A 1,153,433-nucleotide genomic window follows, 5' to 3' on the forward strand; every position below is an offset into this window, starting at 1 on the left:
TGTAAGTGTCTAATAATCTCCTCATCCATGTTATGGCCTTTAGGAAATCTGGTACATAGGTTGATAATGTATTTAGACTCACGTTGTCTTAATTTGAGTATTCTGTTGCCACCTCTTGGCCCTACAGTCACCTGTTCTACAATGAAATAGGACAGTTTGTTAGCATCAGAAAAATGATAGGTTTCAAAGTGACTAGCCACCGGATATTGTTTATCATTTTTACTGATGGCTCGAAGATGTTCCAGTATTCTTTTTTTGGCCATATGTTTCGTACTGCCTACGTATAAGACATTTTTGTCGTATGGAATGGTACTAAAGAAGAAGCAGTAACCTTCATTAATAAACTTAACAACAACACCAGTAACATCTCTCTCACATGCAACATCAGTGATGAGGAAGTACATTATCTAGACATTAAAGTACAGATCCGTGACAACTGTATACAAACATCTTTGTACAGGAAGAGCACAGCAGGAAATAGCCTGCTACATGGCATGAGCAGCCACCCTGATAACCTAAAATGGAGCATTCCATATGGTGAGCTGCTTAGAGCCAAAAGAAATTGCAGTTTGGAGACAGACTATCTCAGGGAAGAACTAACGATGTCAAGACGTTTTAGAGCAAGGGGATATCCGAACTGGGTCATTCAAAAAGCTATTAACAAAGTTAAGCTCATTAAACGAGAAACCCTGTTCAAAAACACTGACCCTCTAGAAAACATTGAAGAGAAAGAGACTGAAACACGAATCATCATGAACTATAATGGTAATGCGGACAGTATCCGTAAGATCATTGTAAAAAATTGGAACATTGTGAAGGGAGACCCCGTCATAGGAGCAAGTCTACCAGAAAGACCAAGTATTACTTACAGACGAGGTAAAACTCTGAGAGACTTGCTAGTACACAATGACATAAGTAATACCAGAGAGAAGAGGGGCATAGATCTTTGTGGGTTTTACCCATGTGGCCACTGCAAGACCTGTAACAACTGCCAGATGAAAAAGGAATACTGGTGTCCCAGTTCTAACAAGTTGACAAAGATTAACCAATTCCTCACATGTACTACAACCTTTGTTGTCTATGTTCTCGTCTGCCCATGTAATCTTTTATACGTGGGCAGTACGAAACATATGGCCAAAAAAAGAATACTGGAACATCTTCGAGCCATCAGTAAAAATGATAAACAATATCCGGTGGCTCGTCACTTTGAAACCTATCATTTTTCTGATGCTACCAAACTGTCCTATTTCATTGTAGAACAGGTGACTGTAGGGCCAAGAGGTGGCAACAGAATACTCAAATTAAGACAACGTGAGTCTAAATACATTATCAACCTATGTACCAGATTTCCTAAAGGCCATAACATGGATGAGGAGATGGTTAGACACTTACATGAATAATTACTGTTATTGTCTCTTGTAGATGTCTCATTCGCATGACTGTACTTTATACCTGTCTCCTCTCTTTTGTTCTCCTAGGATGAAGGGGAGGGCCCTTGCCGCAGGCTTGTGACAAGCTGTGCCCTTTTCCTTTCTCCGAGAATCATCTTCCTGTTCATCCATGCATGTAATCCATATATTGTATAGATATTTTTTACATCATTGGGAGTTTGCTGCACATGAGTGGTGTTGTTAATGTGCAATTGCACATTTTATCTTTATTCATTCATTCGAATCACCTAGGGGTTTTTTGTAACTTGCTTTGATATTATGGACTCTGGATCTGTTTGGTCTGACTTTTTCGCCTTTTCTTACATCTGTGTAGCATTACATATCCTATAAATATAGTCTTCCTAGTTTTGTATACAATCAGCAGCTTGGAGGTGTAGCGCACTAATCAGCGCAATACTAGCATCTATTATGGAAGAGACGGCCGTAATCCTCTACCTCATGAACTAGGGCGCACTATCTAGCGCTATTTTACTAATTTCCAATGAATTGTAATTATACCTCACAAGCAAGGGCGCACTAACTAGCGCTGTATTTTCCTTTTTCCTTTTTCCAACGAATTAGATGGTCATATTTTTCACCACAAGTACCATCATACACTTTGACGATTCAGTATGACACGTGACTCGCATGCATGTACTTTGGTGGCTTTTGGACATGAGTTTAATGTTCCGCTTAAGACGATATCACTGTTGGTAGTAATGCTAAATGTATTAGGAGTATGTATACTCACCACACTGCATCAACTAATCATGTTTCTGTATTATTTGGTTGTGATTTCACTTGATCATTTCAAGATGGCGGATTTTCTCAGTCCTCTTTTGATGTCCGTTGACACGGAAGTGTTTATGTCCATAAAGCACGATTGAAAGTTACAAACTTTGTGTGAACAAGCGCTTTGTAAGCGCGAAACGCGTCGCAAGGTTTATGATTGAATAAACCCTTTTTCTCTGGTACACTACCCCTGACTCCTCTGGTGGATTGCTGAGTGCTTCTTGAAACACCGTTTGTCTGATGATATTTACTCCGGCTGCTCCGCCGGATACGAGCCACCTCTTCAAAGCGTTTGGACTGCCAGTAGGAGCAACCTCGTGAAAAACAAAAATTATCTGTATATGTTTAATTAATGTATTATTTATTAATTTTAAACATTATCAGATATTTTTAACTATGTTTATTTTATTTATTAGTGTTATTTACTTTATTTTACATTTATATTTTTACAGAAAAAAAACAATATTTTTAACATCAATATTTTTAACATCTCTATTTTTTTTATATTTTTGTACTCACCATGTTGTAGATAGGATGTCGATATTCTTGCCTTCGATATTTCTGCATCGATATTCCTGTAGGTCGATATTTTCAACGTCAATATTTTGTCAGTGATTCATCTGGACCATGACTCTTGTCGCTCCCCAACTGAATAGATAGCAAGGGGAGCGTGGCCTATCACACAGCGGAATGGCCACTCTTTGAGTGCGCTCTGCCGGGCGGGACCAAATCCTGCATTAATCCTGCAATTCAGATAGATGCTGAACTGCCCTGACCCACTTCACACATGTCTGATGGTGTGGGGACCCGATAAGAACGATCTGAAAGCCCGCCTTAGCTCTGGAGCCGTGATATGCAGGTGGAGACACGGGCACTGGAGAGCTGTGCGGTTCCGGTTGCGCCGCCGATGGGAGCTGCGAAAACGGAGCCTGTGGCTGCTGGTGAGCCGAAGGGTGCATATTGCTGGAGGGGCGGCTACCTGGTCCCTGTGGGCTGCGCTCGGACCTGGGACGCTGCGCTTTGTGAGCGAGTGGTGGAAAGCTGCTGAGATCCTGAGTGCCCCTGTGTGAAGGTAGGAGTGGATTGGGGTGTGTTCCCGTCGGCGCCATGCACGCGAGCCCGTATTCGTGATCCTGAGGAGCCGCGTCAATTGAGCCTGCAGCTGCTGGCTGGAGAGGTGACGGAGAAGTCCCTGCCGGTAAAACCCGGTACTAGGACGCAGCGATCCTGTGGCGTGCCTCGGGGGGTGGGGGGGTGGCTAGAAAATGGCAAAGTACCCCTGAATTGTCAGCAGGCACTACATATGAGGAGGAAACCCAGTAGCACCCTGCGTGTGAGCCCCCTGACCACCATTTTGTGGCGTACATTGATATGCTTGTGGCTGCTTCCCACTGGGGTCCCGTTACGAATACTACCTAGGCTATTGGGTTGGCGACGCACCGAAACTGTGTGCTGGGCACTGTTTAAGATACTGTGGAACCTATGAGCGGCCCCTCACCTGGCGACCGCCATTTTGTGTGCACATGAGGCTGCGCATCTCTGCATTTTGGTGCTGTCACCCTTTTTGAAGGTGCAGCTGTGAGTAATCCCACCTGAGGAGGGCTAAGGGTGAGTCATCTACAGTGAGGATTGTGTCTGGCAGCCCTTCTGTTGAGTTCTGGACAGTGTAATTTTGCCCCATGTATACTAGATGAGACCCCGGCGATTTAGGTGAACAATATATCTAAGCTAACCTACACTTAAACGCTGACACTGAAGAGAACGCTGATTTATCTGCTGCGGCTGGTGTGCCTAGTTGCTCAACTGGGATCTGGTGGTGAAGATTGGCCCCACTTTGTATGTATCACCGGTGCCACGTGTTAAACGCTGCAAGCATCCGTCTGCACACAGCACGCCTTGGCCACATGCTAAATGCACTAGCAGCTCCGTGCATCATACAATAACGAAAGAGAGGCTGGGGACATAAGTAGCATAATCCCGGCTTGGATAGTTTGGCATCTGCACGTACTGCACTAGATGGCTGGTGGGCGCGTGAGGTGGAGGCACTGTAACGCAGCATACTCTGTGCATTTGTGGCAAGGAAGGCAGAGGTGCCGCATTCTCACACGGGCTTGCCGGCGCGGCCCCGGCTCAGAGCTCCCCCACTGCGCCCCTAGTGCCTGTCTAACCATGGGCAAGCAGGACGCTAAGCAACCAAAGCTGACATTTGAAAATAAATGTGCTACACGACATGCCGAGCCGGAGCATGAGGCGCAGACGGATGGCCAGCAGGATCCGCAGGAAGATCAAGGGGAGGATTTGAGGACTCTTATGTTGGAGATGCGTTCCAGCTTACGCAACATAGACACGAAATTGGATACCTTGACATTGCAGTTGGACTCCATCAAATCTCAGGTAACGGTGAACGAGACGAGTCTAGATTCACTGGAGAACCGCCAAACCGAATTTCATGAATTCCAGGTGGAGACAAAGGAGCAGCTGCTCCATATGGATAAACGGCTGGGGATCATCAGAGCTAAAAATTATGATTTGGAGGCGAGATCACGACGTAACAATCTTCGCATTACTTGAATTCCTGAGACAACCGCCATATCAAAAATGGAGACCTTCATCACAGACCTGCTTCACAAACTGTTCGATCCACACCTCTCCTCAGTATTTGTGGTAGAGAGAGCCCATCGTTCACTGGGGCAGAAACTCCTTGTTGATGTGCCACCCATGCCCATCATTGCAAAGATCTTGAACTACCAAAGGGACCTTGTCCTCCGGCTGGCTAGAGAGAAGGGTCAACTGCAACACAAGGGGAACACCATTTCATTTTACCCGGACTTCACTCCGGCGGTGCAGGCAGCACGGCGGGAGTTCCTCCCGGCTGAGCGAATCCTTTTGCAGGCACAGATCCCATACTCCCTACTATATCCAGCCAAGTTAAAAGTATCCCTTGACGGAACTGCCCACTTTTTTACAGATGTGAAATCCGCATTGAAATTTTCCAAGCACGTGGGGGGCAAGAAAAACAAAGGGAATCGAGCGGCCGAGGAGTCTGCAAGACCCCCACCTCAGTGACAATGACTAATATGGGTATCGTATTGTGTGCTTGCTTGTTATTATATAACGCTGAGGCGTAAGCTCAGAGAAATGTTGCTTCAGGTGTTAATATGGGTTCTGACGCTAGCGTGCGCCCAAGATGGCCGCATAGGTGTGCAGCTCCACTGGACCCGGACCCCGTCCTAAAATCCTGGAACGTATCCTGCTGCACTGCAACTGTCTTTGTCCAGCCGGGGTCAAGCAGTGCCCACGATGTAACTCTGGTCCCGCTGCAAGGTCGGGGACCGGAGTTGTGAGCCACGCCGAGTCTGGCCTGTCTTCCTGGCAGAGCCGGGGGCTCAAGTGGTGAGAGTCGCCGGCGTGCAATTGAATAACACCCGGGGCCGTGACCGGAAGTTGCCGGTCGGGCACGGGTGTTTGTATAATCCTGGCCGGACCCGCGGCGAGGGGGCCATATATCGTGGGGGCAACCCCACCCTGTTGAGAGCGCTAGCGGTGCGCCCCGGAGGGCGCCTTCACACTGAGGCACTGCGGGGCAGAGATCCGGACATGCTGCTGGATTCGCGGGGGAGGCGGCCCGGCTGCGGAGGCGGAGTGATCTATTGAGGAGCTGGTGTGTGGGGTCGCAACTGGGGTGTCAAGCAATGCGGAGGAGGCTCCTCCCCCCCTGACTGAATTCTAGGCAGTTGACTACAAGAAACGGCAGACTACAGCATTGGTTGTCGGTGAAATTGGCAGTGAGGCGATCGGACCGGAAGGGGGCGAGGAGACCGCCCTGGGAATTGTTCGTAAGGCTCAGTATTGGGCCCTTGAGGAGCGCGGTGGGCAAGAGCCCACCTGCTTGTGGGTCGCGCCCTGCCCCGCCGGATGCCCCTGTGAAGGCTGCAGCATTGGATGTATGAGTGGCGGCAGGGCATTCGGAGAGGCGCTGTTGCCTATCCCATTGCTCCCTGAGGCATGTGTGAGTGGGGGCGCACTCTCTGAGGGACTTTGGTAATTTGGGCTGATGCCTTTGGTGAGAACAATTGGAGGCTCGGAACTGTCCATTGATGTGTATCGATCCCCACTGAGAGGTTTGGCGGCCTTCTTGTTCCACAGCTCCGCCCCCACTTGTCGGGTCAGAGGTCCGTCGGGCAACTACTTGGGGTCTACCAAAGTTCGATTTATCCTGCCTTGAGTTGACTACCCGCCGGCAGTTTCTGTTTCTTGCCTGGTCATTGGTCCTGGTGCTGCTTGTGACTGGGCTTCTCTGTTGAGAGTTGACTGGCAGAGAGTGGGACGTCCTAGCCTAATATTGTCAGTATTGCCTAGAGTGCTATTGCCACACCTGTTGCAGCAGTGGGCCTTGAAGGGCTCGAGTGGAGTTTCTTAGATGGTGACCAAGCCTGAGAGTGATAGGCAGCAGTCCCGGTCTACTAAGGGATCTCGCTACATCCAGGCCAACAAATTGGACGCTACACATTGCCTAGAGGCTTGATACGGTAACCATTGAGGTTAATCTTATCCGTGCTGATCTCAAACCAGTGAAAAAGTTAAGTCCCTCGACATTAAAAACTGATGGATGCTGCAACAGGAGATGCGAGATCTTAGGGCGGCCAGTAACCTCACGAGCCGGAAGCTGGATGACTACGAGGGGAGGGCTTGGAGAAATAATGTCCGCATTATTGGTGTCCCGGAGAAAGCCGACAACCGGCCCCGGACTAATTTGTGGAGGACCTTATCCTTAATCATCTTAAACCCAAGGGGCTGGGCAACTTTTTTACTATCGAGCGAGCACACAGGGTCCCGGGGGGAGACTGAAACCTGGGGCCCCCCCTCGTCCGATGATCACAAGGGTGCTCAACTTCAGGGACCGAACGCTATCCTGCAAGCCTCCAGGTCGAGGGGCCCCCTGAAATTTGAGAATGCTAGCCTTGCATTTTTCCAGGATTTCACTCAGGCGGTTTAGAGGCAACGCCAGGGCTTTCTGGGAGTTAAGAAGAAACTCAGGGAAAGAGGTTTGAAGTATGCCATGATGTTCCAGGCCCGGTTGAGGGTTGAGATTAATGGGAAGGACTGGTTCTTTGACAATCCGGACGCGGCCTTGGACTGGTTGGAGAGACTTGACTTCCCCCGGCGGGACAAGATGGTGAAGGTGGGGGGGGGAATGCAGGAGCAGGAGTAATGTACGCCAGTCTTGTTTGAGACATTGGTAACTGTTAAATGGTGGGCCTCCCGCCTGCGCTTCCTTTAGTTCTGGCCCTTGAGAGATGTGAGTTTTATTAGACGCAGGACTCTATATCCTAGGGGGGGAAGGGGTTACGGGGTCCTGACTTCCTCCTCAGTTCTACCTTTAGATAGCTGGTTAGTTAGAACATGGGGCAACAGACACACTGCAAGTTGGGGTTAGGCGGAAGCCGTGAGCAGGGGGGCAGGGTTGGGGGAGGGGTGTTGGGTATATTGTCATTGTTCTGTTTTTCTTTATGTTATTTTCTTATGCATCGGGTGGTAATGTTGCGGTCACATGATATCGATATTGGTTAAATGTCGTGTGTTGGCCAGGATTTGGGGATAAACGTGCTGAGCTGGAAGGTGAATGGTTTGGGAGATAAGAACAAGGGAGGAATGGTAAGTCACTTGGTGAAGAGGCACTCACCAGATGTTGTGCTATTGCAAGAGACACACCTCATTGGTAATCGATGTATGGCCCTTCATAAAGGGGGGTATAAGTTGGTGGCGCATGCGGGGTTTACCACGGGGTCCAGGGGAGTTGGGATTCTGGTGAAAAACTCCTTCCCTTTGGCAATTCAGGCCACATGGTCTGACCAGAGGGGCTGGTATATTGGCATCTCGGGACAGTGGGGGGGGGGGAGGACGGTGACCTTTTTGCCATTATATGTGCCGCCTGGCCTCCAATCTGATACTTTCCGAGACCTGGGCGCTGTTTTTCTCACATTACCCTTGGGCCTTTCGGTATTAGGGGGTGACTTTAATGCAGTACTGGACGGGGAGACGGATAGATATCCGGCGCGGATGCTTAGACCATCGTTGAGGTGGCTCCCGGATATCCTCGAGACGATGGGCTTGTTGATGGCTGGTGGGTGCGTAACCCGACTCAGATACACTTTACACATGTGTCCGCCACGCATCACAGTATGTCCAGACTAGACTACGTGTTGGTGCCAGCGGTCATGGCAGCCACAGTCATGGAGGCACGCCACCTAGGAAGAGGTATCTCAGATCATTCCCCGGTGTGGATATACCTGGAGCTCGGTCAACCCGCGGTCAGTAGTGTAGCCCCCATTAGTGCGTGGCACCTTAAGGATCCAGCCACCAAAAAAGAGGTAGTCATGAAGTCAGAACGCTACTTTCAGGAAAATGTGGGTCCTGTTGACTCCGCACAGTCTTTGTGGGAAGCATATAAGACAGTGATGCGGGGGGAAGTCCTGTCCCTGATATCGGGGAAGAAAAAGAAGTATCAGGCTGAGATAGTCAAGGCGTAGGCGGAGGTGACAATGTTGGAAGGAAGGGTGGCGGGGTCTCCCACACAGGAGGACTTACACCTTCTAAGGCTACGCCAGGATGACTACAAAAGCCTTGCCAGGGATGGGGCGATTGCCCAGAACTATACCATCCAAAGTCGAATATATGAACAAGGTGACAAGGCTGGTAAATTGATTGCATGGCTTGAACGTCAGGAATGTGCATCGAGGCTGGTCCCTGAGTTGCAGGAAGTAGGCTCTGATATGATCAAGGTCCCACGGGCGGTTGCGGATGAGTTCGCTGAGTATTACAGAGGAATATATACCACGACGGGGGTTATACAGAGGGAGAGAACGGTGATATGATTAAAAATATTTACATGCCTGAGCTGTCAGATGAGGAAAGGGGATATTTAGATTCCCCCCTCACAGATGATGAGGTGGCACAGGCGATCAGAGGGATCAAATCAAGGAAGGCGACTGGCTCCAACGGCATACCGATAGAATTGTATAAGTTAAATGCTAATAAGCTGGCCCCACATATCTGAGCCATGTTCATGGAAAGTAGGGAGAAAGGTCACCTCCCATATGACCAGCGAGTGGCAAATATTGTAGTGATACCTAAGGCTGGCAAGCCCAAGACACTTTGTTCCTCATATAGACCCATTTCGCTGCTTAACGCCGAGCCCAAAATTTTGGCAAAGCTCCTTGCTATCAAATTGGTTAAAGTAATTACAACTTTGGTGCTATGCGATCAGTCTGGCTTCATGCCGCGTCGCAATACGGCACTCAACTTGAGGAGGCTACATGGGATCCGTGGTGGCGCCCCGAAAATACATGAACCGGCGGTATTAGTGTCTCTAGATACCACTATGGCGTTTGATAGAGTGGGGTGGCCTTATCTATTTGCGGTGTTGACGAAATTGGGTACTGGGCCGGAATTCATTCGTTGGGTGCGGTTGCTATACACCGATCCCCTGGCTAGGGTAGTAGTTAACAATTGCAAGTCGGCTGACTTCTCCCTAGAGAGTGGCACGAGACAGGGTTGCCCTTTGTCCCCGCTTCTCTTTGCTCTGGCATTGGAACCTTTGGCGGCATGGGTCCGGTGGGACCGGTCTATACGTGGCCTACCGTGGACGCCGGAATGGGAAGATAAAATTTCGCTATAGGCGGACGATATCCTGCTTTATCTTACCAACCCCAGGGCCTCATTGTCCAATTTTCTTGATATAATAGCCATATTTGGTAGGCATTCCGGATTCACCATAAATTGGTAAAAATCGGTGCTCTTCACTGGAGATCCTCCGGTGATCCCGCAGTCGTGCCCCATACAGATTGAGCCACTCAGTTTGAAATACCTTGGTATATATGTAGCACTTGACCCAAAGCTGTGCTATGCTAACAATCTGAGTCCTCCTTTGAACCGGTTCAAAAGAGATGTGGAACGTTGGAGGGCTCTTCCGCTATCCTTGTTGGGTAGGGCAGTGCTATTTAAGATGCTGGCACTTTCCTGCTTTTTGTATGTACTCCAGAATGCAATGGATCCAGTACCATTATCTTATTTCAAGGAGATAGAGGCCCTTCAGAGGAGACTTCTCTGGGATGGTAGGCCCCGAATAGCATTTTCCAAGCTTACCCTCCCATGGTATGGTGGTGGGATCGGACTTCCAGACCTGCGTAAATACTATTGGGCCTCCCAGTTTGCGGCAGTGAACCACGTAGTGTATGGGCCACCAGGAGACCCGGTATATGCTATGGATCGGGGGCAGGAGCCGGGGGCGAGATATCACTAGGGCGCTTTATGCCAAACCTAATCGGTTCTTGTTGTCGGGTCTGACGGCGCATGTAGGTTATGCGTTGGCATGCGGCCAATAGATATCTAGCTTGGGAGGGGAAGTTGACCTTAGCCTCCCCCCTGTCGAACTCGGAGAGACTTGGGAGATTGTGGGAGTCTAAGGGATTTGACAAATGGGATCTCATCTAGATCACTCCGATCAAGGATGTGTGGGGAGGGGACCAAATACAGACTTTTGATTATCTCAAGCAGCAGTATAGTTTACATGATACTGAGTATTTTCGGTACCTCCAGATTCGGCATGCTCTCCTCACCCACATACCTAGAAGGGTGGCACTTCCGGAGGCCTCTCCTCTCGAGGATAGGGTTCTAGACGGACACCTCCCGGAGAAGACCATCTCTCTGATATACAAAAAGCTTATTAGCCTCATCGCTGCTTGAGAGTTTCCCCTGCTGTACAGGAGAGCAATAAAAACGGGTGTGGTCATGACTAGCTCAGCTCGTCCTAAGCACACGAGCACTGTGCTGCATGACGAGCTGAGCTCGTCATGAGCATGAAAGGGGTTAACAATATGGAAGATCCGTTGGGCCGCATTAGATCGCAGTGGTGTGCAGGTGGATTAGAGCTAGATGATGAAGACTGGACAGAGGCGGTTTCCTCCTCGAGAGTGGTTGCGATCCAGATGAGATTGAGACTTTTGCAATTAAAGATCTTACATAGGTCGTATGTGACTGGGCCTCGGTTGGTACGAATGGGGTGAATGGAGAGTGGGGAGTGCTGCAGGGGATGTGGAGAGCTTGGTACCTTTATGCATATCCTTTGGCACTGTGAGAAAATACAGGAATATTGGTCGAGTGTCCACGACGAGATGAGAGAGGCGCTGGGGGAGGAGATATGGCCAGAAGCCAGGAGGTGTGTGCTGAATGTGTGGGAACCCCCAGATCTGAATGCGTATTGTAAGCAATGGGTGACCGTGTATGGTCGCGAAACGTAATATTGCTCAGCTGTGGTGGGCCAGCCAGCCTACCGAGTCTCCAAATGGGCAGAGGACTTGGACTGGTATATGTTCAGGGAGAAGTCTGTGTATGTAGCCAGGGGTTGTCCGGAGAAATGGGGAAAGGTCTGGGGGGCTTGGAATAGACATCGTGGCGAAATGTGTACACACCCGGTGCGGCAAATTCTGTATGAGCGATGTATGAGCCAAGCCTATGAGGAACTGTTAACTCACCTGATGCCTTTATCTTTTCTGTTAATTGGTTAATAAAAAGAGTTTAAAAAAAAATATGGGTTCTGATGCTCTCTACTATGCTGTTCTCTGTTTAACTTAGATGCCGAGGTCTTGGGCATATAGCATCATCTGCAGAACTCCCGGTCACCTTGTGTGAACAAGGTAGTTTGCCGGTGCTGCTGCGCCCCATGGGAGGATTTCCTGGTTTGATGTGTCCAGTTTTGTGTTTTTCTTATTTTAGGGTGGTGTCACGGGGTCGGTGACACTGACGGACGGGGTGTGGACTTTAATAACTGTTCCTTTCCACCCCGTCCGCAGGACTCAGACGGCCCCTTTAATGCTGCTTGGCTTTCCTTGACGGACCCGCCTTCCATCTCAACGTCATCCGTTGTGGACCAATACGAGGAGGAGAGGGCGGATAAGGAAGCCCTGCACGACGACGAAAGCGCAAAAGCCGGAAGAGAGAGAGAGCCAGAAGCGAGGAAGATGGACGGCGTTGCTGCACCAGCATACCAGACGAGCCCGTGTTCGGAAGGGGACCCAACCGAAGAGAGCGTCACGCCAGGAGGCCACCGGTACTACAAGCCGTCCCGCCGCACTTCTGGAGAAGTGTGGCTGGACAAGGTACGGGGCCGATTAAGGGGATTGTTTTCCTCACGGGGTAGGGGTGGTCACGGGGTTGTTCGCGTTCTCTGCCACACCCCCAGTACACTCTCGGTGTGACGAATGGTCTGTTATCGGTGGTGGTTCCCCAGTGATCTCCTCACGCCCCCTGCCCTTTACGTCATAAATATCAGCCCCAGAACATATCCAGTGATTGGATGTTTTATTTCCTTTTCTTTTCTTCATGAGCCCGACCCAAGGAGAAGTATCCGGAGCCGGGGTAGTCGCTGAGACCGAAGAGACAGCGAAAGGCGGACTGCGAACATTCCTCCTATAATGTCTATGCTAGTTTTGGACATCTGTTGACTACTTGTTGGGTTAAATAAACAAACACTAAAGATAAGCCCCGCCGGTAGTGCCTGCCTCATTCAAAAAAACTGTGACAAGTGGGAAACTGTGACAGGTGGGTATTCTGCAACCTGATTGGGGGGTTGAGTGGGAGGTGGGAAGTGGGCAGGGTTTGCTTTACTGTTCATTGCCTGTATGAATGTAAATTGGTGGCTAGACTGCGAAGTCCTAGGCTGGAGAAAACCATGTTGTTGCTGCACACACAGGTTCTGTAAGTGCGTACCATATACATGCCTGCTAATACGCTAAATGTTCTTACTTGGAATGTTCGGGGGCTTAATGGTGGTAGAAAATCCAGATTGGTTCATGCTTATTTATCCCAACATAATGTAGATATTTGCTTATTGCAGGAGACACACCTCAATGTTACGCCATCACAGAGGCTCCGCCATAGCCAGTGGGGACATGTTTACTCCTCTATTTATTCCAATTATGAGCGTGGGGTAGCTGTACTGATCAAACGTGGGTTGGATTGGAGGCAGGGGTTGGTACATGGCGACCCCGAGGAAAGATACGCGCTTGTGCAAGGGATTTTGTGTGGTGTTTTCATTGCTATTGTGGCAGTTTATGGCCCTAATGTAGATTCCCCAGAGTGTTTTAACATTATTTGGTCGAAAATCAGGGCGACTGGCTGTAGTACGATATTGTGGGGAGGAGATTTTAATGCTATCCTTGATGATGACCTGGACAAGCAAGGAGCGGCTCGCACTTTGCATCCTGCCGCTAGCGCTGCCTTGAAGGCAATAATATCTGATGGAGACTTACTCAAAATATGGCGTAGCAGACACGCCTCGCTCAGGGAGGGTACTTGTATCTCTCATCACCACAATGCATGGTCACGCCTAGGTTTCTGGCTAGTGACGTAGCCACATGGACTTCAGACATAGTGCATGTACCATGTTCACTGTCAGACCATTCTCTGTGTATTTTGAAATTGTCAATCCCGAGCCTGCCCCTGCGCGCCTTCACCTGGTGCCTCCCACCGCACGCCCTACTTGACTAAGCCTTTAAAGAAGAGATACGGACTGATATTACAGAGTATTTCAAGCTAAACGCAGGCTCCGTAGACACTGAAGCTTCACTCTGGGAGGCGCTTAAGGTTGTCATTAGGGGAAATGTATCGCTAGGCAGGCAGGTGTGTTGAAGGCCACCTCTTTGGAGGCTAGCATAAAAGGAGCTTGAGGAGAGGTTCTGGTCTACTGGTGGCCCGGGAACTATTGGCCTGCTGAAGGCCTAGCTTCTCGACTTCTCTGAAGAAGCGCAGCGTGAGATTAAGTTCCTTGGGAAATATGCAGAGGCGAGAAGATACGGGGAGGGGGATAGGCCGGAACGCACGTTGGCTGGTATGATCAGGCCGCCCAGATCTACTACGTTTATTCACGAAATACATAACACACTGGATACCGCTATCAGAGGTCATGAGGAAATCTTGAATGCGTTCTCCACTTTTTATTCCCAACTTTACACTGCCACTCAGGATGCTTGCCCCGAGGGGATGCAGTCCTTTATGGACTCGATTGCACTAGTCTGGTTCAATAACACCCACAGAAAATATATGGATCTCCCGTTCACTACTGCGGATCTCGCCCAGGTTATAAAGAGCCTACCTCTTGATAAGGCTCCCGGCCCGACGGCCTGACCACGTCTTTTTACAAAACTTATGTTGAGGAACTGGCGCCTAGGCTGCTTTTGGTATATGAGGAATCTTTGGAGGAGGGGGTACTGCCTAAAACTATGAGGGAAGCCATAATCATCACTTTGTTAAGCCTGGGAAGCCGGAAACGGAGGTGGATTCATACAGACCACTTTCGTTGACAAATGTGAATGTTAAGATTTTAGCCAAGCTGATTGCCAACCAGCTACAACCACTGCTACCTATGGTAGCGCTCCCTGACCAGTCAGGGTTTATCATGGGGAGATCGACCTCTTATAATATGCGGACTATTTTTTCAACTTTGCATTATCCCCACCCAGAAGTTCATGCTGCTGTGGTTTTTTTAGACGCAACCAAGGCTTTTGACACACTCGAGTGGCCATATTTGTTTGCCATATTGGGCCGTATGGGATTTAGCCCGCTTTTTATAAGTAGAATACAGTTACTATATACACCCTACCCAGCGGCCTGGATCAGGGTGAACGGACTGCTATCTGATCCTTTCCCCATATCACGAGGTACAAGACAAGGCTGCCCTCTTTCAACGCTATTGTTTGCGATAGCCGCATCCGGCAATATCACACGGCACATGGTATAGGGCTTAGCTCCAGGAACCTACTCATATCATTGTATGCTGACGATGTGACCCTTTATCTTGTTAACCCAGTAAAAAATCTGGACCCAGTTTTGAGGGAGTTCATTCGTTTCGGCGGCCTGGCTGGGATTTTTGTAAATTGGGCGAAATCGGTGATATTCCCCCTAACGGATAGCACGCCACAGGTTTCTTTCGAATATCCCCTGAAGTGGGAAGCCGAGGCGGTCAAATATTTGGGCACATGGATAAGCCGGGATACACAGGAGGTTTAGAATTTAAATTATAGGCGGGCTGTCGTGTGGTTGGAGGAGAAGCTTAAGATCTGGGCAAAGCTGCCGCTCTCCCTCACTGGGGGGATAGCACTGGCCAAATGGTCATTCTGCCCAAATTCCTATATTTATTTGTAAACATTCCGATCCCACTCACATCGCATTTTTTTACTACTCCCAGGTCACACCTTATCTCCTTGGCATGGGCGTGTAGTATGGTTTATGGGCCTCTTTCTGCATGCACGGTAAGTTAGCATGGCTTATTCACAGTTTAAATGCCATTTTTCCTTTTTGCTGCTTCTGCACACGACACTGCTTGGCTGTTTTTGCTGAGTTAGCTTTCACAAAGGTCTATACATGAGAAAAGGTTTGTTTTTCCACATCTCTAGACATACATCGTGTCCCCAGTCTGTACTGTGAGTGCTAAGCCGCCAAGGTTATCATAACGAGCGAGCCTGTTTATCGGCGTGTCCGTGTAACACATTCTAGACAATTTGGCAGCTGCAAGCTCAGTAGGATTCTGGCGCCTTTATCATAGCACACTCGCCAGAATTGAAGACACTTGGAAGATTCCAGGCATGCAGAGAGACTAACCGGTCCTAATGTAATTTACACTTACTGAGCTGACAGGTAAATGGGGTCCCCCTAAGAAAGCTCAAGAGACCTTCTATAGCTTTATAATACATAGTTCCTAAATAGGGAGGGTGCTTTAAATAGGCACTTTTCATCAGCTGTATGCACTATCAATGTAACATGATTCCTCCTTTTGTATGTTATGGAATTGTAACCATGCTGTCCGCATTAGTATTATCTATATGTATGCTGATGTTGATTAAAATACTGCGCTTGAGATCTCGTCGTTAAAATAAACATTTTAACCTTACCGTGTCTCTATTTTACTCCTGTTGTGGACTGGTATGAGCGTATAACAAAAGAGTGTTCTCACTTCCCACCATTCCTGAGATGGTCCTAAGTCGCATGTTCTAGGATGTCTAATCATTGGTTTCTTTGCTATAGGACGAAGAGCTAATGTGACACTGATTGCTAGTCTGGTAGGGGATTTTGGGTACTAAGTGAGTTTTGGCACACCCTAATTCACTGATGTCCTAAGTCTCTGTGCACAGTTCTGTGTTTGCGCAGAATCCCGGCTACATGGCGCCGCCAACGAGTGTGGTCTTATTGTGAGACACTTGAGTAGTGCTTTTATCAGTCTACAACCCCCTCACTATCGTTTCCGGTTGACGGTAGTGACGGATAAAAAATGTACCTAAATTTACATAGGTTGTTTCAAGCTTGTTAATTCTCGAAGGTATCTTCTTTGGATTACAACCCAGTTGTGCACACTAGTATTGTCTTGTACTTCTCTCTTACTGTTTCAATATGGCTGCGGTTGATACCCCGGCTCACCGCCGTGTAGCTGTGCGTAATCATTTGCAGAAATACCTTGTTTCTCTTGAGGGACAGGCGGTGGTTTTTGTAGTCTCTGCTGACGTGGCATACCCATTTGAGTTGTGTTACTCATGGGTTACATTTCCCGATGTGGATGCTGTTTCCGGTGTTTTTCACTCGTATACCCCCACTGATGCTCCTGCAGTGTACGCTCCATATTGGACAGTAGAAATTCCGATTTCTGTTAGGCAGCATGCCATTTGGTTTAATGGTGCCCTCCCACACGTTGTTACAGCGGTCAGACAAGGACCGTTGTCCATTCCAGGCACTACATGGCCTGTGTTGGCTGCTTACACTCCGCATCCCCCGGCGGGTGCTTTGACAGCCGTACAACTACAACCCCTATATGCCTCTTCGGTAACAGCTATAAGGGGTCTGGTTAACTACATTACTCGCAACCTCCCGGGTGGGGCCCTGGCTGGTGCAGCGCATCCAGTTGGCGGTGGCAGACTCAAGCTTAGTCCCGTCATGCTTAATGCGGTCATGGGTAAGCGTCCCCAAGATAAGGAAGAAATGCCCTTTCGGCTTGCCGAGAAATTTGACCAACTGGAGGCAGAGTTCCCGAATACTAGTCCTGTTGAGAAACACAGGGTTTTAACCAGGAGTTTGCAGAAAGACTTAGTGCCTGACGTAACTGAGTGTACAACTTGGGGGGTGATTTTTGCAGCAGTTTACATTAGGTGCTTTCGACCAGAGGATGCAGTGGAGTTGGGGATGCGCCTCATGGGTGCGTTTGATATGGTACGTGATCTTGTCCTTGCTAATGTCAAGGAGGATGCTGTAAGTTTCGAGGTCTCTAATTCTCTACGCGAGGTACCTGACGCCAACAAACCCCGTCAGTTGCCGAAAATTATTGCGGAGTTTTATAAAACCGTGGGCCGTAATAGTTTAGGTGTTAAGCCTTTTGCGAAGAAAGAAAAGCAACAGCAAGCCCAGCAAGGGTCATCTGATAAAGATGACCACCCAAAAGTTCAGAAACAAAATTGGAGTACGAACAAAAAACAGGGAAAGCAGCAGCAGCAGAAACAGGGTTCCCGCAGTACTATTAAGTCACCTGATAGGTTTCAGGTTCCTGAATAACGTTCTCCTCGCTCTTTGCAGGAAACATCGGTAACAGCCACCGGTGGAGGAGGCGGCGGTAGAGGTCAAGGTGCCCAACAGAGCCGTGAGCAGCCTCGTAAGGCTGACGGAAAAGGCAAGCAGGACGAGTCACCGCGTCAAAGACCTCAGTTTCAGAAGAAGACAGTTGCTACTGTAACAGCGAGATATGCCACAGATAGTGAGAACGCAGCTTGAGAATCTGACATGGGCTCTGACCCTGCTGGACAGCCCGGCGGATATTATCATTATCCGAGAGGGGCGGCGTCCACTACTGAAGGTGACAGCGACTGACACCTTCGTTGTAGTTGAAACAGCAGACACTAGAGTGGCTCTCCCTGACAGACTTTATGAAATAGTCCTTGTAATTGAAGGTGATATAGAACGTACCATAAGAGGGGTCTTTTGGGAGAATTTAAGACTACTTATGATATTTTGTTGGCGGAGGTCAACTGGCCCCCACTGTTTGTCTTGGCCGCTCCACAAGGGAAGGAGGTGATCCTCCCCGCTTCCGTGCACACTGTGCCGAAGGAACAGGCACTGCAGTTTGCAGAAGATTGGGCTAAGGCGCTTGCGCCGGCGTTGTACCGTACTCATTGTGGATGAAGCAAGTTTTCCCCTCGACATGAGATCCCTTTGCGGTCGATGCCACAGCCACAACTCCAATACCCCATACGGCGTGAGGTGAAAGCCTCTGTAGCCGAAATCCTTGAACAATTGGAATATCAAGGTGTAATTGAAACGTCTGTGTCTCCGATGAATAACCCGCTTTTTACTGTGACCAAGCCGGATGGCTCGTACCGTTTGGTATTGGAATACCGCCACTTAAACTCACATTGACGTACGTGTGTGGTGCCGAATACTCACAGTTCTGATTAAGTGGATAGTCTAGTGCGTAAAAGGTTCAAAACTATGCTTGACATTTCCAATGGATTCTTTGCCCATAACGTGTACCCATTTAGTGGACAGTGGACGAGTTTTACCTGTGGTGGCACAGAACGCCAATTTCTTTGTTTGCCCATGAGCTACAAGAATAGTCTGGGCGTTTTTGCCGCCCGCACTGTCTCTCTGTTTGAGAGGCTCGACGCAGATGCATGTTCGTATGTGGATGACAATTATCTCACAGACGATGAATTATGGCCGCAACTGTGCTGTGTTGTCCGCATAATTTGCTATTTTGCATACTTTGGCTATAAATTCAATTTTGCGAAATCGCACATTGCAGAATACACTGTTGTTCCTGGGCTACGAGCTCAATAATGAAGGTAGAGGCTTGGCTCCTCATTTGTTGGAGAAATGCGCACTTTTGCGTGCTCCCACAACACTAAAAAAGTTTCTACATTTTGGACGAACGTACATTCCAGAATATGCCCAGCATATCAAGACGCTTTATGCATTGATGCAACCTACTTTTTCCAAATCGTGCTGGCTGCCAGAACATCCAGCCGTCTTGCAATCTTTGCTGGCTGACCTACTTGAATCTAAGTTCTTGTCGACTCGTGATAATTACACGAACCTGGTGTTAAGAATCGTGCCAGGGGCAGTGGGTTTCACGTACCTCCCTATTAATGAGGGAGACACAGTTCCTATTGCTTACATGTCACACCTGTACACGTCGGCTGAATTGCGGTTTTCCACTGTGGAAAAAGTTTTGACAGCACTGCAAATGGCAATTCTTAAGGAACGTGTACTTTCGCAGGGAAAACGCATTGTGGTTGTTACTCCGTATCCTGCCTTGGAGGCAGTGACGAAGGCCAGTGTACCAAAGTCCAAGGCTTTGCACCCTCGGTGGATGCCATCCCCGATGTAACGTACGTTTTTGATTCCTCTTTGAAGACTCAGGAGTTTTTGCAGTATGAGTTTGTTCATCCGACTCCTTTAACTATGCGCCCACTGGAGGATTTTCGTTGTATCATTTACACTGATGGGAGTGCTCAAGCGGCTACGGGTTCTAGACACGCATATTCCGCAGCCTGTGCATTGTGGTCGGTACAATGGTGGATGGTGAATTCAAGTCTGATGCCGTGCATACACAGACATTAGGAGACTGTACCAAACAGATAGCAGAACTACGTGCTCTGATGCTTGCCTTGGAGTACGCTGACCCCGGTGTGACTAATCTTATTGTAAGTGATTCCTACTAATGTGTATAGCCTTTTAATGACAATCTACCCTTTTGGTCTCAAAATGATTATCGTGACTCCAAGGGTCGAAGAATAAAACATAAAATGATCTGGGTTCGAGTGGCAGAGCTTAAAGATCGTCTCCCACTCGTTTTTGTAATTCATACTTTGGGTTATCAGCGCGTGGGAGTTCACGCTGTTGGCAACTGTCTCGCGGATGAAGCTGCGAAGACAGCAGTAGCAACATTTGCAGTGGCAGCGGTTTCACGTTCCAAAAGTAAGATTGATGATGACATCTTGGCAGCTATTGCTGCGACTGAGAAGGGAGGTAATTATCCTAAGGGTTTCCCTTCGAAGTACTCTTATCACTTAAGTCCCGATAAAGTTCCTTATGTGAGAATTAACGACGTTGGTGACAGACTGATTCCCAACGCGGACCACAGACAGGCTTTGATTACAGCAGCCCATGCGGGGATGGCTTTGGCGCATGCTGGCGTATCAGCTATTGTATCTCTCCTTCAACAACGATACTGGTGGTGGGGTTTGTATAAACAGACACGTGATTCTCTCCCTTAATGTGACATTTGTCAGCAAATTAATCCTTCTTCTGCTGCACGCCCGCCCCAAACTCAGTTGTACATTTCTAATAAGCCACTTGTGTGTGTTTATTTGGATCACTGCGGTCCTTTCTCCTCTGATACTGCATATAAGTACATCTTAGTAGCAGTTGACTCTTGCACGCGCTTTGTGTGGGTGTGGCCTCAAAGGAGCGCTGATGCCAGAACTGTCGTAAGAGATTTGCAAACCTTTGTGGGAATTTTTGCATGTGGCACCTTCCATTCGGACCAGGGTCCAGCGTTTGCCTCTAAGGCGTACAAGGATGCCATGGCTTCATTGGGGGTCCAAGTAAAATTTTCGTCTCCATACAGGCCTGTGGGCAATAGTGTTGTGGAGCGGATGAACCGGGACTTAAAGCAATCATTGACAGCGAAGGTGTTAGGTGCTGGCAGAGAATGGCTCACCCACTTGAATAGCGTACAACGTGCACTTAATAATCTCCCTAGAAGGTCTCTGGGTGGGCGGACCCCAAACGAAATGCTCTTTGGCATCAAGATGTTTGTTCCGGACCTTGACGGTCTAGACATGGTGGCGGGAGCCGCATCCTTTGACGTAGACGAACATTCTAATGTTTTGCAGAACCTACAAAAGACCAGAGATAGTCTTGCAAAGGAACACTTGCCCTCCACGTCTGAAGCTGCGTTGCAGATTCCAGTAGTCGGCTGGCTACCCCAATTTGGAGAACTGGTCTGCGAGAAGATCAACAACAAAAAAGAATTTGGTCCTTCCTATCGAGCTCCAGTTGCCGTGCTTGGAGTGCAGGGTACAAGAACAGTCATATTACCTCCTCTTCTTGGACGAAAGGGGAACAGGTACATTTCAATTGACCATGTCAAACCACACAGGGTGGCTGATACTGTATAGTATGACGCCTGCGGTTTCCTGTCCAGTAATGGTGCGACACTCTGTTTTGGCCCCGGATCTTGCCATAGGGCCTGATGTTGCCATTGAAATGAGTCCACTTACGAATCCTATAGTGAATCAACCTGCTGATGATCCTCTTAATTTTTATGAGGAACAGTGGTCCTAAGCTTAGAAAACAGTATTCGAACAAATCCAATTATAGACCACAATGAGTACTATAAGTTCAATTCCAATGTCCAGCCGGACATGGAATATTTATTTCATAAATGTAGAAGATTTTTGGGAATTAGAACACACACAAATAAAGAGGGCAGAGTCCTGTACCCAGTATGAGGGAAATAAATAATCAAGAGAAAGGTAGAAAACAAATTAGATTTTCAGGCAATAACTTTTTGGAGCAAAACGTGGCTTGCATCTTAATACATAGTACTGCAAGCTCCAAACGTCAGTGACAGGAATATATTAACACAATGGTACAATTGCGACACTGTATGTGAAAGTCGACGTTTCGATCCCTTGCCCCTATACTAGCGGGATCATCATCAGGACCAATAATAATTGCCTGGTTATATGAATAACGCCTTGAAGTGGCGCATACTTGAATGCCACGGTTTCTATGTCTCAGAGTCGAGTTCAGTTAAAAAGGACCCTGCTTGTGAGGGTAATTGCAGGTTCAGTTAGGGGGAGGTTGCTTTTCCCGGGTAGAGATTAGCAGAAGTTATGGCGAATCAACGCTTCGACCCGCGATGGGGTTCCTAGCGTAGCTCCGACGGGTCTCTTGACGCGATGGTCATACGAGCCGGTCGTGCACAGTAGCAAGGACCAGTGTCTTAATGACACTGAATATACGTATCCAATTGACTTGTCTATGGCTGATTTGGAAACTCGGGTGGCTAATCAATCCTGTTTTTCATTTGACACTGGTTCCTCCACATGAAGTACCCCTTCAAAAGTTTCACTTTTTGTTACCTGGTTTAAAAAACATTTTTTGATCCCACCTTGGATTTACATTTGGCTGGTGCTGATTGCTATTTTTTTATTCATGTGCATAGGGTATATTTTTTTCATTTTATCAATGGACACTATGTTGAAGAAAGAACGTCAATTCGAGTTATTGATGGAACTATGGCTCCCCACTCCTCTTCGCACATCATGAAGAGGGATCAGACTTTTGTTAATATAACTGCTTGGCCCATTTTAGATGAGATTGTATGGGATGCTGTAAAGTTCCATATTCATGGTCCCACAGAGGGTATTAATGTTCCCAATGTACTCTGTGTTTCTATGGGGGATGTGGTTAAACTAAATATTTGCTCTGATGATTGGGAAGGTAAGGCGGTTGAAACCTTATTTACTGATTTGAAATATTATGCTGCCTTCGATGCTGAAGATTTATATTTAGAGTCCGCACATTATGATGATTTGAACTGCTACTAACATTTTGGCAATCACTTTTTGCATAAGACTAGCTCATTCCGAAGCATGGTTAATTTCACACAGTGGTAACTTTGTCCTGCACCAGTGGAAGGCAGTTCCAAAATATTCCTGAATTTTTTTTCCTTTTTTACTGATTTTGATCAATCCAACCCTAATGCTTTTTATTTTAAATTGCCAGGAGAGTCATTTTCCAAGGTTAGACTTACCCACACCAAATTACTTTATTCGAAGTCCTTTATTGACCAGTTGGCTGTTGGGGGCTATGAACTGTGGAGAGATACTATTGATCTTAAATCTGTTTGGGGTTCAAAAAGTTGGCAAGTACAAGGCACTGAGGCTTTGCATCGTGCTTGTCTCATCCCAAACCATATGTTGTTTCTGAATGATACTATTTCGCAAACAACATGCTTTGGATTGGCTACTTCTAAAAAATGTAATGCTCCTTCCTTTCCAGATTTGGGGAATTCCCCCATTGGAATAATGTTACCGGTACACCCCTGAGTAAGATTCAGGCTGTTTAGTAATTCCTCTTTTAATGTTTCCAGCATTGATCCCTGCTTCCAGACTCACCATTCAGTCACCACCTATTCTGTAGGCAAATTGTGCCAGAGTTGACTCAGACATTCATCCTTAGCGTCTGTTAAGTCACATTTATCCACGATCACTGATACTGTTGATTTAAATGATTTTGTAAAAGGCCCTGCGGGTGGCAGATCGAAAAGATGGATATATGCTGCTTACAATGAAGTTTGGAAACTGTCTCAAATTGAAGCTGCTTCTAGGCTTAGAGCTAAAAATCAAGCTAATTTAGAAAAAGTGCTTGCTGTTGTAGACAATAGCATTAACACCCTTTCTTCACGAATTTACACTTTAGATAATATTGTGTCACCTGTGGTTGATATTGTACAAGAAGATGTTGTAGTGTTATATCATGGGCAAAATCAATTGCGTTCTGTAATGCAGTTTGCCTGGAGTTTAGCAGACACTTAAGAATGGTCGCGTTCCTTGGGATTACATGAACACAATCTTGTTATTTCTGCCTTTTAATTTGACTTTAAAACAGCAATTTATGTCAATGAAAGATGCCACGTTTTCCCTGTTGCATATTGAAAAATTAGAACCATTGCCTTTTTCTGTAGCAGAGGCAAATTCGGCTGTATGGCTTATCAACGGGTTAATAACCTTACCGTTCTCTCTTTTCAAGTTCGAGAATTGCATGAAACACTATGCTATAGGCAGATTTGAGCCCCTGGGTGGAGCATATCTTCATGAAGTTTGGAACCTCCCATTCACTTACAGATGTTTGTGGGAGGGTAAAGAGGTATTTTTGAATGGCAAAGATTGCATCACTACACCAGACTATTAATTAACATGCAGAAATCTTCAATTGCACGGCTCTTGTAATGTCCCTGCACCCAATTTGGCGTGTGTTTTGAAAGGCACCCCTGTTTCGGCCATTACAACTACTTTCACATTGCTTGCTAATGGTAGTTATTTATTATTAAATAATGAAGAGTGTTGTGGGTTACACGCCGGTATTGCTTACATTGTTACCGTTTCCCAGCGTGTTACTTTCTGCAAGAATGTGTTGTTCCCTCCTCCACATGGCAGGCTTGATTCTTCCATCTGGCACTCGATTCCGACCTTGAAAGCAGAGCTCAACAAGATGAGCAGTGTTGGACCTGGCCCTTTTTGGCAGGTTCACCCCGAAACTTTTTGCTTTTTCCTAGCCTGTTTCTGGAACCTGGTGTTGGTGATTTTAGGCCTCTGTGCACTTTTTCACTGTGGTACAGTGTAAAGTGCGTGAGCTCTCTGTGTATGTGTGGTGAGTGACCTGCCCTCCCATAGGAATGCATGGGGAATATGTGTGACCATGGTAGTTCCTGATGTGTGGGGAGTGCAGGGTTGAGTTTGGTATGTGCGAACTCGTGAGATTAAATGCTGCGTAATGATGTATGTGGCATGAATGTGTCTAGTGTGGAAGTGCCACTTCTAGACATGGGTGTGCGTGTGCAGTGAGTCTGCTGGCACGTGATTGGCTGGCGCCTGGCTCCAGGAGTGCCTGGGCCTGCTTGTGGATTGACTGTCTGGTTTGAGGGTGACAGGGGCTGGGGAGCCCCCAGGAGGTTGTCTGAGTCAGCCCTTGGTTGAATGACTGTATCTGCAACTACGGAAGTGGGAGGAGGTAGCACCTGGGAGTGAATAGGGCTGTGCCTGCCTGCCACAATGCTGGCTCCACCTCCTGCTGGGCGGCTGTCGCCTCTGCCGCTCACACTGAAAGGAGTTCCCTATAACCAGTTGTAGCTGGTTCTCACACTGCCTGGACCCTGCTAGACAAAGGAATTTCATGTATAAAAAGAGGCTGTGACCTCTTCTGAAATGTTCTTGTTTCTAACTTGAATCCTGCCAGGGGCGTGCTGCTGCTTGGGCCCAGGGGAATCCCTGGGCCCTGCCCAGCCCCTGGATACCTGATGGACCCTGTGCTGGGACCCCCCTGCTTTGCCTGGCTATGCCTGGGGGGATTGGAGGACTTTTCTTTGCTGATGGGCTGGTTTCTCCAACTCTTGATTCCAGGACTTTGCTGTATCCCCTGAAGAACTTTGCTGGAACCTTATCTGTCCTTCTTGCGCTTGGGAGCGCTGTTTTTCCTGTCCTAGCGCTGGGAGCGCTGCATATGCCTTTATAGCGCTTGGGAGCGCTTAACTTTTTACTTTCTGGCAGAGCGCTGTGGTTATCCCGTGTGGGAAGCGCTCCTGCCCTTTGTGTGCCGAGCAAGCAGGTGCCACCCTGCGTCTTGATCGATATTGGTTTATCCTTGTGGATGGGGTGCCACCCCGTTTATTGAATTGTTTAGCGAGTGCCTACCTCGCTTTGTTATTGATTTAAGAGAGGGAGCCCACCCCTCGGTTGAGTCCTCGCCTGCCCGCCTGTCTGAGAAGGGCCGCCGCGCTGCCCGCGGCGACCCGGAAGCTCTAGGGGCCGGGACCGGAAGTCCCGCCCTCGCAGGAGCAGCCCGAGGAGAGAGAAGTGCGGCCGGAAATAGTGCGGGGCTCCCGTGAGGAGAGGGGAGCCCCACACCGAAAGCAGAGTCCAGGCCGCAGCACCGGAGAGCCCCGAGGAGCGGGAGCTCTCCTCCCCCCAGCCGCTGCAATGCCCCGGTGAGTCCCGTGTTGGCTAAGGTCCCCGGTGCTGCTTAGAAGCGTCGGGGCACATGGCCGGTGCCCGCCCCCCTGAGTGGTGTTAGCGTGGGCTCCGGGGGCATTTTTCTGTGAGCGCAAGTCCCCAGAGGGGGGACTCCAACCAGAGGGGCGCATTTGTTTTAAAGCCACGAGGGTCCCAGGGCACTCCGCTGTTTTCAAGTCCCCAGAGGGGGGACTCCCACAGAAGGGCGACACAAGTTGTCTTGGAGAGCCCACGAGGGGCTCAGGCGCCACAATTAACTTTTAGAGCCCAAGAGGCTCCTGGCCCACATTTGTTGTGAGAGCACACGAGAGGCTCAAGGGGCATAATTGAGTGGGAGCCGGAGAGGCCCCCAGGCGCATTTCTTTGCTTGGAGCTCAGAGAGGCTCAGGTGCGACCAGTTGTTTAGAGCCCTGAGAGGCTCCCACGTGACCCCATCATTGTATTTACAGCTGCCCAGCAATTTGTGGGCAGCTGCCACGTTTAGGCCCTTGACTTTTGGACACAGGGCGTCCTAGCCTCATCAAGGCCAGTTGGCCTAGGGACTGCCACAGGTGGTGGCTTATGTAAGTTTTGCGCAATTATGTGGTTTTATTGCACCTCTGAATGTGTTTTCATGCATCATGTGTTATTCCTGCACCTCTGAATGTTTTTAGGCATCATGTGTTTTTGCGCTATTGAGTTGTGTTCTGGCACCTCTGAATGTTTTTAGGCATCATGTGTCTTCCTTGTTCTTACACCTCTGAATGTTTTATGCATCATGTGTTTTTCCTTGTTCTTACACCTCTGAATGTTTTCATGCATCATGTGTTTTCTTTCCCTAAACCTCTGAATGTTGTGATGCATAATGTGTAATGTGTTCTTGCTTATACCCCTAAATGTATTTTATTCTTAGGTGGTTGTTCTTTCCAGTACAGGTGGTCCCAGTGAGGACCTGGTTCCCTGCGTGACATTCTCCTAAGGTGGTTAGGGTTGCGTAGGTGGTACTTACCTGTTACCAGTAGTTACTGGTTGTGTGCTATACTTGCTAATTTGTGCTACAGTGATTTCATATCCTATATTCTAAGTTCTAGAAGTGCTATTTCTAAAAGTGTTAATTCTGACAGTGACCCATGTGGCCCTGTCTTGTATATAATCCCTTGTGAATATTGCCCGTGCCAGTTGGCACAATGTACATGTGTGACTTCTATCTGATGTGTTTTGACAATACAAAAGTTATTTTTTTATAACCTTGTGTGGAGTTCCTTTTGTGGTGTGCCTAGGATGTTGTTGCTGTTGTGTGCTTGCGCAAATGCTTTACACATTGCCTCCGGGATAAGCCTGTCTGCTCGGGCCAAGCTACCAAGCGGGTGAGCAGGGGTTATCTTGGCGTGTGACTCACTTGCCTTGACTAGAATGGTGGTTTCTGCCTGGCTTTGGCGTCAGCCTTAGCCTACCAGAAACAGCCAGTTCTAACAAGCAGATACATTTCTGAGGCATTTTCGCACACCAAAGTCTCTGTGCACAGTTCTGTGTTTGCGCAGAATCCCTGCTACAGGCGGCTGTGCAGGCGAGGACATCCTGGGACATGTTAAAGCTTCCGGTACGTCAGGGAGGTTTGGGCGCTCCAGACATGCACCTGTATGCGCTGTGCGCCCACGCCCAATTTTTGCATGTTTGGGTGCACCCGACGTCCTTCCAACCCCATGTGGCAGTAGAACAAGATGCCATTGTGCCTGTCCCAGTTAAAGTGGCTATTTGCAAACCGATGCGGTATCCTCAGGGGGATATAGACACCGCCAGGATGCTGCGATGGGCATGGGAGGAGTTGCGTAAACGGGCGGGAATCCTGGTGCTGTATGCCCCTTCGATCTCGTTGACACAGAACCCAATGCTACCCTGTATTGGAGATGGGATTAGTAGGTCATTGGAACAGAAAATGCAACTTCACACCTTTGCCGACCTATTTCCCGACAGCGAATTTAGGCCGTCCCCAACAGCAGACAAGGGTCAGACGGTGCACTTCTCCAATCTAATTTTGTATCATAGGCCTCGAACTGCGTGCCGTACCCTTAGCGAGGACTTCCCGAAGGCTCCCCCAGCTTTGCCCGAATTGGAAAACCCCTCTCCCCGCAAACTAGACATGCGACTTTACACACACATGCAGAACTCAGCCCCATTGGTTAAGCTTAAATCCTTACAACATTGGAACAACGACCTTCCCACCCCACTGACCGAAGCGCAACGAGAATTCTGTTGTGGACAACTTAAAGAGCAGTCTCCTAACTACATACTCTGACTGATTCATTTTAAATATTTGCACAGATTTTATAGAACACCATAAACATGCATAGGATGGGGCTCAGAGAGGACGATAGCTGTTGGCGTTGCAAGTTTTCCCCTGCCTCTTTTTTACACGTAGCATGGACCTGTCCAACAATCACAGACTATTGATCCAGAATTTTTACCGCAGTAAACCAAATTGTTGGAAGATCGGAGGCTCCATCTCCCATATAAGGACTATTGGGATACGTCAAAGACACCCCCCCCCCCCCCAAGCTACGTAAGATGCATGTACTGCTGTTATTGTTGCTAAGTGGCAGATTGCGGTACATTGGGGTAGGAGGAGGGTGCCATTGATTAAAGGCTGGCTTGCAGATGTCACCTATGGCCACACGCAGTTAAATGCATTCTGGGAACTCATGTACCCTACTTCCCGGCCTCGTGACATTTGGCAGCCTTTTCTGAAGTGGGTCCAGGAACAGAGAGAAATCGATGAGGCGGTGCAGGCTGGCGAAACACACACTACAGAATAGATGGGGAGGGCAGGGGGGTATCACAGGATCTGTGGCGGACCCTTGTTTTTAACATGTTGTGGACTGTGGTAATAATTGTATATGTTTGTTCGGGACTGAATATCTCTTGTGAAAGCACCATACAATACTAAATGTTAAACCTCATATTTGCTCATTCTGCTATCAAAGAGCTCTCAAAGTTATGTAACTAATGTACCTATGAACCGATGGTGCGTGTATGACGTAATCTAATGTTGTATACCATACCATTGTATGTCTTATGCCTAAGCCAAATGCTATATCTGATGTAACAACAACTGGCCTGTTTTGTGGTTGAACTGTTTTGAAACTTAACGAAATTCTAATTAAAAAAAGAAGAAAGAATAGAGAGCAAGAAACACGGCGGCCTCATGCATCAGCCCAGCATGCATTACCAGCATTACACTGTGATAGGAGCGTTGCACAAGTAAGTGCAAAACCAGGAATTATGTCATGCACCTGGATGGAACACAATGAATAGTTGATGAAACCTGGGCCTTTTAATTGGCTAATGCATGATGAACTACCAGCTGCGTCTCCCCTTCTATATTTTTCCCTCACTTGATACCCTCGAGTCACCAAGGCCAAAAAGATGAGCAGTGCCACCTGGTGGCCTTGATACCTCATGGCACCTGTAAATGCATGACTAAGTAGGGCTCATGTTTTCAGTTTAACAAGCGCAAATGGCACCAAGGCTAAAAGTAGGCACACCAATGAAAATTAGCGCGGCTGTAATGATTCGGAGACATGTGAAAGACGGTGTTGGCACAGGCATGCAAAGATCCCCTTGCCACCACTGGTGTAGCGTAATCACTTGCCATAAAGGGGCCTGTAGCACCAGATGTAGAGTGATCTGGGTTGATGACATCCCAGATCACCACAACACTTTCCTGTGACCGGCCTGAAAGAAACCTGCCTCGGGGCTAACCTTTTAGCAAAAAATAGCTACATTTTCCCCCACAAGCGTCTCCCAAAAAGCCCAGAGGCAGGAAGGGGGGGCTGCCAGGAGGCTTAAAGCAATTGCCCAGGACTCACCGCATAAAACACCAACGTTACCTGAAGGCACAGGAGTGCGACAGGACGGGACACGAGGGCAACCTGCCAGAGAGACAGTGTGTCCAGCAAGGGACAAATATACTAGAAAAGGGGTCCCCGCAAGGAGATAGTGTTGTGTACGACACACACTGAAAAGGACAATAGAACTAAAATTACTCAAAACACAATTGATTATGAATAGATATTGTCCTTTATTTGACAATATCAGATTACATTTGTAAAACACATATCATTTTTATAGTAATAAGCCCCAATTGGGTGGTGAAAGGAAAGGAAGGAGTGTGCTCAGGTAAGTGAAAAGTCGAAAAGAAATAGAAGCATTCAAGAAAAATGCAATTGCTAAGGTTTACATAAATTTCAAAGTAACTCAAAATAAAACCAAAAATGTTTTCAGGCATTATTTGAAACCAATCAATTCAAGAACATTCCAAAAACAAGGAGGCGTCGACGTTTCGACCCCTAGCCGTAGGTTATTTTAACATCAAATATATCGTAATTACCATGGTCTCAAGACCATGGTAATTACGATATATTTGATGTTAAAATAATACGACATGTAACAGGTTGCATTAGTAAATTGATCTAATGCCAGTTTTTAAATTACAGATTCGAATGCCCCACAACTTTCCCCCCCCCTCACACTTGTCCTGATGAAGACCCCGTTCATAGGATCTAAAGCAACCTACGGCTAGGGGTCGAAACGTCGACGCCTCCTTGTTTTTTGGGACATCCGGCACATGCCTGTGATTTAATTCAACCATGTATATAGCCGTGGAATGTTCTTGAATTGATTGGTTTCAAATAATGCCTGAAAACATTTTTGGTTTTATTTTGAGTTACTTTGAAATTTATGTAAACCTTAGCAATTGCATTTTTCTTGAATGCTTCTATTTCTTTTCGACTTTTCACTTACCTGAGCACACTCCTTCCTTTCCTTTCACCACCCGATTGGGGCTTATTACTATAAAAATGATATGTGTTTTACAAATGTAATCTGATATTGTCAAATAAAGGACAATATCTATTCATAATCAATTGTGTTTTGAGTAATTTTAGTTCTATTGTCCTTTTCAGTGTGTGTCGTACACAACACTATCTCCTTGCGGGGACCCCTTTTCTAGTATATCACACTACACCCAGGTCCCCGCGACTGCATGGGTTCAACCCCCCTTTTTGTACAGCAAGGGACAAAGACCTCACCACTCTGTAAGTCAAAACGGCGTGAATTCTTGGTGAAAAGGATTGCCAGGTGGGCGGGAGAGGTTGATACACCTGGCTCCCCGTCCACTGGCGCGTCGGAAATGACGTATGATGCACTTGCCCCAAGAGGGTCCAAACACTAGACCAGATGGCTTTGTGGCACTAAGGTGGCAGCCCTCCTTGTGTCGCGGGAAGCCTCAAAGCCTTGTTAACAAGTAAATGGTCTTTTAAAGACCTGCGAAGTATGAAATAAATAATGCTTAAATGCTGGAGAGCCGCGGTATGTTTTTTTACAGCACTAGGCTAGCACTACCTAACTGGAGATGAAAAATCGGGCAATAACCACGCCCGAGACCAAAGTGGGGTAAAAGGCCGCTTTATTGGACAGGTAGGCAATATACAATATAAATACATAACAGATCATAATATGAAACATTTCCCAAACTAACACCCCCATCCCCTAAGCCATATCCCCCTGTCAACTATTTCCCCACCTTGTTCGGCCTAAACCTCCTCCCCAAACGCCTATCTCCATCCCTGCCTACCTCTTGACTCCAACTTCTCTCCCCTGCTTCCCTCTGTCCGAACCTATTGCTAATGCCCCCACCCCTTCCTGCCTGTCTTGCTTTCCTCCAAATCTGCCACCAGGAAAAACCCCATCACGGGTGTTTTTCCTGTCCCCCCACCCTGTCTGTTAGCTGTGAGGAGAGAAAAGTTTGTTTTGTAAAAACCACTGTCGCCAAACAGGATAAATCTCTATTCCAATGTGAACCATGTGCCAAACAATATAAAAGCCATATGCTGTCGCCATAACAGCAAAGAAATACCTTCCAAAAAATGATATGCTTAGCAAAGAAACTACCACCCCAATAAAATCTGAAAGTTAACTAGACCTAAAACTAATAGATCAGTAAGTATAAAACTTTTTAGAGAAGGAAGTGGGAGGGGGGAGAAAAGAAAGAAAAAAGGAAGGGTGATGTGGGAGGAAAAAGGGGAAGGTGGGAGTCGGGGCGGGAGGGTGGAGAAATAAAGATACAAATAAGATGTAGAGTTAGACTAAAGGGCCCCATTCACTGAAAACTAAAATGCATAAATGTGCTGTCGCTAAAACAGCACAATCTTAACACCATGGATTGACATTTAGAATCCCAGCAATCATTTTCCGTATATTCAAAAGATAAAGTTCATTGCCAATGAAAGACAGATGAACTCCGTAATGTCGGAAAAACTGAAAAGCCTGCCCTATTAACTTCGTCATGCACAAACCAAGAAATACGATTTATAAAGCAAATCCCGATATACTTTCCAGCGTGCCCGTTCTATTGCCGTGAAACTGTCCGCCCCTTTCCACACTCTCCGGGGCAGAAGAGCTGTCAGGATGAGACGATATCCGGGCCATGCCTTTAAGAAGACTTTGAGAACAGTCTTCATTTCTATTAACAGCCCCAAACCTGACAACTGGACCAGGTCATTCTCTCCCACATGTATCAAAAGGAAATCTGGCATTCTTTTAGATGAAAATTCACTGACCAGCGGCACAAACTGGCCCCATTTCATCCCGCTCTTTCCCCACCATGATAAAGAAACTGCATCTGAAGACCCAATTCCTGCCAAAATGTCTTGTGTCCGCCTGTATAGCTGCCCACTTGATGAACGAACGGCCAATGAGCCACACTTGCTTGTGCGCAATCTGAACACCTAAAAAGAAATTACAATTAGTATCCTTCAGCTTACATTTTATGTTCCAATTGTCTGATGTAGCGCAAAAACCAATCGGAGGACTAGCGCCCTAATTTTTAATGTCACCAACAGAAAAAACCCCACCTGGACGCTTCTGAGGCTGCCCCAATGCGAAAAGAGTGTGTACCAAATCTTTTGGGGTTCTCACCAATATTCATCAGAGATTTTCTCAGCATGGCTAACAGTTATGACGCTTGAAGTTGTGAGCCATCTTGATGACGATAGAGAAATGTGGAAGATGCAACCCCTATAATTAAAAACTCAGACCAAGCTTGCACGGGACATAGTAAACCTCCCACAGCCCGCAAAATTACCATGAAACCTCTACCTGTCTGGTCAGTTTTCGAGTGTTCTAGAAAAATGTCACGGTGTGCATGAAATCGTGAAACATGTATTATCTTTAGGTCATCATTAATTGCAGTACCAAGCAGCTCTGAAACCCTGCAAGCCCCAAAAAGGTGCCATACCATACACAATTTATTCAAATGGAATTCGAAATCAGAAAAAACACATCTTGGGCAGGACTGTGATAATCTTGCATAATAGCTTTAGCGATATAGGATCCCTTTGGTGTGAACCCCTCCTTCTTGATTTAGCCCAACCCTGCAGCATTCTCTTACCCATCTCACCTACGGAGGGCTTATATCCCCAGAAGGATTTCCCGTAAAATGAGATACCTGCTAATTTACCAGCTATAGTAGCAGAGGAAACATTCTACTTGATATTAAGCATAATAAATCGTATTATGTCCTCTCTACGCTGTTGCACACCTAAACCAGTGCAAAATCTAAACATGGCACCTGAATCTAAAAATTTCAGCCAAGATCTTCTGTAAGCTAATTTGGTGCTTTTTGCTAGAGAGTTCTCGACAAGCTGATAAGCATTCATATCCCCAAATTCCATATCTTGCTGGGGAAGGGTCTGTAGCAACTTCAACATCTTTCTGTCTTTCACCTTTTGCCCGTTTATTAAATCCACAACTGTCTTGCTGTCAACATTGAATAGAACTGTTTTATTGGACAGTTTGTGACCCCATACTGTCAGAACCACTATGAGTGGGTAACATTCTAAGAAAGCAATAGTCTTTTTTGCAGCAACCCAATTGTCTGGCCATTCCTCCGCACATCACTTACCATCCCAAAACAGGCCGAAACCATGAGCACCAGAAGCGTCAGAAAAAAGGTGGAGTTGCCAGACAAAATCTTCGTCCATGTAGCAAAGAGTTATGCCATTAAAATCTGATAGAAATTGTGACCAAACCTCAAAATCAGCTCGTGTATGTGCTGATAACCGTATCCTGTGGTGTGGAAGTGTTATGCCTGACATAGAGAAACCCAAGCGCCTGAAAAACAACCTGCCCGCACGTATGACCTTACAGGCAAAAGTGAGGTGTCCTAGTAGCCGTTGTGCTTCCACCAAAGTCAGTGTGCGTGCAGTGCTTAATGGTCTAAAAGCCGTGTTACATCTGATATCTTCTTTTGAGGAAGCCTAGCTTGCATCTTGATGGTGTCTATCTCAATGCCGAGATATGTAAAGGCAACAACAAGGGCCTTCAGTTTTGTCCTCCGCTAATGGCAAACCACTTGAAATCGTGTAAAGCAGCTTCGCATTGGTGAGAATCAGCTGCACCCATAAAGAGAAAATCATCCAGATAGTGTGTAATGCCCTTATGTCCTGTGTGGAAAGAAAAAACACCATTGAAGGAAAGAAGTAAATGCCTCAAATAGCTTGCATGATATGGCACATCCCATGGGAAAAGCACTCTCAACAAAATGTTGCCCTTTGAAAAATATGCCCAGTAATGAAAAATCTGATGGATGTACTGGCAATCACCTAAAAGCGGATTCAATGTCACATTTGGCTAGCTGTGCCCTCTCCCCGGTGTCCTTGATCATAACCAAAGCCGAATCCATTGATTCAAAATGTACCATGAGTCCTCCTTGGAAATAAAACCGTTAACAGAGGAACCTTGGGGCCATGATAAATGCTGAATCATCCTGAACTCGCCTACGGTCTTCGTTGGCACGACACCCAACGGGAACACAATCAAGTTTTCCAAGGGGCAATGATTAAAAAGGACCTGCCATCCTACCCTCTTGCACCTCCTTCAACAATTTTCTCGAACTATGTGTGGAAAAATATTAGCAGATTTTAAATTCTGCACAAATCTAGGGCTTTTTGGGCCTTGATAACCAAGTTTGAAACCTTCTCGAAAACCCCAGTGTAGTAAAGCCGCCGCCAGTTGGTCTGTGTAGAAATGTAACCATTTACATAAAATGTCCACCTTGATTGGTGTAAAACCCCGTATTGCCAAATTGTGTTGGAAAACCTCTGCCTCTGCCCGGCAAACCGTTCCCCCAATGAGTCTGTTCCCTGAAACATTGCGAGACTGCATGTCTTCCCCCACGCCTGGAGCATTCGAGCTTGTATTTGCAAGGGTTTGTAACGCCGTATCCTTCATTGGAAATCCCAGCATGCACCGGAAACCATTGTCTGAGGTCTATTCCATGCCCCCCCCCATGGTGGGCCTAAAATGAAAGGGCCGGTAAGGGACTGCCAAACCACTAGCTGTGTGCATAGATGGGGTGGCCTTTGGGGTACATCCACTGTATCCAAAACTCGTTATCGACCTCCCCACATGGCTTATCCGGCATTAATGTTAAGCAGGCCCTAGACTCCTCATCATAATGAAGCCATGCGTACCCCCCCAATTCAGTCGCTGCCTTCCTAATGATATCAAGGTACTCGAAAAGAGATACTGATCTTTCAGAAAATTTCTCATAATATACACTGGCAAAAATGAGAAAGGCAGAAGTCCATGAATCTATATTTGTTGGTACCCTCGGCCTTTTGGAAAGTTCCCAAGCTTCCTCTTTGGATCCCTCCTATTCCATATTTTATCCTTCGTGACCTTGCTTAAGTGAGCACCTAAAGGCATGGAAACAGCCATATAAGGTAAAACGCTCGCACACGCCATTTGCAACATTGTCAGAAATTGTCTTTTTTGCAATCTTTTCCAATTCTAATGCCGTAACGTAGTTGGACACTGTGAATCCCTCTTTATTCTCATGACCGTAACTGTGTAAAGGAGCTAAAAGATTCTGTGTACCATCAGTGCCCACCCCTTTATCCGCTCTTACACGTTTCAAAGGTTGCATTGGAGCCTCACCTGTTGTATTTTATGCCTGGTTATCAACAGAGAACCTGCGCTTCGCTCCCTTGCTCTGTCTCTTCCTGGTGGCTCCGTAGATGACTGCTTCATGTCCCTTGCTCTGCGAAAAATATAATCTGGACAGATCTTTAGCATACCCCCCCTGGCCTCCCCGCAAATGTGGGCAAAAAAGCTTGCCCAGGCCTCGCAATCTGACAACTCCCCTTCCTCCGAAGAGTCATGTTCATTTTCCAGTGGAACATTATTTACCACCCCTGTTGTATCTGCCCTACCACCCCTGCCACTGCCACTAGGTAATTCACCATCTCCAATACCCTCCTGAAACTCCCTCCAATTTTTTTACTTTTTTGAATGGCGCAGATCTCTTGTCATCCAGTGGAATGGGAAAAGTCGCTGAACATTCCCTGTCCTTCTTACTTCTGCCGTTGCAGGACGCTTGATGCCTGGCTGAAACACTCTTACTGCCCTTTTTTGTGACTGGCAGCATTAAACCCACGTTGGACTGCGAAACGCCAGATTTCGCAGCCGAAACCATGTCAGTCTCCTTTAACTGTCAATAGTCTGCCCTTATAGGTGATTTCTCGCGGTATCCAAACCCATTGACTAGATTCTTCAGGGCTAACTGATCGGATACCATTTCATTCGAAATATCCAAGAAAGGAGTAACCCTTTTTAATGTTCTTGAATCTGCAGCAACCTAATAGACACAAAACAACTGCTCATAGGTAAGGCTTGTGTAACATCGCAGTTTGGGGAATAAAAATTTTAATACATAAAAGAATTTCCCTTTTCATTAGTTAAAATAGGAGACCAGCCCCTGTCAGACAAGTCCTGAGAAAAGTCATTCTTTCCCACCTTACTCATGCCAAAAATGGGAATGTTCGTGCTAGGAGTATAAACTTTGGCAGGTATACTGGGCCTATTTTCTTTCTGACCACCAGGTGGAGCACTGTTAACATTACAGGCTTTATTGGAAAAAACCTGTTTCAGTTGTGTTCGTTTTGTAACACAACCTTTCTTGTTGATAGAAAGAGGGTACTTACTGTTAATGCATTTTTATATAGCGCGGACTTAACCCGAAGGCGTCACAGCGCTTCACAATAGGAACAGTAATGGTACATGAGGAGAAAATTAGAAGTGAGCAATTTACAAAAACAAACGTTAAGTTACATGAGGCAAAAGTGACAATTGCGAGCAAACAAAATACAAGAGGACTTGTCGGCTGTGCGTGTGCGCACCTTGTCCCCCCTCCCTCCTGAAACAAAGGACATTTTCCCCGCAGGCAGAGACTGTAGAGCCGGCAGAGCAAACAAGCGGTAAGTGACTTTCACCTAAATTGGAAAATTGTGAGGGGTCGCCTCTCGGGGAGTGTGCTGGCGAGCCCTCGCTTGAAAAACAAGCAACCACGGCCGCTGCACGGCGCCCCCCTCTCCAACCCGACCCATGCTTGGGACATGAGTCCTCAGCAAGCATACGGAGCGCTTCTTTGACCGAAGCAGTCTGCTCCATTGTGGTGAATATGTACAATTGAAATTAAAGCACCTCATAGCGACGCCCTGTTGTATCTGTATCTTTAATTGACTAGTTCTGTGACACATGCTGTATTCCTTATATGACATATCCTTTGTTCCATGTTCTATGCCTGAGTTCTGCTGTCGTGTCACTTTTATCCGTTACCTGGACACGACAGCATCGCTCATCCTTAGCTTGTCTTGTGGGTTATTTTACTTTACTGATTTATATATAATAAATCACTCAACTGAACTCCTGCTTGATTTGTTGTTATTCTAAATTACAACATAAATATGGCGACGATGGATTGGGATCGTTTGAAGACGTCTCTAATTGGAAAATAATTTTAAAGCAGTTTGAGTTTTTTTTTTGTATAATTAACCCACCGAGGAAATTCGCAAGGCTTAACAGAAGGGAACGAGGACTTTCTTCGCGACAACTACATACTGATGGTGAGATATATTTTTACCAATGTGTGTCGCTTGAACAGAAAGACTGTGATTGTTTAAAAATTACCTCGTGTTTCCGTTAATATCGTTGATGGCATTGCGCGAGTGAAGGAGAGCGAGCGAGATGAACTTGGACCACGTCATAAGAGCCGAGCGCGAATGAGGAAGAGCGAGTGAGCTGACAGAAATCATCGGCAGCCAGCCAGCGCGAGAGAAGGAGCGTGAGAGTTGAAAGAACACGGTGTTTACGTGTGAGATCGTCATCGCGCATCACGCAAGGTCAACCAACGTGACCCCACGCAGCGGCCATTTAAAAAAAAAAAAAAGTAAACAGTGAAACAATTTGCCGATTTCACACACCGGATTACGTGTATTTTCCGTGTGAGACCAGAAGAGAAGAGCGATATCGGTAAAAACTCTTGTTTTAAAATCGGAACAGTTTATTTATTATTCATATATCAAATCTGAATTTGAAACTTAAAGGGTAAAACTTCAAATTTTAATTTATAAATAACAACCAATAGGTGATTTTGAACAATGGCTTATCAGATTCAACCTTATCAAATTAACCCTTTCCTTCAGAGTTCTGGAAAACCGCCTGTCAGGTGGGAACAGTGGCATAAATCTTTTGAAAGTTATCTGGTTGCAATAGATGGAAAAGATTACTCAAAAGAAAGAAAAAAGGCTGTTTTATATGGACTCTTGGGTGATGCAGGAAGAGAAATTTTTGACAACATGCCTGAGAGTGAACCACCACCTGGACAGTTCATTCCTTGGGATGAGTACCATGAGGCTGTAAAAAGATTGGAAAAAAGGTTTCATGAACAGCCAAATATAATGGTGGAAAGACATGGTTTTAATAAGAGAAAACAGTTGCAAGATGAAAGTATAGAAGACTATCTTTCTAGTTTGCGAATTTTAGCATCAAAGTGTGATTTTGGTGATATGCTTGATACTTATTTGAGAGATCAATTGGTCTTTCATTGTTTTTCAAACAAAGTTCAAGAACGTCTTCTAGCCTGCAGAAATCCAACCTTAAACGAAGTCATCGACATCGCAGTTGGAATTGAAAGGTCATCAGTTTCAAAAAAGGTTATTTCTGGAACAAGTAATGCGGAACCAGTTTGTTCTGTAACTAATAAGAGTCAAGTACAAGAGAATAAAAAAGATAAAGGTTCCTTTTCAGCAAAAAGGATTTTAGTTTGTTATCGTTGTGGTTCTAAAAATCACATCGGTAATAATCCGATTTGTCCTGCACATGGAAAGAAATGTGCAAAATGTAAAAAAATTGGACATATTGAGTCTGCTTGTAAAACTATTTTTAAAAATAGGAATGTTTCTCTTACCAGTGATAATGCTTTAGATGACATGGAAGATGAAATTAGTAACTTGGTAATTAATGTAAATTTAGTTGAATCTGAGATTACTTTCAAGGCACCTTTAGGCGAAGCTTTCATTCATGGCGTTAAATTGGAAGTAATGGCAGATTCAGGTTCGCCAATTACCATTTTAGATTAAATTACTTATGCGAATTATCCTTTTCCTACTAAACTGATTGTTGCAGATATCAATCCAAAAGCAATTGGTGGTCAATTTCTCAAAATGCTTGGATACTTTATTGGCTTAGTTGAACTGCTAGGCAGAGAAATTACTACAAAAGTTTATGTAGTTAAAAAAGGGAAAGATATTATTGGTTGGCGTGACTTAGGTAAGATGGGTATCATGTTAAAGCCTGGTAGTGACACTCCTATTATTCTTGATGACATTCCAATAGCTTCTTTAGAAATCTGCAAAGAGAAAGTATTTTCTAATGATCTTGATTCTATTCTCTCTAAATACAAAGAAGTATTTGAGGACAGAATTGGTTGTGTGAAGGGTGTTGAGCATGACATTAAGTTGAAAGATAAAGCCATACCTGTCATACATAAGGTCAGAAGTGTACCTTTGAGTGTACGAGCAGAGTTAAAAGAACATTTGGATAGTCTTTGCAAGGATGGTATAATTAAACCAACAAATTCTTCTGAGTGGGTTTCGGCTGTAGTATTAGCCAAACGCAAAAATGGTAAGTTGCGCATGTGTGCAGATTTGCGCTCTCTGAATAAGAACATTTTGGTGGATTGCCACCCTTTGCCATTGATTCAAGAAATGCTTATGGCTATAGGAGATTCTACCCATTTTTCTTTAATTGACTTAAAGTCAGCCTACCATCAAGTTGTTTTGTCAGAGAGGTCACAAGATCTCACTACTTTTGTCACTCCCTTTGGTGCTTTCAAATATACGAGGCTCCCTTTTGGATTAGCTTCTGCAGCGAGCGTATTTCAGAAGCTAATGGACTCGTTGTTTGGAGACATCAAAGGGGTGCAAGCATTTCAGGATGACATACTCATTTTTGGAAATGGAGTTGAGGACCATAACAAAACCCTTGATGAAGTATTAAAAATCTTAAGTAAAAGAGGGATGACTGTATCTAAAGAGAAGTGCAGTTTCTTGGTTCAAGAATTAGAATATTTAGGGCACTCAATTACTAAAGAAGGCATTAAGCCTAAACAGAACCTGATTGATTCGATTATGCTTGCACCTGCCCCAGCTGATAAAGACTCACTTAGATCCTTTTTAGGTCTAAGTGAGTACTATGCACGTTTTGTGCATGGTTATGCATTCGTAGTGGAACCTCTCAGGTGTTTAACGAGAAAGAATGAAAAGTATGAATGGTCTTTAGTCCATGATGAAGCCTTTAACAAAGTCAAAGTAATGATTAAGAATGCACCAGCTTTGAAACCATTCTCTTGTGGTGCTAAGTGTGTTGTCACCGTAGATGCTAGTTGCATAGGTCTTGGTGGAGTTCTTACACAGTTTGTTAATGAGAAGGAAAATACCATCGCCTTTATTTCACGAACCTTAACCACAGCCGAATCCAATTACAGTACCATAGAGCGTGAAGCTTTAGCTTGCTCATGGGCGGTTGAAAAGTTCAGGTGCTATTTATGGGGAACTCGTTTCGATCTCGTTACAGATCACAAGCCTCTCATTTATTTGATGAACGGAAATGGTACAGGGCAAGCAACTTCAAGACTAGTTAGAATTATTTCAAAATTACAAGAATATAATTTTGATGTTAAACACATTTCTGGAGGAGCAAATTTTAGAGCAGACTGTTTGTCCAGAATTCCCCTTCAGAATCCGATTGAATCTTCTGAAGTCTTTGACGATGAGTGTGTCGTTGTTTCTGCATTAGATGCATGTGAGAATTCTTTGGGATGTTTTACTGAGAAAGATTGGTTAGAAGGATATGAGAAAGATCAAATTTTGGTTAAAATAAGGGAGTACATTAGAAAAGGATGGCCTCCAGTTAGAAGTCTTGATAAAAATTTTGTACCTTTTCAACAAATATCCTCAGAGTTGAGTTTGGAGAACCAGTTCATCACTAGGTGTGGACTTTTTGTTCCCCCAAATGTTTTGAGAAAAGGTCTTGTTGAAAGAGCTCATTCTGGGCATCCAGGAATGTCCGGCACCAAGAAAATTTTAAGAAAATTTTATTGGTGGCCCAGTATGGATTCTTTTGTCGATAATTTTATTAACCAATGTCCTGAATGTCTCCTATCCGACAAGCATTGGAAAAGTAAAAAAAATTATACATCTACCAATTTGTTGCCTGAACAAGCATGGGAAAAATTAGCAATTGATTTTTCTGGGCCTTATAATATTTTGCCAGAAGATATGAGATATTTAATTGTCTTAACTGACTATTACTCAAAATGGATCTCATATGATTTTGTAAAATTTCCCTCTACTGATATTGTAATTGGTTTTCTAGAGAAGATTTTCAATGTAGAAGGTTTTCCTAGGAAATTAGTTTCCGATAATGGCACACATTTTTTATCCAAAAATATGATGGATTTCTTGAGTAAATATGACATAAAACATATCAAGAGTCCGTTGTATTTTCCAGCTGCAAATGGACTCGTTGAAAGAGCCAATACATTTTTCAAAGAAGGCATTCAAACAGCTTTGTCTTCTGGAATCGATGTTAAAAACACATTAAGGAAAAAGTTTGGAGTTATCTAAATACTCCCCATTCTATCACTGGTTTTACCCCTTTTTTCTTGTTGAAAGGTAGGGATGCGAATGATAAAATCAGGCCTATTTTCGATAAAAAGTCATCTTCACTAAATAAGTTAAATCTTTCTAAAGCAAATTCTGTAGATGAGTGTGTCAGGCAAAATTTTGAAAAAAAATATAAGTTAAAGAATACCATTTCCCCGAAAAACTGTGTTTTCAAAACTGGTGATTGGGTAATTATTAAGAAACCCAAAAAAGTTGTCAAAGGGGAATCTAAGTTTACTTTGCCTCAGCAGGTTGTTAGATCTTCAAACTCATCTGTTATGATTAAGAATAAAGGATGGTGGAATAAAAGTGCAGTTATCAAACTTGAACCATATCAAAAAGACATCATCTTGAAAAAACTTGTTAAAAGAAATCTTTGTAGTAATTCTTCCTTTTTGTGTTGTGAAGATTTCATGGATTTCGTGCAGAATCAAGATCAAATAGCTCTTGATGATTCTCATTTTCCTTCACATGTTAGTGAGGCGATTTCTCAATCTTGTTTAAATGAGGGAGTGGGTGATACTGATCAGCTTGAAGTTGGAACAGATGCTCTTTCTGTAAGTAAGGAAGCAGAAAGAGATTTAAATTCTGATGCTCATTCTGTATCTAAGGTTGTTGAAACTGCTGAAGATTCTGATACGAATTCTCTATCTAAGGACGTTGAAACTGGTAATAGTTCTCTATCGTTTTCTGACTCCAATTTAACTTCAGTTAAGAGAAACATTGTTATTCCCTCCAAATTTAAAGATTTTTATTTGTATTAAAAATTGTTTAGCTTATTTTTATTTGTTTTACTTTTTCTTATTCTTTCCTTTTCTTTTATGGAAAGGAGATGTTGTATCTGTATCTTTAATTGACTAGTTCTGTGACACATGCTGTATTCCTTATATGACATATCCTTTGTTCCATGTTCTATGCCTGAGTTCTGCTGTCGTGTCACTTTTATCCGTTACCTGGACACGACAGCATCGCTCATCCTTAGCTTGTCTTGTGGGTTATTTTACTTTACTGATTTATATATAATAAATCACTCAACTGAACTCCTGCTTGATTTGTTGTTATTCTAAAATACAACACGCCCCAAATTTCCCCAGCCCTACCTCTCCTCTCCTCCCAAAGTGCGCAATAAAACGCTGGGAATGCCCGCGCTCGCGCTATTGCCACCAGCCAATCCCTGCGGCCCCCCACCCACGTGACAGTCTAGGGCGTACCATTGCCCAAAATAACCCGGGGGCGAACACTCTGCGAGTGTCACCCCCGGGACCCCATAGTGTGTTAGTGATGTCAGGTATTCGCTACGCCACCGCACTGCTCACCACAGTTAAGAGGCTTGAAGGAGAAGTTGGAATTTGTTGATAAAGCCTTACCTGCCCTGCCATTGCTACAAATTTATTGGCAAATTGAAACTCGACGTCAATATATTAGAAGAACAAGCGCCCACTGTTCGTTAAGGAGGAAGAGAGGAGGTGTCGGAGTGCACCTGTTCTTGACACCTCTGAACTAAACGGGTCAGTTATTCACCAAAAATATTTCAGTGAAAACGCCTGCTTTCTATATTTGGTGGGGTAGCTATACGGCAATACTCAGTCCGGAGTTAAATTCTTTCAAGCTGGGGAATGGAAGAATGTAACTAATGCAGAGGAGGATTCTTCGGGACTAAGGGAATCAGTATTCTTCAGATGTGGCAGTAACGAGTGATTCAAAACGAAGGGAGGCTGCAGACAAATTGTTTGCCGTATCGGCAGTCACAGATATCGAGAACTGAGGAACTAATAACGAACACAATGACATGTACAATAAGAAAACTGCTTTGGAACAAGCTTTGGAACGCACTGAAAAAAGAACAATCTAAATGGTGGGAGGTAACCTCATTTATGTATGTAGCGTGTGGCAAAGTCACTAGAGGACTGAGAATCTTTATTACTCCCAACTTAAATAGCCCAGATCCTGAAATCGCGGAAGAATGGGCAACTAATAACCATCAATGCTCGACGACGATGTTAAAAATATTGATAAAATATGGTAAAAAGGAATGTGACAGATTATCACTAGAAATTAATGAATGTACCAATAAACTTAAAGAATATATTTTGTAATATCATTTGTATAGGCACTAACCACATTTATTAGCCATTGCCTGAAATAGGACCTGCCCAATAAGGGCAGGCAGTGTATATATTAACCTACATTCTATGTTTCTCTCCAACAATGCAGCTACTCAGATACTGCGGGTACAGCGTTAACCGTATGTATAAGTGTAAAGCACAACCATTAGGTGTGTTTTCTACAAAATAAATGTTTTCACCGCCTTAATTTAGGTTATTCACAGGAGTGGTACACATGGGGCTGGCCCTCATGTTGTCCTGAAGAAAAGGTGTAGGGGACACCTTGAAACATGTCGACAGGATATTAGGGATCATGACAACATAACAGTTATTTTTCCTGTATCTAGCCCTTTTCATTATACCAACTAGGAGCAGGAATAAAACTTTAGCTTACGAGTTAGGTATTTTTAACTAGCAAAAACCACCACTCCACCATACACTGCACTACACATAGATTCACAAACCAGTGCTCCTACGTCTCCTTCGCAAGTCGCAGCACGCCCCAAGCAGTAGATGCTGGGGATGGCTCCAATGATGAAGCATGTCACCTAGGGGCAACCTTGGGTGAGTGAGGGTGTAGCAGGGTTTCTGTTCTCCCACAGAACTGTGCACAGAGGATTGGAACCTCAGCGAATTAGGGTGACCCAAAACTCACCTTAGTACCCAACAAACCCCTTACCGAGCTAGCTACAGTGTCTCATTGGTCATAATAAACTCCCAATATTTAGACAAACCAGAACATGAGCTTACAATACCTCAGGTTACGTGGAACACATGAGCACTCTTTCGTTATACAATCATTACAAACCAGAACCTGGAGTAAAGAAGAACACGTGAGCATTTGAAATGTTTATTTACTAATGCCGTCTTCTCAGGCGCAGTATCTTAGATAATACAAGTAAACATATTATCAGAAGCAAAGTTACCAGCATAGTTACTAGTCCATAGAAAGCAAACGGTGACAGCATGCTAACATGCTGTAATGAATAAGAGTTAACAACACTTATTTCTCACCCTCCCTAACACACATATTATATTATTTGCTAAGAAGGTCTCTTTGGGTTGAATCAGGGCGGGCCCATACCTCAGTGTCCTAGAATGAAGGGATCACATCAGCATACACCAGCTCTCTCTGCATGCGAACTGCATCAAGTCTCTTTTTGTGCCTCGAGCAAAGCAATATAAAAACCCGCCTCAAGCCCAAAGTTGGCAGAAGCTGCACTTATGTTATGTCTATGAAGGCGCGAAGATCAGACCTCATAACAATTCTGTATCGTGTTGTTCCTGAAGCTTCAGCACTCTCTGTACAGACATAGTTTATTAAGCAAAGCTGATATCAGAGTAATAACATATTATTCTCATGTAAACCACAACGAACTACTAGGTTGAAAGCTAAATCAACAATTAAGTGTCGTGTGCAGAAGCAGCAAAAGGAACAAGCATTTGCAATGCAATAGGTCTCGCAATAACGCGAGTCTGAACTATTAGCATTGTAAATGATAATGCCCTTTATTTTTGCGTTCTGGTTTTTGGAACATAAATAAAAGGCTTTGTCATTTACAAGGCCTATAGCTTAAATTTGCGATAAAACGAGACCTATTGCATTGCAATGGTGGTGGTGCTGCTGCGTTTTCTCTGAATCTGCACTCTGAATCTGCACCCACAATCTGCACCCACAATCTGCACCCACAATCTGCACTCTGAATCTGCACCCACAATCTGCACTCTGAATCTGCACCCACAATCTGCACTCTGAATCTGCACCCACAATCTGCACCCACAATCTGCACCCACAATCTGCACCCTGAATCTGCACTCTGAATCTGCACTCTGAATCTGCACCCACAATCTGCACCCACAATCTGCACCCTGAATCTGCACCCACAATCTGCACCCTGAATCTGCACCCACAATCTGCACCCACAATCTGCACCCACAATCTGCACCCACAATCTGCACCCACAATCTTCACCCACAATCTGCACCCACAATCTGCACCCACAATCTGCACCCTGAATCTGCACCCTGAATCTGCACCCTGAATCTGCACCCTGAATCTGCACCCTGAATCTGCACTCTGAATCTGCACTCTGAATCTGCACTCTGAATCTGCACCCACAATCTGCGCCCACAATCTGCGCCCACAATCTGCACCCACAATCTGCACCCACAATCTGCACCCTGAATCTGCACCCACAATCTGCACTCACAATCTGCACCCACAATCTGCACCCGCAATCTGCACTCTGAATCTGCACCCACAATCTGCACCCACAATCTGCACCCACAATCTGCACCCACAATGTGTGAGTGGCGTTGCGTGTGTGAGTGGCGTTGCGTGTGTGAGTGGCGTTGCATGTGTGAGTGGCGTTGCGTGGGTGAGTGGGGTTGCGTGTGTGAGTGGGGTTGCGTGTGTGAGTGGGGTTGCGTGTGTGAGTGGCGTTGCGTGTGTGAGTGGCGTTGCGTGTGTGAGTGGCGTTGCGTGAGTGGCGTTGCGTGTGGGAGTGGCGTTGCGTGTGTGAGTGGCGTTGCGTGTGTGAGTGGCATTGCGTGTGTGAGTGGCGTTGCGTGTGTGAGTGGCGTTGTGTGGGTGGCGTTGCATGTGTGAGTGGCGCTTGCATGCTTGATAAACAACTTACACGTCTTCTAATGGACTGAAAGGGCTGCAAGGAGGTATAATAATAATAAAAAGAGCCAGAATGGATCAAGGGAGCAGCAGGGCAGGGGGAGAAAGGAGGGGTTATTTTGCGAGGCTTCTGGCGGGGGGGGCGGGGGGGGAGAAAGGAGGGGCAGCGGAATGCGTGCGTGGGGAGGAGAAGTGTGGCAGGCAGATGTGCGGCCTGGTGAGGGGGCGGGAATGCGAGCCTGGTGGGGGCAGGCGGATTACGGAGATGCTCGTGCTTGTGTGGTACTGACTGTGCAGTGCACTATGAAAAAACAAGCGTGGTATCCCTATCGGCGCTCTCTTGCGAGCACCATCTGGGCTCGCTCGGTGCAACATGGGGCTAGCAGAACCTTTTCCAGATCTCCATTTCACTTCCAGTGCAGCTCCACCGCCACTTTATAAGTTAACTTTCCAGACACCTTTTGTTCCCCTGAAGTAGGCAGCAGTTTTCTAGATTTATCCTGGATTTCAAGCAGTTTCCCAACAAACTGCAACGATTTAAAAAATGTTTTTTTTAAAAAGTTGGGTAAAGTGTTCAGTGGTGAGTAAGGCATCTCATTTGCACCTAAGGAGAGCGATAAGTACAAAAAACCTACCACGAACAGCTGCAAATTGGCCGGCTTCATGATTGTTTTCTAAATAGCACTCTACGAGCTTGCACACTAAAACTAATTCCAAACTGGCTTGTGGTGGCGCTTGAGGCAAGGCGGGTGCGGCGGTGTGTGGAGAGCTAGCAGGCTGCCTTTTAATTTATTTGGTTAAATTCCGAGCCTAGCTGACGGACGGGCAGGAAGAGACGCTGCAGGGACGGCAACAAACTGCAACGATTTAAAAAATGTTTATTTTAAAAAGTCAGGTAAAGTGTTCAGTGGTGAGTAAGGCATCTCATTTGCACCTAAGGAGAGCGATAACTACAAAAAACCTACCACGAACAGCTGCAAATTGGCCGGCTTCATGATTGTTTTCTAAATAGCACTCTACGAGCTTGCACACTAAAACTAATTCCAAACTGGCTTGTGGTGGCGCTTGAGGCAAGGCGGGTGCGGCGGTGTGTGGAGAGCTAGCAGGCTGCCTTTTAATTTATTTGGTTAAATTCCGAGCCTAGCTGACGGACGGGCAGGAAGAGACGCTGCAGGGACGGCTGACTCGGCCCAAGCAAGAGACCAGCGAGGTGGTGCCAGTAGAAGAGCTTCTGACAAGAGATTCAAAATGAATTAAAGTGAAAGATTACATGCTCAATGACGTATCACGTGTAAACAAATGAGTATATAACGGAAAGTATGCCAATCGTTTTTTAAATGTATATATTTATTTATGAGTTTTGTGCAGTGAGAACATGGGCAAAAGGTGTGAGCGTGTTTAAAAAAGAAGAAACAATTTCAAGAGAAAATTAAGAGACACCAACAATAGCAAGAACATTGTTAAACAAACCTTGCCAATACACGTTGCAGCCGGCCACATAATTAGGGGAGGAGAAGCCGCACAGCACACGCTGGGAGAAGCCCTTTGATGTGCTGTGCGGCCGCGATGCGCGCTCTGTGCTGGGGGAGGGCCATTAGGAACAGGAACAGATGGCCAAATGCGCGTGCCTGTACGTGCACTCGAAGAAAACGCCACGGACAAAAGTGGTGGTTTGACTATCCGATGGAGCACATGAATTCTCCCCCATTTCCCATTGCTTCGCAATGGAAAAGGACGAGACCTAAAAATGGCGTTTAAACATTTAATGAGCCTATGCTAACTTAACACATTATAAAGATATACAGTAGCTATATGACACCCCCCCATGATCCGAGGACGGATAAGATAAGATAAGATAAGGGCAACTTCATGAAAGCAGAGTTCAAGAACTGTGAGCCATGAATGTACTGTAAAAAAATTGAATATTTTGATCAAGTCAATAGGACTGGGAAATGAATCAGTGTACTAAAAAATCGCAAAAATATGTAAGCTGAAAGTCAAGTGGCAGTATTTAAACCATGGAAAAGTGTTTAAGACAAGACCGTATAAGCAAAATATGCAGCAACAGCCTCAAGCATGAAATCACCGTCTTCATCCGAAAACAGTTCAGCCATTCAATTCAAAAGCGGAAAAGAACATACGTGTTCCTCAAGTATCGGTGCCTCTATTACCATCAGAGGACAACTCGGTGGGTTCTCAAGAAAGCTCAGTTCCAAGAATTCATGCGCTGCTGCGAATACGTTCCAGGGACCCATTAGTCCATGCATCGCTGCAAAGGCCATAACCCTTTCGTCAGAACAAACCAACTCGTGAGTAGTGATAGGACTCATCAGCTGATTAAAATCGACGTCAGGAGAAACCGGTCCGCAGAGACACAAATCAATGGCCCAATCAAAATCACAGCTCAGGCAGTGAAATACAGGCTGGACACAGGTGAAGTAGGAAAATCGGAACGATAATCCATATGCCGTGCTCAAAATCGCCAACGGCAGTGTGCCAAAATATTCAAGCATCCGGTTGCGAAACAGCGGCAACGGGCTGGGCGGGTTCTTCCACATGTTGGGCATCCATATTTAAGGAAGCAAAGAACAATTAGGACGCCTGCCGCTAGTGCCAGTAAAACCGGGAATCCACCAAACAGACTCGAAAAGATGGAATGAAAGAAACTAGGGATCACTCCAAATATTTTTTCAAATGAAGTCACAAGGCCGCTGCTAACTGTTTTGAAAAAATGCGCCAGCCCAGTTGTGGAGGACGCGTTAAAGATAGAATGTATCATTTCGCCAAAATGCAACGGTAAATCAGTATTTAAAAGGGCCTGAACCTCCGTCCGGGTGTTAGCTATGTGAAGCACGAAAGTTTCCCGAGCCGAACTCAAGGCCACTTCTTTCTGGGACAAAAGAGCCCTCAGTCTGCTCATGCCATTGAACTGTGCTTTCAAGGTTGGGATGCGTGGCCAAATGGAAACCTCCCTATTTTCATGTGTGGGTGGGTACAGGACATTTCTGCAGCAAACGACACGCTCAGTTACGGTTACTACATAAGCTACACCTTTAATTAACCCGCAACAATCTTCATTATTTAAAAGTAAATAACTTCCGTTCCACAATAAGGTAAAAGTCGGGGTGATCGCTGGGACAGGAGTTCCTTTCAAAACACATGCTAAGTTCGGTCTGTCCTGGTTGCAAGAACCGTGTAATTGTATGTGCCTACACATTAACGAGTGATCTGGAGTTTCTGTACATTCCTCCCCATTCAGATAAACTTCTTGGCCGTCTTTCAAACATCTATAAGTGAAAGGAAGGGACCATACTTCATGGAGAAATGTACTACCTAAAGGCTCATATCGACCTATGGCCACATATTTCATACAATTTGTAAATTTATACAAAGCAAAAGGTAAAGTTATCAAACCGTGGATAAGCCACGTTGCAGCGGAGGCTTCTGCCACAGAAAAAGGTAAGGACTCTAATCTCTCAATATGTAACATAGAAAAAGAAGCATCTCGCATAGAAAGCAAGCACTGCTTGTCAGTTAAATTAAAGGGTGCAAAGAGAGAAGAAACATTCATGTAGGTCCATGGCACCTTGCCAGATTTAAGCGTTTGAAGGGTCCACGCAAATTGCATGATGGAACGTAATTGATTCTGACCATGGTACAACACAGAAACTTCATCATGCACAATATCCACTACAGAAGACACAATGTTATCTAAAGTGTAAATGCGGGAAGAAAGCGTGTTAATACTATTGTCAACTACAGCAAGCACTTTCTCTAGATTTGCTTTCTCTATAGCTCTAAGTCGTGTCGCTGCCTCAATCTGTGAGGTCTTCCAGATTTCATTGTAAATAGCATATATCCACCTTTTTGATCTACCACTAGCCGGGCCTTTTATGAAATCATTTAAATCAACATCATCATTCAGCTTCGCAAGATGTAATTTAACTGCAGACAATTTAGAATGTTTCAGCCAACTCTGACACAATTTACCCACAGAGTAAGTTGTGACAGAATGTTCAGTTTCAAAACGTGGATCAGGTCTGACCTGTGTAAAGCCATCAGACAAACCCAAAAAACGGTGCTGGCATGAATCAGCACTCCTGTGCCACACCAGCCAACCTTTAGGGTCTATACTGGAAATGTTAAAGGATGAATTCAGCAATAGGGTCTGTAAGTCCCTAATCGAAAACTGAGTATAATTACTCCAGCCAGAATATTCTTCTAACTCCGGGATAATAGGAAAATTTAGTTTTTTAGAAGTAGCCAATCCAAAGCACGTTGTCTGTGAAATAGTGGAATTCAAAAACAACATTTGGTTCGGGATGAGACATGCACGGTGCAAAGCCTCAGTGCCTTGTACCTGCCAGATTTTCGAACCCCAAACTGATTTTAGGTCAATAGCTTCCTTCCATAATTCATAGCCGCCAACAGCCAGTTGATCTAGAAAGGACTTCAAATACAATAATTTAGTATCAGTAAGTCTAACCTTGGACATAGGCTTCTGTGTCATTTTGAAATAAAAGGACTCGGGATTAGACTGATTGAAGTCAGTAAAATAAGTGTACTTTTTCAAAAAAGTACTAGAACTGCCTTGTTTAGGAGCTGGGCAATGTTCCCATTGTGTATAATTTACAGTATTCTTTCTGGAAGTTGTTTTATGCAAGACGTGATTGCCAAAATGTTGAAAGCAAAACAAATCACCATATTTAACAGATTCTAAGTATAAATCCTCAGCATCAAAGGCAGCATAGTATTTCAAATCAGAAAACAAAGACTCTACGGCCTGAACATCCCAATCATCAGAACGTATGTTTTGTTTCACCACATCCCCCATATTAACTCTAAGCACATTAGGGACATTAACCACCTCAGTAGGCCCATGAATTTGAAATCTAACGGCATCCCACACTATCCCATTAAGGACAGGCCACGCAGTGATGTTAACAAAAGCCAAGTCTCTTCTCAGTCTGTGTGCAGAATGCGATGAGGACAGGGGGGCCAAAGTTCCATTGAGATGTCGAATGCATGTTCTTTCCTCGACATAGTGTCCATTTACCAAGCGGAAGAAATAAAACACAAACCCAATTGACATAAAAAGGTAAATCGAAAAAAGCACCAGCCAAATGTATGTCCAAGGGGGAATTAAAAAATGTTTTTTAAATAAGCTGGCATAAACTGCAAAACGTGAGGCTTTCTTCGAGCCATTGGAAACAGTGTCAAAAGAAAATCTGGATTCTGTGGCCAATCGTGCTTGCAAGTCAGGCATGGACAAGTCAGTGGGGTAAGTATAGTCTAATTCATCATGGTCTGTACCGGGCAAAGTACTTAATAAAGGACTGGAAAATGCAGGTAATTCTATGGCCACCTCAGTTTCTCGATCAGAAGCAGTGGGCAAAACTGAATTATTCACAATGGAAGGACAGGAAACAGCCGGTGTCATGCTAAGAAGAATCGGCCACTCTGTGTATCTTGACATTGTCAATTGAGATAAACCTGTTTTCCTTACGACCAGGAAGTGGTGGTAAAATGACTGTTCTTGTGCCCTTCACTCCAAGTACTGGAACCGGAGCTCGATAGGAAGGACCAAACTCTTTCTTGTTATCGATCTTCTCCCGAACCAGTTCTCCAACTTGGGGTAGCCAGCCGACTACCGGGAACTGCAACGCAACATCCGACGTGGAGGGCAAATGTTCCTTCGCAAGACTGTCTCTGGTCTTTTGTAGATTCTGTAAAACATTGCAATGTTCATCTGCATCAAAGGAAGTGGCGCGAACCACACAGTCTAGACCGTCAAGGTCAGGGACGTACATCTTGATGCCAAAGAGCATTTCGTATGGGGTCCGCCCACCCAGAGACCTTCTAGGGAGATTATTAAGAGCACGCTGCACGCCATAGAGGTGGGCTAGCCAGTTTCTGCCAGTGCCTATAACTCGAGCTGTCAAAGATTGCTTTAAATCACGGTTCATTCGCTCCACTACACTGTTACCCTCAGGTCTGTAGGGAGACGAAAACTTGACTTGGACCCCCATCGAATTCATGGCATCCTTATACGCCTTAGAGGCGAAAGCCGGACCCTGATCCGAATGGAAGGTACCACAGGCAAAAATCCCTACAAAGATGCGCAAATCTCTAATGACAGTCCGTGAATCAGCGCTGCGATGGGGCCAGACCCACACAAAGCGTGTGCATGAATCAACTGCAACTAAGATGTACTTATAAGCAGTATCAGATGAAAAAGGACCGCAGTGATCTAAATAAACACAACCTAGTGGTTTATTAGAAATGTACAACTGTGTCTGTGGCGGACGCGCAGCAGTCGAAGGTTTAATCTGCTGGCAAATGTCACAAAGAAGGACATAATCACGCGTCTGTTTGTACAGTCCCCGCCACCAGAAACGTTGTTGTAATTGAGTTACAGTGGCTGAGACGCCCGCATGCGCAGACGCCACACCTTCATGAGCTGCTGTAATCAAGTCAGCCCTGCGATCCGAGTTGGGAATCAAGCGTTCTCCAACTTCAGGAATTTTCACAAAAGGAACCTTTTCGGGACTTAAGTGGTATGTGTACTTCGAAGGGAACCCCGTAGGATGTTTACTTCCCTTCTCAGTGGCAGCAATTGCCGCCAAGATGTCACTATCAATCTTACTTTTGGACCTAGTAACTGCTGCAACTAAGTATGTAGACACCGCTAACTTCGCTGCTTCATCAGCAAGCGAGTTACCGACAGCGTGAACTCCTAGACGCTGATGGCCGAGAGTATGAATTACAAAAACAAGCGGCAATCGAGCTTTAAGCTCTGCCACTCGAACCCAGATCATCTTGTGTTTTATTGTGCTACCCTTGGAATCACGAAAATCATTCTGAATCCAAAAGAACAAATTTTCATTGTAAGACTGGACACAGTAGAAAGAATCACTTACAATAAGAGTAGTAACACTAGGATCTGCGTACTCCAACGCTAGTAAGAGAGCACGAAGCTCTGCCAATTGTGCGGTACAATCACCCAGTGGCAACGTGTGCACTTCCCTGGAGATGAACTCATCGTTCAACATAGCACCGACCACAATGGCGCATGCGGAAACGTAGGCATGTTTAGAGCCATGCGCAACCTGCGCCGAACCATCAGTGTAAATGATACAATGGAAGTCCTCCAAAGGTCGCATAGCCAGAGGAGCAGGATGAACAAAATCATACTGCAAGTACTCTTGCGACCGCAACGAGGCGTCAAAAATAAACGTGACATCTGTGGACGTCAAGGACGCAGCCCACTGAATCCACCGAGGGTGCAAAGATTTAGAATTAGGTACACTGGCTTTCGTGACTGCCTCCAAATGAGGACAGGGTGTAACAACCAACATGCGTTTCCCCTGTGACAGAGCTCGTTCTTTAAGAATAGCCATCTGCACAGCTGTCAAAACCTTTTCCACAGTGGGAAACCGCATTTCAGCAGAAGTGTACAAGTGTGACTTGTAAGCAATAGGTACTGTGTCTCCTTCATTAAAAGTGAGGTACGTGAAACCCACCGTCCCCGGAATTATTCTTATCACCAGGTTGGTGTGGTTATCACGAGTCAGTAAGAATTTAGAAGCGAGCAGATCAGCCTGCAAGGACTGCAAGATGGCGGAGTGCTCAGGCAGCCAGCATGATTTAGAAAAAGTAGGTTGTATCAATGCATACAAAGGCTTGATACGCTGGGCATATTCCGGAATGTATGTCCTCCCGAAATTTAAAAAGCCCAGTAAAGACTGTAATTTTTTCAGAGTTGTTGGAGACCGCAACTGGGCGCATTTCTCCAAAAAGTGAGGAGCCAAACCTCTACCTTCATTGTTGAGCTCATAGCCCAGGAACAACACTGTGTACTCAGCAATGTGCGATTTTGCAAAGTTAAATTTGTAACCCATATCTGCAAAGGTACAAATAATCGAATTTACACGACACAGATGCTCCCAAATTTCTTCGTCTGTGAGATATATGTCATCCACGTACGAGCAAGCATCTGGGTAGATTCTCTCCAAAAGAGAGACAATGCGTGCGGTAAAAATACCAGGACTATTCTTATAGCCCATTGGGAGACGCCGGAATTGTTTTTGGACCCCAGCGCACGTAAAACTGGTCCATTGGGAGCTTAAGCCATCCAAACTATGGGCATAAAAACCGTTGGAAATGTCAAGCGTTGTTTAAAACGCTTACGCACAAGACTATCCACCAGGGCAGAGCCGTGAGTATTCTGTACTGCACAGTTACGGCAATGCGAGTTTAAATGCCGGTAATCCAATACCAAACGATATGATCCGTCAGGTTTGGTCACAGTAAAAAGAGGATTATTCATCGGTGACACACACGTTTCAATAACTCCCTGATATTCCAATTGTTCAAGGATTTCCGCGACGGAAGATTTCGCTTCACGCCGAAGGGGATATTGAGGTTGAGGCTGCGGCTGAGACCGCAACGGAATTTCGTGGCAAGGAGACAATTTATCCCAACCACATTGGTTACGGTACAGAGCCGGTGCGAGAGCCCGAGCCCACTCTTCTGCAAAATGCTGCGCATGCTCTTTCGAGACAGTGTTCGCGAAACTGGGGAGGATTACCTCCTCCCCTCGCGGCGCCGCGAGCACAAAAGGTGGGGGCCAGTCAGCCTCCGAAAGCAAAATATCATACGTAGAAGACAGATTTTCCCAAAATACCCCTTTAACGGTACGCCGTATGTCACCTTCAATTAACAGGACAATTTCATAAAGTCTTTCAGGGGGAGCAAGTCTTGTATCTGCTGTTTCAATTACAACGTAGACATCAGTCGCTGTCACCCTCAGTAGTGGACGCAGCGCCTCTCTGACTATGGTAATCTCCGCCGCGCTGTCCAGCAAGGTCAGAGCCCACGTCAGATTCCGAAGCCGCGTTCTCACTATCTGTGGCATATCGATGCGCTGTTAAGGCTGCGACTTTCTTTTTCGCAAACTGCGGTCTCTTTGGTGTAGAATCCTCCTGCTTCCCTGCGCCTTCTGTCTGGCGGGGCTGGCCACGTCCTTGTTGGCCACCACGTCCCCGTCCGCCTCCTCCTCCACCGGTCTTCGGGCCGATGAGTCCTGAAAGGAACGAGGAGAGCGTTGATCAGAAACCTGAAATCGATCAGGTGATTTAATCATCGCGCGGTCGCGCAAATCATAAACTTTCTCAGCCGGCGCAGGAACTTGTGGCGCAGGATAAGAATCCTGAGTCTGCTGTTGTTGCTTTCCCTGTTTCTGTTTCTGAGGCCAATTCTGTTTTTTGGACTTGGGTTGTACATCTGCCGCAGCAGATTGCACTTGTGGTTGTTTCTTCTCCTTAACTGCGAAGTACTTCAAACCCTTACTTGTGCGACCGATTGTTTTATAAGCGGCCACCACAATCTTCGCCAACTGTCGGGGTCTTTCGGCCTCTGGTATAACTGCCAAAGCGTTAGACACCTGAAAGTTCACTGCGTCTCCTTTAACATTGGAGAGAATGAGATCGCTTACAATCTCAAAAGAACCACACAGGCGCATACCCAATTCAACAGCCACCTCCGGTCCGTGATCATCCTGAACACGTTTTATGATCGCAGGCAACTGTGTCATTGTAGGGGTGCCGAAGCACCTTGCATAAACTGCCGCAAAAGTTTTTCCCCAGCTCTCACAGTCGACGAGTTCGGGAGCTAAATCCTTAGGTAAAGTAATCGTTAACATTCTATGTTTATCTGCAGGAGTAGAATTTGGAAACACAGCTTCCAGTTGGTCAAATTTCTCGGCAAGCCAAAAAGGAAAATCATCTTTATCATCGGGGCGTTGACCAAAAACCGAATTGACCATAACCGGATTAAGCCGTAAACCACCACGTTCCGTTTGAACGGCCGGACCCCCCGGGGGACCTCCCGGGAGATGTCGACCAATGTATTGCACTAATGCACGAATCACGGCAATCGAGACTACGTGTAGTCTACGAATATCCACTAGTAGACAAGCGCCGTGATTCGGGTGCGGGGTGAAGCCACCCAATGCAGGCCAATTTGTACCTGGAATGGATAGTGGACCTAACCTCGCAGCGGACAAAGAGTGGGGTAGGGCGCCATCAAACCAAACGCGATGCTGCCAATGATCAATAGGTATTTCCAGTGCCCTGTACGGTGTGTACTCAGCCGGTACAGGGGATGGAGTGTAGTGGAGGAACACTTGAGAATTCGCGTCCACCTCCGGAAATGTGACCCACGAGTAAAACAGCTCGAAAGGGTACGCCGGATCTGCACACACCACCAAAATCACAGCCATGCCTTCCAAAGGGACTTGGTAAGTTTGTAAATGGTTGCGCACCGCAATGCGAATATGCTGCGCAATGGCCACAGCCAGGATATCACCGGAACTACTGAATAACAAAGAAAACTTTGTAGCACAACTGGGTAGTAAGTCAAGGAAACCGTTTTAGATAGATTCAAGCTTGAAAAGACCTATTTCAAAAATAGGTAGGTTTCACCGACACCACCGTTTTCCGGAAACGATAGTGAAGGGGTTAAGGTTTGAATGATATACTACTCGAGTGTCATGATATAAGACCACCAACGTACGGGCGACATGTAGCAGGGTTTCTGTTCTCCCACAGAACTGTGCACAGAGGATTGGAACCTCAGCGAATTAGGGTGACCCAAAACTCACCTTAGTACCCAACAAACCCCTTACCGAGCTAGCTACATTGTCTCATTGGTCATAATAAACTCCCAATGTTTAGACAAACCAGAACATGAGCTTACAATACCTCAGGTTACGTGGAACACATGAGCACTCTTTCGTTATACAATCATTACAAACCAGAACATGGAGTAAAGAAGAACACGTGAGCATTTGAAATGTTTATTTACTAATGCCGTCTTCTCAGGCGCAGTATCTTAGATAATACAAGTAAACATATTATCAGAAGCAAAGTTACCAGCATAGTTACTAGTCCATATAAAGCAAACGGTGACAGCATGCTAACATGCTGTAATGAATAAGAGTTAACAACACTTATTTCTCACCCTCCCTAACACACATATTATATTATTTGCTAAGAAGGTCTCTTTGGGTTGAATCAGGGCGGGCCCATACCTCAGTGTCCTAGAATGAAGGGATCACATCAGCATACACCAGCTCTCTCTGCATGCGAACAGCATCAAGTCTCTTTTTGTGCCTCGAGCAAAGCAATATAAAAACCCGCCTCAAGCCCAAAGTTGGCAGAAGCTGCACTTATGTTATGTCTATGAAGGCGCGAAGATCAGACCTCATAACAATTCTGTATCGTGTTGTTCCTGAAGGTTCAGCACTCTCTGTACAGACATAGTTTATTAAGCAAAGCTGATATCAGAGTAATAACATATTATTCTCATGTAAACCACAACGAACTACTAGGTTGAAAGCTAAATCAACAATTAAGTGTCGTGTGCAGAAGCAGCAAAAGGAAAAATGGCGTTTAAACATTTAATGAGCCTATGCTAACTTAACACATTATAAAGATATACAGTAGCTATATGACAAGGGGGCTCAAGAAAAGAATTTTTCTTTTCTGAAAAGGTACACCCAAAATCTGGGGGAACCTAAAAACTCTTTCAGGCTGGGTTCCCACGATCCATCATATATGGATTTTTGTGTTGTACTTATAACTTAGGAGGTTGAACCTAGCCGTATCCTCCTTCTACTTCTCTTTTGAAAGTGCTTCCACACAACACTTGATTTAATGATAGTAAATATAGTACAATTTAAACATGCTGTGTCATGTTTCATCATTACTCACATCAGAAATAATATTGTGTAATTTCTGCACATCTCCTTCGCCCATCTGTTGAGCTTGCCCCATGTGCTGGTTGTAGTTGTGGCCCTTGCTGCTTTTCCTCCTCAGGTTTACTGCCAGTCAGTTCAATGTGCATGCCTCTCCTGGTAGCAATATTGTGCAACATGGCACATACAGGCACAATTATGCATCAGGTATCAAGCCGGTACTGCAATGCTCCACCAGTCTTGTGGATGCAGCGAAAGCAACTTTTCATCAGCCAAAGGTGCATTCGATGACATTTCGTGTGTTGATGTGCACTACATTGTACCTCTGCTCATTAGGGGTGGCTGGGTTGAGGGTGTCAATATGTAGTTTCGCACAGCATATGCGCTGTCACCTACAGGGTAGTGAGCAAAAGGTTAGTGACAGTTATGCATTGCCATTTGGCCATTGTGTGAGAGGAATCTTTATATATGTTTACCAAGCAGATGTCCTTCGCCAAAATCGCCCCTGTGCAGACGGGTCTGTATGCCACTGTGTCAAAATATATAGGAGCCTTGTGTGCTTCCAGGGTATTGAGCCACAATGTCTGTTATGATATAGTTAGCATTGCAAACTACTCGTATATTGAGTGAATGATAGGATTTATGGTTCCTAAAAATGTATTAATTCACTGCTGGAGGACAAATGGCAACATGCGTACAGTCTATGCAACCTATCACATGTGGAAACCGGGCTACCAGGTAGAAGTCCAGTTTGGTCTTATTCAATTCCTGTGGGGTTGTGGGGAAGGTAATGTGGTTGTTGATCCTTGTCATCATGGCGTTCAGGAAAGAATTGAAGATACGTGAAAAGGAACTTTGTGACACCCCTCCAGCAACAGCTACTACCCCTTGAAAACTGCTGGACACAAGTAGGTGTAGGCAACATAGGACCTGCACATGAGTGGGGATGGCATCGGTCCGACGAGTGTGGCGCTGCATTAGGGGTTCCAATTCTGCAATTAGATCAAGAATCATGGTACCATTCAGCCTTTACTGGTCGTAGATTTATTCATCTGTTTGTCCCAACAATGTGAGGCGTACTCTGAAAATGCGCTCCTGTATTCTCCTTTGTCGCTGGACTGCTGCATGGAGCCTCATCCTCCTCACCATCAGGTACACTGCTGCCATAGTGAAAGGTTCAGAGGCCTCCTGGCTCAGTTTAAGTAGGTTTCTGATGATTTGCATCTGTGTGGCTCCTTAAATTGCAATTGCAAAATTACGAATTTCGTGAAAATCGCTATTTGCGATTTTTCATGCATGTGTTTGCGAGTCCTTAATTCCGAGTCGCAATTTGGAATTCGCAATTAAAGATTTCACAAATAAGGAATTGCTAAATATGTGTCCGCAATTTTTGCAATTCCTTATTTTAGCGAATTACAGGCATTTTCTCAGATTTGGGTGCATGCATTGGGAGTAGCTAAATTGTGCTTGCAAACAGGATTTTTTGGCGCTTCGCAATATAGCTTGATGCATGTGCTTGTTAGTCCCTGCTGCATGGGAGGAACAGAAGGGAAAAAGGAGAAACAAAGAGGCAGGGCTGACCACTATCAAGCAAGGATTTTTAAAGGACACTGAAACAAACAAATCAAAAGCAGGGGTATGGTTTTAAGCCAACATAAGAAACTACAACAGGTCTCGAATGCTCGACCTAAAAAGGAAAGTTTAGGCCTGGGAAACGGTTCATTTTGCCAGGTCAAAATTGCGGTTGAAACTGAACATACAGGCCACAAGGGCATGGCTGGAGACATGATTTACAGGTCTACTTTAGTGGATGGTACAATGAGGGCTGCTGCCGACTACCATATACTAAGAACGTATAAGTAAATAAAATGTGCAATTAAGTGTATTCCAATTTTACTATTTTAACAAGCATTGGCATAGCCAATAGGTCTCGCCTTTGGGACCTTATGAGTGTTTAGCCATACAACACTTGATGTTGTTGCACCAAGGCTACTGTGCTGGATAACTAAACACTTATAAGGTCCCAAAGGCGAGACCTATTGGCTATGCCAATGCTTGTTTGTTTTGTTTTGACATGGTCATTTGACTACACACATTCTAGATCCCGGTTTCAATATCATAGTTCTCCTTGACAAAAGTTTGAGATCCTGGACAATATATATTTCCCTATGCTTCCATTACCTTATCACCACAATTGGCTGCACCCACAGACTGGGTAGACCAAAAATTAAGCAACATATGAACATTTACAGAATTTTACATACTATTTGTGACGCTTCAGTTACATACCCTACGATGTTGAGGCTTTGTCATAACCAAGCATGTACTTAATCTTTCTTTGAATGTGAAAGAATCGGGGGGATTGATGACAAAGAACACAAATGGTAAAAAGCACACAGAAAATGATCTCCGTCGTAAAAGCCAGGACCGTTTAAGTGGTAACTACAATGCAACTATTGGCTACCGAATGACGAGAATACTTGCAGAAACCAGGCCACGACAGGAAAACTACAGTAAACTAGCAGAACATATCGCTATCAAAATGTTGGAAGCATGGTCGCTATCGGATACAAACAATTGATATTTGCCAAAGAATATTGTATAATGGTGTTCAAAAACACTGGAATAATTTAGCTGAAAGTTATTAGAAATCAAATCATTTCAAATTAAAGGCTATAATGAAACCATTCTGTCTGGACAAACGTTTACCCGCTCTTCCCGTCATTTCTTTGCAGCATGTGCCAGCCTACAGCGATTAAAAATGAATGGATTATTATGCATATAACTAACAGAAAAGGAACTACTGCCCCAGTACTGCTCGACTCACCCTGATCCAACTGTGGATTATACTCATCCATTCCAAGAATTTCAGATACGCGAACGGAGCATCTATGGAGTTTACAGCAGACAAGGGCAATGGAGAACCAGTTCATCCCTCGACTCTAGTGGAAGCTGGGGGGCCAATAGGGAGGCATGAGACTATCCAATTGCTCCACACTGTTAAGAGTAAGACCTCTCACAATCCTCTCCCTACTACTTCTATTTTACTACGCACCTATTGCTGAAGAGTAAACCGTAGCAAGGGAGGACAGCTGGGCTTCTGGGAAGATGTGTTCAAAGTCTTTTAGCATGGTTTAAGGAGATATGTATACCATGGTAGGTGGGAGGGGGAGAGGTTATCAGGAGGGCAGTGTTTTAACTGGAAAATTTTAAGTCCAGGCATTCATTGAAATTTGCAGTCATCTATCTCTGAAAGGAAAATAGTGTTGAGATTAAGACTGCAGAGCCAATCAATTGTGCCCATTTCTATGCTTATGTCACCATAACAGAACCTAGAATGGTAGCAACTCAGGCTTGTCCTCACAACGTTAACTCCTGTTTGTCTATAGCCTTTTTTTTAATGCTGTGAGATTTAGCCACACCACTCGTCCGTCACAAGCTATTTTTCAACATTTAATATTCTTTCTACAAGAACGTCGATTTGCTTCTGTTGAGAATTCTTAATGAATGATCCTGTTGTTTTGCTCTAGAATCATTCTGAAATAATCTCACCATGCAATCTGGAAACTAGAATATATCAATCATTCGATAGACTTAAGTCGTACTTAGTGCACTGCTAGCAGACATTTTGACCAGGGATATTAATATTATACATTTTGAACCTACCACTGTGAATGGGTAGTTTGCATGTGTGGGTATCAGTTCTTTGTTGAAGGAACACCATGAATGCTCATACTTTGTGCTTGGTTTCTGTGCACATTTCTGCTGATATCTTTTCAAACGTTGTGTTGCATTGTTTAAGGTAAATGAGCACCTAAATATATTTAAAATAATCCCATTGCATACGAGATGCAACAAAGAGTTGCATAGTTAACAGTGTTACAGAATACAAAATCAGGATTCTATGTGTTAAAAAGCCTGACCAGGAGGTGTTCGCCAACGTGATTGCAAGAGAGTTGTTTAAGATACGAGTGTACTTAATGCACTTTTTCAAACATAGCAACTGTGTTGCATTCTGGTAAACGAAGTCTGAATAGAGCAATAGTTAAAAGTACTGTCTACAAACTACACCACTAGATGCTAATTTTCAACACCACCCTTGGGGGCTCGTGGGGTTAGAGCAGGTATTTTAAACGTTTTTACGTCATTAGGCAAAGGCCCATTTAACAGCACAAGAGTGTGTTCAAACATGGTACCCGTCAGACGGTACAAAAAACATAGAACACGAAATTCCACTCATGCCATGACTACCAGTCAACAGTGTATTAAAGTGTCACACTTGCAATTAATCCTGCTCCTGAAGGAGAACGCAGTAAAATATTTAATCGGGTAATGCGGATACCGATGTTAATGGTCCAGTGTGATTTTAAATTCACTGTTCGCCATATTGCAGAGAAGACTACTCCTCAATTATCAAGCATTGGAGAAGAACCCTGAAAGAACTCACTGCAAAGATTTTTACCTCCGTCTTCTGAAAAGATTTCTCCTCCGAGTTCAATATCTAAGCCACCCAGCGCACCCCAAAATGCAAGTTCCAATTAGACCCCTCAGCAACAGGGAGGGCACAGATCCTGGTTTTGCTCAGAACCACCAAAATAGTGCTCGAGAGTTGCCGATTTCATAAATTGCAATCCCCAATTTAGACACCAAGAGTAAGTTTAGTCAACATTCAAAGTTAGTTAAGAACAAGAGAAAACACACACCAACAGAAACAGGTTACAGAGACAAACAACAAGAAAAACAGCGAAACAGGGACAGATGACAAAGACAACAAGATGAACACAAGAGTAAGAGCGAGCTAGAAGGAAAAATGCACACTGAGGCAAAGAAAGTGAAGAAATACAGCGAAACAGAGACACACAGATGACAAAGACAACATGGGGACTGCAAGAGAAAGGAAGTGCTAAAAGGAGAAGTACACAGGCAAAGAGAGCGAAAAATACAGCGAAACGGTAGACCTTACACAGACAGAAAGAAGGAGAAAAGCAGCGAGACAGCCATGGAAACCCAACTAACTGCGGTGGTGAGCAGGGGAGGAGAGAGGCGCGCGCCCAGAAGTGGTGGGTGTGTGTATGAGTGCGCACGCAGTGTGCTTTTTTTCAAAGCACATACTCGTGCTTGTGGCATGCCGCTGCACACTCCCACAAGGCGTATGCTGCCACAAGCATGTGCTTTGAAAACGATCCAACATTTGCTGCTTTTTATCCGCCGGTAACCGGGCCTCCATTGCCACTGAGTCCAGCTCAATTCCTAAAAAGGACAGCGCCGTGCCTGGCCCCACTGTCTTTTCCGGCGCCAATGGCACCCCCAATTCCCCCATGAGCTCCTGAAACCTGTCCAGTGCTGCCTGGCAGTCCATGGAGCCTGGGGTGCCGACCAAGAAGAAGTCATCCAGGTAGTGCGTTACTCCTTGGTGACCCGTCTGTTCCATGAACAACCATTGTAGGAACGTACTGAAACACTCGAACAGTGCACAAGACATCAAGCAGCCCATCCGCAAAGCTTTGTCCACGTACCAGCGGCCGTCAAACTGGATCCCCAGTAGGCCTCAATCATCTGGATGGACTGGGAGCAGCCGGAAAGTCGGCTTGATGTCGCTCTTTGCCATCCTCGCTGCTGCGCCCGCGGTCACCACCAATGACATGGCTGCGTCAACAGAGGAATAAGACACCGTGGTCTCCTGCTAATTAATGTAATCATTTACCGAGCCACCTTCGGGCCACGACAAATGCTGAATGAGGCAAAACTGCCCCTTCTCCTTCTTTGGCACGACCCCAATGGGTGACACAATTAGATCCACCAACGGCCAGTTCTCAAAGGGTCCCGCCATGCGGCCTTCGCTCACCTCTTTTTCCAGCTTGCTCCCCACCACCTCCGGGTGCTCCTTAGCAGACCTCAAATTGTCTGCCCACCTCCGCAGCCGTGGCCCCTCATAACCTAGATGAAACCCCTCCAGGAACCCCGACCATAACCGCGCGGCAGCTCCCACATCCGGATAATCGCGTAGAGCCGCCACCAAATGGTCCACTCCAACTGGAGTATGAGCCCTTGGGCCCAGGCCCCTTAGCCCCTCTATCAGCCCCTGCTTGCTGCTGTACCCCTGGCTGAACTCCTCCTGCCTGACCCTGTTGTCCCCCTTGCTGTTGACCCGACGCTCTCCAGGGGATGACCATATTTTCTGCAGCCTGAACATTCATGCCGGAACCAGCAGCATTTCCGCGTGCACGCGCCTTTGTTGTAGTACGAACATGTTCCTGGGGAGCTTGCCTGGCTCTTGGCCCCTGCCCCCAGCCCTCCCCGGGTGAGGCGTCCCTGAAAGGGCTGACAAATTATGGGCAAACCACTCGCTGTGAAGATAGTCTTTCCCGACCCTGCCGGCCCCATCGTGTGCGGCCACAAGTCGGTGTCCAACTCCCCCCATTTTGCCTCATGGTCCCAAGCCATTCGAGCCCTGAACTCCTCGTCATACTGGGCCCAGGCGTACCCACCCCCTGTGAGCTGGACCTTTCTGATGACATCCTTGTATTTAAACATAGACACCGACCTTTCCGGAAAGTTCTCGCAATATACGCTGGCAAATATTAGAAAAGCCGCCGTCCAATTTTCTATCGTAAGAGGTACCTTCAGCCTCTTCTGGAGTTCATACTCCTCCTCCTTCTAACCCTCCTTCACCCGCACTTCCCGGTGTGGGAGCTTCAATATCTCAACGTACTCCCCCTACTAGATGCGCTCTTTCGTAGACAGCATCAGGTGGGCACCCAACGGCTTAGTAATCCCCATGTAGGGCAGCCGCTTGATTTTTATCTCCTTACTCTCAGTTTCACCACATCCTCTCCAGATGCTCAAGCCCCCGCTGCGCCAGCACTGCTCGCAGCCCCGGCCACCGTGCCCCCTTTTGCACCATCAACCCCTGGCCCCGAGGTCCCCACACCCGCATCTTTTGTGCCCAGTACCTTCCCCCGAGGCCCTTTCATCTCCTAGTCCGGACCCACCCCTTTGTCTGACATATACTTCCCCTTACGCAGCCAGTCCCCCCTTCACCCACCTCCCTCCACCCCCACGGATACCAAAGGCGCCGCCGCTGCCACAGCACGCATACCTGAAGCCAAGGAGTCCACACGCTGCTATCCGCTAAGCCGGTCCGGGAACACCGTTCTCGCCTCCCAGCGCGATGTCCGGTCCGTCCTCTCCCGCTGGCCCCGTGACACCTGCAACATACTAGTAACACGATTACTCGACCCCCTGCCGCCCTCACCATCTCGCAGCTCACCTTCTTCCAAACTATCTTCATCCTCCACTACGTGGACATCACTATACACATAAACCTTCCGGCCGGCGGCACCGACTGTCCCCTGCCAGACACATTAAAAACCACGCGTGCATCGCTCCTCCTCCGGCGTTGTTCCCCTAGCCGTAAAGGCCCTGTGGGTGTAGGGGTCGGCGAGCCCGCCTGGGGCCTTTGTCTGCCAGCCACGACTGGATCCCCCGCCGGTGCCGGGCACGCCAAGGGAGGCTCCGCCCTCCCTTCTTCTTGGCACTGAAGGGCCGTCCCTACCCCTAACAAGTCTGGAGCCCTGCGTCGCGTCTCCACCTGCAAAAGAAAAGGAACAAACTGGAGTGCTGGGTCCCTCACTCAGTAACCCGCCTGCCCCCCCGAGCCACCACTCCAACCCCCGCGCACCCGGCACCCCCGCCCCTCCCACCACACCACCAGGCTCCCCCCAACCCTCCTCCTTCTCCTCGTCGCTCCAAGCCAGACCTCCAAACCCAGCCCCACCGTCATCCAATGTAGCCCCCTCACCCAAGCCTCCGACGCCGAGCCCGCTCCCCGTCGCTTCCCCCCAAACCCACCCCTCTCACCCCTCCCAGGGGACCCCAATACCCCACACCCTTCTTGTGTCCCGCCCTCGCCCAGCTCCCGAGCTTCCCTGACCCCTTCCTCCCATGAATCAAAAACATCCAGGCCGTCCCAGTCCCTGACACTACCGTCCGACAAGAGCAGCGGGGACCAGTCTCATGAAGCCTCCTGCCCCCTCTCTCACCCGGGATCCCCCAGTCCCCGCTCCCTGTAACCCACTCGCCTGCGTCCCCCCATCAGCCCTCCCCAGGACCACTCCCTCCATAGCCTCTCCCATCCACCTATGGCCCTGGGCACCTGCCCCTGACTCACCCCCCTCATAACCGCCTGGTCTGCCCCCTTTCACCTTGAGGGCACCCCCTCTGCGTCAGGGTGCTCCACGGGGAAGGGCTCCTGTCCTCCCCTTCATTGCCTGTTTCTCCCGCTGCCTCCCCCCCCTCCTTCCCAAAAACGGTCCCCGCCTGCCCTCCCGACCCCAACCGGGAGCTTCCCCGCACCAGACACCTGCAGGTGCTTGGGGAGGAGAGACGCTACCCACGCCTCCCCGGCGCCCCTCAACGCTGTTTTGCCCCCGCAGCAGCCGCAGAACCATCTGGCGCTCGTGGAGGCGGGATGCTCCTCCCACCTCCCCGGCGCATACGCACAGGCCTCTTTTCCTCACTGACCCCGCTCCCCAGTGCCTCAGATGCCGCCACTGCCCCGGGCCCAGACACGACCCCACTTAAATCCGCGACTTCCCCTGAAGCAGCAGGGCGGTCAGCGCGATGCTGCGACGGGTGAGGGGAGACGCCCACGGCGCTCCCCCGCTGCAGCTTCCACCCACGGGCCCCTGCCTCCACCGCACCTCCCGGCATCCGCGCGGCCCTGCCCCCTCACCTGCACGCGGGCACACTGGCAGCGAGCTGGCCAAAACGGCCGCCGCCACACCTGCCGATACACTCCTCACCGGAGCACGCCCCCCCCCCCTGAGGGGCCACCAATAAATCCATCAGCCCTGCCTCACTGAGCAGGCGGATGGCTTCTAGCACGCGATAATCCTCCACAGCCATTACACCACCAACAGCCACAACACCGTAAAAATGCACGACAAAAAAGCGTAAGCTACAGCGCTCCCAGCCACCAGGTCACCAGAACCTAAAATGATGGCTGGGCAGGCGCTGAACTCCCTAATATCACTTTGGGCTACTTATTGAAATTGGGCTGCCTTTGGGCTACATCCCAAGGCAGCCCAAGCCACGAAATGGCTGCTATCTCAACCCCCTCCCCCTCCCAAACTGCCCGGGGGACAGACCTCGCAGTGCTCGGCTGCCCCCCAAACCCCCCATTTTATGTGTTTCCTTTGTTAAATGCTTCGCATCTGACCTCCCTCTAGTGAGGAGACATCGCAAGACTATACTACGCGTCACTTTGGGGAATTCATAGGCATTGAAGAATGATTGGGGGAAATAATTAAAGACTACCAGATTTTGCAATGCATGTGGCTGAGTGATACATGTATATCATCCAGTGTTTTACCACAATACCTTTCTGAGTGTCATGGCCATCAATAGCTCAGCACATACAAAGCGCGTCACGCGTGGATGACGAGGTGCTATCAACACACTTTAACCAAATGTCCAGGACTTAGTGCCTAGAACTACAAGAGACACTGGTGATTGTTGTTAAAGGAATGGTACCAGCAGTTTTTCATTAATTGGAAACCCCCAAGCCAAAGACATGAACTCGGCACCTAGAAGGCCTTGTATCAACAACTGAGCACTTTACTGGCCGGTGCACGAATAGCAACGTAGTGCCTAGACGCCAGAGCACTAGAAACAGTGTGCCTGCATGTCGCGGCCCTAAATGCACAATGTTACCCACGTGCAAACAGCAGCGAACATCAAAAACCAGGTAATTTAAGAGTTCAGCAATGGGTCTCCCACCGACGGTCCCCCTGAAAATGGAACAGAGGCGGCCCGAGGACAGCAACTTGTAACCTTGGCGCTTTGGAACTGGGACTATCTGACCAATTGCTTCGCAGATGACAAAGTGTGATTGTCGTTCGGCCTCTGGGTGCTGGCCTCCCTGCTGTGGATCACCCCACATGCACTGTAAATATAGCGCCCTCGTCTTCTTGCGCGTGGTTTTGAAAGCAATCATGACACGTCTGCTGTGCCATGCTATGGTGTGTTGTGGAACAGCCAGAGGGGACTTAATGTATATATCTACGTAATGACACGTCTGCTGTGCCATGCAATTGTGTGTTGTGGAACAGCCAGAGGGGACATAACGTATAGATGTACATAAATATGAACAAGCATTGGCTGTGCGCGAAAGTAAAAGCAGCGCGACGCGGTGGGGAGGGGAGGGGCAGAGGAGCGTTGAGAGCAAAGGCAGATGGCGCCTGATCTGGTGCTGAAAGCTGGCGGTTGTGCGCGGCACGCACGCGTGAACGCAAGCGCTAGGCCAGCCAAAGCAGTTTGTGGTAGCACTTTTTAAGGCATCTACTAAATGTCTCTCCGAGCGGCGCATGCGCTGACTCAGCAAGACTAAAAAAGGAGAGCACAAGCACTTTACCTCTGGTTAGCAGGGGTAAAATGTAAAGAGTCATATGGTCAACAAACAATGGGTTCCCCAACTAAAAGGAAAAATGTCGGATGACCTGGCAGGAAGGGCAAATGAACAACAAATACCATAAGCAATCAGTTTTGCAAAGGGGCGTCCTAAACACCCCCCTACTGATTCGGTATGGTTTCTTAAACCTAAATAGTGATTTGGTTAAGTGTTATTGAATCACTAAATTGGTTCCATACATTTGGAAAACACACTAACTGTCAGAAACCCTGTGATTTACCAAATCACAGGGTTTGTGACCAGAAAGTGTGTTCAAACACTTGACTTTTAATTTCTCCACAAATCAGACTCATAGTCAGGTAGGCTTTGGTGCATTTGCAGATGAGAGCTGAATTTTACGGGAGTGCATATACTTAACTCCAAATGCTGGTGACACACACAAACTGCAGGTGACATGACAGGTCTGTATTAAGATGTTAAGTGTGTTGGGCATGTGAGATTATTTATATGAGTCATCTAGCATTTGTGACATGGGTGGTCAATATCATGGGTAACACCTTCAGCTAGTCCCAGCTGTTTCGCCAATTATCAGTTGTTCCCTGAAATGAATGCCATATTTATATGATAAAAGAGAAATAAAATGCTACAAGTCCCAGAATTAAAGTTCTTTTTGCCGAATAGTAAGGATAGGCTAATACGTTTTCCAAATGCCCAATAGTGCTCTGACATTGAATTTTATGTGACAGACTGTAAAAAGATAGAAAATATCGGTGAAGTCTGTGGCACCATAGGTAGATGCATTCGAAAGACCTGTTGAAGGCTGAAGTGTTAACCCATGCAGTCTGGCCAGTGAGGCAGGCTCGTAAATTAATATCCATCCCAAAAGAGGTGATGACCAAACTGGGCTTACTGGGAGACTGTTCTGAATTTACCAGCTCAAAACTGTTCCAGAAATAAATGGTATATGCAACAGAGTCTCTAAGGTGGGTAGATGGCACTAGGTGAAGTTTCAGCCCTGACTGAGAGCCATTTCCTTAACCACAGAGCGGTCCCAGGGTGAATGCCCGAAGTCCTAATCCAGGCGTTGGGTTTTTGCCAGATCTGGTTTTGCTAGAGGGGAATATTTTGTTGTAGAGCTGACAACTTGCCCGGCTTTACCTTGGTCAAATGCATGATGTCTGTTTTATTCATGGTTGATGAGATCCTGAAAACCTGCTTGTGATAACTTTGTCCCATGAGAGGCAGCTATGAGTGTCACTTTTCCCTCAGTCTCCCTGAGCGAAATGGAGTAGTATGGTATTCTGCACTTCCCTCCCGGATGATTATATTAGATGATGTAGGCCCATTCTTGGATGGTGGATGTTTAATACCGCTCTTTGTGCTAAGTCTGTGGTTGACTTTTTGCTAGTTGACCTGCTGCCATCATTTACTCTAGCTCCCACTCTGAGGCCAGAGAGGGCCATAACAAAATGCAGGGGATGGTGCCATCTATCAATCCTCACATCAATACTGCAGGAGGGGCTACTTTGGAAGCAGCGTGTAATAACAAGTGATATTTGTGGAGAAACTGTAAGAGGGTAGCTCTTACTTTGGGTTCCTTTGATACGTAAATTGACATTTTGGTTATCTCCACAAAGCACTCAGATAATTCCAGGCAATATAATTAGTTCTTCTATGATCATGGGTGTGGACTATTTATGGTGTTTGGTAGCTTAGCAATTTCTATTAGAGTCTTCCACATAATCTCTTGGTGAGCTCAACAGATGATTTGCTGGCTCATGTCTACTGCTGTTTTCTCTGACAAGCTGAAAGCCTTGGAATTATCCATTTCTCCACAATCCGTATGTCATCCATTATTTGGTGTGCCTCTTTCTGCTCCTATTTATTAGCTGATTGTGGATGATTGGACAGATAATCTGCTATTTTTGTCACTTATGGATGATGGTCATGAACGAACTTCTACTCCTCCCTTTATAGTTTCCTCTTTTCTGTTCAGTGAGAACAGCTGCAGTGTAAACCATTTTGCAGGAAATGATCATCTTCTGTGTGGTTTTCCCAAATTTTGCCCTATCTGTTTTGCTGGAGTTAGAACACTGTACATGTTACCCCTGCTAAACAGGAGTAAAGTGCTTCTGCTTTCCCTTTAAATCTGACATGGTTAAATTGCATTACTCCTAATTGACATATTTCACTTGCCAATAAGTCACTAGCATATGCTATTAAACATGCTTAGGGCCTGAACGTTTAACTTCGCCTCTTGACTGCAGCACCTACTGTACCATACACAGAGTGGGCCTGGAAAACATGGGTATTTGTAGGAGCCTAAAACCCTGCTGTCACACCTGTCAAACTAACTAGTTTTGACGGTCAGAAATCCAGATTTTAAATATTAATAGGTCCTCCAAGTACACCTTGTTGCCCACATGGTAGGGTGCCTGATATTTAAAAGTGGAACATGTGGTGCCTGATATTTAAAAGTAGAACATGTGAGAATCTAAAATAGGTATGTTCCTTCACTAACTAGGTCACAAAAGCTATTTTCACTGGCAAAGCTGTAGTTGAAACCTAACAAAAAGTACAGATTATAAACTTTAGTCTGTAATGTTTTACAGGAAATAGAGTCAAATGTTATTCAAAGACCATTTTGATTATTTATTAAAAATCAAATTTGATGGTAAAGCAGGATGTTTAATAAATACAAACTACAGACAACTCATCTGCCAGTGCTTGGCCATAAGGAGGTGTTGTAAGAAATTGGGTTAGTGGTTGATGGGGGTGAACCCTTACTCAAGCAGCAACCACTATCCTTGTCAGGGTGAACTCACAAGCAAACCCCAAATGAACCTGGGCTCAACTACCATCTGGTGGCACATATCAGTCAGGCTTAACTTAGAGGCAATGTGTAAGGTATTTATGCAGCACTTCAACCAGTATTAATAATAAATAAAACAAGACCAAAATGATAAAAATCCCATCAGTAGAACCGGAGATATGCAATTTTAAAGATTTCAGTGAATATAGTGGCAAAAAGAACAAAGCGCAAGTTGATATCGGGTGGAGCTAGATAGGGACAAAGTTACAAGTTCAGGCTGACAGCAATGGGGCACGGGCCAGCTGCAGGAACCCTGTTAGGCCATCTGAACAAGAGTACATTAAATCCTGGTTGCAAAGAATTGCAGAGTCCCGCATAGAGGATGCGTTGCGCAGCCGAGGCGATGTGAGGTCCTGGTCAGAGATCATTGATTCCAAGGAGCTGTGATGTGATGCAAGGTGTTGCATCATTGTCATGGTTCTCATCTGTAAGTGACTTGCAAAATGAAGTCCTGCATTTAGGATGTGTAGCACAGCGGTTGGTTCCAAAGAAGTTAAGGGGCTTGCTATGCAAAGTCCTGCGTCGTCGTTGAAGCGGTCGTCGACAAGAAACTTGCGATGTAAGGGCCTGCATCATGGATGCATTGTGCAGTGGTGGTTCTAATGACGCTGCAGGCTGCAAATGCATTGCGAAGTCCTTGAGCTGGGAAAGTCCACGCAGCAGAGGCTATGTGTCAGTTCTGCTTGGGGTTGCACCGCACAGCAGAGTAAATGTGTTAGTTCTACAAGATCCACAAATGGGCATACAGAGCATCTTCAGGTCCACTTCCAAGGGTTCAGGACTGGGGTGGCACCACTTGGCAGGGTAAGACTGAAAAAAGACTAGATTCAAGGCTGTTGGACCTGAAGCTCCTGTCAGGAGGTCCTTGAAGTCACTCTGGTGGTCTTGGGATTAGCAGATTCAGGTCCAGTGTTTTTCATACAGGCTAGAGGGCAGAAGATCAGCAGTCCTTCAGAGTAGCAGTCCAGCAGGGTTTCAGTCCTTCCAGGAGCACAGCAATCCTTCTTCCTGGCAGAGTCACAGGTTCAGAAGTCTACAAAAGAGTTGGGTCAAAGGCTCCACCCGGTATCCAATTTTGAAGTGGAGGAAACTTCTAGAGGTTTCCACCTGCCTGAAGTGTCATGCATCCCCTACCTCCCTGTTCTGGCCCTATCTTGTCTGGGGTCACAATTGACCAGAGCCAAGCCTGTTATGAGAGTGCTCAGACATAGCCAGCCTCTGTGGTGTGCAAGTGTGGTAGGTGACAGCTCCTCTGCCTCATTAACTCTGAAGGGGCCATCCTGCCAACATCTATCTTTCCTTTATCTCGCTGTCTGGGAGCAACACACAAAGACCATCTGCCAGCTATACCATGTCATGTGACCCAGGAACAGGTACCAAATGGTTAAGACAATAACATGCCAACTTTTTAAAAGTTACAAATTAAGAATTGTGATAAAAAATCTGACTACCTTTAAAGAGTGTTTTTATTTACAATTCTTTAGACACCAAACTCAACCTGTCTACTTGCTCCCGGTTAGAAGTTAAAGCTTTTTAAATGTAATGTGGTAACTCCAATATTATCCTATGGGAGAGGTACACCTTGCAATAGTGAAAAATTACTTTAGGAGTTTTTCACTATGAGGACATGTCAAACTTAAAAGTAAATGTCCTACTTTTTGAATATGCTGCACCCTGCACTCTGGGCTGTTCCTAGGGGTGACGTATGTGTATTAAAACCAAAGGTTTTAGGCCTTGCAAAAGGTTTATTTTGCCAGGTCAAAATGGCAGTTTAATACTGTACACACAGGCTGCAATAGCAGGCCTGAGATATGTTTACAGGGCTACTTTCGTTGATGCACAATTAGTGCTGCAGGCCCACTAGTAGTCTGAGTAGTCTGAGCCCTATGCTCTTTAATATTTACGTGAGACCCCTAGCAACCATCGTGGAAGACTCTGGTCTCTCCCTTTACTCATACGCAGATGACACTCAGATTCTTTTTTCCCTCTCCTCGGCTGCGGCCAACGCTCCCTCTGTTCTCAAACTTGGACTCAGCCGAGTGGCAGAATGGATGCAGGCGAACCTCCTGAAACTGAACGGAGATAAGACGGAGGTGCTCATTCTGGGCAAGCAAAAACACCTCTGGAGCCCTGCACATTGGCCGTCAGAAATGGGCCCACCACCCCTTCCAGTGACCCAGGTTCGTAAACTTGGCTTTGTCTTGGACGATGCGCTCTCCATGCGGCATCAAGTGGTTAAGGTGGCAGCCACCTGCTTCTCCATCCTGGGGTGGCTCCGTAAAAATTTTATGGATGCTCCCAGTTTGGACGAGACGCTCGGTGGTCCAGGCTCTAATCGCCTCTCGCCTGGACTACGGAAATGTGCTCTACCTAGGAGTTACCTTGGAGCTTCAGAGGAGACTTCAGCTTGTGCAGAATTCTGCCGCCCGACTCCTCTGTAAGGTCCCGTGGAAATCCCCAATCTCCCCCTTTCTTGGAGACCTTCATTGGCTCCGTATCGCCAATCGTGTCAAATTCAAGGCCCTTTGCTTTATGCATAAAATCAAGCAAGGGTCGGCCCCAGGTTACCTCCAGGCCCTTGTCCAACAATACTCTCCACCCCGTACCCTCAGATCATCAGCTCATGGCAATTTTCTGATTCCGCGATTTAAACTGGCGAGAATGGGCGGACGCTCCTTCTCCTGTGTTGCTGCCAGGCTGTGGAATTCTCTTCCGGCTACACTGAAACAAGAACCATCTCTGTTAAAATTCCGCAAAGGCCTTAAAACCTGGCTTTTCTCCCAATAACAACTGTGAGGCGTAATCATTACTCTACTGGCGCCGGGAGACCCCTTGTGGGTAGCTGCGCGCCCTATAAATTCAATTACAAATACAAATACAACTAATTTACAGACCCTGCGTACAGGCGGTATCACTTTACTAGGTACTTACAAGTAAATTAAATGTGCCAATTGGGTGTAAGCCAATTCTACCATGTTTTAAGGGGACAGCACAAGCACATTAGCACTGGTTAGCAGTGATAAAGTGCACAGAGTAAAAACTAAGTCAACAAAACAGGAGAATTAAAGGCAAAAAAATACAGGAGAACCACGCCAAGGATGCCAAGTCTAATACATGTCCCCACAACTGAAAATGGGAAGAACTACCCAACCCTTTGGGAGTTCTCTTCACAAAGGCAGAAAAACCTGGAGAGACCATCAGCATTGGTGTGGTCAGTTCCAGGACGGTTTTCCTCTGCAAAGGCCATTCCCTGTAGGAGGATTTACGTCTTTATTAGTTTGACATTCTCATCCTTCATCTGTATCAGTCATTCGAAGGGTCTGTGGTCTGTCTGTACCCGGAAGTGAGCACCCAACAGATATGGTTTCGATTTCTTCAGTGACCAGACTACTACAAAGGCTTCCCTTTTCATTGCACTTCTCTTCTGCTCCCTGGGAAGTAAGGCTACCGGTTGATCCAGGCCCTGCTTTTCTCTGTGAGAGCACAACCCCTATGCCATGCTTTGAGGCATCTGTTTTCATGATTAATCCCTAGAGAAGTCAGAGGCCTTGAGCATGGGTGCTGTGCACATGGCCTTCTTCAGGGTGCAAAAGTCAAAAGCATTCTGGCACACCTCCATCCATTTCTTGGAGGTCAGTTCTGTCAAGGAGCAACAATGGTGCCATACCCCTTGATCAATCTCCATTTGTACCTGGTGAGGCCCAGGAAGGCCCTTTCTTCTGTCTGGGTCTTGGGGGGTTGACCTGGAGGGGCTGCAACTTGCATCCTGCCACTTGGTGTTGTAAATAGACCACTGAGCCCTTCCCTATCTGGCACTTACTGGCATTGATAGTCAGGCCTGCTCTTTGCAGCACCCGAAGCACTTCCCTGAGGTGGCGCATGCGGTTCCCCAACCTGGAACCGAAGACCACAATGTTGTCTAGGTAGGTGGCACTGAAGTTCTCCAATCCAGCTGGGATCTGGTTGACCAGCCTCTGGAAGGTGGCAGGGGCATTTTTCAACCCAAAGGGCATCACCTGGAACTGGAAGTGGCATTTTGGGGTACAGAACGCAGACCTCTCTTTGGCCCTCTCGTTCAAGGCAATCTGCCAGTACCCAGATGTTAAGTCAAACATGCTGAGAAACCTAGCAGCTCCCAACTGATCGATTAGCTCATCCGCTCAGGGGATGGGAGGATGTCAGTCTTGGTGACGGTATTGAGCCCCCAGTAATCCATGCAGATCCTAAGTTCAGGAGTGGTACCTGGATGGGTAGCCTTACGGATCAACACTACTGGGCTGGACCAAGGGCTGTCTCAATGACTCCTAACTGCATCATTTTTTAGACTTCCTCCTTTATGCTGTCTCTCACCTTATCAGATATCTTGTAGATTTTACTCTTAACAGGCATAGGGTGCCCAGTTTCAATATCATGGATACACCATGTAGTGAATCTTGGGGTAAGAGAGAAGAGGGACAATTGGCAGCAGCCCCTCTGCTGCTCTAGGGTCAGGGTAGAGGAGAGAATGACACCCTCCACTGACCCATCATGCTCCTTCCAACAAAGGAGCGTATGGAGAGGCTTACTCTCCTCCACCAATCCGTCATCTGTGACCAGGAGCATGGTTACCTCACACCTCTCAAAGTGGGGTTTTAGATCATTGACATGCAAAAAACTTAAAGGGTTCCTAGGAGTCTTGAGGTCCGTTGGGCAGGTGTCCTCACTCTTGTGCTCTTTCAACTCATAGGGCCCAGATCAGCCATTTTGCAGGGCCCTGGACTCCAGCACCCACACTTTGTGGTCAGGCTGAAACTTGAGCAGAGTGACATTCTGGTCACACCACTATTTCATGACCCCTGGCTGGCTTCTAGACTATCCTCGGCCTCCTCCCAGAAGCACTTTGTCTGAGTATGGAGTGACAACATGCAACTAACCACATCCTGGGGGGCTTTCCTGGGAGCTTGCTCCCAACCCTCCTTTACCAGACTAAGAGGTCCGGATGCCTGTGCAGAAGTTCATTGGGGCTGAATCCAACTCCTTCTGTGGTACCTCCTTGTATGTAAACAATAGGCATGGCAGGAGATCGTCCCACTTCTGCCTCTAGGGCTCATACAGCTCTCAACAAGCCTGTTAGTTTGGGAATGGTAGGATGTGGAAAATATATAGGTTACCCCACACTGCATCCACATGGACTTCATTTATGCAGACATGAATTTGTTAGCCAGGTCAGATACTACCTCCTAGGGGAACCCCACTGAGGTAAATATCCCCATCATTGCCCTGGCCACTTTGGGTGGAGTCATTGTCCTTATAGAAATAGCCTCTGGGTACCGGATGGTATTGTCCACCAAAACCAGTATGAACTTGTTGTCCAGGGCTGTCTTGGGGCCCAGTGGCCCAACAATGTCGCTGCCCATCCTTTCAAAGGGAGTGATAATTATAGGAAATGTTCAGGGGAGTCTTGCATGTCCGTTCTGACTTATCACTGGCATGGCTGGTAGAACATGACCTGCAGAACACATCTGAGGCCATTCTCATCCAGCACCAATAGAACTGGGTAACAGTCCTTTCAAAGGTCTTGTGTTGCCCAAGATGACCTTCCAGTGAAAATCATGTGCTTCCCCAGAGTGGGTACTGCATCTGCACTCTGCAAAACTCCTCTCTAGTGGAACCCACTACCTTCTGCCAGTTGGTCAGTTCAGATATGTTTCTCAGGGCAGAATGTCCTCCCTGTAGATTCTGGGGCATCACCCTCAGGCTCAGCTCCTCCCAGACTGTGGGAGTTTCAATAATGGGTTTCCCTTACCCCTTGTCCTTCCTGCATTTGGCATGCACCTGGGCTATTGTTTCAGGCCCCAGGTTGGCCATGGACCGTGTGGTCAAACACATGACTCAGGGAACCCAAACATCTCCAGGTGGGGCCTGAGCTCCACTTCTTTCCAGATGATGTGCTCTAGGTCATTGCCCATCAGACAATCTATAGGCATGGATGGAACTCACAGCTACCCTTATAGAACCCGAGACCCTCCACTTGAATGGAACCAGAGACACTGGAGAGTGACTCTCTGGTTGTCAGCTACAATACCTTGGTGGAATGCCTTAGGGACCTGTTTTGAGGTCACCAGATGACATCTGGCTGTTGTCATGCCGACTTCAGTGTCTAGCAGAGCCTCCACCCTCTGCTAACTGATGGTGACCAACTGCTGATACTTCTTATTATTACTAGGCATATGAGCCTATGGCACCATCTCTCCATCGCCCAGAGATACTAGGGTAACCTCTACTTTGCGGCTCACACTATCTGAAGCAAATTTCCTCCCCAAGCGCTACACTAGCCAGCCCTGGTATCTCTCCTCCAGTGGACGAGGGGCTCTGCCTGCTTGGGATATTTGGCATCCCCTTTGAAATACCCAACCTGTTGGTACTCAAAGCACTTCGGGGATGCCTTCCCTGAGGACTTCTTATAAGGGAATAATTTATTTTTCGGCTCAAGTGGGGGTTGGGAGTCCAGACCCATGGAACTATTTCTGGGACCTTTAAAGAAGCCTTTGCTTTTATGCTTGTATTCCCCTTCTTTCTTCTGGTGGAGACCCTGCCCACCCTTGTGGTGATCCCGCCCCAGATAACTTATTGTGGCCCCTGATGGTGAGCCAGTGGTCTCCCTCCTTAGCAATCTCCCTGGGGTCAATGAGCTTACTATCAATTAGGTGTCAGTGCAGATCTGTAAAAGAAAAACTGAGCATGTGTTCTCTAGCAATCAAACTACTTCAGTCAGTCAAATGTGTTTATTTAGACCTTAGTCTTTAAACAATTCCACCATAATCCAAGTTACTATAAACATACAATAAAAATAATGACAATAAGATAAAAATAAATAAATAATAATCTAGGGCCAGATGTACGACCTGGAAATCAAGCAACTCACAAATTGCGCTCAATTGCGAGTCACAATTTGTGAGTCGCTAAATGCCATGTAAAACAGTGCCAGAGACACTGTTTGTGATTCCCAATTGGGGCACAAATTGCACGCCTCATCAATATTCATGAGGAACTCACAATTTGCGACCCCATTAGGAATGGCTGGCCCTCCCAGGTATGGTGGCCTCCTGGGCTCAGCAGACCTCCATGTGTGGTACTGCTTTTCAATAAAGCAGTTTTTTTGTGTCTAAATGCAGCCCATTTTGCATAAAGGAAAATGTGAGGCATTAAAAACAATGAAACGTTTATGAGGGCAGGTAGTGGTCCCTGGCACCACTGCCTGCCCCTAAAAAATATTTTCCCCTGCATTTGCAAAGAGGAAGGGATCCCCTTCCCATTTGCGAGTGCATTGCCATCCTCTTGAAGAGGGCGGTAAATTGCAAGTGTTTTGCGACCGCACTTGTGGTCTACATCACTGCAGATCCCAGTGCTAGTTACAAGTATAATCCCTTTCCCCCACTACAGAGACTGAAGAGTGACGTGGCACACTGGAAGACTCTTCCACTGTCGTTATTGGGTAAAGCAGCATTGTTTAAAATGATGTCACTACCAGCTTTTTATATGCCCTCCAAAACATTCCCAACCCGGTCCCGACACAGAACTTTAAAGAAGTGGAAAGCATTCAGAGAGAACTGCTTTGGGATGAATATCCCCGCATTTCCTTCTCAAAATTAGTGAGTTGGTATGATGGGTGAATCTGGCTCCCTGACATAAGAAAATACTACTGGGTGGCCTACTTAGCGGCTATCAATCACTGTAAATACCTCCATTGGAATGACCCAGGATATAGGATGGATAAATGGCTACTACATGGTAGCAATTATTATTTTTTTTTTTAAATCTTTTTATTAAACAGCAAATCAGGGCACATTTGACATTCATCAAGTAATCCGTACAGGCTGCAGTTACATCTGCGTAGCGTGGTAACGTTACACAGTATCATGTGCACATGTAAAACAAATCATGTACATATACTACCCTCGCCCCTGGCCTCCCCCGTCCACGACGCCCTACTGGGTAATACCCTCTGTGTCCATTTCTGGTGGGTCGCAAATATCCCCCCTAAACGTGTTCCATGCCCCCCACACCTTTCCCCATTTCCAAGGACACCCACGATAGATAAAAACCGCCTTTTCAGCCACCATTGCTTTGTCCATATCTTTGCACCACTTTTGGAGCGTAGGCAACACCTCCGACCCCCATAACATAGCAATGTTTCGCTTCGCTATCGCCATACCTAACATAGCCCAATCTTGTTGTTGGTGGTTGAGGTCATTAGGTTCCCTCACATTCAACAGGCAAGCGTCTCGGTTCCGGCAGGATGGAGACCTCTGTGACCTGGGAGATAGTGCGCATTATTTTGGCCCAGTATGCCGCTATGCGTGAGCAGTCCCAGATCGTATTGTAGAATGTACCCTCCTCCCCGCACTTGCGTAAACAATATTGGTGTTGGGCTGTACCAATTGCAAAGAGTGTTGTTCTAGTGTAGTATGTGCGATGTAGCACCTTGAGCTGGACCAGTCTGAGCCTAGAGGGTATGGCCGTCTCATGTGGCGATGAGAGGGCCTCCTGCCATTCGGAATCCTCAAAGTCGCCTACATCCCGGGACCAAGACCGCCTCAGTTTGGATGTCGGGTCCAGTAAATTAATGACTAACTTGCGGTAGGTGAAGGACGCCGCTCTAATCGTCATGTGTTCCGTGTGGAGTCTATCCTCCAATGGCGTGGCCTCCGGTAGGGAAGCGCCCGGTGTTATGGCTGCCCTAAGTGCATGTCGGATTTGAAGATACCCGAACCTTTCTGTGTGTGCCATTTCGTATTGAACTTGCAAATGACTGACTGTACCACCGCCCCCTTTTTCCAAAGGTCGCCCACCACGGAGATTCCAATATTGTCCCAGTCTTGAAACCCCTTACTCTTTAAGAGGAAGCCCAACTCCTGTGTATCCCACAGCGATGTCATTTGTGTGATGGGTGCCTTTACATTTTAAGCGGGCCTGTGCTTGGTACCATATATGGATCGTATGCGCTGTAGGGCCAACCAGTCCCGGAGGCGTACGTCTCCCATACAATGCAGTCATCAGCCCATCCCCTTCTAGATTCTGCCTGTCTGCCTGATACGCCGGCTCATCCTGTGGAATATGTAACCAGTAGTTGATGATCTTAAGGTGTGCCGCCCAATAATAGAGCTGAACGCTTGGAAGTGCTGTCCCCCCATCATAACCAGCTGCGCACCAACTTATCCTGGGCAATCCGTGCCTGCCTGGCCCCCCACAATAAGCTGGAAACTTCGGCCGCTATTGCTTTGAAATAAGCCTGCGGGACTAGGTATGGTGTGTTTTCAAGGACATATAGCAAACGTGGGAGCGTCATCATTTTGTAGAGCACCGCCATACCCAGCAGCGTGAGGGGGATGTTACGCCACACCACCACATCGCGCTTAAAGCGGTCTATTTGAGGCTTCAGATTTCTTACCAGGAATTTGTTGGGGTCAGGTGTTGCGTGGATGCCCAGATATTTAAAAGCCTCTTCCGTTATTCGTAATGGACAATCCGCAGGTAGCACTGGCGGTGGACCGACCAGCACAAAGAGGACTGACTTGGACCAATTAATAGTATATCCTGACACCCGCCCAAATTTTTCGCAAATGTTCAGGAGTACCAGGATAGACTTTCTGGGGTTGGTGAAATATAATAAAACGTCATCTGCATACAATGAGATGCGATATTCCCAATTGGCCGTCCACTGAAGCCCATGAATGGAGGGTTCCCATCTAATCCACGCTGCCAGTGGCTCCAGGACCAGCGCGAACAGCAATGGGGATAGTGGACAGCCCTGCCGCGTCCCTCGAGACAACGGAAAGTCCCTGGAGAAGTGTCCGTTCGCTGCCACATGTGCCAAGGGATTAGTATATAATAAACGAATCCAGGCACAGAACTTCGGGCCGAAGCCCAAATGCCGCAGCACCGCAAATAAGTACGGCCATTCCACCGTATCAAACGCCATACTTGCATCGAGAGAGAGAATGACAGCGGGCTCTTAAATGGAAGACCTCCGAGCTAACACTGCATGGAGCCGACGCAGGTTGAGCGCGGTGCTTCGCTGGGGCATGAACCCCGACTGGTCTGGATTTATTAGAGATGAGAGATGGGGGTCAACCGCAGTGCCAGCAACTTAGCCAGTATCTTAGGCTCAGCGTTGACCAATGAGATCGGACGGTAAGAACTGCAATCCTCCGGGGTTTGCCCGGTTTATGGATCGTTATAATTGTGGCCAGACACTGATCGCACGGGAGTTCACCAGCCTGGAGGCTATCCTGAAACATATTCAGGAGGAAGGGGGCTGCCAATTGCGCATTCCGTTTGTGAAATTCAATTGGGAATCCGTTCGGATCCACTGCTTTACCGGATGCTAGAGAGCTGATAGCCGTCCGTAATTCCTCGATTGTGAGGTCGGCTTCTAGAAGTAGTGCCGCCTCCAGAGTGAGCCGCGGCATGGCAATATCTTTAATGTATTCGTGTGCTTCCTCGATCCTGAGCACGGAGAGGGAGGCATATACCTGCTCAAAATGATCAGCCAATGTGGCCACTATATCACTGGGAGCTGTCACCAAAGAGCCCGTAGGTGTGCGCAACCGTGCGATCATCCTGCCTGCCTTTTCTTTTTTGTCTAACCAGGCCAACATTTTGCCCGCCTTCTCTCCTAATTCGTGCACCCTGTGGCGCATGGCTTGGAGATTGGCCATAGTCGTTTCTTTTTGATACGCTACGTACTCGTGCTGTTTAAGGCGTACCTTCTGTGCGGTGAGGGGCGTCGGGTGTTCCGCATGCTGCAAGGTTGCAGCATCTAATTCTCCTTCCATACCATCCAACTCAGCCCGTTTCCCCCTTCTATGTCCAGTAATAGACGCTATAGCTTGCCCACGCACAACCGCTTTATAAGCCTCGCACAGGATACTGGGCGACTCTGCGTTTTCCTGAAAGAAATTGTTGGTGGTGTCTGTAAGTCCCTTCCGAATTTCAGGTATGAGCAGAAAACTAGGATGGATGGGAAAGGTGCGGCGCCTAACAGTCCGGTGTTGTGAGTATGTCAGCATAATCGGTGAGTGATCCGATATACCCCTAGGGCGGATATCTACTTCGACCACCCCCCCAGGCCGTCTGCCGACTCCAGAAAATAGTCAATACGCGTGAGGCTATTATGGACCCCTGAATGAAAAGTGTATTGAGACATGTTTGGGTGTCTATATCGCCATGCGTCCGTAAGTCCTAAAGCCTCTATTAGCCCCTTCAGGTGGTGACCACTCGGAGCATTCGGTTTAGTAGGGTGCCTATCTATAGTACCATCCACTATATCGTTAAAGTCGCCCCCAATCACCATCGTCACGTCTGGTAGAGCAAGTAGGAACGCAGTAAGCGCTGAGTGTGCCTTTGCATGCAGGGACGGTGGGACGTAAACCGAGATTAAATTGAATAGCTTCCCCTCCCATTGGCAAGTAATCCCCGCGAAGCGGCCCTGATCATCAATTCTTGTCTACTGTATCACAAGCGGGAAGTGTTTCTTTATCAATATGCCTAGCCCTCTTGATCCCGAGGAGAATTCAGAATGCACCACCATCGTATAACCCCACCTATCCATGGCTTTGCAGGTGGAGCCCGTTAAGTGCGTCTCCTGTAGGAGAGCTACCGCGGGCGCACACCGTTTCAGGTACTGCAATACCAGCCCCCTTTTTATCTTGTCCCCCAACCCACGGACATTCCAAGTCAGCACAGACAGAGGGGTCCCAGGGGTCAGCGAAGTCAGCTGCTGTTTAGTGTTGTGTTGGCTTTGTGTAGACATGTGTATGGAATTTCGTTTGGAGCGCCGTGAGATGCAGCCTGACATTATAACTTCTTCGCACTGATAGCCGTGTGCGTCAGTATGTGTGCCCTTGTGTACAGTAACAGTGAACCAAAACAAACCCTTAGAAACAATACTGCCCCCTCCACCCACCTCCCTGCCTCCCTGCCTGGCGGATTCTCAACTACCCGCCTCCCCAACCTAGTAGAGTGCATAATTCCCCTCCCAATTTCCAGTGAATGGGGGTGAAGATTAGCAACCGGTGCTACCCAACCCCTTACAACACAGGAGCAATATTTCCTCGGTCCCGCCCCCACTCCCCCCCGAACCAGGCCACAGGGCCATCCCACGGAAAGACACATCAATGACAATGCTCAGTGATAGTCAATCAATCAGTCTGAAGGCCGTGAGGCTACTGCAAGCGGACCTTGCCCAGGGACCCCAATATAGCCATCACAATTGTTCACTCACCTTAAGGATAGTCATGAGGATGGCATTCTGTCTGAATGTGGGCCGTACAGGGGTCTTAACACAGCGTGCAACACCTAGTGGCACCAACTATACCTTAAGTCACTCATGTTCCTCACTCTGTGCTCGATCCCTGCGCCAATTGCCGTCTTCGCCTCTTCTGCCAGGGCGACCAGCCTTTCGCCAACCCTCCAGCCATTCCTGCGCTTCTTCTGGGGAGGCAAATAACCATGCCTTGCCTTCGGCCTCAACCCTTAATTTAGATGGAAAGAGCATAGAATACTTAATGCCCCGGTCGCTAAGCGTCTTTTTAACCTCCAGAAAACTCCATTGTTGCTTCGTTACCGCCGCGGTGTAGTCCGGGAAAATAGTCACTGTTGCATTGTCGATCTTCAATGGTGGGGCCGTGCGCGCGGCCTGCAGTATTACGTCCCTGTCCCGAAAGTTAAAGATACGGGCCAGAGTAGGCCGCGGCGGCGCTCCAGGCCTCGGCCTGCCCCCAGGGACCCGATGTGCACGCTCCACTGAGAAGCAGTTAGATAGTCCGCGTGGCTGCAACTGGTTGGTAATCAAGTCCTCCAGAAGAAGTCCAGGGTCGGCCCCCCAGTCCGTTCCGGCACGCCAATAAGGCGTATGTTGTTGCGCCGCGATCGACCCTCCTGGTCCTCGAGCTTGGCCGCCAGCACTTTGTTTTCAGCCATGAGATGGTTCACCTGAGTTTTTAGCGTGGAAGTATCATTCGTCAATGTTTCGGTGGCAGATTCGACCGTGGACATTCTCGTTGACATTTTACTGAAGTCAGCCCGGATTAGGGACAAATCCACTGCCAACGTTTCAATACGTGAGTCCACTTTGTTCAGTGTCGCCATTATGTCACGCAGCGTCACCTCAGGTTCAGAGTTCGGAGCCTCACCCTGCGGTGGTGCGGTTCCCGCTTCCGGCAGCGCCGCCTGCGCCTTATTGTAAGCAAACTTGTCCAGTTTCACCAAGTTAGAGCCCTTCGAATTCCTGCCTGACATTATGGTCAGTACTTTGCACCCACACCAATGTTAATATTGAAGGTGCTGGTCGCGCCCCAAGCAGCCTCTCTGTTCTCAGGCCAGCGGAGCCCGTAGCGCGGGCCGGGCGTCCAGGCGCTATATCAGGCAATGCGACCCACCAGCACCTTAGGCAGTGGGGCTATTTATAGCACTCTTATCCCGGAGATATCGCCAGGCAGGCAGCACGTCGTCGGTCACAGCAATGTATCTGCGCTATCCACGAGCAGAACCCTCCATGCAGATGAGCTTCAAACCTCTCTGGTCCCAGCAATGGAAGGCAGGGTAACACTATGAGAGTTGCAGTATAGCACTGGGTCCCCCTGGCAAGCGTCTCTCTCCCACAACTCTCGGTCTCTTCAGAACAGGGCCAGGCCGCCACTTTCTTCCCGCCGCTCCTTTAAATTAATGGGTGTCGCCAAACTCGAGGCCCCGGCCCGTCACGCACCCCCCTGGCCTCACCTTCACCGCAACGCTCCGCAGGAGTCGCCCGGGCCGCACCAGTTCATGAGGCACACTACGTCTCCTTCATACAGCTCACAGTCTCAGCGGAGCAGGGCCAGGCCGACACGTTTTTCCCCCGCTCCTCCAGGTTGGTGGGCACCGCCAAATTTCGAGGCCCCAGCTCGCCGCACGCCCTCCAGGCCTCGCCCCCACAGGAACGCACTGAAGGAGCCGTTCAGGCCGCACCAGCACCGGCAGGCCTCTCACAGGTGACACAGCCCCTCAGGCAGGGCTGCGCAGTCCACACCGCGGTGAATGCAGACTGCCGGCAGCCACTGCCTCTTATTTTCAAGCAGTCGTGTGGAATGCGGAGGGTCCCGGGCCGAAGCCAAAATTGAGGCCCCGGCTTCTCCCGCTGCACCAGGCCCCGAAGTTCCAGACACCGCTGCCGGCCCGGGGATCGCCCTGCTCACTTCGGGCGCAGCTGGCTGGACTCTCCGGTGTTGCCGCCACTGCAGCCTCAGGCCAGGGGCAAGCGGGCCACCGGATCAATGTTCGGATCGACTGGGCTATGATAGGGAGCACGGAGCCTCCCTAATCTGCGGTCATCTTCATCGGCTGCTAGCCACGCCCCTGCTGGTAGCAATTTTAATATGGAATATGACCCTTTGTTCAAAACCCACCAAATTTTCCCTAACGGGGCCGACTGGACACTTGGTGCAAGCGTGGCATGCTACCACTAAAAGCTTGAGATGGGGACAAAACTCACACAGGCCACTCCCTGGTGGGACACCGAATTGCTGGGCACCCTGAAGAACACAAAGGGATTTGATAAATGGGATATGATATGGGTCTCTAAAATTGGTGACCTATGGAAAGGGGCGGGAGTCATACCATTTGAACACTTTTGATATCTGCAGGTGAGACACACACTGACATCACAGATACCAAGGGGGGAATCTCTCCCGGAGGCTGCTCCTTTGGAGGATAGGCTCCTCGACAGATAATTGCAAACAAAAGCGGTGTCTCTGAAGTATGAAAAAATGGTCAATAATGCCCCAGACCCCCTCACGACGCTTCGGCAGCATTGGGAAGTGGACGTTTCGGAGTTGGACGAGGATGAGTGGCAGGAGGCATTGGCCTCTCCGAGAGAGGTGACAATCTCTGCTCGATTGTGACTGATGCAAATTAAGATCCTTCATAGAGTGTATGTAGGCTGTCCGGTTTCAGGTTTAAACCTAAAATAACTGGTAAAATCCCACTGAAAGGGAAATAGCCCTCACTAGTGTAAATATGTAAACACTGAAAAAACACTTGCACAACCACAAACGAAATGTCGTTCAAAGTAAGGAAAAGGAGAGTGAAAGAGTCATTTTTTTCTTCCTGATTGGACCAATACAATGTATCTTTGTTATACAAGCTAGCAGCAAGAAAAACTGGGATAACATTATTCTGCTGAGTTTTGTTGTTTAGGGATGTAACTAAAATATTGTTTCTCCTTCATTTAGATTTTTCTGGTTTTGTGGTCTTTGGTCTAAAGTTGCAGGGTTTAGAAGCATGTTTTATGTCTTGTATATTTATTTTATAAACTGTATAGAATCAGGATAGTATCAAAAACATATTTGATATTTTGGCTGCATTTGATTCTTTCACTGATAGGTAAAATTGCAGGTTTCATAAGAGTCTTCCCCAATATGTGTCATCACATTTACCCACAGAGAATGGATAAAAACCCTTGATACATCAGCCCCCCAGTTTCTAGTGAGTCAGTATTGATGATAGGTGAATTGCCAACACCCCAGGCTGTAAACATTTGATGCAAGGTATAGTGACAAGTATATATGAAAAGAGTGCTATCACCTCTCTGTACAAGTTCTAGATCCCTTTCGTAACGGGAATCTTCTCTGTAGTTTCAAAAGTGCTGCTTCATTTTTGACCGCTTCAATAACTCTGAAGGCATAAGCGCCCAGTTTAACGCAAATGTTGCCGATCCTGCCCATAGAATCGCAATCTTCAAGTGCACCAGTATTGGCATGGAATGCTATGTCAGTGGCCAGAGTTAGCAAACTGTGTACTGGCTGTTTTGGTGTTGCCCGTCTCAAGTGCCAATGTTGAAAGGGCCTTTTCGCAGAAAAAAATTGGGAAGGAAAGAGTGAGCGCACATGAACAAAGACTCACTAAAGAAGTATTGTATGGTATACTACAATAAGTTTCACTTGCAAAAATGTATTTGGAACTCGTATACACTGTACTTACCCTGTCTATATACCATGCACTATGGGTGCAGAAAACAAGCAATAATAAAAGCAAAACGTACTTTAAATATACACGTGAAAAACACTATTTCTGTTTTTAATGGTGTGAAAATGTGTAACCACTGATAACCACTGTTTAAGGTATTAAAATCACTTGAAAACACTGAAAAAACTCACCAGTATTTACCAAAAATAGAAACTGAAAACAGGAAAGCCTAAGTGTATGTTACGGGGTCAACACTGGCTAACATGGGTAGAACAGATGATTGGGAGTGTAGGAGGCGATGTGGCCAGGAAGGCACATTTATACATCTACAGTGGGAATATACGCAGGTTCAGAAATTCTGGGCGGACATCCACCGATGTTTCAGGGAAGCCTTTGGGGTACACATAGACATGGAGATCAAGAGAAGTCTCCTAAACATTTAAGAACCTACAGACCTAAGCAGCAAGGATAAAATATGGGTGACATAGGGCCTGATGGCTGACTGTTTGCAGCCGATGGATGTGCAGCCGTACACCTCAGCGAATATCATTTGAAATCGCCCGAATTAAAGGACTTTGTGCCAACTCGCTCCAGGTGACTTACAAGCACTTGTGAATCAGGACTGTCGTGCCTTTCAAACCCGTCTTGAGAAAGACCCGCCGCGACCGCAGACATTGGCGCCCCTAAGGGTGGAAACGTCGACATTTCTTCATAGGCCTCACCACTTCAGGATCCCAACATACTGATAGAAACAAATTAGGATTCTGTAAAAGTCATACTAGTAGATGGCCTACATGAAATTATAACTTGTATATATTTGTACCGATTGTTTATATTGAAATTGATCAGTGTTGTATAGATTGTTTTTGTCACGTGATCACTATTCACGATTGTCACGTTTTGCACTTTTTTCAATATATTGACAGTCATTTGTAAATTGTCTTGAATGAACTTGATAAAGATAAAAGATAAAGAACTATATACAGGTTTTCTTTCCATTTATTGTAAGATCCTGTTTAGTATGTATGTCAGAAGGAGGTTCTTCTATTGCATGTAATAGCTTTTACAAATTAGTTGTGTTGTTACCCGACAGAACCACTCTTTATATTTAATCATAGGGCCTGATGGTGGCTAAGCAAAATGTGGCCAGGCTATGGGGGCTAGTACAGCTCCGACAGTAGAAGGGTGGAAGACAGATATGGACTAGTGTATGGTATAAGAAAGAAAAAATTGTGTATATTGCAAGAGGCTGCCCCACGAAATAGGCACAGGTATGGGGCAAATGGAATGAGTATGAGGAAACATATGTATCCCACCAATTGTCTCCTCTCCTTCTGTTCCATGTACACCTTAAGAATGTAATTCAGACTACTCTCTATACAGACAAAAGCAAGAGGTCTGCCTGGGTAAGAGGAGGTCCCCTATTCAAAACAAACAAAATATAAACACAAAAGGAAGTTTCAGCCAGCACAGGCAACCATAGAAACTCACCCAAAACCGCAGCCAAATCCACAGTCAGACCGCACGTTAAATGAAATTGATGCCAACACAGGCGACTGGCAATGCACAAGTTCTGAAGGGAACAAAATCAAAACCACAAAGCACCTCTCTATTCTCTGCCAGCCAAAAATCCACACAAAATTCCCTTTCCTGAAAGATGTTGGTGCCACTCTCTTTGCAAGTATTACTGGTGTCTACGGGCTGCAGTCACAACTCCATCTGCTGGATAGCGGCAGTAGTAAGGAAGAAATAGGTCCTCAAACAAGCAGCATCAAACCTGATCCATGAACTGCCCCAGAGACTGAGTCTCATTGGAGCATCAACACAAGCATAGGACCAGAGGGTCAAGTTGCACCTCTCTTCCAGCAACCAATGCACATGGCACAGTCGGTCACAGCAGAGGTCATCGCAACTCACGAGCATGGACCTAAGCCAGCCAGTATGAGTGAGTAAAAAATACGAACATAGAGCCTCCCACACCAGGCGGAGGAATTGATATCAGGAACTGGGGGAGAAAATGTATAATAACTGAGCCTATACCAATAACACGGCTAGAAAGCCCAACGTCACTCAATGAGAAACAGTCCCTGTCAAAGAACTAAAGCTTCAATGCGTCCCACTTGCCAATTGCAATGAACCAGGCCACAGAACAACAATGATATCAACCGTACAGGAAAAAACTCAGGGGCACTATCCTGAAGACTTGGAACAGATTTCGTTTTTTGGCACACAAGAATATGAGGTAAAGCTGGCTGCTTACACAAAGGACATTCAAGATAAATCTACATGCAACTACCCTGCTGATTTCAAAGAACAGGAGTGCCAAAAGAAGCAAGGACAAGTCGGGGCCGGCTCAGTGTCCTCACGGTCAATAAAGGAAGTGAATAAATCAAACAATGTAAGCGCCTGTGCAAGCCTGCTGAAAACAGTGCATCTCTTGGTGGAGGCCCTCCAATACCAATAAGAGAAAATGAGCATGCAGCTAACCCTACTGATCACTCTGGCAGTCGTTGTGGTAGCCATTGATGGGAAGCTAGGAGATTTAAATTCCTTTCTCCAAAATGCACAGAATAACGCCCAAGACAACAAACCTAGCTTTGGGTGCGGCCCAATAGTTGACAAACTAGCGACCCTCCCCTTAACGCTGAGTAACTTATGCACACATCTCAAAAGGTACCCAGAGGCACCAACACTGCACCTACAGAGGAGCATCCCCCACTTGCATTACAAAGAAGTGTGGCCAGACAGCCCACAAGCAACTCACACCAAAAGCCCCACCCCACCAAACCTTTAGCAGAACTTAAGCCCACCTATGAAGGGCGTCAAACAACAGCAACACCTCAAACAGACACCGAGTCTGCCCCAAATTCCAGGATAAAACTGGACTCTTTTCAACCAAGAAAAAACGCAAAGCAAAGAGGAGCCCAAAAGAGGAAACGCTGGAACCGGAAACCCGGTCTAAACTGGTATGATGTCCACCGCTTTTTTAAACTTGCACTTGGTCAAACACTGGTCCAAACACCACACCAAACTACAAATACATTGAAAAGAAAGAACAAACAGTCTTCAAAATATGTAATGATCACAAGTCAACATTCTGCCACAGGAACCCCATGCAAACCCCTCTCAAGGTTGGCCGAGTAGGAGCAAAGCAAAAAGACACTAATAAACTTACAACAACTGAAGAGGCTACAGAATCAAGTCCCAACAGGTTAGGTATTGGAATAAACACACTCCAGCACTTATAAAGCCTCTCATCACCATCACAAGTCCAACAAACGGGCACAGCTCCTCAGGCTGCCCCAATAAACGCAGACAGCCAGACCGCTCTGTACCTGACATCAGGAGGAACAATCAAATAAGGAAAACCACAACTCCCATCAACCTCACTACACCACCAGGCAGCCAGGGTAGGTCAGAGAAGGTGGCCTAAATTAGATCAAAAGGGCACAAAACTGACAGCTTACTCTCTGCAAACATGTGCCTACAAACCTAAGTCGAAACTAACGCCAGCTACCAACCCAGGAAAGGAGGCAGAGGAGGAGGCGGGCCCCAATCACCACAGGAAGCACATGGACAAGCTTACTGTCCCTACAACCCAACAATGCCTCAGGTCTCCGTGGCAACAAACTCACATAGGGACATAAACACCCACGTCTTACATATCCAGAGGACCGCACTAAATCGAGGAAACATTCTCCGGTTGCTGTCCAACATACCATCTCAAAAAGAAACATTGATGGAGAGAATGATCTGGGCCTAAATCTATTATTTTTTGGCTCCCCATTCCATTCCAGTTTAACCCCATCCATATGCAAATCAGTCTTGACCCTGTTCCCCATGGGAACAGTCCAGCCCAAACTGCCAGGCCAGGCCCTCCTTGGACCGGAAACAAGCATCCTGGGACTGGTTTTGGGATTTCATCCCTCAAATGCCAGGCTAGCTTGACTCTAGTGGCATGGAGAGCACGGGACCCACATCTGGGCATACCGGAGTGACAAATGCAAAACGAAATATTGATGTACAGAATATTGAACAATGTCAAACATTCACTCCAGTACAGAGATCTGGGCTTAAATCCATTGGTTTTTGTCTCCTCATGCTATTCTAATTTAAACCCGCCATATACAAATCAGTCTTGATCCTGTCCCCCGTGGGAACAGTCCAGCCCAAACTGCCAGGCCAGGTCCTCCCTGGACCGCAAACAAGCCTCTTTGGACTGGTTTCGGGGTTTCACTCCTCATCAGCCAGGCTAGCTTGATTCCAGTGGCTTGAAGAGCCCTGGACCCACGTCTGGGCATACCTGTCCTACTCTGGGTGACAAATGCAAAAAGAAACATTGATGTACAGAATTATTGTCAAACATTCACCCCAATACAGAGATCTAGCCCTAAATCCATCATTGTTTTGCTCCCCATTCCATTCCAGTTTAAACCAAGCCATATGCAAATCAATCTTGATCCTGTTACCCATGGGAACGTTGACAGACCTATCTACTACAGATCTGGACTCAGTAGAATTCATCCAACACAAAGATATATGGAAAGGAGAAGACACAAGGACCACATTAAGAACTCCAACCATCGCACAGAAAATCCTCACAGAAATCTACATTTTCAGGAACTGGGGGATAAACATCATCCCCTTCTCGAAACCTGGCTACCTTGCCCCTCTGATACCAGTGTCAGAGAGCGCCTTGATTGGATTCCACAGGAGGAGGAGATGAACCCAAAACCCCTCCACTAGTGGCCACACCTACTAAATGTACATCTGTTTGCACAGGACAAGTGGGGAAAGCGAAAGTGGATAAACAAGAGAGACTGCCTTACAGAGGAGAAATTCTCAGTTCTTCTTATTCCGGCCTCCTTCTATTCTTCTTATTATGGGTTCTACAATGTTAAACCTCCAAGGAATAAAAGGTAACAATATACGCTTGTTATACAACCTTACATTTGCCTAGTCTTTAAATGTTACATAGTTTCTCTTTTAAACTACCCAATGACAAGCATGGATTTGGCCTCTCTCTATATGTTTCAGCACTGATGAATGGAAATGCTGATGGGTGTTATGTGTAGCAACTTCTAGTTATACCTTTCTAAAATAGTTCCTTGAATTGATTTGTAAGTACCAAGAGTTCTCGCAAAACCTTTGAGGCTAGTACTGTTCGCGATTGAATATTTTCTTATCACATCCAAGAAGCAAATGTCACCTGAGTTTCTGCTCCTTTGTACTTGCTTACCCAGGACAGTTTGCAAACAATAAGTGCTGACTCACTGGAATGCATAGACCCTACCTGAGTTGTTAGTCTGATAAGTATGCTCTTGTAACTCTTGTCTGTATCTGAGAATTTAGGTAGAACTGTTGACATGCGCTGAAAAAGAACACTACTCGAGCTCGTGTTCTTTGACTTTCACTTAAAATGACGAAAAACAATGCGCTATACAAGAGCTGTGAAGAGACCCTTTTCGTGTAGAAAATAGACCCAAATTCTCTTCAAAAAATATGCGCGGACAGAAGACACCACCGGCGCTTCACAGGAATCAGTTGAAGTGCAGCGTTAGCTCCTTGAGCATGCAAGTTTGATTCTGCTGCTTACTCCCGCACAAAAGATCTAGACTTCTGCCCTCCTTTCTCAGACTCGTGTTCACAATTTCAAAAAATCCATAGCAGGTGAAATACTAAGCAGACTCAGAAATTTTTTAAAGCGACCTTGATGGCTGAAGGAGATCTTCTCCAATGGGGATACTTCTTTGCCTTTCTAAATTTGACATATTTTTGTGTCTGCCTGATCTTAATGTGTGCACTGGCGAGTACAAAAAACATTGCAAGATCTGTGCCAAGAGGAGGAAAGAGACTCTCACTGACCAAGAAAGAGACCTTCCAAGACCCACACAGAAGCCACCTGGAGTCTGCCAACCCACCTCATCTGCACGAAGACCTGCGATTGATCTCAATGGCAATTAATAACAAAGCAAGCAACAACTGAAGGAGACTGGATCAAACAGCCAACGGCAACAACCTACTATGCATCTGCTCCTAGAACATCAGCCTACATGCCAGCAAGATATAAAACCTGTATTTCAGCACCAACCTAAAATCATTTGATTTCATCGCATTTCAGGAAAACTGGCTGGCAGATCCACCTCACCTCCAAGGCTTCCTGTGCTTCTTCATGCCAGCCATTTAGGGGCAAAATATGTCCACTTCGTCATCTACATCGCTATCACAAGCACGATCTCAGTACACACAGTGAGCCCGGCCTCTCCGACAACCATCGCAATAAAAATATCTGCACCGCCTGCAACACCAAGAAACAGGAGCTCAGACATCATATTGATCAATGACTACATTCACCCAAAATGAAAACCAAGACAGCCCAGCAACTAGTAGATCATCTTGAGTCATGCATAAGTGAAGGGGGAACAGCAGACATCCTCCTACAAGCATCCTGGGACCGGTTTCGGTTTAACAGCCCTCATCAGCCAGTGAGTGAAAAGTTTCAGTGCTCCGTCCATCATCTCCTTGTGTTTTCTATGTTCTCCCTAAGTTGGTAGGGTATGCCCAGATGTGGGTCCCTTGCTCGCTTTGCCACTGGATTCAAGCTAGCCTGACTGATGAGGGCTGTTAGCCCGATACGATTCCCAGGATGCTTGTTTCGGATCCAGGGAAGGCATGGCTTGGCAGTTCGGGCTGGACTGTTCCCATGAGGCACAGGGTCAAGACTGATTTGCATATAGATGTGTCTGAACTTTTGGTGGCAAAGTGAGCTGAAGACCTATGATGCATTCTACCCAGATCTGTGACTGGGTGTGAGTGTCTGGAAAGTGTCAGCGGTCCGTCCATCATCTCCTTTGTTTGCTTTGTTCACCCTAAGTTGGCAGGGTATGCCCAGACGTGGGTCTCTTGCTTACTTTGCCTCTGGATTCAAGATAGCCTGGCTGATGAGGGCTGTTAGCCCAAAACCTGTCCCAGGATGCTTGTTTCCGGTCCAGGGAAGGCATGTTTTGGCAGTTCAGGCTGGACTGTTCCCATGAGGCACAGGGTCAAGACTGATTTGCATATAGCTGTGTCTGAACTGGGGTGGCGAAGTGAGCTAAGAACCATGATGGATTCAACCCAGATCTGTGACTGGGGGTGCATGTCTGAATAGTTTCAGCGTTCCAACCATCATCTCCTTGTGTTTCCAATCTTATTTAATCTCTTCCTAGCAGATCTGGTGCTGGCTCTGACTGCCTGCAACTCACATGTTCCAAGAATAGGAGGAATAGCATTGCCATGTCTTCTTTATGCGGAAAACATAGCCCTGATGAGTCACATGCAGGTGGGCCTGTAGCAGCTCCTCACTACCACACAGGAATTCTCCAAAGCCAATGGCCTGAACATCAACCTGGAGAAAACTAGGACAATAATGATCAAGAAACACCTAAAGAAGAAACCGGTCTGTTACTGGGCTAAAACATGCATCGAACCAGCGACGGAATACAAGTATCTAGGCTGACCATAGATAAGGGAGGCCATCTTGTTGCCCAGAAGGATTAGATCAAAAGAAAGCGCATTGCCCGGGGGGACACACCAAGGCAACTCAGCTCAAAACTGATTGGCCCCCTCAATACTTTACTTAGTCCAAGTCACAAAAGGCAAGCTCCTGCCAACGATAGCCTATGGCAGTAAACTACAGAGGGCAGGGATTCCAAGATCCTGGACAGCACAATCATAAGAGCACACAGAATTATCTTCTGCTTGCCCAACCACACCTCATCAGCACAGATTCACAGATTAGGTTGTTGTTTGGTCTACAAAAAAAGACCCTGGCAAGACAAGGAACTTACATTATCACCTGGAACAAAATCTGGAAAGTTGCTCTTGTCTCTTATGTGGCACAGCACCAGAGGACCTGTTGCACCTTTTATGCACCTGCAAAGAACTCCTTCAGGAACAGAAATAGCTACTGAAACCTCACTTCAACCAAAGAGGGATTCAGACAATGAGGCAAGTCGGAATGGCCTTCTTCGCACCAGAGGACCCACAGTTGTACTGCCGATTGGTAAAGTTCTTGACATCAGCGGCCATAAAGATGCCTGCTCACTGAGAGTGGGACGCCCAACTAAAACCCCATTCAGCAAACCTAAAGACTTTTGAGGAAATCACTGAACTCGCGCTACACTTTTTGCCCCTCTAAGGCCCACCACCTTAACAATATTACACACATTCTAGGGGGTCCCCATTGATGACCACTACTCCAAAGACGTACAACTCAAAAACTGAATCCACTACTACTATGGTTTATAATTATCTAAACAATATTTTATCAATTTTTCCTTTGTTAGAGGATTTTAATGCTATACATTTTATGCAATGCTTTTAATTAATTATGCTAATAAAATAAACTTGAAACTTAAGATGGGTCACAGGAAAGATTTCCATTGTCCTAAAAACCACAGACAATCTATTCAAATATGTAAGAAATCAAATTTCTTATTTATACCACACTGACAGATGTTATTCCCTTCTAAAAAAAGGTCTCTTGGTGGGTGAGATTAAAACTGGTTTTACTACACATCTAAATTTGAATGTATGATGTTACAATGTAAACATTTACAACGGATGCTTTTACAAAGCTATTTTTACAACGCAACTACCATTAAATTGCATGATTTTACAATGCATGCCATTACAACGCATTTGTAAAAACTACCATTACAAGCATTCGATTACAACGCATACCATTACAACACATAGTACTTTTAGGGCAACAGTAGGGTAAGTGTTCGATAGTGTGGTGGTAAAAATTACTATTCCCACTCCAGTGAGTTCAACAGTAGGGTAAGTGTTGCATAATGTAGGGATGAAAATTACTATTCCCACTCCACTGAGTGCAACAGTAGGGAAAGTGTTGGATAGTGTAAGGGTGAAACTACTATTCCCACTCCAGTGAGTGCAACAGTAGGGAAAGTGTTGGATAGCGTAGGGGTAAAAATTACCATTCCCATCTGCTCCAAAACCCATCCCCACCCTAAAACGAAATAATCTCCATTACTTACCTTATAATGCGTTGTTATGGCATGTGTTGTAATGGTATGCGTTGTAATGGCATGCGTTTTAGTGACATATATTGTAATGGCATGCGTTGTAATTGCATGCGATGTAAAGCCAGTTGCGTTGTAACAGTTGTGTTGTAAAAGCTGTGCGATGTAATGACTGCGTTGTAATAGAAATTCCCCTAGATTTCAAAATATCAAATCTTAAGGATTTATTAGATAGGTTTACTAAGTATAACCAAAGGACAAAACAACGGCGGTCTATGATAGCCGCACCTCACTGCTACGTTCCTTGTGTGGAAATGTCTTGTAATAATCAATGGGAGTGTGCATAAGCTAGTGGTAGCGGAAGAACAGCATATTAAGGACATAGGTCAGGGACGGGAGGGACGGGAGAGTCTAAAAAGAATAACTGTAATTAAAGCGGACCTGCAGAAAATAGTAACTCAGAAAGAAACTAGTGAGTATCAGGTTACCAAGGCAACTCGATATGAAACAGGAGAACAGGCGGGTAAGGCACTTGCTTTGCAGACAAGGCAAAAGAGGACTAAGAATTTAATCTCCAGTATACAGGACGAAGATAAGGAGTATACGGAGTCTAAAGACATTTTAAGAGTCTTTCAGAATTTTTATCAAAACCTGTATAATGAAGAGGGCGTCAGGGGTGAGCATGGTTCAGATTCTGGCTATGTGGATGGTGGGCCGTGTCTAGACATTCAAACTAGAGAAGATCTTGATAGAGACCTAGATATGTTAGAACTAACTAAAGCCTTACATGAATTAGCCTCAGGTAAAGCAGCAGGACCTGATGGAATCCCCCTCGAGGTGTATAAATGTTTAGAAAAGGAGATCGCCCCAATTTTACTAGACCTGTTCAATGGTATCTTGTGGTCAGGTATAATTCCCGAGTCTTGGAAGGAGACTAACATCGTTATCTTCCATAAGAAGGGAAAACCCAAAGAATTGCCGGGGTCCTACCGACCGATATCGTTAATTAATGCCGATACCAAGCTATATTCTAAGATCTGGACTGGCAGGTTGGGGGGGATCATTGGGTGTCTCGTTTCCCCGTGGCAGCATGGGTTTATACCTGGGAGAGGTACCACAGAACACACTAGAAGAGCAATTGCGCTATTTGAAGCCCATGATGCCACGGGGGGGGGGAGATGGCCATGATCCTACTCGACGCTGAGAAAGCCTTCGACCGAGTGGTATGGGACTTTCTCTGGGGGATTTTGGTCGGTAGAGGTTTTGGTAATAACTTTCTGAGGGCAATTAAGGCTATGTACCTTGATCCTGTGGCTCGGGTTATGGTCATGGGGGAAAGGTCTGATAAAATAGTGATAAAGAGGGGGACACGCCAGGGGTGTCCTTGCTCCCCGATCCTATTTTCCCTATATTTCCCTATATATAGATCCTTTTATTCAAAAAATGTTAGGCTCTCGCCAAATCAGTCCTGTAGTGTTTAATGGCTTCACTACAAAATTTCTGGCCTACGCTGATGACCTGGCGATAACTACGTCTGACCCACATCAAGCAATGCCAGCGCTAGTCCAACTGGCCAACGAATTTGGGCTGCACTCAGGCTATCGGCTAAATGAGGGGAAAACGCAGATAATATGCACTAAAAATATAGTGAAGACTGATTATAGATTTGTAAATTCAGCCATATACCTTGGGGTTAGAATTAATTCAGCAGTCAAGAAGATGGTTGGAGAGAATTATCTTCCCCTCATTAATGAAATCGAAAAGGATTTGAAAAGAATTGACGTGTTACACCTATCTTTAATCGGTAGAGTAAATGTCTTAAAAATGACGATGTTCCCTAAAGTTTTATACTTGTTTAGGGCTATACCACTGTTGTTAGAGGAAAGTGTGTTGAGGAAAATCGAATCCACATTTGTTAAGTTTGTTTGGCAGTACGGCAAAGTTAGACGTTCAATTAATTATATGTCATTACCATGGGACAGGGGAGGTCTGGCTATGCCGAACCTCAGATTATATCATTTGGTATGCCTCCTTACACAGATGAACATACTAATTCAACCGGACCTTCTACCATCTGAAGATCAAACTGAGAGTCAGGCCCCTCCCTCTATTTTCGAGCTGTTATTGGGGAGGAAGGCCTATGGATTATTGCATTGCGAGTTAGATCGAAGATATTATAGGAAGGCAAGGTATAAGATCATTGAAGGGGTCTGGGGAACTTGGAAAGCTATCAGCAAAATCATGAAGATCCCCAAAATAAATACCAATATAAATCTTTGGAAATCTAACCTATTTTCACATCTGGGCCAAAGTGTGTATTGTACTGTATGGAGAGAGCATGGGATAAGATCTCTGGGTGATATCATGAAAGGTGGTACTGTCTTTAGCCTTGACGAGCTACAGAAGAAGTATGGGATCCCCGGTACCCACTGGTTTTTATACGAACAAATTGCTCAAACATTATTAGCACACAGACCAAAGATTTTGATACCCCCAGATAGTCAACTGGTTGAGTACCTAAAATAAGGGGGAAAGAAGATAGGCACTGCCTACAATTTTTCGTTGCCCGCCCTCACAGATGATCTGGAAAAAACAGAGGCCACATGGGCACAAAAATTGGGGGATCCGGATGCCAATATAGACCCAGCCCTAATATTAAGTAAGAAAGTATTTCGAGCAGCAAATTTAAGATCTAAAAATTATAAGACGATGTTTAACCTATATTATACTCCTGCGAAATTGTATGGGTGGGGACTTAGAGAAGATGATAAATGCCCCAAAGGCAATTTAGGTCCGGCAGACCTATTGCATATGTTTTATGACTGCCCTAATCTGGTCTTAATTCGCAGTGAAATAACTTTATTTTTGGAGGGGCTGCTAGGTATTAATATCAACCTATCCCCTACCCTGGTTATTACAGGGATAGACAATAAACATAATGTTGAGAGAGATACCCAAGCGTTATTGTTCATTGCAGTAGCGGTATTACGAATTCTTATCTCGGCTGGGTGGAAGGACACCGTTGCTCCTACATTTCAAATGTGGCTATCCAGATTGTTAGGTATGCATAATTTAGAAGCATGTCTATATGAATTTAAAGGGAGGACAGCTCGAGAATTTGGTAGAAATATTTGGGAGCCTCTGAAGAAATGGAGGAATTAACAGAAGACAAGCTTTTTGATTACATTATTTATGATTGTTTTAAGCTGATTAATGTATTTATAATAGTAATATGAATTCCCCATGAGTTATATATGTACGTATTTATATTATTTTTGTACTATGCTGACTAACTTATTGCATATTTGGAATTTTATATATGTATAATTTTTCAACTGAATATGTATTGGATTTTAACGGAATTACACCTTATTTATCAATAAAAAAAAAAAGGGAGTGTGCACAACAAATCCTGCACCTGCCGTCATCGGGTGAAAAACTGCAGCGCAGATCAGGAAATGGATTATATTGGAATGGTGCACCACTGAGCTTCTCTTCCAAAAAACACAATATATGGTCAAAAGTTCCTTATTTTGTTTCTCCTTTATTCAAAAAGTGTCAATTCACAAACTTCAGCTAACGCGTTTCGTTCAATTGACATTGAACTTCAACACGGCTTAACTGTAAAACAGATCATGGATCCAATTTAAGGTAGCAAGAGTGGAAGTAAATCAAAGCACAGGTAATTTGCTTGATCTCCCCATGGTTCCATATGTAAGAACCAGCACTGCTACAATCAAATATGGAACAGTTCCATGATAGGGCTCAGGTATATCAGCCCGTCATCAAAGCCTAAGCCCCATACACAATTCGTCTAGTCTCTGGCCCTTTCAGAATCAGGTTTTCTAAGTATGGGAACATTTATTCCTTCATTCAAGATGACTTCAAATGACATACAGAACTTTTGTCTGCCAAGTGTCTCATATCATTATCCCTTGCCAAATATTGTGTTTGCACCTGAAGCTCACCTTTACTGATACTTTATCGTTGCTGCACATTATATGTTATTTCTAGCCTGTTGCATATTTCATCCACCATTACGCACAAAACTTTTGTCCATTTTAGTTCACTATTTTGGATTTCCTTTTGACATAATGTTGAAACGTTTAGGAGATCACTCTACTCCATTCATTGACAAAATCTAATCACTGCAGCAAAGGTAAGGTAGCTCCAAGAAGTTAAGCCTGTTTCCACCCTGAGAGTATGGTCAATGAGGAAGGGGGTAAGGACAAAAGTATTTTTAGACATCTACCCTCCTCTAGCTCTCAAGTTATTTTTCCAGTTAAACAAAGCACCTCAGCTCCATATTGAAATTGGGGACAAATCATAGCTTGATAAGCTGCCAGAAGAGGGCGTAGGGCAGGCCCTACATACTCCTTACCAAATTTCTTATGGTCACTTACAGTTGGCAGGGATCTTACCTATAATACGTCAATGTGGTCTTTCCATGTCAATTTTCCTTCAACCACATCCCCAAATAATTATGTCTGTTCACAGCCTCTATTTCTGCATTATCAAGGAGCCACTTAAACTTCTGATTCCTTTTTTAAAACGGCAGCACTTTGGTTTTGTCCAAATGTATTATAATTGGTTTTCTTTTTACAATAGTTCAAAAACACATCTAGTTTTCCCTGCAAGCCGATTTCTGTCAAACCCATAATGACCAATCATCTGCATAGAATAGACAACCGATAAGGACACCAGTTAATCTTTGGGCTAAAATCATTTTGAATTCCTAATAGTTTAGGTAGATCCGCTAAAAAATAGTGAAAATAAGAGCGGGACCAGAACACAACTTTGTCTCAGAACATTTTTTTATATGTATTCTCAGTGAGAGTAGCCATGGGGAATCTTTCGCCACTTGCACCCAGTTTACTCTGTGCATTTCTTGTAACACCAAGAGCAAACTTTGAGGTATTTCATAATTTGTTAAGGCATTCATTGGGAGAGGATGTGGTCTTACGGGTAGACTGCCGACTTTGGAGCTGGGAAACCAAGGTCCGAGCCTCGGGGTCGCCTCCTCATCCTGTGATTCTGGGCAAATCACTTAATCTCCCTGTGCCTAAGAATAATGAATATGAATTTGTGTAACGTAACTGGTGCTCATGTAAAGCGCTCCAATGCCTTCAGTCGAGTTCGCACTATATAAATCTGCAAAAAATAAATCATAATAAAATTCCAAAATGATTGGTGACCGACCAAGCTGAACAGAAGACCAAAAAGCTACACTACAGACTTCTTTTTTGCTGTATTGATTTTTTAGCTATGGCCCACAGACTAAAACAGTTGTCCATTGTTGAATGCCCCTTCTTGAAACCCCCTTGCTCCATGGGTATTATAAATGTAGAATTTACTCAGTCTTTTAATATCCCCAGGTGCCTTTTTTGAGGATACTTCCCCACCCACATCTAATAGGTTTATCGGTCTGTAGCCTTGGGATGCTCGAGTATCTCCTTTTTTTATAAATGGGTTTACTCACAGCACCCTTCCAGCTGGCCGGGAAAGTCCCTGCCTTTATAATTGTTTTGAAAGAACAAAAATATCAGCTTGAACTACCATTCAATATTTGTTTTTATTAATTCTGCAGGTAAATTATCATAGCTAGCTACTTTTGTCAATTTTAATGATTTGATTGTTTCTACGAAGAACTTCTCCCATATTTCATTTCCAATAATAAATATGGCTGGGTGCGGGTTATTCACTTACCCATAAATACATAGTTCCTCAAGATATAGAACCCAATGATCTACTCCCATCAGGCACTTCAACTTCCCCTGTTCCTTCCCTAACCCATTTTGCACTAAGTCCCAAAATCTTTTAATATGTTTTGCCTCAATTACTCTAAACATAATTTTACAGCACTTTTCTTGATGGATCCTTTTCTTTTTTAGCTGAGAACCCTACTTTCTTCTTAATGCAGTGAGCTGGACTTCCACCTTGTTATTTTAGGTAACCATTGTATGTTTTTTCAATTTTCTCATTCCTTTTTTAGGCACCCACATTCATCATCAAACCACAAATGTTCCTTCTATTTTTTCAAGAATTATTCTATATTCCTCAATATTGTTGGTATTTAAATTAACCTTTAGGCATGCTACCATCTGTGTGATTATTTCCTCATCCCAATGGAAGGAATTTGCAGGTACCTTTTCATCACAAATTACATTATACTGTGGATGAAAATCTTTTAACAGTGTTAGATGTTTCTCTGTTATTCTTGTTGTTAATCACCTGAGGTAATCCATTTTTAAACGGACTACATGGTCTTTTTCTTGTTGAGTGCCTATGGTTATCACTACATCTGAAGGGGGATGGTCATTTCCTTCAATTAGAAGTGCTTTAAAGTGTTCCACATGTGTATAGGTCCAGGCAAGAAGACATAATCAATAGAAACATTCTGGGCACCGCACACAAAGGTTTATACCTACATTTGGATTTTTGAAATTTTTGGTGTTATTTTGATCAATAAAAATGTACAGTATTTTTTTTATTGATTTGTGGTTTTTATTGTTTAGGGGCCATATGTATCAAGCCAATTAGCATTTGCAAAGGCCAAAATTCTGCGAATTTCGGCCTTTGCGAATGATAATTTGACAAATGGTATGCATCAAACATGTTTGATGCAAAATAAGGAATAGCAAAATTTGCAATTCCTTATTTTGCGATTGCACTTAAGGAATCGCAAAGTTTGCGATTCCTTAAATGCAATGTATCAAACAAAAAATATTCAAAACATGCCATTACGGATTCGCAAATTACCACCAACTTCGAGTTGGTGGTAATTTGCGAATTCTTTTTTCAAAAAGCTTTTTTCCAAAAAACAAAAGGTGCCATATGACGCCCATACATGCCCTTAGGGCATGTATGTGCGCCATATGCCCCCAAATGTCTTTTTCAGGGGTGCAGCAGGGTGTTCTTGAGACACCCCTGCACCCTTGAAGAAATTCCTAATTTGCGATTAGCTAATTGCTAATCGCAAATTGCACCTTCATTCCTATGGGCCTGGAAATGAATGGGTAATTTGCGATTAGCAATTTGCTAATCGCAAATTAGGAATGGTAAAGAATCGCTATTTAATAGCGATTTTGTACATACATACCGTTTTGCATTTCCTAAATAGCGATTCCTTAAAATTCGCTATTTAGGAAATGCAAAATAGTTTGATGATACATATGGCCCTAGGTGTTTTGGCTTTATTACTGTTTTGTACTGCATACATTCTTTACACATTGCCCTGTGACTGGTCGGTACCATTGCTGCCAGTGGTAAAGGCTTAGGTAAATTTAGTGACTTTATGGTTCATCCTAACATGTTAATGTTAGTATTCTTTTAGGTGGGTGATCACCAACCCCAAATAATAATCCACTATCTCATGCCTTCAAAGAGAGATAATAATAGCACATGACCAAACATTACCATGCATTGGTGACTATAACGTTATATTTGGAAATGCAAACACTTATAGATTCACAGTCACCTTCTTCGCAATCCACACAGTGTTTTATTGAGGTGAGGGCCCTCCTAGCATAGAAAATGTGGTAAGTGCAGTACTTAATATGAGCTGGTGGTTTCTGGAGCTCGGCACATGCACCAGCACTTAATTGTCAATACCTGTGCTTGTGACAGTTTGCCACAAGGTGGCGCTGTCTGGCTAACTTAGAGATGATCACAACAACAGTTAATTATTAATTCGATATATACATTAAAAATGAGTGTTACCTGCCACCCAAGCCATTTTTATACCTTGGGGGCCTGAAATAGTCTGAATTGTCACACTTGCAGGAGTGTTGTTACTTTATTGACAACATGGCAGGGCCAACGTGTGGTGCAAACGCAGCGGCCTCCTGACGAGAGCCCTGGCAGTTCTTATTTTTACAAATTAAGCACTGGAAGCTCTGCCTACCCAAATTTCTACAGTAGGATGAGTCACAATAATTCATATCCACTACCAGCACTGTGGAAACATTGCGGTCAAATAGACCATCAAAGTGTTAGCCCTGATTGTATTCTTTCTGGTATAGAAAGCCTTTGTGTGTGGTGCTCAATTTCCAGTCAATGTTCCTTTTGATCAGCTCGTTTAGAGGTGTAATCACTGTAGTTTGGTTTGGAAAGAAGTGTGGACACAAAGGGCCTTATATACAAAGCTTTTTTGTAATAAGAAATGGCCGATCAGCTGTTAACGACTGCAAATATGCTTTTACATTTGCACAAAACACAAACTACAATTCGGTTACACGTTAACAAAGTGCAATTAGTGTTTGCGATTCTGTATTTGGAAGGGTGATGTTTAGGGCTTCCTTTCCAAATACAAAATCTGAATCATGTTTATGAAAGTTTTGCAACCGAATTACAGTCTCAAAACAATCAGATTTTACTGATTCCTCGAAGGAGGTAGTAACCCATTTGCAAATGGGAAGGGGTTCCCAGAGGACCCCTTCCTCTTTGAGAATGGAAACAATATTTTTTAATAGCAGTCTGTGTTTTTTTTGGTGCCTTTTTTTGTCTGAGGCATCAAGATGGCAGTCGCACTCTAAGAGTGCGCTGGACCCCTCAGTCATCCACCTCGAATCCCGATCCATGCGGCTGTCATCCGAGTTCCCTGCCTGCTTGTAGGGCTCCTCCGGATGGAATACTCTCGACTGGCCTATCCGGACTGCTGCTCGGGGCTTCAGGTGCCCTGCTGGGATCTGGCTTCCTCGAAGCCCTGGGCCACAACATGGCGGACGTCGCTGCGAACTGAGGGTGACCGCGGCACATTCCACCGGGGGGGCGCCGGTCGGCGCTGCATCTCCTAGTCCATTGGTGCCCCCACGAACCACCGCCCAGCCATCGAGTGCTGCTCTGGTCACTCGACGGCCTGTTGTGACGCAGGTTCCCCCGCGTTCCACGCACGTAAGATGGCAGCCTCTGGCACCCACGGCCGGTGAACTAGTGAGACAGGCATCTGCCTTGGGGCTCTGTGGATCCGGTCCGGCCCACGGGGAAGTGGTTCTCCCCTCAGAGAACAAAGGATTTTGGGGTATAAGTATTGGGACCCTGATCCCAAGAAATTAGATCACTTCTGGACTTACAAGATGAAACCTCTGCTGAGGAGAGAAACCTGAAGAAACTGAGGAGAGACTATTCCCAAGCTGAAGTGCTGCTTGGGTAATTGGTCTGCAACGGTTGCCTGACTGCCAAAGAGAGGAGAAAGAACTTTGTGGACTTTACTTTCAACTTGAGCAAAAGATCTCCAAGGGCTTGGAAGAGAGCTTGCCCCCTGACCGAAGTCCCAGGACCAGTGGACTTCACCAGCCTTTGTGAATTGCTGCTGGAAACGCTGTTCGAGTCCCATGATGCACTGGGCCAGGGACAGACTAATTTGCATATAGCCAGGTTCTGAGCTGGGATGGGGCAGTGAGCTAAATAACGGTGATGGATCAAGCCCTGATCTTTGGACTGGGTAAGAGTGGTCTGCTTAATTCAGACACTCTGTTCATCACCACCCCATTTTCTGAATCGTCAGTGGCTACAGAGGCAGGGAGCTGTGACCGACTCTCACGACCGGCCCGGTGTCCTGTAGGCACCGCATCAAGCAACGTCCGCTCACCGACTCCGTCCTGACGCCGCCAACGAGCTGTAGCCTGCACCACGACTGGTGGACACCGCGACATGCAATGCCTTGCTACACCGACTCGTACTGGTCTGACCGACGTGGTCACTGCTGCTGACTCCGAGTCCCGTGAACACACCGGAGTTGGGCACCGCCTCGCACGCTTCACGACGCACCACACAACTCGCAGCGCTGTCCGGACCAATAGATGCTGGCTCCCGAACTCCGGCTCTGTCGCCGCACTGCAAGCTGCAAGCATCGCATCGAAGCACCGTCTCGCCCTGCAACGCATGCCTTGGATCCAACTACTCTGTCAACGGGCCGTTGCCTGCACCGCATCGAGGGACATCGCGTCCTGCAACGCTTTCTTTTCTGCACCGCGACGAGCACCGGAACCGGCTCGCATATCGATGCCGGCCGCCTCAAGTAAAAGGTACTGTGACTGAATCTGTCGACATTTTAGTGGGCCCATACCGACGCGGTCCACTGGATTTGCTAGACTCTGTGTTATTTCAACAACGCTGTAGCCAGACCGGGCTACCGACTCGCCCAGAGCCTTTTAACCAGAACTCTTGAAATCTAATAGTACTGTGGATTCTTTTTGTCGTTTATTGGTCTTGTGATAACTCTATATAAAATATACTTATTATTGATATAAAACCTTGTATTGATATAAAACCTTGTGTGGTGTCCATTTGTAATGTTGTCAGTGGGTTACTGTATGCGGTCACAAATGCTTAACTTACAACGCCTCTGAGATAAAGCCTTGCTGCTCATGCCAAGCTACCAAGGGGATGAGCAGGGGTTATTTTTAGGAGTGTAATCCCCTTATCCTGACTAGAGGAGAGGGTCCCTATTTGTCACAAGTACCTACCTTTGCCAACTAAAGACTCCCAATTCCAACATCACCCATCTTCAGCCAGGCTAGCTTGAATCCAGTGGCACAGCAAGCAAGGGACTCACGTCTGTGCATACCCTTGGCCACTTAGGGCAAACATGGCAAAGACATCAAGACGATGGAGGGAGTGCTGAAACTTTTCAAACACTCACCCCCAGTCAAGAAATCTGGGTTTAATCATCATTCTTTTGCTCACTATGCCACCCCAATTTGGGCCCTGCTCCTCATGGGAAAAGTCAAGCCTGAGCTGCCAGGCCATGTCCTTCCTGGACCAGAAACAAGCATCCTAGGACAGGTTTCAGGGTATCATCCTCTTCAGCCAGGGTAGCTTGAAGCCAGTGGAACAGCGAGCAAAGGACCCACGTCTGGGCAAAACCATGTCCACTTCGGTTGAACATAGCAAGTACAACAAGATGATGGACGGAGTGCTAAAACCTTTCAACCACTCACCCCAGTCAAGAGATCTGGGTTTAATCCACTGTTCTTTTGCTAACTATGCCTCCCCAGTTTGGACCCAGCCATTTGTAGCTCAGTCTTCACCCTGCTTGTCATGGGAGCAGTCCAGACCAAACTCCCAATGCCAATCCAGTTTAAACCCAATCATATGCAAATCAGTATTGACTCTGTGCCTCGTGGGAACAGTCCAGCCCGAAATGCCAAGCCAGGTCTTCCCTGGACTGGAAACAAGCATCCTGGGAGTGGTTAAGGGGTTTCACCTCTCATCAGCTAGGCTTGCTTGACTCCAGTGGCATGAAGAGCATGGGGCCCAAGTCTGGGCATACCTGTCCCACTCGTGGTGATAAATGAAAAATGAACAACTGATGGACAGAATGTTGAGCAATGTCAAACATTCACCCCAGTACAGAGTTCTGGGCCTAAATCCATTGTTTCTTTGCTGCCAATGCCATTCCAGTTTAGACCCTGCCATATGCAAATCAGTCTTGAACCTGCTACCCATGGGAACAGTCCACCCCGAACTGCCACAGATTCTCCTTGGACTGAAAACAAGCATCTTGGAACCAGTAACGACTGCACTCTTCCCATGGGGAGCAGAGTTAAGCCTGCAGTGGGGGCTCCTCTGCTTAGGCGGAGGAGCGTCGCCCCACTAAACAAAAGGAAAAATAACATGATAATAACTATTGCTATTATCATGTTATTTTTCCTATAGCTGTCAGTGGCTCTCTGGCGGGGCAGGGTGGGGCTGGCCAGAGCAGGTGAGGAGTGGTGTGCACTCCCAAAGTGCGCCTAAACTGTTTGGCCGGCTCTCTTGGGTTGACCAAACAGTTCATGTGCACTTTGCATGTTCCTACCAGGCTGCATTACACAGCCTGGCCAGGAGAATGCACAGGCTCCCTGTTCCAGTTTGAGCGCTGATCCATGACACTCATACTGATCACTACGCTGCACAGCAGCATTGTGATTGGCTCAGGGGTGCGTGTGTGCCGGGTGCTTACTGCTGCTGGCCGGGAGTCTGCAGGAAGATGACGGAAGACGCAGCAGAGGTGGCAGCCAGCTGACTGGAGGGCCGGCCGTTTGTGATAAGTGTTTTTTTCGTTCCGTTCTTTGCCCCCTCCCATGGGCACAGGGTCAAGACTGGTTTGCATATGACTGGGTTTAAACTGGAAAGGCATTGGGAGCAAAACAACAATGGATTTAGGCCCAGATCTCTGTACTGGGTTGAATGTTTGACATTGTTCAACTTCTGTCCATCTATTCTTCTTTTTGCACTGTTAGAAAGTTGGCATTTTTTCGTCCGAATCATTTGTGCCCTCAGCCACTGTCCTGGGTCACATGACTGTGAACGCCTCTGCTGTTGGGGGTTTGTGTATTCCTCCAAGACAGTGACAAAGGGGACTAGGGGTGGCCAGGATGGCTAGGGGCAGGGCGGGGCTGTGTACTGCCCCACTTGTACTGCAAAGGGCTTACTTCCAGAACATACAAAGGTACATGACACCATCCTTTCATCACTTCAGACTTCTTGGAGCCTTGAAAGGGGAAGAGAACACTTTTCAGAGCTAGATGTCGGGGTAGGACAGGCTGTCCTCCCCCACACAAAGGCTGGCACCAGGTATAAATATTGGACCCACAGAAAAAACTTTCATTACCATCCTGGACCTGTGGACAGTGCAGAAGAAGGTTTGCCTTGTTCCCCAAAGGACTGCCCTGCTGCTTAAGGCCTCCCTTGCTCCCTTGAGGACTACATTGCTGCTACCAGAGGACTGGCCAGATGTTTGAGGTGTTCCTTAACCCCCTGAGGTCTGCCTTGCTTCTTGAGGACTGCCCTGCTCCTTGAAAAGAAGGCTGGACCCGATCCCTTCACACTGGGTTACCTGAGGGACACTATGGGTCAGTTGGTCGAATTCCTGTCTGAGCTAAAGGGACACAACAAGCTCTAGAGGCCTCCCTGCAACTGCCCAGCTGACCTGCTGCACTGGACCTTCCTGAACCTGCAACTGGACCTGCCTGAGCCATGCAGGTCTCTGCTGGAGTGAGGTCCTGATCCCCAACAGGTATTTCCCAAGGTCCTGCGTCTGCAGCTGATATCAGTTCAGCTCCACCTGTGAAGAAGGGTGAAATCCTGAGGTTTTGGGATCTTTGCAACCACAAATGGGCCTTATTTGCACCAAATCTCTCCTGCCGGTGACTACCATCAACGTGAAGCTCGGATGAACCTGATTCTTTGCTCTACAGTGACCTCCAGCAATGACCAGCAATACGAAACTCCAGCAATGACCATCTGCGACACCAGAGCAGATCTTCATGCTACAGCGATGCCCGTCCACAACACCAGGCCTGTTATTTATGCTACAGCAACGACTATCGGCACAACTCGCCCTCACAGCCCCCTCCACCGCAAACAGAACTCTTCACACCAGACTTTGACAAGGTAACTTTTTTTTGCGGGACTAACCTGGTCCATGTATCAGGCCCATGCTCCATCGCGGTATGCATGATCTTGTGACTAGCATAAACAGATGACAACAAGTGGCTCTGTGTGCTTTTAAGTGCTATATCTACTTAAACTTTAAAATTGAATATCTCTGGACCTACTGACTGGATTTTTGTCATTCTGGTAACTGTTAATTTTTTCAAATCTACTACATTTTTCTGAATTGGTTTGGGATTTTTTGTGTGCTGTGTTTTCACTTTATTACTGTTTGTGTGATATTTGTTTTTGATATTTGATATTTGTTTGTTTTTATATCTCTTGAGCTGGTACCCAGGTGTGCCGGCATAAGGTAAGTAACTTAACCCAAGGTGGGAGTTCTCCAGTACCCACATCTTTGGGATCAGTATTAATGGAGACAAGGAGCAGTGCTTTTCTGAGACGGTTCAGTTGGTAAAAAGAAGGCTTTTTACCAAGATCTCACATGACCTTTAGGCTGTATGTATCTTTATTGTTTTATAGATGTTTTAATTTTTTTATGCAGACACATATATCATAGACATCAGTGTAAGCCATGAAGAAAAAGGAGATTAGGTATACAGTTTACTATTATGCTAAAAACAGAAACACAAAAACATTAATCATACAATAACAGTTAGTATCTATAAAGGTAGACATGTATTTCAGGAATAAGGGAGGCACCACCGACACCAGTGTTAATGGCAGACAAGAACAAGACAACCAAAGGATAATAAAATCAATGCCACTGGGTGTCAGCAAAAGGCAGCTTTCGCAGTCTGTTGTTGTTACATATTTTGTTGCGAATAATTTAAATATACAGCCTTGATCAGCCCATTTCAAACCAATGTCTTACTGTATTCTTCCTTTTCCAGTCTTAAGACATTGTCAATTACACTTTAGACCAGATGAGATGTCTGTCTTCATTCAGCTTTTTCTGAATCTTTTCATCTTCTGTGGAGACCTTGCATTCGAGTGTATGAGGGATTATTTGTGTCCTCCATCTCTCTCTGCAGCCCTCGCCCCCAATCCCTTAAGTCCAACTTTCCACAGTACTCAGACATTCTCCTGCACCTCCCACTGGAACCTTTGCTTTAGTTTTGTGTTTTTTCAAGGGCCCGGCCGTGAGGGTTTGAAGGATTAGGACGGCAGAGTCTGATGTCAATCCATCCAATTCCCTAGAATGTAATATTGCCTATATGTAACCAAGCAGCAATAGCATACATAGACTCTAGAAGGAAGAGGGAATGGGAATGAGAGAAAAGAGACAGTCAGAGTGCCTCAGGCTTGTCTTGTGTACATCTTGCATAGTTCAGGTGACTTACAGCAGTGTTCTCACAGGCTAACATCAAGCGTTTACTATGAATAAAAAATTTGCTAGCTTTCGCGCCAAGAATTTTCATTTCTATTACAGGATACGGAGGCGAGGATTATGCTTTCTCTTTCATTTATTGCCACTCACAGCAGCCAATGAAAACTTTTCATTATGTAAATAAACTACATTTCCCATGATGCACATGTAACACATCACATCCTGTAAGACCCCAAAAGAGCCACCATCACTGGAAATCCTCCTCTTTCTTTGCTTTGAACAGTAAAAGTCTATCAAACATAATTCAAGTCCAATAATAACATCCTCCAACGTGGTAGAACAATCCAACTGGAAGTAACGTATTCTTAACAGGAAGTATATTTATTCTATCTTTTTCTCAGAACCTGGAAGAATGAGAGACAGGAGAAAACCCTAATTTCCGCTTAAACAGAATATAAACAAACGGGTGGGTAAAACATTACAATACTGTAATATAACCGGGTGGGATAATCCTCGCCTCCGTGTCCTTAATAGAATTGAAAGTTCTTAGCGCGAAGGCTTGCAAAATTGTATTCTATTACAGGACCAGAGGCTTCGCATTATACTAGGTTAATGCTGATCAAATACCACAGAGGAAATATCACCTACTGGTTTATAATACAACTGTTTGAAGGTAGATTCGGAAGACCAATCGACAGAATGCATAATGTCCTGAACAGTAGAACCTAACATAAAAGTCTTAGAGGCCATGGTGTCACGAACAGGATGCGCCCCAAACACCTGGGTATCAACACCTGCCTCTTGCATAACATATTTTAACCATCTGGCTATCGTAGCTGCAGTAACAGGTTTGTAAGGTTTCTGCAAAGCAAATAGTAATTGCACCACACCAGGAGGCCGAATAGACATGGTACATTCCTCGACACTGAACTACACAGAGTTTTGTGTTACTAGGAAAAGCATGATACTCCACACTGCGAGACATTGTCTTAATTCTGGAAGTAATGTTAAAAGAAACTCCTTCAGGAGTAAATACTCTACCTGTAATGTCTAGAGCTTTAACGTCAGATGACCGTCTACATGCTGCGAGACATAAGAGCACGGCCAGTTTAGATGAAAGTTGTTTCCTTGTTAACATATCGTTGTGCGGCTATTGATTAAATAAGGAAAGAACTAGAGAGACGTCCCATAAGGAAGAATACTTGGGTTTGGGTGGATTCGCTACTCTAATAACCTTCAATAGCTTACATATTAGAGGATTCATCCCTACTAGCTTGCCCTCCCTCTCCCTCTCGCAGAAATGGCGGAGCGGAAGTTATTGATCGAACGATATGCCAAACCCTCAGAAGACTTCTGAGCGAGAAAATTTGCAACACATGGTATGTCTGCCCCCACGGGATCCACGTGTTGTTCCACGCACCAAACGAACCCAGCTCTTCCAGGCTGAGGTGTATCTCTTTCTGGTTGAGGGGGCCCAAACCTGGCTGATAAAAGCTGAAGCTTGTTCCAAAAATCCAGGCATTTGCCAACGTTGCCGGAAAGTCTCCAGGCCATCAGGGACAACTGCCCCGATAGTACCATCGGGTGTATCTCTCCATGATGGCCCTGGAGCATCGTTGGAGAGTCTGGAATCCTCCTGGGAGAGTCGCAGCTCGCCTCCAATAGAATCGGGAACCAAGGCTGCGACTTCTACAGGGGAGTCACTAGGATCACTTCCACCGCCTATCGCATTATCTGCGTGAACACCAAGGGAATTAATATGAATGGGGGAAAGGCATAATTCAGAGTCTGGGACTAATCCTGAGAGAAGGCATCCGTCGCCAGAGCTAACGGATCCGGTCTTCAGCTGAAGAAGCTGGTCATTTGGCGATTCAATCTGGATGCAAACAGGTCAATCTCGCATGTCCCCAGATTGCCTGCAGCCATTGTACTACCTGGGATTGGAGTTGCCAATCGCTGTAGTGCTTGAGATGTCGGGAGTTCCAGTCCGCCACTACGTTCGACTGGCACGGAATATACTATGACTGAGACTCAGGCAATAGTGCCAAAAATCTTTCGCCATCTCTACTAGGATGGAGTACCTCATGCCTCCCAGCTTGTTGATGTACCGAACTCCCAATATGTTGTCCATCCACAAGAGGATGCAACACAACACTTGTTTGGGTGACAGAGTCCGGATCACGAACAACCCTGCGCAAAGTTCTAGGCAATTGATGTGGAGGTCTAGTTTGCGTAGGGACCAACGCCCTCCTGTGGAAATATTTCTGCATCGAGCCCCCTAGCCCCAGCGGCTGGGGTCGGACTCTATGACGACATCCGGTAGAGAACCGAAGATGGTTCTGCCGTTCCACGCTTCTACGTGGGCAAGCCACCACTGAATCTCCTCCCGTACTTCTGGTGAAAGAGGGACTAAGTCCGTGTAAAAGAGGCCCTTCTGCAGATGCTGAATCTTCAACCTCTGAAGGGCTCGATAATGAAGAGGCCCTGGAAATATTGCTAGTATGGATGATGCCAACAGGCCCACTATTCTGACAATCACTCTCAGTGAGACCATCCGTTTGCATAACAGGGAGCGTAGCTCCTTTTTGAAATCCCATAGTTTGGAGCGTTTATGATGAAACCTAGGAAGTGTATTGTCTGGGAAGGACACAGCACTGACTTGGCTTCGTTGACCATGAATCCCAGATTTTGCAACATAGCAATGGTCATGCGTAAATGCTGAACCGCTAAGGTTGGGGACTGCGCCATTATCAGTACATCGGCAAAGTACAATATCATGCGAACCCCTTGTTCTCTGAGGTAAGCTATCACTGGCTTTAGCACTCTGGTGAAGCACTATGGTGGTTACGGAGAGTCCGGAAGGAAGGACCAAATATTCAAACCATCGGTTTCGCCATTGAAATTGCAGAAACCGGTGATGGGGAGGAAAGATAGGTATGGATAAGTAAGCGTCCTTCGGGTCTAGACGGACCATCCAGTCCCCTTGTTTCAGAAGATCCGCCAGCAGATGGATACCCTCCATCTTGAAATGCTTGTAGGTCATGTGGTGATTGAAATCTTTCAAATTGAGTACCAACCTGAACCTGTAACCTCCGCCTTTCTTCTGCACCAGAAAAATATTGCTGCCGAAGCTGCGAGGGCCCTAGTCGCAATACGCTATTGCGTGTTTTTGCAGCAATTCTTCTATTTCTGAATCTATAAAAGCGCACTCTGCTTGAGAAAAAGAAAGCTGCCTGGGCTGTCTGTCCTGATAAGGGATCTGAAAGAAGTCTAGATAAAAACCCTAAATTGTCTGCAATATCCAAGCATCCTGAGATAGCTGAACCCAATTGTGATAGAAAAACTGAGTACGACCCCCCAAGGTAGGTGGGCATGTGTCTGGAGCACTCACCTGAAGATTCTGGAGCTTGAAAGGTTCCACGATATGCTCCTCTGTTGAATTGCCTCTTGTTGAAGGGTTTTCTGTTGGGGTAGAACGTGTGGAGTCCCACTCACCCCTGCCTCGACCAAAGTCTCCTCTCTGAGGATCTTGGGAAAATTGACGGCCAAACGAGCATCCTCTGCCTCGTCCAGCCCAGTTGAAAACACCAGCCTGAAAGACTCTCTTGATACCCAACTGTGCTTTGTCAAGAGTCGTGAGGGTGCCCACATACTCTCTTTGACGAAACGTTCCCCAAAGAGGTTACCGTCCGCCAAAGGACCTGGTTCTGCTGCCGCCAACTCCGTGAGGTTGGAATCCATCCGCATAAGGAGGGATTTACGGCGCTCCGTGGAGATGGCGCAGTTGGCGTTACCCAAGAGGCATATGGCCCTCTGGGTCCATCCCGCCAGGATATGGGGATCCACTGCATTACCGGATTCCTGCACCTCTAAAGCTATTTCCAAGATCTTCGCTAAGTGACCCACTACATCGAGGAGCTTGTCCTGGCACCCTCGCCAGGCGCGATCAATACCCTTCTTTGGCAAACTTTTTTAGGAAAGTTAAGAGGCTGGAGTCGATATCCGGGGTTTCCGCAACTTTATCAGAGATATCTGGCCTGGGACACTCTGAGCGGAGTCTGTTCCGCACCTCCTTGTCAAAGCTACTGCACAGGTTGTCATGCAGATATGCGGCAACCTCGCGGGCTGGAAACCAGTCAAAAGTCCTTGAGTGAACTATGTCGGCTGGATTAAAATTGAAGGGAGTGGATATAGGTTGTGGAGGTTCCACATTTTTGGATTTCTTGGCCCTTTTCTTAGGAAGAGACTCATCCGGAGTGTCTGTAGATGTTGTGTCCGTATCCGTATCAGTGTCAGGTGCTTTGAATCTGCCAGTGTCAGGGGCAGGCAATGAGGACTAAGTAGAAGAGTGAGGCCAGGACTTAGACTGGGGTTCGGAAGCCGCGACGTCCTTGTGAGTCCCAGCAGGAGCAGTGAAACTATAACATTTAGCACATTTCTCCAATTGTTTCGTTATTAGTTTAAAGGCAGTAGCAAGCGCTTGCTGTACAGTTCTCGGAACTGCTTTCTCCAGGGCCTTGTTGACCGACTCCTGGACTGAGGCATCCAGGGCCTCAACAATATTGTATTCTGTGGAAGGGTTTGTCACTTCCTCCCTATATAAGGTGTCATCCTCCTCATAATTAACCCAATCCTCCATTGTGGGACAAAATTGTACATATATTTGCTCATGGGGCAAAATACAGAAAGGAGTAATGGGGGAGCTAACCCACAGCACTGAAAGACAGAAATGGTACCTTGCTCCTCAGCATAAGCTGTAGCACAGTTCTTGCAGCCCTCAGGGCGTAATTGGAGCCAATGAGCAATATTACTTATCCAGGAGGTGTGCACCCTCCAGGCCCAAAATGTTTGTGCAGCCAGCCAGGCATAGAGATGCTGCTCAGTGGAGATAATGCGGAGATCTGAGGAAAAAACGACATAAAACGGGCAGTAGCGGTGTACGTAGCCCAATTCCTACTAAAAATAGCCCAATAGGGCTACGCACATCGAAACCTAAACCAAAACGAAACTGGAAGGCTCCTTGCGCTTCTGGCTAATGAGGAGAGCCTCTGCACAATGAAAATACTCTAACTCATCATCTGCTGTCGGCGGAGCGGTACCAGTATACTCCCTGAGTGGGAGAGAGAGAGCCCATAAGAGCGGCTATAGCGGTAAGGTCGGCCCGCTTGAGCGGGAAATTCAAAAGTGCTTTACCCCAGCTGGGGACACCCACAGTGAGCGCGCACTTCCCCACGGCAGCGTGAGTGCAGCGGTAAGCAAAAAACAAAGCGCGGTGCTCCCACTATCACCAAAGGGAATTAAACAATTAACACTTACTATAAAGGCATAGCCTAAGATACACAAAGCGCGATAGGTGCACGCGATCAAAGCAAACGCATCGCTAGCGTATCTAGACAACAATTAGCATATTATAAGCATCAGATATGGAGTACACTTAACTTTCTGCATGAGCAGCAAAGAAAGAGGAGGATTTCCGGTGATGGTGGCACTTATGGGGTCTCACAGGATGTGATGTGCTACATGTGTATCATGGGAAATGTAGTTTATTTACATAATGCAAAGTTTTCATTGGTTGCTGTGAGTGGCAATAAATGAAAGAGAAAGCATAATACGAAGCCTCCGGTCCTGTAATAGAATTCAAGTACCACGTTTACTATGAATGTGAAAAACAAACAATTAATACATTTCACAGTAAGAAACAATGAAATAATAAAAGTGGTTTTCAGTGTTATGCTTGCTGTATCAGAATGGCAGGCCACAGTGAACTAAGCCAAAGTGTAGGAAGTCAGTATTGGAAAAGGTGAATTCAGGATGAAAGCAATCTTGGAAAACAGGTAAGAAGAGGCAGGCCACAAAATACAACAAACCAAGTCAAACCATAATACAAAGGCAAGCCAAAGCTTAGATAAAAGTAAGGAAATAGAAACAATTAAACAAGGAGCAAAGCAACAAACGTGAAGGATGAGTAATAGGTGAATTAAATCTCGCAAAAGACACGGAGCGAATATAACGCAGGAAATTGCAGGCACTTTCCCAAGGGACGTGGTCTGCTTATAAATGACTGCTGCCACCCATGATATGGAATTCTCGCTCCCTTGACCTTTGAGGCTATGCGTCCTGGTGTCTGAGCCACCGCAGACTGGCTCATCACAGGGTTTTCTTGCATCATCCATTGCATCTTCTTCCAACAGCAAGCCCACATCTCTGCACACCCTGGTTATTCCTGACACCTGTAGCTGTAAACTGCTACTAGACCACTCATTTGAGCAGCAACCTACAAATACTTTATTTCTCAATTTTCCGTTTGAAAATGGTTATCAGCCATTTTGAAAGTGTAAATTAATGATAAACTATGAGAACAAAACATTTCAAGTCGGCCATTGCTGGATCAGCATGTGAATGCGCAGGTAACCATCTTGGAATGCTTTTCTTTAGTTGAAAAAAACATTCAAAGATGGTTGTCCTTTCATACATTGCATTCATTTCTGACACATCATCTGCCATACTGGAATGGTGTTTTTTCCCATAAGGTAAAACAAATCATTTCAAGATGGCTACATATGCGCGCTGATGCAACGGTGGCTATCTTGGAATTTCTTCTACCTACTTTATCATGAATTTACAGTTCCAAATGAGCAATGGCCACTTCTGAACAGTAAATCAATAAACAATTGCTAGCTAACAATTGAAAGCTAATACCTCTGCATCTGGCTAGGAAATGTGAGAGCGATTGGCTTTAACTGCCTGTCTTTTATTTTGAAGGCCATCTTAAATGTGTAAAGATGGATAAATAGTACTTGGATTTCACTGTACAGGTATCACAGATCTTGGAAGACTAATCAACCTCAAACACATGAAGTCCTTTCCTCAACAGTAAAATTGTCAAGCCAACGAATTAATGGGGAAAGGGGAAATGGTAAGAGAAAAGAGAGCTGGTCCCGGAGAGGTAACAAATTTCCATATGTTCTTAGTTAACACAAAATAAAAGTAAGAGATTAGCTTCTATGACTGTTTGTATTCTGTAGAAAGTATTTCTCAGTTTTTACAGAATAAGTAAGATATTATAATTCTTGTGCTCTATCACCACATTGTTGGCCCAAATTAATCTTTAAGAAGATAGCTGACCAATCCGTTAGTCTAAATTAAGCGCATAAAAGAAGTACTTAGGACAATAGCACTACCTTAGAATGTGATAAAGAATAATCAGGTTGATCGGAATTATCAAAGTGGAGTAGTAAAAAATAGCAACATTTTAATATCATTGAGTCATGTGAATGTGCTTACTTGTTTTAGGTTAGGTATTTTACTATGTGAGAAAACTGAATATTACCAATACAATAATGGTTTATATATTAGATCTACTGATTAATCAGATATTTTAGCTTTTGTTTGGTTATAGGCTATGTACCAGTGTTTTAATTCGATTGGTGCAAGCAGGCCATGATGACTGAATTGCATCTAAATTTTAATGCTTGTTTTAATGATGCAGTACTGGTTTGTGGTACCAAATTTGCAATAAAGACTTAATTGAATACATTCTTCTATCAATTGAATTTAACATTTCCAAACTAAAAGTTTAACTTTTAACTGATGGGGACAAAGAGTACGGATAACAATCTGTGCCAACGTAATGATAATAATAGTAGGCCAATTTCGAGTTGTATGTCCTACTAGTCTGTGGTTGTGTATGTAGTTGGTGTGGACATTTGGAATGATGATTGTATCTTTATGTGTCTGGTCATGTTTCACCACACTTGTCTTGCCCAGTGACCCAAGCTTATTGGAAGGAACTGTTAGGTTGTATAAGAAGTGCTATATATGTCACTCGCTTGTCTTGGAGTTCTCTCATTTTTGTTGAGTGCACCATCCAATGTTTCAGCTTTCTTTTTCATGATGAGTATCTTCTTAATAGCGAAATGAAAAATCTCTAATGTATCTACTGATACCAAGTGGCTCAATAGAGTCAAATCCCAGCATATAATAGAGCACCTGGTGCCGTAAAGAAAGAACATGGGTCCAGTGTTTGCCAGAGAATGGTATGCCTATAACCTGCTTTGACCCCTCTTACGATGCACCTTATCACACAGGGAAGTCAATGGTCAAAGACTGCAGAAATGCTGCTTGTACGCTTATAGCCTTGATATGCACTCTCCTGTTCAAGGGTAGGCCACTGTCTGTATATGCCTCTTACCCAGGCATTGACCCTCCAGAAATGATTGTGATTTTCCTAAAAAGTTGCTATTATGACTGCTTGTTAAGAATACATATGAACATAGCTGTACAGATAATTATTCATTATTTTATTATTTATGTTTCATAGCATTTTCTCGATTACTGTATGATTTTTGCAAAACCTGTAATAGTTACTCTGGTCTGTAGAACTCAACACCCTGATACGTGATCTACATACTTTGGGACACATTGCTTACTGACAGAGGACTCAGATTATTCATAAATGGGGTTCATCCAAAGTGGACCTCCTTTTAGTATGGTTGTTTGCCATCCCCATATCTTGGCTATGACACGACCAATGATTTATAGTTAAGGAGTATGAACTTTTACTCGCACTCCAAGTTGCACTCCAAGATGCTGAATACCTTCCCTGGTGAATATGTCTATTCTATCATGACTGAGACCCATCACTTCTGCCAATGTGAAATATGCCTCTGAGAGTGCATATGTGTTACATGTTCAGGAGTACACAAGTCGTTGGTTATCCAGGTTGGATCACTCCAATGCATGTCAAGCCCGAAGAAAGAAGGTTGCCAAGGTAGACAGTTTAGGCCTTGAGATAACGACCCCATTTTTCCTTTGCATATTGCCGTCAAAAAATCAGAAGGGCTAGAGGACTGTAAGACAAATACACATTTCTTGCAATTACATGAAATCAGATTCACTAGTATGTTTGTTACCTTCTGACTTAACTGTACCAGAAGAAATATATATGTGAACGTAGTTAGTCCACCATGCCCCCAAAGTTTTAATTGCTGCCTGCTAGACCTGGCTTTCTCAGGAGGTTCAGCCTCAGACTTTTAGCTTTTTGTCTTACTGTTTTTCGACCAATTTTTCATTGGTTTATGGACTCTGGGCCCTTTACCACTGCTAATCAGTGCTAAAGTACATATGCTCTCCGTGTAAATTTTGCTTATGCATTGGTGTTTCCATGATTGGCTTGTTTGATTTACAACTAATTAGGTCCCTAGTAATGTGCACATGTGTACCCAGGGCCTGTAAATCAAATGCTGCTAGTGGGCGTTCAGTTCTGATTATGCCACCCACACAAGTAGGCTTTTAAAGGATTCTCAGACCTGCTACTGCAGTGTCTGCATGCAATTTCTACTGTCATGTCGACCTGGCAAGTGCACCCACGTGCCAAGCCCTAACCTTCCCTTTTCTTACATGTAAGACACCCCTCAGGTTGGCCCAAAATACCCCCATGGGCAGGGTGCAGTGTATGTGAAAGCTAGGACATCTACTGATGTGTGTTGCATATCCTAATAGTGAAATACTGAGTGTTTCGTTTTCACTGTTTAAAGGCTATCTCTCCCATAGGTTAACATGGGAGTTGCATGGTAACTCTTCACAAAAGTAGCTTGCCAGTGGGAGCTGATATAGAAATGGAGTTCAGTATGCCTGAACTCAGGATTTTAAAATACATCTTTTAGTAAAGATTATTTTTATATTGTGTGTTTGAAAATAGCCCTTTTAGGAAATGGGGATTTTCTTATCTAACCATCCTGTTTGCCACTGTCTTTTGGGTATTCCCTCTCTGGGTTTAGAGCGACAGGAGCAGGGGATGTGCATTCACACTAGACAGACACAAGCAGGGGGTGGGGGTGTCTTTCCAGGGTGACTCATAGCCAGGCTGAATAGACCTGGCTGCATTTAGAATAGTGGGAGGAGTTGTTGCTTGCACCTGAATGGACTACGGCTGCCTCTCACAAGCTGTCTCCACCTCCTCTGGTAAACCTGACCTGAGCCAGGCTGAACTGATTTATATGTGCCAGAGGAACTTTGTTTGTACCAACTTCAAAGGAAAATATGGTAGAAATATTGGGGCCTTGGCCCCAGAACTTTTGATTACTGCTGGACTAAGGAACCTGCCAGGAAGAAGGGCTGGAAAAGCTGTCAGAAGGGACTGCCACTTTGCTCTGTGCTTTGCTGTTTTGTCCTGCTGCTTGCTGCTTCTGCATTGGGCAGGGAAAGGACTGGATTGTACTTTTATCATCCTGCTGTTAGAGTTTTCTCCATGGGCTTAAAGTAGAGCTTGCCTCCTGTTGGAAGGCTCAGGGAAATCAAAGACTTCAACATCTTCTGAGTACCGACTTCTGGGACTGGATGTTTCAGCTACCAAAGAGGGGAAAAGGTAACCCGACGCCATCAACAACACCTTTGCAGGCTCAGTGACCTGAAGGCACTGCAGAGGGCACCGCCACGCTTTGCACCACAACACTAGTCTCACCGAGAACGATGTCTGCTGCCACCACCGAGCGGCTGCTAGCAAAGTGACCTGGGGGCACCGCACTCCACACCACCTCACTTCACACCATCGCCCTGGTATCCCCAATGATGACACAATGCAGTCACCAACGCAGTTGCCTGCTTCATGACCTGTGGATACCGCTCTTGGAGAATACGGAGCACCGTCCCACTGTCCACTGCACCCTGGTCTCACCGATGCCACTGCTCCAATCTGACCTTGGTGCCGCTGCCTGTCTTGTGGTTTGGGGGCACCACTTGTAAGTTACACAATGCACTGCCGCGTCCCACATCGCAGCCATGGACCACCGACGCCAGTGCCATAGATTGCAATACCTCAACTGACGCCACTGCCTGCATCACGACCTGTGGGTTCCGCACACCGCATTTCCCTGTCTCGCACTGCAGCCTCGGGTCTACCGCTAACATCGCTTCAGCAACAGCACCACTGCTGCTTGCACCATGACCTGTTAGCAACGCAACAAGCACCGCCCCACTTCGCACTGCAGCCCTGGTCTCACCGACACTGCTGAATGACCGTCACTGAGTCGCTGCCTACACCGCAACCTGAGAGCACTGCACGTCGCACCACTCCGCTTTACACCACAGCCCCCATGCCTGCCGACACCAGTGCTCCTGACTTCGAACTCAAGGAGTTTGACCTGCAGCGGCCCGACAATCACTGCACCAACTCCCAGAACAAATGCCTGCCAACACCGCTTCTTCAGAGCTCACCGCAGAGTCCCAACGTCCTGCATCTCTGCAGGAACTGTTTTACAAGTCTCCCCGACACCCTAGCTGGCCCTCGTTGCCGAGGTCAGCTAGAACTGTTGGATTTGTCTGCTGACAATGCCGTGATAGCCCAGGAGGAAGCTATCAACTTCAAGGAACTGTATATTGCTTTATTGGTATTGTGGATTACTGTATGTTTGATTTTTATTGTTTTGGTCTTGTTTTACACAGATAAATACTGGATTTTTACTAAAACCGATGTGGTGTCCTTTTGTAGAGTTTTCACTGTATTACTGCTGGTTATGCGCAAATGCTTTATACACTGCCTCTGAAATAAGCCTGACTGCTCATGCCAAACTACCATCTACTATCTGACCGCTCCTTCCAGATTCTTGCTCCACACTATTCATCTAGCAAGTTTCCTCTCAATTGCGGCGTCCCTTAGGGCTCTGCCCTTAGCTCTACGCTTTTTAACGTGTACGTCCGCCCCTTGGCCCTCCTGGCCAAGGAACGAAAGATCAAATTGATCTCGTACGCGGACAACACGCAGCTTATTTTTACCTTCTCTAATAACACCGTGTTGGACCAGGTAAAATTTCAGGAAGATGTCCTGGCCATCTCGAGCTGGATGACGGAGAACTGCCTCCAACTTAATTCATCCAAAACGGAGTTGCTCCTGATTGGCCGTGACTCACAGAAGTGGGACGATCAGTGGTGGCCGCCGACGATGGGTCCACCCCCGATTCCGAAGAAGTAAGTTAAGAATCTGGGGGTCCTGATGGACAACTCACTATCTTTTGAGTCGCACGCAAAAAAGGTGGCTGGTACCTGCTTCGGCCGCCTGCGCACCCTCAAGCCCATTTTGGGCTTCGTTGAGCCACCCACCCATCAAGTAATAGTCCAGTCCCTGGTCCTATCCCACTTGGATTACTGTAATGGACTAATGCTTGGAGCCAACTTGACGGTCACTAAAAGACTTCAAAGGGCTCAAAACGCAGCTGCCCGCACTCTTTTTGCCTTACCTAAACACTGTCACACCTCACACATCTTACGCCGGCTGCATTGGTTGCCCGTGAAACAAAGAATTCAATTTAAAAAGTCTCTGTCTAACCTATAAAATCCTACATAGCCAAGGCCCCCAAATACTGCAGGGACTCTGCTCTTTCTATGTCCCCATCCGTGCCTTACGCTCTGCAGACCTCCACCTTGCTCGCACCACTAGGGTGCGCAAGAGCAGAGCAGGTGGCCGGTCCTTTAAGTCCATGGGCCCAGCTCTATGGAATTCCATCCCCCTTGAGGCACGCGTCACACAAGACCACTGGCTCTTTCGGAAACAAATTAAAACCTGGCTGTACGCCTCCATTTAGGATGAACAGCACTTCGGCTGCCTGATAATATTCTCACTCCACTGTTTATCCTGCTGCACTTCTCTGGTTGGCATGTTTGCAAGCGCTGGGACGCCCTGTTGCTGGGGTAGCCATGCGCTATATAAACAAAATTAACATAACATAACATAACATAACAAGGGGGTTACCATGGGTTATTTTAGATGTGTTATCCCCTTATCCTGACTAGAGTGGTGGATTCTGCCTGGCTTAGGTGAATACCCTAGCCAGCCAGAAAACCAATTTCTAACACTGCCAAACTCCGATTGGTCTCACCCCCTCTATTTTTTAGTAACAAGCATTGGCAAATCCAGTAGGTCTCGCCTAGTGAGAGTTATTGGCTTTGCCAATGTCTTTTAGCCATGTTATGCAGCACCATTCAGTATGGCATAGAGTAGAGTGGCATAGAGAGGGGTGAAGTGGTGTAGAGTAGCGTAGAGTGGAGTGGAGTTCCATAGAGTAGAGTGGAGTAGTGTAAAGTTGAGTGGGGTGGGGAGAGTGGCATAGAGTGGCATAGAGTAGATTACAGTGGCGTAGAATAGAGTGGCAAAGAGTTGGGTGGAGTAGAGTGGTGTGGGGTAGAGTGGCATAGAGTATAGAGTAGAATGCCATAGAGTGCTGTAGAGGGGCATTGTGTGGAGTGGAGTGGCGTAGGGCAGGGTGGAATAGTGGCATTGAGTAGAATGGCTTATAATGGAGTGTCATAGAGTGTTGGAGAAGTGGCATAAGGTGGAGTGGCACAGAGTGGCTTAGAGTAAAGTGGAGTGGCGTAGAGTAGAGTAGAGTGGCATAATATAGAGTAGCAGCGAGTTGACTGGCACAGAGTAGTGCAATTATGTATGTGAGTAACTAAAGCATCTGTAGAGCTGGCAGATAGGGTGAAAGCAACACACATAAAACGACTATATGCCATTCAGAAAGATGAGGAAGAACACATGTACTTGGTCTGTGCTCCAGGGAGGAGCTAATACAAGAGAGGAAGGCACGTCTATGGGAGCTAAACAATTGAAAGATTGCATATGCGAGTCACTGTTGCAACTGGGTTCCGCCCATTCAGTATGGCTAGATTGTGTTTGCTTTTTGGACCACCCGGTTTGGGACATTTTGATGTGGGTGAGTCTCACTACCTGTGTCTCACCCACAGTATTCACACAGCAACTGGACTCCCTGTGTTTACCGCCAGTGTCTGCCTTTTAAGAAAAGGCAGCTGCAGCACAGGAAGTGTAAGGTGCACTTAGCTGGTTACACATGAATTTGTGCACACATGTGTCGTATGTAAACTGGTACCTGCACACAGTTAGTCTGGCGCAGAGGGGACTCTGCAGGATTAGATATTGACCTGGGGTAGTCCTTATGTTAGTGTACACTAATAAGGGAATTCAGTGTGATTTACTGTTTTGGCTGTAGTGACACTTAATTACAAACGGGAAACAACCTTTACTACGCGGTCGAAACACCGCGCTACCATCACAACGCAGATTTTCCAACGAAAGTCGTTACCGCGACTTACACTGGAGGGCGCTCTAGACTAAGGAATAGTGTGATTTACTATTCCAACACCTTCCCTACTGTATGTAGGCTGGAGTTGGAATAGTAAATCATACTATTCCTAAGTCCAGCACCCTACAGCGCAAGTCGTGGTAATGACTTGCGTTGTAAAAGCTGCGTTGTGGTGGTAGTGCGGTGTTTTGACAGTGTAGTAACGTCATGCATCCATTACAAACATAGGCAGAGAACTGCCTTATAGTGCAGTTTCACTTCCCTTTGGTCATTAGAGACCGGTGACTTATCGAATTGGGGTGTAACAAAATCGATCCTACAAGTTGCAAAAAGATATCTGTACAAAGTATGGGTCAGCCAGAATTGTCATGTTTCTGTGACAGGGCTCAGGAGCAGAGCCCAGAACCTTTGTCACCCTGCTGAGCCCAGTTAAATACATTCATCTCCAGCAGCAGAAATAAAGGCCTCCCCAACCAAATGGAGCAATTAACAGTGCTTCATTCAGCTCCTGAGGGGGTAAGGGGTTGGGCGGAATGATCTGCATCAATCAATCAGCTGTCACACTATACCTGGGATGGACCCAAGCCCACCGAACAAAGAAGGGTGCCCAGACCTCTGGAGTCAACATATGAAGGGTCTCCCCTTTGAAAATCTAGTGAGAAAGGTGTAGTATGACCATTAGGATAATTTTCGACATTGCTAAGTTATCATGAGCTCTGCCGCCATGATGCTGCTTCTGAGCACGTCACTACGGGCCATATGTATCAAGCTAATTAGCATTCGCAAAGGCCGAAATTCGGCGAATTTCGGCCTTTGCGAATGCTAATTAGCAAAATGGTATGTATGAAACATTTTCTTAGCAAAATAAGCAATCGCAAATTTTGCCATTCCTTATTTTGCGATTGCACTTAAGGAATCGCAAAATCTGCGATTCCTTAAATGCAATGTATCAAAGAAATAGTTTTGCAAAAATGCTCATAAGGATTCGCAGATTACCACCAACTTCAAGTTGGTGGTAAGTTGCGAGTTCTTTTAAATAAGCAATTTATTTAAATTCCAAAGGTGCCATATGACGCTCAGACATATGTGCGCCATATGCCCCCACATGTCGTTTTCAGGGGTGCAGTAGGGTGTTCTTGAGACACACCTGCACCCTTGAAAATATTCCAAATTTGCGATTAGCAAATTGCTAATCGCAAATTGCCCCTTCATTCCTATGGGCCTTCTGGCCCATAGAAATGAATGGGTAATTTGCGATTAGCAATTTGCTAATCGCAAATTAGGAATGGTAAGGAATCGCTATAAAAAAGCGATTTTGTACATACATACCGTTTTGCGAATTCTAAATAGCGATTCCTTAAAAATCGCTATTTAGAATTCGCAAAACGGAACTATGATACATATGGCCCTACATGACTTTATTTTGCAAGACTCTATTTGTGCCTTTCACATGAGAACTGTCTGCTTTCTGCGTTCTCTGCCTGTTCCTGGAGTTTAGTCTGAACACGATGTGCAAGGTCGATAAACAATGCCCCTTGTTATTCTGTTCTGGCCAGGTCCCTAGCACTTAGACAAAACATGCTACACAGCTGCAGATGCTGGAAAGCCGTGCTTTGATATTATGTGATGACATGTTGGTTTAACACACACTTGGATAGGGACCTTTCTAGGGAAAAGAGCTCTGCCGTTCCTATGATGTAAAAACTACAGTCTAGGCACTAAGGTATGGGGTTGGCTGACAAAGCCCAGAGATCTTCTTTTATATAATAAAACTTCTTCTAGCCAAGGGGAGGGTGGTTAAGCCTTATAGTCCTTTATCCACTGTCTGCATACAATGGTTTCCCCTTTCGTAGTCTATGGACTTGCTACATTGTTAACTGGTTTAGGTTTATGCGTTCTTCTGCTGGTAATGGCTCGTATACTACATTATAGAGCACAATAGTTAAAATAACATTGTAAACTATATCAGTGACTCTGACTATTCTTATTGTGGACAAGTACGAGTGAGTGAGCAAAATGGTATGTCTTGCTACCGTGATTCTCGAGAGAGTCTGGTGTGTTGTGTTCTGGGTTGTCTAATCATTTGTAGCATTGTGATTACATGGGAGAATGAATGAGACACTATACCTTTTTGGTTCTGGGATTTTGGGTACTGAGGTGGTAGGAAGGCTTAGCCCCTACACACCTACGTCCTGTTTTGCTGCGCATAGTTCTGTGTGTGCAGAATCCCCCCAACATGGCGCCGCCAACGTTTGGTCTGGCACTTGTCTGCAAGACGCCTGAGTAGTGCTTGTGCTTGTCCACAAATGCCTCACGTCTGTTTTTGTAGAGGGTTGTGACGGTGTAGCCTCCTATATTGTGATGTTTTATAGGTTTTTCAAGCTTGAATTTTAAAAGGTCTTTCTCTTTCTTTTTACCCATTATTGCACTGACACTCATAAGTTGTTATTCTACTACTGATTATGGCGGTTGCAGCACCTAACCGCGCACCGCTCACTGCGTATTTGACTCAATATGTAGTCCCTGATGATGGTGTTGCGCTTATTATTGTTGTTGAAGCAGATGCAGCTCACCAATTCAAGGTCTTTTATTCTTGGCTCACCTTTCCGGCAGTTGATGGAACAGATAAGTTGTTCCACAGAATTATCGACCTTATAAATCTCTTGAAGTTCCACTAACGGTTTGGCAATATTCTATATAGTATAATGGTGCCCTACCTCGCCCTGTAACTGCAGTCTGTTTAGGCCCTTTGTCAATTGATGGGGTCACATGGCCCGTTTTGCATAGGTATACCCCACATCCAAATTATTTTAATATTCCAGTCGCTGAGCTATGCGTATTACATACTTCATTAATACATATACATGGATCTGTTATTCAATTCGTGTTGCGCAACTTCCAGGTGGGACCACTTGACGTTGCTGCACAACCTCCGGGACTTGGTGGCATAATCATCAGTCCCGTCATGATTAATTCAGTAATGGGCAAGTGACCTCAAAATAAGGATGAACTTCCTTATTGGCTTGCTGAAAAGTTTGGACAACTCAAAGCTGTTTTTCCAAATACCACACCTGTGGAGAAACACAGAATCCTGACAATGAGTTTACCTAAAGGCCTGGTTCCCGAGTTAGCTGATTGTAAGACTTGGAGTAAAGTGTTTGCAGCAGCTTATTCGATGTGTTTCAGCACCCCCTCAATGACCGTTCTCCCTTCCGTGATTAAAGTATTCAAGTTGAACATGGTGCCGAGCAAGGCCCTGGAGTTGGGAATGAGACTGGTGGGAGTGTTCGATATTGTTGGTGATATGATCCTTGCTAATATTAAGGGTGAATCAGTAAGCTTGCACGTGGCGCAACGCTTGGAGGCTGTCGCAGACGCAGACAAACAGCGCGAATTGCCTAACATTATTGCTAAAGCTTATAAAACCTTAGGGCGCAATAGTCTGGGAATTAAGCCTTTTACTCAAACTCAAATCAACCTCAAAATCAATCTCAACAGAAAGCCCAACCAGATAAGGAAGGGCAGCCGTTCTTTTCTAAATAAGACCTGGAAATACAAAAAACAGGGGCAGCAACAACAGAAGCAGGGTTTGCGTACTGGTTCACAGGCACCTGAATCTTCTGAGCGTGCTTATGATTTTCGCTATCGTGCAAAAATTAAGTTTCCTAATAGATTTCAAGGCTCTGATCAGCGCTCTCCTCATTCTTTACAGGACTCATTGGACTCTCGAGTCAGTGGAGGGGAGAGTCAGGATCGCTGCAAAGGTGCAAGTACTCAACAGGGCGGGGATCAACCTCGTCAGTTTGACATGATGGCCAAACAAGAGGAACTGCCTCTTTTTTGACTCTGTATCAAAAAAAGAAAGTTGCTGCTTTAACAGCGAAAAATGCCTCAGACAGTGAGGATTCTCCTCCTAGACTGGTGATGGGCAGTGACTCTGCTCGACAGCACAGCGAAGGTTACCATAGTGCGGGAGGCACTGTGTCTGGAGGCGAGAGCAACTGATACATTTATTACACTGGAAACAGCGGATACTCAAGTTGCTCCCTCGAGTTGACTCAATGGAATAGTCCTCCAAATTGAAGGTGATATACAGCGTACGATTACAGAGGTTTTTTGACAAAATCTCACTTTTTCTTCGGACACTTTGTTGGCGGAGGCGGATTGGCCTCCTCCTTTTGTTTTGGCTATTTATAGAGGGGAGGAAGGGATTCTTCCGAGTTTTTCACCATACATCCCTGAGAAACAGGCAAAGGCTTATACAGCAGAGTGGGCTTTGGCCCTTGCCCTGGCAGTGTACCGAAATGAAGTGGGTTGGAATAGGGATTCACCAGCACACAAGATTCCATTACAGTCTATGCCGCAGCCACAACCGCAATATCCAATCAGACGGGAGGCTAAAGCTCCTGTTTGTGACATTCTGACTCAATTGGAATATCAAGGGGTAATTGAATCCTGTATATCACCGATGAATAATCCTACAGAACACCCCCCGCACTGCATTAGTGAACAGCATAGTTTGTAAAAAATATAAGACGACACTGGATATATCCAATGGTTCCTATAGTCACAACTTGGCTCCTGGGATCCGTGACTTGAAAGCATTTACTACCGTCGGAAATCAGAAAAAATGTATACGCTTGCCTACGGGGTATAAGAACAGCCCTGGGGCTTTTGCTGCACGTGTTGTGTCTTTATTACACAGCAAAGACCCTGATACGTTCTCGTACGTTTATGATATTTATCTGACACACGACGAGCTGATGCCCCATCTAGTCCGAGCCAACTGAATTATATTATCATTTGACGACTATGGATACAAATTTAATTTTGCAAGGTCACACATCGCTTGCTTGGCGGTGCTATGTTTGGGCTACTAGCTCAACAATTACATACATTCCGGATTATGCCCCGCGTGTCAAACCACTCTATGCTTTGATCTAACCTACATTTACTTCTGCCTGCTGGCTACCGGAACATACCTCTAGTCTACGATCTTTGCAGTCTGATCTGCTACCGACTAACTTCTTGTTGACGCGTGATAATTCTACGAACCTGGTCATAAATATTATTCTGGGGACGGTGGGTTTCGCGTACCTTAACGTTCAGTGAAGGGGCCACAGTACCAATTGCATACTAATCGCATTTGTACACAGCAGCGGAAATGCGCTTTTCAAAAGTTGAAAAGATTTTGTCTGCAGTCCAAATGGCGATTCTGAACGTATGCTCGCTGGAGCAGGAAAAACGCATTATGCTGGTTTCGCCTATGCCTGCTTTAGAAGCAAGTGTACCAAAGTCTAAGGCTTTACATCCCTGTTGGATCCAATGGGCTACTTCTTTGACATCGGCTGATGTCACGTTTATCTTTGATCCTGCTCTTGAGACACAGGAGTTTTTACAATATGAACATGTTCATCCTCCTCCGTTGTCTTTGCTTCCTTTGGATGAGTATAAATGTATCATTTACACCGATGGCTCGCTCAACCAGCCATCAGGTCCAAACATGCTTTTTCCGCGGCTTGCGCCATTGTTGCTGGTTCAATCGTAAATGGTGAATTGAAGTCTTTGATTGTGCATACGCAAGCTCTTGGAGACTGTACTGCGCAATTGGCTGATCTGCAAGCACTTATTCTAGCTCTTGAGTTTGCCGATCCTAATGTGAATACTCTTATGGTGTACGATTCTTACTACTGTGTCCAGTCTTTTAATGACAACCTGTTCTTCTGGTCTCAAAATGATTATCGAGACTCTAAGGGCTGCGCAATAAAGGATAACATACTATGTGTTTGAGTGGCAGAGCTTTAAAAACGTCTGCCACCCACACAGGTTATTCACACTCTTGGCCATCAGCGTGTGGGAGCACATGCAGTTGGTAATTCTTTGGCAAATCTGCAGTAGCCATGTGTTCCATTACAGCAGTTACTAGGTCCATGACTGAAATAGATAATGAGATTCTGGAAGCTATAGCTGCTACGAAAGATGGAACTGCTTACCCGCAGGGCTTCCCTTTTAAATATTCTTATCATTTATCTCCTGAACAAGTTCCTTATGCTTCAATTCCGTCAATTCCGTCAATTGAGGATAGGCTCATTGCCAACATGGACCGCAGACTTCCATTGAACATGGCAGCACATGAAGGCATGGCTTCTGCACATGCTGGTGTGTCTGCGACTGTGTCTATTCTGCAACAATGTTATTGGTGGCATGGTTTATATAAACAAACTCATAGTTATGTGCTTTCTTGTGACATTTGTTAACAAATCAAACCATCTACAGTTTCACGTCCACCACAGATGCAGGTATATATTTCAAATCAGCCATTCGGCTACATATATCTTGATCACTGCGGTCCATTGACTTCAGATACTGCATATAAATATATTTTTGTTGCAGTTGATTCATGCACTCGATTCCTCTGGGTTTGGCCACAAGGCAGTGCTAACGTTCGAAATGTCATTAGAGATTTGCGTGTCTTTGTAGGGACTTTTTCCTGTGGCACCTTCCATTCAGACCAAGGTCCAGCGTTTGCCCCTAAGGCATACAAGAACGCGATGAAGTCTTTGGGGGTGCTGGTGCAGTTTTCTTCTCCATACCGGCCTAAGGGCAATTCTATAGGAGAGCAAATGAATTGTGACTTAAAGCAATCTTTGACAGCTAGAGTCTTAGGTACTGGCAGGTACTGGATGGCCCATTTGTATGGGGTATAGAGTGCACTTATTAATCTCCCAAGAAGATCTCTGGGTGGGCGGACCCCATACGAAATGCTCTTTGTCATCAACATTTTTGTGCCTGACCTTGAAGGTCTAGACGTGGTGTCGGCAGCTGCCACATTTGACGTAGATAACCATTCAACTATGTTACAGGACCTTCAAAATACCCATGACAGCTATGCTACCGAACATATGCCCTCTTCCACTGATGCGGCAATGCTGATTCCTGTCACCAGCTGGCTTTCTAAGATTGGCAATCTGGTACGAGAAAAGCAGGAGAACGAAAAAGAAAATGGAACCTCTTATCGTGCACCGGTCCCGGTTCTTGAAATTAAGGGTACTCGTACAGTCATACTGCCACCTTTGCCTGGTTGCAAAGACAATTAATACATTTCAATTGACAATGTCATGCTACGCAGTCTGGCTGATTCTGAATAGTGTGACTCCGAGTGTTTCCTGCAACGCTCTTCCTTTGAATATGGTGAGGTCTACATCTCCCACTGATTCCTGTGTCGTTGATGGTGAGATGTAAAGTCTGGCTAGTCTTTTGCCTGCTGTGCCTTCATCCACGAGGCCCTCCAACACGGACTTTTCCTGCTGATGAGTTCCATATTGACGTACCAAACAGTCCTTTACAACATAATGATGATGCTGCAATGCCACCGTTGCTGAACGTGGGTGCATCCGGTTATTTTGAGGACCGTACGAGTTTCTCATATGACTCTTCTTCATCTTTTTCTGTGGCATTATGGTGCTTATCCTAACTTTCCTTTTTAGGTCAATTGGATTTGTGACAGTTTTCTTCTTGCTCATCAATGGTCATTATCTGCCAGAATGCTCTGCTGTAAAGTTGGTTGATGGTATTCTGGCTCCCCATACATCGTCCTATATCATGAAACATGATCAAGCCCTTGTGAACACTTTGGCTTTCCCAGTTGCAGATGGCATCATTTGGAATAAACTGGCATTCGAAATTCATGGCCCGACGGAGTTCCTCAAGATACCATATGTGTTTCGCATCTTCTTAGGAGATGTGGTAATACAGGACATACATTCTGATCATTAGAATGTACAAGCTGTTCATTCATTGTTTTCTGATTTGAAATATTATGCTGCTTTTGATGCTGAAGATTTGTATTTAAATACTGCCAATTATGCTAATTTATTCTGCTATTAACATTATGGTCACCATTTCTTGCACAAAACAAACACGTTAAGACCCATTTTTAAGTACACACAGTGGGAACATTGCCCAACTCCATTACAGGGTAGTTCAAAAACACCTCAAAATAAATTCACTTATTTCACTGATTATAACACGTCTAATCCAGACTCCTATTACTTTAAATTAAAATTACCGTCTCAATCAATATTCATTTTCGCACACACAAAGTTAATATATTCAAACAGGTTTAGAACTCATTTGGCCTTACATGATTATGATCACTTGGAGAATACCATTGATTTACAATTGATTTGGGGTTCTAAGATTTGGCAGGTGCAAGGAACAGAGGCTTTGCATCGTGCATGTCTGATACCGACTCAAATATTGTTTTTGAATGACACAATGCACCAAACTACTTGTTTTGGCCTGGCTACTCCCAAAAATATCAATACTCCTTCTATTCTGTCTATGGGTGAATTTGATGATTGGTGTAATCACACCACTTATACAATAGATGTCCTAAAAGCTCTGCTTCAAAATGACAGTTTCAATATCTCTGATGTTGACCAGTTGGGATGGTTGGTACGGCACACCAATTCTAATGCTTGTCAACTGCGTTTTTATAATGCGACAACAGGTTTTACACAAACTAGACTTGATTCCCCATACCCACATTCACACTCGGTCAGCACATATTCAGTGGGAAAATTGGGTCAACAGTGGTTAGAACATTCCACTCTGTCATCTGTGAAACAACATCTGTCACTCTTGTCCAGCAATATCAACTTGTCTGATTTTCTCTTGGATCCTAAATCTCCCAGATCAAAAAGATGTATCTATGCAACATACAATGAATTATGGAAACTTTCTCAAATTGAGGCAGCAACCCGCCTGCACCAAATTGACAAAGCTAATTTTGTAAAAGTTCTTGCAGTAGTAGATAATAGCATACATACACTGCCTTCCTGCATTTATACTTTAGATAATATAGTTTCATCTGTTATTGATATTGTTCAAAATGATGTTTCCATGCTATATCTTGGTCAAAAATCAATTACGATCTGTAATGGAATTTGCTTGGACATTACAGACACTCAAAATAGGTAAATTACCATGGGATTATTTAAACGCTTCTGCTTTCTTTTTACCATTTAATCTAACTGAGAAACAGAAATTCCTGTCCATGAAAGATGCTACATACACACTGTTACACATTGAACAATTGGACTACTTGCCATTTTCTGTAGCGGAAACTGATTCCGCTGTATGGTTGATTAATGGTGTTATCTCTCTGCCGTTTTCACTGTTTCAATTTAAATCTTGCATGAAACACTTCCCGATTGGCAGCTTTGAACCCATGGGTAGTGCCGTCCTACATGAGTTATGGTCCCTTCCATTTACCTACAGATGCCAACGGGAGGATACAGAAGTTTTCCTAACAGGGGAGGACTGAGATACCACAGTAGGACACTCCCTAGTTTGCAAACAAGTTAAATTGCAAGGCACTTGTAATGTGTCGGCACCTTATCTGGCTTGTTTTTTTAAAGGAATGCCAGGTCCGGCAATAATTCCCGCTCTCACGTTGCTTTCTATTAGCAGTTATCTTATTTTGAACAACAACGACTGCTTTGGTTTGCGGGCAGGCATCCCATACATAGGAAGGGTTTCCCACAGTGTTACTTGTAGTAGCAATGTGCTTTTTACACCCCCACATGAAGCTGTAGATAGTTCCCTTTAGCCTTCCATTCCAACTTTGAAAACAGATTTCAATAAATTAAGCAAGCTCAAAGTGCTATTGTTTCAACAAGAAGTGGCTCTCACTTTGGCTAGAGAGACCTTTGAATTACAGGTGGCTAGAACATCTTGTGAGATTCAGTCACCACTGAACACAAATCTCCCACCACATTTTGGAGAACTGATACATAGCATATTTAATGCATCTGATACAGAAGGCCTTGCTTGTTTTTTTTTCAACTTGTGGGATCCGGCCTAGTGACTTTTTTTCAGAAAATGTTTGGAGTAATACCAGGTTTTACACATTCTATATTTTCCAGCGCCTTCGGAGGCTTTCCCTTAATACTGGCACTGGTGGCTGGCTTGCTGGTACTTCTACTCCTGTTAAGCAATGGGTGCCCATCTTGTGGTACTACATGGACCCGGCCAATTGCAACTGTACTGTCACCGAATGCAGCAGTTTTTTGGATGCTTGCAATTAGTAACGCTCAGTGTGAGCTATGGACTAACTTTTCTCTTTGCCTACTTCACTTGCATGCAACCTGTGTTTTACTGCCAGCGATGCCCTTTCTATTGGCCTTTGGATTGATGCCTTTCCAATACATCATGCACTTACCCGGATTATGATCTGTTAACGAGGCTCTTAGTGGCCCATGACCAGGCTTGTTCACGGGATGGTCGCATGGTGCGTGCGGCTGCGCTTTGAGTGCTGGCTGAATGGAATATCCGTGCAGCTGCTCAGCACCTCTAGCAATGGAGTTTCATCGAATATCACGCAAGTTGCCCGGATATGCTCTTGGAGGCATCGGATTATGAGGAACATGTGTGTTCCTTCGAGCTACTTGGTTGGATGGCATCCCTTTTTGCTACAAACGATAGGGATGACCTTTTGGAATGAATTGCATTCTTGGGAACATGAACTTTGATGGATTTCCCAACTCCAAATTAATTCTGTTCTCAATGATTGACAGAAAACATTTTTTAAGCTTTTTCCTGATTTGTTTTTTCTCTTTTTGAGCGCTTCTGCTTACCTTTACACTCTATTTTCGGTCCTTTTATCTATATGCTATGACCTGGCCAGGGGGAGGGTGTAGTATGTCCGTCAGTATGGCCGTCAGGGTCATTGTCGACATTGAAATGAAATGAAATGAAAAATTACACTTGTATAGCGCGTAACTACCCGGAGGCCTCGCAGACATTGCTAAGTTAGCATGCGCTCTGCCGCCATGATGCTGCTTTTGCGCACCTTACTGTATGACTTTATTTTGCAAGACTCTGTGTGTGCCTTTCTCATTAGACCTGTCTGCTTTCTGCATTCTCTGCCTGTTTCTGGAGTTGAGTTTGAACACCATGTGCAAGGCAGATAAACAATGCCCTTTGTTATTCTGTTCTGGTCAGTCCCTAGCACTTAGACAAAACATGCTACACAGCTGCAGATGCTGGAAACCCGTGCTTTGGTATTATATGATGACATATTGGTTTAACACACACTTGGAGAGGGGCCTTTCAGGGAGAAGAGCTCTGCCCTTCCTATGATGTAAAAACTACAGCCTAGGCACTAAGGTATGGGGTCGGCTGACAAAGCCCAGAGATCTTCCTTTATATAATACGACTTCTTCTAGCCAAGGGGAGGGTGGTTAAGCTTTATAGTACTTTATCCACTGTCTGTATATGATGATTTCCCCTTTCATAGTCTATGGACAGTCTATAACTGTTTTAGGTTTATGTGTTTTGCTGCTGGTAGTGGCTCATATACTGCACTATAGAGGACGATAGTTAAAATAAACATTTTAAACTATATCAGTGACTCTGACTATTCTTATTGTAGACAAGTACGAGTGAGTGAGCAAAAGGGTACATCTTGCTACCACGATTCCTGATAGAGTCAGGAGTGTTGTGTTCTGGGTTGTCTAATCATTTATAGCTTCATGATTATGTAGGAGAACAAATGAGAAACTATAGCTAGTCAGTTCTGGGATTTTGGGTACTCTGGTGGTAGGAAGGCTTGGAGCCCAACACATCGAGGTCCTGTTTTTCAGTGCATAGTTGTGTGTCTGCAGAATCCCCACAACAAAGGCGCTGGCAAAGTTGCAGCAAGGTGCACTGTTGAGGCCTCCAGAGGAAATGTGACTAGTGACTTGTGGATGATACCATTTTAAACTACCCAGCATGCTGTGCATGAGGATTGGGACAGGGGTGGAGAGGAGACAGGGCACCCTAGGATTAGGCTGGTGTGCCTGGCTTCTGAAATCTTCAACTCCACTTTAAAAACTTTTGCACAAGGGGGAGACTCTCTTTTGCCTTGTGAGTGTTGCTGCTGGACCCTGGGACCACAATGGACAACTGGAACTTTAAACCGTCTGATGCCACCCAGGACTAAGGACTCTGGCCAGTTGACCCAGTGGGTCTCCCCAAGAGTCATGGAGTCATTGAGGCTGACCTCGTAACACCTCCTGAAGACCATTGGGGAAAGCCCTGGACTTTTCCATCTAGGAACCAAGGACAGGAGGAAGGTTGATGCAGGAAGCCAAGATAACTAGCTCTCTGAGGACTATACTGCTTTGGAGTTGAGGGGATCTACTACAACTGCCCCTGGTGGCTAGGATTGCCTCCAGGAGTAGCTCAGGAGTAAAATGAGCCCATGATCATCAAAATCAGCTCAAAGGGGCCAGAGGTATGGCATTTTAAAGTTTGGCGACTGTTAGAAATTAGGGTCTCTAGTTGGCAGTGGTATGCACCTTGTCTATGTAGGGGCCCTTCGTTCTAGTCAACCTAAGGGGATTAAACGCCTAAAATAACCCTTGCTCACTCCCTTGGTAGCTTGGCACAAGCAGTCTGACATCTCAAAGGCAATGTGTAAAGCATTTGCACATAACACACAGTAATACAGTGAAAACACTACAAAAGGCCATCACACCAATTTTGGAAACATATCCAATGTATGTATCTGTGTAAAATAAGACCAAAATGATCAAAATCCAACATACTGTAATCAAAATACAAATATTGAAAAATAACCTTAAAATAATTCCTTGAAGTCAATAGCTCCATCCGGGGCTATCACAGCGTCGTGAAAAAACATATGCAACAGTTTAGATGGCTGCGGCGTCGTGGGCCAGCTGCGATGTTGGGAAGACCCGTAAACAGTACCTTGGAAATGTAGGGTGTCATGGACCTCGCGATGAGAGCCGGAGATGAGGCATTGGCAGGTGTCAGGCTCGGAGGTCGGTGCAGGAGTCATCGTGCCCTTGATCACACACACGTTGCAGATTGAACTCCGTGAGGTTGAAGTCAGGAGCGCCAGTGTCGGCAGGCGTCGTAGCTGGGGTGCAAAGTGCAGCTGTGCGGTGTGCGGTGCCCTCAGGTTGCAGTGCAGGCAGTGGCTCAGTGACAGTGCCCAGCGGCGTCAGTGAGACCAGGGCTGGGGTGCGAAGTGGGATGGTGCTCTTCGCAGTGCTGGCAGGTCACAGTGCAAGCAGCACCAGCATCGTTGATGAAGTGCTGTCATTGGCAGATGACCTGGAGACGATGGTGCTGGCGTTGGTGGGCCAAGGCTGCGGTGTTGGATGTGAGCACGGAGCGTCTGGGATACCAGGGCGGCGATGTGAAGCAAGGAGGTACGTAGTGCCCTACCCTCAGGTCATGGTGCAAACAGCGGTTCGGTGGCGGCGGCGGTCGGCATCGTGGGTGAGACCAGGGTTGCAGTGTGAAGCAATACGGTACACTCTGCGGTGCTAACAGGTCATGGAGCCAAAGACACACAATTGATGGACGGAATGCAGAACAACTCAAAACATTCATCCCCAGTCAAGAGATCTGGGTTAAATAAATCATTCTTTTGCTCACCATGCCAACCCAGTTTAGACTTGGCCATATGCAAATCAGTATTGACCCTGTAAATTTATCCAAATAACACCGTGAAGAATGGCTCAAACAGTGGTGTGCTCAGTGAGTGGGTCATATGCAAGGTGCGAGTACAATGCATTCCATAAGGAGAGGTGTGACATGACATGGGTTACCTCATAATGGGAGGGCACTTATGCTAAAATAGCGAGTCACCCGGTAGGCAGATGTCAAGTGGGAGATCCTATTCTGTTTAATTCCAGGCTGGCGACGAAGAGCCTAAGAGATAACATGTGCAAGGTGGTAAGCTAAAATGCATCATAGCGGTGTCCAAGAGCACGAGAAAGTAAAAAATCACTTACATGGATTACATAGCCATTGGTTAGAATGGTAGACTCATAAGGAGTTACGCCAAGGGGCTTTCCGAGCCGGAGCTATGATGGGTGAGTCCTAAAACGAAGGTATCAAAGGTAGTTGTGGAATTCGGAGTGCCCATGAATACTATCAGGCGAGTGAGGGTGCTTAACTAGTTGGAAATCAACAACCAACTCCTGAGGTTAGGATGGTAGAGTCGTAGGGTATTGTACCAAGGCGCTTACCAAACCAGCAATATAATGGGTGAGTCCTAAAAACAAGGTATCAAGGGTTGTTGCGGAATTCCGAGCACCCTTGAATACAATCAGGCAAGTGAGGGTGCTTACCTAGTTGGAAATCAACATCCGACTCCCAAGAAAATAGGTGTCCGACACCTGAAGTGCGGCGTGTATCTTGGTCTGAGATTGGGAGTACAACCGGTATTCAATTAGTGCGGGTTAATGAAGGGATTCAGAAGCGGCAGAAAGCTCATGCTTGTGATTGTAAAAGTGTGTGATTAGACACCATGATGGAATGGCTGAATATTAGTGGTCCCCGTATTGGAGTGGATACAGTACAGTGGAAATGGTAGACAAGATAGATGAAATGGGGGAAGAAAAATAGTCATCATAGTGTCGACCAGGAAAGCATTAGTAACATAGCAAGGGCATAGAGCATTCTTTTGCACACCATGCCACCCCAGCTTAGACCTGGTCATATTCAAATCAGTCTTGAGCAATGTTCCCTCTAATTTTTTTCCTCTGTGTGCGGCACTATGGGGTCTCTGTGCGCTGCAGCCATGGTTATGTGCACCAGGAACCAGACCGTGCGTGTGGGTGCAGCACCAAATATCACTCCAAATTCATGCTTAAACAAGTGAAAAGACTGCATTTTCACACATAAATCGCCACGTTAAGGGTCCTATGGCAGGTTTGCAATTTAGACACACGCCATGACATGAATTAGTTACACAGACAAGTACACTTCGGGTTCAGAAAAGCACAAGACTCCAATGATAGTACCATTATAAGATTTTACTGCTGTAGGTGTAATGATACTTTTGTATTGTATATCTGGATGCACAGACAGAAAGAAGCAACAAAATACCAGCCAGGCTGCACACTAGGCTAAGCAGAGAGATTTCTAACTAACGTGATACCTAAAAGAAATGCAGCAAGTCCAAAAGAACGACGTGTGCTTTGCAGGTTGTTCAATTGGACTTTGGTCAGCCAACTTCAACACGGCACAGCTGCATGGGCGTCCGCCGGGGGGGGGCAAGGGGAGGCACTTGCCCCCCCCCCCCCCTGGATCGCCAGTGCGTCCGGTGTGGGCCCAGTCAGGGCCAGCCTTAGTCCATCATGCTTTTGAAATGGTGCCATTGTTCCAGGTGGCAGCCCCCGCCATTGGGTGGGAAGGATGCAAGGGGGAGGCCGAGAAGGGTGCAAGGCAGAGAGGAGTAGGATGCAGGACAGAGAGGAAAAGGGTGCAAGGCGGAGGAAGGCGGAGGGGAGAAGGGTGCAAGGCAGAGAGGAGAAGGGTGCAAGGCAGAGAGGAGAAGGGTGCAAGGTAGAGAGAAGGGTGCAGGTCAGAGGGGAGAAGGGTGCAAGGCAGAAAGGAGAAGGGTGCAAGGCAGAGAGGAGAAGAGTGCAAGGCAGAGAGGAGAAGGGTGCAAGGCCGAGAGGAGAAGGGTGCAAGGCAGAGGTGTGAAGGGTGCAAGGCAGAGGTGTGAAGGGTGCAAGGCAGAGAGGAGAAGGGTGCAAGGCAGAGAGGAGAAGGGTGCAAGGCAGAGGGGAGAAGGGTGCACGTTCAGAGGGGAGAAGGGTGCAAGGAAGAGAGGAGAAGGGTACAAGGCCCAGGGGAGAAGGGTGCAAGGCAGAGGGGAGAAGGGTGCAAGACAGAGAGGAGAAGGGTGCAAGGCAGAGGGGAGAAGGGTGCAAGGCAGAGGGGAGAAGGGTGCAAGGCAGAGGCGAGAAGACTGCAAGGTGCAAGGCAGAGGGGAGAAGGGTGCAAGGTAGAAAAGGGTGCAAGGCAGAGGGGAGAAGGGTGCAAGATAGAGAGGTGAAGGGTGCAAGGCAGAGGAGAGAAGGGTGCAAGGTAGAGGGGAGAAGGGTGCAAGGCAGAGGCAAGAAGACTGCAAGGTGCAAGGCAGAGGGGAGAAGGGTGCAAGGTAGAGGGCGAGAAGGTTGCAAGGCAGAGGGCAGGAGGGTGCAAAATGGAGGGGAGAAGGGTGCAAGGCAGAGGGGAGAAGGGTGCAAGGCGGAGGGGAGAAGGGTGCAAGGCAGAGGGGAGAAGGGTGCAAGGCAGAGGGGAGAAGGGTGCAAGGCAGAGGCTAGAAGACTGCAAGGTGCAAGGCAGAGGGGAGAAGGGTGCAAGGTAGAAAAGGGTGCAAGGCAGAGGGGAGAAGGGTGCAAGGCAGAGGGGAGAAGGGTGCAAGGTAGAAAAGGGTGCAAGGGGGATGGTGATGAAGTTAAACATTTAACCCCCTCCCCCCGGAAACATTTTTGGGGACGCCCATGCACAGCCGGGCCACCTTTAACACTGGTGGCGCCCTGTGCGTCAATGTTTGTTGGCACCCCCCGATGGCCACCTCTACCATGGATTCCCTCACTAGCACCCTTTAACAGCAGCCCTCAAGTCTCCAGAACCACTGGCTCTCTGATTCATTAAGTATTATAGCACCACTCATACCAGTGTAAGGTGTCAGAGCACTTTACATAATACACACATTGCACAGAGACAATCATAGGTGTGTAGATCAGTGTATTGGAAGTGTTACATCAGACAAGACTACAAGGTGTAGTGTAGGAGGTATCTATACTAGCAGGCAATATAGTTTTAGAGTGCTTATTCTGGAAAAGTACGAATTCAGAATTCAAAATGTGACACCATTGTTAGAGGTTCTCTTTAAAACAAGAATTGTTTTATTTACCCAAATGAACCCTTTTGGCAAGATTAGGATAATAAAAGGCTGGGCAATAAAACATATTGCTCTAACATAATACTTGCAGTTAACATGCAGCTGTTTGATGACAGTTAATAACTCAAGGCTCTTTATGAGGATTTTTACTTACAAACCACAAGTAATAAAATGAGCTCTCTTACAGAAGCAGTAACCCACTGACCTATTTACATTTATGCACTTTGTTATCTGCAGAGTACATGTTCTTAGCAGCAGGCATTTTAACCCACTGTGCGACCTTTGTATGAGTCAAAACTTCCACTAGACAAACCTCTATCTCTTTCCAGCAAGACGATTAATCGCCAGAGTTATCTAGACATTTTAATTGATGCCTGAAAATTGCTGGAGGCCAGGAACATGCACGGCATCCAACTCTTCACATGAGGACAACACCCTTATTATATGTACAGTCAGCTGCATGCTGCAAAGCCTGGCAGTGGCCTTCGTCTATCTCCATGCACAGCTCACAATCTGGCAGCCAACTACTGCTGTGTATAACTTTTAGGAGGCTTGGCTGCAGCAAACCCAAAAGCATGATGTGTGCTTTACACATAGCTGCCAAGGTTTCAGATTGCTTGTGTGTGACATTTTCATAATTACAGTGTAATTATGAGTGACATTTCAACAACTATGAGTGACACTGGCGAGTAAAATCCAGCCATGAAAAAGAGGAAAAACCTATGAATAAAAGAAATTACAGCTATCTGAGGGGTGTAATGTCTCATATTTATGTTTCCCTCATCTTCATTGCTTGATTGTGCTTGAAAGAAAGTGTCACTCACATTTGTTGAAATGTCACTCAAGATTACATGGAAATTATAAAAATTTCACCCATAGCAATCTGAAACCTTGGCAGCTATGGCCTCTGGCTCACCTGAGCTGTCAGCTGAGCAGATCGCACATGCATCTGCCTGAGCCAGCCACAACAGAGACCTGTACCGCTAGTGAGGAGGGGCTGGTGACATGATTAAAGTGGCGGCAAAATAGAGGTGGGAGACACCACCTAATCACGTCTTTTCTTTTGCTGCACATATTTCCTAATGGGCTGTGGCTGCGGGCTAGTTGTGGCCTTTAGTGAAAACATTTGTTAATTGCAGCACCGTCATGCGCTGCAATTAACAAACATTTTCACAATGGCTCAAAATCAGCCCCCTGCTGTGCTCCCTTAAGAGAAGACATTTAGCAAATCCAAAAGCAGTACTGCCAAGTATCACGCATCAGGCGTGAAACTAACGCATTTCAGTGTGGTGGTCCGCCTCATCGCACTGAAATGCTAAATCAAGCATAATAGGGCCTCCTCAGGCTAACTAATCATGCACCAATAATGTCTGATTGAAACAGAAAGCTGGTCTGGAGTGGCTTGTGTGCCGTGCACCCTGCTTCTGGTAGGCTCGTGGGTGAGTCTGCAGCTCAGCTGTAAGGTGCTACAATGTAACAGACAATATCCCGACATGCGCTGCAGCATAATTAAGAATTATGGGTTCATGACGCTGCAGCGCGAGTGCTGAGCAGGCAGCGGTAGTATGCTGCTCACTCCGTACCCGCACTTTGCCACGGTTATTTTATTCCCTCAAACCCCTTTCCTCACTCTGGTGAAGGAAAAGTCTTAATGGAGGAGGAGTGGGGCCCGTACTGAGAGACAGTCTGCCCAGTCCCATGACCTTGTGGGCCAAACCGCAAAGCAGGCAGACGAGCTGGTGGTCGGAGGCCGGTGACATGGGAGGCCGGCCGCACTGGTTGATAGGAGTGCTACTGCATACAGATGGATAAAAAACACACACACCAGCCCACTTCATAGCAGCACATCACATCTGAACCTGGAAAGCCTAGCAGGACAGCCACTTAAAGACACCAGCACATACAAGTATATATGTACTCATCCACACAGTTTAAAATCAATCATGAAAAGAGACAGAGACATACAGTCACTCCTGTGAACAGATATCTAGATACCTCTGCCCACGCCGTCTCAAGTGCAATCAGGCATCACAGATGGTCACATAAAAGCACATAGCCATATATCACTGTTGGACTGGAAAAAGCTCTGGTGCATGTCTCTCTAGAAAACGCTCCCCAGGCCAGACCTGCCAAGTACCATGCATCACACATTTTACGAAGGCATTTCAGTGTGGTGGTCCGCATCACTGCACTGACATGCAAATGCACACATTATGGAACAAGAGTTAAATGACTGGCATTGGTAAGCGTCTCTGTAATAGACACAACATGCTTTTAATTTTCTTGTAATCCTGTAAAATAGAATGTGGGCATCTGAGACTTCAAGACCGATGATACCCCTGGGTTGTTTAGCTGCCTTGTCAGCAAAGCGGCTGCAGTATAAATCTGTTCACCACTCATTATTGTGCTCTTCAGCAGAGAGGCCGCTGAGTAGAGTGTGCCAGAAAGCTGTCAAGGCAAAGTTTAGAAAAGACGGTCAGCAGTATGCTAAGGGTTCACATGCACCGATACAACTGACATGGTTATGTGAGATCTGCACTGGCAATTTCTGTTTTATAGTACATGCCTCGAACAGCCACCCCTGCCCCGGAGTGCCTTTACCCTGCCTCCTTCTTTTCTCCTCTTCCATCTCCACTGTTTTGTCTTTTTTTTCCCCTCTTGCTATCTGCCCATGTCTGTCTCCTGACCTCATCCTCAACCCTCCCCTCTCGCATCACAAACCACTCAATAGAATAGAATGTGGCCCTTTGTGAAAACATTTGTCAATGGCAGCACCGTCATGCGCTGCAATTAACAAACATTTTCACAATGGCTCACAATCAGCCCCCAACCGCGCTCCCTTAAGAGAAGAAATTTAGCAAGTCCAAAAGCACGACAACACGTCGTGCTTTTGGACTTGCTAAATATCTTCTCTTAAGAGAGCGCGGTTGGGGGCTGATTGTGAGCCATTGTGAAAATGTTTGTTAATTGCAGCGCATGACGGTGCTGCAATTAACAAATGTTTTCACAAAGGGCCACAAACAGCTCCAGCCACAGCCGGAATTACCGTTTTCGCACCGCACGCGTTTTAAAAGCGGCGGCGCGAAAGCATTGACAGGATGTGTACGCGCTTCCCTCGGGACTCTGCGCGCTCGGGGGTAAGCAAGGTGCACGCGCGTGCGCGCGCGCGTGTTACAGGGAACACTGGTCTTGACCCTGTGATTCATGGGAACAGTTCAGCCTGAACTGCCAAGGGTTTTGCACTTTCTAAAAGTGGCATTTTCAAACACACAATTTGAAAACCACCTTTACTAAAACTTGTGTTATTAAATTATTAGTTCAGAGAGCCTAAACTGCATTTCTCTATCTTGTCCCAATTGAAAGTTACACATGTAATATGTTACGGTGCAGCTCAAATTACAGCCTATGGAACAGACAGCCTTTCACAATATTTCACTATCAGGAAATGTAAAACACACCACTACATGTTCTACCTTTCACATACAATGCCCCCTGCACATGGGGTACCTTGGGCCTATGTGAGGGGTGCCTTACATGTAAGAAAAGGGAAGGTATGGGCCTGGCAAGTGGATGCACTTGCCATGTCCACATAGCAGTAAAGACTGCATGCAGATACTGCGGTGGCAGGTCTGAGATACCTTTGAAAGACTGCTTGAGTGGGTGGCACAGCCAGTGCTGCATGCCCAGTGGTAGCATTTCCATTACAGGCCATGGACACACAAAGTGCACTGTAATATGGCAATCATGAAAAACCAATCATAACAAAAATTTACATGGGGAGCATATGCACTTTAGCACTGATAAGCAGTGGTAAAGTGCCCAGAGTCATAAAACCAACGGAAAATCAGTCAAAAACAGGAGGCCAAAAAGAAAAAAGTGTCTCGGAATAAACCTGACAAAAATGCCAGGTTTAACAGCGACCTTTGACCTTTTCGCAATGAAGCACATATGGCTTTGCGAATCTTTTCAAAAATTACCCCGGGTTGGGACAGGCCCCGGGGTCAGCACAGAATTTACCATTTATTTTTCATTTAATTTCCATAAGGGAGGGGGGTGCAGGGGAACCCCTTCCAAGACTCCCTATTGGCCTGGGGACCCCATGCTCCAGGCCGTTTCTACTGTAGGGTAGGCTGGGACCCTGACCCCCAAAGCAAAGAGAGGATGGGGAAGCACCATCGCACCCCCCCAATTGCGGTGGACTCGCTCCCACATCCTGTGCCTGTATCTAGTGGGAGCAGGAGAAGGCCACAGCAGAAAACAGCATGGGGAGAAATGCTGCTGACTCCCGTGGCTGCACACAGCGGCGTGGGTCGCGCAGAAAACGCTGGGGCTTCAAGGGGTGGGCTCCCTCAGCTGCCCACAAAGAATGGAGGCATGGGAATGCCCGGGTGGGATTGGGCACCCCCGAAAAGGAGGCAATACAATAAAAAGAAACAACATGTGGGTTCCTAGCACAGCGAGCAACCACCTGTTATAATATTCATTGCTCCGACTGCAGCGCCCCATAATACCCTGTGGGGCTTTTTCATGTATGCATTATGCCCCTCATAGTGGCCCCAGGATGGCAGGTGCACCACCAACATGAAAAAGGAAGTGTATGGGGAGCAGAATAATCTACTGACCCTTAATTAGAAGTGTCAGTAAAAGAAAGACTATGCCAGGATTTTGCTTACTGTTTTAAAACATTCCCAAAGTTTGAGCTTTTGCTCTACAGCTGAGTACTCTCTCTAGAGGCTTGTTTCATTGTTGCAGTTATTGTGGCCTAAACGTGTATAAAAAGAGATAGGAACCAAATCTATAGTTGCATGTAAAGTAATCACAATGTGATGCCCTCTAGAGGGTGCTTATATAATTGCATTTTCATGGCTGGAAGGTTTTCCAAAAAAATACAGACACATGTTTTTTTCATTTTAAAAGCTTTATTGAGATAATACTGTTGACAATGATTATTAATCACAGTGAATATGCTCCATTAATGATAATATAAGCAGTTACTCATGATTATCATTATAGATGATTGCATTCACTTACAAACTGATATCTTTAACATGTGGTTCGCTGCTTCTCCACCTTTGATCAAGCCAATAGACTCACCTTATATGTTTGTATTACCCCTTTGGGTTAGATTATGTAACGTCAGGTATGGTATTTTCCATCTACTAATGTACATATTTGTAAATTACTGAGTAGTATTTAGTAGTGTGTATAATAAATGTACATTTCTGTTTTCTAAAGAAGAAGCACAGACTGGACAATCATTTATTAAGTGTTATTATTGCGCGCCAGTGAACGGTAATTACTAGCACACATCACCTCCCCTGAATAGGCCTTGTACTGCTCTGCTATGCTATCCTGAGAGAGTCCAGCGCTACAATGGGGGAGCTTGGTTCCCAGTAAGGAGAATTGTGGACATATTACTTGTGCAAGCCTCACAACTAATAACCCAATTTCCTACAGAGACAACGAAATCAACTATTGCTATGGTGCTGGCAGGTTGTACGCCCACTGAATTGTAAACAATATGTCTCGTAGCACAGTGTACGTGCTATGTACGCACAACCTAAAAACTAGTCTTGTGAGTAATTTCTTAGGATTCACTTTTTCCTTTATACAACGTTACCAGCCAGAGCTAGGATCTGGAGTACAGCAGAAAACCTGGCTACTCCCTATCTGATAGTCAGGACCAGGACTAGGGACAAAGGCTTGATGTTGTAGTGTTGACCTGAAGGAGTTAGAATGTTATGTATGCTGAGAACCTTCCTTTAATCAGCAATTATCTGTGCAACTTTAACAGATAGTAATATTGCCATAAGGACAACTGCTTTTGAGAGGAGAGGAGTCTGCCCAAGACTATCCCACCATTTCCGATCTCAAACCACCAATTGCAGAGTGTAGAGCTTAGGAAGATTGTAGATAGAACTATTTTGAAGTGAGTGTTGCCAGGGTGCTCTTGTTTGCCAAGATAAGATTCTTCTCCTTTTCTTTTTGAGCATATTGGAAGTTGAATGCCCAGCACTCCATACTCTTCTAATAAATGTACTGCTGCTGTGGTACATCTTGTACTAGAACAGTGCACCAGTTTTAACCCCTTCCGTGCTCCCGTCGGCCATTGGTCGACGGGAGCACTACCTCGCGGGTGCTGGCAGGAACCCCGCCCACTCAATAGAACGCCCGCACCGCGGCGGAAAAACCGCCACGGTTAAGGCGTTAAACTAAACACACCATCCCAGCAGAGGAACATAATTCCCTGTGTGCCTGAGGGCAGCATCTGCCAGTGCACCTGATAATCAGAAGCATTGGAAAACTAGGCATGTCCCTGCAATGGTCTGTCTATATATGTCTTACCCCAACAGTACCAGGACCAAGGAACAACTGTGCAGGTGAAAGATTCGATTGCTTTGACGCACACACAGAAAAGATAGTAAGATTGAAGCAGTGGACCTCACACCTCACCTAGGCCACTTTGCTTGAACATCTGGCTTAGTCCCACCTCAAAGCTGCTAGCGTCAGTATTGATGCTTACTTACAAAGAGGAGCCAAGATGTCCGACATATGTAGAAACAAAACATACTGTAGGGCTATATATATTTCCGTTTAGTAATCTATTAAACATTTTAAGTGAGTAAAAAGTCTGACAATTTTTTTTAAACTCTAACAGCCTGATTCATGTACAATCCGTTTTGCGTGGCCCTAATAGCGAATCATAGCGATTCGCTATTGAGGACACGCAAAACGGCATTCATGTAGGAATTGCTACTTAAATAGCGATTCCTACATGTTCTTTATTTGCGAGTAGCAATTTGCTACTCGCAAATACTCCCCATTCATTCCTATGGGCCAAGAGGCCCATAGGAATGAATGGGGAGTATCCCTCATTTGCGAGTAGCAATTTGCTACTCGCAAATGAGATAGCGATTTTAAGGGTGCCAGGGGTGTCCAAAGGACGCCCTGTAGCACCCCTAAAATGCACATTTGAACAGGTGTTGCGCGCACACATGTCCAAAGGACATGTGTGTGTGCAACATGCAACTTAGAAAAATGCTTTTAAAAGCATTTTTCTGAGTTTCTGCTATTTACCGACAGGTCTGACCTCTCGGTAAATAGCGGCCCCAAAAGTCCAAAATCGCTATTTTGTTTTGTGTCATGAATAGCATTTGAGGAATCTCTATTAGAGATTCCTTAAATGCCATTCCACGCAAATATGCGAATTCTTACATAGCGATTTTTGCATTTGGTATCATGAATACCAAATGCAAAAATCGCACTCGCAAAGGGCCAGATTCTCAGATTCTGGCCCTTTGCGAGTGCAATTTACCTACATGAATCAGGCTGTAACTCTGTCTGGACATTCCAGTAAAAGTTAGCTTTATTGCAGTCTCTATGTCTTCGCCAGCTCCTGAGATGCAAAGCCTACAGTGGAGGTTTTTAACTTGTAGTATTATCTGACTGCAGAAGTTACTGAGCAGACAGGCAATACATGTGCCCATCAATACTCCAGTTCCACTATACCGTGGAGAATGATCTTGGCAGTAAACTAAATAGCAGACACAACTGTTCCTCCTCCCTCTACCCCACTTTGTGTGTTTTTGCTCCCCCCACTCATTCACCACTGCTTACCCAGACTTCTCCTCCATGCACCCACTGGTTTCTATTGTTATTTTTATTTTTGAGAAGGTGTGAAAATCATTTGCTGCTGGCCCTCTCACCTTACAAAAATGCTTTTTTGAGCTACTCCAATTTGTATCGTTTTTGTTGATCCAACCATGATGCATCTGTAAGTACTAAGAGAATGTGCACATAGGTGCACACATGTATTGTGACACATGTTCGCCCAAAGCTATTGTACCATTTTTTGTTTTGGCCTTTGCTGCATAGCACCGGGAAAAATGCTTTTTCTCCAGTCCTGTACATCATTACCTTTAGGTATTGGTAAAACTCAAAGGTGAGATCTTTTGGCTTTCCCTATGCTTGTTCTATGCTGCATCCTGCTCTTATTTCAGAGACAAAGCCCTATCCATATGTATTTAATTGATATTTATGCTGTTTTCTCAACCAATGAGAACCGAAGTATTGATAATCCTGTAATGTGAACGCAATCATAGTGGGGTAAATTATTTTTGACATTCAGGGTGAAATTTGTGGGGAACTGGATGGACAGCAACAGCGTAAAGTTGAATGCAGATGCACTTCAAATTTATAGTGTGATCATAACAAACGGAAGGCTAAGGACGCGAACCACACGAGTTTGAAGGGAGCTTACCTGGCGAAGGGGGACTTGCGGTTTGCCGAATCCACCGCCAAGAGTCCAGCGGCCTGACAGAGAACGCCACCGTGCAGAGCCTCTTCCCCTGACACCACCGCCACCGCCATAGCCGCGCCGGGACCACAAAGACCGGCAGCCTCAGCGGCAGCGCGGGACAGTGACGGGTGAGGAGCGCCAGGAGGTGCTTTAAGACGCTAGCACCCCAGCCTCGCGGGACGCGAGCGGGACGCCCGGCGAAGCCCGGGCAAAGGGCGGGCCCTCTGTGGCCCTCAGAGGCCTGAAGAGACTGGGCTGGGCCAAAGACCTTGGTCTACGCGAACTAACCCCTTATTTTAAAAGCAATAAGTGAGACTTTAATTCTTTTTAACATTTGTGTATAGCCGCATTGCAACTTAAACACGTATTGTGTCTATCTAGGATGTCTAAAGCTAAAAATGATAAAACTGCAATGGGCCATAGTACTATTGATAATTACATGGTAAAAAAAGTCATTCAGATCAACAGTGAACGTCGGGCATCTCTAGGGAAAGGGCCCCCAGCTACAGCACTGGTTGAGACGCCGCCTCTGATAGCGATGGTCGCTGAAGGAGAGGCCAGCGTCTTCGGTGCTGCTAGAGAAAACCCGGTTACCCCGAATGTGGTAAGGGCTGAGGTCCATTTAGAACACCAAGATTCATCTAGTGAGGATTTGGAGGAAGTTCCGCCAGCTATAAGGCCGGTACGTAACTGTAGGAGAACACAGACAAAAGGGGGTGGGAAACAGAAGAAAAAAACTACTGCTGTAGATTCTGCTATTATTAATGTCCCACCTAATAACCCCTTTGTGTTCACTGGAAATAAGGAGAATAATTTAAATGCTAATATCGCACAACTGGTTGCCCTTATAAAAAACCTTGAGTCTAACTTGGAATCTAAGGTAGAGGAGGCTATCAGACCCTTAACCACTAAGATAGACACCCTAACAGCTGAGTTGTCCAGGCTTGGTGGTCTGGTATCTTCGTACCAGGCTGCAGTTACCGGAATAGGGGATAACTCTGGGGAAGGCAGACAGGCAAGGATGGTGCGGGGAAAAACTCAGCTGAATTCCACTAATGCGATGGCAGTACCTACCACTGCGAGTAGGGTACCAACAAAAGTAACCACACCAGCCACCCAAGTAACAGTGGATCCACAGATTCAGTCTAACCTTGTTTCAAGACAGGGAACAGATAGCAGGCCTCACAGGAGTAAACGCTATCTTAACCTACCACCTGACTGTGCGCCATTTGTGGTAGTTTTAACTAATGTTCCACCTTGTGGTACACATCCGGCCTCACCCTATGACGAGTCTCATGCCTCACTTAAAAATAAAACAGTGTCAAGGCTTAATAAAAACTGTGGCTTTCCAATTGCATATTCTGACCAGATAGTGGCAGTCAGGAGGGTGAACTGGGTGGGCCCATCGAAAAAAAATGGGAAGCGGTGACTGCATTGTTGTGAACTTCAAACATCCCCAACATGTGGCCAACGCTCTCTTAAGAGCTTCGTCACTGATACATAACGAGAGCAGTATTTGTGTTCGACCTCTGGGGTATTTCTATGCTCATCTCTGTCATAACCCCCCCCAACAAAGGCTGTTTAGCCCAGTGGCTAAAACTCAGACTCAAGTTATGGATACCCGCTTTCAGTATAATATTGTTAATTCGAGAGGACTTGGAAACGTTACCAACACACAGAACAGACCTAATTTTTTGGGCCAACCTAAGCCTGGGTTTAACATCAACACACAGAATAGGTACGACCTTTTATCTGGCCTGGATATGTGCGACTGACATGAGATCCCTGTGGGTCAGGGCATCTCAATCTCAGACGAATTGGTACCCATTCTGAACTCACAGGATAAAAATTGTGGTAGCAATGTTGTCTCGTGGAATATTGCGGGGTTGGGTGCAAAAATGGCAGACACAAATTGGGTCAATTACATTAAGCAATTTAGTGTTATCTGCCTACAAGAGACATGGCTGGTCGAATGTGATCTTTTTTTAGAAGGGTACAAGGCCTTCTACGTCCCGGCCACACCATCATTAAGAGGCAGACCCAAGGGTGGACTGGTGATTTTTGTTTCTATCCTTGTTACCTGTAAAATCAGTAGAATTGATGCAAATGATCCTGGTATGATGGGTTTGGTTTTAAACGGGGAACACTGCCGAGTATGTTTAGTGAATTTTTATAATGCTGCAAATGTCACTTCAGTATCTAACCCCATATCTGTCCTGCATGCTTTTCTCACTTCCTCTCTAAAGGATTTTAATCATAATCTTATGATTGTGGGGGGATCTCAATGTCCATTTGTGTGGAGACCCCCTGCACAAATGCATAAATGACTTAAGATGTGACCGTATGGAGGGACTCCACCTGGATCATACAATGGCTGGGGAATTATGCAATGCTCTTCTTGATAACTTGGATCTCTCCCTGGCCATGACTCTCAGGGACCCATTTAAATGTTTTCATACCCCTACCTTCAAGGGGCATGGGAGGGGTACCTTTATTGATCATATGCTGTTGTCAGTGACACTGCTGCCTTTTCTGGATTCGTTTGATATTGTTCCAAGCGAATTCAGTGACCATAATCCTCTAACAATCCTTCTGAAGGGACCTTGGTTTACTAAGGAAAAACAGATATGTAACTCCGGGAGGCTGGACACCACAGATGGGAGGCGGCGACTTAAATGGTCAATGGTGACTCCAGATTTATTATATAAAAACATTGTAGATACATGTACTGAGGACATCGTGAACTGCACTCAGGTGGGGGCAGACCCACGACGGGTTCTCACTGCTTATCAAAATGTGTCGGAGAAGGTGTCAGAACTGATGTTGGTCCCAGTAAAGACGGGTGTGGAAAAATGCGGGCCAAGATGGTTCAATCATGATTGCTCCAAAGCTGCTCGTAACCTCAGGCTAGCACTGGCAGCTATTCCGAGAGTGCAGGAAAATGTCAAACTGTGCCGCAGAAAATATAAGTCCATTCTTAAATCCCATAAGGAGTCGCTAAGAATAGAAGCATGGAATGAGTTACTTGATCCCTCTACCTTAAAATCCAGCACCAGATTTTGGACAATAATTAAAAAACCATTCCTGGTAGAAGACCCAGGTAATGGTCTGGATTGCTGTATTACTAAGGAAGAGTGAGAACTGCACTTCAAACAATTATACTCTTCTGGGCTACCTGTTACAACTGAGAAATTGCTTGATGCTAGGGGAGGTACTATTAGGTTTACTAATGGTGAAGTCATGGTGGCCATTGAAGGACTTACTGCTAGAAAAGCCCGAGGGCCTGATGGGATCCCCCCAGACTTATATAAGTCTGATCCACACTTCTGGGCGCCCATCCTGGCTGCAGTATTTAATGCAGCTGCCAAAGTGGGCTGTCCTATCTCCTGGGGACTATCAATGATTGTTCCCGTCTTTAAAAAAGGAGATAAGGGCAGTCCTCACTGCTACCGGCCAATTTCATTAATTGACTCCATGGTCAAAATTATGGGGAGAATTCTACTACAGAGAATAACATGCTGGGCGACTGAAAATAACATCATGTCGATCTCTCAGTATGGTTTCTGTGGGGGGCGCTCGACCATAACCCAGTGCCTTAACCTCTTCCTTGTATTGAGCAAATATACCACTGTGCAGAGGGGAACTGTCCATCTTGCCTTCATGGACCTTTCCTCAGCCTTCGACTGTGTTAACAGGGAGGGGCTGTGGAGGTCCATGAGGGAGAAAGGTGTGGATTCAGGGATAGTCGACTTTTTGGTGGATATGCACAGTAACACCAGTGCTAATGTCAGATATTCTGTAAATGGGGACACCACGGGTAATTTTGACATAAAGAAGGGAGTGCGTCAGGGTTGCATTCTTGCCCCCTTCCTTTTTAATTTGTATATTAATGATTTAGATGATTATCTACAGAATGTACAGGCAGACTGCCCTAGAGTTGGCAGGCGGGGTATTCCAGTTCTTTTATACGCAGATGATGCGGTTTTAATCTCAAGAACGGAGAAGGGACTCCAGGCGCTTTTAAATGCTTTTAACACTTTTATGTCTGACCGAAATCTTTTGGTCAACAACTCCAAATCATACATAATGTATGTTGGCCATAAACCCCAAAAGAATTTTATTTTTAAATTTGTTGATGTCCCAATACCAGTCACAGAAACATTTTCATATCTTGGTGTCTTGTTTGATACCAAGCTTAACTGGGGTCCACACCTGGCCAAAAAGAAAGGTGAACTGACAAGGGCCAATGCTTCTGTTTTTAACTTTGCGTCAAAACTGGGTAAGAAGCCAACTAACGCAATGATTAAGCTTTACAATGCCAAATCTGTTGCTACAGCTGCATATGGTAGCGAACTTTGGGGATATCTGGCTGGAGAACAGTTGCAGGTTGCTGAAAACAATTTCCTAAAACGTCTACTTTGTGTCCCCACCAGTACTCCCAACTTGGCAGTACATGAAGAACTGGGAATCCAGTATCTAAGTGATATTTTTTCCATAAGGCCTCTGACTTGTTGGGTGAAACTGTGGATAAATCAGGACATACCTCTTACCCATCTGATTGTAAGAGATCTTGTATCGCAGGATAAATATATGTGTGTCCCCTGGTTAAAATATCTGAAAAATTGTTTTTCAAGGCTAGGCCGCCTGAATATGTTTGAAAATCCTAGCGGAATTGTAAAGGGAGATATAACAGCAATCAAACAAGCCTTCTATAAGGATAAGTTGGCTCAAAGGGAAAGTGAGGAGTTTATGAAACCAAGAATTAGGAAATATGTGATGTTAAAAACCTGTGAAGGCATGGAGCCTTATTTAATGAGTAATTTCACCTCTCATGAGAAATTCTTGTTGACTAGGTTTAGATTTGACATCTTCCATCATCTTTTAATTCGACCGAAGTCAGACATTTTTAATAAGGTTACAGCACCCTGTGGCTGTGACGAGAAGTCTCCTCAGGATATGCTGCATTTTATGTTTTATGTAGGTTTTATGAATACCCCCGCAAACGTTATCTTGTTGCACTTTTAAGGAAACTTAATTTTAACCAAATCAAACCTGCCTTTTTTTATCTGCAGCTTTTGCACAGCGATAGTGTTTTACAGGTTAAAGAATTTCTAAAATTAACCGTCAAATTAAGGAATTGCTTAAATCAATTATGTTGTACTTACCTTCTGCACTTTGCCATGTATCTGGATCAATTAATTGGTAATGGGCTACGTGTAATATGATTTTTTTTTTTTTACTATGAATTATTGTAATAGTATGAATAATGTTTTTAATGGTATTGCATATATGTGTACTTTTATGGTGTGAAATATAACCGAATAAAGTCTCTATTGAATTGAATTGAATAGTCCAACTCTACTGGTCAAACTGAAATAGGCCCTTCATCCATTCCTTCTTCTTGAGTGAAAAGCTTTCTGGGTATAATCCATCGTTATTTTGCTGACCAAGCCATCCCAGTTCATACATGCCCATATGCAAATCAGTCTTGACCCTGTGCCTCATGGCAACAATCCAGCCCGAACTGCCAAGCCATGTCTTCCCTGGACCGGAATCAAGCATCCAAGGACCGGTTTCTGGCTATCAGCTGTCTTCAGCCAGGATAGCTTGACTCCAGTGGCGCAGTGAGCACGGGACCCACGTCTGGGCACCCCTTCCTACATAGGGTGAACAGCAAAACACACAAGGTGATGGACGGAATTTTGCACATTGGCAAAACATTCACCCCAGTCACAGATCTGGGTATAATCCATCGTTATTTTGCTGACCAAGCCATCCCAGTTTAGACATGGCCATATGCAAATCAGTCTTGACCCTGTGCCTCATGGGAACAGTCCAGACCGAACTGCCAAGCCAGGTCTTCCCTGGACCGGAATCAAGCATCCTAGGACCGGTTTCTGGCTATCAGCCGTCTTCAGCCAGGATAGCTTGACTCCAGTGGCGCAGTGAGCACGGAACCCATGTCTGGGCATACCCTTCCCACATAGGGTGAACAGCAAAACCCACAAGGTGATGGACGGAATTTTGCACATTGGCAAAATATTCACCCCCAGTCACAGATCTGGGTTTAATCCATTGTTATTTTGCTCACCAAGCCACCCCAGTTCAGACATGGCCATATGCAAATCAGCCTTGACCCTGTGCCTCATGGGAACAATCCAGACCGAACTGCCAAGCCATGTTTTCCCTGGACCGGAATCAAGCATCCTAGGACCGGTTTCTGGCTATCAGCCGTCTTCAGCCAGGATAGCTTGACTCCAGTTGTCAGGTCGTAGACGTCGCGCCTGTCAAGAACTACAGTTCCCAGCAAAACCGGGGGTTGAACTACTTTTCCCAGCATCCTCGGCGCAGAGCGAGATATCCCTGGGCAGAGTTGGGCACTCGAGGCTTGCGATTCTGACTGTGAGGAGGACGCGGCTGCTTCTCCTCGAGCCCGGCGCTCTGGTGCTGTTTCCGGATCTATAAACCTCGTCCATGAGGTTTGAGACTGCTGTTTGTATGCCTTGTGAGCGTTCACGCTGCTAGCGTGTTAGTTTCGTTCACCTGTGTCCCGTGACTGCTAACGGCGAGCGGGCTGCTAAGTTGTAGTTGGCCTCGCAGCTGCCTGGAAAGCAAGTAAAACGTTTTGTGTGAGGTCAGATACTGGACAGGCTGTCGGCTTCATTGCAGCATTTGTTGCGGAGTCATTCACGTTATCATTTAAATGCAAGTGGCGGAGTGCAGGGGGGGATTAGGACCTCCGCACTGCCGGCATGAATTACCATGGTTGGCCACTCGAGCTTTGGAAGGGATTGTAATTACCAAAGCGGATGTCAGTAGTTAAACCTACGTCATGCCGTGTTTGGATTGATTAATGACATTTGTCATGTACTTGCTTACAGTGTAAAGGAGTCATTTACGCTAGCGAATCTAAGGAGTTTTTTGTGCTTTCAACAAAGAAACTTTTGGGCTTCTTCTTTCTTTCACTGAGTGACTGTTTCCTTGTTACATATTCGTTGTGTGTTTTATTGGATTCCTGGAACCAACTTCTAGAGTTGTGAAGGAGGCTATAGGGTAGGTTGCCTATATGCATCTTCTAATTTAGGTGACTGTATATAGGAGGCACATGTGTAATATGTTCTCTTGTGTTGAATAGGACAGAAGGATGGTTGGAGAAACTTCGGTATTGGGCCGGTTTACAAAGCTTACAGGTGATTGCTAGGCTGCGCTATAGTGAGAATTACATGAGTGGAGCGATTGATGTATTACTAATCATTCCCTTTTTGTTTTCCAGTTTCTTTTTCCCTGCAGCCCTTCCCTCCTTCTCTTTTCTTTTGGGTTTTTCCCCTTTTGGGGTTTTTTCCCTCACCATATCGTCTGACCACCCTGTGTATACATACTTCAGGGTGGTCGGAGGGTCCGGAGGTGGAGCATTGTTGCTGCATGCTGATCCTGCGGAGCGCGAACCTGACAGAATCGCAAGCCCACGAATTTACGCTCCGCCCGGTCAGCTTGTAGCAACAATGGCGTCTATGGAGGATGTGTTGCATGCTTTAGTGTTAGTACAACAGGAATTGGCCTCGTCCAAGGCCGAGACTGCCGCCTTAAGAGACAAAGTGGAGCGTTTGAGTAGCAACCCATTTAATGCTTCAGCCCCGTCCTCTGCTGTTCAGGTTACTGTGCCACCCCCCATCCCTCTGGCCACTCCCGAAAGGTTCTCTGGAGACCCCCGTAAGGTGCATGTTTTCATGACTCAAATCCTGTTACATTTTTCGTGTAAGCCGTCTTCATTCCCCACTAACCATTCTAGAGTGGCATTTTTGATTTCTTATTTGGTGGGGGATGCGGCTGAATGGGCGGTACCCTTAGTGAAGAGAGATGATGCCATCCTATCGGACTGGTCAGCGTTTAGGAAAGAGTTCGAGAGGGTTTTTGACCGCAGAGCGACCACGTTCAGTGCGGATAGAGAATTGTTAACGTTGAGACAAGGCAGAGGAGAATTGGTTACTTATTTAACAGCATTCAATCGTTTAGTGGCTGAAACGGAATGGCCGAAAGAAAAAAGAATGTCCCTGTTTTATCAGGGTTTACATGACGATTTGAAGGATGTGGTGGCACAGGTGGATCCTCAACCTACATCCTTTGTTGACATGGTGAATCTGGTGTTGAAGTTGGATGCTCGTATGTCAGATAGGGGGAGTAATCGAAGGAGATGGGACAAAGGGGTTTACAGCGGCGGGGGAAACCAGCGTAAGGTCACTGGGGGGACCGAAAACCCTCCTGAACCTATGGAGATAGGAGCCCTCAGAGCCCCTCTGTCTAGGGAAGAAAGAGAGACCAGAAGAGTACAGGGCCTGTGTATGTACTGTGGAAGGAAGGGACACTATGTTCGGGAATGTCCATCCAAACCCAAGACCTCCGGCAATATTAGCAGGTTCAAGAAGGTCGCGGTGTCTAATATGGTGCCGGAAGGCGAGCTGAAGGGTGACAACATACCTAGCGAAGAGAGAGGGCCACCTTGGAAGCTCACTTCTTTGTCTTCCAAGGGGGACGATGAAACAGAACCTCATTTGGTGATAGTTATGACGTTGGAGTGTAACCTAGAGAGATACCAAGTCATGGTTATGGTGGATTCTGGAGCCACGGGTAATTTCGTGGATGAGGGCCTGGTAAGACGTTTGGCCTTACCTCGTGTCTCTAGGGAGAAGCCGGAGGAGGTATTGGCGGTCGACGGGCAACCATTAACGTCAGGTCAGATCACCGAAAGAACCAGCGAAGTAGGGTTGTCTGTAGTGGTACAAGGCATGGTGCACACAGAGGTGTTGTCCTTGAACATCATAGCAGCACCTCAGTATGAAATAATCCTGGGTATGCCTTGGTTAAGGAAACACAATCCGATGGTGGATTGGCAAAAAAAAACTTTTCGTTTCCTTCCTGCGCATTGTTCCGAGCATTTAGTGCCATGTGTATCTGCCAATGTCACTACGCTAGCCAGCCCTTTTTTGTTCGCAACTGCCGCAGAAAAAAATGTCGCAATACCAGTGGAATACTCTGGTTATGGTGACGTATTTAGTGAAGCAAAGGCAGAAGTACTGCCCCCCCACAGGGAATATGACTGCCGTATAGATCTAGTAGAGGGGGCCACGATACCGTCTTGCCGAGTGTATGCTTTGTCGGTGCCTGAGACAGCCCATTTGAAGGAGTACATAGAGCATTACTCACGTTTGGGGTTCATCCGGCCATCCCGCTCTCCGGCTGCTTCTCCTCTCTTCTTTATCGCTAAGGCCAATGGTGACTTGAGAGCGTGTGTGGACTACCGCGTATTGAATAAAAACACCGTCCGCAATAGGTACCCTCTCCCCCTCATCTCGGTTTTGCTTGACCAGGTGAGAGAGGCCAAGATCTACACTCGACTGGACCTCAGGGGAGCGTATCACCTGGTCAGAGTAAGAGAGGGGGACGAGTGGAAGACGGCATTCAAGACGCGGTACGGATTATATGAGTATCTTGTGATGCCTTTTGGCCTGTGCAATGCTCCTGCGGCATTCCAGTTTTTTATTAATGATGTTCTAAAGGAATACGTGGATCTTTTTGTTGTCATGTATATAGATGACATACTGATATATTCACAGGACGTGTCTTGTCATACCTCTCATGTGTGCAGGGTGTTGGACAAGCTAAGAGAACATCACTTGTTTGTGAAACTGAGTAAGTGCGAGTTTAGTGTAACCGAAGTGGAGTTCCTGGGAGTAAATCTCAGTCCACAAGGGTTGCAGATGTCAGAAAGAAAGGTACAGGCGGTAAAGGATTGGCCAGCCCCAAAGAATGTGAAGGAAGTACAGAGCTTCCTGGGGTTCGCGAACTATTATCGCCGATTCATTTTGCATTTCTCCCAGGTTGCTATCCCCATCACAAGACTATTACGAAAAGGCAAGGTTTTTGACTGGACAAAGGAGGCCGAGGAAGCTTTTGTGGCCTTGAAAAATGCTTTCACTTCGGCACCTGTGTTGGCTCATCCGGTGTTGGAACATCCTTTCATTGTAGAAGCAGATGCTTCGGATGAAGCTGTAGGGGCAATACTGTCCCAGAGGAACGCACACACAGGCCAGCTTCATCCGGTTGCCTATCTCTCTCGGAAGTTGAGCTCGGCAGAGATCAACTATTCCATAGCTGAAAAGGAGCTCCTAGCTATAAAAAAGGCATTCCAGGAGTGGAGACCGTACCTGTGGGGGGCTGTTCAGGCTGTGACGGTGTATACCGATCACAGGAATCTGCAGTATATGTCCTCGGCTAGGCATCTCACGCAACGGCAGATGCGGTGGATGTTGTTCTTTTCCGAGTACAACTTCGTTGTTACGTTTCGTCCAGGCTCGGATAATAGAAAGGTTGAGGAGGAGTGTTCCATCATCCCTGCGACTAAAGTGGTGTGTGTGGTCAGAGCCGAAAGCTTTCTGGATGATGTCAAAAGCTCCAGATCTATGGGTTCATGGATCAGATGGACGGCTGCCAAACCAGGTCGGGAATTGAAACAGGGATTGCCGTTTCAGGGGGGATGTCTGTTTCTGCCCTCAGAGGAGATAAGGAAGAAGGCCTTCAGGTGGTGTCATGAGGCTCCTATGGCTGGACATCCTGGGGTTACAAAGACCGTGAACCTGCTCAAGAGACACTTCTGGTGGGAGACACTGGTCAGAGATGCTACCCGCTGGGTAAACATGTGTGACTCTTGTGCCAGAGCAAAAGGGGAAAACACCAGAAAGAAGGGCTTGTTGATGCCGATGCCCTCACCTGATCGACCATGGCAGAACATCAGCTTAGATTTCATTACAGGGCTGCCAGCTGATCGGGGCAACACAGCTGTACTTGTGGTGGTGGATAATCTAACTACGATGGGACATTTCATCCCTTGCGTGACCCTTCCCACGGCTAGTCAAACGGCGCAGCTGTTGGCCTCACAAGTCATTCGTTTGCATGGCATACCAAGAGTCATCGTGTCTGACAGAGGGCCTCAATTCATCGCTCGGTTTTGGCGTATGTGGTGTAAGGCATTGGGGATCGAGTCAGCGCTATCCACTAGTTTCCACCCTCAAACGGACGGGCAAACTGAACGTCTAAACCAGACTTTAAAGAAGTACTTGCGCTGCTACTCTAGGGAAGCACACGAGTCATGGGTGGAATTGTTGTGGATGGCGGAATTGGCGTACAACAATGCTTGTCACAGCTCCATCGGAATGTCCCCTTTCAGGGCCAATTTCGGGTTTGATGCAAACACCCTGCCGGTATCCATCCCTGAGGATTTGGCGACTCAGCCCTCGGTATGGAAGCAAGTCCAGACTTTGAGGAGGGTGCATAGAGCTGTGCAAAAGCGTCTGATAAAAGCCAAGAAGGTGTACAAGCGTTGGGAGGACAGGCATCGTACTCCTGGTCCCCAGTTCAAGGTGGGGGACATGGTTTGGCTTTCCACCAAATACATCCGATTCAGACTGAGGAGCATATTCCATCCGCGCTTCATTGGTCTCTATCCTATTGTGCGACAGATCAACCCTGTGGCATATAAACTGAAACTGCCTGCTGCACTGAGAATACATCCGGTGTTCCATGTGCATCTGTTGAAGAAGGCCCTTTCTTCTCGTCGAGCAGCGCCTCCTGCAGTGGCGGCAGATGGAAATCTGGAGTATGAGGTGAGATCCATTCGAGACTCCAAATACCGCAGGGGGCGCTTTGGTATCTTGTCTCATGGAAGGGGTACGGTTCGGAGGAGGATTCATGGGAACCAGTACACAACATCAATGCCCCTCGGGCTGTGCTGGCCTTCCACAGGAGATGTCCTACGAAGCCTGGGCCTAGGAGGCGCTTGGGAGGAGGGCGTACTGTCAGGTCGTAGATGTCGCGCCTGCCAAGAACTACAGTTCCCAGCAAAACCGGGGGTTGAACTACTTTTCCCAGCATCCTCGGCGCAGAGCGAGATATCCCTGGGCGGAGTTGGGCGCTCGAGGCTTGCGATTCTGACTGTGAGGAGGATGCGGCTGCTTCTCCTCGAGCCCGGCGCTCTGGTGCTGTTTCCGGATCTATAAACCTCGTCCATGAGGTTTGAGACTGCTGTTTGTATGCCTTGTGAGCGTTCACGCTGCTAGCGTGTTAGTTTCGTTCACCTGTGTCCCGTGACTGCTAACGGCGAGCGGGCTGCTAAGTTGTAGTTGGCCTCGCAGCTGCCTGGAAAGCAAGTAAAACGTTTTGTGTGAGGTCAGATACTGGACAGGCTGTCGGCTTCGTTGCAGCATTTGTTGCGGAGTCATTCACGTTATCATTTAAATGCAAGTGGCGGAGTGCAGGGGGGGATTAGGACCTCCGCACTGCCGGCATGAATTACCATGGTTGGCCACTCGAGCTTTGGAAGGGATTGTAATTACCAAAGCGGATGTCAGTAGTTAAACCTACGTCATGCCGTGTTTGGATTGATTAATTACATTTGTCATGTACTTGCTTACAGTGTAAAGGAGTCATTTACGCTAGCGAATCTAAGGAGTTTTTTGTGCTTTCAACAAAGAAACTTTTGGGCTTCTTCTTTCTTTCACTGAGTGACTGTTTCCTTGTTACATATTCGTTGTGTGTTTTATTGGATTCCTGGAACCAACTTCTAGAGTTGTGAAGGAGGCTATAGGGTAGGTTGCCTATATGCATCTTCTAATTTAGGTGACTGTATATAGGAGGCACATATGTAATATGTTCTCTTGTGTTGAATAGGACAGAAGGATGGTTGGAGAAACTGCGGTATTGGGCCGGTTTACAAAGCTTACAGGTGATTGCTAGGCTGCGCTATAGTGAGAATTACATGAGTGTAGCGATTGATGTATTACTAATCATTCCCTTTTTGTTTTCCAGTTTCTTTTTCCCTGCAGCCCTTCCCTCCTTCTCTTTTCTTTTGGGTTTTTCCCCTTTTGGGGTTTTTTCCCTCACCGTATCGTCTGACCACCCTGTGTATACATACTTCAGGGTGGTCGGAGGGTCCGGAGGTGGAGCATTGTTGCTGCATGCTGATCCTGCGGAGCGTGAACCTGACACCAGTGGCGCAGTGAACGGGTCCTAGGATGCTTGGTGCCTGTCCAGGGAAGACATGGCTTGGCAGTTCTGGCTGGACTGTTCCCATGAGGCACAGGGTCAAGGCTGATTTGCATATGGCCATGTCCGAACTGGGGTGGTGTGGTGAGCAAAAAAACGATGGATTTAGGCCCAGATCTCTGTACTGGGGTGAATGTATGACATTGTTCTGCATTTTGTCCATCAACTGTTGTTTTTGCATTTGTCACCCCGAGTGGGGCGGGTATGCTCAGACGTGAGTCCCGTGCTCTCCACGCCACTGGAGTCAAGCTATCCTGGCTGAAGACGGCTGATAGCCAGAAACTGGTCCTAGTATGCTTGATTCCGGTCCAGGGAAGACATGGCATGGCAGTTCGGGCTGGACTGTTCCCATGAGGCACAGGGTCAAGGCTGATTTGCATATGGCCATGTCTGAACTGGGGTGGTGTGGTGAGCAAAAATCGATGGATTTAGGCCCAGATCTCTGTACTGGGGTGAATGTATGACATTGTTCTGCATTCTGTCCATCAACTGTTGTTTTTGCATTTGTCACCCCGAGTGGGACGGGTATGCTCAGACGTGAGTACCGTGCTCTCCACACCACTGGAGTCAAGCTATCCTGGCTGAAGACGGCTGATAGCCAGAAACCGGTCCTAGGATGCTTGATTCCGGTCCAGGGAAGACATGGCTTGGCAGTTCGGGCTGGACTGTTCCCATGAGGCACAGGGTCAAGGTTGATTTGCATATGGTCATGTCTGAACTGGGGTGGTGTGGTGAGCAAAAAAACGATGGATTTAGGCCCAGATCTCTGTATTGGGGTGAATGTATGACATTGTTCTGCCTTCTGTCCATCAACTGTTGATTTTGCATTTATCACCCCGAGTGGGACGGGTATGCTCAGACGTGAGTCCTGTGCTCTCCACGCCACTGGAGTCAAGCTATCCTGGCTGAAGATGGCTGGTAGCCAGAAACCGGTCCTAGGATGCTTGATTCCGGTCCAGGGAAGACATGGCTTGGCAGTTCGGGCTGGACTGTTCCCATGAGGCACAGGGTCAAGGCTGATTTGCATATGGCCATGTCTGAACTGGGGTGGTGTGGTGAGCAAACAAATGATGGATTTAGGCCCAGATCTCTGTACTGGGGTGAATATATGACATTGTTCTGCATTCTGTCCATCAACTGTTGTTTTTGCACTCTTTAGCTTTAAACATCTAAAGCTAAAGCGTGGAATGGCATGCCGCCATTTCTACAAAAGTAAATAAATTGAAAAAGGTGGGCAGAAACCGCATTTCTTTTCCATTTATTTACTTTTATAGCAATCGCGGCATGCCACGCTTTACTTTTAAACATACTAAGCTAAAGTGTGGCATGCCTCGATTTCTACAATCGGAAATAAATAGAAAAAAATACGGTGGCCGAACAACTTTTTTTTCTATTTATTGACTTTTGTAGCAATGGCGGCACACCACGCTTTAGCTTTAAACTTATAAAGCACGGCATGCTGCCATTGCTACAAAAGTCAATAAATAGAAAAACAAAAGTGGGCGGATGATGCTTTTCTTTTCCATTGATTCAACTTGGTAGCAATTGCGGCATGCTGAGTTTAACTTTTAAACATCGTAAGCTAATGCTTGGTGTGCCGCTATTGTTATGAAAGTAATAAATAGAAAAAATCAGCAGACACATTACATTTTCTTTATATTTATTGACTTTTGCAGCTATGATACTGCAGAAATAAATAAATAACATTTTCATTTGCAAAGCCAACAGCTCTACATTTAACTAACCTAAGCCCTATTGCATTGCAAATGCTTGTTTCAACTGCAAGTGAAAACAATTACCATCTCTGACAGCACTGGGAAACAAGCATTTACAATGCAATGGTCTCGGCTTTGTTAAAGGTAGAGCTATTGGCATTGCAAATGGCATTTCTTTCATTTTTTTGTTTTTTTTAAAACAAATAAATGGTATTGTCATTTACAATTGCAATAGGTGAGCATTAGAGAGTAGTAGAGAGTATTAGCGGACACAGAGCCACACACACACACAGATCCACACACACACACAGAAAGCCACACACACAGAGCCACCTACAAAAAAAGCTACCCACATAGAGCCACACACACAGAGCCCAAAACGCACACAGAGCCGAACACGCACACACAGACAGAGCCACACACACACACACAGACAGAGCCACACACACACACACAGAGACAAAGCCACACACACACAGAGCCACACACACACACAGACAGAGCCACACACACACACACACAGAGCCACACACACACAGACAGAGCCCCACACACACAGAGCCCCCACACACACAGAGCCCCACACACACAGAGCCCCACACACACAGAGCCCCACACACACACAGAGCCCAACACACACACACAGAGCCCAACACACACACACAGAGCCCAACATACACACAGAGCCCAACACACACACACAGAGCCCAACACACACACACAGAGCCCAACACACACACACACAGAGCCATACGCACACACACGCACACACACACACACACACACACACACACACACACATCCCTCAGTCTAGGTCAGCCACATGCCCATCTCTGCCCAGTAACGCCCAAGGGAACAGACGCAAGAAAAAATGCTCACAAGCAGGGAACAGAGGCAAGAAAAAACGATCACAAGCAGGGAACAGAGGCACTAAAAAAACAATCACAAGCAGGGAACAGAGGCACTGAAAAAACGATGACAAGAAGGGAAAAGAGGCACAAAAATGATGACAAGCAGGGAACAGAGGCACTAAAAACACACACAGAGCCCAACACACACACACACACAGAGCCCAACACACACACACACAGAGCCACACAGAGCCACACACAAACAGAGCCACACACACACACAGAGCCAGACACACTCACACAGAGCCAGACACACACACACAGAGCCACACACACACACACAGAACCACATGCACACACACAGAGCCACACACAGAGCCACACACACACACAGAGCCACACACACAGATCCATACACACAGCTCCATACACATACACACACACACAGTCATACACACACACACAGAGCCATACACACACACACAGAGCCATACACACACACACAGAGCCATACTCACACACAGAGCCATACACACACACAGAGCCATACACACACACACACACAGAGCCATACACACACACACATACACACCCATACACACACACACACACACACACAGACATCCCCTAGTCTAGGTGAGCCACACGCCCATCTCTGCCCAGTAACGCCCCAGGGAACAGAGGCAAGAAAAAACGCTCACAAGCAGGGAACAGAGGAACTAAAAAAAGAAGGGCATTTACTGGTGGTGTAGGAGGAAATACATTGGAGGCGCAAACAGCTCTGTCGACCAGGCTGCACGTCCTTTACCAGCGGCGGTCTCCTCAGCAGTGTGGGAGACAGGGCTGCAACTTATTTCGGCTCTCTGCAGGGGTGCGCTTGGGATTTGTTGCAACGGCCTCAGGACTTTTAGAGCTGATGCAGGCTTAGTCCTACGGGGGTACCGCGCTTAACAGTCAGCAGGGTGTATGTACATTGGAGCGCCACTCACCAGTTGCACGCCGCTGCCTGCGGGGCATCTGCTTCCGTCTTCGCTAGGTAATCTCATCGTGGGCGGTACTGTGCCAGCTCTCCCAGGTGCTATGTTAAATTGCTGAGCTATAAATTTAATCTATGCCGCTCCCTGCTGCCTGGACCTGCACCTTGTGCCTGAGCCCCTCAACTTCAGCTGTGCTTGCATCCTAGAATTCTGCAGCTGCCAGAAGGCGTTTCCATGGATGCCAAGCACTTCTTTCCGCTGAATGGAAAGTTTCTCAGAAAGTCGGGGAAATTTTCGCTGCCGTTTTATACTTTCTGTTAGGCCGTTTACACTTTCTTTGAAGTAAGTTGTACTTCTTTGAAGTCTCTTGACTTTCTTTGAAGTTCCCAGACTTTCTGCGAAGTTTTCTAGGCGTTGCCTTCGGGGGTCTTTTGAGATATAGCTGGATAGAGAGAAAGCCGGTGATGGCGGGGGAGGAACAAAGGTGGTAGGGGAGTTCTTCTGCCTGCAAGTCCCCAGCCCAGAGGTCCTTTGTCCCGAACTGTGTGCAGATGAGCTAGTGAAAGTTACCGGCTGGGAAGGAGGGGTGCTGGGAAATCCCTGGACAGAGGCGGCCATCCCTGCCCGCTGGTCACACAGCGCCCACCGGGGAGGCAGAGCTGCAGCCTGCAGTCCCCACTGGCTGCACTCTCGCACACAAGCAGCAGCACCGGCTGTGCACCACCCCATCTACCCCCTACACACACACACACCGCTGCACGCAGAGCCTCCCCCGCTGCTCACCCCCTCCTCAGGGCTCAGGAGCGCTGGGCCGGCCGCATATCCATGGCGCATCTTGATTAAGTGTATTTCAGAAGTGTCACATTCACCCTGGGGGGAAGTGGGAGGGGCCAGTCCGCTCCTTCTCAGCAGAAGTAAATGGTAAATGCCGGCTTGTTCGCCTGAGCACGCGCCGCCATTAAACAGGAATATGCAAAGGGGCGAAGCGTGCCTTACAGTGTAAATGTCACCCGGTTTACAGTTACAAACTCATCAACATTCATCGATTCGGCGCCGTAAAACAAAGTACTGAAGAAGGACTTGAAATATACTGCGAGTGCGGGAAGGAAAATCAACTCCTTCCGAAGAACAAGCAACAAGCGAGCCCCGCCATGACACCACTATGTTTCTGAGAAACGCAGCGCCATTTTCGGATTCGGGGGCGTGTTTTTCTTTCTTTCCTCTTCCCATTGGCTGGAATGTAAAATTCCAGCCAATGGGAAGAGGAGAGAAAGAACCTGAAAAAACACCTCCCTCAATCCCAAAAACAGACTCCCCTCACCTCCAATGGCTGGCCTCCGTTTAGGAAGCCAGCCAATGGAGAAGAGGGGCAGGTTCAAGCCCCCTACTCTAAGACATAAGATCTCGCTGACGCGACTGCGCAAGCGCAGCCTACGAAGGCCGAGACCTAAAAAAGCAGTGATTGGGTCAGGTTGGACTATGCTAATTTATTATAACTGGGACTTTCTAACATCTTGCTAAACAGACTTAGGGTAGTACAAAATGTGCCAGCCTGCTTCATTTTGAATGCCTCTTGGGGCCAGATGTACATTCTTTTTTTTTAGGTCGCAAACAAATCGGGCCGTTTGCAACGGGAAAAAATCATTTTTAATGCACAAAGCCCTATTTTGCAATTCAGTAACCTATTACCGAATTGCAATCCTGATACTGAATCGAAATGATATGTGTGAATGTTGTGCAACCTAAATGAGGACCCCCTTCTCTTTGTGTATGTTTGAAAAAGCATCTTTAAAGAGCAGGCAGTGGGCCCATGGACCACTGCCGACTCAAAAAATGGAAAGAAAACTTTTCATTTTTCTTTTTGAACACTTCCTGGATTCCTTTAGGGACAACGTGCTGCATTAAAAAAAATATTGCTTTTAAAAGCAATCACAGACATGGTGGTCACTATCCCTGTGATTATTGCGATTCCCAATGAGTTGCAAACCGAGACCTACCTCATGAATATTAATGAGGTAGTTCTATTTGTGACCCACTAAGGGAATTGCTACATTTGTGAAACACACATTTGAGCATAGTTGTTTGTGGTTACCGAATAGTGAATCGTAAAAATCCACTATTAGGTAATTGAAAACCCAAAGCTATGTTCATCTGGCCCCTGATTCGCTCATTCTCAGCCATTTGTAAAGTCCCTCTGTTTGACTTTTAAGCACTACACAGGCACCGAGCTGTACTACTATTTTCTTATTAGCTACTTTTTTGACACTACCTAAACCTGCAAAATCCAGCAGTAGGATTGTATGTTTTCAATTTGGAATTCTGCTCCTGCTTCCATTCGCAGAGAGACACCAATATGCTTTCTTTTACACACTTTGTCAAAACATATTTGCAAGAAATAGTGTTTCTGGCTGAGGGGGGTCAAATCCTACTCAAGCAGAAACCACAGTCTCTGTCAGGGTGAAACACAAGCAAACACCAAATTAACCTTTGCTTAACAATTTTGTAGCTTGGCACAAAAGCCGTCAAGCTTAACTTAGACTGCTGCAGCAACAAATGATTGACGGAATGCTGAATGACTCTAAATTTTCACCCCTAGTCAGGAAATCAGGGTAAAATGCATTGTTCTTTTGGTCACTGGGGCCACACAAGTTTGGACCCAGCCATATGCAAATCAGTCTTGACCCTGCTCCTTATGGGAACATTCCAGCCCAATCCGGGTCCTCCCTGAACCAGAAACAAGCAGCCTGGGAGTGAATTTCAGGGTAACACCCCTCATCAGCCAGGCTAGCTTGAATCCAGTGGCATAGCAAGCAAAGGACCCACGTTTGGGCATACCCATCCCACTTAGGGCAAAAAGTGATGCGGCAAAAAATGATTGATGGAGTTCTTAATTAATCAAACATACAACCTCAGTCAAGAGATCCAAGTTAAATCTGTTGTTTTTTTGCTCACTTCCCCACCCCAGTTTGGACCCAGCAGCCATATGCAAATCATCTTGACCCTGCTCCTCATGGTAATAGTCCAGCCCGAACTGCCAAGCCTGGTCCTCCCCGGACCAGAAACAAGCATCCTGGGACCGGTTTCAGGGTAACACACCTCATCAGCCAGGCTAGCTTGAATCCAGTGGCACAGCAAGCAAGGGACCCACGTCTGGACATACCCACCCCACTTAGCTTGAAAAGCGCTATGGCAACAAATGATGGACAGAATGCTGAATGAATCAAACATTCACCCCCAGTGAAGATATCTGGGTTAAATACATTGTTCTTTTGCTCACCATGCCACCCCAGTTTAGACCCAGCCAAACTCCATTAAACATTTTAAAAATCACTGCAAAATCTTAGAGAGACAATGGAGGAAGCACTAAGCCCCAGAGTCTAAGTTAGTCTACCTGACTCCACTAAAAAAGTATCATGCTCTGTGTAGATCAGCTCGTGCCACCTTCTATATGGAAAGGATTATGAATTCCCAATACTGCCAGAAAAATCTGTTCAAAGTCGTGAAAGTACTTTCTGCAGCTACTACTTTTCTGCCTTCTCCTTCACTCTTGATACATCAGTGCAATGAGCTAGCATTGTTTTTCCTCAATTAAGTAGAGTCTGTTCACCGCCAGCTTGATTCCGACTTTTCCCATCTAGACAGCTTTACCTTACCTATTCTTTTGTTGATCAGGCTGACACAGTCTCCCAGTCTTCTTCGTCCAACGAGTCTCTTTAAATCAAGGCCTTGCGCCCATTGGACTTGGTCACTTTTCAATCTTTGTTAGAAACTAAGTCCGGCTCTCCACTTGACCCTCTTCCCCCATCCAAACTCAGACTTCTAGACGAGTCGGTCCTTAGCGTGATTCTTAATCTTCTCAATACCTGTTTAAGCTCAGGTCATGTGCCTCAGTACTGGAAGCATGCTCTTGTGTTCCCTTTATTGAAAAAGACCGGTCTGGATCCTCTCTGCTGGTCAAATCTTTGCCCTATATCCCTCCTTTCTGCCTTCTCAAAAGTCTTCGAAAGATATATCAACTTCCAACTCTCCTCTCACATAGCGTTTCACAACTTATTTCATCCATCACAGTCGGGCTTTCAATCTGGCTACAGCACCGAATCGGCTTTGCTTGGGGTCACTAAATATCTTAGGCAGCAGTTTGATTGCGGTGGCATGGCAGATCTCATTTTACTGGATTGAGTTCTGCATTCGACACGGTCTCACATTCCATCTTGGCTAATCGTCTTGAAGCCTCAGGCATTGTGGGTGTGTGTTAGGATTCATGCGTAGTCCTCTTTTTGTGACCATGTCTGTGTGCTCATGTGAGCTGCTGGGGGGAGTTAAAAGCTGCCTTCTCCCTTTCCACCTTGCTTGATATCTAATTCGTGTGGTTTCTGGTCTTGGGCTTGGGACAGTTTTGGATTTGGAGCGCTGTAGCTGATGTTCACGGGCTCGTGAGCATAATTAAGCACCTTTCCTGGCTCTTTGGTTTCCTTGCCCCTTCCTATCCTGTCCCCGTTTTTTCCCTGCTGTTTGGTTCCTGTAGGTGTTTGGTCCCCACCCTTGTTGTTGTCCCTTGTCTGTTGAGCCTTTTAGCCCGGATGGGTTATGGGGTTTGCTTGGGCTCCAGCGCTCTCTTGAGCAATTGATCGTAGTCCGGCCGGATTACCATAGTGAACTACAAGGAGCAGTGGGAGTTACGTTACACGCACTTCCGCGTCTTTTCTACCCCATCAACATCGTTGTGCAGGGGTGGAGTGAAGTTCGGGCGCTTCCGGATCAAGCAGAAGCAGCGTTGAAAGCCGGCGGTGTACAGCGTCTTTGCCTGTTCATTTCCCCGTTCTTTGTGTGGGTATTTTATGAATCCCAAGGAGGTTTTTTCAGTCGTCATAACGACTTTTTCCTCCTTCATTGACTGGCTCTGCGTGTTGCAGAGCGTCTCCCTAGTTTAATCATCCCCTCCATTATCCTGCTCTGCAATCGATACCCCTTCAGCTCTGGACATCTCCACAAGACTTCTGACACAGCTCTTGCGGGTAAGGAGGTTTCTGGGTGTTACTGGGCATGGTCACAGTGAGAGGTACTATGTTTTTGTAGTGACATAAGTGTTAGGCTGTAACCATTACCTGTTGTTGTAGGTGCAGTCACGTGGAGACAAGAACACTCTGGTCATTGCAGAAGTCCCTAGAAGAATTCCTGGGCTCCCTTATTTGTCTATTCCCCTTCCCCGCCCCCTGTCCATTGCTCCTCTGCTGACTCATTGTTTCACCTTCAGTGGGTCGCTTATGGGCAAGGGAAATGGATCGGGTCATTCATCACTCCTGCAGTGTATGGGCATAGACGGAAGAAACCAACAGTGTGGACTTTAAGTGGCTGATCTCTTTTTTAAGAGATCGCTCATTCCAAGTCTTCTCACATACCACTAAATCCAACCCAATAGCTTTAACATCAAGGGGTACAGCAGGGTCGATTTTAAGCCCTCTGCTTTTAAATTTTTTACATTTGCCCTCTGGCGGACATTGTGTAAAAGTTAGGACTAACCATTTTTTCCTACGCAGATAATACCCAGATCATCTTTTCTCTTTCAGCTGCTCAGCATCAGGAACCTTTCCTGCTACAGCTCGGACTGAGCAATATCTCTTTGTGGATGTCCAGAAACGCCATGAAGCTGAACGGTTCAAAAACAGAGGTCCTAATTCTGGGAAACAATCCCAAACTCTGGGGAATTAGCCATTGGCCTGACACTTTGGGACCTTTACCTATTACGGTCCCCAAAGGTAAAAACCTGAGTTTTACTATTGACCACAACCTCCCCCTCAGAGCCCAGGTGTCTGGGGTCACCGCAACCTGCTTTGCGATTCTCCAGTGGCTAAACAAAATCCTCTGGTTAATTCCACCTGCTGCCCAGAGAACAGTAATGCAGGTGATTTCCAGACATGACTACGGCAATGTATTTTACCTGGGTGCCAATAAAGCCTCCGTTCATCGCTTACAGCTCATACACAATGCTGCTGCTTGTCTTCTTTTTCAGTTGCCTCGACACACCTCAGTCTCACCTTTGCTCCATCAACTCCACTGGCTCAAGGTGAACAAACGCATTGAGTTTAAGGCCTTATGCTAAATGTTCCAGGCCAAATAGGGTTTGGTGACCCCTACCTACGTAGCCTGGTCAAACCCTACATGCCACTCGACAGCTGCGATCAGCTAGCCTTTCTCTTTTTTATGTTCCCAGAGTCCGTCTCACTCATATGAGAGGCCCCTGATTCTCCGACCTTGGCCCCAAACTGTGGAACTCTCTTCCTCTGGAACTTAGGATGTGTCATTCACTTTTGGCTTTCTGTAATAAATTAAAGACCTTCCTTAACAAACAAGTATAATCTTTCTGTATAACTATCTGCAACCTTGGCTTGTTTATTGCCCTACCCTGTTGGGTAGCTGTGTGCTTTACAAATCTTTAACAAAATATATAAAATAATATGCAAATCAGTCTTGACCCTGTTCCTCATGGGAACAGTCAAGCCCAAACTGCCAAGCTGGGTTCTCATTGGACCGGAAACAGGCATGCTGGGACCATTTTCAGTGTTTCACCCCTTAACAGTCAGGCTAGCTTGAATGCAGTGGCACAGTGACCCTGGGACCCACGTCTGGGCACTTAGGGCAACAAATCAAAAGATACACAAATGATGGACATGATGCAGAAAAAATCAAAACATTCACCCCCCCAGCAAAGTGATCTGGGTTAAATGTGTTGTTTTTATGCTCACCATGCCACCCCAGTTTAGATCCAGCCTTATGCAAATGAGTTTTGACCCTGCTTCTCAAGGTTACCCTGCAGCCTGAAATGCCAAGCTAGGTCCTCCCTGGACCAGAAACAAGCATCCTGGGACCGGCTTTGGGGTTTCACCCCTCAACAGCCAGGCTAGCTTGAATCTAGTAGTACAATGAGCCCGGAACCCACAAATGATGGATGGAATGCAGAACAAATCACCTGAAACTGGTCCTAGGATACTTTTTTCTGGCCCAGAGAGGACCTGGCCTGGCAGTTCAGGATGGACTGTTGCCATGGAAGGCAGAGCCAAGACTGATTTGCATAGGGCTGGGTCTAAACTGGAATGGTGTGGCATGCGAACAAATGATGGATTTAACCCAGATCTGTGAGTGGGGGTGAATGTTTAATTAGTTCAGCATTCCGGACATCCCTAAGTGGGAAGGGTATGCCCAGACATGGGTCTTGTGCTTGCTCCGCCACCAGATTCAAGCTAGCCTGGCTGTTGAGGGCTAAAATCCCAAAACCGGTACCCGAATGTTTGTTGCTGGTCAAGGGAAGACCTGACGTAGCAATTCGGGCTGGAATGTTCCCATGAGGAGCAGGGTCAAGAATGATTTGCAAATTGCTGAATCTAAACTTGAATGGTGTGGCGTGCAAAAATGATATTATGGATTTAACCCAGATCTGTGATTGGGGGTGAATGTTTGATTTGTTCAGCATTCTGGCCATCCCTAAGTGAAAAGGGTCTGCAGAGACGTGGGTCCCATGCTCAGCACACCACCAGATTAAAGTTAGCCTGGCTGATGAGGGGTGAAAACCCAAAACTGGTCCCGGGTGCTTGTTTCTGGTCCAGGGAGGACCTGGCGTGGCCGTTCTGACAGGACTTCTCCCATGGAAAGCAGGGTTAAGACTGATTTGCATATGGCTGAGTCTAAACTGAAATGGTGTGGAGTGCACAAAATGATGGATTTAAAACAGATCTTTGATTGGGAGTCAATATTTGATTGGTTCAGCATTCCGTCCATCATCTTTTCTTTTTCCACTGGGTGGGCTCCAGGGCACCTAGCATCAAGTGGCCAGGCCCCAAAGTAAGGGGTCCCTGGGCCAAAATCAGGCTGGGGAGGGCGCCGCACTTCCCCATTCCCTTTACGTCATGAACTGAGGAGGAAGTACCCCTGCTTGGTGGAGATTCACCTCTCTGTAGTCTCAAAGTCTTCTTTTGATAAGGACTCATGTTATCACAGATTTGTGGATGAAGACGCTCGGAGAACAATCATATTGCCAAAATTACATGCACACAAGGTCACTGGAGGTCTTTTATGCAGCTGTAGTGTAGAATATGTACTAGACATTTACCCAACGAGGTAGCACTTACTAATTAACCAGTATAAAGTACTCCAGTTGGGTAGACATTTTTGGCAAAACTGAGGCCCCTATGTGGAAACAATTAGTTTCTGATATGGCCATGATGTTCATTTCACAGAAATTAAACCTCATGGGAAGCAATTACAAATATAAACAGAGCAGGTGCCCCAGTTGAAGCGCTACTTCTGTAAAGCACAAATGATCCTAACTTCTTGGGCTTGGCGGAGGCAGAGCAAGTTTGTTTCCTCTTATTTTCGACTTTGAAAAACAATATGAAATTCTTTATAGAGGCGTATGCATCATTGATCTATTGGAGCACAATATGATCTGTAGTAGCTGAGACAAGTGATTTCTTACTGGTCTCGAAAGGCTTTCCCTTTAAATTACCCTGAGTATGCAAATGTCCAAAATCATCTGCAAGGTCCGCCGGTTTTCCTTAGTAGCATACAAAAGTATTCCCACCTTTTCCCGCGTTGATGGACAGCTTACCAAAAGGCCTTCAAGCGCATTTCCTGCCGTTTTTGGTGATGTGTTCTTGATGCAGAAGAATTTTGAGGACAACTCCAAAAAACAAAGAAGCGCTTACTTCATATAGTTAGGTGGAAGTACCATTGTTTGGTAAAGATTCCCCTCTTTGTAGTCTCGTCCTTTTCTCTAGATGAGGATTTATGTTATCACAGATTTGTGGGTCAAGACAATCAAGGAACAATCAGATTGCCAAGATTACATGCACACAAGATCAATGTAGACATTTCCTTGTGGTCCATTACGCAGCTGTAGTGTAGAATATGCATTAGTTATTACCCAACAAGGCAATACTTACTAATTAACCAGTAGAAGGTACTCCAGTTGGTTAAACATTTTCTGCAAAACTGTGGACATGTGTTGGATAATGGAGCGGGTGAGGTTTTGTTCTTGCCTGGTCCCTCACACAGCTACTTGCACACCCACACAGACACTCAGATACCCAATCACATACCCATTCATGCACTCTAACATATACTCACAGACCCCCAGAACCATTCAAAATCCCAATAACACACCCACTCACAGACCCATACAGCCACTCATACACCATATTACATACCCAGAGAACTAGTCACACACCCACTCAAACAACCATGCAGCCACTCACACACCCACATATAGATCGATACAGCCACTCACACACTCACTTACAGATCCATACAGCCACTCAGACACCCATTCACAGACTCATACGGCAAATCACACACCCACTCACAGACCGATCAATCCACTCGCACACCTACTCACACACCTACAAAACCAATCACAAACCCACTCTCAAAGGTTTCCAGTTACAGTAAGGAATTGATTTTCAAAAAACCTTAGAAATTCACTAAAAACACCAAAGCTTACAGGGACATTATAGTTATGAAATAGCATACGAAAAATTGAAATTCCCTTTAAAAAAAAGGATACAGGGACATTATAGTTAGGAAATAACATTAAAAAAAATTAAATTTACTTTAAAAAAAAGAATAATGGGTCATTATAGTTAGGAAATAACATTAAAGAACGTATAAATTCAAGGAAAAAGACAGAGGCTACAAGGATGTTATAATTAGGTAATATCATTTAAAAAACCTTAAAACTTTACTGAAAAAACTGAAGGTTACAGGGATGTTATAGTTAGGCTTACATTTCACTCATATAAAACCATTAAAATTCACCATTTATAGTTACCTGAGCTAGATATAACGTATGCCCCTCCTGCAATGCACTGCTTATTGTCTATCATAATACATCTCTGAAGACATGGTCTAAAAAATCACTGATGACATCATCCACAGAACCACTTCCACACACACACACACAAGCAGTCACACACCAACTCACATACCCATACAACCACTCGCACACCCACACAACCGCTCACACACCCACTTACAGACCCATACAACCACTCACACTCACAAAACCACATATACACCCACAAAACTACTGATAGAACCATACACACACATACACACCCAAATAACTACTCACACACCCCCTCATACACCACACAGCTACTCAGGTACCTACTCACACACCAATGTAACCAATCACACACCCACTCAAGCACAGATACAAACACTCATACACCCACTCACACATCTACTCAGACACCTACACACACTCCCATACAACCACTCTCACACACCTACTCACAAACTCATACAACCACTCACACACCCATACAGCCACTCATACATCCATACAACCATTCACACACACAATATTAATTCTACATAATTTTGTACAGCTTGTGTGCAGCTAATGGTCGTAAGTGTTTACTAAAAAATGTGTGCTCCTGATCCACCATAGCTGTGTAGAGGTATTGCACATGTTATAAATGTTTGTATTCAAGAGTATCTCTGTGTGCAAGTTACAGTTTACTTGAATTCATTATGCTCCTCACAACATTTTGGTTCTGCAGAAAATGTTTCCAACAGGAGAAAGATTCCACATAGTAGATACCAACTTTTGTAAGCAGGCTTGAGTTATTAGACAGAATTGTGTCAGCATGATAATTTATACTCTACATGAAAGATTGTGTGCGCCAGGTAGCAACCTATGTAAGTGCGCTTATTTTGCTTTAGAAGAAGGGCTTTCTGTAAAGTTTTTGCCACAGTATGAAGGGTGCAGGTATTATGATTTTAAGCACTTTCAGGTCTTGGTTACTTTTAGCAAATCGTGTTTTTTACAACTGTTGCATAGAATGTACACTGTTATTAGTAGATTATTTTGAATACTCTGTGGTGTATTTTTCATTAGAGTCACACTGTTTGCAAACAGTGTGGTATAGAATAAACTCTCTCTATAAAGTAAACACTGCTCACAGTATCAGTTTTCTACTGATATTAACTTTATTTCATAATGTAGGTTCGGTGTGGGTTAGGGGATTGATACAGGTAAAAGCTGTCCATAGTAGGTCATTTGTTTTGGAATTGGCATTCACTATTTCGGCTTTCTCTTAACAGTTGCATACAGTTTGTACACTATACTCAATGAGCGTTTGGCATATATCTGTGGTTGATTGTTAATGTAAACTATGCTATGTGTAAATCAATAGCAATTTATACAGCAGTATGCGTGAAAACAAAGCTTGGATGATGCCATCAGTGATGTCATCAATGATGGCATTTCAGATGTCATGAGTGATGTCATAAATGATGTCTTAGAACATGTCATGAGTGATGTCATACGTGAGGTCATAAGCAGTGCATGGCAGGGGCGCAAGTTATAGTTAGTACTACAAACTATAACTGCTGAATTTCTGTGGTTTTTTAGTTAAAAATGTTAACATTGCCACTGATAATTCACCTAACAGTAACATTACTGTAACCTTTTTTTTTTCATTGAGTTTCCCAGGTTTGGTTTTAATTGAAAACATATTTTTATTACACCTAACTATAACGTTACTTTAACCTTTTTTTAGCATTGTTTTCTGTTTTCATAGTCTTTGTATGTATCCTTACATAAACTTCATATTTATATTTAAAAAGACACTGATCAGTTTTTCCTATACTGTAAACTATGTGTTTTCACTATGTACATCCATTTTTAAGGTGTGTCATCGCTCTCGCGAATGGCTCACGAGATCGTAGAGTTAAAAATTGCATTCTAATCTATGGTACAGAGATCTTTTTCTTGTGGTCAGTTAATATTGAATGCTAATCTTTAATAATAAAGTCAGTACAGTATGTATTAATGATTTTGTATACAAACTTACGGCTCTCGTGGGAGTTGAACACACAATCCCCTGCGTAGACTACAAGGGGGCTGTACTTCCTGTCCGGTTCTTGCAGTCCACTCACGAGATCGTACATTTCAAATTTTGTTCATTACAGTGTTTTTTTGTCATTTTGAAGAAAGTAAGACATAAGAAATGCAGCTTAAAGCAGAACAACCATTGATGTATTATTTCATTTGAGATATTAAGAAAGTTTTCTGTTTGTACGATCTCACCGACCTCTTTCGAGACATCAGCAAGACGCCAGAAACAGGAAAGACATCCCAAGGAAGGATTGTGATTGGTTCATTTGAATCTCTTTATTTAGAAAAGAAAGATTCCTTCTTTGTTGCTGCATTTACCCTTTGGGTTTTGCTGTGGTGAGACCTTTTTGTGTATCTCTCTGACTTTGCTGATTTTCTGTGGTCAAAATCTAATCTTCTGATTCAGATGAGAACACTACTTCTGTTCCTGCAAGTCATCCACCTCAGCTACCCAGAGGGTCCTTGGTCTAGCAATTGTTTCAGATGAGGCCTGGTGGGAAGAAAGTGTCTTGCAAATATGTATTTTTTGTAACCAATGCTCTCCCTTCAGCGCAGCGGACGCGCGCTGCATCTCTTAGCTGAGTGTGTGCTTTAACTTGTATGTTGGGGTTAGTTTGTATTTTTGAAACTTCGCTACATGCTCTTTTAAAACTGAAATCATTGTGACTCACCTGCGCCCTGACCCACACTGCTCCCCGGTCCACCACGGGTCCTTATCTCGGTTGAGTGGAGGGAGTACCGGCCACGACAGCATCAATTTCGCCTCTTCCGGGTTGGAGACCGGAGCGGGTGGAGTCCCGCAATATTACTTAAACCAATGCTCTCCCTTCCGCGCAGCGGATGCGCTCAGCGGGTGCGCCGTCGGCTCGCCAAAGGCAAGCCTAGATGCGCACGTCCGAGCCCGTCCGGGGTCAGGGACCATACATTATGCCCGTTTTTTAACGTATTCGTCATTAGAACTAAAATAATTGCAAGGAGCTGTGGATATTAGCACTCGTACCAAGGACAAACTAAACTCACTTGGGATTTACTCGCAGGGGAACTCTTCTCCTGCTATGCCTCTAAAAGCTATCGACCAAAAGTCTCCCTTAAACAACAAATGCTCAATAGCTCCATCTAGCCCTATACTTCAGGTGCAAAAAGGATTATTAGTATGTTATTTGAACACACGCTCTATGGTAAAACACCAGCACAAGATATTCCACCTGCTGGACACTGTTAAGCCAGACATCCTCCTTCTCTCTGAAACATGGCTGACAAAGGAATCGGGCCCTGACATTCTTGTTGCACTCCCCGATAACTACCACATCCTTAAGGTTGAGCAACCTGCAGGGAAGACGGGAGGTAGGGTGGCAGCCATAATCAGCCAAAACCCCAAATTCACCTCCCTGGTCCCTCTAGGCATCCCTCTAGTCGATAGCCTCTCACTAAAATTTGAGCCTCATGACTTCTCATTCATTGGTGTGTTACTCTACAGACACCCATCCCATATGCCCACAGTTCCCCAGTTGTTGGCTGACAGGATAGCCGAGCTGGTGGTCAATAACTCTCAAGTATTAATTGTTGGGGACATCAACTACTGGCCCAATGACCTACATGAAAGCCCCTGCTCTCTTGAATTCACTGAACTTTTAATGGGAATGAACTTTACTCAACATATAAAAGTTGACACTCATGTCAAAGGGCACACCCTAGACCAGGTTTGGACCGCCAACTTGGATATTTTCCACCTACAAGTGGCCCCGTGGACATGGTCGGATCACCAACTGGTTACCTTTGTCATCCTCTCTGCCCGTCCTGACACCACCCCTCCATTAGGCAACTTCTTTGCCAGAAAGTGGAGCAAAGTGGATATGGAAGACCTCTGCTCCTTGTTAACTGCCTCGGCACCTATTGCCGTGGAGGAGTCACCCCATACTCAAGCGGCAAAAATCAATACCTGGCTGGATGGGGCCAGAGATAGCTTAGCACTTCTGAAGAAAGTTAAAATAAAGAGACCCCATGATGCACAATGCTGGTTTTCAACAGAGTTGAAGGCAAAGAAACTAACCCTGAGGCAAGCGGAACGCAAATGGCGACGCAATTACTGCCCTAATCTTAAGGCCATTTTTATGTCTCTATTTAAAGACTATAAAACATTGATTCTTCAGACTAAGGCTGAGTACTTTTTGTCCAAAATACTAAACTCAGCTAATAAAGCCAAGAAATCTTCTCGATAGTGGACGAACTCTCAAAATTAGACAGAGTTATTGCGAAACCCACTCCCTCTCAATGCTTGTGCGACTCACTCAATCATTTCTTTATTGAAAAAATTGTTACCATCAAGGCAAGCATTCCTAAACCTATAGACCCTCTGCCTTACTTATGTTGTGACTGAAACACTGCTTCTCTGGATCACTAACCTCTTGTTACCAAAGAAACCTTTTTCGGCCTTCTCAAGAAAGATGGTTCTGGCTCCCCTCTGGACAGTTGCCCCCTCACATTCTCCAGGAAGTTTTGTTATGTTGTCCAGACCCTCCCCTATCGCTCATTAATAACTCCCTCACCCCAAGGGACTGTCCCAGATCTATTTAAGATGGCTGAAGTTGTTCCTATCCTCAAAAAACCTAGCTTAGATCCGCAGGAACCTGGCAACTACCGCCCCATTTCTTTGCTACCATACCTGAGCAAGGTCATGGAAGCCCATGTTGCCAACAGCCTCAGTTCCTTTGTAGAACGGACCCACTATCTGGACCCTCACCAAGCAGGATTTAGACCTGAACATTCCACCAAAACAGTTGTCCTGGCAGTCTTGGACGAGTTAAGAAAAGGAGCTGACCAGGGTACCACCCAGGCCCTGGTGCTCCTTGACTTGTCGGATGCTTTTGACAGGGTCGACCATCAGCTTTTGGTCGACCGTGTTGGCAGCGCTGGGCTTCAAGGTCTGCCATTGAAATGGATTACCTCCTTCCTTAGTAATCGTTCCCAATCCGTTCGCCTCGCTAGCTTCAGGGCAGAACAAACAAAACTGACCTGCGGGGTCCCAAAGGGCTCCTCCCTATCACCTCTACTTTTCAATCTGTACATTCTCCCCCTGATCCTAACCTTGCGAAAGAGAAAGTTTGTGGTATTTAATTTTGCTGATGACCTCCAGCTGATCTTTAACATTGATCCATCAACCCCTTCTATCACCAACTTTCAATCTATAATGAACTTCATTAGTGACTGGATGAATGCTAACCAACCCAAACTAAATCTAGATAAAACAGAGTTGATTCTCACTGGTGGCGTGGCTAACCCGTGGAACTCCAGCTCTGGCCTCTATCTTTAGGGAGCTCCCCAGACCCTGTTTCATCAGTAAAAAGCCTGAGAATCATGATCAACAACGATCTTACCATGAAGGCCCAGGTTAGCTCGGTGGTCTCAGAATGCTTCTTCCACCTGCGTAGAATCCGGAAAATCAGCAGATTCCTCTCCATCGAAGCTTTGTCCCAAGTGGTTCTCGCCCTGGTCTTTACGCGTATTGTTTACACCAATTCCCTGTACATAGGTGTACCTGCGTACCAAGCACATCGCTTGCAATGGGTCCAGAACCAGGCAGCTTGACTCATTCTTGGACAGCCTAAGCACTCCCACGTGAAACCACTGCTGAAAAGCCTTCATTAGATTCCCATTCCTCAACGCTGTCTGTTCAAGCTAGGCTGTACCATCCACAAAGCCCTGTCAGGACGTGGCCCTGCTGTTATCGCTCTAAACATTCTTCCCTCTCGCGATCTACGCTCCTCTAAAAAGAACTTGCAGGTTTCCCACTCTTTTAAATGGAAGAAACACGGTGGCCTTAGATACACGACCCTGGCCCCCCAATTCTGGTACACCCTCCCACCCTACTTGCGCATGGCGGATTCCTACACTCAATTTAGGAAATTACTAAAAACGGCGACCGTTCTGCCCACAGCGCCAAGAAACCATCTGGTGAACGCACGCTTTAGAAATAAATTTTAACATAACATATGCAAAAAAGAGTTCAGCAGGGGCAGCCGGAACAAGCAATATTCCTATGAGTACCGCTTGGATATAGCGGCATTTGAGGGCTATGCATCCTCAATGCCTTGCTCGGACTGAGTTAGCTCATGCTCAATGCCTTGCTCGGGCTGAGTTAGCTCATGCTGCATAGCTTGATAACTCATCAGGGGCATCCACATCTTTCCAACCTGGTGACACTATGCCTGTCTAGGTGCACACCAGCTCAAGCAGATAACAACTCTGCTTTTATGAACCAAGCCCTTTCTTGCTGTTTATGAAAGGAGATCATTTTTGCTTCTGAAACAAGCAGGGGTACATGGGACAGTCTTGTCAAGGATTGTAAATACCCACCTAGGCAGTATTTTTTTTTTAACATTGTTTCCTATTTTTCTTTCCTATTTGTTTTGGAAGTAATGCTTTTGCTTTTTGAATTCCCATTATCTTGTTTTTGTTCTATTCCTTTAAAAATAATACAAAAAAGTAACACATTTTCAAAAACACAAAAAATATAGTCATTGAAAATATTACCGGAAAAAGCTCTTTTCAGAGCTACCCTATACTTTTATTATATGTGTTGTTTGTATTATGTACCTCTTTTTTCCTTCTTGATGGCTCTTGCAAGACACTTATGCGACCCATGATGCTCCCATGCATAGCATGGGTGATGATCTCAAACCTCTCATGAGAGTTAGGTGCACAGTCTTCTACGTCCACTGCGAGAGGGCAGTATTTGCTGCTTTATGCTCACAAACCTCTTGCGAGAGCGTCATTTTATAATAGAATTTGGATTTTCACTGAACATATTCTGTTGTATTAGGTTTAATTTATATGCAGCAGATTTTTGCTACTGCTTTATTATACGATCCTGCAAGACTCTCGCAAGAATGTAAAAATACTTTAGAGGAAAAATTTACATTTTCCTTCACTACAATACTTACTTCTTATAATCCCCACTACTAGTCCGTGGGGAGACACTGCCATCTCCACTGGTGTGTAGAGTAGGGTGTAAGGAGATACTGCCTCTCCATTCAGAACTTTCCAAGGCTCAATAGTATGCCTAGTAGGGTGGGGATGGTACTCACCTCACATTTGAGACCTCACTATTCCATACTTAGTATAACAAGTACTAGCCTCCCCACTGACACCTCTCCCCAGGGAAATAACCATATCTATTAGTGTGTGAGAATAGATTTTCTTGTCTACTCACATCTCTCCCCAGTCTGACAATATATACAGTAGTATTTAGGGAAACGGCATCTTCTGCACCAACACCTATCTCCATGAACCAGTGGGATCTGTCCTCATAACTCTCCTTAGAACAAAAGTGATATGTAGTGTAGTCTGGGAAAGAAGTCATCTCTCTGCTAACACATCTTACATAAGAGGTGTGTCTAGTAGTGTTTGAGAGAAATGCATCGCTCTACTCATACTTTTTCTCATGTTGACTGGCATGCATAGTAGACTGTGTGAAGAAACTGCCCTGTTTCCTAACACAAGTCACTTGCATGATATCTCTGCGTAGTATAGTATATAGAGAGACTGACCTCTCTCCTGTGATGTGTCTCTTGAATAATGCTTGTGCACATTAGGGTGTGAAAAGTGGCTTACCTTTGTGGTCACTCTTCTCCCCAAAATGAAAGAAGTACAAGTAAAGTATGCAGTTGTAATTACGTTTATACTCATAAGTATATCTTGCTTAAAAACTATAGAAAGTATGATATGAAAACATATGGCCCTCTTAGCTAAGACATCTCCCCAGAGTAACACATGCAAAATACGTTGTGGGCAGAGACTGCTGTCTCTGCTCACACCTCTCTTCATGATAATGAATGCCATTAGTAAGGTATAAACTGGATTATCCTCTCTGATGACAACTGTGTCTTGCACAACCAGTGTGCACATTTGAATGTAAGGACACATTAACCACTCTCTCAGACATCTCCTTATGGGCACAGGTATATGCAGTACGATGTACACAAAGACAGAGCTCAGCGCTGAAACCTCTCTCCAGAGTGACAAGCCTTTATACTAAAATGTGCAAAAGAACTGCCCTCTCCAAAAGCAGACAGCAGTGCGTAGTATACTATGAGAATGTATTTGCTTATGTACCAAAACCTGCCTCTTGTACATAAATCTTTATTCTACAGTGGAAAGAGGCACTTATCTCTTTCAGTACCCTTAAACATACATATACATGCATGAGAACAGTTACAGTTCTTGAAGAATGAACTGCCACTTTAAGTCAACATTGGAAGACTGTATTGATTTTCAAATCTTTAAAAGCTACTAAGGAAAGAAATCAGTAGTAACTTCAAACATTTAATTTATCAACGCAATTTAATGACATAAAAAACAATAACAATATTAATAAACTACAAACAACAACAGTAAAAGCATCAAACTTTACAAATTAATATTCATATTTGCTCAATTAGTTCAGCAGGGACAGCAAAATCTAGGAACAAACCTTGACAACCACTGACATGTGACAACATTTGAGGGCTATGCACCCTCAAAATCTTGTTTGGGCTGAGTTAACCCGTGCTGCAGAGTAAAATAACTCTTCTGGGGTATTTTTATGTTTTGTACCTGGTGACACTGTGCCTCCCCGGGTACTCAATGCTCAATTAGATATCAACCCTCCTTATATAAATAAAGCACAATTTACTGCTTAAGTGAGCAGATCATTTTGTGATGAAAAACGTGTAGAGTAGAGCTACACAGAAACAAGCGTCCCCAGTGGTATAAATTTCGCAATAGGCAGTAACAACAACATCAGTTGTGCAATCACATTGTTATCCTTACTTTCTGCACAGTAACTGTTCCATCTTTCTTCCAAAGTAAACAATTTTTATTTTACTCCTCCATCTATTGTGTGACACTGTACTTATGTTTTCCATTTTTTCCCCCAAAAAAACAAAATAATAAAAACAAAAAAGTTATATACTGATTAGTAATTGATAACAATGATATATCACTACATTCCCTGAAGATTTCTACGTTTCACACACAATCACATATTAGATATATATATTGCCCCACTAACGTTATGTTCCTTTCCATTAAAAAATCTATAGACTCAAACACTGTATTTTGTATTCAGTATTAAGTTATAACATGCCCTCAAACATGGTTCTATAACATTTTGTAAAGTAACACATTCCTCTTTACACATCTTTCCAAACAGTGAGCACAGTGTTTAACTGCAGAAATGGCAATGCCTCCACTCAAACATCTAATAGGGATAATATATGTGCAGAGGAAAGTTCATAAAACCCCTAAGGCTTGTATTAACATATTGCAGAGGCTTTCTTTTATAATTTCAGGAACACTACCTTTTTTACTTACAATCATATACAGATTGAACATTTTGTTTTTTAACACAACAACCTACAGTTTGTGATATCTCTCCACATTCTAAAGTCTACCTCTCAAAACCTATATTAATAAATATGCACCTCTCCAAACAGCTTTTGGCTCGCTAACTCTTATATAGAATCAATTACAACAAAAACAGTAGTGCATTTGCTAACAATTCTCAAAAATTTCATAAAGTATATTTCAAATTTCTTGAAGTTGGAGCAATATCTTATATACAGCTGAAGACACCAGTCTCTCTCAGTTCCAAATCCAGTCACTTCTGCTGGGCACAACTCCAACAGCCTTTCTTCTTCTCCAAATCACCAAGAACTATCTGAACTATCCTAGGTTCTACACCCAGTCCCATCACAGCAGTTCTTTACGCATGTAATACGAATGGTAACTATTGATTGAGCCTTTGCCTTTTTTTAAAGTTTTCCCCCATATGACTTCACAAGACTCTTGAGGGATCGTTAAATACCTCATTGGAGTCACAGTAATTTGCCATGCTGGTCTTGCAAGCTTCTTGCGAGATTGCACATGTCCATGCAGCAAGCTTCAGTCCTTGAAGGTTGCGAGCCTGTCTCGCGAGTGTTCTGGGATTGTAACAAGATTGTAGGGAAATAGTAGTATGTGGGACGGAGTATCCTCTCCACAGATACCCATCTCCTATATAGCAGGTGTGCGTAGTAGGGTGTGAAGAGAGACTGGCCTCTCTACTGAGACCTCTTTCTGTAATGATGGGTGTGCATACTAGGGTGTGGGGAGGGACTGGGCTCTCCTTTCAGACCTCTCTCTCAGATGATGGGTGTGCACAGTACAGTGTGGGAAAGGAGGAGTGCCCGCTTCTTTCAGACCTTTCTCTCAGATGATGGCTGTGTGTAGTAGGGTAGGTGGAGGCCCTAACCTCTTCTGCTGAGCCCACTCTCTGTGATAACAAGTGTGTGTAGTAGGGCATGGAGACAGACTGGGCTCCAATTTCAGACCTCTCTCTCAGATGCCAGGTGTACACAGTACTGTGTATGGAGGTACTGGCCTCTCCCCTGAGATCTCTCCCTTGGAATTTTAAAGAGAAAAATGCACTGATGTACTCTTAAGCATATGCTTCAGTCCACTTCTGCCAAAAATGTGGTAATTCCTAAAATCAACAAGGCCCGATGGGGTGCAAGAAGTTTCACATTTTCCACATGTAATATTTGGAATTCACTGCCTTATCAGCTTAAAGATCAGCCCAATTTAAAACAGTTTAGAAAACAGCTCAAACCCTTGCTATTTGTATGCTCTTTATCTCATTAGGTTTCTCATTTGGTTCCATAACAGATGCCAGCACCAAGACTCCTTTGGGTATATGCTTGCTTTACATTATTTTACTTACAAACTTATTCAACTTTTTAGGGTAGGCGTGTGCGGCCTCCCGAGCCATATTCAGCCCGGGGGACCCTATACCAAGGTGACCAATTCATTAATATGGGGAGGGTAGACATGTGGCTCCCTCCCCCAGCTGTATTTGGCCCCTGAGAACCCATCTCCAAGGCCCCATTCTTTCATATGGGGAGAAGGTGGTGCAAGCCACCCTTCTCAAACCATATTCACTGGGACCCGATTAATTAAATATGTGGAGGTGGAAAGGCATGTGACCCCGCCTCCCCGACCCATATTCGGGCCCAGGAATCCATCTTCCAGGGCCCACAGTATTTTTTATGGGGGCATGCGGACCCCCACCCTGAGCCTTTAAAAGGCCTTGGGGACCATATCCTCCAAGGTCGTCAGTTTTTTTTTTTAAAGGGAGGGGTCCATGTGGTCCGCCTCCCTGAGCCTTTATTGGCCTCAGTAACCCAATCCCCCGGGCCAGCTCACTTGCGGTGTTCCGGGAATCCCACCCCTGGGACAGTGCAGTTTTCCTGCTCACACTGGTGTGCTTTTAAGGTCCCTCCTAAGAATTTTGGAAAAAAGATGTAGAAGAGTGGCTGTTAGCTGGGGAAACACAGAAAAAAATGGTGCAGAATGTAAAAGGCTACTAGACGACAGATAAGAATGGCAAGCAACAGCCAATAGATTATTTGAGGATGATGATATGAATGGCCCACATATTTGTGATGTAATGTCCTTGTTGTTGTCATAAAAAAATTAAAATTTGTTTTTAAAACAACAATGTATTTGATTAGTAAAGAAATTTAAGTGTATGAGTTTTGTCTCAATGACAATGTGTACAGGCTGGGTAAATATGCTCACCTCGCTCTAAGGCTAAAGAAAAATGCAAGCAGCCCTGCGTTATTTAATAATTAACTGCTATTTTATCTATATATATGGGTTTAAGGCAGACTAGTGCTGTCTCATTCTTGAAATTTAAAAAGCAATGTTCCCTACCTGTGAATGCATCATTTACACTTGTCTTGCTTGTGGTTGTTCTAGTTTAAAAATTGAATTTTTTTACCTGCCCGTGGTTGCATCATTTGTCACCTGTTTTGTTTAGAAATGTGTGTTTTTTTCTTGCCCGTGACTGTTTTATTTTACCTGTGGAAATATGGGATTTGCAGTCTAAAATCTGTTGTTTTTTTTCACATTGCCTATACCTACCTGTTTTTCCCTCCTAATTTCTCCCTTGTTCTGTGCTCAGACCTGTGTGTTAAGCCATCCATCCCAGCTCCCATTTTCTGTTAGCAACTGAGTGAAACCAGATTCCCTCCCTTTCCCCCTTAGCAACAGAGATATTATACATCAGAGAGTGAACAGAGGGTGCTCTGAGACAGCAGTAATCTGCAGTTCGCTGTTTAAGCTGTGTTTTTTAGGGATTGTACGCTTGTTTTCTGGCTAGGAGAGTGAGTAAAGTTTTGTACAAACAGTATTTTTATATTGTTAAAGGGCAAATTTTGTTAGGCCATTACCTGCAGGACTCCAAAGTGTGGATTGAGCGTGTCTGTCTCCTAGGAGATTCTGAATTGAGGACCAGCTTTCCAGCCCTCCTGGGCAGCAGGCTGTGCTCGCTTATTGGCTCCCTAACTCCCAAGCAACCCTGATCCCTCCTCTCACCCGCCCAGGCCCAGGACAAGGGTAAGTGCCTGTTTGAGCCTGTTCGAGACCGGTTGGGACTAGGGCCAGTAATGCTGCCCAAAGTCACATACACCAGCACCCAACCTACCCCATCCACATCCACAACCAGATTAACACACTCACGCCAAATGTACTCCATTAATTTACTACAAACTAACCCTATGCACAATTGAATGTCTCAGCACCCACTACTAAACCACACAAATCACACCTATATAACCTTCTATCCCAACTATCGCACATTTCCACCATCACTGACAAACAGTACACAACTCTATTTTATACCACTAACCAATCCACTCATGACTAACACAACCCAGCTTCAAACCATACTTAACTATATCCTATCCAAACAAACACTCCCCTCTCTAATTACTCCTAACTGACTCCTTTTGTCACTATCAAACCTATACTCAGCCTTCCATCATTTCTCCAAACAACACCCTCCTCTTCTTTCTACCACAATAACACAATCACACGATATTTACATTCCACTACACCACACATATTACCTCTTGCAATAAATAATTCTACGACAAAAACTCTTAACTCTACGTCATCCCTTCTTACACACAACATACACTCTACTCAAAAACACATCCCCACCCCCTTTACCTTACAACTTCCACTCACAAACAATACTATACAAACATCCACCTCATAAAACAAATACATGAGCACCTCTGTTCACTACTCCTCAAAAACAAAACATATCACACACACCAGCACAACAAATTGTCTCAAACGCAACACCTCATAATATTTACCATCACAAAATACAAACATAGACTCACCTTTCACACTACACAAATGAACCAACTCCAATGCCAAGCTTTCCCTCTTCCACCACACCTAATACACAGACAGCAACACAGCAATTCTCTTCTAACCCCCTCTCATCCATTGGACAATTTAGAACCTTACTATATGACCCACATGCTGCAACACCACTCCTAACTCAAACACCTTCTGTCCTAAACACACTCAAACAATATAAGCAACATGCCACACCTCACAACTTTATTTCTACATATCGACTGCACAACAAGGTTACGCCACAAAAACACACTGCGCCAACTCACTCTCAAACACCGTATCCACCACCTGCACACACAGACTCATTAAAATGCCTTCTTAGCCTGCTGGACGAGGAACACGATACAGAACAGCTACACTATTACTACACTCATACAGCTAATACCAGCACTAAGGACACACCTGCTACAAGCCCACAAAATACTGATCACTCTTCTACAAAACAAAGTCACACTCTCACCAAAGCACATTCTCTGAAGGCTCTACTAATAAATGCTTGATCGCTCTCTAAAAACAAACATCACATCTACAATCTTCTCACTGACATAAAACCAGACATACTATTCATAACTGAATCATAGTTGGGAGATGATATGGCTCCAGTCCTGCATTAAGTTGTTCCTGTAGGCTATCAAATGATCACCCAAAATCGTATAGGCAAAAAAGGAGATGGCCTAGCTGTTGTGTTCAGGTAAACATTAATTGTCATTAAAGTTGACAATGTCCCATAAAGAACTATGAGGCACTTTTCACCAGATACAATCTTACACCGTCTTCCTCCTGCAACTTCCTACTCCTTTACAATCCGAGAACATTCTAACCCAGCCTCTCTGTTCCTTCCAACTCATTTCACATTATACATTTATGGACCTGGTAAAAGCAAGCAGGCGTGGCGGCAGCCCCTTTAACCTGTGTCCACCTCAAACCTTCGAGACAATTCTTCTAACAACCTCTGCTGCCACTCCAGTAGGAGGAATCATCAACAACTCCTTAACTACCGGAATAATTCCAGAAGAACGCAATACGTTTACATACGCCCAATACTGAAGTAAACAAACTTGGACCCACTGACCCTGACAACTACAGACTAATTACAAATGGACTTTTCCTGGGCAAACTGATAGAAAGAGCAATGTTCGCCCAGATGGCACAATTCATTGAGGAGAATGCCATACTTTCAGATTTCCAAATGGGATTCCGTCCAGGAAGAGGCCCAGATTTTGCTCTCCTTGCCATCTGGGGTGACCTGAAGAACACAAACGGGGATGCTGCACTACCTCTCTTGGAACTCTCAGCTGCCTTTGATACAGTTAACCATGACACTCTGATACAAAGACTACAAAACCATCATAGAGGGGCCTGCTCTAGACTGGATCGCATCCTAACTTTGCTACAGAATTAATGTCATCCATAGCCAAACTTTCTCGTCAAAACCGTACTCCACAAAAGCAGAGGCCCCTCAAGGCTCTATCATCTCGCTCAAGCTTTTCAACATCTACACAAAGTCATTACTGGCGCTGATCAATCACTATCACCTCATGTGCTATAACTATGCAGATGACACATAATACTACTTCAACTGGAATGTCCCAAAGAAACTGGAAATTCACCAATTGTCAGCTGTCTCAGAGCTGTGGATCATTGGATGACGTGGAGCCATCTCAAATTGAATGCTTCCAAAACAGAAATACTCACGAGTGGCGATTGGAAACATTATGACCCATTCGCCATCTGGCCTGTTGATCTGGGAACACCGCCTAAAGTATCGAAGGAAGTAAGAAATCTCAGAATGACCTTGGACTCCACAGAATTGATGGTCAAACTAGCAATATCAAGCTTTGTTACTGTAAAAACTCTGCAACAAATCTTCCACACAAGGTTTAAGCTACCATACCCTTGATCTGGCCAAACTTGATTACGCCAATAGCCTCTACCATGGATCACCTTTAACAACCATGAAAAGACTGCAACGGACTCAGAACTCGGATGCCAGAGTACTCTTACATATAAAAACGCAAGACCACATCTCCCCTACCTTGAAAACCCTGCATTTGTCACTGGTTGCCAGAAGTTCCAAGTTCAAGCGACTTTGTATCCCCACAAAGCGATACGTGGAATGGGACCGCTCTTCATCAGTAATAAAATCACCAAACACATTCAAAAAAGAAATCTCTGCTCTAGAGTGGCACCTCGCCTTAGAATTATAAGATACAAGAAGAAAACCATGGGTGGCATATCCTCCTCTGTTCAAGCAGCCAAACTATGGAGCTCTTCCCTCCCCAACATAAGATCCACGGACAACCACCTTATCTTCAGAAAACGACTCAAGAATTGGCTCTTTCCCAGATAAGCACCAAACGCAAACAGAAATATACAGCATATCCCTCTGTATATAAGCATTTATTTGTACTATAGATATCTACCTATATATATATGTATTGCTTTGTATAAACGTATAGAATAACTATGTTTTTAAAAGAAAAGTTCTGTGAAACAAATGTACATATTACAGATAGATATATTATTCTAAGTTTTTAATATGTATATAAGTGACTGCATAAATAAGTAAATCTTTTATCATAACTATCTACAATTACTTCATTATTGAATTACAAAGAAATATATTTATCGTCAGAATGGGAGTTTTGTTGGATGTATAAGGAGGTTGTCCGCCCCCTACGCCCTGACCGCCCTGGAAGGGGTACCTGCTCCCTGCGGACGAATGGAGGCTGGATTGTTGTTAAAAGGAGCGGGGCCCGCCAGCAGTGTTCTTTTCAGTTTATGGCACGGAGTTTCCAGCCAGGAGATTGTTTGTGAACTCTGCGAGGCAAGGGAAAGGTGAAGCGCATTTGCCTTTCATCAATGGACTTCAGGCTTTCAAGCACTTTCCGATATTAAAAGAAAAACAGCTTCACGATTACTGACACACTGGGGTTTGAAAACAATGTTAAGGACGTCGAAATTGCACTGATCCCACTGTGGAGAAACAGCGCTTAACTACAGGTACCAGCATGCTTGACATTTTTTGCTCACTTGAGACGCCCACTGGGAACATTCAAATTAAGAGCATGCAGCTAATGGCGCCATGACTAGCATCACAGTGCACTTCGTATTGTCTTCCTATGAGGAAGGGGCTATGCAAAGCCCCGAAACGCGTCAGGACTTTTTCACTTAGCTGTTTTAAGAGAAAATAAAAGTGCATGTTACTACCGGAGGTCTGGTCAGGCGTACTTCTTTTCGTCAGAATGTGAGTTTTGTTGGATATATATATATATATATATATATATATATATATATATATATATATCCCACCAAACACAGTTGCCTGTTGTGGAAGAATCCGCATCACCGGTGAGTATTGCCAAATTGGTTTATTCAGGAAGGCACCAGCATATCAGAAACTCTGTCCATCTGCAATAAAGTCATGCCCGACGCGTTTCGCTTTATGCTTCCTCGGGGGCACATGACTCGAGTCTGGAGGCAGATTCATTTAGGCGGGGACTCCTAAATTCAATTTATTCATCACAATGGGCGGGGCTCGCACCCCGCAGCTTGTTGGTACTTGGAGTCCACGCTTTTCTCCTTCAGTGAGTTGAACTGCCGCCAGCTCGATAATTGTCAAAAATGTAGTCCCAGTGGACTGTGGCAGCAGTTACTTACAATGCCACTGCCTGCTTCACACGAACAAACGGCACCAGTGTCCTTAAGCTAAACCGCCGGTTGACGGCTCAGCAGGAGTGCGTTGGACTGCACCAGGGCTTCCTCCGCGGCCCAGGCCGGCCGCATACATCCCACCAAACACAGTTGCCTGTTGTGGAAGAATCCGCATCACCGGTGAGTATTGCCAAATTGGTTTATTCAGGAAGGCACCAGCATATCAGAAACTCTGTCCATCTGCAATAAAGTCATGCCCGACGCGTTTCGCTTTATGCTTCCTCGGGGGCACATGACTCGAGTCTGGAGGCAGATTCATTTAGGCGGGGACTCCTAAATTCAATTTATTCATCACAATGGGCGGGGCTCGCACCCCGCAGCTTGTTGGTACTTGGAGTCCACGCTTTTCTCCTTCAGTGAGTTGAACTGCCGCCAGCTCGATAATTGTCAAAAATGTAGTCCCAGTGGACTGTGGCAGCAGTTACTTACAATGCCACTGCCTGCTTCACACGAAAAAACGGCACCAGTGTCCTTAAGCTAAACCGCCGGTTGACGGCTCAGCAGGAGTGCGTTGGACTGCACCAGGGCTTCCTCCGCGGCCCAGGCCGGCCGCATACATCCCACCAAACACAGTTGCCTGTTGTGGAAGAATCCGCATCACCGGTGAGTATTGCCAAATTGGTTTATTCAGGAAGGCACCAGCATATCAGAAACTCTGTCCATCTGCAATAAAGTCATGCCCGACGCGTTTCGCTTTATGCTTCCTCGGGGGCACATGACTCGAGTCTGGAGGCAGATTCATTTAGGTGGGGACTCCTAAATTCAATTTATTCATCACAATGGGCGGGGCTCGCACCCCGCAGCTTGTTGGTACTTGGAGTCCACGCTTTTCTCCTTCAGTGAGTTGAACTGTCGCCAGCTCGATAATTGTCAAAAATGTAGTCCCAGTGGACTGTGGCAGCAGTTACTTACAATGCCACTGCCTGCTTCACACGAAAAAACGGCACCAGTGTCCTTAAGCTAAACCGCCGGTTGACGGCTCAGCAGGAGTGCGTTGGACTGCACCAGGGCTTCCTCCGCGGCCCAGGCCGGCCGCATACATCCCACCAAACACAGTTGACTGTTGTGGAAGAATACGCATCACCGGTGAGTATTGCCAAATTGGTTTATTCAGGAAGGCACCAGCATATCAGAAACTCTGTCCATCTGCAATAAAGTCATGCCCGACGCGTTTCGCTTTATGCTTCCTCGGGGGCACATGACTCGAGTCTGGAGGCAGATTCATTTAGGCGGGGACTCCTAAATTCAATTTATTCATCACAATGGGCGGGGCTCGCACCCCGCAGCTTGTTGGTACTTGGAGTCCACGCTTTTCTCCTTCAGTGAGTTGAACTGCCGCCAGCTCGATAATTGTCAAAAATGTAGTCCCAGTGGACTGTGGCAGCAGTTACTTACAATGCCACTGCCTGCTTCACACGAAAAAACGGCACCAGTGTCCTTAAGCTAAACCGCCGGTTGACGGCTCAGCAGGAGTGCGTTGGACTACACCAGGGCTTCCTCCGCGGCCCAGGCCGGCCGCATACATCCCACCAAACACAGTTGCCTGTTGTGGAAGAATCCGCATCACCGGTGAGTATTGCCAAATTGGTTTATTCAGGAAGGCACCAGCATATCAGAAACTCTGTCCATCTGCAATAAAGTCATGCCCGACGCGTTTCGCTTTATGCTTCCTCGGGGGCACATGACTCGAGTCTGGAGGCAGATTCATTTAGGCGGGGACTCCTAAATTCAATTTATTCATCACAATGGGCGGGGCTCGCACCCCGCAGCTTGTTGGTACTTGGAGTCCACGCTTTTCTCCTTCAGTGAGTTGAACTGCCGCCAGCTCGATAATTGTCAAAAATGTAGTCCCAGTGGACTGTGGCAGCAGTTACTTACAATGCCACTGCCTGCTTCACACGAAAAAACGGCACCAGTGTCCTTAAGCTAAACCGCCGGTTGACGGCTCAGCAGGAGTGCGTTGGACTGCACCAGGGCTTCCTCCGCGGCCCAGGCCGGCCGCATACATCCCACCAAACACAGTTGCCTGTTGTGGAAGAATCCGCATCACCGGTGAGTACTGCCAAATTGGTTTATTCAGGAAGGCACCAGCATATCAGAAACTCTGTCCATCTGCAATAAAGTCATGCCCGACGCGTTTCGCTTTATGCTTCCTCGGGGGCACATGACTCGAGTCTGGAGGCAGATTCATTTAGGCGGGGACTCCTACATTCAATTTATTCATCACAATGGGCGGGGCTCGCACCCCGCAGCTTGTTGGTACTTGGAGTCCACGCTTTTCTCCTTCAGTGAGTTGAACTGCCGCCAGCTCGATAATTGTCAAAAATGTAGTCCCAGTGGACTGTGGCAGCAGTTACTTACAATGCCACTGCCTGCTTCACACGAAAAAACGGCACCAGTGTCCTTAAGCTAAACCGCCGGTTGACGGCTCAGCAGGAGTGCGTTGGACTGCACCAGGGCTTCCTCCGCGGCCCAGGCCGGCCGCATACATCCCACCAAGCACAGTTGCCTGTTGTGGAAGAATCCGCATCACCGATGAGTATTGCCAAATTGGTTTATTCAGGAAGGCACCAGCATATCAGAAACTCTGTCCATCTGCAATAAAGTCATGCCCGACGCGTTTCGCTTTATGCTTCCTCGGGGGCACATGACTCGAGTCTGGAGGCAGATTCATTTAGGCAGGGACTCCTAAATTCAATTTATTCATCACAATGGACGGGGCTCGCACCCCGCAGCTTGTTGGTACTTGGAGTCCACGCTTTTCTCCTTCAGTGAGTTGAACTGCCGCCAGCTCGATAATTGTCAAAAATGTAGTCCCAGTGGACTGTGGCAGCAGTTACTTACAATGCCACTGCCTGCTTCACACGAAAAAACGGCACCAGTGTCCTTAAGCTAAACCGCCGGTTGACGGCTCAGCAGGAGTGCGTTGGACTGCACCAGGGCTTCCTCCGCGGCCCAGGCCGGCCGCATACATCCCACCAAACACAGTTGCCTGTTGTGGAAGAATCCGCATCACCGGTGAGCATTGCCCATTGTGATGAATAAATTGAATTTAGGAGTCCCCGCCTAAATGAATCTGCCTCCAGACTCGAGTCATGTGCCCCCGAGGAAGCATAAAGCGAAACGCGTCGGGCATGACTTTATTGCAGATGGTCAGAGTTTCTGATATGCTGGTGCCTTCCTGAATAAACCAATTTGGCAATACTCACCGGTGATGCGGATTCTTCCACAACAGGCAACTGTGTTTGGTGGGATGTATGCGGCCGGCCTGGGCCGCGGAGGAAGCCCTGGTGCAGTCCAACGCACTCCTGCTGAGCCGTCAACCGGCGGTTTAGCTTAAGGACACTGGTGCCGTTTTTTCGTGTGAAGCAGGCAGTGGCATTGTAAGTAACTGCTGCCACAGTCCACTGGGACTACATTTTTGACAATTATCGAGCTGGCGGCAGTTCAACTCACTGAAGGAGAAAAGCGTGGACTCCAAGTACCAACAAGCTGCGGGGTGCGAGCCCCGCCCATTGTGATGAATAAATTGAATTTAGGAGTCCCCGCCTAAATGAATCTGCCTCCAGACTCGAGTCATGTGCCCCCGAGGAAGCATAAAGCGAAACGCGTCGGGCATGACTTTATTGCAGATGGACAGAGTTTCTGATATGCTGGTGCCTTCCTGAATAAACCAATTTGGCAATACTCACCGGTGATGCGGATTCTTCCACAACAGGCAACTGTGTTTGGTGGGATGTATGCGGCCGGCCTGGGCCGCGGAGGAAGCCCTGGTGCAGTCCAACGCACTCCTGCTGAGCCGTCAACCGGCGGTTTAGCTTAAGGACACTGGTGCCGTTTTTTCGTGTGAAGCAGGCAGTGGCATTGTAAGTAACTGCTGCCACAGTCCACTGGGACTACATTTTTGACAATTATCGAGCTGGCGGCAGTTCAACTCACTGAAGGAGAAAAGCGTGGACTCCAAGTACCAACAAGCTGCGGGGTGCGAGCCCCGCCCATTGTGATGAATAAATTGAATTTAGGAGTCCCCGCCTAAATGAATCTGCCTCCAGACTCGAGTCATGTGCCCCCGAGGAAGCATAAAGCGAAACGCGTCGGGCATGACTTTATTGCAGATGGACAGAGTTTCTGATATGCTGGTGCCTTCCTGAATAAACCAATTTGGCAATACTCACCGGTGATGCGGATTCTTCCACAACAGGCAACTGTGTTTGGTGGGATGTATGCGGCCGGCCTGGGCCGCGGAGGAAGCCCTGGTGCAGTCCAACGCACTCCTGCTGAGCCGTCAACCGGCGGTTTAGCTTAAGGACACTGGTGCCGTTTTTTCGTGTGAAGCAGGCAGTGGCATTGTAAGTAACTGCTGCCACAGTCCACTGGGACTACATTTTTGACAATTATCGAGCTGGCGGCAGTTCAACTCACTGAAGGAGAAAAGCGTGGACTCCAAGTACCAACAAGCTGCGGGGTGCGAGCCCCGCCCATTGTGATGAATAAATTGAATTTAGGAGTCCCCGCCTAAATGAATCTGCCTCCAGACTCGAGTCATGTGCCCCCGAGGAAGCATAAAGCGAAACGCGTCGGGCATGACTTTATTGCAGATGGACAGAGTTTCTGATATGCTGGTGCCTTCCTGAATAAACCAATTTGGCAATACTCACCGGTGATGCGGATTCTTCCACAACAGGCAACTGTGTTTGGTGGGATGTATGCGGCCGGCCTGGGCCGCGGAGGAAGCCCTGGTGCAGTCCAACGCACTCCTGCTGAGCCGTCAACCGGCGGTTTAGCTTAAGGACACTGGTGCCGTTTTTTCGTGTGAAGCAGGCAGTGGCATTGTAAGTAACTGCTGCCACAGTCCACTGGGACTACATTTTTGACAATTATCGAGCTGGCGGCAGTTCAACTCACTGAAGGAGAAAAGCGTGGACTCCAAGTACCAACAAGCTGCGGGGTGCGAGCCCCGCCCATTGTGATGAATAAATTGAATTTAGGAGTCCCCGCCTAAATGAATCTGCCTCCAGACTCGAGTCATGTGCCCCCGAGGAAGCATAAAGCGAAACGCGTCGGGCATGACTTTATTGCAGATGGACAGAGTTTCTGATATGCTGGTGCCTTCCTGAATAAACCAATTTGGCAATACTCACCGGTGATGCGGATTCTTCCACAACAGGCAACTGTGTTTGGTGGGATGTATGCGGCCGGCCTGGGCCGCGGAGGAAGCCCTGGTGCAGTCCAACGCACTCCTGCTGAGCCGTCAACCGGCGGTTTAGCTTAAGGACACTGGTGCCGTTTTTTCGTGTGAAGCAGGCAGTGGCATTGTAAGTAACTGCTGCCACAGTCCACTGGGACTACATTTTTGACAATTATCGAGCTGGCTGCAGTTCAACTCACTGAAGGAGAAAAGCGTGGACTCCAAGTACCAACAAGCTGCGGGGTGCGAGCCCCGCCCATTGTGATGAATAAATTGAATTTAGGAGTCCCCGCCTAAATGAATCTGCCTCCAGACTCGAGTCATGTGCCCCCGAGGAAGCATAAAGCGAAACGCGTCGGGCATGACTTTATTGCAGATGGACAGAGTTTCTGATATGCTGGTGCCTTCCTGAATAAACCAATTTGGCAATACTCACCGGTGATGCGGATTCTTCCACAACAGGCAACTGTGTTTGGTGGGATGTATGCGGCCGGCCTGGGCCGCGGAGGAAGCCCTGGTGCAGTCCAACGCACTCCTGCTGAGCCGTCAACCGGCGGTTTAGCTTAAGGACACTGGTGCCGTTTTTTCGTGTGAAGCAGGCAGTGGCATTGTAAGTAACTGCTGCCACAGTCCACTGGGACTACATTTTTGACAATTATCGAGCTGGCGGCAGTTCAACTCACTGAAGGAGAAAAGCGTGGACTCCAAGTACCAACAAGCTGCGGGGTGCGAGCCCCGCCCATTGTGATGAATAAATTGAATTTAGGAGTCCCCGCCTAAATGAATCTGCCTCCAGACTCGAGTCATGTGCCCCCGAGGAAGCATAAAGCGAAACGCGTCGGGCATGACTTTATTGCAGATGGACAGAGTTTCTGATATGCTGGTGCCTTCCTGAATAAACCAATTTGGCAATACTCACCGGTGATGCGGATTCTTCCACAACAGGCAACTGTGTTTGGTGGGATGTATGCGGCCGGCCTGGGCCGCGGAGGAAGCCCTGGTGCAGTCCAACGCACTCCTGCTGAGCCGTCAACCGGCGGTTTAGCTTAAGGACACTGGTGCCGTTTTTTCGTGTGAAGCAGGCAGTGGCATTGTAAGTAACTGCTGCCACAGTCCACTGGGACTACATTTTTGACAATTATCGAGCTGGCGGCAGTTCAACTCACTGAAGGAGAAAAGCGTGGACTCCAAGTACCAACAAGCTGCGGGGTGCGAGCCCCGCCCATTGTGATGAATAAATTGAATTTAGGAGTCCCCGCCTAAATGAATCTGCCTCCAGACTCGAGTCATGTGCCCCCGAGGAAGCATAAAGCGAAACGCGTCGGGCATGACTTTATTGCAGATGGACAGAGTTTCTGATATGCTGGTGCCTTCCTGAATAAACCAATTTGGCAATACTCACCGGTGATGCGGATTCTTCCACAACAGGCAACTGTGTTTGGTGGGATGTATGCGGCCGGCCTGGGCCGCGGAGGAAGCCCTGGTGCAGTCCAACGCACTCCTGCTGAGCCGTCAACCGGCGGTTTAGCTTAAGGACACTGGTGCCGTTTTTTCGTGTGAAGCAGGCAGTGGCATTGTAAGTAACTGCTGCCACAGTCCACTGGGACTACATTTTTGACAATTATCGAGCTGGCGGCAGTTCAACTCACTGAAGGAGAAAAGCGTGGACTCCAAGTACCAACAAGCTGCGGGGTGCGAGCCCCGCCCATTGTTTTGAATAAATTGAATTTAGGAGTCCCCGCCTAAATGAATCTGCCTCCAGACTCGAGTCATGTGCCCCCGAGGAAGCATAAAGCGAAACGCGTCGGGCATGACTTTATTGCAGATGGACAGAGTTTCTGATATGCTGGTGCCTTCCTGAATAAACCAATTTGGCAATACTCACCGGTGATGCGGATTCTTCCACAACAGGCAACTGTGTTTGGTGGGATGTATGCGGCCGGCCTGGGCCGCGGAGGAAGCCCTGGTGCAGTCCAACGCACTCCTGCTGAGCCGTCAACCGGCGGTTTAGCTTAAGGACACTGGTGCCGTTTTTTCGTGTGAAGCAGGCAGTGGCATTGTAAGTAACTGCTGCCACAGTCCACTGGGACTACATTTTTGACAATTATCGAGCTGGCGGCAGTTCAACTCACTGAAGGAGAAAAGCGTGGACTCCAAGTACCAACAAGCTGCGGGGTGCGAGCCCCGCCCATTGTGATGAATAAATTGAATTTAGGAGTCCCCGCCTAAATGAATCTGCCTCCAGACTCGAGTCATGTGCCCCCGAGGAAGCATAAAGCGAAACGCGTCGGGCATGACTTTATTGCAGATGGACAGAGTTTCTGATATGCTGGTGCCTTCCTGAATAAACCAATTTGGCAATACTCACCGGTGATGTGGATTCTTCCACAACAGGCAACTGTGTTTGGTGGGATGTATGCGGCCGGCCTGGGCCGCGGAGGAAGCCCTGGTGCAGTCCAACGCACTCCTGCTGAGCCGTCAACCGGCGGTTTAGCTTAAGGACACTGGTGCCGTTTTTTCGTGTGAAGCAGGCAGTGGCATTGTAAGTAACTGCTGCCACAGTCCACTGGGACTACATTTTTGACAATTATCGAGCTGGCGGCAGTTCAACTCACTGAAGGAGAAAAGCGTGGACTCCAAGTACCAACAAGCTGCGGGGTGCGAGCCCCGCCCATTGTGATGAATAAATTGAATTTAGGAGTCCCCGCCTAAATGAATCTGCCTCCAGACTCGAGTCATGTGCCCCCGAGGAAGCATAAAGCGAAACGCGTCGGGCATGACTTTATTGCAGATGGACAGAGTTTCTGATATGCTGGTGCCTTCCTGAATAAACCAATTTGGCAATACTCACCGGTGATGCGGATTCTTCCACAACAGGCAACTGTGTTTGGTGGGATGTATGCGGCCGGCCTGGGCCGCGGAGGAAGCCCTGGTGCAGTCCAACGCACTCCTGCTGAGCCGTCAACCGGCGGTTTAGCTTAAGGACACTGGTGCAGTTTTTTCGTGTGAAGCAGGCAGTGGCATTGTAAGTAACTGCTGCCACAGTCCACTGGGACTACATTTTTGACAATTATCGAGCTGGCGGCAGTTCAACTCACTGAAGGAGAAAAGCGTGGACTCCAAGTACCAACAAGCTGCGGGGTGCGAGCCCCGCCCATTGTGATGAATAAATTGAATTTAGGAGTCCCCGCCTAAATGAATCTGCCTCCAGACTCGAGTCATGTGCCCCCGAGGAAGCATAAAGCGAAACGCGTCGGGCATGACTTTATTGCAGATGGACAGAGTTTCTGATATGCTGGTGCCTTCCTGAATAAACCAATTTGGCAATACTCACCGGTGATGCGGATTCTTCCACAACAGGCAACTGTGTTTGGTGGGATGTATGCGGCCAGCCTGGGCCGCGGAGGAAGCCCTGGTGCAGTCCAACGCACTCCTGCTGAGCCGTCAACCGGCGGTTTAGCTTAAGGACACTGGTGCCGTTTTTTCGTGTGAAGCAGGCAGTGGCATTGTAAGTAACTGCTGCCACAGTCCACTGGGACTACATTTTTGACAATTATCGAGCTGGCGGCAGTTCAACTCACTGAAGGAGAAAAGCGTGGACTCCAAGTACCAACAAGCTGCGGGGTGCGAGCCCCGCCCATCGTGATGAATAAATTGAATTTAGGAGTCCCCGCCTAAATGAATCTGCCTCCAGACTCGAGTCATGTGCCCCCGAGGAAGCATAAAGCGAAACGCGTCGGGCATGACTTTATTGCAGATGGACAGAGTTTCTGATATGCTGGTGCCTTCCTGAATAAACCAATTTGGCAATACTCACCGGTGATGCGGATTCTTCCACAACAGGCAACTGTGTTTGGTGGGATGTATGCGGCCGGCCTGGGCCGCGGAGGAAGCCCTGGTGCAGTCCAACGCACTCCTGCTGAGCCGTCAACCGGCGGTTTAGCTTAAGGACACTGGTGCCGTTTTTTCGTGTGAAGCAGGCAGTGGCATTGTAAGTAACTGCTGCCACAGTCCACTGGGACTACATTTTTGACAATTATCGAGCTGGCGGCAGTTCAACTCACTGAAGGAGAAAAGCGTGGACTCCAAGTACCAACAAGCTGCGGGGTGCGAGCCCCGCCCATTGTGATGAATAAATTGAATTTAGGAGTCCCCGCCTAAATGAATCTGCCTCCAGACTCGAGTCATGTGCCCCCGAGGAAGCATAAAGCGAAACGCGTCGGGCATGACTTTATTGCAGATGGACAGAGTTTCTGATATGCTGGTGCCTTCCTGAATAAACCAATTTGGCAATACTCACCGGTGATGCGGATTCTTCCACAACAGGCAACTGTGTTTGGTGGGATATATATATATATATATATATAGTCACTGAAAAAACCATAGGTTATAGACCATATATAGTTAGGAATTAGCATTTACAAAACCTTGAAAATTCACTGAAAAAACCATGGGTTATAGACCATATATAGTTAGGAATTAGCATTTACAAAACCTTATTTTACTCACACAAAACCATTGAAATTCCATATATAGTTAGTTGTACTAAATATATATCGCGCACCCGCAATCCACTGCTGATCATGTCACATATTACATCATTCATGACATGGTCAGTGACATCACTGATGACATCACTGATGACATCTCAAATGACATCACTGATGACATCACTGATGACATCTCAAATGACATCACTGATGACATCACTGATGACATCTCAAATGACATCACTGATGACATCACTGATGACATCTCATTTGACATTACTGATCACATCATTGATGACATCATTCATGTGATAATACGATGAACCTCTTCAGACTCTAATATAACCTTAGATACACTCAGTGTAAACAGACACTCACAGACTGTCACTCATCCATGGAGTTACTCACACACCTAGTCAGTCATGCAAAGAATCAATCACACCTCCATTTCCTCAACTATACAGTTATACACACCTTACTTATTCAAACATATACTAACACATATTTACTCTCTTTTACAATCCCTGATACAAGTTCACAATGATCCATACAGCCACTCACACATTCACTGTCTCTTATGCACAGTTATTTATATATGCCAACTCTCACATGTACTGTGTTTTACATATGTACTTACTTTGACATGTAGCACTGAGATATCCATTCACTCACCAATGCACTCATGCACACAGTCAACCGCCCATACAGCTGTTTCCACATGCACTTTTGAACCCATACATCTAGTGAATCAACTGCTCACACATCTATGCACAGAGTCATACACCTCCCAGCCACCCACACACACACTCAGTCTCCCATACAAATACTTGGGCAACCAATCAATAACCCATATAGTTACTCATATAGCTACTGATCAACACATGCAGCAGTTTACAGAACAACAAACATAATGATGCACAAATTAAGACAGTTTAGTCACTAACCCATGCACTCAGTGACACACATTTAATCACTCACTCATACAGTCAGTCATGCACCTACTACATCCTTCATCAAGACACTTATACATCCATTCATTCTTCAATATGTAAGACATATTTTAACTTTACAGAAACATCCAGTCACTGGATGTTGTCATCAGTGATGTCATCAGTGATGTCATTTGAGATGTCATCAGTGATGTCATCAATGATGTCACTGACCATGTCATGAATGATGTAATATGTGACATGATCAGCAGTGGATTGCGGGTGCGCGATATATAGTTAGTACAACTAACTATATATGGAATTTCAATGGTTTTGTGTGAGTAAAATAAGGTTTTGTAAATGCTAATTCCTAACTATATATGGTCTATAACCCATGGTTTTTTCAGTGAATTTTCAAGGTTTTGTAAATGCTAATTCCTAACTATATATGGCCTATAACCTATGGTTTTTTCAGTGAATTTCATTGGTTTTTTAAAAGCTAATATCTATAGCTGTAAAATGTATTCTTCTTTAAATCAAAAAATATATTTTATATGTTTATTAATAATTTTTTTTTTTATTATTATGTTTTGGTTCGCTCCCGGTTCGCGAACCGGGTAGCTTCCAGTTAGCTCAATTTGGTGCCGCGACTCGGTACGCGAACCGGTAAACGTTCCGTCTGCGCAACTGCCGCGTTAGAAATCAACATCGTGACGCGTCGCGTAATGCGTCTTATGACGCGCCGCGTTAGCGCACCCGGAAGTGCTCCGGTACGCGAACCGAGGCGCGAAGCGCAGCTCCCCGGAAGCGATCCGGGGCGCGTCGCGTAAGCGCGACGTATCGCGTTGCCGCGTAATGCGTCTTATGACGGGTCGCGTTAGCGCACCCGGTAGTGCTCCGGAGCGCGAACCGAGGCACGAAGCGCAGCTCCCCGGAAGCGATCCGGGGCGCGGCCCGCAGCGCGTAACATAAGCGTAACAGGTCATGTGACTTGTTAATAAAACTTTTCATTGGTTCATTTCACTTTTGGTTTCCTAATGATGTAAGGCTAGGTCATGTGACCTAAAAATAACACTTTTCATTGGTTTAGAACTATTTTTTTTTCCAAAATGATGAAAGCCCCCACCTTTTTTCTCACTCTGACTTTCAACTTTGTGAAAGGAAGACCTATTTTGCTGAGTAGAAAATGGCTTCAGTAGTAGCTGCAGCTGGTGCACCCCCACCACCACCACCACCACCAAGTAAGAGAGGACCACCTCCACAGTTCCTTCCCAACACAGAGTGGGAAGAGGACCAAGAAGAGGAAGAGGAAGTACAGCCGAACCAGTTTTTACGTGAGGAGCCCCGGATATCTCACCGCAAAAATAGTTTTATTTGGCAGTTTTTTTCTTTTCCTCAAGGACAAAAAAAAGTGAATGCTCGCTATGTGACATGCCTCATATGCAAAGAAGATTTATCTAGAGGCACAGATAAGAAGTATAGTTACGGCAACTATACTATGCATCATCATATGCAGAGGTGGCATCCACTAAATTACAGCAGGGCAGAGATGCGTGACCTCCAAGACAACCCCCCAACTCCTGTGGCCAGGACATCGGCACAGGTAACTCTGTCGGGGCCAGAGGCACGGGAAACAGTGCCAAACATTCAAGAAAATTTTGTGCACATGAAGATAGTGTGTATTTATTGTGGTAACCTACTCTCATGTGCCAATATGAGTATTAATTTGATAAACAGAGCATATGAAAACCACAAGTGATCAAAACGCCCCAAAAAATAAAAAAAATTTTGCTCCTGTTGAGCCCTTTCTGATTTCTGTTTTTCGTTGTTTCCCCCCAAAAAAAACAAAAAAAACATAAAATTGTTCAAAAAACACAAAAAAAACAAAAAATGTTCAGAAAAATAAAAAAAAATATAAAACAACAAAAACATTAAAAAAAGTTCTTTTCAGAACTACCTCCCCTTTATAAAAAAATTGGTAGAATGTTTAGCACTCTGGCAACCTCTATTTCTTTTGGTTCGCTTCCCGGTTCGCTCCCCGGTACGCGAACCGGGAGCGAACCCAAAAAATTTTTTTAAAAAAAAGAAGAGTAAGTATAAGGGAAGTAAACAGAGAGTAATGTTAAAAGAAAGACAGCTATAGGGACTAAACCAGAGATACTGTTTAATAGATCTATTTACCGAAGAAAAGATGGAAGAGGGTATAATTGTGAAAAACAATATAGATAAGGAAGTGAAAGAAAAAAAGGAGAGTAGAAGAATAACAAAGAAGAGTTTCTTAGAGAATATGAGTGAATGTTCAAAATAAGATTAAAACATGTGGAATAACAGAGAGAAAAAACAGACAGCAGAAAAGAAGAAGTAACAGAAAAGGAATAATTGAAACAGCAAAGAAATGTAAATAACATAGGGGCATATTATCAACATAGGCAATAAAAGTTTTGCAGCTTTTATCGGCAGAAATGTGTCGCTAAAGCCGCTTTTGCGGCAGAAAACTGCCGCTAAAACCGCTTTTGCAGCAGTTTTCTGCCGATAAAAACAGCAATAATTTTATTGGCTGTGTTCATAATATGCCCCTTAGTGTGCTTCAACTACACAGAGAAAGCATAATGAACAAGTAGTGAAAGAGTGATCAGTCAGAGACAGTGAGAGTAATAGAGACGGAGTGAGTGAACAAGAGTGAGGAACTATGAGAAGAGAGGGACTATGAAAAGGAGTGGAAGGAGTAGAGTAAGTAAGTAAGTAATAGAGAAAGGAATGAGGGAAGTAGCAAAGGCAGGAAAGTGAGGGTTAAAGAAATGAAGCAGTGGAACTAATAGTAGTTAAATGTGATAGAAATGTAATGAAAAGAGTACAAAACATTTACCTTATAATTGTCGTTAACTTAGTCACTTGTTATTTTTATACTTTCAATCTGTGAAAGAGAGAACAAACATTTGAAAAATATTAAAACATGTATTTAAAAATTAGAAAAGACAAGGGAAAAGATTGAAGGACAAACAGTTTTTCAACAACTTTGACACTTACAGAAGCCTCTGCTTCTCCAGGCCCCCTACACAGTCCTAAAGATATACATTTTAAACTAACAGTATCTTGATGCAGATGAAGTGAGGCCTATCTTGGAACATGGTGCATCTTTTGCACTGCTGTTGTCTCACAAAAGTGACGCAATGGCAGCGCAAAAGAGGTGCACAATCATCATAAAACTGTTCCTAACATTTTAAATGATTGTTTCAGGATGGCAATAAGGTGTGTCCTATCCAGACGTTGGTTTCAGGTGAGGCCTACTCAGGGTTGCAGATGAAATTTAGGCTTGTTGAAGAGTACAGAGGAGATAATACATGTGCAGGCCTACCAATAAAGTTCAGACCTCCTCTGTTTCCCTGGACAGGCCTAAACTTCATCTGCACAATGTGATTCGTAATGTTAGGAAACACAGGTAATGTATTTGAAAAACGTGCAATTTCTTTTGCTCATTTCACAATCACATCACTTGTGTTTCCTTTGGTTAGGTATCTCATTGTGCAGATGTAGTCCAGCATATGAAAGAGTACGCAATGCATGCAACAACTTTGACACTTACTGAAGCCTCAGCTTCTCCATGCCCCCTACGCAGTCCTAATTATATACATTTTAAACTGACGGTATCTTGCTGGAAATGAACTGAGGCCTATCTTGCAACATGGTGCATCTTTTACACAAAAGTGACGGAACAGCGGCGCAAAAGAGGCACACAGCCTTCATAAAACTGCCCTTAACATTTTAAATGATTGTTTCTAGATGCTGATAAGGTGTAACCTATCCACAGATTTGTTTCAGGTAAGTCCTACTCAGGGTTGCAGATGAAATTTAGGCTTGTTGAAGAGTATAGAGGAGATAATACAAGTGCAGGCCTACCAACGAAGTGAGTCATGTCCACTGCACTCTTGAACAAATGTCAGACCTCCTCTGTCTCCTGGAACAGGCCTAAACCTCATCTACACAATGTGATGTGTAATGTTAGGAAACACAGGTAATGTAATTGAAAAACGTGCAATTTTTTTTGCTCATTCCACAATCACATCACCTGTGTTTCCTTTGCTTAGGTATCTCATTGTGGAAATGTAGTCTATCATATGAAAGACTACGTAGAATGTGAGCACTGTATGCAACAACGTTGACACTTACAGAAGCCTCAGCTTCTCCATACCTCCTACACAGTTCTAAATGTACATCATAAATACAAAAAGTACGGAATTAATTATACATGTTAAATGGTTTATTTTTGCTGTTCTCAGAATGTATCAAATTTCACTAAAAACAGTGACTTGAAGGTATTCATCACATAACAGCGGGGAAAAAAAACACAATCAAAATGATTGTGTTTAAAAAACCCATATAACATAACCAATCAGAAATCAGAACTCCTCAAAAGTAACTTACTTTCCATGACGTCGAAGGATGTCCTATGAACAGCTTACACTCTGTTGTGCTGTTTTTATTTTCAGCCCGCCACTTTCTGAAAGAAAACCTCCATCGTTTTGAAAAATATGTTACATACAATAAATGACTTCTCGCTCTCTACCACACGTTACCACAAGGCCAAATCATGTAAGAGCCATTTATAACTCTTGGAATTCTTGTAAGCAAATCCCGTCATTTTGTATTTCCGCAACTTTCAGAAAGAAAACGTTCAAGATCACTTTTACAATCCTGGACTAGTAATATCTTACCCTTCTTGCTGACTCATGTTCTACATTTCCTATGACACTGATACTGCTTACTATGAAGCAGACTTACACTACCTCTATGACTACTACAATTATTTAATTGTCTACATCACTTTTAATCACAAAGCAATTTAAAACAGTAGATAAAATTATATCAACCCCTAGAATCATTATAGGCCAGTTACCTACCCTAAATTCTCTTTTCTGAAAACAGAAAGTAAGAATATTTTTAAGTAAAAAGGCAACATTGTATCGTAGTCAAATGGGAATCATTTCCGAAACAGCAGCTTTTTTTACATTTTCAATAAGCTGTGTAATAAGCGGATCTTGTCAAAGGACTATCATGTCATATAATAGCTGCAGTTACAAATGTTCTTCCTAAAATCAACGACTGTGTAGCCACAACATTTGTAATTAAAGTTGAAGACTTACTTTCATCAGGTTTATATAGTTGGATTTTTAAAATGACATTATAATCAAAAGTTTCGACAAATGATCTAGACAGCATTGCAGACTTACATTACCTCTACTCCATGTTTTGATTGGCTGCTTGAATTAGCTTATAAAAAGAAACAGTTTTTCTGAACTCATTCAAAGTGCAGTTATTTTTCCATGACGTCAAGTGTTATGGTAAGAACACCGTTTGCTTTGGGAAATACTCTGTTGTCCTTCAACTAATCTGTGCCCACCACTTTCTGTAAGAAAATCTTCTTTTTTTCCAGGAACTATTTAAAACTCAAAAATAACTTTTGACTCTGTACTACACTTATCCTCAAGGCCAAATCGTGTAGGAGCCATTAGAACCTCTTGAAATTCCTCAGAGCAAATCCCGAGATTCCTTCTCTAAAATTTTGGTTTTAAAAACACCAGGTAAGAATTTTTAAGGTCAAAAGGCAATTTTTTTTTTTAAGTTAAAACAGAATCGTTGCAGAACGACCAGCCATTTCTAGACTTTAAATAAGCTGTGTAATGTCCTGAAGTTATTGAAGGACCGTCATAATATATAATTGCTGCAGTTACAAAAGTCCTTCCTGATATTGACAACTGCGAAGCCACAAAATTTTTAATTAAAGTTGTCAATTTTGTTCCATCAGGCCTACATCGTTGGAACATTAAAATGACATACTGGCCATATGTTCGTATAAATAATGTTGACATCATTTCAGATTTACATTGGCTACACTCCATGTTGTGATCAGCTGCTTTTACTAGCTTATTAAAGGACACTGATTTACTGTCTGGCAAAGTTAAATATATAAATCTTTCTGAGTCTACACTAGTAGTACTTGATACCCTACAGTTCTCGCAGTCATGCTGCCATTGATAAGAAAGCCCAAACAGGTGATCTACATCTACACCTTCAGCATGCAATACATCAAGCATATACATTAAAAACTCCTGACAATCTTGCTGAATATTTTGAGAGAATTGTGTTTGACCTGAACATCTGTCTAACAGATTTCGAATTTCAGACACACTTTCTATTTTTGTTCTATCAGTGCTACATTTCTCTAACACAGAATTTAACAAACTGCAAAATCTCTTCTTTTACATTTTCTAGAGAAAACAAAACATTAACCACTACATTAGCATAGCAGTTGACACCAGAACTGTTTTCAAATTGAAAACCAACAACATCTTCACAGAATCCTTTTTCTTTCTGCTTATAATTTCAGGTTCATCGACTTTTCGTCTTTTTGCTACAACCTCCCTAGTATTGGTCACATTTCTTCGTTTCCGGCCTACCACACGTTTCTCAAACAAAGGATATTGAGGCAAATGTGGTGCATACTCTCTTCTTAACCTATTGTATTCCTTAACACAATCTAGATCCGCACAAATGTTTGTGACATCACACTCAATCAATTACAATCCCGATAAAGTTCTAACTCGTGACAATGCCACATATGCCATACCCTCCTTGAACACAGAACTGCCAATATTCACCAATGCACTGTCTACACTTAAACCTTGCGATTTATGGATTGTCACCGCATATGCCAAGCAAACAGGAAACTGCTTACGGCGAACATATAAGTCTTTTACAAGCAAAAATCTAGCAGAACAACGACCAATTAGCTGTACTTCCTCAATGCCATCAAATTTAATTTTTAAAAATTCAATTCCATCTCTATTTCTGTATTTCACAAAATCAACAACATTACCCATTGATCCATTTACCAGACCTCTTTCAACATGTAAATTCCTTCTTAAGATTATACGGCAATTTAAGCACACATTCAGAGTCTTTTCAAAACCTGCAGTTTTAGATATAGTCTTCTCTAATGAATCCAATTTTGTTTTCAAATTCTCAGACAAAATAATTGTTGATCCCATATGCTCTACTCTGTCAATAGCTTCCAGTTTCACAATCTCTTGGTTTTCTAAATGCAACATTTTGTTGTTGAAGATGGCACATTCTTCAAGAGTTGGCATCAAACATATTCCAGATTTCTTCTCAGTAATTTTCTGAAAAATATTCTCAGGCACAACGTCTTGTTCTGGATATAAATTTGACAGTAATCGTGCATGTAAAGCTTCTTTCCCATGCTCGGTCACTTTTCCAATTCTAACATCTTGTAGAATATTCTTGTAATCTTCATCCTTCGCCTGACGCATATTTTCATGCAGTTCAGCATAATTGAAGTTTAACCATATATTGACGTTGCCAATGCTCCCTAGGCACTTCCTGGTATCTTCATGCGTGAGCATTTTGAACACAGGTTGTCCTTTCACTGGTGTCAGCTGCAGAAGATCTCCGAAAACAATGATGTGTTTGCCACCAAATAACACATCATACTCTGTTTTAAGAACTTCTTGCATTCTCAAATGCACAAAGGCAAGCATGACATTGGAAACCATGCTTACTTCGTCAATGATAAGAAGTTTCATTTTCCTCAAGACTCTTGAAACTTCACAACAAGCATCTCCAGATAACTTGTGGTATTGTAATTTGTTATCATGCTCCACTGGCAGCATCAGTAGACGATGCAAAGTAATACCTTTAATGTTATGTGCTGCCAGTCCAGTTGGAGCGGTGACAACACAAGACAGCGATGACTCAGTCCTTTTCTGCAAATAACATGAAATTGCTTTAATGAGGAAACTTTTTCCAGTTCCCGCTTCTCCACTCACGTACAGTCGGACAGGCTTCAACGACGTACATGAGCACTCTTTCTTCTCATGACTTAATCCATAATCAATTTGGTTGGTAACCTCGTCATATATTTTCCTCTGCTCAACGTTGAGTTGTCTTTCCAAGTCTTCTAAGTTAACCGCATCCTCCTGAGCATGTGCCATGGCTCTTTCCACTTCATTCATGGCAGTGGCAGCTTCATTTTCGATAACAGGTCCTCCTAGTGGATCCTGACTCAATGAAACAGAACTCTGACTGTCCTGAGAACTGTCTCTGGCAATCTCGGCTGCAATCGTTGCTTCCTGCTCGATTTCCGCATTCAACATTTCTAGATATTTGGGAAAAACAGGACATTCTATGGTCTCCTTGGCGGCAGTGAAAGAGTCTTCGTAACAGAGGAAATCTCCAAGCAGTTCCTCTTCTGCATGCCAAGGCTTAAAAAGTTGCAAAAGTGCTAAATAGAAAAACTCCTTTTTTTCAGGAGATTCGCCACTCAATTTTCGATGGTTTACCAAGTGGCATTTTCTTTGCTTGACCAGACATCCCTCACTTCCAATTACAGCATACACTCCTTTATCAATATCTTCTTTGATGTTCCTCTTGAATATGTAATTTTGTAGAACCTCATACAGACAAACATTCTCGAGGTGACTGCTTCGATTTGGATAATATGTATCCAACATGTTGGTCTTCAAAATATCGGTACTGTTCGGCTCCTTTTCTGCCAAATACTCAATTTCCCGCACAGGTTTCAGAACTCGATTACGCGTTGCAGCAAGACCAAGACTCGCCAAAACGATACTCCTGGATTTGGCATAGAGACTTGCTGAAGACAACCGGTCAGAACATTCGTAAGCTCCGATTTCTCGATGTGACAACATCTTCAGACTGAAACTGTACAACTTCTTGCTGAGGCTCTTTTCATGGGAAATGTCCTCCCACATATCCTTCAATTCTGTCTTTTCTTTTTTGGTGATGTAAGATGTCACATACCGAGCCACAGCCATACAGTTATCAGCCACAAACTGTATATCCATGTTAGCATTCCACATGGACAAAATCACTGGGTTGTAGTCGTTGATGTACTTGGACTCTTCGTTCCTTTTCAAATTGTATGTGTTTTTAGGTGATTTCTTTATCACATTATGTCGTAGCGAAGACATCAAACTGTTTACTCTTCCTTTAGAAATCACCGGTCGTGGAAAGCCGAAACGACATTTGGTGTAGAACTTGTCCTTGTTTCTGAATTTACGACGACAGTACTTTCCACAACGATGGCTTTGGAAACGTAGAACTTGTTCTCTTAGGCTTTTCTTCTCCTTTGCGTTTGGAACAGCACACGTAGAATACTGTTGTATGAAACTCATCACTAAGTCTTCTGGATCTGTTCCAAATTTAGGTGCATCCTTGATCCACAGCAGCATATGTATATGAGGAGCACCTCTTGCTTGGTACTCCTTTCTCCAGAAGAAATCCAACACCTCTCCAAGAGGTGGATTCTTCTTATTCATGATGAAAGACATCATAGCTTCAAATCTATGATTGAAGTACCGGCATACATTCACTGGATCCAAAGAGCACAGTTCTCCGGGTGTCTTGAATTCGATATTTTCAATGTTTCCATTTGCCTCTCGTAGAAATTCAAGTAAGTCTTCCCAGCCATACTCGGCACAGCTCAGAGTGAGGAACCATGTGGGAGTTCCTAAGTTCCTCAGCATACATTTTAAATCACCATGACGACGGTACCTGTACTCATTAGTACCACGCTGACACGCCATGAGATTAATCAGGTGACAATCCAAAATACTGTCTTGCACATTGACTTTATCCATAAAGTCACTTGCAGAGATGTTTTGCATCTGTATACCACTTTTCAAGATGTGGTTCACTGCATATGACAGTCCAGACAGATCGCTTTCAAACAGGAGATGAAACAAATAGGGAATGCATTGTCGAAACCTAGCATCTTCTGCATACAATCGTAAAGTACGGTATTCAGAAGCAGGAATTTGATGAGGTCGCTCATCATATCTTCCTCCTTGACCTGTTGGAAATAGCTGTGGGAAACACCGAGCTTCCAAACTTTCCTCCCAAACACTAATGGGACTCCCTTTGGCTTGTTTCATTTGAAACAACTCAATAGCATTCCCCATGACTTCCTTGGAATGCAAAGGATGAACACTATAATGTTCATATATTTCTTCACTTTTAGAGGGTTCTACTTTCTCAATTTGACCAGCACACAAATTGCTATCCTCTTCTTCACTTACTTCCTCTTCTGCAACATATACATTCTTATAGTACTTATTATTTTTTTTCAAATACAATGTTTGCCTTTTTGACTTTCCTAACATCCACTAAATCTTGCCATATTTTCTTACTCTTTGTCGGAACCCCATTAACTAAGATACCCAGAGGTTCCTCTTCCACTTTTTCTACTCCAATTGTATTAATGTTTTTCTTCAAATCTAGAGGCAAATAAACAACTCTTTCCTTTAATCCTCTCTGTAAATCTGATGAAGGCAATTTCCCTGTCTTTGGCTCCATTCTTACAATAGCCTGAAAGGGATGGATACTTTGAATCAAAATAGATTCATAAGTATTTAAATCCTTCAATTCAGAAGGAATCTCAACCAATTCCAGATTATTATGAACCGCTCTAGCAGGCATCTGGTTTTGATTTAATTTGTTACAACAATAAGTACACACACGTTGATCTGATCCCAAATCAAAACAATTTTCTACCGTCAAGTATGTTGCAAAATCCTTCACTATTATTTTCCCTTTCACTTTTTGCATATAAATCCACTAACTTAGTCTGATTCTTATAATAAGTGCGTCGACAACACACACAAGTGAAATTAGGCCTCTCACTTGATTTCACCTGAAACGTGGCAATTTCCTTCTGAAAATGATCTGTACTGGAAACCTGTACACTATCTTCCACATTACCCTCTTCTTCTGGGTCAATTTCAACATTCTCCTCTTTACTTCCAAAGTAACAAAACTCAATTTCTTCACAAATATTCTTCACATCTATTTCAGAACCATGCAAAAGAGCAGCGCATAATTGTTTAAGCATAATTGCTGGACTCTTAGCATAATACAACATTCTAACTAATTTCCTCACTTTATTATGATGCACTGCTAGCATCCTGAAATGATGAAAAACACTCTGGCATACTCTCCTGGAAAGACAAGCCAGTGAATGACCATGCAAACCTGTCACTTCTCTCACTCTGCAAGGATCTAATTCTTGCAACAACATCATTTTCTGCTTCAAACTTTTCTTATTAAATGTCCGTACAAAATCACAAAGCAAATTGATGGAATCCTGTCGTACACTGCAAATACTACTACACTTCCAGGTGTACACAGGACCCTTAGGACGTCTTCCTAAAACCTCATTACCTAACACCTCTTCTGTCTCTGTTGTCACAAGTTTTTCTTTTTCAACTGGACAACCATCTTTCACCTCATAAGCTCGACCACTGGTGTCAACTGCATGCACCAAATCATTATCCTGGAAATAACTCTCCTCATTAAAAAATGCCTCACAACTTGAACTATGCATCCATTCTCCGGAAAAAACTTCACAAAAATTACTACGATTAACTATTCTCTTCCATCTACTATTTCTTTTGAAATCATAAATTGCCTTGTTTAGCTTCCTAATTCTATTGATTATCAAAATAAATAACTTTCGTTTAATTTCAAATGCCTGATCAATAACTTTCTCAACTTTTTTTTTTCTCTTATAAAAAACCACTTTCTGTTGACCTTTCTTAATATTTTTTAACAAATTGCCAATTATCCTGTTGCGGAACATTCGTTTACGAATGTCCCTAAACTGTTGTTTCCTTCTACTATCATGCACAGAGTTATCTCTTGCTCTAGCAGTAACATTTTTGATTGGCCTTTCCTTTCCGTTTAAATTGCTTCTCTTTTTCTGGACTGAAACATTTTCTGTAGTAATACTTTTTTTTCTACAAATGTTTCTTATGAATGATTTCGTTGTCTTACCCGGTGCTTTCTTGGTGACTTGACGATTTTTTATTGTAGAGGACTGCTGCAATAATTGATGAACCTGCTGTCTTTGACGTTTTGTAGCCTTTCTGATTCTATCCTTAGACGGCATTCTCTACTTTTGAAATGATCTGCAGTTGAATCTGTGGTAAAATATAATAAAAAATGTTATTAACCACTATTACCAAACAGTAAATCAATAACAGTCGTCAAAAACTTAACACACTACTTGTCATTTTCACTTAGAATAATTTTTAGTGCATAGGCAAATTTAGTATTCACAAATAGTAGCAAAGAAATGGAATGCTTCTACATTTTACCTGTGCTGTTTTATATGTGAATCTGATCTAATTTTATGAGCATATTATACTATTTTATTAAAGACACTACACATAACCTGTTTTTGAAGTTGTGTTTAATTTTAAATGAAACGGTTTACATTTTTACTTTTTATTTCCGTTAAATTTTAAAAATAAATGTTTATAGTTCCATAGGCTCAAGCAGGTCAGCTTCCCACCCTATGTCATACAATTCTGACAAATCGGCATCCTCATCATGTTCTTCATCATCCTCAGGATTTAAATCATCTAAGGGATCTACTTCCACTGACGTTTCAATGACAAGTTCAACGATAAGATCGAGATCAACTGATTGCTCATTATCACTCATGCTTGATGTTGTCGTTATCTTTAAAAAAAGAGAACAACAATGAGATGTTGCAGAGTAAGACACAAATCTCAGAGACTATAATAGTAAAATTGTTTAACAAGAGTAACATTTTACAGCTATTATTTAGCCATGTCCAGCGATGCTGAGGAGGTGAGGCCTATGTCCAAGTTTTCAGTGAACAGGACTCATCTCTTCTTAACCTTGGATAAGCCTCACCGACTCTGTGTCCCCTGCACATACTTAAATGTAAAGGGGCAGATTTATGTTAACTGGCACATCCCCAGGGATGCACCAGTTAACGTGCACCGCTGCTCTGCCACCCATGGTGTGCCGCATTTACAACGTGGAGCACCATTGAGTAAATACAGCACAGATGCGTCACGCATCTGTGCCGCAAAAGCAGCACATTGCAGGAATCACGTCATAAGCACGACATGTCTACTGCAATGCACAGGAGGAAGCCACACATTGCATGGTGCATCACTCCTTAGGCTATTTCAAACAGGCATAAGGATTTGATTCAGCAATGCTAACAAGCTGACTCAGTAAAATCTTCTAAATTTCACTGTGTTAGTTTTACAGGGCTTTCATGCAAATGAATGCCCACCCTGCAACAAAACACCTATATGAAACCTGACGCAGGTTTCATGTGGCACAGGACTTTACAGCATAACACATCTGCCTAGATGCATCAAGTTGTAAATATGTCACAACATAGCAAATGTTTTGCACCGCCGCTGCATCACAAAAGTGAAGCACAGCGGCACAAAAGAGGCACACACCTATCATAAATCTGTCCCTAACATTTTAAATGATTGATTCAGGATGACGATAAGGTGTAGCCTATCCAGAGGTTTGTTTGAGGTGAGGCCTACTCAGGGTTGCAGATGAAATTTAGGGTTGTTGAAGAATACAGAGGAGATAATACATGTGCAGGCCTACCAATAAAGTGAGTCATATCCACTTCACTCTTGAACAAAGGCCAGACCTCTTCTGTGTCCGTGGACAGACCTAAACCTCATCTGCACAATGTCATTCATAAACTTAGGAAACACAGGTGATGTAATTGAAAAATGTGGAGTTTCTTTTCCTCATTTCACAATCACATCACCTGTGTTTCCTTTGCTTAGGTATCTCATAGTGCAGATGGAGTCTAGCATATCAAAGAGTACACAGAAGTTCAGCAGTGTATACAACAATTTTGACATTTACAGAAGATTCAGCTTCTTATCTTGTTGGAGATGAAGTGAGGCCTGTCTTGCAACATGGTGCATCTTTTCCATCACTGCTGCATCGGTTTCATGTGGCACGGGACTTTACAGCATGACACATCTGCCTAGATGCATCAAGTTGTAAATATGTCGCCACATAGCAAATCTTTTGCACCGCCGCTGCGTCACAAAAATGACGCACAGAGACGCAAAAGAGGCATACACCTATCATAAATCTGTCCCTAACATTTTAAATGATTGATTCAGGATGACAATAAGGTGTGGCCTATCCAGAGGTTTGTTTAAGGTGAGGCCTACTCAGGGTTGCAGATAAAATTTACGCTTGTTGAAGAGTACAGAGGAGATAATATATGTGAAGGCCTACCAATGAAGTGAGTCATATCCACTTCACTCTTGAACAAAGGCCAGACCTCTTCTGTGTCCGTGGACAGACCTAAACCTCATCTGCACAATGTCATTCGTAAACTTAGGAAACACAGGTGATGTAATTGAAAAATGTGGAGTTTCTTTTCCTCATTTCACAATCACATCACCTGTGTTTCCTTTGCTTAGGTATCTCATAGTGCAGATGGAGTCTAGCATATCAAAGAGTACACAGAAGTTCAGCAGTGTATACAACAATTTTGACATTTACAGAAGATTCAGCTTCTTATCTTGTTGGAGATGAAGTGAGGCCTGTCTTGCAACATGGTGCATCTTTTCCATCACTGCTGCATCGGTTTCATGTGGCACGGGACTTTACAGCATGACACATCTGCCTAGATGCATCAAGTTGTAAATATGTCGCCACATAGCAAATCTTTTGCACCGCCGCTGCGTCACAAAAATGACGCACAGCGGCACAAAAGAGGCACACACCTATCATAAATCTGTCCCTAACATTTTAAATGATTGATTCAGGATGACGATAAGGTGTAGCCTATCCAGAGGTCTGTTTGAGGTGAGGCCTACTCAGGGTTGCAGATGAAATTTAGGGTTGTTGAAGAATACAGAGGAGATAATACATGTGCAGGCCTACCAATGAAGTGAGTCATATCCACTTCACTCTTGAACAAAGGCCAGACCTCTTCTGTGTCCGTGGACAGGCCTAAACCTCATCTGCACAATGTCATTCGTAAACTTAGAAAACACAGGTGATGTAATTGAAAAATGTGGAGTTTCTTTTCCTCATTTCACAATCACATCACCTGTGTTTCCTTTGCTTAGGTATCTCATAGTGCAGATGGAGTCTAGCATATCAAAGAGTACACAGAAGTTCAGCAGTGTATACAACAATTTTGACATTTACAGAAGATTCAGCTTCTTATCTTGTTGGAGATGAAGTGAGGCCTGTCTTGCAACATGGTGCATCTTTTCCATCACTGCTGCATCGGTTTCATGTGGCACGGGACTTTACAGCATGACACATCTGCCTAGATGCATCAAGTTGTAAATATGTCGCCACATAGCAAATCTTTTGCACCGCCGCTGCGTCACAAAAATGACGCACAGAGACGCAAAAGAGGCATACACCTATCATAAATCTGTCCCTAACATTTTAAATGATTGATTCAGGATGACAATAAGGTGTGGCCTATCCAGAGGTTTGTTTAAGGTGAGGCCTACTCAGGGTTGCAGATGAAATTTACGCTTGTTGAAGAGTACAGAGGAGATAATATATGTGAAGGCCTACCAATGAAGTAAGTCATATCCACTTCACTCTTGAACAAAGGCCAGACCTCTTCTGTGTCCGTGGACAGACCTAAACCTCATCTGCACAATGTCATTCGTAAACTTAGGAAACACAGGTGATGTCATTGAAAAATGTGGAGTTTCTTTTCCTCATTTCACAATCACATCACCTGTGTTTCCTTTGCTTAGGTATCTCATAGTGCAGATGGAGTCTAGCATATCAAAGACTACGCAGAAGGTGAGAACTGTATGGAACATGGCTATGTAAGTCAAATAATCAAAATCTAAATTTGCCAAGCACACATGGGGGTGTATTTACAAGGACCTTCCACCACGAGGAAATGTCTATAATTAAAATGGGAAAAATAACATCAAAGGGACTCAAATGCCTTTTAAATATACCCCAAGCAACCTATGAAACTGTAGCACTACATATCAAGAAACCTAATTGATTTCAAAAATTGTTTTTAAACACATCATCTAAATCAATTATATACCTACATTCAAGGGGAAATGACTTAAAATGGCCTAAGACACATGAAAGCGTTTTTTTAAGGCCCTTGCACCATTTTTGGGTCGCTTTTAACATGGCTATGTTAGTCAAATAATTAAAATCTAAATTTGCCAAGCACAGATGGGGGCATATTTACAAGGACCTTGCACCACGGGGAAAGGTCTTAAATTAAAATGGGAAAAATAACATCAGAGAGACTCAAATGCCTTATAAATATGCCCCAAGCAACCTATGAAACTCTAGCACTACATATCCAGAAACCTAATTGATGTCAAAAAACGTTTTAAAACACATCATCTAAATCAATTATATACCTACATTCATCGGGAAGTGACTTAAAATGCCCTAAGACACATGAAAGCGTTTTTTTTAAACCCTTGCTCCATTTTTAGATCACTTTTACCATGGCTATGTAAGTCAAATAATCAAGATCTAAATTTGCCAAGCACAGATGGGGGCGTATTTACAAGGACCTTGCACCACAGGGAAAGGTCTTAAATTAAAATGGGAAAAATAACGTCAGAGAGACTCAAAGGCCTTATAAATATGCCCCAAGCAACCTATGAAGCTCTAGCAGTACATATCAAGAAACCTAATTGTTTTCATAAATCGTTTTTAAACACATCATCTAAATCAATTATATACCTACATTCAAGGGAAAATGACTTAAAATGGCCTAAGACACATGAAAGCGTTTTTTTAAGGCCCTTGCAACATTTTTGGGTCACTTTTAACATGGCTATGTTAGTCAAAGAATTAAAATCTAAATTTGCCAAGCACAAATGGGGGCATATTTACAAGGAGCTTGCACCACGGGGAAAGGTCTTAAATTAAAATGGGAAAAATTACATCAAAGGAACTCAAAAGCCTTGAATATATGCCCCAAGCAACCTATGAAACTCTAGCAGTACATATCAAGAAACCTAATTGATTTCAAAAAACGTTTTTAAACACATCTTGTAAACCAATTATATTCATACATTCATGGGGAAGTGAGTTAAAATACCCTAAGACACATGAAAGCATTTTTGTAAGACCCTTGCACTATTTGTGCGTCACTTTTAACATGGCTATGTAACACAAAGAAACAAAATCTATTTGTAAAACACTTGACACAAAGCAACATTTTAAATACACAACTTTCTTCATAATTTTCTCCCTAAACCATACTATTCTCTATCTAAATTAAATGAATCTTTTCTCACCTTAGCAAATACTTTATGAGTTTCAAAACAGTCTCAGAAACACACCAATTTGTCTTTAGCAGAGCAAAAGGTATGCACTCCAGAGTCTGCAGCCATAAAAAGCACAGAAAAGCTGTAATTCATCACACATATCTCTCATGTCACCCAATCAAAACTCTTCCCTCACTTTTTTCAAATCAACACCCTTCCCCCCTCTGCCCTTTCTGCCTTTTTTGCATAGCAACCACCTCCTGAAAGACCTCTGATGTTTGTAAGTTCACACAACAATGTTTCAATTGAACTCTGAACTCTCAGTGCACCTGCATATCCAGTGCAATCTTTCATAAAATGATTTTTTCTTGACCATTCAAATTACATCTTTCAAAGAACTCATCCATGCACCCTAACTTTCTGTTTTCAGCAATCAAAATCCACCAATCACTGCTACTGCTTCCTTAACACAGAAACTCCACAGTTTTTTTCATTTTAAACTCTTATTTTTTCAACTGCCATTTCATTGCCACACTTCATCTGACTGCAGCAGAACCTTCTCTCACCATGTTTTCTGTCTGGATTGTTGGACATAGTTACATCTACTGGGCTCAGAGGTATGCTGATAACATAAATTTACCTAACCTCAATTTACAAAATGTGGAAATTAAGTGGATTGGCAACAGAGGATTAAAATGTCACCAATTGATACCATTGGTGAAAACCTTTATGCATTTGCCTAAACCTGACCTGTTAATTTTGCACTGTGGAGGTAATGACTTGGGCACTTTGACTGGGGTAGGTCTGGAAATGCTTTTAAAGGACACCTTTGAGCAATTGATGGCACTTTTTCCTCAAACTGCCTTGGTATATTCAAATATATGCCAAAGACAGAAATGGAGGTGGTCGAACCAATTTTGTCCACAAATTGAGAAGTCGAGGAAGCATGTAAACAAATCTGTTTCAGCTTACATGAGAGACCATGGAATGGGCTCCATGTACAACAATAACTTGCGTTACTACATGCAAGATATCTACAGAGGAGATGGAGTTCACTTCTCAGATGAAGGGAACAGAATTTTCATTTTGAATTTAAGACTGTGCATTGGTACCTACTTATAAGTACCTAAATGTACCATAAACCCAAAAGCTCTTCTCAGAGCTACCCTACATCTGATCACTCACAATTATTATTTTACTCTAACTTTTTTCACTAATTTTCAAAAAAGTACGCTCCCCGGAGCGCTACCCGGTACGCGCACCGGAAGCTAACCGCGCGAAATTTTTTAAAAAAATGTTTTTTTTTCACACATATGGGCCTCCTCAGCCACCCTCAGAAAACCTAGGGGGTCAAGATACGTCTACCGTGCCCCCTTCTACCCATTCTGAACATTATTTGCCCTCCATCTTGTATTTTAATTCGACCGAATCACAAAATGGTGGACTCCCGTAACGCTGCCGGTTCGCGTACCGGGGCGCTCACCGGGAAGCGCTCCATTAAAAAAGGTGGGAAAGTAATTTACAGAAGAAACCCTGGAGACAATGTCACCAAATATAGATTAACTCATACTACATACCAATCCCTACCATTTTCACAAATTTGGTTGGAATTCCATTTAGCCATTTAGCCTGTAGACCTCTCTAAATACCCTGAGGTAAATTACTTCACAAAACACATCTGAAGTGTTGGAATTGACAACCAATTAAAATGTTACTTTCATTTTCTACTTTTTTTACCTGACATTTGATTGGTTATGTACCTGAATATATATAAAAAAGAGAGAGAAACACAGCCATTTTGACTACTACTTCCTGAACTACATTGCAAGATCATTTTCACTCACAACTTAAACTTGTTTTTAAAAGGTAAGATATTATTTTATAAATTTGAAAACATTTTCAGATAGTTATATACTATCCCTCTGTAAGAGTTAGACATTGAGAAAGGCTTGTTTATTATAATTATGGATTGATTTAGGTTTCTGTGGTATAATTATGAATTTACATAGGCTTTTTCACAGGCACTTTTTAATAGTACTACTTCATACCTCAAAAGTACCTGTCTGAACTTAAACCCAACAGTGCCCTATCTCTACTGATATATTTATTTTGTATTCAAATTTCAGCACAAAAATGCAAGGAGAACAGAACGTTTCCTTTGAAATTGTCCTAGACATGAATAATGAGGAAATAATTGAACCGATTGACTTGGAATTCATGGATGAATCACGAGACCATGAACTTCTACAATGTGTAGAATCTGTGGATTATTTACTTCATTATGATGACGGTCAAATGTGGGAAGTTATGTTCACTCAACAAGAGGACATATCGGACAGTCAAATGTTAGACGTTCTATTAAATTTTGAAAAAGAATCAGAAAAATAAAATTATATTTAATATTAAAAAATTGTTTGAGTCTTTAATCATTTTTATATGTAATTCATAAACTAGTACCAAATTGATTATAATGTAAAGTCAGACTTATAGTATACTGTGCACAATTCCAAAAATACATTTATATTTAATAATCATTAATACTGCTACTTAAATAAAAAATAAAAAAACAACAAAAAGAACAATCAATAAACATACAATATTTCAAAATATCATAGTCTATCATTCTTTTTTCCTTATAGTACGCTCCCCGGACCGCTTCCCGGTGCGCGTACCGGGCGCTCCCCACGCAAAAAAAACAATTATTTTTTTTTTTTGCCCCGCGGGGCCCTTTTAAAGCCTCCACATCAAACCTAGGGGGTCAGGGAGGATCTACTATGCCCCCTTATGGTCATTTCCCCCTTTGTTTTGGCCTCCTCTTGTCTCTCGATCCTACCGAGAGACAAGATGGCGGCCGCTCCGGACTGTTTAGAATGTTGACAGACACCGGAGAGCCAATCAGCTTCGCTTCGCGAAGTTCCGTTACGCGTCAAGTACGCGAACCGGGGCGCTGCCCGGAGCGCGCTTACAGATATATATATTTTTTTGAACGTTAATTTCTCAAAATCCACTGGAGCACATATCTTGAGACCTAGCAAAGGCACATCGGGCTAACAGTCCCTACAATTTTGCCAAGTTTCGTGCAAATCCATTCAGCCGTTCGGGGTAAAAGTGAGGCCAACCGCCCTATGGAAATTAACATGGGAAAAACGCGTTTTGGGACGCCCCTTTTTTCTCGGCCCCCCCTTGACGAACCTCCCCCCAAATTTTCAGGGGCTGCTCAGAAACAAAATGTTCCATTTTCCTGAAAATTTCAGCCAATTCCGTCCACAAACGCCAAAGTTATTAGACATAGAATTTTCAAAAATCCCATAGAGAAAAAATCCTAACTATATATACCTACTGGCGACCTCCAATAGGTAATATATATATATATATATAAATATATATACATACACATACATACATTGGTCTCATGTCTGCTCCTATGGTGACAAGAAAATGAAAAAATAAAAAATGTACAACTTACAAAGCATTGGTCTTGGAGCCTGCCTGTGCTGGGTTTTCCCGACATTGTGTGAGCTGAGTTGAGTGGTTTGAGGCAACTTTGGAGAACAACGTTGGATATATATATATATATATAAAATTATTTTTATGTACAAAAACACTTGAATGCCGGAGTTTATTTAATACATCTTTAATCTGCATATACCTACTTCCTTTATGCATTTATATACCTTTCATGTGCTTATGAATCTTTACATTTATTAATTTTCTTCTAATGCAGCATAATCAATGCACTACCCTATTTCTCACTCTATACATCTCTCAAGATATCCTCTACCTCAACTCTCTGACTCATCTCAAACCTCTTTCTACTACTCTTTCCAATGCACTACCCTACTTCCCACCCTGCACCTCTATCAATATATCCTCTACCCCCACTCCTCATTAATTCCAAACCACATACCACTACTATGATCCCCAAATTAACCCTTTCTAGACTCTTCCGTACTCTACCCTTCCTTGCATCATCTCATACTGCTTTTACTATTACGATACCCCAAAACAAGCGTTTCTAAACCCTTCATTCTGACTCTTCCCCCTCCACATCCCTTTCACATATCCCAAGCCTCCTAATACTGCTATGACCTCCAAAACAAACAGAAAAAGGTCTAAATCCTTCCCTCTTCTATCCCTCCACTATCCTTTCCAATTTAAATTACAGATTAACATGTTCACCTTTCAAATCACTATACTAATTCACCACTAATCCTTTATAGGTTACGGAGTAGCGTGCTACTTGCCAAAAAAGCGCTTTGTCACCTCGTCAGGGGTAGTAAGTGCTATATAAATGCAATTACAATACAATACTAACCTTATATGCCTATACAATTTCACTATGATGGTCTTCCTAAGTGATAGAGTGCATACCATTTTTTGGACGGTGTTGACAGGACGCACCATAATTGGAAACCTGAAAAATAAATCTGGAGTCATTTCTAAGAGTTGACGCTCAGATGTAGGTTGCATCTGTGTTATTTCCGTTTTTTCCATTCAATTGTAACTGGTGCTGATGTAAAACGTGCCAATAACTTCAGATTGAGTTCGCGCTATATAAAATTGAAAATAAAAAAAGAAACCACTTTTACCACATATCATTGCTGATAGAAAGGAAAGTATAACAAGCATTTGCAATGCAATTGGTCTCGCATTCACACGTGTTTGAGCTATTGGCATTGTAAATGACAATGCCTTATATTTATGTTTTGGGTTTTACGACATAAATACAAGGAATTGTCAATTACTATACTAATAGCTTAAATTCTCACAAATGCGAGACCTATTGCATTGCAATAAAGGGCCTTCTCGATCGCTTGTTAGATTGTAAATATCAGAGGAATAGACTGGCCTGTGACCTCTTCAAAGTAGTGATAAATAGTGCAGTGAAGAAGATGTGTAAGTGTTGTAAATAACATATACACAAAGTGTAAAGTGAGAGTTTCATATGATCTGATCTATAAACACTAACAAAGTGCTCCAACACCTTTCGCTCTGTGATTATACTGTTGTGGCTCAGGAGGAAGAGCGGGAGGGGGTCTTATTTCCTGCCCTCTCCGTGATTTGAGTGTGCAGTTCTGCAATGTGTATTGTCATTGTTATCTTTGGCCTAATAAAAAACACTCCAGCCATCGTAGGGCCTTGGCTTCACCTGCTGGTGCAGGGGGGCTGTGCTTTATGGCAGGCATGGCGGAAGGGAGGGATGGTCTTGGTTGCAGCTCCAGCCTCATACAGTGCCCCTGCTATTACTAGTGAGTGAGAGGCACTGAGGTGATGGTAGTGGCATCGGTGGTGGTGATATTGGTATTGGAGGTGGCGGTATTGGTCGTATTGGTGGTGGTATTGGTGGTATTGCTGTTGCGGGTATTGGTTGTGCTGGTATTGGTGGCATTGGTGATGGTTGCATGGGTGGTATTGTTGGTGGTATTGGTGGTGGCGGTATTGGTATTGGTGGTGGTGTAATTGATATAGGTGGTGGTATTGTTGTATAGCATTTTAGGACCCTAGTGTAATTTTCCCGATTCATGTCCTTATATGGGTATAAATCACATTGTCCTTATGTAGGCATAGAAATCATAACCATATTTAGACATAACCGATCCAGTTCAGATACGGCATGGCTACTTCCACTAGTTCCGAAAAGCCACAACGATTTCTTGGAAAACTCGGCTTCAGCAGTTAGGGACTTACCCTTGCTTGAATATTGATTTGTCCAAGAACTCATGGAGTTTTTAAAGAACTACGACTCTTTGACGACGTTATTATGTCCAACTATACGTCAAATTTGGCACCTTCAAGGTATAAATATGTCCACACTTGCCCTAGCAAACACACGGTGGTTTGGAGCAGTTCGACTATCTACTTGCACGACGCATCTCGCTACAGCAAGTGCAGAAGGAAGCCGACCCTCCAGCAGACGCACTGAGAAAGATGCTGTCTTTTCTGCTGCCGAGAAATCCAGCTCCAGTGTTCCCAAGCTCCCCTAGCGGGGTGTTGGGAAATCGAGTCCTGAGACAGAGAGATACCAGACCTCCTTCATTCTAAACCAAGGTACGGAGCTGATAAGACCCTAAGAAATCTTGGATAGATTCTTGGCAAAAGAATACTAAACTTATGCTACACCTCACTTACTTCTTCCCTCGTACTAGACTTAGGTTAGGTACATCGGGATAGGTGTATTTTAGAAGCACCAGTTGAGTACTTTTAGTCTTTATTTATTTATGTACGTATTTTATGGCTTAGAAACTATACCATGCTTTTACAGTATTTTTTTAGAATACTCTTCTTGCTGTACACATCATACTTTACAGCCAGTATTACGATTGTAGCAGTTAATTTCTTCTGCATGAGAAAAAAGACTGTTCAATAAATACTTTTTATTGAAAACGCCAGTCTCTCTATTTCTCTGCACCTCTGATGAAATGAAGCATGCACGAATGACTGAGTAAAATACCTATCTATTGTTTCCACGACTCTGAAGATACGTTTTATCTTGGGGAAACAAAGTTGTCATGTTTATGCGGTTGTCGGAAACTAATCCCTTCTTGTGAATTCGAGAAAGTTTCTAGTGACCTCTGAGCTAGCTGGCACTCACAATTAAGTTTAATATATTTGATAGAGACCTAGTAGACATAAGTCCTACGTCACATCTATAGAATATATTATTCCAATGCGCAGAGCGTATTGGGAATATAGGAACTACACCACATGGCGCCCAACGTTTGGTAAGGCACTCATTTAACGCTAGATACTAGAGTAACTCAGTCGTGCTTTTCACAGAGACCCCTTTTTCCCGTAAAATACTCCAAAAGACATCTGGAGTGGGTTAAAGGATAAAAAATCCGCCATAACTGAGTAGGACGAAAATCCTGTGTATTAGTTTTTGATTTTGTTCAACGTTGAAGATTACAGTGTTCCAAAATATTGTGCACCTTATCTTTGTTTCCTTGAAACTTGCTCTGCAAACTTTCAGTCAACAAAATGTCGACTAGTGACGAAGAAATCGGTGGAGATGCATTAAATGCAAACCAACCGGGTTTAAACCTTACAGGTTTCCAAGAAACCGATGCGGATGCTATAATCATGCCGGAAAACGTATGGAAACCATTGCTATAAACCTTATACAAAATGGCCTATCATCGAGAGGTGGTAGGGGTATATTTGTCATAGAGGCACATGAATATCGGCAGATAGAGGTATTCTGTTCATGGATTATCTTCCCTGAAGCAAATCCAAGACCACATGTGTTTCACTTCTACAAGGTAGAGGAACCTCCAGCGGAATACGTTCCTTTCGAGGACATTGAAATTCCACTACCTTACCAAGAGCAACAGCTCTGGTTTAAAGGCACCCTACAACATCAAAATCCGATTACCAGACTAGGTAGACCAGGAGCAACATGGCCGGTACTAGCCAGCTATACAACACATCCTGACTTTGAAAGAATGACAGATGTAGAACTGTTAGCTCAGCTAAAACAATTAATTAAAATACATAGACAGTTCGTTCAATATGTCATGCGGACTCTAACACTCCAACCTGCTATAAAAATTTCACAGCACACCCCACATCAGGGGAACACAAACAAAATTACACCACAGACTATACAATCTGTCATTGGTAAATTACTCACAAAAAGGGAACAAATTCCATTCTGGTTAGCTCAAATAATTACTCAGATCGAGGCTGTATTTCCCGATAGTACAACTCATGAGAAACACAGGATTCTAACAATCTGTTTACCAATAGGGATCGCACCACACCTGGAGGACTGTGACACTTGGGGTACAGTCTTTGCTGCAATCTACACAAAAACACATGGTGTTCCGTCCATGGCGGTAATACCAGAAGTCCTGAAACAGATTCAAAATGAATACGGGGCAGAGCCTGCTTTAAATCTCGGTATGAAGTTACTGAAGGATTTCAAACAGGTCTCAGCTATAATATTAGCTAATATTAAAGGTGATGCAGCATCCGTGGCAATCTGCCAGAAACTAAAAGAACTCTATGTAACTGAGCAACCATATGAACTGGCCAGAATAATAGAAAAATCCTATGAAGAACTAGGTAGAGATAGTTTGGGTGGGAAACCAGTAAAACCCGAACTAACAGAAAATCCTGTAAAAGATTTTATTAAAAACAACAATCTAACCCCTCCTAAAAAGAAGTGGGAAAATACTAGACAGACACTTCCTAAGGAGAATCGTTCTGAATCCAGAGGTAGGTCTCCTCAAAAGGAGTCCTCTGAAAAGAGGTATAACCTCAGAAACAGGGATAATTTGAGGAAACCTGATAGATATCAAGATACTGATACACGTTCCTCTCGTACCTTTCAGACTTCCTCACAGAAATCGGAAAGAAGAGGACGATCAGAACACAAGGAAGAACATGTGAAGTCCAAAGATGATCAACACGTTCCAAAAAATAAGAAAACCCAATTCACCAAAAAGAAGGTAGCAGGTCTAAAAATCAGACATGCCGAGGATCTTGAGGACACAACTCAAGAACGGGGAGTGGGCCCAGACAATGCTGGACAGTGCAGTAGGAGTTACCATAGCTCGCAAGATCCTGAAGGATCATCTGGAGACAGTGGACCTGAATGAATCCATTCAAGTTGAAACTGCAGATACCAGGGTTAGTGTACTCCACACGTTATATGAAGTAACACTCCGGATAGAGGGGGACATAACTAGAAAAATAAGAACACTCTTTTGGGAAAAAGTCTCTAAGCGTTATGACATTCTTCTGGCTGAAAAAGACTGGCCACCTGAATTTGTCAGGTAGTGCCCACATGGAGAAGAGATCATTATGCCAGCCTTCTCTAATCATATTCCTTTTCATAAAAAATACACCTTTGCCAGAAAATGGGCTGTGGCCCAGGCTCCAGTATTATATAAAAATCATGTGGGATGGGATGAGGACTCTCCTCACCATAAGATCCAGTTAAAAAATCAACCTACTGCTCAGAGGCAGTATCCAGTTAACCAAGAAGCTAAAAAACAGGTCAGGGAGGGATCACTGACATAATATCGATGGACAGAATATCGACTATCAAAAATATCGATGCCAAAATATCGACAGACAGAATATCGAGTTTGTATCTACAAACAGGTAAGTACAAAAATATCGAGTACAAAAATATAGTTTATAAAAATATCGGCTTTATTAAAAACAGTGTTAAATTAAAATAATAGTAAAAATTAATTACTAAAATATACTTAAAAATACTAAAATTAACTTATAAAAATTAAGTAATTAATGAAAGTAAAAAATTTCACAAACATATTTGTAAAAACATATATATATAGTAACATATTATAATTAAATAATATCCTATATTATTACCGTACAATAGCAGAAGTCTAAAAAATACTATTCTCACTCCAGTGGGTGCAACAGTACGGAAAGCGTTGGATAGCGTAGGGGTAAATATTACTATTCCCACTCCAGTGGGTGCAACAGTAGGGAAAGCGTTGGATAGCGTAGGGGTAAAAATTACTATTCCCACTCCAGTGGGTGCAACAGTAGGGAAAGCGTTGGATAGCGTAGGGGTAAAAATTACTATTCCCACTCCAGTGAGTGCAACAGTAGGGAAAGCGTTGGATAGCGTAGGGGTAAAAATTACTATTCCCACTCCAGTGGGTGCAACAGTAGGGAAAACGCTGGATAGCGTAGGGGTAAAAATTACTATTCCAACTCCAAAGAGTGCAACAGTAGGGAAAGCGTTGGATAGCGTAGGGGTACAAATTACTATTCCCACTCCAATGAGTGCAACAGTAAGGAAAGTGTTGGATAGCGTAGGGGTTAAAATTACTATTCCCACTCCAAAGAGTGCAAAAGTAGGGATATGAAAGACTTCATATAATATTTCTATTAATATAAATAAATATCTAGAAGTAAATTAATTAAAAGTAATTACCAATTTCATATAATATAATAATTAATCAATTAAAATTACAAATTAAAAGTTAATATTTACAATTATTTACCTATTAATAAAAATTAATTACAAATTAACAATTAATATTTTAAATTTAAAAATTAATTAACAATTAATTCAAAATAACTACAATTAAATACATTGATTTATTTAATAAATTACAAATAAATTACTTCCCACCCAATTCCCCTATAAACCCACAGCTCGCTACAGAAATAAAATTAGTAAAATTAACATAATTAGCAATTAATCAATTAATTAAAATTAATTGCCAATTAAATTTGAAATAATTATCAATTATAAATTAATTAACAATTAATTAAAAATGAATACCAATAAATAAATTTACATATTTAATTAATTATATTTAAATTACTTCCCACCCTATTCCCCTATACACCCACAACCCGCTACAGAATTAAAATTAATTGCCAATTACATTTTAATTAATTATCAATGATAAATTAATTAACAATTAATTAAAAATTAATACCAATAAATAAATTTACATATTTAATTAATTATATTTAAATTACTTCCCACCCTATTCCCCTATAAACCCACAACCCCCTACAGAATTAAATTACGCAAAAATTAAAACAACAAATTTAATTAATTAAAATAAATTATAACATAAATACACACTTTTCACACATATATTAACATAAAAATCACTATAAAAAATTCGATATTATTAAAAATTCAATAATTTTAATAATCTATATTATATACTTCGATATTTTAACTGTCTATATTTTTAACATTCGATATTAAATCACTTACCTTAAAAACGATATTTTTGATGTCTATATTCTGTCCTGTCGATATTTTGTCCATTCGATATTTAAAACTCGATAATCTGTCCATTCGATATTTTGAAGTCGATATTTTGACTATTTACCGTCAGGGAGATCTTAGATCAACTTGAATACCAAGGGGTGATTGAAACATGCACCTCGTCCATGAACAATCCTTTGTTTCCTGTCTCCAAACCAGACAATACATATCGTCTAGTTTTGGACTACAGACATTTAAATTCTTGTTGCAAAACCTTTGCAGTACAAAATACACACAGTGCAGCACTGATAAATAACATTGTGCGCAAAAAATATAAAACGACATTAGATATTTCAAACTGTTTCTTCTGTCAAAATATCGCACCTGAAAGCAGGTACTTGACCGCTTTTTCAATAATGGGGACACAGGGTGACTGCTGTCGTCTCCCCCAGGGATTCAAGAATAGTCCAGGGTTATTTTCCGCCAGAGTAATGGAGTTACGACAAACGTACGATGATGAGGCATTATCTTATGTCGATGACATCTATCTAACAGACGATGACTTGGACAGGCACTTGAACCAGGTGAATACCATAATACTTGGATTCGCCTCTGAAGGGTACAAATTCAACTTTCAAGTGAAGGCAAAAGCCTGGCAGCAAACCTTTTAGAAAAATGTGCGCTGCTCCAACCGCCAAAAACGCTGATAAACTTACAGTCAATTCTAGGATTCCTGAATTTTGGAAGAACTAACATTCTAAACTACTCAGAAAGGGTTAAACCTCTCTATGAATTAATCACACCTGATTTCAAACCTACTAATTGAACTCAAAGACACACAGAAATTTTGCGTTCAGTGCAAACAGACATGTTAGCAACAACCCATTTACAGACACGTATAAACGTACGCAACCTGGTAATCCAAATCATCCCAGGGAGATGCGGATTCACGTACCTAACCTTTAATGGAGGTGAAAAGGTACCAATAGATATAAATCACACTTGTACACACAAGCTGAAATGAAATTCACTTCAACAGAAAAAATTCTGACAGCGGTTCAAACTGCGGTAGCAAAAGAGAGAGCTCTCGCATAGGGACAACGCATAAAAGTCATTACTCCTGTACCTGCCTTAGAGGCAGTGACAAAGGCAAGCATTCCGAATGCAAAAGCTTTACATCCAAGATGGATACAATGGGTTAATTCTCTTGCTGCAACAGACGTTGAATACATTTTTGACCCATACTTGAAAACTCAATAATTTCTACAATACGAACAAGAATGTCCTCTGCCCACTGAGATTCTGCCTCTAGAACATTACGGATGTATAATTTATACAGATGGGTCAGCAAAGCCCGCAATTGGCGGAAAACAATGTGTAGTGCAGCGTGTGCGATTGTTAAAGGTCGCTGGCGCAATGGTAAATTCCCACCTATGGTCACAAAAACTCAATCTCTGGGAGATTGTACAGCTCAGCGAGCTGAACTTCAAGCTTTCAAGATGGCGCTTGAAAATACCGATCGCAAATTCCCCACACTCATAGTGTGCGATTCGTATTACTACGTCCAATCTTATAATGAATACTTGCAGACCTGGCTTCAAAAGGGTTTCAAAGATGCAAAAGGTAGCACAATCAAACATTAGTTGCTTTAGGAACAAGTAGTTCTATTACAGAAAGAACTACAAAAGACTCATGTGATCCATACACTGAGTAATCTGCGTGAATGCGTTCACGTTGCAGGGAATTCATTGGCTAATGAAGCCGCGAAGGCAGCTGTGCAAACGGCTTCCGTAGCTGCAGCACTCATTCAAAAACAGAAATAGATGGCGAAACAATGCTTGCTGTCAATGCCACGAGCAAAGGCAGCAGTGCTGCGTTACCTCTAAACTATCCACTCGAATATTCATACATAATTGATGCAAACTCTGTCCCTTTTTCTCGAATTCCTGGAGTGGGGGATAGGGTAATCCCAAACAGGGAACATAGAGGTGCTTTGATACAAGAAGCACATATGGGAGAGGGTCTGACACATCGAGGGATCTCAAAATCTCTACTAGAATTAAAAGAGACGTACTGGTGGCCAGGGATGAATGCCCACATTTACGAATTTGGAATTAATTGCGATATCTGTTATAGAGATCATAGCATATTAAGCCACCAGATACCTTACTACAGTGTAGCCAGCCCAGTACAGGCACCATTGTTAGACAGCATTAGACTTTCTACATGCAGACGTCACCATGGACGAATGCAGTCCCACAATTATTAGAACAAGATTCATTTGGATGTGGCCTCATAGTTTGGCTGACGCCCGAACTGTTATAAAAGATTTGCGAGTCTTTATCGGCACATACGCAATCGGCACGCTACATTCTGACCAGGGTCCTGCGTTTAGCTCTCGAGTTTACAAGGAGGCCATGGCCAGCTTGGGCTTTGCATTGCGGTACTCAAGTCCATTCCATCCTGAGGGAAATTCAGTTGTGGAAAGAAAAAACTGTGACATAAAGCAATCTATAACAGCAAAGGTATTAGGCTCGGGTGACGGTGGGTCAAACATCTAAAAGATTGTCCAACGTATTCTTAACAATCTGCCAAGAAATTCTCAGGGTGGAATCACTCCATATGAAATCCTTTTTGGTACTAGAATGATTGTCAAAGACCTCGATCGTCATACTTCATTGGTAGAACAAAAACCCTTTTTATCTAAGACCGTTTGGCTGTTTTGCAGGACTTTAATAAAACAAGAAGAAGTCTAAGCAACACATTACAGAAGCCAACGACCACTGAAGAAAAACCACCTGTCCCAGCAAGACCTGTCTGGATTCCAAAGATTGGGGATCTGGTCAGAGAGAAAATAGCGGATAAGAAGGAATTTGGGCCTTCTTACAGAAAACCAATACCTGTTTTAGCAATCCACGGATCAAGAACAGTGTTACTGCCGCCCCTTGCTGGAAGAAAGGAGAACCGGTTTGTATCAATTGACCTGGTAAAACCACACCAATGTGGCCGATAATAAGTAGTAGGCCCAGTGGACTCCAAAGGTGTAGCAGACGACCAAATCCCGTTACTATCCAAGAGGTTCAAACTGAGAGACTCATCACCATTGAAGAATCTGCAGTAAGAAAAGAAGGACTATGCAACAAATCCATGGAACTTGTGCCTCTTGAAACCCAAATAACAGTTTGTTAAGAGACTCCCGTCTACAATGATGTAGCATCTGACTATACTAATATGTCAAGGGACCAAGCAGCTCCAGCGATTTCAAATAATCTAGATGCAATAGCAACAATTGACAGGACTGCCTCTAGTTTTTTCATCAATTTTGATACTTTTTCTGAGGATCCAAGTGACCCAGAAACGCCAGCAAATAATTCTTTCAAGGAACAAGTAACAGAACTTTTTCACCAGCTTGCAAATACATATCTGGTTTCAACATGGGTTGAATTTTGGATTATGTTAGGCGTACTTTTTCTCCTACTATGGCTCATTCTTGTTTTAAGTTATGGTCCGGTAGAGCTGTTGAAGATTCCACACCAATTTAAGGTTTCCTTGAGTGATTTTGTTTCACCAAGCACATTTTTGGATGATAGGGACTTTGAAACTGTTAATAACATGATGGCAGACTTAGAAATGTCAGCAGAATTTACAAAACATGAATACTTAGAAGGACCATCAGATTATGAACAAATGTATTGTTTTAATCGTTATGGTCATCATTATTTGCACAAATCTGCAAACCCTAGAAATGTTTTTACTTATAATCAAGGGAACATTACCCGAAGCCACCAAAGGGTAGCTCAAAAACATTTAATGAAAAATGCCCATACTTCTCAAGTTTTAATTTCACAAATCCAGAAACATTTTACTTTAAAAATGTTAATAAGACAGGAATGAAAAGTATGTTGACTAATACTAAGCAAATATATTCTGCGGCCTTTTATGCTCAATTGTCCACATTAGGTTTTGACTTTTGGAAAGACAACATTGAGACAAAAACTGTCTGGGGCACAAAAGACTGGCAGGTGCAAGGTTTAGAAGCCTTATTCAGAGCCTGCATCATCCCAGAACAAATAATGTTCTTTAATGAAACTGTTCAACAGACATCTTGTCTTGGCCTTGCTAAGATAAAAGACTTAAACAAACCGTACATACCTAAAGCCGCATCTGATAGTAATGGAACTACAGATGAGGAGGTAGAAATGAAATATATTTTACAACAAAACAGAACTAATCCTGATTGGAAAAAATGGTTAATCTGGCCCACAGACACGAATAACTGTCAAGATAGATTCTTGAACAAGACACACGGGTTTACAGTAACTAGGCCAGATCCAAGGTATGTCCAGAGAAAACATCCAGGGATAATAACAACATACAGTGTAGGAAAACTGTGCCTTGAGTGGCTACAAAAATCCGCACTCCCAGATATAAAAGAACACTTAACTTTACTTAAAGATGGCATTGATTTGAGAGACTTCTAACAAGGACCTCATAAACCATGTCATAAACGTTTCATATATGCCGGTATTTATGCTGCTTATAATGAAGCATGGAAAGTCACGCAAATGGAAACTGCAGAACGAATACGAGAAATTGATCGTATTAATTTAGAGAAAGCTCTCTCTGTAGTTGACAATGGGTTAACGACTCTGTCATCCAGAATTTATTCTTTTGACAGCATTGTATCCTCTTCCATAGACATAGTGGAACAGGACTTGCTCATGTTACAACATGGACAGTCTCAATTGCGTTCTATAATCCTGCTAGGCTGGACGTTACAAAACCTTCGTTCCGGCTATGTGCCTTGGCATCTAATCAACACCACGTCATTGTTTACTGGATTTAACCTTACAGATAAACAAATGGCACAGAGAGGAGCTGACTATACAGTGCTCAGCATAGAAAAACTGGAAAGATTACCATTAACCATTTCTGAGAAACCAGCAGTGGAATGGATAATACATGGCACCATCACAATGCCAGTGACGATTTTCCAGTTTCAGTATTGCTTAAAACACATACCAGCAGGCCTGTATGAAAGGTTGGGTAAAGAATACATAAAGTCGACCTGGGATTTACCATACACACACAAATGTTGGAGTGGGGAAAAGGAGGTATTTCTTAGTGGTAAAAATTGCAAACGCACACTGATCGGTACACTTTTATGTCAGGGTATTAATTTACTTGGAGCCTGCGATGGTTCTTCGACCAACTTATCCTGCCACCTGCAGGGTTCCCCGGCAGCAGTGATAGATCCAATTTTTAGGCAGCTATCCAATGGGAGCTACATAGTGTTGAATGATCACAGCTGTTGTGGAATGATGTCAGGAATAGCCTATCTCGTTAGTGTGTTAGCTAGGGTCACTTGCTGTATGCAAGCATTGTTTCCTAAAACTAAGACAGACGGGGAGTCGCCACTATGGCCTTCACTGAACATCTCTTCTATACGAATTGATACTTTAAGCAGAATGAAAGCCATTCTTTTACAAAGAACTGTGCCACTGACCTCATCCAGAGAGACGTATGATCTGCAAGTTGCAAGGTCCTCTGCGGAGATACATGCGCTATTATCATCAAATTGCCCCATACATTTCACAGAAATGTTAGGTCGTATCTTAAACATGTCTGATACCAGTGGTATTGTACATGTATTTAAGTCGATTTTTTCGGGACTGTTAGCACCATTGGAAGCAGTCCTAGGCATTTTTCCAAACTTTATGCACTCTGTGTTCGGCGGCCTGCCTCTCATTTTGGGACTCGTAGCAGGGATACTATTTATATTCCTTCTGCTCCCATATGGCAAGTCTAGTCACCAGCGATACCCAGATAACCATGGAGAACACTCTTCTGGCAATGCAGTATCGTGAGCGCATAACACAGATTCTTGGCTTGGCTCGTTTGAGAGATCTGAATACCACGTGGTTCCTATCGTTCAGACCAATCTGGCAAGATTGCATCTTACCTGTTCTACGATGCCTGCTTTGTGGAGAGGAATGCGTGTTGGATATTTGTCTGACACGTCCATCAGCACTGCCAACGGATGTTGACGCTTTGCTTGGTTCGGTAATGGCTCATGCATTGTGTTGTCCCTACGGCTACCAATCCTGATGACGACATTCATTGAGGTCTCACCGGCAATTACAGCTGAGGGTGAGATACGTGGACCAACAGGTACCATCTACTGCGAACATTGCTAATGCGACTGACGCTGACGGCGATGCTTCTCATCTGTGTACGATTGATCTACTTAATGAAGTGGTTCAAATTTCACCTACTGTGGTAGACGATTTCTTTGCTAGCTTAGAAGATTTAATGTTTTCTCCTGACATGAGAATTATTTTTTTAATTAGCACACAGCGTTCTATCAACTTTGAATTCGACCTTCGTTTTTCAAAACAAAAACTTCTAACTTTGGAACTATATTTTTCAACGATTTGATTTGACTTTTTTTTCCCAAATTGAACTTTGGCACAAGATAATCTGCTTAAAGTAGAACTATTCTTAGAGAACAAGAATTCTTTGAATACTTCCTAGAAACAATATTGACCTTATCCACAAACTAAACCAGTTACATATTCTGCTATGGGATGGTCTCGACCTTTTTTCTTCTGTATTTAGAGCCATTTCATGAATGTAATTTTCATGTTTCATTCAGTTTAGCATTGCCAATATCATACTATATGCTTAAAATGAAATCATTGCTCTCAAATGCATACAGTACAAATACTCACTTTCATGTACAACCATTTCAAATGCATTTTTTATGTATTTTTGGGTGGGATTGTAAACACATGCTTTAGATATGTTTTAGTGCTTGAATTTAGTAATGTCGAACATAATAAAGTGGAGTGGGTGTTGTATAGCATTTTAGGACCCTAGTGTAATTTTCCCGATTCATGCCCTTATATAGGCATAAATCACCTTCTTCTTATATAGGCATAGAAATCATAACCATATTTAGACATAACCGATCCAGTCCAAATACGGCATGGCTACTTCCACTAGTTCCGAAAAGCCACAACGATTTCTTGGAAAACTCGGCTTCAACAGTTAGGGACTTCCCCTTGCTTGAATATTGATTTGTCCAAGAACTCATGGAGTTTTCACAGAACTACGACTCTTTGATGACGTTATTATGTCCAACTGCACGTCAAACTCGGCACCTTCAAGGTATAAATATGTCCACACTTGCCCTAGCAAACACACAGTGGTTTGGAGCAGTTCAACTATCTACTTGCCCGCGCATCTCGCTACAGCAAGTGCCGAAGGAAGCCGACCCTCCAGCAGACGCACTGAGTCTTTTCTCCTGCCGAGAAATCCAGCTCCAGTGTTTCCAAGCTCCCTTTGCGGGGTGTTGGGAAATCAAGTCCTGAGACAGAGATACCAGACCTCCTTTATTCTAAACCAAGGTAAGGAGCTGGTTAGACCCTAAGAGAAATCTTGGATAGATTCTTGGCAAAAGAATACTAAACTTATGCTACACCTCACTTATTTCTTCCCTCGTACTAGACTTAGGGTAGGTACATCGGGGTAGGCATATTTTAGAGGCACCAGTTGAGTACTTTTAGTCTTTATTTATTTATGTATGTATTTTATGGCTTAGAAACCATACCATGCTTTTACAGTATTATTTTATAATACTCTTCTTGCTGTATGCATTATACTTTACAGCCAGTATTACGATTGTAGCAGTTCATTTCTTCTGCATGAGAAAGAAGACTGTTCAATAAATACTTTTTATCGAAAACGCCCATCTCTATTTCTCTGCACCTCTGATGAAACGAAGCATGCACGAATGACTTAGTAAAATATCTATCTATTGTTTCCACGAATCTGAAGATACGTTTTATCGTGTCGAAACATAGTTGTCATGTTTATGCGGTTGTCAGAAAATAATCCCTTCTTGTGAATTCGAGAAAGTTTCTAGTGACCTCTGAGCTAGCTGGCACTCACAATTAAGTTTAATATATTCAATAGAGACCTAGTAGACATAAGTCCTATGTCACATCTATAGGATATATTATTCCAATGCACAGAGCCTATTGGGAATATAGGAACCACACTACAGTATTGGTGGTGGCAGTATTGCTATTGGTGGTGGTGGTATTGCTATTGGTGGTGGTATTAGTACTGGTGGTATTGGTGATGGTGGTAATGGTGATATTGGTGGTGATGGTGTTGGGGGTGGTATTGGTTGTGGTGTTATTGGTGGTGGTATTGGTGGTGGTGGTGGTATTGGTGGCAGTGATATTGGTAGTGGTGGTGGTGGTGGCATTGGTACTGGTGATGGTGGTGATATTGGTGGTGGTAGTATTGTGCTAGTGGTGGTGGTGGTGGTGGTGGTGGTGGTGGTGGTGGTGGTGGTATTAGTGGTGGCATTGGTGGTGATGGTGGTATTGGTGGTGGTATTTGTGGTGGTAGTGGTGATGGTATTGGTGTTGGTGGTATTGCTGGTGGTGGTATTTGTGGTAGTGGTGGTATTGGTGGTGGTGTTCTTGGTTATGGTGGTGGTATTGGTGGTGGTATTAGTGGTGGTATTGATGGTGGTGGTGGTATTGGTGGTGGCATTCGTGGTGGTATTGGTTATGGTGGTACTGGTGGTAGTGGTGGTAGTGGTGGTATATGCGGTGGTGGTATTGGTGCATTTAGTGGTATTGGTGGTGGTGGTAATGGTGGTGGTATTGTTGGTGGTGGTGGTCTTGGTGGTGGTTGTATTGGTAGAGGTACTGGTGATGGTGGAGGTATTGGTGGTGTTATTATTGTGGTACTAGTGGTGGTGGTGGTATTGGTGGTGGTGGTGGTGGTATTGGTGGTGGTGGTAGTATTTGTGGTGGTATTGGTAGTGGTGGGATTGGTGGTGGTGGTGGTATTGGTAGTGTTGGTGTTGGTGGTACTGGTGGTGGTATTAGTGGTGGTGATATAGATGGTGATAGTGGTGGTATTGTTATTGTTGGTGGTATTGGTGGTGGTATTAGTGGTGTTATTGGTGATGGTATTGGTGCTTGTGGTATTGGTGGTGGTATTGGAGGTAGGATTGGTGGTGTTGGTGGTGGTATTGGTATTGGTGGAGGTGGTTGTGGTGGTGATGGTGGCATTGGTGGTGGTCATAGTGGTACTGGTGATGGTGGTGGTACTAGTGGTGGTAGTATTGTGGTACTAGTGGTGGTGGTATTGGTATCAATGTATTGGTGGTATAATTGGTGGTGGTGATATTGGTGGTGGTGGTGGTGTTGGTAGTGGTACTGATGATGGTGGAGCTACTTTGTGGTGATATTGATGGTGGTGGTATTAGTGATGGTTTTGGTGGTGGTTTTGGTGGTGGTATTGGTGGTGGTGTTGGTGGTATGGTGGTATTGGTGGTATTGGTATTGGTTGTGGTGGTATTGGTTGTGGTGGTATTGGTGGTGGTGGTATTGGTGGTGGTGATATTGGTGGTGATAGTGGTGGTATTGTTGTTTATGGTGGTATTGGTGGTGGTATTAGTGGTGTTATTGGTGGTGGTGTTGGTGCTGGTAGTATTAGTGGTGGTAAAGGAGGTACGATATGTGATGGTGGTGGTATTGGTGGTGGTGGTATTAGTGGTTGTGGTGTTGTTAGTGGTGGTATTGGTGGTGAGGGTATTTGTGGTGGTGGTATTGGTGGTGGTATTGCTATTGGCAGTGGTATTGGTCGAGGTGATATTGTGGGTGGTGGTGGTATTGGTGGTAGTATTGGTGGTGGTGGTATTGGTGGTGGTGTTGTTGGTGGTGGTTGTATTGATAGTGGTACTGGTGATGGTGGTGGTATTGGTAGTGGTATTATTGTGGTAGTAGTGTTGGTGGTGTTGGTAGTGGTGGTAATGGTGGTATTGGTGGTGGTGGTATTGGTGGTGGTGATATTGGTGGTGGTTTTGGTAGTGGTGCTGGTGGTGGTATTGTTGGTGGTATTAGTGGTGGTATTGGGGTGGTGATGGTGGTATTGGTGGTGGTGGTAGTATTTGTGGTGGTATTGGTGGTGGTGGTATTGGTGATGGTGGTGGTATTGGTGGTAGTATTGGTGTTGGTGCTATTAGTGGTGGTCATGTTATTGGTGATGGTGGTGGTATTGGTGGTGGTGGTATTGGTGGTGGTATTGGTGGTGGTGGTGGTATTGGTGGTGGTATTAGTGGTTGTATTGATGGTGGTGGTGGTATTGGTGGTACTATTGGTGATGGTGGTATTAGTAGTAGTGGTGGTGGTATTGGTGGTGTTGGTGGTGATATTGATGGTGGTATTGGTGGTGGTGATATTGGTCGTGGTGGTATTGGTGGTGGTGTTGGTGGTGGTGGTATTGGTGGTGGTTGTATTGGTAGTGGTACTGGTACTGGTGATGGTGGTGGTATTGGTGGTGATATTATTGTGGTACTAGTGGTGGTGGTGGTGTTGGTAGTGGTGGTGGTGGTGGTAGTATATGTGGTGGTATTGGTAGTGGTGGTATTGGTGGTGGTGGTATTGGTGGTGCTTGTGTTGGTGGTACTGGTGGTGGTGATATAGGTGGTGATAGTGGTGGTATTGTTGTTGTTGGTGGTATTGGTGGTGGTATTCGTGGTGTTATTGGTGGTGGTATTGGTGCTGGTGGTATTGGTGGTGGTATTGGAGGTAGGATTGGTGGTGTTGGTGGTGGTATTGGTATTGGTGGAGGTGGTATTGGTGGTGATGGTGGTATTGGTGGTGGTTGTATTGGTAGTGGTGATGGTGGTGGTACTGGTGGTAGTAGTATTGTGGTACTTGTTATTTGTTATTTGTTATTTGTTATTTTAATTTTATACCGCGCCTAATCACCTGCAGGTCTCTAAGCGCCAGGAAAAGATGGTACAGGACAACAACATAACAAAGTCAGAGCAAAGAGCAGCATTTAGGTTATGCTATGCTCAGGCTTCTCCTAAACAATAGCGTTTTTAAGCTCTTTCGAAATCTTAGGAGGTTTCCTTCCTCGCGCAGCCCTCCAGGCAAACTGTTCCACAACTGGGGAACCAGTACTGAGAAGGCTCTCCCTCCCTTCGTCGCTAGCCTGTAGCGAGAGCAGGTCAACAGCTGCGAGTCCGAGGACCGAAGTGATCTCACCGGACAGTACAGTTGTAGGCGCTCCTTGATATAGGCCGGAGCCTTACCGTAAATTGCCTTATGAGCTGTACACAAACTCTTAAATTCCACTCTCTCTTTAATTGGAAGCCAATGTAGGCTTTGTAATAGGGGAGTGGCTTTAGACCTCCTGGGGAGTCTAAAGATCAATCGGGCAGCATCGTTCATCAAAACCTGGAGCCTGTTGGTAAGGGTTTTCGGCAGGCCAAGATAGAGAGCATTTCCATAATCGATTCTGGAAATGATGGTGGCAGCCACTATTGATCGCATCATGGGCTCTGAGAGGATAGGGGATAGCTTCCGCAGTTGCCGAATGATATTAATACAGCTGCCTACCACCGATGCGATCTGAGGAGCCATCGACAGGTCGGCGTCCAGTTTAATCCCTAAGCTTTTCACAGCCAGGCTTGGTTTTGGGGCAGGGCCCAACTCCATGGGCCAGTAGAGGTCACTCCAAGGTGAAGAAATGGATGGGATAACCAAGATCTCAGTTTTGTCAGGATTGACTTTTAAAAGGTTATCCGTCATCCATTGCACCGTGAACCTCAAGATGTTCTGGGATTGGAGTTGCGCATCCGTGGTGTCATTTATACTTAGCAGCAGCTGCGTATCATCAGCGTAGTTAAAGACTTTACAGTCCATCGCAGCTAGCGAAGCAATCAGTGGTTGCAGGTATAGGTTAAATAGAAGCGGGGACAGGGCAGACCCCTGCGGTACCCCACACTCCAAGATCCCCACCTCAGATGTTTCATCCCCCAGTTGTATCTTTTGGGTCCTTCCTATAAGGAAGGATTCCAACCACTGAAAAGCCAAGCCCTTAATCCCAAAGTTCTTCAGTCTATCCAAGAGCAAGGCATGGCTGACAGTGTCGAACGCCGCTGATAGATCTAATAATATCAGGGCGCTCGCTTTCTTACAGTCAGCTCTACCTCTTAGATCGTCCAGCACCGAGAGCATCACCAACTCGGTGCTGTGGTGGGCTCGAAACCCTGCCTGTCTATCATGGAGTAGATGGTGAGATTCCAGATAGCAGGACAGGGACTGAAGAACATGCTGCTCAAGGATTTTTGAGAGAAAGGGGAGCTGGGAAATGGGTCTGTAGTTCTTTAACACAGCAGGGTCCGACCCCAATTTTTTCAATAAGGGTCTTACCCGCGCCTCCTTAAGTTCACTCGGCAGATATCCCATGTCTAGCGATCTGTTGAGGAAAGAGATGATATACTCCTCTAATAAGGGACGCGCGATGCGAAAGATCTCAGGTGGACACGGATCAGCTGGGGAGCCAGATTTAATTTTGCCCATCAGCTGTTCCAAAATTAGTGCATCCATCTCTGGGAACACATCAAGAGAGCAGTCACTCGCATTTTTAGATGTTAGGCTAATCGCAGTCCCTGTTGCCGCCACACTCTCTATCTCTTGGACAATGATCTTCACCTTCTCCAGGAAGTAGGTCTGGAAGGTGTTGCAGTCAAAAGGGGCCTTAGCATTGTCCGGCTTTTTACTCAGCTCGGCCAATACTTTAAAGGTTTCTTTCTGGATGTTAGTGGCCTTGCTTAGGCGCGACTCAAGGTAGTCCGCTTTAGCTTGGATCATAAGTTTTTTATATTGGTGGAGGGAGGCCTTATAGATATTCCTATCTACGTCCTGCTTAGATTTCCTCCACAACCTTTCTAGTCTCCTTAGCTTTGTTTTGGTTTCCCTTAAGAGTGGTGTAAACCAGGGAGCTTTCCCTGATCCCTTTACTTGCTGTGTTCTCACTGGCGCTATCTGATCGATCGCCCGAGTCATACATCTCGTTAAATCGGAGTATTCTCGGTCCAGGTTACAGTCCGACTCAGAGGCCTGGGGAGGTGCCAGATGAGCCTTGGTCAAAGACAACAGGTTGACTTCAGCCCATTTCCGCGATTTTCTAGACCCATGTGGGCTGCAAACAACCCCACTGTTAAGGGGGACCTCACACGAGACCAAATAGTGATCCGACCAAACACAGGGCGCTGCCTCCCTGAATATTAGGGCAGCATCTGTAGTCCACATGAGGTCGAGAGTGTGGCCTTTCACATGCGTTGGAACATCCACCACCTGTTTAAAACCCAATGCAGACATTAAAGTGTCTAACTGACGCGTGGGTGAGTCCCAGTTGGGCTTGTCCCAGTGTAAATTAAAATCCCCTGTTACCAGGATTTTTGTATATCTTGACCTAAAGTCAGATATAATAGGACAAAATAGGTCAAAGAAGGTTGGGGTTGCCTTGGGCGGGCGATAGACAGACAAAATCACCCAACACACATTGTGTACAGTGACCTTTACCCCGATCAAATCGGCTAGGTCAATCGTCTCTGTTACTAGCTTTTCCACTGTCATGGTCTTCCTGTAGAGGATAGCTACCCCGCCCCCCCGTGAGCCCCCTGGGCGGTTGTGCCACATTACATCATATCCGCTTGGAACAGCGGCAATGATGTCCGGCAGCGAGTTCTCATCCGTCCAGGTCTCCGAGAGAGTCAGGACATCGATCTCACTGTCCTGAAGCATGTTATATACCTCCAGATGGTGGCAATGAAGCGAGCGGGTATTAAGACTAGCTATTTTTAAGGTGGGATGTTTACCCACGGCAGGTGTAAACCTACCGTTCCGGGATATACCATGGTTTTTAAGCAGCATTAGAACCGCCTGGTCCACCATGGACTCACCTCTATTCAAGGATTTAAGCTCCTCGGGGGGGTACGTACGACGTTGCCCAGCCGTCCCAGCCCCTGCGCCCGTTCGTGCGCGGACGGGCGCAGACGGGCTGGACTCTGGCGTGACTCCGGCGGTGCTCCGGCGAGCCCGCAGCGCGTGCCCGCTGCGCGTCAACATGGCCCGTTATAAATACCGGTCTAGCGTCCTTGCGACGACTAGACCGTGTGCAGCTTCTCTGAGCAGCCCCCCCAACCCAAGATGGCCGCCGCAGTGCTGCTTCGGGGAGAAGGACCCGCTCCAAACGCGGTGAATAACGATTATAGTGCAGGTGAGTGGGTAGTAGTTAAAAGCCAACAAAACGGCAGCTATTCGCAATTAAACAAACATAAAATTCCACAATTTTTAAAATTTTGTTTTCCGAGCTCCTGTGAGCGTGCTGCGCTCTGTAGTGCTTCTGCACTGTGTCCAAAAGTTTCCAATCACAGGCCACCTAGTTTGCCCCGTTTAAATACCGGTCTAGCGTCCTTGCGACGACTAGACCGTGTGCAGCTTCTCTGAGCAGCCCCCCCCAACCCAAGATGGCCGCCGCAGTGCTGCTTCGGGGAGAAGGACCCGCTCCAAACGCGGTGAATAACGATTATAGTGCAGGTGAGTGGGTAGTAGTTAAAAGCCAACAAAACGGCAGCTATTCGCAATTAAACAAACATAAAATTCCACAATTTTTAAAATTTCGTTTTCCGAGCTCCTGTGAGCGTGCTGCGCTCTGTAGTGCTTCTGCACTGTGTCCAAAAGTTTCCAATCACAGGCCACCTAGTTTGCCCCGTTTAAATACCGGTCTAGCGTCCTTGCGACGACTAGACCGTGTGCAGCTTCTCTGGTGGTGGTATTGGTATCGGTGGTATTGGCGGTATGATTGGTGGTGGTGATATTGGTGGTGGTGGTGTTGGTAGTGGTACTGATCATGGTGGTGCTACTGGTGGAGCTATTGATGGTGGTGGTATTAGTGGTGGTTTTGGTGGTAGTTTTGGTGGTGGTATTGGTGATGGTGTTGGTGGTATTGGTGGTAATGGTATTGGTGGTGGTGGTATTGGTGATGGTGCTATTGGTGGTGGTGGTATTGGTGGTGGTGGTGGTAGTAGTATTGGTGGTGGTATTGGTGGTGGTGATATTCGTGGTGATAGTGGAGGTATTGTTGTTTGTGGTGGTATTGGGGATGGTATTAGTGGGGTTATTGGTGGTGGTATTGGTGCTGGTAGTATTGGTGGTGTTGGTGGTGATATTGATGGTGGTATTGGTGGTGGTGATATTGGTGGTGGTGGTATTGGTGGTGGTGTTGGTGGTGGTGGTATTGGTGGTGGTTGTATTGGCAGTGGTACTGGTACTGGTGATGGTGGTGGTATTGGTGATGGTATTATTGTGGTACTAGTGGTGGTGGTGGTGTTGGTAGTGGTGGTGGTGGTGGTAGTATATGTGGTGGTATTGGTAGTGGTGGTATTGGTGGTGGTGGTATTGGTGGTGCTTGTGTTGGTGGTACTGGTGGTGGTGATATAGGTGGTGATAGTGGTGGTATTGTTGTTGTTGGTGGTATTCGTGGTGGTATTCGTGGTGTTATTGGTGGTGGTATTGGTGCTGGTGGTATTGGTGGTGGTATTGGAGGTAGGATTGGTGGTGTTGGTGGTGGTATTGGTATTGGTATTGGTGGAGGTGGTATTGGTGGTGATGGTGGTATTGGTGGTGGTTGTATTGGTAGTGGTACTGGTGCTGGTGGTGGTACTGGTGGTAGTAGTATTGTGGTACTTGTGGTGGTGGTATTGGTATCGGTGGTATTGGCGGTATGATTGGTGGTGGTGATATTGGTGGTGGTGGTGTTGGTAGTGGTACTGATCATGGTGGTGCTACTGGTGGTGCTATTGATGGTGGTGGTATTAGTGGTGGTTTTGGTGGTAGTTTTGGTGGTTATATTGGTGGTGGTGTTGGTGGTATTGGTGGTAATGGTATTGGTGGTGGTGGTATTGGTGATGGTGCTATTGGTGGTGGTGGTATTGGTGGTGGTGGTGGTAGTAGTATTGGTGGTGGTATTGGTGGTGGTGATATTCGTGGTGATAGTGGTGGTATTGTTGTTTGTGGTGGTATTGGGGATGGTATTAGTGGGGTTATTGGTGGTGGTATTGGTGCTGGTAGTATTGGTGGTGGTATTGGTGGTGGTAAAGGAGGTCGGATATGTAGTGGTGGTGGCGGTATTGATGGTGGTGGTATTAGTGGTTGTGGTGTTATTGGTGTTATTGGCGGTGGTATTGGTGGTGGGGGTATTTGTGGTGGTGGTATTGGTGGCGGTATTGCTATTGGCAGTGGTATTGGTCGAGGTTATATTGTTGGTGGTGGTGGTATTAGTGATGGTATTGGTGGTGGTATTGATGCTGGTGGCATTGGTGGTGGTGTTGTTGGTGGTGGTTGTATTGGTAGTGGTACTGGTGATGGTGGTGGTATTATTGTGGTACTAGTGGTGATGGTGTTGGTAATGGTGGTATTGGTGGTGGTGGTATTGGTGGTGGTGATATTGGTGGTGGTTTTGGTAGTGATACTGGTTACTGGTGATGGTATTGTTGGTGGTATTAGTGGTGGTATTGGTGGTGATGGTGGTATTGGTGGTGGTGGTAGTATTTGTGGTGGTATTGGTGGTGGTGGTATTGGTGATGGTGGTGGTCATGTTATTGGTGATGGTGGTGGTATTGGTGGTGGTGGTGGTGGTATTGGTGGTGGTATTAGTGTTTGTATTGATGGTGGTGGTGGTATTGGTGGTGCTATTGGTGATGTGGTATTAGTAGTAGTGGTGGTATTGGTGGTGTCAGTGGTGTTGGTGGTGATATTGATGGTGGTTGTGGTATTGGTGGTGGTGGTATTTGTGGTGGTATTGGTATTGGTGGTGGTATTGGTATTGGTTGTGGTATTGGTGGTGGTGGTGGTATTGGTGTTGTTGATATTGGTGTTGGTGGTGGTGGCATTGGTGGTGATGGTGGTATTGGTGGTGGTATTGGTAGTGGTAGTATTGGTGATGGTATTGCTGGTGGTGGTATTGCTGGTGGTACTGATTGTGCTATTGGTGGTGCTATTGATGGTGGTGGTACTATTGGTGGTATTGGTGGTGGTGGTATTGGTGGTGTTTGTAGTGGTGGTGGTATTGGTGGTGGTGGTATTGGTGGTGGTGATATTGGTGGTGATAGTGGTGGTATTGTTGTTGATGGTGGTATTGGTGGTGGTATTAGTGGTGCTATTGGTGGTGGTATTGGTGGTGGTTTTGGTGGTGGTGGCATTGGTGGTATTATTGGTTGTGGAGGTATTGGTGTTATTGGTGGTGGTATTGGTGGTGGTGATGGGATTGGTGGTGGTGATGGGATTGGTGGTGGTGATATTGGTGGTGGTATTGGTAGTGGTACTGATGGTGGTGGTGGTATTGGTGGTGGTGGTAGTGGTATTGGTGGTGGTGATATTGGTGGTGGTGGTATTGGTGGTGGTGGTGGTAGTAGTATTGGTGGTGGTATTGGTGGTGGTGATATTCGTGGTGATAGTGGTGGTATTGTTGTTTGTGGTGGTATTGGGGATGGTATTAGTGGGGTTATTGGTGGTGGTATTGGTGCTGGTAGTATTGGTGGTGGTATTGGTGGTGGTAAAGGAGGTCGGATATGTAGTGGTGGTGGCGGTATTGGTGGTGGTGGTATTAGTGGTTGTGGTGTTATTGGTGTTATTGGCGGTGGTATTGGTGGTGGGGGTATTTGTGGTGGTGGTATTGGTGGCGGTATTGCTATTGGCAGTGGTATTGGTTGAGGTTATATTGTTGGTGGTGGTGGTATTAGTGATGGTATTGGTGGTGGTATTGATGCTAGTGGCATTGGTGGTGGTGTTGTTGGTGGTGGTTGTATTGGTAGTGGTACTGGTGATGGTGGTGGTATTATTGTGGTACTAGTGGTGATGGTGTTGGTAGTGGTGGTAATGGTGGTATTGGTGGTGGTGGTATTGGTGGTGGTGATATTGGTGGTGGTTTTGGTAGTGATACTGGTTACTGGTGATGGTATTGTTGGTGGTATTAGTGGTGGTATTGGTGGTGATGGTGGTATGGGTGGTGGTGGTAGTATTTGTGGTGGTATTGGTGGTGGTGGTATTGGTGATGGTGGTGGTATTGGTGGTGGTGCTATTGGTGGTGGTGCTATTAGTGGTGGTGCTTTTAGTGGTGGTCATGTTATTGGTGATGGTGGTGGTATTGGTGGTGGTGGTGGTGGTATTGGTGGTGGTATTAGTGTTTGTATTGACGGTGGTGGTGGTATTGGTGGTGCTATTGGTGATGGTGGTATTAGTAGTAGTGGTGGTATTGGTGGTGTCAGTGGTGTTGGTGGTGATATTGATGGTGGTTGTGGTATTGGTGGTGGTGGTATTTGTGGTGGTATTGGTATTGGTGGTGGTATTGGTATTGGTGGTGGTGGTGGTATTGGTGTTGTTGATATTGGTGTTGGTGGTGGTGGCATTGGTGGTGATGGTGGTATTGGTGGTGGTATTGGTAGTGGTAGTATTGGTGGTGGTATTGCTGGTGGTGGTATTGCTGGTGGTACTGATTGTGCTATTGGTGGTGCTATTGATGGTGGTGGTACTGTTGGTGGTATTGGTGGTGGTGGTATTGGTGGTGTTTGTAGTGGTGGTGGTATTGGTGGTGGTGGTATTGGTGGTGGTGATATTGGTGGTGATAGTGGTGGTATTGTTGTTGATGGTGGTATTGGTGGTGGTATTAGTAGTGCTATTGGTGGTGGTATTGGTGGTGGTTTTGGTGGTGGTGGCATTGGTGGTATTATTGGTTGTGGAGGTATTGGTGTTATTGGTGGTGGTATTGGTGGTGGTGATGGGATTGGTGGTGGTGATGGTATTGGTGGTGGTGATATTGGTGGTGGTATTGGTAGTGGTACTGATGGTGGTGGTGGTATTGGTGGTGGTGGTAGTGGTATTGGTGGTGGTGATATTGGTGGTGGTGGTATTGGTGGTGGTGGTGGTAGTAGTATTGGTGGTGGTATTGGTGGTGGTGATATTCGTGGTGATAGTGGTGGTATTGTTGTTTGTGGTGGTATTGGGGATGGTATTAGTGGGGTTATTGGTGGTGGTATTGGTGCTGGTAGTATTGGTGGTGGTATTGGTGGTGGTAAAGGAGGTCGGATATGTAGTGGTGGTGGCGGTATTGGTGGTGGTGGTATTAGTGGTTGTGGTGTTATTGGTGTTATTGGCGGTGGTATTGGTGGTGGGGGTATTTGTGGTGGTGGTATTGGTGGCGGTATTGCTATTGGCAGTGGTATTGGTCGAGGTTATATTGTTGGTGGTGGTGGTATTAGTGATGGTATTGGTGGTGGTATTGATGCTAGTGGCATTGGTGGTGGTGTTGTTGGTGGTGGTTGTATTGGTAGTGGTACTGGTGATGGTGGTGGTATTATTGTGGTACTAGTGGTGATGGTGTTGGTAGTGGTGGTAATGGTGGTATTGGTGGTGGTGGTATTGGTGGTGGTGATATTGGTGGTGGTTTTGGTAGTGATACTGGTTACTGGTGATGGTATTGTTGGTGGTATTAGTGGTGGTATTGGTGTTGATGGTGGTATGGGTGGTGGTGGTAGTATTTGTGGTGGTATTGGTGGTGGTGGTATTGGTGATGGTGGTGGTATTGGTGGTGGTGCTATTGGTGGTGGTGCTATTAGTGGTGGTGCTTTTAGTGGTGGTCATGTTATTGGTGATGGTGGTGGTATTGGTGGTGGTGGTGGTGGTATTGGTGGTGGTATTAGTGTTTGTATTGACGGTGGTGGTGGTATTGGTGGTGCTATTGGTGATTGTGGTATTAGTAGTAGTGGTGGTATTGGTGGTGTCAGTGGTGTTGGTGGTGATATTGATGGTGGTTGTGGTATTGGTGGTGGTGGTATTTGTGGTGGTATTGGTATTGGTGGTGGTATTGGTATTGGTGGTGGTGGTGGTATTGGTGTTGTTGATATTGGTGTTGGTGGTGGTGGCATTGGTGGTGATGGTGGTATTGGTGGTGGTATTGGTAGTGGTAGTATTGGTGGTGGTATTGCTGGTGGTGGTATTGCTGGTGGTACTGATTGTGCTATTGGTGGTGCTATTGATGGTGGTGGTACTGTTGGTGGTATTGGTGGTGGTGGTATTGGTGGTGTTTGTAGTGGTGGTGGTATTGGTGGTGGTGGTATTGGTGGTGGTGATATTGGTGGTGATAGTGGTGGTATTGTTGTTGATGGTGGTATTGGTGGTGGTATTAGTAGTGCTATTGGTGGTGGTATTGGTGGTGGTTTTGGTGGTGGTGGCATTGGTGGTATTATTGGTTGTGGAGGTATTGGTGTTATTGGTGGTGGTATTGGTGGTGGTGATGGGATTGGTGGTGGTGATGGGATTGGTGGTGGTGATATTGGTGGTGGTATTGGTAGTGGTACTGATGGTGGTGGTGGTATTGGTGGTGGTGGTAGTGGTATTGGTGGTGGTGATATTGGTGGTGGTGTTGTTAGTGGTATTGGTGATGGTTTTGGTATTGGTGGTAGTGTTAGTGGTGGTATTAGTGGTGGTGGTAGTATTTGTGGTGGTATTGGTGATGGTGTTGGTATTGGTGGTGGTAGTATTGGTGGTGGTGGTGGTATTGGTGTTGGTATTAGTGGTTGTATTGATGGTGGTGGTGGTATTGGTGGTGTCAATTGGTGGTGATATTGGTGATGGTGGTATTAGTGGTAGTGGTGCTATTGGTGGTGTTATTGGTGTTGGTGGTGGTATTGGTGGTGGTGATATTGATGGTGGTGGCAGTATTGGTGGTGGTAGTGGTGGTGGTACTAGTGGTGGTGTTATTGGTAGTGGTGGTATTTGTGGTGGTGGTGTTGGTATTGGTGTTATTGGTGGTCGTGATATTGGTGGTGGTGGTATTGGTAGTGATATGTGTGGTGTTATTGGTATTGGCTGTAGTATTGGTATTGGTGGTGGTATTGGTGGTGGTGTTGTTGGTTGTGGAGGTGGTATTGGTGGTGGTATTAGTGGTGTTGGTGCTATTGATGGTGGTGGTGGTATTGCTGTTGTTGATATTGGTGTAGGGGTTGGTGGTATTGGTGGTGCTATTGGTAGTGGTTGTATTGGTGGTGGTATTGGTGATGGTGGTATTGTGGTGCTATTGGTGGTGCTGTTGATGGTGGTGGTATTGGTGGTGGTTTGGGTGGTTGTATTGGTGGTGGTTGCATTGGTGGTGGTGGTGGTATTGGAGGTGGTATTAGTGGTGGTGGTAGTATTAGTGGTAATGGTATTGGTGGTGGTGGTTTTGGTGGTTGTGGTATCGGTGGTGGTGGTAGTGGTATGGGTGGTGGTGGTATTGGTGGTGGTGGTATTGCTGGTGGTGGTGGTATTGGTGGTGGTGATATTGGTGGTGGTGATATTGGTGGTGATAGTCGTGGTATTGGTGGTGGTATTGGTTGTGGTGGTATTGGTGTTGTTGATATTGTGTCCGGGTGTGTCAGCAGCTCAAGAATGAAAATGCCACTAACCTCAAAGATCGGCCAGCAGGGACGATGGCTCGTTACGCAGCCTCTCTATTCCCCCAAGTACAAACTCCCACAGAGTGAAACAACACCGCTATGTAAGGGAGTGCCCCAGGGAAAAGTGAAGTGGATAAAATAATAAACACTGCTGCAGGCAAGGCTCCTTGGCTCCCTAAATCTGGCCTAGGGTTCTGGATGTCTTCCACGAAATACACTTCTGAAGATGACTGCAGATAAATAGAAGAGAAAAAAGGCGTGAGAGGTAGCACAGACAAAACCACACATACACACGTATTGGGTATGTAGGTATGCAGACACTCACTCAAAGCCCTGCAGATATGTAGTTCATATGTAGAGACATCAATTCTGTAGACTAGAACTACAACAGGACACTGTTTGAAACACGAGCACTCACACTTGCAGGAAACAGAACCAAAAAGAACATAAAGTCACCATCTCTTGCTTAGAAGTGTAAATGCCTTTTTTGGAGTTCAATAGTACAATAGTGGGGTACTCACCACTGAATTCGAGTAAGGGTGCAAGGAAACTGGCTCACCCAGCCGCTGTTAGTATCCACAGCATGAGTGCGGTAATTGCTGGTACGCCCAGCCGCTGTTGATTTCACAGCATGGGCCAACAGACACACCCGACCACTGTTTCTCATACAGCTGGAGTGTAAATCATCAGAAACGCACCAGGCACTGTTCAAACCCACAGTGGAATGCGTCTTGGTGCAAGCATCAACGAAAACCGGCAATAACAGGCTTGCAGGCACAAAGCAAAATTTACAAATGTCGCGGTGCAAGGAGAAGCGCTCCGGCACCTTTCCCCACGTTCACAGGACTATACCTGATATTCTCCGAGTCCAGGAGAACAGAAAGAAAAGACAGTGAAAGCAGCACTGTGCTCACGTCAGCAGTCTATGGCGGGTTTTTGAGCTGCACCAAGCTCATGTCGGGAATCACTGGCAGGAGGAGGAGCAACGCCGTGCTCACCGGGTCTCTGGAAATGGCAAAAACAACCACGGGAAGGACTGGAACTCCAGCGGGGAGGAGGAGCAACGCCGTGCTCACCGGGTCTCTGGAAATGGCAAAAGCAACCACGGGAATGACTGGAACTCCAGCGGGGAGTACCATCCCCCTCTTCGTAGGGTCAGGAAGCAGGCAAATTGTCAAGCACCTCCTTCAGGAGAAGGAGGTGCTTTATAGAAGCGGATCCGTTTTAGAAGCCGGCTCTTTCTTCCCTGGATGCGTCCCAACGGCTTCTGGGACATGTAGTAAACAGTGTGAGGAGAGACTTTATCTGCCTTTTCTTCCTGTTTCTGTAGGGTGATGCGACATATTGGTGTTGGTGTTGGTGGTGGTGGTATTGGTGGTGGTGGTATTGGTGGTGCTATTGGTGGTGCTATTAATGGTGATGGTATTGGTGGTGGTTTTGGTGGTGGTATTGGTGGTGTTGTTATTTGTGGTGGTTTTGGTGGTGATATTGGTGGTGGAATTGGTGGTGGTGGTATTGGTGGAAATATTAATTGTGGTGGTGGTATTGGTGGTGGTGGTGGTGGTAGTGGTATTGGTGGTGGTTATATTGGTGGTGGTGGTATTGGTGGTGATACGGGTGGTATTAAAAATCCAATGGAAGCTTTAGACAACAGACTTCAGCGACAAGCACCTCACAGCTATGCTCCAGTCTTATTAGATGGATGGTTTGTGCACACTTCTCAGCACCTGTTGCCTTTTGGTGCCACTGATTACAGCGTCCAAAATATTTTACATATAGAGCAGTGCATGTGAACAAAAAGAGCTTATTCAGTCCTTTTATATTTCTTTCAGTCCTTTATTATCAAATGTACACTCGGTTTCACAAAAAAGGCAGCCAGCGCGTTTCATTCAGTTTGGCGAATAACCAAGAGGACTTCTTCAGAGCTCCTAGAATAACACAAGCAGACTTATTGGTCTTCCGCATAAGTCATATTACAAGCTGGGTCAAATAGAATCATTCGCCCAAAGTTTATCTTCAAAAACAGTATCAAGTCAACTCAATAAATGGTGGTGGTATTGGTGTTGCTGGTATTGGTGGTGGTATTGGTGTTGGTGGTATTGGTATTGGTGGTGGTATTGGTGGTGCTATTGATGGTGGTGGTATTGATGGTGGTATTGGTGATGGTATTGGTGGTGGTGGTATTGGTGGTGGTGGTGGTATTGGTTGTGGTGGTGGTAATATTGGTGGTGGTGGTATTGGTGGTGTTTGAGGTGGTGCTATTGATGGTGGTGGTATTGGTGGTGGTTTTGGTGGTGGTATTGATGGTGGTGGTATTGGTGGTGGTATTGGTGGTGGTGGTGGTATTGGTGTTGGTGGTATTGGTGATGGTATTGGTGGTGGTGGTATTGGTTGTGGTGGTATTGGTCGTGATGGTGGTATTGGTTGTTGTGGTGGTAGTATTGGTGGTGGTGGTATTGGTGGTATTTGAGGTGGTGCTTTGGTTGGTGGTGGTTTTGGTGGTGGTTTTGGTGGTGGTATTGATGGTGGTGGTATTGGTGTTGGTGGTATTGGTGGTGGTATTGGTGGTGCTATTGGTGGTGCTATTGATGGTGGTGGTTTTGGTTGTGGTATTGGTGGTGGTGATATTGGTGGTGATAGTCGTGGTATTGGTGGTGGTGGTGATATTGGTGGTGGTACTTGTGGTGGTGGTATTGGTGGCTGTATTGGTGGTGGTGGTATTGGTAGGGGTGGTATTGGTGGTGCTATTGATGGTGGTGGTATTGGTGGTGGTTTTGGTGGTGGTATTGGTGGTGGTGGTATTGGTGGTGGTGGTATTGATGGTGGTATTGGTGATGGTGGTGGTATTGGTGGTGGTGGTAGTGGTATCAGTGGTCGAAGTGGGGAATAAAAAGTAGGAGAACTGTGGCTGGAGAATCAGGGGGTGGGAATAACCGAAGATTGGATCAGTGGGCGGAGTCAGGGGTGTGGCTAGAAATCGAAAAACATACCAATTTTTAGTACGTTTAGCCTTTTTTTACTGACCAGTTACAGCTTATAACGTTATTTAATTCAAACAATGGATAAACATGTTTATTTGAGGTTTAATTCAGGAAAAAGCAAGTACTCATAGGGAATACAGGTTTATGTAAAGCATGCGAAATATAAGCAGGAACAATGGCATGGGCGCAATTCACTTCTACCCCATCACCGCTCCTTCCCTGTCATTTCCCCTGCCCGGTCTCCGCTCCTGCCCGGTCACCGCTCCTGTCCAGTCAGCACTCCTGCCCCATCGCCACTCTTGCCCCATCACTTCTCCTGTCCCATCATTTCTCCTGCCCCTATCCGTTCACTGCCCCTATCCATTCACTGCCCCTATCCATTCACTGCCCCTATCCATTCACTGCCCCTATCCATTCACTGCCCCTATCCATTCACTGCTGCCCCTATCCATTCACTGCCCCTATCCATTCACTGCCCCTATCCGTTCACTGCCCCTATCCGTTCACTGCCCCTATCGGTTCACTGCCCCTATCAATCCACTGCCCTATCCATTCACTGCCCTATCCATTCACTGCCCCTATTCATTCACTGCCCTATCCATTCACTGCCCCTATCCATTCACTGCCCCTTCCATTCACTGCTGCCCCTATCCGTTCACTGCCCCTATCCGTTCACTGCCCCTATCCGTTCACTGCCCCTATCCGTTCACCGACCCTATCCGTTCACTGCCCCTATCCATTCACTGCCCTATCCATTCACTGCCCCTATCCGTTCACTGCCCCTATCCGTTCACTGCCCCTATCCGTTCACTGTCCCTATCCGTTCACTGTCCCTATCCGTTCACTGCCCCTATCCATTCACTGCCCTATCCATTCACTGCCCCTATCCATTCACTGCCCCTATCCATTCACTGCCTTTATCCATTCACTGCTGCCCCTATCCGTTCACTCTCCCTATCCATTCACTGCCCCTATGCATTCACTGCCCTATCCATTCACTGCTCCTATCCGTTCACTGCCCCTATCCATTCACTGCCCCTATCCATTCACTGCCCCTATCCGTTCACTGCCCCTATCCATTCACTGCCCTATCCATTCACTGCCCCTATCCATTCACTGCCCCTATCCGTTCACTGCCCCTATCCATTCGCTGCCCCTATCCGTTCACTGTCCCTATCCATTCACTGCCCCTATCAATTCACTGCCCCTAACCATTCACTGCCCTTATCCATTCACTGCTGCTCCTATCCATTCACTGCCCCTATCCATTCACTGCCCCTATCCATTCACTGCCCTATCCATTCATTGCCCCTATCCATTCACTGCCCCTATCCGTTCACTGCCCCTATCCGTTCACTGCCCCTATCCGTTCACTGCCCCTATCCATTCACTGCCCTATCCATTCACTGCCCTATCCATTCACTGCCCCTATCCATTCACTGCCCCTATCCATTCACTGCCCCTATCCATTCACTGCCCTATCCGTTCACTGCCCTATCCGTTCACTGCCCCTATCCATTCGCTGCCCCTATCCGTTCACTGCCCCTATCCATTCACTGCCCTATCCGTTCACTGCCCCTATCCATTCGCTGCCCCTATCCGTTCACTGCCCCTATCCATTCACTGCCCCTATCCGTTCACTGCCCTATCCGTTCACTGCCCCTATCCATTCGCTGCCCCTATCCGTTCACTGCCCCTATCCGTTCACTGCCACTATCCATTCACTGCCCCTATCCGTTCACTGCCCCTCTCTGTTCACTGCCCCTATCCATTCGCTGCCCTATCCATTCACTGCCCTATCCATTCACTGCCCCTATCCATTCACTTCCCCTACCCATTCACTGCCCCTATCCATTCACTGCCCCTATCCATTCACTGCCCCTATCCATTCACTGCCCCTATCCATTCACTGCTGCCCTTATCCATTCACTACCCCTATCCGTTCACTGCCCCTATCCGTTCACTGCCCCTATCCGTTCACTGCCCCTATCCGTTCACTCTCCCTATCCGTTCACTGTCCCTATCCGTTCACTGCCCCTATCCGTTCACTGTTCCTATCCGTTCACTGCCCCTATCCGTTCACTGCCATATCCATTCACTGCCCTATCCATTCACTGCCCCTATCCGTTCACTGCCCCTATCCGTTCACTGCCACTATCCGTTCACTGCCCCTATCCGGTCACTGCCCCTAACCATTCACTGCCCTATCCATTCACTGCCCCTATCCATTCACTGCCCCTATCCATTCACTGCCCTTATCCATTCACTGCTGCCCCTATCCATTCACTGTCCCTATCCATTCACTGCCCCTATCCATTCACTGCCCCTATCCATTCACTGCCCTATCCATTCACTGCCCCTATCCGTTCACTGCCCCTATCCATTCACTGCCCTATCCATTCACTGCCCCTATCCATTCACTGCCCCTATCCATTCACTGCCCCTATCCATTCACTGCCCCTATCCGTTCACTGCCCCTATCCATTCACTGCCCTATCCTTTCACTGCCCTATCCATTCACTGCCCTATCCATTCACTGCCCTATCCATTCACTGCCCCTATCCATTCACTGCCCTTATCCATTCACTGCCCTTATCCATTCACTGCCCTTATCTATTCACTGCTGCCCCTATCTATTCACTGCCCCTATCCATTCACTGCCCCTATCCATTCACTGCCATATCCATTCACTGCCCCTATCCATTCACTGCCCCTATCCATTCACTGCCCCTATCCGTTCACTGCCCCTATCCGTTCACTGCCCCTATCCATTCACTGCCCTATCCATTCACTGCCCCTATCCGTTCACTGCTGCCCCTATCCATTCACTGCCCCTATCCGTTCACTGCCCCTATCCGTTCACTGCCCCTATCCATTCACTGCCCTATCCATTCACTGCCCCATCCATTCGCTGCCCCTATCCGTTCACTGCCCCTATCTATTCACTGCCCCTATCCGTTCACTGCCCCTATCCATTCACTGCCCTATCCATTCACTGCCCCTATCCGTTCACTGCCCCTATCCGTTCACTGCCCCTATCAATTCACTGCCCTATCCATTCACTTCCCCTATCTGTTCACTGCCCCTTTCCGTTCACTGCCCCTATCCATTCACTGTCCTATCCATTCACTTCCCCTATCCTTTCACTGCTCCTGTCTGTTCACTGCTCCTGCCCGGTTACCGCTCCTGCACATGCCTAATCACCGCTCCTGCCCCGTCACTTCTCCTGCCCCATCACTTTTCCTGCCCCGTCACCTCTGCTGCTCCGTCACCTCTCCTGCCCCGTCACCTCTCCATCCCTGTTGCCTCTCCTGCCCGATCACCTCTCCCGCCCCATCACCTCTACTAACGGGACAGCAAGTAAACAACCTTCATGTATGTAAGTAACTTGGTCAGCGCGCAAATGATTCCCTTAGCACGGGTCTTTACAGGCAGGGGTTTCCACGAAAATTCATGCATTTAGAGCACATTCACTCAAGAGAACATTCACGCAAAATCACAATCGCTTCAAACCACCACAACTTGCTGTAGAAAACTGGGAACCTCCGAGATACTCGGTCAAAACGAACTCTTGGTCGCCTTTTCTGGTTCAGAGCAATACATGTCCAGTTCATTGCAGACTAGAACATTCCCCAACACCCCAAACAATTTTGTCCTGCAAAATACGGGTATATCCACAAATGCCGCGTTCAGAGCTGTCTGTTAAAAATGACAGGCCCTGAATAAGCAAAAGTACACAAAGCATCCAAGTCGATAAGCAAGTATCACGACAAAACACCAAGAGACTAACATCCCATTACAGAACAGGCCTGGAATGTTAAATTAGCCGCTGTGCAGGAAAACCCCAAATTATTGTCCGGAAAAAATATAGAGTATGCTGAAGCCACGGTGTGGATGTGGATCTACAGTTTCTGGCCCTGGTTGCTTCATGGACATCTTCAAGGAGCTGGACAAAGGAGTATCAAGTTTAAACTAGATCAGTTGGCACGGACATTAAGGCCTAAAAACACAAGTCACAATTTTTCATGCGTTTGTTTTCCTCACAAACTTCTTACAAAGACATCTTACCACCTTAACCAAAAAATAATCATGCAGGTTTCGCAGAGTTAGTGGCAAGTTCCCGACAGTCCTCTGTCTAGGGAAAGCTCCTCTGTAATCACCAACTCAGCATGATATGCTAAAGGCAGAGGGCGGCGCATTGTCATTCGAAAGGGTTAATTAGCCTCAATCAGCCTCAATCGGAATGACAATGGGCCGCCCTCGGTCTGTGTGAGCTCAGGGAGGGGCTGCTGCAGCCTCTAGAGTTCAACAGAGAAGTGCGAGCAGCCCCTGGAAGATGAAAGAATAATCGTTTTGTAAGTTGGACTATTCTTGCCGTCCCGGGACGATTTTTTGAATGACAGAAGTAGGGGAACGGACTGAAAGAATTTTTAAAAGTAGGGGCACGCCGTGCCCTCCCGATCCCGCCCACTTCTACCACTGAGTGGTATTGGTGGTGGTGGTATTTGTGGTGGTGGTGGTATTGGTGGTGGTGGTATTGGTTGTGGTGATATTGGTGGTGATAGTGGTGGAATTGGTGGTGGTGGTGGTATTGGTGGAGGTATTGATATTGGTGGTGGTATTGGTATTGGTGGTGGTGGTGTTGGTTGCATTGGTGTTATTCGTGGTTGTGGTGGTATTGGTGGTGGTATTGCTGGTGGTATTGGTGGTGGTGGTATTGGTGGTTGTATTCGTGATGGTGGTTGTCGTATCTGCGCAGCAGGCACCATATAGCATAATCGCACGCAGGACACAGGTGGGTGCAGTTACGGTTCTTTATTATTGTTCTCTCTGCAGCTGGTTACACACGTCCGTCCCTGTGTCCGCCCTAGTTGAATCTGTCCTCTTCCTGTCCCCTGACCGGATGTGGTGTCCGGTGACCTGGTCACCTCCCTCATGACCCACAGGGTCCTAGTGTCCTCGGTCCCTACTTGTCAGGTCACTACATCTCCCCCTTTGTTGCAAACAAATGTTCATGATGTTATTCTCTTCATCATTGTCATGGTGAGAAAGAAAAGAGAGATAGAGAGAGAGATAAAGATAGAGATAGAGATAGGGATAGAGAGAGAGAGAGAGAGAGAGAGAGAGAGAGAGAGAGAGAGAGAGAGACAGAGACAGAGAGAGAGAGAGAGAGAGAGTCCGTCAGTCTCGTCGACCCTTCTCCTTAGTCCCTGTCTCCTATGTTTTTCTACGTAGTCTCTTTGTCCCCTTGCATCCCCTCCTTGGTTGTCGGTTTCTGCCATCATCGTTGCTTCTGTCTTTCAGTTGTCCTTCGTCTGCTCTCCGTTCGCCAGCCTCTCTTCCTCTTTGTCGTTGCTCTCTCCTCTTAGCCTTCTTTCAGTTTTTCAGCTGTCCTCCGTCTGCTCCCTTCGCCTCTCTTCGTGTTGATCGTTGTTCTCCGCCTTCCGTTTTGCTTCTTGCTCCTCTCTTTCTACGGCTACCCTTTGTTGTCTTTGTTCCCTCAATCATTCTTTTTTGTTCTCTTCCTCTTTCTCTGGTCCCTACATCTTCTCTTCGCTTGCTATCAGCATGTCTTTTGTCTTTTTCATATGTCATCGTTATGAGGCCCATCGTTTGAGCGGTGCTGTTGCTCATCAGGCATGGTCCTGGGACATCGCCTTTTAGAACATGAATGTCCTCCTTGTTTATTTTGTCCTTGTATCTCAGTTCCTCTGTGAACTTTCCCAAGTTTGTTACCTGTCTCTTTGCCCCCCAGGTAAACACCTTTACCTTGGACGCTCTCAGTGTCGGCTTTACTTCCATTTTCTCGTACTCTGATGCACACATGACGTTGCATGTTGCACCACTGTCCAGTACAAAGTCTGCTTTATGCGCTCCTACTCTTATCTTTGCCTAGTCCGTCTTTCCTCGGGTGCTTCTGTCTGTTGGCTGTATTGTTTCTCCTGCTTCGTCTTTCTTGCTCCGTTCTGTGTGCACCTCTGACATGTGGTATAGTCTTTCCACTTTCTCTTCTTCCTCTTCTTCGCTTGACCCTCGTGACAAACTTCTCTTTTCGTTGTCGACATACCTGACGTATTTTGTTGTCGACTCCTGTTGTCGTCCTGTTCTTTCCCTGTCATCTCTGAATTGTGCACCTTGGCACATACTGGCGTAGTGATTTCTTCCACCACATCTTCTGCACGTCTGGCCAAATGCTGGGCATGTGCCTCTGTGAGGAAATCCCATTCCGCACTTGTAGCATGTTCCTTCAGGTTGGCTCCTTTCTTTTTGTTCCCTCCAGTCATTCTTCCATCGGCCTGTGCGATATCTGTTTGTCGTAAAGTGTGCGTTTTCGATTTCAACGCTCTTCCCTCTTTCCATTTCCTTGGCATGTTCCGTTGCTCTCGCCTCTGCTCTCGCTAGTGACAGGATGTTCTCCAATGAGGTCGGTTCCTTGAGTATTCTCGCCCTGAATCCGGTGTCGCGACAGCCTTCTATGATCCTTAGCCTTATTGCTTGCTCGTTATCGAATTTGTCGAACTCACAATGTGTCACTAATTTCCTCAGCCTTGTCGCGAAGTCATCTAGTGTTTCGCCGGCTCGTTGACACGCAACGGTGAATGTATATCGTTCGAAGTCAATGTTTCGTTGTGGGTCAAATTTAGCTGTTAGGCATTTCTTTAGTTGTTCATATGTTTTTGTTTCTTCGGTAGGCAGTGTCACCAGAAGTTCTTCGACGTCATCCCTTGCTAAGTTCAGCAGTAACCCTCGTTTCTTTCCGTCTGCTACATCTGTATCTTCTACATATCTTTCAAAGCGTCTGATCCACTTCTCCCACCTTATTCCTGTTTGTGGCTCCGATAAGTTGAACGGTAGTGGGCTCCTGTATTGTGCGTTGGGCTTTGGATCTGCCATTCCTGCCTTCTTCCCTTTATCTGCTCTTTTTTTTTTTTTTTTCACCTTTTTCTTTTTCTTCTTTTGTTCACCTTTTTCTTTTTCTTCTTCTTTTGTTCTACTTTATTTGATCTTTTCTTCCTACTTTTCTCTTGTGTCCCTTTTATTTCTTTTTGGTTTTTTTCCTTCTTCCTCTGTTATTCTGCTTTCTTTTATTCTTTTCTGGGCTTTCCTTGTCCTTTTCTTGTAGTTTTCTGCTTCTTTCCTTCTTAGCCTGACTCTGAAATGGCCGCTCTGTTTATTCCTATGACCCTTCTTTCTATTTCTTGTCTGTGTCCCACACAAAATGGCCGCCGAGATTTCGATCGTGAAATCTTGCGTTGCCTGGTCCTAAGATGGCCGCCGCTTTGCTGCGCTGCTCCTATTGGCTGCTTTTGCCTGACCTTGTTATGGCCGCCGGGATGTGTCTCTCGCGCGAGACCTCGCGCTTTAATTTTCAAACGCGGGGACCTCGCGTCTCCAATCTCGGGCACTAGCGCGTCTCTTCTCACGCTCCTTACCGCGCTTTGAGGATGTTGGTGGACGCTGTCGGGGTGGGCTCCCGTGTAGCTCCTCGCGTCTTCCTTTTGCCGTTTCGGGTGGCGGAAGTCTTCTTACACACGTGGGGTCGTCAGCCCTCGTCGCCAGTTGTCATATCTGCGCAGCAGGCACCATATAGCATAATCACACGCAGGACACAGGTGGGTGCAGTTACGGTTCTTTATTATTGTTCTCTCTGCAGCTGGTTACACACGTCCGTCCCTGTGTCTGCCCTAGTTGAATCTGTCCTCTTCCTGTCCCCTGACCGGATGTGGTGTCCGGTGACCTGGTCACCTCCCTCATGACCCACAGGGTCCTAGTGTCCTCGGTCCCTACTTGTCAGGTCACTACATCGGTATTCATGGTGGTGGTGTTGGTGGTGGAATTGGTGGAATTGGTGGATGAGGACATGGTGGTATTGATGGTGGTGGTATTGGTGGTGGTATGGGTGGTGGTGGTATTGGTGGTGGTATTAGTGGTGGTGGTGGTGGTGATGGTGGTATTGGTGGTGGTGGTGTTGGTGTTGGTGGTACTGGTGGTATCGTTGGTGGTGGTATTGGTGATGGTATTGATGGTGCTGGTGGTAGTGTTGGTGGTGGTATTTGTGGTGGTGGTATAGGTGATGGTGGTGGTATTGGTGGTGGTAGTGGTATTGGCAGGGGCGGTGGTATTGGTGGTGGTATTGTTGGTGGTGGTATTAATGGCATTGATGGTGGAGGTATTGGTGGAGGTAGTGGTATTGATGGTGGTGATATTGGTGGTGGTGGTATTGTTAATAAAAAAAACTTTTGAAAACAACCCGTGAGGTGGCTTTAGAACAGATGACATGTAACATAGATGTGCTGTTGTCAGCTTCAGTCCATTAAGACACCATTGTGTGCTACCTGGAATTCCCATGACTTCATTTGCTAATCATTTCTAACCTCACTTTTTACTTGGGGGTGGGGGGTAGAAACAGACACGAGATAATGCCGATTTAAAGTTATTGAGAGCAAGTGTGTGTGTTACGGGGCGGTCGCGCTGCTTAAAAAATGCAAGGTGTTTCAGCTGAAGCAGCGCATGTCTGGCCTGCTGTAAGAGAATCTCAATAAAGTAAATATTGCTTAAATAACAGAACCCATGTAACAACTGAAATAAAAGGGCCAGTCGCCTACGTACTAAGGAGGCACTAACAAGCCTATTCGCGAGTTTGAAGGCAGCATTTACGAAAGACAATGACACACGGCAATGAAAAATATGGGAGGAGAGTGGGTGCAGCTTCTCTCCCATATTCTACGACAGCAGTCTCACAGAGTGAGCAGCGCATGCACACTGCGCTAGGCTCGACCTAAAAGCTAAAGTTACACCCACTTTAATTGAGATATGCACTCCTTGTGAGAAACACACACTATCATCATTTAAGAGCGCACTAGCCTCAACGTGCACTTAATGAACTCCATGTTTTGGCACCAACTGGCAAGCTATTGGACCGCAGCTTTTATTATCAAATACTAAGGTGCATTAATAAGAGTTTAGACCCGAGTCAGGTGAAAGAGTCTCGATTTTTTTTAGCCAAAAAAGACCTCTTATTTCGGTTGTCTCCCACCTGTCATTGCCTCGGTTTCAATTGAGGTCAATGGGGGCAATAGATTTAACGATTTAAAAAAAATGTATATACTCCCACTTTCATCTTCTATCTATATTTTTGGCATGCACGCAGCAATTCGGGGCACAGTGGTACAGACACAACACGTCCACAGACACAACACGTCCGGTCCGTTGCACGCTGAAGTTCAGTGCAATAGAAGCAGCGCTGTTCGTGCCGCTTGTGAAAAGACTAGGAAAGAGACGGTGTTGGTAATTAATTGCTTTGCTGCCATCAGGTTTCGCTGGAGGTGTGGGGTTTCCATTGTGGACGGGCGCTTGCATATGAAAGGAGGCGGGGCCGGGCCGTGGGAGAAATCTATTGCCTTTTGAAAATCTACATTCTTTTAGAATTGAAGCTTCCTGAGCGAGGAAATGAACACCCTTGAAAGAACTCCGCCCACCAGGTCGCGAGATGCATTGATAGGAAGCAAACACGCCTGTGGCGCAATGAGACCTTTCTCGGTGCTATGTGCATGCCCGCCAAGCAGCTGCCGAGCTTTTCATTGAAGTGCGTCATTAGTACACACATAAGCTGTAAAGCGACGACGTAATATTGTGAAGCCTCGTTTAATATGAAAGACCCTTTGAAATAGGCTGCTTGACTTGCTATTGCAGAAACTCCGATATCCATGGGCCTGTCTTTAGTTGTGCTTGAAGGGCATTCTATAGAAAAGGGCTTTGAATCTCTCGAGTCCCCCACCCCTCCTTCTACCCTCGGGCTGAATGTTGAATGGAGCTCCAGTCCCAGAAATGAGGCACATAATAGTTTTTAACAAGGTTTTGGTTACGTTCCTCCGGTGGTATAAGAGTTTAGCCATTCAAACAGCTCCGTAAAACTGGATTCTGCAATCAATCTGGCTTTGTACCAGAAGTCATACGTACTACAAGGCATTCTACCAGAGATGGCCATTGGATGAAACCAACCTAGTACGTCCCCGTCCCACTCCCCCCATTCGTCATCCCTAACTGCCCGTGTGTTAACAAAAATGGGAGGAGTATTGAAAAGTGAGCAGGCAAGATAAAAGAGCGCTACTAGAAGTAAAGCAATAAACGTGCGATTGGGGGCACCATCAACCTCTAACAAGCATTGGAAATGCAATAGGTCTCGCATTTCTTTTTTGAGTTAGTTAGAACTATTGCCATGAAGCATTATAGAGACACTGAGGTAAGGAGCATGCAAGAGGGAGGAGTTGAGAAGAAAGATTGGAGTAGGTAGAAAGACGGGTAGAGAGAAAGACACAGGTAGGAAGAAAGAGACGGAAATGTGTTTCTAAAAATAACAGTTGGCTGTGGAACATGAGAAAACAGTGAGATAGCTTGAATGTGTGGATCAAGGGACAGAGACAGGTATGAGGAGCACGAGACTGGGAGGAAGACAGAGAGCATAAGAGTGAGAGAATGGGCTAGAGAGAGAGAGACATACAGTCTAATGAGTGCCCAATACATGTTGATAGGTCTGGGCCATACTGGCCGGGGCTTCCTCACCCAATTCAGCTGGTTGTGGGGATGGGGGTGGGTGTGAGAGGGGAAAGAAGAGAAAAGTGCAGCACTGATAGCCAGAGCTAGTTACAGACCTCTGTCGGAACTCGTGCCCCACAGGCCGCTATGGCAGTGAGTGACTCGCGGAAGGGATTTAAAGGGCAGAGGAGGGTTAGGGGCTATATAAGATCTCCTCCATTGCACGCCTCTAACGCAGTGACCATAGTATTTCAATAGCCTCCTGCTGAAACACCAGAGGCAGAGCTCTCACGTTTCCCAGGTCCGAGCCTCAGTAGCTCATCATGTTCAGGGTATTTATTTGAATTCTGGGACATGTTGTCCAGATGTAATATTAGGATTCAAAATAAGTACAAATCCAGCAACGTAAAGAAAAAAAAAACTGAATTAGATGCTAAGTACGCATGGGTCTGGGAATATTGAGAGCTTCGCTTAGTCCTTGCAAAGAAGCCCCACATGACACATTTGATTCTTTGAAAGCCTGCGTGTTGGTAGGAGTCAAGGGATTACTATTCAAAGGTTCATCATGCAAGGGCCGAGTTACAGGTCCATAATGTGTGCACACAAGGATCGGCAAAATGTACTGCAGATGCATACAGAATAATGTAATAAAGTAAAAAGTCATTAACATTAGTTAGGTTTAAGTCCACTTTGCTAAGGATGTGAGGGGGTTTCAGCCCCTACTTACAAACTTAAACAGCATGGGTCTGGTTTGGATTTTTTGTTATAACCCATAAATAAGTCTGAATTGGAAGATTGTAGACCCATTGACTTTGCCAACGCTTTTAAGCAGAGGTGTGGCAGCAGGATAAGATGGAACCAGCAGACACAGTGAACAGCAGAAGCGGCCTAAAAGCAGCTGAAAGAGAGCACACGACACAATGAGGACACAATGAGAAATTGCCTCTGGAAACGCTGCTGCAGAATGAGTCGCAACCCAAGAGAAGGTAAATATTAAATGGCCTGACACGGAGATGCATCCCGGAAGTCGGGTATGATTGATCCTTTGCTGCTGAATTTGGGCAGCGAATCCAAGGTCAATCTTTCTGTAACTGCAAAACAACATGCCAGTGAAGTGGCCTTCGCATGCTCATTCTCCCATTCAAGGTGCTAAGAAAAACAAGGGTTGCTTTATGTATAAAAACATGCGTGGGATAAAGGATTCAGTGTGACCAAAGAGCGATAAATCAGGGTACTTTGAAATATAAAGTATTCCTTTTTATAGTGCAATAAAAGCTCTCTAGAGGAGGCGGATTGCTACATCAAACCATCAGCTACAAGGGGAGAGAGAAATACTCCTCTTGGTGGAGCTGTACCACGTTCTGTGTACATTTAAGAACTTGGGGCGGTCCCACATGAGGGTAGTGGTAATAGGGAATATGGACATAAAGAGGGTAGGATGTCAGAGTGTGCAACGGAGAGAAAGTGGTAGCACCATGTGAAGTGAATGTGTTGAGAAGGAGGATGAGTGTATTGTAGTAAGGCTTAGTTTCACGACTGTGGGAGAACTGCTAAAAATGCAGTACTCTTCTTATGGATAAAAGCACCTGTCAAGAAGTTGTAATAAATGTGTGCAGTGTTGAAAGCAGCAACTATCTATCCCCTGTTCCATTTCCTCTCCCAGCTCACCAGGGTGGCTCTCCAGCTCCAAGGTTGTAGTTCATTCACCGGGCACAGTGTTTCGGTAAGATTAAACAAGCACTGGACAGCTGTCTTGCATCCTCAAATGGGGACACAAACAGAGCAATGTACACCGGCGTATGGAAGAGGAGATGTGTCCGCCATTTTGAAAGGTTCAAGCTTCCTAATTGCACAGCCTATTTTAAGGCAAAACAAAATTGGCAGATCGTTATTTCTTACAGTTGTTTTTGCCTATGTGATACAAAATTAATTTATATTTTAAATTCTATACCTAACAGAATGTTTTATCAAATTTATATTTCTAATTCATACGGTATATTATGATTAGTAATTATGAAAAGCAGCAAACATGTCTATTAATTAAACTGTTTTCACACACTTTGTTAAAGTTAACCTGAAAGGCCCTTTTGTGATGATGAGCAAATATGGTAAGAATTATGTAGTCATTTTGACTCATAGTTTATATTTGTCCTCTTTCCGGATTTAAAAACGTCACTTGACTATACAGGGTAACAAGCCTAATCCTCCTTTAAACAAATCACAAAACCAACTACAATCCTACTAAATAAGTCCAAATGACGGTCAACATCGAAAATTGCTCTAAGCATAAAAAATATAACCAACGAAGAAGGACGTATGGTGAAAGACTACCCCAGTACAAGTGGGTAATTAGGAGGAGGTGGGAGGGAGAAAAACTATATTTAAATATAATCAGCTATGGTGCCGGAACTATACACAGGCAAACAGAAACAGAGCATGAAACCAAGAAAAAGAGTAGTCCCCCCAGAGAATAGACAAAGAACTCTAGTGTGATGAGACAGTACTTAGTCCCTGCTACATGGGAGGAACGGAAGTGAGAAAGGAGAGACAAAGAGGCAGGATTGACCACTGGCAAGTAAGGATTTTTGAAGGACACTCAAACAAACAAATGAAAAGCTGGGGGATGGCTTTAACCCAACATAAGAAATTACAATAGGTCTTGAATACTTGACCTAAAAACTGTGTATGTATGCGCTTTTCTCTCGAGTCCGCCTCCTTCTCCCATCGGGCAGAATGTTGAAAGGAGTGATTGATAACCATGAGAGCCAGGTCGGAAGAAGACTGTTGCTGCAGGCAGCCCCTGTGCCTCTCTAAACATCTCTGCCCTGGGTGTGGCACCAGCCTGGACTAGGTAAACCCAGCCCTGCATTCTAAACTGGTGCAAAAAGGTTGCCTGGTTCAGGGCAATAATCCATCCAGCTGCTCTTTTCAGAATAACGTAGCCTTAGAGATTTCGTATTACTTCGAGGTGAAGAAGGCTAATTGAATAGATGGAAACTACAGTTACTGGATGAGGGGCAGGACGGCTTCACCAATATAAGTCCATGCCAGACAAATACATCTGAGAGGTATCTCTGAGTTTGTGATTGGGAATAACTAAAGCAAGAGAGAAACATGGCATTTGATGCCTTGTTACACGGAAAACTCACAGGTAAAGTGATTAATTTGAATACACACCCCAGGGCAGCAAGATGGCTGACTGCTAAGGAGCTCCCAGGGTTAGGGATCGCCATATGGTGTAGATCGCCAGAAAAAGAAGCAATGCAAAGCTGATTGCAGATTGCTGATCGCTGTGGCGGAGACCCTGCAGAGATGAGAAGCATAGGGGTGGGAACCCGGGAAGATCCCAGGTTCGGAATCGTGTCAGTACAAGTCCCACTGGGTGATTGCAGATGTGCCTGCAGATTTGGCCGCCTGCCATGCCACCGTGGTATGCCCATCCCATATATATATATATATATTGGTTCAAATTGCAAGGTTGAAGAAGCAGCCCCACTGTGGGTCAAAGGATAGTGCACTACAAAGCCCAGGATGCAGTGCGCCTGAGACACGCCCATAGAGGCAGGTGAGAGCTATTTGAGTAGACACTATTAGAAATCTGTTTGACTGACCTTCACGAACATTGCCTCTGAGGAAAGGGTCATCCCTGAAACGCGTCAGGCTTTTATGTTCGAAGGAGACTCTGAAATCTGCTGGGGATCGAGCAAGTGAAATGGATTCAAATAAACATGCTTATTGAAAAACTTCGTGTGGCAGTGCTTCGCATAGGCTACCTGTTCTGATTGATTAATTTTCGGCTGTTGCCCAGTCGAGAAGCAAGTCCCACCTTGAATGAGGGTCCATGCAGGCTTTTGGTAGGAGCTTGCAATCATGGAACGAAGGCAGGCGCAGGGCCAACACAGGTGGTGCTGCCTTGGACATGTTTTCACTGCTACAAGTGCGCTTCCTAACAGGTTCCAGTGCTCTCCTCGCTCCACTGGGAGAATATTGGTTCAAATTGCAAGGTTGAAGAAGCAGCCCCACTGTGGGTCAAAGGATAGTGCATTACAAAGCCCAGGATGCAGTGCGCCTGAGACACGCCCATAGAGGCAGGTGAGAGCTATTTGAGTAGACACTATCAGAAATCTGTTTGACTGACCTTCACGAACATTGCCTCTGAGGAAAGGGTCATCCCTGAAACGCGTCAGGCTTTTATGTTCGAAGGAGACTCTGAAATCTGCTGGGGATCGAGCAAGTGAAATGGATTCAAATAAACGTGCTTATTGAAAAACTTTGTGTGGCAGTGCTTCGCATAGGCTACCTGTTCTGATTGATATATATATATATATATATATATATATATATATATATATATATATATATATATATATCTCACAAAAAAACCTCCGAAAGGGGAGCCCATGACCCTGCAGGGCGGCCTCTTCACCCGGGCACGGAGAAGTCCGGTAATTTTTCCTTGGCAAGAAACAACACACAAGAGGCCCACTCGAGGAGACAGCATGCATTTAATCAGGCAGAGTGAACAGCAATTCCAATGTCCCAACTAGTTTCAGCTCGAAGCCTTGTTCACGGGCAGGAGTAACGACAAGCGTCAGAGTTCATGCATATTAATGACGTGTGTAAGGTCACCTGACTGTTCTTGGACTACTACACCCAGAATGCACGATACTGCACAAGTAAGTGATAGGATAATTCCATCTGTTGTAGCTGTAAGCACAATGTACTAATCAGTGTTTCGGTGCATTCGCTATCATTGGAAATGTAAAACCAAGGGGTGAGCAGACAGGGTTCCAAGTAGAAAGCAAAATGCAGAAATGACGTCCTGCTTGATGTTCGTGCTGCCGTCTCCCCAACGATTGAACGGAGAGTCATCTCCAGTCAAATCCCTTTCAGCGCTGCCATCAAATAGCCAAGTGGTAAGCCTCAGTGGGCCGGGCGGCAGCGTGTGGGTCAGTCTCTCTCGTAGAAACACCTCACAAAAATATATATATATATATATATATGCAGCAAAAGTCGACAGCATGTAGAGTAGAAGGACAACAGCGGACCCAAATTTTCAAGGTGCAATTACTTTATTGTGCCAATCCCCCGTACCTCTGCCATGACGCATTTCGAGCCCCCTTGGCCCTTGATCACATGACACGCTATGGAGTGATATATATAAATATAGTTTCCATTCCTGAATAACATATAATAAACAGGCGCTGACTACGTGGGTTGCGGTGCATTCAAGGAGAAGTTTTTATTCCATTAGTGATGGACTTTGACGCGTTTCAGCGGACGTATCCGCCTTGCTCACAACATCAGTCAACACTACAGTGAAGTGCAATATATGCTCAACTGATTTTGTCCAAACGAAAGTGAATTGTCATGGTAACCAACTCTGCAACAAAGGACATAGAAGAAATGCATACAGTGGAAAAAACGCTTGTTATGGTGAGTTAATGCAGTGTTTCTTCTAATAAGTGAATTACCTTTGAACAAAACGCAGTCTTATGTGTATTATATCAGTTTGTTAAAATAGCACAAACTTATACCGACTGATATGGTAAAAAAGGAGAGGAAGAACCTCACGACAGTACTGTTGCATACGTGAGAAAATTGATTCATAACCAAATAGCCAGTATGCGAGCTGTGTGTTGGAGTATTGGTCCATTCAGTATAGTTAATATCTGGTATGGGTGCAAGGTCGTGTGTGTTTGACCTGTGCCGCATTACGTCCAGTGCCTCAGAAACATAATGTACAAGTGTAAAAACCAAAAGTCATTCGCAAGTGCGAAGACTTCTGGCTTGGCTTGCGGGCATGTCATGTTCTGCGATATAATGCCGAAAAGTGCATTGGTTGGGAGAATTAAGCCCCTGTGCTCAATGTGGTGTCTACTGCAACAGTTATGTCCTCTAGCTAATTGAATATGAAAAACGGGTTAGTTTAATTGGATTTGCTCATCCTTGGGTGAGAGGTTGCTTTTGAGCTGGGAAATGAGTGTAATTGTGCTTAAATGTCAAAAAAGAGAGAAGTAAGTGAAAATGTGAAACAAATGAAAAAGTGAGTTAGATGTTAGGGGAGGGGGGTTAAGGACCCAGAGGGGGCTGCTACACTATGTTTCAGTTACTTAAATTCAATTTAGAGATGGACACTCATTGCCTCATCTGCATTCAGGCCCTTCGGTGTCTTACAGTCAAGTAGGATTATATATCTTGACTCTAGTCTCCTAAGGGCAAGTTGTCGATTACCTCCCCTGATGTTCTTTTTGACACTGTCTATGACAAAGTATGTCAGATCCTCTGTTCTGCCTCCATGGGGTGTATTTATATGCGGGCCACTGGGTACGCGGGATCATTGTTTGCAATTGCCCGCAGGTGTTGGAGTATCCTTACATGAACAGAGTGAATGGTGATCCCTACATAACTTTTGTACATGTGCAACGCAGTATGTACACCACGAAATCTGTTTTGCACGTGTACTTTTCCCTTATCTTGAGTGGAGTCTTTTTGAGAGGTAAGGTGCCTTTCTTTGTGTTAATGCCGTGCCGGCAGGCGTTGCACTTGGTGGACTTATGGAAGCCATTTTGGGATTTGAGCCAGGTAGAGCCCTTGTTTTGTGTTGGTGCATTAGTCACAAGCTCTTGTTTCATGGACTTAGCTTGCCTGAAGGTTAATTGTGGGAGCTTCACACAGGAGGCACCTATTGTGTGGTCACTGCGTACGATAGGCGAGTGTTTGTATAGGATCTTGCGTACATTTGAGTGGTATGTGCTGTACCCTGTTATCAGCCTAGGTGTGCCATCAGTATGTTTGCTAGTCATTTGCTTGTTGGCACTGGTTTTGTGAATGAGTTCCTCTCTGTTCTTGGTAAGGCATTTCTGCTCTGCTCTCTCTAGGGTTTTGTTCTTATATCCTCTGTCTTTCAATCTGCAAAACAGACCCTCTTTAGACTTCTTGTAGCTTTCTTCAGTGCTACAATTGCACTTCATTGTTAAGCATTCCGCATATGGTATGCTTGCTATTAGACTGGTGGGGTGGAAACTCTCGGTGTGCAAGATAGCATTCCCTGATGTTGGTTTCCTGAAAGTCCTAGACTGTACCTTGTTGTCACAGATGTAAAGTTCCAAATCAAGAAAAACAATGGAATTTTTGCTAGTGATGCAGGTACATTTTAGATTAAGCGCATTGTCATTGATCTCATTAGCAAAATGAATTGCGCTCTGTTCGCTGCCTCTCCATAATATGAAGATGTCGTCAATGTAACGGCAATACAGGACTACATTCTCAGACATTTGGATGTTGTGTGTCTTCATGAGTACTTGCTCCTCCCACCAGCCCATATGCAAATTAGCACAGCTGGGGGTGAAGCAAGTACCCATGGCTGTGCCCTGTGTTTGTTTGTACAGGAGTCTGTCAAACATAAAGGTATTGTTTGCCAGACACCATTCAGTCATCTGTAATAACATCATGGTGTGTTGGTAAAGGCCTATACCTCTGGTGATCAGGTAATGTTTCAGAGCATTTAAGCCATCCGTGTGTCTAATGCTTGTGTAAAGACATTGTACATCAAGTGTTACAAATACATCATCGTTGTGCCAATTACATTCAAAGATTTTTGTCAAGAAATCTCCAGTGTCCCTTATATAAACTTTGTACCAACGGCTGCAGAAAAAAGTCAATGTACTTGCTCTTGTTTTGCTCTTGTTTTCGAAGAGCCCACCAATAGCTGATATAATTGGTCTCCACAGCGGGCATTGCGCACTTTTGTGTATCTTGGGGATCAGATATAGTTGCGGTGTTACTGGGTAATTGTTTTTTAAAAATTCAAATTCATTTTTCGAAGTTAACCCTGCTGTTCTCCAGTCATATAGACTTCTGTGGTATCTTTCTTGGATGTTGACAATGTTTGTAGCGCTGATGCGTGTGTAGCAGTTCTTGTCCTGTAATTGCATCATTGCCTCCCTGTTATACATTTCTAGGGGCCAGAGGACCACATTACCCCCTTTGTCGGACCACCTCACAACTATATCTGTACGATATTTAATTTTTTTCATGATAGCCGAATATTCTGTTCTTTGGTTGTGCTTCAATTTCATAAAGTCCTGACTACTTTCAATGGCCAGCTCTTTGAGATCTTTGATAACTTTATCTGAAAAAATGTCACTGTTATCCTTGGGCATGATCGGACTAAACACTGACTTTGGTTTGAATGGAGTTGGGACATTTGCGTACAGATTAACACCTGCCGGTGTTGCTGCTTCGCCGGTACTCATGATCCCAATTTCATCGTTATTGTCCATTTCAGCCATCTCCCTTAAAAATGACATATCCGCTACGTTCAGATTGTTCATTTCATTGGATGCTGCGTCTCCATTTAGTTTGTCTTGTGTTTTGTCACGTACGTTAAAAAAGTGCTTACGAAGTTTCAAACTGCGCATGAACTGATGCAAGTCTATTCTTGTCTGTGTATAGTTAAAGTTTGTTTCTCTGCAAAACAATAAGCCTAATGCTAATGTTTGTTCTTCCTTTGGTGTTAAAGCCATGTTAGTTAAATTGATTACTGTGTTGTTTGTTTCTATTGCATCGCTCATCTCCGTCTGCTCCTTCTGTATGTGGATTTCCCTGTCCCTTGCGTTGTGCCTGCCCTATCTCCTGTTTTTCCTCCTCCTGCTCCTTGATTGGTAGTCTTGTTTGGGGCTTGATCTTGTCGTGGAGGTCTTGGCCGAAGGCTCATCAGGCATTCTACTCATAAAAAAGCAAATTCTTGGATCGGTGTTCGCACTTTCTGTATTTGGTTCCCGCTTCCCGCTCCTTCAAGGTCAGATTCTACTTCAGAGCTGAGTTCAGATTTGCTGGGCTCATTGAATCCTTGCTGGCCGCTGCCCGTTGCTGATAATTGTTGGCGACGAATGTAATCAAACTTTTGGGAAAACGTGTGTCTCCTGCCATGTAGGTAGTCATTCCTCTCTCGTTGAAATGTATTTGCTTTCCGTTCTTTGATTGTTTGTGGTTTTTAATCTCTGTCAGTCCTTTTTTAACATCGTCTTGTTTCGACATACTTTCTAGTTCTTTGTAGATTTTATCTAGTCTGACCAGTATTCTCTCCCTGTCAGACGTGGCGTATTTAATTAGTATCTGCCGCATGTTTTGGGATGACTACGAAGCAATCTATAGAGTCTGGAGACTTGGTGACCCAACATATTGAGGGAGGCTAAGTACTTAGGATGGGAAGGAGGATACTTGGATAATTTTGCTTTGGTGACTGCCGTTTTAATATTTAAAAAGTTGTAAAATTCTGCAGAGTCAAGACCATATGTATTTTGTAGTTCTTTGAATGAGAGCGGATAGCTGTTGCAAAACAGTTGGTATGGGAAGAATATCCCTTTGTTAATCCAGGTCTCGTTCTGGAGGGGTACCACCTTGTATTTTACTGAGAGATTGTGCCATAATGATTCCCACTCAGAGCCTCTTATCCGTTTCGGCAGCAGTTTGTCAATTTTGAGCAGGGCAAGTCTCGTGTTTTTAAAAACGGGAAGTGAGCAACATGGCGTGTTTGTTTTGGCCGTGAGGAAAAATGGTGGGGCAAGATTTTTAATAAGGGCTCTCTCGATTGTGAGCCAAACTGGAGTGTAATCGGCCGGTGGCGCTAACCAATATGAGCCTTGTTTCGCAAGTAAGGCAGTCTGATATAGTATGAAGTTCGCTAAATTGATCCCCCCCCATGGTTTTATCTAGTCGCAGTTTTTTAGGCTGATTCTGGCTTTCTTCCCTTTCCACAGAAAGTTTGAGATTAGATTGTCAAGTTTATGGTGGGAGTCATGGGTTAGGGTAAGAGGGAGCATCATGATGAGGTACTTAACTAGGGGTGAGATCATCATTTTAATGGTTTCGGCCCTACCCCACTGTCCCGGGGTGGAAAGGGTTGGAGAGGGTGTAGTGGAAGGTGTTGTAGAGATAGAGTCCGAGACTTTGATGAAGGTTTTAAGTGAAGGCTTTATTTTTATATAAGACTTTCTCCTTCGGCTAGTGATTCTCTCTCTGGCAAAGGCGGCAGGGTCGATGGCAGGTTTTCGTAAGGACTCCAGTTTGCAATCTGGTCCGGTATCCGCTCGTCCCGAAGATTCCGGTTGCAGCCACCGTAATGAAAAGAGAAAGAGGGACGGTTTAGTGGAGGGTTTGGGACTCAAGTAAAGTAAGGACCGGTAGTGAGGGAAACCTAGTGCACACGGTGAGATTTCTACAGCCGAAGTGTAGGAGTGCTTGTGCAAGGTACAGCGGAGAGTGTTTGAGGACTGTACACGGGGCTATACAAAAATACAGGCTAGTCCGTAGGCTGGACCCGACGTCCCACCCAGCCCGCTACTCTGCCCTGTACCTGTTGGAGCCACGCTCCTCCCGCGGGAGCGTGGCGGGGGCGACACGTGGAAACGGTGGCCTCCTGGCTTCTCTGACTTCCCGCTGGTCTTCAGGGCTTGTTCTGCGCGGTCCTCCTCGTTCTTTCTCCCTTCTACGCTGTGGAATACTCCTTTCTCCTCCGGGAAAACGCCGTCCGTCGCTTCCTGGTTTCTCTCTCCTTTTGACGTCCGGACACTCGTTCTGGGCGAGGTTTCGTCCGTTGTACCGTCCCACTTAAAGGGATCATGCACCTCTAGCTCTTCGTCCTGCCACCAGTGCTCAGGTTCTTGCACCGCCCACGCCTCCTGCGGGCTGGATTCGGGCTGCTGTAATGAGGGAAGGGAATCAGGTAAAAGCGTGGTGGCTGACCACCAGTCCATTTCCGGTGACGGTACCTCCACTGGGGAACCCTCCCCGTCACACACCTCCCCCCCTGAATTCTCCCGATCGGGGAGAGGAAATACTCTGGATAGACAGTCCGCATTCCCATTGTCAGTACCTTTCTTATGGAGTACAGAAAAGGAGTAGGGTTGGAGAGACAGGAACCAACGTAGTACCCGGGTATTATGACTGCTGTTTTGGTGCATCCATTTTAATGGGGCATGATCGGTATGAAGGATGAATGGCCTCCCTTCTGGATAGTATTGCAGCTTGTCTACCGCCCATTTAATTGCTAGTCCCTCCCTTTCTATGGTGGAATACCTGCTCTCTCGTGGAAACAATTTCCGGATGATATATAGGACTGGGTGTTCCAGCCCATCCGTGGCCTTCTGTGATAAAACAGCGCCTATTCCCACATTAGAGGCATCCGTGGCGAGAATAAACGGTTTACTGAAGTCTGGGGACACCTGAACTGTGGCTGTTGTCATGATGCGTTTTAGAACCTCGAAAGCACGTAGAGCCTCCTGGGAGGGTTGTTTTAGTTCTCGGGGTTTCACATCCTTGCGCAAGAGGTCCATCAGGGGAGCGGCCACCTCAGCAAACCTGGGAATGAATCGTCTGTAATAGCCTATGAGGCCTAAGAAGGCTCTCAGGTCTCTTTTGTTTTCCGGAAAGGGTATCATTGCAATGGCCTTCACCTTTTCGCTTTGGGGTGCGATGGTACCATCTCCCAGAACGTACCCCAAGTAGTTGACGCTAGTAAATGCTGCCCTTGACTTTTTAGCGTTGATGTGCAGCCCGGCCTGTTTGAGTGCGGTCAGGATGATCCGTAGGTGGTTCAGGTGTTCTTCCCAACTACGACTGTCTATCACAATGTCGTCCAAATATGCTGAACTGAAGGATAGATAGGGTTGTAGAACAGGGTTCATCAAGCGCTGGAACGTAGCCGGCGCCCCGTGGAGGCCAAAGGGAAGGACCGTAAATTCATAGAGGCCTTCGTCGGTGACAAAGGCCGTTTTCTTCCTGTCTTCCTCCCGGAGGGGCACCTGCCAATACCCCTTCGTGAGGTCCAGGGTCGTGTCTCCCATTTTCTCGATAAGTTCATCAACCCGTGGAATCGGGTAGGTATCGAAGGATGATATGGCGTTTAGAGCCCGGAAATTCATATAAAATCGTTTGGATCTATCGGGTTTCGGGATCATCACGATGGGCGACAACCAATTGCTTTTTGATGGCCTTATGACTCCAAGGGACAGCATGTCCTGGACTTCTTTCTTCACGGCTTCCCTTCTAGCCGCGGGGATTCGGTAGGGTCGTTGTTTTATCACCTTTCCGGGAGGGGTTTCACTATGATGTTCAACCAAGGCCGTCTTCCAAGGCAGGTCCGAGAAGATGTCCGAAAATGAGAGTACTACTTTCGACAGGTCTTCTTTCTTCTGTTCCGATAGGTTTGGGTTTACTACCAGCCGATCCACCGTAGAGGGGACTCTGCCAGCGGAAGGTACCGCCAAATGGGTCCCTCTAGGGGCGGGTCCCAGCCATTCCTTCAGGAGATTAATGTGGTAGCACTGAGTTTTGGTGAAAGACAGGCGCAATCGATAGGTGGTGTCCCCTATTGCCTCCAATACCTTGAGGGGTCCCTGCCATTCGTTTTTGCTCTTGCTACTGATCGATGGTAACAACACTAGTGCCCACTTTTCCACCGAAAGGCGCCTCAGTCTTTTCCCTTTGTCGTAGTTCTTCTTTTGTTGTCGTTGGCTATGCTCCAGATTCGAGTAGGCGAGGTCTCTTAGTTTAGCCAGTTTAGCCCTCAATTGCATAGTATATTCTAGCACGGACTTCTGTTCTTGGGCTTCTTCCGACTCCCACAGGTCTTTGGTCATCTCCATCAGCGATCTCGGGAGGCGTCCGTACAGGAGCTCGAAGGATGAGCATCCTAGACTGCTCTGTTTCTGAGCTCGCAACACGTAGAGGGCCAAGGGTAATAGCCGATCCCAATCCGGACCCTCGGAGGTCAACATTTTCTTCAGGGTGGTCTTGAGGCTCTGATTGTATCTTTCCACCAGGCCGTCCGTTTGGGGGTGGTATACCGATGTTTTCAGGTGTTTTACGTCCAATGTTTTGCATACCTCTCTCATCAGTCTAGAGGTAAAGGGTGTACCTTGATCGGTCAACACTTCTTTGGGAAACCCCACGTGGGAAAACAGTTCTACAAACTTTCCGGCAATCGCAGCCGTGGTGGGGGTACTCAAGGGAAACGCTTCAACGAATCTTGTGGCATAGTCCACTATAACGAGAGCGTATAGATGCCCTTTGGAAGACTTAGGCAGGGGGCCTATTAAGTCCATGCCCACCCGTTCAAATGGGACCCCGATGATGGGCATCGGTTGTAACGGGGCTCCTGTGGGTCTGTGAGTGTTTCGTCTCTGGCAGATTTCGCATTTGGCACAGTAATCTTGTACATCCTTATAAATACCAGGCCAAAAGAAGTGTCTTAAGATACTCTCTGTGGTCTTTTCTTTCCCTGCATGTCCCGCCGTGTGGTGGGTGTGCGCAAAGAAAAGCACCTGCTCCCTGAAGGGTAGGGGTACTAACAACTGGGGGCTGCTTCCTTCCTGGGATACCCTGTATAGCAATTCTCTCTTTATGATAAACCGGGGATATGTCGGGGTGGGTTCCCTGAGAAGCATGGGCGCTTTCCCAAGCATTATATAGGGTTCTGTCTTCGCCCTGGGCGAATTTAAATCTGCGGTCCGCTGCCCAGGGTTCCGGTGTTAGGTATGCTGGAATGGGCCTGTTCCCAGAATGTCGGTATTGGTTTAGGGTGTTCCGAAAGTGGGATAAGAACTCAGGGTTATCCACCCCCAGGATTACGTCCTCGGGTAGTGAGTCCACCACCCCCACCCTGACAGTACACAAACCTTTATCTGGGTTTGTTAGGGTAATCGAGGCCAGGGGGTAGGGTTTTACGTCCCCATGGACGCAGCATATGTGTACTATCGCCTTTGGAACGTACTGACTGGGGAGGACAAAGCGCTCCTGCACGACTGACTGCCTGCACCTGGAATCTAGGAGGGCCCTTACATTGTAGCCATTCATCCCCATACTTACGTAAAAAGAAGCACCTATTTCTGCCAAGTAGAGTACAGTCTTGGGCAGGTACCCCACTTCCATCGGTTCCTCTGCGGGTCGTTTTCGGGAGCACATCCGAGCGATGTGTCCCCATTCCCCACACTCGAAGCATTGGGGTCCCTTCACCATGGGAGTGATCATTCCGGGAGGTCTGGGATGCGTTGGTTCCCCACTTGGTTTGTATTTCTTCTCCACCTTCTGGAGTAGGGGTTGTTTACTGTTTTTCTCGCTTTCCCAATGAAGGTTTCTTGGCTGGGCTCTGGCGAACGTAGCAGCCATCTCGATGGCCTGTCCTATGTCTAGTCCAGAATGCTGGCGCAGCCATCTCTGGGAGGCATAGAGGAGTGCCTCCATAAACTGTTCTAAGTAAATCTTATTCAAGATTTCCTCCTTGCTACATAACTCCGGCTTCAAACATTTATCGGCGGCCATTTTCAGACGGAAGAAAAGGGTTTTGGGGTTCTCCCCAGGTACCCCTCTCTCCTTTCGAAAATGCACTCGGTATGCCTCTTGATCGAGCCCTAAATGGTCCAAGATGACTTCCTTAATTACCGTATAGGGGGTGTTCCCCAAGGGATTGGCGGCTTGGTAGGCCGACTGGGCCTCCTCCGTGAGTAGAGGGGCGAGGAAGAAGGGCCACTTTTCTTCGGGCCATCCCAACGCGCGGGCGGCCCTTTCAAAGTTCATCATAAAGGCATCCGGATCCTCACCGTGTCCGTACTTTTGGAGAGCAATGCCCGAGGGGTTCGGGGTATGTACACGAGCCTCTCCCGAAGCAAACACAGTTGGAGGCGGCACGTTCTTCAGGCTCTCAATGTGGGCAGATATGGTGGGCTTAAACATTCCCCTGTCTTCGTGTGCTGAGGACAGCTGCCGCTCCACAGCCCACTCGAGCTTCTCCTGTCCTTTAATCACGTGCTGAATCAGGGCGTCCATTTCTTTGCTGCAGATAGACTGTGCTGGAAATCCCACTTTTGACACCAATTGTCCCGGGGTGGAGAGGGTCGGAGAGGGTGTAGGGGAAGGTGTTGTAGAGATAGAGTCCGAGACTTTGAAGAAGGTTTTAAGTGAAGGCTTTATTTTTATATAAGACTTTCTCCTTCGGCTAGTGATTCTCTCTCTGGGAAAGGCGGCAGGGTCGATGGCAGGTTTTCATAAGGACTCCAGTTTGCAATCTGGTCCGGTATCCGCTCGTCCCGAAGATTTCGGTTGCAGCCACCGTAAAGAAAAGAGAAAGAGGGAAGGTTTAGTGGAGGTTTTGGGACTCAAAGTAAGGACCGGGAGTGAGGGAAACCTAGTGCACACGGTGAGATTTCTACAGCCGAAGTGTAGGAGTGCTCGTGCAAGGTACAGGGGAGAGGGTTTGAGGACTGTACAAGGGGCTATACAAAAATACAGGCTATTCTGTAGGCTGGACCCGACGTACCACCCAGCCCGCAACTCTGCCCCGTACCTGTTGGAGCCACGCTCCTCCCGCGGGAGCGTGGCGGGGCAACACGTGGAAACGGTGGCCTCCTGGCTTCTCCGACTTCCCGCTGGTCTTCAGGGCTTGTTCTGCGCGGTCCTCCTCGTTCTTTCTCCCTTCTACGCTGTGGAATACTCCTTTCTCCTCCGGGAAAACGCCATCCGTCGCTTCCTGATTTCTCTCTCCTTTTGACGTCGGAACGCTCGTTCTGGGCGGGGTTTCGTCCGTTGTACCGTCCCACTTAAAGGGATCATGCACTTCTAGCTCTTCATCCTGCCACCAGTGCTCAGGTTCTTGTACCGCCCACGCCTCCTGCGGGCTGGATTCGGGCTGCTGTAATGAGGGAAGGGAAGCAGGTAAAAGCGGGGTGGCTGACCACCAGTCCATTTCCGGTGACGGTACCTCCACTGGGGAACCCTCCCCGTCACACCCACCAAGTTATAAAACGGGGGGACCAGCCATCCAGTTGAGTTTTAATTTTGTTTAGGGTGATGGATTCGTTGTGGTGAAGCGTTTCCAGCAGGGAGCTGCCGAATTCTATTCCCAGATATTTAATGAAGCCAGTTTGCCAAGTAAGGCCGGAGGAGCCCAGCATGTCCCTAGTGCCGTGGATGTTTAATGGTTTCACTTCAGATTTAACACAGTTTAATTTGTACCCCGAGTGGAGGGAGTATCTGTCAATGGTATTCATAAGGGCTTCTATGGAGGACTCCGGTTTCTCTGTGGTAATTAGGATGTCGTCGGCGTAAGCTGCTAACTTCACCTGAGTGTCTCCGAAGTGGACTCCGGTAATATCCTCATTTTGTTTTATGTCTAATAGAAGGGGTTCAACGGCAAGCAAGAATAGGGCTGGAGAGAGAGGGCATCCTTGTCTGGTGCCCTGCTGGAGGCAGAATGTGTTGGAGAGGGTACCATTGATGGCGATTCTGGCAGATGGCGAAGACTAAAGGGCCATAACCATGTTGATGAAGGAGTTCCCTAGGTTAAAGGCCGTCATGCAATGGTGTAGGAAGGACCAAGAAACCCTATCAAACAATTTTTCAGCGTCGAGAGTTATGGCTACTAATGGGGCGGGTGTTACCTTTGCTTTCTCAAGGATGTGGCAATGGAGCCGTGTGTTATCGCTGGACAATCCATGTTTTAAAAACCCTGCCTGGGAGTCACTGATTAATTTAGGAAGGATGGCGTTTAATCTGCCCGCTAGAATGTTTGCATATAATTTACAATCAAGATTTATAAGGGAGATGGGGCGATAATTTTTTGTTAGGAGGGGGTCTTTACCTTCTTTCGGGATGACAATTATGGTGGCTTCGCTCATGGATTTCGAGACGCTACCTGCGGGGGCTATCGAATTGAAGAGTTTCTGGAGTATGGGGGTTAGTGATTTATCAAAGGCCCTATAGAAATTCGCGGAGAATCCATTTGGGCCCGGGGCTTTGTTGCTCTTAAGTGATTTGATAGAGGATAGGACTTCAGTGTCTTTAATGGGGGACCCTAAGGCAGCATTCTCTTCTTCAGATAGTTTGAGTAAATTCAAGGTCTCTAGGTAGGCAGAGCAGGCAGCTGGTTCAAAGGACATCTTATTCCTGTAGAGGTCCTCGTAGAAGGATTTAAAGGTATCTACAATCTTCCCTAGTCTAGTATGTGTGACTTTATATGTGTCCTTGATGGAGTTTATGGTAAGCAGTTTCTGCTTATGCTTGAGATAGGATGCGAGGAGTTTCCCAACTTTATTCCCATCGCACAGTTTCAGGGCTTTGAATTTATTGACCCAGACACCTGCGCGTTTGCTGACAACGGAGTTATATTCGTATTTTTTCCTGACGAGTTGCTCTAGAACTCACTTGTTGTCTAATTCAGCGGAGTGGGAGGTTTCCAGGGATTTAATGCCTTTTTCAAGTCTATCTAGGTCTTGATTTAGCTCCTTATTTGTTTTCGCTCTAATGCCTATTATCGTCCCTCTAATTGTGGCTTTCAATGCGTCCCAGACTGTGGAAATGGGCATGTCAGGGGTGTCGTTCATTGTGATGTATTCAATGATGGCGTTTTCTATTAATTGCTTATTTGCGGGGGTTGATAACATTTCATCATTAAAGCGCCAACGTCTAGGGGGCACAACCGAGTGGGAACCTGCGAGCTTAATGCTAATACAAGCATGATCAGAGATCAGCTTTGAGGCAATGTCAGTTTCCTCAATAAGATGAGTAAAGGGGCTAGATATCAGGATATAGTCGATTCTGGAGTACGAGTTATGAGGGGTTGAGTAGAAGGTGTAGTCTTTCCCGTCAGGGTTCTGGAGTCACCAGGAATCTTTTAGCAGGAATTTATTGCAAAGGCGTATTAGTGAGCCATAGGATCTAGAGGTTGGAAAGGGCACTTTGATTTGCGGTCTAGCAGGGGGTCCATGGGAAGGTTGAAGTCCCCACCCACCACTAGGAGTTCATCCTGAGGAATGTTTTCTATGGCATGGGAAACTGATTCCCAGAAGTCAGGTGAGTCCGCGTTGGGGCCATAAATATTCACCACATGTATTGGGTCATCGTTCCGTAGCAAATGGGTAATTAGTAGCCTACCCTCCGTGTCTTGTGTGTGCGAGGTGACCGTCAGGTTAGATTTTTTTAAGATTAAAGTTATCACCCCTCCCTTCTTATGGATTGCCGAAGAGCAGAGAGTGTGAGAAATCCAATTAAGGTTGATGAAGCGGATGTCATCCTCTGATAAATTCGTTTCCTGAAGTAAAAAGATATCTCCTTTTGACTTAGATAGGTATTCCAAGACCTTGCGTCTTTACACAGGGTGGTTGAGACCCTTGACATTCAGCGAGACTACAGTGAGGTTCTCTGTTATGGAATTAGACATAGTCAACTATCTAGGTAATGTCGCGGAGGAAGTTAGCCCTTGTGAATTAGTTGTTGACAAATGCAGGGATGGTAAGTTGGTGTGTGCAGCTACTACCCCTGTGGGTGGGCATTTGGGCGATCGCAGTGTGTGCATAGTCATAGCAGTCATTGGATTAGCAAACTTCACAACAAAAAAGAAGAGACAAAAAACAAAATAAATGGAAACAACCGATGAGGTGAGAACCCTCAATTGTAACCCCCCTACTCCCTCCACTCCTTCCCCACCCACCCTCCCCAGAATACGAAAGTTGGAGTGTGCGACGGCAACACTGGCTGCTAGGAGAACAGAGGTTTCTAAACTGGGCTATGGAACTTCAGGCTAGACATGATATATGAGGAGCCCATAGTAGACCTTAAAAATAGGTGTCAGTTTAGGAAGTAGTTAAGTAACGAATATATGTCAAAGAGTAACTGGGTGGTTACGTCCGAACCGTACAGGCGACATAAGTGGCGGACGTTATAAGTATATCACTTAGCAATTTTAGCATGGCATTTTGTGCAGTCAAAGTAACGCAAGATACAACCGAAAGCCCAGCACACTGAGTGCTGTTAACTAGAGGCATTCGAACAGGTTAATTGACAAAAAAGAAAAAACAGACAGAACTTATAGACATTATAGTTAGCTGAACCTACGATAGTATGACATGACCAGATGTGTGGTATATCAGGTATTTGGGGCGTCTTGAGAGTCCGTTTTCCGTTTATTAGCCGAACCGTTTGTCAGGTCCATGTTCTGAGTCGGACAGCCGTCCAAGTAGCTTGCTAGCTCACGTGGATCAGAGAAGAAAAACTGTTTGCCATTGTCGGTGATTGTGAACTTAGACGGGCCAGCAAAAGAGAACAGGATACTTTTCGCTTTCAGTTTGTCTCTGAGTCGGAGAAAGCCTTTCCATAGATCTACTGTTTCTTTGGAGAAGTCCTGGGTATATATTATCTTCTGGCCTTCCCATGAGATCTGCTGGTTCTTCCTTGCAAACTGCAAAATGGATTTGACGTGTTGGTATCTGAGAGGTTTGCAAATTAGCGGAAAGGGCCCTTCCTACCATGGGTGTGGAAGGCAGGGATTCTATGTGCTCTGTCTAGCTCGAACCCATGCTGGAACTTTATCCCTGTGATCATTGGAATCCATGCTTCTAGGAATGCCACACATGAACCTGCATCCTTCTCAGAATTTTCTGGTACTCCAAAGATCCGGATATTCCCCCTCCTATTGTGGTCTTCAAACTCAGCATTTTGACGTATAAGGTCATTTGTAGTGGTTTGAAGGCGCTGTATCAATGTTGCTCCGCTTCGCTGAGACTCTTATTCATGCTACTCATATCCGCTCTGATCGCTGTGAGTTCCAGCTGCATGGAGACTGTGTTGCTCTTGGTGGACTTGGCAAGATCGTGTACTTCATGTGGCTGAGATGTCGGCTCTTGCTTTGATGGGGGAATCTGAGATTGTAGGTTCTTGTCGCACTTTCTTGGTGTTGTTCCTGCCTTCTCTGTCTGCCATTTTGGCACAAGAAGCAGGTGTGTGGGCAACAGGGTATGGCGGGCACCGTAGTAGAAGGAGCTTCTGATGTGCACGAGGAAGCGATCCAATGGTTTGAGCTCATGGTGGACAGAGCTACAAATGAGACAGGATCTACAAGTAGGATGCGTCGACTGCCAGGCGATCTCTGGGCCCTATACCATAATGGATGGCATAAAGAGTTGAGGTGAGGTGAGTTTAGGCCGTATCAGTCAGCGCTACCGGTGTCTGTCAGTGGTTGGAGTAAGCAGGTAAATCTCCAGCAGCTTGGATTAACACTCGCTGGAAGGTATAAGCCCCAGGTTACAAGATGCAGTGAGCATGCAGGTGGGCAGCCAGTTAGTCAACTAGTGCGAGCCGGGGCAGAACGGGATGCCCCACCTGATGTCAAGGAGACTAGCTGTGCGATTGTAATGGCGGTGAGAGCAGCGAGCCTTCCCAGGCGTATCTACAGCGTGAGGTGCCAGCTGTTGGTGATGTCTGAAAGTGTTTTAACCCGTGTTGTCGCTGGATCCGTTGTTGCGCGCCGGCTAAGTGCGCCGGGACAGGTCAGCCATTACAGAGCACAACGCCATTTTAAGAAACTGAAATGTGGTGAGGAATGTGGTGAAACTTGGCAGTTACAGTGTGCCCCCCTAATGAGCATTAAGTCCCAGCAGAGACGACTTGTAGTGTCCATAGGATGTCATTGGTACAGTTAAGATCCAACCGTGGTGGCACTTGAGCATCAGAACTCGAGGCACATTGCCATGAATGGGAGAAAGTCAGCAGTGCAGCGCCATGTTGCTACAGAGGAGCACAGATCCGGGACACTCCGGGTGCACAGTGTGGCCAGGGATGACTTGCTGGTGGACAGTAGTGGTGAGCAGTGTGGCTGAACAGGGTAGCAACAAAGGGCATAAGGCAAATTGCAGCGTGCACATTAGCACAAATCGGCGCTGGAGAGGAGCGTCTTCAAATCCGCCATTTTGAGGTCAGACACATGCTGTAGATCGTCTGGTAGAAGCGCGGGTTTCAGATAAATTAGGCACCCACCTCATTTATGAAAGTCGCGGTGAGGGGGCAGCGCTTCTGTTGTGGAGCCGGTCATAGGAGGCCAGGTGACCTCAGGAGCGGAGGAGACTCGACCGGAGGAGCGACGCCATTTTAAGGCTCTGGCCCGGTGTCAGGGATCGCCGAGTCTCGCTCGGAAATAGGGCTGGAATACGCTAGTAACCCCAATCCACCTTCACAAGGAGCGCGACAGGTACCACTAACTAGGGCATATTGAATCAGCCGTAGCTGGGCTCCTCCAGCGCCTGAGAGCGGGATTTATCGCTCCTCTGTCTACAGAGCGACGCGATCAGGCAGCCATCACCGCTGCCGTCCAAGCCACGCCCCAGAGTCCTTCAATTTTTAATCAGATTTTGAAAAAGTTTTGGGAGACCCCGATCATGCCTGAAAATTCAGTTTTGGTTCAATACATTGATGACCTTATAGTGGCATCAAACACACAAGAGGCATGTGTGACAGATACCTTTGCCTTATTGAACCAATTGGCAGAAGGTAGGCACAAAGGGGCCCATTATGATGTCGGGCGGATTGCCCCCGCCAGCCTGGCGGGGGCAATCCGCCCGACATCCGCATTTGTTCCCCCCGCCATATTAGTATGGCGTGGGGGACCTGGGCGGACAGAAAGACCTTCCGCCGCCTTTCCACCCCGGTCGCCTTGCGGCCTGGGTGGAAAAGGAATAATATGGTGGCGGAAAGACATGCGGAGAATCCCTGCGGGAGCCCGTTGCGGGCCCCCAGGGACTCCGGGGGGTGGGCAGTGCACATGGGGGCAGTTCCATGCACAGCATGGTAGGCACAGCGCGGTGCCTGCCATGCTGTGCATGGAAGTGCACAGCATGATTTCCTGCCATTGTGGCGGGCGGTGCTAAGTGCACTGCCCGCCACAATGGTAGGAATGCGGAATGCGCCCGCCACTGTGGCGGGTGCATCCTAATGCTGTTTATTGATGGGTCATGTTTGAGGAATGAGAAAGGTGAATTGTGTTCTGCCTATGCTGTCTGCACCATAGCAGGAGTTTTAGAAGCATCCTGTCTAAAATGGGTAAAGTCTGTCCAAATTGCTGAATTGATAGCTCTGATTAGAGCATGCAAAATTTCCAAAAACCTGAGGGTAACCATATTTACTGACAGTCAATATGGTTTTGGGGTTGTACACGATTTCGGGCAGCTATGGATGCAAAGGGGAATTCTGACTTCTTCAGGTTCCCCAATCAGGAACAGCAAAACAGTGCAAAGATTTATTGGCTGCTTTACAATTGCCCAAAAGGATTGCAGTGGTCAAATGTTCTGCACATAAGTCAGGAGATGATTATGTGACAAGGGGCAACAGATACGCAGATCAGGTAGCACGTTTCTGGGCTCGAAATTTGATGAATCTAAACAGAAGGATAGAAAAAATAATACCAATTGCCATCTTATGTTCTCTTCTTCATTTGAAACTTGGGATGAAATTAGACAGTTGCAGGAAGAAGCAAGTGATGAGGAAAAGGAAATGAGCAGAGGAAGAAGTGTGGGTTACATAGATGAAAGACAAGTCATGCCAGATTGTTTACTTTCACAAATGGCAAGGGTATACCATGGAATTGCACATGTTGCAAGAGATGCAATGATTAGACTCTTCAAGTAGTCATGGTATAACCCAAAGTTCAGGGTCATTGCAGAGAGTCTCTGCCAGAGGTGCGTCACCTGTCAGCAGCAAAATCCAGGCAGAAAGACAGTTGTTAGTTGGGGACAAATTTGAAAGGCAGCAGGGCCATTCACCCGATTCCAATTGGATTTTATTGAACTTCCCCCGTGTAATGGGCTAAAATATGTCTAGGTTGTTGTTTGCTTGTTCTCTCGCTGGGTAGAAACCTATCCAACGATAAGGAAAGATAGTCTCACAGTGGCAAATCTCCTTTTAAGAGAATTGATCCAGAGATTTGGATTTCCAGTCACATTAGAGATAGATAGAGGAACACCTTTTAATAATGAGATAATTCGGATGATTTGTGCAGCATTACAAATTGAGCAGAAGCTACATTGTGCCTATCGACCCAAAGCATCTGGAGTGGTTGATCAGATCAATGGTACGATAACATTGAGTTTAGGAAAGGTGTGTGCATCCACAACACCGAGATGGCCTGACGCTTTACCCCTTGTATTGACGAGTCTCAGAAGCATACCTGATAAAAAGACGGGATTGAGTCCTCATGAAGTCCTGATGGGAAGAGCAATAAGACAAGCAATTGTACCAGCAAACAAACTGATGAATATATCTGATGATTTAGTGCTTGATTATTGCAGAGGATTGGCTGATCTGGTGCATTCTGTGTCTCTGAAAAAATGAGATGGGGGAGGGTCAAAAGGGCATCAATTAACGACCAAGGCAGCTTAGGCCCCTACAACAACCAGTAGAACAGAAAGAAGTGGCCTGGTCAAAAATTACTGTAAGTGTGCCATGTTGAGTCTAGAACCATGAGTCCATTAATAACACTGAAGTGATAGCAAAGGGCTAGAAAAAATTCCCATCAGCCCACCAATCTGGTGGAGTATCGTCATGTGGGAGATGTATCATAAATCCAAATCTTGATCAACGCACCTGGTAATGATGCAAAGATGGATTTCGTAGATATAGTCTTAGACCACAGTGCTTCACTGGTGATGCTAATGGAGTGCAGTGCAAGTGAAAAGTGAAGGTGAAAATAAAATTGACTCAAAGGACCGAAAATACATTTATTGGGTATGGTACTAAGGTCAAGCTTAAAAAACAACGCCCAATAGTTTTAAATAATAACTATATCAAGGCGTGGTGTAATGAGGTCGACATGTTTCAGCTAGATGGACAACTGGTCCTAGCTTTCTACAATAATAGTGAGTTTGTAAACTTATAATTGATAAATCCTACCAGTTACTCTGAGCCCAGATGTATACTGGTGGTAATCCAGTGATACGGTTCTTCCCAGCGTTCTGTGGGAAAATGCCTCACATCACCCGGCACCCAATCGGGAATAAGGAGGCCCCGCTCTGTCCGTCGGTACCTCTACACCAACATCCGAGAGGGAGTCTCACCAGGTTCGAAAAAATACGCTTACAACACAGCCGAATCAAGCTCATGATCTGAGTCCTGGAGAGTGGGTTCTTGTGAAGAAACATGTAAGGAAATCGTGTTTAGAACCCAGGTGGAATGGACCTTACCAAGTAATTTTGGTGACGACGACAGCAGTGAAGTGTGGTGGTTTGCCAAATTGGATTCATGGGAGCCACACCAGCTGAGTCCCAAGTCCACTTGAAAGACAAGAAGAGCAGCAACTGGTAAACCAAAGACAAAAACCAGAGGCTGAAGTATGTGAAGCTGAAGAATCTAAAGTGACAGGTCTGAAGAATAAACAGATGATGAACAGCCAAGCACAAATCAAGTAGAGTGGGTACCAGCTACTGGGTCCCGTGATACTGCTGTTGAACCAGAAGAAAGGGAGATTACTGTTGAACAAGAAGAAAGGGAAATTGCTGTTGACCCAGAAGAAAGGGAAATTACTGAAAGTCAAGAATAAGAGCAAATAAGAGAAGGGTCAAGCAAAAGAACCTGTGTGTCAAAGAAGGAAAGTGAAGAAGTAGTTGAAGCTAAAAGAGCAAGGAAATGTGACAATTGGCCAAGTGGAGTGAAAAGACTGAAATACACTCTTGTAAGGAAAAAGTCAAAGAAAAGACCAGAGCAAATTAATGAGGTCTCAAGTCAAACAGAACAGGAAGAGTCAGGAGAAAATTCAGTACAAAATATAAAGAGAGTAAAGTTTCCAAGTAAGAAATACACAGCACCAGAATAGAAATACGTGATCTTGGAAGAAATTGACAGCACAGATCCAAGTAAAGGAAAAGACAGCACTGACACTGAGCAAATTGATGAAAGCAAATTGAAACTACCTTAAAAGAACTGTGGAAAAAATGAGGTGCAACATTTGTCAGTCAAAAATGAATTGAAAGATTCTGAAGACTTAAAGAACTAAATAAAAGAAAGGGGTAAAGAAGAAAGCATTGAAGTATAGGATTACACTATTTACACACACATTTTTGAAGCACAGTTTAGAGTTTTATAGATTCAGATTTTCTTTAGATTTTTTTTGTAGAATACTAAATGGCCGAAGCAACAGTGACTGACCATCCAAAATCTAGTCTAAAAAGTAGATGTATTAAAGTTTACTTATGTAGTATCTTTTTACTAACATTTATGGGGATATTATTAACTGTCATTGTGCCTATTCTAAAGTTAACTAATAACAAAAACAATACTAATGATGTAACATGTGAGGGAGTGAGTGATGTCACTAAAGAAGCCCCTAATACTAATATAGAACAAATAGATGGAAGAATCTTTCATCATTGTTGGAAATGGGATCCCTGGCTGGCCAGGGCTTTCGCCAAAGTCAGTCAGAGACCACCACACCCAAGTCAGGGCAAGGGAGTTACACGCCAAGATAACCCCTACTCACCCTCTAGGTAACGTGGCGTGAGCAGCAAGGCTAAACTTGGAGGCGATGTAGGCTAAGTATTTGCGCACGCACCCCAGCAACAACAACCAAAGGCCCACCACAAAGGAAACTCCACACAAGGTTATATAAAAATAGCCTTTGTATTATAATAAATACACATCAGATAAAACACACATCTTGTTACACTGTGCCAACAGGCACGGGCGGAATTTACAAGGGATATTGTACAGGACAGGGCCACCTTGACCACTGTCAGGGGTATCAGCACTTTTAGAACTAATACTTTCAGAAATAGCACTTTAGAAAGTAAAATCAGTGTAGCACACAATATAAAAGTAGAGCATACAACCAGTAATCACTGGTAACAGGACCTCACTAGCACCACCTGTACTAGGGAGAAAAACAACCACCTACATGTCACACTACCTGTAGGGGTGTAAAGACAAAACACATGATGCATTAACATTCAGAGGTGTAGCAATAACATTGCGCAAAACTTAGATCAGTCACCACCTGTGACAGTCCCTGTGTCCCAATGTCAGGGCCTAAACGTAGCAGTTGCCCACAAAGTGCTGGGCAACTGGTGCAGGGAAAGTTAGGGCAACGTTGGGGCCTCTCTGGGCTCCTGGAACACGAACTGGCCCTCCTGAGCCTCTCTCAGGCTCTTCAACAGAATGGGCACTCGAGCCTCTCTGGGGCTCGCAACGCAAAAGGGCTGGAGCCTCTCTGGGCTCCAACACGAGGGAATGGCACCCTCAGAGCCTCTCTGGGCTCAAAGAACAAAAAATGGCCCCCAGGAGCCTCTCAGGCTCTAAAGAGAAATGCGGCCGTCGTTGGAGCCTTCCAGGCTCAGAACAAATAAATGCCCGGGCCCCCACAGGGCCTTTAAAGAACAGAGATGCCCCCTTCGTTGGAGTCCCCCCTCTGGGGACTCAGAATACAAGACAAGGTCCCACGAGCCTCTCTGGGCTCGAGCGCTACTGGCCTCTCTCAGGCCCGGGTACTGCAGGGGAGGGGCGGGCACTCACCGGTCTCTCTGCTGCAGGACGGCTCCTCTCGCGCTGCTCCTCTCTGGGCGACGCTGCAGGGGCCGCGGGCGGGGCTCCCCCTCACTCTCCGGGGCCTCGAAGGTCCAGGACTCTTCCTGGATGGCGGGGCTCCTTTCCTGTCGTCCCGGGGCTCTCCTCTCCACTCGGGGAGCCTCGGGGACCCGGCCGGCAGCTTCTCTCTTCCCGGCTCGGCTGAGGAGGCGGGACTTCCGGTCGGCCTTTCTTGGGCCGCGCTGGGATTTGCCGGGGCTCCTCACCACTTCCGGGTCGCCGCGGGCAGCGCGGCGGCTCGCTTCTTAGGCAGGCAGGCGGGCTCCCATGATCCGAGGAGTGGGCTCCCTCGTGGATCAACAACAACGGGCACAACAAAGCGGCAATGAGCGGGGTGGGCTCCGCGCCGCCAAATGGCCACACGGGGCGACCAGATGCCGGGTGGGCACCGGCTGTGCACACCCAGCGCTAGCATCGCTAGAAACGAAGGGTAGGCGCTCCCAAGCGCCTACAGGACAAAACACAGCGCTCACAGCGCTATGGACAAAATCAAGCGCTTTCAAGCGCTAGGCAGGCGATTTCAGCGCTCCCCAGCGCTGAAGAGCAGAGAGCAGCGCTCTCAGGCTGCAGGCAAAGAATCCTCAGTGCTCCCCAGCACTGGAGGACAGGACAAGGCTCCAGCAGGGGCTGGAGGCAGGCAGGGGGGCAAGGCTGGGCCAGAGCCAGCACACTGGGTCTCCAGGCAGGGAGACAGTCCAAGTGGCGGTCCTCCTGGCCCCAGCAACAGCAACAGCCCCCTCTGGCAGGATCCAAAAGCAGAACACCTTCATGGGGACACAACCCCTTCTTTATACTGTAAAACCCCTTTGTCTAAGGGTGCAGGGTGGGGGGAAAACCAGTTTCAGCTGGCTTTGGAGCACTCTTGATGGCCCAACCACCCATTTCTTTCACTGGGGAGGCTAGGGTCGTTAGACACACCACAGGGGGGCGGAGCCAGCATTGTGTGGGGAAAACCCAGCCCATCCAGGACACAGGTACACTCCTCCCACACATCACTCATGCTAATCTCCCACTCACCACCGGGCAAACCCATCTAGACTTCCTGGAGCCTGGCATGCCAGCCAGCTCCAGCCAATCACGCTCCAGCACCCTCACAGCACACGCACACATATCTCAATGTCCAGAAGTAGCACTTCCCTTCTAGACACATACATGCCGCAGACACCATCTCGCAGCATTCACTCTCACGAGTTTACACATACTAAACTCGAGCCTGCACTCCCCACGCATCAGGAACTACCAGGGACACACACATTCCCCATGCATTCCTATGGGAGGGCAGGCCAGCCATGCTACACGCACGCACTTTCACTCTGGGACCCAGGGGAAAGTGCGCAGAGACCCAAAAATCACTGACCCAGGGTCACACATAAGGCAAAAAGTTCAGGGGTGAACCAGCCACAAGGCCCGGGTCCAACACAACCCCCTTCCAGCCAAAACGCAGGGTAGACCGATCACCACCGTGATGGGCTTCCCTGCTTTGGGCGAAAGAACACGGACACGGGCCCGCCACTGCCGGGACACCGTCCTGTACCACGCCACTGTGAACCCCTAGGGTTCCTTCTAAAGCTACTGTAAGGACCAGCTGGGCTACCCCACTGGTACTCCTCAGCTGTCCGCGGCCAGGACCAGGCCCTAGGCCACCCAGGTGCCACTGGTTCCTGCCTACTCACGAAGTGGGGGGTAGTAACCCCTGGCACATAGTAGCCACTCTCCACTCTTCCTGTCTGCAAGACAGGGCCAGACTGCCACTGGTTCTCCAGCCTAGGGTCTACAACCTCAGGCGGACCAGGAGTCTCAGGGAAGGCTCTCCTCCCCTTACCTCTTCTTTTAGGGTTCCTCCTCCCCGTGCGAGGGGGACACCTAGAATGTCATTCCAACCCAGGGTTTAACCCCTCAGGTTGCACCGGGGTCAGAGGTGGGCTCTCCCACCCTCTGCACCCCCTTCCAGAGGTCTGCCCTCTCCCACCTGGAGAAGTTCCTCTGGAAGAAGAACCGGTCAGGACACTGGTTACAGTCATCCTACCCTTCAGGTCAGGCTGAACCTGAACCTGGCCTTCCAACCTCTGGTCTAAAACCTTCGGTGGAACAATTGCCTGGCACTCCAGGACTTCTGGGGACTCACTCGCCATCCCCCTGAGGCTAACACATGACTCATGTGCTGTGTGACTGTCTGTCTGGCGCAGATCTCCCGTCCCCTGTCCACCTGACAGTGCGGGAAGATCCCCCAGAACAGAAGTGGTGTCACCATGGTCACTAACCGGGAACTTCGCCCAACTGGGTAGTCCCTGACCCACTGGTTCTCCCACTGGGGAACACATCCCCCATTCACTCCTCACTTTGGACTTCTGTGCCTCCCCAACGGGAGCGGCACTGCCGGACACCAGAACCACTGGAACACTATTTAAAGATACTCCAGGTTCTCTAGACACTAGGAGATCCCCCTCAAGGGGCCTAACAGGACAGCCTAGGCCCCCAACCTGGTGTTCCCTCAAGAAACCATCCAGGTTCTGAGACTGGGTTTCGGGCACCTGGGAACACTCAGTCCCCCGCTCACTCTTACTCCACTGAGACAAGACGTGAGCCCCTAAACCCCTCTCGCTACACTGGGACCTAGCTGGGCTACTCTGAGCCTCTTCCACCACACTGGTCTGGAAGATACCTGACCCACTACTCTCGGGTTCACTCACCCATGACGTGTCAGAACCTCCGGCACCTTCCCAGCGGTCTGCTTCCTCTGCAAGCTTCCAAGGACTAACATAGTCACCCCTCGACAGGTGTCGGCGCAACTCTGGCGCAAAACAATTGAGCAGCTGCTCTCTGATAACCAGGTTGAGCAGTCCATCAAAATCAGGTTCCCCGTGAACCTCTATCCAATCAATCAGTGCATCATGGCAGTCATCCACATAATCCCCCCAATCCTGGTGAGGCAGTCTCCTACTGCCCCTGAACTTCAACCGGTACTTGTCCTCTCTGAAACAAGGTACTATTCTTTGGAGAAGGGGACTGGGACTTCCCGCACCAAACTCTCTATTGCTGCCACCACTGGATCCAACCCTCCCTGGGGAATCCAGAAAACTAGGACTGCGGTCAGGGGATAACCTACCCTCTAGGGCTATCTTCTCCCTGGCCAAGGCTCTCTCAGCCTCTGCAATCCGCTCATTCACACCCAGCTGCGCCATCTCTCTGGCATACTCTAACCTGAGCTTCTCCATGGCCAGCTGGTGCTCCCTCTCTTCTCTCCTATCCAACCACTCATCTGGGGACAGGGAAAGGGATGGGGTGCTACATCTGACACTGGACCCAGCAAGGGACTCCCTATCTAGGGGGTACTCGCTCTCTGCTGGCGCCCATCCACTGTCAAACTCACTCTCCACATCAGACTCTTCAGGGCTCCCCTCAGACCCACCACCCTCATGCTGTGCGGCCCGGGCCCTCTCTCTCTCACTGTGCTCACGCTCCCAGTCATCCTTCTGCCACAGGATCATGTTATCCCTAAGCTTGGACTGGGTGTCTGACTCACTCACTGGGATGTCTCTCTCCTTACATAACCGTACCAACTCATGCACACTGTACATAAACAGGCCACAAAGGTTAAAATGAGATTCCATCTTGACAGGATGCTCACAGACACGTGCAACACAAGGGACCTTGCAATCTGAAGTAGGAGTACACAATTCCAAAACTTCCACACTCTCCTTAAAAAAAGAACTCACTCATGCGTCCAGGGAAACACACCATTCATCCACACACACCCTCCCCTCGGATCGGTAAGGCAGTTTCTACCACCCCTGACTTCTCAACCTGACCACACGTGACACAGGTACCAAACTCTGGAAGCAGGGCGGGGGACAAATGTACTGAACACAATTATCAAATGACACTCTTCAGGAGAAGAAACAATGGAATTTTACCAACAACAATAATCCCCAAAATGTGGTTATCTAAAAATGTAGAGCTTTGAAGTGCGGCCAGCCGCTACTGTGGTACAACGCAAACACAAATCCTTATCCCACCGCTGCCACCAATGTTGGAAATGGGATCCCTGGCTGGCCAGGGCTTTCGCCAAAGTCAGTCAGAGACCACCACACCCAAGTCAGGGCAAGGGAGTTACACGCCAAGATAACCCCTACTCACCCTCTAGGTAACGTGGCGTGAGCAGCAAGGCTAAACTTGGAGGCGATGTAGGCTAAGTATTTGCGCACGCACCCCAGCAACAACAACCAAAGGCCCACCACAAAGGAAACTCCACACAAGGTTATATAAAAATAGCCTTTGTATTATAATAAATACACATCAGATAAAACACACATCTTGTTACACTGTGCCAACAGGCACGGGCGGAATTTACAAGGGATATTGTACAGGACAGGGCCACCTGGACCACTGTCAGGGGTATCAGCACTTTTAGAACTAATACTTTCAGAAATAGCACTTTAGAAAGTAAAATCAGTGTAGCACACAATATAAAAGTAGAGCATACAACCAGTAATCACTGGTAACAGGACCTCACTAGCACCACCTGTACTAGGGAGAAAAACAACCACCTACATGTCACACTACCTGTAGGGGTGTAAAGACAAAACACATGATGCATTAACATTCAGAGGTGTAGCAATAACATTGCGCAAAACTTAGATCAGTCACCACCTGTGACAGTCCCTGTGTCCCAATGTCAGGGCCTAAACGTAGCAGTTGCCCACAAAGTGCTGGGCAACTGGTGCAGGGAAAGTTAGGGCAACGGTGGGGCCTCTCTGGGCTCCTGGAACACGAACTGGCCCTCCTGAGCCTCTCTCAGGCTCTTCAACAGAATGGGCACTCGAGCCTCTCTGGGGCTCGCAACGCAAAAGGGCTGGAGCCTCTCTGGGCTCCAACACGAGGGAATGGCACCCTCAGAGCCTCTCTGGGCTCAAAGAACAAAAAATGGCCCCCAGGAGCCTCTCAGGCTCTAAAGAGAAATGCGGCCGTCGTTGGAGCCTTCCAGGCTCAGAACAAATAAATGCCCGGGCCCCCACAGGGCCTTTAAAGAACAGAGATGCCCCCTTCGTTGGAGTCCCCCCTCTGGGGACTCAGAATACAAGACAAGGTCCCACGAGCCTCTCTGGGCTCGAGCGCTACTGGCCTCTCTCAGGCCCGGGTACTGCAGGGGAGGGGCGGGCACTCACCGGTCTCTCTGCTGCAGGACGGCTCCTCTCGCGCTGCTCCTCTCTGGGCGACGCTGCAGGGGCCGCGGGCGGGGCTCCCCCTCACTCTCCGGGGCCTCGAAGGTCCAGGACTCTTCCTGGATGGCGGGGCTCCTTTCCTGTCGTCCCGGGGCTCTCCTCTCCACTCGGGGAGCCTCGGGGACCCGGCCGGCAGCTTCTCTCTTCCCGGCTCGGCTGAGGAGGCGGGACTTCCGGTCGGCCTTTCTTGGGCCGCGCTGGGATTTGCCGGGGCTCCTCACCACTTCCGGGTCGCCGCGGGCAGCGCGGCGGCTCGCTTCTTAGACAGGCAGGCGGGCTCCCATGATCCGAGGAGTGGGCTCCCTCGTGGATCAACAACAACGGGCACAACAAAGCGGCAATGAGCGGGGTGGGCTCCGCGCCGCCAAATGGCCACACGGGGCGACCAGATGCCGGGTGGGCACCGGCTGTGCACACCCAGCGCTAGCATCGCTAGAAACGAAGGGTAGGCGCTCCCAAGCGCCTACAGGACAAAACACAGCGCTCACAGCGCTATGGACAAAATCAAGCGCTTTCAAGTGCTAGGCAGGCGATTTCAGCGCTCCCCAGCGCTGAAGAGCAGAGAGCAGCGCTCTCAGGCTGCAGGCAAAGAATCCTCAGTGCTCCCCAGCACTGGAGGACAGGACAAGGCTCCAGCAGGGGCTGGAGGCAGGCAGGGGGGCAAGGCTGGGCCAGAGCCAGCACACTGGGTCTCCAGGCAGGGAGACAGTCCAAGTGGCGGTCCTCCTGGCCCCAGCAACAGCAACAGCCCCCTCTGGCAGGATCCAAAAGCAGAACACCTTCATGGGGACACAGCCCCTTCTTTATACTGTAAAACCCCTTTGTCTAAGGGTGCAGGGTGGGGGGAAAACCAGTTTCAGCTGGCTTTGGAGCACTCTTGATGGCCCAACCACCCATTTCTTTCACTGGGGAGGCTAGGGTCGTTAGACACACCACAGGGGGGCGGAGCCAGCATTGTGTGGGGAAAACCCAGCCCATCCAGGACACAGGTACACTCCTCCCACACATCACTCATGCTAATCTCCCACTCACCACCGGGCAAACCCATCTAGACTTCCTGGAGCCTGGCATGCCAGCCAGCTCCAGCCAATCACGCTCCAGCACCCTCACAGCACACGCACACATATCTCAATGTCCAGAAGTAGCACTTCCCTTCTAGACACATACATGCCGCAGACACCATCTCGCAGCATTCACTCTCACGAGTTTACACATACTAAACTCGAGCCTGCACTCCCCACGCATCAGGAACTACCAGGGACACACACATTCCCCATGCATTCCTATGGGAGGGCAGGCCAGCCATGCTACACGCACGCACTTTCACTCTGGGACCCAGGGGAAAGTGCGCAGAGACCCAAAAATCACTGACCCAGGGTCACACATAAGGCAAAAAGTTCAGGGGTGAACCAGCCACAAGGCCCGGGTCCAACAATCATGATAAATCAATTAGTGATTTCTCGTTAAACGTGTTTACTAAATTGCTGTATGAATATGTTTATTCAATGAATATGAGTGATTGTTATGTATGCATGCAATTACCTTTGTCTGTCTCAGGGGGTGACCTACCATCACCTACCTTTAACATACGGTGTGTCATGTAGTGTTTTATGGTTTAAATCTTTTATTGAGATTTCAAAGAAGACAATACAATAGGACTCCAAGCTGTCCATCAAGCGTAGCCATGTGAGCTCCAACGTTATAAAGGCAAGCCTACTCGGTGCCGTAAGGAGCTGATCAGCGATGCAGGACCCAAATAACACCCAGAAACAATCCAACATGGCCCCCCCACCCTCCCCCCTCTGTCCACAAAGCAAAAGGATAACCCCCTATGAGAAAAGGGGAAAAAAGATAAAAGAGTCATCAGTGCGTGGCTTTTGGCTTGCGAGCGGGTGCCTTCTGTTCCGGGATTGGGGTATCCGCCAAACGCAGAAGGCGTAGATAACGGGGGCAGCTCAGTTCACGGAATTCTCCTGTAAGCAGTGTCAAAAAGGGCCGCCATAAATCGGGGAATTCCTCCCCCCTACCGTCCCTCACCAGGGCCAATTTCTCCATGCCGAGCACCATCCACAACCTATGCAACCAGCTTGTGTGTGGGGGGGCTTGTGGGGTCCTCCAGTGTGCCAAAATGTTTTGCATGGCCGCCCCTAGAGCGATAGCGATGAGACGGCCTCTCCTTGATTTCAAAGGGTACATCAAGGCGTTGGGTAGCCCCAGCAGAATGTAAGCAGGGAACCGGGGGAGTTGGGTGTCAAAATGGGAGTCTATGTCGTCCAGGATTGTGCCCCAATACCTCTGCAGGCGGTCGCAGCTCCATAGCAAATGTTCCAGCGTGCCTTTCCCCCCACACCCTCTCCAGCAGCGTTCACTAATGCGGGGATCAAATTGATGAAGGCGTTCAGGTGTATGGTACCAGTAGGTGGATACTTTGGTCAGTGTTTCAGTCAGGCCTGCGTGATATGCGGAGTGTCTGGCTCTGTGGTAGATGCCGCTCCATTCTTTGTGTGTGAGGGCCCTCCCTAGCTCCCTCTCCCACCGGCACCTACTAGCGCTGTATGTGTAAATGTTCATGAGGAGGAGATGTTGGTACAGGTCAGAGATTAATTACTTATCGGAAGTGCGAGTAACTAGCCACTTCTCGTAGGAAGTAGGTTGGTGCGGCGCTCCTGGTCTAACCTCTGGATGGAGCGCCCAGTGTCGCACCTGCATGTATGGTAGCCTATCACCCTCTGGGATGCCATAGTCCTCCCTCAGCTGTTGAAAGGAGAGAATACTGTTTAGATTAAAGAGATGACCCAGCGCCTTGCAGGGGGAGTGTCACCAGGCCAGAAAAGCCTTGGGGTCGAGGCGCGGGGTGAAGTCGGGGTTAGCGAATAAAGGTGTCAGAGGGGAGGGGAAGGATGTCAGTTTGTGTTTGATGGCGACCCGATCCCACACCTCCATGACAGTGCCTGTGATCTGGGACGCGTAGAGATTAGGTGGCCGGTGGCGTTTGGGGAGGAAGGGAATCCCCTCTAGGGGCATGCCCGCTACAGCTTGGTCCTGAAAGAGCCAATTTTTGCCAGATTCCAGCTGATGCCATTCCACTAGGCTTCGGAGCTGCGTTGCGTAAAAGTAGAGTTGGAGATCCGGTATCCCTACTCCTCCGTGGCCAGGCGGGAGGACTGCGATGGCGTGTTTGAAGCGCGGTCGGCGGCCCTGCCAAATGAATCGTGCCAGTTCAGACTGTGTCTGTTGGATCCACCCCAACAGTGGTCTTAAGGGCAGGGTCTGAAACAGATAAAGTATCTGTGGCAATTGAGTCATCTTGGTGGCGGCGATCCTCCCAAGCCAGGAGAGGGAATGGCGCTTCCATCTCCGGAGTTCTCCGCGGAGTTGCGTGCGAAGTCTAGCGTAATTTGCTTCTACGGTGGCGGGGATGGTGGGGCCAAAGAGGACTCCCAGGTAAGGGACTGTGGCAGAGGACCATTGTATATCGTGTTCCTCTTGCACCTCGGCCAACGTCTCAGCCGACAGGGAGACACTGAGGGCGGTCGATTTGTCTGTGTTAATTTTGAACCCGGAGGCACGCGCAAAGCTGTGCAATTCAATGAAAAGGGCGCGGAGGGATTGGACGGGATCGGTGAGGGAGAGTAAAATATCATCAGCGTAGAGGCTGATCTTGTGTATGTCCCCCCGAAAGGGATGCCTTTGATAAGGGTGTGTTGCCGAATCCTCTGCGCAAGCGGCTCCATATCGAGGGCGAACAATATAGGGGAAAGGGGGCAGCCTTGTCCTGTCCCCCTACCGACCGAGAAGCGGGAGGAGGTGTGCCCATTGACGCGCACAGTAGCATTAGGCCGACTGTAGCAGTTCAGAATACGGGTACAAAAAACATCCCCCAGTCCGAAGAGGTGCAAGACCTGTTCCAAGTAGGGCCAGTGCACCCTATCAAAAGCCTTTTCGGCATCTATGGCTAGGACCATGCAATCTGGGCGCGTACGCGACCCTGCTTCAATGAGGTGGAGAACCCGCCTAGTGTTGTCACTGGTCTGCCGCTGGGGTATGAAGCCGGCCTGGTCTGGCTCCACCAGCTGTTGCATGTAAGGTGCGAGCCTGCTCGGCAATATGCTTGTGTACAGTTTAAAGTCGATGTTTAAAAGTGAGATCGGCCGATACGAGCCACAGCGGGTCGGATCTCGGCCAGGTTTTGGTATAACCAAAGTTGCTGCTTTCACGAGTTCCGCGGGAATCGCGCCAGGTTGGGCAAAGGAGTTAAAAAGATCCCGTAAGAGGGGGGCCACCTGGTGGCAGAATTTTTTGTAAAAGATCGCCGGGTACCCATCGGGGCCGGGGGATTTCCCCAACTTCAGGCGGGAGATCGCCGACACCACTTCCTCAAGACCAATGGGTCTGTCCAGGAAATCCGCCTGGGCCGAATTCAGAGATGGAAGGCTTGCCCCCTGCAGGTAGCTCTGGCCTGCTTGCGAGTCAAGGTCATTGCCGGAGTAAAGAGACTCGTAAAAACGCCCCAAAGGTCTCTGCTATCGCCGTATCGTCAGAGACTAGGTCACCTTTGTCGGTCCGTATGGCCTACACCCCCTGTCTCTGGCGCTGCTCCCGCAGCTTGTTCGCTAGCAGCCACCCCCATTTGTTGCCCCCTGCGTAAAAAGCCTGCCAGAGACGGAGGGCCGCATATTCCATCGTGTCTTGGTCCAGAGCGGCCAGCATCTTCCTCTCGACACACAGTTGGCGCCACGCCCACTCTGCCCCCGTGCGTTGGTGCATCTGCTCTAACTCTGCCACGCGTTGCGCAATTTCGGCCCGCTTCTGTTCTCGCTCTTTGTTGTTGGCCGTAGCGATAGATATGAATTCGCCACACAGAACAGCTTTAAGGGCAGCCCACTGTGTAGCCCGTGAGGTGTCGGCATTATCGTTGTGGGATAGGAAGTGTGTAATAGCTGATTTAATTCGCTCTATTGTTGATGGGGTAGACAGGAGGGTTTCCCTGAGGCGCCAGTGTCTTTGTGGGGCCGGTGCGTGTGGTAAAAGGAATGTGGCCACCACCGGGGAAGAATATGTGATGTTTTTCCGCATACAAATACCCCGCATACCATCACTCCGCAAAAATGATTCCGCAAATACTATCACTGCGCAAATTAACACAACTCAAACTTGTACAACGTATATGCCTTTACCACGCATGCCTTTACAACGCAAAGGCATGCATGTTAAAGGTATACTCATTGTAAAAGTTTTAAAGGTAAGTAAGTACCCTGCAAAAAACACTAACCTACACTACACAAACACTACCCTACATTACACCAACACCAAAACACTACCCACTACCCTACACTACCTTACACTACACTAACACTACCCTAAACCCTAAAACACTACCTACACTACACAAACACTACCCTACACTACACCAACACTACCCTAAACCCTAAAACACTACCCTACATTACACATACACTACCCTACACTACACAAACACTACCATAAACCCTAAACCACTACCCTATACTACAAAAAGACTACCCTACACTACACCCACACCACAACACTACCCTAACCCCTAAAACACTACCCTACCCTACACATACACTACACTAACACGACCCTAAACCCTAAAACACTACCCTACACTACACATACACTACCCTACACAAACACAACCCTAAACCCTAAAACACTACCCTACACTACACATACACTACACATACACTACCCTACACTACACAAACACGACCCTAAAACCTAAAACACTACCTACTGCATGACCCTACACTACACAAACGCTACAACACTACCCTAAACCCTAAAACACAACCCCCTGCACGCCCTACACTACAACACTACCCTAAACCCTAAAATACAACCCCCTGCACGCCCTACACTACACAAACACTACAACACTACCCTAAACCCTAAGACACTACCCCCAGCATGACCCTACACTACACAAACACTACAACACTACCCTAAACCCTAAAACAATACCCCCAGCATGACACTACACTACACAAACACTACAACACTACCCTAAACCCTAAAACACTACCCTACACTACACATACACTACACATACACTACCCTACACTACACAAACACGACCCTAAAACCTAAAACACTACCTCCTGCATGGCCCTACACTACACAAACACTACAACACTTCCCTAAACCCTAAAACATTACCCCTGCATGACCCTACACTACACAAACACTACAACACTACCCTAAACCCTAAAACACTACCCCAGCATGACCCTACCCTACACAAACACTACAACACTACCCTAAACCCTAAAACACTACCCCCAGCATGACCCTACACTACACAAACACTACAACACTATCCAAAACCCTAAAAAACTACCCCAGCATGACCCTACACTACACAAACACTACAACACTTCCCTAAACCCTAAAACACTACCCCTGCATGACCCTACACTACACAAACACTACCCTAAACCATATAACACTACCCGCAGCATGGCCTCACACAACCACCACAACTCTACACTACACTAACACTACACTACACTACACTACACAATCACTACCCCAGCACGACCCCCACCCCTAAAAAATTAACCCAAACCCCCTTACCTGTTTCGTCCACACTCCTCCTGGTTCCATCTTCTTGAAGTCTATTTTTTTTTCACAACGCATGTGCATTTACCATACATGCCTTTACAATGTAATTCGTTGTAAAGGCATGCGTGGTAAATGCACATGCGTTGTGAAAAAATGCGGAGTGATGGTATGCGAGGTCAAAGACCTCACGGAGTAATGGTATGCGAATGAAAGTCAGCGGAAAAAAATATTAGGAGTAACCGTGCCGTACCACCGGGGAATGGTCAGACAGTGAGGCCGGCAAGATGTCTATGTCCTGTGATCGCCGTACCAGCGGGGAGGCACATAGGTAGTAGTCAAGCCTGGCATAGGACTTGTGGGCTCGGAGTGATAGGTGTAAGCGGTGCTGCGCGGATTGAGATGTCGCCATAGATCAGTATGGCCTAAATCCTGGAGATGTGCGTGCCCGGACGTGGAAAGGGACCCCACCTGTCCTGACCTTTGGCATGAGCGGTCCGCCGTGTTATGGAAAACCAAGTTAAGGTCACCCTCCAGCAGTAAATGTTGTTCGGTGTTCGCTGTGGCCTCCGCCAGAGCTTTCTGGAGAAAGGCCTCTTGGCCCTCGTTAGGCACGTATATCGAGCCAACCAGTAGAGTATGTCCTGCTATTAAAAAGCGATGTACCAATAGTCACCCCTTTATCTCTGCCTCCCTCTGGAGGACTTTGCCCGTAAAGGATTTGGATACCAGTATTGCTACTCCTGCCACTTTCTAAAAGTTGCGTGGGAAAGGCAGGGATTTAAGGCGGTGCTGATCCTTCGATAGTAAGTGAGTCTCCTGGAGGAGGCAGATATCAGCTGTGGAATGCTCTAAAAGGGACAAGATTGCTCGGCGTTTGATGGGATTATTGAGCCCTCGCACATTAAGGGTGAGGATCTTAAGCCTGGAGGAAGACATCATCGTTCAAAGGTGACTCCGGATCGCAGTGCAGCATGGGGGAAATAAAACAGAAAGGAAAAGTGGACAGAGGGGCGACCCCCACCCCAAACAACCCCTCCCTGCTATCCCCCTCCCACCCCAACCCCCAACTCCCCCCCACCCTCCCCGCCCGCTCCCCCCAACCTCCCCCATACCTGCCCATCCCACCCCGGATCCATGACCCCCCTCCCCAACCCCAACACAGAACTCCCGAACATGAATCTGTCCCCAGAACCTGATCATAGTCCCAGTCCTGCCCTCACACTGCTCAGGGCTGTGGTGAGTTACCTGTGTGGACATGCAGCCATGTCGTACCCCGTGTCCCCCCTCTCCCACCCCTCATACTGTGCGTAATGGTGAATGCCGGTAAGTACTCCCCCCCCGGAGAAAACTCAGTCTGAAGATGTGGTGTCCTTGGCCAACTCCTGGATGGCATTGTCCATTTCCTTTTTGATGGTGTGAGCATCCTGCCTCAGGTAACCGGTGACGTCCGCTCCCTCTTCCTTGGACGGAACCCCCCAGACCCGTATGTTGTTCCTCTGGGACCTGTTTTCTAAGTCCTCTGCATGGGCCTGTAGGTCCACTTGTTGATCCTTCAAGCGCAATATGTCCTGCTGCAGCTGCTTCACTTCCTCGTCCCTTGTGCGGTCCGCGTCTTCAATGGTGGCCACCTGTTCTCTGAGCCCATCAACCTCCCTCCTGATTTCTCGGACCTCTCCAGCAACTTCCTGCTTCAGGGTGTGAAAGTCATCTCGAAGGGAGTTAAATAAAGACTCAAGGAAGCATTTGGTGATGGGGACCTCTCCCTCATTCGAGTCGCTTTGTTGGCTGGGCGCTCCCGGGGATGACTGACCTTTATCTCCCTTCGTATGGCCCTTGCCGAGAATTTCTGGGAGGGTGTGGTCTCCTTTCTTTCTCTGGCCCGCCATGATGCGTCCCCCGTGGGCCTGTGCTGCGCCTCCGCCCTCTCCTCGCTGAGCGGCTCCCTCGCCTGTCTCCAATCCCTGGGTACGTGCTTACTCCATGTGGGGGGGAGCCGAAAGGGAGCCTCTTCCCTTGACTGTTCCGAGCACCTCACCCATCAAGATCGCCATGGATATCACCTTCGCTACGGGGCGTCCCCGTATGGCACCCCTTGCTCGCTGATGGTCCATGTCCCAAATGCGGGGCCGTTGCACCCTTAGAGGTCCCCCCCGCTTCTCCTCACCTCCGCTCGCTGCTCTGTATTCGGGGCCACACGGGTCTCAAGTAGCTCCTGCGGAGTCCACCGTTGTGCCCCACGCGGCTGCTGGGGGGCCCCTTAACTTCCACCAGCCACCAGTCCTCTGGCCCTGTCCACGCAAGCCCTCCGCTGCCTGGAACCGCTGGGCGCGCCGACCCCCACGGAAGGGACACTCCGCCAATCCCTGGTTGCTACTGCGGCCCTCTCCCGATGTCCGGTGAGGTAAGGCCGCGGGCCAGGGGAGCGCGAGCTGGCCAGGGTGACTCTCGATGTGTGCTGTGAGTTGGCCTCGCTATCAGCGCTCACCCTCTCGCCTTCTGATGCGCCAACAGGTGTGGGGGCGTCCATCCGCCCCCCGTGAATTTCGTGGTGATCCCCCGGAGTCACCTGGCGGAGCCCCCCTATGCCCAGTTCATCGCTGTCATGCCCAGTCTCCCCCGCCGCAAGCTGCGACTCCGGCCTCGATTTCAGCGCCTCCTCGCGTGCTGCCAGTGGGTGTCCACCTGGGCCGCCTCCCAAAGCCGGGCCACGTGGGTAGGCCCGGGTGTCTCAGGTCTCGGGCTACCTCTCCAGCCTCAATGAGTGCGATCTCTCCGGGCCGCCGATGATATCCACAGTCCCAAGGGGGTGCCCCGCCACATCCGGGGCGCCTCGGGCTCCTCCGCTAATGGTGGATGGGGCCTGCTCTCAGTCCAGGGTGGTTGGAGCTAGGTCGATGAAACCCCGCCCTAGGCCGCATCCCCGGCCTCTATTTCGGCGCCTTCTCCGCCAGTCGCGGCCCGACCGCAGGGCCGCCCCCAGTGCCAGCAACTGGGCGCAGTTCACCTGGGGCAGCCGTGGGGCCGCTAGGATCACTCTGGCTCCGCGGAGCCACCCCTGCTTCTCCGTCTCCTCTGAGCGCTGCAGCCGCGAGGCCTACGTCGTGCCGGCCTCGGGCACCCGGGTCTCCGGCCGCCGCGCAGTTGCCCGCCTCCGCAGTCGGCCGTGGACTGCACTTGGTGATGTCGTCTCAGAGCCGGCCGCTCCCGCCTTCTCTACCATCAGGACAATCGCCTCTTGCCCCCCTGCCCCCGGCGCCGCGCCACAGGGGGAGAAGTGTGTTTGAACAGTCCGATAAGAGGCAGAAGCGGAGGAGCTCCGAGGTTTAGCGACCTCTCACTCCGCCATCTTGGCCACGCCCCTCATGTAGTGTTTTAACCATCTTGTTCTACGTAACGGGAAAGCTGGAGTACCATTATTCCAATATAGATTTTGTATTTTCAGAGATACCTGTAATAAAAGAGCTGAACAAGGTTTTAAATGGTAAAAATGCATGTTATATGGGAGAATTCTACCATATTTTGCACCTTTGTCCAAATTGGGACCCTTGCTTCTAGTCAGGGAAAGGGAGATACACTCCTAAATAACCCCTGCTCAACCCCTTGGTAGCTTGGCACAAGCAGACAGGTTTATCTCAGAGGCAGTGTGTAAAGCATTTGTGAACACATACAGTAACACACTGAAAACACTACAAATGGACACCACACCAGTTTAGAATAATAAGTATACAAGACCAAACAGCAAAAATCCACAATACAGTATCAAAAATAGGCTCTTCAGTGGTAGAAATAGTTAAGGTCCACGTAAGTTGGAAATGCAACACTTTTCCAACAAAGCATCTTAGATTCGTCATGCAAAACAAAAAAAAGGGTCGCAGGGAAGGCGAAGCGTCAGTTCCTTGCTTCGGGGGAGGCGGCGCACCTGTTCTTTACTGCAGCGCAGGGGAGGCGATGTGTCAGTTCCTTAACGGAGGGGAAGGGGTGCGTCAGTTTCTTAATGTTCCGGTTACTATGCGACAAGATGGCCCCTCGATGCGAGGATCCAGTGCGATGCAACAAAATGGCGGTTCGATGGACGCAACAATCCGGTCCGATGGGTGAACTTTTGCAGATGCATGGCAGGCGCTGCGACGATGTTCTCGGTGATGTGTCGGGACTCGGTGTAGATGTGGCGCGCTTCTTCAGTGTTGCATCGCTCTTCAAGCTCCCAGCGACAGTCTCTAGAGGTCCTGAACAGCAGCAGGCACCTCTCTGAACATTAGAATTCCAAGGAAGGAAATTCAGGGGAGCTGGTGGTGAAGTCTTTGTGTCCCGAGACTTCAGACAGGAGGCAAGCTCTGTTTCAAGCCCTTGGAGATCTTCCTCAAGCTGACAAAGCAACCAGCAAAGTCCCTTTTCTCCTTTCCTTGGCAACAAGTTACCGCTGCAGGCGAACCCCAAACAGCAAACAGCACACAGCACAGGGGCAGTAATTCTCCTTCGGCATCTCTGGTTTCTTCTCCTTGGCAAAGGTTTCTCTTAATTTCCCAGAAGTGATCTAAAGTTCTGGGGGCTGGGTCCACCTTTTTATACACACACATCCTTTGTCTCTGAAGGCAGGGAGTGTCTGTAACCAGCCAAAACCAGTTCTGTCCTCACTGGTGTAGCTTCCTGGCAGGAGGTGGAGACAGCATTGTTGAAAAGAGACCTGGCCCAGGCAGGTGAAAGGAAATCTCCTCCCCCTCTCTAAATTCAACCCAGGTCCCATTCAGCCCAGCCCTGACTCGTCAGACTGCTGGAGCCGCAGCCCTCTCCCAGTTCCTGTCATTCACAAGCCAGACATACAATATACAAACCTAGCAGAGGCATACTGGATGGTTAAGCAAGAAAATACCTACTTTCTAAAAGTGAAATTTTCAAACACAGAATGTTAAAATCACCCACACTAAAGGATGCATGTTAACGTTCTGAGTTCAGGCACACTAAACTTCATATTCCCATCAAGTTCCCTGGGTCAGATATGCTTATGAGATATAATCAAACTGCCCATTTTAGCCTATGGGAACAGATAGCCTTGCAATAGTGAAAAACATAATTGGCTGTATTTCACTATCAGGACATGCCACACACATCAGGGCATGTCCTACCTTTCACATAGAATTCACCCTGCCCACCGGAGTACCTTGGGCCTTCCTTAGGAGTGACTAACATGCATAAAAGGAAAGGTTTAGACACTGGCGAGTGTGTGCACTTGCCAAGTCGACATGGCAGTCCCAGACTGCACACAGGCTCTGCAATGGCAGGCCTTAGCCACATTTTACAAGCTGCTTCTGTGGGTTGCAAAATCAGTGCTGCAGGCCCACCAGCAGCATTTGATTTACAGGCCCTGGGCACACATGGTGCTCTGTACTAGGGACTGACAAGTAAATCAAATACCCAATCATGGAATCACTAATACATACAACAGTTTACATTTGGGAGCATTTCAACTTTGGCACTGAACAGCAGTGGCAAAGTGCCCAAAGCATCTAGACCAGCAAAAGCAGATGAGGCAACAGCAAAAAGTGGAAGGGAGACTCGCGCTAATTATGCCAAGTCTAACACGTGTCCCCTCCAGCTGAAATGTGCGGAGAACTACCCACCCTCTTGGGAGTTCTCTTCACTAAGGCGGAAAAGTCTGGACAGACCATCCACATTGGTGTATTCTGTACCAAGGTGGTGTTCCACTGTGAAGTCCTTCCCCTGTAGGGAAATGGTCCACCTCAACAGTTTTGGATTCTCATCCCTCATCCGCATCAACCATCTGAGGGTCTGTGGTCTGTCTAAATCCGGAAGGGAGTCCCAAACAAGTATGGTCTCAACTTCTTCAGTGCCCAGACCACAGCAAATGCCTCACTCTCAATCACACTCCACCTCTGTTCCCGTGGAAGTAACCTCCTACTAATGAAGGCTACAGGTTGGTCTAGGCCCTCCTCATTCTTCTGTGAAAACACAGCCTCCATACCATGCTCTGAAGCATCTGTCTGCATAATGAATTCCTTTGAGAAGTTAGGCGCCTGAAGCACGGGCACCGCGCACATGGTAGATTTCAGGGTATCAAAAGCTTTCTGGCAGGCATCAGTCCAGTTCACTTTCTTGGGCTGCTTCCTGGAAGTCAGCTCTGTCAAGGGTGCACCAATGCTGCCATATCTCTTGACAAACCTCCTGTAATACCCTGTGAGTCCTAAAACGGCTCTCACCTCTGTCTGGGTCTTGGGGGGTGCCCAAGCCAGAATGGTATCAATCTTGGGCTGTAGGGGCGCCACCTGATCGCTCCCCACCTGTTGTCCCAAGTACACCACAGAACCCTGGCGGATCTGGCACTTACTCGCCTTGATCGTGAGGCCTGCCCTCTGCAGTGCCTTCAACACTTCCCAGAGGTTGTGCAGATGTTCTTCCCAAGTGGCACTGAACACTGCAATGTCATCCAGGTAGGCGGCACTGAAATCCCCCAGTCCAGCAAACACCTGGTTGACCAACCTCTGAAAGGTGGCAGGGGTATTCATCATCCCAAAGGGCATCACCCGGAATTGGTAGTCCCCATCTGGTGTGGAGAATACTGACCTTTCTCTGGCCCCATCAGTTAAGGCGATCTGCCAGTACCCAGACGTTAAGTAAAATGTATTGTGGTACCGGGCGGCCCCCAACCGATCGATGAGCTCATCAGCTCTGGGGATGGGGTGTACGTTAGTCCTAGTGACTGAATTTAGCCCTCAGTAGTCCAGACACAACCGGAGTTCTCGTGTGGCACCAGGTGCGGCAGCCTTTGGGACCAAGACCACTGGGCTGGCCAAAGGGCTGTTTGAGGACTCAATCACCCCTAGCGCTAACATCTTGGAGACCTCCTCCTTGATGCAAGCTCTGACCCTGTCAGTTACTCTGTAAACCTTATGTTTTACTGGAGGATTGTCCTCAGTGTCCACATCATGGACGCACCACTGAGTGACACGAGGAGACAGGGAGACCAGGTCAGGAAACTGTCCCAGCAGTTGGCAACAGTCATTCTGGTTCTCAGGGGTCAGTCCGGTAGATAGGCTCACACCGTCCACTGACCCATCTTGCTCCTTGGCAGACAGGAGGTCAGGAAGAGGCTCAGTCTCCTCTTCCATCCCAGCATCTATTGCGAAGAGCATGCCCACTTCAGACCTCTCCAAGTGGGGCTTCAGGCGGTGCACATGCATGACCCGCAAAGGGTTCCTAGGAGACTGCAAGTCCACCAAATAGGTGACATTACTCTTGCGCTCCACCACCTCAAATGGTACGGTCCAATTATCCTGGAGCACACAAGGGTCCACTGGGGCCATGACCAAAACTTTTGCCCAGGCTGAAACTCAATTAGAGTGGCATTCTGATCATACCAATGTTTCATCTCCTCCTGTCTAACTTCCAGATTCGCCTCAGCGAGTTGTCTGAAGCGCCTAGTCTGGTTTCTGAAGGCCAGCATGTAGCTATATACATCCTGGGAAGATTTACTGGGAGCTTTCTCTGAGCCCCTTTCAAAGGGGGTGCTGACCACAGGGAAAGGCTGTAGAGGAGCCTTGTGCCTCCTCCCACTCTTACCACTTACCTGGCAAGTCTGACAGGTCCTACAATGAGTATCTGAACTCTTGCACATTTGGGGCCAATAAAAGTGGGTGACAAGCCTTTCAAAGGTCTTGTCTTGCCCCAAATGTCCTGTTAAAGGCACATCATGAGCCAGATCCAGTAGGAAGGCTCTAAAGCGCTGGGGTACCACCAGCACAAGGGCTGACCCAGGCTCAGCAACCTAAGGATCACTATACAGGAGATGAAACACAAACCCATGCAAGTAATGAATCCCTTGCTTGGTGGGGGGGCGAGAGGAACTCTGGAGGAGTACACCCTGCAGTGGGTATATACGGTGTCACAAAAAGAACTCCCTGTTTGACCTAGTTTGCCACAGAGGAATTAATTGGCTAACTAGAACATCTATGTATTTTTGGATAGGTGATATGCCCTATATGAAGTATTAACACCACTGCTGTGTGGGAAAGGAAGCAATTCCTTTTGTTATTTTATTCCCTCACACACCCAAGTGGTGTCATGCTTCATCATCCGGACACCCTGACGCCTAGAAGTCAGGGTGGGCTCGACCATATTTCAGGGAGCACTTAGTGAGATCGTTTTTTGGCCAGGGGATAAAGATTAAAACTCAATGTCAGACCCCAGTATCCCTTTAGTCTTGGGTCTGGCAATGATATTAAAAACTAATTTTAGGGTCTCTCGGGAGATTATGGTCCTAGGACACTATGGCAACATGTTTCTGTCTCTTGCTACCCCATAAAGGGTGCTTGGACTTTCTTCAGGGCGTGACCCCCTGGAAATAAGACAAGTAAGAGAATTCCCCTATACTGTTCTGCGATAAGGGCAGATAGCTGCTCCTTATATAAACGTGACCTTTGTCGCAATAATTCACTCCATCTGTAAGGGGAACAAAGAAAACAAACAAAACAAAACAAACACAAATTTGTTTTTGGATGTAATTGTAAGAATTCAGTATGAATGTGTGCTCATACCACCGTGTTTAAATGTCTCTGCTGTTAGTGAGACCCAGAAGCAGGCGTGCCCTTGGTAATTTACATGTCCACGCAGTCACAGACCACATCTTTTGTAGCGTGTGCGATCAAATGGTGGCAGTCAAATTCCGCAAACTAATGTCATGTACTCACTAGTGCGTGACTTATGTTTAAAAATGGTCATCGTTTACACAACCATACACACACAAGCACGGAAACAGACATAAACCACACCCTCAAACTGACTACCGTGATATTTAAAATGCATTCACTCTCATGGAGATTTTCATTTATAGTAATCGAGCTTACCACAATTTGGGAGAGGATCCACATCACGTAGGACCTCTTGTGAATGGGGTAGTCCTATAGTCAAACCCTGATGGTGATAGAGTTTGTTACACCCCAACAGGAACAGGGATACATTTGGCGTGTTGATAGATCACGAATGTGTCGTGTAGGTAATATAATAGGATTCATTGCCAGGAGGAGAAAGTAAAAAGAGCCCATACGGGTTAATGCACACACATTAGTATACAGGGGTCCGACTTTTAACATAGCTTCTTTTTCTGTTCATCAGTCAGTATTTACTTACGCCATCAAGGGTCCTGCCCCGTGTTTACACCTGGTAAGTAGAGGATCCCACCGCTTGGAGTGGTTTTCGTGCCCGTATTCATGTCTTTTAAACAAAGTGTAAGCAGTCGACTGCGCTCGGAGGCCCGTTTCCGGAGCTGCGCGGCCACGCCCCCATGGGGACGTGTGAGCGTGCATCTCAGTGCTGCGTGGCCAAACTTGGGAAATGTAGTTCCGGTAGTATCGGAACTACAAAAGTTAATAAACTTTATTGTGCCACTTTGTAATTGGCAGCCACCACTTTAGCATTTACTCAATAATGGGTTGAAATTCAGCTGTTTCCAACGTCTATAACTTGCTGCTGGCCTGATTGTACATGGGAAAAGTAGCTCCGGTTGTCTATGGAACTACAGATGTCAGTGAACCTAACAGTGCCCCACATGTTAACAGACACTAGTGCATGGACACTCAATAGAGGCTGAGATACGCTACTTCAAACGTGTATATCTCGCTTCTGGCACCTTATTACCTATTCATTCCTTTTGGTCATTTTATTCCATTTATTCTTTTGTTCATCGATACCATAATTACGCTATATACTAACATGGCGTGTTACGTTGTGTAAGATAGTTTTTGACATTAGTGTTAACTTGAATACTCACAGATATGTAAGTCTCCAACTGAGGGTAATGATTGTAAATGGGAATGCACCTACGTGTGGAAAATACTTGTAAAGCTCCTATGGAGCCAAAGTTTATATTGTACAGGTCTCTATTGAAACGTAATACAGGATCTCAGTGGATAGTGTATGATAGAGTTGTAACTATCATTATAGGTTCTGTTAATACACTAAAGATACCCTGTTTTTAATCTCCGTCATGGCAGACCATTAGTCAGGGATGTTGAAAGACAAACAACTATCCCCGGCATTATCATGTATTTAGTTATTCAGGTGGATTGGTCTAAGGTTGATCACTGCACAGTTACTTTTTGTTTAGTTGGTTCCAAGGAATACCATTGTTAAGACCTGTGATGTGGGTCTTTAATCTGTACACTCATCGCTGTTCACGTTCTAACAGGGTCCTCGTGATATCACCCTCACCCTTGACCCTTTCAATCACCGACCACCATAAGTCGTTGTCTGTATGTCCTTTTTCTACAAAGTGTGCAGTTAGCTTGGTGGCGGTTACAGATCTCCTGATAGTGCTTCTGTGTTCGGTTATGCACACTTTTACTTTCCTCCCAGTCATTCCTATGTACATCAGCTGGCATGGGCACTTGATCACATAAATTGCTTTGTCTGAATTACAATTCGTATGTGATCTTTGTTCCCACGCATGTTGCATGCCTAGGTCAAGTGTTGTTGTGTGTTCCGTGAAGGCACAGGACACACATGACCCACCGGGATAGTAACCCATAACTTGTGATTGGTTCCACAGTGTCATTTGATTCATTTTCTTTCGTCTTCTGTAGGTCTGTATGCACAAGTGCGTCTCTCAGACTTCTATTCCTTTTAAAGGAAAACATAGGTTTTTCAAACTTCAATTTGTTAGATGTTAACAATTGCCACTTTTTATTTATGATTTTTTTTATGTCATTCGAGGATGTATTGAAAGTTGTGACACATATGAGTGTGTTGAGTTCCTCCTTCTGTTGTGTCTCTAGTGAGGCTTCCCTAGGTGTGTTGCGGGATAATTTTTTTGCCTTTTCTATAATTCTTTTCGGGTAGAATCAATCCTACTTTTTCTTTGTCATTACTTCAGCCTCGGTTTTATATTCACTAAGATCAGAACAATTTCTACGTATACGCAGAAATTGCCCCACAAGTAGGTTCTTCTTCAGTGCACAGGGATGCGCGCTGTTGAAATGCAACAGACTGTTTTTATCTGTTGGTTTTCTGTACAGGGAATTCACTTGTCCCCCATTTCTAGCCCTTATGGTGACGTCAAGGAAGGACACCTGGTGTTGGTCATGGGACATGGTGAATTTGATGTGTGGATTTTGCTGGTTGAACCATGTATGGAATTGTTCCAATGTGGTCACGTCTCCCTCCCATACTACCAGGATGTCATCTATGTAACGCCACCATTTTTTTATATTGCCTGTGAAAGGGCTAGGGGCCCAGATGTATTCATCCTTCAATTGACCCATGTACAGACAGGCTATACTGGGCGCAAACGTGCTGCCCATCCATGTACCATGGACTTGGAGGTATAGCTGTTCCTCAAATCGGAAGAAATTCTCCTTTAATGAAAGACGCATCAAAGTGATGATCCAGTGTACTGGGGCATCCCAGTCCCAGGTCACTCAATTTAGTAGTGCTTGTATTGTCAGGATGCTTTCATCTTGCGGAATGCTCGTATAAAGATTTTTCACATCCAGACACACCAATCTATGGTGCTCTGGATTGTAGATCACATCTTGGAGGACATTGAGGAGATGTTTTGTATCCTGAATATATGACTTAATCTGGGTGACAAGGGGACGGAGGAACCAATCAGTGTATTTTGACAGGGGTTCAGGTAGGGACCCTATTCCCGATACAATGGGTCTTCCTGGGGGAGGATTCTTGCCTTTATGAATTTTAGGTATTGTGTAAAACACCGGAATTCTAGGGTCTTCACCGTTCAAAAATTCATGTTCTTTTTTACTGATCTACTACTGATCCAGCGCTTCGGTCGTTATAGAAGTGATTGTCTTCCTGAGACGTGTGGTAGGGTCTCTGGAGATTGGCGTGTAAAATTTGTTATCCACCAGAAGAGTTAGGCAAGCAGTGCAATAGGCAGTGGTGCTTTGAATCACCGTCGCCCCGCCTTTGTCCGCTGGTTTGATTGTGACATCATTCCTTGTGTTCAGATTCTTTAGTGCCTCTCTCTTGTCACGATTCCCCTAATAGGGAGGGGCCAAGTTCCACAGAAGCGAAGATGAAAGTCCTCCACACTTCCAAAACGCAATGACAAGAGTGGGATATATACATACTCAATGCCAACAGCTCCCAAAAAGTGTGGGGGGAATAATCCGAGGAGTGTACCAACTCTCCCCCAGCTGGACGTTGTAGCTGCAGACTTGGAGACAGGAGAAGACTGCAAAAAATACACAGTGCGTCTAAACTACAATGAAACAACAAGAATTATATACATGTGTTCAACATGAAGTTCCACGTACCCCACAATAGTGAGAGTCAGACCTTGAATGAAGTGTCACCAGGAAACTCCAGAGAGGAAAAAACGCCACTCCACTCCTACTGTTTCATTCTCGGGCATTCTATGCTATAGACCTCCTGGCCCAGAGCCTCCTTTACCCAGGATCTAATGAAATTAGTTGAACCGTTCATTGATAGGCCTAATTTTACACTCTTAGGTGACTTTAATTTTCACCTAGAGAATACAAGCTCTAGAGACACGCTGTCCCTAGTGGAAAGCTTGTCCTCATGCGGCCTGAAGCAACTTGTGGTCGGCCATACACATCGGGCTGGCCATACGCTGGATGGCATTTTTTCCAATGACATTAGACTGACGATGGGAACCTCGATTCCCCTGGCCTGGTCAGACCATCTGGCAGTGACCTTCGAGCTTAATGTGTCCCACATCCTCCCCTCTCATTGTGATGTTAATAAATTTGAACTTAGAAGAAACTACAGGGAGATCAACAATCAGACTCTCGCCCCTTTCCTGAATTAATTTAGCATCCCTGTAAAGGACACCAATGCTGCGGCACTGGACCTGTCAAATATAATTTCTGGGGCAGTAGATACCTTGGCTCCCGCCAAGAAATACTACTCTGCTAGAAAGAGTCCCTCCCGGCCCTGGTTTTCTGATCGCCTCAGATTGTTGAGGCAGGGTTGTAGAAAACAAGAGAGGAACTGGCATGCACATCCTGATCCCTATGGAAAATCACAACATAAATTTCTGCTAAAAGAATATAAGCTATCAATAGCTGAAGAAAAAAGGGCCTATTACACGAATCTGACAGACTCCCTAAGATCTTCTAGAGATCTTTTTAAGATTATTGACTCCCTCTCCACACCGAAGACTGTGGACCCTATAGTGGAAACCGAGAAGCTCTGTGATAATATCTCGACTTACTTCCATTCAAAAATCGCTGATATCTATATTTCTCTTGAACTTCTTAATGCAGAGTTGGATACCACATCTTCATCATCCTCTATCCACCCCTTATTGCTCCAAGATGTCAAGGCTGGACCTAGTTTTCTTGACTTCCACTGACCTTGGATGGGGTAAACAGCCTACTTGATAACATCAAATCTTGCTCGCCACTGGACCCCTGCCCGCTAAAAATCTTGAAAGCCTGCAGGGAGGTTGTTATCCCTCTGCTCCTTGAGGTGATGAATTCAGCAATCATAGAGGGAGTTTTTCCCCTTCCCTGGAAAAAGGCGGTTATCAAACCGCTCCTGAAGAAAGCATCTGTGGATCCCGATGTCTTAAAAAAATTTCGACCCATTTCCCTGCTACCGGCTCCTGCCAAGATGCTTGAAGCCCATTTTAATCATCACCTCACAACTTTTCTAGATGACTCAAACTTACTGGACATCTCACAGCATGGCTTCTGAAGTGCTCATAGCACAGAGTCTGCCCTCACTGTTGTTATTAACAACGTTCGCACCAAGGTCAATAAGGGCCACACCACTCTTTTGGTCCTTCTTGATCTTACGGCAGCGTTTGACACCCTGTCCCCCTCGGTCCTAGTCGCCAGGCTTGGAGAGATTGGTGTTGGAGGCTCGGCCCTCAGCCTATTTGCCTCCTTTCTCAAGGGAGCAAAGAGTTAAGTTGGGTGACTTTCTGTCTCCCTCTAAGCCAGTTCAATATGGGGTCCCACAGGGATCCGCTTTAAGTCCCTTACTGTTTAACATCTACGTGACCCCACTTGCTAGGGTAGTGAGATCTTTTGGTTTCGAGGTGTTGTCATACGCCGACGATACCCAAATTATGGTCTCCCTTACACAGTCAGTAACCGACTCGGCTCTTAATTTTAGATCTTGTATGGAGGCAGTATCTAAGTGGATGATCCGGAATTTTTTAAAACTTAACTGAGAAAAGACCGAGGTCCTGATCTTTGGGGGTGATCAGGGGATCTGGTCTAATGACTGGTGGCCGTCCTACCTTGGGGAGTGCCCTCGCCCCTCCCACTCGGCTAGAAATCTCGGAGTCCTGTTGGACACTTCCCTTTCTTTTGACCTTCAAATCAGCAGGACTGTGCCTACCTGCTGTGGCATTATCAGAATCCTTAGATTTCTCCTGCCGCCCGGAAGCAAGCTACAGTTGCCCTTGTCTCCTTGAGACTGAACTACTGTAACGCTCTGTACGGTGGCATTAATAAGAGTGCTGTCCATTGTCTTCAGATGGTGCAGAATGCCGCGGCCAGAATTGTTCTGAATCTCCCGAGACTCTCCTCGGTATCTTTGGCCAGGAAAAACCTTCACTGGCTCCCTGTTCAGTCCAGGATCTCTTTTAAACTTCTCTGCCTTGCTCATAAGGCTGTTTATGGCTCTGGACCTGAATGCATTAGGTCCCTTCTTCTGCCATATACCCTGAGTAGAGCCCTTCGCTCTGCCTCCAAAAATCTTCTCCTAGTGCCCAGATTCGTTAAAACTAGATGGGGAGGTAGAGCATTCTCCACTCTGGTGCCCAAACTTTGGAACTCCCTCCCCTCAGAACTCTTAGGACAGCCCTCCTTGGCGCTCTTCCGCAAGGAACTTAAAACCTGGCTCTTTACTGAGGCCTATCCTTAGCCCTTGGATTCGGTGCCCTGATACTTTCTTTATTTTTCTGGTGGGCGCCTTGATGCCCTTGGGCTATGTTGCGCGATATAACATTAATTTAATTCATTCAGGGAAGTTATGTACCCCAAAAGCAGCAGCGGACTCACACAGAAAAGGAGCTACTGCAAGAACGTGGGAGAATAGGAGTTTCACCCGGTTTTCAGAGCAACTAAGTGGAGTAAACACTCACTACCAGGGGAATTCCTACCGGCTAATGCACAAAATATAGAGTGGGACGGAAACGTACTAGACTATAAGTTGAGCAAACCACGTCCGGCTCTTAAACTAAAGACAGAGCGGAACGGGTGTACACAAACCACGTCCGGCTCTTAAACTAAAGACAGAGCGGAACGGGTGTACACAAAACACAAACACGAATGAGAAGCTCCGCCCAACTCTTAAGCTAAAGACAGAGTGGTACGGGGCTCTCAAATAGACAGAAAGTTATGGACTCACTAGAGACAAGAGGAAGTGCTGTCCGGCTCGTAAACTAAAGACGGAGCGGAACGAGCAGCTCACTAGACATACACACACAATATGACAATACTCACGAACACAGTGGAATGCCAGGTAAAGATGAGAGAGTCGTAACCCAGAATAAGGCGGAACCCGGAAGTGAAGGATTGCGGGGTCAAGACCCGCCACCCCTTGCTAGAGGGAGAGGGTGTGAGGGGAAATAGGGAATAGACAACAAGGTAGAGAAGTTCTATCCAAAACGATGGCCAGGAATCAATATCGGGAACTTCAACAGGAAGAAATCGGGAAACAAAGGCTCCGGTAGCTTCCACGAAGCACGAAGAGCGAACGCTAGGTAAAGGGGGCGTGGTCACGTCAGAATCAGTAAGCCAAGCGTGGACTCACGTGAGAGACGTCCTTTTCAGTTCCCTAGGGATCGTCTCAAAAGTACACGACAGGGCACGAGGAACATAAGGAGTTCATTAAGGGGACATCTAAAAACATGCAAGTCAGGTTAAGAGAGAACACAATGCTAAACACATGATACAGAGGGTCTGTGAATCCGACCACCCCTAACATCTCTCACTTTTGCTGAGATTGTCGTATGTACTCCGTTTTGTGGGCAATTCCTCAACTTCTTTTGTCACGCTTTCCTCGAAGGCGAGTACCTCTGGGGGCATCATGGATGCGGGTAGAAAGAAGTTGGATTTTAGACGCAGGGTAGTGTACTTGTGGTCTTCGCTTGGATTCTCCTTGTCCATGAAGAAAGTCTTTATTCGTATCTTCCGGAAGAATTCACTCAGCTCACATCTTATCTTGAACTTGTCTACATAAGCAGTTGGAACGAATTCGAGGCCTTTGTTCAGGACACTCGCTTCCTCTGCCGTCAGGATAATGTCAGTGAGATTCATGATTAGTCCCGTTGGTTACTTGTCCCTGCTGTCGGGCCCTTTGATGTGCTTCGTGTGCCCATTGGTGTGATGCTGTCTTCCCATTGGACCTGTTTGTTCGTATGGTTTCTTCTGCCCCGTTTGCCTCTCCTCCCGCCATGTCCTAAAAAACAATTCTGATTGTAGTTTGGCTGGAAGAAGGGACCGGGTTGGAAATGCTGCGGTCCTTGAAAAGGTGGTGGGGGTCCATGAAAAGGGATCTGTCCATATGGTCCTGGCCAAGGATACACTGGGGTTGCTGATAGCCCTGGTTGTAGTTGCCTCTTCTTGGTCTCCTTGATCTTCCTCGCCAGCCCTTGCCTGACCCGTCACTGGACCATTCCTCTTGCTCTGATTCCGAATTGCTGGAGTCGCCTTCATAGGAGGATCCAGAGTCAGACTTATCCTGGCTTACATAGTCCTCTTTGATATAGGGGTACACCTTCTCGTGGGCAAACGTCTTTAGGTCCTTTTGTAATTTGTTCACTTTACTCTGCATCAGGAAATCTTTGTGTGCACTGATCTCTTTGTTCACCTCTTCTAATTCCTTCCTATAAAGGGTGATCTTTATTTCTGTCATCAATGCATCCTCGCTGGTTTTTATCTTTACTAGGATGGCTTCAGATAGACGCTTCACGGTGTTAATAATCAGTATAAGCCAATCGCAGGTACACCGCCACGCGATTAAAGACCATTCTTTCTTGAACTATTGATCATCCAAGAAAATCCTGGGGGCATTCGCCACCAGGAGTCCTCTCGGAGCGGCATTACCCCTTAGAAATTCAGTGAGAATTGCTCCGTGAAGTAGAATCCTCATTTGGGCGCGTTTTAGTTCTTTTAGCTCATCCCAATTATGTGTAGGCTGTCCGGAATTCGGTTTAAACCGACTATGCTGGACAATACACTACCGAATGAAAATCAGCAGACCCGGTTTAAACCGAGTCTGACTGATTTTCATTGTTGTTGCGTCTCTTGTCCACTTGATGGAGCCACAGTAATACAAAGCATTGGCCTGCCTGGGGCGTCTGGCACGGAGGCGTCAGGGGGAAAAAACACTGCTTATGCAAATGGAAAGCCGAGGTGTGAATGGCCCAAAGGCCAGAGTAACACCAGGCCGCCTGCCTGGCTCACGTGGGGGAAGAGGAGCTGTTGTGGTCTGCTGTTTTAGTGCAGCGGCAGTACTTCACCGTCTTTCAAAAGACCATTTACTTAACGACTCTGTTAATAGAGGAGTGGGCGACGGGGTTGGGGGGTGGGGGTGGCAGCGGGCACCGCACATTGGTATCAAGGGCAGGCCCGGTTCTAGCGGGTGGGCCGGGTGGGCCAGGCCCACCCAAACATGAGCCTTGGTCGTCGGATTGGCAAGGTAGGCATTCGGCCGGTACCTGAGGCCCAGTTCCCGAGGCTTGATGTGAGCCGTTATTTACCCCCATCGGTGTTCGGACTGGCTCTCCTTATCTGAATTCAAGAGGCTGCTGCAGCCTCTACGCAGCGCAGCACAGAATATCGCGGCCCATTGCCACAAATAGAATGACAATGGGCCAACCTCAGCAGTCACAGCATGTGGTGGGAGCTCCCGCCCTGGTCTTAGGGTATGACAGCGGGGCCTCACCACGGGAGATGCTGCGTGACAGAGTTTTCACTCCCCTTGAACAGGAAGTGATGAGGGCAATTAACAGGGTTTTGCTTTTGCTCTCTGTTTCCCCGCAATAGATGGCCCGACTATTACTACAAAACCACCACAGGGCCTCGGCTGGAGCCAGCAGCATACAGACCTGACACCCGTCAAAGCTGAGGGGGTGTCGTGCAGAGTGAACTAAGGCCTGCAGGGCCCCTCACTGGGACGCACATCTCGTTACTCTTCCTGGGTTTGCTGCGATCTTCCACCAGCCGCCATGCTTTCCTTACCCTTCTATCTTTACTCCCTATTTACATTCATTCAGTCAGTAAAATAGCTCAGAGAGTTAAGCGCTCGGCGCTGTGTGAGAGACCCTTGTACACTCTGCAGTCACTTCGGGCTCAAATCTGACAAGACGGGCTCAGGCCTTCATCCATCTGAGCAGGACCAGTAAAACATTACAGGCTTGCGCATTAATATCTTCTATTATTACTACATGAAGAACTACGCGAACACAAAGTATGAATATTTTTCATTCCATTCTGTCTCCTCGGGCTGCTTGCCACCTCCCCATAATCATTAATTTTCATCTACTTTTTACAACTGTGTTTAATTCTTTAATTTCCTTTGGCTTCAGAGCCACTCTAATCTGCTTCATAGTCTACTCTTTCTTCTTTCCATCCCTCGTCACTTTCCTTGCTATTGATAATTTTTAATCTAGTTCATTTCTAACGACCCCTTTGCTTCTTTCCTTCCCTTCTTCTTCTCTTTTGTGTAGTTATTTTTGCATTCTCCTTATTTCCTCTCCCAGTATCACCTAATTTCCTCTGTCACTTATACCCCCCTCCACCACCACCGCGGTCCATCTCGCTTTCCTTTCTTCCTCCTTTTCTACAGAAGAGTTCCGGAGTCTTTCCATCTGTACTCGGTGAGGCGCGCACTCCGCTCTCTTTTCCCCATCTCTTCCCCTTGCCGGTTTTCCTCCTTAATGTGGTTGCTGCCATGAACATATCTGGAGGTAATTACCTGGCATTCCGAGGGCCTCACTGGCTGCTACTCCTGGTCTGCTGCAAGCTTTGAATATTTCATTTGGCCGGGAAAAATCGTTTACACATACTCCAAATGGTTGGCATCGTTGTCCCTGTACCCATCAGTGCAAGGAATAGTTAAAAACGTATTCCAGTGGAGATTGGAGCAATGCCATGCTCTTTCTGCTCTTGTGCCAACTTCCAGACAACTCTAGAAAGTTCTAGAATTACCCTGTGAGAGGTGAGTGTTGAGCGGGTTTGATGCTAGTGGCCTGTTTGCTGGTCTGTCTATATTGTTTCAGTTCACAGAAGTCTGGTATTAGCTGGAATTAACCCGATTGTTGACAGGACTCTAATCAGCGCACTCACAAGACATGATTACTGTGCCATATTTACACGCCGTACGTAGTGTGCTGGAACAATTGTCAGGGTGCGGGTGCTGCCATCAATGTTGCATAACTAAAATCATAAGGAATGTAAAAAATCAAAAGGTAGCACAAAAATCAAAAGGTAGCACAAAAATCAAAAGGTAGCACAAAAATCAAAAGGTAGCACAAAGCACCTGTGTCACAACTGAGTTATATTTGTTCAGGAGGGTGGTAAGGGCGTAGTATGTAACTGGTGGTGATGCATTTTTTGGGCACACTGTCGCAATTATATTACTAAAGTATGGTACAGCATGTTATGTTATTTAAATTTATATCGGGCACAACAGCTACCCAAAAAGGGTTTCCCGGCGCAAAGCCAGAGAAGGAGCAGGAAAGGAATTACTGATTAAACAACCAGGTTTTGAGTAACTTACCAAAGTGCGTATAACTGGTTTCATTCCAGAGGGGTAGAGGAAGAGCATTCCACAGAGGGGGACCAGGTAAGCAAAGGTGCAACCATCCATATGGGAGAGCCTAGTCCTGGGCACTATGAATTTAGCCTAGGTGGTGGAGCGAAGTGTGCGTAATGGCAACTCTGCATTAACTGTAAACAAATATGGTAATACACTGCCTCTTCCTCCCCAGCATTCTGATCCCTTCCCAAGCCGCTCACCTGTTCCTGGAGTCCACAACGCACGCAGCCCAGCACATGGTGCACCGAACAGTACCTTGTTCCATTTCAGCAGTTGCTACACAATCCTTATGGAGAGCAGTCAAAAGAGCAAAAGCTACCATCACTGTTGGACAAAAAAAAATCAAGTGCAACAACAAAGCTCCAAATACTTATTATTTTTTTTTGCTAGAGGAAGTCTTTTTCTTGACCCCATTTTTTTGACTTGCATGTGCCCCTTCGGCCACATTGCAATTTCATAATAGCATTTATAAAAGTTCTCTACGTATATTTGACAAACACTTGTTAACTGACCAATGCACGCTTTCATTTTAAACAAACATTTACAATGTAATAGGTCTTGTATTTACACAAGTTTGAACTATTCACATTGAAAATAATGTATTTTTTTGTTTTCGTTTTTAAAACATAAAAGGCTTTGTCATTTACAATGCCATTAGCTTAAACTCACATACATGCGAGACCTATTGCATTGCAAATGCTTGTTAAATCTGAGCTGCAGAATCAAAGGACAATGGAAAGTATTTCATGACTTTATTAAGCTTCTGAAATGTAGAGCAGTATACAGTTTCTGAGGAAAAATTGAAAAAGCAATCATAAAAGCAAATCGTTCCATAAACACCGGCAAAACACCGTTTCAGTTGTTTTTTATGGCGCGAAAATGAGTAAACACTGAAAAGCACTGTTTTTTTTAGGTATGGAAATCACTGGAAAACACTGAAAAAACACCACCAGAATTTACCAAAAATAGAAACTGAAAACAGGAAAGCCTAATTATGTGCTAGGTTCAAACTCTGACTTATGTTTGTATCAGGTAGTAGAGACGGACCAGCCAAAATGGAGGCCGCCATATCATCGGAGTACCCTAGTCCTAGAGCCTCTGACAAGTATCCATGTCAGAGGCTCTAGGACTTGGGTACTCCGATGATATGGCGGCCTCCATTTTGACGAATGCCCCCAAGATTTTCTTGGATGATCAACAATTCAAGAAAGAATGGTCTTTAATCGTGTGGCGGTGTACCCGCGATTGGCTTTTACTGATTATTAACACCGCAAAGCATCTATCGGAAGCCACCCTAGTAAAGATAAAAACCAGCGAGGATGCATTGATGACAGAAATAAAGATCACCCTTTATTAGGAAGAAATTAGAAGAGGTGAACAAAGAGATCAGTGAACACAAAGATTTCCTGATGCAGAGTAAAGTGAACAAATTACAAAAGGACCTAAAGAAATTTGCCCACGAGAAGGCGTACCCCTATATCAAAGAGGACTATGTCAGCCAGGAGAAGTCAGACTCCGGATTCTTCTATCAAGGTGACTCCAGCAATTTGGAATCAGAGCAAGAAGGATGGTCCAGTGACGGGTCAGGCAAGGGTTGGCGAGGAAGATCAAGGAGACCAAGAATAGGCAACTACAACCAGGGCTATCAGCAACCCCAGATGTATCCTTGGCCGGCACCATATGGACAGATCCCTTTTCATGGACCCCCACCACCTTTTCAAGGACCGCAGCATTTCCAACCCGGTCCCTTCTTCTAGCCAAACTACAATCATAATCTTTTTTAGGACATGGCGGGAGGAGAGGCAAATGGGGCAGAAGAAACAATACGAACAAACAGGTCCAATGGGAAGACAGCAACACACCAATGGGCACATCAAGCACATCAGAGGGCCCGACAGCAGGGACAAGCAACCAACGGGACTAATCGTGAATCTCACTGACATTATCCTGACGGCGGAGGAAGCGAGTGTCCTGAACAAAGGCCTCGGATTTGTTCTAACTGCTTATGTAGACAAGTTCAAGATAAGATGTGAGCTGAGTGACTTCTTCCGGAAAATACGAATAAAGACTTTCTTCATGGACAAGGAGAATCCAAGCGAAGACCACAAGTACACTACCCTGCGTCTAAAATCCAACTTCTTTCCACCCGCATCCATGATGCCCCCAGAGGTACTCGCCTTCGAGGAAAGCGTGACAAAAGAAGTTGAGGAATTGCCCACAAAACGGGGTACATACGACAATCTCAGCAAAAGTGAGAGAGAGGCATTAAAAAAGCTGAGCACAAGGAATGATGTCACAATCAAACCAGCGGACAAAGGCGGGGCGACGGTGATTCAAAGCAGCACTGCCTATCGCACTGCTTGCCTAACTCTACTGGGGACACCAAATTTTATAAGCCAATCTCCAGAGACCCTACCACAAGTCTCAGGAAGACAATCACTTCTATAATGACCGAAGCACTGGATCAGGAGTGGATCAGTAAAAAAAGATCATGAATTTTTGAACTGTGAAGACCCTAGAATTCCGGTGTTTTACACGGTACCTAAAATTCATAAAGGCAAGAATCCTCCCCCAGGAAGACCCGTTGTATCGGGAAAAGGGTCCCTACTGGAACCCCTGTTAAAATACACTGATTGGTTCCTCCGTCCCCTTGTCAACCAGATTAATTCATATATTCAGGATACAAAACATCTCCTCAATGTCCTCCAAGACGTGATCCACAATCCAGAGCACCATAGACTGGTGTGTCTGGATGTAGAAGCTCTTTATACGAGCATTCCGCAAGATGAAAGCATCCTGACAATACAAGCACTACTAAATCGAGCGACCTGGGACTGGGATGCCCCGGAGCACTGGATCATCACTTTGATGCGGCTTGCATTAAAGGAGAAGTTCTTCAGATTTGAGGAACAGCTATACCTTCAAGTCCATGGTACATCGATGGGCAGCACGTTTGCGCCCAGTATAGCCTGTCTGTACATGGGTCAATTGGAGGATGAATACATCTGGGCCCCTAACCCTTTCACAGGCAATATAACAAAATGGTGGTGTAACATAGATTATGAAAAACAACGGATAACTGTGGGTCTACCAACAAAATCAAGACTATGTCTGTGTAGAGCTGGCTATGTGTCTGCTACCAACATTGACTAGAAGACAAACTATTGGACAATTAACCATTGTGAAAAAATGTCCATCAGTTACTCGTTCTGTGCCACCCAGTACATCATTTGGTCTACTTCACAGTAGGTAGTCCATTGTTTATCTCCATGGATATGGAAGGGAGATAATTAATTACGGATGGATGTCTGGTAGATGTTATTCACTTGTAACTGAAAGCAGTGCATTGGTGAAAAAAGTGGATGTGTTAAACATAAGATTGGATGATGCATGCAATATAACTTTATTCTGGAGTCATGCACCTCCAAAGCTAAAAACGATAGAGTGCAAAAAAGTCAGATGGTTCAAACAAATAACTTCTGACTGGGTAATCTGGTCGACATGTTTCTGCGGACTATTAAAGGTCAAACACTGTACCTGCCGCTTCCTCAGGACCCATAAACTTGATTGCTACTGCTTACGTGAAAAAAAAAATAATAAATACAAAAGGACATATGTGAACAGAAATGCTAAATGTCACCTGTTCACTTCCACTTTCCCTCCTTTGGATCATAAGGTCCGTTTGTGAATTCGCCAGCATGCCCACACATAGACAAGGAATAAAATATAGAAAATACAATAACACCTTCATTAGTAAGGGCTATCAATAGACATTGCTAGATTATAATTCATAACATATCTTGGTCCAATGACCTTAATATGCAATCCATTGTACAGGTTATCAATGGCTCACCTTAATTTGTAAGGGGAAAATGCCTCGCCTCACCTGGCAAACAGATCAGGAAATTGAAGCACCGCTCTATAGTGCAGAAAATGTAAAAAAGTCGTGATGAAACAAATGACCGCCAAACAACGTCAGACTCACTCCCTGTAGAATGCTTGCTTGTTCACTACAGAGGCTCAAGGTCTTTCAATAATCAGGTTATTTTAATGTCAAATTGCTCATTCACTGGACTAACTCCTATTAATTGTCGTTTATAAACTCTTCATTTTTTATTTTTTATTTTTTATTTTTTACTTATCACATTAGGTACAGATGGAATACCTATCTATGAGTTTAGCAACAATCCATTCGTGATCCGGTATGCTGTTGCAAAAATCACATTGAATATGATGGGGACACCTCGTTACAGATCCCAAATTGTGAACTGGGCTTTTGAGTTATAAAATTCAGCCCATGGTTCACTGGTTACTCTTTATGTCACTCTAGTTGAAGTTCTCCTTTCGGAAGAGTGAGACCAAGCGCTGTGCGCAAACACGCAGTTAAAGTCCGTTCTGAGCAAACATGGAGTAAATCCATTCCATAGGCTTAATAGCGCACTCGTTCGGACACATGGCCGTTTATAATACAAACAGCACGCATACAGTTAATGGGTTAATCTAGGTCTCTCGCCCATGCACCCTTACCTCTCCGTCGGTACTCCTATCAGCCTGCCGGGCTGTTTGGGGAGGTACCGCGGCTCGAGGAGGGTACTTCCTTATCGTTTTTTGCACGAACGTGATTGGACACACGCGCACTGACTGAACTACCACGACTCATGGGAAATGTAGTCTATCGTACGACGTTCACTCGTACATGTAGATTCTTCTCATGAAAATGCCTATATCGATGTGAACGGTGTTAACGTGTTCATATGGAGCATATTAATTGCCAAATCGATCATAAACGGATAAAATAATATCATGTTCCTTTTCACGTAATTGTGGTAGATTTAAAAGACTTCTAATTACGCTACCATAATAAATGTTAAGTTCTGTAGTATATACCACGCGTAAAACGTAAACTCTGAGATCTCTCATCCACAGTATTTCATAAGAGACATCATAGTGCATTGTGGGATATGTAGTTCGTAATTAGTTTCAAGAGAGATCATTTCCATATTCAGGGATCTCACTAAGTGTATCATTCAGTACACTGTGATAGATGAACAACCCCATATTTATATTGTCAGGATACCAGTATTTGGCCAAAGGTTATTCCGCCAAATCAGTGCACGTAACACATTCTTTAACGATAGAGAGAAGGATTTATATATTAATCATGAGATCATTCCTAGCAATCAAGGCACATCGTGAGTTAGTGATTCTATAATGTCATCCAGGGGATATCTTCATTCAGCCCCGCTTTATCACAGTTAAGTTTGTACACCCATTTTTGTTCCATTTTAAAAAGGTATTTGGACACATCGGTGATATGCGCTGGGATGTTAGGTTGTTCTAGTACCGTCCATTCAAAATCTGTAGGTTTGTGGTCCACTTGGATATAGTGGTTCGTCAGACGGGTCGCTTGTTTTTTTACACCTTATTGTGCTCTTATGCTCGGAGATCCTGGTTCTGATCTTACGAGTAGTCATTCCGACGTACCTGAGTAAGCACGGACAGGTGATAAGTTAAATCAAATTGCTACTATTGCAATTTGTAAAACGCTTTTGTTCCCAACGACAGTTGGTCCCTATGTCAATAGATGTTGTGTGTTTAGTCTGTGGGCATGCAGCACAATTCCCGCACGGATGATGCCCTGTCACTGGTGGCATATTCCATAGTGTGCCCACTTGGTGGATATCTCTTGGTGGGGGTCTGGTGTGTATCAACTTGTCTCTTAGGCTAGTTGCTCGTTTGAAAGCAAACAGTGGTTGTTCCAAGGAATCTTTCCCAGTATTCAGAATCTTCCAAAGTTTCCGAACTATGCGTTGAATCGCGTTCGACCTTGTACTGAAAGTATTGACACATGTCAGTCTTTCATTCTTTTCTTTTGGGACAGGTGGTTCAAGTAGGGCTTCTCGATTATTGTTCGCCGTCTCTTCTTTGAGCGCTTGATAAGTCTCTTCGGGTAACTCCTGTCACCAAGTTGTTGGGCTAGGTCTTCAGAGTGTTTCTCGAAATCTTCTCTCGTTGAGCAGTTTCGTTGTACACGTAGAAACTGTCCATATGGTAAGTTGTCACGCAAGGACTTCGGATGACAACTGGTGTACTGTAGTAATGAGTTGCGGGCCATGGGCTTCCTATACAGTTCTGATTTGAGGCCCTGTGGCGTCGCTGTGATCAGTAGATCTAAAAATGACAATGAGTGTTGATTACTTTCCAGTGTGAAACGTAAGAACCTGTTACGATTATTCAGCCAATTATGGAAAGACTGGAGAGAGAGTTCATCCCCACGCCAAATCACCAGGATATCGTCAATGTATCTCCTCCATGTACGGATTGATGTTACATATGGGTTGTCAATGTTCAGAACGTGATCCTGTTCGAAATTGTGCATGTATAGATTCGCCAGGCTCGGCGCAAAAACGCTGCCCATGCTCGTCCCTGATGTTTGTAGGTAGCACTGGCCTTCAAACTCGAAAAAGTTCTCTTTCATGGCTATTGTAGCCAGATTCATAATCATTGAGATAGGTGTTATTGAATCAAGATCTCGTTCACCCAGCAAGGTTTCGATCGTTTCTAGAGTTTCGTTTTGAGGAATGGAGGTATACAATGACTCCACGTCAAAGGACACTAGAAGATCTGTCGCGATGTCGAATTCGATTTCAGGTAGGAGTCTAAGTAGGTCCTTCGTGTCCTGAAGGTAAGTAGGCATCAGTTTGACCATTGGTCTCAGGAAGATATCAACAAACGTTGATAAAGGTTCCAGTATCGAACCGATCCCGGAGATTATCGGACGACCGGGTGGAGGTCTCTGCGCCTTATGAATCTTCGGCAGGACGTAGAAGTAAGGTCTGACCGGATATGAGGTTGTCAAATAGGCTGCTTCCTTAGCTGTTATCCAGCCCTCTGCCAACGCTTCCTCTATAATGTGTCCAATGGTTGTTGCTAGTCTTGGTGTTGGGTCTTCTGTCAATGGTTGGTAAGAGCGTGTATCTCCCAGTTGGCGTAAACATTCCTCTCTGTAGGTAGTTGTATCCATCAATACCGTAGCCCCTCCCTTGTCGGCTGGTTTGATTGTAATTGAATGATCTTTTATCAATTCTTTCAAAGCCTCTTGTTCGGGTTTGGAGATGTTCACAAACAGTTTGTGTGCTTGTTTGAATAACTCCCGCACATCGTGCTGTACAGCTTCTTCAAAGGTAAGAACTCATAGATAGGTATTCCATCTGTACCTAATGTGATAAGTAAAAAATAAAAAATAAAAAATGAAGAGTCTATAAACGACAATGAATAGGAGTTAGTCCAGTGAATGAGCAATTTGACATTAAAATAACCTGATTATTGAAAGACCTTGAGCCTCTGTAGTGAACAAGCAAGCATTCTACAGGGAGTGAGTCTGACGTTGTTTGGCGGTCATTTGTTTCATCACGACTTTTTTACATTTTCTGCACTATAGAGCGGTGCTTCAATTTCCTGAGCTGTTTGCCAGGTGAGGCGAGGCATTTTTCCCTTACAAATTAAGGTGAGCCATTGATAACCTGTACAATGGATTGCATATTAAGGTCATTGGCCCAAGATATGTTATGAATTATAATCTAGCAATGTCTATTGATAGACCTTACTAATGAAGGTGTTATTGTATTTTCTATATTTTATTCCTTGTCTATGTGTGGGCATGCTGGCGAATTCACAAACGGACCTTATGATCCAAAGGAGGGAAAGTGGAAGTGAACAGGTGACATTTAGCATTTCTGTTCACATATGTCCTTTTGTATTTATTTATTTTTTTCACGTAAGCAGTAGCAATCAAGTTTATGGGTCCTGAGGAAGCGGCAGGTACAGTGTTTGACCTTTAATAGTCCGCAGAAACATGTCGACCAGATTACCCAGTCAGAAGTTATTTGTTTGAACCATCTGACTTTTTTGCACTCTATCGTTTTTAGCTTTGGAGGTGCATGACTCCAGAATAAAGTTATATTGCATGCATCATCCAATCTTATGTTTAACACATCCACTTTTTTCACCAATGCACTGCTTTCAGTTACAAGTGAATAACATCTACCAGACATCCATCCTTAATTAATTATCTCCCTTCCATATCCATGGAGATAAACAATGGACTACCTACTGTGAAGTAGACCAAATGATGTACTGGGTGGCACAGAACGAGTAACTGATGGACATTTTTTCACAATGGTTAATTGTCCAATAGTTTGTCTTCTAGTCAACGTTGGTAGCAGACACATAGCCAGCTCTACACACACATAGTCTTGATTTTGTTGGTAGACCCACAGTTATCCGTTGTTTTTCATAGTCGTACTAGGGGGGTTCTAACTGTGCTCAGGTCTTTAAACTGTCCCTCGAACCCTTAACTAATTGTATGTATGTTGTGGTGTAACATAGATGACATCCTGATAGTATGGGAGGGAGACGTGACCACATTGGAACAATTCCATACATGGTTGAACCAGCAAAATCCACACCTTAAATTCACCATGTCCCATGACCAACACCAGATGTTTCTTGACGTCACCATAAGGACTACAAATGGGGGACTAGTGAGTTCCCTGTACACAAAACCAACGGATAAAAACAGTCTGTTGCATTTCAACAGCACGCATCCCCGTGCACTGAAGGAGAACCTACCGGTAGGGCAATTTCTGCGTATACGTAGAAATTGTTCTGATCTTAGTGAATATAAAACCGAGGCTGAAATATTGACAAAGAAATTGGAGGATCGATTCTACCCGAAAAGAATTATAGAAAAGGCAAAAAAACGATCCCGCAATACACCTAGGGAAGCCTTACAAGAGACACAACAGAAGGAGGAACTCAACACACATACCTTCATATGTGTCACAACTTTCAATACATCCTCGAATGACATTAAAAAAATCATAAATAAAAAGTGGCAATTGTTAACATCTAACAAATTGAAGTTTGAAAAACCTATCTTTTCCTTTAAAAGGAATAGAGGTCTGAGAGATGCACTTGTGCATACAGACCTACAGAAGACGAAATAAATGAATCAAATGACCCTGTGGAACCAACCACAAGTTATGGGTCACTATCCCTGTGGGTCATGTGTGGCCTGTGCCTTCACAGAACACACAAAAACACTTGACCTAGGCATGCACCATGCGTGGGAACAAAGATCACACACAAATTGTAATTCAGACAAAGTAATTTATGTGATCAAGTGCCCATGCCAGCCTACGATTAATTCAAAGGTTAGTCAAGATGGTGGCCCCGCTCCTGGCCGAGTGTGCCGGTACCTGCGCTCTCCCCTCCGAGGACGCTGCTAACCCGAACTACAGCGCGGGGTCCCCGCAGTCAAAGAAGACACCTTACCGCTGACGGGAGATGCTTTGGCGGCTTTGTTGCTTACGTCGGGACCTGCAAGTCTGGGCTTCTGCAGTACGGCGTTTCTCGAGCGATAGCTTGTTTGTGCTCCGCTTCAAATAGCGCCGGCACCCTGCTCAGTCTAATCAGGCTCGCGTCAGCATTGGGATGCCTCCCAAAAACCAAACGAAGTCTCTCCCTCGGGTGGCGGCGGCAAAGACCACAGCGGCTGTTTTGGTTCCCTCGGCAGCCCAGTCCACACCGCCATCATCGCATACAGCTAAAAATGCCCAGTCACTTGCAGCGGTCGGCAAAATTGCAAAGTCGGCTCAGGTCCCGGTCCTGATACCAGCAATGTTCAAACCACGGGTGAGTACAACTGGTAAAACTGCACAGAACCCTCCTTGGGAGAGCAGCACTATACAAAATGATGGCTCTTCCTAGGTTTCTTTACGTGTTGGAGAATACTCCCTATATGGTGGACCCACGCTACTTCAGACAGGTCGCTGCACTTGTGTCTGCGCTGCTATGGAATAATGGCTCAGCTCGTATAGCTCGCGATAAATTAGTTAAAAGCTGGTACGAGGGAGGGATTGCATTACCCGACCTTCAATTGTATTACTGGGCCTCCCAGCTTAAGATAATAAACCAGTGGATCCACGTCCCGCGGGGGGACCCCGCATACCAAGCGGACTGGTCACAATTGGGAACGGACGGCATGCTCGCGGTACTTTACAATCGCGCAAGGGCCCGTAGACTGATCGGTCCGACACTGCACACGGTGTCCCTGTGGCATACAGCGCAGTCCCGACTCGGTTGGCAGGGGAAAATTACGAATATGACGCCATTATGGGACACGAAATCGCTAGGGAACTTAAGAGCCAGTAAGGGTTTCGCACAATGGGACCAAATAGGAATTTCGGTTGTAGGTGACCTTTGGGATAAGGGCTCAGTGGTCGCATTCTCACAACTGCGGCAACAGTATGATATGGGGCCCACTGAAACCTACAGGTATGTGCAAATCCGACACGCCTTACTACACGCAATCCCTCCCGACACGGTACTCCCAGAATCCTCCCCACTGGAGGACAGGTTGCTAACTGACTTCATGGAACAGAAGGCAACCTCCCTTACATACAAAAAACTAGTTAATAACCTGCCGGATCCCACACAGAAACTCCGAGAGCGATGGGCCGAGGAACTCGGGGATATGGACGACTCGGAATGGAACGAGGCGTTGGCCTCGCCGAGGGAGGTGGGCATCTCAGCTAGGTTTAGGCTGGTACAACTCAAGATCCTACACCGCACCTACTATACCAGAACACTTTTGCACAGGATACAGAAGACACCACATCCCTTCTGTCTCAGGGGCTGCGGGGAGGAAGGGTCCCTGCTTCATACACTATGGGACTGCCCATTGCTTCAAGAGGTATGGAAACAAATTATGCGTACAGTCTCCCAGGCCCTTGAAATATCGCTCCTGCCTGAACCCCGCAAATGTCTGTTAAACATTTGGGATCCTACTGATTTGAACAAGTATGAACAGTTATGGGCCACATTGGCTATGACAGTGGCAAAAAGGGACATAGCACAAAAATGGGGTGCTCCGGACTTACCGACAGTGTCGGGCTGGGTCAGAAATATGGACCTCCTCATGGTGAAGGAACGGGCGGTTTACATGTTGCGGGCTTGTCCGCGTAAATGGAACAAAGTATGGACACCTTGGAATAAATATAGGGGGGAGCCATGTGACCCGCTGCCGGAGGATGAAGAGCTGGAGTCGGAGGAGGAGGGAGATTAGAGGGGCGGAATGATGTGAAGATCTCTGATTTGTGTGGGGTTGGAGGGAGCGACGACTGTAAACTATGAACCGGTGTGTGAGCTTTATGCAGTGGGGGATACCATCTTCTGACTGAGCACAATTGTATATAGTGGTGATGACATTAGTTATGTTCCTTTTTTTTCTTTGTAGAGATTGTTTTCCTTCCATACGCAGAAGTCACTGAACACTAACCGCAGTATATAATAGGTGGGCAAAATACGGAATGGAACAGACTGTGAAATGTTGGCCTTTATGCTGCTATAGGGAAATTCTATGTATCTCATTCTTCTTTATACATTGTGTATGATATCCCTGTACACCATTCAATCCTGACAATTAACCGTTTACGCAGCCGCCATAACACAATGTGTAACGGATACAAGCATTGAACATGTTGAAAATAACTTCTGCACCAATTTGTCAATAAAGTTTTTCAAAAAAAAAAAAACTGCACAGAACCTCGCTGCTGGGAAATCCTCTCGTCTTCCTCCTGCTCCTCTCACCCCCGTCACAGAGCCTCCAACTGGTAAGATGAATGCTGTTCCCTTATCATCTTCTTCCGTAGCTGTGCTTAAATATTTTGATGGGGGCGCTTCTTTGAATATTTCTGCGCATCTTGAGGTGGAGCAGTCTGTTGTTAATCTGACCAGTAATGTTCCAGGTACCAAGACTTCTCCTGAGCTGGTCTTACCACCAAGGGGGCTGCTGGGAGATGTAGTCCTTTCAGATCCGGCCCTTAGTTCACAAATTGGTGTATCCCAAATTTCTCACATTGAATCACTCCAGACTTCAGTACCCATGGTCTTATTAAACACTGATGCTGATACGGACGGAGATAATTTTTTCTCCTTATCTGAACATACCAGCTCCTCGGTGGATGACAATGGACTGGATATGGACTGGACTGATGATAATGGCAGCGATATGGGTGATTGGCGCACCAATGATGTTTTGAACTCTATTGGCATTTCTAGCGGCCTCCCTACAGTACAAAAAGCATCCCAAGAGCCTTGCTCAAATGTTGGTTAACTGGACTGGGATTATTTTTTTTCTGCTCAAGCCTCGGGGACTCTTCCAAATACAGAAGCCAACACTTCGGAACCCAACACTGGTTCATCTCCCGGTGAAATGACGCTTGCCATAATATATCAAACAATTATGGCTCATCGCGAAGAGACACGCCAGGAAAGTGCCCGCGCACAGGGGGCATGCCGCAGGGTCCAAAACTCTTTGCGCAGAGTGATTAAGACCTTTACTGATATTGCATCCCGGGTGACGGAGGCAGAAACTCGGATTTCTACGCTTGAAGATGACTTAGTCACCCAAAAGTCTACCCTGGAGGAAATTCAATCCCAACAGGTCGATATTCAAGCAAAACTTGTTGATATGGAAAACTGGGCGTGGCGAAATAACTTAAGAATTTTGGGCGTTCCAGAGGGCACGGAAGGGTCAGATACTCACCAGTTTGTGGTTGATCTCTTCACAGAAGCATTTCCTGAGGTTAAGGAATGGGACTGGCGACTAGAAATCCAACGTGCCCACCGTTTTCCCTTTAAGCCAAAACATCGCTTGGGCCAAACAGAGAACAGACCCCGTGCCATTCTTATCTGTTTACATAACTTCTTAGCCAGAGAAAGGATTTATGATCTAGCCAGGCCTGACAGGCAAAGGTCTGGAAAAGGCTGTCAGTTTTTTGTTAGGCCGGACTTTTGTCCAGCCACGGTTGAACGGAGGTGGCAGCTCCGTCAGCTGATTGCCCCTTTTCAATCTAAGGGGGCGCAGGTTTTTCTGCTTTTTCCATCGAAACTTAAAATTATTTATCAAGGCCAGACTAGATTTTTTGAGTCGGAAATTCAGGCAAAGATCTTTTTGGACTCACTGTAATAGATTCAACAGTTTGTACCTAAATGTGTATAATGCTATATCCTTTCTTTGTATTAGCTGGGTCTATGCTCTCCTAAGGGATGTACCCTCGCCTTTTTTCCTCTTTTTACATTTCTTATTTGACTCCTCCTTGTGCATCTCTGGAGGGCATATTCCCTTTTTGCGGAGGTTTTTTGGGCTAAGTTAGCAGTTAGCAGTGACCCTCAAGGGGGGCGGGGGGGGGGTTCTCCGCTCATACCAGCTCCTCCATCACTGGGACTTCGGTCCTGCTGCCTTATTTGGGGGGTGCTAGGGGTTCGGGATGGGGGGTGGGTGGGTGGCAGGGGTGGGGGGAGGTTTGGGAGGGTTGGGTTGGGGCGCATTAAAAAAAAAGCTTGAAGAATTTTTCTTATCATGGCAAATATGGATTAAATCAGAGAATAATCCTAAGTTTGATGTTTTTCTTTAAGATTATTAATGGCGTCAGGTAGGGTACGCATTGCTTCATGGAATGTCTGTGGCTTGAACAATGGGAAAAAGCGAGCTTTGTTTGCACGTGTTATCCAAGCTTTTCATTTAGAAGTACTGTGTCTGCAGGAAACCCACGTTCCATGGAATAAGAGGGAGTGTCTTAAAATTCCAGGGTTTGACCTAATAGTATGCTCTCATCAGACCTCTACGATAAGGGGGTGGCTATATTAATGAAACGTGGGCTAGGTTCCTGTCTAAGAGATAGTCAAGACATCGGGGGAGATGGGCAATCGCAGAGCTTTTGATTAATGGTGCTCCACTCACGGTTTGTACAGTGTATAGTGCAATCTTGGATGATCCTGCGGCGCTAGATTACTTAAATGTAGAACTGGCCTTATGGCCGCATCCTATCTGTCTCTGTGGGGATTTTAACATCAATCTACCTGCTAACTTTAATGTAGCCGGAGGGCAGAATTATGCGGGCCAGAAACCTAGAGTTTATAGAGCTTTACAAGCTTTGGTTCAAGAACATCTTATGATTGATCTTTGGTTTCACCACTGCAAGAACATAGACGGTTCTACATATTTTTCAGCCCCCCACAAAAAAATGGTCTGGCTTGATTATTTTTTCATTTCAGATCATTTGGCAGACTCTACCTCAATTGCTATTTCCCCCAGAATCATTTTGGATGATACAGCCAGATTCATCATTGTAAAATCAGCTCGCAAAGGGCCAGATTCTGAGAATCTGGACCTTTGCGAGCGCTATTTTTGCATTTGGGATTCATCATCCCAAATGCCGCCAAGCGCAGTCGACTGCTTACACTTTGTTTAAAATACATGATTACGGGCACGAAAACCACTCCAAGCGGTGGGATCCTCTACTTACCAGGTGTAAACATGGGGCAGGACCCTTGATGGCGTAAGTAAATACCAACTGATGAACAGAAAAAGAAGGTATGTTAAACGTCTGACCCCTGTATACTAATGTGTGTGCATTCGCCCGTAGGGGCTCTTTTTCTTTTCTCCTCCTGGCAATGAATCCTATTGTATTACCTACACGACACATTTGTGATCTGTCAACTCGCCGAATGTATAGCTGTTCCTGGTGGTAACAAACTCTATCACCATCAGGGTTTGACTACAGGGCTACCCCATTCACAAGAAGTCCCACGTAATGAGGATCCTCTCCCAAACTGGGGTAAGCTCGATTGCTATAAATGAACAAGAATGAGAGTGAATGCATTTTAAATATCACGGTAGTTAGTTTGAGGGTGTGGTTTATGTCTGTTTTCGTGCTTGTGTGTGTATGGTTGTGTAAACGATGACAGGTTTTAAACATAAGTCACGCACTAGTGAGTACATGACATTAGTTTGCGGCATTTGACCGCCAATATTTGATTGCACACGCTACAAAAGATGTGGTCTGTGACTGCGTGGACAGGTAAATTACCATGGGCACGCCTGCTTCTGGGTCTCACTAACAGCAGAGACATTTAAACACGGTGGTATGAGCACAAATTCATACTGAATTCTTACAATTACATCCAAAAACAAATTTGTGTTTGTTTTGTTTTCTTTGTTTTCTTTGTTCCCCTTACAGATGGAGTGAATTATTGCGACAAAGGTCACGTTGATATAAGGAGCAGCTATCTGCCCTTATCGCGGAACAGTATAGGGAAATTCTCTTACTTGTCTTATTTCCAGGGGGTCACGCCCTGAAGAAAGTCCAAGCACCCTTTATGAGGCAGCAAAAGACAGAAACATGTTGGCAATAGGGTCCTAGGACCATAATCTCCTGAGAGACCTTAAAATGTGTTTTTAATATCATTGCCAGACCCAAGAATAAAGGGATACTGGGGTCTGACATTGAGTTTTAATCTTTATCCCCCTGGCCAAAAACTCACTAAGTGCTCCCTGAAATATGGTCGAGCCCACCCTGACTTCTAGGCGTCAGGGTGTCCCGATGATGAAGCATGACACCACTAGGGTGTGTGAGGAAATAAAATAACAAAAGGAATTGCTTCCTTTCCCACGCAGCAGTGGTGTTAATACTTCACATAGGGCATATCACCTATCCAAAAATACATAGACTGTTCTAGTTAGCCAATTAATTCCTCTGTGGCAAACTAGGTCATACAGGGAGTACTTTTTGTGACACAGTACTCACTATACAGGAGACCATTCTCCCAGTAATTCCAATGTGATCCAGACTGATTACCTGCTGCCTGGTTTGCAGCCTGTTGCCGCAAACCCATAAGAGAAGGGCACTTCTTCTGCTCCTCACAGAACTCTTCCATGAAGGGGCCTCCTTCCCGCTGCCAATGGGTCAGCTCAGGCAGGTCCCCCAGTTCAGCTACTTGTTCCCCTGTAGGTTCCAGGGCATCTCCTCAAGGTCTGCCTCCTCCTGGACCGTGGGAACTTCCGGGGCCAGTTTCCCACACCCCTGCCTCTTCTCTTTAAGGCATGAACCTGCGCCACTCTTTCAGGCTCCAGATCCTCTTGAACACCCTTAGCGGCTGCCATTGACCAAGTGGTCACACACACCCACTCTGGCAGACCCAACATCTCCAAATGAGACATTCTCTCCACCTTAGCCCACGTGGAGCTCTCCAAGCGATTGCCTAGGCGGCAGTCAACAGGCATGGCTGGCCTCACAACTACTTTAAAGGTACCTGAGTCACCCCCCCCACTCAAAGGGAATCTGGGCCACTTTGCAATGGCTCTCAGAATTGTCAGCGGCAATTACAGGGTAGGATGAATTGGGGATCACCTGCTCTTCAGACACCAGACGACAACTACCAGCTGTCACACTGGCTACGGTGTCTCTCAGAGCCTCCACCCTATGGCCATTGATGGTCACCCACTGCCTGTACTTCTTGGTGTTATCAAGCAGTTGAGTCCTAGGGACAATCTCACTGTTTCCTAAAGAGACTAGGGACATCTCTGCAGGACCCCACCCACCTTGGGCACCCAACTTCTCCCCCAGGGCTACACTAGCCATCTACCGGGGCGGTGCACCAGTGGGTGCAGTGGTAACTGGTTTGGGACACTTAGGATCTCCCCTGAAGTGACCCTCCTGACCACAACTAAAGCAGATTTTGGGACCCTTCTGCCCAGTCTTACCTGGTGGGACCTATGGTCTTTTCTCAGTAGGAGGCTGGGAACCTTTCCCTTGGGGACTACCTTGGGGCCCTTTCTAGAACTCCTTCTGTTTACCCTTGTCCCCCCACTCTTCTTCTGGGGACCCTACCCACCTTTGGCGAAGTCTCCCACTTGACCCTTGTGGACCCTGGTACTGAACCAACGGTCCACCTCAGCATTAAGCTTCCTGGGCTCAGTCAGCTTACTGTCATTCAAGAGGTGGCGTAGCTCTGGAAAACAATTACTGGACAAGTATTCCCATGCAATCAAATCATAGAGCTCCTCAAAATCATTCACTTTGCTACCCTTCACCCAACCATTCAAGGCTCTGCAAAAAAAAGACACATACTCTACCCAGGTACTAGACTCCAGCTTCCTGCAATTTCTAACTTTCTGCCTATAAAGCTCTGGAGTCAACCCATACCTGCTCATTAAGGCTTCTTTCATGGGGGCATGGGATGTCTGATCCTCCTTGGTCAGGTCTAACAAGGTGTCCCTCCCTTCACTGACAAAGCGGCTCTACAACCCCACCCCCCCAGTCTTTCTCAGGGACTCTATGGTACATCATGGCTACCTCATAAGCATTAAACCACTGCCCAATGTCCTCATGCCTCATACATTCCTTAATGACATCCTTGGGAATATATAATCTACTTTCCACAGGCACTGACAGTGTGCTGCCACCAAAGGGACTGATCTCTAAACTTTTCGCTTTCATATCCAACTCCCTCAACCCTCTTTCATGCTCTAAAAGCATCTTTTTTTCTTCTAGGGCTAATTTCTCTCTCTGAAATGCCAACTCCTTATCCTCCTTCCCCAGCTTGAGGTTTGTGAGCTCCAATTCATGGATCCTGGTTCTCTCTCTGTCCTCCAGCTCCTCTGGAGACAGCCCTTTTGAAGAAGCACTGCTGCCCACCCTAGAAGGTGCTTTCCCCCCAGTCAGGACCAAATGCCCGCCCGCTGCCCATCTACATTCTATGCCTCCTCCCTTGGCTCTTCAGGATGCTCACTGGCATTCCTAGATCCGAACCAAGCCATCAGTGCATTTTGGTATTCCTCTTTCCTGGTGAGGCCTCTGATAAAGATTTTAAATATTTTTGCAAACAGCTTTGAGGTGTGGCACAGTGTAGGTATCAACCCTCTCTTCTTCAAATTCTAAATTCATAGATGCAATGGATGCTGGTTTACTCATGGTAAGTATTGGCAGTTCTCAAAAAATAGTCACAGAAAAACTCTACCAAAATGTATGTGGTCGCGTAATGATCTGCACTCACTAGTAGTGTACACCAATCACAGTATGTAAATCGCAAATGCAAATACAAATCCTCACCGCTGACCACCAATGTTAGAAATGGGGGTCTCTAGTTGGCAATGGTTTGCACCTTTGTCCAAATAGAGACCCTTGCTTCTAGTCAGGGAAAGGGGGATACACTCCTAAAATAACCCCAGCTCACTTCCTAGGTAGCTTGGCACTAGCAGACAGGCTTATCTCAGAGGCAGTGTGTAAAGCATTTGTGAACACATACAGTAACACAGTGAAAACACTACAAAGGGACACCACACCAGTTTATAAAAGAAGTATATTTAGCTAAACAAGACCAAAAGGCAAAAATCCACAATACAGTATCAAAAATAGGCACTTCGATGGTAGAAATAGTTCAGTTCAATGCAAGTTGTAAATGTGACTCTTTTCCAACAAAGTACCTTAGATGCATCACGCAAAACAAACAAAAGGGTCGGAGGGAAGGCGAAGCGTCAGTTCCTTGTTTTGGGGGAGGCGGCGCACCTGTTCCTTACTGCAGCGCAGAGGAGGCAATGCGTCAGTTCCTTACCGGAGAGGAAGGGATGCGTCAGTTTCTTACTGCGTTCCGGTGCGATGCGACAAAATGGCGGCTTGATGCAATGCTACAATCCGATAATAATTTTACTTTTGCAGCTGCACGGCAGGCGCTGCGACGATGTTCTCAGTGATGCGTCGGAACTCGGCATAGATGCGGCACGCTTCTTCGTCGTTGCGTTGCGCTTCCAGCTCCAAGCAACAAACTGTCTCTAGAGGTCCTGAACAGCAACAGGCACCTCTCTGTCGGTTAGAATTTCCAGCAAGGAAATTTAGGGGAGCTGTTAGTGAAGTCTTTGTGTCCCTGAAACTTCAGACAGGAGGCAAGCTCAGTTTCAAGCCCTTGGAGATCTTCCTCAATTTTTTTTTTATAAAGTTTTTTATTGAATCATTGAAAATTAACAAGTGGTCATAGCACATAAAAAAAAATCAAAGAAGCATCAGCAAAATCGAGCAGTGGAGCTCCCACAAATCGCAATCCAACCACAAGAGAAAAAGGAATGAAAAAAGGGAAAAGAAAGAGGGCAAAATCTTAAGTCGTGAGAGAGCAAGGAGGATAAAGAAATTAAGCAATGAGTATCTGAGCAAATATGCAAATGTACAAAAAAACCAAGGTTAAAAAGGTTTACCCAATCCAGCTAGCAATTGGAAACCAAATCTTCCTCCCCATTTCCCCTTTCCTGCGCCCTTTCAATCTGTAAATGGCTGGCTCCATATTATAGGTGGCTAATAACTTAGCCTGCCAAGTTATAAATGTGGGAGGGTCAGGGCTAATCCAGTGGGAGGTAATACATGTTCTAGCAATAGCCGTTACAACAAATAGAAATCAACTTTCAGATCTAGATCGAGCCATGGTCTCCTGGCTGCCGTCTACCCCCAAAATTATCATATCGTCTGTTAAAAAAACTGATATGCCGAGTATATGATTCAGAAAAAATTCGATATCCTGAAAGAATTTTATCAAATTGGGGCAAGAGAAGAACATATGTATCGTATCAGCAACCCATGTTCCACACCTACTGCATGATTTACCCCGTGGACCTGCCCCTTTAGAAATCTTCTCCGGAGTATAAGTCAAAAACTGACATGAAATGTTTGGCCCTCAGGCTGCCAGTTATTCAAATCTGGTTGGCAAATTCCAGAGACAGCTCTAAGTCGATACCTTATTTGCCGAACCTCCTACCCCATTTATCAGTCTGAGTAAGCAGGTCGTCAGGAAGACCAGCCAACAGCATTTGATAAATTGTCCCAATACGAGATCTATTCCCTATAGTGTCAACCAGGGGTATTTTACCCATGTTTACATCTGTTTGAGCCATGATTTTACCCAGGTAGCTCCTGATCTGCAAGAATTTGAAAAAGTGTCTCATAGACAGGCCAAACTTTTCTTGTAAGTTAGAGAAGGAAGTGATTTGTCCCCCACAGCAGACATCCCCCAACACCTTAATCCCTAGACGTGATTGAATCCTGGAAAGTTGGAGGTAGGAGTCTGATTGAAAAAAACGGGGTATAAGCATTAATATTTGAGATGCCGAGCTTCCTTCCGCCGTATCTGTTTCCAGATAGAATAGGCTGATTGAATGATTTTAAATTTAGTTTTTTTTATAATAGCTCGACTCTAGAATTTTTACTAGACATTGACCAGCAGCCTCACCAAGTGCTATCTCGTAGATGGTAGGTCTAGCAGCGGCAGGGACTACTGCATTAGCTCCAACCAGCAATATCCCCATATGCTGTAGTAATGCATCCCAGTGATAAGAGGAGAAGGCTGGGCATCCCCCATTCCCCCCTAAGTCTGGGTAAGATCATCTATTTAGCTGCTCTTCTGGTTCTGCGATACCCCCAAAGGAATCTAACACATGCCCTCTCTACCTTAGAAATACAAGATTACGGAAATTCTAAAAGTATGGTCCGAAATAAGTATACAAATTTGAGAAAAACCATCATTTTAATGACATTGCATCTGGCATGCATTGATAAATGCAGATGATCTAGTTAGGCCTCTACCACAAGCTTATTTGGAAATAGGGTTTTCACGGACCATGAAGGAATCTTTCCTGCAACTGTGGATAGGAGTCCTTCCAGCAAAAGAACATCTCCCACCATGGAAACGTTTGGAAATAACAACAAACTGTTGACTCTGTGGTGACCAAAAAGAAGAGGTTTTGCATTTATTGCGCAGCTGCAAAGGTCTAGAGAAAGAGTGAAGACAATTATTAAAACAACTCTGGAACCGAAGACGGCTTTGAACACGCAGACAAGCCTTAAAAGCCTGTTTTGGAGGAGGAGACATTCAATTAGCTTGTAGATTGTTACGTTTCATGAAAATAGAAAAAACCATGTTAAATCCTTCTGCTAGCACATAAATTGATTAAAAACGCCAACATTCAAAATTTAGATTCAGATCAGTTTTCTTAATCTTTTAAGCAGTCTTCTTGTTAGACCTGTTATGAATTTTTAGGGTATAGCAAGTAGAAAAAGCATAAGTTAATGTTTGTCAATTGGAAACCTTAAGCTTCTCAATTTTTAATCTAGGTTTAATTACAGAGTTTTTATAATTTTTATTTGTAGTAAATAGTATAAACATAAAAGCATAAACACATTGTTAAATTTTTAAACGGTCTTAAACTAACCTCATTGTAATGAAATGAGTTGTTTTATGTGTTTTTGAAAAGGTGCTTTTTTTGTATTTTCAACTTAATTGCAAAGAATTTTTATCAATCACGCAATGAAGACAAATTTTAATTTCAATTTCAGATGATTTAGTCTCTCAAGCCTCTCGTTAATGTTTCTCATTATTGGTGAGATATTTAACTCTGGTATATGCTCCACTGAGGCCATAATATTTACCTAAATATGTAGCTGCCGATACAGTTGGAACTTCTTCCGGAAATAATGTGGCTGAGTGTAGGATCTGGGTTTTATCGAGGTTTAATTTGTAACCCGAGACAGAGCCAAGTGTCTCTGCCGACTTCTTTAATGCCAGAAGAGCTGATCTTATATCGGACGTAAAAACAGCAATATCGTCAGCATACGCCAGTGTTTTACAAGCAATACTGTTAACCATAACAGCTTTAATTGATGTATTTGCGTCACGTTTATTCAAAAAGGGATCGATGTAAATTGCAAATAATAGCGGGGAGCAAGGACAACCCTGCTGAGTTCCTCTGCTTATAGTAAACAAATTAGATATTTGATCAGATATCCAAATACAGGCCTCAGGGAGAACATATAGTGCCTGCACTGCTTTATGGCCTGGACCCAATCAAAAATAGCTATGGCACGCCTGACGTGGTCCGATGTATTTCCACCCGGGATAAACCTGTGTTGGCGGATGTTAACCAATAGAGTGATAACTTAGCCCAGCCTTAGGGCAATTATTTTAGAGTAGACCTTGCTGTCAGCACAGATCAAGGAGCCAGGTCTGTATGATGATGGGCTGAGCTCAGGTTTAAGGAGATCTTCCTCAAGATGACAAAGCAACCAGCAAAGTCCTTTTTCTCCTTTCCTTGGCAACAAGTAACCACTGCAGGCCAACCCCAAATAGCAAACAACACAGGGGCAGTAATCCTCCTTCGGCTTCTCCGGTTTCTTCTCCTTATCAAAGGTTCCTCTTGATTTCCCAGAAGTGATCTAAAGTTCTGAGGTCTGGTTCTCCTTTTTTCTACACACAAATCCTTTGTCGCTGAAGGCAGAGAGTGTCTGTACCTAGCCAAAACCAGGTCTGTCCCCACTGGTGCAACTTCCTGGCAGGAGGTGGAGACAGCATTGTTGAAAGCAGACCTGGCCCAGGCAGGTGAAAGGAAATCTCCTCCCCCTACTCTAAATTCAACCCAGGTCCCATTCAGCCCAGCCCTAACTCATCAGACTGCTGGAGCCGCAGCCCTCTCCCAGCTCCTGTCACTTACAAGCCAGACATGCAATACACAAACCTAGCAGAGGCATACTGGATGGTTAGGCTAAAAAATACCTACTTTCTAAAAGTGGTATTTTCAAGCACAGAATGTTAAAATCACAGACACTAAAAGATGCACTTTAACATTTTGAGTACAGGCATACTAAACTTTATTTTCCTTTCTTGCTCCTTGTGTCAGTTATGTTTATAAGATGTTATAATCAAACTGCCCATTCTGGCCTATGGGAACATAACTTGTAATAGTGAAAAACGAAATTGGCAGTATTTCACTATCAGAACATGCCACACACATCAGGGTATGTCCTACCTTTCACATACAATGCACCCTGCCCTCAGGGGTACATTGGGCCTACCTTAGGAGTGACTAACATGCAGGAAACTGAAGGTTTATGGGAGTGGCAAGTGTGTGCACTTGCCAAGTCGACATGGCAGTCCCAGACTGCACACAGGCTCTGCAATGGCAGGCCTGAGCCACATTTTACAAGCTGCTTCTGTGGATGGCAAAATCAGTACAGCAAACCCGCCAGCAGGATTTGATTTAAAGGTCATGTGCACACATGGTGCACTGTACTAGGGACTGAGAAGTAAATCAAATACCCAATCATGGAATCACTAATCCATAAAACAATTTACAATAGGGAGCACATGCACTTTGGCACTGAACAGCAGTGGCAAAGTGCCCAAAGCAGCTAGACCAGCAAAAACAGATGAGGCAACAGCAAAAAAGTGGAAGGGTGACTCACGCCAAAGATGCCAAGTCTAACATCTACCATGTAAATAGAAACAATAACAGAATCAATTAAATAAAACAAGGACTAACACGTAATAAGAGATCGAGTTTTCCAGAAATAATAGGTGACATTTTTGGTGCACTTACCATCAGTTGGAGATGTTCTAAATTCACATAAAATTCGAAAATTGTCCACAGTGGTTGATCGTTTACCAAGAGATACTGCTGGAGGCTTCTTGATGATTGACACCCAAATGGTTGCTATCAGATCAATGGTTTTACAAAATTGACTTGCCCTTGATATCTTATTGGCAAACGAGCGTGGAGCCTGTGGCATGTTGAAAATTCAACACTGCTGCACTTATATCCCTGACAAAAGTAAAGGTATTGAGGGATATATTAAGAATATTATGAAATTACATGAAGATTTGACCCAACTGGAGGTTGACGGTGTTTGGGAGAAACTTGGTAAGGATTTCTCTTCTGTATGTAAATGGTTTTCTACTTTTGGAAGTAGCTTATTAGGAAAATAATAATGCCGATAATTTCAGTAGCTTTAGTAGCCTTAGTATTAATAACAATATATAAATGTTGTAAGTGTAGATGTGGAAGAAAAGAAAACAGAATCAAGTAACAAACGAAGAGCAAGAAAAATAAAGAGATGAGATAGAACTTGAGGATATGAAAGGAGATTACTATGAATGGATGAAAGATTTAGATGACAAGATGGTGAAAGGAGAAAAAGATACTGAACTTTAGATCAAAATAAAGATGGCATTTTTGTATGATGGGTATTTTATGATTGCTCAAAAATGGCTTCAAGGGGGGATTGATGTAGCAGGGCTTTGCAAAAAAGAAAATCTGCTTTAATAGACACCCCCATAATACTTACTAACAGCGTGCAGTGAAAAACTAACGTGCAAATCACATGAATTACACGAGAAACTGCTTTGCGCATGTGTGCACTAATGTGAACTAATGCATGAAAGAACTAGGCTGCACTTTACATTGCGCTTTGAAAGAAACCAAATAATGTATGACTAGGCAGCATTTCACCTCTTGCTTTTAAAATAATAATAAATAATGCCGCTTTTGCTTAAAGCTTTGCTAAGAGAACTATTAACATGGGATAGTGCAAAGGTGGGTGGTAAACAGTGAAAAGTGCATTTCATGTAATTAATAAATGCCTATGTTTATTTTGTCATAGTGAGCTGCAATGGGCCTGCATTTTCCTAAAATTAACATTATAGATGAGGGGTTGGAGCATGAATGACCCGATAAAAGACAGAAACGCTGAGCGCTGCAGAAAAAGTGTAAACGTTCAAATGAAAAACATTGTTTGTCTGCTAAAAGAAGAGACTGACCATGGGATCAAGACTTCTTCCTCGGACATTGCAGGAAAACGCATGTGAATTAATGAAAATGCTAATTGTAAATGTACTTGCATTCAGTAGTTGAGAATTATGTTATGGGAACGTCGAATAAACAAAAGACTGTAGAATTTCGAGTGTGATCGTGATGGTGTGCTGGACCACCTCTCAAACCGTCCAATAAGAAGATGAGCTCTGTAAATTGTTTCAACTGTTGTGGGTTGGACATGTAGGTTTTAGGGTGTAACTCGGGTGCCTTTAGGGGTAAGTTAAGAAAATAGAGGAGTGGAACTGGAGAGAGAGAGAGAGAGAGAGAGAGAGAGAGAGAGAGAGAGAGAGAGATGGGGGATCGTTGCTGTCCGTCTGCTTTGCAGAGAGGCGTAGCTGATCCTGTCCCTGTCCCGCTCCTGTATTCCTGAAATCTTTGTTCCTCGACTCTATTTCGGGGGACCTCCACTACCTCCTTGGCCGGGGGGGTGGATTTCTCTGATAGATTGGGTTAGTATATCTTCATGATTCGTATTTTGCATAATCATTTGCAATGCATTTTTGTCTCTGAAACGTATGTCTCTTCGCCTATCCACTCCTTCATATTCATTTCATTCATTGATGAGTATGACACTGTTTGCTATTTGCATGTTTTTCTCTCCCTCTTTGTGAGATTTTCTTTGTTTGCTTTGTAACCTCTATGTGATGAGCATTGATTTAACATTATTTTGCTATAAACTTTATAAATCTTACAGAGAGTTTGTGATTATTTAGCTAGGTAGGTAATTAGTACTATTACCATCAACTTCTCAACTAATTGGTTCATCGACCAGAGGAAAGAGAGTTGATATACAGGTTCAGTTATGTATTTGGAAAAGTTAGATATGAACCTGTTAAGGAAACAAATGATCATCGTCTTCAAAACTTGACCCCAGCGGATCAGGGAGATGGGTGAATGTGTATGGGAAATTTATGTGTGAGGTCATTGAGTATTGATCCCTGATTAGGTATCTCACTGGATCAGTGGTTTGAAGTTTTGGGCATTGGGTACTTTAGATATATTATAATGATGTTAAACAGATAATACTGTTTTTAAATAGAATGAGATCTTGGTATTTATTTTTGATGGTCTCATTCTATCCACTATCACTATCCAAATTTGAAAGATAATATTTAATGTACCCTTTCGTACGTATAAGGACATGGGGAATACTCAAAAATATCAGAAATGCTTTTGTATAATTACATCTGCACACCAAGAAAATCTCAATCAACTTAATTCTGTGCCCCTAGCCGCGTGGCACCACTCATAGTCCCGGCCCCATTAACCACCTCGCGTCCACGACTAAATTTGGTGACTACCTACACTTACTTTTTTCATATAAAGCACTGCTTCTAACCAGTCCTGCCAAGCATCACGCATCACGTGTGACACTAACACATTTCAGTGTGGTGTTCCACATTACCGCACTGAAATGCTTTGTCACGCATTAAAACGTTGCTAGCCACCGCCTCTGCTTTTTCCCAGCAGACTTGCCCGAGCAGCTCTGGCTCATAAACAGTAAACAATCATGTTGTCTGCAGCTGCTCCTCACCTATGGCTGAGTCACCGAGTGCTGCATTCCTACAATGTTGCGGTCGCACTCAGCTGGGGCCTGTCAGCCTGGCTCCGGATGCATTTATTAATTATTCCCGGGCAGGGGGGTCTCACTGCGCAGCGAGGCAGAAGTCAGTGACTGACACACTCACAGCCCACACTCTAGAGCCCGATTCAGGGGCGCTGGGGACTGCCCAAAATCCGAATGTGACTTCACGTGCCAGTGGCGGGGAATTCGTCCGATGGAGTCAGTGGAAGTGCGCTTGTGTCGCCGCTGCAGCAATGCTGCCTCAGGTGCTGCTGGCTGGTGCTATGCATAACTCACCAGGCTGAGGCAGGACGATGGACGGCCGCGCATTGTCTCGCTGCCCTGTACTGACTGTCACACTCCGGATCGACGAGCATGGCCCACTGGGCCGCCCGCGGCACTGATGACTGTCATGGTTGGGGGAGCTGCCTGCAGGAAGTCTGACTGACTGCAGAGTGACTGGGTGCGCAGTCGCTGGTCATCATGTGCTGTGCCAGTGAGTATGCCCGTCGTGACCCCGTCACCAGGTGTCGCCGGTGTCTGTCTTACTGACAGAAAAGACCCTGACCAGCGTTGAAGCTTGTTCAAGTAAGTTTTAACTTAGTTTATACTAGTTTCTACTTACTTAGTTTCTAATTAGAGTTTCTGCCACTGGGCAGGCGCTGCTGCGCCACTGACGTGAGATAACTAACTACTACTCTGTCACTAAACCTCAACCACTGTCTGTGTGAATGTTTCTTTAATGGTTAGCAAGCACTGGCCTAATGAAGCATAGACAGCAGAATGAATGAATGAATGAATGAATACCTTCTTCTATAGCGCATGGCTACTCTTGAGCATCCCAGCGCTGTAAGACAAAGGAAAATAAAGACACTATTGGAAAAGGTGCGTCTTTAAGCGCTTCCTGAAAGCAAGGTGGTTTAACTCATGCCTAATGACATCAGGGAGTGCGTTCCATTCTTTAGCTGCATGCACCGAGAGTCGACGGCCACCCATCCGGGCCAGCTTCATCCTGGGAACTACCAGCAGGTTCCGCTGGTTGGATCTCAGAGATCTCACTGATTGGTGGCGATGAAAGAGGGGATCCAGGATAGGCGGGCCAGCACCATGGATGGATTTGTGCGCCATGCACATGGTCTTAAAAGTTATCCTTCCCTTAATGGATAGCCAGTGCAAGGATTGAAGTGCGGCTTTTGCTGAACATCTTTTAGGGACTTTCATAAGTAGTCGAGCAGCACAATTCTGTACCGATTGCAGAATTTTTATGGTGCCGACTGGGGCCCCCATGTAGACGGCATTTGCATAATCCAGCCGTGACATAATCAATGACTGGACTAGCAGTCTTCTGGCTTCGAATGGCAGAAGGTCTAGCACTTTTTTTAAGACTCTCAGCAGCCCATAGCAGGTTCCGGCTACCTTTTTTGCTTGGTATTGAAATCCTAGAGAGGAGTCTAGCCAGATCCCTAAGCTCTTTATATGAGTCTTGGGTGCTGGGGGAGGTCCTAGGCAGTGAGGCCACCAAGGATCAAGATTAATTGGGGCCTTATAACCTAGGAGCATGATGTCCGTTTTGGCCCCATTTAACTTTAAAAAGGAGGAAGTCATCCATTCCAGAACCTTGGTGAGACACGGGGTCAGATTGTTGATCCCCTGATTTGAAACATCGTTCCTCACCAAGGAAACCACCAGCTGCGTGTCATCGGCGTAGGTAACGAGTTGGATTCCCCAGGGAAGAACCACCTCAGCCAAAGGTCTCATATAGATATTAAACAGAGTTGGGCTGAGGGAAGAACCCTGGGGAACGCCGTGATTCAGTTGCAGCTGGCTGGATGACACCTCTCCCTCAAAGACAGAGAAGCTTCTGTCTGATAAGAAAGAATGGAGCCAATTGATCGCCAATCCAGAGACTCCTGTAAGATGCAGCCGATGCAGCAGAAGAGAGTGGTTTACTGTATCGAAGGCTGCGCTGAGGTCCAACAGGACCACCGCAGCACAGCCTCCTGCATCCACTATACCCCTAACTGCCTCCACTACTGCTACCAGGGCTGTCTCCGTTCCCTGTTTTGCTCTAAACCCGGTCTGGGTGGGGTGCAATCCTTCCGTGGATTCAATAAAGGAAGAAAGGACCTGATTCACATATTTTTCAGCTATTTTGCTGATAGTTGGTAATAGTGAAATAGGCCTATAGTTGGCCAGGTCTTCCGGGTCTAAGCTAGGTTTCTTAAGCAAAGCTCTGACCTTGGCCTTCTTCCATTTGGGGGGCACTACACCGGAGGCCAGAGACGCGTTGATGACCTGCGTTATCACAGGGCATACTGTCCCTGATACCTGTTTAAGAACTGCCGGGGGAGCAGCGTCTAACGGGGAGCCAGATTTAAGCTTACTAAGGAGACTATCCACTTCAGCCAGATCCAATGAAGGAAAGGCTTTGAGATCTACTGATGGGTTAGAGTCCGTATCCGGGTCCTCCTTTTTTCCTCTCTTCCAATTATCTGGGATGTCTGTCACTGATGCAAAACCGGAATAGATGTTTGACACCTTAGATGCGAAAAAGATAGCTAACTCATCACAGTGTTTCTGTGGATTCTGAATAGGACTAATAGTCCTGGGTGTAGTTGCCAGGGATTGAAAGATTTTAAAAATTTCCCTGGGGGCGTTAGCTGCTTCCGTAATTTTGCTCTGATAATATGCGGCTTGTGTGGATTTTATTAGAGTTTTATAGGATCTCAGAGTTGACCTATATTCATTTTTCGCAGCAACTGCGTAGTTCTTTCTCCACTTCCTTTCCGCACGTTTACACAGTTGTTTGTGTTCCTTGAGTTCCCTAGAATACCATGGTTGTTTATTGGGGCCCTCTCTATGCCGTAGCTCTTTTTTTGGGAGAATAGGATCAAGCGTGGAGTTGATCCACTGATCAAAAGCTTCATTAGCTGCAACCGGGTCCTCATGGGGTGGGGGCGAACAGCTTTTGAGGGCTGCCTCCCATTTTTCAGTGGGTAATCTGGACCATACTCGACTAACCTTTTTTTGAATGGAGGCCTTGTGGGTCTGTATTACTGGGGACCACAAGAAGGACAGTAGTGCATGGTCTGACCATGGTACAAAGGTGGGCTTAGTGCATGCTATATTTCCAAGGTTAGTAAAGATGTGGTCTAATAGGTGTCCACCTGTATGAGTGGGACTGTCCACAATTTGTTCCAGGTGCACCACTCTCAAAGTCTCCACCAGGCATTGCGTTGGCATGGCATTGACTTCATCTAGGTGAACATTAAGGTCGCCCAAGATAGTAAAATTAGGGGTACTACTGATAAGGAGAGAAATCTTATCTAAAAGATTATTGCAAAAATCATGGGAGTCGCCTGGGGGTCTATAAACCAGGATCCCAGAAAAGGTGCAGGTGGGTGAGAAGGATATAGAAAAACCAATACTTTCACAGTCCGTAAGTGGACTCTCCGAGGTTCTACATCTGAGGTTGTTTTTATAAATAATCGCCACCCCTCCTCCTCTACCGGACATACGGTCCTGTCTAGCAATGGAGTACTTCGGTGGTAGCGCTTGCACTAAGTGTGGGTCTGAGTCATCAGTCAGCCATGTCTCCGTTAAGAATAGAACATCGAAATCTCGTTCATCCAGGAGCAAATTTATTTCAGTGGTGTGCCTTGGAAGAGAGCGACAATTAATCAGGGCAAGGGAAAGACTATCTGTGTTGCAGCTCCTGGGGTTGGGGGACTTGCAGTGGGGACATGGGATCGCTACCTCCTCAAGGAAAATATCCCCAGGGCAAGTATCCCTAGCCCTTCCTCTAAGTGATCTGAGGAAATCTCCACTGTAACTTACGCTGGTATGAAGGATAGGATCCATAGGTATAGCCCCTAGCCCAGTCCTGGCCCGGACGGGCACAGACGGGCTCTCCTTAGGCGCTCCTTTGGCGCGGAATGGCGCGTCCACAAACGCGTACGCTAGCGCGTAAAGGGACTGTTTCAATTTATGCGCTTCAGCGCCGCGTGAACTAGCCCTGCCTCGCAACCACTAGCGCGGCAAGCTATTCCTCACACAAGATGGCCGCTAAGTTGAATCGGCCCCTGTGGGTCCCGTGAATCCAATGCCCAACTCGGCTAGGTGGGAACTGAGAGTCCCTGAGCGAGCGAGGCGCGAGGTGGGTAAATACTAAAGCCTCAGGAAGGGGTCTGAGTGTCAAGTGCAAGTTAAAATAAAAATGTGCAGGTTTTAAAAACACGTCTATACAATATAGTTTAAAACAGCTAATCACAAACTAGCTCCCGGCTTCCGCCTCAGGAGCGCTAATATCCCTAGGTCTTACCCGGGCGTGCAACTCTGCTCAATTTATGCGCTTCAGCGCCGCGTGAACTAGCCCTGCCTCGCAACCACTAGCGCGGCAAGCTGTTCCTCACACAAGATGGCCGCTAAGTTGAATCGGCCCCTGTGGGTCCCGTGAATCCAATGCCCAACTCGGCTAGGTGGGAACTGAGAGTCCCTGAGCGAGCGAGGCGCGAGGTGGGTAAATACTAAAGCCTCAGGAAGGGGTCTGAGTGTCAAGTGCAAGTTAAAATAAAAATGTGCAGGTTTTAAAAACACGTCTATACAATATAGTTTAAAACAGCTAATCACAAACTAGCTCCCGGCTTCCGCCTCAGGAGCGCTAATATCCCTAGGTCGAACGGCCTCCATGATTGTAACCCTAGTGTCACTCCATGACCCCTATCCATTTTGTGTGCACTTGCACTGGCTGTGGGTGTCCGTGGAACTCCTTTGTACCCCAAACAGGCCCCTGCCTCGCTCCCTGATACTTCTACACAACCCACAGGAGGGCCCTGAGCCGCACCTTACAGTTCAGTACTTAGGCAATCGACATCCTGTATAACCTTTTTAAATGTCAGGATATATCCTCCGTTCCTTCTCTGTGCGCACTTCTCTCCTATATAAACTGAGAGGTGTAGAAAGTAAATCTCTGGAACCAAGCAGTTGTAATAAGAATAAGTTTAATCATAAACAGCCCCACACCAGAAGCGGTGCGTGGTCAGGAAGGTGATCTCTCATATGACAGTTTGGCAGTTCAGAGGGACAGAAGGAAAGGTGGAACGTTGGGGACCAATGGGAGGGGGTGAGGTGACAATGGGTGCTCTCGCGCAGGAGAGGTGACAGGGGGCACGAGGGAGTGCAGAACTAAGATATAACAAATCTTCCTCTCTTGAGAGTTTTGACTGATAACTACATTCAGTGGTATAACAAACAGTCATGTGGGTTAAACTATGAACCTTTAGTCAAACACAAAGTCTTCATAACGTTTCGGCTTGCGAATGGTTCTACCAAACCTCCCCGTGGCAAGGTGAGGATCAGGAACACTTTCGGTGTCGGAGTGAGGATCATTACTGGTTCTAGCTGACCTACCACTGAAACTATGACTGTCAGACATGACTTCAGAGTCAGAGTGTGAGTCGCCATAACAACCCCGCCTTGGTGTCGGAGTGTGAGGACTGACATCAACAGACTGGTCTGATGAGTGACAATCAGCAAAGTCAGTGACAGGTGGGAGATCATGTGAAGTCTCATAACTGGGCATGCAACTATGTTCAGAACTAGTCTTATCATAATCAACCCACAAATCTTTGCAATACACATTAGGTTGCATTTGACTTGGTACTTTGCCTCCATGATGACATTTGGCCAATCTACTCATGTGCCACACTTTCCCATCGCTGAGCCTAGCAGCGTTGTTATAAAGTTCATCGATATGAAGAGGAGAGGTGAATCTGCTTTCTCCTTTCCTTACTTTTTTTTCTAAATGAACTTTCACAAGATCCCCTACCTTAAATGAGTGTTCTTTTGCGCCATGTTTTGAATCATACCATTCTTTGTAGTATTTTTGCGCCTTGATTATGTTATTCCTAATTACATCTGGTGACCACTCAAGTTGTTTTGAAGTAGGCATCCATCCTAGGTCAATACTCAGGGGCTGTCTGCTTCTCATGAGAACAAAAGGTGCATTACGGGTGCTGGTACAAGGTGAAATCCTGAAGGCCCAGATGAGTTTGAACACTTCTTCTTCCCAGTTAAGGTTAGCATTTCTTGACAATTGTATGTGTCCCTTCAGGACACGGTTGAAACGTTCAGTAAGGCTATTACCTTCAGGATGGTATAATGAGGTTGTGTGGTGGGTGATACAATTCCTTTCAAGGAATGATTTGAACGCCACTGAGCAAAATTGTGGACCATTGTCTGTGAGAATAAATTTGGGTAGACCTTCACTTAAGAACAATTTATCCAGGAAGGATATGACTGTTGAGCTGTCTATTTCAGAAACAATTTCTATTTCCGGCCATTTGGAGAAGTGATCAATGACCACTAAAATGTACTTGATTCCTCCATCGTGTCCTTCTATTGGTCCAGCAATGTCCAGGCCTAATTTATCCCATCGCCATTAGGGGGGGTTGAAGTGGAGAAAGGGACACTTTGGATGTTTTAAGTGTTTTATCTGAATCACTGCATTCAACACAGTTTCTTATTAGGATTTCAATTTGCTTGTCAATACCGGGCCACCAATAACAGGTCCTGACTCTTTGCTTTGTCTTTCTGATGCCAAGGTGACCTATGTGGCAAAGTTTTAGGATTTTGTCTCTGAGTGTGATGGGGGCTATGGCCTTTCCGATTCTAAATAACACACCATTTTCACAGCTGAGTTCATTTCTTATTTCCCAATAAACTTTGACATTGTCATGAAGATGGCTTTTCTCTGGCCAAGAGGTGTTGACATGTTTACATACGTCTTTAAGTGTTGAATCCTGAGACATATGATTCTCCCATTCTCTTGCAGAGATTCCATCAAAATCCGTGTTGAAGAGCAGAGCCATTTTTTCATCATCCTCAAGTGCATTCATATTTCCATTGTGTGGCAGGGGTAGTCTGCTGAGGAAATCTGCAACTTTGTTCTTGATACCTGGCAAATATTCTGCTATGTTGTTGTAGTCCAACAATTTGATTGACATTTTACATAGTCGTGGTGAAGCATTTTGCAAACCAGAAGCAGATAAGATTTTAATTAAGGGCTTGTGGTCCGTGCGGAGATGTATATTGTATCCCCATATGTATGCTCTGAAGTAATTGAGCGCCCATGAACAGGCTAGCATTTCACGCTCTATTACAGAGTACTTTTCCTCAGCAGGGGTGAGTGATCTAGAGGCGAAGGCCACAACCCATTCTTGGTTTGAATTATCCTTCTGCGCTAATACAGCACCCAATCCTTTGTTGCTTGCATCAGTTGTTACATAGATTTCAGCTTTGGGATCAAATCCTTTGAGGAAAGGTGCTTCGCCAATTTCTTTTTTGATTGTTTCAAAGGTGTTCTGACATTCTGGGGACCATTCAAATTTTGATTTATTTTTTAGTAATTGTCTTAGACTGTACATTTTTTCTGAAAAATTTCTTATGAATTTGGAGTAATACTCAGTTAATCCGAGAAAGGCTCTAATATCCTCTTTGCTGGATGGGCAGGGAGCATTGAGAATGGCATCTACTTAACCCTGTTTTGGTTTGATACCCTCGTGGCTAATAGTGTGCCCCAAATAAACCACTTTGTCCTGAGATATTTTACATTTGTCTAATTCAACAGTAAGACCATGCATTTTTAGTTTGTTGAAAACTTGCTTTAAGCGTGTGTCATGTTCCAGTTGATTGCTGCCCATGACCAAGATATCGTCTTGGAAGAACCTGATGCCAACAACGCCCTCAAAGATGAAAGTCATGACCCTTTGGAAAAGCGCCGCGGCAGAGGCTAACCCAAACGGTACCCTGGTGAAACGGTAACAACCAAATGGGGTCATGAATGTGGTGTATTTCTTGCTGTCCACGTGTATTTGGTGATACGCAGATTTTAAATCAATAATGGAGAAAATACACATATCATTTGTGGCATTGAACATTTCGCAAATACGTGGTAGAGGATACTGGTCAACAACAATATTTTTGTTAAGATCCCTAAGGTCAATGCACAGTCTAATTTTTCCACTGGGACGTTTGACCACCACCAAGGGAGAAACCCACTCCGCAGACCCAACCTCCTCAATTATTCCATCTTTGACCAGTCTATTCAGTTCAACTTGAACATCGTTTCTTACCGACACTGGTAAGTGTCTTACTTTGTGAATACATGGAACGGCCGAGTCTTTCAGTTCTATTTTATGTTCAAAACTGTTAAGAAGACCTACTTTACCGGAGAACACTTCAGGAAAATCTTTGTGAATGGTATTCTTGCATGACTCATCAACAGACAAAACAGGGTCTGCGCTGTTTGGGTTAAGGATTATCCCCAGATCGGCTTGATCGCTCCGACCCAGTACCGAAGGTCCCTTTTTAGCAACAAAGAGTTTACAACTCACGTGTTCGTAGAAATTCAATGTTGTTGCCAGTGTAACTTCTAGCAATGATGTTAGACTTTTCTAGCGATGTTCCAATTTTGTCCGTGAGTAATTGTTTCCATACATTCTCATTGATGATTGTGAAAGGGGAGCCAGAATCTGCCGTTAGGTTCACAATTACCCCACCCAATTTCACATCACACATGGGTTTCTTTTGTTTAGTGGGTGTAAGCTCCAATACGTCCAACGGAACCCAGGTAGGAAGACCGGTCTACAATATCACAGGCTAAGCTCCTTTAAAGGTTCTTATCAATGGTTTAGATTCGTAAAATCCGCGGTGAGGGGCTGTAGTTTTACCTCGTCGCCACTTGTAGAAAGTAAATCTCTGGAACCAAGCAGTTGGAATAAGAATAAGTTTAATCATAAACAGCCCCACACCAGAAGCGGTGCGTGGTCAGGAAGGTGATCTCTCATATGACAGTTCGGCAGTTCAGAGGGACAGAAGGAAATGTGGAACGTTGGGGAACCAATGGGAGGGGGTGAGGTGACAATGGGTGCTCTCGCGCAGGAGAGGTGACAGGGGGCACGAGGGAGTGCAGAACTAAGATATAACAAGAGACATTGATAATTTCCAGGCCTCCTTTGTAGACTGTGACTTGCAAACCCCCGAGACTCCTGTAGTGTGACTGGCATCCTCAGTTAGCAGTTGCTGGATCTCCAGGTTCCAAAAATGCCCTTCCATTTCTGGTGCTTTACAGCACATCTAAGATCTTTTTAGAGTTTATCTTTGCACAAATGGGTGTCATTAATGATGTTTATATGTTTCCCGCGTCTAATTGCTTGATTTTGCTCCTTATAAAAGTGTCACTCATAGTTGCTAAAATGTCACTCATAATTACAGTGACATTATAAAAATGTCACACGTAGCGATAGCGATCTGAAACCTTGGCAGCTATGCGAAAACTCTATGGTTGCTATAGACGCTACACGATTGTAACTAAGCCAAGAGCCGCCGTGGACTGCTCTGTAGGAAGAGAAAATGTACAGTTTTCATTCTTATTTGAGAAATCAAAGCGATCCGCATTTCCAGAACGTGCTCGTGGCGGGGGCACAAGTGCAGCTGACTCAGTGGCGACAGGTCGTTGTGTAGAAGCTGCTGCGTGTCTGAGTCACAGTAAGTCTGTTTTGGTGTGCGCACAGTCTGTATACCAGCACTAATCACAAGAACTCGTCACTGGTGGTTTGTTTCGACTGGTTGGACGGCTCGCGCTTCCCTCACATATCAAGACCACCCTTAGACCGCCCTCGGCGGAGAAAACCAGTGCCAAAGGGCACTACACTCCCAGACACAACAATAATCACCTTGTAAGTTCTCCCTCGACCAATCGTAGGTCTCTACGCAGGCAACTAAGTCTACATCCAATAAAAAAGTTAGAAAATCTCACTAGCCAATAGAAATCTTTGGTACATACTTGTAGTCTTACTTAGCCAATCAACTATAGACAAGAACTTTCCTAGCAAATGGCATTAAAACGTTTCCCCAACCAATCCCCGCCCCTCCTCCCGACACTCTTCCCACCACTAATAGAATGTGTTTCTCCGTAGAGCATCGGAAAGGAGCGCTTTGGTGCCACCGCTTGGGGTTTAATTGCCGTAATTAGGAGAGAAGGATCGTCGTTAAAGGAGTACCGGGGATCGCAGTCTCGCATAACGGACTCTCCAGTGAAATTCTGGATAGGTGGGCGCCCGAGCTGTCCAGGGTGCCATGGGACGGCCCCTGTCCCCCCGCAGCCTGGGCTTTCTGTTGTTCTTTCTCCTACATGGGGCGGGCTCCCTCCTACCCTCGGGCTGCAAGCAGGATCGCGGGAAGGGCACTGGCAAGACCCCCGGAGGTCCCGATGTGCCCGGAGGAAAGGTGATCTGCAGCAGTTTGGAACTCAGCCACGTCCCGGAGTCGCTGCCCAACAGGACCGTCACTCTGTGAGTAGCGTCCAGGGTTCTGGGGCCATGGGAAAGGGGTTCTCCAGTTACACACTGAGAAAAGTAGTGGGTTTAAGATAGTGAGGGAATGAAGAGCGTGTGGGATGCGGGTGAAAGAAAATGTGGGTCTTTGTACTCGGTGGTGGAAGTCTGCGTAGGATCTTGGTGGACGAGGATGGGTCGCGTTTTTTCATTAATTTTAATTTGTTGCAAGCCCTCTTCTGTCATTTTGGAACTTGTTGTTGAGTTCATTTGAACCCACCGGAGACAGTTCCCACAATTGGAAAATATATGTCGTCGTGACTTGGTGGTATTGGGGCATGCAACCTAACGGGAAATAGTGTTATCGAGTGGGAAAACGGCGGCTTGGCATGTTGGTGGAAGCAGAGGCGTAGTGCTACACAGGTAAAAGAGTTCAGGTGGCACGCTGGTAGGAGGGTTTAGGTGGCACCTACATCGCATGCTGTGAGATGGAGATGTCAGGTGGCAGGCTGGTAGAACGAGAGCTTAGATGGCACGCTGATGGCATACTAGTAGGAGGAGGTGTTAGATGAAAAGAGAGCTTTCGGTGGCATGCTGGTGAAGGGATATCTCGGGTGGCACACAGGTAAAAGCAGAGCTTTGGTGGTATGCTAGTAAGTGAGCTTAGGTGGCACACTGGTAGAAGGAGAGATTAGGTTGTCACGCTGGTGAAAGTAGAGATTATGTGGGGCGCTGGTGGAATTAATCAATCAATCAATGTTATGTTATGTTATGTTACTATTTTTTTTATATAGCGCGCAGCGACTCAGAAAGAGTATCCTGGCGCTTTCACAGCGAGACCTACAGAAAGTAACACAACACGACAATAAAACAGCAAGAAATAAAATAAACCAAAAGGGGACCTATAAAGTAAACAGCCACGTCTTGAGACCCTTCCTGAAGGCCAACAGACTAGTAGCACCACGAAGTGACAGCGGCAAGGCGTTCCACAACTGGGGGGCGCGCAGACCAAAGGAGCGGCCTCCGATACGAGCTTTCTGGACGCGCGGCACAACAGCCAGAAACTGTGATTCAGATCTGAGCGCCCGGGCCGGGTGATAAAAGGACAGTCTCCTTTGGAGATACTTCGCCCCTCCAGAGTGTAAGGCCTTGAAGGTCAAAGTCAGCGCCTTAAAAATAATGCGGTTGCGAATAGGCAGCCAGTGCAGGTCCTGCAAGAGGGCCGACACCCTCGCTCGCCTATTTAAGCCAAAGATGGCCCTCGCCGCCGCATTCTGCGTCACCTGAAGGCGCTGTAACAGGTACTCCGGCAGGCCCAGGTAGAGGACGTTGGCATAGTCCAGCCTGGACCCAATCAGAGCCTGCACAGTCAGCTTCCGATGCTCTTCCGATAACAAGGGAAGGAACTTTCTAAGAGTCTTCAGAAGACCAAAGCAGGAGCCCGTCACTCCCAAGATCTGGGCTCTCATTGACAAACCCTTGTCCATTTTTACCCCAAGATTTTTGGCAACTAAAGAAGGGGAAGAGGGCGGAAACATATCAATCATAGCATTTATATAGCGCACTACTCACCCGGAGGGTCTCAAGGCGCTGGGGGGAGGGGGTCCGCTACTGCTCGAACAGCCAGGTCTTGAGCTGCTTCGGTGGCATGCTGGTGTAATCTACTTGGGTGGCATGCTAGCAGGAGAGCTTAGGTAGGATGTTAGCTGAAAACGAGCTTAGGTGGGATGCCACTAGAGTGCATGCTTCGGTGTGACTTCGGCGGAAGGAGAGCACAGGTAGGATGCCGATGGAAGGAAAGTGCAGGTGGGATGCTGGCAGATGAAAAGCGTAGGTGGCAACTGTTAATAGGGTAACTTAGGCCAGATTCTTGTGGGTTGGCAGCTTACGTGCAACCAATGGGGTGCTGACTGGTGGAGCTTTTGTGTAAGGCTAGAGGAAGGGAGATTAGGTGGGAGACTGGTAAAGTTGTCCTTTTTGGAATGTTAGTAAAGAGTGGCTTGTTTGTTCAGGTGAGAGGGCTCACATATAAGTTTCTCGTGTTGATTGCTATTTGATTACGTTTAGAATAGGCTGTTGGTAGTAGAGTGACATCCATGTGGCACTGAGGCAGAGCTTAGTGGGACATTGGTAGTGAGAGACATGATGGGATACTGGTCAAAGGTCACTCCTCAGGGTGGCTCAGTTTGGATGTAGGTAGAAGAAGCTTCAAGATGCCTTTCATGGATACCGGATGATATATCCATATGTACTCAGTTATCACATAATGGACTGACCAGTGGAATTCTGGATATGTGCGCACCAGAGCCTTGGGATGATAGTGGCGTAACAAAACTTGAGAAGGCCCCCCTGCAAAGGGATCCAGTCAGGATCCACGGGGGGCCTCGTGGAGCTCGGGGGGGGGGGGCTCTGCACTGTCACTCCACTGTGAGATAGTCCTGCCCCACCCAGCGTGGAATGTCTGTTTATTCTTCTGCAGAGGTTGTTGCCAAATGTGATCTCTGGTGCCTCATTGGCAAACTGTTGTGACACATTACAGGGCTCATTTGTGACACTCTAGCAGATGGCGTCCCAGTTGGCACACTAAGCAAAAGTGGTCCATAGTGGGACTATGGTAGAGTTGCTGGAGTAGGTAGCAAGACAAAGGAGGTGGGGTATGTTGGGATACTTAAGCAGGATCAGTGGAATCTTGGTAGTGTTGTCAATGTTGAGACTCTAGTGGGATACCAGCAATATGAGAGTCCGCATTTTGCTTGAAACTTTTTATGTGATCTGGTAGTGCTAGACGTAACTTGGGATGCAGGCTGGTGGTGTTTGTCAGAGAAGGCTTAGGTGTGATTGTGCTATCTTACAATTAACAAGGAGGTGCTTTTGTGGTTATTGATAAGTCAGACTTTACATGGGAATTGACATTTTTGTTTTCACTAATAACTTTCGACCTGTATTGTGAATCCATGAAGAAAAGATTCCAACGCGATAAAATAACAAACAAATACATTTTGTAAATTCATAATATTCAATGGATAAATGAAAAGGAGGAGGACATTTACTTTCTCATATACGAAGAAGACCCTTGACAATTGCCCATTCAACAGCTGGTACAACACTGCCTTTGGTTGAGAGGAGTGTCTCTTGACCCCACCATATTACCTGTTTATGGATCTATTCAGGTACTTGCAAGCCTGGTTTCTTATTTTAAAATATTTAGAAGTGTCATTTTCATGATTCTAATAATTGAATCATTAGAATTCTCTGATATCATACATTCTTGCATGGCATCAGACTTAGCTCTATGGAAGTAAGTACCCGCTCAGGGACTGGTGATGGACTCGCCCATTTCACCTCATCACTAATTTATTTAAAGATTGACTTAGCACTTTTTGAGTCCCCTTACAGATCCAAACAATTAGATAACTGTGGCTATCCCATTGGCAAACTTACTTGCATATCCTTTGCCCTTTCTGTGTCCTTATTTTTTAATTGCATGTTACTTTGAATTCTTACTAGAACATGGCTCACTGCTTTCCCACTTGTCCCATTGCCCTGATGATGATCCGTTAATTAAGCAGAGTCGATACACTGTAGATGCTTATGGCCAGTTGAATTTATTTTTGTAATCCATCATAATTACCTTCAACAATTCAGATTATCCTGTTATTAAAACAACTGATTGTATTGTTCCTTTCCCGTATTGTTTTTATACGCTCAGTATCATATTCTGTGTTATCTATGCCTGAGCACATATGAGTACTGAGCACTTTACTTATATGCAGTAAAAATATCACATACCTGTAAAGTATATGTCCTTTTCCTTTTCATTTAGTAATTGAATATTACTAATTTACAAGATTTATTTATCTGTTATTTTACCACATGGAATCTCTGTTTTAGATGTGTTTACTGCCCCTGATTCCGGGTGGTTCTATTCTAGGGGTAAATAAGAAAAAGGGAGGTCTCCTATCAAATCCAATTTGGGACGAGGAGTAGTACAAGCAAAAAAGGAAAGGGGTCCCTAGTGTACCAAAGGATTGGCCGAAAAGAGTGTTTGCTGTAAATAGATGCAAGGGGGCGAAAGGAGGGAAAGGGCTGCTAGCCTTTTAATGCCATAACCACATGAAAAATAAATTACAATACTAGAGGAAAAAGTCATAAAACAACTCTAACACAAAATGTAGAAAACTGTAAAATTTTTAATTTACAAATTACATATACATAAAAATACTTTGTGGTGCCGTTACATATAATTAAAAATGTACGTAGGTACACAGAAATAATAAAAGTTAAAATCGTGAACACAAGTTGTCGACGCAACGTTTCGGTATTAGGATGTGACCTTCATCAGGACAGAGTTCTAGAAGAAGAGACATTCCATTAGACACAACTTTTTTACTTTTCTTTCTATTTTGTCACACAATACAAAGAATCAAAATGAATTGATTAAAACTACAAATACAAGAAACTTAAGTAATGACCAGTATTTATTCTTCGTTATTTGCATACAAGGGCACCATCTTTCATCCTCTTTTATTAAGCATGTGGTATGGACTTGGAAGTGGGGACAGGTCAGAGTAGTGTATTCATACTTATAAGCTTTTCTTTCATATAAATCTTTATACCACGGATTACAGGGTAAGAGCAGAACTGTAGTTGTAATTTAAGAATAGTTCTTACAGAGATGGATCTGCCATCTGTAAGTGAATCATTCTAGATCTGATTCTGTGCAAGTACACGGTCAATACAATAAGTGACTAGATTAGAAAAAACAGGTTAGAGGGTTTCCAAGTACCTTATAGAGAGAATGTGTTGATCCTCCTTATATGATTCTTCGTTGTTTCTCTACATCACTTCATATGATGACACAGTCTTTTCCAGTGTTAAAAAGGTTCTAAATAGTTGAAGAACATATCGATAATTATTGTTCAGCAGATTTTAAATTATTGTTTATGAATTATTAGCTAAGTAAGAGCAATATTTACCTTAAAAAAGCTCTCGCTGTTTTATAGAATTATTTACACCAGCCGCTTTTTTATTTGCTTGTTTCTTGGGCTGTTACCTTTATCAATTGGTCATCTGGTGAGGGACTTATTCTAGGTCCTAATTAACAAAAGACGGTATAAGATGCATATCGTATTTATATTTTCTACATGCACTCTATTGTTTTAGTACCTGGATAGTGTTATAGTTACCTCATGTTTTAGGAACAGATTGGGAGAGTAGAGGTAGCCACCGTTGATGAATTGATAAATGGGAGTGTCTAGTTTATCAATGACAAGAAAAATAGAGACACAGTGAATGTTGATCATATTGTCTAGGAGTTAGCTAGGAGTTAGGTGATCATAACTTGCTACTTACCGACTATTATCTGGTTAGGATTTTCGTGGTTGTCTGGATTCTATGATCACTTTGATGTTTGATCATCGCTTAGTTTAATTGTTGCGACTTATTCAATTGCCTCCAACTCAAATATATTTCATCATCAGGCTGAGGGGAAAGTTTACATAATTTTATTTTTACTCTTATTAGAAACTATATTTATACTCACAGAATTCTCAAAGTCTAAGCATTTACGATGTTAATGGCCTGTTTGTATGTCTAGTAAGTTATATTTCTAATTGTTCACGGTATACCCTACATTCCGCATGGAATGTAGGGTATACCGTGAACAATTAGAAATGTGTCTCTATTTTTCTTGTCATTGATAAACTAGACACTCCCATTTATCAATTCATCAACGGTGGCTACCTCTACTCTCCCAATCTGTTCCTAAAACATGAGGTAACTATAACACTATCCAGGTACTAAAACAATAGAGTGCATGTAGAAATTATAAATACGATATGCATCTTATACCGTCTTTTGTTAATTAGGACCTAGAATAAGTCCCTCACCAGATTACCAATTGATAAAGGTAACAGCCCAAGAAACAAGCAAATAAAAAAGCGGCTGGTGTAGATAATTCTATAAAACCGCGAGAGCTTTTTTAAGGTAAATATTGCTCTTACTTAGCTAATAATTCATAAACAATAATTTAAAATCTGCTGAACAATAATTATCGATATGTTCTTCAACTATTTAGAACCTTTTTAACACTGGAAAAGACTGTCATCATATGAAGTGATGTAGAGAAACAACGAAGAATCATATAGGGAGGATCAACATATTCCCTCTATAAGGTACTTGGAAACCCTCTAACCTGTTTTTTCTAATCTAGTCACTTATTGTATTGACCGTGTACTTGCACAGAATCAGATCTAGAATGATTCACTTACAGATGGCAGATCCATCTCTGTAAGAACTATTCCTAAAATTACAACTACAGTTCTGCTCTTACCCTGTAATCCGTGGTATAAAGATTTATATGAAAGAAAAGCTTATAAGTATGAATACACTACTCTGACCTGTCCCCACTTCCAAGTCCATACCACATGCTTAATAAAAGAGGATGAAAGATGGTGCCCTTGTATGCAAATAACGAAGAATAAATACTGGTCATTACTTAAGTTTCTTGTATTTGTAGTTTTAATCAATTCATTTTGATTCTTTGTATTGTGTGACAAAATAGAAAGAAAAGTAAAAAAGTTATGTCTAATGGAATGTCTCTTCTTCTAGAACTCTGTCCTGATGAAGGTCACATCCTAATACCGAAACGCTGCGTCGACAACTTGTGTTCACGATTTTAACTTTTATTATTTCTGTGTACCTATGTACATTTTTAATTATATGTAACGGCACCACAAAGTATTTTTATGTATATGTAATTTGTAAATTAAAATTTTTACAATTTTCTACATTTTGTGTTAGAGTTGTTTTATGACTTTTTCCTCTAGTATTGTAATTTATTTTTCATGTGGTTATGGCATTAAAAGGCTAGCAGCCCTTTCCCTCCTTTCGCCCCCTTGCATCTATTTACAGCAAACACTCTTTTCGGCCAATCCTTTGGTACACTAGGGACCCCTTTCCTTTTTTGCTTGTCTATTCTAGGGGTAGCCACTGCCTCCCTCATACAGTACATCAGCACCAACATTTGGCAAACGCTGAACAAAGATCCAAAGGGTCAAAGATTTGCTAGAGAACAGTAAATAGGGTCAAAAGTTATTCTAGAAGCACATTTTAAAAGTGGTGCCTAGGACATTTCCATTTGAATTTCCTTCCCACCGTATCAAAAACTGCTGCTCAGCTTTACATCAACCTTCATGCTAAAATATGAAGATACAGACTTGATGTGTGTGAACGTTTACTTGTGGGCAACATCCGTGTTTTCAAGTCTTTTCGGAAGCACGAGATATTTGTCTCTGCTCATAAGCTCATTACCCAGCCTGGGAATCTCAGACCCCATTATTCTACGTAATTTTGTCCTTCTAGACTGATGCATTTGAAAACTGGGTGGTTATATGTGCCATTGCCAAACACATGATCCTGTTGGGTGCATAGCAGTCTTTCACTTTTTGTACTTCCAGCAAGGTGCAAGTGAGATTTCAAGACTGTTTTATGTAGTCACTTGCGCCTTCTTCAATTGAGGCATTATCTGCCATCCTGCTTTTGAAGCCTTTCTAGATCTCACAGTTCTTGATGTTGCTATAGTCTAGTATTAACATTACAAAGACTGTCATCCGCTCCACTTAGTGGTCACTGCAGAGGAGATGGGTAACTAAGAGTAGGGAGAGTTGCAGGTTAAGGCTCTTAACCCTCGCGTTAACTTGAAGCACACAAGAAAGTTCTTTCTTGAAAGGTCTAGGTTCCTTACTTTCAGCGAGGTAGTTAGCAGTGCTCCAGGGCTGGGGGCCGAGTAGTAGTTTGTGTTATATCCAGCATTAGAATGCCATTCTTGGACCCATTCAGATAAAGGAAGCTTTCCTATGGGACACGTGTTTCTGGTGAGTAGTGATGGTCAGATGCCATCCAGGATGGATTCATAGATACCAGTCTATTCTCAAAGTATTTTCAGGCAGGTGTTGTGGTGCACGGTGTAGGCAGATGAGGTCCATGTTCTTGTTTTCATATAAGGACAGGAGAGTTAGTATTGCATATTGGTCAGGGTAGTTTTTAATATGCAGGATGTGATTGAGTTCTCGGAGGTGGATTGTGTCTATTTCTTAATGAATTTATCACTTAAAGGCAGTGTTTGATAAACTGGTTAGAAGTTGAAAAGCTGTGAAAGAGGCTTGAATAGGAGATTGGACAGTGGGAGTGATATAGATAATGACAGCTCACCTATGTGTCTTCTAGGATGTCATGGTTGGTCAGTTTCGGTCAGATACTGAAGTTAGCCCTTGATTACACATTCAACGGCTTCAACATTGTTCTTTCTCTGTCACTTATGTCGACGCTTGTCTTCTTTTGTTATTGATGGGCGCCATTGGTGCTCAAGATGATATTACTTAAGCCAGCTGTTGAGTATCGTTTGTTTGCAGCTTTCCAGAATAGTAAGTTTTCTTGTTTTGCATGCTTGCACTGCTCGAAAGAAACCTTCTTTACAGAGATGTATCAGCAGTGCACATATGTTTTTAAAGGAACTGAATGAAGTAGAGTGAGATATCTGGCTGTTATATGTGGGTGGGACAGTGCTGGCAGTTTGATGGGTAGAGTTGTTTAGGTGAGTTGTTGTCCGAAAACATGCCCTTTGAAATACAATAAATGCTACAAGTATAATGTGAGCATTGGAATGCAGGAACAGTGTACGGGGCCGGACAGGGGAACAAAAAGCAGCACTGGCAAAAATGCTTATCAGCCCTCTCCCATCGTCTCCTCGCACAGTCGCTCTCCTTCCATTCATTTTCTCCTCTTCTACTCAACATTTTTTTTATTGTTCTTTTACATTAAGTGGTACTGATTACCGAAATAATGTACAGAATTACACAGTTGTGCCAATCACCTATACAACTCCATTATAAGTTTCCATTGTTCTTATCCCGCACATGCCCCCCCCATTCTTATGCACACAGTAATGACAGCTTTCCCAAAAATAGCCCAGATTTATGTCCATTAGTTGCTCAGGTCCGGGTTCGACTCTTCAGGCGGCAGGGTACATATATTCCTTCTAAAAGCATTTCTCTTCCCCCATACCTGTGTCCATTTTTGGCGGCACCCTCTGTTGACAAAGACCGCATTTTCTGCCACCATTGCACTATCCATGTCGCTACACCACTGCCGCTGTGTGTGGACGACCTGCACTGCCCAGTATTGAGCTATGTTGCGTTTAGACAGCATCATACCCAAAGTCTCCCCGTCTTGAGCGGCCTGGTTAAGATCTGTTAGTTCCCAAATGTTGAGAAGACATCTCTTGGGGTCTGGGGGGGACAGTAGGTCCACAGACCTGCGTGATTGTATCCATGATACCCTCCCAGTAGCGCATCATTTTTGGACAGTACCACAAGGTGTGATAGAAAGTATACGGTGTCCCGCAGCCCCCCAGTTCTACGGTTCTACCCGTTTTGTGTAATGTCGTTCTCGTTTAATATGTTCGGTGCAGTATTTTGAGTTGTACAAGTTGCAATTTAGAGGGTATTGCCACTTCACATGGTGACACTAGCACCTCTTGCCAGTCCGTGTCGTCCAGCTTCCCCAGCTCGGCTTGCCATTTCTCATGAAGGGCGGCCGTGGATCCTGCTGGTTATTTATAATTTCACAATACGTCAGGGAGATGGCTTTTTTGGTCATGTAGTCTGTCAACGTTCTGTGCTCAAGTGGCGAGGACACAGGGAGATCAGTGCCTGGTGGAGGCACTTCGCGTTCAGCAGCAGGAAGATCAGCACCTCACCAGCCCTACTGCCTTGACCGCACACTTCCCCACTGTTTCCTCGTATCTGGTCTTGCTGTTGTGGCACTGTCTTTGGCAACGGGGCGAGACCAGGCACAGCGCTGTGCTCGCGCCGGATCTTTGAGGTCAGTTGTAGTCCAGCGCTCCACAAGTATGCGCCTTACTTGCCAGTCCCGCTCAGCCGATGTTGCAGCATTCAGCATGCTGGCATCCCGCCACTGTCCCGCGGGCGCCAGTGGTCCACTGCCTTCCCTGCCGCTGCCACTCGAAGCCCCGGCTTCAGTCGCTGATTAAGGCCGAGTCCCAAAGACACTACGCAGGATCTGCACGCTCCACGTCTCTGATCTCGTAGATGGATCTAAGGGTGCCCCAATACTTCTGACGCCTAAATCATGACAGTTCTTTGTGGTTCGGAGAGGGATTGTGTAACAGATTGCTGGGGATGTCTCTCTGATCTCGGAGCCTCTCTAGGCAGAGGCCATTTTGTTTGACTCTTCTACTTTTTGATCGCTTTCTCTCTATCCTCTGTCTTGCTCTCCTTCTTGAAGCCTCCACATGCCTCCTGCAAATAGCATCAGAGGACTGGGAAAAGTGACAGACCACCAGGAGCGTTCCCTGGATTTTAAAACCGGCCTCTAGGGGCTTCAACCCACTGGCGAAATACACAGTGGAATAGAATGCCTGTCCAGGCCTTAAGGTGTATTGAGTTTTGGCGGGAGCAGTGTTTGGTTAAACATACACACCTGAATGATGTGAAACGGGTAGTGTTTCTGCAGGTCAAGTCAGAATGAGCTTGACCTAAAGGGCTTCTTTTCGACTCTGTTCATGTGAATGATTTGGTGACCTACAAACACTAAATTGATTAAGATGACCACATTTTCTCTGAACCAAGTGTCCTTCACCTAACTAGTGGTATTCCCATGAAGTCGGTGTGTATCCAACACGTACGTACTTTTGAGCTGAGTGAGTGTGTGAATGATGCTTTCTTTTGATAGCAGCGTGTTTCCAGTGAAAAGGAGGCGTTTCTAGAGTGTTGTTGTGTACTGGATTGCGTTGTACATTGAAGCTTTTTTTTGGGTGGGAAGGGTGACTAAGACTGGTTCCTGGTATGGTTTGTTGAGTCTGAAGCGGAGAATGTTCTGAGAGTTTACTGATTCTTTCGGTTTAGTTTCGAATGTGCTACTGATGAATGAAGTATGAATGGTCCCTATTGGTGTAGATGACAGAGGCGGCAGAACGGTTATTGGTTATCATAAAAAGTGTGCTATTGGCATACAGCTCTCTCGAGTTCATGGTAAGAACCATCAAAAGATGGCTTATTTGTACGTTATTTGAGCCTTTCTGGTTACACCCATCATGAATTCACAGCTTCCGATAAAATTGTTGACCTAAATAAGCCCTTCGTTGGCTGCTTTGCTTCAGTCTAGAGGATAAATGAGTGCACTTTACTTTCTTGGGGAGGGGTTCTTTATCACAAATCTGGGACGTGGGAAAAGCTCTGAAACTTAACCTAAGCTTAACAAAGACACCGGCAGGTTTTAGAAAACGACCTGCCTCTCAAAATACAAGCATGGGATCTCCTGCAGCCAGATCTCTATTACAGAAATATTTTTTTAGCTGTGGATATTGCCAGAAGGATTTGTGTGAAGCAGTTTTTAAAAAAAAGTAATATGAAGTAGTGGGAAAGTAGACTCGGCAGTTAACAAATCCAAGATTAGTAACTCATTCTGAGAAATCAATCTAGAATTGTTTAACCCTGTCACAATGTGAAAACATGAATCAGAGAGCCCCTTGTCTCTTGCCCAGTATGTCTGAACGATAATCTGTTGCTGGGTTATTTTAAGAGACTTTTCAGTGGGAGATCTGGCTTTAGTCCTCCACAACATATTTTATTTCAGCATCTGTATCTAATTGCAAAACATCGGGGCTAATAACTTTTTTTTTTTTATCTTTAAGCCAGATAAATATGCACTTGACTGCTAATGGAACAAATTATAAAATGGATACCTGGTTTTCATTGTCTAACACATCTGAGAGGATCTGGCTGTGACTGCTAAGACCCTTTGGACTTCTCACGAACTTGCATAATAGTTGAGTTAAGAACTCCATGCCTAGATTATTGTGGACAGAGACATTTTGTATTAAATATACTAATTGATCAAACGTCAGTTCACTATAATTTCACTCTGAGATTATTACTCCAGTTTTAACCCATTTTTTCCAACACCATTTTTGGGCCGGCCTGAAAGATGATTGAACGCCATAATAAAGATTTAGTAAAAACTCCATCTTTGGATAAAGCCAGAACCGGAGGGACTTTAACACTTTGTCTTGCACGCTGTTGAATGTTTTCTTAATTAATTGAGATATCCTGGTTTTAAATACTATTTACTACATGGTGTTGCATTACCATTATTCCACCTTTTTGGAATTAAATAGGGTGGAGAAAAGAGTAATAACCCATTCTCCTTACATAGTACCCCCCTTTATTTGTCATTCATCTGTTAAACAACGAAGACAAACAATCCCATTGAAATACAGCCTTTTGAACCTAGGTGTTTATGGAACACAGACGAAGTATGTATTCTGAAATGAATGTTCCAACCAGTGCACATGTATATTAATAGCATTTGACATTTTATACCCATCACTGTTCTACTAACAATGCAAAATTATAAGTTGTATCTGAATGGGATAGCTTAGCATAGCCGTCTGTTTCTATAGTGGCATATTATCACATAATTGACAGTAGATAGCTATGTAACTAAAAATTACTTGCTGGCACATGCACAGAATTAGTTTTAAATCGCTATCAAAGAAAGTGCCTCGTGTGTGTTTTCATATAGGATGGATACAACATCATACCTTGCTTGGTGGAATTTAGTGAAATTGTTTTATTCAATCATGCCTATGTTGCCTTCCATTTTCTGTAAAAAAAATCTTTTATATACGTTTAGAAGTTATGTGTTTGCTTTCTTCAAAATAAATGAAACCAACTCTGGTGCTGTAAAAGAAAAAGTGCAAACAGTAAACTTACTGCTCTTTTGCTCCACATACATTGTTTATGCAGGGGGTTTACCATCACCTTTTAGTTTTCACAAATTCGCACATTTCATGATATTTGTGGTGTTTGTTTCCAGAAGTATTTTCAAGATATCAGATAGATCCAGATATGTTGACATTTTCTTTCCATAAAACTTTTTTCACAAATTCACACATTATTCATTTACCCCACTCTTCGAGGTAGAATGCCTTGTAGAGTTCAAAAAAGATTATTTTAGAAACGATGCAAAAGATTTTCGAAGCATGCTTTTTAGGCCTCGTCTACTGGACAGCACCTGCACAGTCTTTTGCGAGACTTGTTGCGTTGTGGGTTTACTAAGAATCTAGAGGGGCTTGGATCCCGCCCATTGCTTACTGTTGGTTGGCACTCCTATCCCTCATTTGCCTGCTTCTTATTTATGTCTAAGCTTGTCAGTATTGTGTTTGTCCCTCCTGTGGAGCATTTCCTCTTTACTATGACTTTTGATTAGCTAGCCTGTATGCTTCCACAGTTTGCTTTCCAAGTACAACTTTTTTTTTTTTTGGTTAAGCGCTTTATAAGAGTGCATGTTTTTACTAGCAGTCTTCCTCGCGTACGTCTTTTCTCCTGGACTCGCTTTTGCTTGCTGTCATCCATGTGCTTCTAACCAGCACCCTCCATGTTGCGCTCGCCCTCATGTACTCGCCCCTTTTCCTAATGCTTTCTCATCCGCGTCCATCTCCCTTATCCCTGCACCCTCCAGATTTTCTATCTGTTCTCCTACCCAGCCCCTAACTCTTATTTGTTTTGCCACATCCTGGACCAACGCCACCCGACATCGCTTCCGCCATGCCCGGCGCATACAAGATCCAGAGAAAGGAGCACCCCCACTACCCCGGAGGAGGACTCGCCATTGCGCACAAGAGCTCCCTCCGACTCTCCACCTACAGCACGAGCGACCCCCCCCTCTCTAACACAAAGCACCTCCACATCCAGATCCAGACCAGCCCCAGAACCAAGCTGCACTAGACCCTCACCTACAGACCCCCTGGGCCTCACGCCTCTTCCGCCATCGACGACCTCGTCACACCCCACGCCAATACCTCCACGGACTAAATTCTCATCTGGGACCTGAACTTCCACCTCGACAACCGCAGCGACCCAGACTCCACAACCCTCCTGGACAAACTCGCCAACCTAGGTCTAAAGCAACTCGCCACCACCCCCACCCACAAAGCCGGACACATCCTGGACCCCATTTTCGCAGGAGGGACAAACATCCACTTCAGCCACACCTTGCAGCCCCTCTGCACAGAGCACCACTGTGTACACTTCACCTTCAACACTACCACCGCACCAAAACCCACCCCACGCCCGCAATGAAGGAACTGGAACCAGGTCACAGAGAAACACCTCAACACCACCCTCTTCCACGAACCCCCCCTCCGTCACGACCAACCCCAACTCTGCAGTCCATGAACTACACCGCTGGATCACCAGCTGCGCAGACAAGCTCTCACCCCTCCTCCACCCAGTCAGACAACCCTCCCCCTGAGGGGCGCCTGGTTCACCACCAACCTCCAAGAAGCCAGGCGCTCCTGGAGAAACAGGAACGCCATCAAAGACCAGAACGCCTACAGGAACGCCATGACTGAACACCACCAGCTCATAAGAGCCACCAAGAGTACCTTTAACCGGAATAAAATCTACAGTAACGCAAAGGAACTCTTCAACGTCCTACAGCAGTTCACCATACCCCCCATCCAAGCCACGGACGTCGCACCATCCCAGGACCTCTGCAACAAGCTCCGCTATTACTTGCACCTGAAAATCAAGGCCCTCAACGACGACTTCAGTGAACCGACTCCAGACACCACCCTCCTCTCTGCCATCGACAACCAGCCCACTGTCATCACCTGGAAACCGGCTACCACCGAAGATACCTCCACGACCATGAAGAACACCCACTTAGGAGCCCCCACTGACCCCTGCGAGCCTCACATCTACCACAGAGGCCCTGCCATAGCACCTGAACTATGCCGGACCATTAACGCCTCCTTCGAAACCGGCATCTTCCCCGACGACTGGTAGCAGGCAGAGGTCAAGCCCCCTCCTCAAGAAACACTCAGCTGACCCGACGGACCTGAAAAACGACCAGCCCATCTCTCTCCTTCCCTTCGCAGTTAAAGTCAGCAAGCGATTCATCAGCGCCCAGCTGACCACCTTCTTCGAAGAGAACACCCGCCTTGACTCCTCCCAGTCCGTATTCCGCAGCAACCACAGCACCGATGACATCCACATGCTACTTGACTAGGGCCACACCGCGGCCCTCCTCCTACTAGACCTCTCCGCAGCCTTCGACACAGTCTCCCACTGCACTCTTGCCGCCCGACTACACGACACCGGCATACAGGGAACCGACCTCGACTGGATCTGCTACTTTCTCGCCGGCAGAACACAAATGATCAGACTCCCACCCTTCCTCTCCGAAAGCACAGAGATTAACTGCGGTGTACCCAAGGATCCTCACTCAGCCCCTCGCTCTTCAACATCTACATTGCCCCCCACGCTGCCATCATTAGACTAGACTAAACTAAAATAAATCACAAGTGCCAGTACTGAAAACTATTTGTTAATTACTAAATGACTGGTACCAATGCAAGTCTGTCAAAGGTTCCATGAAACCTCAATTTCAGAAGGACTTTTTTATTTTGAAACTTCAAATCCTAAGTGTGTATGGTGGTGGTATCCATAGTCCTTGTGGCTTTAAAGCAATCTCGAAGTAAATCAAATGTGGATATCCGTCGATCATTCAGATCTCCAACATGTGGCAACCATTTGATTAGTGGGCACCTCAACACTTCCCCAGCTGATGGCCTACGCCATTTCCAAAATCTCAGTTCGGCGCTTGAGCACCCTGCCCGAAGTCGCTCGCGGCGCCTCGTCCGGGACAATGAATGATTGACGGATGTCCACATTTGATTTACTTTGAGATTGCTTTCAAGCCACAAGGATTGTGGATTGCTTTCAAGCCACAAGGATTGTGGATAACACCACAATACGCACTTAGGATTGACTAAAAGCAGAACAGTCTCTCACTTGTGAGTAAGATTGTGATGGTCCCGAGGAGAACCCTGCTGATCAATATTGTTCGAAACGCGTCGAGCTTGCGCATTGTCTAGCCAAACTAACACATTTAAAATTAAGTTGGTGTTTGTAATGCATTTTGTTCTTGGGTAACTCTGTTGATTTTTTGTGCATTGCTTTATTCAAACTGGTGGTGTAGTTTGTTGCTGTTTGGCTACGTGCGTATTGTTCCCCTGTGGGTTTTGCCTTTCTAAAAAACTGTGAATGAACTGGGCTTTACCCGCTGGTGAATCTGGTAAGTGTGTGGCTTAGGTTATGTTTCAGGAATGAATGTTGAATGGCTGAATGAGAATTTTGTGTGTTTGTGGTGTCTTCTATGATAAGTTGTGCTATTGTGAAGAAATGAAAGTTTCAATTCTATTAAGGGCTCGGAGGCGAGGATTATGCCTGCTCTCTTCGCTTTATTCAAACAGCAGCCAACAAAGAGAAACAAGACTACTTTTCCCATGAAACACCGGGAAAAAAGTAGTCAACAAAACAACCAATTACAACAAAGCAAATGTCTCTATGCCCAATCAGGGCGCAGCAGTCCCAACATAGTCTGCTCTCAGTGTCCCCATGTCCTCTTTCTGAGCGTCCAGTCAACCGGAGATCCAAATTCAAGCGTCTTGTTTACCTACATCTGAACCTAGGAGGAACAAATAAGGGACGTCCGATACGGAGAACACTCATGCCATATCGTAAGCTATCATCAGACAGAATAATTATAGGCCGCAACGAAGCATATGCAAAACTGAAAAAGCAGAGGCAGCCATGTAGCAAATACAAAGACATATGAGAAAAACGTCATTAAACAGCCCAACAACCACAATGCAGGTTACAATGGTGAAACACAACCCCACCAAGAAGCAAAATATCTTACTTACTTCCATACGGGGGGGGAAATGTCTAGCAAACCCTAGGGCGGGATAGTCCTCGCCTCCGAGTCCTTAATAGAATTGAAACTTTATGTTACGATAGCTAGGAAATGTTTCATTCTATGTCTGGACTGGAGGCGAGGATTATGCTAGTTCAAAGCTTGCTCACACGAGGTGAGCCATGTCTAGCACAGGCTTAAAATAAAACCTCTTGAAGGTGGAGTTGGGATATCTTCCAGGCGCACGCCTAAGCCAAAAGCTTTTGAGGCCATCGCCCCGCGAGCTTAATGGGCGCCAAAGTCCTTTAGACTAATGCCCGCTTCCTGCATAACCCACCGGACCCAGTGGGCTATGGTGGGAGAGGAGACCGTTTTAGAGGGCTTCCTGAGAGCAAAGGGCAATTGCCAGTCGTCAGGAGGTCTGAACTCCTCCGTCATCTCCTCGTAAGCCTTCAAACATCGTAGCACACACGACTTAGGGGCATCTGGAAACTCCGGGTAAGAAATGGTCCTGGTGTTGCATTTAGTGCACCTGTGGAGAGTAAAAGTAATTCCAGGTGGAGAGTGCATCCTGGATGTAATGTCCAATGCCCTGACATCCGACACTCGTCGACATGAAAAGGCATAAAAGCATGGCCAGCTTAGCCGAAAGCTGCTTCTGAGACAGAAACCTATTTGGCTGCCAGGAAAGAAACAAATTGAGGACTTGATTCACATCCCAGAGCGCCGAATAACGCGGTTCTGGTGGTAAGGACAATCAGATGCCCCGAAGAAGTTTGCAAACAAGAGTATGCTCGCCAACAGGAGAGCCGCCCAGGGACAGGTGACCCGCAGAGATAGCAGAACGAAAGGCATTGATGGATCTGTTAGCCAAACCCTTGTCCGCTAAATGGGCCAGAAAATTCAGGATGTAAACTACATCAGCTTCCATGGGATTGACACCCCTTCGCATACACCAGCGAGACCAGCGGCCCCAAGCAGATCTGTAGCGCTTGACCCTGCTGTCTACCCATGCACATGACATAAGCTCGCCAGCCTTCGCCGAAAGTCCAGGGATTTCCCAGCGTTGCCGGTAATCCTCCACACCATGAGTTGTAAGGAGTTCTGCAGAACTAGAGGATGAGCTACCCCGTCGGGACTGAGGAGGAGAGTCTGAAAGAGGAGGAGTAGGATTGGAGAATCCCAAGAAAGTTCCATAAGAACCGGAGACCAGACTTGAGCACTCCTGCCTCCGCACCTGAGCAGTTACCCGTGTGATCATCGTAAAGGGAGGAAACGCATAACAGTCCTCCCCGCTCCAATCCTGCAGGAACGCATCCGTCGCTTCCTCCAAGGGATCTGGCCTCCAACTGAAGAACCGGGGAACCTGGAAATCCAACCCGGAGGCAAAGAGGTCGATTGAAAAAGGCCCCCAAAGCTCGGTCAGTGAATGGAAAAACCGTGGCGTCGAGCTTCCACAGACTGGAGTCCGCGAAATGACGCGATTGGAAGTCCGCCACCTGGTTGTACCTCCCCGGAAGGTATTCCGCTGTCACTGAAACCTGGTGGTCTAGGCAGTACTGCCAGAAACTGGCCGCGAGGTCGGAAAGGGCCTTGGACCGAGTTCCACCCAGGTGATTGATGTAACTGACCACGGAAAGGTTGTCCATTTTCAACAGGACTGAAGAATGAATGGAATCTCTCGTCCAACAACGAACTGCGAAAGAGTCTGCCATGAGCTCCAGACAGTTGATATGTAATCTGCGTTAATCCGGAGGCCAGAGTCCTCCAGTAGAAAAATTGCTGCACCTGGCCCCCCAACCCAGAGTGCTGACGTCCGACTCTATGACTAAATCGGGAGCTGACCCGAAAATAGCGCGGCCGTTCCAGATCTCCATGTGCTGAAGCCACCAGTGGATTTCTTCCTGAGCGTTCACAGAAAGGGACACCCTGTGAGAATAAGGGCGGCCGGCCCGGAGATGCTGGGCCTTGAGGCGCTGCAGCGCCCGATAATGAAGAGGCCCCGGGAAAATCACCTGAATAGAGGCTGCGAGCAAGCAGACTACCCTCGCAAGGTCCCTGAGAGAGACTTTACCCTTGGAGAGCGTTCTCCGAAGCTCGTGACTAATCTTCGCCACCTTCCGAGCCGGGAGGCTGTGAGTGGAGGACCTTGAGTCGATCTCGAAGCCAAGAAATGTGATGCACTGAGAAGGGGAAAGCATAGACTTGGGCTCGTTTTATCACAAAGCCCAGATCCTGAAGGAGGTTCCCCGATGAGTCAGAAGCTGCATAAAGCAAGCATCCATGAGGAGGAGATCCGAACATACCACCCCCCTCCCTGCGTGCAGAGCCATTCTACCACCGGCTTGAGAACCTTGGTAAAACACCAAGGGGAGGTAGACAGGCCGAACAGAAGCGAGACGAACTCGTACGGCTGACCGCGCCAAAGAAATTGAAGGAAACGCCGATGGGGGGAAACACAGGAACCACTAGATAAGCGTCCTTCAAGTCCAGGCGAACCATCCAATCCACCGGACGAAGAACATCTCGAAGGAGGTGAATACCCTCCATCTTGAAGTGGCGATAGACGAACCACCCGTTGAATTCGCTCAAATTGATGACCGGGCGTTTGCCCCCGTCTGGTTTGTCCACTAGAAACAGATTACTGACGTAACCCCGGGGGTGCAGAGAAGTAGGCACAATCGCTCCTTTCTCCAGAAGAGCTGCGACCTCCCCGACCACCAGAATGGAGTCTTGTTGGGAAAAGACTATGGGGAGAGGTCTGGTACACTGATAGGAGGCATCCAGATGCTCTATGTGGAAGCCCCAAACAGACTGAAGCACCCACTGGTCTCCCGTGACAGAAGCCCATGCCAGGGAAAAATTCGCCAGCCGCCCCCGATTTTTAAGAGGGAAGAAGGAAGAACACTTGCCAGAGGAAGAGGCCGCTGCTGCACGGTATCCTCGTCCTTTCCCTTGGCGACCCCTGGTGGGGTAAAAATTTCCCAATCGACTCTGGTCCTGGTATTGACCTCTGGAGGAGCCTTGACCTCTTGCGGCCCCTACCTCGACCGGCCCCTCTGAAAACCCAGGGAAAGACTTTCTTTATGGTGGACTGAGCTCTATCTAGAGACATAAAGGTGTTGACGAATTTGCCCAACTCATTTAGGAAATGTTCCCCAAAGAGACCCCCTGAGCAATAGGGCCTGCCTCCGATTCCGCCAAATCCCCCAACTTGGGATCCACTTTAATCAATAAAGAGCGACGGCGCTCAGTGAATAATGCACAGTTTGCGTTCCCTAAGAACACAATGGCTCGCTGAGCCCAGCCAGACAGACAATCAGGAGAGATGAGCGAGCCTGAAGTTTTAGCCTCCTCAGCCATATCCAGAATCTTCGTTAATGGGCCTAGGACATCCAGGAGCTTTTCTTGATAGGCCCTCCATGACCTGTCAATCCCTTTCTTGGGATCACGAATACATTTTTGCAAGAATGTCACCATTCTAGGGTCAATGTACGGCGTTAGCGCGACTTTGTCATCCAAAGAGGGGCGGGGACACTCTGCACTGAGGCAGTTACGCGCGTCCTTGTTAAGAGGCTTACGGATGCGTAACGCCACATACTCCGCGACTTTGTCCGCAGGAGCCCATTCAGACAAACGTGGGTGTATGAATTGATCAGGATCAAACATATCGGAAGAAGGAGGGGTAGCAGGAGTGGGTTAAGAAGGGCCCAGTGCCGCGCCGTTCGAGCCCGAAGTGTCCTTGGAGGCCGGGCCCGAAACTTTAGACTGAGATGCCAAAAAGGCCTTCTTAAGACGCTCAAATGTGTCAGCATCCATCCCAGGCGCCCGAGGGCGCTTGGCCGGGGGTGGATTGCTATCTGTAACCGGCCCTTGTGGAGCTGGGGCAGGGTCTTGCGAAATAGGCGCCAGCGGGGCGCATTAAGGCACGCCAGTGCCTGATCAATCTTGTGCGTAAGGCGCTCCTCTAATGGGGACATCGCCTCCCCCACCGCCCTCTAGATAGAGTGGTCAACAGCGGCATAGAACTCATCGTCCCACTGGAGGTCGGACAGGGCGTTCTCACCTCCCTGGTACTCGTCATCCTCCTATCCATACTCCATGGCGCAGAGTAGGTAGGGAATGCACAACACTAGAATGAGTATAGCAAGCCTGGGTTGCAGACTGGCCTGCCACAAAACAGGCAAACAGGGCTGGGTGTCAGCCAAACTGAAAGAGCACAGCTCTAGAAATGGAGTAGTAATCCCCCGGGCACACTAAGTCTGGTGTAAAACAGAAGTCCAATACACAAAAGCACAAGCTGGCTTGGGAAGTGCCCACGCACATAACGCGCTGCAAATAACGCTCTTACGAGCGATCACACAATACAGGTCTCCATTGAGTGCCACGGAGCGTAGACGCAGACCGCCAACAATCCGAGCAACGGTCGCGCTGAAGACACCCAACGAGGTGTTCCGCCTCAGGCCAGCGCTCGCTACGGGAGCCCGCACATCCCCTTCAGGGGATGAATGCGCGGACCGTAAGCCAGGCTCACCCCGCCCCCTGCCGGCGGGAGGGCTGTGAGCCACCAGACAGCCGCGTAGGAGCGAGAACGCTCTTTGGCTCGTGACAGAGACGCACTCGTCCTGTCCGCACAAGGGAAGCCGCCTCAGCGGCGAAAACCAAGCGACAACTGCCGACGCGGCGGAAAACAGCACCAAACGTCAGAAGCAGAAGTAAATATCAAGCGCAATGACAATCGCGAGAAGCGCCGCGGGCGACTACCCGCAATGTATAACAATACAAGCGACACGGTCGCTACCAGTAATGTATACCAATCAAACATACAAGCTCGCGGCGCCACAACAAATGAACAGCAAATGCCAAGAAATAAAGCATTTAGTCAAACAACAATGAGTAGAAAAAAGAGAGCACTCCTCGGCTGCGCAGCAGCGGAGAAAGAGGACAAGGGGACACTGAGAGCAGACTATGTTTGGACTGCTGCGCCCTGATTGAGCATAGATACATGTGCTTTGTTGTAATTGGTTGTTTTGTTGACTACTTTTCCCGGTGTTTCATGGGAAAAGTTGTCTTGTTTCTCTTCGTTGGCTGCTGTTTGAATAAAGCGAAGAGAGAAGGCATAATCCTTGCCTCCAGTCCTGACGTAGAATTGGTTTTGTATTTGTTGTATCTGTTACATTGATCATTTATCTGCATGTGTATATATTTATTGAAAAATAAGCTAAAGTTTCAAAATAAAAAAGTTCTTCAGAAATTGATGTTTCATGGAACCTTTGACAGAATTGCATTGGTACCAGTCATTTAGTAATCAACAAATAGTTTTCAGTACTGGCACTTGTTGTAGTTTATTCTATATTGACTCCGCCTTACTGAGTAGAGTCAAGGCCCTTGGTTGTTCCTTGGCCATCATTAGACAGCATGGGCTCAGCATAGTATCCTACGCCGACAACACTCAGCTCATCCTCTCCCTCACAAAGAACCCCGAAGACACCAGACTCTGCTTCCAGGAAGGAAAGAAAGATGTCGCGGCCTGGATGAGCAACAGCTGCCTAAAGCTTATCTCAGAGAAGACTGGGGTCCTCGCCCTTGGCCCTCCTCCTCTGCCTGGGACAAAACCTGGTGACCCTTTGCCCTTGGAAACCCACCCACTCCGACGGACCACGCCTGAAACCTCGGCATTCTTCCAGACTCCTCCCTCACCATGACTCGCCAGATCCACGCCGTTGCCTCCACCTCCTTCAACTTCCCCCGCAAGACCTTCAAGTGGACCCCCTCAAATGCAGAAAGACCGTTACCCATGCACTCATAACGGCCTCTACGCTGGAGTCAACAAATCCCTGCTACACAAGCTTCAAACCATCCAAAACACCGCAGCCAGACTCGTCCTCTGAACCCCACGACATGAGCCCATGACCCAGCACCTACGAGACCTCCACTGGTTCCCCATCGAGAAGAGAGTAACCTTCAAGCCACTCACCCTTGCCTACAAATCCTTCCACAACATAGGACCCAAATACCTGAACGAAAAGAGTCTCATTCCACGTACCCAAATGGAACCTCTGCTCCGCCGACCTCGCCCTGGCAGAGACCCCACGCATCCGCAGAACCAGAGCAGGTGGAAGAGCCTTCTCCTACGTCGCAGCAAAGGCCTGGACCAAGCTCCCAGTCAACATCAGATGCTCCCGCACTCTGCACACCTTCCGGAAGAGCCTCAAGATCTGTCTCTTCGACTGATCCGGAGCTGCCCCACCCTCCCCCGCACCTTGAGACCCTCACGGGTGAGTGGCGTGCTTTAAATCCCCTGATTGATTGAAAATCAAGCAGTGTTGTGAGGGTGTGGGGTGCATGCTGGAACATGACACTCTTTTGGGTGTGTGAGGACTATTGCTTCTGCTTCTGATCAGTCGGATCCCACCGGTTCTGTTGATCAGCTCTTTTGCAGCTGACCGCTTTTATCCTCCTCTCTACTTCCATGTCGAGGAACAGCACACCTCCGTGGTTTCTGATAAATTTAAGTAGCACGTGTGCTGGACCTGATTAAAAAGTTTCTGGTCCGTCCTTCTTTTCCTTGTTTTAAATATGAAATTGACAGAAAGGGGCTATCCTATAGAAAAGTGAGTTGGCCACTTAAACGGGCATTGTAGTGTCCTAGGTAAACATTTCTGACACTAAAACTAAAATACGACCAGAATGATAACATAGTGAAGGTGAGCACTTTCAACCCCATGATTAATGATATTTAAGAAAAATCCTAAAAATATATTGGTACTTATTGGGTGATAATGGAAAATATGAGCTTGATTCACAAAGGTGAGCATACACTTTTGTGTAAGTTTATGATTTTTATGCAATTCGCAAAGCAATTTAACGAGAAGTATCTTTAAGGCTGCCCATCTTTTTAGTGCAGAGTCTTTGCCACAACTGCGGAGACTCTGTAGCTGTAAAGATACTATTCATAAAATTCACTTGTGAATTGGAAAAATCATAAACATCCACAAAAGTGTACGTTTACCATTGTGAATCAGGCCCATCGTTTGAAGGCATTATTACAGTTCATCACCCATGATACTGATATGATTCATTCACATTAAAAACTTCAAAGAGACCTTTGGCTGGATTCAGGTTAGTTAGAATGCTTACAACAATCTTGGGTGTTAACATTATTTTAAAGTAGCTCTGCAAATAATTATAGACTTCTTTGAGTACCGCACCGCCTGCATTATAATCACTTATTGTACAGCACTTTATTGCTTGATGTTACAAATATAATTATCCTAAGACGAAAGGTGAGGCTCAGGCAATACATTTTGTATTGAGCAAATGATTGTTGTGCTCGTGTCATAATTTAGTGTTGATTGATTCCTTTACCAGAGACGGCTCCGAATGGTAATACTGAAAAGTAGACTTGTGTTTCTTGTGCTATATATGTTGGAGCAGAAACTAGGCATTGCAGGAGATTAGAAGGTTCTGAAAAGTCATTGCATGTTTGTGAGTGGCATTTTTGGGCAATTCTAATTAAATCTCCTAGACATTCGTATTCAGTCACTTGCTTTTCAGCACCATATCCACATCTGAGTTTTGTTTTCTTCATTTCTTGGAGGAGTGAAGAAAACTCTAGCTTGAAATCTTTACAAATTGGTCTTTTGTATATAAAAAAAAAATGCTGCATGGTCCTATCTCCATAGTATATGAGACTTTTCCCATTCCTAGTCCGATTATGTAAATCTTGGGCGTCCCAAATGTATCTTAAAGCGAGCACTAGTAAAATAGAAGATGGAAGGATTAATGAAGTAGAATGTTGTTTGCCATGCAAACTGACGATGTTAAGTTTTTACTGATGCCCCAACCGTCATTCTCTTTATTCTTTGTACCTTTTGCACAGAGGATGTAGTGAGAGAAGTTGAATAAAGGTGATGAACGGCCAACTCATTCAGAAATTCCTGGAGTAGCCCCATGTGACATTTCTGGTCCTTTTTATGGCTTTGTATTTAAGCACTTTACAAATGTATTACATTTCTATGCATTGGTGGCAGGGTGTGAGGTTAGGATATATTTTTGTCGTTGACCGGATTCTACATTTGATTGTGACAAGTAAGAACTTAAACACTAATACCGTGATCCATGGTCATAATTAATTTTAAGATCTGCCTGCGGTGGCGGTGGCTGTTCTTATTTGTTTTACCACGCATTATTGGTAACAGGGGCGTATCTCTCAGTGTAGAGGGTAGACATCGGGGCATTGCTAATTTTTCTACACAAAAAGGACGGCATGCTGTTGACTCGCGTGGGTGAGGTGGCTAAATGGTCTCCCAATGGATTTCTAGCAGTTGTTGATGTGGGTGGGGGGGGGGGGGGGTTGGGGTTATGTGACAGATCTTTGTAATGGTACTGCTCTCGCCTCTTCTTCGACTTTTCTATTTACATGACGACTTGAGAAAGACAAGATTTGAAGTGAGCTCTGAAGATTTTGCCTGATAGTGCGGGTGTGATGCAGCATTGCCTTTGTGAGCAATACTTATGTATGTGATTTTGGAAAAGCTTAAAAGCAAGTGTATTTGTTCTTGAATGGTCACAAACTACAGGTAGTTAAAGCCATTGATATATTGCCATCCAAATTGATAGCTCAAATAAAAGGTGAGATTTTAGCTAATGTATTTGGGTAGACTTAATGCCAAGTATGACACCTACTATTAGAATCCACTAGTGAAGATGTATTTGTCCGATTTGGTACCTGTGATAACCTATGAATCATCTGCTTGATTAGCTCAGCTTAGCTTAGCTTACTAAATCCAATAATGCTCTGGAATTTTCAGCACTAAAAAGTAGTTTCATTAGTGTCTTTCTGAGCTGGTGAAGTATCTTCAAAAAGACTTGGATTTGATCTCTGGATGAGTCAGAGTTGATGTTAACCTGGGATGTTCTGTTGTATCTGATATTATATTGGATTTTCAGTACCATTGGGGTATTAAAACTACACATCCTTAATATATGAATAACTAGTTTACCAGCATTATCAGGAAAAGGAGCTATGTATAAGATATACTGTCTGCTGTGGGTTAAGTTTCTTGATTGGGAGGCTTAATGTTATAATAGAAATGTTCTAGTCCTTTAAGTTGGTATATTTTATATAGTGGAGCACATGCAAATGAAAGATGGCAGGGCTTTAAGACTGTATGCGACCTTCATGAGATAGAGTGTAATGTGGGCTCTGCCCTATTTAATCCCTCTAGATTTTTAGCTTTTTTGGGAGTACCTGGTTTATGGACTTCTGCAGTGTGGGAGTCTCACTACCTGATTCTCCCTCTCTGTAGGCTCCCTTATAATAGATTGAGACTGCTATCAGCCAGTTTGTGCCAGGATGTACATTTTTAAGACGAGGCCCGTGAATGGGCTAAGTGTGTGAGGCTAACATCTGGTATCCTGTCAGACAGAACTCTTCATGGATTGGTACTAAGCCTTACAATATAATTAGGCATTCAAAGTGCAAGCATGTATATCTGTGGTGGATCACTGAAGTATGTAGTTGCTTTACCTAACCATTATTATGGGCAAAATCTAAACCAAATTACTGTTTTGCCGTAGTTTGGCCTAGGGACATTCATCGATATAATTTGTAAATCAATATTCCAAATGCAGATCTAATATTAATGTCCACATATCTAGAACTTTCCACCATCTCTTAAAAACCGCTACACATGGAATAGACTTATGAAAACAGTCTAGTCCCGGGGAAGAAACGTCACAGGGATACCTAGCTGGAAGAGAAAAGACCCATGATTTCTAAAGAGATGGCCTTTTGGACTTCAGCTGGCACCCAATTATTAGGATTTTGTTCTGCAGAGCTGCTGACACTAGGCCCCCAAACACCCTTTGTAGGACAGTAAATGAATCTTCTGTGGACTGGTCTTGTTGGTGTGCCTCCTCCAGAAGGATGAGGTCACTGACTCCTGATGATACACAACAATGATAGGAGGATCAAAGAACAACATAACAAGCACTTCAAGTAATATTGTGATGAAAAGAAATAATAATTTGCCCCAGTAGCTATATAGATGATAATCCATACATTTGGTCTGATAAACACCCACAGTTTGCAATTAGTCATGCTGATCAGTTCACTGACACACTTTACTATTTTTTTACACTACAGGTAGCATGGTGAACTACTTTCTTAAGTAAACTTACCTGAAAAATACATGACAGAGCATTGTTCATAAAGACTGTTTTTTGACAACTTGGGATAGGGGGGCGGTGGGGGGGATTGGTAATCTTTTAGTACGGCTACTGCGCACATTGTCATACTTAATTACAGGTTTCATTGATTCATGTTGTAAATTGATACCCCCAAAAATAGTTTCAGAAACAAGCATTGGCAAAGCCAGCAGGTCTGGCCAAATAGACCTTTTGGTTTTGTCAATGCTGTGCTGCATGACTGGTTTTTTTTTTTTTTTTTATAGCTGTGCTGCAGCCAGTGCATAATTATGTAAACTCACGCCAACATGCCTACATGTTACAAGTTTAGTAATTTATCTATAGCTTGGGGGGAGGGGGTTTGTAATATTTTACTAAGGCTAGTGCACAAATTGTCATAAGCAAAGCCACCGGGTATCGCCGTTTAGACCTTTTAGTGTTGTCAATGGTATTTAGCCATGGTAGATAGGTGTGCAGCATGGTTTATTTTTTTAATTTATTTTGCTTTAATGCAGCCACTGCATCATTCAGTAGACACTTGCTAACATGCCTACCTGTTACAATATGAGGTGGCCATTTTTACTTTTTATTTACCAGTTTGAGATTGTTAGATTTAAAAAAGCAAAAAAAAGTATGCCGCACACACTACATCATTTTGAAGATGCATGCCAAGAAGCCTGGGGGCATCTACAAAATGAGGATTTAAAAAACAAAATAATAATAATTAGCAATCCGAGATGGCTTGATACATAAAAATGAAAAGAAGCACCAAAGTTTTTTTTGTTTTTGAAAAAAATATTTTTGAGCTAAAGTGCTTTTAAAAACAAAAACAGGCGAGTAAGTTAGGGCAGCGAAAGAGCTAGGGATGAAGCAACATGGGTGGTGGGTGGGGGAGAAGGGCATAGGCAAGATAAGAACGTGGAGTGCTGGGTGCTTGCAAAGGAGGATACTATGAGATAACAGCATAGGGCACTGGATGGGGAGAGAAGGGCTTGAGAGAGAGCTTAATGCAGAGCATTGGTTAGAGGAGGGAGGCCAACGTGGAGTGCTGGGGGGAGGGGAGAGGTGCACATGAAGGTGGCAGCTGGAAAACATTAATTTTCCTATAATTCTTTATGAAAAGAAATTGTTGCAAGGAAGTGAATATCAAAAGAAGCATAGAAAGCTGCCACTCTGAGAGGTTGTTAAGAAATTATGCTGGTTGAGAGGGACCTGAAGAAGGTGGAAGGGCTAAAGTAAATAAAGCTATTAAATTGAATTCAAACAAATAAGAGCGATAAAACAGAAAAACAATGGAAAGCAATGTCCAGAATTGCTTAACAGGCAGTTATCAGCTTGTCTCCAATAAGTCTTTCACAACCAGACAGCTGTGCTGTCTGGCAGGTTTCGACCTAAATAGGAAGAGGTAGGACAGAGTCCCAAAAGGATGTTACATTGTCCTAATTGTCATGCCACACAAGCTGATGGTATTCGCATAGTCATGGCTTTGCCGCATTTGCCACATAATTTATCACCTGTGGCATAATTTGCAGATTAAAGTTTTTTTTTTCTAGCTCGGAGGGATCAAGTTAATAAAAATGCGGCAACGCTTGTTGCTGTGCAGCGTAAGACACTTCACAAAAGTTGACTGTTCACCCTTCAATTGTATATTGCTGTATTTGGGTGTTAAACTAGTACTAAGAAGGTGAACCATTTGTCCAGACTGTTAATGTGTAAAAATGACGAAATAATGAACTGATACTTTCACGAAATGTGCAGCAGCATAATTTGCATTTTTTGCCCCATAATTTATATGATTGCCTTCTTGTCACCAAATTTCAGTGGCCCTGGGTAGTAGTAGTACATCTTTTATGCTTTAACTGCAAAACTAGCCATTGAAATACAATCTTAAAAAAGGTCTGAAATCCTGCTGTTTCAATAAAGAAATTGCAAAGAGCAGTAATCATTACCTCGAAGAACCATATCGTTGGGTGGGTGAGAAAAGCAGGAAGAGAAAATAACGGGTGGATATTATAGCATGAGCAGAGGTACAGGTAGAAATGAAGGAAAAGTGGTGAAATGGGAAAGCATGGAATGGCATTGGCAAAATAGCGGCGAAATGAGTTACAAGGGAGAACAGGAGGTAACCAGTGGCATGGGATATAAAACAAAAAGGTAGGAACAAGAAAGGAGAATGAATGGGGGAAGGAATAAAGAGGAGAAACATACATTGGAAAATGGGAACAAGAAATAAGACTAAAAAGTAGGAAGTGTGAGGGAAATTGGAATGGGGGACAAAGAGAAAAGGGATACAATAGGAAGCTAGGCAAGTTGAGGGAGAGAGATGTGAAAATATGAAAAAAGGGTTTCCTTAAGAAATGATGGAAAAGAAGGGGGAGAAGGAGTAGAGCTAGACAATTGAGAGAGAGAGAGAGAGGGATAGTCAATTACGAGTGCAAGAGGAAGGAATAACAGTAGTTGAAAATAGTGAGAAGAGATAAAAAAGAAAAATGGTGAAGGACACAAGCAGTGAAGGGAGGGCATATGGTGGAGAGAATAATAGGGAAGGAATGAAAATGGACAGAAAAAAGGCCGGAGGAGGAATTATTAGAAGGGAGTATTGGAGCAGGAAAGAGTGAGTGTAAAAGGAAGGACAGGGGCTGCCTTTTTTAAGTCTCTGAAGGTGGTGATATAACCTGGGATTGTGACACAACTTTTCCAGCTGAGTAAGTGAGAGACATATAACCGGGAGTGGTAGCCAGGGTGTCTGTGCCCGCTTGTTCAGGGGCACTGCAGTGCCGCAGAAGAGCGTATATAGGGAAGGCAGAGATGCTGACATGGTGATGGTGCAGTGCTGTTGAGGAAAGGAATGCAGGCTGCTATAGAGACAAGCTGAGGAGAGGGTTGTGGTGCTGCTGAGTGCAGTAACAATGCTGTTGATGAGGGGGGCACTATGCTTTTGAGAGTAGGGGTGCAGTGCTCAGGGGTGTGGAATTTAATCAAATATCCACTTGTCCATGGGCAGGTTGATTCATAAATCTACTTGTCCTGTAACAAAATCCACTTGTCCCTTTGGTGCCAAGTAGTGCGGCGACAAATTATGGCGTATCAGCTGGCTTCACTATGAGGGGCCGCATTCTGCTCTTTCACAAGGAGCATATTGCACACACAAAGTAGTTTTATTCAGTGCCAGTAACTACTGTGGCAGTGTGTGCTTTTTGAGACCAAAAACTACTTTTGCTTTTGCCAAGGTTTGTTACAATGGGGCGGGCCCAGCAGCTCCCACACTAATATGGTTTTGCAGAAACAATGCCAAAACAATTCACACGTTGACAAAACTGAAAAGAGGACCACCAATTTCAGACCTACTGGCTTTGCCAAGACTTTTTTTTTTGTTTCCATATTCTTATTGAAACTGGTTACACTGATTTTCCATTATGAATATTTATGGGAAATACTAGCATGCATCAACACATGTTAATAAATGATGCTGCAAAGAAATGGTACCTGAAATGTTAAGTTTAGCTAAATGTTTTTTTCCTGCTTTCATTTTTTTATGAACATTTTATTTTGAAAGCAAATAATCATCACTCTCGCATTCAGTCTTTTGCAAATATTTGCATCCATTCATAGAGCATTCTGGGAGCATTATACTTAGCCTAATATTGCTAAACTTTGAAAACGTGTACACATTTTTATACTGGAACCACTGTCAGTAGTGCAGTCAAAGGTTACAACACTTACTTAGAGTGCTCACCCTAATAATAACGACTTTCTGTTAATAAACCATGAATACAAGTTTGAACAGCATTAACACATGAACACAAATATTACTTTAACTGCAAACAATGCCCTTCCCTGATCCATAATGTGGCCCTGTAAACTGGCAGCCAAAGGATTTATATGCTGTAGGGTGTTGGCCTACTTGTGCCAGGGTCAAAATACACATGAAAACGTGTTGCCCTTGACCCAAAACATTATGTCCTGGGTGCCAGGCGATTGGAATTCCACATCCCTGCAGTGCTAGTCAGTGAAGTGCATTTTACCAAGGCACGGTGTGCAGTGCATCTGAGGTGAAGTAGACTTTGCTTGAGATGAAAAGGCTACTATGCTACAGAGAAGAAGCGTGCACTGCTGCTGAAGGGAGGGGTGGTGCTTCTGATGGTAGTGTAGTGTTGCCGAAGAGCATGTGGTACTGCTGATGAGAAAGATGTTGTGTTGATGAGGAGAGTGGCGCAGTGTTGCTGACGTGTAGGACGCGGTGCTGCTGAGGGGAACGGGGGGGCTGCTGAGAAGAGGGGTGTATTGCTGCTCAGCAGGTGCCAGTAGAAGGGATGGCAGGGCATCTGTGCACTTCAAAAGCATGTCTCTAAAGGCATCTCTCCACTCCAAAGGCAAAATGTATTCATTATTATAATTTTTTTACTTTATTTACCATTTTCACATTAATACACAATCCAATGTCATGTTAATTACTCTTTGCAAAAAAACAAATATTTTTGGAAAAAGATTTAGTGTATAACGCACAAAGTAGTCTGAGGTAACATATACATTATTACTGCATGCTCCAAAGGCAAAATTGTGTAAAAAAAAGGAGGACCTCCGACACCACCCCTTCAGTATACTACATTTAGATTCTGTCTCACGTTCCCTTCACCGCTCCCTCAGCATAAGCGTCAAGAAACCTAATGGTGTTAGTTGCGCTCAATAAATTCTTTTAACATAACATAACATAACATAACAAGGACCTGTAGATACTATGCCAGAAAGAAGGACCGCTGTGCTGCTCAAAGACTGCACTCTGCTGGACTCCTGCTTTGCCGATCTGCTGCCTGCTGCCCTCTTGTCAGGGTGTGAAGAACTGGACCTGCATGTCTTGAACCCAGAGTGACTCCAAAGGCTAGATCTGAAGTGTCCGGGATATCACTCTTTTCCAACCGCCTGCACCTGGATTCTGTCATCTGTGATTCTACCCTGCCAAGTAGTGCCATCCAAGCCCTCGATCCTTGGAGCTAGGCCCAAGGGGCTTGACAGCGGAACCGACATATCTTCTCTGTTGAGCAACGAATCCCAGATCCGAACCAAAGCATTGGCTCTGCTGCATGGATTGAACCCCTCGCAAAAGATCTGCATCGTCACCCCGTAAGTCTTTGGAGCTGACACATCACCCGATGGTGCTGCACATCCACAGACCAGATCTTTGCATCCCTCGATGACGATGGACACTGCATCGCAGCCTTGCAGCTGCATGAAATCAACACATAGCCTGCGATGCGCTGCATCCTTGAGGCCGAACTTCACATTGCGAGCCCTGTTGATGGGCCCTTGACGACGCAACAGGGCCTCGCACGCAGCCTCGCGGCCATCTTGGAACAGACGCATCACTTCAGCTGCACGCCGCTCCTTTGACGCAGATCCTCTGCAACCAGCATTTACGGTACTTTGTTCAATAGGCTGAAATGGGTACCTGTAGCGACTTGTTCTCCATCACAGTTGGTCTGAACTTGCAACTTTGTCCCGGGATGTCGCGATCAGCCAGCCCCAATAGCACTTTGGGCTTCTTTGCTCTATTTTCATGATAAAGTATGACATTTTATATATCCAGTTCTGCTAACTATTTGGGTGCATACTAAATGTTTCTAAATCGGTTGGACTCTGTGGTGTGTTTTCACTGTTTTACTGTTTGTGTGCCAAGCTGCCATGGGGGTGAGCACAGGTTAATGTGGGGGGTTGCTTGTGCCTTACCTGACAAGAATTGTGGTTGCTGCTTGAACAGGGATTACACCCTAATCAACCAACAACCCAGTTTCTTACAGTAAGGTAGTTCCTTAAGACGGTGGTAGAATTGTGCAAACAAGGATGGGATATGGATGGTGAACTGAAGCTGTGGGTGGAGTGGTGGAACAAGGATCACACTCAAGGAAGTGAATGGTGTATTAAGGAGCTGTGTAAAAGAGAAGGGATGTGCAAGGTGCACTGGGGCTGTGGAGAAAGCTCTATAGTAAGGATCTCAATGAAGATGTGAGTTGTGCATTAGAGCTGTGAGTCGAGTCGTGTACAGGTGGCATATGCTTTGGGCGCAGACCTCCGTAACAAAGCTGGATTGGGAGTGGTGCTTTGGGGATGTGGGTGTAGCTGTGAAATAAAGGGTGTTATTTTTTAGGTGTGGATGGTGTACTAGGGCTGTGGGTGTAATTCTGTAAAAGCTAGCTTGTGCACCATGGCTGTGAAGAATACAGAGTAACAAAAGTCACACTCGGTGATATACATGAATGACGTGTTAGCACAGTGTTTGGAGCTGTGCAGCAAGGGTCACTCAGCAATGAGGGTGTTGCATTAGGGCTGTTGTGGAGCTCTGCAATAGATACAGGTGTTGCCTTTGGGCTGTAGATGCAGCTGTGCAACAATAGTAAGTCTCAGTGATTTGAAAAGTTTAGTAAGGCTATGGCTAGTACTAGCTTACAGAAATAATAGTAATAATACTGGAGCTTGGAAAGCATGCTGCTGTTTCGGAATGAAGTGTAGCAGCGCTGTTATCCAAGATTCCTTGTACTACACACTCTCAGAAAGTAACATATCAATTCTGTCTGAACAACCATGTTTGAAAAAAAAATCTATTAAGGTTTCCAAAGCGGCCTGTCGGACAGAAAAGAGGCAGTGAATTCCACAATTACGAAACCAAAAATTTTAAAGAGCTGCCACCAAGGTGCACTCTTCTCACTTTTGGGATATAGCCCTCGGGGTTCTGAGATTCCTCAGAGGAGTATAGGGTTGAATGAAAGTCTGTATGTACCAAGGGCCTCTATTTGGCATGACTTTATAGCAGTAACACACCGCCCTAAACGGATCCTCTTCTTCACAGGAAGCCAGTTATGTTATGTTATGTTATGTTATAGTGGCTTTTATAGAGCGCACGGCTACTCAAAAAGAGTGTCCCGGCGCTTTTAATTAACAGGCTGCAGTAAAACTAACATAACACATTAAAAAGGGAGTAACAGCTACACAGTCAACAACAGAAAAAAATAAAATAGCGAGGACCTACTGGGAGAATAGCCACGTTTTAAGGTCCTTTCTGAAGGCTAATAAACTAGATGCTCCCCGAAGAGACAGGGGCAAAGAGTTCCACAGTTGGGGCGCCAGTAAACCAAATGAGCGGCCTCCCAGGCGTGCACGCTTTACTCGAGGAACGGTCGCCAGAAGTAAAGATTCTGACCTCAGGGAGCGCGCCGGTTGGTAAAAGGTGAGTCTCCTCTGGAGGTACTTAGCCCCCGTCGCATGGAGCACTTTGTACGTCAGAGTCAAGGTCTTAAAGGCGATCCGCTTACGGATTGGCAGCCAGTGCAAGGTCTGTAACAGAACCGTAGCACTGGCCCGTCTGTTCAATCCATAGATTGCACGCGCCGCAGCGTTCTGCACAACTTGCAGCCGCTGTAGCAGGTATTCTGGCAGGCCCAGGTATAGAACGTTGGAATAATCCAACCTGGACCCTATCAGGGCCTGCACTGTCAGCCTCCTGTGCTCCTCCGATAGTAGGGGAAGAAACCTCCGTAGCATCTTCAGGAGGCCGAAACACATACCCGACACTCCGAGGATCTGGGCCTTCATTGTTAGCCCCGTGTCCATCTTCACTCCCAGGTTCTTAGCCCATTGGGATGAGCACGAAGGGGGGGCCATGTTGATAGGCCACCAGGCCCGCCACTCTGGTTCCACATCACACCCGAAGAAAAGTACCTCGGACTTATCGGGGTTGCACTTGAGGCTGTGTAGATGGAACCATTGAAACACAGCCTCAAGGCAATCCCGGATACTTTCCCCCTCAAAGTCCACTCCTCTCTTACACGAGAAGAGGAGCTGGGTATCGTCGGCGTACGATACGATCCGGGCCCCGAAAGACTCCGCCAAAGCCGCCAAAGGGGCCATGAAGATATTAAAGAGGGTCGGGCTCAAAATAGAGCCCTGAGGGACCCCGACTCCCAGAGGCGGCATCACGGCGGAATCTGGAGCGGCCCAGACCGTTTGCCGGCGGCCGGCTAGAAAGGAAGAAAACCAACTGAACACCGTTCCCCGAAGTCCTATCTCATAGAGTCTTGTGAGAAGACCATCATGGGGAACGGTGTCAAAAGCCGCCGACAAGTCCAACATCACCAGCATGGCTTTACCCCCTGAATCCAACAACTCCTTGATTGTTTCGGAGACCTCGAGGAGCGCGGTCTCCGTACTCAGACCCGGGCGAAAACCTGACTGGGTAGCGTGCAGAATCTCGTTCGACTCTAAGAAGTTGGAGAGCACCGTCTGCACGTGCTTCTCAACAACCTTCGTCAGAGCCGGCAGCAGAGAGATAGGCCTGTAGTTGACAGGGGCCTTAGGGTCCAGGCCAGGCTTCTTAAGCAGCGGGATGACCATCGCCTGCTTCCAAGCCTGCGGAACCACTCCCTGGCTCAACGACAGATTCAGCAACGGATTAACCAAAGGATTAATAACCTCAGCCAGTTTTGCCAGAATCTTAGCAGGGCAAGGATCCAGGGGCGAGCCGGACTTCAGGTTGCTCAAAAGTGCTAAGGAAACGGGCGCCGAAATAGATGGAAATGCGCCCAGTGTGGGGCCCGGCAACGCCGGGGGCGAACGAATGGCCTTACTAACAGTCCGCTCCTCGGGAATGATCCCCGGGAAAGAGGCCTGTAGCAATTGGATCTTGCTGGTAAAAAAAACAGCAAGATCTGCCGCCCACACGTCAGAGGGCCTCTCCTCGGTAGTGTTTATCCGGGGCGACGTAAACTCCCTCACTATAGAGAAGATCTCCTTGCAGGAGTTGGAGGCAGCATCAATCCTACCTGCCAGGTAGATTTTCTTACCTAGTCGGATATCTCGGTGATACTCCTTGACCAAGTTCTTAAAGGCCTCCTTTGCCTCCACATCGTATTTTGACCGCCAAGTTCTTTCAGCTACCTTGCACTGCTGCCGCTTAGCCGACAGTGCAACGGTAAACCAAGGGGCGGAGACTCGCTTGGGGGTACGATGGGGGGCTAGTTCCGGGGCCAGGTCATTAAGCCTATCAACCAGCCACGCCTGCAAGGACTCCACATCCTTCGTCAGATCACCAGCAAGAGGGCAGGGGTGATCCAGAGCAGCCTGAGCCAGCATCTCAGGGGTCACTCGATGGTACGCCCTATAGGGTTGACCACGTCGCTGAAGAACGGCAGCAGCCGATTTAGCTGTGCTTGTGATCAAAAATTTAATCAGCGAGTGGTCAGACCATATAACCGGGACAGTCTCTACCGCCTCTAAAAGAGAGGTAGAGAAAACCTGAGCCAGTGAAACTTATCAAGTGAAGATCAAATGGAGATGCGTTTCGGGAGACAAGCCGCCGCATTCTGCACTCATTGGAGTTGCATCATGCAAGACTGTAACACCCCAAGCTACAACATGTTATAGTAGTCCAGTCTTGAGCTAATTAAGACCTGGACCACAGCTTTCCTTGCAGTTTCTGGGAGTAAATCCAGGATCTTTTTCAAGGTCTTTAGGATTCCGAAGCATTTCCCAGCCAACGCTGTGATATGGCTGTCAAAGGATTGCTTCTGGTCAAACCAAATGCCCAGGTTTTTAACCTTGGGCTTCAGTGCTTGGGAAAGGGCCATGGATTTCAGGCCACTAAGAGGTCGACCAGACAGTGGGTTGTTTGCCCAAGATCAGGACCTCAGTCTTCTCTGCATTCAAATTTAAACAGTTTTGCTCCCTCCGCATGGCAACCTCCTCCAGACACGGCCTTTGTGAACTAGCTGTGGTTGCAGCATCCTGGGAGAGTGATGATCCGCTGAGTATCATCAGCATGGGTGATTACTGTGAATCCAGGCCTTTCTTTTGAAGCCTGATTACACATGAAACATCCTTAGCAGTGGTTCACTTTTACCCAATGCATTTCGGGCATTTAATTGCCCTTCCTCAGGGGTTCACTAAAAAGTTTACAACACTGACATTAGTACTCATTCCCAAAACCCTCGCCATCATTTCAACAACCAAACAATGAACAATCCATGCCATATTTTACTAACAACTGACGTTTTTCCCTCTAATAACTAATTACTGAACGCCATACACATTGTGCTCTGCGAGACCCCTCACACCCATCTTAAACATCCCTCTCTGAACCTTAATACCCACCTGCCTTCCCACAAAACATTCCAAAACCTGATGTTACTCTAAACCTCACAGTAACTCCAACCCGTATGTCAGTCTTCCATAAACTCTTTCATACCTGTGTCCAAATGACATTAACTTGCACCCAGCGTCTTCTCTTCTTTCACTGATCAATATAACTTGTTCCTGTGGTTTTCCCTCTTCAAGTACAAACCCACAACTCCTCCCTCTAACTCCACCAATCCCGTTACACCCACCACAGACTCTGGCCTCCTACAAGCCTTCAAATCCGATTCAAGCAAGCCCGGCTGTAGACGGCTGTAATGCCAGAAACCGGTCCTGGGAAGCTTGATTCCGGTCCAGGGAAGACATGGCTTGGCAGTTCGGGCTGGACTGCTCCCATGAGGCACAGGGTCAGACTGATTTGCATATGGCCATGTCTGAACTGGGGTGGCGGAGTGAGCTAAAGAACGGTGATGGATTAAACCCAGATCAGTTGATTGGGGGTGAGTGTTTGTATTGTCAACGCTCCGTCCATCATCCCCATTGGTTTTTCTTCAAATCCCATAAGGCACTTCTCAAGGCACCTCATTCCCAACCCTCTGATGTCGGAATCTTCCCAAAAGACTCTGTTAAATGCCCCGCCCTCCCGTAGCTGTTTCCACATCAAGTGTAGAAAATAGATGCTATTTAAACTTTCACATCGTATTATTTGTAAATGCATTTCAGTCCATATATTGCTTGTTCGTTTTTGATTTAAAACTGTGCGTATGTGGTCCAGGCCTAAAACCATCAGTCATCGATTTGAAAAACTCCAGTCTTAGGATGCATAGATGTTGCTGCCATTATACATGTGACTTCTCCTTTTCACTCAATTTTATATTTCACCATGGGCGGGTGGTACTTGTATGTTGGGCAGTCATTTTGCTACAAATTCAAAAGGGAGCCCAAGAAACTTTTCGTATACATGAAAGTGCCATACATGTGACAGAAAAAAAGTGTTGAAGAAAAAGTAAAAGTAAAGGAGTACATGGAATAAAAATTGGATGAAACAAGGATATAATGTGGAGTATGTTTGTGAAATTAATCACAGAGCATGCAGTGCGTCAGGCTGGAGTGTTACCTCGCTCCAATTTTTGAAGTGTTTAACTGCGCGTGGGAAAATGGGCAGACCACGGAACCGGGCTGCACGCCAAAGGAGTAGTAGAGGTTAAATGTGGAAAAGTATAACACGTGGAAAGCCGCATGGTGTGCACTTTGGCTCCCCTTTGAATTTGTTGCAAAATCATTACTGTGAACCCATGACTTTCAATGATCTTATCTGGGGGAAGCAAGTATATATTAAATGAGGTTGGACTCTGGAAGGAACCCTGAGGTACTTACTGCTACAGGTTAAACACCTTAGAGTGGTTTGGTTTTGACACAACTGTGTGCCCCTGTAGAAGGGAGGTAACCCACCGTAAGGCCATATGACCACAGATGCCCAATGAGCAGATTGCATGACACCCTGTTGAACGCCTCACTGAGATCTTGCACCAAGAGAGCGGTCATATCTGCTGCATTGAAGATGTGGAGAATGGACTCCAAGACTAACAGCAGGGCCGACTCTGGGCTAAAGGACGGGCGAAACTCTTACTGTGTCCTATGAAGATCATTAGTCTCGATAAACTAAGAAATATATTGGTTACAATGCTTCTCACTTACTTTAGCTAACTGTGGCAACAATAATACAGGTCGGTAGTTTTCCAAATTAATCGGATCCAACAGTTGCTTTTTAAGCAGAGAAACTCCCATTGCATGCTTCCACTTCTTAGTGACCTGGCTCACCGCCAGAAAACTATTCAGTATCTCATGGATCAAAAGCAACACCAACTTCCACTCCTCATTCATAGAAAGCGGGCAAAACTGGATCAAACGGGGAACCTGACTTGACAGACATAAGCATAGGAGACATCTCCTCACATTCAATAGTTTAAAATGATGCAGCACTGAGCTATCTTTCGTAGGTTCAAACCATGAATTCAGGCAAGCAAATTCTCTAGACTCCACTGGAAAAGAGTTCTAGATCTTTGCCACCTTGTCTGACAAAACTGAGTGAGAGTATTACATCCCTCCTGGGAAGGTGCAATGGATTCTGAGACTCGGGAGAAAGAAGCAGGAGAATTTACCATAGCCAATATTGCTTGTGAGCAATTCTGCGCAGAGAGAATTTTATAAGATTAGTAATCCCAAAGAACATACTTGATGTGCCCATGATACTGTTTGAGCGCAGCCAAATAGTTTATTTTGCTGTCTGGATCCCATGCCCTTCACCAAAGACTTTCAAGGCGCTTACAATTATTTTTCCGCCCTAAGAATTCATCATTGAACCATTCAGCAGATGGTGTCTGTCTTTGAAAAGACTGGTGGGGCAAAGGAGATTTTTAATCTAGGGCACCGGAGATTCAATTTTCCATTTGGAGATTATTTCTTTCTACACATCCGGCCAAGTTAAAGCAGCTATCATTCAGTGGAATGTGAATCATGCTGCAATATGACTGTGGATAGAGCTGTTCAAAGTTGTTGGTAATGCACAAAGGCTGTGAAAGGAATTGTAAAGCAGGATAGCATTTGGGTCACACATTGTATGGCTGTGAAAGCTGCTGTGTTAGCCTGGTATGTGGATAGTACTAAAGCTACTGATGCTGCTGTGTAACAGGTGCGTTATCAGCCTTGTATGTGGCTAGCACTGACTGCGGATGCTGCTGTGCAATGGGTGTGACCAGCCTAGTATGTGGGTAGGCCGTTAGGGCAGAGGGTGCTGCTGTGTAACATGTGTCTGATCAGCCTTGTATGTAGATAGCATATAGGGCTGTGGATGCTGCTGCTGTGTAACAGGTGTGTAATCAGCCTAGTATGGGTAGCATAGCACCATGACTGTGGATCCTGCGGAGTTACAGGTATTTTCCTGCTGTGTAACAGTTGTGTGAACAGCCTGGTATGTGGGTAGCGCATTAGGGCTGCAGTTGCTGCTGCATAACAGGTGTGTGATCAGCCTAGTATGGGAAGCACCATGACTGTGGATGTTGCTGTTTAACAGGTGTTTTCCTGCTGTGTAACAGGTGTGTGAACAGCCTAGTCTGCATGCTAACATGCATGATCGCTTTGGTATGTGGGTAGCACTAGGGCTGCGGATGCTCCTGTGTAACTTGTCACCAACCTTGTATGTGGGTAGTGTGTTAGGCTTCAGCTGAAACCTCATGACAGAAGTGCGTGCTGAGCTCTGCAAAGCTAGAGGGCAGGTATGGTTGATGGGGAGGGGGCAGGAGCTGCACCTCCCTATCATATGGGTTAGGAGCTGCATCTCCCCCTTTTACCAGCTCCGCTGACCCGGTGTGCACTGGGAATGTACCGGCCAAGGGATGGAATGTGAGGTGGCAGAGGACTGTTCTAGAAATGGACGGCGTATTACTGGAAGAAATGTTGGGGGATGGTGGAAGAGATTTGGAATTGTTAGGTGATGTGTGAGCAACGTGCTGTGAGAGATATGGGTGGTGTACTGCGGGATATGTTGGTCATGTGCTGGAAGAGATATCGGGGGAGTGCGGGTGCGATCACGTGGAGAGATATGGGACAAGTGGTGAAACAGTTGGAGTGTTGGGAGAGATGCAGGAGACATGCCTCGAGAAATGTGGGCAAAGTCCTGGAAGAGGTGTGGACAAGAAAAGCCATTTGGTCCGTGTTACAGCACCTCCCTTCTCCTGATGTAACAAGGGGGGTTAAACACACGCCCATCCAGTGGCATTAATCTCATTGTAAACAAGCTAATATTTTAATAACAAGAAGCGGCTAATGAAATCTACATACCATAGCTGCAGCCATTGGCAGAAGCATTGGCAAAGTCAACCTGTCTGGCTTAAGGACCTGTTGACTTTGCTAATAAAAACTAAATGGAAAGAGGGACAGGGGCGGGTTAAGCAGCGTAGAGGGCAGAGAGAAGAACGTGGACCAGTTAAGGAATACCGAGAGCAGTATGGGAGGAGCTGCTTATGTAGCCTTAAAGCCAGGTCTGGAACTGGGGAACCATGTTAGAGTCCCTGACCAGCTCAGCATTAGTGATTCTTGAAATATTGCTCATTCTCCCCATGCCTAAAAATAGGTGTGACCTTATGTAATATAACCAGGGGTAAACAGTCCCTATGTGAAATTTCTTTATTTGTTGACTAGCAGCCCGCCCCAGCGTTGCCTGGGGCAGAAAGGGGCTGGGGGCAGCATTTGATGCTTGCGTACACCCGCTCCCGCCCGACTCCTTCCCGCCCCCTCTCCTCCCGCCTGTCCCTCTGTGCACACCCGCGCCCCCTCCCGCCCCGACTCCCTCCCGCCCTGAGTTTACCTGGCTCAAAGGTGTGTGTTCTCTCTTTATAATAGTAGTATAGATTAATAAAAAATCATTACAATCAGGAATAAAACACTGGTTAAAAACATTATTTTGCCCATTGAATACATACACAGCTTTATACTGGAAAATTTAGCAACAATAATAGAGAGCAGCAATGAATAAGGTGCATTTGTGCTTATGGTTAGAGAACCGTTTCCAAAAACTATTAATAAAATGTAAATACATTTTCCCCTTAACTCTTGAATTGGTTTACCCAATCACTGTTGCACTTTAAAACGTTTTGAAACTTCAATTCAAAGTTGTATACAGAACTTTTGTAGGCAAATTATCGTTTTTACATTAAAATCTTTGACGACATGTTACTGTATTAACAATCATTATCGGTTTTGGTTAGTTTTTTTCTGCAATATTAATAAACTTTACAAATCGAGAGATCAGGCAGGGCGTAGTCCCAGTGAGACAGATAATAATGGCGTGTCGACATGTTCTCACCCCATGTTCATTAAAAATAGGTCTCAACAGAGTCTTCCGCTCTTCTAACAATTGGGGGCATGTTGTTACAATATGTATTAATGATTTGTCATGGAAACCACATAACCTACAAACTTTAGTTGACCATTTTTTTTCCCATTGAAGTATTCCATCCTTTGTCGGATATCTCCCAAACCGCAATAACATAAATGTATTACTTAAAAATGGTTTTAAGTGGGTCATCAGGTATGATTGAGGTTCCAATTTAATAAATGAGTTGATAACTGACCATAAGTGATTATTTTTTCTGATCTCATCCTTATCGAGAAGACTCAATAGTATAGTGACTGAACGATTTATTGTTTGTTTAAAAACTACTTTGCTCCTAACTTCTTCTTCAAAGGTTGGGCACTTAAAATTATACAAACTCTCACTTAAAAAGACTCTCCAACTCCTAGCATGCTCATACCTCGTTATCTCCTGCCAGCACTGGTTTGCAAGGGTACCTTGTTCTGAACGATGCAGAGAATATTGCATTTTTAAAAAGGAAGATTGCCATAACAAAGATTGCCTTTTCAGACCAAATTCTAATCTGACATTAGCATGTCCTATATAAACCTAGGAATCCCAAAGACTGATTTGAAGACTTTTATTTTTAGGTCATCCTATGGGCATGGGTTGGGGGCACAGCAGCACATCATGGGCTCGACTGTAACTTTGAGCATGGTGTCACAAAGACGTGCCCTGTGTTTAAAAGAGCGACAATGGAGCAAAGTGGGTGAAACCAGAAACATGCAAGTGAGATGGCTGCATTAAGTAAGCACTCTAGAAAAATCGAAGGAATGGATCAGGCTGGTGGTAAAGAGGCTAGGCTCTCCGGATGGACAAAGACCTGCTGTACAACATAAAAAAAGAGCCAGAGAATTGAAAGAAAGCAACTCTGCTGGACAAAATAAAAGCCAATTGTATGTAATGGCCGGAATGCATTCCCAGATCAGCTTTCAGCTTGTCCCCAATACGTCTTTGCACCAAAAAGCTGTGCTTCCTGGTAGACTTTGACCGAATAGGATTGTGCATCTGGCCTGTTTTAATATTAGACGAGATGGATTTTAAAAATAAGAAAACCGGCCAGTGGATAATAAGTTAATTTAGTGAGATGAGAATTATACCTAAACATGACCCAAACATCTTGCTAGGTAGAAATTATTCAGAATAGGGTAGTCCCCTTCAGAACACCCATAGTACACCCATAGTGAATTTTTTTTATTTGTATTTGACTTTTAAACCTTTACTTGGTTACTTGGTTCTACAAATAAGTCTGTATTAAAAAGACTAGACACTACTTTTGGTTTCCTCAATTTTCTAAAACATACCCCATTTATGTTGTGATAGTCCCAGTGAGAGGGATGAAATCTGTCTGCCTCCGCAGTTCATTTGACCGTTTCGTTACTACATCAATCTGAACTGCACAAGAAATCTCCTGTATACTTTGTTAAATGAGCAGTGATTCGATTCAAGGCTGTTTACTTGTTAAATCTATATACTTATGGAATCAGTAGTTATTCCATTTAAGTAGGTTCATAAATGTGAATTGGATGGAAAATCAGAGGAACTGTTAAGACCACTCTCTCCTAACCTGACTGCTGCAGCCATGGACGACATTCTCAGCTAGAAGGCTCTGAGAAGTCTCCTGGCACAGGATAGGAGCACGCTACTATAGTCCTACCTGACCAAATGATTGTTTTCTCTTTTTTTTAGGTTTCACCTGCCTGCACAGGTTTTGAACCGTCCTTGCAAAATCTCTTGTATTTATTAAAATAAATAAAAAATCTTAAAAGGGGCCTAGAGCTCACTTCTTACTTACCTTACTCACCATTGGCTTGCTCTCATGTCGCCTTTACTCACTATTGGCTGGCTCTCATGTCGCCTTTACTCACCATTGGCTGGTTCTCACATCGCCTTTACTCACCATTGGCTGGCTCTCACGTCACCTTTACTTACTATTGGCTGCCTCCCACTTCACTGCTTGTTTCCTATTGCTCCTGCGTTAGCTTGTCGGGGAGCAAGTTCTCTTATTGAGGGCTTGTTGAGAGCAGTTGAGCTGCTGTGCAACATGGCTTAAAGTAAAAAAAAAAAAACACTTTATGATGCAATTAAAAAAAAAGCGCTATGACGAGCCAGCATCAACTTAGTCATAGCAGTTTATTTAAAAACATTTTTTTTACTTTTACCAATGTGCAATGCTGCACAGCAGCTCAACTGCTGTGCAACCTACAAAAAAACTTAGACTAAGCCAATATATATATATTTTTTTTTTAACTTTTTTTATTGCAGACATTCAGTACAGCGATTGTCTCAGAGGACCAACACCTCCTAGCTCCCTCCGTCTTTCATTTTCATCAGCTTCTACACACAGCTTTAAGGCCCACAACCCGGAGGTCGGGCGGCGATAAAACATATAAAGTCTCAAGGTTCGGCAAGGTGCAGCAGGTGCAGTTCTCCCCCCCGAAAACAACTTACAAATAAAGAATAAAAGAAAATTTCCCGTCTGCTTTTCTTCTTCACCCCCCAATAGGAACTTCCTATATTTACTAACTGTATCCAACGTCCCCCCCTCACCTCCTCTCAAATGTCCACCACCTACTCAGAAGTACTTAACATTATTACAAAGCCAATACATTTTGTATAGGCAAAACCTATGCTTGTTGTTTTTCTTTTTTGGATCATAAATGTAGCCAGAAGCCTGTCTTCCACTGTGAATAAGAACATGATCGTTTTTACAGCTGTCCCAACCACAAGGGTACTTTGGGCTCTTTCCCTCAATTGTACTTGTTGGTTAAGTTCCAGAATTACCTAAGCAAAGTGAAACAAGCATTGGCAAAGCAAATAGGTATGGCATGGACTGCTAGTCTTTGGCTTTGTCAATGTTTGTTTTGTCACGGTTTTTGCAAAACTTGGTTGGTGAGAAAGTTCCAATAAAAAATAAAAAAATTACTTTGGCTAAAAGTAAAATACATTTTTGGTCTCCAAAAAGCAAACATTTCCATAATAGTACACGTTGTGTGTGGATGTGCTGCTTGTGAAAGGTTAGGATGCCATCACACATAGTGAAGTTAGCCAACGGCTGAAAATGGCTGACCCATAGTCTCAATCTGACGTGGGTGGAAGAAAAATGTAAATCACGTAATAACAGACGATTAAGGCTATCTGAAAACCCCTATAAGTAAGAATTCTATACATAACAGTTTAGTAAAATCATATGTTCTTGGTTGGCTAGCCTCCGGCCTAAAAGAATCGTCTGTACTTATCAGTAAACGCATTAATATGTCCCAGTATTTTCTCTGGATGGCTTTGCAGCTGTCACACTTCACCCTAGTCTTGAAAGTGGAGTCCCAGAGTATCCTTATGTTTACTTTTACAGCCCCTCTGAAATCCCCTGGGGACATCTGTTAGTCAGCTGTTTGCCTTCAGTGCTAGACCAGACCCCGTCTGTTTATCTTATGCACACTTTTACTTACTATGTATTTATTATGTTGGTACTGCTTTCGTTGTTGCTCATAATATTGCAGGTTATCCTGTCCACAACTCTCCAATTTAAAACTGCAGTTTAAAAAAAAAAAGTACATAGTAGAAGTGTCTGCACCCTTGATCTGAACCGAACTCACGTCTGAGCATACCCAGCCCACTCGGGGTGAAAATTGCAAAAAACACAGTTGATGGACAGAATGTAGAACAATGTCATACATTCACCCCAGTACAAGGATCTGGGCCTAAATCCATCGTTTTTTTGCACCCCACACCACCCTGGGTTAGACACTGGCTATATGCAAATCAGCTCTGACCCTGTGCCTCATGGGAACAGTCCAGTCCGAACTACCAAGCCATGTCTTTCCCAGACCGGAATCAAGCATCCAAGGACCGGTTTCTGGCTATCAGCCTTCATCAGCCTGGATAGCTTGACTCCAGTGGTGTGGAGAGCCTGGGACTCACGTCTGAGCATACCCAGCCCACCACTCGGGGTGAAAATTGCAAAAAACACAGTTGATGGACAGAATGTAGAACAATGTCATACATTCACCCCAGTACAAGGATCTGGGCCTAAATCCATCGTTTTTTTGCACTCCACAACACCCTGGGTTAGACACTGGCTATATGCAAATCAGCTCTGACCCTGTGCCTCATGGGAACAGTCCAGTCCGAACTACCAAGCCATGTCTTTCCCAGACCGGACTCAAGCATCCAAGGACCGGTTTCTGGCTATCAGCCTGGATAGCTTGACTCCAGTGGTGTGGAGAGCCTGGGACTCGCGTCTGAGCATACCCAGCCCACTCGGGGTGAAAATTGCAAAAAACAGTTGATGGACAGAATGTAGAACAATGTCATACGCCACCCGCAAGCACCACCAGCTCATCCGCACCACCAAGAAGAAATCCCTGATGGAGCGACTGGACAACAACGCCCACGACAGCAAGGAACTCTTCAGCATCGTCAAGGAGTTCTCCAACCCCAGCACCGGCAACAGCGACATCACTCCTTCACAAGATCTCTGCGACTCCCTCGCCTCGTTCTTCCACCGCAAGATTGCCGTCATCCACAACAGTTTCGGCACACCATCCACGCACCCAACCGTCGAACCAACGCACCCCACCGCCACCCTTCGCACCTGGACCACGGTGACCACCGAAGACACAGCCCGCACGATGAACACCATCCACTCCGGATCTCCAACCGACCCCTGCCCCCACCACGTCTTCAACAAGGCCGACTCCACCATCGCACCCCAACTCCGGGACGTCATCAACACCTCCTTCAACACCGCCACCTTCCCGGAGAGCTGGAAGCATGCCGAGCTCAGCGCCCTACTGAAGAAACCAACAGCGGACCCCACCGACCTCAAGAACTTCCGCCCCATCTCGCTCCTGCCTTTTCCTGCCAAAGTCATCGAGAAGATCGTCAACAGACAGCTTGCCGCCTTCCTCGAGACGAACGGATCCCTCGACCCCCTCGCAGTCCGGGTTCAGAGCCAACCACAGCACCGAGACCGCCCTCATCTCAGCCACCGACGACATCCGAGCCCTGCTCGACAACGGGGAAACAGCGGCACTCATCCTCCTGGACCTCTCTGCAGCGTTCGACACTGTCTGCCACCGCACCCTAGTCCAACGCCTCAGAACACCGGCATCCAAGACAAGGCACTGGAGTGGATCATCTCGTTCCTCGCCGGAAGAACACAGAGAGTCCGCCTCCCCCCGTTTCGCTCCGAGGCCACCGAAGTCTTCTGCGGCGTCCCGCAAGGATCTTCACTCAGCCCCACCCTCTTCAACGTCTACATGAGACCTCTTGCTGCTATCGCACGCCAACACAACCTCAACATCATCCCCTACGCCGACGACACTCAGCTGATCCTCTCCCTCACCAGAGACCCCGACACCGCCAGAACCAGCCTACACGAAGGGATGAAAGACGTCGCCGAGTGGATGAAGAACAGCCGCCTGAAACTGAACTCAGACAAGATGGAAGTCCTCATCCTGGGACCATCACCCTCCGCCTGGGACGACTCCTGGTGGCCCCCAGCCCAGGGCACCGCTCCCCAGCCAACAGACCACGCACGCAACCTGGGCTTCATCCTGGACTCCTCCCTCTCGATGACCAGACAAGTCAACGCTGTCTCCTCATCATGCTTTCACACCCTCCGCATGCTTCGCAAGATCTTCCGATGGATCCCGACCGAAACCAGGAAGACGGTCACCCAGGCCCACGTCACCAGCCGACTGGACTACGGAAACACCCTCTACGCCGGAACCACAGCCAAGCTACAGAAAAGACTCCAACGCATCCAGAACGCCTCCGCCCGACTCATCCTGGACATCCCCCGACGCAGCCACATCTCCGGCAACCTGAGGGACCTGCACTGGCTCCCTGTCAACAAGAGGATCACGTTCAGGCTCCTCACCCACGCACACAAGTCTCTCCACGACCGCCTGACCTTCTACACGCCCACCCGCCAGCTACGGTCTACCAGCCTCGCCCTCGTACCACGCATCCGAAGAGCCACCGCCGGAGGCAGATCCTTCTCCTACCTGGCGGCCAAGACATGGAACTCCCTCCCCATCCACCTTCGGCTGACCCAGGACCACCTCGCCTTCAGGAGACAACTCAAGACCTGGCTGTTCGAGCAGTAGCGGACCCCTTCCCCCAAGCGCCTTGAGACCCTTCCGGGTGAGTAGTGCGCTATACAAATATTATGATTGATTGATTGATTGAAGGATCTGGGCCTAAATCCATAGTTTTTTTGCACTCCACACCACCCTGGGTTAGACACTGGCTATATGCAAATCAGCTCTGACCCTGTGCCTCATGGGAACAGTCCAGTCCGAACTACCAAGCCATGTCTTTCCCAGACCGGAATCAAGCATCCAAGGACCGGTTTCTGGCTATCAGCCTTCATCAACCTGGATAGTTTGACTCCAGTGGTGTGGAGAGCCTGGGACTCACGTCTGAGCATACCCAGCCCACTCGGGGTGAAAATAGCAAAAAACACAGTTGATGGACAGAATGTAGAACAATGTCATACATTCACCCCAGTACAAGGACCTGGGCCTAAATCCATCGTTTTTTTGCACTCCACACCACCCTGGGTTAGACACTGGCTATATGCAAATCAGCTCTGACCCTGTGCCTCATGGGAACAGTCCAGTCCGAACAACCAAGCCATGTCTTTCCCAGACCGGAATCAAGCATCCAAGGACCGGTTTCTGGCATCGAGAGCTTAACCATCTCGGCGATTTGTTGCTGTGCCCGAGAAAAACAAGCTCAATGCGCAAGCGCATTGGCAAAAAGCGTGTGCACATCAAAGCCACCAGCCTCCCTCCCACAGGCATCTCAAGCTTCCCCCAGCCGGCATTTCTCCTCCCCTCATTATTCACTGCACGGCCGGCCGGCACATCAAAGGCTGCTGCTGCCGTGACTCGCATTTCTCCTCCCTCCTCCCCTTTCACTGCCCAGGCCGGCCGTACTTTCACTTTACACGGCCGCCAGGCCGTGTCTCGCGTTTTTGTTACATGGCAGCTTTCACGCATTTCTCCTCCCCCTCTCCACAGCAATGCCAAGAGCTTTTTTTCTACAGTATTCAGACTCTGTCTCTTTCAAGGAACTTCACACATCGCATTCGAGACTGCCTCTCTTTTCTTTATTGCCGACGTTTTCGGCCCTTCCTTCACGTATGGAGTGGCACAGAACGACAAGGGCAGAGAACAAATCACATATGTTCATGATTGTGAACCCGCAGTCTTTGGCTCGCTGCCCAAGCCTCCTTTAGCTGTCCTCACTCTGTGCGTCTTCTCTTGTCTGCTTTATTCCCCCCAGCTGGCATTGAACCAGAGCCAAACAACACTTAATTTTGGTTTACAATTCATTTGTTGCCTAAGATAGTTTTCTGATCTTTACAGGGCCTGCCTTTTGGCTTCCACGTCTTGCCTTGTAGCTCCATGTCAGGAATACACCGTTCAGTTTCTGGGCTTTGATTCGCCAGACTAATGCATTCTGGGAGTTGCAGTCTTGCTTCCTTCTGCTAAACCAATGGAACTAACGATCCTGGTAATTAGGAACAACAACATGGTGTTTGGGCGACATTGACGTGATCTGGTAACTGTATTTCAAAGACATACTTACAGTTGGAAAATATTCATGTTTCAAGCATGTTTTGTGGTACGTTTATCACCTAATGTCTAAAGATGCCATCTTTAGACTGCGCCTGCTCCGCCATGCTTGTGCCTCTGCATCCTATCTCCTTTGCATTTTGTAGCACAGCTGTCAGTAGTCCTATCTGACCAGTGGAACTTGAAGCCAGCCCTAAATGTTTAGCTACCAGCATGAGTCATGCTGAACATGTAAAGTTGCTTTTCTCATTACCAGTATGGGCTTTAAGTCCCAGCATGCTTTGTGCTGGGGTCTGAAAACAGAGTAGCTTAATATCACTCTCATTATAAGGAGCAAGGAGACCGCTGTGCTGTAGGATACACTTCTGCACGTTCGCGTTTCGCCTTCTCTGATTTTCCATCTAAGCGCCCACCCCCATCCGACTTGTTGTGAGGGTCTGCTTCTTTGTCTGTTCACTCGCCCCCCTGCTGCTGGGTATCTTCCATTCAGCCTGGAAATACACGGGAAGCGCAGCCTGGAAATCGGCCCATAGTATATCATTTAAATATCATTCATTCGTGTAATTCATGTAAATATTCATTTTATGAAGGACGGTGAATTTAATCTGTTCGCTAGCAAAACCCCCCTGTTAGTTACGTTACATCTGCATCCCCAACCTCAGTCAAAATACATCCCTGTAAAATGAACTAGCAATCTTCCCCCCCATCTATACTATCCCGGTTGTTTTGATTATAATTGTTAAGAATGTGAAAGCAGCAGAGAAAGCTACATCGTATACCTCCCTGACTCCGCACGAAATACGTGCTTGAACTCTTCGTCCTCTTAGAGTGTAGAAATGCGAATGAATTCTTACAAAAAATCATACGTTATGCCGCCATGAGTGCTCTCAAGTTGCAAGGACCCTCCATGCGTGGTGTCATTTTTTACACCCTTCCAGGACCTGATTAGCCTAAAACAACAAAGTCGCCAGATGTCTTGTTCTGAGCGAGTCCCATAGGCCGGGTTTTGGGAGGCAGCAGCATACGCTTGGGGCGCGAGATCAAAGATGCTGGAGAGTTACATGCAGGCTCATAATGTGTGTCATCCCCATTATTAACAGTCTGAGAATGTGTATGCCTAATGAACCCCACCACTCAGCATCACTCAGCACCACCACAGCATCACTCAGCACCACCACAGCATCACTCAGCACCACCACAGCATCACTCAGCACCACCACAGCATCACTCAGCACCACCACAGCATCACTCAGCACCACCACAGCATCACTCAGCACCACCACAGCATCACTCAGCACCACCACAGCATCACTCAGCACCACCCCAGCATCACTCGGCACCACCCCAGCATCACTCAGCATCACTCAGCGCCACCACATCATCACTCAGCGCCACCACATCATCACTCAGCACCACTACAGCACCACTCAGCACCACTCAGCACCACCCCAGCATCACTCAGCACCACCCCAGCATCACTCAGCACCACCCCAGCATCACTCAGCACCACCCCAGCATCACTCAGCACCACCCCAGCATCACTCAGCACCACCCCAGCATCACTCAGCACCACCCCAGCATCACTCAGCACCACCCCAGCATCACTCAGCACCACCCCAGCATCACTCAGCACCACCCCAGCATCACTCAGCACCACCCCAGCATCACTCAGCACCACCCCAGCATCACTCAGCACCACCCCAGCATCACTCAGCACCACCCCAGCATCACTCAGCACCACCCCAGCATCACTCAGCACCACCCCAGCATCACTCAGCACCACCCCAGCATCACTCAGCACCACCCCAGTATCACTCAGCACCACCCGGCACCACTCAGCACCACCCGGCACCACTCAGCACCACCCGGCACCACTCAGCACCACCCGGCACCACTCAGCACCACCCGGCACCACTCAGCACCACTCAGCACCACCCGGCACCACTCAGCACCACCCGGCACCACTCAGCACCACCCGGCACCACTCAGCACCACCCGGCACCACTCAGCACCACCCCAGTATCACTCAGCACCACCCCAGTATCACTCAGCACCACTCGGCGCCACCACAGCATCACTCGGCGCCACCACAGCATCACTCGGCGCCACCCCAGCATCACTCGGCACCACCCCAGCATCACTCGGCACCACCCCAGCATCACTCGGCACCACCCCAGCATCACTCGGCGCAGCCACAGCATCACTCGGCGCAGCCACAGCATCACTCGGCGCAGCCACAGCATCACTCGGCGCAGCCACAGCATCACTCGGCGCAACCACAGCATCACTCGGCGCAACCACAGCATCACTCGGCGCAACCACAGCATCACTCGGCGCAACCACAGCATCACTCGGCGCCACCACAGCATCACTCGGCGCCACCACAGCATCACTCGGCACCACCACAGCATCACTCGGCGCCACCACAGCATCACTCGGCGCCACCACAGCATCACTCGGCGCCACCACAGCATCACTCGGCGCCACCACAGCATCACTCGGCGCCACCACAGCATCACTCGGCGCCACCACAGCATCACTCGGCGCCACCACAGCATCACTCGGCGCCACCACAGCATCACTCGGCGCCACCACAGCATCACTCGGCGCCACCACAGCATCACTCTGCGCCACCACAGCATCACTCTGCGCCACCACAGCATCACTCTGCGCCACCACAGCATCACTCTGCGCCACCACAGCATCACTCTGCACCACCCGGCACCACTCAGCACCACCCGGCACCACTCAGCACCACCCGGCACCACTCAGCACCACCCGGCACCACTCAGCACCACCCGGCACCACTCAGCACCACCCGGCACCACTCAGCACCACCCCAGTATCACTCAGCACCACCCCAGTATCACTCAGCACCACTCGGCACCACCACAGCATCACTCGGCGCCACCACAGCATCACTCGGCGCCACCACAGCATCACTCGGCGCCACCACAGCATCACTCGGCGCCACCCCAGCATCACTCGGCGCCACCCCAGCATCACTCGGCACCACCCCAGCATCACTCGGCACCACCCCAGCATCACTCGGCGCAGCCACAGCATCACTCGGCGCAGCCACAGCATCACTCGGCGCAGCCACAGCATCACTCGGCGCAGCCACAGCATCACTCGGCGCAGCCACAGCATCACTCGGCGCAGCCACAGCATCACTCGGCGCAGCCACAGCATCACTCGGCGCAGCCACAGCATCACTCGGCGCAGCCACAGCATCACTCGGCGCAGCCACAGCATCACTCGGCGCCGCCACAGCATCACTCGGCGCCACCACAGCATCACTCGGCGCCACCACAGCATCACTCGGCGCCACCACAGCATCACTCGGCGCCACCACAGCATCACTCGGCGCCACCACAGCATCACTCGGCGCCACCACAGCATCACTCGGCGCCACCACAGCATCACTCGGCGCCACCACAGCATCACTCGGCGCCACCACAGCATCACTCGGCGCCACCACAGCATCACTCGGCGCCACCACAGCATCACTCGGCGCCACCACAGCATCACTCGGCGCCACCACAGCATCACTCGGCGCCACCACAGCATCACTCGGCGCCACCACAGCATCACTCTGCGCCACCACAGCATCACTCTGCGCCACCACAGCATCACTCTGCGCCACCACAGCATCACTCTGCGCCACCACAGCATCACTCTGCGCCACCACAGCATCACTCTGCGCCACCACAGCATCACTCTGCGCCACCACAGCATCACTCGGCGCCACCACAGCATCACTCGGCGCCACCACAGCATCACTCGGCACCACCACAGCATCACTCGGCCCCACTACAGCATCACTCGGCACCACCACAGCATCACTCAGCACCACCACAGCATCACAGGTTCAAATATGTTTTTTCAATGTTTCAAGCTGTTTTCAAGCTTTCACGCTTTATTACAAATCACAAAAAAAGTTAATATTTCACTTCTGTCACAGTAAAAAACACTGAACATAATCTTCAAAAAGTTATTTACAAAAGTTTAAGCTATTGCCATTACAAATTATATAAATTATTTAAGTATTAATTATTTAAAAAAATTAAAAGCCATTGTTATTTGTAATATCAATACATTTAAGTCACGTAAATACAAAACATGTTGCATTACAAATGCTATAGGTGTCACATTTGCGAAAGTTATAACTATTGGCATTGGTAATGACAAAGCTATTAATTTAGCTATTTTAAAAAATAACACATAAATAAAAAAAAATCATTTATAAGACCAATAGCTCAAACTTTCCTAATGCGAGCCCTATTGCATTTCCATTGCTTGTTTTATTTGTATGTGTTCGGTTTTGTAATAATCGTCAGATGTGTGTGATATGTATGGCTGCCCAAACATATACAATTCTTGTACAAACTGACTTCTCTCCGAAGAACATGCATAAGCGCAATGTACAACACGCATCTGGGAGGCGATAGGTGAAAAAATAAACTCTTGCAGCAAGCACCTTTGGATGCAGCTAATAGATGCTAGGCGAATTCCTCGAGCTCACCAAGACTAGTGCGGGGTTTTGTTGGGAGCTGTTCATTTGTGGTATTTTGAGCATTAAACCTGCTTTAAAGTAACTGCTCATACGATTCTCTTAAATTCAGAATGTCATTGCAGCTACCTGCAGAATGTTGGGACAAATTCTGAGTATGGTTCAAATGATATTTGTACCATTTATGCAAAGGCGGGTAGCTTGATCTGGAAGGGGAGGTCATCCACCTCTCCATATGGAATTTGGCCGCACATAATGGGGACTGGCCACAAGCAGCCTGGCTCTGCAGGCAGCATTTTCTTGTTTGTCTGTTCCTTTGAGCATAACCTCTTTACCATCCTTTTGATTAGATGACTGGTATCCTTCTACAGCTCACATTCGGGGATCTACCTTTTTTCCTTTCTTTTTCTTCCAGCACTCCATGAGTGCTTGTACTTTCTTGCTCTCTACCTCGTGTGCTACTTCACCTCTCAAATACCAAACCCCAGTGCCTTTCGTGTTGCTTCCTCCTCTGCCCACATAAGCTAGTCCATACGGGCTTAAAAAAAAAAAGAGAACAAAAAGAAAATATATTTAATATATAATAATACGCTTTATTAGTTTTCAGGTTACATACAAAAACAACAATAGAAAAAACTTTGTTGCAACGAGCCTGACCCCACAGTGCCCTGTAGGAGAGTTAACTAAAGAGTGTCCCATGAGAGCTAGACCTCCCATGACAGGGATTCTGTGTATGCCACTCCATCTCCCCATACCTTAGGTTGCTTTTCGGGGCATCCCCTACATTTTACACACCTCTTTCCGCTGTGGCAGCATAGTCCATCCCAGCGCTAGTTTCGTTTTTAATGTATATCCCCCGCCTCTGGCGTCTCTCAGCGCTGGCAAGTAAGTGCACACAGAAAATATGAGTGCATCCCTGAATAGGGCACACCGTAGGTTCTTCGAAGAAGACTCCCGAGTTTTAGAGTAGTTGCGTTCGTTTATTTTTCAAAAAGTGACATTTCTTGATATTTTCATCATATCAAAATGAAGTATTTCATGCTGAATTCATGTGGATAAGTCCTAACCTCTGAGCGACATTATCTTATTGTTCCGATGCATTTCGGGCTCCCAAGCCCTTTTTCTAGGAGCTCTAAAACCAAAAGGATATAGCATTCAATAGTATGGAATTACGAACATATCACAATATCACTAAATCGGACAGTAGTGGAAAGAACATGATGTGATGTGACCTCATGCAAGTGAAGCGGATCCGGTACGTGCGTTAAGTGCAACGAGTGATTAGTGAAAAAACGGCAGATCAAAACGGAAGTAAATAAGAGATCAACTCACAGGATGGAGTGTCCGAGTTTCTAACGGTAACACTGCTGGAAACGAAAAGTAAAATAAGTTAACAAGTGGCGGTCCCGAAAGGCCCCTGAGGGGTAAAAGAAAAGGGTCACCCAAACACACGGAGTGCGATCGAAAAGAAAAAGAAGAAGAACACTTCGTGATCAATATTTCAGATACCACCTTAACACCATACGAAATGAAACTACTGGAAAAAGGGACATCGTTCATTCCGACTACACACACTAACTTACTCGAGCTGGAAGTCAGCACCTTTAAGTTTACTAGCAAATTGCGATTACGTCATTTTTTCGACAATGTTTTACCACTTCCCACTAATGTCAAACCAGATCAACGGAGGGGTTTACGCCCATCGAGTTCATACCAAGCACCCTGCAGTCACAAATGTATTACATAGAGGCAACGTGGGTAAACCTGAATGAACCGCATGGCGCTCACTCCGTGATCTGCAAATTAGCGCCATACATGATCAGGATATTATTGTGATGTGTATTCAGAGGAAAGTTAATTAGAGTAAGCAGCTGCGCCCCTCTTCCAAGGCCTCTCTCTTGTTCGTATCCAACATTCTTTTTACACGAGCCACCTTCACTCACTGCACATGAATGAACTGTTGTCGGAGTGAAGGGGTGATGAAGTAATTTGCTGTTCTGGAAATCACATTTAGAATTACCCAATTTTCCTGGTAGAAGCCATTGTACAGTCAATGCAGAAAACGGGCCGCAATAACGCTCGCATCACTCTCCTGAATGTTTGTGCCTGGCCCTGCAACACGTCACATGCTAGTTCAAGCCATTCATGCAGCTGACAGGTGCGGCTTCCGAAACTCCCACACAAGACATTCCCACTTGGCACGTGCCTTTACTGGGGCACACAAATGCACATTTCAAATATGCAACTATCATGTTTTAGAACAGAGGCGCACTGATAGAACCTGCTGCCTTTCCCACATTCTCAAGAAGTGTGCGGCGCCCCTGGCGAGTTCTAGTGGCGCACCAGGGTGCCGCGGCGCACACTTTTGGGAACCACTGACCTATGGAATTCCTCCCCTCGCACTGTTCTAAGGTGATGGAAGCCACAGATGGGTAAATGAAGAAATGTCATTGTATTTGTACACTTTTCAGGCAACTGAGTGGTCTGGCAGCAAAAAGCAGGAGTCGAGCCCACCAAAAAAATTAAATGACTGCTAGGGGTAGGGAGAAATGGAGGAGCAGGTGAAGGGTTTTTGGGAGGTGAGAAACAGGGAGTGGGTTGAGGGAGGTGAGGAAGCAACAGAAAGCACCTTAACGTTTCTATTAATCTGTGTAGCGGGACCGGCAGCAAATGGCATCTGCTCTGCTCCTAACCAAAAGTAAAAAAAAAAAAAAAAAACATTTATTCAAGGGCCACCTATGAGTTGGGGAGCAATAGAGATGCAGGTGAAGGGGAAGCAATGGGGCAGGTATTTGAGGGGCAAGCGAGCACAAGAGAGAGCAACTGTTATGGAGTGCTTAATGAAAAAGATAAAGTGCTTCCCAAAATAAGAGTAGTGGAAAGATAAAAAAAAAAGTCACCAATCTCAGTGGAGAAACAAACACAAGAAGAGGAACGCAAGAGATTGCATGAAAAGCAATCAGATGAGAGCAATAGTAAAGTTAACCAATGGTAAGCAGTGCGCATGGGCTAAGCCCACTGTAAGTTTTTGGTATGGTTCATAAGAGAATTTTGCCTACCAACCAGCTAAAAGCGGTCAGGTAGACAAGACCTAACAATGCTTAATTGGAAAAAACTAGAGCAGCCATATGCATGCCCTGCGACCAGACGCAAAAAATAAAACCATGCAGATAAAAACAATCTAGGTCTTTTACCATGATTTACTGTCCATTGATCCACTACTGAAATGTATTATTCTCTAGTGGCAGAACAATAAAATTGCTTGGTACCGATAACCATATGGACTAGTTATGCGTGTCAAAGCTTCTGATGCTAGTATCCCACAGTAGAAACAAAAGTGAATAAAATAATTCCCTTTTTAATAGCTTTTCAGTGTGATGTCATTTAACATATCATGAGTGATGTAATATGGGAGGTCATATGCAGTACATGATGGGATCGCAAGTTCTAGTTAGTTCACTAAGCTAGAACTTGTGCAATTTTTTTTTAACATTCGCTCATGTCAACACATTAACCGCTGTTTTTTCTGTGTATTTAAAGAATATAGTTTGGTCAGTTTACATTGAAAAGCCATTTTTGACTTTCATAAAAACTTTGGTGCATTCGATGAAGATGTACAAAACATTCTAAAAATTAAAAACACAAGGAAAAACAGAGTACATCCACTTTGGTTTCTTCATGGAATTTTCATGCAGATCCATCAAATGAGGGCCTAAAAATAAGGGCAGGGTTCCAAAGAGGCATTTCCCATTTTATTCACCCGTTAGATTCTTTGCTCGTCGTTATGGGATTAAAAAAATAAAATGGCATTACAGATATACACCAAAAGTGGCAAGCAAAAAGAACATTTCCCAAGGAACTAACTACCTTTGGTAGGTTGGTGTAAATCTGATCAGTAGTTTTTAGAAACTGGCATTTAGAATGTGTTCCGATTTGGGCATGAACAGGTTAGGTTAGTTTTAAGAGTTATCTGAATCATTACTTGCAGATCTGCTATGGATTCACATATCCACAGAGGATTCGCAAACCCAACGAAAAAAATAAAGGCACCACACTGGACAAGTGAACTTGTTCTCATGTGGTTCATCGTGGATCTGCGAATCCAGCAGCAGATTCCTAAACCTGCTGCGTTCTGGCTCACCATTACAGAAAAATGTGTTGCAATTACCATTCCGCAACATGGTGCATCAACAAGCACTGAACTTCATTAATAGGTCTTGCCTTTTTCGATCTACTGGCTTTGTCAATGCTTCTGCCAATGCTATGGAGAATCAGCTAAAATAAACATGCATTTGCAATGCAATAGGTCTTGCATTACTGAAAGTCTGAGCTATTGGAGTTGCATTATTATTTGCAACGCCAATAGCAAGAACTTGCAGTAATGCGAAACCTATTGCATTGCAAATGCTTATTACGTTAGTAAGCGTGATGGCTTGTTATCATAATGTCAGTTTAAGGCACCCTGTGACCAGCAGACACTTCTGTAGCTCCGTATCAGTTCCATATCGGTTCTGTGTGTGCATTCCGCAGTCTGAAGTCTCTCAGGCAGCAAGGCTCAAGGGGCCCAAACGGTAACAAGGAAAATGGGCCTCATTACACTGTATTTAGAAGTAATAGTGTGGTGAATGACAATTTTTTTGTGTTTTTTTTTTTGCAGTGGAGTAGTGATATTAGCATAATAATAATAATAATAATCTACATTTGTAAAGCGCACAATCACCCGTAAGGGTCTCTAGGCGCTGGGGGCCGTCGGGAAGATTAAGCGAGCTATTGCCCAGAGTCACATGGTGCTGGGCTAACCTGCCGCCGGAGCCGGGGATCGAACCCTGATCCCAGCGTCAGTCGCCCTGGCCGCGGCGCCACACCTCTCCCACATAGTGCTATTGCCATTCATATGCCCTATAAAACATGGTAAACGCTGCCGAGAGTTACCTGCAACGTTATATTGAACAAACTGCTGTATCTCTGCTCTGACTGATTAAACTTTGGGTCTTGCCGTTCCTGTACCACACACCAGAGTCGAACATAGCCAATCAAAAAGTGAAAGAATATTTTTGCACCAGTGCACAGTAGACCGCCTGAGAGCCAACATTTGCCCAAAGCAGCTGCGACTGTTTATGTTGCAGCTGCGCAAGTGGCCTCCTGCTAGCTTGCCCAAGGAATTCAAAAGCTGAGAGCGTCCGGAAACAAAAGGCAGCTTTCTCAACTTCAGACCTCCAGCAAGCGCGTTTAGGATCTCGCCACTGGCCTTTGCCAGAAGTTGAAGCCGCCACAACAGGGGTGCAACACACACTTCTGCACCTACGGTGGTGTAGGCCATTATCCTCAGGGAACAGATACTGTCGGCGAGTCACAGCCCCACAGTCATTACGAAATTTGGACCTTGTGCAAATGGAAGGTAGGGACACTCTAGCCGTCTTTAAACTCCGGGCTTTAGGGGAAGACAGTGCTGAACAATTAGATGGACCCATGAAAGGGGCGATACCGTTTAAAACAGCGCTATGGCTGCTGCTAAATTCACTCTTACCGTAATTTTTTTTAAATGACCCTTATCAATGGGCTTTAGTACTGAATGCAAGCCATCTGTAGTCAGTCAGCATAGTGGTATGGGGGGATGGGAAAGTGCCGTTCTTTGCTGGGATTAGAACCAGTCCATGGGTGAGGCAGCAGCGAGCCTGCAGAGTTGGAGAGCAGGAATTGAAGCAAAGTGGCATACTCTGGCTGGAGCCAAATTCACACTTACCTGATTTTAAAAAATAAAACCCCTTATCGATGGGATCTGGTACTGCATGCAAGCCTTCTGCTCTGCTACTGCATGTGAGCCATCCGTAGTCGGTGAGCGGTATGGAGGGGCGAGGGAAGAGCCGTTCTTTGGGGGGACTGAAGCCAGTTCATGGGCGGAGCAGCAGCAAGACTGCAGAGATGGAGAAGCAGAAACACAGCCATGCAGATCAAAAGAATGGGGCCGCCACCATATGTGAAGCTATAGCTGGGTGCACCCCTGAAATGCTCATGTACACTGGTGTGCGCACACATGTCCAAAGGACATGTGTGTGTGTAACATACAACTTAGAAAAATGCACTAAAGTGCATTTTTCTAAGTTTTCGCTATTTACCACAAAGTCAGACTTCGCGGTAAATAGCGGCCCCAGATTGCGAATTCGAAATTTTTAAATGGTTCATGAATTGCATTTAAGGAATCTCTAATTGAGATTCCTTAAATGCAATTCTTCGCAAATTTGCGATTTCTACAAATGCGATTTTTGCATTTGGGATGATGAATCCCAAATGTAAAAATGCGCTCGCAAAGGGCCAGATTCGCAGAATCTGGCCCTTTGCGAGCTGATTTACCTTTGATGAATCTGGCTGAATGTCTTTTACCCCCTGTTGACCCCTGCATACAGACATACATAGAAACCGCACTACAAACGGGCACACATGCATGCACACGCTGAGAAACACACGCACCCCGTGAGACAGACACACTAATACATAGAGGCAACGTGGGTAAACCTGCACACATTTTATGAAGGCTATTCGGTGCCCTCATCCCATTCCTGGAATTCCACGGTGCCCCCTCCCTAGTAAAGCTCACCAGTCCCATTAAGTATTGAAACAAGATACCTAAGCAGCTAAAACAGGATATGAACTCACTCACTGCAGAAGAATCTTAACACAAAGAGCAGTGCCTCGCCGGGCTTCAGTGCGCTGTACAGCCGAGATGATTGTGAGCTGGAGCGACAGCCCGTCAGGATGCAGGAAATGAGCGCCGAGCCGCCTGAAATGTGTATCTGTGAGAGATGTATACCTGGCACTTGAACACACCAGCTATCTCATCGGCCTAATTAGTAGAAAAACTGTCAGACCCTGAACGGATGAACATCGCCCCCTCTCCCCCCCCCACATACACACAACCCCCACAACCCCGAGCGCTAACACAGCAACCTTTAACCTAGAGTTGATCTCTTATTTACTTCCGTTTTGATCGGCCGTTTTATCACTAATCACTCGTTGCACTTAACGCACGTACCGGATCCGCTTCACTTGCATGAGGGCACATCACATCATGTTCTTTCCACTACTGTCCGATTTAGTGATATTGTGATATGTTCGTAATTACATACTATTGAATGCTCTATCCTTTTGGTTTTCGAGCTCCTAGAAAAAGGGCTTGGGAGCCCGAAATGCATCGGAGCAATAAGATAATGTCGATCAGAGGTTATGACTTATCCACATGAATTCAGCATGAAATACTTCATTTTGATATGATCAAAATATCAAGAAATGTCACTTTTTGAAAAATAAACTAATGCAACTACTCTAAAACTCTGGAGTCTTCTTCGAAGAACCTACGGTGCACCCTATTCAGGGATGCACTCATATTTTCTGTGTGCACTTACTTGCCATTACTGGATAACGTACTAGGCTGGATACGTTTCCTGAGGGAGCACCCTACCCTTTAATCTTTTTTTTTTTATCTTTAAGGATACAAATTGTGCTGTGCACCTCCCCTACCTATTTTTCGTAAGTCTCCTTAGCGCTTCCATCTACTTCCTGTTGCTTCCTACCGGCTTCTCTGTTGCTTCCCTCCCCAAGTCAATTTGTTTCCCACTTTTTTTGGGGGGGCAGGGGGTATTTGGTGCTGGACTACACTGTTTTTAAAGAAGCATTTTCACACAAGTAGTCTGCTGTCTTGGAACAGTAAATAAAATAAATAAATAAAATGGGGATTCATTCCTTATGCACGTGCATGCTTGAGCTACTTCATGACACATGCACACAGATTGTTGTGGTCGGCAGTTGTGCCTTTGCACATATGCTCGTAGGTAGGTGTTCTCATCGTACCACCTTTTTTTAGGACGAGCTAGACTGCGCAGCTATCTCTTCGAGACTTGTTGTAATCAGTCCGTAGGTTTCAAGTCCATCCCCCTTCTTGCCATTGCTTTTCATTTATCCCGGTCAGTGTCCTTTAAAAACCCCTTCTTGTTAGGGGTCTGTTCTACCTTTTTGTCCCTCCTTTCTCTCTTCTGTTTCTTCCACAGAGCAGGGGCTTAGTACTGTCTCATTCCACTCTGTTTCTTTATTTGTTCTTTGGGGGACTATTTTTCTGCTTAGATTCCTGCTCTGTTACTGTTTGTCTGTGTTCATCTTCAGCTCCGTACCTGTGTACATTTAAATATAGCATTCTTCCTCCCATCCCCTCTTAATGCCACAGTTACCCTGCTGCCTTCCCTGCCCTGCTTACGCTCTGTTGCTTGTATTTTATTTAGGTTTATTTAGGCTTTTTGCACTTTTCGATGTTTGCCGTCAGGTGGGCTTTTATTTGGTTGGACAGTTTAGGCTTCCTTTTAAGACGGGAATGGGCTTGTTTTTTTCCTGTCTGCCTCTGCTCAAGCGTTCTGTTTACTTCTCATTTGCATGCCCACTTAATTTTTACTGTGCTCTCCACCCCTGCCCCTCCCACAATATTGCTTGTGTATGCCCCCCCCTCCCCTCCAATAATGATCAATGGTTTTTATTAGGTCGAGCATGGCGTACGTAGCGCTGTCGCCAGCGAGGCTTATTGTTATCGACTTGCCTCGGAAGTGGGACAGGAGGTGGGGATTTGAGCAGGTGTACGCGCACGTACAGCCACGCGTTGTGCACATCTCCTGTCCCGCTTCTGAGGCAAGTCACACACACACACACGCACGCGCACACGCACACGCACATGCACACACACCTACACACACACACACACACACACACCTACACACACACACACACACACACACACACACACACACACACACACACACACACACACCTACACACACCTACACACACACACACCTACACACACACACACACACACACACACACACACCCCTACCTCTGCCTCACCTGGCACAGCGGGGCTTCCCTTACTCATGGGAGCCCCGCACTTGCATCGGCAGCCTCAGCTGCCACTTCGGCTCCTCCTTGCGTCTGCAGCCACCGCGGGGCTCTCCCTCAGTCATGGGAGCCCCGCGTCGCCACTGCTCCTCTCAGCCACGCACTCCGTGGGCACGGGCTTCCCGCAGAAGGTGGAAGTCCCGCACAACGACAGGCTTGACGCTCCTGAACTTCCGGTTTTCGGGCCGGCGGCGGTGATACCTTAACTGCTCTTGTTATTTGAGGGTGAGCATTCTCTTTTGTTCTCCACATGTTTAATGCAAATCAAATAAGGAGATGAAACGGTAAGAAAACTAGCCAAGAACTATATAAAATCCATATTTTATTTCGCAAGCAGCTTATTGAAATTTCGTATGCAATTCCCTGATTCTCCAAAAATGCTTGAGACTTTCGTTAAAGATGGTGCATTGGTGAGTCGCTCGTCCTTGAGGCACCCTCTTCATCTCGTGTGTTTCCGAGTTCCCCCTCCGAGTCGCTGGTAATAGATAGATGAGGTAGGGGCGTGCTCAGGGTCTTTAGGAGCGCCCATTTCGCTCGCTTAGCAGAACCACAGATCTGAACGGCACAGCGCGGTGATATTCCGCGCCAGGATAACATTAATATCGAGAGCCTGGCGGAGCTCCGTGAGTGCGATTTGGAGGCAGCCAGAGGGAAGCTGCGGTCGGAGCCTGTAACTGCCATTACATCCAAGGCACAATTTGTGGGTAGACGGCGTCCACCCACCTACCAAGAAGTTGGGCCCCACTAAAATTATCATGAATTCGTCCCGGTGTAGATTTCATTCACGGGGACACTTGCAGCAGCGCCTGCGTTTTCTGCTTCGTTCCAAGCAGCAATGTGCAGGTTGGGAGGATTTTTTTTAATTTTAAATTCCTGCTGGCCCAAAACAAAGGGCAAAGTTTAGTGGCCATCAGACTACCTTTTGCTTGAGTATCCTGGCTGAGAGCTATGTGGAACCAGAGTTATTTTACCTTTATTATTACCTGAGATTTATTGGTTCCTTAATGCCTAAGATATTTTAAAATACAGACTTTGAAACAAATCAAAGCAGAACATATTTACAGCACACAGATTCACAGCAGAGAAGGGTGCGATAAAAACAGAAAAGTACCAATATGCAGCAGACCCGCTGTTAGCCTGCTGCAGCAGAGAGGCCATAGATTGTATGGGCATGGAGCCTGGGTTAGGTCCCCTTCACGGAGATCTGGTATATGGCTGTCGTTAGTTGAGCGACAAGCAAAGAAATGTGGAGGCGAAATTCTAGGTTAAAGGTTGCTGTGTTAGCGCTCGGGGGTTGTGGGGGTTGTGTGTATGTGGGGGGGGGGGGGAAGGGGGCGATGTTCATCCGTTCAGGGTCTGACAGTTTTTCTACTAATTAGGCCGATGAGATAGCTGGTGTGTTCAAGTGCCAGGTATACATCTCTCACAGATACACATTTCAGGCGGCTCGGCGCTCATTTCCTGCATCCTGACGGGCTGTCGCTCCAGCTCACAATCATCTCGGCTGTACAGCGCACTGAAGCCCGGCGAGGCACTGCTCTTTGTGTTAAGATTCTTCTGCAGTGAGTGAGTTCATATCCTGTTTTAGCTGCTTAGGTATCTTTCAATACTTAATGGGACTGGTGAGCTTTACTAGGGAGGGGGCACTGTGGAATTCCAGGAATGGGATGAGGGCACCGAATAGCCTTCATAAAATGTGTGCTCTTTTACCCACGTTGCCTCTATGTATTAGTGTGTCTGTCTCACGGGGTGCGTGTGTTTCTCAGCGTGTGCATGCATGTGTGCCCGTTTGTAGTGCGGTTTCTATGTATGTCTGTATGCAGGGGTCAACAGGGGGTAAAAGACATTCAGCCAGATTCATCAAAGGTAAATCAGCTCGCAAAGGGCCAGATTCTGCGAACCTGGCCCTTTGCGAGCGCATTTTTACATTTGGGATTCATCATCCCGAATGCAAAAATCGCATTTGTAGAAATCGCAAATTTGCGAAGAATTGCATTTAAGGAATCTCAATTAGAGATTCCTTAAATGCAATTCATGAACCATTTAAAAATTTCGAATTCGCAATCTGGGGCCGCTATTTACCGCGAAGTCTGACTTCGTGGTAAATAGCGAAAACTTAGAAAAATGCACTTTAGTGCATTTTTCTAAGTTGTATGTTACACACACACACATGTCCTTTGGAAATGTGTGTGCGCACACCAGTGTACATGAGCATTTCAGGGGTGCACCCAGCTATAGCTTCACATATGGTGGCGGCCCCATTCTTTTGATCTGCATGGCTGTGTTTCTGCTTCTCCATCTCTGCAGTCTTGCTGCTGCCCCGCCCATGAACTGGCTTCAGTCCCCCCAAAGAACGGCTCTTCCCTCGCCCCTCCATACCGCTCACCGACTACGGATGGCTCACATGCAGTAGCAGAGCAGAAGGCTTGCATGCAGTACCAGATACCATCCATAAGGGGTTTTATTTTTTTAAATCAGGTAAGTGTGATTTTGGCTCCAGCCAGAGTATGCCACTTTGCTTCAATTCCTGCTCTCCAACTCTGCAGGCTCGCTGCTGCCTCACCCATGGACTGGTTCTAATCCCAGCAAAGAACGGCACTTTCCCATCCCCCCATACCACTATGCTGACTGACTACAGATGGCTTGCATTCAGTACTAAAGCCCATTGATAAGGGTCATTTAAAAAAAATTACGGTAAGAGTGAATTTAGCAGCAGCCATAGCGCTGTTTTAAACGGTATCGCCCCTTTCATGGGTCCATCTAATTGTTCAGCACTGTTTTCCCCTAAAGCCCGGAGTTTAAAGCCGGATAGAGTGTCCCTACCTTCCATTTGCACAAGGTCCAAATTTTGTAATGACTGTGGGGCTGTGACTCGCCGACAGTATCTGTTCCCTGAGGATAATGGCCTACACCACCGTAGGTGCAGAAGTGTGTGTTACACCCCTGTTGTGGCGGCTTCAACTTCTTGCAAAGGCCAGTGGCGAGATCCTAAACGCGCTTGCTGGAGGTCTGAAGTTGAGAAAGCTGCCTTTTGTTTCCGGACGCTCTCAGCTTTTGAATTCCTTGGGCAAGCTAGCAGGAGGCCACTTGCGCAGCTGCAACATAAACAGTCGCAGCTGCTTTGGGCAAATGTTGGCTCTCAGGCGGTCTACTGTGCACTGGTGCAAAAATATTCTTTCACTTTTTGATTGGCTATGTTCGACTCTGGTGTGTGGTACAGGAACGGCAAGACCCAAAGTTTAATCAGTCAGAGCAGAGATACAGCAGTTTGTTCAATATAACGTTGCAGGTAACTCTCCGCAGCGTTTACCATGTTTTATAGGGCATATGAATGGCAATAGCACTATGTGGGAGAGGTGTGGCGCCGCGGCCAGGGCGACTGACGCTGGAATCAGGGGATCAGGGTTCGATCCCCGTCTCCGGCGGCAGGTTAGCCCAGCACCATGTGACTCTGGGCAATAGCTCGCTTAATCTTCCCGACGGCCCCCAGCGCCTAGAGACCCTTACGGGTGATTGTGCGCTTTACAAATGTGGATTATTATTATTATTATTATTATTATTATTATGCTAATAACACTACTCCACTGCAAAAAAAAAACACACACAAAAAAATTGTCATTCACCACACTATTACTTCTAAATACAGTGTAATGAGGCCAATTTTCCTTGTTACCGTTTGGGCCCCTTGAGCCTTGCTGCCTGAGAGACTTCAGACTGCGGAATGCACACACAGAACCGATATGGAACTGATACGGAGCTACAGAAGTGTCTGCTGGTCACAGGGTGCCTTAAACTGACATTATGATAACAAGCCATCACGCTTACTAACGTAATAAGCATTTGCAATGCAATAGGTTTCGCATTACTGCAAGTTCTTGCTATTGGCGTTGCAAATAATAATGCAACTCCAATAGCTCAGACTTTCAGTAATGCAAGACCTATTGCATTGCAAATGCATGTTTATTTTAGCTGATTCTCCATAGCATTGGCAGAAGCATTGACAAAGCCAGTAGATCGAAAAAGGCAAGACCTATTAATGAAGTTCAGTGCTTGTTGATGCACCATGTTGCGGAATGGTAATTGCAACACATTTTTCTGTAATGGTGAGCCAGAACGCAGCAGGTTTAGGAATCTGCTGCTGGATTCGCAGATCCACGATGAACCACATGAGAACAAGTTCACTTGTCCAGTGTGGTGCCTTTATTTTTTTCGTTGGGTTTGCGAATCCTCTGTGGATATGTGAATCCATAGCAGATCTGCAAGTAATGATTCAGATAACTCTTAAAACTAACCTAACCTGTTCATGCCCAAATCGGAACACATTCTAAATGCCAGTTTCTAAAAACTACTGATCAGATTTACACCAACCTACCAAAGGTAGTTAGTTCCTTGGGAAATGTTCTTTTTGCTTGCCACTTTTGGTGTATATCTGTAATGCCATTTTATTTTTTTAATCCCATAACGACGAGCAAAGAATCTAACGGGTGAATAAAATGGGAAATGCCTCTTTGGAACCCTGCCCTTATTTTTAGGCCCTCATTTGATGGATCTGCATGAAAATTCCATGAAGACACCAAAGTGGATGTACTCTGTTTTTCCTTGTGTTTTTAATTTTTAGAATGTTTTGTACATCTTCATCGAATGCACCAAAGTTTTTATGAAAGTCAAAAATGGCTTTTCAATGTAAACTGACCAAACTATATTCTTTAAATACACAGAAAAAACAGCGGTTAAGTTGTTGACATGAGCGAATGTTAAAAAAAAAAATTGCACAAGTCCTAGCTTAGTGAACTAACTATAACTTGCGATCCCATCATCCTCCCATATTACATCACTCATGATATGTTAAATGACATCACACTGAAAAGCTATTAAAAAGGGAATTATTTTATTCACTTTTGTTTCTACTGTGGGATACTAGCATCAGAAGCTTTGACACGCATAACTAGTCCATATGGTTATCGGTACCAAGCAATTTTATTGTTCTGCCACTAGAGAATAATACATTTCAGTAGTGGATCAATGGACAGTAAATCATGGTAAAAGACCTAGATTGTTTTTATCTGCATGGTTTTATTTTTAGCGTCTGGTCGCAGGGCATGCATATGGCTGCTCTAGTTTCTTCCAATTAAGCATTGTTAGGTCTTGTCTACCTGACCGCTTTTAGCTGGTTGGTAGGCAAAATTCTCTTATGAACCATACCAAAAACTTACAGTGGGCTTAGCCCATGCGCACTGCTTACCATTGGTTAACTTTACTATTGCTCTCATCTGATTGCTTTTCATGCAATCTCTTGCCTTCCTCTTCTTGTGTTTGTTTCTCCACTGAGATTGGTGACTTTTTTTTATCTTTCCACTACTCTTATTTTGGGAAGCACTTTATCTTTTTCATTAAGCACTCCATAACAGTTGCTCTCTCTTGTGCTCGCTTGCCCCTCAAATACCTGCCCCATTGCTTCCCCTTCACCTGCATCTCTATTGCTCCCCAACTCATAGGTGGCCCTTGAATAAATGTTTTTTTTTTTTTTTACTTTTGGTTAGGAGCAGAGCAGATGCCATTTGCTGCCGGTCCCGCTACACAGATTAATAGAAACGTTAAGGTGCTTTCTGTTGCTTCCTCACCTCCCTCAACCCACTCCCTGTTTCTCACCTCCCAAAAACCCTTCACCTGCTCCTCCATTTCTCCCTACCCCTAGCAGTCATTTAAATTTTTTGGTGGGCTCGACTCCTGCTTTTTGCTGCCAGACCACTCAGTTGCCTGAAAAGTGTACAAATACAATGACATTTCTTCATTTACCCATCTGTGGCTTCCATCACCTTAGAACAGTGCGAGGGGAGGAATTCCATAGGTGCTGCAGCACATGCATGTGCTTACCATTTGATGTGGCTACCTCCAGCAGCCGCATCGTTGTGCCTTTTTTCACTTTTTTCCCCACATCGGCTAACCAGTTTGGCAAAGCCTATATAGGTCAACAGGATGAGTCATATTGGCTTTGGCAATGCTTGCACTTCATTGTGGAGCTGGTTTGTAAGCGCATCTGTATAATAGAGGTGAAAATGTGTCGGGAAATGCAACATAGACAAGATGCATTTGTAGAAGAAGTGCAAAATAAAAATAGTGGCTTTGTGCTGCCCTTAATTAGAAAAGTTGTTTTATTAACGTGTTCTGTTTTTTGGCAGGATTCTCAGCAATAACAAAATACCAGAATTGAAGAATGGTTCTTTTGCTGGACTTGGCATTCTGGAAAGACTGTAAGTAACTTTTACACCTTCGCTTGTGCTTTTAGATTGACAAGGGCCTAAAGCAAGGAATTAAATAAAACCCACTGTTGAAAAGGAATAGTGGCCTGCGGTCACAAATGTACTATATAACCACTTTAGTTTCTTTATATTGCTGTGTAAAATGCCTTAATGGATGCCTGGCATACAACAATGTCGATTTACATTATCATGACTGATTCAGGTTTTCAGTTTTTGCTATTTTTAACTGTCGGATCCAGACAACTTTATCCCACTAAACTAATAGTTTGGTACTTGTTCAGTCTCGCCTCCCAAAGAGCTTTGAACTGTTGGTGAAAGCCTCTTGTAGACCATCCCAAAACGTACAATGGACTCTTATATATTTACTTGAGTTTTATATAGCGCTGGATAGACCCAGAGGTATCAGAGCGTTTTACATGAGGAGAGTTACATAGCTTACAAATTACACATTGTTACAGAAGGTACAACAGTTTCAAGTTACATTCTTAGGTTATTGGCATGTAGAGGGGTAAGGGGGTAATGTAAAAAGGGTGAGCGTAGGGAGAATTAGGCGGACAATAGGTATAAGGATAGACAAAGCAGGCAGGAGGCGAGCAATTCAGGGGCGAGAGGAAAGGAAAAGGGGAGGTAGCCAAAGAATGAAGGAGGGAGGTGGAGGGGGTAGGAGACAAAGTGTGGAGACGGGGCGGTAACTGTGTCGGTGTACGTGTTTTCTTGCGCTACCCCTTGTGCTGCTTTCCCCCACCAAAATAACAGTCCATGCATTCTCAGTGCTGCTCTCTCTCCACCCCAATTCATTTTTGCTGTTTTTCTTTTAAATTTATTTTTTCCTTCTTGCCAAGACTCATTCTCCTCCGTTGCTCTCCCACCCCAACCACTATTGGTCCCGTGCTTCTTACCCACCTGCTCCTCCGTTGGTCTACTGTCCCTCACCTCTCCCATTGCATCTGTCCCTTTTTGTTGTTAATGCTTTTTATTTAAATTATTTGGATTACAACACAGCTGCTATATGCTACCTGGGCAACTCCTATCGCTTTTATGTGCGTTGCACTTTTTTGTTTTTATTTTTAACCTTCGAATGCTGACCATCATCTTGCAATGGTACATTTAAAGTAAAAAGAGAATTAAATGGCCACTGCATGATGACTAATACAATCTCGTGTAGTGATGCATGTGCATAAAAAAGTCATTGCGACGTGGCCTGTTTTTTTATTTTGATGAGACCTTTTGCCGTTGCCGATGCTTTCTTTTTTTTTTTTTCGATGCACCACAATGGAGAAATGTAGCTATCTGCAGCAAATTGTGCAGGGGCCTTTTTTCTTTTTATTAGGTCTCGTGACCTACAATGCGCGCAAGCCCATTGAGGGATCGAGAATTCAAGTGCTCGAAATCCTCGTCAAACCAAGGGCTTCTTGCACTGCGGTTTTCTTAGAGTTCACGTGAATCACGTGAGCAAACAAGCACGCGCATTCACGGCCAGCCCAGCACATCAAAGGGCTTACCTGGCGTGCGCAGTGTGCTGGCCTCCCTTCTCCTCCCCCCTAATTGCTTTTTTTTTTTTCACGGGCGCCAGGCCGTGAACTACTTCAAAGGGTTCGGCTTCTCCGCCCCCCCCTGGTGTTTCTGGCTTTTCTTCCCGCTCGCTAATCACCACCCCCTCCCTCTCCATATGGTCACTCGATGCCTCGGCTCCTTTCATGCCTCAGACTTGTCTTTTTAAACTGCGCAACCGGTTTGTTGAAACTTTAGTGAGACCTTTCATTACCCGAACTAACCTGGATTATCTCAAACGGAATTAAAAGCATCCGGAAGGCATACACATTACCAGGTGAGTCCACATCATTAGAGACACCATGTTCTGATAAAAAGTTTGTTTTTATTAACAGTGCATACTGGTAGTGGAGGTTACGTGCACCTCAACTGGACTAATTTGATTGACGTTTCAGATCACAACTGTGTTGTAAAAGGAAAAGTGGGTTGCAGGGAGTGCTCTGGTAATCCCACATAATTCATGCTTACAGAACTTGGCACTCGTGAGATTTTCAGGCCATATTACTCAAAACTCCTTATTTGAACCCTTTACGAAAAATGAAAATTATAGTTCTTTTGCACCTGGTGACTCACTTTTGCAACCAAACCGAACGGCAGAATTCATATTGATTGGCAGCCGTGAACCCGCACAACTCACAGCATGCACGATTAATGTGGTAAAGTAATAATTGTGAAAAACAAAGCACACGGGATTCTGGACACAGCTCGTGTGACAAGGCTCCGACCTCGAGCACCAGCAGAGTTAGGAATATTAAATGATCACCCGCCAGCGGCCTCACTGTTCGTGTGTAACGCTTCTCACTGCTCACCTCTCACTGCTCACCTCTCACTGCTCACCTCTCACTGCTCACTGCTCACCTCACTGCTCACGTGCAACACTGCTCACCTCACTGCTCACGTGCAACACCTCTCACTGCTCACCTCACTGCTCACGTGCAACACCTCTCACTGCTCACCTCACTGCTCACGTGCAACACCTCTCACTGCTCACCTCACTGCTCACCTCACTGCTCACCTCTCACTGCTCACCTCTCACTGCTCACCTCTCACTGCTCACCTCTCACTGCTCACCTCTCACTGCTCACCTCTCACTGCTCACCTCTCACTGCTCACCTCTCACCTCACTGCTCACGTGCAACACCTCTCACTGCTCACCTCACTGCTCACGTGCAACACCTCTCACTGCTCACGTGCAACACCTCTCACTGCTCACGTGCAACACCTCTCACTGCTCACCTCACTGCGCAACACCTCTCACTGCTCACCTCACTGCTCACGTGCGACACCTCTCACTGCTCACCTCACTGCTCACGTGTGACACCTCTCACTGCTCACCTCACACCGCTCACGTGCAACACCTCACACTGCTCTCGTGCAACACCTCACACTGCTCTCGTGCAACACCTCACACTGCTCTCGTGCAACACCTCACACTGCTCTCGTGCAACACCTCACACTGCTCTCGTGCAACACCTCCCACTGCTCACGTGCAACACCTCCCACTGCTCACGTGCAACACCTCCCACTGCTCACGTGCAACACCTCCCACTGCTCACGTGCAACACCTCCCACTGCTCACGTGCAACACCTCCCACTGCTCACGTGCAACACCTCCCACTGCTCACGTGCAACACCTCCCACTGCTCACGTGCAACACCCATAATCACCCTTTTCAAACTCACTCACACTCTCTCACATTACACAAATGTCACAAAAAGACGTTAATATTTCACTTCTGTTCTTTTATTTTCCTCACAATAAAATACACTGAACATAATCTTCACAAAAGGTATTTACAACAGTTTAAGCTATTGCCATTATAAATTACAATGACTTTTATTTAAGTATTAATTATTTAAAAACCATTGTTATTTGTAATATCAATACTTCTAAGTCACGTAAATACAAAACATTTGCATTAGAAATACTATGAGTGTCACATTTGCAAAAGTTAAAAGTATTGGCATTGTAAATAACAAAACAATTAATTTCGCGATTTTCAAAACCAACACATAAATATAAAATGTGTCATTTACAAAACAAATAGCTCCAACTTTCCTACTGCGAGACCTATTGGCAACGCCAGTGCTTGTTAAATATGGTCTACATTGGTTCTTTGTTTTGAATGAATAGCAATAATGAGCACAGAAATCCGTTACCTCATAATCTGGGGACTGATGTATGTTTGAAAACCTGGAACTGTAAACATTTTGTTGAGGCATACATAGACTTATCTGCTTTAAATACTACATTATTGCTTGCCAATTGACTGTTGGTATCACTGGTAATGGGCTGTGCTGCAAACCGAGCCTGGTCTAATTCTATGCTGTTTATTCCAATCCAGGCTTAGCTTTATGTAGTATTACAGCAAAATAATCTCAGCAAATTCAGGTGCTTTTAAACAATAATGTGTAGTACTAATGAATCCGTTTTAACACAGTAATTTCATAGTGCCTTTCTTCTCTATCTTTTGCCATGTTGCACAGCACTGGGATGCTCTGCAGTATTGCTAAAAAACCATTGGCTAAGCCAAAAGGTCCAAAAAACGAGACCTATTGCCTTTGCCAGTTCTCGTTCAGAAAGGAGGTTCCGGATACAGGGCTCTGTGTATTTTTTCCCTAGCAACAACCAAAAGTCACTGATCCAATCTCCTTAATTTTCTGATTGGGTGCTAGGGATGGATTTTCCTTTGAATGTGGTTATCTGCCAGGCATTGGTTACCCAAGTCAAAGTCCAGTTATAAATGAAATGATATTTAAGTCTAAAGCTTTTGTATTCCTGTTTCTTACATAGCAGTGGTAGAGTGTTTAGTGTTTTAAAAATACTTTTTGTTCATAATTTTTTATTTAATATAAATGAGCATTTCAAAGAGTGCACATAATCCGGAACTTACCTTTAACAATGGATGTACTTTACCACTTGGATGCTAATGACAAGGGTAACTCGTCATGGAGTTCCCATTCATTTCAATGGAATTTACATACCCTCGTTGGACATGGCTTAGCATCCAAGTGGTAAGAACACTACTTATTGTGTAGCCTATTGAGAACGTTTTTCTTTTTCATTCATCGGGTTTTCCCCTTTCAAATGATATCATCCCTCACTGCCCTCAAAACCAATAAAAGAATGACATTTTAGCAATTCTCAAAATGTGTGCTAAGGTTGTGCTCTGTGGGACTGATTATTCTAATGTTTTTGGATTCCACATGTAATCTGTTCGCCACATTTATATTTGAGTCTATGCTTGTTGGTGACCTTGAAATAGTGACTGTTCAAATGAGAGGCACAGGGTACGTAAATAATATATTTATTTAGTTGGAGTGCAGCTCACCCCACCCAGGTCTTGACTTACAACACAGAGTAGATACTGCCTCGGTTCATACCAACACATCACATCGCATCACACGTGACTTCCTCAGCTCACATCGCCTAAGGACCCAATAGCATGAAAAAAATCAGCTCAGATTATAGCCATTTCCTTTTCGTTAAACAAATATTCTAGAATTCCCCATAGAAAACACGGAAAGGATTTCTTCGAGAAAACCCGGCACCAGTAAGAAAGAGCATATTCTTTCTGACCTTTATTAGACCTATGGCACTCTTGGCTTCTCTCTTTGTCTATCACACGACTTACCTGGAAATATTAGAAGGAAATCTGCTTTCTCTGTCTTTTCTGGTTCACCCTCTTTCTTCCGACACTAGCTATACCCTAGTTCACCCATCCTAGTGTCAACCATATCCCTTTTAATTTAAATTATTTACATTGGTTTTAAGAACTGTTCTCTTCAGCACTTTTGGGACCCTTAATCGACACCTCGGTTTCCTACTTGGATGTCGCAGGTTTTAGCCCCTTGTCTCATCCCACAATGTATTAGAGCTCTCCTTTGCAATGGGTGATATACAAATGTGATACTTCTGTTAAACTGTGGGCTGTAGTTTGATACAGACATTTAATTTTTGCCAAAGTCCACCTCAATGATCTACCACTGTTCACTGCTGGCAGTCAGTAATTTCTGACGGAGTTCTCTCTCTTCCAAGCCATTGGCTTGTTGAGAGAAGAGCGCAGTGCTTTCAGATTCTATATAACACACTGACACTGTCATTGCTTCTGAACAGACTAAAACCAAAACGGAATCTTCATAAGTGAACACTCCCATAAAAAAACTATCAGTGTCTTTACAGTGACCTCCCTCTCTGCATTTACCACAATACATCTAGAGTGGTTTTCTGCAATCACCAAAACAAACCTTCTCTTAGATTGTCAGCATGGAATGACTGAATAATGTACAGGGCAAGCTTCTGTTCCGTTTTTTCTGGCACAGACACCCGTGGTTAAAGGTGCCTTGTTGAAGCTCAAGCTGCATATTTTATGATACAATTGCATTATCAAATAATTTAGCTGAAAATGGGTACACATGTTCCATACTAGAATGCAGTACTGCCAAAGCAAAGCCATTCATTTGGAACACTAAATTGAAAAGACAGTGAGGGAAATGCCCAAAGATGGAATTTCTGCAGTTCTGTGAATGGACCTTCAAACTACACAAAGAGAAGTGAGGATGGTTCCAGGAATGGTTGGCTTCTGTTGTCGGTTGATTCCAAACCTGTCTTTGATTGTGAAGCCCCTACAGAGGCTGACACACAATGATCTTTGTAATCGGGGAAGAGACTCATTACATACTTCTCTGTAACTTTAGATCCAGCAGCTGCTGCTTTGGCTGGCTGCCTAAAGAACATTGTGGCTACTGCTTTGGCCATAGTACTGAGTGAGACAACAGAAATCGGGTATACACTTATTGTGTTGGTTTCTATTCATTTGAGACATTGCTAACTCATACATGCACTCAGCATCTCACACAGGTTGCATGACAGAGGCATGCGTGGCTAAATCACACGTGCCTCTTACTATGCTGCCCGAACAATGAATGTGTCTGAACCATGCATTCCTCAACCACGCATTCCTAAATCATACAATTTCGTGGTAAAGGGATATGTGTGGTAAAGATCACACCGGAATCCCCTACCCTGAGCCTTAAAAACTACCCAAACCCCCTGGGCCCTAAAAACTACCCTGACACCTCCCTGAGCCCTAAGAACTACTTGACCTACCCCCACGCCCTAAAAACTACTCCAACCCTCCTGAGCTGTAAAAACTGCCTGACTCACCCTGAACGTTAAAACTGCCCAAAACCCCAGTCCTAAAAACATCCCGACCGCTAAAAACAACCTTTACCCCCTCCCCGCACTAAAAACGACCTCCCAACCGTAAGCCCTAAAGTTTACCCCAACCCTTAAAAACTTCCACATGCCCTCAAAACCCAGCCCCAGCCCCACTTACCAGGCCACGTCCTCTCCAGATCCTTTCTCTTCCTATGCCCGCCCATCCCAGCATCTAGACCGCGCCCTGCCTTAACCACGCATATGTGTGGTTAAGGCAAGCCAAGTTCTCCTTGCAAGGAAACTGCATGTGTTGCTCAGCCCGTGTTGTAAAGGCAGATTATATTGGTGGCAGGTTACATATCAATTAAATGTTGAAATACCCTGCATCTAGCCATGCTCTTGCATTTGCCAAAGGAGAAGCAAAAAAAGTAGACCTGGACAGTAACTGAATTATGCACCAAGCCAAAACCAGACATTCAAGGGGACTAACACTAGTTGACTGATTTTCTTTAATTTATGGATGTTTTTTGACTGAGAGACCACCATGGAAGTCTCTGAACAGCATATGCAGTTTACACATTGGCACATATTATGGAGGTATTATACCCGCACTTCACCACAGGGCAGTTGGATACAAAAGATCTCCGCCAAAGTGCCCCTCTTAGAGGTGAGCCCGTCGGGGATTGCACCGCCCCCCCGACGAGGAGCAACCGCCGATGATGAAGCATGACATCCTTCGGGGTGTGTGAGGCAAAAACATCCAACAAAATGGATGCCCAAGGGTGTAATGTCTACACCTCCGGTCACGCCAGATTTACCTAACCTTTCCCTTCTTACAGGAACAGTTCAGCACCCCTCTTGTTGTATCACTTGTACTAGATACGGGCACTCGCTGTAACTGGACCTTCCACCCTCATGAGTGGTAATTAGTGTCCGTTGATCTATTGATCACTCTCCCTCTCTTTGATAAATAGGTATTATACTTGTGCAATGTGACTGAAGCACAGGTAGCAGAACTGACTGGCATAACCTGAGCATGCTGCATGAGTGTTGCATTCTACACAGCTACTTAGTGTTGTTTTGACGTAGTCCATTGTCCATGGTTCCAATAAAGAATGGCCCTAGAATTTTGGACTTCGAATCTTTAAAATTTCCAAAGAAAATTGCTGTTGTTATATCTGTCACACACAAGAGTGGAGATTGCATGTTTACATAGGGCAATAACTTTGCAGATGAAGTTGCAAAATGCTGTGTTGTTATGTCTGTTACAACAGAACTGGATGAGGATTCTGACAGAAAGGGGAAAAAGCAAATAGATTTTTGTCAATGTTGGTTCAAACACTAGAGGGACTTGGGGATGTACTGAGTGAGGTATATGTGGATAGAAAAAAAATGGGAAAGGTAAAGAATTTGTGGAGGTCAACTGATGGGAGATTTGTATTCCCAGACTCTGTTCAATTGCAAATGGCTAGGTACGTGCACAACATAAACATGTAGGTTGGGATGGAACGTTATTCACATTTAAAGAAATGTTGGTTTAATCCTCATTTTAGAAGTATTGCAGCAAATTTATGTCAAAGATGTGTAATCTGTCAGTAGGTGAAAATAGGGAGAAGGGGTCATGTAACTGAGTCATGTGGGAAAATCACACGGTCCTTTTATGAGGCTACATACAAGTAGAGTTTGTATAAATGCCAGTTTGCAATGGCTTAGATACATCTTAGTGGTCATTTGTCTATTTTCTAGCTGGTTAGAGGCATACCAGACAAAATGTTGTGACATACTCACTGTAGCCAGGCTATTACTGAGTGAGTTGAATCCTAGATTTGGAGGACTCACTTCGCATCTTCCCTAGATAGGAAAACCCATTAAAAAATGTAATTAGTAGGTTCCTATGCATGGCACTGGAAATAGACCTGATATTCCATTGTAGTTTCCATCTTGACCCATCTGGTGTAGCAGAGACAGCAAGCAACGCGATGAAAGTAAAGTTGACTAAGTGTGCTCTTTGACATCATTGAAATAGCGAGATGCTGTTCCTCTAATGCTACTTGGCATGAGAAGCCCTCCAAATAAAGGCACCAGGATCAACACCGCACATGGTATTAATGGGGAGAGCCATGAGGATTCCTGGCATTCCTTCAGTTCTCTTGGAAATATTACTGATGATCTGGTTCTGGATTACTGCAAGGCGTTGGCTGATTTGATATGCTCTCTCACTAGGTGAATCTAACGCCATATTACAAAAGAACATGTTGAGTTACTGTAGAAATAGCAAGCCTTCAGTAGATCTTACTTTATGCAACTCTACATCTATAGAGACTAGACAACGGTCATACTCCAAGAGAGAATTACATTATATACTTCTGCTACTGAATCACAGCTACAAGACCCTCCACAATGCCAGCCCTTCTTGCATCAACCACCGCCTGACCTTCCACCAGCCAACCAGACAACTCTGATCCGCCTCCCTTGCAAAAACGTCCCGGCATCCGGTGGATGCCGTTCTTTCTCATACCTCGTTGTGAAGTCCTTGAACAACCTCACATTCCATCTCCGAACCTTCCCCTCTCTCAAGACCTCGCTCTTCGACTAGGGCTCTCTATTCCTCACTCCTGGACCCCCGCCCCACCACCACACCCTCCAGGTGATAAGCGGTGCTATATAAATACTGATTGATTGATAACATTTTTTTATACGGATCAGAGTAAATGTATATTGTGTTGCTGTGAAGAATATCTCGGGGGCACGTAACAAATAAAACTAGCAGAATATCCAATGGCATAACTACCCTCAATTATGGAAAATAGCTGAAGCAATTGAGATCTATTTAAATGTAGTTTATAAGTCTGCTATGGAAAAATGTTAAAGGTACAAACATTCTATGGGCTTTTTATTTTGTGGCGACTCTGCAGTTGGAGAAGAATAGATTTTTATAGTGTCCGCAGTACTGGAATAATTACTGGCAAGAAGTTTAGTTTCATTTGTATTATTCAACACCGAGGCTCCCAGCTGGAAGTCAGCATAACTCTTCTCTAGCTGGTGCCTTCGGCCATCTCGTTGGTATCTTATCGATGTAGAACAGCTAAGCCGAATGTGCTGCATTAGGGCTGTTCGAGATGCTTTAGAACAGCTGAGTGATGCTGCGCGGACTTAACTTGCTTTCTAATATTGTACATTGCATTGCTAGGGGTTCTTTTACACACAAAAACATTCCAGCTGACAATATATCGCCTAGGTGTTGAAATTCGAAGCAGCTGCTCATTAGCTTCCGGGCATTGACCAACCAGTTTTACTTGAATGGTCTGCCTTATACTTGTTTTGTCCGTTCAGTTCATTTATAAAAACATCGTCCTTTTTGTGCAAATGTAAAAATTTATTCTGAACAAAAAAGGGTGCTCATGCGGTAACTATATAGGGATAGCGGTCTGGAAGACCAGACTACGGCCGAGTGACTATTTGGTCAGAAGCTCAGGAAGTCTGCGCATAAATTGTGTACAGGTGCAGAACTAAAGCTCGCACTCGCTGCCTCGCCCCCTCTCTTTTCTCCCCAAAACAGAATTCGTCCTGAAACCATACGAAGGTTTACCAAGAACGGAAGATTGCGCTAAATTTTTTGCTCACTCTACATCTAGCAGGTAGAGGACAGACAATTGAAAAAAAAAAACCTTGTCAAGGAATCTGCGGAAATTAAGTTTAGAATTCAAGGAGTAAATTTACAGACCTAAGTGTCTCAAGTGCTTCCAGGCTCGCTATAAAAAGTCGACTGAATACTTAATGACTTGCATCCTGTTGTTAATGATGGTTAAATGCAAAAGCCATTTGATTGCATTGGGAGTTCGTACGTTTCTCCCCCCCCCCCGCAGAAAATAAATTCCATTTTATTGTGTACTTCGTTATGGTGCTTATAGTGTGGTTTGCAAAAGACGGGGACTACGAGTTTTGGTTTTATTTAATGCCGGTTTGCTATGTTAGTTTATTTGTAAACCAGTCGTTGCCGTGAAATCTGCCATTCAAAATACCAACTAGATTTTACAAACGTTTCTTTTATGATCAATTCAGACAGCAGTCCATTTTGAAATCTCAGTGTTTTACCTATAAACGATTTTAGACAACTAATTTAAAAAAAGTTGTTTAATAGGCGTTTTGCCAGTATTAAAAGTGTTAGCGTTTTCCGGGACTTGGAATAATTGTAAAGACATTTTAACGGAATGCTTCTCTTGCGCTACATTTGCAGGTGAAATACCTTTTAATATGAACAATTTGAATGTTAAGTGATGTCATGCGTTTGGCACAAACACATATACCGATTCATCATTTTATACTTTCACACTGTTTAGTCCCTTGTTTTGACTGTAGTTTAGTTGTAGTTGATTTATTATTAGCAAGGATTTTCGAGAAGTTCTGAGGGTGTTCGCGGTTATCGTTTGTAGTCCATTTATTACGATCGATTTCATATGTTGGGCTACTTACTGGTAACTAGGGGTCCACGTTTCATACGTTCCCTCCATTCCAGTCGCAAAATAAATTACATTTATTTATCCTTTTCGTTTATTCTGTCTCTTTGTGTAGCAACTGCAGCATTTTGGTTGTATTATTTGCAAATGAGGCATGATTTCTTATACTTATGGTATGGTCCGAATGCTCAGCTGAAGATCTGCTTTCTTTGTGTGAATTCCATAAAAACTTGTATGAACTGCCTTTGTCTGGTTTTGCCGTTTTCTGTAACATAAAGTTTCTCCGTGTCCGTCATGTTTTAAGAAGAAAGTTTTACTGTATATGGGACTACCCTTGTTAGACATGGATGCGAGTCTGGGGGAAAAGTCTTACTGAAGTAACCAAAAAAGTGATGGTTGGAGGCTTGTATTAATCTCAGCCACTGGTAACTACTGGGACCAGGTCCAAGTCCATCATTTCTTTTTTTTTTTTTTTTTTTTTGCCCACCGTGCCACCTCGGTTCAGACCTTGCCATAGGGAAATCAGCCGTGGTCCTTCTCCAATAGGAATAATCCAGCCCAAACTGCCAAGCCAGGTCCTCTCTGAATCAGAACATAAGCAACCCAAGACCTGTTTCGCCCTAGTTGGAACTTTGAAAATCGAATACTTTTAATTTCAATAGATTTTATATTAAGATATATATTATTGAGGAACATTATTATTTGTTTGTGAAACCTCTAATAAAGATACTTGACCCCCCTATTCTAACAACCCTCCCCTGTAGCGTTGTAGGCATACCCCCATCTTCTCATTCACCTGTGGTAGACTGAATTAAGCAACCTTCCATCTATATTACGAGCACCCGATAGTTCAGATTGTTCCAAAATATTCAGTATCATTAATCTCTTGAAAGGAGTGTCTGGATGCGGTAGGAGGAGTCTCGTATTACCGCTGTTGCTGCCGTCGTTACTGTTGCTGCCTCTGCTGGTCCGCTGCTTGACTGGCTCGACTGGCTTAACCGGCTTTCCTTGCGGCTGGCGGCTGATCACGCTTGGGGGGGGGGAGCCGTGAACTACAAGGCAGTGAGCTCCAAGGGCTGAACCCTGACTGAAGCAGGAAGAGGAGTCGAGTGGGCGGGTGCTGTGTGACCGCCGTTCTCATTCCTTTGTCTCGGTCCCGGCGGCACGCCTGCCCCGTTCATGTCTCCAGAAACCCTGTGTGAGGACGCAGCAATGGCGAAGCAAGGGTGCAGCCGGAGTGAGTAGCCAAGCCACTGCCTTCTTGAGCTACTCAGGGTGTTGCTTCGGGGTTCTCATCCAGGGGATACTCATCAATAGTCATAATCTATGAATAATCCCCGCCCATGTGCGGGATCCCGGAGCATATAGAAAATACATATAAAAAACATATATTTGCAGCCTAAAACATTTCCTAACTGGCAAAATTACCGCAAAATTACATAAATTAGCATACATACAGTAGTACTCTTCCAAACCCTAAGGAAGAAAGAGAGCAGAAAACATTTGTATACAACAATGCTTTATTGCCATAGGAAAAACCTGTAATTGCAGGCATTTGCCAGTAGGCTGCAGTAGAGTATAAAGCAAACAAATTAAACTGACACCTTGCCTTTAAGGCATTAGAGTAGGGGTACCGTGCCTTTAAGAACTGAAGGCAATCCCCTGCTCCCATGGTGCACCACAGGTGACCGTTGGGTCAGTTCTTTTTTCCGGCTCCTTCTGTGAGGATCCTGGAGCTTGAGCTCTTCAGTTTTCAACTGAAATTGTGTTTTTGAGAGAATTTTCTCTTATTATTCGAAATTTTTTGGATAAATAAGGCTTCTGATTTATTTTTCTGTGGTAACCCACAAGAATTTCCTGTCAGAATGCCTGCTCTGTTCCGGAAATGTCCTTCTTGTGACAAAAAGATGGCTCTGACTGACCCACATTCTGTGTGTATTGTGTGCCTTCCATCTACACACAATCCTGTTCAGTGCCATCACTGTCAAAAGTTTAAAAGTCGAACTCTTCGCGACAGGGAGAAGATTCGACTTCATGCCATGCAGGAGATGGACAAAAGTCACCAGGTGGGTGCTTCTACAGCACCCAGATCTTCTCCTACAAGCAAGCACGGCCAAAAACGGCGTCATTCCGCTTCTCCTGTCCCCAGGAAGAGGAAGGAAGGTCGAAGAACTCCGTCGAGGTTGCCGTCGTAGAGGCCAAGATCATCTTCACGACGTCGAAGATCTCCGCTGCAGCCAAGTAAGTCGGCGTCGAGGCTCCATACTTCGGGCTCGAAGTCCATGGCTGCTACCACATCTAATGCTCCGTCGAGGCTTCCGTCGACGTCGAGACACTCTCCGCCGCCCCGGAGGGGATCTGCGTTGAGAGCTAGGACGGCATCCAGGTCGCCGCCGGCTGGCGGGCCGCCGTCGAGAGGGACGGTCAGATCCCATCCTTCGACGTCAAGGAGACGCCAGGAAAGGTCGCCGTCGACACGACGTCGAAGAAGGTCATCGTCGACACGACGTCGAGAGTCGTCGTCGATACGACGTCATGGAGCATCTCCATCTGGTCGACGTCGAGGGAGATCGACGTCGAAGTCTCCGGATCGTTGTCGAGGTTCTCAGTCGAGTCCTTCTCGACGTGATCGATCGCCGTCGAGAGCATACCACTCGACGCCACTAGTCACCCAGACATCTTCGACGTCGAGGCTTTCGCCGTCGAGGGATCAAGTGACGGCAGTGGTGGAATCCCCTGGTTCCGGATCTTCAGGAGGCAAGTCATCATCTCCTCGTTTCAATATCGTGGAAATCTCCCCGGAACCTTCGCCCAGATCTGCGGACAGACCACGCAGCTTGGTGTCTCAGCATCCTCAAGGGGCTCTATCTGGAGGTCAGAGTAGCCCGGGCTCGGGTTACTCCCGTATATATTCTCCGTCTACGGCAAGAAAGCTGGTCAGACCGTCTAGATCTCCTCGGAGTCCCAGGATTTCACCCAGGCCAAGATCTCGGATCAGATCACGTTCTCCAGTACGGCCAAGAACACCTGTCAGACCAAGTTCACCAATCCGGCCAAGACCGAGGTCTCCATCTAGACATCGCTCTAGGTCCAGAGACCGTCACAGCAGGAATCGTGACAGGTCCCATAACAGGCGGCGTACAAGATCTTCCACAAGGTCGTCCTCATCTAGGTCGTCTTCTCGAGATTACTCTCCGACCTTCTCATCTACGCCTCCTTCCCGAGTCTCTCCAATTGAGGACCTCGCGACTTTCTCCGATGTTCTGAGCAGGGGAGCAGAAAAGCTAAACATTACGCTGCATACTCCGGTGGTTCCCACTTCTGTGATTTTTGATACTCTTCATCATCGCACAGCGCCCAGGCCTCTTCTTCCCCTGGTCCCCGGCCTCCTAGAACCGGCTATGGCTACTTTCCTCACACCAGCAGTGGTGGGATCTGTTCCATCTCGGATAGCCAAAAAGTACAAGGCCCCTGCAGAGGATCCCTTGTTCCTCAGATCTGATCCTCCTGCGGACTCCATTATTGTGGCGGCTGCCATGAAGTCCCATGCAGGCTCTACTTCTTCCTCAGTACCACCTGAAAAAGATAGTAAACTTATGGACTCGTTTGGTAGGAAGGTATGCAACACCTCTTCATTTATGAAGGTGGCTAGCGCCTCTGCCTTGCTTGGAAGGTACGACCGGTCCCTTTGGGACTCCCTGACTCGCTTTACAGACTAGCTCCCCAAGGAAGATCGCCAAGACTTTCTGGAGATTATACAGGAGGGAGGCCTGGTAGCCAATCAAGTTATTAGCGCCGCAGTGGATGCCTCTGACCTTGCGGCCCATGGCTATTCAAATGGTATTTGTTCCCGTCGTTCGGCCTGGCTCCGCCTGACAGGGCTCAAGCCAGACGCCCAGAAGAAGATTTTGAATTTGCCATTCAATGGGAAATCTCTGTTTGGTCCACACACGGACGACGAAATGTCCAAAATGAAAGCGGAAATGGACACCGTCAAAGCTGTGGGATTAGAAAAGCGCAAGGAATTCAAGAAACGCTTTCGCCAGGGAGACAGGAGGTCTTTCCAGCAGAGGGTTCAAACCCCTCAGTGGCAATCCCAGTCTCAGCAGAAGACGCAGTTCCAGCAGCGTCGTCCTGGCAGAGGAAGAGGTGGCAATAACAAGCAGCAGTCTTCCTCCAAGCAACCTCCTAAGCCCTGAGCCATTGCTTCCTCCACGTCTATTCGCCACTCCGGTGGGAGGGAGTGTTTCTCATCATCTGAAAGAGTGGAAATCCATTACAAAAGACAGATGGGTGCTGAATATTGTGCAGCATGGTTACTTGCTGAGGTTCAAATCTCCTCCTCCGCAAGTCCTCCTTCAGGCGCGACACCTCCCACGTTTCCAGAGTCAATTGCTACAAGACGAAGTCTCTGTCCTCCTGAAGAAGATGGCCATAGAGGAGGTTCCCTCCATTCACAGAAATCAAGGAGTGTACTCCCGGTATTTCTTGGTTCAAAAACGAGGAACTGCCAAGGAATACAGGCCCATTCTAGATCTTCGAATGCTAAACAAATTCATACGAAAAGAAAAGTTCCGCATGCTCGCCCTGCACCAGATCTTCCCGCATCTTCATCAGGGAGACTGGATGTGTGCCATCGACTTGCAGGACGCCTACTTCCACATACCAGTGTCAGTCAAGCATCGGAAGTTCCTAAGGTTTCAGATCGGACGCCATCACTACCAGTATCGAGTGCTGCAGTTTGGCCTGAAATCTGCACCTCGGACATTCTCCAAGTGCATGGCGGTGGTGGCTGCTTTTCTTCGCAAAAGAAAGATCTTCGTCTATCCATATCTAGACGATTGGCTGTTGAAAAGCTCCACTCCGTCGCTGCTTCAAAACCATCTGTCGTTCTGCCTCAAACTGATGGACTCGCTGGGTCTTCAAGTCAATCTGAAAAAGTCAGTTCTCAACCCTTCCCAGCGGATCCACTACCTGGGTGCTTCTCTGGACTCACTACAGGCAAGCATGTGTCCTTCGGAGGAGAGGTTGTCATCTATGCTCCTGAAGGGTCGCCTTCTTCTGGACAATCAGGCCCCCACAGCCAGACAAGTGTCCTCTCTTCTGGGATCGATGGCCTCGTGCATTTAGATCGTGCCAATGCTCGCCTTCACATGAGGCCTCTGCAACAAGCCCTCGAAGATCAGTGGTCTCAGAGATCGGATCAGTGGGAAGACCGAGTCTTGCTTCCTCAAGAAGCCAGGGACTCGATCAGATGGTGGTTAAAACGATCCAATCTCCTCTGGGGAGTGCCATTCCATCGTCGTCCTCCGTCCCAGTCAATTGTCACGGATGCCTCCCTTCAAGGCTGGGGCGCTCACATGGACAGACTCCAAGTTCAAGGCCTCTGGTCCGAGGTAGAGCAAGGCTACCATATCAACTTCCTGGAGCTTCGAGCAGTTCATCTGGCTCTCAAGTCTCTTTATCCTTCTCTGCGCACCAACTACCTCCAGGTTCAAACGGACAACACAACAACTATGTTCTATTTGAACAAACAGGGAGGCACGAGGTCAAGAGTCTTGTCTCTGGAAGCACAAGCCATCTGGCACTGGCTCCTAGCAAGAGGCCTGTCCATCGTGGCAGTTCATCTACCAGGAATTCAAAACGTCCAAGCAGACTGCCTAAGCAGAATCTTCGTAGAAGCGCACGATTGGGTGCTCAACGAGGAAGTGGCGCAAGAGGTTTTTCGGTGCTGGGGCGTACCGGACGTAGATCTGTTCGAAATGCCCCGTCTTCGCGTCCAGGTTACCCCAACAGGGATCACTGGGGAATGGTCTTTTGATCAGCTGGTCGCAGTCATTGCTCTACTCCTTTCCTCCCCTGCCTCTGATCCCGGCGGTGATCCAGAAGTTCTACAGGACCAACACCAGAATGATCCTGATAGCACCACGCCAGTGGTGGTACCCCGATCTTCTACAGATGTCGGAAGTTCCGCACCGGCGCCTACCATGCCGTCCAGACTTGTTGACCAAAGACCAGGGGAAGGTGTTTCACCCCAACCTTCCTACACTTCGCTTCACGGCATGGCTCCTGAGGTCATCCAGTATGGACATTTAGACCTCCCAGCAGACTGCATGGCTATTCTTAAGGAATCAAAACGACCCTCCACTAGGAAGTCCTATGCTTTCAAGTGGAAGAGGTTCTTCTTATGGTGTCATGAGCACTCTCTTGACCCGGTACATGGCCAAGAGCAGGTGATTCTTCCATATCTATTGCAATTAGCGAGATCAGGCCTGAAATACCCCTCTATCAGGGTTCATTTAGCTGCAATCACAGCATATAGGAAGTCTCCTAATCAGACATCTTTCTTCCTTATGCCTGTAGTTAAAGATTTCCTAGAAGGTCTTAAGAAAGTCTTCCCACCGGTGAGGTCCCCCTCCCCTCCCTGGGAGCTTAATATCATCCTGACTAAGCTGATGAGTGCTCCTTTTGAGCCTATACATAAGGCCCCTTTGCAGCACTTGACCTGGAAAGCTGCTTTTTTAGTGGCGATTACCTCTGCCCGTAGGGTCAGCGAAATCCAGGCCTTGTTTTGTAAGGAGCCTTACAGTTTTTCATGCCAACAGGGTGGTCTTAAGAACGCACCCAAGTTTCCTAAGGTAGTTTCAGACTTTCATATCAACCAGTCTATTACCTTACCTACCTTTTTTCCTAATCCTTCCACTCCCCCGGAGAGGTCATTACACTCCCTAGATCTCCGGAGGGTCCTGAAGTTCTACTTGTCAAAAACCCTGCCTCTTAGAAAGTCTGACCGTCTTTTTGTTAATTATGGCAGTACTAATACTGGCCTGTCAGCTTCCAAAAGGTCCATTTCTCGCTGGATTGTCTCCTGTATAGCTTTAGCTTATCAACTAGCTAATGAGACCTTGCAGGGTAAACCACATGCACATTCTACTAGAGGGAAAGCTTCCAATACAGCTCTCCTTCGCAATGTTCCTGTTTCTGAAATTTGTAAAGCGGCAACTTGGCGGTCTGTCCATACCTTTACCCGCCATTATTGCCTGGACTCAGATACTCAGGCCGATGCCAGAGTAGGACAGGCCTCGTTAAGGAACTTATTTGCATAAGATGTATTTGCAATATATGTCTTAGTCATTCTGTGAAGTTTTTATACTTCTTGCTCGTCCGCGAGACTTTGGGTATGAGTTTGCTAATCTATTCATAGATTATGACTATTGATGAGTATCCCCTGGATGAGAAGGATTAGTTACTTACCTGTAATCCTAGTTCTCATCCAGGGGTATACTCATCAAAGTCATAAGCTCCCGCCCACCTCCCCGGACGAGCAGAGTTACACAGTTATGAGATGTTTTATTGTGGATCTCCTCAGGTGTTATGCACCTCCAAAAAGAACTGACCCAACTGTTACCTGTGGTGCACCATGGGAGCAGGGGATTGCCTTCAGTTCTTAAAGGCACTGTACCCCTACTCTAATGCCTTAAAGTAAGGTGTCAGTTTTCTTTGTTTGCTTTATACTCTACTGCAGCCTACTGGCAAATGCCTGCAATTACAGGTTTTTCCTATGCAATAAAGCATTGTTGTATACAAATGTTTTCTGCTCTCTTTCTTCCTTAGGGTTTGGAAGAGTACTACTGTATGTATGCTAATTTATGTAATTTTGCGGCAATTTTGCCAGTTAGGAAATGTTTTAGGCTGCAAATATATGTTTTTATATATATATATATATATATATATATATATATATATATAATTTTCTATATGCTCCGGGATCCCGCACATGGGCGGGGATTATTCATAGCTTATGACTTTGATGAGTATACCTAATAATATAACTAATCCTTCCCCCCCCGTAGCCCAGGGGGTCTCTGCTGCCCCTGTTGTCCGTCTCCCCCCTTTCCCCTCCTACCTACCTACCCACAATCAAAACAAACTGACTCACTCCTAACTTCTACCTGTTACCGCCCGGACTCTGGACTCTGCCTAGTCTCGTTTTCCCACGCTCCTTGCCCCCTGTCCCCTCCATCCTGCCCACAAGCGGGGGTTGCATCGCGCACTGTCCCCCGCCACCGCGAGAGGCAGCTGAGAGGTGGACGTGGGGGGGCGCGGGCCACGAACTACGGTCCAAGGCAGTCTGAGCAACTGTTCCAATCGGGCCATGTAAAAGTCACGGAGCCCAGAACCCGAGTTGCGGCTGAGGCACCAGAAGGCAGAAAGACCCAGCAACGGTCAGCAAAGCAATCAGCATTATGTATTGTGTAACCCAAGGGGAAGGAAAACCTCCGGAACTCAAACAATCTAGCCCACCAAGCCACAGCGCCAAAAAAGGCAAATCAGCAAAAAATAATTACTATAACCAACATTTAAAATCAGATCTTCTTAGCTGTCACCACTAGGCACGGCAAAACCCCTTCCTGCACCAAGAGGGCTCCAAAGGGCAACGATAACGCTAAAAAAGGCCCCACAAACGCCAAAGGGCGCCAAAATTCTGGGGAAAAGAAAAAAAAGAAAAGGCAATCTATCAAACAAGTGCTACTATGGAGTAAGCCCCTCCAAAAACTAACAGCTATCAACAATTAAATCAAATAATCGTCATCATCCCCGCTATCAAGCTATTATTAATCGGGAGCCAAATTGGCCAACCGGCCCTGTGCTGTAAAAACATCATTAATAGTTGCAAAAAAACACTAGAAGCAAAAACAGCAAAAAATAGGTAAGAATTAAACCCGCCGACAACTTGCCGATCTTCTCAGCCCAATCCATCGCAGGAGGCATCAAGCTGACAATGAGGTCTGGCAAGGAGCGGTGAGTTACAACAGCCGCTACTAACACCAGGAAAAAGAAAAGCAAAAATACCAAGGGTTCAATGGTCTCAACCGACAGCAATCGCTATACACCAACCACTCCGACTGTAAGGGAAAAGACTGCCTACAAGGACCCTGTAACACCAGGGAATATGCTAATAAATCTAAATCTAGATCTGGACCAAGGAGAAGAAGTAATAAATACCAAGATGCAATTAGCGTGTCAGGGGAAAAAACAACACCAACCTAAAATTTACTCCAAATGTTCCTTTATCAAAGACGCAGGAGCATTACTAAACTTTAACATCAATAATCAACTGAATCTCCCCTCTCCATTACATCCTCAGAACCACCCAGAAAACGTATTAGTCCTATCAACCTCAACCGGAATCTGGCCCATTGACTCAGTCAATAAAATCGGGGGGGGAGAAGCCACAGCCCGACAAACATGTTGCACTTTCTAACTCCAGGGACCCAAAAAGAAGAAACAGGGCAGCCGGCAGCCACTGTACCCCCTATTAATCACCCCGGAAAAGTGACAGGGGGTGCATTTGTACAGAGCACTCAGCACCACGAATCTGTGCCATTCCCAGGCCCCCTCCTCTCCAAGAAGAATCGATGGAACTGTCGATGGAATCATCTAGGCTCCCTTTAGAGCCTGAAATTACAGTATTGACCCGCAAGACAACAAGCCTCCCCCAAGTTACAGTACCCCCTGCTTTCTCTGTCGCAACGTCAGGTTTTTCACTTTACAGGCCTCACAACCACCCCTCTACTAGGTACAACTGACATAAAACTACCAAGCGCAACAACCATTCAACTACAACTGAATCCCAGCTCCACTAACCGCTATCATGAGTTTAACAATCACAAACATAATCTGGAAAGCAAAGACAATAAGAAGGAAACCGCAGCTATCCAGAGGACAGCAGACGATCCAGTTACCTCCAACAGAATAATCCACAAGCATCCAAATCCAACCTTGGCAGAAATGTAGTCAGTAGCTCCTCTACCCAAGCCAACTAGCAGAGTGGTAACCGTGGAGAGTGAACCCGACGATACAATCCTAGGAGGCAACAATATCTCGGTCCCTACAAAGGAAGAATGGGAAAACCTGGTCACCACATACACATCCGAGGATCAAAAAGAAACTGTCCTCCAAGGTGCGGAAATTACCCCCAAAAAGGCCGACGCAATCACCCAGCCAAGCGAAACCGGAATATGGACCTCCCTTTTAAACACCATGCAACTCTCCACAAAATCCCTGGAATACCACTCTGACAAAATGGATATCCAGCTTACCCTCCTCAACTGTCTGGCACTACACGTCACTAGCATCGACAGCAAGCTCTCAGACATGAATAACTTCATAGAAAGAGCTCAACGTGAAGTGGCTATACTTCCACCGAGCTGTACCTGCCACCTAACAGTGGACAAAATTGCAACACTACCGACAGTGATGAATGATCTCCTTATCGACTTGAAAAATATAGGCAAAAATTCCAAATTAGACGGAGACAACCTAAACATCAGCATTAGAGGTCCAGCAACCGACTGGCCAATCTCCTCAAAAAAGTGTGCACATATGGAGATGCAAGAACGGGCCGCTCAAGAATCCAATCCAATTACCACCCCTAATCCACCTGGTAACGGCAAAGGGTCAGCTAAAAGAACAAATCACGAAGCAATCGACTCTACAAACCCTCATGAGGCAGGCCGAGTCATGGAAGCCGGTCCCAAAGCTCCTCCCGGAACACCCAATCTTCCACTCTCCAATCCTGCAGGGTGTGTGGAGTCCACGAATCTCGAACCAAAGGCAGCGACCACCAGCAGCCCTAAAACACAAGAAGAAACTATCAAAGAAGGAAAGGCTGTTCAGAACAATGGGCAAACAAAGGAGGAAAGGGCGGCAAAATAACTCGCTTATAAAATCATACCAAATCTCCAGAGTGGTTCTCAGCAGGTACACAAAGGACCCGGCATGTAAAAACCCAGCAATTGGACCAGAACTCAATTAATGCTCAGATCCCAACAAGCCCAGTAGTAATAGTAGAGGACCACCCAAACGATCATAACCAGTACCTAATCAACCATCAAGCCAAAGCGACCTGCAGCCATCGGACTAACATTCAGAGAAAGGAGGACCCCATAACGGGCGGACACCCAGCAGCTCGCGATATTAATCAGCACCAACCCTTGGTTGTCAAATCCAACTTACAAACAAAAAAACCGAAACGATCACCCCCCAACAATCAAGTACCGGAGAATACCTTAACCCCAAAGAGCGAAGACCCAGCAAGGGTAATGAAGTGGGAAAACCACAAACGAGATCTTCAAGCGAAGAGCGAGGTTGCAAGCGCCTATGTAGTAGAAACCCAGTGAACAATTGTCAACCAGCGACTTCAAAAATAATCCTATTCATCCCAGAGTACAAGTCAAAAGGACGAAGGGATACCCTAAACCTCAGTAATATTCTCCAAATATTAAATGCAATCAGAAGTTTGGCTGGGATCAGAACCCAAGATCTGCTGTCAGTAGAATTTGAAACCCTTAAACATCTCTCGGACCAAGAGACAACTAGGACAGAATGGGCATCACCAGAACTAGCAGAGAGAATTCTTCATGAAGAATCCCAGTTAGAAGCTTGGGGGATCTGAGTGTATCAACACCGACCAGTGCGCTACCCAGACCCACTGCTCCAACATCATTTAGATTCTAACAAGAGGTCACCCAACAGCTCGAGAGTGCGCGGTCAAGTCATCTCTGTCCTCAAGGGAGCCCGCAGCACCTCGGTAGCAGGTCCAGACACATCTAGCCCCACAATTGGGGGTCGTCTGAGTCGAGAACTAAGCCATCCACCAACTGATTGGTCCGGGATATCAAAAACCATAAATCTAAGATCAGAGATCCCATGACCCAGTATTGAACAGGGAAACAAGCACGGGATCTTAAAACTCTGCTCATGGAACATAAATGGTCTCGGGACCAAAATCAGCGACCACTCATTACTGGCATATTTTCAAAAATTCGACCTAGTACTCCTACAGGAAACTTGGTTGGAGGACCCCCTACATCTCCAGGGTTATAAGACCTACCACCTCCCTGCAGTTCGCAATTCAAACCACGGTCACTGTAAAGGAGGTCTAACCATCTTTGCTTCAATCAAAGTTATATCTACAGGTAAAGAGTTAATAAGCAAAAATACCACATCCCTTGAAATAATGGCAATTCAGTTTGAAATGCAGGGCCAAGGCAATCCACTGCATCTAATTTTGGCAAACATCTATATTCACCCTCCGAGTAAGAAGAACGTCGCGAAGCAGTTAATAGCCAAACTGACAAAGCTAATAACAGAGGAAGAAGACTCGAGCTACATTATAACGGGGGAATTTAATATGTTTCTTGCCGAGGGCCCAGATCAAAATAGCCCAGAAGACGACAGCCATCGTGCATGGGGGATCTTCTCACAGGATAAATACAAATGGGGCAAACCAACTAAGACCTTGAAGGACTTGTTGAGAGAGCTGGAAAGTCTATCGCTGGTAGCGCTAATGAACGCACTCAAGGGGATAGTCCCCAAGCTCCAACTTTCCATAGAAATCTAGTTAACACTGCAATAGACTACACCTTTCTCGCTCTACTACTTTTTGGCTTAACAAAGGACTTTAGGATTGGGGTGTCAGATCATAGTGACCATCAACCGCAAGAGCTCACTCTTGGTATCCAGGGCACCACCTTAACATATGCAAACCCGGACTCCCATTTAATGAGGAGATACCAGAACAGAAGAATCGGATGCAAAATACGTGAACCAGAAAAGCTATCAGCCACCGCAAAAACCCTGTGGGAGGAAACCAATCCCTCGCAAGGAAATATCTTCCCCTCCTGGGAAATCTTCACTAAATCCTTAGGTCAATCGGCTCCTTCAGTCGACTCACAACAACCTAAAACTGAACACCACCTAAAACAAAGCATTGGGATCGAAAAACGCCAGAGTATCCACCTTTCGTCAAGTCAGCATGCCGAACTAAGACAAATCAGGGGAAATATAAACGGAGCAATCCGCACCCTCCGCCAAAACAACTTGATCGACGGAACCGTAGAGGCATTAAGAAAGCTCCGGATCAGGAAAAACAAAATCATTTGGGGCGCAAAAAAAGACAACGCAGAATCACTATGGGCAAAACTATTGTATGACGCTAAAATGAACAAAAGCGCGAGATTCTGGCAAACGGTTAAGAGCATTGAGAACCCATTTGCATCTGGGATTAATTCACACATAACGGAGGATGTTTGGCAAAGCACTTGCACACCTATTTCAATTCTGAACTACACAGCAATATGCAAAAACAAGCTGAGTACCACACTGCCCAAGCACCCCATTCCCTCGAAGAGAATGGGTTACCACTCAGTTTCTCTTAAGAAAATGATTGAGAGCAGAATCAAGCAAAGCCATCAAGAGGGAGTGCCTGGGCCCAATGGGTTGCCACCAATATTATACAAACATGATCCAAAATATTGGTCCAGCGCTTTACTACCACTCTTTGACAACAACGCCGACACAAGAACAATCCCAGAATCATGGAAAGGCTCAATTATCTTCCCCCATCTATAAAAAAAGGCTGTAAGAGCAACCTAAAAAATTACAGAATTATAGCTCTCATTGATATTGAGGCCAAATATTACACAGACCTCATACTGGCCGAATTACAGGCATGGGCCAGGGAAAACTCATTAATCCCAATTAATCAAACGGGGTTCCAGGAAAACATGGGGACTACCACAAATATTCTGGCCCTCTCTCTCCTAGCTGACTCCACAAAAGCAACTAGACAACCATTATTCGTTTGCTTCATTGACTACAATGCCGCTTTTGTCAGCATTGACAGAGGGAAATTATGGTCAAAGTTAGCTGGATGGGAAACCCGGCCCACTCTCCTGAACCAACTCATTCTATTGCACACCGAGACAAGGGTTCAATTCAAACTGGGGAGTGGCTCCATCGTGGCTAGGCGAATTCCAACTACCAGAGGTTTAAAGCAGGGCTGCGTCCTTGCCCCAACTCTCTTTAACCTCTTTGTGGCCGACCTCTCAATTGAGCTAGACAACTGTAATCACCATGCACCAAATCTGGGCGGCTTCCCCCTTTCAAATGTATTGTACACCGATGATCTGCTACTAATCAGTCAAACCCAAGTTGGCTTACAGCATTTACTTAATACCACAAACAACTTTGCCTCAAACAATGGGTTGGAAATAAACTTAGAACAGTCTAAAATTATGGTACTAAACCAGCGAAGCGCAAAAAAGCGACCGAAGTGGCGGCTGGGCGTGAGTGAACTCGAAGTGGTCAATACCTGGGAATAATCTTTGACAATAATGGATCATACGACCAAACAAAAAGAGGCAATTCAAAGGCGAGGGACACTCCTAGCGATCACCTTAAAAAATCTTACAAATAAAATAACTGGTCCAAACCTGCTCCCACTGCTCGAAGTACTCCGAGCAAAACTTTTACCAACGATAACCTATGGCCATGCGAGGGAGGGATGAAACAACCCTGGACAAAACGGTCTCTAAAGCGCTAAGAATAATATTCAAGCTCCCAAAATACACTTCCCCAGCGCAACTAAGGCTAGAATTCGGATTACCAAACCAGGCAATCAACCGGAAAGGCGCGTACGTTAAAAGCTGGTTTAAAATAAGAAGCTCTGTGACCGGATCATTAAATTCATTTCTATGGAAAGAAATGTCAAGGAAAAACAACTCCCCCCCCCCCCCCCCCCCCGCCATGGCTTATCTTCAATCAGGGCTCAGCGTGCTAGCTCTACAGAACATCTGGGAATCTGGCCTTCCTTTTAACAACGTCAAAGCGCTGGCCAACAAGTCGATAAAACTCGTCTCCACTGAAAAAGACCAAGCAGACTTAACCAAGAGGGCACATGGCTGGTTTGTGATCCAAAGTTACTCAAAATGCTCCCCACAATTGTACTTGGGGACCAGCTTCTCCAGAATGCTAAAAGAAAGCTTTGCTATGAGGATGGGGATTTTACCTGTTAAAACCCACATGCCCCCCTGGAAACGCTCATTTCCAACTACCCTGTGCAGATTGTGTGGAGAAAACAAAGAAGATGTGCTGCACTTTCTGTGTATCTGCAAGGCTCTAGACCGGGAGAGGAGAAAGCTGTTAAAGCTACACATAAATGAAATGCAGATCTGGTCCCGCAGACAGGCAGTGAAGGCGTGCTTTTTTACGAGGCCAACGTCAGACTAGTTTGCAGCTTTGTCCGTTTTATGAAAGAAGTACAAATAAAATTAGGCGCAGAAACCTGTGCCAACCACACACGCCCATGGCCTCCTGCAAGGCGGCTGTACTTGATTCTTAACCCGCATAGACAATAAAACTGGTGGGCCACGACCCAGCAATTGATCTATGGCCACAAGCGATGATCTAAGCCTGGGCTTCACAAACAGGCTTTGCCTATACTAAGAAGTTTACATCAACTTTATCACATGTATTTTTAACCATTTTAAACCCTTCTTTTTAGAACATAGTAACCTTGTTTTTAAGGAAATATGAAATTGTGTTATATACGTGTTTTTTATAACTGTATGGACTGCTAAGATTTTAATTAATCAAGCAATAAAGACTTACTTACTTCCTCTTGGAACAATGGAGGTTATTGAATTGTGTAGCTATGTAAGCTATTAATGTGCCACACTGTTTCCAAATGTCCTGTGCCCTCCGGGAGGCCTCCTTGTGTAGCTTTTCCATCCCTAAAATCCACCAATACTCTACCAACAGGTTCCCTCCAGTGGCAGAACCCTTGACCCCATATCTGTCAAGAGCATCTGTTTTTCTTCAAGTTACATGTGCGAGATGATTTTCCTATTTTTAGAACAAAGATATCCCTCTGGGAGACAGCCCAGCGGGATTACTTCTTGTCAAGTCACCATGTCTGAGGTAGTGTCCTCTTAATTCAGTTAGCCGAATAAGGGGCTGTGCATGTACAAGACCATAAAATGTAGGTAAGGGTGCCCCCCAATCTCCACTTTCTTTTTTTTTTTTTGTAAACAATTTTTATTTTCATTTCATTTCATCAACATACAGTTACAATTAACCAAGTGCAGTCTCTTACAATTACAGTCATCAGTTAAATAGGATCTGACAGTGTTTACTCATCAATGTTTTAGTAATGTCTTTTTTGTTGTAAATTTCTCAGTACGCATCCAACTTCGCCTCCCCCTTTCATCTCATTAGTGCGGATTCCCCTCTGCCACCCCCGGGATCTCCCCTCCTCATGGACTGCTATCGGGTGTCAGTTCTGCGCTTAGTGGTTCACATAAGTTTCCCCTGGATGCATTCCATTTCCCCCAGACTCGCAGCCACTTTTTGGGGCACCCCCTGTGTGTGTAGACCGCTTTCTCCGCTACCATGGCAATGTCCATATCATTTTCCCACTGTGATTGTGCAGGTGTCACCCCGGATCCCCAGTTCTGTGCTATATTTTGCTTGGCGATGGCCAATCCCAATGTTGCCCACGCTTTCTGCGCCACATTAAGGTCTGTTGGCTGCCATATGTTTAGGATACAACACTTAGGGTCTGCCGGGACTTCCACCCCGCTCACCTCCGAGATTTGTTCCAGCACTTGTACCCAATATGATTGTATTCTGGGGCAATCCCATATGGTATGGTAATATGTACCGGCTTGTCCGCATCCCCGTAGGCAAAGCGGTTCAGGCGCTTGCCCTAGTTTGTGGACCGTGGTTCGAGAATAATACACCCTGTGTAGGACTTTGAGCTGTACCAGTTTCAAGCGGGATGGGATCGCCGCCTCCCTGGCTGTCCGCCAGCGCCTCCATCCAGTCCTCGTCATTTATGTCCAGTTCCACTTTCCATTTGCTGCGCAACACTGCAGTGGGGTCAGGGAGGTTGTTGATCAATTTCTTATATACTAGTGAGATAGCTTTTTTGTCTAAATGGTCTGAGAGGAGCCGATCCTCGAGCGGCGAGGCGTCTGTCAATGTAGTTCCCAGGGGGATAGCGCTTTGGAGTGCGGGTCGAATCTGGGTGTATCGGTATGCCCCCGTGTCTGCCATACCATACTTTTCTTTAGGAGCCGGAAATGTCAAAATTTCTCCCCTTACCCATAAGTCTCCAATATTGGTAATACCTATCAGGTCCCAGATCCTGAACCCCTTAGTGTTTGCTAATGTGCCTAACCTTCTTGTCTCCCAGAGTGGAGTAGCCAGCGTGAGTCCTCCTTCCCAACCTAGCGCTTTCTTGGCCGTATGCCATATTTTGATTGTGTGGGCTGTAGGGCCTGACAATGCTTGGCGCCTCTTGGTTGTGTACAGGGCTCTCATTAGGCGGTCAGCCGGCAGTACCTCCCTGTCTAATCGGTAAGCCGGGTCATCGTGTGGTGTGTGTAGCCATTGATTAATAATTACTAGCTGCGACGCCCAGTAGTATAATTTGATGCTTGGTAGCGCTATTCCGCCATCATACCAGCTGTGTGTCAGTTTAGTGTGTGCTATACGTGCCGGCTTGCAGCCACCTCCGCATTAATGGCCCGAAAATAGGAGAGTGGCACCGAGAAAGGTGTGTTCTGCAGTGCGTAAAGGAACCTAGGGAGTGCTAACATTTTGAAAAGCGCTGCCCTGCCCAACAGAGTAAGCGGGAGGGACCGCCAGTGAGAAACATCGGCTTTTAGTCTGCGCAGTGGCTTCATTAGATTTTCTTCTGTAAAAGTGGCGGCTTGCGGTGTGATATAAATTCCCAGGTACTTGAATCCTCCGGTCATTATCTGTACTGGACAGTCTGGGGGCAAGATCGGTACCGGGCCGTGTAATGAGTGAAGTAGTGATTTAGTCCAATTGATCATGTAGCCGGATTTCTCCCCATAACCTGTAAGGATGACCAGTAGGGCCTGCAGAGACTCCGTCGGGAACGTCATGTATATGAGCACGTCATCGGCATATAAGGAGATACGGTCCTCCCAACCTGTCTCCCACACTATACCCCCGAAACAGCGGTGTCGTGTGAGGCCAGGCAGCCAATGGCTCCAGGACCAGGGCGAAGAGGAGCAGTGAGAGCGGGCAGCCCTGCCGGGTCCCCCTGCCCAGCGCAAACGCCCTCGAAATATGACCATTAGCGACCACATGTGCCAAGGGTGCCGTGTATAGTAGCTGAATCCAGCAACAGAACTTTGGACCGAAACCCATCCGCTGTAGGACTGCAAACAGAAATGGCCACTCCACCTGGTCGAAAGCCATAGTAGCGTCCAGGGAGAGGATGGCCGCATCACCTTGGAGTAAGTGAGTGCAAGCCAGCACCCCGTGGAGGCGCCGCAAATTGAGGGAGGTGTTGCGGCCGGGCATGAAGCCAGACTGATCCGGGTGGACCAGTGTTAACAAATGGGGCTGAAGGCGCATCGCCAGTGTCTTGGCCAATAATTACGCTTCTGCGTTAATCAGTGATATTGGCCGGTGGTCCGGGGGTTTACCCGGCTTGTGTATCGTTACAATTGTCGCTAGTCTCTGGTATTCAGGCAGGGTTCCTTGCGTGAGGCTGTCGGTATACATGTGCACTAAGTGAGAAGTGATCTTGCTCGCCACCTTTTTATATAATTCCACCGGCAGCCCATTAGGTCCCATGGCTTTACCCGTGTGTAGTGCCCCTAGTGCATTCCCCACCTCCTCCGCCGATAGGTCGGCTTCTAACGTTGCCGCATCCTCCACCTGTAGCGTCGGTAGTGGTATACTGTCTAAGAAGTGTCCACAGTCCTCCTCTGTCGTTTGTGCTCGGGTCGTGTAAACTTTTTCATACTATGTGGCCAGCTCTTCTACAATTAGCTGTGGGTCTGGTGTCAGTGTGCCATCCGCTAGTGTCAGTTGTGCTATCCACCTACTTGCCCTCTCCTTCTTTTCTATCCATGCGAGCATTTTCCCTGTTTTGTCCCCTAATTCATATATTCTGTGCATTGTGCCAACGTGTCTCTCCTTAGCCACCTCTTCTGCATACGCCCTATACTCCCGCCCAGCTAATGTCAATGTCTGTGCCGTGGTGACGTTGGGGTCCAGTGCGTGTGCCTTTTCCGCCTGTAGTGCAGCCGCCTCTAGGGAGTCCATAATATGTTGCCGTTCCCGCCTGTGTTGGGTGATGGTTGAGATCGCGTGCCCCCTAATGACTGTTTTATATGCCTCCCAGAGTGTACACGGGGAATCTACCGACCCAGTGTTGTCAGCAAAGTAAAGGTCTGTGGCGGATATTAGGGCCTTTGCGATCTTACGGTTCTGGAGGAAACCTGGGTATAAAGGGTAGACGCGCTGTTGCTGTGGGCGGTGAGTAGTGTAAGTAAGCTGAACCGGGGAGTGGTCTGAGATACCTCTGGCCAGGTGTTCTATCGCTGCGATATTCTCTGGGGATATCGCCAGTGTAAGGATGTAGTCTATGCGCGAAAGACTGTTGTGCGCCCCCGAGTAGTACGTGTATTGTTGTTCTGTGGGATGCTTAAGTCTCCACATGTCAGTCAGTCCCACGGCCCCAAGAAATTCTCAGAGGAGTTGACTGGGTTTATTACTGTCCCTGGGAGGGTGGCGGTCGACCTTAGTGTCGCATACCGCATTCAGATCGCCACCTAGTATTAATTCGCCCTCTGGTAAGTCCAGTAGAAATTTAATGAGATCCTGGAGTGTTGCCTGATGAAGTGTTGGGGGGATGTATACGGAGACCATGTTATAGCTGTGCCCCTCCCATTGACGGGCGAGTGCTGCAAACCTCCCATGATCATCCGTCCATGTTTGTCTAAACCACTAATGGGTAGCTCTTGTGTACTAATACGCCCACTCCCCTAGATCCGGAGGAGAACTCTGCATGGGCGGCCATCTTAAAACCCCAGCGATTTAGTGCCTTACACACCGTTCCTGCCAGGTATGTCTCCTGAAGTAGAACCACTGTGGGGGCCTTCCGCTTCAAATATTGCAGGACTAGACCTCGCTTGATTTTGTGACCCAAACCATTAACATTCCATGACATCACCGTCAATGGGGGGGTGGTCATTCGAGGCGTTTGAGGAGTACTACCTATTAGGTCGGTGCTCTGCATGATATATGTGGAGTATAGTGTCGTGAATGATGTCGGTACAAGTATACTTTCATCTTCTGTGTGCCCCCCGAGTCCCCTGCCATTTCCCTAGTAGTTTGAGTAGAGACGGTGTAACTTTAACCTAAAAACAAATGCATTGAAACTTGCATAACTTAGAACTCCCGACCCCCCCACCCTGCCTCCCTGCCCGGCGGATCCAAACCTGTCCACCTCCCCAACTGAGCAGAGTGCTTACATTCCCTCTTAACCTGCGTAACTCGGGAGGATGAAACCTCGTCGACCGTGTAAAGTCCCCCGTTCGGGGTTAGTCCCATTAGTGCGTATTAGGTCCGATAACTCCTACCTCTCAAAGTGTTCGTCTGCGTCCGCTCAGGTTCGCGGTCCACTTACAATTATACATTGGACCCCCCCACCCACGTTATTGCCTGTCCATCCATCACAAATTGCAATATTAACAATAAAGCTAGGATCGCACTCCCGTCGTAGTCCCACGGGCATGTTGCAGGTCTTCAGGATGGGCCCTTTCAGTGTTCATCCGGTTGACTTTGGTTGCCTTCATCCGGTTCTCCGCGTGCCGCTCCTCGGTTTTTCGGGCCCTTTGCCGGCCGCCAGCCCTCTAGCCAATCTCTTGCGTCTCCTGGGGACTCGAAGAACCATGTCTTCCCCTCGGATTCTACGCGGAGCCGCGCTGGAAATATCATTGAGTACTTAAGTTCTCTTCTCCGTAATTCCTGTTTGACCTCCACATAACTCCTCCGTTGTTGCGCCATTGCCGCGGTATAGTCCGGATAGAAGGTGACTTCCGAATTCTCGATCTTGATCGGAGGGGCCACTCGCGCCGCTTGCAAAATGGCGTCTCAGTCGCGGAAGTTAAAAATGCGCGCCAAGATGGGTCGTTCCCTGGGCGCGGTTTCCCTCCCGGTACTCGGTGGGCCCGTTCCACCGAGAAGTACTTCGATAGGCCTCGTGGTTTCAGCTGATTTTGGATAAGATCTTCTACGAAGAGGTCAAGGGCCGGGTCCCCGGCCGTCTCCGGCACTCCCACCAGGTGAACGTTATTGCGTCTGGATCTACCTTCCTGGTCATCCAGCTTGGCTTTTAGCGTCATGTTATCTTGCTCCAGTTTGTGCAGTCTGGTCAGTAGGTCTGCTGTGTCCGCCGAGACCCCCGCCGTTGTTTTTTCCACATCACCTAGGCGGTCTGTCACTTTGGCGAGATCCGCTCGCATGAAGGAGATGTCTGTAGATATCGAGCCCATCGAGGTCTGCATCGTTTGTAGCGTCGCCATGACGTCTTTTAAGGTAATTTCCTCGGTGTCTCCCCGATTGGGCGTCAATTTTTTTGGATGGTTGTGGCGTATGCCCTTTCGCCGTTTCGGCGCCCTCCGTATGGTAGGCATATTTGTCCAATTTTGGGTCCTGTGAGTGTCCCCTCACCCCTCTGCCGCTCATAGATGCCCCCTCCTGGGGCCGAAGCCTGGTGGTCACTCCTTTCGCCTCTGTACACTGCCCTCTGTCCACCACTGACTGACCGCAGAACCTCCTGTGTTTTTTGAACGTGTACCCACCGACGGCTGAAGTGGTTGTCCCAGTAATGTGGTGCAGCTCACGAAGCGGCTCTTCAAAGTGATTAGTAGCGGTGTTTAGGATGGGGAGCCTTCCTGTCTCCCGGCCCCGGCGCCAGTAATCTCCCCATGCCTGGATTCGGCCCGCCTTTTTCCCCTCTGACCTGTGCTGTTTGCAGGAGTACCCCCAGTTTATTGGCGCTGTGCCTTGAATGCCCGGAGGGTGTGGGCCCCTGTGGGGAAGCTCTCGGCCGTACCGTCACCCGGGAGTGAGCCGCGGGGGTCCGTTTGCCGCAGGAGGTCCGTTACTGGCGCTTGGAGCGGATCCTTCTGCAGTGGCGCTGTTGCCCGGGTCCTGGGACTAATCGAGTCCCCGGCTTTGGCGGGAGTCGTAGGCCGCAAATTTCAGCTCGACGGATCTCAGTTCGTGGTGGGTCGCCGATGACTCAGGTTAGCTCTTTGTGGAGCAGACGCGCTCCGGTTTCATATTCTGCGCGGTAGGCGCCTGTGTAGGGCAGGACAAGTAGACGGATTTTGGCGGGAGGTTCCCAGGGTCTCGGAGCTCTACCAAGCTGCGGCCATCTTGCCTGGTCGCTAGCCACGCCCCTCCATCTCCACTTTCAATGTTGTGGAGACGTGATGCCTTGGAAGATAATTCCACCTGTAACCAATTTTGTAAAGAGCCTGGACCCAATCCAGCCCTCAACCATCAACCCTCACATGTGTTGTGAAATCTTTGGCCCTCTGTAATGTCGCTTCCCACAGTTGGACTTAGCAGTAGCTTTTGACGAGTAGTAAGGTGCTTCTCGGCCCAGCCTTTGGCACTGGTTGTTCAGCACCAGGGGTGTACTTTTATATATCTTTAAATCCAACCCAAAATCATCCCTCATCTGTTCAAAGGACTTAACCTTCCCATCCAGATAGAGATCCCTTAGAGTTCTACATCTTCTCTACTTCAATTTCATAAAAGCCTGCTTATGTCCATTGCTCAGTAAGTGTCAGACCATCTTGGTATTTATTGTCTCCAGTCTGCCTGCGTTCTATATAATCTACTTGACCCATATGGACCAGAGTCTGCTTCATCGTCTGTAGTTGGGGTTTGATTATTGATGGCAGTTTTGTGTTGGTGTTTAATAGGGAGATTGGTTTAACAGTGTTTTATAGGACCTGCAGTGCATGGGGAATTTTTTCTGCCTTGCGAATAACTTCAGCCAGAAAGCCGTGTGAGCCAAGAGCTTGTACAGTTTAAGTTTTTGAATCACTCCTATCGTTTCCTCCCTTGTTATCATGGCATCAAGACTATCCTTCTCCATTTTACTGAGCTGTGGGAGCTTAGTGTCCCTAAGGCAGGCCTGCTTGTCTTTCATCACCCATTGCAGGTTCACTTCTGTATAGGCCTTTGCAGTAAGCCCGAAACTGAAGTGCTTTCTCCCTTTCCACCACTATATACTGTTTCACTATGAGATGTAGCTCTTTACCTATTTTGCTTTAGGTTGACTTGCCAGTATCTTCTTAATACCACCTTTTCAACTCTTGACATCATGTACTATGCTGTGGTCATTTCTATTTTACTCTAAAATAGTCGTTTTTTTTAACCTGTGGTCTCGGGACCCCTTGAAGTCTCCAACTGCTTAGAAAATTAAATAATATTTACAGATTATTAGTGTATATAAATGAAGAAGCACAATGTGAAATTGAACATTTTAAAACATGCTGTTAATGTGAAGACATCGGACATTTTTTAAATTTAAACCTGTGAATGAAATAAAATATTTTAGCATTTGTGTATTTGCTTGACCAATGCTTGTTTCTATATATTTTATGTGATGTGTTGCTTTGTGGTTCAAGTCTTCAAAAATGCCTAGGCTAGTGTCCTAGCTTACTGTAATGACTCACTGGTGGTCCCCGGATTCCAATAATAATTCGGTGAGGGTCCTAGAGTTCCAGTAATGTCTAAGTGGTGGTCAACAAAATTCAAAGGTGAAGAACCACTGCTCTAGGAGCTTCAACCATCTCCATAACTTTTGGGATTGTGTGTTTATGTTGTCCCTCTGCTTCTCTTCATTCTCCCCAAGCTTTTGAAGCAGTTATTGTCTAAGTTGCTTTAGGTGCACTGCTCTCACTATTACCTCCTCCGCACTACTGCTTTCAATGCGTACCAAGCCATTGTGGTGTGTGCGTCTTGCATTTCATAAGATATGAGGAAATAATGGTGACTGCATTGTCGAATGTTGGTTAGCACTATCGGGTCTCTAAGGAGGCCATCATTTAGCTGGCTATGGTTTTTAAATAGACCCTACATAGTTGTCCAACAGTTTTTCCACTTAATGCGAATATTCAATATTGAAATCTGCATCTATTTTGTGGTCATTGGATCACCGTCTCTTTGCCTCCTTGGATTACAAAGAGCCTCTTTGTCTTTTGTAGCTTTCTCATTAAATAGTACCTAGGCTTTAGCAACCTACATAAGGCCAGGTTGACAATTAAATCAGATTTGTGCATTTGATATATTACATGGTCAAAAGAAAAAAAATCTTTTTATGCATTTCTTTAACAGATGTCTTATCTCACTACGCTAAACAAGGGGTATTTGAACTCTCATCCATAGGTTTTGTAATCCAGAAGTACTTGAGGCTAGATGAGAAGGAAGAGGAGGACCTTCATATGTGTAGAAAATGAATCTTTCACAAATGTAGTTAACCTTTCTAAAAGAGCAATTATAATATGGCAGAGGGGAGTCTGCTGCCTGTCTTTGCTTTCTGAAACATGGCGAGTCGAAGGCATCCCTTCTGAAGTGCAAGAAGCAGAAATGTATTTCACAAACTTGTCTTAAAGCATGCTTGCCAGTTTTGAGGTGGCCCAGATACCAAGTCACGTTGGGCGTTTCACATACTAGTGGATTGCTGACTGTTTTTAAATTGTTAATGCTTTACTAAGTTCTGCTTCTAACCTGGACTCTGTAGTTTATGATTTGACCCCCAGCTGTGGCCACCTGAATCTCCTAATTTTTGTGGTAGTTACGTGCTTACCCAAGATCTATTTTATTTGCGTTTAAGTGTTAACCCCTTCGACGCTCATGACGAGCTGGGCTCGTCATGCAGTAGCCTCCTGCTACGCTCATGACGAGCCCAGCTCGTCATGAATGTGCGAGGATCGCGAAATCCCAGCACAGCAGGGGAATTCCCATAGCATCCAAGAGGTTAAAAATGCCCTATCCCTCTTCTCACAACTGTGCAGACACATGCCAGAACCTTTCAAAGTTTGGGAATGTTTAAATCTCCAAACTGCCAAGCTGGTTCAGGCAGGACCTGGGAGGTTCTTCTGTTGCAGGTCCTTTGTTAATGTGCTATTAATTTGCACCTTAGACCTATTGATTTAGCTGCCTAAAATTTCTAGATGGGTGTTAATTTGTAGCCTCCATGTAACTTTCTTGGTGTTGTGGACCAGATCCTAATTATTTCAGGTCTCAATTCAGTAAGACAACAGGAAATCAGTACCATTCATGATATGCACCGACCTTGTGATCACAAAGTGAATCATCTTATTAATTTTTTTGTAATTTGTAAGCTTTATTGTTTAGTTTATTAAATCCATTGCAATAGGTAAGATCTACAGAGAGTAAAACAATTATCAAGTAAAATCCTTAAAACTTCTGTATATACAACAAGTTCAATGAGATTTGTAAACATTCAGTCAATGTAGTACAGATTGTATTTGTTGATATGTAACAGACATGTCATTGGGGCTGATGGTGCTAGGGTGAAAATAAAGATTTTTGTATACCCCTCGTGAAATTGCCTTCCCATAACTGAAATATGTATTAATCGTGTGGTTTTAAATTAACCAACGTAGAGTAGAAAGCACACACACCAAGACACGTGGGAAACTAATATGCTTGTGTTGCAAACCATAATCCATTAATTATGTGAAGCCGTTTTACTAATATAGTGTGGAAATGCTATAATCTAATGAATGGCTATGCATGAATGCGTCCTAAATCTATTATTGTGGCAGAAATGATGGAGAATGGTAAAAAGTAAGGTAACCACTAACAGGGTGACTATAGAATGGGGGGAGGTAAACAGAAGGATTTTACTTCAAAATCTAACGTTTAATTGAGTTTGTTTCTATAATAGTTCCTGTTATGGCCCATGCGGCCTAGTAAAACATGGAGGGTTTGCAAAACTCCAATTGAGTGTCCTTCCATGCATGCGCGACTGTGCTCGAGAGATGTGCCAGCAGCCTGTGCCTGCGCGGCTGGTGTTAAGGTCAGCGAGGCCTGAAAAGCAGAATGGTGTCAAGTTAAGATGTCCGTGTCATGAGCCTGGGAAATTATACGAAAGTGACAAGTTAAAGGACAAGGGTGAAGGAGTGTAATAATGAACAATCGGAACCTTATTATGTATGAAGCAATGACTAGGCGGAAATATGGACAATGAGATGATGAGGTTATTCTCATCCACACCTTGAACGGACCAGTGAGGATTGAATGTGGCCCCTAAAAGTTTCAAATTTAGTTAGATAGGGAAAAAGAGTATAAAAGAGGTCATTCGGAGGAAAGAAAGGAGCGTGCTTTTGAATTATTTTTCACACCACGACATGCTGTCGGACTGAATTTTCCCTGGTGCAAAGACTTTGAAATTTTCATGACTTTAACTTTTGATCGGGACGGAGTCCTGAAAGGAGGTGAACATCGAGAAAGAATAGAGAGGCTGTTTTTGGGAACTCTTGTACTTTAACCCTGATTCTCATTGCAGATAAGATTGGTAATATGTCTTTGACTTATTTTCCTCAACTATTCTGCTAATAAATGTAAACTGTTTGAATGTAATCTTCTTAAGGTGAATTTATAAATGTTAAATTGTATTCGAATTAAAAGGTTAAATAAAATAAGGTCACGCTAGGAGATTAGATCTTTAAATAAAAATTAAATAAATGGAGAATTAAGCTGGTCTTGTTGTCAATTAGTTAACTTTTACTAGCTGATCCATTGACCAAACAGTTGGGTGTCTTAATGTTTTCTTGAGTTAAACCATGGCAAGATTAAATAAAACTGCAGATGTATATAATGTATAGAATTTAGATTAAATAGATGAAGTAGGGCACTCCGCTATTCTAGCAGCTCATACTCTGGTTTTCACTGATCTTTGGAGCAGGGTGATTTGTGCGAATGAGTGACTCGCGGTGTTATGGGCCCCACCGACGAGTAAAGTGTGATAGCTCCTAGGATTTAGAGGTTTGATTTGGAGCAGCGCTGGATCAGGGCCATGTCGAGCAAATGGATCCTTAGTTCTGCCGGCTTAAAATATGTACATTAAAGTTTACTGAGGCTGTCGGTGCATTCCAGAATACTTCAACCAGCGCTCGAACTCTACAGATAGGCCTAATTTGTTTGAATTTGCATTTCTATGTCAGCCGTGACGGAGCTCGATGATAGAGACCGCCTAAGTATGGCCACAAATTTTTCACATCTTGCCAGGAAACGGGCAGGATTTGAAAAACAGATGCTGGACGTTTTCTAGCATGTTCGAGACCCATAGGCCAGGCATACCGGTTTAATTATTTGCCTTCACTGATGCTCCAGGAAGGGCAAACAACATAGCAGGTCTAACCATGATTCGTTTTGAAAGGGACACATCCTGCAAGTTCTCCTGCCTCTGAAGCTGTCCCAGGATGGATTGAAATCTTTTACAGGCAGAGCTAGCAATCGTATGTAAAAGATCTGTTTGCGGGTTTTTGCACTTGCAGCTTCCCGTAAGTATGACTATGGAGTCCCGACTAAGTAGGAGTCATTTAATGCCTATGCCACTTATGAGTTCCTGAGGGTCAGCAAATCTTGGTCCATCAAGGTTGCCTTTAATTGCTGATTGATAGCATTTTTCCGTTGGTAAATCGGGCGTTTCCCACCTGGTAAATTGAATTTTTCACCTGGAGTGAGCAAACTGCGATATTTTCTTGGTCATAACAAGGTTTGCCTTGAGTTTAAAACATTTATATTATATGGCTTTTTAATGTTTGTGTGTCTGCTATCCTGACACTATGTTGTACTTTAACATGGCAGCTTAACAATCTAAAGGCTGAGATACCAAATCAAGTTCCACCCTTAGCCTAAAGTGATGAACAAACTGAGGGTTTTTAAAGATTTTTTTGTATGCCCTACATTGGGCTTGATCCAGGACTTCGCCTAAGGTTCCAAAATACGCAAAGGGGTCATATTGTACTTCAGTAAGAAATTTCACCTACATTACCCTTAATATTGGGACTGCTGATGCACTCCTTAATTGTCGATTTAGTTAGCCAGTACCATATGCCATTGCAGTGCCCTTTTTTTATTGCATTTATTTGTGCCACTGCTGTACTACATTCAGAGAACCATGCGCTGAGGTAGTTATTCTTCTAGTTGTGGTGAAGCATTGGCTGCCAAGACGCCTGGAGATGTTATTTTTATTCCTGCAGCAGCCGAATATCAGGAACTTTGTTTTTTCCGGTTAACTTTGAGCTGGTTAACCTTGTTAAAAGTGTTCAGGGCATTTAACACCCACTTTAAACAGTCCTTTGTGTGATCCATGATCATAATGTCATTGGCGTATTGTATTAGTTGGAGCTTAGTTGGACTCTGATTCAGTGGGATCAAGCCACTGAGCTCCACACTCTTCCCTAAATCAGCTGTGTTAAGAGTACAGGAGCCAGGACACCCCTGATTTAGGTCCCTGTTTGTCTTATTTTCTCAGGTGGCTGAGCATGGGCCTGTGGTCACACAGACTCATGTTTCGGAGTACAGTGAGATTATGGCACATAGCAGCTTAGTGGTTTCACCTCAAATGTCCAGCTTTCTCTAAAGGATTCCCCTGTACACCCTGTTGAATGCCATGCAATAATCAAGAAAGCAACAGAATAGGGAGACATTGCTGTGCCTGGCGGCTTGGTGCCTTAGGAATGATAGTGCTACGATATTTCCCACTGTTGCTGCCCCAGCTCCAAAGCCAGATTGAAAGATCGGTAGGATATCTTGGTCACTAACCCATGCCTCCAGATGTTCTAGCAGTGTTGTATGTTCAGGTCCTACGTGTTCGGGTTTGTCAGATGGGGCGGAGAGCATGGGCCCGGCTGTTATATTGGCCTTCTCCCCTGATAGTTGTTCCTCTATGGGTTCCTCCGTGGAGGAAGTTTGCTTGCCCATCTTCTCTATCCACTGGGAAAGCCACGATCAGGGGTTTCAGGCTGTCGGTATAAAGGTTTGTAACATGGATGACCCATGCTGTTTCTGAACTCCAATCTCCCTTGAGTCTAAAACTCTGTTCTCTCTTGAGTCATCAAGGGTCTTTAATTTGTTCATGTGTTCCCAAAAGCTCCCTTTGTTAGGATCCTTCAGAGGTTGAAATAGGTTTGTCCATTCCTTTTGATCTGTTGCCTCCTTGAGTTCCCAGGTTGCTTTCTTCAGGATTTGTCTCTTTTGTTTAATATCTGCCGCAGTTTTGGTTGTAGGTTCTTCATGGTTTACCGATGTGCTCTGTGTAGGGCCCTTCCGGCAGAAATCATGGCTTTGATGTATTAGGGTGCTGATCTCCTGCCCCACCAGGTTTTGTCTTAAGCACTTAACTAGGCAGGACTTGGTAGGAACTGACTAGGACCTTATAATATCCTGAGACAGCTTCCACCTGTTCTTTGACGTACACCGCTCCCTGTGGTCCTCTCCTAATCAGCCAAGACAATGTGCTCTGCCTATGTAGAAGCTCTAATTCGTTGTGCTAGTCTCAATAGGGCTTATCCCTCCTCCCCTATGTATTGGGAGGGTATGCACCGTTTTCCATGCCATCTAATTGGCTTTCACCTCTGGTTATGTGGATTCTACTTACACCCTTTTAGTTTTGCAGTGCATCACTTAGCAAGAATGCAAATGATTGCAGCTACTTTCTCATTTGGATCATAAAGTATTCTAGGGTCTAGCTATTTCGCCTGGTCTCCTTCTAGGTCTGGCATGGTTGCTCTACAGTGGACCCCACTAAAGGGAGTGCTAATTAATGGCATCGTCTTTTCATTGCATTTTAGTAAAGCTGTTATAATGGTCATTTTGTTTTTACTTTTCTTGATAGTTTATAGAGAGTCTCTTTTGGCAGCCCTTGTCATTTCTTCTCCGGTAAGAGTATCAATACCAATGTAATTGCTGCTGTTCTGGTTCACCCCGATTCACCTACCCACCCAAATTTTCGGTGTAAGTAGTCCCCCCCCCCCATCCCCCCATCCCCCCTCTCCCCTCCCCACCACCACACACACATTCACCGAGACGCACTCCCATCCTTGTAGTCTTGAAAAAAACGCGATTGCACGTATCGGTTAATAAGCAAATAAAACCATAAACGCCCATGATTGTTGGTTTTTGCCAGTGTTTGTTTTCTTGAGATTTCAAGAGAGAGACCCACTTTTTTTTAAATTACACTGTTGTTCAACCCCTGATTTAGCAGTTTTACTGCCTTAACAGTAGCATTCACAGGAGGAGCATACTTAATTTCCGGCCCAGCGAGGTCTCGCTTTGCGTCTACTCACTTAGATGGTTGGCCCCAGCCCTCTGTTAGTCTGGAAGTCGAGAATTTTTTAAAGTCCAAAATCTTTAGAGATTTCAGAATAAGTCCTTCTGAACACTACTAAGGATTCCAGGACCTCATGAACAGCACTGATGTGTCTCCAGCAGAGGCCACCAACAGGGTTCAGTCCTCTTCCAGTTGCAACTGGTTACTAATCACTTCAGGATAAGACCTTCTCTCAGCTTATGTCCCTGTAGCTGCACATGAGGACTGCCAACTGACCCCTTGTGTGTATTGTGGGAGCAGGTCTAGCCCTTCAGTTCTTCTCACAGGTCTTAAACAGCAGGTGCAGTACTTCGGTTCTTCTACAGATCCACAAAGTGTTCTGAAGAGCAGTGGGTGAGGTACTAACTCTGTAAGTTTCACTAGCCAGTGAGTGGGGACACACCCTAATCAATAAGGAAAGTGCTATAATGTTACTAGGGCGCTAACCTACGCACATATCCAGCACATCATATTTGTTTTACTAAAGCCTTATATCCTGCCGAAACGGGCTATACCAGCCATTAAAGGCCCACTCTAACGTTAAAGGTCTGATGCGAGGACCTTTACAAAAGGAACAGGACTTAAATAGAGGTATAACATAGTTACGGCAGCCTATACGGCTTTTAGAACATTCCATAACTAGAGAGCAAAATGTTCTAACAAATTAAACCAATTCCATTGGGCTCCTTGAGGCCTTTGTTTACAGCAGCAGCAGCTGTGAACTACAACATTGGAATGTTGGAGCTCTGTGCTTCTACCGGCCATTAGAAGCCCAGAGCACTCCATTGTTTTCATTGAAGCTCCCAACCTCCCAATGTTCTAATGCAGATTGGCCCTTGCCCAGGTGGGTATCTTGGATGGCACAGTACTTCTCCCCTTAGAAGGAACATGTATGCCTGGCAGGGCTGTGTTTAGAAACTGAGCAGTCCTCTCCTCTGAATCTACCTCAGACTGGTTCTGGGACCTGCTCCCCCTCCATCTGGACTGGTGCCAAGTTGGCTACCCTGGAACTGAGGAAAAAATGCTTCTCCTCCTCCGGTAACTACTTAAAGTAAACTATGAATTGGCAGGGTTAATCTGCGTACCTTTTCAGGTTATGAAGATCCTGGAACTTCTCCAGCTGTTCTTCCTAAACTGATATGGATCACCTGGCAAACACCTGGACATCCCTGTCACCAGACCTAAGCCATTGATGTAATGTGGGAGCAGTATTCACACCTCATTTAGGTCAAGCACTGACAGCAAAGCTTCTGACAGGCTAATGTAAATTAGACCGCAGGAGCTATAGACAGGGAAAATGTAAATTTATGTAAGGTACTTTTTCTAAATAATTAGTAAAAATTCAACCTCACCATTTAATTAATGTACTCTAATTTTCTTCATAGGACAGCCAGAGCCTTGCACAGTGGAAATTCATTGGTCTCCTGGTGCTGCACGAACACTGTAACATGAAAGTTCAACATATCCTGTTTTTAAATACCATACACCCTTCCTTGTGGGCTACTAGTCCTACAATGGGGTTCCCTTGCCAAAAAGGTTATTTTCAGTGGTCAGGCTCCAGGTTTAAACAGCACCTATAAGTCTACAGTGGTAGGCCTTTAGTGATGTTGTCCTTTGTCATGCTTGTGAATGGCATTATGAATGCTGCAATCCACAGGTTGTCTTTAACTGTGCATGCCATTGGTTTATATAGGCACCATATACTAAGGCCTAATAGGAAAGTCAACTATGTTTGGCAAAACAGGAAGAGTTGGTTTAATTAAATACAGGGCCTGGGAGGACAGGCACCAGAGTGTGTGTTGGGGGGTCTAAAGACTGTCACAAAGCACATTGGTTTTAGCTGTCTTTTTATATATTACATGAAGTGTCATAAAACAATTTGCACATTTCTTTGGATACAGAAATCTGGGCCTAGTCACAGGGCCATAAATCTGGTCATTAGATAAGAAGCGCAGGTGGGTCTCGACCTTGAGTGGACAGTGTGGTGCCAGTGGGTGCCTGTCCACATGTTCAGTATGGGGAGCGAATAATAACTGCGTGTAGTGTGCATGCGGTGTTTTGATTGGCTGAGTGTTCCTAACTTAGTGTGGCATCTGACCTTATGGTGTTTTGGGAATGCGTGGCCCTCCGGCCAAAAATGGTGGTGTCGCTGCCTATTTGTGTTTTTTTTTTTTTTTAATGAACTGAGCAATATGGCCCCCATAACTATGCCCTTGTCCAAAGCACTCCTACTCCTCTTGTTAGGGATGGAGCCAGCATCTTTGCCCTGGATTCTCAGAGACCCCGCTGAGAGAGTCCACAGGGACAAGGGTGTCACACATAGTGGAGGACTGGGACTGATCCCCTTACCACTGGGAGCCGTCGCCTACTCTGCCGGACATCGGACACTGTGTTCCTGCTGGGTTTCCTACCACTCCCCCACCTCTTCCCTCCTTCATTCCTCAGGGAATGCCTGTGTCCAAAGCACTCCTCTCCCCTTGTTGGGGAGGGATCCAGCATCTTATTCCCTGGAGTCTCAGCGACCCCGTTGAGGGAGTCCACCATGGAAATGGGAATTACACTTAACTGAGGACTGAGAATGATCCTGGTCTGACCCAGCCGGACGTCCGACAGTTACCTCCCCGTCTCTACACTTTGTCCCCTACCCCCTCCAACTCCCTCCTTCATTCTTTGGCTACCTCCCATTTCCTTTCCACTCTCCCCTGAATTCCTCGCCTCCTGCCTGCTTTGTCTATCCTTATACCTATTCTCCACCTAATTCTCCCTACGCTCACCCTTTTTACATTACCCCCTTACCCCTCTACATGCCATTAACCTAAGAATGTAACTTGAAACTGTCGTACCTTCTGTAACAATGTATAATTTGTAACCTATGTAACTCTCCTCATGTAAAGCGCTCTGATACCTCCGGGTCTAGCCAGCGCTATATAAAACTCAAGTAAATAAATAAATATTCCAATTAGGAGTTGGCCAATATCAGTTTATAGTGACCAGACTTACTGTGATCTGATGAGCTGTGTGCCAGTGCACAGTCAGAAACCAGTAACACCAGTTGAGAAATAATGGATCATGCCAAAACGGCTGCTTCTCACACTTTTGAAAAGTACACTCAATCATCACCCTCTTTTGTTGCGTTCAGTTCTTTATCTGCTACATCCATTCCATACTGAAAGCGGTCATTTTTTGTTACTTTCACCTAAGAACTGGAAGAGGCATTAGGGCTGGCTTCAGTGTGATCCGCAGTATTTGTGCGTGCAGAGCATGTAAACTGCAGTTGTGAATGTCTGTGTTTACGCTTGTTGGCACATTAAAGCCCAACGAATTGACATTACCAATGTCTGTTTTTTCAGGGCAGTTTTCTAGAAACCACTTCACAGTAGGAACTGTGTGGGGCAAGTTTACATTATAAAATGAAAATAAGGTCAGACTTGCCCTTTTGAGAGATGTTTTGTGAATCTGCAGCATAACCCTCCTTAGGGTTTTGCAGCTAGTGATACACAAATGAGGCAGTAAATGCATACACACTATTGTAAACATTGCTGCAGACACACCGCAGTTGTCATCTTTCAGCCTGTGGCTTGTTCATTTTGGCCTTCTAATCTTCACAAGCTTTGAACTTCCTCTCCCGCTTCCGCATCAGATATATGGTGCAATTTCATTTCTGGATGACTAGTTGTGGTGTAAATGTAGGCTTGTGTAAAGTGATGGACTAAGGAAGGTAGTTAGGTGCTTTGTCTAAAGTTTCCTGAGAAAACTAAGAATGGAGATTAATATATAGGATTGAGAGAATATGGTGGTTGATGTCTCGTATGGCACTACAACGCCTAGTGTTTCATTTTTTTCCAGAAACATGGCTGAAGAAAGGCCATTTTGGAAATGCAAGTTTTCAATATCTTTTTGATAGGAGCACACCAGAATGTCCCACGATGACGTTAATCAGACTTGCTTGGAATTCCAAAGTGTGTGCCTTCAAACGGAGACCACAAGGCCTTTGCATGAATTTGATTTCAGAAGTGGACTTAGGCTCATTTCCACTGGGCTGACCTCAACAGTCTGGATACACTGGGAAATGCAATTTATATTTTTGGATAATCTAGTGCTTTTGTATGATACCTTCTCAGTGCAGTTGTTTAAGTGGGCCGTTCTGCAAACTAAATATTTCAGCCAGCACATGAAAATGGATATCCTTGTAGAATACATTTGATCATTCTTTAATGCTCTTCCATTTAGTTGGACAACATGTAAATTCCTTCACGAATCGGACTGTTGAATTTTTCTGCCTTCTTAATAAGGTGACCCTTATGTCATAAACGTTTGTGAATATATGATCTTTCTACATTAGTCAGGCGATGTGAAGCCTGGCTTGCACTATTTCGAAACTCAAATTAATTAAAGTAAGGAACAATAAAGTTCTTGAATTGTCAGTTTTCTCCAGCAGATTATCTTAATAGCTGGTATAATATGTGTTTTATATACCAACATTTACCAGGATTCTTTTTCGAACTTTCGTTTATTTTTTCATGTCCATACATATCGTTAAAGTTGTAGCCGCACCAAATTAATCAGCTTCTGTAGAGCAAGACATCTGACCTGCTGGTCAGGGAAACTGCTCTTCCCTCGTGTAGCTCTGTCATTCTGTCCCTTCCCCCTGCACCTCTCTGCTTCCAGGTAGGTGTCCGAGTCCCTCCTCCACCCGCAGGCTCCTGCCTGCGCCTCATTCCTGGTGGTCCAGTGTGAGAGCCATGCTCTTTTGCTGGTCCGCTTTGCCAGCCTCTTGTCTGTTTTTCTTTTTTTAGGTCTTGCCTGGCGTTGCAGCGCAAAAGCGCTGTTGCCAACGAGACCTATTGTTGTTGTTTTGCCTCCCAAGGGAGACAGACCGGTGCACGAGCCGCTTAGGGTGTGTGGACGCGCTTCACGCACACACACACAGCGTTACTGACGCCGGCCGAAGGCACGCACACACGCGCATACACACACAGACAGACGCACACACACACGCGCACACACAAGCACACACACAGACACACATACACTCACAGTCACACATACACACACACACTGCCGCCGCCCCCCCCACGCACACACACACACACACACACACCGCTGCCGCCTCCCCCCCACACCCCCTTCCCCCCACAATTAAGCCCCACTTACTGCATCAGCGGCCTCAGCCGCCACTCCTGACTTCTGCTGCCACCGCGGGGCTCTCCCTCAGGCATGGGAGCCCCTCGTCACCACTGCTCCTGGGCCATCCACTCCGTGGGCGCAGGCTTCTCGCAGAAGACGGAAGTCCCGCCCCACGACAGGCGTGACACTCCTGAACTTCCGGTTTCGGGATGTGCACGCTCACGGCTTGTTTTTTTCTTGTTTTTTTTAGCAGTTTATTTTCATGTGTTGTTACCCATTCCATACTGTGCTTCTCCTGTGAGGACTGGCCTGTACTGTCTCTGATAGGCAAGAGACAGCAGCCTTCTAGACTCAAGAGGGGCTGTGCCATCGGGTGCCCGCTCTGGGTACAAGGTAAACTTGTGATTTTTTTTCTATTTTATTAAAGACATGCAAGGCGCCATTAAGAATAATTAAGTCCACTCGTGCTTCAGGCTCGTGGACATGATAATTGGTTGCTGTCCGAATGCGTAACAGTTCCTTAAAAGGTGTAATAGTGTCTGCAGCACCCTGCCGTGCTAATTGAATCCATCCTAGGTGCCTTCGCTTGGTAATTTGGCTTTTTCATTGCGGTAATCATAGACGTGCTACGCATCCTTGTTTATAACTCAGCCATCATGACAGTATGTTGTTTGTTTGAATATAGGAGACCCCAACATTTTCCTTAATATATGCCACTAACCTGGTCTGGGATCTTGGTAACAAATATAAAATTAAACGACAATGAGCTTCGTATTTAAACGTCATAATATTTAGCATCACAAGCTGACAAAAAAAGTCATGCTTTAAAGAGTCCGAACTTTTTTCCTGTAGGTTTCATCCTACATGCGAGTGGGCGATTATTCCACATTGTTCGATGTTTATAAACTTGCCCGGGAGTGCTCATGGAGGTAGGAAGGAGGCTGAGATTGGCTTGTGCGCTCTGCGGACAAGAGAACAATCGTTATGGTGAAAATGTACAACTGTGCATGAAACCGTTTTTTAGGTCTCGCGACCTGTCAATGCGCATGCGCATTGAGCGGAAGCGAGACTATAGGGCTTTAACCAGACTTTACCTACACTGGCGATTTGCTGCTGTGCCCGTGCGGTTTTAGGTCAATGCGCAAGCGCATTGACCTAAAATGCGCGTGCACAGCAGCAAATCGACAGCCATCTGTTCCCCAGCTTGGCGCCTCCGCTCTTGCTCTCTCCTGGCTGCTCCTCCCCTAATTATTCACGGCCGTACTTTCACTTACACGGCCGGCATCCGAAAAGGGCAAGGTAGCGTGTGTGTGCGCGTGTTTCAAAGTATCCCCCCACCCCCTTCTTCCGGCTTATGCTTGTTTTGGTATAGCTTTTCGCCGTCCCTCGCTAATCCTCAGGCTTTGTTTAACGTCCCCCCCAGCCCAACACAAATGCCTGCAAGTCGGGCTCCTACATAAGACCGTGCGTGTTTGTTTTAGTTGTGTTAGCCAACCTCCGGCAACAGTGACTATAGCCGAATCTTTTAGGATGTTGGCATCTTGTTTTGTTTCTCGTGCTTTGGCATTTGAACGGCAGCTTGTTTTCCCTTATGTTTTTGTGGCAGCTAAGAACATTATGCTTCTCCTTTATATTTGAATATTTATTTGCGTCCGAAAAGGGCAAGCTAGCAAATGTGCACAGTTAAAAGCTTTTACCCCACCTTTTCCGTCCCGACAACGCCTGCTCCATCCATAAATAATTCCCTCCCCATCACGGCTTTAAACCCCCTTTGACCTTTGATTACTTGCAATTTATTGTCATCAGTGTTTCGAACTTACCAAACCCGGGTTCTGTTCCGAGTCTCTGTGCAGACACGTTCAGAGTCTGAGGTGTTTGATGTTTTCAGCCTAAAAAGATATTGTGCTTCTCCTTTATATTGAAATATTTATTTACGTGGGGAAAGGGCAAGATAGCATGTGTGTGTGTTTAAATGCTTATTCGCCACCTCCTCCCTCCTGTCTATGCTTGCTCCGTCCACAAATGACCCCATACCCCATCACTGCTTTAAATCCTCACTGGCCTTTGATGTCCTGCCATTCGTTATCATTAGTGTTTATAACTGCTCGCCCCTGGGAATGTGCTCCACTCCAATCTCTGCAAAGACACTTCACTGAGTCTGAGCTGTTTGATGTTTTAAGCCTCACTCGGCCTGCATCTCGAGCACCAGCTGTGGACACGGAAAAGGCTTCATGTTGAAGATCCTAACAGTGCATATTTCCAAGGGAGTGGGTAGCGCTACAAAGGAGTCCCAATGCGTGTTCACAGTGCTGGCATAACTATTTTATAACAATGTGCACCTCCTTCGACAGATGGTGCCCTTTTGTGGTGCAGTGAATCCCAGTGGCATAGACCACACACCACTTGTTACTGCGTCAGATTCCCGGGGCATCCCCCATGCACATTAATTTTACAGGGTGAGCGATGCCAGGGCCTCTCCAGTGCTATTCCAGAGGTGCCCGGTTGTGCCCTGGCATTTGTTTGCAAGCCGCGGACCTCCAATTCTGGTGTACGCTGCTTACCCGACATTTCTTTATCCTGCCCGTCTTTCATATCCTGCCATATTTTTCCTTTTTTACATTACCTTCCCCTGCTCCCATTATTCTCCCTTCATTAATTCCTTATTGTCTTGCACAATCTCCAGCCCCCTCTGCCCTTACCAATCCCGCATCTCTTTCATCTCTCTTTGCACCTCACCATGACACTTCTCTCCCACCTACTCCATCTTCAATGACATCACTTCATTTCAAGAACCTTGTTGCTATAGGATCCTCTATACGCGTTCAGTATACAGGCTCCCATAGAGTTCAATGGGAGTTCCTAGTCCCCAGCCCTAAACCATGGTCCTAAACCGTTAAAACCGTCCGCCTTCCCTGCCCCCAGCCCTAAACCCTCGGACTCGCGGAGTGCAATTCACTAGGAAAGCCCTCCGGATAAGAGTCGTGCAGAGGGCTTTCCTAGCGAGTTGTTACTTAGTAGTAAGTGTCAAGAGGACCAACGGAGAGTAGCTGGAAAAAAGGGAACAAGCATTGGCATAGCCAATAGGTCTCGCTTTTGGGACTGTATAAGTACTTAGTTATGCAGCACAATATCCTTGGTGCAACGACATTAACTGTTGAATGGTTAAACACTTATAAGGTCCCAAAGGCGAGACCTATTGGCTATGCCAATGCTTGTTTGTTCTTTTCCCATCAGGATAATATTTATTCCCCTGGAGAAAGCCTTTCCCCAACTTCCTCTGAAAGATAGGGGTGTTTCCAGAACTTTCCTACCACGCGTGAACACTTAATACCACTTTTTTTTGGGCACAGGTCTTGACCTGTACTTTAGAAAACTCTATTACAGATGCCAGTCATTGCCTGCAAAGTTACAATGTGGGGGTGTTTCGAATTTCACTTGTGGGGCTTTGTTATTGCCCTGAGCCCATGAACGCTGCCCCTCCTAAGCCTAAAATTACAATAGTTGTTTGTCACAAATCATATGAGCATGTTACAAGTACAAAATGTCACTATTTTCCTGTTCTATTTTGGAAAGAAATGATTCATAATGTTAGGACTCGTTTAGCCCCGTCCCTCTTGTCGGATGGTCAGAGAGTGCAACAGCCTCCACCCTCCCTTAATTACGTGCATTTCCTCCCAGTTATCAAAAAAACTACAACGGTCAGAAAAAGTAATTTTGTGTGTTATTCTAACTGAAGCAGTAGCGCGTGAAATATGGGAAATTCTGTGCCGGGCGTGCAGAAGCAGCAGGGGGCTGTGGCGGGAGGGAGCAAGGGTGCTGCTTGGGGAAAGGGGTTTAAAAATTTCTTTAAATTACTAATACAATAATGTATGCTTCAAACACAGCTGCCTGCGAGCCTCCTTTTCAATCACCATGCAGCTCGCTCTGGGAAGCTCAAGATGGCAGTTTTTGCATTTTAAATATATCAGGAATAGGATCAGTTGTGTTCAGTGACATAACGAGAAATTGTCTCCAGGCACATCTTAAAGATTTTGAGGGCCCTGGGCCGAACGTATTTTGGGGGTCCCCGTTTGGAACAGATTTAAATATATGATCCAATTTCAGCTATTTTCATGCCATCTTTGGCCAGGTCACAGAGTGCAAAGGCACACGAGCCCACATTCTAAATATGTTTACATCTAATATTCACGAATAATAGTGACCAGTGTTTTCAATGTTGTTTCAAAGCAGCAGCTATTTAATTTTACTTCAAATAATCTCTGCAACACCTATTTCGCATATATGAGGTCCTGTTTTGATCTAAAGACATTTTTATGGCTGTTGCATGAAACATAAAGACAACATTTCTTTACAAAATGCTAGTAAAGACTCACACATCACCCACATTAAGAATAAATTCCAGGAAAACTGTATTTAAAATGATCAGTTTATGATTCAAGGTCATCAGGGCAAGACTCAGAACAAAGCCTATATTAGGGGGCCCCCTAGAAGGCTGGGGCCTTTGACTGGAGCCCAAACCTTAAAACTTCTCTTATATTCTCCCCACTCCATCCCTGATCTTGCGGGCAGTATGGTGGTCTCATGATAGGCCACTTATGCCAGCGATTAACAGTGATAGCCTTACGACTAGGGGGCGGGCCCCAAATAATGAACACTCCTTTTCACCACCAGCATTGCAAGGACTACGAGGGCATATGCAGTGTACACCCCTGGGTGCCTGTCAGTCAATGAAGCTACGAGGTTACATAACCCTGGTTGTGGTACCGTTTGTTTTATTGTTTCTATAGAAACGAACGTCAGCTTGCATTCTAGTTTATGCCGATGATATAGGTAACAGATATAGGTAACAATCACAATCCGATATTTTACGTAACAATCACAATCCGATATTTGTAAAACGTGAACTTCTCCCCCCCACCCCCCAGTCTCACATGGTGCTGAGCTGAGCTGCTGCCGGCGATTGAACCATGAGCCCTTTTCTCCTGAGTTAGCCTCCCTGGCCTCTGCGCCACACCTCTCTTCCTAAGGTAAGATAAGGTAAGGAACAGAAGAAACTGAGGTGCTGCTAACTTATACAGCTCATCTGTGCTCCAACCATTGACGAGAGCCTGTAATAACCAAGAATGAACCAATTTTTTTATTTGTAGTTTTATGTAGCTCAAATTTGGCCAATGGGCATTAGAGTACTTTACATCAGCACAAATTATATGAAGCCTTTTTTTTTTTAATAGGGAGATTAAGTATTTGTCACAGATCACAGGATGTTGAGCTGAGGCCGACACTTAAACCTAGTTCCCAAATGCCAAAGTCTGTAGATGTTGCCATTAGGCCTTGTAAGTAAAACTTTTACTGAATGATAAAATTGGGTTTGTGAATAAATACAGAGTCCCAATTTGGAAGGGGTGTATTGTAGGCTCCACTGCCAAATAGCAAATCATTATGAGATTTATGAATGTTTTGTGTCCATAATCCAGTTGCAAAACATTGGCAAATTACTGACTCCTGAGTTGATGTGGCAGCCTATTCAACAAGCATTGGCATAGCCAATAGGTCTCGCTTTTGGGACCTTATAAGTGTTTAGCCATGCAACAGTTGATGTTGTTGCACCAAGGATATTGTGCTGCATAACTACATACTTATAAGTTCCCAAAGGCGAGACCTATTGGCTATGGCAATGCTTGTATTCATTTGCATCTGTGCGTAAACAAGCGCTTTGTACTTACACCCCATGCCTATAAGAAGCAAGGCTGCCAGTCTCTTTTACTGCCAGCCTTGCTCATCGTAAGCAAGGACTATACGTTCAAAGTGCGTGTTTATGCACCAATTGCAGGTTTTAAAAACAAATGAATAAAAGGCATTGCCATTTACAATGCCAATAGCTCAAACTTTAATAATGCGAGACCGATTGCATTGTAAATGCCTGTTCCTTTTCTTTCTCTCCGTTTAATGTCTATCTGTGCCTGCTGTTTTTATCTTTCTACCTTTTTGTCTGTTTTTTGCTTTTTTGTCTCTTTGTGCCTATTTTGTGCAGTTTTTCCTATTTTCCTGTTTTGCCTTTGCTCCCTTTTCCTGCTGCTGCTTCTCCCGCGGCCCCTCTCCCGATGTGTTCTTGTTCCCCGTCTCCCAGCTGCTCTCCCTCCCCCTACTCAATGGCAGTCGCTGTGCAGTGGGCGTACCTCTGGCACGCTAAAGGTGTGCCAAAGGCAAGCTCGTCGGTGCCCGACCGCGACCAGCGCTTGGGACCCTGGTCAACCGACCACCCACCGTTATGACTCAGTTACCCTCCACGCACTCAACCCCGGAAGAAACAACAACTGCCAGCTGTTGACGCCAAACACCACCCATGACTCACACTGCCGTCACACCTTCACCCACCCCCAGATGCCCACTGCTACCTCCAACCCATCGTACGCCAGCGAACCCAAACCCCTGAACTGCATCCTCCTCAACGTTCGCTACACAGGCATGCAGTAGAAATCAGGGACCTCCTCGACACCCTATCGCTCGAAGTCTTCTTCCTCACAGAGACCTGGACTAACACCAGCTCTGTATATCGCAACCGCCATCCCCGATGGATAAAAATCCAGAGGATGGACCGCCCCAAGCACCCTGGAGGTGGACTCTCCATCGTACAGAAAAACTCCCTCCGACTCACTACAGCCAAAATCAAACGATCCCGCGTCGCCCATGGAACACCTGCATTTCCAGAGAACAACCACAGGACGACCCTACGCGACACCCTCGCCAACAGACCTCCCGGTCTGCACACCATGTTTACCATAGCCATCACAGACCTCATCTCGCCCGACGCCCTTGCCCCCATGGACTACGTACTGCTCGGAGACCTGAATTTCCACCTCAATAACCTCAGCGACCCTAATTGCCACGCCCTCCTGGACAACCTCGCTGATATTGGTCTGAAACAGCTAGTCACCAACACCACTCACAAGGCAGGACACACCCTCGACCCCATCTTCGCAGGAGGAAACAATATACGCTACAGCCACACCACGAAACCCCTCTGGATGGACCACCACTGCGTCCAGTTCTCCTTTTCAAAACCCACCGCACACAAGCCTACACCACGTCACCCGCGCATAAACTAGAGCAAGGTCACCGAAGAGCACCTCAACTGCACTCCTCCGCCCACTATGACTGATGCCAACTCTGCAGCCAATGAATTCCACAGATGGTTCATCAAATGCGCAAACACGCTCGCCCCCCACCTCCAAAACTCCGACAGACCACGCCCTACAAAAGACTCCTGGGGACCATCAAAACCTCGGAAGCACGCACCACCCTCAAACCACCATGACAGAACACCACCAACTCATCAGATCTACAAAAAGGAACTTCATCCAGGACAGAATCCTCTCCAACTCCCCAACTCGTAAGGAGCTCTTCAGCATCATACAGGAATTTACCAAACCCCCAGCAAATCCTCAGATGCCCCTGCCTCCCAGGACCTCTGCAACAAACTCGGCTCCTACTTCCATCACAAGATCAAGGCTCTCTACGACAACTTCAACGAATGGAAGCAAGGCACCAACACTACACCTGCCACCAGCAATGCTACCCAGCCTACCATCACCATCTGGACCCCTATCACCACAGAACACACCGCTAAGACCATGAGAAGCATACACTCAGTAGCCCCCACTGAACCCTGCCCGCCGCACAAATTCCACAGGACCGCCGCCTCCATAGCACCCGAACTGCGACTTACTATCAACTTCACTGTCGAAATCGGCATGTTCCCCAACAACTGGAAACACGCAGAAGTCAAACCCCTCCTCAAGAAGCCCTCCGTAGACCCAACGGACTACCAGAACTACAGACTCATCTCTCCCCCCCCCCCTTCTCAGCCTAAGTCACCGAGAAGATCATCAACAACCAGCTCACGAACTTCATAGAATCCAACTTAATTCTCAACACCTCCCAATCCGGATTCCATAGCAAACACAGCACCTACACCACCCTCCTAGCTGCCACAGACCACATCCGCACTCTCCTCGGCCAGGGACACATGGCGGCCCTCATCCTACTAGAGCTCTCAGCAGCCTTCGACACAGTCTCCCACCGCACACTAACTGCCAAACTCCACGACACCGCCATACAGGGAACTGCCCTAGACTGGATCCACTCGTTCCTCAATGGCTGAACCCAAAGAATCAAACTCCCGCCCTTCCTCTCAGAGCCCACAGAGATCAGCTGCGGAGTACCCCAAGGATCCTGGCTCAGCCCCACACTCTTCAACATCGCCCCCCATTGCTACCATCATCAGAAAGCACGGACTCCGCATGATATCCTCCGCCGACGACACCCAGCTCATCATCCTCCTCACCAAGGAACCCGACATCACCAGACACCGCTTCCAAGGAGGAATTAAAGAAGTCACATCCTGGATGAGCAGCAGCTGCATGAAGCTCAACTCGGAGAAAACGGAAGTCCTTAACCTCTGATCCACCCCCTCTGCATGGAACAACACCTGGTGGCCCACCGCCTTCGGCAACCCTCCCATGCCCACTGACCATGCCCGCACCCTCGGCATCACCATGAACCGACAGATCAGCACCGTCTCTTCCACGTTCTTCAATTCTCTCCGTATCCTCTGCAAGACCTTCACATGGATCCCCTTGAATCCAGAATGTCTGTCACCTACGGACTCCAAACCAGCAGACTGGATTACGGGAACTCCCTCTACACCAGGATCAACAAATCTCTACTCTGCAAACTCCAGACCATCCAGAATACCACAGCTAGATTCGTCCACGGCATCCCACGACAAGACCACATCACCCAGCACCTGCTAGACCTCCACTGGCTCCCAGTCGAAAAGAGAGTGACCTTCAAGCTGCTACCTCACGCCTACAAATCCCTCCACAACACTGGACCGCAACACCTCAACAAAAGAATCTCCTTTTACGTACCCAAGAGAAACCTCTGCGCCGCCGAGCTTGCCCTGGCCGAAACTGACACGTCCGCAGAGCCAGAACGGAATAAGAGCCTTCTCCTACATCGCGGCTAAGACCTGGAACAAACTTCCCCCCTCATCAGACAAAACCCCACTCTGCAAGCATTCAGAAGAGCCTCAAGACCTGGCTCTTCGGATCCGACTTAGCTGCTCGTACCCCCTTGCTACTTGAGACCCTCACCGGTGAGTAGTGCGCTTCACAAATCCCTGATCGATTAGTTAAAAGTAGTCTAATTATACTGCAGAAACAATGTCAAAGAATGCTTTGACATATGAGAGCACTGAAGGATAAACCATGCCAATCAAACAAGCATTGTTAAGTCCAGAAGGTCTGACTTTGTGGTGTCATGCACACATTCCACTGGTCATGAATTACTGATCAATTTTAGGTCTAACCTAGGCAGCACATGCGCTGTCTCTTTAAGACCTGGTGTATTCAATGAGTGACTTTGATCCCACCTGCTACTTAGCACAGTTTACTCCAGTGTTGCTCTTTGCTGCCTCCTATTTGGTTTGCACAGCCGATATGTCACTCCGTTCCTAGCTGAGGCGCACCGACTAATCACAGATTAATTCCACTTGATTGGTTCCCATCTGCTGCAGTGAGGCGCACCGACTAATCACAGATTAATTCCACTTGATTGGTTCCCATCTGCTGCAGTGAGGCGCACCGACTAATCACAGATTAATTCCACTTGATTGGTTCCCATCTGCTGCAGTGCAGGTACTATTTCTTCTACCCCACCTACCATTCCCCTGCCCACTTTGCCAGGGCGTATATGTTTTTGCTTTCATGCTATAGCAACTTATTTTCCGATACATTTCTGATGATTTTAAGGTGCCACTCGCTAGCTTTAACAGTGCTTGTATTTTTAAAGTGTCTGTGCACTGCACATGAACTGCCAAAGAATTCCATAGAGCAGAAATGTGCTGTATTGCTTTTCAGTACTGGCTGTGTTTGAGAACTTTACTTTTAAAGTTTCACTTTTGCTATGTGGCCTCCTTATCTAGAGAGTACACGCCTTAACCCCTTCGGTGCTGATGATGGAATGGTTCCGTCATGAGCTCCTGTGCTCATTATGTGACCATTCCTTTCATGAAGACAGGGGCACGAATCCCTCTGCTGCAAACAGCAGCGGGATTTCCTTTTTTTGGGGGGGCCTCGGGAGGTGGGGAAGAGCTTCCCCAACCTCCCGAGGCTCTTCCCTGGTTTTCAATCTAATGACGATCGCGCGCATGGTGCGCTGTCGTTAGATTGAAGCTGAAACGTAGTTTCAGTTTGAGTGTTTCAGTGCTCGTGGGGCTATCTCAGCCCCACGAGGATCGAAACATTTGGGAGAGGTATCCTTGCCCAGGAGGGTGATCCCGAAGCAGGGACCCACCCACTAGCACCAGGGAGGGGTGAGCGGCCCCTTGGACAAGGGCCTTTGCTCCCCCATATATTCTTGGGCACAACATTCTTTCTGCCCCTCCTGGGGGCAGAAAGTCCACTAGAAACCAGGGATTTTTTTTAACATTGGAGTGGGGCTGCTCAAAAAGGGCATGGCAATGCCCCCCTCCCCCAGAGAAATGTCAGTCTTTCTGCCCCCAATCTGTTGCCGGGGGGGAGGCAGAAAGCCCTCTAGAAACCAGGGATCTCTTTTATTGATGTTGGGGTGGGGGCTGCCTAAAATGGGAATGACAATGCCCCCACCCCCATTGAAATTCCAGTCTACCCCCCCCCCCCCCCCCATCTGCCCTCCCGTGGGGGGGGGGGCAGATGGGGTTAGTAGTACCCAATCTGCCTCTCTTGGGGCCAGGGATTCATTTGTAGGTCTCGCTTGAGCCAGCGCTCATGCGGTGCTCTGCGAGGCGTTTAGTAAGGACTTTTGAACTCTGAACACACTGTTCCTTTATGAATAACTGATCTGGCGCTCAAGAGTGCGTGCCCGTGCACTACCAGGGGCCGAAATCACCGCCGCCGGCCCGGTACGACGGAGAAGAGAAGCGATGTGCAAGGGAGAATCAACGTCGCCTGCCTGGGAGCCTCGCAGGCATCGGGTCCATTTCCCCGCCTACGTGAAGGAGAAGCCACGCTGGGATTGGTGCCAGCATTGAGGGTTTCCCTTGACAACAAGGAGCTTCATCCCGGCTGAGCTGCATTGCGAAGAGGGCAGCGCGAGGCGTCCCCTATCAACCGAGGCCTCCCTGCACTTGTCATCAAGAGCAGAGCCATCCCGGAAGCCAGGGAGCGCTGCCGAGGAAAGAGCTGCCCCGCTGAGGATCCGCATGCACTGCCAAGCCTCCTCCCCATTCACAAGGTAACAGGAGCCTACAAAAGGGGGGAAACCGCGTCGTAATGCGCTGCCGGCGGCCCGCTTAGAGAATAGTTAAATCCTTTTGGGCGGCTGGTGTGTGCACGCGTACTCACGAGGAGGTGATTGTCCTGATTCAATACAGAGAACAGCGAGGGCAATATTAAGGACAGCATCCTTCTGGCGATTTGAAAGCGAGGACAATATTTAAGGCAGTGTCCTTTAGGAGACTAGCGCGTTCGCGCTTGTGTAAATGGTGATTTCCCCACAGTGAAATTGAGCGCACAAGCTTCGCACATTCCGTGCTACAACGGGGGCAGGTTTATCATTGAGGAGCACCTTATTTACATTTTTAGAGTGACTTCCACACGCTAGGAGCAGGAGACTGAACCAATCCCTTTATTCTGACAAGTACGTTTTGACAAAGTGAACTTTTGCTACAAAAGAACATTATTAGTGAACAATTTGCTAACAAACCATTATTGAAAGAGTATCTATTTTTGGTATGTGTTTTATATTTTATATACAGAACATATTTTAGCTCCACAATTAGTGGCACCACCTGAGCACTAAACATCACTTGCCACCACCATTTTGCAACAGCGCACCACCTAAGCATCACGTCAATCTGCCATTGGAATCTGACATCTGTTGATTCTCCCCTGGTGTCCGTCCGCTGCTCATGTTCTAATTAAATTACTGTTTTCTAAAATCCACTCACCCGTTATATATGTCCTGCTCCCACATAACAATTTTTTTTTAACAAACAAGCATGAGAACAGGCAGGAAGAAGTTGCCACCAGTTGGTTTGTATAAAGGTAACAAAAATGCTTAACACTTTTTATTATAACTTTTCATCATGATGCGCACAGCAGCCACAATGCTCTACAAAGTTCTGGCTAAACACATAAGGAGGTCCCAAAGACGAGACCTGTTGGCTATGCCAATGCTTGTTAATTGTTGTAGGGGTGTTGGCTGCCCAAGATGGGCAGGCCAATGCCCCCCCCACCTAAAAAAAAATCAAACTGTCTTTCTGCTCCCCCTGGGGGCAGATGGGGGTAGTTTGATTTTATTTCTCCAAATGTAGGGGTGGGGGCTGCCCAGTATGGGCATGATAATGCCCCCACCCCAAAAATAACTACCACAGTCTTTCTGCCCCTCACTGGAGGCATATTGGGGCAATAGCCCAAGGGGGCAGAAAGCCCACTAGGCCTCAGGATTTGTTTTTTTAGATTCAGGGATGAGGTCAGCCCAGAATGGCCAATGCCCACACCTCCCCCAAAAAATGCAACCGTATTTCTGCCTCCCCTTGGGGAGCAGTGGTCCCCGATCTGCCTACGGGGGGGCAGAAGGCACACTTGGCGCCAGCTATTACGCCCAGGGCCAAAATCTCATGGGACCCCCCCTTGTAAAACCAGGTTGTTTTGTGATGGGTAATTTTGATGTCGCCTCAATCGGTTTTGGGCCCTTGCCTGTCGCGGGTACTTGACCCATCCACACAAGTGAGGTACCATTTTTCACCGAAGAATTGGAGAATGCGGGTTGTGTGGAATGTTGTGGATCCACACAGATTCCAGAACTTTCCACCACAGAAATGTGAGGAAAATTTGTTTTTTGGGACACATTTTGAGGTTTCAAGGGATTCTGGGTAGCAGAACCTGGTGAAAACCAAACAAGTCACCCCATCCTGGATTCCCCTGGGTGACTTGTTTTCAAAAATATATAGGTTTGCTAGGTTTCCCTAGGTGCCGGCAGAGTTAGGGTTCAGAATCTACAGCTAGGCACTTTGCAAAAAAAAAGGGTCAGTTTTCACTTGAAAATGTGGTGTGTCCATGTTGCGTTTTGGGCCGTTTCCTGTCACGGGCACTAGGCCTACCCACACAAGTGAGGTACCATTTTTCTCGGAAGACTTTGTGCAACGCGGGGTGGGTTGAATTTCGTGGATCCACGCATATTCCAGAACTTTCCACCACAGAAATGTGAGGAAAATGTTTTGTTGTTTTTTTTACAAATGTAGAGGTTTGCAAGGGATTCTGGGTAACAGATCCTGGTGAGAGCCAGACAAGTAACCCCATCCTGGATTCTCCTGGGTGACCACTGACTCCTTGTCAGGGAAATTACTCTCCCTCCCTTGTAGCTCCACCATTAAGTGAGGCCTTTCCCCGAGCCCCTGCACTCTTAAGTGTTGGTGTTTGAGGCCCTCCTCCCTGCGCCTCATCCCTGGTGGTCCAGTGGGCCTCTGTCTCCTTACTCTCGCTCTCCTTTTTCAATCGTTTTTTCCCTCGTTTTTATCTCCCCATTTCACTCTCCTTCTGTGTGACTACTTCTTTTTCACCCTCACCTCAATCTCCCCCTTTCACTCTCCTTTGTGCCCTCTGTATGTTTCCACCACTCTGCGTGCACTTTTGCTGCCTTATTGGCACTTTCCCCTCTCTTTTTGACCTTTTTCTTTGCCTTTTTCCACCAGTTTTTCCCCCGCCGCTGCTGCCCCCGTGACTCCTCTCCCCCAGCACGACTAGAGCGACAGCCCAATCCAGCTCCCCTACCCGCTCATGCCTCCCAGCTTTCCAGCCCTCCCCGACTCCTACTTAATGGGGGCCGCAAGAGGCCGCTGGTGCACCGAAAGTGCACCAAAGGCAAGCCCGTCTGTGCCCGACTTCAACCAGCGCCAGGAACGTTGGACCTCTGCCCTGCCAACCCTGCGGCCCTCCGCGTACTCAACCCAGGCTGCAACAACAACTGCAAGTTAGCTTTGCCGGCCGACACCCACGGACCCTTCAGCTGTCACTGCTGCCATCAAACCTACAGGAACACGGACCCAGCACAAACCGACCGCAAAAACACACCCGAACCGAAGACCCTGCAATGCATCCTCCTCAACGTCCGCTCCCTCCACAAACACACCGCCGAAATCTGGGAACTACTCGACAGCACCACCCCGGACGTAGCGTTCCTCACCGAAACATGGACCAACACATCCTCGGGACCGGACATCGCCATCGCCATCCCCCAAGGATACAAGATCTCCAGGAAGGACTTCCCCAACCACCCGGGAGGAGGAATCGTCCACAAATCCACCCTCTGCCTGAGCACACTTCCCGACGAGCCCACAGACCTTAATGAACACCTTCACTTCAAGATACTGACCAGCCCCACCCCCACTCTCTGAGGAACCTTCCTCTACCGACCCCCTGGACCCCGCGGGCCTTTTGCCGAATCCATCACGAACATGATCTCCCCGCAGGCCATCGCATCCACCAACTACACCCTGCTGGTAGACCTCAAATTCCACCTCAACAACCTTCTGGACCCCAGCACCACATCCCTCCTGGACATCCTACACAACATTGGACTCCGCCAGATCGTGACCGAATCCACGCACTCAGCAGGACACACCCTCGACCCCCTCTCTATTTTGAGCTATTGACATTGTAAATTACATTTTGTCTTTTGTAAAACATAAATAAAATGCATTGTAATTTAATATGGCTATTGCTAAAAATATTAAATGCGAAACCTATTGCATTTACTCTAATGTACTCACAGTGCTTTGTCTGCTATAACCCCGGTGCATCTCTTTTCCTCCGAGGTGAAATAGCTCAGCGGGTTACTGCGCCTGCTGCAGCAGCCTAGCTGTCCGCAGTTGTAAATGTGGTCCTCAGATGTAAATGTGGTCCTCAGATGATCCGCTTTGAGGGACAGGAGATAGATGGATGTGCGAAGAGAAGAGAAGAGAAAAGATGAGAAAAGAATAGATGAGCAGAGAAGAGGTATTTGGAGATGAGGGGAGGGTAGATTAGAAGTGAGGAGGAGAGGGAAAAAAAGAGTGGGTGTGAAGAGGTAGAGAAGAGGATGAGAAGGATGGGTGGGAAGAAGAGACAGTGGCGAGAGAAGAGGATCAGGGTTTGGAACGTTAGGAGAGAGATTGGAAAGGGGAGAGGAGGTTTGGGTTTGACGGGATGTGAAGGCTAGACGGGAAGAGGAGCAAGGATATGTTAAAAGATGAGGGAGAGAAGGGGTGGGGTGTGGAGATTATGTAGAAAAGGAAGAGGAAATGAAAGGAGAGTGAGGAGCTCGGAAGAGTGGGGAATGGAGAGAGTGTGCAAGGTGAGAAGAGAGTGTGGAGGATGGGGAGAGGAGGCGAGACCTGGGTGGGGAGGCTGGAGGGAGACAATGAAGGGGGCGCTTGCAGGTAAATGGGTGGGAGTACAAGGGAAGCGCGTGCAAGCATGGCGAGGCGGCTAGTCTGGGTGGAGAGAGGGGAGGATGAGGAGATGAAAAGAGGCAATGAGGTGGGAAGAGGAGGATGTAGAGGAGGGACTGAGAGGAAAAAAGAGGGGACAGCTGAGGAGAGATGGGGACACTGGAAGGAGGGACGGCGAAGGGTTGAACAGAGGAGAGAGAAAAAAGGCGATGGGTAGAGAAAATGATGGAGGGGTGAACAGACCAGTGGGTAGAGAGAAAGAGGAAAAGGCACGGCAAGGGAAACGGATGAGAGAGAAGCACCTCAAGCTCTGGGGACACAGAGAAAGGGCAACAAATGGTGTGGGGTAAGAGAGGTGTGTAAAACATGAGAGTGGGGAGGGCAGAGGTTGGAAGATAGCAAGGGCCCAGAAATGTCCTGGGAATATGAAAGAGAAGACTAGGGCAAGAGAGAGTTTGAAAGGACAAGTGGAGGAGAAAGACAGAACTGCAACAAGAGATGGAAACGAGAGGCGAGGGGGAGTGAAAGAGAGAGGAGGTAGAGAGAGGCGAGGGGAAGAGAGTGAGGAGAGGGGAAGAGTGAGGAGGAGAGGAGAAAGGGAGAACTGCAACAAGAGAGGGAGGTGAAGGGAAGAGAGGGGAAGTAGAGAGAGAGAGAGGGAGAGGAGGTAGAGAGAGAGCGCGAGGGAGAGGCGAGGGGAAGAGTGAAAGAATTGGACAGGAAAATGGTGGGCGAGTGGGGAGGCCAATGTCCAAAGTGTATGACTGAAGCATGGTATGCTAGGGCACTTCCTTTTACAGAGAGCACAATTGGGCACTACATTTGTATCAGTTATGCAGCTTTACTGCTAACCCTGCGTGACGCATAAATGATCAGACGTGGAAATCGATTTTCTGTGCATATCTCTCATGTGTGCATCACCCATGTAAAGTGTATCTTTTTGTTTTGATCCTATAAAAATCTTTGCAACAATCACACTTAAAAACTACGAGCTTCATTTGAACTTTTCTTACTGCTGAAATATTACGAAATTTTATTTTGCAAGCATTTGCAGTTTGTCAAATATTACAAAACACTTGACACTGCGCAGCTTCTTCCATAGCTTGTAAGCACTGCACTACCTCTCGCACCCCCACTTCTGCGCCCCTGCCCTTAGACCGACCACCCACCCACTACAATATACCTGGCCCAGAGTTTTGGTCTATACTATGTCCCTTGTGTGGCCTTGCAGAGTAGAATCCTTCTCGAACAGAACGTGCAGCCAAGCTTTAGGAAAGTGAACAGCACGTACAGGCAAACATTATGAAAGTGGCAGGGGTGGTGGAGCAATAAGAATTATCCTATCAACGTGGCAGGTCGCGTTGTTTAAAGTGCCGTGTTACTGAAAAGTAGACTTGCAACGTTAGGGGTACGAGAAGTGCTGCTGGCAGGAGCTAGAGAACAAGACACAAGTTCCACGGATGGCAGGGGTGAGGTTACCTACTGGTCTTGAGGCGGGAGATAGGGTGGCGTGAAGGCTACTAGTCTCAGGAGTAGGGAGGGTTCTAGGCCACAAGTGGTGAGAAGGGGTGCAGGGCAAGGAAGGGTCGTGTTTAAACAAATAATCTTCCCCTGGTTGATACAATGAACACGGGAAGGGGGTGCAATAAGCAACACATCACTGTGCTGTGTGCACCAGGCATGTCATATATGGCTCTGTCACCAAAACCCAGAAGCACAGAAAATCCTCACCCCTTCCCCGTCATATTACACGACTCCCAGACGACAGATAATCCACATATAGGTTCATGCAATGACACCCCCCCCATAGCAATCCACCCCGCCCCCTCATAGCGCTATCAGCTCCCCATCCCACTTTCCTAAAAAGCTACGTTTTCCATACCTGTATGCCCCATGGTGCGGCGCGCGGCCCCCTCTGAACCGGATGGGTGCTTGTTCCTGGATCACGGATCTGAACAGATCTGCAACTGCTGGTGAGGACAGCTCGAAAGGGCAGGAGTGCGGGGTCCTCGGAGCACAGGGGAGGGGCTCTGTGCGAGCCTCTTCTCTTTCTTCAGTCTCACCCCTCCCACCCATCACCCCTCCCCGTCGCTCTCTTTGCTGCAATTCCATATTTAAGATGCCACTTCATGCTTATCCGTGAGGCTCTGGAGAAAGAGTCTGCACGTATGATAAGCCCGGGAACGCTACAACAACAGGCAAGTCACTGGCCGTTGTCGCCATGCAGTGGTCTGGGGGACTTTTGCTGTGCAGCGAATTTTTATGCACTACACAAGCTTGGTGTCAAGACCGCTCTTCTCCCGCAGCGCTGCCTGCCTGGAGTCATGGGGCGCCGCTAGCAGCTCCACAAACACGATGACGATAGAACAGTTTAGTGCCACATTCACTTACCAAGGTTTCCAAGGTGCCTGGGTGTTTTATTGTGAAAATCAGAGGCAGGAGGTTGTGCTTTACAAAGTGGACATTGGATGTTTAAGGGAGAAGGCTGTCTGCTATTGGAGGACTGTTATGTTCATTTTGAAAGGGTCTATCGGGAGCAACCATGCATCTTTTGGACCACTGTGCTTTACTATAAGTGAGGGAGGGTGCCTGTGATAATGTTAGCAGTGAGTTTTCCATAACGCTTCGTTCTTCAGAATGCGAACTTTCACGGCGCTGTAAAGAGCCGGGACCCTTGTTGCACGGTGTGGGCTCCGGAGTTTTGGCATCAGCAGGGGCGAGAATGAGTCCCTAGGTGGCATCCTAGGTGGCACACGGGGTGGGTTCAGTAGAGCCAGCGGGGTGTGCCCACTGGAAGTCAGCGCGTGGCACCTGGAGGGACTGCCAGTGCAGAGAGCTGGTGGGTGGCAGACTAGTCTGGCACGGCAGAGCGCATAAAGTATCCCCTCTTCAAACCCTTGCATACTCCATGCTAAAACCGTGCCCTCACCCACAAAACCACCAGACAACACTAGGACAAAAGATAACATTTACCGGGACCCCTCTCCTGCCCACTCCCCAGACACGACCTCTGCCTCTTTCTGACCCCCCCTGCATGCACAGACCCGACGAGCAGATTCTATCAATCCCATGTTTCAAATAAATTATCCTGCAGTGGTGCACCGAGTGAAGCTGCATCAAGGTCTCGCTTCTCATTGATGCTAGTATAGTAGGGGTTGGCATGGTTGTATAGCGAAACATGTCAAGCACTGGCAGAGGATACGATGCTTATAAACGTAAATCGATACACCCAGGATCACACAGTGCTGTCCAATTGCGCAGCCGGGATTAGAGCCCGGTCCTACGGTGGTAGGCTAATAGGGGGGCAGCGCACCTCCCGCCACATCCAAAGTGCAGCTGGTGCAGTTCAAACAAAAACAGAGTCCGCAAAAATGAATAAACATTGATCGGGTGTCTTCTCTTCCACTTCCCTCCCAGCCCTGGCGCGGGACTCCAATTTAATGAACTATTCTTCACTCACAGCTCTGCAATTGTCAGGCCATGAGTTATTCCTGGAAAAAAAAACTTGCAGTTCACACTCGCTGGCCCAAGAAGAAATAAACAGCCGCTGCTTCGTCAGATTTTTATGCTCGGTTCACGGTAGATTTCCCTCCCCATTCACATGTAAACAGCATCTCTGAATCAACATATGTGTCTGAGTGGTGTCTCCCACTTTGTTTGGTAACAAAAAGCCATATTGCATCATTTAATTTGCTCAAGTCATGCAAATGGAGAGAGAGAAAACAAGCCTCGCCAGATACGCAGGCCTCCGCTGTTTATTTCAAAAATGAAAGCAAGATGCAAAAATAAACCCGCGGTGCCATGTCTCCTTTTTTGTCCGGCCCAATCAAAGAGGCGGACTGGCGCGTGCAAGGCAGCGTGACAACGCTTCTGATAAGACACCTCGTCATGATAGCCGTAATGCAGGCAATCCAGTCCGGGTGCCCCGGACTAAAAAGCCAAAGGGAGGCAACACACATAGCTCTCTTTTCCAATGGCTGGCCACTGTTTATCATAAAAGGTGACACTAGACAATGGAAAAGAGGGGTAGGGCTTAAAGCTCTTCTGTAAAAGTACTCTTCTGCAATAAATCTCGCCAAGCGAGCTGCGCATGTGCGCAGCAACGCTAGGCGAGACCTAAAAACTAGGAAAAAAGCGATCAAAAACAGAATCTCCACCCACGCACACAACCGCAAAGAACTCTTCAACCTCACCAAGGAGTTCGCCCAACCTGCCAGCGAGTCCACTGACATCCCACCCTCACAAGACCTCTGCGACAAACTGAGCACCTTTTACCACCACAAAATCAAGAGCATCTATGACAACTTCGATGAAGACAGCCAACACACTTAACCCTCACCAACCACCCTGACAGCATGAAGCCAACGATCGACAGCTGGACAGCCCTCCCCACTGAAGAAGATGAAATCAATCCACTCCGAGGCCTCCACGGACCCCTGCCCCCACCACATTTTCAACAGAGCCGCCGACACCATCGCACCCATGCTCCGCCACACCATCAACCGCATCGTTCCCAGATGACTGGAAACACACTGAGATCAACCCCCTCGTTAAGATACCCTCGGCAGACCCCCTCCCCTGACCTCAAAAAGTACAGACCCATCTCCCTGCTCCCCTTTCCAGCAAAAGTAATCGAGAAACCATGAACAGCCAACTCGCTACATTCATCAAAGAGCACAACATCCTTGACTCCTCTCAATCCGGCTTCAGAAAAAACACAGCACAGAAACCGCCCTCCTCGCCGCAACAGACGACATCCGCACCCTACTGGACGAAGGAGAAACGTCAGCCCTCATCCTCCTCGACCTCTCAGCGGCGTTCGACAAAGTCTCTCAATGTACCCTGATACATAGACTCCACAACGTAGGGATTCAAGACAAGGCCCTTGACTGGATCCGCTCCTTCCTCTCCGGCAGAACGCAGCGAGTCAGACTACCCCCTTTTCTCTCGGACCAAACACCAACCACCTGCGGAGTCCCCAAGGGGTCATCCCTCAGCCCTACGCTCTTCAACTTCTACATAGCTCCTCTCGCCCCCATCGTCAGAACCTACGGACTCAACTTTGTGTCATACGCAGACGACACCCAACTAATCCTCTCCCTATCCAATAAATCTCATGCTATTATGTGTACTTACAATTTCGGAAATGTACAAATATGTTCTGGTTCTAAACTCTAGATTTTGTTCCAGGTTCAGAAATTCATAGGTGTCTTTAATACCGATTTTTCCATGTTTATATTTTCCCAAGTTAATTGCTACATACACGCGTTTAGCTTTTTCTTTTATATTGCTACAATCCCGGATCCCACTCCTTTGTTGGTCTCTCTCATACTGTTGAGACCAAGTTGGAATGCAGAAAATACATTTCCAGCATAGTCTTAGCATATGCGCAATGATACATATGCACATACACGCTATCCTAGATTTTTGATATCCTATGCTGTCCCGCATCAGTTAATTTTATCTTTAGTCTTTTTGATGATGTGAAATAAAAAGCATTGGCAAAACCAATGGTCGGGAACGACACTAAAAGGAGTCTTATTGGCTTTGCCTATGCATGATACTGTTTCAATCTTGCCTCATTGTGAAATGAGTAAAATCTTGATGATGAGGGGAATTGTGTTTTCTATTATCGTTTCCAGCCCCATTACATAGTGCTCTTTCTGGTCGTTCTTGCATGTTGTCATGATCATATATGACAACATTCAACAAAAAGTTGTAGGGGCCCCAAGTCCTCTCCTGAAAATGTTAGTGTCACTCGAATACTTCCATGTATTGCTCGATCACCAATGGTCCCATCTTGGATTGATGCTGAAGGTGACAACTTCCTGAACCTGTTTTTTAGGCCAGGCTGGGGAGCTCCTTTGCATAGACTACCATTGGAAGCACTACTATTTCCAGTTGCTGCAGTAGTAGCATCCTGTCTTCCATTTCTTACTCCACTCTAACATTTCAATCCACTCAACTCTACGCCCTTTCAATTTGAAACCCTATACTTTCTACTTTGCAATCCACAACACTACATGCCTCTTCATAACACACTTACATGCCTGTTCATAACAGACTTACATGCCTCTTCATAACATACCACTCAACTCTACACCACCTTACGCCACACCACTCCATAACCGTATACTCTACTCCACTTTATAACACTTCACTGCACACCCCTCTACATCAATAACATTTGTCCATACTAGCAGACATACTAAAGTACAATATTGATACAAATATTAGCAAAGCATAAGACCAGACCTATTGGCTTTGCCAATGCTTGTTTCTTTATCTCAAGCTTGAGAAGGCTCCGCATTTTTTTCAGACTGTTTCACCACTAGGAAATAGCCATGATAATGACAACAAAAGAAGACCTCACTGTGCCATGTGTGTTCTTTCTTTTTTTTTTTTTTTGTCCTCATTAGCCATATAGTCGATCCAAATGTGCTCCTGGCCACAAGACACAAGACTCGACCCCCCCTGTAGCACCGAGGAGCCTATTGATTAGCTCCCAGTACCCAGGGAGTCAAAACTGGATGCCTCCGGTCAAAGCTTGGACGGACACTCTCCCTTCGGGCCAATTTGGCGTATAGTCCAACGACTGTGTGGCTTGGGGTGCCTCCCTTTGGACAAGGAGATTTTAAGGCCTAATCATCGGACCCGGGGGAAAAAAAAAACAAAAAAAAAAAAAAAAAAAACCCCGGGTTGTCTAACTGGTCCTTCTCCATTCAATCAGAATGTCCCAAAAACTCAGTGATTGGGGGCTACATGTTCTAGTTAGGTCGATCTTCGATGTTACATATAGTGAAGACAGCCACTCTGGATGTGTCGGGGGTTTATATTAGCCCAGTTTTTACAGATTTCTCTTCTTGCTAATAGTGTAGCATAGAATAAGAACTTTCTTTCTAATCCCCTGATGCTGTTGTTTAGGCCAAATATGATTAAAGGTCAAGACCACGGGATAGGTGTTCTGAGAATGGATTCGAGTGTTATCCTGATTTCTTGCCAAAAGATGGCAATGTTCGGGCATTCCCAGAACATATGGAGATCTGAGGCTGCTGGGTAGGAGCATTTACTGCAACATTTCCCGGGTTGAAATTTCGAGAGCCGCTTAGGGGAATAATATGCCCGATGTAGCGTGAAGAGGTGATTACGCCTCAGCCATGCTGGCTTGATGATTTTATAAAGGAGGGTAAAAGATTCCTCCCATATGTCTTCCATATGTGGGTCTCCCTCTACACCCCAAAGTTTTACCGGGAGATTGGAGTCGCTCTCTCCATCCTCTATGATATGCCAGTAGAAAAGGGCGACTTCCTTTCTTCCCGCGGGTCTCTCCACTAAGATGTTTTCTAAGGGGCTATAGTCACCCATCATTGCTTTTTTCTTTGTTTGAGATCGAAGCCAGCTGGCCAGTTGTAAATGTACTATCCACGCTAGTGGTGATGTTACCCTGAGTTTGAATGAAGCCCAGTACATGAAGGATCTTTCCTCCAGCAAATCCCCCCATTGTGTTATGCCTGCATCGACAAGGACCCTTTTAACTGTAGTAGAGTCTTGTGGTGACAGCCCAGGTAAATCCCAGATCGGTGCATATTTAGATAAGTATCCTATCCCGGCCTTGGACTTAATTTGAGACCATTCTTTTATAGTGCCCAATAATGACTTTAGTCTGACTTTCTTGAAAAACTTCTGATGGCCAAACTTAAACATGAAGCCATTCAATGGAAGGTCCGAACCCAATAGCATTGCCTTATACATGAGGCCATTTGCATTTTCCCTGGGGATCTTAAGTAACATCCTGGAATGAGTCAGATGGAATGCCCAAGCGTAGCTTTCCAGGTCTGGTAATGCAAGCCCCCCTTTTTCTCTCCTCCTTCTCAGCTTTTTCCAAGCCAGTCTGCTGGATTTATATCCCCAAATAAATGAGTTAATGTTTTGTTGGCATTTTGCAAGTTGTTTGGGGTCAAAATTTAACGGAATAGTATTGAAAATAAAAGTATATTTCGGGAGAATGCTCATTTTTATTAGGCTGGTTCTCCCGTAGATGGTAATCGGGAGAAAAGACCAAGCTTTCATCAAAGATTGTGATTCGCGGGAGATCCGAGCTAAATTGTTTTGAGCCAAATGATCCAGGTCTCTAGTTATTGTAACTCCCAGATATCTCATTGAGGATTTTATCGGGAGTTGGAGATTGGAAATGTTCCAAGCCATGATTTCCGTTTTCCCGGCATTTATTTCGTATCCCGAAAATTTCCCAAAATCCTCCGCCTTCTTTGACTGCAGGGAAAGCCAATGCAGGGTCGGTAGTATAGATGAGTATATCATCGGCATATAAGCTGACCTTCTTTTCCCAGCCTGAAAAGATGAAATGTGGAATATTGGTGTCCTCCCTAATGGACTGTGCAAACGGTTCTACGTATAAATTAAAAAGGAGGGGGGATAGGGGACACCCCTGCCTTGTTCCTCTGCTAATTTTAAAAGGAGTTGTTTGCGTGCCGTTTATTAGTAGGGATGCTCTAGGGTTGTTGTATAGTAGTCCAATAGCTCTGCAGAATTTGGGACCAAGATGGAATTTCCCCATTATTATGTTTAGATATTCCCAGTTTACCCTATCAAACGCTTTGGTAGCGTCTAGTGTCATGATTGCCAGGGGTAATCCAAAAGTTGAGGCAATATCCGCGGCTCCTACCAAATCATAGGTTAAGTCGGCTAATTGCCGGCCTCTGATAAACCCCTTTTGGTCGGGGTGGATAATCGATCCAATCTCGCCTCCCAGTCGTGCTGCCAGTATTGACGCAAAGATTTTATAATCATTATTGAGAAGCGAGATTGGACGATATGATCCACATTCGGTTGGGTCTTTACCTGTTTTTAATATTAAAGCTATATTTGCTTCGCCCCATGAGCTCGGTGGTGTCTCCCCTCTGATTAGTATGTTGTTAAAGAGGGTCGTAAGGACTGGAGTAAGAGAGGATTTAAGAGCCCTATATAATTCTCCTGGGAGACCATCTGGTCCCGCGGCCTTGCCCTGTGTTAGTTGTTTAATAGTATTATTAACTTCTATTTCCGTTATTTCTTCATCTAAGTTTTCACTTTGGGAGCTGTTCAATTCTGAGAGAGTTATACTATCTAGCCATTCATCCCTTTCGTCTGGACTGGCAGTGAGTTCTTCTGTATAGATATTCCGGAAGAACTCGCTAAAGGCTTCCCCAATTTCTGTGTCTGTTGTCCTGCTGATAGTTCCCCCAACCACCCTCACTTCTTTGATGAAATTTCTGGTCCGGTCAGCTTTTATTTTCCAGGCCAGCAATTTACCAGCTGATTCGCCATATTCAAAATGCGCGAGTTTGCTGGCCTGCCATCTTTTGTTTAACCTTCCTTGCAATAGGGTATCTAACTTGACTTTTAGTTCTGTTTTCTCCTCTTGGTTATCAGAGGGGGCTTGATCTGATGCCTCCAAACGGGTCAGTTCTTGCTCTATATGTAAGATCTCCTCCCTGTATTTCTTTTTCCTGTAAGAGGCCCTACTGGTAATGCAGCCCCTTATAAAAGCTTTCCAGGCCTCCCATACCGTGACCAGTGAGGCAGAGCCTATGTTCCGCTCTAAGAAGGAGACAGTTTCCTGTATCAAATGGTCTTTCTCCTCCTCCTCCAATAGTATTGTTCTATCGAAAGACCAAGATGAATGAATGGATTTCTGCTCTAGTTTTAACGAGAAAAAGATAGCGGAATGGTCTGAAAGATGCAGAGGTAAGTATGTTATATTTTGGATCTGGTCTTTGAGAGAAAGGCTAAAAAGGGCATAGTCGATTCTAGATTTATGACCGTATTTATAATTGTGAAAAGAGACTCCCATGGCTTTGCCAGCTCTTTGTCTCCAAAGATCATTTAAGCCAAGGTTAGACATGCATCTAAGGAGTGTATCCCTCATATTGCTGTGAGCTATGGCTCTGGAAGTGGGAGATTTGTCCAGTTTTGGATTTAAGACAAGATTAAAATCGCCCATCCATATTATGGGGTCGGCACAAGAAATGAGGTGGTTCTGCAAAGTATTTAAATAAGAGGGATCGTCCTGATTAGGTCCATAATAGCTAGTAATAGTAAAACCCCTCGAATATAGTTGAGCGTTAACTATCAGCCATCTGCCGCTCACATCTGTTTTCCAGTCCGTAATCTGGGCCCCTGCTGCTTTTTTGAAGATAATGGCAGTTCCGCGAATACTAGCGTTATGGTCCGTACTCACAAATTTATCAACCCATTTGAGTTTTTTAAATATGTCTGTAATCTCTTGTTTGTTTAGATGCGTTTCCTGGATCGCCATGATCTGCGCGGGTGAGTCTCGAAGATACTGTAAGATTTTATTTCTCCTCGCCCTAACTCGCAGACCATTAACGTTCCAGGATAAAAATTTAATTTCTGACATCAATTAATAGCCTCTTTATCATGATTTTCCCAACCCTCGACTCTAATACCTTTTTGCCAGTTAGCTGTCTTTCATTTCCTGTGTCACTTTCTGTCTTGGCCATACAATAGCTATGAAGCATCATTGGATCGACACTCTTCATGGTTATAAGGTTCAGTTTATGAGGACTTTTATATTTTGCCACCCCTTTCCCACCCCTGGAAAACCCCCCCCAACTTACACTGGCAGGATGTGTTGCCAGCTTGTCGTCTCTGACGAACTCCTGTTTCATGCCCATATTATCGCTTTTATCGGTCACTATGCTTAGTGTCTTATATCTTATGTATGCAGTGGCGATTTAGCGAAAAGTTTAATTTTATTCTCTTATCTAGTATCAGTACTGGTATGTATTTTTAATTATTATTGCTTCTGATAGCCCTTAGATCACCAAGAGGGTTAATTATTTATTTATTTTCCCCCCCTTTCCAACTTTCTCATCCCTTTTTTTTTTTTTTTTTTTTTGGGCAGGGATCTTAGGAGTTAGAGATAGGCCTAATAAATCTTATAATAGCTCAAGGCTTCTAACTATTAGATTATTACCGGGGGTGAGGGTCTTACCTGTGCTAATATCCATGTGCTTGTGTATTTGCCCCCCAAAATGTTTTTTTTTTTTTTTTTTTTCCCCTTAATTTTTTTTTTTTTTTTACTTCTTTTAATGATAAGTAATGATGAGTTTAATGTTTTTTGTTTTTTTTGTGTTTTTTTTTTTAACATTTTTTTTTTTTTTTTTTTTATTTACTTAAGTTTTTTTCTTTTTAAGTTTTTATTTTATTCACTCATCTATATTTTGCGTCTCCCTTTTTATTTTTTTATTATTTTTTTTTATCTCCACCCAAATACTCATTTTTTCTTCCTCTTTTTTATACGTGATCTGGAGGGTTTGCGTGTTGGCTAATAGTGGCTGCTAGCTCATCAGCTTCACAAGGGGACTTAACGTTGTACATTTTATTATTGTACATTACCCTTAAAAAGGCAGGGAATCGCATTTGGACGGTGGTTCCTAGACTTCTAAACTTCTCCATCCGTTGGCCTAGTTCCCATTGCCTATCTAGCGTAGTTTTGGAGAGGTCAGACCTAACATCAAAAGAGAAGTCTAAGGCTTTCAGGGTCTTAGCTTTCAGGGCTAGATTGAGGATCTTCTCTTTAAATGAATACGTTAGAAAGTTCACCAGGATCTTTCTTGGTCTAGCTCTGCCGGATTTAAGGCGAAATGGGTCCCGGTGTACCCTCTGAATATCCAATTCTATTTCGGACAATGGTTCTTCCAGATTAAGAGAGTCTTTTAGTATGGTCGCTACGAAACTCTTTATCTCCCCACCTTCTTTCCCCTCCGGGATTTTTAGTAGCCTCAGGTTATTCCTTCTCGAAAAGTTTTCGAGAGACTCGACCCTCTCTTTAACTGCATTGCCTTCTTGTCGTAGAGTCTGAATCCTAGTCTCCGCATGCTCCAGCTTTGCCTTAAGCTCGCCAACAGAATCCTCTAAGCTTCCAGTTCTTAATGAGAGACCATCTACTTAGTCTCTAGGCTTTCACACATAGCGCGGATCTCTGATTGGGTTTGTCTCGATTCCTCAAAACATCTTTTCGACTCCTCAAACCCACTTCTAATCTCCTTTCTCATGCTGAGAAGTATGGCTTGGATGGTGTCGTCACTTTCAATTTCTTCGCTACTCCCACCACATTGATCCGACTCTTTAGTCCCCTTTTTTGATGCTGAAGTAGAGGGTTGATGTTCTATAAGAGACATTGTGTTGACAGCTTGCTCTGTTGGGTCGCCCATCTTTGTGGCACAGACTGGTGCTTCTGCCCCTATTGCATCCACTTCGATCGCCCCCAAGTAGCTGAGTGTAGTTTCAGGTGTAATTATAGATTCAAGGGCGTCATCCGATGTGGGTGCAGATGTGGGTGCAGACTGCGTGTTAAGAAATTTTTGGGGCTTTGGATTTATGTCCAAAACCTGGGGCAGGACCTTGAAATATGACTTCAATGAAGGTGTAATTCGGGAAGTTTTACTAGCTGTTGTTTTGCAGCCCCCCTTGCTCTGGTTCACCTTGTGGGGTAACTCCTTCGGGCTGGTGTAACGTAGCTGGTAGCCTTTACCTCTTCTCGGGGCCCTTAAGGCTGGGGATTGTATTGTATCGGTTGCTGCCTCAAACTCAGGGTCTGGCTCGGACTCTGTGAGGGACTGCCCCTCTGGGCGTCTTTTGGCTTCTTGTACTTGGCCTGTGTCTCTAAGTCCTGTAGGGACGGCTAAGCCCTTATCTTTGTTGCTCCCTTTTCCTTTCCCCTTGGCCTTCCGCTTCCCCAGGTTTCTGGCAGTATTTGTGTTCAGGGTCTCGCAAACTGCCCGGAAGGGGGCTTGTGAATGTGCCTTAAATCTAAAAACACTGAGTACAGGGGCCAAGTTCTGCGGAGGGCAGCAGTCTTTTTTATCTGTGGGCTGAGCTTCACCTCCCAAAACTCCCAACACTTTTTCACCCTGCTGGCCCCCCTTACCGCACCATATGTCTGTTGCAACTCTCCTTGCAGTGACGCCGTGAGCAGCTGCCCTTCTGCTTCTGCGAAGCTCCACGGCTGCGTCCCCCCAGCGGTAGGGTGCAGGGAGCAGATCTCGCTCCCAGCACATCGACAGCTCTATCCGCTCCGATGGTCCAGCTGCTCAGTCTGCCTCCACGCCCTCAGTCCTCAATCTCGCCACTCCACTCCACTCCCGGTACACCACAGCCCATCCGGACTCGGCGCTCAGCGCTTCCAAGATTCGCCGCCCACCCACTCTCTGCTCACGGCGGATGCAGAGCGCCAGGCGCCAGGCGCCGTGCCGAGCTGTTCTCCGCCTAGTCTCCGCCTAGTCCGAGCTGATCTGCCCCGCAGCCAAGACGCTTAGCGGGTAAGGGGAAAAAAGTCTCGATAGCTGACAGCTAACAGTCCCTTAATTCACAGCTTACTCCTCTCGCCGTCTATGGTGACCGGTGCTAGAAAGTCATTTCGGGCATCCCAGCAGGAGCCTCCGCTGAAGACGAGCGTGCCGCGTTAACAAGCGGCCGCCATGTTTTCCCCATGTGTGTTCTTTCAACTGTGCACTCCATGTTGATGATAATTTTGACAAAAATGGAGGATGTCTCATTCACCGTGGATCGAGTGCCATGGACATAAATACGCTCTTTCTACAGCGGATGGGACGTTTGTCACTAATTGTACTAAGTTTATCGATGGAATGTTTGTAGATTTGTTAGGATTTCCCTTGCGAGATTCTGCTAACTGCAAATGGCATTGGCAAGCACTGATCCATTAGTAAACTTTTTGTAAGCACTTGAATGTTGTGATTAGCAAGCAATGCACTTACGGCACATGAAGCACGCGATTTTAGCCACAACCAGAAACATGAATGTAGATAATGTAGATTTTCCTAGTATTTATGACGGAAAGTCTTAATTTTATTAAAGACACGGAGGCGAGTATTATGCCTTCTTTTCTTGCTTTATTTTAAATAGCAGCAAGATAAGCAATGAACTACAAATACCCAGAAGGCCCAGCAGAGAACTACTGGCCAATGGGGTTAGAGTAAACAAACAATGGGCCAATCACAACCAGGATAGTATATATGGCCAGCTCTGACCACATGAAGTCCTCTTTTCTTGTGCGAGAAGTCAAAGAGAGTGCATAAACAATGGAAATATAGAAACTAAAATGCAAACAGTCATAATCCAAGCCAGAAAATCCTGTAGGAAACCCAGGACTGCAGGATAGCGTTGGAGGAGACTCCCCGATGAAGAAAGACCATCCACTGGAGCAGTTGCAGATTTAGTTGGAGGTCGGTGGTAAAGCCGGAGTTCCTAAGGGTGGGAAAAAACAGACAAAATTAGTAGAATAGAGGTGGGATAATACTCGCCTCCGTGTCTTTAATAAAATTAAGACTTTCCGTCATAAATACTAGGAAAATCTACATTTTATGTCAAGAACGGAGGCTCCTATTATGCTTGTTCAAAGCATATCAACAACTACAGAAGAAGCAGAAACAACAGGTTTGCAATAAAACGTTTTGAAAATAGCATCATTAGACCAATCTGCTGATTTCAGGATATCCTCCAAACGAGAGCCTGCCCAAAAGGCTTTAGAGGCCATGGCACCCCTGGCCGAGTGTGCACCAAAAGCAGTAACATCAATGCCCGCAAGGGACATGATCCACCTAACCCAATGGGCTAAAGTGGCAGAGGACACAGGGTGATGGGGTTTGCGAAAAGAAATGAGCAATTGCGAATGAGAGGAAGACCTGAGACCAGCAGTTTTTTGTTCGTAACTCTTCAAACATTGTCCAACACAAAGTTGGGGCTGTGAAGGAAAATAAGGATAAAACACAGATTGTATATTGGTTTTGGTACGCCTGTGAACCTGAAACAAAACACCAGAAGGTGAAAACTGTCTGGAAGACAAATCCAAGGCTCTGACATCAGAGACACGTTTGATTGAAATTAAACATAACAACATGGTAAGTTTGGCTGACAACATTTTGAGAGAAAGAGCATCATTTGCAGGCCATGAAATAAACAATTTGAACACCAAATTAACATCCCATAAAAAGGAATACTTAGCCAACGGAGGTTTTGAAAATCGAACTCCACGAAGCAGGCGACACACCAAAGGGTGGGAACCCACAGGTTTATTGTCAATAGGACAATGATTCAAAGAGATAGCAGATCTGTACAGATTAACAGTGCGATAGGACTTAGCCGCACTGGCTTCGGAAGCCAAAAAATTAACCACGAGGCTTAAAGGAGCTGAAAAGGGATCGACAGGCCGTTCCATACACCAGCTTGCCCATAAAGACCAAGCGGACTTGTAGGCTCTGGAGGTGCCAGGGCCCCAAGCTCTGCTGATAAAGATTGAAGCCTCCTGCGAAATAAAGACGTCAGACGCGGAAGACCGGAAATCCTCCAAGCGGACAGAACTAGAGATCTGTCCAGAACCAAGGCGTGGGGAAGACCCTGAGGGTCTAGCAGGAGATCTTCGCTGAAGGGAAGAAGCACCGGAAAGTCCACCGCCAGCTCCAAGAGAGAGGGGAACCAGATTTGGGCTTGCCAGAAAGGAGCCAGGAGAACCAAGGATGTCGACTGACGACGAACCTGGGCCAAAACCCTGTTGATCATTAGGAACGGAGGGAACGCATAATTGAGATGCAGAGACCAATCCTGCAGGAATGCATCTGTCGCGAGAGCAAGAGGGTCCGGTCTCCAGCTGAAGAAAGCGGGAAGTTGGGAATTGAGCCGGGAAGCAAAAAGATCGATAGAAAAGGGACCCCATTTCTGGGAGAGAGAAAGAAAGACGGAGGGAAGCAGCTTCCAATCGCTTGAATCTCGAAGGTATCGAGAGTGCCAATCTGCGATGGCATTGAGACTGCCCGGGAGATATTCCGCTCGAAGAGATAGCTTGTGTTGAAGACAGAAGTCCCAAAGGCTCTTTGCAAGTTCCGCTAGCGGTTTTGACTTTGTGCCACCTAGATGGTTTATGTAGCGGACCGCAGAAACATTGTCCATCCGAAGGAGAATGGAACAACTTGCTTTGTTTTTTGCCAGACTGCGAATTGCAAAGGAGCCTGCCAGCATCTCTAAACAGTTTATGTGCAATGACGACTCCTCTGGAGACCATGTACCTCCAGTCGAGATTGAACCACATCGGGCGCCCCAACCCGACAGGCTGGCATCTGATTCTAATACAAGATCGGGGGCCGTTGCAAAAATCGTCCTCCCGTTCCACGCATCTAAATGGTCTATCCACCATTGTAACTCGAGACGGGATTCTTGGTCCAGCTGGATAAGATCCGAGTACGCCAAGCCTTGGCGAAGATGACGAATCTTTAAGCGCTGCAGAGCTCGATAGTGCAGAGGCCCTGGAAAGATCGCTTGAATGGAGGCTGACAAAAGGCCTACGACCCTTGCAAGCGAACGAAGAGACACCTCGGAAAGGCGAAGAATTTGACATAATTCTGACCGAATGGCTGAAACCTTGGATTTCGGGAGATAAAGAGATGCGGTGGAAGAGTCCTCGCGGAAGCCTAGAAATTCCACACTCTGAGAAGGGACTAACATAGATTTCTCGGAATTGATGAGGAAACCCAGATCCAGAAGGAGAGACTGAGCAATCTCGAGGTGAGAGAGAAGAGTCTGCATGTCTGAGTGCATGATCAAGATATCGTCTAGATAAATGATGAGACGAATACCGAGGGAGCGCAGATAGGACACCACTGGCTTCATCACTTTGGTGAAGCACCAAGGAGCGGAAGAAAGTCCGAAAGGAAGCGAACAAAATCGGTAAGTGACACCGGACCACTGAAATTGTAGAAATTTGGTGTGGGACTAGTGTATAGGAATTGAAAGATATGCGTCCTGTAGATCGAGTCTGACCATCCAATCGGATTGGCGTAAAGTATCCCTGAGATGGAGAATGGTCTCCATCTTGAAGTGGCGATAAACCACGAACTGGTTGAACCACTTGAGATTGATGACTGGACGAACTTTTTTGTTCTTTTTTCGAACCAAAAAGAGGGAGCTTAGAAAACCTGAGGGATCGAAGGGAGCGACAAGAATGGCTTGTTTGTGAAGAAGACTTCGGATCTCCTGTGAGACGAGCAGAGCTACGTCTGCGGAAAAAAACAACGGAGGAGGAAAAATAGTCTGGGAAGGCTGAGCGTAAAACTCGATGAGATCGCCTTGAACAGAATTGAGGACCCAGGGATCCGCCGTGAGCGCGCGCCACCTGTGAAGAAAAAGAGCAAGACGTCCTCCGATAGGAGGGGGAGGGCTCACCTTGGTTGTTGACGTTGTTGTTGTGGGCGCGGAAACCTTTCTGTCCTCGACCCCTGAAGCCACGACCTCTTTGGGGGTAGAACTGTGGCTTGAATTCTTGATAGCCGGAGTTGGCTGCGCCTCTGGAACCTTGGTTCGGATAACCGCGGCCGGAAGAGCGGTTCCTGCCTCTGCCGGCCCTGCCAAAAACCCGAGGGGCAAACACTTTTTTGATAGAAAATTGCGCTTTGTCCAAAGAAGCAAAAGTGGACACGTAACGGCTGAGATCCTTGACAAGGGAATCGCCAAACAAAAGGCCATCAGCCTTGACACCCGGATCCTGGGTAGCTAGGTTGGCCAACTTCGGATCCAATTTGATCAACAGTCCTTTACGGCACTCATGAATGATCGCTGCATTGGCATTACCTAACAGGCAAAAGGAGCGTTGAAGCCACAAAGAGATTTCTTCCGGATCAAGGTCCGAACCTTCCAAGCGGGCCGTCTCCGCCATATCCAAAACCCGGGCCAAAGGGCCCACAACATCCAAAAGCTTGTCCTGGCAAGTGGACCAGGCCTTATCCACACCCCTGCGGGGATCCTTGCCAAACTTCGAGAAGAAGGCAAGAAGGGGCTGATCAATTGAAGGAGTAACGGTGACATGACAAGGAAGGGAAGGTTTGGGACACTCAGACTTGAGCTTAGCACGAACAGACTTGTCCAAAGGCAGACGGAGCTTGGAGGAGATGTATTCTCCCACATGAGGAGTGGGGAACCACTCAGTAGAATTGGGATGTCTGATAGAAGAGGGGTCAAACATAGGCTGGCCCTCCGAATCCAAAACAGGTTCAGACGCAAAAGCATCCAATCTCGCTTTCTTGGGGGAAGGAGAATCAAGCAAGTGAAGTAAACCAGTCGAATCATCTGTGTCACCCATATCATCATCATCATCATCCGTGTCAGGAATTGCATCAATGACCAGCTTCTTAGGAACCTCCACATTTTTTGTCTTAGTTTTACTCTTAGACATAGCAACCTTTAACCCCTCCTTGCTAGGAGGCCTGGGAGGAACCACGTCCTCAGTCAAATGCGAGGAGGCCTCGCGACCCAACAGTGACACTTTTTTAGGAAGAGAAGTGGAAGGAACCAGTTTACGCTTTCTGCTATCCCCCGCAGAATGGGCCAAAGCTTTGGTCATGAGGCTTAACAGGGAATTTTCCATGTGTCTGGACACACGAGTCATAGAAGCCTCGACAGCAGTCTCCACTGAATCATTAATGAAGTGACTGAGGTCTGACTTGAAAGCTTCGCTTTCCTCATTATCTAGCTCTGGAGAGCTTGTATTCTCCATGGCAGCCAAAACTGAATGGAAAGGGTTAATGCAGTGAGGAAAGTAAAGGGGGCGGAAACGGGCCGGAATGGCAGGGAGACACTCCCCTGGGGGCGGACACCGCGTTGTGCAAGTAGCGGTAGACGAGCTAGCAGCAGGGAGCCACGGAGCACTGAGAGAGCACAGCCGGTAAGGCGGGAAGCGTGCGCAGCGGGAGAAACCAAGTGCTGTCACACGCGAGGGGGGTGAGGGGGGGGCCCTGAAAACGGGGCCGGAGCAATTTGGTACAAAGTCCGACAAGCAAAATGAGCGCGAACGCTCGTAAGGCACAACAGCAACTTTGGCAGCAAACGGAGCACATATAAAATACAATAATGCAATAAACGCGCACCAAACAGGAAAAAATATGCAAGAGAAAAGGAAAATGCGACTTATCTTTCTGCGTAGCAGCAAGAAAAGAGGGCTTCGTGTGGTCAGAGCTGGCCATATATACTATCCTGGTTGTGATTGGCCCATTGTTTGTTTACTCTAACCCCATTGGCCAGTAGTTCTCTGCTGGGCCTTCTGGGTATTTGTAGTTCATTGCTTATCTTGCTGCTATTTAAAATAAAGCAAGAAAAGAAGGCATAATAGGAGCCTCCGTTCTTGACATAAAATTATAACCATGCTCCACCGTAATTTTACAGGCAGCCTCGTGCGCCCTCTTTCAATTGAGAAGACTCTGCTATTCCTTTGTGATTATAAGAAAAACATGTGCGTCCAAGTTCTGTTTGCTTTTAGAAGAGACATGAAATTGTGTATAATTCCCCCTTGGGCTGTGCTATTGCATTTTTGTATAAACGACTTGACGTTTTCATCAGTATACACTGTACACATACATAGTCAACATTGCAGAGCCTCACATGATGCCAGACCGCAAACAAGCCAACATTGTACAAAGCTGCAGGCCATAGGTATAAAAAGTTTTCATTAAGATTAATTTCAAGAGCAAATACAAATTAGATCACATTTGGCATGTGCATATTATGCATCCATGGGCCCTGTTTTTTTTTTATTAATGAGGACAGCTTCTTGCTTTTTCATTGGAATTTTTGATGCCACAGAGTCAATTTCCCAGTCGCTGGTGCCTCAGACACATTGGATCCGCAGTGTCTCTCTTGGCTGTGAGTAGCCCCACAGTAAAGAGCAATTTGTGTATCTGAGATCCTTGAGGTCTTCCTTCAGGCCGTACTAGTCCCTGTACTCCTTGAAATCTGCGTGCAACTATATAACAAGCATTTGCAATGCAATAGGTCTTGCATTAGGAAAGTTTGAGCTATTGGTATTGTAAATGACAATTTTTTTATTTGTGTTGGTTTTGAAAATAGCGAAGTTAATAGCTTTGTCATTTACCATGCCAATAGTTTTAACTTTCGCAAATGTGACACCTATAACATTTGTAATGCAATATGTGTTGTATTTACGTGACTTAGATGTATTGATATTACAAATAACAATGGCTTTTCATTTTTTTAAATAATTTATACTTAAATAAAAGTCATTGTAATTTATAATGGCAATAGCTTAAACTTTTGTAAATGACTTTTGTGAAGATTATGTTCAGTGTATTTTATTGTGACGAAAATCGAAGAACAGAAGTGAAATATTAACATCTTTTTGTGACATTTGTAATAAGCTTGAAACATTGAGAGAACATATTTGAACCAGTTGTTGAATGGTTGCACAGATTAATACTGTGGTGGCGCTGAGTAATGTTGTGGTGGCGACGAGTGATGATGTGGCGTTCAGTGATGCTGTGGTAGCGCATAGTGATGTGGTGCCCCTGAGTGATGCTGTGGTGATGTGATAGAGTGAGGGCGATAGATAGCTAGAGTGAGGGCGATAGATTGATAGAAAAATACACGCTGAAACTTAACATTTTTGTAGATATGGGTCCTTTCATTACACACGGTAAGCCCACAAATTGCCGGTCTTGAAATCCTGCATGGCCCAGACCAAACGGAGTCATTCTCACAGGAGACACTACATTTGTGCCCTTTGTGTAGTGTACTATTGTGTAAATGTTATACATCACTCAAAAATGGACAATGAAATAACGAGTTTAGTAATAGCACCACACTACACACTTGAAGTTGCAGTGTGCATTTACACAGAGCCTTGAAGACGATGCAATGCTTCAGAGACCTCACAAAGGAGTAAAGCCGGGTACTTCCATGATTTACTCTGTTGTTTGGTAAACACCCCCTACAGAAATTAATAATAAAAAAAGAACACTAGCATTCTACAGCTTGCACAAGATCACAAGCTCACTCAGTGAATTCCGCAGTGACGTGCTTCTAGAAAGCTCCCCACAATTATTGGAGTTTTTTTTAAAGGTTTATAACAAGAGATTTATAAAAATGCAAAGAAAGCATGTTAATAGAAATCAAATAAAATACTGGTGGTTGTGAGTGGGAAGCGGTATACAAACGAGGGAGCAGAAAAGCAAATTGTCTCCCACGAAGTGCTGAAATAAAAAACAAGCAGTAACCACCCCAATTGCACCAAATGAAAAGAAAAAATTGATATAGAGTAAACACTTGTATAAAATTCAAAATAAGCTATACATAGATTTCACAACTACACAAAAACTATAGTTCATCCAAAATATGATATAATGTGCTCCAAGGGACAGCACAGTGCAAGTGAACATGTATTGGGTGCATGGAGAAAGTTAATTAAAAAGAGAAACAAAGTCTCTGTTTTGGCTTTTACAATAAATTATTTGCAAGGGCACAGAATTCACCCAATGTGAAGGCTGCAATGCATAGAATTATTTGCAAACGGTATCAGTGGAAGCATAAGCGTTTTGACCCCTTGCAACACCTTTTCATGGATCTTCATCAAGACAAACTAAATGTAGCATACTACAGTATAAAAAGATATAGTTATGGGCCCTACCAATGGCAGCTAGAAGAGCATGAACTGCTGAGGTAGCTACACATCTTACATCTACTACAGCAGTCCAACAGTATCCAGAAGACTAAATAAGAAATATGTATCATAATACACGCAAAATGCAAGTGTTAATGAAGTGCCAATGGTCACACCGGTAGACCCCTGCTGAAATTAAGCTCCCTGCCCTAGAACGCGCTCATTCTAGGTGCTGCCTACAAAGGTTCCAAGTAGAACAGTTACACCTGTGCCCGTTAAAGGTTTGTTTAGATAAATGAAAACCACTTTTAAATTCAGAAACGTGAAAAGAGAAAATGAAATTGCATCGTTTCACATTTACAGGTAACCCGCAATCCACCAGGTGCTAAATGTTAATTATTTACAGAGGCAAATTAAAAGAAGGCCAGGGAGATGTGGAAGTGTGCCTTTATCACAGTGTGTATCGCAGTTTGTCAAAAGGGAAGTAGTTATAACAACGTGCTCAGCTCACTGTGATACATGTTGGAGTGTTGGATATTACTATTGCCACCCAATTATTAAAGTAAGTCCGTTATTGCGACCTGCACAGGGACGGGTACCGAATGTGCTTTATGATTTACACTTTATTATGCGCGAATGTGAGGAGCACAGATAGGCATACAATTCACCAGTAAAAGAAGCGCGGATACAAAAGTGAAAGCGACCTCGAACGCACTGTGTTAATTAGTGATAGAATCCACAACAACTGGGGAGGAATGCAGCTGTGCGCCACTGCTCTCTCCCGAGATCCAAACACCATGGGAAGGAATGTTTAGAGAGGAGTGAAGGGGGCGGGTGAGGAGCCAGTGAACGGAGATAGATTGCTGTAGTGTAGTTCCTATATTCCCAATAGGCTCTGCGCATTGGAATAATATATCCTGTAGTTTAGACGTAGGACTGAGGTCGACTAGGTCTCTACCGAATCTATTAGACTTAATTGTGAGTGCCAGCTAGCTCAGAGGTCACTAGAAACTTTCTCGAATTCACAAGAAGGGATTAGTTTCTGACAACCGCATAAACATGACAACTTTGTTCCCAAAGAATAAGAAATCGATCTCTAGAGTCGCGGAAACAATAGGTGGCTATTTTACTCAGTCAATCGTGCATGCTTCGTTTCACCAGAGGTGCTGAGAAAATAGAGAGACTGGCGTTTTCAATAAAAAGTATTTATTGAACAGTCTTCTTTCTCAACCATAAGAAATGTACTGCTACAATTGTAATACTGGTTATTGAGTACAAGGCATATAATACGATAAGTATTATAAAGTAGTACTGTAAAAGCATGATATGGTTTCTAAGCCATAAAATATTTAAAACACATTAAATGCATACAGTGATAAAATAATGACTAAAAGTACTCAACTGGTGCTTCTAAAATACGCCTACCCCGGTGTACCTAACCTAGGTCTAGTACGAGGGAAGAAGTAAGTGAGGTGTAGCTTAAGTTTAGTATTCTTTGCCAAGAATCTATTCCAAGTATTCTCTTAAGGGTCTAATCAGCTCTGTACCTTGGTTTTAGAATGAAGGAGGTCTTGTATCTCTCTCTCAGGACTCGATTTCCCAGCAACCCGCAAGGGTAGCCTGGAAACACTGGAGCTGGATTTTTCGGCAGGAGAAAAGACAGCGTCTCTCAGTGAGTCAGCTGGAGGGTCGGCTTCCTTCGGCACTTGCTGCTGCAGGGCGTCGGGCAAGTAGTTAGTCGATCTGCTCCAAACCACCGAGTGTTTGTCTGGGCAAATGTAGGCATATTTATACCTTGAAGGTGCCGAGTTTGAGGTATGATTGAACATAATAACGTCATCAAAGACTCAGTTCTTTGAAAACTCCATGATTTCCTAGATAAATTAGTATTCAGGTGAGGGGAAGTCCCTAGCTGCTGAAGACGGGTTTTTCTAAGAAATCGTTGTTGATTCTGGGAACTTAGTGGAAGTAGCCATGCCGTATTTGGGCTGCATAGGCTCAGTCTAAATATGGTAATGATTTCTATGCCTATATAAGGATTGGGTAATTTATACCTATATATGGGCATGAATTGGGAAAATTACACTAGGGTCCTAGATTCCTACACAACATTGCAGTGATAAGAAACAGTACACATGTCCTGCTTTTAAGTACAATGCACCTGGCCTTATGGACAATAAGGTCTACTGAAGGGTGATTTATTCATAAGTAAAAGGAGGGATTAGGCTTGTCAAAAGGGGTTCTTTTAGCAGGTCAAGTTTGTAGATTTAAACCTGCACAGGTGAGCTGCAGCGGTAGACCTGCATTCACAATGCCACTGTAGTAGGTATCATTATAAGCGCTGCCGTCCACTGGTGACATTTAAGTTTCAGGACCTGGGTACACCTTGTAACCTATACTAGAGACTTATTTATTATGTATTTATTTATGAGTTTATATAGCGACTGGATACACCCCCTGGTGTGTCCCCACGCTATTTAGTTGTAACTGACAACTCCGGGAATCCGTAATCTGCCTATCATAGATAATCATTGTCTATTGTGTGAAGAGCCATGTTTTTTGCTGAAACCACTCTCTGATGGCTCCTCCCTGAGGGACACGGGTAATGCGTTCCAGCTTTTTGCTGCCTGGTAGCTGAAAGATCGCGCTCCCATGCGTGTTTTTTTGATCCTTGGGACTTTAGCCAGATGTGTCCCTGTGGATCTCAGATCGTTTTCGGTCTTGTAAGGTGACAGTAGGTTCTGCAGGGATGTGGGGCCCTTATCCTGCAGAATACGGTGCCCGAAACATAGTGCCTTAAACGTGATGCGTTTCTGAACGGGCAACCAATGCTATGTCTCCAGTGCGTTCTTGGAAGACGCTTGTCTCTGCAAGTTCAACGCCAAGACAGCTGCTGCATTCCGGATTGATTGTAGCTTTTGCAGTCCCTTTTTGGTTGCACCCAGGAGCATCATATTCCCGTAATCTAGTCTCGCTGTGACCAGAGCATGGATCGGGGGTTTTCCTGGCAGACATAGGAAGACTGTCCAGAGTTTTTCTGAGTATTTTTAGGATTCCGAAACATTTTCCTGTCAATCTCTTGATCTGGGTCTCGAAAGACAGTTTGGAGTCTATCCATACTCCCAGAATTTTTACCTCAGTCTTCGGGGTCGGGACTGGTCCTAGAATTGTTGGCCACCAGGCCGAAGACCAGATGGATGGATTTTTTGCCTATTATTAGTATTTCGGTCTTCTTGCCATTTAAACTCCGGCAATTGTCTGCCATCCACCCTGCCAGATTTTTCATGCAGTCTGCAAAGCTGAGTTTGGGGCCAGGGTGACCACTAGCTGTGTGTCGTCTGCATATGACACAATTGTAACGCCATGTTTTTCTACAATCCTAGCCAGTGGGGCAACGTATAGATTAAAAATAGTCTGGCTCAGAATTGAACCCTGCGGCACCCCCTGTGCTAGAGAAATTGGTTTGGAAATATACGCAGATTGTGACTCTTGGAAGCTGCGGTCCTGCAAACAAGATATCCAGTCCAGGCAGCCCCATCCACACTCCCTCTTCTGAGTTAGTGCATTAGCAGCTTATGTGACACCATATCAAAAGCTGCACTGAGATCTAATAAGACCAGCGCAGTCGTCAGCCCTTTATCCACACTCTTCCGTACTGACTCAGTAGCATAGAGCAGTGCCGTCCCCTTTGAGTAAGTTGGTCTGACGCCTGATTGAGTGGGATGTAGCAAGTTGTTTTTTACTAATACGTGAAATATGCGGGTCAGGAGTACAGCCAATTTTGTGTGTTTTAGGGGGTCAGCGCACACTTATTAGGGCCTGGTGAGCATAGTCCCCATGCAGAGATTAAAAAAACAAGCAGTACAACCCTAAATAATTTGGGGTGATGATGCAAAAAGTGGCATTTTTCTAATTCAAATCTAATACATCCAAGCCTGATTCTACAAAGCGAAAATTGCCCTTCCTGTAACTTCAAGTGTGTGCTCTACACACAAAAAAGTGGCAAATATGGCTTTCCTTGGTAACATTCTGTTAGATGACACATGTAAGACAGCCACTTGGTCAATCTCACACATCTTCACCAAACACTGTTTTGTGGATATTTTAGCCCGTAAGAAAGCTATGGTTGACAAGACAGCCTTAAGCACCTTGTTTCAGACATCTGCGTCATTCACATGCTAGCCCCTGTTTAAAGGGGACACTGCTGTACAGTCTTTGTAGATCGTTTATTTGCATTTCTTGTGGACAGGTAATGTTACATAGCATATAATGCTGTAGATTCACATGTGCCCATCCTCCTCCACAGAATTGTGTGGCTCTACATACAGATCTCTTCTCTTATTACTGAATTCATTTTTACAGTGCACGTGATGCACCATGCAGCCTTCACTTGCCATTCCTTAAATACTCGCATCCACTTTGCGGAAAACAATGTAATATGGAGTTGATGCCCATGCACCTTGCTCTCGAAGTGTGGAGTCACAGTACATCCTGCAACTCAAAAGCCTTGCTTGAAGAAAAACAGCTTGCAAATGTCTGAGCCCAGCAGAAGATGGCACAAATATGCTGCACTTTTGAATCTACAGCATTATCCGCTACAAACCGATGCCTACAGTTAAATAACCTTTTCCTTCCTCCCTTTATGTCCACCTTAAGTTTTACTGGAAATTAATTTGAGGCTAAAATTCAGCATTTATTCAAATCCTTGTTCCTTTTTTTGCAATGCTATTTTTCAGTCATTATATCAGGATTCGATTCAGGGATGAAGACCTGGCAATTATCACCAAGCACCACAGTTTATTTCAGTATTGCTCCTTGCTGCACCCTTTCTCTCCATTCTTTAGATTTTAATTCCACCATTACAGTATTCCCTCATTCTTTCTTTCTCTCTCTTTTCATGTGCTTCTTGATGAATTTCGCAGTTGTTCTGCAACATTTGTTGTTTGATTTGATTCACCAGAACCTTTTCCATATCGTACTTTAGCAGTTTTGACCAGATTTTGGACCCAGCCCTCTTGTGCTGCGCACATCTTCTCAGGCTGTCTAGCAATACAACCCTGGAATTGATGTACACCCTTGCAAAGCTTTTAAATGTTCTCATTTCGTTCAAAAGTTTCAATAGTCCAAAATACTGGTATTCCACAATTTGAATTTGAACATTAGAATCAGCAGCTCTTGCTTCACCCCTATTATCCACTGCTTTCACAGGTTGTTTAATATTACCAGTTTTAGGTCGAGCCTAGAGCCAGCGCACATGCTCTGCTCTGCGAGACTTGTGATTGAGTAGCGAATGGAAGCCCTGCCCACTCTCCGCCTATATTAGCCATTGACTTGAGTCATTGTCTGTCCTAACTGCTGCCTACTGATTTGTAAATAGGCTTGTTAGTCCCTCCTTAGCCTCCTCTTCATTTGCCACCTCTCATGGCGTCTGGCCCCTTTACTTCGGCTGTTACACAGTACATGTTATTTAGACTGTGGGCACTATCTTCTTTATTCAGTTTATTTTACTGCAGGCCCAACGTGCTTTGGGTCCTTATTTTCCCCCTCCATCCAACCCTCCCGTTGTCGTGCCTTGTTTAACCTAAGTTGTCCATGCCTTCTCCCTCCCCGTCACCATACTGCCCGCCTTCCCGTTGTTCGTGATACCTTCCATTTGCAATGTAATCGGTCTCGCATTTACGCGAGTTTGAGCTATTGGCATTTTAAATGACAATGCCTTTTATTTATGTTTTGGTTTTTAAATCATAAATTAAGCGCATTGTCATTTACAATGCCAATAGCTTAAACTTCCATAAATGCAAGACCTATTGTAAATGCTTGTAAGCTTGAGGATTGCATGTAGCAGAGCAGTGACGCTAGCTGCTAAAGCAGAAGTCAGAAATGTCCATGTCTGTTGGTTAAGTCAGGTAATCTCTCCAGCAGCGAAGAGCCAAAAATGGGGATAGCAGCCATCAACATACAGTTGTGCTATGCTGTAGGTGAGGGCTTCTCAACTAGGGCCTTCAGCCAGAATGAAGTTCCTGGATCACATTAAGGTAGTGTTGATTTACATGGCCCTTTATGGTAAAGAGACAGCAAATGTCAATCACAGGTTCACTGCTTTTCTTGGGTACTTCCGCTGTCTTATTGCTCCACTTCAAGCACGTATGCTAGACAGTTAAACCCTGGGTCTCCATTCCTTCTGAGATTGTGTCCTGGTTCTCATTACTATTTGAGCAACACTAAGTTCATGCCATGGCGAGGTTACTATGCCTGAGCTTGCCACCACTCCATATGAGTATCACCCTGAGGAAGAAAGATCACTTCTAGGCTTTTCATTGTAACTGTCCCCTGAATCTTAGTGTGCTGTATTCTTCATATGCCACAAATCCCAACACCAGCTGATTCTTGTACCTTATTGATGTCTAGTGGAACTAAGCTTTTCTGTAGCAGGCTCTGAATTGTGTGGACCTATTTTGCTCTGGCTGTCACTGCTCACCTCTACCCCAATCAGAAAAGACTTGTATGGATAGGTTGCTATATTTCCTCTATTTTTTTGTTGAGTGCATGTTTTGAACTAGGAACCTAGTTAACTGAGAAAAACAACACAGCAGCAAGTTAGCAAAATACATGCATTTTAGGTTTAAATCTTTTTATTGAAAATACATGCTTTTTAAGAGACCACTTGAACTGAATAAAACTTAAGAGACAACGTATAGCCAAGGGAAGAGAGTTCCAAAGATGTCTGTCTAACACAAGTAAAGCTCTAACAGCATTGCTTTCCTGCGTGGTGCAAAGAACTTTCAGAAAGAAAAAAAGACACCAGACCATTATGGAAGACACTGTACAAGAAAGCCCTGTCCGTTCAGCGGCAAGGATTTTCAGTTGGAGAAATCCAGTGGCACAGTACTTTAGCAGCTGTGACAGTGAAAAACAATTGTAATTGAAAGAGTGTATACTTTCTTGATGATGGAACCATGGTTGGAAGAGGGCTTAACTGAAGGCGCTAGGTCGGAGGACCAGCAGTTGTTAGAATCTGTTTTTCTCCTTTCAGTTACAGAAAGTTTATAAACATCCAGATGTTGGTTCAATTCTAAGCCGCCTAATGGAGATGGGCGACTTTTGGTTGAATTGGGAAACATCCTTAACCACGACTCTGGAACAATGAGTTCCGGAGTCATGCAAGCCGAAGGATGACTTGCAAGAACAATGACTTAGCCTGAACCACGCATGTGGCTGGGCAGTCCCGAGGAGCGACGGGGGAACAGGGGAGGTAAGAAGGGTTCAGGGGTGGGGAGGGAGGGATGGGTGTTCGTTTTTAGGGTTGGGTTCAGGGTAGATTTTAAGGGGTGGGGGTTTGTGTTAGTTTTTAGGGGGTGGTAAGGGTTGAAGTTAGTTTTAAGGGGGTAGGGGTTGAAGTTAGTTTTAAGGGGGTAGAATGGTTTGTATTTGTTTTTAGGGGCTGGCGGGGTTCCTGATAGTTTTTAGGGGGTGGGAGGGGTTTGTGTTAGTTTTCAGGGAGTGGGAGGGGTAAGTGATAGACAACCCCTCCCACCCTCGGAAAACTAAGTTTTTAGGGGTGGTAGGTAGGGGGTAAGGGGTACATTTTATGGAGTGGGAGGGGTTAGGAATAGATTTTAGTAGGTGGTTTACCATGCATGCCTTTATCATCTGTGTATCTTCTTTTTATAGTTTTAGTAGCAACCTTGTTTAAAAAGTTTGAAATGACCTTCGTTTGTGCTAATGAGTACTATAAACATACTAGTTTATTTCTTTTTTAGTGAATTGAGTAGAACCATTAGCTTGTCCTCGCCCATTTCTGTAGTCTTGGAGACTGCAGAGAACAAAATTTCTCAAAATAGATATTCGCCATTTTCTTCAGAAGAAACGAGTTGCCTCTCCATTGTTTGATCGTTTTACTGGTACTCTTAAAACCTGCTTTCTCAACTAGCTAATTCTTACTTGTTTAGTGTGCTGACTATATCTACCATGAAAAATACTGCAACTCAAAGAAGGGTGTAATATTTCATTTGACTGAGTAGCAGCCACGTAGCGTAGTTCAGTATTTGGTTTCAGTTCTCTTATCGGGCAGGGATTTCTTATTTTATGTTTGTATGTTCAGTCCTTTGCGGGCCCGCTTCATTTTACACATGCATGTCGATGTTTACGTAACTGCGCGCGCTCCGGATCAGTGGAAGGAAATACAATCCCTTCATTCAGGAAAGCTTGAACGAGAGCGGAAATCCTGTCAATATTCCAGGACTGGCCTGTCTGGCATCTGGTACATTTCACCTTGTATGATTAAAGGCAGGGTCACATTCCTGACCCCCGGCGGGTCCCCCAGGCTCTATAGAAATGGTTAAATGATGTCAACATACTATATTGAGGGGCACGTTCTTGCTACTTGCGATCCATTCATTGGAGTGAGTTTATGTGCGCGCGTGAAGGGTTTGTGCGCCTTATCACGGGAATATGGTGGTCATTTGCAACTCTGGGTTTAGCGCTTTGTGAACTGAACACGGCCTCTGGCTACAGAAGCACAGTTGATCATAGCGAATAAGATATGCTGAATGAAGAGAGAAGTATTTTGTCTGGCTGGTAAATTAGAAAAAGGCATTCTATTTAAGAGGGGTTAGTATGATGAAAAGCATTAAACGAGGTTTTGAGCAAACCATGTTTCTCCACCGCAAGCCAATGGAGTGCTTTCAGATGTGAGTGAGAGGTCGCACTGTCAGTTAAGGACTAAGATGAGTTGGAGAGCATAATACTGAACATTTTGAAGTATTTGAGCTATTTTGGCAGTCCCGGAACAAGGAAATTGGAGTAGTCCAGTGTAGATGCTCTAGTGGCCTGGAAGTTTGTGGAACTCAGAGGCAGGAGTGGAACATTCTTTTTAAATGTCTTTTAAGGAAGAAAACAAGTAGAGGAAATCTTGACAATGTGGTCTTTTCAAGTGAGCTGAGACTCAAAAGTAACCCCTAGCATAGCTGCCAAGGTTTCAGATTGGTATGTGTAACGTTTCCAAAATGTCCGTGTAATTATGAGTGACAATTCAACGACTATGAGTGACATTTTCTGATTGAGCCAGGGTTACTGTTGCTCAATGCATATAGTTTGTAGAACAAAGAGATACATACGTGCATCCTGTTAGAAAACAAACTTATGCCAGTTTTCTGTCGTCGGGCAATACATTTTCATAACTTAGTCCTTTCAATATGGGCTCTGGATCTCTGATGACCCCAGGTGATGTCACTGCCGCTGAGGCCCTTGTCGTCCGGTACTGACCAGAATCCTGGCTCCCACCTGTTAAGGTAACAGTCCCTGACTTTTGGGTTCATTCTGGACTCTTCCTTTATTCGATAGGTTTACATGTTTCAGACTCCCAAATACCCTCAGGGCCCCGTCTCTTGTTAAGGAAGACAATCCTGATCGTAGGTGGCTGCTGGAGTAATTAGTCTCCTGTTGTGGGGCCGGTTTCCCTGACCTCTGGTTCTGCCTCACACCTGCCTAATCGGGGCCCCCAATATTCTGCGTGGCTGACGCTTCATCATTTTTCGAAGACCTGCATATGTTGCCTTTGCAACGTTCTCAACTGCCTCCGGTCTTGCGTAGCTTCACCTTTCTGGAGCCTGTCCAGTAGTGCCATGGACATACCCTGCATGAGCGCAGCCATCTTGCTACTACGATCCACTGTACTGGCGAGGCGTCCGACCTAGGCGATGTGTAGAGGAAAACACGGCGCGTAGATATGACGCCATCTTAGATGGGAACATTCTGGTTCTCTTTGGACTTTCTGTAGCCATCTTACCATGGTATAGCTTCTGGGTCTGTTAGGCAACTGCAACTGTATTAGACTGTATTCCCATATTGCTAATTCCCCGACAATAGACTTCAAGTGTGTATAACTTGGATGGTGCACAGAAATGATTCAAGCGTTATCTCCCCGAGTTTTTTTATGTGTTATTTGGGTACTTCTATTCCTATACTTTGAGTCGCATCCCAGTTTTAATAGGTTTTTGGTATTGAGCAGGTGCCTGGTACATTCCAGGGTTTTTGATACTGTGAAGAAGCGACTTGTGGCACGTCGACATTTTAGCAGTGTTGCATTGTAGCACTGTGCAGACTGAGCTGTAGCAACTGAGCCAGAGCCCCCAAGCCTGCTGGAAGCAGCACACACCGAGCTGCCACTGCAACTGTAGGTGCATTATAATAGCAGCTTACAGCGTTTGACAGCTGCGGTCCTATAATGTGGGACATTGCATTTTCAGTTCTGTGATGTGGACCACCATGCTGCAATGCGTTAGTCGAACGTCTGATGCGTGGTACTTGGCAGGGCTGCCCTAGGTTGTACACAGAGGAAGTGGCTCAGGGGTACTGATAATCTCAGTGGGACACCTGTTTGCGGCCTACACCAACGGTTGTCAAAATCAAAGATCTCCCCTTTGAAGGAGTTTGACACAACGTGTTGCAGTTTATCCGAAGCACGATATCAAAGAGACCCACTTGATCGTACATTGAAGAAGGGAGCTGTTCGCGTCAAGGCATCGGCTTAGTAGCGGGTCGTTGGTATAGGCGACACATCTGAAACCGAAGGAATGGGTCAGACTCAAAAGGGAGCACGCCTACATTAAGATGAAACTGTGTGGGATTGAGGGCAGAGCCTTGAGCAACGCATATGGCTTTAAATAGAGAAACAGTGACAGGCTGAGAGTAGTTAGAGAGCAATTCAATCAGGTGAAACATGTTGAAGCCATGGTCACACACCCAAATCTCTCAGAGATGTGCCTGTAGTATGCGGTCAGATCAAAGTGCCTGTGATGAGTGTAGTCAAAATTGCCAGCCATTGGGGAGTAGAGAAGACCACCTTGATGTTTGGGAGTTGTAAAATGGGATTACTATAGTAGACAGTACGAGCGGAACAAATATGTTTTCCTTCTGCGATTCAACCACTTTGGCAGTGGTAGAAATGGTGAAATGTCACTTTTTTTTACAGTGGTAAGGTGCTTCATAACACCAGGGGGAGGAGGGAGTTGCCCTGTACTGAAACACTTGTTTAAGCAAGATGGAAATATGATGGACAAAACACATTTTCGTTGCTAAACTCAATAATAAAAGAAAGAGCCGGAGAAGAGGTGCTAAGGGAGTCAGCCACTTTATCCACCAATGTCTTAGATGTGAGAAGCAAAGGTAGCCATATTTGACTCATAGATGTGGACCGCAAATTAAAAGAAAATGGCGATGATCAGTCCATGACAGGAGCAAGTGAGGAGATTGAGAAATAATAACACTAGGTCTGGTAATAGGTTAGATCAAATGTGTGGCTTTTGTTTAACTTAGGACCGTTAATGACTTATTAAAGGTTGGAAGTTGACCAAGTATCAGTTAAGTTAATAGTTCAGTATTCTGGACGATCATCAATGTGTAGCCCTTACGTACTAAAATAATTTGATTTGCATGCAGGTGTTAGAAGTGAGATTGGTGAAGGTTTTAGAAAACTGGACAGCTTAAAAAGGTGGACTGTAAACAAGAAAAGTTTTTATAGTGAATTTCTATCATTCTCACTCATACTTAGAAGTCTTACTGGTTGTCCAGAAAGCACTAAATATAGTCTTAGACGTTAAGGTACAAGCAGACATATTTACTTAAATAACCAAATATGGTCCAAATCCCGACTGCCCGGTTGGGGGAGGACAGTGAAAGCTCTCATTTGCAGCCGGCCACCCTATATTGTGGTTTGTCTTATGGTTTCTTTGGTAACACGCCAAGTAGATATCTTCTTATATTGTAGCAATGTGTATCCTGTTTTTGGTTACTAAAAATAAAAGTGACCAAATTTGGTATTTGATTACCAATTGATTGCATAGAATTATGTACCGAAATCTGTATGTGTGTATTTCAGGAGTTGTAGACTGCATATTTTTAGAACACGGGTTGTTTTATTAATTGAAGGTTTAGTTGTTGCAACTTTCTTTTTTCCAGTGATCTCAAAAGCAACATTATAACTACAATTGAACCAGGAACCTTTGTGGGGCTTTCATCACTGAAAAGACTGTGAGTATTTTCCGAATTTCTCTATGCGTTGTGAAAATGATCGTGCTTTACACTTATGGCCAGTTTAATTGCTTCTGTTGTGGCTTATGTACTACCATGCGAGAGAACCACTGAATAATCAGCCCTGTGGTTGAATGACGGGGCAAGAGTGGTGCCCCGTCAGCTGCTGCATTGCAGTTAGGATAATTTTTAAAAAATGCCTATGACCAAGCACAGAAGTGGTTGCGTGTACAAAGCAGGTTTAAGCAGGACCAAGAATCTTTGGTCTAAACTCTGGCATATCGACAACTCCCAAGATTACCCACCTATCCCTCATCAATACTCTACATGTGTAAATATGTAGAAGTGAGTATTTTTCCCAGCAGTCTCCCCAGCACACACACACACCTGTACCTGCCTCCTTAGCGTAAAGAAAAATCAAATCCGCCTAAGGCTTAGCACTCAGCGGCTTAACATCATACATGCCTCCTTTAAGAAGAGCTTTGTACCAGACTTCCTACAGAATAGTCAAGCTCATAATCTCTTTAAAAAAAATATGTGGATACAAACAATTTCACACCGTTACCAATCTCTTTGTTCTCGCCAGAATGCTTTTAAAACTGAAATTGTTATTTTATGGACAATGGGTTGTCCTGTTTACTTATTTGACTAGAGCAGTATGCATCTTTCAACAGTATTGACCTCAATATTCAAAGTGAGAGGCTACAAATAAAACTTTGTATTGAGGATTCTGTACTGTAATGGGTTTTATTGTGTCTTAGAAACAAGAAAATAGACAATCATATGGGCAGCAGCTTCTCTCCTTTATACCCCACCCTGGATGGTGGACCACAAGGGTTCATCCTCATTGGCTTTTAACCTATATAAGGAGTAGCAATTATACTAATTACCATGCAAAGCGGATCTAGATTTCAGTCGAGATACAGAGGCTAACATTCTGCATTAATCTTTTAATGCTACTCCACATAGCCACTTTAAAGTATGACATCACTGTGTTGATTGTTCAAGAACATAATACAGTCAGGCTATAATAGGCATGCATTCAGTACCATCTGCCTCTTTTACACGTGGAGAAAGTTATTGGCATGTATTAGGAAAGATTTGCAAAACATATGGTAAGACAGGCATTCTTGTTGAAACGAGGAAACCGGAAACAGAATGAATGGACAGCAAACTAGGATAATGAAATTCGAATAAACTGGATAATAGACACAGTAATCCATTGCTTGGTGTTTTCCAGGTGATTGTGTGGTAGACTTCTGGATTATTGAAAATTGTCTGAAATAAAGGATCGCTATTAGATCAGACTTTTACAAGTAAGGGTTAATTGTGAGCCAAGCAATCTACAAGACTTGGGCTTTTTTAACATTTCATTAAAATGCATACACTTAGCATTGAAGCACAGAATTAATGAAGTATTACTTTTTTAAGACTTCATTCTGCTGTACATAACGTATGTGTGTGTATAATGATATCTGTATGTATATGTATGTATATGTATATGTGTATATATATATATATATATATATATATATATATATATATATATATCTCTCCTACTGGCGGTCGCCAGTAGGTAGTTATAGTTAGGACCTAGTTTCCATAGGAAATCCTCAACATTCTATTTGGATTAACTTTGGCCCTGGTGGATGAATCTTTGCTAATTTCTCAAAGAAGATGGCTCGGTCCGCTGCGCTCCTTCCCTGAAAGTCTGGGGGGGATTGGTGAAGTGGGGGCTGAGATAAAAGGGGGGTCCCAAAACGTGTTTTCTCCATGTTATTTTCCATAGGACGTTTAGACACGGCTACAGGTCGAACGGCTGAATGGATTTATAAGAAATTTGGCAAAACTGTAGAGTCCGGCTCGCAGATTACGCTTTTTTTGGAATGGTGTAAATCCGTTCAGTAGTTGCTGAGAAAATTAAAGTTAAAGTCAATTATATATCTACGCGCGAACGGGTGCGCGCACTCAAGCGGCTGCGCGCGAGCGGAATTTTTTTTTTGCTGCGTGACGTCTGTTAACGTTCGATTCGAAGGAAATCAGGAAGTGTTGACCGCCATTTTGTCACTGCGAGTAAATATATTGTTCATTTCAAAGCGTTGGAACATGGAAAGGGGAGAAGGTAGAGATTGTTTTGCTGCGTAGGTTTTCTCAGGGTGTGCAGTAAGGCCCTTAAAGGCGAAAATATATATATATTTTTTTTTTTTAAAGTTGCGGGGTGCGCGCACTCTGGCGCGCACACCTATTTACAAGAGTGTGAAAATGGAGATAAATCAGAAGTTTGAGTGCTTTGATATAAGGTGGCTCTGAAAAGAGCCCTTGTGTTAATTGAGTTTTTTCTGCATTTATAAGTAAGTAGCGATGCAGAGCCTGATGTTGCAGAGGAAGATTCTGTTTCTGCCTTCCTTCTTACCTAGTTATGGTTTTTTCACTCCCACTCCAGGCTTTTAGTCTGTGGATGGAAAACCATGAACCTAGACTCACCTATGAAAATCTTACTATTGATGCTTGACTGAGGCCAAGGAGATCAGAGTGCATGTCTGTGTAAGGTGATGTACCTCTGGGGAGATGATGTTACGTTTAAACGTAGCCCCTGAGTGCTTAGTTTGGTTCTGTTCTCTGTCACTGTTGTGTATTTAGAGCCCCAAATACAAAGGCTTGTTGTTGCTTGTGAATCCCCAAGTGTATATTTGCCCATACTGATCCATAACGCCCCGGCCTATCCATGTCGTAGGCCGCAAGAGTGGGCGAAACTCAGCTGGCCGAGCGAGACTTGGGGAGGGGGCAGGAGCCAAGAGGAAACAAGGAGGGGTTTTCATCATTTGGGACAAAAAATAGTTCTAAACCAATGAAAAGTTTTATTAACAAGTCACATGACCTGTTATGCTTACGTTACGCGCTCCGCGCCGCGCCCCGGATTGCTTCCGGGAAGCTGCGCTTCGCGCCTCGCGCACCGGAGCACTTCCGGGTGCGCTAACGCGGCGTGTCATATGACGCATTATGCAACAACGCGATACGTCGTTGGGGCTCCACCGGAACTGATCGAATTGGTAGTCTACAGTGTTTCTGGATGTTTCAGACTGAAGCTGGCGTCAGCATGAGAGCACCCCGTGGCTACGTCGTGGCCATTCCGCGAGCAATCATGGCAGTCGCTCCCCACCGGAACTCTGCGGGAGTCGGGGGCCCCGGTGACTCTTGTAGAATCTTCAAGGCTGATGGGACGCTTTTGGGAATGGGGCCCATGCCCTAGCAGTCAAGCGTCCGAGTTCCAGGGTTGCCCAGAGCCATCCTTGCAGGCCAGGCCCAAGTCTGTGGAGCCGACCGCCATTTCCTGAGCTCCGTGGCAGCCGCCTGTCGCTGTATCGCAAGAGTGGGTGCAATTCAGCCGGATGGCGGGTGAGACGCTGCAATAGCAAGAGCAGGCGTAATTCAGCTGGCCGAGCAAGGCAATGTGCCGCAGGAGCGGGCGCAACTTAGCTTGTCGAGTGAAGCGCTGGGGTGTAGCTGAGAAACCTCCACCTGGGGAGGTGGGGGAGGCTCGTTCGCGCCGCCTCTCCCTTCCAGTGCACCCCACGCCGTCTCCTGGCGCAGGTATATGTGATGGTTGGACCAGGGCACCGCAGGACGTGTCTTTAGGTCAAACCCTCAACTATGGCACCCAACATCCAGGACTTATGCCATTTGTGCAAGGCAGTGACATCGAAGCATGTCAGGGACCAAGCATATCCAGAGTCCTTCCTACAGTCTCTGCCTTCCTTCTTACCTAGTTATGGTTTTTTCACTCCCACTCCAGGCTTTTAGTCTGTGGATGGAAAACTATGAACCTACACTCACCTATGAAAATCTTACTATTGATGCTTGACTGAGGCCAAGGAGATCAGAGTGCATGAGTCTCATGCTCGATCGATTGAGCTGGCCGGATCAGGCAACAAGAAGGTGGTGGGGGTGGCGGCATCAGCAAGGCATCCCCCCATACAACTTGTCGGACATCACCTCTGGATGTACTGGGGACGAGCCTTGGCACATGGTGTCGTCCCCGGGGTATTTGCACAACGGTCCTCCACCCCTAGGCCGCCAGCTATGCTACCTCGACAGGAACAGCCTCATGCATTTGGATCGATGTTGCAGCAGGCTGCCATGTAAATAGTTATTTAATAAAACGTTTTACCCTGTTACTTTGCTGGTGTGTTGTATATATTTCTAATATTTGCATAGGGTTTGTCGTTATTTTGGGCGGGGTGGGCGGCGGAGCCGAGCTGTCTTGCAGCCATCATGGCGTCGAGCTCGGTTTCTCTCACTAGTTTCATATTTCTCATGAGGGGTTGTTCCTAATGTTTCTATTTTAGCGAGGTCAAAAAGAGATCCTATCAGTGGCCTACTGATTTTGCTCGATTCCTTTTGTTTTTTCTAACGATTTTTAAGTTAAAGTTTGCTAGCACGATACAGCGGCTAGTCCGCATTTTATATATATGTCCTTTTTATTAGGGGTGTCCTCCGGTGGAGTCGGACGATCTACCTCTAATAAACGGTAAGTGTTCCTCTGAAGGAATGCGTCTTGAAAGTGGCTGACTGTAATGCATGATATTTCACTCAGTGACTTTCAGGCCCATGCTGTTTCAAAACTGTGCAGGTGCTTGAAGCAGGCGTAGGTATAGCCGCAGCATTGTGAATATAGTGCATTGGTTAGCCTTGCTGGAGCTGCATCACACTTGCGATGCAACTCTAGCTATGTATTACTTTTTCAGCACAGATGTGTTACGCATGTATGGTGTTTTTGTACTATGGTGCGCCACATTTCAAATGTGGCACACCATGGGTAACGGAGCACTAGCATACTGTGGTGCACATTAACTGGTGCATATCTGGGTATGAAGTAGTTAACATAAATCTGCCCCATAGGTTACAAATCCGCGTTTAGTAGAGTGTTCGGCCTTTGTAGTGTTATGTTTTTTCTGTTATTCTATGTAGGTATGTAATATTGCAAGATTTTTGTCACGAAAAAGAAGCCATGAGTATTGGGTGTGTGAAAGATTGCAAGATTTTTAAAATTAAAAAGCAACAACCATGGCATTGTTTAATATAGTATTGTAAATACTTATCTTTAACAATGATGAGAGAGTAAAAAAAGGTTAACCTGATGTTTTAAAGTTATTCACAGGCTTCTTTAGAGGAAGTGTTCTATATGATTGTAGCGTGGGTGTTTCACTTTTTTATAGGTAATAGAATGCATTCTGTATGCTGTAGCAGGAGGAGTACTACATGCTTGAATATTCTATAGTGCTTATTTTCATTTCGTAAGTGGTATTGAGACCGACACAGAACTTCAATGGATCGGAGGGGCTGTTCCTGTGCATCTGGAGGACTGCCAAGCCGTTGCAGCAGTGGGAGTGAGGCCTCTCACAGGGGCGTAGCGCAGCTCCTTTTGATGTTCACAATTGCAGATAACAGGGTAGATATGTCCGTGGAATTTATGGATGGTTAGTCACACTAGAGTGTGCGCGGCGCCCCTAGCACCTCATTACGGCACACAGGGGAGCCGCGTTGCACAGTTTGAGAATCAGAGACTTAGGAGATAAACCTTCATAATAGGAAGGCTTCTAAGCGATAAAAATCGCCGGTGCTCGGCGTTAAAAATATCACTGCTATCGGTGGAATTTTCCACGGTGTTAGTGCTTCAACAGCAATGGGAACACATATCTGATAGAAAATCCTGTAACAATCTCAGTATTTCACATTATCGCGTGAAAAGAAAGTCTTCCGAAAGATGTTGAACGTTGTTCTCTTTTGAGAGTAGAAAAGATAGTGAGGGAAGTGTGTGGTGTGCTCCGTGTAAATTGCAGAATAGAAACTACTAAGAACCAATTGGAAGTGTTGTTTTCAAGTCACATGACTTCACATGCGCGTCTCAGGACGTGTACGCGGTGATAGTATCTGGTCACGTACGTCATTTGGAAGTAGCGGTCTAATTCAGCGAAGTTTCAAAACGTGAAAAGGAGTAAATCCAAACACATCCGGATTTAATATATCTTCTGAGCTCGATTCAACCATACAATTGTTAAAGTATAAAACCTTTTATATATTTTTTAAAAAATACCAAGGTGTGTACATTCGGTCACGCACGAAAGTTTAAAAAGACATTCGGCTCCATTTAATGAAAATGTTCATAATAATATAAAAAAGAAGCCTAGGTTTAGTCTCTTTGACGTACTATAAGTTCTTTGATGGGTCTATGAAGAAATTCAATAAGTTCAAATTGCAAAGTTTTCACGAAATATGTAGGCGGGTGCGCGCAGTCGGTCGCGCACGTAAGCCTGGAAATGCGCTATCCATTTTATTGAGAACTGTTGCCGAGAGTGCGCACACCGGGTCGCGCACGAAAGTTTAGAAAGGTTATTTTTACTTACAGACAAATTTTAATGCGTTCAAAAAAAGGCAAGGTACAGACTTTCTAATTCTGTATCGCTTTACAAGGAGTCTCTATGCAACTTGAACAGTGAAGAAAACGGCTTGTTTCCGAAAAAAATATTGCCAGAACTTTATTGACAAAAGTATAGGTTGCATACACGAGATATTTCTGAATTAGCATTTTAAAAACCAATGAAATTCACTGAAAAAACCATAGGTTTTACACACGTTATAGTTGGGAAGTAGCATTTACAAAACCTATGAAATTCACTAAAAAAACCATAGGTTTTACACACGTTATAGTTAGGAAGTAGCATTTACAAAACCTATGAAATTCACTGAAAAAACCATAGGTTTGACACCAGTTATAGTTAGCTGGAAATTTTACTGATATAAAACCAATGAAATTCCACGTTATAGTTAGTTGGACTCACTATAACTTGCGCGTGTAATGCACTGCTGATGACCTCACATATTACATCACTCATGACATGGTCAGTGACATCACTCATGAGATCACTGATGACACCATCCTTGTGACAGAGTAACAGATCTCCTTTCAGTGTAATGTAACCCTTGAAAAACATTCAAAAAAAGAAAAAAGAAACTAACATTTTCCAAAAAAAAGATATCCATACCAGTTACAACCAATTCAGTAATTCCACCATCTATATACACACCCACTCATTCACCAACAGTTCTATATAGTCACTCATACATATACTCACTCATCATATGAAGTGATACACCTATACTTCCTGTTACACACCAACAGTCATCCAAAAGTTGCTCACACACATACTCACACATGCAAATAAACTATTGAACATCCATTTTTTCGCATACAGAGCAATACATACACTACCACCTTACTTCTATTGAAAATGACACATATTTATTCTCTTAAACAATCACTTTTCGAAACACATACTTATGTAAACAGGAACTTTTACAATCTCTTACTCTCACATATACTCACTTATATGCATCAATATTCACATATTCTAGATTAAAACATATGTAGTTACTGTTTAAAACACTAGTGAGACAGTCATTTACTCACTAACATACACATATACACACTATTCAACCATACAGTCCTGCACATATGTAGTCTTCAAAATACATACAAAAAAAGAGTCTGCCACTCATGCATCAATGTTGTAAGTAATTCCCACACTAAACAATACAAACACTCATACTGATACTAATAAAACATCTAATAACCCATGTACATACACATGTACCTACTCACCAACCCATGCAGCTACTTATACACAAAGTGAAACACTAATACATATATTTAAAATTTTAAACATTATTCACTAATATTTATTTTTCAGAAAGACACACATTCACTGGATGGTGTCATGAGTGATGTCATGAGTGATGTAATATGTGATGTCATCAGCAGTGCATTACACGCGCAAGTTATAGTGAGTCCAACTAACTATAACGTGGAATTTCATTGGTTTTATATCAGTAAAATTTCCAGCTAACTATAACTGGTGTCAAACCTATGTTTTTTTCAGTGAATTTCATAGGTTTTGTAAATGCTACTTCCTAACTATAACGTGTGTAAAACCTATGGTTTTTTCAGTGAATATATATATATTTAAAAGTTTGGGGGGGTGGGATAATGTTAGCCTCCGTGCATTTAATGAAATCTAGATTTTCTTGGCATGGTAATTAGGAGAATCGCTATTTCATTACAAGACCAAAGGCTTCCATTATGCATGCTGGTAGCCTTGCAGAGCTAGAGAGGATGTGTCCTAATGACTAGGGTGGTCGCCCTCGAAAATGGGGAACCGGGTTATAATCTTGGCAACGTTCACAAAATCCTGTGATTCTGGGCAAATCACTTAATCTCCCCATGCCTAACAAAAATGAATGTCTCCTTGTGTAACGCAAATGGTGCTCATGTAAATTGCTCTGATGCCCGATAGCTTTGGGCTATATAAAACTCTGAAGAAGAAAAAACTACGTTTGACATGTGTTCTATTGGCTTATAGTAAAAAAAAATTTGTCCTCATATAACCTGCATACTATTGTATAAGCATCCTCTCGATTACAGCAACCCAGATGCTTATAACTTAGAGGGTCTGATCTCAGCTGATATTCCGTGGGGGCAAACCCATTATGCACATCGTAGACTGACCGAGAGGTGTAATCATTGTGACTGTTCGCTGGTCGATTCAGCCCACCCACCTTCCTCCTACTCTAGTAATCTCCAAAATGAGCCGTACTCGCTTCCATTTCTAACACAGTTAACCTTGTGATCTAATTTAAAATATCTAACTGAGTTCCCCCATTCCCTCCAAGATGGTGGGTCTGCCTGACGCCGCCTTTTACAAATTTTTCACCTTGCCAGGAGAAAAAGATAAAACACAAATTTACTTTGTTCGGCGGTAATTTCACCCTCCTCTACCCTCCCTGAAGACTGTACTATCCCAAAAATATTAGTACAAGGCATACCTCTATTTCTTTACCAAGTAGCTCAGTCAAGGCCTTACCCACTTTCTTCCAGTAATCCTCCAACACTGAGCAGGTTAAGAATGTATGGATATAAGCAATCGCAATGGAGCGCACACCACTAGCCCCTCCTCCGGATCACTCCTCGGGAATCTGGTACATGGAGTTCTTGAGTGGTTCACCCCAGTGGGTGCAAGTAAGTACTTGTAGAACTGATGATCACTAGACCCGATACATGTCCCGGGTTTTTGGATATCGCCCGAGACATGGCTCGGGTTTCGGGATAACTTCCCTCATCAGTAGAGAAAATAGTTAGGGGTGGAAGAGAAGGCCGCAGAGGCGCACCCGCTGATGCTTACTTCATGGACCACAATGCTTTGGGGCAACACGCTGATAGGACAAGCAGTGTGCGACCAATTGGACTTTCTTTTATATTCAAGCTCCCTTGAGCTGGTGGGGCTGACGAGCCCGGGATACGCACCTGCGTGCCACGAGTGGTACCGGACCTGAGGATATTTTTTGGCAGCCTACGCAGCACCCCTACATATATGCCTATTCCCTGCTGATGAGAGGTAACAACCTTGAAACACGTGTCCAGGGATGGCCAACGCAACAGTGATTTTTTGCTCAAAACCCTGGCAGAGGCGCACCCGCTGATGCTTACTTCATGGACCACAATGCTTTGGGGCAACACGCTGATAGGACAAGCAGTGTGCGACCAATTGGACTTTCTTTTTTTTTTTTTTTTTTGAAAACCTTTATTCGAAAAAACAAGGAGTTACATGCGCAGGCCCACAACCATCATGGCCGGCCGCAAAACAGTTGATCATAAACAGGAGGGAGGTATACCAATCGGCCAACAGGATATACGAAAAGACACCAAATCCGGTCGTGGGAAATAAAACAAAGGATAGTAGGTTTTCGTTTGAAAATTACAAAAGGAGAGTAGGGGCTGTCACAACAAGGATATTGCACCACACGTAAAAAGGAGAAAAACCAAAAGACATGAGGGACACACCCGGATTGCGAACTGAGGCAGGCAATAATTATAACTACCAAAGAAACAAAACGACCAAGACGGTAATACCAAGTAACCGGTCACAATACAATAAACCACATTCCCAGATATCACCCCAGAAATCCCACCCCAGTAAGAGAAAGTCAGGGGCCTAAAAAGACACCCGGAGAAAGAAAGAAGGCACAAAACCAAGGGACAGCCAGCCCTACAAAAGAGGAAAGAACCCTCCCAAGCTAGAAAAGAGCGAAAGGGACCATAGAAAAAAAAAACCTAAAATAACAAACCCCCCCCACACCCGCCACCCTGCACCCCTGTGATGGCTACGGCCTAGCCCATAAACAGCGTGCCTGTCGCCCCGAAACTGCCCCAAAGAAGGGAAAAAGTACAACAAGTACAAAGAATGGAGGAGGAGAGAATGAGACAACGAAGGTGGTAAAGATCAGCAAAAGAAGAAGAAGACCACCAACAATTATATATCCGGCCACCTACAACCGGCTTCCACATCCGACAGGATACCAACGGCCGGTGTAAGCAATGTCCCGTTCACAGTATACAGTCCCAGCAACGGAAGGAATAGCGACCCAAGAGAAATGTCTTAACCTAGCCCCTTGCGATCATGTTGGTTGATGGATTCCAGCCGTCCGGCCAGTGCTGCGGAGAAGAAACAATCCCGGAACAGCCAGCAGAGGATAGGAGGTCGCCCACGAAAGTCCACGTCAAACAGTCATATGTCCGGGAATGGTACAATCCACAGGGCAATGCAACTGTAAGTCGGAAGCAGCCGGCCAGAGCGACAGTCCCAGGAATGGATGTAAAGTCAGGCCACCAGCATACGAAGGAGATGACAAAAATGGCACCCAGGGACGACATCCCGGCCAGCGTACAAAACCATAAAGTCCAGATCTCCTCCGGATCATCGTGGTTAGCACCTCAGCAGAATCAGATCCATGTTCCTCCGACCTCTCCATAGGTACCCCGGCATGGAAATCAACAGAAATCGGCTCAGGGTGTGGCGCAGTGTACAGCACTGGGGGGCAACCACAGCCCACAGGAGAAATAGCAGCAAGCCTGCACCCCAAATCTCGGGCATAAAGACGAAGAGCAGCCCCAACCGCCTCCAGAGCACACAGGATAGCACCGGTCCCCAGCGGCGTCTCAGGCAAAGGGAGTAGAGCAGCTTCAACCACACCAGGCTCACTAATGAAAGGCAGCCCGGGAAGCCGAGCGCCATGATAACTCACCGCCCACCGTGCACTGCGCCGACTTCTCGCCAGGGGCCACCGGGCCAGAGACATGGGGGCGACTGAGGGCATCGTAGAACAGGCTCAATCGCTTTCAGGCGACATCCGGACCCCAAAGTGAACTCCGAGATCTCCACCGTCAGAAGCCGAGGGGCAAAGCTGAAAATGGCGTCCACTAGCAGCAGAGGAAACAAAGAAACTGTTCCGACGTCCTTCAAGCCAGGCAATGGCAGAGATACAATGTATCCGGGAGCGAAGGAGCACAGAGCGGGACGAGGCGCTTCAGCGACAAGAGCAAATCGGCAGCCTCCCCTCCGCCGACCGGCTCCCCCACCTTCGCGCTGACCGCCACCGCTGTGGCCGAGGCCGGCAGAGCCAACAAACAAAGCCCCGGTCCCCCAGCAGCACCGGGCCGGGAAAGGAGCAAGGGGCGGATCACCGCCAATACAACTTGGATTTCGCCGGGAGACACACCGGCGTAGTCAGGATAGTATCACCGTTGCCATGATGGGGTAGAAGGACAGGATAGGAAACAGGATATCGAAGTAAAGCGCCAGGGTCGGCGGAGCCGATTTCCTAGGCGGCCATCTGCGTCGCGAGCTAAGCTCCTCCTCCAATTGGACTTTCTAAGAATGTATGGATGTCGTCCGCCTCTTGTGCCTGGCATCTTATACAGCCCAATTCACCTCCTCCCCTTATTTTAGATATCTTGAGCGGAGACCAATATATCCTATTGATGGTAAAGTAGTGATTGTTACTTAGTGCAGCGGATTTGATTAAACAATATAATTTTTCAAAGATACTTGCCATAACATTTGGAGCTCTTCATCTGGCAAGCACTCATCCCAGACCATTTGGGGGGGTCCAGTTTCCTGTCCGCCGCCTCCAGTAAGTAATTATACCAAAGAGCGATTTCCTTCTTCCTTGGGTTGACATCCTGGAGATCCTCTTCCATTGTACAGTCTCCCAGAAATAGCCAATTTTGACTTGCACACCATGTGGATATTTGATAGTATTTAAATCTGGATAAACTGTTTTATGTTAGATGGTTCCAAGCATCCCACGAGAGGCAGGTGTTTCCTTTGACAATATCGCCCCACCTCTTCACCTCTGCCTCTTTCAGTGGTTGAGATAACACGTTGTTCATGCATTCCGGGGTGCCTGGGGAATCCCACACAGGTGCCCACTCGCTGTAGTAGGGAATGCTTAAAATACTACGACAGTCAAACCATAATTTGGCGGCGGCAAGTGAAACCTTAAAACAAACTTTTTTGAAAAATTTTGGGGCGCCAAATTTGTACATGAAACCCTCTGCTGAAATTTGGTGCAGCATTGCCTTGAACATGCAACCCATCAAGTGGTCCTCCGGCCTATTTAGGAGAATTCTGTTTTGGAGTTGGTGTGCCCAACAGTAAATCTGAAGGTCGGGTAGACTCAAACCTTTGTGTGTCAATTTTCGTCTAAGCTTTTTCCAGGAGAGTCTGATCCCTTTCCCGGCCCAAAGAAAAGAGGAGATGTTACCCTGTATTTTGTTTAGGGAGATTTTGTCAAATTTAGGGGTATGTTATTAAAAAGGTAAGTGAACTTTGGCAGAACACACATTTTAATCAAATCTACCCTGCCATAGTGTGTCGACGGTAAATTCTGCCATCTTTTTAGCTGTGTTTCGACTTCTTTAAGTACTCTGGCTGTATTTGTTTAGGGAGATCAGACAGCTCTTGAGTTATAGTGATTCCTAATACCGTATCTCCTTTGACACCCTGTATCCATGCACTTCGGAATTCCATGCCATGATCTCCTTTTTACTGTTATTAATCTCATATCTTGACAATTTGCCAAAAACCTTTACTTCCCTTAGTAGGCTTGGTAGAGCGTGGTTAGCATTCGATGTAAAAAGGATTACATCTTCCGCGTATAGGGCAAGTTTCCTTAAAAAACCATTCATTAAGAAGGGCTGTATTTCATTGTTTAATCTTAGACTTGTGCAAACGGCTCAATATATAAGTCGAAGAGTATAGGAGACAACGGGCAGCCCTGTCTGGTACCCCGCCTTATTGATATTGGGGCAGAAAGGCCCCCATTTACTAATATTTGAGCGCATGGTTCGCTATATATTTTCCCCAACAGATCTCTAAAAGTACAATCGAACCCAAAAGCCTCGAATACACTTTGCAGATAACACCAGTTAACACGATTAAAGGCTTTTGCAGCACCCAAAGTTATTATTGTTAATGGGGTGATAGCCGCTGTTGCCAGATCTAATGCACCGATCAGAGAAATAACAAGATGCTTCATCTGCCGCCCGGGGAGGAAGCCCTTCTGACCTTCATGTATTATTGCCCCAGCTGTTTTACTCAGACGAGCGTTAATAAGACAGTTGAAGATTTTGTAATCGGAGTTCAGTAGGGATATCGGGCGATATGATTGGCATGGATAGGATCTTTACCAGGCTTTAAGATCACGGTGATGATTGCCTCTTTCCAGGAATACGGTAATGGAGAATGACCCCGCAGAATCTCAAACAGTTTCAACCAAATTGGGATGATTTCCTCCATCAACAGCAGATAGATCTCATATGGAATTAAATCCCTTTTTAATTTTCTTAATAGCATCCATAATTTCACTCCCTGTTATGTCTTGATTTAGTAATGTTAATCCTTCAGGAGCCAATTTTAGAAGCTTTTACTGAGCCAGCCAAAGATCTACGGCTATTTTATCTAGAACTAAATCCTCCCTATACAATTCTTGGAAAAATTTACAAAATTCCCTCTCAATCTCGCTCTTATTATCAGTGAACTGAGCGGCAGATTCGTCCCGGTTTTCTATTCTGATCCTGGTTATATTGTTTTGAAACCTGTCCATTCTGCTCTTTATAGCTAATAATTTACCGCATTCCTCACCCTGACCAAATTTTCTCATTCTGCTTGCTTCCCACTTCTCTAACACTATTCTTTCCAATGTTAACCTATATTCGCGTTGTTGATCTTCCAACATATCCATCAGTTTATCTTTTTCTTCCCCCTGATCTTGTCCAGATTTTAATCTTTCTTCAGATCTCCTCAGCTGCTCATCCAGTGAAGCTGTCTTCTCTTTCTCTGATTTAACCCACCCTGCGGCCGCCCCCTTCAGCATACCTCTTAACCACGCTTTAAAGGCGTCCCAAACCACATGAATAGATGCAGATTCTAGATTTTGATTAAAAAAGGCTTCTGCATCTAATTTGATCTTTTCTATTATTTCGGTTTGTGACAACACTCTTCAGTTTAGTGTCCACATCTTACACAGTGGAGAAGAAGGGAGCTCCATACTCAGTTATATTGCACCATGCTCTGATAGGTGTATGAGCAAATATTCCACTTTCTTAACCCTTTCTACTTCCTGGCGGTCCATAAAAATGTAGTCTATCCTAGAGTAGTGACCATTCTTTTTACTAAAGAAAGAATAATCTCTCACATTTCCCATTTTTTTCGCCATATATCACACAGATTAAAATTATCCATCATGGCTAAGAGACATGCTCTTATGCGGGCCGAATATATTTGTGTACGCGGGGAAGATCTGTCCAGCTCATTATTCATTAATAGATTAAAGTCTCCACCTATTATCAGTGGGGCCTCAAACTCTATCAGGACAGAGCAAAGATTGTTCAAAAAGCTCACCTCATCCTCATTTGGCCCATAATAACTGGCCAAAGTAAAGATGCTGCCCTGCATTTTTATCTCTGCCACTACCCATCCTCCTTTTGTGTCTGCCTGTGTTCTGCCTAGTTCTATTCCCGAGTTATTTTTTATGATTTTTGCCACACCTTTAGAACAACATTGCTGGTCAGTGGCTATAACTTTTTTTACCCATTTCTTCTTGTTAAATAATGCCATACACTCTGACCTCATTAAATGGGTTTCTTGAAGCATTAAAACATTCATGGGTGAATTTTTCAAGTATTCAATAGCCAGTCTCTGTCTCCTTTTCACCCTAAGACCGTTTATGCTCCAACATAATATGCCCAGTCGCTCACTTCCTTTATTCGTATTCGCATTCCTATCCCCCATCCCTTGATTCCCTGATGCTCCTTTTCTCAAAAGCCCTGGCTACGTAAATTGAAGACGACACTTCTTTTTAAAAAAAAATCTTTTTGACCCTATGCTACCCACCACACCCCCCTCCACCACCCCTGTGCTCCCCATTTCCTCCTCCCCTCGGAACCCTCCCTGTCTACTTACTGGCTATTGCCAATTCGAGGTGCAAACTCACACCTGTCGTACATGGAAACCTTTATTATGCTGGTTTCGCCGCACCTACACCTATATTACTCTACTCTATTAGTTCAATCACTTTCACTTTTTATGAGGAGGGGAAAAGACACCTCAGCTAACCGCTTGCCTTACAACTTATCATGAATTCATCTACCTCCGGGGAATACAAATTATGCATTTTGTTGGCTCTCATCACTTTAAGGTATGCTGGGAACCTCAGCTGAACTTGAGCACCCAGTTGCCTGAGGGGGGTCCATCCTTTCACATAGTTCCCATCTTCTGTCCTCTGTGATTCTTGAGATATCAGATCTTATTTTGAAGGGGCACTCCTGGGCCTGAATAGCTGTTAATTTTAAGGCCGCCCCTAATAGCTTTTCTTTAAGGGATTAAGAAAGAATATTAACCAGGATTTTTCTAGGCTATTTACGACCAGGATTAAGCCTGTAAGGATCTCGATAGACTTGCTAGATTTCTGTATCCCAGATCGAGGCTGAGAAATTTGAGGAAAGGTTTTAGTCATAATGTTTATCACAAAGGCTTTTATATCCCCTTCTTCTGCACCCTCCTTGATACCAAGAATATGAATATTATTTCTCCTGGAGTTATTTTCCATCCTCTTTAGTCTGTCTGATATTTTTCTTTCTTTAGATCTAAGCCTATCCAATTCTTGGCTATGATCTTGGACCTCTTTCCTGAGCTTAAGCATTTTCTTTTCCAAGTCCTCTGTGCGTTTCGTTAGTATTGCTAGATTCTCCTCCAAGCTACTACACGTATCTTGGATTTTTTTCTGGTTACTTTCTGAGGTGACACAATGCTCTTTAATTTCTGCTGAGAGCTTGCTCAATAAATCTTTTACTGCATTTAAACCTGTTGTATCCAAATCTTTAGCTCCCTCTTTAAATTGTGTAGCTTGAGTTTCTTTACCCTGATCGACCACCTCTGAAATTGGTATATTTTCTGATACCTCGTTAATAGTAAAGTTAGTTTCGCTCAGGGGTGAGTACTTGTTTGAGACCGGAATTATATAAACTGGTGTCGGAGGAGGTAGGGTAGCAGTTTCTACATTTTGTTGTACGGACTCTGTCTGTACCTCTGCGTGCACCTCCTGTACCTCCTTAGGGGTGGACGGGTCCATTCTGTTCTGCAGATTAACCTGCGGGTTTAACTTAAAGTAGGACCTTAGTGAAGGTGTTATTATAGACGCTGACAGCTTTTTTATTTTTTTCCTTTGCGAATATATTCCTACCTGCTTTAGTAGCCGAGTTTTTTTCCTTTGGGTTTGCCTTGTGTAGGGATTAGGGAGTGATCTGCTTGTGGTTCCACCTTGGGGTCCTCGACCTTTCCCCTGGAAGAAGTTCGATCTTAGTTTATATCTTCTCCCCCCCAGCCCGTTCCTTGCCTGTATTTTCCTCTTTTCCCTTCACAAAGCCTTTTTCTGGACTAAGGTTTTTGAACTCTCCCTCCAGCTCCACCCCTTTCCCCTTACTCATATGAGAAGAACCTTTAGCAGTCATGCCATACCCCACGCTTGCTTTTTTGTTCTGCTTTCCGAGGTTGCCCTGCTGTGAATGTTGTAATAGCAGCTGATGCCTGATACCACTGTTGGTTGTATACCGTGCTTCCTGACCCCTCCCCCTCTCCCCCCACCCCGGGAGCTACCAGCATAACCTCGGCCGGCACCAGCAGGTATTGCTAAATTTAAAGATGAATTGCGGTAGCGGAGTGCAGCACGGAACTCTCCAAGCGTACCTGCCGCCCTGAGAACTGCCGGGCCAATCCACATCCAACCCCCCCCCCCCAGCAGTCTAACACTGACCCACCGTAAGGCACCATGAGGTAGCAGAGGGAGCAGAGGGGAATACTGGGTGTTGTGGGCTCCTGGCTTCAAACAGCTGACTATAGCAAACTTGTGATGAAACCCAGGGAAAAACCGGAAAGAAAGTGAAATCAGGAGGCGAGGCAAGGCAGAGAAGCAAAGAAGAATGGCGAGTTAGATGAGCCGCTGTAAGCTGCGTCGCTGCCAAACGAACCACAGCAGACCGCAGTGCACTGCAGCCAAGCGATTTCCAAGGCCGCGGTCTTGGTCCTCAATCCCCTCTGGCAAACTGGATAAAACCCGAAAAAGATGTCAACTCCCGGCCGAAAAAAAAGTTGTAAAGGTGCGGGGAAAAATCACTCCATTTCGCCACGGGTGAGAAAGCAGCTCCCGACTAGCACGCTAGCTAGCCGCCATGTTCCCTTGTGGGCGTGAGGCAGTTTACTTGCATGCCACAGGTGTTGTGGATAGGTATTTCTGCCCCCAGCCTACCCTCATCAACCAGCTAGGTTAAATGGAGGCTAGCCATTGGAAGAGATTGGCTGTCAGTCACTATTTCCCCGTCGGAACGCGATTCGGGGTCGTTTCCGTGTCTTTTTTTAAGTCCCGCCCCCAACACCCTCCCTCTCGCCATCCCGTTGTCCTGCCTTCTCGAAGTTCTCCCTCCCTCCCACTGTCTGTGCCTCCTCCCTCCCGTCCGCCCACTGTCTGTGTTTGATGAGTCCCCCCCCCACACCCTCCCTCTCGCCGTCCCGTTGTTGTCCGTGCCTTCTTGTTCAACCAAGGCGTTACCGTTTCTTAGCAACCGCTAGTCCTAAGCCTGTACAGAGCGTGCCCCTTACGTATCTCCTCTAGAAGCCATAATGGAGTCGTAGTTTGTAAGCTTTGTCTCCTTATACTGCCTGGAATAAAATGATAAAATTAAACACCATATCCCATCAGCCTATGCGAAAGCCTCAGTCAGGGTGTGACTAAACGTAGCGTGTGCGGGAAGCTCGACACAGGTCCCCCAAGGGTGCTTGCCGGAGGCGTAGAGTCTGTCGGGAGTTGTAGTATTTGGGCTCGCGTTGCCTCTTCGTCGATCAAATGACCCCAAACGACCAGGACTCGGTTTCCCGGCAGGTGCCTTGTCAAGGCCGGTTCTCATTTGAAAGGGGAAACTGGGGCTGAGTATTCGAGTGGGCACCAAAAGCAGGTGAGTCTTGGGGGGCATAGAAGCGGGTTGTGTGATTTTACTGAAGCGAGCGGAGCTCTGGGAGATGTAGTTTGCAAAGGAGGGCTTGGGAGGCATTGCCATTGTGCTTTGTGGGCGAAAGACGCCAGTGTCTAAAACTGAGGGTGAAAAGATTTTTGTTATCCTAAGCTATCAGGGAATTAATTATTGTGCCACACGCTGGGCGGGGAGCGGAAGGATCCCATCATTATCCGTTTACACGTGGCTTTCGTTAAGTGTGCCTCATAGTATCAACAGGAACACGAGCACTATTGTCTTGAAGGGAATGTTAAGCACAAGGGGAAATAACCGGCAACCTCCCAAAGACACTGTCAAGGAAACGTGTATCCCGTTTTATTCTTCGTCGTTACGTCAGCTCTATCTCATATCTATAAACAAAAGTGCATGCCAATAGACCCGACCCACACGGGAGACTCCCGATGTTTGAAGCCAAAAATGGCATAATATTCACTGTTTCCTGGTTCAAATTTCGTTTGTTTTAATAGAAGTGAGTGGGGGAAATACAATCTCTTTATTATTTTGTTAAAATCTCCTACTTTCCTCTTCTAGAATGTTGGAATGCGCCATGCATGCTTTGTGACCGGTTTCCCCTTATTCCTTATTCTAGCTATGCTTAGCAATGTTCATTGGGCTACAGGGCATAACAAATGATGTGCGGGAATGATGGTGGAGTCTTAACAGGGCATCAAATCGTATTTATTTCGAATACGGGGATGGGAAATCTCTTATCGAGGTGTTCCATAGAAGAGTTCCTCTGGTTTGTTCTATTATTATACATAGTTTCTTGGGGTTTGGTCGGTTTGGTCGGTTTGACAAGGCTTGTTCTTGAACATATATTTATTCTTAGATGGTAGTAACTGAATGTGCACAGCCTTTTTTTGTCTTAATTAAATATTGGAGTTTTCTGCATGTGATTTTAAATGTCTGCTTTGTTCGGGCCGGCAGTCTTGTTGGTATTTCAGTTGTGGGTGGGGGTGTTTGTGTTGGGCCTGATCATTGAGTAAGGAGTCCTAGCCCATTGGCGTCCCACTGGATGCTCCCCTTGGCTTCCCTAGATAATTGCTGAAGTTGTCACTTGTAGACTTTTGCATTTCGTTAAATCTTGCCCCATTGTAACCACTTACCATTTAATATTTTTGTCAAGAAATGGAAGGGTGAAGCCTTCCTGACTGTCTGGCAAAACTTTTTGTCAGTCACAGACCGTGGATCATTGTTAATGCTCCCTGTGTCCTGATTTGCCTGCTATCTTCTGCGCTTCTGTGGACAACACTCACCTGGAACGGTTAGTAGGATACGGGATTGCTATTTTCGGTAGTTCTTCCTTTCCGATCCAACCTGGAAAAAGAAGTTACCTTTGAGTAATGAGTACAAAAGTACTTTTGGTCCAAGATAGTGGTATGGATGAAAGTTCAGAGCTGTGTGTTGCTGCTGGCCCATTATGTGTTTCTCCTAATTACTATGTTTCTTCAATGTTTAGTAGGTAATCTCCTTTGTCGGGATGCCTGGATAGTGGTAGTATATCATAGATGGAGATTTAGCAGTGGCAGTCCATTATCTTCCGTATTACGACTCTCGTCATCGTACCGGCGGTAGATCACTGTCTGCACCAGGGAACAGTCGTCCCCTGGAAGTGGCAGAGCTGCGCCACATTTTAAAATGCTCAGTGGGACTGCACCAGACCCTCTAAGCATATTATGAGTACCTGCACCTCCAGCCATTTCATGGCGGGAGCCCCACCATCAAAAGGCTGGCAGTGCAGAAAGAAAGTGGGCCCTACAGGGCCTCCATGCCCACCCCCACCATGGGGATACATTCAGGGGGGCACATCATATGGCCCACTGTCTGTATTCCCACAAAGTTCTAGCACGGCATGGACGATAACATCCATGCCGTGCTGGAACGTTTTTTACCACTCACATTGCAGTGCCTGTTTTCCATGGGAAAGGCAAAGGAACGTTAACCTTCCACAAGTTTAACTCGTACTAAGGCGGGCAGTCCTTGCGCTGCTTTGGAGGTGCTGCATCAGCGGAGAGCCGGTGCAGCACTATCAAAGTCGAAATTAGCCCCTAAATCCTTCTCCCCTAAGTGAGGTATAATTATTTCACCATTCATCAATGGTCGTTTTCCACACCAGGATTCTGAAAAGAATGGTATGATGAATAGATTGTTGCTATACTCTGGGGTTGCATGCTTACATTATTGTTATTTCCTGTGGCTACTCCACTTCAGGGTCTACCTGCACATATTAAACACCAGACTTGTTTGGGGGATGTTTGGCTTGGTGCCTAAATGCACATCCTGCTTGCATTCATGTTGCAACAGTCTAACTGGATTTATATCACTGTCAATACCTGTTTTGGTTTAATGTAGCTGGGGCAGAAGATGAAGAATATTCCTGTCAGTTGGTGGTGTACACCTAAGATTACTATATTGGTTTGTGGGGAGGAGAAAACAGGGTTAAATGCATAAAGATGCATTGTATCAGCAGTTATTAGTGTGCCTACAAGTTCACAATCCAATTTGTGCTCCTTTTAGAGAAGGTCAGTTTACCTGTAACCAGTTTTGATCGGAAGATGAACTCAGTTATTTTTTGTCATTTTTTAAAAGTGGTTGATGTTGTCGCCCATTTGCTTGTCTAGTCCTTGAATTTGCAGATCTATGTCAGTGGCCATAGATATGGGCTTCACTGTGCAAGTTCTAATTGGAAAACCCCCCCGATTTAATTTAAGTCCTATGTGGGCTGTTTGCATGGTAGCATCCAGCTTATCTGATTTGAGTGTGAATGTGACCAGTACTTATTTTGGAGTGGTAGGGACTACTCCTTCCCACGATCGGAATTTGTTGCCAACAGCCATGGTAGGGTGTCCCTCCTCCGAGTCCTTCTTTAACAGTACTAAGTATGTTGGCTGTTCATTGCATCATGAGACAATTGATGGTTACTCTGCAGTATCTTTTACCAGCACTGCTGTACGGGGCTCAAAGGCACAAGTAATGTTGCACCACAATTAGTTAACCAAGTTATTTCATTTTAGTTACTTGACTCTCCAGTTTTGGTAAATAGGAGACTCCGGGTATATTTTAGGAACTGTGGGCCATATGTACTAAAGCATTTACCCATAGACACAGAATGGGTAAAAATCCTTTGATACATCTGTCCCTGTAAGTGGTTTAGGAACTCTGGTGGAGGATGATACAGTGAAAAACAATAAGCCTAATTTAGAGTTGAAGATATTACTTCTAAAATCAATCGGTCTTTCGCTGCAGGATGGTGAAGTAGGGCAGTTATTTGACAATGGTAGATATGACCTCGGAACATGTGTAAAGCATTTATCCGCTGTGCCATAGTTTTCAACCAAATCTGGACCAATGTTCTTTTAACACGGAAATGTTTTGGAGTCTCTCCTGCCTTCGTGATTTCTTAGCTTTATTACAGTGTTCTTTTCCCCTTGCCAGTCAATAAAGCACACTCTCAGGAACAGAGAAGCATTGCATACGTTGGATATAGTATGTCTATAAAGTTTGTAATGTCCGAAATGCAAAAATATTTGTGTCTGGGTAACTGGGCTGCTTTGGGCATCAGATAGGTTGGCGTTCTAAAGTCCTGGGCCATATCACATCTATTGGAACTAATTAGGGCTTCATGTGTTCTCTGATCACTGCGGGGAACTGTGCACCTTGTAGATCGGACAGCCAAAGCAATTTCACTTGTGGGTACTCGACTTCAGGGACCCATATCTTGCAACAGGCCCATTGCGCTCAAGAGTTTGGTAGCCGGAGGGACCCACAGGGCATGTTGCAACCACTAGACACACAGGTTGGACTGGTCAGGAATGGGAAATGGGTCAATCTCCCATCATATATTCAAATGTTTTTTTTCTGGGATTGTTATGGCCAGGAAGGGCAATCAAGCTAATCTGAAATGCGGGCGATTGGTTGCAAACAAAGTAGATACAACTCAAATATGTTAAGTGAAGAGGTCAATCCTATGGGACATTCTGAGGTTGGGAGATTGGGAAATGTGTGACTTTCTGTGGTCAAGAATGGTACCAGAATGTCAGGAGCAATGCAGGCTCGCCACACTCACAATTTTGAATTAAGGTCCCACTTATGGTCTCGCAGTTTTTTAAGTCTCGCCTAGGCAGCGCTTGTGCTGTCTCTTCAAACCATGCTGTATTCAGATATGGACTAGAAGCTCAGCCAGCTTTCCTCCCATTCTTTTAAATTGGCTCCTGTTACTGTCCTTTCCAAATAGTTGCTTTTGATTTGTCAGTAGGCTTAGTAGTCTCTCCTTAGTATTGCCTTTTCTCCTTTTGTGACCGCCTATGAGGACTGGCCTTTTTACTGTGTTACTTGGTATGTTTTATTTACAGTCTGTGAGCACTATTTTATTAAACAGCTTTCTCCTATTGGAAGCACAACATGTTTTTAGGTTTCGCCTGGCGTCCGCTGCGCAGCAGCGTTCGCGCATGCGAAATCTTTTGAGAAGCAGTACGGGGGCTTTGTCCCGCCTGCTCTTCCATTGGCTAGCTCCATAAATGGAGGCTAGCCATTGGAAGAGAGATCTGTCCGTCCTTGCCGGAGCAGATTCGTGGGCGTTCCGGCAATTTTTTTCTCTCTCCGCCCCTTTGTTGCCGTCATTGCGGCGATGGGTGTTGTCTTATTTTTTTTCCCCCCAGGATGTTTGCGGCCGCCATTTTTTTCTAGGAGCTAGGGCGAGCGGGTGGGTTCACGTAATGCTCCTTTCTCGTCAGGAACCTCCTGCAGCCTCTCCCTGCCATGCCAGAGCCGAGGACACACAGCCGCGGCATTCCTCCCCGTCCCTTCCACCCCCCTCCTAGTCCGATGCCTTCTCGCTGATCTTGATCGTTATAGGGAAGTTCCCTGATTCCCTTAAATGCTTCTAGGAAGCTGCTCACTTCAGGGGAGTAGGCCTCACAGATCCGCAGTCTGCCTTTTCTGTAGATGCTGGATTTTTCTCCACGGGCCCCCTCTCTTCCTGGAGTCAGAAAGTCTACCTCATCACTCCCTGCTTGCTTCCACCGTTTTACTTTCTGGATGCGGGGTTAACGGCCATCAGTGGCCCTTCGCTTAGAGAAGGGCAGCTGGATTGAACAGATTCAGATCATGAGGCTCTGCAAGCTCCGGCATTTCTCCCCGTCCCTTCCACCTCCCTGCCAGTCCGATGCCTTCTCGCTTGTCCGCTGCCCCCTCCAGACCCCTCCTGTCTTCAAATGCTCCTTTCTCATCAGGAACCTCCTGCAGCCTCTCCCTGCCCTGCCAGAGCCGAGGACACGCAGCCGCAGCGGGGCTGGAGGAAAATGTAAGTGTTTTCTAGGTTTTGGATCAAAGCAATAATGCTCTTTTAATGTAAGGGGATTTTTTATCTTTTGTTTATAACGATTGTTATTTTCAGACCTTAGTAAAGAACCAAAGGTTTCTTTTAATAATTTTGTCAGGGAATTTGTTTTGGTGGTGTTAAAATAGACTGTGGCCCTAGGCCAAAGTTGTAACCCACTACGCAGGTGCTGCATCTGTGCCCAGTGGGTACATGGAGTGGCACTTGGCCTTTCCCTGCACCTCGTCCCCATGCCGCAGAAACCTGCTATTTCCACTGTGTGCAGTACTTATGCTTCCATTTGCCCCTGCACATGTTCATTTGCAATGTGCAATAGACTGAGGGTGCAGGAAGCGGCTTTGGGGCCATGCTCTGTATGCAATCTTGTTGCTTCTAGAGATGCTGCAAATTACACTGGGTGCATGGTGTTTCGTCCAGTGCAGCAGGTACTGTGTGTAGGATGTGGCCGACAGCCATGCTCTGTACACTGTCTTATGCTTACCAAAGCTGCTTTCGGCATGGCTGAGACAACGAGCCCTGTTCCTGTGCTCTCAGAATGAGTTGTGTACCTTGTCCAGTACATTGGCAGATGCAGTAGACTAAAAGTGCAGGGCGTTACTCTCGGACACACCCTAGCTTTAATCTCCATGCCCTTAAAGCCACTAGGCATGGCTATGACTGGGCGTACACGATGTGTGCCCTTCTACCCCACATCCTTCTCTGTGCCATGCTCTCAGACCCCACTGAAGCAACTTTGAGTAACTTCAGCCCTGTGCCACTATGATCTTGATCGTTATGGGGAAGTTCCCTGATTCCCTTAAATGCTTCTAGGAAGCTGCTCACTTCAGGGGAGTAGGCATCACAGATCCGCAGTCTGCCTTTTCTGTAGATGCCGGATTTTTCTCCACGGGCCCCCTCTCTTCCTGGAGTCAGAAAGTCTTCCTCATCACTCCCTGCTTGCTTCCACCGTTTTACTTTCTGGATATGGGGTTAACGGCCATCAGTGGCCCCTCGCTTAGAGAAGGGCAGCTGGATTGAACAGATTCAGATCATGAGGCTCTGCAAGCTCCCATTAAGCCTATTGACTCTGAAGTGGCCAACAGGAAAACCAGCTTTGTGGGGCAACCAGATTCATTTTAAAGTTAATAACCATCAGCCATTTCGACTGTCCGTTTGTGGACAACTTGGATACTGCATACAAATACTTATTCCACATGTACTAAACATCAACTCATAGAAGCCTGCCTGGTGCCTTTTTATAACACAACGACCTCAAAAGCTACTCAAAGGATGTGAACCAACGCCCCAAAAATATATTCTGGGTGAACTTTTGTTCTCGTGCTAACTTCGGTGTAATTCTCTTCGGAAGATTTTTCTTGCTGCCAATGTCTGTGTTTCCTAGTTTCCGCTGTCTGTATTTCTGTCTGCTTGGTCTGTCTCAAAGCGCCTCGCCCCTTCCCTCGTTGTGCTTCTGTTCTGCCCCCTTCCCTCATTGTGCATGCTTTTCTACCCCCTTCCCTCGTTGTGCGTGCTTTTCTGCCCCCCCTTCCCTCGTTGTGCGTGCTGATCCCTGCATGTGACCCAGTTTTTGTACCTCTGTTCCCTGCTTGTGCCTCGGTTTTCGTGCCTCTGTTGCCTGCTTGTGACCCGGTTTTCATGCCTCTGTTGCCTGCTCGTGCCTCTGTTCCCTGCTTGTTCCCGTTGTCATTGTTTTTCGCCTTTCTCTTCCTCCTCCTCCTTCCCATTTACTCATCAGAATTCTACAACATATACAGGAAAATTTGTCATGAGCAATGACAAAAGCTCTAACTTTTACAAAAGCGAAACCGTTGCATTGTAAATGCTTGTTTTTAAACTCTTTTTATTAAACATGTTTTCAAACGACAGTACTGAGGCAGATAAGACGGTACACAATTGTGTAAATAGTCAGGCCAAAAGCACAAAATCTGTATACAGTCTATAAGTAATATAGTCTGACTTGTCCCTGCAATCCATGGCCAATTCCCACCAAACATAACTAGATCACAAGGATGGTACAACTTTAACATCCACAACTCCATTGCCAGTCACATACCCCGGTATCTCAGCTATCCCTCGCACCTTTTTCCATTTACAAGGGCAACCTGTGCTCTGCTCTCTGACACCAATCATGATCTGCCTTCTGGTCCACTACCTGGTGAGGGGGAAGAGATGGCTCTCCATCTCCGTGCAATATTGCGCTTAGCCACCCCCGAAGCCAGATGCAGCCGTATCGAGGCTACGTATCCTCCCCTGTGATATTAATGTGGTGTCCTTTGGCCTCCACCGATAATTCATCCTTATGAAGTTGTTAAAGACATTGTCGAAGAATAGGTACTGAGTACACCTGACTTACAGGTGCGCAAGTCTTTGGGACGTGTGGCATTTGATTACATGTATTTATCTAGATTGCGTATTTCTTGGTGCAAATGTGTATAATGGCTATGGTTTTGTAAATATGTAGATGTTCTTTGGGTCTGCTTGACAATTGATAACTCTGCTTGAAGTGGTTGTGGGCCACTGCATAGTTTTCATATGGGTTGTTTTATTGGATGCTGGTGGGTCTCTGTTCTGTTTGTCTGTCACAGTATGTAACATACAGTATTGTCATGGCTATTTTTGTCCACAGGTGCTTCACTGCTAAGGAAAAGATAACATTAAAATAAATTAAGAAAGTATTTACAAACTGCACAGATGAATTGGGTTCTAGTGCAGCACTTGGATGGCTGAGTTTATGCAATACAACTGAATCTCTTGATGTTGTCTTCCTTATACATGTATACCCTTTCTATGTGGTTATGTAACTGTGTTTGGTGATTCACTCCTACTGTAGAACAAATGAAAATTATAATAAAAAAACTTTGAATCTTTCAAATGCACTACTCTGTCTCATCCTATACCTCTTTCAATATATCCTCTCTCCACTCTTTCATCCCAAACCTCATTCTGCTACTATGATCTCCAATATAACCCCTTCTGGACTCTTCCCTCGTCAATCCCTCCTTGTCTAACCCAAACCTCATTTCACTACTATGATCTCCCAAATAAATACTTTCTAGACGCTTCCCTTTTCTATCCCTCCATTATCCTACTCAATCCAACTAACAGACTTGCATGTCCACCACTGAAATTAACTCATATTTCCCTATACTATTCCACCACTAATCCTTTTTGGTCCAGAGTAACGTGCTACTCGCCGAAAAGCGATTTGACGCGTCGTCGTAAGCGCTATATAAATACACGTAAAAAGTCTACATTGAGTGGACCTAACCCAAATTATATAGAAAAGACTATAAATGTTCAAGTGATATTGGACTGCATAATATTGTGGCATCACCATCTATGGACAGGAAAGCCTTCCAGGAAGAAAATGAATGGGAATGAGTTGCTGCAGCACTAATGAGTAAAATCATCAGTACAGCATAGGAACTGCAAAGAAAGCCCAGTCACAGCAGCATGGCTACATCCAGGTAGAATTCCAAAGGTTTTGTTTAGGGAGTGGTCCCTTTCACCAAACCATCTCATCTTGCTTCCGTGCGTCCTGACCTTAATACATTGGCCCAGTAATTTTGCCTAGTGTGAAACCGGTCCGTTTTCTTAAACTTAAAACACCTGCCATATAATTGGTGTGCTATTGAAACGCTGGCATCAGTGCCTGTCCCCACCAAGTACACTAATACTCATGTTCTGTCCATTGAACAGCAAATGTGGAACGCATCATAATAGCTGAATGAATCATACGATAAGCTTTGATTCCCTGTGCAGACAAAGACTACAATAAAAACAAATTGCTTTGTATACATTGAGGAATTTTTTTGTTTGAAACAACAAATAGAATTAAAAAAATAATTATGGAATGGATGTTGTTTTGATTAAAGTATTCATTTAATTTCTTGTTTTTTCAGGGACTTGGGTAATAACAAAATCGGTTGCTTGAATGCAGACGTTTTCAAAGGACTCTCAAATCTCGTAAGACTGTACGTATTTTATAATGGTTTAAAAGTTTTAAAAAAACATGTGTGATTTGAAAAACTTAGTAAAACATACCTTTTATTCAGTTCTATACATTATGTTGATAGGATTACAGGTCATATCAGCGACGTCTGTTTAAATGTGCATTTACCGGCTATATATAATTTTTTTATGAATATTAACATTTACAGTGTGTGCAATAATTTCTAAACCACACTTTCTTCTCTATGTACTTATTTGTGAATGCAGGAATCTTTGTTATATATACGAATTCACTCATGCGTAACTATTATTGTGTGTAGTATGTCAGAGTAAGCTAATGTAAATACCTGATATGCAATCAAATGTGAATTCAGGAATGCAGTGATTGCTTTAGGAAGCAATACACTGTTAAGTTTTTATATTTCATAACCATGAAGTTTAAATAAAGGATGTAACTTGGAATCACAATAGTATTGGAAAAAATCGTTATATAATCTCTCTTCAGCAGCCATTTGACTGCATGTGCCATGTACAAAAAACTTGAAAATAAATTAAATCACACCTGCAACTGGAAAAATCAGTGGCGAAGCCAATAGGCCTTGCCTGTGGGAACTACTGGCCTTGCAAATGGTTTTTAGTGTGCTGTCCTACAGCCGTGTTGCGACCCCCCCCCCCACCCGCATGGGCGTTCGCTCTTGCACGGGCACCCGCGGGGCCTCCCTCTCACCTGGTTCCGATAGCTGCTCCTCACCGCTGCTGCTCCCGAGCAGGGACAGGCTGACAACTTCTAGCCTGCTAACTTTCTGCGGCTCCGGCGTGGGCTGCGGGGCAGGACTCGTAGCCCCTGCCCTTCGGCCGCCTCTGGGGCTCCGCCCTGCTAGTGTGCCATTGGCTGAGCGCCCCTCAGCGCTGGCTCATCCCCAGAGCTCCCTGCTAGAATGCCAGCCATTGGTGAGCCAACGTGGTCGAAACAGGCTGAGAGTTTACAGATAAACTGTATTATCTTTCCGCTCTGTCTCCCCTCTATCCCAACATCTCTTTGTGAGGGAGATAAAACAGCGTCTTCGAAGGTAAACAAAAATGGCGCACACAGACTGTTCTGGAAGGAAGAGTAAGTAACCCACCTGCAAAGCTGATGACGAGCAGCCACGACCTTTATCACTCACGGACTCACTCTGATCAAATGCACAGTTCATACACAGGCCGGGAAAGGCATGGTAAACACGTTTCAAGTCTTGGCATTAGGGCAGATGCAGGTAGGGTAAACAGCAGGCTGTCTTGTTAACTGAATAATCTTCGACGAGGCCACTCATAGGCTAATGCACCAATTTCTTAACAGTAATTTCATTATGCGTCAGGGGAGGGCCTAATTATGTTGCAGGGTTGACCAAATTATGCGGCAAGAAAAAACAAATCATGCGGCATCACATAGCACATTTTGTGATACTATTATTTCCTCATTTGTACACTTGTTAACACTCTCTGGGTTTACGTTGAACATCTTTAGTACCAGTTTAACACCTAAGGACAGCAGCAAGGAACCATAAGGTGACCGGTCAAACTTTGCAAAGGGCCTTCCACCTCGCAGCAACAAGTCTCACTACGTTTTTAGTAACTTTTCAACCGTTTGAGCTAAAAAATATATTTTTTTTAAATCTGCAGATTAGGCAGAAGATGATGGATTATGTGGCAAATAGATACTTATGCGAAAAACGCTGCGCCGCACAACTGATTCATTCCAGTGACACTGACTATTTGGCATTCCAAAGCTCAGTGGATTGAGGCCATGGCAATGGAAATGGCGGAAGGTTCATAAATACTAGGATGAGTATCAGTAATCTGAGTAATGACAATTATCAGTTAGTAGTAGGTGCATTGCATCCTTAACCTTCTTGCCCCAGTCTTTATTACATGAGAATACACCAAAGCAGGAAGCCCATTACTCAATCCCAACAAGGCCTGCACCACTCTGAGCATCGCAAGAAGCATCGCGAACAAGAGCAAAGCAGCATTAGAGGATGCCACCAAAACTTTAAGAGCCGCAGGCAACAGACCCACCAAACCAGAACCGCAACCAACACACAGTGGGAGAGAAACACAAAGAAAGCACATGAAGAAGGCCTCCTTTGCTGTGTGAGCTGGGAAGAAATAAAAATGAATTCGCCCACCCGGCGCATTTTTAATTTGAGGGTTATTCTCCGGATGACACCAAGCTAGTGAAAACCATGGACGCAACCTACACCATCAAGGGAATATATAGGCGAGGCAAGGACAGAGAATGTGCTATATAAATGCAATTATAATGCAATAGATTAAGTGTATAGTAGTTTATTGAAGGCATTAAAGTTCCAGGGCTGGGATATGGTGTCCCCTGTGGCGTGGAGTTATGTGGCAAACCTTTGTGGCCTGTTTCCTCTCTACAGTACAGTGGCCTTTTTTCCTGTTTTGACACTGGTATCATGTGGCTTTAAAATGGAGCACGTAACAATTATAGCAGAATACTTTAAACTCCAGCAGCACCCACAGCACGCCACAGACTGCTGCACGCCACAGACTGCTGCACGCCACAGACTGCTGCACGCCACAGACTGCTGCACGCCACAGACTGCTGCACGCCACAGACTGCTGCACGCCACAGACTGCTGCACGCCACACACTGCTGCACGCCTCACACTGCTGCACGCCTCACACTGCTGCACGCCTCACACTGCTGCACGCCTCACACTGCTGCACGCCTCACACTGCTGCACGCCTCACACTGCTGCACGCCTCACACTGCTGCACGCCTCACACTGCTGGACCCCACGCACTGCTGCACCCCTCGCACTGCTGCACCCCTCGCACTGCTGCACCCCTCGCACTGCCGCACCCCTCGCACTGCCGCACCCCTCGCACTGCCGCACCCCTCGCACTGCCGCACCCCTCGCACTGCCGCACCCCTCGCACTGCCGCACGCCTCGCACTGCCGCACGCCTCGCACTGCCGCACGCCTCGCACTGCTGCACGCCTCGCACTTCTGCACGCCACGCACTTCTGCACGCCACGCACTTCTGCACGCCACGCACTTCTGCACGCCTCGCACTGCTGCACGCCTCGCACTGCTGCACGCCTCGCACTGCTGCACGCCTCGCACTGCTGCACGCCTCGCACTGCTGCACGCCTCGCACTGCTGCACGCCTCGCACTGCTGCACGCCTCGCACTGCTGCACGCCTCGCACTGCTGCACGCCTCGCACTGCTGCACGCCTCGCACTGCTGCACGCCTCGCACTGCTGCACGCCTCGCACTGCTGCACGCCTCACATCACCACATCACTCTGGGACACCACCACATCACTCTGGGACACCACCACATCACTCTGGGACACCACCACATCACTCTGGGACACCACCACATCACTCGGGGACACCACCACATCACTCGGGGACACCACCACATCACTCGGGGACACCACCACATCACTGCTGCACGCCTCGCACTGCTGCACGCCGCGCACTGCTGCACGCCTCGCACTGCTGCACGCCTCGCACTGCTGCACGCCGCGCACTGCTGCACGCCTCACATCACCACATCACTCTAGGACACCACCACATCACTCTGGGACACCACCACATCACTCTGGGACACCACCGCATCACTCTGGGACACCACCGCATCACTCTGGGACACCACCGCATCACTCTGGGACACCACCGCATCACTCTGGGACACCACCGCATCACTCTGGGACACCACCGCATCACTCTGGGACACCACCGCATCACTCGGGGACACCACCGCATCACTCGGGGACACCACCGCATCACTCGGGGACACCACCGCATCACTCGGGGACACCACCGCATCACTCGGGGACACCACCGCATCACTCGGGGACACCACCGCATCACTCGGGGACACCACCGCATCACTCGGGGACACCACCGCATCACTCGGGGACACCACCGCATCACTCGGGGACACCACCGCATCACTCGGGGACACCACCGCATCACTCGGGAACCCCACCGCATCACTCGGGAACCCCACCGCATCACTCGGGAACCCCACCGCATCACTCTGGAACCCCACCGCATCACTGGAACCCCACCGCATCACTCTGGAACCCCACCGCATCACTCTGGAACCCCACCGCATCACTCTGGAACCCCACCGCATCACTCTGGAACCCCACCGCATCACTCTGGGGCACCACCGCATCAGTCTGGGACACCACCGCATCAGTCTGGGACACCACCGCATCAGTCTGGGACACCACCACATCACTCAGGGGCACCACTCAGGGGCACCACCGCATCACTCAGGAACACCACCGCATCACTCAGGGGCACCACTCAGGGGCACCACCGCATCACTCAGGAACACCACCGCATCACTCAGGGGCACCACTCAGGGGCACCACCACATCACTCAGGGACACCACCACATCAGTCTGGGACACCACCACATCAGTCTGGGACACCACCACATCAGTCTGGGACACCACCACATCAGTCTGGGACACCACCACATCAGTCTGGGACACCACCACATCAGTCTGGGACACCACCACATCAGTCTGGGACACCACCACATCAGTCTGGGACACCACCACATCAGTCTGGGACACCACCACATCAGTCTGGGACACCACCACATCAGTCTGGGACACCACCACATCAGTCTGGGACACCACCACATCAGTCTGGGACACCACCACATCAGTCTGGGACACCACGGGACACCACCACATCAGTCTGGGACACCACGGGACACCACCACATCAGTCCGGGACACCACCACATCAGTCTGGGACACCACCACATCACTCAGCCCAACCACATCATCACTCAGCACCACAACAGCACTGTCCTTGCTTGCTACCAACAAGCATTGCCATAGCCAATAGGACTCGCATTAGGAAAGTGTAAGCAAATGGCTTTGTGATTAACAATGCTATTAATTTATGTATTTTCAAAGCTAACACATATTAAAAAAAAATTTCATTTACAATACCAATAGCTCACACTTTCCTAATGCGAGACCTATTGCATTGCAAATGCTTGTTATTTTTACTTTATGGTTGCCTTTGTTTGTAGAGCCTGATATGATAGCTGGGCACTTTCGACCAGATGAGAACACAGGGCATATTCCAGCTTTATCATTTCCTGCCAATGTTGTTGTAATTTCCCTTTGAAGTGGCCTTCGTTTAACCAACACCTGGTTTTTTACACATTACCAACAGACCATTGCATGATTCTAGAAGAAGGGATGGGTGTAAGCGGAGAAGCAGACAGAGGGCCCGATGTAGGTAATCCCAGATTACCGATTAAAGAACTGGCAATCGGGATGTAGGTATATTTACCGAATTAATTACCGAATCGGTATGATTCGGTAATTAATGAATCGGTATTTACCGAGTCTGTAATTGTCATTGATTCCTGGCCCATAGGAATCAATGTCAATTACCGAATCGGTAAATACCGATTCGGTAATTGGGGGAAACATTGAAGGGTGGCAGGGTGTCACTTTGTTGCACCCCTCAATTGTGCATGGGTGCACATGTTGCAGACATACATGCCCTTAGGGCAGAGTTCTTCAATCTGTGGAGCGCGCCCCCCCTGGGGGGGCGCGCCATCATCTTGAGGGGGGCGGGTGCTCCACCTCAAAATCTCACTGTCCCATGTCGCAAGTACATTTGCGACGTGCCATACTCATGGAATTTAAAGAAAAGCATTGTCTGCTGTCTGCAGGCAGGCGCGCAACGGCCATTAAGGTCAAAGGGCTTCAGCCCACTCTCCCACCCCTCTTGTGTGGCAGCCCGGGATGAGACAGCTTCCCGAAACACACAGCCACACCGAGTACTTCACAGGTGTTTTAAAGACCAATTGCTTCTTAATGACGCCTTTGTTCTTTTTTCACGGCATCTTAGAGCCCCTGCCTCTCCACTCTGCCTGTTGATGGAATAATAAGTCCCCCCCCAAAATGTTTTCGTAGGCTCCCACCCACCCGAAATTTGGCCCTAGTTGTGCCTCTGCCTGTAAGGCACATTGGCTGCATAGGGCATGACAGCAATTCTGAACGGTAAGAAAAGGTGCCCGCTTCCGCACAATTACAAACATCTGTAAAAGTTTGCCCGAAATATACATTTGAAAAGGATAAAAGGAAAACATGTTTCCTGCTTATGGTGCTTCCTCTAGGCAGCAAGTTCTTAATCAAACAAGGTCTCTTTAACGTCCAACTTTCAACGGAGGTATGTACATATGTAAAATTAACCAGCATTTCATATACAGCTACTTAAAAAAAAAATAAGAATCCTTGGATACATTCCAGTCTTTGGTGGCGCTTTCTTTGAACGTCAATCTGCCTTACACTTTATTACGTTTAGTCACTATGCATGGTCTGGTCAAACGACGTTTAGACATACAGACCTTGTTTGTCGGGGCTCCAGTCAATGCTAGCAATGGGCTGTGTGGACAAGGTTACATTCTGCAGAAGAGCGACGGATCCTGCGACCCCCTCCTCCACGTCTTCAGAATCTTTCTGCGTCCGCTGAGCAGAATACTCATACTTCCAATGATGCAGACTCCCAGCTCCTCCTGTTGTCAAAAATATATCTCTGTTCTGTTGCAGGTGGCGAACTTGCGAAACTGTGGATTTGAGAGCCTTTTCTGCAAGGGAAGCAAAACCTTTTTTGGGATGCTAGGTTCTCATGTCAAAAACATGAAACTTCCCTTCCAATGAAGTGGCCACCAATTTATTCATTATTATATCCTTCCTGTCGAACTGGACACTGCAAACCCCATTCTTAATGTTAGTTTTCCACCGAAGAGACCTGGTTCTTAGGTCAAACAGCTTAATATCACCATTTTCATATCCTGCACAGACGTTCTTGTTGATTGCATGCATGTCCGAATGCTACTGTCCAACAGTTTCTCTAAGTTTCTCCTTCTCCAGGTTCCATGTTGGCGACTGGTATACCTTTTTGTCTAGTATCCCATACCTTCACAGTTCCATCTCTGCTCCCAGTAACAATATCTGGCGCTCCTTCACCGTAAACTGGGATTTCTGCTGCTTCCAAATACCACACATTGAGGTTTTCATCAAAATCTCCTGTGGCAAGATACCGATGCTGTAGCGCTGAAGCACCAAATGTTCCACATTTGATGGGCTTGGGCTTTTTCTAGCTCGCTCAGCAGCTGCACCTCTCCGTGCTGGATTTCGTAGATCTGTAGTACGCCGGTGCCCCGTGGGTAGTTGCCCAAACAAACAAAACCGGCTCTGTGCGGCAGACACTTTCAATCAAAGGCAGTGTAGTTAAGTGACTTCTGGATGTGGCAGATGATCTGCGGCTTCTCCAGTGGGCTGCACATGGTGGCAGTTATGGCAGTCGGAACCCCTATGCCTTGGCTCTTGACAACAATACACGAGCAACGCTCCGCCCTCAGCTATGGACTCCGAGGAACGACTTGGTGCACTATCCCTACCAGCAAGAACTGGAGTACTCTTCAGTGTCTATGGTCACTGTAAACGACCACAAAAAACTGCACATTTATTTATTTATTTTACAGATTTGTAGAGCGCATTGCTGCCCGTGAGCGTCCCAGCGCACATGTGCATACACACAGAGAGCCTGCCTGATTTCTATTGAATTAAAATTTAAAATTAGTTATTCTGTGCCTCACCTCTACCGATCAAATGGGTGAGCTATAGAAATCTGTAAATACAGATCAGAGCCCAGTGGATGAAAATGCTCAGGTGCTCACTAGATTTTTAACTGCCGCCATTGAACAAGTTTGTGTATTCTTTTACTAATTATCCACCGTCCGTGTTTTTCAGAACTGTGACTGAAAAGGTGCAGCTATCTTAGCGCAGTTACATGATAAAAATGTACTTCTGTGTATTTTTCTGACTGCTGTGCCAGGCCCATTCTTTTTCTCAGAAATGTCTTTGATCCTGTGGTCACACGTACGATTCCCTGTAGGTCCACATATTTCTGAGGTTGATAAAATGATAGCTGTTTAGTTGAGTAGCAAAGACGTGATGTCACTTTGTCAAAGGCCATTTGATGTCTCTTCATGTATTGTCACTGGGGTCAAAGTTCCGGTGTTCTGTTCGCCCTCCAAGCAGATCTAAGAGGTGTGCCCAATAGCTGTGCAACTTGCACACCCAAGTCATTTTAGCCGAGGACAATGGTGACTGCCAACCCATCTTTTCAATGAGGTATTTAAAATTGTGTATAACCTGGGCAAAAACTGATTGTAGCCCTCGTAGTAACTGCCCTTCATGGTCCCATTAGAAGCAGCAGAAGACACTATATGAAGGTAGCAGAGTAAGGCCTGGAAATGGAGTAGCCAGAGGTGAGTAGCCAGGCCTACTTGGGGAGAGCGGGTCCACTACTAGTTGGTCACAGGCGTTGAGCACTTGGATGTATGTAGATTCAGTCAGGAGTGGAGTGCAACCTTTACTTCAACGTGCATTATCCGTTGTAGTAAGTAAGAAAGACTGGTCAGTAAGGAGCTCCACAAGCGATACATTTAAGACATTTAAGTAGTGACATCTTGCTTGCTACCATGAGATAAGACTTCTCCTTTTTTGTGATAAACTAGGTTCAGGTTCACTCACAAAATTAGTCTTCTCGCAATGGTGATAAGCCCTGTTTGTTCAACAGAACTTCTGTTTTTAGATAAAGCTAAAGAGAGTTAAAAATTCCTGGTAGCACTGTTGTATTTGTTCTTCCAGAGGAATGTGCATTTGGAGGCATAGCTTTTCCATAATGTTAGGGGCGAGTCTGAGATTTCCTATCAAGCATGAAGGTGTACCCAACTAAAAAGATAGGGCAAGCTGGAGCTCCTGGACAGTGGTAACAGGCAGGGTTAGCCTGTGCTTGTTTCCTTTGGTGAACCTTATCAAATATAGGCACCCATGCATTTGTTTTCACAAAGATGCACGGGCAGCCCTCTTGAAATGCGTTTTAATGTAACTTGTTCCTGATGGATACATCTGCCAGTGGATTCCTCACCTTCTGAATATCCCCTGCGCCAGCAGCATTCGGATATTTTGCGTAGCTCTCCACGCCGTCGAGGACGATGTCACAATAGCATGGCTCCGCTCGCGGCTCTGCTGACATCACTGGAGCCACAAGAGAGCCTAGTCGGCGTGATGACGTCAGTTCCCTTTTTTCTGCGCCGTCGACGCTAACGGTTTTCTGGGACTCACCGTGGTTTGTAGTTACATTGTGTTTCCGGCTAGCTTTTCTTTTTGAAGATGTCTTCAAGGAAGTCTTGTTTCAAGCCCTGTCGAGAATGTGGGGGACATATGTCCATTACGGACCCCCACGAGGATTGTGTTTGGTGCCTTTCATCGGATCACGATGTGAAGGGTTGCTCTTGCTGTCGCAAGATGAACCCTAAAGCATTAAAGGAGATGGAGGCCAAACTATTTATGGCTAAGATGAGAAAGGAGAAGAGAGGTCGAAGAAGATCATGATCGAGGTCCAGGTCCAGGTCAAGATCGAGGTCGACATCGATGTCGGGTCATGCTTCGAAATCAAAGAAGCACAAGAAAAAGAAGAGACACAGCTCTCGACACCGATCAGACAAGGATTCAGCTCCGAAGACGGGTTCGCCAGCACCTCGACATCGTTAGGACTTCGTCTCTCCATCACCGTCATGCTCAATTCAAGGTACTCCTGTTCGTTAGGGGCGCTAGGTGGCGCACTTGTGAATGGAAGCCTCTTTGTAAGGCTCTCACATCCTGGCGACAATAATCCGATAATCGATCCTTTTATCGGCGACAGATCGGGCTGAAATCACCCTCATCTGCTCAGGGGGCCACACGGCGGCTCCGGTGTAAATTTGGAGCGGATCGGCTGCTGTATGAGGCTGGTGGAGGCATTATTGTGCTCAGCGACGTCTGCTGCCGGAGGTTCCAGCACGTCCGGCCGGCTTGCCTGCGGACGCGAGGTCGGGGATTTGCTGATGCCAACTGGGCCCTGAAAGGCGCGAAATCCTCGGAGGGCTGCAGAAAGACGGCGGCGAAGGACAGCGGACCCGGTTCTCACCTCACGGTGGAGCGCTGACTGCGGAGAAGGCGCTACCCTGACCCTCCTACCCACCGAGGTATTTTTAATGCTTTGTTTGCCTCTCTGCTAGCCTGCCTCAGCCTGACTCTGCGGAGTGCGACTGCTGCCCTGCTATCTCCCATCGAGAGTGGCGGCCATTTCGGGGAGGGGGCCCCGCTGCCATTGGACCCTCCGGACACCCCGCTTTCCTTGCCATCGGTGCCTAGGCCACCCCGCTGGGCACTTCCACTGCGCAATAGTGGAGAATACCGGAGGCACTACCACCGGCTGGGAAGTCCGTCATTCCTTCCATTGAACCTCATCCTACATCTGATTGCGTGCACTGGAGGGCGAGTGCTGCTGACTGGAGGCCGGGGACTGCAGGCAATGATGATAGCATAACCCTCCCAACCTACATTACGTGGGACATACGCAAACAACACTAATCACTTGGGGGTTACTGGACTGCATCATTCTTTGAGGCGTATGTGACTGGGGGGTGCTCAGACGCATCACAAAACTGCGGTGCCTGCTCCATAAGTCCTGGAGACCCCACGCCTACATACATACCATCCGTCTGGGGGATCTGCTTCCTACCCCCGTCTGGATTACGCTCCTGCACGGCGAGCATTTATCCTACGATAGCTGCAACTTTGTTGGAGTGCTCATAGGTGTTGTACAGTGGGACGGCCGCACCGTTGTACTCCCGGAAGACTATCAGGTCTAACACCGAGGGGCGTGCTGTGCCCAGTGACGGCGACAAACGCCCGCATGTACCTGCTGCCCGCACCCCCCCCCCCCCCCCCCCCACTTGCGCAGGTGCTGCTTCATGCCGGCGCACGACTAGACGGTGAGGACTCCCCGGTGGAACTTGCTGGACAGTGGGATTGCACAAACGACACGACCCTTGCCGTCCTCCATTTCGCGAACTGGTTCGCCTGCCACTACAGGGCTGCTAAGATGGGTCGGCCTGACACGCGGCAACCAAAGCTCATGTTTGATGCCGCAAAGAAGACGAATCGCACCAGCCCGGAATCTCAGAAGCAGATAGAAGCTAACAATCCCTCTGATAGCCAGGCGACTACCTCCACGGATGCCCAGGAACTCCTTCGTGAGATGCGCCAGGGATTCGCGACTATTGCGGACAAGGTGGACAGAATGTCGTCCCGTATGGATGCTGTAGTCCACAAATTGGAGGTCCACGAGGGGAGGTTGAAGGAAGTGGAACAGCGGGTTTCGGATGTCGAGGACACTTCCGGACAGCATACAACACGTCTTACACGAATGGATAACTTATTGCGCACCATAGCGGCTAAGAATGAGGATTTGGAAGCGAGAAGCCGGCGTAATAACATACGCATAGTAGGAATTCCGGAGTCCACCAACGTGGGTAAAATGGAGGAATATGTGGAACGACTACTGAAGAATGCAGTGGGATCGGAAGCGTTCTCCCCCCAATTTATAGTGGAAAGGGCGCACAGGTCCCTGTGACCGGTACCCAAACCGGGCATGAAGCCGAGGCCTATCATAGCCCGTCTGTTAAACTACAGGGATAGAGACACAGCGTTACGGGCGGCCCGTTCCTCCAACAAGCTCGTCTGTGATGGTAATGAATTCACAATATATCCTGACTTCACGCCCATGGTACAGGAAGAGCGGCGCAAGTTTTTGGATGTTAAAGCAAAGCTTCGAACCCTGCAAATTGACTACGCATTACTTTATCCGGCTAGATTGCGAATCACTTATCAAGCGCGCCAGAAGTTTTTCACGAAGCCACAACAAGTTGAGGAATTCATTAAGCAAGTAAAACGTTCAGCGCACCAGCACAGAGAGGAGGCGGATAAACTTGATCGCAGAAACGAACAGCTGGAAGACGACGAACAATGACCTCACTGATCTTACACCACTAGATATCGTTATGGTTCCTGTACGTGAGTACTGATGTGGGGCTCATAGGGTGATAGTGGCTGTGGTTGCGGCCCTCCATTTCTCCTTAACTACAAGATGGGCGAGGGCTAAGACCTGAGAAACGCTGAATCTGAGCTGCGTCGCCAGGTACCCCCCTCTCTCCCTCTAGCTAGGTGTGGACTGCCAGTGACAGCTGAAGGAGAAGAGGGGTTGTTGTGCCGCCCCCTGGAATGGTCCCTAACGGGTATTACCCATGCTGTTATTGTTGTTGTTGTAGGGAGTGTTATCATCCCTGGTTGTTGAGGGATTTGGGGTGGGGAAGGGAGGGAGGTGGCACTGGCAAGTTGGGGATGCCTCTGTGGGAGGTGGGGGGGGGACTGGGGGAATGCTTGGTTGGTACGTGAACTGTATGAGGGTGAGATACACAAGAAAACTGCCACAGTCATATACTTGAGGAACGTGAGAAGGATTATTGCTAGTGATACATTGAAGATGTGGAGGATGCAACACACTCTTTTAAAGCGAGGCCGAACATACCGATACAGGTGCGGGGACTGTTAACCGATGTAATTTCATATCCTGGAATGTGTGTGGGCTGAAAGATGCACGTAAGCGTAGACAATTGTTGGCGTATTGGGATAGACATAATGTGCAGGTGGTTATGCTACAGGAGACTCATATTCCCCCATCAACAGATTCTGCATTCGGCACGAGATGGGCAGGCGCGAGGGTTTTTTCAAACTACTCCTCATACGCTAGGGGCACTGCCATTCTTATACACCGAGCTCTCCCATTCACACTACAGGGGCAACAAGCTGATAAAGAGGGAAGATATGTTATTATCTGGGGGAGATTGGGTGGGGAGACGATTACCATTGCCAATTGTTACGCTCCCAATGTTGATGACCCCCATTTTTTCACCCGGCTCTGGGGAGGTATAATGGATGTGGGCTCCAGGTATCTGATCTGGGGCGGAGACTTTAATGTAGCCCTACACCCGAGCTTGGACAGAGCAGATGGATGCTCAACATATCATATCAAGGCGAGAGATTCCCTCCGGGGGATAGTTGAAGAGGGAGGGTTGATTGATAGTTGGAGACATTTACATCCTGATTTACTGGAAGGCACACACTTTACCTCCTACACGGGCACATGGGCTAGAATTGATTACATCTTCGTGTCCCTGAATCTGGCACCGAATGTTCTACTTTCTCAACATTTACCTAGATCACATTCCGACCACTGCCCCGTTCCTCATGTCTTTAGATATGCCCGGTTTTCACAAACCACGCCCGCCTTGGCGATTACATCCCAGCATCCTGGTAGATACTGTCTTCTGTGAAGAACTTAGGACCGACATAGAAGAATTCTTTCCCCGAAACAAAGATACGGTGGATAGCGTAGAAACAGTATGGGAGGCATTTAAGGTTACGGTGCGGGGATGGTGTATTGCTAAGAGCTCTGGGGTACTAAGGGACATACAGCGAACACTATGCAGGTTGGAGGAGGAACTGAGGGCTTTAGAGAACTGCATGTCACGGGGGATTGATGGAGAGGCACAGAGCGCATTTAGAGCTAAGTTGTCGGAGTATGAGGCGGAGGCGCAGAGAGAGGTACGATTCAAGGGGAAATACTGGCGAGCCCGTGCTTATAATGAGGGAGGGAGACCGGGAAGAGCGCTTTCCATGGCAGTGAGGGTGGCACGGGGCTCGAACACTATCTTGGAGCTCACCACAGCAGATGGGGAGGTACACAGAGATAATGCTGGTATTCTCAACACACTCCAGGCACACTATAAACAACTGTATACATCACGGGCGGCTGGGGAATTTGACCTGGATGGCTATCTGGGGGATGTAGCACTTTGCTGGATAAGCGATGTCCACAGGCAGTTCCTAGGGGCACCACTTGAGTTGGACGAGGTGCGGGATGCCATTATGTCTTTGAGCAACGGGAAAGCGCCGGGTCATGATGGTCTCCCCGCGGAGTTTTATAAATGCTACGTGGAGATCATGGCACCGGTGCTAAGGGAGGTATTTACTGATGCATTGGAAGTGGGGGTGCTCCCGAGATCTATGCGAGAAGTAATCATCACATCATTACTTAAACCTGGGAAGAATGCCGCACACTGTGACTCGTATCGCCCACTGTCGCTGTTGAACTGCGACGCCAAAATTCTGGCGAAGGTGCTCGCGACCAGGCTTTCCTTACTTATGACCACAATCATCTTGCCAGATCAATCCGGTTTTGTCCCCACGAGATCAACCTCACACAACCTTCGCACAGTCTTCTCCCTGATTCAAACGGTTCACCCTGAGATCCCCCTTGCCGCGGTTTTCTTAGATGCATCAAAAGCATTTGATTCTGTGGAGTGGGGATTCCTCTTCGCGGTTTTGCAGAGGATGGGGTTCCCCCCTATCTTTGTAGATTGGGTACGATTGCTCTACACGTCTCCGACGGCAAGAGTGCTTGCGAATGGCCATCTGACTGCCGCCTTCGCAATAACGAGGGGAACCCGACAGGGGTGCCCCCTCTCCCCATTACTTTTCGCTGTGGCGATAGAGCCGCTGGCCTGTCGAATTCGACAACTTCACAAACCCAGTGCCTTCAATTGCTTTCAACGCCAACTCTCAATCTCGTTGTACGCCGACGATGTCACTCTTTACGTTAAGGATCCCCACTCTAATCTAAATGCGCTACTGCGGGAATTCGTTGCTTTCGGAGGCCTTTCCGGTATCTCTATTAATTGGGGCAAATCCCAACTCTTCCCTCTGACGCCGGCCGTCTCCGAATTCCCTCTAGAGTACCCGCTCGAGTGGTGTACCTCGGAACTGCGCCACCTGGGGATACAAATATCAAGAGACAAGGGAGATACGTTGCGGATGAACTATGGAGTGGCTATCACCAAGTTAACGGACTCAGTGACTCGTTGGATCACATTACCCCTGTCGATGGCGGCGAGAATTTCCCTCATAAAAATGGTGGTCTTACCGCGCTTCCTATATCTGTTCCTCAATATTCCCTATCACCCAGGCGCATTCTTCTTTAAAACCTTACGATCTGAACTTATTTGACTGGTGTGGGGGGGAAGGCAGGCTAGACTCCGCTGGGCGGTAATGACACAGCCCTACCGGGTGGGAGGCTTCGATGTCCCCGACTTCGAGGTATACTATCTGAGTGCTCAGGCGCACTCCCTATATAATTGGATACGGCCTACTGCTTTCATGCCGCAGGTGGCAGCGGAGGACTGGATAGCTCACCCGCTGCCACTAGTTGGAGTGGTGCACGCCCCCACAACCGCACTGGAGATGCACTCTAACACAGTGTCCTGTACGATAGAGGCGTGGCATAAAATAGGGAGACGACTACAAACCCCGTTATTGTATACGGCTCGTATGCCATTATCCTATCATCCACAGATGGCGCTCCTTCAAGAGGTAGGATTCCAACGAATGTGTAGACGGTTAAGAATATGGGTGTGGGGGGACCTATTCCGCGATGGGAAGTTCCGATCTCGAGATGATTTCTTTGGAGACTGCGCACATAACCCTCTAGAATTATTCTATTACCTACGGCTCAGAGAAGGCCTGAGAGCCTTATTACCTGATTATCCTCATGAACCCCCTAGTGTAGCCCCGCTTACAATTGTGTTGAACAGCTCTGATGGAGCACATCTAGTATCCAAATTATATAAGTGCATACGGGAGGAACTACCAGTAGTGGAGAGTACGGCTAGGGCACATTGGACATCAGATTTTGGTAGTGATATCACAGAGGCACAATGGGAGTACTGTTGTGACTTGTCGGGAGCGGTAATGTCTAGCTGTCGCCTTAAAATCATACATTACAAGTTCCTCCATAGGTTGTACTACACTCCTGCTAGAAAGTTTCGGTTCGGACTAGCCGATTCGGACAGGTGTGAGCGATGTGGACAGGAAGGGGCAGACTTCTTCCATTTAGCATGGACCTGCTCGCAAGTACAAGAATACTGGTCGCGGGTCTGCGAGGGTATCTCCCACATGATAGGTGCTGTGCTGACCTTAGATCCGATATTGTTCCTACTAGGCTATACTGCGCAGATAGCGCGGACGGTTAGGAAGTATACTGATGTGGCACTGTTATTGGCAAGGAGACACCTGGCATGTAGGTGGGGTCGAGGCCGAGCTCCTAAATTTAAAGATTGGTTGCATGACATGTTATACTGTCAGGAACAGTATGGAGTATTTTCGGAACTGTTGCCTCTAAACTCGAGACCGGCGGACATATGGGGTCCTCTACAAAATTACCTTCTCGCCAAAGCATCGCAAGGGGAGGGAGACACTGACACTGGCGAAACACCACAGACAACTTAGCTGGCTTGATCTTGTATACCATTTCTTGAACTGTGATGGAAGGAATGGAATGATGGGTATTCGTACTGTTATTGGCTTGTCAGATGTGAGGATTGAGTTCTGGAAACTGCGTATCGACTAAATGACCGTACACCTCTGAAGATGTGCTGCATGCCTAGATCACTGCCTATTAAGATCTATCCAGTGCCATGATACCAGACCGTACACCTTAGCCACCCTAACGTATCATCTGCTTGTCACCTCTCCCCTGGTAGGGGCTCCTCCTGGGTCATGTGGTGTATGCTAGCTTTATTCCCCTGATTTCTATTATGCTGCTATGATCTGTAAATTGCACTATGCCATGAACTGTCTTATCATCGACGAACCCTCCTATGCTGCTCCCCTACAGCTAAGATATGATATAAATGTATTGCTACTGTGTTACATCTTTGATGGTTGATCCTGATTACACTCTCTATGTTCGTGACTCATGTACCTTCAAATACGAAACTATATGTGTATCGCTGCCGGCCTTATACGGTTGTAGGCACACTGCTGTATATGAATGCTTGAATGTTAATAAAAGTTTATAACCCAAAAACAAAAACAAAAAAAAAGGTACTCCTGTTCGTTCGGCTTCGCCTGAAGCTTCTCCAGTGTATTCTCCAAAGCCGGCTCAGTCTCCTGTTCTGGTGGCTGAAGCTCAGGTTCCAGATGAAACAGTGGCTCCAATTGGCTCCACCATCGGCTGGGCCGACTCCGGTAATGCCTCAGCCTGAGAATCTCCCGGGGCCCTACCCACCTTTTCCTGGCCCGGGAACAAATCCATCCCATTACTTGAATGTAATGCATGGAGTCTTTACGAGAGCTATGTACCCCACTGGAGCACCTTCGGGTCCCATGGGTCTGATGGCCTTTAATTTGGGAGTTACTCAGGCTTAAGCTCAGGCTTCCTTTATGCCGTTTCTTCCAGCCGCCCCGTCCTGGCATTTTCCGGCGCCGAGGACATTGATGCCGTATCCTTCATCTTCGCGTTACAAAAGGGGGTGGTGATGGACGGAGCATCTGAACCAATCAAACACTCACACCCAGTCAAAAGATCTGGGTTTGATCCATCACCGTTCTTTAGCCCACTCTGCCACCCCAGTTCAGACATGGCTATATCCTTCATCTTCGGCGCCGTCAGCTCGATCCATGTTCAACACCGGCACCGGAGCCGCCAGAGTCGTGTCTAGCGCCTCCGGTGCCGAGGATAAGGTTGAGGCGAGAGGCTCAGAGTTTTGCAAGAACAGTGCTATCAGGCAGAAGTAAAGATAGAGGAAGGTGAGCTTGAAGAGTCAGAAGACTTATTTGAGGGATTGAAGGAGGCAAGTGGACTGGATACATCCCGGAGTGGGAACTTTCTCCCTCTACAGATATTCCTTCTAAGGATGTGGCTCCTTACCACACAGTTATTAAGAAGGCAGCAGAACTTTTAGATCTTCCGCTTCCAACAGCTGAGGATAAGTCCAATATTTTAACTGAGGTTCTACATTCTCCTTCCTTGTGATAGAGCCATTATTGCCTTTTAATGACGCTATCACTGAACCAGTCCTGGAAGTCTGGCGTAAGCCCTTTTCGGCCCAGCAGTTTCAAAGTCTGTCACTAGAAGGTACAGGGCGGCTCCAGGAGACCTGGATTTTCTTACATCTCATTCTTGTCCTGAGAGCCTGGTGGTTCAAGCTGCTTGTTCTAGGGAATCATCTGGAGCTTTTCCTCAAGTCTCTGGAGACAGAGATTCTATGAGACTTGATCAATCGGCTAAAAAGATCTGCAAGTATGGCCTTGAAGTCTACAAATGCCACCTGTCTTTTGGGCCGTTACATACATGCTCTTATGGATTCTGCAAAACAGTTTGCTCCTAAATTATCTGAAGAAGATAGAAAAAATGTTAACGAAGTCTTGGTGGACACTCAGGCAGCTGCACGCCAAGTTATACAGAGTGGTCTGGACACTGCGGACTCTGTAGCTAGAATTATGAGTTCTTCAGTTGAAACGAGGAGAAGTGCTTGGCTCAGGTCATCGGAGTTCTCCAGGCGACTCTTCTTGACCTCCCTTTTGATGGTTCTGGACTGTTTGGTAAAAAAGCAGATGCAGCCTTGCAAAGGTTCAAAGACAGCAAGGCCACCGCTAAGTCGTTGGGCTTGCAGGTGCAGCCTAGGAGGTTCAAGTTACAGAAGATACAGAGGTTTTGGGAGGTCGTCCTTTTGGACCTAGAGGCAGCCTCAGCAGCAGCAACAGCAGCAAAATACTCTATAAATCATATAGAGGCAAGAACAGAGGACGTCCATGAGGTAGTCAGCCCTCCTCCTCCTCTTCTACCTCCCCCCCCCCCCCCTCTTACCGCAGCAAAGCAGCCCTAGATCCACCATTCTGGATCATGTGGGTCCTGTGGCCTGTGGGGGGATCGGCTTACCCATTTTCTGCAAGATTGGGAATCCGTCACTACGGACCTTTGGGTTCTAAATCTTGTGGAAAATGGGTATGCTCTTCCCTTTCGGGTATTCCCTCCAAATTACCCTCATTGCTAAGGGGCATGTTCAGAGGACCACATTCTTCTCCTGAAGGACGAAGTCCTTACATTACTAAAGAAAGGTGCAATAGAGGTGGTTCCAGAGCGGGAAAGGGGTCCGTGATGCTACTCCCGGTATTTCCTGATTCCCAAGAAGGATGGCAGGTTACGTCCAATCCTGGATCTCAGGATTTTTAATCTTTTTCTGAAGCAGGAAAAGTTCAACATGCTCACCCAAGCGCAGGTTCTTCAAGCGCTGCAACAGGAGGCCTGGATGGTGTCGATCGACTTGCAGGACACGTATTTTCATATCCCAATCCTGAAGTCGCACAGGAAGTATCTCCGTTTTACGATAGGGTCGCAACATTATCAGTTTGCGGTTTCTCCCGTTTGGACTTACTACTGCACCTCGAGTCTTCACCAAGGTGATGGCGGTGGTGGCAGCCCATCTCATGAGTTTGGGGATTCCAGTTTTCCCCTATATGGACGTCTGGCTGCTCAAGGCGGAGTCGCCAGAGAAGATGCTTCATCATCTGCAGGTGACAACCCAGTTGTTCAGATTGGGCAAGTTTATCGAAAAGCCTAATCTTAGATGAAAAACGATCCCAAGACACGGCTAACGACAGATGGAGCAGGGAGGCCAGATTCTTTATCTATGATTGAATAGATTTAATTAATCAGAAAACGAGAGGACAACCCATGTACTATATGCCGTTCATATAAACAGAGTCCAAATTGAGGCTGCGGTTATAGACATCATTGTCAGTTTTTAATATGATTCAACTTTGACTCTCTCATATAATATCGGTGGCTCCACTGTACGAGAAAGAGATACACAGTCACGATCTGAGGATAAACAACCAGATGTGAGAAGCAGAACCCATATATTTTCAGTTGTTTTCTGACTAACCAAATATTCGAAACCAAAATCAAGATCGTCTTGAAAATTGTTTATTTGAGAATTTGTCCTGAGGAAGGTGTTTTATTCCTAAAACGGAAACGCTGCATCGACAACCACTTCTCGAATGTTGTAACTTCACAAGAAATGTGTTTTATCACGTGACTTTTTATTTTTATTTGTGTGTGATCAATTGGGAAACATGAAAATTTATGTATATTGTATTGAATAAAATGAAGAATATATTTTAATACGATTGTGATCATTTTTCTTTTTCTTGCTTTTTTCATGTAGTATGTTGTTTTCACAGTGGGATATTGAATATTGTGGCACTAGCATCTCCATTTTTATTCCTATAGTTACTGTTAGTTTGAGGATATTAGTTTCCTTCTACGGGGACTCCTTATTTTTCTGTGCAGGTTCTACACCCCCACCTCCAGAGCTTGCACCTTCATGCCTGGAGATTGAACGGGGCAACCTGAACTCATTCTCTCTCCCGCCTGACGTGGTGGACATTATTTTATCGGCCAGGCGACACCCCACCAAGTCTATCTCAGGGCTTGAAAAATCCACTCAACCGCTCTAAAATGCGAGCTAAATTTAACAAGGTCGAGCTGTTTTTAGGTCCTTTCTGGTGAGTCGGAAGACAAAATAACTGTTGTCCTCTGTCTGAAAACAGAGCAAATGTGACCAGATTTAAAGTCATTTTATTGCTCATAAAGTAAATGAGCAATAAAGATGCCTTTAAATCTTGTTATCTTGTCACATTTGCTCCGCTTTCAGAGACGGAGGTCAAGTAGGTTAGTTAGGTCGAGGAGATTTTTCAAGGTACTAGTCCTGCAGGACTAGTACAATTTTTTTGATTTTTCGAGCCCTGTATCTCTTCCTACAGGTGGTCCAAATTTGTCAAATGGTGTGGAGAGTAGTCTATTGACCCTTTGAGGGCTCGTTTATCCGACATCCTTCAGTTTGCCCTCTCTCTAGACAAGAGGGCATTGCTGTGGCTACTGTGAAGGGCTATTTATCGGATTTGTCGGTGTTCCTTTGCTTGCCGGATCAGCCGTCCTTGTTTAAATCACCCATTGTGTTAAGGTTTCTTAAGGGCCGTACTAATACATTTCCGCCCACTCCCTTTATTGTGCTTCAATGGGACTTAAATCTTGTCTTAACCTACTTGACAGGTTAGAGTGTCCTTTGAGACTGTTGTCTTTTAAAACAGTATTTCTTAATGCCATTACCTCGGCAAGGAGGGTAAGTGAGCTTCAAACTCTGAGTTTGAAACCACTGTTCTTGACCATTTATGCTGCTAGGCTGGTACTCAGGCTGCTTTTCTGCCTAAGGTGGTAACTCCCTTCCATCTGTGGCAGTCCATTACCCTTCCTACCTTTTATCCTCCCCCCTCACCCTTCCAAGGAGGAGGAGCGGCTTCACTGTCTGGACCCTAAAAGGGCAGTGAGTTTTTACCTCAATAGGACTGAAGACTATCGTGTGGATGACCAGCTCTTCGTGGGCTTCATTGGTCTCAGGAAAGGCAGAGCGGTGCACAAGCGCACTCTTTCCAGGTGGATTATCTTGTGCATCAAGATCTGTTATTCTTTGGCTGGTAAGGAACCCTCAGAGGGTATTAGAGCTCACTCTACCAGAGCAAAGTCTTCTACATCGTCTAGAGGTGTTCCTGTAGAGGACATTTGTAGAGCGGCAACTTGGGCTTCCCTCTACACTTTCGCGAAGCATTAGGAGAAGTGTGGCTCACTGGTGAGAGGAGGCAGACCAGGAAGCAGAGGTCAGCCCGGGACCAGGGTTCAATTCCCGGCTCGGCGGGGTCTTGAGTCCTAAAATGTCCATGGACTCGACAATTCTCGCTCCGGTGCCTACTCGATTCACGGGTTCACACTCTGCGACTCTGGGCAATAGCTTGCTTAATCTCCACAACGGCCCCTCGCGGCGGGATGCCTGGCTTTCACCTTGCGGATACCCTGCCGGGGTTATCTCACAGGGGAATACCAGGACGGGTTCCCTAAGCAAGCGCTTAGAAACCGCTTGGTGATTTGCGCTATATAAATTCCTGTACATTTTTACATTACTGCTTAGATTCTGAAGTGAGGAGGGACAGTCATGCAGGACATTTTGGTATAGAAGGGTGGACATTCTGTTTGATACTATTCACAAGTTGAGGAATCCACTGGCAGATGTATCCATCAGAAGAACAAGTTACTTACCTTTGGTAATGCTTTTTCTGGTGGATACAGTATCTGCCTGTGGATTCCTCACTGACCCACCCGCCTCCCGATTGTCCACCCTTGTATACCTACAATAGTGATAATGTGATAATTTCTATCTCTTACTTTCAAAGGAAGTGTATTATTCTTTTTGCTTTCCTGCTTTGATGTCACACTGTGTGTGTTGGTTTGAATACTATATATATTTGTGTTGGTCCATCCATATGCCTCAAAGGCACGGAAAAAAAGGGCAGAACTGACGTCATCACGCCGACGAGGCTCTCTTGTGGCTCCAGCGACGTCAGCGGAGCTGCGAGCGGAGCCATGCTATTGTGACGTTGGCGTGGAGAGCCACGAAAATTTTCCGAATGCTGCTGGCGCAGGGGATATTCACAAGGTGAGTAATCCACAGGCAGATACTGTATCCACCAGAAAAAGCGTTACCGAAGGTAAGTAACTTGTCCTACAGGCACGTGAAGGAGTAGCCATATTCACATGGGTTATTGTAAAGTACAACAAAAACCATTCCAAGATGGCCACCAATGAGTGCGGATGTATGTGCACACACTTGTCATTTTTAAATGATTTTCATGAAACTTTAAATGTTTTTTCTTCCTAACTAAGGAAATAGATATGCACAAGATGACACACACATGAAGGCACTCAAGCAGCCTGGTAGGAGCGCCCAGAGAGCTGCCCAGGGCCCTTCCTGAACAAATGCATTGTTTTTTTAAACTAATATTGTCATGCTCACCCTGCCATTGAAGTCCACCATTTTCTGTGTAGATGGAGACTTTGCGCTTTGGTAATATGCCGTCACTCGCAGAGAAGGTAATCAATGACCTAATTTGGCTGACCCATTGCTCTATACTGTCTCCGTTGGTGGGTATAAGCAACGTGTGAATGACAATATAATAGGCCAATGGATGATGGCTGGCTGGAAGCTTCTTTATGTACTTTCTATTTGTATGCATTTTTGACGATTTCTGGGGGGGAAAAAAACAAAAAGGTAGTGGCTAGGCCAAAATCTCAAAATGCTTGTCAATCAATGTATGAGCACCTTTTTCCTCATTCTTGCTATATTTTTTGTTCCTTAATCAACATTGTTTTGTTTTTTCAACTATTTTGGCTTCAATACCATTCTGTAATTGTTTCCAGATTGGCCTTTTTATTTTGAGAAATATCACATCTTCTGTCACACTGTTTTAAACTTGTAGGGTTATTATGACCTGCATGTTAACCTTTACCACTAATACATCACACTGTACTAATGCAGACTAGCTAGTTAACATCACATCTATTTTTTCAGGAATCTTTCAGGAAATCTTTTTTCGTCTCTAGCACCTGGAACATTTGATCATCTGGAATCATTGAAGTCATTGTGAGTAAAGTGTGTTTGTAGTCTTCATATTTGAGATGTTCCTTGTATGCTGTTAGCGTCGTGTAGGATTTTTATTTGTGTGGTGTTATCTGATTATTCCCATGTGTAGTAGCCTGACATCTGATTATGTGATTATAGGGAATTCCAAACAGACTTTATTCTGTGTGACTGCAACGCAGTGTGGATATCCAGATGGGTGAAAGATCGCAATATAACTGTGCGAGAAACCAAGTGTGCCTTCCCAAAGTCATTACTGGGGCAGCCTGTGACAGCAGTGAAGCCAGAACTCCTAACATGTGGTAAGGAGCAACAATTAACTGTGTGTGTCCACACGCTAATACATGTGTCTTTGAGACCACTACATCTTTGATAGGAGTTTAAATTTGCTAGTATTTTTGGGCGAACTGTATGATAATGGTGGTGTTTTTGTCTTTGCATAAAGGGAAGCTCTGTGGTATCCTCGTATTCATTGTTGTAATAGTGAAATATCTGTGCGTCATTATATTCTAGAACACATTTTTTGTCTTGGATCTCTTGGCTAGTGGCTCCTGAGTCGGTTGGTGGCTTGGGTGACTAAAGACACTACCCCTGTGGGTGGCAAAAATAACTTGAGAAATGGGCAAGCGATGAAGGGGACGTGTTAGTTAGAGAGGCTAGGAGAGGTATTTGCTCACTGCAAATGGCACTGGCATGGGAAACCTAAGTGGACTCCCTGAGGGACCCAGATCTAGATACACGTGACCCCACTCCTGTGGGTTCACCAACTCGGACTCCCCTCCGCCTTGAACACCCTGCTTGTCACCAGCAACAAGGGCATTCCCATTAAGAGTGCGTCCCTCTTTGACTACGAGTGGGACGCTGAGAGGAACTGGAGTGAATTACCAGATGAATATACCAGCCCTGAGCACAATATAATGGCAAAAAGCATTTGACTCGGGGGGGGGGGATTAAGTTTATAACAGCTGTTTTGATGTGTATTGCATTGTGGGATTCTGGTAATGTAAAACAACATTTGCAGCAGCGTTGACTTTAAAGGCCTAATGCTTTATTGTTGACTTAACCTGCAATAAAATCTGTTTTAAAAAAATACTACCCCTGTGAACCAGTGATTTATGTACCTCTTTTCAGTAAGTAGGTCATGAATTCAAGTGGAATATTCGTTCTCCAGGATTGAATCTTTCATAGATTCACATGCTTGTATCTTCCCCGTCGTCATGGTGGGAGTCTCCCGGTAAAAAGAATAACCATAGCAGTAGAAGAAAAAACTGGGTGGAAACCATAGAGGAACATAACATTAGGCAACCTCTCCTCCTCATTATGTGGTCCAAACCACAGCCAATCAGCTGCCAGCCCCAAGATACACCATCCCCAGCAGAACCACCATACCTCAGATTTCCAACCGCCTTTGTGTGAGAAGGAGTCTCCCTGAGCTGAGCTCAGTTGATCTTTGCTGAACTTTTGACCTTCTACAGTTGGAAGTAAGGTACTGATTTTCCCTCTTATTTCTTTAAAAATATCTGAAGGCTCTAAATAGAGACTGTTCAGATCTTGCAAATCCTGTGGAAAAGCAAGATTGTTTTCTGAAGACCCACATAAGGAATGCTTGTACTGCTTGTGTCCCAGCATGTTCCTAAGGACTGCAATCATTGTCGTACCTTCTCTGCTAAAACACTTAAGGACAGAGAAGCACGCCTATTACTTTGGCTTCAGAAGAAGAAAGCAACAGAGTCTGATGGAGATGCTAAAGAAAATTCCACTAGAAAACACAAGAGAGAGTCCTCTGAGGAGAAAGGAGATCAAAAGGGACAAAAATCAGGAAAAATCAAAGAAGGTGCCTCTTCTTCTTCTCTCCCTCAAACTCCTCACAAGTCTACCTTAGAAAAGAAAACTCCGTCGTCATTGCTGCCAACGAAAACTAAAGAAATTCCTGTCAGATGGCCGACGAAAGCGTTGACGCCCCAGACGACGATCTCGTCAGCAACGATCTCGACAACGTCTGCGTCGTCCACAGCGATTACGATGACGACCCCGTCGACGGTGAGTGTTAGACCTTCGTCGACGTCAACATCTACGTCGGCGACGTTTCCGTCGGCGATCCCGTTGGCGATTCCATCGACGATCCTGTCGTCGACGAGCAAGTCGTCGACGGTGACAGTTTTTGAATCTCCAACGATCACGAAAACGTAAACCTTCATCTCTATTAAGCGATTTACACTGTCGACCGGCACGTCAACGGGCAAAAAAAGCAGAATTTTCAACACCTAAAATTTCTCCACTTCTGACATCCACAATTCTAGATTGCCAAGAATCTGAGGATGATGGTCCTTATGGAGCCGCCTATAGCCCCTCTCAGCTACACATTAAAAGTCAGGAATCAGAAGATGATGATCTTCAGGAAGTTCAGGAGCAATTTTCTTTCAAAGATCGACCAGTACAAGGTTCAAAGCGATATGAATCATTCCATCAGGCATATAATTATGAAGCGGAGGAAGAAGTGACTCCTAATATTCAGGAAAAGGCTATGTTGGTGCCTTTATCCTTAATCTCTGATTTGAGGCACATGATTGACAGTTATTATCGCCGTTTTCCGGAGGATAACGCTTCAGCTTCAGCTCCTGCGAGTATTCCTCAACCTGTAGCTGAAACACCAGGGGTTCAATCTCCGCCTCTATTAGGGATGACCTAATGGAGAGTGATCATGAAGACCAAGCAGAAGAAGGAGAGATTCCCCATGATGACATATTTGGGGATGAATGGGATCAATACATTGTTCCAACTTCGCCTTCGTCACCGTTACCTCAAGCGAGTTCTCCACCAGAGGATATAGCCAGTTTCCATGACCTGATTGAAAAAGCCGCAAAGAGATTTGAACTTACAATGCCTGTAAAAGAAAGTGAATGTTTTCTTTATGATTTTAAAGAATCATCTCGAAAGTCAGTAAGAGCTATCCCGATAATACAGCATATATTAGATGAAGGACTGAAATTAGTGAAAAATCCGGCATCAATTCAGCCTCAATTCCGAAAATTGAAAAGAAATACCGTGCTCCTGAGACAACCCCAGCATGCCTGATTGGACATCCTCGTCCTGAGTCAATTGTAACACAAGCGGCGCAGAGGCGCTCCAAAAATCCGGGGCCTGCCTGTTTGGCTCCTCCTGATAAAGAAGGTAAAAGAATGGATAGTATAGGAAAATGCTTTGCTGTTATGGCGGCAGTTTCTATCAAGGCAGCAAATGCACTGGCGCTAATCAGTAGATTCAATAGGCAGATGTGGTCGGACATCGCACCAATTCAGTCCCATCTCCCAGAAGACAAAAAAGAGGAAGCGACTACAATTCTTCAAGATGGAGCCAGAGCAGCGTCTGAGTCAATTGATGTAGCTATGGAATTGTGTCCGTAGGATTTCGACAAATGGCTGGAGCGGTGGCTCTTCGTAGGCAAGGATGGCTAAAGTCAACATATTTTAGGCCTGAGGTCCAATCAAAAATCATGGACATGCCTTTTGATGGAGAAGGTCAGTTCAGACACTGACACAGCTAGAGCTCTGGGGTCTTCACAACAAGGTCGCTTTCAATCTTTTCGTGGCAGAGGATGGAGAGGACCATTCCATCAACGCTCCTCTTTTCAATCAAACGGGTACCAGCCTTATCATCAACAGGGTTACCGTCAGTTCTCCAACAATCAGCAGTATCGGTCCTCTAACACATCATATCAACAGCAAGGAAGGAGAAAATCTGCTGCAAGAGGAAAGGCGCAAGACTCTGGTCGAAGACAGTGACGTTCTTCAGGCGCCACCGGCTCTGTCTCATCTCAAACAGTTCCATTACCTTTCTCAATTTCTAAATTATTGGCAATCAATAACATCAGACAAATGGGTGTTAGATATCATAACACAAGGTCACACCCTGGAATTCTCACAAAAACCTCCAAATCGCCCACCTATCAGCCCTCAAAACGGAAATTTTAACTCTCATTAGGGGCAATAGAAGAAGTTCCACCAGAACAACAAGGAACAGGATTCTATTCCCACTTTTTCCTAAAAAAAGAAAAAGCAGTCTACCAAATGGAGGCAGGTAATGGACCTCAGAGACCTGAACAAATACATGCTGTCCTTGCAGGAAATCCTCCTTTTACTTCGCAAGGGAGATTACTTGTTTTTTTTAGACCTCTTGGATGCATATTTCAATCTCCCAATCCACAAAAAACACAAACCGTATCTGCGGTTCATGGTGGCGGGGCGCCATTACCAGTTCAAAGTATTGCCCTTCGGCCTCAAATCTGCCCCAAGGGTTTTCACAAAATGTATGACGCCATTCGCAGCACATTTAAGGGAGCAAAGTATCCAAATATTTCCATATCTGGACGACTGGCTGACAAAAGGCGCATCGTACCCTGAGACGCAACAGTCTCTACTAATTTGTATGGATTTTTTCCGAAAATTAGGTCTTCGGATAAACAGAGAAAAGTCTCCCCTTACCCCGACACAATCACTTCAATTTATTGGAGCGCTATTAAAAACTCAGGAAGCGAAAGATTTTCCCTCGGAGGAACGCATAACAAAGATTTTAAATTTGACAGCATCAATAAAATCAAAAAGGTCCACTTCAATCAGGATCTTCAAGTCTTTACTGGGAATGATGTCATCCTGTATCCCATTAGTTCCCAACTGCCATTTGCATATGAGACCACTGCAAGAATCCCTAGATAAGCAATGGGTTCAAGCCCTAGGTTCATTCGAGGACAAACTCGTCATCAACACTCAGATCAAACGTGCAATGTCATGGTGGGGTATCAGGAGCAACTTGACAACCTCAGTCTCCCAGTTACGTCATGACATCAGACTCTTCATTACAGGGTAGGTGTCAGGCCTCCCCAGTTGCAGATAGGGTCATTAACGCAAGAAAGACTCAGGAATGACAAAATCCATACTAGGAATGAGACTTGGACTGAGTTAACTTGAAAATGGCGCCTGAGAAGGCCGCCAGAATCGAGTAGCCATTAGCGTTCTAGTCTCTGCAGAGAACGCTGGCGAATCCTGGTGAGGCGCGCGCACTGCTTGAGAACTGCGCACTTCACCGAGGATTTGACCGTGAACGGAAGCGTTACAGAAGTGTCCGTAATTTATAGCCAGAGAGTTTAAGTTGTTATTTTCAAAATAATTAGTCTGAGAGGAAAAGAATTTCGAAGCACATCAAAATTCCTGAACCCGAGTGGTTGTTTGAAGAAAGCTGGAGTCTGCGGGATTCGAAGAGGAGACGTCGAGTCACGAGCGTTTCCCTCAGCTGTCATGAGGAAAGGTCGACGAAGACGAAAACCAGAGCTAAGTGATTAATAGATAATCTCGTCATAGAATCACAAACACCTTGTATTTCTAAGAAGGCGTAAATGAACTGCATGTGAACTAATTCATGATTCGAAGAGATTGCATCAATATGCAGTTTAGTCAAGTCTAGCGTAACCTGAGGAAAATCGAGGAATGGTCAAATATATTGAGTAAAAGGAACACATTGTTTGCAAATCGACAAAGTAATTAAAGCAAGACAGATACTTACCAAAGGCAAGAAGTAATCCTTTTCCAGTCAAGCTTCATGAACAAAATACGAACAAATACTGGAAAGAGAAAATAAAAGAAATGCAGAAGGATTATTACTAATAAGAAAAGCCCCAAAAAGAAGCACAGTAAATTAGTAGATAGTAAGCACAGAAAAGACAACAGAATTAATAAGAAGGTTAGGTGACTAATAAATATTAATACATTACAGGTGTGCCAGAAAAGAACAAAACCAGATTAAGGCAGAGGGCAAGAGATAAAGAAAAGAAAGACACAAGGAAAGATAGATAAATAAGTAAGTAAAGTTCTATAGGGAAATAAGAGGCAGGATAGGAATAAAGGGTCATCTAATAGGTGTTATCTTGTAATTGCAGACAGAAATCTCCTGCCATTAGAATACAGCACGCATTAAGAACGCACACACACAACTTGAAGAGGAGCAGAGTTCTGGAAGTCAGAGGGTAAGGTAGCGAGAGATAAGAGTTTTAGAAGCCATAGAAGTAGTAGAATTATATTGATGTAATTCTTGGTTACAGGTCTTCGGCATAGAGGTCTGCAGAGCGGACTACCGAAGAAACTCACCAGAAATGTCTCTTCTCTCTTTCTCTTTTGTTATTTTATCCAATATCCCCCTTCCCCCATAATAGCCTCTGTGGAGACTTGTTACATCAAGCTCCAAGTTGCTGTTGGGGTGGATTTGGGAATTAGCATCTCTGTTCCTGTGTAAAAATACAGTCAAGAGTCTGACAGAAGGGGAGCGCACCTGCAAGACCTAGAGATTCAAGTTCATTGGTCACCCAGAGAGACAAAACTACACATCAATCTTTTGGAATTGAAAGCAGTTTTCCTGGGTCTTCAAGCCTTTCTTAGCAGTTTTTGTGGCTCTTCGGTCCTGGTAAGGACCGACAGTACAACCACAATGTTCTATCTTCTGAAACAGGGTGGCACGAGGTCAAAGCCCCTGTCTGCTCAAGCCCAGAAAATTTGGAAATGGCTTTTGCATCACAACATTACTCTACAGGTGGAACATGTTCCTGGAGTGGACAACACAAGGGCAGATTCGTTAAGCAGATCATCTGCCATTTGCCACGAGTGGGAACTGAATCAAGACCATCTTCTTCCAATATTCAACGTATGGGGCAAGCAAATTTGGACTTGTTTTTGAATCGAAGCAACAAGAAATGCAAACATTTCACAAGCAGATTCCCACAAAAAGGATCCAGAGGAAATGCTCTAAATCTTCGCTGGACAGGGATGTTCGCTTATGCGTTTCCACCATTCCCTCTAATTCCAAAGATATTGAGAAAGATGAGATCAGAACCATGCCACCTAATATTAATAGCCCCAGCTTGGCCTAGACAGTTTTGGTACACAGAACTTCTCCAATTGTCGGTGGAACCCAGGATACAGTGTCCGTTAATCCAGAATTTGATTTCCATGAACCAAGGCCTAGTTCTTCACCCACAATTGACCTCTCTAAGATTATCAGCTTGGAACCTTATGGACATGAATTTCAGTCACTAAATATTCCTCAAGAATGTCGTGAAATGCTGGCGAGTTCTACAGCAATGTCTACTAACAAGACATATACAGCAAAATGGAAGAGATTTTGTAACCGGTGTATTTCAAATAATGTACATCCTTTTAAATCTTCTCCAGAGCAAAGTCTCCCATATCTGCTTCAGCTAGCCAGATCTGGACTTTCTCATACTTCATTAAAAGTTCATTTAGCATTAATCTCCAGATACCGCAGATTTCCAGACTGTCCGTCACTTTGGTCTCAAAGGATAATTAAAAATTCCTAAAAGGTTTATTCAGGAAATTTCCTCCAATTAAACATCCACCGCCTGCTTGGCAGCTCAACACGGTCTTGTGGCAGCTCATTAGAGCTCCTTTCGAACCAATTCACAAAGCCGAGTGCAATTTATTTCATGGAAAGTAGCCTTACTTCTTGCTCTCACAGCAGCAAGGAGTGTCAGCGAGATCCAAGCCTTCTCCATTCTGGATCCATGCCTACAGTTCAGATCAGATAAGGTAATTCTCAGAACAGATCCGAAGTTTATCCCTAAAATTCCTTCATCTTTTCATCTCAATGAACCTGTGATCCTGCCTACATATTTCAAGAACCCTTCCACCACAGGAGAAAAGTCTCTGCACACTTTGGACATTGGTAGATATCTAAAATTTTACGTAGAGAAGACAGTCATTTCGTAAATCAAATCAATTGTTCATAGCTCATTCGGGACCAAGGAAAGGTTTAGCGCTCTCAAGAACCTCCATTTCCAGATGGATTGCATCCGCCATAGTCTTCTGTCATGAAAAAGAGGGAGAGCCCTTGTGCACAAGAGTGCGTGCTCATTCTACTCGAAAGATGGCAACTTCAACAGCATTACTGGCAGGCATCTCGCTCCCAGACATTTGCAGAGCAGCAACTTGGTCAAATGTGCATACATTTACCAGACATTATTGTCTGGATACAGAGTGGAAAGCAGATTCAACAGTGGGTCAAGCAGTTCTGCTGCACCGGTTTTACTAAGGTACTTGTTTTCTCACTTTAGAATTTAATTATGTAATTGTGTGTATAGATAGATATTTTCAATTGTTAAAAGCTGTTGCAAAATTCTTAAGTCCTTTCTTTAAAAAATAAAATAAAAAGATAGAGACACAGCAGAGCCCTGAGACAAAGGGGACTAGCCTAGAAACGCATTTTGGAAAAAGGACTGCTATCTATTCTGATACAAGCATGTGAATCTATGAAAGATTCAATACTGGAGAAAAAACAATGTTTTATCTTCTGAAACAGGGTGGCACGAGGTCAAAGCCCCTGTCTGCTCAATCCCAGAAAATTTGGAATTGGCTTTTGTATCACAACATTACTCTACAGATGGAACATGTTCCTGGAGTGGACAACACAAGGGCAGATTCGTTAAGCAGATCATCTGCCATATGCCATGAGTGGGAACTGAATCAAGACCAACTTCTTCCAATATTCAACCTATGGGGCAAGCCGAATTTGGACTTGTTTGCAAATCGAAGCACAAGAAATCCAAACATTTCGCAAGCAGATTCCCACAAAAAGGATCCAGAGGAAATGCTCTACATCTTTGCTGGACATGGATGTTCGCTTATACGTTTCCACCATTCCCTCTAATTCTGAAGATATTGAGAAAGATGAGATCAGAACCATGCCACATAATATTAATAGCCCTACCTTGGCCAAGACAGTTTTGGTACACAGAACTTCTCGAATTGTCGGTGGAACCCAGGATACAGTTTCCGTTAATCCAGAATTCGATTTCCATGAACCAAGGCCAAGTTCTTCACCCACAATTGACCTCTCTAAGATTATCAGCTTGGAACCTTATGAACATGAATTTCAGTCACTAAATATTCCTCAAGAATGTCGTGAAATGCTGGCGAGTTCTACAGCAATGTCTACTAACAAGACATATACAGCAAAATGGGATACAAGCATGTGAATCTATGAAAGATTCAATACTGGAGAAAAAACGAGTTACTTACCTGTACACTATGGTTCTCGAGTATTATCCCTCATAGATTCACATGCTGCCCGCCCAACTCCCCGTTTCTTCTTAGGTAGACCATCTTTATCTCTGGCTTCTTCTGTAGCTCACTCTTGGGCTGTTGGAAATCTGAGGTATGGTGGCTGTGCTGGGGATGGTGTATCTTGGGGCTGGCAGCTGATTGGCTGTGGTTTGGACCACATAATGTGGAGAGGTTGCCTAATGTTATATTCCTCTATGGTTTCCAGGCAATTTTTTCTTCTACTGCTATGGTTATTCTTTTTACTGGGAGACTCCCACCATGACGACGGGGAAGATACAATCATGTGAATTTATGAAAGATAATACTGGAGAACCATAGTGTACAGGTAAGTAACTCGTTTTTTATTTGGAGAACAACAACATATTTCAAATAAAAAATGTATTGATGGCCAACAGCCGTGGCCGGCAGTGGGAGTACCTGCAGGGCGGTGACGTGGGGAGGGGAAGGGGCAGGGTGGGGGGTGGTGATGTATGAATTACGGAGTTTTACAAGTAAGTAAACATAAACATTTAAATAAATAAAATGGATTTTGTTGCGCGCACTGCATCGCATTTGGGGATGCAGTGCGCGCAACTAAATTCGTTTTAATTAATTTAAATGTTTACTTACCTGGGAAGCTCCATAATCCATACATTACTACCCCCCACCCTGCCCCTCCCCCTCTCCACGTCACCGCCCTGCAGGTACTCCCACTGCCGGCCGCGGCTGATGGCCAACTATTTGAAGTTCAAGATTTAAAAAAGCTTTAAATTCTTAGGCGGGTACATGCTATGTCATTGCTTAACTGCTGTGCTAGTTAACTTAGGGATTGTGAAGCACTCCACTACCCAGTGGTAAATCACCATTATACAGGTTTTACAAATATGCAAGTATGTTCGTGTGCAGCAAACGTGAATATAAGGTATTTTAAATAGGTTTAAATAAACATCCCCTTAATAGTTTTAAGCAATTTTGGCAATCTTATTTTTAAGTTCTATCCCCACTGGACACGTTTTGAGAGCAATTTCTTTGTATATTATTACAAAACACAATGACAAACGTAATTGCTTTATTTTCAGATCCGCCTCTTGAGTTGCCCTCTTTCTACATGACCCCTTCACATCGTCAAGTTGTTTTTGAAGGAGACAGCTTACCTTTTCAGTGCATGGCTTCATACATTGATCAGGACATGCAGGTGCTGTGGTATCAGGATGGCAAGATAGTGGAGACGGATGAATCATTGGGCATTGTTGTGGAGAAGAACATGATACACAATTGTTCATTGATTGCCAGGTAATATTTAGTCGACAAGCAGAGGACGTTTTTTTAGATGTAAATATTTAATCTGTTTTTTTAAAATTATTTTTATTTGCATTTTCAAAACAACGCGATACATTGTTCAGTGAAACTATTAGATGAATAGAGCACAGCATCAGTCTAACAGATAATAACATTACTATGCCATAAATACAGATATATCGGAATGTAACAGTCTCGGCAAGGGCCAGAGGCACGTGCGGCATTTTCAACACATTAATCAGAATCGGAGCTAGAACTATCATCATCTGAGAGTGGGTCACAAATGTCCCCTCTGTATTTATTCCAGGCCCCCCAGATTTTACTCCATTTCTTGGGACAACCTCTATTACTATACACTGCCCGCTCTGTAACCATTGCTGCATCCATATCATGTTTCCAGGCCGCTAGCGTAGGCGACTCCATCCCACCCCACCTCTGCGCTATGTTCCTCTTTGCCATCATCATACCCAGTGACATCCACCCCTGTCCAGAATGTGTGAGGTCATTAGGTACCCATATATTCAATAGGCAAAGTCTAGAATCTGGTAGTACTGAGACCCCCTCCGATTGAGACATGGTTCGCATCACTTGTGTCCAGTAGGGTGCAATTTTCGGGCAGTCCCATATAGTGTGATAGAAGGTCCCTTCCTCACCACAACCCCGCAGGCAGTAAGGGTGTGTTATTCGTCTCATCTTATGCAGTGTGTGTCTCGTGTAATATGACCTATGTAGAATGCGTAGTTTTACCAGGCGGAGACGTGAGGGGATGCCTACTTCTTTCGGGGACGCAATCGCCTCTTGCCATTCCGAATCCTCAATGTGCCCACAATCATGGGACCACTTCTCCCGCAGGGGCCCCGTTGGGTCAGGTACAGTATTTATTAACTTACGATAAGTCAGTGATGTCGCCTTTGATGGCATGTATTCTGTGAGTAGTATGTCTTCAATAGGGGACGCTTCTGGGACGTCCGTATCTGGTGGCAACGCCGTCATTAAAGTATGGCGTATCTGCATATACCGGAAATGTTCCGATGGGGCCAAATCATATTGCTGTCTCAGGGTATCAAAGGGTATCACCCGCCCCTTCTGCCAAAGATCCCCAATTGTGGAAATGCCTATAGCATCCCAACGGTCAAAGCCCTTGGTGTGTCTAAGTTCCCCAGCTTCCTGGTGTCCCATAGTGGAGTTAACTGTGTCAATACTCCCCGCCATCCCAACCTGGTCAGCGCAGTATGCCATATGGTGAGTGTGTGCTTCAGTGGGCCAAATTTTGTGAGGGACAACGACTTATCGTACAGGGGAGCCAGCATAGCAGGTTCTCCCAGCTGAGCCCTGTCTGCCTTCAAAGCCGGTTCAGACTGCGGGAGATGCAACCATTGGTTAACAACCTTCAACTGTGATGCCCAATAATAGAGACGGACATCTGGGAGCGCTATGCCTCCATCGTACCAGCTGCGTACCAGCTTGGCCTGTGCTTTACGTGCGTGGTTGTGACCCCACAACAACACCGACAACTGTGCGGTGATCGTTTTAAAGTAGGCGGCCTTCACGGGGTGTGGCGTGTTTTCTAAGATGTAAAGGAAGCGGGGTAAAGCCATCATTTTGAAAAGCGCTGCCTTGCCCAGCAGAGTCAGCGGCAGCAATTCCCAGTGACGTACGTCACACTTGACAGTCAATGGGGGGTTTTAAATTGTGCGCATAGAATTCATCCGGGTTAGCCGTGATATATATCCCCAAATATTTTAATGCGCTATCTGCAGTCCGAAGCGGGCAACCGTCCGGTAGGCGCGGCGGGGGACCGCGCAATATGTACATGGTAGATTTAGACCAGTTAATTGAATAACCAGACGCCCGCCCATAGGCAGTGCATACGTCCAAAAGAGTGTTAATCGAACGCTCGGGGGAGGTGAAGTACAGTAGGATGTCATCCGCATATAGGGATATCCGATCTTCCCAGTCATTGGTCCAGTTAAGGCCCCTGATAGTAGGTGCCCATCTTATCCATTCCGCCAAAGGTTCTAGAACCAAGGCGAACAACAACGGGGACAGTGGACAGCCCTGACGCGTGCCTCTGGCCAGGGGAAAATCCGTTGATATATGGCCATTAGCAGTGACATGCGCCATGGGCTTCTCATATAATAGATGGATCCAGGCGCAAAACCTCGGGCCAAATCCCAAATGGCGCAGCACCGCAAATAAAAAGGGCCAATGGACCGTGTCAAACTCCATATGTGTGTCCAGGGAAAGTATTACCGCAGGTTCCTGGAGATATTCTGCGCGCGCCAGCACACCATGCACTCTCCTTAAATTGAGCGCCGTGTTCCTGCCAGGCATAAAGCCGGACTGGTCTTTATGTATGAGTTTGGGCAAATGGGACGAGAGACGCAGCGCCAGCAATTTAGCCAGTATCTTAGCCTCGGCATTCATAAGGGAGATCGGGCGATAGGATGCGCATTGGTCAGCCGGCTTCCCGGGTTTCAATATAGCGACAATAGTTGCTGTGCGTTGATCCAAGGGAAGTTCCCCAACCTCTAGGCTTTCCGTAAACATATTCAACAAATGTGGCGCAATCGTGCCTGCCAGCTGCTTATATAATTCTACTGGTATACCATTGGGCCCTAGTGCCTTACCTGCCTGTAGCGCTTTGATAGCTAACTGCACCTCATCTGTCGTGAGGTCCTCGTCTAAGGCCTGTGCTTCTTCAGGGGACAATGTGGGCATTTTAAGGTCTTTGATGTAGGTGTATGCCTCTGCCTCCGAGACAGTAGAGGTGGATGAGTATATTGCTCTGTAGTGCTGTACTAGCATTTGGACTATCGTGTGTGGGTCCGCAGTGGGACGCCCCCCTATCACTGCAAGCTGTGCTATCCATCTATCCCGCCTGTCCTGTCTGTCCAGCCATGCAAGTAATTTGCCTGCCTTATCTCCAACCTCATAGATTTTGTGCCGTGTATGGGCTAATTGTTGCTTGACCACCTCAGACAGATGTGCTCTGTGTTGGTGCTGCGCTACTTGCAAACTGCGGGCCGCTGCAGGGGTTGGGTCAACAGCATGCTGCGTCTCTGCAGCAGTGACCGCCGCTTCTAGCGCTAAAAGCTCCTCTTGGCCTGTGCGCTTATGTGTCGCAATGGAGGCTATGGCATGTCCCCTAATCACTGTCTTATAAGCCTCCCAGAGCGTAACAGAAGAAGCAACGGAGTCAGTGTTGTCCTGGAAATAATGTTTCGTCCCCGTTCTCAATTCCCTTCTGATCTTGCGATTGTGGAGGTAACCCGGACGGATCGGATAGGTCCAACGCCGTTTGAGTTGGTGGTGTACATAACTAATCATCAGAGGGGAGTGGTCAGAGATGCCCCGTGGTCTAATTTCTACACTAACTACAGCACCAGGGCCACCCACCGATCCCAGGAAGTAATCAAGCCTAGTGAGACTATTATGCACTGCAGAGTGGTAGGTGAACTGACGCTCCAGAGGGTGATATTGCCTCCAGAGGTCCTCAAGTCCCATGGCTGCCATGAAGCCTTCGAACCAGGAAGTCCCTGACATGACTGATCTGGGAGGGAGTCTATCCACTAGGTCATTGGCCACCAAATTGAAATCTCCCCCAATAAGTAACCCACCCTCCGGAAGCCCCAATAGGAATGCGCTAAGGTCTGCAAGGGCCCTCATCTGTAGGGCTGGCGGTATATAAACCGAGACAATATTAAGAGGTTTCCCTTCCCACTGTGCGTGTATAGCAGCAAATCTACCTGCATTGTCGGATTTAACGGACTGTATGATTAAGGGGAACTGTTTTTTCACCAATATGCCAACTCCTCTAGATCCAGAGGTGAATTCGGAGTGGGCCACCATCTTAAACCCCCATCTGTCCATCGCCTTAGTAGCCGTACCAGTGAGGTGTGTTTCCTGTAGGAGTACCACCGCCGCACCACCCCTCTTGATGCATTGCAAGACCAGGCCCCGTTTAATTTTGTCACCCAGGCCCCGAACATTCCAAGTGAGTACAGATAGGGACGGGTCTATGCCCGCAGGTCCTCCCTGTGAAACAGCAGGCGAATCATCCCCCATCAGACTGAGAACACTCAGGACTAGTGCGGATCTGATTAGTATTAAAGTGACAACCATTTTCTGTGAACCATGACAATGTGCAATAAATTTCAAATCTGTGCATCGCTTAAACATAAGACAAAAAAACCCATAAACGTACCCCCCCTCCAAACTCCCTTCCTGCCTCGCGGACTCCAAACTGCCCGCCACCCCAACTTAGCAGAGTGCTCAATATCCCTAACCCTAAACATCATTGATTATGAGAGCATGAGGGTGAGAGTCCAAGGTAGACCAGATAGGCCCCAACAGTTCCACAGTCTCGGCTCACCATCAGCATTATTGTCAATAGCTAAAGGAGGTGAGTCCCAACCAGCATTAACCAGCAATAGAAGATACAGTAAACAGAGGAGAGAAATAGTTACCTCCCTTGTGTCAGAAGGAGTCATTCCCCAGAGTCTTCGGCCATGGTGGCCTCATCTAGCGCCGCCCGCTCGGGTTCCGCAGCTTCAGCGGTCTTTCCTTGTTGTTGACGCCGTCTGCTCTGCCTTCTGGGCCCCTCCGCCTGACGCCACCCTTCGAGCCAGTCGTGTGCCTCCTCCGGCGTATCAAAGAACCAGGTTTTGTTATCGGCCACCACTCTAAGGCGTGCCGGGAAGAGCATGGAGTAGGGGAGTTCGCGGGAGCGCAGTGTCTTTTTCACTTCAAGGAAACTTCTACGCCGCGCCTCCGTCGTGTAGTCAGGAAAGAAGGAGACTTCTGAATTTTGGATCCGTATGGGTGGTGCCACCCTTGCCGTCTGCAGAATGGCGTCCCGGTCCCTGAAATTAAATATGCGCGCCAGGACAGGTCGTGGTCGGGCCCCAGGTCGCGGGCGTCCACCTTGGCACCCTGTGTGCCCGTTCCACAGAGAAGAAGTTTGAGAGACCTTTAGGTTGCAATGTGTTTTTCACAAGATCCTCCACGTAGAGGTCCATGGCAGGTCCCCCTTCCGATTCCGGAAGGCCAATTATATGAATATTGTTGCGGCGAGAGAGCCCTTCCTGTTCGTCCATCTTGTCCACCATGCGTCTATTGTCCTCTTCCAACTGCGTGACACGTTTAATCAAGAGAGCAGTGTCAGAGGTGAGCGTCGTCGTAACCTGTTCCACCGCGGTGACACTGGACGGCATTTTTTGCAGGTCTGCCCGCAGGAGCGTAACATCCCCCTAATCTGTTTTTTACGTTCTCTTGCATATGCGGCTGTTGAATGCCAAACACTGAGAATCCTGGACTCCTAAGCAAGACTCAAAAATCTGTTTCCTTCTAAAAAAAAAAAGTGAAGACAACTCTTTGCTTTGCGGCCTCTGGAAATCCCATTCAGTTTGTCATGCACCCTTGTTCAGCTTGCAGACAAACCATCTGTTCAGCAGCAGACAATATGTCTGTCCCTTCCGGTCTCTGGTCTCTGTCCATTCTTCTCAGACGAGTTCTGCTTAAGAGTTGTTTTTCTTTTTTTTTTTTCTTTTAACAAATAGCTTTTCTTGTAAATTATTTCTGTTTGTGATTTATGGCACTCGTATAACGCTGAAGTATGTTGAAAAGCTATTTCAGTTCAATAAAATGTTAGTCATTGTCCTTTCATTCTTATTTAAAATGTGCTCCATGTGTTCACATCCGACAGCAGTCCTGGAATTTATCTTGCGGATCATCTGACCTTATGATCAAGAAAGGTTATGCTCAGAATAGTGATTGCTTTTTAGCCTTTTTGTATATAATTATACAGTTTTAAATCGGTCAATAGATTATCCCCCCCCCCCCCCCACCCCCCCTATTTACGATGGAAAAGTGCTCTTCGATCACAGGTATCGCAGGAAGTGCCTAGTTGGACTATTGTAGTGGCCTTTACTACAGCATTCTCACAGCTTTCTTACTTTTAGCCAGCAGAGGGAATGTTTTAGATGCACACAATACACTACACTGGCACCCTGTTACTGACTGAATATATTGTAAAGGTGTCATGCCAAAATCTTCACAGTAAGGAGCTGGCCATTTCTTTTTGATCAGGGCCCCAGCGACTAGTTTCTTTGGCTGAGCAGTTTTTTTGACCAGCTACAAGAAACCTAATCTGATGTGGTGGGCTGTCACTCAGTCAGGTATGGAGAAGAGATGTTTCATATTTTGTGTGACAGACGTTACTGTACAAGAGATTTTCCCAGCACAGTATCCTCCACCTAATACTTGATGGCACCATAATCAATTTGCAATAGAAAATATTTGCTTTTCTAATGAGTACTAACATAACAGATGCCTCCCCTTTTGAATATCTTCAGGTGTCAAACTGGATCGAGAAACTTGCATAGCTCTCCTACAACGCTACGGGGTGCTGGCTCCATCTCAGTGGAAAAATAACACCACTGTGAGGCCACTGGACCCATTAATCACCCTCCCTGCTGCAATTTGTGTCCGTTATCTTATTCCCATGCCCTTCGACATAGATCTGGCATCTCTCCTCCAGTATCATCATTTTTTTTATCAAGTACTGTCGCCTAATTCTTTAACAAATTTATAACTCTGTAATTGGGAAGCATATTCTCTGCCTCAGAATGGAAAGGAAAATCGGAATGTGGCTAGGTTATGAGGATACCGGAGTGAGTTAATTTAATTCTCCTGGCTGATATTGCATGAAACCTGAAGAACACTGTATTGTATTGTTGTTGCTTTTTTTATAGCACTTCCTATTTCTGAAGAGGTGCTGAAGCACATTTGTCCACATATAGCGCGTTCTCTATGAACATGCTTGGATGGTAGGGTATTTATTTCCTGGAGGGACCTAAGAGGGCAGTTTTGGAATGTCCTGCATGATTATCGAAGATTGCAGCCTTCGTTAAGTGTTTTAGTGTATGGAAGCAGATGCTCACATTATGCCTTTGCAGATGTGTAGATGTTTTTATTTGTGGAGTGGAGCAATGGAAACTATGGTTTGGCTGTGCATCTAGTTGTGAGTGACTGCCATTCTGGAGTAGTGAGTGGTCCTGGTTCGTGTAGGTATGATCCTTACATCCGTGTCATCATTTGACCTTGATCACCAGTCTAGGAAGTACCAAGACTTTACCTTCCTGCATGCTAGGCAGTTTTCTATCTTTGCCGGGAGAGATTTAGAAAGTTATGCTGCCAGTATAAACCTGGAGGTACCGTGGATATTTCTTTTATATGAGGGAGGGGGTAAAGTGAAGTGCTAGTCTAGAGAGAAGGTTTCTCCTCTGTTAGTATCTTCTCAGTTTTGCTTGTAAGAAAGGTTGGTTCCTTGATTTGATGTGGACCTGTAGCAAAAGGTGTACTAAATGTCTTACTTTCTTATTTTGGGTTCATTGCAGTTTTCCGAGCAGAGGGAGTGAGCATCAACGAACAGCTATTTAGCTTTGATAAGAAGAGACATGGCAAGGGAGATGATAATCTAGAGCTTCTGATGGAATTATAGATGAAGGAAAAATGAGTGGAAGAGTTTTCATGTTGTAGAAGGCCCTTTTTATGACTTGGCTTGGTATCCAATACCTAGATAGGCTCTATTTGATGTTCACTATCAGGTTCCTGACGCCAGAGGTTTGTAGACTGGTAGTTTCCCCATTTTGTGTAAGCTAGGTTCTCTTTTTTTTTAATGAATTAGGTCTGTGATTCCTCTCATTTACTGGTTAACAGCTCTGAATGAATGGTCTATCCTGATGTCTAGGTACTTTGAGTTGTCCAGCTTTAGCATGATCTGAGTGTCATCTGTGTAACTGTAGCAGGTTAGGCTGATAGATTTGATGCTGTTAGACAGGGTCTGAGTTAAGCCCTTCAGGGGAGGGGTGAGATGCTCATGCATTAAGGAATGCTGGAGCCAATGATGAGAACCGCTGATATATTCAGGGGCATTAAGAAAATGCTGGGCCTGTTGGAGGAGGCGACCCTGTTAAGGATAGTGGCTTGCACTGAAGCAAGGAGAGTTTACAAGGCAGTTTGAGATTTTACCCGCCATTGTATTGCAGTTGGCAGTGTGTTTAATACATGGATTGGTGATTCACACTGCAGTGCCTGTAAGCATGTTGCGTCATTTTCTGTCAGTTGATGATGGGTTACAGGAGACGCTCATTGTAAGTCTCCGTTGGACAGCATCAGCCCTGTGTACTCCAATCATTTATGACATGGGAGCCGGAAATCCATTATTCTTTTGAACAGTTCAAAGAGAACCGCTTTGGATTTCAAAGCCTGATCATGTGTGTGCCTCACATGGGCACCATTTAGTGACCTGATGGCAGAGCAAGAGGTGACAGACTTTTATTACTTGAAGCAAGCAAAGGAAACACACAGAATTGGCAGCTCCATGGTAGTTCAGTATTTGTAGGACCCTTTTAGACGCTTCCACCAGTCATCGAAGACTCAGCAGAGTTGCTGTGCTGTAAACGTTATCACACGAGGCAGCAGTACAGGAGTCTCACAGGAAATCTTGGTTATCTTCCCCTCTGCCAGGTCACGCCTGATATATCAACATTTGATAAATGACAGCACATCCCACCTCTTGTTAAGAATCCCAGCTAAATGACCTCAAGACATACCTTAAGGAAGTTATAATTAATAAAGAGGCCTCTTATGCAGCTATTGTATCAAAACATGTGCAGGACATCCAACACAGTAGATCTATTAAAAAAAGGGATGTGTTGGGGGTACCAAAAACACAAGTGAACTGCTGATAATACATGGTTCTGTAGTGTTGGATTGGCCGAAATATGCAAAAAGCAGAATAAATATGATTACAAATACAAACATAACTATCACTGGAAGAGATTCTTTTTATTGATACAACTAAATAGTCACCAATCGGGAAGTTCAACTGCTGTTATTGTAATGAGGTTTAATGGTGCCACAGAAGGTTGTAATACGCAACGGAAAATCATCCTGTAGGCTATAAATAGATACATGGATATTGGACATAGGTAATCTGGCATTGTGGATGATTATTTTAAACTAAAGGGTAAACTAGATCTCAAGTCAAAAGATATGTTTATTATGACCATAGTCTTTAAACAAATGCAAGCAACCGTATCACAGAATGAAATTCTCATAAAATACAATAAAACCTTGTAAAAATTAGTCCAGTACAAAATTCTTACACACCATTAAAAAAATACAAAACACCAGTAAAATTACATTTGCCTTAAAACTTAAATTTACATTTAAAACCTATTCCTTTCATTTACTACCGGGTGTATTTTCATTGATTTAAAATTTCATACATTATTTCAGATTAATCCTGGTTTCTTAGTGCCCTCATGGCCACCTTTATATATATCCCAAGGGCGATTGCGATATCAATAGTGGGAATTTCAGTTAATAGGTTGGCAGCCTGCGCCCTTGTTCTTATATCGTGTTTTAGGAACACTGGGCGCAGCCACTGTTTCCGCTGTTCCAATAGTGACAAACAATCAAGTAAGATATGTAGCAGGTCTCCTTTGGTTCCCAGCTTACACCTGCAGCACCCTTGCCGGTCTAGCATTTTTGTTTTAAGGTCTCTATTTGTTAGCCAGGGGTTAATCCCAATCCGCAACCTCAGAATCTCTTGCCTGTATCCGCGATTGGGTAATATGTCTAAATAGGGGAACCAGTTTTCGTTGGACCAAGAGTTTAACATGTGTGCTACTGACTTCTTCTTCGCTAAGTAACCTAAATCAGTCGTTCTGGATACTTCCTTCCCATTTAGCTTTAGCTCACACTTGGTACCAAGAACTTGATACGTTTCCTGGTCCACTTCTATCTTTAGCCTTTTACAGATCTGCACCAATCTTTCCCTACATGCCTTTGCCCATTTTAGCTCACTGTTCTGTATTTCTTTCCTGCACCAGTGAGCTACTTTTTGCTCTTCTGAATCCTCGAGTCTTTTCTAGAATCTGATTACAGCCATCTGTGTTTGTATCTCCCAAGCCTTTGTGCCTATTTCTGTTCTTATGGCTTGTATCATAGAGGATTGTGGAAGAGATAAGAGACTTTTTATGCATTTCCCTTCCACCATGTCCCAGGCTCCCTTACTGCTCAAATAAAGGATCTCCGCTCCATACAGGACTTGGGGGGGGGGGGGGGGGGGGGGATCATTGCGTCAAAAGCTCTAAGCATTGGTCGATGTGACATCTCTCCATAATCCCTATTGAACATTTTTAAACCACATATGGAAGTGTGTGCTTTTGCTTTTTGTGTTTCCAGATGGGTGCTCCAATTTAGAGACTTATCGAACCATATGCCTAGGTATCGATGCTCATTAACTGTCTCCAGTTTGAGCTCACCTATATACCAACTGAACCTACTTTTCTTGTTCCCAAAGCATAGGATTTTTGTTTTGTCTATATTGATTGTTAGAATTTTGTTAGCGCAGTATGTATTGAAGGCGTTCAGCTTTCTTTGAAGGCCTCTCTCGGTCTGGTCAACTATTACCAGATCGTCTGCGTAAAGTAAGCAGGACACCTGGTTTCCATCCATTTTGGGGCTTGCGCTACCCTCAACCTCTCGGTGGGCCGGGAGGTCTGCCAGAAATATGGAAAAAAGCTGAGGTACCAACACACAGCCCTGTCTTAATCCATTGGCAATGGGTATTTTTGGGGTCAGAGATCCCATGGTATCCCTGATACCTTGCCCCCAGTTTTCCCTGTGCAGTTCCTTTATTATGGTCAGAAGGTCTTTGGGAATATTGATCTTCGTTAGGGTATCCCATAGGCAGGCCCGATCGACTGAATCGAAGGCGGCACAGAAGTCGACAAAACAGCAGCATAACTTGCCGCTTTGTTCCGTCGACTTCCTTGCCATAGCCCATAACGCAAATCCATGGTCTATCGTCGAGTGGCCCGCTCTAAATCCTCCCTGTTCTGTGGGTACAATTTGAAGCTCTTTTACCCATGCGTTCAGTTGGTTCAATACAATTTTTGAAAATACTTTTTCTCCTATGTCGAGGAGGTTAATCAGCCGATAGTTTTGTGGGGCCTCCTTGCCTCCTTTCTTGTGTATTGGCCTAATTATGGCACCCTTCCAGGTAGAAGGCATTACGCCTTCTTTTAGTATTACCTGGAACATCTGGGCCAGAAATTTTGCCCACCATTTTACCTCCGACTTCAGTATTATTGCAGGGAGGTTGTCTGGTCCTGCCGCACGGGTTCGCTTCAGTTCTCTTATTGTAAGCTCTACTTGTTTTTCAGTAAATTTGGATTTTAAATCTTCTGATATTTTTTGCCATGTTTTGGTCTCTACATACTCTCTTGGAGCTCTTACCCCGTACAGTTCCCTTATATACTCTTCCCATAGAGCCTCACTCACCACGCAATTTAGTTCTCCCTCTGTTGTTCCGGATCCTGCCTTTACCAATTTCCAAAATTGTCTGAAGTTTTTTCCCTCGATTGCTTCTAACAGGTCTAACCAGCATTTCTCGTTGTATGCCCTTTTTGCGTCCTTTACCATTGATTTAAATTCTTTTTTCAACTTGTTTATATGTGCCTGTCTCTTTTGTGTAAAGTTCTTTTTTTGTCTTCTTTGGGCTGCCCGTATCTCCTTCTTTTTTGGTTTGGTACTCTGCAGAAAACCCTTTGCCTCGATTTGGCTGTTTTACCCTATTATGTTTATCTCTTTTTAGTTCTGTTCTTAGGCACTGGACCACTTCTTCTAGCTTTCTTATGAACCATTCTAAATTTTTATTTACTAAGTTCTCAGGTTCCATTTTCATTTGCATGGCCTTTAGTTTTTCCAGGTATTCTTCCGTTAATCGTGTCGTCACCCGTTTAGGGTACTCGACCTCCTGGGTAATCACTGATTCTCTATGCAGTTTCCTTCCCCCAGATATTGTTAGGTGAAGAAGGTTATGATCACTCACCTCTTTTTGCTCTATCCTAAACTCCCTAACTTGGGGGAAATTCCAGGCTTGCATGAACATATAGTCGATGGGGCAGTTCTGTAAACCTAATTTAAAGGTCTTCCCTGCTGGGCTGTCTGTCTTTATTCTGCCGTTAAGACAATGGAGACCCCTACCTCCTAGGGCATATACTAGTTCTAAGTCCTGTTTCGAGATCTCCCCAATTGGAAGGCTAGCTGGGTTTATTCCGTACACCTCTAACAGTTCACTGTTCCATAGGTCAGCCTTTTTTGGATTTAGTTTGTGGTTGAAGTCCCCCATTATTATTATTATATCTGCTGCATAGTTTTCTAGTGTACTGTCAACATCCTCTTTAAAGAACCTCATCTCCTTTTTATAATCTACTCTATTATCCCACTGCATATATACATTCATTAGTGTCAGCATTTTATGTTTCGATTCCACTGTTAAAAGTTCTATTCTGCTTGCTTGAATCCATTTACATTTCGTTTTCAACGGTGATACATCCCTCAGCACTTTTGTTGAGACCAATGTCATCAGACCCCCCGATGGGCGGCCAAAGCTTTTCTTCGTGGCTGGGCGATTTAACTGTAGGTATCCATCGGTAATTGGGGTTTCGTCGCAAGTCCAGGTCTCTTGTAGGCAGGCAATGTCCACTTTATTTATTATTTCCTTTATATATTTTCGTTTTTGCTCATTGCCTAGCCCATTCACATTCCAGGTTATGAGACCTAGATTTTGCGACCCCCCCCCCCCGTCCTAATCTTCCCCACTCAGTTCGCCTTCTTCTTCCTCGTCCTCCGTGTCACTATCATTGGGATCTCTCACGGGACTACTACAAAGTGACCAGTTATCCCATGCGGTTTCATGACCTGTATTGTCTATTACTATGTTCAGGCCGCTACGGTTTCCTTCTATTTCTCTATACAGGTTCACTTGTCTCTTCTGTAGACCGGCGTGCCGTTTTAGGAAAGTATGGACTGTAGGGGTTTTTATTTCTCTCTCAGGAATTATCCTTATTCCCTGTTGGTTTATCTTCTTGGAGGCTTTCAGGATTGCCCTTTTTACCAGATCTGAATGGAGTGAGATTTTTGTTATTTCCTTTCCGTTCCTGTTCTCTACAAAGCCGACTTGCCGAAGGTCATTTGTTCCAATCCCACTCAAACTGCAACATTTTCCAAAAGCCGTTAAGATCAGTGCCCTATTTAGGGGGTTCGTTTTTCTTAGCGACTTTCCCTTCTTCCTTGCTGGTTGCTGGTCCAGGTATATCCATTTGTTGTTGTCCCTCTCTTGTACTTTCATGTTGGTTTCATAAACGTGGTGGCTGACATTTGTACTCCCTGGCTGCCACCCTTTGCTTCTCATGCCGGATGGTGCCTGTCCGTGTGGGCTGGCTGTCCTATGGCCATTGGATAGTTCAGGTATTATCCTTACTTTCTGCTTCATAGTACGGGTAGTTGAGGGTTTGTCGTTTGCCTCCTTGCTTCCCTGATTTTTCCTTAATTCTCTCAGGGATTTTGTTGGTTTATCCTCTGATTGCATATGACTGATTGGTGTGTAGGTCGGGGCTGAAGCGTTTAATCCTGACTGTTCCCCCCCCCTGCCGTTTTCTTCCCTTTTCTCTTTCCTGCTGGTTTTAGTTCTATGTTCCTTTTAGCCCTGTTCCTGGCGTAGGCCGCTGCATACCCCCCCCCCCCGCCTTTTTATCAACATAGGTCTTCTCGAAATGAAAACGTTGACTAGGGCCTCGGCGGGATCCTTTGTAGTAGATTGCTCTGTGGGATGTAGAGTCCTATCGAGGTTTACCCCGATTTCCTCCGCTGGTTCATTTTCTGCGTTTTCCTCGATGGGTGGTATTGTTGCTATTGGCCTTACCATGCTTGGCATTTGGCTCTTTATCTCCACTAGTTCTTCTTCGATTTTTTTTAGATGTTGTTTCTGGGCTTTCATCACTCCGTTGTTTGACAGTGTTACTTCAAGGCTTCCTTGTAGTACCTTCTGCAACATCAGTATTAATTCCATCAAGGATGATGTGGGTGTTACCGAAAGCTCAGAGTACTGAGTATTGTTTTTATCTGGATTTTCCTGGTGATCAGTACTTGTGCCATCTTTCTGTAGTGGAAATTTTTGTGTTTTGTGGCACTGCGGGAGTTGATCTGGCACGCCTCCCCAGACGTAGCTCTGGTTCTGACTTTCATTTCCCCTTTGCCCTTCATTCCCTGATGATTGTAACGAGAACATTTTTGGGGAGGATGAGAGCCGAGACGCCGACATGTGTTGATTTTGACTCAGGAGGGTCAGGTTTACCAGGTTGGGGGTCTCTCTTCCCTCCTCGGTGTCAATGGCTTCTTCTTCATGGAGATCTCCCGTATCTATCCATATCTGGTTTGCTACTGTCGTACCTGACTTTTCACCGAACTCCCCACCATTTTCCTCTCTTTCTCCGTCATGTTCCGATGTTATCACAGGATCTATTGATTTGTAGTGTTTCCCTACAAAGTCCTTTATGGATTTTGACGCTGCCGTGTTCTCTTTCTGTTTCGAAGTTGTTTGATTGCACCCTCTTTTTGCCTGCTGGGCATTCTTCGTTGCTCTTTTAACTTTTCTTTTCTTGCGTCTCCCCTTGTTGTTGTTCATGGGGGATGCCTGGCTTTCCTGGCTCTCTTCCAGCGATATTGAGCCCTCCATTAGTTTACTCTTTTCTAGTTCATCCGCTGTACGTGCTTTTTGCCCTCTTTTGGGTGCCATTTCTAGGTTTTTTTGTGCCTAGTCTATAGTTCTGCTGACGTTGGTTTCTCTAATTAGTAGGACTTAGATTACAATTTTTTATCATTCCCTTGGAACTTTCACTTACCTCTGTTATGCCTTCAAGCCTTGTAGCCGTCAGCCTCCCTGCCTTGCCGCACTTGTAGATCCCTTTCCCGGTGACTCCTCGGCTTTCCCCGGTACTTGTCCTTCTTGTGGCCGGTATGCACGGATCGCCCCTATGCTTCTTGTCTCCTTGCTGCTTTCAGTTGCCTCGGGGGGTTAATACTTGATTCTGCCGGAATGACCAAACCTGCTGCCCCCCCCCCCCCCTTTTAAACTGCCTTTCTGTTGGTATGCCTCTGCTTGTTCTTAACGGCACCGTTTTCCTCCTTTATTTGCTCCCTACAGGGGTGGGGGTTTAATAGGCTTTTTGTATTAAAGGGCAGAAGGTCTTATTTCGTGGCTGCTCCTCGCGCGCCCTATCTAGCACACTGTGTGCAGCTGTGGGGTCTCCCTATTGCTCGCGGGCTCTAGTGTTCCGTTTCGGCTTCTTCTCACTCTCGGTTTGTGGCCGGCGTTCTGCAGCGTTCTGCTGTACAACTGTGGCGCTCGGCCAGCCCTAGATCTGTTCAACTAAATATGGCACACATTGCAAGACATTTGTGATTATAAGACTGTTCCCAGTATTAGCCAATTTTAGCTAATCATGATTTTTTATAAAACCTTGTGTATGATTCATCCCTTCCTTTATGCTCAAAGATGTAAATGGTTGGCTTTTCCAATGTTCTAAATATTATCCTGTGTTCGTGCATCATCATTGGAATTATATTTAACCATTCTTTACCTAATCATGTAGTGCAGCATTTTACGAGGAACTTTAAAGTTTACAGCTTTATAATATTTCCCAAAACTGATCAACTACAGGAAACAGTCTCGATGTTGACTGAATTAGAAAATAGCAAATAGTCATTTTAAGAGTACCTTTGGCTAGATTCAAAAAAACAATTGCCAGTTGCCTTTTCAGTTTGACCAGACTTTTTTCTTCTTATTGTTTTTCTTGCAGTTGCATCTCTGGTCATTTTCTGCCCCTGAATAATTTTATAGATAGTTTTTCGATCCTAATTTGATTTAGAACTCCCATTTTACTCATTAAAATGTCATGCTGCAGTGGTGTGATCATGTAGTGCTTGGCTCAACAGTGAGAAATAAAATGTTTTGTGTTAGGACTTCAAATATTGAACGATAACATGTTAAGCACCAGAGAACATGCCATTTTGGAGTTTCCCCAAAAAACAAAGGCAAATGATTATCATCAGTATTGAATAGCATTGTCTCATCGGAACTACTGATTTTCACTTTTGACAGATTGACAGGCTAAATTCACAGTACAGCAGTATCACGCTTTGAAAGGTTAGGTAAGGTTAGTTAAAAATGAAAGTCCCAGAATCCAGTTGTTGGGTGCTGGTGCGAGGGTGGACTACACGCCTCAACCTCTCCTGTGGGAGGATTCTTCCAACATTTCTGTCTGCGCCGGGAGGCGCTCGATTTTAACTCAGACGGGCTCAGACTGGCTCCTGCAGCGCGGGGACTTGAAGCCAGTTGTTGTGTGCCGGTGCAACTACATGTCCCAGCCTCTCCTGCGGCAGGAAGCCGCCAACGTTGCTGTCTGCACCGGAAGGCGTTCTATTTTAACCCAGAATGGCTCCTGCTGCCCTGTTTTCGTCTGTCATCAAACAGAAGAGACTGGGCTGGTCCTACTCTCTTTCAAGCTAAGACCACAAAATCGACCAATGTAAGTCTGGTTTTTAAAAATGTTTCCTTTTTTTCTTGGGGGCTTATTGGCTATTTTGTTGATGTTTTAAATCCTCACCTTTTACAAGTATGGACAAATGCAAGACAGGTGATCCTGTGAAAATTGAAATACACACCAAAAAAAACACAGAGACCTGGGAAAGCTAGACCTGAGCCCTCTTTATCAGACTCCAATACATTGGCTGACATTGATGCACTAATAGAGGAATTGGGGTTGCTCTTGACCACAAGTGAGAAAAATGGAAAGGGTAAATTACCAAAAGTTTCCGCCATGTTTAAAAGGTCCAAAATACCCTACTCCCCTGATGTCACAAGTATCACAGGAACTCTACATTTGCATGCTCCAAGAAACCTGGGCCACAGAAAGTGTTTATAGATGGATTTACCAACTTTAGTGTAGAAGCAAAGCCTGCAGAGCGATTTGGGAGAACAATCGGGGGCCTTGTGATTTGAGTTTGAAATGGATGTACCTGCTCACTTACATTAATGGACATTAATGGACATAGATTGCCCTGACTTAATGGCGATTATTGCATTTTTGCAACAGGTCTCAGTTTGGCCTTTATAAAGCATGTACATCTGAAAGAGATACGTTAGTGATAAATTCCTTACCTTATAATAATCCCCGGGGCGTCAGACTGGATTGGGAAAGTTTTGCTTATCAGTACCCCTGCGGGTCGGTAGGTGGGTCGTGCGGCTCCGTGTCCGTCACTGGCGTCGTGAGCGACGAGTTGACATCACGGAGGCTACTTAGTCGCCACCCATGCGCGCTGATGTCAGTTCTTTCTTTTTTCGTGCCAAAAGCGCAGATCCGGATTGAGCACGTACCTCAGTAATTTTTTTAGACTTTTGTATCCCCCTCTTGTCTCCTGATGCACGTAGGGATGCCCAGCTTTAAGTCTTGTGGGTTGGGTCGTGCCGCCGTAACATGTCTGTGGCGGACCCCCACGATGTGTGACTCTATTGCCTGGAGACCGATCATGACTCCCAGGACTGTTGAGACTGTCGAGCCATGGCCCGAAGACCTTGCAGGAGCGGCAACTGCTGGAGGTCCAGCACTCCTCTCACCGCCACTCTGGGTCTAGGGGCCATTTGCGGAACCGCTCGCGCGACCGGAGCCGTCGCTCCTCGGACTCTAAGTCTTCGCCTTCAGATTCCGGTAAGCAACGCCATAAAAAGAAGTCAAAGAAACGCGTTTGCTCACCGAAGTCCCCCCGTCGCTCCCCAGAAGAGGACGAGGGGGACCGGGGCTCTGCCCCTGCGGTTCCTCTGGAGCCAGGGAGTCCCGCGTCCTTCCCGCTATACCCTGGTCCGTCATGACCCCTGAGCAGATGCAAGAGTTTCTTGCTGCCATGGACTGCCTTTTTAGGCCCCGGGCTCCGCCACCAGCGCCACAGGATCCTGCGCCTCCGGCCCCGGCACCACGAGGTGCAGCGCCACTGGCTCCGGCCCCGCCCTTGGCTCTGCTACAGGCGCCGCACTGGGTGCCGTTTATCCCACCCCTTTCCTGGTGCTCGGACCATTTCGTTCCGACCTGGGATCTGCATTCGGATAAGGCTCTGGCTCAGCCCCAACCGGCACCGTTACTGATGCCACTTGCCCCCTCTCCGGCTCCAGCCCTGCCACCACAGCTGGTTCCCTCTACTCCGAAGCCGGACGAGAACTGGGACGGCTCCGAGGACCCCCCTTGCCCGGCAATGTGACTCCGAGCAGGATTGGGTGACGACCTTCAAGATGCGGGTGAGCTTGATGTCTTCCGACGCAGGGTTTTCCTCTCCTCCGCCTACTATGGAGGACGGCGCTTCCTATACAATGGTGCTGCGTCAGTCTGAGGAGGCTCTCCACCTCGACCTCCCTACGGTGGCCCTTAAGACCAACCTCCTTACGGAGGTACTCCAGACGGTGTGTACATCGCCGGAGCCGCTGCTGCCTTTCAATGAGGCTCTCACCGAAGTCCTCTTGGGTACTTGGTTGCGACCCGCCTCGGGGGCGCCGACGGATACAAATTTCACCAGGCGTCATCGCCCGGCGCCTGGTGACCCCGCCTTCTTGACAACTCACCCCACACCTGAGAGCCTGGTCATTCAGGCCTCGACGCCGCAGAGTGCCTTTCCCACGGCTCCGCCGGAAAAGGACTCTAAAAGGCTAGACCAATTCGACAAGAGGCTGTTCTCCTCCGCCAGCTTGGGGTTGCGGTCAGTTAACACTGCCTGCTTATTGGGCCATTACTCCCACGCTGTGTGGGATTCGGTAGCTGAGGTCTTGCCTTAGTGTTCTGAGGAGGTCTAGGCTGTCCTTTCCCAAGCGATTGCGGAAGGCAAGGATGCGGCAAAGTTTGCCATCAGGTGTAGCTTGGACACCGCTGATTCGTTGGGCAGGGCAATTTCCACGACTGTGGCGTTGCGGCGCCATGCCTGGTTGCGTTCCACTGGGTTCTCATCTGATGTCCAGAGCTCCCTCATGGACATGCCCTTTGATGGCTCCTGCCTCTTTGGCGATAAGGCAGACAATGCCCTGGAGCGTTTTAAAGACTCTCAGGCCATGGCCAAGTCTTTTGGTCTTTCCACAATGAACTCTGCCACGCCTGGGTTTCGTTCCTTTCGTGTCCAGGGCAGGGGCATCCAGGCACACTCTTCTGGCAAGCCTGTGCAGAACCAGCCTCAGCGCGGCCGTGGATTCCTCAAAGGCGGGTCTGGTAACCAGCGTGTGTGTCAGTCCACTTCCATCCCGCTGCTTCCACCTCTAAGCCTTCCTAATACGGGCTTCAGGGAGCACCCCACGCCGGTGGGTGGCAGGATCTGCCACCACCTCCACCACTGGCGCGAAAGTACATCGGACAAGTGGGTGCTGCAGATTATTGGCCACGGTTACGCACTCCCCTTTCTGTCCTTCACTCCGGCCATGCCGCCCCGGCACCACCGCATGTCAGGGGATCATTTGTCTCTTCTCCGTCAGGAAGTCTCAGCCCTCATGGCCAAGGGGGCCATCGAGCGCGTTCCTGGGCCAGAAGTAGGACGTGGTTGTTATTCCCACTACTTTCTGGTCCCCAAGAAGGACAAGGGGGGCCTGCGCCCCATCTTGGACCTCTAGGACTTCAATCGCTTCCTCCGGAAGGAGAAGTTCAAGATGCTGACTCTGGCTGCCCTGGACCACGTAGACTGGATGGTGGCTTTGGACTTGCAGGATGCGTATTTTCACATCCCCTTCCTGCCGGCCCACCGGCGCTACCTGCGGTTCACGGTTGGCCAGGAGCATTTTCATTTTACGGTGCTCCCCTTCGGCCTTATCAGTGCCCCTCTGGTGTTCACGAAGGTGATGGCGGTGGTCGCAGCTTATCTGCGCAGGTCAGGGGTATCAGTCTTCCCCTATCTAGACGACTGGTTGTTGAAGGCGGGCTCGCCCCAGGCGGTCGTCACCCACCTTCAGACTATGGCCGACCTCCTGCACTTGCTGGGGTTCTCCATCAACGTGCCGAAGTCGCGCCTGAGTCCCTCTCAGAAGCTCCCCTTCATCGGAGCAGTTCTGGATTAAACGCAGTTTCGGGCCTTTTCTCCCGAGCAGCGAGTCCGGTATATTCAGGCTATGATTCAGATCTTTCAGCCTCTATCCCGGGTTTCAGGCAGGATGACCCCCCGGCTACTGGGCCTGATGGCCTCCTAAATTCTGCTAATGCAACATGCCAGATGGCATATGCGGGCTCTGCAATGGGACCTGAAGTTCCAGTGGGCACAGCATCATGGCGACCTGTCCAATCATATCCAGATATCGGAGGGCACTGCACGACACTTGCAGTGGTGGCTCACGAATCGCGATTGGGTCAATGGCAGATCCCTCTCCCTTCCCCAACCGGAGCACACAGTGGTGACGTATGCGTCCCTCCTGGGATGGGGGGCCACTTGGGAGAGGCAGAGATCAGAGGCCTCTGGTCTCCGGCGGAGTCCCGGCTCCATATCAACCTTCTGGAGCTGCGGGCGATCTGACTTGCACTGAAGGCATTCCTTCCCTCTGTTCAGGGATGTGTAGTGCAGGTGTTCACGGACAACACCACTGCCATGTGGTATTGCAACAAACAGGGTGGGGTGGGGTACTGTACTCTATGTCAGGAGGCTCTGGTCCTCTGGACATGGCTGGAACATCAAGGCATTACCTTGGTGGTTCCGCATCTGGCAGGTTCTCTGAACGCCAGGGCGGACTAACTCAGCCGCCAGTGCTTGATTGATCACGAATGGCGTCTGAACTCGGATGTGACGCAAGGTCTCTTTCTGCAGTGGGGAGAGCCTTGGTTAGATCTATTCGCCACCGATGAGAACTCGCAATGTCATCAGTTCTGCGCGTTGGAATTTCCAAGGCAGCACTCGCTTGGCGACGCTTTTCATCGCGAGTGGAGTTGCGGTCTGTTGTACGCCTTTCCGCCTATACCACTTCTACCCAGAGTGCTGAAGAAGATCAGGCGCGACCGGTCCCAAGTTATTCTTGTGGCTCCGGACTGGGCTTGAAGAGTATGGTATCCCGAGCGACTCAGTGTGAGCATCGATCCCCCCGATCCGACTGCCTCTTCTGGAGGATATTTTGTTGCAGCAACAGGAGAAGGTTCCCCACCCAAACCTGTCCAGCCTCTATCTCCATTCGTGGAGATTGAGCGGCGACAGTTGACGGCTTTCGACCTTCCTCACGAAGTCTGCAATGTCATTCTGGCAGCCAGGCGTCCCTCCACTAAAACGGTATACGCCTGCCGATGAAACAGATTTGCGGCATGGTGCACAGCAAAGGCTGTGGACCCCCTTTTGGCCCCTCTTTCTGAGGTTCTTCTGTTTCTTCTGTCTTTGGCCCAGCAGGGCTCTGCTCTGGGCACTATCACAGGTTGTCTTTCTGCCATTCCGCCTTCCTGGGGCTACCTGATCAGCCATCTCTTTTTAAGTCCGCGGTTGTTAACCGTTTCCTCAAAGGCAGTACACACATGTTCTCTCCCGTGCCTTTCATAATGCCTCAATGGGACTTAGATCTTGTCTTGACTTTTCTGATGTGCGCTCCATTTGAGCCTCTTCATAATTGTCCTTTACGTCTTCTTACTCTAAAGACGGCTTTCCTGGTAGCGATCACCTCTGCCAGGAGAGTGAGTGAACTCCAGGCTATTTCTTCTAAACCTCCTTTTCTGTCTGTTCATCCGGTCAAGGTGGTTTTAAGGACCTGTCCTTCTTTTTTGCTAAAAGTTGTCACGCCCTTCCACATCGGGCAGACCATCACTTTGCCAACCTTCTTTCCACCTCCGCATCCTTCAAGGGAACAGGAGAGGCTCCACCGTCTGGACTGAAAACGTGCTCTTGCATTCTATCTACAGCTTATACAGCACTTCCCTGTGGATGATCAGCTTTTTGTTGGCTACGTGGGCCCCAAAAAAGGCCTGACTGTGCACAAACAGACCATCTCCAGGTGGGTCGTTCTGTGCATCAAGGCATGTTACTCCTTGGCCAAGAAGGAGCCTCCTGTGGGGTTCCGTGCCCAATCGACCAGGGCGACTGCGGCCACTACTGCCTTGGGACGCGGCGTTCCCTTGCAGGACATTTGTCAGGCAGCTACGTGAGCCTAGCTGCACACGTTTACCAAACACTACTGCCTTGACAGTCAGGTCTGGAGAGACGGCTTCTTTGGCCGTTCTGTGCTCCGTGACTTTCTGGTGTAATCCTGTTCGCAGACCCTCCGTCGGGGTTAGTATTGCCTGGGTATCTATTCTAAGGTACGGAATCTATCACTAACGTGTCTCTTTCAGTTGCTGAAGTTACTACTTGTGTAACGATATATCTGTAAGAGACATTAGTTAGTGATAGATTCCTTACCGCCCCACCCATCCTCCCCGTTCTGAGAACTGATTACTAGTGTTAAGGTCATCCCCTTTTAGAGCCCTAGTTTTATGCACCAATGATCAGTATCTTGCATGGCTCTGCGTTTCGGCGTGGAAAGTCGTGTACAGAACTGTCGTCAGCGCGCATGGGTGGCGCCTACGTAGTCTCCGTGAAGTCATCTCGGCGCTCACGACGCCAATGACGGACGCGGAGCCGCAGGACACCACCTAACGACGCGCAGGAGTACTGCTAAGCAAAACTTTCCGGATCTAGTCTGACGCCTGGGGATTATTCTAAGGTAAGGAATCTATCACTAACTAATGTCTCTTACAGATATATTGTTACACAAGTATTAACTTGTGCGTTAGAACGATAAGGGCAACTGATAAATCAACCACTTTATCTCTTTTGGATGAGATCGTAGACACCCCACAGATAAACACAAAAATCGTAGTGGCAGGGAATTTTAATACTGCTTATGAACCCTATATATATCTTAATGAGATTACTGGAGAGGAAGATTGGTTATCCCGTCATTGATAGGACAACCACTCTTGCACTCAAATTGGCTCCTTTAACAGTTAGCAGGGGACTCTGGGGATGTAATGGGCAAGCCATCTCCGATCCAGTTAGAGCACCAACTTTTGAGAGAGTAACGAGTATCAGTGTCATAGATTATGTCCTCATCGATGTGAGGTTATGGTCACTCTTCGCTGAAATGAAAGTGGTAACATGATCCGATAGTGACCATATAAAAAAAGCAACAACAATATCGGCAAGGAGAATTAAGTAACACTAATGGGTGAACCCCTGAATCGAGAAGTCCAGCCCCCCTTGTAACTAACAACCGTGGCTATGGTACATGGCCCAATGTCATGTCAAATCAAAAACTATACTCACAGATTTATAGTTTATATCTTGTACATCTAGCAAAATATGTGGGGATTAATGTAGTAGAAATCCCCATTTTTAATGCACACGATCAGTTGTTTGGGGAGTTGCAAAAAGGTTTTTTATAAGGATGTTTTTCATGTAAAACCAAGTTCTACTTAGGACTCAAAGTGGTTTGATCAAGCGTGCAAATCAGCCAAGAGCTCATTAAGGTTGGCCATCTTAGATGGCGATAGGATTAAAATTAGTAAAGCTGGATGCACTTACATTGTACTATTGCTCCAGGGAAAAAAGGAACTGGGATAAAAAAACTTTGCCAAGACTTTTTAGCTGCTATCAAAATAAATGACATTAGGTCTTTCTGGCGTGTAGTAGCTCAAACTAAAACTGATAATGTGAAAAATTAACATTATAATATTGAGCCCGATAAATGGGTGCCACACTTTTCTACTCTTTACTCTTTTTAGAAAGTCCCAGAAGATTTTCCTTTCTTTAAAGTGTGTTGTGGAGGACTGACAAAATTCCCTTCCAATCGCAATCCATTAAAATGTTTTTACTTGTGTTGGCTATTTCTTTTTCCACCTTAGCTAGTTGGGCATTGCTTGGTTAGCACTCGTTCCATGTGATAGATGTAGCATTTGTTTATCGACTCTCAAGAGGACAGTGGGATGCCGGACCACCAGACCATCCTATTGGGAAGAGAGGAGTTTATCCGGATAGGGGATACATTCCTCCTACTTAATAGTCAAACTAAATGCTTTTAACAGCATTTTGTTTGCCAAAAGTTACCGTGAGCAGGCTGAAACACATCTGTAGATGTAAAATGCTTCTGACAATCTTCCTTTGGCGGGCTAAGCAGTTTTAATAGGACTGACATTAGACCTCCAGGTTCTGATCTTTTTCTATGGATATTTTTAAGTGTGCATGTTTCTTGGGCGATAACCATGCACACTGGGTTGAAGCTGTAGTAGGCATTTTGAATTATTGTGGGGACTTTCACTATTAATTTTTCCCACTTGTGATGCTGCAGATTGATAAAGAAAGGAATGTCTTCATTTTAAGTTCCAATTTAAACACAGCTGTGGCCAGAAATATAATATAAAGATTCTTATGATATATTGGCTAAGATATACAGGAGTATATATTTTCCTTTGCTCCTTTTGAGGTTTTGCTGTTACTTGAGACAAGCTGTTTGTGATTACAAAAAATACCTCCAAATAGAGACTTTCAGCTTGCCCATTACTTACCGTTTGTTGGCTTCATTGCCACTCTTATTTGATTCCTTTCTATTGAGGAGCATGTGTCTGCGCATATCGGCTTCACCTAATATCCCCGTTTTATTTTCTTCCCTGGAGCATGGACCAAGCACAGTTTGATTTATTGATTAGTGTTCTTCCTCGCTGTTTGCGCTCGGATTGTGGTCCTTATAGTTTGTATGTTCTTGTTACATGCTCCTATGCTGGTCTTTTTCTTGCTGCTTTTTTTGCCCCTGAAACTTTGTTTTTGTGTCTTGGGACAACCGCTTCCCTTGCTCGTTTTTTGCTTTCCAGATTTTTCAAAATGTTGCTTTCCAATACGCCGTTTTTCTCCGGCCACTCTTGTCCGAGCCACATAACACAACACCATTTATCAAATTTTAATAAAGTTACATGTTGCAGCATTCACTAAGAGTGCATTTATGACTCTATCTTGTTTTTGTCGCATTTCGAGAAACACCGCCTTCCTTTCCAATTTGGGAAAGCCAGCGTAAGGTATATGTTTTAAAATTGTACCGACTGTTGACATCAGCGCTTCCCTAAATGCGTATGTATGCGTGTTGTTAGAAGTTCATAGGTTAGCAACATACCATACCCAACCTAATATATACTATACAAAATCAGGCCATGACACCATATCATACTATACAATATCATACCATAACATACCGTATTCTACAATAACAGGAGATATACCGTACTGTACAATATCAGTCAATGCCGTATTATACCAATCTATACAATAATAGGCCATACCATAACATGCCATACAATGACAGACCGTACCATTGCATACTATCCAATGGGGTTACACTCACCTCCTTTTACCTCTACCCACCCATGAACCCTCACGTCACCCTCACCTCACTTAAGCTCTAAACACCCTCAACCCTCAAGTTACTCTCGCCTCCCTTTAGCTCAACTTACCCAAACCCTAAAGACATTGTTACCTCCCTTTACTTCTGTCTGTTGCTAAACCCTAAAATCATTTTTTTTCAGCATAACAAGTATGCTATTTGAAGCAAATACTTACCTGTGTGGTAAAGGTACACATACTATCTGAAAGAGACACGTTAGTGATAGATTCCTTACCTTAGAATATCCCCAGGCGTCAGACTGGATCCGGAAACGTTTGCGTAGCAATACCCCTGCGCGTCGGTAGGCGTCGTCTGCGGCTCCGCGTCCGTCGTCGGCGCCGTTGGCGCCGGAATGACGTCGTCGGAGTACTTAGACGCCGCCCATGCGCGCTGACGTCAGTTCTTCTTTTTTTCCGCGCCAGCTAGCTCAGATCCGGAGAAGCTCTACCCCTAGTCATTTTTTGACTAAACTTTTTGATCTTTTTCGATCCTTTCTTTCTTGAGTCCTCGACTCTATCGGTGCCGGTAGGGATGCCCGGGTTCAAGCCCTGTTCGAAGTGCGACCGGCTGATGTCGGTTACGGACCCCCATCGCCGGTGCCTGAAGTGCTTAGGCCTCGACCACGACGACCGCACCTGCTCCGACTGCCGGGCCCTGGCGCCGAAGGCTAGGCGGGAGCGGTCCCGCAAGCTACTCGAGCTCCGGCAGTCGGCCCCGCGCCGTTCCAGGTCCCGGTCCCACGGGAGGTCGAGGGACCGGTCGCGGGGTCGGAGTCCTCGCAGCTCCGGGAGTGGACATCGGTCGTCGGGATCCAAGTCCTCAGGTAAGAGGCATGAGAGGTCGGAGCGGCATCGTCGCTCCTCCGACCCACCCCGATGCTCGCACGATGCGGCTGGGGGTTCGGGCGACACCGCCCACGCCCACGCGGCTCCGCGAAAGTCGCAAGCGTCGCCGCCTGCCCCACACCTTCGGGCCCCTGGGCACGGCGCAACGCCAGAGGAGGTCGAGCGGTACCTCATAGCCATGAAGTCCCTCCCTCCTCGGCCGGGCCCCACGGCGCCTCCGGAACCAGCGGTCCCGGCTGGAGGCCCTAGCGGGTCGGGCGCTTCGGCCCCGACGCCGCCGGGTGCTTCGGTCCCGGCGACGCCGGCGACTTCGGTCCCGGCGCCGCGGGACCTCACCGGATCCGCTTCCGGATCCGGGTCGTCGCCGGTCGACCTCACCGGCGCCGGCCCCGAGGGTGTCGCCCCCGGCGCCCATTGTGGACGCCGTGCCCAATCTTCCCTTCGGTCCGACTCTGGCGCCGGAACGGCGCCGCTTCCGACGGCCTTTGGAGATTTCTATTTCCATGAGGAGGTCCAGTCTGTTGACCCTGGGCTACAGGAGACTGATGACGGAGGTGATTGGGAGGGGTCTGAGGACCCTCTGGCACAGGATTGCCAGTCACAGGAGGACTGGACATATGAGCTTGGGGAGGCCAGTGGTATTGACACCTCGCCAGACACTGGATTTGTCTCCCCTCCCACCGTGGCTACGGAGGAGGGGGCAGCTTACAGCGTAGTGTTGATGAGGGCAGCCAAGGCCTTGGGCCTGGAGCTCCCCGTCGCGGCCGTGAGGACTAACCTCCTCACTGAGGTTCTTAAACCGCAGGCAAGCTCCAGCGAGCCTCTGCTGCCGTTTAATGAAGCCCTATGTGACGTTCTTGTGGGCACTTGGTCCAAGCCCGCCACAGGTCCGCCTGTGGATAGGAACGTGGCCAGACGCTACCGCCCGGCACCGGACGACCCTTGCTTTTTGTCCACCCACCCCACCCCCGAGAGCCTGGTTATCCAGGCCTCCACTTCCCAGACCGCATTCCCGACGGCCCCGCCGGATCGGGAATCCAAGAGATACGAACAGTTCGGAAAGAAAGTGTTCTCATCCCTGAGTTTGGGACTGCGGTCTGTCAACACCGCGTGTCTCTTGGGCCGCTACACCCACACTCTGTGAGACACGGTCGCGGACGTGCTGCCACAATGCCCGGAGGAGGTCCAGGCTAAACTCGCCCAAGCCCTTGTGGAGGGTCGAGATGCGGCACGATACTCTATCCGGTGTGGACTGGATACCACGGACTGACTGGGCAGGGCGATGGCAACGACGGTGGCGGTTCGACGCCACGCCTGGTTGAGGTCCGCCAATTTCTCGGCCGATGTCCAGGCCACCCTCCTGGATATGCCGTTCGATGGCCGTCGCCTTTTTGGCGACAAGGCAGACCATGCGCTGGAGCGCTTTAAGGACTCCAGGGCTACTGCCAAGTCCTTAGGTCTCTCGACCACGCGCCAGCAATCGGGTGCCTTTCGCTCCTTTCGAGGCCACGGAAGGGGCGTCCCCACACGTGCTGCCAGCCACGCACCGCAGAGTACACAGCAGCGCGGTGGCGGCCATGGAAACCGGCGGGGGTCGGGGTCAGCGGCGAGGCCAGTCCACACCTCCCTCCGCAGCACCTGCCTCCAAACCTTCCTAGTCCGAGCTTTCAGGCCCATGTGACGCCTGTGGGAGGCAGGGTTCGCCATCACCACTTCCACTGGCGCACTGTCACATCGGACAAGTGGGTGCTGCAAATCGTCTGAAGGGGCTACTCCCTCCCCTTCGAGGCGACCCCTCCAGCCATGCCACCGCAATTCCACCGCGTGCCGGGGGATCACTTGCAACTTCTGCAAGAGGAAGTCACGGCCCTCTTGGCCAAGGGGGCCATCGAGCGCGTTCCTGGGCCAGAAGTAGGGTGTGGATGTTACTCCCACTACTTTCTGGTGCCCAAGAAGGGCAAGGGGGGCCTGCGCCCGATCTTGGACCTACGGAACGTCAACGGCTTCCTCCGTCAAGAGAAGTTCAAGATGCTGACTTTGGCTCAGGTCTTAGCTGCCCTGGACCCCGGAGACTGGATGGTAGCATTGGACTTGCAGGACGCTTATTTTCACATCCCCGTCCTGCCGGCCCACCGGCGTTCCCTGCGGTTCACGGTAGCCCACGAGCATTTTCAGTTTACCGTGCTCCCCTTTGGCCTTACAAGCGCCCCACGGGTGTTCACGAAGGTGATGGCGGTGGTCGCAGCTCATCTGCGCAGGTTAGGGGTGTCAGTCTTCCCCTACCTCGACGACTGGTTGTTGAAGGCGGGCTCGCCCCAAACAGTCGTCAACCACCTCCAGACTACGGCCTGCATTTGCTGGGGTTCTCCATCAATGTGCCGAAGTCGCACCTGTGTCCCTCTCAGAAGCTCCTCTTCATCGGAGCGGTTCTAGACTCGGCGCAGTTTCGGGTTTACCCTCCCGAACAGCGGGTTCGGGATATTCGGGCTCTGATTCCCATCTTTCGGCCTTTATGCCGAGTCTCGGTCAGGTTGACGCTGCGGCTTCTGGGGCTGATGGCCTCCTGCATCCTACTGGTGCGTCACGCCCGGTGGCGGATGCGGGCTCTGCAGTGGGACCTGAAGTTTCAGTGGGCCCAGCATCAGGGCAACTTGTCCGATCACGTCTTGATCTCGGAGGGCACTGCAAGACAGTTGCAGTGGTGGCTCACGGACCACGATTGGGTCAGTGGCAGGTCCCTCTCCCTACCCCACCCGGAGCACGTAGTTGTGACGGACGCGTCCCTCCAGGGCTGGGGTGGCCACATGGGAGAGGCGGAGATCAGAGGACTCTGGTCTCCGGCGGAGGCCCGGCTCCACATCAACCTGTTGGAGTTACGGGCGATTCGTCTAGCGCTGAAGGCATTCCTCCCCTCTGTCCGGGGGAGTGTAGTACAGGTGTTCACGGACAACACCACCGCCATGTGGTACTGCAACAAACAGGGCGGGGTGGGGTCGTGGACCCTATGCCAGGAGGCTCTGCGCCTCTGGCAGTGGCTGGAAAGTCAGGGTGTGACCCTGGTGGTTAAACACCTGGTGGGTTCTCTGAATGCCAGGGCGGACGAACTCAGCCGTCGGTGCATGATGGATCACGAATGGCGTCTGAACTCGGACGTGGCGCAAGGCCTCTTTCAGCGATGGGGAGAGCCTTGGTTAGATCTATTCGCCACCGAAGAGAACGCGCAATGTCAATTCTGCGCGTTGGAATTTCCAAGGCGGCACTCGCTCAGAGACGCTTTTCGTCGCGAGTGGAGTTGCGGTCTGTTGTACGCCTTTCCGCCTATACCACTTCTGCCCAGAGTGCTGAAGAAGATCAGGCGCGACCGGGCACAAGTTATCCTTGTGGCTCCGGACTGGGCACGAAGATACTGGTATCCCGAGCTACTCAGCATGTCAGTAGATCCCCCGATTCGTCTGCCCCTCGTCTGCCCCTTCGGGAGGACCTTCTGTCGCAGCAGCAGGGGACGGTCCTCCACCCGAACCTGTCCAGTCTCCACCTACAAGCTTGGAGATTGAGCGGCGACAGTTGAGGCCATTTGACTTGCCTCCCGAAGTCTTTAATGTCATTCTGGCAGCCAGGCGTCCCTCCACAAAGTCGGTATATGCCTGCAGGTGGAACAGATTTGTGGCATGGTGCACAGCAAAGGCTGTGGATCGACTCTCTGCCCCCCCTTTCTGAGGTTCTCCTCTTCCTTCTTTCTCTTGCCCATCAGGGCTCTGCTCTGAGCACTGTCAAGGGCTACCTTTCTGCCCTTTCTGCCTTCTTAAGGCTACCTGATCAGCCTTCTTTGTTCAAGTCCCCTATTGTAAATCGTTTTCTTAAGGGCATCACGCACATGTTCCCTCCTGTTCCCTTCGTGATGCCCCAGTGGGACTTGAACCTTGTTCTTACCTTCCTGATGTGCGCTCCCTTTGAGCCACTTCACAACTGTCCTCTTCGTCTTCTGACTCTAAAGACTGCTTTCCTGGTTGCCATCACCTCTGCCAGGAGAGTGAGTGAGCTCCAGGCCCTTTCTTGTACTCCACCTTTCCTTTCTGTCCATCCGGACAAGGTTGTGTTGCGTACCAACCCATCCTTCCTGCCCAAGGTTGTCTCAGCCTTCCACATTGGGCAGTCCATCACCTTGCCGACCTTCTTTCCGCCTCCGCATCCCTCTAAAGAGGAAGAGCGGCTCCACCGTCTGGACCCAAAACGTGCGCTCTCATTCTATTTGGATCGCACACGCCAGTTCCGGGTGGATGACCAACTCTTTGTTGGCTACGTGGGTGCTAAGAAGGGGAAGGCGGTACACAAGCGGACCATCTCCCGGTGGATCATCTTGTGTATCCAGGCATGTTACTCCTTGGCTAAGAAGGAGCCCCCTGTTGGATTGAGGGCTCATTCCACCCGGGCCACGGCGACTACAACTGCCCTGGGCCAGGGAGTGCCCTTACAGGACATTTGCCAGGCAGCTACGTGGGCCTCGCTGCACACGTTCGCACGACACTACTGCCTGGACAGTCAAGTCCGGAGGGATGGCTTCTTTGGCCGTTCCGTCCTCCAGGACTTTCTGGTGTGATTATTGGTTCGCAGACCCACCACCGGGGTTGGTATTGCTGGGGTATCTATTCTAAGGTAAGGAATCTATCACGAACGTCTCTTTCAGATGCACAAGTTACTACTTGTGTAACGATATATCTGTAAGAGACATTAGTTAGTGATAGATTCCTTACCGACCCACCCATCCTCCCCGTTCTGCGAACCGATATCTAGGGTTAAGGTCATCCCCTTTCAGGGCCCTAGTTTCTTGGCACCAGTGTTGGTTCTATCATGGCTCTGCGTATCTGGCGCGGAAAAGCTGTGTATCAGAACTGACATCAGCGCGCATGGGCGGCGTCCAAGTACTCCGACGACGTCATTCCGGCGCTAACGACGCCGACGACGGATGCGGAGCCGCAGACGACGCCTACCGACGCGCAGGGGTATTGCTACGCAAAAGTTTCCGGATCAGTGTGACGCCTGGGGATATTCTAAGGTAAGGAATCTATCACTAACTAATGTCTCTTACAGATATATCGTTACACAAGTAGTAAGTGCAGTGTAAACATTCTGTGTGGCAAACACTGTTTTCCCTCAGGCTGGACACAAATGTTTTAGGGGCACTGTCAGTTGTATTATGCCCTTATGTATGGTTGACAGGCACCCTCACCTCTTTGACAGTTTGCCTCCTCCCCTCACCCCATAGTTTAGGTCTCGCCTGAGACAGCGCTTGGAGCCTGCCCATCGCTTTTCATAGTTAGCCTCATTTCCTTGATACTTTTTGGTCAGCAAGTGCTGGCTTAACTTACTATTCATGTGTTTGTCCTTACTTTGGCCTAAGTACTGCTTCCCCCAGTGTCCTTACACTGCTCGCCACTTTCAGCTATACTTTTTTTGCTTTTGTTTGCACCGCCTTCCTCTCCTCCATCTCCCACATTGTTTGCCCTGCTTCCCAACTTCCTCCTGCATTGTTGCTTACCTGACCTGCCCCTGCTCTGTTGTTGCTAGCCCCGTCTACCCTCCACCCCTTCCCTCTTTGTTACTTGTTCCCTATAGTCCAGCCGGAAAAAAAGTTCCTAAAGCTATGGCAACGGGTGTCAAGATGCTGCAAAGATGCAAACGAGACAACACTCTCTGCTCTGTACTGCCTTTCTGGTGCTGTCTTCATGCAGTGCCAAAATGACGAACTTCTACTTGGACGTAAGATTATTAACCTTTTTTTAGGAAGGCAGAGAATAATCCCATACTAGGAACACTGATCACTAGCCCCTGTGGTCCGCTCTGGCCACTTCATAGCCCTTTTTTCTAACTTTCAGCCGTGCTGCACGGCTGTCACTCTCCCATATGTAAAATCTATTGCCTTTGCCAAGGCTTGTTTTGCACCATTACACTTTTTTTGCATTCACACGCTGTGCACATTACATTATACGGCCAACTAGTAGTTTGGTGCAGAATTCTCCACTATTTTGTAGTCCTACTATTTTTAGGTCGAACCTGGGCAGTGCATGGACTGCTCTGTGTGGCATGCTGTATTCTGGTAGGGACTTGAAGCTCCGCCCACTCTTTGCCCATATTTTCCATTGGCTTGTGTCATTGTCCACTGTAAACTGTGGCTGTTCATTGGTCAATAGGCTTAGTAGTTCCTCCTTAGTACCGCCTTGTCTCATTTTGTATCCTCCCACGGCGACACCCCTGTTACATGTAGGCTTTAATTACAGCCTCTGAGCACTAGTTCCTCAAAAAGCTTTGTGCTGATGTTGCAGGCAGGACAAGCGCTCTCCTAACGCTTCAAAAAACAATGTTTATAGCACGAACGCATTTGCAATGCAATATGTCTCACATTTGAGAGAATTTAAGCTATTGGCATTGTAAATGCCAATGCCTTTTATTCATCGGTTTTAAAAACAACACATAAATAAAATGCATTGTCATTTACAATATCAATAGCTCAAACTCTCGTAAATGCGAGACCTATTGCATGGCAAATGCTTGTTTGCTTTTTGTTGTTATGCGTCGACAGACCTCCAATTTGGTGCTTTCTTTGACATTCCCCGTCCTCTGGAAGCTCCCACCTTTGGTTGCCATCTTCAGATTCTTTTTTTTTATGCCATTGAGTCTGGATACTTGGCAAAAGGCTCTCCAAAACCAGGAAGAAAAGTTATGAAGAGGTTTGTCACAAGTTCGCCAAAAGTTTCAACTAAATTTAGAGAGAAAGCCGGCAAAGAAATACTAGAGGAGAAGACAAGAGAGGAGTCGATTTTGCTCAATGTGTTTTTTTAGGTGAGTATGCCCGGACAGGCAACTCTCTGTATGACCTAATGGAGCAGACTCTGTTCCAGTTCTGCCTGAATTGGCTCTGCAAATTCTCACAGAAGGACCAACACCCGGTTTGCAACCTTTGCCTCCCTGTGAAACATAAAATTGAAGACCACAACGCATGTGCCTTTGCCTCCCTGTGAAACATAAAATTGAAGACCACAACGCATGTGCCGTGTTCATGTTGAAGACGCTTAGGGTGAGAGCAAGGCAGAGGCACGCATATCATACCATGCAGGAATAGGGTACAACTCCATTCCTGAGAGACCGGAGTCTGTCAAGCGACAATGAGGAAAACATTGCTAAAGGCGCTGAGGGAGAAACATCGGATCGTCGAAGCCCAGGCAACCAAGAACAGGAGACATGAGGCAAGAGAAACATCAACCCCCGAAAAAATGGGCAGAATCCTTAAATTCAGGCTCAGGGCATTTAAGGAAGCCTCATCGTCTAAACACTTATGACCGAAGGCAGGCCCGAGACAGAGAACCCCTTGAATCCCTCAAAAGGGACACAGCAGGAGTAAAATCTCCCAAAAAGACCCATTCTTCGAAGGACGGTCAAGAGAAAGACGCTTTAATGTTGAAAAAAAAGAAGTCTCAATACGAGCCCCAAAGCTCAACAACCGATACAGTGTCTAAGAATTCTTTGACACAGATGAGAAAATCTATGTTGAGACTCGATGCCGAAGAACGATTGGCGGAAATGGAAAGGAAGAAAAGGCACCTCCAGGCTGAAATGGCTGCCTTATTTCAAAAACTAAAGGACTTCGACGGATTCTTAAGGGTATTTTGATGCCAAAAGATCAGGGCGAGAAGGTCGTTAAAGGAATCACACCTGCTTTGACACCAGAGCCACGGGAGGAAGAAGAGGAACTCTTCTTTAAAGAGGAAGAGGAACATTAGAGGGCATTTATCAGGGCTCAGGGGGATTTAAGTACACTGAGTCACTGTGGTAGGACCTGGAGACTCCTTGGAGGGAGGGGTAGATTGATATCTGTCGAGGCCTTGGGTAGACTGCTATCTGTAGGGAATTGTGTTTCTGTTGCAGTAACCCCCCCACTTTTTGCATGATAACTGATGCACTTTTCCATGGTGTGCCCTGGGTCCCTGCCAATCTGGAACCCAGGGCCTGTGTTCTTTTCCCAAAAACGGTACTAAAGCCTAAACCCAATTGGCATCTCTGGCCACATGTCGGCCCTTGGTAAATGGTACACTAGGTACCAGGGCATTGTGACCAGAGAAGGTCTCTAAGGGCTGCAGCACCTATTGTGCCACCTTTACGGGCCCTGTACCCTGACACCCACACACTACATTGGCAGGCTGAGTGTCTTGGTGCAAAACAAAACAGAGTCGACATGGCACACATGCCTGTGTGTCATGCCCACAAACACACTGCCCTCGCATACATCAGTCACCCCTCTAGCTGGGTGCACTATACCATTGGTGTGGACACAGGTGCATGAGCCCTGTGCCCCTACAGATGACCCAGGTCCATTCCTGGGCACTGTAAGTGCAGTGATGCCATTAAGAGTATATGGTGCTGGGAGGTTGTCATTATGAACTCCACAGCACCATAATGGCTACACTGAAGACTGAGACGTTTGCTATCAAACCTCTCCGCACATTAAACCCAGACTGATGTCAGTGTGGGATTTAATGTAAAATGCACTACAGAGGGCATCTTAGAGATGCCCCCTGAACCCTAACCAACTACCAGTGAGAGGCTGCCTAGGCTGCCACTCAGCAGACATGTTGCTGGATCCCTGGGTAGAGAGCCATCCGCTCTCCTGGGCCTGCAACAATGCACATCCTGGGACGAGGTGCTAGGTCTCCTCCCCAGGATGGGCTGTATGGGCATGGGGAGCTTCAAAGGCATGCTGCCTTTGTGAGGTTCTCCAGGCCACTTGTTGTACTCAGCAACTGGCCCCCACCGGTTCTGACCTGGCGGGAAGGCAGGCGGGAAAAACAGAGGAATGGAAGGGGGTGTGCCAGCCTCTGCCAACCCTACCCCTCAGGTGGGAGAGGTGAGGTGAAGCACAACTCCGGGCTTCCGCCATCTTGAGGATTTGGAGCCTTGCCCAATCAGAGATAGGCTCCTGCCCCCCTCCCACAGGAGAGTAGCAGTATAGGGAGTGTACTCACCCCAGGACAGGGACCCATTTGTCCCTGCCCTTACCCTACCTGTAACACCCTTAAATTTAGTATTTAGGGGCACCCTGAACCTTCCTTCAGGAGATCTCGACTTGAAACCAGAAAGAAGAACAAGAAGGAGGACCTGCTGTGCAGCGGCTAACAAGCGGACGACACCAACTGACTTGGCGCTAGCCCTACCGGCCTGTAGATCCTTGAACCTGCTCCTGCTAAATCCTGGCGTCTCCTGCGGACAGCAACCTCGAAAACCCCGGAGGACCTGCCTGCCTTGCTCATCCTAAAAGACTGGGACTCCCATGAGCAGTGATTCTGCTAAAAAAACACCCCTGGTGCCAGCCAGTTAACGCGAATCCAGCACACTCTGCACCTGCCGAGCCCGGCCTTTGCCTGAGTGGACAAAGACCCTGAGGACGTCTCCCGGCGATTGTGACCTGAAATCCAGTGCCCAAGGACCCTCCTCGACGACCTAGACGACGCCTGCAGCCTCACAACCAGGGACCCCTCCAACTGCGACCAGCTGGGGGTAAGATTTTCCGATGTCAAAAGACACCCCGGCGCCCCACGGCCCCCTATGCCCAACTCCTGGGTGCCTACCTATTCTCCAAGATCCCAACTTACCTCTCGAAGTGGTGGTCGCACCTGAAGAATCTCCGTCCCCGAGCCTGCAGCCTTTTTTTACCTTCCAGCTTCTCCATTGAATACCATTGAGCGCCCGACGGCCCCTGGCAGTGCAACCTTTGTCCTAATCTACTTCCCCATTTGCTTTGAGAAAGTGACGAGGAGCGCAGGTCCCACAGCCGCATGGCCTGCTTGCCAGCAGCCACCAACCGAAGGCCCCCTGCCTCTGATAGGATAACATTGGGCCTAACTACCTCTGCACTCGGCTGGCCCTGTGCTGCTAAGGATGTACCAGCTTGAACCAACCTGACCCTGGGAGACCCCCGAGTCTATGCCCAGAATGTCAGTCGAGTACTTACCCAATAGCTGATAACTCACTTTTCTTCCATAGGGTAACTGGACTGGTTTCACTTGCAAATTCTTCTAAGTGTAGAGTTTTGAAACTTTAAAATATTCACCTAAAATCAGCTGAACAACGAATTCCGATTACTCACCTGTTATCGGGAGAGAACCCAGTGCTGCATCTTTTAGCCCAGCACTGACCCTGAAAAGTAATATTAACCGTACTTACCAGTAACTCGAATTTCCTTCCATAGGAAGCCATTGTCTGGCTTTAAAATACAATAATATTCCTTAAAAATCACTACTGTAACCAAAACTGTTTTACTTAACTGTTTACAGAAGATGTCCCAGGACTGAATCTAGGATCCAGTCCTGTGGTTAGAAAAGTAATCTATAAAGTAACTAATTGCATTTATCTAGAAATTCCCATTGAGCTCAATGTTGCATTGTGTTTGAAATTGTGTTGCCTATTGCAACAACTGTAACTACTGTAATTAAAAAGTCTATTGCCTATTTGAAAATTATTTAACTAAAGTAACTCATTCTGAGAAAATATATTTTGATACAAAACAATTGGCTTAGAGTTCAGTTCTTGAGTGTGTGAGACCATTTGCTGACTGTGTACAACAGATGCTTTACACTGTCCTCTGATACTGCGTTACTGCTCGACCAAGCTATCACTTTAGACGGTAAGGTTATATCTAATTTGATTTGCTCAAACGCTCCGTCCATCATGCCCTTTTGTATCGCTTTGTTCGCCCTAAGTTGGCAGGGTATGCTCAGACGTGAGTCCCTTGTTCACTTGGCCACTGGATTCAAGATAGCCTGGCTGATGAGGATTATGAATCCGAAACCGGTCCCAGGATGCTTGTTTCCGGTCCAGGGAAGACCTGGCTTGGCAGTTCGGGCTGGACTGTTCCTATGAGGCACAGGGTCAGACTGATTTGCATATGGCCATGTCTGAACTGGGGTGGCTGAGTGAACTAAAGAATGGTGATGGATTAAACCCAGATCAGTTGACTGGGGGTGAGTGTTTGATTTGCTCAAACGCTCCGTCCATCATCCCCTTTTGTATCGCTTTATATCTAACTTTAGCCTCTGCCAAGCCTCTGGGGACTGTGCACACTGGACCTAACTTTGGACCAGTATATACAGAACCACTTTCTTACAGTATCCGTCGAGGCCTTCGCCTCCTGATGACATTGGCATGTATAACCAAGTTATCATAAAGGCTGAAGATAAATATGGAGTGCTGCTGGAGGAAGAAAAACCACAGTCTTGTTTCCTGCTGGAGACCGTCTTGCCGTTGCAAGCCAGGAACCAATTCTTAAAAATGTTTCCTAGCGTCCTAGACAGAGGTAGGCGTTAAAAGCACTCTCCACTTTTAGAGCAGTGACTTCAAGGGCGGAGAAGAAATGGAAGTTTTTATCCAATGACCCACCATATATCAAGGGTACATTGTTGGCTGATTCGATCATCACCTTTTACAGCACGGAAGAGGGCCAACATCCTGTCAACATCGGGGCTGCCTCCTGAGATGGAGAGCAAAAGGGTGGACCTTATTGGCAGAAAATTTGAGCACAGTGCAGCAAACCAATGGCGCATCGCAAATTCAAATGCTCTCCTGAACAGACATGCCTACCAGCAGTGGGATGAAATGGCTGAACTTATGAATCACCTCCAGATCATTACAAGAAGAGAGCTGCACACAAGGCAGAAGAGGGCAAAAACATTGCCAACAAATGCCTGAAATCTGCATTGGACCAGGCAGACCCCTAAAACTGCCAGATGATGATGGGGATCACCCTACATCAACACTTACTGCTGTGAATATTGGGATTCAAACCGGATGTTTGGGCTAACATTCTAAACACCCGATTCAATGTGGAACAGTTGTTTGGCTGCATGGCCGATGAACCAGCTCAAGAAAGACAATGAAACCCCAAGGTCCATGGGGACATTGCAGTTTAGAGGAGGTATATGAAGTGGCACAGTGCGAACTACCAGCCCTACAGGGAGAGGCAGCTTCCAATTAGGAACAATACACCAGGCATTCCAGGAAGCCATCAAACATTGACACCCCAACAGCACGGACAGTACCAACCCGAGACCTGCTCTCGATCTCCTCCTTCGCGCCCGACGCGGTGAACAGCACCGTTGCGCGGAGGGCGAGGAAGGGTAGAGACAGGTAATTCCAGTTGGCTGGGGGGACGGTTAGCGCTCTAGTCGCCATCCCCTCATCAGTCCTTAGGAATATAAGGCGGATGCTTAAACGGCCACGCAGCGGCCGCGCCGCCGGTGCGCCAAAGGTAAGCCCGTCTGCGCCCGTCCGCGGCCATACGGGGATCGGGGACATAACCCCTGGCCAATTTGCGGGTAAATACAATATGGTAGGGCGGAACTGTTGGCGTGTTTCCTCCCCTATGGCCAGTGCCTGTAGACATAGTATGCCGGCTACTCAAGTAAGCACATGTAATTTCTGTTCATTTAGCTGGAGCTTGGACCACACACGACAGGTAGGAAGAGGGTCTCTCTGTGGTGGCCTATTAAATTGCAGATCTCTTGGTAAACATAAAATTGAAATCGCGGATCTGCTCGTGGACACTAAGCTAGACCTCATGTTTCTTACTGAGACCTGGTTGGACACCAATTCCGATCCACATATTATAGAGGCACTCCCACCCGGTTATACTATAACTATAATTGATAGAGCAGTAGGCAGAGGAGGGGTAATAGCGGTAGTCTCTAGATCTTCCCTTGAATGCACCATGGAACCTGTCATAGTATGTGATAGTGAAGTGGGATCTTTTACTTTGAAGATAAGCCCTAACCTCACGGTGAAAGGCTTTTTGATCTACAGACCCCCTGGTTCCCCTACACGCTTTCTGCCTAGTCTGCTGGAGGGCATTGCCCATTTAGCCTTAAGGCATGACAAGCTCCTGGTTTTGGGTGACCTGAATCTTCATTTGGAGGCCCTTAGGAATAAGGAGGCATCTGATCTCCGCCAGGATTTGCAGTCATTACATCTAGGCTTGACATCATACTCCCCTACCCATCAGCACGACACCTACTCGATCCGGTGTTTGCTAGCTGGGAGGATGTAGAGGTGTCTACTCTCTCCCAGTTCCCTGGTCGGACCACTTTTTGGTACCTTTTGTGATAAGGATGCCAGAGATTGAAAGTCCGGAAGTAGTAATGGCAACTACCCATGTAGGAAGTGGAAAAACTTTGTACAGGCTGATTTTAATAGAGAGCTGATTGGGGGTGGCCCTCCGGGTGGTTCTCACAGCGATATCGCCTGTGAGAATTTGGAGAGGCGTATAATTAATGCCCTCAATAAGGTGGCACCGCTGCTCTTGAACAAAGTGAGGGGCAGAGTGCATAAAACGGCACCCTGGTTTAACCGTGCCTTACATCGGGTAAAAGCAGAATGTAAACGTTTGGAGAGGCAGTGGAGAAAAGGATTTCGGAACCAGGATAGATTGATGTACAGGGAGGAACAGAGGAAATACCAAGGTCTGTTAAGACGGGCTAAAGCCACCCATTACAAGGCCAGAATTGGTACGGCGGAGAATTCCACTAAAGAACTCTTTAAAATATATAAGGAAATCTCCTCCCTGGCTGCCACGGCTGTGCCTAGCAGGCGTTCTGTTAAGGAGTGCAATCGGGTTGCAAATTACTTCTTGGAAAAGGTGAAGGAAATCTACTCATCCTTCTCAGGGACTGTAATGAGAGGTGCTGAATTTGAAGAACATATGGGAGAAAGAAAGACAGGGCTGAGACTGAACAATTTTACGGTTCCCCCTCCTTAGACCCTAAGGAGTATCTGCCTTAGTGTTAAATCTGGATCACCAAGAGATCCTGCTCCACCTAAGGTGATGGGGGAAAGTTTGGATACTCTGGAGCCATTCATTAGGCATGTGTTAGAGGTCTCGTTCAGTCTACACACGCTGCCAGGTAACTGGAAACAAGCCATTGTTCTCCCGGTCATGAAGAAGCCAAACTTCAGTCAAGACAAATTGGAAAATTTGCGTCCCATCTCGCTTTTGCCATTCTTGGCAAAGGTGGCGGAGAAGGTGGCTAATCGCCAACTCATGACTCATCTGGAAGACACGAGTCTCCTCCATCCGTCACAATCGGGATTTCGGGCAGGGCACTCTATGGAAACCGCCCAACTACGTGCTACGGAAAGCATTAGACAGGGGGCAGATGCGGGGCACACTATGGCTCTGATCATGTTAGATCTTAGTGCCGCTTTCGACACTGTAGCCCACCACACCTTGCTGCAGTGTCTGAATAAAGCCCTGAAGTGGTTGAAATCCTTCCTAGTAGATCGCAATTTTCAGGTCAGACAGGGCGCATACGACTCCAATGACATTAAATTGGAGCAGGGAGTCCCTCGGGGCTCTGCCCTCAGTCCACCCTGTTTAATCTATACATGTCTCCTTTGGCGGAGATAGTTCAGGGCTTTGGAGTGGAGGTTGTCTCTTATGCGGACAACACCCAGATGTTGATCTCCCTATCCCAGGCACCGGACATTGCGGCCTCTAATTTCAGGGCTTGCATGCAGGAGCTTGCCTCCTGGATGGATAAGAACTGCCTGAAATTGATTGGCAGCAAGACCGAGGTACTGGTGGTGGGAGGTGATACATCGAGCTGGTCATCGGAATGGTGGCTTCCGAGTTTGGGCCCTACCCCTATACCTTGCACCGAGGCAAAAAATCAGGGGATCTGGGTAGACTCCACTCTTTCCTATGACGGACATATTAGACGGGTAGCCGGGAAATGTTTTGGAGTACTAAAAAAACTTCGTAACACATTGTATCTCCTTCCGTTAGGGGCTAGGTAGACGATGGTACATGCTCTTATCACATCTCGTCTTGACTATGGTAACATACTCTATCTTGGGGCCACGGCAAAGGGTCTTGGAAGATTACAGGTCTTGCAGAATGCTGCTGCAAGGCTGGTTCTTATGCAGCCTAGGAGAGCGGCTTCAAAAAAAGCCCTTGACTCATTGCACTGGCTCCCAGTTAAGGAAAGAGTTATGTTCAAGACTCTATGCACCTGTCATCGTATTTCCCACAATGCTGGCCCTGCTTATCTGAGTGACTTGGTCACCAGGTATGTGCCAAGGAGGTCGCTTAGATCCAGTGGGACTGGGCTATTGGAAATTCCTAAGGTAAAGAAGGCCAGAAGGGGGGGACGTTCTTTCAGGATCCGGGCTGCTCAGAACTGGAATAAGCTCCCTCTAAAACTTGGATTGGAAAGCTCTGAAGCTAAATTTAGAAAGCTGCTTAAAACTAGTATAAAGCGGTCCTCAGTTGTGGTTTCACCTCCCTCTCACTCAGCGTGGGGACACGCCAAGATGGCGTAACCATGCGCTTTATAAATTTCTTTATTATTATTAAGGACGACCGTCTTTTCAAGGAAGAATATGGGGAAGGAGACCGCCTCTCACCCTCCACCAACAAGTGACTTCCTGAAAAATCACAACCTCACACACACAACCACAGTGGGAGGCAAAATAAGAGATCACAGCTGCTCGCACACAACACCAGTGGGAGTAGAGGAAGTTAACATCAGAGTAATGGATCCTTGTTAGACCTGGGGGGTCACTAGTTGGCTGACATGGTTCCTTAGGTCAAATAGGGAACCTTGCTTCCAAGTTAGAGAAAGGAAGGGCACCTTCTTAGATAGCCCTCACTCACCCCCTTGGTAGCTTTGCATGAGCAGCTAGGCTCATCTTCAAGGCAAGTGTGTAAAGTATTTGCAACCATGCTCTCAGGAACTCAATGATGACACCACAAATGGACTCCACACGAGTTTCATAAAGACGAGTAAACATTTAAATAAAAAGATATACGATTAGACCACACGATATAAATCCAACATATGCGTATTTGTAATATTCCTCCTGGCCGGTTATTTGCCCAGCCAGCCCGCCCTTGTAAGTTCTGGCAATATTAATGAGCAATTATAAATGATCCACTGCAGTCCTAAAACAATGCTATGCAGTCCGTAATGCAAGAATCAGGCACTTTGCAATGTAAAATGATGCAGTTTGTTATGCAACAATCAAGCAGTTCGTAATGCCAAAATAGTGCAATGCGTAACACAACAATCAGGTAGTTTGCTACGCAAACTAACGCAATGCGTAATGCAACAATTGGGCAGTTCGTAATGCAGAAATAATGCAATGCGTAATACACTAATCAGGTATTCGTAATGCAGAAATAATGCAAAGCGTAATACACTCCAGCACCGATCACGGTGCCTTAGGCGGCCTCTCGTACTGAGTCGCGGTGAGCTTCCGTCAACAAATGCCCCCACACGGGTATGATGCAAATCAAAAGTGCAGCTCTGCACTCCGGCTGCGGTACTGCCACTCCTTGGCAAGTAAGGGCCGCGATTCAAGCAGAGGCTCGTGCTGCAGGAATGGGAGAGGCCGACAGCGTCCTTCTCCGAGCCCGCACCCCGCCCCAGGCGGCGGCACACGTTAACGGGGGGGTGCGACCTCGCTCTCCTCCTCCTCCTCCCTCAATTTCGGCCTCCGATGCAACTTGTGGATTCCGGGCAGTGGAACTCAGGCCCTCCCTTGACGGGGTTGGTTTGAGGTCCCGCTCTGGCAATGGCGGGCTCGGGCCGGCAGCTCAGCTCCTCTGGGGCTGCCGGTCCGGGCCACTGGTGCTACGAAGATCTCAGGCTGTTACAGGGCACACGCACACAACGTCGCTGAGATTCACTTGCGCTTCGGGTGTGCACGATCACAGGGCACTCCTCCCAAAGGTCTCAGGCTGCCCGAAGCACGCACACAAGGTCGCTGAGACTCACTTGAACTCCAGGTGCACGATAACAGGGCAATCCTCCCTAAGGTCTCAGGCTGCACAAAGCACACACACACAGCGTTGCTGAGACTCACTTGGACTCTGGGTGTGCACAATAACAGGGCAATCCTCACGAAGGTCTCAGGCTGCAAAAAGCACACACACATGCTGAGACTCTCCTGAAAACTTTTGTGTTCCTGAGTTTCCGCAACAGGGAGCCAGCTCACCTCGGGCCCTTGGGGATAAGTTACTCCCGAACACAGCACACAGAAAAGTATTTTCAAGCAGGGGGACACCGCACACAGCAAAGTCCCTTTAGCCTCTCCTTGGTTAACGCAGCAAACTGCAGGCCAGCCCCAGAACACACAGCAAGGGTCAGTATTTTCCTTCAGTCTCTTCAGCTGTTGCTTCCTTGACAGAGGTTCGTCTTGACCACAAAGTGGTTCAATCCTTTACGGTCTTGATCACTCAATTTCTTAATTCCAACGTTCAGGGGCTTCAGCTCTCATAGTTATACCCCTAAATGTCTTTGAAGTCTTTGTGTTCAGGGGGGCCCTGCCCCTGTTCAAACCAGTTCTGGGTGCCTCCCTGCCAGTGACCCCTTCTTCCTTTGATTAGTGGGGGTCTAATTTCTCACTCACTCAGCAGGAGATGGGACCATTGTTTTATGGCAGCAACCCAGGCCTCTTCAGCTCTAGGGGCTACTCCTCCACCCCCCTACACTCCAGATGCAGGTCAGCCTGTTGCTGTCTCACCTCCTCCCCTTGCTCAAGACATTCTCCAGATCCTATCACTTTCAAATCCAGACAGTCAATACTCAACCAGGCAGAGACGCACAGAAATGTTAGAGCACAAAAACCCAGCCACTTCTAAAAGAGTGGTTTCTAAACCGACAATGCAAAAACCACCTTCATAAAAAGATGTGTTATTACATTGTGAGTTCAGGCATGCTAAACTTCAACTCTCCATTTTAAGCCTTTGGGAAGATAGGCTTGAAAACATATTACACAGCCTCCCTATTCTGTCCTATGGGCAAGATGGGCTTTCAACAGTGAAAAACGAAATGGAAAGTATTTCGTTGTCAGGACATGATACACTTCTTAGTACATGTCCTATCTTTTAGATGTACTGCATCCTGCCCAGGAGGGGGGGGTACATTGGACCTACCATAGGGGTGTCTATTGTGCATAGAGAGGGAAGGGTAAGGCCTGGCAAGTTGGTGCACTTGTCAGGACAACATGGCAGTTTATCAAGCTCCGCACAGGCACTGCAGAAGCAGGTCTTAGTTTTCTCCTTAAGGCTACTGGTGTGGGTGGCACAATTAGTGCTGCCGGCCCACTAGTAGCATTAGCATTACTAGCCCTTACACACACAGTGCACTTTACTAGCAAGGCAAACATACCACTCATGGACAACCAATTACGATTACACTTTACACAGGGAGCACTTGCACTTTGACACTGATCAGCAGTGGCAAAGTGCCCAAAGCACCTAACTAAAAGATCCATCACAGCATCAAAAATAGAGGAGGTAGAGGCAAAAGTCAGGGGTAATCACGCCAAGAAATGCCAGGTCTAACAATCCTGAACATAATACAGTATGGATATTTCATAGAATTAGAAAAGATGCCACCAACAAGGGTCCAAAAACAAGGTCCAATCAAAAGAAGAAATCACTCGTATACTCAAGCAATTAGAAGAATTGCCTGAAAAGGGAGCAATAGAAAGAGTGCCAAGTGGCCACTCACTTAAGAAGACAAGGCATCCTTAGCTGGACGACTGGTTAGTAAGAGCAAACTCTTAAGTTCAAATATCATATACAGCAGGCAATGAGAACTCTATTCAAGTTTGGATTCTCAATAAACATAAAGAAGTCATCACCAAGACAAAATATTTCTAGGAGCAAGGATCAATTCAATACAGGGGAATGTATCCAAGCAAAAAGAGAATACAGTAATTGTTGCTGGAAACCCAACTTTACCAGAGGGAGCAAAGTCTGACAGTGAGCACAGTGGTCAAATTGTTAGGGAAAATGGCATCAAGCATCATTTTGATTCTATATTCGAGACTGCATACGAGACCAAGAATGGCTTCAAAACCAATGGTCACAAGCAACAGGGAGTTGTGAAGGTCTAGTGGTTGTCAAGCAAAAATTGCAGAAGTAGATGGCTTGGTAAAACAAATCACATAAAATGCAAAGGACGAACTTTGCACAACCAACTCCAACAGTTACAATATATGCCTCACATTTGGGCTAGAGAGCTCACATGGGCTTGCTCAAGGTGAGAGGAGTCTGGAAGGAACAAGATGCAGTACAACATGTCAATATATTGAAACTAAAGACAGCGAACCTAGGTTTGAAGCCTTTCAGAAAAAGCTATTAGGAAAGACGCTATTGATCCAAACAGACAACACAACAACGTTTCTACATCAACAAGCAAGAAGAACACAGTCCCTTGCATTATTAAGACTGGTCTAAGAAATATGGAAGTGGGCAATACATAGTAGGATGGAAATAACAGCAGTTCATCTTCCAGACAAGGACAATATAGAAGTGGACATAATGGGAACTAAACAAAACAAGCATTGAAAATGCAATAGGTCTCGCAATAGAAGAGTTTAACCTTTTTCGTTTTGCAAATGGTTGAGTGGCGTTGCGTGGATGAGTGGCGTTGCGTGGATGAGTGGCGTTGCGTGGATGAGTGGCGTTGCGTGGATGAGTGGCGTTGCGTGGATGAGTGGCGTTGCGTGGGTGAGTGGCGTTGCGTGTGTGAGTGGCGTTGCGTGTGTGGGAAAATACGTGCAAGGCAGGCGGCTGGGGGCATGTGCACGCGCTTTTAAGCACAATGCGCATGCGCATTGAGCTTGAATTTCACGGGCACTGCAAGGAATCGCCACGATTCCTTGCAAGTTGGTTAAAGACTGTTTAAGCCCCCATAGTCTCGCAAGCTCGATGCGCATCGACAGGCGAGACCTAAAAAAGTACCTGGGGAACACCAACAATAGATCTATTCGCAACACCACAGAACCCCAAATGCCAAAGCTTTGCCTCAGACAGCCATACCAACAATCCCTACGGAATATACTTGTTGAAACACTGGTCAGTGATTTATGCTTACCCTGCCCATCCCCCTTCCCCCCCCCCCCCCCTCTCCCACCCTCCCCTGCGATACCCCTGTTACGCAGAGGGATCAGCAAATGCAGGAAAAGCAAAATGACACTAATACAAATTGCCCCACAGTGGGAGAGGCAACCCTGGTTTTCAAAGCTAATGGAAATAGCTGAATGGAACATTCTGAAATTACCAACCCGACAAGACTTGCTGTAAATAGAAGACGGATGGGTACTTGAGCAAGAGTTAGAGCGTGTGTATCTGACTCCTGGAGACTTAGAATTTCGTTATCTACAGCTACCAGAAAACACAATGGCTGTTCTAAGAGAAGCAAGAGAGTCAACAACAAGGAAGTGCTACATGGCTAAATGGAAGAGAATACTCTCTACGTTGTCTTAAAAAGGACTATTAAGGAAAAACAAGAAAGACACTACAGTGTTAAGATACCACAAACACCTGATAGTCTGCAAGTTAAAATGTGCCTCTTTAAAAGTGCACTTAGCAGCAATAGTAGCTTAAACAAGAGGTCACATAGGAAGACTTTTCTTCACAGCTCCAGTAATTGTTAGATTTTTGGAAGGGGCAAAAAAATTGCACCACCAAGAAAAGTACTTGCACTCACATGGATTCTAAATGTGGTACTCACACAATTAATGAAGGCAACTTTTGAACCATTGCACATGGCCACATTAAAAATGCTGACCCAAATGACAGCATTTATGGTGGCCATCACATCTCTGCCAGGATAAGGGAGCTACAAGCACTCATGCTTTAAGGTGCACAAGGACAGGATCATCATGTGGACACATCCACAATTCTTACCCATGTGAGTGTCACACTTAAAAATTCCATGTTTTTTTCAAAAACTAAAGACTTGCATAAAGAGAACATTACACAATCTGGATGCAAGACGTGCCCTACTGTACTACATTGAAAAGACAAAAACAACCAGAAAGACAAAGCAACTATTTGTCTTTCAGACAATAATATGGGGAAACAAGGAACTAAGGGCACAATTGCCAGATGGATCTTACAGACTATTCAGCTGTGCCATTCAAGTGCCGGGGAAAAATTGACTTCAAGAGCACTTTCACCAAGGAAGCCAGGATCAACCATTGGTTGTAGCAAATACACATTTAGTGGAGATATGTAGTACAGTAACGTGATCATCGGTACATCTGTTCACAAAACACAACACAAAACATGTTTATCAGTACACACGTGCACAAAACACTCCTGCATAGAGGTTCAAATGAACGAGGAAGCTTAAGTAGGACAAAGGGTTTTACAACATCTGTTTACAAATCAAAACTCATCTTTAACCCAACAACTGCAAAAGTAAAATGAATTGCTACAAAATCTATGCACAGCATGTGAATCTAGAAAAGATTCACACTGCAAAACATAGTTTCTTGCCTGTAGGTATAGTTTTGCAGCTTAAAGAATGTTCTCGATTCGCAAGCGACCCACCCACCTCCACCAAGAAGATGGAAGAAGGTGACAGAAAAACAAATCTGAAGATGGCAACCAAAGGTTGAAGCTTACGAAGGAGGGCGTACAACGTCATATAGGGAGCACCAAATGGGGTCCCCGCCGAATCCCTACATCAACAACTACAAACTAGTGGGGAATTCCAGACCCAACCGCTAGATGGCAGAATAATGTATGCGCACAGTATGTGAATCCAGAATATTCTTCAAGCTGCAAAACTACACCTACAGGTAAGAAACTATACGTTCTTCCTTTCAGCTGCAATACTTCTCCCCCTTCATCTCAATGTCTGTCCTCATGACAAAAAATGTGTTAAAGTAATGTAGGACGTTAATATAGCAAAATGAAATTGCATACGGTTAGTAATTTTAAAAGTTTTATTTCAAGTCCTTACAATGATTTCATTACTTATCTGAATTTCACATGTATTATAGAATATGTATGTTCTAATGTTTTAATTGTTCTTGTTCATTTTGCATTTGCTGTTCATAGCTTTTGTTGATTAATGTTTTATGTTTTTCATAGTGCTCTCACAATCTCTAATATTCAAGCTGGATCAACTGGAAACTGGGGTTGCCATGTTCAGACCAGGAGGGGTAACAATTCAAGGACTGTTGACATTGTGGTGTTGGAGAGCTCTGCCCAGTACTGCCCTCCTGAAAGAGTGGTGAATAATAAAGGTGACTTCAGGTTCGTATCTGCAAATTAACTAAATTACCTCCAGGAGTTATTTCTTTTTTTGAGCTTCTGATAAGCAGTTTAACTCACTTTGGCCATACAATAGCATGCACTCCGTGCTTGGTCAATAAATGTTAATATCGTAATGTGCAGTAGAAGGAATACAACGTGTATGTGAGAAGACAATATTCTGATAAAAGGACATATTCACAATTCTATTTATATTGACAACAATTAAAACATTTGATTGTGATATAAAGAAAAAATTATCTAAATACATATTCTTATTTACAGATGAATTGATTGCATGTCTTGCTTACTAGACACCTGGACAAAATTCTAAGGGCAAAATATTAACCTCTCGCCATTTGAGAAGTCCTAACTGTATTTAGACTATACAATTGTGTCAACATAACCGACACATTTTTCAGTATAACTGTATACATTTCAAAACTTACATTAAAAATTCTGAAGTCTTTTTGAGGTAGAAATGTAGCAGTCTTTAAATGTCCAAAAGCACCTTGGAAGGTTTAAACACGATGAAAATGATAATTCGAGCTTGTATGAAGCTCCTAAGTGTTCTCAATCTTTTTAACACAAATCTTCAAGTTGTGGAAGTTTTTCAGCAAATTACTCCAATATTTTTTCAAATGTAGGTAGAACACAGGCTTTTTTGGGAAAATTAGGCAACCGCTGATGGATTGATGCGTTTCTTTTGAAATTATCTGCCTAAAGTAGGTTCCCTCCTTTAGGTTTTGTGTTTTGCATATTTATTTTAGTGTTTCACAATGTGCTTCTGAAAGTTTTGATTTTTACCCACTCAACCCAATTTCAACCCAGAGATTTAAATGTTTAAGACCAACTAAATGTGTAAATATGACTCTTAAAAATAAAGCTTATAAGAGCTTTAGATTTTTTTTTAATAAATCCAGGATTCTATTCAGCTAGACTTACACGTTCATTGGAACAATACACAGATTGGTAGGATGCATGTGAGACTGTGTCATGCATGTGCAAGACAAGCACAAGGATGGACTAAATGCAATTTAAAAGGTCTGAATTTTAAAGGAACAAGACCACATTTATGACCAAAAATGTGTTTGAATTATACTGGCATTTTACATGCCATATCAGATGGCGTGTAACTATCTCTTAAATTGTACACACTTTCAGTCCACAGCATGCATAATTTTGCAGCGTCAATCTTTCTGGATTCACTATGCTATGCATTATTCCGCCATCTGGTGGTTGGGTCCAGAATTGTAGTCTTTTCTTCTTTTTTCTTTTTTTTTTTTTTTTCCTTGACCCAGATGGACGTCGACATCCCACCATATGGTGTCCTTCGTGACATCGACACACTTCCGGCGGAAGCTCCCACCTTTGGTCACCATCTTCAGATTCTTTTTTTCTGCCGAATAAGGGAGAGACAGAGAATGGCGAACCACAACATGCAGGGGCAGGGGCAACCTCCATCACTACGAGACCTGGGCCTCTCCAGTGGAGAAGAGGACAACATCGCTGAAGGGCTTGAGGACTGCACTGTGGGCGAGGTCCATAAGAAAAAGTCGAAGGAGGTAAGGGAGTCATCGATCCCAAAACATCCAAGCAACGCTCGAAAGATTGAAGCAAAAACCCCGAGCGACACTCGTAGGGGTTGAATCCAAGTCCTCGAAAGGAGCTCTGCCGTCGAAACATTCGACGAAAGCAACAGCCTTCAGAGACAGTCACCCGAGCGGATCCTTCTGAAAGGACTCCCAATCGGCAAAAAGCCTTGAAAAGACGTCGAAGTTTGCCCTCGACTCATCTGGGCAGAACAGCTGAGCAGCCGTGCAGGCGGCGGGTGCTGGAATCTCCGGAGAGCCGAGGCTGTAGAGGGCCTGAAGAAGCGACTGAACGAAAGGCAGGTTTCCCCCGCAGCCCACATCTTGCCTGCCGCCTCGATTACAAACTTGCTGCCGGTTTGACAGCCATCGGCAGCGGGGGTTCGTGGCACTTCAGCACAAGCCAAGGAAGCCAGTAATAACGAGGAAACCGCCGGAGCAGTCGATGGAAGAGCCTCGACTTCGCCCGACTGACTAACTCAGTGAAAACGGGCTGGGTCAGTCGGTGGGTGTGTGGTGTAGTGCAGTGCGGTGTGGCCCCTCGCCTGCCCCTCATTTATTATTAATTTTTTCTTTTTTTCTGACTGCCTCGAGCGGATTGTGCATTTACTTTGCCACTGTTCCGCCTTTGATTTTGTGCATTGGCAGATTTGCCCAGCTTCCCTCCCCTTCAACAGCAAGTGCCCACAGTTTGGGTCAGAGGAGGCCCTGCGGAGCAGAGAGGAGCACAAGAGCCTTAGAGGACATAGCTATACAGTCGTCACTCTCTCCACTGTGACGCTACAGGACGTGGAACGGAGGAGAAGTTAGAGCCGCGCAGTGTTTCGCATGGTACCGCTGAGAGCCGCAGCTGCGGCCCGCCACACCGCGGGAGAAATCTTTTGAACTGCCTGCTGTTGCTCTTTGTTCAACCGCTGAGGGCTGCTGAGCGCCACAGCCGCGGCCCGCCACCCTGCACTGCGGGAGAAATCTTTCGAACTTCCCGCTGTTGCCGTTTGCGAGAGTGCGGAATCCAAGCTGAGACCGCGCGGTGGCAGCCGGTCTTTTGAGGGCGGCGGCGGTGGACCGTGAGCAACGAGTGCGGCGTGTGTGGGTGGCCAGTGAAGTGAAGTAAGACCCCAATTAACTGTGTAGAGTGGTATAGAGCCACAGAAAACTACTGTTCCACGGAGCATTGAGCCTGATAAGGATAAGGTTAAGATATGGGCTCTGCTGTGTGGAGCAGGGTGAACAACAAAGTTAAAACTAAGCCAAAATGGAAGGCTAGTCAGAAGCTGAGTGGTGAGGTGGAGGAGGGGTGACGGGCTCGGGCAAGCACAGGGCATAAGAATACAGGAGCAATTGAGAAGGTCCTGTGGTGCTCCCTCCCTCTGTGCAGCTCGGCTCCGCTCTCCCCTGCTTTAAGTCATCAAGCCACTAAAACCACTACCATACTATCATACTACCAAATTACAAAAACTATTATGATCCTGCCAAGATTAGATCCTGTATGGACTTGGGATACTGCATGTTCCACGTCTAACCTCCGCCCCCGCCACAATTTCGCTAAGATTCTGAATTCTGCGAGAAAAAAAACCTGTTAAAATCAGAATTGCAAACCGTCCTCAGAGAAAAGACCTGTTGGCGCCGTTGGACCTGCTGAAAGTTTATCGAAGTTAGAAGGTGCCTGAGGTGCTGTGGTCGAGACGGAGAGACGGACTCTATGCACCGCTGCGTTGTACTGCGTTGTGCTGCCCCGTTGGAGGTGAGAGCGCTGCGAGCTGGGAGATTCGCGGAGTGTGCCGGGAGACCCGCAGTGTGTGACACTGGAGGCTGCGTGGCAGGGGTTTGGCACGGTTCTACTCTGCAGAGGTTTATGGAAGTTAGAGGCTAACCCATAGTCCCGATTACCGTCACCAAATTTGTTTCTGTAGCAGTTTGACCCTGTGAGCTCGTGCTCGGTGTTGCAGGAGCGGCGTGTCAGAGCATTGGCGAATAGGAGTTATACACATTGGTTGAGTTGGTTAACCTGCTACGGGTTCTTTTGCATTTGGACAAAGATATGACCACAAAGAAATTGTGCTCTGGTAGATTACTATTTACAAGAGCGTGTAAGAAAACGAAAGCTAATCCTTTAACCCCTTGGCCGCGGTGGTAATTCCGCCGCGGCGCTGGGGGGGTGACGGAACCACTCCGTCATTAGAACAGCCCACCCGTGGCTGGTGACGAAGTGGTTCCGTCACCAGCATAGAAGGGGTTAAGAAATAACTCCTTACAAATAAACATTTGGAAAAGCTTCAATACTATCCCTTCCTTTTTTCCAAATAAAGAAATAACCTTAAATTCAGCATGGAGAGGCAAAAGTAGTCCCTGGAAAATCTTCCTCAGTCGTTTCTACTCCATTCTCTCCCAAAACTGGAGGAACTTGGTTCTTGGGTTCCCAATTCTTGGAATCTAGGGATGCTGAATCCTTGCTGGCAAACCTAACTATCCACTCCCTTGCTAACGGAGTTTCCCAACCTGAAGGGGTATCTCATACAGCTCCAACAATTGGAGAACCCATAATAGAAGATTTTACTCTCCCTGACCTTCCTGCCCTCAACACTTACTTACATCAGTCTTCTAAGATGCTCTAGGCACCAAATCAAGAGTCGTCCAGGAATCATGTTCCTGTAACTTCACTTTCCTTCAATCCTTGTGTTTCCTCTTCGGATTGTCAAGATCGCCCCGTTAAAATGCAGCTGTTCAGTAGTACAGCTAGCGAAACAAGCTTATTAGATTCACGGGGCTCAATTACACCTGATCTTTCCCTGAACTATCACCCTCCAACTCATAATCCAGAGTCAAAAATGTTGATGTCGGAATCTTTACTTTGCTTGGAAAGAGTGCTGTCTTCTATTTTAGCTTTAATGGAAAAATCAGTAAATAACTCGTTCTCTATTTTAGAGTCTGACTACGTTTATAGCCTCTGAGCAAAGATTGCTGCCTGGTAAAGTTGGTCTACTTCCTCCGTAAGTTCAGTCTAGGGAAGGGATCATCTCCCCCTTTATTTTTGGAGGATATCACCAATCGGCTCCATCTCACTCAAATAGGCTCTTTTCCTCAAGATAAAGGGCGGGACTTTGGCATTCAGGCGGGCCAGCCTTTTGCTAGTAGGAAAAACAAACTCAAATTGAAAGAAAGTGAAGATATTTTTGATATACTACCATATTCCACTTTTCAACAGCTCTTCGATCCTGTGACACTAGCTCCAGAAGGTGATATCAACGCTTTGCACCAAAAGCAAAGAAGAAAAATGTATGTACAATTCGAAAAGTTTTCCCCATTTTTTAAAAAACAGGTGAAAAATCTCCTGAGCATTCTATAGCAGAGGGTTTAAAAACCGATTGCCCACCTACTGAAGTAAAAGATACCAAAAATAAAAGTAACAGCGTTGGTAAGAAGAAGAAGAAGGAAAAAAATGGGGAAAAACGTCAAAGAATAAATAGAAAAAGAGCAAAATGGCTACGCTTTGACCCTAACGTAATCCACAGTATATCACCAGTTCCCGATTTAAACGTTCTGAAGAAGGAGAATGGTCAAGTAGAATCCAACTTATCGGGACCTTGTTTTCCTTTGTTGAACACAAATGCTCCAATTCAATCCTCTCAAGAGGCATCTGTATTTGGTAAAAGGATCCCTCCTATTGTTCAGAGTAACTCGATCCCTAATGCCTCTCTATTTTTGTCCTTTTTAAGCAATAACGTTATTTATAATCCTATCGCGAATTCCTGAGGTAACCTGCCAAATTAATCATCCTCCCTTTTCTACCTACACCTTGGATTTTTTGTTTATTTTTGACCATGAACCATTCATGAACAGGTCTTTCTTGTTAGGTTGTTTTGCTGAAATCCCTGGCCTCTAAATGATCCGTAGTAAACAACCTTACTCTGGTTCTAGTACAAGAATATAATAATCCTAGAGGAGCAAGGGTAACATTTGCATCAAAAGCTATCTCCCATCTGATAACGTTTCACAGTGGTAAATTACGCTGTTGTGGTATCGACATTTTCATACCTGAAGAGGAGTTGGCCTTAGACTCTAACACTTGTTCAGGATTCTCCATAAGGGGCATACCCCATTCGGAGAGTGAGAATTTACTGCAGGGTTCCCTCAGAAAAAAAGGTAGGAGGGTCTCGATACTCATAGAGAAAAAGACTCAGTATGAATCTTGCACTGATGAGGAGGATACGAAATGGAGTTTGGTAGCAGGCACTATTAACAAAAATAGATCCCTAGGGTTACAATGTGGGATTTCTTCCTAGCAAGGTTATTACTGTGATATCATGGAACACAGCTGGCCTAAGCACTAATAATAATAAACTCTTATTTTTGAAAGAGCAGAGTGCAGATATAATATGTCCACAAGAGACTTGGATCACAAAGGATTGGTCCACTGTAGATTATATAGTGCTGGGCCGACCTGCGCTCCCTGTGAAGAGGACATGCTAAAGGAGGTATAGCTATTATGCAAAGTACAAATCCTAGGTGGTCATACAAAGAATTCTCTCTTGCCTCCATCTTAATTCAGGCGATTAAGCTGGATTTCAAGGATGTCCAGGATTATCCAAATTCCTTGTTGATAGTAAATGTTTATTTATCCCCTGATGCATCTTACTCTTATTTATTTAAACACCTATTCGTTTTTATATTCTCTACCTTAGAAAGGGAAGATTGCAGATTTTTAATGGTAGTTGGAGATCTGAATTTTAAAGTTTCTTGTCACAGTATAAGGGTATTCTCTAACAATGAAAAAAGACTAAGCTTTAAGTATTCCAACTGCCCAATTTCCGAACAAAAGTAGGACTGATGAAAGAGGAGCTACTCTACTCGGTCTGAGAAGCTTAGACCTTATAATTGCAAACGGGATGTTAGAAAATGATATTCCAGCAAATTATATGCATAAGGCCCCAACTGGGAGATCCATTATAGATGATCTAATTGTTTCAGCAGAGTTTTTTTTATAATCTCATAAGTATGGAAGTTTTGGGAACTGGTTTTAGCGACCATTCATTGATTTGCTCCAAATTCAATCTTGTTGGTGAATTTTAAAAGCAGTTCAGCAGGGTTTAATGCAACCAATGGTAGACTTCACTGGAACACTCAAGTGACCGTTAAACTAAAAGCAAACTTAACAGCTTGGATAAAAGATCAGCAGCACTTAGTAATAGCCGAGCATGACTCTCCTCAATTTGATTTACTTGAAGCCTTTTCTCATAATGTAGGCTCTTTGGCTACATTATGTAAATCATCGCATGCTCTAGCTAAACGGAGATCATATTTTAATCCAATGCTTACCTTAAATAGGGAAATAAATACATTGGTAAAGGCCCAGTTCCTGAATTATTCTATTGATCGAAGTAATCTAATACATTTACTAAAGAGGAAAACATGCTCCTTAAAACAAATAAAAGAAGACTGCGCATGGGTGCAGTTAAGATGCGGCCTCAAAAATAACTCTAAAAAGATTTGGGAAGAGATCGCTGATTGCTGCGGCACAAGAGTGAAATCTCTCCCCATTCCTATTGAAGAAGAGGAATGGAAATTCCACCTGGTAGATCTCTACTCTGCGAATTCTCATTCTATCAGTACTGCACCTGACAGTCCCCTGAAACTCCCTTATTCAACTATGCACATTCAATGAATGAAGTGGTTGGATTTATTAAAAAAATGAGATCTTCAGGAGAAATGGGTCTGGATGAAATCCCCATGACGTTAATTGAAAAGGAGCCACTTTGTTGGGCTACGTACTTAGCTCCATTGTTTAATTTTTGTTACTCTCAGGGGAAGACTCCACCATCTTGATCCGGAAGCATTTTAATCCCTCTGCACAAAAAGGGCCCTAGAAACCCTCCGGGTATCTACCGGCAAATTGCCTTATTAGATGCAGTAGGGAAAACATTTGCAAATAGTATTCTCGATCACCTCACGGAATGGGGGATAGAGAAGAAGGTCCTCCCAATAGAATAAGCAGGTTAGAGGAAAAATAATTCCACTCTGGATAATATCCCCATGTTGAAATTAATTGAGGAAAAATATACCATCTCCCGTAGGCCAAACTTTTATACAGCCTTTTTAGATTTTTCTACGGCCTTTGATAAGGTACTATGGAGAAAATTACATAATATGGGATTACCTGCTCCCCTGCTAACATTAATTATTGCACTACATTCTCAAACATGGTGCCAGGTACTAATGGGAGGAAAGCAAGGCCTATCATATGTAAGTCCCATAGCAAATGACCTGAAACAAGGTTACCTATTAGCACCACTATTATTCTCCTTATATATAGCAGATGTACCTGATTGTTTTTCTCAGTTAGAGGGAGATGCACAAAAGATAGGTAGCCGTCCTTTCGCTTGTCTCCTTTACGCAGACGATATAGTAGTGATGGACTTAACCCCAATTGGGCTAAATAAAAAGCTGATATCACTACAGAATTATACAGCAGCTCATTTCTTGAAGATAAATGTATCAAAAAGCAAGATTTTAATCATGAAATGCAATAAAAGTAAAAGATCAAGTAATTTTAAGTGGCAAATTGGTCCTGAATAACTGGAGGTGGTAGATTCATACCTCTACTTAGGGAAACTAATAGCGAGTAATGCGAAAAATAAACTTCATATCGAACACAGTACTTGTAAAACTATATCCCATGCTAATGGTCTGCGCATTTTTTATAGTGCAATGGGCAGAATGCATTTTTTATATCTGCTGACGGTTTTTAAAGCAAAAATTCCTACAACCCTGCTCTACGCAATTGAATTAATCCCTGTAATAGACTGGAGTTTTTTTAAATACGATCAAAGGCCAGATTTAACGTAAACTGTGCAATTTTAATACGTCAGTTCCATCAGCTGCTATAAGACTGGATTTCGGCCTGATAAGCTCCTATATTCAAGGTATATACAGGGTTCTTTGTTGGGTATACCAGTTAAAAAAGTGATTTTTACTCATTAAGAGGTTTCCTATGTCAAGAAATCTTTGGCATTAATGGGGGAAATATTCCCTATATCATGATTTTGATTTGGCTCTAAACCCTTTTTTCCCCTCCCGCCAGTAGATTTCAAATCCTCTTTAAAAACCTTAAGTGGCAAGAACAGCTTTAATAGAGATATCAATATCTGTAATACTAAAGAGAGATTAAAGATAATAGTTAGGACGAGCTCCCCGAGAATTTCCCAGAAATACTTATCTTGGAACCTAGAACACGGAATCCGGCGTTGGCTCATCTTATGTCACTTGAATCTCTTACCTTTAAACGATTTAACAGCAAACTTGTCCCAGAACTTGGAAAAAGAAAAAAATTGTAATTTTTGCGAGCTGAGTATTCAGAACCTGGATCATGTTTTGTTTGTTTGCCCAGCGTTGGTTCCGAATCGTCGTCGCTGGCTTGAGCCAATGTTTATATAAAATGGTGTTAAAGATGTCGCTTCAGCCCGAGATTTTCTTTTTTGTCCGAAAAATGAGGTAGTCTGTGTAAAATCATTTAATTTTTTTAAGGAATTTATGTTTACATTTTAACATTCTATATACATTATTTTAATCGGGATGCTCCCCTCGTGTTTGTTGCCCCAATATGGACTTCTAATATTTTCTCCTTCTCCAGATAGTATTTTGCACACGTTTTGATAACTACTTAACTGCTTCTTGTTCTACTTGGTTATGTCTCGTTTTTCGTCCATTTTCTTTTTGCTAACTTTGAAATTCTATTCTCTATTGAAGTTGGATTTCGGAGCGTATTTTGCACATAAATTTGATGTAACTCAACGGTTTTTAGTAGCACATGTTGGGATATGTTTTTGTATCCCAATTTTCTTGCTGCTAATTTCAAGTTAACCTCCAGCTGAAGCTGGATTTTTAGTTGTATTTTGCACATGAATTGGCTGCTACTTTAATGCTTTTTTGCACAATTTAGGAGATGTTTTGTTACTTCAATCATTATGCTGCTAACTCTAAGTTATATTTGCAGAAGTTTCTATGTGTTGAAAAATCTGTATATGTTTTATATTTTGGGTAATAATTTGTTTGCACTTTTATTGTGGACCTCATTAGAGTTCCAAATCTTTAAATAAATATTGAATTGAATTGACCATTCAAAAGAACAATCCAGGCAATGGAACACAGGCTGAACACAAGTAAAATATGAGAACCGGAAGTATAATCCATATGCCACACTCAAAGTTACCAGAGGTAGCGTTCCATAGAATTCAAGCATCCTGTTGCGAAGCTGAAACAGCCAGGGCAGGCTGTCTCGTGACACAGATAGTGCAGCCATTTCGGAGCAAGCAAATCAACACCAGTACACCGGCAGCCAAGGCGAGAATTAAAGGTAACGCGCCGAAGACACTGGAAAAATATAATGAAAAAATGCCGGCATCACACCAAACATTGTTTGGAACGAGCTCCAAAGGCCAGAGCCCACATCTTTAAAAAAGTGTGCCAAGCCAGTTGTAATAGAGGCATTAAATATGGTGTGGATCAAGGCACCGAAATGAAGTGGGAGATCAGTATTTAAAAGAGCATGCACCTCTGTACGGGTGTTAGCCACGTGAAGGACAAATGTTTCACCAGAAGAAGTAAGGGCAACTTCTTTTTGGGACAATAGAGCCCTTATTCTGCTCATCTTGTTGAACTCTGCTTTCAAGGTTGGAATGGAAGGCCAGATAGATACATCAAGTCTCCCATGCGGGGGTGTAAAAAGCACATTTTTGCTGCAAACTACACATTGGGAGACCGTTACAATGTACGGAATCCCTGCTAGCATCCCACAGCATACTTCATTATTTAAAAGTAAATGACTACCATTAGCTGATAATGTAAAAGCCAGTGTTATTGGCGGTACTGGAGTTCCTTTTAAAACACAAGCTAAATTGGGGGCCTCCGTGTTACACGCTCCGTGCAATTGTATATTTTGCACACCAGTGAGTGATCAGGCCTGGAAATGCACTTCTCGCCTTTTCAATAAACTTCTTTACCATCTCGCAAGCACCTATATGTAAATGGCAGAGACTAAACTTCATGGAGAAAAGCACTACCCAGTGGTTCTTATCTGCCTAAGGCATAATGTTTCATACATGAACTAACTTAAATCAAGGGGAAAGGCAGTGTTATTAACCAATGAATAAGCCATACAGCAGAATTATATTCAGCAACAGAAAATGGTAAGGGTTCCAATTTTTCTATATGCAAAAATGAGTATGTTGCATCCTTCATGGACATGAACTGTTGTTTCTCAGATAAATTAAGCGGTAAAAACAAAGATGACCTATTCATGTAGTCCCAAGGTACTTTCCCAGACTTTAAGGTTTGTAAAGTCCAAGCAAATTGCATTATCGATCGCAATTGATTCTGACCATGGAACAAACCAGAACATCATCTTGCACAATATCTAAAACAGATGAATTTGCCTACGGAATAGTTAGTATCAGAATGGGAGTTATCAAAATGGGGGTCCACCCTAACTTGCGTATAGCCCGGGGCCAAACATAGAAAACGATGCTGGCATGAATCAGAACTTTTTTGCCATACCATCCAACCTTGGGGATCCAAGCCGGAGTCATTACAGGAGGTATTAGTAAGTAGGGACTGCAATTCCTCCATTGACATGTCTGTGTGATTGTACCAATCAGGGTAGGCATACATAGTAGGAATTTTAGGGGTATTCATTTGCTTTGAAATAGCCAAACCAAGACAAGCTGTTTGTGAGATAGTAGAATTTAAAAACAACATGTGGGCTGGGATTAGGCACGTGCGATGTAAGGCTTCAGTGCCTTGTACCTGCCCGGTTTTAGAACCCCAAACAGATTAAGATCAATGGTATCTTTCCACAGCTCATAGCCACCTACATCTAATTGATCCATAAAGGATTTTGAGTACAATAATTTAGTGTGAGTGAGCCTAACTTTGGAAGAGGACTTAGTAGCCATTTTAAAATAAAAGGCTTCTGCATTCGAATGTTTAAAATCAGTAAAATATGTAAATTCTTTCAAAAGAGCTTTCGAACTGCCTTCAATGGGGGCTGGACAATGTTCCCATTGAGTATAATTAACCACATTTCTAAATGTATTTGCTTTATGCAGGAAATAATTGCCATAGTGTTGATAACAAAACAACTGCATAATTTGCAGAGTCCAAATACAAATTTTCAGCATCAAAAGCAGCATAATATTTCAAATCAGAAAAAAGAACCTCAACGGCTTGGACATCCCAATCATCAGAGCGTATGTTTTGTTTCACAACGTCCCCCATAGAAACTTTGGGGACATTTATAACCTCTGTGGTGCCATGAAGCTGAGATTTTACAGCATCCCTACAATCCCATCTAAAACAGGCCAAGCAGTTATATTAACAAAAGTCTGGTCCCTTTTCATTCTGTTTGATGAGGAGTGGGGTGCCAAAGTTCCATTAATAAACCTAATTGCAGATCTTTCGATTAGGTAATGTCATTTAATTAAACGAAAAAAGAAAACCACAAATCCAATCGACATGAATAAAAAAATTGAGATGAGCACCAACCAGATGTAAGTTCAAGGAGGAACCAAAAAATGTCTTTTGAACCAAGTAACAAAAATAGAAAACCTTGATGGTATACTCTGTTATAGTCAGAGTCAAATGAAAAACGTGACTGGTCAGCTGGACTTGTCTGCACACCAGGCAACAAAACATCAGTGGGATAGGTATACTAAGTATTTGCATGGGGATTCAACAATGGTTTAGTAACTGTTTGCATCTCAATGGCAATATCGGGCCTGTTGGTATTTGCCGATGCTAAAACAGAATTTCTCAGCATTGCTGGACAAGAGACCGCTGGAGTCATACTAAGAAGAATTGGCCACTCGTTGTAGTTTGACATTGTCAATGGAGATGTACCTGTTATCCTTGCGACCAGGAAGTGGAGGTAAAATGAGTGTTCTTGTGCCCTGCACACCAAGCACTGGAACTGGAGCATGATAAGAGGGGCCAAATTCTTTCTTGTTATCCTCCTTCTCACGGACCAGGTCACCGACTCAAGGTAGCCAGCCAACTACAGGAATCTGTAGTACAGCATTAGTTGTGGAGGGCAAATGTTACTTTGCAAGACTGTTACGAGTCTCTTGTAGTTTATGTTACACAGCAGAATGATTATCTACGTCAAAGGGAACAGCTGACGCCGCCATGTCTAGACCATCAAGGTCCGGGACAAACATTTTTATGCCAAAGAACATTTTCTATGGGGTGCGCCCACCCAGAGACCTTTAAGGAGATTATCAAGTGCATGTGTTTTGCTTTAAGTCACGGTTCATTCGCTGCACAACAGATTTACCCTCAGGTCGGTATGGAGACGAAAGTTTGACTTAGACCCCCAAAGACCTCTTGGCTTCCTTGTACGCCTTAGAAGCGAACGCTGGACCATGGTCAGAATGGAAGGTTCCACATGCAAAAATTCCAACAAAGAAAGGCAAATCCCTGATGACAGTTCAAGCATCAGCGCTGCGTTGTGGCCAGACCCATAAAAAGCGTGTGCACTAATCCACTGCAACTAAGATGAACTTTTACGCAGTATCAGAGGAGAATGGACCGCAGTAATCCAAATAAACACACCCAAGTGGCTTATTAGATATGTAGAACTGTGTTTGTGGTGGACGCGCAGCAGTTGAAGGTTTAATCTGCTGGCAAATGTCACAAGAAAGGACATAAACACGCGTTTGTTTGTACAGTCCGCGCCACCAGTAACGTTGCTGCAAGATAGTGACAGTCGCTGAAATGCCTGCATGAGCCGAGGCCATGCCCTCGTGAGTGGCTGTTATCAAGGCTTGTCTGCGGTCCGCGTTGGGTATCAATCTGTCACCAACGTCGTTAATTCTCACATAGGGAACTTTATCAGGCCTTAAATGATAAGAGTACATCGAAGGGAAACCTCTAGGGTAATGTTTACCCTTCGCTGTAGCAGCAATAGCTGCTAAGATGTCATCATCAATCTTACTTTTGGACCTTGTAACTGCTGCTACTGAGTATGTCGCCACTGCTGTCTTTGCTGCTTCATCAGCTAGACTGTTACCAACAGCGTGTACTCCTATGCGCTTATGACCAAGAGTATGAATTACATTCACAAGAGACGCACGTTCTTTCACTCTGCGACTCGAACCCAAAGCATTTTATGCTTGATTGTGCTACCTTTGGAATCAGGATAGTAGTTCTGAGTCCAAAAGAATAAATTGTTGTTGAAAGACTGAACACAGTAGTAAGAGTCAATTACAATTAAAGTAGTCACACGGTAGTCAGCAAACTCTAGTACAGGCACCAGAGCACGTAGCTCTGCCAACTGGGCGGTACAGTCCCCTAATGTCTGCATGTGCACAACATCAGAATTGAATTCACCATTCACCATGGTACCAACCACTATTGCGCAGGCCGCTGAGTAAGAATGCTTAGAACCGTCGCCGGCTGCGCTGACCCATGTTATATTATGTTATATGTTATAAAGTATTTGTAGCGCGCACTAATAGTCTGGAGTGTCCTGGCGCGGGAGTGAACTTGGGTAAAGGTGGGAGCCAATCAGATGAGCTGACTAAACAGATGTGTCTTTAAATGTTTTTTAAAAAGTTGAAAATCTTGAATAAGCTCAAGGTCTGCTGGGTGCGAATTCCAGGCCACTGCTGCTTTAACAGAAAGCGACTGGCCTCACATACGGGTTCTGCAGAAGTGCGGGATTGCCATCCGGCCCATCTGTTTAAATGATACAATGGTAATCCTCAAGTGGGCGCAAGGACAAAGGAGCAGGATGAACACATTCATACTGTGAAAACTCCTGAGTTTGCAATGAGGGATCAAAGATAAACTTGACACCCGGAGACATCAGTGAAGTGGCCCATTGTATCCAACTCGGATGTAAAGCTTTAGAATTAGGTACACTGACTTTCGTCACTGCCTCAAGGGCCGGATGCGGTGTAACAACCAACATGCGTTTCCCCTGCGACAGCGCTCTTTCCTTAAGAATCGCCATCTGCACTGCTGTCAATACTTTTTCGACAGTTGAAAGGTGCATTTCAGCCAAAGTGTACAAGTAAGACTTGTAAGCAATAGGGACTGTGTCTCCTTCATTAAACATCAAGTACGTGAAACCCACTGCACCTGGCACGATTCTTATCACCAGGTTTGTGTGGTTGTCACGTGTCAGCAAGTATTTAGATTCAAGAAGATCAGACTTCAAGGATTGCAGTATAGTTGAATGTACTGGAAGCCAGCAAGATTTGGTAAAAGTAGGTTGTATCAAGGCATATAGCAGCTTGATTCGCTGGGCATAATCGGGAATGTAAGTACGCCCGAAATTTAAAAAACCCAGTAAAGATCGTAATTTTTTCAGTGTTGTCGGGGCGCGTAAACGTGCGCATTTCTCCAGGAAGTGATGTGCTAAACCTCTACCTTAATTGTTGGGCTCATAGCACAGAAACAACACTGTGTACTCTGCAATATGTGATTTTGCAAAGTTAAATTTGTAACCGAAGTCCGCAAACATAATAACTATGATGCGGTCAACGCGACACAGATGCAGCCATAATTTGTCGTCCGTGAGATAAATATGATCAAGGTCAAGGCCATCTAACAAAGAGACGACACGTGCGGCAAAGACACCTGGGCTGTTTTTGTAGCCCATGGCCAATCTTTTAAATTGTTTTTGTTTGCCGCCACAAGTGAACGCTGTCCATTGACTACTAATGGAGGACAGGTTATGACTAAAAAAGCCATTGGAAATGTCTAGCGTGGTTTTAAATCTTTTGCGCATTAGACTGTCTACAAGAGCAGAACTGTGGGTGTTTTGTACCGCACAAATAGGCGGTACGACCCATCAGGCTTGGTAACGGTGAAAAGAGAATTATTCATGGGTGACACACATGTCTCAATTACACCTTGTTATTCTAATTGTTCAAGGATTTCCGCAACTGGAGCGTTAGCCTCTCGCCGCATGGGATATTGGGGTTTAACCCACCCGACTTGAGTACGGTACAATGCAGGTGCAAGTGAAAGAGCCCACTATTCTGCAAAGTTCTGTGCCTGCTCCTTTGGCACTGTGTGAGCGAAACTAGAGAGGATTACCTCCTCCCCTCTCGGAGAGGCCAAAATGAAAGGTGGGGGGCCAATCTGCCTCAGCTAACAGAATGACAAATGTAGATGTCTGATTTTCCCCAAAAATCCCTTTTATTACACGTTGTATGTCACCTTCTATTAAAAGAACTATGTCATATAGTCTGCCAGGGGGTGCCACTCAAGTGTCAGCAGTTTCCACGGTAATAAACGTGTCAGTTGCTGTCGCCTTTAGATATGGACGCAGTGCTTGCCGCACTATTATAACCTCCGCTGCGCTGTCGAGCAGCGTTAGCGCCCATGTCAGGTTCCGAAGCTGTGTTCTCACTATCTGTGGCATACCTTGGGGTTAACGCTGCAACTTCCTTTTTCTGAAGCTATGGAAAGTCGTCCTGCTTGCCTTTACCATCAGTCGGGCGGGGCTGCTCAAGTCCTTCTGGTGCAGCCGACCCCTGCAGCGTTCTCCGCCACCGGCTTCTGTGCTCGATGTTTCCTGTGAAGAGCGAGGAGAACGTTTATCAGGAACCTAAAATCTATCAGGAGACCTAATTCTCGCGTGGTTGCGCAAATCATAAGTGCGCTCAGTAGCGGTGACGCAGGACGCCACCCTTGTTTCTGTTGCTGCTTCCCCTGTTTGTTATTCTTCCAATTCTGTTTTGAAAAATTTGGACAGTACTCTTTATTAGACTTTGCTGTCTGAGTTTGTGGTTGAGCTGCTGTTTTAGCAAAGGGCTTGACACCCAGACTATTGCCGCCAATGGTTCTATAAACCTCCTCAATAATTTTCTGCAACTCGTGGGGTTTTTTCGGCATCAGCAACTTGCCAAAGAGCATTAGACACCTGAAAATTAACCGCATCTCCCTTTTCATTTGCAAGGACGAGATCAGTAACTACGTCAATTGGGACAGTTAGATAACGTGGATATGGTGTAAACCCGGACCAAGTGGCCCCAGGAATGGACAAGGGACCTAACCGAACCGGAGTTACGTTATGGGGGAGGGCGCCATTCAACCCAATATGATGCTGCCATGCCGAAAGCGGAATCTCTAGTGTCCTATACTGTACATAATTCACATGTATGGCCGTGGGAGTGTAAATATGGAACGTATCATCATCCGCATTCACTGCAGGAAAAGTAACCCAAGAATAGAAAAACTCAAAGGGGAACGCTGCCTTGGCATTCACCACAAAGATGAGACATACCATTGTTCGGCACTCTAAACTGCGTCAGATGACGCCGGAGCGCAGCGCGACTATGCTGAGCTATATCAATATCACCCATAAGGGCACAAAGAAGAACAATTTATAGATATTGTAGCACAAAAAGAGCAGTAATTTACAACGTAAACCTTTATATAAAAATATCAAGCTTGAGTGAACCTATAACACATTCGTATAGGTAGGTTAATCCGTCACACCTGTTATCCTGAAACAGAGATGAGGGTATTGTGGACAGATATAAGCACTAATCAAGTGTCTCGAATAAAAGACCAAACGTTCGGTGCGCCATGTTGCTGGGATTCTGCTCATGCACAGAACTATGCGCAGGAAACCAGGACCTCAGTGAATTGTGGTGTACCAAAATCTCACCTCAGTACCCAGAACCCCTATCTGACTAGCATCAGTGTCTCATTTGTTCTCCGTCCTACCGCGAAGCTACCAATGATTAGACATGATGATACAACCCAGAACAAGTGACTTGGAATACTCTCAGGAATGGTGGGAATCAAGAACACTCTTTCGTTTATATTCTCGTACAAGTCCACAACATGTGTAATCAGAGACACGGTAAAGTTTAAAATGTTTATCTTAACTACGTGCTTTAAGATGCAGTATTTTGGCTAACATAAGCAGGCATATAATTAGAAATAAAACAATCAGCATTGTTCAAATTCCATAAAACACAAAGGGAGAAATCATGTTATAATGATAGTGGAAACAGGTCCTATAGCGCCTTGTGTACCGCCAATAGCTAGGTTTTATAATATTAAAAGGTCTCTAGGCTTGAATGGGGAACCCCATACCTCCAAGATCAGCTGAGGTGAATCACATCACAGGATCAGCACGCTCTCTGTAGATGGAAAGGTTTTTCTCCCAAGTGCCTGAAAACATGCATGCAGTGTAATATTTAAAGGCACTCGAGTTTCAGCTATTCGCAGCTGGGTGCATGTTGTGTCTAGAGCGTGGGCCGATCAACCCGAATCAACAGCATGCATTGTTATTTGACCTTGGAGCCTGCAGCACAAAGTGTACCGTCTAAGGTTGCCATGTATGTCTAGGGATGTGGAAAGCAGACCGTTCTCATGGGAAGAAAATCAAGCAGTTTAACTTACAACAGATACATGTAGTGTTGTGTGCAAAAGCGGCAAAGTAGCAAAATTACGTTTAAACTTCTAATGCGCTTATGCCAACATAACAATGGGTGCAGGCAGAACCCGGTCTTCACTACAACTTGAAACCTTTGCACCCTCGCAAAAGTCCACACACACCCTGCCAATGTTAAAATGTGTGCTCAAACATGCCCCAGAAGTTTTTAAGGACCCTGTCAGAGCCAGGATTCCCAACACCAAGGTAGACCAAAAGTACAAGGCAGCTCCCGATTGTGAGAAGGTACCCTCTTTCTTGCATGGTATGCCCCCTCATTTTGCTGAATTGCTGATGTTCTTTGATTGAGTGTGCCCTGGGCTCCTGCTAATCAGGTACCCAGGGCCTATGTTCGTTCCCTAAAACTGCATGAAGCCTAAACCCAATTGGCATCTCTGGCCACATGTTAACCCCCTGGTGAATAGTAGCACTGGTACCCAGGGCACTGTGACCAGAGAAGGCCTCAAAGGGCTGCAGCATTTGTTGTGCCAACCTTAGAGGCCCTGTAACCTGACCTCGCTCACTGCCTTTGCAGGCTGCATGTCTTGGTACAGAACAAAGTGAAGAGTCGACATGGCACACATCCCTGTGTGCCATGCCCACAAACCACTGCCCTGGCAAACATCAGTCACCCCTCTAGCTGGGTGCGATATGCCAGTGGTGAGGGTACAGGTACATGTGCCCTGTACCCCTACAGTGCCCAAGTCCATTCTTGGGCACTGTAAGTGCAGTGCTGCCATTAAGAGTATATGGCGCTGGGAGTTTATCATAACGAACTCCACAACACCGTAATGGCTACATTGACGACTGGGAAGTTTGGAATCAAACTTCTCAGCACTTTAAACCCACACTGATGGCAGTGTGGGATTTAATGTAAAATGTACAACAGAGGGCATCTTAGAGATGCACCCTGAAACTCGACCAACTTCTAGTGACCTGACTGAGTGGCTGCCAACACCAGACATTTTTCTGGACCCCTGGGTCGAGAGCTGCTGCTCATCCTGAAACAAGGTGCCAAGCCATCTCCCCCAGAATGGGCAGGGTTCATGCCGCCTTTGTGAGCCTCTCCAGACCATTTGCTGCTTTCAGCAACTGGTCCCTACTGGTTCTACCCCCCACTTTGGGCGGGAGGACGGGAGGACGGGAGGACGGGCGGGAAAAACAAGTGAGGAAGAGAGGTATGCCCACCTCTGCCAACTCCACCCCGCAATCTTGAGAATGGGGGGACCCAGCCAACCAGGGACGGGTTCCTGTCCCCCTCCCACTGGAGAGTGGCAGAATAGGGGGTGTACCCACTCCAGGGAAGGGACCCATTGGTCCCTGCCCTTTACCTACCTGTAACACCGCTACATTTAGTATTTAGGGGGCACTCTGAACCTTCCTTCCTCAGATCCAGAAACGACAAGAAAAGAAGAAAAGAAGGACTAAGTGCCATGCAGAGCTAACAAGAGGACGACACCCACTGACTTAGCCCCAGCCCTACAGGCCTGTCTCCCCTCGAACCTGCTCCTGCAAAATCCTGGTGTGTCCTGCAGCCAGCAACCTCAAAAACCCCGGAGGACCTGCCTGCCTTCTCTTCAAAGACTGAATCTCCCGTGAACACCGGACTTGTTCAAACTGCAGCTTCTGGTACCAGCCAGAGACCGCAAATCCAGCCCACTCTACACCCGCCGAACCCGGCCCGAGCTAGAGTGGAAAAACACCACGAGGAGGCAGTCCTAACCCGAGATCCGGCGACCCCAGACCTACCTCAAGCCTCCAGATGTCGCCTGCGGCCTCAAACCAGAGGACCGTGACCAGAGCGGGTAAGAAAATCTGTTGTCCCAAGGCACCACTGCACCCCACGGCCTTGTGTGCCCAAACCAACGGTGCCTAACCAACCCACGACATCCCAACTTACCCCTCGAAGTGGTGGTCGCACCTGGAAGATCCTCCTCCCCGACCCTGCAGTGTTTCTTTGTCCCGGAGGTTCTCCATTGGAAACAGGGCACCCGACCTCAAAACAGCGCCCTGCACCCGGCCGCCCTAGTGCCGCTGAGGGTGCACCCTTGGTGCTACTTTGTTCCCCAACTTGCCCCAAGCTAAACCCTAGGAGCTTTGCTCCCACAACCTTGTGGCCTGCTTGCCAGCAGCCACCAACCATAGACCCCCTATCCTCTATAGGATAACATTGGACCTCAACACTCTGCACCCGGCCACCCTAGATTGGCTGAGGGTGCAATTCCAGTGCATCACCGACCCTGGGAGACCCCCGAGTCTAACCCCAGAACCTTAACTCCCACAGTTGTTTATGTACCTGCAAACCGATAACTTGTTTTTCCTCCATTGGATAACATTGACAATTTTCCCTCCAAAAAAGGTCGAAGTGTGGAGTTTTGAAAACTAAAGATATTCTTTAAAAATCGTCCAAATAACCAAAACATTTTTCTCACCTGTTTGCAGGACCTGCCCCAGTGCTGGATCTTGGCATCCAACACTGAGTTAGAAAAAGTAACTTAAAAGTAACTTACCTGCAATTTGTTGACAAAGCCCATTCATTTCAATGTACTGCTCCAAAAAGTTTCAAAGTATGGAGTTTTGAAATCTGAAAATATTCTTTAAAAATCGCACGAATAACAAAAACCCATTTACTCACCGGTTTACAGGAAATATCGCAGTGCTGAATCTAGGCACCCACACAAGAATGTTACAATAGTGGTCCCCACGGTGGTGGGGAGCACTTAGCGTTCTTTTAATACCCCTAACGCACCAAAAGGACCCTTGGTGTCATGCTTCATCATCGGGAATATGACAAAAAGAACAATTTCCCCTCTCTACCACATAATTCTAATGTAACAGTATTACAAGTGATTAAATCAATTGTTGGTGACAAAGGCTCATCAATCACCTGTATTTATTACAAAGGATAATTTATTTCATTTTTATAAATATAGATTCCATTAGTTTACATCAATATTTCTTCGTCAGTTCCTAATGAAATACAAAAATTCAATTTTTATAAAGACAAAAACATTTTTCTTATATACAAATGGTGTAAATAATGAAAGACAATATAAAGTGCATATAAATCATGACTATATACAAATATGAATTATAACAAATTAATACATGATTTATTCAACCCCTGGAAATAATAACCTACAGCCACACACAAACTCAACAATCCAAACATTCTCACTTAAACTGCATACACTACTACACCAGTTAAAAACAAGGAAGTAAACTCATGAACTCAGGTCTCCAAGATCAATCTGAGACCCCGCACTTGGTCGACGCGCGTTTCGGCGGCACCAGGCCACCTTCTTCAGGACCACTTCCAATTGAACAACCTAATTATCCAGGGGATCTATAATATATAGAAAATATCAATGTCACCAAAAATGAAATATATATATAAACACCAAGTTAACATTTAATCATTGTTGAGAACAACAAAACGACCTCCCAATGTGGCGACCAGAAACAAGTGTAGGAAGAAAATTTTAAGAAAAAAAGGGGAGGGAAGGAGAACCCACGTGATCCCTACACAGATTCGTAATATTACTTATTTACAAACAAAATCAACAAAATTGAATCCATAAGACATCTACTGACTTCCTCGATCCTATAAGCAAGAGTCCTGTTATGATATTATTGTGAAAAACTAAAACTGGAATCTAAAAAGAAGGACTACACTGTAGGGGAATATAGACTCTAAATTACTTACATGTGATGACGGTCTAGTGTAAAGTTAGATATTTATGTAGTATACGTCTTCCAGTTAATGATCTAAAAATGGAAAGTACCAGGCTATGAATCTAGGACATGGTGAAACTTTTAAGCGAGCAAGATGTGCAATGTACAAACAGATGACTCTCACCCCTTTGTAAATATGTTGAGATCTAATAGGGATACTGAGGTTCCTTCATGTGAGACGAGACTTAGCCTTTCTTTTTAAGTAGCTATGAGCAAAGATAGACAAACCACTAAGTTGAGTAAACATTATTACTGTCTAACTATATTATCAATGAGCTTCAATTATCCCGTATTACCTACCTCTCTCAAATAGTGGACTTGTCCACGGGGTATTATGGATCCAGCTTGTAATTACAATTGCATAATCTTTTGTATGTAGGGATTCGCCGACAGAAATTTTGTTTCAAAGTCCTATTGAAATAAAGCAGATTGCAACTTAAACGAAATGACGGGTACTAGATATGCAATGTATGTAATTATGTGGTAATAGTAAAGCTCGTTCATGATCTTATATTACATGAAACGAGACTAAAGCGCCAAAGTAGTTTAACCCACAAACAAGGGCGCATATACTTTATGCAGATCGAGAATCTAATGCATCCAGTACCCCTCTGTGTGATTCACATATATGGAGCACAAATAACGCTCCATTATTTAAACAAAAGGCGAGGGTAACTACAATACTGCTCGACTAATACTAAACGTGCAACTATAATAACTCGTTGCTTTACCCGACATCAGACTTAAACACAATATCAAGTAAAAAGAGGTCCGCTGATATCCTCACCCGAAATCTAAAAAGACGGAGTCACTTTAATTACTATACGCATGCGTATGGGGCGGCAGTAAAGACTAATTCAATCGTCAAGAAACGCATTAAGTACCGGAATTATGGCACTTACTTAACTGAGTTGAGTTATCGAAAACGGCGTGTCCCTCTCCCGGTTCGCTCCAAACAAAGGGGAAAATTGACCGGCGTCCGGGAATTGTTTTATACGCAGCCATGTTCACGCCGATACGGGCAAGGTGTTGCGATACTTGCAAGAACCCGGAAGATCGTAGATAGAAGAAAATAGACTAAAAATAGAAGATGCACTCTACTGCTACCATATTAGAGTAAGCTATCGGAGCGAAGAACCTAAGTTAAGCCAAAAATAAAGAATACATATCAAAAATAAAAAAACCTCTTAATTAATAAAAAGAAGAAAAGAGAACTGTGTAAAGAGAATTCCCATAAGGTACCAGAATATTTAGTGAATCAAAGTATATACATGTAAATTATCAGATAGATTCACACAAGATGCTAGATATGTGACTCTACAGGTTAAGTACCTATGTCAATACAGATCGCAGAAAAAGGGGGCCAAATTATTTGGTGACATACCAGTTTATTTCTTCGTTGAGGCCACGTTTGACGCAGTCCAGATGGAAAATCCAGAACGTTTCTCGTATTTGGCGTGTGACTTCTACTGGTTGTCCACTTTTTAATTGGACTTTTTCAAGAATAGACCATGTTAAGTCTTGTTCACTGTGGTTCATATCTATACAATGCTGTACAAGCGGTGCTGACAGCTTCTTGGTTCTAATCGCAGACTTATGCTCACTAAAACGTAAGCGGAACTCTCGGCCAGTTTCTCCTATGTAGGCTAGCCCACAGTTACAAAACAGAATGTAAATAACATTACTGCTCCGACAGTTAGAAAGGTGCCGTAGTTTAATTTCCTTTCCATTATGTGAGATGACATCGGATACGATGGCTGCCTCACAGGCATGGCAAGAGCCACATCTATGATTGCCCAGTATGATAGGTAAGCCTGTCATCGATCGCTGATTCACATCTGGTAATTTCTTACTTGGACGTGTATGAACCAACATATCTTTTAAGTTCTTGTTCCGTCTATATGCCAAAAGGGGCAGTGGTAACATAGGGACATTCTCATCAAAGTTTAAGATCCTCCAATTTTTGTTGATGACATTCCGTAACTTGAAACTGAGCGTGGAATGATTAATTATACATGTGATCCGGTCTGATTTAGACCGTTTGGATCCCTGTAGTAGTGCTTGCCGATCATAATATTTTGCTCTCTTGTAGGAGTGTCTCACAAGCCTGTGAGGATAGCCTCTTTTGAGTAGCCGTTCTTTCAGTGCGTCTCCATGTTTATGGAACGAGGTCATGTCTGTACAATTCCGGCGAATCCGTAAGAATTCGCCGAACGGAATGGATTCCCGTTGACAATTTGGATGGTAACTGCTAAATTCTAAGATCGTGTTCTTAGCTGTGCTTTTCCTGAATAAGCTCACTTTCAAATGTCCACTAGTACCATCGATCTTGATATCTAGGAAATCCACATGGGCATGACTATAATTCACCGTGAACTTCAAATTGGGGTCACTGGTATTGAGCCAAAGGATAAATGCTTGTAACATCTCAACTGGACCACTCCAAATAAAGAAAATGTCATCTATAAATCGTTTCCATGTGGAAACGTTCTCAAAAAAAGGTGCCAACTCATTATAAATGTGTTGTATTTTCTACTCTCCCATGAACGTATTGGCCACACTAGGGGCACAAGATGCCCCCATTGAAGTCCCCTTAATTTGTTTGAACAAAGATCCATTGTATTCGAAAAAATTGTTCATAAGTACTGTCTCCAGACACTGAAGGATGAAGTTATCTGGCCGGTTGTCAGGAAATCTTTGTAGAAGGGCTGACACTGCAAGTAACGCTCGACACTGAGAGATGTTGGTATACAATGCCTCAATGTCGAGCGTTACCAGGATGTCAGTCACATGATTGAACGGGATTCCCTCTATTTTATTGATAATATCGCCAGTGTCGCGAATATAAGAGGTGTATCTGTGAGTTAAAGGGCACAAAAAAAGAATCCACATATTTAGATAAGGGTTCTGTACTTGAGCCAATAGTTGATATAATTGGTCTCATGGGAGGATCAATTTCTGACTTATGGGTCTTAGGAAGACCGTATAGGGCAGAAGTAACTGGGCAGGTCTTATTGAGAAAAACATATTCGTTGTCACAGGTAAAACCCTCCGCGAGGGCTGCCAATGTCATATCGCGAATCTGAGCATTCAGTCTGTCAAGCTCCCTGCGCTGGGCTGGTCTGTAATGGTCAGTTACGGCCAGCATTCTAGTCATTTTTTCATCATAGGTACCCTTGTCAAAGATGGCGATCCCGCCACCTTTGTCGCAAGGTTTAATCATGAGAGTGGAATCCTCTTTCATTCTTTTCAAGCACGTACTTTCTAGCCTAGATAAGTTAAAGCATGGTTTATATGAATTATTCATAATAGGGGCAGTATCACGAAGTACACTTTGCTCAAAGATACGTACTTCGGGCCCCACCATATCTAGGATGGGTGTAAAAGTTGATGGAGGTTTACACCTAGATAAGTTGTTATCTTCTTCCATAGGGGTACGGTCACAGAAAAATCTGTTTAGTCTAACCTTCCTAAAGAAGGCGAAAAGGTCCTCATATAGTTTGAATTTATTAAGACCGGTGCTGGGAACAAATGACAGACCTCTACTAAGTAGCTGTATATCTTCTGGTCTTAATATAGTGGACGATAAATTATAGATGGGTAAGTCTCCCTCAGTATCTACGATGGGGACAGAGGTATCATCTACCACCAGTACTGCTGGTTGCGGGTCCTCACATATTGTTGAGGAGGTTGAGGGCTCATTTGTTGCTGAGCTCCCTGATCCTGCCATCTTATGTTCCTTCCTCGGTATTGGCCCCTGGGTAAAAAACCTCGCCCATGGAATGTCCTTGGGGTAGATCTACCTCTGAAAGGTCTAGAATTAAATTGACCACTGCCTGAGTCTTGATAATTGTCACCATCCGAACCAGATGAACCAGAGTCAGAAAAATTAGTATACCTCCTATGTTGAGACCCATTGTAATTGGTGTTATAATTTCCTTGGCCTCCATCTTGATAATAGGTCAGATTGAGGTAAGGGTAAATTTTTTCTTTCGTGAACCATCTGACATCTTTTCTTAATTTTTCTGTTTTCTTATTAGTAAGGTAGATGTCAAAATCTTTCATTTCTATTTGGATTTTTTCCAGACTATTCTTAGCCTCATCCACTGCCGTAGAGGCATTTAATTTGGCTTCTAGATCATCATCGGGGCCTTCTCAACCTTCTACGGGATGCGGCGTGCTACCAAACAACGAAATACTTGGGAGCACTTCAGATCGATGACTATGTGTGGTGTGCGAAGGGGGTATGTTATTAAGGGAGTGATGGGTTTGAAGTGATAATGGTGAAAAAAGTTAAAAAGGGCCTGGCACGTGAAGTGTAGTAAAACTTTAATGAGCCTCCGTGCTGGCTCTGTTAAAAAGTGGTGTTGAGGTGTATATATATGATAATGTACAACACCTCATGAGTGCGTCAACATGTTTCAATGCAAAGCATCTTCTTCATGATGGGGCTGCACAATCCCCACCTTACTCACATCAAAAATACTGTGCATTAAACATAAATTGTTTGATTCGGCTTTCCGAAACTACAGTGTACCTAATGTGTATAATTTATATTTCGTAGACATCGCTCTATTCAAATATCTGCAGGAATCCAGGATATTGTCATAAGGTTACACAGAGAAAAGAAAATGGTGCATACTTGCTGCTGAATAATTTGTTAGCACCATGAGCTTCCAGGTCGGGGTGTTGTGCTAAATAGTAATCTGGACATGAGGAGGATAGAAAACAGAACCCAAAGCAAAATGTCATAATCTTGGCGGATTGCGATTACTTACTTCGTTCAGATGCAAAAAAACGACCCTCAGATCTGGTTCGGCTATGCCGAACTTACAACCATCAGGAGAATCCCTGTCTCAGTCTATCCCTGACCGTCGCTCCGTCGATACTGATTGCGATTCGGAAGTTGCTTAAATGTGACCCCCAATTATCGTAAAGTGTCAGAAAACGGAAACGACTAGGGCCTTATATGGTGATTCCAGTTTATAAGGAGGCGTCAGTTAAATGCTAGCACCTGTGTAGGTGCGGAAAAACCAATACGTCGGTTGAAAACCAGGAGAAATCGATTGCACATGCTCCAAGTACACCATTGCTCTTTCTGATTTCCAAAGACCAATGGGGGCGTTAGAGGTAATGTGTGCGTCAGCCACGAAGTGGCGCATGTGCACCACCGGACTCTTTGTAGTTCATTCCGAATTGGATGCAAACGTCGGGACACTGCGGGATGTGGGCGCGCATGCGCATTACGAAAAACATGTTTAATCATACAGAATCTGTACGAAAAACAGGTCGTGGTCAGAGATTCAAGGAGTCATGCTTATATGCGGCCTACCTTGATTTAAGGAGGATAGGTATGTCCAGTCAATATATAGCAAGATGGCACATCAGGCAGGGAGAATACATAGGAGTGCTTTTCTACCTTTAATATTGCTACATGTAGACATTAAAGTGCTGGGATGATGATAACACCCACACTCTTGACTATCTATTCAAGGCAGTTTTGCAGAGGATCTGCATACCCAAGGGGTAAACCTGGGTTATGTAGGCCACACGGAAGCCACGGGGGAATGAAGATAGAGGGAGAAAACTGTTCACTGGGACAATTGTCCCCAGGGGATGTCATCATTGAGCCCGTTGGTATGAGTACCCAGACCACCGATGTACCAACCATACCAAGGTCCACCACATTTCCAACCATACCAATATGGACCACATCCATCGGGACTCCAGTTCCAACAATGGGCCCCGGAATATGATGGGAGCTTCTATGGACCGGCACCTTTTTTAGGGTCACGCCCAGGACCACGACGAGGCAGGACCAGGAGGGGCAACAACGTGACCTGGCAGGCAGGAGACCAAGAAGACCCTCGAGTGGCGACCTTAGAGTGGCGACAAGGAGCATGACCGGCGCCCTCCAGAACCAAGCATCAACCAGCAAGAGGGGGACTTAGTGGTCAACATCACCCCTTTGGTACTATCTGACACACAGAAAACGGTACTCAACAAAGGTCTGGGATTCGTACCTACTAACAGATTGGACACTTTCAAAATCCACACTGAGTTGCAGGGTTTCGTACGCAAACTAAAACTACAGGCTTTTTTCCAGGACAAAGAGGATACTTCCACTCCAACTGACACGGGGTTGAAATTAAAGTCAACGTTCACCCCACCGAACACCATCCTGTCGGTCGAACTGCTGGCTTTCGAAAAGGCAGTTATGACGGATCTAGGCAGTCTAACTTCAAAGGACAAGTCTTTGTTTCCTAACACTAGCAGACTGAAACAAGAGGCTATCAAGCAACTAGCAGCCAACAAAGAAATCATCATAAAGTCAACTGATAAAGGGGGAGCCATCGTTCTCCAAACTGCGGTGGCCTATGACCAAGAGTGTCTAAGACTCCTCACAGACAGAAGAAATGATGCCATCCTACATGAGGATCCAACAGAAATGTTATGTGTCAGGATCCAGGGAATGGTAGAAGAAGCACTGGCTCATGATTGGCTGTCACGAAAAGAGGGAGAGTTCCTGATTCAGAAGTCACCCAGGACCCCTTACTTTTATACCATCCCCAAAATACATAAGGATCTAACCACCCCTCAGGTAGACCTATTGTCTCTGGGATCGGTTCCATTCTTGAACCTCTGTATAGATTTGCAGACACATTTCTACGCCCCTTGGTGCAGGCAACAAACACTTACCTCAAGGATACCAAAGCTGTACTTCAGCTTCTCCAGAACCAACCTTTTGACCCGACGACACAACTATTACTAAGCCTGGACGTAGAGAGCCTGTACACCAGCTTACCGCATGACGAAACCCATAGCATCATCGAGGAAGTCTACACATAGACATTAAAGCGCTGGGATGATGATAACTCCCACACACTTGACTATCTATTCAAGGCAGTTTTGCAGGGGATCTGCATACCCAAGGGATAAACCTGGGTTATGTAGGCCACACGGAAGCCACGGGGGAATGACGATAGAAGGAGAAACAACTGTTCACTGGGACAATTGTCCCCAGGGGATGTCATCATTGAGCCCGTTGGTATGAGTACCCAGACGAAACACACAACGTTGCTCTTTTTCAAAAAGGTCTTTCTCCGAACTTAGTTGTTCGATAATTGTCCAATGTAGATCATTCACACAGTGCAACTCATTCAAGAAGTGGGTGGCCATTTTAGTTGTACTCTTTTTGCACCTGATATTGCTCTTGTGTTCATTTATTCTGATTTTGGCAGGTCTTTTAGTCATCCCTATGTATTCGAGACCACATCACGTGTTCGCTGTTACAGTTGGTGAATTTTCGTTGTTAATTAAACACATGGAAGGTACCAGCAGTCTGAATTAAGGATATTCAATGGAACCTAATAGTGTACCACATTTATACTGAAACCACGAAGTTAGTCCAGAGAAGTAACATTGTTATACCAGGAACAGTGAAAAAGAGAAGATACAAAGTCTGAAAACTAGAAAAAGTACCCATCAGCCCACTCAAAAGTGGAATTTCGTCATCTGGGTTATTTGCGTTGGAAAATGGTGTCCTGTAGGCTCCTCCTCAGGAAGAATCTGAGGCTACCTAATTTCGGACCTTTTGCCCCTTCCGCTCACACACTGAGCCAACTTCCGAATCGCATTCAGTATCCACGGAGCCAGAGTCAGGGATAGACTGAGACAGGGATTCTCCTGATGGTTGTAAGTACGGCATTGCCGAACCAGATCTGAGGGTCGTTTCTTTGCAACTGAACGAAGTAAGTAACTGCAATCTGCCAAGATTATGTCATTTTGCTTTCGGTTCTGTTTTCTATCCTCCTCATGTCCAGGTTGCTATTTAGCACAACACCCCGTCCTGGAAGCTCATGGTGCTAACAATTTGTTCAGCAGCAAGTATGCACCATTTTCTTTTCTCCGTGTAACCTTATGACAAAATCCTGGATTCCTGCAGATATTAGAATAGAGTGTGTGTTTTACGTTATGTGCGTGTTAGTCTTGCGTTTGTCGTCTTCTTTTCCCTTCCAGGGCACCTCACCTCACTTTGCCACTGGATTCAAGCAAGCCGGGCTGAAGACGGCTGTAATGCCAGAAACCGGTCCTCGGAAGCTTGTTTCCGGTCCAGGGAAGGCATGGCTTGGCAGTTCGGGCTGGACTGTTCCCATGAGGCACAGGGTCAGACTGATTTGCATATAGCCATTTCTGAACTGGGGTGGCAGAGTGGGCTAAAGAACGGTGATGGATCAAACCCAGATCTTTTGACTGGGTGTGAGAGTTTGATTGGTTCAGATGCTCAGTCCATCACCACCCCCTTTTGTACCAATTACGAATACAGCACATTTATGTCTTCCCTTACCTGGACGACTGGCTCATAAAAGCCAGGTCACACAGCAGCTGTGTGCAACACATGCACAAAACAATCCAACTGCTTCACGACTTGGGATTTACGGTAAACCTCACCAAATCCCACCTCCAACCGCCCAGCATACAACAATATCTAGGAGCTACCATAGACACATCAAAAGCTCTAGCATACCCCAAACCAGTCAGAATAAGCACCATACAAGCTCCTATAGCAAAATTTGTGCCTCAACACTCACTACCAGCTCGAGTGTTCATGCAGATAATCGGGATGATGGCCTCATGCATTCTCATCTTCCCTTGTGCAAGATTCCAATTGCGTCCCTTACAGAAGTGTTTGGCACGTCATTGGAACCAGGCTCAAAGTCAGCTAACAGATCTGGTGTTGGTGGACGGCCGTAACCATCGCTCTCTGCGGTGGTGGAACACACAAAACCTTTCCAAAGGGCGGCCGTTCCTCGACCCTGTTCCATAGATAGTGCTACCAGCAGACGCATCGCTCTCCGGCTGGGGAGCTCATCTTCAGACCCATACCATTCAGGGCATGTGGACCCCTCAACAAAAACAATTCCACATAAATTAACCGGAATTGTTGGCAATCTTCCTAGTGTTAAAAACGTTTTTACTCCACCTCGTAGGCAAAGCTGTCCCGGTCCATACAGACAACATGACCGCAATGTATTACATACAAAAACAGGGGGGGCGATGTCACATTCTCTGCAGCTTTCACACCTAGCTCAAAGCATATGGAGATGGGCCATTCCACAAAACATATACCTCCCTGCAGAACACCTCCCAGGAGTACACATTCAGATTGCAGATCTGCTCAGTCGTGAAAGGCAGCAAATCCACAAATGGGAACTTCATCCTCAAGTTCTGCTTTCATTCTTTCAAATGTGGGGCCACCCAGAAAGAGACCTGTTTGCCACACACCAAAACGCCCAAGCTTTGCATCCAGGTATCCACACCCATTGTACAAAGGCAATGCGATATGGATGAACTGGTCGGGCAGATTTGCTTACGCTTTTCCGCCTCTCCCGCACATTCCACTAGGGGTTCGGAAGCGCAAACAGCATTCCTTCAAAATGATCCTGATTGCTCCAACATGGGCCCGACAGCTGTGGTTCACTACCCTCTTGGAACTATCAGTAGTTTCTTATCAAAAGCTACGTCTCTCACCCAAGCTTCTCACTCAGAACCATGGAGAGATAAGTCATCCAGATCCCAGTCAACTCAACCTTGCGATCTGGCACCTGAAAGCTTAGTTTGGCTACCTCAATCTTCCGCCAGACTGCATGAACATCATTAAAGAGGCTGGACATCCTACCACTAGAGCTTGCTATGCGGCAAAGTGGAAAAGATTTGTAAATTACTGTACAAATAACAAAATCAACCCACTAGATGCTTCCATTCAAAAGATCATCTGTTACCTTTTGCATCTACAACAATGTAACCTGGCGTACACATTGTGATGTATTCCTATAGGTTCTGTATCGATCCCCCTATTCCTGACCCTATTCTGGTTAACAAGTTAACTAGCAGCCATCCCATGATGCAGAAACCGTTATCTGATTACGCCAGACCACGGCACAGGAACGCGTTATCTGATTAGGTCATAACGCTTGCCATCTAATTAGGCAAAGCAATATTCCTCCAGCCCCTGATAAGGCATACGGAGTTCTCAAAACAAATCAAACCTATGACAACCTGGGAAAAACCCTGCGGCCATTGTTTTGATTTCACCGAGAACTTCAGCAAAAGAATGTGCTAACGACCAGTTCGTATGACATCCTTATTGACGTATCTATGTCCATCCTTACGTCAATCTCGGCACCTTACAGGTATAAATATTACCGATATTGCCTTAAGCAAACACACGCGCTGGTGACGAGATCGGAGCAGCCAGACTTGCCGAAGCCCAGAGCAGAGCAGAACCCGCTGGCGCAGCCCCGCCTTCCTGACGCGCTGAGAACAAGACGCTGCCTTTCTCCTGCCGAGAAATCCAGCTCCGGCGCTTCCGAGCAGCCCTTGCAGGCAGCCTGGAATATCGAGACCAAAGACGAGAGATACCATCCCTCAACCATCCTAGATTCCAGGTACAGAACTGAATAACCCCTTGCAGAGAATTCTTGAGTCAGTCACTTGGCAAAACAAACTTAACTTAAACTGCTACTTTCTATCCCCGCCCACGTATTAGGCTTAGGTCAGGTACACTGGGGTAGGCGTAGTTAGAAGCACCAGTTGAGTACGATTAGTCAAATGTTTATATGTATGTGTCTATTTTATCCATTTTAAACCACCATATGGCTTAGAAACCATATAAATGTTTTTACAGTATTATTTTATACTTCTGCTTTTATTGTATGCACTTTACTTAACCATAAGTATTGCGATAATATCGATTCATTTCTCTTGTATGAGAAAAGAGACTGATCAATAAATAACATCTTTTATTGAACACGCCCGTCTCTTCCTTTTCTCTACAAACTGGTGAAACTAAGAATGCACGTACTGACTGAGTAAAATAAGTTGTCTTTTGTTTTCACACGACTCTAGAGATACACTCTTGATTAGGGGAGAGCAAAGTTGTCATGTTCTATGGTTGTCAGAAACTAAATCCCTTCTTGTCTATCCAGGGGGGTTCAACTCCTCCTTGCCTATTCGAGAAAGTTTCTAGTGAACTCTGAGCTAGCTGGCAAACCCAAAACTTTAAGTCTAATATCGACAATAGAAGACCTAGTTAACGTCTGGTCTAGGTCTATACTATTGAAGGTATTATTCCAATGCGCAGAGCCTATTGGGATAATAGGAACTACACTACATGGCGCCCAAACGTTTTGAAAGGCGATAAAACTAACGCAAGACATTAGAGTAACTCAGTCGTGCTTTTTCACTCAGACCCCTTTTTTTCCCATAATACTCCAAAGACGTCTGGAGTGGGTGAAGGTAATATCCGCCAAACCTCGCAGGAGGAAACTCCTATGTATGGTTCTTGGTTTAGTCAACGTTGAAGGATACACTGTTCCAAAATATTGTGCATCTAATCTTTGTTTCCATAAGAAACCTGATCTGCAAACAAACGGAATAACCTTCTGGACAGTACAATGTCAGACAGTGAAGGAGAAAGAGAGGCAGCTAGAATAGCAGCTGAACTCGTAGCAGCTGATAATACTATGCAAGAAGCAGACCCGGATATAATACTCATCCCGGTCAACATAAGAAAATCTATAACTTTAAAACTTATAGAAAATGGACTGACACCTAGAGGTGGCACAGTCATATTCGTAATAGAGGCACACGAATATCGGCAGACAGAGGTATTCTATTCATGGATACACTTTCCAGCAGCAAACGCTGTAACAAAGCACTTCCACTATTACAAAACAGAGGAACCTCCTAATGAATACACTCCTTTCGAGGAGGTGGAAGTACCACTTAAATTTCAAGAGCACCTGCTCTTGTTTAATGGCGCCCTAAAACATAATAATCACATCACCAGGCTCGGTCCATTAGGTAGACCAGGAGCAACGTGGCCGGTCCTAGCCGTATACACACCACATCCAGACATCGAAAGAATGTCTGCAGCAGATCTTTTAATACAACTAAAACAATTAATAAAAGTACATAGACAATTAGTCCAATATGTAATGCGGACTTCAACAATCCAACCAGCAATTAAAATTCCACAGCTGACCCCTCATCAGGGGAACACAAATAAAAGTACACCACAGAACATACAGTCCTGCCTAGGTAAAGTACCAGCTAAACGGGAACAAATACCATTCTGGTTAGCACAAAAAATCACCCAAATAGAGGCGGTGTTTCCAGACACCACCCCGTTAGAAAAACACAGGATTCTGACTATCTGTCTTCCAATGGGAATCGCACCACACGTGGAGGACTGGGACACTTGGGGTACAGTCTTTGCTTCCATTTACACGAAAACGCATGGTGTTCCATCCATCTCGGTAATACCAGATGTGCTAAAACAAATTCAAGATGAATACGGTCCAGAACCCGCTTTAACTCTTGATATGAAATTACTAAAAGACTTCAAGCAGGTCTCGGCAATATTACTAGCCAACATAAAGGGAGAAGCAGCAAACGTGGCGATCCGCCAAAGGTTAAAAGAGACAGATTTAGCAGACCAACCAGCTGAAATTGCCAGAATTATAGAAAAATCCTATGAGGAACTAGGTAGAGATAGTTTAGGTGGAATACCAGTAAAACCCCGACTGATTGAAAGTCCTGAAAAAGTATTTTTTAATAATAATTTAACATCACAAAAAAAGAGCTGGGATGGAAACAAACAATCCAATCCTAAAGAAAAGAAATTCCAGTCCAGAGGAAGGTCTCCTCGGCGGAGAGAAATATCTCCAAACCAAGGACACAGGTCTCCCCAAAGTGAGCCCTCTGGGAAAAGATACAACCTTAGAAATAGGGATAATATAAAGAAGCCTGATAGATATCAAGAAATTGATACACGTCCCTCTCAATCTTTTCAGACTTCCTCGCAGAAATCGAAAAGAAGAGGACGATCAGAACAAAGAGAAGAGCACGTCAAGTCCAAAGACAAGGAACCTGCTCATCTAAAAAAGAAATTACAATTTCCAAAAAAGAAGGTAGCCAGTATTAAAGTAATCAACAATGCCGAGAATACTGAGGACACAGCTGAAAAACGGAGAATGGGCTCAGACAATGCTAGACAGCGCAGCAGAAGTGAGCATACCTCGCAAAGTCCTTATGAATCATCTGGAGACAGTGGACACGAATGAATACCTTCAAGTGGAAACTGCAGACACCAGAGTTAGCAAACCTCACAAAATATATGAAATAATTTTACGTATAGAGGGGGATAAGACTAGAAAAATAAGGGGACTATTTTGGGATAATCTCTCCAAGGGCTATGACATCCTTCTAGCTGAAAAAGACTGGCCACCAGAGTTTGTCAGGGACAGCCCTCGTGGCGAAGAAATAATTATGCCTGCCTTCTCAAATCATATCCCAATTCATAAAAAAATACACACTTGCTAGAAAGTGGGCAGTAGCTCAAGCTCCTGCTTTATATAAAAATCATGTAGGATGGGATGAGGACTCTCCTCCTCACAAAATCCAGTTAAAATCACAACCTACTGCACAAAGACAGTACCCAATTAAGCAAGAAGCTAAAAAACAGGTAAAAGAAATCCTAGATCAACTAGAATACCAGGGGGTGATTGAAACTTGCACCTCACAAATGAACAACCCTTTGTTTCCAGTCTCCAAACCAGACAATTCATATCGTCTAGTTTTGGATTACAGACACCTTAACTCATGTTGCAAAACTTTTGCAGTGCAAAACTCGCATAGTGCTGCACTAATGAATAACATAGTGCGCAAAAAATACAAAACAACATTAGACATCTCTAATGGATTCTTTTGTCAAAATATAGCACCAGAGAGCAGATACTTGTCCGCGTTCTCAATAAATGGCGCTCAAAAACAATTCTGTCGGTTACCCCAGGGGTACAAGAACAGCCCAGGATTATTCTCAGCGAGAGTAACAGAGTTACTACAAACATATGATGACGAAGCATTATCTTATGTCGACGACATATACCTGACAGATGATGACTTGGATACTCACTTGAAGAGAGTGAACACCATAATACTTGGGTTCGCAGCAGAGGGTTACAAATTCAACTTTAAAAAATCTAGAATTGCCCATCTAACAGTCCTGTTCTTAGGATATGAATTATCAAGTGAAGGCAAAAGCCTGGCTGACAATTTCCTAGAGAAATGTGCCGTACTCCAAGCACCTAGAAGACTAAAAAACCTACAGTCAAATCTAGGCTTCCTAAATTTCGGAAGAACATACATTGCAAATTACGCAGAAAGGGTCAAACCCCTTTATGATCTAATAAAACCAGATTTTAAAAGAACCAATTGGACTCAAATACACACAGAAATTCGGAGATCCTTACAAACAGACATGTTAATTAAAACAAAATTAGAAACACGTGATAACACACACAATCTTGTGATTCGAGTTATCCCAGGAAGATGCGGATTCACATACCTGACCTCTAATGAGGGAGAAAAGGTACCAATTGCATTCAAATCACACTTGTACACTAAAGCTGAAATGAAATTTAGCCCAACGGAAAAAATTCTAACTGCAACACAGACAGCTATAGCAAAAGAACGAGCCCTGGCACAAGGTAAACGAATAATAATCGTGACACCGATACCAGCCCTAGAGGCTGTAACAAAAGCAAGCATTCCGAATGCTAAAGCGCTCCATCCGAGATGGATACAATGGGCTAAATCTCTTGCTGCAACAGACGTGGCATACGAATTTGATCCTAACTTAAAAACACAAGAATTTCTCCAATATGAATTCGAATGTCCTCCGCCGACCGAAATTCTGCCTCTAGAACATTACGGCTGTATAATATATACAGACGGATCAGCACAACCCGCAGTGGGGGGTAAACAAGCTTACAGTGCTGCGTGCGCGATTGTTAAAGGTCGTTGGCACGAAGGAAAATTTAGACCACTGGTCACTAAAACACAATCTCTAGGAGATTGTACAGCTCAGCGAGCTGAACTACTAGCATTCAAGATGGCGCTTGAAAATACCGATCGAGAATTCCCCACACTCATAGTGTGCGATTCGTATTATTGCGTTCAGTCTTACAATGAATACTTGCACATCTGGCTTCAGAATGGTTTTAAGGATGCAAAAGGAGGCACAATCAAGCATAAAATGCTTTGGGAACAAGTAGCTCTTTTACAAAAAGAACTACCAAAGACTCACGTGATACATACACTGAGTCATCAACGTGATGGCGTTCACGTTGCAGGGAATTCATTGGCTGATGAGGCCGCGAAGGCAGCTGTGCAAACGGCTTCTGTAGCTGCCATCACACGGTCAAAAACAAAAATAGACAGCGATATATTACAAGCTGTCAGCGCTACAGAAAAAGATTCGATAGAAACACTCCCGAAAGGCTTTCCAGTGAAGTACTCATACATAACTGATGCAAACAATGTTCCGTTTGCTCGAATCCCTGGAGTGGGGGATAGGGCAATTCCAAACATGGAACATAGGTTAGGACTAATCATAGCGGCACACGAAGGGCTTGCTTCTGTACATGCTGGCGTCTCAGCCACAGTATCATTATTAAAACAGAGATACTGGTGGCCACAAATGAGAAGACAAACACAGAACTATGTTCTAGAATGTGAAATATGTCAAAGAATGAAAGTATCAACGGTGAGACGACCAGCACAGACGCCCCTTCTAATCTCAGATAAACCATTAGCCTGTGTTTATCTGGACCACTGTGGTCCCTTACAAAGGGATGGTAACTATAAATATATCCTGGTCGCAGTGGATTCATGCACGAGATTCATATGGATGTGGCCCCAGCGATCGGCTGACGCCAGAACTGTTATAAAAGATTTGCGAGTCTTTATCGGCACATACGCAATTGGCATGCTGCATTCTGACCAGGGTCCTGCTTTTAGCCCTCGAGCTTATAAGGAGGCCATGACCAGCATGGGCATTGCATTGCGGTACTCTTGTCCATTTCATCCCGAGGGAAACGGAATCGTAGAAAGAAAAAACCGTGACATAAAGCAATCTATAACAGCAAAGGTATTAGGTTCGGGAGCTGGGTGGGTCAAACATCTAATAAGTGTCCAACGTAGTCTAAACAACCTGCCAAGAAATTCTCTGAAGGGATTCAGCCCGTACGAATTATTGTTTGGAACTAGGATGTTGGTCTTAGATCTTGACAGTCAGACTTCAGTGGTGAAGGAAAAAAGCTTTGATATCAAAGATCGTTTGGCTATTTTGCAGGACTTAAACGAAACAAGAAAAGACCTGAGCAACATAAAGTTGAAACAGCAGCCAACAACCACTGAAGAACCACCACCTGTCCCAGCAAGACCTGTCTGGATTCCAAAAGTCGGGGATCTAGTCAGAGAAAAGATCGCGGTAAAGAAGGAATTTGGGCCTTATTACAGAAAAGCAGTTCCTGTCTTGTCTATCAACGGGACAAGATCAGTTGTACTACCGCCGCTTGCTGGTAAAAAGGAGAACCGAGTTGTATCCATCGACCTGGTGAAACCACAATCATGTGGCCGATAACAAACAGTAGGCCAAGTGGACTCCCGATAAGTAGCAGAACACCAAGGTTTGCAACCAATACAGAGGTCCAAACTAGGAGGCTAATCACATTCGAAACGCCTACGGAACAACAACAAGGACTATGCAACAATGCATTGAAACTCAGACCTCTAAAAACCCAAATAAAAACATTTAGTAGAGACACACCAACCTACAATGAAGTAACAAATGAATATGCTGAAGCTGCAAGAAACAGTAATCCTGAAGCAATTGGAACAATTGAGAGAACGGCATCCGGCTACTTCATAAACTTCGATGATGCCTCTGAAGACCTCAGTGAATCAAAGACACAGCCATCAACAAAAACTTTTAAAGATAAAGCTAAGGAACTTTTGAAACAGCTGAAAGAAACCTATCTGATTTCTCCATGGATTGAATTTTGGGTGTCCTTTGGTGCATTTATCCTGATACTTTGGCTCATCATGATACTATGCTTGGGACGCTTCATTGAGGGGAAATATGCTAAAATGGACACAGCAAGCCAGAAAATCAACTTGATCCTCAAGCCACACACGTCTTCACATGTCGAAAAAAGAGAACTTTCTTCAGTCAACTTCACAGCCAATCCCATACCGGGTGGGGTAGCATGGGACAACACTGACTATGAAATTTATGGTCCAGTCGAAATCCTCAAATATCCACACCAAATCAAGATCTCGTTGAGTGACTTTGTAAAACTAAGCTCATTTGCTGATGATTGGGACTTTGAAAGTATAAATAATATGATGTCTGACCTAGTGATGTCTGCTAAATTTACCAAACATGATTATTTGCAGGGTTCGTCTAATTATGATAGTATGTACTGTTACAACCACTATGGTAACCATTTTTTACATAAATCAGCACAACCTAGAAATGTTTTAAATTATAATCAATGGGAACATTGTGCAACCCCTCCAAAAGGAAGCTCAAGAACCTTTTATGACAAATATTCATACTTTTCAGGGTTCAACACAAGTAATGCTGAAACATTTTATTTCAAATTGTCAAATAAGACAGGAACAAAAACCATGCTTACAAACACGAAATTGATATATTCAGACTCATTTTTGAACAAATGAATACTTTTGGTTTTGATTATTGGGACAAAAATGTTGAAGTAAAAAGTGTTTGGGGTACAAAAGAATGGCAAGTACAAGGTATAGAATCATTGTTTAGAGCCTGCATGATCCCAGAACAAATTATATTTTTGAATGACACTGTTCAACAAACTACCTGTCTTGGCCTAGCGAAAATCAAAGACTTAAATAAACCGTCTATTCCAAAGCCAACTATGAACAGCAATAGCTCTACAGATGAAGAGATAGACGTAAACTATGTATTAAACCAAAACAGAACACATCCTGATTGGAAACAATGGTTAATCTGGCCCACAGATACTAATAACTGTCAAGACAGATTCCTGAACAAAATACAGGGGTTCACATTGACCAGGCCAGATCCTGGATATTCCCAAAGACAACACCCAGGGATAATAACCACCTACAGTGTGGGCAAACTCTGCCTTCAATGGCTACAAACTTCCACACTGACAGAAATTAAGCAACACCTAACTTTACTTACTGATGGTGCTGACTTGCGTGATTTCATTATGGGACCGCGCAAACAGCGTCAAAAACGCTTCATAGCAGCCTCTGTATATGCAGCTTACAACGAGGCCTGGAAGGTAACTCAAATTGAGACAGCAGAAAGTATACGGGAAATTGACCGTATTAATTTGGAAAAATCACTTTCTGTAGTGGACAATGGGTTAATGACTCTGTCCTCCAGAATTTTTTCTTTGGACAGCATTGTGTCTTCAGCAATCGACATATTATCGCAAGACTTACTGTTGTTACAACACGGTCAGTCTCAATTGCGTTCTATTGTCCAGCTTGGCTGGACGTTACAAAATCTACGTTCAGGCTATGTGCCTTGGTGTTTAATCAACACAACGTCACTATTCAATATCTTTAACCTTACTGATAAACAAGTCAGTATGGCACAGAAGGGTGCTGATTATACAATCCTGAGCATTGAGAAACTCGAGAGATTACCATTGACAATGTCAGAACGACCTGTCATTAAATGGATAATACATGGGATAATTAATATTCCGATATCTACTTTCAGGTTTCAATACTGCCAAAAATATATACAGGCTGGCATGTACGAAAAATTGGGAAAAGGGTACATTAAGACAACATGGAACTTGCCCTATTCACATGCATGTGTCAGTAATAAAGGACAGAAAGTGTTTCTTAGTGGCAATAATTGTGCGATGTCACTAAGCGGTACACTTCTGTGTAATGGAATTAGTTTGCATGGAGCCTGTGAAGGGAACTCAAATAACCTTTCATGTCACCTTCTAGGCGCACCTGCAACAGAGATAGAACCATTCTTTAAAAGACTCTATAACGGGAGTTACATTCTAATTGTGGATCGCAGATGTTGTAGTTTACTGCCCGGGATTCCTTATCTCATAACTACGACTGCGAAGGTCATGTGCTGTGGACGCTTATTGTTCCCCAGCTCCTTTCCAGACAGGGAGGCAAGGGCATGGCCTAACTTGAAAATTACTTCTATTCGAATAGATACTTTAAGCAGAATGAAAACAGTGCTTCTTCAGATGCCGACCAGACTCACGTCATCAAAGGAAACGTATGATCTCCTGGTCGCAAGGACGACTGCAGAGATTCACTCATTGTTATCAACTCATTCCCCCATACATTTCGCAGAAATCCTGAATGAAATCTTAAATATTTCTGATACCAGTGGAGTCTCAAAAGTATTTAAGACAGTATTTTCAATGGCATTAACACCATTCAAAGCCATACTGGGTATTTTTCCAGACTTCGTCCATTCGATTTTTGGCGGACTTCCCCTTATTTTGGGACTAATTGCAGGAATCCTATTCTTGGTCCTTATATTTCGTTATGGCAAACCATGTCACAGACAAAACACCTGCGACAAGGGAAGAAACAATCCGAGCCATTGGATACCGGGACCGGATATCAAAAATCCTGGGACTATCCCGGCTTAGAGACCTGAACATGACTTGGTTTCTTTCATTTCGACCAATGTGGCATCGATGTGTTTTACCTGTATTAAGGTGCTTGCTGTGCGGAGAAGAATGCGTGTTGGACACCTGTCTGACGCTACAATCGGATGCGCCAATGGATGCAGAAACATTGTTGGGTCTGATAACGGCTCATGCTTTGTGCTGCCCTCAACGGCTGCCAATCCTGATGACGGCATTCGTGGAAACTTCACCACTACGATTAAGGGGTAGTAAAGTTCAAGATGAAAGCAGCATCGATCAGGTACGACCTTCTGTCAGCAATACTAATCAAAAGGTCAATGGAGACAATCATGCACACGAATGCATGGTTACACCTTTTTCCGAGTTAGTGGAACTTTCACAGGAAGCTGTTGACAGCTTTTTCGACAGTCTCAATGATATGATGTTCTCACCAGAGCAGAAATAACGACTTTTGAGCAAGCTAGCACACGGCGTTCCCAACACCCTGAATTTGGCCTTCAACTTTAATAATAAAGTAGCATGAACAATTTTCCCTCCAGTTCACGGACAGCAATTTTTTCAGCAGCCCCAAAATATTTTTACGATTTTTCGGGACACTTATCTTCTGCTTAGAGTAAGAACTATTCTTAGAGAACTAAATTTCTACTTCTAGAAACTTTATAGACATTAGCTGCCCGCTGGTATGTTCATAATTATTTTTCTGTGATGGAATGGTCTCGAACCTTTTTCTTCTGTATTAAGAGCCATTTCATGTGTAATTCTCATAATCAAATAGTAATAATGTATACATATGCACGATTACTTTAGCATTATTCTACAGCTTGAGTACATATAGTATATATGACTGTTTTTCCGTATATTACATAATTTCGAAATGCATTATATGTATTTTGGGGTGGTAAGGTATACACGATACTCTACAGTATGTTTTACTATGCCTAGATCCGTAAATATGGCCATAGTTAGCGTGGAGTGGGTGTGATGTATTCCTATAGGTTCTGTATCGATCCCCCTATTCCTGACCCTATTCTGGTTAACAAGTTAACTAGCAGCCATCCCATGATGCAGAAACCGTTATCTGATTACGCCAGACCACGGCACAGGAACGCGTTATCTGATTAGGTCATAAGGCTTGCCATCTAATTAGGCAAAGCAATATTCCTCCAGCCCCTGATAAGGCATACGGAGTTCTCAAAACAAATCAAACCTATGACAACCTGGGAAAAACCCTGCGGCCATTGTTTTGATTTCACCGAGAACTTCAGCAAAAGAATGTGCTAACGACCAGTTCGTATGACATCCTTATTGACGTATCTATGTCCATCCTTACGTCAATCTCGGCACCTTACAGGTATAAATATTACCGATATTGCCTTAAGCAAACACACGCGGTGGTGACGAGATCGGAGCAGCCAGACTTGCCGAAGCCCAGAGCAGAGCAGACCCCGCTGGCGCAGCCCCGCCTTCCTGACACGCTGAGAACAAGACGCTGCCTTTCTCCTGCCGAGAAATCCAGCTCCGGCGCTTCCGAGCAGCCCTTGCAGGCAGCCTGGAATATCGAGACCAAAGACGAGAGATACCATCCCTCAACCATCCTAGATTCCAGGTACAGAACTGAATAACCCCTTGCAGAGAATTCTTGAGTCAGTCACTTGGCAAAACAAACTTAACTTAAACTGCTACTTTCTATCCCCGCCCACGTATTAGGCTTAGGTCAGGTACACTGGGGTAGGCGTAATTAGAAGCACCAGTTGAGTACGATTAGTCAAATGTTTATATGTATGTGTCTATTTTATCCATTTTAAACCACCATATGGCTTAGAAACCATATAAATGTTTTTACAGTATTATTTTATACTTCTGCTTTTATTGTATGCACTTTACTTAACCATAAGTATTGCGATAATATCGATTCATTTCTCTTGTATGAGAAAAGAGACTGATCAATAAATAACATCTTTTATTGAACACGCCCGTCTCTTCCTTTTCTCTACAAACTGGTGAAACTAAGAATGCACGTACTGACTGAGTAAAATAAGTTGTCTTTTGTTTTCACACGACTCTAGAGATACACTCTTGATTAGGGGAGAGCAAAGTTGTCATGTTCTATGGTTGTCAGAAACGAAATCCCTTCTTGTCTATCCAGGGAGGTTCAACTCCTCCTTGCCTATTCGAGAAAGTTTCTAGTAAACTCTGAGCTAGCTGGCAAACCCAAAACTTTAAGTCTAATATCGACAATAGAAGACCTAGTTAACGTCTGGTCTAGGCCTATACTATTGAAGGTATTATTCCAATGCGCAGAGCCTATTGGGATAATAGGAACTACACTACAACATCCATTAGACTACATCTTGCTGCAATAGCAGACTTTCTCCAAAACAGACACCACTTGTCTTTGTTTAGGGTACCAGCTATCAAAGCATTTATGGAAGGACTTAAAAGGAGAATTTCACCTAGAGTTCCACCCTCTCCAGTACGGAACTTAAATGTGGTCCTTACCAGAGTCATGGGTCCCCCATTTGAACCTCTGCATAAATGCGAATTACAATTTCTCACCTGGAAAGTAGCTTTCCTGGTTGCGATCACCTCTCTCAGAAGAGTCGGTGAACTCCAGGCATTAACCATACAAGAACCATTTCTGCAAATCCATCATAACAAAGTGGTTCTTAAGACTAACCCAAAATTTCTATCTAAAGTTGTGTCTACTTTCCATCTTAACCAGTCTGTAGAACTCCCAGTGTTTTCCCTCTACCAGACTCAGTAGCAGAACAAGCTCTTCACATGCTAGATGTAAAAAGAGCAATACTTTACCACATTGAAAGAAAAAAATACTTTAGGAAGACTAAACAACTTTTTGTGGCTTCCTCCCCACCTCATAAAGGCAATCCTATCTCAAAAACGGGGATTGCAAGGTGGATTGTTAAATGCATCTAAATAACCATTCCCCCTAGAGCTCACTCCACACGTAAACTAGGGGTGTCTATGGCATTCTTAGGGAACATTTCCCTAGATGACATCTGCAAAGCAGCAACTTGGTCTACACCACACACGTTCACAAAACACTATTGAGTAGATGTGCAAGTAAAACAAAAAGGAAAACAACAAGCTAGTATGGGCCAGGCTGTATTAAGAACACTTTTTCAAACAACTGCAACAGATACAGGTAGCCACCACTAAGGAGGTTACTGCTGTATAGTCTATGCACAAGTATACGAACTACAGCTCATATGCCTCGAACGGAAAATGCTACTTACCAGTATGCATCTGTTCTTGGCATGTAGAGCTGTAGATTCATATATGCCCACCCGCCTCCCCGGATACCTCGCTCTGTTCCAGTACTATCTTACTTAAAAACATTACACATGGACATCCTTTTCTATTTCTTACTCACTCTATCATAACCCTCCATGGCAAAACATATGGAGATGGCGTCGATGCCCATGCACACTATCGTCCTAAGGGGAAGTCACCTACCTCGGGATTACAAAGACTTCTTCCAAGATAAAAACGAGAGTGCAAACATCCGAGCCCAACACCAGATGATGATCTAGGCACAAGTATACAAATCTACAGCTCCACATGCCAAGAACAGATGCATACTGGTAAGTAGCATTTTCCTTATGGACCATATTCATAGGGTATGCATTTTTGCCTGTTGCTATATGTATTGAAAAACCAATTAGTTTGTCAAATTTGTCGTTTTTAATGTTAAGCTATTGCATCAGTAATGTCTGTTTAAAAAGAAAACCGGAATATATCTTGATTTTTAAGTTAGTTTGCATGAATATATTTTTTTTTAATGTTTCATGTTGTGTACACGGAGTTCTCTCCTAGTATGTAGTACTTATGGTTTCTCATGCTATATAGATCACTAGTTGCCTAGGGAATCTTTTTTGAACAATTGTATTTGCCCTTCCCTTGGTACAGATATTAGTAGCAGTGGGTCCTTAAATTCACACTTAAATCTTTACTTATAGACACGCTTTTTGATGGCTGCCGCCTATTCAGTGATATGCCCAACATGGGGCTTGAGCCCTTTAAGGAGAGTCAGGTCACCTCCAGATCCCTAGGCCTCTTCTTAGATTCCAGACATCATCACTCCTTCTGGGGCCGTAGCCGGGGCTTCCATGAGCATCAGCAATTCCAGGCTTACCCTCCGGGCCAGCAGGCATCCCAGTCATTTTGTGGCTGGGTATGTGGATCTCGCAGAGGATGTGAAACCCAGACCCTGCATACTGTCCAGTTGCCCGCCCCTATGACTGCTGCAACCTCTAATCCTCTTTAATAGGCCCTCAACACAGCACAACCACCCAGATGGCAGTAGGATCAGGCACCACCTGCTTTAATTGCAAGCAATAACCTCCAACAAGAGGGTGTTTCAAATCGTATTCTGGGTCCATTTCTGGTAATCCTGCCTCCCATGCCACCACACCATCGTCCAAACGGCTCAAGGAGGACCATCTCTCTTTTCTACATCAGGAAGTGCAGGCCTTGTTGGCCAAAGGAGCTGTAGAGTAGGTGCCCGAATCAGAAGTGGTGCATGGTTGTCATTCCCACTCTTTTCTGGTGCTGAAAAAAGACCGAGGTCTCTGTCCAATCCCAGATCTTCACTCTCTCACCATCACCATATTCCTACAGAAAGAGAAATTCAGGATGTTCACTTTGGCTCAGACTGCATCTGCCTTGGAATCTGGAGACTGGATAGTAGTGCTTGACACATTCTTGTCCTGCAGGCCCATAGGCATTACCTACATTTTACAGTAGGTCAGAAGCGTTTCCACTTTGATATGCTCCCTTTTGGACTCATCAGTACCCCTCTGGTGTTCATGAAAGAGATGGCAGTGGTTGCAGCACATCTGTGGAGGTCAGCGGTTCCTGTCTTAGTTGGCGAAGAAGCACTTTACTGAAGGTTTGCAGGCTCATTCCACCAGAGCCAAGGTCGCTACTACTGTGTTAGCATGTAGAATCCCTGTCCTGAACATATATCAGGCTGCTGTGTGCCTGTCTCCCAGGTTCACAAAACACTACTGCCTGGACAGTCAGGTCCGTTGAGACTTGCATTTTGCCCATTCGGTCCTTCAGGACTTTTTGATTTAAGCTGGTTCACAAACCCACCTCCGGGTAGGCATTGCTTGGGTATCTATTCTAAGGTGAGTTATCTGTGGTTGGAACTCACTATCAGAAGAACAAGTTACTTACCTTCAATAATGCTTTTTCTTTTTCGGATTCCTCACTGATCCTCCCCTTCCTGCGAAATGTGCTCTTCACCCTAAAGATCTTGTTAGTTTCTGCACACTGGTCACACGTCGTTCAGTAATGGTGGCGCGTTTTTGGCGTGGAAATAGTTGTGAAAGAAACGGATCTCAGTGCGCTGGGGTAGCTCACTGGGGTGGCACCTAATGGGCATCTCAGACCTCACTTACGACGCGGCCAGCATCAATGTGGAACCGCTCAATGCCACCTTCCGGCATGCAAAGATACTGCTCAAGATTTTCCGGATCTGATGCCTTTGGAATATTTTAAGGAGAGGAATCTGCGGTTATATAGTCTCTAAATAAGGTGAGTAACTTATTCAACAAAGCTAATGTATCTTGCCTCGGTGAAACTCATTGGCTTGGCTAATTCTTGTTAGGAGGCCAGTATCAAAGGTATTAGACACTCCGGTGGAGGTGGGTGTCATCATTGAGACTGTTTGCATAGAAAGGCTCAATAGTGGAGGCATGATTAAATATTATGGCACCCATAAGGTAGTGGAAAAGCAAGTGTACTTAAAATATTCCAGCTTCTTCATCTGGAAGCCTGAAACAGGAAGGAGGAAAACAATTTCAGGATGGTATCAGTTTCCTTATTTATGGAGATAAATAGTGAATAGTGCCTCATGATAAATCTTATTGACAACAGCTGAGAGTAAAACGAAGACCTAAAGCCAAGCATCAAGATTAATTGAAAGACATACAGCATCTTACCGGTCCCGAAGAGTTACCATTGCTGTGCTACATCTGGGGCAAGACAGATTAAGGAGCGAATTAAATTCAAATCCCTTTGCTTTGTACATCGTATTGCCCATGGCAAAGGCCGAACTATTTGAAAAAATCTTTTTACCATACATCGCCCCATCAGGAATCTGAGATCATCTGGAACGATGATGCTTAAACTCCCCAAAGTCTCCAGAGCCAGGATGGGTGGATGTTCGTTCAGATACTTGGCCTCCAAAAGCTGGAACGAACTCCCGCTCGATCTTAGGATGGAACCCTCGGAAACTAGGTTCCGGGGTAAACTTAAAACATTCCTCTTTCCCCCGGTATAATCCATCATCATCCCTCTGTACCTTTTTGGCTCGCCCTTGCTCGTTCCTCGGGCAACTTAGCAGTATTTAGCGCGGGGACACACTGCTCTGTGTAGCCAGGCGCTTTAAAAATGGTTTTATTATTATTATTATTTCAGTGTGCTTCAGATATGGTTCAAGATGTGAGCCAGAAGACGAAGTAATGTCATTTTCTATGAATGTGTCAGTAAATTCAAAAGAGGAAGATTAGAAATAGATCACCACAATTAACGGGCGTGGGTTTGTTGTTGCAAGTGTTTTCATTATCCTTAATTGCCACTTAGAGTTCTTTCTTATGGGTGCGAAGTTATAGCTGTAAAACACAACAACAAAGGCGAGTATAGTTTCATTTGTGACATTTGTGACGAAGGAAAACAATAATAAAAGCAGTGTATGGCTGTGCTATATTACTCTACACATAATTGCATTCTGGCGCATACATTCCAGAAAAGAATAACCACAAAGAATCTTAAAAATATGCTTCCTTTGCATTCTGCCACAATCGTTCCAGAAAAGAATAACCACAAAAAATCTTTAAGATATGCTTCCTTTGGTGTACTTAGACAGTCCCAACTAAACTGTTATGGTGGTCCCCTGACTCAATGCATTGCTTTGAACTGGTGAATGACGGATTGAAGCCTGCAATTGATTCTGTTAGAGTGGTCTCTCTGTTTTTAAGTAGGTTTGAATTCGTTTCAAATTAAATCTCACAAGCCAGAACTTGTACAGTGTGAATTTCCAGAGAGCAGCTCGTGTTTTTAACTATGAATTGTATTATTGGTTGAAATAATAGCCATAACTGTGCTGGGTGGTTTTATATTTTTCAATCGCAGTCATGTCATCAGGTGGTTCTATTTAACGTTACCATATACAAAGTGAACTTGAGTGGATATATAATAACATCATAAACGTTTTTACATGCCTATATTTCAGTTATCTTTCTGTGAGAGGACAGTCAGCCTGGTTGTGATTTGCAGTGGTCTATTAATTTAGGAATCTGCTGTGTGCATAATTCCCCTACTCTTGGTTTCTGCATTCCAGATGGCCTAGGACGCTTGCTGGCATAACTGCATTCCTGCTTTGTACTCGCTACTCTGCGGGTACTGGGATCTATCCTGGCAGCCCTCAGGATGAAATCCGAGCTTGGCGCCGATGTGACCGAGGAGGCTTCTGGGCAGAGGAAGACTATTCTCGGTGCCAGTATGCTAATGATGTCACCCGGGTCTTGTATATGTTCAATCAGGTAAATAGTATTTGTTTCTCTTTACGGAAACTTCATTTTGTTAAAGAGCATTGTGGACAAATAGCATATTTCACTGTTTTACAGCGTACAAAGCAGCTGCTTCTGATCAGCCCTTTTTATTTTCTCGCCTTAAGCCTGAGAGTTTAATAGTTAGGCACATGCATCAAAATGCAAACAGAGTTGTACAGCCTAACACGGAGTCGAAAAAAATCAAATACATTGGAGTGTAAGGCTTTTGCTATGTGGGCAATGAATGCACATACTTTACTCGCTAGAGAGCCGGTTGGGATGGCATGGAAACTGCTACACAATCTATGTAGATGGACCTTGATGTGACAAATGCAATTCATTCTCCATTGGTAGTGAGGTAGTGTTACGCAGACATTCGTAGAAAGAGCATTTGTTTTCTTGGTCAGTGTGCAGGCACTAATCACTGACATGATTCTGGAAGGCAGAGACCTTTTGAGGAGAAAGCTGGTAATGTGATTGAATGCTTAAAATGAAAATAATGACTTCGCTACAGTACTGTGGTTAGCTTCTCCCTCAAAGTCGACCAACAATATTGGCATTTTTGCAGCACCGTTATCAGCCTCATCGGCCATTGCAACCTCCCTAGCCACACAGTGTCAGCAGGAATAGTTTTGGGATAATATTGGTGGAACAGCAGGGAGATGAAAACAAAACGAGTATTCCTCCTCCTTCCTCGCTGCACCACTTACACCACTAAGATTAAAGAGCTGTTTCTTCAGTTCAGGGATGATAGTGTTATACGAAAAATGCATCCACGTTTTATACCTAAAGTACCAGTAGTATTAATAATAAAAAGGTACTTTGAGAATCCAAGCAACACATCAGAAAGAACCATTCATACCTGGATGCCAAGAGATGTTTAATGCTTTATATTGACAGTTCTAAACCTTTCCGACAAAACTGATTTGTTATTAGTGTCCATGGACACCCACGGAAAGGACAATCTCAGTCAAAATAAGGAATCGATCAGTGGGTGTCTGCAGCCATAGTCTTTTGCCATAATAAAGCAAGGCAATAATACAGCACATTCCACAGACACTGTAGCCGATATTTGTAGGGCCGCTACATGGATGAACAGACAGTTTTACGCAGCATTACTGCCTGGATTCAGCAATTAACAGATTTTCGGCGATGGGATAAGCAGTGCTGAGTCATCTCTTTCAATAAAGTGAGTCTGTTTCCCTCAGAATCTTGCCCCCAATTCCCCCTCCACTCCCCAATTAGGCTCAAGGTTTTCATAGGGAATGCATCTTTTTTGCTATTAATAACTTCGATGTCTTTTGACGAATTTCCACAAAACTGGGAAAAAAACTGCTACTTTTTGACTAGTTTGCGCATGGAACGACATTCGGGGTGATCGTCTACAGTGGATGTATGACATTACAACGCATGATTTTACCACGCATGCCTTTACATCGCAGTTTTTACAACGCATGCTGTTACAACGCATAGCGTTAAGGGGTGCTGGATAGTGAATAGTTTAATTTACTATTCCAACTCCAGTCCCCGTGGATAGTATGGAAGGTGTTGGATAGTAAATTAAATCTATTCCCTATCCTAGAGCGCCCCCCAGCGTTATGCGCTGTAATAACATGCGTTGTAATAGTTGCGTCGTAAAGGCACTGCGTGGTAAAAGTTGCGTTGAAAAGGATGTTCCCCTCTATAGTGGCTGAGATGGGGGCGGGTGGTCCTCAAACACGTTTTCCCCATTAATGTTTCCACAACAGCTTTAGACACTGCTGCAGCCCGAACTGTTGAACATCTGGATTTACATCATATCAGAAAGTTAGATCTTGATCCAGAATGAGCGCTTTTTGTGATTTGGTGTAAATCCGTTCGGAAGTTTTTCAATAGTTTTGAAGAATTAATGTTCAAAATATTTTTATACCTAGGGACATGGAACCTCTGGGGATCTAAGAGATCTCAAGCTGAGAGCTGGTTGGCGGCCACCACGCCAACCAGGAAATGGTGGCAGCTATCTTAGGACCTGGGACTCTGTTCCAAGTCACAAGGTAACGTAACATGCCCTAAAGTAACCATAACTTGCGCAGAGGCGGCTGGTGACATTTTACAGTGGTGGGGCGCAAACTGGTTTGCGAGTGCGGGCCCCAGGCCACTCAGGCCGGCGGCGACACCCGACCCACATACACAACACTCAAAGAAATGTATTCACACACGCATACACACAAACACATCCATTCACAACACTCTCCACCAAACATTCATGCATACACGCACGCTCGCACCAAACACTTTAAAATAAAAGAAAAACACACACTCTTACCTTGCTGCCGGTCCCGGTCCGCGCCACCTCTGGGCTCTGCTCCCCACACGTCACAGGCTCACAGCGCCCCTGGCCAATCCTGGCGCCAGGTGCACAGGTACTTTCTCGCCCGCAGCACGCCCATTAGGGCTCCTAATGGGCATGCGCAACGCCGCAAAAACACAAGTGTGCATGCGTGGGCACGGGTAAAAATTCACCCTCCATCCCCACTCATGCGCACTTGTGTTGCCGCCTGTACAATCATGTCAATCAATCAACATGACGCCCGCCCGGCGGTCTGACGTCATGTTGATTCATTGACATGATTGTCACAGTCTTAACGCAAAAACGCCGAGGGAGCTGCGGGCGGCTGCGGGCAGGGGGGGCTACGTCCCCACGCCCCAATGGACAAACCGCGCCTGAACTCGCGCCCTCGCCATGCACTGCACTGCATATTATGTCCCTCATGACCTCTTCTGTGACATCATTGATAATATCACTATAACATTTGCATTGAAATTATTGATGATAAAATTGTGCATGGCGGGGGCCTTAGTTATGGTTATCTTAAGGCATATATTATAGTTAATTGAGAACTATAAATGGTGAATTTCTGTGGTTTTTGGAGCTCCAGTATTGGCATCTTTCATAGATTCACACGTGATCCACCCTCCTCCCCAACTTCAGCTCACACATGTTATATTATTCTTAAACACTTGTGCTGCAATATTTGAGAATGGTGATCTGGGTAGGGTAGGAAAGGTAAGGGTGAAGGGTGCTGTGTGTGCTGATTGGCTGAACTATTGGTTTCTTGAAAATAACCTAATAGACTTCTTCTCTGATTGTTTACAATTGCACTGCTCTCTATGCTTACTATGGAACTCCCAGTTTGACTATGGCAAAGACTCAATCTATGAAAGATAGCAATAATTCAATAACATTAGTTACAGGTAAGTATCTTTTCCTGCTGTGAGTTCAAGTTTTGAAGTGGGGTCAGCAGCAGCATGGTCAATCACCTCAAGTGACTCGACTGCCTGATGGGCACAGCACATTTTTCTGGAAAATGTATGCCTTGGTGAGAAGCGGATCTGGCAGCATGGCTGTTTTTGTGCACACATGGACACACAGTGGGACGTCCTAATTAGCCACCAGCAGCTCTTTTCCCTATTAGTGGCGAGGATAACACTCTCTAGCATTGCAATTATCGTTATTGGAGCATACCAGCTCTATTTACTGTGGTTATACATGCAGTGTGAAAAGTAAAACCAATCCAGTACCCCTTCAGCATTACTAGATAAAGGCACCAAATGTGGGGAAACCTTAGGTTAGGAATTCCCTCTTTCCCTACACATGATAAATAACCTGTAATCTTGCAGTTCACAAAAACGTGACACAATCAAGACATTTTTAGAATTCCCATCTTACTTCTCGGGCATTATGTTTTTGGTGATATAAAGGATAAAGAACCTTTCTTGAAACATCTTCAGGTTAATAACAATATGGCACAGACACAATCATTTGAGTCATGTATATTTGTATTTGCAGAAAACAAAGTGAATAGCTTTTCAGTTCCTTACAGTACAGTGATATTCAGGTCAAAGTTCAGGGTTCATTTTTTGATTTAAAATCCTTTTTACCTTTATATGTGGCAGTAGTACAGAGAACATTTGTAGTTTCCGGTTGTAACTCTCTCGCCTTCGAGAGCTATTTCTTCAGCCCCCTAGAAACCAGTTTCATGCCACTGACCGTAGTCATTTAAAGCTGTTAAGACCCGAAGTATGCATAAGTTAAAATAAGCAGCTGCTAGTGCGGAGCACATATTTTGTTCAGAGTCAAATTTTGTCAGAGCAGCTATTGTTCAACACCCCTCTGACTTTCCTTTGCGGTTTCAAAAAGCTTCCAGTTTCATTCTGAAACCTGGAAATTTAGTAGGAGACAGTGTAGTATCCTAGTTTTATAATTGATGACTCTTCACACTCAAGAATAGTGGGCGATAAACTTTGTCAAAAAGAGCTAGGCTATAAATCTTCCATCGGTTTCTCCTTCAAGATGTTAGACCTATTTCCAGAGCACAGTAAGAAATTAAAAAGTGTGTTGAATGGTTCTCAGGTTTATTGCAGAGAACCAAACATGTCAGGAGGTTTGCCCCAGATACTTATGCTCCTAAGAACACAGACATCAGATTTTGAACTTAAGAAACTGAAACAGTTCCTCCTTGCAGCATCTTTCCTTTGGATGAATGTGGTGCAAATCTTGAAGGACGTGCAAACGGTTGACTCGATGGCTTCTGTACATCTTCAAGAGACTTACTACGCATCTCTAGTCATGGAAGAACATTTTCAGCATTTGACATCTGCATTAAAGCGGACATCTGAAAATGGGCAGTGGACCTAGAAATGCTACCAAAGCACCCTCACCGTTAATTGCCCTTATTGTATTTTATTATTGGATTCATTTCGTTTATCCTTGCGTGCACCCCTATGTATGCACCTCCTGCCCGAAGATGCCTTCGTCACCAGGAAGATCGAATACACAAAAGCAAAAACAGAGCTGCACCATATACGAAGCAAAGAGGCAATGTGTTACAATAAGGTATAAGACAATTTGTAAATAACTTCTGGCGAATCCAGTTGCCTTTCTTCACTTTATTGTGGAATCATTTGAAATTCATTAAAAAACATCAGCCAACGCATTTCGTCCAGTAAAACCTTGGACTTTTTCAGCGCGGAAATAATTTGATGTATTAGTGTCAAACACTTCCAAAGTCAGGAAACATTCCTTGAAGTATTACATCAAAGATTGGTATCTGTATGCTCTCACCAAGTGTAAAGAATTGTGGCGCAGTGTCCAAGTCAAGTAGAAATCCTGGAAAGATCCCAGTTCCTTAAATCATGTTTCCAATGATAAGTGGCCTTAGAATGGATTGAAAATGAACCACCCTGCAGTGTGCACTTTGATTGGCATCCACAGGGTTCATCGGCCAGCTGAACAGGAGGATGCTGTGATCACTGGCTGTCAAAGCGCCATACGTTGGTTGTCTCTCCAAGGCCTCTATTTGCAATTCCAACTCGCTGTCCGGTATTCAAGAATTTTACCCTTGTTGCCAGAAAAGGAACTTTTTAGGTAACTGGACCTCGCTTTACAATAATTCTGGTGTTTCTGCTATTATTGTATACACTGCTGCAGTAAATGCTTCTATATCAGTGGGTCGAGCTCTAATTTGATCTCCAGTAGAAGAATCTACAGTTGCAGCCATGATTTTGGAAGGTGGAACTCCAGGGGTAGGACACTTCCTAGTTCCTTTAGGTTCAAAATGAATAGTCCTAATTTTGCCATAAGATCTCTCCCCAATAGATTAGCTGGGGCAGCTAGAGAGAATAGTAACTAGCCATCAATGTACCTCCCTTCTATTTCCATCTCCACGGATTTAGTAAATGGAATCCTCATTACTTCCTCAGAGAATCCTTATGTGTCCATTGATCTATTAGAAATTGGAAGGTCTTTGTCTCTAATACAAGATCGGGCTGATCCTGTATCTATGAGCAATGCATACTTCTTGTAGCTACCGTCACAGTGGGTTCCTCATCTGGTCTGTGTGTTACTGACAATACTGGACACATAGAACTACTCTGTGTGCTCCTTCATTACGAGTATCCTCCCTCATAATTTATCTGGAAAGGATATCCTCCTCTCACAATCACACCTCCCTATCCACTTTGAGGTGGAATTGCCATGGGGTGCTTGGTAACTTTGCTGTGATGACATTTGTTGCACCTGGGTTATTGCTGGTTGCTGCATATTTTATTTATGGGTTTGACTGTGGCTGCACTACTGTATTTCCTGGCTGGTTGTAAACTCTTGTCCTTCTATTTTGTTTATCCCATCTTTTAGTCCTGCAATCTGTAATAAAATATCCAAATCTGTAACAGTAATGGCATAGTGGCATGTTTGATCCATTCTTTGGGGACCTATCCTGCCTCTTCCTCTTTGTCCTCCTCTGCTACTTCCGTGTGCGCCTACACTGCACTGCTGTTTTGAGCACTGTTATTGGGTGGTCCCTGGGACCGATCCCACAGACATTTCAGTCATCTGAGTAGTGGCTGCTACTACAGCTTCTTCCAGTGCCCCATTCTTTGCCAACTTGTGCTGCACCACTCAATCAATCAATCAATCAATCAGGTCATTTGTAAAGCGCACTACTCACCCGTAGGGTCTCAAGGCGCTGGGAGGGGGGGGTGCCGCTACTGCTCGAACAGCCAAGTCTTGAGCTTCTTCCTGAAGGAGAGGTGGTCTTGGGTCAGGCGCAGATTGGTGGGAAGTGAGTTCCAGGTCTTGGCGGCCAGGTAGGAGAAGGACCTTCCTCCTGTTGTCTCTCTTCGGATGCGGGGGACGGCGGCGAGGGCGTGGTTGGTTGATCTGAGGAGGCGCTTGGGAGTGTAGAAGTTGATCCGGTTGTTGAGGTAGCTCGGGCCTTGGTCGTGTAGGGCTTTGTGCGCGTGGGTGAGGAGACGGAAGGTGATTCTCTTGTTGACCGGGAGCCAGTGCAGATCTCTCAGGTGTCCGGAGATGTGGCTGCGTCGGGGGATGTCGAGGATGAGTCTCGCCGAGGCGTTCTGGATCCGCTGGAGTCTCTTCTGGAGTTTGGCCGTGGTTCCGGCGTAGAGGGCGTTGCCGTAGTCCAGTCGGCTGGTGACGAGGGCTTGGGTGACCGTCTTCCTCGTCTCGGTGGGGATCCACCGGAAGATCTTACGTAGCATGCGCAGGATGTTGAAGCATGACGAGGAGACGGCGTTGACTTGTCTGGTCATGGAGAGGGAGGAGTCCAGGATGAAGCCCAGGTTGCGTGCGTGGTCCGTCGGTTTGGGCGCGGTGCCCAGGGCGGGGGGCCACCAGGAGTCGTCCCAGGCGGAGGGCGTGGAGCCCAGGATGAGGACCTCCGTCTTGTCTGAGTTCAGTTTCAGGCGGCTGGTCGTCATCCATTCGGCTACGTCTCTCATCCCTTCGTGCAGGTTGGCTCTGGCGGTGGCGGGGTCGTTGGTCAGGGAGAGGATCAGCTGGGTGTCGTCGGCGTAGGAGATTATGTTGAGGTTGTGTTGGCGTGCGATGGCCGCGAGGGGGCTCATGTAGATGTTGAAGAGGGTGGGGCTCAGTGAGGATCCTTGAACCACTGTGGCTGCTGCTTTCTCTGTGACCTCATGCTTGTTTCTCTTTCGCCTGTTTCTTTTTTACAAAAATGGTTTATATGAGCCTGCATCTCTGTCCAGGGTTTGGTTTCAATTCCACTATATTAACAAGATTGTCTTGCACATCAGAGGGTAACCACTTTTTCTATACTTTGTAAAATAGCACAGCATTTCCTTCCGTTGCTTTCAAATCCTGACCTACCTCTTGGGTCTACTTTTCTTTAATTTGGCTGAGAAACTGAGGGGCTGCATTGATTGAACCACGAGACCCAATGTCTGGCTTTTCTGGATACATTTTCTTCAGCTGATCTGAGACTACTGCCCTGAGTTGAATGGGGAACCATTATACCTATTCTCAGTGAGGGTAACTCTCCTCACTCCAGCCTCCTGGCAAACAGTGTCTCATCTCCTATATGAGAGCTAAGTAAACATTTTATGTCCCCTATTCCCAAGGTGATACCTGAAGTTTGCTTTTCAAAAGCTCTAATCCATTTCCGCTCTCTCTGTAGGTGGCGGTAACAACCTTTTAAGATTCTCCCCGACCGTTTATGACCAAGGAACAGATTGAGGTCCCCCAGATTCCTTATGTATAAGGGGCATCTGATATAGGGTTGTGGCACAATAATGGGGATGTGCTGTCTGGCATATTTTTGCTACATGCGCACACATTTCCCCATAAAGTGGTAATCCCGCTCTGGTTCTCCATCACCATAAAGAATGCAATTCTCAGCATTTGCCATGTCGGTGGATCAAAGGAACCTTCTCGTAGCCATGGACTAATCTGTTGTGCTTCACCTTAAGTCCGTCATTCTAAATTATCCACATAAGGTTCAACACTGTATCAACTATTTTCTCCCTCAGCAACTATCTCACTAGAGGTAGGATCAGCACTACGCAAACCTAATTGAGCACTCAACTGCTGCAGTGGTCTATCAAGTCGTGTCAATCCTCTCATAGCTTCGCAAGATTCTAACCTGGGGTCTGGCTGTTCATTTGTTCCCTGAAACTGCAACCGCTCAAGCTGTTGCTTTAGAGCACATGTCCTGCTCTTTCTCTAGTGTAAATATGAATAGACCTTCCCATTCAATGCATTATATGATCAAATTCGACAGTGGGCCTTTCTTGAGTACTAATATCATGAATTGAGTGCCTGACCTTTAGGGATTGAAGTATTTCACCCATGTCATCTAGCATCTACACACCTATGTGTGGACTCTACTGTATTTGCCATCCTCCCAAAACTTACCTGAATCTGTCATGAAAGGTTATCATAATATCCTCCTCTCCTTACTTCTCTTGCAACGCGTCTATCTGCACTATGTGATGAGCATTCCTGAACCCTTTCTGGTGAAACTATTACATTCCCCTTCTGCCAAAGTTTTAGATTAAAAATCCTCGTCTCATCCTTTGGATAATGGCCATCGCGCCTCACGAACATCCCTACCTTTATAATTATTCCATCTAGCATCACCTGCATCTCTTCGCTGTGGGGTAGACATTCACTCCCTAACTACCGTTCCTGCTGTGTCACTTATCTATAACTCATGCAATGTTGCTGTTGATACGTGTGTCTGGGCATCACCATCTCCTGTACCCTGCACTTCACCTCCTATCTTCCTGAGGAGAAGATGAACTGAAATGCAGTGTAAACTGCGATTCCAATTGTTCTGAAAACTGAGTCACCCATCCTCATTTGCTGTCTGGGTACTTGTATGTCTTGGCTTTGACATCTGTGGGACAGTATTAGGAGATCCCTTTGGGGATTGCAAAGGGGTCTCAACTTCAGGATTCTCAAATCCCACTGCGACTTCCTGTAGCTGTGTCGATCGATATATACCAGGTACCTTATGGGAAGTACTCATATGGTCATATGAGATGGGGGAGTGGATGGGGTACGAGGGGTATCAACATTTGAGATGTACCAACATTTGAGAGGTTTCGGGACTTGTCACAAAAGAATGGGCATAAAACTAAAGTGGCCTCTTGTTACTGCAATTTAACTCTTAAGATGTGTAACAATGTGCTCCAATATTTTTTCATCAAATGTTCTATCCTTTGGCCAGGGATACGTGAGCTTCTGAGTAGGCTTAAACCACTTTCTACAATACTTTAATCAACCTCTTTTTGTCACCTGGAAAGGTCTTTTGTATGTGCTGTAAGGGAGTCTCTATAATCCCTCCATATTTCTAACAACTTTTGCAATGTAACTTTTATTTATCCACTCAATGATACTAATTGGATTTTTGTTTATGGCTAGTGTAAAAAACGATTCTTTTTCATCATTTTGTCTTTTCAGTCATATACTAAACAGTATATATTACAATAACATTATACAACAGCATTATACAATAACATCACTCTGTGGCCACAATTCTACTTACATGCATACATGCACTCACCATCAACAGGTAAAATATAAACACTTCAACTACTTCTAAATGTTAATCACCATTGTTTCGACTCCAAACAATAAATGCTGTCAGCACCAACGGGCCACTTCCCTCCTCACTCAAGAGAGGATAACCCTCAAACCATGCATCTCATAGTCCACGGAACGACTTCTGGGCATTAGGTCCCCGACGATAATTCAAGTGTTCAGATCGTATTTGGAGGTAAAGTTTAGCGACATCATCCTTTTCAGCCATCCCTCTATGTCCAATATTAGAACACATATTAGAAATCCAACTTTCAACTTTATATTGCGAAAATTACTCTACCGACTATGCAGGGCCTTAACTTAATATTGTGCAACAAATGTACACAATCTTGCATGCGATAATCTTATATCCTTATGCTTGCATTAAATCTATGCTTACCACTGCTAGAGGGACAAGTCACATAATATATACAAACCATGGAATGAAGCCTGCATTGTCCCCACCTTGAAGATGGTAATTGCTAGGTCCAACCCTCTCCCGTGGATAGGCAGAGCTTTAGAGAACATGGGGTCTGCTTACCTCATCAAAGATGTGCAATGATCATTGCTGCTGAGGTAAGGTAGTATGCCTGTTGCAGCAGTCGGTTGAGAGCAAAAGGGACTCCTATCTGGCTTGCGAATTGTTGCGGGAAAACTTAAAGAAAAACAACAACACTCATCTTTGGCAATGCAAACACAGCTTTATATTGTTGCAACAGTCACTATCTCCATACAGGCAAACAGCTTGTCTCAATTTGCTACTTCACAGGTAGCCACTTGTATACTTAGTCAGACGATGCTTATTACAAACGTCAAACAATGAGATACTTGGAGTTACATATTTGTAAAATGAAAGAAACAAATATATTTCGTCACCTGTGTCCTTAAACCAATTTCTTGCACTGCCTTTATGGCAGTTTTGAAAATGCTTAACAAATTAGCTATTCTCTACTCTTGAATGCATGTGTATGTGTGTTCTCTATCATTTTGCTCCCAAGGCTTCTTATCAGTTTCTGTGTGCTCTTGGCTAACTCAGTCTCCTGCCTCTATTGTTTAATCATGTTTTCAATTTGCTTAGAACACTGAATTCGGGTGCCTATGTGCCAAGACCATGAATTCCTTCATGCTTAGAAACTTAAGTTTTCCTTTAACCTAAGACCTTGCAGGTCATGCACTCTATTTTCATGCGAACTCTGCACCTCTCCGGCATCAGCACGAGATTTAGACCTGCTTCGCTCTTTCACCACATATACTTTTATAATGTTTTCTACTGGCGTCCGCTGTAGCGTAATTTCTTCACATTTCATTTCCTCTATAACATGGTGGGTCCATGTGCATCACAGTAATGACCACCATAACCACACCGTGTAATACCCAGCAACTACTGCTCACCTACCCATAACTTAGACTTTTCAATGAATCAAAAGAAATTCCATTACATTTTAACACATGTATTTCACATTATCAGAGCAATACTGGAGTTTTTGTGTACTTGGCTCTTCGTGAATGTGAAAAAACTAACATTTATGTGATGTTTCACTTAATCATGCAGGGAGAGGCTCTTGTTGTGTTTGTTTTGTAATATGGCTATTGTATTTTTCTACTGCTTTTGTAGAAGTCGCTAGACATGGCCTTTCTTAAGGGAAATTCCCTAAAACATTTTTTTTGTCCTCCTGGTTTTTGCTGACTCTCTTTACATGACTTTAGGACTCTGAGTACTCTTTGGCCTCAGGACATTCCCTTGTAAATTGTACCACAGGTACCATTGGCACTGTAGCCAGGGAAGGCCTCTAAGGGCTGCAGCACTTATTGTGCCACCCCTTATAGGCCATGTACCTTTGCACACATGCACACTGCCTTTGCAGGCTGTGTGTTTTGGTGCAGAACAAAGTAAAGAGTCGACATGGCACACATTCCTGTGTGCCATGCCTACAACCCACTGCTCAGGCATAAGTCAGCCACCCCTCTAGCGGAGTGCACTATACCAGTGGTGAGGGTACCGGTGCATGAGCCCTTTACCCCTACAGTGTCTAAGCCAATTCTTAGATATTGTAAGTGCAGTAATTGTGTTTTTTAAACCTATCTTATTGGGGTCTTTTGATGAAACATGTAATAACAATCACATTTCCATTACATTTTCAATAGCACTCTTATTTCTCAGTTAGTCATTTCTCGGTTTTACTCTGCCGATGGAAGGTCAGTGTATTTCTGGCATTGATACCTTGAATTTGAATTTGAATTTAAAACATTTGTAGAGCGCAGCATACACCCTGCGGTTTCTTGGCGCTGTGTAGACAAGGTTAAGCAAAACGGAGCTGTGGATGGCTGGCCCAGGAAATGACATAAGGCACAATTTACAGAGAAAAGGCTTGTTTAAACAAAAAAGTTTTAAGGTCTTTGCGGAAGGAAGGATAATGGGAGGCAAATCGTAAATGGTCGGGGAGGGAGTTCCAGAAAGTGGGAGCCAGAGTTGAAAAATTGGCTCCTCCCCAATTTTTTCGTTTGTAGCGCGGAATTTGAAGGAGAGATTTGGACGATGATCGAAGCTCTCTGGCAGGAGCATATTCATTAATCAAGGAGGAAATAAAAGCGGGAGCAGACCCCTGGCGAGCCTGGAAAATCATACAGCCAGTTTTAAAAAGGGAACGTTCCTTGACAGGGAGCCAATGAAGCTCCCTAAGGAGGGGTGTAGAGTGATGAGAGCGCGAAAGACCATACATCAATCGTGCTGCTTGGTTCTGAACCATCTGGAGCTTCCGCAGGCTGTACGCAGGGATGCCGTTGTACAGGGCGTTGGCGTAATCCAGCCGCGAAATCACCAGAGCGGACATGATCAGTTTAAGTGCCAGAGGGGAAAAGAAACGAGAAACAGTGCGAATAGTGCGGAGAGTGAGGAAACAGGAGGAGACGACAGAGCTAATTTGTGAGTGTAAGGTGAGTTGGTTATTCACCTTAACACCCAGGGTTTTGACTGTGGAGGAAGGAGTGGGGGAAGGGCCAAACGAAGGGGGCCAAAAAAGAGAGTTCCAGGGACTGGAAGAACCACCTGTGAGAACCAACTCTGTTTTGTCCGTGTTCAATTTGAGATGGTTGTGGTTCATCCAGTCCCTGATAAAAATCATAATAGACTGGAAATTAGAAGTAGAGTGGGGAGAAGAGGAGAGACTGAAAATGAGCTGGAGGTCATCCGCATAGTTATATACGGTGACCTCCAGCTGCTTGAGCGCAAAGATTAAAGGAAAAATGTATAGGTTAAAGAGTAAAGGAGAAAGTGAGGAACCCTGGGGAACACCACAAGTGACGTGGAGTGGGGTAGTCGTGAAATCCCCCAACCGAACCGCCTGGGTGCGGTCCCTCAGGAAGGACGATAGCCAGACCAGGGCTGAGCCCTCGATTCCCGCCGCTCTGACACGTGAGAGCAAGATGGTATGGTCCACCGTGTCAAAAGCGGAGGAGAGATCGAGGAGCGCCAGCGCCTGATGTTTATTCTGGTCCATGCCTTCCCTGAGGTTGTCCAGGACTGACACCACGACGGATTCGGTAGAGTGCCTAGGACGGAAGCCGTCCCTTGCCTATCCTTCTTCCCAACTCCTATTTACCGACCCTCCCGTTAGCAGATCTTCACCAACCAGACTTTACATACATAGTATAAGGTGACTTCCAACTCCCCCCCCCCCCCCCCCCCCCCCCCCCCACCGCCTGCGTTCCCAGCATTCTATTCTTCTCATGTCAGGCAGAAGATATTGATGAGTTATTACCCCCTCAGTTGTGTCCTGCATCCTCCCCTTCATACGATTTCTGTGTTTCCCTGGGGATGCTTCCCCCAAAGTTACCTCTGGCTCCTTTAGTCTGACTAGCACTTCCCAAGCCCTAGCTTGTTCTATTGCACCAATACCTCTTTTAGCATTTCTGAGGAGAACTCTCCCTTCACAGGCCGCCCATTTCTCGAATTCAGCCTTCGACGCGATGGCTTTAGGACCTACAGGGTATATCCAATGTCTTGTGATCTCGTGCTTAGCTAAGACCAAAGTAAAGTCTTGAAACCTAGTGGTGACCCACAGCTTAGCATTGTGTGGAAATAGTCGGAGGATGCAATGTGCAGGTGTGCTGAGGATTGGGCGCTCTATTACCTGCCCTATGGTGGCAGTTATTGTTGTCCAGTAATTATGCAGTTCCGGGCATGCCCACAACATATGTAGTGGTTTCAACCCAATGTCTACGCATCTCGGGCGTTTCCCATCATCTCTTTGAAAAAAATCTATTGATCTGCCCCGGCGTGAAATATGCCATAAGCAATATGAAAAAATGGATGAGACGGATTGGCATTTCTCGAGGAAATGGGGCTCCATACCAGTATATTCTCCTATGATTTGTCTTCCAGGGGAATATTCAGATCCTCCACCCAGTTATCTCGTAGCTTGGTTAGTGGTTGTATTGTGTCTTTGGTCAGGGCTCCGTATAGGCATGTGACTGCCTTAACTCTACCTCCCCCTTTGCCCATATAGCAGCAGGTTGCATGCTGTAGGGGTTCTGCTGGGCCCAATCCCCAATGCGTCCTATTCGCCTCTGCAATCCCTGCATGTAGTAAGAAGTGCCCTTGGGGCAGGTCAAACCCGTCTCTAAAATCTTCAAATGGCATGAGTTCCCCACCATTGTAAGTCTCCTAACCTTGTCGCCCCAGCCTCCTCCCAGTCCTCAAGACCCACCCAATCTGCTCCACGAATGAGCCACCCTGAGAGTGATAATAGTCAAGTCAGGCGAATATGGAAATCTGGTATGTGTCTTTCGGAGAACTCGTCTCCAACAGTGCCTAGCCAAAAGCACCGCGTCAGAGTCCTGAGCTATAGTCTTGTCTATACCCAATATCAGTGTCCACAAAATTTCCAAATTCGGCGCAAGCGGGTCTACCTCCCGGATCTAGGACTGGTGATCTCTCACCCATCTCCCACCCACTGCATTTGAGCGGCTAGATAGTATTGTTCAAATTCGGGGACCCCCAGTCCGCCCTCTTGAGTTGAGTGCTGTATTGTACTCGGAGACACTCGTCTACGACCCGCCCCCCCCACCCCTGCACCTCCTTCCCCCCACCACTGCACCTCCTCCCCCCCCACCACTGCACCTCCTTCCCCCCCCACCACCAAAAGAAAGGACGTCAGTATATAGTGTAAGTCCCTAAGCCATTTCGGTGGAATCCATATTGGGAGTCCTCTAAGAAATATAATAGTCGCGGTAACACTAGCATTTTTAGGAGGGCCACTCTCTCTACCAGAGATAGCGGAAGGCACTTCCAAAAGTCCATGATGGTCTTTAAAGACCTTGTGCCGTGCTCAAGTTACCCTCGAATATGTCCGCTTGGGAATCCTATATTTTTACGCCGAAGTATTCTAGGCAGCGGGTCTCCTATTTCAGAGCACCCTTTCTCCGGCAGTGATACCCCACTGAGTGCCAGTGGGAACAGCTTGGATTTCTGCCAATTCATTTTCAATCTCGACATGTCTACAAATTCCTCCATCAGTGCTCTCGCCCCGGTAAACCCTCACCTATGTTTCCAAGGAAGAGTAGGAGATCATCTGCTTAAAGGTCAATATGGTGGGTATTATGGGAAACATCAATTACAGCGATGTAAAACAATGCACCGCGACTTTTACATCGCATCATCCTTCAGATCGCAGCCTTTTACTACGGATGCTACAAAGGCGCCATGCCGTTAACATCGCATGCAATTACAACGCATGCGATGTTACCCGATGGTAAACGACAGTCACTTCCACAACTCTCTACCCCCTGCCTCAATGTCTTAGTCTCAGCACCAAAGCACTTAAGAAGCAAAATTAAGAAATGCGCCCTTTTGAATCTCCTCTCTGCCCCTCAAACAAAATTCAGGCACCTTGATGGCAGACAAATATCAGTAGCAGAACATCATCTGTCACCTGGAACAACCTCCGTCACCAACTACAAAACACTTGCATTTAAAAAAATTGCTTTTCTGAATCTTTTTGTTTCCCCGGCAGTTCTAATCACACCCCACCTATTCCTTAGCACATAGGAGCTATCCAGTTATGCAGTGTGGGCTCTACAAATGTTATAAACATCTAAATACATATTTTTAAATATTCACGATTCGTGTCATTTCATTTGTGTGTTTTCCAAATGGAAGAGAAAAGAATGTGAGACACACATTTGGGAAATCCGTCAAGGTACCCCCTGCATCACACACCAATTTGTGCATCTGGCAAGTTACCCCCTGCATCACACACCCATTTGCGCATCCGGCAAGTTAGCCCATGCATCACACACCCATTTGCCCATCCGGCAAGTTAGCCCCTGCATCACACACCCATTTGCGCATCCAGACATCAACATGACTGTCCCTTAACATGAAGTGATCTACGGATAACACTTCATTTTATAAGGAGCTCGGACCGCATGACTATACAGAACAATAGTCCATGCATGTGTTTGATGACAGATGTACTCACCAAACTCCCTCACATCAACCTGCAAAACCTACTTCTTTGCAGAAGATTTCTTCTGTAAAATATGTCTGCATGGAAATATCACTTGCAGCAGAATCTTAGCAAAACCCATAAACTGCAGCTTCATGAAAATTAAATGTTTGCCAACTCCTGAGCCTTGGAGGACTAGCTGTAAGTAATAGTATTCTTTCCTGCTGAGCCTTGGAGGACTTGTTGTAAAACGAATGCCGAGGATAATGGACACCACACATCATAGCTACTGCTCTGTATTTCACTAAATAAAGTGCCATTTATGCCAGACCTGGAACACTTGTGTTGAAGTGTTTCTGGTAATATAACTCAGTGGGTTGGGTGCTTTAGTTGGGCAGGCACAGGTTCAAAATCTGATCGTATTTACATTCCTTCAATGGCTCAGTAGACAAGTGGAGTACCAATATGTTGGGGTTGTGCAGCACTTTGAGTCTGCAAACTTGCGGCCGGAAGTGGTGTTTAAATTATCATTCCAATCATATTTTACTCAAAAACTGATTATTGTTGAGTTCTTCTGCCCCGTGTGTAATTTTATATCTTTTAGTAACCATTATCTGCTTCACTACAATGTTCAATTTCTGGAGATCAACAACACCTGCTGTTAGACAGCAAAAAATTTAACTTTTATTTAGAGCCAAAACGTTATTTGTCTGGCATTTTTCTCTCTTTTCGAAGCATGTCAGTCACACTTTGTATGTCTTCACCGCAGGTCTGGTGATCATAACTGCTGTGGGATCCAAGCTGGTGTAGATAGGAAACCTTTTCGCTTCCTCGCTCTCTTGTTTAATGTCCGCATTGCTATCATTCCAAGCCGTACTGCTCTTCTACGTCACGTTGTAATGTCGCGCGATGTAAAGTCGGCGATGTGACACGATAGCCAATTACATGGCCTCATTTGCGTAGCAACAACGTTCGATGAAAAAAATGCCGCTGTGATCGCCGTTGCGATGTGAATGCCGCGATGACAACGCCCGCAAAATAATTGTCGGCGATGGATCGTCAGACAACCGGGTATTATTCCCTAAGCGAATCTCTTGATAACGCGCCCCTGTGCAGGCTAGGAAGGCCAGAGCTTCCATGGCAAGAGAGAGACTAGAGGGGGGCATCCCTGCTGCATCCCCCATCCAACATCGCAACCCTCTGATATCGACCGTATTGTCCTAATCCTCGCACTGGTCTTGTGTAGAGTCGTCTAACGCAACTGGAGAAGCCCTGTCCCAGCCCCATTTTATCTAAGACTCTATATAGGAACTTCCATCAAGACTGTCAAACGCCCTCTCCATATCCACCGCGAAGACCACTTCCTCCCCTGTCCTTTCGTCCCTTCTTCTCATAGTGCTATAAGTTGTCTGATTAACGGTTGGAGCCTCATGGCCAATGTCTTACTTAATATTTTAAAATTGAGGTTTAACATTGATAGTGGTCTGTAAGCTTCTCATTCATTGGTGGTCTTGCCAGGTTTGAGGAGGGGGACAATCAGTGCCTCATGGGTGGAACTTGGAAGTTGGCCCTCCTCTATTGTAAGTGCAGTATTGCTATTAAGAGTATATGGTGCTGGGAGTTTATCATTACAATCTCCCCAGCATCATAATGATTTTAGTCTGCACATTAAACCCACACTGATGCCAGAGTAGGATTTAATGAAAAATGCACACAGAGGGCATCTTAGAGAGGCCCCCTGAAAAATGACCTAACACTAGTTTCCAGGATGAGTGGCTGCTCACCAGCTGCCTCCACTAGACATGTTTCTGGACCCCTAGGTGGAGAGCTTGCTGCTCTCGGGGGTCTGAAATATAAACATCCTGGGACGAGGTGCCAAGCCTCCACCCGGGATGGGCAGGGTACACAAAGGAGAAGCTTCAAAGGCTTGTCGCCTTTGTGAGCTTCCCCAGGCAACATGGCCCCTACCAAAAGTGACCCCCACTTTGGGCGAGAGACTTGGCAAGAAAACAAAGTGAGGAAGGGAGGTGTGCCCACCTTTGCCAACCCCACCCCTTATGTGGGGACGGCGAGGTGTATCACAACTCTCAGTTCCCGTCATCTTGCAGATGACCCAGCCATCCAGAGTGAGGCATATGCCCCCCTCCCACTGTAGGGTTGGCATAATAGGGGGTGTACCCACCCCAAGGAAAGGACCCATTGGTCCCAACCTTTACCTACCTGTAACGCCCCATAATCTAGGATTTAGGTTACCCCTGAACCTTGCCTCCTTAGACAAGAACCAACCAAGAAGAAAAGAAGGAAGACCGAAGAAGCCGTGCTAAAGCTAAGAAGGGGAGGACGCCCACTGGCTTAGCCCCAGCCCTAGCCCTACCAGTATGTCCCCGCCTTGAACCTGCTCCCCCGAAATCCTGGTGTGTCCTGCAGCCAGCAGCCTCAAGAACCCGAACGACCTGCCCTGCCTTCCACAAGAAAGACTTTGTCTCCAGTGAGCACCAGATTTGCTCACCCACAGACTCTGGCTCCGGCCAAATCCTCGAGTATGCACCACTCTGCACCCGACACCTACGGTCGAGTTTGAGTGCACCAACACTACGAGGAGGTCTTCCCGGCGATCCTGACCTGAGATCTGGTGATTTCTGACCTGCCTCGAATCTCCAAGCGAAGCCTGCAGCCTCTTTCTGGAGGATCCCCCCCGACTGCTGCCGGAGATGGTAAGGAAAACCCGACGCCCCTGCACCAGACATCCCACATCCCCAGGCATCCCAACTTACCTCTCCAACTGGTGGTCACCTCCAGAAGATCTTCGTCCCCGAGCCCGCAGGCTTTGTTGCAATGGTAGACTCCCCATTGAAAACAGGGCACTCTGTGCCAAAACAGTACCCTGCACCCAGCCATCCCTCCGCCGCTGCAGTGTACTTTCGGTGCTAACTTGGATTGCCCTTTGCCCTGAGCTTAACACTAGAAGCTTTGCTTCCACAACCTTGTGGCCTTCTCATGAGCAGCCACAAACCGGAGGCCCCCTTTCCCACATTGGATAACATTGGGCCTCAGGACTCTGCACCTGGCTGCCCTAGTGCCGCTGAGGGTGTTTCAAGAGTGCATCCTTGACCCTGGGGGAAACCTGGTGCTATCCCCAGAATACCAACTCCAACAAACAAGTACTTACCTGCAAACCGTTAACTTCATTTTACTCCATAGGAATATATTGACTGTTTGTCCTTGAAAGTTGTGCTAAGTGTGGAGTTGGTTTGTATGAAAACTTGAAAAACTGCTACTTTACAAAAACTGATTAACTTACCTTTTGTCTAGACGATGTCTCAGTGTGAGATCTAGGCATATCGCACTGATTAGCAAAAGTAACTTTAAAAGTAATCTAAAAAGGAACATACAAAATGAATATGAAAAGTAATTGAAAAGTAAATTTCACAAATTGACCTACCTGTATTTCAACCAACTGCATTTTAACCTGCATTCAATTGTAAAACACTGCATAAGATATTGCAAGGCATTTATTTCACTTACCTGTGACAGGTTTGCTTGGTTCTAGAAAATAAATACGACTAAATAATATTTTTATAGAAATCAAATTGGTCTGAGTACAGTCTTAGAGTGTGTGACATCATTTGCTGATTGCGTTTGTACAACAAAGGTTTAACACTACCCTCTGATAAAGCCTTACTGCTCACCCTCACTACCACAAATAGAGAGTAAGGTGCTATCTACCTTTACTCCTACCTACCTATGGGGTTCCACTGGTCTCTATGCACACTATACCTCTTTTTGGTTTAGTATATACACAGCCAGATTCCTACAGCAGCCTCATAATGTTTCCTATCATTGGATTCACAGTGACAAGCCCTTTCCGGGGGTAAAAGTGGTTTTGTCGTGATATGCCTAGAAATGCAACTACAGGAAAGTGGGCATTTCCCTGCTCTAAAACTTTGTGCTCCTTTGTGCTTAATTCTAGTCCACACTGGAGGTTGGGAGCACATCTGGGAATTTCCCAGCGATCACTATGAAACACTGGGCATGCAACTGGAACAACAGACTTCTAGCATTTGCGTTCCTGGCTTGATAGATTGGAGGAAGAAGTTTTGACACTTGGCCTCTCGAGTCAGATCATGGCCCCACTAAAGATTAAGATCTACATTCCACGGCCTCATGGCAGTCAGGACTGAAATTTAGAGAGACATCCTGTGGTTCAAAGGGCAACCCTTTGCACGGCTCCCAACTTCAAATGCACACTGTACTAGAACTACTGGTGCCATTCTCCAGTGTAGGGCTATGCTTGTCGGGATGTATGAACCTGGAACTGCATGGTGCACACTGCCAGAGGAATCTTTTGTGCACAAGGAGTACTGCTGCTATATAAATGAACCACGTCTCCTTCCTGAATAGTTACTGGCCTGGGCGGACTACCTGATGCTATGGGGCACCCGGAAGTGTACTCTCCAAGGGCTTGATTACTTGCTCCCTGTTCTTTTGGAGGTCTCAGGAACATCAGGGATCTCCTACAAGGGACCCACACCATCTACTTGTGACACCTGGAGTGCGGTGCCCTCTCAAGTTCCCACATAGTCTGCTGGATCCCAACTGGTGGCGCAGCTTGAGTGTCAAACTAAGAATTGTGCCTGGAGAACGGATTGCCTGGTGCGGAGCTTCGAAGTCTTGCCTGCATCGAAGATATGAGGCATACATAAGCGTCTTGTTGGTGAGCGGATTCCTCGGTTGCGGGATCCAGCGTGGCCTGCTTTGTTGATCGTGCTGCATCTCTCTAGTTCAACACACTGACTGCATGCTCATTGTAAGTGGTGTCTGATTTACAGGTTGTGACCCTTGGAGGTGGTGATGTAATCATAATAATGCAACATTCTACTTTGTTGGGTATTGCTGAACTTACATCTATTTGTGTGACCAGAACAGTCTGATGTGACCATTATCAACACGCACCGGACGTTGGGCCTCATTTCCAGGGAGGTATGAAAATTGCAACTCTTCGTTGTGTTTGACCGGAGTTGTCTGGTGCAACTCATATCATCACGCATCAGACGTTGTGCCCGGATTGCCTGGGTGCCACTCTGATCAATGTGAACCAGGTGTCGCCTCCTTCAGAGAGGCTTCCCTGCTTCATTCTAATGAATTGATTGTTCCCTTTTTAGCCCTCAGCACGGCAGACCAACTGCCCTCTCCTCACCCGTCATTTCCTGATGACAGCGTGTTTCCAGTTAGTGTTGCCCGGCTTGGGCCTGGGTGTGGTGAGAGTAATTGACGGGGCTGGAGGAACACGGATGCGGGTTAAAAGACTGCGTGACACCCCTCCCCTTCCCTGTGCTTTGCTGAACTGAGCTGGTGCTGGAAGGCTCTTTTGGACCCTTTTGGAGAGACCGACGATTGCCCTCAGACCGTTTCTGCTCTGCATCCTGTGGGTGAACTTCGCGAGTGGGTGCCAAACCCACTTTGCCTACTGTCTGCTAATTAGTCCTGCTACCTACCTACCCACCACCTCCTTCCCTTGGACCCTGACTGAGAGTGTCGGGTGAGTTGGAGGTTTGGGGACATGTTGTCTGCAGTTTATCTCAATCAGTGCACAGCATTAGGGTGTTGAGTGCGTATCTGTACAAGTACGTTCCGTACTGACCTGCCTGATATCCGTTGCACCGCTTGTTGGGGCGAAGTGTGTGTGAGATTGACAGTCTGTGGAACACCTGTGATTCACACAACACGGACCAGCCTTTTTGCCTTACTTGTTGATTTCTTGCCAGAAGAGCATTACGGTCTTCATCCGCGGTGCTGCTAAAAAGTGATATAATTCTGTGTTTGTACATATTTCTGCTATTGTTCTGACCTGAGGTGTACCGTCTAACTGTGTAGTATTGAATTATAAGAGTTACTAGGGTGGGCCTGGTGTGGACAACATGTTGCCATTTGAGGGTTCTGGGGGCGGTGGTCATGTGGGGCTAGCGTTGTATGTCTGGGTGTAGAATATAATCTTTCTCAAGTGTGCATATTGTTGATGTTATTTGAACATGGTTGGGCCTAGTACTGTTAGTAATAATTCTAAATGTGATTAAACCAAGAAGTAGATGATGTTCATGTTGTGTTGACTATTATGTGTGTTGAATACAAACGTTATTTACATACATCACATGTGAAGTCTCTTTTGTGATGCTTGAGGTGTTAATCGTGATTGAGACCATTGCCTCTGTGATCAGCCTGACTGCTCAGTGCCAAGCTACCCAAGGGTGAGCACAGGTTTTACAGTGTGGGCAAAAGTATATGCGTCTCAATTCCTTAGAACACTGTCTGTTCAACTTTGTGGTTTTAACATCTCCCAATGATATATAATCATTAAAAGAAATGGGGTTGTCAATCAGTTCAGTGGACTCATTACAACTCAGTCCTTCAACCTGAGATTCTTTTGTGCATTAGTATTTGGAGCACGTTTGTATCTCTCATGTATAAACTTTGTGAGACCATACCTAATTGTGATGTGCACATAATGACCTCAAACACTGCTTTCTTGATGAAGAAAATCATAATAAGGATCTCCGTGTTCTCCAACCACAGCCTCATACTTCCCTGGTTGCGAAGACATTGCACAATTTAGATAGTCTCCCGAGCTCTGACGTTTTACCTGGAAAAGACCTCCTTTTCGGATGCTTTGTTCATCTGATAATAGCACATGGTGGTCTGTCATTCAGGCAGTGGGGCTACTAAGTTAGGGTTTTGTAAGGCAGGTAGTGTCCTTTATCTCAAAACCATGCTTTAAGAAGCTTGGGATTCTAGGTTATTCATGCGTATGCTGCTAGAACAAATGTAATAGTATTGGCCTTCTGAGGACACACCCTGAATGCTTAAAGCATAGTTGGACATTGCTGTTCTTCTCCCAGCCTTAAAAGATGTTTATTCACATTACCAAACAATTGGAAGGGAGGGAAAGCTGTACAACGTAATATGCCAAATTAGTTTTAAGATTTGGCCCTTTTAGCCATTTTTCTCTTTTTAACAATCCTTTCAAAACCTTGGAGGGACATTAGGTGTGGCAGTTAGTGATTAACCAGTGGGTGTGAGGCTCGCACATGGCACAAGGTGCTCACAAAAGAGTTTGGTGACCCTTTAAAGACATAGTTTTTTTTTAGAAGCTTTTCTGGTTCTGCTTGCTGGTTCATGCAATCCCAATCACTTGTGAATCAGTAAGAACAAGAGTATAACCATGAATTTGACTTTTAATTTTCCACCACCAACCTTAAACTGCCAAAGATGGTTTGGTATAGGATACAGTGTACTTTTTGGGTGAGTAACTCTCCGTTACTTTGATTCTGCCTTGCATCATTTTGTACATACTATAGATATGTACCTATCTTTGTGTATTGCCTTGTATAAACATGTAGAATAATTATGTTGTTGAAAATGAATAAAAATCATCTTTGGTCTACATGTACTTACGTCCATTGTGCATCTATGTACCTTCCATGTACTTGGATCTGTGTGTCTGTTACTTTTCTCCTGCAAAAGCATATCCAATGCACTACCTTATTTCTCATCCTGTACCTCTATCAATATCTTTAATCTACATATACTTACCTCCTTTATGCATCTATATACTTTCATTGTACTTATGGCTCTATATATTTATCAATTTCTTCTAATTTAGCATTACAAGTGCACTACCCTATTTCTCAGCCTGTACTTCTCTCAATATACCGTCTAGCCCAACCTTCTGACTCATCTCAGACTTCTTTCTACTACTCTTTCCAATGCACTACCCTATCTCTCACCCTATACTTCTATCAATATATCCTCTACATCCACTCTCTCATTCATCCCAAACCCCATACCTCTACTTTGATCCCCAAATGAACCCTTTCTAGATTCTCTTCTACTCTACCCCTCCTTGCATCATCTGACACTTCTATTACTATACCGATCCCCCAAATCAAACATTTCTAAGCTCTTCCCACTGACTCTTCCCCTCAAAAAACCCTTTTTACTCATTCAAAAGCCTCCTTATACTGCTATGACCTCAATTTTTTTCACCACTATCCTTTTCAATCAAAATAACAGACTGACATGTTATCTTCTCAAATTCCATATTCCACTATACTAATTCACCACTAATCCTTTATGGGTTCCAGATTAGCGTGCAAGTCGTCAATAAAGCGCTTCAACTCCCCATCAGGGTTACCAGCGCTATATAAATGCAAACCTTTTTCCATTTTCTACCCCTCCCCAACACTTCTCAATCCAAATAACTGACTAACATATACACCACTCAAATTACTTTCATGTTTCACCATACTAATTAAACACAAATCCTTATGGGTTCCGGAGTACCATGCTACTCGCCAATAAAGCTCTTCAAAACCCCATCAATGGGTAGCAAGCGCTATATAAATACTAACCTCTTCCACTCTTCTATCCCGCAACTTACCCTTCTCTATCCAAATAACTGAATAACCTATCCACCACTCCTATATATTTCACTATACTAATTTTCAAAACTTATCCTTTATGGGTTCCGTAGTAGCGTCCTTCCAGCCAGAAAAGCTCTTCAATACCCATCAGTGGTGACCGCTGCTACATCTATGCAAACCTTTCTTCCTCTTTTATCCCTCCACTAACCTTCTCACTCCAAATAGCTTACTAATATCCACCACTCAAATTTCTTTCATATTTCACCTTACTAGTTCAGCACTAATCCTTTATGGGTTTCCGGAGTAGCATGCTTCAACACCCCACCAGGGGTAACAAGCGCTATTTAAATATAAACCATTTTTTTTCTTTTTTTTTCCCTCTTCTATCCTTCCGAATCCAAATAACTGATTAACCTATCCACCACTTAAAATTTACTTGCATGTTTCACTATACTAATTCAACACTAATCTTCTATGCGTCCCGGAGTAGCATGCTACTTGCTGAAGAAGCGCTTAGACGCCTCGTCTGGGGTAGTGCGCGCTATATAAATGCAAATACAATACAATACCTAATATGGCAATCTGTGTCTTTTTCCCAGAGACCGTATAGCTCGATTTTTCTCCTTTTTTTTTTATTGTGGTCTATAATTGTCATTTTTTCTTAGCGCTTCTTTCTGCAGCTTATTTCACCAACCAACTAAAGTTTTTAATGCATCAGTATGTTTTATCCCTAGATGCCGCTCAACTTAACCAGTGCAGGGACGACAGCAAGACAGTTGTTGGCATACACAGTGGAGGCTACAAATTTTTCTGACAAAATGGATGTGGTTTTTGTGGCTGAAATGATTGAAAAATTTGGAAGATTTGTTGAAAAATATAAAGAGGTATGTATCTAAAACAATGCCTAATTATAAGGCACATGTTTGTGTATTAATTTCATCTTTAATTATTGCAAGTCTTATACCATGCCTAAAGCTAATTTTTCATGACCTGGACTTTGCTTTAATGTTCTTAAACCTAGCAGTGCAGACCAGATTATACATTCAGATGCTGTATATCACCTTCATCTAGTGGATGGTCAGAAAGTTACCCAAGTAATACCAGTTTTTCATTATGGGTATGTTTTCAGTGGGAATAACTTCAGCTTGCTGATAGCCCTAACCTGCATATCAGTCTCAGGGTTCACTGAAATTTCCATTTTCGCTTAGGCTTATTTATGCTCTCACAATGTCATCCCTTTTTTCTTATAAAAGATTATTTTTTCATGTTTTTTTCCCCAAAAATGTTTTCATGAAAAGTTTATTATCTTTTGATTAATGTTCGTGTATGTATAGCATCATTTAATTCCATTACCATGCGTAATCAGTGATATTGCGATTATCTGAATTTTCACATGGAAGCCCAATGCTTTTCGGGTCACAGACCCTTCATTAGGGTCAAACTGTAACCATAATAGTTTTGAAAATATACATCCGGTGAATATTTCATGTTCACCGTAGGAAAACAAAACTAACTAATGGGTTTCCACATTAAACGAAAGATAATAATGCACTTTTTCTTGAAAATAATGTTTTGAAAGAAACATGAGAAAAAGATATTTCGTTAAAAAAGAGTGATGCCTATGGGGGAATGGAAATTTCAGTAAGCTGAAGTAGTTGTTACTGTGTTCATGGGATAAAGGACAGGTTTACTTTTGGATTCACAGCTTAAATAGAAAATGTGGGTGTTCTGACAATAGATTTGTTGTAATGTCTATAATGAGGCATTCTGATGGTGCTCGACTGCCCCCCCACACATTTTTGATTTTTATTTTTCCAGCTCTTGAGCAAAATTTGTTTCTTTGAAAACATATGAACAAAGTAACTCTTTTGACATTGTGTTTTTATTACTTTTTCATATTTTGCTATATAGGTCATGGTTTTATTTCAGAATTTCAATATTTTACAAATAACTCACTCTTTATAAAACAAACTAAGTTTAGATTTTGCCTTAATTTGTCCATTGATTCCATGGAATGACCAGCACTGTATTTGTAACCAGCTCTGCCAAGCTCCACGCAATACGGAAAAATCGAACACATTTTAATGTTGGTGTTTGCATCCCCACACTACATTGCCATAGTCACACAAAATTGCAGCTCCTCCGAGCCTACGGGGTGCTGAAAAAATGTAAAAAAACGCAGCTTTGTTCTCTGTTTGCTGTGCTGCTTGCCAGAAGCAGTCAGGCTTGTAATTGTTGCTACAGCCACAATATAAGGCAAAATTAAGTTTAAAAGTGATTCATACTTGATTTTTCACGCCCCAGGCCCAGCACAACTTAATTTCGTTTAATAAACACACTGAGAGCTGAGGTCGGACCTGTCAGGTCACTTAGATCGTGCACGGCATCACTCACTGATCAACAAATGCAGGTGCGCCAGACCCAATCTACTGGTATTTTGTCTAGGGTTAGACGGTTAGCTCAAATTCTTCCTGCTCTGCCTTACCAGAGACAAGGTGGAGCAATGCTGTCTAGGTAGGAATCGCAGAATGAAGGGGCATTCTGTATGCTGAAGGGCATTATCCAGGACTGGAATTGGCCCTCTTGAATCGAGAATGCTGACCTCTGTTTTGCCCCCTCAGTCTGAAAAATCTGCCAGTACCCGGATGTGAGATCAAAGCTGCTGGGGAACTTGACAGCGCCCAGTCTGTCTATGAGCTCATCAGCTATGGTCATGGGGTGAGCAACCGTCTTAGTGACTGGATGTAGTCCCCGGTAGTCCACTCAGAACCTAAGCTCTGGGATGGCTCGCGTTAGTGCAGCCTTTGGTACCAGCACAACTGTGCTGGGCCAGGGCCTGTTGGAGAGTTCAACCAGCCCTAACAACAGCATCTTGGAGAACTCCTTCTTGATACTGGCTCTCACCTTATCTGACATTTTGTTCATTTTGTTTTTAACTGACATACTTCCCCAATATCAATGTGGTGAGCTCAGGAGTTAGGAAAAACAGAGACGAAAACACCCAATGAAACTGGCGATATTATTTCTGCTATTCAGAGTCAGAGTATGGGAGAGGTTAATACCCTCTATTGAACTATTGTGCTTGTGGTTAGATAGGAGGTCCGGGGGAGGTTCACTCTCATCTTCCACTCCATCATCTGTCATCAAGAACATGATGACTTCGGACCTCCCAGAGTGAGGTTTGAGGCGGTTTATATGGAGTACATGTAAGGGCTTCTAGTGGTCCTGACCACTATCAGGTAGGTGGTTCTCCCCCTTTTGCGCTTTCACCTCATAAGGACCCAAACAGTGGTTTTGGAGAGATCTGAGCTTCATGGGTTCCATAACTCACACTTTCTGGACAGTTTGAAAGTCCACCAGAGTAGCGTTCTGGTTGTACCAAAGTTTTATTACCTCAAGATTATCTTTCGCCTTTTTCCAGAAGCTTTGCATCTGGTTACGAAGAGCCAGCATGTAACAGACTGCATTCTGAGGGGGGTTCCTGGGAACTTACTCACACCTCTCTCTCACAAGGCTGAGAGGGCCTCTAACACGGTTCCCTAACTTTGCATCCCTGCCCGCTGCTTTCTTGAAGCTGCTGCTTCACATCCTCATTGCCCAACTTTGCATCGTAAACCCTTAGTCGATGGCATCTGTGATGCGGGATCTTGTAACACTCCGCAACCAGAACTTAAAGTACTTGTTCAGAAGGCCTAACTTGCTCTCTGTATCCTATCCGTGCTCCATCGCAGTCATCCTCAACTTGTGGCTTTGTACTGGTCCGGTGCGACCAGATGACCATAGTTGGCGCTTTGTACTTCTAGGCACTATTTTAAATTAAAGTTTTAAAATTGTATTTCTCTGTGTCTACTGGTTGGGTTTTTTCTTGTGTTATGTTTACACTTTATTACTGTTTGAAGGGCTGCATAAATACTTCATGTATTGCCTCTAAGTTAAGCCTGACTGTTTTGTGCCATCCTACCAGAGGGTTAAGCACCTGGTAATTTGGGGTTTCCTTGGGTTCTACTGTGACAGAAATTGTGTTCGCTGCTTAAGTATGTTTTCACCCCCTCATCCAGTAACCCAGTTTCCTACACAGGACTGCCGGCTTGTCTCTCTCTTCATTATTTACTGGCCTGGAAGTAGTTTTGCATGACTTCTAACCTGTAACACTGAGTTGTTCACTATTGTACCTAGACATTAACATATCTCAAAGCCATCGAGAATCATAAAAATGCAATGAAAACAAAGCATAATCAGAGAGAGGCACTAAAATACTCACTGCTTTCTTTTACCTGCCAGAAAATGTCACTTAAAGAGTCACACATTTAGCAGTAGAATGTCACTGATAGGCAAACTAAAACCACAGAAATGTCACACATGGCAGCTATGTGTTATGAACATTTGCTCTTGAGCCCAGGATAATGGCAGCACATCTGTTTGCAAGAAATTTAAGAGAGACAACATTCACTTGTGTAGATGAGCAAAATTCCGCTCTACGTCATTGAATAGGAGGTTGAGCATAGAAAACATAAAAGAAGTGGCTGGATCTAAAAATTATACTTAAAAAGGTGGTAGGGGGTTTCAGTGATAAAAGTCTTACTAAAGTAGAAGCTTTGAATGCTGTTTTATTTGATTCATGCACAAAAACTGTAAATACTGCTTGTGAGAAAGTGCCTCTTTTGCATGGTTAGCCCCCACTTTTTGCCTGGTTTTGATATGTTGTGCACGTCCCTGCCAACGAGGTCCCCTGTGCCAGTGCTCCTTCCCTAAAACAAACCCTCAATTGGTATTTCTACCCCTTGTAAGTTCCTAGTAAATGGTACCCTGGGTACCTAGGGCATGAGCGCTGAAGAGGGTCCCTTGGGACCCCCTCACTGGGACCATGCCATTGCCCTTTTCTGCCTGCATGGACCTGTGAGAGGGGAGAATGACAAAGTCAACAAGGCACCATGCCTTGATGCCATGTCAGCATAGGTTAGCCACCCATCTAGTAAACCTCACAGCCCTAAGGTAGGGTGCAATATACTACAGGTGAGGGCATATCTGCCTGAGCAGATATGCCCCTGCAATATTGGGCATCATTTCCTAATATTGTAAGTGCCAGTGAAGCCATGGAGAGTACATGGGCTGGGAACTCGACAACTCGAGTTCCACAGCATCATGATGGCTTCACTGATTACCGGAACAACTCCTTTCAATAAATCCTTACTGATCCCAATGTGGGATTTATTGTACCATGTACCTAAAGGGAACGTCTGTGATGCCCCCTGAATCCTTACCATCCCAGTGTGGTCTCTGACCAGCTGTAGGCAGGCAGCCACCACCAGACATGTTTTTGCACCCCTGGGTAGAGAGCCCCTGCACTCTGGGACCAGAAACAATGCACATCCTGGGTAGGTGTCATGCCTTCTCCCTCAGGACAGGCCAGTGCTCAAAGAGGGAAAGCTTTAAAGGCATGCCGCCTTTGTAAGGCGACCCACAACCTCTGCTGCTAGCAGCAGAGGGCAGCCCCTAGTTTACACCCCCAATTTGGGCACAAAAACTGGCGGGAAAATAAAAAAGATATGAGGTGTGCCCTCCTCTGCCAATCCCACCCCTAAAGTGGGGAAAGAGAGGTGTATCACCTCTTTCAATCCCCACCATCCTGAGGATGAGGGTTCACTCCAATCAGGGCTAGGTCTATGCCCCCTCCCACTGGATGCTGGCATACTAGGGGGTGTAGTCACTCCAGGTAAGGGGTCCATTGACCCTACCTGCTACCCCCTAAAACGCCTCCTAAATTTAGTATTTATGTGGGTCCCCCAGATCTGCAACAACCTAACAAAAAAGAAGACACCTTGCATCAGAAGCCAGAAGATGACAACTTCCTTCGCCCCAGCCCTTCTGGCCTGTCTCACATTTGTCTCCTGCTTAGACGACTCTGATACATGTCGTGCAACAGAGACCTCTGAAACCCCTGGGAGGACTGCTGCCTTCCATAAAGACTCCAATCTCCTGAGGACAGCACACTTGTCCAGAAGAAACAGACCCCAAAGACTTCGGATCCAGGTGGATCTGTGTCCCCAGCCCACTCTGCACCCAAGGCCTGGTTCTGAGTGGCTCACCTGGGCAGTGAAGTCTCCTTGGTGATCCTGACCTCATGTCTAGCATTGGCCGACCTCTCCTGCCCTCCAAGAAGGTGCCTGCAGTGTGAATCCAGAGGCTCCTGCGACCAGCTCCGGTAAGAAATTGTATTTGCTGCTTGAGTATGTTTTCACCCCCCTCATCCAGTAACCCAGTTTCCTACACAGGGCTGCAGGTTTGTCTCTCTCCATTACGTCGAAAGGTACCCCTGCACCCACAGCCCCTGGGCCTTGGTGAGCTGAACCGATGGTGCTCCTACAACCCCCTACATCCCAACTTAACTCTGCTGTCGGTCGTTGGTCTTCCCTCTGCAACCTCCGGTGCCACGCCCGCAGCCTCTTTGCCGTGAGGAAAATCATCTTTGAAAATCATTGGCCGCCCAACGTCAAATTTGTACCCTGCACTCAGCCACCACTGTGCTGCCTGTGGTGTATGTTTGGTGCTGCTTTGTGCCCCACCCATAGTGCTTGTGCTAACCCTCAAAGCTTGGCCCTTGCAACCTATTTTAGCCTCTGCACCTGGCCGCCCCTGTGCCACTAGTGGTGCATTTTTGGTACTTACCGGACACCTGGCCCTTGCTGACGTTTTGCTCCGATCACTGAGATTGTAAGTTGAACACTTCCCTGTATAAACACAATATTTTTCCCCATAGGATAACGTTGGAGTGTGTTAAAAAGTTTCTAAGTGTCGATTTTTCAAAGTGAAAAGTAGTTTAGTTAAACGTACACACCTGATTCTGAAGACATCGGTGTTAAAATAAAGTAGAGAGTATCATTTTCTAAAATTGGTCTGGATCTGCTACTTGAGTCATGTGTCCATTATTGATCACTCTGGTGCAATACATGTCTTACACTCCTCTGTGTTAGGCCTAATGCTGCTCGCCCACACTACCATTAAAAGAGCACTTTGAGTTTTGCATTGAGCCCTGTCCACCTTTGGGGACTCCTGGAGTCTGTGCACAGTATTACCACCTAGTGGCAATATCGTATACAGAGCCAGCTTCCTACAGTGAATGAACAGGTCCCAACTTAGGTTGATCCATAAATGATGTTGTCCACATCATCGCTCATTTATTAAGTGAGTATCAAAATCAGGCGTTGCTTCAAAACTTGAATCTTGCTAGTATCCTTGTAAATGTACCTAGTCAAATTGCCATTTTACAAAGGACTTTTACTAGGAAACTGATCAGATGACCATGTGAATAAGTACATTTACAAGATCACTTGCAAGAAGTCTCCCCATGTTACTATTGCATTTAAATGAATCTGAAGGAACACAATTCATTTTGATACTTGTTTTATTAGAGGCGTCTATAGTGAGAAGTTTACGGTCTTGGAACAGGCAGTAGAAAAACAAATTGAAGATGGAGACCATTTCATCTGGCTTGCGTATCTGGGGCATATTTCACTTTGCGAAGATTGTCCCGACCAGGACCATAGATGAGTGGCATAGAGGAGGCTGTGAGAGGCAAGTGGATCTTTTTCCAGATGATAGATTTTTGATCATTAACAGTTCTTGAGAGGCTTATGATAATGCAGAATTGCAAATCCTGCAAAATGCTAAGATTTCAGCTACAGAAATGTGGCCAACATTTTTAGAAGCTTCCACACAAATGGTAGCAATGTTGGCGGAAACAGATTACCAACATATAAAGCGCAATGTGGCTAGATAGACACTTGACGCAGTTAAAAGACCAGGAGAGATGTCAGGAGGTGCTCGATGAGTTGTCAATTACAAATAGTGGGGTAAAGTACACCATAGGGTTGACAAATACCCACATTATTAAACTTCTACAGTTTAGTTATGTACACTTGACGTACCTGTCCCCAGTAAAAATACACTTTATTCTGAATACACTTCTAGATATCATTGGTGTTACAGCGAGGACTCAAGCTTCTTCCACATTACACGGAGTTGCCGAGCGATATAGCAATTCTCTTTGTATGTGTATCAACGGGCCCAATTGTACCACCTACAATGCTTTCTTTGGCTCATTCCTGGAAAAAAACAGTTTAACAGAAAAATTATACTATCGGATTTCGTGATTGCTAAAAGAAGAATAGCAATACAATGGCTGAGTAGTATACTGCCAACTATAGAAGGCTGGCTTAAGTACTAAGTGGAGTGGACAACTGCAGACGAAATATACATGAAAAGGTGAGACAGGATGATCGTTTAGTTAATAATCTAATAATACGGGCAACAATTGCCCATAACAGATTAACTGATCGCCATCAGTTGTAAACAGTATTAAATGTGAACTGCATCATTCAGTGCCTGCAATGGACAAGGGGGCCTGCTTATAATCCATATTCGACTGGGTATTAACCAAGAGTCAGTCCTAAGACATACAAAACGGATGGGAGGTAAGGAGAAATTAAAGGTGAGGCAGATGCAGGATTGTCAGTTTTGTCAACGATTTTCACTATATGAAACAACTAGTAACTGACCTGTTACATATAAACTGTAATAGAAGGATTGCTATAACATGCTCAGTGTCAAATATATGATACTAAAAACAATTTAAAAAAACAAAGTAGATTGATATAAAAGACATAAAGTGAGCTCCATGTCAGACGCCTCCAGTTTTTCTATACAGCAAGATCATAAATGCCAGGTTATGGTCTATAATTTGATGCTTTGACTTTGTAACTTGACAGCATTAACTTCTGCCATTACTTTAACTGCCCAAACTATTCCCAGTTCAACTAGAGTTCATGTTTACAGTTATGATCAGTAGCCCAATAATAACGACTTGAAAAGCTGCACTATCTAATGTGTATTTTGTAACCTTCTCCTCAGTTGTTGGCATCCCCCGGAGAACTGTGGTTGGGAGAGCAGTTTACCCTCTTTGAGGAGCCCACCGTAAAGTCTGACACATAATCTTACTGTTGCATGCCTATCTGGCCTGTCTCAGCAATCGACTCAATAATATTTTGCTCAACTCTCCACAGAGGAGCATAACTTGCAGCCCCACAACCAAGCCCTTTTACAATCCGAGTTTCCAAAAGGATGGGTCACTTCCCCCAAGTGCATGTTTTATTAAGGCATGTACGCCAGATAAAGCTGAAATTGCCTCATTTTAACATAAGAAACGCCTATGTGGAAGGAAGATCTTCGCCTATGAGGTGGCTATAGGGCCAACAAAAGGAGAGATTGCGTTTTCTTGAAGTGCTATGTGCATTTCTCCGGTTTTGTCTTTTTTAAACACCGTATTCTGCATGCAGAGATAACATTATTGCCCATCCAGCTGAGTCCATTTTATGTACATTCTGTGCAATGATAATTTCTAAAGGTGTCCAGTGGACGAACATTTTATATTTGGAATGAGCGGCCGTTTAACTAAAGTACAACTTTCAGTATGTAAAATATGTACACGTATTGTTGAAAAGTCTGTACTGTTCTGTTGTAATAATTTTCATGATATTTAATGCACATTCTCTTTCTTGTCATTCTCCCCGTCTAACCTCCACATTCAAGCTTGGCGATATAATGGTGGACATTGCAAGCAACATTATGCTGGCTGACGAGCGTGTCCTGTGGATGGCGCAGAGGGAGGCCAAGGCGTGCACGAGGATCGTTCAGTGCCTACAGCAAATTGCGGCATACAGGCTCGCCAGCAGTGGGCAGGTCTACTCCACAGTAAGTGAGACCTTTTCGTCCTTTGTAAAGCAAGCAGTGGGCAGGTCTACTGCACAGTGAGTGCGACCTTTCCATCTTTTGTAAAGCCAGCAGTGGGAGGTCTACTCGACAGTAAGTGCGACCTTCCCATCCTTTGTAAAGCCAGCAACAATGGGTAGGTCTGCTCCACAGTAAGTGCAACCTTTCTGTCCTTTATAAAACCAGCAGTGTGCAGGTCTACTGCACAGTGAGTGCGACCTTTCCGTCTTTGCTAAGCCAGCAGGTCTGCTCCCCAGTAAGTGCGACCTTTCCATCCTTTGTAAAGCCAGCAGTGGGCAGGTCTACTCCCCAGTAAGTGTGACCTTTCCGACCTTTGTAAAGCCAGCAGTGGGCAGGTCTACTCCCCAGTAAGTGTGACCTTTCCGTCATTTGTAAAGCCAGCAGTGGGCAGGTCTACTCGACAGTAAGTGCAACCTTTCCGTCCTTTGTAAAGCCAGCAGTGGGCAGGTCCTCTCCACAGTAAGTGCAAACTTTCTGTCCTTTGTAAAGCCAGCAGTGTGCAGGTCTACTGCACAGTGAGTGCGACCTTTCCATCCTTTGTAAAGCCAGGTCTACTCTACAGTGAGTGCGACCTTTCCATCCTTTGTAAAGCCAGCAGTGTGCAGGTCTACTCCCCTGTAAGTGCGACCTTCCCATCCTTTGTAAAGCCAGCAGTGGGCAGGTCTGCTCCACAGTAAGTGCAACCTTTCCATCCTTTGTAAAGCCAGCAGTGGGCAGCTCTACTGCACAGTGAGTGCAACCTTTCCATCCTTTGTAAAGCCAGCAGTGGGCAAATCTGCTCCACAGAAAGTGCGACCTTTCCATCCTTTGTAAAGCCAGCAGTGGGCAGGTCTGCTCCACAGTAAGTGCGACCTTTCCATCCTTTGTGAAGCCATCAGTGGGCAGGTCTACTCTACAGTGAGTGCGACCTTTCCGTCCTTTGTAAAGCCATCAATGGGCAGGTCTACTCTACAGTGAGTGCAAATGCGAAGTGGAACTGGGGGACATAAATGACGAGGACTGGATGGAGGCGCTTGCGTCAGCCAGAGAAGCAGCGATCCCATCCCGCTTGAAACTGGTACAGCTCAAAGTCCTACATAGGGTATATTATTCTCGAACCACGGTCCACAAGCTAGGGCGAGCGCCCGACCCACTTTGCCTACGGGGGTGCGGACAAGCCGGTACATATTACCATACCATATGGGATTGCCCCAGAATACAATCATGTTGGGTACAAGTGCTGGAACAAATCTCAGAGGTGAGCGGGGTGTATCCTAAACATATGGCAGCCAACAGATCTCAATGTGGCGCAGAAAGCATGGGCTACATTGGGATTGGCCATCGCTAAGCGAAATATAGCACGGAACTGGGGATCCGGGGTGACACCTACACAATCACAATGGGAAAATGATATGGGCATCGCTATGGTAGCGGAGAAAGCGGTCTACACACACAGGGGGTGCCCCAAAAAGTGGCTGCGAGTCTGGGGGAAATGGAATGAATCCCGGGGAAACTTGTGTGAACCACCAAGCGCAGAATTGACACCTGAAAACAGTCCATGAAGAGGGGAGTTCCCTGAGATGGCAGAGGGGAATCCGTACTAATGAGATGGAAGGGGGTAGGCGAAGTTGGATATGTACAGGGATGGTTACAACCAGAACAACGCGACTAAACATTGATAACTGTAATTGTAAGAGACTGCACTTGATTATTTGTAATTGTATGTTGATGAAATGAAAATAAAAATTGTTTAAAAAAAAAAAAAAAAGAAACTCTCCAGAGACCCTCGGTATCCCCTGATGCACAGCAAACTCCTTTTACTTTCAATTCTTTTTTCCGGCTCCTGCTAGCAGGTCCTTGGAGCATTGAGCTCTCCCTTTTTGTGTGTTTTTCAATTTTTTGGGCACTTTTAAAGTGTTTAGAGTGTTTCACTTGACATCTGACTGCTTCCCTTACCTGTTTCTGGAGTTTTTGGCCAGTTTTGCCCACTCTTTTGTCGAATATCCCTGCCCTGTTCGACAAGTGTCCTGAGTGTGCCAGGAAGAAGGCAAAGTCAGACCCATCCTCTCATGTTCCTGAAGACTGTGAGATTTGCCAACAATTCTCCAGGAGGACCCTGAAGGACAGAGAGAAGAACAGGTTTCAAGGACTGGAGCTCCGGAGACAGCAAGACCTAGGGGGGTCTGGGCATGGAGGGGCCTCGTCCTCTGCCCGTGTGTCGGCCTCTGGAGGGCTCCACAGTCAAGATAAGGCCAGGAAACGACGCAGATCTCCGTCGACGTCGATAGCCTCGGCGTCGAGAGGATTGACCACCATCTGCTCCCCATCGTCCCAGGGCTCTGGGTCGAAGCGACGTAGACATTCGACGTCGAGGGGACCGACATCGAGACCTCGGACGAGATCGACGTCTAGGACCGCGTCAACGTCAAGATACCGTCGACGTCTGGAACACCGGCGCTCGCCATCGAGGCGACTTCGCCGTTGAGGTCGACGTCGAGGAAGGGAGGCTCGACGTTGAGGGATGTGTCGACGTCGAGACGTTCGACGTCGAAAGAGAGGTCGACGTCAAGGAAAAAGAAGTCGAGGTCCAGGGGACGTTCAAGGGACAGGACTGTGTCCCAGGACTCTGTAGTCATTCTGTACTCCGCATCCACGAGCCCACGGTCCCGGCGGCACCGGCGCTCGTCTAAGAAGAGATCGGCCTCTAGTACATCAAGGGCTGCGCAGAGGAAGAAGAGAAGAATGGTGCGGTCTGCGGACTCAGATTACTCTCAGACCTACTCGCCTTCTAGGCACAGGACGCCTCTGCCTCCTCCGTTGCCTAAGAATCCTCCTCCTACGTTGCCTAAGGATCCTCCTCGTAATCCTACTCCTTCTCCTCCGCCTCATCTTCCTCCTCCTCCTCCACCACCTCTTCCTCCACGGTCAGCATCATTGCCGCGCCTTCCATCGCCGCCTATGGGGCCTCCACAACCTAGGCTTCCGGTTCGGCCTCCGTGGCTTTCCCCTCCAGTACGGACAGCGGAGATCAAGGTCACGGTCCAGGAGGAGACACCGTTCAAGGAGTGACTGTCGCTCTTCAACGCAGTCAAGACGCCGTCACTGGAGGGACAGGTCCAGGTCCCGTCACATGGACTCTTCCAGTGCCCGCGACTACTCACCCACCTTATAGGATTCACCACTTATGAGGGTGTCACAGGTGGATGACATTGTGTCGTTCCAAGAGGTGTTGTTGAGAGGGGCTGCGAAGCTGGGAATTACGCTGATGGTCTCCACACCTTCTACGTCAGTGATTTTCGAGACACTGCACAAAAAGCAGTTGTCTCGTCCCTTGTTGCCCTTGGTGCCAGGGCTGGAGGAGCCGGCTATGGAGCTCTTCCTGACTCCGGCGTCGACGAAATCTGCTCCTTCCCGACTGCAGAAGAAATACAGAGCCCCAGACTCTGATCCGGCGTTCCTTAGATCTGACCCGGTGCCGGATTCAGTGATCGTCACGGCGGCTAGGAAGCAGCACGCTACTGCCCCGTCCTCTACGGTGCCTCCGGACAAGGAGAGCCGTATGATTGATTCCGCGGGAAGGAAGGTGTGTGGTACGGCAGCAACGTCAATGAAAGCCACTAGTGCCACGGCTCTCCTGGGTCGTATGACAGGCCCTTATGGGACTCCTTACAACAGTTTCTGGAGCACCTTCCTAGGGACAAGAGGGAGGACTTTCAGGAAATCATCGAGGGCATGATGGTATCCAACCAGGTGATCAGCTCGGCTGCAGATTCCTCTCTCCTGGCGGCTCACGGCTACTGACACGGGATTAATATTAGGCGTCATGCCTGGTTGTGCCTGACTTCGCTAAAACCGGAGGCGCAGCAGAGAGTCGCCACCTGGTGCTACGCTATTTGGAAAGCATGCGGATGAGGAGATGGCCCGCATGATGGCGGAGGCTGAAACCCTGACGGCCGTCGGGTTAGAAAAGCCGCAAGAGAAGAAGACCTTCCGCCCCTTCCCGAGACGTTTTAGTGCCCAGAGTAGAGGGCAAGGTCGCCAAGCTGGGTAGCAGCAACACCACCAGCAGCCGCAGTACCAGCGGCGTCCATTCCAGAAACGCCAGAGGGGTAGAGGCGGCCAGCAGTCCTCCTCGACGCCTAAAGGCCTGGCCAGGTCTAGGCCCTGAGGTGCTACTTCCCCCTCGTCCGTTACCCGCTCCGGTGGGGGGAAGCATACAAAATTACTTGGCAGAGTGGAGAAAAATTACTCCGGACAAGTGGGTGCTGAATATTGTTTGCAATGGATATAGTCTTCGTTTCACCAGCCCGCCTCCAGCGATTCCACCGGTTTGCTCGCAGTTCCAACTGCGTGAGCTTCAGGTGGAGGCGGATACCCTGTTAAGGAAAAGGGCGATAGAAGACGTCCCTTTGTCTCAAAGGGGAAAGGGTCTGTTAGAGGCATGTGGGCTGCTGAATTCATATCTGTGCATAGATCGCCGCTAATGTTGGGTCCGGATGATTGCACATTGTTGTCTTGGAAGAGTCTTCGAAGTATCACGAGATAGGTGGCTCCTCCCTTGGACTACAGTGCGCCTGGGCATCCTCTCCATCCCCAGATTGTTTTTCTCCGCCATTGGGTTCGGATGGACTTTCCTACTCTCCAAGTTCGGAATCAAGAAAACTTCTCAAAAGGCCAAAAGGCCTTCGGATACCGTCTGTATTGTTAAGCGCTCGGTGCCGATACACTTTTTACATCTCGGTTGCACTCCAGTCGTCGAATCGGGCCGTGAGGCCTTCTCGACACCACGTGGACCGACCGTCGATGGAACGAAGTCCGTTCAAGTACTGCCCTCAGTGCAACTCGAAATTTCCGCACACAGACAAACATCCAGTGTGCAACAAATGCCTATCTCCGGATCACAACGAAGATAGTTGCCAGGACTGTGCCCAATTCCGATCAAAGAAGACTATTCGGAATAGACGGGCGCCGGAGCCCGATAACATCTTCGGGGACAAAGACGATCTAGCAAGCGCCGAAGACTCAGACCGAGACGATGGACAATACTCGGAGCCCGACTCCGAATATTACCCCGAAGAGGGAGAACTAATTGTCGATCTCGAAGACTATGATCAGGACATCGTAGCAGTTGAAGACCACTCCGATGACGGCGAGGGGCGAACCGTGAGTACACCGCCCCATATAGACACTAAACCTCTATCAGAGACTCAGGTCAAAGCATCGCCAGCAGGCCTTAGCCGAGACCAACAACCACGTTCTACAGCCCCGCCATATCGCCCGGCTAAGAACATATCGAAAGAGCACTCTGAGACACGTCACACAACATCGGTTCCATCAAAACCGAAACTTGTCGACAAAACAGTCTTCGGACCGAATTACGTCGACCCGAAGGTATGGAGGCCTAAAGGCGTCGACCCGAAGGCCACAGTACCCTCTAAACCAAAAACCGTCGAGTCGACATCGAAGACTAAAGCAGTCGAGTCGAGCTCCAAACCAAAGGCCGTCGAGTCAACCTCAAAGCCAAAACACGTCGATTCGACGCAAAAACAGAAGCACTTCGAATGGACCCCCAAAAAGCACGTCGAATCGAGCAAATCAGCCTCAGGTATCGACAAGGGGAACAAACCAGTCGACGACAAAACAAGGCCTACGCCCAAAACTAACGCCCAACCTAAATCGAAACCGAAGGTGGACGAAAAGAAGTCGGTCGAGCCGAAGTCCATCGACCCGAAAAAGGGCGTCAAACCGAATCAGCAGGCTCCAAAACAACATAAAGAGACTCTCGAACCGACAACACCGCTCGGTCCGAAAGAAGTTGTGAAGCCAGCAAAGGTCGTTCAACCAACGAAACCCGTTGAAAAACAACCAAAAACCATACAACCACCTAAAACGGTAGAGAAACAAAAAACCATCGACCCAAAGAAACAAACACCAAAGGTTGTAACAGCAAAACCAAGGGCTGTTGAAGAGGAGCTTCTTCACCCAGATCCCTCCACAGAGAACCAGTCAAAAATCTACATTGATCCAATAACTGGTAAAGTGACTGTGTATACTAAAAAGAAAAGGTCTCAACCAACAGAAGACGTTTCCAGAATCCCCTTGAAGAAAAAGAGAGACTGTGCTACCTCTCCTATTCTCTTTGAACCTATCACTCCTGCTATGCCTACTACCCCTTATACCCCAACCTCACCAACACGCTCTGACTACAACCCTGATGAAGATCAGGACGCAGATGTAGGTTTTGGGTATCCACAAAACCCAAATACAGACCCAGACACACAGCCATGGGGTACAGGAGGGGAACCAGACAATGAAGGGACTCTGCCCATCACACACCCTGCAGTATACCCTACTAAGCCATCACCCACAGAGGATACAGTTGCATTTAATTCTCTGTTAGATAGAGCAGCAACCTACCACAATGTAGATATGCACTCTGATGCTATTGAGGTAGATTTCCTCTTTGATACACTCACAACATCTGAAAGACACGTTAAAACACACCCAATGCTAAAAGGGGTGTTAAAACGCGCAGGTGACATTTTTAAGGACACTGCTAGGGCCCGGGTCATAAACCTGAAAATTGAGAAAAAATACAGAGCTGCACCTATAGATCCTACATACATCCAAGGACAGCTACCCCTAGATTCCTTAGTGGTATCAAACGCACGTAAGCGTGCAAACTCACAGACTACTGGTGAGGCTGCACCTCCAGACAAGGAATCTCAAATATTTGTGGCATCAGGCAAAAGAGTGGCGGCTGAGGCAGCAAACTCCTGGAGGATAGCCAAGATATGATAGGGCGCACTACGACAGTTTGGAAGAAATTCTCCAACACTTACCTGATCCCTACAAACAGCAGGCAGATGAACTTATTCAAGAGGGAAAGCTCATCACCAATGCATCCATTAAGTGTGCACTAGACGCTGCAGACACAGCTGCCAGATCCATCAATACCAGCGTGCTTATAAGTCGACACGCATGGCTTCGCATATCAGGCTTTAAGAATGAAGTCCAATCTACAATTCTTAACCAGCCAATTAACCCAGACTTTTTATTTGGTCCAGCAGTTGATTCAATTCTGGACAAAATGAAAAAGGATGCAGAAACAGCTAAATCTATGGGAGCTCTCCAGCCCCAACAACACCGGGGCTCCTTTCGTCGCTCCAATTATAGAGGAGGAGTGCGAGGAACATCACAGCAATCCTCCAACTACAAAACTAACACACAAAGGCAGAGGTCGTGGAGGCAATGCAAATAGATCCTCCACTAGCACAAAGCAATGACTTCCCAACACTCCCCCCAGACCACATAACACCAGTCGGGGGAAGAATACAACAATTTCAACAAGTCTGGTTAAATATCACCACTAACAAGTGGGTCAGGCAAATTATCCAACATTGCTATTGCCTAGAGCTCACCTCAACCCCACCCAACATACCACCCGTGCACCGTCGCATGTCACAGGAACATATAACGTTACTTCAGCAAGAGGTCATCAGTATGCTGCAAAAGGGGGCCATAGAACCAGTCCCACTGCAACATCAGGGAACAGGAGTATACTCCCTATACTTCCTAATTCCAAAGAAGGACGGGTCTCTCAGACCAATATTGGACCTCGGGCCCCTCAACCTCTATATTCTGTCAGAGCATTTTCACATGCTCACTCTCCAGCAAGTCTTACCATTGCTTCAACAAGGAGACTTCCTAGCAACTTTAGACCTCAAAGATGCATGCTTTCATATACCAATACACCCTGCTCACAGAAAGTATTTGAGGTTCACCATTCAAGGGCAGCACTACCAATTCAAAGTCCTGCCATTTGGGTTGACAACAGCTCCAAGAGTGTTCACCGAATGTCTGGCTACAGTAGCGGCACATCTCAGAAGGCAACACATACACGTGTACCCTTATCTGGACGACTGGCTAATACACGCGCCAACAGCCCAGCAAAGTGCCAACAACATGTCAGAGACCATACACCTACTGCACAGTTTAGGATTCTCACTAAACTACCCAAAGTCACACCTACAACCCTCCCACGTCCAACAGTACCTGGGAGCGACAATAAATACACTTTCCGCAAAAGCATATCCCAACACAGCACGGGTCCAGGGAATGCAGCCGCTAATACAAAAGTTCAGACCCCAACACTCACTACCAGCTCGAGGGTTTAAGCAGCTAATAGGCATGATGGCCTCCTGCATATTCATAGTCCCTCACGCCAGACTACATATGCGTCCGCTACAGGTATGCCTAGCAAGGCAGTGGAACCAGGCTCACGGGCAACTAAAAGACCTAATGTTGGTGACCAGTCGTGCATACAACTCTCTGCATTGGTGGAATCCACAAAACCTTTGCAAATGTCGACTGTTCCAAGAGCCTGTCCCACAAATAGTGTTAACAGCGGACGCGTCCCTACTAGGATGGGGAGCCCATGTCCTACACTACACAGTGCAGGGACTCTGGACTGTACAGCAAAAGAAGATGCATATCAATCTCCTAGAATTGATGGCCATCTTTCTAGCCCTAAAAGCTTTTGCGAAACACTTACGCAACAAAGCTGTGTTGATCCGGACGGACAACATGACAGCTATGTATTACATTCAGAAACAGGGAGGAACACACTCACCACAGCTGTCGCACCTAGCTCAAGCAATGTGGAAATGGGCCATTCAGAGAAACGTCTTTCTCATGGCAGAACACCTCCCAGGCAACGACAACCAAGTGGCAGACCTCTTAAGCAGGCACAGCCAACAAGTGCACGAATGGGAAATTCACCCCAAAGTGCTCCAACCATTCTTCCGGAAGTGGGGACACCCAGAAATAGATCTGTTTGCCACAAGCAAAAACGCAAAATGCCAGTACTTTGCCGCCAGGTTCCCACATCCGCAGTCGCAAGGCAATGCGATATGGATGAACTGGTCAGGCAAATTTGCGTACGCTTTTCCCCCAGCTCCACTAATACCGCTGGTGGCACGCAAAATGCGCCAACATTCGCAGACGCTAATCCTAGTTGCTCCCACGTGGGCGAGACAACCATGGTACACGACGTTCCTAGAACTGTCAGTGGTTCCTCATCAAAGACTACGACTAACACCCAGTCTTCTAACGCAGAACCATGGCGAAATCCAACACCCAGATCCCCAACAGCTGAACCTAGCGATCTGTCTCCTGAAATCCTAGAATTTGGATATCTCAACTTGCCCCCAGACTGCATGAATATTATCAAAGAGGCTAGGAAACCCACTACCAGAGCATGCTATGCAGCAAAGTGGAAACGTTTCGTCATTTATTGTAATAACAATGACATTAACCCGCTTGATGCTTCCACTAAAAACATCATTTGCTACCTATTGCACCTCCAACGGTGCAACTTGGCTTTTTCGTCCATCAGAATACACCTAGCTGCGTTAGCAGCATATTTGCAAAACAGGCAACACCTTTCACTATTCAGGGTGCCAGCAATCAAAGCGTTTATGGAAGGACTTAAACGCATAATTCCTCCAAGACACCCACCATCTCCAGTCTGGAATCTAAACGTTGTTTTAACCAGACTAATGGGACCACCCTTTGAGCCACTACACTCATGCGAACTACAATTTCTTACTTGGAAAGTGGCTTGCCTTATTGCCATTACTTCGCTTCGAAGAGTTAGTGAGCTGCAAGCCCTAACTATTCAAGAGCCATTCATTCAAGTACATGCAAATAGAGTAGTTCTTAGAACAAACCCTAAGTTCATGCCAAAAGTGGTATCCCATTTCCATTTAAATCAAACTATTGAACTGCCAGTGTTCTTTCAGAACCCACAAACAGTAGCTGAAAGGGCCTTGCATACCCTTGATGTCAAAAGAGCTCTGCTATATTACATAGACGGAACTAAAACATTTCGCAAAACAAAACAATTGTTTGTTGCCTTCTCACCTCAACACAAGGGTAACCCTATTTCAAAACCAGGCATAGCCAGATGGATAGTTAAGTGCATACAAATATGTTATATAAAAGCAAAACGCACCTTAACAGTCCCCCCTAGAGCGCATTCCACACGTAAGCTAGGGGCATCCATGGCTTTCCTAGGAAATATTCCTTTACACGAAATTTGCAGAGCAGCCACATGGTCAACGGCACATACATTTACAAAACACTATTGTGTAGATGTACATTCAAAACAGCAAGCTGCTGTAGGACAGGCTGTTCTCAAAAATCTTTTCCAGACTGCTGCAGCTAACACAGGTAGCCACCGCTAAGGGAGATACTGCTATACATTCTATGCACAGATATGAATTCAGCAGCCCACATGCCTCGAACGGAATAGGCTACTTACCAGTATGCACCTGTTCTTGGCATGTAGGGCTGCTGATATTCATATCGCCCACCCACCTCCCCGGTGCCTGTCACAGCTGCAGCATTCACTCTTTGCATGGACATCTCTTACTGTACTATACTCCATCTCTGCCACAATGGCGAAAAACAATCTGGGGATGGAGAGGATGCCCATGCGCACTGTAGTCCAAGGGAGGAGCCACCAATCTCGTGATACTTCGAAGACTCTTCCAAGACAACAATGTGCAATCATCCGGACCCAACACTAGGCGGCAATCTATGCACAGATATGAATATCAGCAGCCCTACATGCCAAGAACAGATGCATACTGGTAAGTAGCATATTCCTTACTCTCGGTTCTTCCTCGTGCGCAAGAAGGACAAGAACGAGTTCAGGCCAATTCTGGATTTGCGACAAGCAAACAAATGGATTTGCAGGGAAAAGTTTTGCATGCTGTCTTTACACCAGATTTATCCTCCGCTGCAAAGGGGAGACTGGCTTTGCGCAATAGATCTGCAAGATGCGTACTTCCATGTGCCCATTGCACGGAAACACCGGAAGTTCCTGCGTTTCTAGTCTGCACCAATCACTATCAGTACACCATACTACCGTTTGGACTGAAGTCTGCACCCAGGACGTTTTCCAAATGCATGGCAGTGGTGGCAGCGCACCTGAGAAAGAACAAGGTGTTTGTCTACCCGCACCTGGACGACTGGTTGATCAAAGCATCCACCTTCCAGGAAGCGCAACTGCACTGCAACAAGACGGCTGTTCTGTTGAGCCAGCTGAGGTTGCACATAAACATGTCCAAGTCTGTTACGACGCCTGTCCAGTACATTCAGTACTTGGGAGCCTCCATCGATACTCTATCAGCAAGCGTGTCTCCTTCGGAGGAGAGACGCTTATCGATCATTCGGAAGGCTCAGGCTCTCATAGCTGTTCCATCTACAACAGTGAGGACGGTGTCTTCTCTACTGGGGTCGATGGCCTCTTGCATCTTTCTCACACCACACGCACGCCTACATATGAGACCGTTGCAGAAATGTCTGGAGGATCAGTGGGACCAGAGGCGGGGGAGCTGGGATGACAGGATCAAGCTGTCCCTCCACGCTCAACAGTCCCTGAGATGGTGGTGCTCCGCAGAGAATCTTCTCAAAGGGGTTCCATTCCACAAGGACATTCCCACTCAGACTGTTGTCAGGGATGCTTCTCTCCAGGGCTGGGGAGCGCATTCAGACCATCTACAGATCCAGGGAACGTGGTCCCCGGCGGAATCCACGTATCACATCAATTTCCTGGAACTCAGAGCTGTTCACTTGGCACTGAAGGCCTTTCATCCGTCCTTCCAGACCAACTCCTTGCTTGTGCAGACGGACAATACGACCACAATGTATTACCTCAACAAGCAGGGGGTCTCGAGATCGCGCACCCTGTCACAGGAAGCGCAGGCGATCTGGCACTGGCTACTTGCCAGAGGACTGACGATAACGGCTACCCATCTGCCAGGTGTGCAGAATGCTCAGGCGGACGCACTCAGCAGGCTGGAGCAAGAAAACCACGAGTGGGTTCTAAACGACAAAGTGCTACGAGACATCTTCGGCAGGTGGGGCACTTCGGACGTAGATCTGTTCGCCAACCCTTAAACAGAAAATGCCGAGACTTCGCCTCCAGGTATTACCAACCGTGGACTCTGGGGATCGCGCTATGGATCAGCTGGTCGAACAGCTTTCTGTACGCTTTTCCACCCATTCCCCTGATTCCGGCAGTGCTCATCAAGCTGTCTCAGTGCAGAACACGGATGATCCTCATTGCTCCGGAGTGGCCCCGACAGTGGTGGTTCACGGCCAGCTTTACCTGTCTCTTCTACCCCACATGCGGCTGCCGTGTTGGCTGGACCTTCTCCCGAAGTTCGGGGGCAGATGGTGCACCCCAACGTCTCATCGTTGAGTTTGGCGGCATGGCTCCTGAGATAGTGCAGTATGGACACCTGAATCTGCCTGAGGATTGCATGAACATTCTCAAGGAGGCTAAGCGGCCTTCCACTACGATGTCTTATACCTACAAGTGGAAGAGGTTCTGCATCTGGTGTACTTCCAAGCACTATGATCCGACGACCTGCAAGGAAGATATTGTCCTTAATTTTCAATCTATTAAGGTTCACCTTGCAGCGTTGACTGCGTACAGGAAATGTCCCTCTGACTTCCTTCTTCCAGGTCCCTGTGATTAAGGATTTTTTGGAAGGACTGAAGAAAGTGTTTCCTCCTGTTCGGAGTCCTTCGCCTTCCTGGGAGTTGAATGTAGCGCTGTTCAGATTGGTGAAGGATCCTTTTGAACCCATTCATAAGGCTTCACTGCAGCACTTATCGTGGAAGGCGGCTTTTCTTGTGGCCATTACATCGGCCCGAAGGGTGAGTGAGATTCAGGCATTGTGTTGTCAAGAACCTTATACTGTTTTTCATGCTGCTAAGGTTGTGATGCGTACTCACCCTAAGTTCCTTCCTAAGGTGATCTCTGATTTTCATGTTAATCAGACTATAACTTTACCTACGTTTTTCCAGAATCCTTCCACTCCAGCGGAAAGATCTCTTCATTCCCTGGATGTGAGAAGGGTATTGAAATTCTATCTAGATAAGACCAAGGATATTCGTAGGTCAGACCAACTGTTTGTCAACTATGGGTCGGTCAGGACTGGACTTGCTACCTCGAAGCAATCCATCTCTAGGTGGATTGTGTCCTGTATCCAGTTATGTTACCAGAAGGCTAATAGCACCTTAGGAGGTAAGCCTAAGGCTCATTCCACCAGGGGCAAAGCGGCTACAACTTGCTTCGTAATGTTCCCATTGCAGAGATCTGCAGGGCTGCCACTTGGATGTCGGTCCATACCTTTGCTAAGCATTACTGCCTGGACTCTGATGCCAGAGCAGATGCTCAGGGGGGGCAGGCTTAGTTAAGAAATCTGTTTGCACAGTAGTGGTGTCTTTTTCTCCACCGCCGGTTAGATTGTTGGGATGGGCTTGCCATTCTATTCACTAGATTATGACTAAACACAGAGATCCCCTACTACAGAAGGATTCGTTTCTTACCTGTAACTCCAGTTCTGTGGTAGGGATATCTCTGTTATAGTCATAAGCGCCCGCCCTCCTCCCTGGTGGAGAAAATGGTACTGTAATTTATGCTACAGGCCTTACTTTATACACCTTCAAAAAGAACTGAAAGTAAAAGGAGTTTGCTGTGCATCATGGGATACCGAGGGTCTCTGGAGAGTTCCTTAAAGGCACGGTATCCCTTTTCCAGACACATAATGGCAGCCTATGGGGGCTTGTCTGTCCTTCCCTTCCTCTCTATCATTCCAAGGATTTTGTGAAGGGGAAGTTTCTCTATGGGTGAAACTTAGCAGACTGTGTTAAATGTGATGTTGGTGGATTATCCTTTGCATTTCTAGTTGAAGTACTGGACAGTGTAGCCTTGCAGGTATAGGCTGCATTATTGTCTTTAATTTTCTCTTAAGTGTCTATGCAGGTCTGCACTGAGGACAATTTAAGAGATTATTTTTGATTGCTCCGGGGTCCACGCACATGGGCAGGACTTTTCACTAGATTATCACTATAACAGAGGTTCCCCTACTACAGAACTGGAGTTACAGGTAGGAAACTACTCCTTCCGTCCTTTGTAAAGCCAGCAGTGGGGAGGTCTACTCCCCAATAAGTGCGACCTTCCCATCCTTTGTAAAGCCAGCAGTGGGCAGGTCTGCTCCACAGTAAGTGCAACCTTTCTGTCCTTTGTAATGCCAGCAGTGTGCAGGTCTACTGCACAGTGAGTGCGACATTTCCATCCTTTGTAAAGCCAGGTCTACTCTACAGTGAGTGCGACCTTTCCATCCTTTGTAAAGCCAGGTCAGGTCTACTCTACAGTGAGTGCGACCTTTCCATCCTTTGTAAAGCCAGAAGTGGGCAGGTCTCCTGCACACAGAGTGGGACCTTTCCATCCTTTGTGAAGCCAGCAGTGGGCAGATCTGCTCCACAGTAAGTGCGACCTTTCCATCCTTTGTAAAGCCAGCAGTGGGTAGGTCTGCTCCATAGTAAGTGCGACCTTTCCATCCTTTGTAAAGCCATCAGTGGGCAGGTCTACTCTACAGTGAGTGTGACCTTTCCGTCCTTTGTAAAGCCAGGTCTACTCTACAGTGAGTGCGACCTTTCCATCCTTTGTAAAGCCAGGTCTACTCTACAGTGAGTGCGACCTTTCCATCCTTTGTAAAGCCAGAAGTGGGCAGGTCTCCTGCACACAGAGTGGGACCTTTCCATCCTTTGTGAAGCCAGCAGTGGGCAGGTCTGCTCCACAGTAAGTGCGACCTTTCCATCCTTTGTAAAGCCATCAGTGGGCAGGTCTACTCTACAGTGAGTGCGACCTTTCCATCCTTTGTAAAGCCAGCAGTGGGCAGGTCTACTCGACAGTAAGTGGGACCTTTACGTCCTTTGCAAAGCTAGCAGTGGGCAGGTCTACTTGACAGTAAGTGCGACCTTTCCATCCTTTGTAAAGCCGGCAGTGTGCAGGTCTACTCTACAATGAGTGCAACCTTTCCGACCTTTGTAAAGCCAGCAGTGGGCCGGTCTACTCTACAGTGAGTGCGACCTTTCTGACCTTTGTAAAGCCAGCAGTGGGCAGGTCTGCTCCACAGTGAGTGCGACCTTTCCATCCTTTGTAAAGCCAGCAGTGGGCAGGTCTAATCCACAGTTAGTGCGACCTTCCTATCCTTTGTAAAGCCGGTAGCGGGCAGGTCTACTCCACAGTGAGTGCGATCTTTCCATCCTTTGTAAAGCCAGCAGTGGGCAGGTCTGCTCCACGGTGAGTGCAACCTTTCCATCCTTTGTAAGGCCAGCAGTGGGCAGCTCTACTGCACAGTGAGTGCAACCTTTCAATCCTTTGTAAAGCCAGCAGTGGGCAGGTCTACTCGACAGTAAGTGTGACCTTCCCATCCTTTGTAAAGCCAGCAGTGGGCAGGTCTGCTCCCCAGTAAGTGCGACCTTTCCATTCTTTGTAACGCCAGCAGTGGGCAGGTCTGATCCCCAGTAAGTGCGACCTTTCCATCCTTTGTAAAGCCAGCAGTGGGCAGCTCTGCTCCACAGTGAGTGAAACCTTTCCGTCCTTTGTAAAGTGATGAGCTCGATTACCAATGTAGTCTCTTATCATTGAAATAAGCAGCTCGGTCAAGAGTTTGCAAACTCACTGCTCGGAACAGACGCTCTGTGGTCGTCGATTGTTTAAACTAATTTAAAAGTAGTGATAACCCTTGGTCTGGAGTAACATTCTGATAGAAGTGAAATGAAAGCAGGGCCACAAACTGCCCAACTTTAAGCATTTGTTATGATCCAGGCCCTTGTTAAAAAGGGCGACTTATGATAATATTAAAGGTACAATTTATTTTAAAGAAAGATTGGTTCTCAACTTTCTCTATCCTCTGCGCTCTCTAGTTATTAGTTTCAGTTTCGTTCTATTCAGATGTCGGAAATGGATGCAACACATATTTCATTTTTTTGTAAATGGTTTCTTTTAAATTATTGAATGGTTGCACCCCCATGCATATGGGGTGTGTCCCCCGGGCTCCAATGAATCCTATGTAGAAGGTTTTAATGATTCCATACCATAGTTATTCAAATTTTGAAAATTGACCTTTTATTTCATCATGTTATTTTCACATGAGTGATCAGTTAATCATAATCCGTTTCAATCGTGAATAAACATTTTGACTTTTCCATCAAACATTTAAGCTGTCCCAATGCATTTCGGCATATCAAATGCCTTCTTCCAGGGGATCATTCTATAAAGTGAAACAACACATCATTTAATGCCAATCCTCTAAACTAGCTGTACATTAATACATCACAATACATAATGGTCTAAACGATAAATGTTATTCAGTGGTTCATGTCATGAGTAATTAACTGAATATGTGCCATGTTTATTAAAGAAAACTCCATTGTCAACCAGACGGTATTTCCACAAAGCTACGTGTTTGTTTAAAAAATGTCCTCGCTACGGTGGTGGGTTTCGTTAATTAGCTACAGTGAGTGCTCGGATTAAACTAAGTAACGGACCATGACTTGAACGCGCTGTTCTAAGCATTCCCAAGTCATTTTAAAATATACAACTAAGCGGCTTACCGATCAAAAATGTTTGTGTCTCCCGCGTCTCTCCTCACGAACCGGAAGTGCTGGAAGCAATGCTCCGGATGTTTATAACGGGTGTCCGCTATCATTACTCGAGAATGTATTTCATGTGTTAAAAAAACAGATATATGGTGCGGTTGCTGACCGGACCTGTGTAATTCAAGTATCTCATTGCGAAAAAAATCTCTAATAGAGAGTCACATAAAAAATTGTGATATAAACGAGTGCTGTGCGCCAAATATGTCTCAATAAAGTTAACTGTGTTTAAAGAAGAAAAGGGTGTGGTGTGATTATTTTGGTACATATGTTCTTGTGACTATCGTCGATCATGTAAGCAATGTAAATTATTTGGGATGGATAAGTAAAGAAGCCACTATTCGGGTCTAAGAAATAACAACAGTAATTTAAAGATAACATGTATATTCCATACGATCATTGAGCCCATGCGGGGTCATGCTAGACAATAGAGAAATCCAATAATTTTCTCTCTGCAGTAGTCTCTTTTTGTGATCTTGTCCTTCTATGTTGTCGACATTCTCTAGAACACAAAATCTTAACTGGCTGATATTGTGGCTCTTTTCCACAAAATGCTGGGCCACTGTTGATTTCAATTGCTTAGTCCTGATGTTCGACTTGTGTTCATTTAATCTCGTTTTTATTTTTCGATCAGTTTGTCCCACGTAAATTATCCCTTGCTCACTACGCCACTGGAGTCAAGCTATCCTGGCTGATAGCCAGAATTCGGTCCTAGGATGCTTGATTCCGGTCCAGGGAAGACATGGCTTGGCAGTTCGGGCTGGACTGTTCCCATGAGGCACAGGGTCAAGACTGATTTGCATATGGCCATGTCTGAACTGGGGTGGCTTGGTGAGCAAACGAACGATGGATTAAGCCCAGATCTGTGACTGGGGGTGAATGTTTTGCCAATGTGCAACATTCCGTCCATCATCTTGTTTGTTTTGCTGTTCACCCTATGTGGGAAGGGTATGCCCAGACGTGGGTCCCTTGCTCACTACGCCACTGGAGTCAAGCTATCCTGGCTGAAGACGGCTGATAGCCAGAAACCGGTCCTAGTATGCTTGATTCCGGTCCAGGGAAGACATGGCTTGGCAGTTCGGGCTGGACTGTTCCCTGTTCCCATGAGGCACAGGGTCAAGACTGATTTGCCTATGGCCATGTCTGAACTGGGGTGGCTTGGTAAGCAAAATAACAATGGATTAAACCCAGATCTGTGACTGGGGGTGAATGTTTTGCCATTGTGCAACATTCCGTCCAGCATCTTGTTTGTTTTTCTTTTAAACTAACCACACCCTTCTCCTCGATGTTTGTTTCAAATGTTTTTGGGTTTCATGTTTGTGATCACAAGCTCATATATAAACCGAAATTACCAAGGCAAGAGAGACACTTTTGTGTTGAGTAGGTAGTGAAAAATGTCCCGTCTGGACATTGAGAAGTGGGTGTCTTTGTCGCCTTGGATACTCTCATGCTGCCGTACACGGTGGGGGTTTGGGTGTTCCAAACCTCGAACTTTATTACAGGGTCACACAGCCCTCTCACGCATACAGTTGGGTGCATGGCTCACATGATTTGCCTCAACTCCAGATAGAAAAGGTTGCTGCTGCCCCATACACATTGCCTCGCTTAATAACTCAGGCGCCTACGAGACGATGCGGGATACTTGACTTGGTCAACTCCACTGTTCATGCGTGGAACGCACTTCTTAAAATGTACAATGGTGCACAATTGTGTTCGCCTCAGTTGCAGGTGGAGTGGTGCCAATGGTTTGCACTCAGCTCGGAGAGGGGGACCCTAAACTCCCTACACTGTTTACAAATAAATACAATTGGAGACCTGTTCAAACACGGGCAGGTTGGCACATGGGAAGAGGTGGCTGGTGATGACGGTTCGCAATAGGCGCTGACTAAATTCAAATTTTTAGAACCTGGCATGCTATGCGAGCTGTTCTTGGGGACAAGCTCCTAGAACCAATGTATATCCCACCCCTGACTATACTTTTGAACTCACAAACACCTGGTAAGCTGATCTTCAGACTGTTGGACTTGCCCCTTCTGGCAGGTTCACCCCTAAATGTTTTGCTTTTACATGTGACCTGATGTTAGTTGTTTTTGGCTTCTGCGCACTTTAACCCTGTGTCCTAGTGTAAAGTGCGTGCGCAGTCTGAGTGCGTGTGGTGAGATGGGCCTGCCCTCCCATAGGAATGCATGGGGGATATGTGTGTCCATGATAGTTACTGATGTGAGAGGAGTGCAGGGGAGAGTTTGGTATGTGTGAACTCGTGAGATTATATGCTGCGCGATGGTGTGCGCAGATTGAATGTGTCTTGGTGGGAAGTGCCACTTCTAGAAGTTGGCATGTCTGTGCAGTGAATGTGAATTGACTGTCTGGCTTGTGATTGGCTGGAGCTGGCTGGTGTGCCTGGCTCCAGGAGTCCGAATGGGTGTGGCTGGGGGTGAATGGGGAGATCTGCATGTTGATGGCAGGGAGGAGTGCACCTGGGACCTGAATAGGGCTGGGCCTTCCCTCCACAATGCTGGTTCCACCCCCTGTGGTGTGTCTGATGTCCCTAGCCTGTCCTGTGAATGGGGAGAGGGGCTGAGCACAACAAAGTGCTCCAGAACCAGTTGCATCTGGTTTTCCCTAAACCCTGTGCTAGGGGACAAAGGGAATCTGTGTATAAAAAGGGGCTGTGACCCCTTGAAAGATGTTCTCTCTTGTTCTAGCCTGAGGGGGGCCTGCTGCTGCTGCTACTGGGCGCCAGGAGGACCACCACTGGGGACTGCCTCCCTGCTGGAGGACCCTGTGAGCTGGCCCCTGTGCCCAGCCTTTGCTTCCTCCCCCCCCCCGCACTCTGAAGGATTTCCCTGAAATTTGCCCTGGATTGTTGAGGACTTCAAGCGCCTGGCAAGCGCTGTATCTTTCTTCCCTGGGAAGCGCTTCATTCCCCCTTTCCTAAGGAGCCCTTGGTGGTGTTGCCAGGAGGAGCAGCACTGCTATTTTCCACTGCAGCCCGGAGCTGCAATCCCTTTCCAGAGGGAGTCCCCGGCATGGGGATCCTCTGCCTTGGTGCCCTTGTCGAGCGGGTGCCTACCCCGCATTGCCAGCTGCCTTCGGTGAGAGGCGGGATTCAACCGCATATTTGCCGTTTTAATGTCCCTAGTGGGTGCCCACCCCACCAGGGACCTTGTGCCATTGTGTTTTCTATATGTATCACTAGCTGGGTGCCCACCCCGTCAGGGACTTCGTATTTAAACGGGATCCTACCCCGTATTGTGCTGAGGAAATCACCGCCAGCCCAGGAACCCCAGTGATACCCCCGCGACGTCACCACCAGCGCTACGCTGGGATTGGAGGAGCCAAGCAAAACAGGAAGCGGACGGGAGCCCACCCCGCGCTCCTGTGACCTGGAAGAGGCTCGCCCGGCTCTGCCACGAGCGCAAGGGCGGCGTTTGCATCCGGGGCCCCCGAGAGTGAGGGAGTGCCCCGTGGTGCCCAGTGTGCTGGAGGAGGAGACCCAGGCGGGAGCCTACCCTGCGCTGGGCCGAACCAGGAAGGAAGAGCCACCCTCTGAACCCAGGCGGGAGCCTACCCTGTGCTGGGATGGGCGTCTGAGCAAGTCCCCTGCCCAAGAGGAGATCCGGCCAAGGAAGCCAACGGGAGCCTACCCCGTGCTTCCGGACAGAGAGGAGACCGCCTGACCAAGTGAGGAGGGGCCGGGGGTGAAGAAAGAACCACGGCACGTTGCTGGTGCCTCAAATATCCCGGTGCAGCCCCAGTGAGTGAAGGAGGGGGAGCTGACCGCACGCCCATGGTTGGTGCCCACTTCGGGGCACATTGTCTGTGCTCACAGCTGCCCCGCTTGTCAGAGGGCAGCTGCTCCAGCGTTGGGGGGCATTTTTGCTTTTAAGAGTCCCCCATGAGGGGCTTCCAGGCGCAGTTGTGCCCATACTTACTTTGGGGGCCTATGGTATTAAAAATCCCCAGAGGGGCCCCTGCTTTATTAAGGGGCCTATTGGTTTTCAGAGCCTGGAGGGCTCCAACATGTCGCTGGTTTTTTCCCAGAGCCTAGAGGTCTCCAACGTTTGGCGCAATTTGTTTCAAGGACACTGAGAGCCCTTCCAGTATTTTCCACTACCTCACAGCTGCCCAGCAAGTAGTGGGCAGCTGCTACGTTTAGGCCCCTATTGCGCACTCTTCTTTTGGCTGCGTGCGCAGCCAGCCCAGACTTACTGGACATCGGGCATTTGAGCCCCCCTGAAAAACCAGTTGGCCTGGGGTCAGGACCTAATGTAATTTTGGCGCAAGGTGATTGCCTCCTGTGTGTATGCTGATAATTGCCTAATGTGATTTATGCGTAATGTGCAATGCCTTTATGCCTGTGATACCTCTAAATGTGTTTTATGATTAGGAGGTTGTTTTGCCTAGTATAGTTTATACTAGTGAGTTTAGGTTTACCTGCGTGATCTATGCCTAAGGTGATTAGTATTGCGTTGTGTGTTCCTGCCTTTTACCAGTGGTTACTGGTTGTGTTCTACAATTGTTATTTTGTGCTACAGTTATTATATGTTCTACAAGTGCTATTTCTACTGAGCGCTGATTTCGGCAGTGGTCCACGTGGCCCTGTCATGTGTAAATAATCCCCTGTAAATACTGCCCAGTGCCAGTTGGCACAGTTTATCTGTGTGATTATGATCTAATGTGTTTATGGTAATACAAAGGCTATTTTCATATATAACCTTGTGTGGAGTTCCTTTTTGTGGTGTGCCTAGTGTGTCGCTGCTGTGTGTGTGTTGCGCAAATGCTTTACACATTGCCTCCGGGATAAACCTGACTGCTCGTGCCAAGCTACCAAGGGGGTGAGCAGGGGTTATCTTGGCGTGTAACTCCCTTGCCCTGACTAGAGTGGTGGTTTCTGCCTGGCTTTGGCGCAAGCCTTAGCCAATCAGAAATCCCATTTCTAACATAGACTTTATGCTTCGGCCCTAGCCTCTAAGACTTCCACTCTTAGTAAGGTTAGACAGGCTTGGCAGTCGGATATAGGAGTTCCAATTACAGACGAAGTATGGTCTTATTGCTGCAAAGTCACTCGCAAGATTTCCATAATTGGTCGTCATAGATTTGCACATTTTAAATTTTTAAATAGAGTTTATTATTCCGCACTATGCCTCTTTAGATGCGGCTTACCTGATTCCGATAACTGCATGCGCTGTGATATGCCAGGGGCTGGTTTCTTTGTTGTACTTGTTGGAATTGCTGTACACTAAGCTATGAAGTTAGTTTCATTATACTATCCTACTGTTTTGACAGGATGGACGCTGTTTGGTATTGAATGTATGAGATGTAGAACGTGCCTTATGCTTTAATGTTCCTTTTCTGACTCATAATAACTAAACTGCATATGCCTCCCATGTGAGCTTTCAGGTCCAAGTATGAGAGTGTCTTTCTTTAGTGCTTCATTTCGGTTTCGTAAACTGCTGCATAGTGCTTATGATGCAGCCTGAGAGTATGCGGAAGAGAGAGTCCTTCTGCACTTGCTGGGCAGCAAGAATCATTGATGCTTTACTGGGTGAGTGTTTCAGAGACTTGAAGGCGATGGGCGGACTGTCCTAAACATAGGCAAAGTGAAAGAAGCAGGCTTTCAGTTTGAAAACTGTAAAACACACGTGAGTCTCTGGGCAGCATACAGTTTAACCAGAGAGTAAAGTTCAAGCATTCGGGTATTCTCCTGCATCGAGTTTGACAGTGGTCGACCTCAAGTGCCTGGCTAGTTGATATGCATGGTAAACGTGGAAGATTATCTGGGAGTAAGGCCATGCAATGCCTCCCAACCTATATCATAGGTCTTGAGTTCAGTTTGTCTATTGATTGACAGACCCTAAACATTTACAGGGCAGATGTGATCTTATTGTCTAAGCTCAAAATAAGATGGGCAGAATGATTGTAGACCGACAGGAGCTTAGAGATATCCTTTTATCACCGTAACACGATTAAAGTATGTGGTGTAGAAAACAATTTTAGGTAATGTAATGTTTGAACGGATAGATGAGTACAAGAAAAGTAAAGTAAAAGGGGAAAATGGAGGTGAGGTGCACAATGGTAAATGGCCAATCCGGGCTTACTTTATGCATCACAAGCCCCCCTAAATGTGTGGTCCACTTACCATAGTACACTGAAATTGCTTTATACCGTGATACATTCTTTTTAGTGTGTCAAAGCACTTTAGAGATTATCATTTTAAACTAAGGCCAGTTAGAGTGGGCAGCAGTTGCTTTACAAGGTGTGAATAAAAACATTCTGTCCTAAAGCACACTATTAAATTGAGTTATTACCGGTCATAGGATAAGGACTTCTGTAAATTTGATCCTCTACTTGATACCGCACCTTGCCTTTTCTTTAATTAATTGCAGGACAACCATTTTATCCTCTTGAGCCTTTCTTTAATTTCCTCTGTGGCAAGTACACCTAAAGTTGGTAATTTATATGATTGGGTGCTTCCTATCCGAGTGATATGGTAACCTCTAGATCTCGCCTCAGCTGTAGAGGCAATATTTGGCTTCTGGCCTGACTCCTCTTCCTTGCGTCACAAGTAAAACATTGAGTAAAATGTCAGTGTCTTCCACATGTTAGCTGTTGGGTGACCTCCGTTAGAGAAAGTCAACCGATCTAAGACAAACTCGTCTGGATATGTGTATGCCTACCCTCAGTCATTACTTTACAAAATGGGTCTCAGATCAATCAAATAGCCTTTACTTTGAGCAAAGGCTTGGTTTGTGGATAGCTGGACACATAAGGCTTTCCTTCAGAAGATGCAGTGCCATAAAAATGCAAAAACATTTTGTTATGACTAACCTAAATATGAAGCATAACTAAAACTGTATCAAAAAGCAATAAACAGGTACTCCCACATAAAGGATACCTAAAATGATTTACTGGTAGTAGCAGTGGTTGAAAAAGTAACAAGCATTTACAATGCAACGGTTTCGCCTTTGACAAAGTTAGAGCTATTGCCATTGCAAATGACAAATTGTTTATTTATGTGTTGGTTTTGAAAACAGATAAATAAATGGCATTGCCATTTACAATGTCAATAGCTTAATCTTTCGCAAATGCGAGACCTAACAAAAAAAAATTACATTTGGATTTGAGGTGTATGTGGGGGGGCAAAAATAGAAACTTTAGCGTTTGATAGTGTGCGTATCACAAAGCACAGTTAAAATGTGGGAAATAGTTGAATTACTCTAATGTCAAGAGTTCTAAAACGCTCTTCGACTCGTAAAGAAAGGCAAAAACGCCAAGACATTGAAATAATAATGATAGAACAAAAGCAGTGATGTAATTCTTAAGCAGTCAGAAGGCAGGTGTGAGCAGTTAGCCAATTTGTTTTCTATGTTATAAATCTCGGTCTCGTCAGGATTTTCTCCGCTTTGTTACCGGTATTTTTATTTATTTTTTAACTACAGGTACCAGAATGCAAATGGAATCAACTCAGACTGGCGCGCGGGGTAGGCACTACATACCTACTCGAAAAAGCGAGGTACATAAACAGCCTCTGCGAATGTAAACACGGTGTATCACAAAGGGAGAGGGGATTAAACACCGCAGTTCTGCAGATTTAAATAAGTTTCCAAAACTTACTCTTGTGCTTGCCGCCTCCCCAGGACTGCTTGGCCAGGCTGGGGCTTCTGATAATTGCCCTGCCCGCAGACTTCAAGGCGTCCATGACTTTCCCAGGGAAGGCGAAATCTCAGCACAGGGAGCTAGCACTTATCAGCTCCCACAAACTTTTCCAGTCAGAGTCGAAGACTTTTCGCGTCGGTGGGCCTGGGAGGAGGTATTCATGTAAATATGTGCGTCTCATGACCGCTGGCCCTGCCTCCCGCCCATCCACAGAGAGCGGTGAGTGAGGGGGCGGAGTTGAGCCCGGGGCTGGAGCAGTACACGTTGAAAAGTAGCAAAGGTGGTACATTTCACAGGCAGGGCGTTGCCGAGTACGGGAGTAGCGCTGGTAGTAAAGTGTACAACCGGGAGTAGCACACGCAACCAGAGAGCCTCTTGAAACAGGGCGAGGGGCACATGAGGGAACTGGCGGAGTCAGTGCAACTGCTGGGCTTCACAGGTTGGTCGTGTGCAGGCAGCAATAAATAATAATAAAAACGCCTTGAATTATGTGTGAGGGGTGGTGCATAAATCAAACCCTCTTTGGCCGGAGACACGGACAGCAGGAGGGGGGGAGGGCGGGAACGGACAGCGGGAGGGGGGGCGGGAACGGACAGCGGGAGGGGGGGCGGGAACGGACAGCGGGAGGGGGGGCGGGAACGGACAGCGGGAGGGGGGGCGGGAACAGACAGCGGGAGGGGGGGGCGGGAACGGGCACTGTGGAGAGCAGCATGGAGGGAGTCCTGGTTCTATGTCACTTTCATATGTACATCGGAAAAGGAACACAAACATTTGTACCTGTAACATGAGCAACATGTTACCGTAAGAAACAGTGTTGTCCTTTCACGGCCTGGAAACAAGTTAATCGTAACGATATTAAATACAGAACAGCCAGGCCAGTTCAGAGATTTGACTCTGAACACGAGGTTTCATAGATAAAAACCATTCGCTGTCAGCGGATAGGACTGAATCGTGAACAAACGGCAGTTGTGTGCAGAGCACTCAACTGATGATTTTGTCTGCTTGGTATTTATTGTACGCAAGACTCCTTACAGTGAGACTGGCAGGACCTGAGTTTGTACTTGGGCCATGGGTAATAAAGAGGCAACATACGTTAAAGGTCACCTTCTAGACCCTATATTCTCAAATTGTAGTCAGCTTAATACTAGCCCCCCACTTCCTGTACCATGGTCTGATCATTTCCTAGTACCTTTCTCTTGGAAAACCTGCACAGAGGTGCGACGTGCAGCAATACCTCGCACTCTAGAGAGGGCTTGGCCCAAGTTATCTCTGGAAAGGCTGACTCTAGCACTTGAACAAACTGCCCCTGCAACAGAACCAGATCCATTGATGGCAGATATAAGCTTTTGTAATTGGCTGAACAACTCCCTGAATGCGGTACTACCTCTTAAAATAGTCACAAAGAAAAGTAGTACTTTTAAATCACCGTGGTACACACCAGAGCTTAGAGATCTCAGAAAAATCTGCAAAAAACTGGAACGCAGATGGAGGAAAGACTGGGCGGTTAATAATAAAGCGGCCTACCGATCTGCCCTGAGACACTATAAAACCTCCCTGAAAAAAGCTCAGGTGGCTTTCCTTGAAAATAAAATTAATTTATCATCCAATTCCTCAAGAGAAACTTTTAAAATGGTTAAACAACTACTTAAGGTTCCTTCTCCAGTAAGCACCCAGGAATGCGCAGAAGTAAGATGTAATCAACTAGCGGATTTCTTTGATTTCAAGATGCAAAGAATCCTTGATAGTCTACCGCAGAATGTCTCTATTCCTTATGGTGACATCCACCTGGCGCCTACTTCTGGCCCCCTGTTGGACTCCTTTAGTTGTATTACCAGGGATGACTTCTGTAAAGCTCTATCTTCCTTGAAAAGTGGCTCTCCGTCTGATCCTGCGCCCAAGTATATCCTTAAGCGGATCGCAGACACTATTGCCCCATTAGCAACAGAGCTTTTAAACGCCTCATTTACCTGCGGGGTTGTGCCACCTAGTTGGAAACAGGAAAGGGTCAAAACCCTTTTTTAAAAAACGGGCCTTGATCCTTCGGACCTGGCCAATTCCCGCCCGATTTCGCTGCTACCCGGCCTTAGCAAAATTGCCGAAAAAATGGTTAACCAGCAGCTTTCTGGGTTCCTCGAAAACAACATGCTGCTGAGTAACTCCCAAACAGGTTTTCGTCCGGGGCAGGGCACGGATACAGCCCTGATAGTGGTGGCGGAGGAGGCAAGGTGTATCTTAGATTCAGGAGGATCCGCTGTTGTGATCCTCCTCGATCTAAGTGCAGCATTTGATACGGTGGACCATGAAATTTTAACTCACCGTCTCGCCAGATTGGGCGTAACAGGAATGGCCCTGAAATGGCTTACATCCTTTTTGAATAATCGATCATTTAGGATCTGGGAAGGCGGTGCACTGTCTAAATCTACCCCCCTCCAGTGTGGAGTCCCTCAGGGCTCTTCTTTGAGCCCTACTTTGTTTTACATATATATGGCCCCATGGAGGAGGTGGTGGCTCCCTTTGGGATCAAAACAGTCACCTATGCGGACGACACCCAATTAGTCGTCTCGCTAACCCAACAAGAGGGAAGTTTGGATAACCTCTCCGCCTGCCTTACCGGAATATTCTCCTGGATGACCAGTTCGCGGCTCAAACTAAATGGAGCAAAAACGGAGATCATGCTCCTGGGCCATCACTTTACATCTCTCCCCAAAGCCGCCTTGCCCTCCTGCTTGGGTGAGTTGCCCGTACCGAAAGACAAAATTAAAAGCTTAGGGGTGTGGTTTGAGCCCGACCTAACTTTTAGGACGCAAGCACAGAAAGTCGCAGGCATTTGTTTTCCTATTATTTTCCAAGAACGATCAACAAGAAATAGTGCACACTTCAACAGTTGAGGCGGCAGATCCTCTGCTTTCTCCTCACTAGACTGATTACGGACTATAAATGGATTTTCCACGCACCAGGGGCTATATATGTCTCCAGAAACAGCTGGACTGACCATTAGGGCCCCCAAATGAAGAAAGTGCCTCTTTCATAGTAGTGCGTAGAGCAGTGTTAGACATACAGGCGCCTATTGTAGAAACTAAGACATGTATTGACTGATATTTCTCAACCAGGTCCGACCTCTTTTGTACTACTGTCATTCAAATTGGCTGTTGTGGACACTCTTCAAGTCTACTTTGTCTAAATGGTGCTCAGGCTCTCCCATCAGTCGCCCTGTGGCCAGGCAACAAAGGATGCCCCTGGTAATACTGATTTTCTCGCAAGGCATTGTACGCCTGGTTGTACGGGCGTCAACATGTAAAGTCACGTGTAATGCCTTTCTGACCAGCCCTCTGGATAGCAAGTCAAAACATTTTGATGTTTTCTGAAAGCATATTTGGCTAGTTTAGCCTTACAATCATTGAATGCAGTGTGCAGTGAAGGGAGGTTATGGGACATGGCTAGCTTGATGTTTCTGGCCATCCTGGAAGACCTCAGACTAGTTTTAGTTCAAACGAGAAGTGATCGCCATGATGCGGTTAAGTATGCCTTGCATGCTGGCTTAGAAATCACAGCCTGTATTGGGAGAGTTATTGGTATCAGGGTTGTGCTTTGAATACACTCCTGGATGAGGTCAGCTGGTTTTTCTGGAGATGTTCTTGTGCCCTTAGATGGCTCCAGACTGGTGCCAAACTGGGAAAGGCTGATTAGCACTTGAGCGATTTAAGGACAGTTGAGCCACAGTACAATAACTAGGAGTTCGAGGCATGTGGGCTGCTGAATTTATATCTATGCATAGATCGCCGCCTAGTGTTGGGTCCGGATGATTGCACATTGTTGTCCTGGAAGAGTCTTCGAAGTATCACGAGATAGGTGGCTCCTCCCCTGGACTACAGTGCGCATGGGCATCCCCTCCATGCTCAGATTGGTTTTTTCGGCCATTGGGTTTGGATGTACTTCTTAACTCACGTTCGGAAATTATACTGTTTACTCTTTTCAAGGCCAAAAGGCCTTGGGGGCGTCGGTATAGTCTTTCGCTCGGTGCCTTTTACCTTTCCAGTTCTTTGAACTCTACGTCGGAAGACTTTTTTGCCTTTCGACGCCAAAGGCCCATCGACGATGGACCGGAGTCCGTTCAAGCGCTGCCCCGTCTGTAACTCAAAATATCCCCACATCGACGTGCACCCGGTGTGCAACAAATGTCTCTCACCAGACCACGACGAGGCCAGCTGCATGGCCTGTTTGAAGTTCAGATCGAAGAAAACTCTCCGTCTTCGACGCGCTGCACGACAGTCGGCGCGAGAATCGGCACCAGACCCAGAAAACATCTTCGGTGGTGACGACGAAGAAAATGTACAAGAAGAGGATCCGGAGCACTCGGATCCCGCGTCGGAGCCAGACTCCACCTACAACGAGAACGAGGAAGAACTCTACGTCCATGATGAAGACATCGTCGAGGTAAGAGACTACGTACAACCTATCTGAGCCGTCGACGACGACTCAAGCGAGGAGCTAGGCCCAACCGCAGTAGCGGGGCCCCATAAAGACTCTTCCACGGCTCAGGTCGAGGCATCGCCGGAAGGCCTTAGCCAAGATCTTCAACACCGTTCTCTAGTCCCGCTTCAAGGCCCGACTAAGAACATTTCCAAAGAGCCATCAGTCGATGGACCACACTCAGTGGAGAAATCGAAACCGAAACCGAAAGACACGAAATCGAAACCGACACTGGTTAAAACAACCATCGCTCGACGACTTCGGAACCTTTCAAGTCGAAGCGTGCAATCGACCCCTCGGGGTCGAAGGGGGGCGTCGAACCGAAGATCGGATCGACTACGCCTGTGTCTACAGTGAAGCACGTCACGCTCCCGTTGACTTCCGCCTCCAAAGATGGCGGCTCTTCTGCGGGACTCGAGGCCCAGAACACCATCGATCCGAAGTTGAAGAAGCCACTGCTGGTCAAGGACTTCGACCCGAAGCCGAAGGTCGGATAGAAAGACCCTACGGCGTCTAAGCACAAGGGCGTTCCTGCAAAGCCACAACGGCTCGAATCAACGCAAGGCCTCAAACGCACTGAACCGTCGAAGTCGGTCGACTCGAAGAAACCGCCTCCATCGAAGACAGTCCATCCGTCACCGCTGCTTACGGCGCCGATAAAGTTCGGACTACCCCCGACAGCACGGCCTAAATCTGTTCAACATACACAGGCTGCCGATTCTGCCAAGTCAACGTCGGGTGCCGCAACCACTCAACCTCGGCCGGAAGACGTTGTGTTCCAGCCACCGTCCCACGACAACCAGTCGAAATTCTACATCGACTCCGAATCAGGTCGACTCACTGTTTACAAGCGTAAGATCAGGCCTGAAACGCCTATGGAACATTATAAGATACCACTGAAGAAAAAGAGACTCTACCACCTCTCCTATTCTTTTTGAGCCCATGCAATCATATGATCAGGGCTATGCCTACTCTCCCACAAATGTCACTGAGGATGTGGAGGGAGGAGACAATGAGGACCAGTTCAACTATCCCATTGATACTGATCAAGATGAGTCCCAGCCGTGGGCTGATGCTGTGGACCCTGACCCACACACCACCCCTGATACTCTTTCATATGCTGTCAAGACTTCGCCTACTGAGGATACTGCTGCGTTCAACGCACTAATTGAGAGGGCGGCACATAACCATGACGTGGATATGCACGCTGACCCCGTGGAGGAAGACTTTCTTTTTGATACATTCTCAACATCAGAGAGGTCTATAAAAACTCTGCCTATGCTCAAGGGTGAGCTCAAACATGCGAGTGACATCTTTAAAGAGCCCACTAAAGAAAGGGTGGTGAACCCAAGAATTGAAAGGAAGTACCGGCCTGCGCCCGTGGATCCTACCTACATCAAGGGCCAACTCCGACTGGACTTCTTAGTGGTGGCTAATGCGCGCAAAAGAGCGAACTCTCAGACAACGGGTGATGCTCCTCCTCCGGACAAAGAATCAAAGATCTTAGAAGCCTCTGGGATACGTGTGGCAGCTCAAGCTGCTAATATTTGGAGGATCTCCAATACCCAAGCCCTGTTAGCAAGATATGACAGGGCACACTATGACACGTTAGAGCAGCTAATGCAACACCTGCCTGATACTTATGAAGAGGGAGCAGAAATGCTTATACAGGAGGGGAAGTTAATCTCCAACGCGTCCATTAAGTGCGCGTTGGATGCGGCCGACACAGCAGCAAGGGCCATAAACACTAGCCTTATGCTCAGGAGGCATGCCTGGCTCCGCATCTCTGGTTTTAAGTCGGAAATCCAAACTACCCTGCTCAATCAGCCAGTAAACCCTGACTTCCTGTTTGGTCCAGAGGTAGACACCACTCTTGAAAAAATTAAGAAGGACACTGAAACTGCGAAATCCATGGGAGCTCTGCAGTCTCAGCAGTTCAGCGGCGGTTCCTTTCGTCGCTCCGGTAACAGGGGAGCTTCAAGAGGACAAGCGTCGCAACAAGCCCAATACACCAAGGGAGGCACACAAACCACCTATAACGAGAACAATAGGGGTGGATACCGTGGAAACAGCACCAAGGGCAGAGGACGTGGAAATAATAATGCCAGATCCTCCGCCACTAACAAGCAGTGACGTCTTGTCACTGCCCCCCGACCATATAACACCGGTCGGGGGGGAGACTCCAACAGTTCCTGCCAGTCTGGGAAAGCATTACCACGGACAGGTGGGTGAGACAACTTATACAACACGGTTACTGTCTAGAACTAACCTCCACACCACCCAACATACCCCCAAGGCACCGTCCTATGTCCGCCGAGCACATGCACTTATTGCAGCAAGAAGTCATATCCATGCGGCAAAAAGGGGCCATAGAACTTGTGCCTTCAGAACAACAGGGAACAGGGGTGTATTCGCTGTACTTCTTAATCCCAAAAAAGGACGGGTCTCTCAGGCCCATTCTAGACTTCAGACCTCTAAACCAATACATCCTATCAGAACACTTTCACATGCTCACGTTACAGCAAGTTCTCCCGTTGCTCAGTCAAGGAGATTTCCTGGCAACCCTAGATCTGAAGGCTGCCTATTTCCACATTCCCATTCACCCCAGTCACAGGAAATATCTCAGGTTCATCATCAACAACCAGCATTACCAGTTCAAGGTCTTGCCTTTCGGGGTCACTACAGCCCCCAGAGTGTTCACGAAGTGCTTGGCGACAGTGGCCGCACATCTTCGGAGGCAACACATCCATGTCTATCCGTATCTGGACGACTGGCTTGTACAGGCAAAGTCAGCCCAGCAGTGTGCCAACCACATGTCACGCACAATCCACCTCCTACACAGTCTGGGATTTTCACTCAATTACCAAAAGTCCCATCTTCAACCCGCACATGTACAGCAGTACCTAGGCGCGGAAATAAGCACGCTCGCTGCCACAGCGCAACCAAACTCAGCGAGGGTCAACAGCATGCAAGTGTTGATTCAAAAATTCAAGCCACAACACTCACTCCCAGCGCAGGTGTTCATGCAACTAATAGGCATGATGGCCTCCTGCATCTTTATAGTCCCGCACGCGAGGCTACACATGCGTCCGCTTCAGGAATGCTTGGCACGCCAGTGGATCCAGGCTCAAGGACAACTAAGGGACCTAGTGTTGGTGACCGGTCGCGCATACAACTCTCTGCATTGGTGGAAACCACAAAACCTTTGCAGGGGACGACCGTTCCAAGAGCCTGTACCACAGATAGTGCTGACGACGGACGCATCTCTCCGGGGCTGGGGAGCGCATGTCCTCCATTATACAGTGCAGGGACTATCGACACCGCAACAGCAGAAGATGCACATCAACCTACTGGAACTGATGGCAATCTTCATGGCGATGAAGGCATTCAAGTTGCATCTCTGCAACAAAGTCGTGCTGATCCGGACGGACAACATGACTGCGATGTATTACATCCAGAAGCAGGGGGGGACACACTCTCCACAATTGTCACACCTAGCACAGTGCATGTGGAAGTGGGCCATTCAAAGAAACATGTTTCTCATGGCGGAACACCTCCCAGGCAGGGACAACCAGATAGCGGACCTGCTCAGCAGACACAGCCATCAGATGCACGAGTGGGAGATACATCCCTCAGTGCTCCAACCATATTTCCAGCAGTTGGGTCATCCAGAGATCGACCTATTCGCCACACACGAAAACGCAAAATGCCGCACTTTCGCCGCCAGGTTCCCACACCCGCAGTCTCAGGGCAATGCAATATGGATGAACTGGCCGAACAGATTTGCGTACGCCTTTCCTCCAGCACCACTGGGTGGATAGGATGGATAGGTTTTTATATAGCGCAATATCACCGCCAGGTCTCAAAGCGCTTTGCATTGGGAACCCGTCCTGTTTTTTCCCTGTGAGATAGCCCCTACTGGGTATCCCCAAGGTGAAAGCCAGGCATCCCGCCGCGGGGGCCGTAGTGGAGATTAAGCAAGCTATTGCCCAGAGTTGCAGAGTGTGAACCTGTGATTCGAGTAGGCACCGAAGCGAGAATTACCAAGTCCGTGGACATTTTGGGCTCAAGACCCTGCCGCGTCGGGAATTGAACCCTGGTCCCGGGTCTGATCTCAGCGTCCGGGTCTGCCTCCTCTAACCAGTGAGCCACACTTCTCCACTATACCACTCATACCGCTAGTGGCACGCAAACTGAGGCAACACTCCATGACGCTCATCCTGGTTGCTCCCGCGTGGGCAAGGCAGGCATGGTACACCACGTTCCTGGAACTTTCCGTAGTTCCCCACCAGCGCCTAAGACTCACACCCAGTCTCCTCACTCAGAGCCACGGAGACATTCAGCACCCAGATCCGCAGCAGTTGAGCCTTGCAATATGGCTCCTGCGGTCATAGTTTGGCTATCTAAACCTGCCTCCTGACTGTAGTCCAGGGGGAGGAGCCACCTATCTCGTGATACTTCGAAGACTCTTCCAGGACAACAATGTGCAATCATCCGGACCCAACACTAGGCGGCGATCTATGCATAGATATAAATGTCAGAAGCCCTACATGCCAAGAACAGATGCATACTGGTAAGTAGCATATTCCATATAGTCTCCTGTTGAGCAGTTCCATCAACATTACCCGAAAGGTAGGGATTATTCCAGGGCCCGAATTTATAGGCCACACCACAACCTGTTCAGCAGACCCAGTCTTCTTTTGGGGCAGAGATTGTGGTAGCAGACACAGCTTTTAGCTCAGGGATGAAAACTCTCTTCTAACTATTTCTCCCTTGCTGCAATGGCTGCTAGGATCCATTATCTTTCCCTCACAGACCCTCATTCAGCCAGTAGGAGTCAAGATACAGCATTTCCTCCCCAGCTACAGAGCCATCATGCTGGGCAGATGGGTCTTGCAAATCATTTGAAGGGGCTTCGCCCTGCCTTTCATTTCCTCCCCATCCCATTTTCCTGCAACATCAGAGCGACTCAACAGATCATTCTGCAATCTTGCTGTTAGAGGCCAACGTTTCACTTGCCAAGGGTGCCATCTAGTGGGTGACAGATGCTGATAGTGGAGAGGGGTGCTATCCATGGTTCTTCCTCATACTGAAGGACGAAACCTAACCCAATGAATACCTTTCTGAGAAAAGACTAATTCCGAATGCTTACCCTGTCTTAGATTCTTTCTGCTCTAGTCCCAGAAGAGTGGCTGGTATCCCTGGATTTGCAGGACACCTATTTCCATATATCTGTCCTGCAATCCCACAGGTGTTAAGTATGGTTCACGGTGGAGTTGGAACACTTCCAATTTGCTTTCCTTCTCTATGGCCTTACCTCAGCCCCTCGGGTGGTCACATATGTGATGCTGGTGGTTGTACCCCGGAGGACAGAGGGAACATATGGTATAGTACATAGGAGATTTACTGCTCTAGGCGGGCTCACCGTGGTCAGTTGTAGGCCACCCCTGGACGATGGGCATACTCCTATTGTCTTTGTGGTTTTTTCAGCAACGAGCTGAAGTGCACTTCAGCTCCACTTAAAGGATACCTTTCTTGGCAGCTACCTTGAGGACAGTCACATTCAACGTTGTTCCACTTCTGCAACAAGTCCTGGACATTCAGAAAATGACCACAGTGTTTTGGGCTCAATTCTGGGTCTCCTTGAGGTTCTGAGGCTTACTTGGACGCTGAGCCTCGTGCATGCTCATCATCTGTAATGGCATGTAGCTGCCCTACAGTGGAACCTCAGGTTTCAGCTTGCCTGGCAATATTGCTACCTGCTGACTACATCAAGATCTCACAGGAGAAGGCTCAGGATCTTCGGTGGTGGCAGACACATTCTTTTCCAGGGGATCCACATCAATAGTCATAAGCACTTGAATATTCCCACCCATTTATGGGACCCCGGAAACACAATCATATATGTGCCCTTACGGAACCAGATCCGTCACTAGCCTCCAGTAACTACCTCAACAGCTTGGACATGGCTTGTTCAAAACTAGCACCCCTAAAATTTCCCAACGTAATAGAAAGTCTCCTTCTGCCCCATGGTTCTCAGAATCCCTACGTCTTCAAAGACAACACTGCAGAAATTTGGAAAGACAATGGCGCCGGTACTACAATCCCACTGACAAAATCTCATACAAAAGCGCCCTCTCCAAATACAAAGACCTTATCACGTCTGAAAAAACTTTTTATTACACCTCCCAAATTAATCAGGCAAAAAACTCCGCAAGAAAACTGTTTCAAGTGGTCAATCAACTCTCAAATCCCTCTGCCCCCCCCCCTTCTGACGCATCTCAATCCCTCTGCAACTCCCTTCCAAATTTCTTTAAGGACAAAGTCACTTCAATCTTCTCAGCCTTCCTCCATAAATCTTCATCAACTACCATAACCAATCAACTATCATCTGCCAACGCCCCTTCCTTCTCTGCCTTCAAATCAGTCACTGAGGAACAAGTCCTCCATTCAATCTCCAGCACCAAATCAGGATCACCCCTGGACCCTTGCCCTCCGTCCATTCTTAACCGCATCCCTGAAGCCATCTCCCCCGCTTTGACCAACATTTGTAATGCTATGTTCACTACCGGCTCATATCCCTCAGTCTGGAAAAAGGCCATCATTAAGCCACTCCTAAAAAAAAAAAACCTCTCGATCCCTCCTCCCCATCTAGTTACAGACCCATCGCATGTCTTCCCTTTCCAGCTAAAGTATTCGAAAGGGCAATGAACATACAACTTTCTAAATTCATGGATGAAAATAATCTACTGGACGAGACCCAATTTGGGTTCAGGCAGGGACACGGAACCGAAACTGCTTTAATAAAAGCGGCAGATGAAATAAGAATGACATTGGACAAAGGAGGAGCGGCAGAATTAATACTGCTAGATCTTTCTGCAGCTTTCGACACGGTCGATCATGCCACCCTGATCGACCGTGTCTCAGCAATAGGCATCCAGAACAAGGCCAAAGAACTTCTCGCTTCCTTCCTGGCCAACCGTTCACAGGCAGTAAAAATGGGCCCTTTCATCTCCCATACCTTCTCCCCTCCTTGCGGAGTACCACAGGTCTCCTCGCTAAGTCCGACCCTGTTTAACATATATGTTTCGGACTTAGCGTGGGTGATTAAGTCCTACGGTATTACTCTCACGACCTATGCCGACGACACCCAATTGGTCCTATCCGTACACAACGACGGAGCGACAGTCGCAGCAAACTTTCAAGAGGGAATGCTTGCCATCAGTTCCTGGATGTCATCAAACTGTCTAAAATTAAACTCTGATAAGACAGAGGTTATGACATTCGGGAAACTGGAACCTACCTGGTCCCCTCGATGGTGGCCCACTGAGATGGGACCTCCACCAGAACCTGTCACCAAGGTTCGTAACCTTGGAGTCATATTCGACGACAGACTGACCTTTCACCATCATGTCAACTCCGTAGTCTCCACTTCCTTCTTCACTTTGAAAAAAATCAAAAAACTTATTACCTACCTTCCCACTTCAGCCGGTAAAACCCTGATCAGCACTCTTGTCTTCGCCAAAACACACTACTGTAACGCCCTCCTTCTTAATGCTCAGGAAAAAGTTCTTAATAGGCTTCAGCTAGTGCAGAATGCCTCAGCCAGAATCTTACTGGGCATTCCCAAGTTCACCTCCATTTCCCCTTATATCCAACAGCTTCATTGGCTCCCAATTAGGAGCGTACAAAATTCAAGGCATTGTGTAGTGCCTATAAAGCAATCAACAACTCAGGCCCGCTGTTTCTCAAGGATGCCCTCCGTCCGCTAGAAAGCCTAAGAACGCTTCGTTCTTCCTCAGCTCCTCTGCTCAAAGTCCAACGAACTAAAAAGGCTAACTGGGGTGACAGATGCTTTGTGATTTCCACAGCCAGACTTTGGAACGCACTCCCTCTCTCCATTAAAACGGCCCCAACGCTCCTTAGCTTCAGGAAGAAATTAAAAACCTGGCTTTTCCCACATTAAAATCTGCCATAGCCATCGTTCTGTTCAGTGAGCGCCGAGACACCCCAGGGTATTTGCGCGCTATAAAAATTGCCAAAAACATAAACAAAGACATTACTGCTCACCTGCATACTGTGGTCATCTCATTTCTGATCCTCGTGATGCCTCTGGGATAGGGGGCTCGGCGATTCTGATTGAGTTCTGCGTATATATATATATATATATATATATATATATATATATATATATATATATATATATATATATATATATATATGCATTATATATATATAATGCATATAGGTGCATTTTGGGAATTGTATGCCACAATCGGTCAGGTGACCAGGAACTTTATATATATGTAGTCACAGACACACTCGTCGACACTCCCACCCGTGAGCAAGGCCGGATGTGCCGAAACTAGTTGGGGACTATGGATCTAATGTGCTACAAGCTTCATTAAAATGCTTTCTGGACACTGAAAAGGGCCTCTTTTGTGTTTCTTCGTTGTACGGAACTAAAGCCGGGTTTCTCCGTGCCCGGTGCAAGAGGCCGCCCTGTAGGGTCGGGGGCTCCCCATTCGGAGGTGCTTTTGTGAATGTTTAAGGATGGAGCATGACCCACACGCTGCCGCCGGACCCACCAAGGGAACCACAGGGTATCACGACGGCAACGCTGGAAGGGATTTGGTCGGAGATGATTTCTCCGCCAATCGTTCAGAGACAGAGGCACGATAATGAAGTAAGTTCTCCATTGTGCACTATGCCTTTACCAGGAATCCTGCCCGATTTCCACTTGGAAAATATGCCGTTACCCCATCAGTAATGCACAAGGGTGCTGAACAGTTTACTTTACTGACAGCTGCAAAGAGACATTTTCCAGGACTCACCCTTTCAACAAGGTGCATTTTGGGAATTGTATGCCACAATCGGTCAGGTGACCAGGAACTTTATATATATGTAGTCACAGACACACTCGTCGACACTCCCACCCGTGAGCAAGGCCGGATGTGCCGAAACTAGTTGGGGACTATGGATCTAATGTGCTACAAGCTTCATTAAAATGCTTTCTGGACACTGAAAAGGGCCTCTTTTGTGTTTCTTCGTTGTACGGAACTAAAGCCGGGTTTCTCCGTGCCCGGTGCAAGAGGCCGCCCTGTAGGGTCGGGGGCTCCCCATTCGGAGGTGCTTTTGTGAATGTTTAAGGATGGAGCATGACCCACACGCTGCCGCCGGACCCACCAAGGGAACCACAGGGTATCACGACGGCAACGCTGGAAGGGATTTGGTCGGAGATGATTTCTCCGCCAATCGTTCAGAGACAGAGGCACGATAATGAAGTAAGTTCTCCATTGTGCACTATGCCTTTACCAGGAATCCTGCCCGATTTCCACTTGGAAAATATGCCGTTACCCCATCAGTAATGCACAAGGGTGCTGAACAGTTTACTTTACTGACAGCTGCAAAGAGACATTTTCCAGGACTCACCCTTTCAACAAGGTGCATTTTGGGAATTGTATGCCACAATCGGTCAGGTGACCAGGAACTTTATATATATGTAGTCACAGACACACTCGTCGACACTCCCACCCGTGAGCAAGGCCGGATGTGCCGAAACTAGTTGGGGACTATGGATCTAATGTGCTACAAGCTTCATTAAAATGCTTTCTGGACACTGAAAAGGGCCTCTTTTGTGTTTCTTCGTTGTACGGAACTAAAGCCGGGTTTCTCCGTGCCCGGTGCAAGAGGCCGCCCTGTAGGGTCGGGGGCTCCCCATTCGGAGGTGCTTTTGTGAATGTTTAAGGATGGAGCATGACCCACACGCTGCCGCCGGACCCACCAAGGGAACCACAGGGTATCACGACGGCAACGCTGGAAGGGATTTGGTCGGAGATGATTTCTCCGCCAATCGTTCAGAGACAGAGGCACGATAATGAAGTAAGTTCTCCATTGTGCACTATGCCTTTACCAGGAATCCTGCCCGATTTCCACTTGGAAAATATGCCGTTACCCCATCAGTAATGCACAAGGGTGCTGAACAGTTTACTTTACTGACAGCTGCAAAGAGACATTTTCCAGGACTCACCCTTTCAACAAGGTGCATTTTGGGAATTGTATGCCACAATCGGTCAGGTGACCAGGAACTTTATATATATGTAGTCACAGACACACTCGTCGACACTCCCACCCGTGAGCAAGGCCGGATGTGCCGAAACTAGTTGGGGACTATGGATCTAATGTGCTACAAGCTTCATTAAAATGCTTTCTGGACACTGAAAAGGGCCTCTTTTGTGTTTCTTCGTTGTACGGAACTAAAGCCGGGTTTCTCCGTGCCCGGTGCAAGAGGCCGCCCTGTAGGGTCGGGGGCTCCCCATTCGGAGGTGCTTGCTTTTGTGAATATATATATATATATATATATATATATATATATATATATATATATATATATATATATATATCCCCCCTACTGGCAGTCGCCAGTAGGTATATATAGTTAGGATTTTTTCTCTATGGGATTTTTGAAAATTCTATGTCTAATAACTTTGCCGTTTGTGGACGGAATTGGCTGAAATTTTCAGGAAAATGGCACATTTTGTTTCTGAGCAGCCTTTGAAAATTTGGGGGGGGTTCGTCAAGGGGGGGCCGAGAAAAAAGGGGGGTCCCAAAACGCGTTTTTCCCATGTTAATTTCCATAGGGCGGTTGGCCTCACTTTTAGACCGAACGGCTGAATGGATTTGCACGAAACTTGGCAAAATTGTAGGGACTGGTAGCCCGATGTGCCTTTTGTAGGTCTCAATATATGTGCTCCAGTGGATTTTGAGAAATTAACGTTTAAAAAAAGATATATATCTGTAAGCGCGGACCGGGCAGCGGCCTAGGACGCGTACTTTTCGCGCAACGGAGCTTTGTGAAGCGAAGCTGATTGGTTCTCCGGCGTCTGTCAACATTCCAAACAGTCCGTAGTGGCCGCAAACAGTCCGTAGTGGCCGCCATCTTGTCTCTCGGTAGGATCGAGAGACAAGAGGAGGCCAAAGCGAAGGGGTAAATGACCATAAGGGGGAATAGTAGATCCTCGCTGACCCCCTAGGTTTGATGTGGAGGTTTTAAAAGGGCCCCGCGGGGCAAAAAAAAAAAATTATAATAATAATCTTACGGCTGAATGGATTTGCACGAAACTTGGCAAAATTGTAGGGACTGGTAGCCCGATGTGCCTTTGCTAGGTCTCAATATATGTGCTTCAGTGGATTTTGAGAAATTAACGTTCAAAAAAAGATATATATCTGTAACAGCGCACCGCTTCGCGTACTTTTCGCGTTACGGAGCTTTGCGAAGCGAAGCTGATTGGCTCTCCGGTGTCTGTAAACATTCCAAACAGTCCGTAGCGGCCGCCATCTTGTCTCTCGGTAGGATCGAGAGACAAGAGGAGGCCAAAGCGAAGGGGCAAATGACCATAAGGGGGCATAGTAGATCCTCGCTGATCCCCTAGGTTTGATGTGGAGGTTTTAAAAGGGCCCCGCGGGGCAAAAAAAATAAATAATAATAATAATCGAACGGCTGAATGGATTTGCACGAAACTTGGTAAAATATTAGGGACTGGTAGCCCGATGTGCCTTTGCTAGGTCTCAATATATGTGCTTCAGTGCATTTTGAGAAATTAACGTTCAAAAACAAGATATATATCTGTAACAGCGCTCCGCTTCGCGGAGATAAAATTATATCTGTATTACCTAGCTGTTGCTAACACCAGTTAGCGACGGCTAGTAGGAGATAGCGACCATCTTGGGCCCCACTTTGCATGTGAGTGATATTTATCACTAATGACATGCAAAGTGGGCATGCCAAGATGTTAGCGACTGGAAACAGTCGCTAACATCGCTATCTCCTATTATCAACTTTTGGAAATATTCGAGATAAGCGCGAATATCTCCAAAAAGTAACAGCTGCCCTGAGCAGTTCTTAGCCATGTTATCCTATGGGAGGTGGATAACATGGCTAAGAGGATTAGCTCGGTAATGCATGAATATCGCTGAGTTTTCAGCGATATTAATGCATTGCGGTCGGTTTTTATCGTATTTGCGATAAACTTTGATAATAGCAAGGTTTATCTGCGATAATTTCTGACGGTAAAAAAATCTTTGCAATGCATCGTTAGGGATAAATATCGCTTAACTTTGGTAATATGCCCCAACGTCTGTTAACGTTCGATTCGAAGGAAATCAGGAAGTGTTGAAAAACATTGTCTGCGCCATCTTGTCTTTTTTCAAATGCCACACTTTTGTCGTGCACGGCAGCCATTTTAGATGCCTTGACCAGACCCACTCTGTGCACGCTGTCGATCCTTAGCATGGCTCCCCACCCTCGCAAGCATCTCCCCCAGGCAGTGGTCACCCCCGCTCTCTGTCTTATGCATGGGTAATAAACCTCCCCCCATCTGCGCTGCTCTTTCCTGAGAATCACACCCTGTGCCCGCCCGACACCTCCCTTTCGCCCTATTCACTACTGCACCCTCTGACACTCCTTTTCCTCTGTGTCCGATTGTCCAGGCTGGTCCTAGGGTATCAGCTAGCCCTGCAGATGTAGTTTATGGCCACAGCTGTAAAGATTCACCCCTCTTCAAAGGAGTTATAGTAGATCAAGGCCCACACTCGATGAGATCCGTCACAGCAGAAGCGTTGCTATTATCTGAAAACCATCCTGTATTGTGATTGGGGAGGGGACCGAGCGTGAAGCGGAAGATTCCAGGGATGACTCTTTGTACATCAAAGTTTTTACAATTATGTGTCACATTAAAAATATATAGCACTCCGACAAAGTAGTAAGATTATAAAACTTTAATAATTTATAAATATATACAAGAAAACAAAAATAGTAATAACATATAAACATTTTTAGGGAAAAACAACGAAGTAGCGGTCGGCTGTGCGAATAGTCCCAACGCAGCACAACGTCCAGATTTCCGGCGTGGGGCGGGTCATCAGTAGCAAACTGTTGTGCGAATAGTTCCAAGGCAGCAGAACGCGCTGAAATCTAGATGACACGAAAGTGATGTCTAGTAAGTTGCCACCCAGCAAATAACGGCGTGGGGCGTCGCGGGGGGTGGGTCTTCAGTAGCAAACTGTTGTGCGAATAGTTCCAAGGCAGCAGAACGATGGCACCAAGGTGATGTCCAGTAAGTTGCCGCACTGGTTTTGGTATCCTACAATGCTGCTCCGAATAACGGCGTGGGGCGCCCCGGGGGAGGCGGCGTGAACGGGCCTCTCCAGGTGGAGTGTCATCTGTTGTAGTGGGGCGCCCCTTTACCGTTTCAGTTGCCATTCCGTCCGTTTTTGGTCCACTGTGTCAAAAGCCGCAATTCAGCTGAGTTGCGCCCACTCTTGCGGTGCAGCGATAGGCGGCTGTCACAGGACTCTCAAAATGGCGGCAGGCTCTTTCCTTTTTGGGCCTGGTCCACTGAAATGGCCCTGGGACACCTTGGAAATCGGACGCTTGTCTGCTAGGTCTTGGACCCCATTCTCGAAAGCGTCCCCTCCGCCTTGAGAATTCATCAAAAGTTTTGGGGGCCCCGACTCCTGCAGGCTTCTGGTGGGGAGCGGCTGCCATGATTGCTCGCGGAATGACTACGACGGAGCTACGAGATGGTGGTGCTCTCATGCTGACGCCAGCTTCAGTCTGAAACATCCAGAAACAAGGTGGGGCTTTCATCGTTTGGAAAAAAAAAAAGTTTTCATCCAATGAAAAGTGTTGTTTTTAGGTCATATGATCAAGCCTTCCATCATTAGGAAACCAAAAGTAAAATGAACCAATGAAAAGTTTTATAAACAAGTCACATGACCTGTTATGCGGCATAGGGTATAAAATGCGGAGAAAATACGTTGGCACGTGAGGCGGCGTCAGTAGCGGACCGATGTGCGAATAGGCCGAAGGCAGCACAACGCGCCAAGATCCGGATGGCACCGAGGTGGTGTCCAGCAAGTTGCAGCACTGGTGTGGCCATCCTACAATGTTGAAAGTCGGCGTGGGGCGCCCCGTTGGCCTGTGAGTTTGCGTCAGTAGCGGACCGATGTGCGAATAGGCCGAAGGCAGCACAACGCGCCAAGATCCGGATGGCACCGAGGTGGTGTCTAGTAAGTTGCCGCACTGGTGTGGCTATCCTACAATGCTGAAAGTCGGCGTGGGGCGCCCTGTTGGCCTGTGAGATGGTGTCAGTAGCGGACTGATGTGCGAATGGGGCCAAAGGCAGCGCAACAATATTTTCTGACGAGAAGACACCACAAGGCGCTGAGATGCCAAGATCCGGATGGCACCGAGGTGATGTCTAAGTTGCGGACTGATGTGCGAATGGGGCCAAAGGTAGCGTAACAATATTTTCTGTATGGAAGATACCACTAGGCGTTGAGATGCCAAGATTCGGATGGCACCGAGGTGATGTCTAGCAAGTTGGTGTGGTCATCCTACAATGCTGAAACTCGGCGTGGGTCGCCCCATTAGCCTGTGAGATGGCGTCAGTAGCGGACCGATGTGCGAATAGGCCGAAGGCAGCACAACGCGCCAAGATCCGGATGTCACAGTGGTGGTTTCATAGTTGAGAGGCACTTCATCTGCAGTGGGGCGCCGAGATCCGGATGGCACCGAGGTGATGTCTAGCAAGTTGCTGTACTGGTGTGGTCATCCTACAATGCTGAAAGTCGGCGTGGGGCGCCCCATTAGCCTGTGAGATGGCGTCAGTAGCGGACTGATGTGCGAATGGGGCCAAAGGCAGCACAATGCGCCAAGATCCGGATGGCACCGAGGTGGTGTCCAGCAACTTGCCGCACTGGTGTGGCCATCCTACAATGCTGCGCCGAAAGTCGGCGTGGGGCGCCCCGTTGGCCTGTGAGTTCGCGTCAGTCAGTGGGGGCTGTTTGAGGATCTGACTGCATTGGAAAGCAATGTGATGCTGTGCGTCGCCCCCAAGATGGAGGTTCCTCGGCTGCAGTGGGGCGCCCCTTGGTGTTTCACTCGCTATGCAGCTGAGTTGCGTGCGCACTTGTGGCGAATAGGCCGAAGGCAGCACAACGCGCCGAGATCTGGATGGCACCGAGGTGGTGTCCAGCAATTTGCCGCACTGGTGTGGCCATCCTACAATGCTGCGCCGAAAGTCGGCGTGGGGTGCCCCGTTGGCCTGTGAGGTGGCGTCAGTAGCGGACCGATGTGTGAATAGGCCGGAACCAGCACAAGGCGCCAAGATCCGGATGGCACCGAGGTGGTGTCATAGTTGAGAGTTCTGAGCAGCGCTTGTAACACTGTCTGAAGCTTATTTGCACCTGCTGCAGCTTCACTATTGCCCTGGTGTGGCCTAAGATCGCCCATGACATAGGCGGCCACCTCCCGGGGTCCGGCGGAACTTTTTTCCTTTTCCTTTCTGCATCTTGTCCCAAATTCGTTTGACCTGAAGACACAACCAGGTCCCTGAATGTGTGCAGGGGGACGCTATTGATTGAATCAAAATGGCGGCTTCACACAAAGCTGACTCAAGCGTTTTCTGGTGGTTTCATAGTTGAGAGGCACTTCATCTGCAGTGGGGCGCCGAGATCCGGATGGCACCGAGGTGATGTCTAGCAAGTTGCTGTACTTGTGTGGTCATCCTACAATGCTGAAACTCGGCGTGGGTCGCCCCATTAGCCTGTGAGATAGCTGTTCTTTGGATTTGGGCCTGGTCCACTAAAATGGCCCTGGGACACCTAAGAACTCGAACGCTCGATTTTTTTTTCCTTTCCTGTACATGCAAAAAAAGGTAAATGCCCGGTATGTTACACGCTTCATCTGCCACGATGAACTCTCCAGAGGAAACGAAAAAATATATAGTTGTGGTAACTATACCATGCATCGTCATATGGAGAGGTGGCACCAATTAATTATAGTGCTGCATAAAAGAGAGATTTGGAGGAGAACCCCTGACCTGCTAGTACATTCATCAAAGAAGTGGCACTGAGAGCTTCAGAGGCAAGGGAAACGGTCCCAAATATTTAGAAGAACTTTGGAAAGATTAAAATGACATGTTTAGATTGTGGTAAATTAATTTCATGTGGGCAGATGAGTGTTACTCTAATAAATACAGCATATGAACATCATCATAGTCGATGGTTGGTAGAGACATTTTGACTATATCCTGGACCTGCCCGTCCTCGCCCAAAATGGCGCCGGAATAAATGGGACTCGTAACTCCTTGTTGTGTACTGGTTGCAGAACCTTGAAATCACGAGATACGTATGCAGTTTTGAAGCACATGGCGGGCGGGGACGAGAATTGATTGAATATTTCGACATCCCTATTGATATTAAGTTCTGATGTGTTATTGATTACTGTACTGTTGAAAGTTCGAATTAACGTCACCCATGGTACTTGCCCGCAAATGTATATCTAGATAATTTTATTGTAACTGGCCCTGTCGTATTTTAATTATAAAATGTACGTCCACCGATTCCATAACTGTTAGACACCTTAGTTCTTGCAACCTAATGGCCCGCCCGTTACGTTCCTCTACAGTGTAAATGTCTACTCATCACATACGATTACAGTTTGCTCCGTGGCCGGCCCACGTGGTTATAGGCTCGTATTTGTATAATGAAATTTTCACAATAAAGGTTTTTAAAAGAAAACATGGTAGTAGTATATACATTGGTAAAGTTTGTAATAATAGTCACTGTTTTAGAATCATTAAAAGGCAAGTGAAATAAAGCAGACCAATTACATGAAGGGTAAAAGGTATAATACGAAGGAACGCAGTAAAGATAAATGGTCAAGGGCTGTTGTGTTTTCTATTCCTGCAACATAAAGTGATCGATAAGAATCTCATATTCAGGCGTATCGGCGACTAAGACAGCGGGTCGACCCTCTTTTGCTCAACGGCTCCATCATGGGACGAAGAAACGCTCTTTTTCTCGAAAAAAGAATATATTTTACTTGCAGGACAGTTGTAAAATTTCCGGGAAAGTACATTAGCCTGGAACATTATAACATATATTTAAGAAAAAATAATGTTCGGAAGTAATGAAAAGCGTAATTTTTAGGTCATATGAGCAAGCCTTTCATCATTACAATAAGAAAAGTAAAATGAACCAATGAAAAGTTTTATTAACAAGTCACATGACTTGTTATGCTTACGTTACGCGCTGCGCGCCCCGGATGACTTCCGGATGCGCTAACGCGGCGCGTCATATGACGCATTACGCGACAACGCAGGTCCAGAATATAGTCAAAATGTCTCCACCAACCAGCGGTCGGAACACAACCCCTTTCAGCAGGCTAAATAGTTCTGTTAAATGAGAACAGAAGGGACAGGCAACAAGAACCATCAGTGAAAGAGGGGAGGGCTAGTTCTTCTCTACCGGGTTACATTGGGGCGCTACCGGAACTGATCGAATTGGTAGTCTACAGTGTTTCTGGATGTTTCAGACTGAAGCTGGGGTTAGCATGAGAGCAGCATCATTTCGTAGCTCCGTCGTGGCCATTCCGCAACCAATCATGGCAGCCGCTCTTTATCGTTATTTTGGGCGGGGTGGGTGGCGGAGCCGAGCTGTTTTGCAGCCATCATTGTGTGGAGTTCAGTTCATCTCACTAGTTTTGTATTTGTCATGAGGGGTTGTTCCTAATGTTTCTATTTTAGCGAGGTCAAAAAGAGATCCCATTAGTGGCCTACTGATTTTGCTCGATTCCTTTTCTTTTTTTTTACACGATTTTTCGTTATCTGCAAAGACTAAACAGAGTATTGCGACTCTGTGTTTGTTTGTAAATAGAGAATGAACCAAAGAGAACTAATTCTAAAACAGTAAATACTTGGATAACAATCAATCAAATGGAGAGAGAAGCAGGCACGACGGATTACAACGGGGGCAAAGGCCTGCGTTAACTACCTTTCACTATCTGCAAAGAGAGAGTACTCCTAATAGAAATGAGGGGGGGGGGGCACCATTCAAAGCAGATCAGTGTGCATAAACACGAAAATGTTTTCACTTACCACGTACTTGACATTCGACAGCTTATGATATTTGCTATTAAAAAACCATTGAAATTCACTGAAAAAACCATAGGTTATAGACCATATATAGTTAGGAATTAGCATTTACAAAACCTTGAAAATTCACTGAAAAAACCATAGGTTATAGACCATATATAGTTAGGAATTAGCATTTAAAAAACCTTATTTTACTCACACAAAACCATTGAAATTACATATATAGTTAGTTGCACTAACTATATATCGCGCACCTGCAATCCACTGCTGATGATGTCACATATTACATCATTCATGACATGGTCAGTGACATCACTGATGACATCACTGATGACATCTCAAATGACATCACTGATGACATCACTGATGACAACATCCAGTGACTGTATGTTTCTGTAAAGTTAAAATGTGTCTTACATATTGAAGAATGAGTGGAAGTATAAGTGTCTGGACAAAGGATTTAGTAGGTGCATGACTGAATGCATGAGTGAGTGATTAAATGTGTCTCACTGAGTGCATGGGTTAGTGACTAAAGTGTCTTAATTTGTGCATCATTATGTCTGTTGTTCTGTAAACTGCTGCATGTTTTGATCAGTAGCTATATAATTAACTATATGGGTTACTGATTGATTGTCCAAGTATTTGTATGGGAGACTGAGTGTGTGTGTGGCTGGCTGGGAGGTGTGTGACTCTGTGCAGATCAATGTGTACTTGTATCAATGATTGTATAACAAGGTAAGTATGTGTTAGTATATGTTTGAAAATGTAAGGTGCTCTATGTTTAACTGTATAGACAAGAAAATGGAAGTGTCATTGATTCTTTACAGGACTGACTAGGTGTGTGAGTAACTCCATGGATGAGTGGCAGACTGTGAGTGTCTGTATAGGTGTATGAGTGCATATGATAGTGTTGTAAAGATGAGTGATTGTATGTATGAATGATAGTATGGGTGAATGAGTGAAGGTGTGTGTAGACGTAGGAATCAGTGAGTGCGTATGTAGTAACTAGTATTGGTGTGTCAATGGTTTCAAAAATTATATTCTGTATTTAACACTGGGTGAAACAGAGGTTATATTAAAATGTGAGGAGATGCATTGTATTGTCATATGAATGATATCATCAGTGATGTGGTCATTGATGTCAAATGAGATGTCATCAGTGATGTCATCAGTGATGTCATTTGAGATGTCATCAGTGATGTCATCAGTGATGTCACTGACCATGTCATGAATGATGTAATATGTGACATCATCAGCAGTGGATTGCAGGTGCGCGATATATAGTTAGTGCAACTAACTATATATGTAATTTCAATGGTTTTGTGTGAGTAAAATAAGGTTTTTTAAATGCTAATTCCTAACTATATATGGTCTATAACCTATGGTTTTTTCAGTGAATTTTCAAGGTTTTGTAAATGCTAATTCCTAACTATATATGGTCTATAACCTATGGTTTTTTCAGTGAATATATATATATATATATATATATATATATATATATATATATATAGCCGTGTAGCGGCATATATAAGTATACTCAGTGTTCATAAGGATGAAAAAGGAGAGAGAAAAGAGAAAAAGAAGAAAAAAAAGGGAGGAATTAATGTCCTGCCTTATCAAATCTCTAAACTCATCTTACAAAATTCATTTCTAAAAAACGTATCATCTTGTAAACAACCACATATTAGATACAAATCTGTTAGTTCCCCAAATGTACCGCCAATTCCTCCCCACTGTTTAATTCATTTGTTGATTTTGTCTGCAAATCCACAATGTAGCGAGACTCAAGTCTCCTCAGCTTTAGCACTCTGTCGCCTCCTCTGGCGTTCAAGGGTACACAGTCTGTACTGAAGTACTGTAACAGATCCCTGTTACTTTTGTGTCTTATGGCAAAATGACGCGCCACTGGATAATTTAAATCTTTATTTGCTATTGCACGCATGTGTTCAAGTATTCTCATTTTGACACAATGTATTGTGCTTCCTATATACCTCAAGCCGCAAGGGCATTTGAGGCAATAGACCGCATATGTCGTTTGGCAGGTCATGAATTTGTTGATCCTTTTGTCGTTTTTTAAGCCTTTTACCTCATAGGTTAACACCCTTTTGCTAAATGCACAGGCCTTATATTTCCCACAGGGAAAGAATCCTTTGATCTCTGTTGAAATGGCAATGGCCTCCAGATGACTATGCACTAAGCTGTCTTTGATTGAGCGTGCCTTCTTAAAGGTAATCAAAGGTGCAGTTGGAACATCTTTGCCTATAATTGTGTCAGTTTGTAACACGTGCCAGTTTTTCTTCATTATGTTTCTCAGTGTATGTGCGTCTTCGGAGAATGTAGCAATCATCCGAAATGTATCGCTCTCTTCTTTTGGTTTTGTCTGTCTGGTTTTGTCTGTGCTAATAGATCTCTTCGCGAAAGTAATTGTACTTTCTTCAGTGTCCTATCTAAGAGATCTGCATTATAGCCTCTGGCTAAAAAGCGATCCATGCTTTCTCTTGCTGCGTCGTCAACCCGACGACGATCGGCGTCGAGGAACAGAAGCCCTCCCCCATCGTCAACTCGGTGACGATCGGCGTCGAGGAAAAGAAGCCCACCCCCATCGTCAACTCGGTGACGATCGGCGTCGAGGAGTATCAGCCCTCCGCCCCCGGCAACGATCGGCGTCGAGGAGTAGAAGCCCTCCGCCATAATCAGCACGACGTTCGGCATCGAGAGCAGGTTCCCCTCCTTCGTCGCAAGTCCATCAGTGTTCGTCGTCGAGGGGCGAGAGTCCTCTGTCGTCGTCAACCCGGCGACGATCGGCGCCGAGGATGGAAACTCCTCCGTCGTTGTCTCGACGACGATCGGCGTCGTGGATGGAAACCCCTCCGCCGTCGTCTCGAAGACCTTCGACGTCGAGGATTGACACCACTCCGCAGTCGTCTCGACGACGTTCGGTGCCGAGTAAGAAAAGTCCTACGCTGACGTCTTTACACCGACGTTCGACGTCGAGGCGCAGACATCCTTCTCCTGGATCTGAATGGCAGCAGTCGCCATCGGATCGATTTTCAACGTCGATCAGAAGGGAGGTCCAGGCGTCATCAGCTCCGGTGTCTAGGAGTAAGGATCCATCGAGACCAGTCACATCAGACCGGAGATCGACATCTAAGAGAAGGTCCTGTTTGATGTCGAGGGGCGCACGCCCGGCGTCGAGGCCTGCCTTAGTGAGATCTATGGAAGGATCGGTGGTTCTTGGGACAGTCAGCTTCGCGCCATTCTTCCTCTCACTTCTCTGGACAGCCTTCTACAAGATCAGCCTCTCCATAAGCCAGCAGACCTGCTCATCAGTCCCCATCACATCAAAGGAAGACTGCCTCTGCTGTGCATTTGTCCCCAAGATGGCTACTCCCCCTGCATCACTGGAAAGATTCTGGAGCGTCGCAGCGGATGCAAGAATATGCCAGTCCTTTGCAAAGATTGGTGCAGGAAGTGGACAGGGCGAGTTCCCCTAGATGTGGAGAACGCACAGGGAGATCCCGTGAAAGAAGGCATGACAGATCACGTTCCCCCAGAGAGAAGAGAGGAACGCACAGACAGAGCGCGGGGACGAAGGCGTAGTGTCCATCGCGGAAGTAGGAGAACACCATCTACTTCTTCAACCCGCTCGTCAAAGAGTTATTATTCCCCTACTTTATCGGACAGCCCTATCTCGAGGGTGTCTCCGATAGATGATATCAATACCTACCACGAGGTGCTTCAGAGAGGTGCCCAGAAGCTCAACATCGAGATGTCCGTCCCTCAGGTAGCGACAACGGTGATCTTCGAGACTCTGCATCAGAAGGCGGCGTCTCGTCCATTGCTCCCCTTGGTCCCAGGGATTCTTGACCCTGTAATGGACACCTTTCTGACGCCAGCCACCATCAAGGCGGTGCCGGCTCGAATCCAAAAGAAGTACAAGCCGGCTTCTTCAGACCCTGTCTTCTTGAAGACGGATCCGTCTGCAGACTCGGTAATCGTTGCGGCAGCAAGGAAGACTCATGCTGTCACTGCTTCTTCATTACCACCCCCCACCCTATAAGGAAAGCAGGTCCCAGGACTCTTGGGGACGCAAGGTTTGCAATTCAGCGACTTCAACCCTGAAGGTCTCCAGTGCGGCTGCTTTGTTAGGCCGCTACGACAGGGCCTTGTGGGACTCCTTGGATCGCTTCAAGGAGAAGCTACCAAAAGAAGATCAGAAAGACTTTGATGAAATAGTCACCGAGGGATCACTTGTTGCAAACCAAATGATCAGCACGGCAGCGGGCGGCGCTAGGCTATCAGCGCATTCTTATGCTCATGGAGTCTGCGCCAGAAGATCCTCGTGGTTGAGGCTGACAGGTCTCAGCCTGACGCGCAGCAGAGGATTCTAAATCTCCCATTCTCTGGTTCCTCTCTCTTTGGCACTCATGCAGATGAAGAGATGAGCAGAATGAAGGCAGAGCTTGACGCCTTATAGCCGTTAGCTTGGAAAAGAAGAAAGAGTTCAAGAGTCGGTACAGGCCCAACCAGCGCAAGGGATCTCAACAGAGGGTTCAAACCCCTCAGTGGTCCCAGGGGAAAAACCAGGGCAAGTCTCAATATCAGGGCCCTAAATCGAACAGAGGTAGAGGTGGTCACCAGCAACAGTCCTCTACCACTGCTAGAACAGGAGGAAAGTAATGAGCAGTGGCTTCCTCTGGCACCGTTGCCCACTCCAGTGGGAGGAAGTGCTTCACAACATCTGGCAGAGTGGTGCAGCATCACAAAAGATCGTTGGGTGCTAAATATACTGCGCAATAGATACACACTACATTTCTGTGTGCTTCCCAAGGACATTCCTCCAAAAAGATCTCGTCCTCACCAGCCAAAATTACTCCGACAGGAGGTGAAAGCTCTTCTTCAGAAGCAAGCCATAGAAGAAGTTCCTCCATCCCAGCGAGGAAAAGGGGGTCTACTCCAGGTACTTTCTTGTGCCCAAAAAAGATCAGGAGCACAAGTTCAGACCTATCCTGGATCTTTGCCTTCTGAACAGGGTCATCGTGAAGGAGAAGTTTCGCATGTTGGCCCTTCATCAAATATGTCCACATCTACAAGTCGGAGATTGGATGTGTTCGGTGGACCTCCAAGATGCGTACTCCCATATACCCTTTGCTCTGTGTCACCGCAAGTATCTGTGGGTTGTGGTCGCAAACTAGCATTATCAGTACAAAGTCTTACCCTTCGGGCTCAAGTCTGCCCCAAGGGTTTTTACCAAATGCATGGCAGTGGTGGCAGCCGCCCTTCACAGAAGAGGTCTGTTCATCTACCCTTACTTGGACGATTGGCTTCTCAAAGGTCCATCTCCCCAACAAGTAAGGAGCGATTTCCAAGTTTGTCTGCAGCAGTTACACGACCTGGGCCTTCATGTCAACGTGGAGAAGTCCGTGCAGCAACCCAGCCAGACGATCCACTATCAAGGATCTATTCTGGATACAAAAAAGGGAAAAGCGTTTCCTTCGGAGGAGAGACTTTCTTCAATGCAGCAGAAGTGCAGGATTCTGCTCCAGACAGAACACCCAACAGTCCGGCAAGTGGCATATCTGCTGGGATCAATGGCCTCCTGCATATTTCTCATCCCCAAAGCCAGGCTGAGAGATCTAGAAGACAAATATGATCAAGCAACGGGTCGCTGGGAAGATCGGAACGTGCTCTCCCAAGCAGCGAAGTCATCCATCAAGTGGTGGACTCTGCCTCAAAATCGGTTGGTGGGAGTCCCCTTTCACCAGCCACTTCCAGTCCAATCGTTGGTAACAGATGCATCTCTGCAGGGATGGGGGGGCACACATGGGGTGCCTTCAAATGCAGGGTCGTGGTCCACAAAGGAACAGTCCTACCACATCAACATGTTGGAGCTACGAGCAGTCCGCCTTGCTCTGAAAGCTTTTCTACCTGCGTTCAAGTCCAGCTCAGTCCTGATCCAAACAGACAACACGACCACCATGTTTAATCTAAACAAGCAGGGTGGTACACGCTCACGCCCTATCTCCCTGGAGTCTCAAGCGATCTGGCACTGGCTCCTAGCCCGAAACCTCCCAGTAGTAGCAGTGCACCTTCCAGGAGAGCAAAATGTCAAAGCAGACGCGCTCAGCCGGCACTTCGAAGATCAGCCAGACTGGGTGCTACACGACGAGGTGGTGGCAGATCTTTTCCATCGATGGGGTCGTCCATCAATAGATTTGTTTGCAGACGACAAAAACAAAAAATGCCACACCTTCGCATCCAGATTCCACCGTCCAGGGACAAGGGGGAATGCGCTTTTGATGGATTGGTCTGGGACATTTGCATACACCTTTCCTCCTCTGCCTCTGATCCCGAAGGTGGTGTCCAAGCTCATCAGATCCAACATGAAAATGATTCTGATAGCTCCAGACTGGCCGCGGCAGTGGTGGTACCCGGACCTTCTTCAGTTGTCGATGCTCCCACACAGGAGGCTGCCTTGCAGTGCGGACCTACTGACCAAGATGGACGGGAAGATTCTCCATCCCTGCCTTCCCTCACTGAATTTGGCAGCATGGCTCCTGAGGTCCTTCAATACGGACACTTGAAACTGCCACAAGATTACATGCACATTTTGAAAGAGGCTAAGAGGCCCTCCACAAGAGCGTCATATGCGTTCAAGTGGAAGAGGTTATTCCTTTGGTGTGTTGAAAATAACTTTCACCCTACGAAGGGGCAGGAGGATGTCATTCTTCCTTACCTTCTGTATCTAGCTAAAGCAGGTTTGAAATATGTTTCAATCAGGGTTCATTTGTCAGCCATTACGGCGTACAGAAAGTCACCTAGCCAATCTTCCTTTTTCCAAATGCAGGTGGTTAAGGACTTCTTACAGGGGTTGAAGAAAGTATATACCCCTGTTCGAAACCCTTCTCCTCCATGGGAGTTGAATCTGGTGCTGTCCAAATTAATGGGTCCTCTATTTGAGCCCATTCACAAGGCCTCTTCACAGCATCTGTCGTGGAAGGCCGCTTTTCTGGTAGCTATAACATCAGTGCGCAGAGTGAGTGAAATCCAAGCACTGTGTGCAAAAGAGCCTTACACCGTTTTTCATCATAACAGAGTTGTATTAAGGGCTCACCCTTCTTTTCTTCCTAAGTTTGTGTCTGATTTTCATATTAATCAGTCAATCTCCCTACCATCCTTTTTCCCAAACCCCGCGACTCCTGCGGAGAGGTCGCTGCATTCCTTGGACCTCAGAAGAGTGCTTAAATTCTATCTAGAGGGTACCAAGGGCATAAGAAAAACGAATCGATTATTCTTGAATTATGGCGCCATGAGAACAGGCTTCCCAGCCTCTAAAAGATCCATTTCCAGATTGATCGTGTCCTGCATAAGATTGGCTTATCAGCTGGCTAAAAGACCCTTGCTGTTGTCGCCTAAAGCACACGCCACTAGGGGGAAAGCAGTCTCAGTGGCATTCTTACATGATGTTCCAATGTCAGAAATTTGCAAGGCTGCAACTTGGAGATCGGTTCACACCTTTACAAGGCATTACTGCCTAGAATCCGATTCCAGGGCTGATACTCAAGTAGGCCAAGCCTCCTTGAGGAATCTTTTCAGATAGTGTTCTATCTGTCCAGGCTTGGTTATCTAAGCTGTTAATTTACTGTTATGTTCCTTTGCCCGCAGGGGGATGAGGTGAGGCTCGCTATTCTATTCTAGTGCTTATAACTATTGATGAGGATCCCCTGGAAGAGAAGGATTAGTTACCTGTAATCCTAGTTATTTTCCAGGGGTATCCTTCTTCAAAGTCATAAGCAACCCTCCCACCTCCCCTGGCAAAGGATTCTTGTATTTTGAAGATATTGTCAACTCTTTGTGCCATGGCTTTTTTGAGTCACCGCAAAGAACAACTGACCTAACTGTCACCCCTGAGGCATGATGGGAAGCTGGGGGTCATGAGTGCCTTAAAGGCACGGTGTCAGTTTATCTCTATGTTGCTATGAGTTAGCTTTTCAGTCTTTTTAGACAGTGTTTTTGCAATGCAGCCTGGGAGCTGTCTATGCTTTCAGTCCTTTATGAGAGAATTCTGCTGTCTGCTAAGTGTGGTAAGTTGGCCTGATATATAGTGCTCACTATTCTAGTGATCGCTTTGTATCATACCAAACAACCCTTATTGATGATTGGTTGTAAGTCAACCTGATAGACCAGCTATCCTAGTAGCATGGACAAGAGCAGTCTTTAGGCTAAACTCTAGAGGGCGTGTTAAGCCAGCTGTTTTACCATCACATTTACCCCTTGAACACCAAGTGAAAGGACACCACACAAGTTGTTATGAAAATAAAGTATATTTATTTATAACAAGACTACCCTGAACTCTTTATGAGTCAGGGAGCTAAGCACAATACAAAACTCTTAAGAAAACACTTTAAGTTGCACAATTTACACAAATGCCCGAGGGGCACGAAAAACCATATACTACAAAAGGAATGCCAAATACTAGCAGGTAAGTAACAAGATCCAGAGGCTTCAGGATCGCTAGGACTACACTACTGAACCCTAAGGTTAGGAGCAGGAGGCCTAGGGAGATCGGGTGCAGAGTGTGCACTCTCACGCGGGATGCGGGAAGAAGTCTATGGATGCTAGCGTTTCTAAAGTTAGTGTTATCGGACGAATCCGACTAGTTAGGCTGAAAACGTAAAAGGATCTGGACACTTAGATAGTGAACCTACGTTGGAGCACCGAAATGCTCGAGTTACCTAGCCCAGGGGCTGCGGCTGCATAGGGTTCAAAAGACGTCAGGAATCCTCGTTACAGTCTATGGAGCCTGAAAGAAGAAGTTGCTGGCAGGCGACCAGTGATGAAGTTTGATGGGATCCAAGCCTGGATCGGAGTTGAAGATTACCTGAAAGCAGAGGGGACTCAGTTCTTGATCACTAGCCAGTGATCAGATGGGCACCAGATGAAGTCACCTCGACCAGGTGAGTGGGCGACGCTGGGCTCTGCAGTCTCTCGGACCAGGAGGCGTTGTCGGCGACCAGGATGGAGGTGCGAGCTGTCCCATGAAGGTGTCTGCTGTCGGCGCTGCTGGAACCAGGATTGGAGCAACAAGCCTTGGCAAAGGCAAGCCCACGCGGTGGACTCAAGATGGCGTCTGGAGTGGACCAGGAGGGTCCGGGGTGCTCCTCTGTTGGAGGGGAGCAAGGGCCAGTCTGGAGCAACCAGACCAGCGATGGAAGTGTCGTGGTTCGTCGTCAGGAGGGCCACAAGCCAGCAGGCAAGTAGCCGGACAACGCGGTGAGCAGCAAAGAGCAGAAGTGCCCCACTCAGATCTCGTGGATGCTGGGAGGCTGGACTTCGGTGCTGGAGCTGCTCAGGGTTAGGGCTTCTCAAACCCCAAAGCACTCACTCGAGGATCCCTCGGCGGTCGTGCTGGATAAGCGTCGTGCAGGTTCTGAAGATGGCCGGTCCCTCGGGTCTCGTCACACCCACGAATCTCAGCTGGGCTGATGATGTAGGTAGAGGTCAGAGATGGCAGGGAATCCGGGTCTCGTCGAGCTGGGCAGTCTTGATCCGGATGATGGACTTACAGCAAACCGCATGCGCTTAGATGGTGCCCGCTGGTGCAGGGTGGCTACTCCTTAGCCACAAAGGAGAGTCTTCGGAAAGTTTCAAGAGTTCTTTCGTGGAAAGTCATCAAGATTCAGAATTATCTAATTTGGGAGGGGGGCCTGCTCCTACCTTTATCCTGAGAAAAGGGGCTGGCACGCGACTAGGTCCTGCCCATGGGTGGGACCAGGAGGGGGGTGGTTACACCCCTCTCCTTTGTTCGGTCTCTCCCCAGCTCAGGGGCTGGTGTGCCCCTGGAACTGGTTTGAGCCGGCATATGCACAGTGAGCACCGGGGTGCCACTTGCAGTCACCTTCCTTTCAGCCCTGCCTACCTGGGATACACAAAAATCCTGTCTGGGATGGTGCTGGCACCGCCCCTGACAGAAAACCCTTTGTCCAGGCCTCCCTTGCTGGAAGGACTCCCAACAGCAGGAGGGCAGACTGGTGTCTCGGTGGCAGCATCCATTTTGTGGAGCTGAGGCTGTGTTCAACTTTAACCGGGGTTACAGCTACCAACATGTCTTCTCCCTCTAGAGGGGTGGAATGCTACCCCCGTCGCCAGAACTGGCGAGGGGGTAGTATTCCAAAGCGTATGACACCTTACACAACATGTTTGGATAATGTCAGACCAAAGTTACCATAACCGCGAGGATTATAAGGCACTTAAGAGTACATGGTCTGACGCTATCATGGAAACGGCTAAGGGATAGATCCCGAAGGCCGCAGACAGGCTCAGCTCATGCCAGAGCACTATCTCACACGATTCCAAGCACTCTGCCTCCAGGATTGTTAAGGCCTGCCATAGGAGTGACTGATAGGAGATCTGTGTGCCCATTCTAGGTTTAGATATAGGTATACTATATCTAAAGCAAAGGGTGATTACACCACCTTGCTCCCAGCTGTCAAGCAGCCAGTTGTGTCTGTTTAGTTAGTCAGCCCAGGGGTGACATAATACATGCTGCAGCCCCTGGGAGACCTCTGGGTGCACCTCTGCCCTGGGTACAGGGACTCAAGAGAGGGCCCAGTGCCAATTCAGTACCTGGGTACAATTTGGAATAGAGAGAACAGCTAGGCTGTGGGTCTGATTAGCAGGCCCAAAGCCAGGGAAAGTCGTAAACCAGTGAAGCAAAAAGCAAAAATCTGGGTGATCATAGGATTGCAGACCCTACTCTCCTACATGACCCCCCCCGCCCCAAACGTTGGGACAATAAGCTAACCTTGACCAGGTGAGTCTTCTTGCTCTAAGTGGAAATACCTGGAGAGCCCATCAGCATTGCCATGATCAGTACCAGGTCTATGCTCCACTGTAAAATTCATCCCCTGTAGGGAAATGGACCACCTAAGTAGTTTGGGGTTTTCACCCTTCATCTGATTTAGCCACAAGAGGGGCTTATGGTCGGTCTGAATCTTGAAGTGAGTGCCAAACAAGTATGACCTCAACTTCTTCAGGGCCCAAACCACAGCAAAGGCCTCCCTCTCAATAGCTGACCAATTTTTCCCTCTGGGGGTCAGCCTTCTGCTAATAAAAGCAATGGGCTGGTCGTTACCATCAAAATTCAGCTGAGATAGAACAGCTCCCACACCCAACTCAGAAGCATCTGTTTGGACAATGAATGTTTTGGAGTAGTCTGGACTCTTTAGGATAGGTGCTGTGCACATGGCCTGCTTTAGGTCATCAAATGCTTTTTGACAGCTTGCTGTCCACTGAACTTTCTTTGGCATTTTCTTACTTGTCGGGTCATTAAGTGGAGTCACAATGGACCCATAATTTCTGACAAATTTCCTGTAATAACCAGTCAAGCCCAAGAAAGCTCGAACCTGAGTCTGGGTGATTGGAGGAGCCCAGTCCTTGATGGCCTGTATCTTGCTCTCCAATGGCTGAACCTGGCCTCCACCTACAAGGTGGCCCAGGTATACAACCTGTGTCTGCCCTATCTGGCACTTAGTGGCCTTGATAGTGAGACCTGCCTTTTGCAGTGCCTCTAACACTTTCCTCAGGTGGACCAGGTGATCCTCCCAGGTGGAGCTAAAGACAGCTATATCATCAAGATATGCTGCACAGAAGTCATTCAACCCAGTGAGAACTTGATTCACCAGCCTTTGGAAGGTGGCAGGTGCATTTTTCAGACCAAAGGGCATTACCACAAACTGATAATGCCCACCAGGGGTAGAAAATGCTGTTTTGGGCTTGGCCTCCTCAGCTAACCTGATTTGCCAATACCCAGCTGTCAGGTCAAATGTACTTAAGTAGTTGGCAGAAGTCAATCTATCTATAAGTTCATCTGCTCTTGGTATTGGGTGGGCATCAGTCTTAGTGACTACATTGAGGCCTCTGTAGTCTACGCAAAACCTCATCTCTTTCTTACCACCCTGGGTGTGAGGCTTTGGCACTAGAACTACTGGACTAGCCCAAGGGCTATCTGAGGGCTCAATGACTCCCAGCTCCAACATTTTCTGCACTTCAGTCTTGATGCAGTCTCTGACATGATCAGGCTGTCTGTAGATTTTACTCTTGACAGGCAAGACTGTCTCCAGTGTGAACCTCATGGGTACACCAATTGGTTTGACTGGGTGTCAGAGAGAACATATGTCTAAAGGATTGAAGAACCTGTCTACAATCCTTTTGTTGATGTTCAGAGAGGCTGCCACAAAAGACAACACCATCTACTGACCCATCATCAGGGTTCTGAGTGAGCAGGTCTGGGAGAGGGTCACTCTCCTCCTCCTGTCCCTCATCTGTGGCCATGAGCAAGCCCATGTCCTTCCTGTTGACATATGCCTTGAGCCTGTTTACATGGAGTACCCTGAGGGGGCTCCTGGGAGTTCCAAGGTCTACCAGGTAGGTGACCTCTCCCTTTTGCTCAATGATTGTGTGGGGCCCAGACCATTTGTCTTTGAGTGCTGCTGGGGCCACTGGCTCCAGCACCCACACCTTCTGTCCAGGCTTGTACACAGTCAGGACAGCCTTTTGGTCATGCCAAGCTTTTTGTAGTTCTTGGCTTGCCTCAAGGTTTTTAGATGCCTTTTCCATGTACTCAGCCATCCTGGAGCGGAGACCAAGTACATAGTCCACAATGTTTGTTCCAGGCTTTTTGAGAGGTCTCTCCCATCCTTCCTTTACCAAACAAAGGGGTCCTCTTACAGGATGCCCAAACAGAAGTTCAAAAGGGCTGTAGCCAACCCCCTTCTGTGGGACCTCTCTGTAAGCAAACAAGAGGCAGGGTATCAGGACATCCCATCTCCGCCTGAGTGGTTCAGGTAGTCCACGAATCATCCCTTTGAGGGTCCTGTTGAATCTCTCAACAAGCCCATTGCACTGTGGGTGATAGGGTGTGGTGAACTTGTAGTTGACACCATATTCCTTCCACATTGCAGTCAGATATCCTGACATGAAGTTTGCACCTCTGTCAGAGACGACCTCCTTAGGGAAGCCCACTCTGGAGAACACTCCAATTAGGGCTCTTGCCACAACAGGTGCTGTAGTGGTCCTAAGGGGTATAGCTTCAGGATACCTGGTGGCATGATCCACTACCACCAGTATAAACTTGTGCCCTGATGCTGTCTGGGGTTCCATTGGACCAACAATGTCAATCCCCACTCTCTCAAAGGGTACCCCCACCACAGGTAGTGGTATGAGGGGGGCCTTTGTTGTGCCACCTGACTTACCACTGGCTTGGCAAGTGACACAGGAGCGACAAAACTCCTTGGTATCTTCATTCATGTGAGGCCAGTGAAAGTGTGTGACAAGCCTGTCCCACGTCTTGTTCTGGCCTAAGTGTCCTGCAAGGGGAATGTCATGGGCCAAGATAAGAAGGAAACCTCTCTGAGACAAGGGGATGACCAGCCTCCTGGTTGCACCAGGCTTGGGGTCTCTTGACTCAGAGTACAGGAGTCCATCATCCCAGTATACCTTGTGGGTACCTGTGGCGTTCCCTGCAGCCTCAGCAGCAGCCTGCTGTCTTGAGGGGTTCAAGTGAGGGGCAGTCTAACTGTGCCTTCCCCAGGTCTTCCCTGGAGGGTCCCCCTGAGCCCAGAAACTCAACCTGATCAGGTTCAAGCTCTTTAGGCTCAGTTTCCCTCAGTTATTTAAGATCAGCCTCCTCAGAGACTTGATCCACAACCTGGGGCAAGGGGGAAGGCAATGCCTTAACCCTACTGCTCCTCTTCTTGGGAGGTGTCTGGTCCATTGTTCCAGGATCCAGCACCTGTTCAGTGGGGCATCTTTTGGCCTGTGACCTAGTCACAGCAAGGACATGTGCTGGCAAGCCTAACATTTCCATGTGAGTCCTCTGCTCCACTTCTGACCATAGGGATGTTTCCAAATCATTGCCCAACATACATTCTACTGGGAGGTCTGAACTAACCACAACCTTCTTTGGGCCACTTACCCCTCCCCAGGAGAAATCAACAACTGCCATACTATGATTGGTAGTGACGTTGCTGGCATTGGTCACCAGGTAATCTGCACCTGGCATGATCTGTCCAGGGAACACAAAGTTAGGTGTCACCATTGTGACACTGGCACAAGTGTCCCTGTAGGCCTGAGCCATTTTTCCATTAATTAAAGGTGTCTGCCTGTATTTGCCCAAAGTATTGGGACTGGCATCAGGGGATATATCCACATCCCCTGTACAGACAAGGACAGCCTGAGTGAGTGTGCCAACTAAGTTGTCATACCCCTCCGTTCCCAAGGTTAACCCAACTATTCCCTTGGGAGGTGCACTACCACTACTGACTGTACTAGGGGGTGCAGGTGCCTTAGGGGCTGTAGTGGTAGGAGTTTGTCCTCCTCTCTTGGTGCACTCACTAAACCAGTGAGTCTTACTTTTACAGTATTGGCACCACCTTTTTGACTGGCCTTCTTGAGTCTTCTTTTTCTGCTGTGAAGCCTGACCCCCACCCTCTTTGGTTTGTTGGGGACCTGTTGAAGACTTCTGGTCATTTTGTTCACTCTTGTTACTACCCTTTTGGTCTGCTTTCTTCTGACCACCCTGGTTCTGAGTCTGGTTCTGCTTGACCCTTGTTCTGACCCATCTGTCTGCCTTCTTTCCCAATTCTTGGGCAGAGGTCAGATATGAATCAACAAGGTGCTGGTGCAACAACTGGTTCTGACAGTTATTTAAAATCTGTTCTCTCATGATAAGATTATACAACCCTGTGTAATCAGTAACCTTGCTACCCAGTAACCAGCCTTCCAAAGCCTTAGTGGCACAATCAACAAAGTCAGCCCAATCCTGAGACTGAATTTTCTGGGTGTCCCTGAACAGCAACCTGTACTGCTCAGTGGTTAAGCCAAACCCATCAATCAGTGTATTCTTCAGGACTTGGTAATTGTTAGCATCCTCAACTCTAGTAGTGAGGAGCTTATCTCTACCTTTGCCTTCAAAGGAGAGCCACAGTATAGCTGCCCACTGACTCTGGGGGATGCACTGGACAGTGCAGGCCCTCTCCAAAGCAGTCATCCATTTGTGGATGTCATCCCCTTGTCTAAAGGGGGCACTATCTTACTCAGGTGTTTAGTGTCTAAACTCCTTTCTTTATCTCTAGGGATATTGCTGCCACCAGTGGGGACTACCCCACTCAACTGTTGCTCTCTAGCAAAGGCAAGCTTCTCTTTGGCCAGGGCAAGTTCTTCCCTCTGGATCCTCAGATTAGCCTGTTTCATCCTTGCTTCATGTTCTCTTCTCTGAGGGGAAGTCATTCTCCTCTGGGGAGAATTCATTCTCCTCTGGGAAGAGGCATGAGAGTGCACAGATCTATTGGAGTCCCTAGAAGGAGATCTATCTCTTCTAACTCCAAAGTTAGGCCTCATTACGGTCAGTACTGGGGGTCCCCCAGATCCTTCCCTAAGTAGGTCTAAGTTGGCCCTAGTAAGTCTGCTGACTAGCTCAGGCCTGTTGTCTGCCTCATCCCCAGAGACTTCCTCTTCTTCCTCCTCCTCAACTACATTTGCAGTGTCAAGGAGGTCTGGATCACCAAGGGTACCCTCTTAAGGCTGGCATGTTCCCATCTGTATGAGAAGCTTTCCTAGCATCATATGTCTCTAAGAGACCTAACAGAAAGGGAGTGGTGGGGTTAGACCCCTGTTTCAATTTCCTGGAGGTACACAATTGTCTCATCTCCTGGAAACTGAGAGCTGCATATCTTGAGATGACCTGTGGAGGGTCACTAGCCACTAGGGGAGTCTCTGAAGACTCTCCATGGGTAGACATGCTTCTAGTGTGGTGTAAGTGATGCACCTACCTACACTATGGGTTTACCTACTGATCCCTTGCTAGAGTTGTAGTTTAGGGTGTGCTAAGCCCTATTACACTACAACAGCTGGTTCAGTAGAACTCAGAGTATTCTAAGTTAAGTTATATGTACCTATGTACCTATGTGATCTTTCAAATGATATTCTTAGGATACGTGTGTGGTAAAACAACAGCAAGCTCAAATCCCAACCGCTGCTCACCAATGTGGTAAGTTGGCCTGATATATAGTGCTCACTATTCTAGTCATCACTTTGTATGATACCAAACAACCCTTATTGATGATTGGTTGTAAGTCAACCTGATAGACCAGCTATCCTAGTAGCATGGACAAGAGCAGTCTTTAGGCTAAACTCTAGAGGGCGTGTTAAGCCAGCTGTTTTACCATCACATTTACCCCTTGAACACCAAGTGAAAGGACACCACACAAGTTGTTATGAAAATAAAGTATATTTATTTATAACAAGACTACCCTGAACTCTTTGAGTCAGGGAGCTAAGCACAATACAAAACTCTTAAGAAAACACTTTAAGTTGCACAATTTACACAAATGCCCGAGGGGCACGAAAAACCATATACTACAAAAGGAATGCCAAATACTAGCAGGTAAGTAACAAGATCCAGAGGCTTCAGGATCGCTAGGACTACACTACTGAACCCTAAGGTTAGGAGCAGGAGGCCTAGGGAGATCGGGTGCAGAGTGTGCACTCTCACGCGGGATGCGGGAAGAAGTCTATGGATGCTAGCGTTTCTAAAGTTAGTGTTATCGGACTAATCAGACTAGTTAGGCTGAAAACGAAAAAGGATCTGGACACTTAGATAGTGAACCTACTTTGGAGCACTGAAATGCTCGAGTTACCTAGCCCAGGGGCTGCGGCTGCATAGGGTTCAAAAGACGTCGGGAATCCTCGTTACAGTCTATGGAGCCTGAAAGAAGAAGTTGCTGGCAGGCGACCAGTGATGAAGTTCGATGGGATCCAAGCCTGGATCGGAGTTGAAGATTACCTGAAAGCAGAGGGGACTCAGTTCTTGATCACTAGCCAGTGATCAGATGGGCACCAGGATGGCACCGGATGAAGTCACCTCGACCAGGTGAGTGGGCGACGCTGGGCTCTGCAGTCTCTCGGACCAGGAGGCGTTGTCGGCGACCAGGATGGAGGTGCGAGCTGTCCCACGAAGGTGTCTGCTGTCGGCGCTGCTGGAACCAGGATTGGAGCAACAAGCCTTGGCAAAGGCAAGCCCACGCGGTGGACTCAAGATGGCGTCTGGAGTGGACCGGGAGGGTCCGGGGTGCTCCTCTGTTGGAGGGGAGCAAGGGCCAGTCTGGAGCAACCAGACCAGCGATGGAAGTGTCGTGGTTCGTCGTCAGGAGGGCCACAAGCCAGCAGGCAAGTAGCCGGACAACGCGGTGAGCAGCAAAGAGCAGAAGGGCCCCACGCAGATCTCGTGGATGCTGGGAGGCTGGACTTCGGTGCTGGAGCTGCTCAGGGTTAGGGCTTCTCAAACCCCAAAGCACTCACTCGAGGATCCCTCGGCGGTCGTGCTGGATAAGCGTCGTGCAGGTTCTGAAGATGGCCGGTCCCTCGGGTCTCGTCACACCCACGAATCTCAGCTGGGCTGATGATGTAGGTAGAGGTCAGAGATGGTAGGGAATCCAGGTCTCGTCGAGCTGGGCAGTCTTGATCCGGAGGATGGACTTAAAGCAAACCGCATGCGCTTAGATGGTGCCCGCTGGTGCAGGGTGGCTACTCCTTAGCCACAAGGGAGAGTCTTCAGAAAGGTTCAAGAGTTCTTTCGTGGAAAGTCATCAAGATTCAGAATGATCTAATTTGGGAAGGGGGCCGGCTCCTACCTTTATCCTGAGAAAAGGGGCTGGCACGCGACTAGGTCCTGCCCATGGGTGGGACCAGGAGGGGGGTGGTTACACCCCTCTCCTTTGTCCGGTCTCTCCCCAGCTCAGGGGCTGGTGTGCCCCTGGAACTGGTTTGAGCCGGCATATGCACAGTGAGCACCGGGGTGCCACTTGCAGTCACCTTCCTTTCAGCCCTGCCTACCTGGGATACACAAAAGTCCTGTCTGGGATGGTGCTGGCACCGCCCCGGACAGGAAACCCTTTGTCCAGGCCTCCCTTGCTTGAAGGACGCCCAGCAGCAGGAGGGCAGACTGGTGTCTCGGTGGCAGCATCCATTTTGTGGAGCTGAGGCTGTGTTCAACTTTAACCGGGGTTACAGCTACCAACATGTCTTCTCCCTCTAGAGGGGTGGAATGCTACCCCCGTCGCCAGAACTGGCGAGGGGGTAGTATTCCAAAGCGTATGACACCTTACACGACATGTTTAGATAATGTCAGACCAAAGTTACCATAACCGCGAGGATTATAAGGCACTTAAGAGTACATGGTCTGACGCTATCATGGAAACGGCTAAGGGATAGATCCCGAAGGCCGCAGACAGGCGCAGCTCATGCCAGAGCACTATCTCACACGATTCCAAGCACTCTGCCTCCAGGATTGTTAAGGCCTGCCATAGGAGTGACTGATAGGAGATCTGTGTGCCCATTCTAGGTTTAGATATAGGTATACTATATCTAAAGCAAAGGGTGATTACACCACCTTGCTCCCAGCTGTCAAGCAGCCAGTTGTGTCTGTTTAGTTAGTCAGCCCAGGGGTGGCATAATACATGCTGCAGCCCCTGGGAGACCTCTGGGTGCACCTCTGCCCTGGGTACAGGGACTCAAGAGAGGGCCCAGTGCCAATTCAGTACCTGGGTACAATTTGGAATAGAGAGAACAGCTAGGCTGTGGGTCTGATTAGCAGGCCCACAGCCAGGGAAAGTCGTAAACCAGTGAAGCAAAAAGCAAAAATCTTGGTGATCATAGGATTGCAGACCCTACTCTCCTACACTAAGCATTAAAACAGATTCAAAACATGTTTTATTGTTGTTTTTCCCTGTTTCTAATGCATGTTTACATGTTATGAATGGGAGTCCTTACAGCATTATTCAGCTCTGATGTGTATGAGGCTGCAGTTGCTTATTTTTATATATATATATGTGTGGGTGTACATATATATATGGAGATACATATATGTGGGGCACATATATGATTGTGTTTCCGGGGTCCCGCGCGGGAACATTCTAGTGCTTATGACTTTGATGAGGATACCCCTGGAAGAGAACTAGGATTACAGGTAAGTAACTAATCCTTACAGTCTGAAGTGTGGCAGGCCACTTTCCCTTCCCCACTTAGACTTCATGGTTGTGACTGATATATTGCTGCTGGGCTGGGGAAACCTCACCTGAACGAGGTGGATATTAGATGCGTCTGGTCCTCATCACTCTTCTACAGCTTCCATCAATTCATCTGGCCAGGAAAGCTTTCCTGCCATCTATCTAGGAGTGCAGGTTCTCACGGACAACACAGCCTCGATGTTGGCCTGCAACTAGTAGGGCGTAGTGGGTCCTGGCCCAGGAGAAACTGTGTGCATGGGGATGGCTATACCAGCAGAGCATCTTTCTGGTAGCTAACCTGTTAGCAGGTTCTGCGTGCCAGAGCAGATGAACTTAGCAGACTTTGAGAGCCTCTTCTAGAAGTGATGCATGCACCTTTCTGCCAGGAAGCTATAAGTAACTTTATAGCTTGAATCCGGTTCGCTGCCTTTTCGCAATTTCAGCAATAAAATAGTATGTAATCCTGTTTGCATTTTGTTTGGAAGAGGATAGGGCAGGGCACCAGAGTAAGGAAACATACCATGGTGATTCCAGAGCACTTTGTCCTTGTTCTCTGTCCTTCACAACAGACATCGGCCACCCCTCTAGACTCACACCAAGCCCAATTAGCATATATTCTGCTGCAGCCTTATGGATGGAAAATATCATACAGCAGCTGGGAGTATTGATTGGGAATGCACGGTCAATGTGGAAATGTTCTGCAGAGGGAGTGATGATTGTACATGCATGACAGCAACATTCTTTAACGTGACAGCGTTCTTTTTGAGACGTTTTTATTCTTATGTTTGTTGGCAGAGAATTCCCAAAACCGCTGTAAAGAAGAAAGAGCAAAGGGGTTACTATGAAGGTAGTTTTTAATTTAATAGAACTCCTAACTGATTAATTGTGATTCCTTTTGTTTTCACAGTATTCACCCAACATCGCCCTTGAAGCATATGCAATAAAAGCTACTGGCTTCCCTGGAATGACATGCACCGTTTTCCAGAAAGTGATGAACTCGGACCGCACTGGTCTCGACTTTGCAAGACGAGATCCAGATGGAAATTTAGATAAACAATTGAGTTTTAAGTGTAATATTTCAAACACTCTGTCCAGCTTGGCATTAAAGGTATTGTTTTTTGAGTTTAAAAAGTGCCTGAAAACTGTTTCTTAATGTTTTTATTTTTTGGAGTACGTGTCATGTTTTTGTGTTAACGCGCATGGTTGCATAGCGTGAACAGTGGCCTTTAAATTTCAGATTTGCTGGGCGAATTATTTGTTGAATCTTTTGTATCCCAACTGTGAAAGAAAATCAATAGCTTCACACCGACTTGAAGTCTAAAATATCTAAAATTAGCGTTCAGGAGAGACAGTGCTTCACCTCCTGAGTTACTATACCCTTCCCTGATGATGAGTTAGTTAGTTTGTGAATCCACGCTTACAAGTGCACGTACAAAAAGATGAGGACTGCATCAGAAGTGTGAGTATAGTGTCGGCCGAAGTATAACATGGGCGCACAAAATGGCGATGATTAAACGCCTTAGCTTTTTCATTAAATACAATATAACGTGGGATTAATGATTGAAGAAGACAAATGAGTTCACACTGCAAAACGTTTGTAGCTTTTTATAGAGCTGTTCCAGCAGACCGGAAAAGAGCATGTAATGAATCCCTTACCCTTACTTTGACGAATTTAATGTATTCTAATGACAAACTGGCTTTACAGATTAAGAAGCATGGATTTCTCACCAAGCATAGTAAAATCGATATAACCACAATGTGTATTAGGTAATGGTAGGAAGCTGGCTCTTGATGAGATACATCAAAAATCTGATATACCGTGTAAAGGGCCCTGGGGGCTGCCTTATAGGTGGAGAGGTGCTTGCTGTGCAATGACAAAGTGCTCTATTAAGGAGTAGTCTTGGGCTTAACGCAGAGAAGTTCAAGACATTTGCAAATACAGACCAGGATTAATAAATGACACACACGATTCAAGCAAGGGGTCCACATCAATTTATAAAAATGGCAAGTATCTTTATGTATGTTTAGGCATCAGAAAAATCGTTCAGGTAGATAAGTTTTGAAGTATGAATTCTTCTAACTTTCAAAAGTGGACACTTGACATTTCTGAGTTCTGCAATGTTATCCTATGGAAGGAACAAAAACTTCTGCAAACTGGTATAGTACAGCGACTTACAAGACCAATCTTCAGGAGTTAAGGTGAGACGAAGGCAGCACTAGCAGTATACCACCAGCAGCACGAGGGTGGCCGGATGCACGGTGAACAACAGTGTCAGAAGCTCACTGTATTTCAGTTGAGATCGGTTACTGTGGAGAGAGGCTACAGGCTCTGGCCAGGAGGCCATTCGGGCTGAACCAGCTACTGGGCTCAGGCCTTGCAATGCCCTGGGATGGGGAGGGTATACCTCTGGTCCTCTTTTCCAAGGCCCTGGGGCGACGTGTGCAGAGGTGTCTTTGGGCATCATGTTTTTCCTTACCGGAGCAGGTGCGGTTGAGGAGCCCTACGTGCAGAGACTGCAGGCGTCATCAGCGAGCCCCAGAGGGGTGAAACCGCAATAGACTCCAGCTCTGGAGGGCTGGGGTACTTGTTAACAACGTCGGCCCACTTTAATTCGGGCCGGAGTCGACGGGTGCAGTGGTTGCTTTAGGGGACTGGTTTTGGTTGTTCCGGAGGCCTCGGAGTCTTCTCTTTTGGGGGTTTTTAAGAACAGGTGTGCTGTTCACGGGAGGTCTTGACTCTGTTTCAAAGGCAGACAGTCCTCCCAAGTTTCTGTAGTCGACCGCTGCAGGAAGAGTCGATGTTGGCACAGTTTTCGAAAAAGGTTGCTAACAGGCCCGCAGGGTTCAGACCATGGCCGCTGCTTATTCTCTTCTCTCTGCTTTTGCAACTCTTGCGTGTCCTCTCTCTTAAGTTGTCAGGATCTGTTTTGCTGGTACCAGGGGCTCCCCTAAATACCGAATTTAGGGGCATTAGAGAAGTATTGGGTAATAGCCAATAGGCTACTGACCCTTTGATTCACTACGCCCCTATATGACCTCTCCCTGTGGGAAATGGGCATAACCCTTTTCCAGAAATCCTAAGTATGCCATCACAAGAATCGCTACTTCTGAAAAATCGTGTGTACTGCACAACAGCCTAATATACGGGTGTTACTAGCCTGGAGGTGGACCACCTACCTGACTACCTAATTTTCCCTGCTGTCCAGCTGCCAATGGGACTCTAAACAGGGGGTGGCTTTTTCTCCTGTGAGGGGAGCCAGATTCGCATTCTAAACGCAGCAGCTTGGTTGAAGCTTGCTGGCCCAAAGAGGGTAATCAGCAGGTCAATCTGTGGGAGAGGGTGTTACACCTTCTTCCCATACAGGCTTTTGTTCTGGGTCTCCTGAGAGCAAAGGCTATCACCCTAGAAGTTCAGAATAGTGTCTCAGGTGGCAGGCTGGCAGAAACCAGTCAATAAATACACCAGACGCTGGTACACTTTCAGGGTGCTCCTCCCTCTTGGTGCATGTATTGATAAATCAGACACTGGCATCAGTGTGGGTTTACCAATACGAAATGTTTGATACCAAACATCCCTATTTTCAGTGAAGCCATCATGTAGTTGGGTGACTCTTTTTCACCAGTGTCCAGCAAATTTCTTAAGATGACTTCCCTGGTCACTCGTACTGCCAATAGTATGACTGACCTGCTCATGCGGGTTTGACCTCACATGTAATATTCAGCACCCTGCCTTAAGGCTGTTAGGCCTGCTATGGGGGTGACTTACAAATAGTCCATGCTTTTCAAGGACATGGCACACAGGGATGTGTGACATGTCATGTTTTCACTATTGTGTGCATCTATAAACGCAACCTGTAATGGCAATCTTGCATGTTCTTGGTGAGGGACCCTTAGGGTGACACAAATCATGCTGCTTCCCTTAGGGGTCCTCTTTAGTACCTCCAGCCCTAGGTATTAGGGTACTATTTACTCATAACCTACAGAGGGTGCTAAAGGTTTTGCCAATTAGGGGAACCATTTTACAGTTTTGGCAAAGTGCTCTGGTCATGGGGACCTGGTTAGCAGGAACGCTGTGCACTTTCAGTCAAAATCACATCATTTACCAAGCAAAAAGTGTGGGTGACCATGTCAAAAAGGGGTAATTTCCTACAGTAATAAAGGATAGAAAAAATATTACAAGCTATGTGGTGCAAGCTGAAACAAAGTGATTGCTCAAGTGTTTTGAGCTGTGGGGAGTGCCCCAGGGATCCATTCTAAGCCCAGCCCTTTTCAACTTTTACATCTCCCCATTAGGCTCCATGATTTGAGGATTTGTGTTGTCACGAATGCCATATGCAGATGACACCCAGATTTTCGTGATAGTGATTGAAGTAACAAAGACAGCAGAGAATTTCCATAATTGTACGCAAGAGATGAAGAATTGGAGTAGCAATAATGCCCTTAAGTTAAATGAAGACAATACTGAAGTAATCCGCTTCAGTCTCCCATCTATAACAAAGGTGCCAAACTGGTGACCTAAACAGCTACGAGGTGCAGCGACTCCAATGTCAGCGGAAAAGAGCGTGGGAGTAATCATTGACTCAGAATTTAACATAAATAAAAAGGTCATCCAATTCTGAACATTATGTTTTATGTACCTAAATCTTCTACAAACACAAGGAAATGATGGACGGAGCGCTGAAACTTTTCAGACACTCACCCCCAGTCACAGATCCGGGTTAAATCCATCATCGTTTTTTAGATCACTTCGCCACCCTAGTTCAGACACAGCTATATGCAAATCAGTCCTGACCCTGTGCGTTGATTCTTTTGCACCTGTACTACTGCAGTACTCTGTATACGGGACTCCAGATTAAATGTATGTTATACCTCCAAATAGTCCAAAGTTGGGCAGCCAAACTTGTAGCAGCGAGACAATAGTATGATTCAGCATCAGATACTAAGAAAGAGCTACACTGGCTGTCTTTGAATCAGAGTGCACTTCAAAATAGAGTCAAACGCAGTGCACATTTTTCAAAACTGGTCAAGTGAGTGTCTCATGTAAATTAGCCCAATATCAACTGAGAAGGATGCTGAGCCCAAGAGACCTTCATCTAAAAGTGTTCCTAAATTTGAGCTGGAAAGACAGGGAGGTAGATTTTTTTCAGTCTTGGCTCCTTAACTATTAAATAACATTCCTTTAAGTCTCACGTCAGAAACAAACCATTGAAGATTCTGTAAACTCAATACTAAATATGTAGTTAATCCAAATGTCAGACAAACCAGTTCAGCACAAGGTCACCCTTTTAGGATACACCATTTTGCACTTTATAAATACAAGCCATCATCTCACATAATTAGGAGAGTGAGTTTGACAGATTTTTAGCATGTATGTCTCGTTTTACTCTATAAGCATAGGACAACATGATCTATACATCCTTGACCTTTTGGGTCAAGACATATCTGATAAAAAGGCCCTATTAGGCATAATTCTGTTGACATCAACATTTTTAACTTAAATGGGTTATCCAGTCTCAGGTGTATACACCACTTTGTATGTCATATATTGCTGGATTTACTACTACATATTAGTATACTTGATAACATTAAACAATGTTTTCCCCTGCAGACTGGGAAAACATGAGAACGCATCTTAGGAATTGGGTTTCATTTGACTGGCAATATTGCTTTTTGTTTTTTTCAGAATAAAACATTTTTTTTTATTTTTTATGTTTAGTAACAATATTATAATGGGTTTGAAGGCAAATAATCGTGGTCAAAACGAATAGAAGGCCTCTTTGCTGTTCCATCTTAGTACATATATCTACGTCTGTCCCACACATCTTTCAGACCATTGCCAAATCCTCCCTGTAGATTGTGCCTCAGTTCAGACCTTGTGCACTCCCCCTAGTGAGTGCACAAGGTCCCTAGGGGACCCTAGAGTTATGGAATGACCATTCCATAACCCTTTAACCTGATTCCTCTCAGACAGGAATCTACCTGAATTCCTTGGTACTGGCCGCATTCTATCCAGATTCTACCATGTTTGTATGGACAGTGGCAGAACCATATACATTGGCTGTGCATATGGGTCGTTCGAAACTCATGTAACGAGCCATACCCACTTCTCCAAAGGTGGGCTTCTGTATCCAGTGTTTCTTTGCTTGATTAGGTTTTTCAGTGAGTAGTGCTAAAAACTGCTTGCTTTTAAATGGCATTCTGCAATGTTGAAAAGCATCTTTTTAAAAAAAAATCCTAATATCCTTGTTTTGTCTCTGAATTACCTCAGTGTTATATCTACTAGAAATGTCACGCAAGCCACATATATTACAGCATGCATTCATTTAGCATTGCAGAGAAAATGTAGAAATGTGTGAGATTTAGTTTTGCTTTCGTAACATCGTGAATTCCTTTATTTTCTAGAATACTGTTGTGGAAGCTTCTATCCAGCTGCCTTTTGCTCTTTTTTCACAAAAGGAGAAAAGAGAAATTCAGCCTCTGGATGAATCAGTAGGGAAGCTTCAGCTGATTGCCTTCCGGAATGGGAAGCTTTTTCCTGCTACTGGAAATTCAACGCATTTGGCTGATGATGGGAAGCGAAGGACAGTAGTTACTCCTGTCATACTCGCTAAAATAGGTTTGTTTCTAATTGTAATAGCGTAACAAAACATTTTTACAGTCTGCACCCACGATTTGAGTTGCATGTGATCACGATGTGAACTTAATATACGTCATGGTTCTTTCTTTATAACGATTGCTTGATGAACATGCATGTGTTGCGCTTCATATTCTCCTTTTAAATGTAAAGGCCAGGAAATGCACAGGTATAGCTTCAAGGTTCATTCAGTTGTATTTGACATCCTTCAAAGGGATAGCCATCTTTTAGTGACATAGGACAACATACACAATGTAGATAGGCTAGTGTCCCTTGCTTCTGCAAATGACCCACATTATGAATTTAGAAGACCTGGAAATTCTGAATTGACAGGTTTGAAGCTCTCATGACTTTGGATAAGTGACATGTCAATTATCCTATGGAGCAAACCACTTTGGATTACCCTGGTAAAAGTGAGATACCTGTTTGCTTAGAAAGAAAAGTCTGATTTCAGGTAGAAGCATCATAAACACCTTTTTGAGATGTTGAAGAGGGAAAACACGATCTGGTTTCTGTTTCCATCTATAATCTGTATCTTGAAGCTTTTAAGAAAAATGTAAATTGCTCTCTACAGTGCAAAGATTAAATTGCTAGCACAGAATTATTTATGTTCTTTAATGTCCCTGTGGAATGTCAAACTAAGATCTCACTTTCCAAATATGATTCTTTACTTTGATGTTGTATATCTAAAGTAAAAAAATATATAGGATATTGCTGAACAAATGTTGAACTTTAAAAATAATCACATACTGGGGTTCTCCATTATTGAATCTCTTCATAAAATGACATGCTGGGCTTACCTCCTGTTGTCTGGAAATCTTTTTAGCACTTCAAACAAGACTGGCATGTTCATTTTATGGAGTACCCTAAATTAGACTCAACTTTCTTGTTCAGGCCTTAACAACTTTCTGTGCTTTGCGTTTCTTCTCGTCTCTTCTCAGCTCTGCTCCCTCTAGAGGTCATTATTTTTAAAGATGATCTCCCACATGGGTTCCCCCACAAATGCGCTGTGTGAACAAATGTAGGAAGCTGGCTCTATATATGGTATTGCTACTAGGTTGTTACCGTGCACAGAGTCCAGGGGTTCCCCAAAAGTGTACAGGGCTCAATATAAAACCCAAAGTGCTTTATTAGTGGTAGCGTGGGGGGGGCATAATTCATAGCCCTAACAAAAAGGAGTGTAAGACATTTATTGCACAACAGTGATCAATAATGTACACCACTCAAGAAGGAGATCCAGACCAATTTTAGAAAATTATACATATATATATATATTAAAAGCAGCACAAAACATACACAACCAGCGACACAGGCGCGACTGGTTGCATGGTGCAATTTCGACATTGGGCGCCTAATGCTTTTCAATTGTGATACTTTCGGCAAAGAGGCTTCAGACGTGGCACTATAGGTTGCAGGAGGAAGACCAACAACAGCAGAGGTAAGTAGAGATGTAGGGGATCATAGGGGCACCATCTGTTCAGCTCACCAAGGCCCAGAGGCTTCGGTGCAGGGGTACCTTTCAACATCAGATTCTTCATACCGGAGCTGGTAACGGTCAGGGGAAGATTCTGGATTTACATGCATGCACCGTCATGGAGATCAGGAGAGGTCAGCCAATACTGGGCACGAGGTCAGGATAGCTGGGGAGATTTCACTGCACAGGTGTTTCACTCAGACTCTGGCCGTGGGCGTCGTGAATATAGTAGGCAGGAAATACGGAGCTACCTGGATCCGGGGTCCTTGACGATTGTTTTTTCTTGGAACGATCCGCTGTCCACGGGGGACTGAAGTCTTTCTCGAATGCAACAGTCCTCCCAGGGTTTTCAGAGGTCTCTGGCTGCAAGACTGGTTCCAGGTCCCAGAAGCTGGAGACTGGCCAGCAGGGCTGGTGCCAAGGCAGTCATCATCTTCATTTTTATCTACAGGGTTGTCTTCTTTCTTCTTAAGTTGTTGCAGATCCAGTTTTTCTAGGTCTTGGGGAGCCACCTAAATACTAGATTTAGGGGAGTAGCAGGTACGGCCAATGGGCACCTTACCTGGTGTGGGTGGGCATAGACCTAGCCCTGATTCAAGGGGTCTCTCCATCTTCAAGATGGCGATGACTGAAAGATGTGCTTCACCTCACCTCCCCCACCTTAGGGGTGGAGTTAGCAGAGGTGGGCACACCTATTCTTCTAATTTGTCAGTCAGGTTTGTCCACCCAAAGTGGCGGTGTAAACCTGGGGCTGACATCTGCGCGAGCAGCAGAGGCTGGGGGATGTATTACAAAGGCCGCCGGCCTTTGAAGATTCCCCCGTCGAGCACTGACCCATCCTGGGTGAGGAGGTGTGACTCCTCTGCCCACGATATGAATTGTTTCTGTAGCAGGGGCTCTCCACCCAGGGGTCCGGAAATATCTCTGGTGGAGACTGACGGCCTGCAGCTGGTCAGAGACCACACCAAGGTTGGCAGGTTTTTAGGGGGCACCTTTGGGGGGCCCTCTGGCTACATGGTACAATAAAACACACACTGGCATCAGTGGATTTATTGAGAGGAGTAGTTTGGCACCAAACACTCCTGTGTTCAGTGGCGCCCTCATGATGCTGGGGAACTCAAGTTGTCAAGTTTCCAGCCCATGTACTCTTTGACTTCTCTGGCACTTACAGTATAAGGAATGGACCGCAGTAGGGCATTACTGCTCATGCAGATATGTCCTCACCTGTGGCATAGTGCGCCCTGCCTTAGGGCTGGGAGGCCTGCTGGAGGGGTGGCTTACCTATACCATCAGACAGCGCTTGCTGGCATGCTATCCAGACAGGGTGCCATGTCAACTTTGTCTTCTCTCCTCTTACAAAGGACTACATACTTTAAGGGCAGCGGCAGGTTCCCAGTGAGGGGTCCCACAGGGCCCTCTTCAGCTCCTAGGCCCTAGGTACTCCGAGTACCATTTAATAGGGTGTTATGGGGGCAGAAGTGCCATTTATGGAATTTGTAGGGAAGGAGCTCTGGCACAGGGGACCTGGTTGGCAGAGACCCTATGCATTACATTTGAAACCACATCAAAACCAGGTAAAAAGTGGGGGCTAAGCATGGAAAAAAAAGGCACTTTTACAAACATTTTTTGTAGCTTTTTCTCCATCTCTTAAAGGCAACCCCATATGATTTATATTTAAATGTAAGCAAAACTTGCTTCATTAAAGCCAAAATACTTTTACCGGTTACTCCCAGAGCACATCCCACTCATAAAAACGGAGCTTATAACTTTTTTTAGGAAATAATCCCATAGCTGTCATTTATAAGGCAGCTAAATGGTCTACCCCGCACACATTTACCAAACAATACCTTGTGGATGTTTTCGATTGCCAACAAGCCAATGTAGGGAAGGGAGTGCTATGTACTCTTTTTCAAACTAATGCAACTCCCACAAGCTAGCCACCGCTTTTTTGGAGGGACTACTTCAGTCTATGCAGATCATGTGCATTTATACCCACATGTGCTATCAAATTGATTATTCCACTTACCCTGCAAGCATCTGTTCGTGGCATGTAGTGCTATAGATTCACATGCATTTTACGGACGTCTGCGGCTGTTGCAGTTACATTTTTATACTTATGTGAAACATTTGCATATCTTCGTTTTGCACTCCTTTCTCATCCACCTACTGTAAAACAGTCTAATAAAGGATTTGATGCCCATGCACAATATCACCAAGAAGTAGGAATCACTCGATCTTGTAACTCGAAATTATTTCTCAAAGAAAAAGAACTTGCACAACTCAACAGATGGCAGGAGTATGCAGAGAATGCGCATCAAAAGCACTGCATTCCTTGAACAAATGCTTACTAGCTAAGTAACATAGTCCTTTTCATTAAATGTATGTTTACTGTTGTCTGCGTATTTTAAAACCAGTATATCCGAGGTAAAGTATCAATTGATATTAGCGTTCTAGTCTGTGGTAGATGGTGGATAGCATGGTGTTTATTCTAGCTTGGATTACACCTTGCATATGGGGCCATAGAGGTCAATGAATTGTTGTTGATTTTTGAATGTGTGTGATGAAATAAAGCAATGTTTGTTCTACTTTTTGTAACTTATCAGCCAAGTCTCCACAGTCCAGGAAAAATTATAGTATAATTTGCCATGTATATGAATACCAATGTTCTTCTTTTTTAGATGGACTAAGCAGAGAAACCCAACAAATTCCTATCAACGTGACTCTCCGTCGTATTGCCCATGGATCAGACGCTGTTGCAGCACAGTGGGATTTCGATTTGCTTAATGGACAAGGAGGATGGAAATCTGAGGGCTGCCACATTTTGTTTTCAGATGAAAATATCACCACCATTCAGTGCAGCTCCCTCAGTAACTATGCAGTGTTAATGGTATGAAAGAACACATTGTAGTAAATGTATATTACTTTATAATAAGTATGTCTAACATGTATGCACTTCAGAAACGTCATAAGAAATACATGCAGTTTCACATAGGGCACTGTACATTATAGGACAAGATGGAAGACAATGCATGATTCGTATTTGAACTACACAGTTTCATTAAGTCCACATGTTTACAATTGGAATTCAGATATTTACACAATTACATTTCATATATTTGCACCTTTTCTTCCTAGCTTTGGTAACTTCAGTCCAGATGCAGTAGCTTTCGAAAAAAATACAGGACAAACAGGAATTGAAAACATACAATAGTGAAAAATCGAACATCAAACCTACTAACAGACTAAACTAACATTCTGAAGGGGACAGGGCTGAAACATCATAATTAAAAAAAATCTTTTCGAATAAACGTGAACGTATTTTACTTGGGAGAAGAGCAAGTAGTAGGCCATAATTTATTGCCTGACAATGTAATTTATGTATATAGGCAAAGAAGGGAGTTCCGTGATTGTATTTTATAAAAATGCTAACAAAGCATAAAAACAATTGAAGCAGGAAAATATATCCAAAATGCAAAAACAAGTGAAGCCATTGCACTGGAAATGTTAACTTTCTCTCCTAACCAGACTAGTTCGCTTGTGGAGATTTATTGAATAATTTTAAATCCGTGTACAGGAAATGAAGCTGCACACTGAACAGTTAGGTTTGAAAAGCCTGTTAGACATTTTAGCCAAAACGTTACAGTGATTGAAGCTTTTGAAATGGCATAGATATAAAATACTAAAAATAATCAACCGGTATGTTTTATTGTAACTACATACAAATCACACAGGACAAATCAAACCAATAACATTTTCTAAAAACGAACCTAAGAGCAATAGGTGGAAATGCCTATGGAAAGAAAAATGAACACTCCTAAAAAAGCAAGACCGTAACAGTCTTGTGAAACTCCAAAGATTGAGTTGTTGTATTTCCGCAGAAGAGCAAGTTCATCCAGCATCAGCTCTGAGACCTGATTCAACAGCTTAAGGTTCAGGGAATGCAGTTTTCCACAGAAAATGTTTTTGGCGGTTCTGCAAAACCAATTTTCCCTTTCACCATTCTCAGTCTAACATGTATATAATCCCTTCAGTTCACTCGACAAGTCCTGCAGCTGAACGACATGAGACAGCCTTAGTCTGCAGGAGGTCAAATACAAACATAAACCCCAATCTCATAGACCTGGTAATTTATAAAATTCCTATTTTTTAAAGCATTCCTTACTTTTTACTTTTCTGTTTCGGTGTTAGGTGTTCGAGGTTTGGTCTTGTTATGATCAATGCTATACCAGGTGAAGAACCGAAAAGCTTCTTTGGATGATATTTAAATCCTAGATTGAAAAGGTATTTTAGGGCCAAAGTCTTGTTTCAACACCCATCTTTCTTTTTGCTTTAACAGAAACACCAATGCATTTGAAGGAGGGGATGGAATGTAAAATTGTGTAATAAAATATATTAAAGGTTCACTGCTTGCAAACTGAATTGACTCATGCAGCTCTTCCTCGTAGTAAAGTTTAAGTTGATACCAGCGATGCAGACCACTTTTCGGGGATGTGATGTATTTCGGGCAAAAAGGGCCACATATCACTCACCATTGTAATTTGTTGAAAACATATGATCCAATACTAACTTTTTATCAATGTAATGGTTTGCGAATAAATAGCCACATTCAACAAAAGATCTTGCACACATTCTGAAAAATGAGGCATACTCTGCAGCAGCCTACATTTTGTGTTGGTACCCTACTTTTACACTGACTGTGTAGATGATCCTGTGCCAAACAAGAACATTGTGCTTCTTTTGTTTAATTCTTTTTATTGAATTAAAACAGTCTTGCAATATACTAATCCCAGGCCTGGATGCATGAAGGTTTTCTAGACTAGTCCTCCATCATCAACGGCTTGCACAACCTTGAAAAAGCTTTAGCTATTGAGGGTTGTGCCAACATAGCTTCTGTCGTGGCCAAATACAGTGAGCTTAGTTTGCACTTCTTTGTGTTGCTGATCCATTTAATTTGTCTATGAATGAGTGAATAAATAACAAATAGAGCACAAAAGCTATCCTCACTAGAGCTTCCAGTTACTAGATGAAATGCAAGGCCTAATCATCTAAAAAAGCGTCCCGATTTAAAAAGCCAGTTTTTTAGTCTCTTACAAAAATTAGAGATTGAGGGAGCTAAACTCAAGTCAATAGGAAGTAGGTTTCAATGTTCAGCAGCATGAAAAGCATATGAACCTCTGCCAATTTAATTTTGCTGCGATTAAACTTTGCGAATAGTATAAAAAGTCAATGGCAGAAACATATCTCCTATTAGAGGATTACTTACATGCCTCAAATGGCAAAGGTGGACCTTTGGTATAAATTCCCAATCTCCGCACGTTTCTTGTTTCCCAGTTAAGACACCTTCTGGTTTTGGATGTCAGTGGAAGTCTCGGTAACTGAGTACTTTGGTCTGAGTAGTTGAGAGAAATGAAGTCTTGTACTTTTTGACTGCTGCCCACCAACAATTTGCTGTTGTAACCATATATTGTAGTATTGACTCTTGGGTTGATCCTAAATTCCATGTGCGCCCCACAATAGGTGCGGTAGTGGGTTAGTATCAAAGCATTGTTTATTTGTGTCTCCAATCATCTGTGTGCCTGTTTCCTCTTGTTATTTTTGTCCGTTGTACAGGCAGATCCCTTGTGTTTTTTGTTTGGGGGGGAATGTTTAAGAGGCCGCTAATGCCAAGTGACCCACCCACTGCAGATCTGTCCCATAAGACCGAGGAGGTCATCGGGTGGCCTCCTCAGTTTTGAGGTGGAGGCTCCTCGACCCATGGGCTGGCAGTGAATGCACCTAGGAGTAATAGCTGCCGCCTTCTTCATTTAAATTAAGCTCACAACCTATACGTTTTTTAACCAATATGGTTCATGAACCTGATGATCATGGTTTTTGCAATAATGATTCCAGATATAGGAACGTCTCTGGGTGACGTTTACCATCAGGGCAGCAGTCATTAGGGCAACACTCGACTGATCGTTCACAGCTTTTTAGTATGAAACAACGAGTTTAAGATGGAGGATGGTGGCTGCTGCTTAATGAAAAATAGCACGGCCCGCTCCATCCCCACTTTTTCCCCTTTCCTGATACCTTTATAACTGTGTCCTATCTGACGGTAATAAAACGTTTTCCTGCCAGAGCAAGCTCCTGGAAAAGTGCACATGCTTGGTTTCATATAGACATAAACCTTGAGGTGACGTTCTAAGAGGAGGGCAGAGCTTGAATGTTCTGCACAGCTCTTCGAGAAGAAAGCTCTGACCCAGCCTGGTTAGTTGGAAATGAGAACTTGAGAGCTCACCAATTGGCAGTGACTTGTGTACCAAGCAGGATTTCACCAGGGCCATCATAGAAATGGGTCATGGAAGTTAGAAAAAAAGGGGCATTTTTAATAGAAACAAAGGTTTTGCAGCGTGAATCTTTCTGGATTCACTATGCTGTGCATATTCCGCAATCTGGTGGTAGGGTCCGGAATCGTAGTCTTTTTTTCTCTTTTTTTTTTTTGTAGCCCAGGTGGGCGTTGACGACCCACCATTTGGTGTACCTTCGGTGACGTCGGCGTGCTTCCGGCGGAAGCTCCCACCCTTGGGCGCCATCTTCAGATTCTTTTTTCCGCCGTTGGGTCTGGATCGTCGCGTGAAGCTCCAGAAGTTTTGGAGGAGAAAAGGAGGAAATACAACAACTCTTCGACAGTAAAGGCCGGAGAAGATTGGGAGAAGAAGACCATCAGAGAGGAGACGATGAAGAAAGGGAAGAACCTCGAGATCTTCGACGTCCTAAGGGAAATTCGCACACAGGGGGCCCCCTGAGCGCTGGGATGTACAAGACACCCTTTAAATTCTGCAGAAACTGCCACCACAAGTTCGCGCAGAAGGACCAGCACCCGGTCTGCAACCTCTGCCTGCCAACGGACCACGAGCGCAAAGACTGCAACGCCTGCTCCGTCTTCAAGCCGAAGACACTCCGGGTTCGAGAGAGGCAGAGGATAGCTCACCACACGATGCAGGGCAAAGGCCAGGCTCCGACGCTTTACGAACTGGGTCTCTCCACCGACGACGAGGACAACATCGCGGAGGGTCCAGATGACTTCATGGACGCAGAGACCGATAAGAAAACGTCTGACAAGGTAGGAGAGTCTACGACCCCGAAAACCTCGACAGGACCTCGAAAGCCTGAGGCAGACTCTCGAAAGTCAGAGTCCAGAGCCTCGTAAGGAGCACCGGCGCCGAAAACTTCGACGACCGAAGCTGCATCCTCCGAAAAAGAGCCCAGCGGATCCTTTGAGAAGGACTCCCGGGCGCCGAAGACCGGCGAAAAGCCAAGGTCGTCGAAGCAAGCCCCCGAAAAAGGTCTTCGACTTCGAAGGAAAAGGAGCCGAAAAAAGCTTCGACGTCGATGACGCCGTCGAAGAGAGCAGCCGAAACACTCGACGCCGAGATGGAGAACATCCTTCAGAGAAAGAAAGACTTCGATGAAAAGATGAAAAGTTACAAGATCCCCTCGAAGCCAGCGACGGCCGTCGCTGAGGTGCAGGAGCACGAGGAGTTCGACGTCGAAGAGCCGATGAAAACTCCGGAGCCCTCGGAACACGAAGAGGAAGAGGACCTCTATTACACAGAAGGGGAATATGGGGAGCAACAGTCAAGCTACGGCTCAGGATCCTCGACGGCCCAAGACCAGGAATGGCAGGACATCGAGGCCGAAAACCCGGAGGAGGCTGTGGAGACATACCCCTCGAGGCCTTCGCCGCCGGATGACATTGGGGCATACAATGAGGTCGTCAGGAAGGCAGCAGCAGCTTATGGGGTTAAGCTGGAAGAGGAAAAGCCTAAAGCAGATTTCCTGCTGGAAACATTGCTTCCCACGCAGACAAGAAGCCAGTTCCTGCCCATGCTGAAAAGTATCACAGACCAGGGGAAGGAAGCGTTCAAAGACCCGGCTACATGCAGATCAGTCACGCCGAGGACGGAGAAGAAGTACAAATTCTCCTCCCAGGACCCTGCTTACATCAAGGGGACCGTCACAGCAGATTCAATAATCGCTGCAACGGCCAGAAGAAGGGCCAACGTCCCAACAACATCTGGGCCACCACCTGACAAGGAGAGCAGGAGGATGAACCTGACGGGCAGAAAAATAGAGAGGAACGCCACAACGCACTGGCGGATGGCTAACTCCAACGCCCTCCTGAATAGGCATCAATACCAGCATTGAGATGAGATCGGCCAATTGCTCAAGCACCTCCCGGAGCAATACCGTGAGAGGGCATCACACCTTGTGGAAGGGGGGAAAAGCATTGCTAACTCGTGCCTGAAGACTGCCTTGGATGGGGCTAAAACATCCAGCAGACTGATGGCTATAGGCATCACTGAGAGGAAATACAACAACTCTTCGACAGTAAAGGATCTCAGGCTTCAAAACTGAGGTTCAGAACAACATCCTGAACACACCCTTCAATGGTGAAACACTGTTCGGAGCCCCAGTTGATGACAAACTCACCCAACTGAAGAAGGACAAGGAGACGGCAAGGTCCATGGGGGCCCTGCAATTCAGGGGGATGAGAAGGGGCACTCCTACACGGAGGCCGAACGGCAGGGGTGGAAACCAGCAAGGACAATCACACCAGGCGTTCCACCAGGGGCAACAGAGTGACAACCAAGGTCACCAGGGCCAGCAGAGGCAAAACTGGAACTACAAGAACAGGGGCCAGTCCTTTCGATCAAGAGGAAACAGACGGGGCCAGAGAAGGAGAGGCGGTGAACAACCCCCCTCTAAGTGACTTCACACGGAAAAAGGTGCTCACCCACTCGAACCATCCGGGGAGGAGCACGGAAAAACAAAGAGGAGAGGGCTACATGGACAAGACACAAAAGAACATGTAACACCAGTAGGAGGCAGGCTGAGATTTTTTCTCCAGGAGAGGAGAAAAATAACCACAGACAAGTGGATACTCAACATCATGCAGTTCGGATACTGCATAGAGTTGGAAAAGAGACCACCAAACAGAAAGCCAAAGAAAAGAGAGCACTCGGGAAGAGAGCTGCAATTGCTCCAAGAGGAAGCTCAAGAACTCCTCCTCAAAGAGGCCATCGAACCGGTCCCATTCAAATAACGGAACAGGGGAGTGTACTCAAGCTACTTCCTGGTGCCAAAAGTGGACGAAAGCCTAAGACCCATCCTGGATCTACGGTTCCTAAACAAATATGTAAAGACTCAAAAATTCAAGATGACGTCCCTACAAGAGGTCATCCCACAGATAAAGGCCGGGGACTTCTTGTCCACCATAGACCTCAGAGATGCGTACCTGCACATCCCCATGAACAGGAAGCACAAGCACATGCTAAGATTCACAGTAAACAAGGATCACTACCAATTCACAACCCTGGCATTCGGTCTAAAATCCGCACCAAGGGTGTTCACCAAATGCCTCGCAGCAGTGGCCGCACATCTGCGAAGGAAGGGGGATACACGTGTACCCCTACCTCGACGACTGGCTCATAAAGGCAAGCTCTTACAGGACATGCAAGGGTCATGCAGAGTAGGTCACAAGAACGCTAACAAGCCTGGGATTCTCCATACACTGGGGAAAATGCTCAATGGAACCAGAGCAGGTGAAGATCTTCCCGGGAGCTCAAATCGACACCGTCCAATGCAGGGTGTTACCCAGCGAAAAGAGGACACTCAGCCTACTAAGGGAGAAACGTCACTACCAGAAGGGGCGAGCTCTGACAGTGAGGACAGTGAGCAAGATCTTGGGAATGATGGCGTCATGCATACACCCGGTCCCCAATGTACGCCTACAGATGAGACCACTCCAAGAGTGGCTGCAACAGCAATGGTCACAAGCTACAGGAAGTTGGGAGGATCTAGTGGTTGTAACCCACAGGGTGCAGGAAGAAATAAAGTGGTGGACCAAAGAAAGGATAACCATAGGGAAACCTCTAACGCCACCGGACCCAACAGTGACCATCACCACAGACGCATCCCAGAAGGGATGGGGCGCACACATGAACAGGCTCAGAGTGAGGGGTCTGTGGAGCCCTACAGATGCGGTCAGGCACATCAATTACCTGGAGCTGAAAACAGTGTTGCTTGTCCTCAAAGCCTTTCAGAAGCACCTGCACAACAGGAGGGTGCTGATACAAACAGACAACACCACAACGATGTTTTACATCAACAAACAGAGGGGGAACTCGATCATTCCCTCTGTCAAGCTTGGCACAGGAAATCTGGAGATGGGCAATACCACTCGAAATAGACCTGCTAGCCATACACCTGCCAGGGAAGGACATTGTAGAAGCAGATTGGCTCAGCAGGCAGACTTCAGCATCCCACGAGTGGGAACTCAACATACAGGAAACGGAGAGACTATTCAGGAGGTGGGGCACTCCGACAATAGACCTGTTTGCAACACGCCGGAATGCAAAATGCCAATACTTTGCATCCAGGCAACCAGAGGCACTATCCCAGGGGAATGCCCTATGGATAAGCTGGTCAAAAACATTTGCCTACGCTTTTCCCCCGATACCACTGATCCCCAGGGTTCTCAACAAATGCATAACGAGCAACATGACGCTCATCCTGGTGACACCACAATGGGCCAGGCAGACCTGGTACTCACAGATAATGGAGATGGCGCAGCCCCCCCCCCCCCTCCTACCCCCCACAAGTTCTCAAAAGGTAGAGACCTACTCTCCATGGAAAACGGAGAAGTTCTACACCCAGAACCGGAGAGCCTCAACCTCTCAGCTTGGCTCCTGAGGACGTAGAGTTCGCACATCTAAAATTACCAGAGAGCACCCTGCGAGAGGCAAGAAGGCCCAGCACACGCAAGTGCTATGGGGAAAAATGGAAAAGATTCACTCAATGGTGCTGCAAGAAAAAACTCCATAGAAAGCTGACCAGGGAATCAACGGTGCTAAGATACCTCACGCACCTAATAAAGGCTAAGCGAAGCTCATCCTCGCTGAGGGTACACCTGCCAGCGATTGTGGCATACACAAGAGGAGAAACAGGGAGAAGCTTCTTTACATCTCAAGTCGTAAAAAGATTCCTGGAAGGGGCTAAAAGAATAGCGCCACCAAAAAGAATGCCGCCGCCGGCTTGGAACCTGAATGTGGTACTGACGGAGCTCATGAAACCACTTTTCGAACCCATCCACAAAGCATCACTGCAAATGCTGACAATGAAAGCGGCCTTTCTGGTAGCAATCACCTCGCTACGCAGGGTGACCGAACTACAGGCACTAACACTGCAGGAACCCTACATCCAGATACACAGTGACAGGGTCGTGATGAGAACAGACCCGCACTTCATGCCGAAGGTGGTGTCAAGGTTTCACATGAATCAGAGTATCCAGATTCCTAGCTTCTTCCAGAACCCCACGACAAGCGCTGAGATGGCGCTCCACACTCTAGACGCAGGAAGGGCAGTGATGCACTACATTGAAAGGACGAAGGGGCACAGGAAGACAAAACAGTTCTTCGTATCCTTCGTAAACAGTTACATGGGTAGACCAGTGACTAAGAACACCATAGCTCGATGGATCGCACAAACAATACAATTCTGCCACAAGCAAGAGGGCCAGGAGCTAACAGGAGGGGCGCACAGGCCCACTCGACCAGGAAGAAAGGAGCAACAATTGCCTTTCTGGCCAACACACCAATTCAGGACATATGCCTGGCGGCAACATGGGCTTCAGTGCACACGTTCACTAAGCACTATTCCGTGGATGTACAGATGAACAAGGAAGCAAAAGTGGGACAAAAAGTGCTTCAACATATATTCAACAACCAATGCTCATCTACCACCCAGCCGCCACAAAAGTAACAAAACCACTACAAAATCTATTCACAGCATAGTGAATCCAGAAAGATTCATGCTGCAAAACGAAAAGTTTCTTACCTGTTGGTGTAGTTTTGCAGCTTGAAGATCTTTCTGGATTCACTAGCGAACCCACCCGCCTCCGCCAGAAAGATGAGGCTGGGGAAGAAGGTGGAAACACATAGAAAAGAAAGCAAGTTGAAGCTGACAAGATACGTGAAAGAATAAAAAATAAAAAAAACAGGATTAACAAACATAGCCATGGACTTACTACAAACACAGGAAAAAGAGACAGAAAAAAAGAATCCGAAGATGTCGCCCAAGGGTGGGAGCTTCCGCCGGAAGCACGCCGACGTCACCAAAGGTACATCAAATGGTGGGACGTCGACGCCCACCTGGGCTACAAAAAAAAAAAGGACTACGATTCCGGACCCAACCACCAGATTGCGGAATATGCACAGCATAGTGAATCCAGAAAGATCTTCAAGCTGCAAAACTACACCGACAGGTAAGAAACATTTCGCTCTACATTGCTTGTAGGCACTTGCCACCCTTCAAATCGATTCCATGCTTTGTTTTCTTTGTTTCCTTTGTCTAGGCATCAGGCGGGCTGATGGAGGCAGCAAGTAGTGCCCCACCTTCAGCCACGAGCAGCACATCATGCTGCCAATAGAGGTGAAACACTTCCTATTTTTAATTTGACCCAGGAAAATCACCATGCTTTGGAGAGCTTTTGGGAGCTCAGACCAGAGGGCAGGCGCTGTTCATTTTTCTCTAGCAAAAAACAGGGCTGTTTTCATCAGAAATCTTGGTGGTTGTAACTATCTTATAAAGTATTTGTGTTCAGTGATGGCAGATCGAGGAATGCATTTATGGACAAGGGGAAAATATAACAATTTTATTTAGAGGAGATAGACCAGCATTGGCAAATCCAGTAGGTCTAGCTTATAACTGGAAATGCAAATGAGGCCTATTGAGTTTGCCAGTGCTTGTTTTTGTATGCAGCTGAAACACCAGGTTACTAAAAATGTGTCCTTGTTTACCTTCTTCAACATTGCTTCCTGATTTGCCATGTTCTGTCAGCGGAACCAATACCTAACATCTCATTTGTTCACATTCCTACTTCACCACTAGGTCACTATAAGTGCAGACAACACAGTTGTAGGACAGCATTAAGACGCCGTGAGGTGAAAAATGTATGTTTGTCTCCTAAAAAACGTTTTGGGCATTAGCACTTTTGTCTAAGCCTCGCAGCCCGGTAAGACCTCTAACAGCACTTCACCTTACGAGCTTGAGGAAAATGACTACATTTTTGTACTCACTTCTTTCCATAGGATCTCTCCGGATCAGAACTGTACACCCAGACAGCCAGTCTTTTACACCCGGTGGTGTACGCAACGGCAGTGGTCCTACTTTTGTGTCTTTTAACAATCATTGTCAGCTATGTTTATCATCACAGGTAAGACGAGGCGATGAATAAGCAATAATTACCTGCACTGATATCTGGTGTAACATTTTCCTCCTTACACAGAGATACGGCTGCATGAGCATCACTTGCATCAAATGAGGAACACACTGGCAATTTGTTGGTGACCTAGTTATGTATTTTGTCAATAGTTTGTCCCATGCTCAAAGAATCCATTGATATGTAGATTACACGTTAAGTAAATTTACATAGTAAATAACTCCTCGTTGGCATGGGAGCAGAGCATTCTTTCTATCCATTTCGTTAATTGTTTTCCTCCCACCATCACCCTGTGCCTTTGAACGTGTAAGACTAAATTTGTCCCGTCTTTGAACTAATGCACATCCCTCATTGGAACGAAAGTCATGTTGGCAGCTGTGCTGCAACTTCAACGGTTATATATGGGACACTTCGTCAATACACAGTGAGGGTGATGTGCCAAAACAGGTCAAAGTGGAAACCAGTCACATGCCTTTTTCTTTTAATACATTTGCAAGTCAAGTAGATTGTCAGTGGCCTCCAGGAATTAATCTGGACTTTTGTATCTGAATCATGGCAAATTGCTACTACTGAACAAATAAAGCATGCACACTTCCATGCAAAATGATACTGGGGTATTCAACTAAGGTTCTTCATAGTGCCAAATAAGGACGCGAGCCCAGCACTCGGGAGGAGTGCACTGGGCACAGTGCATTTGCGAGATGGAATTTGCACATTGGTGTGTTTGTTCCCTAATAAGAGTCTAGTACCTGCAAGAAACCATGAGTGCACTTTGGCCTGCAATTTTTGTATTAGGGTTAATGGTAAATGCTGATGTAGGACTATGAAGCCGAAGAGCAGCTCTTAGTGGGACAGGAATGCACACATAAATGGCCACTTATTTATGCTAGATACTGGATCTTCGGTAGACATTCAGAATCTAATAAGATGGAATAAAAAATGGATGTCTCTCCTGCGCTTTTGAATCGTGCTTTTGTGGCGTTTACTAAATGTGAAATTACAAGCATACACCAGATTCCTTAGGTGCTCTGCAGTTAGTATTCAATGCTTTAGGGTGAGACTAAGCCTGAATTGTATTGTGGGCTCTTGGTAGAAAAACTTATTACACCCAATAGTTAAATGAGAAATAGGTCTGTACTTGGTATAATTTGAAGTAAGACTTATGCTTACTAGAATGCAGGCGAGGAGACAAAACCATGGGCAAAATTAATTGCGGGTTGTAAATTAAATTAGGAATTGAAAGATCCTAGAAACCAATATCACAATGCAGCATGTTTCCTCTTTGATCAGGGTCTGGTTTTCGAAGTACTAACTATTAGGTGGTCTTGGTATGAACACAAGTATGTATTTTTTGGTATTCCTGAAGCGTGAACCTGGCTGGCTATGCTACCTAGCGCTGTTCAAGTGGGCAAGTCCCAGCGGGATATGTATGGGGGTTGACAGACAGAGTAAATAGTGCTAGTGGAAATGGTGAGAAGTCAGCCTATCTGACCTAGAGTTCCATGAAGAAGGACATTTTCTGTTTATTCCTGAAATGTATGAGGGTTTGAGCTGTTGTAATGTCCGAGAGAATGTTGTTCCTGATCCTGTGTCCATAAGTTACAAATACTTTATTTTCTTCTTTTTTCCTTCCTGTGGTGTTTAATCTGCGATCTGCTGAAGTCATAGCTCCTCCTCTAGCACTAACCTCCAGATATTTTTAGTTTATGAATCTTTTCTGGAGTCACATGCTGTGCATTATTCTGCTATCTAGTGGTTGGGTCTGGAATTGTTGTTTGAGTCTTTTCTTTTTTTAAATGTTGTTGTTGAGTCATCGTTTATTTTGTCCCTTGTTTCTCCTTCAATGGCATCGTATGTACACACTGGAAACCCCTCAACACTGTCGAGGGGCCGCTCTAGAGGCACAAAGGAATTTCTTTTTTGTCAGAAGGCCTTGTAGCCAGATACCATCAGATTTCGGAGGAACACAGAACACTGAAGAAAAACAAAGACTTAGTGAGCATTTTGGGCCTTCAAAAACCAGGTCGGCCATGTGCGTCTTTCAATGACCAAGTGCTATGTAGCACACTCCACTTATTTTTTGGCCCAACTGTCACCCAAAGTGCACGCAATAGGACAGTAACAACATCTGCAACCTTTGCCTCTTAAAAGAGCACAGGTCGGAAGGGTGCACTGCATGCACTGAGTTTCTTCTCAAAACAGTCGAGACGAGAGCTAAGCAGAGGTGGGCACTCTACAATATACCTTTGTCCCATAGGAGGAAAACCCTCAGAGTTGGCATCGCTGCCGAAATGTGGAGCAAGCGTGTAGGAGAAAGGTTTCGACATGGACGCCAAAGAAAAGATAAGAAATTGGAAACATCAAACATAAAGCTCTAAACGTAGAGAGAAAAAGACGGCTCTTCTTAGCTGAAATAGAGGCCTTGATGAGAAGAACTAGAGAGTTAGACGACTGTTAAGAGAAGCAACATTCCTTGGGAAGGGCCCAACACCGAAACCGATAAGATTGCCCTTTACATGGACGATGTACTCATCTATTTAGCAGACCCCGCCCGATCAGGCCCCCATTTTCTCCACATTTTACAGTACTTTGAACGGACATCGGTCCTCAGGCTAAACCCTGACAAATCGGTCCTGGTCCCCCTTCACTTTTCCCGAGAGTGCTTTGATTGGCAGACTACCATGCCACTCCGCTGCCTATCGTTCAAGTACTTTGGGGATATGGGTGTCTCTACTCCCCGAGCTCAGCTGGGCTCTTAACGTTACTCGCCTAGTGTAGAGGGCAGACCTTCAGAAGTGGCAAACACTGCCTCTGAATCCCTTGGGGAGGATTGCCCTCTTTAAAATGATGATTCTTCCCCGGTTCCTTTACATACTCCAGAACACCCCCCTCTGGTTCCCCAGGACTTGGTTTCACGAATTGGATACTTTAGCTACTAAATTCCTCTGGGGGAAAAGGTAGAGTCAGAATAGCGATGGACGTCTGCAAGATACCCTCATTTGACGGGGGCCTTGGGATGACCCACTTATACCTATCCTATCTTGCCGCGCGCTTGCCTGCCATTCACGATGATTGGTTTAATGGGGGATGGTCTGACCCAGCATACAGGCTTGAGCTGAGTGATTTGAGTCTGAACAAGGTCCAATCTATGCTGTATGTGGATCCTATCCAGTCCCAAATGCCGGAGGTGACACGCTCCGCGCTGCTGGCCTAGCGGGCAGCGTTGCGACACACCAAATGGACACAGACACTGACCCAAGGCACACCCCTGTGGCAGGGGACCTGGCTTAGGGAGGTTTCTGGACTGCAGGGCTTCCGTTCCTGGGACCTCATAGGAATTTCACAACTGGGTGACGTGTGGGTGGGGGATATCATGCACTCCTTTAAAGACCTCAAAACCCGACTCTCCCTCCATCAGTCGGAGTTCTACAAATATCTACAACTGTGACATGCTCTTCAGGCACACCTCATAACAGGCACACAGCTTCCTGCCCATAGCCCGCCTGAGGCGCAGATTATGTTTGGGGACCTGGGGAAGGGTGGCATCTGCCCCGCATCTACCGTACGCTGATCAATAATACCCCTACTTCCCTAAATCGATTACGTGCTCAATGTGAGGAATGGGTAGGCAATCTGGAGGAGGAAGACTGGCGTGATGCCCTTATGGCCCCCAGGACGGTCACCACCTCCGCTAGGCTGCATATGATACAACTTTATTATTAGCATGCACCTTACCTCACCCCTGTACGCCTTCTTCGAGCAGGGTTTACCCGACCTCTGGCTGCACCAGATGTGGCCACAACCCGGCTGAATTTATCCATATGGTATGGGCTTGTCCTCGCTTGGCGCGGTTCTGGGGAATGTTAAGGAAGAACTCACTGAAATATTGGGGTGGAACGTCCCGCACGACACGGAACACACTATCTTGGGCATTACTGACGTGCTGGATGGGTCCAGGAATGACAAATCGTTTTTTACTACAACAATGGTGGTGGCTAAAAGGGACATAGCGGCCTTATGGAAAAGCCCTGAACCCCCTTGTGTCAGACGCTGGCAGACCGGGGTTGACTGGTGTGCCACGCAAGAAAAAACTATGTATGAAGCACGTGGGTGTCCTAAGAAGTATCAGAAGATTTGGGGAGGAAGTGGTTAGGGGAATGGTCTAGTCTCCAGGGGATTGTCCTAACCCATGCAGTTTTATTACTCATATTCAGTGAATGGGCCACGCAGGTCACTGTTGGTACTCCTGGTCTTCATGGTGTTGTGATGTATGGCTGGTGTCTCTTTGTCAAATCAATAAAAATGTGTTTATTAAAAAAAAGAGATGCAACATTCCTTTAAAAACTCCAGAAGAGAAAGACACTGAACAAGAAGTGACGTACGTAGAACCACTGGTTAAACCCCAACCACAGGTAAAGGTCGAGGAAGAATTTTCCAGTTTGAGGCTGAGAAAAGACTGATTGAGCAAAACTCCTCCTCTGTAGGGTAGACTAAATAGGAATGGCACAACCTGTATGCAAATTTGCCAGGAGAAGAGGTAGATTCATAGTTATCCAGCCTTTCACCACCTGTCAAAATCAGTCTGTACTGTTCATATAAAGAAGGCAGCAGACACCTCCGGTGTTCAGCTACAAAAGAGCAGTCTGAATCATGTTTTCTGCTGGAACTCTGGTACCTGTTCAAAAAGGAAATCCGTTCCTGTCCGTGTTACTCAGTGTCTTGAACCAGCGTTGAAAGGCATTTAAAGAACCTGCGACATCCAAAGCAGTCACACCGACAGTGCAGAAAAATACAGGCACTCTACTAGGGGCCTTCAACTCTTTACCCTCCTACATCAAGGGCAGCACTCGCTCCCACCTCAAATTGATCGTCTGCATGCAGACAAGGAGAGTAAGCGGGTGGACATGGTTGAATGGAAGATGAAGTTCGCAGCAGCAAATAATTGTTGCATTACAAATTCAAACGCACTGTTAAACAGATGCTCACACCAACATTGCGACAAGGTCAAAGACCCCATGCAGCATCTGCCAGATGAGTACAAAAAGAGTGGTCCAAAGGGCTAGATTATGGCCAACACTTGCCTCATATTGGTGCTTGATGCGGCAGACACTGCCATCAGGTGACTGTGAGCAATCACATTGCTCAGGAGACATGCCTGGCTGAAGGCATTGCATTTTAAACAAGAGGTGCATGCTTCAGTGATCAACATTCCTTTCATCAGGGATGCTTTCTTTGGAAACACAGTGAAAGAAACGCGTAGTGCTGTAAAACGGATAATGAGATGGGGAAGACAATAGGGGCTCTGCAATAAAAAGGGCATTTTTGGGGAGGTATGGCCCAATGGAAGAGAGCTCTACAAGAGGAGGGATGTAACCATCAACAGTGTACTCATCTTTTACAGCGCAAAGTGGTGATTCAACTACACCACCACAGTGTCAGTATGGCTTACCCTCACAGCACACCTATTGTGGGCGAGTCAGAGGAGGATTAACGGCCCGAAGTGGGGTGGATCCTCCAGCAAGTGTCTTTGCAGCAGATTCCTTCTTATGCTAATTGCAGTATGAGGATAGATAAGGAATGTAACAAAATCACCTTTGTCAGATGGATACTAAATCTGATCCATCACAGTCACTGCATAGAATTATTAAACATGTCACCAACAAAAAGATCATGAGCAAAGGGGATCAGCAATGAAGTAAAGTTGCACCTGGGACAAAGAGGTCAAAAACACTTGAGCAAGAAGTCAACAGAATATGTATACCACCAAAGAAAAAAGCAAGGAGTCTATTCCATATATTTCCTTGTACCAAAGCTGTACAATACACCAAGGCCCATAGCCTCAACAGACCTACAAAGGCGCAAACATTTGAAATGACCACACTGCAAGACCTCAAAAATTCCTTTTTGCACACCACCATGAATGTGGGACACTGAAAAGGTTTTTTGTTGGCAAGTTACATTATCAGTTTAGGGTACCACCTTTTGGGATAAGGTCTGGACCAAGGGTTTTCACAAAGTGTCCAGCAGCAGTAGCAATGCATCCGTGAAGAAAAGAAATGCATGTTTATCCCTATTTAGATGACTGTCTGGTGAAGGTGAGATTGTTGAAACCGTGCCTGGGAACATAAAGCTGTGATGGGAACTCTTCACAAGCTAGGAGTCTCACTTAACCTTGGAAAAAGCATCCCAAAACCTAGAAATGGAAGGAGTTTCTTGGGGACTGTACTACACACAACACAGTAAAAGGCAAGGCTTTTCCTGTACCTATAATAGTCCAGGCACTTGCAGAGCAAGCTCGCCTCTTCCAGAAGGGCAATGTCTGACAGTGAGAACCATGGGGAAAATTATTGGCTCCATGGCATCATGCATTTCCTTAATACCCAGATGAGGCTGCACATGAGTCTACTCCAGGAATGGCTGCCGCAGCAATGGCCGCTAGTATCTGGGAGGATCTAGTGATTAGCGAACAGAGCATAGAAGGCGATAGCTCCTCCTCTAGCGGTGGAATACAAACAACATCACAGTGGGCAGACAGTTCAAACTACCAATTTCCCTCAGTAACCATTACAACAGACTCATTCCTCTCCGGGTTGGGAGCTCACATGGAGAGATTGAGTATTTGGGGGATCTATGAAGTCCGAACAAGGAATACAGACCACAGAAGCAGACAGACCAATCAGACAAAGAAACACCACACACGAGTGGGAGTTAAACCTTTTTTTAAAGGTGGGGCACACCACACACATTATTTGTTTGCAATCCAGAAAAATGGAAAATGTTATTGCTTCACCTCCACATACCCCTATCTCAGGACGTTAGCAAATGCCCTGTCAATAGAATGGTGTGGGATTTTTATGTACACTTTTCCTCCAATCCCAATCATGCCATGTATTGTAAATAAATGCAAACCAGCACACAAGACTAACCTCAGTAGCCCCTCAGTGGGCTAGATAGACATTGTTCATAGAGCTAGTGTAAATGGCACACAATTGAGTGATAAAGCTCTCACCACATCACAACTTCCTAACACAGGAAGGTCAGATATTCCATCCGGAACTAGCTAACTTGATCTTGGCAGCCACATTCCCGAGATCCCTTAGACCTGCTTCCAAGGACCATGGAGGTTCTTAAGGAAGCCCGGTGGCTAACCATCAGAAAGGTTTACACTGGCAAGTAATTAGACTATTTGCAAGCATTCCTCCTATCCCCTTTTGTGTGAATGACACTGCCAAGTGGAACAGATTCATATGGTGGCAAGGAAAGGCCTTCGGAGAAGCTGGACACAGGAGACTACAGTGATCATGTACCCAGGTCATTTATTAGATGCAAAGCTGTCATGCATTTCACCTAAGGTGCACTTGGCGGGCATAGTGGCATATAAAAGAGGAGTAATAGGAAGAAGTTTTCTTCACCACGCCAGTCATAAAACGGTTCCTGGAAGGAGTAAAAAGGATAACCCTCTCCGCCTCCAAGGCAGCACCTATGTGGAATCTCAACCTAGTTCTGATGCAACTTATAAGAGCACCTTTTTAATCCATGCATATTGCCGAACTAGATATCCAGCCCTGAAACCCGTTTTCCTAGTTGCTTTCACATCATTAAGGAGAGTTAGTGGAAATCAGGCCCTTACAACACAGAAGCCATGTCTACAAATACACAAGTAAAAGTAGTGATGTGAACAAATCCACAGTTTATTTGAAAAGTGTTATTGCATTTTCATATTAAGCAAGCTATACACCTACCTGCATTATTCCAACAACCCAAAACACAGGCTGAGAGAGCTGCACATACACTGGATGTGGGTAAGGCAATCATAAATTACTTAAAGACAAAATAAATCAATTTTAAATTTTCTTTGCACACGCAGACAAGGCTTCCCAGTTACAAAAGGTAATAATTCAAGACTTTCACAAAACCGCACGAGAGACAAAGGGCCCATTCAAAAAGGAAGAAGGGGAGCAACACTTGCCATCCTATCAAATATTAAATCACACCTTCATGGCAGCCACATAGTCTTCCGTACACACCTCCAAAACACTTTACTGTGTGTACATTCAAGCCAATAAGGAGCTTCAGGTGGAGAAGTGTTAAAACAGTTTGCAGTTTAACCATGGCAATCCCAGCATCCCAAGTGAAGGGGATACAACTACGAAATCAATGCACAGCATGTAAGTCCTGAAAAGATTAATGCTGAAAAATTAAAAGGTTACTTACTGGTAGCAGGCGTTTTGCAGTTGGAAGAATTTTCTGGATTAACATGCAACGCTCCCTCCTCCCCAGACAAGGGGACTTTCCAGATGAAGAAAAAATAATCTACAAGTAGGAGAAACCATACGGGGGGGGGAGAGAGTAAGAAGCTACTGATGGCGACTGTGTCAAGAGGGCTTCCGGGGATTACGCCTGATGTCATTTAAGGATGGGCCAAGACTCTAAATAGTTGATGACTTGATGCAGCCGAGGACAAAGAAAAAAACAAGTGATAAAAGACTGAATGGCTTATAAACAGCAATTCCGGACCCACCGATATCGGAATAATGTGCTGAATGAGAATTTATTAAATTCTTAAAACTGCAAAACTGTAACCAGTAACTAACTATTATGTTTGTTAGCTAGATAGACAGGTCTTATAGGAGGGCCTTGTTAGTGCTGCAGCTGATCTTAAAGATGACCCCTTCAGGGGAGCCTGTGTAGATCCCTTGGTGTGACGGTAATGTGGGAGAGTACTCAGCCCCTTGATGAGCCGTTCTGCTGTGTGAAGTGATGCCTTTCATAGGAGCAAGGTAGAGCAGTGCCTCTATTTAGATGGGAGAGGACTAGGGTTTGAACTGTCATTCTGAAGTGTTCTCCTGGGAGAAAAGGTTCATTTATTCAGGAGAGAGTTGTAACCAGGCTGTTTTGTTATTTTTGACCATGTTGTTTGAGAGGTTTAAGTCATAAAAAAAGAATTTGGGAGATTTGGCCTGTTCTGTCAATTCTGGTGTAATGAAGCCCAAGTTGGAAAGTCATGTCTGAATCCAAGAATATTTGGTTTTCTTGGCAAACAGGAGTACCGTCTTTATGGGGTTTAGCATCAGCATGTTTGAATTTATTCGAGGCAGGCTTTGAGTTTCTGTATGTCATTGATTGAGGAGAATTTGAGATCGAGATTAAAGTGTTAATCCTATTTAAATGGAGTACAAGGGATAATGTTGGTAAGGCACACAACTGTCTGCAGTTTTTAAAACCACACATATAAACAGCAAAAGATCAGCTGTTCATGGAGGCAACATTTTATTCTCACTCCCTGGAGTCTGTATTTGATTTTCTGTGTGCTTTGCTTGTATTTTTAACATTTGTACCATTCCATCTTTAAATACTAGTTTTGTGATTGCTACATATTAATGAAAGTGAAGCTCTCGCCAAAGTCTAGGAATGACATGGTTGTTATTGCTTTTGTTGTAGAAAGGAAATGTAGCAGTATTCCATAAATGATACATTTCTGTGTTTATTTTTTTCCAGATTGATCAGGATTAGTCTTAAAAGTTGGCACATGTTGGTCAACCTTTCCTTTCATATTTTCCTGACCTGTGTCGTGTTTGTCAGCGGTGTGACTCAAGTCAAGCACAGTAGCGTCTGCCAAGCTGTAAGTGATGAATTTGAAATAATGCATACAATTATGAAAGGTCAATTTGGCAAAAAGTGTGTAACCGGGGTATTAATTTTGGCAAATGTGCTGCAATTAACAGAAAATCAATGAATGTGTTTTTCAGTGTGATATATATATATATATATATATATATATATATATGTATGTATATACTCTACTGTGATCATTCAGCATTATGTCTGTGGTGTGGATTGTTTGTTATGCCGGCTTAGTGCTTAAAATGTTACATTTTTCAAGACTGTTTTAAAACTCAGAGTTCTGATTTTGGAAACATGTTGTGCGCTATATACTAAGTCCTGGTACTGATTAGTGATACTAACATACAATCCAGTTTTTTTTTACCAAATATGAAAGCTTTTCAAAATGATGGTGCAATATATATTTAATTGCTTTCCACACATGCATATAGTGTTCTGTGCCTTGAATAGAGTGCTCTGTGGCATACATGTGAGATCTGAAATAAACAGGTTAGTATTAGATTCCTTACCTTAGAATATCCCCAGGCGTCAGACTGGATCCGGAAACGTTTGCGTAGCAGTACCCTTGCGCGTCGGTAGGCGTCGTCTGCGGCTCCGCGTCCGTCGTGGGCGCCGGGATGACGTCGCCGGAGTACTTAGAAGCCGCCCTCGCGCGCCGACGTCAGTTCTTTTTTTTTATCGCGCCAGCAAGCGCCGATCCGGAAAAAGTGGTACCCTTAGTCAATTTTTGACTAAACTTTTTCGATCATTTTTTATCTATTTCGAAGTCTGTACGACTCCGACGGTGCCCGTAGGGATGCCCGGGTTCAAACCCTGGGCCAACTGCGACCGACTGATGTCGGTTACCGACCCCCATCGCCGGTGTCTTCATTGCCTAGGCCTCGACAACTACGACAAGGCCTGCTCCGTCTGTCGAGCCCTGACGTCTAAGGCTAGGCGGGAGCGGTCCCGCAAGCGGCTCGAGCTCCGGTAGTCGGCCCGCACCGCGCGAGGTCCCGGGCCGCGAGGAGGTTAAGGGACCGGTCGCGGGGTCAGAGCCACCATGACTCCGGGAGTCGTCCACGGTCTTCGGGCTCCTCAGGTAAGCACAAGAAGTCGAAGAGACGTCATCGCTCTTCCGACTCCCCCGAAGCTCGCGCGACGCGGCTGGGGGTTTGGGCGACACCGTCCGCCGGAGCCGCGGGCGTCGCGGCCTGCTTCATACCAGACGGTCCCTGGGCAGCACACGACCCGGAGGAGACCGAGGCCTTCCTCACAGCCAAGAGGTCGCTCACTCCTCCGTCGGGCTCCACGGCGCCTTCGGGCTCTGCGGCCCCGACTGGGATTCCCAGCTAGTCAGGTGCTTCGGCCCCGACGCCAGCGGGTGCTTTGGTCCCGACGCCGCCGGTGACTTCGGTCCCGGCGCCGCAGGCTCTCGCAGGATCGGGATCCGGGTCGGCCCCCAGGGTGTCGCCCCCTGCGCCGCCACCGATCTCTCCCTCGATTCGGGTCCGGCGCCGTATCCGACGCCGCTAGGAGATTTCTACTTTTATGACCCGGCCCCATCCTTTGGTCCTGAGTCTCAGGAGATGGGTGGTGAGGGAGATTGGGAGGGGTCTGAAGACCCTCTTTTATCAGGACTGGAGAGGTGAGCTAGGGGACGCCAGTGGTCTGGACACCTCGCCGGACACTGGTTTGGTCTCCCCTCCTACCGTGGCTACGGAGGAGGGGGGCTCCTTATAGTGTGGTGTTGACGCGGGCAGCCAAGGCCTTGGGCCTGGAGCTCCCCGTCGCGGCCGTGAGGACTAACCTCCTCACTGAGGTCCTTAAACCGCAGGCACAGCCTCTGCTGCTGTTTAATGAGGCCTTGTCTGACGTTCTTCTGGGCACTTGGTCCAGGCCCGCTATAGGTCAGCCTGTAGATAGGAACGTGGCCAGACGCCACCGCCCGGCTCCGGGTGACCCTGCTTTCCTGTCCACCCACCCCACTCCCGAGAGCCTGGTCATTTAGGCCTCTAACTCCCAGACCGCATTCCCGACGGCTCCCCCTGATCGGGAATCCAAGAGGTATGAGCAGTACGGGAAGAAAGTATTCTCCTCCCTGAGTTTGGGATTGCGGTCAGTCAACACCGCATGCCTCTTGGGCTGCTACACCCACTCTCTGTGGGACTCAGTCGCGGATGTGCTGCCACAATGTCCGGAGGAGGTCCGGAATAAACTCACCCAAGCCCTTGCGGAGGGTCGAGATGCGGCACGGTACTCCATCCGGTGTGGGCTGGATACCACAGACTTACTGGGCAGAACGATGGCAACGACGGTGGCGCTTCGTCGCCACGCCTGGTTGAGGTCCGCCAACTTCTCGGCTGATGTCCAGAACACTCTTATGGACATGCCGTTTGATGGCCGTCGCCTCTTTGGTGACAAAGCAGACCATGCGCTTTAGCGCTTTAAGGACTCGAGGGCTACGGCCAAGTCCTTGGGCCTCTCGGCCCCGCACCAGCCATCGGCTGCCTTTCGCTCCTTTCGTGTACAAGGAAGGGGCGACCCCACACGCACAGCCAGCCACGGACCGCAGACTACCGTCCAGCGCGGTGGCGTACGTGGAAACTGCCGTGGCGGCGGTCGGGGACAACGTCGCGGCCAGTCCACACCTGTCCCTGCAGAATCTGCCTCAAAACCTTCCTAGTCCGAGCTTTCAGGCCCATGTGACGCCAGTGGGGGGTCAGGGTTCGCCATCACCACCTCCACTGCCGCACTGTTACATCGGACAGGTGGGTGCTGCAAATCGTCCGAAGGGGCTACTCCCTCCCCTTCGAGGCGACCCCTCCAGCCATGGCACCGCAGTACCACCGTGTGTCGGGGGATCACTTGCGCTTCTCTGCGAGGAGGTTACGGCCCTCTTAGCCAAGGGGGCCATCGAGCGCGTTCCTGGGCCAGAAGTAGGGTGTGGTTGTTACTCCCACTACTTTCTGAAGGGCAAAGGGGGCCTACGCCCTATCTTAGACCTGCGGAACGTCAACGGCTTCCTCCGGCAGGAGAAGTTCAAGATGCTGACACTAGCTCAGGTCCTAGCTGCCCTGGACCCAGGAGACTGGATGGTAGCGTTGGACTTGCAGGACGCTTATTTTCATATCCCCGTCCTGCCGGCCCACCGGCGTTACCTGCGGTTCACGGTAGGCCATGAGCACTTTCAGTTTACCGTGCTTCCCTTCGGCCTTACCAGTGCCCCACGGGTGTTCACGAAAGTGATGGCGGTGGTTGCAGCTCATCTGCGCAGGTTAGGGATTTCAGTCTTCTGTGGAAAACCTCGACGACTGGTTGTTGAAGGCGGGCTCGCCCAGACAGTCGTCAGCCATCTCCAGACTACGGCCGACCTCCTGCACCTGCTTGGGTTCTCCATCAATGTGCCGAAGTCACACCTGTGTCCCTCTCAGAAGCTCCTCTTCATCGGAGCGGTTCTAGACTCAGCGCAGTTTCGGGTTTATCCTCCCGAACAGCGGTTTCGGGATATTCAGGCTCTGATTCCGATCTTTCAGCCGTTATCCCGAGTCTCGGTCAGGTTGACACTGCGGCTTCTGGGGCTGATGGCCTCCTGCATCCTTCTGGTGCATCACGCCAGGTGGCGGATGCGGGCTCTGCAGTGGGACCTGAAGTTTCAGTGGGCCCAGCATTAGGGCAACTTGTCTGACCATGTCTTGATCCTCGGAGGGCACTGCAAAACAGTTGCAGTGGTGGCTCACGGACCGCGATTGGGTCAGCGGCAGATCCCTCTCCCTACCCCAAGCGGAGCACGTAGTGGCGTCCCTCCAGGGCTGGGGGGGGCCACATGGGAGAGGTGGAGATCAGAGGCTCTCCGGCGGAGTCCCGGCTCCATTTCAACCTTCTGGTGCTGCGGGCGATCCGACTTGCACTGAAGGCATTCCTCCCCTCTGTCCGGGGGAGTTATAGTGCAGGTGTTCACAGACAACACCACCGCCATGTGGTACTGCAACAAACAGGGCGGGGTGGGGTCGTGGACCCTATGCCAGGAGGCTCTGCACCTTTGGCAGTGGCTGGAACATCAGGGCGTGACCCTGGTGGTTCAACCCCTGGCAGGGTCCCTGAACGCCAGGGCGGACGAAATCAGACATCGATGCATGATGGATCACGAATGGCGTCTGAACTTGGACGTGGCACAAGGCCTCTTTCTGCAGTGGGGAGAGCCTTGGTTAGATCTATTCGCCACCGAAGAGAACGCGCAATGTCATCAGTTCTGCGCGTTGGAATTACCAAGGCGGCACTCGCTCGGCGACGCTTTTCGTCGCGTATGGAGCTGCGGTCTGTTGTACGCCTTTCCGCCTATACCACTTCTGCCCAGAGTGCTGAAGAAGATCAGGCGCGACCGGGCCCAAGTTATCCTTGTGGCTCCGGACTGGGCACGAAGATACTGGTATCCCGAGCTACTCAGTATGTCTGTCGATCCCCCGATTCGTCTGCCTCTTCAGGAGGACCTTCTGTCGCAGCAGCAGGGGACGGTCCTCCACCCGAACCTGTCCAGTCTCCACCTCCATGCTTTGAGATTGAGCGGCGACAGTTGTACTGTGATTCTGGCAGCCAGGCGTCCCTCCACAAAGTCGGTATACGCCTGCAGGTGGAACAAATTTGTGGCATGGTGCACAGCAAAGGCTGTGGATCCTCTCTCTGCACCCCTTTCTGAGGTTCTCCTGTTCCTTCGTTCTCTTGCCCAGCAGGGCTCTGCTCTGGGCACTATCAAGGGTTACCTTTCTGCCCTTTCCGCCTACTTAATGCTACCTGATCAGCCTTCTTTATTCAAGTCCCCGATTGTAAATAGGTTCTTGAAGGGCATCACTCATATGTTCCGCCCTGTTCCTTTCGTGATGGCCCAGTGGGACTTGAACCTGGTTCTAACTTGTCTGATGTGTGCTCCTTTTGAGCCGGTTCATAAGTGTCCTCTTCGTCTTCTTACGCTTAAGACTGCTTTCCTGGTTGCCATCACCTTTTCCAGGCTCTTTCCTCTAAACCTCCTTTCCTTTCTGTCCATTCGGACAAAGTTGTGTTGCGGACAAGACATTCTTTCCTGCCCAAGGTAGTCACAGCCTTCCACATCGGGCAGTCCATCACCTTGCCCACCTTCTTTCCGCCTCCGCAGCCCTCGAAAGAGGAAGATAGGCTCCACCGTCTGGACCCAAAACGTGCACTTCTATCTGGATCGCACTCGCCAGTTCCGGGTGGATGACCAACTCTTTGTTGGTTACGTGGGCGCTAAGAAAGGTCGGGCAGTGCACAAGCGGACCATCTCTCGGTGGATCGTAGTGTGCATCCAGGCGTGTTACTCTTTGGCTAAAAAGGAACCTCCTGTTGGGCTGAGGGCCCACAGCGACTACTACTGCCCTGGGCCGAGGTGTCCCCTTGCAGGACATTTGTCAGGCAGCTTCGTGGGCCTCGCTGCACACGTTCGCAAGACACTACTGCCTGGACAAACAAGTCCGGAGGGATGGCTTCTTTGGCCGTTCCGTCCTCCAGGACTTTCTGGTGTGATTATTGGTTCGCAGACCCACCACCGGGGTTGGTATTGCTGGGGTATCTATTCTAAGGTAAGGAATCTAATACTAACCTGTTTCTTTCAGATGCACAAGTTACTTACCTTCGATAACGATATATCTGTAAGAAACAGTAGTTAGTATTAGATTCCTTACCGACCCACCCATCCTCCCCGTTCTGCGAACCGATATCCAGGGTTAAGGTCATCCCCTTTCAGGGCCCTAGTTTCATGGCACCAGTGTTGGTTTTTATCATGGCTCTGCGTTTCAGGCGCGGAAAAGCTATGTATAAGAACTGACGTCAGCGCGCGAGGGCGGCGTCTAAGTACTCCAGCGACGTCATCCCAGCGCCCCCAACGCCGAAGGACGCGGAGCCGCAGACGACGCCTAGCGACGCGCAAGGGTACTGCCACGCGAAAGTTTCCAGATCCAGTCTGACGCCTGGGGATATTCTAAGGTAAGGAATCTAATACTAACTACTGTTTCTTACAGATATATCGTTACCGAAGGTAAGTAACTTGTGCTTCTGGTAATGACATACAAGTGTTCTTTTGTAGTTCTAAACCAAGAATAGGTAATTGCTCTGGCCCTTCTCAAAAGCACTGGTGGTGGCCTGGAATGGTATTATCAAAGCAAAAGAACCTCTCATTTGTTGATTGTGTTGATTTATGTAGTGTGGCCCAACAAGGCTTTCTGATTACAAAAATGTACTACTTTTTTTCAAACATGAAGGCTGGCCAGGTGTTTCTGGCTAGCTCACAGTGCGCCATCTGGACCCCTACACCTCACAGGGTACCTGATGGTGTCTGCAACCTCAGAACATGCCAACCCTAATTCCCCCAAGGAAATCGTGGACACACATCTAACCTTTCGTTGTTAATTCGAGAATGTCCAAAGAGAGACATAAGAAATACACAATTGGCATAACAAACATTTATTGAAGCAGTTGGATTCTTGAATAAAATACATGTGCTGCCATGATTAGTAGAAAGAAACAGTGCATTGTAACCAGCAGTGGTGAAGAAGATGGATTCAAATATTTAATACTGCATTGATTATATGAATGCATATGATTGTACACCTACCTAGCACTACCTATCTTAGAGGGTTCTGCCAGATACCTTGGAGTGGTCTAACTCCCCATTTACCTATGCTTTTCATCCGGAAAGCAGTCTAGTGTAGAACAGGCCGCCGTCCCTCTCAGGATAGTGATGAGATTCAGCTGGGAAGCAATTCAGGCACGGAGTGGCCACAACAATCTATGGAAATGCTCCTCTGCGCAACAAAGGTTTGGGGCAGTTTATAGAATGAAAATTGGTTCCATTCGCACTGTGCCTGAGTTCAGATCCGGCTATCATTGTTGATTTTACCAAGTCCGAGCTGTGTCTGAACAGACAATTTGCAAGGGCTGTTTGCGCAGTGTACTTGCTCCTTGGACAAAATGTTCAATGGTATGATAATGTGCCATCGAAGAAATGTATTTGTAAGCAAAACACTTTCTGAGTACACTATCACATGAAAGCACGCAAGTAAATGTGCTAAAAGTCATAGTCTAAAAAACGTGAACATGTAAAAATGGGAGAGTTTCTGCACAGGCCCCATTAACTTCATGACACTATATGCTCATTTGCCTGTTGAGAGTAGTAAATCCACTTTTAAGGTGAATTTTTACTGAAAATCGATTTGAAGCATTCTACATCACTAGAGAAAAAGAAGGGCAAGCTCTTTTAGAATTCAAAAGATCTTTCAGACCGTTTTCTTATACAGCTTACAAGCTTGTTTGAGTTCCATCAATTTAGCCTCTGTATGGTCCTGCCTCCAAGACCTTCCTGCCTAACTAACTTTGGCCCACACAGATTTTATATGTCTGGAGACCCATGAGTTGTGATAGTTTTCTATTCTGCCATTGAGGTTTCCCAGAGAGGTGCTCTGCTCTACGAAGTGACAAGAACAGTTTCTTACCAATCACCAGTTTTCTTACTGACTGGATTGTTTTAGTCAATTTTTGCATAACTGTCCTGTGAATTATCTCTATTCCCTGGAGTCTATGCGTTAAAATTCCTGGACACAAATTCTTCACATTGACACTCTTATTCTTTCTATTGTCACTAATCATCTCGTGAACAGATAGTGATTCTTCCAGTCAACATTTATTGATTGATAAGACCTTCCCGAAATGAATGTTGGATGTAATTGTACAAAAGTCAGTCGGTGATATGTGGATTTTAAGCATTACAGGCTGAATAGCGCATAGCCTCCGTCATCAACTGGTCAGTTGATTTACATTAAAATTAAGCCACAAAATAGGAGCCTAACTCAACAGTTGCTATACAACATTAATAGCAGCATGAACATTTACCAGCAGTTGAACGTTTGATAATTTTGACAGGATGATTGCTCGAACTAGCCTTAGTCCATCATCAGATCATGCCTATGTGTTTCTTATATTGGGCTTGTCTCTTACTGTTGACCCTACATTGATGCATTAGGATAGAATCTTCTAAATCGTTCTGAGACATGTAGTTTCTCGCTCCATTCACAGGAGTAGGTGGACAACTATTTTCTGATCTTTTTTCCCCCTATTGGCCAGGGTAGCCCAGTTTCTTCATGTTGATTGTAAATAGAATTTGAAGAGGGTGTTACTAGTTAGCACTAACTGGGTTCTTGTTTTGTACAGTGCCAAGCTTTAGAGATCAGGCTTCGAAGAAATCAAATTTTGACCTGGCATTATTCAGGCTATTGTCCTGCTACGAATGGCCATTGTCATTTAGAAACAATTAGAAGGTAGTTTTTCAAGTATCTGAGTGGTCATCCCAATGGTCAAGTTTCACCTCTGCGAGGAACGATTGTGTTTGGATTACATTGATGAATATGTACATTTTTCAACAATTTATGCCTCACCTTCCGGGTGCTGATATATGACGATTCATGGAGAATTAGATGGACAAGGTTTTAAATCTAGCTACAGTTACTTAAAGATAACACTTGTATTTAAATCCATTTACATTAAAAAAAAAAAAAAAATTTAACTTTATTTATTAATTTTAAGGCTGATCACAAAAAGGCATATCAAGTACTTTTCATCATAGGATATTAGACAGAAACATCCATGAGCAGTACAAAACCCCCACAATAAAAAAAAAACAACCCCAACCCTCCCACCCACCCTCCCGAGCCTAGGTCCTCCTTGAATTCACACAGTATTACAGTTCAATCCTTCTCAGTGGCGAAAGCGTACGGCCGGGCTATTACCCTTCACAGAAATAGGAACAAATAACCAGTAGGCAGCGGACAATAGTAAACACAGTGCACCCTTCAATCCGCCTGAGTATGGGTGATGTCCTCAGGCTGTTCACTTCGGGCCAGTAAGTATTCTCGTTGCGGGGCCCATATGTCTCTTGGCCGTGAGCTTCGTGGAAGTTCCTCTTCATACAGAGACAATTGTTCATTGCAATATGTCATATCAGTTAACCATTTTGCAGCCAGCGGGACTCGCCTCCCATCCCATGTAAACAGCACCCTCCTCCTAGCCAGCAGTAGGGCCACCCGCACAAATCGACCCATCACCCCTCGCACCTCAGGCACATATCCCAGTAAACAAAGCAAGGGGGTGCAGTCAAGCCTATGTCCAGTCATCTCATAGAGCATATTCAGGATATCTGCCCAGTATGAGTGTACACCCTGGCAGTGCCAGGCTAAATGGACAAAGTCCGCTCCTCCCTGCCCACGGCGTCTGCAACAGTCAGTTTCTCTAAGCCCGAATTTGTGTAGTCTCAGAGGGGTGTAGTACGTCTGATGTTGAAATTTCAAGTGTATGATACGTAAATTGCCATTAGCTGAGAGTTTCCCTGTCAGACCACAAATCTGTCCCCACATCTCCTCCGTGAGCTATGTATCTAAGACTCTATTCCACCTCGCTAAGCTCTTGTCTTCAGGGAGCACCGATTCTTCCTGCACCATCCGATATAGTTTAGTGAGGAGACGTTTCCTAGATGGCGCTGTCACCACCAACTGCAGTGATTTTGATATCGGTGGTTCGTCCGGGAATGTAGTGTAATGATCTCCAATTGCTCTGCGCAACCGATCGCAAGTATAGGTAAATAACGGTGTGGGATTGGAAATAAAGCTCAAGTCGTCGCTAGTGATGTATGTCCCATCTCTGTAGAGATTGCCCAACGTGGATATTCCTGCCTCTTTAAGGGTGCGAATCGCTCCGCGTTCTCGCGCCACTGAAAGAGCGCTGTGACCCTCGATCGGCATGCTGGGAGCGTACAGCCGAAGCGTCCGAGTCCTACGCCCTATGCTGTGCCAGGCCGAAATCGTGGCATCAATGGTATTTATTTCCGATTTGGGTGTCCCTCTATGGACATGTGTAACAATACCATGAAGAGGGGTCTCTCCAGCATCTCCCTCCTCAACCGCCACATGCGAATGAAGTCGTGTGGCTTGTACCAAAAATATGCATATTGGGCCAAACCGCAGAGATAGTACACAAAGAAGTCCGGAGCGCAAAACCCTCCCTTGTCAAAAGGTAGCGCGAGTGTGGACCAGCCGATTCTGGGCGGTTTCGCTCCCCATACCAGGCGGAGCAGCTGTGACTGTACCATTTTAAAGAAATGCTTATTTAGGCGCACCGGGACAGTGCTGAACAAGTACAGAAATTTAGGCAATAGCACCATCTTTATGACGGCTATGCGGTCCGCTAACGACAAAGGTAACCTCTCCCATTTATCAATGTGCTCGATCATATCTGTGTACGCCCTGCCATAATTTTCACAAATAACCGTCGCTGGATCACGATGGATCCACACACCCAGATATTTCACCGGATCGTCCAACCACTGTAGTGGGTATTCCAGTGGTGGAGCCGTGGTGGCAGTCGTGAGAGGAATGATTACCGATTTGCCCCAGTTGATGGTGAGGCCGGAGAACAGTCCATAGCGAACATATTCTCGGAGGACCGGAGCAAGGTATACTTGAGGTTCCCTGATATATAAGACCATGTCATCTGCGTACGCAGAGATACCCACTGGCCTATTATTGAAGGCCAAGGCTGACGCTTTGTGATTTTGACGGATGCGACAAAGCAGGGGCTCTAGCACTATGGCAAATAAAAAAGGGGACAACGGACAGCCCTGCCGTGTTCTTTGCTGGATATTGAATGGGTCAGATGTTAGGCCACCCACTCTCACCCGCGCCAAGGTACCTGTATATAAAATTTGAACCCAGCGGACAAACACAGGGGGGAAGCCCATTCTATACAAAATGGAGAGCATATACTGCCATTCAATAGAATCGAACGCTTTGGCCGCGTCTAAGAGCACAGCCACTGCAGGTAACTCTGGATCCAAGACATGGAACATGGCAAATATCGTTCTAAGATTCCACGATGTGGACCGATCCGGTATGAATCCAGACTGGTCTGGCAAGATCTATAGGGGCATTAGAGGATGTAGTTTAGAAGCAAGTATTGAGGCGAGGATCTTAGCATCAATGTTAATTAAAGATAAGGGGCGGTACGATTCACACCGGGATGGATCCTTGTCTTTTTTCAGCAGGGTAATAATGAATGCCTGCCGAAGCGATGGGGGAAGAGAGCCAACCTCATGCGCCTCCACGTACACCGCAAGCAGATGGGGCACCAGTAGATCTACATAATGCTTATAAAATTCAGCGGTCAGCCCATCAGGCCTAGGAGCTTTCATGTTAGGAAGTGAAAGTATAGCGTCTCTGACGTCTCGTTCATCTATGGGTAAACTGAGAAACTGCCTATGCCCATCAGATAGCCAAGCGCACGCTGTATCCGAAAGGTAATCCGTCAGCTCTGATTCCACCAGGTCGCCCCGAGACGTATACAACGTCTCATAGAACTCCCTAAATTGGCCCAAGATATCCCCTGGGGTGAAATACTCTTCCCCTGAATCATCTCCAATGCGGTCCAGCAGCGGAGCATCCGCTCGCTTGCGCAGACGATGAGCCAAGGCTCGGCCAGGCCGCCCCCCCCGTACGCTCTCGCCACGAAACGTTCGGATATATACTTCACCTCCGAGGCAGCTAATGTATTATATTCTTCAATGTGTTCTCGAATAAGAGCAAGTGTCTCATGGGAAGGTACAGTGTTATACAAAGTCTCTAGTTCCCGCAATTTGCTTTCAGTACGCCTCAATTGCCCCCGTAGGTCCCCAAGTATGCCAGCTGTTGTACCTATGCACACTCCCCTTATCGTAACCGTGAACGCCTCCCAAAGGGTGGCCGCGCTGTCTACAGAGCCCACATTCAGATCAAAGTATTGCGATATGGCTCTACTGATGGTATCTGCATAGACCGGATCCAAAAGGGCATCAGCTTTAAAACGCCATGTAAATGGTCGATGGGCATTGTATGGGACCTGTAGAGTCAGCCTAACCGAATTGTGGCCCGAGAGTGTCCTCGGGATGACGCTAACGTCAGTGACCCAGTCATGTGCCTCTCCGCCAATCAACCAGTAGTCCAGTCTGCACCAAGTGTTGTAAGCTGTTGTGATGTGTGTGCCTTCCCTGATCCCCCCGTTTCGCACACGCCAAACATCAGATAAACCCCACTCTCCATAAAGTCTCGCACCCTAATCATACGATGACTGGACAGGGGGGATTTATCCACAGTGGGGTCTAGGCAAGTGTTCAAATCGCCCCCTAGTATAAAAGCAGAGTCCGGACACATACGCAGAGTCTGAAATAAGGTTAAGAAGGATGCTGGCTCATCAACCACGGGGCCGTAAATATTTGCAATAGTCACCAGCCCTCTTCCAAGCTTTCCTCGCACAACAGCCCACCTGCCCTCACCATCTATCCGGGTATCCAAAGGCTGAAACGGGGTACCCTTTTTCACAAGTATTAAGACTCCCCGGGCATAGCTAGAATACGAGGAGGCCAGTCTGAATGTGGCCCAACGCCGTGCAATAGCCCCCTCCATGTGTTTAGTCAGATGAGTTTCTTGTAACAGGGCAATGTGGATATCCTGCCTGTCTAAATATGCCAGCACCTGCCTGGTCTTCTTAGGCGTATTCAGGCCGCGTACATTCCAAGTGAGGCATCCGTATTTCTCACCCATTAGGTAACCCCCTTATACATGGTTCCGAGCCAGCATCCTGCCACCATGAGAAAACATTCAATACTGTAAATGCAATAAACCATTGTACTTCTGGTAAAGACTCAAAGGACTTAGGCCCATCTCCCACCACCCACTTTAGCAACCCCAACCCGCCAAAGACAGACATTGCCCACCTCCCAACATACATAACAAAAACCATAGTAGTGTGTGGGGCATTCCCATTGGGGGATCGCGGCGGCAACGTACACCTCTGGCACTAGGCGGAAGTGGGCCACCGCATGTGTATCAAAATACCAACCCCTGAGCTGTCAGGGACAGTTCTTCATGACCCAGGTCACAGCAACGAATAACGGCTCATGTCATCCATGGAGCACTTGCCCCCCCCATCAGGCCTCACAAATCCCGCATATCTGGAAAAATGCAGCACTAAGATCATGATAGTAACTATAGCCACAATTGTAGTGACCCCCCTACAAACAAATATTCTTCTCCCGCAGGAGCACAGGCAGTGTATCAGCAGGAGGGAAAAAAAAGACGGTACCACCTCACTGCAGGCAGGATGTAGACTACCCTAACCCAGACAGTTGCATACTCAGTCTTCAACGTCTGATGTGGACTCAGCAGATTTGCGCTTAGCCTGAAGGGACTTAGCGTATGTCATGGCCTGTTTCGGGGTCGTGAAGATTTTTCCTCCCGCGTATTCTCCGATCCGCAGCCTAGCGGGATACAACATGGCATATGGGATATTTTCTTGCCGGAGTAACTTCTTGACGGACTGAAATTCTTTCCTCGCTGCCTGCACTTGAGCCGTAAAGTCTGGGTAGAAGGACAAGTGCGTATTCTGGTGGACCACCTCGCCTCTTTCTTTAGTGATACCTAAAACAGTGTCCCTGTCGCGATAATTGAGCAGGCGGACAATGATGGGACCCCGGCGGGGTCCCCGGAGGAGGCCGCGCCGCCAGCGAACGATGAGCCCTCTCCACCGCGAACATAGGGGACAGCTGCTCCGAACCGCACACCTCTCGCAACATGGTCTCTATGTAGTCCTCCAGCCGTCCTACGTTTGTCGACTCTGGCAGCCCAATGACGCGGATGTTGTTGCGTCTCGAGCGCACTTCCATGTCCTCATATTTTGCTTGGATGATTGCTAGCAGCTTGGAAAGGTCTGTCGTCTTCTCCGCAACCTGTTGGAGGCCATCTTCGGGGTCAGAGATTCTCTGTTCCGCTTCACCAATACGCGCCACCTGTTTGTCAAGCTTGGCCGAAAACTGGTCCATGCAGCCATTCAGCGCTTCGATCTTGCCATCTATAGCTTGAAGACTATTGTTAATAGCTTGTAAAACAACAAAAGAGTGTCGTGAGAGAAGTGTGTAAGCACTAGACACAGAGAATAAATCTCCCTGAAGAAGTCACAGTGGAAATCAGCGTTTTTTTTTTTAGGAAGCCCTCACTCACCACCCTGGGTGGTGACATGCTTCATCATCGGGCCCACCAGGAGAAGCCGAATGCCTCCCTGGTGTGCTACAACGCCAGATTACTGCGGAGCAGGTTCTTTGTGGCAAAAGTGTCAAAAAGAAATGTGAATTAAAAATGTCAGAAACTGTACCATACAGAATTTTTTTTATTCAATGGTCAGTTTGACATAAGTAAAATATGTGTGGGAAACTTACCAGTTAATGACTCGGTTGTTTCCACTTAAAGTGGGGTCAACATGTTTCTGCCCGTCTGTGTAATTTACTGGGCTTTCATCAGGACCGTCAGGTGGTGTACCTCGGCGGTATGGGCGCGCTAAGGCCCACCCTTACCAGTGGACGTGAAAGTTAAAAACAAGTGTGTAAAATAAAGTGCAAAAACCTAACAAAAGTTATGGGAAACCTTCAATTTGAGGTCCCTGTACTGTTTGTAATGCAGAAGATCCACACCCCATGGGTCTCTGGAGGGGGGGGAAGCGACAATGGCGCAACGCCTGCCACCCGTTTTGCACCTAGCGTCTCCTGCTACCGGACCCCGTGGATCAGGTGGCAGGCGTCCTCTGGTAAGGGTGGGCCTTAGCGCGCCCATACCGCCGAGGTACACCACCTGACGGTCCTGATGAAAGCCCAGTAAATGACACATAGACGGGCAGAAACATGTTGACCCCACTTTAAGTGGAAACAACCGAGTCATTAACTGGTAGGTTTCCCACACATATTTTACTTATGTCAAACTGACCATTGAATAAAAAAAATTCTGTATGGCACAGTTTCTGAAATTTTTAATTCACATTTCTTTTTGACACTTTTGCCACAAAGAACCTGCTCCGCAGTAATCTGGCGTTGTAGCACACCAGGGAGGCATTCGGCTTCTCCTGGTGGACCCGATGATGAAGCATGTCACCACCCAGGGTGGTGAGTGAGGGCTTCCTAAAAATAAAACACTGATTTCCACTGTGACTTCTTCAGGGAGATTTATTCTCTGTGTCTAGTGCTTACACACTTCTCTCACGACACTCTTTTGTTGTTTTACAAGATTTAACAGGGGGACCAAGAGTGCCCTTTTCCCTCTCTCTCAATTTGTTATTACTAACTATTGTTAATAGCTGCCAGCGCCTTCTCCAGATTGAGGCCGCTCTGCGTCGCATTCTCCATATCCTGGGCCGACGTCTCCGATTCCGGTGGTTTACTATTTTTTCTAAGTTCAAATGTCAATTTTCGCTGGGCTCTGTCAGGCTTGCCCATATCCAGCCTCCAGTCAAGCCACTAGCCCAACACTGCCCCTCCGCCGCTTGGTAGGACGCTGAAGCAGACACTTACCAGCCGACTGCCCCTACCAGCGTGTCTTCGCCTCCACAGTCCGATAGAAAATGGTGCTCGTGTCCGCCTGTAATGGCATGGCTCCTCAGCGGCTCCCCAGACAGCGGCCAGCACCTGTGTGCCAGTGGCGCTCTCGTATCAATCGCTTGGTCATACCAACACCACCGAGGGCCTCCTTTAGGCGACACAGAGGGGAACAGCGAAGGACCACAGGCCACAAAGTGGTGTCACTGCTCTCACTGCGCTCCAACATCCAAACCGTCTCTCCCTTCTACAGGAATCCAGCCACACAGTCCAGGGAGAACAAGGGGGTCTCGGCTTGTCGCGATGGAGCTGACGTCTGCAACACCCCAACAACTGCCAGAGTATCAGAAGTTCGAGAATAAAAAGGCGCGGCCTAACACGACCCCAGGATCCAGGTGCTGTCGTGAGGGGACGCCCGCAGCTCAGCCGGGGGAGCGCGAAACTCAAGAAGCGCTAGTTAGGCCGCCTCCGCGTTCCTCTGTTGCAACTCGCGGAGAGAAGGCGCCAGCCCCAGCAACGTCTAAACCTCGCTCCCCGCCGATGTGTATTCGGCAGCCGGGGCGCCGGTAGAAAAGCAGACGGCGGGGGAGGGGGGAGCGCACCAGTGTCTCGGCAGCCCAAAGCGAGCGGTAGCCGCAGGCATTCCGCACCTTCCAGCCACGGTCCACTCACCCCTGCGCTGTCTATCGTGCGGGCAGATCAGTGGGTCCTGTCATCGCAGGAGCGAGCGCCGGACGCCGATTCGAGGCTCCGCCGCGGGCTCCGTCACCAGGCCGAGGTGTAAGCGGTGTCAAAGAGCAGGCAATCGTCTCCCCTCGTCTCGCCTCGCGCCAATGCACCGGCCAGTGTCAGGCTCGTCACTTCACAGTCACTCCCAGTCACAGCGGACACCACGATCAGCTCCCCGCAGTGTCCACAACGCTCGCCACTTCAGCAGCGCGGATTTAAGCTCGGGTGATACAGGATATTGAAGGATATCGTGCGGTGACCGGCAGAGCAGCCTCACAGAGCTGCCATCTTGCCACGCGCCAAGCCACGCCCCCATTTAAATTCAAATTTATCTCTGTAATTCAGTGTGGTGCTATCGTTGTTGTAGGCTCAAGGTAAAACGTTGAGAATCTTCTGGATGCAAGGGAGTTTGTGATAGGTGTCCTCACTTCAAGATTGTTTGAGGAAACTGAGGTCTGAGCTGCAATTGGTAGGCAAGTTGTAGTTTGTGAGCCCCTTGTGACTGGTTGCAAATCCAAGGACAGAAGCATGCAAAGGGCAACGGTCCTCTATCTCTATTTTTGTATTCCCAAACTGGAAAGGGTTTTATTTAAAAGCAGAACATATGCATTAAAGAAACCTGTGCTGTTTTTCCCCCATTTATTAATACATAGGGGAGAGTAGCCAGTGGACCTCTGCTTTTTATGTTAGTTCAACATAAAACTTTTTAAAAAAATCATATGTCCCGTTCCCCCTTATTAAGTTTTGTTTTCATTTTGTTAATTAAATTGTACTCTTGAATTCGGCTTGGGATTTTATTGCTTGTGTTTTGACATAATTACTGTTTTGTTACTGCATAAATACTTTACACGTTGAGGGTTCACCTTGACAAGAGTTGTGATTATTACTTTAGGCAGGTAGTCACCCACCCCAAATAATAATCCAATTTCCTACAATAGTTATAGTGCCAACTGTGGATAGCTAATGAGAGATCAGTCTACAGCTTGTGGCCTGAGTATCCTAAGGACTGGCCACCCATACAGTTAAACTCTAAACATGGGCATTTACATGAAATATGAGCTTGAGCATAGAGGGTGAACAGTCACAAATTTACCAATCTGTTTCAAATAATTTTCATTCCCATAGTAGAACTAAATTAAGTAGTGTTTTGGACTGTAGCCTCTACTTGATAGGGAGCCAATGTAGCTTTCCTTTGACCTCTAATATGTGCTCATGTAATCTGAGCTGTCTTGCTTTCCTTACAGCTACATATGTACCTGCTACTATCTACTGCAATAATTAGGCTGGTTCAGTAAGATTAAGATACACTTCATTACAGTGGTCCGTGCATTTGCGCTGACCTGCTGAAATAACTTTAGCATGTGCTTCTTTCATAAAATCCTCAGCATGGAAGCGTGATAAACTGTCAGAGATGATTTGTGCTTCCATTGTAAGGTTTTCAGTCTAGGTGACTGTATTTACTATTGAGGGAAAGGTTTGGAGAGCCTCCTAGTTATCTTGGAGCCAGGTGGATTATTGCTTCTACTGTTTGTTATGACCATCTAAAAGCATTTCAGCTTTCTCCCTCTTCAGTTTTAAGATGTTGCTACTCATCCACTTTGGGATGTCAGACAGACATTGAGGTTTTCATGGTAAAGCGCAGCATTTTATCAAATTGAATCAGCAACTGTTATATTAATGATGGTTAGCCATGTTTTTAATCCGTCGAAGTAAAGCTGCACATATACATTGAATGTAGAGGATATAACGAAGAACCCTGAGGTACCCCAGAAAATGCATGTAATAGAGAGACATCTAGCTGCAGATTCCTTACCTTTAAATTATCCCCAGGTGCCAGACTGGATCCATAAAACGTTTTACAACAGTACCTCTGTGTGTTGATAGAGGGTGTTGAGGGACTCCATAGCAACATCGTCCACCAGATGGGACGTCGACAGAGTCCATATAAGCCCTCCTCTTACGCTCTGACATCAATTTCCTCCTTTCCGTGCTTTTAATGCGGATCCAGAGAGCGGTTCCTCTGGCCATTTTTTGGCCTATCTCGACATTTTTGTTGACGGTACAGTGTGCTTTTTTCTGGATGTCCATGACTCTTTCACTGGCACTTTGCCAGCTTGCCTGGCTACGCACCTCTGGATTTTTGGAGGCTGTTCAATCCACCTTGGTGAGCAGGCCTTTTGATGGTGAACATCTGTTTGGTACTCACGCCGATTCCGCTTTACAATCTTTTCGAGACAGTCCATGTGGAGCAGAATTTGAAACCTCTTTTTGCTGTACTGTCTTCTCCTCTTCTTCCTCCTGTACTGAGCTTGTACGGAGTATGGTGTCCTTGATTTGTTTCGTATGTGAGCCGTTCTAGGGCAGAGGGTATAATTCTTAACCTAGGGTACATTGCTCGATCCTGGCCTAGGTGGTATTCCTAGTTTAGTCTCTTTTTGGCACTAGCAGTCCTTGAGCTAGCGCTTACTGTGCATTGACAAGGACTCTATCATTTCTATCACCCTCAATGTACCTTGCGGACGTACCTTGTCAATATCTTAGCATTGATGGACTACTATGCCGAATTCTCTTCAGTGCCAGTGCATGGACTGTTTTTGGTATGCTTCTGTCATACACAAAGCTGTTGTTGCTTTTAACTTTTGGGAAATGTTTTTTGTACTTTGTTAGAAACATTTTCATGATGCTTCCGACTCCAACCGCAACATTTAGTTACTGAACTGATGTTGTTTTCTACCCCTCTTAGGGGTTTATGGCCGTTTTTCTTCTTACATTTCTTCTCGAACATATGTTCTTTGACAACCCTTTCTTGGGTTTAGTTCGGTAAGGAGGTTTGGTGATACTGTTGTATTCATTTCTGAAGAGTTTTATTTATTTCAATGGGCAGAGGAATTGTTTACTGGGCACAGGGTGTCATGCAGAAACTGGAGATTTGTTTTTGCTTGTGGATTCTCTCTCTCTCTCTCTCCCCTCTTTATCCTCTTCCTTTGGAAGACGTAAGGTTCTATCTCCTCTATGGTAATGGTATACTAAAGGTTTCTTGCTGTGTTTAGGTACCACATTCTAGCCATTTTGTGTCCTGTCTTCTATTGAGACATTTCTGATATGGCCTCCTCACTTGGTATGCTGTATGCACTGCAACTCCAGCTGTTGTTCAGTTCTACTGATACTTGGTTATGGACCTCAATTTATGGTGTTTGATCTTCCACAACTATTTACTCTGTATTTTACCCTCTACTTCAGCCAGGTCCCTTTTTCTGTCTGATAACTAGTCTCCATCTTAAAGAAAGATTATCTCTATAGGCCTTCTCTGTGCTTCCCTTTGTTCAACTTCCTCTTTTTACAGTCCCAGATAGTGGTATTCATTTCTCTATTCTAGTGCAGTTGTGGTTCACCTGTTGTTTTCCTTTTTATGTCTGATGCTTTAATTTTTCTTGGGTGTGTGATATCTTCTACTCCCTCTATTCTTTTATGCAGTGCCATGTGGCTGTTGTCAGCCATGTAATGAGTGATGTAATATGTGAGTTTATAAGCAGTGCATTTCGGGGTCACGAGTTATAGTTAGCTCACAAACTATAACAGATTAATTTCACTGGTTTTGTGCGAGTGAAATGTTAGCCTAACTACAAAGTCTCTATAACCTTTGTTTTTTTTCAGTGAATTTCTAAGTTTTTTTAAATTCCACTACTTAATTATAACATCCCTGTAATCTATGTTTTTTTCATAGAATTTCGGAGGTTTTTTAACCAGTAGTCGCGCTTGCAGAGTGGTGAAGAAAGGATGCAGGGCATCCGACCAGCTCTCAGGAATCCCACTGTGTAGGACTTACAGGAGGTACCAGGAGGGATTCTTGGCCTCCAAGGTCTCTCAGAAGTAAAGTGAACTTCATACCCCAACCAGTAGTGCAGCACAAGCCGCCTTTGCAGAGTCGTGGAGAAATGGGGCATGGCCTTCAAAGACCTCTTAGCAATCCCAAGGACGTCCTTGGGAGCCAACTACCCATCCTGTTACCTCCAGTAAGTCCCACACACCGGAATTGCTAACACCTGGTAGTAGGCCATGCCCCCTTTTTCCACCACTCTGCAAACAAGCCTCCAAGTGCACTAATAGGGGGATTAAGTCCGCATGGCCATTGAGAGTCCTTAGGGGCCAACTACACCTCCTGTTACCTCCATTGAGACCCACACAGCTGTATTGCTGAGCGGCCGACAGGGGTCACGCCCCCTTTCTCCACCACACTGCAAACGTGCCTCATGGCGCACTCGTACTTGGAGGAAGATGTCCACTTTAGTCCTGAGGCCCTCAGGAGGCAAGGGGACCTCATACCCCCACGAGCAGTGAACCAGAGGTGTGTTTGTAGAGTGGTGGAGAAAGGGGGCGTGGTATCTGACCACCTCTCAGCAATCATGCTGTGTGGGGCTTATTGGAGGTAGCAGAGGCTCTTGTTTTCCCCTAGGGACCCTCAGCAGCCAAGGGGACTTAAGCCCCCAACCAGCGGCATGCCAGGAGGCACATTTTCTGAGTGGTGGAGAAGGAGGGCCATGGGGGCCTTGGAGACCCCATCCCACGGGGCCAGGCCTTATTAAAAATATATATTTTCATTAAAGGGGGGGGCCAAGCAGCCCCACTCCCTAGGCCATTTTCGGCCCGGGGACCCCATCCCCCGGGGCATGGCCGCCTCGTTGCGGACCGTTGGGTGTGCCTGATGGCCCCCACAGTTTCTGCCGGTGTCCTGCCTCCTGCGGGAGCCGGCATTGCTTTTAAACACAGAGAGCTGCTGACATGCAGCTCCCTCTGTGTAAAAGCGAAGTGCTCTACTTTGAATAATCAAGTGAAAATGCTCTCCCTTGCTCAAAGCGGAGCACTGTTTGCTGTTGCATGACGGGACCAGTGCTCCCACCATGCCATAGCAAACTGCAATGTCCCAGCGGTGAGCACCCCGGGACATTGTTGGAGCTGGCCCTGGAGGGTGGTAGTCCCCAGGGCCATGTAGGGCTCCTGGAGGGGGCTGTGCGGCCCCTCTTCTAAGTTCAAATTTGCCTCATGGAGGTGGTGGTACCCGGGGGTACGCAACAGACCCCCTTCATTAATGTATTTGTGCCCTGGGGAGGTGACGGTCCCCAGGGCTGCGTAGGGAGGCCGGAGTCCTCCCACGCCTCATTATTTATTTTAGCCCCGGGGAGGTGGCGGTCCCTGGGGGCCACCTAAATAGAGGCAGTAGCAAAGGCTGCATCCGCCCTGACAAGATGCAGTGAAAACCAGTTGGCCACTTAGCTTTTATACCTGCCTTACATGCCACCTTATTGAAGACCGCATGCTCAGCAGGATTGATGCTACAGTGTTGTGGCGATAATTATCAATATTAGTCAAGTCTAAATTGCCTTTCTTGAGGTTGCTCAAGACCAATCTAGCTTTCCATTTGGTGGGGACTTGTCGTATGTTTGATGAGCATTAAAGGTCACTTTCATTTTTTCAGAGATGGCAGGTGTGAGAGATTTTATTACTGCTATGGGGCTTAAATTGTCAAGTGACCCCGACTTGATATCAAGAACCTTAACTTTTATGTTTGAGGTCTCGTGAACATTTATGTTCACTAGCAGCTTTTCAGAGAAAAGCTGTTCAGTTTGCCAGAACTTACATTCTGAAAAAAGTTGCTGCTTTCGGAGTTATGGAAAACGTAAATATTTCATTTCAATGTTTGGGCTAATGTTTGGTACTACTGCTTTCAATAAGACCCTGTCGAAGGTCGTACTTGTTGGTGTTTCTTTGTCATTGCGAGCTATCTTACCATGGAATGTTCTGTTGTCCTAATTATTAAAAAGCTGCTTATTTCTGAAATTGTAGGTCGGGATCATTCTGCATTATTCTACTCTTGCCACTGTATTGTGGGTGGGTGTTACAGCCCGAAATATCTACAAGCAAGTTACCAAGAAAGCAAAGCGGTGCCAGGAGTCTGACGAGCCACCTCCTCCTCCACGACCAATGTTGAGGTAAAGCTTGTATATGTCTCCCTCTTGTACATCCTGTTAATTCTTCCTTATAAACTAGAATATTAGTTTCATCATTAAAACTAATTTCTCCTACTTCTCTCACTGACGCCACAACTTATTGAGATTATGTAGTGTTTGAAGATTAGCTAGGGATATGCACAATATAGATAATCTGTTTGTTTATATTGGGTTCCCAAACAGGAGTCGTAGACTAGAGGTCATCACAATGTTTTAGCATCAATACTTAAAAGCTACACTTTTGTAGAGTATGTGAATTTGTTCAGTTTTATTACATGTCTGTTGCTTGTGCACGTTTAAAGCTCTGTTATTTAGGATTTATCAGTGCTTCTGATTTTCTGTTCTGCTTTGAAGTATGAAATACATCAACCCACTATTGTGGTCTGGTCTTTGCACATTTCTTTCTTTCAAGTTACTTGTATAGCCTTCACTAGGTAGACACCAGTTTTGAAAGCAATAATCTGCTTTAAAGTTTCATAGATATTCCTCATTAAACAAATATGACTTTAGTATAAACATCACCAGAGAACAATAATCAATCAATCAAAAAGGATTTGTGCAGCACTACTATTCACCCGCAAAGGTATCAAGGCGCTTAGGTTTCTGGGCTCAGTCGAAAATCTAGGTCTTGAGTCACTACCTGAATTTCTCCAGAGAGTGTGCTGTCCAGAGATGAAAAGGCAGGACTGGGTGCCGAGGTAGTAGAAGGAACAGCCTCCACTGAAGCTTCAGAGGATGCATGGGTTCTGGGCAAGGGCGAGGAAGGCAGAACGAAGGTCTCTGGAGGGGTGTTGGAAGTTCAGGTGGAGGCGGATGTATGCTGCTCCTTTATCGTGGAGGGGCTTTGTAGGTGTGCGTCAATATTTTAAATTGGCATCTTTCTAGGATAGGGAGCCAATGGAGGTTCTTGAGGTGGGGGAGGGGGTGCGTTTGAGCAGTTGAAAGGAGCCTGGCCCCGGAGTTCTGTATCATCTGAGGTTTCCTCATGAATTAGGTTGTGGTTGCTGCTTATAGTGTGTTGCCATAATCCAGGCTGCTGGTGACTAGGGCTTAAGTGACTGTTGTCCTTGTGCCGATGGGGAGCCATTTGAAAATCCTATGGAGAGTGTGGAAGCAGGCAGAGGAGACTGTGGTAATCTGTCCTCTCATGGTGAGTTTGCTGTCCCGGATGATGCTGAGGTTGCAGGTGTGGTGTGGGGTGGGTCAGAGTTCGGCAGGCCACTAAGTGTGGTTCCACAGGGAGGTGTTGTTCCCAAAGATCTGCACCTCGTCTTGTCAGCGTTGAGCTTCAGATAGTGAGTCCTCATGCAGTCGGTGACATTTTTCATGCAGTGTGGAAATTGGTCCTCTTGGTAAGGGGTCTGCTGAGAGCGTGAAGATGAGCTGGGTGTCACCCGCATAGGATATGATGCTGAGGCCATAGGTTCAGACAGTGTCGGCTGGAGGGGTCATGTACATGTTGTAGAGGGTGAGGTTGTGGGATGAACTTTGAGGAACACTGCAGATGGTGCTCTTTAGTTATGAGGCAAAGGTAAAGAGGCAGATTCTCGGACTTTCCGGTGGGGAATAGTGCAATACACTTGAGGGTGTATCCCCGGATCCCGATGTAGTGAAGTCTCTTGAAGAGTGAGTGGTGGTATACGGTGTTGAATGCTGCAGAGAGGTGGAGGAGGATCAGGGCAGCTGATTCTACCCTTTCATGAAGGGTGCGTATTTCGTCCATGGCGGCATCAGTGCTATGGTTGGAGCGGAAACCAGATTGAGAAAAGTTGAGCAGGATGTTTCTCTTGAAGTTTTTGCTGAGCTGACGGTTGATGGCCTTAAGGACTTTGGTGGGGTAAAGGAACAGTGAGATGAGGCGGTAGTCCTGAAGTTCGTTGGTGTCGGCGGAGGGTTTCTTGAGAGGTCTGACATGTTTACATACATTGGAGAAGTTAGCTATGGAAATTAATTTGTTGAGGATGGTGGTGAGTCAGCAGCTGATTTCCTAGCTACCGAGGTTGCAGAGGTGGGTGGGGCAGGGGTCCTTGTTTGTGCCCGAGTGAATGGAGTTCATGATGGCTGTGGTGCTGTAAGGTGAGCGTGTTTGTTTGCGATGAGCGGTCGGGGATGCATCCATTGATGTGAGGAGGCTGTTGAGGTCAGTTGGTTGGGGTTCGAAATTCCTGTGGATGTTGAATATCTTGTTGTGGAAACGTTTCACTAGAGTGTCGCAGAGTTCCTGTGAAGGGGGGAATGTGTTTTCTGTGGCCATTGGGCTGGAGAATTCTCAGACTATGATGAAGAGTTCCTTGGTGTGGATGGCTATAGCTTTGATGCGGTTTGCCAGGGCTTCTATTTTTTTTTTTAACGTCTCTGTGGTGTTGGTGGTATTTGTTGAGGGCGACTTGGAGATGGCTCGGTCTGTGGGGTCTCTGCTAGTGCATCATCATCACCCTAGTAGTTTGAAGCTGTGTTCCATTGTCCTGAGTTCTAGTGTATACCAGCTAGCTTATTTGGTGGATCTGCCGGTCTTGGATGGTTTGATGGGGGTGAGTTACTCGAAGCATTTGGTGATCCGGGTGGTGAAATTCTAGAGGGCCTGTTCAGGTTGGTTGGAGGGTCGGGCTAGGTGGTGGTGAGGGTTTCCGACCATTTGATCTGTGTGCCTTTGTTCCTGCAGAAGGAGGAGTTGGGAGGCCTGGTGATGGTGCACGGGGGTCCTGCAATGGTGAAATGGACGATGGTGTTGACGCTCAAGTTGAGTTCTGTGAATTGACTGTATTTCACTATCGTTGGCTGTAAAGATTGGTTAAAGAGTGTGTGCTGCGCTGTGTGTGGTGTCTGTGACTAGCTGGGTGAGACCAAAGTTGTTCATACGTACCAGTAGGTTGGCGGAGTTGGTGTCTGTTGTGCCGTCGAGGTGGAAGTTGAAGTCGCCAACGAAGATATAGTGCTTGGACTCCATGGCTAGTGGGGAGATTAAATCAGTGATGGTGCTGTAGAAGCCAGGGTGTGGTCCTGGGAGGTCTGTAGGCAAGGGTGCCTGCCTCTGATGCTCGTTCTGCTGTTGGTGCGGAGTTGCAAGTTGAGGTGTTCCATTATCTGTCTGGTGTTGTCTTTGATGGTGGTGCAGCGATTGTTTCTTTGTGTATAATGGTGATGCCTCCTCTGTGTTTGTTGGTGCAGTCCTGGTGTGTCATCTTGTAGCTTTTGGGTGCTGCAGTGGTGACGATTGGTGGTGGAGGTGGGCTTTGATCCAGTTGTCTGTGTGAAGATCATGTCTGGGGTGAGGGTGGTGAAGGTATCCCAGATTTCAGTGGCGTGTTTTGAAAGAGATTGGGCGTTGAGCAGGAGTCATTGGAGTGTTGTCAGGGCAGTCGTCGGTGAAGTGGGAGTGGCGCAGGTTTCTGGGACGGCGGGCAGTTCTGAGTTGCAAGTGAAAATGCGGCTTCAGCAGGTGAACTACCGTTGATCGAGGTGACAACAGGTTCTACCGTTGATTGAGGAGATGTGATGCAGCATTCGTTGTTGTGGCATCTGGGTTCCAGGTATCAGAGCTTTGTGTCAGGGTTCTGACACAAAGCTCTGATACCGGACAAAGCTCTGATTCCGGGTTGCCGGACGGCCAGGGTTTCTGATGCTGGACACGGTCCAGGTGCTGACTGACCCAGACGGCCTTGCTTTTGGTGTGTCTTTTGCACGGCTGGCCTGTGACTTCCATTAAGTAGTTTTTGGGAAGGAGGCTGGGCACTGGGTGGTAGGAGGCGAAAGCAGAGCCAGACACAGCAGAAAGTGAGCAGCGGGGCAGACCAGCTTGCTGTATAACCGGTGGGAAATACACCACAAAGTAAATAAAAGGTGCAAAGTAAATAAAACCAGGTAAAAACCAAAATCAGGCAATAAATGGTAGAGAAACCACCACAACAGATTACAATGTAGTGGCTAAGCTTTACAGGAATAGCGACTGACTAACGCTGTGCTAACAGGAACAGATAGCTATGCTTACCCAACAGCATTCAGACTAGTGGCAAAGGGCGGCAAGCGATGGGGAGAGTGAGGTGGGTATACACAGCTGAACGCAGGGCCGAGACAGACTTGATTGAGTGGAAGTGCGTGAGAGCTGGCATAAGAGCTGCCCCTGTTTGGACATGACATGCCCTCTCCTGTGTCATGCTATTACCTTTCTTAAGGCACCTTATTTCTATAGTCTGTATTCATCAAAACCCTTTGTAGATTCCTAGGTATTTGCAAATGTCATGTTCCAGTCATTAAATTGCTACTGCGAAGAAGATTGAATCAAACAATAGAGCATATGGTGTTTCAAGATGGTGTGAACCAGAGACTGATTAGGGATCTAGGGAAAAGGCTGATTCATCTAGCAAGCTCTCTGTACTAAGTTCAAGGCCTAAACTCTATTCTGGCCTGTGATTTGTGAGCACCCACAGAGGAGCTGTTGCCCCCCAACCACATGCATAGTGAGCATGTGAGTGCATGGTAAAGGGAAAAGAGGTTGCTTTAACTAGCACTGACAACCTCATCCCACAAAACCCATCTTGGATCCCCTTTGTCATCTCCTCATTGTCCAGGGCTGACCGACACATGAGGTGGACACAGCAACTTCTGCTTAGCTTCTACCAGCACATGCTTCTACTTAGCTTCTTCGTGCACTCAGATTCTGCAGAGTCACTGAAAACATCCTGCCATTGTAATCGAGAGACCACACACTTAGTGATTACTTCCCTGAATGTTTTTTATTTGTAGCAGCGTCCTTTGCATGAAAGCCATCTAGTCCTCCGCATGTACATGTTTTACTGTACCTATGAGACAAACTGAGGAAGCCAAAACAAAAACAACATTTTCATTAATTTTCTTTTTGGGAATAGAAATAGAAAAAACAAAACACAGAAATGCACTTAAATCTTTTAACAGCAGTATGTAAAAATATGCGTGAAACAATACTCTGCTGTTAACTGCTGCCCTAAAGGATAGCACATTTCTGCGTTGTAACATCTGGTGATACAGACGTCATCACTCACTTCATCACCCCATGTTCACGCTGCGCCATCCTGCCCCTATCTTGCAAAGCCCTGCTGGCTGCGATGCCAATACTCTACACCTCACGATGGAACATAGAGACAATGAAACTGTGGCGCTGGTGTGCGTCAGTGGTTATCAGCAAACAAATCTGTTTCAAAATGGGATATCACTTTAACTTTAATTTACATCTTAGAAAGGTTCTTCGCAGCAGACCAATGCTAAGTCTTCTTAGCAGCATTCTCTGGCCATGGAATTTGCTTGTCCTTTCACAGAACTCTGCATGAGGCATGTCCTGATAGTGAGGAAGGTATCTTTTCTCAGTCCACACCCTCCGAGGAACAGCTGCATATAAATTAGCCCTATAATCTTAAGTCTGCATGGTGTGTAGCACACTATGCAGCTGCACTGATCTGTAGCCTGCTGGAAGGCCTCGTCCCAATCTATGTTATCTATTTCCCCCAGACTCACCACCCTAAATGATATCAACTTGTTCAAGGTGTTCAGTAAATTATTTATCAAGGTTTTTAGATCAAGTAGCCTGTTTCTTGAGGAGTGCCTCCAAATCTACAATGTTTGAGGCATACTGTTTACCATCACCAATCTCAACGTCCCCTGGAATACGAGCACCGTGTGCATGACTATAGTGCACGTGTCGAGATTCTTACAGTTTCACCATTCAGCCTCTGCTGGTTCACACAGTGGTACCATTATTTAAGGTACACTCCCAAGTCAATTTCTTCGTAGCTACGTTTCAATCAATCAATCAATCATTTGCATTTGTAAAGCGCGCTACTCACCCGTGGGGGTCTCAAGGCGCTGGGGGGAGTGGGGGGGGTGTCAGTGCTCAAAAAGCCAGGTCTTGAGCTGCCTTCTGAAGGAGAGGTTGTCCTGTGTGGCGCGCAGGTGGCTGGGAAGAGAGTTCCAGGTCTTCGCTGCCAGGTAGGAGAAGGACCTGCCCCCGGTGGTGGCCCTGCGGATGCGGGGCACGGCTGCCAGGGCTTGTTCTGTCGAGCGCAGGGTACGAGGAGGACAGTAGAAGGAGAGGCGGTGGTTGATGAGTTTTGGTCCGAGGTTGTGAAGGGCTTTGTGTGCGTGGGTGAGGAGCCTGAAGGTGATCCTCTTGCTGACTGGGAGCCAGTGAAGTTTCTTCAGGTGTCCGGAGATGTGGTGGTGGCGGGGGATGTTCAGGATGAGTCGTGCGGCTGCGTTCTGGTTTCGTTGAAGTTTCGTCTGTAGCTTGGTAGTGATGCCGGCGTACAGAGTGTTCCCATAGTCCATGCGGCTGGTGACGAGGGCGTGGGTGACGGTCTTCCTGGTGTCGGTGGGGATCCAGCGGAAGATTTTGCGGAGCATGCGGAGGGTGTTGAAGCATGCCGATGTCACCGCGTTGACCTGTCTGTTCATGGAGAGGGACGAGTCCAGGATGAAGCCGAGGTTGCAGGCATGGTCGGTGGGTTGGGGAGTGCTGCCCAGGGCGGGGGGCCACCAGGATTCGTCCCAGGCGGTGGGAGTAGGGCCGAGGATTAGGACCTCCGTCTTATCAGTGTTGAGTTTAAGCCGGCTGTCTGTCATCCAGTCCGCTACTTCCTTCATGCCTTCGTGTAGTCTGGTTCTTGCTGAGTTGGGGTTGTTGGTGAGGGAGAGGATGAGCTGAGTGTCGTCGGCGTAGGATATGCTGTTGAGTCCGTGTTTGCGTGCGATGTTCGTCAGGGGGGTCATGTAAATGTTGAAGAGGGTGGGGCTGAGGGAGGATCCTTGTGGGACGCCGCAGATGACTTCAATAGCTGTAGATCTAAAGGGGGGGGGAGTCGGACTCTCTGTGTTCTTCCGGGGAGGAAGGAGGTGATCCTTTCCAGGGCCTTTCCTCGGATGCCGGCGTTGTTGAGGCGCCGTATTAGAGTACGGTGGCATACCGTGTCGAAGGCTGCGGAGAGGTCCAGGAGTATGAGTGCCACGGTCTCTCCCTTGTCTGTCAGGGATCTGATGTCGTCTGTGGCTGCGATGAGGGCGGTCTCAGTGCTGTGGTTAGCTCTGAAACCGAACTGTGAGGGGTTGAGTGAGTCGTTGGATTCTAGGGCGGTGGTGAGTTGAGTGTTGATGATCTTCTCAATCACTTTGGCGGGGAATGGGAGGAGCGAGATGGGCCGGAAGTTTTTGAGTTCGATGGGGTCTGCTTTAGGTTTCTTTAGGAGGGCGTGGAGTTCGGCGTGTTTCCAGTTTTCGGGGAAGGTGGCGGTGGTGAGTGATGCGTTGATGACGTCTCGTAGGTGGGGTGCGATGATGTTGTTGGCTTTGTTGAAAATGTGGTGCGGGCATGGGTCGGATGGGGATCCTGAGTGGATGGAGTTCATGATGCGGGTGGTTTCCCCGGTGGTGGTTGGGTTCCAGGTGTGGATGGTGGTGTTGTCAGTGTCGGATTCTGGAGGTGGGTTCGTGTTGGATGTGGAGAGGCTGTTGTAAATATCGGTGACCTTGTGGTGAAAGAAGGCCGCGAGGGAGTCGCAGAGATCCTGAGAGGGGGGGATGGCGTTGTTTTCAGCATCGGGGTTAGAGAGTTCCCTGACGATGCCGAATAGTTCCTTGCTGTTGTGGCCGTTGTTTTCGAGCCTGTCTTTGAAGGATGATTTTCTTGCTGTGCGGAGGAGTTGGTGGTGTTTGCGGGTGGCGTTCTTGAGGGCAGACATGTTCTCGTCGGTCTGATTGAGGCGCCAGGTTTTTTCGTGGGTGCAACATTCTTTTTTGGAGTCCTTGAGGGTGGGGGTGAACCAGGAGTTTTTCTTGTGGTTGTCTTTGTGTACCTGGGTCTTCAGGGGGGCCAGGAGGTTGGCGCAGTCTGAGATCCAGTTCGTGAGGTTGGAGGCCGCTTCGTTGGGGTCTGCGGTGCTGGTGGGTGGGTTCTGGGAGAGGGCTGTGGTGAGTTGTTCGGTGGTGACTCGGTTCCATTGTCTTCTTGGTGGTTGTTGGGCGTGGTGGTGTACGGCGTTTTTTTTTTAAGCTGAAGTGGACACAGCTGTGGCCCGTCCAGGATAGTTTGGTGGTGTGGCTGAAGGAGATGTGTTTGCTGGAGGAGAAGATCGGGTCGAGTGTGTGTCCGGCGTAGTGGGTGGGGGTGTTGACCAGCTGTTTCAGTCCGAGGTTGGCGAGGTTGTCCAGTAGGGTGGTGGTATTGTTGTCGGCGTGGTTCTCCAGGTGGAAGTTGAGGTCCCCTAGGAGTATGTAGTTGGTGGAGGGGAGTGCGTGTGGGCTGATGAAGTCTGCGATGTCTTCGCTGAATTTTGAGCGAGGTCCCGGTGGTCTGTAGATGAGGGTGCCTCTAAGGGTGGTCTTGGGGTCGCTGTGGATTGAGAAGTGGAGGTGTTCGGCGTCGGGGAGCGTGTTGTCGGTGTTGGTCGTTATGCGCATGGAGCTCTTGTGGACGATGGCGATGCCTCCTCCGGTGTGGTTAGTGCGGTCTCTCCTGATGATTTTGTAGCCGTCGGGGATGGCTATGGCGGTGTCGGGTGCCGAGGAAGTGTTCATCCAGGTCTCGGTGAGGAAGGCGATGTCCGGGGTTGTGGAGTCGATGAGGTTCCATATTTCGATGGCGTGCCTGTGGATGGATCGGGTGTTGATCAAGATGCATTCAAGTTTGTTTCCGGGGGAGTTGTTCTTGTTGGGTGCGTTGGGTGTTCGTAGGCAGGTGAAACGGCAGTTGCGGCAGGAGAAAGGTCCGTGGGCTCGCTTCGGGGTGGTGCGGCAGCAACCCGGTGTGCGTCCGCGGTTGAGGGCGGTGAGGGTGGTGGTGTCGTAGATCCGGCGGGGGGGTGGGGGTCACGGGGACCAGGGGTTGTGGCGCTGGGTGCGGTCCAGGCGCCGACGGGCGCAGACGGGCTTGCCTTAGGCGCGCCTTCGGCGGCGCCCGCTGCGCGGCCTCGCAACGGCCGCCATTTATGGGGTAGCTGGGGGAGGAGGGGTCAGCTGGGGGGTGGGCGGCGGGAGGGTAGGCGGGGAAAAGACCGATTTGCGGTCAAAAAACGGCGGGAAAAGGGTGGTGGGAGGGACGGAAGCAGAACGAAGGGGAATCTGTGGGGAGAAAAAACAGTGAACAGAGACCGACAAAGATGGCAAAAAACGAAGGGGAATCTGTGGGGAGAAAAAACAGAGGCAGACAAAGATGGCAAAAAACGAAGGGTAATCTGTGGGGAGAAAAAACAGTTAACAGACAGGCAAAGATGGCAAAAAACGAAGGGGAATCTGTGGGGAGAAAAAACAGAGGCAGACAAAGATGGCAAAAAACGAAGGGGAATCTGTGGGGAGAAAAAACAGTGAACAGAGACAGACAAAGATGGCAAAAAACAAAGGGGAATCTGTGGGGAGAAAAAAACAGTGAACAGAGGCAGACAAAGATGGCAAAAAACGAAGGGTAATCTGTGGGGAGAAAAAACAGTGAACAGAGACAGGCAAAGATGGCAAAAAACGAAGGGGAATCTGTGGGGAGAAAAAACAGTGAAAGACTGCGGGCAGATGGCGGAGAGCACTGGTGGCGCTGCACGAGGCAGGGGGAGCGACCACCCTACCATCACTGAAGCTGACTCTTTATGTGATATATCAAAAAGTTGATATACTGTGTAAAGAGTCCAGGGGTTCCCTTAACTAGTGGACAAGGGCTTGCTGTACAATCCCAAAGTGCTCTATTAGGGGGGTGTGTGGTCCAGCCGTTTTAGGCTTAACCAAGAGGAGTACATAGGGGCGTGGCCAAGCCGCCAGCCGAAATGGCCACGAGGAGTTATAGCACTTTCGGCATCCCTGTAAATCCTAGACAAAAATTGGCTTACCTGCTGCCATCCCTATGTGTTGACATGCTGACTTTGCTGCCACTACAAATGGTGAGGACCTGCTGGGCCCAGGAGGAGATAGTGCTGGATCAAGGATCCTTGACAACCAAATAGAGGACTGGGATTTGCCTGCGGCCTGTGCTGGTGGCGTGATGGAGACCAGTGGCACATGAGCATCTGCGTGGTGAGGAGAGCTTTGCTGGGCTCACGAGTGCCTGACTTGAGGACTCGTGTGCATTTCCCCCCGCCTGGGGTCTGTTGCCCCAAAGGTCGGAGTTTTTGTGCTGCGAGGGGGGTCCCCACTTAATCCCCACTTAATCGTGAGAGACTGCGGCGGAGAACGTAATCGGAACCGGTCTGGTTGACGATGGAGGTGGAGATAGAGGAGTTGTGGGACTGTGCCAGAGGCCGCATCTGTGCCCTAGACCTGGCTGAGTGGTAAGGCCAGCCAGCGCTCTCCCCGGAGTCCCTGAGGCAACAGGGCCTTAGGTGAGCATGAGGAGCCAGCCACCATGCCGTGCGGGGCCAATCTACTGCCTACTCCTCTCCTGGCTGCCCCCTTCCCATGCAGGACCTGCCTGTCTCTCTGCCCACCTGCCCGTATTAAAGCGGAAGACAGCGCTGCAACGGACCTCGATCCTTATTGGCCAGGGAATCCTCTGTCCGATTAGTCAAGTATACAGTGGTGGAACTGGACTCTGTAACTCCCAGGCTTGGCTGCCTTCACTTCTTGCTGGTGTAGTTCCTACTCCATATCGCCCCTGCCGCTGCTCCGCATGGGTGGGATTGTGGAGATCTCAATTGGAAAGGCCACAGTGCATATGGACCCCTCCTATGCTTTAACACCCAGGTCGGAGGGCTGATGGCCTGTTGATTCCATTTGCAGTCCTCTCACAAATTGACAACTACAGCATCTCCTTTGCTGAGTAGGTGAAGGGGTACTGGCACTCCCCTTCCTCTCTGCTAGATGTGATGATGTGGCAGAGCCTATCTGCTGCCCTGGGGTGAGGACAGACATATTAGTATCCTAGAGTTGCACAGCTATTGATAGGAGGTACTTGAAAACAAATATGCACAGTGGTATTAGGCAACATGCTATATCGTCTACAGGTGATGGCTCGTAGAGACCCCCAAACAGTGCTGACAACCCTTTGATGCCTTGAAGACTCCTGCCACTGCACAGAACCAGGAAATGGCCAAAGGGGCTGCGCCATGCTATGGGGAAGATATTTTGCGACGAGCACTGGTGAATTAATGGCGGAACTGCGGTCAAGCTCTAAGGCACTAGATGGCAGGTTCGACACCCTCTGTGAAAGGCTGGACACGATGGGAGAGTGTCTTGATCAACATGCTCGACACAGTGGAGGGTAGGGTGTTAGACTTAGAGAACGGCATGTCTAAAAAGCTGGACATTCTCGAAAGACTCATTAAAATTGTTGCCATGAAAACTGAGAATTAAGAAGCGAGAAGCAGGTGAAACAACCTGCATTGCCTGAGCGTGCCCGAATCTGCAAATACTGGACGCTTGGATAAATTTGTAGAATGGCTACTGATGGACCTATTCAGGGAGGAGTCCTTAACGTCCAGATTTGTTGTTGAAAGAGCCATCGCTTACTCGGACCAAGTCCCAATCAGGCTGCCCACCTTAACTTAACATCACTCTCCTTCTCTTTACATTGTCGGATCCTTCCCCTGTACCTTTGAAACTTCGCATCCCTTGGGTTGGTGGTGTTGAAGGATAGTGGTGGTTCCCTAATATGGCGCTTCAAGATACTCTGTTCCCTGCTGAAATTTCTACAGCAGTCACATACTACTTGAATTAAACAAAGGCTCTGTTACTTCTCAGGCCCGCTATGGGAGCCCTTTAAGGCATACATTAGGTGAGTATGCATTTCCAAATATGCAGGAATACTTTTTCAATCTCCTTGGCACCCTGTCTCAGCTGGAAGCAGATTTACTGTTGCTGGACCAGAGGGAGACCTCACTGAGTACCCCAGCACCGGGCCACTTTATTGGCCGACTTTCAGGAATCGGGGGAAAAGAGAGGCCCATTTTTTGAGGAAAGATGCAAACACCTGTAGATACGGAGAAGGGGAAAGACCAGGGCGAACACTAGCTAGGCTGCTGCAGCCGCCACGGGGTCAATCATATACATCAGGCCTCCAGCGACCTGATGGCAACCACATATCGGACACACTATGCATCCAAAATTAAATGCTGTACTATTATACTGACCTTTACACCTCCAGCCCAACTGGTGATACCACTTACATTTTCAAATATCTCAGAGACATAGCCTTAGTTTGGCTTACTGCTGCACAACAATAATTCTTGAGTGGACCCTTTACAACTGATTAAATAATTCAGGCCATTGATGCGATGAATGGTTCTAAGGCACCGGACCTTGATGGATTTTCCGGGGCCTTTTATAAAGTGTACAAATGTTTGTTCTCACCATATCGCCTAGGTGTGTATGCAGAACCATTGGAGAAAGGAGTCCTTCCTCCTACATTCCTGGAGGCAGTTATAATGTTAATACTGCAACCCGGGAAATAATCTTCTACAGTGTTGGTCCTACATGCCACTTTCATTGTTGAATTTTGATAATAACATACTAACACAAATGCTGGCGGACCCGTCTGGTGGTGATAATGGTAATAGAATAAATAATATTACCTACTCAGTCCTGTTTTGTACCTCACATGTCTACAGCATTAAACTTGCGAAGGTACTATGCAGTGCTACCTAGGATATCTCCCACTGTACCCGCGGTAGCGGCATTGCTAGAAACCAAAAAAGCCTTTGATTCATTAGTGGCCTTTTCTACGTGCTACACTATGAAAATTGGGAGTCTCCCCTAAGATTTACCATGCTTATAGCTCTGCTGTACACACAACCAACAGCACGCATCCAGCTCAAAGGCACGTTGATTAAGTAATTTTCTGTCTCACGTGGAACTGTGTAGGGATGCCGCTTTTTTCCCCTTGGTTCGCTATTTAAAGAAAAAAACACCTTCACTGGGGATTGCAGTTTAAAACGGGCCCCTTATTGATCACACTGTATGCTGATGATATCATACTTTACCTATGATGTCCGGCTGAAACTCTAGCACCAGTTCTGCGTGAAGTAACACACTATAGCGCTTTGTCAGGTTTACACATCAATTGGAAAAAATCTGAGCTATTTCCTTTAACAGACATGGCGAATAGAACCGGTGATGAGTTCCCATTGACATGGTGTGGTGATGAGACCCAATACTTGGGGATATACCTACATAGAGACAGGGAGCAGATCCTACGTCTTAATTACAGGCCAGTTGTGGAAAAACTGACCATAGTTGACAAATGGCTCCGTCTCCTACTTACAATAGCTGGTCGTATAGCATTATCAAAATGACAGTCCTGTCCCAACTTTTATATCTATTTAATAATATACCTATTCCATTAACAAATGCATTTTTTGCAAATCTTCGTACAATTTTGACATTACTCATTTGGGGGGGCGTAAGCAACCTAGGATTTCCTGGGACACTCTGGTCCTCCCATATGACTTTGGAGTCCCTCTTATACATTTGTATTACCTGGTTGCACAGTGCAGTTTCACCCGACACTGATACCATAGAGATGCGCGCATTCCATATGCTAAACCTATTATAGAGCTTGCTGCACCGAAGCCGTTGAGGGCACTGCTGCCAGCTGGCTACCATATGACAAATTAGATATTCAAACTATATCCACGACCAGCTGAGAGTGATAGAGGCTGCTGCTGATGTCGGGCGGCCGGATACTATACTCGCCGGCAGTCCTATTAGTGTCTTACCCATGGTGGCCAATCAAGCAGGAAACACTGGTACAGCGTACCCTTCAAAGATACGTACTGCATACATTTGGAGATCTGTTCCCCCAATGGCCACTTATTCCCTCGCATGGAGGACGTACGTTTCCAAAATGCTCCCCTAATCTAGCAAATTTGTATTAAACCGTCTCCAGGCTGCACTTAGGGATTGGATACCATCATACCCACTGGAGCCAAATGGCTTTCCACCACTTACACTGGCCATTACAGATAGACAGGAACCGTTTCATTTCAAAGCTTTACCACGCAAGCCTAGCGCTCTTGCCCGCATGCAACACTAAGCTCAGAGTTGCCTTTGAGGCAGATCTGTGATACCCAATCACAGAAAAAATATGGTAGTGTGTGTTCAAACCCGCTTAGTATCCTTTAACCATCGCCACAAACTGATACTTTATCAATTTCTGCGGAGAGTATATTTAACACCAGCAGGATGTCTCTCATAGACCCCACCCGATTTGCTCAATGCCTTAGGTGTCTAACCCCTGCGGCAGACTTTGCTCACATGACATGGACCTGCAGCAAATTAGCTTCGTATTGGAGGGACATTTTATCTAGAATCAATCAAAAATGTGTTTATTTGGACCAATGGCCTACAATACAGCATTAAAATATGGTAACAAATACATGTTTAATAATAATTTTCATCTAGTAAAACCATAAATACATTTTTCAGATAAAACCAAAATTTAAATAAAATCTATGTACAGTTCTTAAAAATACACCACACTTCTACTTGTTTTCAATAAACACTGTGTTAACTGCCCATATAAATCTACCAATAGCGCATGCTATATCTAAGAAACGCAACTCAGTTAAAAAATCTGCGTCATGCCCTCGAGTCATGATTCCATATTTCAATAATATTGGGCGTAGCCATTGTCTCTGCTGTTGTCAGAGTTTTAAAGCTCTCCAACAGAATATGCAACATATCACATTTGGTGTTCAACCCACAGATACAATTCCCTCCTATGCCGATCATTTTTGCTTTTGCCGTATTACTTATCTTACAGGGTTTGAGATCAATTCTTACTCTCAGCACTTCGTTTCTAAACAACGGACTTGGTAAAGTGTCCACATATGGGTAACTCACTTTATTACGCCACGCATTTAACTAAAAATATACAGATTTTTTCTCTTTTAAACATTAGTAGTCATTTTCATAGTACAATTATTTGCCTAGCGCTTTTAGCTCACTCTTGGAGATACCAATTTGTAAGGAATGTGGAAGATGCTGAACTTTCATAGCAGTGCAGACGACGGCCAGATTAGCCCTAACCCTTTTTTCCTATTTTAATTCACTCCATTCTTGCACCACTGAGAAATTTCTTGTCCATCTTCCCCATTCAGTTTTTCCCCGAATCTTATTAGGGCTTTTGCAGCCAACATGTTCCATGAAATTATGTCAGTTTCCATTCTTATTGCTTGGATCATAGCCGAACTAAGGAGTGACAGTAAATACTTCAGACGTTTTCCCTCCTCAGCATCCCACCTGTCTTTTCCACTAATACATAGCAATTCAGCTCCATATTGAAGTTGCTGGGGGATAATTTCTTCATAGGCTTTTAGCACCGGTCTGCATGACATATCGCCAAAGGACTTATTAAACTTTTTTAGTCCGCTCACCGAGGCAATAGCCCTAGTCTTTAGGGCCTCTAAGTGGATATTCCATTTCAGAGACCACTCAAACCAACTTCCAAGGTACTTGTATTCAGTAACTACCTCCAGTCTCCCGGATCCTAAGTGCCAGTTAAATTTGCTTTTAGTTTTCCCAAAGCAAAGCTCTCGAGTTTTGTACCTATTCACCTCAAATTTTTTCCACCTACAGTAATCTCCAAATTTCCTTTGTAGGCCTATTTTGGTCTGGTCTAAAATCACAAGATCGTCTGCATACAGGAGGCATGCCATATGTTTACCGTTCATCTTAGGGATATATCCATTTGTGGCGGCTAGAGTCTCTGGCTGGTCGGCAACAAATAACGAGAAGAGTAAAGGGGCTAATACACAACTCTGTCTCAACCCATTGTTTACTTGTATTTTTTGAGTTAGGGTCCCCATGGTATCCAGAATAACCTGGGCCCAAATCCTCCTATGCAGCTCTTGAATTAGTCTTAAGAGGTCTTAAGGAATATCTAATTTTCTCAATGCCTCCCATAGGGGGATTCTATCAACAAGATCAAAGGCTGCACAGAGGTCTACAAAGCAACAAAATAGGCTCCCCAGCTGCATCACAGACTTACATGCAATGGACCAGAGCGTGAAGCAGTTATCAACTGTAGAGTACACTTCCTTAAATCCCCCCCCTGTTCCGGTGGTACTATGCCATTTACATTGGCCCAATCTTTTACCATTCCCAGGATTATTTTTTTCAAATACCTTTTCAGCCAAGTCTAGAAGGTTGATCAGCCTATAGTTTTTTGGGGCTTTCTATCTCTCCCTTTTTATGGATCTGCCTGATAATTGCCCCTCTCCAGTTTTCTGGTATAATTCCTGTATCCAGAATTCTATCAAACAACCTGGGACATTTTTGCCACAATCACTTGTATTACAGCAAACAAATGATGGACGGAATGCTGACTATGCAAACATTCTCCCCAGTCAAAAGATCTGGGTTAAATCCATCGTTTTCTTGCCCACTACACCACCCCTGTTTGGACCCAGCCGTATGCAAATCAGTCTTGACCCTGTGCCCCATAGGAACAATCCAGATCAAACTGCCAGGCCAAGTCCTCCCTTCTGAAAAAGGGTGACATACCCTGAAACCAGTCCCAGGATGCTTGTTTCCGGTCCAGGAAGGGCCTGGCAGTTCGGTCTGGACTGTTCCCATGAGGCACAGGGTCAAGACTGATTTGCATATGGCTGGGTCCAAACTGGGGTGGCGTAGTGGGCAAAAGAACAATGGATTTAACACAGATCTTTTGACTGGGGGAGAATGGTTGCATTGTCAGCATTCCGTCCATCATTTGTTTGCTGTAACACTTTTCGCCCTAAGTAGGATGGGTATGCCCAGACGTGGGTCCCTTGCTCACTGTGCCACTGGATTAAAGCTAACCTGGCTGAAAAAGGGTGACATACCCTGATACCGGTCCCTGGATGCGTGTTTCTAGTCCAGGGAGGACCTGGCCTGGCAGTTCGGTCTGGACTGTTTCCATGAGGCACAGGGTCAAGACTGATTTCCATATGGTTGGGTCCAAACTGGGGTGGCGTAGTGGACAACAGAACGATGGATTTAACCCAGATCTTTTCACTGGGGGAGAATGTTGCATTGTCAGCATTCCGTCCATCATTTGTTTGCTGTAACACAATCACTTGTATGACACAAATGTCGGTTGAACTCCCACGTCCCCCACACCATTCCCCCAACACCCCTATCCCCCCCACCCCTCCCCCATTGGCCTTGCTGAGCTATGTTGCTGACATTACTAAATCGTGTGCTAATTTCGGTTCTGTCGGGTAAAGTAATTACTTTAACGTTACATCAATATTTTCATGAAAAAAGAAGCATACCTAATTTGAATCAATCAAAAAGCAATATATTAACAGCTTATTCGTTTTTTATTTTTACAATGTTTCTAAAGATTTGTTAATATTGTGCACCCAGCATTAGGGCTGTTAGGCCTACTATAGGGGTGAATATTTAGGCCTACTATAGGGGTGAATATTACATGCAGTGGTAGGGGACATGGCACACAGGAATTTGTGACATGTCGTAATTTCACTTTGGTCTGCACCAAGACACACAGCCTGCAATGGCAGTCTTGCATGTGTTTGGTGAGGGATCAGTCAAAGTTGTATCAAATACCATGCACAAAGTGTGTGTGTATGTGTGTGTGTGTGTGGTTGGGGGGGAGGGGGAGCGTTCCTGCAACAAAAACCCAGTTTCCTACACTGTGTGTGGCTGTGTAACATCCTGAGCTCAGATAACCACACTATATTTGAGCAGCACAATATACATTGACAAAGTGGCCTATGACACGTTATATCTAACACTAGACTACCTTGTATGCAACAGAGGCTGTTATTCTTAATGTATGGCTGGCCAGACTTCTTCCCCAGGAGGAATCAGTACTTGTAGAGTATGGTCTGGAGATTGAGACACCTCTCATCGCATATGTATGGTTCTGTTTAAGTCTAAGTCCAGTTACTTAAGTCTGTTTCATGGACATGTCATTCCTTTCATTTTTCTTATGCCAAATGTTCAGAACAAACACAGTTGTTATCTAATAACACATCTATTCTTGTAGTGGATAACTTTGATCAAAGTTTTAATGCTCTTCTTTTTCATCTGATTATTTTCATCTGTGCAGATGGACTGTCTAAATCGCTGGATCTATATTCATTACAAATGTTGCAGTTTGTGACACACACCCGCCCCCCTTTCAAACTTTCCCCCTCCCCACCCCCTGTTTGATTAGTTGCAATCGGAGGGACGGTGGCCTGCAAGGAACAGCAGACCACCATCACTGTGATTGCTTTCTAAAACTGAAAACCCTTCAAAAAATACAAAAAGAAAGAAAATAGCTTGCGTTTCTTAAAAGGAAACTGAGCTCAGAGGGAGCGGGCAGTGGTCGCCTGAACTCAAACTGCCTTCCTTTCCTAAGAGGACCCCTTTGTGAATCAGTTCACACCCCCAAATCGTGGGTTGGGAAATTCATCAATGGTTTGTGACTGAAATGTGATCATAAATCACTGATAGATTTATTTCTGAAACGGAAATAGGAGGTGGCATTTTTCACACACCCTCCTAGTTGCCATTCATGAATGATCGAAAATGTTCTTGTTATGATATGAAAATAATTTGTAAAAGGCCTACTGTACACAAACACCCTTTTTGTGGTCGCAAACCTTGTGATTTTGCAGAGTTTGTGATCTCAAAAGGGATTTGTAATAAGGCTCAAAGTTCCATAAAGCATTCTTCAGGCATTTGTGTCATCTATGAATCTAATCAAATAAGAGAGAGTTTTAAGTGTATGTTTTCTTATCCTACTGGTGGTAACTCTCCATTCTGAATAGTTGCGTTTATGTAACTCACTCACTTTTTACAATGTTATTTCTTTTCTGTAGATTTTATCTAATTGGTGGCGGTATTCCAATTATAGTCTGTGGAATTACAGCGGCGGCTAATATTAAGAATTACGGAAGTAGACCCAGTGCACCATAGTAAGTACTACATTTGTTTAACGTTTGATGTAAAGAATAAAGCATTTGGTTTACATTTCAGATTATTACTTTCTTGCAGCTCCACTTTTTCTGAAGGTTGTTGCATATTCTACATTTTAGAGTTGACCTCAATCAAAATCAATAAAGCAAAAAAGTTCATGTTTATGAGAATCCACTCGAGGTGTACGAGGCAGTTGTGATGCCGAAATTCTAAAGTGGTTAAACTAAATACCCCGTAAATGTAATATATTGAAGTTTACTCGATTTCAGTGCCTTATAAAGTATTAAAAACAAGGCGGATACTTTTTCAGGCTGAGCTGGCTATATTAGGTTTAAAAATGCTTGCCTTTTTCAAGGAAGTGACGTGCCTTTCAAGGTGGATTCTCAGTTGTTGATTTAGTTTTACTAAATCACTTTACACCATATCACCTAACATAAAAACCTAAACTGGCATACATAGATTTATTTGCCGCGCCAGAGTGACAGGGGTCCTGCCCGCAGCTCCCCTCCGATTGCCTTTCTGAGAACGGACTGCACCTCTGCATGCGCTCGAACTGATCACATTAAACTCCGCACATTGGACCGGGGAGGTAGGCGCGCACACACCCTAGGATACGGGAAGACAGTGGAATGGCAAAACTACATTAACACTGTGGTGGTGGATAGTGACGAAGTGCCGCAGGGAATCCTTTAATATATTAAAACTTCTACTCAACCTTTTGTCCTTCAGAGGGGAACATTTTACTGATTTTTTAAGCTTCAACAGTTCTGTTTCATGGGTTTCTAGAATATTGTGTGGTTGAGCAGCTCAACAGTACAAGACATCCTTCCTTGCATGTTAGTTATTTGGTGAAGCAGAGCTTGTACTTACAGCCCTCAGAATATCTTTTCATACTTTCCAGCTTTTTTTCAAGAAAGGCAGTGCTAATTTTCAGACATATTTTAGTAAAAATGTATGCATTTCACGTCTTCAAAATCGTTCCTGCTGAATGGTAGAGGTAGTTGTTTCATATTGTTGCAAAGTAGAACTGTAGTAAAGTTGCATAATTACCAATATGCTCCTGCCTCTTACCTGTTAATCAGGCCAGTCAAAAGCTTTATCACATCACGGGTCAGAATGTAATTCCCTACAATAAGGGTGTTGCCTGCTCAAGCACCCCATTGTGGATTACGATGTCCCTTTCAGACAGCCTATTAATGGCAGTCTGACCGCCATTGATAGACTGTTGGAAATGGACTTTGCGGGCCCCTAGCAGGGCCCCCGTTTCCCTCGCAGCCTCCACTGTGAGGTTTGTGTGGCACCTGTGGTGAACCCTCCAAACAACCATGCATCGTGTGGCAGGCAGCGCATTGTGTCTGCCACAAGGTGCATGGATGTTTGTAAGCATACCCTGTACCGTTGAGGGTTGTGCTTCTGCCCTGTTTCTGACTGCCAGCACATGCCACAATAGTAATGGGTATGTTTCTAATTGCCATGCTGGCACGTGCATCTTTAACCAGCAGGTGGGACCTCCGACTCCTTGTCGGTCAGTCCCGTTCCTGCAATGTGGGTCGGACACCAGCCCCTAAGTTATTAAAGTTATACATTGAAGTAAAGGAATATTGGATTTAGTTATGGGTAGCAGGAGGTAGGCGTTGAAAACATTCAGTTTTATAAAGACACCAAACACAGTTCAACATGGGAGCATTTTGTAGTGGAAGAACAGTGTGAGAACTTAGAAACCTATCTTGTTGCATGGAACAGAGTGGGACAATCTGCAGTAATAATACAAATTGTTCACAGAAAGGGTGGTCAATGTTTGGGCACATCCCAGCAAATGTTGTGGAGGTAGCTATATTATTTCTGATGGGCCTAGGGCACAGCAGTAGTGTGATAAGTAACAAAAAAAAGCCACATACATGCAGAAATGTGCAGACTAAAGGTCATACAGACCGTATTTGCCTCGTACTTTGTGAAAATGTATACACTTTGAGTTTTTATTGAAAATATGGAGTGTTTCAAAACATTTCTATAGATTCTAAACACTAGTGCACGTCAAGCAGGCAGGGATGCCTTTAATTTATTATGGATGTCATCTTGCTAATACCTTTTAAAGCTACCTTTTTAAACAGATTTTGAAAATTAATACGAACGTTTTCTGTTTTATTAATGCACTATATCCATTCTTTTTTAGTTGCTGGATGGCATGGGAGCCAAGCCTTGGAGCCTTTTATGGGCCAGCAAGCTTCATTATTTTCATAAACTTCATGTACTTTCTCAGCATCTTTATACAACTGAAACGACACCCAGAACGTAAATTTGAGCTGAAAGAGCCTGCCGAGGAGCAGCAGCATCTTGCACCCAGTGATCATGGTGACGCAAATCAGGATTCCTTGTCCGTGTCCCTAGTATCAACATCTGCCTTAGAGAACGAGCATACGTTTCAAGCCCAGCTTCTTGGGGCTAGCCTGACATTGCTCTTGTATGTTTCACTCTGGATATTTGGAGCATTGGCAGTCTCATTGTATTATCCTATGGATTTGATTTTTAGCTGCTTCTTTGGAGCAACATGCTTGGGCCTTAGTACCTTTCTTATTGTGCATCACGCCGTGTACCGCGAAGATTTAAGACGTGCTTGGATAGCTACTTGTTGCCCTGGAAGGAGTGCTTACTCTGTGCAAGTTAATATTCAGCCTTCGAATGCCTCTGCCTCCAATGGCGATGCCCCCAAGTGCGCCAACAGCAGTGAAGAATCTTCTTGCACCAACAAGAGTGCATCAAGTGTAAAGAATTCATCTCAAGGCTGTAAACTAACTAACTTGCAAGCTGCAGCAGTGCAGTGCAGTGTTGTGCCATTACCGCTGAACACTGCGCCTCAGCTTGATACAAGTTTAACGGAGCATTCAGTTGACAATGACATTAATATGCATGTTGCACCACTAGAGGTTCAGTTTCGGACAAATGGGCCCCCAGGCCGGCATCATAAAAATAGGAGTAAGGGGCATCGGTCAAGCAGACTCGCGGTGCTCAGAGAATATGCTTATGATGTGCCCACAAGTGTGGATGGGAGTGTTCAAAATGGATTGCCTAAGAGTCGGCCAGGCAACACAGAGGGACATTCAAGGAGTCGGCGGGCATATTTGGCTTACAGAGAACGCCAGTTCAACCAAGGGCCACTGGATAGCAGCGATGCCAGTACTGCACATCCAAGATACAGCCGAAATTTGGACAAGGTGGTTGGTGCCAACAACAATAAAAAAGACATAAAGGAGCCAACAGTTGTTGAAATTGATGGTCAGGAAAAATCATATGGCGTAAATTTAGCAGTTCAGAATGGACCAGTTAAAGACGATGTTCAGGAAGGACCTCCTAGTAGTGCTGATGGCACTGGTAATATTAGGACTGGGCTGTGGAAGCACGAAACTACTGTGTAACGTTTCTCTGCTTCGTAAAAACTGAAACTCACAATGAACTTTGTATATATTTTTTTAGTTTTGAACTGTTTTCAACACTTTTTTTAATGTACACTACAAAAAAGTTCTAAAATGTTAAGAAAAAACTTTTATACTGTTAAATGGCAATTTGTTTTTCTACAAAAAGACATTTTTTTTATTGTAAAGGTAATTGACTAGTATCAGCTCTATATATTTTTTCAGAAAAAAAGATCTTAAGCAATATCTGTAACCCATGCTAGTGTCCGAACACATTTCAGGATTGTATTTAAACTTTTAATAAATAGTGTTTTATTTCCATATCTGTCAGGTGTTAGATATATTCAACTATTTATTGGTGATGAAGGCATTTGTCTTTGTTTAGTTCACATTTGTAATTCCTATCTTAAGTGAATTAAATTGTTATTTTGACTTTCATGCGTTAAATAAAAGCTGCCCAGGTCTGACTTAGTTGAGCGCTCTCAGAGAGTAAATTGAGAGATTGTTCAAATATTAGCCAAGGCAATAATTCTCTTCAAATGCTCAGTGACTTTTTTGTGCCAAACATCTATCTGTCGGCCTCAGATACCTAATGTAGTAAGGTGGTATATCTGAGGAAAACGATAGGCTGGAAAGACGTTAATTGAAATAATGTCAGAGTGGGAGGAAGATGGCGGCCGGCTGACGGCGGTCGTGAGAGCTCCCTCCTGACGGCGGATGACTGGTCTCTCAGATTAATGCCTTGTCGCACTATGGAAACCCATGTGGTAAGCGAGCGGAGTTTGCATTCCTCTCTTCCTACCGTATAGCAAACTAATAGGGGTGAATTACTTTCTCTTTCCCGGAGTGACCCTTCCGGTAACACGGAGATACGGAGCCGGCGGCGTTAGGACCTAGTCAGAGGCTGATGGGCGTGGACGTGGAGGTCAGAGGCGGAAGGGGTGATTGCGCTCAGCGCGGACGAGGTGAGAGGGGTGAGAGAGGAGGTCTCTACGCGGCGTTTGGCTACTGGAGGAGAATACGAGGGGCTGCTGCCAGAACTTACCCCAGAGGTTGCATATCATATGCGGTGAGTGGGTATTGTGGTTGGGAAGCGGAGGAGAGGCTGATTAAGGATTGTGGCATATCCACGCTAAAAGTACAGCAGAACCTACGAGGGAAAGACTCTGGAGCACCGGGGCCAGCTTATTATACATCCATAGAACCTAAGGGCATGGACTTGGTTGCTGGCTTAAAGCCTAAGACCCCCTTGGACACAGCGGAGAATGTTTGTCTGCAGCAGGACTGCAATAAAATAAGTTCTAATCAAGACTTAAGTACAAACAATCTTCTGCAAAGTACTGCTCATCCAGTAGTAAGGAGTAGGTATCTCCTCCGTTCTTTGCCAGATAGAGAGCTCTTATACCCCCCAAAACGAGACTGTGGCCCGATCCCCCTAACCCCATTACGGGAAAAAGAGAAGAAGAATAAGAGTGTAGAGGGGAAAAAGCAAAGGCAAAAGAAAAAGACATTTGCAGCTCCAAAACCTGCCCCCTCCTTGACATCATACTTTAAAATCATGGAGAAAACAGTATCTAATTTAGACCCCTCCACCATTGAGCAGGTCTCAACTCCTGTGATTTCACAAAACTTGATAGCAGTGACCTTGCAAAATAGGTATACACCCTTATCGATAGATCCGGAAATAGAGGTAACAGATGACGTCCCAAGCACTGATTTGTGTAATGATGACTCACAGCTTGTGGCTTCTGTATCTGGAAATACATGCCCTGCGACAGCTGTCTCTCCGGAAGGGAGTGGCTTAAGTGAGGAAAAACAACATAAAGTAGGAGGTGAAAGTATGAAGCACTTGCTTAGATCTTTGCAGGAAGATCTTTTGGCAAAACTTTTACCCAAATTTGAAATTTCTGAAAGTAACCAAAGGGAAATTGCTCAGAAATGCACTACCTTGGAAGGAAAATTGGATGATATATGTATCAGAACTGTAGCACTGGAGGGCGAGGTTGCAGTGCTCTCGAGGACCTCACAAGCGCAGTCTAAAACAATATCTGATCTGAAAGCTAAGAATCAGGCCCTCCAGCAGGATATGGAAAGGTTGGAAATACATGCAAGACGCAATAATTTGAAATTTTTGAGAATACCGGAGGAGTCCGAGAATGGAGATGTTAAAACAATGATTTGCAAGCTTTTGAGAGAAGGTATCTTAAGACAGACCAGATATTGACTTAGAGCACGAAATACAGAGAGCCCATAGAGACCCTTTTCGTAGACATTCTGATAGAAATGCCCCAAGGAAAATTTTGGTTAATTTTCTATCTTATTCTGTTAAAGAGTTAATATTAGGCAGGGCTTTGATTGACTCTTCACTTCAGATAGGGTCCTCAAAGTACTTAATTCGTTCTGACGTGGGTAGAGCGACGGCCCAAAGACAGTGGGAGTTGGGATCTAGAATGCAGGAATTGAGAGGCCTGGGTGCTCAGGTGATGATGAAATTTCCTGCTTCCCTACGAGTGGTGTGGAACAATAAGACATATAATTTTACGTCTCCGCAGGAATTAGATGACTTTGTAATAAGTCTGAAAGAGGCTCGGAAAATCTGAGTTATCGGAATGTTTATGTTTGAGACCTAGGTGGATTACATCAATAGAATCACCACTTTGAAGGGATGCTGTTATAAATAGTTACATGAAAGTTGCAGGTTTTTTTTTAGTTTTTTTTATGTAAAGCACAGGAAAGAGGGGGGAGTAACAAAAGAAAAAAAAAATATATATATATATATATATATATTACCTACTGGCGGTCGCCAGTAGGTATATATAGTTAGGATTTTTTCTCTATGGGTTTTTTGAAAATTCTATGTCTAATAACTTTGGCGTTTGTGGACGGAATTGGCTGAAATTTTCAGGAAAATGGCACATTTTGTTTCTGAGCAGCCCTTGAAAATTTGGGGGGGGGTTCGTCAAGGGGGGGCCGAGAAAAAAGGGGGGTCCCAAAACGTGTTTTTAACATTGAGTTTTCCATAGGGCGGTTGGCCTCACTTTTAGCCCGAACGGCTGATTGGATTTGCACGAAACTTGGCAAAATTGTAGGGACTGGTAGCCCGATGTGCCTTTTGTAGGTCTCAATATATGTGCTCCAGTGGATTTTGAGAAATTAACGTTTAAAAAAAGATATATATCTGTAACAGCGGACCTGGCAGCGTCCCAGGACGCGTACTTTACGCGCAACGGAGCTTTGTGAAGCGAAGCTGATTGGTTCTCCGGCGTCTGTCAACATTCCAAAAAGTCCGTAGCGGCCGCCATCTTGTCTCTCGGTAGGATCGAGAGACAAGAGGAGGTCAAAACAAAGGGGGAAATAACTATAAGGGGGCATAGTAGATCCTCGCTGACCCCCTAGGTTTGATGTGGAGGTTTTAAAAGGGCCCCGCGGGGCAAAAAAAAAAAATAATAATAATAATCGAACGGCTGAATGGATTTGCACGAAACTTGGCAAAATATTAGGGACTGGTAGCCCGATGTGCCTTTGCTAGGTCTCAATATATGTGCTCCAGTGGATTTTGAGAAATTAACGTTCAAAAAAAGATATATATCTGTAACAGCGCTCCGCTTCGCGTAACGGAGGTTTGCGAAGCTGATTGGTCATTCTGTCACTGGGCTATAGTTGGGCTACATCTGGCTGATATTTGGGCTACATTTGTTTTTTTGTGTGTCTGGCGGCCATCTTTGGGCTACATTGGGCTACATTGGGCTTCATTGGGCTACATTTGGGCTCCAACATATATATAGGCCAATGTAGCCCAATATATATTTTTCAAAGTTAATTTTCGTAAAAACCACTGGAGCATATATCTTGAGACATAGCAAAGGCACATCGGGCTACCAGTCCCTACAATTTTGCCAAGTTTCGTGGAAATCCATTCAGCCGTTCGAGCTAAAAGTGAGTCCAACCGCCCTATGGAAATGAAGGAAATGAATGGGTAATTTGTAATTAGCAAATAGCTAATCGCAAACTAGGAATGGTAAAGAATCGCTATTTATTCCTTAAAGTTCGCTATTTAGGAAATGCAAAAAACTTTGATGATACATATGGCGGTTCATCTCTAACAAGATAAGAAGCATAGGGATACATTTATGATGACTGGCGCATCACCAGGGATGTGTTAGTCATTCTGTGCCGCTGTTCCGTCACCTATGGTGTGCTGCATTTACAATGCGGCGCATCATGGGGCAAAAACAGCACAGATGCGTGATGTATCTGTGCCGTAAAGGTGGCGCATTGCTGGAGTTGTATCGCAAGTGTGATGAAGCTCCAGCAAGGGTCGGGGGTGCCCCTGTCGCAGGGTTTCTGTTCTCACACAGAACTGTGGACAGAGGATTGGAACCTCGGCGAATTAGGGTGTCCCAAAACTCACGTTAGTAATCAAAAACTCCTTAGCAAGCTAGGTACAGTGTCACATTGGATATAACAAACTCTCAATGTTTAGACAATCCAGAATATGAACTTATAGTACCTCAGGATACGTGGAACTCATGAACAGTCGGTCGTTATATATTTCTTAGAAACCAGAACATGGAGTTAAGAAGAACACATGTGTATTTGAAATGTTTATTTACTAATGCCGTCTTCTCAGGCGTAGTATCTTAGATAATAGAAGTACACATATTATCAGTAGCAAAATTACCAGCATAGTTACTAGTACATAAAAAGCGAATGGTGACAGTATGTTAACATGCTGTAAATGAATAAGAGTTAGCAACACTTATAAGCAGCCGCGGGCCGTGGAGGGAGTTACGGTGGGGCAGGGAGGCGGGGAGGGGGAGGGGCAAGGTAGAGAGGGCTCCACCCTGCTTCTCCCCCTCCCCGCCTCCCTGCCTCACCGTAACTCCCTCCACGGCCCGCGGCTGCTTATATCTCACCCTCCCTAATACACATATTATATTATTTGCTAAGAAGGTCTCTTTGTGTTGGTTTAGGGCGTGCCCATACTTTAGTGTCTTAGATTTGAAGGAATCACATCAGCATACACCAGCTCTCTCTTCATGTGAACCGCATCAACTGTTGTGTATGTGTGTTCGGCAAAGCAATATAAAACCCGCCTCATGCCCAGAATTGGCAGAAGTTGCACTTATGTTATGAGTATGAAGTCGTGGAGATCAGACCTCATAACAATTCTGTATCGTGTTGTTCTTGAAACTTTAGCACTCGCTGTACAGATATAGTTTAACAAGCAAAGCAGATAGTAGAGCAATAACATATTATTCTCATGTAAACCACGATGAACTACTAGGTGGAAAGCTAAAGCAACAACTAAGTGTCGTGTGCAGAAGTTGCAAAAAAGGAAAAATGGCGTTTAAACCGGTAATGAGCCCATGCTAACTTAACACGGTGTAAAGATATCCAGGACCTAGATGACACCTCCCCATGATCCGGAAACGAACTGAATAAGATAATAGAAGTGCCATCTCATGAGAGCAGATTGCAAGTTTATATGTGGACGGTCCGCAAGGTAAAGCATTAAAAACTAGGAAAATTTAATGCTAAAGAAAAATAAAACAGCCAAGTACTTTATCGAGTCTTAAGCCAATAGGCAAGGTAAATAATAAAAACTTGACAAATAAGTCAATGAATTGTCAATGAAATGCTAGTACTCAGCATATCAAACATGAAAAAGGTCTATGACATAACTGTGTATGCAAAATAAGCTGCAACAGCCTCCAATAGGAAGTCACCGTCTTCATCCGAAAACAGTTCAGCCATCCAATTTAAAAGCGGAAAAGAACATACGTGCTCTCCCAGCACCGGATCCTCTATCACCATCAGAGGACAGCTCGGTGGGTTTTCAAGAAAGCTCTGTTCCAAGAAAGACTGTGCTGCCGCCAGTAAATTCCAGGGACCAAGTAGTCCATGCATCAATGCCACAGCCATAATCCTTTCGCCAGGACAAACCAACTCGTGAGTAATGATAGGAGTCATCAGCTGATTAAAGTCGACGTCAGGAGAAACCGGTCCGCAGAGACACAAATCAATGGCCCAATCGAAATCACAGGTCAGGCAGTGAAATACAGGCTGGACACAGGTGAAGTAGGAGAATCGAAAAGATAATCCATATGCCGTGCTTAATATCGCCAACGGCATTGTGCCATAATATTCTAGCATGCGATTGCGGAACAGTGTCAGCAGCTGCAGGGTGGGAGGTTGCATAGGAGGGACATCCATATTTAAAAATGTAAAAAAGCACAAGAGCGTCCGCTGGTAATGCAAGTAAAAATGCCAATCCACGAACCAGAGTGGAGAAAATAGAATGAAAGGAAGCAGGGATGACTCCAAAGATTTTCTCAAATGAAGTCACGAGACCACTGGTAACAACTTTAAAAAAGTGCGCCAGGGTCTTTGTGGAGGATGCGTTAAAGATAGTCGGAACCATCTTGCTGAAATTGAAAGGCAAATCTGAATTAAAAGTATTCCTTTTATCGTAACAGTAAGTGAACGGGTTATTTGCTGCAGAAATGTTCTATTTCCTCCCACACATGAACATAGGGAGTTTTCAATCTGGCCACAAATACCAACCTTGGGACAGATTTCAACGGCATGGCAAGAATAAGAGCTCTTTTGTCTCAGAGAGAGGTGGCCTTGAGTTCGGCCCGTGAAACTTTCGTGCTTCACATAGCGAACACCCGTACAGAGGTGCAGACCCTTTTCAATTAACTCAGAACAATCTTCATTATTGAGCATCAAATAACTACCATTTTCCAACAACTTGAACGTCGGGATGATAGCAGGAACTGGCGTGCCTTGCAACACGCAAGCCATATTTGGTCGGTGTTTGTTGCATGAACCGTGTAACTGTATGTGCCTACACATTAGTGAATGATCTGGCGTCTCAGTGCATTCCTCTCCATTCAGATAAACTTCTTGATCATCTTTGAAACATCTGTATGTGTATGGAAGCGACCAGACCTCATGAAGAAAAGCACTACCTAAAGGTTCATAACGACCTATTGGTATATATTTCATACAATTTGAAAACTTGTATAAAGCAAAAGGCAGCGTTATTAAACCGTGGATAAGGCACGTTGCCAAAAAACCCGCAATCCTCTGCTGATGATGTCACTGAGCATGTCATGAATGATGTAATATGTGACATCATCAGCAGTGGATTACGGGTAATAGTATCTCTAGTTTACTCCCCTATAGCTGTCTTTCTTTTAACATAAGTGTCTGTTTCCTTCCCTTATACTTACTGTTTTTGGTTCGCTTCTAGTTCGCGTACCGGCGAGCGAACTGGGAAGCGAACTAAGAGAAATAGAGGTTGGCACAGTTCCAAATATTGTACCAATTTTTTAATAACGGGGAGGTAGTTCTGAAAAGAACTTTTTTTTAAATTGTTTTTGTTGTTTTATATTTTTTTTATTATTTTTCGGAACATTTTTTTACTTTTTTTGAATTTTTCTGAAGTTTTATATTTTTTTGGGTTTTTCTTGGAGGGGGCAATGAAAACGATTCATTGTAAAGGGCTCAACAGGAGCAACAAAACAAAAAAGAAGTATTTATTATTTTGGGCGTTTCGTACAAACTTGCATATGATAGTCAATAGCTCTGTTGATCAGAGTGATGCTTTTTTCTCCGTAGGAAATGAATCCATCGCAAAATACGCAGGTGTGTTTTACTTCACCAAATTTCATTTGTATATTTGGCACCATCTCCCTGCCCTCTGGTCCCGTTACTTCCGGTACAACAGATCTTCTGGCCATAATAGGGAGATTATCTAGGTCGTTCCGAAACTGTGCAGCACTGTAGTTGTTAGGATGCCACCTAGTCATATGGCGATGCATTGTGTAGTTTCCGAAACTGTATTTTTTCTCGGTTCCTCTGGACAGTCTATCTTGACATATAAGGCAAGTTGCGTATCTTGCATTTACTTTTTTCTGACCTTTGGAAATTTTAAAAAATTGCCAAATGAAGTTTTCTTTCCGGTGAGACGTCCTGGGCTGCTCAGGCAAAAACTGCCTCTCTTCGTGCTCGTCGTCCTGTTCCTCTTCTTCTTCTTCTTGTTGAATTATAACTTGAGCAGGTGGTCCACTCTTCCTTGGATGTGGTGGAGGTGGTGGGGAAGCACCAGCTGAAGCTACTAAAGAAGCCATTGCTCAGTGATCACAAAGGGTCTTTCTCTCACAATGATGAAAGTCAGAGTGAGGAAAGAAGGAGGGATTTTCATCATTTGGGAAAAACAAGAGTTCTCAACCAATCAAAAGTGTTCATTTTAGATTATATGACCTAGTCTTACATCATTAGGAAACCAAAAGTGAAATGAACCAATGAAAAGTGTTATTACCAAGTCACATGACTTGCTGTGTTTACGTTAAGCGCTTTGCAGGGCCTCCCGGTTTGCTTCCAGAAACCTGCGCTTTGCGACTCGCTTCGCGTACCAGTTCGCTAACGTAGCACGTCATATGACGTATCACGCGACAACGTGAAACGTCATGCGGACGGGAGGCGTCACGATGTTGTTTTCTAACGCGGCACTTGCGGTAAAGAAACGTTTACCGGCTCGCGGTCTATTTCGCGGCATCAAGGTCAGCTAACGGGAAGCTTCCCGATTCGCGAAGCGGGAACGAAGAAAAAAAAATATTAAAAAAAAAAATTATTCATAAACATATAAAATATATTTTTCGATTTAAAGAAGAATACATTTTGCAGCTACAGATATTAGCTGTTAAAAAACCAATGAAATTCACAGAAAAAACCATAGGTTATAGACCATATATAGTTAGGAATTAGCATTTACAAAACCTTGAAAATTCACTGAAAAAAACATAGGTTATAGACCATATATAGTTAGGAATTAGCATTTAGAAAACCTTATTTTACTCACACAAAACCATTGAAATTCCATATATAGTTAGTTGCACTAACTATATATCGTGCACCCGCAATCCACTGCTGATGATGTCACATATTACATCATTCATGACATGGTCAGTGACATCACTGATGACATCACTGATGACATCTCAAATGACATCACTGATGACATCTCAAATGACATCACTGATGACATCTCATTTGACATCAATGACCACATCACTGATGATATCATTCATGTGACAATACAATGCATCTCCTCACATTTTAATATAACCTCTGTTTCACCCAGTGTTAAAAAGAGAGTATAATTTTTGAAACCATTGACACACCAATACTAGTTACTACATACGCACTCACTGATTGCTACGTCTACACACACCTTCACTCATTCACCGATACAATCATTCATACATACAATCACTCATCTTTACAACACTATCATATGCACTCATACACCTATACAGACACTCACAGTCTGCCACTCATCAATGGAGTTACTCACACACCTAGTCAGTCCTGTAAAGAATCAATGACACTTCCATTTTCTTGTCTATACAGTTAAACATAGAGCACCTTACATTTTCAAACATATACTAACACATACTTACCTTCTTATACAATCATTGATACAAGTACAGATTGATCTGCACAGAGTCACACACCTCCCAGCTAGCCACACACACACTCAGTCTCCCATACAAATACTTGGGCAATCAATCAATAACCCATATAGTTACTCATATAGCTACTGATCAACACATGCAGCAGTTTACAGAACAACAGACATAATGATGCACAAATTAAGACAGTTTAGTCACTAACCCATGCAGTCAGTGAGACACATTTAATCACTCACTCATACAGTCAGTCATGCACCTACTAAATCCTTCGTCCAGACACTTACACATCCACTCATTCTTCAATATGTAAGACATATTTAAACTTTATAGAAACAAAAAATCACTGGATGTTGTTATCAGTGATGTCATCAGTGATGTCATTTGAGATGTCATCAGTGATGTCATCAGTGATGTCACTGACCATGTCATGAATGATGTAATATGTGACATCATCAGCAGTGGATTGCGGGTGCACGATATATAGTTAGTGCAACTAACTATATATGGAATTTCAATGGTTTTGTGTGAGTAAAATAAGGTTTTCTAAATGCTAATTCCTAACTATATATGGTCTATAACCTATGGTTTTTTCAGTGAATATATATATAAATAGGTGAGGGTGTATATAATTTGCTGGGCTCACATGGATAGGACCAGAATCCCAGTCAAGGGGGAGGACCTCGAATGGCGGTGTCTTCGCTAAAGGTAATATGGGAAGGTTCCTCATGGGGGGAGGAGGTTGGGGAGGGAAGGGAGGAAGAAAAAAAGAAAAAATTTCCTCATATAGCTAGAAAATCCGAGAGTACTAAGAGTCAACAGGTAATTAAGAACCACTTCACCCTAAGTGATAATCAAGATAATCAAGAAATATGGAGAATAAATTAAAAATAATTAGCTGGAATGTTAATGGACTGAGGGAAAGTAGAAAACTCGGCAGAATTTGTGAGTTCTTAAATAAATCGGGTGCCGATATTCTTCTAGTAGAGGAGACCCACCTTAATTCACAGGAGTGTAAATTGGCTTTTAAAAACCAAAAATGGATACAGGACATTTTATGTTCTCAGCAGAGCGGTAATACTAGAGGAGTGATGATAATTATCAGACTTAATAGTGGAATAAGGGTTGAGAAATACGAAACAGATCACACAGGCAGATGGCTGACTGCATCATTGGTAGTAAAAAACATAAAGGTAACGTGTTCTGTGTACTATGGCCCAAATCAGGATGCGCCAGAGGCCTTGATTAGTTTAAAAACTAGCCTTATTGACCTGAATGCCCCCATCATATTAGGTGGCGATTTTAATTTAGTATTCGATCCTAGTTTGGATCGCACTTCCAAGGCCCGGGTACCTCCATTACTTAGATCTAAGAGGGAGCTGGGAAACATAATAAAAGATTTCAATTTGGTAGATGTCTGGAGGACTAAGAATCGGAAAAACAGAGATTATTCATTTTATAGCCACAGACATAGGCACCACTCACGAATTGATTTCTTTCTTATCGATCAAAGTTTTCTCTCCGAGACCCTCTCCACTGCTTATATCCCGGCAATATTATCAGATCACTCCTTAGTAGAGCTAGTACTTAAGCTCCCACAGAATTTACAAGCTAGGAGATGGACTTTAGATAGATCTCTATTATTACAAGAGAATATAAAGCTTGATTTATTGAAGCAAATGACTGAATATTTTCAACTAAATAAGAATACAGTATCAGATCAAATATTATGGGATGCTTTTAAGCCTTTCTTAAGAGGTATACTTACATCTGCAATGATAAAAAGAAATAAAATTAGAAAAAAGGAAGATGAAGATCTTCTATCTCTTATAAAGCAAAAAGAGCAAGATTTACAGAAAGCTTCCTTAGAACAACGGATGGATGCGACATTCATTCAAAAGGATTTAGAGAACTTAAAAATGAAATATCGGGCCAACCTAGATAAAATCATTAAATTAAGGTGGGACACAAGTAGACTTCAGAATTTTTCTTATGGGGAGAAATGTGGGCGAATACTAGCTTGGAAGGCCAGGGCAGATCGTGTTAGAAACCAGACATCCGGATTGAAGATTCAGAGTTCTGGCGATATATCATCAGATAGCGGGGAGATTTTGGGTGAAGTTAAAACATATATGCAAAATCTATATATGGGGAGTGACGATAAAATATCCACGGAAGAGGTAGCTCAATGGTTGGAGGGAGTATGTATACCCTGCCTAACAGACACGGATAGTTCATTTCTATGCTCACCAATTAAGGAGGGGGAGATATATGACCAACTTAAAAGGATGGCCAGGGGTAAGGCTGCAGGCCCAGTCTGGCTCCCAGTTGAAATATATCAAATAGGGTCGGAAATTTTAGGTCCAATCTTAACGGCCCTTTTTAATGGAATATACTTAGAAGGGGATCCTATACCCCCGACTTGGTCGGAGGCCACAGTAACCCTGGTTCTGAAACCTAATAAAGACCCCGCATTGGTTGAATCCTATAGGCCAATCTCGCTGCTAAACGTAGACTATAAAATCTTTGCAGGGGTTTTAGCAGCGAGATTGGCCAAAGTTATTAAAACCATTGTTCATGAGGACCAGAGGGGCTTTATGCCCGGCAGACAGCTAAATGATTTGACCTTTCAGGTTATTGCGGCAATTGATTTTGCTTCAGCGGAGGAGGTACCATTAAGTATAGTGGCTATAGACGCCGCTAAGGCTTTTGACCAAGTTATTTGGATGTACCTCTGGGAAGCTCTTTCAAAATTTGGCATACCGATTAACTTTATAACATCGATAAAAGCATTATATTGCGAGCCCAGAGCTAAATTCTTAGTAAATAACTTACTTACAGATTGGGTCAAAATTACACGTGGTACTAGACAGGGTTGTCCTCTATCCCCCTTATTATTTAATTTATACTTAGAGCCCTTTTTTATTAAATTACGATCAGATGATCTAATTGAACCCTTTCGCCTGAATGAGCTAAAGTTAAAATTCTCCCTATATGCTGATGACCTTTTAATGTTCACATCTTATCCTGAAACATCAATCCCTCAATTATTTCATCAAGCAGAAGTATTTGGAGACGTCTCAGGGTACAGAGTTAACAAGGAAAAAACTGAGGTCATGCAATGGAATCAAGAGGTTAGGTTCCCTGGTGTAAAGACCCGTATGAGATATCTTGGCATCCAGCTTGTACAGAACATTATATAAATACCCAAAGTTAATCTGGAGTGGGTACTTAAGGATATCAATACACTTTTACATAGTTGGTCGGGACTGGCGTTAAACATCTTTGGTAGAGTGAATCTGTTGAAGATGATCATCTTACCAAAAATCACCTTCCTTTTCAATTCGATACCTCTCTCATTTAGCCCTAAAGATATTGCTAAAATACAGGGACGGATAGGATCCTTTATTTGGAACGCCAAGAATTTCTATGCAAAAACTCAGAAGGAAGATCAAGACAGGCGGACTTTCTTTACCAGACATTCTTCACTATTGTCAAGCTTTTCACTTTAAAAACTTTAGGTCAATGGCCGACAAAGCAGGCACCTCTTGTTTGGGGCAGTTATTTCAAGCTTTATTACACAACATCCCTCAAGGTAAAGAAACTTTCTTATTCAAGTTCGGAGACCCGAAGTTCTACAAGAAGGTCAGATTAAAGGTCTTGGGAACAGCTTTGAGAAATTGGGTGTTTGTCAGGAAGAAATTAGACATTCCTTACTACACTCCCCTTGCCCCCATATGGGATTCGCCGGGAACACCCGAATGCCTTCTGGACCAACTATCGATCCCTCTTAGAACAGCGGGCATTGAACACTGGCAAGATCTTATTGTAGACTCAGGACTAATGGAGTGGGAATCATTATCCAGATTAACAAGTGGAACCCTTACTAGATTCAAATATTATCAATTAGCCAGCAGGTGTAGTACTATAACTTGGAATCTTACAACTAACCCTAAATTTGATTTAGTAAAGAGAAAAGGGAGCTGGAAAAAAGAAGTTTCCTTTTGGTACGAGGCAATAAATGAGAAAGATCAAGTCACAGAACCTGAACTTAATAAATTATGGGGAGAAGCAATAGTCCTACAACATGGCGAATTACAAGATCTTTGGGGAGACTCTTTTGAAATGTTGCATATGGTTGTTAAATCTGCCCCTTTAAAGAGAAACCACTTATTCACATTATATAGAGCGTATTTCTCACCTAAGAAGCTGTCCAAGTTTACGAATACTGAATATAGTTGTTCACGTTGTAAGCTTTCTAAGGCAGACGATATACATATGTTTCTTGAGGGCCCTAAATTATCTCCTTTTTGGTCTAAAATAGAAGAATTTATAATAGAAGTTTGCAATATACGGTTTAATATTACTCCGATGACCGTCTTTTTTGGGTTAGAGTTTGGATCTCCGCTTAAGGAGATGAGGATTACATTTATTTTTTATGTAATGGTTATAGCTAGACGAGAAATATGTAAACTTTGGAAGTCGGAGATCCCTCCTACTTTTGCAGATTTTTTAAGTTATATTGTATATATCAGTGAGACCGATATTGCATGTGATAATTCTAGCTTGGACAAAACTTGGGCGGCCCTGGTGGCTTGGCGGAATCGAGGAGATATATTCCTATGATTTCACCTGGGTCCTGTGGGTGCATGGTATCCTACCCAACCGAGGGCCGTATAGGGTATGGAGTGGACCTAGCTCACAGTGGAGACTGGAGGGGTATCTTATCTTCTCTCCCAACCTGGAGCCAAAATAGTAGATCTGGTCCAGTTGAACGGAACATCGCATTGAGGAGAGGAGGAGATACCCTTTCTAGAATACCCACTTCTGGTATATGAGGAATAAAAAAAAAAAAAAAAGAAATAATGTCTTCAAAGTTACAGGTGGATTTTCTTTAAAGTCAAGCTGCACACTGCTCTTTTACTCTCCTCACCTGGTGGAATAAAACCTGCTGGGTAGCAGTAGACTTTTATCCGCTGTGATATCTGTTACATACTTCATTATTTGCTGGATTAAAAAAGTATGGAATGGCACGTTGAAGTGGTAGGTTTTTTCTCTCTAAAGTATAACCCACATTATAGGTTTTAGTAAGTGAACATTTGCTTAATATGTATCATCTAAAATGGATGCATGGTTATATGAAATGTCTCAGTTAAAAAAAAAGCATAGCAACACAAAGTCTGCATTTGTTTTCCTTGAGGATCCCTGCATACGCACACACCAAGATGAACTTTTATGGACTAATTCTCTACCAAATATCGCCAATACTGTGTCCACTCTTGAAGCCTTTGCATTTAGTGCAGAGATGACCAAAGTGCCTAGAAGAGTGGAATCAATGCCAGATACTCAGGTTCAGTAGCGGTCGCAGTAGGAGTTTCAGCAGGGCGGTGACGTGGGGAGGGGCAGGGTGGGGGGGGTAGTAATGTATGAATTACGGAGTTTAACAGGTAAGTAAACATTTAAATAAATACAACTAATTTCGTTGCGCGCACTGCATCACATTTGGTAATGCAGTGTGCGCAACAAAATTCGTTCAATTAATTTAAATGTTTACTTACCTGTTAAACTCCGTAATCCATACATTACTACCCCCCACCCTGCCCCTCCCCCTGCCCACGTCACCGGTCTGCTGAAACTCCTACTGCTGACCGCTACTGCTCAGGTTAACACTAACTATGTAAGTAAGCCTCATTTAGAATAACGGTACATACATGTATTGTAAATGGATATCTTGGAAATGTGGCGTGGATTCTATAAAAGAATGGCAGTTTCTTCAGTACTTCGTCAGCCAGCAGGCTTCAGCCAATTGTCAAAAACCTCTTAAGAAATGTCTGAGGTTAGAGCTTTAAGAGAATTACATAGATTCAGATAAATCAGAAAAAGAAATTACTAGGAGCCTCGGTATCTTCAAAATGGCATCCATGGCTTTATATCAGACATAATTATCACAGCTTGGTACAGTGACAATGGTACTACTTTTAAGATGGGGTCCAAATTCTTTCTAAAATAGGACATTTCAACAATTACATTCCTAGGGTATTGAGGCATGAGAGTGCTGTAATTACTGTGTGAGAAGATTTTAGGGACTATTAGGTACATAAGCATGTTTCGCAGCAGCAATCTTTTCTGCATTCACATTCTGTGCACTACTCCGCCATCAAGTGGCTGGGTCTGTAATTCTTGTAAAAAACCTTTTTTCCTTCTAACATTTCTATTTTTTGTTGTGGTGGGCATCGACGGACCTCCATTTGGAGTCCCCCTGTGATGATGTGCTTCCTCCAGAAGCTCCCAACTTTTGTCGCCATCATCAGATTTTTGTTTTGCCCCGTAGGGTCTGGATCTATGCGGAAGGAGCTCCAACACTTTTAGAAAGAATTCTCTAAAAAACTACATCAAAAGTCAACTGGACATCAGAAGAAGGAACCAGAGAAGTTTCTAGTGTAGAAAATGAGTACTACTTCGATGACTTCAGAGAATGCATGTGCAAGGGACTCCCTGTGCGTGGTGACGAAAAAGAGACTGTTCAGGTTCTGCAAAAATTGCCATCACGTTTGCCCAGTAGGACCAACATCCGGTCTGCAACCTCTGCCTGCCGGTAGATCACTGAAGTGAGGACTGCAAGAGCGAGGCAGAGATGAGCAAACTTCAACATGCAGGGCCAACATACAGTACCGTCCCTTCGAGATCTTGGCCTCTCAAGTGACTAGAAGGAGAACATCACTGGAGGACCAGATGGAGAGACTTAGACCGACATCTAGGTCATGGAAATCGAAACCCATGGGGGGGACTAAGTCTCCTCGAATGGTAAGCGAACCATCACCCTCTTAAATATTAGACGAGTTCCGAAAGACAGAATAAGTCCTCAAAGGGAGCCTCGACATTCAAGCACTTGACCGCAGGAGTGCCCCGAGATAAAAATACCCTTGGATCTTTTAAAAAGGACTCTGCAGCGGGAAAGACCCGTGAAAAATCCACAACGTTGAAGGATGGTCGAGGAAAAGACGTATCAATGTCAAAACCAGAGCGGTTGAAATCTGAAAGACAAGATTTGCCGTTAGCATAGTCTACAAAAGAGCCTTCTACAACGAAGAGTAAGGCTGAAACTCTCCATGCTGAAAAACACAAGCGTCCGAGATAGAGAGGACAAGAAGAAGGCTCAAGGTTGAAATGGCTAGTATTTTACAGAGAAAAAAGGACTTTAAAAGTCTAAAGCAATTTCGAATCCCTACCAAGAGCTCAACGATATATAGATAGATAGATAGATAGATAGATAGATAGATAGATATAGGTAGATATAGGTAGATACAAATGTAACTGTATCAAGTTATTAAAAACTGTCATAATATAGAAAACACAATAAAATAGTAATCATTATATAATACAATGGGTAATCAAAAGTGTAAGAAGCATTTCTCCCTGCTACCAGTGCCATTATATAAAAGAAAGAAAATATAAAACGCTTGAGGCCTGATTTTTAGGCTTAGCACACTTATGCTATGTAAACAGTACACTTTGCACCATTTCATTCAGAAACACAGACTATGTTAATATAAATTCCAGGTCTATCATGCATGTTAACATTATCAAACACACAAAAAGCATGTTTGCATATCAGTTGGACGGTGTCTTCTTGATTAAGTCAGAGCATGCCAGGATTTGACCACCAGGTAGGAAGCAGATAGGCTTCTCAGTCTAATCAAGCTGTTACGGACAGGGAGAGAAGATGAAGTCTTAGGAGTGAAGGGTGCAAGTGGGAATATATTTTACAAAGTATGAAGTAAGAAAAGCAGGAAAAAGGAGAAAATTGATGTATGATCAATAGATGCCTTGGAGCTTGAACATGATGCATTATTATGCAAGTGACTCAAAAGGAGATGTTTAGAAATCATTTATGATGTGGAAGATTAAGAACCAGATGTATTCTCATATTTTTAAATAACTGCAAACTTTTGAAGCATATATTTCAAAAGACCAATGTTAACATCACTGTTTGTGCCCTGATCTGTATTTTTACTCTGCCATAATTTGTCTTTTTATAACTTGCACAATATACTTGCTGCTCTCACCGTATTTGCACTCACCGTATCTGGGACTTAAAATCCGCCAATCCCTCCCCGGTCCACCACCAGCCATTAGCGGGCTGTTTGTGTGGAGGGAGTCATGAGTGGTGGATACCCACTTCCTGTGTGACGTGTTCCTCCGCCATTTTGGATGAGAAGACTGAGGAGACGGTCTAGTTGTTCAAAACTTGGCACCAGCCCAGTGAAAAGGGGCCGATGGCGCGGAAGCAGAGCAGGCGCGCCAAAGGCAAGCCCGTTGGCGCCAGTCTGTCGCCAGACGCCAGACATGCTGCATCCCCCACTAGAGATAGACTCTTCTACGCCAGGAATGACGTCCTACAAATCAGGAACTCAGTGAGCATTTGCAGACAGTCCTGTGGGGACGCCATTGAGGGCCCTTTCTGTTGTATACAGTGCGGCTTCAGTGCTGCACCAGCTCCGTCTCCACGCTGCTACCTCCCCCGTCCCAGGAAGCATATTAGCATTCTCAATCGGAACTGTTATTCCTTAACCAAATACTACGCTGATGTTCATGAACTATTAGAGGACACCTCCCCTGACGTCCTCTTCCTTACCGAGACATGGATCTCTGATGCCATGATAGCCAAGCCAGGCCTTGCGCTTCCCTTAGGCTACTGCATCCTCACTTTGAGTCTAGAGGCGGGGGCATCGCGGTTATTTTTTAAATCTTGCTACCCCTGTACTTTTGCAAAACAGGTCGTAACCGGATGCGAATGCGTACACTTTTAAAATTTCACTGAGCCCCAACTACACAATGTCAGGGCTCCTAGTATACACACCCCCTGGGCCATCCACAGACTTTAGGACTGCCCTCACGGAGACGGTCAGCATATTAGCGGTTAACGCCACTAACTTTACCATCACTGGGGATTTGAACCTCCATCTGGATAATCATGATGAGACAGACATGGCTATCTTTGTAGCTGATCTAGCGGCTTGCCAGCTTGTGCAACTGGTATTGGGGCCGACGTACATTGCTGGCCATCTTTTAGACCCAGTCTTCACGAACATACCCTCACTTACAGTGCACACGCCCATCCCCATGGGATGATCAGACCACTCTCTAGTCCAATTTCACCCCAGGGTATAACCCCGGTAAAGAGTGAGGACCGTTCGATCTCCCTCAAACGCCCATGGCACAAATTGAACTGGGACCAATTCGATGCATGCCTCTTAGTTACTTGCCTTAGTCTGCTGGTTGACACCAACGAGTCATACTGGGTGTTTTTCGTTTGAATCCGACATCCTTTAAACAACCTAATTCCTGAGAAATGGTCTATTAACCACAAATCTAAAACTAGACCATGGTATCAAGGCGCTTTGGCCGATATGCGCAAGAGCTGTAAGAGGCTGGAGCGTATATGGAGAAGGGATTTCAATCCTGCCGCGAAGGACATCTACCGGACGGCGATTAAGAGGTACCACAAGGCCTTTCAATTGGCCCAAGCAGCATTTTACGCCAATCAAATCATCGAAAGTGATAACCCTGCAAAGAGCGTGTTCTCAATACTCTCTAGCCTTCAATCCCAGCAGACTGCCGCTGGGCCAATGAGCAGTGTGAGGACCTTGCCACCTTCTTTGTTAGGAAGGTGGATGACATCTACAGGTCCTTCCCAACGACACATAGTAGCAAACAAGTAGCACAGGGTCCTCAAAAGGCGAATACCTTGGATACCTTTCCGTCTATCCCCGCCGAACAGCTGTGAACACTGTGAAATAAAGTCAAGTCTGGATCCACAGCAGACCCGCTCAAATCAGACCAATTCAGGAAAGTGCTTCCTACAATCCAGCCTCCATGGGCCAGGTGATAAACGGGTCACTTGCCACGGCTACCGTGCTTAGGGCATGGAGACAGGCCAAGGTGATACCCCTGCTTAAAAAAACCTCTCAACCCTGCCAAGCCAGAGATCTATTGTCCTATTTCCTTGCTCCCCTGGGCGGCACAGATCACCGAGGCCTATGTCAACTCCCTGGACCCCTCCCAGAATGGCTTCCGACCAGGTCACAGCACATAGTCTGCTCACCTGGCTTTGACAGAATATCTCTTGTTAGCACTGGAAGCCGGTCAAACGTCGGCGCTGATCTTGTTGGATCTGAGCGCCGCGTTTGACACGGTTTCCCATGCCATGCTGCTCCGCTGCCTGGAGGAGGCCGGAATCACTGGTCCGTCATTGGAGTTGCTTGCCTTTTTCCTTAATGAGAGGTCGTTGTGGTAACAGCCCCCCCCCCTGTATGCCTCTGGCAAACCCTCATCAAACAAGGGGTGCCACAGGGTTCCTCCCTCAGCCCCCTGCTATTCAATCTCTACGTCCAACCCCTAATAGCAGTAGCTAAGAGCAGAGGACTGACCATGGTCTCCTATGCCGACGATACACAGTTGGTGGTAGCGCTCTCGAATAACACCGAACGGGACGCCCTTAAGTTTTAGGGCGACCGAGCGGCAATTGCTGAGTGGATGGCCATCAACTGTCTCCAGCTGAATGCCAGCAAGTCGAAGGTAAAGCTGGTGGGGAAGGACCATGGTCAGTGGAATGAACGCTGGCGGCCCGCAAGCCTTGGTAGGGCCCCCCCACACCCCTCCCCCCGAGCAGGCTGTGAAAAATCTGGGGGTGTAGCTAGACTCATCTCTCAACTTCCGAGTCCAAACCAAAAAAGTGGCGGGGACCTGCTTCGGACTACTTTGGGGACTCCGACCCCTATTGGGTTTCTTCGATGCCCCCACACAACAGATCATCATTCAGGTATCTGTAATGTCAACACTGGCTATGCCTGCTCTCTGTATCTAGGATCCAATGAGGCTGAAATTCTGAGGCTTTAAAGGGCACAGAACCCAGCAGCAAGAACCCTTCTAGGTCTGCGCAGGTCCTCCCGATGTTCAACTCCATTCGACGTTATGTTATATAAATCTTTTATAGCGCACGGCTACTCCTAGGAGTGTCCCGGCACTTTTATTGTAGACCAGTAACAGATAACACAACAAGGAAAATAAAAGACCAGACAACAAAAAAGAGCATAACTAAAGAGTAAAGAGCCAAGTTTTAAGGCCCTTCCTGAAGGCCAACAGATTGGAAGTACTACGCAGTACCAAGGGCAAAGTATTCCAAAGCTGTGGCGCCAACAGCCTGAAAGACCGGTCCCCAATACGTGCCCTTTTTACTCGCGGGACCACGGCAAGAAACAGAGACTCAGATCTCAGAGATCGGGCAGGATGGTAAAAGGCTAGCCTCTTTTCGAGATATTTCGCTCCAGAAGCGTGAAGAGCCTTGTGGGCCAAGGTCAAGGTCTTAAAAACTATCCGCTTCCGGATAGGCAGCCAATGAAGTGCCTGCAGGAGGCCGGAGGTTCTAGCTCGTCCGTAAAGGCCAAAAATGGCCCGTGCAGCAGAGTTCTGGACCACCTGCAGCCGTTGCAAGAGATACTCTGGCAGGCCGAGATAAAGGACGTTGGAATAGTCCAATCTCGAGCCAATTAAGGCCTGCACCGTGATCTTCCTATGATCTTCCGAGAGCAAAGGAAGAAACTTACGGAGCATCCTGAGGAGGCCAAAGCATGTACCTGTTAGACCCAGGATCTGTGATCTCAATGTCAGGCCATTGTCGATCTTAATACCTAGATTCTTAACTAACTGGGAAGAGACCGCTGGAGGAAACATGTTGACAGGCCACCATTCCTGCCAGACTGGGTCCGACCGACACCCGAAGAAGAGTACCTCAGATTTATATGAGTTGCACTTGAGGCTGTTAAGCTGAAACCAGTTAAAACAGCCCCAAGGCAACCGCGGATACTCTCTCCATCAAAATCTGCTCCTTTCCCACACGTAAAGAGGAGCTGGGTATCATCGGCATAGGATACGATCTGGGCCCCAAAGGACTCCGCCAGTGCCGCCAGAGGGGTCATAAAGATGTTAAATAGAGTCAGGCTCAGCACTGAGCCCTGCGGGACTCCGACTCCCAATGGCGGCATCACGGCAGAGCTAGGAGAGGCCCAGACCGTTTGTCGGCGGCCAGCTAAGAACGATCTAAACCAGCTGAGCACCGTCCCCCTCAGACCGATCTCGTAAAGTCTGGCGAGGAGCCCCTCATGGGGGACGGTGTCAAAAGCCGCCGACAAGTCAAGCATCACAAGCATAGCTTTGCCTCCTGAATCCAGTACCTCCTTAATAGCTTCCGACACCTCCAAAAGCGCCGTCTCGGTGCTTACGTTGGCGCGGAATGCAGCAAACTGTGGGATTCTAGAAAGTTGGAGAGCATAATATGCACGTGCTTCTCCAAGATCTTAGCAAAAGCAGGCAGGAGAGAAATGGGCCTGTAATTGACCAAAGCCTCAGGATCCAAACCAGGCTTCTTGAGAAGAGGAATGATCAACGCCTGCTTCCAGGCCTGCGGGACCACCCCCCCACTCAAGGAAAGATTCAGAATTGGATTCACCAAAGGATTAATCACTTCCGCCATTTTCGCCAAAAATTTGGCAGGGCACGGGTCAAGAGGCGAACCAGATTTAAGTTTAGCCATAAGTTCCAAAGACGAGGAAGCTGAAAGTGGCGGAAAATCTGCCAGGACTGGACCCAGACAAGCTGTTTGAACAGATTCACCCTCAATACAGGGTGATACTCCAGCCACCCTCAGAGGGAAAGAGTCCTGGATCAATTTTATCTTGGTGGTAAAAAAGTTGGCAAGGGCACTTACCCACGGCTCAGAGGGAGCTGCCTGGGTCGAATTAGTGCGTGGGGCCGTAAATTCCCTCACGATAGTGAAGATCTCTTTGCACGAATTCGAGGCAGTCTCAATCCTCTTTGCAAAATAAACCCTTTTTTCAAGGAGGATGTCACGATGGTAAGCTTTCACAGCTGTCCTATAAGCAAGCTTGGCCACGGAATCATACTGTGAGCGCCAAGCCCTCTCAGCCACCTTGCACTGCCGTCGAGATGCGGCCAGTGCTCCAGTAAACCAAGGGGCAGAAACCCGTTTAGCTGTTTTACGGGGGGCCAACACAGGAGCAAGATCGTTCAGCCTGTCCGTCAGCCAAGCTTGCAGAGACTCTAAATCCCTTTCCAGGTCTCCTATCATAGGGCAGGGATGATCCAGACATGCCTGCGTCAGTATTTCTGGAGACACCCGATGATACGCCCTAGGTGCTTGACCCAGCTGCCGAGGAGGAGCAGCACTCGATGGTTTCTTTGTGCCTAGCACATGAAATTTGACCAGCCTATGATCCGACCAGAGCACCGGCAAAGGAGCCAGCACCTCTATAAAGGTCGTGGAAAAAACCTGATCCAGGGTATGGCCTTTTTCATGCGTCGGTCCAAAGAGATAAGGGGAAAGGCCTAGAGGAGCCGTAACATCAGTCATTTTCATCGTGTCCGGGTCCAATCCATCGTCCATATGGAAATTAAAATCCCCGGCCAATACACAGTGCTCGGACCTCAACACCAAAGCAGAGACTACCGACTGGAGCTCTTCAAAAAAGGAGCCTACCGGTCCAGGGGGCCTGTAAATTAGGAGCCCTTTAAAAGATTGATGGGGCGCTAATGCTATGGAGAAAGCGAGAGATTCAGATCCTGTGATAACATCCATAGGGATAGTGGAACATGTGGCGAGTTTATTCACCACAAGTGCCACACCACCGCCCCTCCCCTTCAATCTATCTTGCCTGAAGATATTATAATCAGGGGGAATTGATGTGGCAATATCGGGATTCCCCTAACCACGTCTCTGTCAACATCAGACAAAGAGGCTTTTCCGTAACCAGGAGATCGTAAATATCCTGGGCGTGTCTGCTCAATGATCTGGTATTCAAGAGTAGGCAAAGATGCTTCACGCTGTCCACCTCCCTGTCAGATATAGAGGCCGGGGCATTGCCTGGCAACCACCCGCAGCCAGGACACCGTCTCTTACCCCTAAATCGACCCAGAAAAACATTATGACATGAGCACGCGACCCTTTGCAGGGACCGGAGTTCCAGCGATGTATAGCGAAACATAGTGGCGGCAGGAGTAGATAAACCAGATGATCCAGCCCAACCCGTCGCACCGATCGCCTCCGATTCGCTGACGGGCGCAGACGGGTTGGACTCTGGCGTAACTCCGGCGTCACTACGGCGCGAACGCTGCGCGAAAACACTGCGCGTAGAAAGATCGCTTTATATGCAGGCCAGCATGTCCTTGTGACAGCTGGTCTGCTAGCCCAAGTTGCGCCGCCAGGCTTAGGAGAAAACTTCCCCCAATATGGCGGCCGAAGTCAGGAAAGGAACCGGGGAAACCAGGGACCCGCCAAAGCGCGGTGCTACACGATTATAGTGCAGGTAAGAGGACGGCGCGAGCTAAGAACAAGGTAAAATTCAAATTAACTTCAAATAAAATACCAAACAGGGATAGTTAAAACGCAGTTGCGTAAAACGCGGCTATGCGCTGTAGTGCGCTGATGGTATCAGGTCAGGTTGCCTGTAGCCAGGCAAATTGAATACAAGGCTACATGCATGGCCTTCAAAGCCTTGAAACTGTCCACGCCTAACACCGTGGCCAACCTCCTCTTGCCATATGTACCCTCACGCCATCTCCGCTCACAGGTTCAACACCTGGTAGTGGTCCCCCGAACACAGAGAGTCCGCTCTGGAGGCCGCTCATTCCACAGTATAGCGGTCCTCCTCTGGAATGGACTTCCAGTTCACATCCGGGGCCTTAACAACTATCTAGAATTCAGGAAGGCCATTAAAACTCACCTTTTCCCTGCACCAAAGTCCTACTCTCAGGTCCACCCGTTTATGTCAGTTGCTCTGCTGTCCGCGCCGGGACGCCCCTTAGCTGGGGCAGCTGTTGTGCCATACAAGTTGTGGTAACATAAAATTACTTATATATTGATTATTAAGTTTCTACATTTGCCTGTCCTTTGGTTTTGACTGAATGCCCCAAGTGGCTTAAAATGATTAACAACAACTTGCACGCTCATCGCGAATCATGGACACTACAGTAGACAATTGGTGTCTAGAAGCAATTGGTTCTGTGAGATATATTGATTCTAGAAAAAAAAATACCCTCCTTAGGCCAAATTCGACGCCAGGAGGATATGGCAGAGTGAAACGTCTATTAGCGTCCTACGGGGAACAACCGGAACACATTTGTTAGAATGGAATCCTCTTACCTGGGTTTTGTTGCAGGAGCCTTCATTTTCCTGTTTGTACTTACTCTTACGCGAAGGAGATAACAAGTAGTGTTATCACTGTTATCTTCAAGGCATTAGAGAGGCAGTAGAAAATATTCTTAAAGGTCCACTGCGTTCACTGGAGAGGCCAGCAGGCCTAAGCCTCTTTCAAGTTGGGATTGAATAACAGCCAATTGTTGCAAATGATTGTGCTTTCGAAATATATAGCTAGGTACCTAAAGTATTCTCGTATTATATAAAACCCATTGCCTCTTTTACATCTACTTATTGTCTACAATTTCCTGTGTTTGGCTAACTGCAATCACGAGGCTTTACAAGAACAGGTTTCTCATATCTGATAGAAACTGGGTTGCCCCAGTATTGGAACTTTCATAGATTCCCATGCTTTGTATCATTCCCCGTCGTCGGACTGGGAGTCTCGGTAATAAAAAATATCATAGTAGTAGGTACAAAAGAGAAAGAAAAGGCCTAGGCCTCATTCCCTTTTGTAACATATCAGCCTCTTTTTGTAAAAGAGACCAAACTCTAGGCGTCAGCCAATCAGAAGAGCCTCACCCTTAGAACCTTCCTGAAGGAACCTCAGAGCCTCAGATTTTCTACCGCACGTTGTGCTAGGGAGTCTCCATTGAGCTCTGCTCTATTTCTACTCTTTTAAACCCATTCTACAGATATTTCTTCAGGATTTTCTTCAGTTTTCTTCAGAACACTCTTCTTCCAAATGTCTGAGGTTGAGAAGAAAAAAGCCCTTTTCAAGCCCTGTTCCACCTGTGGGAAGAAAAGGCTGTTTGTGGAAGACAAACACAAGGATTGCATCTACTGCCTGTATCCAGATCACAGGGCAGAGGAATGTAAGATTTGTCGCACTCTCTCCACCAAGACCTTGAGAGATCGTGCTGGAAGGCTTCTTACATGGTTGCAGAGGCAGAAGGAAAGGAAACATGGAGTTTCCAGTGATGAGGAGGAATCGGCGTCTTGTGCTTCCTCTAAAAGGTCAGTGAAAAGGGGTAGAGGTTCCCCATCTTCCTCTATTGAGCGCCCCTCTAAGGCTTCAAAGAAGACCCCCAGGGAGTCTGATGGCCGGGGTTCAGGAGGTTCCCCCCACCGCAGTGGGTCGGGCAAGGCAGAACTGGTTTCGCCTCCTAAGGGTGAGAAGACAGACCCAGCCTTCAAAAGACCCTCTTCACACTCTTCAGAGAGGAGTTCCAAGTCCTCTACGACGAAGACTTCGTCGACGGTGGCTCCGTCGACGACGAAAATGAAAACCAAGATCCAATTGGTCCCGTCGACGGGCTCGTTGACGGGAACGTCGACGACGAAGGCTTCGTCGTCGGTTAAGAAGACCTCGACGACGGCGGCGTCGACGGGAAGTATGCCGACGACATCGTCGACGACGGCGAAGACATCGTCGACGAAGAAACCATCGTCGTCGACGACAGTGTCGACGACGGCAGTACCGACGACGACGTCGTCGACGGTGTCGACGACGGTCATGTCGTCGACGAGTGCTTCGACGACGACAACAATTTCTACATCGACGGCGGGCTCGTCGTCGGTGGCGTCGACGACGACATCTACTATTCCTATCTCGTCGACGAGGATTTCACCAGCGTCGACGGCCCAACCAACGATACTGGCTGCAGAGAGGAGGGTAACAATCTCTCTCACAAGGATCACGCCTGAAATGACATCCCCAAGGAGGGTGACCTCATTACCCCCAACGACGTTGCTAGACCAGGACTACTCTGAGGGAGACGGTCAGGATAGCTTTGAGTATGCAAATAGCCCATCTCAGCTTCTCATTAAAAGTCAAGAGACGGACTCAGAGGGGGCATATGAACAAGGTGGAGGTGACTACCCACAAACAGACCACTTAATGGACTGTGAATCACAAGGCATGGTTTCAGTACCGACGTCCTTCCTGCATGACCTGCACAAGATGTTGCAAGACTACAAGTCCAAGGCCGAGCGTCCAGCGCCGGGGAGGTCTACTCCGTCAACACCAGTGAAGGACCACTCTTCAAGTGTCCCTCAGGCACACCCAGTGCAGACTCCTCCTCAACCACAGCGGCCAGTGCCCCAGACTGCGTCTGGAACAGCGGATGATCCGGATGAGGATCATGATAATGATACGGATGCGTCATCCGGTGATAATCAGGACTCGGATCAGGAAGGGGATGAATACAATGACTACATCATCCCGGATCCAGCTTCGCCCCACCAGGACCTAGGTGACTCTCCTCCTGTTGACATTGGCAGTTTTCACCAACTGATGGAACGTGCAGCCGGACGGTTTAAGTTGGTATTGCCTGCGGAAACCACAGACTGTTTCTTGTATGATTTTAAAGACACTCTCCGCAAGACTACGAGGTCCATTCCAATTGTGGAACATCTATGGGAGGAGGGTTTGAAAACGATGAAAAACCCAGCGACGGTGGTCCCTGTGCTACCGCGCCTTGATAAAAAGTATAAAGCGCCGGATGATGCACCAGCTGCCCTGACAGGTCATCCCAAACCGGACTCTGTAATCTCCCAAGCAGCGCAAAGGAAGTCACGGAACCCTTCTGCTCCCTTGACAGCACCTCCTGACAAGGATGGACGACGGATGGATAACACAGGCAAGAGATTTTCATCCATTGCTAGCCTTCTGGTTCGCGCCGCCAATGCTTTGGCAATATTGGGGCGATATGATCGCCAGTTATGGTGCGATATAGCTCCCTACTTGGATCAGCTTCCACCGGAAAGCGGGCTGGAAGCCAAGAAAACCTTGCAAGAAGGTGAAGCGGTCTCCATGGAGATAATAGATTGTGCCATGGACATTGCCACAACGTCCTTTAGGGCTTTGGCAGGAGCAGCAGTACTAAGACGCCAAGGATGGCTAAAAGCGACTTGGTTTCGGCCAGAAATCCAAACCAAGGTCCTTGATCTACCTTTTGATGGCGAGGCACTCTTCGGCAAATTGATCGACGAAACGCTGCAAGACATCAAGAAGGACACGGAAACAGCTAGATCGCTGGGTACACTCCAGTACCGCAAAACTCCTTTTAGGGGCACAAGAGGCAGAGGTGGCACCTATAGAGGCGCATACCAACAACAGCGCTATTCTTCCAACAGCTCTGGGTACCAGCCAAATCGCCAGTCATACCAACAAAGACAGGGCCAGTCCTCTGGTTATTCACGGCCTTACAACAAGGGCAAGCAAACTGCCCGTGGACGAGACTCGTCCAAACGCCAATAGCGGCCTGCTGGCTCTGCCTACTGCTCCCTCCTCCGAGAGATCATCAGCTGGAGGCAGGGTGTCAAAATTCCTTCTGAACTGGTCCCAAATTACATCGGACCGTTGGGTGCTCAACATCATCAGACGGGGACATACTTTGGAGTTTACGGAAGTCCCTCCACCCAGACCCCCATCAGCCATCCCTTCCAGACATCTGCATCTCCTGCGGCTAGAAGTGCAACAAATGCTCCGCAAAGGAGCGATAGAGCCGGTCCCCTCCAATCAACAGGGCCACGGTTTCTATTCCAGGTTCTTCCTGGTGAGGAAAACGCAGGAGAAGTGGCGTCCCATCCTGGACCTCAGGGAGCTAAATGCCTATCTCATCTCCTTATCCTTCAGGATGGTATCCCTACAGGACGTTTTGAAAATGGTCAACCCGGGGGATTATATGGCCACACTCGATCTGGAGGATGCGTACTTCCATATCCCGATTCACCCAGCGCACAGAAGGTTCCTACGCTTCACAGTAGCCAAGAGCCATTTTCAGTTCAGAGTCTTGCCGTTCGGCCTTCGCTCTGCTCCAAGGATTTTTACGAAGGTGCTGGCACCTGTAGCAGCATTTCTGCGCAAACACCACTTCCAGGTCTTCCCTTACCTGGACGATTGGTTACTAAAGGCCCCGACCAGAGCATTAGCGCAGGACACGGTGCAGGCTTGCACCACTCTGTTCCAAAATCTGGGTCTCACCTTGAACATGGAGAAATCCACGCTGCTGCCGTCACGGACAGCGCGATTCTTGGGAGCGCTGTTGGATTCGCGGCTCTCAAAGGCATTTCCGACTCGAGAAAGGGTACAGAAACTGCAAAGATTAGCAGGAAGCCTTCAAAGAAAAAAGTGTCTTTCTGTACGCAGCTACAAGTCGCTGTTGGGGGTGATGTCATCTTGTATACCCCTGATCCCGCACTGCAGGCTACGGATGCGCCCCCTGCAGGAGCAACTGGACCTCCAGTGGCAGCAAGTGCAGGGATCGTTCGACGACAAAGTAATGGTCACTCCAGAGATGAAGGAGGCAGTGCTTTGGTGGTCGAATCCACAGAACTTATGCCAAGGTCTATCCTTCGCAAGCGTTCCTTCACCTCACATACTGACGACGGATGCGTCATTGGAGGGATGGGGAGCAGTGATGCAGGACCTGCAGGTCAGCGGCCATTGGTCTCCAAGCGACCAAAAGCTACACATCAACCTGTTGGAGCTGAGAGCGATCAGGTTAGCCCTTCAAGCCTTTCTTCCGCGTCTCCAGGGTTCACAGGTGCTAGTCAGGACGGACAACACCACGGCTATGCATTATGTGAACAAGGAAGGAGGGACGAGGTCACTCCCCTTGTCGCGAGAGGCTCAACAGATTCTGGAATGGGCTATTCTTCACGGAATTTCTCTAAAGGCGGAGCACTTACCAGGAGTGCTCAACGAGGGCGCAGACAGGCTGAGCAGGCTCGCCTCAGTCAGTCACGAGTGGGAGCTGAAACAACAAGTGATAGACCTACTCTTTCAAAAATGGGGCACACCAGAGGTGGACCTTTTTGCCACGCCGGCCAACAAAAAGTGCCTAGCCTACGCCAGCAGGTTCCATCACCAAGGCTCATTGGGCAATGCCCTGTCGATAGCCTGGACGGGGAGGTTTCTCTATGCATTTCCACCGATTCCCCTGCTTCCTCGTCTCCTCAGGAAGATGAGGACGGAACCATGCAAGCTCATCCTTATAGCCCCGGCATGGCCAAGACCATTCTGGTACACCGAGCTCCATCTGCTATCGCTAGTACCTCCGATAAAGCTGCAGGACGTTCCGGATCTCCTCGCAATGTCCGAAGGACAAGTTTGGCATCCAGACCCGAGATCGTTGCACCTCACTGCATGGCTCCTGACCAGCGAGAATACATGAATGTTCCTCTTTCCAATGAGGTCAAAGACATACTCTCTCAGGCAAGGGCTCCGTCCACAAACAAAACATACAGACTGAAGTGGAAAAGGTTCTGTATCTGGTGCAAGAAAGAAAAGATTAATCCTTTCACGTCAAAACCTCATCAGCTCCTACCTTACCTACTCTCGCTAGCTAAGTCTAATCTGTCCCATTCTACTATCAAGGTTCATTTAGCGGCGATTTTGAGATTCAGAAGATCTGATTCTGGTCCTTCGTTGTGGTCTGCAAGAATTGTCAAACAATTCCTCAAAGGCCTGTTCAGGGTCTATCCGCCAGTGCGATCTCCTCCTCCAGCATGGCATCTGAACTTAGTCCTGGCTCAACTAATGAAGGGACCTTTTGAGCCGATTCACCGCTCAGACCTAAAATTCTTATCATGGAAGTTAGCTTTACTCTTGGCCCTCACATCAGCGAGGCGAGTGGGGGAGATGCAAGCCTTAACTATCCAAGAACCGTTTTTGCAGTTCAGAAAGAACACTACCATCTTAAGGACGAACCCAAGGTTCATTCCCAAGGTCCCCACTGACTTTCACCTAAATGAGCCGGTCATTCTAAAGACATTTTTTCCGAACCCAGTCACTCCAGCAGAAAAGACATTACACACTCTGGATTTGCAACGCTGTCTGAAGTTCTACATGGACCGCACCAAAGACTTTAGAAAATCTTCACAATTGTTCATTGCTTTCGGCGGTCCGAACAAAGGTCTCCCTCTGTCTAAACAGGGGATCTCGAGATGGATTTCAAGTGCCATTCTGCATTGCCACAAGTTAGCAGGAAAACCTCTAGTGGGCAAGATCCGTGCTCACTCGACGAGATCAGTGGCTTCTTCTACGGCCCTCTTTGCGGGGGTACATATCAAGGACATCTGCAGAGCTGCTACCTGGAGCAGCGTGCACACGTTCACTAAGCATTATTGCTTAGAGTCATTGCAGCAGGATGATGCGGCTGTGGGCCAGGCTGTCCTGAGAAACCTCTTTAAGTGATGGGTGAGCTTTCCTTTCTATCCCACCTTCCATGGGTGACACATTTTGTAATTTTCTGGCTAATGTTATGATATACTGCTTTACAAAATGTGTTTATGATGTTTACTGCTTGCTATTCTGATACAAAGCATGGGAATCTATGAAAGTTCCAATACTGGGGCAAGAAAACAAGTTACTTACCTGTAACTTTGGTTCCCCAGTATTGGTAACTTTCATAGATTCCCATGCGCCCACCCACCTCCCCGGGGAAAGCTCAGCCTTCAGCAACTATGGTGTCTAGAACACTACGGCTACGAAAATCTGAGGCTCTGAGGTTCCTTCAGGAAGGTTCTAAGGGCTCTTCTGATTGGCTGACGCCTAGAGTTTGGTCTCTTTTACAAAAAGAGGCTGATATGTTACAAAAGGGAATGAGGCCTAGGCCTTTTCTTTCTCTTTTGTACCTACTACTATGATATTTTTTATTACCGAGACTCCCAGTCCGACGACGGGGAATGATACAAAGCATGGGAATCTATGAAAGTTACCAATACTGGGGAACCAAAGTTACAGGTAAGTAACTTGTTTTCTTCCTGGTTGACCTGGGTATGAGCCCTGGTCAAGCAGCAACTACAATCCTAGTCCGGGTAAGGGGCATACAAATCCTAAATTAACCAGTGCTCACCCTCTGGTAGCTTGGCACAGGCTTAAATTAGAGGCAACGTGTAAAGTATGTGTGCAACACCTCAACAGTAAAACAGTGAAAACACCACACAAAAAGATCCCACACCAGGTTAGAAATTTAGATCTGACTTTAATGAATAAAAGAAGACCAAAATGACAAATATCCAGTTAACAGAACCAGAGATATGAGTTTTTAAAGTTTATAGTGAAAAGCACAAATCGCTCTTGTGGCTATTCGGCCGCACCAGACTGGGACAAAGTTCAGGCTGAGCGCGATGAATTGCAGGCCAGCTACAGGGACACAGTTAGGCCTGCTGAACAAAGCATCTAAATCCTGGTTGTGGAGCATTGTGTGGATTCATGTCAAAGCTGTGTCGCGCAGACAATGCATTGGTTCCGAAATGCGACGAGGCTGCAGTGCGAGGTTCTGCTGCGTAGATTTCGAGGATTCTGTCGGCGAGGCTTGCAATGCGAAGGCTGTTGAGGATGCGAGGCACGGCTGAGGCAATGCATCTGTTCTTATGAGCGGTGAAGGTGCAATGCAAAGTTTAGTAGTTGTCATCGAGGCTGCTGTTGACGAGGGATGCGAGGAGCTTGCACGGGTAAAAGCATTGTGCAGCGGGGGTTCCAAAGGTGATTAGTCAACCCCAAGATGCGGATTGCGCCAGCGATGCACGTCTTTTACAATGGGTCCAATCCACACAGCAGCGTCATTGCATCGGTTCTGCATGGGATTGTACTGCTCTGCTGAGGACATGTGTTGGTCCTGCTCGAGGATGCGTCACTCAGCAGAGAAGATGTGTTGGTTCCACTGTCAAGCACCTTAGGCCCACTTCCAAGGGTCGAGGACTGTGGTTGCACCACCGTACAGTGTGGACTCACAGATGGCAGAGTCCAGGTACAGGGGTTTAAAGCTTGTTTATGTCCCTGCACCTTCAGATCAGGAGGCCAGCCAACTTGCCCTTGAAGTCACTCTGGGTTCTAAGTGATACAGGTACGATCTTTCTTACCCAGGCAAGAGGGTGGCAGATCAGAAGAGTAAAGGCAGAGTCCAGCAGAGTGGCTGTCTAGGAGCAATACACAACAACCAACTCCCAACTGCTCCCAGTCATATGAATAGACTTAAGCTACTAAAGTAGGAAAATGGCAACTTTGTTTTTCTACAACTTTCTAAAAGTGGAATTTTCAGAATTGCAGTTTAAAATCTGACTTCACTATACATTTTACTTTTAAATTGTGATTCCAGAGACACCAGGCCTGAGGGGTTTATCTCTTCCCAATTGGAAACTACACTTATAAAATGTAGTAAGGTAATCCCAATGTTATCCTACGGGAGCGATAGGCCTTGCAGTAGTGAAATACGAATTTGAGAGTTGTTCACTGCCAGAAAATGTAAAACTAAAAAATACATGTCCTGCCTTTTAAATTGCCCTCTGGGCTGTCCTGTGCAAAAAGAACAGATGATGGGTGGAACGCTGAACAATGAAAACATTCAGACCCAGTCAACAGATCTGGGTTTAATCGGTCTGTTTTTAGCTCATGACGCCACCCCAGTGTGGACCCAGCCATATGCAAATCAGTCTTGACCCCTCTCATGGGAACAGTCCAGCCTGAACTGCCAAGCCAGGTCCTTCCTGGACTGCAAACAAGCATCCTGGGACAGGTTTGGGGGTATCAACCCGCATCAGCCAGGCTAGCTTTAATCCAGTGGTTCAGTGATGGGACCAAAATCTGGGTATACGCTTCCCACTGAGTTGTCCGGTGCCCACTTTAGGGGTGACTTGTATGTATAAAAGGTAAGGTTTGGGCCTAGCTAAATGTTTATTTTACCAGCTCAACCTAGCAGTATAAACTGTAGACACAGGTTCTGCAATGGTAGGCCTAAAACAGGATTAGAGTGGCTATTTAAGTGAGTGGCACAATCGGTGCTGCACGTCCACTAGTAGCATTTAATTTACAGGCCCTGGTCACGTGTTGTGCACTTTACTAGGTACTTATAAGTAAATTAAATATGCCATTTGGGGATAAGCCAGTATTACCATGTTAAGGGGAGAGAGTACAAGTATGTTAGCACTGGTTAGCAGTTGCAATGGACAGTGTCCTAATACTAGCAAAAGCGAGGTCAGAAAAGTGGAGTAGGAAGGCAAAAAGTTGGGGGTGGTGATTACCTCATTGCTGAGATTCTGCCTGCACTACGTCGTCCCGACCATGAGGTAATCCCCTCGCCTGGACACACGACCGGAGGCCTGGGGAGGGGGAGCCCAACCGGCCGACACCTGGTGCGCTGCGACTGCCTGAAGCCCCCGGAGCACCCCCTGGGGGCCCGGTATCCCCCGGTTCTTGACACCTGCGCCTAGTCTAGCCCTGCCATTGCTGACGTAATCGGACGCGGGGATTGGAACTCGTGGCCCCGGGAGTGCACCGATCCACCTGCCCACACGACGTACTTGCTCCTCCACCTGGCTGGTACTGAATTATCGGCGAACCTCCGCGTTGCCCACAAGTGCCCGGCGCTGGCCTTTGGTGACGAGAGGGGAGTCCCTTCTCTTTGAGTTCCGCCTTCTGCTTGCCGCCACGGGGCCCCCAGTGGAACACAATACCCGCGCCACGAAGTGGGCCCGGTCCCTCTGGGAGCCCTCCTGCGGGCCCCGCTGACCTACCGAAATTCGGGCGCAGCTCGTGGACCCATCGCCAGGGAGGTAACCCGAGACTCCATGCCCACGATTTGAGATCGCTGCGAGTGCTGGCCTGATTGACCCCGGGGACGTGTCGTAGACCGCTCTTGACCCGCTTCGCTGCCGGGGTCGGGGGTCGACCTTCACCTCCGTTATTGACTCTGTTGTGCCCTCCTGGACTCGAGGTCCCACTGCCGGTGGGGATGGCGTCCGGAAAGGGGTCGCGTGGCCCTACTCAGAGGCAGATCACTAGGAACTCCTGGGCTGCTAAAGTCGACAACAAGGACGCGGCCCCCTCGAGTGACCCGAAGCTCGCTTCCCCTACTCAGGGGTTAAAGACACTCAACCTCGAAGACGTAATGGAGGCTATCGCTGGTGTTCGCTCCTCTCTGGAGACCCGCATCGACTCAGTAAACATAGAGGTGACCCTCTTGCGTGCTGACCTGCGTAAAATGGACTCTAAAGTCCAAGATGTTGAGGTCAAGACGGCGGCTTTGATTGACGACACCTCCACTCTTCAACAGCAGGTCGCTCAGCTCCAAAAGCAACAGAAACAGATGGGCGAGCAACTCGACGATTACGAAGGGAGGGCGAGACGAAACAACATTCGCATTTTGGGAATTCTGGAACGAATGGAGGCGCCCTCAGCTGACCTATTTGTGGAATCCTTGGTCACGACTCACCTTCAGCCGAAAAACCTTTCAAACTACTTCTCTATTGAAAGAGCACATAGGGTCCCGGGCGGCGCACCTAAGCCGGGTGCCCCCCTCGCCCCATCATCGCGAGGGTCTTTAACTTTAGAGACCGAGATGCAATCTTGCAGGCCGCCCGCTCCGGACCACCCCTTCTTCTGGACAACGCTCGCATCTCTATGTTTCCGGACTTCACGGTTAGGGTGCAGGCCAGACGACGCAGCTTCATGGAGGTCAAAAAAGCACTGCGAGACAGGGGGGTCAAATACTCCATGCTGTTTCCGGCAAAACTAAGTAGTGGACCCCGACGGGAAGACCTGGTTCTTCTTCTCGCCGGAGGAAGTTTGGGACTGGCTGGAGGGCTGGAGTAGAGTTGGTGGCTCTCCGCGCCACCGTACGGTGCCGGACGACTCCACGAGAGAGGACCCCCCGCCGGAAAGTCAGGACCTCTTGAGGCCGCGGAATGACATGTCTCCGTCACGACGGACTGGCTGAACAATATCTGGTCCCTTGCTGTCTGGGGGTCCGATGGTTTGCTAGAAGGACCGGGGGCGAGCCTCCTCTTCATGTACCGCACTGTTCCTGAGATCTACTCTCCCGGCCGGGTCTGGGCCGCACCAGCTACCTCACAAGTAACTTTCTAATCTGTGTTTTTGGCGTAAATGTATAACCTGTCCCTATTAGTGTATTACATTCGTACCGCCTCTCAGTCGGATGTAGGGCGCTGCCGGCCCACTTGCTAACCCCAAAATGAGTGGGAGGGCGACAGGCACTCTGCCGAGTTGGGGTGTGGATAGTTCTGAATCCGCGGGCAGGGAAGCAGGGTGGGGGGACGGGGAGAGGGGTGGGGGGTATGGGGTCGACTTTGTTGTTGTTATGATGTTTATTTTTGTATTTCGCAGAGCTTCCGATGGTCACCTACCATTGGTAACTTCTCCCTTAGCTTCCAGCAGACTGGTCCTTTATTTTGCCTTTTCGCTCACCCGAGGTCCTATAGTGCAGGGTCTCGCTTCCAAACAGCTGTATGGCCCCCGGGGCCCACATGTTTCAACTATCCTACAGCTTGGTGCGAAACCGGCTTCTGGTTGTCCCAGGGGCTCCTGCATAGGCGACCTATTATCTTGATTTCTCACCCTCCCAACCATATCTCGCCAACTCTCTAGCTCCCTTACAGCCCTCACCTGGAACGTTAATGGACTGGGTCACAAAATAAAACGTAGTGTGGTCCTCCAGTTCCTTCGACGCCACTCCCCCGACGTAGTCCTGTTGCAGGAGACCCACCTGATTGGCAATACCTGCCATGCAATGCAGAGGGGGGGGTACAGGCTTTTGGTACATGCGGGGTTCACAACCGGGTCCCGAGGCACCGGAATATTAGTTAGGAAATCTCTTGCACTCACTTACATTGTTGGGCGGACCCTTTAGGTCGCTTTGCAGTGGTGGAGGCCACCTGGGAGGGACGCCCGCTGAATATCGTCTCAGTATATCTTCCACCGACCATGGTGCGCGACTCTCTTAAAGATCTGGGTGCTCGATTGGTGACCCTACCCCTGGGTACCCTAATCATGGGAGGGGACTTTAACGCCACCATGTGTGACGATCAGGACCGTAGACCCAAGAGAAGTTCACACCGTCATACCTCTGAACTAGCTGACTTTATCCGGGCCCTGGGACTGGCTGACATTTGGCGCTTTCACTTTCCCGACACGCCCTCCTTTACCCACTATTCCAACGCACACAACAGCATGTCGAGAATTGATTATTTCTTTTGCCCCAACGCCGACACTGGCCACTTTACCCGCCCACGACACCTCCCACGAGGTATATCTGACCACTCACCACTTATGGTGGACTTAACATATAACCGTCAAGATCGTGAGGGGACCAATCGTTATCAATCCCTGGCTCCTACGGATCCCCGACATTAGAGAAGCGTTGAGGGAATGCACGGACCATTACTTCGACGAGAACGTCGGATCGGTAGACTCTGCGGTTACCCTTTGGGAGGCATACATAGCGGTGGTGAAGGGTGAAGCACTAGCCCTGAAAGCGAGTCATCTGCACAAACAGGCTGAGCTTGTCTCGAAGGCTGAAACGGACCTCATTGACCTTGAGGTATCCCACAGCAATGCACCCACAGGCTCCACCGCCGCGCGTCTCCGTACCCAACAGCTGATTTATAGTGCATTGGCCCAAGAACGGGCACAAGCACGACTGCTTCACACACGCCATCGTATCTACGAACATGGAGACTGTGCCGGCAAGATGCTCGCATGGCTAGAGCGACGCAACCAGGCGATGAGATGGGTACCTTCTATAGCCGATCCGGATGGGACGGTTGTGGTTGACCCCCAGGACGTAGCTGAGGTATTCGCCACTCACTACGAAAGGGTTTACACCGCCGGTAATATCTACTCCTCCGATGAATCCAGACAACTGCTGGAGGAGATGAGTCTCCCTGTCATCTCGGAATCAGATCGCCTCGCCTTGGACGCAGACCTATCCGTTGAGGAGCTCACCTTGGCGCTCTTCGCTGTAAACTCCGGAAAGGCCATGGGTCCAGATGGAGTACCGATCAAATTTCTGAAGGGAATGGCCCCTGACATCGTCCCCCAACTCCTGAATATGTTTGTGGAGAGCCTGGAACGGGGTATACTTCCCCTCGACCAAAGGTTGGCTTCCATTGCTGTCATTCTAAAACCTACCAAACCTCCCACTGCCTGTAGCTCCTATCGGCCGATCTCCCTGATCAGCACGGGAGCTAAGGTTCTGGCAAAACTGCTGGCGACTCGTCTTCTCTTAGCACTCCCTTCACTGATACACGACGACCAGTCCGGTTTCCTGCCGGGCCGGAACACGGCATTGAACCTCCGTAGAGTCCATAACGTGCTGAGCCGACAGCCCTTTCTCTCCCAAGACGCTGCTATTCTATCCCTTGATGCAGCTATGGCATTCGACTCAATTGAATGGTCCTATCTGTTCGAGGTCCTCCGTCGCTTTGGCTTCGGACCCACCTTTATTGCCTGGGTACGCCTCCTCTACACAGACCTCTTTGGTCAGGTCCGAGTTAACAACTTCACGTCTAGAAAATTTCCTCTCCACCGGGGTACCAGACAGGGTTGCCCTCTTTCTCCCCTGTTGTTCGCCCTTACCCTGGAACCGCTAGCTCACTGGGTTCGTACTGATGCCTCAATTCGAGGCCTGCGCTGGAGTGACGAGATTGTGGATAAAATCTCCCTCTATGCCGACGACATCCTGATTTACGTATCGTCCCCACAGTCTTCCATCAACAGCTTATTCCACATTCTCACTAACTTTGGTAAATACTCCGGCTATGCCATAAACTGGTCCAAGTCGGTGCTGTACATGCTACATGGCTCGCCGCCTCGCTTGCGTCGAGACTTTACCATTACGCTGGCTTAGGACGGTTTTACCTATCTAGGTATTTTCATTACCCCAGACTCTACGCACTTTTATGACCGCAACCTGCTGGGCCCATTGCGCAGACTGCGAGGCGACGTGGATCATTGGCGGTCGCTTCCGCTCTCTCCCCTGGGCAGGGCGGCATTATTCAAAATGCTTGCGCTTCCCCGCTTCCTATACGTCCTTCAGAACGGCCCTTTTCCCGTTCCTGATTCGTATTTCACAGCGGTGGAGAGTGAGCTCCAGGGATTGCTCTGGGATGGCGGTGCCGCCAGGATAGCTCTCTGTAAGTTGTTCCAGGGCTGGTACGATGGGGGAATAGCCCTTCCCAATCTTCGCCTCTACTATTGGGCCTCCCAGCTTGCGGTGATCAATCATTGGATACATGGCTCCCCGCGTAACCCGGCCTTCCTTCTGGACAGAGAACAAACGGGACGCGAGGGCTACCTGGGAGCCCTATATAGTAAACCCACCAAAACACGATACATTGGGCCTATGGCCCACACAGTGCGTATTTGGCACGTAGCCAACAAAAAGCTAGGGTGGGCTGACAAACTGACCAAGGCCTCGCCTCTCTGGTCAGCCCAACGACCGGGTTCCCTCTGCTTTTCCCGAGGCTTCGATAGATGGGATGCGATTGGGATTTCGGAGGTCGCAGATCTGATTCACAAAAATAGGCTGCTGACCTTTGCCGACCTACAAGCTAAATACGCCCTAGCTCCCACTGAGTTCTTTAGGTACCTGTAAATCTCACATGCCCTACGGGACGCATTTCCGGACTTCGCCTCTATACCCGCCACCTCCCCTCTGGAGGATAGGCTCCTGTCAGAACCTCTTCCTGAAAAAGTCATCTCCCTGACCTACCGTAAACTCTGCAACAATCTCCCCGATTCCTTCTTGCCGTTGAGGGCCAAATGGGAGGTTGACCTGGGTCCCCTAGACGACGAGGACGGGAGATTGGCACTGATGTCTCCGAGAGAGTCAGCCATATGTCACAGGTTCCGATTGATACAACTAAAAATACTACACAGAACTTACATATCGGCCCTCACACTGGCTAGGATAGGCCGGAGACCGGACGCCCTATGCCTCCGTAGCTGTGGGCTCCCTGGAACCTTCTATCACGTCCTATGGGAGTGTCCTGTTATACAGCGTTTCTGGATGACCGCCCGGTCCAAGATGAGCCGTTCCCTGGGCAAGCCTCTGCCCGAGTCACCTAGAGATTGTATCCTTAACATCTGGGGCCCCAATGACCTCACTGCCCCAGAGCTACAATGGGCCTCACTGGGGTTTCTACTGGTTAAAAGATCTATAGCAATGAGTTGGGGCTCCCCGGAAAGACCACTGGTGGTGGGCTGGGTGGCCGCAGTGGACCAATGTATGATTGCAGAGAAGGCCGTGTATAAAACAAGGGGTTGCCCCAAGGTGTGGGACAGGAAGTGGGGACACTGGAACACTTACCGGGGAGAACTGTGCGACTCTCCAACGGCGGAACTAGCTATGTCCAGGGGAGTTTCCTGAGTCGCTGTGTATGGGTTGAGGGGTTTGTGACTTGTCCCTAACGGGGCCGTTTGATTTCTGTCTCAGGGGTTCTCCCTGTTAGAGTGTTATACCTCGATGGGCCAGGAACGAAGCGCTATGACCGGTTAGTGCTGGACCAATCGGATGGCTAATTGATCTCCCCGACGAGCTCTGCTGATTTTTATTGTTTCGTTTGTTATTGTTTCTGTTCCAAAAAAACAAGTGGTTTGATTGCTTTTTTGTGTCCATCGTGATCACCAACATTTATCCTGCATTGTGTTACGTAAGAGTGTCGCCGTCCGCCCTCTGGGTTGTGGACCGAAAGGCTGTGTATTTCCTTTTCATTTACCCTATGCTCTTCGTTTTTGCTTATCTGATCACGGATGTGACTGTATTATGTATATTTACATGCCATTACCACAATAAAAATATATATTAAAAAAAAAACAGCAGTTCTCCAGTCGTTGTATTTCTATTGGCAATGTCCAAATTTAATTTCTTCAATAGATTCAAAATCCGGTTCACATAGAATAGTGCAGCCAACACGTGTTTCGTCTAGTCAGTACATTGACTTTAGACTTCTTCAGGGCTGCAACCCAAGTGACATTACATAAGACAAAGTAATTACCATCATTAAGATACCACATCATGACATGTAGTCTTTGAATATGTATTCTAGATTTTATGGTGATTGAGGAACTATTTACTCATATGGATTATCTTGTAAAGAGTGTATATTATGGAGGAGAATAATAAGGATGGTAGGTGGTTGTTGCCTCCATATAGTTATGTCTTACTGGACTTGCACTAATAACCTTATTTGGATATACATTTCCAAATACCACTGCCATATTTGGCACGTTTGGTTACACGCCTTTGCACATACTTTTGGTGATTTTTTGTTTGCATTTGGTCTTGGATGCTTCTTTCTTGCACTTTCCTTTTTAATGACACCGGTGGTGTGAGGGTGTATCCCTTAATTTAAGTAAATAATAATCAAGTGATACTACACTACGTTGTGGTATCTTAATGATGGTAATTACTTTGCCTTATATAATGTCATTTGGGTTGCAGCCCTGAAGAAGTCTAAAGTCAATGTACTGAGTAGACGAAACACGTGTTGGCTGCACTATTCTATGTGAACCGGATTTTGAATCTATTGAAGAAATTAAACTTGGACATTGCCAATAGAAATAAAACGACTGGAGAACTACTGTTCTTAATTATTACTTGGAGTGTTCGGAAGAACTTTCTGTTATGTTTTAAATCACCAGAAGGTGGTCAAAGTATGGGGTTGTGGTAACCGACCCTGTTCCCTCCTGGAGCACCGAATTAAGATTTGTGATATTGTGACTATCTATATTTGCTGTGCGCTCTTTTCAAACTGTTACCCCTTTTTTTGTACAGTCTGTGATGCATTCCACTATATAACGCCTGTAGGAAAGTGGCCCTTTTTAGGTCGAGGATAGCAGCGCACATGCGCAGCTCTGCGAGGCATGCTGTATTAGGTTCATGGGCTTCAAGCTGCCCCATTGGTTGTTTCAGGTGCTTGTCTAATTTTCATACTTTTGAATGGTAAATCATGCTCATTTGTCCCTCCTTTTGGTTTGTCGTTCCCTCCCATAACGACTGGCCCTGTTACAGGGCTCATTTAATTTCTGTCCATTTCAGTTTGTTTTGCGCTCTATTTTTTACGATTGCCTGCCTCGTGTTTTGGAAATGTTGCAAACATAAGCAGCTGACCAGTGTAACTGCTTCCTGCTCCCATCCACCGTTTCTCTGAGTGTTCTCCCCTTCACACCTTAGCTTTCACTTGTGATCTACAGAGTCTCTGTCACTGAAGATCGAGTTGAGATGTCACAAAATTAAAATGTTAAAACTGTGACTTTACTCACTAGCTCCCTTTCACCCAATCTTTCGTTTTTAGCATTTTGTTAGACTTGTGCGGCGCACCATTGCTGTGTTTCTGTAAACAGGGCTGTAAGTCTTGTTCTTTATCTGATCACAAATGTGGCAGCTGTGTCTCTGTTCCCAGTGGTTATTCCTCATCCTTGGTCCTCTAGCCAGTGCTGCAGCTGCTTCTCTGGTCCCAGAGATAATTCCTTATTCTTAGTCCTGTAGGCAGTGCTTTAGCTGCATCTCTGTTCCTAGTGGTAAATCATCATTCTTAGTCCTCCAACCAGTGCTGGTAACTGCTGCTCTGGTCCCAGTGGTAATTCCTCATTCCTAGGCCTCTAGGCAGTGCTACAGCTGCGTCTCTGTTCCCAGTAGTAATTCCTCATCCTCAGTCCTCTAGCCAGTGCTGCTAGCTGCTTCTCTGGTCCCAGTTGTAATTCCTCATTCTTGGTCCTCTAGCCAGTACTGCAGCTGCTTCTCTGGTCCCAGTGGTAATTCCTCATGCTTAGTCCTTTAGCGAGTTATGCTAGCTGCTTCTCTGGTCCCAGTGGTAAGTACTCATTCTTGGTCCTCTAGACAGTGCTGCTGAATGCTTCTCTGGTCCCGTCAGTAATTCCACATTCTAAGTCCTCTAGGCAGTGCTGCAGCTGTGTTTCTGTTCCCAGTGGTAGTTCCTCATTCTTAGTCCTCTAGGCAGTGCTGCTGACTGCTTCTCTGGTTACATCGGTAATTCCTCATTCCAAGTCCTCTAGGCAGTGCTGCTAGCTGCTACTCTGGTCCCATCAGTTATTCCTCATTGTGAGTCTTCGAGACGGTGCTGCTAGCTGATTCTCTTGTCCTGTTGGAAATTCCCACATTTTAAGTCCTCTAGGCAATGCTGCAGCTATGTCTCTGTTCCTTTCAGCAATTCCTCATTCTAAGTCCTCTAGGCAGTGCAGCAGCTGTGTCTCTGTTCATACACCCACTACACCCCAACCCAAAGCAAATGGATGAAAGACAACATTTACACCAGTAGTTCTAACTCTGACAAATGCGGAGCCTATTGAATTGCAAATGCTTGTTGACATGGTCATCCCCACGTTTTGCCTGGTATTTGAAGTGTCTTCAGCTGGGAGTACACTGGGTTCCTGCTAACCAGGTCCCCAGTGTCCGACTTCTTCCCAAAATATGTACAACTGTTTCCCCAATTGGCAATACCTTTTGCACTCTCTGTAAGGCCCTAATCAAAGGTAGCCCTGGTACTCAGGGCCTGAGGTACTAGAGGGGGCCCTGAAAGGCTGCAGCACGAATAGTCCCACCCTAAGGCACCCCTCACCAAACAAATGCAAGGCTACCATTCACCCATACAGTATGCCTGACATTCCTAAGGCAGGGTGCCTAATAATACATGTGACCTCATAACTAGATGAGCAAATGTTCCCCAGTGCTGGTCAGTTTCATTACTACCAGTGTAAGTGACCAGGGAAGCCATCTTAAGTGTGCTGGACACTGCTGAAAAAGAATTCTCCAGCTACATGATGGCTTCACTAAAGATAGGGATGTTCGGTATCAGTCATCTTGTATTAATAAACCAACACTGATTACTGTGTTGGATTTATTAATAAATGCACACAGAGGTGCTCCCTGAAAACCTAGCAGCCCCTGGTGTGTTGGCTGACTAGTTTCTGCCTGCCTACCACCAGAGGCGAGTGTCTGACCCCCAAGGGTGAAAGCCTTTGCTCTCAGGTCAGAAAAAAGTCTGCTTGGGAAAGGATGTTTACACTCTCTCCCACAGTGTGAACTGCTGATTAACATGCCAAGGCAGGGGAGCTTCAAAGAAGTTACCGCCTTTGAAATGCAAGTCTGGCTTCCCTCACAGGAGAGGAAGCCACCCCCTTTGGTACCTGGACAGGCAGGAAAATGATCTACAATCTATCAAGAGAGGGAAGTAGAAGCAGCCTGGGGTCCCATTCAGCTTCCAAAATATGTTACAAAGAATCAAAAAGGAGTGGAGCCCTGAGAGCTCGAGGGATCCAGATAAGAAATATGTAGGACCCTCAACAGCCATTTTCCACCTTTGGCCATTAGCGTAGACATGGTTGATAGCATCATCATCGGGTCTGGTTGGCCTCCACCAGGAGATGATCCCGAGGAAATAGTTGGGATCTACTTTGTAAAAAAAGTTAATTCAAATGACCTCTTTACAATAGAATTAGATTTATTCAAAACAATGATAAGGGTAAAGTTAAAAACAAATTTTGATGTGAAAAATAGAACCTATAATGTCCAGGGGATTGTGTCCCACCTGAGGCGAGTAATATATAAAACAAGCATTTGCAATGCAATAGGTCTCGCATTTACACGAGTTTCAGCTATTGGCAATGTAAATTACAATGCCTTTGAATTATGTTTTGGTTTTTAAAACACAAATAAAAAAAGGTATTGCCATTTACAATGCCATAATTTCAACTCGTGTGAATGTGAGACCTATTGCATTGCAAATGCTTGTTTTAAGGAGGCCTCGAAACTGGTGTCTGTCAAGCTCTGTTTTGTGCCCTGGCACAGGCAGTGCATTTTTTCCTGACTGACTGCAGTGACATTAGGCATATCAATGTGCCCATGCTCACACTGTTGACTGCTCACTAGTAGAGAAGTTACAGCATGACGTCATGCCAGGTGAGCATTATAGGGGAAGGGAAATCCTGTAAAGAGAGTAATTTTCTCTCGGGATTTCCCTTTTTTTTTTTTAAACTCGGGAGCAGCAACATTTTCGTGGTGTCACCAGGGCTTTAAGTAGAAGCTTTTTCAAAATTATATACAAGCCATAGTTGCTTCTTATTTATCTTATGCAACTAACAACCATTGACAAAGCCAATAATCCGGACAGGTTGTAGGTATTATGTTACTTGTATCATATATATAGATGCAATAAAAGAAAAAGAAAAATGCATGTCGGGCGGAACACTATGCTAAGGACAGATTTTTTGCTTAGGTGTTTTGCAGCGTGAATCTTTCTGGATTCACTATGCTGTCCATTATTCCACCATTTCGTGGTTCGGTCCGGAATTGTCGTATTTTCAGCCCAGGGAGGGTGGGCGTCGACCTACCACCATTTGGTGTTCTCTGTCACGGCGTGCTTCCGGCAGAAGCTCCCTCCTGTTGTCGCCATCTTCAGATTCTTTTTTCCGCCGTTGAGTCTGGATCGTCAACAAAGGAGCTCCAGAACTTTGGAAGCAGAATCAACGGAAAACCTACGAAAATCACCAGCAAAGCTTACAGTGACCAGAGGACCAGTCAACTAACAGGTACGATGAAGAAGAAGAACCAACCCTTCGACGTGCGACGGACTATGCGCTCACCGGGGGGGCAACCTGATCACCGTGATGGACAAGACACCTTTAAAATTTCGCAAAAAATGCTAACACAAGTACGCGCAGAAGGACCAGCATCCAGTTTGCAACCTTTGCGTTCCGCTCGACCACCGAAGCGGGGTCTGCAACGCCTGCGTGGTTTTCACACCTAAGACAATTAGGGTGAGAGAGACAGCTGATGGCGAAGCACGTCATGCAGGGACAAGGAGCACCTCCATTGCTCCGAGACTTGGGCCTCTCCAGTTAAGAAGAGGATAACATTGCCGAAGGGCAAGAAGACTTGACGGACGTCGATGTTGAAAACAGGAAGGAGGAGTAAGAGTCGTGGACCCCTAGACCCTCGACTGACACTGGAAGAAGTGAGTCCAAACCCTCCCAAAAAGGGGCACTGCCTGCAAAGTCCTCGACGCTAGCAGCCGCACCCAGAGATAAACAGCCCAGCGGATCCTTGGCTAAGGACTCCCAGCCGGCAAAAAGCCTTGAAAAGGCAAGGCCGTCGAAAGCGGTTCCAGAAAAGGAACACTCTGCGTCGAGGCAAGAATCCCAAAAGCAAGGCCCATCTTCCAAGCCCACGACCACAACATTATCGACGTCGATGACCCCGAAACGGAGGCCGGAGAATCTCGACGCCGAACAAGCGTCCGAGATGGACAGGAAAAGGAGAAGACTCGAGGCCGAAATGGCAAGTATTCTCCAGAGAAATAAGGATTTCAATGACAAAATGAGCCAGTACATGATCCCATCGAAACCCGTGCTCGAGTGTCACGGAGGAACTTCAGCCGCCGAACACTCCAGAACCCGCCGAAGGGCAGGTAGAAGAAAACCTGTTTTACTACGGCGAGGAGGAATAAGAATCGTACTAGGCCTCAAAAATTTCGGAGTCTCAAGATCTTCCGTGGCAGGATCTCGAAGCCGAATCGCCAGAAGCGGGCGTAGAGTCCTAACCTTCAATGCCTTCGCTGCCAGACGACATTCGAATGTACAACCAAGTCATAAAGAGGGCGGCAGAGACATACAAGGTGAAGTTGGAGGAGGAAAATCCTCAGGCATGTTTCATGCTGGAAACACTTTTGCCAACACAGACAAGGAGCCAGTTCTTGCCAATGCTTCCTAGTGTGCTGGACCAGGGAAGGGAGGCGTTCAAAGAACTAGCTATATGCATAGCTGTTGTAGACTAATCTAGGACTCTATTTAAATATTCCCGATTTATGCCCTTATGTGGTTATATCAAATCCTATCCTTATATAGGCATAAGAATCATACCCATATTAAGACATAGCCAATGCAATCCAAATACGGCAAGGCTACTCCCATAGACTCCTAGACAGCACAACGTGTTCTTAAACAAACCAAGCCTCTAGCAGCTCTGGAATTCCCCCTGCTTCTGTATTGATTTGTCCTAGAACTCCCGGAGTCCTGAAAGAACTGCGAGTTCTTAGTGATGTCTTATGTCCAACCTTACGTCAAACTCTGCACCTTCCAGGTATAAATATACCAGCATCCGCCCTAGCAACACACGGTGGTTTGGAGCAGAACGACTATCTACTTGTCTGACGCCCTGCTGTAGCAAGTGCCGAAGGAAGCCGACCCTCCCGCTGACGCACTCAGAGAGACGCTGTCTTTTCTCCTGCCGAGAAATCCAGCTCCAGTGTTTCCCTGTCACCCTTGCGGGTTGCTGGGAGATCGAGTCCTGAGAGAGAGATACAAGACCTCCTTCATTCTATAACCAAGGTATGGAGCTGATTAGACCCTTAGAGAATTCTTGATTTAGATTCTTGGCAGAAACTATCTTAACTCAAACTACCTCTCACTTACTTCTTCCCATGTACTAGGCTTAGGTTAGGTACACCGGGGTAAGCGTATCTTAGAAGCACCAGTTGAGTATGTTTAGTCATTATTTTATCATTGTATGTATTTTAACCATTTTAAACACCGTATGGCTTAGAAACTATACCAAGCTTTTACAGTATTATTTTATAATACTCTTTTTACTGTACGCACTTTACTTTATGACAAGTATTGCGATTGTAGCAATTCACTTCTCTTGCATGAGAAAGAAGACTATTCAATAAATAACCTCTTTTATTGAAAACGCCCGTCTCTGTTTCTCTGTACTTCTGGTGAAACTAAGCATGCACGATTGACTGAGTAAAATAGCTATCTATTGTTTCCGCGACTCTGGAGATATACTCCTTGTTCTAGGAGAGCAAAGTTGTCATGTTTATGCGTTTGTCAGAAACGAATCCCTTCTTGTGAATTCGAGAAAGTTTCTAGTGACCTCTGAGCTAGCTGGCATTCATAATTAAGTCTAACATATTCAATAGAGACCGAGTTGACCTAAGTCCTACGTCTAAACTATCGTTTATGTCATTCCAATGCGCAGACCCTATTGGGAATATAGGAACTACACTACATGGCGCCCAACGTTTGGTAAGGCGATAATTTAACGCTAGATACTAGAGTAACTCAGTCGTGCTTTTCACACAGACCCCTTTTCCCGTAAAAACTCCAATAGACGTCTGGAGTGGGTAAAAGGTTAATATCCGCCAAAACTTAGTAGGAGGAGAATCCTATGAATTAGTTTTTGGTTTATTCAACGTTGAAGGATACAGTGTTCCAAAATATTGTGCACCTAATCTTTGTTTCCTTGAAACGTGCTCTGCAAACTTTCTGTCAGCAAAAAATGCCAGAAAGTGACGACGAGAGGGAAAGAGCTAGAATAGAAGCTCAAGCAGTCTTAGAAGACACAGCCCAGCAAAATGACTGGGATGCAGTAATCATCCCGATAAATGTAAGAAAAAGTGTAACTTACAAACTTATAAATAATGGAGTATCATCAAGAGGTGGTACAGTCATATTTGTGGTAGAGGCACATGAAGATCGGCAGACAGAGGTATTCTATTCATGGATACATTTTCCAGCAGCAAATGCTGTGACGCACGAGTTCCACTACTACAAAGCAGAGGAACCTCCAGTGGAATACGTTCCTTTCGAGGACGTTGAAATACCACTATATATATATAAATTCTTTATTCGGTTTGTTCACAATGGAAAAAACCATAAAAGAGCAGAAAATAACATACAATGCAAAAATACAGATATTAGATAAAATTTCATATAAAATTCATTTCACAATAAAAAGATTAATCAAGATCTACAAGAATTAATCAAGATGTGCAAGAAGCCGCTCAAATTTAAGACTGACGAGAATTTTAAAGATTCTTTCTATGTTTCATGGTGTATTTTAGAAAACTACTAACAAAATAACAGACTTTTTCCGTTTCCAGCATTTGCAATCTTAGGAGAGCGGGTCTGCATTGTCTCAGCCCCCACGCTCTTAATATTGGTAAAAGCCAGATCTTTCTATGGGCTTGATGGTATTTACAAAGCAAGATCACATGCAGATTAGACTGTATTGAGAGACCATCACATGGGCAGGGGGGAAGTATGGCATTCCAGCAATTTTGTAATGGAAATGTGACCATTCTAAAAAAGGTATTTAGCCTGAATCTTGTGATTAGCATTCTCTCGTAGGTTGGTATTTGGAGTGCCAAATACAGATGAATGTCAAAGGCTACTTGAATCGTATTTGCATGAATAACCGCCGTTTTTGAGGAAATGGATGCGAGTCTTAAAGTTTCCAGGTGTCTTAAAGCTTTCTGTTTAAGATCTTTTTTTGAAATGTCTGTTACTGACACCGGGTCTAGATAGTAGTTCTCAGCACCTAGATCTTTAAAAAAGTTTCTGACATAAAGAAGCCATTTTATTTTTGTAGAATTGTCCAAGTTCATTGAATCTGAGATGATGGCTTGTGTGAGGGCGTTTTTGTCTGAGTTCCAAATACGGCGCCACAGCATCAGCGGTTCTATTTTGATTAAGTCCTCTATATAAGGTATGGCTAGTTCTAGATGCATTGCATAGGTAGAGGTGCCTTTGGGGGTGGCGAGTAAAAATCTTAAAAAAACATTTTCAGCTTTCTGGATGGGACTGATGTCAGTGTAGCCCCAAACTCCCGCGCCATATGTTGCGATTGCCTGGCATTTGGCGTTGTAAATCTTGAGGAGCTCTACTGGCGGTCTTTTGCCTAGTCTCTGAGAAAAAGCTGTTAGGGCGGCAATTGCCCTCCTAAATAGATGTACCCTTGTGTTCACTGCTGGCTTCCAGCTAAGTTTGTCATCTATCATGACCCCTAAATAAGGGTACTGAGGGGTAGCTTCAAGCTTTTGATTGTTGAGGAGTATGGGATTTATTCTTTTTTGGCCTCTACCGATTGTCATTACAAACGTTTTTTTCACGTTCACCTTTAAATCGAGATTGCCCATGAATGAGGTGTACCTGGTTACTGCTTTCTGGAGTTCGCGGGAAGTTCTTGCAAGGATTACAGCGTCGTCCGCGTAGAGCAGGGCAGGGATCAGGCGACGCTTTATACGTGGGAGGTCCTGGGCCCCCCTCAACATCTCCCCCTCCAAACCATTAGTGTAGAGTGAGAAGAGGAAGGGGGCCAGGACACATCCCTGCCTGACCCCACGCCCTACGCCAAACGGGGACGTCAGCTCTCCGTTTACGCCAAAACGCACTCTAGCTGTTGCTCCGGTGTAAAGCTCTCTTAAAAGGTCTAAAAGGGGTTGATCTATTCCCAGTTGAGCTAGGACCTTCCACAGCTTTGTGTGCGAGACGCAGTCAAAAGCTGCGGAAAGGTCGACAAAGACCATATATATCTTGGTGGGGGTAGCCTGGGTATATTTGCCCATTATTAGGGTAAGATTTAAGACCTGCTCTAGTGTACCAAAGCCTTCGCGGAAGCCGAATTGGATATCGGAGATTATGCCCCGGTCCTCGCTCCACTGCTGGAGGCGCTCTAGGATCACTCTCCCCACTACCTTCCCGAGCGAATCCAGCAGTGATATGGGCCGGTAACATTTTGCGTCTTGCCGGTCCCCCTTTTTAAAAATGGGGACCATTATTGACTTAGTCCAAGAGGTTAGAATTCCCTCGTTCACTGCCGCTGTGCAGACTCTAGTTAGGATGGGGGCCCAGAGGTCTAGATTGTTTTTAAAGAAGTCCACTGGGACCCCATCCGGTCCTGGTGCCTTGCCTGACTTACTACACTGGAGTGCGTCCATAAGATCTGGAATAGCAAAAGGAACCAAAATGGGATAATGGGGCTTTAGAAGAGAAGGTTCTGTTTGTGAGGTATTTTTAAAAATCTCTTCGAAGTGGGAGACCCATGTGTTTTCATCAATTGCAACTTCTATTTTCGGGGTGCCTTTATCAGTAAGATAGGGGGTTCTGACTGTACGCCAGAAAAGCTCGCTGTTATTTGAGACTGCACCTTTATGGAGATCATCCCATAGTTTTTGCTTGAGTTGGGCAGTTCTCAGCTTTCTTTCCCCTATGTATTGGCGCCTTAAGAATTGGATCTGGGCTATATCTCGCGGTTTATTTTGAAGTGCGGATTTTAATTTTGTTAAAGCAACAGTGCAATTATGATTAAACCATTTCGGTTTTATCGAGCAGTTTCGGTTAGGCTTTGAGGTAAGTAGGTCCTTTATGGAATCCAAGATTAATTTAAAATTTATCAGGACTTCCTTATGGCTTGATGCAAGATCCAGGCACTTCACGATATTAGGGTAGGTCCGAGATATTAGTTTTTTCAATATCTCAGATGGATTAATTTTTGCCCACTTGATTGTGAAGCCATTGTGGTTACCAACCTGGATCTTGTTCTGCGTAAGAGTAGTCGCCATTTCCAACTTATGAGAAGAGTTGGATGGCATAGATATCTTTATTGTTAGGGCAGAATGATCACTAAGGGGAGTGAGAATGACCCTGAAATCTTTAGCTTTGTTCATGAGACTTGGGGAAAGGAAAATGAAGTCTACAGTGGTTTGATGCCCTCTGCCCACATACGTCGGAGTAAATTTATTTGGGTCTGCATCCTGATGGTTTACGATGTAAAGATCCAAGTCCGATAGGACGGTATTAAGAAAGTTACCTAGTTTATTGTGGGCAAAGTGCGCTATTGGAGCGTTAAATTCGTCCACTATCCCGCAGCACAGTAGGTTGGAGGCTGTGCAGGGGTGGAGATTAAAGTCTCCGCCCCAAATTAGATGAGTTGCCTTATTTGCAGATCTACAGTGATAAATCTGTTTGAGTTTATCGCATAGGGTGGTAAGAAGAATTATGAAGTTTTCTTCCGATAGATTGTTATAACTATTGGTCAGAATGATTGTTTCTTTATTTGGAAGGGTTAGTAAGAGGATTTGGTGATTAGCGTCCTGGGAAAGTATGGCCACTTTGTTGAGGGATAGCGTATTTGAGATATAAATTGATAGCCCACCTTTTGGTCTGCCCATTGGGCTGGTTAATGCTGGGACAGAATAGGTTTTGTAGCCTTGTAGGTGTAGTTCTTCTACAGACCATGTCTCCTGAAGACAAATTACTTGGTATAGATTTAGGAACTCCTGCGCGGAACCATCCTCAACTTTAGTTCGGAGGCCTGCGGTGTTCCAAGAAAATACTGCGATTAGTGAGGAGTCACCGTTACATTCTTCTGTTGAAATAGTGGGTTCCTTATTTCTGGGATCTGGAGAAATTGTGAGAGACTGTGAGGAGGGAGGTACATGGGGATCATTTGCGAGAGTTTCTGTTAATGGTCAGTCGACCATTTCTAGGCCGCTGTACCTATTGTGTAGCGGGATATTATGCCATGGGTCCCACCGAGCTTGGTCTCTATGAGGGGGCCGTTGAGTATAGGACCTTCTGTCGTCCCATCGTCCACCCTGATAACGTTGTCTTACTGTGTGCCAGGAGTAATCTGGCTCATATAAGTTGGGGGGGCCGTGGTAGCTAGAAATGGATAAGTCATCCTGCCTGGGGAATGGGGCAGACCAAGGAGGCTCCTGCTCCTGTATAAAGCCACCCGCCTGCCTAAAAGGGTAAAAGAAGGAAAGTGGCTTGATCTTAATTCCTCCATTTGGGGTGATATCTTCCCATGCACAGACATAGTCTGCTATTCGTGGGTCCTCAAATGTAATTGTTATGCAATCCCCGGGGATGGTTTTTCTAGTGCTGCCCACCCACCCACCCACGTTTATGTCATTCCAATGCGCAGACCCTATTGGGAATATAGGAACTACACTACATGGCGCCCAACGTTTGGTAAGGCGATAATTTAACGCTAGATACTAGAGTAACTCAGTCGTGCTTTTCACACAGACCCCTTTTCCCGTAAAAACTCCAATAGACGTCTGGAGTGGGTAAAAGGTTAATATCCGCCAAAACTTAGTAGGAGGAGAATCCTATGAATTAGTTTTTGGTTTATTCAACGTTGAAGGATACAGTGTTCCAAAATATTGTGCACCTAATCTTTGTTTCCTTGAAACGTGCTCTGCAAACTTTCTGTCAGCAAAAAATGCCAGAAAGTGACGACGAGAGGGAAAGAGCTAGAATAGAAGCTCAAGCAGTCTTAGAAGACACAGCCCAGCAAAATGACTGGGATGCAGTAATCATCCCGATAAATGTAAGAAAAAGTGTAACTTACAAACTTATAAATAATGGAGTATCATCAAGAGGTGGTACAGTCATATTTGTGGTAGAGGCACATGAAGATCGGCAGACAGAGGTATTCTATTCATGGATACATTTTCCAGCAGCAAATGCTGTGACGCACGAGTTCCACTACTACAAAGCAGAGGAACCTCCAGTGGAATACGTTCCTTTCGAGGACGTTGAAATACCACTAACTTACCAGGAGCATCAGCTCTGGTTTAATGGCGCCCTAAAACATCAAAATCACATTACCAGGCTCGGTCCACTAGGTAGACCAGGAGCCACATGGCCGGTTCTAGCCAGCTATACACCACATCCTGACATTGAAGAAATGTCAGACAGAGAACTTTTAGTTCAGCTAAAACAATTAATTAAAATACATAGACAATTGGTCCAATATGTCATGCGGACTTTAACAGTCCAACCAGCAATAAAAATTAATAAAATTACACCACATACTATACAATCAGTCATTGGCAAATTTTGACATTAGGCAAAACGGGAACAAATTCCGTTCTGGTTAGCTCAAAAAATTACTCCAATACAGGCTGTATTTCCTGATAGTACACCTCATGAAAAACACAGAATTCTGACAATCTGTCTACCAATGGGGATCGCACCACACGTGGAGGACTGTGACACTTGGGGAACAGTCTTTGCTTCAATATACACAAAATCACATGGTGTTCCGTCTATGGCGGTTATACCAGACATACTAAGACAGATTCAAAATGAATACGGTCCGGAGCCTGCTTTAAATCTAGGTATGAAATTACTGAAAGACTTTAAGCAAGTCTTGGCTATACTACTAGCCAACATAAAAGGAGAAGCAGCATCTGTAGCGATCCGCCAAAAATTTAAAGAAACAGAAATAACAGACCAACCTTTTGAACTTGCCAGAATAATTGAAAAGTGCTATGAAGAATTAGGTAGAGATAGTACTAACTGAAAATCCTGAAAAAACCTTTATTAAGAATAATCTCATTACTCCAAAAAAGAAGTGGGAGGGTAATAAACAAACCACTCCCAGAGAAAAACAGTTTCAGTCCAGAGGAAGGTCTCCCCAACGGAGAAATAGATCTCCAGAAAGGAGGGGCAGGTCTCCACAAAGGGAGCCCTCTGAAAAAAGATACAACCTTCGAAATAGGGACAATTAAAGAAAACCTGACAGATATCAAGATAATGATACACGTCCCTCTCGATCTTTTCAGACTTCCTCACAGAAATCGGAAAGAAGAGGACGGTCAGAACATAAAGAAGAGCGCGTCAAGTCCAAAGACGAGGAACCTGCTAATCAAAGTAAAAAATTACAATTTCCCAAAAAGAAGGTAGCTTGTATTAAAATAAAACATGCCGAGGTTTCTGAGGACACAACTCAAGAACGGAGAATGGGCCCAGACAATGCTAGACAGCGCAGCAGAAGTGACCATAGCTCACAAGATCCTGATGAATCTTCTGGAGACAGTGGACACAAATGAATACATTGAGTTGGAAACTGCAGACACCAGAGTTAGTGTACCCCATAAATTATATGAAATAGCATTACGTATAGAAGGGGACAAAACTAGGAAAATAATAGGTCTTTTTTGGGAGAATCTATCTAAAGGCTATGATATCCTTCTAGCAGAGAAAGACTGGCCACCAGAGTTTGTCAAGGAGTGCCCACATGGCGAAGAAATGATTATGCCTGCCTTCTCAAATCACATTCCAATTCATAAAAAATACACATATGCTAGAAAATGGGCAGTGGCCCAAGCCCCTGCATTATATAAAAATCATGTAGGGTTGGATGAGGATTCTCCTCACCATAAAATTCTGTTAAAAAAATCAACCTACTGCACAAAGGCAGTATCCTGTTAAGCAAGAAGCTAAAAAACAAGTCAGGGAGATCTTAGATCAACTTGAATATCAGGGGGTGATTAAAACATGCACCTCACAAATGAACAATACTTTGTTTCCTGTCTCCAAACCAGACGATTCATATCATCTAGCTTTGGATTACAGACACCTAAACTCTTGTTGCAAAACATTTGCAGTACAAAACTCACACAGTGCAGCACTAATGAATAACATCGTGCGCAAAAAATATAAAACAACATTAAATATTTCAAATTGCTTCTTCTGTCAAAACATTGCACCAGGAAGCAGGTATTTGACGGCTTTCTCCAGTATGGGGGCACAGGGCAATTTTGTCGTCTCCCCCAGGGATTCAAGAACAGCCCAGGATTAATTTTCAGCCAGGGTAACAGAATTACTACAAATATATGATGACGAGGCATTATCTTATGTCGATGACATCTATCTTACAGACAATGACCTGGAGACACACTTGAAAAGAGTGAACACCATTATACTTGGGTTCGCATCTGAAGGGTACAAATTCAACTTTAAAAAATCACAAATTGCCCACCTAACTGTCCTATTTTTAGGATATGAGTTATCAAGTGAAGGCAAAAGCCTAGCAGACAACTTCTTAGAGAAGTGTGCAGTACTCCAAGCTCCAAAAACGCTGAAAAACTTACAATCAATTCTAGGTTTCCTGAATTTCGGAAGAACTTACATTCTAAACTACGCAGAGAGGGTTAAACCTCTCTACAAATTAATAAAACCTGATTTCAAACTAATTAATTGGACACATAAACACACAAAAATTTTACGATCAATACAAACAGACATGTTAACTAAAACAAAACTGCAAACACGCGCAATGAACGCAACCTTGTAATCCGAGTCATCCCAGGAAGATGCGGATTTACGTACCTGACCTCTAATGAGGGAGAAACGGTACCAATAGCTTATAAATCACACTTGTACACACAGGCTGAAATAAAATTCAGTTCTACTGAAAAAATTAGAACTGCGGTTCAAACTACTGTAGCAAAAGAAAGAGCCCTAGCTCAAGGGAAGAGCATATCTGTTTTAACAGCAGTATCTGCCATTGAGGCAGTAACAAGACTGAGCATTCCAAATGCTATGGCATTGGATCCAGAAGGTTAATTCTCTTGCTGCAACAGACGTGATACACGCATTTGATCCCAAAATGAAAAAACTAGAACATCTAGAATACGAACATGAATGTCCTCTGTCGATCTAAATTCTTCCTCTTGAACAGTACGCCTGTGTAATCTACGCAGACTGATCTGCACAACACTACGTTGTGGATAAACAAGTTTACAATGCAGCATGCCCGATTGTTAAAGGTCGCTGGTGCATAGGTAAATTTAGACCCCTGGTCACTAAAACTCATTCACTCGGAGACTGTACAGCTCAGCGAGCTGAACTACAGGCTTTTAAGATGGCACTTGAAAATACCCATTGCGAATTCCCCACACTAATAGTATGCGATTCGTATTATTGCGTCCAGTCTTACAATGAATACTGGCAGAACTGGGTTCGAAACGATTTCAAAGATGCAAAAGGTGGCACAATCAAGCATAAAATGCTTTGGGAACAAGTAGTTATTTTACAGAAAGAACTACAAAAGACGCACGTGATACATACACTGAGTCATCAACGTGATGGCGTTCATGTTGCAGAGAATTCATTGGCTGATGAGGCCGCGAAGGCAGCTGTGCAAACTGCTTCCGTAGCTGCCATTACCCGGTCAAAACCAAAAATAGACAGCGAGATAATGCAAGCTGTCAGTGCTTCAGTAAAAAACAGTGGTAAGACACTCCCGAAAGGCTTTCCAGTAAAGTACTCATACAAAACTGATGCAAATAATGTTCCTTTTGCTGTAATCCCTGGAGTGGGGCATAGGGCAATTCCAAACATGGAACATAGGTTAGGACTAATTTTAGCGGCACATGAAGGGCTCGCTTCTGCACATGCTGGTGTTTTCAGCCACAGTATCGTTATTAAAACAGAGATATTGGCGGCCGCGCATGAGAAAACAGACTAGAAACTATGTTCTAGATTGTGAAATATGCCAAAGAATGAAAGTATCAACAGTGAAACGACCACCACAGACGCCCCTTCTTATCTCAGATAAATCATTAGCATGTGTTTACCTGGACCACTGTGGTCCCTTACAAAGGGATGGCAACTATAAATATATCATGGTCGCTGTGGATTCCTGCACGAGATTCATTTGGATGTGGCCCCAGCGCTCGGCTGACGCCAGAACTGTTATAAAAGATTTGCGAGTCTTTATCGGCACATACGCAAATGGCATGCTACATTCTGACCAGGGTCCTGCGTTTAGCTCTTGAGCTTACAAGGAGGCCATGGCCAGCTTGGGCATTGCATTGCGGTACTCTAGTCCATTCCATCCTGAGGGAAATGCGGTAGTGGAGAGAAAAAACCATGACATAAAGCAATCTATAACAGCGAGGGTATTAGGTTCGGGTGATGGGTGGGTCAAACATCTATAAGTGTCCAACGTAGTCTTAATAATCTGCCAAGAAATTCCCTGAGTGGAATCACTCCATATGAACTTTTGTTTGATACAAGAATGATAATCGAAGACCTCGATAGTCAGACTTCAGTGGTGGAACAAAAAACCTTTGATATCAAAGATCGTTTGGCTGTTTTACAGGACTTGAATGAGACAAGAAGAAGTCTAAGTAACACAAAGCTAAAGCCAACGGCCACTGAAGAAAAACCACCTGTCCCAGCAAGACCTGTCTGGATTCCTAAGATTGGGGATGTGGTCAGAGAAAAGATCGCGGTGAAGAAGGAATTTGGGCCTTCTTACAGGAAAGCAGTACCTGTCTTAGCAATCAGCGGAACAAGATCATTAGTACTAAAGCCCCTTGCTGGTAAAAAGGAGAACAGAGTTGTATCAATCGACCTGGTAAAACCACAATCATGTGGCCAATAATAAGTAGTAGGCCCAGTGGACTCCCAAGATGTAGCAGAAGACCAAACCTTGCTACAATTCAAGAGGTTCAAACTGAGAGACTAATCACATTTGATAAACCTGCAGTGAATAAAGAAGGACTATGCAACAAAGCCATGGAACTTGTGCCTCTTGAAACCCAAATTGCAACAGCTCATCAAGAAATACCTGTCTACAATGAGGTAGCCTCTGACCATACAAATCCATAGATTAATGAAAATCCGGAAGCAATTCTAACAATTGACAGAACTGCATCTGGCTACTTCATCAATTTCGATGACTTTTCTGAAGATCCAAGTGAACATGAAGAAAAGCCAGCAAATAAAACTTTCAAAGAAAAAATAACTGAACTCTTTCATCAACTTGGAGAAACATATCTGATTTCACCATGGATTGAATTGTGGATTGTGTTAGGTGTACTTTTCCTCCTACTCTGGCTCATTTTGGTTTTAAGCTTGGGAGGAATGATTGATAGAAAATACAGTACAATGCACACAGCAAGTCAGAACATCAACTTGGTTCTAAAGCCTCACAGATCTTCTCACATTGAAAAAAGAGAACTATAATCAGTAAACATCACAGCCATTCCTATACCTGGGGGTGTAGCATGGGACGCTACTGATTATGACATCTATGGCCCGGTTGAACTCTTGAAATATCTACACCAGTTCAAGGTTTCTTTAAGTGACTTTGTATCATCTAGTACTTTCTCTGATGATTGGGACTTTGAAAATATTAATAATATGATGTCAGATTTAGAAATGTCAGCAAAATGTACAGAACATGATTATTTAGAAGGCTCATCAGATTATGCAGAAATGTATTGCTTTAATCATTATGGGCACCACTATTTGCATAAATCTGCTAATCCTAGAAATGTTTTTGCTTATAATCAATGGGAACATTGTCCAACACCGCCAAAAGGCAGCTCGAAAACATTTTATGAGAAATTCCCATACTTCTCAGGGTTTAATAACACTGATCCAGAAACGTTTTATTTTAAGATTTTAAATAAGACAGGAATGAAAAACATGTTGACAAATACTAAATTGATATATTCTGCAAAACTTTATGAAAAAATGTGTACATTTGGTTTTGAATTTTGGAAAAACAACATTTAGACAAAAACTGTCTGGGGTACAAAAGACTGGCAGGTACAAGGTTTAGAATCATTATTCAGAGCCTGCATGATCCCAGAACAAATAATGTTCCTGAATGTCACCATTCAACAGACAACCTGTCTTGGCCTAGCCAGGATAAAGGACTTAAACAAACCGTCTATACCAAAGCCCATACCTGATTGTAATAGCACTACAGATGTGGAGATAGACGTACCGTCAGGACAGAACTCCGCTCGCTCGCCGCCATCACCGGCCGCGAGGAGCAAACGGTCACGCCTACCTCCAGTGGCCACGCCCACCCCTCACTAGACTACAAATAGCCCGCTCTGAACACTAGAGCCGCATTGATCTCGAGTCTCCTGAGGCGGAAGCCGGGAGTGAACCCTTGCATGATTTCTATCTGAAACTTTTTAAAAAATTGTGATAACTTGTTTTTAAAATTGCACAGCGCACTCCCCCCCAGCACTGACCTTACGTCCTCCAGACGGTCGATCTTGGCACCGTCAGGACAGAACTCCGCTCGCTCGCCGCCATCACCGGCCGCGAGGAGCAAACGGTCACGCCCACCTCCAGTGGCCACGCCCACCCCTCACTAGACTACAAATAGCCCGCTCTGAACACTAGAGCCGCATTGATCTCGAGTCTCCTGAGGCGGAAAGCCGGGAGTGAACCCTTGCATGATTTCTATCTGAAACTTTTAAAAAAATTGTGATAACTTGTTTTTAAAATTGCACAGCGCACTCCCCCCCAGCACTGACCTTACGTCCTCCAGACGGTCGATCTTGGCACCGTCAGGACAGAACTCCGCTCGCTCGCCGCCATCACCGGCCGCGAGGAGCAAACGGTCACGCCCACCTCCAGTGGCCACGCCCACCCCTCACTAGACTACAAATAGCCCGCTCTGAACACTAGAGCCGCATTGATCTCGAGTCTCCTGAGGCGGAAAGCCGGGAGTGAACCCTTGCATGATTTCTATCTGAAACTTTTTAAAAAATTGTGATAACTTGTTTTTAAAATTGCACAGCGCACTCCCCCCCCAGCACTGACCTTACGTCCTCCAGACGGTCGATCTTGGCACCGTCAGGACAGAACTCCGCTCGCTCGCCGCCATCACCGGCCGCGAGGAGCAAACGGTCACGCCCACCTCCAGTGGCCACGCCCACCCCTCACTAGACTACAAATAGCCCGCTCTGAACACTAGAGCCGCATTGATCTCGAGTCTCCTGAGGCGGAAGCCGGGAGTGAACCCTTGCATGATTTCTATCTGAAACTTTTTAAAAAATTGTGATAACTTGTTTTTAAAATTGCACAGCGCACTCCCCCCCAGCACTGACCTTACGTCCTCCAGACGGTCGATCTTGGCACCGTCAGGACAGAACTCCGCTCGCTCGCCGCCATCACCGGCCGCGAGGAGCAAACGGTCACGCCCACCTCCAGTGGCCACGCCCACCCCTCACTAGACTACAAATAGCCCGCTCTGAACACTAGAGCCGCATTGATCTCGAGTCTCCTGAGGCGGAAAGCCGGGAGTGAACCCTTGCATGATTTCTATCTGAAACTTTTTAAAAAATTGTGATAACTTGTTTTTAAAATTGCACAGCGCACTCCCCCCCAGCACTGACCTTACGTCCTCCAGACGGTCGATCTTGGCACCGTCAGGACAGAACTCCGCTCGCTCGCCGCCATCACCGGCCGCGAGGAGCAAACGGTCACGCCCACCTCCAGTGGCCACGCCCACCCCTCACTAGACTACAAATAGCCCGCTCTGAACACTGGAGCCGCATTGATCTCGAGTCTCCTGAGGCGGAAAGCCGGGAGTGAACCCTTGCATGATTTCTATCTGAAACTTTTAAAAAAATTGTGATAACTTGTTTTTAAAATTGCACAGCGCACTCCCCCCCAGCACTGACCTTACGTCCTCCAGACGGTCGATCTTGGCACCGTCAGGACAGAACTCCGCTCGCTCGCCGCCATCACCGGCCGCGAGGAGCAAACGGTCACGCCCACCTCCAGTGGCCACGCCCACCCCTCACTAGACTACAAATAGCCCGCTCTGAACACTAGAGCCGCATTGATCTCGAGTCTCCTGAGGCGGAAAGCCGGGAGTGAACCCTTGCATGATTTCTATCTGAAACTTTTTAAAAAATTGTGATAACTTGTTTTTAAAATTGCACAGCGCACTCCCCCCCAGCACTGACCTTACGTCCTCCAGACGGTCGATCTTGGCACCGTCAGGACAGAACTCCGCTCGCTCGCCGCCATCACCGGCCGCGAGGAGCAAACGGTCACGCCCACCTCCAGTGGCCACGCCCACCCCTCACTAGACTACAAATAGCCCGCTCTGAACACTAGAGCCGCATTGATCTCGAGTCTCCTGAGGCGGAAAGCCGGGAGTGAACCCTTGCATGATTTCTATCTGAAACTTTTTAAAAAATTGTGATAACTTGTTTTTAAAATTGCACAGCGCACTCCCCTCCAGCACTGACCTTACGTCCTCCAGACGGTCGATCTTGGCACCGTCAGGACAGAACTCCGCTCGCTCGACGCCATCACCGGCCGCGAGGAGCAAACGGTCACGCCCACCTCCAGTGGCCACGCCCACCCCTCCATCGCTCAGCCCCCTACCATAAATTATGTGTCAATTCAGGCAGCGCAGCGGACGGGCGCAGCGGGCGCGCCGTCAGCGCGCCGAAGGCGCGCCAAAGGCAAGCCCGTCTGGGCCCGTCCGGGCCCAGCCGGACCCAGGCCCAGAGACTCTGCCGGATGTCCCCCATAAGCGGCGGAAGTACACCGGAGACATGCTCCGCGCGCTCCAACCTAAGGAAACCCTGGCCTGCTACCATACTCACACCGACGGTAAGCCCTTCTTTAATTGCAAGCGCTGCAACCCTACCCCCATGGGCTCAGCAGACCTCGGACTACGGATGGGACTTCTTAACTGCCGCTCCCTCTCCAAACATGCGCTTGAAACGCATTTAATGATCCAAGATCATAACCTCGATCTATTATTTCTAACGGAAACATGGCTATCTGATAGTTCCGACTCAGACATTGTCACGGCCCTCCCCCCAGGGTACCTCTGCCAAGCCCTACACAGACCCAAAGGCAGGGGAGGAGGGGTAGCCATAATATTCAGGGAACAACTGACCTGTAGAATCTCCAACGCTAACATCGAGGACTGCGAAAGCTGTCAATTCGCCATCCAAACCTCACCCACCAACTCCCTGTCAGGGCTTCTGATATACCGCCCCCCAGGAGTCCCTGGGAACTTCCTCAATGCTGCTATTGAATCCGCCTCACAACTAGCATCCTCAGTTTCCAACTTTCTGATCGTAGGGGACCTGAACTTTCACTTTATGGACCCTACCGATCGAATAGCCTCGGACCTCCTTCAAGACCTACTGACACTCAACATTCGACTGGTCAACAGCGAGCCCACCCATGATAGGGGACACCTACTGGACCCCGTCCTTACCAATGTAGCCACCATTACCACCAGGCCACCCCTGACCCTTCCATGGACAGACCATCTTCTGGTACCTATTTTCTGGGAAATACCCACCACCACCGTTCAAACTACTAAGATCCAGGTCTCTGATAGGAGGTGGAAGAAACTCTTACCTAGGGAATGGGCCACTACCCTTGCAGAGTCCCGCCCCGAGCTTTCCACTGATCCTGCCACGGCTGACACGCAGTTCAACGAATGGATCACTTCCTCTCTCAATACCCTCCTCCCCAAAACTACTTCTTTTAAACACCCCAAAAGAGTATCGCCTACATCATGGTACACCCCAGAGCTCAAAGCACTGCGCCAAGAATGTAAGAGAACGGAGCGTTCTTGGAGGAAAAATAAAACGCTACCAAACAAAGAGGCCTCTATGAATTCTCTCTCGAGGTATAAAGCCATGATTCGGAAAACCAAAAGCTCCTTTTTCCAGGAAAGAATAGAGAAAGCGGCAAGCTCAAGCAAGGAATCTTACGTTATCCTTAAAGAACTCCTCAAAACCCCAGATCCGGGACCGAGACACCCCACAGACCCCAGAGCCGACCAGGAAAAATGCCAACAACTGGCCAACTTCTTCCATGAAAAAATCCAAAAAATATTGGATACAATCCCCACTGCCGATCATTGCGAAGAAAATGACCTCCCACACTCCTCAATACCCAGCTGCCTTTCCTCTTGGGGCCAAGTCACGGTCGAAGAAGTAGGCAGCACGCTACAAACCATAAAGAGCGGATCCCCCAGGGACCCCGCCCCACTTCGGATCCTCAAGGAGGTAGCCCCCACGGTTATTCCCTCTCTGACCCAGTTGATCAACGCCTCATTCCAACAGGCTGTTGTACCACCGAGCTGGAAGACAGCGGTCGTAAAAGCTCTATTAAAAAAACCTTCCCTTGACCCCGAAAATCTAGCCAACTATAGGCCCATCTCCCTACTCCCAGGAATCAGCAAGATTGCTGAAAAGCTGGTTAACAGGAAACTTTCCCAGTTCCTGGAGGACAATAACAAACTAAACAGTTCCCAGACGGGCTTCCGCCCGGGGCAGGGCACCGACATCGCCCTCCTGGCGGCGGTGGAGGAGGCCAGAACACTACTGGACGAAGGGGGGTCAGTGGCAGTGATCCTCCTCGACCTAAGTGCGGCCTTTGATACCGTTAACCACCAACTTCTCATCAGAAGACTCAAGAGAGTTGGTGTAGATGGCCTGGCACTCTCCTGGCTATCATCTTTTCTGACCCAACGGAACTATCAGATCTGGGAGAAAAACGCTCGCTCCTCCGAAATTCCCCTCCAATGTGGGGTGCCTCAGGGCTCCTCCCTGAGCCCAACATTATTCAATATCTACATGTCCACATTGGAGGAGGTTATCACCCCGTTCGGAGTGAGCGTAGTAAGCTACGCGGACGACACTCAATTAGTGGTGTCGCTATCCCACCCTAGACAACAATCAGCTGACTTACTCAACTGCCTCACGCAGGTCCACGGCTGGATGAACAGCTCGGCCCTGAAATTAAACGGGACAAAAACTGAGGTTCTGCTCCTTGGCCCGAAAGGACTCACACTCTCCTCCAACATCTGGCCAGCCTGTATGGGCCCCCCCCCCTGCTCCAAAAGAAGAAGTAAAAAGTCTTGGTGTGTGGCTTGACAAAAACCTCACGTTCACTACACAAGCAAAGACAGTAGCAGGGATCTGCTTCGGGCTTCTGAAATCACTGAGGAAAGTCCTGCCCCTACTACCGCTTAAATCCCAAAAACTGCTTATCCAAGGGCTAATACTCTCAAGGCTGGATTACAGCAATGTGATCTATCTGGGCGCCCCCGAAGCAACGCTGAACAAGCTCCAGAGAATCCAGAACATGGCGGCGCGGATTCTCACAAACACCCCTGCCAGAGCTTCAGCTAAACCGGCCCTAAAACTCCTCCATTGGCTACCGATAAGGGAGCGGGTCAAATTTAAGGCTCTATGCCTGGCTCACAAATTACTACGAAATCAAGGCCCCCTTGTCCTCAGGAAATTCATTATACCCTACAAACCCACAAGACCCCTCCGTTCGGTCACGGAAAACCTCATCACGACCCCCAGGCACAAGAAAGCCCGCTCTGGAGGAAGACGTTTCGCGGTCCACACTGCACGTCTCTGGAACCTGCTTCCCCATGACCTGCGACTAGAACCGCAATATCTCCGCTTTAGGAAGTTGCTCAAAACTTATCTTTTTCCCCAATGAGTCACTTTTGCCACATTCCTGACTGTTCTGCCCCTTCTTATCTCCCCCCCTTTCTTATTTCCCCCCCGTCCTTTCGCACTTAGGAGACAGGGTCTACCAGCGCTGGGATACCTCTTGGTGACTACGCGCTTTACAAAAATAAATAATAATAATAATAATAATAATCCCATATTTTACACCAAAATAAAACTAATCCTGATTGGAGAAAGTTGTTGATCTGGCCCACAGACACAAACAACTGTCAAGATAGATTCCTGAACAAAACACAGGGGTTCAAACAGAACAGGCCAGACCCAAGATATTCCCAGAGACAACCTCCAGGGATAGTTACAACATACAGTGTAGGGAAACTATGCCTCGAATGGCTACAGAAATCCACACTATCTGAAATTAAGCAACACTTGACCTTACTTAAAGAAGGTGCTGACTTGCGAGATTTCTTATTGGGACCTCGCAAACAGCGTCAAAAACGTTTCATATACGCCGGTATATATTCTGCTTACAACAAAGCTTGGAATGCTTACAACGAAGCTTGGAAAGTAACGCACATTGAAACTGCTGACAAAATACGAGAAATTGATCGTATTAATTTGGAAAAAACACTGTCTGTAGTGGAAAATGGGTTAACGACTCTGTCCTCCAGAATTTATTCACTGGACACCATTGTATCATCTGCTATTGATATAATAGAACAGGATATGCTAATGTTACAACATGGCCAGTCCCAATTACGTTCTATTGTAGAGTTAGGCTGGACGTTACAAAATCTCCGTTCAGGCTACGTGCCATGGTGTCTAATCAACACAACGTCATTGTTTTCTGTCTTTAACCTTACAGATAAACAAACCTCTTTGGCACAGAGAGGGGCAGACTATACGGTGCTGAGCATTGAAAAACTAGAAAGATTACCATTGACAGTCTCCGAAAAACCTGTCATTGAATGGATAATACATGGCACCATTACAATTCCGATAACGACTTTTCAGTTTCAATATTACCAAAAACACATACCAGCGGGCCTGTATGAAAGGTTGGGTAAAGGGTACATCAAGTCAACCTGGAATTTACCTTACACACATTGATGTTGGAGTGGGGGGAAAAAAGAGGTATTTCTTAGTGGTAACAACTGTAAAAATTCACTAAGCGGTACACTTCTGTGTCAAGGAATTAACTTGCATGGAGCCTGCGAAGGTTCATCAAATAACCTTTCATGCCACCTGCACGGCACCCCTGCTACACAAATAGAGCCTTTTTTCAGACAACTTTCCAACAGCAGTTACGTTATGTTAAGTGACCGCAGCTGATGTGGCATGTTGCCAGGAACGGCCTATCTCGTCCATGTTACATCCAGGGTCACTTGCTGTATGCAAGTATTGTATCCAAACAGCAAACAAGACAAGGAGGCAACGATATGGCCTTCACTGAATATCTCTTCTATTCGAATTGATACTTTAAGCAGAATGAAGTCTATTCTTTTACAAACAACTGTGCCTTTAACCTCGTCTAGAGAAACGTATGATCTGCAAGTCGCAAGGACAGCAGCAGAGATACATGCATTATTATCAACAAATTGCCCCGTGCATTTCGTAGAAATGTTAAGTCAAATCTTAAACATGTCTGATACCAGTGGCATCACCCATGTATTTAAGACAATTTGTTCGGGACTGTTAGCACCCTTTGAAGCAGTCCTGAGCATCTTCCCGAATTTCGTGCACTCTGTGTTCGGCGGCCTGCCTCTCATCTTGGGACTCATAGCAGGAATCTTATTTTTGTTCCTTCTGCTCCGATATGGCAAGTCCAGTCCCAGACAAAACTCAGGCTACAATGGAAGAAACGCTCCTAGCAATGCAATACCGAGATCGGATCACTAAAGTCCTCGGCTTGGCTCGGCTAAGAGATCTGAATACTACCTGGTTTCTTTCGTTCAGACCAATCTGGCAAGATTGCATCCTACCTGTTCTACGATGCCTGCTCTGTGGAGAAGAATGCGTGTTAGACGTCTGTCTCACACTCCCATCAGCAGTACCCATGGATATCGATATTTTGCTTGGTTCGGTAACGGCTCATGCAACGTGTTGTCCCCAGCGGCTACCTATTCTGATGACGGCATATGTTGAGACCTCACCATTACGACTAGGTGGCGGTGAGGTACGAGATGAAAGCGGCACACAGGTACAACCTTCTGTGACCATTGCTGATCTAGACACCGATGACGGCAATACATCTCACATATGCACTATTTCTACTTTTTCGGACATGGTCCAACTTTCACCTACTGTTGTAGACGAATTCTTTGCCAGCCTATCTGAGTTAATGTTCTCTCCTAACAACGAGAATAACTTTTGAAAACACGAGCACACAGCGTTCCCTGAACTCTGAATTCGGCCTTCAGTTTTGATAAACAGAACTAAAAAACTCTGGAAATATTTTTTTCCCTGAAAGCGAAATTATATTTTTCCACGTTCCCAAAATATTTACCTTTTGGCACATGATACTCTGCTTAAAGTAGAACTATTCTTAGAGAACAAGATTTCTATTTTTGAAACTCTAGAGACAATATTTTGACTTAGCCTCTAGCACATGTACAGTCTTGTGTAAATATGTGATGAAATGGTCTCGACCCTCTCTTCTGTATTTAGAGCCATTTCATAAATGTAAATTTCGTGCTTCATTCAGTCAATATTCCAATGTACTGAAAATGCATTATCTGAATGATACCACTGCTTGAAAACGTACAGTATAATACTCATTTTTCGTGTTTATACCATTTCAAATGCATTTTATGTATTTTGGGGGGGGGGGGTGGAAAACACATGCATAGATATGTTTCAAATTGCTTAGTATTTAGTAATGATGGACATTATACGTGGAGCGGGTGTTGTAGACGAATCTAGGACTCTATTTAAATATTCCCGATGTATGCCCTTATGTGGTTATATCAAATCATAATTATAAAAAAAGCAGGGAGGTCTCCTTATGAATCCAATTAGGGACAAGGAGCAGTGAATAAGCAAAATATGACAGAGTCCCTATTTTACCCTAAAATTTGGAAAAGGTGTACAATGTACGGACTCACACACCCATTAGTACCATAACGACATGTCTAATAAATCACAAACGTACAAAGATTTGAAAATCAAAACAAATGGGAAAGATATTTAGAAAAGTTGTACAATGTATTCAATATTAAAAAAATACATTCATACATAAGTAGAGTGCCAACACACCATAAAGGAACTTGATTATGCCTATCATTCGGTAAACAGTGGAAATGTAAGGGCCTCAGTATTCAATTAGAGGTATCTTCTCGATTATTTTGGGTCACCTTTTTATGGATAGGTGTAATTCCACTAAATAGTTGGACACGTGTCTCATGCACAGTCCTGTATTAAGGAATATATGAAAATAGCGGTCAGTGTTTTTGCTTCACTTATTATCTAACTTTGGATACCTTATCTAGAACATTATTTACCTTGGAATGTGTATCGATTCTTTTGAGGTCAAGGGAGCCACCGTTTGTTTGGATAAATACTTGAGACGGCGACCTGATATACACAAGGTAAAGAAGGTGGACTGATCACTTATTTATTATAAAAAAAACTCATATGGCTGAAAGGCTATTAAAGGACTTACACTTACCCAATTGTATGGGGCAGACCCTGATACACAGCGCGTGGCTGGATGCTTCAATATTTTCATCGATGATTCACACGCATTAATAAATCTGCGCAGCTTCATTCAAGGTCATCTTTTCAAGAACCGATTTTATTAATTACCAGGTTCTAGGAAAAGATTTATTATATTTTCAACATACATGTCTGATTTTCAGGCAGAAATTTTATTTAGACATCTGTCTGAATTCATTTATGTTGATTCGCTGTAACTCTGTTCACTGAAATTACTAGCATGTTATTTATTCATGATATATTGCTTGAACGGACCCTCGGATGATATTAGACTATTTGTCTAATCCTGTGGTCAGGCGGTAAGTCATGGTCTAATCCTCGTTATGGGTTATTTTTCTTTTGCTATGAGCATGCATTGAATTTGAGTCTAACTGCTTGCCGTTTGTTATTAATCTCCACGTTATTAATACGGCATTTTGGCCACCCTCTATTTTTAGTGGTCTATGTGGCGTTACTTTGCCTGTCGTTTGTTATCACTAACAGATCGGGTCTTGAGTAACTCAAATAAACGTTCCACTCTGCAGACATTATACTAGGTTGTATCGACTCGTTACAGGGCCCACTAGTAGGATTATGCCTCTCATTCTCGTTCTCACATTTTATTAAAAAAAAAAAACGAGCGATTGTGATACTACCCACCCACCCTATTGTCATTAAACCAAAACATATTTTTCCTGCATTCTCTCTATATCGTTTTAGCTGGCTGTTCATTTATATTACTAACTGCCTTCTTGTCAGTGCACATGCCTCAATGCTTACCTTTTTCCAAAATATCGGCCTCCCTGCTCCTCTTGTGCCTCTTTGTTTCGGGATAGTTTGAGATTAGAAAGCCATAATGTTTTTATACTTCCAGCGATGTTCGATCTCACCTGGTTACTGCTAATTAGCGCGTCATTTCCTGTGCGCTTGCTAGTTTTTAGAACTACCCGAGTAGTTCACTTAGTAACCCTTACTCCGTTCTATGGAGATATTCGATAGGTTAAGTTCTTATTTGTAATATATTATTTTGTAAGAACTGATAGTTGCATACCTAACGGGATGGGGAAAAGAATTTACAACCAGCTGTTCCCTGTTCCGTACCGACTTGGGTCACTTGAATCATATCCGTAAGCGAACTACTGTAGTAGTTTTATATCTTACTCTCGCGGGAATTTCAGAGACCGGCGTTCTGCCCATTGAATTTTATTGTACCTAACATAGTGCCTATCTCATTTTTAGTATGGTCATTATTGATATACCAACTAGAGTCTGAGAATGTCACTATGTCTTAGTAAGTCATGTAATACTTAGGGATTTCGTTTGGCCTCAAAATATCCATGTATTGACTAGAAACACAGTTACAAGACTGTCCTTAATGGTCTATTTATGGCACCTCTTATTCATAAAATGAGTTCCCAATCTTCTTTTGTGTTTAATCCTTTCTTTACCGTTTGGAATCGTGACATTTATTATTGATTTATTATTTATTTAGGGATTTATAGAGCGCCTGGTGACCCGAAGGCATCCCCGCGCTATAAAGTCAGAAGTCAGGAATGGGCAGAACGGAGCAAATGGACCTATTAGGAATAAAGAATTGTTCTCGTTTTTTACGTGTGAGATTCATATCTCCTCCTCTGGCATTCATCTGTATTATCTCTAGTCCACACCATGTTAAATCATTGATTGAATGATGTGCCTCCTGCCAGTGTTCGGTCTAGGGTGCACCTTTCTTTTGAGTGCGAACCGCTGATTTGTGTTCGTTTAATCGTAAACGAATTTCGCGAGAGGTTTCACCCACATATGCCATGTTAGATGGACATTTGATTAAATATAGTAAATTTTTAGACCTGCAGTTGACAAAGGACTTTACTTTATGTTTATTATTGTTGTGCTCAACACAGTCGCCCTTGATAACCTGTGAACAGTTGGAGCAGTTACCACATGGAAACGTGCCTGTGGGCAAGGGGGCACTGTTGATGCTTGTTTGTGGCTTAGCCTCTATCTCTTTGTAGGTGTGAACTAGACAGTCTTTGATTGTCTGGTTTCGTCTAAAAGCAAACATAGGTTTGGGTAGTTTTTCTTTCTTTTTATTGGTGACTAGATGCCAGTTCTTATTAACTATGTTTTTTACCTTAGTACTGATTGAGGTATAATTAGTTACAAAGATAAGTGGTTTCTTTTTTTGGATTGCCTTCTGTTTTTTGTGAAATAGGTTTTCCCTGTTAAAATATTTAGCTCTTTTATAAGCATGTTTGACCATGCGTTTTGGGTAGCCTCTGGTAATAAATTTCTTGGTTAGTATCTTCGTATGTTTATCAAAATCCTTCATCTGTGTGCAGTTACGTTTCAATCTTAAAAACTGTCCGTAGGGGATGTTATCCCTCTGGCAGGGTGGGTGGAAGCTCTTATAGTGCAAAATATTGTTGCGATCTGTTTTCTTTGTAAAGAGCTCTACCTCTAGTATGCCGTCCTCGTGTTTAATTATTATATCGAGGAACTCACACTGATTTCTGTCATAATTTGAAGTGAGTTTGAGGTTGGCATCTCCCAAATTTAACCATGATATGAAGTCGTTCAACGACTCTACAGATCCGGTCCAAATAAAAAAAATATCATCAATATATCGCGACCATTCCGATATATTTTCGAAGAACGGGGCCAAAAATATGGGTGTCTTCGAATTTGGCTACATATAGGCAGGCTAGGCTCGGAGCACAGGTTGCTCCCATGCTCGTGCCTTTCACTTGTTTAAAATAATCTTTCTTAAACATGATTATATTATTTTTTAAAACTAAGGTGACACACTCTATGATGAAAATTTCTTCTGCATTAAGGTCTCTATCGTTATTTTGTAGAAGGGATTCTATCATTTCTATTGTACTATCCTGTGGTATGTTAGTGTAAAGCGCCTCGATATCGAGGGTCACTAGATATTGAGTCTCACAGTTAAAAGATAGGCCTTCTACTTTCTGGATGATATCGGCAGTATCTTTAACATAGGCCTTCTGGGATATAACATGGGGTTGAAGAAAAATATCTGTATATCCGCATATTTACTTAGCGGTTCTGTAAGGGATCCAATACTCGAGACTATTGGTCTCATCGGGGGATTGGGGAGATTCTTGTGCACTTTCGGTAATCCATACAGTGCAGGTACTATGGGGTTATTGTTATAAAGGAATTTGTATTCATTGTTGCATATAACCTCATCTTCCTTAGCTAGGTCTAACATTCTTTTGACTGTATCTTTCAGTTGTAACCAGTCTTCCCTTTTAACTTTTTGATATTGGTCCTCATTTGTTAATAATAAATTCATTTTTTCATTATATTGTTCTGTGGACATAATAACAATACTGCCGCCTTTGTCCGCAGGCTTAATAGTTAGTGTGTGGCAGTTCTGTAATTTTTAAGGGCCTCTTTTTCATCTAATTTTAGGTTAAAGTTAATCCAATTTTTTTGGTCCAAGAGATCGGAGATCCCTTTTTCCACTACTCTCTCGAAGGCTTCAATGTCTTTGCTTGTCTGACCAATATGTGGGGTCCATGTGGACTTTGGTTTTAGTCCTGATTTGTTTATGGACGGTGTACTCTCTTTATCCTCAAAAAAGGTTTGGAGTCTCACTTTTCTAAAAAAAGGTTTGGAGATCTCTTTCTAAATTGAATCTATCTATAGGGGATACAATCGCAAAACCTAGGCCTTTTTCCAAGATTCTAGTCTCGATTTCAGAGAGGGTTATATCTGATAGATTGATTACTGGGGCCTTGTCTACATGTCCCAGGATTTCTGGCTCCTGGTGTAGGGCCTGTGATTGAATTGAGGTTGAGGGGTATAATTGCCTCTTCCCCTTTTCCTCCCTCGTGGCTGTCCAAAGTTCTGTCGCTGGTCCAAAAAAGAGAGTAAGTCTCTATTTGGACCTGTTGCAGCCTCTTTTTCTTTCTGATTCTGATTGCAAACTCCCCCTGTTGTTTCTGCTTCTGAGTCAGAGCTGGTGTAAGAAGTGTCAAAGAATCTGACTTTCTTTTATGGTGATTTTTCCCTGAATTTTGTTGCCATGGTCTACGGTTTTGGTAATTCTCTCTGGGGCGTTCATAGTAATCTTTTTGGAGGTAGGGGTAAACGTGTTCTGGATTATATTTCACAATGTCCTTCCTCAATTTGTTACTTTTTTTATTTATAAGGTAGTCTCTATATCCATTGACATCATTTTGGATATCATCAAGCTTTTTTTGGCGTCGTCAAGAGCTGTACTCTCTTCTAATTTCTTTTCCAGATCTTTTATTTCTTGTCTCTCTATAATTAAGATGTCAGTGGCGGTTTCCATTATCAGGAGCATCCAGTCACGGCTGCAACGTTTAGCTACCAAAGTCCAGTTTTCTATGAATTTTTGATTGTTGATACAAATTCCGGGTTCATTGGTAACTTGTAATCCTTTAGGGATTATTCCCTTTTTGCAGTAATCTATCAGAAAGTCTGAATGCAGCTCTGTTCTTACTACCTTTTTTTATTATTCCACAGATTACGCCACTCTTCCTCATCACTGTTATTAATATGAACTGTTGTAATATTTTTTGTAGTGCTATTGATGATCTTATTAAATTGATCCTCACTATAGCTATGTGTCTTAAGGCCTTCCATAGTGGCCTGTGAGCTAAGTAGCTCAGAGGTATGTAACTCACCTCCCCGGTTAACCAACCGTAATTGACAATTATAAAAAAAAGCAGGGAGGTCTCCTTATGAATCCAATTAGGGACAAGGAGCAGTGAATAAGCAAAATATGACAGAGTCCCTATTTTACCCTAACATTTTGAAAAGGTGTACAATGTACGGACTCGCACACCTATTAGTACCATAACCACATGTCTAATAAATCACAAACGTACAAAGATTTGAAAATCAAAATAAATGGGAAAGATATTTAGAAAAGTTGTACAATTTATTTAATATTTAAAAAATACATTCATACATAAGTAGAGTGCCAACAATAAAAGCGATTAAAAATGTGACAGTTCACATAAAAAACATAATTAAAAATGCAAGATTGTCGACGCAGCGTTTCGGTTTTGTGATAGCACCTTCCTCAGGACAGAATTATAATTAAAGAGAAACATACAATTAGGTACATTCACTATTTGCTTTTTTTATACAGAATCAGTAATAGTTTTAACTAGAAAAACATCTTTTCAATAGAGACAATATCGAAATTTTTAAGGCACCATATATTAATAACATTTATTAAACATGTGGTATGTTGGGTTTAGGTATGAGTACAAGGAGGAAAACGTTTTACACTTACTGGGCGATTCATGGTTGAAATTGTTTCAATTAATTCTAAAAAACACACCATAAAGGAACTTGATTATGCCTACCATTCGGTAAACAGTGGAAATGTAAGGGCCTCAGTATTCAATTAGAGGTATCTTCTCGATTTTTTTGGGTTACCTTCTTATGGATAGGTGTAATTCCACTAAATAGTTGGACACGTGTCTCATGCACAGTCCTGTATTAAGGAATATATTAAAATAGCCGTCAGTGTTTTTGCTTCACTTATTATCTAACTTTAGATACCTTATCTAGAACATTATTTACCTTGGAATGTGTATCGATTCTTTTGAGGTCAAGGGAGCCACCGTTTGTTTGGATAAATACTTGAGACGGCGACCTGATATACACAAGGTAAAGAAGGTGGACTGATCACTTATTTATTATAAAAAACTCATATGGCTGAAAGGCTATTAAAGGACTTACACTTACCCAATTGTATGGGGCAGACCCTGATACACAGCGCGTGGCTGGATGCTTCAATATTTTCATCGATGATTCACACGCATTAATAAATCTGCGCAGCTTCATTCAAGGTCATCTTTTCAAGAACCGATTTTATTAATTACCAGGTTCTAGAAAAAAGATTTATGATATTTTCAACATACATGTCTGATTTTCTGGCAGAAATTTTATTTAGACATCTGTCTGAATTCATTCATGTTGATTCGCTGTAACTCTGTTCACTGAAATTACTAGCATATTATTTATTCATGATATATTGCTTGAACGGACCCTCGGATGATATTAGTCTAATCCTGTGGTCAGGTGGTAAGTCATGGGCTAATCCTAGTTATGGGTTATTTTTCTTTTGCTACTTTTGCTATGAGCATGCATTGAATTTGAGTCTAACTGCTTGCCGTTTGTTATTAACCTCCACGTTATTAATACGGCATTTTGGCCACCCTCTATTTTTAGTGGTCTATGTGGTGTTACTTTGCCTGTCCTTTGTTATCACTAACAGATCGGGTCTTGATTAACCCAAATAAACGTTCCACTCTGCGGACATTATACTAGGTTGTATGTTATGTTATGTTATGTTAATTGTTTATTTCTATAGCGCGCGGCTACTCAAAGAGAGTGTCCCGGCGCTTTATTGGAGAAAGAGACAAAACTGCAACATACTAACATAACACCAGATAAAAAAACTAACAGAAGAGTGGGCCAAAGATTCACGGAAGACCGGCTACTGAGTGAACAGCCAAGTTTTAAGGCCTTTCCTAAAAGCCAGTAGACTGGTGGCTCCCCGCAGGGCCAGTGGTAAAGAGTTCCACAACTGAGATGCCAACAGTCCAAAAGAGCGGCCTCCGAGGCGCGCTTTCTTTACCCGGGGGACAACAGCAAGGTACAGGGCTTCCGACCTCAGAGACCTGGTCGGATGATAAAAGACCAGCCTCTTTTGGAGGTACTTGGCTCCCTCCTTGTGAAGAGCTTTGTAGGCCAAGGTCAGCGCCTTAAAGGCGATCCTCTTGCGGATAGGAAGCCAATGTAAAGTTGCCAGCAAGCCCGAGGCCCTGGAGCGCCTACCAAGGCCAAAGATTGCCCTGGCAGCGGCGTTCTGTACCACTTGAAGCCGCTGCAGCAAGTACTCTGGAAGGCCCAGGTAAAGAACGTTGGAATAATCCAACCTGGACCCGATCAGAGCCTGGACTGTCAGCGTCCTATGTTCCACGGATAACAGAGGAAGGAACCTCCGCAGCATCCTGAGGATGCCAAAGCAAATGCCCGACACCCCCAGGATCTGGGATTTCAAGGTAAGCCTGTTATCCATCTTCACCCCCAGATTCTTAGCAACCTGTTACAGGGCCCACTAGTAGGATTATGCCTCTCATTCTCGTTCTCACATTTTATTTAAAAAAAAAAAAGCGATTGTGATACTACCCTCCCTATTGTCATTAAAACAAAACATCTTTTTCCTGCATTCTCTCTATATCGTTTTATCTGGCTGTTCGTTTATATTACTAACTGCCTTATTGTCAGTGCACATGCCTCAACGCTTACCTTTTTCCAAAATATCGGCCTCCCTGCTCCTCTTGTGCCTCTTTGTTTCGGGATAGTTTGAGATTAGAAAGCCATGATGTTTTTATACTTTCAGTGATGTTCGATCTCACCTGGTTACTGCTAATTAGCGTGTCATTTCCTGTGCGTTTGCTAGTTTTTGGAACTACCCGAGTAGTTCACTTAGTAACCCTTACTCCGTTCTATGGAGATATTCGCTAGGTTAAGTTCTTATTTGTAATATATTATTTTGTAAGAACTGATAGTTGCATACCTAACGGGACGGTGAAAAGAATTTACAACCAGCTGTTCCCTGTTCCGTACCGACTTGGGTCACGTGAATCATATCCGTAAGCGAACTACTGTAGTAGTTTTATATCTTACTCTCGCGGGAATTTCAGAGACCGGCGTTATGCCCATTGAATTTTATTGTACCTAACATAGTGCCTATCTCATTTTTAGTATGGTCATTATTGATATACCAACTAGAGTCTGAGAATGTCACTATGTCTTAGTAAGTCATGTAATACCTAGGGATTTTGTTTGGCCTCAAAATATCCATGTATTGACTAGAAACACAGTTACAAGACTGTCCTTAATGGTCTGTTTATGGCACCTCTTATTCATAAAATGAGTTCCCAATCTTCTTTTGTGTTTAATCCTTTCTTTACCGTTTGGAATCGTGACAAAGAATTGTTCTCGTTTTTTACGTTTGAGATTCATATCTCCTCCTCTGGCATTCATCTGTATTATCTCTAGTCCACACCATGTTAAATCATTGATTAAATGATGTGCCTCCTGCCAGTGTTCGGTCAAGGGTGCACCTTTCTTTTGAGTGCGAATCGCTGATTTGTGTTCGTTTAATCGTAAACGAATTTCGCAAGAGGTTTCACCCAAATATGCCATGTTACATGGACATTTGATTAAATATATTACATTTTTAGACCTGCAGTTGACAAAGGACTTTACTTTATGTTTAGTATTGTTGTGCTCAACACAGTCGCCCTTGATAACCTGTGAACAGTTGGAGCAGTTACCACACGGAAACGTGCCTGTGCGCAGGGGGGGCACTGTTGATGCTTGTTTGTGGCTTAGCCTCTATCTCTTTGTAGGTGTGAACTAGACAGTCTTTGATTGTATCTGGTACTAATGGGTGTGTGAGTCCGTACATTGTACACCTTTTCCAAATTTTAGGGTAAAATAGGGACTCTGTCATATTTTGCTTATATCAAATCATATCCTTATATAGGCATAAGAATCATACCCATATTAAGACATAGCCAATGCAATCCAAATACGGCAAGGCTACTCCCATAGACTCCTAGAAAGCACAACGTGTTCTTAAACAAACCAAGCCTCCAGCAGCCCGGGAATTCCCCCTGCTTCTGTATTGATTTGTCTTAGAACTCCCGGAGTCCTGAAAGAACTGCGAGTTCTTAGTGACGTCTTATGTCCAACCTTACGTCAAACTCGGCACCTTCCAGGTATAAATATACCAGCATCTGCCCTAGCAACACACTGTGGTTTGGAGCAGATCGACTATCTACTTGCCCGACGCCCTGCTGTAGCAAGTGCCGAAGGATGCCGACCCTCCCGCTGACGCACTGAGAGAGTTGCTGTCTTTTCTCCTGCCGAGAAATCCAGCTCCAGTGTTTCCCTTTCACCCTTGCGGGTTGCTGGGAGATCGAGACCTGAGAGAGCGATACAAGACCTCCTTCATTCTATAACCAAGATATGGAGCTGATTAGACCCTTAGAGAATTCTTGATTTAGATTCTTGGCAGAAACTATCTTAACTCAAACTAACTCTCACTTACTTCTTCCCATGTACTAGGCTTAGGTTAGGTACACCGGTGTAGGCGTATCTTAGAAGCACCAGTTGAGTACGTTTAGTCATTATTTTATCATTTTATGTATTTTATCCATTTTAAACACCGTATGGCTTAGAAACCATACCATGCTTTTACAGTATTATTTTATCATACTCTTTTTACTGTACGCACTTTGCTTTATGACAAGTATTGCGATTGTAGCATTTCACTTCTCTTGCATGAGAAAGAAGACTGTTCAATAAATAACCTCTTTTATTGAAAACGCCCGTCTCTCTGTTTCTCTGCACTTCTGGTGAAACTAAGCATGCACGATTGACTTAGTAAAATAGCTAACTATTGTTTCCGCGACTCTGGAGATATACTCCTTGTTCTGAGGGAGCAAAGTTGTCATGTTTATGCGGTTGTCAGAAACTAATCCCTTCTTGTGAATTCGAGAAAGTTTCTAGTGACCTCTGAGCTAGCTGGCATTCATAATTAAGTCTAACATATTCAATAGAGACCTGGTCGACCTAAGTCCAAACTATCGTTTGTTATTCCAATGCGCAGAGCCTATTAGGAATATAGGAACTACACTACACTCTCAGGACCCCATGTACATCAGGGAGTCAGTACCACCTGACTCAATTATCGCAGCCAGGGCCAAAAAGAGAGCCAACATCCCCACAAATGCAGGGCCACCTCTTGACAAGGAAAGCAAGAGGATGGACTTGACAAGGAGGAAGATGGAATGGAGTGCGGCAATACAGTGGCCTATCGCAAACTCCAATGCCCTAATCAATAGACACATCTATCGACACTGGGAGGAAGTCGTAGAACTACTCAAGCACCTACCAGACCAATGCCAGAAGAGGGCCAGCCACCTGGTAGAGGTGGGGAAAAACATGGCTAATACATGTTTGAAGTCAGCTCTAGACGCAGCGGAAACATCAAGTAGACAAATGATGATCGGGGTAACGGAGAGAAGACATGCCTGGCTCAGTATCTCTGGCTTCAAAGCCTAAGTTCAAAGTAACATCCTCAGCACACCTTTTAATGGTGAACAGCAGTTCGGCAGCACAGTCGACGAAAATTTAAACTAACTGAAAAAGGAAAATGAGACTGCAAGGTCAATGGGAGCCCTGCAATTCAGGGGGATGAGAAGGGGTGTACCTCAAAGAAGGCCAGCAGGCAGGGGTAACAACCAACCAGCCACATCTCACCAATTCTTCAACCAAGGCTTCCAAGGGGGAAACCAGGGTCAACAGCAGGGAGGCAACAGCAGACATGGCAATACCAGCCTAGGGGCCAGTCCTTTTGTGGGCGCACAAGAGAACGAGGTAGCACACCCAGAGGAGGCCAACAGCCCGCCTCCAAGTGACTACACAATAACTTCAACACACACCCAGCCAACATCAACAGGGGTGTGTCATATAACAAAAAAACAAAAGTTTGTCAGTTCCTCCAACATGCAACACAAGTAGGAGGCAGGATAACAGACTTCCTACAGGAATGGAGGGAGATTACCACAGACAAGTGGATACTAAATATCATAAAACACGACTATTGTATAGAACTACAAGGACATCCCCCACACAGAAAGCCAAACAGAAATATTCACTCAAGAAGAGAACTATCACAATTGTTACAGGAAACAAAGGAACTTCTAGACAAACGAGCCATAGAAAGGGTACCAGCGCATCAGAGAGGAAAGGGGGTTTACTCCACTTACTTTCTTGTACCAAAGGTGGACGAGACGCTACGTCGTATCCTGGACTCAAGATACCTAAACAAGTACATAAAATCACAAAAGTTCAAAATGACAGCTCTACAAGAAGTAATTCCCCAGATACAACAAGGGGATTACATGACAACAATAGATCTAAAGGATGCTTACCTGCACATTCCATTGAGCAGAAAACACAAACACTTACTAAGGTTCGTGGTAAAGGATACGCACTACCAGTTCACAGTGCTAGCCTTCGGTCTGAAATCAGCGCCAATGGTGGTCACAAAATGCCTGGCAGCAGTGTTGGCACAAGTGAGGAGATGGGGTATACACGTATACCCGTATCTCGATGACTGGCAGGTAACTGCAAGCTCGTACGTCGCCTGCAAAGAAAACACTCAGACAGCGATACAAACGCTGTCAAGATTGGGGTTCTCCATCCACTGGGGAAAATCCTCCGCAGAACCAGAGCAGGTGAAAGTCTTCTGGGGAGATGTTAGACCTGGCATCATTGGCGCGAGTCTCACTTCCATTTTTGACGGATTGCTTCCTCTGTTTTAATATGTTTTTGCTGGTTTTATGCTTTGAGCACTGTGCCACCGCTATACAGTGCCACAGTGCAAGTGCTCCCCATGTTAAATTGATGTACTAATTGGTGATTCCATGATTGGGGTATTTGATTTACCTGTCAGCCCCTAGTACAGTGCACCATGTGTGCCCAGAGCTTGTAAATCAAATGCTGCTGGTGGGCTTGCAGCACTGGTTGTGCCACCCACAGAAGCAGCTCTTAAAGTGTGTATCAGGCCTGCCATTACAAGGCCTGTGTGCAGTCTAGTACTGCTATGTCGACGTGGTAAGTAGTTCCACTTGCCAGCCCCTAAACCTTGCCTTTGCTTCATATTAGACACCCCTGTGGTAGGCCCTAGAGCAGGGTGCATTGTAAGTATAGGGTAGGAAATGCTCTGGTGTGTGTAGCATGTCCTAATAGTGAATTACAGCCATTTTTGTTTTTCATTATTGCAAGGCTACCTATTCACCATAGGCTAGAATGGGTAGTTAGATTATTACATTCTTATAATCCTAACTGACTCTGGGAACATGGTAGAAATTCAAATTTAATATACCTGAACTCAGAATGATAAAATACATCTTTTAGTAAAGTTGGTTTTAATAAACTGTGTTTGAAATTACCACTTTCAGAAACTAGGTATTTTCTTGCCTAACTGTCCAGGCCTGCCTCTGCTAGGTTGTGTATTCCTTGTCTGGAGTTTGTGAGTGACAGGGCTGGGGGATTCCAGGAGACAGGCTGGGGCAGCCCAGTGGTGAATAGAGAGATCTGCATCTAGATTGGAGGGAGGAGTTGCACCTGGGACCTGAATAGGGCTAGGCATTCCCTCTACAATGCTGGCTCTGCTCCCTGTGGTGTGTCCGATGTCTCTTCCCTGCACTGTGAAAAGAGAGAAGGAATCATGTCAACAAAGTGCTCCAGAGCTGTACCTTCCCTCCCCTGTGCTGGCTCCACCTCCTGTGGGGCAGCTGATGTCTCTGCCCTGCACAATGAAAAGAAGGAAGGAGTCATGTAAACAGAGTGCTCAGGAAGTGGTTTGGACTAGGCAGAGGCCTCTCTGCCTTCAGAGAACAAAGGATTTTGCGGTGTAAATATTGGGACCCTGTCCCAATAACTTTAGATCACTTCTGGAACAAGAAACCTTCTGCCAAGGAGAAGAACCAAGGAAGCTGCAGGAGTTGGACGGCCCCTCTGCCAGTGTGCTGTTTGCTGGGCTGGCCTGCAGGGTTGCTTCATTGCCAAGGAAAGGAGAAGGAACTTTTTAAGGACTTTCATCTTCTACAGAATATTCTCCAGGGGCTTGAACTGTGCTTGCCTCCTGCTGAAGTCTCAGGGACAAAAGACTTAATGTCAGCTCCCCTGTGAATTTCCTTGCTGGCAATTCTATCTCCAAACATTTGCGAGTCGCTGGAAGCACGACACATCGAGAGGAAGCGTGTCGCCGCCACAGCTGAAATCGTCGCATCGCCGGAGACGCGAGCCTTTGCCGCATCTCCCTGGAAGCGTGTGTTCATCGAAGCTGCCTGCTGTCACATCACCAGAGAAGCGTGACGCCATAGAGAGAGTCGCCATCGCATCACCGGAGAAGCTTGTCACAGGGCCTGTCGCGGCTCCAAAGTACAGAGTCGTCGCCAGGTCAGGGTGCCTACGCATCATCAGCGCAGCGTTGTCGCATCAAGGGCGCCATCTTCTCGCATCGTAACCGGATCATCGCTTCGCATCAAGGCGCCATCTTGCGTACCTCAACGGGCCCGCAGGCTGAGAACCTACGCATCACCTCCGCACTGGTAAGGAACACGACGCATCCCCTACTCTGTGCAAGCATTGAGGCACGACGCATCATTTCCCCCGGATCACGGAACCAACGCATCTCCCATTTGGCGACCCTTTTGTTCACTCTGCGTTACACATCCAGGTACTTTGTTGAGAATTTTGTCGCATTTAGCATCAACTTGAACTAAGTAACTTTTATCATCTTTAAAGCAATCTTAAGTGTAGTATTGTGGATTTTTGTCGTTTGTGGTCTTGTGTTAAGTCTACATAAAGAATACTTATTTTTATAAAAACCTGTGTGGTAAATCTGTAATGTTTCCACTGTATTACTGTGTATATTCACAAATGCTTAACACACTGTCTCTGAGATAAGCCTGTCTGCTCGTGCCAAGCTACCAAGGGGGTGAGCAGGGGTTATTAAGGAGTGTAATCCCGTTATCATGACGTAGAAGTAAGGGTCCCTATTTGGACAAAGGTGAATACCATTGACAACTAGAGACCCCCAGATCTAACATTGGTGGTCAGCGGTGAGGACTTGGACTTTGCATTTGTGTTTCATATACAGTGATTGGTGTCTACTACTAGTGAGTGCAGACCAAACGCAACCACATATTTTTTTTTTAGAATCTTTTTTTTCTTGGACTGTTAGTTTTTCCTGAAAGCTCCCAATTCTTACTACCATGAGTAAACCAGCATCTGTTGCATCTATGGATCTTGAATTTGAGGAAGAGAGGTTGGAAACCTACACTTTGAAACAGCTCAAGCATTTCTGCAAGAATTTGAAAGTTGCTACACCAGGCATTTCTAAAAAGGATGACTACCAAAAGGCGCTGAGGGCCTGGGTAGAAGCAAGCAAGAAATGACCCTGATCTTGTGGTGGAGCCAGTTGGGGATGCAAATGGGCAACTGGATAGGCCAGTGTTTCCAGCCAGGGGAGGGGTACCGTCCCCACCTAGCAGCAGTATCTCTTCCAAAGACCTGTCCCCAAGAGAGTTGGAAGACAGGGAGAGAAATAGGGCACTCAAGCTGGAGTTGGCTAAGCTTAAGATGGAGAGTCTGAGGGAAACAGAATAACAGGTTGTCTTTGGAAAGAGAGAGCATGAGAATGGAACACAAGAGGATGTTGAGGGAGTTAGAAATCAAGGCCAAGGGCTTAGAAATCGATCCCTATGGTGGCAGCGCACCATCTGTGCCTTCAGAAGGCAGAGTACATATTCCCAAGGATGTCATCAAAGATTTCCACAAAAGTGAAGATATTGGGCAGTGGTTTGCAGCCTATGAGATAGCAATGTTGGCCCACCGGGTCCCTGAGAAGGATTGGGGAGCGGGGTTGTGGGGCCGCTTTTACTGAAGGTAGGGATAGTTTGTTAGACCTGCCCAGTGATAATAGGATGTCTTATGCCCACATGAAAGAAGCATTGATGACCAGGTATGGTTTAACTCCAGAACTCTATAGACAGAGGTTCAGGAATTGTAAGAAGTTGGAGGGAACCACTTGGGTAGAATATGTGCCTTTCTTTTGCAGAGCTATGGATGGTTGGGTGAGTGTTAGCAATGTAGATAATTTTCAAGCGCTCTATGATTTGATTGCTAGGGAGCACTTGTCTGCTAATTGTTTTCCAGAGCTACGCCAGCACCTTATTGATAGCAAGTTCACTAACCCTAGGAAGCTTGCTGAAGAGGCGGACCGCTGGGTCAGTACCAGGGTCCACAAGGGTCTTGTGGGAGACTCCGCCAAAGGTGGGCAGGGTCCCCAGCAGAAGAGTGGGGGGACAAGGGTAAACAGAGGGAGTTCCAGAAAGGACCCCAAAGTAATTCCCAAGGGAACCAAGGTAAGGGTTCCCAGCCTCCCCCTGAGATGAAATCAGGACCCCCCAACAGGTAAACCTGTTCATAGGGGGCCTGTTACCTGCTTTCAGTGTAAGCAGGTGGGACACCGTTAGTATGATCCCCAGTGTCCCCAAAAGGGTCAGTATGTGCCACCCCGTGCACCACCCCGTCAGATGGCCAGTGTAGTCCTGGGTAGGGAGGAGATGGGTGCCCAAGATGGGTGGGGTCCCGCAGAAATGTCCCTTGTCTCATTAGGAGAATTTGAGATGGTCCCTACAACTCAGCTGCCTGATAACACTAAGAAATACAGGCAGTGGGTGACTATCAATGGCCATAGAGTGGAGGCTCTGAGAGACACCAGAGCAAGTGTGGCAGCTGTCAAGTGTCACTTGATGTTTGAAGAGCAGGTGGTCCCCAATGCATTCTTCCCAGTTGTTGCCGCTGACAACGCAGAGAGCCGTTGCAAAGTGGCTGAAGTTCCCTTTGAGTGGGGGGGGGGGTCTCTGGTACTCTTCAAGTAGCTGTGAGGCCAGCTATGTCTGTTGATTGTCTGTTAGGCAATGATTTGGAAAGCTCCCCTTGGGTTAAGGTGGAGAAGAAGGCTCATTTAGAGCTGTTGGGTCTGCCTGAGTGGGGGTGTGGGACCACTCTGTCTATGGCAGCTAAGGGTGTTCAAGAGACCATGGAGCTTGAAAGTATGGCCCAGGGACCTGCCTTAAAGAGAAGAGGTAGGGTGCCCTGGAAACCTGCCCCCATTGTTCCCATGGTCCAGGAGGAGGCAGACCTTGAGGGGGATGCCCTAGAACCTACAGGGGAACAAGTTTCTGAACTGGGGAACATACCTGAGCTGACCCATTGGCAGCAAGAAGGGGGTCCTTCCAGGGAAGAATTTTGTGGAGAGCAGCAAAAGTGCCCTTTTCTTGTGGGTTTGAGGCAACAGGCCACAAACCAGGCAGCAGGTGATCAGTGGATCACATTGGATCTACTGGGAGAACAGTCTCCTATATAGCGAGCTTAAGGTTACTGAGCTTGGGTTAGTCCGTGTGCTGGTGGTACCCCAGCGCTTCAGAGCCTTCCTACTGGGTTTGGCTCATGATGTTCATTTAGCTGGTCATCTGGGGCAGAACAAGACCTTTGAAAGGCTTGTCTCCCACTTTTATTGGCCCCAGATCCGGAAGAGTTCAGATAGTCATTGTAGGACCTGTCAAACTTGCCAGACAAGTGGGAAAAGTGGAAGAGGCACAAGGCCCCTCTCCAACCTTTCCCTGTATTCAATACCCCATTTGAACGGGTGAGCATTGACATTGTGGGGCCACTGGACCCCAAGACAGCCATGGGCAACAGGTTTCTCCCGGTCTTGATGGACTATGCTACCCGGAACCCATTCCCCACAGGACAGTGACGTCCCCCGTGGTGGGACGTGCACTGATGGTGATCTTCTCCCATGTGGGGTTCCCCAAAGAGGTTGTGTCTGACCGAGGTACAAACTTCATTTCTAATTATATGAAGTCTCTGTGGAAGGAGTGTGGTATTACCTATAAGTTCGCCACTCCTTACCACCCTCTAGGGAATGGGCTGCTTGAAAGATTCAACCGGACCCTCAAAGGCATGATCATGGGTCTTGAGGAACCAATGAGGCGTAAGTGGGACGTCCTCTTGCCATGCCTTCTGCTTGCCTACCGTGAGGTGCCACAAAAGTCCCTAGGGTTCAGCCCCTTTGAACTTTTGTATGGACACCCGGTAAGAGGACCTTTGAGTTTGGTCAAGGAAGGCTGGGAGCAATCTCCCAGGAAACCTCCCCAGGATGTATATAGATACATGCTGGCTTTCAGGAACTAGACTCGGCGATTCAGAGATCTCGCTCAGGCGAATCTGGAAGCCAGCCAGGAGAAAATGAAGAGGTGGTACGATCAAAATGCCACTTTGAGCTTCAACCTGGACAGAAAGTTTGGGTCATGGCCCCTGTGGAGCCTTGTGCGCTCCAGGACGGGTGGACCGGTCCATACGGGGTAGTGGAGCGCAAGAGTGATGTCACCTATCTGGTGAACTTGCAGTCTCCCAGGAACCCCTTGCGGGTCCTGCATGTTAACCGCCTTAAGCCCAACTTAGAAAGATCCGAAGTGGGCATACTCCTAATGACATATGATGGAATGGAGGAGGAGACAGAGCCTCTTCCTGACCCCCTGTATGCAACAGAGCAAGATGGGTCAGTGGATGGTGTCAGCCTCTCTGCCACACTGACCCCTGATCAGCAGCAAGATTGTCGCCAACTGTTGGGGCAATTCTCTGATCTATTTTCCTCGGTTGCTGGTGTCAGAGTGGTGTGTCCATGACGTGGACACTGGAGTCAGTCCTCCTGTGAAGCACAAGGCTTACAGAGTGACTGTCAAGTTCAGAGCTTACATTAAGGAGGAAATCCCCAAAATGTTTGCTTTAGGGGTAATTGAGTCCTCAAACAGTCCTTGGGCCAGCCCAGTGGTCTTGGTCCCAAAGGCTGCCGCGCCGCGTGCCACACCTGAACTCCTGTTCTGTGTGGACTACAGAGGGCTCAATTCAGTCAACAGGACTGGCGCACACCCCATCCCCTGAGCTGATGAGCTCAGTGATCGGTTAGGGGCTGCATGGTACCTCAGCACGTTTGATTTGACATCTGGGTACTGGCAGATCGCCTTGACTGATGGGGCTAAGGAGAGGTCAGCATTCTCCACACCAGATGGCACTACCAATTCCGGGTTATGCCCTTTGGGATGAAGAATGCCCCTGCCACCTTTCAGAGGTTGGTCAACCAGGTGTTGGCTGGACTGTAGGATTTCAGTGCCGCCTACCTGGATGACATTGCAGTGTTCAGCGCCAGTTGGGAAGAACATCTGCACCACCTCTGGGAAGTGTTAATGGCACTGCGTAAGACAGGCCTCACGATCAAGTCGAGTAAGTGCCAGATCGGGCAGGGTTCCGTGGTGTACTTGGGTCACCAGGTAGGGAGCAGCCAGATGGCGCCCCTACAACCCAAGATTGATACCATCCTGACATGGGAACCCCAAAGACTCAGACACAGGTTAGAGCCTTTATAGGACTCACGGGGTACTACAGGAGGTTTGTCAAGGGGTATGGCAACATTATTGCACCCTTGACTGAGCTGACTTCGAGGAAGCAGCCCAAGAAAGTGAACTGGACTGACACCTGTCAGAAGGCTTTTGACACCCTGAAGACTGCCATGTGCACAGCACCCGTGCTTCAGGCGCCCAATTTCTCAAAATAATTCATTGTTCAGACAGACGCTTCAGAGCATGGTGTAGGGGCTGTTCTATCACAGATTAATGAAGAGGGCCTAGACCAACCTGTAGCCTTCATCAGTAGGAGGTTACTTCCACGGGAACAGAGGTGGAGTGCAATTGAGCGTGAGGCATTTGCTGTGGTCTGGGCACTGAAGAAGTCGAGACCATACTTGTTTTGGACTCACTTCCTGGTTCAGACCGACCACAGGCCCCTCAGATGGCTAATGCAGATGAGGGGTAAGAACCCAAAGTTGATGAAGTGGTCCATTTCCTTGCAGGGTATGGACTTTACGTTGGAACACCGCCCTGGTACAGAACACGCCAATGCTGAAGGTCTGTCCAGATTTTTCCGCCTTAGTGAAGAGAACTCCCAAGGGGAAGGGTAGTTCTCCGCACATAGCAGCTGGAGGGGACACGTGTTAGATCTGGCATCATTGGCGTGAGTCTCCCTGCCATTTTTGACGGATTGCCTCCTCTGTTTTGATATGTTTTTGCTGGTTTTATGCTTTGGGCACTGTGCCACCGCTATTCAGTGCCACAGTGCAAGTGCTCCCTGTGTTAAATTGATGTACTAATTGGTGATTCCATGATTGGGTTATTTGATTTACCTGTCAGCCCCTAGTACAGTGCACCATGTATGCCCAGGGCTTGTAAATCAAATGCTGCTGGTGGGCTTGCAGCACTGGTTGTGCCACCCACAGAAGCAGCTTTTAAAGTGTGTCTCAGGCCTGCCATTGCAAGGCCTGTGTGCAGTCTAGTACTGCCATGTCGACTTGCCAGTCCCTAAACCTTCTCTTTGCTTCATATTAGGCACCCCTATGGTAGGCCCTAGGGCGGGGTGCATTGAAAGTATAAGGTAGGACATGCTCTGGTGTGTGTAGCATATCCTAATAGTGAATTACAGCCATTTTCGTGTTTCACTATTGCAAGGCTACCTATTCCCCATAGGCTAGAATGGGTAGTTAGATATGACTCTGGGAACATGGTAGAAATTCAAATTTAATATACCTGAACTCAGAATGATAAAATACATCTTTTAGTAAAGTTGGTTTTAATAATCTGTGTTTGAAAATACCACTTTCAGAAAGTAGGTATTTTTTTGCCTAACTGTCCAGGCCTGCCTCTGCTAGGTTGTGTATTCCTTGTCTGGAGTTTGTGAGTGACAGGGCTGGGGGATTCCAGGAGACAGGCTGGGGCAGCCCAGTGGTGAATAGAGAGATCTGCATCTAGATTGGAGGGAGGAGTTGCATTTGGGACCTGAATAGGGCTAGGCCTTCCCTATACAATGCTGGCTATGCCCCCTGTGGTGTGTCTGATGTCTCTTCCCTGCACTGTGAAAGGAGAGAAGGAATCATGTCAACAAAGTGCTCCAGAGCTGTACCTTCCCTCCCCTGTGCTGGCTCCACCTCCTGTGGGGCAGCTGATGTCTCTGCCCTGCACAATGAAAAGAAGGAAGGAGTCATGTAAACAGAGTGCTCAGTAAGTGGTTTGGACTAGGCAGAGGCCTCTCTGCCTTCAGAGAACAAAGGATTTTGCGGTGTAAATATTGGGACCCAGTCCCAATAACTTTAGATCACTTCTGGAACAAGAAACCTTTTGCCAAGGAGAAGAACCAAGGAAGCTGCAGGAGTTGGACGGCCCCTCTGCCAGTGTGCTGTTTGCTGGGCTGGCCTGCAGGGTTGCTTCATTGCCAAGGAAAGGAGAAGGAACATTTTAAGGACTTTCATCTTCTACAGAATATTCTCCAGGGGCTTGAACTGTGCTTGCCTCCTGCTGAAGTCTCAGGGACAAAAGACTTAATCTCCAGCTCCCCTGTGAATTTCCTTGCTGGCAATTCTATCTCCAAACATTTGCGAGTCGCTGGAAGCACGACACAACGAGAGGAAGCGTGTCGCCGCCACAGCTGAAATCGTCGCATCGCCGGAGAAGCGAGCCTTTGCCGCATCTCCCTGGAAGCGTGTGTTCATCGAAGCTGCCTGCTGTCACATCACCAGAGAAGCGTGACGCCATAGAGAGAGTCGCCATCGCATCACCGGAGAAGCTTGTCACAGGGCCTGTCGCGGCTCCAAAGTACAGAGTCGTCGCCAGGTCAGGGTGCCTACGCATCATCAGCGCAGCGTTGTCGCATCAAGGGCGCCATCTTCTCGCATCGTTACCGGATCATCGCTTCGCATCAAGGCGCCATCTTGCGTACCTCAACGGGCCCGCAGGCTGAGAACCTACGCATCACCTTCACACTGGTAAGGAACACGACGCATCCCCTACTATCATGTCAACAAAGTGCTCCAGAGCTGTACCTTCCCTCCCCTGATCTGGCTCCCCCTCCTTTGGGGTGGCTGATGTCTTTGCCCTGTAAAGTGAAAAGAAGGAAGGAGTCATGTAAACAGAGTGCTCGGGAAGTGGTTTGGACTAGGCAGAGGCCTCTCTGCCTTCAGAGATCAAAGGATTTTGGGGTATAAATATTGGGACCCAGTACCAAGAACTTCAGATCACTTCTGGAACAAGGAACCTTTTGCCAAGGAGAAGAACCAAGGAAGCTGCAGGAGTTGGACTGCCCCTCTGCCAGTGTGCTGTTTAATGGGTTGGCCTGCAGTGGTTTCTTCATTACCAAGGAAAGAAGGAACTTTTTAAGGACTTTCATCATCTGCAGCATATTCTCCTAGGGCTTGAACTGTGCTTGCCTCCTGCTGAAGTCTCAATCAATCAATCAAGACACTTTTCTAAAGCGCACTACATACCCGTTAAGGTCTCAAGGCGCTGGGGGGTGGGGGGTGGGGGGAGGGGTGCTGCTACTGATCGAAGAGCCAGGTCTTGAGGAGTCTACTGAAGGCCAGTAGGTCTTGGGTCTGCCGTAGTTTTGTGGTGAGGGTGTTCCAGGTCTTGGCGGCGAGGTGGGAGAAGGATCTGCCGCCGGCGGTCATTCTTCGGATGCGAGGGCCTGTGGCGAGGGTGAGGCCTGCGGAGCTGGCGGGTGGGGGTGTAGAAGCTGAGTCGTCTGTTGAGGTATGCTGGGCCGGTGTTGTGGAGAGCTTTTGCGCGTGGAGGAGGAGCTTGAAAGTGACCCTCTTGTTGACGGGGAGCCAGTGCAGGTCTCTCAGGTGGGGGGTGATGTGGCTGTGGCGGGGGATGTAGAGGAACAGGCGTGCTGAGACATTCTGGATGCGTTGCAGCTGTCTTAGGAGCTTGGCCTATGTTCCTGCGTAGAGGGCGTTTCCGTAGTCCAGCCTGCTGGTGACGAGGGCCTGGGTGACTGTTTTTCTCGTTTCGGTGGGGATCCACTTGAAGATCCTGCGGAGCATTCGGAGGGTATTGAAGCAGGATGAGGAGACGGCGTTGACCTGCTTAGTCATGGAGAGGGTGACGTCGAGGATGACCCTTAGGTTGCGTGTGTGGTCTGTGGGTGTCGGTGCTGTTCCCAGTGTTGTCGGCCACCAGGAATCTTCCCAGGCTGAGGGGGTGGGGCAGAGGATGAGGACCTGCGTCTTGTCTGAGTTCAGCTTCAGTCGGCTGTTCTTCATCCATTCAGGGACGTCCTTCATTCCTTCGTGGAGGTTGGTTTTGGCAGTGTGAGGGTCTTTAGTGAGAGAGATGATCAGCTGGGTGTCGTCGGCGTAGGAGATGATGTTGAGGTCGCGCTGTCAGGCGACGTGGGCGAGGGGTGCCATGTAGATGTTGAACAGCGTCTGGCTTAGGGAAGATCCCTGGGGTACGCCGCAGATGATCTCGGTGGCTTTGGAGCAGAAGGGGGGGAGGCAGACGCTCTGAGTTCTGCCAGATAGGAACGATGTGGTCCAGTCCAGGGCTTTCTCTTGGATTCCGGCGTCGTGTAAGCGTGTTCGTAGTGTGTTGTGGCAGACTGTGTTGAAGGCGGCTGACAGGTCCAGGAGGATGAGGGCCGCTGTTTCTCCGTTGTCAAGCAGGGTCCTGATGTCATCGGTGGTGGCGATGAGGGCGTTTTCGGTGCTGTGGTTGCTGCGGAAACCGGACTGGGATGGGTCCAAGATGTTGTTTTCCTCGAGGTAGCGGGTCACTTGTTTGTTGACGATTTTTGCAGTGACCTTCACCGGGAATGGAAGCAGGGAGATGGGTCGGAAGTTCTTGAGGTCCTTGGAGTCTGCCTTGGGTTTCTTGAGTAAGGGTTGATCTGGGCGTGCTTCCAGCTCTCCAGGAAGGTTGCTGTCTCGAAGGAGATGTTGATTATTCTCCGGAGATGGGATGCGATGGCTGTGCTGGCTTTGTTGAATATGTGGTGAGGGCATGGGTCTAATGGTGATCCAGAGTGAATGGTGTTCATGATTTTGCTGGTGTCCTCGTCATTGACGCTGGTCCAGGATAGCAGGCGGTTGGTGGTCGTGGGGGTGGTGGTTGTCAGGGTGGTCGTGGCGCTGAAGCTGTCGTAAATGTTGGTGATCTTGTGGTGGAAGAAGGTGGCCAGTGAGTCGCACAGGTCTTGCGAAGGCGAGATGTCGTTGATGTTGGAGCTGGGGTTGGAGAGTTCCTTCACGATGTTGAAGAGCTCTTTGCTGTTGTGTGCTTTGTTATGTAGGCGGTCCTTGAAGGAGGCCCTCTTGGCGGCTCTGATGAGTTGATGGTGTCTGCGGGTGACGTTCTTGTGGGCTGTGTAGCTGTCCCGTGATCGTTCGCGGAGCCAGTCCTTCTCCAATTTTTGGCATGTTCGTTTGGAGGCCTGGAGGTCTTCGGTGAACCAGGTGGCTTTCTTGCTGGTGCGGCTGTTGGAGGGTGTCTTGAGCAGGGCGAGGGTGTTGGCGCAGTCGTCGATCCATTGTCTGAGGTTGCGGGCAGCGGTGTTGGGATCGGTGGAGTCGGCGGGCAGGTTCTGGGTGAGTGTAGCGGTTACCTGGTCTTCAGTGACTTTGCTCCAGCAGCGTCGAGGCCTCTGTTGAGTGCGTTGGTGCGTGGTCAGCTTCCTGAAGGTGAAGTGGATGCAGTGGTGGTCTGTCCAGTGGGGTTCGGTGGTGTGGTTGAAGGAGACGTGGGGGCTTGCGGTGAGAATGGGGTCGAGCGTGTGGCCGGCGGCGTGGGTGGGTGTTGTCACAAGCAGTCTGAGTCTGAGGTTGGTGAGGTTTTCGATCAAGGTGGTGGAGTTGGCGTCGTTGTTGTTCTCGAGGTGGAAGTTCAGGTCTCCTAGGAGGATGTAGTCCGTGGAGGCGAGGGTGTGCGTGCTGATGGAGTCGCTGAACTACGGTTGGAGTCCGGGGGGTCTGTAGTGCAGGTCTCTCAGGTGGGGGGTGATGTGGCTGCGGCTGGGGATGTAGAGGAACAGGCGTGCTGAGACGTTCTGGATGCGTTGCATCTGTCTTAGGAGCTTGGCCTATGTTCCTGCGTAGAGGGCGTTTCCGTAGTCCAGCCTGCTGGTGACGAGGGCCTGGGTGACTGTTTTTCTCGTTTCGGTGGGGATCCACTTGAAGATCCTGCGGAGCATTTGGAGGGTATTGAAGCAGGATGAGGAGACGGCGTTGACCTGCTTAGTCATGGAGAGGGTGACGTCGAGGATGACCCTTAGGTTGCGTGTGTGGTCTGTGGGTGTCGGTGCTGTTCCCAGTGTTGTCGGCCACCAGGAATCTTCCCAGGCTGAGGGGGTGGGGCCGAGGATGAGGACCTCCGTCTTGTCTGAGTTCAGCTTCAGTCGGCTGTTCTTCATCCATTCAGCGACGTCCTTCATTCCTTCGTGGAGGTTGGTTTTGGCAGTGTGAGGGTCTTTAGTGAGAGAGATGATCAGCTGGGTGTCGTCGGCGTAGGAGATGATGTTGAGGTTGCGCTGTCAGGCGACGTGGGCGAGGGGTGCCATGTAGATGTTGAACAGCGTCGGGCTTAGGGAAGATCCCTGGGGTACGCCGCAGATGATCTCGGTGGCTTTGGAGCGGAAGGGGGGGAGGCAGACGCTCTGAGTTCTGCCGGATAGGAACGATGTGGTCCAGTCCAGGGCTTTCTCTTGGATTCCGGCGTCGTATAAGCGTGTTCGTAGTGTGTTGTGGCAGACTGTGTTGAAGGCGGCTGACAGGTCCAGGAGGATGAGGGCCACTGTTTCTCTGTTGTCAAGCAGGGTCCTGATGTCATCGGTGGTGGCGATGAGGGCGTTTTCGGTGCTGTGGTTGCTGCGGAAACCGGACTGGGATGGGTCCAAGATGTTGTTTTCCTCGAGGTAGCGGGTCACTTGTTTGTTGACGATTTTTGCAGTGACCTTCACCGGGAATGGAAGCAGGGAGATGGGTCGGAAGTTCTTGAGGTCCTTGGAGTCTGCCTTGGGTTTCTTGAGTAAGGCGTTGATCTGGGCGTGCTTCCAGCTCTCCAGGAAGGTTGCTGTCTCGAAGGAGATGTTGATTATTCTCCGGAGATGGGATGCGATGGCTGTGCTGGCTTTGTTGAATATGTGGTGAGGGCATGGGTCTAATGGTGATCCAGAGTGAATGGTGTTCATGATTTTGCTGGTGTCCTCGTCATTGACGCTGGTCCAGGATAGCAGGCGGTTGGTGGTCGTGGGGGTGGTGGTTGTCAGGGTGGTCGTGGCGCTGAAGCTGTCGTAAATGTTGGTGATCTTGCGGTGGAAGAAGGTGGCCAGTGAGTCGCACAGGTCTTGCAAAGGCGGGATGTCGTTGATGTTGGAGCTGGGGTTGGAGAGTTCCTTCACGATGTTGAAGAGCTCTTTGCTGTTGTGTGCTTTGTTATGTAGGCTGTCCTTGAAGGAGGCCCTCTTGGCGGCTCTGATGAGTTGATGGTGTCTGCGGGTGACGTTCTTGTGGGCTGTGTAGCTGTCCGGTGATCGTTCGCGGAGCCAGTCCTTCTCCAATTTTTGGCGTGTTCGTTTGGAGGCCTGGAGGTCTTCGGAGAACCAGGTGGCTTTCTTGCTGGTGCGGCTGTTGGAGGGTGTCTTGAGCAGGGCGAGGGTGTTGGCGCAGTCGTCGATCCATTGTCTGAGGTTGCGGGCGGCGGTGTTGGGATCGGTGGAGTCGGCGGGCAGGTTCTGGGTGAGTGTAGCGGTTACCTGGTCTTCGGTGACTTTGCTCCAGCAGCGTCGAGGCCTCTGTTGAGTGCGTTGGTGCGTGGTCAGCTTCCTGAAGGTGAAGTGGATGCAGTGGTGGTCTGTCCAGTGGGGTTCGGTGGTGTGGTTGAAGGAGACGTGGGGGCTTGCGGTGAAGATGGGGTCGAGCGTGTGGCCGGCGGCGTGGGTGGGTGTTGTCACAAGCATTCTGAGTCTGAGGTTGGTGAGGTTTTCGATCAAGGTGGTGGAGTTGGCGTTGTTGTTGTTCTCGAGGTGGAAGTTCAGGTCTCCTATGAGGATGTAGTCAGTGGAGGCGAGGGTGTGCGTGCTGATGAAGTCTGTGATGGAGTCGCTGAACTGCGGTTGGAGTCCGGGGGGTCTGTAGATGAGGGTTCCTCTGAGGGTGGTGTTGGGGTCAGTGTGGATCTGGAAGTGCATGTGTTCAGCGGTGCTGAGGGTGTCCTGTGGTGAGTGTTCCTGTGGACAATGGCGATTCCTCCTCTTACTCCATTGGAACGGTCTCTGCGGCTGATCTTGTAGCCTTCCGGGATGGCTATGGCAATGTCGGGTGCTGAGGCGGGGTTCAGCCAGGTCTCTGTCAGGAAGGCGACGTCCGGGTTGTAGAGTCGAGAAGGTCCCAGGGTTCGATGGCGTGTTTGCGGGCAAAAGACTTCATCTCCAGCTCCCCTGTGAATTTCCTTGCTGTGAATTCTATCCACAGACATTTGTGTGTCACTGGGATTTTGAAGTGCGATGCATCGAGAGGAAGTGTCGCCGCCGCAGTTTAAATCATCGCATCGCCGGCGAAACGAGCCTTCGCCGCATCTCTCTGGAAGAGTGTGTTCATGGAAGCTGCCTACTGTCGCGTCACCAGAGAAGCGTGACACCATTGAGAGAGTCACCACCGCATCACTTAGACGCCGGTAGCCAGGCCTGTCGTGGCTCCAAAGTACAGAGTCGTCGCAAGGCTGCCAGGGCGCCTACGCATCATCATCTCAGCGTCGCATCTTCTCTCATCGCAACCGGAACATCGCATCGCATCGCATCAAGGCGCCATTTTGAACACCTCAACGGGCCCTCAGGCCAAGAACCTACGCATCACCTCCGCACCGTTAAGGATCACAACGCTTCCCCTACTCCTCGCAAGCATTGAGGCACGACGCATCATTTCCCCCGCATCACGGAACCGACGCATCTCCCCTTTATCGAGCCTTTTGTTCACTTTGCCTTATGCATCCAGGTACTTTGTTGAGAACTTTGGCGCATTTATCATCAACTTGAACTAAGTAACTTTCATCATCTTTAAAGCAATCTTAAGTGTGTAGTATAGTGGATTTTTGTCATTTGTGGTCTTGTGTTAAGTCTATATAAAGAATACTTATTTTTTATAATGCCTATCACACTGCCTCTGAGATAAGCCTGTCTGCTCGTGCCAAGCTTCCAAGGGGGTGAGCAGGGGTTATTAAGGAGTGTAATCCCCTTATCCTGATGTAGAAGTAAGGGTCCCTATTTGGACAAAGGTGAATACCATTGCCAACTAGAGACCCCAGATCGAACAGGAGCAGAGATCAACACCTTACAGGTCAAGGTGTTCCCAAGCACAAAGAGGAACTTGGCATTTCTGAAAGAGACACAGAACTACCACCAGGAGCAAGCTCTGACAGGGAGGACGGTGGGAAAGATGATTGGCATGATGGCGTCTTGCATACACTTAATTCCCCACATCCGACTACAAATGAGACCGTTCCAGGAATGGCTTTAACAGCAATGGTCACAGGCTACAGGGAGCTGGAAGGACCTTGTGGTTGTCACGCAAACAATACATCAAGAGATGGCGTCGTGGAGCAAGAGAAACCTAACACTGGGAAAACCATTCACACAACCAGCTCCATCAGTGACCATCACAACGGAAGCATCCCAGCTCGGATGGGGAGCGCACATAAACAACCTCAAAGTGGATTGTGGAATCCCCAAGACACAGTCAAACACATCAACTATCTAGATCTAAAGACAGTCTTCCTAGCATTAAAGGCCTTTCAGGAACACCTATACGGAAAGAGAGAGTTGGTTAAAACAGACAACACCACAACAATGTTCTACATAAACAAGCAAGGAGGTACTCACTCAGCGATCCTGTCATCACTAGCACGGACATTTGGAAATGGGCAATTCCGAAACAAATAGACCTACTTGCTATACACCTCCCAGGAAAGGACAATGTGGAAGCGGACAGTTGTCGGCATCCCACGAGTGGGAGATCAACCATCAGGAGTTACAGAAAATATAAAACAAATGGGGGACACTGCAAATAGACCTATTTGCAATACCCCAAAATGCAAAATGCCAACACTTCGCATCGAGACAAACGTGCAGTCAATCCCCGGGGAATGCCCTATGGAGAAGTTGGTCAGGGACATTTGCCTACGCTTTTCCATCGATAGCACTGCTGCACAGGGTACTGAACAAGTGCAGAGCCAGCAACATGATGCTGATTCTAATCGCATCGCAGTGGGTCAGACAGACCTGGTTCTCACAAATAATGGAAATGGTGCAGGGCCCAGATCACAAGTCCCCCCCCCCCCCCAAAAAAAAGAATCTGCTAAGCACACAAAACGGAAAGGTGTTGCACCCAGAGCCGGAGAGCCTCAACCTGATGGCATGGCTCCTGAAGACTTAGAGTTCGCACACCTCAATCTGCCAGAGAGCACTAGAGCAGTGTTCCGAGAGGTACGAAGACCTACCACAAGAAAATGCTACTCAGCAAAATGGAAGAGATTCTCTCTATGGTGCGTCAAGGAGAAACTTCAAAACAGGAGAACAAGGGAATCCACAGTATTAAAGTACCTAACTCATCTACTGTAAAGCAAGCTAAGTTACACCTCTCTCAGGGTGCACTTAGCAGCATTAGCGCACACAAGGGGAGAAACAGGGAGAAGTTTCTTCACCTCACTAGTGGTAAAAAGGTTTCTGGAAGGGGCAAAAGGAATAGCCCCCCCTAAGAGGGTACCACCACCAACATGGAACCTCAACGTGGTACTGGGGCAGCTAATGAAGGCGCCAGGCCACACTCCATATGCTCACGCTGAAGACAGCCTTTCTAGTGGTGATCACTGCACTACGCAGGGTAAGCGAGCTGCAAGCACTCACATTACAAGAACCCTACTTACAAATACACTGCGACAGGATTGTAATGAGAACGGACCCACACTTCTTACCAAAGGTGGTTTCTAGGTTGCACATCAATCAATCTATCCAAATTCCAAGCTTCCAAAAGCCTACAGCAAGCGCAGAAACTGCATTACACACACTGGACGCCAGAAGGGCAGTAATGCATCACATAGTATGGACAAAAGAATGCAGGAAGAAAAAACAGCTTTTTGTCTCCTTCGCCACCAGTTTTCTGGTCCGACCAGTAACCAAAAACACTATTGCAAGGTGGATTGCACAAACAATACAATACTGCCACAAAAAAGTGAGACAGGAATTGCAAGGAACTACGCAGACTCACTCAACAAGGAAGAAGGTAGCCACCATAGCGTTCCTAGCAAACACACCTATTCAGGACATCTGCCAAACAGCAACATGGGCATCTGTGCACACTTTCACTAAACACTACTGTGTGGATATCCAAATGAATAAGGAAGCTCAAGTGGGACAGAAGGTCTTGCAACACATATTCAGGAATCAGAGCTCCTCTTCCGCCCAGCCACCACTGACCTAGCAAACCCCTACAAAGTCTTTCCACAGCATAGTGAATCCAGAAAGATTCATGCTGCAAAACGAATATATTCTTACCTGTCGGTGTAGTTTTGCAGCTTGAAGACTTTCTGGATTCACTAGCGATACGACCTTCCTCCCCCAGAAGAAGGAGCCAAGAGGATTGGATTTCATAGACTAACAACAACACTCAAACAGGAAAAGAAAAAAGAATGTGAAAATGGCGACCACAGGAGGGAGCTTCTGCCGGAAGCGCGCCGATGTCGCAGAGCACCCCAAATGGTGGAGAAGTGTTGCTCAATGCTTAGAGCGGCAGACCCTGATGCAGAGGTCTGGCCCGGGACCAGGGTTCAATTCCTGCCTTGGCTGGTCTCGGCGGATCTTGGGCTCATAATTTCTCGGACCTGATTTCTCGCCTCGGTGCCTACTCTAAACATGGGTCCCACGCTGCAACTCTGGGCAATAGCTTGCTTAGTCTCCACAACAGCCCCCTACAGCGCTAGGGATGCCTGGTTGCACCCTGGGGATGCCCAGGAGCGGACATTTCACGGGGAAAAACCAGGAAGGGTCCCCTAGCGGTATGAGTACAGCGCCAGGACACTCAGGAGTATCAGTGCGCTTTACAAGTACGGCTACATTTACATTTACATCGATGCCCACCCTACATGGGCCGGAAAAAAAAATACGACCATTCCGGACCCAACCACGAGATGGCGGAATAATGCACAGCATAGTGAATCCAGAAAGTCTTCAAGCTACAAGACTACACCGACAGGTAAGAAACTATTCGCTAAGCCACGCCTTTAGTTACAGTGACCACACCCCTTTGAGACCCCCATTTTTTCACCCCACTTAAAGCCCTGATTAACACACACAGTCACACACACAGACCTAAAGTCTAATGTCACAAGATCCCAAGCCTGAAAGACAAAACCTCAGCAGTACTTGTTAAGTTTCATAACCATAAGTTCTGCTACTTGCAGTGCATCGGTATTCAAACAAAGCTTGTCCCTGGGAAGAAATTCAATCCTGCCCTCCTATGTATGCGAACACGTACCCAACGTGGAGAAAAAAAGTGGAAAATACATGAAGACACTGGCAACACACTAGACAAAAATGCATAAACAGGAAAAGACATAGCACAAATGGAAATAAGGCACAAAAGTATTATCCAAACACAGTTATGGTCAGACAAAACATAAAAACACTGCCTTTAATGTTCAGCAAATGGCATTGATCAGTGCCTCAAAAGAAGCACTTGAAGCGCAGGCACAGGTTGCGGCGCTGGCTCAACATTCTCGAACTTTTACAGATATTCTTTTTATGCACTTTCAGGCCCGAACTTCACACCTGCCTTCAAAACAGCACACTGTACCTTGGTTTTCAGCACCACTGGCCATGATCGAAACAAGCTGCTTACTTCAAAAGATATTATATATTCCTCATAGTTTTAACAAGGGGAGTCCTCTAAAGCAGCAGAGGAGAGAATGGGTGAGATAATTAAGCTTCGAGGGAATCCTGCTTTGATGTAGGGTTTTGAACAAAAATGGAGTCCCATGCATGATCTTTATTCTAATCTATGCTACTATAACAACTTATGCTATGTCATATTTCTGCATTGCCACGGATGTGCACGTTTAACACTTAAGTCTCTAATGCCTGTTCATGGCCTTAACTATTCGCCTACAGGTTTGTTTCATCTGAGGTGCGTGTGCTTGCGTAAACTGTAGAGTTGCTTCTTCATGGGGGAATGCACAGAAGGCTTGTGCCTGATTGCGGAATTAAGTTGTGCACCTTTCACCAGATAATACAAGCAAGTAGATCAGAGGTAGGAAAGGGGTAAAATATGCACAACTCTGGTGCAGTCACCCTGATTCTGTACCAGGTTTATGTCTCAGCTCACTACATCTCAAAATTGTGGAGGGGGGGTGTTAGTGGTGGGGTGCAGGGGAAACGGACAATATTGGCCCTGGAAAAAATGTGCGGAGCAGTTAAGTTTGTCTCAGGGCGGAATTGCTCACAATTTAGAAGGCTGTCTCAACAGTGGCGGCTGGTGACATTTGAAAGTAGTGAGGCGTAAAAGTTTGAGGTGAGTGCTCGGTGGCGAGTGAGCCTAGTGAGTGAGTCTGACTGCCATAAGGTGGGTTTGTGGGGTCCTTCTCGCCATTTTTGTAATCACACTGGCTATCCCCAGAGCTAACTAACCCAGCCTATCAGTATTCAGATGCTGATTAAGCCGCTGTGTAATATCTGAAAAAACTCCAGGTGACAATGGTGAACACTGCATAGAGATGGTACCCTGACCACCGAAGCGCACGCGGTAATGGATAGACACACAATGCATGCACATGTGAGTTATTTGGCCACTGTGGGTAACAACAAAAGCAATGGGGGTGATTGACAGCCTGAAAACAGGCAACATATGCAGGGAACAAGCCCCAAGGCATCCTATGTGACCCAAGAACACCACCCAGCATGAATGCAGCAATAATGGAGTACACATGCAAAATGAATAGCAGATGAAGAGAGCAGTGCCTGAATAAACAAAAAACAGTAATAAACACATTCATGAACGAAATTAATGAATTTACCAACCATGAAAGAAACACTAAAATGCTCATTTAAAGGGTACGACTCCAGTCCATAGAATCCGAGCACCTCGCAGAACATGTGACATCACACAGCTGGGTCCTTACCAAGGCTGCACACCCCACCTCTTAAAGTACAATAATCTGCATAAACTAGAATCATTGAGGGAAAACAAACCATGTGACAACACCATGTTAATTTTTAAATAATTCTCTCTGTGGTATTTTAGAACAAGTCCTTGCGTGCAGGTTTGTATAACTGTGCAGTGCTGTTTACATTCCACTCGCACAAGAAACGGAACTAATAAGCTCTCTGATTTGTACAATTAACTTCCTTACATCTGTGGCACAGTATGACCCCAACTCCCAGTGGACCAAGCATATCAAGGTGTCCTGCAGCACCTTGATCTCCTGGGCCAGAATGGCAAAGAGCAACTGCAGCACGGGAACCATGTTTAGAGCAAATAAAAGACACGAGCGAGCAACGAGTTTACCGCTGCTGTAGTTCTAATTGACCGCGCTGTAAGACTGTGTGGGTGAGAAAGCAATATTAGAGGGGGCGAGAGAGCAAACAAGGGTTGCATCCTAAACAATGCGAGCCTGTGCAAAAACAGTTTTCTGCAGGTGCATTTATGTGATTTATGCTCTAATCACATACCCTTTTTTATGATCAGCGCTGATGTGCAGATTACCTTTTCATCAGATAGTTAACATTTCAAACGGTTCCTAACTGAGAATATACTTAAAAAATAGCAAGACCTGTTTTCTGCCATATTCTCAGTAAGGAAAAACTATCATGAAAAGTGGACTAATGGACAAATTGCCGGGGCAAAAATCATAGGAACTCCGCTGCAAGTGTGGTACTAGAGGAATTCAAACCTATTGTTGCCCACGCGCACTCTAGTCTCTTCATGGTCTGGGCTGGCCTCCCAGAGGTGTTTGGTAGTAAGAAGGGAATGTGACCGGAGACAGCTGCACTGGAGGGGAACATCAGCTGTCATGAACGAAGGAATCGGCACATACAGTTTGAACTTCAGGCCAGCTCCAAGGGCGGCAGAAGTTTAACCACGTACATTACACATATTTATATATACCCTTATTACAGCAATTTTTATACTGCAAAGTAAACAGCATTACGGCCCAATCCCACCCAACAGGGATTTGAAACGGTAAACAGCACACTTTTGATGTTGTTTTTTTACCTTCTTTTTTACACACGGACGGCTGCCTGCTTCAGCGTCTCTGAGGCCATTAGGCCAACACTGACACTAGTGCTGCCTTGCTGCGGGCTTGCTGTGAGGCCAGGCCCGGGCCTGAGCGTGGCATGTAGTCAGAGAGATGACGAGTGACATGGTGGTGGTCAGATTGGGAATGAGGAATAAATACCACCACTCGTCTCAACTGCACCTGCACCGTCCACACTTCGATATTCGTCGTCCTGGAGGCAAATACACAGGAGCTGGAAGTAGATTTAGACTCCAGCGCGGCAACAGGAGTAGGGGTCCATCACTGCAAGGCATCATATTAAAGCCCTGCAGTGATTGGTCACGAACCTTGGAGCCTGAAAAGATCTCTCCTATCCTCGCGCTGCCTTCTGTTCACCAGAGATCTGGCAGTCAGCCGCCCACCATCCTCGTTAACTCAGCCAATCCTGGCGCAGCATATCATCGTCACTGCGCCAGGATTGCCTAAAGAGCAGGGCAAATACTGCCCATAATGTGACTGTCTGTTTGACGGCTAAGGGAGGAGGGAAGGGGCTATTGCCTGTGTGCGCATGCGAGGCCAAGTCATAACAAGCATTGGAAATGCAATAGGTCTCGCATTAGGAAAGTTTGAGCTATTGGTATTGTAAATGACACTTTTTTTATTTGTGTTGGTTTTGAAAGTAGCAAAATGAATAGCTTTGTCAGTTACAATGTCAATAGTTTTAACTTTTGCAAATGTGACACCTATAGCATTTGTAATGCAATGTGTGTTGTATTTACGTGATTTAGATGTATTGATATTACAAATAACAATGGCTTTTAATTTTGTAAATAATTAATACTTAAATAAAAGTTATTGTAATTTATAATGGCAATAGCTGTTCGTGTCTGTATTTGTGTCTAAGACAGATTCAATTCTTCCGGAATTTCGAACAAAGAGTACATTACACAACCAACGGTCGAAGCCATCCCGAAAAAAACCAAGCATCCTGCTGTGAGTTAAAGGCCATTGAGGACCGTGCTGCAGGGGTGGCCTGGACGTCGCGCTCCATGGAAGGCTGAGAAGGCAGGCCAAGCGCCCAACGGGGCATTGGTGCTGTAGCCTGCGGACGCCTAGGTTGGCAAACCCCAAGCAGGAACAGCGCAGGAGTAGGTGAGGCTCCCATTGGTGCAGACTTCACTACAGCAGAAGGGTAATCTCCCTGCACTGAGGGATGATAAGTAAAGCAGACTGGTAGACCACTTATCGCACCTCCACCCTTCTCTCTCCTCGCCGCACCAAAGTAGAGATGTTAACAGAGTTGGTCGAGCCGAGTACGGACGCCATTGTTTGCTTAGTTTCCCGGTCAACCGGATTACATGAGGCATTAGTACTGTTAAAAAATATACATATATATTATCAAATAAACCTCCCCCCCCCCCAAAAAAAATATATATACAACCGGGCGCCTGCTAAAATATTAAGCGCGGGGCCCATGTAGTTAATACTTAAAGTTACAATGCAGGACAACGAGGAGCAAATAGTGGAAAAGCGAGCACAGTGGTGCACCCTAAGTGCGGCGCCAGAGTTGCCAAAAATAAAAAGAGATGGACAAAGAAACTAAAGGATGTTTATATTGAAAGTTCTTAAGCCCTCAATCCAGTTCTGTTTTCGGCGCAGGAAAGCTGGATGGCATGGGAGTCTTCATTATGATCCTTTAGTCCCGATCTAGAAAGAAGGACTTTAATATAGACCCAGCCTCCTGACCTTCATTCGACATGCAATCAAAAAGAGGACAGATGAATATGGACATTTCATTGCTAGCAACAATAAAAAAAGAAAAGACCAGGTACTTGTGGCACTACTTAGAAGCCACTGAGAGAGGATGGGCTTTTTAAGGGGAACACTTACAAGGGAAGGGGTTAGTGGGTAGGAGGACCCAAGTGGTTGGGGAGGAGGAGTACTCAGGAGGAGGAAGGGAAGATAAGGTGTGACAGGCTTGGGAGCAAGACGCACAGGGAGCTGCTATAGTTGTAAAGCAGTCCATCGTGAAGTTCAATATAGTCATTTCATTGGGGGTGTACAGATACCCACAGCCAGTAGCATCAAGTGAGAGTGAAATACTTGTCCGTGCTAAGCCACAACACGATTAACAACGTTTCAAGCCAATGGCTGAAAAAGGCTACCTTTAAAAAAAAAAAAAGAATAATAATAACGTTTTTTTCTTTTAAATGGGGAGGGGGGGGTGGGAGCCAGTGTTGAGAGCAGACGCAGCGGCAAAAGAGGGTGTTGTAACTATACGCTTGTTGAGAAGTGACAGTCTACCCAAACCTAAAAAAAAATAAAGTGGTACAAAATTGCCACATGTGGAAAAGGGAAAAAATCTAATTACTCTTCTCAATCCGAGCCCCTCTTCGGGGTAAACAGCGTGAGGCAGCCAGGCACAAAGTAATCCATTTTCTGAGACACAACTCTAGTTTGTGTATTTAGTAGTATTGAGAAAAGCGCTAACAATTTCATTGTAAATACAATTTAAACTGACACGATCACATGGTGCTACTACTTACTTTGGCAGCGGTGTAGAAGAAAAACGTGTTTAGAGGTTTAAGTAAAGTAGAAGAAATGCGACACGGCAGGCAGGGGAGGGGGCCGAGCGACGGATGGAAGGCAGAGAAGGGGGAGGAGAAATGCGACACGGCGGGCAGGGGAGGGGGCGGTGCAGGGAGAGCGGCGATGAGGGTGTGAAGCAGCAGGGGCCTTTGAAGTGAAGCTAAGCTTCACTTCAAAGGTGTGGGAGGAGTGCGGCTGAGGGAACAGACGGCGATTTGGTGATGTGCACGCGCATTTTAGGTCAATGCGCTTGCGCATTGACCTAAAAGCCACGGGCACAGCACCAAATCGCCACAGTTAGTTAAACTTTGTTTAAAGCCCTATAGTCTCGCTTCTCTCAATGCGCATGCGCATTGATAGGTCACGAGACCTAAAAATGACTTGTCCTAAATGCGCACACTGCTGCCTGCCACGGACGCTGATAAACACAGTGAGTCACACGCTGCACTGCCGCAGGCCCGCCCCCCACACCTTCCGTGATCGCAAAGATGTCACGATTTGTGACTCCGGCCTCAATTATGACTGCACTGACTGCACTGTCGGCTATTCTTGTGCGCGCTCATAATTTTACTTTATACTTTTTGCGCAGTGTGCAGTGTGTCAGACCAGAGACAGCAGTGACGTTCGTCCATGGCTAGTGGGGCAACGCCCCAACGCCCCCAATGGACGAACCGCCACTGTGTCTCAAGTCTTTGACATGACTTTATCGTAATAAATACTGCACTCAGAACACGTATCACGATGCCTAGATAGCTTGAGCTTAATAAAAGATTTCAGTAAAAAAAGCACAACACTGCACCTCCGTAGTTAGCCTGAAACATGTAGGCAGGAGCCCACGCTGTGCACACATTAACGGATCTAACAGAACAAACGAAGGAGATTACAATAACGAAAAAATGTTAAGCATTCTTTGCAAAACAGATAGCTTACCAATACAAATGAAAGTTAGCAGCAACATTTACAGTTTAATCTTTTTTAATTGGCTTTTTTCCAATGTAACAAAGTGCCCTTTAAGCTTAAACAGTACATTACATAACACGGACAGAAACATAGGACATTTGTTAAGAAAGCACCCACCAACTGAACTCGTTTTGTTGAGAAAGCTCGCTCAGTGCAATTTCACAGAGCTTTTTTCCTTGAAGTTTAATAGCACTACGGCAATCCTTGTTGAACACGTTTGGATCAAAAAGCAAACACCAAGTCCACACAGGAAGAAAAGCCGACATTATGAAAACACGGGCAGAATAAAACAAGCCCTCATACATCACCGAAACAAACATGGCATCGGCCAGTCGAAATAGGCTGTCCTAAAAGTGGACAAGGCAAAAACAAAAAACTCCAATTGCCAATCACGTGTCGTCAATTAACAAACGACGACGCGGGCCAATCGAAAAGAAGGGTGTGGCTTAAAGCCCCCTTCTGAAATCGTATCGATTCCAAAATGCGCTTGCATGGCGAGAGTAGCGCATGTGTGCTGCCAACGCCAGACGAGACCAAAAAACAAGGGGAATTATCCTTTTCCCCTAAAGTTGGTCCTGACGAAAGCCATTGACCTGGCAAGGGCGCATGTCAGCTGAAAAATGTAACCTTTTTTTGACCTTTTTAAAGTAATGTGAAGCACACAATATAGATCCTATTTTTCACATCCACCTTTGTTTTTAACCTTACCCTTATCATTGTTTTGAATAATTCTAATTCTATGATAAAGAGGTAATTTAAATTAATTTTTTTTACACAGTAGATCCCTACTATTTCCTCGGGCTCAACTCCTCCTGGAGGCCAACACCACCAGATAATGATGTTATCAACTATGACTACGCCAATGGCCAAAGACATACCAAAGGCGGAAAATGGCTGTTGAGGGTCCTACATATTCCTTATCAAGATCCCTCAGGGCTCCACTCCTTTTTCATTCTAGGAAAATTATCTAGTTGGGTAGGTGTGCCACCCCCAGGCTAGTACCACACCTACACTCCCCCTATCAACCCTAAATTCAGTATTAGGGAAGCCCCTGGCCCCAGAAAATTGGATCCTACCTACCTGAAGAAGAAGACGGACATGTAAAGTCGCAACTGCAAGAATAGAAGACCCAGCAACTGACTTGGCATCATCTCTGCCTGCTGACTTCACCAATTGCACCAAAAGACAACTTGTCTTTTAGCTGCAGAGTCCCCAAAGCATGGGAGACCTACCAGCAATTTACCCAGGAACCAAGACCTCCTGAGTTGTAGCAGACCTGCTTCCCTGCATCCTGCTGATGCAGGGATTTTGCAGAGTCACAGAGCTATGGTTGAGATCATAGAACCTTAGTAAGTGATTAGACACCCCAGAGCACAACACTCCTGACTCTCTCAGGAATCTCAGCTGCAGGACTCACCCTTTCACTCTTACACTTGTACTATTCCACAGTAAGATCTGACGGAGACCTGAGAAAAGTTAAAAATGTTTATTTTAACTATATTGCTCTAGTATGCAGGAGTAAGAAAATGCCTAACACAAATACAGTCAGCATAGTAAGTAGTCCATAAATCATAAAAAGAGCTGTCACTGTGTAAGACAGCCTAACCCCACTCCCTTTCTACAGAAGCAAAGTGATTATAAACCAGCAGATCTCTGGGTGTTCGGTGCACGACCCGAACCTTAATATGTACAGATGTAAGTTCTACATCTCCGGTGCTGTCACGATCTCTTCTCTGGAAAGATCCCTCTCCAAGTGTATTGTTACCTATTCTGTACATAGCTATGTGATAAATTACATGTTCCTAAACAATAGCTGCATTTGTGTGTTTTGTCTGTGTGAAAAAATATTTAGTGAAAAAAATCTATCAGCAAATGTATAAATTCAGCACGTTGCACTGAGAATACAGTCTAAAATAATTTTTACATTTTTTATTTTATTGCAAATAAACTTGACAACAGAAAAACTTTGAATCAGTTTTTTCGCCATAGCCCCCCCACACCCCTGGGAGCCCGGTATTCCTTCGGTACAGATAGTTCCACAATTAAGGGCATAAAGAAATAAATTTAAAAAGAGAATCGTGATATGCATGTACAAGATAGTATGTGAGAAGTGGTTATTTTTTTATTTTATTTTTATTTTATTTTTCCCCCTTTTCCTTCCATTTTCCCCTTTTCCCCCATTTTAGGAGTAGAGCATGAGGTTGGCAGGAAAAAAGAGGTGAAAGATTAAAGAGTTGAGGAAAGAATAAGAGCCATACGGGCTTCATGCATATTTTATATGTAGCAATCTCCTGAAGATTTATTGAGTCCGATTGTCCCCGTTGCTCTGTCCAGGAGGAGAATCTCTCCCATACTTCCAGCCCTATTTTCTTTTTCCTTCTTCCTTTCCTGGCATAAACTGCTTTTTCTAAATGGAAAGTGGCAGCCAGCCTAGCCAGCCATTGTGCATAAGAAGGTGAGTCTGAATCTAACCAGCTTGAGGAGATACATAATCTCCAGATTGCCATAGCGATAAATACCAACCCGTCTTCCTTTATTCTTGGTGAGTTCAATTGAGTGCCAAGGAGAATAATTGTGGGGTTTAAGGAGATTGGATGTTTCACTATTTCGCTAAGTGTATTCTGTATCTTGAGTAGTGTCGGAGCTAAAGTTAAACACGACGCAAAGATATGCACTGAGTCAGCCCCAGCTTCAGAGAAGCGTGGGCATAGTGTTCCTTTACCAGTCCCCCATTTGAGGATCCTGCTGGGTGTCATGTAGAGAAAGAAGATGGTTTTAAAATGTTGTGCTTGCAGCTTGGCAGATATTAAAATCTGTTGTGATAATGCAAGAGAGTTGTGAAAGGTACTTTCTGGTGAGTTAAGTTTGAGGTGCCATTTTGCAGCAATGGTCTCTAGGTCATCGGGGGTTTGCCTATTGAGTATATTATACAGAAACCCAATGCGGGGAGTGATAGTGTTTCGAAGTGTGTTTAAAAATTCAACTTCTGAGAAGCCCGAGGCTCCTCCAACTTTGTTGGAGAGAAAGGCATGAATAGACATATGTTTGAAGGAGTCTTGGCTTCTCAGGTTGAATTTGGCTTGTAGGTTTGCAAAAGGTTTGATTCCCTCGATGGTAATCAGGTCCCCAAGTTTGACTATTCCGGCCCTATACCACTCTGAAAAGTATGATGTGTCAAAGATAGCTGGTAAATTATTGTTGATAAGTATGGGCGAGTAAAAATTAAATCTACCTATCCCATAAATTCTTCGGATGTTGCGGAATACTTTGAAGGAGTTCATTAAAGTCTTGAATTTGACCCGGTTGTAGTAGCCATAGGTTGTTTCTCGAAGTAAGCATCCCCAGTATTGATCTCCCAGTAGGATCTGAAAGGGAGAGGGCAGTCCGGTTGCACTGAGAGTAGGTTCCATAAACAATTCTGAGCTATATTGCGCGACGGATGCCCAGTAATACAGGATGTAAATGTAAATGTAAATGTACAGGAATTTATATAGCGCAAATCACCAAGCGGTTTCTAAGCGCTTGCTTAGGGAACCCGTCCTGGTATTCCCCTGTGAGATAACCCCGGCAGGGTATCCGCAAGGTGAAAGCCAGGCATCCCGCCGCGAGGGGCCGTTGTGGAGATTAAGCAAGCTATTGCCCAGAGTCGCAGAGTGTGAACCCGTGAATTGAGTAGGCACCGGAGCGAGAATTGTCGAGTCCATGGACATTTTAGGTCTCAAGACCCCGCCGAGCCGGGAATTGAACCCTGGTCCCGGGCTGACCTCTGCTTCCAGGTCTGCCTCCTCTAACCAGTGAGCCACACTTCTCCATGTTGGCTGATGTTGGGAAGGGCCCAGCCACCTCTTTCTTTTGACAGAGTAAGTTGTTTAAGGGCGCGTCTGGGTTGAGCATAGGCCCAAATGAATTGAGTGAAAATTTGTTGGAATTTAAGCAGGTGGTTTTTGGTGAATCGTAGGGGTATGCTGCGGAAGAAGTACAGTAATTTAGGAAAGTACGTCATTTTGACAACGTTGCATCTTCCCACTAACGTCAAGTGCAAATTGTCTATCTTTTGTAAAGCTTTCCTTGTTTGGGCTGCCAGGTGTGTTAGATTCTCTGTTACGATGTTGTCCAGTTTGGGTGAGACAAGGACCCCTAGGTATTTAGCATTGGGCACCATCCGTTTGTCAGTCCATGTGATTTTCGTATTTACCAAAATCTGTGTTTTATTTTTGTTGAGGGCATATCCTGCCAGTTTGCCAAATTTCTGGGCCTCAAGTTCTAATGCGTGAATGGAACTGGCGGGATCTGTGGAAGTGATGGCAAGGTCATCGGCATATGCCAGGATTTTGCAGCAGTTCTGGTGATAGCATACCGGGGAAATGCTCTCATTCTTTTCTATCTTTTTGATAAGGGGGTCCAGGTATAGAGCAAACAGCAAGGGGGAGCAAGGGCAGCCCTGTCTCGTCCCCCGAGCTATAGTAAAAGGGTCCGTAAGTAGTCCATTTATAGTCACGCTAGCCCTTGGTTTGTTATAGAGTGCCTGTATTGCCCGAATAATTTTATTTCCGAACCCCATCTTGCTCATGACATTCCACAGATATCGCCAGGACACTCGGTCAAAAGCCTTTTCGGCGTCGAGTAAAATGAGTGACATTGGGTCTCCGGCGACCTGTGCTGCATCAAATAGAGGGATCACTCTCCTAACGTGTTCGGTAGTTCCTTTCATGGGAATGAAACCGTGTTGCCATTCAGATACTAGAGGTTCCACTATTTGAGAGATCCTAGAGGCTATCACTTTGGAAACATTTTTGGAGTCGCTATTGATGAGGGTGATGGGCCTGTAAGAACTCATGTCCAAGGGGGGTTTATCTTTTTTTAGAAAGATAGAGATCCTGGCGTTTTCCCATGAATCCGGTGGCAGAGCCCCGTTGAAGATAGATGATATTACATCTGTGAGAATGGCTTTAATTTGTCATGCTTCAACATCCTGCGCATGCTACGGAAGATCTTCTGGTGGATCCCCACCAAGACCAGGAAGACTGTCACCCAGGCCCTCGTCACCAGCCGACTGGACTACGGCAATGCCCTCTACGCCGGAACCAATTCCAAGCTCCAGAAGAGACTCCAGCGGATCCAGAACGCCTCAGCCAGACTCATCCTCGACATCCCACGAAACAGCCACATCTCCGGGCACCTAAGAGACCTGCACTGGCTTCCCGTCAACAAAAGAATCACCTTCCGCCTCCTCACCCACGCACACAAAGCCCTACACGACCATGGCCCGAGCTACCTCAACAACCGAATCAACTTCTACGCTCCCAAGCGCCACCTCAGATCAACCAGCCACGCCCTCGCCGCCGTCCCCCGCATCCGAAGAGCGACAACAGGAGGAAGGTCCTTCTCCTACCTGGCCGCCAAGACCTGGAACTCCCTCCCGACCAACCTGCGCCTGACCCAGGACCACCTCTCCTTCAGGAAGAAGCTTAAGACCTGGCTGTTCGAGCAGTAAAGGCACCCCCCCCTCCTAGCGCCTTGAGACCCTACGGGTGAGTAGTGCGCTCTATAAATGTACTGATTGATTGATTGATTGGAGCAAAGATTTAAAAAAATTCTGTGGGGATGCCGTCCGGGCCTGGGGCTTTCCCATATGGAGCTTCCTGAATTTCCTCCCAAGTAGGTGTTTGATCTAAGGCCGCGCTATCCGTGGGGTTAAGTTGCCCCAATTCACACTCACTAAGATAGCTAGAAATTTCACGGTCTAGGGTATCTCCCCCAGGGCAGATTTCCTCAGTATACAGTTTAGAATAATATTCCTGAAATCCCTTCCGGATAAGAGAAGGGTCTGTGGTTTCCACGCCAGAGGGGAGTTTGATTGCAAGTATATCGCTGGTGGATACCTGTTGTCTTGTCCTAACAGCAAGGTGGTGCCCAATACTGTCGCTACATTCGTAGATTTTTTCCCTATTGGCAGCCTATTTGGCTGCAATTTTTTCCATATAAACAGTACCTATTTCTGCCTTGGCAAGTACTGCTTCCTCTTGAATAGATTGGAAGTCTAATCCTGCGTGTATTAATTGCGTTAATTTAATCTTGATTTTCCTTAGTTTATCCTGTAGCTCGCTGATACGTTTTCTTTCCATAGAGTTTTTATGAAAAGAAAATCTCAGGGTCTCGCCCCTAATCCCCGCCTTTAGAGTATCCCATACTGTCATTGGGAGGCAGTGCCGTTGTTTATTTCCAGGAATTCCTGGATCCAGCTCTGCATATGGGCTACGTAATTATTGTCATGTAGTAATGCTTTCTCAAAGCTCCACTTTGTGGGTTCCTTCTGTGGTAATACCCCTTTTAGAGTGACTATGAGTTGATTGTGGTCGGATAAAAAGCGGGGTGCTATGTCGATTGTGAAGTTGTTCATTAATGAGGCGGAGATAAGAAAGTAGTCTAGTCTAGCTAAAGTTTTGTGTGGGGCTGAATAGAAGGTGTATCCGGGTTGGGTTGGATTTTTGTTAGCCCACCCGTCAATTAGGCCGTGGGTCTGCATGAGGTTGTTCAGGGCCTGAAATACTTTGGGTTTCCTGCCTATATATTTTTGTGTTAGGTCTGGAGCCCAATTGCTGGGTAGGTGGACGTTAAGATCCCCACAGAGAACTATCGGGGTGGGCCAGTGTGCTAACTCCCCGGATACTAGATTAATGACCCCGGGATCGTCAAGGTTACTTCCGTATACAGAGCAGAGGGTGATAGAAGAATTATTAGGAAATACAATCTCTGAGATAACCCACCTCCCTAGAGAGTCTGATTTACTGCGGGGGCTATTAATGGCGAGTTTTCGGTCTAGTAGGATGCCTACCCCCTTTGTTTTAGCCCCTTGTGAGGTTGCGCCCACCACTTTAAACCCTAGGGTGTCTAGCAAGTGTTTTTGAGAGTGTTCTATGTGTGTTTCTTGCATACATATGATGTTCCCACCCAGTGTCCGTAGACCTAGCGCTACTTTTTGTCTCTTAGTCGGATCATTTAATCCACAGACATTGATAGATATTATACGTAAAGAATCTACGTTATTAAGACAGTTTTTTGGAGCCCCCATTATCAGTAGTACCATCTGGCTGTGGTAAGGTCTTAGGCGGTGAGGGGGGTTGTTTACTCTTTAAACCGGCCTGGGATTTGGCTGACGTAAATATTTTGGCGGGGGGGGGGCGGGCCAGAGCGCAGGTTAGACATAGAATCTTTATGGTCTTTAGTGTCTTTAATAGCCTTAGAGTCTTTGTTAGAAGCCCCCCCCCCCGGTTTTAGCCAGCGCGATTTTCTTTGCCCCACTGACCTGGTCTGGATTGGTCTTAGCGATAGCCTCTTCTGCGCTGGTGTCCTTCAGTGGAGCCAGAGTCCTCTGCTTGATCCCCTTCCTTGCTCCGCGAGCACTCATGTCCTGGAAAAGGTAGAGCGTGGAGGTAAAAAGTCTGTTTGTCTCTTTTGTTTCCTGTCGCTGGTTCAATCTCCCAGAGAGCCTGCAAGTCAGGATGATTGTCGCTAGCACCGTTAGGTTAAAGCCCAGTGCCTCGTCCCAGGTTAGACTCTGCGAGGAGACAGGAGCGCACCCGCCGGAGCTCACTCCCACTGCTGCCCCAACCCGATGTAGGCAAACAGCGTAGGCGAGAGAGAGAAGACAAAGGAACTCCGAGCGGGTCTGAAGAGTGCTTGACCCTTCGCACTCGGGTGTTGGTCTGCCGGTTAAGCTGCTCCGTCCACCGCACACCGCAAGTCAGGCCGTCGCTGTTTCCGCCTCGAGGAAAAGTGTTGCCGTGCACCATTACCGAGCATCTCTCACGCAGGACAGCTAGCCGATCGGCTCTCGATGCGTGACTGGCGCGCGCAGCCAAGCAGCGCGGCGCTCACGCTGTCACCATCTTACTCCTCTCACCCAGTCTAAAATAATTAAATGTATAGTTTTGTATCATACTATTTAGGTGGTCTTTCATATAATTTGTATATGATTGCCAAGTATCAAAAAGGGCCATGGATGGAATAGTGGGAGTATTCAGCTCTTTCATTTTAGCCAACCCTAGGCAAGTAGTCTGTTGGAGCGTGTCATTGAGAAAGATAATTTGCGTAGGTATCAGACATGCACATAATCGAGAGTCTGTCCCTAACACTTGCCAGAATTTAGTGCCCCATACTGATTGCAAGTCAATATTGTCCTTCCAATAATCATATCCTTTCAGGGCTAGGTTATCAATAAAAAGGGATGCATAGATCAATTTCATCTGAGTAAGCATATATGTGGTAAAATAAGAACTCTTCATCTTTTGTGTATTGGAACTACCCTGAAATGAAGTTGGGCAATGTTCCCATTGAGTGTAATTAAATTGGCGACCCTGTCCATTAGCTCTATACAAAAAAGTATGTCCATAATGTTGATAACAGAACACATCGGCATAGTTCGCAGAGTTTAAATATAAATAATCAGTGTCAAAGAGAGCATAATATTACAATTCGGAAAACATAGAATTTACAGCATCAACAACCAAATCATTTGATTACAACCCAGGCACTATTGTTTCACCCATGGAAATACAGAATACATATGGTATTTGTAGAGTCTCCATAGGAACAAATACATGCAATGGTACTTTATCCCATACAATTCCATCAGTGACTGGGACCCGCGAAATGTTAATATGGGACTGGTCCCTCTTCATTTTATTCGAGGAAGAATGTGGGGCCAACACCCCATCAACAAGTTCTGCAGCAGAATGTTCTGGGAGGTAGAGAGCATTAAATTAAAGGAAAAAAAAACGGTCACAAATCCAATCCATCTGAACGAAAATACAATGGAAAACACTATCCAGATATAAATCCAAGATGGGACCAGATAAATGTGTTTTAACCAGGAGATGAAAACACAAATCCGTGCAGGTGGTGGGGTTAAAACAGAGGAGAATGAAGAACTAACTGAAGAAAAATGTCTTGAGCGATATAGTAACAAGAAGAACTCGGCTGGAATAATGGAGGCCGGGATTCTGGATGTGGACCCGAGGTTTGCACTCCCGAAGGGGCCTTGATGTGTGGATCAGAAGAGACGATTTCTATAGCTGGGTGTGAAGATAGTAAAAAAGGTACCAGGTCAATTGAATCCTTGACACCCCCCTCCGGCAGCTGGGGAGAATCAGTAGGAATGGAGCTCACAGGCTGTAAAGGACTGTCTAGGGACAACCCGAGGCATACCATTGGCAAAATGGTGAAATTTGACATGTTCAATTGAAACAAAGCGATTTTCTTTATATCTAGTAAGCAGAGGTAAAATCACAGTTCGGGTACCATGAAGATCAAGTACTGGAACAGGAGCTCGGTAGGAGGGACCACATTTTTTCTTGATCACCACCTTTACACAAACCAGATCACCAACTTTAGGAAGCCAGTTAGAAACAGGAATCGGAGCCACTGCATCAGTAGGCTGAGTCGAAGGCAAATGGGTTTTAGCCAAAGCGTTACAACACTTTTGTAGATCCTGTAAGACAGCACAGTAGTTATATATGTCCAATGTTGTGGCAGCCGCCACATCGTCTAAACCACCAGGTCTGGAACAAATATCTTGGTGCAAAAAGTATTTTATACGGGGTCTGCCCACCCAAAGATCTTTGAGGGAGGTTATTTAGAGCACGCTGAACCCAATGAAGGTGAGTTAACCAGCCACGGCCCGTACCTAATACCCTTGCTGTTAAAGATTGATTTAAGTCACGGTTCATCTGCTCCACAACAGAATTGCCCTCGGGCCTATATTGAGACGAGAAATGGTTCTGCAATCCCATTGACATCCTAGAATCACGGTACGCCATAGAGGCCAAAGCTGGACCCTGGTCTTGCTTGAAAGTGCCACAGGCACATCTTTTATAAAAGTGCGAGCGTCAGTCAGCGCTGTGGCCAGACCCAGAGGTATCAAGTGCAAGAATTCACTGCAGCCAAAATATATTTGAAAGCATTATCGAATATAAGAGGACCTCAATGATCAAGATAAATACAGCCAAACAGCTGATTAGAAATAAAAAGGTGTGTCTGTGGTGATTGCGGCTCAGTGGAATCTTGATTTGTTGCCAAACGGCACAACAAAGGACATTTCGGTGAGTCTGCTGGTATAAACTGCCCCACCAATTATGTTGCTGTAAAAGAGAAACACTAGCAGCCACTCCTGCATGTGCAGAAGCGATACCTTCAACAGCGACCACTATCAAAGATTGTCTGCGGTCAAGGTGGGGAATCCGACGATCACAAACCTTAGGAATGGATACAAAAGGATCTTCGTCAGTAGTCAACCGGTAAGTATATTTAGAAGGAAATCACTTAGGAAAGAGTTGCGGTGATGGCCGCCAAGATGTCCTCATCAATTTTAGTCATAGAACGTGTTACTGCACCTACTTTAACTGTGGCTACTACAGATTTGGCTGCTTCATCAGCCAGTGAATTCCCAACAGCGTGCACACGTACATTAATGGCCTATTGTAGTGACAGGCGATCTTTAAGAGCAGTTACTCGAACACAAATCGTTTTATGCTTTATCGTGCTACCTTCCGAAAATCATTTTGTTTCCAAAAAACAAATTTTCATTCAAGGACTGAACACAATAAAAGACTTACATACAACAAGGGTGGATAATTCAGGATGAGCATATTCGAGAGCTAAAAGGAGAGACCTCAATTCAGCCAGCCGGCCTATGCAGTCCCCGAGGGACTGGGTATGAACCAAGGTAGAGTGAAAAACTCCATATTTCATTGAACCTACGACAATAGTGTAAGCTGCAGAATAAGCCTATTTGGAACCAATGGCCGGTTGTGCAAACCATCAGTGTAAATGATACATTTGTACTTATCAAGGGGAAGAACAGATTAAAGCAGAGGGTGAATATGTTCATACTGAAGAAACTTTTGCGTTTGCAAGGAAGTGTCAAAAAGAAAGCTGACATCCATGGATGTTAAGGACGTAGCCCATTGAATCCGAGGATGCAGAGCTCTAGAATTAGGAACACTAACTTTCGTGACCGCCTATAGGGCAGGCACAGGTGAAACAACAAAAATGTGTTTACCTTAAGCAAGAGGGTGTTCTTTAAGAATGGCCATCTGCACAGCAATCAGAATGTTTTCAGTAGAAGAGAAACAGTTCTACAGGAGTATACAGATGCCATCCATAAGCAATTGGGACAGTGTCACCCTCAGTGAATGTCATATAAGTGAAGCCGATCGCACCAGGCAAAATCCTGATGACCAAATTGACAGAAAAAGACGAGTATATCAAAGCATAAAGAGGTTTGATACGTTTAGCATAGTCAGGAATGTAAGTCCTGCCAAAGTTAAAAAAACCAAGGGGAGATGGAGGTTGAAATTGTGCACATCTCTTGTAGAAATGGGAAGCTAACTCATGACCTTCATTAGTTAATTCATAATCAAGAAAAAGAATGGCTAAAAATGCAATATGTGACTTCGTAAACTTGAACTTGTAGCCAAGAGCAGCAAACCGCATGATGATGTGATCCACTCTCGTGAGATGGGGGATTCAAGTCATCATCTGTCCGGTATATGTCATTGACATAAGAGAAAGTGTTGGGATCAATATCATGCAAAAGGGACACAATACGTATGGCTAATACCTGGGGGCTATTCGTATAACCCATGAGCAGTCTCGCATATCGCCGCTGAGAACAGAGGGCGATGAACTCAGACAAATCCCAGCTCTCAGGAGCCAGGATATGAGTGAAAAATCCATTAGAAATATCAAGTGTAGTCTTAAACCTTTTACGCATGATATTATTGACTAAAGCTGTATTATGCGTGTTTTGCACTGCAAAAGTACGAGTATGACTCTTCGAATGTCTAGAAACGAAAACTGTGCGATACGAACCATCCGGTTTCAAAATTGGAAACATTGCAGAGACACGGTACAATTACACCCTGATATTCCAATTGAGTAAGAATCTCTTTTATGGATGCTTTAGCATCACGTTTGATCGGATATTGAGGCTGTGGCTGAATAGTAGGATGTATTGGAACAACATGTAATGGTCCTTTTCTGAACTAGCCTGCTTGCGGTATAAGGTAGGGACAAAAGCAAAAGCCAATTCAGAAGCATAAGCATGCTTAGTCTCATCAGTGATGAATTGCAAAAGGAAGGTAGGATCACATCCTCGCCTCTAGGACATGCTAGAACAAATGTGGGATGCCAGTCAACCTCTGCCAACAAAATATCATAAGAAGAAGTCCAGTTGTTCTAAAAGAATAGCATTAATCGTGCGTTTAATGTCAACTTCAATTTGAATGTCTTCATGATAAAGTGGATCAGGTGGAGCTACTGGGGTATCCGCTGTTTCAACAGTTACAAAGGTATCAGTTGCTTTCGCCTCCAGAAACAGGTAGAGTGTCGGGCGTAATAAGGTAACTTCCGCTGCGTTGTTGAGAAAAGTCTCTGCCCAACTCCTGTCCAGAAGGAGGGTTCTCACTGTCTAGGGTATACTTTGCTGTCAAAGCAGAAACTTTCATCTTCTGGATAGTGGCTCCATATGGCGGTGGTTCCTCTCTCTAAATTTTCACGTCAAAAGAGCGCTACAGGTACCTCTTAGGTTGCGCGAACTCGCCTTGTCTGTGATCCTGCCGTCCTCCTCGGTCGGACTATTGATCAGACGATTCCTGAAGGAACCTGAAACATCTATGGAGTTTTAATTTAATTTAATTTTAGAGCGATCACATAAATCATTTGTAGGCTTCTGCTGCTGCTTAGATCTGGCCCACGTCTTTTTATGAAAGACAAGATGACACTCCTTCTCAGGAGGGGGCTTAGCTTGAGACGAATCAGAAGATCAAACCTTCAAAATTATTGTGACCAAATGACGTATGAACGTCAGCAATAATAATCGTCAACTTAGTTCCTGGTCAATGTCAGCCTCCGCCAAAAAGCATTGACGACCATTCAGGGCGCTGCTTCACCTTTAATATTAGAAAGAATAATTTCAGAGACAATTGGAAAAATACTTTATCCCCAAATCCAGGGCAGGACCTGCCCCAAGTTTGTTCTGTGCTTGTTTGAGAACGCTCATCGAGGGGGTTCCATAATAAAGGGTATACACTGAGACGAACATCGTCCCCCTGGTGTTGCTGTCAGCCAAGGGGGGAATCAGACCACTAGGCAAGTACATAGTTAGGATCCCATGTATCTCAACAGGACCTGTTTGAGGAGAAACAGAGTCAATTTTCTGTGCAATCCAAAACAGAAAGTCCTCACGATTTTGAGGACCTTTGCGCATAACCAAATTAATAATAACGGGACTAATGACAAGACTCTTACTATGTGCAGCCTGCACAGGTGGGGCTGCTCCAGGCAGAGCTGCAAGAAAGGCACAGGCAACATATTGGATCAGGCGTCTATAAAAAAAAAACACCCGAGCATACAGCAAACATACTTTAGCCAATATAATTTAGGTATGGAGTAAAACCAGCCAACACAGGCCAAGTGGCCCTGTCAGTACATAAGGGGCCCATTCGAACAGTAGTAATAGGATGAGGTAGGGTGCCATTAAACCAATTCTGGTGCTCCCAGACCGTAAGAGGAACTTCAACAACTGCATAGGGGCAATAAGCTGCCAGGGCAGCGCCAGCTGTATAAGCATGTCAAGAATTATCATTCGCCTCCACACATGGAAATGTAAACCATGACTAAAAGAGTTTGAAACGGTATGCATGATCGGCCTCAACTACCAAAACTATCAGAGACCCCACCTTGGGGACTCTATGTGGCAAAAAATGTTGAGCCAACGCCATGTGGCAGTGAGCCGGAATCTCAGCCGGTTGAGCCATTAAGTCAAAGAAATGGATTCAAACAGTAGCACTAAAATAGGTTAAAAAAAGTTTTATAAGTCAAGCTTGAAAACCCTACATCAAAAGGTGATCACTACAAACTGATGAGGCAAAGCCCCTCCACCAAGGACGTCTCTGGGAAACGGTGGGAGAGTATTGTGAGCAAGAACAAACGCTACTCTAGGGTCACGTGAATAAAAACTGGACCAAACGTTGGTGGTACCATGTTGCAGGTATTCTGCAGTCACAGAACTATGCTTGGGATCATAGAACCTTAGTAGGCAGGGACTGAGCCATCCTACCTCGTGAGTACCCATGAGCCAGAGACTGACTAGCTACAGTGTCTCACTTGCCCTCCTACTCACTCACAGAGGAGCAGGTGATTAGACACCCCAGAACACAACATTCCTGTTCCTCTCAGGAATTGCGGTTGAAGGACACACCCTTTCGCTCTCACGCTCATACTAGTCCACAATAAGATCGGACAGAGACACGAGAAGAGTTCAAAATGTTTATTTTAACTGTTGTGCTCTACTATGCAGTATCCGTTCCACAATGAGTAAGAAAATGCCTCACACAAATACTGTCAGCATAATGAGTAGTCCATAAATCATAAAAGGAGCTGTCATTATAGAAGATAGGGTAGCCTAGCCCCCTCCTCTTCTAGAGAAGCAAAGTGATTATATATCAGAGGATCTCTGGGTGTTTGCTGCAAACCCCGTACCTTAGCATGCTTAGATTGAAGTTCTACATTTCAGGTGCTGTCACCGTCTCTTCCCTTGAAAGATCCCTCTCCAAGTGTGTTGTTACCTATTCTGTACATAGCAATATGAGAAAATACGTGTTCCCAAACAACAGCTGCATTTGTGTGTTTTGTCTAGGTGCTGAGGACTGAACAGAACAAAACATTAAGGGGAATTGTTGTTTGCCCTTCTCTACAGTGTGCAGACTAAAAGTCAGGAAAGAACAGAACTGAAAACAGCGGCAGGTCCTGTGTGAAAGTATAGAGTGGTACAAAGCAAAATACCATTGTACAGTAATGTGAACAAAGCAGAAGGCTGTCTGCAACATGCTCATGCTAACATAGGGAAAATGATAATGGGCTTGCATGGGACATATAACACTGCAGGCAACCAAAGAACCCTGAGAGGACTTCGTGAGGGTAAAAACCCAATGCCTAAAGACACCACTGCACCTTCTAGTGTCCGAATTCATCGTGGTTACGCCCCCAGTGAATTCTCCGACACCACCTGCAACCTCTGCACATAGGCCCCCTCTACTGTTTCTGGTAAGAAAAGCCCAATGCACTTCTGCACCCGGCCACTATAGTGCCACTGGTGGTGTTCTGCTGGTGCTGCCTTGGACCTTGCCCACTACTCACCTTAACTCCTGGAGATTGATCCCATAAGTCGCTGTACTGTACCTGAATGTTGCAACTGCTTTTCCTCTAACTCAAAAGTATTTCTCTTGAAAAATGTACTTAGCTGAACGATTTGCTTTTGGTGCCTAAACATGTATAAATATGCTTGCTATGTTTATAAATTGGTATGGATCTCCGTATTGAGTCATGTGTATTACTTTCTGATTATTGTATTTGTACATGTCTTGTGCTCCTCTCTTATAAGCCTAAGGCTGCTCAACCCCTATAACGATACCAAAGGGGATGATGGACGGAGCGTTTAAGCAAATCAAACACTCATCCCCAGTCTGGCTTCATGCCCCACCGCAATACAGCGCTCAATCTCTGACGGCTACATGGAGAGCTGGGTCGTTGCCACACCCTCCAGGAAGATGCGGTGGTAGTGTCTCTAGACGCCGCAATGGCATTCGACACGCTCGAATGGCCATATATGATGGCAGTCCTCCGAAAACTGGGATTTGGCCCTAGCTTCATAGGGTGGGTGCGTCTCCTATATTCTGAACCCCTGGCCCAGGTCTCTGTCAATAACAAAACCTCTGAAGTATTTGCGCTTGAGAGAGGGACACGACAGGGGTGCCCCCTCTCACCCCTTCTCTTTGTGCTTTCATTAGAACCACTAGCTGCCTGGATTAGACAGGACCTCTCCCTGAAAGGGATACGCTGGGCTGACAGATGGGAGGACAGGATTTCGCTCTATGCGGATGACATCCTCCTATACCTAACGAGACCTCGTAAGTCTCTTATAGTGGCCATCGACATCTTCACCAGCTTCGGGAGGAATTCAGGATACAGCATCAACTGGGGCAAGTCCATACTATACGCCCTGCGGGGCAGTCCTCCGGTCGCCCCACGAAATTGCCCAATTACAGTGGCCACTGAGGGGTTCCGTTACCTGCGGATTTTTATCTCCAAGGAAAAGACCACCAGATATGAGAGGAATCTCCTGCCGCCCCTACAACGATTTAAAAGGGACGCGGCCTCCTGGCGGAAGCTCCCACTGTCCCTCCTCGGAAGAGCGGCGCTCTTCAAAATGATGGCGCTGCCAAAATTCTTATATGCCCTTCAGAACTATCCGGACGGGGTCCCGCACTCATATTTTATGGCCATTGAGGCCACACAGAGAGAGCTGTTGTGGCCTGGAACACCTCGTATATCCCTCCAAAAATTGACCCTGGGGTCGTTTGACGGAGGCATAGCGCTCCCGGACATCCGTAAGTACTACTGGGCTGCTCACCTCGCAGCCATCAATCAAGGCACATACTGTGATGGTAACGACCCAGGGTATGGCATGGATCGCTGGCTCTTGCCGTGGGGGAACTTCGAGGCGGCGCTCTACTCTAGGCCTGGTAGGTATCAACTCACTGGGCCCACGCAACACTCGGTACAGCTGTGGCACATTGTGCAGCGAAAGTTGGGATGGGCTCACACCCTCATGATGGCTACCCCCCTATGGGTCTCAGAGGAGTTAGGAACGCTGGGCCGCACCAAGGGGCTCCGAAACTGGGACCTCATAGGCATCTCTCGCATTCAGGACCTGTTAGGCTTGGAGGTCGTGGTGTCCTTCGCCTCACTCCAACGCACTTACAAACTGGCCCACACAGAGTACTTCAGATATTTACAGGTTAGGCACTCCCTCCAGGCGAACAACCCCGCGGGAACACAGCCCCCTGCCTACTCCCCCTTGGAGGATAGACTCCTAGATGGCCACCTCCCCGAACATGCCATCTCACTTACATATAAAAAAATCATTAACAACTCCCCAGACCTGTTGCTGCCCCTCAAGGGGAAATGGGAAGTGGATGGGCTGGAAATAGATGAGGAAGAATGGGGGAATGCCCATATCGGCCAGGCTCCGGCTGATTCAGCTGAAAATTCTGCACCGAGCATATCTCTCAGGAACTAGACTGCAGCGAATGGGCCGGAGTGAGGATGGGCTTTGTAGGAGGGGATGTGGGGGGGTGGGGACATATTTCCATATACTGTGGGAATGCCCACTGATTAGGAATTACTGGGCCAGAGTGACCCGATGTATGCAAGAGGTATGGGGGGTGGAGCTACGAGTGGAAGCAAAGAGGTGCCTCCTAAACATATGGGAACCCACAGATCTGCCACCCCGGGGGAAGCTATGGGCAACAGTGGGATTTACCATCGCTAAACGTAACATAGCCAGGCATTGGGGGGCAGCCGGACCTCCTAGATTGGGCTCCTGGAAGACTGATATTGACTGGTGCATGCTCCAGGAAAAAACGGTGTATGTGGCACGTGGATGTCCGCAGAAATGGTTGGAAGTGTGGTCCAACTGGAATGACTATAGAGGCAACATTTGCGAACCTCCCCGAATTGTTCCAATTGACCAACCACTTGCACTGTAAAGGTATTGTGATGCACTATTCTGAATATTTTCTGCACTAAGTATATTATGTATGTAATGTGATTTCCCGAGATGCACATGTGAATGTTATTCGCCTTAATTGTAATGACCACCACCTATTTTATGTTTGTTAAAAAATAAAAAGAATTTAAAAAAAAACACTCACCCCCAGTCAACTGATCTGGTTTTAATCCATCATCATTCTTTAGCTCACTCCACCACCCCAGTTCAGACATGGCCATATGCAAATCAGTCTGACCTTGTGCCTCATGGGAACAGTCCAGCCCGAACTGCCAAGCCATGTCTTCCCTGGACCAGAACCAAGCATCCTGGGACCGGTTTCGGGTTCATTACCCTCTTCAGCCAGGCTATCTTGAATCCAGTGGCAAAGTGAGCAAGGGACCCACGTCTAGGCATACCCTGCCAACTTAGGGTGAACAAAGCGATACCAAAGGGGATGATGGACGGAGCATTTGAGCAAATCAAACACTCACCCCCAGTCAACTGATCTGGGTTTAATCCATCATCATTCTTTAGCTCACGCCACCACCCCAGTTCAGACATGGCCATATGCAAATCAGTCTGACCCTTTGCCTCATGGGAACAGTCCAGCCCGAACTGCCAAGCCATGTCTTGCCCTAAGTTGGCAGGGTATGCCCAGACGTGGGTCCCTTGCTCACTTTGCCACTGGATTCAAGCTAGCCTGGCTGATGACGGCTGATTAGCCAGAAACCAGTCCCAGGATACTTGTTTCTGGTCCAGGGAAGACCTGGCTTGGCAGTTCGGGCTGGACTGTTCCCATGAGGAACAGGGTCAGACTGATTTGCATATGGACATGTCTTAACTGGGGTGGTGGAGTGAGCTAAAGAATGATGATGGATTAAACACAGATCAGTTGACTGGGGGTGAGTGTTTGATTTGCTTAAACGCTCCGTACCCTTTGGTATCGCTTTGTTCAACCCCAATAACAGCACATAGGGATTGGGATCAAACAAATCCAGTGTACTACAGGTTAATAGTGCTCATTGATTAGGAAGCTAAATACTATGCTTTGTTAATACTAGAAGATTTAACCGATTGGTCAAACACCAAGAATCTTATTCCACCTCAAAAGAAGGGCTTACGGAAAGGGTATGGAACCACCATTAACATGCTAACAGTAACAACAATTGCGGAGCAGTGTAAATGTCTAAAGAAAAAACTACAACTCTGCTTAATCGACCTCAAAGCAGCTTTCGCTCGGGTGGACCGATCTCTCCTATGAATAAAACTAAGAGAACTGGACATTCAAGAAATTTTTTGGGAGCCATTGAAAAATGATATACTGGCACATGGATCCACATCAAGGTGGCTGACAATACAAGATTATCCAGCAGAATACCAACAGCTAAGGGCCTTAAGCAAGAGCGTGTGCTTGCTCCACACCAGTTTAATCTCTTTATGACTGATTTACCGCCTCAGCTTGATCAGGTAAACTCCGTGCTCCGAGATTAGGTCCACTGACCACATCACATTTTCATACGCAGATAGTATAGTGTTGTTGAGCCACACGAGGGTGGGTCTTCAAAGAATAATTGAGGAAACTGCTGTTTTTACCAATAGATTGGAAATCAATATTACAAAGAAAAAAAACATGTCAATGGGGAACAGATCCAATGTCCCTTTGAAAATCAAATCGGGTAATGCTAGCATAGACTAAATATTTAGGCTTCAACTTTCAGGCACACCAGCAGTACATGGCTAGAAAATATAACACCTTAACACATGCCTTCTGTGCACTTGTCCTTTATCTCACTAGGGAAGTTGAAAAGTTTGTCATAAATCTGGCTACAGTCCGCAGCTGTGGTTAAAATGGAAATTTTTCTTTTTTTTTCTTTTAGTTGGCTTATCTCTTGAATATACTTGCACATAGGTTAAGATATAGTACTCCCTTCTCATGCACGGCCTTCTGCCATTTATTTGAGAGAAAGTGCCACTATTTACAGCAACGTTCAGGATAGCTAGAGCCGAACCCTTTTTCTCATGCACGACCTTCCGCCATTTATTTGAGAGAAAGTGCCACTATTTACAGCAACGTTCAGGATATCTAGATCTGAACCCTTTTTGGCCTATAACTATGTTAGGACAACACCTAAAACCGGAGGGAACAAACTCATACTCTATAATTTACCCACCCTCTATCTCTAAAAATGCCTCCAAAGCCTTTAAACACAACCTGCTCAGATCAAATCCAGAAACACTTATACTTGACCCCTCCTTTAACTTAAAAAATGGCACGTTTATTAACGACTTTATCTTCTTTTCGTTGAAAACGGCCAAATGGAGAAGCGCAATAAATAACCTACTGAAAATCCAGGTAACATAAAACATTCCCTATGGAACAAAGTTGATCACTACCCCTTCTAGGAAATGTAGGGCTACATTAAATATCACGTGTTATGAAAATGGCACGTTCCTCATTCAAGCGGGCAATAAAGATCTGGAACGCTTTGACAAAATGTTTTCAATAGTAAAAAACTACGTCCTCTGCAGCCCCTCTATAAAAATAACCCATCCTAACAGTAATTCCCAAGCTAGCACAGTGCCACCTGGGAACATACCGGCTATAGTTGAAATTGACAGGGAGACTGAATCTAATCGACCTACCCAAATTAGTGAGACTGACTGCAGCAACACTAGTGATGAAACTCAAACTCTACATCAGGAAATCAGGAATTCACAGACTAATGCTAATGGCAACACCATCGCACTAATCAGCAGAAACGCCTATACTGAACCTCAATTATTACGTCAGGGTGGCAACTTGAGTAATAAGGACTCTGAATCACAACAGACGGACCTCGCTTTGGCGTTTAAAATCATCTCACCCAATGCAGTACATCGCCTTTGTCATGATTCTAATAGAGAAGTAGACAGTGACAAAAACACACAAGTAGCAATTGTTCCACCGACTCTCGACTTAAACACCCATCCTACCATTAACAGCGATATCGACCCACTAGCAGGAACCGTTAGCAAGAGGGAAATTTCTCAGGCGGATCTAGATCAATTAAACCAGAATGGAGCATTGGGAAACCTCAAAGGGAGGCAAGGAACTATCCCTAAGCATAATGTAACTTGCTTAAACCCTACTGGGACAACCAAAGTGAAACTTCCCAGTGAGTCTCACACTCAACAACCCACTAGCACCCCCGATAGTCTAGACTCGATAAGGTCCAGAACCCCTCAAATTAATAGTGATCTCATAAACCTCAGCTCACAATCGTGCAAAACTTACAAAGTCATGCTCGCCACCATTAAAGATATGAAAAACCTGCTATGCTCATCTGAAAAATGGCTTGCAAAAATGGAGGCTCTTCAATCCTCCTCCCCTGAAACGCACGTTAAATACTGTTCCACCCCTATGGCACTTTGAAATAGAATTTCCGTCCTCGAGAGCAAATCAACTATCTGTCTGACAGCGAGATTTTATCCATTGTGTCTACATATGAACCCACGCCTACCTCTCAAACTAAGTTAGAAGAAAACAACAATATTCAAACGATCATAACAAACGCTTGTAGAATCTCTCAGACAAACATTAGAAGCATCAATGCCAACAATCTTTGGAAAGTCTCATTAACGCCTGTAGAATCTTTGCCACCCGTGAGCACTGAGCAGAAACATGTTCGCTGCGCCCTACTCAACTGTCGCTCAGCGAATAAACATGCGGCAGACATAGCCGACCTCATACTCAATCATGAAATTGACGTAATCATTCTTTTTTTTTTTTTTTATTGAAATTTTTATCAGCAAGCAGAAAAAAACACAGAGAAAAGGAACAAATAATCCAGGCAGTCATAATACATTATCCACTTAAAGTCCATATACGCATATTGTGAAAATAATGACATCCAGAAAATATAGCAAGAGAAAATTCATATCCAGTTAGCGATAGGTGCCCACAATTTCAAACCAAGCATTTTCTTTCTCTTGCCCTTAGACTTATAAACCGCTGTCTCGAGATGGTATATGGACAATAATCTTGACTGCCAATTAATAAACGTTGGTGGCTCTACATCCAGCCATTGAGTCGTTATACAAAGTCGGAAAACAGACATGCAGATGAAAATAAATCCTGCCTCAGCCTCCTTCCCAGATCTAACCACAGTTTCTTGGGAGCCTAGAATCACCAATTCGGCAGTTAGTTGCAGTTGAATATCTAGACTATGATTCAAAAAATACTCGACATCCCTGATAAAGTAACATAATTTGTGGCAAAAGAAGAACATATGAGGTGCATCTGCTGCGTGCAAGCCACAGCGGTTACATTTATTGCCCCGCGTAGAATTCCATTTTGCCAATTTTTCGGGGGTGTAATATAAATTGAAAATAGACATAAAATGTTGACTCTTTAAGGGACCATTAAATAGTACATTCATAGATAACTCAATTATACTTTCCAAATTAATTGAAGGTGACTCCAATTTATTTTGCCATTTGGTCTCCTATATCGAGAGATCGTCCTCAATATTCTCTAATAGCAGCTGAGATAACGGTCCCATTTTAGATCTGCATTTAATGGCTTCCACAAATTCAATCCTATTATATATAATCAGATTCTGAGATATTTTCTGCTCTAAAAAACCACGGAGTTGTAGGTATTTAAAAAAATCTGAACGAGGTAGTTTAAATTTAGACTGCAAATAATCGAAAGTGACTATCTGATTCCCCAAAAAGAGATCTCCTAGCCTACGAACACCGAACCAATCCCATCTAATCATCACCTGATCTCTAAATATTTCTGGGAATAGGAGACAGTTATAAAATGGCGTATAAAAGTTTAAATTAGAACATATACCAATTCTTCTTTTAATCTTCCTCCATATTTCAAGTGCAGCGGACATTATTTTAAACTTTACTTTCTTATAGTAACTGGGTTCAATTATGCGAACTAGACATTGCCTCGCTTCTATTCCCATTACCATCTCGTATATGGTTTATGTAGCAAATTTTTCAGTCGGATCTTCATGTAGGATTAATACACCCATATGTTGCATAAGAGCGATCCAATAGTAGAGACGGAAATTAGGCACAGCCCATCCACCTTTTAGTCTGGGTAGCATACACCATTTGAGCACTCTCCTTGAACGTCGGTAGCTCCATAAAAATCTAGAACACATTCTTTCAATTCGAGAAAAAAATGAAGTTGGAATAAGTAAAGGAATGGTCTGAAAAATATATAAAAAGTTTTGAAAAATAAGCATTTTAAAAACATTAGAGCGCCCATACAATGATAAATGTACATTATTAATCCTTTCTAGTGTCCGGTTTGCCGATGTTATAATTGGATCCAAGTTTAGACGTACAATTTCCTCAACCTTAGGTGAGATTTTAATACCTAAGTAAATTGCCTCGGATTCAAAAATCATATTGCTGGGCCGGCCAGCTTCCGAATGAATCAATTGGGTCTTGTTGACATTTAGTTTGTAACCCGAAAATGCCCCAAACTGCTCAGCTGCTAGAATTATCCTAGGCAAGGCCGTTCTGATATTAGATGTAACAATCGCAATATCATCTGCGTATGCCAATACCTTATACGTTCTATTGTGTATCTCCACAGGTTTTATTTCAGGATTGCCTTCTAAATATTTTATAAAGGGTTGTATATAAAGGGCAAATAGCAAGGGGGAGCAGGGGCAACCTTGCCTCGTCCCCCTTGCTATTATAATATTCCCTGAGAGCCTGCCCGAGATACAGATAACAGCCTTCGGTTGTGCATATAATGTCTTTACAGAAGTAATAAATTCTTGCGGAAAACCTTTCCATGCCAGAACTGCCCACAGGAACCGCTATGAGACCCTGTCAAATGCTTTTTCTGCATCTAACAGGGCCACCACAACAGGGGAATTAGTAACCTGTGACCAGTCTAGCATGGAAATAATCCTTTTGACGTGATCTGTCGTATCTCTATGTTTAATAAACCCATGTTGGCTTTTCGAAACCAGACTCGGCATTAGATCATTAAGCCTATTGCCGAGTAACTTCGAGTAAATCTTACTGTCAGTATTCAATAAAGAAATGGGGCTATAAGACCCCATTTCAGTATCAATTTTCCCTTTCTTTTTAAAAACCACAATATATGCCTCCGACCAGGAATCAGGAGAATTGCCTAAGAAAACTTGTTGGCACACTTCCAGTAGTTCACTTTTAAGTAATTTCCTAAAAGTTCGATAAAATTCAAGCGGAATATTGTCAGGCCCCATAGCTTTACCTAGGGCCAAACCTAATAAGGCCAACTCAACTTCTTCCCATGCTATGGGAACAGACAATAGCGCCTTTTGCATGTCTGAGAGTTCATTAGACCGAAGATCCTTCAGGACATCTGCTTCCTCCTGCACAGGCAGCCCTACCACTGTTGCGCTGTACAGAGATTGATAAAAACTTCGGAAAGCTTCTAAAACACCCTCCTTCGTATCTTGCAACACACCATCTAAGTCACTAATTTTCACAATGTCGTTAAAGACTGCTTTCTGTCTTAATCTGGTAGCCAAGATTCTACCTGTTTTCTCGCTAAATTCATACGAGTCTTCTTTATGCTGAAGATATTTCTGCGCTATTTGGTCGGCTATGTTAGCCTAGGCTACCTCCCTTTTAACAGTTAAATCTCTCTGAGCATTATCTGGAACCAGACCCTGTCTAATTGGTTCTGCTAGTTTCCGTTCAGCTATTATAACCTCATCAAAGTCCTTTTTATGTTTAGCCCATGCCTTTTTATGTTTAGTATTCGAGAAACTGAGAGTTTCTCCCCTAACAACAGATTTGAAAGTGTCCCAGACAACTGTGGTCGGGGCAGTTCCTTTATTGAATGCAAAAAATTCCTGTATTATTTTAGACATAAACTGCAGATATTCATCGTCCAGCAATAGACTTCTTTCAAATGTCCAAGCTTGATTTCTTGTTCTTAGTTTGGGGCCTAACATAAGATCAATGATTACGGGATTATGATCCGAAATGATTTTAGGCTGAACCTGAATATCCATCCTACCCAAGATTGATGATGAAAGAACAAATTTAGCATGGGGAGAGGAAAAAAAAGTAAAGCCTGGGTCGTCTGCATGTAATAAATTCCAAACATCATAAAGCCCGTGATCCAGACACAAGCCTCGCAGTGATGAGAATACCTGCTTCTTCCTACTTAAGTAAGGAGTATTCATCCTTATATCAACCTGAGCATCAATATGGATATTCAAATCACCACATAAAACCAATGGTTGAGGCCATTGTGCTAGTTCTATATTCAAGTAATTCAACAATTCAGAATCGTCTAAGTTTGGACCATATACGTTGCAGAGAGTAAACCTTTAAGAGCCAAACTTTAATTTGCTTATTATCCAACGGCCCCATTTATCTTCTCAGCTTTTTATACAGACACCCAAACCACTTTTCATGAGGATAGCCACCCCTCTTTTAACCCCGGTTGGTCTGCAACTAGCGACCAACTCTAACCCTAGACTTTTCAGGCAACCCCTGTTAGCTCATGAAATATGGGTCTCTTGGAGGCATAATAAATCAATATGTAATATCTGGATAATTCTAGCTAAAACACGTCTCTTTTTTGGTTCATTGAGTCCGCATACATTCAAAGTACATATTTTAAGTTTCCTATCCATTTTCAACAAAGAGAAAAACATTACGGGAAATCAATACATAATTATATGAGAGACAAAATGATCGGTCAAACTTTTTATGGATCCAAACATTATTTAGCATTTTCTGTACATAACAACCCAATACCAACTGTATCTTGACTACTGCTGCTGATTTTGCACCTCCCCAACACCAGCACCCAACTCCCACCACCAGAACCCTACTCCCCCCACCCTGACCCTTAACCCTTCCCTGCCACCCCCCCCAACTACCCAACCCACCCTATGAGGCCCAGGGGCTATAAGTCCCTGCAGAGTATGGTGTGCCGTACCCCCCCACCTCAGGACATGGGAGAGAACTCCGTCCTTAAAGAAATATATATGAATTAGAGAAATACAGACCCCCTTAAGCATAAAGAAAAAGAGCGGAGAAAAAGATGAGCCACTGTATACGAGTAGAATAATCGAATATTACTATCAATATGGCTGTCAATATTAGCTAACTACAGAGATCCCAAAAACTCTTTCGCTTCAGCCTCGGGAAAAAAAAAAATCTTGTTTGCCCCTTAACCATAACCTTGAGTTTTGAGGGATTCTGCAAAAAAAAAGTGTCCCCTTTATTCTGAAAGCCTGTTATAAGTTGGCGGAGATGCCAGCGTTTGCTAACTGTCGACTGACAAAAGTCTGGTCTGACAAAAAAATGACAATCTTTAGCCAGACCCTTTTTGTCCGGCCTGGCACGAAAGTATATGGCTTCTCTAGCTAGAAAGTTATTGAAAGACACCAAAATAGCTCTCGGGCGATCTTCCTTTCCTTGACGGGGTTTCTTGATCATAAACGGGAACCTGTGAGCTCGTTGAATTTCCCTCGACCAATCCCAAAGAGTCAGATCAGGAAAAGCTTCAGCGAGAAGTTCACATACAAATTTACGGACGTCAGAGCCCTCTTTCTTCTCTGGAATGCCTAAAATACGGAGGTTGTTTCTTCGTGCCTGATTCTCTAACTCGGAGGGTTTATGGCTGAGATCGTCCCAATGTGCTTTAACAGCATCCAGTTCTAATTTATACGCAGATGCATCATCCTCTAATACCGAAATCCTTGCTTCAGCTTCCGTGACCCTGACAGCCGTATCAAAACACATTTTTATCACACAGCGTACTGCGTTCTTGACTTTACTGCATGTGGCCTGGGTACGTGAGTTTTCAGCTTTAATTTCAGCCCTATGGCTCATCATTGTATTGTAAATTGTGTACAGAGTAATTTCTTGAGGTAGGTTTGTATCATTCGAATTCTTCTCACCATCTGCCCTCGTTATTTCACTTGATGTAGGCTATAATGTTGAAGCCTCCTCAGTAATCGCTGGAATTGCTTCCTCCACTTTAGAGTTGTTACGATGCGACCCTCTCTTCTTTACTCTTTTAACTGTGGAGGCACTGACATTGGGTGAGACAGGATTTAATGTTATATCATTCTCCGTACTGCTCCTCTCACCATAGTCAGCCCAATCCTTATCTGAGGAAGGGTCTGACAGTGAGTAAAAGTTGTCTCCAACTTCCTGAGACCCCTGCGTAGAAGCTCCCTCAGTTATCATTAGTAAGTCTATCTCAGAGACCAAACTGTCCAAGGTCTTAGTCATTGGTCCCTTAGGGGTACTGACCGGAACTCCATCTCCCATAATGCTTTTCTCTATGCCTAGAGAAGGTTGTTCCAGCATTCCGTGCTCTCTGGCACCTTCTGAATTTATTATTAAAACTTCGCCCAGGCTTTCTAGTTCTCTAATAGTTCGAGAAGTAGAGCCTTCCCCACTTAGTAAATCCTCCACCACTGCTGATTTCTGTACCACTGATTCAGCCCCAGGCTCCACATTGCCGACAGACTGTAATGCAACATTCTTTGATAATTGCTTCTCGAATAGTGCTGGGAGGGTGTATGTCCCCTGTTTTGTGCTACGAGTACCCAAGTTTGGCTTTTCCTCAGATTCCCCTCCCTTTCTTAACTTAGGGGTGACGAGTTTTGTTTTACCACTATCACCTCCGTTTTCTGCTGCAACCCCGGCATCTCCATTGTTACCCGCTGCAGCAGGCTGTTCCTTCCCTTTTCCGCTGCGTGTATTAACCTTCGGCGGCATTTTGCGGACAGCCTGGGTAGCCTGGATTCCTCCGCGGACTACGCCGAGCTGGAATCCAGCAAAGAAAACAGGGAGCCGTAACAGTGGAGCTCTGCGCCGGAGAAGAAGAAAACCAGCAGTCATCCGATTGCCACAAACAGCACCTGGAGGTAATTAACACAGGTGTGTGGAGAGCAGAGGAAAGCTCGTAGAAAATTCACCGAGACGCGGCGGAATCACCCGGGTATTTCTCCCAGTATACCGGCGTTAACTCACAGCTGCCGGCATGACTCGTCCGATAGTTTGAACCTCCGAAAGTGAGTTGGCATGCAAATTTTCCACACCAGAACTGGGGTCAATAGAGTGAGTTCTCTCCCGAAGTCCTGGAGCGAGGGACTGGGCTGTTTACACCGCCCACACCACAGCCGCCATCTTGCCTCCCTGTTTGATGTAATCATTCTAACGGAAACATGGCTTTCTGACTCTTCATCGCATTGCCTAGACCTTCTAGTCCCCCCGAACTACCAGATTATAAGACAGGACAGAAATATCAGAAAAGGTGGAGGCATCGCTTGTGTACATAGATCTCCATCACAAAAATACAGGCTGATCCTTTAGAGTCATGTGAATATCTAGGCATGTCCTTAAGATCAGCAGATAACCAGTACTGCAAACTCCATGCACTATACCACACCCCGGGTACTAAGACCAAATTCATCGACCAGTTGATAGAAATCATTACTACTAACGCTAATCTGCAGACGAACGATATTTTTTATAGGAGACTTTAACATCCATTGGGAAGATCATGATGACAATCAAATCACCCTGTTGAAAAATGTCCTGGATGGCCAATCTTTAATCCAAGGATGCCATCTCCTCACCCACAATAAAGGGTCCATATTAGATTGGATCATAGCTAAAGAAAAATCTATTGAGAACATGGTAATCACACCGTGCGACTGGTCAGACCACCACATAATTACCTTTGAAATTCCCCTCAGAAAATCTAAATCATCCACACAAGCTATTAAACCTACAAAGTGGACCAGGGACACTAGAGGAATTAATATGGAAAACTTAGCCGCGCACTGCGAAACTGATCTGCAGCCACCCAAGAGCATGGTTGACGTCAACGACCTCACGCTGCATTATAACAAAACTATGTCCAGCATTATGGAGGACATAGCCCCACTAAAACTGAAAAGGTTCTCGGAGAAAGACAAAAATCCATGGTTCAATGGTGCCCTAAATGAAGAAAGAAGGTCACTTAGACTAGCAGAACGTAAATGGCGGCAACACCCTACTTCACCCCATCTAACCTTACTGAGACAATCCAGGAAAGCGTATAACAAAAGCATTATTAAATCTAAAAAAGAATTCTTCAGGAAAGAATTGGATAGCACAATAAATAGACCTAGGAAACTCTTCGATCTTTTTAAAGATCAATCAAACAAGGCGGCCAAAATGGCTCCCGTCATTTCCAAAACCAACTTAAATAGCGAAGATTTCTCGGTCGTCTTTTCAGACAAAGCTACCTAATTGGAGAAGGAACTCAAAAAAGCAGCAGATGGAATAGAAATGGAGAAGGGCCTGGGAGATAAGGTGCTGGATGAACAGGAAGCAGCCAAACCCAAAAACAATGCCATATGGTCAGATTTTATACAGGTCAGTGAATTAAACATTTCAAAGATCATGGCGAACTCGAAACCAAATAATCACTATAACGATCCCCTACCGGCGAAATGCTGGTCCTCCATAAATCACCAGCTAATCCCGTCTTGGACTAAGGTCATCAACGCCTCTCTGACACAAGTTTCAATACCGGCCTGCTTAAAAACAGGACAAGTCATCCCGCTCCTAAAAAACGACTGAGAACCCCTTAGATCTGAACAATTTCAGACCGGTAACCAATATTCCCATGTTGGCCAAAATTCTGGAAAAAATGTGTCCAACAACAACTGAGCATACACATCTCTGATTTCAAGCTGCTAAATGATTGCCAATCCCGTTTCCGCCCGAACCACAGCACGGAAACTGCGATTCTACACATAGTTGATGATGCCCTACTGGCTCTTGACCAGAACGAAACATTCCTCTTAATCTTGCTGGACCTTTTGTCAGCCTTCGACACGGTGGACCATGCCTATATACTCGATCGACTGAAAAACAGGATGGGTTTTGAGGTTACAGTGCTAACCTGGTATAGATCCTTTCTGGAAAATAGATTGCAAAAAGTAATTGTCAACCAAACCCTTTCAAGCGCAACCAACAATAATATAGGAGTTCCGCAAGGTTCAACGCTATCTCCGGCACTTTTCAATATTTATGTAGAACCTCTTACGGAAATACTACAAAAAGACAACATTGCTTTCCATATGTATGCTGATGACACTCAGCTGCACATCAAGGTCGCGTCGACGGATGATATAAAGACAATGAATCTAGCTTTAATGAGAACACTTCTATGGCTAACCAAGAACCACCTAAAGCTAAACCCTTAGAAAACTGAATTCCTACTCCACAGAAAAGTAAAATAATGATTGCAGAATGGTCCAACCTCATCACTGCTCTAAATTGCACGCCGAAGATTGTTGAGTCAACTAAATCCCTGGGTATCATTCTGGAAAAAAACCTTAACATGTCAGCACATATCAACACAATGGCAAAAAACGCCAGGTTCCACTTAAGCTACTTACGAAAGCTAAACCCTGTTATAAATAAAGCAGTCCTCAAAACAGCAGTCCAGGCATTGGTCATTTCAAGGATTGAATATGGTTGCACAACCTTAGCAGGGCTCCCTAAGATCTCAACAGCCCCATTGAAAGCATGTCTTAATGAAGCCACAAGACTTATAGCGGGATCCAAAAAATTCGACCATATCGCTCCTCATTTGAAACTCTCAACTGGCTTCCGTTCGAAGCACGAATCCAGTTCAAGCTGGCATGAATCACCCATAAAGCAATGCACAACAAATCTCCAGTCTATCTCGCCCAGAACTCATGCTGTCGGGAGGGATTCGCTCCTCTAGGAGCAAAGTGGATCTACTCATGAAACCAGCACGTTTCCGTAGGAAAAAAAGTATGACCAAGCATTGTCAGTGGCAGCACCGAGAATTTGGAACGCCCTCCCCCTGGACATGAGAAGAATTCCTTCCATCGCAACATTCAAAAAGGAAGCAAAAATGTTTTATATGAGGAAATTTCTTCCCTAATACCTTACAGCTGAACTATATATATGTCATGCTCCCCTGCTGTTCGAATGTTCACACAAGCCCCTCACTGTTAATTACTGGACCTGTATATTCATGTTTAGTCTTATTATGGTGTATAGTGCTAGAGGCGTTATGGTAGTTTATCTGTTGAATACTACATAGTTGATTATGCCTTTCGTAATTGTAAATGTCACTAACGAGTAATGGCTCGGAATATGTATGGGTCGGGATGTTTTAAGGCGCTTGAAAAGTGCTCTGATGTTTTATAGTACTAGAGGCTCTATGGTAGTCTATCTGTTGAACACTATATATTTGACTATGCCTTTCGTAATTGTAAATGTCGCAAGCCAGTTATGGCTCGGAATATGTATGGGTCGGGATGTTTTAAGGCCCTGTAAAGCGCTCTGATACCCTGTACAGGGTCATGTTCGCGCTATAGAAAACACCAAAAATAAAATAAAATAAATAAATAAGTACAACTTGTTAAAAAAAACTGGAAGGGCCCTCTTTTCATCAGCAATCAACAGTTCAAAATTGCTTCCCACACTAACTTATGCAAGCATGGTGATGCATAGTAAAGAAGCTAAAATCTTGGCTAAATTGTAAATAAATATTTATATGCATGTTTTTGGTCTTCCTTGTAATGCTTGACCCGCACAAATCTGCCTCGAATTTGGATTGACACAACTAGAGACAACAAGAAGATATCAATCAATGAAATCCTGGGATAAACTACGAAACAAACAGTCACTCAAGCCCTCTAGGGCCAGATGTAGGTAATTCTATTTTACCGATTCATAAATACCGAATTTTACCGATTCAGTATTTATGAATCGGTAAAATAGAAGTTGGGAGATGTAGAAAACAATAATTTTTCAATTACCGAATCGGTAACATTCGGTATTTACCGATTCGGTAAATACCGAATCGGTATTTCCTATTGATTCCTATGGGCTGTGAAGCCCATAGGAATCAATAGGAAATACCGATTCGGTATTTACTGAATCGGTAAATACCGAATGTTGCAAGGGTGTAGGGGGTGTCACTTTGACACCCTCTAGCACCCGAAGTAAAGGCATGTGTGACATGTGGCACACTCCACAGATGTGCATGCACACCTGGATTCGGTATTTTACCACCGAATTGGATTGGGTGGTAAAATACAGAATCTGTAAGGCCTTTGGGACTCAGAAGAGTCCCACCTACATCTGAGATTTACAGAATCGGTAAAATTACCGATTCTGTAAAATATTGGCCGCTACATGCCAATTCCTAAATACCGGTCGGTAACGGCCGAATTCGGCCGTTACCGACCGGTATTTGGGCTCCTACAACTGGCCCCTAGTTAGCGCTCTATGGCAGTCACTGATAAACTATGCAAATTCGAGTTATAACAAGTATTTACAGTCGTCATTGGAAAAAAAATAATACAGTTGACTTTATGGGATCTAAATCTTTACACCCTACCGTCTACCGTCTGATCAACAAAGCAACAAAAATTCATTCAGTAGTGGTAGATTAAAATACTTTTGTTGCAGCGATCACATGCCTGGCGGACAATCCAAACATACATCACCTTGCAATCAGCAGCATACCTTTTCTTAACTTATCCTGTGTATCTAAAGAAAAACGTACTTGCTATTCGACTAGAAGTACTTTTTGAATTTGATTTGCATATGTCCTGCATTGGAGAAAGCACGCCTCTCATTGTTAAAAAGTATCTTCAACAAGAGGGGGATTCGTTCCTGCCGAACGGCAATAATGAGGAGCCTTGACCCTATGGACCCTCAGCTTAATTGTAAACTTTTAAAATGTTTACAATTTTATGACAAATTACTTAAACAGCGTACCGAGGGCACATCTCCAGCATGAGAAAGCGGTTCTGAATATTGATTAAACAGCCAGATGACCGTGAATAGAATACAGTTATGTGACTCGTTAAAAAAACCTGGGACTCTGCACAAATCGAAACAAAATTTAACTTCTTCACAAACAATGAGGCTTTATGAAAACTCAGTGGAAGAAAACGAAATAACACCTGAGTTAATAAATGGTTTTATTTCAATATGTATTGTCGAAATAACAAAGTGAACGTTTTTTTTTGGTTCAATAACTTTATTATATTTTTAGAATGGGAATAAATAATTAGATACAATAGAAGGTGATACAATCCAAGGGAGACATAAAAAAAGAGCAGTATAATAATTGATCCAATAATAGAACAGAATTTTCAAGGAATAAATTAATAATATGGAAAATATTATAATGAATACGTCAATGAGTTAAAAATGAATCAAAAAGAGCATCAAGAAGTATCACCAATTAGAAAGCATAGAAAGAGAGAAAAAGTGAAACAAGAAAAAGAGAAAGAAAACCAGAGAAAATACAGTAAGAAAAGAAGAAGAAGCAGAAGATAGAAAATAGAAGGAGGGAAGAAGGAGAGAGGGACACGAGAAAAAGGGAAAAGGAAGAAGGAAAGGAAGAATCTACTGCTGAGCTAAAAGGACAAACAAGGACAAAACAGAAGTTAGGTAGACGACACAAAGGGATATTGTTCAACCAACCCTTTTGAAGGTAAGTCCATATATGCGTCCAGAGCTTTCCAGACATTGTTAGAAATAGATGGGGTAAGGTGAGCCATATCTACGGAGGTATGAGCACTACGTAAAAAAAAGACCCAAGCCCACCACGTGTGATATGATACAGAGGAAAAAGACTTCCATTCCTTAAGAATCACCTTCACAGCAATTGTTAAAAAAAGATCCAGTAGATGTAAATCTAATGTATCAAACGCCAACGGTTCACGCAAAGCTAATGGACCCAACATTATCATGGGAAAGGAAAGCTGAAAATGCATTTGAAAAATTAACATAAGATGCTTATGTATGAGATCCCAAAAGGGTTACAAAAGTGAACACGTAAAAAACATATGTGAGTAATCACCAGCAGTCAGACCACAACTCCAACAAAGATCATCATCCTTCAAATTCAGAGCATGAAGACGCACAGTAGTCCAATGAAGAAGGTTGATAGAGAAGAATTTAGATTGAATTAAAGAAGGGGCAATTTTATTACGAAGAGAAAACTTCCCAATCAACTCCCAAGTTTCTGGAGATATATGTTCGGTGAGCTGTGTATCAAAATGATGTAACCATTTTTGTTGGGTAATAGTAAATATGGCAGGGGGAGTGGAAGACAAAAATGTGTAAATTCGTGAAGCAACATGAACAGATTTAACCCACATAGAAAGCAACGAAATAGTGGGCGACACGGGCTCCAGGCGTAATTTAGAAAGAGCAACCTTAATCTTTAGAAAAGTATAAAAATCTAAATTGGAGAGCGCAAATTGCGTAGCTAAGGAGGAGAAGGGTAACGGATTATTATCAGAGTCATATAAGTGACGGACCAACGTAATTCCTTTGGACGCCCAGTAAGTGATCAACTCAGGAGCAATAATAATCCTAATTCTGGGATTATGCCACAGAGAAGACCACCTTGATTTAAAGATCGGGGTAGCCACTTTCCTATCGATAGACCTGACTGCAGAAATGGTGTCCAAAATGATCGTACGAGAAAACGGAATAGATAAAGTTGACGTGGATAAAAAAGAGGAGGTTGGCAAAGGTGACGAGAGATATTGCTCAATTAACATCCAGGAAGGAGTATGTCCAGGTACCGAGGAAAACCATAAAGCACCTTGAGAGGCTAAAAAAGCAATCTGATATTTCTCCCAATCAGGGAAATTACAACCACCCATATCATACGATTTCCTTAAAAATTTATTAGCAATTCTAGCCCTCTTGTCATTCCAAAGAAATTTAGAGGTAAGGGAGTCAATCTTTTGAAAAAAGGAATAAGACAATTTCATAGGAAGAATAGAAGACACAAAGTTAATGATAGGAGTAATCATCATTTTTAAGGTTTGGAGACGACCCCACCAAGAAATATGTTTAGGGGACCAGGTTTCTAAGAGATTACGAACTTTAAGTAAGGTTTGAGCCTCATTGTAAGCCACCGTATCATAGAGAGTACCACAAAACCAAATCCCTAGATATTTAAGGTGTTTAGCTTGCCATTTAAAACCAGCAGAACCCATATGTGCTGGGAAACACTAAGCGTTCAGGGGAAACATTTCAGTTTTATCTCTGTTCAGAGAGTAGCCAGAAACCCTAGTGAAACGAGAGATAATATCAGTGAGTGCGGGAATGGCCGAGACAATATCACCTGAAAAAACGAGCACATCGTCTGCGTAAGCAGCTGTCTTTATGCAGTGCGAGCCAAAAGTAAAACCTTTAATATCAGGGTGAAGATCAATTAGCCTAAGGAGCGGGTCAATAGATAACAAAAACAAAAGCGGGGACAAGGGACAACCCTGTTGAGTGCCTTGGGAAAGATTAAAAAACTCAGAAGTAGCCCCATTGACTCTGATATTCGCTCTAGGTTGTGCATATAAGGACATAATCATACTGATAAAAGAGTCACCAAGATTATGTGCGTGAAGAACAGCATGTAGAAAAGGCCAGGGGACCTTGTCGAAAGCCTTCTCGGCGTCAAGGGCCAAGGCAGCAGCTGGAAGAGTAGACAGTTTGGCTGCACCCAAAATATGACAAAAGGTACGGACGTTATCTCTAGCAAGCCTACCCTTAACAAAACCAGTCTGAGAAGGATGGATCAAAGCGGGTATGTGAGCCTCCAACCGTTTAGCAAGAATCTTGGCGAAAATTTTAGCCTCCATGTTAAGAAGAGAAATAGGCCGAAATTTTTTTGGGTCTGAGGAATCTTTCCCTTCTTTCGGAATCACCACGATTGTGGGATCAGCCGGCGTACCTGAAACTGCACCCTGCTGAATTAACGCGTCGAGAACAGATTGAAGACGAGGAACCAAAGAGGGAAGAAAAGTTTTATAAAACATGATGGGAAATCCATCCGGACCAGGGGCTTTACCCGACCGTGTGGATTTAATTGCATGTATAATTTCGTCAGACGTAATGGGGCCACCTAATTTCTCTCCATCTTCCATGGACACGGACTGAAGAGGAATCGTTTTCAGAAATTCCTGACAATCCTGAAAAGACGCTTGTGTAGTGGGGGTATATAAATTCTTAAAAAAGCCACGAAAAACTTCAAGAATCTCCTTAGTCTGAAATTTTTTAATACCAAAGTGATCAGTTATAGAAGAGATCTGAGAAGATTTACAATTGGATTCCTGAAATTTTAACGTCGCAGCCAAGATTTTACCAGCACGATTCATTAAAAGTAAGCGTTTAGATTTCTGAGCCTGTACACCAATATGAGCTCTTTTGGTAACAATAGAGTTATAAGAATATTTCAAAGATTTGATGGTAGATAATAATTGTTTGTCATGAGAGCGACGAAACAGAGATTCATGCTGTTTAATATCATCAGCCAGATCAGAAAGTTCCTTCCTGATATCAGCATTTCTTCTTGCCATTACTTTTATAACATGCCCACGCAGCGTAGATTTAAATGCATCTCATAACACTATTGGAGAGTTAACTGAGCCCACATTTTCAGAAAAGAAATAGTCAATTTCATCCTGTATGGACTGAACCTGAGAATCATCATATAGAATTTCTGTATTTAGTCTCCAAGTACACAGCTTTTTCTTAGGAGCAAGATCTAAAAGAGAAAAAGAGACAGCCGCATGATCGGAAACAAGAATAGGGTGAATGAGCGGAGAAGAAGAGGATTGTACAAGAGACGAGTGGACCAAGAGATAATCAATACGAGAAAAGCTAGAATGAGGAGAGGAGAAGAAAGTAAAATCACTCCCGGTGGGGTTATGAAGACGCCAAATATCCTGAAGATTAGCAGAAGAGCACATGTTTAGCAGTTGTTTGTGAGCCCTAGAAGAACGAAAGGAAAAAGCAGAGTTCCTGTCCAATATCGGGTCTATAGGTAAATTAAGATCACCACCAACTATGAGATTGCCGTTATGAGGGGTATGAGACAGTTTTTTAGTAACCGTCTGCCAAAAAGACAGATCATCATTATTTGGAGCGTAGATATTCAACACAGAGATCAGTAGCACCATTAGAAAGTCTCGCTAGCAACCAGCGACCCTCAGAATCATGTTCAGCAGAGACCACCGATAGACCAGAATTTTTTGAAATGAGAGTTATAACACCATTTCTTTTACCCTGGGCTTCCGAATAGACAACGTCAAAGACCCACTCTTTCCTCAACAACAGCGCCTCTTTATAAGAAACCTTCGTTTCCTGTAAAAGTACCACACCTGAAGAAAGAGATTTAAAGTAGTCCAGAATTTTAGCCCTCTTTACCGGATGATTGAGACCCTTAACATTAAGGGAGACTACATTCAACCCAGGCATAAACAACAGAAAGAGGGAATCCGAATAACAATAGAAATAAAGAAAGCAATAGAAAAACCAGGGCAGCCACCGAAGAACGAAAAAAAAGAACTACAAAAGAGGAACAGCAACCTCAGAACCACAAAGAGAGAAAAGGACACCATAAAAGATAAGCACCAGCAGTAGATCCGAAGGAAGAAAGAAGAGAAGAAAAGAAAAAGAAGAGAAAAAGAACACAGAGGGGCAAAGAAAAGAAACAGGAAAGAAAAAGAAAGAAGACCCACCAGGGGAGGTCTATTGGAGACCAAATTCATACAAGGGGGGAACATGGAGAGGCAAGCAAAAATGGCCAACAAAGGAGATGTAACTAGAAAAAACATACTCCCAAACGCTAACGGGAAATAGCTAAAAAGAAAGAGAGTTGATATCGTATAATTGTGAATACAATATAGAAACACATTATATAGACTTGTAGAAATAAAAACAAGAGAAAGGAGTATAGCAAATTTGATGACTGTAGACAATATCAATCAATGGTAAAAGATATAATATGAGGGCCTAAAAAAGACATATCTTCTAATCAAACTGTAGAGCAACAATAAATATAAATGCAAGCATATCAAACAGTCTTTAATGTGGTAATTCATTTAGTAATAAGATACCACAGCACATTACAAAAGAAAACAGAAGAACAAGAGTATAAAACAGATTGCCGAGAGTCCAAAAGCAGAGACAGGAAGGAAACTAAACCCAGCAAATAACAAAGAAACAACCCACCACATAGCCTGAATAGAAACAGAAAAATAAGTATAACAATGACAAAGTTACAAAGCTGATGGCGCAAATAGGATACAGCCAAGAAAAACATGGACTTAATGTAAAAGCACATCATATAATCTTATAATATTAGAAAAGAGAAAAAAGCAAAACAGCTTCATGAACATAGAAAATTGCAACACTGGTAGAAGCCACATCATAAATGCATATAAAAGACATAAATAAAGTGAAACTGGAAAACAACAGGAATGGAACCGAGCCAAGGAAATCATGGAGAAACCTTGACTGTAAATTGAACACTTAGTAAGAACCTTAAACATGTTACTTAATTGAGCAGTAATGTAAAACCAACACATCACCGTTTAACACAGAGAAAGAAAAATAGAACAAGCACCAAAAAATGGAGTACGTATTGACAAAGACCCAGGTACAGACACTATGAAGAAAACAAAACAAGGTATTAGACTGACGCACAACCCATCACAAAAACACGAACGGAAATAACAGAAAAAGGATTTTAGATAGAGGTAGAGCGATAAAGCAATGAGACAAACAGGTTACAAAACCAATAAAATGCGTGTAGACTCACAAGAACCTGAGGAAGACTAGGGAAGGTATAGAAGAGGACGGCACTAAAAAGAAAGAACAAAACAATAACAGAACAAAAACATGTATCCGAAGAGATACCGAGAACCGAAGGTATTACATAGACCACAGAAGTGTCTAGAGGACAAAAATGGGTACAGATTCTACATCAAAAAAATATACCACTAAGAGTATAAGAGAACAGACAACAATGCAGAGAAGGCTCAAGAGCCCGAGGATCCAGGAGAAGATGAAGAATCCATCTGAGATTCAATTTGGTTATCCAGGAAGGTCGAAAGATCCGAAGGCTCATAGAAAATTTGGGAGCGACCCCTGAAAGTTATACGGAATTTTGAGGGGCCAGCAAAGGAGAACGGAATACTCATGTCAATTAGACGTCTTCGTAAATTGAGAAAACTTTTCCGCCTTATGACAGTGTCTCTGGCAAAGTCTTGAGAAATAGAAATTCTGTGGCCTTCCCAGGTGATCGATTTAATCTTCCTCATCTGGGCCAGGATTTGTTCAGAGTGTTGATGACGCAGCGGTTTAAAAATCACCGCCCTAGGATAAGGTGAAGATTTGGGCCTGAAAGCAGGAACTCGATGAGCCCGTTCAATTTCAAAGTCTTTTTGAAAAGAGAGCTGCAGCGCAGAAGGAATCCACTGAAGTAAGAAATCAATCATAGAGGCGGCTGACTTCTCTGAGTCTTCAGGCAGGCCAAAAATACGCAGATTGCTCCTGCGATTGCGATCTTCCTGCTCCGTAAGTTCTCTCCGTAACGCCAACATAGAACGTTCCATCTGCTGTAGTGATTTGGATTGGAGTTGCACAGGATCCTCTACCCCACTAATCCGCGATTCAGCCGTTGACACACGGAGGGATAAGGATTTAAAATCATTCCTGATAGCTGCAACTTCCACCTGAAGAAGATCAGTATTAGTTTTGGTCGATTGTGCAATATCATGGACCGTGTTCAAGCGAGACAAAATAGTATCCAGCGTTGTATTAACATCTTTCTGGATTGAGTCTGGAGTAGGAGAGGTTTGCTTCAGCCTTTTAAGAGGACCTTTTGCATCCTTGGTCTTAGGAGACAAGCCCATGTTGTCAGCCATTAGAGCACGTAAGAAAACAAAATAAAAGCACGTATATCCTATAAAGATAAAAGACACCTCTTGCACAAGAACAATGAGTATAGTATTGTATCGATGTCTAATATGATTGCATATGAGCAACCCTGAAAGCAACTGAGGAGCACAGCAACATAGACGTAGATGGACACAAGAAAGCCTAACTTCCTGTGAAAAAGTGAATCCATAGCCCTACCCCAAGGAGCATAGATGACAATGTAGAGTAGATTCAAATGTCGTCATCAGCCATGAAGAGCAGGGTATGTAAAAGGGCACGAGCAATCATTCCAATAATGAGCACCTTACAGGACTCAAAATGGCGGTCATTTGTCAAAAAAGATGTAAAAAGAGGTTTAGAGGAAAGCAAAGACCTCAAGCCGGGTTGCGAAAGTAATATGAAAGCCCAAATCGCTCACCAATTGTTCTGGCAGAGAAGGAGTTAAAGTTGCATGGTAGACAGTTCTGAAAAGGGCGAGGAACAACCACCACATGAAGAGTCGCCGAAAAACATCATATTCTGAAGCAAGGTGCACTGAAAGGGGTCAGCAGAGGAATTTCAGCGCTAAATATTTCATCTCTGAGAAACAGCAAGGCTCCGGTGAAGTATTGGAAGCATATGCTGAGGAGAACTCGAGCGTCGCCACTAGGGCAGAAAATGGCGCCTGCTCGAAGTTCCTGACGAGAAGGACACTGCGGCAAATATCAGCGCTGTCTGAGCAGCGTGTGTGCCAAGGATCGCACAAATCACTCACGGCATGCTCCGACGGCAAATGCGGCACCTTCAAAGAATCTCCGTTGCGAAGGGGAGCCAAAGAAACCTCCGACGGCCTTCGTCGCCTCGGACATTAAGCGCAGACCGCCATGTCACAGCGGCGCGCAAGCCACGCCCCCCATAACAAAGTGAACGTTTAAGAAATTGACAAACCAGAAAAGTAACCATGAAGTATTTGATTCAAAACAGTTTTAATATTTTGTATTATCTTTAAAATATTCTGACGGTTTTTATTAACATATGACAATAAAAAGAAAATGACACATAGGAATAACTAGAACACGCCCCTGTCTACTCATAAGGGAACTCTTGAACTCTTTGCCAGATATATATACGGTATATCATATAAAGAGCCACCTTCCTACAACACCCTTCAGATATAGGAAGATCCAGGGTACCTTTGACACCTGTAATGGTAGAATATTGAGAGGCAGATGGCAGAATGATATGCTGCCTAACACAAGGCCGGCAAAGAGACGGTGATGGCTGCAAGTGCTGATCAAATATTCCATCAAGGGGCAGGGTGGTAAGTGAACCAGCGTTGTACACCCACCCTCCATAAAGGAGCTGGATGCACCAGCAGGGGCACCTAAATTGCTGAATTTCTTAAAAGTAACCAAGAGGCAGAGAAGGACATGGTGGTGGTGCACTATAAGGGGGCCTCCTGGCCTAATGGAACAATCAGGCATGCTTCTATACTGCTCATTGGATGTCCAATGAAAATCCCAGAATTTAGATGGCCATGAACAGAACCGTGAGTGAACCAAGAATGGTCCCATCTGGTGCCTCTATAAGCCACTGCAACCCCACTGCAACCCCACTGAATGCAACTCATACACAAACTGATCTCATTACTTCCGACTTTGCTGCATTCTCTGCTGACTATGTATCTGTCACGTTTACAATTTCTTGATTGACGTGGCTCTCTGGGTGTAATTGCCTCACCTTGATGGTGATCTGATCCTATAAAGAGAATCATCAAGCTTATCTTTCTACTGCACAGCACCATATTGTGAGATTACGCCCGCCTATAGTCGATAGGCCCCTCTGATATGTGTTATTGGCACCTTAAACACACAAAGTAGTAGTGGAGGCGGATCTCCGTCAGTCTATCAGAGTACATGGGTATTGCACCTGTTTTTGGTTCCATATATATTTTCCTCCTCTGTTGTGTCAATGGAATGATGTACTCAGGCTTCTGTCCCCTGGGACATTAGGTATCCTTAGCCCATTGTGTAACTGACCCTCTGCCTACGCCGAAGTCTTCTCATCAAAATTTCTTCCCAGAAGCTGTACAAACAGAATAATTGATGGACGAATGCTGAACAGTGTCAAACATTCACACCCAATACAGAAATCTGGGCCTAAATGTATAATTTATTTTTGCTCACCATGCTATTCCAGTTTAGACCTAGCAAATCGCAAATTGGTCTTGACCCTGCTCCCCATGGGAACAGTCCAGCCCAAACTGCCAGGCCAGGTCCTCCGTGGACTGGAAACAAGCATCCAGGGACCAATTCCGAAGTATCAGACCATTTCAGATGCAACATCTAGTTTTGGAGCCAGTTACCAGACTGGTGACCAACAAGCCTTGGCAGCGGTAAACACAGCGAAAAGCTTCTTGAACTTCACAGGGTCTGGGGGAGTAACGTAGCTGCCTGAAACTTTGGGGCAGGAGAGAATACAACTTTCACAATCCACTGGATCACCTCGATTTGGGCGATTCCTTGGTGGGCTCATGGCCAGCGATTCTTTAAATTCGGTGAGTGTTTTTGCATGCATTTTGCAGTGGGCTAGTGCCACTAGTCCTGGGGAGACTGAGGGCGTTGCTGGCTTCCACAAGTGTCCTTCTCTTCTGAATGTCGAGTTTTAGCCAAAAACGAGGGTCATTCACTCAGTTTCAAGTCTGGTCCATCAGCGTTAAAGTATCACTCTTTTGCTTTGTGAAATGGGCAAATACCTGTTTGTTGGCTTTACAGGTTTTCACTCAGTCCTTCTCTGAAATAAGTAAGTTCAGATCGGGGGCCACCTTCTGGTTTCCCACTAAAAATAAAATGTATAAATGTAAAAGCAGACACCTAAAAAAGAAAGGCACAGGAATCCCAAAGAATGATTGATGAAGATACGTAAAGATGCAAATGTTTTTTAAACTTAACCAACAAACAATAGCTCTTATCCAACAGATCTGGAATTGAGCTATGAATAGGGTGACCAACTGGAATGGCTGCAAATTCAGGACGGTGAGTGTAAAAATTCAGGACAAAGGGTCCAAATTCAGGACAAAAATTCAGGACAGAAGGTCAAAATTCAGGGCAAAAATTCGCAACAAAAGGTACATTTTATAGACACGTCAGAGGAGGTTGCGCAATAGTATATAAGTAAGTAAATAGACAACCAACATAAGTACAAGTCCAAATAAGTTTACACTAGTTTGAGACAATCATGCACACCATGTTTTTTTGGTAAGCGCGAAGTTCTGGGCAACTGGGATCTGTAAAAGGAATATGTAAGGGTAGAGGAAGCACATGATGAAACGATTACAGCACACTACACAATATGTTTCACCTGGCAGGAGTGCAGAGAAACAATTTGTAGACCACTGTATAAACAGGCGTAAAAACAGGAGTATAAATTTAGTAGTATGACATTAGGATAGAAACAGTATCATTGTAGTGTGTCTACATAGATATGCAGAAGGTGTATGACACGAAAGCATGACAAGGGAATTGCCTTATCAAAGCTAACCTTGAGATATTGAAATGTCCACAGTATAAAAAGATCCAGAGCCATATGTCCAGTACCTAGTAAAGCATCCTGTTTAATGAGGCTCGCGCGCACACACTATCACGTCCCATCTGTGTTTTATTTTGATGTTAGTTGCAAAGTGACATTGATATATACATATTTACTGCAGCTAATATACTACCACTGTCCAAAGCCTGCACTTCCACAGCAAAAAGTGCAATAAGAAAGAAATCCTGTTTAATGCATAAGGAATAATGACAGGTCAATCCACTAAGGGGCGCATGTCCTAAAGGTTATTTTAGTTGCAAAGTCTTTCAATAATGCTTCTGATAGCAAAACACCATTTTACAATGAACAGAACCTGTTTTACGAGTGAGGAAAGTGTTTCGGACCAGTGAAAGGGGTTTTGTGACACCTTTACGAATTAGTAAACAAGTGGCTGCCTGAAAGAGCTATTCGCATCCTTCTTGTGAGTCTCAATGTAATGTAACAGTGGTTTGTGACCTCAGTTGTAGTTTCAAAGATCACACTTCACAGCTCAGCTTGGAACTCCCCTTAAATACCACAGGCAAAGAAGAAATCTTTCTCTCAAGGCAACTTAATGTCAATTAACACCCATTTGGCATTCAAGCAGCCTTTACACGCCTAGATTAACCAGTCCCCACATTTACATTCCTTTTAAGCACCCTGGCTGCTCCTTCCACTGAATCACTGCACAGGAGACTCCCTCCCTTCTGCTTCAGTTAAGCCATCTCAACTGGACTTTCCCGGACAACGGACATGACAGTAAGTTCACGGACAGTCAGTGAAAATTACAGGCGGTTTGTCACCCTGGCCACGAAAGTGCACCATGCTTACAGCTGCCCACCGTCTCTCCAGCAACCACTTTAGTAATCCTAACAAAGACCCAACTGTGGAAGTCCAAGACTTCATACCTTTATCACAAACTTTCCCACCAAACTCTTTCGAACCCTTTCAAAATAAAGAAATCCCTCAATCACCGGAGGACTACAGACATCTTTCCTGGATCCATCCTCCAGACCTACAATGTTCCAAAAGTTATATATTGTTGTACAATTGTATTCCCTCTGTTTACTGTGGGTGTGGCCACATCCATAAGTTGCCAAAAATCTTTCTAGTCAAATGGAGTCCACCCCGACATTTGCACAGCGCTTGCGCAGGGACCTCTCCCATGTCACTTATAATTACTCTGAACCCAACACTAGTATTCCCAATGCACTGCAAAGCACACTCTTACACAACGCATGTTATCTGCACATTACCACCGTGGGTACCCAGGAATCAGCCAGGTCATGCTACGTCTGCTCCCTGATACCACATGCTGTAGGTGTAGAAAGACTTTACTTGTCCTAAGAGATAGCCCCCGAAAAAGAAAAATGCCTTCTCCACCTGTACCTATGCAGGATTAGGTCCAATATAAAACCCAACAGAGTATAACCCCTTAGATTTGTAGTGAACGTGACCCGTTACAAGACCAATCCCACAGCACTGTATCTCTTCAGCCGATCCTAGCGAGATTTAAGCACAGCTAGACCAGATGGTCAGGCAGGGCACCATGGTGAAGGATATTGTTTGGCCCAAAACTTTCCAGAAAAGAGATTCTTGGAGGTAGCAAAGTCACTGCACCAGTGCACAAACGCGTCACTCCCATCTGTGTTCCCAGGGTGGTCCTTAGCCTGTCTGATGCAGTTTTCTTTAATAACAAATAGCACCATACATGGAGTTCCAGTGTAGGACCAGACGCCTCGATGATATGAAGGGAAATAAGTCTTGTAGGGAAGGGTTAAACACCAGCTTAGATAACCAATGTCAGGAAATATGGGACACTGAAACAGAGAGGAACACGGGGTTGGAAGGGAAGGGGCAAACCCATATTGTACGGAAAATTACACTGTTTTCCTTGTGTTTCAGAGGTAAACGAATGATTCCACTCGGCACCAATGAGAACTGTGGCGCAATACTGTACGTACCGAACATGCAACGGGGCACCTCCATGCTGATAGATACCTACTGGCAGTGCGGTGAATTTGCCTACACTCAACTTGCCTATACCCAACTTGTCCCCAGATGGCGGGCCTGTGCTCCCTGGTCACCATACACATCCCTGCCATGGTCATTCCTGGAGAAGATCTGCCAGATTTGTACTAACATCCGCTACAGAGGAAAACAACTCCTTTGCATCAGGCTCGAGAAATAAGAAATGCTGATTTTTTGGGCTGGGATCAGTTCAAGGACATTCCGGAAGAATTCAGACTGTTCTCTAACAGACAAGTCAATGAGGGAGGGTCCATAGTTTTCTTCACCATGCACAGGAAAGGAAACGCCCGCTGGTTGCAAATAAGTGGATGGGAAATGATGAAAATGATGAACAGTACTGAGCTCGGTCTTAATGCAATCAAGGAAGAACTAAGACCCATCTGCCTCATGGTAATGCAACATGAATATGTTTTGGCACCTGATGATGACAATGGAGGGCGGGGTGTGTGCCAAAATTGCTGTCTCTTGCTGCACATTTATCCCAGGCAGTGACGTGGACAATGGGATTCTAACTCTTGCCACCCAAGCACTGCATCCTTTACAAACCAACATGCATAAGGAGGGAGGTGCCCTGAGCGGGACACGTAAATTAGTTGGTTTTTGTGGCTCCACTGGTAGGTGACAGGACTGTGCACATCATTGCTTCCAATTCTAATTTTAGCACTGTTCTTGTGTGGATTCCTACAAGTGGGGGGGGGGTTCCTGCTGTAAAAATGCAGCACTCATATTGGGTAGAATTCAAGTAACTAGGGAATAAGTAATAGATAAAACTGAACAGTGGCATAGCAAGGGTGGGGTGGGGGGCCACCCCGGGCTGCACATGTTTTGAGATGGGCACGATCCCACTGCTCCTACCTGCCGTTCTCGGGACCCCCCACTCTTAAATCTGCCGCCAAGGGGCTTGCAAATGGAAAACAATTGCCCCAGCACATCCTCCGCACTCCCAGCTGTTTGATTCGGCAGCAGCAGGGCTGCAAACGCGGGGACCACCACAGGTGCCCAAAGTGCATGCTACGCCACTGAAAATGAAACACAACAATCCCCTTTCAATGTGACTGTCATGAAGTATGGAGAAAAGTATGTAGTTGAAAATTCAACTAGGGGAAAATGTCAATATTAATACGCAATGATATACGTATGTATAAAAACAAAATTGAATCACTGTTGTCGAAATCTCCCAATATAACCTTTCCATCAACCCCAAGTCAATTTGTGGTCAGGTAGGCCCTGTGACCTAGGCATGAGGCTACTGATTGGCAGATCACAGGTGGGGTGGCACATAAGCAGCAGGACAAACGCACGGACAGGAAAATTGCAGATTAGTCCCACAGATAGGCAACAACACCACAATGGTTCAGGAGATTGACCCCAAAAAAATGCACTTGGGCGTAGGGCACGCATTCCCAAAACACCATTAAGTTAATTGCCACATGAAGTTAGGAACACTTAGCTAATCAGAACACATCACACACAGACCACACAATGATCACGCGCTCCCCATGCTAGACATCTGAACACATTACTCACTGGCCCATTTTGTGTCCATGAAAGATCAAGACCTTCCTGCATTTGTCATCAGGTGGGAGTAATTTATGGCTCCATGTCCAGGCCTACATTCCTCTCCTAAAACACAAAGAATATAGCCTACGGAATGGTTATCTGTCCATCTAATTTTCTCAGAATGGGTACCATAAATTATCCATTCCATGAAAAATCGTTTTTAGCCGGATTTAATCCAAACCTTATGTATTTTAATCCGCCATTTCAACAAATTCAATCTACATCTATATGGTTTAAATATTTCTTTTTATTAAACCATATTTTTTCTTAAAGTTCTGTTATCTCAAATTTAACATTACTATACACATTTTATACATATATACACATACAAATACATTTACATTCACATACACATTATTTCGAACCCTATTTTTCAGGTTGTTTTGACCTATTGATTTTTAACCAAGGATGTTTATCTCAAGTATATTCAAAAACATTCCTTATTTCCAGATAACCAAAACAAACCAAACTACAAAAGAGTGTCGCCAGGTTAGAAGTTTTTTAACCTCTCTCTCTCTAGCACTCTTAATTCAAGCCTTATTTTATCGACTAAGTCAAACAAATTTTTTGTTTGAATTGGTGTCTTCAAACAACAGTGTCGACGCGTTTCAGCCTCTTGTCAATCCAGGCCCCATCAGGACTTAGTGGGCAAATCAAATTCATACAACCAAATTCATGTATGATATGCGAGTCGTGTTCCAATCTCTTCCGGCTGGTTCTTTAATTTGGACTTATAGTGAAAGCCGCCACATTTCACATCCTGAGAACAAAACTGGGTCTTGACTCTTAACAAGCAAGGCTAAGCCAAATCAACTGAACTAACGACACAACTGCCAGTACTGGGTTAACTTAATTTCTATTAACCAAAGATTTGTTATAAACAAAACATATCAGTCTGTTGTAACTTGCGTTACTAGTTTATTTTAGTCATTTTTTCACTAGTCAGAATATTTTTCATTCTTAAAGGACATTTCTTGTGCATATACAAAATATCTACAAAATATGTACAGATTAATACAGTTTTTACAATGACAAACAATTTCTAATAACTATACAACACATCCACACCAAACCTTTCTCACTACATACATTCAACTCACTTTCAAGAAACAAACAACATATACCTCTGAGGTATAGGTCAATGTCAACAGAAGTACTTTATTAAACCAAATAATTTGATGTAGCCTACATTTTTTTCTTTGATTTATAGGTACAAAAACACATTATCAGTCAGAATAGATCTTATTATGTCCTAACCAAGTCCTTCTACTTTTTATTGTTGACAATGGACCCAAAAGGTCGACGCGTTTCGAACCCCCTATTGCGGGGTTCTCCTCAGGACCAACAAAACTTCTACAAGACAAAAACACAAATATACCAGATTAAAATCCCTAGTCTATCTGAAAACGTATTTTCGCTTAACACAGCAACCAACTGGCTCAGATCCCCCTACCTTATCAATCCTGTGTAGGGTGTCTCAAGGGATGGGTGTGGATTTGTTCAATGGTCTAAACATTGAAGAGAGAAAAGGACATACTTATGACACACTGTTCCTGCAAATATAGCACACCCGGTATGGACTATACATGAGGGCTTGGACTCACCTTACAACCGTAGTGCATTTACTTGGGGTGCCTAAACAAAGAGGAGCACAAAAATATTTGATTGGTGTCTAAACATTACGAAGCACACTTTGCTCATTGAAAAACCTTGACTGCACAGTGCTTACCCGGTCTTCGCGTTGTGAACGCTTAGCCGGGCTTTGGTGTTTAGGAGGGCGTGTCCTTCCTTTAGCAAACAGATTTCCGTAACTCCTACTCGGGTACACTGTGTCCTAAGAAAGTCAAAGCGGAGACTAATGATACATTCCGCGAGCGTATTAATTGAGAGAACAGTTCGTGTTAAAAGCGCATTCTTACTTTTTCTTAGAGCGTCTTTTCGCACGATCCATGCAGTGAGTTGACGATCCTCCCAAAACGCCCTTCTTACTGAGTCTTCTTGTGGTCATGTGACCGCGCTAGCTTTTAAGGGGAAAACGCCATTGAATCGTTTCACAACTTTATTAGTGGTCCCGTTCGGCGGGCACAGTTTAAATTCCGCCGACGGGTGGACAAGGCAGACTGCTGGCTCTCATGAATGGGAAAACATCCCTACTTGGTGAATAAAGCCTTGTGATTCTTAAGTCATCGGTGGATGGAGTTCCATTCTTCTCCCTTGGGAGGACTAATGGTCCTTTCTCGGGAGACTGTTGCCGGCACAAAGCATTGTGGTATTGTTTGTTTCAAATGCATAATTTTAGCTGCATGTAATAGTGTTGAGATTGCGAGTCCTAAGGTAGTAGGGGTTGGTCCTGGCTTTTGGCCACAGGTTACATTCATTCTCCAGGTGCGTTTGTATTAGTTTTTTATGGGGTGTTAATATTAAAAACTTTACAGTGAATGGCCCCTAATGTTGGATGTGAGGTCATGGTGTTTGGATCAAACTTTATTTCACTTTGTCAGAGAGTGCCTTTGTAGATTTCTGAAATTTCATTTAGACCTGTCGTGGCAGTGTTGTATTTCATTATTAGAAAAGCTTCCAGTTGTGTCAATTTGGACTCCATATCCTCTCCTCGTGGATCGTGTTCAATTTTCGAAATGATTGTCCAGCGTAGGTCACCTTCTTTGTGTTCGTGCGAACTCCAGTGTTGTACCAATGGTGCATTAGGTACCTGTCTTTGTATTCTTGACTTGTGCTGAGTAATTCTCTGCCTTGCCTTCTGCGTGGTTTTTCCAATATATAGTTTTGGACATGGGCACCAAATACCATAAATTATATTCCTTGTTAGGCAATTAGTGAAAGGCAAGTGTTTCCAGTGTATTCTGTCAAAGGTGAAAACTGTCCCTTCCTCTGTTGATTCACAACAAGTGCAATTTCCACATTTGTGGTGTCCCACCACTGGAGGTAGTCCCATCATTCCTCTTAGTGTCAGCTTTGGTTCCGGGGGCAAAGCTGCCCGCACGATGTGGTTCGCCACACTTTTCTCCTTTTTGTACGCACAAAGGGGTAAGTCCAGTAAGTCGCAGTGCAGATTTTTAACCAGATGCCAATTTTGCATTACCATCCTGCGCAATTGGTGTGTATTGGGGCCAAAAGTGGTGACACAGACAATCCTTTTTTGTTCCTGTCGTATTTTCTTTTGTAACAATGTTTCCCTCGGGACCCACCATGCCCTTCTTAGAGAGTGTTTTAGAAGTTTTTTGGGGTAGCCTCTTTCGAGTAACCGATCCATTAGGCCATTTGCATGTTTGAAATATTCCTCGTTCTGGAGCAATTTCTCCGTACTCTTAAAAACTGTCCTGTCCAAAAGGCAAGTTTTGTTTGAGGCTCCGAGCGTGGTGGCTAGTATAATGTAATGCTTTGTTCCTATCCGTTGGCTTCCGAAACAAAGTTGTACCCAGTGTGCCTTCTGTTGCGTATACTTGAACATCCAAAAAGGTGATGCTCTTATTAGATGCAGTGTGACTGAATTTAATGTCCTCTGTCCTCATATTGAGCCATGTGACGAATTCTTTTAATCTGTCCTGTGATCCTGACCAGATGAAAAATACATCGTCACTGTATTACATGTATTTTGTGATATGTTCAGCAAATGGGTTATTGTTATATATGAATCTATTTTCATATAAACCCATAAGCAGGACTGCTAGCTCCGGTGCAAAAGGGCAGCCCATTGCTACCCCCTTAATTTGTTAGAAAAATTCAGTATCAAATTGAAAATAATTTTTCTGCAAAGCGAATTTGGCAAGTCTCATGATAAAATTTGTGGGGACTCTAGTGGGTTGCTCCCTTTGATCTAGAAAGAACGACAACGTTTCTAAAGCCTGTTCCTGTGGTATCTGCGTGTATAAAGACACGACGTCCATTGTCACCATCAGTTGGTTTATCTCATCGAATTGGATGGATGTTATTTGGTTAATGAATGCTGTCGTGTCCTTTAAGTGTGCAGGAACCTTATCGACAAATGGTTTAAAAAAATAGTCGATATACTTTGATACTGGTTCTGTCAAAGACTCGCACCCTGAAATTATTGGACGGCCAGGGGGATCATTTGGTTCTTTATGCATCTTTGGCAAGACGTAGAATACTGGTGTTCTAGGATTCTTATTCTGGAGAAAGGCCAGTTTTTTTGGTCCAAGGATCCCTAGGTCATGACCCTCTTGAAGGATATTGAAAAGCTCGTTTTGTAACTCCCTTACCGGGTTGTGGTTGATCTTTTTGTAGCAGGTTGGATTGTCAAGCTGCCGTCTGACCTCCTTCTTGTATCTATTAATGTCCCAGAGGACCACTGCGCCTCCCTTGTCCGCTTGTTTTATTATAAGCGATTTGTCATTTTTTAAGGAAAAGATGGCATCCTTCTCACTCTTTGTTAGATTGAAATTAACGAACTGTTTCTTCTTCTCAAGAGCAGTTATCCCTGACAGTATTGCCCTTTCAAAGGTTATCACCTCCTTTGGGGTTTTACAGGCCGGCGGGCAAAATGAAGATTTCATGCAGAGACCCGTGACTTCAGTGCTTCTTAGCTCTGGTGTGTCCTTAAAGAATGTTTTCAGGCGTATTTTCTTACAAAATTCAATTGCTTCCAATTTCATTTTTACAAAATCGGTTGGTCTTACGGGTACGAAGGAAAGTCCCTTCTCAAGCACAGCTATTTCGGAGGAGGATAACACCCCGTCGGATAGATTAAACAAAGACGATGCCGTTAGCTCCTGTAATACTGGCGTCTGGTCCTCATTTCCCATGCTTGATTTCCGGGACGTGACCGGCCTCTTCCCCGCTGTTGGCCTCTGGCTAAAAAAGGCTGGGGATTTTGTTGCTGATTCTGTTGGTTGCTCCTGGTAACTGAATTACTCCTTGAGTCAATACTGTCCGTCTCACCTCCCGATGAGGAGGAAGTATCAGAAAATGTTAGGAACTTATTCCTTGATCGTCCCTGATTATCCTGAAAGAACCTTCTCTGTGTTGGTCGAGTATAAAAATCCTGCTGTAAATATGGATACGCAACCTCTAATGAGAAATTCTTTTTATCAAGTTCAAACTTGTTTCCTTTCTTGGTTACAGTGTAGTCCTTAAATTCTTGGATTTCCTTTTTGATTTTCTCTAGGAGGCCTTTTGAATCCGTAATTAGTTGATTGTTTTGTATTTCAGTTTCTAGAGCTGCAATTTCCTGAAGTTGTTTGAGAGAGATCCTATGTGCCGTTTCAACAGTAAGGACCATCAGGTCCCTACTAGACTTAGTCTCTATCCCACTGAATCCTTTCTTGTATTCAGGATCGTCAATGAACACCATGGGGGTATTCCGGATTTGTAGGCCCGATGGGATTGTTCCTGCTTGCAAATGTAAAACAAGGAAATGACCATGTAAATCGGACCTTATCTGGTTTTTGCGTAGCCTAATTAATTTGTCCGATTCATTTTGGGTCTTTGCTGTGGAAATTAAGGTGGCAGATGCGAAAACCGGTGGCGCTCTGATGAGATTTTGGATATGTTCTTCGCTATACGCAAAGGTGTCTTTCTCAGACATATTATACAGGGGACACACTGGACAGTGAACACTAAACAGTGACGATTGACAGTGACAAAACTTGAACAATATGCACTCTAACCAAGGACAACACTTAGTGTCAATGTTACGCTAAATGTGGAAGGTATATTTCTACCTTTAACGACCTCGCGAGCCAGTGCCCGCACCAAATCATGAGAACAAAACTGGGTCTTGACTCTTAACCAGCAAGGCTAAGCCAAATCAACTGAACCAACGACACAACTGCTAGTACTGGGCTAACTTAATTTCTATTAACCGAAAGATCTGTTATGAACAAAACATATCAGTCTGTTGTAACTTGCGTTACTAGTTTATTTTAGTCATTTTTTCACTAGTCAGAATATTTTTCATTTTTAAAGGACATTTCTTGTGCATATGCAAAATATCTACAAAATATGTACAGATTAATACAGTTTTTACAATGACAAACAATTTCTATGTAACTATACAACACATCCACACCAAACCTTTCTCACTACATACATTCAACTCACTTTCAAGAAAAAAAAAACATATACCTCTGAGGTATAGGTCAATGTCAACAGAAGTACTTTATTAAACCAAATAATTTGATGTAGCCTACATTGTTTTCTTTGATTTATAGGTACAAAAACACAAAATCAGTCAGAATAGATCTTATTATGTCCTAACCAAGTCCTTCTAATTTTTATTATTGACAATGGACCCAAAAGGTCGACGCGTTTCGAAAGCCCTATTGCGGGGTTCTCCTCAGGACCAACAAAACTTCTACAAGACAAAAACACAAATATACCAGATTAAAATCCCTAGTCTATCTGAAAACGTATTTCCGCTTAACACAGCAACCAACTGGCTCAGATCCGCCTACCTTATCAATCCTGTGTAGGGTGTCTCAAGGGACGGGTGTGGATTTGTTCAATGGTCTAAACATTGAAGACAGAAAAGGACATACTTATGACACACTGTTCCTGGAAATATAGCACACCCGGTATGGGCTATACATGAGGGCTTGGACTCACCTTACAACCGTAGTGCATTTACTTGGGGTGCCTAAACAAAGAGGAGCACAAAAATATTTGATTGTTGTCTAAACATTACGAAGCACACTTTGCTCATTGAAAAAGCTTGACTGCACAGTGCTTACCCGGTCTTCGCGTTGTGATCGCTTAGCCGGGCTTTGGTGTTTAGGAGGGCGTGTCCTTCCGTTAGCAAACAGATTTCCGAAACTCCTACTCGGGTACACTGTGTCCTAAGAAAGTCGAAGCGGAGACTAATGATACATTCCGCGAGCGTATTAATTGAGAGAACAGTTCGTGTTAAAAGCGCATTCTTACTTTTTCTTACAGCGTCTTTTCGCACGATCCATGCAGTGAGTTGACGATCCTCCCAAAACGCCCTTCTTACTGAGTCTTCTCGTGGTCATGTGACCGCGCTAGCTCTTAAGGGGAACACGCCATTGAATCGTTTCACAACTTTATTAGTGGTCCCGTTCGGTGGGCACAGTTTAAATTCCGCCGACGAGTGGACAAGGCAGATTGCTGGCTCTCATGAATGGGAAAACTATACACATTTTATACATATATACACATACAAATACATTTACATCTATATACACACTAGCAGCCCGTCCCGACGTTGTCCGGGAGCAATTACGCTTCAGGGCCCCCGCCCGCCCCGACGTTGTCCGTGGGTCCCCCGGAGCCTTCCTCCATATATTGCAGTATTATACCTCTATGTTTACTTTGTACGCTTTTGTAACCTGCACACGTAACTTTTTCCTCCTGTAATGCACCATTTGACTCCCTTTTTTAATGCTCCGTTTGCTTCCTCTTGCTACCTGCACACGTCACTTTTTCCTCCTATACCTCTATGTTTACTTTCAACGCTTTTGTAACCTGCACACGTCACTTTTTCCTCCTGTAATGCACCGTTTGGCTCACTTTTGTAATGCTCCGTTTGCTTCCTCTTGCTCACGATGTACGCTTTTGTAACCTGCACACGTAACTTTTTCCTCCAGTAATGCACCGTTTGGCTCACTTTTGTAATGCTCCATTTGTTTCCTCTTGCTCAAGATTTTCATTGTTGCTTCATTTTTCCGCCGCTCACCGCTCCTAAATAAGTAAATAACCTACCTCATCCGCCGCTCACTGCTCCTCCCCGCCTGTCCGCCGCTCCTCGCCGCCTGTCCGCCGCTCCTCACTGCCTGTCCGCCGCTCCTCACCGCTCCTCCCCGCGCCATGTCCGCCGGTCCTCCTCGCGCTCCTGGACGCCGCTCCTCCTCGCGATCCTCACGACGGGCACGCACGTCGCGGCCGGCACTTCTTCCAAGGGACTACTTTTTTTTCGGTAAGTTTTTTAAATAACGTATATTTATTACGTTTATATAGCCTATGTCCATCTGCACACCCTGACGATTACAACGATGTATCGGGTGTGTTGATTGGCGCTGTGGTTCCCGAGTTTACCCGCCTCAAAGGGTCAAAGTTCTTCCTTTATAATAGTAGTATAGATATAGATTATTTTGAACCCTATTTTTCAGGTTCTTTTGCCCTATTTATTTTTAACCAAGGATGTTTATCTCAAGTATATTCAAAAACACTCCTTATTTCCAGATAACCAAAACAAACCAAACTACAAAAGAGTGTCGCCAGGTTAGAAGTTTTTTAACCTCTCTCTCTCTAGCACTCTTAATTCAAGCCTTATTTTATCGACTAAGTCAAACAAATTTTTTGTTTGAATTGGTGTCTTCAAACAACAGTGTCAACGCGTTTCAGCCTCTTGTCAATCCAAGCCTCATCAGGACTTAGTGGGCAAATCAAATTCATACAACCAAATTCATGTATGACATGCGAGTCGTGTTCCAATCTCTTCCGGCTGGTTCTTTAATTTGGACTTATAGTGAAAGCCGCCACATTTCACATCCTGGCGGTCCCAGTCATCCGTTTTATATATTCCTTAAGGGGGAATCTTTCAACAGGTAAGGAAAAACCTCTCCGTACGTAGCCGCCGCAACCCACCGGTCGGAAAATTTACTACTGAATCCTAAACGCGATCTATGAATTGTGTTATGACGTTTCAAAAAATATATATAGGGGGCGTGGCCAAGATGGCGACTTGAACGGACGTCGGACTGCGAGGCTCCCCAGCCCTGAACCCCTCCGAGCCCCTTCTCTTAGCCCGCATCTCCCCAACAGTCCGGGCAAACTCTGCTGCTGCTCGCCAGACCCATTCTAGGCCTGCACCGCTCCAGAGCCCGCTAAGAACCCGAGATCAACCAGAGGGCCGCGCTGTTTTGGCGGCACACAGCGGGAGGGCCGGCAAAGAGCTCCGGCGGTGGAGCTCCACAGCGGCTCTGCAGCGACTGGCGAGGGGGTCTAAAGAGGTGACGAGACCCGGTCCAGGTCATTAGATCCCGCCCCCGGCGGACGCGAACACCTGCGGCGGAGGAGGCACGGACCGGCGGGCGGCACACTGAAATTGAGGCCCCGGTCCCGGGCCTACACGGAGCGGAGAGCGGACCCCACAGGTGTCCAAAAGCGATGACGGGCCATTTCCAGGGGGCCCCATACCATATACCGTACCTCCCGGATCGTTGCTATGCTCCGCTGAGTGCTGCACTGCAGGGACGTGCAGGGGGCGAACTGAAGGACGCAGGAGAGACGCGAAAATTGAGGCCCAGGCTTTGGGGTCTACATCACGAACCAGTCAGCCAGAGCACCGAGGCTGGAATGGTTGCCCTGAGGGCTTTGGGAGCCAGGACCACTCTACAACCTGCACGACCCTGACATTGCTAAGGTGAGGAAGAGTGCACGCATCCTGGGGGCCCCCACGCCTGACCACTGCCAGGAAGGCCCACAGTCGGGTTAAAGCAGCCCCCCTGCACCGAGAGCCCGCTGTTGCCACGCGCGCCCATGGCCACCGCCCGATACGCAGTATGTCCCTCCCTGCTGTGAGTAGGGGGCATCACTGGTAAGACGCCCGGGACGGGTGCATGCGACAGGGGCGTTTGTGAACATTGAGACCCCGGCTTTGGGCCCAGACTGCGCTGCCGAGGTGACGGAGGTGACCCGCGCGGGAGCCAAGTGCTCGAACTAGTGCGAGGCGGTGTTGGAGGACCGATAGCCCGACCAGCCCGGAGGGGCACTGAGGGAGTGGAGGTGCCCAGCAACAGGCCGCCCGCCATACCGGCCGGAAGTGACCGGAGGAGGTCAAAGTGAAAGCGGGGCGACTGCCACAACGCGACACGTCCCTGGTCTGGGGGCACACATTGAGAGACTGCTCCGGCCCTGGTAGAGTTGCCCCTCTGTCCTGAGGGTGCCCACCCAACGAACCGCGCCAGTTTGCACACACCACAGAATCCTACCCTTCGGCACCGGTTCGCCTGTGGCGACATGGCCAACACGAGCCGCAGAGGCGGCCGCACTATTACTGACATGCTGGTTAAGAACACCCCGAAGGGGGAAAATGCCCAGAACCCCCCCTCGCCAGCGACTGAAGCCAATACCCCGGGACGAGATGAAGGGGGGGCCCCCATTACAAAAGCCTTCCTGGAATCCCTCTTCAACACACTGAGAGATGACTTCCAGACTCTTAATCAGGATCAGCGGGAGAGCAACGCGAAATCCGCCGGGATGTCGTTGGCCTGGGAGAGCGAGTGGCCTCGATGGAAGAAACAAACCAGGCTCGCAGCGAGGAAATGGAACTACTACAAGATGTAATCCGCCTCCGGGAGCAGCAAGTGGACCTCCAGGCGAAAACCGCTCCCGGAGGAATAATATACGGGTCCGGGGAGTGCCATTGAAAGCAGAGGGGAACAGCGTCACTTGCTACCTACAGGAGCTCTTTCGTGAGATTCTTGGTGAGCCCGCTGACTTTGTTATTCGCATTGACCTCGCGCAAAGGGTTGGTTTGGCGCAGCGTGCACCTGCCCCCCCGCCGGACATTCTTGCTTATCTCCCTGACTTCCCCCTGAAAGAGCGGATCCTGCAGGAGGCCCGGCGAAAACAACCTCTCCACTTCCAGGGTCACCCAGTGGCCCTATTCCAGGCCCTTTCGGCCATCACGCTCCAGAAGAGGAAGGCCTTCCGAATAGCCACGACATTCCTGCTAGATAATGGGGTGCCCTACTCATGGGGTCACCCTTTCCGCTTAATCTTCAAATGGAAGGGGGAGGTGCATCAGCTCCGTTCACTCCGGGACACATGTGCCCTGCTGGGAATAGACTTACCAGAGGATGAGAAACCGGGGGAGGCCCCATCAAGGCAGTCGCAGGAGGGGCCTACACGGAATTCCCCCGGCGAGTGGCAACGAGTAAGGAAGCGTCGCACCCCCAAAACGGGCCATAAACCCGACCTAGCGACCATGGCCCAGGAACAGGCTGCGGCCATGCAGGAGGTGGTCAAAGATACAACGGCCCCACCATGAAGCATTCCGGCTAGGGGATTTGCGTGGATTGCTTTGCATTCCTGAAAGGGGGGGAAGGGCGGGGGCCACAGGGGTCGCCACTGCCACACACTCCTCCACGTAAAGACTCTACAGGCCTGAACTGCGTTTTGATAGGCCTAGGACAATGGTTTGTTCTTGGGGGTTCCTAGTTGGGGTTCGGGAGTGGGGTAGGGGGCCGGGAGGGAGGTTTGGGATGGTAGGGAAGGGGGTTACGTTGGAGGGGGGCGGGCTCCGGTGTGACGCATTGCAGGCAACGCAGGCGAGGTGACACAGCCCATGATGGCTAGAAACTAAGGGGCGCCCGCCTGCAACTCCCAGGCGGCAGTTCCCACTATGCAGGTTATCTCCCTCAATGTTAAGGGGCATAACAACCCCATTAAACGCAGGGCCGTCCTATCCTCCTTAGAAAACTCAGGGGCGGAGATCTGCCTCCTACAAGAAACACACTTACTACCCAAGGATTGGCATCGCATGCGGTCTAGAGCATTTCCGACACAACACTACTCCTCCACCACAGAGAAGAAGGCGGGGGTGGCTATTCTGTTTGCGCGCCACTTTAGGGGTGTGGTGGGGGACAAGGTCGCAGAGATCAAAGGGAGGCTCCTTGCATATAGAATACAGCTGGGAGGGTGGTCAGCTGTGATAGGCTCAATATATGCACCTAACACCAACCAGGAATCCTTTCTCACCGGGGCCTTGGCGGATACTCTCGCTCACAACATCAACTCCACGCTCGTTGGGGGCGACATTAATTTAGTAATGGACACCCACAGAGACAGGTCAGGACAGAGATATGGTTCCATGGGTGCAATATCCAAAGAGGAGGGGCGATGGCTAGAGAGCAGGGGGTTCGTAGACATATGGCGGTCACAGCACCCAAACACCCCGGGATATACATTCTACTCCCATGTACATCACACATACACCCGGATAGACCACTTTTTGGGATCCACGGAGGTGGCAGCCTTGGTCGCGGACACTGAGATTATCCCCGCGGCACTCTCTGACCACGTCGCGCTAGCGGTACACATTTGAATCCCCAAACCAAAGATACAGAAGGGCAAATGGCGTCTTAAGGAGACTCTATTACACCGTAAAGGGGCTACTCAACACATCAACAAGCGCATTACAGAGTATCTAGCTATGAACGACACAGCAGAGGTATCCCTGGCGGCGGTGTGGGGGGCATTGAAGGCAGTGGTACGCGGGGAACTAATAGCGCTCGCAGCGGCGGAAGCTCGGGAGCGACGGGAAAAGAGGCAGGCGCTATCCGATCAGGTGCTCGAACTCGAACGGGTCCATAGCAGGACCGGGGCCCTGAGAATATGGCGCAAGCTTAAAGCGGCCAGGGCCCAACTCGCGAGCCTCAACCTGGACCGGGCTGAATACGCGGCACTGCGTTTACGACACTTATTATGTAGGCAGCGACAGGACAGGCCGCCTACTGGCTAGCAAACTCAAGGCCAAGGTCCTGCGCTCGAAAATCACTTCCATCCGAGACGACACGGGGCAGGAACAAAGTGCCGACGAGGAGATAGCCGCAACGTTTCGGACATTTTACGCAACATTATACGCCGCGGAACCCAACGGAGAAGGAGTGGATGCGGACTCTTATCTTGACACGGCCGCCGTCACGGCCCTCAACGAGGCGAACGCGCGCTCCCTTGAGGCACCGATAAGGACCGACGAGGTCATCTCCGCGATAGCGCGCCTTAAACCGCTCAAATCTCCGGGACCAGACGGCTTCTCTGCGGGTTTTTATAAAACGTTTTGCCCCCTGATAGCCCCAATCCTGGCCAGACTGTTTAATTCTTTCGAGGGCCCCGGCTCCATTCCACGGGAGATGCTTAAAGCCGATATCATTGTTCTGCCGAAACCGGGAAAAGACCCTACTAACTGCGCGGTCTATAGACCCATAACGCTGCTCAAACTAGACCTAAAGCTATTTACTGGCATCCTGGCCGCGAGACTAGGCCCCTGCCTTCCCGGCATCATCGAACCGGACCAAACGAGATTCATCCCTAACCGGCAGTGCGCAGACAATACGAAACATCTGCTGCACGTCATAGACAAAGCCCACTTCAACAACTCGGACGCGCCCCTAATTTCGGTCGACGCAGAGAAGGCGTTCGACCGGGTCGACTGGGGGTACTTGGATGCCACACTGACGCGCTTCGGAATAGGAGAACGCTTTCGTGCCTGGGTCGCTGGTTGTTACTCGGCCCCGCAGGCGGTCATTAGGGTCAATGGGGTGATCTCCAAACCATTTACCATCCAGAGAGGGACAAGACAGGAATGCCCCCTCTCTCCATTGCTGTTTGCTCTATATATAGAACCATTCGCACAAAAGGTCAGGGACAATCCTGCGATCACCGGCGTTAAGTTTGGGGGAGAGGCGCAGACCATAAGCTTCTACGCGGATGACGTCCTCGCAGCATTGGAGGACCCTGTTAACTCGGTCCCGGCCTTCTTGTCGGAAATGGAGACATTTGGGAAAGTGTCGGGTTCAAAATGAACGTCGGGAAGTCGCTGCTCCTGCCGCTTGGATGTAATGCCCGCGCGTCTAGTACACGTCCCCCCAAATTGGAGGGGCTTTCCTCCAGCATGTCAGTGCCTTACTTGGCCATATCTCTAACGCCATCCACGGCACAAACCATGGAGCAGAACTATACAGCCCTCCTTAGCCAACTACTGAGTGACCTCGCAAGGTGGCGTCAGCACTCACTCTCCTGGCTAGGACGAGTGGCGGTGATCAAGATGTCGCTACTGCCGAGGGTCCTATACTTATTCCAGACGCTGCCAGTCACTCCCCCAATAGGCCTCCTCACAAAACTCCAAGATGCTATCCGACAATTCGTCTGGGCCGGCAGCCGACCGAGAATGCGCAGGGTCCTCACTAGCCACGCCACGGCAGTGGGGGCCTAGGAGTTCCGGACCTCTTAAGATACTTTCAGGCAACACAACTTAGATACCTCCTGGAATGGAACCGCCCGAGTCTGAAAAGAGATGGTTATTTCAAGATCGCGCAATGGCCCAGATGCCACTGTGGAGGATCCCCTTCCTTAGACGACAAGACCGGCCCACATACATGAAAAAATCACCTATTACCCGCACTACTCTGCAGGTGTGGGACAAATTGGCGGTGACTAGGGGACTCACCACCTACCCTTCACCTTTGACGCCCCTGTTCGATAACCCGGCCTTTGCACCAGGCATGGTTCGCGGATCCTTTCACCAGTGGCCGTCGTCAGACTGCAGATCGGCTGGTCACCTTTTCGATCTCAAAGGCTTTATGACGATGCATAACCTACAGGAGGCCTATGCGCTCCCTCAGCTCCCACACTTCGAGTACTTCCAAATCCGTCACTGGCTCACGGGCAGGGACATGTTGCCACAAGTCAGCCGACACCTCACCCCCTTTGAAAAATGGCTTCACACCAAGAAGTCGGATAAAAAGGCGATAACGGAACTGTATGCAATGCTATGCCCCTCACTGCCCTCCTCACGATCGGCGGGTCAGAAGAGATGGGAACGAGAACTAGGACGATCCCTCACTGATAGAGAGTGGCAGGACATATACTACAGGGCACATCACACTGCCAAGAATGTCGCTAGCAAAGAATTGTCAGTCAAGATCGCTTATTATTGGCATCTGACACCAGTACGACTACATCAGGGCAACCCACGTCGCGACCCCATGTGCTGGAGGGGATGCGGTCAACCAGGCACCCTGATCCACATACTGTGGGAATGTGTAGAGGTGCAAGAATTTTGGGAACAAGTACTTAGGGACATTGACAAGTATTTTGAAACCGAAATCCCTCGTTTCCCTGCTTATACATTGCTAGGCCTTCCCAACAAAATTACTTTCACACTTAAATCGCCCAGAGGCAAACAAATGGGCTTAGCGATGGGAGCAGCAACACAACATATATTCTCACTATGGGGCTCCACGCGGAAACCCACACACACTGGGTGGCTTCACAAGCTTTGGCATACAGTGGGTATGGAAAGAATACAGGCCTCCCTAACTCAGATGCAAGACACATTCCTCGAAACTTGGCAACCCCTGGTGGATTTACTGGCCGATGAATTCAATGAGCTCACTTGTCCGAAATACCTCAGAGTCCTGCGACTGGCTGATGAATTCCGGAAACCTACTGGGAACTCTACTTCCGACACCTCAGCTCGCTAGACTGGCACATAGTCCTTCTGCAATTGCTCACACCGGGGGGGGGGGGGGGGGGGGGGGGGGGGTTGGGGGGGCAAGGGTTAGGAGGTTGGGGGGAGAGTTGGTTCAAGGGACGGGGGGAGTTTGCAATGTTGGGGTTGTTTGGGACGAGGCCGGTCCGCATCCAGTCCACACCCGCCCACATGGACACATTTCTTTACCCAGCCTCTCAGGCTCCTCAGGGGGGCGGGGGGCTACGAGTCTGAAAAGGGGCATGCCCCCCGACATGCATATTGCCCGACCGGTGTTAAATCTTCCTTGTTTGAAATGCAATAAAAATGATTTAAACAAAAAAAAATATATATAACGATGCTCAAAACCAATGTACTTTGAGACAGTCCTCTGACCCTGATTCCTTAACTGGGATCCCGGCCGTAGTGTTTGATGAAACCAACTGTTCCTGTTTTGCCAAACCCCTCTTGTCTTTGTTTTTTCAAGGTAAAAGGATATTCGAGCAACAAATTCGTTAATGGTACACATTTGCTTCAGAAAAGGGGAAAGGAGCTCACTGCGCGCTCTCATCTCCTGCTCTGCAGAGAATGAAAGTCTTGTGCACTGGGAAGGAAGATGCAGCAGGTGCTGCTGTCTTATCTCATCTCAGTGTCAGCAGACACTAAACTGCTATCATCTGTCACCATCTTGAGTGCACATAATTAGTACACTGTATGTTGAACGTGAAGGCCCTCATAATGGTAGAGCTGGATACATAGATTTACTGCTATGATGGTTTATAATATCCATCTAGGTCTACAATTGCCGTGGGTAGATGCCAGCTAAAGGTGTCAAAATGTGAATAAATATTACCTCGCATTCCAGACCATTTAAAAGTGTGAAAAAAACTGTCGCAGTGAGCAGGAATAAATCTGAAGTGGTGTGCAAAGGATGCGAACACCTGTCCGTGTTATACTTCTGTCACAATTACAGCAATCACTAAACATTGTACCCGAATTGTGATCAGAACAGAAAAGAGTAGCATCAGTCGTGATCCACTGACCAAATTCAAACATCTACATCTAAAAGAAAACAACACTTTACAGTGTGCGTAATTGCAATATAAATCACTTGTAACTTCAAGAAAGTAAAGCCAGGTGTCTCATATAATTCATGTTGCTGAGGCCATTTTGAGTCCAATTAAGTAAGTCCATCCATTTGTACTCTTTTCTGTCCAGGATGTTCTTCATATTTCCGCCCTACTGTCCAATGCAACCACTTCAGCAACTTGCGAGAACGATTGGTTTTCAGTTTGCGTCAATTCCTCATATTGTCGAACCAGAGTAGCTCCTTGCACTTTACATCTGATTCTGCTTTTCGTATGAGCAATGTGTTGTTTAGTCAGATGAGTTGTCTGTCCCTCATACAGTTTGTTGCAAGGGCATATGATGATATACACAACATTTTTTGTTTAGCAATTCGAGTACGTTTTAAATGTAAATGTCCTCTTTTGCCCTTCAACCACCTTGGTACTGGTCGTAAATTCACAGACAACACGTCCCCCACACATATGGTGACCTACAACAGAGGGGAGACCTCGTAGTGTTCTGATATCAGTCCCTCCCAGGGTATCTCATGACATAATCTTTGATGTTTGTATTGCACTTGAAAGCAAATAAGGGAATCTCTGTTACTGCCTCCTTTTTAATTGCCAGTTCCTTCCCCTTATCTTCTGTACCTTGTTGCTTATAGGGGATAATGTGCTCACCATTACCAACTCTGTTGGAGTTCTCTTTTGGCCTAGGTGTGAGTGTGCACTCTTGGGGACAAAACCACGCTTGTTTAAAGGATCCCGTGAATATTTTTTGGGGGTAACTTTTCTCAAGAATTTATTTCTTGAGTAACTCAGCCGTAGGACTAGGGAAAAATGATCATATAAGGGAAAGTTTCAGCTCATTTATATCTGTTTCATTATACTTGTTTTTCTCCAAACCTGCGAGTAATGTACCTGCATATCTAAGCATTATGAATCTATGTGCATTGTTAATAAAATGATAAATAAAGATTAAACAATAAATAAATAAAGAGTAGATGCTGGTCTGCAATGACTAATTTATTTAACTTGTTTAATCTACTGGAAGCAATAGGTAATATGGCTAAATACACATTGCCATATGCCAAGCCAGGAAACACTACTAACCCGAAGAACGAGAATCCACAGGGGCGAGATGCACCGCCAATCTCCCTAAAGGCAGTGCTCCTATGAGGCCATACAATAACTCAATTGCAGGCTACTCTCTTCTGGGAGAATGGGGAGATATTCATATGAACGGCCACCAGAAAGGAAGACAGGACTGCATAAACCAACTCAAAGCGAGGACCCTTCACTCATCAAATGTAGGGACAAAATTCCTAAATCTCCCAATACACAGGAAAGTAATTTAAAGAAGTTACTCTCACTCCTAAAAGGATCCTTGTAGCACTCTTATATTACAGAAATGCCAGGATTTATATATCAATTAATCAAGAGGGAGGGATCACTTGTCCTGCGTGAACCAGGGTATGCAGGAGATCGAACAACGGTGTCTCCAAAATTAAACCCTCATGCACGTGTAGGGTAGCGTGGTAAGCGGTATATCTTGATTCTCCGCTCTTCTGACACGTGTGTGCATAATCATCGGGTTTTTCGGTATGCAGCCTCCACCAGGAGGATCTTACCCTCGGTAAAAACAGTAGTGACCCAGTGATGTGGAGGGAGTGTAGGACAATAAAAATCCCCCGGAGACCCAGTAAACGGACTTTTATTAAATCTGGGTTCGGGTGGATCCCATTAGGGGAATGCTCCAATCATGTGCGCTCTGTTGAAAAAGTTAAGTTTTCAGGACGCACTAGCATTCAAAATAATTTAAAATGGCCAACATGTTTCAGCCCTCTATGCCGTGAATCGGACTTTAGGGCTTTCTTCAGGACCCGTGGTGAAAGGTGATAGTGATGCTAAACTATTAGATTTATAGCAAGCAGGTGTGTAGAAAAAGGGAAATTTTCAACCTGTTTCTTGGTTCTCGAGGTCACGATGTACCTATAGTTCAGACATAATGATAAAAGACATACACAGACATACACAAATACACAAAAAAAAAAAAAAAGGGTAAGGGAGACACATAATGTAGTGAATTCACTACTAGTCAATGCAGATTGTTGCAACTTAAAATAGCAATACTTCGTAACCCCCAGTAATTGGCAGTGTCAACTCTCTCTTTCTCCAACAGGCTAATGCATGCAAAAAGTGGTTCACAGACAATAAATCATACTCATATGCAAATTTTTTTAGGGTCTAGGAAACCCCACCACTTAGAAGACTATCGTGATAAGTCACAAGTGGTAATTGTTTGTCATGTGGCATGCAGTCAATACTCATTCATAAGTGCAATTTCTAATATCTTTAGCATGAAATGGATTGCCCCGCGTAGTGAAAATCTTTCATACCGCCGTGCTCTGTGCGTCAAATTCATACCTGGAATAAACAATAGTTACACCTCCTTCCGTTGTAACCGGGGCATATATACTTATATGCAAATGCTATGCCAGTAAAATAATACCTGTCCACTGGGATGACTATGGTGACGAATCGAGATATGTGGCCTTTGTTGTTCAAACATCACATGCAGGATAACTCATTCGTGAAAAATATCTCTAATTCATTACTATGTTGGGGCTAATAATGGTTGCTTAACGTGGTGAGGAAAACAATCATGCCGATGTGCTCTGTGCGCCCTACGCGCCAAAATCATACCTGAGATATATATAAGTTACACCTCCTTCGGGTGTGGCAAGGGCTTCGAGGGGGCTAGACAGAAGGAATAACGCACTGTTAGCGTGAGGCCGGGCTCAGTATACTTGCGGTTTTGGTTGCTGAAGGGTCTCGTGGAAATACCTAACGCTCCTGTCCTCGCGCTTCGCGTTGCGCTTCTGCTGCCTCTTGCGACCCGGAAGTAACAGTGCTGAGCTTCCGGGTCGGTATTTCTGCTATTTTCATGAAAATGGAAAGGGGACTTCATCGTCCTGCGTGTTTACAATGTTATGACTCTAAGATTCTAGTTCTTCATGCCGCTTTGTTTTAATGCAAAATTCCTGATCCAAAAAAGGGATATTGGGAAAAATCTTTTTAAAAAAGTATTTTTTGAAGGCTAAGTAATTTAGAAAATATATCTTTCAAATCGGGGTAGTCAATTAGGTAGTGAAAGGGTACAGAATTCATCTTAGACTTTCCTCAAAATACAGCCTACGTTATTCGTATTAGAGAGATGGTTAATAGTGTTCTAAGTGGCGCTCTTCTTGTGGTCACGCTTCTTATTTCAAAACTTGGAAAATGAAAACTGCGGAATGAACCACTGGTCCAAATCTTGGTGATCAGTTGTGCAGTTTTGACAGATTAGTGAATTTTTGTGGCGAGCAATTTGTTAGCATATGGTGCACAAATCATTTCTGGTATTTTTTTACGCAGAGCAGGTTTGGGGTTGTCTCTCATTCCGAATGTGCTCACATTTGGTGCATAGTTCATCTCTGATGTTTTTTCTTCACAGTGCGGCTTGGCGGTATCTTACATTATGAAATATGCCTCATGGTAGGCAGTATTATTTCAACACACTCAGCCACGGGATATTATCATTGAGCCCTCTGGTATCTGTCCCCAGACGGTGGACCCAACGTTGCTCTTTTTCAAAGAGGATTCTTTCTGCGTTGCTGTCCTTAGTATCCAGTGTTTCTAGGATGACCCAGCTGAGGTCGTCCACTGTATGGTTTTTTTCCAAAAAATGACTAGCCATCTTGGTTGTGGTTTTTTTGCATTTAACATTGCTCTTGTGCTCAACGATCCTTTGTTTGGCTTTTCTGCAGGTCATGCCAATATAGTGCAGTTGGCAGGGGCAGGTGATCATATAAATTACATGGCTCGTGTTACAGATGGTGTGTCTGAGCATTCTCCATCTAAGATTTGGAAGTAGTTGTAACTCCTTTGTTGGTTGGGTCAATTTACACACTGAACAAGAACCGCAGGGATAATGTCCAATAATGGGGGGGTTTCCCCACAAGTTGGATTGTTGTCCTCGTTTTGTTACAGGTGGTCTCGTGTGCACCAGGATGTCTTTTAGGTTCCTACAACGCCTGTTGGCGAATCTCGGTTTTGGCCAAGAAAGAGCGCCAGAGGTGAGGATCCTCCAATTCTTATTCACAATTTTCTTGACTTTGTCAGTTACTGGACTGTAGGTCGTGACACAGGTAGTGAGATCTTCAGGTTCTGTTTTTGGGAAGGTCTCTAGGAGGCTTTCTCTGTTCTGGTGCTGGGCTCTTTTTTGCACTTATTTACCACTCGTCTTGGGTAGTCTCGATGTTGGAGTTTGGTGCAAAGATCTTGTGCTTGCGCCCGATATTCGGTGTTCTTGCTGCAGTTCCTCCGCAATCTGAGGAACTGGCTGTAGGGAAGATTTTCCCTCAGAGGGCGTGGATGAAAGCTCTTGAAGGAGAGGAGACTATTCTTTGCTGTTTGTTTGAAAAAGGTGCGTGTTTGTAGATGCCCGTCTTCTGCATATATTGTAATGTCCAGGAAGTCTAGGCTTTTTCTATCTGCACTGTAAGTGAACTTCAGACAGTTGTCTTTTGTGTTCAGCCATGCGTGGAAGTCTTTTAGATCCTCCTCACTGCCTGCCCAGATTAGCAGGATATCGTCAATATACCGCTTCCAAAGCAGTATATGACGGATATAAGGGTTTGTTTCTGTGTGTATATGAATGCCCTCAAAGGTGCTTACATATAACCCGGCCACGCTCGGGGCAAAGGTACTACCCATCGATGTCCCATGGCGTTGTAGGTATAGTGTCTCTTTGTATAAAAAGTGATTATCTGTCAACGCCATGCGGCAACATTCCAAGACGAAGTGTCTAGGGGTTTTGTATATCCAGTCCTTCTCAAAGAGAATTTGTTCAAGCATATCTAAGGTCTCTTGTTGTGGTAGACTTGTGTAGAGACTTTCCACATCAAGTCCTACAAGCATCATGGTGTCTGGTGAATATTCTACATCTTTGAGTAGGTTCAGAAGGTGTCGCGTATCTTTTAAGTAGGTGGGTGTACTCTGGACCAATGGTTTGAGATAATGATCAGCAAACTGTGAGAGAGGCTCTAAAACTGACCCAATGCCTGACACTATAGGTCGTCCCGGGGGTGGCAATCGGGCCTTGTGAATTTTTGGCAATGAGTAGAAGTAAGGAATTTTTGGGTTCTTTGCTACTAGAAATTCAGCTTCTTTTTTGGAAAGCCAGTCATGAGCTTCTGCTACTTCGATCATCATTTGTATTTCTCTCTGTAGCCTCGGGGTGGGATCGATGGATAGTTTTTTGTAGAATTTTTCATCTGAGAGGAGATCAAGACACTGCTTGTCATAACCTTCTGCAGACAAGAGTACTACCCCTCCTCCTTTATCGGCTGGTTTTATAATGATTTGGCCGTCGTTCTTTAATTCGTCCAACGCTGTCTGTTCAGCTCTCGTTATATTGTGAAACGGTTTCCGTTGGTCGGATGATAAATCATCTACTTCTCTCATGATGGCCTGCTCAAAGGTTGCGATTTCAATCGGAACTTGAGAGGGTAAAGGGCAGAAAGTGGACTTGTTCCTCAATGAGGTATCTCCATCGGGGATGTACTTAGGTTGGTCCTTAAAAAAGGCTTTTAGTTTTAAGGTTCGGCAGAATTCTGCCAGTTCGCATTTTATTTTGAAGACGTCTGTTTTTGGGGTAGGGACGAATCCCAGACCTTTATTAAGGACATCTTCCTGTTCCTTGGTTAAGACCTTGTTGGTCAGATTTACGATGAGGGAACAGTGTTGGCTTTTGTCACACTCCTCGTTTGGACCTGTCGGGTCTGGTCCGACCAGGTTACACCTCGGTTCTTTCCTCGTTGTTGCGGTTGGCCCCTCCCTAAAAAAGGAACCCTGGGTGGGAAATTTTGTCCTTGTTGTTGGGGTCCTTGGTGATTCATGGGCGGGGGTCCCGCGAAGAATGGGTTCATCCAGCCTTGAAAGTGTGGGTTGAAGGGTTGGAAAGGAATTCCTTGGTGGTCTACTTGGAAGAATGGGGGACGCCATGTGCTCCTGCCTCGTCGATTGTTCCTCCTGTTTTGTGGTCTTCCTCTATTGTAATTGGAAGAGTCATCTCCACTCTGGTCTGATCCATCAACCGAGGACCCACTGGTTGACCCATAGTTTGATGCATTGTCATTAAATTTGTGGTCCTTATTACTATAAGGATGGATGCGTTCAAGTGAAAACCTCTTCAGTTCCTTTGCTAATTTTTGTAGCTTGGTCTGCGTGAGATATTCTTGAGTGTCGTCCATTTCTTTATTAATCTCTTCAAGCCTTTTCTTATAGATGGTTACATTCACCGTATTGTTCAGTTTTGTTTCAAGGATTTGAATTTTGACAGTAAGTTCATCTGTCAGTCTTGATGCTGTCTTGATTATTAGGACTAAGTAGTCCCTTGTACACTTCCAGGATATGGCCGACCAGTCTTTTCTAAAGGCCAGGTCTTTCAGAAAAATACGTGGGGCATTAGTAACCCAGAGGCCTCTGGGAGCTGCATTTACCCTTAGGTATTCCGTCATGATAATGCCGTGGACTGCAGTTCTTACTTGTTCCTTTTTTATTTCGGTTAATTCATCCCAGTCTGTGGTGCTAGCTAGAGTCTGAGTGAGGTCACTGTCCAAAAAACGTGGAGGTTTTGCTAGTATGGCGTCGATCTCTTCGGTTGTGTAGCTTAATCCGAAGTTTTCAGCCATGGTTGGTTCGTGCCAAGGCAGTAGGCTCAATCTGGTAAGGTTTACCGGAGAGTCTGGATCTTAGAATTCTCCCACAGCTGTGCGCTGCTTAGAATATGCTAATCAATTGGAGGGGGGGAGAAGGAAAGTACTGATCCCTCAGTTTCCTTAGGTAATTACAATTAATCAAGAGGGAGGGATCACTTGTCCTGCGTGAACCAGGGTATGCAGGAGATCGAACAACGGTGTCTCCAAAATTAAACCCTCATGCACGTGTAGGGTAGCGTGGTAAGCGGTATATCTTGATTCTCCGCTCTTCTGACACGTGTGTGCATAATCATCGGGTTTTTCGGTATGCAGCCTCCACCAGGAGGATCTTACCCTCGGTAAAAACAGTAGTGACCCAAAAATTTGCATATGAGTATGATTTATTGTCTGTGAACCACTTTTTGCATGCATTAGCCTGTTGGAGAAAGAGAGAGTTGACACTGCCAATTACTGGGGGTTACGAAGTATTGCTATTTTAAGTTGCAACAATCTGCATTGACTAGTAGTGAATTCACTACATTATGTGTCTCCCTTACCCTTTTTTTGTGTATTTGTGTATGTCTGTGTATGTCTTTTATCATTATGTCTGAACTATAGGTACATCGTGACCTCGAGAACCAAGAAACAGGTTGAAAATTTCCCTTTTTCTACACACCTGCTTGCTATAAATCTAATAGTTTAGCATCACTATCACCTTTCACCACGGGTCCTGAAGAAAGCCCTAAAGTCCGATTCACGGCATAGAGGGCTGAAACATGTTGGCCATTTTAAATTATTTTGAATGCTAGTGCGTCCTGAAAACTTAACTTTTTCAACAGAGCGCACATGATTGGAGCATTCCCCTAATGGGATCCACCCGAACCCAGATTTAATAAAAGTCCGTTTACTGGGTCTCCGGGGGATTTTTATTGTCCTACACTCCCTCCACATCACTGGGTCACTACTGTTTTTACCGAGGGTAAGATCCTCCTGGTGGAGGCTGCATACCAAAAAACCCGATGATTATGCACACACGTGTCAGAAGAGCGCAGAATCAAGATATACCGCTTACCACGCTACCCTACACGTGCATGAGGGTTTAATTTTGGAGACACCGTTGTTCGATCTCCTGCATACCCTGGTTCACGCAGGACAAGTGATCCCTCCCTCTTGATTAATTGTAATTACCTAAGGAAACTGAGGGATCAGTACTTTCCTTCTCCCCCCCTCCAATTGATTAGCATAGGATTTATATATCCCCACAGGTAAGTAAATCCAACACAAGTATACAAATAGCTATTTTCGTTAGTGCACTGAACTTACAGGGTTTCCGGTGACAAATCAGTGAACTAAAAGAAAACAATCAAAATCAGCCTGGCAAAAAGATTAACAAGTTTCAGAAAGACAACTAAAAATGTATTATTGAAACAGTATACCCTTACATGCGACCTGATTTTTACACAGCTACAGGCAACGAAAACGCACCAGTAAGGATCACTTTTTTGGACACATCATCTAGCTCAAGCGAGGAAGTAGCTGCACCAAATGCAAGAGACCAGACATCGGGATCAGTGCCCGCAGCTGTTTGTGTTTTTAGTACAATACCAGAGGAGAGGCAGAGGCAGGAGTTGGAGAGGTAACAACTACCAGACAGGATATAGACAGACCAGGGCAGTACCACCGCTGATAGTGAGTGGCACCACCTAACATGAATAAGCAAAGGCCACCAATTTTTAATATATCTATATATGCTATGTCCCATGACGCGATCAACGTCCTTAACAGAGGACTTGAGTTGATCACTGAGAAACCCGACTTCTTTAAACTTAAGAGTGAACGTTATAGATTTTTCAGGACTATCAGGTTAAAACACTTTTTAAGGGACAAACCCGGCCTCCCCACTATAAAAGGAACAAGACTGCACCTTCCTTCTCATTTTGACACCCCCTCCCCAGTCATTTGATGAGCCTGAAAGTTTGCCATTTGAAAACACTGTATTAAGAAAAGTCAGTGAACTGGAGAAACAAAGAAGATTTATTCCTTCCAACATACCTGTGAGTGAATGAATAGCACTTAAATGTCTTACTAACAGCTGTGACATGACAACTAAACCTGCTGATAAATGCGGAGCGATTGCTATCAAGGATACCACGAATTAGGATAACGAGATGTAAAGACAGTTGGGGGACATTAGGAACTACCAGAAATATGATCTGACCCATTACAATGATATATGTAGCAATGCACAGCATTAAATAAGATGCACTACAGGAAGGCATAGCTCTGGGTAAGGGTCGGTCCTTGAACCAATATGCAGGTACATTGACCAGAACATCAAAGACGAGGTTCCCAAATTGGGTTCATACGTAAGGGACAGCTTTCAGTTTATAAATGATGTAGAAGGTTTGCAGTTTGAAAGAGGGCAGGATATATTGGTGACCCTTGACATGGAATCACTTTATACCAATAACCCTCAAGAAGAGACAATTGAGGTGATACAAGAATACATTTCACGTGGTGAGTTGAGTGAGAACATGTGTAGATTTACCAGTACATGGATGAACATAGCTCTTAAAAACAACCATTTCATGTTCTAAAAGGACTTTTTTCCATGGGAGAATGTTTAGCTCCAAACGTAGCAAACATCTTCCTGAGCAACTTTGAGGAGAAAGTCACATACCATCACACCAACCCCTTCTAAGATAATAATAGAGAATGGAAAGGGTACATAGGTGATATATTCCTCATCTGGCATGGCAATGAGGATGAACTCAAAGACTTACTACAAGTGTTGAACACACAAAGTCAGGACTTGAAATTCACTGCCCGTTAACAGTAGTACTGAGGTTAGCTACCTTGACCTATTGGTGAGACACGAATATCGGATCTTATTTACAACACTTTTCAAGAAACCTACTAACATAAACTCCTTACTTAGGTATAATAGCCACCTCCCACGGGAACTCAGGGATAACCTCCCCTATGGTACATTTTTAAGCCTACGCAGAAACTGTAAACACAAGGACGATTTTTTGCAAGAGGCTGCATGCTGAGTGCCTATGTGCTTCCCCAAACACATCTGTAACCCTTTGGGCTCCTCCATGTCTCCGCCTCAGACCACGTGCCCTGACTTACTCCCTGTCCCTCTCTACCAAGTGGTGTGCCTGGTGTTTCTTGTAAGCAAAGGTATTCATTAAGGGGTTGCCATATAGCCTTGGGTCACGATGCAGGCGTTTGTAATTCTGTGCATAGTTCGCTTGTGGTGTCGAAGTATGTCATGTTCTTGAGCCAATTTTTAAACCAGCTCTTCACATTGGTGGTCTGCCTGGAGTACTATTTCTCGTTTCACCAGCATCATGGCAATTGCTATGAATCTGCGTGCGCTTTTGGGTAACTGATCTACATAGCCCATCAGTGCAATCAGAGGGGAGGCCGACAGTTGTATCCCCACCATTTACTGCACTAGACCGTATATTTCTTGCCAATAAGCGCTTATTATTCTACAGGACCATGTCATGTGAAGGAATGATACAGCATGCAAATTACATTTCGGGCAATGAGTAAAGGTAGAGCTCTGTATCCTGACCATCTGCTGGGTTGTGACATAGGTCCTCCTAAGCATCTTAAATTGTAATAATTTATGTTTGTGGTTGCATGAAACTAGCATAATCTGTTTACAACACCCTTTCCAGATGTCATCTGTGAGTGGTTGTTCTATATCAGTGACCCAAGCTTCTCTGACCTTAGCATCTCGCTGTGGCATCAATTCAAGGCTGGCTTTGTTTAGTATAGATGTGATGTGGTCTCCACTGGTGTCTATAATTACTAACGTGGATGGACTAAACTCTGCTGGTTCTAGTGGATAGGTTGATATTGTGCCTCTGAGTGTGCTCTGCAAACGGGACAGTACGAAATGGTCCATAAACATGGCTGACGAGAATCGCGAGTCTTCGGTACGAGAAAATGCAAGCCTCTAGCTTCTAATCCCAGTCCTTCAATTGCAAATGTTCCTAATTCTGTAACACAAACATCTGATGAGGGGTATCAGGTCCTCGTGTGTTACTTGTTTTATCAATAGAATATTTCAGGCAACACCCAGATCGATTAGAACACTTGGCAGACTGATGGGTCTTCTCACCCACACTTTTACTGCAAATTATACGTTATTTTCTGCAACAAGGATTGTATTGTCCAGCCACCTTTGTGTGGGTCCATTCTTTTGTGGTACACAGTCCTGTGGTCATTATGCCTATGTTAACTTCATGGTCAACCCATAACCTTATTATTGCATTCTGTGCTCTTTGCACTAACCAACGTACTACCTCACAATTCCCCCTTTCCAAGCACGCTATGTTGTTTGACAGTATTGTGTACTTGTCGGGACCTTAACAAGAAGGGGGTTGTCCCTATCTTTATCCTGAAACATGAATTCCTAGTTTACCAAGCATCTCCATTTGTGTCCACAAGGCACTGCAGTGCTCCAATGCCTACCAACAAACCTCAGTTGTCTAGCGGTCACACTCCCACTCATTTCGGGAAATGCTAAAAATTGAATAAATTATATCTTGCTTCAGACAATTTCATTCAACCACTCAAAATGTTTCAGAGCACAGAGTTAATTACCCTTCTTTGAATTGTGATATAAGCCCTCGAAATCACAGGTAGGGGTGAAATCTAATTCGAATTGGTCAAAGGCCCCCAAAAGTAAGTGTCAGCCAGCTAAATTTTACTCTGCCACCCTCTAGTTTTGCAGGTGAGAAAATGTGTGCATTCACGTTACATTTAGATTCTGGTCTAGTAGAATCTGTACCATTAAGGCCCCTTCCACGGAAACAACCAGGTGCTGCTGTTCATGGATCGTGCAAGCTACCAACTCTCTGTTTCATGGTTTGGTCTGTGACATTCCTGCTGTTGATACGTCTATCATTAGAACTGGGGACTGGAGAATGACCTGGTGGAACCACACCTTACCCATTCACTGATTATTATCTCACTGCTGCAGATGGTTTACATTACTCCTAATCTGCTTCCTAGCACCGGTTTGAAAGATGGGAAACCCTATTTGCGTGCTAGGGGATCATTTGTGTGCGAAGCAGTACAGTTGTTTTACTATATTTGGCCCAGTTTCTTTAGTTTTTGAAGCATCTTTTTTTTTGCTGCACCATATCAAAAAGCCATCCCGAGTGTGCCACAGTGCACCATCATTTTCCTAAGATTAAAATGCATCCTGCATGGTTTGCACTTTGTGGGTCTCCTAGTTCAGACGATCTATTGGCTCCTAGATCTTCCTATCCCCCCATGACTCACTGTTCAAGGGTTGGTGAAGGAGAGAGGTAGTGATCAGTAACTGCTAGCATCTATCCCCTCCCACTGGCCTCCCATTGTCCACTAAGGTAGTAAACAGTTACTCATGTCTAACTCCTCCTGTCTAGATAGAGGCTAATACGTTTCTTCTGTTGGTTAAAATGGTACCTTTGTACCACCTCACAGGGAGGGAGAGGACAAACGTGTCAATGCTACCTCCCTTAATAATATCACAAAACACAAAAGATCTAGCAAGATGCTTTAAACTAGTTGAGTGTTAATATTCCTATGCCCAAGAGGAGATCCCTTTCTTTGGATAAAAGTGGCCTCTCTCACAATCTGTGGTATGCTTCATCATTGGGCTTATCTCATTCATAATATCTATCTTGGTATTGACTGTACCACCAATGGTAGATCTTGATATTATAGATATTAGATCTGGATTGTATTCTTTTGTGAATGCTTAAACTCTCTAGAGCAAATACTGAGCAACTATTGTATTCATGGTTGCACTGGCAAGATTAAAATAGAGACAAGAAAGTGGATCACTATGGAACCAATTACTCATCCATCCTAATTATTTTACATGTTTTCAGTCAGTCCTTTAAGACCCTTGTTTTAAATGGCCCATGGACTTGTTGCATTTTGTTTTTATTCTGCGAGCATTTTTCCACATTCACAAATGGTTTATTATACCAATTTTAAGGGGCAAAGGATTTTTTCAAGCGAGGCCTGCTTTGATATACCTACAATTGTTGACCAATGTCTGGGAAATTTTTAATATAACTCGTTTTTAACAGCAGCGGTCAGAATAAGGAAAAAAGAGGGTAAGTCATGATCTAGAATATAATAACTGTTTTAAAAAAAGTTTCAATGAAGAATATCATGAAATGTTTGCTTACTGATGATTACGATGTATGTCTATTTTATCTTGTTGGTGTTTGTGTTACATTTGTTTTTTAAATTGATTTTATGTAGTGTACTTTTATTGTTTAACTAACTGAATAAAGTGATTTTGACTGACTGACTATTTAGGATGGAGGGATAATTGGATCCCCTAGCCATCCACTGTCTTCTGTATATTTAAGTCTTGCCAAAACAACAGTGAATAACATAATTGTTCAGCATCTGTTCTATACAGTTTGAACATCCACAGAAGAATATGATCCTGATACTTATTTATAAAATCAAGAGATCCTATTGGTAGTAGAGCTCATCCCAACAAGACAAATGTTATGAATGAGATAGGCCCGATGATGAAGCTTGCCTTGCATTGTGGATAAGGGCCTGTTGGAAGCCGGAGTTCCCATCCTGCACCACTGACACTAAGGGGCCCATTACGATCGCGGACGGACTTGCGTCCGTCCGCGAGCCCTGAGTAGGAGGGAACGACTGTATGTGCTGCGGCGTTCCCTCATGTGCAATTAGGATGTGACCGCCACCCTGGCGGTCACATCCTCTATTTTTAACATTGCGGCGGGTGCTGCTTAAAGCAGCACCTGCTGCAATGTTAAAAATGAAAGCTGTGCAATTGCATGCACAAAGCGGCAGGCACCGCGCGGTGCCTGCCGCTCTGTGCACGCAAATGCAGGGGGGTACCATAGGTACCCCCATGTGCACCCCCCAGCCCCCCTTCACCCCTGGGGGCCCGCAACGGGCCCCCAAACAAAAGTCCGTATGCCTTATCTACGGCGGAAATGCCGTTGTGTAAAGGCATAGAACTACAGACATCCTAATATGGCTGGCGGTGTCTGAGAGACACCGCCACCTTATTAGGCCTTTTCCGCCGCGGTTGTAAGCCAACCGCGGCGGAAAAGCAGCGGACTAAAACCAGGACCCACCAGCCATCCCAATGTGGTGGTGGGTCTTTGGTGGTTCCGCAGAGGATTTTCCGCCGGCCCAGAGGATGCGGAAAATCCTCCATCGTAATGTGCCCCTAAGTACGAAACCTGGAACTCCTCACTCAACATTAGGCCAAGTAAGGACACCGTTTCAGAGAGCCCTGCCCACCCCCTTAGTAGCTTGGCACGAGCAGCCGGGCCTATCTCCAAGGCACAAGTGTACAGTATGTGCAACCGCACCCACAGCAACCTCCTGGTGACACCACAAATGGATTGCACATGAGTTTGATAAAAACAAGTATAAACTTTATACAAAAAGATATACGGTCAGACCACACGATACAAAAGCCAACTAATAATAAAAGGTAATATTCGTTCGGGCTGGCTGGTAGGTTCAAATCCCAACCTCCGCTTTTAAAATGCTATGCTGGTCACAATGCTAGAATCACACACGTTCCAATGGACAAACAATAATGCACTACGTCATGATTCAACCCTGTCTGGGCAAAGGAGAAATAATGCAATACGTACCGCTACATTCATCTACTACGCAATGAAGGAATAATGCAATGCGTCACACCCCAATCACATACTTTGCAATGAAGAAATAATGCAATGTGGGCCGCTACAATCATGTACCTTGCACTTAAGGAATAATGCAATGCGTAACTACATTCATGTACTTTGCAATGAAGAAATAATGCAATGTGGGCCGCTACAATTTTCAAGGGAGAAATAATGCAATGCTTAGCGCTACAATCGTGTACTTCGTTATGCAGTAAGAATGTCAGGCGTCATAACATAGTCCGGCAGTTCGTTAGCAGCAATATTGGCAATGTTTGTTACGACAATCAGCCGCTTCGATAACAGTGGCCCTCCACATGGTACAACGAGGACATAAAGTACAGCTTCTAACTCTGGCCCCCGTACTGCCACTCCTTTCGTCAGTAAAGGCCCCACTCTGAGCTGAAGCAAAGGCTCACATCGTCAGAAGGTCGGAAAGGCTGAGAGAGTGTCCCTCCGATCCCGCACCCAGCTAGGTAGTAATCCACGTTACTTGGGGGCGCAACCCCACTCTCCTCATTCCTCGAACTGGGCCTTCCGTGCAGAACTCCCTCAACGGGCCTCAGTGGCTTGGCCTGGCAGCTCAGCTCCTCCGGGGCTGCCAGTCTGGGCTGTGACTGTTAGGAAGGTCTCAGGCGGCCGCAGGGCACACGTACCCCACGCCCCTGAGATTACTTTACTCCGGGTGCACGTTTACCACCGCACCCTTCGAGTCTCCTCTGGCACGAAGCCACACACACAACACTGATGGGACTTCACTTTGACTCCGAGTGCACGCTCACCAGGCACTCCTTCCTGCAGTCTCAGTTGGCACCAAGACATGCACACCGTGCTGCAGAGACTCACTATCTTCTGGTGCACACCATGATCAGCCGATCACCTCCACAGTCCCAGGTTGCACCAAAGCAGGCACACTGCTTCACTGAGACTTACTCCAACTCTGGTGCCCCAATATCCAGGCGTCTTCAGCAACGTCTTTGGCCACACCTCGACACGCTCACCGTGTCTAAAGCTCACTTCTCCTCCGGTGCACTCGATGACCAGGCGCTCTTCGCCAATTCCTTTGATGCACCCCGACACGCACCCTGCGTATCTGAGACTCACCAACGCCTCCTGTAAACCACAAAACCCACCCTGCACGTCCGAGACTCACTCCACCTCCGATGCACACACCGACCAGGCGTTCCTCACCAGCTCCTGCGGTGCACCACAACACACACCCTGCGCATCCGAGTCTCACTTCAGCTTCGGTGCACACGCTGACCAGGCGCTCTTCACTAACACCTGTGGTGAATCATGACTCGCACCCAGCACGTCCAGACTCACTTCAGCTTCTGTGCACACGTTGACCAGGTGCTCTTCACCCGTGCCTCCTGTGCATCACGACACGCACCTAGCGCGTCAGAGTCTCACTCCTCCTTCGTGCGCCCAAGATCACAGGGCACACCTTCCGAGGGTCTCAAGCTGCCTCAACATGCTCCCACCGCGATGTTTGAAACTTCTCTGGAAACTTTTATGTTCTTGTGTTTCCAAACAGGGAGACAGCTCACCTCGGGCCCTTGGGGTTACAAGGCACAGCACAACGCACAGTTTTCGTCAAGCAGGGGGACCCAGCACATCAAGCACAGTCCCAACAGCCTCTTTCTTGGTTAGAACAGCAAACTGCAGATGAGCCCCAGATAACGAAGTAAGGATTGGTCCTTTCCCAGCAGTCTCTTCAGTTATTCCTTCCATAGCAGAGGTTCATCTTGACCACGAAATGGGTCTAAGACTTTTCAGTCTCAATCCATTTCTGTTCCATTCCAATATTCAGAGGTTTCAGCTCTCATAGTTATACCCCCTAATGTCTTTGAAGTTCGTTGTGCTCAGGGGTTCCTGACTCCTCCCTAAATCAGTTCTGGGTGTCTCCCTCCCAGTGTCACCTTTCTCCCTTTGATACTGGGGGTCTGGATCCTTAATCACTAAGCAGGTGACGGGTCAATTGTTTTATAGCAGCAGCCCAGGTCTCTTTACATCCCGGGGCTTCTCCTCGCCTACTCTCCAGATGCAGGTCAGCCTGGTGCCATCTTAACCCCTTCCCTGGTCCAAGACCTCCCCCAGCTCACCTCACCTCTCAGATCCAGACAGTCAATCCACATTCAGAAGAGACACACAGAAATGCTTAAAGCACAAAACTCAGCCACTTTCTCAAAGAGTGTTTTCTGAACACACAGTGACAAACCCACTAGAAAGATGTGTTATGACATGGTGAGTTCATACATACTAAACTTCACCTCTCCATTATAAACTTATAGGAAACTAGGCTAAAAAAACACAATACCCACCCTCCCCCATTCTGTCCTATGGGCAGTATGGCCTTTCACCAGTGAAAACGAAATGGATTGTTTTTCACTGTCAGGACATGGCACACACCTCAGTATATTTCCTGCCTTTTACCTACACTGCATCCTGCCCTGGGGTTACCGGGGACCTACCACAGGGGTGCTCAATGTGTACGCAAAAGGGAAAGTAAGGCCTGACAAGTGGTTGTACTTGTCAGGACAGCATGCTAACTTAGCAAACTGCGCGCAGGCCCTACACTGAAGGCCTGAGTACCCTTCTCAGCACGCCTTTACTAGCCCTGGCACACACAGTGCATATCACTAGGGACTTTACTAGTAAGGCAAACATACCAATCATGGCCAACCAATTACCATTACGCTTTACATAGAAAACACTTGTACTTAAACACTAATTAGCAGTGGCAAACTACCCAAAGCTTTCAAATTGGCAACTCTATGTCAGAAAAACGGTTGAGGGGGAAAGCACAAAGTTTAGGGAACTTTAGCCAAAAAGGCCAAGTCCTACACAACCCCCTCCCAGCCAAAAGCCAGGGGAGACCAAGCATTACCTTGATGGACTTCCCGGTTTCGGGTAATAGAACCAGGATGCAGGCCCTCTACCACAGGGACACCCTCTTGTTCCACGCATTCCAGACCCCAGGGGGTCTTCTTGATCACTACTCCCTAAGCCAACAATGCTGTTCCATGAATCCCTCCCAGCCAGGGGGACCCCTCCAAGGGTGCTGGTCTCTCACCAACCCTACCCTGGAGTGGTACCCTGTGAAGGCTCACCGGTCAGGATACTACCTCCAGTCATCCTGTCCTCTAGGTTAAGAGTGGGTATACCTTTGTCGCTCCTAGGGGACCCAGCCCTACTGGCTGAACAATGGCCCATTGGCGTCCCAACCGGGGAAAGACAACCCTCTCTTAATCTTCCATTTAGGGTACGATTCCGATCTTAATTGGAAGGCCCCCGAACGTGATCCGGCCGGTAAAAGTCTGAGCCGTACGCGTGTTTCTCGTCAGTAAGCAAACCGTGCCGTGCAATGGATGCGATTTACGATGAGCTAGTACGATGCACGCGTTGGATAGCCGGTTCGAGCCGAAGTTTCCGACTCGCAAAATGTCTGGGACGTTGCCTTTGGGAATCCGCGTCGGACCCCCTGTCACCCGCAGCCTTACGATTCGGACATAGGGGGAGACCCAAGGGTCTCCCAACACAGGCATGTACGGTGCAGATGGCACCGACTTGTACCCACCGCGCCTTTGTGCGAGACGTGCCCATTCAGTGAGCCCATGTACACGTCGTACGACTGGCTCCCATTGACTTCTATGGGAGTCCGACCGAACAGAGTCCAGGAGCATGCTGCCGCATCACACTCGTACGGTCGGACTGCAGAAGTCCGCTCGGTCGGAAAATACTCCAGATCCGGCTCGGTCGGTGAGCTTTACAACCCAGATCGGAATCGGGCCCTTAGTCTTCTGGGTCTGCCACTTAAGAATGGCACTCACAAACTTCAGGATGGCAGGAGCTCTGGCTACAGACTCCTCATGCCTTCCTGATACTAGGTGTCATTCCTCACACCTCTTGCAAGTATGCACTAGGCCTCCACCCGGGGGCTCTCTTATGCCCCCCTCAGTTTCCTGGGTGGTGCTGCTAATCCCTGGGGCTGCTGCTTACTCTTCCTCCCCCTCTTTTGAGACAAGGGGCTAGCTAGAAACCCCTCCTCACTACTCTTGGATCTCCTCTCACCACTTGGCAATTCTTCCCTCTCTGGGGCCTTTTCAGGCCCCTGGACCCATGACCAGGGGTCAGGTTCTCATGCAGGCACCTGGGAATCAAGGAGCCCACACCTTAACCTGGACTCACGCAATCCTGGAAAATAATTTCTGAGTCTAGGCTCCCCTGAGGCCAAATCAAATGACCCCTCAAAATCATTTACCATGCTAAACACTACCCAATCTTCCAGTGCACACTTGTATTCATCCACACTTGGCACTGGCTGTACACTGCCACCAATCACACTGGACTCTGTTTGTCTACCCTTAATGTCCAGTTCCCTCATGCTTAACTCATGAGCTAAGAGAATCTGTTTCTCTTCCAGCGCAAGAGTGTTCCTGCTCTCCTCTGCTTGAGTTTTAAGTTTTAACACCTCCAACTTATGCAGTCTGACCCTTTGGTTTTCTTCCAACTCCTCTGGTGAAAAACTCCTCCATGAATGGCTAGTACCAGCCACTGCGGCTGGTCCCGCCACTGGCAAATCCTGTGGACCAAATCCATTCCCTGAGTCATCCTCAACCATCTCAACATCACCCGTCTCTTGAGCCTCTTTGGCTTCCCACCAGGCCCTCAAGGCCACTTGCAGCTCCTCCTTCTTGGTGCTACCCTCATGGGACATCCCAAGGCTCTGCAGAATTTCCTATTACCTTGTAGGTAAACAGTGCCTCAATGTTAAACTCTAATTCTGCAGCCTCAGCCTCACCGGCTATCTGGCTCCCACCCAGAGACATGATGTGTGGTTTAAAGGTTACTCAACAATAAAACCACCAAATCAAAACAAAATGTTGTTGCGTCATGGTCTGCAATCAATTTATGATGTACACCAATTAATGTGAGTGGTTTTGCACATACGCGTTTTAAATACGTTAGGATCGTATCCCACCGCTCTGCCATCAAATGTTGGAAGCCAGAGTCCCCGTCCCACACCACTGTCACTATGTGCGAGAACCGGGACTCTTCACTCAAAGTTAGGCCAAGTGAGGACACCATTTGAGATAGCCCTGCTCATCCCCTTAGTAGATACGCATGAGCAGCCAGGCCTTTCTCCAAGGCACGAGTGTACAGTATGTGCAACCACGCCCACAGCAACCCCCTGCTGACACCACAAGTGGACTCTACACGAGTTTGATAAAAACGAGTATAAACTTTATTCAAAAATATATACGATCAGACCACACAATACAAAAGCCAACATATAATAAAGGGTAATATTCGTTCCGGCTGGCTGATAGGTTCAAATCCCAACCACCGCTTTCAAAAGGCGATGCTGGTTGCAATGCTAGAATCGCACATGTTACAATGGACAAACAATAATACACTGCGTAACGATTCAACCCTGTGCTGGGCAAAGGAGAAATAATACAATGCGTAACAATACACCCCGGTACCTTGCAATGGGAGAAATAATGCAATGCGTACAGCTATATTCATGTACTGCGCAATGAAGGAATAATGCAATGAGTCACACCTCAATCACGTACTTTGCAATGAAGAAATAATGCAATGCGGGCCGCTACAATCATGTACTTTGCACTTAAGGAATAATGAAATGCGTAACTACATTCATGTACTTTGCAATGAAGAAATAATGCAATGTGGGCCGCTACAATCCTGTACTTTGCAAGGGAGAAATAATGCAATGCTTAGAGCTACATTTGTGTACTTCGTTATGCAGTAATAATGCCAGCCATCATAAGACAGTCTGGCAGTTCGTTAGCAGCAATATTAGCAATGTGTATTACAACAATCAGCCTATTCGATAACAGTTGCCCCCACATGGTTCAACGAGGACATAAAGTACAGCTTCTTACTCTGGCCCCCGTACTGCCACTCCTTTCGTCATTACGGGCCCCACTCTGAGCTGAAGCAAAGGCTCACATTGTTAGAAGGACGGAAAGGCTGAGAGAGTGTCCCTCCGATCACGCACCGCGCTAGGTAGTAATCCACTTTACCTGGGGGCGCGACCCCACTCTCCTCTCCTCATTCCTCGAACAGGGCCTTCCATGCAGAACTCTCTCAACGGACCTCCGTGGCTCGGCCTGGCAGCTCAGCTCCTCCGGGGCTGCCGGTCCGAGCTGCGACTGTTAGGAAGGTCTCAGGCGGCTGCAGGGCACACATACACCACGCCCCTGAGATTACTTTACTCCGGGTGCACCTTCACCACCACACCCTCCGAGTCTACTCTGGCACGAAGCCACACACACAACACTGATGGGACTTCACGTCGACTCCGAGTGCACGCTCACCAGGCACTCCTTCCTGCGGTCTCAGTTGGCACCAAGACATGCACACCACGCTGCAGAGACTCACTTTCTTCTAGTGCACACGATGATCAGCCAATCACCTCCACAGTCCCAGGTTGCACCAAAGCAGACACACTGCTTCACTGAGACTTACTCCAACTCCGGTGCCCCGATATCCAGGCGCTCTTCAGCAACGTCTTTGGCCACACCTCGACACGCGTACCGTGTCTGAGCCTCACTTCTCCTCCGTTGCACTCGATGACCAGGTGCTCTTAAACAATGCCTTCGGTGCACCCCGACACCCACGCTGCGCATCCGAGACTCACTCCATTGCCAATGCACACGTTGATCAGGCGCTCCTCACCAACGCCTCCTGTAAACCACGAAACGCACCCTGCGTCTCTGAGACTCACTCCACCGCTGATGCACACGCCAACCAGGCGCTCCTCACCCGCACCTGCGGTGCACCACAACGCACACCCTGCGCATCCGAGTCTCAATTCAGCTTCGGTGCACACGCTGACCAGGCGATCTTCACTAACGCCTGCGGTGAACCACGACACCACCCAGGGCGTCCAAGACTCACTTCAGCTTTGGTGCACACATTGACCGGGCACTCTTCACCCGTGCCTCCTGTGCACCACAACACGCATCCAGCGTGTCCGAGTCTCACTCCTCCTTTGTGTCGGACCAAGATCACAGGGCACACCTTCCGAGGGTCTCAAGCTGCCACAACACGCGCCCACTGCGTCGCTTGAAACTTCTCCGTAAACTTTTATGTTCCTGTGTTTCCAAACCGGGAGCAAGCTCACCTCGGGCCCTTGGGGTTACAAGACACAGCACAAAGCACAGTCTTCGTCAAGCAGGGGGACCCAGTGCACCAAGCAGAGTCCCAACAGCCTCTTCCTTGGTTAGAACAGCCAACTGCAGACCAGGCCCAGATCACGAAGCAAGGATTGGTCCTTCCCCAGCAGACTCTTCAGTTGTTCCTTCCTTAGCAAAGGTTTCTCTTGAGCACGACATGGGTCTACACCATTTCAGTCTCAATCCATTTCTGTTCCATTCCAACGTTCAGGGGTTTCAGCTCTCGTAGTTATACCCCTTAATGTCTTTAAAGTTTGTTGTGCTCAGGGGTCCCTGACCCCTCCCTAAATCAGTTCTGGATGTCTCCCTCCCAGTGTCACCTTTCTCCCTTTGATACTGGGGGTCTGGATCCCTAAACACTCAGCAGGTGACGTGTCAATTGTTTAATCGCAGCAGCCCAGGCCACTTCACCTCCCGGGGCTTCTCCTCGCCTACTCTCCAGATGCCGGTCAGCCTGGTACCATCTCAACCCCTCCCTTAGGTCAAGACTTCCCCCAGCTCCTCTCACCCCTCAGATCCAGACAGTCAATCCACATTTAGCAGAGACACACAGAAATGCTTAAAGCACAACACCCAGCCACTTCCTCAAAGAGTGGTTTCTGAACACACAGTGACAAAACCACTTTCATAGAAAGATCTGTCATGACACAGTGAGTTCATACATACTAAACTTCACCTGTCCATTATAAACTTATAGGAAACTAGGCTAACAAAGTACAATACTCAGCCTCCCCATTCTGTCCTCTGGGCAGAATGGCCTTTCACGAGTGAAAACAAAATGGAGTGTTTTTCACTGTCAGGACATGGCACACACCTCAGTATATGTTCTGCTTTTTACCTACACTGCACCCTGCCATGGGGTTACCCGGGACATACCACAGGGATGCCCAATGTGTATGCAAAAGGGAAAGTAAGGCTTGAAAAGTTGTTGCACTTTTCAGGACAACATGATATCTTATCGAACTGCGCGCCGGCCCTACACTGCAGGTCTGAGTTCCCTTCTCCATGTACCTTTGCATTTCTAGTGCTGGCACACAGAGTGCACATCACTAGGGACTTAACTAGTAAGGCAAACAACCAATCATGGCCAATCATGGCCAACCAATTATCATTACACTTTACATAGGGAACACTTGTACTTTGGGACTGATCAGCAGTGGCAAAGTACCCAAAGCATCTAAATTGGCACCTCTATGTCAGGAAAACAGTCTATGGGGATAGCAAAAAGTTTAGGGAACTTTAGGCAAAAAAAGACAATTCTTACAGAGCCCCTTTTATCAAAACAGAGGGCTCTCATAGTATCTGTATGTGAACATACGTAAGAGCTTTTTTCAGTAAATGTCATCTCGCCTGACTATTTGTGGCACCGTGGATTAAAATATCAATTATGCCACTTTTTCTTCACAACCATACACTGAATTTGCACTGCCATCAAGCAAAGAAATCAGTAAATCTTTCAACAGTACAGCTGGTGCCTTAAATAAGAGTGCTTGTGGAGTACCAGGCACCAAATCAGGATTTGAGGCAGCCTGGCGGTGGACGCTGGTCTCCAATTCTGTACCAGACTTAAGAAAATAGTCTATGGTTGTTTGGAACAACAATCGTGCCCCAGTACCAGACATGCAACCATCAAGTTTATAAAGTGTAAGAGGTGGCAGTAATTTGCTGCCAGGCACACCAAAAACAAGCTAAAATAAAAATAAATTGGACAGTTAGATGTATGCGAGGGAGAGGAAAGGCACAGGGTAAAAGCGAGAAGCACATGGTATGCAGGGGGAAGAAAGTACATGAGTGAGAGAGAGTAACATGGAATGCAGGGCGAGAGAACCACACAGACAAGAGAGAGCACCAAAGTGCGTGGTGAAAGGGAGAGGAGGATATAAGAGAGACAACTGGAAAATGTATGCACACTCATGGAGAGCTTAAGCAAAAAGAAAAAATTGTTCCCAAGAACTTAACACAAGATGGACTAGACAAGCCATCAAATAAGAAGCAAGCAAATGAGAGTGGCTCTAAAGTCAATCAATGGTAAATAATGGGCAGGTGAATACTACTGTAAGTTCTTGCAGTGTCTGGTAGGCTCACATTTGTTTGTGATTTCCATACTATGAGCACTATAAACCCTTTTAATTGCTCTTTGCTATTCTTTGCTAAAGGTTAACTCAATATCATCAAGTTACTAGCCCATCACAGAACTTTACATTATTTGCCAGGGTACTTTTATTCATTCAATGATCTCTGCCAATGCTGAAACTCGAATCCCAGTCTGACAATTGTAAAACAATGTCACAGGATAATGTGCTGGAGTCGATGCCTAGCTACGGCCTCCTAATGTGCTGCTGCCAATACTGCCTATTTCCACCCACCCCTGGAGTTCCATGATGCCCCACAATACACTAATTAGCTACAGAGCCAAAGAAGAATGTACACACAAGATAGTGGGCAGCCCAAAAAGTAAAGACTGAAGGGTTGGGGCAGGTGACTGCAAGTTGTACCTGGTCCCACCTTACTTCCACCACACTGTTGCATTCTGCCTGGGGAACCATCAAAAGACATGCTGGTGTATCTGTTTAACCAGTATCTTGTTCACAGGCTGAAGTTAGCATCATATTTGGCCAACATCTTATTCACAGTCAGCATATCATATAAAGCTCATTCCAGTTACTAGATTTTATATAATTCATTCCATCAGATTTCCATGTTGCATTGTCATAGACTGATTATGTTGTTTTTCAAACATGCCACATCCCTTATAACATCCAGGCTAAGCTAAGGAACCTTTCCACCAAAACATGGACCAGATGTGCCACTCTCATAATTCACATTGATCCTAATAAATAGAGCATTCCTCAACAGTACCTGTATGCAAAGTATCTGAGCCAATCACAGTTCGGAAGAACAAGTTACACCAAATGGGTAACCCTCACTTCAATTGATTCCCATGCAATTATGTCTGTATAAGTATTAGCACTTTTTCCAATTGGAAAATCACTCTGGCTCACATATATTAATAAATGTTTTCTAACACACCACATCATCCTACAAGGTCCATGGAAATTAAGTTAGAGCCAAGCATGTGTCCATCAAAACATGTGCCAACTCTGCCATCACCTAGCCAATGCATTCATGTAGACTTTTAGACATATAAGTAACTTTTGTTTCTTTTCTGAACATCAACTTGGCTTACAAATATTCCTATTAATATTAATAAATAGAGCATCCCTCCACACTACCCATATATAAATTGGCTAAGCCAGGCTATTTCTCACAATAGGTGGCACCAACTTCAAAACATTTTCATGCAGTTATGTTTTGAATAAATAAATATACTCATGCAATAAAAAAATCACATTGGCTCAAAAATATTTATGATGTTTTTGAAATGCCCGATATCGTCCAGAAAGGTCCATTTGGTTTTATCCTGCGCCAAGCACCATTTCCTCTAAAATGTGCCACCCCTGCCACCCTCTATCCAATGCGATCTGAGGAGGTATAGACAAATAGCTAACCATCCTTTCTCTCATAAATATTTACTCATTTCACAAATATTAACATTGATATTAATAAATGTAGCACCCCTCTACATGAGCCAAACAATATTTGTTATAAAGGATAACACCGAAAGAGTGACCTTCACTTCTGAATAAGTAATCATATTTCTCCTGTAGGACGTACAACTTGACTCAAAAATATTTATCTTGTTTTTCAAACACACCACATACCTCAACAAGGTCCATGAAAATTAAGCAAGAGCAAAGCAACATTCCACAAAAATGTGCCAACTGTGCCAACCTCTAGCCAATGCATTCCTGTAGAGCAATAGACAAATAAAGAACCATCCTTTTTTCATGAAGATCAACTTGACTCACAAATATTTATATCGATATTAATAAATGGAACACCCCTCTAGACTACTCATTTGCAAATTGAATCACTGACATAATATCGAAAGACACAATATCGAACTACCATATTATCGAGACAAAAATATCGATTACACCAATACCGACATCGTATACTTAATTAAAAAACGACACTAATATCGACACCAAAATATTGTCAAACATGTACATCGATATCAGTATTATCAAACACATTGGGTAGGCTCACTATGCAATTCCTCCAGTTTAAAACGACCCCCTGTTTCGAGCCATTTTTGGATTTAATAGAACCACAATTGGCAAAGTGTTTATATCTGAAATTCAGAAACGAAATGTTGCAGATAAACACTTTCATCTCCAAATGAGTAACGTCACGCTCTAAGGAGGGGTAGTCTCACTGTAGCTTAGGCCATTTGCGAGTTGATGAGGATATCTCACACATTTTGTTCTTGTACCCAGCGTACAAAATCGCCTGAAGGAAATGGATAAAACCAATAGGCAGGTGCCTTGATGTCAGGAAATTGAATAAAATGCTGCGAACATTAAAAACAGAGAACTCCGGCCTCATATTATTTGGGCTTAGCAGATTCCTACTGGCTATCAATTTCATAAGGAAAAAGAGAGGGCAAACATTCTAACTCTAAAAACAGGACGTCGGGCCGATGCTTGTACTTAGTGACTATGGTGTATTACTTAGTATGAGCAGTCATGTTTAAAATAATTCAAGGGGAATAGACACCTTAACCATGCACCATATTGATGCCCTCGAACTATCACTTAGTGAAGATAATAACCCTATATTTTTGGAAAAGGTTGACTTGATAGGCACTGAAGATGGCCAAATAATTATTTTAATGGGGAATGTACACTGGAAAGGCTAATGTCTAAGTTCATATGGTATTAAAAGTGAAGTTTCTGGGCAATTACTAAAATATTGTGATCTGTTATGCATTTTTATAAGCCTTTTATATTTGATGACATTTTTTGATGATCTTATGAATTGATAGGACCCGCTTTACATAGGCATTTTATTGAACTTATTTTTAAGAGCAATGTAAACGCCATTAACCCTTGCACCTTTTGTACATGCACTTTAACTAGCTTACGCTGATGGTCAAGAGTAATGGACTATCGTAACAACTGCGCCATTGCACATCTACTGTTTATGCACTTTATCAGAAATTGATTCTTGGTATAAGATGGACTGCATCATGCTGCTAATGTATTGCAAAAGCATTTTATATTGTAGTATGACAATAAGTTAGTCTTCAGACTGTTGAGGCTACTCTGCGGGATATGCGATACCCTTATTTAAATTCAATGTGAAGTTTTACAAAACAGATGTATTCTGATGTGCTGTAGTAATCAATGGATGAGTGTATTTTCAAATTCCTATATATATTCTGTATTTTACTTGCTTTCTACTTTATGGCCTCACAGGCCGAAATAAAGTACTTTGAACGAACACAAAAATATAGTTATAAAAAATATCGAACATGTTTAAAAAAGATACAAGATATCAATATTATCGATAACAACAATATAGACAGCAATAATATCCTTTACATTTTTTTTTAAATGTAGAAAACATTTATAAACATACAAAACGTAACCCAAATATTATATATTTATCAATAAACATACACAACATACAAAATAAATCTAATACAACCTATTTTGAAATTATTTAAATATATTATCATAAAATATATTAAAAACCCATTATTAATAACTATATAAATATTATACCTAAATAAAATGCATGTATTATTTAACATCTAAAACAATATAATTCACATCTAATAGACTGAAGCAGTAAAAAAAAAAATGCAGTAACTGAATCTTAATTAGTGTTTTCCATATATGGAAAGCAAACCAAAACTATTAAAACAAAAAAATGGCAACCAATGAAATACAACCACTATGAAAATAAACCAATTAAATTAAACGAACTATTAATTAAACACTACATAAAGACACAAAAATTAATCAGTATTTTACACCTCAAACCAAAAAGAAACAAGAAGGCAAAACTCTGCTGGATTGCTGCCAGAACCCAGGACTTCATTAAAGAAAATTCTATTTCCTACTCCAGAATGTAAGTAAAATAACATTTATAATCTGATACTGCTAAACTTCTAAAACAACTATTTATACTGACAAAATAATTAATATATATATTTTAAATTTATGTCTTCTCTACAGATAATTCTGAAAACATCCAAACAGCTACAGAACACTGAAAAATCGACTTGGAAATAAAGTAAGTATCAAATAAATTAAACTAAAATAATTAGCTAAAATACCCAACTAAAGTGCAACTTTATCTAAACCCCCCCACTTCGTACACAATTAAACAAAATTATTAAAATTACTTGTTTCTCTACCCACAGAAATGGCAACAAAACTGAAATCAAACAGCAAAGAAAGCGCATCAGCATTGAAAACAAATTCAAATTCAATGTTGTAAGTATATAAATGACAATTTATATATATATAAATAATACAACAGTACAGTAATTTTTATATAAATTTTTCTTAACATTTGAAACATCACAATGACTGAAGGCACCCAATTCATAACTTCACAAAAAGGAAAATCTTTACTATGTTACATGGGGTATGTGTATACCCAAGAAAAGCAAACTGGACTGAAAGTAAACTGGAAATGTAGTAAATACTATTCTAATAAATGTTATGGGAGGGCTACAGCTAAGGAAACAACTGTTCTGTATGTTAGCAAGCTTAACCACCCCCCTAACGTTACTGACATTGAGGTTAGAAATGCTTTAGATCATGGGTACTCCTAGTACTGCCCGCGGGCCGTCAGCGGCCCGGCAAGCTGTGGCATCCTGACCAATGGTGTCTTCCAGAACCGTGGGCCGGGGTTCCACATGTCTCACATTCTATCTTGGGTCAGTTGGCCCAGGCTCTATTGAGAAATGGTTTATGGTATTTATCTTAAATAAATACACTATACAAATTACCTCGTTTGGCATTTATTAGAATTCTACACTGGCGACGATTGTTACAAGGACCCATTGAAGAGCCTGGAGCACTGCCCAAATTCCTTCTGGCAGATCAAGAATATTTCAGCTCATCACGACATCAAGGAGTCAAGTTACCAAGTGGATTTTCCTTGTTAAAGAAATCGCATCACTGACAGCTCCAGTCGAATGTTTACACGCGGTGTCATTGACCCTGATTCCTGTCGTGAGTAGAACATTTTTGTTGCGTGCCTGTTAATATTGGAAGCTGAGATTTTAAGTTTGCCTACACAGCCTTGCAGCGCGACTTGTTATTTATTCAGTGCAGTCAACCATGAAGGGAACCGAGTGATTGATTGTCTACTAGGATGGCCACAACAAAGGGATCTGCTCATCACCTTAGATCCCAACCATCCTAAACAAGTGTTAGGTTACACTGATTGTAAGTCCAAGATGATAAGGTAAATGAGTGGGAAAAATTATATCCAGATGTTTTTGCAGCTAAGCTGGGTTTACTAAAAGATTTTGTTCATAAGATTATTCTGAAGCAAAATGTTACACCCAAGGTCCATAAGGTTCGAAATGTCCCTCTAGCTATGAGACAAGCGGTTAAAAAAGAATTGGATAGATTGTGCAGTTTGGACATAATTGAAGAGATCGAGTCATCCGAGTGGTTGTCGCCGGTCGTTGTCATGCACAAACCCAATGGAAAAATCATTGATTTGAGGGATTTGAACAAGTGTGTGTGGGTTGATCGCCATCCGTTGCCCAATATAAATGAGATGTTTTCAGTTTTGAAAGGGGCTACTGTATTTTCAACTCTGGACCTATCTAATGCCTACCACCAGATTGCTTTGCATGAAGATAGTAAACCATACACGTCTTTTATTACTTCTGAGGGTGCTTTTAGGTACAAAAGGATGCCATTTGGCCTGATTTCAGCCTCAGCAGTGTTTCAAAGAGTGATGCACAAATTATTTAAAGATGTAAAAAATACATTGTATTTCCAAGATGATATTTTGGTTTTTGGAAACAATAAGCAGGACCATTCTGAAACATTATGTAAAGTACTGAGCATATTGCGGAACTGTGGAATGACCCTTACTAAAGAAAAATGCTAATTTGAAAGGAGCTCTATTGAGTATTTAGGTCATAACATTAGTGGCAAAGGTGTATCACCCAAGCATAATTTAATTAAAGCAATTCAAGAAGCTCCTGAGCCTCATACTAAAGATCAGCTCAGATCCTTTTTTGGTCTGGCTGAATGTTACGCCAAATTCATTCCTTTATTTTCGGATAAGACTAGTAATATGAGGTGTTTAATGAAAAAGAATCAAAAATGTGTTTGGTGTGAAAATTGTGCTACAGAATTTTCAAATCTTAAAAAAGAATTATCTTCAACTTCGGCATTAGCGACATTTGGCACACGTTGTAGTTCTGTCATCATTACTGATTCCAGTAATATTAGTATTGGGGCAGTTTTGATGCAAAATCAGAAAGGGAAATTAGTTACCATTGCATTTGCATCTAGACCTTTACGAGATGCTGGGGTCAAATATTCGACACTTGAAAAGGAAACTCTGGCATGCTGGTGGGGTATAGAGTATTTCCGAAAGTATGTATATGGCACAGTATTCAAGGTTAGGACAGATCATAGTCCATTGGTGGAGTTGTTTACCACAAAGGGTTGCGGGAAAGCTACACCAAGGATTGCCAGATGGCAGTACAAACTGCAATATTTCCATTTTAATGTAGAGTACATTCCTGGGGTCAAGAATGTTTTAGCAGACTGTCTATCCCGTTTACCTGTCAAGGAAGATTGTGAATCATTTATTCCTGATGAGAATACTGAAAAGGTTATATCTGTTTGTATGGTATCTAATGGGTGTATCAAACAAGATGAATGGAAGAATGCTTGTGCTATTGATGAGGAAAATCAAGAAGTTATCAAATATATTTCAACTCAATGGCCTTTAAAAAAAAGATTTAGATAAAGAGTTATTGCCTTACTTGTATGTGGCCAATGAATTGTCAGTTATTGATGACATGTTATTTCGGGGTGTACAATTAGTTGTGCCTAAGGATTTGCGGGAACAAGTATTGTGTTTGGCACACGTAGGACATCCTGGGATGTCGAGCAGGAAAAACAGATTAAGATCTGAATTTTGGTGGCCAGCCATTGACAGATTTATCGAGTCAAAAGTAAGATCGTGTATAGATTGTGCTATGAGTGATAAGTCGCAAAAAGTTGTTAAGTATGAAAAGTCTCCTGTATCAAGGCCTGAAGGTGTTTGGGAAAGAGTTTCTCTTGACATAGCTGGTCCGATTTGTTTGGCCAAAAGTCCGATGTATATAATTGTTCCTATTGATCAATTATCTCCGTGGCCAGAGATTAAATTAGTGCATCATATTGATTCTCATACGAACACTCTATTCTTAAATGAAGTATTTAATAAGGAAGGGTTTCCCATGTGTTTGGTTACCGACAATGGTAATCAGTTAACATCCACTCTAATGGAAGATTATTTGGTTAAGCATGGAATTTTTCATTTGAAAACTGTTGTAAATATTATCCATAGAGTAATGGAATCGTCGAAAGGTGGATAAGAGTTCTGAAAGAGGGTGTACAATTGGCATTATCTTCTGGACAAAATTGTTCTCAGATTCTTAAAGATTTGGGAGCCGATTATGCCATAGAGCAGGAGGGAACCTCCGCATTGCCTGCGAAGTTCCCTCCTGTGCAATTAGGATGTGACCGCCACCCTGGCGGTCACATCCTCTATTTTTACCATTGTGGCGGGTGCAGCTTCAAGCTGCATCCGCCGCAATGGTAAAAATGCACACATTGCATTTGTATGCAGAAAGCGGCAGGCACCATGCGCGCCTGCCGATTTCTGCATACAAATGCAGGGGGGTACCATAGGTACCCCCCATGTGCACCCCCGACCACCCCCTTCACTTAGGGGGCCCGCAACGGGCCCCCGCAGTGAAGTTACACATGCTTTTCCACGGCGGAAAACCTGCTGCGGAAAAGCATTTTTTAAAGCCCTTCCTAATATGGTGGACGGTGTCTGAGAGACACCGCCACCATATTAGAGCTTTTCTGCCGCGGTTGTAAGCCAACCGCGGCGGAAAAGCTGCAGACGGAAACCAGGACCCACCAGCCATCCTAATGTGGCGGTGGGTCTTTGGTGGGTCCGCTGCGGTTTTTCCGCATCCTCCGGGCCGGCGGTGGCTTCCGCCGGCCCGGAGGATGCGGAAAAACCGCAATCATAATAGGCCCCATGTGGAGTTATAGGGTTACTCCTTGAGTGGTTGGTGATCTGTCTCCATTTGAGAAAATGAGGGGAAGAAAGGCTGTTTGTGATTTGAATCAGTCTTGGATGTTAGAGATGAAAAACAAAGTTGATCAATCTAAATTCAAATCCACTGTCATCTCTGAAGCGGGGTGATACTTTGTCCCAATTTCATATTGGTGATTGGGTACGAGTGAAGAAGGGGAGATTGATAAAGGCTGGAGAATCTAAGTTTTCTATACCAATGAAAGTAGTCAGAGTTGGTCATCAGATTGTAGAGGTAACTGATGGGAATGTGTGGAGTTTGAGCAAGGTTGTTAAGGTGCCTACATGCTTATGGTCTAACCTTGATAAATCTGCTGGAGCAAATAACACTTCTCTACATCAACAAAACCATAATGACACCAAGTATCAAGCCACCTCAAGATTAAAGTGCAAGCCAGCTTGGTGTAAGGATTTTGTCATGACATAATGTATTTACTAGAGTTTGCTATTCTTGTTTACTGTTGAATATATGTACACGGTGTTATTTGAATACGCTTTATATCTATTTCCCCATTTGAAAATTGTTATTTGTTGTTTTGTTTAATTACTCATTTTATGTTAATGACTCAATGATAATATATGTAACATACAGTTCTCTTGATAATATTGTATATGTTGTAAATTTATGTTAACGAAAGGGGATGTGTGGCATCCTGACCAATGGTGTCTTCCAGAACCATGGGTCTGGTTTCCACATGTCTCACATTCTATCTTGGGTCAGTTGGCCCAGGCTCTATTGAGAAATGGTTTATGGTATTTATCTTAAATAAATACACTATACAAATTACCCCTTTATTAGAATTCTACACAAGCCTTCCCTGGCGGCCCGCGGACCTTGCAGACAATTTACCCGTGTTAAAAATAAAAAAAAATACAGTGTCTGCAAACACTGGGGGCCGAGACTCTGCTGCTCTGTAGGGGCCCGGGCATTCCGTGATAGTCAGAGTGGATCTGCAGGGGCAGGGGCGCTAAGAGGTAAAAGACAAAAGCCTCAGTAACATACTAATGGTCTTTTAAAGACATGTAAAGTGCTTGTGCGGCTGTGTGTGTGCGTGCCCTGAAGCTGTCTCAGGCCGGGCACAGACAGGCAGGGACAGATGAAGAGGGTGACAGAGGGAGTGAGAGAAAAGGAGGGAGACAGAGGGAGAGTGAGGGAGGGAGGGAAAGGGAGGCAGAGAGAGGGAGAGCGAGGGAGGGAAAGGGAGACAGACAGAGCGAGAGCGAGGGAGGAAGGGAAAGGGAGGCAGAGAGAGGGAGAGGGAGGGAGGGAAAAGGAGGCAGTTAGAGGGACAGCGAGGGAGAGAGGGAAAGGGAGGCAGAGAGAGGGAGAGGGAGGGAGGGAGGGAAAGGGACGCAGACATAGAGAGAGCGAGGGAGGGAGGGAAAGGGAGGTAGAGAGAGGGAGCGCGAGGGAGGGAGAGAAAGGGAGGCAGAGAGAGGGAGAGCGAGGGAGGGAGAGAAAGGGAGGCAGACAGGGAAGGAAGGAAAGGAGGGAGGAAAAGGGAGGCAGACAGAGGGAGGGAAAGGGAGGCAGAGAGAGGGAGAGCGAGGGAGGGAGAGAAAGAAAGTCAGACAGAGGGAGAGCGAGGGAGGGAGGGAAAGGGAGGCAGAAAGAGGGAGAGCGAGGGAGGGAGGGAAAGGGAGGCAGACAGAGGGGGAGCGAGGGAGGGAAGAAAAGGAGAGAGGAAAAGGGAGGCAAACAGAGGGAGAGCGAGGGAGGGAGGGAAAAGGAGGGAGAGGGAGGGAGAGCAAGGGAGGGAGGGAAAGGGAGGTAGAGAGAGGGAGAGCGAGCGAGGGAGGGAAAGGGAGACAGACCGAGGGAGGCAGGGAAAGGGAGGCATAGAGAGGGAGAGCAAGGGAGGGAGGGACAGGGAGACAGACAGAGGGAGAGGGAGGGAGGGAAAGGGAGGCAGAGAGAGGGAGAGCGAGGGAGGGAGAGAAAGAGAGGCAGACAGAGGGAGAGCGAGTGAGGGAGGGAAAGGGAGGCAGACAGAGGGAGAGCGAGGGAAGGAAGGAAAGGAGGGAGGAAAAGGGAGGCAGACAGAGGGAGAGCGAGGGAGGGCGGGAAAGGAGACAGAGAGAGGGAGACAGAGAGAGAGAGACAGAGAAAGGGAGAGGGAGGGAGACAGACGGTGACAGACAGAGGGAGGGAGACAGATGGAGCCAGACAGAGGAAAGGAGACAGACAGAGTGAGGGAGACAGACGGAGGGAGGGAGGGAGGGAGACGGAGGGAGGGAAGGAGACCGACAGAGAGAGACAGACAGAGGGAGGGAGGCAGACAGAGGGAGACAAACAGAGGGAGGGAGACAGACAGATGGAGACAGAGAGAGGACGACAGCCAGAGGGAGGACGGAGGAAGAGGGAGGAGGGATACAGAGGAAGAGAGACAAAGAGAGGAAGACAACAAGAGGGAGACAAAGAGAGGGAGACAAAGAGAAGGAGACAAAGAGAGGGAGAGGGAGGGAGACAGAGAAAGGGAGAGGGAGGGAGACAGAGAAAGGGAGAGGGAGGGAGACAGAGGGTGACAGACAGATGGAGGGAGGAGGGGGGGGAGGGTGACACACAGAGGGAGGAGGGAGGGAGGAGGGTGACAGACAGAGGGAGGAGGGTGACAGACAGAGGGAGGAGGAGGGTGACAGACAGAGGGAGGGAGGAGGGTGACAGACAGAGGGAGGACGGAGGGGGAGGGTGACAGACAGAGGGAGGAGGGCGACAGAGTGAGGAGGGCGACAGAGTGAGGAGGGCGACAGAGTGGGAGAGGGAAGGAGAAAGAGGGAGACAGAGAGGGAGAGGGAAGGAGAGAGAGGGAGACAGAGAGGGAGAGGGAAGGACAGAGAGGGAGACAGAGAGGGAGAGGGAAGGAGAGAGATGGAGACAGAGAGGGAGAGGGAAGGAAGAGAGGGAGACAGAGAGGGAGAGAGGGAGTGAGACAGAGGGAGTCAGGGAGAGAGAGAGGGAGAGAGAGGGAGAGAGAGGGAGTGAGAGGGAGTGAGAAGGAGTGAGAGGGAGTGAGACAGTCTGAGTGAGACAGAGGGAGAAATAAGGAGAGAGAGAGAGAGGGAGAGAGAGGTTGAGAGAGAGGCTGAGAGAGGGAGAGAGATGGAGATAGAGGGAGAGAGAGAGATGTGTGTATGCCGGGTCTGGTGGCTCAGTGGACGAAGGCGTCCGCTGCAGGGACCTGTGTTCAACCTCATGGTCACAGTTTTTTTTGTTGCTCTAGCCCCGCCCCCTCCTCCACTGACCCCGACCCCACCGGTGCGGCCCTCGGTCACAAACCACACTGTAAATTTGGCCCCCGAGAGAATGTTTGTGAGTACCCATGCTTTAGATGATATAAAAGAAGCTAGCACTAGATCAGAGAAATCTATCACTGAAATACTTAAGGAAATTCTCTCCAAAATATCAAAACATGCTTCTGGCCAAATGCCCTCAATAGTTTCCCTAAAAAGAACAATAGCTAGAACGAAAAAAGCTGCTAACACCACCACAACTGCCCCAAAAACATTTGAAGAAGTAGAAATTCCCCCAGGATTCTCGATTACACATAAGGAAGAACAATTTTTTTCTTTATGATAACAAATCAAAGGATAAAAGAATAATTATTTTTGCAACTGCTAATAATTTACTAAAACTCCAACAGTCTGAAACTTGGATGATGAACGGGACTTTTAAAATATGTCCCATACCATTCTATCAATTATATACTGTCCATGCACTATACCAAATTACAAACATCCCTTTCTCTACGCTTTATTACCAAATAAGGAAGACTCCACCTATATTGAACTACTGGCAAAAATTAAAAAGGAAACCAATAATTATTTTCCACAAAAATAATCATTGATTTTGAGCAGGCAATGATAAATGCAAAACTAAAAACCTACCCTCACACAGCAATTCAGGGTTGCTACTATCATTTTAATCAATGTATTTGGAGACACCTCCAAAAATCCACACTTAGGATGGCGGAAGGCCCACCACCGCCCGCCGTGTGGTGGCGGAGCCTCCGCCATCTGATTGCCAATTTCCCCCACCACATTACGATGGTGGGGGAATCGTTCAGCAAGCAAGGTGGGCGCAAAGACAGCCCACCACGCTTCCGCCACAGGCAATCATCACGATTGCCTGGCGTAGCGGACAGGACCAGGGAAATGGTGGCAGTGCCTAGTAGGCACTGTCTGCCAGATCACAATATATGTTAAGTGTACATCCTTGTTTTGTCTACCATGATACGTGATCCCAACCCTGTTCCCCCATTCTTTCCTACAGGTTTTTCTCCTGAATGAGGAAAAGACACACCCTTTTACACTAGATCGCAATTTTGCGGTCTTCAAATTGAACGAGGGCAGGGCGCACCTTAGCGCGTGCGGACCACCCAGTTCAATCACCACGGTCCTGACGAAAACCTAAGAATCACTTTAATGGTTGAAACATGTAGACCTTATTATTAATTTTTCTTGTAACATTCACATAGCACACTTCGCTATTTTTAACGTATTACACTTTTTGAGACACCAAAGCCTACCTAATTAGGCACGGGTGCCACACTGATTTTATAGGGGTTCAAGCACTCAAGAATAAAGTCTTGAAGTGAGTAGTTTTGGCCCTTTTTAACACACTTTTCACTGTAATTTTTATGCACATATAAAAGAAAAAGAAACCCGCTCCACTGTAGTCAGGTGTCGCAGCACACCCTGTGGGCACTCGGCCTATGGGGTGGGACCCCGATGATGAAGCATGTCACCAACTAGGTTGGTGAGTGAGGGGTCTTCGATAAGGACATGCACTGTCCGGTAACGGGTTGGGGCACACTTTGCTGACCTGAGCTTTAAGCTCTAGAAACAGAGGTTTTTTTCTCTGTGTTTTCCTAGGGGGTACTCCTCCATTGTTGTTACAATTAACTCCGGGGACCAGGAGTTCCCACCACACATAGTTGGTGTAATTTCCCTGACTCTCTCCATTTGTTATATATAATTTTAACATCAGCACCCGTCTGCAATGGTAAAGGACCTGAATGCGCCCGCCAGTGTGGCGGGGGCATCCTAATTGCAGTGGTGGGACCGCCACAAGTCTGGCGGGCGGTCCCAAACACTGCAACAATGGCGGGTGGACTCAGGTCCGTCCGCCATCGTAATAAGCCCCTAAGTCCCCTTCTTGACTATTTTGAGGATCCTGGGTGGGAAGGCTCCACAGATCTGGATACAGAAGGCAACCTTAATACAACATTTCATGGTGGAATGTATATCACAGCACACTAAATAAAGAAGCTAAAATAAACAATGCTGTTGAAGGATAGTTTAATGCCTTCTAAGCAACAACAGGCAGCACTCCACCTACTCTACATGAAACTACTACTATCTAGCCAAAAACAACAGAGCTACCAACAACTACGAATGGAGCAATCTGTAACACAAATAGACCCAAAACTTACCAAACAAACTGGACAAATGTTTGAATACTTGCAATATAAAGTAAGACTATATCCAACAACTAGAGGCCTAGAATACCTAGAAACAATAGCCAAAATCCTACTTTAACTTAAAAAACCTCTAAATAGCCAAATACTCATCACCAAAATCAAAGAAAACAAATAAATATAATTTTTATATTTCCAGAAATATATAATTAATTTTTCAAATATATTTATTAATGAACCAAAACAATATATTGACATATTAATTATAGTTATGAAAATATAAATCACAATAACAGTAACTCCACAAATGATAAACCATAAAAATCCCCCAAAAATGTATTTTAAAAAAAGAAATGCTCCATGAAAATTTGAAAAATTAAGGAAGAGCAAAATAATGATTAGTTTACTAAAACTAATACACACTTCCTTAACTAAAAAAAATGCAATCTTCTCCCAAACGCAACTGCAAAGACCAAAACCTGTAAAGAAAAACGAACAATCCCACCCACGCAAACATACACATAAACTATAACATAATACTAATACAAACATTACTTACACCATATTTTAACATATTTTCACATATTTAGTCATTTGTAACACAGGCCACAAAACCAACTGACGACATATTGCTAAACCATAATTTACACATAAAACTCACCAAAACTTCAAAACCCAAACCATACACACACTGCCTTGCACCTACCTAACTCCAAATTAACCTAAAAGTAAAGTTTAAATAAAGAAAATTAAACTTACCTTCCCAGATGCAACGCTGCTTCTAACCGCAAGCTTCTCCCCTCAGAAATGACCTAAAACAGACGCGAGCGGTTACAAAATACAAGTTATAAACAAATATGGCTGCTTTAAACAATAAAGATTAATCTATTTCTTTAATAAACTGCTAAAACATGATATATTCAGTTCTAAAAAGTTGTGTGAAAATACTACAAATTATTACTTATGTTTTAAAATGATGTTATATTTTTTCTGCAATGTAAAATTATAATAATAAATACTATAAAACATGTAATAATTATTATTATAATTCCATCAATATACATGTTATATACAATGTTTAACAAAAATATGTATTAAGTGAACAAAATGTTAAAAAAATGTATACATCTTATAAAAATAATTTGTATTAAATAAATCCATGTCATAATTAATAATATTTATATTTCACATATAAATAATATTAATTAAAATCTAACATTATGGGGCCGATTCCGATTCGGTAAAATCCCTTTACAAATAGCCGTATGGAGCATATTTCCGGTACGAATCGTACGTGTAAACGTCCGATTCGGATCCAAAGCAGATCTCCGTACGAATCGTACTAAAAACCGTACGACAAAAAAATACGTGCAATTTGTATCTGGAACACGCAGTACGACTCTTTTTCTACGGGAGCCCAAACCGTCCGGAAAAGCAGAGTCTGACCCGAACCGCATCCCCCGTACGCGATGTACACGCCATGTACCCCATCGTCTGTGTGGTCCCAATCCTGTACGCCTACGACCTGGTGCACAGAAACCGACGACGGCGCATACAGTGAGAACAACAGCCAGGGGCGATTGGGGGGGTAAACCTCACCCATACCAAAGTCCAAACCCATAATCTGAATGACATACATCACCACCAATATCCAGTTACTTGGGGGGCGTGTGCAGCAACCCCTGCGTATCGCAACAACGAAAGTTGTTTCACACGCTCGCGTATAGCACCATTGGAATAGTGATACGAGGTGCGCACACGCCATGAATGCCGGGGTATTTAATTGTGTCGCTCGCTCATACTCGACGTTTTCCGTACGAATCGCATTCTGATTCCCCGGTCTGGATCATACTTGTCGGGTCGTACACCATGTTTACGATTCGTACATTTCACTTTGAGGGTCCGTGATTTTCCCTTGCTATTTGTACGGTTCGCAACGATTCGGTCGTACATTTTTCCTACGAATCATACTACGGGATTCGGACGGTAATTGGACGAGTCGTACGGAAAGGGCTACGGATTCGATTCGGTCATACGGATTAGTTTACCGAATCGGAGTCGGCCTCTATATGTGAAAAAAAGTGATACAATATCAAAAACTGTTTGTATTAAAACATGTTAAAACAGATATGTTAATGACAAATTACAGTATATATAACAATGTAATAAAAGTTCACAATACAAAATAAATAATGTACAACAGTTAATAAATTTTTTTTTAATTGTTTAAAAAACAATGTAAAACTACATTATCTTATGAAAAAAATGTACATATCTGTAACAAAAATGTAATAATTTTTAAAAGTTTGTGGCCTATTACGGTGGTGCACCGCAGCGGAGCACGGGAACGACCGCCAAAGTTGCGGCGATCCCGCCATGCTAATTAGGATGCGCCCGCCGCACTGTAGGGCGCATCCTCGACATTAACATTGCGGCGGGTGGTGCTTTAAGCAGCACCGGCCGCAATGTTAATGCCCATTATGTGAATTGCCATGCACAACGTGACAGGCACAGTGTGGTAAAGATGGGGGGTACCATGGGTACCCCCCAGTGCAGCCACCCACATCCCACACCCCCCTGAGGCCCGCAATGGCCCCCGCGGATTTCCTGCACGCCTTTCCATGGCGGAGTCTCCGCCATGGTGCCTTGCAAGCCCAGCTACCGTATTGAGTCCCTTTTCCGCCCGGCCAGCGGAAAAGCAGCAGACGGTCTTCCTGTCTGCCGCGGTGCCCCCGCCATACCAATATGGCGGGGGTGAACCAGGGACATTTGTCAGGTGGATCGCCACAGCCGGATCCGCCCAATATCATAATGGGTCCCTTTTTTGCAAAATTATTATATATAAAAGTATACATATGTACCAAATATATAAAGTCTGATAAATAAAGATTGTATTTATTTTCTCTATGTCTACCAATATATATTAAATGTACTTAATAAAATTATTTTGTTTTTCAGTACTATATGTTTGACAATAAAGAAACAGATCAATTACAAAATTACGTCTCATTATTTATTTAATAAATTAATAATGTTTGAATTTGTATTAAAATATGTATTTTAAATCAATATACTTTATTTTTTATTTTTTATTAATTCAATCTATGGTATTATTTATACACATACCCACTATACACTACATTAATTGTTTCAATTTGCAAACCTATCAACATATATAATTGACTATTCCCACTCCAATTTATATTAAGTCAGGGAAAGTGCTGGACACTAAACATATATAATTTACTATTCCCACTCCAATTAGTATTAAATCAGGGTAGGTGCCTGACACTAAACATATATTATTTACTATTCCCACTCCAATTACTATTAAATCATAGAATGTCCTGGACACTAAACATATATAATTTACTATTTCCACTCCAGCAAATAAAAAATCAGGGAAGGTGCTGGACACTAAACATATATAATTTACTATTCCCAATCCAATTAGAATTAAATCAGGGAAGGTGCTGGACACTAACCACATATAATTTACTATTCCCACTCAAATTAGTAATAACTCAGGGAAAGTGCTGGACACTAAACATATATAATTTAATATTCCCACTCCAATTACTACAAAATTCAGGGAAGGTGCTGGACACTAAACATATACAATTTACAATTCTCACTCCAATTAATATTAAATCAGGGAAGGTGCTGGACAATAAACATATATAACTTACTATTCATACTCCAATGAGTATTAAATCAGGGAAAGTGCTGGATACTAAAGATATATAATTTACTATTCACACCCTAATTAATATTAAATCTAAAAATGTGCAGGACACTAAACATATTTATTTTTACAAATTCTTACTTATAATTGTAAATTATTAAAATTAAATTAAATATTAATTTCACATATAATTAATTTAAAAACAAATATCTCTTAACTAATAAAATGTGTAAAATTTTTAAATTTTAAATATTTAAATTTTTAACACCTTAGGAGCTCGTAAACATACCTCCCCAGTGCTGCGCTGTCCATTATCCAGTGCTGAACTGGACGTCCAACGGTCGCACGCAGCACTGGGGAGGTAGTGCCCGTGACGACCGTTGGCCGACGGCAGCACCTAAAGGGTTAAATAAAAAAATATATTTTTTAACAAATTAATCAAACGTATCCCCTATCAACACAAGAATTAAAAATGTTGAACTAAATATTTATTATTTATATAAATTACTTTGTGATTTTTTTAAAAATCTTTAAATAACTTTCTTTTTTAAATGTCTTTTTTAAATATTTTAAAATACTCCCCACCATTATCCCCTATAAACCCAACATCCTGCTTCTAAAACAACAATTTAAAATTAAATGTAGAAATTTGTGAAAGTTTATACATTTTAAAACAATTGCTTTTTAAAGACTCCCTACCCTTATCCCCTTTAAACCCAATATCCCACTCCTAAAACAACGATTTTAAATTAAATTAACAACTTTTTGATTTGTTTTAAATTTTTAAACAACTTTTTTAAAACACCACCCAACCTTATCCCCTATAAACATGTCTTTGTCGCCAATGTTTGGTATAAATAACAATAATACGACGTTTCGACCCCTATTTTCATAAAGGTAGCTTTATCCTTATTGTGGGGTCTTCATCAGGACTCAAGAAACTAGTGAAGGAGGGGAGGGAGCACCTAAAAATAAACAGGTGACGTTAATAGTAGGACAATGCTAAATCGAAGGATAGTAAGGGGAAATTACCATTAGACATCAGCACATACAATCCGGCGGTATATTCAAAAGATGAAGGCCCGTAAGCTCCTAAACAAGAAATCATAGACCACATCGAAAAAGAGGTTGAAACGTCAACATATTGTTATATATACCAATCATGGCGACAGAGGAATTTTTATCTGTGCCTACAATGCTATGTTTGTGTTTATATTGTTTGGCCAAGTAAAAGGCCGGATTGGTACTATAACGTTTTTATGTATTTGAACCACATTACCTTTCCGTTCCCGCATGCTAACACTCAACCTTCCCTGAGCACTCACCCCTTCCCTCTTTTCTGGCCACCAATGTGTACCATTGATGATTTATCTCATGTTCTTATGTTTAGATTAATTCAATTTTTTGTGTTGCAAATTAACTCACAAGAAATTATCAGTTTTTTTCAGTGACGTTTTGAATTATTTCATGTATTTGAATTTGGTTCTTTCTACGTTATTTTGAAATTAACTTTCCACTGTGACCTTTATATCTGTACCTTTGTTTACCCGGGTCCAGAGGTCCTACGGGTTGCCCCATTTATAAAACTCTTCTTTTATACAAAACATGATAGATTGTAAAAGTTTCCGGTGTACCATATATGGTGAGGAATGTCGGTTGCTGCCATTGGAGTCAAAAATGTATAGTTTGAAAGGTTACCACAGGTGGGTCTTGACCTCGTGTGGATACAATGTAGCCAGTGGATAACGTGTCCAGATGTCCTGCATGGGGAGCGTGTGATCACTGCTTGTGCTTGGTCCTGATTGGCTATGTTTTCCTAGATTATTTGGCATCTGACTTTATGGTGTTTTTGGGGCACACGTGCCCTCTTCGGCCATGTGTACTTCATTGGGGCAATCTCCCTTGGCTCTTTGTAATGTTGCTTCGCCTATCTGTGGGATTGATCAAGAGTTTCTTGTCCCAGCATTTACCTGCAAGAGACGCACCCTCCCACCATTGATATATCAATCAAGAATCCCAGGCCTTGTCTCAGGGCCTGCGTGACTACATATTTGTGAGTCGAGGTTGATCTGGAGCTAACTACAGGTGAATGTCTTAATACAGTCGAGATTTCATTTTTATCTATGAATGCATCAATTTCCATACTAACACCACCATAGCCTTTCCTAAGGGCATGGATGCTTACAAAATATAAGAACAGGTGACCTGTCATTAGAAGATTAGAGAGTGGGGCAGGTGACAGGGTTCTTGTTTACCTATATCTTGCTGAATCCCATCTGCCACAGACGAGTTGGTCAGAGTTAAGTTTCACCTGTCCTGCATCTTCTTTTTCCAGTCGGGAAAATTATGCTTTGGTAGGTGACCGGTAACCTCTTTCTCTGTGACCACACACTGTAGCTAGTCATGGCTGAGAGGCTCAGGTGGCACCTGCTCCTGAGCTCTGCTTCAAATTGAGAACAGGGAACAGGAGTGGGTGAAAGGACGACCTGACTCCTTTCTCCTTGGCCTGCAGAATGCAGCAGGCCACACAGGAGCAGGTCATTGGTCACCAGCACCCACATTCTGTTCCTCAATTACAAGGGGCATGCGGGGGCAGGTGACAGACAACCCTGAAAACAGATCTTCTGGCAAATGGCAAAAGCCCCAACATCTGGTGGTCCACATGTGTGGTTAAGCCTACTGCTCGGGAGAGCTATAGTACAGCTCTTTGAATATATGAAGGCCACATTGACACAGTCATAATTTCGGCTTGTTTGTGTCCATTAAAATATGCCCATCCACCTATGTAAGTGCTTCAAAAAGGCCCTCTCTTGAGGGTCACCTCAAACTTTTTGTCTTCCTCCTCTTTTTTTTACCTAATTTGTGTTGACTTTAGGACTCTTCTAACCAGTGATACAGTGCATGTGCTCTCTCCTCAAAACAAGATGATATTGGATCATACCCAATTGGAATACTTAATTTATTTATAAGCCCCTAGTAAAATGCACTACATGTGCCCAGGGCCTGTAAAATAAATGCGACCAGTGGGCCTGCAGCACTGGTTTTGTCACTGCTTGTGTCACCCACTTAAGTAGCCCTCTAAACATGTCTCAAGCCTGCAATTGAAGAGCTTGTATGTGCAGTTGTAACTGTCATGTCGACCTGGCAAGTTAAGCCTCTTGCCAGGCCTGAACCTTCCCTTTTTTATACATATAACATGCCTGGGTTAGGCTCTAGGAAGCCCAGCGGGAAGGGTTCAATGTATTGAATGTATTGAAACGGCATGGCATGCACTAATACTCGTGACATGTTTTGGTAGTAAAAACACATACCTTCCAATTTCGTTGGGCAAATTCAAATCCTTACCTTTTACTCTGCCTTGCAAGGTACAACAGGGCTCCTCGTTGAGGCCCACCCTTTTCAATATTATTGTGTCTGAACTGGCCCCTCTTGTCAAATTTTTTTACCTAGGTCTTAACTTTTAACAGCGACCCCTCTGGACCTTTACGATTCCCAGACTGCATGAGACCAATCAGTCTCTGGATCAGTAAACACTGTCTGAAGCTCAATTCTGGAAAAACTGAAGTAGTAATGTTTGGAAGGATCTCTCCATCATGGTCCCCAGCCTGGTAGCCTGATGAGCTTGCCCCCCTCCCCATGCCTTTGAGCAAAGCCAAAAACCTGGGCTTCCTTATTGACTACAAGCTTAATTTTGGATCTCAAGTCTCTGCAGTGGTTTCCTCTTCCTTTTACAACCTAAGGATGATAAGAAAAATGTGCCCATACCATCTTGGTAAGACCAGGAAGAATGTGATCACAGCCATAGTCCTCTCAAAATAGAACTACTGTAATTGCCTCTTCATGAACCTGCAAGAAAAGCATATTAGAAGGCTTCAGTTTGTTCAGAACTCTGCAGCCAGAAGGATTCTTGACCTCCCGAAATTCCACTCAATCTCTCCTGGAATCCGAAAGCTGCAATTGGTACAAATTTAAGGCCTCCTCATGGCTCACAAAGGCCTGCACCACTCAGGATCTGAAATCCTAAAGCACTCTTTCCAGTGGTACATACCCAACAGACTCCTGTGTTCTGTGGGGTCCAGAACACTTACGATCCCTAGTGTAAGGAAAGCTAGCTGGGGAGGTAGGAGCTTTGTTGCCATTAGAGCTAAACTATGGAACAGCCTCCCTGGCCACATCAGAGTTAAACCATCACTGCTTACCTTTAGGTAAGGTGCTCAAGACTTGGCATTTTAACAACTTTTATGTCCAACTTCTGCGTGCTTAAGTTCAGCCAGCGCCAAGGCACCCTTCGGTAATCACGTGCATTTATGAGTTATCTTAACATAACATACTATCTCTCCTATAGGATCACATTGGGATTACCTTATTACATCTTTTGAGTGTAAATCCCAATTGCGACGAGATGGACTTTTCAAGTTTGGCATCACTGGACTCACAATTCAAAATCACAACTTATGGTGAAGTTACATTTTAAATTACAGTTTAGCAAATGCCACCTTTAAAATGTGCATTTACTTACTTTAGTCCTTTGGCACCTGCTGCCTGGCTCCGTTCATTCTGTGTTGGGCGTTGTGTATTACCTCTAGGGTACTACACACAAAGGGAGCTTAGGTGTGTCTTGATGGGCCGTCCTGGAAGATGGGAGGGAGAAATGGGCACAGCCCCACACTTACACATGAATAGGTTGTGTCTTGTTCACACGCAAAGGGCTGGTTACCCCTCTGTAGTGAGTCTGAAGTCAGGGCAGGAAGGGAGAACCTCTGTGAACTTCAAAGCTTTCTTTAAAGTCTTCCCCACTTCAAAGGCACAACTGGGTATAAGTTCCTGTCCTCTGACACTATGATTTTGGTGCACTTCTGGACCTATAAAGACTATGCCAGGAAATATAACTGCTGTGACCTTTGAAGAAGGCCTGCTTCAGACCGACCCTAAAAAACCCTCCCTGCACCCCAATGCCGTCACCAGCTTCTGTCCCATCTCATGCCTGCCTCTGGCGGCTAAGGTTTTGGAGAAAGCCTTAAATAAAGAATTAAACATTTACTTGGTCTCTAACAACCTACTTGATAGCACTCAGCATGGCTTTCGTCCCAACCATTTCACTGAGTTGCATTAGTCATGGCCACGGAGGAGCTCCAATGGCAAATTGATAGAGGTGACAGGGCGTTTCCTGATCCTGCTTGACCTATCAGCCGTGTTCCACAGGATGAATCACTCTCTTCTTACACAATGGCTGAAGGCAATTGGGATTCAGGACACCGCTCTTGCCCTCCTCACCACCTTTCTGACACAGAGAGAACATAGGGTCTGCTGGGATAACCTTAAGTCAAACAAATTCTATCATCCTTGTGGAGTCCCTCGGGGATCAGTGCTTTCGCCCACCAAGTTTAAAATATATGTGACTCCGCTGGAAAAACTGGTTAAGCACCATGGCTTCTCGCTTGTCTCATACGCCAACGACGCAAAATTTATAATTTCCATATCCTCCTCAGAAGATGTGCCCTCGGCCAGGTTTCACAAATGTCTTGCCTGTCTCGGATTGATTATTTCAATGCCCTCTAACTTGGGGCGGATAAGAAACAACTGAACAAACTGCAATACCTACAGAACACTGCTGCCCGTACCCCATTGAACCTTCCTAAATACAGCCATATATCTGGGAAAACTTCACTGGCTTCCAGTCAAGGAGTGGATTTAATTCAAGACGCTGTGTTTGGTTCATAAAACCTTGTACAGTAGAGGACCCACGGAATACCATACATTATTCCAATAGTACACCCCGGGAAGCTCCCTCAGGTCAGCAAAGCAAGCACTGGTTAAGATCCCAAGAGTCAAGAAGATAAAATGGGGTGGCAGATGCCTCTCCCATCTAGCTCCCAATCTACGGAACAAGTTGCCACTCAATATCAGATCTCAACTGGTCCACCCACATTTCTGTGCCTCTTTGAAACCCTGGCTCTTTCACACCCAGTAACAACCAGTTCTTTCTTGGTCTTTCTCATATCTCTACCATCTTTGCGCTAAATCTCCTTGGCAATCGAGCGCCTTATAAATCTTTTACTAACTTACTTACTTACTGTGCTGCTGTACGGGCTACCACTCCGCTGGACTGCTGCTTTGCTGGACTCTTGCCTTGCTGTGCTCTTGCCTTGCTGAGCCACCCTGCTGCCTGTTGTTGTCCTCCTTGGGTAAAACGGGCTGGACATGTATTACTTGAACCTCGAGTGACTCCAAGAGCTTGCTGGCTTGCCTCCTGTTATAAGTCTCAAAGACATCAAAGATGTCAACTCATCCTGCTACATTACCTGGACTGTGCTTACTGCAAGTCTTCCCCTCTCAAATGGTGCCAACCCAGTCCTGGACCCTTGGAAGTGGGCATAAAGTGTTGCCAGAACCCATGCATCTTTATCGGAACCCGACGTATCTTCACCTTTGCACGAGTGAGTCGGAACCAGCACAAACATTTTACACATTGCCTTTTAAGTTAAGCCTGACTGCTCTGTGCCAACCTCCCAGAGGGTGAGCACAAAATACTTTAGTGTTGTGACTTCCCCTGAATAGGACTGTAGTTGTTGCTTGGACAGGGTGCATACCTCTGCCAACCAGAAACCTGATTTTTACTAGTGAGGCACTGTTTTTATCGGTAGAATTGTCAGAACACTTGGTGGTGGAAATTTTGCTGTCCTTTACAAATTCCATAGATGGCTGTCAAAGAAGTGTGAGGGTATTCTGGACCCCCACAGATGTGTAGTTTTCTACAGTGTCTTGGGTTGGGAGTTTTCTCTATGTTCTCATCCACCTAGGACCCCAACACCTCAGCTGCTCAGATCTGAAAACAATAACCTGATTCTAAGCTCCTTTCTTGCCCTTTCCATGGCTGTGTGAGCTTCCTGTCCTGGATGATTGGTCAGATACAGTTTGGATTTTGTCTTAGGCTAAAAACATATCCAAACAGTGTCTGCCTTCTTGGTTGAGGAACCACAAATCATTAATTTCATTTTGCTTCTCTTCAACAGAGAAACAGTGAGAAAAGAAGGAACTGAGTGAAATTGAATCAAAAAGTGGGGATAGGAAGAGAGGGATTAGGAACAATCCTAGTCCATCCCTTTTCAATCCCCATTAACTGGTTCAATCTTACTCATGATGGAATAGGAAAAAAAGTGCGGTCTGAGCTGAGTTGTTCCTTGTGCTATCACTCCCACATCCCTCCAACCAACAGAAAGAAGTATATTCAGTTGGTGAGCATGGGAAGAGAGGAGCTTGGGCCAGTAATAGTTTCCCTTTGCCCGTGCCTCAGCCTCTTCCATCAGCTTGATGCTTGATAGGATATGAGAAGTTCTAGGAAATCTCTCCTAGGTCCTTCAGATATGTGTGTGCTGTCAATCATAATATCACAAGCATATCAGCGAGGCAGGATGGAATTAAGCACTGAGCTGCTTTATTCAGGAGTTTGCCAATGCCGAGAAGGGATTGGGTACTGGCAAACTCCTTACTTGCCACACAACACCCAGAGGAATCTGTCCTCAATGGGGAAATAAGAATAAACTGGTGCTGGCCCGGAGGGAGCACAAATTACAAATGACATTTATGTACATCACAATTGTGTCCTGACAATTTCATTTTATGACATATATGGGCCATTGGGGGAGTCAGATGTTAAACCCCTGCTCTTAGTACACACATTCATCAGTTCTTGAAATTGGTTCAGTGATGTTCATGGCTTGGCAATGGCCGCAGTAGGGCAAACTAAGAACAATAAATTTAGCTTTCTAGAGCAGTGGTCTTCATAATTTATATTACTGAGCACCAATAGGCAGATCAAAAGGTTTTTGCATCGGGCACCTCCTTGAGCTTGCTGACTCCTGCATTAATTACCCCAGGTCAGCACAGCCTACCTTTCTATCTCCTGAATTTCAGTAGTGAAGCCTCTCTACTACTGCAAGGTCTACCTCTCCCATAGGAAAACATTGGATTACCTTATTACATTTAATAAGTTATAACTTATTCTTCGGAACAGGTAGAAATGTCATGTTTTGTCTCTTGAGAATTGTAATTAAAATCCTTTTTGAAGTCACAATTCTAAAAATGCCACTTTTAGTAAGGCATTTTATTGTTCCAACCATTTGGTGACTGCAGCCAGTGTCCTGCGTCACATAACTAGATCGCAGTTGACCTTTGTGTATTCCTCCCAAACAGTGTCACGAAGAAAGAATGTGTATTGGCTGGATGAGCCATCTTGACAAGATGGGTGGGAGCACAGCTGTCACTTACCACACTTACATTTCAATAGGGGATGTCTCCTTCCTCGCAAATAACTTCACCCTAGCCTTTTGCCATCCCAGATATCTTGGGGCCTAGGCAGGGGCAGAAAGGAAATTCCAGAGCCAGATGTGGGGAGAATTCCAGACATTTCTTGCACTTCAAAGCTGGAACCAGGTATAAATATTGGACCCTGAGGCCATCTCTTCAGAACACTCTTGGACCTGTGGATGCTACAGAAGAAGGACTTCCCAGCTGCCAGAGGACTTCCCTGCTGTCTCAGAGGGAAGACTGGACCTTCTCCCTTCATCTCAGGCTACCTGAGGGATTCCAGTGTCCAGTTAGCTGACTTCCTGTCTGAGATACAGAGACACAACAAGATCCAGAGGCCTTGCTGAAACTGCTCAGCTGACCTGCTGCAACTAGCTTTGCCTGGGCCACGATGCTGGAGTTGCAGGGATTCTGTTTGTAAACAGAACCATGCCTGGTACCACAGGACGTCAGAATGTAGGGACTGCGTCACCATACCACATCAGTACCAATGGGTCCAAGTTTGACTAGCTCGCTGTGCCTTAAGTGCTCTCCTAGCCGTTCCAGAGTTACAGGTATATTGGCATACTAGAACACAACTTTTAGTCCCCATCGGAACCATGGAAACAGATCATCACCTTTTGCTTTCTCACTCATGCATGTCCATATTAAACACAGAAAGACCAGAGGAAAGTTTACAATCTTTTTTGAAACTATCATGCTCTTTTATAAAGCAATTGTGCTGTGATTAGAAAACATGTACAACTGAGCATAGTAATCAGCAATATGAGCAAGCTGTAAACAATGAAAAACCCTACCATCGTAAATGATATATCTACCTAAACCAACCCTCACTATGTGAGCACAATGATATATCAGTTATGTCTGGGATTAGAAACAGAGCCCATAGCTAGTGTTTGTAGTTTGGTGGTCTGCATCTCAGGTTGCGAAAGAAAGGTATGCCGTTTCCAAGACCTGTCCTTTTCCCTCTGCTATAATCCACCCCTCTGTTTTGCAAAGGGCACGTCTCGGTTTATATGAAAAGAAGTGCTCTGTTGAAAACCGCAGCTGCACTTTGTATTGTATCTAAAAGGTGGGAGATATTGCTGTACTGAGCACAGAAAAACAAGGCACAGTGTAGTTCAACCTTGTACGAAATGTTCAGACTGAATCCTAGAAGAAGAATTTAATAATAATAATAACATGTGCAGCCTATTTCTAAAATAATATTGTGGCACAAACATTAATGTGTTACGTGTAGCTGTGCAAGGCAGATATGGCCTACAACGTGTAGTTATGCTAAAATAACGGAGAACAAAAGTAAACCTTATAGGGAAGTCACAACACTAGACAGGATCTTTTCTCTACAGTGATGACTGTTCGCGAGACCTGGCCTGCACTTCGAGCTACAGCGACGACCATCCACAATGCTCTCCCTGCTGTTCGCAGCCTTCTCTACCGTGAACTGGACTCTTCGCTCTGGACTTTGAGAAGGTAACTTTTTTTAGCAAGACTAACTGGTCCCTGTATCTGGACTGAGCTCCATCCTGGTTCAAAGAAAGGAGGGCTTTTTTAATGGGGGCCAGTGTACGTGCCCCTACAACCAAGTGTCAAAGAAAAGGTACACAGTTCCCCTGGGTTAGAGAATCAAATGACAGTTCGAAACATACGTGAGTGAAGGCACACAGGAGGGGATTCTCCGATTTGGAATTAGAGGCCTCACACACACAGCAAGCTAGGTGTCTTGTTTCATCATTTGGCCTTGCCCTTCGTCAGGTCGGCGGTGCAATACCCGACGGGCACCCATAAAGGGACTCTTTGGCGGGGATCTTTTATTCCTGCTGTATGTTGTTGTGGGTGTGAGGGCCCTAGAAAACAATAGTGAGGGGTGTAGATGTGTGTATGTGGTTTAAAAGAGGTCAGGTAGTCCACAAGGTATTTTTAATAACGTCGTAACCCACCTCATTAAAAAAAGAGAGAGTGGTTGCTTCGCAGGCTTAAGGGTCTGTGGAGTCAGAAACCTACTCTATGTGGTGGTGGTCGACATGTTTCATGCTACTGCGTGTAAAGTATCACTGAGCATTTCATCAGGACCAGAGTGAACTATCTACACTAACGGGTGATCCTACCCTATTAGTTCATAAATATTATGTGCCGGGTGTCGTCTTGTTGAGACCTGCAGGGGATGACAAAAAGATAAGGAAGAGGATAGTCATCCATAGAAGGGTCGCTCATTGTGTAACAACTGTCAAAGTGGAGATACTCAAAGATGCATACTCCACACTTGGTGAAGTGGTAAAAAGTGACCAATTAAAAACATCTTAAAAACAAACGACCGGTATCATACTCTCAGATGGTAGAGCACACAGTATTGAAGTATACATGTTTGGTCAGATCTGTGCGACTCACCCGTAGAAGTAGATGCGGGTGCTTCAACATATCCACCCATGGCGTCTGGACTCATGCTTATGAAGACCTATTGAGCGGAAGGGTGAAAAGACCAAACTGCTGCTTAAAATCGTGACAGTGCCAATGGTCAATGGTTGGATTAATCTGCCTTGATGTGTGGCAGTCGTGCTCCAACAAACCTAGACGCAGCAAATGCCCCAGGTGTGGGCTGACATCATTGTCTATAATAATCATGTGGTGGGTGGAGGGGTATCCCATCTGCATTGAAATAATTTACAGGGCGAGCCTCCATCTACTTAAAATCCATCATGTACCAATTGTGTGTTTAAAGCACAGGAATGGGAATCTGTGTCCACCTATGGCCAGACACAGAGATCCGCATTAATGTCTTGTGTCTATGGATTGATTTTGCAGGGATAGGGTGCCCAAGTCTAGATTAGCAAGTATACACTCAGTGGACTAAAGGTTTGCACACAGACTGTTTCATATAAAGAAGTCAAGTTGTCTGACACATTCATGTGGCAACTTAGAAGGCACACTAACTGCAACTCTACCAAGTGCATCTACCTACTCTCATGCCCCTGTGACATGAAATACGTGGGCATGAATATATGTCAGGTAAAACAAAGAATAAGTGAACATAAGAGCAATATCAGATGCCAGAAGATAACTACAAAATTGTACACACACTGCAGAGAGCTAAGACATACACCAGACAGTCTTAGGTGGCTCGTCTTGGAGACACACCAGACCATTATTCAGAAAGCACTCTTTAGGATTGAGCAGAGATGGGTACATCGCCTCAACACAGACAACGCCGCTCTGAACGACAGTATATCGTGGGCTGCACTCAACAACTAAACATGCCCATTTTTGGTATGGTAACCCCTCCGTTCTGGGTTAACCTTTAGTTCACTGTGTGTATACTTGCTAGTCCATTCACGACAACAATACTGGGGGGTCTAAGGGATGTTTTACAGACCAGCAGGGTGAATATCCCCTATTCACATCTTTACTCAACACAGAACACCCTGGGTCTACACAGGAAGAGTGAGACAGAAGTGAGTCAGCCAAATGAAGCAAAGACTAGGGTACCAGTTTGTTGGAGTGGGAGCGAGATATCCTTATACCAAGACCCATCAATCACCCAAAGTGATGTCTCATCATCTGGGTTTAGGTACCATCCTATCAAGGAAAACCGATCTGGATGTTTGATCGGAAAAACCTTGGCTCGTAGGAAGGCTGCAGGATGACTGGTTAACCCACAAAGTGTTTGCTCACATCTATAGACTCACTTGAGAAGGTGAGAGGATCAAAAGAATGTGAGTAAAGTGCAGCGCGAAATTAAATTGAAAAAAAGTGGTGTTCTAAAATTGACTAAGGAGTACTTATCGCAACTTTATTCATCAAGTCCCCTTGCCAATGTTAAAAAGCAGGATGTTGACGCTCAAGAAATTCAAGACGTCAAACAAGGTGAAAGGTCGACATGTTTCTGCCCTCGCGAAGATCTAACCGTATCGGGGCATTCTTCAGGACCAGGCTGTGTAGACCCAGGGTGTTCTGTGTTGAGTACTTGCTAGTCCAGCCTTGGGCGCCCTATCCCTGCAAATCAATCCCTCCACATAAGACATTATTGCGGACCTCTGGGTCTGGCCACACGAGGACACAGATTCCCATTCCTGCGCTTTAAACACACAATAGGCACATGATGGATTTTAAGTAGATGGAGGCTCGTCCCTCGTAAATTATTTCTATGCAGATGGGATACCCCTCCACCCACCATATGATTATTATAGACAATGATGCCAGCCCACCCCTAAGGCATTTGCTGTGTCTAGGATTGATGCAGCACGACTGCCACACATCAAGGCAGATTAATCCAAACATAGACCGTTGGCACTGTCACTATTTTAAGCGGCAGTTTGGTCTTTTCACCCTTCCACTCAATAGGTCTTCATAAGCATGAGTTGGGCCCCGCGCCCGCCCCGTAACACCCCCTCCCAGCGTCGAACGCCGATGACGGGGCAGCAATCTTTTGGCACTTATAAACAGTGGTCCACATATAATGGTGAATCTCCCTCACATGTGCCTGTGTGAGCTCGCCTTTGATCTACACACAACACTTTAGTACTTTGCACACTAGCGAGCCAGCCTTGTGTTGGAGAACTGAGTTCGAGCCTAGACACCACTGAATCCATAGAAAACAAACCATTCTAATATGGCCGCTAATGGTGGGACACGTGACCAAGCTTCCCGTTGCCATAACGACTTGCACGCACCGTGATGACGCAGCGCCGCTCCTCTCTGACCACAATCCACTCGGGATATAATGGAGTCATGCCGCACGAGTGCTCCGTCCCGGATCCCCTACGGCAGCATGGTCTAGGTAGACGTCGTCGTCCCTAATGTGGACAGGTAAGCGTTGGGGTGAAACTTAGCGAGGCACTGCCCCCGTGATGCCCCGGTTTGAGCAACTCCTTGGTACCGCTATACGCAGGAGCGTGGTGCGGCTGGGGGGGGATTGTTTGATGGGTAAACAGACATAATATCGACTACAAAATATCGAATGGACATAATATCGAGTCCAAAATATAGGCTGGACAAAATATCGAATGGACAAAATATAGACATCAAAAATATTGTTTTGAAGGTAAGTAATGTAATATCGAATGTTAAAAATATAGAAAGTTAAAATATCGAAGTTTATAATATAGTTTATTAAAATTATCGAATTTTTTATAATATCGAATTTTTATAGTGTTTGTTATGTTATTATATGTGTGAAAAGTGTGTATTTATGTTATAATGAATTTTAATTAATGATTTTATTTTTTATTTTTTGCGTAATTTAATTCTGTAGTGGGTTGTGGGTTTATAGGGGAATAGGGTGGGAAGTAATTTAATTATAATTAATTAAATATGTAAATTTATATATTGGTATTCATTTTTAATTAATTGTTAATTAATTTATATTTGGTAATTAATTAAATTTTAATTGGCAATTAATTTTAATTAATTGATTATTTGCTAATTATGTTAATTTTACTAATTTATTTTTTGAGGCGGGTTGTGGGTTTATAAGGAAATTGGGCGGGAAGTAATTTATTTATAATTAATTAAATAGGTAAAAATATTTATTGGTATTTTTTTAGAATTAATTGTTAATTAATTTTTTATGGGTAATTAATTACATTTTAATTGCCAATTAATTTTATTTAATTGATTAATTGCTAATTATGTTAATTTTACTAGTTTATTTTCTGTAGTGGGTTGTGAGTTTATAGGGGAATAGGGTGTGAAGTAATTTATTCATAATTAATTAAATAATTCAATGTATTTAATTGTATTTAATTTGAATTAATTGTTAATTAATTTTTAATTGTTAATTAATTAATTGTTAATTTGTAATTCATTTGAATAGGTAACTAATAGTAAAAATTAATTGTAATTTGTAATTTTAATTGATTAATTATTATATTATATTAAATTGGTAATTACTTTTAATAATTTTTTTATAGATATTAATTTATATGTTTTTTAAATAGTATTTACTTTCCCTACTGTTGCACTCTCTGGAGTGGGAATAGCAATTTTTACCCCTACGCTATCCAACGCTTTCCCTACTGTTGCACCCACTGGAGTGGGAATAGTAATTTTTACCCCTAAGCTATCCAACGATTTCCCTACTGTTGCACTCACTGGAGTGGGAATAGTAATTTTTACCCCTACGCTATCCAACGCTTTCCCTACTGTTGCACTCTTTGGAATGGGAATAGTAATGTTTACCTCTACGCTATCCAATGCTTTCCCTACTGTTGCACTCTTTGGAGTGGGAATAGTAATTTTTAACCCTACGCTATCCAACGCTTTCCCTACTGTTGCACCCACTGGAGTGGGAATAGCAATTTTTACCTCTACGCTATCCAATGCTTTCTCTACTGTTGCACTCTTTGGAGTGGGAATAGTAATTTCTACCCCTACGCTATCCAACGCTATCCCTACTGTTGCACCCACTGGAGTGGGAATAGTAATTTTTACCCCTATGCTATCCAACGCTTTCCCTACTGTTGCATTCACTGGAGTGGGAATAGTAATTTTTACCGCTATGCTATCCAACGCTTTCCCTACTGTTGCACTCTTTGGAGTGGGAATAGTAATTTTTACCTCTACGCTATCCAACGCTTTCCCTACTGTTGCACTCTTTGGAGTGGGAATAGTAATTTTAACCCCTACGCTATCCAACGCTTTCCCTACTGTTGCACTCTTTGGAGTGGGAATAGTAATTTTTACCTCTACGCTATCCAACGCTTTCCCTACTGTTACACCCACTGGAGTGGGAATAGTCATTTTTACCCCTACGCTACCCAACGCTTTCCTACTGTTGCACTCACTGGAGTGTGAATAGTAATTTTTACCCCTACGCTATCCAACGCTTTCCCTACTGTTGCACTCTTTGGAGTGGGAATAGTAATTTTTACCTCTACGCTATCCAATGCTTTCCCTACTGTTGCACTCTTTGGAGTGGGAATAGTAATTTTCACCCCTACGCTATCCAACGCTTTCCCTACTGTTGCACTCTTTGGAGTGGGAATAGTATTTTTTTCCTCTACACTATCCAATGCTTTCCCTACTGTTGCACCCACTGGAGTGGGAATAGTAATTTTTACCCCTACGCTATCCAACGCTTTCCCTACTGTTGCACTCACTGGAGTGTGAATAGTAATTTTTACCCCTACGCTATACAACGCTTTCCCTACTGTTGCACTCTTTGGAGTGGGAATAGTAATTTTTACCGCTACGCTATCCTACGGTAATAATATTGGATAATATTTAATTATATTATGTTACTATATATACATGTTTTAACAAATATCATTGTAAAAAAATTTTTTATAACGTTCATTAATTATTTAATTATTATAAGGTAATTTAAGTATTTTTAAGTATATTTTAGTAATTAATTTTTTATTTTAATTTAATTTAACATTGTTTTTAATAAAGTCGATATTTTTATAAACTATATTTTTGTAAACGATATTTTTTACTCAATATTTTTGTACTTACCTGTTTGTAGATACAAAGTCGATATTCTGTCTGTCGATATTTTGTCGCCGATATTTTTGATAGTCAATATTATGTCCCTCGATATTATGTCAGTGATCCGTTTGATGGTATGGGTGCACACATCGGTATTATTGACCCGAGGGTAGTAGCACTGGACCGATTAATTGGCTACATGGCATAGTGCCTACCTCTTGCTGGGTTCTCGGGAGGTCTTAGCTAATAATTGGCATGCCCCCGTCACCTCGCTTAGGAGCGTGACCACGTGAGCTATATCGGTTTACTGCTCCTCCCTTGCCCGGGTCTCTTCCATACTAAATTTGTCTACCTGACTACTCTCACATATATATACCCCTTGAACGCGCCACCTCCACAGTACGACGGGCTACCTGTTGATGCCCACCTTAACTATTACGCTGATTGTAGGCGCCTGCCATGGCTTACTATTAACATCATGACACCTTACCCCAAGAGGGCATACCTGTCTACTTTCCATCCCCCTACAGGACATTTACTTTGAGGTGTCTAGATGCCGTGGGTGGATCTGTTGAAGCTCCCGCATCTACTTCTACGGGTGAGTCCCACAGATCTGACCAAACATGAATACTTCAATACTGTGTGCTCTACCATCTGAGAGTATGATACCAGTCGTTTGTTTTTAAGATGTTCACTTTTTACCACTTCACCAAGTGTGGAGTATGCATCTTTGAGCATCTCCACTTTGACAGCTGTTACACATTGAGTGACCCTTCAATGGATGACTATCCTCTTCCTTATCTTTTTGTCATCCCCTGCAGGTCTCAACAAGACGACACCCGGCACATAATATTTATGAACTAATAGGGTAGGATCTCCCGTTAGTGTAGATAGTTCACTCTGGTCCTGATGTAATGCTCAGTGATTCTTTACACGCAGTAGCATGAAACATGTCGACCACCACCACATACAGTAGGTTTCTGCCTCCACGGACCCTTAAGCCTGCGAAGCAACCACTCTCTCTGTTTTTTTTTTTTCAGAACAAATTTTATTGTGCTGTTGAAGAGTTACAGAAAACATACAGCGTCCCGAGTCCGGGGAGGCTGCGAGCATGAAGGCAAAAATCACATTATGGGACAATTCAAGCAGCTATATAAACACAAACACTAGCCCCAACGCCCTCCCCCCAGCACCCCCCTAGGTTCCCACCCGAGGTCCCCCCCACCCCACCCCCTGCACAGCGTCAAATTAGACCATACATAGAATCTAATATAGTAGATGAAGTGTGGAACCCTCCTCACTCGGGCACAATGTCCAAATGTCCTTCCCCCGGTCCATCACATGCTGGCGGCTCCAGCCAGAGCCCCCTGTACTCAGCCCACCGTTTCCAAATTTTGTAATGTTTCCTGGGGCAACCCCGGGCCTCAAATATCGGGCGTTCCAGGCCCATTGAATAGTCCAGCCCCTTCTTCCACACACCCAACAGGGGAGCCTTGGGGTCCTTCCAGGCACGGGCCACATCCCTCTTGGCCACCACAAGACCCAACAGCAGCAAGTGGCGCTTATAAACATTTCCTCCCACCTGTTCCAGGACATGAAGGAGGCCTAACTTTGGTGTGCGAGGAAGGTCCCAGCCCAGTACCTCAGACAAACAATTCCAGACACCCGTCCAAAACTTCCGCAGGCCCTCACATGCCCAGACAGTATGCAGGAACGTTCCAGTCTCCTTACCACACCTCAAACAGATGGGAGATGCAATCAAGCCCGCCTTCCATAGCCTTTCCCTAGTGTAGTATGCTCTATGTAAGTATTTAAACTGTATAAATCGTAGCCGGACTGCTATGGCCGCTCCCCTGGGAGCTTCGAGTGCCTCCCTCCAGTCTTCCTCCTCAAATGCTCCTAGATCGCGTTCCCACTTGGTCCGCAGAGAGTCCAGGGGTGTCGAGCAATGCGTAACCAACGTTTGGTATATGGACGAGATTTTCTTGGACTCCAATTCTCCCATGAAGACCTTCGCCTCCAGGGGGCTGAACTCGGGCAACGAGTCCAGACCTCGCAGGGTAGGGGCGAGGGCGTGACGAAGCTGCAGATATTTAAAAAATTGGGTCTGAGGCATGTCGTATTCCTCGCGCAGGTCCTGGAACGATTTAAGAGTCGTACCCCGGACCACATGACCCACGGCCGAGATACCGATCGCATCCCAGCCTCGGAAACCCTGCAGGGACATCAACTCCGGCAGCTGCCCGTTCTGCCACAACGGGGTCTCCCTCGTCAATCTGTTCCACCACCCCATTCTACGGAGCGCGCCGCGCCATATGCGGAACACGGTTTGTGTGACCGCCGGGAGCCTCCTCCTTTTAACCGCTGAATACAGGATCGTGTGCAGCGTGTCGGGGTCCATCAGGAAGCGCTCCAGGGCGTAGGTAGGGTCACTCCGCTCCCCATACCACCATTCGTTAAGCACCAAGAGGTGGGAAGCTTGGTAGTAGGACAAGACGTCCGAAGTCGCCAGTCCACCACAATACGTGGACAAAAAGCATGTGCGGAGCGCCACTCTCGCCGCCCCCCCCGCCCAGAGGAAAGTACCAAGTGTCGAGTTCACCAGTCTGAACCACCGCGGTGGTATAGGGTACGGATGATTTTGTAGCTGATATAAGAGGCGCGGAAGGGCCACCATTTTAAAGATGGCCGACCGGCCATAGATGTTCAAGGGCATGCGGGACCACGTAGTCATGTCGGATCGGATACGCTCCCACACCGGCACGATGTTACGCGCCCAGGAGACTCCTGGAATGTCTGTTAGAAATATCCCCAGGTACTTAAGTCCGCCTCTCGCTTCCTGCAGTGCCCCGGCCCAGGGCCCCAGGTCTCGGCGCTCCCCAAGCACCCACAGCTGTGATTTGCGTACGTTCAGGCGAAGGCCCGACACCTCCCCGAAGACACGCATGATGTCGAGGACTCGTGGTCCAGATCTGTTCAGGTCCGTGAGGAAGAAGAGGACATCATCGGCGTACAGTGCAAGTCTGTCGGAGGGTCCCCCAGTCCACTCTATGCCCCGCATCTGTGCATCGATTCGGACCCACGCCGCCATGGGCTCCATGGCTAGGGCAAAGAGATACGGTGAAAGGGGGCAACCCTGTCTGGTGCCTCTACCGATGGGAAATGGAGCCGATGTTGCCCCAGCCACTCTCACCGACGCCGTGAGATCAGTATACAACAAATGAATATAGGATAGGAAGCGGGGCCCTAGATTCAATCGGGACAAAAGGGCCCGGAGGTAGACCCAGCTCACGGAGTCAAAGGCCCTGTCAATGTCGGCCAGTAAAAGGGCCGCTGGTATCCCCGCTGTCCGGACTGCCTCCAGCACCACCTGCGCACGCCAGATATTGTGGCGCGTCGCCCTGTGGGGCATAAATCCGGCCTGATCCGGGTGCACGAGCGCCGTAATGTATGGGAGAAGGCGATTAGCTAACGCCTTTGCAAGAATTTTGGCTTCAGTATTTAGTAGCGATATCGGTCGGTAGGACTCAGGTCGGTCCGGAGGCCTCCCTGGTTTGCAGAAGACCACTATTTCAGCATGCCGCCAGTCCCTCGGGAGTCGGCCACAATCCCTGGCTTCTTCCAACGCTCTACCATAGTAGGAGCCCAGTTGGAGGTGAAAGGTCTTAAAGAATTCACAGGGAAAACCGTTGGGCCCGGGGGCCTTGCCCGTGTTCAGTTCTCCGAGGGCCGTACCCAGTTCCTCCGCCGATAGGGGGAGGTCCAGGGCATCTCGCTCCTCGTCCGAGAGCGATCGTGGCGGGAGATCAGCCAGGAACTTATCCACGTCGCTTGGCGAAAGAAGTTCCCGAGGGGCGTACTGGGCCTCGTAGTACCGCGCAAATGCGGCCGCCAGGGCCGATGGGGTAGTGATGGACCCACCCGACTCATCTCGCAGACAAGGCAGGGACTGCGCGTGAAAAGTGCTTTGGCATAGTCTATAGAGCATCGAGCTGGACTTGTCACCCCACTGATATATCCGACTCTGAGTCGCCAACCACAACTGGCGAGCCTCGTCTAACTGCAAGGAGGCATAGGACTGTTGCAGCAATAGAAGGCGTCTCACATCTTCTTCACTCCCGTCAGCACCGCATCTATGTTCTTGGTCCCTAACACGCTCGGCCGCCTGAACCAAGTCCTCCCTACGCTGCCTGCGGTCAGCCGCACACCAGGCAATGTCCACGCCACGTAGCGTGGGCTTCAAGGCCTCCCAGAGGGTCACGGCATCAATATCAGGGTGGTCATTATCACTCCAGTAATGCGCAATTGCCTCTCTCATATGAGACCGATAGGGTTCTCGCTGCAGGTGCCATGTGGAGAGACGCCACCTGAAGGGCTGCCGCCGCCTGTCTAGGGAGAGGTCTAGCAGAACAGGCGAATGGTCTGATAGGCCCCGCGGTAAAATTTGTGTGTTATCGACCCTCCCGACCCAGGCCAGGGGAACGAACAAGTAATCGAGTCTAGAAAAGGACTTGTGCACTGGTGAGACGTAGGTGTATTCGCGGTGTTGAGCATGCTGATGGCGCCACGTATCAGCCCACCCCATGCCTCTCACCATACCATCTAGCTTAGTAGGTGTGTCCGATACCACCTCACCCCCCAACCTGTAGCGGTCCACTCGGGCATTCATCACATCATTCCAGTCCCCGCCAACAACTGCCATAACATTCGGGATTTCAGCCCACACTCCGAACAACTTTTCAATCAGAGCACTTTGCAGCGGGGGCGGAGCATACACACTCCCAAAGACGACCTGTTCCGTCCCTATCTTGCCCTGGATAAATACATATCTGCCCTGTGGGTCAGCCCATTGAGTTTCATGAGTGTAGGACAGCCTGCGGTGCACCAGTATAGCCACCCCCCGGGAACCTCTCACAAATCCTGCATGGAACACTTGATTGTAACCATACCTCTGAAGGCTAAGGGTCTTGGAGCCCAAGAGGTGGGTCTCCTGTAAAAGCAAGACATCGGCCTTGTCCCTCTTCCCTTGGCGTAGGACTGCCCCTCTTTTGACCCTATCTAACATCCCCCGCACATTCCAGCTCACAACACGCAGTAATGCCCTCTGCAAGCTCGTTTCAGGAGTTTCATCCGCCATCTAGGGATGTGAAGTCAGGTAATTCATGCGGCAAGGGCCCCACACATCCATCTCGTAACGACAAGGTCCAGGAAAGCACTGTGCAGTTGAACGCTTCTCCCCTCCCCACCCCCCCTCGGAGCACCAACCCATCTGCCCCGCAAACCCACAAACCCCCACTAACTCCCCCCTCCCTCCCCCAACTTCAATGCAGCCCACAACTATCTCCCCACCCCCCCACCCCATACCTCAGTAACATTGAAGTACCTGTCGCGGTATAGCTAGATACTAGCCCCCAACGGGAGGCCAACGTCCCACTATGCCAATGGATCCCAACCAACTGTCCACCCACTCCCAACTAACCCTTAACCCAACTAGCTACTCTACCGTTCAGGGTGATGCCCGCCCACTCACGAGCATTCCCTAACCTGCGTCACATTCTCATAGTGGCGGCATGAGTCACGATGTGTGTCGCCAGTTCCCTCTATCAAGCTGTACGGTCGGCAGGATCCAGGGGGCGGTGCAGCCGCCCAGAGAGACACCCAGCAGAGCTAGGGTAGCATGCACGGTCAGGGCCCCGGTGCCGGAGCCTCGTCTGCAGTGTCACCCCCAGACACCCCATCTTTAGGCTGGCGGTTTCTCTGTGAGCGTGCCCGCCAATTGCTCCTACTGCGTGATCTCCTGGGGGTCCTCGGGGGTCTGGTCGCAGAGGAGGAGTCAGAGTCTCTTCTCGGAGGGGTATGAACCTTGACCCTCACCGTCTCATCCGTCCATTCAAATACCTCCTCCGGGGTGTTGAAGAACAGCGTCTTAGACTGAAACACCACTCGCAGGCGGGCTGGGTAAAGCAAAGCATATTGAATTTTCAGTTCTCTCAGCCGAGCCTTCGCCGCAGTGAATGATTGGCGCTGTTGCTGCACCAATTTAGTATAATCGGGGAAGACCAATATTTTGTGGTTGTCGTACATTACTGGCTCCTTGTCCCTCGCCTGCCTCAATATGACGTCGCGGTCATGATAGTTTAGGAGTTTGGCAATGACCGGACGGGGGCGAGCTCCAGTCGGAGGCTTCGGAAGAAGAGCGCGATGAGCCCGCTCAATGACGAAACACCTCGACACAGAGTCCGGGGGGAGCCATCCCTCCAGCCACTGGGCGAGGAAGGCCTCCATATTGCCCTTCTCGCAGTCCTCTGGAAAGCCCACGAAGCGCAGATTGTTCCTTCGCGCCCGACCTTCAGCATCTTCGACCCGGCGCGCCAGTCCCTTCTGTATCCCCTCCATAGCCGCCACTTTCTTTTTAAGGACCACCACATCGTCCTCCACATCTGTGATTCTGGCTTCAGTTTCGGTTATGCGAGCCACTGCGTTGCGCAAATCTTGCCGGAGCAGCGTGACATCAGCCCCAACTGCCCCTATTTTTGCGTCCAGTGCATCTCTTGACTGTGTGATGGCCGCCAAGATAGCCGCGTTGTCTGGGGCAGTCGCCGGTCCCGGGGGGCCACCAGACGCTCCGGCCCCACCACTCGGCCCCGTGAATTTGTCAATGGGTCCTTGCTTCGGGGCGCCACCGCTATTGCCGCCCCGCGTCATCGTGAGGAACAACCCGTGGCACAGTGTCCCAACAGCTGTATATATCTGCCCACCCACGATGTAGAGCCTCCGGGACGCGGTGCAGCTTCCAGGCGCATAGCTCCTCACCGGGCCACCAGGCACAGCGGCGGGGGCACCGTGCGCAGCGGCGGCAAGACTCTCCGGGTAAAACAAGTCACAACAGTGGGCCCTCCTCAACGGGGTCGACCAAGCCCACTCACTCGCACACCCTCTGGGCCGTGGCGTAGATGGACAACAGTCCTAGTGTAGCACAGCAGCAAGGAGATCTGGGCGCCAGGGGTAAAGTACACGAGCCCCTCGGGCTCACTGTCTGGTGGTTCGTGTCGCAAGCAGGCACTGATTGACCGGCAATGGAAGGAAGCTGAGCGGCGCCACTGTCAGAGGGGGGGGGGAAAGGGCCGATCTGAGCCCAGCAGGCCCCAGGGGTCCGGGCCCCCTCGCGGTCCGAACTGACCGCCGAGTGAGTGCCCTCCGTCGTCAAGGGAGGCCCCCCCCCTCCGCACTACCACCCAAGCCGCAGCAGCCGCTCACCTCTTTGTCCCGGCGATCCAGCAGGCAGGCCGGTCCCAGGGCCCCCGGCCGTCCTCAGTGTCCCGAGCCAGGATCAGCCGCGCCTCCAGTCGGGCTCCCACAGGACTCAAGGGCTCGGCTCCAGCAAATGGTGCAGAGCGCACCGCAACAGGGTCCGCCCCGCCGCAGCACACACCCGCCGAACCGTCACCGGATGGATTCCTCCACTGCCGAGGATGAGGCGCCGGGCCGGGGAGACTCCGCGCCCCAGGGTGCATCCGCCTCAGGCCTGGTTCCGATGACCGGTCTCGGATTCAAGGTGGCCCCCAGCGCCGTCGCACTTCCGGCCGGACCCCGCAGAACTCGAGGGCCCGGCTCCAGCGCGCGAAGAAGGCCCCACCGCTCCAGGCCGCGTCTCGCCGGCACCGTCGCTCGATGGTCGCCCAAAGCGCTACCGGAGCTCACCCCCAGACATCGGCCAAGGAGGGCTGGAGCTTGGAATCCGCAGGTTAGGGCGATGCAGGAGAAAAGTGCAGGATATTAATACGGCGGGACGGAGCTCGCTCAAGCCACGTCCGCCATGCTAGCCGCTTCGGCCACGCCCCCTCTCTGTTTTTAATGAGATGGGTTACCACGTTATTAAAAATATTTTGTGGACTACCTGACCTCTTTTAAACCACATACACCCATCTACACCCCTCACTATTGTTTTCTAGGGCCCTCACACCCACAGCACCATACGGCGGGAATAAAAGATCCCTGCCAAAGAGCCCCTTTATGGGTGCCCGTCGGGTATTGCACCACCGACACGACAAGGGCAAGGCCAAATGATGAAGCATGACACCTAGCGTGCTGGGTGTATGAGACCTCTAATTCTGAATAGGAGAATCCCCTCCTGTGTGCCTTCACTCACGTACGTTTTGAACTAACATTTGATTCTCTTACCCAAAGGGAACTGTGTACCTTTTCTTTGACACTCCATCGTGGTTGGCATGAACTTGTGACTTTTCCCTAGTCTAGCATGACCACATGACCTTGAGTGGCACTTTGTGCATTTAGGCGCAATAATTACCTAGATCTTTGAGATTGAATATCTCAGTTCTACTGATTGGATTTTTGTCATTTTGGTGTCAAATAATTTTTAAATTGTTACTCTATTTTTCTAAATTGGTGTTTTTGATTTTTTCTTACGTTGCTTTTTCACATTATTACTGCTTGAGTGCTGCATAAAAACTTTACATATTGCATCTAAGTTATGCCGGACTGGCTATTGCTTCTTGAGTACGGTTATTGCCCCCTCAACCACTAACCCAATTTCACACACTGCCCTATTGTGGTAACAACACAGCCATAGTGCCAGCACCTCTTGGTTAACTGGTATAGTGGACATTTCACATGTTTCCTTTTTACCTCTCAATCTGTTGGTGCATTGACTCTGTGCCAGTGGACGCATCACCCCGCATTTTCAGCACTGTTGAACCAGCTACCCTGCCTTCCCTTGCGGAGAATTGAAGTGCCAGCTGTTGAGCTGGGCCTTCTGAGAGACTGCGTGTCGCTGGTAGCTGGAAGGGCGACTCAAGATAAAGAAGCGTGACGCCGCTGCAGCCGTTGTTGTCACATCACCGGAGAAGATAGTCGCCATCGCAGCAGTCGCCGTCGCATCACCGGAGAAGCGTGCCACCCTGTCGCCATCGCATCACCTCATAACGCGGAGAAGAACCGACGCATCCCCTACGCAGCAGTAGTAAGGAACCGACACATCACCTTCCCTGCAACACTTTCGTTGTATAGCGTTAAGCACTGCGGCCACGCCCACCACCCTTAGGCCACGCCCCTCTCACTCGGTATTTAGGCGCGCTGATGTGCTAGCGCGGCTAGAGATCTGGTAAGCTTCTGAGGTGGAAAGCCGGGAGATTTTGTGAAGACTGCCTGAGTTTTTAAAACTTTTAATCAATTTGTGTGATATTGTGCTTTTTAAAACCTACAATCTCACCTGTCATTCGCCCAGTGTACCTCCAGCGAAACAGACCCTAGCGCTGAGAGGGGAAACTTTCCAGGGCTGACGCCACGGACTGGAAGCACTGCGGCCACGCCCACCACCCTTAGGCCACGCCCCTCTCACTCGGTATTTAGGCGCGCTGATGTGCTAGCGCGGCTAGAGATCTGGGAAGCTCCTGAGGCGGAAAGCCGGGAGATTTTGTGAAGACTGCCTGAGTTTTTAAAACTTTTAATCAATTTGTGTGATACTGTGCTTTTTAAAACCTACAATCTCACCTGTCATTCGCCCAGTGTACCTCCAGCGAAACAGACCTTAGCGCTGAGAGGGGAAACTTTCCAGGGCTGACGCCACGGACTGAAAGCACTGCGGCCACGCCCACCACCCTTAGGCCACGCCCCTCTCACTCGGTATTTAGGCGCGCTGATGTGCTAGCGCGGCTAGAGATCTGGTAAGCTCCTGAGGTGGAAAGCTGGGAGATTTTGTGAAGACTGCCTGAGTTTTTAAAACTTTTAATCAATTTGTGTGATACTGTGCTTTTTAAAACCTACAATCTCACCTGTCATTCGCCCAGTGTACCTCCAGCGAAACAGACCTTAGCGCTGAGAGGGGAAACTTTCCAGGGCTGACGCCACGGACTGGAAGCACTGCGGCCACGCCCACCACCCTTAGGCCACGCCCCTTTTATTCTATAGAAATGTGCTTCCCCCGGAAGCGCAGCGGACGAGCGCAGCGGGCGCGCCTAAGGCAAGCCCGTCTGCGCCCGTCCGCGACCAGACTGCGCCCAGCGCCAACCATGCTGCCGGTCAATCCCCTTACACAAAAAGGATAGTCTGGACAAGTGCGGAATTACTGGCATTGAATACAGGTAAACCCTGCACGGCGCACAGACTCGACCTGACCCAATCGAATCTCCCACCCTCATGCCTGCTTTGTGGCGATCTGCTGGCCAACGCTCCACTTCAACCAAACAAACATTCTAAAACAACAAGTCGACCAACAACTACCAGTTCCCTTACGATCCCGTTTAAGGCAGCTCTACTGAATTGTAGATCTCTCCCTAAACATGTGGATGACATAAACCTATTAATAATGGACTCTGAGTGGGATGCCCTGTTTCTCACGGAAACCTGGACAATATGGCCTCTATCCCTCTTGCGATACCACCGGGGTTCAAACTAAGCTTCACAAATAGAGAGGAAGACAGAAGAGGTGGTGGAGTGGCTATTATCTTCAAAGATAAACTTACACTGACATCCTCTGCTCCCACCACTATCCCTGGTATAGAGGGGCTACATTTCTGCTTTCAAATTAATCCGCAATTATCCCTAGCCGGCCTGCTCATCTATAGACCCCCGGACTGCCCCTCGACACATACCAGCGAACTTTGGGATTTAATAACCCAAAGTTCCCTAGCTCACCCTCACTACATGGTCCTCGGTGACTTCAATGTTCACGCTGATAGGCCTGATTGCCCCCAGACTATTCAACTTATCTCAACGCTACAAGCCGCCAACCTAACTAAAATTATTTCAGGACCCACGCACCGTGCTGGCCATATATTGGACCTAATTTTCTCCAACGTGTTGGATTCTACTACCCTTCCTCCCTTACCCTTGGTATGGACGGACCATTTTTTTATTTCCTTCTTTATCTCCCTTCCTTCCTATTCCCAGAAAACAGGCAAACGTTCCTATATATGTAGAAATTGGGATAAACTATCTGCTGACACCTTATGTCGCGCTCTTGCTGCTGCCCCCCCCACACTGACATCGGATGTGAATTCCGATGCAGTGCTGCTAAACCGCTGGATAGGCAACACAGTGGAATCCATTGCTCCTGCCAAAACTGCCACGTCTCGCAGAGAATCCCCTACCGCCCCTTGGTTCTCCACAGAGTTGATGGAGAAAAAAAGCAATTGCAAAAAGTTGGAGCGCCTTTGGAGGGCAAACTATTGTGAAGCAGCAAAAAACTGCTACAAAAAAGCCCTACGAGGTTTACACCAATCGATAAAAAAAGCCAAAAAATTATTCTTTGCAACCTCCATTCAACAAGCTGAGCAATCTAGTAAAGAAGTCTTTAAGATTGTTCAATCCTTTTTTAAACCAAGAGCCATTGACACTGAGATAACCCCATCAGAGAGACTTTGCAAAGACATCCCGGACTTTTTTGATAAAAAAATTATCCAGGTCTATGAGACCTTTTCAAACCCCACGCCCACTGTAATGGCGTCTTTGACATAAAAGATTCGCCCCCTCCTCCCTTAGCCCAATTTCATCACATCTGCCGTGATGAGGCCATGAGTGAGCTAAATAAATGCAAATCTGGTGGCCCAGACGACCCTTGCCCACCAAAACTCTGGAAAATGATGTCATCAGCTATTGTTGCACCTCTCCTTCATATCTGGAACACATCCATTGAAACTGGCACGTTCCCTGACTGCTGGAAACATGCCACCCTCCTCCCTCTAAAAAAAAAAGCCTAATGGTGCCCCTGACGACTTGACCAATCTGCGCCCCATTTCCCTGCTAGCAGCCCCCGGAAAAATGCTCGAGAAACTGATTCAACGCCAACTGAACAGTTTCATAGAGAAAAACTGAATCCTTCATGAAACACAGTCGGGTTTCAGGACTGGCTTCAGCACCGAGACGGCCCTTATTGAGGTTGCTGAGTCAATCAGATGGTCGCTGGACGCAGGGGCATCAGCTATGCTGATGCTCCTGGATCTATCAGCCGCATTTGATTCAGTGGATCATGGAAGATTGATGTTAAGGTTAAGAGACACAGGTCTGGAGGATAAAGCACTGAACTGGCTTCAATCCTACTTAACGGATCGCTCCCAGAAAGTTGCATTGGGCACTTTCTCCTCCAAACCAAAACATCTCTGGTGTGGTGTCCCTCAGGGGTCTGCACTCAGCCCGTTACTTTTTAATATCTACTTGGCCCCACTCTTTACCTTGATCGCCAAATGGGGGGTCAAGGCAATCTCATATGCCGATGATACTCAATTGGTTTTCCCCTTTGATGAAGTATCTGAGATTGCTTTTAGCAAAATTAAGGGCTGCCTTCAAGACATAGCCAACTGGATGAACACTAACAAACTCAAGCTGAATGCATCCAAAACGGAAGTGTTATTCTTTGGAAAAAATACGCCTCCTTCTCCAGACCTATGGTGGCCCCCCGAAATGGGACCAGCTCCAGCCCCTGGAACCAATGCGAAGAACTTGGGAGTAAGATGGGACATAAACCTTTCTTTCTCCTCGCATGTTCAGCAGGTCTCCACAGGTTGCCTTCACAAACTCAGGAACCTTCGCAAATTTCTGTCTCTCCTACCTGCTGAGTGCCGCAAAACGGTAGTCCACGCAACAGTTACCTCTAGACTGAACTACTCGAACGGCCTCTACCTTGGTCTTCCCAAGTATCTGGTGCAGCGCCTGCAGATCGTGCAGAATGCGGCTGCGAGACTCATAAAATCGATCCCTTTTAAACATCATGTCTCTCCGCACCTGCGCGAACTGCACTGGCTCCCAGTGGCGAGCAGAATTAAATTTAAAGTTCTTACCCTGGCGTTTAGAGCATTAAAAGGCACCTGCCCTAATTATTTAAAACTTAGACTCACCCGCTACCATCAGGATAGACATTTACGTTCCAACTCCCTGCTTCAGCTAAATATACCAAGAGTTAGGAAGGCCAGACTTGGGGGCAGATCCTTTTCTGCCGGTACGGCGAAACTTTGGAACGCCCTGCCTCTGGCCATTCAATCCACCTCGACAGAAGCAAGTTTTAAGAAACTCCTGAAAACCTGGCTTTTCATGCAAAAAACCTAAGCATTCGACCTAGTTTCTGTCTTAAGCTGTAAGCTCTCTACTAGCGCCGGGACACCTCCTTGTGAGGTAGCTGTTTGCGCTTTACAAGCATCAGTATTATTATTATTATTATTATTATTATCCAAAGGTACATTGAACTCAAAGTGTTGCTTTTTACATCTAAAGAAAACTAAACTATTTCTACCATTTTTAAAGTACAATATTGTGGATTTTTGTCATTTGTGATCTTGTGTTAAGTCTATATAAAAATATTTATTTTTATACTACAACTTGTGTGGTGTCCATCTGTAGTGTTGTCACTGGGTTACTGTGTGTGGTCACAAATGCTTTACACACTGCCTCTGAGATAAGCCTGCCTGCTCGTGCCAAGCTACCAAGGGGGTGAGCAGGGGTTATTTAGGAGTGTACCCCCTTACCCTGACTATAAGCAAGGGTCCCTATTTGGTCCAATGTACCTACCTCTGCCAAGTAGAGACCCCCAAATCTAACAAGCACCGATATCGAAACAACTCCCTTTGTTGAGATTCCAACATGCACCTCCCTGACTGAACCTTGACTGGCTGCCCACCCTCCGAGGTGAGGCGCTATTCTGAAAGGGCTCATGTGTCAAGGTCAAACTGCTTTCCATTTATACAGCAGGTATCGGCCTAGTCCATAACATAGTGCAATCACAACACCTGATCCACCTCTCTTCATGAAACATGCTCAGGGGGCTAGGGGACTGTGATCCCAGTAGCTGAGGGACGTTACCACAAGCCCCGACATCCAGCTCAAGAGGAAGCGGTACAAGGCCAGGAGATACAAGGAGAAGAGCTAAAGGGGTTTGGGAAGAGATGCTGGGAGAGAAGTGAAGCCGAGGAAAGTTACCAGCAGCCCTGACACCTAGCTCAGGGAAAGGTACACTGTGCTTTGCTTCCTCCTCATTTTTAGGTCAAGGCCTTGTCGGAATTTTGTAAGCAGTGGGCGGAGCTGAAGATTTTATGTTTTCCATTATGGGGGCTTGAACCCGCCCCTCTTCTCCATTGGCTGGACTCGTAAATGCTGGCCAGCCATTGGAGGAGAGGGCCGTCACTCGGTTCAGGCCCCGTCTTTTTCGGATTCAGGGGCGTGTTCTTTGCAGTTTTTAAGCCGTGACGTCATCGTCCCTCAACTGCTAAAAAACACGCCCCCGAATCGCGAAAATGGCGGCGCGTTTCTCCGAGGCATTTCAGCTTTGCCTCGGAGAAACGTGGTGGTGTGGAGCGCTCCTCCTCCATTAGCCCAGTTTCGGGACACATACTAAACAGATGATCTCGGGTCGGGTGGCAGGCATAAAAGAGTATTTTTATCACATTGTTCTGGATAACCTGTTACTAACTGCTTCCTTCCCAGCACCCGACGCTGATTCTGGTAAAGTCACTGGTCAGGCTAGTTAATGCAGTGATTCGCACTGCCTACAAACTAAGTTGAATCTGTGAACTTTATATTACAAATCTTGCTGTCGTAGCCTAGTGAATGGTGCTCACTGTGTCCTCTTCAGCAGGATGAAATGCTGAGCCGTGCATGCCAGGATCACAGTCCCTCGCGTGCAGGGTTCCAAGAGATCTCTGTAGAAGACGCCCAACCCACCGAGCTATCTCGTTAGATGTTTACCAATAAGACTGTGGTGGCTGGAGTTACCCATGGGAGGGGTTTACTGCAGGGGGCGGAGTCTGGGGCCCGGCAGCTGCCAGACGCAGGAGGAGAAAATGAGCGGCCAAGAGACTGAATGGTCTTTTGCATCCTCGCCCTTCACAGGGCCCGAGAGAAAGTGTGTTACCTCACACACCTGCCAAGTCACAGCCCATGGGCTTTGTCGATCCCGTGTTTAGATTGAATTCGAGTTTTTATATAGCGCACACTAGAGTGCAATCAGGGTGACAAGGCGCTTTACGGCAGATATTGTTACTGTTAGGTAGGGATTGTTACAGAAATGACTGAGAAAAAAAGCAAAATATAAAAAGACAGAGCGGAGAAGGGACAACGTTAAATAGCAAAAAAATAAATGACGGGGAACAAATCTCGGGAAAATGTCACATCGTGTCCTGGAGGCACGCGCAGAACTGTTATAAATCTCTTTTTTGGTGCAGTAATATTTCCGTTTGGGACTGCGCCGCGCTCTCCCTTCTTTCCCAGATCTGACTCGGCCTTTATGAGTTCAGACTACTGCCGGAGGTTAATGCACCCGCTGCAGCGAACTGCAGGTGCCCCGCCACGGACTTCGCTCCAGGCCCTCAGACTTCTGAGGTGTATGATATAAATGCAAAGCTGGTTTAGCACATATGAGGGTGTGCAATGTGAGCTGCCAGCCACGGATATCATGTATGTACGCTGTAGTCATCAGATGCGGTCTCACTGGAGGGTAGCCTAAAACATAGGAGGCGTATTTCCCTTCAGCAACCATACACCATCTCTGCAGAAAGTGTGACACAACATTTGAGCGCACTTGACTAGGTGTGAGCGTGATTGAAGGCCACCAAACACGCGACCATGTTTAATTATGTTCAGGGCTTTAAGTGGGATGAAAAAACGAGGGGGCTCTGAAAGGGGCCTGGCCAATGTACTTAAGGGCGTGGCTTAACAAACACTTAAGCTAAAAATGTGTGCTCAGCATAGTGTGCCACCTGGCTTGTATTTTGCTGTTTCTGTCATTGCATCTAGATATATGATCCAACAAGTCACATCATGGCTACAACAAGTCAGGACTATTGGCTTTGTAAATGTTTGTTAGTTGCATAAGATAAATAAGCAGCAACTATGGCTTGTATATAATATTGAAGAAGCTTCCACTTTAAAGCCCTGGTGACACCACAACAATGTTGCTGCTCCTGAGTTTCAAACAGAGAAGGGAAATCCAGAGAGAAAATGACTCTCTTTGAAGGATTTCCCATTCCCTACAACGCTCACCTTGCATAAAGTCATGCTGTAACTTCTCCACTAGTGGAAAGTGAGCAGTGTGAGCAGCGCACATCGATGTGCCTGCTGTCACAGCAGTCCGGAAAAAAATGGACCACCTGTGCAAGGGCACAAAACTGAGCCCGATAGAGGCCTTTTTCGAGGCCCCCTTTAAAAAACTGACAGTGCTCAGACCTGGCCCACTTAAAGCCCTGATTGTGATTGAAAAAGGCTTGAGAATGTTTCATGTTTGAGCAAGCTTGGCTACGTTTGATCTTGTGTGTCCATGTTTGACCTTGTGTCAGAGACATCTTAAGGGATTTGGGGGCCATGGGCCAAACAAATTTGGGGGCCCCTGTTCTGAACAGCTTTGGATTTCTGATCCAGTTTCAGTTCTCTCATGCCCTCTTTGCCCGGGTCACTGACAGTGTAGGGCACACTGGGCCAGATTCTCAGTAGTGAAACACAGCAGTAGCTCACTAATATTACTGCAAATATTCCCTGTGACACCCTTCTATTTATTGCATATGAGGTCCGGTTATGATTTAAAAGATACTTTTGTATGGATGTTGCATGGAACATAAACACAACATTTCTCTGCAAAATGTCTGTAATAGACTCACACATCACCCACATGAAAAATAAATTAAAGGATAATGGTATTTAAAACAATCTGTGCTCGTTCGTTGTGTTGCCCCCCCCTCGTTCGTTGTGCTGCGCCCCTCGTTCATTGTGCTGCCCCCCACGTTCGTTGTGCTTGCTGTCCTGCTCCCTTGTTCGTTGTGCTGGCCCCCCTTCGTTTGTTGTGCTGCCCCCCATCCTTCGTTGTGCTGCCCCCCTCGTTGTTTGTGCTGCCCCCTCATTCGTTGTGCTGCCCTCATCGTTCGTTGTGCTTGCTGTCCTGCTCCCTCGTTCGTTGTGCTGCCCCCCGTTCGATGTGCTTGTTCCTCATTTTTTCCTCGTCTGTCTCATTCAGTCTACCCCAATCTCTCTCCTCCTGGCTCATTCTTTTTAAGTTGGACTCCCTCTCTCATTTGTCACTGTATTTTACCCTCTTGTTTGTTTGTTTCTTGCGTTTTGTTCTACTTATCATCCTTACCCGTTAATCAAATCTTGCTTCCGTGTAAGGGAGTGGGGGCTGCATAAGAATGTCCAGGGGAGTTAAAGGCTGTGGCAGGAAGACCAATAGTGTTTGCAAAGATACCTTGGGAAAACGTGATTTAAATAAAAATAATGATCATGATTGCAATTTTTGAAATGTTTTGAAAGTTAGCGTGAGAAAGTCACCATTGAAAAAAGAAAAGAAATCTTGATTGATCATTAAATGCTTCTAGCCCTAAAATTGCTTTAACATTTAATCTCCCTTGTTCGGAACGTTTTGTTAATTTCGTGAAGTGGGTTTAGTATGTGAAGAAAGAAACACGCAACAGTTTGGAACGTTTCTTAAAAGATGATCCTGACTCCCAAACCCTTTCTACTTCCTCTCTCATTTGAAAGTTCTGTCATCCTTGTAGTAACTGACACGAGACAAACCTCTTGGGATCAATTCAAAAACACTCCTGAATGTCGACGTTTGTCCATTTGTTGCCTTGCTTTACAATGTTTTAGCTTACTTGCAAAAGTTAGTATTCATCATAGCAATTGTGAGAAAATATGGCTTTTGGGAAGCACATTTGAAATATATTTTTTTCGAGACAGGGATGGAATGCAAAAGTTTGAAGACCATGTCCCCAAAGTTCTACCTCTCCACAAGAGACGGCCAAGGTAACTGCGTAACCCAGGCACTTAGCACGACCCTCCAGACCCCAATGCCTGCAGGACGCTCCATGGTCACCCTATACTTCCCCATTTCAGATCGTGATGACCCAGGACTCACTGTTTCTTAGTCCTCTTCTCATCCTGAGCACTCTCCCTTCTTTCCAGATCTTACCTGGGGCAGGGAATATCCTTATCTGAGAGCTAGGAGCTCCCTTAAGTAATACCCCTATTCCAAGACTGTACTCCTTTTGTCCAGTTGGAAAGTATCCATGCTCCGCTATATAGGTGCCAGTAAACCATACTATTTTCATGAAATCCATGTTAAATTTGGGCACAATGAATCTAAATATAACTAGGACGCAAAGTCAATTATTCTAAAAATCTGTCCTGGATCAAGCAGACCCTCTTGGGCCTATGTTGGACATCTCAGTCTAAGCAAAGGGACAGACCAGGGGTTTTGTTGGCAGTGTGCCCCCCCGCGTTCGTTGTGCTTGCTGTCCTGCTCCCTCGTTCTTTGTGCTGCCCCCCGCGTTCGTTGTGCTTGCTGTCCTGCTCCCTCGTTCGTTGTGCTGTCCCCACGTTCGTTGTGCTTGTTGTGCTGCCCCCCGCGTTCGTTGTGCTTGCTGTCCTGCTCCCTTGTTCGTTGTGCTGCCCCCCTCGCGTTCGTTGTGCTGCCCCCCTCGTTCGTTGTGCTGCCCCCCTCATTCGTTGTGCTTGCTGTCCTGCCCCCTGTTCCCTCGTGCTTGCTTTCCTGCCCCCGGTTCCCTCGTTGTGATCATTTTTTCTGGCCTCTGTTCCCTCGTTGTGAACGTTTTTTCTGGCCTCTGTTCCCTGTGTCTGTGTGTGTGTCTGTGTGTGTGTCTGGCTCTGTGTGTGTGTGGCTCTGTGTGTGTGTGGCTCTGTGCGTGTGTGGCTCTGTGTGTGTGTGGCTCTCTGTGTGTGTGTGGCTCTCTGTGTGTGTGTGTGGCGCTCTGTGTGTGTGCGGCTGTGTGTGTGTGTGTGTGGCTCTGTGTGTGTGGCTCTCTGTGTGTGTGTGGGTTCGTGTGTGTGTGGGTCTGTGTGTGTGTGTGGCTCTGTGTGTGTGTGTGGCTCTGTGTGTGTGTGTGTGGCTCTGTGTGTGTGTTTGTGTGTGGCTCTGTGTGTGTGTGTGGCTCTGTGTGTGTGTATGTGTGTGTGTGTGTGTGTGGCTGTGTGTGTGTGTGTGTGTGTGTGTGGCTCTTGTCTATGTGTGTGTGTGGCTCTGTGTGGGGAGCTTTTTTTGTAGGTGGCTCTATGTGTGGGTGGCTCTGTGTGGTTAGCTATTTTTGTAGGTGGCTCTGTGTGGGTGGCTCTGTGTGTGTGTGGGTGGCTCTATGTGAATGACTGTGTGGGTGGCTCTCTGTGGGTGGCTCTGTATGTGTGTGTGGGTGGCTTTGTGTGTGCGGCTCAGTGTGGGTGCAAATGCAATAGGTCTTGCATTTGCGAGCGATTAAGCTATTGGCATTATAAATGACAATGCCATTTATTTATATGTTTTAAAAACAAAAACATAAGTAAAAATAATGTAATGAGCAATGCCAATAGCTCTAACTTTAACAATGCCGAGACCATTGCATTGTAAATGCTTGTTCTGAGTGCTTTCTCCAGCTTTTCCCTGTTTTCCTTAGTGATTTTTCCTGTTATTATCTCATTTTTCACTACTTTCTCTGCAATGCAAACAGCAACTTTAGCGCCATGAGAACCTCACGGGTGATCTGCGATGCTTTATAAATCCTGATTGATTGACTTACTGAACACTTTTTGCCATAATGTCACAAGATACAGTAATGTCACAAGATTCCATAAATTCTTTTGTTCAGCTGTTCTTTATCTTGTTCTTTATTTTCTGTTAGGTTCTTAGCCAACATGTGTTTTGTCGCCTCTGGGAATCAATCTAGCGACTTCATCAGTGCTAAAATATATGGAAACATATAATCATGCGGTATGATGTATTGATTGTCATACAGTATTACTTGCAATGGGGAAACATCCTTTACAACGCAACTTTTACCACGCAGTGCTATTACAACGCAGGTTTTACAACGAAAACCATTACAACGCATTGCGCTGGGGGGCGCTCTAGGATAGGGAATATATTTAATTTACTATCCAACACCTTCCCTAGTGTCCACGAGGACTGGAGTTGGAATAGTAAATTAAACTATTCACTATCCAGCACCCCAAAGCGCTATGCGTTGTAATGGTATGCGTTGTAAAAACTGCGTTGTAACAGCATGCGTGGTAAATGCATGCGTTGTAACTTCATACATCCCTTGCAATGTGGTGATATTCCTGTCTGTGTATATCTCCTAGTGAAATGATTGGCGTGAGCAAACCTAATGTATGGCAAAGCTAGATCGTGGCAACCCATTCATCAACTCACTTAATAAAAGTGCTTATTCAATAGTTCTAAATATATAAACAATTTGCAAAAAAAGTTATATCGTTGTTATAGATGATATAGCTAGCAAGATTGTTATTTTATGCAGTTATGTATAAGCAAACACATACAGAACAGATGAACAAAATAATTGGTGGAATCTTGTGACATTTCGGTCAAAGAGCTATATGTGGATAACAGTTTGTGCTGGAGGGTAAAAAGTGTTGAATCGTTGGCTTCGGTCACCTATCGGGGAGGAGTGGGATATCTCTACCTCCAAGCACTGCAGCACAATTCGGAGAAGTCTAACACTATCACAAAGGTCCATTGAGTGCCATATCCCGTGACAAATCACCCAGGAAAGTTGTAAATGGCTGTTTGATTGATTGGTTGATGCTGGCATAACTCATAAACGCTGATGTCTTTGTGTCAAAATTGGATGGCACTTTTGGCCTCCCTTTCTTCTGCCATAGAACCTTCCCCATGTATGGCAAACACACTGGCCTTGTATGACCCCTCTATATTTTATTGTCCTCTTTACTGCATATTCCTGTCTCACCACACTCACACCAGCTGGTGCATCTGTCCTTCCCATCTATATTCATTTACGTTCTGTTCCTCAATGTCAATTTGATAAGCTTGTGTTGCTCCTACCTGCATATTCCCTTTTTCTTTTCCCATCTTCATTCTGTTTGCTAAATAGTTCTCCCAGGACTCCCACTATTTCATCTTAAAATTCTCAAATGAATTGTATTGCCCGGCCATCAACTCGCTATTCCCCCTGCTATGACCCCCCCATCCACTGGCCCTTGTGTACCTCCTCTGTCTTGTGCTCCCAAGGCGTGGCCCAGCCCCAGAATACTCATTGTCTCACTCTATTTCCCAAGCTTCTGGAGATCCCATCCATCTTGCCTTTTGTTTCCTGTTTCCTCTCTTCTAGACTATAGTCCCCACTACAGCTGCCTTTTCTCTCTTTCTTGCCTTATACTGGCAAGGGTGTTAGTCAAAATGTGTCCCTTCCTTACACCCCCATTGTCCTCCATTCTTTTTGCACGCCCCTCCTGTTGTTTCCAGCACCAATACCAGATCTATACATGAGCACTTGCCCCCTTGGGACAGGTGTCATCCCTTTCATTGCACTACTACATCAACATCCTGTGATTCTGGGAAAATCACTTCATCTCCCCGCGCCTACAAAAAATGAATGTGTCCTTGTTGTGTAATGTAACTGGTGCTCACGTGAAGCACTCCATCCAATACCTTTGGTTCTAGTTCGCACTATATAAAACTACAGAAAAAACAACAAAAAACACATCAGTTAGGATGAAATACCCCCCGACAATCTGATTTTTATTAGGCCTGAAATGCTTTAGGGATTGGGGTGGGAGCATAAAATAATGGAATGGAATTGAATCAACACTTATTGAAACATTTCAGAATATGGTTGGTTTATAAAGAAAGAATAAAGACAACGAAAAAGAAACAGGAAAATTCAAATTTTCTATTTACGTTTTGAAACTAAACTTATGAAGAAGCCGGGTTCCACTTCTGACTTACACTGGAACATCTGGACGATGTCTCTTTGTGCTTGCTTAAAAATGTGTGGAGGGGAGAGAAAACATTAACCAATTATACATTACCATTACAATCGCCAGCGGGGTGCGAGGATTGTGTGCTATTATAATATTTTGATGGAAACAGTCCCCGATCATATCGAACAAGTAGAGACAAAGTGGGCAGAAAAACTGGGGGATGAGGAGGTAGACCTAGATATGTCATTGGAATTAGGTAAAAAGATATTCCTCTCTGCAAATCTCTAGACTCAGCATTATAAGACCTTGTTCAATTCGTACTATACTCCAGCGAAATTGTTTAACATGGGGAAACGTGAAAATGATAATTGTCCAAGGTGTCAAGCTCGCTCAGCTGATATTATACATATGTTTGGTACATGTAACAAATTGGCCTATTTAAAACTAGGGGGCCCATTATGATGTCGGGCGGATTGCCTCCGCCACGCTGGCGGTGGCCACTGCCGGCCTGGCGGAGGCAATCCGCCCGACACCAATGCCTGGATCCCCCCCGCCATATTAGGATGGTGGGGGGGACAGCGGCGGACGGAAAGACCGTCCGCCTCTTTACCGCCGCGGTCGCCTTGCGGTCCCGATCTCCGTTAGGGTGGCGGGCGGACAAAGTCCGCCCGCCATCCTAATGGACCCCTAGGTGTGGAAAGGTTTTGGCTGCAAACAATGAACAGATCACTTTAAGTCCATCATTAATGTTATTTGGATATGACAGTCGAGCTGGGCTATCTTTGCCTCAACCAGATTTTGTATTTATTGCAGTGGTGGTAGCTAGATTATTGATAGCTACAGCCTGGAAGGATTCCGAATCACCTGGATATACAGCATGGTTCCATCGGATCTTGAATATATATAATCAGGAAATGGTCCTGTACAAGGGGAGGTGAGCTAAGGAGAAAGGATATAAAATCTGGGCACCTTTGATCCAATGGTTTAACAGAAGATGTGAGGTAGGACGAATTTAGATAAGTGTAAATAAAGTATGTGATATCTATAAAATAAAGAGTGGGAAGGTGGACTTTGCCATTGGATACCAGGCCTGATATGATTCTCTTTTCGTTTTGCTCTATAACTTTTAAGCTACTTCCCACAAGAAATCGATGTGTTATTAGAAGGAATCTTTTTCATTGTTGTTTTGCTTTTTTTTCATATGCATAACTAAAGTTACATTGGATTTCTGTTTGGAATGTACATATTTTGTACCTCGTGGCTAAATATATATATATATATTTTTTAAAACCATTACAATCGCCCATGTTACTAAAGGAATGCAGTCCAGATCCCACATTTTGTGAATTTATTACAAAAGCCAAAAAGGGTTGAACAAACAAACATATCAAAACAAGGGTGTACAAATACAAGGGCAATAATATAAAACCAAATCTACAAGTGTAATTTAGGTGGTGCAACATGCACAAAATGACCAATTCCAAAATCAGCACACAGAAGATAATTGCGCCAACACAATAGCTTTCTTCATTGGAGGTTCGTAATTAAAAAGCATTAGTTTGTCCCTACACTACCACTATCGTGACATCCCTACTTAGCATTCCTAGTTCCAGAAAAGGTGTCAGCACATGAAGGCTTCCTAAGAAGGACATTCATGTTGAATTGGTCAAGCAGCATAAAGCTACAGAGCTCGTTATAAGATGCTCTCTTCTTTCAAGGCACAGCCGAAGTGACCGGACTCTGTCCCTAACCGCAACACAAAAATTGTAGGTCACACCCATCATCACATCACATGATCATCCCATTCAGTTAGACACCTCCTTGTAGGTAACTTTCCATGCAGCAACAGTGCCCCCAGGCTCTTGCTCGATGACCTTGTTTCGCAGGCCTTCTCTAGTGAAAAAGAACACTTTCCTACATTATCAGTATCGCTTGTTCAAATGTATCTACTCCTCTCTAAGCCTAGCTCCTAAAATAAAAGCGTTATTCTAACCAACAAGATTAATTTCTCCTCTTGCAACAGAAACGTGTGAAAGAAAAGATTCTGCATAAAAATGAATTCTGCTAGCATACTCATCTAGAGGGTGAAATACACATGAGGCCTACAAAATTCATCTAACATAAGAAACCACATATAATTTAATTAAGCACGCACATACATGATCATTATTACTGTGCACATTTAAATCAATGTGTTACATAGCAAACAAATTATCTCTTGATAGTTTCATATAAATCCTCTCACATTAAGGTCTTCATCAAATAGAGCATAATAGCAATGTCAATTTCTTTCACATTATACAAAATAATACCTATCACATCACTTTACACGCTATTACATTGCAAGATCTAATAAAAAAATGTTAATACGACAAAAGCATACATGTGGGTGTGAACTAACTATGATTATAATGCACCCCTACAAATGAAAGAGCACAATCACGCTCTATCAGTTCCCCCCTCTCATGACTAGTGTCATCACAATTATTTTGATCCCCCTGTAGAAAGAGCAACCTAAACAGAAGTTGTAGCCAGTTTTCCCTGTCAAAACTTTTCTAGATTCTCGAGATTCTCATAGTAACTGTACTGTAGTCTCTTCAGTCTCCTCTCTCGCTGTCTAAGAGAATTCTCAGCCTGTCTCGATTTATGCCACTTATAATCGCTTAACGCTCCCAGTAAAAGAATGACACAAATCACAACTATCATGATTGGCTTCAATATGTAACCAAGAAATCCCTTCCCAAGATTTGCAAATCAACTTCCAACCTTTCTGAATCCTTTACCAATTGTGTCCCAAATCAACTCTGTAGCCAAGTCATGTATCTCATGGTGTATCTCAGTAATGCTACTTATGTACTTCCTCAGATCCTTACTATGATCTGGGATATAAGTACAGCACTGTTGAACCCTCAGCATTTTACAGACTCCGCCTTCCTTTGCTAATAACACATCCAAAGCAAGATGGTTTTGCATCACCATAGCTTCCCTCGCTGCTCTAAATCTAAAGCTATTGGACCATAGCCCCTTTAGCCTAACTCCTCCTTGGTCCACTCAAATGTTCCTTCCCTATTGTTAAGCTTAACTAATTGCCTATGTCTGTCTTGTGCCTGATCTATAAACTTATTTTCAATGTCAGTCAATATACATGTTAAATTATTTCTGTGTGCATAAGCCGTGTCTAATGTAACCGTAGGTATGAGATACTTCCCTATTATCTCCTATTGTTTGTAATAATCATACTTGTGCAGGTGCTTATAAACTGGAACTTCTGAAAGCCCCACTTTGTAATTGGAGAAATAGTATTCATAATCAGCCGCTGCCTGTGGAGGATGTTTCGGTGGGGCAGAGAGGCGGGGTGGGGGAGGGACAGGGTGGTGGGTGCTAAAAACCGGAGTATGGATAATTGAAGGTAAGTAAACAATTGAATTAATAAAACGAATTTCGTAGCGCGCCCTGCATCGCAAAATGTGATGCAAGGTGTGCTACGAAATTCGTATTATTTATTAAATTGTTTACTGCTCATAATGACACTTACCATAAAACATTCTAAGTAATAAACTACAAGCGATACCATATGTCAAATGCAGATGGTATCTGACACCCTCCTCAATGGACACTGGTAATTACATACACAGATAACAATCACTCACATCCATCGTGTTCACTTACTCATACAGCAACTTTGCATTTAACGTATAGTCACCTTCAGACAAATCTACATGCAACATGTGGCTAGTTTGATCAATCATAGCACTATCAACTCCTAATGTACCCTCTTTTGAGCTAGAAGTGGTAGAGATGGATGTCCCTTGTACTCCCAACCCATCAGCTTATGCTTCATGTGAACTTTTAATGGACATGATAATGACTTCTGCTATAACTACGATCACTCCTACTATAAGTGTACCTATTACACACTTTGGTCTATGGTTCGAATTTCCAGACTCAATTTTCAGATAAGTTTATGTTGCCACAGCAAGAGGATCAATACAAAGTCTCTTTCTCTGCCTCTCATTGCTGGCCAACAAAGTTCATACACAGTTCCTTGAAGTTATGGAAACAGTTGCCACAGTTCGTTGCACAATTATTTACACAGGTCAAAGATTTCCCTAGCCCTCTTTCTCCTTCTACGGAAAGATCCCTAATTTTGTTCTACTTCCATTTGGGCCTAGGTTATCTTCTTTTGAACAAAAGCTGTTTATTTACAGTTTACAGTTCAGTTGACATCCCTTATAAAATCAGAGCCAATTTCCTCAATTACACACTGTAAAAGTTCACAAAGAAATGCTGCAATCTCCTGAGCTGGTGGCTGATACCCAAAAGTCGGAAACAAAAGATCTTGCAAAATCAGGCTGCGCAAGCCACTCAATTTTGGAGGATCTGGTACAGTCAAAGTCAGAACTCCGTTAGCTTCTATTCCAGGGACCAACAGTTCAATCTCAATTATCAGTACTGAAACTCCGCACCACACTTGTCTGAATCTCAGCCTCCCGGACCTCACTGTTCCACTCAGTTCTGATTCAGACTTTTCAGATACCGGAGCAAAGTCTCTTTCAGGTGCAAGCCTCCAGTTCTGCCTCTTCTGTCTCATAGGCCACGATTCTATTGCGACTTCTACTCTCCTCCTTTGCACTTAACCACTAACCACTTGCCATACCAGTCTTTTCGGCTGAGTCTGACTCTATACCACTCGCAACATTACCGTCTTCCTCAGAGTCAATACCTGGGCCTTGTGTAGCATGTCCCACTTCAGCTCGACGTGTTAGGTAACCAGCCTCGTCAGGAACCTCCACAGCTTGGCTTGCCTCTCCGATGGACTTGCAAACATGGCTGGATTTTCTTCGGGGAGAAGAGCTGTTACTTCTGAGGTCCTGGATGCAGGTCATGACAGAGGTTCTTCAAGGTCAGTGTAGTCGCAGCTTCAACCTGGTGAGACACAGAACTGACCACATCAGCCCGTCCTTTGCAATAATCAAGGATCAAATCATCGTTGATGTTTACCAATGCTCGGGATGGCACGGCTGGCAAGTGCATGGCCCCCCCATCAATATATCATGTGACGAGAGTCCTGTCCCCTTATCTGGAATGTTAGGCAAACTCATCAGCACCAAAGGCAATGCATCAGGCCAATTCAAAGACTTCGAAGAGCACACTTTCGCTATTCTCATCTTGAGATTCCCATTTATTTGCTCCATCATGCCAGACGCCTTCGGTCTGTAACTACAGTGCAATCTCTGATCAACTTGTAAGGCAGTACACAGCAGCTTCATAATCTCACTGTGGAAATGTGTTCCTCTATCCATCTCCAATGAAGTTGGAAATCCGAAGCACAAAATAAGTTCCCTAAGCAACTGCTTCGCTAATTTGAGTCTATCACACCTTCTAGTTGTATATGCCTCTACCCATTGTCAAAAGAGGCACACCACAACCAAGATATACCTCAGCCCATTGCACCTAGGCATTTCTATGAAGTCAAGCTGGATTCTGTTGAAAGAACCCCCCTGACTTCCCAATGTGACTCAAGGCAACCACAGTCTTATTTCCCGCATTCATCTGTTGACACATAACACACCTGTGGCACACTTCTTCAGCAAACACACGAAACCTCGCGTTAAACCAGGTTTGTCTGGATGCTCTCACCATGGCATCTCTCCCAATGTGGATGGCTCCGAGAATATGCCTCATCATAGGGGATCAGTAAACAATCCGGCAACACTGCTCTGTTAAAACACAAATGACATAATCTCTTTTCTCATAGCCTGCTTTGATCCAATCAGCTTATTCTTAATTTGACACTTCTCCCTGCAGACGCTTGACCACATCCCAAGTGTCCGCTATGGCTAACATCATGCTGAGCTCGGTTCGCTCTGTGCTCTTTCCTGAATAACCCCCATTGAAAATGCAAGCATGTTCAGCACAAAATGATGCAACCTCCTCCGCACTTGTTGCCCATGGTGATGAAATTCTACCCCTTCCCATGAGTGGCATATTTTACCACAGCTATTTCCCTTGGTCATTGCCGAGCTTCCAACAGTTGTCTCACATATTTCCCATTTCTGATAGGAGATCCTGATGACGTTAAGAACCCCCACTGTGACCATAGCTTTCCGAAGTTATGACCCACACCGAATCCAAACTGGCTATCAGTGTAGATGGTGACTTGGAGTTGATCACAAACAAGACATGCACATGTCAAAGCAATGGTTACAGCTACTTTTACAGAGTGTACTCCCCGTAAACAAGCTGCTACGACGACTCCAGAAATGGCACAGACAGCAAACGCCACTCTCAAATAACCTGCATTGTCTCTTCGACATGAACCATCAACAAAAAGAACTTGGTCTGACTCAGGCAGAGGTTCATCAACAATATCCGTCTCGGTTTGGTACAAAGTTCAATCACATCCAGACAGTCATGGTCCTCACAATCTTTCGTTTCAACATTTGGAACAGGCATCAAAGTAGCAGGATTTAACACAGAACATCTATTCAGGGTAACGTTTTTTGAGGCCAAGATAACCTTAACATAAGGTGTGAGCCTGTTATTGGTCAAATGCTGTGTTTTGGTTCTCAGAGAAGTATGAGATAGGAAGGGGGGCGAGTCTTGGCCGGCTGCAAGATGGCCGCACTCTAAGTGGGCTCTGCCAGCCAAGCTCTTCTATCCGACATAATCCTGCTGACATCGCAACTTTACCCGCACTACACCAATGTTTCCTGACTTGGGGGAGCACTGCGCACCTACCTGTTCCACTCTGGTGCTACTACGTGCCCCCCCGGCTGAGATCCCTGCCTCTTGCAGGGGCTTGGCTCCCGCGCCGTGGGGCCGCCCCCGCTTTCGCTGGAGCTGCTGCAGCCTGCGGGTCCCTTCTGTGGCGGTGTGGACGCTGGGGACTGGACGCTGCTGAGCGCGGTGAGTTGCGCTGCCGCTGGGGGGGGATCGCCGGTGGGGCTGGGGGATGTTCATTGTGCGGCCTGCTCCGGTGGTGCCGTGGCCTGGCTGTGGCCTAGCGTTACTCACCGGCCTTGCGTAGGTGCGGTGCCGCCTGGGCTGGGCTGTGGAAGCGGCAGACCCCCGCGCTTCCCTCACTGGTGCTTCTCCCCCTTGGTGTTCATCGGCTGCTGAACCCTGCCCTGCCCTTGCTGCTCAGCGCTGAGGGGACCCTTGCAGCCGCGCCGCCCTGGGCGCTTCTTCACCCCTGGCCTCCAGCATCGTGGCCTGCTCCAGGGTGCGCGGCGGTGAGACTCCTGCTGCTCCCTGGTGAGGGCTTCTCCTGGCCTGTACCTGAAGCTGACTCGGCTGCCCCGGAATACGCCGGGCTGCTCTGGTTGTGACTCTGCGCTCTGCCTCTACACTACATGGGCCTCCTCATCTGGGCAAACCTCCCTGGCTTTGACTCACTCGCAGGTGGACTCCTAGACACTGTTGGGCCTGGTGGGCGGTCGCAGGGTTCCTCTCCTCCCACCCCTGCTCGGGCCCTCCCGGGTGCCTTGCTCTTTGCTACACTGCCCACTGGAGTACCCTGGCCCCCCCTGCTGCAGCTGCCTGAGGCCGGCCGGGTGCCCTATTCAAGCCCACAACCTAGGCGCAACACCTCCACAGTGCGCCACACGCTCCTCAGCTGCTCCCTGGGTCTGAGTGCTATTCCTTCACACCCAGCCGGGCGTCCTGGTTGTGGTGACCGCCTTGGCCCCAGTGACTCCTGTATGCGGCTCTGGCCTGGGGAGCCCCACATTGTGTTGTGCTCCAGTCCTTCTCTTTTCTCTCCCTGCTGGTGGTGGCTGGGCAAGGACTGTTCCGCAGGCTCCCTTCATTCATCCCTGGCTGTCAGTTGCGCCCCACGCTGTGCTGTGGGGGACGCGTCCGCAGGCCTGCTGGCGCTGTCTTCCCCCTGGTCTCCTGGATTGTGCTCCCCACTGGACTCTGTACTCCTGGCTGCTGACTGCTTGTTAATCTTCACTCATCGCCGGCTCTTCTCCCACCTTGCGTGTTTTGGTGCCAACCAGACTTGCACATCGCTATGGAGAAATCAGACCCAAAGCAGCCCAAGATTGCCTTCAAACTCAGGAGATCCTCACGCCAGGACGGCACGGGCTCGGAGAGAGCCGACTCTGCTGTGACGATGTATCCACCCCGAGCCGAGATGACGACCTTAAGGTGAAAATGCTTGAGGTTAAGTCCACCGTCACTGGCATTGCTTCCCAGCTTGATCAACTATCCGCCCGCCTCGACTCAGTGAAGGCTCGTGTTGATTCCCACGACAACAGACTTCTCCATGTGGAATCAAGGGTGTCAGACGCCAAGGACGCGGCAACCCAGGATAGGCAGCAGCTACTCCAGATGGATAAGATCCTGGCCGTAATTCGGAAGAAGAACTAAGATTTGGAGGCTCGCTTCTGCTGGAGTTAACTAGAGAGCGCTAGAGTGCTGTGAGGACGCCAGAACGACATTTCGAACGGGCTGCAGCGGGAACGGCCGCCGATTGCCGGCTGTGCGCTGTGAACGGGCGGCGAGCAGGCTGTTCACTGCCAAAACTCCGTCCACCCGGCCTTCAGGAAACGTGACGGGAGGCGAGTGGCTCGCGGCTCGCAAGACGAGAGAAGCAGCGGGATCAGGCAGGTGAGGCTGCCCCGCTGTTACTGCTGCTACTGTTACCGAGGAGCCTGGGAGCTGCCTTGGAGCTCGCTTGGATCTTGGAGCTCATTAATGAGAACACCGGGCTGGGCCCCACAGCCACTGCCTGAAGCGCCCTGCACTGTCATCCCGACCACCTGCCAGGCGGAATCAAAGGAGGACGAAAGCTGCTCACCAAAGCACACGGGGCACGGACTAAGGACTTAAGGTACTGGGCACTGGGGGGGGGGCGGAGCACGAACGCGAGCGCGGTGCTGATAGGCCGCGAAGTAAGAGCCCGGGGAGTTGACCGACAGGCAGTCTGACTAGGTCTGACTGACCAGCGGCCCCCCTGTGTGCTCCGCTCGCAGCCAGTTGGCCAGCCTCCCCCCTTCTCCCCCCCTTCTCCCGCTACCTCCCCTCTACCTTCATCAGCAGCAGCTGGGGGGTGCGCTCCCTCTATCCCCGGTCACTGCCCTGCACTGCCGGCCCCTGCTTTGCCATTTGGGCCATTTGGGCCATTTGGGCCTCGGTTACCTGTTGCAGGTGGTGCGATAGGGAGGCTACTTTCCTCGACAACCAGTGCCTCTTCCCCCTGTGCACACACACTATCAGACGTCAGGATGAAGGAGTAGGGGCCACGTCTCGAAAGCTCCCACCTCCAACTAACAGCCATCCCATTCACCTCCACTGCAGATAGCGCCGGACTCTCCGGGGGGGGGGGAGATTCGGAGAGCCAAGCGACAGGGAAGAGCCTCCCCACGCAGAAGAAGCTTTGAGCTTAACCAGCAGCCTGGGACCCACAAACGGCATGAGGTCAGGCAGGGTCAGGGGGTCTCCGGACCCAAAGCCGGAGCCAAAGCCTAAGCAAAAAACAAAAACAAAAGCTAAAACGGAAATCGGAAAGGCAAACAAGAAAAATTCAAGCTCTTCCATTTGCGCAGAACTGAACCTCTCCCTAACTGAGCAGGCACCTGGGTCGACTAACATCAAAACAAAACAGGGGCTACCAACGGCATTGCTTCAAGAGATACCAGCAAAAGAATTACAAATTGGAAAAAAGCTTCACCAACCTAAAATATACACAAAGTTCGCATTCCTAAAGGATGCGGGCTCATCTATTTACTCGAGCAACAAACATTTACAAGAGTTGCAATCCCCACTGCTCCCTTTGCCACTGAGGCAAACACGCTCATCACCACCATTGTGCAAAACGGCCACAAGCACTCGGGCCTCAGAGAGTCCTACGGTTGACCTTCACCAATCTGGCACCCCCAAGTACAGGAATACAAGCGCAAGCACATCATTTGAGAGCTCGGAGACCTCGACTGCAAGAGGAAAGCCCCTCGACCCAATTCCCAAACAGCAATCACCATCCATCCACTCAGCCGGCTGGGCTTTAGGCAGTGAGGGCAACGGTCTGCGGCCCCCACCGGTCGAGTCCAAACTCAACCTAAATCTAAATCCCACTCTAGAACCAAAAGCAGCCGATAAACCTGACAAACTGGAAAGCTGTTTAAGCAAAGAGATTCCTGTGGACGGCCTCCAGGCTACACCACCAACATATACACCAACACCAGCTAACCCCAGGGAAACACAACCGAGCACGGCGCCGGGCTTACTACCCACGAGCCACAGCCACAGCATTCCCACTAAACCACATCCGACAGCCGCAGGTTCTTTCCCATTCCACAGACCTGGAAAACTATGGCTTAGCATCAAGCACCTTGGGCAGGGAGGTACCCAGTTTTCACAACTCCAGCCGGAAAGCAGAAAGCAGGGCAACAGAGTCCTCCCTCAAAACACAAGAATGGGAGGACATGCTAGCAACTCATACACCGATCTCAAATATCCCCCCAAAGACCGCCTCTCCCTCAATTCATCTAAGGCAGCTAATAACGCCAATAACCCCGACAACATCGCCAACGAGAAAGAGCGGGGCAAAGAACACAATACCGGCACCTGGATCTCCCTACTAAACACAATCCAGCTAGCAGTAGACGCTCTGCAATACCAATCAGACAAAATGGAACTACAACTCAATCTTCTTAATACACTGGCAGTCTTTACAGCCGGCATTGACGACAAGCTGGGCAACTTGAACAATCTGATACTGAGAGCACAGACAAACACCTATCTAAGTTGCAACTGTAGCCAGGCAGTAGATAAACTAGCCACATTGCCTTCAATGCTTACCGACTTAATAGGTGAATTAAAGACCCTACACAGAGACAATGCAACCAAAGAAACGGACCCCTACAAATCTGAAGAGGAAGACACCAGCTACAAAACACTCGGTACAAACCGAATTGCCCAGAAGGCCATCGCAAATGAGGAGCCAGACCAGTCAGGTTGGGAATCCCCCAAAAAACTCAACGCTAAACAACGGCACCAACAAAAAAGAAAAGGGCGCAAGCAAAAGCCTAATACAGCCACAACAAAATTCTTTCCAATCTTCTTTGGCACAAACGAAACACGCCCGGTCATTACAAGCAACGCCCAACCTACAGAAGGGGCAAACGACACGGCCATCTGTCCAACCCAGCAGCAAAACTTAAACTGCAGCCGGCTGAACCAAGAAGGACATGGGCCCAAAGTTCAATTGGCCACAAATCTAACGGGACAAACAGACGTACACAGTACACCGGCACCAATGGACAACCAGCTCACACAGTCCATCGGTACCACGAAAACCCTAGAGACGGTCTCCAACCGTCAAACGGCAGACGCAACACAGCTAACCAAGGAGCCCCCTGACAAAAGGGACATACCTGACGAGCCCACCAACCAAGTCATACTAGCAATATCCGCAAGCAAGAAACCACCTCTGCCAAATCCAAAGGAGGGGGCTAGGGAAAGAAGCACTGGCCACACGCCAAGCCCAATCGATGTAGAACAAACTAGAGTCACATTGACCAACACTCTCCATTCTGCTCTTAGCCAAATTGACTATCCACAGACAAAAGGGCCACTAAAGGAGCGAACTGCATCAAAGCAATTAACATCAACTACAGTAACAAGACATACCTCCAACATGCCAGGCGATGGCAAACACTCGGTAATTCACGAAGCCCAACCTGGTCATGGAGCAGCAGTTCGAGCAAATCAAACCTCAACGGAACAGCAGGCGGAAGGAAGCAAACAGCAATCAACTGAGATCTTAATCTTCTACCCGGAATACACATCACAAGGGCAGCAGGACCTGCTGAATCGAGGCAACATCCTCAAACTAATGGAATGCATCCCAAACCTAGGGGGGATAAGCACCAAGGACCTAATATCTGTCGATTTCCTGCCCGCTCCTAATCTTAGCAGTCAAGAGGCGACGAGGACAATCTGGTCCTCTAGCAATATCGCTGATTTGATCGCAGCAGAAGCAGAGCAATTCAAAACCTGGGGCATTAAGCTGGCCCCTCTACAAAAACCAGCCTATCCCTCGCCTCTCCTGAGGAGAATCAGCCCAGCATCAGAGACTCATCAGGCCAACATCTTCAGCGTACTCAGGGACGCCCTGGGACGCTCACCCAAAACAAGGGTAAATAGCCCCTGGCAGCAACCAATAGATAGACCGCCGACGATAACAGGTTCCGAGTCAGCGTGGACAACGGGCAGGCGTACCCCAGCTTCAAAGGGCCACTTGACCTGTACGTTTACCACCACCAAGCTATATAGAGGCAGCATGACAGATATGAACTCCCGCAGCACCGGGGAACGGGCAGAAGCCAGCGCAAGGGAGGCACTATACAAAACCCGTGCACCAGCAAGAGAAACGCTGTCTCGAACGATCTTCACATGCCCCGAAGAGGTCTGACGCCACCAACAAACCAGGGAAGATAAAAGAGGAAGGGCGTCATCCAAAGGTATCTGCTCGTGGAATATAAACGGCTTATACTAAAAAATGGACGACCCAGACTTTCTAAAGTACATCTCCCTATTTGATACAATAATGTTGCAAGAAACCTGGCTGACAAGCACAAAACACATCCCGGGCTTTATCTGCTATTCAACAGCAGCGGTCAGAAACAATATATTTGGACACCAGTCAGGAGGCTTGGCAACATATATTTCTACTACAACAATATCCTCGGCTTCTCTCATGGACTCATTGACATCCTCAACCCTAACAGTAAAGATAAAGCTACAGCTTGGCAATAAGGAAACAGAGTTATGCCTTGTCAACGCATACGTCCACCCCAAACACAGAGCTAAAGATTCGAACAAAATCTCGAACCAACTGGCGGAGTATGTCACTCAACTGGAAAACCCACTCGTCATCCTGACAGGGGACTTTAATCAATACTTACTCGGTTCATCACCAGAAGAGGAGGTTCTGGCTCTAAACACAATCTACAGTATACCAGCACAAAGCTCTCCTCTAAACAAGCGCAAGCGTCAAAACAACACCCTACTACACGACCTAGAACATCAAAACCTTTGGGCATTAAACGGAAGATTCAAGACGGATTCCCCTCCAGTAGAAACATTTTACTCACAATCTGCCAGTTCCATTTTGGACTATACATTCGCCAGCCTTGCTTTATTTCCACACATCCAGGGGTTCAGAATGGGGGACAAGGGCGAAAGCGATCATCGCCCCTCAGGAATGCCATATAACATCCAAGACGCCATCAGCAATCAGGCCAGATAAAACATTGGGAGAGATCTACTCAATAAATCAAAAAAGAATCAAATGCACCCCAACTAACATAACTACCTTGGCCGAAACTGCCCTTCAAAGGTACAACACCCAAAAACCAAATGCAGCCGGGCATATCTCCTATTGGGAGCAATACACAGAATCACTGCTAAACGATCTGGCCACTAAGACCGTCCTTAAAAGCAAGTCCCATATAGAGAGCAATAAAACCAGCCTAACGAAAGGACCAAGAGCACAACTAAGGTCACAAAAAAGAATTGTAAACCTGACTCTAAGAAAGCTAAGATCAGCGCCCCAAGATACACATTTACGAGCCATGCTGAAAAGACAAAGGGCAGAGCTTAACCACACAAAATGGAAAATCAAAAAGGACGCAGAAGAAGGAGCTTGGCGGGCATCCGTGATGGCCGCGTGAGCACAGCGCTCTCCGGACCCCCGCCACTCCCGGCATGATATCCTGAACATATCCTGATTTCTTACAAGGGTTAATGAAGAGGAACCTGGGCTGATCCTAAATTTGTTTTTGGATTTCGAATTGGACCAGGGGCACCGAAGCTACGTCGACTCAAACTTTCGGGGCCCGCCTTGGTGGCGCGCCCGGGTCTTGGTGAGGCTCTGTTGCCGTGTCTGAGTTGGACAACAGCGGCAGGGGGACTCGACCCATGGGCCCCCCTCTTAACTTTCGGTTTCGATTCTGACTCAGACTACGTCTTCCAACGGAGGTGTCTGGCCGGTGCTGAGTCCAGCGGCGCGAGGCTACAGTTGCACCTTTTGCCTGCTTCGTATCCTTCTGGGCCGGTTCACACCTCGACTTGCCCTCGCTGCTGACTCTTTTGGCTCCGGCGCCCTGTCTTCCTGCGGCCATTTTCACCAGGTCGCGTGGGTCCTTTGGGGACGCGGTCTCCACTATGACTGGCAGAGGGGACCAAGAGAGGCGAAAGACCAAGACGCCCCTTCGCGGGGGCCCGGTCCAGTCTAATATCATGGACCGGTACACACAATCGAAGGTGTCCCCCGGTGCCACCTTGCCTGGCCCGAGTGCAGTGGGGCACCCTTTGGAGGCTTTGGCGGAGCCGTCCCTGCAGGACATCATGGGCGCCATCTCTGGCATGAGAGAAACCATCGGCCAACAATATGAAGCTCTGGCCCACAAAATCGATACTGTGGCTATCGATGTGAACCTGATTCGGGCCGACTTATCTAAAACCAATGAGAAGGTGAAGTCATTGGACCTCAAGTCATCTAGCCTCACGGCCGACGTCTCGGAGATGCAGACGGAGATCGGCAACCTCAGAAAGGTGAACGATTTCATGACTCAGCGCCTGGAGGATTTTGAAAACAGGGCACGGCGTTGTAACGTGCATGTGATCGGTGTTCCGGAAAATCCTGATCCGCATTCTGTTGATCTCCTGGTTGAGGACTTGATACAAAACTACCTTTCTCCATCCGGATTGAGCAAATTCTTTGCGGTGGAACGTGCCCATCGTGTTCCGGGTGGCCAGGGCAAGCCGGGCGCCCCGCCGAGGCCCATTGTCGCAAAACTTTTTCATTATAGGGACCGAGACGCTATCCTGCAGGCCTCGAGAGTTAAGGGCCCGGTGGCCTTCGAAAATGCCACGGTGAACTTTTACCCGGACTTCTCACAGCTTCTGCAGAGACAGCGAATGGGCTTCCGTGGAGTTAAGAAGCGTCTTCGGGACCTGGGTCTGAGATACGCCATGCTTTTTCCTACCAGGCTACGAGTGGAGTACAATGAACGGACCCTTTTCTTTGATCGACCTGATTCGGTGAATGACTGGCTGGACTCTCTGCCGGACCGGCCTAATTTGACTGATCCCACCGAGCACCCGGGTGGTGCCGAGGGTGGCGTGGAGAGCTGAACTCGTTATCTGGGCCCCTGTTTCCGTATCATGTTATCTCTTCCTGGGTTCTGTACTTGAGCGCATCCTTTTTCTATGTATTCTCTTCTCCCTTTCTTTATGTCGGGGTGGCGGGTGGGACAGAGCCTTTTCCCCCTCCGGGGTCTTTTTGTAGAACGGGGTTTTTTGGGCGACAGGCACACTGCATGTTGGGGTGGCTTCTTTGTCTACTACAGGGGTGCAGGGTGGGGGGTGTTTCCTTGGGTGTTGGGGGGTGGGTTGTTGGGCAGTTTGTAGTTTGTGTTTTGTTCTTTCAAGGCGATTCTATTTTGATAATTGTACTTTCAGTGTCATGCTCATTGGGGGAGGGTTCCTGCATTACTTCGTGGGATGGGGGGTAGCTGGTTGAGGTTTATTTCATGGAATGTCAATGGTCTAGGGGATCGTATAAAGCGGGGGGTGGTGTTGCGATGCCTGCGACGTTTGTCTCCCGATATTGTCTTTCTGTAGGAGACGCACCTAGTGGGCAATACTTGTCACGCGATGAATAGGTGGGGCTATCGTCTTGTTGCGCACTCAGGGTTTACAACGGGTTCCAGGGGGGTGGGCATCCTGGTCCGGGCTTCTCTTCCCCTTGCGATAGATGATGTAATCCTTGATGATCGGGGGCGCTATGCCGTCCTCGTGGGACGATATGAGGGCACAACCCTTTCCCTGTTTACCGTCTATGTGCCCCCCGTCTTGCAGACCTCTACCTACTCTGATTTGGGCCGAGTTCTGTTGGGCCTCCCTGATGGTGCTCTCTTTATGGCTGGTGACTTTAATTCTGTCCTCTCTGGTCTAAGTGATCGTTACCCCCCTAGGGATACTCCTTCGACCCAATTATGGCTGGGTGGCTTTTTGGATACTTTTGGTTTGGTGGACTGCTGGAGACTTATGCAGCCCACTCAACTTCAATACACTTTCCCCTCTGGGGCCCATGGGAGTTTGTCTAGACTAGATTACTTCCTCATGCCAGCTGAACAGTCATCGGCTGTCCGTGAGATTAGGCACCTCCCCCGGGGCATCTCAGACCATTCTCCGCTCTGGCTCTGTTTTGATGTGGGGGTGGAGGCGGCGGGCCGGGTGGCTCCTATCAACCCTTGGTACCTGACCTCCCTTGAGACCCGTGGTCAATTGGTTACGTCCTTGGACAACTACTTTCTGGAGAACGAGGGGTCTGTCTCTTCTGCGGTGTCCCTATGGGAGGCTTTTAAGACTGTGATTTGTGGGCAGGCCCTGTCTCTTATTGCTGAAACCAAAAAGGCAAGGAATCGGGAGGTGGTGGAGCTTGAGATGGAAATACTTGAGATGGAGGCTGACCTGGAATTGAGTGTCACTCGTGACAAACTCCATGCCCTGGGTCTGAAGCAATTGGCCTATAAGTCTCTGGTCACAGATGCGGCCAAAATTATGTTTAGAGAGCAACAGGGTCGTCTGTATGATGTTGGAGACAAAGCGGGGAAATTGCTTGCCTGGTTGGACAAGAGGGAGAGGGTGGATCGAGTGGTGCCTGTGATTCAGACTTTGAATGGTGTGAGAGTGACAGACCCGGTTGAAATAGTGGAATGTTTTGCGGACTATTTTCTTGCGGTTTACTCCCCAGTGTCGGAAAGGGATGAAGACGACTCTCGCCTCTTGCAGCGCGACATAGCTTTGCCATGCCTCTCCGATTTGGAGCGGTCCTTTATGGAGGCCCCGTTCTCTACGGACGAAATCGCGACTGCAATTCGCTCTCTCCGTTTGGGCAAGGCTTTGGGCCCGAACGGTTTGCCAATCGAGTTATACAAACTGCGTCCTAATAAGATTGCGCCCTATCTTCGAACAATGTTTTCGGAGTCCCGGGAGCGGGGTGTTCTCCCTTATGACCAGCGCCTGGCTACGATTGTGGTAATTCCTAAAGATGGTAAGCCCCGGGATCTTTGTTCGTCTTATAGACCCATCTCCCTGTTAAATGTCGAGCCTAAGGTTCTTGCCAAACTCTTGGCTACTCGCCTCCTCACGGTCGTTAGTGACTTGATTCATCCGGACCAATCCGGATTTATCCCGCACCGTAACACAGCCCTTAATCTACGTCGCCTTCATGGAGCCATCGCGAGGGCGAAGCTTCTGACGGAGCCGGCCATTTTGGCCTCGTTGGACGCCTCGATGGCCTTCGACACGATAGAGTGGCCCTACCTTTGGGCGGCTCTTGAGAAGTTTGGTTTTGGCCCGGGGTTCATCGGATGGGTGAAGCTACTGTATACCGACCCCCTGGCACAGGTCGTGGTTAATGGTCGAGTGTCGGCTCCTTTTCCCCTTGGTAGGGGGACCAGACAGGGGTGCCCCTTGTCTCCACTACTTTTTGCTCTCGCATTAGAGCCGCTAGCTGCGTGGATTCGCTGGGAGCCTTCCCTCAAGGGTATACGTTGGTCCCCAGATTTTGAGGACCGTGTTTCGCTTTACGCGGACGACATTCTTCTTTATCTTACTTCCCCGCGTAAATCTTTGAATGTCTTATTTGACGTTCTCGCCTCGTTTGGTAAGAATTCTGGTTTGATTATAAACTGGGCTAAATCCTGTGTCTATGTTATTTCGGGTGACCTGCCCCCATTGCCGAATAGATTTCCCATCCAGGTTGTTCAGTCCGGTTTCAAATATTTGTTTTTTTTATTACATTGGATTCGTCGCTCCGGTTTGAACGTAATCTCCTTCCCCCGCTTCATAGATTGCGGCTGGACATGGCTCACTGGCGTAAATTACCCTTGTCGCCGCTGGGCAGGGCTGCCCTTTTCAAGATGATGTCCTTACCGCGATTCCTTTACGCACTCCAGAATTCCTATGATGATATCCCCGCTACTTATTTCCGAGAGGTCGAGAGTCTACAAAGGCAACTGATTTGGGACGGGCGCCCACGTATCGCACTTGCGAAGCTCACCATCCCTTGGTATGACGGGGCATAGCACTTCCTGATATCAAGAGATATTATTGGGCTACTCAACTGTCTGCCATTAACCACTCGATGTACTCCCCGGGTCCGGATCCGGCCTTTGAAATGGACAGACTCCAACTGCCGGGTGGTAACTTTAATAGAGCGCTTTACTCTAGGTCGGCTGGGCTCCACCTTACGGGACCAACTAGGATTGCGGTTAGTGTGTGGCGCGCTGCGAATGTGAGCTTGGGGTGGGATGAACGAGTGACGCTGGCAACTCCGCTTTTTGCATCTGAGCGTCTGGGATGTCTTTGGACAACGAAAGGGTTTGACCGTTGGGACATGATTGGAATCTGTAGAGTGGGTGACGTGTGTGCGAATGGGGCGGTGAAGTCCTTCGAGGCCCTTCGAAATGATTATGACCTGAGAGATAGGAAATTTTTTAGATATTTACAGGTCCGTCATGCCCTCACTTCTGTTCTGACTTCCGGTGCCGCCATCCCTGAGTCCTCCCCCCTCGAGGATCGTATCCTGGGTGGCTATCTCCCTGATAGCACTATCTCCTTGATTTATAAGAAGCTGATTCACAATCGCGCTGACTTGCTCGTTCGACTTAGAGAACCGTGGGTCGGCGACGGGCTGGAATTAGATGATGAGGATTGGCAATCGGCGTTATCTTCTCCGAAAGAGGTTGCCATTCCTGCCCCTCTCCGTCTGGTTCAACTCAAGATCCTTCACCGGGTGTATGTTACTGGTCCTCGTTTGGTTGCGATGGGTTTTTCCCCGTGTGGAAAAGTGAATTTTGCCATGTTCTGTGTCCCTACGCGTCCTCCATCATATGTTATGTGTGCATGATTAATATGCATATGTATTCCCCATGTTCGATTAAAGACGCAATTATAGCTGTGTCCATCTCTAGTATGCCAGTTTCCAGTTCTCGTGAATACTACGAATATCAGGCCTATTTAAAGTTACGTTGCCACGTTTCTCAGTGTGCACGTTATTCCATTGTAAAGTCCCCGTTTCTAGGCCTCAAAAGGGCCCGGACACCAGATTCAGCTCCTGTCTCCTGAAGCCTCGCTGAGGAGCGATACAGCCCCCACCTGTATCCCTGACCCTTCACTTACTTCCTGCCTCACAGTGCCCGGTTCAGCCTGGCTCTGCCTCTAAGTCTGCCAAGAGTATGTTATGATTCTAGTTATCAGTCCAGCCCTCCTTCTCTGCATTCCTAAGCTACTGAATCGCATCAATAGTTTCCGTCATTGTCTAGCCTTTACGTCTCCATGTAAGAGAAATACTGTATTAATGGTCATTTAATATTCTTCATCACGCACTACATGTAGAATAATGCATGCTCCAGTCTTAGAATCAAGTTAGCCTTTCCCCTCCTGACTTCTAGTTTATATCAACATGTTCTCTAAACATCAGATACTAGATACCGTTTAGGTACATGTCGCCCTGACTCTCCAGACTTCAGTCTCTGCTCCTAGCACAGAGTTCGTAGCCCCCAGCTTCTCCTAGTAACACGTCATTGCCAGTTTGCGCGCACCATCAGGTTAGAGGTCCCGGCTCCTTAGGTAGCCCCCTCCATGTTTCCGCCCCATTCAGGACATATTCTGTTACGTTTGCATCACATGTCTATGTATACGCCCTGTTACACCCACTTTCACCCTTATCTTTCGCGACTGCTACGCGTCACACCCTTTGCTCCACCCACCGCTCCGCCTATCATATGTACTGTAATGCAACTGTTTTACTATATATACTTGTGTATTGTTATTAAATGCTAGCGCGCTCATCCCAGATCCAGCCCCGGCAGCTGCCGGGCCACGCTAGTCCAATCCGGCCCCCCTGCCGGGCCCTGCCATCCTATTCCTGTGCAGGTTGTCCTGTTCCTGTCCTTTATGCTGTAATAAACCTGCAAACTCCTACTACCTCGAATCTTGACTCTTATTTATTGAGCTATCTGTTATTGCTATGCCTAGTCAAACCTAGATCCGGTATTATTTATTTATATACCACATAATGGCGCCCGAATAGGGACTTGCCCTTTCCCCACGCGTCGGTGAAGCCACGCCGGCCCCCTGACCCTCTGCAGTCGTGACGGAACTCTTCTGCGCACCGGCAGATATTTCTGCTTTAAGTATCCCTCAGGCCCACGGAGGAGACGGAGGAGGCGGTCCAGCATCCAGACGAGACGGTGGAGGAACGCGGCGAGTCCCGACCAGAGCCCAAGCCGAGAGTCCAAGGTCCGAGGTATCCGGAGGCCCACCCGTAACAGAAGTCCGAAGTTCGTCCGTCCGGCGTCGAAGCAGTCCAGTCCAGTCCGAGGCCTTCCGTTCTTGCTGCCCGGTGAGTACCGTTGCTGGGGTAGTATCTAGACAGGGTCAATCTAAATTGTCTCTGGTCCGATGGGTCTGGGTACGCAGGTCTGAAACGAAGTGTTCACCTAGGTGGATACGGGTCTTGATGCGTCCCTTTATGGGACCGGTATGTTCCGTGCTGTTTCAGCAGCGCATCCAGTAATTCTAGTCTGTTCCGTTCTCGAGAAATTCATGTGTTTCTGTTCTCAGTGTTCCAGGTAGTATTCTGTCCGAACTGTTGCTTCATAATGTTATTCAATGTATTTTCAATGTCGTGGTATGCCTGAATTGTTTTCTCTATTGTTATTGTTCCTCGTGTATTGTATTGTGTTCAGATTCAAGTTTGCAATGTCCCTCTTTTCGAGATTACGTCAGTTAAAAACTAGAAAGGGTCTGCTAGAAGAAGCAGTTCCTGTCCCGCCTAGGGACAGTCCAGGTCATTTTATGTATCAGAAGCATGGCATAAGTGCCATACTATATCTAGATTTATGGGTAGAGTATACCAAACAGTTAGAAGAAAAGTATAGATGGCCCGTATCGGGTACATGGGATGCCGAGTGCATCATGAGAGTAGAAGAAGCATTATGGAAAAAGAAAGCCAGACAGTCACAGAAAGATGCCATCGAGTTATGGCGCAAAGAATCTCATAAAAGAACTGAAAAAGAAATCAGAAAGTCAGAACTAAGTAGAGAATCCTTGGAACGAGCCCAGGAAAGGGAACTAATCGAGATAGGTGAACGAGTTAAAACAGAACAGTCAGACAGACAGAGGCATGCCCTCATCAAGGGTATGTATCCTCTTCTTGCCGAGGGCTTGCCAAAAGCAACCCCGGAGGCATCCAGTAATTCTCCGCCACCACTAGTTCCGACTAAGCTACGTCACAAACCGACCGCAGCTGATATTTTCATCTCGTCCTATTTGGACGACACAGTCCCGGAATATGCAAATCCTGTTCCGCCAGTCCCTGTAAATCAGGCAATTCCCGCTCCTCCAGACACCGGAGTACCTGTTACGGTACCCCCGGTCCAGCCCGCCATACAAGTCCAGCCTGCATTTCCATTTCCCACTCTGCCAGGACGAAGAGCATCAGTAGACGACTCTAGTTTAGGGGCCGCAGGGGGAGGTCCTCCAGGAACCCCGCCGCCACACAAGCGTTTAACGTTAGCCGAATTACATGCACAAGCGTCACAGCGTACGCCCAGATATCAGTCTGTTGCAGAAATAAGAAAAGCCCTTACTGAATGCTGTTATGATCCAGTCCCAGGCGAGGATAATATGGTTTTATATTCATTACGCGTGAGAAAGGTGACCGAGTATCTAGTCACCCTACCAGATATGAAAGAAGATCTAGACAGAATATATCGTTTCATCCGTACAGGGGATGATCCAGAAAGTATTAGTGAAGTCATGTCTCAAAGGAAAGCTGAGATCCAGCTCATGTTATTAAAGTTCCTGATTAATTGTCTAATAAGAGAACAAGATTCCCCGACTAAAGATCAGGCCGAAATGAAAATCCTGACAAGGTGGAGTGATAATATAGCCGAGGGTAAGCACAAGACTATCAGTAGTATAGAGAGTATGTACAAGAAAATCCGTAAAGAAATAATAAAGTTACACGAACAACGTAAAGCAGCACAAGTAAACGAGAAAGAAAATGACTCTTCTACTGAAGAGGTAGAGGACGAGAATCCCGCCAGAATTGCGTATGTAGGAAAATCTAGATTTCCAGACCGCCATTTGCGCCTAGAACACAAGTCAGTTTTACATCATCCAGCACCAGAACAAGGTTCTCTGGAACAAGTATTTCAAGCTACCGATCACATTCTGAAGTCACGAATCGGTTACAGTGAGTTAAGTACTATGCATGAACAAGAACTAGTCCGATCAGCAGTCCGATGGATTACTGATTCTACCACTTTTCCAGACGAAATAGTGGCACAAATGTTTCTGAAATTGCCCCCAGCCGAGCAGCGACTGGTGGGTATGTATATGATCCAGCACCTCATTACATTGTATGAGGGTCAACATTCTGATCCAGGTCCGTTACATGATGTCCTGAACGAGTTACTCCAGTACAAATGGAAAGGTTTAGGTACTGATTTAATTAGTGTCATTCTAGAACAGCGCCACAAATACAGAACGTTTTTGAACCCGCATTTTGTTCATGTCTCACCCCCAGAAAGTAAACCCTTTTACATAGACAGACAGAATCCGTTACGAGAAGTGCATCCAGTTAAGACAGAGGGTGGTGAAATGCAACGAGTGTTTGTTTACACCCCTATCACAAAGATGGAACTCTTAGAGATGAAAAAATTAATTCCCTGTCATGATAAAGATCCAGCAGGGTTCCACCGAGAATTAAAAGACATGCTCCGTATGGGAGAATACACGTATCCAGATATCATTAAAATGTTAAAGGTCCTGTTGCCCGCAGGGGTATATGAAAAACTCAAGGAAAAAGAATGGGAGGTGGGAGAGAAAAAGATCGATTGGGCAGTTCTAGAAGCTGAAGACAAGGCACGAGTACCAGGTACCGGTCTTGGAGATAAATGTAAAGAATTACCTGAACTGTTAATACAAGTTTTGCCCAGACTATTAGCAACTAAAAAGGAAGACTGGGATGCAATCTCAGCATGTAAACAGAAACAAGACGAAGACACTAGTGATTTTTACTCTAGATTTGAAAAATGTTTTATTATAAACAGTGGCCTCAAGACGAGTAGCGAGTCATACCCTCATCTTTTTGTTACTAAATTAGTCGAGAATTCAAGTCCACAAGTTAAGAATCGAGTTTTGAAAGTCGAAAGTACCTGGCAAGCTAATACCCCGTCCCAAATGTTACAGATGCTTCAATACCACCAGAATAGAATCAGAGAAGAGCAAGATCACGAGAGAAAGCGTATGAAAGACACGAAAATGAAAGTACTAGTTGCACAATCTGTTCCTCAAGACAGTCAGAAGAGGGGACCAAATCAAGCCAGTCATCCTGCAGCTCCCGTTAAAGGGAACTGCAATTATTGTAAACAGCCAGGTCATTTTATAAACGAGTGTGCAGTTCTGAAACACAACATAGCTACCGGTAAGACTAAAGAAAGACCACGTCCGCCTAGACAAGAGCAAGTTTCACAGACTTCTCAGCCACAGAATGCACAACAGACAGTTACTGTACCGCAGCCCATCGCTGCAACACAGCATGTTACACAGCAGATGTACCAGTATGCTCAGTCAGAATATCCAGAGTATCAACCGTATTCATGAAACAGCCTAGAGAGGGAGGTAGGCTTGCCTCTCATCGAGATACCTGTAGATCAAGAAGGTCCCTATGTTCATAGTCAAGTATTAGGGAAAGATAGAAAGTTTCTGATTGATACAGGGGCAAGTAGGACCACTATAAGTCACGCCGAAGTTCCAGGGGCTCCGCTCTCAGGCTCTAGAAATGTTTCCCTTGGATTTTCATGAAAACCTATTGTAAATGAAATATCAAAGCCAGTTACTCTAGAAGTAGGTCCATTGTCCCGCACTACTGATCTGTTACTTACTAAGTCATGTCCAGAAAATCTATTAGGCATTAAAACACTGAAAGAGTTAGGTGCAGTTATATGCTGTTCCCCAGAGGGAATACGATTGTTCCTACGTGACTTCAAGGGTCACTATGTATTACGAGATTTTGATCCGAGATTGTCTAATGTCCCGCAGCATCTATGGGCGCAAGGTCCAACTGATGTTGGCTATATGCAAATCACACCCCATCGTGTGACTCTCAAGCCAGGTGTAGTGTTACCACGAATAAGACAGTACAGATTGCCACCTGAGGCTGTAGCAGCCTTATCCAAAATTATTGACGAGCTCATGGCTCAGGGAGTAGTTGTAGAAACCGACTCCAATGTATGTAATTCTCCGATCATTCCTGTCATGAAACGTACTGATCCAAATGCACCCCCAGTATATCGTTTAGTGATTGATCTCCGAGAGCTTAACAAATGTATTATTCCCCAGTACCCAGTTGTCCCAGATATCTCTTCCCTATTGACAGCCATTGATTCCGAAGCCTCATTTTTTACGGTCATAGACCTCAAGAACGCGTTTTTCAGCGTCCCCATTCATCCAGACAGCCAGTTTCTTTTCGGATTTTGTTTAAATGGAAGGAGCTATATGTTCACACGCGCTCCTCAAGGTTTCACAGAAAGTCCTAGTATTTACAGTCAAGCACTCAAGAGACAACTAGACAACATTCACATGCCAACTGACACTGCCCTGCTCCAGTATGTCGATGATCTACTGATCACAGCCCGTTCTGAACGTGCTTGCGAGCAAGCCTCACTTACAGTCTGTGGAAAAGTAAATTTTGCCATGTTCTGTGTCTCTACGTGTCATCCATCATATGTTATGCGTGCATGACCAATATGCGTATGTTATTCCCCATGTCCGATTCAAGACGCAATTACAGTTGTGTCCTCCTCTAGTATGCCAGTTTCCAGTCCTCGTGAATACTACGAATATCAGGCCTATGTAAAGCTACGTTGCCACGTTTCTCAGTGTGCACGTTATTTCATTATAAAGTCCCCGTTTCCAGGCCTCAACAGAGCCCGGACATCAGATTCAGCTCCTGTCTCCTGAACCCTTGCTGAGGAGCGATCCAGCCCCCACCTGTATCCTCGACCTTCCACTTACCTCCTGCCTCGCAGTGCCCGGTGCAGCTTGGCTCTGCCTCTGAGTCTGCCAAGACTATGTTATGATTCCAGCTATCAGTTTAGTCCTCCTTCTCTGCATTCCTAAGCTACTGAACTACATCAATAGTTTCCGTCATTGTCTAGCCTATGCGGCTCCATGTTAAGAGAAATACTGTATTTAATGGTCATTTAATATTCTTCATCACGCACTATATGTAGAATAAATGCATGCTCCAGTCTTAGAGTCAGTTAGCTTTTCCCCTCATGACTTCTAGTTTATATCAACATGTTCCCTAAACATCAGATACTAGATAGGGTTTAGGTACATGTCGCTCCGACCCTCCAGACTTTAGTCTCTGCTCCTAGCACAGAGTTCATAGCCCCCAGCTTCTCCTCGTAACACGTCATTGCCAGTTTGCGCGCACCACCAGGTTAGAGGCCCCGGCTCCTTAGGTAGCCCCCTCCTATGTTTCCGCCCATTCATGACATATTCTGTTACGTTTGCATCACATGTCTGAGTTACACCTTCTTTTTACTCTTATCTTTCGCGACTGCTACGCGTCACGCCTTCTGCTCCACCCACTGCTACGCCTACTGCAATGTAATGCTATGTGTTTGCGTTATGTATATATGCTCATGTATTGTTATTAAAAGGCAGCGCGCTCATCCCAGACCCAGCCCCAGCAGCTGCTGGGCCCTGTCATCCTATTCCTATGCAGGTTGTCCTGTTCCTGTCCTTATGCTGTATTAAACCTGCAAAAACTCCCACTACCTCGAATCTTGACTCTTATTTATTGAGCTATCTGTTATGATATATGTCTAGTCAAAAATAGGGTATTATTTATTTATTTACCACATAATGGCGCCCGAATAGGGACTTGCCCTTTCCTAACGCGTCGGTGAAGCCACGCCGACCCCCTGACCCTCTGCAGTCGTGACGGAACTCTTCTGCGCAGTGGCAGATATTTCTGCTCAAGTATCCCTCAAGCCCACGGAGGAGACGGAGGAGGCGGTCCAGCATCCAGACGAGACGGTGGAGGAACGCGGCGAGTCCCGACCAGAGCCCAAGCCAAGAGTCCAAGGTCCGAGGTATCCGGAGGTCCACCCGTAACTGAAGTCCGAAGTCCGAAGTTCGTCGTCGTAGCAGTCCAGTCCAGTCCGAGGCCTTCCGTTCTTGCTGCCCGGTGAGTACCGTTACTGGGGTGGTATCTAGACAGGGTCAATTTAATTGACTCTGGTCTGTGGGTTGGTGGTACACAGTCCCACAAACGAAGTGTCCACTTCGGTGGATGCGGGTCCTGACGTGTCTCTTTAAGAGACCGGTAAGTTTCGTACTGTTTCAGCAGTGCATCTAGTTTCTGTTCTAGTCAGTTCTGTTCTCGAGAAATTTCAAGTATTTTCAGGTGGTATTCTGTTCGAACTGTTATTTATAATGTTCTTCATGTATTTTAATGTTGTGGTATGAGTGCGACGTGATTTCGTGTTTTCATTGTGTATTGTATTATGTCCAGATTATAGTCCAGTCATGCCGCTCTTCTCAAAATTACGTCAGTTAAAAACTAGAAAGGGTCTGCTGGAAGCAGCAGTTCCCGTCCCGCCCAGGGACAGTCCAGGTCACTTTATGTATCAGAAACATGGCATAAGTGCCATATTGTATCTAGATTTATGGGTAGAATATACCAAACAGTTAGAAGAAAAGTATAGATGGCCCGTATCGGGTACATGGGATGCCGAATGCATCATGCGAGTAGAAGAAGCATTATGGAAAAAGAAAGCCAGACAGTCACAGAAAGATGCCATCGAGTTATGGCGCAAAGAAGCTCATAAAAGAACCGAAAAAGAAATCAGAAAGACAGAACTAAGTAGAGAATCCCAAGAACGAGCCCAAGAAAGAGAATTAATCGAGATAGGTGAACGAGTTAGAACTGAGCAATCAGACAGACAGAGGAATGCCCTCATTAAGGGTATGTATCCTCTTCTTGCCGAGGGCTTGCCAAAAGCGACCCCAGAGGCATCCAGTAATTTCCCGCCACCATTAGTTCCGACCAAGCTACGTCACAAACCGACCGCAGCTGATATTTTTATTTCGTCCTATCTGGACGACACAGTCCCCGAATATGCAAATCCTGTTCGCGCTCCGCCAGTCCCTGTAAATCAGGTAATTCCTGCTCCTCCAGACACCGGGGTGCCCTTAACAGCCCCCCCGGGTCAGCCCGCCATACAAGTCCAGCCCACGTTACAATTACCGACCCTGCCAGGACGAAAAGCATCAGTTGATGATTCTAGTTTAGGGGCCGCAGGAGGAGGTCTTCCTCAAACCCCGCCGCCATACAAGCGTTTATCAGCACTCGAATTACATGCTCAAGCATCACAGCGTACTCCTAAAAGTAATAAGTCTGTTGCAGAGATCAGGCAAACCCTTGGCGAATGTGTCTATGACCCAGTTCCAGGCGAGTTTAATATGGTTTTATATTCCGTACGCGTAAGGAGAGTGACCGAGTATCTAGTCACCCTGCCGAATATGAAAGAAGATCTAGACAGGATATATCGTTTCATCCGTACAGGGGATGACCCACAAAGTATTAGTGATGCCATGTCTCAAAGGAAAGCCGAGATTCAGCGCATGATATTAAAGTTCCTAATTAACTGTCTAATAAGAGAACAGGATTACCCGTCTAAAGACCCGGAAGAAATGAAAACTCTGACAAAGTGGAGTGATAATATAGCCGAAGGAAAGCACAATACCATTGGTGCCATGGAAAGTATGTACAAGAAAATCCGTAGAGAGATAATAAAGATACACGAACAGCGTAAAGCAGCACAAGTAAGCGAGAAAGAAAGTACCTCTGATCCTGAAGAGGAAGACGACGAGAATACCGCCAGAATAGCGTATGTAGGAAAATCTAGATTTCCAGATCGCCATTTACGTCTAGAACACAAGTCTATTTTCCATCATCCAGCACCAGAACAAGGTTCCCTAGAACAAGTATTTCAAGCTACCGATCACATTCTGAAATCACGAATCGGTTATAGTGAGTTAAGTACTATGCATGAACAGGAACTAGTCCGATCAGCAGTCCGATGGATTACTGATTCTACCACTTTTCCAGACGAAATAGTGGCACAAATGTTTCTGAAAATGCCCCCAGCCGAGCAGCGACTGGTGGGTATGTATATGATTCAGCACCTCATTACTCTGTATGAGGGTCAACATTCTGATCCAGGCCCGTTACATGATATCCTGAACGAGTTACTCCAGTACAAATGGAGAGGTCTAGGTACCGATTTAATTAGTGTCATTCTAGAACAGCGCCACAAATATAGAACATTCTTAAACCCGCATTTTGTTCATGTCTCACCTCCAGAAAGTAAATCATTCTACATAGACAGACAGAATCCGTTACGAGAAGTCCACCCAGTCAGAGGAGCGGGTGGCGAAATGCAGCGAGTGTTTGTATACACTCCGATCACAAAGATGGAACTCCTCGAAATGAAGAAATTAATTCCCTGTCATGACAAAGATCCAGCAGGGTTCCATAGAGAATTAAAAGACATGCTCCGTATGGGAGAATACACTTACCCAGATATCATTAAAATGTTAAAGGTTCTGCTGCCCGCAGGGGTGTATGAAAAGCTAAAAGAAAAAGAATGGGAGGTGGGAGAGAAAAAGATAGATTGGGCAGTCCTAGAAGCAGAAGATAAGATACGTGTACCAGGTACTGGTCTTGGAGAGAAATGTAAAGAATTACCAGAATTATTAATTCAAGTTTTACCCAGATTATTAACAACGAGAAAAGAAGACTGGGATGCAATCTCAGCCTGTAAACAGAAACAAGATGAAGATATTAGTGATTTTTATTCTAGGTTTGAAAAGTGCTTTAGTATCAACAGTGGTCTCAAGACAAGTAGTGAGTCATACCCTCACCTTTTCGTTACCAAATTAGTCGAGAATTCAAGTCCACCAATTAAAAACCGAGTTTTGAAAGTCGAAAGCACCTGGCAAGCAAATACTCCGTCCCAGATGCTCCAGATGCTCCAGTACCACCAGAATAGAATCAGGGAAGAGCAAGAACACGAGAGAAAACGTATGAAAGACACGAAAATGAAAGTACTAGTTGCACAATCTGTTCCTCAAGACAGTCAGAAGAGGGGTCCGAATCAAGTCAGTCATCCTGCAGCTCCCGTTAAAGGGAACTGCAATTATTGTAAACAGCCAGGTCATTTTATAAATGAGTGTGCAGTTCTGAAACACAACATAGCTACTGGTAAGACTAAAGAAAGACCACGTCCGCCTAGACAGGAACAAGTTTCACAGATTCCTCAGCCACAGAATGCACAACAGACAGTTACAGTACCGCAGCCTATTGCTGCAACACAGCATGTTACATCGCAGATGTACCAGTATGCACAGTCTGAGTATCCAGAGTACCAGCCATATTCATGAAACAGCCTAGAGAGGGAGGTAGGCTTGCCTCTCATCGAGATACCTGTAGATCAAGAAGGTCCCTATGTTCACAGTCAAGTATTAGGGAAAGACAGAAAGTTTTTGATTGATACAGGGGCAAGTAGGACCACAATTAGTCATGCCGAAGTTCCAGGGGCTCCGCTCTCAGGCTCAAGAAATGTTTCCCTTGGATTTTCAGGAAAGCCTATCGTTAATGAGATTTCAAAGCCAGTCACTCTAGAAGTAGGTCCATTGTCCCGCACTACTGATCTGTTACTTACTAAGTCATGTCCAGAAAATCTATTAGGCATTAAGACACTGAAAGAGTTAGGTGCAGTTATATGTTGTTCCCCAGAGGGAATACGATTGTTCCTACGTGACTTTAAGGGTCACTATGTATTACGAGATTTTGATTCAAGACTGTCTAATGTTCCACAGCATTTATGGGCGCAAGGTCCAACTGATGTAGGTTACATGCAAATCACACCCCATCGTGTGACTCTCAAACCAGGTGTAGTGTTACCACGAATCAGGCAGTATAGATTGCCACCTGAGGCTGTAGCAGCCTTATCCAAAATTATAGACGAGCTCATGGCTCAAGGAGTAGTTGTAGAAACTGACTCCAATGTATGTAATTCTCCGATCATTCCAGTCATGAAACGTACTGATCCAAATGCACCCCCAGTATATCGATTAGTGATTGATTTACGGGAACTTAACAAATGTATTATTCCGCAGTACCCAGTTGTCCCAGATATCTCTTCCCTGTTAACTGCTATTGATTCCGAAGCCATGTTCTTTACAGTAATCGACCTCAAGAACGCATTTTTTAGTGTTCCCATCCATCCAGACAGCCAGTTTCTTTTCGGATTTTGTTTAAATGGAAGGAGCTATATGTTCACACGCGCTCCTCAAGGTTTCACAGAAAGCCCTAGTATTTACAGTCAAGCACTTAAGAGACAACTAGATAATATTCACATGCCAACTGACACTGCCCTGCTCCAGTATGTCGATGATCTACTGATCACAGCTCGTTCTGAACGTGACTGCGAGCGAGCGTCACTGACGGTTCTGTATTTCCTAGCCGAGATGGGGCACAAGGTGTCCCCTTCGAAGCTTCAATTCTGTGTCCAGCAAGTGGTCTACTTAGGACACTTACTGTCCAAGAGGGGTAGGCAGTTGACACCAGACCGTATCCAGTTAATAGTGAGTCTTCCTCAGCCCAGGACCCAGAAGGAGGTACGTGCCTTTATCGGCCTTACTTCTTATTGTAGACAATGGATTCCTCAGTATGCATTTCTAGCCAAGCCACTGATACAGTTAACGACACAGGAGGCAGCCGTATCGACTGTTCTCCCTTGGACATCTGAACATACACTTAGTTTCAACGAGTTAAAGAAAGCTTTATGCCAAGCTCCAGTTCTAGCTACACCGAACTACAGTAAGCCTTTTACACTTTTCGTTACTGAATGTGAAGGTACAGCATTATCTGTTCTCACACAAGACCAAGCAGGACAATACAAGCCTTGTGCTTATTTTTCTAGCACACTAGATCCAGTCGCCCAGGCTCTGCCTGCGTGCCTCAAGTCAGTTGCAGCCACAGCACTAGCTATCAGACAAAGTGATTCCATAGTTTTAGGACACTCCTTGACAGTACAAGTCCCACACTCCGTGGAAGTTCTTTTAAATCGAACACAAACACAGCACTTGACAATTGCACGTTTAACAGGTTATGAATTGACACTGTTCCAGCCACACATAGATATTAGACGCTGCAACATCCTGAATCCTGCTACACTGTTACCATCAGTTAGTTCAAATTCTGCCACACATGATTGTGTGGAAGTAGTTAACATTACGACAAAGCCAAGACAAGACCTGACAGACATTCCGTTACCAGATCCTGACCTGACACTTTATGTGGATGGTTCATGTATGAGAACTAGTACAGGAGAACTAGTCGCCGCGTATGCAGTGACTACTGACACCGAAGTTATTGAAACACACCGTATTGATACCCTGTCCGCTCAAGCAGCAGAGCTAGTTGCTCTGACACAAGCCTGTATACACGCCAAGAACCTGAAAGTTAATGTTTACACAGATTCACGTTACGCATTTGGAGTTGTACACGACTTTGGAGTGCTCTGGCAGGAGAGAGGTTTCATGACTTCTCATGGAACCAAGATTCAGCATGGTTTCCTTATCCAAGCTCTGTTAGATGCAATACATTTACCGACATCTATCGCTATCATGAAATGCAAAGCACATACGAAAGTCACTGACATTATTTCCCAAGGTAATGATCTAGCAGATCGCACAGCCAAGCTTACAGCACAGACTCTAGACAGTCCAGTTAACATGACACACACTCCAGATCTGACTACATGTATGACAGTTAAGGACCCTACTCAAGATGTCATAGATATCCAGTTACATGCTACTCCCGATGAAACCAAGAAGTGGTCTGAACAAGGAGGGGTCCAGACAGATCAAGGATGGGTGACGAAGGGTAGGACCACATGGTTTCTCCCCGACTCTATGGTTCAAGTCATCATTAATACCGCACATAGTCCAGCACATTTAGGAGAAAAAGCTATGTTAGACAGTATCCAGAACATTTGGTTCAACAAGCATTTACGAGCTGCAGCCAAGCAGAAAGTCCGTACCTGTATGATATGTTGTCAGTTTAATCCAGGTAAAAGTGTCCCGGTGGAACAAGGTGGTTTCCAGCCTCCTGACCACTCTTTTGAAGTCCTCCAGATGGATTATATTCAGATGGAGCGATGTCGAGGTTTCAAGTATGTTCTTGTAGTTGTATGCGCTTTGTCCAGATGGACAGAAGCATATCCAGTCCCAGATTACACAGCCGCGACCACTGCCAAGCAGTTGGTTCGTGAGTTTTTCCCTCGATATGGACTCCCTAGAGTCGTATATTCTGATAACGGTCAGCCATTCTCATCTGAGTTGATGAAGCACGTTTCCCTGTTGTTAGGGTACCAGTGGAAGTTTCATTGTGTACGCCATCCTGAAGCAGCCGGTCTAGTCGAGAGACATAATCAGACTCTGAAAATTCGAATTGCCAAAATATGTAAAGATAAGGGTGTGGACTGGCTAGTAGCTCTGCCAGTCGCTTTGTTTTATATGCGCATGGTCGCACATTCCAGATCAGGTCTGTCCCCGTATGAGGTCGTATTCGGCCGCCCCCCTAACATGTGGGGTACTCCTAGACCCCGAAGTATTACTGATGTTTCATGTAATATGCTGACAGATTACCTAGCTTCCTTGATGTCTGCCCTCAACTCATGTCGTTCACAGGTTGCCGCCACATTTCCAGACAATACCGAGGTGGCACCGCATGAAATCGTTCCAGGTTCGATGGTGCTCGTACGTAACTTCGACAGATCAAGTCCGCTGGAGCCACGTTGGAAGGAGCCCCGTCAGGTCCTCCTCACCACCCGTACAGCTGTGAAATTGGAAGGACGCCGCGGCTGGGTGCACCTTTCGCACGTCAAGAAATTCTACGGATTGAAACCGGTCTCCAAGAACATTTCCCAGGATATCAAGACTTGTCAAAACATTGTTTCTAAGGACTGTCCCGCAAATGACATTGCTACAACCCCTCCCCTGTTAGAGAAAACTCCGCAACAGGAGTATAAACAGAAATTAAGGTCTAGTAAAATAAGTCAGCCAGTTTGATTGTCTAAGTCCTCCCCTAGGTGAAACGGTTAGACTGTTTCTGACATGTATAAAATAGACCCCCATAGTGAGAGAGTTAGTCAAAACTCAATCCGATGTATCGTTTTTCTAAGTTTCATATTATTTCTCAGCCTTTTGATTTCCGGCACTAGTTACGCATTTTTCCTGTGTTTTCCAGTTCCTCATGTAAATAAGCCTTCTAATGTTACAGTAGAGCACACGTTTAGTGATCTGCCTCCTCACGAATATTCATACCGCCTCGCTATGCGTAACAATACATTTATCCGCATGTTGCATTATTCACATCAAACCAGCAATGCCACTAATTGTTGGGTGTGTGGTCGACTCCCCCCTTTCCAGACGTCAAAGGGAGTTCTGCCACTCTTTCCTTATCCTTTTTCACATAATGGTTCGTGTGGAGCATGGTCCACGTTAACGTCATCCTCAACAGACATGTCTTTTCTTAACAGCACATGTTTCCCAGACAAGCAAGGTTTCCCCCACAGAACAGGTTTAGATCTAGAAAATGAAGTGTATAATTTAGGTAACTATTCTTCGAATTTTATGGTCCTGAATGTTCAGTCTGATACTACTCCAGACTCACCTGCTATTTCAGTATTACCAGTCAAAGGCGAATTATGTGTCCGTAATTATGGTTCTGTACACGTAGGACATAGTGATTGTACTACTATTATCCAGTATAGTGACAGTGGGAAATCTATTTTTAAAGCTTCACGTCATTCTTATTTTGTTTGTGGTCAAACTGCATATGTTCGTCTGCCCCTCGATTGGGAGGGAACCTGTTACATTGCCTTCCTACTGCCACCTGTTTTCCTAGCCCCACCTGACTACCATAGGAATTCCTTCCTAGTACATACTAGACACAAGAGAAACCTCCCGATTGTCGATTATACTGAAACTGCTGCAGAGCAATTCATTGATATTGATAAAGGTGTGTTCCCTTATTTAGGTACAGTTGTAAACAGTAAGCTAATCCGTAGGTTAACAAGAACCCTTGAAGCTGTAGTAGATGAGACTGCCTCCGCTCTAGGTAACTTAACCGAAGAGCAATCCTTTATGAGAATTGTTGTGCTCCAGAATCGTCTCGTCCTTGACGTCATACTGGCCGATAGGGGCGGGGCCTGTAGAGTCATCGGATCCAGTTGTTGCATTTTCATTCCAAATAACGCGCCGTCTGTTTATTCAGCTATAACCAGACTCCATAAAATTGCCCATCTGTTACACCAGGATCCAGGCACCTGGACATGGTCCGGTTGGTTCTGGAATATAATTTCCGCCTGGGGATGGAAAGTCCTGTCCTTTCTAGGTATCGCAGTAGCGATCATATTCAGCTGCTGCCTCTGTATACAATGTGGCCCTGCGATTTGCGGCATGTGTGCTACCTCTTGTATTCCTAGTCCCAAGCCCCGTTCTAAATCCCGTTCCAAGACAATTCGAGATGAACAAATGGTACTGTATGAAATGATAGATGGTATCATGAATATTGATGTTTCCTGATGGAAACGTAGTGACAAGGAGGTAATGTGGAAAAGTAAATTTTGCCATGTTCTGTGTCTCTACGTGTCATCCATCATATGTTATGCGTGCATGACCAATATGCGTATGTTATTCCCCATGTCCGATTCAAGACGCAATTACAGTTGTGTCCTCCTCTAGTATGCCAGTTTCCAGTCCTCGTGAATACTACGAATATCAGGCCTATGTAAAGCTACGTTGCCACGTTTCTCAGTGTGCACGTTATTTCATTATAAAGTCCCCGTTTCCAGGCCTCAACAGAGCCCGGACATCAGATTCAGCTCCTGTCTCCTGAACCCTTGCTGAGGAGCGATCCAGCCCCCACCTGTATCCTCGACCTTCCACTTACCTCCTGCCTCGCAGTGCCCGGTGCAGCTTGGCTCTGCCTCTGAGTCTGCCAAGACTATGTTATGATTCCAGCTATCAGTTTAGTCCTCCTTCTCTGCATTCCTAAGCTACTGAACTACATCAATAGTTTCCGTCATTGTCTAGCCTATGCGGCTCCATGTTAAGAGAAATACTGTATTTAATGGTCATTTAATATTCTTCATCACGCACTATATGTAGAATAAATGCTTGCTCCAGTCTTAGAGTCAGTTAGCTTTTCCCCTCATGACTTCTAGTTTATATCAACATGTTCCCTAAACATCAGATACTAGATAGGGTTTAGGTACATGTCGCTCCGACCCTCCAGACTTTAGTCTCTGCTCCTAGCACAGAGTTCATAGCCCCCAGCTTCTCCTCGTAACACGTCATTGCCAGTTTGCGCGCACCACCAGGTTAGAGGCCCCGGCTCCTTAGGTAGCCCCCTCCTATGTTTCCGCCCATTCATGACATATTCTGTTACGTTTGCATCACATGTCTGAGTTACACCTTCTTTTTACTCTTATCTTTCGCGACTGCTACGCGTCACGCCTTCTGCTCCACCCACTGCTACGCCTACTGCAATGTAATGCTATGTGTTTGCGTTATGTATATATGCTCATGTATTGTTATTAAAAGGCAGCGCGCTCATCCCAGACCCAGCCCCAGCAGCTGCTGGGCCCTGTCATCCTATTCCTATGCAGGTTGTCCTGTTCCTGTCCTTATGCTGTATTAAACCTGCAAAAACTCCCACTACCTCGAATCTTGACTCTTATTTATTGAGCTATCTGTTATGATATATGTCTAGTCAAAAATAGGGTATTATTTATTTATTTACCACAAGTCTTGTATTTCCTAGCCGAGATGGGGCACAAGGTGTCCCCTTCGAAGCTTCAATTCTGTGTCCAGCAAGTGGTCTACTTAGGACACTTACTGTCCAAGAGGGGTAGGCAGTTGACACCAGATCGTATTCAGTTAATAGAGAGTCTTCCTCAGCCAAAGACCCAGAAGGAGGTACGTGCTTTTATCGGCCTTACTTCTTATTGCAGACAATGGATTCCTCAGTATGCATTTCTAGCTAAACCACTGATACAGTTAACGACACAGGAGGCAGCCGTATCGACTGTCCTCCCTTGGACATCTGAACATACACTTAGTTTCAATGAGTTAAAGAAAGCCCTATGTCAAGCTCCAGTTCTAGCAACACCGAACTACAGTAAGCCTTTTACACTTTTCGTCACTGAACGCGAAGGTACAGCATTATCTGTTCTCACACAAGATCAAGCAGGACAATACAAGCCTTGTGCTTATTTTTCGAGCACATTAGATCCTGTAGCCCAGGCTCTGCCTGCGTGCCTCAAGTCAGTTGCAGCCACAGCACTAGCTATCAGACAAAGTGATTCCATAGTATTAGGACACTCCCTGACAGTACAAGTTCCACACTCTGTGGAAGTTCTTTTAAACCGAACACAAACTCAGCACTTGACAATTGCACGTTTAACAGGTTATGAATTGACACTGTTCCAGCCACACATAGAAATCAGACGCTGCAACGTTCTAAATCCTGCAACACTGTTACCGTCAGTTAATTCAAATCCTGCCACACACGACTGTGTGGAAGTAGTTAATATTATGACTAAGCCAAGACAAGATCTGACAGATATTCCATTACCAGATCCCGACCTGACACTTTATGTGGATGGTTCATGTATGAGAACAAGTACAGGAGAACTAGTAGCCGCGTATGCAGTGACTACCGACACCGAAGTTATAGAGACACACCGCATTGACACCCTGTCTGCTCAAGCAGCAGAGCTAGTTGCTCTGACTCAAGCCTGCATACACGCCAAGAACCTGAAAGTTAATGTTTACACAGATTCACGTTACGCATTTGGAGTCGTACACGACTTCGGAGTGCTCTGGCAGGAGAGAGGTTTCATGACTTCTCATGGAACCAAGATTCAGCATGGACTCCTTATTCAAGCTCTGTTAGATGCTATACATTTACCGACAGCTATCGCTATCATGAAGTGCAAAGCACATACGAAAGTCACTGACATTATTTCTCAAGGTAATGATCTAGCAGATCGAACAGCCAAGCTCACAGCTCAGACTCCAGACATTCCAGTTAACATGACACTGATACACACTCCAGATCCGACTACTTGTATGACAGTTAAGGACCCTACTCAAGATGTCATAGATATCCAGTTACATGCTACTCCTGAAGAAATCAAGAAATGGTCCGAACAAGGAGGGGTCCAGACAGATCAAGGATGGTTAACGAAGGGTAGAGCCACATGGTTTCTCCCCGACTCTATGGTTCAAGTCATTATCAATACCGCACATAGTCCAGCACATTTAGGAGAAAAAGCTATGTTAGACAGTATCCAGAACATTTGGTTCAACAAGCATTTACGAGTTGCAGCCAAGCAGAAAGTCCGTACCTGTATGATATGTTGCCAGTTTAATCCAGGTAAAAGTGTTCCGGTGGAACAAGGTGGATTCCAGCCCCCTGACCACCCTTTTGAAGTCCTCCAAATGGATTATATTCAGATGGAGCGATGTCGAGGTTTCAAGTATGTCCTCGTAGTAGTATGCGCTTTGTCCAGGTGGACAGAGGCATATCCAGTCCCAGATTACACAGCCACGACTACTGCCAAGCAGTTGGTTCGTGAGTTCTTCCCCCGTTATGGACTCCCTAGAGTCGTATATTCTGACAACGGCCAGCCATTCTCATCCGAGCTAATGAAACACGTGTCCCTGTTGTTAGGGTACCAGTGGAAGTTCCATTGTGTACGCCATCCTGAAGCAGCCGGTCTCGTAGAGAGACATAATCAGACTCTGAAAATCCGAATTGCAAAGGTTTGTCAAGAGAAAGGTGTGGACTGGCTAATAGCTCTGCCAGTTGCCCTGTTCTATATGCGCATGGTCGCACATTCCAGATCAGGTCTGTCCCCGTATGAGGTCGTTTTCGGCCGCCCCCCTAACATGTGGGGTACTCCTAGACCTCGAAGTATTACCGATGTTTCAAGTAATATGCTGACAGATTACCTAGCTTCCTTGATGTCTGCCCTCAACTCTTGTCGTTCACAGGTTGCCGCCGCATTTCCAGACAATACCGAGGTGGCACCGCATGAAATCGTTCCCGGATCCATGGTCCTAGTGCGAAATTTTGATCGCTCAAGTCCGCTGGAGCCTCGCTGGAAGGAGCCCCGACAGGTCCTCCTGGCCACCCGTACAGCCGTGAAGTTGGAGGGACGCAAAGGCTGGGTGCATCTTTCACACATCAAAAGATTTTATGGATTGAAGCCAGTCTCAAAGAACATTTCCCAGGATTTAAAGGACTGCCAAAGTACTATTCTTAAGGACTGTCCCGCAAAAGACATTGCTACGAACCCTTCCCTGTTAGAGAAAACTCCGCAACAGGAGTATAAACTTAAGTTAAGGTCTAGTAAAATAAGTCAGCCAGTTTGATTGTCTAAGTCCTCCCCTAGGTGAAACGGTTAGACCGGTTTCTGACATGTATAAAATAGACCCCCATAGTGAGAGAGTTAGTCAAAACTCAATCCGATGTATCGTTTTTCTATGTTTCATATTATTTCTCAGCATTATGATTTCCTGCACCAGTTATGCGTTTTATCTGTATTTTCCAGTTTCTCATGTAAATAAGTCTTCTAATGTTACAGTAGAGCACACGTTTAGTGATCTGCCTCCTCATGAACTCTCTTACCGCCTCGCTATGCGTAACAATTCTTTTATCCGCATGTTACATTATTCACACCAGACCAGCAATGCCACTAATTGTTGGGTGTGTGGTCGACTCCCCCCTTTCCATACACCGAAGGGAGTTCTGCCACTCTTTCCTTATCCATTTTCTCATAATGGTTCGTGTGGAGCATGGTCCACGTTAACGTCATCCTCAACAGATATGTCTTTTCTTAACAGTACATGTTTTCCAGACAAGCAAGGTCTTCCCCACAGAACAGGGTTAGATCTAGAGAATGAAGTTTACAACTTAGGTAATTATTCTTCAAATTTTATGGTCCTGAATGTTCAGTCTGATACTACTCCAGACTTACCTGCTATTTCAGTACTACCAGTCAAAGGCGAATTATGTGTCCGAAATAATGGTTCCGTACTTGTAGGACATAGTGATTGTACTACTATTGTCAAGTATAGTGACAGTAGGAAATCTATTTTCAAAGCTTCACGTCATTCTTATTTTATTTGTGGTCAGACCGCATATGTTCGTCTGCCCCTCGATTGGGAGGGAACCTGTTACATTGCCTTCCTACTGCCACCAGTTTTTCTAGCCCCATCTGATTATCATAGAAACACACATCTAGTACACATTAGACATAGAAGGGAGATTGAGTCCCCAATTGTCGATTATACTGAAACTGCTCTAGAACAGTATACAGATTTCAATAGAGGTTTCTTCTTCTTTATAGGCCCTATCCAGAATAGCAAGCTAATCCGTAGGTTAACCAGAACCCTTGAAGCTGTAGTAAATGAGACTGCCTCTGCCCTAGGTAACTTAACCGAAGAGCAATCTGCTATGAGATTTGTCGTGCTCCAGAATCGTCTCGTCCTTGAAGTCATATTGGCCGATAGGGGCGGGGCCTGTAGAGTCATCGGATCTAGTTGCTGCATTTTCATTCCAAATAACGCGCCGTCTGTTTATTCAGCTATAACCAGACTCCATAAAATTGCCCATCTGTTACACCAAGACCCAGGCACCTGGACATGGTCCGGTTGGTTCTGGAATATAATTTCCGCTTGGGGATGGAAAGTCTTGTCCTTTCTAGGTATTGCAGTAGCGATCATATTCAGCTGCTGCCTCTGTATACAATGTGGCCCTGCGATTTGCGGCATTTGTGCTACCTCTTGTATTCCTAGTCCCAAGTCCCGTTCTAAAACCCGTTCCCAGAAAATTCGAGACGAGCAAATGATACTGTATGAAATGATAGATGGTATCATGAATATTGATGTTTCCTGATGGAAACGTAGTGACAAGGAGGGAATGTGGAAAAGTGAATTTTGCCATGTTCTGTGTCCCTACGCGTCCTCCATCATATGTTATGTGTGCATGATTAATATGCATATGTATTCCCCATGTTCGATTAAAGACGCAATTATAGCTGTGTCCATCTCTAGTATGCCAGTTTCCAGTTCTCGTGAATACTACGAATATCAGGCCTATTTAAAGTTACGTTGCCACGTTTCTCAGTGTGCACGTTATTCCATTGTAAAGTCCCCGTTTCTAGGCCTCAAAAGGGCCCGGACACCAGATTCAGCTCCTGTCTCCTGAAGCCTCGCTGAGGAGCGATACAGCCCCCACCTGTATCCCTGACCCTTCACTTACTTCCTGCCTCACAGTGCCCGGTTCAGCCTGGCTCTGCCTCTAAGTCTGCCAAGAGTATGTTATGATTCTAGTTATCAGTCCAGCCCTCCTTCTCTGCATTCCTAAGCTACTGAATCGCATCAATAGTTTCCGTCATTGTCTAGCCTTTACGTCTCCATGTAAGAGAAATACTGTATTAATGGTCATTTAATATTCTTCATCACGCACTACATGTAGAATAATGCATGCTCCAGTCTTAGAATCAAGTTAGCCTTTCCCCTCCTGACTTCTAGTTTATATCAACATGTTCTCTAAACATCAGATACTAGATACCGTTTAGGTACATGTCGCCCTGACTCTCCAGACTTCAGTCTCTGCTCCTAGCACAGAGTTCGTAGCCCCCAGCTTCTCCTAGTAACACGTCATTGCCAGTTTGCGCGCACCATCAGGTTAGAGGTCCCGGCTCCTTAGGTAGCCCCCTCCATGTTTCCGCCCCATTCATGACATATTCTGTTACGTTTGCATCACATGTCTATGTATACGCCCTGTTACACCCACTTTCACCCTTATCTTTCGCGACTGCTACGCGTCACACCCTTTGCTCCACCCACCGCTCCGCCTATCATATGTACTGTAATGCAACTGTTTTACTATATATACTTGTGTATTGTTATTAAATGCTAGCGCGCTCATCCCAGATCCAGCCCCGGCAGCTGCCGGGCCACGCTAGTCCAATCCGGCCCCCCTGCCGGGCCCTGCCATCCTATTCCTGTGCAGGTTGTCCTGTTCCTGTCCTTTATGCTGTAATAAACCTGCAAACTCCTACTACCTCGAATCTTGACTCTTATTTATTGAGCTATCTGTTATTGCTATGCCTAGTCAAACCTAGATCCGGTATTATTTATTTATATACCACACCCGGATGGCCTATGCAAGCGTGGATGTGGGATGAGTGCTACGTTCCTTCACATTATTTGGGAGTGTCCGAGGGTGGCTGCCTATTGGACTGCGGTGCTTGCGGTGATGGCTGACGTGACTGGAATTGCACTGGTGCCGGAGGCCCGGAGATGCTTGTTGAACGTGTGGGAACCTACCGACTGTACGGTGGCCCAAACCAGATGGGCGACCCTGGGGTATATGGTTGCGAAGCGGGACATAGCGCAACTTTGGGGCTCCCACAGGCCCCCCCACTGTCTCTGTGTGGGAAGAAAACATGGACTGGTCTATGTTCCGCGAAAAGACCGTCTACACAGCTAGGGGCAGACCTAGGGCATGGACGAAGATCTGGTGTCAGTGGAACGCCTATCGCGGAGATATTTGTGCTCCTCCCCTGGTGGAGGCCCCTTATGTTCCCTCATCACCCTAGGTTGATGTTCCTGAAATTTCATGTACTGTCCTTTGGCTTGATTGACCTCCCCGCTGTCCCCCCGCCTTAACTTGTCCTACTGATTATGACTTCGTATTCCTGATTAGTGGGTTTCCCTCCCCTCCAGGGCTGACTCTCTGTGTACTACTCCTCCGCCTTGTTTTTTATGTTTGTCGTTTTGGTGTGTTTTAAAATAAGAAAATTGTCTTATCCTGTTCCATACTGTGGGCGACATTTTGTGTCCAGTTTGTGCCTGACCGCCAGAGTGGCGACCACTGTTTTATACCACATTATGCTTCGATCTTAGCGGCCAGCCCGTGCGGTTGTGGGCCCATCTCTGTACACATGATTTTGTTGCTCAATAAAAGTTTTTAACCCAAAAAACAAAAAAAAAAAAAAAAAAAGAAAAAAGGACGCAGAAAATGAGGCATGGGCAAAGCTACTACATGATATCAAAAGCAACAATAGCGTTCGCTTTTGGCAATCAGTGAACGTTATCTTACGGCCACAGCATAAGGACCATATAGTAGAAGAGTCATGGATCAACTACCTCAGCAGCCATTTCAATGATCCCCCCCGACCTATTGGAATACAAAGATGTAACACCACAAATCAAGCTCTCACAACGCCCTTGCCAGTGCAACTCATTAAGAGAGTGCAAACCCAACCCGAAGCCATCTCGGAAACATCAGCTGCACAGGAGCTAGCCCTAATCACAAAGCAAATCTGCAAGGGCAGGAAAGATGGAGCCCCGGGCCCCAATGGCATCCCGCCAGCCCTGTTTAAGGAAAATAACACAAAATGGGCAACCATCCTGCAGCCACTATTTATGGAAATAAGACTCCTAAATAGAATTCCAGAGTCCTGGAGAGGGTCGACAATCGTCCCCATACATAAAAAAGGCGATAAAATGGATCCCAACAATTACCGCCTAGTTGCCCTCATCGACAACGAGGCAAAATACTTCGCGGGAACAATTTTAGAGAAGATTTTGTCATGGACGGACTCAAATCAAATCATACCATTGAACCAGACTGGCTTTCGTAAAAACACAGGAACAGCTACCAATATTCTGGCCATATCTCTGATTATTGATGCAGCGAAAACAAAAAAATTGCCACTGCACCTGTGTTACATCGACTTTAGTTCTGCATTCGATAACATCGAGAGAGGCAGGCTTTGGGGGAAACTAGCACAATGGGGTATACCGCAACCGATCTTAAACATGTTGGAGCTTCTCCACTCTGACACCTGGGTACAGGTGAAGCTAGGAAGCGGCACCCATCTGTCACCCAAAGTCCGCACCACCAAAGGCCTCAAACAAGGGTGCGTGCTCGCCCCGATACTGTTCAACCTATTCATGGCCGATCTATCAAGCCAACTGAACTCATGCAACTCCCACTCCCCGAGGCTGGGAGGAAAAACTCTAAGCAATCTACTATATGCGGACGATGTTGTACTTCTCAGCCATACTCATACCGGTTTACAGAATCTACTGATTGAAATGCATAGCTATGCAATGCAAAACAACTTAAAAATAAACCTAAGCAAAACACGCACAATGTCAATTAACAACAGGAACAAACATCAGAAGCCCTGGTTCCTGGGCGGCCAGATAATAGAGCCATCTCGCGAATACAAATACCTGGGAGTCATCTTTGACAGTGAAGGTTCATTTGCCCAGCAGCTGCAGGAAACAAAAAGAAGAGGAGCTCTGATTGCCGTCACACTGAAAAACTTAGCCAATCAACTTTCAGGGCCAACTTTGACACCTTACTTGAAAGACATTCAGGCTAAGTTACTCCCCTCTATTTCCTACGGAAGCGAGGCACTACGAGGAAGAGATTCCAGGAACCTAGACATTATCCAGGCAAAAGCATATAGAACAATGTTTTCGCTCCCGCCCTACACCTCGCCCGCACAATTAAGGCTGGAGTTTGGCTTGCAAAAACAGGATCTCGCCAGACAAGGAGCTTACATCATTTGTCGCCACAAACTCCGCTCTGCCAGAATCGACACACTAAATTCACTGCTGTGGCTTGATATACAAAGCAGGGATGTATCTCAGGCACGCTCCTACCTGAAGGAGGCATTGGGGGACGTCAAAGCATCTGCGATCTGGGATATGCAACTCGGGCACAACCCGTTCAAAAAACTAGTCTGGAAAAGCGTAAGACATCTTTCCTTACTAGAGGACAAGGCGGCCTTTGAAAAAAGAAACCATGCTTGGATGTCATTAAACACGTACAAAACACTGACACCACAAGCATACTTCAGCCAGGGCTATTCAAAAACCATCAAACTGAAGTTCTTGAAACACAGACTAGGGGTGCTGCCCAGCAGAGAACACATTCCACCATGGCTCAAAAGCAACGGCCACGAAGCCTGCCCACTCTGCAACCTAGAAAAAGGAGACATATTCCACATGACCTGCCTCTGCGAAGAGCTTCGACAAGCCCGCCAACAGCTCTTAAAGGATCAGTTCGAGCAGATAGGGACTACCACACGAAGGCAAGCGGTGCTCGCCTGCTTGAACCCTGCAAATACCAAACTGAACTGCAGCTACGTTAAGTTCCTGGCTATAATAGAGCAAAAACTGCCAAAAACTGCAATAATCGACGATCATTAACACAACCAACAAGCAAACAGCTACCAGGTTGCAAAGGGTGCAAGCTGCCCTGGCCCCGGGAAAAGACTGCCAGATATTCAATTTGGGTCCTCCACTGCATGTTTTGAAAGAAATGCCGATTTTAAATGATCAAACTTTCTACTATATTTAAAAAACAAATTTTTAATGCAAAATGTTTGTACTGGTTTTAATTAGCTATGCATAACAATAAACTTACTTACTGCTGGAGTTACCTTCGCATCACGGGCCTTCCTGAGTCCACCAACATCTCCAAGATGGAAGACTTTGTTGAGCAACTAATAAAGGAACTATTCAGGGATGTCCTATCCCAATTCTTTGTTGTGGAACGTGCCCATTGTTCCCTTGGCCCGCGTCCTGGTCCATGTCTGCCTCCCCGCCCCATAGTCGCGTAGATCCTGAACTTCCGAGATCGCGATGCTATTCTCCGGGCGGCACGTGATAAGGGCACCATCACGCACCAGGGAAACACCCTTTTTTTCTATCCGGACTATACCCTGTCTGTTCAAGCCGCCAGCAGAGAGTGTTCTGCCGGTCAAGCGCATCCTCCAGAAGCATGAGGATTCGTACTCTCTGGCCTACCTGGCGAAGTTGAGGGTCGGACAGGGTTCCAAGACACTTATCTTTCCTGATCCGAGGGAGGCCCTTGCTTTTGCTAAGAGACTGGGAAAAGAATCCAGATCCTCCCCTCCTAAGTCTCCACATGAAGCTGCCGACTGCCTAGGCAACAATGACTAACTGTGCGGACAATGTTTTTTTTGTTTCAGTTTCACCTGAGATCTGTCTTTGATGTTGCTATTTCACCCTAGCTTGGCCACCCTGCTCCTTTGCAGGGGTGTTCGCCGAGTCCTGCCATGCCCCCACCGGGATGATTCCCATTGCTCTCTTTGTGTTGCCCCCTCCCAGTTGTGGGTCCCCTGGGTGGAGTGGGTGGTATTCTCAGCCTGATTGGGGGGTTGGTGTGGGTGCGAGGTGGTTGGGTTTCTTGTTGTTTGGGTTGGTGGGGGGTTTGGGGGTGGTGGGTGGTTGGGATTGTGGGTTCCTCCTTGTTTGGTTTCAGACTCTGCATTGTTATCCATGCACAGCACCCTCGCAAGTCTACCTAAGTCCGCACTCTCCTTTGCTTGGACTTCTGCACAGCACACTGTCCTCCAATTTGTCTTTTCTGTACTTACCGGACACGTATTACTGTTGCACACACTGCTCCACTAGTCTCTTCCTTCCCCTACAGGTTGCGCCCACCTGTGTTCTGCCATGTGGGGCATTCTTGCTGTTTGTATAAGCGCGTCACCCTCTAGGCCGCACCCACCACTTAGACGCCTGCGCGCCTCTCTCGCGTTGCCCAGACAGATGCAACTCATTGGGTGCCGGTTTACTTACCTGCGCTACTCCCCACACCTGCTCTATCTCGCCATCGGTGGTATCCCTGCTCTATTCGAGCACTGTGCTGGTCCGCGCTCCCTCTGTCTGCTCTGCTCAGTGCTTCACCCCTCCCTACCCCCCTATGGCTGACATTGCCTGCTGGACTTGGAACGTCTGTGGCCTGAACGATTTCCGCAAGACTCGCCTGATCCACTCACACCTAGAGCGCCACAAGGTGGATATATGTCTCTTACAGGAGACACACTTCCTGCCAGGTTCCAGTCTTCAGACTCCAATTCCTCTACTGGGGGGATTTCCACTCTTCCACATATTCGCCCTATGCCAGGGGCGTTTCCATTTTGCTGCACCGTGGCCTTCCTCTGCAGACCTCCCGGGTTCTCCTCGATCCAGAGGGTAGGTATGTAATCCTACACGGTCTGCTCCTAGCCCAGCCCATCACGATTGCTGCAGTATACAGCCCCAACTCTGATGACCCAGACTTTTTCAATCATGTTTGGCATCTCATCTCCTCCTGTGGCCCGGCGGCAGTGGTTTGGGGTGGTGATTTAAATGTTGCTCTTTCAGCGACCTTGGACTGCTCTGGCTCTTACTCATCTCACCCACGTGCAGTTTCAGCTCTCATATCTATTTTAACATATAACACACTTTATAGTGACTGGTGCCACCTCCAACCTGATGCCCGTGAGGGCACCTGCGTGACGGGTGCGAGAGGCTGCTGGTCGCGAATCGATCTCTGGCTGACCTCGCCAAATGTCTTGTCCTGGCTTACTGACGCAGAGCATATGGCTCGCACCTTCTTCGATCACGCCCTGGTCCAGATTCGTCTTAGGCCGCCTCTCTCCCAGCGGCACGCCTTTACCTGGCATCTTCCTCCCAATGCCCTCCGGGACACGGTGTTTTGCTCTGACATCCACACTGCGAGCACTAATTATTTTGAGCTCAACGCGTGCTCCGTCGACTCTGCCTGCACCCTATGGGAAGGTTTCAAGGCTATAATCCGAGGCAAGTGTATCTCTAGAAAGGCGGGCGTCCTCCGTACTATCCGCTCCACACTGGCAAGGCTTGAGGGGGAAATCTGAGATCTGGATGCCGCCCAGGCGGCGTGCCCCAACCTGGAAACGCTTGCGTTCCTGTGTCAAAAGCATACCGAATTCTCAGATGAGACCGGCCGTGAACTGTCCTTTCTTGGCAGAGAGGGTCGGGCGCACCACTTTGGTGAGGGATACCGCCCGGGACGTACCCTTGCGAACCTTCTACGCCCACCACGTGCAGCCTCCTATATTACGGCCCTTAGTGATGGTGGCCTGGATAGGACCACCTCCCTGGCTCATATTAAATCCCGTTTTATCGATTTC

General features: G+C 46.0%; 2 protein-coding genes and 1 pseudogene across 3 annotated transcripts; 1 reads left to right on the top strand and 2 right to left on the bottom strand.

Moving 5' to 3' along the window:
• Positions 1-361,455: 361,455 nt before the first annotated feature.
• On the top strand, positions 361,456-861,211 carry ADGRA3 (adhesion G protein-coupled receptor A3). Of its 2 annotated transcripts, XM_078678405.1 has the most exons (19): positions 361,456-361,885; positions 431,087-431,158; positions 526,408-526,479; positions 554,177-554,248; positions 577,483-577,554; positions 577,693-577,853; positions 587,732-587,945; positions 636,043-636,207; positions 684,895-685,096; positions 710,586-710,735; positions 719,437-719,598; positions 786,180-786,380; positions 791,675-791,888; positions 796,059-796,267; positions 806,511-806,635; positions 816,140-816,263; positions 838,260-838,405; positions 857,173-857,268; positions 859,443-861,211. In XM_078678405.1, exons 1-19 carry the CDS (start codon positions 361,671-361,673, stop codon positions 860,680-860,682), a joined length of 3,912 nt encoding a protein of 1,303 aa, XP_078534531.1. In that variant the 5' UTR covers positions 361,456-361,670; the 3' UTR covers positions 860,683-861,211. The 2 variants fall into 2 exon arrangements, with proteins under 2 accessions (XP_078534531.1, XP_078534532.1); XM_078678406.1 differs by lacking the exon at positions 636,043-636,207 and having other exon boundaries at positions 361,524-361,885; positions 859,443-860,819.
• LOC144821948 (uncharacterized) lies at positions 507,232-511,464 on the bottom strand. The gene is made up of 2 exons (XM_078679091.1): positions 510,231-511,464; positions 507,232-507,263 (listed from the first exon to the last, which is right to left on the bottom strand). The coding sequence occupies exons 1-2, from the start codon at positions 511,447-511,449 to the stop codon at positions 507,232-507,234; spliced, it is 1,251 nt and encodes a 416-aa protein (XP_078535217.1). The 5' UTR covers positions 511,450-511,464.
• LOC144821795 (dynein axonemal assembly factor 10 pseudogene) lies at positions 560,572-561,576 on the bottom strand (annotated as a pseudogene).
• Positions 861,212-1,153,433: the final 292,222 nt, after the last annotated feature.

This window comes from Lissotriton helveticus, chromosome 2_2 (assembly GCF_964261635.1).
Source record: "Lissotriton helveticus chromosome 2_2, aLisHel1.1, whole genome shotgun sequence".
In the NCBI taxonomy this organism is placed as follows: domain Eukaryota; kingdom Metazoa; phylum Chordata; class Amphibia; order Caudata; family Salamandridae; genus Lissotriton; species Lissotriton helveticus.

Bases quoted from the DNA above. Each gene is read 5' to 3' on its own strand.
- ADGRA3 (XM_078678405.1), top strand. From the start codon at position 361,671: ATGGGACGGCCCCTGTCCCCCCGCAGCCTGGGCTTTCTGTTGTTCTTT. The intron at 554,249-577,482 runs GTACGTATTTTA...CTATTTTTTCAG, and splicing joins CTCTCAAATCTCGTAAGACT to GAATCTTTCAGGAAATCTTT. The intron at 786,381-791,674 runs GTATTGTTTTTT...TTTATTTTCTAG, and splicing joins TGTCCAGCTTGGCATTAAAG to AATACTGTTGTGGAAGCTTC.
- LOC144821948 (XM_078679091.1), bottom strand. From the start codon at position 511,449: ATGACTCGTGTGTCCAGACACATGGAAAATTCCCTGTTAAGCCTCATG. The intron at 507,264-510,230 runs GTGAGCCCTCCC...TCCCACCCTTAG, and splicing joins CAACAACGTCAACAACCAAG to GAACTCCGGCTTTACCACCG.